We start from the raw sequence: 1,121,785 nt of genomic DNA on the forward strand, positions 1-1,121,785 counted from the left end.
CACCCTCCAATGACCACCGCAAGGCAGGAGCCAGGAGCCAGGTGCTTCTCCGGGTCTCCCATGGGGTGCAGGGCCCAAGGACTTGGGCCATCCTCCACTGCACTCCCGGGCCACAGCAGAGAGCTGGCCTGGAAGAGGGGCAACCAGGACAGAATCCGGTGCCCCGACCGGGACTAGAACCTGGTGTGCCGGTGCCGCAAGGTGGAGGATTAGCCTATTGAGCCACGGCGCCGGCTGCTGTATTGAATTTAATTAAATTTTCTCGGGGCCGGCTCTGTGACGCAGTAGGTTAATCCTCTGCCTGCAGTCCCAGCATCCCATATGGGTGCCGCTTCTCGTCCTGGCTGCCCCTCTTCCAATCCAGCTCTCTGCTATGGCCTGGGAAAGCAGTAGAAGATGGCTCAAGTGCTTGGGCCCTGCACCCAAATGGGAGACTGGGAAGAAGCACCTGGCTCCTGGCTTTGGATTGGCGCAGCTCCGGCTGTTGTGACCATCTGGGGAGTGAACCAACGGAAGGAAGGAAGATCTTTGTCTCTGTCTCTCCCTCTCACTGTCCGTAACTCTGTCAAATAAATAAATAAAATCTTTTAAAAATTTTTCTCTTTTCCCTTCACTCACTTCCTTACTTCTTTTTTTCCATGTTTCTTTCCTTCCATGTTTTTTCCTTCCTCCTCTCCTTTCCTTACCTCTCTCCCTCCTTCCCTTCCTTCCTTCCCTGTTGAAGCAAAGTTTAATGCAAAGGAATAATGAAGAGAGTACACCTGCCAGATCAGGTAGGCATCTCAGCAAAGAACTGAGAGCTCAGTCTGCGTTTAGACTGGAGTTTTTATGTATTTGGGTATGGGTTCTCTCCCAGCTCTGTCTGGGACATCTCTCTGGAAAGGGGGTTTCCTGGGTGTAGAATTGCTAATGTTCCCCCCAGAACTTCATAATAGCCCCCTCTTTGCAAGGCAGATGGGGTTCTCCTAAGCTGCCCCCCAGGGAGAGTATTGGGAACCATCTAACAAGGTTATTGGACAATGGCAAGACTTTTGATATATAAATGTGGGTTTGTTACTACATTTCTTCCTTTATTCAACCACATAAAAGACCCCCAACAAGGTTATCGAACAAGGGCAATACTTCAGATATTTAATTGCTGGCTGGCTTCTATATTTTCCCTTACTCCACTGCATAGGAATTCCCTCCTATACTCAGAGTCTAACATCTATCCAGCTATCTTGACATTCCCCTCTCATTAGAAGTAATCTTACTGTGGAAACATGGATGAAAGTCCACCTTCTGTACTCTCTTCAGAGCCAACATATGGGCATAGAGCTGCTCGTGAGTATTCTTCTCTTACTGTTTGTCCTATGGTGTTGAGAGCTGGTATTACCAGAATAAAGGCACCATCTTCCTTTCCTTTCACTTCTTTTCTTAATTTTACATAACAAAACCAGCTACTGATATTGTGAATTACCTGTGCCTAGTCAAGTGAATAGTCACATTTGTGTAACTTTCATGAGCCTACTTAGAAGAGATTTGGAATGGCTGACTTTGGCCCAGATAACGAAGAAAGCTAGCTCTGTCCAGCTGATGCTGGGCCCCATTGTCAAGAGGCCTCCACCTGGCTGATGCCCTGGATTTCCCCACATGAGGCTGACGGACCCTCATCAGAACAAAGCCTAAACATCTGCTTAATTATCTATTGAGTTGATTCATTATTTCTAACTTTCCCCTGAAACTTCCCTTGTCCTTTAGTAAAAGGCAAAAGATTTATACAATCTGAAGAGAAACCCCTCTTGCTGGCATTTTGGATGGAAATAGCACATTTTAGATCAAGAGATCTCTCTTTCCCCAAGATGCCCACTTCTTGAAATTGGAAAAATTGTGCTGTGCCCTCCAGACGGCTAGTCACATCATCCAACAGGATAGGCTGAAAGCCCTGGCTCACAGCGATCTGGAAATGGAAGGCTTTCATTCTGCTGGACACAAGATGAATGAGGACTTTAGTGACACATGGTATAAAGAGAAGCAGCAAGAGTATTAATGGATAGGGCCAAGGAGAGACAACAACCAGGATGTCCATGACCAAATTCTGGGCCAAATTCCAGCCCTGTTCAACCTGGTCTTAGAATTATCTGGTCTCATTCAGGAAGTGGTGAATATGATTTTGTACCTGTCTAGTTGGATCAGCCCAAAAATCATTCGTTGAGAATGGCACAGATGGCCCTTGGGCAGCAGTTAGCATGTGTAACTGCCTACCTGTTTTTAAGGACAGGGCTTTTCAACCTCAGCACAAGGACTCTAGTTTTTTTCCCAAAGGCGGGGGCCTTGTTCCAGTTTGCAAGAGCATGATACAGGAGCTTTGCTATTTCCTTGTACCTAGAGATCTAAAACCTATTAGTCTGAGAAATGCCAGAGCTGTCTTAAGTTTGGAGGAGTAGGAATCTTCTACATAGCCTATACCCTCTCTAGGGCCAGTCTCTGTTCCCTAGAGGTAAGGACAAGACCCAAATAATTAGCTTCTTGGTGGACTAGCTGTGTTTTCTTCTTGGATACCTAGTAGCTACATCTTGCTAGGAAATTAAGGGTATTAGTTAAGTGCCCAAGTCCATATCATGCATGGGGGAACAGATAAGCAAGTCTTCTAAGTACTGGGCTATTTCCCACCCCTATAAAGAGATAGATTGCTTAAGTTCTCCATGAGGACCTGTCCAAATATGAGCACACTCTCTATAAATCCTTGTGGCTATACTGTCCAGGTTCGCTGTTGCTATATGTGTTTTGCTAGCTCATTTTAAGGTAAATAGAAACTGACAGGAGAGGTTTTTTACTCTTAGTAATAATGGTGCAGGCTTTAAGGCCTGATCAGATATGCGTGAGGCCAAGATCTATCTATATCTTCACGTGGGATTCTAGAAGACCCAATACAAGGGAGGTGTGAACCTCCCTAGGGAAGGCAACACCTTGACTCCCATTACCTGGCTATACTGGGAGGCTGGCCAGAATAGGAAGTTAGTACAGATTAGTGGCATCTCTAAGAGAGAACTTATGGCTCTGCCTCCAGTGTCACTGACTGAGGACCATCCTCCTCAATAGCAATGGTTACTTCAGAAGCCTGGAGGAACAAAGTGCCTTTTAGCTTGGGGCCAGGAGAGTCTCTGACCTGGGAGTACTTTGACCCCAGGGAATTTCGGTTTCCAGTGACCAAGCTTTTGGCAGAGCTAACAGGGCTCTTCAGGCCGTCCTGAATTCTCAACTTTGGTTATTCCCTCTTGCCTGACCTATGTCTGCACTAATGTTTTTCATATCTCAAAATTTCTTTCCTGGAGAGTTTCCTTCTATCTACAGCTCATCTCCATCTCCCTTCCGCACTCCTTCTCCCTCTTCCTCTCCCTGTCTTCTCTCCCTCTCCCCCATCTACAATACTTGCTGTTCCTTCTGATGTCTTGTTTTGGGGAGAAGCATTTGTCTAGCACTGAGGCATTAACACTGAGCCATTCCAGCTCCTTCTCTGCATTCAAGGTCCACTTCCCACCAGCCATATATCTTACAAGTATCTGTCAGCTTTTCCCCACACCTGCCCTGTTATTTTTAATCTTTCTGTCCAGGAGGAAGTGTTCATGATTTCTTATCTGGATATTGTAATTGCCCTCTAATTTCTTTCCTTTTAGAAATCCTCCCCTTTAATCCTTTCTATAGAACTGCAGGATTGATCCTCCTACAGCACAGCTTGGAGTGTGTCATTTCTATGTTAATAACATTAATAAAATCCAACTGCTTCCCACTTTCCTCTGTATTTTTTTTTACCTCATCTTCACACTCCTGCAAATTCAGACTCCAAACCGTTCTTTACTGTTGTGTCTCTAATTTTTCTTCTTCATGCTCCTGTGTGCAAGCTTCCTCATCACTTTTCTGCCACCACAGGTGTTTCCATCTCTATTCTGTGTTCTATTTATCAAGAATCCTGTCCTCTCCAATCTTTGCCAGTAGAATTCTTATCTGCCACTGAAGGCTCATCCTAAGTCCCCGGTTCTCTATAATTCCTTCCCTAATTCTGTGATAAGCTATCTCTTTCCTATAAATGGAGTTTTGAAAAAAGTGTTTTGCTTTGTAGAAAGCAGCTATCTAGGCAAAAATGTGCTTCTGATTCAATTATTTTCTACTGTAAAGTCCATTACCGCCAAAAATTTGTCAGAGAGGCTGACTTCATTTGGCTAGCCTAAGTAAAAGTTTAGTTGTGAATGTAATTTTTGGACACATTATTATCATTGACCTACACAAGGCCTTCCCTTCATCCACATTCCTTTTGCCACTGCCCTCCTTCTCATGTAACAAGTACAACTATAGTGTATCTTTTGTCTATATGTCCTTATAAAATTGTATAATCTCAAAGATTTCTGTCACATTTCTCATTTCTTACTGATTTTATTAATGTTGTTGTGTGAATATGTAGCCCATTTATGCAAACCAATGCCTAATACTCCATATAAGGCTATTTTTCAGTTGGCATGCATGTGTGTGGTCATACAAATTGATCAAATACAGAATTGCCTTCACCTGTATTGCTTTGTGTTTCCTGAGCGCTCCTCTACTGGATTTCTGACTGTCTGTACAATCCAGCATCTGTCTGGTGAACACCAAGCTTCTTCTTCATGATCTTTTGCAAAGTTGTCCTGATTAATTTTAGAGTGTAGTGATGCAGTGTGATTCTTAACTACTTACTCATTCTGAGAATGTAAGTTTCTTGATGGCTGGAGTTACATCTGCTTCATGTTTGTCATGTGCACAATTTCTTGAAGATAACTTTGTATATAATGCATATCTGTAGAGAACTTTTGTAGATTTTCTGGCTGACTAGGATGAGTTTCCCTTTCTAATGGCATTCTGCCTTCTTTAAAATTACTTCTCTTCCATAAAGTGCACTCTTGGTGGAGGACAACTAAGAACAACATCCCATTATGAAAGCTGAAGCATGGAGAAGTTCCCTCTCCTTACCAGGTAATAGACCATGAACCCAAGTCAGACCAAATGAATGACTGAATGACTTTAGTACTTGAGTTAGTGTTGTAGGAATGGGAAGAGTGGTTGGATTAGCAATAGAGTAATTGCCAAACATTTTTATGCTAAACACTGATTCTTCAGTTTTTGCCCCCTGTTCCTTTGCAGCTCCTGTATACTTGCCCACTATTTGTTGTGATCCTCCAGTTTCATAGTGCTCTTCTATGATTTTTTAAATCAAAATCTTTCTGTTATATACAACCAAGAACCTTACTAGCAGAGTATTTGTAGTGTCACACATTGGCTCATTTGCATGCATCATGAATAAATATAAATAAATAGATCAGTTTCCATGAAAAATGAAAAAATATTGATTACCCAATAGACTCACCCAATACAAAATTTCTCTTTAAGTCAATTCTTACATAAATACATAAATACATAAATAGGCTACTTCTCAGATAGTTTTTGAAGAATATATTTTTCTTCAGTATTTTTGCATGAGCCTCACTTTGGTTGTTTATTTCTATCAACTGAAAATGGACAAGGGAAATATTATGTATAATTCAAAAAATAAGATCAGTTAATGTTATTTCTACTTCCAGAATTCAATCAATCAGTCATATGTTAGGTATTTATTGAATACTTACAATGTACCAAGCATTATACTTTGTCCTCTTAGATAAAAAGTTAAAAGATAAATAACAATGTTGATTAAAAATAAATAACAATGGAAGTTTTTGCAAGTGGGAAGGCAAAGGTATAGGGATAATGTTGATATATCATAATGGGTATATCTTATAATCAAATTAGCAATACAAATCAATGATTACCGGAGTATTTTTTTTAAAGATTTATTTGTTTGAAAGTCAGAGTTACACAGAGGAGAGGAGAGGCAGAGAGAGAGAGAGGTTCTCCATCTGCTGGTTCACTCCCCAATTGGCTGCAATGGCTGGAGCTACACCAATCCTAAGCCAAGAGCCAGGAGCTTCTTCTCCTCTACCCCATAAAAAAAAAGTCTCCCATGTGGGTGCAGGGGCCCAAGGAATTGGGCCATCTTCTGCTGCTTTCACAGGTCATAGCAGAGCGCTGGACTGGAAGTGGAGCAGCCGGGTCTCAAACCAGTGCTCATATGGGATGCCGGCAATTCAGGTCAGGGTGTTAACCCACAGAGCCACAGCACCTGCCCCTACTGGAGTATTTTTAAATAGATGAGAAGACTGATGAATTATGGTGTGAAGGGTACATTCAATGCTGAAATAATAATTTTTTTTCTTTTTTTTAACTTTTATTTAATAAATATAAATTACCAAAGTACAGCTTTTGGGTTACAATGGCTTTTTCCCCCCCATAACTTCCCTCCCACCCGCAACCCTCTCATCTCCTGTTTCCTCTCCCATTCCATTCACATCAAGATTCATTTTCAATTATCTTTATATACAGAAGATCAATTTAGCATAAATTAAGTAAAGATTTCAACAGTTTGCACCCACAGAGAAACACAAAGTGTAAAGTACTGTTAGAGTACTAGTTATAGCATTAATTCACAATGTACAACACATTAAAGACAGAGATCGTACATGAGGAGTAAGTGCACAGTGACACCTGTTGTTGACTTAACAAATTGGCACTCTTGTTTATGGCATCAGTAATCACCCTAGGCTCTTGTCATGAGTTGCCAAGGCTATGGAGGCCTTTTGAGTTCGCCAACTCCAATCTATTTAGACAAGGTCATAGTCAAAGTGGAAGTTCTCTCCTCCCTTCAGAGAAAGGTACCTCCTTCTTTGATGGCCCATTCTTTCCAGTGGGATCTCACTCACAGAGATCTTTCATTTAGGTCCTTTTTTTTTTTTTTTTTTTGGCCTGAGTGTCTTGGCTTTCCATGCCTAAAATACTCTCAAGGGCTCTTCAGCCAGATCCAAATGCCTTAAGGGGTGATTCTGAGGCCAGAGTGCTGTTTAGGACATCTGCCATTCTATGAGTCTTCTGTGTATCCTGCTTCCCATATTGGATCTTTCTCTTTTCACTTCTATCAGTTAGTATTAACAGACACTAGTCTTTTTTATGTGATCCCTTTGACACTTAATCCTATCATTATGATCAATTGTGAACTGAAACGGATCACTTTGACTAGTGAGATGACATTGGCACATGCCACCTTGATGGGATTGAATTGGAATCCCCTGGTATATTTCTAACACTACCGTTTGGGGCAAGACCAATTGAGCATGTTCCATACTGTACGTATCCTCCCTCTCTTATTCCCACTCTTATATTTAACAGGGATCACTTTTCAGTTAAATTTAAACACCTAAGAATAATTGTGTGTTAATTAAAGAGTTCAACCAATAGTATTTAGTAGAACAAAAAAAATACTAAAAGGGATAAAGTTAAGTTGTATTATAATTACGTTGTATTATAATTCTTGCCCAGGAGATGGTCATGGAGACTTAGTACAAATATCAAGCCATGAGGCCAGTGGGATGATTTATGCCAATAATTGAAGTTAAGGAAATCGAAAATACATCAATGAATGGTCACCCTGTGATTTTTTGATTGTCCAAGTAACTATAGCTTCAACAGTTTTATTTTGTTTAACATCTTTGATTAGATTGTCTCTCAACCTAAATAATAAAAAATTTTCTACTCTTTCTAGAAAAAATATTGTTATTAGTTTCTCATTAGGGATAAGAGTAACAGAAGAGCTTCTATGAGAAAGAATTTGTCACAGTGGGGTCTTGAAGGTGTATCTTTGAGTTTTCACATTCACCTGCAGATAGGAGATTCATGTGTGCAGTGGGTAGATAGAGGTTTGGTGAGCATGTCCTAATCAAGGAAAGCTGGAGTTTCAGTTGCCCAGAGACCCAAATCTTGATCAAGATAGCCTGCATCTCTCTTCAGATAACTGCTGCTACTCCATCCAATAACAAAGAAAAAGGAGATATATAGAGGGAAAGATGTGGCCCAGATTTGACCTTGTATTTGGAGAATAAGGAAGATTATTAGAATTTCATCATTTTTAAGTATAGACATTTGTTCCATTTCATATTCTTCTGGAGTCATGGAATATGTTTTCAAAGAACATCTTTCATGATTAGTTATAGAAAAGTAACTCTAAAAAATTTTAACTGTGGGGGCAGGCATTTAACCTAGTGATTAAAATTCTAGTTGAGATGTCTGTCCCATATTGGAAAGTATTAGTTAAATGCCTGACTTTGGCCTCTGATTCCGGCTTCCTTCTGGTGTGGACCCTTAGAGGTAACAATGGTTGTTCCAGTGATTGGATTACCACCATGTGGGAAACCTGAATGGAGTTCCAGGCTCCTGGCTTTGATGTGGCCCAGTCCTGGCCATTATGGCATTTTGGGAGTGAAACAAGAATTCTCTCATTCTTTTTTTTTTTTTTTTTTTTTGACAGGCAGAGTGGATAGTGAGAGAGAGAGACAGAGAGAAAGGTCTTCCTTTTGCCATTGGTTCACCCTCCAATGGCCGCCACGGCTGGTGTGCTGCGGGCGGCGTACCGCGCTGATCTGATCGCAGGAGCCAGGTGCTTCTTCTGGTCTCCCATGGGGTGCAGGACCCAAGCACTTGGGCCATCCTCCACTGCACTCCCTGGCCACAGAAGAGAGCTGAACAGGAAGAGGGGCAACCAGGACAGAATCCGGTGCCCCGACCAGGACTAGAACCTGGTGTGCTGGCACCACAGGTGGAGGATTAGCCTATTGAGCTGTGGCGTCAGCCTCTAAAATACTTTTTATGACAGCTTTAAGTTTATTCTTAAACTAGACAACCTGTTTCAATTTGTTCTTAAATTCTGACAACAATCTTTATAGAACATTTTTGCTTTTAGAACTCAAAATCAGGAATAAAAGAATGTGCTTATTTCTTTTCTTTTCTTTCTTTCTTTTTTTTTTTTTTGACAGGCAGAGTGGACAGTGAGAGAGAGAGACAGAGAGAAAGGTCTTCCTTTGCCGTTGGTTCACCCTCCAATGGCCGCCGTGGCCGGCGCACCGCGCTGATCCCATGGCAGGAGCCAGGAGCCAGGTGCTTTTCCTGGTCTCCCATGGGGTGCAGGGCCCAAGCACCTGGGCCATCTTCCACTGCACTCCCTGGCCACAGCAGAGAGCTGGCCTGGAAGAGGGGCAACCGGGACAGAATCCGGTGCCCGGACCGGGACTAGAACCTGGTGTGCCAGCGCCGCTAGGCGGAGGATTAGCCTAGTGAGCCGCGGAGCCGGCCTGCTTATTTCTTTTACTTCTGATAAAAGTAGTCTTTAAATATTTACTTAAAATTCACTTATTTACCAAAAACAGGTCATTTCTCATGCTTTATTTTTTTTACCATGTTGTAACAAAGAGGATGATAGAAGGAAATAGAGCAATTTTGGGAAAATGTTCTCTATGCCTTGACTTAAAAAATAAATGATCTTTTGTTTTTTTCTCATTTTTTTATGAAAAAAAATGTGCTGCATTAATTTCCTTGGGTTGCCATAACAAAATACCATAGACTGATGGGTTAAAGAACAGAACTCTATTTCCTCAGAGTTGTGGAGACTCAGAAGGCCCAGATCAAGGTGAAGTAGGGTCTGTTTTTGAGGATTCTCTTCATGGTTTCTCACTCTGTTCTTACTTGTTGGCCAGTGGAGGGAAGAGACTAATCTTAATGTCTCCTTTTCATTTTTTTAGAAAACTTTTATTTAAAATATAATTTTCAAAAGTACAACTTTTGGTTTATAGTGGTTTTACCCCCATAACTTCCCTCCCACCCACAAACCATCCCATCTCCTACTCCCTCTCCCATCCCATTCTTCATTTTTAATTATCTTTATATACAGACGATCAGTCTAGTATATACTAAGTAAAGATTTCAACAGATTGCACCCACACAGACACACAAATTATCAAGTACTGTTTGAATACTAATTTTACTGCTAATTTGCATAGTACAACACATTAAGGACAGAGATCCTACATGAGGAGCAGGTGCACAGTGACTCCCATTGTTGATTTAGCAATTGATACTCTTATTTATGGCATCAGTAATCACCTGAGGCTCTTGTCTGAGCTGCCAAGGCTATGGAAGCCTCTTGAGTTCACCAACTCAGACCTTATTTAAACAAAGCCACAGTCAAAGTGGAAGTTCTCTCCTCCCTTCAGAGAAAGGTATCTCCTTCTTTGATGGCCTGTTCTTTCCGCTGGGCTCTCACTCACAGAGATTTTTCATGTAAGGTGGTTTTTTTTTTTTTTTTTTTTTTTTGCCACAGTGTCTTGGCTTTCCATGCCTGTGAAACTCTCATGGACTTTTTAGCCAGATCCAAATGCCTTAAGTGCTGATTCTGAGGCCAGAGTGCTGTTTAAGGCATTTGCCACTCTATGAGTCTGCTGTGTATCCTACTTCCCATGTAGGTCCATTCTCTCTTTTTAATTCTATGAATTATTATTTTCAAGCATAAATCTCTAACATAACCCTGTCTGATTTGTTCCTTGGCCTCTTGTCATTTTCTAGTTGAACGTGAACTGAACAATTTAGGGTTGGTAATACATACACTCATTTTACTTTCTGCCCACTTTTAATAGGCCAGGATTTTTTGTGCTATGTATTGTGTTTGGTACTGGGTTGAAATTATGGCTTGTGTTTAGAAGAATTTGTATTATTTATTGTTCTTAATATCCAGTTCAGAATTGTTGTGAAGTTTAAATAGGCTAATGTTGGTAGATGTGCATCACAAACTGTAAAATGTTATATACACATGAGTCAATTTTGCTGTATAGTTTAACCCATTAATTCCCAAGTTGTCAATTCTGTGAATATTTTAACAAAATTGACACAGATGCATTAAAATAGGTTGGAAATTGAAACATAGGGATTATATATCCTATATTACCATTAAGAATGAAAATACAGGTTGTCCTGTAGCTATGAAACTAGGACAACATAGTATCTTTTACAAATGTATACATCATAATATAAACAGGACAATAAGCAAATATGATATCCTTTCATACATTACCTAATGTAAAAAGAAGTGGCTTTCATGACCTGTTCAACAATCTTTTTGGTGTAAATGAGCAAAACATTTCAAGGATTTACATTACATTTTGACAGAATGCTATGGGCTTTGGATAATTTGGCTTGTTTTGACATTGTGATTCTTGTTATTTGAGAATAATATGGCTTTTCATGTCAAATCTGATGTTATCTTGAACAGTAATAGGTCTGGGAATATTATGTATTTTTCTTCTTGATGGTTTCTCATTGAATCACTTTAGGTATGCTAAACAGACGTCTCTTTTGAAATCCAATAAATTTATGGGATATTTCTTATTTTTATTAATAAATAAATATGTGAATAATACATGCATTTCTGATACACATATCAATTATTTGCATAATATTTGCTTTTTTTGCCTCTAATAGAAGTGGAATATTTGGAAACCAACCAATCATATCTATCTATAGCACCACTGAATTTTTTTAAAAGATTTTTTTTAATGTATTTATTTTAAAGACAGAGTTACAGAGAGGCAGAGGCAGAGGCAGAGAGAGAGAGAGAGAGAGAGCAGAGAGAGAGAGAGAGAGCAGAGAGAGAGGAGAGAGAGAGGTAGAGAAAGAGGGAGTCTTCCATACGTTGGTTCACTCCCCAGATGGCTGCAACAGCCAGAGGTGGGCTGATCTGAAGCCAGGAGACAAGAGCTTCCTCCAGGTCTCCCACGTGGGTGCAAGGCCCCAAGGTCTTGGACCATCTTCTACTGCTTTCCTAGGCCATAGCAGAGACCTGGATTGGAAGTGGAACAGCTGGGACTCAAACCGGCACCCACATGTGATGCCAGCACTGCAGGTGGCAGCTTTACCTGCTATGCCATAGTGCTGGCCCCTGAATTTGTTATAGGTACCCAATACTTAATGTAGTTCATTCCAACAATGATGTATTAGTATCCATTTTTTCAATGTGAACTTAATTATTTTTACTGAATCTGTAGTTATTTTATCCTTTTATTTGTTTTTATATCAGTGTTGTTGGTTTCCAATGACACTTGTTTAGTCTATATTTCCTCATGGTGCTGTTATCTTAGATTCCAAGATTTTGAAGGTGTGCCAATAAGTCATAACAAGTAGTATATTGTGAAAAACAGAAGGATGTGATTTTGGATTCTCTACCCCTTCAAGTGTTTGTAGACCACCTTATTCTCAAACACACAGGTCATAACTGCTCAACAAATAATAACAAACAGCAGCATATTAGAATTTGTCAGGCAGGACTGCAGTGCACTGCATGTTATCATGTAGCTTACAATGTCTCAGTGTCTTATTGATAGGCCAGCTATTTTGGAACATTGATAATTTGAAATACGGTGCATTCCTTGAAATAATATGACAAGCTAATTCAAGAAAATACTTTTTTGGGAAAATATTTATTTATTTGAAAGGCAGAGAGAGAGAGAGAGACAGACAGAGAGACAGAGAGTTATCTTCCATTTGCTGCTTCATTCTCAGATGACTGCAGCAGCTATGGCTGGGTCAGGCTGCAGCCAGGAACCAGGCACTCTGTCTGGGTTTCTCACATGGTCAGTGGGGACACAAGTACCTGAGCAATCACCTGCTGCTTTCCAGGTACATTAACACGGAGCTGGGTTGGAAGCAGAGTTGCCAAGATTCAAATAGCACTTTGCTAAGGGATGCTGTTGTACCAAGTGGCAGCTTAACCTGCTGCACTATGGCACCCGTCCCGTCAAAAACCTCATATCAGTTATGTATATAATCTTTTGTTCAGTTGAACACTTAGTAAAAGTAACTTTTGCAGTAAAGTTTATGATATTTTCACAATAAATTTAAAACTATTTTCAAGTGCTCTAACCATTCACCTATTGCTTTTTTCAAAAGAACTCTAAAAAACATGATACTTACTTCAAAGTTATGATCAGTGAAATATTTATTGTTCAACTTAAGTTTTTATAGGTGACTATATATATAAAGATAGTTAATAAAGCCTTATTGATACCTGAGCATTTGAAGATATGTAAGTTTCTATAACCTATTGGTGAGAGCCAAGTGAGCTAAGTAAAATATTGTTTACATTTCTCCTACGTGTTACACACTGTTTTACAGAGTGGCACAATGACAAGGATATGATATTCTCTTAAAGAGTTTTGGCAACATGATCTGCCCCTAATTCCCATTAGGCATTGGGGTCCTCAGAGAAATTGTGGATGATTATAGTTAGGTCTTGGATCTGAGGATAAAATGTGAAAGTCATCAGTTCAAAACAGCTGTTTCCCCTGAGAACAAGCTAACATTCCACAATTTCCTGAGGCCCCTTTTGGTACCTGACTTGGTCCTTTGGGAAGCACCGAACATTTTTCACTTTTTTGGCTTGACTTCATTCCTAGACCTTCCCCTAAGCGTTATCTGCTTTTTGGTCTCTCTGATGTTAGTTGCACATTTTTGTCTATTAATTGCTTGACTTTCATTACAACCAAGTCAGTTATTTGGTCTGACTTTCACAACCATGCACCATGCCAGTCATCCCAGTAGCTAGCCTTGGAAAAGCAAAGAAAGGACTGCAAAATCACTATTACTTTTTCCCTAGGTTTTCTTTATTTCACCAGCTCAATTCTTAAAGTGTCAGATGACCCAAAGAACAATTATAGCTGTGGGATGGCACACACATATATTTAGGAGCAGATGATTTTTCAATTTTAATTCACAATTTGATTTTTCTCCATTTTGTGGTGCAAATATAATAAAATTATAATTTAAAATGTTACAGATGTTAACTAGAAGCAGGATTGTTTATTAGAAAGAATAATATTATATAAGGATTCTTCAAAAAGTTTATGGAAAATGTATATTAGGAAAAGCCAAGGCATGGATTTCAAAAATATTTGCCCCAAAATAAATCTATGTTTTAGTGCCACTTTCTAGGAAACTTTTGAATTACTGTGTTATATATATATATATGTATATATATATATTATATATATAATTGTTTTATTCTGAAAAGTTAGAAGGTTACTTGTGGTCCCCGTTGTTTTTATTCACCTATGAAAATAATCATATAATGGCTAACTGTCACTCCCCCTCTTCGTGGAGGAACGACACAGGACCCTGCGTTGTTCTTTCGTCTGCTCGGCCCTCCCCGGGTTTGCTGCTGGTTCTTCCCGGGTTGGCTGCTGGTCCTTCCTGGGTTGGCTGCTGGTCCTTCCCGGGTTGGCTACCGTCCCTTCCACCTCCGTGGAAGGGCGGTTCCCCCTGCCACATTCCCCACTTCCGCAGGGGAGCGGCACACCGCCGGCCGGCTCTCTTGGGGGCTGCACAGGTGTTCCTTCAGATAGATGTTCCCCTTAGATGTTCCTAGTGCATGCCGTCTCTCTCCTCCTTTATAGTCCTCTTCCGCCAATCCCAACTCGGCTGCCCACACGCCGAGTACGCTGCTCTCCTCCAATCAGGAGCAGGTCCTACAGTTTATTGGTTGAACTGGAGGCAGCTGTGTAGAAGCTGTTTTCCTCCTCTCCCAGCGCCATATTGTGGGAGAGCAGATGCATAGAATAAGTCTTAATTCCAGTAACTTAGTCTAGTCCGAGTTGCTCCCCACAGCTAACATTAGAATATGTATTAGATTCTATAAAGACATTCCTAAATGTCTATGAAGAATAGTTTTTACACCTTAACAACAAATGCATTCCAAAATAACAGTAAAATATTTGAAGAATATTGTATAGAATTGGAAGAAATCTCAATTTTCCAAGATCAGAACTATGCATTGTAAACACTGAGATCCAAAATACAAAAGAAGAACCATGTTAATTTTTTAATTAAAAATATTTATTTAAGAGACAGAGAGGGTACAGTGGGGGAGGGAAAGGAGGAGTGAGGCGGGGGAGAGAGAGAGACACCCCTATCCCTTGCTTCACTCCCCAAATGCCTGTGATGGCTGAGGCTGAACCTGGGAATGGGGAAGTCAATCTAGGTCTGCCAAGTGTGTGGTAAAAACCCAGTTACTTGAGCTATTGCCACTGCTCCACAGGGTCTGCACATTGGCAGGCATCTAGAGTCCAGAGCTAAAGGGCTAAAGGTGGGGATCCAACCTGAGCATTCTGCTAGGGGATGCAAGTATCCTAACTGCTGGGCCAAGTGTCCACCTTAGTCCTCATATTAAAAGTGATGGGTATGAATGATATTCAGAGGTAATTAGGGCAACAACTCTCAGGGATTTTTAAATTTGTTACCATAGGAGTAAAATACGGTATTATAAAATCAAATATTTTTCAGTATTAAGTTACATGAGGCATCAGGACTCATGCCACCATGTGAACCTGCCAGTTGGGATGGCATGTAAATATAGAGCTGAGTGAAGATTTGGTTATAGTAAGCTTCATTCTTGTTGCTGGTGCCTTTTGTTGCTTCATAATTCTCTTTGGTTTACTTTGAATTCTTATTGTATCAGCTATTTTCTGAACCCTATTTCCTTGTAGTCTGCCTATCTTCCAAGTTCCTGGTTTTTTTTCTACCTCATTCAATGGGAAGGAGTTCCAATAATTTTTCCTTTTTCTAAAGTATGTATTTATTGATTTGTATGTGTTTGAGAAGCAGAGAGGTGTTCTATTTGCTAGTTCATTCTGCAGACACCCACAATAGCTATGGCTGGGACAGGCCAAAGCCAGAATCTAGAAACTTATGTGGCTGGTTGAATAGATGATAGGAATCCAACTGCTTGAGCCATCAACGCTGCCTCCTGTGGTACACGTAGGCAGGTTGCTGGAATGAAGACAGAAACTGGAACTCAAATACAGGTACTCCCATATGGGATGCAGACATCCCAGGCGGCATCTTACCCACTGACCCACTGTAGTAAACACCAACCAGACACTGACTGTTCTTGTCCTCATTTCAGGACTCTCATGCGATGGTGCTCCCTGAACTATACTGAAGACAAGAAGAATGACTTGTTAGTTTTAGTAATTTTCCCCTCCAGCCAGTATCTATTTGCTCTTAGGCTCTTGTTAGGTGCTTCTTTATTCTGAAAATACTCTATTTCTGAAGAATGTTGCAATTCCTTTTAAATGAGTTGGTCCATAAGTAGTAATTCTAAAACCATTAAGTTTTATGAAATAATATCTTTTAACTTAAAATTGCATATTGCTTGGAATCTTCGTTGCTTCAGATATCTATTCTGACATTTTCAACACATTCTGAAATTTGCCTGTTATTGTATTGAGTGTACTTCAGGCATTTTACTAAAAGAGAAATGTTCTTAGGAAAGAAAAAAATATGCAATGAGCTCCCTTTGATGAAAACTCAATTTCAAAGGCCTAAGTTTGTTGGTAGTTTTTTGTTTTTCAAGTTTCACAAATAGACAGATTTTTGATGGAAACTTAACAGCAACTCCAGGAGGGGTTGACAATTTACCAGGAGACCACAAAAGGACTTTGATGCCTTTGAAAACATAGCTAAGAACGGATATCCCACCTAGGGTCATCATCAGTCAACTGTTCAGTTTGACAGTCACTTCCAGTGTTTAGTCAAGGCAGTACTGGAGTATTTTTTTGTTCTTTGAAGAATTTTATATTTTCACCAGGGTACTTGCTTTTAAAACTTAAAAATGTATGTAGCATTCTACATTTGGGTCTCAAAAATATATCTTAGACTTGATTTCAGTTCAATAAGAATAATGTAATATGAAGTTAATGTAACATTGGGAATCTGTTTAAGGTTTTTCAATCATTCATATACTCTTAATATTTGATAGAGCACAATGCCACTTATTTGCTACCCTTTTACGGTGCTCCCTCAAAGAACTTGCTGCCATAATCATCATATCATCATCAATCCCAGGAAAATTGAAGACTTAAATATACACAGCCATATGTAGAATTTTTAAAAGCTAGTAATTTTTTTCCTGAGCAGTTGACAATGTAATAAAATATCGCTGTAGATGCTTTTAACATAGCTGTGTTGTGATAGGATAATAGCGACAGATGTCATGTCTCACCTTCCATTCACTGTGAAGCCACAGCATGGCTAAGTGGAAGGCAGCAAGTTTTCAGCACACAATTAATTTTAATTATTTAAAAAAATAGTACATTCAAGTTTAAAGATAAATCTCATAATCCTAGCTACCAGTTAAAAAGATATAATAGGAAAATTATTTAATTCAATTTAGTTTTCTAAGAAGCACCTAATGCATAAATCAAATTGTAAAGAAAATATTTTTAATTAAATTGCCAATAAAGTCAAAAGTAAATTTCATTCATATTTAATAAAAAGCCATTTATATAAGTTTATAAATTACAATGAAAATTGTTAATAAGTAAAAGCTTAAAAATCATATCAGGGAGGTATTGCTTGAATAATTCTAGAAAAACGATGTGGAGTATTTAGAATATACAGTAGTAACCCTTTGAAAAGCTAGATTCCACCAAATATAATGAAATGCAGTAGGGATTCTGGTAAGATTTTGAGATAGTTAGGCAAAGTTATTGTTCAAGCAATCAGCCAACCTCTGGGTAAATGATTTTTATATATGACATGCACACATACATGATGTACATCCACACGTACTTCCTTACCTGCATATATACATACTCGTGTGTGTATCAGTCATTAGCACATACGCTCCCCTGGGAAAGGTGAGCTCTTGGCAGAGGCAGCTTTCTCAAGCTGAGGTTAAGCCTGTTGCCGGGGCAACAGGTCTTCCCTAGCAGGATTCTGGCAGTGCATTTGCAGCTTCACACATACAATGTCAATAAGTCCGTTTAGCTGAAAACTTGGTCAACACTGATGAGAAGAAGCAGATTACAAGAGGACGAGTTGCCACATTAAGAGATGCCAGAAATCACTGACTGAAAGCTGAAAAAAAAAAGATTACTAAAATAAGAAAGAGTGCTCTTAGAGAATGAGTCCATTTAACGTATTGTAACAACATTGCACACCTTAGTAACTTCCTGATGCACCATTGTAGCACTGTAGTATAACTGATATTATTATTATTATTATTATTTAAAGATTTATTTATTTATTTGAGGGCCTGCACCGTGGCTCACTTGGTTAATCCTCCGCCTGCGGCGCTGGCATCCCATATGGGAACCAGGTTCTAGTCCCAGATGCTCTTCTTCCAATCCAGCTCTCTGCTGTGGCTGGGAAGGCAGTGGAGGATGGCCCAAGTGCTTGGGCCCTGCACCCACAAGGGAGACCAGGAAGAAGCACCTGGCTTTTGGCTTCGAATTGGCGCAGTGCACTGGCTGTGGTGGCCATTTTGGGGGTGAACCAACAGAAAAAGGAAGGCCTTTCTCTCTATCTCTCTCACTGTCTAACTCTTAATCTGTCAAATAAAAAATGTACTACAATCCTTTAAAAAATAGAAAAAATGAATATAAAAAATATTTATTTGAAAGTCAGAGTTACAGAGAGAGAGAAGGAGAGGCAGAGATAGAGAGAGTTACACAGAGAGAGAGAGAGAGAGAGGTTTTCCATCCACTGTTTCACTCTCCAATTGGCCTCAATGGTTTGAGCTGCAATGATCTGAAGCCGGGAGCCAGAAGTTTCTTTTGGGTCTCTCACGTGGGTGCAGGGGCCTAAGCACTTGGGCCATCTTTCACTGCTGTCCCAGGCCATAGCAGAGAGCTGGATAGGAAGTGATGCAGCTGGGACATGAATTGGCGTCTACACGGGATGCCAGCACTGTAGGTGGTGACTTTACACACTATGCCGCAGCACTGGCCCCATAACTGATACTATTTTGTTTAAGAGAAAGAGTTTATTGGGGGAAACCCGACAGACTGGAGGGAAGGGGTTAAGAAGGAAAAGAGAGAAGGAGAGTGTAAGAGGGAGACAGAGACAGAGACAGAGGTCAGGAGATGGAGAGAAAGAGAAAGAGAAAGAGTGAGAGAGTGCCACATGTTCAGGAACAGGTCCTTTTAAAACTTTGCAGGGGGGTGGACAGGGAATTATGAGCAGCAAATCCCATTAGGATGCACATTAGAATGGGCATTAGGATGGGGTGGGGCTGACACTTGTGCTGGGCCCTGTGGCCACCTGACTTCCAGCAATGGTGGCGGGGGCTGGAGCCTAGGATGGTGTCAGGGTGTAGATTGCGCCATAGATAAGACTGCACCATTTTACTAACATTCCCCCCTTTTGGTTTTTATAAAGCAGGAATTGTATGGGATTACTTTAGTCCCACAAGTCCAGGAGGGGTAGAGGGACGATGATCTGTCTTTAGAGCTACTTCCTGCTGACATGTGGTGATGAGGTATGCTTCACTGGCATGGGGTGATGTCTCAAGCAACTGTCTCCTGGGTGGGGAGCTGAGTATATCCCTGTAGCAGCATTTGGTTGACTGCCTGAAGGCCTTAGTTCATTCCATTATCACCTCCTGTAAACACTTAAACAGACACTGTAGTATAAAAGACAGGGTGAGAATAGCAACCAATGATCCTAAGAGTGGCATTAACCAGGTAATAAGAAGATTTCATAGAGGCAAGGAAATGGGGGGGGGTCTCTGAACCCTTCTGAGGACTGTTTGATGTTCGTGGTTTAAAGCCGATCCCAACCAAGACCGGGAGAAAGACCACTCATCTTTTGCAGGTAGAGGGCTTTGTCTTTAGAGAAATTCTGAACAATCATACAACATTAAGTGAGGGAGAGGACCATCAATACACACAGGTCAGGAGTAAAGCCATTGATGTTAGGGTAGAGGCTATGATTACAAAGGAATGAGGCCCAAGTGGGACAGATACAAAGGACAGAGTCATTATTAGAGGACCTAAGAAAGGTGCTGTCTAAGCCATGAATAAATTTTCCAATTGAGAGGTAAATAGAAACTGACAGAAGGGGCTTGATAATAATTTGGTGGGCTTTAAGGCTTTGCCAGTTATGAGACCCAGACCTGTCTGTTTCTTCATGTGGGGTACATGATAAGGGAGGTGTGAACCTCCTTGGGAAGGCACCCTGTTGATTTCCATTACCTAGCTGGCCTGGGAGTAAAGCTGGCTAGGTAAATGCAGGTGGCATCTCTAACAGGAAATCTACAGTTCTGCCTGAAATGTTACTGACTCTACATGGCTGTCCCCTCAGCTGCAGTGGTCACATTGGAAGCTGGACTAAGTGAAGGGCTTTTCAGCTTGGAGCCAACAAGATCTGTGGCTCTGTCCTGGTCGTCCTTCGACTCCAGGGCAGTTCCATTTCCAGTGATCCAACTCTTGGCTGGCAGAGCTGCCAGGGCTCTTCATAAGCAGACTTCTGCTGAAGCCCAGGCTTACCACATTGAAAGCCAATGCAGTGGACTGGCCTGTTGGGTCTCCTAGAAGGCAGATCACTATACAGAGCAGCCTTTAATAGGCTGCCATCTATCTTTGCATTGCTTCTGATGCCTAGCTTTCTTTTCCTCCTGGCTTTTGTTAAAGCAGACCAGAGGATGCAAGTCAAGGGGGTGCTCAAGTCATATCTCTAATCTTTGTGGCCTAAACTAAAAGTCTGTATAACTGATACTATTAAGAATACTGAATCAGCATATTCCCCCCTTGCAAAACAAAAACAAAACAAAAACAAAAAACCTGCTTCTGATACAATTTCCTGCTAATGCCTCCATGGGAGGCACTGTGTGATGGCTCAAGGAGTTGGGTTCTTGCCACCCATGTGGGAGACTTGCACTAAGTTTCCAGTCTCTGGCTTTGGCCTGATCCAGCCCCAGCTGCTGCAGGCATTTGAGGAGTGAATAGGTTGCATGAAAGATCTCTCTCTCTCTCTCTCTCTCTCGCTGTCTTCTAATTTTCAAATAAATAAAAATAAATAAAAAGTAAAAATGAACTGGTGAGAAATTGAAACTGATAAATTTGGGGAGTTTTTTACACGTATAAGGCAAACCTGAGGAATGTGCAAGACAATGATCAAGTAACCATGGAGATTTCCACTGTAATATGAGCATTAACCAGGCATAGGCTGTAGAATATATTAAACACAGCCTGAGTAAGACCATGGTATGAATTGTGCTGTAAAATGAAGCATGAGTATGTAGCTTCCTGGGGCTGCTGTAACAAAGTAAACAAAACCAGGTTGCTGAAAGTAAGACATTGATTGTTCCACAATTCTGGAGGCTAGAAGTTGGAATCACTGTCAGCCAGGCTGGAATCTGTCTGATGACTCCACAGGACGTCTTCCCTGTCTTCTAGTTTCCAGTGTTTGCTGTCAATCCTTGGTGTATTTTGGCTCGAGGAACATCACTTCATTTTTCTCCATTTTTTCCTCTATGAATGTCTATCTTTGTGTCCAAATTTATCTGTTATAAGGATGCCACTCAAATCAGATTAAAGTTTACTTTAATAACTTCATTTTGTTTTTATTATTTCTGTAAAGATGCTGCTTACAAACTCTGAGGTATGGGGGTGAGGACTCAATATATCTTTTTTGGAGAACACCTTTCAATTTGTAACAGGTAGGTTCTTATCAATATTTCATATATGTTAAGATTTACACAAAGTTCTATCACATTTTATCATTATGTTGTCTACCCTCTTAGTTTTTGATATTTTCATATTTGTCTTTTAAACTATTTTTAAGACCATTTTACAGAGAACTTGAAGAACACTGGAACTGGTATCCAGATGATATTGCAAACTCTATCATTGCTATGTTGTCTTGAATGTATATTGGACTGTGATTTTGTAATTTCTTTTAACATGTTCAGAGAGCCTGCTTAGAGGAAAGATAGAAATTGGATAAGTTAAAAGATAAGCAATGAGTTGGTAAAGTAGATTTGTATTGTGTCACTTTGGTTAGCACAAATCCCTATAATGAATCCCTTACTCCATATATCTCTTGTTCTCTGATCAAACCCTGGCTGATGTAGTTGATAGAGGAAGTGGCAGTTGAAGTCTAAAAAACAGGTAGGATTTTTTTTTAGAAATATGCACAATTTTGAAGGACAATTTGACATATAACAGAAAATAGATAAAGCATCAGAATTGATGTGATCTAAAATTGTATTTCAGCCAGATTTTTTTCTGGATAGCTGCTTCTTCCTTTTATTTGACCTACGAAAGTCAAAGTTTGCTTCTACTAGGCCATTTGTCATTGTCTGCAAATCTGTTTTGTTACAGATATAACATAAATTAATAAAAATATTCAAATAGGTACAGAGCTCTCTTATTACTAGTATGCAATCGATAGTGTGCAAATGCAAAAGCACATTAAAGACATTGTGTTTAACATATGCTAAAATATAGTTTGACACAATAGCAGCAAAAAAATACCAACATGAAAAATATGACTGTTTCTGAACAATAAATGTGACTGATCTTTTCTAAAGAAAAAAATGCACATCAAGGGATATTTACTTAAGTATTTTATACCAAAATAGCACAATGATTTATAATCTTACAGACCATTTCTGAAGTTGCTACGTGCAGATAGTGTATAGTGTGGTGCAAATTATAGTGATTTGTGCAAGTGTTGTGTGAAGACTAAAACAATAAAGAAAGAAGAAGAATGTTCTTCCTTGAATCATGTGGGAAAAACAGAACTCAGCTCAAAGTTGCCTGTACAGTGCATTGAAGTTCAAGTCCCTGAAATGTTAAATCTAAATAACAATGGCTTTGTCTTGGGAAAAAAAATCCAGAAGACAAGTGACTCATTTGGTGTCCTGAAGAGTATCTTCATGAAAGTCACTTAGATTGTAAACTGAGAAGAATAGCAAGTGATTGGGTGAAGGGGGAAATATTTATTCATGAAATAAAGGAGGGAAAAGACATCCATCTGGAGACAGACTTTGGCCAGGAAAATGAACTGTGATCTGGGTTGTAAACATGATTACTGACATATTCATTGCCTGACCTTCAGACAATGAGTCCAGTTCTAAATCTGCTCCCCAGGTGAAAAGGTGAGTCATTGTGTTAAGAAAGCAAGGTTCTCAATAGGTTCACCTCAACAAGGAGCAAAGGCCTCACTCTGTTCTCAGACTCTGCAAATGTTGCCACGTTTGTATATTATTTCCCTGGGGACACGTTTCTACAAGGTATGTTGTAAAGGTGTCTAAGGAATGGGTGGGGCTGGGGAAGACGTCATGTCCTGTGCACATAGGTGAGACCCTTCCACAATGCTTCTCCAGGAAGTTGTAACTGTAATCCAGTGCAGCTTTGAGAACATCTAAGTGATAGTAAAGAACATGCAAGAGAGGAAGACATATTAATATCTTTTTTTCTCTTAGGTCAGGAAGACATGGTTCATGTCCTCTGTGTATGAAGTGGATATTGTACTTTTAAATTTAAATGAAATTTGAGCACCTGCAGAGCAAAATGTTATGAATTCAAAGTAATGTATCTGGAGAAATGTCAAGAGAGAAAATAGATTGTGCATCTAAGGCAGGCATGCCAGCCAGTATTCACAGCATGTAAGAACAATCAGGTTAGCCTTTTTAGAAGAACACTAACATGCTTAAATAGGAACTTCTTTTTTTGCACGAGGCATTAATATTTAAAGTCGGTCTGGTGAAGTGATTGTTGAGCATGTTTTCCTTTGTGTGAAGTGATCTTGAACGAGCAGAATGCAGAGTCAGTCCAAGTTTGAATTCTAGAGTTGCATTTCGGTGGCTGAGGACTATGGGAACTTTTTTCACATGGCATAGAGTTTGTTTCCACATTTATAAAATGGGAATCGTGTCAGTTTTGGCCTCACAGACTTTTGCGAAGATGAAATTAGGTGAGAGATGTTTCATGGCAATCACTTAGCTGGGCAATTAGAATACAGTCCACAGATGTTATTGGTCATTTGTTTATTACTCTTGTGAGAATAGAAATTCAAACAGAAGTGCTATCAATTAGGCTTCTCTCACTATGTTATCAAGGTCAGTTTTGATCAAATAGACTCCAGAGCTTGGTTATAAGTAGATCACAAGTGGGTTTTGACCTTCAGAGTGAATTTTGAACAGAAATGAAAATACCAGGACACTTCAGAATCTAGCAAAATGAGTGGCTTAATGTGCTATCTTGTTTAAACTTCTTCATAATGTAAACATTTTTTACCCTTTATTTCATTTAGGAAAGCATCAGTTTCAATAAGGTGACACCATCTGTTTGTAAATGCCTATAAAGGGAAATATTTTAAAAGTCAGCAAGAGAAGATATTTTAAAACTTTGTAAGATGTAAATGTACTTCAAATAATTTTATCTGAAAGCCAGCATGGGAATTGCTAATACCATCAATTCTGACAAGGGCTTCTGATCTCAGTAGTTTTCCAGACTACATAGTTGTTATAATGCTTAATTATTCCCTAGAACAGTTGATTTCATTTGAGATGTTTTTCATTTACAATCATCCACAGTTGATCACCTCATGATCATTTTAAACAGCCACCCTGTGGTATTAATACACTCTGCCTTTCCTGTTGAATATTTATATTTGTTATAAAAAGGCTAGTATGAAGGATTATTTTGATCTTGTTGGTTAAGAGCCATTTAAGAAAGATAGTTGGTATGTTTTAAGAAATATTTATCCAGTATTTTATCTCCTGAGAAATATCCTTAGTTTTAAGTTAAATCACATTCAATCTGGTTTCATTTTTATGGTGATTTTTATATTAAAATGCCATTCTTATTTATAAATGAGAACCCATAAATATATGAACACTTTCTGAAGAACATACAGAAAATAACTGTTGAGAATCATGGATACAATACAGTTAATTCGAGGAAAGGGAGATGAGTAGATCTGATGTGTCTTATCATTCCCTAATGCACACATTCTTTCATGAGTTCCCAGGAATCTTGTTTTATGTATGGCATCTTCTCTCTCTGCCATGTTAAAAGTAAGACCTCTTCTGCCCTTTAGGATCTTCTCAAGTTAATTACCCCTATAAACCTCAATTTTCTATCAAAACTTCTACAAAACAAGGCTAACAAGTTATACCAGCCTCATAGGACTGTAAGGGATAAATATGTGTGTGTATATTTTAATCAACATATTGCAAAAATGTCCTCAATGTATAGTGGTATGTCATTATTACTATGATGATCATTATATCTTTGAGTCTCTATCCTGATTATTGTGGATGTATCTACCCCAACATGGAAAGCAGAATCCTGTATCTCACTCTTCTCCCCAGCCTCCATCACTCATCAACCATTCCCTCTTTTTCTTCCCTATTTCCCTGCCCTGGATCAGACCTTCACCATAACTACATGGTTCATGTCCTGGCTGCTCCTCTTCTGATCCAGCTCTCTACTTATGTGAAAGAAGCAGAAGATGGCCCAAGTGCTCGGGTCCCTGCATCCACGTGGGAGATCCAGAAGAATCTCCTGGCTCCTGGCTTCAGATCAGCCCAGCTCCAGGCACCGGGGAGTGAACCAGAAGATCAAAGACCTTTCTCCCTGTCTCTCCCTCTCTCTGTCTGTAACTCTGCCTCTCAAATAAATAAATAAATCTTAAAAAAAAGAAAGACTTACAGAAAGAGAGGGAGAGAAAGAAAAGATAGAGGAGAGAGGGAGAGAGAGAGAGAGAGAGGGAGGGAGAGATTTTCCATTGTCCAGCTCATTCCCCAAATGGCTGCAATGGCCAGGGATGAACCAGGCCAAAGCCAGGAGCCAAAAGACTTTTCTGGGTCTCCCATGTGTGTGCAGGGGCCCAAGCACCTGGACCATCCTTTGCTGCTTCCTCTGGTGCATTAGCATGGAGCTGCATTGGAAATGGAGCAGCTGGGACACAAACTGGCACACACATGGAATGCTAGCTCTGCGGATGGCAGATTTTTCCTGCTGTACCACAGCTCTGGCCCTTTGTCTTCTTCAATCTATGATTCACTCAATCTCAGAGTTCCAGCTCTGAAACAGACTGGATAATCTCCCCTGTAAGATCCAAGGCAGTCACCATCTGCTTGTGTATATTTAAATCTCTGTACTGGCCAGTGCTGTGGCTCACTTGGTTAATCTTCTGCCTGTGGCACCAGCATCCTGTATGGGCATGGGGTTCTAGTCCCGGTTGCCCCTCTTCCAGTCCAGCTCTCTGAAGTGGCCCGGGAAGGCAGTGGAGGATGGCCCAAGTCCTTGGGCCTCTGCTCCCACATTGGAGACCAGGAGGAAGCACCGTGCCGGCAGTAGCGGCCATTTAGCGAGTGAACTAATGGAAGGAAGACCTTGCTCTGTCTCTCTCTTTCACTGTCTAACTTTATCTGTCCAAAAATCAATCAATCAATCAATCAATCAATCTCTGTACTTAGAACGGACCATTGTTTCTTATCTGTTTTAATTAAAATATTGCAAATGCAGTTATGTGGATTGTATCTGCATTCATCCATTTTTGGTAGTATAACGAAATACCTGAGGCAGGCAAACTTTAAAAAGCAAAGAAGTTTATTGAGGTCCTGGTTCTGAAAGTTCGCTGGCATCAGCATCAGCTCAGCTCTGGTGAGGACCTCATGACAGATGGGGTCATGATGGTGAAACCTGTGTGGGACAGAGAGAAATCATTGCAAAACCGGAAGCCATAGAGAAGGGGGTCCTGAGGGTATCTCCACAATTGGTCTAATGACTGCCCATTAGGCTTTTACCTTAAAAGTTCCTACCACCTGAACACTGCCAGGCTGAGGACTAAGTCTCCAGGACATGAAACCACTTCCAAACCATGGCAGTACTTCTGATCCTCCCCATAAATCCCATTCTTGGATGGCCAGATTTACCTTCTGAATGCTATTTCCATTCAGTGGAGAATTCCTATATTTTAGAACAGGGTACACCATTTCTTTTCAAGACAATTTCACATTTGAAACCAGGAATTCCATAAGAACAAGGCAAAGGGGTTTGAATTCTAAATTTACTATATTCTTAATTCTATAATCTTAATTTTAAGAGCTTCATTTTCCTCACCTATGAAATCAGATCATAAATACCTTCAAGATTATCATGAAGAATATCTGAAAATTTGAAACTGCACAAGGCATTAGCAAATGAAAAAAATAGATTCCTAATCAAAGAGAGCCAATCTCTCACCAAATGTTACTTAAAGGAATGAGTGGGATGCACATTTCCTCAAAGGGTTGCTAACATCTGAACTTGGGTCCACCAGGTCTTTTATATAATACAATACATGTGAAAGTACAATGGAGTCTGCTATAATTGCTAATTCCTTTACATCAGTTGTTGATGAAACCACTAGCCTGAAGTGACTAGTTTGTTTTTTCTTTTGGGGTTATTGTTTGCTGTTGTTTGGTAGTTTTTTAGATAAATGTTAATTTGCTCCAGTGTTCCAAGCTAGTCCTGATCTCATTCTTATGACTTTTTACTAAAGTATAAGTATAACTTTTATTACTAAAGTTCCTAAGTAATTTCTTGTTGCACTAGCTACTTTCTCCTATCTTAGATTGCTATTCTAATTGCGAAGAAAGAAAATTAATAGAAATTTTTATGGAATGCTTCTTTTTTTTTTTTTTTTTTTTTTGACAGGCAGAGTGGACAGTGAGAGAGAGAGACAGAGAGAAAGGTCTTCCTTTGCTGTTGGTTCACCCTCCAATGGCCACCGCGGCCGGCGCGCTGTGGCCGGCGCACCATGCTAATCCGATGGCAGGAGCCAGGTACTTCTCCTGGTCTCCCATGGGGTGCAGGGCCCAAGCACTTGGGCCATCCTTCACTGCACTCCCTGGCCACAACAGAGAGCTGGCCTGGAAGAGGGGCAACCGGGACAGAATCCGGCGCCCCGACCGGGACTAGAACCTGGTGTGCTGGCGCCGCTAGGCGGAGGATTAGCCTAGGGAGCCGCGGCGCTGGCCTATGGAAGGCTTTTATATGTCAAATATGTCTTAAATAGTTTTTTGTACATTTTATGTAATTTAATCTTCATATAAATAGTCATAGCTATGTAGTCACTTTATTAATATTCTTTACAACTCCATCAATTATACTATAAATTTTCTCTTCCCTCTATTTTTTTCAATTTTTGAAAATTTATATAAGGAGAATAAATTTTGTGCATTTCATATGTAGTTATACTTTCCACTAACTTTACCAAGGGGCTACATAAAGGAGATATCCCAGTTGTTTTTTCCTCAACTACACATGACTCCAAAGCTTGTTAGTTCCTCTCCCACCCCAATTATTATATATTGCAAATGCCCTAAATTCAATTCTTAAAATACGAATACTTGTATGTGGAGACAGGTATATTTACTCTGGACATTGAAGGACATAAAGATCAAAACATCACATGGTACTTCTTAAATACGTAAAATTTTATGCATCTACAAATTTTTTCAAAAAATCAAATATAGTAATTTCTGATGATTCTTTTTATTTCTGTGGTGTCTGTTGTTACGTTTCCTTTTTCATCTCTGATTTTATTGATTTGGGTCTTTTCTCTTCTTTTTTTAGTTAGTTGGGCCAACGGGGTGTCAATTTTGTTTATTTTTTCAAAAAACCAGCTCCTCGTTTGGATGATTTTTTGTAATGTTTTTTTTGGATTCAATGTTGTTGATTTCTTCTCTGATTTTAATTATTTCTCTTCTCCTAAAAGATTTGGGTCTGGTTTGCTATAGGTTTTCTAGATCCTTGAGGTGAATTGAAAGCTCATGTATTTGGTGTCTTTCCAATTTCTTGATGTAGGCACCTATTAATATAAACTTTCCTCTTAACACTGCTTTTGCTGCGTCCCATAAGTTTTGGTATGTTGTGCTGTTATCCTCATTTACTTCCAGAAAATTTTTGATTTCTCTTTTAATTTCTTCTATGACCCATTGTTCATTCAGGAGCATGTTGTTCAATCTCCATGTGTTTGTGTATGCTCTAGGGATTCCTGAGTTTCTAATTTCCAACTTCATTCCGCTGTGGTCTGAGAAGCTGCATGGTATGATTCTAATTCTTTTGAATTTGCTGAGAGTTGCTTTATGGCCTAGTATGTGGTCAATCCTAGAGAAGGTTCCATGTACTGCTGAGAAGAATGTAAAATCTTTAGCTGTAGGATTGAAAGTTCTGTATATATCTGTTAGATCCATTTGGGCTATAGTGTCGTTTAAATCTACTGTATCCTTGTTGATCTTCTGTCCTGTTGATCTGTCTATTTCTGAGAGTGGAGTATTAAAGTCCCCCAGTACTATTGTATTGGGGTCTAAGTCTCCCTTTAAGTCCCTTAACAAATCTTGTAGATAAACCGGTGCCCTGTAGTTAGGTGCATATACATTGATAATTGTGCCAGCAAACAGGGAAACCTATCAGAAATGGATAGATTCCTGGACACATGCAACCTACCTAAATTGAACCAGGAAGACATCGAAAACCTAAACAGACCCATAACTGAGACAGAAATTGAAACAGTAATAAAGGCCCTCCCAACAAAGAAAAGCCCAGGACCAGATGGATTGACTGCTGAATTCTACCAGACATTTAAAGAAGAACTGACTCCAATTCTTCTCAAACTATTCAGAACAATCGAAAAAGAGGGAATCCTCCCAAATTCTTTCTATGAAGCCAGCATCACCTTAATTCCTAAGCCGGAAAAAGATGCAGCATTGAAACAGAATTACAGACCAATATCCCTGATGAACATAGATGCAAAAATCCTCAATAAAATTCTCGCCAATAGAATGCAACAACACATCAGAAAGATCATCCAACCAGACCAAGTGGGATTTATCCCTGGTATGCAGGGATGGTTTAATGTGCACAAACAATCAATGTGATACACCACATTAACAGACTGCAGAAGAAAAACCATATGATTATCTCAATAGACGCCGAGAAAGCATCTGATAAAATACAACACCCGTTCATGATGAAAACTCTAAGCAAACTGGGTTTGGAAGGAACATTCCTCAATACAATCAAAGCAATCTATGAAAAACCCACAGCCAACATCCTATTGAATGAGGAAAAGTTGGAAGCATTTCCACTGAGATCTGGTACCAGACAGGGATGCCCACTCTCACCACTGCTATTCAATATAGTTCTGGAAGTTCTAGACAGAGCTATTAGGCAAGAAAAAGAAATTAAAGGGATACAAATTGGGAAGGAAGAACTCAAACTATCCCTCTTTGCAGATGATATGATTCTTTATTTAGGGGACCCAAAGAACTCTAGTAAGAGACTATTGGAACTCATAGAAGATTTTGCAAAAGTAGCAGGGTATAAAATCAATGCACAAAAATCAACAGCCTTTGTATACACAAGCAACGCCATGGCTGAGGAAGAACTTCTAAGATCAATCCCATTCACAATAGCTACAAAAACAATCAAATACCTAGGAATAAACTTAACCAAGGATGTTCAAGATCTCTATGATGAAAATTACAAAACCTTAAAGAAAGAAATAGAAGAGGATACCAAGAAATGGAAAAATCTTCCATGCTCATGGATTGGAAGAATCAATATCATCAAAATGTCCATTCTCCCAAAAGCAATTTATAGATTCAATGCAATACAATTCAAGATACCGAAGACCTTCTTCTCAGATCTGGAAAAAATGGTGCTGAAATTTATATGGAGGCACGAGAGACCTCGAATAGCTAAAGCAATCTTGTACAACAAAAACAAAGCCGGAGGCATCACAATACCAGATTTCAGGACATACTACAGGGCAGTTGTAATCAAAACAGCATGGTACTGGTACAGAAACAGATGGATAGACCAATGGAACATAATTGAAACACCAGAAATCAACCCAAACATCTACAGCCAACTTATATTTGATCAAGGATCTAAAACCAATTCCTGGAGCAAGGACAGTCTATTCAATAAATGGTGCTGGGAAAACTGGATTTCCATGTGCAGAAGCATGAAGCAAGACCCCTACCTTACACCTTACACAAAATCCACTCAACATGGATTAAAGACCTAAATCTATGACCTGACACCATCAAGTTATTGGAGAACATTGGAGAAACCCTTCAAGATATTGGCACAGGCAAAGAATTTCTGGAAAAGACCCGGGAGGCACAGGCAGTCAAAGCCAAAATCAACTATTGGGATTGCATGAAATTGAGAAGTTTATGTACTGCAAAAGAAACAGTCAGGAGAGTTAAGAGACAACCCACTGAATGGGAAAAAATATTTGCAAACTATGCAACAGATAAAGAGTTAATGACCAGAAAAATAAAAAGAGATCAAGAAACTCCACAAAAACAAAATAAACAACCCACTTAAGTGATATGCCAAGGACCTCAATAGACATTTTTCAAAAGAGGAAATCCAAATGGCCAACAGGCACATGAAAAAATGTTCAAGGTCATTAGCAATCAGGGAAATGCAAATCAAAACCACAATGAAGTTTCACCTCACCCCAGTGAGAATGGCTCACATACAGAAACCTACCAACAACAGATGCTGGCGAGGATGTGGGGAAAAAGGGACACTAACCCACTGTTGGTGGGAATGCAAACTGGTCAAGCCACTATGGAAGTCAGTCTGGAGATTCCTCAGAAACCTGAAGATAACCCTACCGTTTGACCCAGCCATCCCACTCCTTGGAATTTACCCAAAGGAATTTAAATTGGGAAACAAAAAAGCGGTCTGCACCCTAATGTTTATTGCAGCACAATTCACAATAGCCAAGACCTGGAACCAACCTAAATGTCCATCAACGGTAGACTGGATAAAGAAATTATGGGATATGTACTCTTTAGAATACTATACCACAGTAAGAAACAACGAAATCCAGTCATTTGCAACAAAATGGAGGAATCTGGAACACATCATGCTGAGTGAAATAAGCCAGTCCCAAAGGGACAAATACCATATGTTCTCCCTGATCGGTGACAACTGACTGAACACCAAAAAGGAAACTTGTTGAAGTGAAATCGACACTATGAGAAACAGTGACTTGATCAGCATAGCCCTGACTGTTAATGAACAACTTAATACATTATCCCTCTTAGTAGTTTTTTTTTTGTGTGTGTGTGTTCTACTTAACACTACTGGTTTAATTCTGTAATTAATACACAGTTATTCTTAAGTGTTGAAAATTAACTGAAATGTGATCCCTGTTAAACATAAGAGTGGGAATAAGAGAGGGAAGAGATGTACAATTTGGGACATGCTCAAGCTGACTTGCCCCAAACGGTAGAGTTAGAAACATACCAGGGGACTCCAATTTAATCCCATCAAGGTGGCATGTACCAATGCCATCTCACTAGTCCAAGTGATCAATTTCAGTTCACAATTGATCATAATGAAAGGACGAAGAGTCAAAGGGAGCACATAAACAAGTCTAGTACCTGCTAATACTAACCGATAGAATAAATAATGGGGAGAGTGATCCAACATGGGAAGCAAGATACTCAGCAGACTCATAGAATGGTGGATGTCCTAAACAGCACTCTGGTCTCAGAATCAGCCCTTAAGGCATTCCGATCTGGCTGAAAAGCCCATGAGAGTATTTCAGGCATGGAAAGCCAAGACACTCTGGCAAAAAAACAAAAAACAAAAAACAAACAAACAAACAAAAAAAAACAAAACAAAAAACAACAACAACAACAACAAAAAACCTAAATGAAAGATCTCTGTGAGTGAGATCCCACTGGAAAGAACAGGTCTTCAAAGAAGGAGGTACCTTTCTCTGAAGGGAGGAGAGAACCTCCACTTTGACTATGACCTTGTCTAAACAAGATAAGAGTCGGAGAATTCAAGGGGCTTCCATAGCCTTGGAAACTCATGACTGGTGCATAGGGAGATTACTGATGCCATAAACAGGAGTGTCAATTGGTAAAGTCAACAACAGGAGTCACTGTGCACTTACTCCTCATGTAGGATCTCTGTCCTTAATGTGCTGTGCACTGAGATTTAATGCTATAATGAGTACTCAAACAGTATATTTCATTTTGTGTTTCTATGGGGGTGCAAACTGTTTTTTTTTTTTTTTTTTTTTTGACAGGCAGAGTGGACAGTGAGAGAGAGAGACAGAGAGAAAGGTCTTCCTTTGCCGTTGGTTCACCCTCCAATGGCCGCCGCGGCCGGCGCGCTGCGGCCGGCGCACCGCGCTGATCCGATGGCAGGAGGCAGGAGCCAGGTGCTTTTTCCTGGTCTCCCATGGAGTGCAGGGCCCAAGCACCCGGGCCATCCTTCAATGCACTCCCTGGCCACAACAGAGAGCTGGCCTGGAAGAGGGGCAACTGGGACAGAAACCGGCGCCCCGACCGGGACTAGAACCCGGTGTGCCGGCGCCGCTAGGCGGAGGATTAGCCTAGTGAGCCGCGGCGCCGGCTAGGGGGTGCAAATTGTTGAAATCTTTACTTAATGTATACTAAACTGATCTTCTGTAAAAAAAAAAAAAAAAGAAATTGTCAATTCCCAACTTGACTCTCACTGGGATTAAACATGACAATAGGTCTGATCTAATTTCAGCATCATTTAAAAAATCATGTATTATTTTTCACTTTATGTTTCTGTGTGGGAGCAAACTGTTGAAATCTTTACTTAATGTATGCTAAACTGATCTTCTGTATATAAAGAGAATCGAAAATGAATCTTGATGTGAATGGAAGGAGAGAGGGAGTGGGAAAGGGGAGGTTTGCGGGAGGGAGGGACGTTATGGGGGGGAAGGCATTGTAATCCATAAGCCGTACTTTGGAAATTTATATTCATTAAATAAAAGTTAAAAAAAAATCAAATATAAAAACTTTCTGTTTCAATATCTCAGACTTTTACCAAATGTATATTTATATTTTGTATGGCTAATTCTATTTGAAATGTCATGAGTTGAGATTATCAAAAATCAGTTCTTAGATGTGTATATACTAAGAAAATATCCTTTGAAGTGCCTTTTGTGTGTGAATAGCTCTCTATGTCACCTGAAAGCAACCAAGTCACTCTGGTTTCTGCTAGGACTTCATGATGTAAACCTCAACATGCTCGTGCGCTACTGCTGAAACGTAAATCTAACTAAAATGTATTTTTTTAAAACTGAGGAATCCATCCTTATGGAGTAATGGAGAAGAGTAATTTAGTTTATAATGTAAAAATTGCTAAAGTTCCTAAGTAATTTCTATTCTTTTTTCCAGATTCCTATCCTTGTTATAACTATCCACTTTACAAAATATCACTCTTCCCTTGGTTGTCTTTACGTTCCAGTATGAGTTGTCTCCTAGACTATTTTTCAAAAATAAATCAGTTTGTCTACCCCACTATTAAAACCCAAACTGCAGTGTTTTCTACTTCAGCAAACTAAAAACCCTATATTTTCCATATGTATTTTTTGCTCCTACATTCTCCCTGATGGCTTCAGTTTTACTTCCTCCATATTTATCAATTTTACAGTGAGATAGTTCTATAGACTTCTATGGTTTTTGGATTCTAGAATATCTAATGCAGTATATTTCCTGACAGCCTATTTGCTAGTGCTACCTAATAGGGTATTCTCTAAATGCTTATTGGGACTTTCACTTGCTCTGTCTCTATACTTTGCTATCTAACAGTTGTATGCCTTACTTAAGGAAAACATCAGAAATTTGGTTTGAATTTGCTGAATAACACTACTAGTGTATAATATAGGTGGTGCTTATGATTCTCTAAACCACCAGGGAAACTGATCTGGTAAAGATTTTGATATTCCCAATGAAATTATGCAAATATACCTTAATTTGGCATATATCTCCTAATAAGTAGGGTTAAAATATGTTATAACAGAATGGAACACTCAAAATAGTGCTTAATTCACAGGTGCAGTAATTAGTGCATCTGTGGAAAAACTATCTTAGCTCTAGAACCATGATATACAAATGTGAGTGGATATGTTTGCTGAGAAACTTGGTACTTCCCTTCAGCTAAATAACTAATTCATTCAAATATAAGATCATTTTGGGGAGACTGAAATTCAGTGTGAATTTTTCAAATGTGTGTATCAATTACAAGTGTTCTGGCTATTTGTATATGAATATAATGTTGCTTATGTACACCTATGATAAAAGACTGACATGAATCAAAAATAGGATTTTTAAACCATAAGTAGTTTATTATTTGTACATTAAAGATATTCTGTAATTAATACACAGTTATTCTTAAGTGTTGAAAATTAACTGAAATGTGATCCCTGTTAAACATAAGAGTGGGAATAAGAGAAGGAAGAGATGTATAATTTGGGACATGCTCAAGCTGACTTGCCCCAAATGGTAGAGTTAAAAACATACCAGGGGATTCCAATTCAATCCCATCAAGGTGGCATGTACCAATGCCATCTCACTATTACAAGTGATCAATTTCAGTTCACAATTGATCATAATGAAAGGACGAAGAGTCAAAGGGAGCACATAAACAAGTCTAGTACCTGCTAACACTAATCGATAGAATAAATAAAGGGGAGAGTGATCCAACATGGGAAGTGAGATATTCAGCAGACTCATAGAATGGTGGATGTCCTAAATAGCACTCTGGTCTCAGAATCAGCCCTAAAGGCATTCGGATCTGGCTGAAAAGCCCATGAGAGTATTTCAGGCATGGAAAGCCAAGACACTCTGGCAAAAGATCTCTGTGAATGAGATCCCAGTGGAAAGAACAGGTCTTCAAAGAAGGAGGTACCTTTCTCTGAAGGGAGGAGAGAACCTGCACTTTGACTATGACCTTGTCTAAACAAGATAAGAATCGGAGAACTCAGAGGGCTTCCATAGCCTTGGAAACTCATGACTGGTGCATAGGGAGATTACTGATGCCATAAACAGGAGTGTCAATTGGTAAAGTCAACAACAGGAGTCACTGTGCACTTACTCCTCATGTAGGATCTCTGTCCTTAATGTGCTGTGCATTGAGATTTAATGCTATAACGAGTACTCAAAGAATATATTTCACTTTGTGTTTCTATGGGGGTGCAAACTGTTGAATTCTTTACTTAATGCATACTAAACTGATCCTCTGTAAAAAAAAAAAAAATTATCAACTCCCAACTTGACTCTCACTGGGATTAAACATGACAATAGGTCTGATCTGATTTCATCATCATTTTAAAAAAATCATCTATTATTTTTCACTTTATGTTTCTGTGTGGGAGCAAACTGTTGAAATCCTTACTTAATGTATACTAAGCTGATCTTCTGTATATTAAGATAATCAAAAATGAATCTTGATGTGAATGGAAGGGGAGAGGGAGTGGGAAAGGGGAGGGCTGTGGGTGGGAGGGACGGTATGGGGGGGAAGCCATTGTAATCCATAAATCGTACTTTGGAAATTTATATTCATTAAATAAAAGTTAAAAAATATGTGGAAAAATATAACTGCCAATTTGGTATGGAAAATAGGATTTTTTTTATTATATTGTTGAATTGAAGTATATATTGCTAATAAATTAATCTCACAATAAAACTTTCCTCTTTTTTAAAGATTTATTTATTTATTTGAAAGGCAGAGTTACAGAGAGAGACAAAGAGACAGAGAGAGAGTTACAGAGAGACAAAGCGACAGAGAGAGAAAGAGAGAGAGAGAGCGAGGTTTTCCACCCATAGGTTCATTCTTTAGATGGCCACAATAGCTGGAGCTGGGCTGATCTGAAGGCAGGATCCAGGAGTTTCTTCTGGATCTACCATGTGGATGCAGGGGCCCAATAGCTTGGGCCATCTTCCACTGCTTTCCCAGGACATAGCCGAGAGCTGGGTCGGAAGTGGAGCAGCTGGGACTTGAACAGGCACCCATATGGTATGCTGGCAGTGAAGGCAGTGGCTTTATGTGCTATGCCACAGTGCCAGCCTCAAAACTTCCCTCTTTTAGGGACATAAAACATATACTTCACAGTAATTTATAATAAGTGAAACAAAAGCAATTGTTAAAGGCAGAAGGTAATGACAATATTTTTGACAATATTAATGACAATGTTTGTTTTATATTAACAAATTTGACATAACTTGAAACAAATTAATACCTTAGTTTCATTTCATAAATAAGTAAATACTGTACTTAACCATATAAAAATATATGGAGGGGCCAGCTCTGTGGCATAGCCGATTAAGCCACCACCTGTGATGCCAACATTCAAGTCCTGGCTGCTCCACTTCTGATCTAATGTATTGCTAATGTGCCTGGAAAAGCAGTGGAAGATAGCCCAAGTGCTTGGGCCCCTGCACCCATGTGGGAGACCTGGAAGATGCTCCTGGCTTCTGGCTTCAGATCAGCCCAGTTCTGCCCATTGCAGCCATTTGGGGAGTGAACCAGCAGATGGAAGGCCTCACTCTCTCTCTGATTCTGCCTCTCACTTTTTGTAACTTCATCTTTCAAATAAATAAATAAATCTTTAAAAAAGAGTGTATACAGATTATATGATTTTTTATTAATTTCAGTGTTATTTTAAACTATACCTGTTTACATGTATTTAAAATTTTCTCTTATTTTCTGTTATTATAGACATGTGCACATGTAATTTATGAATTGTCCTTTCAGAGGGCTGATTGGCCAGTGACAAACATAACAATTTGTATAAATGAGCTTTATGTCTAATAACTTTTCATTTATATTAATGTCTTGATAATTAAAAAAAAAAAACTTTGAAATGCAGAGAGGAGAGAGAATGAGTTAGAACAAGAGTGAGAGAAAGAGACAGACACAGAGACAAGACGCTCCATCTGCTGACTGACCCTTAAGGTGCTGACAGTGTCCAGAACTGGAGACTGGAACTCAGTCCAGGTCCCCCGAAAGTTGGAGTCAGGAGATGGTGCTGGGAATTGAACCTGGAAACCCTGAAATGGGAAGCAGATGTCTTAGTGCCTAGGGCATACAACTGTCTTAATAATTTTTAAAGTTGTCTATATGATTGTTAATTTTAATTAAAGCACTGTTTAATTAGAAATACTAATAGTATATAGATGATTGTCATGATTAAATTGGTTATTATTATTGTTTCTTGTGACACAAATTAAATGCTTAAATTGTATCGAGAACCATGAACAAGGCTGGCACTGCGGCTCACTAGGCTAATCCTCCGCCTGCGGTGCCGGCACACCGGGTTCTAGTCCCAGTCCGGGTGCCGGATTCTGTCCCCGTTGCCCCTCTTCCAGGCCAGCTCTCTGCTGTGGCCAGGGAGTGCAGTGGAGGATGGCCCAATGCACCCGCATGGGAGACCAGGAGAACCACCTGGCTCCTGGCTTCAGATAAGCGCGGTGGCCATTGGAGGGTGAACCAATGGCCAAGGAAGACCTTTCTCTCTGTCTCTCTCTCTCACTGTCCACTCTGCCTGTAAAAAAAAAAAAAAACCATGAGCACATAATATATGAGCACTGCTACTGACTGTGTGGCAGGAATGGATAGAACCCACATGAAATGTATATTTGAAAAAAATATTTAAAAAGCAATCCATTTGAATTTGTCCAGTGTTACCTCAGCAGTAAAAATAATATTATTATTAATCAAAATACAAACTGAGTGATTACTATATCTAGACGCTATGCTAGGATATTTATTTACGTTATTTTATTTAATTGTCATAAGATTTATATGAGGTATTGTCATCATACCTATTTGTGTACAGTACATTATCAACACCAAGGCAGATATTAGATGACTTGTTCAAGATAATTTTACAAATAAGTGGTTGAGATATGATTAGAATTATGAGGATGTCTAGGTTTTGGAAATTAATTTAATATCCCTTTGTAAAAATGACAAACCATGTGATTGTGTTATTGTTCTTAGATTAATTTCAATGAGATTCTGAATACATTGGAAAGAATTTGGAGGGAGCTGAATTTGTGATTCAATGAATTTTCTCAGGAAACACAAGTAGATATTGGCAGATGCTCACACAAAATCATGATTAAAGAAGTATATATATATATATATATAATTATTTTGTTAATTTTACTGCTTCTTCCTAAAGTCTCTCACTTTGTTGTATTGTACTTTCTCATATTTTCCTTTTCAAAAATTATTTTCAAGCAAGTAGTAGTTTGATATGAAATTAGTTCAGTGCTATATAGCTCTCAGTCTATTGGGTTAATCATATGTTAAATACTAGAAAAAAGTGACAGTATGGAAATGAAGTAAAAATAAGCAGCAAATAAGAATTGATGAGATAAGAAAGAAAATTGATGAGCATGAACTGCCAGGCAGAGTGGACAGTAAGAGAGAGAGAGAGAGAGAAAGGTCTTCCTTTTCCGTTGGTTCACCCCCCCCAATGGCCGATGCAGCCGGCGTACCATGCTGATCCAAAGCCAGGAGCCAGGTGCTTCTCCTGGTCTCCCATGTGGGTGCAGGCTACAAGAACTTGGGCCATCCTCCACTGCACTCCCGGGCCACAGCAGAGAGCTGGACTGGAAGAGGAGCAACCGGGACAGAATCCGGTGCCCCGACTGGGACTAGAACCCGGGGTGCTGGTGCCGCAGGCGGAGGATTAGCCTATTGAGCAGTGGCACCGGCCTGAACTAAAAATCTTAAAAATCTTTTCTTTCATTTGATCAGAATGCTTGGGAAAAGCTGAAAAAAATTCTATATGGCCCCATATGCTTAATATCTATAAAACTTAAAGAATAATATGTAATTAACTTTATTTTTAAACATTTATTTATTTACTTGAATCAAGAGTTACAGAGATGCAGAGGCAGAGAGAAAGAAAGAGGTCTTCCATCCACTGATTCTCTCCCCATGCTGGGCCGATCCAAAGCCAGGATCCAGGAGTTTCTTCTGAGTCTCCTACATGGGTGCAGGGGCCCAAGCACTTGGGACAACTTCTATTCCTTTCCCAGGCCATAGCAGAGAGCTCGGTTGGAAGTGGAGCAGCTGGTGCTGGAACCAGCACCCATATGAGATGCCAGCACTACAGGCGACAGCTTTACCTGCTATGCCTCAGGGCTGGCCCCTATAACTAGCTTTCATGGAGGTCATCAGTTCTTTGAAAATGTTAAGAGAATGGATCAAGGCTGACTTCTGAAAAAGGCATAAGGGATGACTAAGGGATGGTGTTGGAATGGCACAGTTTCATTCTAGGGTGGGAGCCAGGCAACTGAAGGTAGCTAGCTAGTGAGGAATAAGTATAAGATAAAGAACCATGATGAAATTCAAGAAAACTCAGTCTACAGTGAGTCCAGAGTTAGTAAAACTGGGGATGGAAAATATATTCCAGTGAAAAGTTATATTGGAGTAAGCTATTTTGTACAGATGCAAACCAATAGTTGCTTGCAAGATAAATTTATAATACAACTAATATTTTCAGTTGTAGTTGTTAGTGCTATCTACATGAAATTGATCAATAAGTGGTTTAGACTTTACTAGAATGGCTCAAATGTCAAAAAAGCCTTTATTATATAACCCATTACAGTTATGACATGAGGCAAATGTTTTAAATATCTTGAAGATGACACACAAACTCAAAAGATGTTCTAATTAGGATTCTAAATGATAGTTGTTGTAGCTAGCTTTGATTATTGTGACACAGTACAAAATTATCGAAGATCATATCCCACACTCCAGAAGAATGTGGTTAAGTATACAGAGGAGTAAGATAATAAAAAAGGATGATTTTCCCTGGGTGTGTAGCCATGGAGCATAGTATTTATATTCTATATCTGTTATCTGCTATCTGTAGATAGATAGATAGATAGATAGATAGATAGATAGATAGATATCGATCTATATCTGTTGCTGCTGCTACAAAAATATTCTGTGATGTCCATTGTAAACATTTGGTAGGCAAGAAAAGGGCTCTGGACTATGGAAGACCAGTGGAATGAATGAATTCTTTCTTCTAAACTACACTTACGAGTGCTGTTGATTCTGTATCTACCTTGTGGGTTACAATTGCCTTCTTCATTCCTACTACTCCCTGTAGCTCACACATTCCCCCTCATAAATGGCATTGGATTAGAATATAGTTCTTTTCCATCTATATTTCACTCTTGGAAACGCTGTACCAACACTGTATCAGAACTCTGAACAAGATCATTCCATAGGACTCAGCCTATCAGAGAATACCTTGAAGATTCCACTTTATGATGCTTCCAGAGAAGAGTGATTATTTCCCTCCCTAGCAGCCTCTGATCACCTGCCTTTAAAACGTCAAGATGCCTATGTCCACTCTTCCAGCAGCTATTTTGTCTCACATGATTGCTATTAACAATGTACCTCCTCCCCCACTTCGCAGTATACCAAGTAAGTGGGGAATACTTTGGGAGTCTCATTCTTTGGTCATTGTTTTCAGCAGGTGGGACTGGAGGCACTGGAGCTTTGGTTGGGTCATTGGGAACCTTTACTGATTGTAGTGGAGTGGGAAGACCAAACGTGTAAATCCTAGGTTGTCCATTTGAAGCTCTTTCAAATCTATAGACCTCAAATATTTCTTCTTTGTAACACATGAGTCTTTATGGACTCTTAGGGATTCATACATTTTGAAAAAATGTTTTACTATTGTTTATTTAATTCATTTGAATGTCAGAGAGACAAAGGAGAAGAGAAAGTGAGACAGAGATAATATATATGCTAGTTCACTCCCCAAATGCCTACATCATATGAGCTGGACCAGGCCAAAGTCAGGAGCCAAGAACTAAATATGGGTCATCCATGTAAGTGGCAAGGACTTAGCTACTTGAGTTATCACCTACTGCCTCTTAGGGTGTACATTATTAGCAAGAAGCTGGAATCTGAAATAGAGCTGGGACTCAAACCTAGGCACTTGGATATGGGATGTGGATATTCCAAGTGACATCTTTATCAAAGTGCAAAACTCCAACTCCAAAATCTTTCAAGGTTTATACAATTGTCAGTATTTTCTTATTTTATATAGTCTAAATCCAGAATATTTTCTTGAATGTAACAGCCATAAATACATAAATCTATTCTTTGTGGCTAGTAATATGTAATAGTCCCAGTGTTAGATGAGATTAAATTTTTTAGATATTATAGATAATACTTATGAACCTTTCAAACTTCAATAAAGCAAGTTTTTTTATTTTATTATTCATTGAGTAGATCCATGGTATTTATTTGAAGGAGCTAACCTGTATGTCCTTTTACCTCCAGTGGGCATTAACTTAGCTTTCTAGATACCTTTTTTAACATCATTGCTCATAGTTTCAAGGGAGGAAAAGGTATCTTGGTAGAAGTAATAGCCTTTGAAGGGGAATAACTGTGTCTTGAATTGCATTAGACAAAGTTTTCATGTTAAACTAAATTAATTCCTACATGTTACTTTATATGCTCTTATTATTATGAAAAAACTCTTCTATGTGGTCAAAGTTTCATATTTCTATTTAAGTAGAGGTAAGTATTAAATGCACTTTTTCCAAAAATCACAGCTTCTACTGTCAGATTTTATTTATGAAAAAGAAAAAAGAAAAAAAGTGATGACTTTTTTTTAGCTGCTCAGGAAGCTCAGTAACTGGAAGTTAAAAGATCAAATTAATTTAGAATCAATGGCATGAGATATGTGCTACCCTCTGTAGTGTCTCCCAAGGACACTTAACTTCTGTGAAGTGATTAAAAGATGAAAAATCAGCAGCAATTCAGATCTCAGAACAGAATAGAACATAATGGAAAGCAGTAGAGCTCCCAATTTTCTCTTTAGAGGTTCCCACTTGATGTTCTATGTCTGACTTCTCTATAGAGACGTGTGCTGCTTACTGAATAATTGTGTCTTTGTGCTAACTCCAGCAAGTCAACAATTTCCCTGAGCAGACTCAATTGCCACTGCTGAAACAATGGCCCCCTGAAAGCCACTGAGGGTAGATGCTTTCAATCTTTAAAATGATTGAACCTGAATTATAAAAGAGTTATAAATGGGAATGAATCAAATGCAAAAGATTTTTAAAAACATCTGACCATTATATACATTCTTACTAACTTTGGTTTTTGTTAGTTCGGTTAGATTTAGTGACTTATATCTATCTTTATATGGAATTTTTTATGTGAATAATGTTTGTTGGTTGCTTTCTATAGCAAGTGTATAAGTATATTTCATGTTATTTTATTTCATTTATTTTATTTTTACTTGACACAAAACAATCATATATTTTATGGGGTAGAGTGTGATAATTAAATACATGTATACAATGTGTAATGATCAAGTCATAGTGATTGCATTTTCTTCTCCTTAAACATTTATAATTTCTTTGTGTTGTGAATATTTGAATTCCTCTCTTCTAGTTGTTTCATTGGTTCCTAACAGGAAGTTTATGAGGTCTGAGGTAGGCAGAATAATGTTTCCTGATCATGTCCATGTCTTAATCCCAACACCAGAGAATATCCTAAGCTACAAGGCAAGAATTGAGACAGCTTAATCAGCTGATCTTGATCCTGGGTTATCCCAGGCACACTGTAATGATGAATGTCCTTATTAGTGAAAGCAGGAAGCAGGAACATGACAATCAGAAGGATGAACTGTGAGGAAGACTCAGTTGGCCACTTTGAAGATGGAAAGGCTATGGAAAGGCCAAGGCCTTGAGCAACCTCTAGCTCAAAAAAGCAAATAAATGAATTTCCCTCTAGAGCCTCCAGAAGAAATGAAGTCCTGCTGAAACCTATTTTAGCCCAGTGAGCCTCTTTTCAGACTTCTGATATTCAGAACTGTGGAACAATACAAGGAGACTTCAAAAAGTTCATGGAAAAAAAGGATAAGTTTATTTTGGTGAAAAAAGGTTTTTAAATCCATGCATAGTTTTTTTCTGAGTTTTCTGTGAATACTTTCAAGATCTCCTCATACATTTGAGTTGTTTTAAGCCAGTAGGATTATAGTAATTTGTTACAGAAGCACTTGAAAACAAATACAAAGTCCATTTTATGTTCAAAATGATGAAATATAGATGTGACCCAGTTGTCAAGTGGTAGAGGTTCCTCACAGTATCATCCATGCACATAAACTCTCTATACTCATACAAGCAACACCAATAAACACTGCTCTCTTGTTTCCTTCTTGCATGCCATTCTGGAACTCATTGCCCATTCTTTCAGTTAAGTGATGTATATACATTACTTGCATTTTTCCATTTAGGCTACTTACATGTTCTTGATGTAAGGGAGGTGACGTAGCACACATCTTCAAAGTCCCTTGACTCTGAAATTTATCTTCACAAATGTTTCAAGTTGTTAAGCTTGACAGTTTAGTGCATATAAGTTTCTTTCTTACTTTTAAATTTCTAAATTTCCTCCTAAAATCTCTGTGGATTGTGCCTCAGGACTCTCTACAGCTTACTACCTCAGGGAAGGGAATGCGTGTTCTCAAAAGCAGGAGCCGTGTCACTTTTATCCTGGATAAGAATTTATCTATCTAAAAAAAAATAAAACCTTATAGGTATAAAATTGTGCATTTTACCACCTCAGTAAAAAAAAACATGTGGTCTAAGTACATACTTGGCTCATAATTTGATTGATTAGATTTCCTGAAGAGACATAAGGAAGAAAAAAAAAAAACATCAAAAATTGTTAATGCAAAGTTGAATCTGTGTGGAGCATAGTGTACTTTGCGTGGCCCTAAGTGCTGTACCTCTATTTTCTTCAACCTTATCAGGCTTATCCTTCTGAGAAAGATGGCATGTAAAAATGTGGTTTACATCTTCACTACCGGCTGATCTGGGAGAAAGAATTTTTGCTCTTTCTCAGTAATCAAAGTGTTTTAAGTTCACTGGATATTTGTAGGTGCATTTTAGTTGTTCCACCATATGAAGATCTAGAAGGAAATAAAAGCACTCAGCAGCAGACCAGAGATACTTCAAGGAGTTTTGAAATAAGATAGTACTGTTAAGTGAATATTTTTCTTAGCTTCCTTCCCACCCCCATTTTATAGTGTACATTTGCTGAAAGCCTGAAAAGACAGTATCATCATTCCCAAGATTCAAGGGCATTTTCTGTAAGTTGAGAGCTTTTCAGTTCTTTAGTAGCTAGAGATTAAAGGAGTTTCAAAGTATGTATTTATTTGGAAAACTGAATATTGTACCACTTTAAGGTTTTAAGCATCCAAACTCTAAGGGTACAAGTAAGAAAAAAGGAGGCTAGTCAGCAGAAAAACAAGGAGGCAGAATGTGTAATGCATGAAGAAACAAGTTTATAGAAACTAAAGGAATGTGAGTGGAAATTGCAAGAAAGAAGTGAAGGTGGGGAAAGATGGTTGAATATTTGTGTGTGTCTCTGTGTTTACGTAAACAATAATGGTTCCTATGGAAATGCAATAAGATAATTTAGGCAAAGAAGTATGGGAAATTATGTTCTTAGCTTTTATTTTTCATTGTAAAAGACACTTTTATTTAAATCCAAAGGATAAAGTTTGGCTGTGTTGGCAGTAAAGACAAATAGCACACATTTTTTTTCTTATTATTGTTATAATTATCCCAGTGTACGTTGAGTCAGACAATTTTGAGAGGCCTTGAGAAATTAGGTTAAGGGAACTTTTTTTTTTCCTTTTTTAACTTTTTTATTTATATAAATAGAACAAATGTCATATATTTCATATATACAGGTTTTTTTATTTATTTTTTTAACTTTTATTTAATGAATATAAATTTCCAAAGTACGGCTTATGGATTACAATGGCTTCCCCCCCATAACGTCCCTCCCACACGCAACCCTCCCCTTTCCCACTCCCTCTCTCCTTCCATTCACATCAAGATTCATTTTCGATTCTCTTTATATACAGAAGATCAGTTTAGCATACATTAAGTAAAGATTTCAACAGTTTGCTCCCACACAAACATAAAGTGAGAAATAATAGATGATTTTTTAAATGATGATGAAATCAGATCAGACCTATTGTCATATTTAATCCCAGTGAGAGTCAAGTTGGGAATTGATAATTTCTTCTTTTTTTTTTTTTCACAGAAGATCAGTTTAGTATACATTAAGTAAAGATTTCAACAGTTTGCACCCCCATAGAAACACAAAGCGAAATATACTGTTTGAGTACTCGTTATAGCCCTCCAGGTAGTAGCTCTGGTTCACACTGGGCAGATGCTGATTGTCCTAGATTAAAAGCATCATAAGCCGACATATTCTATAAAAATTTCATAAGCACTGTTCATAGGTTTCCTGCAAGCAACCGCTCAATGACAAGGGCTAAAATATTTTGGTTTCCATCAGGTATTTGGACGTCACATATAGTATCTACTAGTCCAGTTGCAATTTATTAATCAGAGATGATTGTTATCATAAGCAAGGTTGCCTGGTAATGCAGTTGACTATGCACCTTAACTGGTTACATAAAAACAGAGCTGGAGAGTCATCATGCTAGAGAAAGCTATTCCTTGAATTACAGCATCATAATCTTCACCACACTTGTCCCGTGGCTAATGTTTCCTGCCTTTGGGATCCCCCTTTATTTTCCTCTATTTGTCCCTATCATTCCAGTTCTTCAAAGTGCTTCTCAACTACTTTGATCTTCCAAACACACTTCTGACCTCTCCTGTATGAAACAATCTCTTCCCCATCTCTGAGCTCCTTCAGCTCTTTTTAAATATTCCCCCTATTAATACTTTTAACATCACACTACATACCTTATATGCACATGTACCTTTGAATTATGATTCTTATTTGATGAATAACTTTTTCCCCTTTTACACTATTTTATTTATATAAAAGGAACAAATTTCATGTGTTTCATATAAACAATTTTAAGATCATAATGATACTTCCCACTGTAGTCTTCCTCCCTCTCTTATTCCCACCCTCTCTCCTCCTCCTTTTCTAATTTTTCTTTTAATTTTTACAATGACATACTTCCAATTTTCGTAAGAATCACAAGTTTAACCATCCACAAAATAAAGAATTCAACATAAGTAAGTTGAAAAACCACCGTTCCTGAAGACTATAAACAAGGACTATGAACAATAATCAAATCACAAGACATCAGTTTCACTCACATATATTCCTTTTTGTGTGTGTGTGTGATCTCTATGTCAGTTTCCACTAATGAGGAAATACATGATATTTGTCTTTTTGGAACTGGGTTGTTTCACTAAGCATAATGGTCTCTGGTTGCATCTATTTTGTTGTGAAAGAATTTCATTCCTTTTTATGCTGAATAGTAGTCATTCCTGTATATATACCACAGTTTTTCTATCCTGTCATCAGTTGATGGATATCTGTGTTTCCATATCTTAGCTATTGAAACTTAAGCTGCAATAAACATGGAGGTACAGATAACTTTTTCATATGCTGATTTCATTTTGTTTGTGTAAATCCCTGGGAGTGGAATGGCTGGGTCATATGGCATATCTTTTTTCAGATTTCTAAGGGATCCTCATACTGTCTTCCATAATGTTTGTAGTAATTTACATTCCCACCAACAGTGTATTATGGTAATTTTCCTCCATATTCTCACCAGCATTATTTGCTTTTCTATTTTTGGGTGATAGTCCTTCGTTCTGGGGTGTGGTGAAACCTCATTAAGGTTTTTGTTTGCATTTCCCTTATGGCTAGTGATCCTGAGCATCTTTTCATTTGTTTGTTGGCCATTTGTATTTCATCCTTTGAAAAATGCCCATTTACATCTTTAGCTCATTCCTTAACTGGATTGTTTGTTCTGTTGTCATTTTCTTGAGCTCCAAATTTATATCCTGTATATTAATCCTTTATCAGATGTATAATTTGAAAATGTTTTCCCTTATTCTTTGGGACATGTCTTTAATTTGTTGAGTGTTTCCTTTGTTGCCCAGAAGTTTCTTAGCCTGATATAATCCCATTTGTCTATTCTTGCCGTTTTTGCCTGTGCTTCTGAGGTCTTATACAAGAAGTCTTTGCTTTTGCTGATGTCTTGTAGTGTTTCCCTTAAGATTTCCTTCTAGTAACTTGACAGTTTTGGTTCTTAGATTTAGATTTCCTGTGTGAATTTGATGACTTCAGGTCTTAGATTTATGTTCCTGTGTGATTCATTGTGAGTCGATTTTTGTATAGGGTGCAAGGTAGGGGTCTTGTTTCATACTTCTGCATGCAGAGATCCAATTTTCCCAATGCTGCTTGTTGAAGAGATTGTCCTTTGATGAATATCTTGAGGTAAGTGGTTATCCTTCACATATCTTTATATTTCTGAATGTATCATACTGGTGATTAGTAAATGGAATGAAGAATGAACAACTTTGCACAACCTAGAGGAATTTTGGTGAGCGGGACTCTTAAAAAGTTGTTGGGTAATAATATATGCATCAGCAAAAGAAAATATTAAAAAGGGTCCCTTTTTATATATAATAAATACATAATATAGGTATAACCTGTGTTTCATAACATTTAAACATTTTTATTTTACAATAATGTGTTGACACATGTGGTACAAGGTGCTGTTTTGATATATGTACACATTGTAGAATGGTTAAATAAAGCTTACCTCGCCTACTCATTATTTTTTGTGTTCAGAATATTTAAAATTTATTCTTTTAACAATTTTTAAATATATAATACATTATAAAGTGTGGTCACCATGAACTGCAACATATTTCTAAATCTTCTTCCTCCCGTCTAGCTGGGATTTTCTATTCTTTGATTAACATCTCTCTTCCTTCGACTCCTCCAACTCTTCCTTTGGCCTTTGGTGCCATCATTCTACTCTCTGCTTCTAGGCGTTAGATTTAGGCTTTTGTGGATTCCATATCTAAATGAGATCATGTAGTATCTGTCTCTGTTACTGGCTTATTATATTTAACACAATGTCCTATAGGTTCATCATGTTGCTGAAAATAATACAATGTCCATCTCTGTGTGTTTGTGTAATTTTCTTTATCCATTAATCCATTGGTAGGCACTTAGATTGATGAAATGGACATGGGAGTATGAGTGTCTCTTCAGCATAACAATTTCAATTCCTTGGGAAATATGCCCAGAAGTAGAATCCTTAGATTATATGGTAATTATATTTTTAATTTTTAAAGAACTTCCATAATGTTTCCCATATTGGCCATAGTAATTTATATTACCACTAACAGTATAGTAAGGTTGCATTTCCTCCAAATCCTTTCCAGTGCTGATCTTCTATCTTTTTCATAACAAATATTATAATGTGTATAAGATGATATCTCATTGTGGTTTTGATTTGTATTTCCCTGACAGAGATGTCAAGATTTTTTTTTTGTTTTTTGTTGTCTATTTGTAAGTCTCTTATTAAGAAATGTCTTTTCATTTCCTTTGTCAACTTTTAAATTATTTTATTTTTTGCTACAGAGTTGTTTGAATTCATTTTATATAAATATTATGAAAATTAACCATCAGATGTATGATTTGCAAATATTTTATTCCATTCCATGGGTTGTCACTTCACACTGTTAATTATTCCTTTTGCTGAGCAGAAATATTTGTCTGGGTTTACTTCTTTTTTTTTTTTTTTTTTTTTTTTTGACAGGCAGAGTGGATAGTGAGAGAGAGAGAGACAGAGAGAAAGGTCTTCCTTTTGCCGTTGGTTTACCCTCCAATGGCCGCCGTGCGCTCTGCGACCAGCGCACCACGCTGATCTGATGGCAGGAGCCAGGTGCTTCTCCTGGTCTCCCATGGGGTGCAGGGCCCAAGTACTTGGGCCATCCTCCACTGCCTTCCTGGGCCACAGCAGAGAGCTGGCCTGGAAGAGGGGCAACCGGGAAAGAATCCGGAACCCTGACCGGGACTAGAACCCGGTGTGCCGGTTGCTGCTAGGTGGAGGATTAGCCTATTCAGCCGCGGCGCCTGCCAGGTTTACTTCTTCTTCTTCTTTTTTTTTTTTTAACTTTTATTTAATGAATATAAATTTCCAAAGTACAGCTTATGGGTTACAATGGCTTCCCCCCCCATAACATCCCTCCCACCCGCAACCCTCCCCTTTCCCACTCCCTCTCCCTTTCCATTCACATCAAGATTCATTTTCGATTCTCTTTATATACAGAAGATCAGTTTAGCATACATTAAGTAAAGATTTCAACAGTTTGCTTACTACTTTTTTTTTTATCATTTATTTAATGAATATAAATTTCCAAAATACGACTTATGGATTACAATTGCTTCCCCTCCATACCGTCCCTCCCACCCACAACCCTCCCCTTTCCAACTCCCTCTCCCCTTCCATTCACATCAAGATTCATTTTCGATTATCTTAATATACAGAAGATCAGCTTAGTATACATCAAGTATGGATTTCAACAGTTTGCTCCCACACAGAAACATAAAGTGAAAAATAATAGATGAATTTTTTTAAATGATGATGAAATCAGAGCAGACCTATTGTTATGTTTAATCCCAGTGAGAGTCAAGTTGGGAATTGATAATTTTTTTTTTTTTTACAGAAGATCAGTTTAGTATACATTAAGTAAAGATTTCAACCGTTTGCACCCCCATAGAAACACAAAGTGAAAAGTGAAATATACTGTTTGAGTACTCGTTATAGCATTAAGCCTCAATGTACAGCACATTAAGGACAGAGATCCTACATGAGGAGTAAGTGCACAGTGACTCCTGTTGTTGACTTTACCAATTGACACTCCTGTTTATGGCATCAGTAATCTCCCTATGCACCAGTTACGAGTTTCCAAGGCTATGGAAGCCCCTTGAGTTCTCCGACTCTTATCTTGTTTAGACACGGTCATAGTCAAAGTGGAGGTTCTCTCCTCCCTTCAGAGAAAGGCACCTCCCTCTTTGAAGACCTGTTCTTTCCACTGGGATCTCACTCACAGAGATCTTTTTGCCAGAGTGTCTTGGCTTTCCATTCCTGAAATACTCTCATGGGCTTTTCAGCCAGATCCGAATGCCTTTAGGGCTGATTCTGAGGCCAGAGTGCTATTTAGGACATCGGGCATTCTATGAGTCTGCTGAGTATCTCACTTCCCATGTTGGATCACTCTCCCCTTTATTTATTCTATCGGTTAGTATTAGCAGGTACTAGACTTGTTTATGTGCTCCCTTTGACTCTTCGTCCTTTCATTATGATCAATTGTGAACTGAAACGGATCTCTTTGACTAGTGAGATGGCATTGGCACATGCCACCTTGATGGGATTGAATTGGATTCCCCTGGTATGTTTCTAACTCTACCAATTGGGGCAAGTCAGCTTGAGCATGTCCCAAATTGTACATCTCTTCCCTCTCTTATTCCCACTCTTATGTTTAACAGGGATCACATTTCAGTTAATTTTCAACACTTAAGAATAACTGTGTGATAATTACAGATCTAAACCAGTCATATTAAGTAGAACAGACAAAAAAAAAACTACTAAGAGGGATAATGTATTAAGTTGTTCATTAACAGTCAGGGCTATGCTGATCAAGTCACCATTTCTCATAGTGTCCATTTCACTTCAGGAGGTTTCCTTTTTGGTGTTCAGTCAGTTGTCACCGATCAGGGAGAACATATGGTATTTGTCCCTTTGGGACTGGCTTATTTCACTCAGCATGATGTGTTCCAGATTCCTCCATTTTGTTGCAAATGACTGGATTTCGTTGTTTCTTACTGCAGTATAGTATTCTAAAGAATACATATCCCATAATTTCTTTATCCAGTCTACCGTTGATGGGCATTTAGGTTGGTTCCAGGTCTTGGCTATTGTGAATTGTGCTGCAATAAACATTAGGGTGCAGACCGCTTTTTTGTTTGCCAATTTAAATTCCTTTGGGTAAATTCCAAGGAGTGGGATGGCTGGGTCAAACGGTAGGGTTATCTTCAGGTTTCTGAGGAATCTCCAGACTGACTTCCATAGTGGCTTGACCAGTTTGCATTCCCACCAACAGTGGGTTAGTGTCCCTTTTTCCCCACATCCTCGCCAGCATCTGTTGTTGGTAGATTTCTGCATGTGAGCCATTCTCACTGGGGTGAGGTGAAACCTCATTGTGGTTTTGATTTGCATTTCCCTGATTGCTAGCGACCTTGAACATTTTTTCATGTGCCTGTTGGCCATTTGGATTTCCTCTTTTGAAAAATGTCTATTGAGGTCCTTGGCCCATCTCTTAAGTGGGTTGTTTGTTTTGATGTTGTGGAGTTTCTTGATCTCTTTGTAGATTCTGGTTATTAACCCTTTATCTGTTGCATAGTTTGCAAATATTTTTTCCCATTCTGTCGGTTGTCTCTTCACTCTCCTGACTGTTTCTTTTGCAGTACAGAAACTTCTCAATTTAATGTAATCCCAATAGTTGATTTTGGCTTTGACTGCCTGTGCCTCCCGGGTCTTTTCCAGAAATTCTTTGCCTGTGCCAATGTCTTGAAGGGTTTCTCCAATGTTCTCTAGTAACTTGATGGTGTCAGGTCATAGATTTAGGTCTTTAATCCACGTTGAGTGGATTTTTGTGTAAGGTGTAAGGTAGGGGTCTTGCTTCATGCTTCTGCACGTGGAAATCCAGTTTTCCCAGCACCATTTATTGAATAGACTGTCCTTGCTCCAGGAATTGGTTTTAGATCCTTGATCAAATATAAGTTGGCTATAGATGTTTGGGTTGATTTCTGGTGTTTCAGTTCTGTTCCATTGGTCTATCCATCTGTTTCTGTACCAGTAACATGCTGTTTTGATTACAACTGCCCTGTAGTATGTCCTGAAATCTGGTATTGTGATGCCTCCGGCTTTGTTTTTGTTGTACAAGATTGCTTTAGCTATTCGAGGTCTCTTATCCCTCCATATGAATTTCAGCATCATTTTTTCCAGATCTGAGAAGAAGGTCTTTGGTATCTTGATTGGGATTGCATTGAATCTATAAATTGCTTTTGGGAGAATGGACATTTTAATGATGTTGATTCTTCCAATCCATGAGCATGGAAGATTTTTCCATTTTTGGTATCCTCTTCTATTTCTTTCTTTAAGATTTTGTAATTCTTATCGTAGAGATCTTTAACCTCCTTGGTTAAGTTTATTCCAAGGTATTTGATTGTTTTTGTAGCTATTGTGAATGGGATTGATCTTAGCAGTTCTTTCTCAGTCATGGCGTTGCTTGTGTATACAAAGGCTGTTGATTTTTGTGCATTGATTTTATATCCTGCCACTTTGCCAAACTCCTCTATGAGTTCCAATAGTCTCTTAGTAGAGTTCTTTGGATCCTCTAAGTACAGAATCATATCGTCTGCAAAGAGGGATAGTTTGACTTCTTCCTTCTCGATTTGTATTCCTTTGATTTCTTTTTCTTGTCTGATGGCTCTGGCTAAAACTTCCAGAACTATGTTAAATAGTAGTGGTGAGAGTGGGCATCCCTGTCTGGTACCAGATCTCAGTGGAAATGCTTCCAACTTTTCCCCATTCAATAGGATGCTGGCTGTGGGTTTTTCATAGATTGCTTTGATTATATTGAGGAATGTTCCTTCTATACCCAATTTGCTTAGAGTTTTCATCATGAAAGGTTGTTGAATTTTATCAAATGCTTTCTCTGCATTAATTGAGATAATCATATGGTTTTTCTTTTGCAGTCTGTTAATGTGGTGAATCACATTGATTGATTTGCGAATGTTGAACCATCCCTGCATACCAGGGATGAATCCCACTTGGTCTGGGTGGATGATTTTCCTGATGTGTTGTTGTACTCTATTGGCCAGAATTTTATTGAGGATTTTTGCGTCTATGTTCATCAGGGATATTGGTCTGTAATTTTCTTTCAGTGCTGCATCTTTCTCTGGCTTAGGGATTAAGGTGATGCTGGCTTCATAGAAAGAATTTGGGAGGATTCCCTCTTTTTCGATTGTTCTGAATAGTTTGAGAAGAAATGGGATTAGTTCTTCTTTAAATGTCTGGTAGAAATCAGCAGTGAATCCATCTGGTCCTGGGCTTTCCTTGTTGGGAGGGCCTTTATTACTGTTTCAATTTCTGTTTCATTTATGTGTCTATTTAGGTTTTCTATGTCTTCATGGTTCAATTTTGGTAGATTGCATGTGTCCAGGAATCTATCCATTTCTGATAGGTTTCCCTGTTTGCTGGCATACAGGTCCTTGTAGTAATTTCTGATGATTCTTTTTATTTCTGTGGTGTCTGTTGTTACATTTCCTTTTTCATCTCTGATTTTATTGATTTGGGTCTTTTCTCTTCTTTTTTAGTTAGTTGGGCCAATGGGGTGTCAATTTTGTTTATTTTTTCCAAAAACCAGCTTCTCGCTTGGCTGATTTTTTGTAGTGTTTTTTTGGATTCAATCCTGTTAATTTCTTCTCTGGTTTTAATTATTTCTCTTCTCCTATTAGATTTGGGTTTGGTTTGCTGCAGTTTTTCTAGGTCCTTGAGGTGCGCTGAAAGCTCATTTATTTGGTACCTTTCCAATTTCTTGATATAGGCACCTATTGCTATAAATTTGCCTCTCAATACTGCTTTTGCTGTATCCCATAAGTTTTGATATGTTGTGTTGTTGTCTTCATTTACTTCCAGAAAGTTTTTGATTTCTCTTTTGATTTCTTGAATGACCCAGTGTTCATTCAGGAGCATGTTGTTCAGTCTCCATGTGTTTGCATACTTTCTGGGGTTTCCTGAGTTGCTAATTTCCAGCTTCATTCCGCTGTGGTGTGAGAAGCTGCATGGTATGATTCTAATTCTTTTAAATTTGCTGAGACTTGCTTTATGGTCTAGTATGTGATCAATCCTAGAGAAGGTTCCATGCACTGCTGAGAAGAATGTGAAGTCTTTAGCTGTAGGATTGAAAGTTCTGTAGATATCTGTTAGATCCATTTGGGCAATAGTGTCGATTAAATCTGCTGTTTCGTTGTTGATCTTCTGTCCAGATGATCTATTTCTGAGAGTGGAGTATTGAAGTCCCCCAGTACTATTGTATTGGGGTCTAAGTCTCCCTTTAAGTCCCTTAACATATCTTTTTTTTAATTTTTTTTATTTTTATTTTTTGACAGGCAGAGTGGACAGTGAGAGAGAGAGACAGAGAGAAAGGTCTTCCTTTGCCGTTGGTTCACCCTCCAATGGCCGCCGCGGCCGGCGCGCTGCGGCCGGCGCACCGCGCTGATCCGATGGCAGGAGCCAGGAGCCAGGTGCTTTTCCTGGTCTCCCATGGGGTGCAGGGCCCAAGCACCCGGGCCATCCTCCACTGCACTCCTGGGCCACAGCAGAGAGCTGGCCTGGAAGAGGGGCAACCGGGACAGAATCCGGCGCCCCAACCGGGACTAGAACCCGGTGTGCCGGCACCGCTAGGCGGAGGATTAGCCTAGTGAGCCGCGGCGCCGGCCAAGTCCCTTAACATATCTTTTAAATAGACCGGTGCCCTGTAATTAGGTGCATATACATTTATAATAGTTACATCTTCCTGTTGAATTGAACCCTTAATCATTATATAGTGTCCCTCTTTGTCTCTCTTAACAGTTTTTGTATTAAAGTTTATTTTGTCTGATATTAATATGGCTACACCTGCTTTTTTTGGTTTCTGTTGGCATGGAATATCTTTTTCCAACCTTTCACTTTCAGTCTGCATGCCTCTTTGTTAGAGAGATGTGTTTCTTGTAGGCAACAAATAGTTGGGTTGTGTTCTGTGAGCCAGTCAGCCAAACAGTGTCTTTTAACTGAAGAATTCAGACCATTAATGTTCAATGTGACTATTGATACGTAGTGACTTCGCCCTGCCATTTTCCCGGAAATATTTTCTAGTATATGCTTTGAGCTTCCCATGCTCTTTTACTGGTAGGTGTTCTTCCTTTCCCTTCTTTCATATTGATGGCCGTGTTTCTGTGTTTCTGAGTGTAGCACATCTTTAAGTATCTTTTGCAGGGCCGGACAAGTGGCCACAAAGTCTTTCAATTTCTGTTTGCTATGAAAGGTCTTTATTTCACCTTCATTCACAAATGAGAGCTTGGCAGGATATAATATTCTGGGCTGGCAATTTTTCTCTCTTAGCATCTATGCTATGTCTCGCCATTCCCTCCTAGCCTGTAGTGTTTCTGATGAGAATTCTGCTGTGAGTCTGATTGGAGATCCTCTGAGAGTAATCTGACGTTTCTCTCTTGCACATTTTAGGATCTTTTCTTTATGTTTCACTGTGGTAAGTTTAATTACCACGTGTCGTGGTGAGGATCTCTTTTGGTCATGTTTATTGGGGGTTCTATGAGCTTCCTGTACTAGGATGTCTCTGTCCTTCTCCAAACCTGGAAAGTTCTCTGCTAGTATCTCACTAAAAGGGCCTTCTAATCCTTTCTCTCTCTCCATGCCTTCAGGAACTCCTAGAACTCGAATGTTGGTTTTTTTAATAGTATCCTGTAGATTCCCAACAATATTTTTTAGATTTCTAATTACCTCTTCTTTCTTTGGTTTGACTGTATGTTTTCCTGTGCTCTATCTTCTAAGTCCAATATTCTCTCTTCTGCTTTACCCATTCTGTTTTTAAGGCTCTCTAATGTGTTTGTCATTTGATCTATTGAGCTCTTCATTTCATTTTGATTTCTCTTCACTATCACACTTTCCTGTTCTACTAGTTTCTGAGTTTCATTTTGATTCTTCCTTAAAATTTCATTTTCACGAGAGAGATTTTCAATCTTGTCCAATAAGGATTTCTGTAGTTCAAGGATTTGCTTTTGAAAACTTCTAAATGTTCTTATCATAAATTTTTTGAAATCCGTATCTTGCATTTCTTCTATCTCATCATCTTCATAATCTTGGTTTGGGGTGTTTTGTTTATTTGGAGGCATCATAGTGTCATCGTTGATCTTGTTCCCTCGATTTCTGTGTTTGTTACTTGGCATAGTTAATTCTTATTGCGTCACTGTGCGTTTTTTTTTTTTTATTATTTTATACTATGTCCGTGTTAAGTGGACTGCCTGCTGTTGGAGGAGCCTTGGAGGCCTGAGATGGGTGCGGGCTGAGAGCTCTGCTTGGTTCTTCCTGGTTAAGGGTGTGCAAAGGTGACACCCTCAGGTTATGCGTGGTAAATCTCTCTCTTTTTATTTATTTATTTATTTTATTTATTCAGGGGGTAAGTAACACCACACTGCACGGCTGTGCAGAATTGATGGTATTTAGCTTCCAGTCTCTGGCTTCTACCCCCAGAGTCCGTTTAGGCTCCTCTGGACTCCCACTGGGTTGCCTAGGCTACTGAATTGTAGTGACTCAGTTCCTTAGCTCTCCCCCGTTGATATGTAAATCCAGAGAGGGGGCTTGCTCTTTGTCTCTTGGGAATTCTAGCCTTCCAGCCTTGTAACCTTTGCAAGGTTAGGGGGAAGAGAAACCCGGAAGCTTTTTTTTTTTCCTTCTTTCCGGTAGTGAGTTTGCTGCACTTTCCGGCCCCCCTCTAGATTCTGACCCCCGTTTCCCCACCAATGTCTCGGGTTATTGAGCTCACCTCCCCTTCCAGCGCCGATGTGTGGACTCGGAGCCCTGGACGTCCCAAGTCTCCCCACTGTTGTCTGTGTGGCATGCACTCCCCTTCGAGCACTGGCGCGCAGACCCTGCGGCTTCCGTGGCTCGGTCCCGCGGCTCGGCTTCCGCGTGGTGGGCGACCTTGTTCTCCCAGTAGGTCCTCCGATTCACAGCCACTCGATCCAGAAGAGTTTCCTCTGCAATATTTTCCTGGTTCTTTTTTCTGAGGCTACCATAACTCCCCTTTTATTAAACTAAATTTTCCCGGACTATCGGTGCATGCCCTCACTATTCTGCCATCTTGGCTCCACCGCTTACTACTTTTTTTTTAAACATTTATTTATTTGAAAGGAAGAGTTATATATAGAGAGGTCTTCCATCTGCTGGCTCACTCCCCAGATGGCTGCAACTGGGCCAATCCGAAGCCAGGGGCCAGGAGATCCTCTGGGTGTCCCACGGGGTTGCAGGGGCCCAAGCACTTGGACCATCTTCTACTGCTTTCCCAGAACTGGATTGGAAGTGGAGCAGCGGGGAATTGAACTGGCACCCATATGGGATGCCAGCACTGCAGGTGGCAGCTTACCAACTGGCACAGTTCCAACCCCTGGGTTTATTTTTGTCACCTGTGCTTTTGCAGTCACATCCAAGAAATTGCCACCAAGAAGAACGCTGTGGATACTTTCCCTATGCTTTCTTCTAGTAGTTTCATAATTTCAAGTCTTACATGTAAGTCTTTAAGGTATTTTGAGTTGTGTTTTATGAATGTTATGAGAGTAGGATTCAATTTCATTCTTCTGCATATGGATATATGTTTTCCCTATAATCAGGTACTGAAGAGACTGTCCTTTCCCTAATGTGTGTTCTTGACATCTTTGTTAAAAGTTAATTGACTATACAATGACTTTGTCTTGGTCTTGTCCAGCACCGGTTTTCACTTGACAGATTTGATGCTGAGTTTCAAGTTTAAAGCCTGGACTTAACTCCCTTTCCCACTCTCTAGCAGGAGACCTTGTGGTACTGCTGGTAACCTTGACATGGGCAACTCACCCCTTCTTTGTTTCTTCATTGGCTCTTACTGTTGTGTTAAAACCGGCAACAGTGGTCTCTCATGTGTCTCAGTTAGCACTTGTGAAGGCAGTTTGATGCATAAACAGCTGTCCACATGGCATCTCCGTGGGCAGATGATCCCTGGCACATCTCAGTCACTGTTTTGCTCTGCCTCTGAATTCTTCAGTTGTCTGTTTCCATTCTGTTTTCCCTTCCTGTGACTGTGTCTCCAAAATATGTCTTTTTCATCCATGCGGTGGGACTTTGTTCTACTCGTAGCTGTGGATTCCATTTGTTCTCTCAACATTGCAGCAGCAGCTTCACGGCGCTGTAGCACAGACTCAGTGACAGCAGCTGGTGCTCTGCCTCGCAGATTGGGTCCCAGCTTTGCAGTGCGTATTCCTTCAAACTGCTTTTAAATGTCATTCAACCTCTGCCCTTTGCTTCTTCAGCAAAAATACTGGAGGTAGCTGCTTTCCAGGTGCTATTTTGTGTTCGCCTTTCTTCTCGTCAGTTCTTGATTACTTGGCTAATAGTGCTTTGTATCAATTTCCTCCAGTAAAACAAACAGTCTTTCGATGACTCCATCCTGTTGAGAAAATCAGAGTTTTCTTCTATCTGATTTGTCCATCAAAATTGAATAAATATCCTGTCCATACTATTTTTTTTTTTTTTTGACAGGCAGAGTGGACAGTGAGAGAGAGAGACAGAGAGAAAGGTCTTCCTTTGCCGTTGGTTCACCCTCCAATGGCCGCCGCTGCAGCCGGCGCACCGCGCTGATCCGATGGCAGGAGCCAGGATCCAGGTGCTTTTCCTGGTCTCCCATGGGGTGCAGGGCCCAAGCACCTGGGCCATCCTCCACTGCACTCCCTGGCCATAGCAGAGAGCTGGCCTGGAAGAGGGGCAACCGGGACAGAATCCGGCGCCCCGACCGGGACTAGAACCCGGTGTGCCGGCGCCGCAAGGTGGAGGATTAGCCTATTGAGCCACGGCGCCGGCCCCCATACTATTTTTTTATTGGTAGACAATTGGATTAATAAAACTTCAAGGCCAAAGGATGCATGAATTTTAACTATGGTAAATATTGGCAGATTATACTCCAAAGAAGTTGTACTAATTTCTAGTTAAACTAACAGTATAAGCAGCAATCTATTTCACAAGATTTTTTTAGTAATATCATGCATTATAAAGTAAAATTTTAGCAAATGAATGAATTGAAATTACTTTTTATTGATACTTGCGTTTGCATTTCCTTAAAAATTTATTTTTAAAAATTTACCTTATTTACTTGAAGGGGAGAGAGAGAGAAAGAGAGAGAGAGATTTGCTGGTTCATTCTCAAATGCCCATGACAGTGGGAAGTGGGTCAGAATGAACCAAAGAGCCAGGAATTCAATCCAGATCTCCCACATGGGTGGCAAAAACCCAGCTACTTAATCCATACATGCTGCCTCCTAGGGTAGGAATTAATAGGAAGGTAGAATTGGGAGAAGAGCTGGGACTTCAGTTGTCACCACCATGTCGGGTATGGCCAGGCCAAGCAGTATCTTCACTGCTATGCTAAATGCCCATCCCTAAATTTATTTCTTTCATTATATTTTTAATTTACTTTTATTTATCTGAAAGAGAAGACAGATACAGGTAAAAATAGAGATCTTTCATCTGCCAGTTTACTCCGCAAATATCCTCGGCAACCACGGCTGGGCGAGCCTGAAACCAGGAGCCAAGAAACTCCATCCTACTTTCCCACATGGGTTGCAAACATTAACCCACGTGTTTGAGCCATTCCCTGCTACTTCCTAGGTTACGCCTTAGCAGGAAGATGGATCAGAAGTGAAATGGCCAGGTCTCAAATGCAAGCACTCCTATATGGGTTGCCTGGGTCCCAAGTGGTGTCTTAACCACTAAGCCAAACACCTGCCCCTACATTTACGTTTCTTTAAGAGTGAAGTAAAGAATCTTTTCATATATTTGTGACCATTTGAATTTATGTGAACAATCTATGTGGAGTTTATTTCTCTGTTTGAAAAAAAATCTTTCTGTACTAAAGAAATTAGTTCTTTTTATGTATTTAAAAATATTTTCATTAATTTGCATTTTCCTTTTTCATTATGATTTTTTCTGTCATATAATTATTTTAGAATGCATATTTTTGTACACTGTTTACATTGATCTTGCTTAGAAATTTATCCTCCATACCAACTTTTAAAAGTGATTCCCAGATGATTTTCTTATTTGTACAGTTTTCTTTCTTTAAAATATTAAGTATATGTGCTGCCGAAGCGAGCACTTTTCTTTAAAATATTAAGCTTGTTAAATATGTGATGCATCTATAGAATAGTGATATAAAGCTACAGTTAAGTTTTCTTATGACAAACCATTTTAATACCATTTGTTGAGTAATCTTATTCCTACTAATATGAAATGCCAGTTGTTATTTCATGCAAAAGTTTCAAATGTACTATCGATCTGTTTTGGGATCTATTATTTACTTTCTCTGCTTATCTCTTGCCTATTCATGTACCAGTGTTAAATTATTATAGTTATTGAAGCACTCTATATCAATATCTGGTAAGATGAACCTCTATTGATTACTTCTAATGCAAGGACTTTTGCTGGCTTTTCTCCCATGTTTGTTTTTCTATGTGAAGATGAGACATATTTAGACTTTCTCAATAAACATCTTGATATTTTAATTTAAGTATGTGAGATTGAAGAATAAATTTATGGATTATTTACAATTTTTATATTAAACCTTCCTACTCAAGAACCAATATCTATACTATCCAACGTTCCTACTTAGAATTTATGTGAGAGTCCTTTTATGCCACTAAACGGGATTTATCCCTGGATAATTTTTTTCTTTCTAATATGAGTGATATGTTTGTCATATTTTCTAACTAACGCAGTGAAAAAGAAAATGAACTTTTTAAAGTATTTAAAACTTTGAAACAATTATAATCTTACAGATGTTGGAAACTCAGTATAAGGAAGCTTAGTTTTCTAGAGTCATTTGATGATCTGTCATTTCAAAATACTTTGGTGTGTATTTATTAAAAACATTCTCATCCATAATCACAATATAACCATCAAAATCAAGAAATTAACACTGATACTTTACTGGAACTCTGTAGACTTCTTTCAAATTTGGCCAGTTGTTATAAAACCTTTCTAGTAAAAGAATCCAGTTCCAAATCTTGTGTTGCATTTTGCTGTCTTGTCTCTTAAGTGCTCTTCAGTTTGGAATAGTTTCTCAGTTTTCCTTGACTTTTATGACCTTGAAACTGGGAGATTACAAACCAGTTATTTTGGAGACTATCCTTCAATTTGGTTTGTCTGATATTTCTTCACGATTAGATTTAAGGTGTGTATCTCTGGCAGAAATAGGTGGCACCTGATTCCACTTTGTCCCACTATTGAAACTATTCACTCTGATCTCTTGGTTAGTGTGATAAATGGAGTTTCTTTGCTATAAATTTACCCTTCCCTTCTCTAATGAATGTTTTTATGAAGATACCTTCTGAAAGTATATAAGTATCCCATTTCTCATGAAATGGTAAGTAAATAAATATAAAAACTCAGTGTTTTCTATTTCATTCAAAGTTTTATTTGAGAGACAGAGAATGGAGAATCAGAGAGAGAAGGGGGGAGGGGAAAAAGGGGAGAGTGGAAAGGTGGGGAGAGGAGTAACTCATCACCCACTGGTTCAATTCCCAAATTCTAGCACTAGGCAGGGATGGAGCTGGGAGCTGGGAACAAAATCCAAGTCTCCCACATGGGTGGCAGGGACTTGAATACTTGAACCATCATCTGTTAACTACTAGAGCACACATTATCAGGAAGCTGGAATTGGGAACAAAGCTAGGACTTTAATTCACATACTCTAGCATGAGAGGTGGTATGCTTAACCACTAGACCAAATGCATACGCCTATGCAAAGTTCTCACTGCGTTATCATTATGTATCTTGACATTAAAGTTACTCACAATTTTGTTACTGGGAGCCTCTTTTATGCTGTTTAGAGAACTTCCTTGTGTTCAGGCACACCATTTTACAGTTTATTTTGTACTTCCTCTGTTTCCTCTAAGGACTCAGCCAGTGTTCCAATAAGTCCTGAATTACTTTCATGCAGAACTGCATTTAGAAATCAACATCTGAGTGCTAATGTGCTTATTGACCTTAGGGAGGCACTACTCCCTGGTCCTCTTGGTGGATACATCTGGGAGAATGCAAATTTATTTATCTTTTTGTGTATCAATTTATATTTAAGTGTGAGTTTACACCAATTTTTCCAATTCCAGTGCAACCTGATAGGGCTCACTCATGTCTTCTCTCTGTGACTCCCTTCTCTGTAATGATAAACTTTTCTCCTATTGACATTAGATAATACTTTTGGTTAGTTTCCTTGTATTTAATCTATTTTCTGTGTTTAAGGCCACCCAGTTCTTGCCCTGGTACTTAGCAGTGGGTCTCCCCTTCCTGCTCCTTCCTCATGGGATTATTCTGCACATACCACTTGGCCTCTGAGACTCCCCACAAGTTCAGCCCTCATGAAAATGCCCCCTACATGTGCCCTTGGCTGCTTTGATACCCTTCCTTTCACCCCTATCCACAGCTGGTATAGATGGCTAGATGCCTACCCTCTTCTACTACCCAATGTCATTAGGACTCAATTGTTCGGGAAAGGGACAAACATTCAAACATGTAGTTACTTATTTAAAATATTTATTTATTTGAAAGGCAGTTATAGAGAATAACACATTCCATTTACTGGTTCATTCTCCAAATGGCCACAATGACTGGAGTTAGGTCAAACCAAAGCCAGGAGATAGGCACTGAATCCAGGTCTCCCACATGGGTGGTAGGGGCCCAAGTAGTTAGGCCCTCTGCTGCTTTCCTGGGTGCATTAGCAGGGAGTTGGATAGGAAATGAGTGGCTGGAATTCGAACAAGTACTTATATGGGATGCTGGCTTCACAGGTAGTGGCTTAATCTGCTGTGCTACCATGCCTGCACCTGTAGTTACTTTTGTAATCAACCATTCCATTGAGTAGTCTATTGGGTTTCCAACCTGTGCAGATTTTGTTCTCTAATTAAATAACTATATTAGAAATAGTGATTTTTTAAGTATTTTATTTATTTGAGAGGCAGAGTTACAGAGGGAAAGACAGACATGTCTTCCATCCACTGGTTCACTCCCCAAATGGCTGTGATGGCCAGAGCTGAACTGATCCACAGCCAGGATCCAGGAGCTTCTTCCAGGTCTCTCACATGTGTGCCGGGGCCCAAGACTTATACCATCTTCCACTGCTTTCCCAGGCCATAAGCAGAGAGCTGGATCAGAAGAGGAGCAGCGGGGACATGAACCAGCATCCATATGGGATGCCAGCACCACAAGGGGAGGCTTAGCCTACCATGCCACAGCACCAGTCCCAAAAAAAATTATTTATTTAGTTATTTGAAAGACAGGTATCTATCTATCTATCTATCTATCTATCTATCTATCTATGTATCCATCTATCTTTAGAGAGAGAGAGAGAGAAATCTCCCATTTAATGATTCACCCCCGAGTAGCTCCAACAGGAGGATGGAGCCAAGCCAATGAGAGGAATTGGGAACTTAGTCTGGAGTGTCAGACACACATAGGGTACTTGAGCCATCATCTGGTTTGGCCACCCAGGGTGCACATTAGCACCAAGCTGGAATCAGAAGTGGATCCAGGACCTGAACCCAAGCAATGCAATATGGGATGTGAGACACTTCAAATAGTGTCTCAATAGTTGTGTCAAATGCTCAACCCTGAATATTCTCATGTGTTAATTTTGGGTACTTTCTCATCAACTCTTCTCTGTATTCTTTCTTAACTAACAAGCCCCTGATAAGTGCTGTCCTCATTTATATTCCAAAGGTTTTGCAATAGTTATTTGGTCTCTATTTCTCTTTAGTGACTGAGATCAGCTGTTCCTATGTTGATCGCTACAAACACTATTCTCCATCTTATACCAAGAATGATTTGATTCCTAAAAATATGAACAAAATGTAGAATTCTTGCTCAACCCTGCATCCCTGAATATTGTCAGTTCCAGGGATCCCTTCATGTATGTGCTGCATGTCTCAAGAACTTCCCATTCTAAGGAAGATTTCATTGGTTGTAGCCTTCAGGGCTATACCACACTCTTTTGGGGGAGCTCTGCCTGTTAACAGAATGATGCATATTCTCTTGTATCTCTTTTATAGTTAATTGATTTTTTCCTTGATTGGCCAATAGTCTTTAGAATTTATAGCTAAAAATGTGGTTAATTTCAGTTTTTACTAAAGATACAGGCTTTTCTCTGCCCTCTCTTAGTTACTCCTTATGTTATTTAATGAGCTCTTTTTCATTATGAATAGGTTTTAATGGCAAAAAAATGTTATTGACATGACTTTTATCTACAAAGAAGATTAAATAATTAAAGTATGCTGATCTTCAAGGAGCAGGATCTTTTTAGAGTATAATACGTATTCCTTTAAACAATTTTATTTTCATTTTCAAGCCATCATTATTTATCTTTGAGTTTTACTGAATTTAACTGACTCTGATAAATTAAAGTCACTTTTTTATTATTTATTCATTAAAATTTTAAAATAGTATTTATTTAGATCCAAGCATTGTGTTAAGTTCCAGGTTTTCATAGATAGGTAGGAAATGACTTTGTCCTCAGAGGGTTATAATAGATTGGAGAAACATAGGTGTAAGTGAAAAAATCATGAGGAAAGATGACTCTCGCTCTAGTGCAATTATTTTTTATAACACTATAAAAGCACAATGGAAAATCCAAGGTCTCTTTTCTAGGAAAGTGGGGTTTCATAACGTGTCACAGATAGCTTAATTTCTGGGTGAATCTAAAATGATGGTGGCATTTTCTAAGTTGAGAAATTAACCCAAGAGAATATTATATTTAAAGGTTGAAGTATGTTTGTAGAGCAGTCAGAACATGTGCTGTTGAAAAATGGAGATAATAAAGAAGGAACAGAGGTGGTGGTAATCAATGAGGCCATAGAAGTTAATTTGGGTAATGATTATAAAAGATGCGATATTCCATGCAAAGGCTCTAAACTTTGACTTGTAGAGGATTAGAAAAGTTTTAAAGAAGAGTATGCAATCACATTAGATTTTAGAAAATACTGGGATAGTTATAAGAAGAGAAAGGATTAAAGAGGAAGGAGCTTGGAGCCAGGGAGAATAGTTAGGAAGTTACTGGAGTAGTAGAGTTGAGATTCAAAGATGTTCTTGAACAGACCCTGACATGTCACATGAATATGTGTGGTATTCCTCCACAGGGTGCACAGCACATGGTCCTGTTTGGTGACCTTGATTATCCTTAGGATTGTAAAGGAGATATCTGCAAGATGTTTAGGATGTATTTCAAAAGAAATAACATTGGTAGTCTTCATAACACATTGATCCCAAACATGAAAGGGTAGACTAAGATCCCAAGACAGATGATAGAATTACGAAAAATGGTATTGTTCTTAGCTGAAATAGAGAAATCAGGAGAGGATCAGGAATTTGGGGGAAAAAAAAAGAATGGGGGAGTTTTTAAAGATTTACTTATTTCCATTTATTTGAAAGAGTGGCAGACAAAAATGAAAGAGAGAGAGAGGGAAAGAGAGAATGTCTTCCATCTGAAGGTTCATTCCCCAAACATCCCAACAGATCAGCAGGGCATGGCTAAAGCCAGGAACCCAAACCTGTCTGAGTGTCTTATATGGTGGCAGGGATCCAAATACAAGGGCCATAACTGGCTGTCTCCTTGGGTATGCATTAGCAGGAAGCTGGAATTAGGAGAAGAGCTGAGATGAAAATTCAGGAACTCCAATAATGGACGCAAGCCTCCCAGGTAGCATCTTAATCGCTATGTCAAATGCCCACCTTAGGAGAAATTTCAAATGAAATTTTGGTTACCTTGAATTTGATTTTCCCAGGTGGCATTGAAAGTGAAGTGCAGATTAGCCGTTTGGCTGGAGAATTAGATTTGAAAATTTTAAGTGGCTATTGATAGCTGAAGACGTGGGTGCAGATAAGATCATGAAACAAGAGGATCTGAATCGAGGATATAGAGGTATTGAGAATAAATTCTAGGACACCAATGCTTAAGAGAAGAAAATGGGAGTTAGCAGAGCAGTCTAATATGGAGAAGGCAAGAGAAAAGATGGTGTCATGGAAGTCCAGTGGGAACAAGCTTCACCTATGTCAAATGTCACTGGTGATAACATGGTAAGGTAGTAAGATGAAGATTGAAAAAAGAGATTATTGAACTAGAATCTTGAAGGTCTCTGGTAATGAAAGTAGTTTTATAAATGAAGGCAGAATATATATTTTAGTGGGTAGAGAAGCAACTTTGAGTTGAGGAAAAAAAATGTCAATTACTTTTCCAAAAAATGTCGACTATAAAGAGAAGTTATTTGGAAGACAGCAAAGAGATACCTCAGAAATCTCAGTATAAACCTGTCATATGATCCAGACATCCCATCCTAATAATTTCCCCAAATGAAATAAAATCAGCATATGAAAGTAATCTGTATTCCCATGTTTATTGCAGTTCAATTCACAAAGCCAAGATATGGAATTAGCCCAGATGTTCATCAACTGATGCCTGAATAAATAAAATGTATATATACACTATGGAATACTATACAGCTGTAAAAAGGATTAAGTCCTGTCTTTTGCAACAAAAGGATGCAATTGGAAACCATATATAGTGAAGGAAGCCAGCCCTCAAAAACAAATACCATATGTTTTCTCTAACTTGTGGTAACTCATAGAGCACAAAAAATAAAATGTATGTGAGCAAAATTGACATTTTGAGATTTGATTTTTTTTTAAACTTTTATTTAATGAATATAAATTTCCAAAGTACGACTTATGGATTACAATGGCTTCCCCCACATACCGTCCTTCCCACCCACAACCCTCCCCTTTCCCACTCCCTCTCCCCTTCCATTCACATCAAGATTCATTTTCGATTATCTTAATATACAGAAGATCAGCTTAGTATACATCAAGTATGGATTTCAACAGTTTGCTCCCACACAGAAACATAAAGTGAAAAATAATAGATGATTTTTTTTTAAATGATGATGAAATCAGAGCAGACCTATTGTCATGTTTAATCCCAGTGAGAGTCAAGTTGGGAATTGATAATTTCTTTTTTTTTTTTTTTTACAGAGGATCAGTTTAGAATGCATTAAGTAAGGATTTCAACAGTTTGCACCCACATAGAAACACAAAGTGAAATATATTGTTTGAGTACTCGTTATAGCATTAAATCTCAATACACAGCACATTAAGGATAGAGATCCTACATGAGGAGTAAGTGCACAGTGACTCCTGTTGTTGACTTTACCAATTGACACTCCTGTCTATGGCATCAGTAATCTCCCTATGCTCCAGTCATGAGTTTCCAAGGCTATGGAAGCCCTCTGAGTTCTCCGACTCTTATCTTGTTTAGACAAGGTCATAGTCAAAGTGGAAGTTCTCCCCTCCCTTCAGAGAAAGGTACCTCCTTCTTTGATGACCTGTTCTTTCCACTGGGATCTCACTCGCAGAGATCTTTTGCCAGAGTGTCTTGGCTTTCCATGCCTGAAATACTCTCATGAGCTTTTCAGCCAGCTCCGAATGCCTTTAGGGCTGATTCTGAGGCCAGAGTGCTATTTAGGACATCTGCCATTCTATGAGTCTGCTGAGTATCTCACTTCCCATGTTGGATCACTCTCCCCTTTATTTACTCCATTGGTTAGCGTTAGCAGGTACTAGACTTGTCTATGTGCTCCCTTTGACTCCCAGTCCCTCCACCATGACCAACTGTGAACTGAAACTGATCACCTGGAACAGTGAGATGGCATTGGTACATGCCACCTCGATGGGATTGTCTAATCCTCTTTTTCCCTCTCTTCTCAGCTAATGAAAACCATTTATTTTAGCACCTCAAGCCACTGAAACAAGAAACAAGAACAATATGAATACTTCCTGGACAACCGTCCCTAGCATTTTGTCAACATTTATTTGTAGCAGGTTTTCACCTTTTCGTGGTTTACTTAGTTGCGGTTTTTCAGGTGCCTTATGTTTATTCAATATTATTTAAAGGAGAATTAACTTTGAGATTTTAGACAACAATGAAATATCCGCTGAAGAGAAATGAGAGAGCATGTTATTGGTCTCTCATTGCATAATTTAGACTTATTTAAAAACATTGCTTCTGCTAACAATTACATTACTTATTTAATTAAAGATACAGGAATAACCAGTCATCCTTATGATCCCTGTTGGATCCTTTTCTTTTCTTCTGTCCAGCTTCATGTCAGTGCTTCAGACCTATGTTGGCATTTACCTTTCTATTATAGTATAAGGACAGCTGTTCTCACAACAAAAATTTGTTGCTAATGCTGCTAAACCGTGCTCTGAAAACTGTGTTAAGGTAGATACCATTAATCGTTGGTTAATCATTAGAGTTTACACTGAAAGTTCTTTGGAGAGGCCTTGCAGCTCCCCATGCTCTGACACGTCCACCGGGTCACTGTGGCATTTTCTCTATGGCGGTGCCATCTATTCACCTTGCCTCCTAGGCCCGCAGGTAAGCCCGGCCTCTTAGGAAATAGTGGCTGTGCATTTACAATATTTCTAAGGTTTCATTTTTTTTCATTGCTTATTCTTGCTTTTTCAAGAGAGATTTATCCACTTCTTAATGGAAGGCTTTTGGTAAAAATGATTTAGGTATATTTAATACTCATGGAAGCTATACCATCACAGGTGTACTTAATTCACCATTCTGCACAAAAATGAAAGTATATCTATATTGAACAAGTAGTAACACATAAAAAGTATCATCAATGTACCACTCAGGTAAAACGTTGGAATTTTATTTTCTCCATTTCAATAATATACAGTGGAAGGGAAACAACTGAATGCAGAGAGAAAAGTACTGCATGTTCTCCTTATATGTAGGAGAGCTGAAATTAAAAAAAAAAGAAATGTTTGTGAGTATCAGTTTTCCTGCAAATGTGGTATTTTGTCAAACTTCATCTTAAATCTTTATCAATTTAAGAATTATAAGCTACTATAATTTTAATGAGCTGTGACTCAAAATTTACTGTTTATGAGTGAAACAGATATATATATATATATCATTTGATTATTTTTATTAGTCCTTGCTTATATTCCCACTGAACTGTGGTCATTTTACTTTTTATAGGTTGAACTCTTTATTTGCTGGGACATTAAGCCTTAAACTATAATGTCAATTAACATATATTTCAAAAATTAAAATAAAAATAGCAAGAAAATCATACAGTAGGCCTTATATTGGTGAACATAACTGGCTTTTTAATTGCAAAGTGTTTTGTAGTTGAGGATTAACTGTGTAACTATTCTTTCAAAGCAGTTTCTAATCTTCTTTCACACTTACTTGGGTCAAAACCCTTGATTTTAATCGCATTTTAGGGTTAAGCCCCCTATGCTTTTATGGAAGCTGGCTAAGACATATTCATGAGGGGAAAACAAGACTGGAAAACAAATGTAAACTCGGTACTCTTTGAAACTCTTTCTGCTTTCTGCCTGCATTAAATTTAATCACTAGAACAACTCAAGCTCTGGTCTTTACAAAGTTATAATTTCATGTTAAAACCTTTTGCTATTTTCTTTTTAATGAATCTGCCTTCAAAGACAAGGTCCCTGGTGTTGCTGAACACCTTTCACATAAAATCCTCGTGACAAATACCTCTCAGAACTGAGGATCAGTGAAGAAGGAAATTTTTGATGAATTAAAGTATGCTACTAGCCTGCAAGTGCTATCTGGTCTATTCTGTTTTTGAGTTATTTAGCTGTTCCAAGCCCAGCAGGAAGCTTTGGCCTCAATTGCTGGAGTTTTTCTCGGGCAACTTGAGTTTAGATAAAAAGCAAAGTAGTATTTTAATTTTTCTATTCTTTAGTAGCAGTTCCTAGTCTTTTGATCTGGTTTGTGATTCTTTTGTAAGATACTTTAACTGAAAGATGAAAGACATATTTTTTAAAGCTTTTTTATTTTTGATCAATATGTTATAATTGTTCATATCTAAAGAGTTCAGGATAATATTTCAACACAAGTATACAATATACACTGGTCAAATCAGGGTAATTAGTTTTCCCATCTCATCATTTATTTATGTTTGGAAACTTCAAGCTCCTCTCTTATTGTTCTTCATAAAATATGCAAAATGTTATTGTGAACTAAAGTCACCCTATTATGCCATGGAGCACCAGGTCACATTTCTTCTGTCTGAGTGTGTTTGGGTGCAAATCTACAAACCTCCCTTTATCAATCCTCAGCTTCCTACTCTGCAATAACCATTGTTCCACACTCACATAAAGGTTTTTCTACTTCCCCATTGGAGAGAGAACATGCTGTATCTCTTTCTATGTCGGACTTAGTTTAATGTCCTGACTTATTTGTTAATGTCCTGCAGTTTCACCCATTTTATTGCAAATGATAGGATTCTGTTCTTACAGGCTGAGTATTATTCCATTGTTTATAAACACCGCATTTTCTCTATCTATTTCCACATGGATGGGTTCCTAGGTTTCTTAAGGTCAGAATTCCTCCAATCATCACCTTTTTCCAAATCTCGATGACCACATCTCCCTTTCTTGTCCATATCACCCACCAAAGCTACTATTAACCCTATTCCTGAACTACATTGGCAAAATGAGTGAAATGAGTATTTTATGGAAGGCCCTTCCCACCCCATCTATTTAGAAAAGTACAGAATTAAGCTTACGATTTTATATGAGTTTTTGAATGTTAGTCTACTAAAATATTTTAATATATCCAAGCTATAAGTTGGTTAATTTAAGATATGTTATTCCATATGATGCTACCACACATAGAAAATGCTTTGTTTTTCAATGTTCAACTGAATAATATGGATAAAAATATCTAAGTCATGTGATCAGTAGTTTCAAGTTTATTAAATGGTACAGTTTATGTGGATAGCAATCAATTTTCTGCTTAAATTTCTATTTCAACTTCATGTTTAGAAAGTAGTTTTCATTATTGCTGATTTTTAGGACACGCAAGCTTTTTAAAAAGGCCAATTTTATTACTGAGGAATCAGAAACTAAAATAGATACATTTGAATCTGTCAAATTCCAGTGCTTCATAACTAGAATAAGGACAACACAGAGATTTTTAAAAATTTGAGAAGTATATTAAGCTACTGATTTTCTCAATAACTTTTCACTAAGCAATGGAATAATATGAATAAGTTAGTATTTATTATTGCTTTCTGCCTCACGACATTTCTAATAGCACTAGTTTTTTCGGGAGTAACCTGAGGGCCTGTAATGTGAGTGTTCATCGCTGCAAAGATGCTTGTATGCAACTCTGTCTTTTCTACCACATTGAAAGGATATTCATTCATTCTGGTACTGAAGGAGGATCACAATTAGTTTGCCTCTGCCTATGAGTACAGTCTTTTTGGCTTTTTAGGGATATTTTGTGATTTGTTTACTTTTGGGAAAGAGAAGGAATTGCAAACTGGATCCAGACCTTGGAAGGTGCTCTGTAGAGGGGTTAGACAAAGAAGGGGCCCTACATAGATTTAAATTAGAGAAAGATTAAATGAGGGGGTAGAGGAGAAAGAAAGAGAAAGGAGAGAGAGAATCAAATATCAGCCAAACTCTTCTTTCAGTTGGCATGTCTGGTGTTCCGGAGCCAAGTTAACATTCTAAAGGGATTGGATGGGAATTCCGAGTCTTACTTTCAGAGTGACATCACATGACACATGGAACTTACGCAGTTACTGGAGTTAAAAAATTGCCTGACCAAATTTGGCATCAGTAAAAACCACTGAATTTTTTCCTCATTTGAACTCCCTATTTGATTCTGTGTGTGTATCAAACAAAGACTGTTAATACCTTGCTTCTGTCGTCACTGAATTCTTTCACTATGATGAATGTTTGCAATTAAATTCTATTTACACACTTGGTTAACAAGATTACAGAAAATCACCCACATTTTTAATTAAATTTTTTTGCAGGCTTGAAAATGTCTAAGCACATTAATTATGGTCAGTTGAATGCATTATGCCACATTAGAGGACTACAACACAGGTAGGATATTTATGTGTTGTTTTTTGTTGTTCAAATGAATGTGAATCCATTTGTTTTATGGATAAAGTATAGTAATAAACCACCACTGAATCTCATAGCTACCTGATTTACCATGCAGATAAAAACATTTGAAAACCTGGAGGTAATTTCTCCAGACAGAAGGGACAGAATACATATATGTCATATTTTAAGGAAATAATTTCGTATGGAACAATCATAACTCATCCCTAGCTAGGCCTTTTCTAGTACTTAAAAAGCAATCCTAAAGGGAAAGAGCCTTAACTGGTTGAAAACACAAATATTGAGTGAAATAAACACCTGAGCATTACATAGCAAATGCCTATTTGAAATATGCTGAAGCAGAGAACTAGGATATGTGCTCAAAGCTCAGGATTCCTAAGATGGATATTATACTATCAGATGCAATATTTTATCAGAATTTTCTCTCTATTTTTATTTTATTTAATGAATGCATTTTTACACAGATACAACTTTAGGAATATAGTGGTTCTTTCCACCACGCCCCCCACCCTGTTCCCATCCCACCTCCCATTCCCTCTCCCACCTCCTATTCCCTCTCCCACCTCCTATTCATTATGGATCATTTTTAGTATGACTTTATGTCGCAAGCGCCTACTGTCACGTAGCTCGACAGCAGCAAGTGGGACACACGTTGTCAGTCATGGGGAAGAAAGGAACAGAACACATGGACGCAAAATTGCCTTTCCTATAAAAGATTTTTATTACTTACACACCAGGGACACACCAGGAGTTTATTACATCACTCCACTGCTTAGTTATTAGGGTCAATATACTCATCTATATCAATATGCTTATCAGTTTTTCCATTCAACACTCTTAATATAACTACTTAACATCACTACTTGGCCTGATCACCTGACTTAGCATAACTACTTAACACAGTTATCCAAATCAGTAATATCACTATCAACAATATCAATAATATCACTTAACATAGCTTGTAGCTGACTTAACACAATTGCTGAATTACTTAGCTTAACATAACTACTTATCTTAATATATACCTAATCTTAAAAATATCACTTATTGGCCAGAAAATCAATATTCTTATATCACAAGTCACAACAAACACTATTAATCTCTATCACAATGAACAATATAAACACAGCATAATATTTAATACACAACATTGGTTTGCTACGTATCTAGGCTCGTATCACTGTCACGAATGTGTTATTCCTGTGGGGAGTGTCCAGTGTCCAGGGTTCAACGTCCCAGCAGGGACGGAACTTGCAACACTTACAGGCAGGAAGTTGTGGGAAGGCTATCACTCTGGGCAGTAGGCTCAAAGTTCCCAAGCAGATGGCAAGGCGAGAAGTTGGAGAGGTCCCCTGCTGAGAGGCCTGGTCCGGCTCTGTGGTCAACTCTGGCAGCAGGCTGATAAGGACTCCAGGCAAGGCAGTGAGGCGGCATCTTGGCTGGTCAGGCACGGCGGCAGGGCGGCAATGCAGCAGCTCCGCTGGCCTCTTGATGCCATCGTCGCCTTGTGCCATGTAGCAAATGCTAGTGAGCTGGCTCTTCAGCTCCAAGTGCGAGGAGATCCAGAGGTTCACATGCACTGGGCTCTTTGTCCATTGTCGGCTTGTGCTGCTATCTGCTCCATGCAGAGTAACGGGCTGCCTCTTCAGCTCCAGATGTGTGGCGATCCAGAGGTTCACACACACCGGGCCATGATCCCCGAGAGGATAGAGAGCGGTGCAAGGGTCCCTCATTTTATCCTCATTTTCGGCAGTCTTCCAGCTTGCCGTCCTTCTACTTGTCCAACCAATATTGTTTCCTCCTTGCTTGCAGTTGAACAGTCCAGTCAATACTGTTCCCACCTTACTTATGTTTGAACAGACCAGTCAGCGTGGGTAGGAGGGTATTGCCCATAGCGCACTGTTACCTGACTGACCAGAGATGTCTGCGTGGTATGATTAGGCGCGTCTCCCTAACAGCCATTAGGTATTGCATCAGCTCTTGACTTATACTCCACTTTACTTTTGTTTTGTGGCTAGTGGTAACTTTTTAACTCAATGTTTCACTGTGGCGTTTCCATAGCTCATCTCCTTTCCAGGTAAGTGGTGATCCATGACTGTTTTTGAGACTCCTGTGGGATTCCCCACACTTTATATACAGAGGACCAACTCTATGCTAATCATAGATTTCAACAATTTGCCCCCACGCCCATACACAACATATAGAGTACAGTTCGGGGAGAGAACTTGCAATCGATTTTCATATTACAATTCAATAGGGACAGAGGTCCTACCTGGGGAGCAAGTGCACAGTGACTACTGTTGTTCCTTTAACAATTAACACTTTTTTTTATGATGTCAGTGATCATCTGAGACTCTTGTCATGGGCTGCCAAGGCTATGGAGGCTTTTGTGACTGTAGACTCTGTTGGTATTTGGACACAGCCTTAAGCAAAGTGGATTTTCTCCCTTCAGAGAAGAGTGTCTCCTTCTTTGATGACACTTCCTTTCCTCTGAGGTCTCACAGAGATCCTCCGCTTACGATATTTTTTCCCCTCAGAGTCTTGTCTTTCCATGCCTGAAATGCTCTCGCAGGCCTATCAACCCGACCAGGAATCCTTATGGGTTGATTCTGAGGTCAGAGTGTTATTTACTGTGAAAGTCATTCTAGGAGTCTGGTGTGTGGACTGCTTCCCATGTTGGTCCTTCCTGCCTTTTTTAATTTTATTATTTTTACTGGGTACTTGATGTTATTTATGTCATCCCTTTTAAACTTAGACTGGTCTGTCTGTTGCCTTTAACATTTAATAGGATCATTGTAACAATGAAGATGATGTTTATACCACTGATTCTTAAAGATGCAATTTTAAAATATATTCTTGCCAACTTTTTCCCACCAGTTGGATTTTTGCAATGTTAAAATTGATTGTTTTCTTTCACATCCATCAGTGTCTTCCTACTCCCCCATCTTTCTTCACTCAACAAGAGGATCTTGTCTCATCTTTATGGGACTATTGAGAAAGTGCCTTATATTGACTGATTTTTTCCCCCTGTACTTTAAGGCCTTGCTAAGCCACATCTTCTCAACCACTTCAAATTATTCCTATATTTTTGATCTCAGAGAAAGGGAAGAGAGCCTGCTTCCTTGATATTCCTTGCATTTCTACCAAGATGGATTTTCTTTTCTGTGCATTGCTCTTGCCTTCCCACTCCGAGTGCCTTGCAGTGTAGGGTGAAGAATTGAATTTTTCATGCAGGAGTCGGTTGCCTAATTAAATCCTGGTTCAATCAGTTGTCTGTTGCGTGACCTTAGACTGGTTACTTAATTTCTCCTTGCCTCAGTTTTATCATTTCTAAAATGGAGTTAATAGTATTACCCATTCCAAAGGACTATTAGGATGATGAAATTAGCTAATATATCTAAACAGTATCGGCACATGGGTTTCTAGAAGTGTTACTTATCTTTGCTGTTATTATCCAGAAGAGCTCATTCAAAGGTCTTTAAACACCTGCGTTTTAAACCTATCTTATTACATGATGGCCTGTTTTTTAACACGTAGAGAACTGATCAAGGCTTCTGGAATGAATACCTATTTTCCTTTCATTTTCTTTTTACTTTCTGGTCCAGACACACTTATTTTTCAGCATTTTTGGATTTTTTCCCCTTATGAAATTTTAATAAGAGAACTCACACCATCTAGAACCGGGTCAGTGGAAGTATCTCTTCTAAATAAATTCTGTCAGCCCTCCTGAATTGAGTAATCTCTCCGTGGCAGTATTGTCTAATCTGTTAATCATCTGGCCCAGGCCCAGCGTGGTTGTCCTTTCTGACTCTCTCTACTATGTCTCCTTGTGCACTCTCTTACTGCATTGGCACTCGATTACTTGCATTTGTTCTCTTGAGGCACCAGTACACACTTGGGAAGACAGGTCTTAGATATTTGTATATGGGTTGCGTGTCAATCTTTCAGAAAAAGAATGTAAGCTTACAAATACAAAATCTGATCTGAAAATGAATACTTATGTAGAATGAAAGAATCAATTACAACAAATTAATGAAGGCTTGGTAATTCAGGTTGTTCCCCTACCACCCTCTGAGATTTCTTTAGGTAATTTATCAGAAATATATTCACTGACCTTATTCTTCAGAATTATAGTTTTCAAGTGATTTCAACAAGTTGGGAAGACAATTCAAAAATGTATTTCTCCATATTTATTGTTCTTTGTCTATAATATGTTCAAAATGACCAATAAAATATACTTTCCCCTATAATAAAAAAAAAAAAAAAACAGAAAGGCTGAAAAACAATTTAAGGTTTGAAATTACTCACGAAGATGATTGGTTCTGATTCTAAAAAAAAAAAAGTTTCTCCTATCAGAAGATTACTTGAGGCATTACTATTACCTCCCAGTGTCTGAATAGGCAAGAACTAGAGTGAGGTTTTAAAAAAAGTTTCTTCTGTCAGAAAAATTGTCATAATATGCCTTCCATGTATGCAATGGCAGGAAGCTGAAATCAGGAATTGGAGCTGGTATTAAACCAGGCACTCCAATATGGGACTCAAGCATCTTTACCAGTGCTTTTTTTAAAAAAATATTTATTTATTTATTTGAAAGAGTTACACAGAGAGTAGGAGGCAGAGAAAGAGAGAGAGGTCTTCCATCCACTCTGCAGATGTCTGCAGTGGCCTGAACTGTGCTGATCTGAAGCCAGGAACCAGGAGCTTCTTCTAGGTCTCCCATGCTGGGGCAAGGGCCCAAGGACTTGGGCCATCTTCCAGTTCATAGCAGAGAGCTGGAACAGAAGTGGAGCAACCAGGACTCCAACCAGCGCTCATATGGGATGTCAACACTGCCAGCTTTACCCAATATGCCACAGTGCTGGCCCCTACCAGTGCTGTTTTTTAAAAAAATTTATATAAAATAACCAGATTTCATGTATTTTATAGGTATAATTCTAAGGAGATAACCATATTTCCCTCTCTCCCTCCTTCTTTCCTTCCTTTAATTTTTCAAAAACATAATTTCAGTCCACTCTACAATCATAGTCTTAATGCATCACTAATTGTAATATTTAACAAGTAAAAAGTATAAAAACCACAGTTCCATAGGAATACAAACAAGGTTAAAAACAGGAATTAAATCACAAGAAGTCTATTTTATTCCTATACATTTTTGTATTATATATTAAACACTACATGTTAGAGAAAAACACATGAAGGAGTTTGGGAGGATTCTTTCCCTTGAGGTTGTTCTGAATAGTTTGAGAATTTGCATTAAATCTGGTAGAATTCAGCAGTGATCCATCTGATCCTGGGAGAGTCTTTATTACTGATTCAATTTCCATCTTGGTTATCGGTCTGTTTAGGTTTTCTATGTCTTCATGACTCAATTTTGGTGTATATATATATATATATATATATATACATACACACACACACACATATATATATATATATTGCATGATCTCACGTGTGGAATCTAAAAAGCTTATTATTAAAATATACTGCAATAGATAACAAAACTGCAGTTACCAGAGGTGGGTGGGGAAGGGAAGAGTGGATGCAGGTCAGAGCACATACAATGGCAGATCTGCAGGACATACAAACTAAAGATATAATACACAAGACTATAGGCAATATTTTTGGAATTTATGCTAAATGAGTAGATTTTTTTGCTGTTCCTCCCCCAAAAAGCAAACAGAGGTTGCTTCACTCTAGTAACCTTCTAACTATATTATCTATAGTATCATGTGATACTTCCTAAAGATGCTCAATATATAATAAAATATTTTAAAATAATAAGCATATTACAATCATCATTTTAGGAGTTCTACTTAAATTCTATTTTTTTAAGATTTTCTTCACATCATTCTTGATAGTCTTTGTTTTCTCTCATCATTGTTATCCCATCCTTCATTTCTCTAAATATATTTATGAGTATTCTACAGTCTATCAGTCTATTTCTAATGCATTGGGATTTATAGACTTTGGGAATGTAAATCTGATGTGTGTGGTTTCTGCTGGATGCGCGATTTACAATCTATGCCTTTGCAGGTGATCTTTCCATGCAAGACTTGCTTATTCTAACATGTTGTAACACACGGCCTAAATGGTGGATAATTTCCTTGAGAGAGAATTTCTGTCTGTTTCTTCCTAGAGCCAAGATGCACTGGGGTTACTATCTTTCCTTCCAGTCTTTCTCGAAGCATCTGGACTCCCCACCTTTTTTGGGGTCAAGACTCAACATTCCTTCCAGAATTGCTCCTTTGTATCAGTGGCCACTTGCAGAATGGCCTCCCTCTCCTCTTTGCCCATCACTCACTTCTCAAGTATCCACTGACTGATCCCTCTTTTATGAAATGTAGTGGTCCTTGGAGACCTTGATAGCCTCTTGTGAGATCAACAATGAACTTAAAAATTGTTCAATGGGATATGTGCACAACAGAGTTTTTCAAAGAACAAAGACAGCTATTCCATAGGGTCTTTGAGGATTTTTCTTTTTCTTTCTTTCTCCTGTGTTTGGCATGTGTGTGCTTCTAAGGCATGACATTTGACACTACAGGATAATATGTGACAGATATTTCTTCCTTCATAGTACTGTTCCTATGATGAAAAGTTTCCCTCAGACTCAGTCTCTAGGTCTTTTATACAGAAATCTCATCATGGCTAGACTATTCTAGTGTTAGTAATATTTAACACGATAGAACATCATTCATATGCATTGTTATAGAAAGATTTGATTTTGACTCAACTTGTCCTTATCTTTTTTCCATTGAAAGTGAAGTTTATATTCCCACAAATTAAAAATTTATTTGATTATGAAGTGTTATATATTCTTTAGTTTGATTTATATTAAAAGCATTTTTACTTGCCTAAAATAAACAGTGAGCCAAGAAGTTTACATTTATTATTTCAAGCTACTAGAATGATCCTAAATGTAGGCCATGGTTTTCTAGAGATAAATAAATAAGAGATTTAAATACTTTGTATAGGGTTAAATCACAACCTCAATTTTGTATGTCGGTATTGGTTCTCAAAGTAGAGAAAGGTTCAGCTATTTCAGGAGAAGTAATATTTCAACAGAAAGTTTAGTTTCAGTCTTAAAATCACAAGTTTGCAGTTCACTTTATCAAAGCAGATCTCCTAATTTTTCACTAGAAATTTTATAAATACTAGTTTGGGATATATTTTTATAGTGTATTGCAATAGAGTATGGAATTCCTTTGTAAAAATGTAATTTGACAGCATGAAGTTTTGGCTGAGTTTTTTTCACATATTAGAAATATGACCAAGGGGCTGGCGCCATGGCTCACTTGGTTAATCCTCTGCCTATGGTGCTGGCATCCCATATGGGCGCTGGGTTCTAGTCTGGGTTGCTCCTCTTCCAGTCCAGCTTTCTGCTGTGGCCCAGGAGGGCAGTGGAGGATGGCCCAATTATTTGGGCCCCTGCACCCACGTGGGAGACCAGGAAGAAGCACCTGGCTCCTGGCTTCAGATCAGCATAGCTCCGGCTGTTGCGGCCATTTGGGGGATGAATCAACGGAAGGAAGACCTTTCTCTCTCTCTCTCTCTCTCACTGTCTAACTCTACCTGTCAAATAGAATAAAAAAAAAGAGTATTACCAAATGAATTCATAACTATAGACTTATATTTCTAAAAAATTTAGAAGTAGATATGGAGGATACTATAGAGAGCTACTTTGCTGGTGGTATTATGTGAGAAAATTGCAGATTGAATTATCTTTTCATTTAGATGTAAAGGTCTAATTTTAAAACATTGACATTGTTATAAAGCATTTTTCAACTCACTGTGAAAGGATGAAAACCATTTTTAATGTACAGTATGCACACCCCACAAGGGTCTTCAAAAAGTTCATGTAGACTGACTATTATGAGAAGATTATGCATGAATTATAAATATTGTTTTTGTACCAAAAGAAACTTACCTTTCAATTCTGTGTTTCCATGAACTGGATATATTCACCTTAATTCATATCAAATTATACCTGCCTCCTTTATTGTACAACAATAACATTCATATTTATTTCAATTTTTGTCCAATTAATGTATAGATGCTACAATATTTGTAAGACAGGAAGAAGCAATCCATAAGAGATTAAATAAATTTAATTTTTATGGCTCACTTACTTTAAAATAATTTACTTAAATCATTTAAAATCATTTACTTAAAATAAAAATGTAAATTGCCTCAGGGCAAGCATATAAATATAATTAATCAATAAGCATTTTATTAAAAGCTTATTATGTTCTAAAATCTGTGAGTTTAAATTACAAAGAAGCAGAAGAAATATTGTGTTAATTAAAAAAATTTCCAGTTATTACCGATAAACCCTAAATCTCAGTGGCTTTATTTAATAGAAGTTTATGTTTTTCTTATCTCATGCCATAAGAGGGATACTTTTGATTGGCAGGCTGTTCTTCTTAGTGTCTCAGGCCTTCACCAAACTTTTTTTTTTAAGATTTATTTTTTATTTGAAATACAGAGTTACAGACAGTGGAAGAGCCAGAGAGAAAGGTCTTCCATCTGCTGGTTCATTCCCCAAGATGGCCGCAACGGCCGGAGCTGCACCTATCTGAAGCCAGGAACCAGGAGCTTCTTCCAGGTCTTCCCATATGGGGGCAGGGGCTAATGTAGTCCCTGAAAGGCAATGGTTCAAATAACTGGGGTCCTGCCACCCATGTGAGAGACTTAGATTGTGTCCCTGGGATCCAGCTTTGGTCTTAACTCAGCCTTGGCCATGTCAGGCATTTGGGAGGTAAACCAGCAGATGAGGTAAACCACCATTCTTGCCCTGCCTCCTCTCACTTTTTTGCTCTCACTTATTAACTGTCTTGTTCTGTCTTTCTGTCTCTCTCCTAAAATTAATAAATTAAATTTTTTTCTTGTTAAACATTCAGTGATTCTTCGTGTCTATCTCAGAGATTTCTCTATGCTCTGCCAAATCTATCTTCTTCCAGGGCACAAAGCTAGACTATATTTCCCCAAATCTGTAACACTTAAGTATCTCCAAATATAGTCATATTGAGAGTTATGGCTTCATTATATGAGTTTTTGGGAGCACAATTCAGTTCATAACAGTTATTAATATTTTTAAAGCTTTATTTATTTGAAAGCCAGAGATACAGAGCAAGAGAAGCAGAGGTACAGAGAGAGAGATATTTTCCATCCATTGGTTCACTTCTCAAGTGGCCACCACAGCCAGACCAGCAGCCAGAAGCTTCATCCAGGTTTTCCATGTGGGTTCAGGGACCCAAGGACTTGGGTCCTCTTCCACTGCTTTCCCAGATGCATTAGCAGGGAGCTGGATTGGAAGCAGAGTAGCTGGGACTTGAACCAGCACCCTTGTGGGATGCTGGAACTGCAGGCTGGAGCTTTACCTGCTATATCACAGAGCCAGCCCCAGTTGTTAATATTTAAAAACCTAAAACAAAGTCTGTAGGATCTGACTATTTTAGACTTCCCATGAATAAGGAAGAAAAGTGGGCTTTAGAGTAGGATTGTGGCTCCCTGTTTGGAGGCATGCTCTCTTGAGTTCACCAAAGTTTTTATACCTGCTTGACCACTATAAACATTTAATTTTGTGATTCCTGAATGCAAAGCATATTGCAAGGGCTCTAGAATTCTACTATATAAAGCCATAGAGTTTGGATAACTCTCCCCTTGGTCTGCTTAACAAAATTGGAGTTTTTTTTTTTTTTTGAATGAATTTTTTTGCAAGTGAACCTTAATAAAGCAAAGAATTCAATGTCTATATGTGGTGCTTACTCATAGCCTGGGAAATCATGTAAAGTAACTTCTGAACAATATTCAAGTATCAATTTATCATTGGGTTCATCATCTGTTCTCTAATCCTACTATAATTCTAAATATTTATTTGTCTAATTCTAGTTTACATTTTCCCCTATACCACTTCTCTTATGTTTAGATGCTTTCATTTACAGATTTCAAATGGCTTTAGACAATGTTGCATTCCCACAGAATAAGAGACTCAGAATATGAGTAGATTGTCAACTTTTCATGACATGGGATATACATCATTAACATCATAAGACACTCATGCTTTCATTCTGAAAATCATGGCATCTCTAGCTGTGGCATTTGACCCTTCCAATTCCGTTTTCACATATTTTATTTCTTGGACACACTACTGTTGGAGATTTAAATCTTGAACACTGGGTCCATGTACAATAGCCACTGCATCTTGGAAATTCTCAATGATTAAGAGAAGGAGGCAAATCAATCAAGGATAAAATTCTGTTTTTGGTATAAGCTTTTTTTTGCCACTCTGAAGATAATCTATTCAAATTGCAGTTTGTAACAAAGTCCCAAGTCTTATAGCATGGACTGTGAGTAGACAAAAATACTGTATTTTTGTCCTTTTTTTGGTTTTATTTTCTTCTTGTATAAAATGAGGATGATAGGAATATCTCATTAGCATCATTGTATAAGGATTGATTGACCCTAAATATGTAAGTTGACTAGAATAGTGCCTAGCACATGGCAAGAACTAACATGTTTTGTTAATGGTGGTGAGTGGGGGAAGGTTTATTCCAGAAGTTAGGAATATTTGTCTTTTAGGTCAATTTAGTTTCCATTTGTACCCTGTAGTAGAGTTAGAAAACTGTGGCAGTGAAAGAACAAAATGGAGAGAAGTGACTCAATGGGTGGGGCAGGTATGTTGGAGAATAAACCAGAGAGGGGTCCTCAGTCACAGAGTCCAAAGACACCTCTCTTACAGGTAGAGAGGGTTTTATAGGGTTGGGTCTGAAGTATGCTAGTTTTGCATCTGCTGCAAATTTTGCAATTACAATTGGTGGGCACAGGGCTGAATATCATGCATGGGGCAGGAAGGGTTGGGTGTTAGACAGGAAGTGGAGCAAACATAGCAGTTGGGTTAGGTGGGGCTGAGTTTTTGTCAAGCAGGAAGTGGGGCAAATGTATGGGGACATCTCACTCCCCTCTTGCTTGGTCCTGGGGTGCGGCTGTGAATACACCTATGGCTTAATATATTCTTGGCTTAATATATTCTGTGCTTTTGCCCTCACCCATTCTCCTGGACCCTGTTTAGTATGTAAAAAGAGTCAACCTGCTGAAGTGGGGGGGGGTAATGATTTTTAAGGGGCTCTGTAGGGATTTTAGCAAAAGCATAGTGTTAACATACTCCCTTGTCACAGCCTGGGCTATGGTGGTGATGTGATTAGTCAAGATTCATTGAAAACAGATTGATAAGATTGGTTAAGACAAGATAGGAATAGGTGTATCATACAAATGGTGACTAGAGTGCCACATAGGGCAAGGAGCCATTTGAGACATGGGGTTAGTGAGGGTATTCTTGAGTGAAAAAAGCCATTTGATCTGCCATCTCTGTTAGTCAGTTGGCACTCTGGTGTTCCAGACCTGACTTTTTAGTGACGAAACAGCATTATTCCTTTAGAAAAACACGAAGTCCCCTGTTTTCTGCAGTTAGAATATCAAGGTCTCTTCTATTTTGGAGAACAATTGCAGCTAGGGAGTTAATTGGATCTTGAGTAGCATTGTGAGGCTATCTCTTTGAGTGGAAAGCAGAATGGTTAGAGCTAAACTGATACATGTTAGTCCAGAGGCTGATATAACCCCCAGGGCAGCAAGGCAGGGTATTGCTTGGATTGCCCTCTTCAGTTTGAGTTTGGTGGCTAAAGGCGTGGGGAAGATTTGGTCTTTGTGTTTGACCAATAAGCAGGGGATAATTATTGCCAAAGTTTGAGTTCCCATCCATCTGTTTGGGAAAGAGGATTAATATCAGTTCCTGAAAAGTAATAGCGGGAAATCATCTGAAATACATGCTGCCATGTCTTCCCTAAAGAAGCAGTACTAGGAAGAGGCATCTCAATTAGCGTCTCCCTCTTGTTCAAAGGTTGAGAATGACAATGCTAGGTGCATGGCCAGGAGACATGAGAGTATGGGGTAAGCAGATACTGAAGGATTCTCTGAAAATTGCCTATTCTCAGAAGTGTCAAGAAACAGACAGGTGTTTGAGATAGGTAATAACCTGCACTTAGCCTTAATATGTCTTCTTCCATATATGTTGAATAAGGGGAGGTGTTGTAGTTCCCCTCCTCTGACAACAGTCTGAGGTGATGTAGGTACTGCAGGCAGATTCATGTAGCCTAGCCTGGAGGGAGTACATAGATGACAGAGTTTTGGAAGGGATTTGATTCACCCGTTGTTGTGGAGTCAGAATTGTCAATGGTGTGCCTGAGGCGGGTGTTGAGATTGCATTGTATCTGGAGGACCCTCTTCCTACATGAGTAATGCAGAGAGTGGGTGGAGAGGTAAGTGACTGGACCTTTCCTACCTTCCCTAATATGTGTTTAATCATGAGAGATAACTTGGTGAACTGGTTTTATAATCCTTAAAGGCCCTTTGTGAAAGTGTTTTGACAGGTCACAGATCCATTCAGAGAACTGTATTATATGTGGATGATTTTGATGTTGGCAGAGATCATGGTGCGCACAGGAAAGTCATGGAAAATAGAGGAAATAGGAATCATGCAGATCCAGCAAGATTCTGTTTGGGTGTAGCTTAATTGCTGTAAAAGAGAGTATGCTAGGGAAGACTCTTATTGATGTAAAGAGGAAGGGATGTGGCTAGGGTTAGGGAGGAGAAAAAATAGAAGGAAAAGAAGATAAATTGGGTGGAGATAAAGTTGAAAAAAGTGTCTTTCAGCCATCATCCTAAACACAGACATCAGGAGTAGCAAAGGCAAAGCTGAACAGGCATAGAGGGAGCTCTTCCAGGAGTGCATTGAGGAAGAGCGTGAAGTGGCGAAGGGAGAGATGGAACATCAACAGGATTGTGATGGGTGAGGGTTTTGGCAGTAGCTGGAGGGTGGGTAATCTTCAGAATGGTAGGGCTTGTGAGGAACAGGAGAATGTTTGGAGGAGATGAAATGGATCTGTGGACTCACAGGTTGTGGGGGCAGAGGAGCCTGGGCACTTTCAGTTGTCCACTGTCAGTGTCAGAGTTCCTCAGCTGGCAGCTTACGGGCAGTCTATTGGGCTATATTCTAGCCGCAGGACATGCCTGCTGAGGACAGTCCATTTTCCAGTGGCTCTTCTGACCACAGGTAGGACTGGGCTTAGAAGGGGGCCTGGGGTTAGGGCAGGCCTTGGCCCAGTGATCAATATACAGTATACAGATTCTAGGAGGGTACATAGCTTTTTGTGCTGATTATAGATGGCTGTGGCAAGCATCTTATATTTTAATCCAGTAATTTTGTCCTTTTGTAATTTATATCCTCTCTATTGTTAGACAGGAAAAGCTGTGTTTAAAAGTTCTTTCTGGATAATTTGGGGACCCTTCTCTAGCCTCTGTAACTTCTTTCTGTTATCCGGAGCTGATTGGGAAATAACGTGTAAATGGAGGCAGTAAATAAAGTGTAAATGTTGGGGTAGAGACTGAAAACAGCAAAGGATCTTCCATCAGCCAGGAGGAAGATCTGTCCATCTCGAGTTTCAGGATTCATGATGGTTGCAATTCAGCATAGCCTCTGAAAAGTGAGAAAGAAATAGGGCTGGGTTTTTGGAAGGTTCCTGAGTAGTTTCTCTCAGCTTCTCATAATTGATGGCCTTAGGGATATCTTTGTCCATTCCTGCCATGAATCAGTAATCATATGGTTTCTAGCCTTTAAGTCAGCATCTCTATGTTGGTAAGTCCAAGGCCAGGGTCTCTTCTTGGGGGACTGCAAAAGCTGCAACCAGACTATTGGCTGCATGATGTCATTGAAGTTTATTAGCATGAGCCTTGGCAGAATATCAAATGAGTTCTTTTTCATCCAGGGTTAAGGTAGAAGTTGGGATGATATAAATACTACTCCAGGGAAGCTTAAAGGATTGGGTAAGTTGGAGGAATTCTTTTGGGTAAAAGGCAAGATTTTCCAAGAAGGAGACCACATGATGTCAATTTGAGATAGTTCAGACACAGAAGAGGGAACATGGGCTCTACCTGTGCTCTCCATCCCTCTCCATTTCAGTCCACAAAGAAGGAGAAGGGAAGCATGAGCCCCGTGAACAGAGGAGAAGGTAAGGTAGGAGAAGGTGTTTCTGCTGGAGCAGAGGAAGCACTGAAGGGAGTGCCAAGATTTTCATGTAAGCTGGCAGGGCAGGGAGGAGACTCATCAGGTAGATTGAAGGGGTTGACTTAGCTGGGATGCTGGGAAAAGAAGAGAGTTGTTCAGACTGTAGCTTTGAGTTGAGAAGAGAAATCTGATAAGCAGAGGAGTCTTGGCAAAGGGAAAGGCGAGAGCAGAGAGAGAAACGTTGAGCATAAGAGACCTCTGACAACTTGTTTTGGTGAATGAAGTTGCGCATTTCCCATGGGAGAATTTGGAAGTCATAGGTACCATTTTCAGGCCATCAGTGGTCATTATCCCACTTGTATTGGAGCCAAATTGAATTATAATAGGAAATAAAGTTTTGAGTTCAATATCATGTTTCATTCCCAGGCAAGAGAGATTGCTTAGAAGGCAATTTAGTGGAGAGGTGGAAGGAATTGGGGAAGCCTGAGAGTCCATCCTTGGCAAGCCTTAGTCCTTAGGGATCCAGGTTCTGCATCAGGACATCCCAGAGTCAAGGACAGGGAACAGAAAAGTCTTCTGGAAAGACAAGACAAACAGGTGAGGGTAGGGCATCCCCTAGTCCCAGCCCATAAGCCAGTCCCACATGGACTCTCTGAAAGCAGAATGGAGACCTTCCAGGCACCACAGAAGGATCCCAAAGACGGGAAAGGCTTATCAGAGGGCACTGGTGACTAGAAAATCAAATGTCTACTGTTGGATGTAGAGACTGAAAACAGAAAAGGATCTTCCATCAGCCAGATTTGCCAAAGGATAGGAGAGAGGGTGAAGGAGGTAGAGCAGGGACTGGGAGTCAGAGTTCTCAGGGCCCAGACATTAGCCTGGGAAGAGCCGCCACTGTCCTTAGCTTCCTGGGTTGCAAGAGACTCATCAGGTTAGAGAAAATTGTTAGAATTAGAAAAATGGGTATGGGCAGTGCTGAATGTTGCAGTTGGGTTAGGAGGCATTGGGGTCTGTCAGGTGGAAGTGGGGCAAACATATGGTTGGACTAGGTGGGGCTGGGTGTTCGTCAAGCTGGAGGTGGGGCAAATTTATTGGCACTTCTCACTCCCCTCTTGCTAGGCCCCTGGGGTGAGGCTGTGAATACACTTGTGGCTTAATGCATTTTGTGTTTTGCCCTCTCCCATTCCCGGGCATCTCCACTTACTAGTTATGTGAATGAGTATGTTTTTCAGCTTCAGTTTCAGTGTAGAATAAGCAATACAGTATACCAACGTTGTTAACTTGTACAAGTATGCAATGAGAGAAAAAAACAATGTAAAGATCTTAGAGCAATGTTTACAATATATCAAGTACCTAATAAAAACCAGGTAGATATGTACAACATCATTTGAGAGACTATGTCCCAAACAGGAAAAAAAATCTTTGGAAAGTTTCCAAAGAAATCAGTGATTAGATTTCAATAAGAGTGGATGCTTGGTCAAAGTAATGTATATGGTGTGATAAAAGGCATGAGAATGCCTAATGTCATATTGAATAATATCCACATTAAATATAATTCTTAAAATATGAAATATTTGTCTTGTATGAAGCATCAATATAGTGTCTTAGGAAGTTTAGGCAAGAGGAAGAAAAGCTGTTATAAATATTTCAGAATGTGTTACTATTTACATAGAAAATGAAATAAGAAAAACCTTCTCTTGAGGATTTTTATATTTATTGCCATAAGGCAGATATTGACTGAGATGTTTGTCGGTGTTCACAATGAAGTATGACCATTTTTGATAATTATTGAAAAGAGCTGTCAAAGCGAATGGCCTAGCATTTTAAAAAATTGATCAACTTTGCATGGCAGTTAATCAAAGATTGAATGAGGCAGATTTTCCAGAAAAAAAGGAGCCGCCTGATAGTTAATGACAATTTGCTACATTTCCATAGACCTTGTTTATTGGTATAGTGAGTCAAAACCTGACTGCATGGAGGAATCATCATGGGTAGGATATTTCAAGAAAGAAACAAATCCAGACCCTTCTCAACAAGTTCATTATTCATCAAGAAAAAAAGATAGAAATGAATTTAAATCATCTAATGATTGAGTTTGGTTAATGCTGATACCTTCATCTAATACATCTTTATTCCAAACCTAAAATAATAGTGCATGAGATTTTCATAAATTATTGTAAAATTCCAATATATGCTTTCTAGAAATGTATATGTATGCTATATGAGAATCATTTCAAAAAGATTTTAACTATAAGGTATATTATGTAACAGCCCTTAATCAATTACAGAAATGAATTTTAAAAGATTTTATTCATTTATTTGAAAGTCAGAGTTATGCAGAGATAGCAGAGAGAAAGAGATCTTCAATTGGCTGATTCATTCCCCATAGGGCTGCAATGGCCATGGGCAGGCCAGGCAGAAGCCAGGAGCCAGAAGCCTCCTCCACGTCTCCCATGTGGGTGGCATGGGCCCAAACACTTGGGATATCTTCTGCTACTTTTTCCAGGCCATTAGCATGGAGGTTGATCAGAAGTGGAGCAGCTGGAACACAAACTAGGGCCCATATGGGATGCCAGTTTCCTGGGCATTGGCTTTACCCCTTATGTCACAGTGCTGGCCCGGAAATGAAATGTTTTAAGAAGCTTCAGCATAAAAATTTTGGTGTAGAATCAATTTTTATATATTGAGATAAAATCTTCCCTTTGGAAGCTTAATTATCCTATGATACTTACCATTTCATTTCTCTCTCTCTCTCTTTTTTTTAAGTCAGAGCTTTCTCAATATTGGATCAGCTCACAACACATTTATGAAGCAATATCCTAAAATATTCCTGCACAAGAAACCCACACTGCCTAAGACTTTCAAGCAGGAAAAACAAAGGTAATGATATCTTCTGAGAACAAGGTTGATGTGTGTGTGTGTGTGTGTGCGCGCACACACACAAACATGCTTGGCACAAGTGGAATCCAAAACCTGGAAATAAATGTTGCATTACTGGTACTGCATGCTAGAGAATCACCAAACAAATATATATTATTGGTAGGTAAGAATGAATTCCTTTTCTTATTGAGCAAAGATATCTGCACGTTGTTGGGATCCTATTCATTTAAACCTTTTATCAAGGAATTACCCTTCACTAATGAATAGAAAGGAATTAGAGTATTATATAGGGTATCATGAAAAACTTCTCCGTGGAAATGGTTGGAGTATTTGTGGTTAGAGACTACTTGGAGGTAAGGAATGCATTAAAGAATAATGACACTCACAGAGCAACTGAGGGACATTTGATAAGTCCATTGGGTGTTGCTTCTAGGTGGATATGTATTTAAATGTGTTTCATGTATTTCTGAGGATAAGAATGTGCTGTTTTAGTGTGTTGCAGAATGTGTGGCTGTCTTCCCTGTGAAGGGTGAGGATGGCCCCTTTGGAGCAGTAATATTCTTATATCAGCACAGCAACACCTAGAAAAGATACTCATCCTCCTTGGACAGAATTTTCCCAATTGTTCCCTTTATCAGACAGTGGATATTCAAATCTTCCACTGCATTCTACTCCAGTAGAATTGATCTAACCCACCCTTGGCCACCCCACTGCCCTATATAACTTCTACTGACATATCCATAAAATTGTGTTTCTGCATTTACTTACTCATACTTGTTTTTCTGACATTTAGCAGCAGGCCTGATGCATAGTTGGGGTTAATAATTGTGAGTTGCCTATGGGCAAACTATTTGCTGGCTCTATCAGGGAGTTGATCATTAATGCATTTCAATTTATTTATATCAACAATACAAAGATAAAAATTACAAGCAAAATTACTGTAACAAATATGTTCCTGGGAGTTGGAGGGTATTAGCATGGGAAACATCAATCTATTTTATGATCCTAAGCTTTTCTTTTCTTTGTAGCCATAGGGCAGTATTATGTAGAACATATCATACTAGTTACCTGGGAAAAATCTCTGGAAGATAGAATCACTCTGCCCTTTGAAGACTAATTCTGTTAAATTAATAAAAATTCTCATGAAAAAAAGATATTCAAGTATAATATTTTGTAAGACCTTATATACCATCTAGATCAAAATATGTCTCTAGACAGTAGGGCTGCCTGGGATGATCACACAAGGCTTATACTGTGATTTATAAAACCAACATCAATATGTAGGAATATCTAACAAAATGTTTTATACTATTTGATTCCAAGCATACACAGTTTTCTAATGTCTTAAATTCGTATGAGACATGTAAACTTCACCCTGTCTCTAATAAGGGAACAGAAGTATTTTGTTTTTGTTTTTAACTTTTGTTTAGTAAATATAAATTACCAAAGTACAGCTTATGGATTACAATGGCTTTTCCCCCCTCATAACTTCCCTCCCGCCCGTAACCCTCCAAACTCCCGCTGCCTCTCCCATTCCATTCACATCAAGATTCATTTTCAATTATCTTTATATACAGAAGATCAATTTAATATATATTAAGTAAAGATTTCATCAGTTAGCACCCACACAGAACATAAAGTGTAAAATACTGTTTGAGTACTAATTATAGCATTAATTCACATTGAACAACACATTAAGGACAGAGATCCTACATGAGGAGTAAGTGCACAGTGACTCCTGTTGTTGACTTAGCAAATTGACACTCTTGTTTATGGCGTCAGTAATCTCCCTAGGCTCTTGTCATGAGTTTCCAAGGCTATGGAAGCCTTTTGAGTTCGCTGACTTTGATCTTAGTTAGACAAGGTCACAGTCGAAGTGGTGGTTCACTCCTCCCTTCAGAGAAGGGTACCTCCTTCTTTGATGGCCCGTTCTTTCTACTGGGATCTCACTCACAGAGATCTTTCATTTAATTCCTTTGTTGTTGTTGTTGTTGTTGCCCGAGTGTCTTGGCTTTCCATGAATGAAATACTCTCATGGGCTCTTCAGCCAGATCTGAATGCCTTAACGGCTGATTCTGAGGTCAGAGTGCTGTTTAGGACATCTGCCATTCTATGAGTCTGCTGTGTATCCCACTTCCTGTGTTGGATAGTTTTCTTCTTTTCACTTCTATCAGTTAGTATTAGCAGATTAGCAGACACTATTCTTGTTTATGTGATCCCTTTGACTCCTAGACCTATCAGTATGATCAACTGTGAAATGAAATTGATTAATTTGACTAGTGAGATGGCATTGGTACATGCCACCTTGATGGGATTGAATTGGAATCCCCTGGCACATTTCTAACTCTACCATTTGGGGCAAGTCAGCTAGAGCATGTCCCATATTGTGCACCTCCTCCCTCGGCAACAGAAGTTTTATGAATAGCTGAAAAGTCCTTCTTGCCTTCATATTTCCTCTTTATGCTACCACATTGATGTATTTTTTCAGTTGAAACATTATTTTTTTGAAGATTTATTTATTTATTTATTTGAAAGTCTGAGTTACACAGAGAGAGGAGAGGCAGAGAGAGAGAGGTCTTCCATCTGATGGTTCACTCTCCAATTGGCCACAACAGCCAGAGCTGAGCTGATCTGAAGCCAGGAGCCAGGAGATTCTTCCGGGTCTCCTACATGGGTGCAGGAGCCCAAGGACTGCTTTCCCAGGCCATAGCAGAGAGCTGGATCAGAAGTGGAGCAGCCAGAACATGAACTGTCATCCACTAGGGATGCCTGCACTACAGTGCTGGCCCCTGTTGAAACATTATTTTGAGAGGAATACAGAAAGTACACCAATGTCTTTTAATACTGTTGGTAATGGAATACCATTTTCATAGTTTTAAGAAATTAAGATGAGACCCAAAGCTTTATTAATCGCAAAATTGTAGTTTAAATGATTTCCAAATATACAAGATTAGGAAATACACGATATCAATTAAGAATTTTTTTTTAAATGTCAGAGAAGCCAGTTAGCTTAAGCAGGGGAAATTTTAAGGATTGCATTTCCGAAATGGTTGGGAGCAGAGCTAGCTTCGCTCTTAAATGATTACTGCAGGACTCAATCACCTTCCATTTGTGTGTTTTATATTGCTGGGTTGATTTCATCTTTATGGTTTGTATGGTAAGTCTATAGCCATTTACCTTAAAGTTCAGCAAGTAGAGAGGTGGTCTCTTGAAACAACCTTGACAGAAGACTCATTGAACTCTCATTAAATTATATCACATCCCTGGATTGTTTCTGTGTCTGGTATAAAGGTTTCAATTGCATGACCACATACTGTTAGGAAATATTGTTGGCACTACATGAAAGCATTTGGGATAAGAATAAGAGAGGAAATGGAATATCAGAAAAAATTTAGGCTACTGTTAGCAGAAAAATGGTGAATATGTCTATCAATTTTGATTAAAAATTTCTTGAAGACACACTAGTCAGTAGAGGTTGAAAATATTAAAAGGAATGACAAATTAATACTCTGAGAAGAGGCAATGAGCTTTGAAGTCAAATATACAATGAGAAAGATTGCTCACATTTTTGTAGAGCAATGGAACATATTAATATCAGAATTAGAAGGGAAAAAGAAATTTTTTAAAAACTTAAACAGTATCAATAACCACCCCCACAAATAATTCCCTAAATAATTATTTGGTAATAGGACATCAGTATTGCTTTACTTTTTTGTATATAAGTGGCCAGGAAATAAAGGCAAAAATAGTCAAATGAGATTACATCAAACTAAGAACATTTGCATAACCAGCGAAGTAAGCAAGAGAGTGAAGATATAACCCATAGATTAGGAAAAAATATTTGCAAGTCATACATCTGATATTAGGAATTAGTATATGTATATGGAACCAAACAATTCAGTAGCAAGAAAACATCATGATTAAAAAATGGGCAAAGATTTGAATAAGTATTTCTCAAAAGAAAATATAAAATGGTCAATAGGTACATGAAAAATGCTTAAAATCACTAGCAATCAGAGAAATGCAAATGGGATCACAGTGATATATCACCTTGGGGCTGTTAGAATAGCATTTATCAAAAACAATGAAAGATATAGATGTTGGCTAATATGTGCAGAAGGGCAAACCCTTCATATTAGTGGGAATGTAAGTTGGCAAAGCATTATGGATACTCAATAAATTAAAAATAAAATTACTACCAATGGCAAAGGAAGACCTTTCTCTCTGTCTCTCTCTCTCACTGTCCACTCTGCCTGTCAAAAAAAAAATAAAAAAAAAATAAAATTACTATGTTATCCAGCTATCCCACAACTGGGTATAATCCAAAGGAAATGAGATCTGAATGGCGAAGAAATATCTACAGTCATGTTCTTGACGTTAGTATTCACAATAGGCAAGATCTAGACTAAAAATAACTATCCATGATAGGAAAATGTGGTCTTTACAATAATATTCATGGGGCTGATATTAGTGCACAGCAAGTTAAGCAACAGCTTGTGACACTAGCATCCCATATCAGAGTGCCAGTTTGAATTATGGATGCTCCATTTCTGATCCAGCTTCCTACTAATGCAACTGAAAAAGCAGCTCATGACAGCCTAAGTACTTGGGTCCCTGTTACCCATGTGGGAGACTGGGTTGGAGTTCTGGTTCTTGGCAGCAGCCTGGCCAAGACCTTGTTGATGTGGCCATTTGTGTAGAGAACCTGCGAATGGTAGATTTGCTGTGTTACTTTAAAAAGAACACTAAATTGTGACCAAGAAGACTTGATTTGAGTGTTTGTTTTTGTTTTGTCCAATAGTGGCAACATGACTTTAGGGAACTCTCTTAACATTGCTTGTACTCAGTTTTTATTCAGAAAAAAATTACAATATTAATGACTTTTAAAATAATTTTTATTTATGTAAGGTGAACAAATTCCATGTAGTTCATATACAGATACTGGAGCATGGCGATACTTCCCTCCATCCTGTCCACACTCAACACCCTCCCTCCTCATTCCTTTCTTAGTCTCTCTTTTAATTTTTATAAAGACATACTTTCAGTTTATTTTATAGTCATAAGCTTAACCTTTCACTGAGTAAAGAATTCAACAATTAGTAAAAAAAAGAATAAAAAACACTCAGAGGTATGCATTAAAACAGTTTTCAATTGTACTAGCTTTTATTATTGCCACAGATGATAAATGACAACATCATGGCTTTTTTCGGTTCTTTTTGCATTAAATTTTTATTTGACATGTAAATATTGTACATATCTTTGGGGTACCATGTGATATTTCAATACGAATATAAACTGTGTAATGCTCAAATCAGGGTTAACATGTCTATCTCCTCAAACATATATCATTTCCTGTGGAAAACAACTAATATTCTTCTTGTAGTTTTTCTTTTTATAAAAATATCTGCTTGTACAGTATATTTTCACTCTTCATAGTTGCCATATAATGCAATGAAACAAGAGAACTTACTTCTCCTATCTAATGTAGTACCTATTGACTAATTTTTCCCTATCCCTCTCTTCTTATTACTTAGCCCAATTTCAGGTAATCACTGGTCTGTAAATTTATACCAATATGAGAATGAACTATTTTAGACTTCACATGTGCCAGATATGCAGATTTATTTTTCTGTGGCTGGCTTAATTCATTTAACATAATGTCTCCTAAATCTCAATATTTTCACAAATGGTAGGATTTCATCTTTTTCATGACTGAATACTATTCCAGTGTATACACTTAAATATACCATATTTTATTTATCCATTTATCAGTTGAGTGGTACAAGTTGATTCAATTTCTTGGCTAGTGTGAGTAGTGGCAATGATATTTTATGTATATTATACTATCAAGAAATTCTGCTTCTTTCAAATATATTAAATATTAATAGCAACAAAATATGCAAATCACATTATATAAAATATTATTATGTTTAAAGGGGATACAAAATGAATTGATTTCTGAATTCCAATGGCAGATGAAGTTAGTGATATTAGGGTTATCATTCTAAAATTCTTTATGATGATTATGTGCAGTAATTAATTCATCTATTACCAATAAATATCATGATATTTTTGACATGAAAATCTTATTGCCAAAGCCATAGTATTTTGAACAACTTTAATTCAATAAAGAAAATGAGCATCCTCTCAGAGTTATATCTACATTTAGAAGATGTGATTATTCTAAATGGAATGACTTGAACCAAATGCTTCTTAATTCTATACTAATTAATTTTAATTAACTTAATTTTGTTTTTAAGTATTCTATACTAATTTTAGACACTTTTGCTAAAAATAGCATTTTACTAGCTTTATCAATAATTTGATTTTATTTTTAATGACATTGAAGAGCCTTGCAAATATTGTGAAACCAGATGATTTGTTGCAGACTATATCTGTGAATTTGATAGATGATATTTTAGAAATTTGATTGTAATTTTCTACATTTTTAAAATTCTAAGATCAACCCTTTAGGTGATTTCTACCTAGAATAAACAAACTGCAGCTCAATCTCTGTATTTAAACAATTACTTAAAGTAAAACTCTCTAAATTTTGATCATGTCCAGTAGTCTGATGAGAAATAATTTTAAGATCGGTGAACCTGGCTTAGGATAGGAAGTTTTAGTGCCTGTGATTTAAGTGTGTAGGGGAAAATTCTATCAAGAAATTTTATAATTTTGTATAAAATTGGACATTATAACCACATGCCTACATTCAGCTTTCTATTATTAATTAATCCAATGAATATTCACAAAGTATTATGTAGCGGGCACTATGTTAGTTTAGGGTGAGTAGAACACAACTATAGATCCTCTAGAATTTATTTTTTAAAAAATTTTAATATTTTTAATAGATTCAATGTGATTTGTAGATAGAATACTGAGAACATGATATTCCTTTCTTTCCTTCCTCCCTGCCTCCCCCTCTCATTCCACCCTCTTTCCTTCTCTCTTTCTCTCTTGTTTTTTAAGTTTTGAGATAGTATATTTTAAAATTACATTACAGTAAAAAGGCTTAATACTTCACTTAATAAGAAGTTTAACAAGTAATAAGCAAGAAGACCCTAGTTTACTGGGGATGTGGAAAACAGCTATAAACAGTAACTGAATGGAAAAATGACTGTTTTATCCATACACAGTAAATTTTAAAGTAATCACAGATCATTAAAACTATAGTGGTATAACATTCTTAATTATTGGTTTGACAAAGTTACAAGATGGTGTTTTACAAAACTATGTTGGCAACAATTCTGATACACAGAGACATTTCTTTTTTCTTTCTTTTTTGCATCTATGTTCATTAAGGGTATAAGTCTGTAGTTTTCTTATTGTGTCATGTCTTTGGTTTGGGTATCAAAGTAGTGATGGCCTCATAAAAAGAATTTGGCAGAGTGCCATCCTGTTCAATATTTTGGAATAGTTTGAAGAGTATTGGAGTTACTTCCTCTTTGTTGTCTAGCATTCAGTCTTAAAGCCACGAGGTCCCAGGCTTTTTCTTCTTGAAAGACTTGATTATTACTCCACTCTCATTGCTTGTTATGCGTCTGTTCAGGTTGTCTATGTCTTCTTGATTTAATCTTGGTAGGTTATATGAATCCAGGAATTTATCCATTTCTTTGAGGTTTTCCAGTTTATCGTCATGTAATTCTTCATAGCAGTTTCTTATGATCCTTTGTATTTTAGTGGTATTGGTTGTCATGTCTCCTTTTTCATCTCTAATTTTATTTGTTTGAGTTTTCTCTCTTTTTTCTTTGTTATTCTGGCTAGAGGTTTATCTATTTTGTTTATCTTCTTAAAAATCAACTTTTTGTTTTGGTGATCATTTGCATTTTTTTAACTTCAATTTCATTTATTTCTGCTCTGATCCTTATTATTTCCAGCCTCCTGCTAATTTTGAGTTTGGTTTTTTGTTCTTGTTTCTCAATTCTTCAAATGCATCATTGTATTTTTAATTAGAGACATTTATCCTTTTTTAATCTTTGCACTTAATGCTATAAACTTTACTCTTAATACTGCTTTTTTTGTACACCACGGGTTTCAATATGTTGTGTTCTCATTTTCATTTATTTAAAGAAAAGTTTTGATTTCCTTTTTAATTTCTTTAGTGACTTGTTGATCATTTAGTAGCATGTTGTTTAATTTCTAACTATTTATGGGTGTTTTATTGTTATTCTTGCTGTTGGTTTCTAGCTTTATTCCTTTATGGTCTGAGAAGATACATGGTTTGATTTCAATCGTTTTAAATTTGCTAAAACTTGAATTGTGACCTAATATGTGGTCTATCATAGAAAATGTTCCACGTGCTGTTGAGAAGAACATGTATTCTGTAGCTGTTGGGTGAAATGTCTGTAGGTCCTTTTTCTAGATAGTATGTTTCAACTCTGATGTTTCTTTATTGATTTTCTGTCTGGGTGATCTGTGCATCAATGAGAGTGGGGTGTTGAAGTCTCCCACCATTATTGTATTGGAGTCTATCTCTCTCTTTAGGTCCGAAAATATTTTCTGTATATTTCTGTGTGGCCTTGAGTTGGATGCATATATATTTATGATTGCTATGTCTTCTTGCTGAATTGAACCTTTTATCAAAATATAATGTCCTCCTTTATCTCATTTTACATTTTTTGATTTAAAGTCTGTTTTACTTGGTATCAGGATAGCTATGCTTGCTTGCTTTTGTTTTGCATTTGCCTGATATAACCTTTTCCAACCCTTCACTTTCAGTCTGTTTGTATCGTTGTGAAGGGAGTTTCTTGTATGCAGTATATAGTGGAGTTATGGTTTTTTATCCATTCAGCCAACCTAAGTCTTTTGATTGGTGAATTTAATCTAATTGCATTCAAAGTTAGTATTGATAGATAGAACTATTACCTGTCATTTTGTTGATTGGATAAGGGTTCCATCTGCTGTTATTGAATCTGGTGGTGTCATTTGCTTTCATGATGTTTATTTCTAACACAGGACTCCCTTCAGAATTTCTTGTAAGGCTGATCTAGTGGTGGTGAATCCTTTCAGTTTTTGCTTATTTGGAAAATTCTTTATTTCTCCTTCACTTTTAAAAGAAAGCTTCACTCGATATAATATTCTTGGTTGGAAGTGTTTTTTAAGACCTTGAATATATCATCCCATTCTCTTTTGGCCTGTGGGGATCCCATTAATAAGTTTGATGTTAATCTAATGATTTTCCTGTATATGTATCTTGATGCTTTTCTTTTACTGTCTTTAGGATTCTCTCATTGTCTTTAACTTTTGACAATTTGACAATATATCTTGGACCAGACTTTTTTGATTCAGTCTACTTGGGATTTTAAATTTCTTGTGTCTGGACGTCCATGTCTTTTTCAAGACCTGGAAAATTTTCAATTGGTATTTCATTTAACAGGTTCTCAATGCCTATAATATGAATGTTTGGTCACTTAATGTTATCCCATTTTTCATGTAGACTTTTTTGTCTGATTGGGTTATTTCAAAATTCTTGTCCTTGAAGTCAGAAATTCTTTCTTTCGCTTGGTCTATTCTGTTGACAGGCAGAGTGGACAGTGAGAGAGAGAGACAGAGAGAAAGGTCTTCCTTTTGCTGTTGGTTCACCCTCCAATGGCCGCCGCAGCCAGTGCGCTGCAGCCAGCACACCGCGCTGATCCGATGGCAGGAGCCAGGTACTTCTCCTGGTCTCCCATGGGGTGCAGGGCCCAAGCACTTGGGCCATCCTCCACTGCACTCCTGGGCCAGAGCAGAGAGCTGGCCTGGAAGAGGGGCACCAGGACAGAACCGGTGCCCCAACCGGGACTAGAACCCGGTGTGCCGGCGCTGCAAGGCGGACGGAGGATTAGCCTAGTGAGCCGCAGCACCGGCCATGGTTTTTCTTAATGAGTTCAATCTCTTTAGTAATATTTTCATGCATGTCATTCATTGATTTCCTCATTGGTTTAATCTGGCTACCTGCATTTTCTTGCACCTCACTGGGTTTCCTTACAATAATTATTTTGAATTCTGTATCTGTCATGTCATAGATTTCCTGGAGGATTATTGTGTTTTTTTTTGGAGGTGTCATGCTACCTTGCTTCTTTCATATAATCTATGTCCATACGTTGATATCTGCCCATCTGGTGTATTTGTTTCTTCTTCTTTATGAAGTAGATTTTATTGGAAAAAAGTTTATGATTTAACTGGAATTCAGGATATCACTTGGCTTGTTGCTTTGGCTTTGGTTCTAGGGGAGCCCAGGAGTGCAGTCTCTGAGTGATTTCTTTTGTCTTAATCAATGCCAGCTGTGTCTATAAGTGACACAGTGGCCTAGTCTGTGTAGTTTGTAGGAATAGAAGTGTGTCTTTGAGATGAATAAGGGTTTCCTTGGGTGTGCATCTTTGGTCCACAGAGAGTTTGGTCTCAGTCTCCCTGGTGAATGTGATAGCCAGGACCTTGTTCTTGGTGCTGAGAGGGGCAAGGGTGGCTGCCCTTTGTCTTTCTGGCAAACATGAGTGATGCCAGGGCTGGTGACATCAATTGCTGTGGCTCTAGGACTATATTATATGGATGGACTCTTCCTCAGGTCCTTCTAGGAGAGTCCAAGTAGTGCTGTAGCTTATAATACCAACAGCCCTATTCCTAGGACTAGGTGATGTGAAGTGGACCATGTTCCAGTCCTACATGATGACTGCAAGGTATATAGCCTTTACCTGAAAGGCTTGAGTCCATAACTGTGGAATGCATGCTGTTCTCTATGTCCACCAGATATGTTCCAGTGGTACTGAGAAATTTAGAATGAATTTGTTATAGTCCTGGTGTTGTAGGATATAGTGGGGTCATTACCCAGGTCTCCCAGGATAAGAGCAAATTTTTCTATGGGCTGCTTCTGATGTTAGCTCCCAGATAATAAGGTGAATCCCTCTTGCCCACTTAGAACATGTGAGGATAGCTCTGTGGCTAATGTCCAAAACCTTCTGCAGTTGTAGTATGCAGGGGATCTGTCCTTTGCCACACATAATGCCCTGACTCTGACTATGATGCTGCTAGGAGAACAGAGGCACGCTGGACTACTTTTGCTGCCAAGTATGGTGCTCTGTGGGGGTTGGGGAGGGAAGGGAAGCAAGACAATTTTCCTGTTCCAAGTCCAGCTGTTGCTCAGACCAGGTCAGCTCTCTAGGCTGAAGTAAAAGTCAGTGGGTGACTGTATGATTCTCTTTCAGCTAAAAATGTGAGCCGTGGGGTGCACAGCAATTTTTCCCTACCTTGACATGATAAGATGGTGGCTTACAGCCTGCAATGGTGTCTCTGTCTTCTCTCCTCCTTTAGAATTTATATCTGACAAAGGAGACTTGTCTTAAGCAATACTCATGCTGATAATTATTTAAGTACAATTTATGTATGTGATAATTCATCTGTTAGTTCGCACACTGGATCATTTGTTAGTCTGGAATTTGGCTATAGTAGAAACCCAATTAAAAGGAGCATAAAGGATCCCAAAGGTTTGTCTATTTTCTAACCCAACCAACAAGAGAAAGGATAAAGCTCTGTTTAGGGAAGATGGGATACAAAATCTGGAATATGTATAGAACTCTTTACTTCTCATTCCTGCTTATATTTGTAGATCATCCCTCTTCACTCTCAGTGCTTGTAGACTTTTTCTATATTACAGGTGATGTATACACTAGGAGCCTTGGACTTAAGTTGGAGAGAAAAAATAATTTTATCTTTTCAATAGGAATAGCTCTGGAAAAGGATTTATATTGGCCTAGTGTGGGCCATTTGTTAATGGATCTAAACAGTGGCAGAGAACCTGACTAAAGAAAAGGAGTAGGAGAGAATCTTACACAAAGAAAATAGTCTCCATAAATAATGTCTGCCTTCTTGGGGGTAAAAAAAATTAACATACAAAGTAACAACAATAATTTTAGAAATAACTGTATTATTTTCTTCAACAAATTTAATATCCAATCTTTTAAATAAGGAAAGGCATAGCTTTTTTAACTAATGTATGATTAATCACTGTATTTTAAGAGTGGAAAAGAAGTTTTCTTAATGATAATAAATATGGAAACAAAGAATCCACATAATTGTGGAAATCCGTGTTAAATATTGAGTTGGAAATTCAGATATTTACAAGGAATCCTGCATAGCTGTTAAGTCTCAATTGTCTTTTATAAAAATGTTACTAGATTTTGACCATTTCACTTCCAGAAAAGATTAGTCAGCATAAAATGCAAATGGTTTTTAAAAATTCAGATTGATGTTAAGAGCATTTTTGTCTCAGATTTAGAGGCAAATGTTTTTCTGTAATTGGTAGACATTAAGTAAGATGCTTGCAAATGAGGGGAATGTTTTTCAAGTGTATGGACCAAAAACAATGTGACAGAAGCTAAGAGAGAACCATCAGTATATCTGAAGGATTAGCTATGATATTTCTTTTAACATATTCATGTTTACTGAATTAATAAAATGCAAACTGGCTAATGTTAAAGAAAATGTTAGAATTAAAATAATACATATTAAATAGATTTCTTTTTGTGAAGAGTTGAAATAAGCCAAAGTGAAAAAATTTGGATTGTATGCATACTTGTAAGTCACATTCATCATAAACTCAACATTATTTTTCTTAAGGTGTATGTGCATATAATAAGGGAAAAAAGTGAAGAATAATTGGCTAATGTGAATTCAATGCTTAATAGAGTAGGAAAAAATAAAATGCCACAATAGGACATGTCTAATACAGAAATAAATTTAATGATAATACCATATACTGTTAACTACCCAGAGACGGTATACCAGACTTCTTTTTGGAAATTCTGCTCAGTATTAGAATCCAGCCAATGATTGAAGTGAATTAGATTGGGCATTTGTGCTGAGACTTATAGTGTTTGCTTTGTCATTCACTATGATTTTAGATAATTCAATCTATCTAACTAAAATGAAATGTTTGAGTATATGGCATTCAAGAATTTTTGGCTCTGTTAGCCTAAATTTGTATTTTCCAGCTGATATTATACATACTCTAGGATATTTAAATAAGATAATATTTACACTATCTTTTCTTTTTTTTTTCTTTTCTTTTTTTTTTTTTTTTGACAGGCAGAATTAGACAGTGAGAGAGACAGACAGAGAGAAAGGTCTTCCTTTTCCGTTGGTTCACACCCCAAATAGCTGCCACGGCCGGCGCTGCTGCCTGTGCGCTGTGCCAATCTGAAGCCAGGAGCCAGGTGTTTCCTCCTGGTCTCCCATGTGGGTGCAGGGCCCAAGCACTTGGGCCATCCTCCACTGCCTTCCCAGGCCACAGCAGAGAGCTGGACTGGAAGAGGAGCAACCAGGACAGAATCTGGTGCCCCAACCAGGACTAGAACCCGGGGTGCCAGTGCCGCAGGCGGAGGATTAGTCTAGTGAGTCGCGGTGCCAGCCTATACTATCTTTTTATATGTCTTCCCCTAACAGTATGACTCTTTCTCTCCCTGTACTCATCAGCCATCTTGGTTTCAGAGGAAAGGGCAGGGCATGTATTACTTTGAGAAAGAGAAAGATCAAAATCAGGGGCATATGGGAAAAAGAGATCTAGAGATAAGACAAAGTAACATAAGCTCAGAGAGTGGTGATCGTCATCCACTTTCATTCCTAGTATCAAGCTCTCACTGAGGGGATAAGTATGTGCAGACATTCAGATAGGTGCAGAGGAAGCTGAAGCTTCTAGGACTATTCACTCAGACTACCTATTAAAATCACCCTGAGAGTTCTCTTTTAAAATACTCACGATAGATCTCTATCCATTCTTCACTATGTAAATTGATGTCCCTAAGGTGAAGCCAGGATCTCAGTGATTTAAAAAATGTTCCTGGTTGATCCTTGAGAATTAATGCCATAGTATAAGGCTTACCTTGGGCACAATGAAACATTCGACATATAGTGTAGATAATAGTACAGAATTGGTAGAGAGAAATGTCTAGAAATATACCTGGAGCGAATGCTTTTGGTTTCCCTCAGCCTGTGTTCAGCATGCAGAAGATGCAGAAGTTTCCATGAACACAGATGAGGAGAGAATAAAACGCTGCTAGGACTGTTGGGCTATAGAACCCCAGGGAGGGAAGAACAGGCTGCTGAGGCAGGCTTCTGAAGACCCAAAGGGAAGACAGTAACAGTGACTGTAGTAGCAGGCAGATGGATACCAATCTAGGGGCTCGCGTAGAGCTGCCAGCCACGGTGCAACAGGAGTGTGATGATCATCTGTCAACTCACAGATGAAGGCAGCTCTATCCTCTGGCCATAGTCAGACAAACAGCCCATCCTCCCCCAACACACACACAAACCAAGGCCTAAAAGGCATGGCATAGGCAGAAAATCATCAGAACTCACTTTCATTTACTTGACAAAACAAAGTTACTCTAATTAAATGGCTTCAAACTGATGAGACTAAGATATCAAAAATGGTATTGGGGGAAGGAGATCTGTGAACATTTGAAGAAGTTTTAGATTATTGTTAGAGGAAAATATTTTTATGATAAATATTCAATCTCATTTATTTATGTATGTATTACAATATTAAAAGTATACCCATATGAAATCAGAGTAAAATGCCTTTTGACAGTGAGAAGTTGCACCAGTTTTTTTCTCTATAAACATGCTGTCAAAAATTCTCTCTGGATAGATGGTGCTTGTGGCACAGCTGGCATGGACATGGTCATGACATTGCTTTTTAAAGAGAAAAACAATTGGAGATTTAATCAGGACCTTTTAAAAGGGAAATTTCATAGATCAATGATAGTGAAAAATAAGCAAACCTCTTCAGACCCGCACTGGCTATAAGAGACAGAACAAAATAAATAAATACTCATACAAATACATAGAGTTTTGATATGTATTGTAATCCAAAAAGATATACTGTGGGAGATGATAGAACAGAATTTCCTTCATGATGTTAAAAAAAATCTTCAGACAATTAAAGTTTATTTGTACAAAGAAGGATTCATCTATCAGGTAGCACTAAAGAGAAGAGGTTCAGACGTCACCACCCAGTGCTATGAACCTGTGAGCTTTGGTAGCCTGCACTACGCAGCAAAGTAGGAAAACTGCCTAATTGGATTCAGCAAGGCAGCTGCCTCACTGGGGCATGATCCAATCAGTTGACTGCCTGTCATTAGCTGAAACCCACCCATTTTTTTACAAAAAGACATGTTCTTAAATTAGGTTTCTATTTCTTTACATGTTAGGCTATGGTTTCTTAGGAACTCAAAGTACTGAGAGAGTCTCAAGCCAATGGCCTCTTGCTTATTTAACAATGGGATTTATTTTTCAAAATGTAATGATCAAGTATTTATACAGGTACCATTACATGGCAGTCAATGGCAGAAAGTTGGCTGATCTGCCCAAGTGACTTCCAATGCGCTCCTAATTAGTGTTTTTCAAACTTTAATATCTAGACAAATTCCCTTGGGGGGGTATTACAATCCAGAGGGTTTTGGGTGGGGCTTGAGATTCTGTATTTTTCACATGTTCTCAGCTGAGGTTCTTGCTGAAGCTCCATGTATCACAATCTGAGAAACGAGCAGAGAGATTACTACTTCATGCCTTTCTTTTTCTCCCCAAGCCTGGAAAAAATATCACTAAACCAACTTTTTTTTTTTGGTGGGAACACTTTCTACTGGAAAAATTTAGCCTATGTTTGTAAGTATTAACTCATTAATTTTTGGTCTTCAAATAATCAAACTACAAAATTATGTATGGTCTTTGGTCATAATATCATTTTGTTACATTTAGTAGCATTGGTATATTATGCTTAATATGCACAACATGACGGTTTGGGATTACTTGGCATATTTTTACTTAAGGCTTTTTTTTAAAGATTTATTTATTTATTTGAAAAGCAGAGTTACAGAGAGGCAGAGGCAGAGAGAGAGAGACAGAGAGGTCTTCCATTTGCTGGTTCACTTTCCAAATGGCTGCAATGGCTGGAGTTAAACCAATCTGAAACCAGCAGCCAGGAGCCAGGAGCTTCCTCCAGGTCTCCATGTAGGTACAGGGGCTCAAGGATTTGGGCCATCTTCCACTGCTTTCCCAGGCCATAGCAGAAAGTTGGATTGGAAGTAGAACAGCTGGGGCTCAAACCAGCACTCATATGGGATGCCAGCATTGCAGGCGGCGGCTTTACCTGCTATGCCACAGTGCCAGCACTTTATCAAGACATTTTAATAAAGTTCAAGCAGTATCTCTTAAATAGTTCCATTTTAGTTAAGTATAGGAACCGATAGGGAAATGAGAGGTAGAGGTAGGCTATTCTATCTAGGAGTTCCTATGTTTATAAATTACCCGGGTGATGGTAAATTTTCATAAAATAGTATTCTCTTGGTTTGTATTATGTCATGCACAACTGAATAATTTGGACAAGAGCAAAAGGAATTCAGAAGTGTGTATCTGGTGTGTTTCCCCTTCTACCACTCCAGGACTCCTCACGGAGTATTCTCTAACATGCCAGAGGCAGGCTGACCAGAAGTCTGCTGGGGATATTTCACAGTGGCTCAGAAATCTGTATGCTCAGTCGACCAAATTACCAGTCACTCCAAAAGCTGTCAAAATATGTTTTGTTCAGAAGATTGATGCATAAGTTTAGACTTTAGATTCTAAAGAGGCCGGGACTTTCCCGATTGCTAAAATTGAAGTTCTGCATTTTACTTCTATATATAAACACAAATAACATATCACTTTGGGTTAAAGTATTGACAGACATCTCTAATATATATTATTTTTCCAAATATATTTAAATTTTTAAATACATTGAGAGGCAAAGAGAGAGAGGAAGGGAAAGAGAGAGAAAGAGAGAGAGAGAGAGAGAAACTCTAATCCATAGATTCATTTCTTGAGTGCCTGCTGGGTAGAGGCTAGGAATCAGAAACTCAGCTCACAACTCCCACTTAGGTGGTGGGAACCAAACTAGTTGAGCCATCACCACTGCCTCCTTGGGTCTGCATTTTCAGGAAGACTGGAGTCAGGAGCCAGAGCTGGGTGTCAAATCCAGACACTCTGATGTGGGACATGAGCATCTTAACTGTTGTTTTAATTGCTAGGCCAAATGCCTACTCTAGAATACATTTTAAGACAATCATTCCGTATGGTGCATGTACAGACTTGATGGATGGTAAATTCTTCCTTAAAGTATGAGTGCAGAGAATATTTAAAAACAAAGATGAATATTTGGAAATGAAACAATTGAAAACCTAGAGTAACTCATTCTGATAGATTGACTTTTTTTTTTTTTTTGACAGGCTGAGTGGACAGTGAGAGAGGGAGACAGAAAGAAAGGTCTTCCTTTGCCGTTGGTTCACCCTCCAATGGCCGCCACGGCTGGCATGCTGTGGCTGGCGCACCGCGCTGATCTGATGGCAGGAGCCAAGTACTTCTCCTGGTCTCCCATGGGGTGCAGGGCCCAAGCACTTGGGCCATCCTCCACTGCACTCCCTGGCCACAGCAGAGAGCTGGCCTGGAAGAAGGGCAACCGGGACAGAATCCCGTGCCCCGACCGGGACTAGAACCCGGTGTGCTGGCACCGCAAGGCGGAGGATTAGCCTAGTGAGCTGCGGCGCCGGCCCCGATAGATTGACTTTTTAGAAAAATCTCACTACAAAATTGCTTGTGTGGTTTCCTTGTAAGGTCATAGATTCAATTTCCTTCACTAACATCATAGAAATTACCCATGTGATAATGTTAAATCTAATCAGTGCTTACTTTGTGGTAACTTAGACCTGGCCTTAGAATAATTAATAAATGTTGGAGCCATAGTCTACTTAAACCATTTAACATTAAAATGAATCATGAACAATTATAGAGGCAGGCATTTGGTCTAACAGTTAAGATGGCTGTAACATCATTGTGCCCCAGCTCTGGATGCCCACTCCAACTTCCTACCAATGCAGACTGGGAGGCAATGTGTGAGGGCTTAAGTAGTTTGATCCCTACCACCCAAGTGGGAAACCTGGGTTGAGATCCAGGTCCCTGCCTTGGGCAGAATCCAGCAGCAGGAACTTTGAGAGTGAACCTGTAGCTAGGAGCATTCTCTCTCTCTGATTCTCAAAGAAGTATAAAATCAAGTTTTACCTGAAGTCTAAGTGTAGAATGAGATGCTCCTTCTATTTTTTTTTTAATTTAAAATTTAGAACTATAGTAAGTCTGCTTCACTGATGGTTTCTAAAATGATGTAAATATCACATTATCTGGAAAAGAACCATGCAATAACGCCTTCTCATATATTTAATGATCAAAGCAATATATACTGAATTCAAACTGAGTACTAAGTGCAAGTCAGAAAGGACCCCTTACACCTGGAGCTTACTGGTGCTGTTGAGGAAACGGTGGAAACACAGTGTTATGGGTGTCAAACGGGACTGCAGTGTTGGGGAAGGTTGCACTGAGAGTGCTTAGGTCAGGGCAGGTGGTGAACTGGAAGATCAGGAAAAGCTTACACAAGGAAAAGTTGTTTAAGTTGAAGCAAAAGAGTCATCCAAGAGAAGGGGAAAATTATGGGGGAGAAAAAAGGAAGGTTCTTAACATTGTTAATTACCCAAATGCAGGGAAAACTATCACTGCTAATACGCAAATTACTCAGTTTGGTAGTTATCAGCAGAAACTTGTTGGAAAGAAGTTGTTGAAAACCTCTAGAAGAGGCCGGCGCCGCGGCTCAATAGGCTAATCCTCCGCCTAGCGGCGCCGGCACACCGGGTTCTAGTCCCGGTCGGGGCACCGGATTCTGTCCCGGTTGCCCCTCTTCCAGGCCAGCTCTCTGCTGTGGCCAGGGAGTGCAGTAGAGGATGGCCCAGATGCTTGGGCCCTGCACCCCATGGGAGACCAGGAAAAGCACCTGGCTCCTGGCTCCTGCCATCGGATCAGCGCGGTGCGCTGGCCGCGGCGGCCATTGGAGGGTGAACCAACGGCAAAGGAAGACCTTTCTCTCTGTCTCTCTCTCACTGTCCACTCTGCCTGTCAAAAAAAAAAAAAAAAAAAAAAAAAACCTCTAGAAGAATCTTCCATGGGTAGCAAGATGGTGGGAATGGTGTCTGGGTGTGGAAAGGAGGCAAAAAAAAAAAAAAAAAAAAATGAAGTAAGAAAGTAAGGGAAGTAAGGAGGGAGGAAAAAGGATGAAAGTGGAAACCAAGAAGGAAGGAAAGAGAGAGAGAGAAACAAAGGAAGGGAGGTAGGGAAACATAGAAAGATAAGGCAAGGGGTAAATGAAGGACTGTTATGTCAGCTCACGTATGTAATACTGGACCTTTTGGAGAATCGTATGAGTGGATGAAGAAGGAGGTTCATAGAAATTTAGTGAAATGCTTCAGCTATGTTCTGATCTTCTCCTATGAAGCCCAAGTGAAATTATTTACTGTGACATAAAAATGAAACCTAGATAGCCTTAGCCATTATTGTTGTGCTATGATGGACAACTTATAGGAATTGTCTATATGAATTGGATTTCCTTGCATTAATGTGGACTGTCACAAGAAAGTTTTAATTCTGAGTCAAAAACAAGTCCTTTGCAATTTCAACCACCATTGATGAATGATAGATTATGTTGAAAGGGAAGCCCTCCCATGTTTCATTCCTGACAGTTTTGATGAGAAGGGTCTGAAGAGTAATGCTGAGGTTTTAATTGCTCTAATCCAGGAGCCACGAAAGTCAGAGAAAAGCAACAGAAGTCAGCAAGTAATTGGAGGAGGCTGTGCACTGAATGAGGAGAAACTATGATGCTGGGGATGGAGGTGGGGATGTTTCAGAAAGGAAAGATTTATTAATGGATTTCAAACATGCTGTGTCACGTATGATACAGCATCTCTTTAGCATAGAATTAGTATTTGGTATATCTACTGCTTTTGCATGTGTGCTAAATGGTTTAGTATTTTTGAGGAAATTTAAGAAAAGATTTTTTTTTCCATTCTGAATAAAGAATATCATAAAGAGTGGACAGAAAACAGAAGCACAGCAACAGCAGTGGCATCAGAATGTATTCTCTTGTGCAACTGCTGAGGGAGAGCTTTGTACATTCATAGATCTTCCCAGGACTTTATCCAGATCTTAAGGGATGGGAGATTCCTGCTGTTGTTACTGCAAGGAATTCCTGACCAATATCCTAATAATGAAAAATTATGACATCATCAGCTAAGAGGTAGTGGACCTGCTGAAACTGAGTTCAGCTGAAGAAGTAGATGCCTACATCTTGTCATATAAATCTCATTCATAGAAGGCCATATACAACTAAGGGGGGGTAGTCCATCTTGATTCAAAGGGAGTCGGTTTTATTGCTCAAATGGATATAATTCAAAGATTGAAATTTTCCCCAGATTACTGTTGATGTCAAGAAATTTGCCTTTCTATGCCCCCAAGTTGGCACCATATTAGGTACCTGCTTCATTCATTAGACTAACCCCCTAGAGCTAAGATCTACTTGAAGAAGCAAAGAGAAATTCTGAAAATTTAGACCACATTTTATTTGCGTTTAATTTTCTTCAATAAATTAATTGTAAGGCCAGCTTTGGTAACACTAGAGCAGAGTGCTGTATCCTCATTATCCTCAATAATTATTAATAATCATAGGTCAAGAGCATTAGTACTGGCAGAAGTTGTATATACAATATATAAAAGGGTTTGAAAAAGTCATTGAGGTGAAAGTCATTGAGGTGAGTGTGTAAGAGCTTGAGAAATAGCTGTAGGAAGGTTGAACAAAATCAAGGATCAGTTAAAATTAGATAATGTAGATTTGTAATCACCCAGGTGTGTGATTAATTTAGCAATGTTCTGTGGGTGGGAAAATAGAGGAGTAAAAGTGGAAAATGGAAACAGTTTGCACCTGGGAGCTGAGATCCTGAAGAAAATGAACATTATTGTTCCTGGGTTAAGAGTTGAGCAAATATTTCTAGAACTGAATTGTGAATAGAAGGAATTTAGGTTATGCATGGAGAAGGAACACCACATCTTGTTATTTTATAAGCATATAGAAATATATTGCTATTTTAAAGGTGATCTTAAGATATCTAAAATATTTTATCCAGTTTGAGCTTCTCTAATTTTAATTTCTATTTAGGAGATAAATCTGTGTATATTCTCTAAACCATTTGTAGTCATTTTGGAAAAGAATTTGATGTTTCTAGTAATTGAGGCTATTCATAAATTATAACCCAACAATTCCACACCTGGGCCTGTCCTCTGGAGAAGTCTTACATTCATGAGACTAGCTGAAGTTGCCAAGTCTGTACACAGGAAACAAGCAAACAAAATAAACAAGCCTGGAAACCAACATTGAATTGTGTACAGACTAGGAAAATGGCAAAAACACACCAAAAGCCACATCCACCCCCAAAAAAATTCATTTGTGGTATATAATAATTGAGCACTGTTAAAAAAGTTCATGGAAATTTTTTTTGCACCAAAATAAACTTTTATATCCATCTTTCCATGAACTTTTATAAATTTCTCCATATGTATTTGCAGCAGTAAAATAAATGAACTACAGTTTTTTTTTTTTTGTTTTGTTTTGTTTTTGACAGGCAGAGTGGACAGTGAGAGAGAGACAGAGAGAAAGGTCTCCCTTTTACCGTTGGTTCACCCTCCAGTGGCTGCTGCGGCCGGCGCGCTGCGGCTGGCGCACCGCGCTGATCTGAAGCTAGGAGGCAGGTGCTTCTCCTGGTCTCCCGTGCAGGTGCAGGGCCCAAGGACTTGGGCCATCCTCTACTGCACTCCGGAGCCACAGCAGAGAGCTGGCCTGGAAGAGGGGCAACTGGGACAGAATCCTGCGCCCCGACCAGGACTAGAACCCAGTGTGACAGCGCTGCAGGTGTAGGATTAGCCTATTGTGCCACGGCGCCGACCATGAACTAGTTATTAAATCTTGAAAACACAATGTTAAAGAATAATAAAAAATTACAGAATCTCCAAGAATCAACTAATTTCTTTAAAACTTAAAAATACATAAAGCTAAAATGATTTCTTTAAAGAAATGCATATACATTTGAAAAATTTGTAATGAAAACCAAATGCAGGATAGTGGCCATGTCTAGAGCATGTCTCCATAGAGTAGTTGGGTTGTATTCTATGCTGGTATGGCTCCATTTTCAAAATTTAGGTTGTTATGTATATTAGTATTTGTTTTTTTCTTCCTTTATTTACCTGAAATATGTATAGTCTTTTTTGTTGTTTAATAGACATGACATATACAAACAACATAATACAAATACTATATATTTTGAAACAAACTTATCATGGAATATATAGGACTTGTATGAAAAAAAATTTTAGAGGTCTGAGAGTCATATAAAGTATTATATTATCAAATAAAAGTGAGAGATTTTATCTAGTATCAAACTTTACTAAAAATTCAAAGGGGCAAGTAATTGTATGATACGGAAGTCTGTAGAAGTCTGAGATCACCAACACAGCTTGCCAGAAAAGACCTGAATCACGACCATGGCTCTCCTGAAACTCCTTACTCACTGTGCGTGCATGTGTAAAACATTTTTACACACTCTGAAAATATAATTTTGAATCCGTATGACCAGATTCTTAAGATTCTACATATTGTATTATTGCATTTTACCACATAAATATGAATGCACACTATTTTCTACCAATTCCTGAAGAGCACAAGACATGATTTAATGAATGAATGAATACATGAATCAATAGACATGTCCCATCTAAGTATTTGTTCTTGTTGCTTTTGGTGCTTTGGCATGTCCTGGCAGCAGTGGGCCTCAGTGGCTTACATATCACTGTGGATGGTTCTAAATCCTTTGGCTGCCTTGAGATTGCCAAGACTGAAACAGGAATCCCAGGAATCTCCTGTTCTGAGCAAATCTGAGGAACTTAACCCAAAATACTGAATCTGCGGGGACTAACTTTCCACATTTCTGCTACAGTCGGCCATGTTGACCTCTACCTCACCCTCCAGTCCATGAAACTCCTCTTCGTCAGAAAATAATAACTAATTCCATTTGAATATCTGGGCTGGGTAGAGGAAAACAGTCAATTGCTCTATTCCTAAATTCTCATCGTGGCTGAATTGTACTGTATTTACCATTCCATTCTATTTAGAGGAGAAACTAGGAGGTTTAGGTCTCTGTGGATGGAATGGTTGAGATTATGTGAAAGTGATCAAAGGGGAACTGGCTTCTGGTTTTAAATTTGATTTTTGTATTTAAGTTCTGCTAGGAATTTATTGTTTTTCTCATATGTATACTTCAGAAAATTCTACTATTAAACTTTAATAATCTGTGAACTGTAGATAAAAACATTTTCAGCTGTACTAGCCATTTTTCAGGCTGAAATTTCCTTATCTTATAAACTGCAGATAATATCTTTTACTTCACTTGGTTAGTGTTAATGAGAAAATGTGCATGTAATGTTCAGCAGGGTAGCCAGCACATTTAAAATCTCAACAAATTTTAGATATTAATGTGATAATTTTCATTCTTATTAATGTTCCACACAATCTCTTATATTTAACTATATTTTCATCTTTTTTCATATCAATTAAAGGCTGTGACCTAAGCATGATCTGTGATCATTTGGGTTTTTATTATCTTATCCACTGTTTCTTCCTCAAAGATGGCAACAATTGTTGGATTCCTGGCCCCTTATTTTCAGTGACCTCTTAATAGGAATTATTGATATTGGAAAAATTAATGGGAAATGGAAAATTTTTATTCATATCTTGGGGACTTTGGTGTATTATGTATAGCCCAAGAGTAGAGCAATCTGATAGATGTTCACACTTTAAAGGGGGACTACATTCAAGAAGTTTGAAATTTACCAGTGGGAAACAAATACCAATAGACCAAACAATTTATAATTACTGGTATAAAATACTGAAAAAAAAGTTGTATAACAAGAAGTATGTTAGCTATTGATTTGAAATATCTTCCTAAATTATGTAAATCTATTATATTATTAAAAGTATTTCAGTTGCTTAAGACAATTATAATACATGTAATCAAATTTTATACATTAAAATGTTTTGTAAATGTTAATTTTCGGACTTATAGTGTTGTGCATCTCTACTAGGGGTTATTGAAAAAGACTCCCAAGAGATTAAAAAGTAATGTTATTAAAATGCTAAACTATCTCAGAACAGTGTTTCTACCATTGATAACAAAAGTCTTTGCCAATTTCTGAGCAGTATGCAGTATAATAAAATATGCTTTTCTTGTTCAGAAAACCTAAAGGAAATGTAGAAGACAGTCAATACCAGGATCCTGATGATTCTCATGATATAGCTGTCCATATTAGAAAAGCACGTGGTGGCCAAGATTTACATGGACCAAAAGTATCCCCAGAGAAAATAGCAGAATTCTTAACTATCTTAAAGAAACTGTAAGTATTGCTAACATATTTCTTTTAGTTGAATTCTTTTTACTAGTTTTCTTTAAAGGTTAGTTGTTTGCAGGTATGTGTACTTTTGTTGTGATATAGCATTGCCAATTGATTCAGCAGTTTGACATACTAGAAACTTTTCTGACTGAATGTAATCTTTGTGAATTCACTCCTTATGGCATTTTATGGCTACATGAATATTACTAAACTTGTAGTCCATCATTTTGATTTTAAATTGTAAGCAAAATGTGTGTTATTTGCTGATTTTTAAATCAAAATTACATTTGAAATTTCATTATATTATGGTTACTTGAATGCTAATTGCAAAATGTAAACTCTTTTCTCCATCACAAAACGCTTTTACACACTTGTCTTGTATTTAATTTCCTGGAGTACTTTGTTCTGTAATGGGATACTATGGAGGAGGACAAGGAAGGGAAGAAGGAGAGAAATAAGGGCATTAAATCTGAGCGGAGGTAAATTACCACAGATTGTATTGGATTTATGAATAAAATTAAATTTGAAGAGGAACCATGATGAAATGTGGTATTGAAACTGAGATTGATAGCAAAAACAAAATCAACAAAAAAGCATCAAGAATTGTGCCTGATAGGAAGACCAGTAATACAGAAGTAGTAATTAACAATGTGACATTTCAGTTTTAAGGAATATTCTAAGAGTTTTGTGCCATAAGCAATTTTCTTCAAAAATATACCTGCAAATTTGAAAAAAATATAATCAGAGCTTTTTTTACATTGACAATATTTCTGATTTTTTATTATAAAGCAAAAATAAATGTGATGGATTCTTGTCACCTAGGAAAGTTTGAGGAATAGAGAATATACAGAAGGAATAGAAGAGGAAATTATAATCATTTGCTATACAGAAGTATAATTAAACTGTAAATCTGTGAAGAGAAAAATTCAATCAGAATGTGCCCAGTCAATTTATTAAAAATACCTTCTAGTGCTAGGAAATCACTAAATCAGTGGAAGTTACTGGTGCAATAGATTTTTCAGCCATTTTCTTTCTATTAAACTATCCTGTTGGTTAACATTGCATTGGATTTAAAATTTTTAGTTCTCAGAAAACCATGGATCAATCAGAGCTGATTTCACGTTGTGCTGAACTGAAGAATTCTTAACGCAGTTAGGAATCCCTCTCTTCCTATGAGTAGCAGTTTCCAGATAATGAAGGTTCTGATCTGAGATGCGGGAGGAACTTAGCCATAGAAATCCTCAAGAAGCTATGATTTGGGGCTGGTGCTGTGATGTAGCTGGGATGCAGTGCCTGCAGTGCTGGCATCCCATATGGGCACTGCTTTGAGTCTGGATGCTCCACTTCTGAAACAGCTCTCTGCTATGACCTGGGAAGGCAGTGGAAGATGGCTCAAATGCTTGGGCCCCTGCACCCATGTGGGAGACCAGGAGGCAGCTCCTGGTTCCTGGCTTCGGTTTGGTGTAGCTCTGGCTGTTGCAGCCATCTGGGGAGTGAACCAGCAGATGGAAGACCTCTCTCTCTCTCTCTCTCTCCCTCTCTTTCTCTCTCTACCTCTGCCTCTGCCTCTTTGTAATTCTGACTTTCAAATAAAATAAATAAATCTTAAAAAAAAAAAAAAAAGAAGCAGCAGCTCTGGTTCTCCAGAAAGATGTCAAAATACATGGAAGCAAATCTAGGCTGATGTTGGACTGGAATTTGCAAATGAGCAAATGACCGAGTGCCAGCAATGGATTGAAGTGGTCATTCCTCAGGAGGTGTGGTAGAAGGCTGTCTCAGCACAGGCGAGACTAGCCACGAAAGCTGCTTTGCCCTCCGTGAATTCCACTTGCTGGCCTGTTTCCAAATACCCAGAGTGCTAGATATTGGGCAGGCATGAAGTTCCAGAACATATTTCCTCACTCATGCATAAAAGAACAGGTCAGTGGGTAGAGGTGATCCCAAAGTACAAGTACATTACATTAGGCCACTATTTTTAGTGATTAGGATTTGGGCAGGTAGGAGGGTTCAGGTTGCAAATCTCAATGCTGCCAACAGGTGGTGCCATGACTGCAACTGAACTACAATATCAGAGGAAACCAGTAGGGAGCTCACTTCTCTGGCATTTAATATTCATGGCAAGCCTAAACACTATACTTAAACTTTCTTACTTAGTCCTCATCTCAGTCTTTGCAGTAGCTGTGATAAGCTAGTAAGTAAAAGAACAACGGTTTGTGCTAAATTCGCAATCTATGTTTGTTTCCATACAGGGCATGCTTTTGATTTTCTCTTCTCCTTGGGGCAATACTTTATTTGTTTTTTGGCTGTCGTATAGTAAGCACTCATAAACTTAGTGTGTGAAGATAACATATAATTCTTATGTTTCTGGGAAAAATTTAGCTGGTTCCTGCCCGGTGTCTCAAGGGGTTGCTCAGGATGTCTACTGGGCTGCAATAACTTCTGGAGAATGTGATCCTCTTCCAGGCTCATACAGTGGTTGATGGAATTTCATCCTTTACGGTTGGAGTGCTGGAATCCCTAGTTTCTTGCTGGCTCTTAGTTGGAACCACTCTCAGCTTTAGAGATCCAGGGTTCCTTACCATTTGGCCCTCTTCCGATGCTTCGTATAGCAAGGAAACTTAAATTTCCCAAGCCAACAAAGAAGAGTCTTTGTTTCTCTCTCATGTTTGTAGGATACAGCGTCATAGAACCTAGTAAAGGCCTATCTTTCCCATCATCTTTGCCACATACTGTTGCTTAGAAGCAAATCAGCGATTTTGCCCCTGCCTCTAGCACTCAAGGAGAGGCGAGTGACAGTTCCCTTACCGTGTGTTAGTCATATTTGTAACACTAGCAATATCTTTGTGACTCTGTTAGCCACAGTTTCTATGGAGTTGAATGCTTTATGTCCACAACACAAAAGTACTTTGACTAAAATCTTTTTATTGATGGTTAAGTTGTCAGGTCTGTAGCCCTCTGTTTATCCCTAACTGACCCACAAATTGATGGGCTGCCTCATGATGTGATCCAACAAAATTGGTAAAGTAGCTACCAGGGACAGGTAATGTAGCACACCAGATTAAACCATGGCTTGGGATGTCTGCTTCCTGTAGCAGAGGGCCAGTTTGCATCCTGGCTACCCTGCTCCTGGTCCAGCTTGTGGCTAATGCATCCTGAGAGGCAGCAGATGATGGTGCAGGTGCTTAGGCCCGTCACCCATGTGAGAGGCCCAGATGGAGTTCCTGGCTCCTGGCTTCAGCCCAGCCATTTGGTAAGTGAGTCAGCAAATACAAGAGCTCTCTCTCTCTGCTGCTGTTGCTCTGCCTTTCAAGAAATAAGCATTTAAAAAAATAAAATTAGCTACCTTGTACGTTCTATAATTCTTCACTTTGCCGTCCTGCTTGGTACCTTAACAAAAAAGAAATTGGTTTTGAATAACAGTGTCCTGTTTTCAAAGAAATGCAAATGTTCCTGACAAGATTAAGAAACACTTATTGATGATTTAGTGTGATTTAGTGCAATCACACAGACTATTTCTTGACTTCTACTTGAAGTCAGCAGCTCCGAGAAAATGGTGCTACATGGGAAGGAGGATAGGAATTTTGAAATGTTAAAGTTAAAATCATTGGAACGGTCATTAAAATCATTGAGGGATACTGTGTAATAGGAAGATGTGAGCAGAACAGGCAGTATGAGGGAGAGAGGAAACAGAAACAGAGAATTAGGAACTTTCTTGTTAAACTTTATATTTCAAGGTATATCAGATTGATGGTAAGAGAAAAAATTGAGAGCGATTAAATTAAATAGTTTGTTTGAGCCTGAGAAAGTGTCTAGATCCAGACGGTAACTGCTTTTATAATCAGAAAGACAGAATGTGACGTACGGAGTTTCTCTGACTGGTGAAGTTTGGCAGTTGGACATAATTTGGCAGACTTTGGTCTGGAATGGCTGAAGGATTGCCTGTGACCTCAGCAGAGACTCAGAGACTTAGCTGTAAGAGTATCCTCTTAGGTTAGGTTACAACCTACTTGCATATCAAACTAGGTAGTTCACCAAACACAGAAGCCCCTTGTAGAAAACTTGTTGTTAAAGTGTGAAGGTTGGGGTCAGCAACGTGGCTCACTTGGTTAATCCTCCACCTTCAGTGCCGGCATACCATATGAATGTCAGGTTCTAGTCCCAGTTGCTCCTCTTCCAGTCCTGCTTTCTGCTGTGGCCCGGGAGTGCAGTGGAGGATGGCCCAAGTGCTTGGGCCCTGCACCCCATGGGAGACCAGGAGGAAGCACCTGTCTCCTGGCTTTGGATCGGCACAGCGCCAGCTGTAGCAGCCATTTGGGGGGTGAACCAACAGAAGGAAGACCTTTCTCTCTGCCTCTCTCTTTCACTGTCTATAACTCTACCTCTCAAATAAAAAAAAATAAAGTGTGAAGGTTGGGTTAGGCAAATTTATTCTAGTTGATGTTGAATATAAGCTTATGGTGTGCGTTATTTAGAATTTTGGATTGTAAGCCACATAAACTGACTCAGGTTTATCGAAACAGCAATAATAACAGAAAACAGAGAGGGGCCATTAGTGGGAGATATAGGTAGCTCTCAAAATGGAAAAACAACTGTGTCCTGGAGATGCTAGGAATTCTACAGTAATTATGGGAGTCCCTTAAAGGCACAACATTGGACTCAATCAGCTGAAGGTAATTTAGATTGGAAGTAATTAGGCTCACAATTAAATTTTAGAGATGGGAATCATGCTACCATAGTTTCTTTTGTACCTACTCATTAGATAAATCCTGATGGGGAAGTATATGCAATAGACAGTCTTACTGTATTTACATGCAGTTGGCAAAGCGTTCGCATTTCAAGAAAGAAAGTATTTCAGAATTAGGAGAATATGACTATGACTAAATAATATTAACATCTTTGAACTAAAATATGAATTAGAATGTTGATATCTAAATAGCTTAGACTGATTTTATTTTTCACCCATTAATTAATGAATCCAACATATAGTTTTGGACTTTGTTTCTAGTAATATTCTTGGCTTTGGAACACATAATAGTTTTGTCTTCATGCAGCCTACATTTAAGAGGAGGAAAAACTAATGCAGAATAAGGGGATAGAGTACAATGAAATCATCAGGGCAGGCCACTGTGAAAGGTGACACCATTCAGACAATTTTATGAAATGAGAGAGCTGGACAATCTAACATCTTGGCTAAGTGCATTACAATTAGAGGAAACACAAGTGCTAGGGCCCAGAAATGGCAAAATGGTTTGCAAATGGAAAACAAAAACAAAAGTACAGTGCAATTTGTAAGGAGGCCATTTGTGTGAAAATGCATGAACTGGGAAAGTTAGCAGAGGGAAGGCCAGGGGCCAGATCATTACTCAGGGTCTCGTAGACCATTGTAGGATTTTAATCTTGGTGTGATTGACACATTTTTGTCTTTATGGCAACGAGTCATGTATGGGTGGTTGGCTGTGGGTGTCAGGAGATTTGCCGTGAACTGTCAAGGGGCTGTGAAATTTGTCTAGGTAAGAGATGATTGTGACACCTGTTTTCCGTTGGGAAGTTTAATAAGCAGAATTTTATTTTATTTTATTTTTTAATGACAAAAGAGGTTGAGTTGATAACCTGGAAGCAAATCTTATTCTTTGCTCAAGTTGACAAATTAACATCACAGAGAAAACTGGGCAAATCATCTAGCACTCTTACATGTTTGATTTGATTGCTTTGCCTGCAACAACACTGGCTTTTAGAAATGCAATTATGACATACTTTGGTAAAAATAATTGGTTTCTGTATAAACAGCTAATTTCTGGGGGGAAAAGCAATGTGTGTATGCATTTTGGAGCTGTGGAAAGGGCAAAAACGAAGAATGTATAAATGAGCTGTGAAAAGTAGTTTAAGATCCTCTGAGGAAACTTGGCCCAATTGTTTTCTCTTCTACTTTCTCCAATTAAAGCTGTTTCCTTTGAGGGAAGGAGGCATCTGAAGATCATTATGTTTCAGTGGAGCAGTGATGCAAAGCCACTTCTCAGCAATGACTCAGAGGAATTGCTCACTGGAAGAACATCAGGATGTTTGCCTATTAGAATCAGGCTGTTTAAAATCCAAGTGCAATATGGTTCTTACACTGTTGTCCTCTGGTGAAATGACACAGAAATTGAGGAGTTGTGGTCTCAAACTATATGTAAGGACTATGTGATAGTCCGAGACAAATGTTTGGTGTAGGGCTAGTATATCTATTAAATTAGGCAGTATAGAGAGTGGGTGTTTGGTGCAGCCATTAAGACACCAGTTGGGATGCCCCTATCCCATATCAGAGTGCATAGATGAGAGATCAGGCTCTGCTCCTAATTCCAACTTCTTGCTGATGCACATCCTGGAGACAGCAGGTAATGGCTTAAGTAACTCAGTCCCTCCCAGCCAGGTGGGAGACCCAGATAGTTTCCAGGTTCTGGCTTCAGTTAGACCCAGTTCTAGCTATTGTGGGCACTGGGGAGTGAACTAGCAGATGGGAGATCAGTCTTACTTGTCTCTCTGCCTTTCAAACAAATAAATTGAATAAAATAAAAATTATAAAAAATTAGTGTTTTGGAGGAAAACTATACAGAAAGGGTTGAGGGACTGTCTTCTGCAAAAGAAAGACTTGATGCTCAAAGAGAACACAGGTTAACAAAGACATGTGCATACTGCAAATAATTTAGATTTTTGACAATGATCTTTTGTGATGTAACAATAGGGCCGAAGAAAGAGAATTATTTATGTTAAGGAGATGTGTTAGTAAAGGATTGAAATGAAGACTCCTGAATATTAGATTGATATTACAGAAGTGTGTAGCCCTCCATCTTGTTCTGTCTGGGGCAGGCACAGTCACAGCCACATAGGTTTGGGATGCACATAATGCAGAATGCCTGGCCTGAGGCGTCAGAAGAATTGCCTTGTGCACCAGCCTTTCCAGTTACTAGTTGTATGACCTTGGACAAATTTCTTCCTTGTGAAACTTGAATCACTAATTATAAAATATCTCTTTATTATTATGAAGACTATGAACATCAGAAATGTAAAGCCCCACACATTTTACTCAGTCATTTTTGTCTCTGTAGCAATCTCAGTCTCCTCTTTCCCAAAAAATCTTGCATATCTTGATTGGCTTTTTATGAAAGACTTCACTCTGCTCTACTCGCCTTAGTGGAATTATGCAGGGAATCTTAGTGTCTCAGAATATCACTGTGTTCCATTGCTTCAATAAATAATATTTGTCCTATAAATTGTGAGTAAACAACAGGTATTACTATGTAACAGGGATCACTTTTCAGTTAAATTTAAACACCTAAGAATAATTCTGTGTTAATCACAGAGTTTAAAAACCTGCATCATAAATCTTTATTTGCCTCTACTCTTCCATCCATTTTACAGTTATGATTTATGAAACAGCTGATTAGTTCTTCCCTCAACACTATCGGGTAATGTTAAAATAGGCTTTTTTTAAAAGCTTCGGCTTGGTGAAAGAGATGAGAATGTGGTCAGTTGTCCATAAAGTGTTTGCGATTTCTGTTTGCGGTTCTCAGCAGTTTAAGACTCTACCTTCTATCTCATGGCGTCCTGGGAATTTGGTTTCCATTGGACTTGTGAGGCAAGTTAGTTTGTCAGCATATGGTTGACTGTCTTGTCTTCTTCATCAGAGCTTTGTCAACTAACCTCCCAAAACTGTATTGGACCGTCATTTTTCTCTGGAGCATTCATTCTCCAGTTTTGTAAATTGATAATTTACATTGTAAACATTACTTTTTTATATATCAAATTTAATAATTTATTGTCAATTTCTATTTGTTTTTAAGTTTTTAACATTTAGGAATATGAAAGCGATAGAAACTGATTCTTTTTTTTTAAGATTTTAATTTACTTGAAAGGTAGAGTTAGAAAGAGAGAAGAGAGAGAGAGAGAGAGAGAGAGAGAGAGAGAGAATCTTCCATCTATTGCTTCTCTCTCCAAGTGGCTATAATGGCTAAGGCTGGGCCAGGCTGAAGCCAGGAGCCAAAAGCTTTTCCAGGTCTTCCACTAGGGTGTAAGGGCCCAAGCACTTGGGCATCTCTGCTGCTTTCCCAGGCACCTTAGCAGGGAGCTGGATCAGCAGTGGAGCAGCTGGGGCTCCAACTGTGCACATGGATGCTGGTGCTGCAAGGGCAGTTTAATGAGCTGTACCACAGTGCTGGCCCAGAAGCTGATTATTAAGCTCAAAGGGAAATTACTAAATTTCTGGTTACTTAGGATGATTTCAGTGAAATGAAATTATTAGTAAGAGAAAGAGTACAGATAGTGTAAATAGTGTTGTTAGTTTTAACCACATTAAATTCTGGAAGCAATTGAGCTAATTGATAATGCCTGCCCCAGTGTGACATTATGTTCTAGTTTCTTGCTTTTATAATTTTCATAGACCAACAATAAAAGAGATTTATTTAATAGTAATTTACCTTTTCCATGTTTTATATTCTGCTTTAATTATATACTGTTGATATAAAGATATATATAAACATATATAATGTTGATATTGTACCATTTATGAAATGGAAAATAAAATCTTTCAGAAAAATAGTTTACCCAAAGCTTTTATCCAAAATATATTTCAGGTCATTTGAGAATTCCACAAGCATCAGATGAAAATAATATATATATATAATTGTAATTAAAATATTATTTTATTATTTTGAATAAAGCGTTATCTGTTGGATCAATGAAAAATAAGAAGAGTGGAAGTTTGACTTTGCCTTCACTTATTCACTCTTTCTGATGCTCTTCCTTTCTTACGTAGATGAGAGTTTCTGATATGACAAGAGTTTTCTGTCTAGGAAGATTTTGTGTTTATCTGCCCAAGGAAATCTGTATTTCCCCTTCACTTCTGAAGGGTAATTTTGCAAGCAATAGAATTCTAGGTTGGAGGGTTTTCTCCTTCAACACCTTTCAATATTTCATTCCACTCTCTTCTTGCTTGTGTGGTTTCCGAGAAGTCATATATCGTTCCTATTTTGCTACTTTATAGGTTTGGGTAAGATTTTTTTATTGTGTGTGTGTGTGTGTGTGTGTGTTTTCCCTCTCTCTTGTCTACTTTGATTTCCTGAAGTTTCAGTATGATATGCTCAGGTGAGTTTTTCTTTTAGCATTTATCCTTCAGGATGTATTCTGTGAATTTCTTGAATCTATACTCTCATAGTGAACATTAATTTCAGGAAATTCAGTCATTATTGTTTCCAGTATGGCTACTGTTTCTTTTCATTTTGCCCGATTTTTTTTTTTTTTTATTTGACAAGTAGAGTTAGACAGTGAGAGAGAGAGACAGAGAAAAGTCTTCCTTCCTTTTGTTCACCCCTCAAATGGCTGCTATGGCTGGTGCTGCGCCAATTGGGAGCCAGGAGCCAGGTGCTTCCTCCTGGTCTCCCATGCGGGTGCAGGGCCCAAGCACTTGGGCCATCCCCCACTTCTCTCCCGGGCCACAGCAGAGAGCAGGACTGGAAGAGGAGCAACTGGGACTAGAACCCAATGCCCATATGGGATGCTGCTGCCGCAGGCGGAATATTAACCTAGTGAGCCACAGCACCGGCCCACCCTGTTTTGTATTGTACCACAATTCTTGAATATTCCATTCTGGTTTTCAGTTCTGGGAGTTTCTGTTGTCATACCCTTAAGCTCAGAGATTATTCCCTCAGCCGTGCAGGCTACTAGTGAGTGCCTCAGAAGCACTCCTCGCGGCTGCAGAGTTCTTGATCTCTAGTGCTTATTTTTGATTCTTTCTTGGAATCCCCATATTTTGTTTTCAACATCCATCTACTTTTGTATTTTGTCTACTTTTTCCATTAAAGTCCTTTGGATATTAGTCATAGGTGTTTTTATTTTAATTTCTGGTCTGACAATTCAGCCTCTCAAACTGTGTTTTTTGCCTCTTAGTATTCTTGGTAAGTTAATTTGAAAGGCTAATAAAAGAAACTGCAGTATTAGGCCTTTAGCAAGGTAGTGATGAGGGCTGGGAGAAGGCAAGCGGTTCATAGTCCCGGATGAGGACTTGGTATTTTCGTGAGTGGGTCCCGTGGACCAAGAGCTTCACAGTTTATTCTCATAGCTTTTCCTCCCCTCCTAAGGTAGGGCAGGTGGCTGGAGTGGGTGTCTCCCCTGCCCCCAAGTTGGTGTCACACCAGTAAAATAGCTCCACTTGAGGGCGGACCTTGTTAAGAAAAAGACTGTTCTGGCTTATTTTAAAACAGTCTGCCTTCCTCTCCCTCACTGGAAGCGTGAGGGGACTTCTCTCCCAGGTTCGCTGTGAGGACAGATACGCTCCTGGAGGTAAAACTCAACAGTTTGAGACTCGCTAAAACTGGTTTCCTTTGAAGTTCTTTCCTCCGAGTTTCGTCCCGGTTGAGATGCCAGCAATTTCCACTCCGGGTTCTGGTTTCTCTGCCCTGGCGGCGGTTCCTGTACGGGTTTCTGGTCCGGTGAGTGTGTGCTGTGGTTTTGGTATCCAGTGGTGGGTGCAGCAGTTCTTCCCTGTGACCCTGCATCCCCGATGGCTCCAAGAAGAACTGTTGATTTTTTTTTTTTTTTGGTTTGCTCAACTTTTGACTTGCTATGATGGAGTGGCAACTTTTAAGCTCTTTGCATGCTGGACTTTGAACAGTTTTTGTTTTAGTTTTTAAAGGACAGAGGACACTCAATTTATTTTCTCTTTCAGAGACAAGCCCCAAGAATATCTGAATTTTACATATTTGCTGTATTTTTCCTGCATTTTCTCATTGACTTTCTAATTTTGTTTGTGTACCAGAATTTATTGTCTTGCGTTAAAAAAAAAGTCTTGCTATAGAGCTCATTTCGGAACAAACTTTCTATCAGATAGCTATGTTGAAGGCTTCACTATTTTGATTGATGAGGGGGGAATCTGGAGAGCCTTCTCTCCTTCCCCACCCTTTCACAATCCTCTGAAAACCACTACCACAAGCAAATTCGCCCATCTTTTCCTTTGTGATTTCTCTTTGTGTTTAATATTTAGAAACGTTTCTCTAGCTGGTGAGCAGATACCTGCGCTTTTATTTTTGCATATAGTTTGATCATTTCTATTTTTTACTTATTTAACAAAATTAATTTTTCAAGTTTCCTTGATAGTTCCTCCATATAGCTCGTTTTTCAATAGCGGAGTTCTTTGGGTTCAATCCTCAGATCTCTGCTTTGTTTCTTTATATGTTCTTACTTGACAAGTTTATTTAGTTAATGGCTTAAATTTTTGAAATGTTTTAGGATTTTCTTGTTACTTTATATCATCTTCTATCATATTCTATAGCATTGCTGTCCATTGAAATCGGTGAGATTTGATATCTATCCTTCATAGCACATAGCCATGTTTTGAATTGGTTTTCTTTGATCATTGTCTTTTGCAATTGTTAGGTATAATAATATATCTGTTGCTAACTAGAGCAAATTTTAAAATAAAGTTGTTCCCTGTACTTATATCTTCGTTTAGATATTTTCAATTTATTTATTTGAGAGACAGAGTCAGACAGAAAACAGGACCAAGAGAGCAGTCCCATCTGCTGGTTGTCTCCCCAAATGCCAGCCATGCCCTGGGGGGATTGAAGCTCCCAGCTGAGAACTCAAGCTAAGCTTCCTACACAGGTGTCAGGAGCCCAACTGCTTGAGCCGTCAACACTGGATCAGTGTTAGCAGGGAACTGAAATGAGGAGTCAGAACTGGGATAAAACTCAGGTATTCTGATATGGAAGGTTGTCATTATAACTGGTGTCTTAAATGCAGGCCCAATGCCCACTTTAGAGTTTGTTTTTAGTCTAGTCTCCAAGTATGTATCTTTTAATTAGAGTATCTGATATAATCATTGAAAACTAAGTTTAATTCTATTATCATTTTTTATTTTCTATTTGTTGCACTTCTTCTGTGTTTTGTTTATCCTTCACTCTGGTTGTTATTGGATTTTTAAGTTTTCATTTTATCCATATTATGGGTCCAAATTTTTGTTTTACCTTCTCTTATTATTCTTTTAGATATGTGTTTTTGAATACTGTCTAAATTAAGAATGTAGAATAAAGCAATCTAATTCCATTTATTGTTCTCTTCTCTTGAGGAGTAATATTATATTGACTATGTATTTGTATGTATACATAAATCCTACAAAGTATATTACAGATACTTTAAACAATCATTCTTTTATTGAGATTTACCCTCATTTTTAACCTCATTTTTTTTCTGCCTGAAATGTACTCTTTAATATTTCCTTTAGTGTCATCTTCAGATGACTATTTTATTTCAGGTTTTATTTGTTTGAAAGATGCCTTTTATTTTCTCTTCATTTTTGAGGAATTTATTGCTGAATATGGAATTCAAGGTGGGAAGTCGTTTATATGACTTTTTCCAGACACAAATTCAGTTTTAAGTCTTGTTATTTCTTTCAAAGTAGTGAGTTCTTTTACATAGGTACTTTGAAGATTTTGTTCTGTCTTTAGCTTTTTAAGTTTTACTCTGATATGCTTAGCATTTTTTTAACCTTTAAATTTCTTGAAGTTCAGGAATAACGTACTTAAGTCAGTTTTGGAAAATTCTAAACCATTAATTCACCAAGAATTCCTTCTGATGAACTCTACTATAATGCTAGAATTCCATTTAATGAAATATTATTACTGCTCATCATGTCCTATTTGTCTTATTTTTTCTTGTATTTGTCATTTTGTCTCATCATGCTTCAGTTTGTGTATTTTCTTTCCCTTTATTTTCCTATTCAACAATTTCCTTTATGGCTGGGACTTTTTTGTCATAATAATCTCATTCATAGAGTTCTTAATATCAGTTACACATTTTTTCTTTCTAAAAACTTCCACAAAGGACTCTTATTTATGGATTACATGTCTTTTCTAAAAATTTTCCTGTTATCACTTATATCCTTGGATATTTCAGTCATAATTATTGATTTGCGATACAGTTAGATCACATTTTAAACTTAGGTTATATATTCTGCTTCTGTGAAAATTTTCCAGTGTTAGTGAATTTCATATTGATTTTAAAATTTTAGATGTGTGGAATATTTAGATATCTGAATTTTTAATTTATAAATTAGACATATAATGTAACAACTTATTTGCAAACATGTTGTATATTTAATATTTAGTCTCGGCCAGTGCCATGGCTCATTAGACTAATCCTCCGCCTTGCGATGCCGGCACACCGGGTTCTAGTCCCGGTCGGGGCGCCGGATTCTGTCCCAGTTGCCCCTCTTCCAGGCCAGCTCTCTGCTGTGGCCAGGAAGTGCAGTGGAGGATGGCCCAAGTGCTTGGGCCCTGCACCCCATAGGAGACCAGGATAAGTACCTGGCTCCTGCCATCGGATCAGCGTGGCGCACCGGCTGCAGCGAGCCTGTCACGGCGGCCATTGGAGGGTGAACCAACGGCAAAAGGAAGACCTTTCTCTCTGTCTCTCTCTCTCACTGTCCACTCTGCCTGTCAAAAAAAAATATTTTATATTTAGTCTCCTTTAGTGATCATTAATAGTTTCATATTGGTTTTTTTATCTTTTGAGGTAATTCCTTAGGTTTTATCTTTTTATGGATATTGTGAAATACATTTTCTCATATTTTCTAGCTAAGCATTGCCAGTATATATTAAAATTATCAAATTAAATGTCTATTTCTTATAGCTGATGATTTTATATTCTAAATTTTCAATACATTTAAATTATTTTAAGTAACAATAATATAAATAGGAATAATGATATTTCTGTCTTTCAAATAGCCCTATTTTGTTTTCATGCATCACCTTCGTGTGTTAAACCCAACATTGAGAATAATACTAAATATTTGTGAAAGTGAACAGCTTTTTCATGCATTTTGTTTTATTAGTATGCTTCTAGTGATTTACCATAATCTGTGATGTTGACTCATGGTTTAAGGGAGGAAAATATTTTAGAGTATAGATATTCTTAGTCTTTAATTAAAAACCAGTGTGCAACTGTTTTTTCTTATAATATGTGATCATGAATAATTTCTTTTTTAAAGTCATATAAATATCTATTTCCTAGGATTTTTGTTGTGAAACTTAAAGATAGTTCATATGAAGTACATAAATTCATAGTTATGTGCACACATGCACACCCATCCTACCCTTTTCAAACATGCTTTATATCCTAAAAGGATAAACCTCAATAACCATACTTCGTGGCCATCTAGTTTCTGGCTGGGTTTAGTACAATGAGAAATAGAACACATCATAGGGTGCAAGAGTGATTTATTATTCCCCTGGTTCTTTTTGTTCTAGGTAGACACAGTTGGCTGTATGATTTTACAGAGTGCCATAGTAGCTCCCGACTCGCCCCTCCCTCACCCACCCAAACCTTTCTGTAATTACAGGCCACTTAGGATACCAAGACCCTGACCCGGCTTTTCCCTTGTACCTCAGAACTTCACCTTCCTGTTGGCCCCAGCACCCAGTTTCAGCTAAAGATCCTTCACTCTTGTTGGCTTTTCTTAACCCTATTTACTTTTTTTTTTTTTAAGATTTATTTATTTGGGAGGCAGAGTTAAAGATGGACAGAGGGAGACAGAGGGAGACAGAGGGAGACAGAGGGAGACAGAGAGAAAGGGGTCTTCCACCTGCTGGTTCATTTCCCAAATGGCCACAATGGCTGCAGCTGGGCCCATCCGGAGCCAGGAGCTTCCTCTGGGTCCCAAGCACTTGAGTCATCCTCCACTGCTTTCCCAGGCACATTAGCAGGTAACTGGATTGGAAGTGAAGCAGCCAGAACTCAAACTCCTGTATGGGATGCCGACACTGCATGCAGAGCCTGAATCTACTGTACCACAGCTCTGACTCCATCCCTATTTACTTTTTAAAATAATTCCTTCACTAATGTCCTCTTCATTATTCCTTCTGAGGGTATTATCTTCTTGTTTGAAATATGTGTATGATTATATACAGATATGTATACACATACACATGCAAACATGTATACACACAGATACATAATCATATGTAAAACATTTCTTTTTTTTTTTTTAAGCCTCACAAAGTAGCTTTTGTTCTATCAATTTTATTTATGCCAAAACTGAGATGCAGCTCACTTCAAAAAAAACTTGGCCAAGGTCACAGACCTAGTAAATAGCAGGTCAGGTTTCACCCTTTTTTTTTTAACTCCAAAGACAATGCTTTTTCTTTTTCTTTTTTTTTTCTTTTTTTTTGTATGTCTTTTTTTATTTTATTTTATTTTTTTTATTTTTTTTAACTTTTATTTAATGAATATAAATTTCCAAAGTACGACTTATGGATTACAATGGCTTCCCCCCATACCATCCCTCCCACCCACAACCCTCCCCTTTCCCACTCCCTCTCCCCTTCCATTCACATCAAGATTCATTTTCGATTATCTTAATATACAGAAGATCAGCTTAGTATACATTAAGTAAGGATTTCAACAGTTTGCTCACACACAGAAACATAAAGTGAAAAATAATAGATGGTTTTTTTTAAATGATGATGAAATCAGATCAGACCTATTGTCATGTTTAATCCCAGTGAGAGTCAAGTTGGGAGTTGATAATTTCTTTCTTTTTTTTTTTTTTTTTTTTTTTTACAGAGGATCAGTTTAGTATGCATTAAGTAAAGATTTCAACAGTTTGCCATATGTAAAACATTTCTAAACATACAAGAGTGGCACACTAGGTCCTTCCTATTTGAGCCCTGCCAAGCTCTTTCTGACAGACTAGATCAAAATTGACAACTATCTTTTTGAGCATCCACATATAGACTTCTGTAAACTGTCTTGTTTTAGTACCAGAAGAGTTTATTTTATTTGCATGGCTAAATGTAATACTTTTGTACTAAACTGGGATTTTTCTAAAAGTTGTGGCCTTGTCTTCCCATCAGTGCTTATTCCATGTCTTGCACATAATCCTGGTGTATAATAGATACTACAGAAATATTTATATCAAAATGAATCCAGCTATTATCATTAGGAGTTAATCCACATAATCTATGCTAGGATACAAATACTGCCAAAATGGTTGTAAGTTACAGTGATTCAGAAGTTATATTTAGGGTGAAAATAGGTCTTATGTGTTTTCAGTACTCTGACCAATATTTCTTATTGAGCTGACATTGTGTTTTTGTCAGTAAAATTCATGGAGGTTAAAATATACAGGGATTAACAGTTTTAGCAACACAAGAGAGCTGTTGACTCCTCATGGTAGAACTGAAGCAGGTTGGGCAGTGGATTGGAGAAAGGTTTAATGGTTGCACTTACTTGAAAAGCAGTAATCTCCTGATTTCTGGTACTAACCTGATACCATGAAATTTTGATTTTTTTTTCTCCCTGATGTCTATTGAGAATAGAGGAAGGCATTAATAAATATTTAATGTCTGTTAGACAAACAATCTTCCAGGAGGTATTTTTTTTTGTTTTACAGTGGAAATTTACTTCAGATAACTATTAAGGAAGGGAAATATTTTGTCTTATAATGATGATATTTCAAAAAATCTTCTTTATTTAATGGAAGATGAATTAGTAATGAGAAATACATTAAAAACACTCAACCTCATTTGTCGTTAAGGAAATATAAAATAAAACTATATTGGACTATCAGTATAGTTCACCAATTTCAAAATAAATATTAAAGTGGAAAACAGAAAAATTATAAGTCTATGGTGCTATGAAATTTGTTATACTGTGATTTGGGGAATACAAATCAGTAAAAGTACATTGAACAAACCTGCAACACTTAGAATAACTGGACAGTCATATGGTTCACTGAAGCCTCCTGTATCTACACAGCAAGTACTGGCCAGAAATGTACCTAGAGCACACATAAGCTTGTTCGTGATGCTATTATTTATAAATGTCACAAACCTTCTCAGTGTTCATTCACAGTAGAATGGATGTCAATTATAGCATATCCATGACATGGAATGTTGTGGTAAATGAGTGGGCTAAGAAAGTAATCTATGCATATCACTATGAGTGGATGTCAGAAATATAATGCTAAAGGTGAAATGTAAATTGTGATTAACAACTTATAGCATTATTTTGTATAAAGTTTCAAGAAAGTAATACATTATTTAGGAGTAATATCATTTATGAATATAGATGGGTATGTTGAAATATAATGAAAAATAAATGTCTTGAAAATGTTCTACTCCTAAACTAGATAGCAAATTGATGCTTTGTTTATTTTTATTGCAATTATTTAAAGTATACATTTGTACTATTATTTCCACATTTTTATGTCTCCTATAAGACAATTTCTAAATTATGCAAATCACCTGAAAATAAGTCTGTTCCCATCTTTAAATTCAAAAACAAACAAAGCCTTGAAGGGTAAGACTAAATGAGAATGAAAACTATTGGGAAAATTTTAAGCCAAAATGAAATTAAAATATTCTGTGTTCAGACAAATTACACTAGTGCATATGACCTATTTTAAAAATTCTATTTTCAGTTGGCTAATAATGATATAAGGGATAACCAAATCAAGTTAATTAACATATCGATCACCTCATACTTTAACATATCTATCACCTCATACTTATTTATATATGGGGAAGACATTTAAGACATTCTATCAATCTTGAAATATATTATTCATTATTATGAACTCTAATCACCATGTTGTGTAATATATCACCAGAATTCATTCTTTCCATTTAACTAAATTTTGTTCCTTTTGACCACTATCTTCCTTCACTGATCTACCATTAGCCATCAACCCCAAGAGCCTCTGATAACTACAATTCAACTTTCTAATGATTTGACTTCAACTTTTATAAATTCCACATACAAGTGAGCATGAAGTTTTTGTATTTCTGTGCCTCGATTAGATTACATGTTATAATATCCTATAATTTCATCCATGTTATCAAAAATTTCTTTCTCTTTATGACTTATATTCCATTTTGTATGTGTGTGACACCATGTTTTAAAAATTTATTCATGGCTGGCGCCGTGGCTCACTAGGCTTATCCTCCGCCTTGTGGCGCCGGAACACCAGGTTCTAGTCCCGGTCGGGGCGCTGGATTCTGTCCCGGTTGCCCCTCTTCCAGGCCAGCTCTCTGCTGTGGTCAGGGAGTGCAGTGGAGGATGGCCCAAGTGCTTGGGCCCTGCACCCCATGGGAGACCAGGAGAAGCACCTGGCTCCTGCCATTGGATCAGTGCGGTGTGCCGGCCGCAGTGCGCCAGCCGCAGCAGCCATTGGAGGGTGAACCAACGGCAAAGGAAGACCTTTCTCTCTCTCTCTCTCTCTCTCTCTCTCACTGTCCACTCTGCCTGTCAAAAAAAAATTAAAAAAAAAATTATTCATCTGTTGACAGGCACTTAATATGCTTATATGTCTTAGTTGTAGTGAATAATGCTTCAATGAATATGGCAATGTAGCGGTTTCTTTAAGATACTATGTTCAATTCCTTTAGATATATACCCAGAAGTGAGATTTCTGGAAGATATAGTAATTTTATTTTTTTGCTTTTCTGAGGAGACTCTATGCTGTTTAACATAACGGCTGTGCTAATTTACTTTCATACCCAATAGTGTACACGAGTTCTTTACATCCATTCTGTACATCTTTGATATGATGATTAATGATGTTGCACTTTATGTCATAGAAAATGTCTTTGTCTCAGACTTTTCTGTTGCTGTAACAAAATATCTGACATCTGCATAATTTATGTAGAGAACAGGTTTCTTTAGCTCAAAGTTTTGGATGCTGGAAACTCACGATCAGCAGCTACATCTGGTGAGACAAATGACAGAGGGCATCACATACAGGGAACACATGTGAGAGCAGTGGGCATTATGTGTAGAAGAGATCGATCTTCTATCTGCTGGTTTACTTCCCAGGTGGCTATGATGGTGGGGGCTGGGCCCTGCCAAAGCCAGGAGTTTGGAATTCCATCCAGGTCTCCCACATGAGTGGCAAGGGCCTGAGTGCTTGGGCTACTTCCGATGCATTTCTAGGCATGCTAGCAGAGACCTGGATTGGAAGTGGAACAGCCAGGACTTGAATTGGTGCTCATATTGGATGCTGGTATCACAGATGGTGGCTTAACTTCATGTGCCACAGAACTGGCCCTAAGAAACAAATTTTGATTCAGAGATAATCAGTCTTCATGTAGAATTTCTTATAAGGCATATGCTTTATTGAACGTTGTAGCAAAGACTGTGATCTTGAAGTCTCTACTTGGATAACCTTCAATCTATTTCCTAGGTTAAGTGCTGTTTTGTTGAGTAAACACATAAGAGCAATTGGTGACATGTGAGATCTTTCTAATGCTGAAAAAAAAAACAATTTATGGTATCTGAGAGAAACAAAATTTTTAGTTAAATTATATATAATGAATAATTATGCTTCCACAAATATTAATTAAATTCAGTGGAAGATAACCCAAGTTCTTGGACTCTTGCCACCCACATGGGAGACCCAGATGGAGTTCCAGGCTCTTGGCTTTGGCCTGGCCCAGCCCTGCCTGTAGTAGTCCTTTGGAGAGTAGGCAGCAGATAAAGGACTTTGTCTTCCCATCTCCCCACCTCTCTCTCTGTAACTCTGTCTTTCAAATAAATAATCTTAAAAATATATTTTGCTAATATTAGTGATCTTGTTTTTATGAATTCTAAAAGGCAGATTTAGCAATAGCTCTCAAATAATTGTCTTTATTTTCTAACTACCTTTTTTAAAAAAAAAAAAAAGATTATTTGAAAGGCAGAGTTAGAGACAGGGAGAGAGAGATCTTCTGTCCATTGGTTTATTCCCCCAAAGGCCACAATGGCCACGGCTAGGCTAGGTGAAAGCCAGGAGCCAGGAACAACTTCTGGGTCTCCCATGTGGGTAGCAGGGGCCAAAACACATGGGCCATCTTCCATTGCTTTTCTCAGGACATTAGCAGAGAGCTGGATCATAAGTGGAGCAGCCAATATACAAACTAGCTTCATTTGGGACACCAGCATTGCAGTTGCTGGCTTAACTGCCTATGCCACAACATTGGCCCTGTAACTACATTTTTTTGGTGATTGTCCTCAGGCCTAAGGTTTTAGGATTGATAGCATCTAGAAATTTATTTCTTTAAAGAAAAGGGAAATCATTTGGTGTACAAAAGGAATTACTTTGAAGCTTTAGTGGACAACAATGTGAATGATTCTCTGGACTCCAAGGTTCTCATACTTTAACTAGGAAAAGTTTTGTCTGCTGCTTTTAGCTGCTAGTCCAGAGGAAGAGAGAGATCTGTACCAAGCTCATGTCCCCTTTGTGTCATTGGTCAATGACAGGGCCATGGGGTATTTAATGCCATAATAATTCCATATATTTCTCTTTCCTTAGTCAATATGTAGTTTACTACTCAACATTTGCATCTCAATGTGACTTTGTGACTTTATTTTCAGATTTTACACATAAAAGGGCCTTCAAGAAGTCTATGAAAAATGAGTATCAAACTATGTATACATTAAAATATTTTTTATTCCTAAAAACACATTTTAACCCATTTTCCATGAGCTTGTTGAAAGTATTCAGATTTTGAGAAAGTATGAAGTTTTCACCAATTCTGGTGAATATGCAGTTAACATGCAATAATAAACTAAAATTAATATATGGTAGAGTTTTAGAGATAAAATTTATTATAATAGCTTTGCAAATGACTTCATTTACAGATTATAGAGTCATTAAGAGTCTAAAGGGATTGCTTACTTTTTTGGTTACAGTTTACTGTGCTTTATGGGGTAAATTATTTGCTGTAGAGAATATTAAGGGATTTGCAAAAACCTCAGGATGTAGACTAATAATAAAAGCTGACATTTATTGAGCTTTACATTTACTGTTTTTAATATTCATAATAATCTAATTAGGTGAGTTATTATTTCCTTCATTTTAACAGATGAGGAAATTGGCATTTGCTAGTACTCTGCTGGGAGTTAGACCTAGGGCTCAAATTCAGAATGGTCTAAGAGCAAAGCCTCTGCTCTCAACAACCACAGTGTATGTGCTCTCAAATATCCGTGATCTGCTGAACTTTTATACCCATATGCTAAAACCCTCCCTCACACTCACACAAGGGACTTTCAGTATGTCTATGCAAAGAGGGCTTGGTTACAGCAGTTTAGTTGGAAAATGGAGCAAACTCTTGAAAGTTTACATAAAATTAAGAAATGTCAACATTCTATATAAAAGAATGGAACACAGATGAATGTAATGCAGACTGGAGATTGTGGCATAACTCTGTGTGTTGTGTGCTCACACACATCTAAGACATTCTGAAAGGTAAGGCAGTGGTGGTAGGTGTTTGGCCCAGCAGTTGACACTCAGGTCTGATGTTGGAGTACTGGGTTTGGTGTTTTCCTCCAGCTCCTTACTCCAACTTCCTGCTAAAACAGACCCTGGGAAGCAGTGGTGATTGCCCAAGTTGGGTTCCTGACACCAATGTAGGAGACATAGATTGAATTCTGGACTCTTGGTTTTAAGCTCAGCCTGCCCACTGCCCAGTCCTGATCATTGCAGCATTTGGGGGTTGGGCCCATGGGTGGGAGCTCTCTGTCTCTGTGTCTCTGCCACTTGAATAAACACTTTTAAAAAGAATGACAGAAGTCCTGGCTACACACACATTAGATGCCGCTGAACCTGCTCTGACAGCACTTGAGTTTTTTTTTGTGAATTTCCTTTAGGCTTTATTTGCTGTGTTTTCCACAAATGTCCTACTTCTTTCTAATTTCTAGAGTTCACAGTTCTTTTATTAACCAGGTTCTGTTTTTAACCTAAGCATTGTCAAGCTAAGCATTATAAATTATTATATAAAATAAAGTTCTCCCTTTAAATTCTTCAATTTGATGGATTTTGGTCCCATTTATGCCTCTTTGTTGCCCAACATTCTCATGATTGGCCTGAGGAAGCCATTGATCTACCTTTCTTCATTAGACTTTGACATTCAGTAGAAATTTTAGACAAACATAATCATACAGAATGATGGTTTTTGTGCTCTATTTCTTTTTAAGCATTCATAATGTTGAAATTTTTCATGTATGTATGCATCAATATTGCATTCTTGATTGCTATGTAGCATTCCATAGTATGTATATATTGCAATTTGTTCCTCTTTTAACCAGATCATAATCATTGTATTGTTTCTAGTTTCTTTTTTTTTAATATTTATTTGAAATGCACAGGGAGAGAGAGTGATTGATTTTTTTTCTTTCATCTGCTGGTTCATTCTCCAAATGGCCCAAAATCTGGAACTTGGAAAGGCTGAAGCCAGGAGCCAGGAACTCCATCCAGGACTCCCACATGGGTGGTGGTTGGACCATCTTCCACTGCTTTCTCAGGTGTATTAGCATGGAACTAGATGGGAAATGGAGGAGCTGGGGCCTGAAATGGTGCTCTGATATGGGATGCTGCCATTGCAAGTGTCAGTTGAACCTGTCATGCAACAATGCTGGCTGGCCCATTTCTTATTTCTGATTATTGTGAATGTGTTCATGTACAATTTAATGTGAGAATATTTATCCTTTGGGTAAACACACAGAAATGAGATTTCTGGGTCCTACTGTCTCATATATTAACTTCATAAATGGACTTACTCTTTTCTAAAGGAGTTACACCAAATTTCATTTCTACTAGCAATGGATGAATATTCCAGTTGTTCTGCATATTCATTGCCATTCAGGATTTCCAGTATTTTTAATTTTAGCCATTCTAGTGGGTGAGCCAGTGAGTGGGTATTGATATCTCATTATGAGTTTAATTGTCATTTCTTAAATAATTAATGTTGCCCATGTTTTCATAGGCTTATTTTCCACTTATTTGTCTTCTTTTGTGCCCATTTAGATTTGTCTTCATCCTATTTACTTTTATATGTACTTCATATATTCTGGAAACAAGCAGTGGATCAGCATTGTCTACAAATATTTTCTCTCAATTGTTGCTTGCAATTTTATTTTGTTGTCTTTCAACTAGCAAAATGTTTTAATACATGGCAAAGATTTACTTATGTTTCATACTAGAAGTTTAAGAATTTTGCCTCTTCATGTAGGTCTGTGATCCATTTCATGTTACTATTTAATTTTTAGTTATAGTATAAGCTAAGGGTTATGTTTCTTTTATTCCTGTACATTTATGTGACACCATATATTGTGAAGACTGTTTTCCCCCACTCAATTATTTTTGTAAGTTTCTCAAAAAGCAATTCATAAAATAACTATGCATCTATTTCTATATTTTCCATTTTGTGTTAGTATATTGTCTTGATTGTAGAAGCTTTTATTAATTTTGAAGTCAAGGAGTATGGATTTTCCTACCTTTTCCCATTTCCATAATTGCTTTGACTTTTCTGGGTCTCTTGCTTTTTCCATATTAGTCTTTTTTTTGACAGGTAGAGTTATAGACAGTGAGAAAGAGAGACAGAGAGAAAGGTCTTCCTTCCATTGGTTCACTCCCCAAATGGCCGCTATGGCTGGCACTGTGCCGATCCGAAGCCAGGAACTAGGTGCTTCCTCCTGGTCTCCCATGCGGGTGCAGGTGCCCAAGCACCTAGGCCATCCTCCACTGCCCTCCCGGGCAGAGAGCTGGACTGGAAGAGCAGCAACTGGGACTAGAACCTGGCACCCATATGGGATGCCAGCACCACAGGGAGGATTAACCAAGTGAGCCACAGAGCCAGCCCCTCCACATTAATTTTAAAATCGGTTTAATAATTGGTTCATAGAAATCTTGCTGAGATTTTTATTGAGATTTTGTAGAATTCATCAATTGGTGAGAATTTTCATTTACACAAAACTGAAAGTTCTAATCTAATATTACCTTTCTCCATTTATTTAGTCTGAGTTAATTCCCTTTTACAAAATAATGTTCACTTACTTTATATGAAAAGCAGAATAAAAGAGACCAAGAAAACACTCGTCCACTGGTTTACCCCTCAAATATCCATAGGTGATTGGACTGGGCTTAGCTGAAGCCGGGAGTGGGGATCTCAGTCCAGATCTCCCACAAGGGTAGCAGGGATCTAGTACATGAGACATCAGCCGCTCAGCTGCTGCCTCTCTGGTTGCATATTAGCAGGAAGCTGGACTTGAACCCAGGCACTCCACTATGGGATGCAGTCTTTCCACGTTTTATTTTAACTGCTCTGTGAAATGTCCATAGATCTGAATGAATTCAAATTTTATTGTTTTATACATTTCAGTGTATAAATTTTATGTATCATTTGTAAAGATTATTTTGAAACAATATTTGTTTTCTAAAAGAAAATTTAAGACTTTTTTGCTTACTGTTAAAATTGCTTATTATGCTTAAAGATATTAATTTTTAAAATTGACTTGTGTGCTGTGACTTTGCTTACTTTTTTGTAATGGTTGCCATTTTATAGGTTCCTTAGGATTTTTTTTACATACATGATCATGTCATGAAATTGTGATTTTAGTTTATTCCTTTCTAATATAAATGTTAAGTACAATTTTAAGAGTGGAGACATAATTAAAACATTGAATTTATTCACATTCAAGTATATTAATTGCACATTTTTTGTATTTGTTAATCAAGGTGAGGGTGTTTTATTCTTTTCCTACTTTGTAGGATTTAAAAATTACCATATGGAATGTTTAGTTTTGTCAAATGTATCTACTGAAATCTATGAAGATTTTAATTCCTTTATTCTGTTATGATTACAACATTTATTGATTTTCAGATATTAAAACCATCTTGCAGTTGAGGTGAATTCCATTGAGTTATGATATATTAATTTTCACATGTTATAGGGTTTAATTTGTTGATATTTTGTTAATTTGTCCTGAATTTTCCTAAAATATTAGTCTATAGTTTTATTTTGTGAGAGTATCTCTATTTGATGTAGTTTCAATATTAAATTAATACTAGTCTCATAAAATAGGAATTTTCTCCCTATTTTATATAACATTGGTCTTATTTTTTAAATACTTAATGTAATTAACCCTTGGATATACACAAACATGCAGTGTTCTTTAGGCATAATTTTAGTTACAATTTCAGTTTCTTTAGTCAATAAAAGATAATTCAGAATTTCTGTTTCTTCATCAGGCTTACTAATTTGTAACTTGGAAGAGATTTGTCTATGAAATCTAAATTCCCAAATTTCTAATCATGATTTTGTAACATTCACTTCTTTTAATGTTCATGGCTTCTGAAGCAATTGCTGGAAACTCTTATTTTTGAAACAGTAATTTGCATGTCTTTTTACACTGATCAGATAGGCTAGAGATTTTGCAGTTTCAGAATCAGAAGCTTCCAATATTTGAAATATGATGATTAGATCATTTGAGGATATGGTAGTGAAAAAATTGCCCATTTCCATGGAAAATTACAGTGTCATGCTACAGTTAAATGATACATAAGAAAAAAATATCAATATGTAATATCTGAGTGTTGTCAGAGCATATAACATCCTCTGAACTGAAAAGGAATTTTGAAACCGAAGAATGAAGAAGGTAGCTGCACAACAGAGTTCCATATGAAATCTAGGTTGGGGTGGATGGGCAATCTGGTCAGAAGCTAGAGAAAGCTTTTTCCACATGGACTGGCAGAGGGGAAAATTTATTTTGTACATTCAGATTTACTAGGGAGACGTGGTAGGAGCTGGTGTAAGAATATTCTATTAACCTGGAGGCACTTAAGGAGCTAGCCCCTCAGGTGTTCTGGTGCTATTCCTGGCTTTAATAGGAAGACTTATGATATCACTTAAGTTTTAGGGTCAGAGAGAACATCAATTAGACTATTAATTAGGTGATTAGTGTCCTTCTGAAGTAAAAGGAAAGGTCAAAATAGAAAGGCAAGACTCAAGGTGGCATTCCTGTGGTTTGCTATCATGCGACACAGTTGCCACTTTGGCTAACTGCTGTTAACAGAGTAAATATTGTGATTTGAAAGATAGTAACTATACAAGTAGAGTTGCTGGCACTGGCATCCCCTATGGGTGCCAGTTCATGTCCTGGCTGCTCCACTTCAAACCCAGCTCCCAGTTCATGGCCTGAGAAAAGCAGAGGAAGATGGGCCAATTCTTTGGGTCCCTGTCCCCAACTTGGGAGATCTAGATGAAGCTCCTGGCTTTGGCCTGGCCCAGTGCTGGCTGATACAGCTGTCTGGGGAGTGAACCAGCCAATGGACCATCTCCCTCTACCTGTTTCTCCTTTTGTCTCTCTCTGTCTTTGAAAGTAGAGGAGAAGGTTGTAGGCAACACAAGGAGGTCCAAAAACAATAGACCATAATAATTTAAAATCTGAAAGGTGATGAGAATCTCAAGGGGAAGATGCTTTCAGAAGCTTGGGTTATGAAGAGGAGAGTGGTAGAACTTGGGAGAGATGTAGAAGGCAGAAAGCAATTTTGAAGACTAGGCATGATTCAAATCACCAAGGGATTTGTGAACAAAAAATGTAGGAAACACAATTGCTGAATAAGTGGATAGTGAGATAAGCATACACAAATGAACGTTTATGAGACATTGTGGTGAGTTGTACAATAGGCATAAACCATAATCAAGGGGACAGTGTGCTTTTACTTTAAATGTTGAGATAGTAAATATGTGCTGTGACTCCTCAAATCTGCATCATAAAATAGAAATCGAGCAAATACAAAAATGAATGAGGCTGTGCCTCCCCCACCCCCCTGCCAAGGGCAGAAAAAAAAAAAAACATAGTTATGAAAACAGGATGGGCTTGGCACGTTGGCCATGCTTTTCAGGCCACTGACTTAACTAAGAGCTTTTCCTTGGCAGTCTGACCCAGTACAAAAATCACAGTATTGGGAATTGGGGTAGAGTTTTGAAAGGTGAGAACTGATTGTCTTGGTAACAGGATCTCCACCTATATTCCCTGTCTAATCATTTTCCCCAAGGAGAAAGTCCATATCTCAGACTGATTTCCACCTGATAATTTGACATCTGTTACTTAAAGAATCAATTTCTTTCTTCTTTTTTAAGTCAGAAAGAATTTCTAGATGTTCCCTAAGGCTATTTTGTCACTCTTGTCTCTTTCCTGGATGTAATGCAGAGTTTGGGCACCGAGATACCCAAGGTCTTATTGTATTTATTTTGTTTGTTAGCTTCTCATGTCTCACCAGGATCATAAATCTCTGGAGTAGAGAAATCATGGCTTCTTACAAAGTGCTTCTCTTAATGCTGAAACTAAAGCACAATAAACACATTGATTAATTGATACAAATATCAATAACATTGAAAAAGTTACCTGAGCACAAGCTAATGCAAAAATGAGTTCATAAACCTGATAAATGTTTTCATTAGGATTTCCAAAACATTCTTCACCTACTGTTTACTATTTATGCATGCATTACTTGTCCCTTTAAATATTATACTAGTCGACTGAATATTCATAAAGTTTTATACTTCTTGTTTTCATTTTTTAAAGCTGACATATTTTCTACCTTCAAGCAGGGAAAGAAACACTCTGTCTTAAGTATTTATATATATATATATATATATTCAGATAGGTTATTATATAGAATAGTGGGTGACACAAGGTTGACACAGTAGAAGCACTGATTTAAAGTGCAAACAATTAAATATTCTCTGAGTCTATTGGGGCAACTGTAAGAAATATCATAGATTGAGTGGCCAAGAAGCAACATAAGTATGTATCAGTTCTGGGGACTGTTCTAGACTTTTCTAGCAGTTCTAGAAAAGCCTGTCTGCTCCCTGGGCCACAGAGGACACCTTCCTCCTATGTTCTTACATGGTGGAGGGGCACCTTAGAGCACCTTTTATAAGGGCACCAACCCAGTTAATGAGGACAAGTATTCCTGAAGGCTCCACCAAAATGGTCCGTTCGCAAAGACCCCATCTTCTCATGATGTCATGTTGGAGATTAGATTGCTATATGAGTTTTGCAGGGGCACAAAATAGCCAACTTTACAGCTTGAAATTGTTTTCCTAAATATGTAAGTTACTTGATTCCTCTAATATGGAACATATATGTAATTAAGAGATGTAATTCATTTTTTTTTTCCTTTTTGGAGATTAAAATGCCATATTTAGGGAAGACTGCTTTAGGCAGAACATTATGCAAACCTTTTTCAGAAAGCATACTTGAAAATAAATTCACAAGTTGAGGTCCTTAGGCATTATTGCTCTTTTTATTTTATTTTTCAGTCCTCTGGGCTATATACTAGGAGAAAGTTATCTTCCATAATTTCCTTGGAATGTAAGTGTGACATAAGTCTATAAATCTCCATTTTTTTTTGGTTTGGATATTTGAAACTTTTATTCTTCCTTTTTTTTTTTTTTTTTTTTTTTTGACAGGCAGAATTAGACAGTGAGAGAGACAGACGGAGAGAAAGGTCTTCCTTCTGTTGGTTCACCCCCCAAATGGCTGTGGTGGCTGGTGCGCTGTGCCGATCCAAAGCCAGCAGCCATGTGCTTCCTCCTGGTCTCCCGTGTGGGTGCAGGGCCCAAGGACCTGGGCCATCCTCCACTGCCCTCCTGGGCCACAGCAGAGAGCTGGACTGGAAGAGGAGCAACTGGGACAGAATCCGGCGCCCCGACCAGGACTAGAACCCAGGCTGCTGGCTCCACAGGTGGAGGATTAGCCGAGTGAGCAGTGGCGCCAGCCAATTTTTATTCCTCTTTGAAAGGAGTTGTGCCATTAGTCACTGAAGGGCCTTATTTTTCTGGGAAACAGTGGAGAAATATCACTTTCAAGGCTCTTTTTTTAGATTTTGACAGGAAATGCTGCCTGTAAGGGTGGGTGTTCGTTACTCCTGCTGCCTCTGCTGAGGCCCTACTTGATGGGCCTCGTATAAGCAAATGGAGAAAGCAGATGTCTTCTGATATGGCCTTTACTGCACTAGCCCTGAGGTCCCGAAGGAGTCATTGCAAGGAGGGTTAACAGTATTGTCCTCGTGTATTTGACTTCCTAGATACAAGTTTCCTCTCAGACCAAGGAATGGTTACTGTCTTGGAAGTTCTGATCTTTCTTGGTGGAAAGGTTGTATCTACCTTAAAATATAGCTTCTCTAATACAAGTGGCTTCTACCATTAGATACAGTTCAGGGGAAGACCAGAATAATTTAATGTTCCTTGTTAAACATATCCCTTTTTTAAAGTGTTGAAAGAGAACCCAGAGTGTAATCAGGAATTTTTTCCTGCATACCCACATTATAACAAAAAGGCAAATATAGGCTATAAATACATTGAGTAGATACTATTGATTCTCATTATTTGGGGTCATTATGGTCTATAATTTTGCTACTTATAATGACCACTGTCCTAGGGAAAATACAGGGTTATGTCTCTCATGAATCTCCAATCACATTTTCATTACTTTATCAATACATAATCTTATTTTATGTGTGTTTCTGTTTAGATGCCTTTTTTTAAAACACATTGTTTATTCATTGATGTTGAGCTCAGCCCACAGCCCCCATGCCTGAATGAAGCTTTTGCTGTATACCGCATGCGTCTTCTCCATCATGCACATCAAAAGCCTGTTGTGCTCAGACACTGTGTAGCACTTTAGCTCTCTGCTTGGGGTTCATTTTACACAGGAGAGTCACAACAGAAAACATAAACTGCAAGAGGATATGACACTAAATAGGCCATGAGAAGAACACTTGTTTGTAGCATGAAAGATGAAAAGGAAGGTGGAATGTTGCTTTGTGCAACTTTAGCTAGGATTTTGTGCCTTGAGTGGCTCAAGTGTTCTGCCATTCTGCGTATTTGCACAATGTGAATCACCCTGCGAATTGACTTTGAGGTTACAAGTAAATTTCAGTGAGTACTCTGCAAATAATGAGGATCAACTATATATCAGCATTGTGCTTGATTTTATATTTGCAGCTCGCTAAGGCCGTTCAGTGAATTCAAAGTCCATGTTTTTAAAGCTGCTTAGTATTGAAACAGCTCAACCAGTGTGAGCCTGTCTCAGCCAGTTTTTATGCCCTTTTGCCTATGTATTACTTCCAGGCAGATTTAATTCTTGAAATGAACCTTGTCTTTTCCAGGAACTTCAATGCCTTTTTCATCTCTGTGTATCTGGTTTTAATTGGAATGTGATTTGACAAATCTGTAATAAATGGATCACAAATTTCCTACCTCATTCATAATCTTTATGCAAAGTAACAGTGTGGACCACAGCCCTTTTAAATCACAATTTCTGTTTCTTTTCAATAAAATATCCATACCACTGAAATAAGTCAGCCCTCCAAATTTCATTCTGGATTACTGTCAGCCTTTGGAAGGGTGACTGAGAAACATGCAAGGGTGGTATTCTAGGTTCCTGTTTGTTTCTCTTGATCAGCTCTTTTGCGTGCTCTCTCTCACCCAGTGTCAAAGATTCTTCCCCCTGAGTGTAAAGAGAGAGAGACTATTAAAAGCAAAGACTGCCTTGGGTATCTAGGATCTGGGTGCCCCCTCTGGTTGTGGCATTTTCTCCATGCTGACTTCTTCATGCTGAATATTTTGTGAGCTTCTCAGTTAGCTTCCATACTGGGAACCTTTATGTTCAGTCGAGGGAATGTGAGGAATGATTTTGCTTACTGCTGACTGCTGCTTCCAAACTCCAGTCCAATTGCTGCTTTGCTCCCGTGCCCCAGACAGATCTACTGCCACTGGGCTAATCGCTTCCTTAGGATCCTCTCATTTTTATGGAGACAAGAATTGGATTTCCTTGACTTCAAAGGGCAGTTTATTTTCCAGACTAGTTTGATCTCTTTCCTTCCTCCCTGCCCCTCAGGTTGACAGCCTAGCCTCATGCTTTTCGTTTTCATCAAGCAGATCTCAGACACCAATTTCAAATTTCCTCAAACCTCAGAGGGCTCATATAAAACTCTACAGTTGATCTTTTGAAGTCTTTTATACTTTGTTGAAGAGGAAAGTACATATTTCCTTCCCTTCTCTGTGGTGTGGAGAAGGCTAAAAACATGGCTGTGATGCTCATCAAAGCACCAGTGTCATTCCTTTATTACTAATTCAGAGCCTGAAGACCCTTTGCCTGCCTTTTCTGTAACCTTGCCATGCCTTGTAACCACTGTTATTTATATATTTTATAAATTTTCATTTTCTGTATTCTAATAAAAGGTTATGGGTGTTATATCCATCAAATATTTTTAAATTTCTAATTTTTGGCTTTTCACAAGGGAAGCAGTTTAACATATGGTCATTGGAGTCATTGGAGTCTAGATTCTAGTGAGTCTTGGGGAATTTATATGGTCTCATTACATTTGGACTTCTCGTCTGTTAAATGGGGTGAACAAGATGATCTTCCTCAAATAATTTTTGGGAAGCTAAACTAACACTTGCAAAGTAGTTAAGACAGATGTGGCATATGGTAGAAGTTAAATATTACATATGTTTATTCTGACTTTTATATATATATATATTTTTTGGACAGGCAGAGTGGACAGTGAGAGAGAGACAGAGAGAAAGGTCTTCCTTTTCCATTGGTTCACTCTCCAATGGCCGCTGTGGCCAGTGCACCACGCTGATCCGAAGCCAGGAGCCAGGTGCTTCTCCTGGTCTCCAAGCACTTAGGCCATCCTCCACTGCCTTCCCAGGCCACAGCAGAGAGCTGGACTGGAAGAGGAGCAACCGGGACAGAATCCGGCGCCCCGACTGGGACTAGAACCCTGGGTGCCGGAGCTGCAAATGGAGGATTAGCCTAGTGAGCCGCAGCGCCAGCCCTGACTTTTATATTTTAATAACATCTTGGCATGTTTCAAGTGGATTATTATATTCCTTTTGCATTGTTTATAATTTTTGAATATTCCATAATCTGATGGAATTTATTGTTTCTTTGTAGAAATTTGATGACACCTTGTTTATTTCTCTTATTTGTGATTTATTTTCATTTCCTGTATGTATTTTTTGAATAATTTCTTTTTGTTTTCTTTGAAATAGGATAGGTCTCAATATTGGTGATTTTAGAATAAGATTTTCCCATTATCTGCTCTTTTTTTTTGAACTTTATAATTACTCCTTTGTTTTAGGAAAATTTTTGAGCATTTTATCTTTGAATAGGTTTCCTTTTCTGCATATAGAATTCTGTGTTTTAACCAAACAATTATCTTCATGTTAGACAGTCCTTGCATTTATGATTTATTATCTTCTGTCTTGTTTCTGTTTTTCTGAAGACTGACTTGTCATTTATTCAATTCTAGGATGATGTTTTCTTTTAAGTATTTATTTATATATTTGAGAAGTAGAGAGAGGGAGAAAAGGATTGAGGGAAGGGAGGAAGGAAGGAATTTTTCATCCACCAATTTACTCCCCAAACGCCAGTAATAGTTGAGACAGGGCAAGGCCAAAATCAGGAGCCAGGAAATCAATCTGGGTCTCCCATATGGGTGCTAAGGACCCAGGTACTTTAGCCATTGTCTGCTGCCTCTCTCATTGTGCACATTAGCAGGGAGTTGGAATCAGAAGTGGAGCAGAACTTGAACCCAGGAACTCTGATTGGAGATGTAGGCATCCAAAATACCATCATAACCACTATGCCAAACATCTATATTGATTAATGTTTCTATTTTATTTATATATGTGGGGAGCAACTCGGACTAGACTAAGTTACTGGAATTAAGACTTATTCTATGCATCTGCTCTCCCACAATATGGCACTGGGAGAGGAAGAAACAGCTTCTACACAGCTGCCTCCAGTTCAACCAATAAGCAGCAGGAGCTGCTCCTGATTGGAGGAGAGCAGCGTACTCGGCATGTGGGTAGCAGAGTTGGGATTGGTGGAAAAGGACTATAAAGGAGGAGAGAGCTAACATGCACCAGGAACATCTAAGGGGAACATCCACCTGAGGAACACCTGTGCAGCCCCCGAGAGAGCCAGCCGGCGGTGTGCCGCTCCCCCGCGGAAGTGGGGAAAGTGGCAGGGGGAACCGCCCTTCCACGGAGGTGGAAGGGTCGGTAGCCAACCCGGGAAGAACCAGCAGCAAACCCGGGGAGGGCCGAGCAGACAAAAGAACAGCGCAGGGTCCTGTGTCGTTCCTCCATGAAGAGGGGGAGCGACATAATGGTGCCGTGACTCGGATATGAATCCTAGGCAGGGTTCAGTGTCGTTCCTCCACGAAGAGGAGGAGCGACATAATGGTGCCGTGACTCGGATATGAAGCCTAGGCAGGGTTTAGTGTCATTCCTCCATGAAGAGGGGGAGCGACAATATAAAATTCTATTTGATAATAATTTGTTTTTTTTTTTTATATCTGATATCTCTTCATCTCATGCCCCCTTTTGTAGACTCCTATGTCTTAGGAAGTCTAAATTGATCATTGGTACTCTTGTCATGTTCTTTATGCTCTATTCCCTTCCTGATTAAGTTCTTCATTTTTTTTAGGTTTCACTTTTTTTCATGCTTTTGGAAGAAAGCATGTGGCTCTACATTATATAGATTCCCTATTACTTGTTTTCATCTTGACAATGTGTGGGGAGATCAGAAGAGGTAGTATGTTTTTACTCTAATAGAGCCTGTGTGATTTTTGTTTTTGACCGTAAACTATATCTGAGGTCAGTTATTTCCAGTGAGTTATTAATCTGGTTTCCAGTGGTTATTAAATTGTTTTTTTCCCATTTCTGCTGTCACTTGGATAATGCAGAAGTAGTGATGAGCTCATGTGTGCGAATAGTCAGACTTTGTTTTTGTTAGAATGTGTTATTCTATCGTACCTCCTGACATTCTTTGCAGTTCAATTCACTTTAGATGGGAGGGGATAATTTCCCCCTCCCACGTGGGCATATCAAGCCTTTTTCCTCTCTCCTTGTGTTTCAGTTTAGTGAATATCAATAAAGCCTTGCAGGTCATTAAAAATCTAATTCTACTTTTCATTTTCTCAGTTTTAACTATTATTCCCAGGAATCATTTCTAAGTGTCTTTTATTAGAAGGAAATGATGATGCCTAGGAAGTTTATTTATCTTAGTTTTTGGGGCCAATAGTGAGAATTCTCTAGCTCTTATTTGTTTATATGGCTGATGGAGGACAGAGGGAGGAACAGAATCCCCCAATTTGTACCATTGTGTTTCACTCTGCTGTAGACACTTCATTCACTTTGATGGAAATTCACATAAAAATAATGTAGAACCTAAGTTCTGTACTCTTTCTTCATACCTTATATAAAATCCAACAGAAATTCTGACTAATATGTCATTCAAAATACAGCGTATCCATCATCTAATCCAATCACTTCTTACATCTTCACTGATACAAATCTCAGAGCCACCGATATTTCACTTATGTGGTCTTTATGTTTCTGAAAATTCTGGAGCTCTCTCCTTTGCTCTGTTTCCTACATGTCTTGAAATCCTTTTTCTTGAATATCCTCATGCTAATTCCACATTCAAACTCTTGATCAAATGCCACCTTTTCAATCAGGCCTCTCTGCTAATCACCCAGCTGAACATTGCAAACACTTCTCCAATTCTGCTTTCCTCATTCCCTTTTGTGCTGGTGGGGTTTTTCCCCCCTTTTCCAAATCACTTAGTACAAGCCAATGTACTATGGTTTTTCTATATATTATATATATATAATTTCTAATATAGTATAGAATTTAATTATGCTTAATGTATAATATTTTACTGTTTAGAATTATATTTATGTTTAGAAGCTTAAAACTAAAAATTTTAAAAATAAATTAACAAAAATTCCTGTTTATCCTCTTTCTGAAATCTAAATTTCAGTGGCCTAGTAAGCTAAGCCTCTGCCTTGGTACCAGCATCCCATATGGGTACAGGTTTGTGTCCTGGCTGCTTCTCTTCTGATCCAGTCCCCTGCTGGTGTGCTTAGGAAAGAAATGGACAATGGTCCAAGTGTGTGGGCCTCTGCACCCACATGGGAGACCTGGAAGAAGCTCCTGGCTCCTGGCTTTGGATCGGCCCAGCTAAGGCCGTTGCGGCCATTTAGGGAGTAAACCATCGGATGGAAGACCTTTTGTGCTTGTCTCTCTCGCTCTCTGTCTGTAACTCTGTTTCTTGCAAAGATATTTTTCAAGATTTTTTATTTACTTAAGTTCCATGAAAAGGATTTATGCCTGCCTTGTTGACTGTTGTATTCCCAGTCACTAGAGAAGTGCGTGGCATGTATTTTTGTGTACAAGAAAAGTGCACAAGGTTAATCCTCCGCCTGTGGTACCAGCATCTTCATTCTAGTCCAGGCTGCTCCTTTTCCAGTCCAGCTCTCTTTTATGGCCTGGGAAAGCAGTAGATGATGGCCCAAGTGCTTGGGCCCCTGCACCCCTTGGGAGACTGGGAAAAAGCTCCTGGCTCCTGGCTTCGGATGGGTGCAGCCCTGGCCGTTGCAGCCATTTGGGGAGTGAACCAACGGAAGGAAGACCTTTCTCTCTGTCTCTCTCTCTCACTGTCTGTAACTCTACCTGTCAAATAAATGAAATAAACATATTTAAAAAAAAGATTCATTAAGTGGTTAATCATCTTCCTCAGTACAGATAAGAGTTTCATATGCCTTTTTCCCTTGAATCAATTATTATGTCCCCATGGAAATTGGCTGAGGGTACAACTGTCTCTTTTTTGATCTTTATTTTGGGAGGAGTCCAGATATGGTTGAAAATAAAAGGACACTTTTGTGGCAGGAATCTGAAAAAAATCTCATTACTTGATATCATTTTACGTAGAAATGAAATGTTAGGTTGGAAAAGTTTTGTGATTGCTCCTTGACCTATTAGTGTTTGAAACTATTTCATAGCTTTTAAAAGGAAATTTTCATTAATTGATTAACAAGGATAATGTGATTCTTGAATTTAACACCCTGAAACACCTAGATTATCAGAATATAGGATTACTTGTTGTATCATGATAATGATAAAATGGAGACAGGATGGCAAGGAAGGAGCTGTTTGGAAGCTGAGTTGAGCTCAGCACATCTTGTCTTTCCACCGCTGAATCACACTAGGAGCATGATCTTGTCAAGTCCCTGTGGGAGATGGTACCCAAGGATGAGTTTTGGCAGAAAATTTCTCCCCCTTCCCTTCAGTCTCCTGCTGTGACTGAAAGAATAAAGGAAGATGTAGTAACATAAAGGCCAATAAAAATACCTGAGAACTAAGTGTGAAAAATGTACTAAATTTATGAATTTTTTTGGTGGTTCATATATAGTAGATTATCAATAAACTGTACCTATTTGTGTAATGATGTATGGATTAATGTATTTTCTTTTTTGAGTCAATTTAAGCATAGATTTGAAAAGTCTTAATTATAAAATTTCACATAAATTTAATTATAAATATTTTTGCATTATTCATTATTAACACTACCAGTTTATCTTGCCTCAATTCTATTTTTGAAAAATAAAATTTATCCAAAAGCTCATATAATTTAATTCCATAATCACAGTGCACCAACATCTAAGTGTTTACTTTACCAGATGTATTGGAAGACTCAATATGGAGGCTCCATCTGTAGTCTAACACATGCACAGGAAAGATTTACTATCTACTAGATATTTCTGACAGAAACAAACCATATGCTCCAAGAAGAGGTGAGAAGGAACCTGAAGCTAAGTCCATACCAGTTTTAATTCAAACAATATGCTGGATTGTCTTCCATATTATACAAACAAGGCTGCTCTTAGTGATTTATACCTCTCTCAAGATTAAATCTTTTGGAATTCAAGTTACCTGCTGCTGTTCTTGAACTTTGATACTTGAAAATAAAAACTAAATTTCTTTCTCTTAATAGATAGTCAAAAAATAAAATTATCTATTGAGATGGGTATCATGTCTCAGACTATCCAAGATCTGAAATATAATAGTTTGCTGGATGATTTAATTTATATAATGTTAAGACAGTTGTTGAAAAATTTGAGATAATTTGGTTTACTGTTTCTCCTATTTAAAACACAGTAGGAACCTTGAATGATGGTGTATTGTCTACTATAACTTAGGTTGGAAATGAAGTATTAGTTCTACAACCTTTTTTTTTCTTGTGATTCTGCTTGCTCAGTTTTTGAAGAATAATTATGCATTTTTTTCCATTGGGGATTGAGTAGGACCACAGAGTTAAGGAAAAATTGTACCCGATGTGTTAAAGAAGATTCTATGCAAGGCATTGGCATTAGGGAAGAGTGTACCCTCTACTCCAATGAAAATAAGGTCAGAGGTTTTAGTCACTGGGATGAGCTAATAGGAAAGCAATGGTGGATGTTAGGGAGGAGGGCCTATATGATTAGGTGTCTGTGTTTGCTAATTGGTGCTTATGGTTGGTGCTTTTTCTTTCTTGGTGATTGCCATTCAGAGATGATGAGCAGGTTCTTGAGAAAGACATTATTGGCTTGTGAACAGGAAAGAAGCTGGGAAAAGTTTTACATCTTAAGAATTGGAGAGGGGATCTGTGATTCCAAGTTTTCTAGAATAGGTGCTCTAAGCAGAGGACAGGGGTCCAGGGTGTGGGTCCATCTAGAGTTTAGTGGAACTAAGAGGAATGTTAAGGGCATTTCGATGAACAGGCACTGGTTTGGAGTTGAGATGTAGGTTAAAGGTAACACTGATCCAGGCATTTTCCTTAAATTCCACTGGATTCTGAGTGACCATTTTCACTTTTCTATTCTAAGTGGGCACAGAAGAGTGTCCTTCTCTGTTATGACCCCCCTCTTCTCTTTCCTTAGTTTTAGGTGAGCTTTCTGGAATGTGGTAGTGTTTCTAAAACAAGATGCACCCATCTCATTATCTCATAAATTGAACAAGGAGCAAATGCACTTTATTACTATCTATATAGATAATATATATTAATGCTATTTATATAGATAATATTTCTATGAGATTATTAATGTTATCTATATAGAATTACTTCTATGAAATGAGGAAACTTCTTTTGTTACTGGTCTGAATTGCATATCATTAATTTCTTTTTAAGATGTCAACCCAGGGCTAATGTAATAGATTGCTCCTAAGGGTCCTATTTGTGCTCTCAGATTCTCCCAGTACTATTTAATGTCATTTTTATTTGTGTTAGCTTCTAAGCGTATTGCTTGAATTCTTGAAGTTATATGAGTTCTTTGTTGCATGCTAAATTTAGTTTTAGAAGCACTGAATATAGCAATCTGGAGGTGAAACGTCACTGTTCCAGTGTTTCTCAAATGCACACAGTTTCCTTAACTATAACCTTTGCATGTTTTTAAACTTAAATTCTGCAAGCAGGAGTTCTATCTACAGTTTTTAGATAGGCTGGACTTTATGTATATCTGAATGCTCAGTGTTGACAAGCTAAATGTACCCCCACATTTAGCCAAGTTCCTGCTGAATGAAATGTTCTGCTATAGCTAAAAGTCTGGGAAGAAAGGCAGAAATCATCAGGGAGTTAGCTTGATGAAAGACCCACAGGAAGCAAAACTGAATTGGTGGTAGCCAATAGTGGCAATTAAGAAAGCATGGGCTTGTGGCAAAATGTTCCTGTAAGCTTATTTGGAGAACCTGTATTTCTTTGGTTCACCAAAAAACATTTATATTCCTTATAAACAAAATATCTCATTTATATTGCCAAAAAGTTGCTTGGGTGCAAAAAAAAAGAAGGGCTGGGGAGGGAGCGCAGGGAAGTGGCAGGACAGAGATTAATTTTGTTCATATTTTGAAGAAACATTTTCTAATTCATTCTTATTATTGCTAATTGTGTCATTTAATCTGTTTAATATAATTATGGCTTGTGTTGAAATGTGCTATATAACTAACGGCTTTCTATTTGAACCAACAGTTGTTTCTTTGCTTTTTTGTTTGTGTTATTTTTGCTTTCTATCTTGATTGTTGTCTGGTTAGCTCTATTTTTTAATTTCCCAGAATTATTACATGTATCTTTAAGGTACTATTATAGAGTATGATGAACTAATGCTGTTATACTTTCAGAAAATTGAAATGATCTTGGAGCAGGTTAATGCCATTTAACTCCTTTTGACATTCTACATACATTTTAACTCCCACAAAATATTACTATGATTATTGTGGACAGTCAAGATTCATTTAAATTCATCCACACACATGTGCGCTTGCCCTTTCTGGTCCTCTTCCTTCCTTCCTGAATTCCTGTGCTTTTCTATGTGGGATCTGTAGGAAGAATGCCTTTTAGTCCTTCTTACTAGCTCTGCATGTCTTGAGACAAACTCTTGGCTTTTGTCATCTGAAGTATTTTTCTTTTAATTTTATCTTTATTTCTAGAGGATGTTTTTACTGGTAAGAGTTGTAAGTAGCACTTATTTTACTTAAGGTTATCAAAGATGTCAGTGAACCATCTCAGTTGGCGGCAGCCTCTGCTACTGCTTCTCCCCCAGTCTCTATCCCCCCACCCCTTGCCTCCCTTCTCTATTCCTCCCTGTCTTTTGCTGCCGCCTCCTCTTCCTCATCCTTTTTTTTTTTTCTGTAAATAAGGTCACATAATAGTTTTATTTGCCTATTTTTCAGTGCCCTATCACTCTGAGTGCTTTTAGTGTTTCTCCTTTAATTTTGGAATTTTATTTTTGTGTGAGTGTAGTACAGGCTCTCATTCCTAGTTTCAGGTTAATATAATTCAATGACACTGTGACTTACTGTCCATTAATTTTGAGAAGGAAATCACACATAGTCTCTTCAAATACTACTTCAGGATGCTGCAATGTGTTGTAGCGGGTGCAACCACCGCCTGCAGCACCAGCACCCCTATGGGCATTAGTTTGAGTCTTGCCTATTCAACTTCTGATCCAGGTCCTTGCAATACTAATGCACCTGGGAAAGCAGTGGATGATATCCAAAGTGCTTGGGCCCCTGAACCCACATGGGAAATCTATATGGAGCTCCTGGCTTTGGCATGGCTTAGCACCGCTCTTGTGGCCTTACGGAGGTGTGAACCAGTGGATGGAAGATATTTCTCCCTCTCTCTAATTCTGCCTTTCAAAAAAAAAAATACTGTTTCAATTTTTTTCTCCTATATCTGTGTGGTACTCCAAATACCCATTGGTTTCTGATACTATTTTCTCTCCCTTTTTTTTTTCTTTTAGATTTTTAACTCTAAATTTAGTATGATATCGATCTATCTTCACATTTACTAATGCTCTTTTTTGTGACTACTTTGTTCTACCTATTGTCTTTTTTTTTTTTTTAAGATTTATTTACTTATTTGAAAGGCAGAGTTACACACAGAGAGAGAGAGGTCTTCCATCTGCTGGTTCACTCCTCAGATGGCTGTAACGGCCATAGCCAGGTCGATCTGAAGCCAAGAGCCAGGAGCTTCTTCCAGGTCTCCCACGTGGGTGCAGGGGCACAAGGACTTGGGCCATATATTCTACTGCTTTCCCAGGCCATAAAAGAGAGCTGGATCGGAAATGGAGCAGCTAGGACTTGAAATGGTGACCATATGGGATGCTGGCACTGCAGGCGGCAGCTTTACTCGATAAACCACAACACTGGCCCCTTTACTGGGGTTTTTAGTGTTAATATATATTCATTCTAGAGTTTGCATGTTTTCTTTATTTATAAAACCTGTTTTGTGTTGAAATTCTCTTAAGTTTCATGTATTTTGTTGAACACATTGAAAATAATTTTTGATATCCATGTCTGAAACTCTCAGTATCTGTGTTTCCTCTAAGTATGTTTCTAATGACTGTTTTTTTCCCTTGATATTTAATCATTGGGATTGTTTTCATGGTATGCCTAGTAATCTATGTTTGTAAGGGGTACATTGATTCTGAGACTCTGGATGATGTTTTCTTCCTATGGAGAGGATATAATTCTTTTATTTCAGGGAGAATGGGAACAGATCACCTTGTTGTAATTACAGTTGGAAAATTTATGCCTGGATTCAGTCTTCCAAGGGCTAGTTTTGTTTATTTGATCCTTTTACCTAAAGTGCAGCTTTTTAAGTTTTTCAATGGAAAATATGGATGTATACTAGGAATTTCTACTTTTTGACAGTCCTCAGATTCCAATATTTAATTTCCCAATATTGTAAGATTGCAGAAATTTTTGCTTAGGTTTTATCCTCCTAGGTGTAATTTTTTACTTAACTTCTTGGCTGCCTGCCTTGTGCTGATGATGCATTATCAAAAGTTTTGAGGGGAAAGCAGCAAAGACTCTCAGGCTTGCCTTTATTTGTTTCCATTCACAGCATTTTTACCCACTGGCTACTTTGCCGCTCTAGGATACATGAAAAATTTTGTCTTTTGTTTGCTTGTTGTTGTTAAAGTTATCAACTTTTGATTTTTTTTTTTGTTTTCCTTGTTAATTGGCATTGGTGGGAAGGGAAGTTTTATCTGAGGCAAATTACTTTATCATAGCTAAAAACAGGAGTCCTTGTTTAAACCTTCATTTAGCAACTCCCATAAAATTAAAAAAAATATTAAATAGAATATTTTGTTTCACTTGAATGATAACATTTTAATTTATAAAAACATTTTACAGAAAAGACAAATTTTCTTATTTTGCTTTGGGAATTACAATACTGCATATTATATTGTCCGTTTGTTCCAGAACACTAACTGAAAGAATAAACACAAGGCTCATATTGTTTTTATAGAAGATTAATTGAAACTCTGGAGAAGATAAACAATATTAGAAAAGTAGCTCAGAGGACTGACACTAGGAATAATTGTACATGAAATAATTTGCACTTGAAGGGGGAGAAACAGATTAATTGGAAGAAAAGAGGAACATCTGGGAACTTTATTTTGTACTTAGGATTTATTTCACTTCATAGAAAATGTTTCTATCATAAATAAAACCACAAAGGTGAAATAGTCTAGTGGATGTCCAGATTGCTTACTGGACAATTTCATTATGTTTTAAATTTATAAGCTATAAGGACTAAAAAAAAAAGTCACCAAACACTGTCTTCCCTCCCAGCATGCACGTGAGTAGGAAATTGTCCCTTGTGACAATGGAGGTTGTTGATGTAGAAATGTTGATAATTTTTTTAATGGTTTTGTTCTAATGAGGGTCAAGGTTGTTGTACCCAAATTTATAGATGTCAATTATTTTGTTCTTTCGAAATACTTTAATAAATGCTCAGTAACTTTTCTTATCATTTGAAAATGCTGTACTATATCATTATTCCTTTTATATTTTAATTCATAGTTTTTATATCTACATAGTATAAACAATGTATGGATAAGTAAATGTGATTTGGAAGCTACATTTCACATGTGTCTCAGCTAATTTGTCTTACAGACATTCAGCCTTCAGAATTAGGGCTGCATTTGATATATAGTAGGTTAGAATTTAGTTTTTTGATTTACACCGGTGGTTCTCTGCTGGTGACTATTTTGCCCTGTAGTGGGTATTTGGCAATACCTGGAGACTCCATTTTTATGCTTGCTGCTGCTGTTTAGTTTGTTTCATTTTGGCCACACTGGAGTAGAGATCTCATTGGCATATGTAGGGTAGAAGCCAAATGCTGATTAGCACCCTAAAATATGCAGGGCAGCTGTCTAAAATAAAGCATTTTGTGCCCCAAAATATTGGTACTGTCAGGGTTGAGAAACTGAACTGGAAATAAAAATTGCATGGATAAAAATGCAGATAAAATACATATATTCAGTGTTTTTTAAATTTGTAAACATTGGGTCTAATAGTTACCTGATATATACTTACTCAAAGGTAGATCTATGTGAGAGAAAAGTTAACATATAAAATTTTAATAAAGTAATAGAACTTTTTTATGAAAAAGGCTTTTTATCAGAAATGATAACCCCAGAAAAGCAAGACTTTGTGCATGTCAATAGCATGCCCATGTTCAAGTTTTGACTTACAGATTGATTGTAGAATGCATCTCATGAAATATGCAGCAGTCATTTGAAATATAATTTATTGTGCAGAGTTGTGAAATGGGAAACTTAATTTTTTTTTCTGTAGGTGACAAGAGAAATAGGAAATTGCTTCAAATGGGATCCAATGAGACTAATACATTATAAAACAGGTTACTCTTGAATGATTTCAAGTATGATACCTTACTATAAGGAAATGGAAACATTAGAAGCTTTGTATTTTTAATTTTATGCTTAAAGCTTCAGATAACCTTGGTTATATTTTGTTTACATTAGCCCTTCAAATTTATTGACAAATTTCCATTTGAGTACCTATGTATATTCTAGTTTTTTCTGTAGCCACTGTTATGAAAATCATAATTCTGAAATAATATTGCCTATTTGAATTATTTGGACTGCCAAATAAGTCCCCCAAAAAGTTAATGTTAGACTAAGCTGATTCTCAGTAAGTATCAACTGATGAGTTGCTGAAAACACTTTAATATTATATTAGCTGTAGACCATTTGACATTTAAAAACAACTTGAACTTCCTTACTTGAAGTCACAAAATTTGTATTCCAAATTTGGAAGAATCAAGAGAAGGGAGGCAGTTTAGGAAGGGAATATCATAAGCCAAATGTGCTTTCAAACATTATAGTATGTAAACCTAACTTGATCATCAAAACATTATTATAAGTATAGTTTAGCTTTCAGTGGTAGACTGTATGGTATAGAATACTTCTAACATTTCATGTAAAAAAAAGTTATCCAGGAATTACTGCAATATACGTAATACAAGAATATATCATTTTAGAATCTAATAAAAGTGTTTATGACCTGTCCAATGATGATAAAGCAAAAACATATTGATACTTTTAACTTTATTTTGTCTATTTTTTGAAACATTTCTTTACCTTGATAACAATGAGATTATTCTGTAACTTAAATGGCTCTGCAGCAATTTCTCTAGTTTATGAATGGCATTTTACCACACAAACAGAAAAACTATTCAAAAGGTTAAGCGTGAGAAACAGTTTTATGAGGATATAAGAAAATTTTATGAAATTAATAGATAAATTACTTAAAATATGACAACTTTAATGAAAGCATGGCATGGAAAATAACTGAAGAAACAAAGAGGTTGACATCCTTTGTGTGTAGTGGTGGGGAACTGTTGTGTGAAATAAATGAAGTGCAGAGTAGGGAGGTTGGAGTAGCAACATAGGAGGAAAGGAAAGTAGGAAACTATGGTATGTTTTCTACAGGATACATTTTCTAAATTCTAAAAGGGAACAACGGCATGTTTTTAACTAGCTTTGAGGAGTTTATTTTAATTTAAAATTTTTATTAGAAGGGGGTGGGAGAGACAGTCTCTGTTGTCCTTTTCTTGATTGCTAAGAATATAAAGTAATTTTACTTGTTAAAACAGTACTTTAATCTAAGCAAATATTGTTATTTATATAAATGTATATACTTACACACACACACACACACAGAAAATCTATCTACAATTCTGACTAAACTCCAGATTATGGATTTCTCTTTCAAAATTCATTAGGGAAATTATGGAGCTTTTTTATGATTTGGGGGTTCTTGTGTCCAATAATCACTTTTAGTTTAGAAACAATATTGGGCAACAGAAGACTAAAGAATATTATGATCTGTGAAATCAAAGTGACTGCTCCATATATGAATGAAAAGACATTTTTAAAGAGAGGGCTTACTGAATTTTTTCCAGCCATATTAAAGTATGATTGAGGAAAAAAATTGTGTATATTTAACATTTACAATATAGTGTTTTGGTTCGCATGTAAATTGTGAAACATTTATCACATTGAAGTATGTGGATAACTTATCCATCACCTCATCTAATTATTCTCATTTTTTGTAGAAGAACATTTGAGCTATAGTCTTAGTAAATTTTATGTATACAATACAGTGTTATTAATTAGTATCACTATGCTGTACTTTAGGTCTCTAGAGCCTTCTTATCTTATAATTGAAAGTTTGTACACCTTGGCCAATATCTCTTTTCCTCCACCCACCAAGCCATGGTAACTTCCATTCAACTTTGTGTTACTATGAGTTTAATTTTCATTTTAGATTCTACATCTAAGTGAGACCAAGCAGTATATGTCTAAGTCTCAGATAGTTCACTTAACATAGTATCTTCTGGGCTCATTCACATTGTCACAGATGTCAGTGTTTCCTTTTACAAGGCTGAAGAATATTCCATTGTCTATTTATAGCATTTTAATTCATCTACTGGTGGATATTGTAGATTATTTCCATGTGTTGACGATTGTCAATGCTGTAATGAACATGGGTATGCAGATAGCTCTTACAGTTAGTGATTTTAGGTCATTGAATAATTGGAACTACTGAATCATATAGTAGTTACATTTTAAAATTTTTGAGGAACTTCTCCATATTGTTTTCTATAATGGTTGCACCAATGTACTCTTCCACTAAGAGTGTACAAGGTTTTCCTTTTCTCCATAGTCTCTTCAATTCTGGTTACCTTGTGACAATAACTATTCCAACAGGTAGGAGTTGATAATCCTACTGTGGTTTTGACTGAAACTTAAAAAAAAGGAATGCTTTGAAACTGTTTAAGGCTAACATTTTACATTAGAATAAATAGCATTTAGCCTTAAATAGAAGGTAATGTGGGTGAGACAGAAAACAAACACAAATGTTTGTGTACTGAAAACCTTTTCTTGATATTGTGCCATATTCTCCCTTCTTTATCTACCCAATTTTAAAACCTGGGTATGTGAAATTAAAAATAGTTTAGGGGGCAGATGTTCAGCCTAATGGTTAAAATGCCTACATCTTAAAGTTACCTGGGTTTATCCCAGTCCTGTCTCCTGACCCTAGCTTCCTGCCAATAAAGACTATGGAAGACAGTGGTGCTGGCTCAAACAACTGGTTTCCTGCCACCTATTTGGAAGAACTAGATTGTGTTCCCATCTCCTCATTCCAGCTTTGGTTGGTGCAGGTGTTTGGAGAGTGAAGCAGCAGATAAGAGTTTGCTCTGTGTTTTTCTGCTTTTCTGTCTCAAATGAAAGAAAATACACACGCTTTCTGATTGGTCTGCATGAAAGGTGGAACAAACTATAGTATCATGTGTAGAATCCAAACACACAGGAAGTAACTAACAAAGGAATCAGTTGCATAATATTCTTCAACACTCAATTATGTATAATATTTTCAACGGCATGTTTGAACACAAATATTGTATATGGTCATAATTTTGTATAGTTACATTATACAAATATGTTGGGAAATGGGGAAGTAAAACTATGTAAAGATAAGAATTCTGCTGTGCCCCAATAGGAAGGTAATGCACAATGCATAAAACCTGAAATTGATGAATCAGAAATAACAGTATTGATATTATTTAGAAATCTGGTGATGAGAGTTCCAAAAGAAAAAAAAAAACAGTTAAAATAGTTAAAAGTGGTTATCCTGTGTGAAAGAGATTAGAAGAAGGGTGAGACAAAGTTTTACAGTATTTTATCAAAAGCCTTAATTTATTGGGGGAAAAATAGATGAGTGGGTCAAAAAGCTAATGGGAAATAATTTTATCTAGTTATTTAATGGCTTAATTTGTTAATTGAGCTTTTTAAGTATATATTTTCATATTGAGGAAAATAATTTCTTGGAATATGAAGTCTAGGTCGATTAATAATGAAATAATCTACCAATAAAGTAAAGAGTGGCTATTCCATGTTCATCTGGTTTCTATTATACTATCACAGGTATATATAACTAACTGTTCAGTATTTTATACTGAAATAAGAGTTACAAATATAATTGAGTGTAACACTGAATTTAGATATGTGTTATTTTAGTAAATGCTGAACTATTCATTAAGTTTAAAACATCTGCTGAGTGTTCATAATCAATATCATCATGCAACAGAGATGACTAGTAGTCAAGATAAACATTCCTAAAACTTTTAAAAGAAAAGCTTGGTGGCGTTAATTCTTTTGGAAGATATTTGCTAAATGTTTTATGGCTGCTGGATTTAATAGACGTAACCATGGAAACTGTCTCATAATGCTTTGTGGTTGAATAGGATTTAAAATATCCATTTAAAACATAAACACTTTGACAGCTGTAAGATTATTTACATTCTGATTTGATGTTACTGGTTGGAGAATGGAAGAAATAGTATTCATACAGAAGCAATTTTAAATATCCTTGGAATTCTTATGAAATATGTCAGTACTTTGATTTATTTTTATATGTTGCTCTTTTGGGGCTATAGGAAAGGATTGGAAAAACTATAAAATTCCAAACATCCTGTCAATGGATAAATGGAAATCGCTTGCTCCTTTTCATTTATTTCCATATTCTATTTTTTCTCTTTCTTCCTAATCCTGCCTTCTTAGTCTGTAATATTCTAATATTTTCAATATTTTTTAAAAGATTTGTTTTTTCATTTGAAAGTCAGAGTCACACACAGAGAGAAGGAGAGTCAGAGAGAGAGAAGTCTTCCATCCAATGGTTCAATCCCCAGTTGGCTGCAACGGCTGGAGCTGCGCCAATCCAAAGCCAGGAGCCAGGAGCTTGCTCCGGGTCTCCAACGCAAGTGCAGGGGCCCAAGGCCTTAGGCCATCTTCTACTGCTTTCCCAGGCCACAGCAGAGAGCTGGATCAGAAGTATAGCAGCCAGGTCTCGAACCGGCATGCATATAGGATGCTGGCACTTCAGGCCAGGGCTTTAACCCTGCTGCACCACAGCGCCGGCCCCTCAATATTTTTGAATTGGGAATTGTCAGAGTATTTCGATGTTATTTAGAATTCATTCAGGGATATGATATATCAGCCATGCTGTTTGTAAAAATATACAAACGTTTTCCACATTACCTGAAATGATAGTAATGTACCATTATTTTTACATATTGTTGGATTTTATTTAGTATTTTTTATTTAAAATTTATAACTCTTTGTACTATTCATATTTTTGTGTGAATGTGATTTCAGTTAAAAATTAAGAGTATGTATTGTTAGCTTCATAAAATGTGTTAGATATCTGTTATTTTTAATGTTTCCTAATAGTTTAATAAACATTAAAATGAATAAATTGTTATTTAAAGTATGCACGTGTGGGGAGCAACTCGGACTAGACTGTTACTGGAATTAAGACTTAGTCTATGCATCTGCTCTCCCACAATATGGCGCTGGGAGAGGAGGAAACAGCTTCTACACAGCTGCCTCCAGTTCAACCAACAAGCTGCAGGACCTGCTCCTGATTGGAGGAGAGCAGCGTACTCGGCGTGTGGGTAGCAGAGTTGGGATTGGTGGAAGAGGACTATAAAGGAGGAGAGAGACAACATGCACCAGGAACACCTGAGGAACATCTGTGCAGCCCCCGAGAGAGCCGGCCAGCGGTGTGCCGCTCCCCCGCGGAAGTGGGGAAAGTGGCAGGGGGAACCGCCCTTCCACGGAGGTGGAAGGGTCGGTAGCCAACCCGGGAAGAACCAGCAGCAAACCCGGGGAGGGCCGAGCAGACAAAAGAACAGCGCAGGGTCCTGTGTCGTTCCTCCATGAAGAGGGGGAGCGACAAAATGGTGCCGTGACTCGGATATGAAGCCTAGGCAGGGTTCAGTGTCATTCCTCCATGAAGAGGGGGAGCGACATGCATGTGCATGGCTTAAAATTTAAAATTGTAATGCAACGTTTAAAACAGTAACAAAATTCCTTTTACCTTCTTCTCATTCTTAAGAAAACTCCATGGATGCCAACTCTTCCAACTATTTTATTCCTATTTTGGTCTATATTTTCAAATAAAATAGGTGAATGTACTTGTGACAGTTATGCCGATGACCCCAACTAGCGGTGATTATATAAAAGTGAACTTTACTTCCCTATCAGGTGCATGTCTGGAGGTGGACAGTCCGCTCCAAGTATTATTTTACAAGTAGTAAGAAAAGGAATGAGCTGAAAAACCTTGCCTATGTTTAAAGGACATCACAGAAAAACGAACACATGACCTACGTACTGGGTAGAACTCGGTCACCTGACCATATCTAGAAGGAAGGGAAGTAGGGAAATGTAACCATTTGCCTCCTTAGCCATGAAGAAATGGGATGGAGGTAGCAATTAGGAGACACTGGTAGTCTCACAAATACATTTTTTATAATATTTATTTATTTATTCATTCATTTAAGAGGCAGAGAGAGAGCTCTTCCATCCACTGGTTCACTCCCAGATGGCTGCAATGGCTGGAGCTGAGCCTATCCAAAGCCAGGAGACAGGAGCTGCTTCTAAGTTTTCCACGTGGGTTCAGGAACCCAAGGACTTGCCATTTGCCATTTTCTACTGCTTTCTTAGGCCATAGCAGAAAGCTCAATTGGAAGTTGAGCAGCAGAACTTGAACTGGCGCCCATATGGGATGCCAACACTGCAGGCAGTGGCTATAATTGATAATCTCCATTATTTTATGGTATAAATATAAATCACAAATGTTGTATATAATTTTTAAAATTCATTTAATTTATTCTTTTTTTGTTTTTCCTGGAGATAATAATACCCTTGAATTCAGTCGTTTTTTCCTACATCTATTATTAATTTATCTTCAAACTGTTTAAGAATACAACTCAGTAAAGTCAAATATGTCAAGTAATTCATAGTATAAATAATTAATACATCTATTAATATGTGAAATACATTGCATATGATTTAAACAACACACATTTCATAAAATAAGCCACCTAGAAGCCTCTGTACTCCTGCTTCGTTCTATGCTGCGTGCTTTCCAGTCTACTACTGCACAGCTCTCAACCTGGGTTGATTTTCTTCCTCTACTCTCTGAAGTCTCTTTCTGCTTTTATTTATGAAGATCAAATCATTTATAAAATGCTGTGTTTTCTTTCTTGTTTTACTCCCTCTGAGTGTGATAGTTCCGTTATGAAATTCTAAGAACTTGTAAATTTTCAAGATTCTGAGTATAAGAATGTCTTTCTTTTACTTTCATGTTTAATTACTTGCCACTGCTAGAAATCTAGAGTTCAAAATAAGTTTACCTTGGAATTTTGCTGCTTTTTTTTGGTTTCTACATTACTTTTGTGAGGAGTTTGACGCTGTGCTCATTGGTGAATTTTTTTTTTTTTTTTTTTTTTTTTTTTTGACAGAGTGGACAGTGAGAGAGAGAGACAAAGGTCTTCCTATTCCATTGGTTCACCCCCCTAGTGGCCGCTACGGGTGCCTCTCCTGGTCTCCCATGTTTGAGTGCAGGACCCAAGCACTTGGGCCATCCTCCACTGCCTTCCCAGGCCACAGCAGAGAGCTGGACTGGAAGAGAAGCAACCAGGACAGAATCTGGCTCCCCGACCGGGACTAGAACCTGGGGTGCGGGTGCCGCAGGCAGAGGATTAGCCTAGTGAGCCTCGGCACCGGCCCGGTGATTTTTCAAATGATAACTTGCCTCATGTTTTTCTCCTGTTGACTGGAACCTTCAAAATTGTAAAATCTAATGTCCTCTATGATCTGGAAGAGGCAGCATCCAGCTGTGGTGGGTCAGACAGGGACTGTAGAGATGTACTTTCTCATTTCTTCATGCTTTAGCTTAATCAACATCCCCTTTTTAAAAGGTAGACTATCTCCACTTATCATCAATGCGTTTAATGATACCTGTTGTTGCTGATTCCTGGTTCTTCCTGGATCTTTTCATACCAAATTTTTCACTCCGGTGGGCTCCTTCCCAACTACACGTCTTTGGAAGAACTGAGGAGGCTGCGTCTTAGCTCAGTTACATTTCCACAACTTTTTTTCCACAACTGCTGTGATTTATCTGTTACAACTACTCTTCTATTATTTGTATCTGGGTTATATATCTTTTAAAATTCTTTTCCTTTTAATCTATTAGGGTAAAGAAAACACATTTCTTCAGCCTCAGCCTGATGTGTTCAGTTGGAAGTTTATTATCAGTTAAAATGTAACTTAATAATCTGTCATTATTATGGGTGTGAAACACTTTGTAATTTAAAAGTGAATTTTCTGTTCAAGTATTTCTTTTCCTGAATTTGTCTTCCTAATTTACTCTGTGGATTATATATTACTTATATATGTTTGTATTAGTTTTCAACCTTTTCCCTTGCTATAGTTTTAGACTTTTTCTCATTACTATTTCTGAATATTCATTAGTTGCAATACATTTTTTCTTTTTTTTCTTTACCTTTCATCAGACATTCAAAGAGATTTATCTGTTACTGTTTTTATTATTTTCTTAGGAACTACTTTTTGTTTTGTTTCTCACTTCTGTTTCCTTTTTATAAAAAAGTATTTACAAATGCATTAACTTGTTTCTTTCTCTTGTTAACTTATAATTTTTAACTTCTATTTTGTGGTTCTTATTTACAGTTTTTGAGTTGAATGGCTAATTTTTTTCAATTAATAAAATAACAAAGGTTTCTGTTAAGCTAGGATAAGATATTATGTTTTGTTAGGAAGTATTTTTCCAACTACATTTTTATGTTGTACATTATCATAGAACAATTTATTCTTTCAGGTTGTAAAAGTAATGCAAACTAATTTTAAAAACACTCAAATAGTGGAAACAAATTACGTTCTTTTGGAATTTGCTGGCAATAAGATATACTAATAAAACAATGTAGTTTGAATTTCTAATACTATGATGACAAAAAAGATAAGAGATTAGGAAATCACAACACAAAGACAAGTTTGGAAATGGTATTCTGGAAAGCCCTGAGAAATTACATTGAAAAATCATCACACTCAAAAATGATGAGTACAGGTGGGAAATGTGATCATGTAGGGGGTGCAGATGTAGGAGCACAGCCAGAGGAACAACCAATGTGATGTCTGAGGCAGAAAGTAGGTTATTTAACGAGCAAGTGCATCCTTATAAATGAAGTCCAGTAACAAAGGAGGAGGACTCGGGTGAGAGCTGAGGCGTGTGTAGGGGTGAGATGCTATTAGAGTTCATGGAGGGCTGGAATGGGAAACTGTTGATGGATATTAAGCAGGGGAAGGAATGTTTTGACTTAAGTTTTACAAACAACAGTGAGAGGAAGAGACCCCACTAGAGGAACTAGGCAAGCAGCATATCAGGTAGTATATCAGGAGAGACTTGGGCCATAGATAAAGCAAACATTTGTCTTGATGTGATGATTTTGATATGCATATGAAATATATCACAGTAGTGAAAGGTTTTATGGTGGAATAGAAACACTTGAAGACCAGGTGAGGGGAAAAGGGAAGGAATGAGTGCTGTAGTTATTCAGGGGTTCTTTTGTTTCCATATGAATGTTAGCATTAGTTTAGTTTTCTTGTTTTTTATCTGAGAAGAATGTCCTTGATATTTTGATTGGGATCTTGTTAAATCTGTAAATCACTCTGGGTAGTATCAATATTTTGATCATTTTACTTTTTCCAATATATGAATATGGAAGTTTTTTTCCATTTTTGTTTGGCTTCTGTTTCTTTCCTTAATGTTTTGTAACTTTCACTGTAGGTATCTTTCACATACTTGACTAAATTTATTCCAAGGTATTGAAACTTTTTTTGTAACTGTTGTGTATGGGACTTATATTGCAAATTGTTTCTCAGCCATGGCATTATTTGTGTATACAAAAGCTATTGAATTTTTATGTTAATTTTTATAACCTGCAAGTTTGCCAAACTCTGATTTCCAGTAGTCTTAGTGGAGTTACTTGGTTAACCTATGTATAGGATCATGTCATCTGCAAATAGGGATAATTTGACTTCCTCCTTTCCAATTTGTATATTATTGATTCCTTTTTTTGCCTAATGAGTCTGGCTAAAACTTCCAAAACTATAGTTCCAAATCTTAATGGAAATGCTTCCAGCTTTTCTTCATTCAGTATAATGCTGTCTGTGGGTTTGCCATATATTGCCTTGATTGTGTTGAGTTATATTCCTTCTATACCCATATTTCTTAAGTTTTTTTTTTCATGAAAAGATGTGTTTTATCAGATGATTTATCCACACATATTGAGATAGTCATGTGATTTTTATTCTTAAATTTGTTGGTGTGATGTATCACATTTATTTGCATATGTTGAGCCATCCTTGCATACCAGGGATAAATTCCACTTGGTTGGGGAGGACATTCTTTCTGATGCGTTGTTGGATTCTGTTAGCTAGTATCTTGTTGAAGATCTTTGGATTGGTTTTCATCAGGAATATCTACCAACAGACATATGAAAAAATGCTCAGGATCACTAGCCATCAGGGAAATGCAAATCAAAACAACAATGAGGTTTCACCTCACTCCAGTTAGAATCTCTATCATACAAAAATCAAAAAAACTAAAAAATGCTGGTGAGGATGTGAGAAAAATGTTACCCTAATTCACTGTTGGTGAATGTAAACTAGTTAAACCATTATGGAAGACAGTGTGGAGATTCCTCAGAAATCTGAAAATAGATCTACCTTATGACCCAGCCATCCCACTCCTGGGAATTTACCCTGAGGAAGTAAGATCAGCATATAGAAGAATTGTTTGTACACCTATGTTAATTATAGCTCAGTTAACAATAGCTAAGATATGGAATTAACCCAGATGTCCATCAACTGATGACTGGATAAATATATATATATATATATATTTTTCTTTATATAATTGAATATACACTATGGAATACTACAGAGCCATAAAAAAGAATGAAATACATTCTTTTGCAACAAAATTGTTGCAACTGGAGACTATTATCCTTAGTGAAATAAGTCAGTCTCCAAAATGCAAGTATCATGTTTCTCTGATATGTGGTAGCTAATATAGAATATATATGTACGTATATATATGAGATAATGCACATATATATGAATGAAACTGACATCACATGATTTGGTTTTTGTTTATAGCCCTTGTCTATTCTTCTGTGGAGTAGTCTTTCCAACTTTACTTGGTAGAACATTATGGTTAGTGGGACACTAAGTCTGAGATTATAAATTAAATTGAAATCTGTTGTAAAAAGTAAAGTAAAAGGAAGTAAGGAAGGTCGATTGAAGAAATAAGGGGAGTGGAAAGTACGGTTATCTTCTCAGAAGTGTATGTATTAAATGCATGAAATCTGTTTTGCTTTGTATTAATAAAATTAACAAAAATGAGAAAATTAAGCAATAAGTAACTAGTCCTTAGCTGAAGCTTAGGATTTAAAAACAGTGACTAGAAACCCCTGGAGTGATTCTGCAGAGTGTCTGTAGAGGAGAGAGCAGTTAACCAACATGTGGTAACCAATGATGCTGTGACTGTGAATGGATTGCAGTCTGGAGAGTGATAATAATATTTGGGAAGATAGGGTATTTGGTAACTTCAACAAAGGTTTAATGATTGAGAATAATTTTCACTGGAATGGATTAAAGATAATTAGATAAAGATCTGCCAGCTTGACTTCTTTTGGGGGAGTTTGTCTGAAATGCTGTTTATAAATTTTGCACAGTCAACAGATAATGTTGCATTAGTGTGTTTTCAGAGTAAAATTTGGAAAAATACAGATATAAAATATCACTAACATTTATGTGTGATAATTAATGATTGTACAACACATATAATGTACAAATTTAATAATATACAATAGTATCAGATACTTGTTATATTTTATAGCTTCCCATGTCCTTAGAAATCATACCTATATGCATGCATGCATGATATATGCACAAGTGTGCTGTGCACATATAATCTATATAATGTGATATAATTTGGTGATTAATTAAAATTATAATTTTTATTATGTCATTTTTTTATTATGCTTTGCTACATGTAGAATACTTAATTCAACATGCTTTACCTATAAATTTTATAAATGTTGCTGTACTGTTTCCTATCATTTACCATCTTAGTTTTGATGTCTAATGGAAATCTCCTTGTACACTGTGGCCTTTGCACCCTGATGTTGGGCTGCAGGTCAGTTTCCTGGAGCCTCAAGCTTTGATTCTTGCAGCATTGGTGGGGAAGACCTGACTCTTCATGGATCACATGGGGCTGTCTGAAGACTCAGCACCAGTTTTGTCCAACCATTCCCAAGTCACCAGGATATTCTAGCATCTTCAGCTAGGAACCGTATAGTCCCCCACTAATGTTCTTTTATTTCCTTTTACCTCTGTGGTGTTTCTAAAAGCTGCCCATCTCTTTCTAAGGGCAACAGTGAGAAACCTGCTAGTTGATGTCATTAGGAATCCACTGACCACCACATTTGACACCGCTTTCAAAAAGAAGTTGGTTTCGGGATTTTGCTTCCTCTCTGCTGTACCTCCCATGTTGGACAGCAAATCTGTTTTGATGTCTTTGATAAAAAGAATTAAAAGAATCTCTATGATCATCAGTCCTGTCCTTTGTGTGTTAATACAAAGTAGATGATTTTTAAAATCAATTTTGCTTTTATTTTCAAGACTATTACCTTTCTTGAAAATTCTATGTAATTGTCCACAACAGCATGTTTAACTTGAAACTAATGAAAATACAGTGTCAGGGTCATTCAGTTGAATGGGCCTTTTCAGGGCTTGGGGAGTCCCGTTAGCAGTGTGTTCACATGGTCATACATTTTTGCAGTTTTTCAAAAGCACTGTGTTTTGTATTATTTTCATTGAAGAGAACCTAGTTATTGGAAAAGCTTGAGATTCCATAAAATCTGGCTATCCTCTTAGATATTATAAGTTATGTGTTTTTCTGCTTCCTTCCCTGTCTTCTTCCTTGCACTTCCCTTCCTTTTGTTTTCCCTCCTTTTCTCTTTCACTCCATGATTTTTCTGTCTCCTCTTCTTTCTCTTTCTTTTCTTAAATATTGATTTCTAAGAGAATAAAACAATAATAACAGTGACAAGAATTACACATAATATTTCCTGAGCACTTATTGGGAGCTGGAGGCTCTTAGTGTACACACATTAATGATATGTGGAGTAGGTACTGTTTTTATCCTTGCTTTACAGATGAAAAAGTCTTGGCCCTGAGAGTTCAACAGTTTGCTTGATATTGCACAGGCTAGGTAGAGCTAAGAGAAAAGTTGTTGGTCTAGCCAGGGCCCTTGGACAGTTTATGAAAAGCACCTGATCTCTATGTGCAGGTAGTTATCAGAGCAGAGCCTCCCACCCCTTTCTCTGGTCGTATACCTTCCTGCATGAGGGACTATGTGAGTCTGGCAGCAGGAATGGATGTGATACTCTTCCTGTGCCATTTCCCTGGTTCTGATGGGCAGCACACAAACAGCACAACCATAAACAGTGATCTGAGAGAAAGGATTAGAAGGCCTTTTTAGTGAGATATTAGCAGAAAATTTCCCAGATTTGGAGAAGGACAGAGAAATCCTAGTACAGGAAGCTCACAGAACCCCTAATAAACACGACCAAAAGAGATCCTCACCACGACACGTTGTAATTAAACTCTCCACAGTGAAACATAAAGAAAAGATCCTAAAATGTGCAAGAGAGAAACGTCAGATTACTCTCAGAGGATCTCCAATCAGACTCACAGCAGAATTCTCATCAGAAACCCTACAAGCTAGGAGGGAATGGCGAGATATAGCCTCACAGCAAAAGATCTCAGGGAATTCAAAGCATATATTAGAACTCATCTTTGGCAAATGGCAGGGCAAAGTTACCACTTATCATTAGTCACATTGAACGTGAATGGCCTGAACTGTCCAGTTAAAAGACACCGATTGGCTGATTGAGTTAAGGAACAAAACCCATCTATTTGCTGCTTACAAGAAACACATCTTTCCAACAAAGATCCATACAGACTGAAAGTGAAAGGCTGGAAAAAGATATACCATGCCAACAGAAATGAAAAAAGAGCAGGCGTAGCCATCTTAATATCGGACAACATAAACTTTACCACAAAAACTGTTAAGAGAGACATAGAGGGACACTATATAATGATTAAGGGATCAATACAACAAGAAGATATAACAATTATCAATGTATATGCATCTAACTACAGGGCACCGGTTTATCTAAAAGATTTGTTAATGGACTTAAAGGGAGACTTAGACCCCAATACAATAGTACTGGGGGACTTCAATACTCCACTCTCAGAAATAGACAGATCAACAAGGATACAGTAGATTTAAACAATACTATAGCCCAAATGGATCTAACAGATATCTACAGAACTTTCAATCCTACAGCTAAAGATTTTACATTCTTCTCAGCAGTACATGGAACCTTCTCTAGGACTGACCACATACTAGGCCATAAAGCAAGTCTCAGCAAATTCAAAAGAATTAGAATCATACCATGCAGCTTCTCAGACCATAAAGGAATGAAGTTGGAAATTAGCAACTCAGGAATCCCTAGAGCATACGCAAACACATGGAGATTGAACAACATGCTCCTGAATGAACAATGGGTCATTGAAGAAATTAAAAGAGAAATCAAAAATTTTCTGGAAGTAAATGAGGATAACAGCACAACATACCAAAACTTATGGGACGCAGCAAAAGCAGTGTTAAGAGGAAAGTTTATATCAATAGGTGCCTACATCAAGAAATTGGAAAGGCACCAAATAGATGAGCTTTCAATTCACCTCAAGGATCTAGAAAACCTACAGCAAACCAGACCCAAATCTAGTAGGAGAAGAGAAATAATTAAAATCAGAGAAGAAATCAACAAGATTGAATCCAAAAAAACATTACAAAAAATCAGCCAAACAAGGAGCTGGTTTTTTGAAAAAATAAACAAAATTGACACCCCATTGGCCCAACTAACTAAAAAAAGAAGAGAAAAGACCCAAATCAATAAAATCAGAGATGAAAAAGGAAACATAACAACAGACACCACAGAAATAAAAAGAATCATCAGAAATTACTACAAGGACTTGTATGCCAGCAAACAGGGAAACCTATCAGAAATGGATAGATTCCTGGACACATGCAACCTACCTAAATTGAACCAGGAAGACATCGAAAACCTAAACAGACCCATAACTGAGACAGAAATTGAAACAGTAATAAAGGCCCTCCCAACAAAGAAAAGCCCAGGACCAGATGGATTCACTGCTGAATTCTACCAGACATCTAAAGAAGAACTGACTCCAATACTTCTCAAACTATTCAGAACAATCAAAGAAGAGGGAATCCTCCCAAATTCTTTGTATGAAGCCAGCATCACCTTAATTCCTAAGCCAGAAAAAGATGCAGCACTGAAAGAGAATTACAGACCAATATCCCTGATGAACATAGATGCAAAAATCCTCAATAAAATTCTGGCCAATAGAATGCAACAACACATCAGCAAGATCATCCACCCAGACCAAGTGGGATTTATCCCTGGTATTCAGGGATGGTTTAATGTGCGCAAAACAATCAATGTGATACACCACATTAACAGACTGCAGAAGAAAAACCATATGATTATCTCAATAGACGCCGAGAAAGCATTTGATAAAATACAACACCCGTTCATGATGAAAACTCTAAGCAAACTGGGTTTGGAAGGAACATTCCTCAATACAATCAAAGCAATTTGAAAATGCTATGGCCAGAATCCTATTGAATGGGGAAAAGTTGGAAGCATTTCCACTGAGATCTGGTACCAGACAGGGATGCCCACTCTCACCACTGCTATTCAATATAGTTCTGGAAGTTCTAGCCAGAGCTATTAGGCAAGAAAAAGAAATAAAATGGATACAAATTGGGAAGGAAGAACTCAAACTATCCCTCCTTGCAGATGATATGATTCTTTATTTAGGGGACCCAAAGAACTCTACTAAGAGACTATTGGAACTCATAGAAGATTTTGGCAAAGTAGCAGGGTATAAAATCAATGCACAAAAATCAACAGCCCTTGTATACACAGACAATGCCATGGCTGAGGAAGAACTTCTAAGATCAATCCCATTCACAATAGCTACAAAAACAATCAAATACCTTGGAATAAACTTAACCAAGGACGTTAAGGATCTCTCTACGATGAAAATTACAAAACCTTAAAGAAAGAAATAGAAGAGGATACCAAGAAATGGAAAAATCTTCCATGCTCATGCATTGGAAGAATCAATATCATCAAAATGTCCATTCTCCCAAAAGCAATTTATAGATTCAATGCAATCCCAATCAAGATACCGAAGACCTTCTTCTCAGATCTGGGAAAAATGCTGCTGAAATTCATATGGAGGCACAAGAGACCTCAAATAGCTAAAGCAATCTTGTACAACAAAAACAAAGCTGGAGGCATCACAATACCAGATTTCAGGACATACTACAGGGCAGTTGTAATGAAAACAGCATGGTACAGGTACAGAAACAGATGGATAGACCAATGGAACAGAATTTAAACACCAGAAATCAACCCAAACATCTACAGCCAACTCATATTTGATCAAGGATCCAAAACCAATCCTTGGAGTAAGGACAGTCTATTCAATAAATTGTGCTGGGATAATTGGATTTCCACGTGCAGAATCATGAAGCAAGACCCCTACCTTTCACCTTACACAAAAATCCACTCAACATTGATTAAAGACTTAAATCTATGACCTGACACCATCAAATTGTTAGAGAGCATTGAAAAAAACCCTGCAAGATAAAGGTACCGGCAATGACTTCTTGGAAAACACCCCAGAAGCACAGGCAGTCAAAGCCAAAATTAACTATTGGGATTGCTTCAAATTGAGAAGTTTCTGTACTGCAAAAGAAACAGTCAGGAAAGTGAAGAGACAACCGACAGAATGGGAAAAAATATTTGCAAACTATGCAACAGATAAAGGGTTGATAACCAAAATCTACAAAGAAATCAAGAAACTCCACAAGATCAAAACAAACAACCTACTTAAGAGATGGGCCAAGGACCTCAACAGACATTGTTCAAAAGAGGAAATCCAAATGGCCAACAGGCACATGAAAAAATGTTCAAGATAACTAGCAATCAGGGAAATGCAAATCAAAACCACAATGAGGTTCCACCTGACCCCAGTTAGAATGGCTCACATTCAGAAATCTACCAACAATAGATGCTGGCGAGGATGTGGGGAATAAGGGACACTAACCCACTGTTGGTGGGAATGCAAACTGGTTAAGCCACTATGGAAGTCAGTCTGGAGATTCCTCAGAAACCTGAATATAACCCTACCATTCAACCCAGCCATCGCACTCCTTGGAATTTACCCAAAGGAAATTAAATTGGCAAACAAAAAAGCAGTCTGCACATTAATGTTTATTGCAGCTCAATTCACAATAGCTAAGACCTGGAACCAACCCAAATGTCCATCAACATTAGAGTGGATTAAGAAATTATGGGACATGTACTCTATAGAATACTATACAGCAGTCAAAAACAATGAAACCCAGTCATTTGCAATGAGATGGAGGAATCTGGAACACATCATGCTGAGTGAATTAAGCCAGTCCCAAAGGGACATATATCGTATGTTCTCCCTGATTGGCGACAACTAACTGAGCACCAAAGGGGAAACTTGTTGAAGTGAAATGGACACTGTGAGAAACAGTGACTTGATCAGCTCTTGTCCTGACGGTTGATGTACAATGTAATACTTTATCCATTTTAATATTTTTTTTCTTCTAGTACCATTGGTTGAACTCTGTAATTAACACACAATTATTCTTAGGTGTTTAAACTTTAACTGAAAAGTGATCCCTGTTAGGAATTTGGAAAACATTATGCTGAGTGAAATAAGCCAATCCCAAAGGGACAAATACCACTTGTTCTCCCTGGTAGGTGACAACTAACTGAGCACCAAAAAGGAAACCTGTTAAAGTGAAATGAACACTATGAGAAACGGTGACTTGATCAGCCCTCACCCTGACTGTTGATGAGCAGCTTAATATGTTATCCCTCTTAGTATTTTTTTTGTTTGCTCTACTTAATACTTTTGGTTGAATACTGTAATCAATACCCAATTCTTCTTAAGTGCTGAAACTTAACTGAAAAGTGATCACTGTTAAATATAAGAGTGGGAATAAGAGAGGGAAGAGATGTGCAATTCGGGACATGCTCAAGCTGACTTACTTCAAACGGTAGAGTTAGAAACATACCAGGGGATTCCAATTCAATCCTATCAAGGTGGCATGTACCAATGCCATCTCACTAGTCCCAGTGATCAATTTCTGTTCACAATTGATCGTAATGATAGGACTAAGAACCAAAGGGATCACATAAACAAGAATAGTGTCTGAAAATACTAGCTGATAGAATCAAAAAGGGAGAGAATGATCCAACATGGGAAGTGAGATACACAGCAGAACCATAGAATGGCGAATGTTCTAACAGCACTCTGGCCTCATAATCAGCCCTTAAGGCATGCAAATCTGGCTGAAAAGCCCATGAGAGTATTTCAGGCATGGAAAGCCAAGACACTCTGGCAAAAAAAAAAAAAAAAAAACCTAAATGAAAGATCTCCGCGAGTGAGATCCCAGTGGAAAGAATGGGTCATCAAAGAAGGAGCTACCTTTCTCTGAAGGGAGGAGATAACTTCCACTTTGACCATGGCCTTGTCTAAATATGATCAGAGTCAGTGAACTCAGGGGGCTTCCATAGCCTTGGCAGCTCATGACAAGAGCCTAGGGTGATTACTGAGGCCATAAACAAGAGTGTCAATTTGTTAAGTCAACAACAGGAGTCACTGTGCACTTACTCCTCATGTAGGATCTTTGTCCTTAGTGTGCTGTACATTGAGATTTAATGCTATAACTAGTACTCAAACAGTATTTTTCACTTTATGTTTCTATGTGGGTGCAAACTGTTGAAATCTTTACTTAATGTATGCTAAACTGATCTTCTGTATATAAAGAGAATCGAAAATGAATCTTGATATGAATGGAAGGGGAGAGGGAGTGGATAAGGGGAGGGTTTCGGGTTGGAGGGACGTTATGGGGGGGAAGCCATTGTAATCCATATTCTGTACTTTGGAAATTTATATTCATTAAATAAAAGTTTAAAAAAAATTAAAAAAAATTTGAGAAACTTGAGAAAGGATAATGTACATGTATTATATGGGATGCTAACAATCTTATGACAGTAGTAGAGAATATAACTCACAAATGATAAACCACAAGTTGTTAAACATAAGTCAACAGAGTTTTACTTAATGGAGCTTAGGGGTCATCAACAAATGTTCCTTCCTTTGGTCAAAGACTGAAGGATATGAATGAATAGTGAGAAAGTATAATGCTGGTCCCAAGGAAATTTTGACCTTTGTATCTCCTGCCCTAGTCTTATCAGAAAATCCCAAAGTTCAGTGGTAGCAACACTCAAAATTTTTTAATACAAAATTCCGTTATAAAAATCCAACTGTGTGGTTTGCAAGCTGGCAATAAGGCTTTCTATGGCTGCTTAAATGAGAAGCATCCACCTTTCTCTTATACCAGTGAAAAAAATTTCCCACACTACCAGTCAGTGCTGGCTTGCCCAAACGTTGTGCCATGCTTGTGACAGCAGGACTTGGGGAGATAAGAAATTACTAAACAGGATTAGTGTCCTTAATCAGGGCTAATCAATCATTTCAAGTGGAAAATTCATTTGGATGTGGCTGACAGGGACTGCATTGACAGCAGATTGCAGAATCATACTGCAAACAGTTCTATTTTTAAGATGTTCTATGATCCCATAATGGCTAATTTATTTTTTCCTTTTGGACTTTTCTAATCATAAAGATTTAATCCTCCTAATATCCATCCCCACTGACCTTCCAGAATAGCATTTACCTTCATTTACATTCATGTTAAACTTACTTATTTTTATAGTGGAGCTTCTTTCATAACTTGAAATAATTATTCAGCACTAGTTCACCAGATCTGAATATGTTATGTTGGCCCTGCACTGAGATTAGTGTGAGGTAAGCTGTGACATTTCAAATAGCTTAATTTGCCTTTGTTTCATGTGTTTCAAACAAGTATATTTCAGAGAGTATGAAATTTACATTAGAAAATGTGTTTTAATGTAAAATATACATGTACATTTCCCCCAAATACTTGCATGTATGTAACAGATACTCTGACAGAGGCCTACACAGATCTCATTATAACATCTCTGCAGTCATTGCCATAATTGTTTTGCCTTGTACTATGTCCTGTCAACACAGCTAAGCTTTACAGAATAAATGAAATGATCAATGCTGCTCAGGGTCTATTTGCAGTTGAGCACAGATATTAAATTGTCCATTGGTGAGTACTCTCATTAGTGACATTAGGGCCACGGCACTATGAAAAGGAAAAGGGAACAGAGATTGTTGCTAGCCAGCAAGTCAACTCCCAGCAAATGATAATATTCATTCAAATGTATTAGTCAACTCGAAAGGTCTGCAATGGTGTCTAGGGTTGCTTTCTATATTTATGTAGGTTCATATTTTGTTATTCAATGTAAAGCTAATTTGAATATATAGTTCTCAATAGTGGCAGCTTCTAACGGTATTATCATTTCAAGTTTGCAGAAAAAAGGAAATATACATCACTGCGCTCTGTGAGTGTGTGTATGTATCTATTTGTATGTGTTTGGCACATAAGAGAGCTTTCTAGAAGGAATATAAATTAAGAAAACATTTTAAGAGCTAATATTTTTATTGCTTACTATCAACTGCATACCACATTCAATGCTTCCTTATTATAACTCATTCCCCCCTTAAACTTAATATGGTTAAAAGTAAACTTTTAGACTAGGTCAAAAGTATTTTGCAATTGTAGAATTTAAAATGGAGACAATAGGTCGTAATAGGAATACAGGTGGGAAAAAAAGGGCTTAGCTGATTGCAATAATAGTACAAGGTATCTATTGATGTAGTTGCCAAGGAAATTAGCAGATAGCTGTATTAATAGCATAACTGAAATTTGAAAGTTATGGTGTAGACTAGATTCATATAAAGCATGTGTTTAGTCTTGGTTGTGAATCTTGAAAGGGAGATTGGCAGATAGCCCATTCAGGGAAAGTTAACCATTAGAGTGAGTACTCCAGAAGCCAGTCTATATGTTGAAGAGTTCCAGGAACTTTGGACCCTAGCCATAAAAAAAGAATGCATAGGAATTGCATGATGGTTGATAGCAATCTTCAAGTGAACTTGAAGATTCACACTTCTTTAACACAGAAAATGTGTCCCTGGATAGAAGGATGCTGATTGAATTGGCATTATAAGGATTGTAATAGCATGTTTCAGAGACCTCCATAGATGTTCAGTTCCTCCAACACCATTTAGTGAAAAGATCATGCATTTTCCAGTGCTCTGTAGTATCATCTTTGCAGTAGATGAAATCTCCCTATAATGACGTATACAGTTCTGGGTTCTGTTTTCTGCCTATTTGTGTAGTTCTTTGTGATTAATTGCTATTATGTAGAAATGTAATAGATTTTAGCACTTATACCTCTTTCCTAGCACTTTGCTAAGCTCATTTGTTATTTGAAATGATTCATCTATATAATTCCCTGCATTTTTGTTTCCTATCTCCTGGAACTATGGTAAGCATGTTTTATTTTACTGTATATATCTGATAACTCTGATATCTGGAGTTGTTTTGGATTTGTTGCCATTGTCTGTTTTTCCATTTTATTTAAGGTATCTTTCATCTTTTGGGCCTGATTAATATTATTATTTTATGTGGTGGCCATTGTATTTGAAGAACTGTCTTGAAGCCAGTGATGTTGTGTGTCTACAGATACTATTTACATTGCTTCTGATGAGATTCAAGGAGCATCAACAATCTGGATTTCTTAATCCAATTTAAGGAAGTGAACTAATTCAATTTTGGATTCCAATTCCTCTGTGGTCTATTTCTAGTTCATACTGTCCTTTGGGGTACCGGGCCAATTTGGAAATATTTACTAGGCTCACCCTTAAAAAGCATAGACTCCTGTTTTTGTTTTCCTCTTTGCATTCAGAAACTTTAGAAATTGACAGATTACTAATAGATAGGATACTCCAAATGTTGGTTTCATGTTTCTTCATGGCATTATTGGCTTCTGATGCTTTCATAAAAATAATTTTATTTTGTTCAAGTCTTAAGTTGTCTTCCAAGTTTTCCTTCAACCTTGAGAGAGTATTTGGAATTGCCCAAAGATAAACTGCTCTTAAATGGGAGAGTTAGAATTCACAGTTCTCTTTAGCTCTGAAGTCCATCTTACCAGATGTGTGATTATTTCCTACTAACTAATCCTATATTCAAGTTTCAAAGAACAATGCACATGGTTGCTAGATGTCATCAGAGCAATACAGACCACCAGTGTAGTCTAACAGCAAACTTTGAGAACTCCCAATAGCCAGGGTTAGTAGTTCATTCTTTTAGGTTTAGTAATGTGGTGTGGTCAGCATGAGAGTAATTTAAATTCTCAGACACAGAGTCACAATACCATGCTCATGAAAGAAAATGTATACATCAGAATGCTAGTGTATCTGTGTATAATTTAAAAAAATGTAAAATGATCATGAATACTGCAAGTTTCACATCAGCCAGTTAGTGGTCTCTGTTACTGTTAGTCAGTGACTAGAAGAAAAAGATGAACCATAATCAGAAGATTCAATATAATCAAAATTATGAAATCAGAATAATAATTATTTGGATAGACCTAGTTAGACTACCCAGGTCTTCAGAAGAGTGCTTTGTTCTCTGGCCAGTGCATCCTTTCCCCGAATTGTGAATGCTGCCATTTTATAAATTTGGCATTTTGCTTTTTCTATGCACTAGGGAACACTTTTTGCATTCCTGTTCCACCTCCCTGAAGAAATATCTGTAATATATGGAGATTTGGTTATTCTAAAATTTCGAATCAAGGGATACTCTTTTATATCTAGAGTGGTCAATTTCATTGACCATTTGGGTTGATATTTGTTTTTAGTTCAATTTAGTGTGCAGCCTTATATCATAATTCTAGATAGATGCAATGTACCTTATTCTTTTCTGATACGCTTATGAAACTAAGAATTTTGAATTTTATGAATTCTGGAAACTGCTTTTATTTGATTTTAATTATTTGAAAACTAAGAAGTATTTCAAAAATAGTGGTTTAAAGCATACATGGTATATTGTTAGTTTATGTTAAAATGACCATTACTTTTACATCTTATAATTGTATTGTGCTACACTACCTAATGCAATTACTTCTTGTGTCTTTAGAGTTTTGACCTCTGAACCTTTGATTAGATGATACTGAAAATTCCTCTTAGATCTGTGTCTCCATCACTTAATGTAGATTAGGAGAAAGTCATTCCACTGGCTATATTAACATGGGTAGAGTGAACTTGTGTGCTGCTGTCATTGTTCAGGGCTGCCTACAGAAGCATTGCCTCTTCCAAGATATGAATCATTTGAGAGTGAGCTCAATTGTTTTTAAATGGGATATTAAATATGTCTGTGTCTGGTTCTCATGGGTGAATGAACTATTGAAACAATGATAATTGTACTTTACTGATCTCAGTGAATAAACTTAGAAAAAATGGGCAGATGGTAGAGGATGTACAAGCTTTTCTATGTATGGTATGCCTTAAAAATACTCTATCATAATTGTGCAGTTATTATGAGATTACATATTATCATTTATTCTTGAAATTTTAAGCTCTCTGATGGTATGTGAAAGAATTCATTGTAACCAAATATGACGTTTTTCCTTTAGATTTTAAAGATACTATCTATGGAAGTTTTATGTCATATAGTGCTTTTTTTTTACACATTTACACATTTGAAAAAAACTCAAGGCAAATAGGAAAGTGTAAAGTGAAAGCAAGTTGTGTTCACATATGTATCTATATATCTATATCTATTAGTCTTTTTTCTAGCATTCTCTAGTGTAGGTACAAGTCACATGTCTTGTAGAAATTTCAGAGTGCTTTTTCACTGTTCAATCTCTCCAAATTAAAATTACTTAATAAAGGCCTTGTGCTTGTACAATTTTTTTGGTTTTCCTCTTTAAAATGTGATTGACCTTCAAAAATATATTGTTTCTCTGTGTAATTTTTTTCACGCCTCATAATTTACAAAGTGTTTTCACCCATGGAGACCTGAGAATATCCTTTCATTTTCAAGTTCCTCTCTAACAAGGAATTTAAATAAGTCCTTATAAGTAGGTGAAACTAGTGTAACCAAAGAATAGTTAGCAACTAAGTTTTTATTGGAAATAATTATCCCAAAAAAATTGAGTAACTGTTATATTTTAGAAAGAGACACTTAATATCCTCTGTAGCTCTAGCAAATTGGCCATTGAAAAAGTGTTAGGCATTCTGAGGTGTGGACAAGTAATCATCTGTTCTTTCAGCATTTAATTGCTTTTTTAATTGCATCTGTGATTTTGACCTCCAACATAAAGCAAGCATGACTTATTGGGTTACTCAGACAGAAGCAAAAGCACTTGTAAGATGTATATTATCTTATCAAATTCTGACAAAGTTTTTAGTTAATTCACAAATGACTTGTACACAGGAAAATAGTTACAAATGTACTTTAAGTAAATTATACAATGATTTTTTATTATTTAAAATTTATTTAAGAAAGGGAGAGAAAGAGGGAGTGTGTATATGTGTGTGGAGATAGAGAGAGAGAGAGCGAGCGAGCGAGCGAGAGAGAGAGCTCTTCCTTTTGCTGTTTCGGTCCCCAGATGGCCACAATGGACAGGCCTGGGCCAGGCCAAAGCCAGGAGCTTCTTTCAGATCTCCCGTATGGCAAGCAGGAGCCCATTGATCACCATCCTTCACCGCTTTTCCCAGGCCATTAGCAGGGATCTGAAATAGAAGTGGAATAGCTAGAACTCAAGCTAGCACCCATATGAAATGCCAGCATTACAAGCAGAGGCTTAATTCACTGTACCATGACGCCAGCCCTGATGCAATAATTTTAAAAATAATAAATTTTATAATAATGAAGAAAAATCCATTTTTTATTTTGTAGGGGTTTGTGATATGAGAAGGAAATACTATTTGCTTCCCTATTTTAATATAATTAATCTTCAAAATAAATCTTTGAAATGGGTTTTATATGAAAAGACAAGACAATGTAGGCTCCAGGTGATTAATTTAGAAGTATTTCAGTGTCACTGAGTTTGTATATACTTAGGCCAAAGCCTGGCCTTGTCTTATTAATCTTGTTTGTTTTTCACTAAGCTAATTTTAAATCATTCCTAGAAGCAAGGCATATTAGCATTCAACGAATACATCTATAAAATTAACAAATCATAGGAAAATGATAATTTGTTAGAATCTGTTTAGGAATTGATGTACTTAGAAAACATGAAAATCATATCATTGTTTTGTTTTTCTTTCTCTTCCATCCCCTTGCTTCTCCTCATGATCCTTCCTCCTGCTCAGAATCTCTCTTTGCCAGGAAAGAAGTTCTCTGAAGGACTCAAACCCTACACACATGAAATAGGTGACTCCCCAGAGCTTCTACTCGGACTCGAGACTGTCTCTCAAAAACTAATAGTAGTAGGCATATTTGAAGCTTCATTGCTCATGAAAGTGACAGCTCTGGAAATGATCTTGAACAGAACTCCATGGTATATGTGACATGAAATAAGAGAAAATCTGGTTGAGGTGAGAAAAAGGAAAAAATTCTTTGTTCCCAAAACTATACTTGTTAACTTGGTGATAAGATGAAGCTATTTTTAACATCAATAACTGTATCTCTGCTTTCTATGCTTATGTTTATATTTTTGTACTATCTAGATGTTTTTGGTGTCATTTTATCATTTTTTCATTATGACCAGGGATGCTTTTGCAGCTCTTATTGTTTTTTAAAAATATTCTTCAATAATTATGACAAGTGAGAGAACTTTCGTGGTGTCAATACCAAGCAGTAACAAAGGAAGTGAACTAGAATAACAAGGAATGAAAGATGTTGGAGATCTGCTGGGGGTTTCCTTCTTGTTCTGCCTTGTCTTTGTCTTACGCATTTCAGTGTTTTCATAATTTAACATTGTAGTTGTGGCTACATATAACAGATTTAAATTTTTACACTTTGAGTTTGTACATTATTCTCATATGTTCCAAATTCCTTTCCTCATTAACCCACATATTTATAATCGTATGCTATATACATAACTGCTCAACTTCTATGATAATTCTCAGGTGGTTCTGGTCAGTTTTATTATTGTTGGAAGGAAGGCTTTCATATGATATGTCAATCCCAAAACAAATGAGGAATCTTCCATTCTGCTTGAGGAGTGTCAGGTAGTTGGATGTTCATAAACAGTAAAAGAGTGGGTGTCTTACTTCTGAACATTTGGTCTTAGTGCCTCCTTCCCATGCTTAGACCTTGTGAAAGGTTATCTTTCTTGAGTTGCCATTCTGGGGATCCAGTTTTGTTCATTCTGTCCTGTCTAGATGAGTAACCGTTTCTTCCATTCACAACTCTGGTCCTTCTTAGTACATAATGAATTCTCTTTTGAAGGACGTTAGGGTTTTTGAGTCTCACATCCGCATGAGATAGAGAAGAGGAAAAACATCTTTGAAATTGTCGAAAGAAGAAGTGAATCAGTAATAAAAAACCCTCCAAGCAAAGAAAAACCCAGGACTGGATGGCTTTCCTACTGAATTCTATAAAACATTTAAAGAACTAACTCCAATTCTTCTCAATCAATTCAAAAAAGTTGAACGGGAGAGATTCTTCCAAGACTCTTTCTATGAAGTTAGCATCACCTTAATTCCTAAACCTGAAAAAGATGCAAAGAAGAGAACTATAGACCAATTTCCCTGATGAACATAGATGCCAAAATCCTCAACAAAATACTAGCTAGTTGAATGCAACAACACATCAGAAAGATCATTCACCCAGAATATATCCCTGGTATGCAGGGATGGTTCAACATTCACGAATCAATCAATATAATATATCACATTAGCAAACTGAAGAACAAAAACCATATGATTATCTCAGTAGATACAGAGAAAGCATTTGATAAAATGTAATATCCTTTTATGATCAAAACCTTAAGCAAATTGGATATAGGAGGAAAATTCCTCAGCACAATCAAGGCAATTTTTGACAGACCCATAGCCAGCATCCTGTTGAATGGGGAAAAGTTGGAAGCATTCCCCCTAATATCCAGAACCAGAGAATGATGCCCATTGTCACCATTACTATTCAGTATAGTCTTGGAAGTTTTAGCCAGAGCCATTTGGCAAGAAAAATAAATGAAAGGGATACAGATTAGGAAGGAGGAATTCAAACTATCCCTATTTGCAGATGACATGTCTCTATACATAGGGCATACAAAAGAATCCACTTAGAGACTATTGGAATTCATAGAAGAGTTTGATAAAGTGGCAGGATATAAAATGAACTCACAAAAATGAGTAGCCTTTGTATACACAGACAATGCCACTTCTGAGAAAGGACTTCTAAGATCAATGCCATTCACAATAGCTACAAAAAAAATCAAATACTTTGGAATAAATTTAATGTAGGACATCAAAGATTTCTAGATACAAATTATAAGGCATTAAAGAAATAAATGGAAGACAGAAAAAATTGAAAGTCCTCCATGTTCATGGATTGGAAGAATATATATCATCAAAATGCCTATATTGCTGAAAACAATTTACATATTCAATGTGACACCAATCAAAATATCAAGGATATTATTCTCAGATATAGAAAAAATGATGCTGAAATTCATATGAAAACACAGTAGACCCTGAATAGCTAAAGCAATCTTATACAACAAAACAAAGCAGAGGAATCACAATACCTTATTTCAAGATATACTACTTGACAGTTATTATCAAAACTTCCTGGTACTGACACAAAAACAGATTATAAACCAATAGGACAGAATAAAACCTCCAGAAATCAACCCACACATCTACAACCAACTTATATTTGACAAGGAGCTAAAATTCATCCCTGTAGCAAGGCCAGGCTTTTCAACAAATGATGCTGGAAGCACTGGATCTCTACATACGGAACTATGAAACAAGACCCCCTACATTAAACCTTACACAAAAATCCACTGAAAATGGATCAGAGATCTAAATCTACAACTTGATACCTTCAAATTATTAGAGAACATTCAATAAACCCTGAAAGACATTGTCACAGGCAAAGACTTCTCGGAAAAGGCCGCAGAGGCACAGGCAATCAAAGCCAAAATTGACAAATAGGATTACATCAAGCTGATAAACTTCTACATTGTGAAAGAAACACTCATAAAATTGAAGAAGCAACCAACAGAATGGGTAAAATTATTTTCTAACTGTTCAACTGATAAAGTTACTATCCAGAATCTATAAAGAGCTCAAGAAATGCAACAACAACAAAACAATCCAGTTAAGAAATAGGCAAAAGACTTAAATAGGTGTTTTTCAAAAGAAGAAATAAAAATGGCCAAGAGACACATGAAAAAATGCTTACTAGCCATCAGGGAAATGCAAATAAAAATCACCATGAGGTTTCATTTCTCCCCAGTTAGAATGGCTTTCAAACAGAATCAACAAACAACAAACACTGATGAGGATGTGGCAAAAAATGTACCCTAACATCCAGTTGGTGGGAAGGTAAACTGGTGTGGTCACTGTTGAAGATAGTATGGAGATACCTCAGAAATTTGAAAATACACTGACAATATGACCCAGCCATTCAACTCCTGGGAATTTACCCAAAATTAAAGGAATTTACCCAAAGGAAAAGGAATCCACATATATGAGTGATCTGTACTCATGTTTGTTGCAGCTCAGATCACAATAGCGAAGATATGGAATCAGCACAGATATCCATCAAGTGATGACTGGATTAAGGAATTATGGTGTATATACACTGTGGAATACAGCACAGAAGTAAAAAATGAAATCCTGTCATTTGCAACAAAATAGATGAAACTAGAAAGATTTATGTTTAGTGAAATTAGCCAGTACCACAAAGACAGTGTTATTCCTGATCTGTGGTAACTAATAGAGCACCTAAAATGTTATCTAGAGAAGTAAAATTGACACTTTGAGATGTGATATTTTGAATAGCCCTTTTTTGAATGTTGAGGAAGCTTTTTTCATACTATTTTTGAACTCTATTTAGTATAGGGTAAATCTTATTTGTATAAAGTTAAGTGAAAATAGATCCTTGTAAAATATAAGAATGGGAATAGGAGAGAGGAGGAAGAAGGGTAGGAGTGCATGGGAGTACAGGTGGGAGGGTGGGTAGAGTGGGAAGAATCACTATGGTAACTAAAAATGTATTTATGAAATGCATGAAGTTTGAATACCTTACATAAAAGGTTTCTGGAGAAAGAAAAAAGTGAAAAGTTGGGAAATGAACATAAAACAGACTAATGAATAAGTGCAGATAAATGCCAACCTCGTATTTGTTAAAGCATACATGTCAAATATGCGTTACTTATCAAGTATCCATTTAAATCCTGAAAATAGCACACTTCAAAAATAGAAAAGAACTCTGCTTCCTTGAAGATATTGTGTAGGACTTTGAAAGAATTTGTGAATAATAGGTTTCTGTTTCTTCTTAAGTACTTTACTTTCTTTTTAAGCAGTGGAAATATGTGGTTCCTTTTAAATAAATGTTTTATTTATATATTCGTAGGGCAGCATAATGGGGTGAGGGAGAGAATATGCTCCCAGCTGTTGGTTTAATTGCCAAATGCTTGCCACATCCAGGACTAGGTCACATGAAATTCAGGAGCCCAGAACTCAATCTAAATTTTCAGCAGGGATAGTTGGAGCCTATGCAATTGCATGTGAGCCATCACATACTGTCTTTCAGGGTGCAAATTAACAAGTCGCGAGAGCAGAAGCAGAGCAAGGATTCCAAACCAATCACCTTGAAATGGCGTCCCAGACATCACTGTAACTTCTATACCAGATATCTACCCCAAATTAAATGGTTTACAATAAACATTTTATCAGTTTAAAATGTTAAATTTCCTTTTTCTTAATGAAAAGATAAATCTATTATTATATATGTTGCAATTATGTTTTTGCAACTCTGTGACTTGACTTTTCTGTACCTTGATATTATTATTTAATGAGCACTAACTTTAAGGTTTTAAGATTTATTTATTTTGAAAGAGAGAGAGGGAAAGACAGAGAAAGAGAGAAAAAGAGAGAGAGAGAGAGAGAGATTGATCTTCCAACTTTCCATCTGCTGGTTCACTTTCCAGATGACTACAATGGCCAGAGCTGGACCAGGCCAAAGCTGGGAGCCAGGACTTTCTTCCCAATCTCCCTGTAGGTCCAGGGGTCCAAGCACTTGGACCATTTTCTGCTGCTTTCCCAGGCCATTAGCAGGGAGCTGGATCAGAAGCAGAGTTGCCAGGACACAAACCATTTGGTGCCCATTTGGGATGCCAGCATTGGTCAGTGGCTTTACCTGCTATTCCATGACACTGGCTTCTTAAGTTGTTTTTTTTGAAATGTATTTATTTGAAGGCAGAGTTAGAGATAGACAGACAGACATATCTTATACCAGCTGGTTTACTCCCAAAATGGCTGCAGTGGCAGAGGTTGGGTCAAGCTGAAGCTAGGAGTCAGAAGTTCCATCTGAGTCTCCCACATGACTGGGAACCCAAACACTTGGGTTTTCTGCTGCTTTCCCAGGCACACTAGCAGGGAGATGGGTCAGAAAAGGAGCAACAAGTACTCAAATCCACTGCACCACAGCATTAGCCTCATTTTTACGTTGTAATGTAGTCTAATGTATTAATCTTTTCTTTTTTTTCTGTTTGCTGTTCATAGAACTTTACTTCTCTCCCTCCCTCCCTTCTTTGTTTTTAATCTGAAAGGCAGAGCAGCAGTGAGACAGAGACCTTTTTTTTTTTTTACTTTCTTTTTTTTTTAACTTTTATTTAATGAATATAAATTTCCAAAGTACAGCTTATGGATTACAATGGCTTCCCCCCCATAAAGTCCCTCCCACCTGCAACCCTCACCTTTCCCACTCCCTCTCCCCTTCCATTCACCGGATTCTGTCCAGGTTGCCCCTCTTCCTGTCCGGCTCTCTGCTGTGGACCGGGAGTGCAGTGGAGGATGGCCCAAGTGCTTGGGCCCTGCACCCCATGGGAGACCAGGAGAAGCACCTGGCTCCTGTCTTCGGATCAGCGCGGTGTGCCGGCCACAGTGCATCGGCCACAGTGTGCCGGCCGTGGCGGCCATTGGAGGGTGAACCAACGGCAAAGGAAGATTTTTCTCTGTCTCTCTCTCTCACTGTCCACTCTGCCTGTCAAAAAAAAAAAAAAAAAAAAAAAAAGACAGAGACCTTTTGACTGCTAATTCACTTCCCAGCTGCTGGCAGCAACCATGGCTGGGCCAGTCAGGGGTTCAGAACATTATCTAGAGTTGGGTGACAAGGACCCAAATGCCTGAGCCATCTTCTGCTGCTTACAATGGTGCACAATAGCAAGAGACTGAATTAGAAGAGAAATAGTTGATATTCAAATCAAGCATTCTTATATGGAATAGGGGCATCCTTGCAGTAGCTTAACCACTGTTAACCCAACAGCACACCCCTTTTTGAAGAATTTTCTTTTTAAAGTTTTTTTGAGAGGGGTGGAGGGAGGATGGGAGAGGCAGAGGAAGACAGAGAGGGAGAGAAAGAATGCTTCCATTCTCTAATTTACTCCCCAAATGTCCACAATGGCTGGAGCCAGGCCAGGTTGAATCTGGGAGCAGGAAATACAATCCAGATCTGCCACGTGGGTGGTAGGAACCCATTTGCTTGAACTGTTACTGCTGCCTCCAGGGTCTGCACTGGTGGGAAACTGGAGTCAGGAGCCATAGTTGGTAATTGAACCCAGGCACTCTGCTGTAGGATACAGGCAACTTAACTGCCATGCTAATGCCTGCTTCAACATTTATTTTCTTGCCTTATTAATATTGGATTGCATCCAATGTCATTAAAAGAGATATTAACTCCATCCTTCAAATGTCTCAAATCAGATGGGATATTTTCAGCTTTATGTGTGATAGTTTATTTTAAAATAGATACACTTTTTTATAAAGATTTATTTACTTGAAAGTCAGAGTTACACAGAGAGTGAAGAGGCAAAGAGAGAGGTTGTCCATCCAATAGTTCACTCCCCAATTGGCCACAACGGCCGGAGCTGCACTGATCGGAAGCCAGGAGCCAGGAGCTTCTTCCGGGTCTCCCATGTGGTTGCAGGGACTCAAGGACTTGGGTCATCTTCTACTGCTTTCCCAGGCCATAGCAGAGAGCTGGATCAGAAGTGGAGCAGCCAGGTCTTGAACCAGTGCCCATATGGGATACAGGCACTGCAGGCTGCAGCTTTACCCACTACACCACAGTGCTGCCCCCAGATACACTTTTCTTATCATAACAAAGGACTGTCCCCTTACATTGCTGATTTACTGATGCTTTTCTATCAAAATTATTGAATTCTATTGATTTTTGTTAAGCTTCTGTTGAGATGATTTTATACTCTTTCATTCTATTAATTGCAAGTTACATAGTAGCTTTTTGAAGGTCAAAGCATCACCAATTCTTGCTATAAATCAAGCTGGTCATTTCATGTATCAGCTTTCTGTTTATTTCTGGATTATATTGAATAATATCCAATACTTTTGGTCCGTTTTCATGAGTGAATTTTGTCTCTAATTTTCCATTCCTTGTAATTTCCTTTCCTTTATTTTCCTTTTTTGTGTGTGTGAAAGAAATTAGGTATTTATTGCAAAGCACAGAGCAGCTATGGCTTAATTGCTGGGATCCCTGAGCAATTAGGAGTTAAGGGTTTTAAAATTGTTTTTACTGATAGGAGAACATATTTCATGGATTTCATAGATAGAGTTCTAAGAAGATAACCACATTTACCTCCAGCTCCCTCAACCCCCCTCCTCCTTTTTCTTTTTCTTTAATTTTTGCAAAGATGTAATTGTAATCCACTCTATAATCACAAACTTAATAACCACTAGCCATAATATTCATTGTTTTTTAACTGTTAGCTGGCTTCATAAAATGACCTATGACCCCTCTTCTCCATTTTCTGGAAGTCTTTATTGGAAGTTTGGTTTCTGTTCTTTCAGTACTAGGGATTAAGTGACAGTATAATTTAGGGGATCCTGACTCTTCCAGTGCTGTGCTTACTTAACTTCTAAGTGTGTGCATCTATGTGTGGATATAATAGTATGGCTCATCTCTTAGGGATATTATGATGATTTAGTAAGTTAGTGTTTCTCAACACAACATCCTGATAAAGAGTGGGCATAGATGAAGTTAGTTACTCCTTTGCATTTCATAGATCACTATTGAGGTAAAACACTGGATGTCCATATGCCCTTACTATTTCCTTTTTTTCTTTAATTTTTAGTTAATTTTTATTTATTTGAAAGGCAGAATGAAAGAGAGAGAAAGATATCCATATTTCATCTATTTGTTCACTCCCCAAATGCCTCTAGCAGCGAGGGTGGGGATAGGCCAAATTCAGAAGGCAGAAACTCCATCCCTGTCTCCCACATGGATGGCAAAAGCTCAACTACTTGAGCCATCATTTGTGGCTTCTCAAGGTACACATTAGCAGGAAACTGGATCAGAAGCAGAGATGCGGTTCTGTCCTAGGAACGCCAATATGAGATCTTGATGTACCAGGCTGCAGCTAAATCTGCTGCATCACAACAATTACCCTGTATTTATTTTCTTTTGAACTGCATGCCCATGGGTTTGGGGGGAATGTTTCTCCTTTTGTTTTTGACATTAAAAAAATAGTTCTCTGAGAGAAGCTTCTTTAGCCCATGCATTTAACTTCTGTCTTTCAAATTTCTGTTGACACACTGTAGAAAAATACATGTTTTAATGATGTAAATTAGCACATACCATAAGACATTTCTGAAAGACATTGCCAATGGGACAAGACTGAAGCAGGCAGAACTTTGAAACCATTGGAGGAAATGCTACAACAATACTAGCATGAGTGGGAACTACAGAAGAGCATCAATGACAGGGCAGGGAATTTTTAAGATTTTTTATTGAGAGGTAGAGTTACAGATAGAGAGCAAGAAACATGGAGATAGGTCTTCCATCCGCTGGTTCATTCCCCAAATGGCTGCAATAGCTGGAGCTTGGCCAATCCGAAGCCAGGATCCAGAAGCTTCTTCTGGGTCTCCTATGCAGGTGCAAGGGCCCCAGCATTTGGGCTATTTTCAGCTACTTTCCCAGGCCATAGCAGAAAGTTAGATCTGAAGAGGAGCAGCCAGGATGTGAACTGGCACCCACGTGGGACACCAGCACTGCAGGCATAGGCTTAGTCCACTATGCCATAGTGATGCCCACCTCCCATTCAGGGAGTAGTTTTATTAAACTTCTAAGAAATACTCTGATTTCTAGAATCCATACAAAGTGGTTATACCATGATAATAATCACAGCCTATATTTGAATGGTCTTTTAATAGGGCCTATAATATGACTGCTCTACAAATTGAATTCTTAACACATATTGTTTTATATTTTTGAGACTTAACACATTAAGATATCCTATTAGTAAGATATGCTCTTACTACAATATTAGTGTAATGAAAATTATATGAATTAATCACAGTAAAGATCTTTGTGTCTTACTTTGGGAAACTGTAAACAAAAGATTTGAGAAATTTGAAGGAGAAACCTTCATAGCAACAATCCAACATGGGAAGCAAGATACACAGCAGACTCATAGAATGGCAGATGTCCTAAACAGCACTCTGGCCTCAGAATCAGCCCTTAAGACACACGGATCTGGCTGAAAAGCCCATGAGAGTATTTCAGGCATGGAAAGCCAAGACACTCTGGCAAAAAAAAAAAAAAAAAAATAACCTAAATGAAAGATCTCCGAGAATGAGATCCCAGTGGAAAGAACAGGTCATCAAAGAAGGAGGTACCTTTCTCTGAAGGAAGGAGAGAACTTCCACTCTGACTATGAACTTGTCTAAATATGATCAGAGTTGGTGAACTCAAAAGGCTTCCATAGCCTTGGCAGCTCATGACAAGAGCCTAGGGTGATTACTGAGGCCATAAACAAGAGTGTCAATTTGTTAAGTCAACAACAGGAGTCACTGTGCACTTACTCCTCATGTAGAATCTCTGTCCTTAATGTGTGGTACATTGTGATTTAATGCTATAACTAGTATTCAAACAGTATTTTTCACTTTGTGTTTCTATGTGGGTGCAAACTGCTGAAATCTTTACTTAATGTATGCTAAACTGATCTTCTGTATATAAAGAGAATCGAAAATGAATCTTGATATGAATGGAAGGGGAGAGGGAGTGGGAAAGGGGAGGGTTGCGGGTGGGAGGGAAGTTATGGGGGGGGGGGAAGCCATTGTAATCCATAAGCTGTACTTTGGAAATTTATATTCATTAAATAAAAGTTAAAAAAAATTAAAAAAATCATAGACCCAGAGAGACAAGGGTTTTGAGGCAAGAGCTCTTGAGTGAGTCTTGGAATATCCACAAGACTAGTTGGGTTACTTACTGATTTTAGATAATTGCTTTCAGAATGTTCCTGAAACAGCAATTGAATATATTACAGTTTTACTTTCTTGGGAAGAATTTGCTGGAATAATGTAGCAATGTTAATGTCTGAGGCAAGCTGTATGAATGTAGATAGTTTCATTTCTAATACCAGTGTATTTCTAGATAAAATAACCATTCCAAGCAATGTAACCAGGGACAAGTGCCGTGAGAACCATTTAGTAGACATTAGAAGCAATGCAGAGAGCAGACTCTGGTTTTGATGTTTCCTTCGGGTAAAGGAGCATGATTAATTTCAGGTTTATTATTGCAGTAGATCTGTTACTTCATCAAAGCTACACATATGCTTGGGTTTCTGCATTTGTGGAAAGTCTGCTAGAGTTAGGCATAGGAAGGTAAAAGGGACTGATAGTACTAATGATTTTAACGTTTTATTTGTGTTTAAGAGCATCCTAAAATGTCAAAGATTGTGGTTTTTCAAAAGCTATTCAGACAATAAACCAGAGCTATTCCAGAATATGAGGGTATTTGTAAAATAATTGTAGAAAATGGAATTAAATTGCGCCGTGGCTCACTAGGCTAATCCTCTGCCTTGCGGCACTGGCACACCAGGTTCTAGTCCCGGTCGGGGCGCCGGATTCTGTCCCGGTTGCCCCTCTTCCAGGCCAGCTCTCTGCTGTGGCCCGGGAGTGCAGTGGAGGATGGCCCAGGTGCTTGGGCCCTGCACCCCATGGGAGACCAGGAGAAGCACCTGGCTCCTGCCACCAGATCAGCGCGGTGCGCTGGACGCAGCGCGCCGGCCGCGGCAGCCATTGGAGGGTGAACCAATGGCAAAGGAAGACCTTTCTCTCTGTCTCTCTCTCTCTCACTGTCCACTCTGCCTGTCAAAAAAATTAAAAAAAAATTTAAAAAAATTAAAATGGAATTAAATGATATCTATTTTGATGCAAAAATTAAAATACATAATAGTGTCCAATGATAATGTTCAAATAATGTGATTTATGGGGACCTGTAGAGCCTGCTTTCAGAAATTTATTGAGAATTATATATATATGTATATGAAATCAAAAAGTATGAAGAATTTTGTCATTCCCCATAATTTAAATATATCTATAGGTACCTGTTCAAACTCCTTTCTGGGACCTAAAAACACTATTGTTTAAATTTTGGGGTTAACTTTATTTCCATTGAGATTTTTAAAGAAATGGAATCATGTATAATGGACTAAAATGTCTAGTTTTTGTCTCAGCACACTAATTTTGAAATATTCCATATTGCATCATCTACCCTTTTGTTTTTTTTTTTTTTATATTGAGCAGTTTTCCATTGTTAGCCTTTATTTTGTTTAATTAATTCATTATATATTTGGGTTGATTTCAGTTTTTGAAATATAAGTAAAGATGCAATTAAGACTGGTGTAAAGGTCTTCATGAATTCTTAGGATTAAATTTAGATTAAGGCTAAATTTTTATGAAGGGAGTATTTATATTGTAACCAATGACCAAATAATTTTCTCTGGTTGTACAGTGGCTGTACCTTTTTACATTTCTTTTGTCAGTGTGTTTAAATCTCAGTTAACATCACATCCTCACCAAAACATATCTTGTCAGACTGTAATTTCAGCAATGGATGTGGTGTGGCATCTTATTAAGGATTTAATTTACATTTCCCTTAAGACATTTTTGGTTAAGCATCTTCTCATGGGCTTACTCACATTAGTTTTTCTTCTCTAGTATGTTTATCTTTTGTATGTCTGTTCAAATCTCCAGCCTGCTTTTTAGACTTGTTGTGTTTTGTTTTTAATTGGCTATGAAGGACTTCTTATATGGATACAAATGTTTTGTCTTATAAAATTGTAAATAGTTTTTCCCACAATGTGGCTTACATTTTCAGGGAAAGATCTTTCAAAGAGCAGAATATTATTATTTCATTAAAGTTCAGTGTTATACTTTGTGACATTTGTGTCCTAAAATATGGATTATAAGGATGAAAACTTATTCTTTCCATTCTTCCTGTTCTAACTTTTACATTGCAATTTATTGATCAATTTTGAGTTAACTTTTATGTATTATGTGAAGACTGTGCCAATGTTCATTTTTCCCATGTGGGATATCTAGTCATTCCAAAATGTTTATTGAGAAGAAAAATTTCCCTATTGACTTTTCTCGTCATCTCTGTTGAAAATCAAATTAATATACCTTTCTGGGTTATTTTATTGATATGTGTACATTTCATTTTATGAATACCATATTGTTTTCATTTAATATAGCTTTGTAATAAGTCTTGTAATCAGGCAAGGAAAATCTTTCAATCTGTTATTTTTCAAAATTCCTTGGGATATTCTAGTTAAAAGAATTTTTACATAATTCTTAAAGACAGATTTTCAATTTCTCTTCTGTTTTCTGTAAATCATTGTATAGGATTTGTATATTTTTGACTTAAATATAGTGTAGACATTGTGCTTCTGGTGAACTTGTTATGGAGTCTTCTTTTTGGGTAGGTTTGGAATTCAAGTTATTTTTCTTAATAGTTATAGGACTATGTACATTAGCTGTGACAGTTTGATTGTGGTAGCAAAATTATCTGTTTCACTGTCTTCAACTTTTTTTTTTTGCCCTAGTGTTTATAATACTCAATGTTCATATTTTCCTGTAATGGCTGTTTCATTCCTCACTATTGATATACTAATTTTCATCTTCTTTGTTTGTTTTTATTGTATGTAAAAATTTGTCAAATTATCTTCTTAAAGCAATAATCTTTTGCTTCATTTTCCGTTTTTTATAGTTTCAATTGTATTTATTTTTATTTGTATCTTTTCCCTTATTCTATGCTTAATTTATACCTAACCTTGTTTCTTAAGGTAGGAGTTTAGTTTATTGTTAAAATAAGTAGTTACCACCCTCAATTTTTTTCTAAATACTGCTTTAGTTACATCCTGCTTTTTGTGATGTATTAACATTTTAATTTAATTCAAAATGTTTCTAATTTTTTAAATTGATTCTTTTTGGCCCATGAGTTATTCATACATGTTCATTTCTTTTTTAAAAGTTTTTATTTAATGAATGCATTTTTTTCATAGATACAACTTTTGGAATACACTGGTTCTTTCCCCCATACCCACCCTCCCACCCCAATTCCCATCCCACTTTCTTCTCCCTCTCCCATCTCATTTTTAGTTTGATTTTATATACAAAGGACCAACTCCATGTTAATCATAGATTTCAATATTTTGCAGCTACCCATACACAACATATAGAATACAGTTTGAGAACAATATTTGAAATTGATTCTCATAGTTCAACTCGTTAAGGATGGAGGTCCTACATGGGGAGTAAGTGCATAATGACTTCTGTTGTTCCTTTAACAATTAACACTCTTATTTATGACGTCAGTGATCACCTGAGGCTCTTGCCAAGGATTGCTAAGGCTATGGAAGCCTTTTGTGACCATAGACTCCATAGGTATTTGGACATGACCATAAGCAAAGTGGATGTTCTCTCCTCCTTTCAGAAAAGAGTATATCCTTCTTTGTTGCCCCCTTTCTTTCCACAGAGATCCTCCATGTAGGATATTTTTTGCCATAGAATCTTGGCTTTGCATGCCTGAGGTGCTCTCACAGACCTTTCAGCCAGACCAAGAAGCCTTAAGGGCTGATTCTGATATCAGAGTGTTATTTACAGTGAATGTCATTCTAGGAGTCTGCTGTGTGGACCTCTTCCCATATTGGACTTTCCTTCCTTTTTAATTCTGTTATTATTACCAGGCACTTGATGTTATTTATATGATCAATTTACACTTAAACCCATCAATATGTTGACTTTAACATTTAATATGATCATTTTAACAGTTAATATGGCATTTATACCACTGATTTTAGGCTGTACCCTTAGAGGTAAGTCTATAGGAGTGTATGCAGAACTATACTGCTTTATAGTTACAGACTACCTCCTCCCTCTCTTATTTCAACACATTTGGCAGTTTTCTGGATATCTTTCTGTTATTCTTTTATAGATGGATTTCTTGTGATCAGAGAATGTACTTCTCATGATTTCAGTTTTTTACAAAATTTTTGTTTATTTTATTACCCAGAATATGGTTTATCTTTGTGAATGTGCATGCCAAAAAAACATGGGTGTTCTGATATTATTAGGTGGACTATTCTGTAATTGTAACTTAGTTCATGCAGTTTGAAATGTTTCAGGTGGTGAACCTCTTCACTTCTGTAAGTGTAGTACGTAGATTGTTGATGGAAGAACTGATGTTCGTAATGATAGTTGTGGATTTATTTCTCCTTTTTGTTCTATCATCAGTTTTTGTTTCATGCATTTTAAAGCTCTGTTATTAGAAGAACTGATATTCATCATGGTAATATCTTCTTAGTGAATTGATCACCTTATAATCATATAATATTCCTCTTTATCCTGATTATGTTCTTTGTTTTGTTTTTGTCTGAATTGACATAGCCACTCTAACTTGTTTTTGATTAATAATTGAGTGGATATATTTCCCTTCATTTTATTTTTAATTATTTGTGCCTTCATATTTAAAGGAATTTATTGTATATTATAAATAACTGAATCTTGTGTTTGTGTTTTCTTTATCCAATGTAAAAATCTCTGCATTTATTTCTTGTATTTTAAATCTCTGTATTTTAATTCAAGTTTTTAGGCCATTTACATTTCAAGAAATGAAACTGTGTTTGGATTTAAATTTATCATCTTTCCACTTTTTTTTTGGGGGGGGGCAAGATTTATTTGTTTTAAAGGCAGAGTTAGAGAGGGAGGTAAAGGAAGGATGAGAGAGAAAGAGGTCTTTGATCTACTGTTGCACTCTCCAAATGGGTGCAACAGCTAGAACTGGGCCAGACCAGAGCCAGGAGCCAGGAGCTTCATCCAGTTCTCCCACGTGGGTGTCAAGGGCCCATGTACTTGGCCCATCTTTCTGAGGCACATTAGCAGGGAGAGGAATGGGAAGTGGACCAAATAGGATTTGAACCAGCACTCGAATGGGTTGCCAGTGTCCCAGGCAGTGACTTAACTTGCTGTACCACAACACTTGTTACTTTTTTTTGTTTGTTTTTTAAGTTTGTCTTTCTGAGGCGTAATTTTTAATGATTCCTTTTTATATCCCCTATTGATTTATTAATTATAACTCGTTTACAATAGTGTCTTTATTTAGATCCAAATCTGTCCTTCTACTGGAATGTATTAAGTACGTATGTCTTTCTCTGAAGGGAGGAGAGAACTTCCACTTTGACTACGACCTTGTCTACATATCATCAGAGTTGGTGGACTCAAAAGGCATCCATAGCCTTGGCGATTCATGACAAGAGCCTAGGGTGATTACTGATGCCATAAACAAGAGTGTCAATTTGTTAAGTCAACAACAGAAGTCACTGTGCACTTACTCCTCATGTAGGATCTCTGTCCTTAATGTGTGGTACATTGTGATTTAATACTATAACTAGTACTCAAACAGTATTTTTCACTTTGTGTTTCTATGTGGGTGCAAACTGTTGAAATCTTTACTTAATATATGCTAAACTGATCTTCTGTATATAAAGAGAATTGAAAATGAATCTTGATGTGAAGGGAAAGGGGAGGGTTGCAGGTGGGAGGGAAGTTATGGGGGGGGGAGCCATTGTAATCCATAAGCTGTACTTTGGAAATTTATATTCATTAAATAAAAGTTAAAAAAAAGTATGTATGTCTTGTAGCACAGGCCTGCTGACAATGGTTTCTCTTAGTTTTCTTTGTTTCTTCATTGTTTATCGCTAGAGAATGCAGGGTTAACATATATATATATATATATATATATATTACACTTAAGATTTGCATAGTTTCTGATGAAAATATTCTTGTATGTAATATGTTTTTTTTTCTGGATACTTTTAAGATTTAAAAATATTTCATTTAGTTCGAGTAAAATGTACCTAGGGGTCTGTTGTTCTTTACTTTAGTACTTATACTGTTTGATATTCTCGAAGCCTCTAAAATCTGTATTTTATAACTTTCATTATTTTTGAAGACTTCCCAGTCATTATCTCTTCAAGTATGTCTTATATCTTACTCTCTCTCCGCCCTCTTAAAATCTAATACAGTACTTATCTAATACAGTCCAAAAAAGTAATGCATATAAGTGAATTTCCCATTTTGAGAATTGATCATTGTTTACAGCCCTTATCTCTATTGTTGTGGAAGTTTTATTTCCCCCTTATTTTTATTGAATTCTTTTCATAGTGGAGAATTATAATCTAATGATTATACAATAAACTGAAAATATGTCATTGTAAAAATTAAAGAATAAATAAATAAAAGGAAGGCGAGTGAGAGTGGGAGCATGGATGGAAGGGAGGATAGGGTGGAGGAATCACTCTGCTGCTAAATGTGTACACATGAAATACATGAAATTTGTTTGCCTTATATAAATAAAAAGTTAAAAAATGGAGAAAGATGCACACACACACCAAAAAAAGACACAGAGAGATCTTCCATTTACTTCTTTGCTACCCCCAAAGTCCACAGCAGTCATGACTGGGCCAGGCTTAAGTCAGGAACCTAAAATTCAATCTAGATCCACAGAGAGGCAGGGACATACATACTTGAGCCATCACCGCCCACCTCCCATGGTGTATATCACGAGGAAGCTGGCATCAGAAGCAGATATGGGACTTGATATGGGATGCGGACACTCTGATAGGAAATGTGGGTGCCCCAAGTGGGTCTCTCTCTTTTTTAAATTAGTTATTTACTGAAAGGCAGAGTTACAGACGCACACACATACATACACACACACAAACGCACACACACACACACAGAGTGAGAGAGAGAGACATAGACAGAGAGAAAGAATCTCCAGTTTTCTGGTTCACCACCAAAATGGCCACAATGGACATGGATAAGCCAGGCTGAAGCCAGGAGCCAGGAAATTTATCCACATCTCCCATGTGGGCATCAAAGCAATTTGGCCCTCTTCTATGGCTTTCCCAGGTGCATTAGCAGTGAGCTGGCTTGGAATTGCAAACAGACAGGACATAAACTTGTGACATTCATGTGGAATGCCACTATCACAGGCGGAGGCTTAACCCGCTATGCCACGATACTGGTCCCCTGGTGGGTCTGGACTGCTACACCAAACCTCTGCCCCTCTCTTCCCCTTAGGATTTCCAGTGACACATTTGTTTGATGATGTGACCATCTTCCACAGCTCCTGGACATACTGTTCACTCACCAAAGGTGTTTGTGTTTTTTACTATGCTTTTTATTTCCACCTTCACCATGCTGATCCTGTGTCACATATGCGTATGCATCTGGTTCTTCTGATTGCTGTGTCTCTACTTTGTTATTTTTTCCTCACTTCTTTGTGCTTCTGAAAATTCGTGCTTGATCAAGTCAGGTATATTTATGTTTAGAAGTTAGGCTCATTTCTTTTTCTGCTTAGCTTATAGGAGGATTAGCTAAGCTTGTAGGAGGATTGAGCCAATATTGTCAGGAATTCAGCTGGTTCATTTTTTTTCTCCAATTGCTGTGTTCACTCTCAGTTCCTTGGTGCACCACAGACTTCAAATTCCTCTGCTGTTATCTCTCCCTTAGAGTGGCAGCTGGGTTGCACATTTTCTTCAATATTCCTGTTACACACAGTTAGCTTCCATTTTTCCCCGTGAATCCGTGCCTGAGGAAGGTTCTTTGCCCATGTCCTCATAGTTCCCTTAGCAGATTCCCTTTCCATATTTCCCATTGCTCGCTTGCTTGTGTTGGAGAGTGTAGGGTCGGTTCTGTATTGTCCTGATTCAACCTCAGTCTTAGGCAGGCGCCATGCCCCTGGGCTTCAGAAATGGGACTTCCCCAGGAATTCTAGTGTTCCCAAGGGTAAGGTTACTAGGTCTGGATCCAGGTCATTGTGTTCCTCCAGTCCAGGGGGAGAGGTTTTTATTGCCTCACCTCAGTGCCCAACTGCACTGGTCCCTACCTGTGACTAAGGAATATGAGCCTTGCTGGCCTTCCCACTGTGCCTTGAGCCTTGGTTGCCTAGTAGAGAAAGGGCAGAGATGTCCAAGGCAGGATTTAATTCTTTCCCCCGTGGCTGTTCCTCTGCATGTCCAGGTCTCCCCGTGAAGGCGGCTCTCATTGCCTTTTTGTCCTGCTTCGTTTCTTTTCGGAGGCACTGAGAGGTTGGTGGAGGAGCACCTCAGTGTGTGGGAGCACTCCTTGACGCTCAGTCTCCAAAGGGATTTTCAATATCATCCTAGCCCTCACTCAGCCCTTTAAGAAATTCTTTAATGATTTTTTAATCTGGATTCTTACCAGCTTGTCAAGCAGGTTTCTCTTCTCACGTTCTGCTTCAGATTATGCTCCTTTTTCCAGCTCCCTGATTTTTCTTAGTTTTTTAGGTGGCATTTTTGTTCTGTAACCTAAAAGTGATACTCATTGAGGATTATTTAGCAGTTTTCTGGTTGTTTGAGGATAGGAGAGACATTCCTTCTAGCTTTTTATGTGATCACATTGGTTTTGTCTAACTGCTAACCTCCTCTCTCCTCAAACAGTATGTAGTTTTTGAGTAAGCCCTGAGGAAGTGCTAATTGTATCTTTCACAAATTCATTATTACCTGCATTAGAATGCTTCAGCTGAACCTAACAGAAAACCCAATTTAAATTACCTTAAATATGACAATGGATATACTTTAGTGTATGTATACACACAGACAATTCATGCATAGATTGAAACACAGGTCCACAATGTTTGAGAGTACTCTGGTGACTTTTCTATGGCTACTCACCGTGCACAAGGGGATGCAAAATGCTTCCTGGATTGACCTAAATCATAGCATTCTTTCTGGGAAGCATCAGTGAATTCAACTTTCTTAAAATAACTCTGCAAATGACTATCAAAGATACTTTGCAAACAGAAAAGTAGGTGTTAGATAAACACTGTGCAATATCCTTTGTACATATATTTTTGAGTGCCCAGTGACTATAAAGTACCAAACTAGACACTTAAGGAGTTTGGAGTATCAACACTGACATTTAGAGCAAAATATGGCAATGTATGGACATAACAGTGAGAATTTTGTTGAGGGATATTATGAAAGAAAAACATTGAAGATTATTGAACTAAAATATATTCCTGAGAGTCTCAAAAATTTTGAGATTGAAACGACTCGAGCTAGTTGAGTTGACCTTCCTCAATTTCCAGATGAGATCACAGAGACCAAAGATGCTAAATGACTTGACAAAAGTCATGTAGTCAGCAGGAGGGGAAACCTTGGCAAGAGCATAGTTTCTTTGGCTTTCAGTCTGTTTTTCTATTACTCCACATTTATTCTGAAAAAAAAAGTGATCACATTATGTGCATATTATAGTTCTTTGTCCCTGTGTGATAGCCTTTTTTGGTAGTGATAAGTAGAGTAACCATAGATAATGAAAACGTACTGTATATTTTTATAAAAAAAAAGCTAAAAGAAAGGGTGTTAACTATTTTCTCCATGAAAAAAATGTTATATATATTTGCCTTTATTGGAAATTAACAAGATATTCATCTAATGAAGCATCAAATATTATCCCATAAATATGTGGAAAATTTTATGTTTCATTTTAAAAATTCTGCTCTCCTTTCCAAAGACCTGATTGCTATGTAAATCTTCTTAAGCATGTGAATTTCAGATTAAAGGGCATATTCATTCTTTGAACCTCTGTCTCAAAGACATATTTCAAATGCTTCACCTTTAACACTTTAACTACCCACACTTATGAATATTAAATAATGTTAGAGGTTAATGCACTAGTAATTATAGGTTGTCCTGACTCAGTTGGCCCTATTTGCATGAAATGCCCAATAAAATTCTATTTTTCTAATAGAGCCAAATCATCTGAGTGGTGGTGTGTCTGAAGACAGTAGACATTTTTGTATATCCGTGGGACATTTGTGTCCTTCAGGATAACATGAAAAGAATCATCGGTCACTTATAAATTGTTTTACAAATCACTCATAAATTCATGACTCTCCTATCACAGTTATTGCTCATTTTTTAAAATATTTACTTATTTATTTGAAAGTCAGAGTTACACAGAGAGAGAAGGAGAGGCAGAGAGAGAGAGAGAGAGAGAGAGAGAGAGAGAGAGAAAGGGAGGAAGAGAGGGAGGGAGGGAGGGAGGGAGAGGTCTTGCATTCACTGGTTCACTCCCTAATTCGCTGCAATGGCCAGGGCTGTGCTGATCCGAAGCCAGGAGCTTCTTCTGGGTCTATCACATGGGTGCAGGGGCCCAAAGATGTGGGCCATCTTCTACTCTCCCAGGCTATAGCAGAGAGCTGGATTGGAAGTGGAGCAACCAGGACTCGAACCAGCACCCATATGGGATGCTGGCGCTGCAGGCGGCAGCTTTACCTGCTATGCCAAAGCACCGGCCCCAGTTATTGCTCATTTTATAGTGCTTACTTTTAAAGCTCCATGCTAAGTGATTTAATAACATTAGAGAAATTTGGAAATTACACTTGAAATATTTTATATGTCGCTAATAGTAGTGTTATTTTCATTGTGATTATTGGGAGAATCTAAACTTTACCTTTGAGTTTTAGTGTTCTGTTCCAAAATGCCTTCATCAACATTACTTCTCTTTCTGTTAAGGTTTTAAAAAAGGTATTTTTTTAAAAAGTGAGCGCAAAAGTCAAGTCTTCCTGAAAGTATTTGAAATGCTCATACAAGAAAAACATAATTGAAAATACTTCCGTTGTGTTGATACTTAAAAAAAAACATTTATTTACTTATTTGAAAGTAGACTGATGGGAGGTGTAAGAGAAGAAGAGGGAGGGAGAAGAAGGGAGGGAGAGAGGGAGAGGGAGACGGAGAGGCAGAGGGAGGGAGGAAGAGTTGCCAATCTTACATTTGCTGATTCACTCCCCAAATGTCTTTGACAACTGTGACTGGGCCAGGCTGACCCTGGAGCCTGGAACTCCATCTGGGTCTTCCACATGGGTGGCAGGGGCCCAAGTACTCATCATCTTTTGCTGCTTTCCTAGGCATATTAGTAGGGAGCTGGGTCAGAACTGGAGCAGCTGAGGCTTGAAACCTGCTCTTATATGGGATGCTGTCCTTGCAGGCTGCAGCTTTTCTCACTGTGTCAGAACTCCATCACCTGTCTTGATATCTTGATGGATAGAAGTTTAACTGAATTGAACTCCATCCTTATTTATAATCTAGTAGAAGAAATATGACATGTTCATAAATAAGTATACTTGTTTCTATGTGTCTGTAGGGAATTGATTTAGAACACCCACACAGATACCAGTAACCTTGGCTATTCAAGACCCTTGAATAAAATGTCATAGTAGTTATGTAATGTACACATATTTTCCTGTATGCTTTAATTCATCACTATATTATTATATACCTAATACAATGTAAATGCTTTGTAAATAGTTGTTAAACTGCATTGTTTGGGAAATAATAAGAAAAAAATCTGTACATATTTAATACAGATGCAATTTTTTTTCCTCAGTGTAGTCGGTTACATGTATGAATGTGCAACTCATGGATAATGGTGCCAACTATATAGAGCCGTACGTGATATGGGCTTTGTTTTTAATGCTTAGTAGTTTCAGTTTACAATGGATAAAAAATGATTTTAACTGACGAGATTTGACTGGTTTAGATAAGACTTCATAGAGAAAGAAACAATTGAATGGGTTTTCAAAAACTCTTAGTAGAAAAAAGAAGCAATATAAATAGAAAGTCAAGAAAGATCATAGCAATGCAGGGAATGACAGAACCTATTGTTTGGTGGGGCAGATCTATGAAGTGAAGTAGATGGAATTATAACTTAAAAAAACAACTGGATATAATAGAATCAAGTCTAATATTACACTGAACCGGAAGTTGTGGAATACAGACTTGATTCTGTAGCCAATGGTAGTTATTAAAGGTATGATCTTGAGAGTTTCATGACCAAAGTATCTAAACATACAGAAAGGAGATTATTTTGCAACTTAAATAATATAATTAAATATATGTGTGAGTATAGGAGGGGCATAGAAAAATCAAATGAGAATGTTATTGCACATTCTAAGTAAGAAACAATGAATTCAGTCCTGTTTGTGGGAAATAGACACAGGGAGTGAAATGTTGAATATGGGAAGCTGTAAGACATCTAATTTAGCACTTGACTGGGGAAGACATAGTGAGTGATTTGTATCTGGACGTGTTGGAGATTTTGTTGGAGATTTAGAGATATATTTGAGATGAAAGTCAGGAGGAATGAAGACTAAAATAAATTATTGAATATTTAATTAGAAGATAATTCTTATGTAATTTTTACAAAGTCAGGGATGACACTATATCATAAACTCTTGATAGAGCTGGCAGGAGATAGGAGGGGTTAGAAAAAATTACATTTTTTGCTTTAAAAATTTAATTTTTATTACCTATTTAATTTTTTAAAAGATTTATTTATTTATTTATTTGAAAGTCAGAGTTACCACAGAGAGAAGAGGCAGAAAGAAAGAGAGAGAGAGAAGTCTTCCATCTGCTGGTTCACTCTCCAATTTGCCGCAATGGCCAGAGCTGCGCCAATCCAAAGTCAGGAGCCAGGAGGTTGCTCCGGGTCTCCCACGCGGGTGCAGGGGCCCAAGGCCTTGGGCCCTCTTCTACTGCTTTCCCAGGCCATAGCAGAGAGCTGGATTGGAAGTGGAGCAGCCAGGTCTTGAACCAACACCCTTATGGGATGCTGGTGCTTCAGGCCAGGGCGTTAACCTGCTGCCTACAGCACCACCCCCCCCCCATTTAAATTTTTAATAGTATTAAACTTTGTTATTGTTGAAATGCTATTTGTTCATACAAAATGTATTTCATAATTTAATATTAAATAGATATTTTATAATATATCTAATTCGTCAAGGGATGGGCACTACACAGACTTAATTTATAGATATGAATAGAGAATTCAGGTTGAACATTGCTTTTTATTTTCTGTTTGATTTTTTTCCCTCTACATTGAAAGTAAAAAGCAACACATTTTCTCATGTTTTCATTCTTCATCACATGTTTTCTCTGGCAAACACTTTCAAGGAATGCAACTTTTTATTTTCATTTAATTGGTGTTTAATGTGCAGTTTGTGAGTGAGCAGATAAGTCATTCCCAATAGATAACAAAATTCAACTTACTGTTTCTTCATGCCTCCCATTGAGAATGTGCAGGATGATGCATGTTTTATAAAGATAGTTTCAAATGAGATTATTTTCCTTTGTCACTTTATAATATGTTCTCCCTGGAGAAAGTAATTTATCTTGAATGTCTGTCTAGTGTGGAAAAAATAATCTCCTAAATTATGAGTACACAAGAGTTGATGGATGACTTAATGTAGTGTTTGCTAATATCCTATGAAAATGAGTAAGTGATTGGAAAGATATTAATCCATCTGGATACATCAGTTTCCAATATCCTACTGAATTAATAACTGACATATTTTTAATGGAAAACATTTATTTTGGATGCAGTGGGTATAAATTATCTACAACAGGATTTCTAGTTTATTGATCTTTGAAGTTAATTTTGATAGAAGACTTTTGGTTTCTCCCAAAGCCATTTTCATTTTTCTGTAAATCTGTATGAAATGAACTTATGAAACAAGCTGACTGGTTGGTGGGCTTCTATTTCTTTAATTTTTCTCTCAAATTTTTTTCCAAATCAGATATTTTAAATGGATTGACTTGTTATATATTAAAATATTTAAATGGAATCATCATGATATTGCCATAATTAGTTTATTTTTTAAATGAGAACTTACTACTCGTTCAACATTTACTAGTCTGGAACTGTTTTTAATTAGTCCCCTGGAGTTTTGGGGCACCTGGGTGGATCTGAGTGGACACACAGATAGTATGTGTCCTTCATAAAGATATACCCTTTATGCCTGACTCTTATATTGGTCACAAGAAGTTCCTTTTAACACAGTCCTGCAAAGCTGCCTTCCAGTTTCAGCCACTTCTTTTTTTAAGATTTATTTTATTTATTTGAAAGAGTTACAGAGAGAGGTAGAGACAGAGAGAGGTTTTCCATCCGCTGGTTCACTCCCCAGATGGACACAACGGCTGGAGCTGCACTGATCCAAAGCCAGGAGCCGGGAGCTTCCTCTGGGTCTCCCAAGCAGGTTCAGGGGCCCAAGGACTTGGACCATCTTCTGCTTTCCCAGGCCATAGCAGAGAGCTGGATCAGAAGAGGAGCAGCTGGGACTAGAACCGGCGCCCCAATGGGCGTTAACCTGCTGTGCCACAGCGCCGACCCCAGCCCCTTCTTAATACAGCACAATAACCTCCCACATCATATGCCATAACTGTGGTGGAGTATATTCAGTAAAGAGATCAGTCTGCACCATCAGTTCTGGAATGTATGCTTATCACTTCTTGTGAACATTTGATATCCAAAGACGTTCTGCTCATTGTATCTCAGGGACTTGGCTTTTGTAGTTACCTTGACTTCAATTTTTCTCCATAATCAATGTTCATTAGCTCAGAAAAATAATTCTTAGAATTCCATGAATCTTAAATGTCAACTAACATGCAAAATAAATTCCCTTTCTTCCATAGATTTGGAAACTAAGTGTAAATCTTGAGAAAATAGTCAGAAATGCTGTGACTCAGATGCTGTATCCTTCACACATAAATGAGGTAGACAAATTTTACATCCAATCTTTTTTTTTGTACTTGATGTGGTGGTGTTTGTTACAGCACACACATGTACACACGTATTCAGCAAGGCCTGAGCTATATGGGACATATATGTGTGTATAAATACTTGTAGGAAAATATGCTCCAAAAATGATAATGAAGATTTGTACTTGTAGAGGACTTAGAGGTTAGGAAATGGTTTTCTATATTCTGTTTTGTTATTATGTATTATATTAGTTATAGTCACACAGTTATATTCATCTAATTTTACTGGGGACATAAATAAGATACAGAGTAATTAAAATAGCTAGGAATTTTTACTAGCTGATTCTACCACTAACACCTTGGGTTTGGCTATTCTTCCCTGCAGTGGGGGGAATCTTGATTGTTGCACAGCTTCAGTCAAGAGGAACTCCACCAACTTTATGGTTTGGGATTAATTTCCATCTGTAAATTCTATTTGATAAATCCAGAAAGCTCCAAGACACAGTCTCTGTACACTTATATGTATAATTTTTCCTCTGCTATTTATTTTATTCCATGTTTTTGTATTTTGTTTTGGCTCTCCCTCCTGTATCTGGCTCCTAAATGTAGGTACTTTTCAGGGCTTAGTATTTGGCTTTGTTCTTTTCTTTCACTATTCATTTTTTGCTAGGCCAGAATGACTTAGACCAGGATCCATGTATGTAATCATCTCATAGATTTTTATGCCCAGCTGCTGCCTCTCTTCTGAGCTCTAGAACCATCTGTCAATTCTGAAATTGGATGTCTTACAGCTTCCCATATTCAACATCTCTAAAAATTAACTCAAAACTTTCCAAAATCCTTGTGAATTCAAAACTGCTCCTGCTTCAGTTCTATTAGCCAGAACCTGGGAGTCACCCCTGTTCCTTCTCCTTTTCTTCCACATCTGTTCCATCCATTAATCATTGAATCTGGCATTTACCTCCTGTGTATCTGAAACAGGGGCTAAGAATTATTAACATCTGAATAAACCATCTTTTCTTTCTGATTTCTATGATGGGGCATTATTTTTTTTTTCTGTGAAACCATGAAAATACATTTTAAAGAGCTGTCCAGGTATAGTACACAAAAGCAAGATAAATATATTCTTTGTGAATTCCTGATAATTTCATTGTTGTACAAAACTTAGAAAAGAGGGACAATTCTTGAAAGAAATGTATTAAAGGGTCTGATTACTCCTTATTTGTGGGGACCTTGGGTTGTTCATGGGAGCGGGTGGCCTGCTAATTGTCTGGCCACCTTTGAACAGCAAGTGGTGGATGGGAATGGAAATCTTGGTGGTCACTTCTGGCTGGAAGGAGCTTATTAAGCAGCATAGCATTCTGGACTAGTTAGGGAAAAGGCAGAAGGGAGGGAATGGAAGAGCTGTCTGTTTGTGGGAGCACAGTGTGTTGAGTTGAAATGTTGACTGCCAGGAGTGTGTAATTTATTTCTTTTTTTAACTTTTATTTAATAAATATAAATTTCCAAAGTGCAGCTTTTGGATTATAGCAGATTACTCGCCATCACCACCCTCCCACCTGCAACTATCCCATCTCCCACTCCCTCTCCCATCCCATTCTTCATCAAGATTCATTTTCAATTATTTTATATACAGAAGATCAATTTAGTATATACTAAGTAAAGAGGTCAACAGTTTGCACCCACACAGAAACACAAAGTATAAAGTACTGTTTGAGTACTTGTTATACAGTTAATTCACATAGTACAACACATGAAGGACAGAGATCCTACATGGGGAGTAAGTGCATAGTGACTCCCGTTGTTGATTTAACAATTGACACTCTTATTTATGACGTTAGTAATCACCCAACACTCTTGTCATGAGCTGCCAAGGCTATGGAAGCCTCTTGAATTCACCAAATGAGTGTGTAATTTAAAGAAATTATATTAGTTGAGGTTCTCAAGAATTGACAACCTACCTCCCTATGTATCTAGCATCTATCTTTGTTTCTGCCTGTCTGTTGAAAGAGACAAAAAGAGAGATTGAGATTTACTTTAAGGAATTTTCTCAAGCCCAGATTCTTCAGGGCTGGATAGTAGGCTAGACACCCAAGGAAAACTTAGTGTTCACACTTGAGTCTTAAGGTAGATTATTTTTTTAAATATTTTGTTTATTTATTTGAGAGGCAGAGTTACAGACATTGAGAGGAAGAGACAGAGAGAAAGGTCTGCCTTCCGTTGGTTCACTCCCCAAGTGGCCATAAAGGCTGGATCTGCACCAATCTGAAGCCAGGAGCCAGGAGATTGTTCTAGTCTCCCACGTGGGTGCAGGGGCCCAAGCACTTGGGCCATCTTCTATGCTTTCCCAGGCCATAGCAAAGAGCTGGATTGGAAGAGGAGCAGCTGGGACTAGAACCAGGGCAGATGTGGTATGCTGGTGCTGCAGGCAGAGGATTGACATACTGCACCATGGCATTAGCCCCTTAAGGTAGTTTAGAGGTAGAATCCCCCCCTAGCAGGGGGACCTCAGTATTCTCTCTTAAATCTTCCAACTGAACAAATGAGGTATATCCATATCATGGAGGGTAATTACTGTACTGAAAAAAAAAATCTACTGATTGAAATGTTAATACTATGTGAAAACACCTTTGCAGCAATGTCTAGACTGCTGTTGATCAAACAACTGCATACTATGGACATCACAAAGAGGGTCTATTCCAGGGGCCATTTGGATTTTTTAGCATCATTCATGGGCCATACACAATTATCAACTCACAAATTAGCATCCTATAGATCTGTTGAATTTTGAGCCCCACCTGATGTTGCCTCAGCAGGGTCAGATCAAATGAGTTAAATGGCCTGCATACTAGATGTTTCCCACCTTCATCTATTGCATTCTGGCCTTGTTCAGTTCCAGTATTTCACTTGTTCTATATTGTGTCCATACACCTCTGAATATCTCTCCCTCAGCTCCAAATGTTCTTTTCCTGTACTTAATAGAAAACCTCCTCCATTTCTTTAGTTCTCAATTTGGATATTGTTTTATCAGTGGAGCCTATACTAATTCCAAGGACTAGATCAATTCCCCTATCAGATGCTTCATAGAAGCCTATTCTAATCATATGAATAAAATCTCTATTTCTTTCTATGCAGAGTAGTATGCAACAAGCATGCAGTAGCTTAGTGGTTAAGATATTGGTTAGAATACCTATAACCTCTATTGGAGTGCTTGGGGTAGAACTCTCTCCGCTTCTAGTCGAGCTTTCTGCTAGTGTACATCCTGTGAGGCAGCAGGTGATGGCCCAGATATTTGGGTCTCAGTAGTCTGCATGGGATTTCCAAATTGAGTTCCTGTCTCCTGGCTTTGTCCTGGCTCAGCCCTGACAGTTGTGAGTTTTGGAGGGTTAAACTCAAAGATAGAAGCTCTAGCGCTCTGTTTGTCTCTTTTTCTTTCAAATAAACAAAATGAACAAATAAAAGTAAATGTGTGACTGGTGTGATAAGTCCCCTGCTCCTCACTTCTCAGCTACAAAAGGAGGGATATATGAGTGGATGGGCGAGGCCCTTTGGATGACTATGCTGAATATTGGTATACACAGGGGCCAGAGGCTGGTCCGAATAGGAAGAGCCCAAGGTTGTTATAAACAGCAGCATAAGCTGTTAACTGAAGGTTTTCTCAGGATTTTGAGTAGATATTTCCTTTTACCTGATTTTTTCTTGCCCAGATTCACTTTGGTGAACAAACATGGTTAAAAGAGTTCAAGAAAAAATTTAAAGAATATCATGTTACATGTTGATTCACTTCATGTTAGAAAAGCTGGTTAGTTAAAATTTTCGAATCATGTATTGCATTCACGTTGGATGATATGGTCCTATTTCTGTGACTGTTAAGCATTGGATCTCTGTATGTGTAGTGCCTGAACAACCCCAAGAGTTCAATCCAGTAGTCGAAATATCTAGGATCCTTATTCATGGAGGTTTCTGTGTTACGAGCAGATGTCTACAATCTGTGAAAACATCACATTCACATTACCTTTTCATCTAAACTGTGAAAGCTTCAGATTAAAGTAAGGGAAATTATATTCCCTACTGTGTTATGTTTTCGCTAAGTGCAAAATTCAGAGCATAATAACCTGGAAGCTACAACAGAGAATTATTTTTTTACTGCCTTGTAGGGACTGAGAAATTGTTTAGTTTGGATTTGGATTTCTGGAAAATTCTAGGGCTTTCTTAAGATAATACACTTTGTAGCTTAGATTGAACATAATAAATTGATTAAGAGATAAGCCTGCACTTTTGGATAGCTGCCTATTTGAGTATTATCATTTTTTCTTGTTTTCCTTCACTTTGAATAGATATCTCTCCTCTCTTCTATTTTAATAATCACAAATGACTCATTTTTTGCTTATGAATTTGCATCATAATTACTAGTCTATGTATCTATGTCTTCCCTTAAACTCCCTGTTGGTAATTGCTTTTTTGCCTCTTAGTCATTTTTATAAGCAGACTTATGATATTCACTCAATTATTTCCATCTGAGTGAATGGATGCGTATCTGTTCTTATCTTTGAGATACGTTTTTCCTCCTTTTTTAAATTGAATGTCGCCTTGGAGGATGTTAGGCAACAGTTGTTAGGCAATTGGGCTTTCTCTGCTCCTAGAGTCACTCTTACTTTCCAAGGTAGTCAGGCTTTCCCAGGTATTTTCAGATACCACATTTCGGGAATGTTTTGTGAGAAATGAAATAGGGACTGTTAGCTTGGGTGCCATAACAAACAAATACCATAGACTGGATGATTTATACAACAGAACTTTATGAGACTGGGAAATGCAAATGAGGCTCCAAGCTAGTTACAATAGGGCCTTCTTCCTGGTTTGCAGATGGCTGTCTTCTCATTGTGTCCACATAGAGTGAGAGTAACTCTGGTGACTCTTCTGAAAAGGACATTAACCTTATCAGATTATGGTCCTGCACTTTTGTCCAAATTCAACCTTAATTACTTCCTTTTACCAAGCCCAGTCATGTTGAGGCTTATGGTTTCAACATGCAAATTTTGGGGGATATAATTCATTTTATAGCAGTAATACAAAATAATTTTTTATCTGAGTTACAGTTTTTTAAACTAGAAATCATGATTATGTAAGAGACAGACTTTTAAAAATTGTAAATAAGTGCCAGGACTCCCTTCCACAAGTTTTCTGCCCTTCAACTACAAGAAGATAATGAAAAATACAGTGTACCTTTCCTCCAGTTCCCCAAGTTAAAGGTTGTTAAAGTAACATTACTCCCTTATCACATTGCTTTCTCCTTATTTGACAGCTTCATTTATTTCCTAAGCACATATTCAGTGTCAATCATTATGTTTTTTAACAAAAGATTTAATTATTTATTTTAAAAGTTTTAATTACAAGGAGACAGAGAGGCAGAGAGAAAGAGAGAGAGAGACCACATTTAGGGAATAATTTGTGGGAAATAAAAAGGGTATATTTTATTACTGGTTCACTTCCCATGGCTGCAATTGCCAATAACTGGGCCAGGGCAAAGCAAGGAGCCAGGAACTTCAGTTAGGTCTCCTAATTGGAGGCCAGGGCTCAACCACTTGGGCTGTCTTTGTGTGTGTGTGTGTATGTGTGTGTTTATTTTAAGATTTATTTATTTGAAAGGCCAAATTACTGAGAGAGGAAAGGGAGGGAGGAAGAGAGAGAGAAAGAGAGAGAGAGAGAGAGGAGAAGAGAGAAAAGAGAGAGAAAATGATTGGTCTTCCATCTACTGCTTGATTCCCTGAATGGCTGTAAGAGCCAGAGCTGGACCAAGCCAAGGCCAGGAGCCAGGAGCTTCATACAGGTCTCCCACATGGGTCGCAGAGATCCAAGTACTTGGGTCATCTTCAGTTGTGTTCTCATACCATAAAAGGGGGTTGAATTGAAAGTGGAGCAGGTATGACACAAACAGGTGCCTGTGTGGGATGCTGATGTCACAGGTAGCAGCTTTACCTGCTACACCACATCGCTTACCCCAACCATTTGCTCTTAATATGGGATAAAAGCTTAAACTTGTTATTCACATTTTTGGAGTAAAGGAAAGAAAATTGGGTTTTCTGAATATATCCTTATGCAATGAGCCTTCTGTATCTAAACTTCATTTTGCTTTTCCTCTTCAACTCTGGTGTCACTATTATAGAATTCTATTTTGTAAATTCCATGTTTACGCTGTTTTAGACTAATGTTTTAATTATCAACTGGTATGAAAAATTAGGCTGTAGGGTACAAATGAAGAAACTGCGGCTTATAGTTCCTGTACCCTGTATGAGCTCACAGACCTCCCAAGTGGTGAAACTATGATTTATAGTGAATGACTCCAAAAACTGTTGCCTTTTCACATCAAACCCTTCAATGTGTACCAAGAAAAACATTTATGTTTCTTTGCTTGACAAGTCCTAGTCATGTCTTTATAAACCATTAGAGATAATTACAGTCTTCACAGTGGGATAGAAAGTAGTTTTGTGCTTTGATGCATGTCTTGCAGGGAAGAATAATACTTCAACAATGATTTTGTCTTTGTTCTTCATTAATTTACATCATGTTGAGCTTTGTGTCTTAGTGATTCCCTCTGAAAAATCTGAGTGCAACACATGCCACCACAGATCTGATTAGATCAACTGCCATGTGCTTGTGCCTTGGCTCAATCTTCCCTCCTTACTGCCCCGGGTGCTGGCTTTGTAGCATTTCCTGCAGTGATCAGTAACTAAGGAGATTTTCACTCTTGACACACTAACAGGTAAATTAAGTTTGTGATCTGTCAACGTCCACTGGAGTCATCATAATTCTGACTGTGTTGTGACATACAACCCTTCTAAGGTGTTTTAAGTGGTTTGAAGATGAATGACACATAAATATGTATGTCTAAAGATGAATATAATATTGTTGTGCTTCTCTTTGCATATTGCTATAGAAAAAAAACCCCTTATTTTGTCAAAAAAGTTCTCAGGAATGATCAATAACTCCTACTGAGAATAAGGCAATACTATGCTATGATAAATTGTTACTTACTTAAGCATTCCTAAAAGAAAATTATGCAACTCATGAATATTCCATGTGAAAGGAATATAGTATTAAAGAGACTTTAGTTCAAATAATCGCTTTTCCACATTTTAGCCATGAGCAACTCTTCATCAGTTCTAGAAAATGTAGGATAATGATAAAAATACATTTCAAGTTTTATTTTTTAAAATATTTATTTTATTTGAAAAGCAGAGTGACAGAAAGAGGGAGAAAGAGAAATAGATTTTCCATCCACTCATTCACTCTGCAGCAGACAGCACTAGGTTAGGCCGAAGCCAGGAGCCTGGAACTCCCTGAGTCTCTTTTGTGCACGGCAAGGCCCAAGAACTAGACCATTTCTGCTGTTTTCCAAAGGCTCATTAGTAGGGAGCTGGATCAGGAGCTGGAGCAGCAGTGATTTGAACATTGGGATGCCAATCTCTCAAGCAGTGGCTTTATATGCTATGCCAATCAGGTCTTATCTTAGCATATATTAATATAATATAATTGTAGCAGGTACTCTAACCAATATAATTTTCCACTGAATGTTGAACAGAAGAGAAGTGGTTCTGCTCTAAAATGGCTTACAATTGTATGTTTAAGTTGAGTAAACAGATAAATGCCAAACACTGTGACCAGTGCTGTGATTAGTAGCATGACACGTCTTATTTACAAGGCAAAATTAATCCAGACTGATGGTGACATTTAACACATAAATATATCTTAGCCACGTGGGGAGAAAGATGATCACTATAAAGACATGAAACTCTTTAGAGGTAGGTGCAGGTATGATTATGCAGAGAGTCGGAAACACATTAGGAGTTTGGATTTTATCAAAGGATTAAGAAGAAATCATGCAGGAATTTGTTTGTATATATATTTGTTTATAAATTCAACAACTATTTGCCACCAAATTTGTGCCAGGCACAGTTCTATGTTCTAGGAGCATAGTAATAACAAAAGGAAAAAAAAATTACCTTTATGCTTACATTCTAGTGAGAAAAGTCAGCCTAGATAACATAAATGGATTACATGTGAAGCAAAAATAGTGGTGCTATTTAACAGAAAACAGAATTTAGGATTTTAAAAGTGAGGTGAGCATTATGATACAACATTTAATTCATCACTTCGGACACCAGCATCCCATATTGGAGTGCTGGTTTCAAGTCTGGCCTCCACTTCCTATCCCTCTTCCTGCTGTGCACCTTGGGAGGCAGCAAGTGATAGTCCAAAAACTTGGGTCGATGATACTCACATGTAATACCCAGATGGGGTTCCCAGCTTCTGACTTTGACGTGGTCCAGCTCCAGCTATTGCAGGTTGCAGGTATTTGGGAATGAACCAATATATGGAAAATGTTCGCCTATCTGTCTTTCTCTCTGTCATTCTGCCATTCAAAGAAAAATAAATATTTTTTCAGTGAGGAAAAACTATAGGTTGTTATTTTTGGGGAAAAAAGAATACAGAATGGCTGCAACAGAATGAGCAGGCAAGAGAGTGGTTGGGGAAGAAGTCAAAAAGTTCATCAGGGACAGACCTTAATAGTACTCTTTAGATAACTGAAGATTTATAATTTTACTACAAGTGAAATATAAAGGTTTTGCAGAGAAATATTTTCTGACTTACATCTTAAAGTAATAACTTAGCTATAGTTTTGAAATATAGTGATAGTAGGGTAGCAATGGTAGAAATTGAAATATTAAATATTTGCAAATATCATGTTAAGCTACAGTTACTCATTGGATTTGACCATCTTCAAAGGAAAACAGTAGGCATACCCTTGGAAATTTTTTCTGGTAAAAAATTTACTATTTCCTAGCATCATCTATGTTAGTAATACAGAATAGAACATTCAAAAAAGAAAAAGTGTTTTTGAGCAATTGGAATTTTTAAATTATAAATAATAAGATATAGAAGAATCCAGGGCTGGTGTAGCTGGTGAAGCTGCCACCTGCAGTGCCAGCATCCTATATGGGTGCCATTTCAAGTCTCGGCTGCTCCACTTCTGATCCAGCTCTCTGCTATGGATTAGGAGAGTAGCAGAAGATGGCCCAAGTCCTTGGGCCCCTGCACCCTTGTGGGAGACCCAGAGGATGCTCCTGACTTGGATCCATACAGCTCCAGCTGTTATGGCCATCTGGGGGGTGAATCGGCAGATGGAAGACCTCTCTCTGCCTCTGCCTCTCTGTAACTCTGCCTTTCAAAACAGTAAACAAATATTTTTAAATAAAGATATAGAAGAATTCATCATGGACATAGTAGGGTTCTTAAAGTTTAAGAATTGAACTTAATTTAGATAATTATATTTGAGATGTCTGATAGACTTTGAAGTGCAGATAGCAAGCAAGCAGTTAGGTCTATGTGTTTGGAACTCAATGAAACTAGGTATAAATTGAAAAATTTGTGAATACACTAGATTTGATGACATCATCAAGGACTATTTCATGTCTGTGCTTACAGACCAAGAATAGAAGAAATTGCAAAACTGATTGATGACATACTCTTAATAGGTCTGCAAGAAGAGGAAGAGCCTAGGAAATGACTTAAAAAGAAGAGGCCAATAAGTAGGAGAAAACTAGGTGAATAGATTTTTCTAGAAGGCATATGAGGAAGGTGACTGGAGGAAAAGGGAGTGTCAAAGTCTTCTGAAAGTTAAACGAAGTTGAAATTTCAGAAATGACCATTGGATGGAGCAGTGTGGAACCTGGATGCTAGCAGAAGTTTGTGTGGATTTGAGCTACAGCTTCTGGTCTCGAGCACTTTGGTCAGAATAACCAATCCTGAATAACAATGATAACACGTGGATAAAATACTGAGATATTTTAAAGGAAAACAAATATTTGAAGAAACTAGGGGCTACCAAAACTAGGAAGGAACCAAAAACAAAGTTAAAAAATTGACCCTTGAGAAATGGAACTATACAGATGAGAGGTGTGTGTGTGTGCGTGCACGTGTGCACAATTTTCTTTTCCTGTTAGCACTTTTTTTTTTTTAACAGGTAAAGTTACAGATAGTGAAAGAGAGAGACATCTTCCTTCCGTTGGTTCACTCCCCAAATGGCTGCCATGGCTGATGTGCTGTGCCGATCTGAAGCCAGGAGCCAGTTGATTCTTCCAGGTCTCCCATGTGGGTGCAGGGCCCATGCACTTGGGCCATCCTCCACTGCCCTCCCAGACCACAGCAGAGAGCTGGACTGGAAGAGGAGCAACTGGGACTAGAACCCGATGCCCATATGGGATGCTGGCACTGCAGGTGGAGGATTAACGAAGTGAGCCATGGCATCAGCCCCCCTGTTAGCACATTTCAATCCAGGGAAGGAATAACTGAAAGCCAAGTCATAAAAGTTTATTTTATCAGAGAACAAAGGTCAGAACTGGCACAGTTGCTAGAAAATTTAGTGAAAAATCTATAGAGATGGTCAGCTTCAAAATGTGTATATCAAATCTACCAAAGTGCTTGTCTTCCGATTGAATTCCCCATCTTGGGAAGATACTACTAGCAAAACCAGCAGTTAGATACAAGGAAATGAGCAGAGACTTCAGGCCTTACAACTGCAGGAGATAGATTTTGCGATTTTTTTTAAAGATTCATTTATTTATTGGAAAGAGTTGCACAGAGGGAGAATGAGAGGCAGAGATAGGGACAGAGAGAGAGAGGGAGGGAGGGAGGGAGGGTAGGAGGGAGGTGGGTGTTTTCCATCTGCTGGCTCACTCCCCAGTTGGCTTCAGTGGGCAGAGCTGTGATGATCTGAAGCCAGGAGTTTCTTCCAGGTCTCCCGCATACATGCAGGGGCCCAAGGACTTGGGCCATCTTCCACTGATTTCCCAGGTCATAGCAGAGAGCTGGATCAGAAGTGGAGCAGCCAGGACCTGAACCAGTGCCCATATGGGATACTGGCACCGCAGGCAGCAATTTAACCTGCTACGCCACATTGCTGGCCCCAGATTTTGCAACTTTAATCTGGTTATGTGGGAGTGCAAAACTTCAACATCTCATAGATATGTCCACTTATTCTATTTTACAAATGAGGTAACTAAGAGGAAGGCGATGTATATAAAGTTAGAGTAACTGAAAGTAAAAGGAGCAGCATGAGAATAGAGTGATGCTTAACTCAGTGGAGATTTGAAGGAGGAGATGAGGTCATCTTCAGAGAGTTTAAGGAATTGCTTTGATAGGCAAATCAGTAGGAAATGAGAAGGTTTTAAATATGTACTCTAATTGCCCTGAGTCCTGGAAGTTAAGAAATATTGATGGCATAACACGGATCTTCTTTATGGAAGTCAAGATGGTGTTTTTGACCCATGGTTGACATTTTCTTATGCATGTAGCCACATGAAAAAAGACACAGGGGATATGGATTTTGGCAAATAATTGGATAAGATAATAAACAATATTATGCACAAACAATCATAATTAAAATATAAATGCTTAATCAAGGATTAGTATTTCTAGCAAGATCAAAATCAAGTTTAATGGCAGTTGCTGAACTAGAGAGTCAAGATTGTAAGAAGTAGGTGTCCAAAGCCATGGTGCTAGAATTTAATATTTCAAACTGGAAAACCCCTGGTAAGTTTCTGGAATGTTTATGGAAATCAGTTGGGGTTAAGTGAACTGAAAGTGTAGAAAGGAATGAACAGAAAGACCTTTGGATGACATGTTTCCATGCTTAAAAATGGTCTGATGCTGGAAGAAATTGGGATAGAGAAGAGAACTGGGTGGAGGAGGCAAATGTTCAAAGATTTAGGTATATGTGTAACAAACTGATTGGTGAAACAAATGAGATAGGATAAAGATCTATGTCCAGTTTCCAAAGAAATATGAATCTTTGACAGAGAGTAGAGGAGTGATAGCTTAGAAGTGTTCTTGTGTACCGAACCTAGCTCCTAATCTGGGTGACTAGTATGAATAAGTAAGAACTCAAGAAAGCTATCTTCTTAGATATTGTATCTTAGAATTGTATCTATGAAATACATGAAATCTATTCTCTTTACATTAAGAAAAATTGGCAACTAACTGAGCACCAAAGGGGAAACTTGTTGAAGTGAAATGGACACTATGAGAAACAGTGACTTGATCAGCTCTTGTCCTGACGGTTGATGTACAATGTAATACTTTATCCATTTTAGTATTTTTTTTGTTCTAGTACCATTGGTTAAACTCTGTAATTAACACACAATTATTCTTAGGTGTTTAAATTTTAACTGAAAAGTGATTCCTATTAGGAATTTGGAAAACATTATGCTGAGTGAAATAAGCCAATCCCAAAGGGACAAATACCACTTGTTCTCCCTGGTAGGTGACAACTAACTGAGCACCAAAAAGGAAACCTGTTGAAGTGAAATGAACACTATGAGAAACGGTGACTTGATCAGCCCTCACCCTGACTGTTGATGAGCAACCTAATATGTTATCCCTCTTAGTATTTTTTTTTTGTTTGTTCTACTTAATACTTTTGGTTGAATACTGTAATCAATACACAATTCTTCTTAAGTGCTGAAACTTAACTGAAAAGTGATCACTGTTAAATATAAGAGTGGGAGTAAGAGAGGGAAGAGATGTGCAATTTGGGACATGCTCGAGCTGACTTACCTCAAACGGTAGAGTTAGAAACATGCCAGGGGATTCCAATTCAATCCCATCAAGGTGGCATGTACCAATGCCATCTCACTAGTCCCAGTGATCAATTTCTGTTCACAAATGATCGTAATGATAGGACTAAGAACCAAAGGGATCACATAAACATGACTAGTGTCTGCAAATACTAGCTGATAGAATCAAAAAGGGAGAGAATGATCCAACATGGGAAGTGAGATACACAGCAGACCCATAGAATGGCAGATGTCCTAAACAGCACTCTGGCCTCAGAATCAGCCCTTAAGGCATGCAAATCTGGCTGAAAAGCCCATGAGAGTATTTCAGGCATGGAAAGCCAAGACACTCTGGGGGAAAAAAAAAAAAAAAACCTAAATGAAAGATCTCTCTGATCTCTCTGTGAGTGAGATCCCAGTGGAAAGAATGGGTCATCAAAGAAGGAGGTACCTTTCTCTGAAGGGAGGAGAGAACTTCCACTTTGACCATGGCCTTGTCTAAATATGATCAGAGTCGGTGAACTCAGGGGGCTTCCATAGCCTTGGCAGCTCATGACAAGAGCCTAGGGTGATTACTGAGGCCATAAACAAGAGTGTCAATTTGTTAAGTCAACAACAGGAGTCACTGTGCACTTACTCCTCATGTAGGATCTTTGTCCTTAGTGTGCTATACATTGAGATTTAATGCTATAACTAGCACTCAAACAGTATTTTTCACTTTATGTTTCTGTGTGGGAGCAAACTGTTGAAATCTTTACTTAATATATGCTAAACTGATCTTCTGTATATAAAGAGAATTGAAAATGAATCTTGATGTGAATGGAAGGAGATAGGGAGTGGGAAAGGGGAGAGTTGCAGGTGGGAGGGACGTTATTGGGGGGAGGACATTGTAATCCATAAGCTGTACTTTGGAAATTTATATTCATTTAATAAAAGTTAAAAAAAAAAAAGAAAAATTGGCTGAAAAAAATTACAAGAGAGAATTAGGGTGGGAATTTGGCTGAAGAGTTAAGATAACACTTGGGACACTTGCATCCCATATGAGAGTGTGGATTCAAGTCCTGTAATTTTTCCCAATTCCAGCTTCCTTATTAAGTGTACCCGTAAGACAGTAGGTAGTAGCTGATGTAGTCAGATCACTACCATGCCCGTGGAGGTTCCCAGCTCTAGGCTTTGTTCCCACCCCTTGTGGGCTTCTGAGAAATGAACCAGCAGAGGGTATATAACTGTCTCTTTCTATCTTTTTAATAAATAAATATATATATAAACATTATAAAAAGAATTACTGTTCAAATGTAGTCTTTGTATATGGATCTGTATTTGTGTGGCTTTTCATTTACATGGTTATAAAAGTCAATGCTCTTATTGTCCATGGAGAATTCCACAATTTTCTTCCAATGGAAATACTATATGCTTGATTTAAGAACTATAAATTGTATGGAATGTTGTTATAGAAGGTATGCCTTTGGGGCCGGCGCCGTGGCTCATTTGGCTAGTTCTCCGCCTGCAGCACCGGCATCCCATATGGGTGCTGGGTTCTAGTCCTAGTTGCTCCTCTTCCAGTTCAGCTCTCTGCTGTGGCCCGGGGGGGGGGGGGGGCAGTGGAGGATGCCCCAAGTGCTTGGGCCCCTGCATCTGCATGGGAGATCAGGAGGAAGCACCAGGCTGCTGGCTTCGGATTGGCACAGCGCCGGCTGTAGCGACCATTTGGGGAGTGAACCAACAGAAGGAAGACCTTCTCTGTCTCTCTCTCTCATTGTCTATAACTCTACCTGTCAAAGAAAAATGGTATGCCTTATGAAATAAATAGTCTCATAAATATATATAACTAAAGAATTTTTGAAATCTTATGCAGGAGAAAGAATTATTCTGTGAATTTAATGATTTTATTTTATTATACAGATTTTTCATAGTTTTTATTTTAGAAATATAGCTGTGAATATAGATTTTATTTGCTCTGAAATGTTAGAATGTCAAAAACATGGTCATTTTTAAATCCTTTTAACAGAATTTTACATAGGTTTCATTTTTTGTATTCCCCACACAAATTGACTTGATAACCCTTAGTGTGATTGAGTATTAAAGGATAACACTTTATTTAATGATGAAGACATGGCTTAGAATAAAATGCAGATGTTTTTGGATAAATAAAAATTATAATATGTCTGTTTAGTAGTTTGGGATAACATTATCATCTTCAAAAATCAACATTTTTAAAGAAATCATATTTGTTAACAATAGATGAATATCCCAAATACGCATGTGAAACTCAAAATTAATACAGACATCAGATAGAATCATGTATCAGTATTAAATTGCATTGAGTACAAAATATAGATGAGATGAAAATTAGTTGAGATATATTGTATATTAGGATAGATAAGGATGCTATAAATATGTAGTTATCTCATATTTTTGTCCCAGATTTATTCTACTTCTTTACATATCTGAATGCTATACTCTCACTAGGGCCTTCAGAGCTTGTTCAGCACCTGGTATCTCTTTCTCTTTGGGGGCTGATGACTGTCCTTCTGTAACCTGGAAAAGGACATGGCCTGTTTTAGTCTGATGGTTCTCTCCCCAGTTACAATCATGATAACCTCCCTGGCAATGAGTTTGATACTGTGCCTTCATTCAGCAGGTTATGCGTTAGGTTGACCAAGTTAAACCCATAGCATCGCAGATTAAATATCTAGCTATATATCTTGGGTATCAGCTCTAATCCAAGTGACTCTCTGGCTGAGTTTGCCTGCCTATTTTTCCTGACCCCCAAATGAGATCTCAGTGTCTTTACAACTGAGCAGTTGTCAGTGGACATTTTGTGATTTTTGTCATTTTGGGAATTTCTTTACTTTGTCAAATTGTTGTAGAATTTGATCTGCCCAATGGGACAAGAGACAAAGCATATTTTTGACAGCACTAACACTTGGAAACTCTTCATTTTATAAAATCACTTAGAGGGGCAATGGTTCTTCTCTGATGTTCCCCCAGGAAGCTGGCTATCACAGTTAAGTGTGAGTGATTTCTACTTCTGGCAGTTGAGACAACTATCCAGTGTTTCTGTAGAAAATGTGTTCAAGTTGTAATCAAATAATGACTGCTAATCTTTTTCTGATATTCAAGAGCCATCTTGAACTTTTCAGCATTTTAATTAAGAGTTTGTGCCTGTGTGCTTCTCTACCCTCTATCTTCTGATGCCCACAATAAGAATAAAAACCGCCTTTAACTCATTTTTGTCCAGTTTCGAGGATTGAATGTTCTGCCTGATTATCATTGTTCTTATTCCATACCCATATTTTGAATATAGTTGTCTTTTAATGCTCCATCATTGGTTGCTCCTGTTTCTGTCTTCATTTTCTCACTGATGTCTGAAAAGTAACGTGAGCAAGCACAATTCTTAGTGTTTTTCTCAAATATAGATTCTGATTTTATTTGTGTTTAGAGTGGATCTCCTAACTATGGCCTACAAGCTGGTGCACAACATCGCTGCTGCCAATGCTTCCATGATTTCCTGCTAATCTTGTCCCTGATCATAGGTTCTAGCAGCATATTCCTTCATTTATTCAACAGAGGAAGCACATAAGTGCTGCAGGATGAAGTTCATCTTAGGTCTTTCCAAGTCATACCTTTTCTTTATGTATTTAATTGAAGCATGGCATTTTCAGAGAGCCCATTTCTAGCTGCTCATCTAGAGTTATCACCTACCATGCCCATGGCTCTCTGTTCATTCAGTATCCTGTTTGTATTCATAACTACTATTGCATATAGTTTGAAATTTTTTGTATTATCTGTGAGAATATAAATTTCAGAAAGATAGAATCCCACTTTTTAAAATATATATTCTGTATCCTTATTACCTAACTTAGTATCTGGTGAATATACAATAAATATGTGATGTATAAGAATATCTTAAGAATCTGTTTTAGTGAGATTGCTTCTTTTTAGTTATTTCTGAACTTCTTGCATTGTCCTCAATGGAATGGTAAACCAATGGAAAAAGTCTAGGCTTGACCCTGATCTCCTGAGAAGGTCCATTTGCCAAGGGATGGGGCGGTCGAATCTGAATCTGCAACATGCCCACAGGAACTGGTCAGTTTTATTCTGCTTAATAGCACACTTATCAATTCAATTCATGGCTACATGTCTCTTCAAGTGCATACTTCCTTATCTATATGTATTTGTTTCATTTACAAATGAAATAATGGGCATAGTATTTATATAATTATATATAAATATATGTATTTATAAATATATAAATATATATAGAAATTTATAAATATATATTTATATATAAATATATATATAGAAATGATATAAATCATTTCCTGATTGACAAAGGAAATTTCTTCTCTCCATGAAGACATATTAATCTTGAGTGCAGATAGTTTCTGACAGTTGTATACCAAGATTTTTGTGTATAGTATGACATTTTAATCGTTGTCATAAAAACTATGATTATTTGTGATTTTTAGGCTCCCTGATAGTCCTGAAGTTAGTATTTTAAGCCTATTACATATTCTTGAAGTAACACCCTATTGCTATAATTTCAAACAAGACATTGGTTATTGTGTTCTGTATTCCATGAAGAATAGGGCTCTGTGATCAAAATTGGATGCACAAATCTTTACATTTGTTCAAGCCGTCAGTAGTTCTTAGATTAATGCATATAGCAGAATTACTCTTAAAATATTTCAAGTATACAAATGAGGGATGAGATGTTTGGCCTAGAAGTTAAAACACTTAGGTCCTTTATGGGAGTACCTAGGTCTGAGTTCCAGTTCAAGCAACCAGTTCTAGTTTCCTGACATTGCGAATCAGTGCTGACAGTTCAGGTAGTTGGGTTCCTGCCACCCATGTGGGAGACCTGGGTTGAGTTTCTGGCTCCAGCTTTGGCTGAGCCCAGCCCTGTCAGCTGTGGGCATTTGGGGGGTGAACCCCCAGATGTAAGCTTCTTCTGTGTACTCTATGTCTCTCTCTGTCTTCCTGCTTCTCAAATGGGAAGGAAAGCAAAAGTATACAAATGACAAGGTCCCATCTAGAAATTATGAATTACTCAATACTGATTGTGGCTATCAATGTTTATGCATTGCTAAAGGCTTCACAGTTGATTCTGGTACACTGCTCTTAAGGAACAGTGCTATCAGGGTGGTGTTGTTGTACAGCGGGGTAAGCTGCCTCTTGCAACACTGGCATCTCATCTGAGCACCAGCCTGAGTGCTAGCTGCTGCACTTCTGTTCCAGCTCTCTGAAAATGCACCAGAGAGAGCAACAGAAAATAGCTCAAGAGCTTGGACCCTTGGCACCCATATGGGAGACCTGAGAGACTGGATATAGTTCTGGGTTCCTAGACTCAGTCTGACCTGGCGTCATGAGACCATTTGGGGAGTGAACCTGTGAATGTGGGGAGTGAACCAGTGAATGACAGATAATTAATTCTCGACCCCCCCCCCCAACATTCTGCCTTTCAGATGAGTTACAATGAATCTTAAAAAAAAAGAACCAATATTCTTGGTGATTTACTCTAATATTAGAGGGTACGCGAGAAGAAGGGGTTAAGAGTTTTCATTGTGTGAATATTGAGAAGTCCAAATTTGGGAGATGAGGTCATTTCTTTCTTTTGTAAACTTACTTCATATATGTGCAGTTTTATGTACTCTTTCTCTGTACTTGTACGTCAGGTTGCTTAATTTTTTTTGCCTACAATCTATGCCCATACTCATGATAATAACACATTTTCTTGTTTGTGGAGGATGTTTTGCAACTTACTTTTGTTTATAATGAAAGGTTCTTCTTGTATTTCAGATTCTTTAATCTCTTCAGTCGTATGATAGGCCAACAACTCTTATGCCCTATACTAAAATAAAAATATAGTCCTTTATAAATAACAAAAGAAGATTTGATAAAACTTATTCATCTGATAAAATATTATCCTAATTTTCCATAAAGTATTCTATTTACATATTGTTTTTAAATGATGACGAAAGGCTGTATTTTCAGTTTATCTAAGTATATAACCAGAACTAGATTCAATTATAGGAAGATTTGGAATATATGAAGATGTCAGGTTGAGATGAAATTTATGTCATCTCATCTCTTAAATCAGTTAATATTGTTTCTTGTTGAGGGTACAAAATAAAAGCTGAAGTTTAAGTATGTTGAGAAGTAGGAGTTAGTTCTTCCAGTTCCTGAGCCAGTCTTCAAATTAAGCATCCAATAACAGAGGATCCTTTTTGTTTGATCTTTGACATCAGTATTTATGCACAAGAGATTGATGGATAATATTTTGATGGGAGGTATCTTTGAAATATTATGTCTAATAAATAGGAGCAATGTATATTTTTGTATTAATACATGAAAGAATACAATGTTTATTGTAACTCATCTAACTATCATTTGTAATATAGCCCTGTGTTAATGACCTGAACCTGCTAGAAAATATGTTAGATTTTCTTCTGTACAGAATCCTCAGCTAGATAGACTTGAAGATGACTGGCAGTGCACATAAACAGAAATATTAATGTCCTGCAATTTGTTTAGAATATGCTTATTTCCCATACCTTCTTGTCCTTGATATTACAACTTTGCTTCATTCAGGAATCTACTAGCCAAGCCATTTGTCATTTCTAGTGAATCTGTGCATATTGCTGCCCACTTGGTCTTTGATGGTCTTCCCCTTAGGGCGATTTTCCCTCACTGCTGTCTTTGGGTTACCCGTAAGTGAGGCTAGGGTGCAGTCACAGAGATTTCACAAGGTGTATAGTTCTTAGTTTCAAATGGACATGCAGTTGTTCTGAATGTTACGGTGCCACAATATGAGTATTCTAATGAGCATCTTCTGCTGGACATTGTACACAATTACTTTCTTTTATGACTGACGACTGTATGTTGAATCTCCTGAAATATGTCTTTAGCATATGGGCAGCCTGGCTTTGCTGCTGTACACTTTCATGGTCTGTACTCCACTGAAGATTGACTTTCTATGTCACCTAAAAAATGGGTCATAGTAATAGTTATGCCATCTCCAAATCTGTATAGACCCACCAAATGTTGTGCTTCTTTCTTTTTGGTAAGTGGCACAAAGTGTAATAACTTGTACTTTAAACTGCAGGCATTGCCTCCTATACTCCAGACCATTAAATGTCTATCAACTTATTAATATGTCACATCTCTCCTGTCCCCTGAAGCATGAATGATGAGGTATCCTGAATATATGCCACTTTGTATTCATCAATTACAACTCATATATCATAAATAAAAAGGATGCATCTGTTCTTTGGAGTATCCAGATAAGACTCATCCTTTTGTACTCTATTGAAACGAAATGCTAAATTTAGCCCTAGAGCACAACCAAAGAGCATATTATTCATCACATGTGAGCAGAAACTATTTATGAAATTCCTTCTCAATGGATATGGGAGAGGAAGCACTTGCCACATCAGTAGGTCCAACCATACACTGAAACGAAAGTGAATTCAAGCCAAGATACCACATCTAGTGTTTTCACACAGTTGAATTTTTGAAGGTCCATTCTTACTGGCTATGATTGAATTGAATCCTCCCTCCCTCTCTCCCTCCCTCCCTCCCTCCCTCCCTCCCTCCCTCCCTCTCTCCCTCCCTCCCTCCCTTCCTTCATTCTGCAAGGGACAGATTGGTGAAATAGAGGCATAATGGACACCACCATCTCTGTATCTCAAAAGATAAAATTAACTCCTGTAACTAATCTCACGATTTAGTATTTAATATGGAATTTGGTCTGCTTCAGGGACAATCCTTACACCACTGGCCAAGGAATACATGTGAGAATTCTGAAAACTGTTTAGTATGTCTACCCCAACTGTACATTTTAGGATTGTGGAAATGACTACTAAGAAGCTCCACTTAAAAATAAAGAAACCTTGAAATTATGAAAAAACCTAATGTAAACATTAGCCAGGATTCTATTTATTATCCACTTTGATAATATCAGTATCAGCTTGAATCTCATATTCCACAGGCTGTATTCCATAGGCATTTCCATTTCCTTGTCTGGGGGCATGGCCTTTGTAGTGATGGCCAAAGGGAATAACTATATGTTTGTTGAGATATCAAAGATTCATTCCCCTACCACATATGGCCTCCTTTAGGGCATGCAGGCTGTCTGAGAGCTAGTTCAGGCATCATCACTGGGAAGGGATTTGATTTCCATTGGAGAAGCTGATAAGGCTCTTACCATGCATTTGTTAAATATTTATTTGAGAGGGAGAAGAAGAGAGAAAGGGAGATAACACTCTCATCCACTGTTTGACTTCCCAAATGCCCATGATAGCCAGGACTGGGGGCCAGATGGAATTCGGGATCTGCAAACTCAATCCAAGTATCCCATGTGGGTGTCAGGAATCCAATTACTTGAGATGTCACTGGTGTCTCACTGGGTTTACATTACAGGAAGCTGGAATCAGGAGCCAGAGGTAGATATAGAACACAAGTACTCTTACATGGAACATTTATGTATTAACTGCTAGGTCACATGCCCGCCTCTGCTCACCTACTCGATATCTTTTGATTATGTGATAAGCAATATTCCAGTTTACACCCATGTATCCTTCCTCTAGGAGTACCATAGTTTATGATCTATATCCATAGATCCCTGTTGATTAGGACTTTCTCCTCTCAACGCGGTGTGGCCATTAAGACTTTAACAGTACTAACGAATCTTGTCCTGGTTCTTACAGGTATGTGCGGTCACATGTCCTCTGTTATTCTGGGAAGTCATTATCTTCATTACTATCAGGGAGCTCAGTTCTGCAACTTATCTCCTACTACAGAGTTTTCAAAGACATCAGTGCCTCCCTCACCAGAACATGCCTTTTTACTCCAGTAAGCAGTGTCTCCTGTATGCTCCCTTAGAACCATGTCAGGTGGAGGGTCTCTCAGTCATAGGTAGTGGATCCACTCTGGCACACCATGATGGGAAGATGGAGTGAGGGTGGGTAAGCAGTACCAAAACATTGTTATGTAGAAGAATAGGTTCCAGAGTTCCACAGTACACTGGGAGCCGCAATAGGTCATAATCGTGTATTATATGCACTGTAAGAAACTACAGAAGACTAGGTAGCCTCCAAACCTGGAGGAAACATGGGGAGGTGGAGATGCCTATTGCCTGATTTACACAATGTACATTTCTTGAAATATTGTCCTGTGCCCCATAAAGGTGGATGCGTTTTACTTCCTATACAAGAGTTTCATAAAAATAAAAATCAATAAAGAAAAATGGGTTCCTATGAGGTAGAATTCTCAGAAAAGGCCTGTGAATGGCAGGTGAAGGAGTTCAGGATAGGGAAGAACCTAGGCAATGATACGGTCTCAAAAGAAGCACAGTTCAACTGATGCTACAGGAATTCTGAAACATAAGGTATACCATAGAGATTTCCCTGTCCAAAGGGAAAAGAGGCTGAATATCAGTTAGTGATCAGGCAAGTGTCCATGTAGGAAGTAGACCATATAGACATTGAGGGAAAAGTGGTTAATGTCAATCAGGGCTGTTGTTCAGAGAAGTGTTCCATTGTGAATTCACAATGAACATGACCAGCTAGTGGGGGAAAGGTACAATAGCCTGATGGGGGATTATGTAGTAGAGGCACTTACAGCATCTGCTATATTCCATACTAGAATACTGAGAAATTACATAGTTCTAATAACTTAGCATTTGAAGTTATATAGACTGTGTTCTTTTGGGCAAGATAACTGAGCTTTCTGATTCTGTTTTTCTACTTTAAAATAGGGCTAGTAACTCACCTAAACTCAAAGAGATAAAGTAAAAGTGAATTTGTAAAGAGCCAGTAGAGTACTTGGCTTATAATAAGTACTAAATTATTGCTTTTATGTTGACAATGAGTGTAGAATGTATATTTTATCAGAGGAAAAATAGTATATTATATAAGTCTGTTTAACAAAGAAAGTTAGTGCACTTATCCCCAAAAGAAAATGTGACATTATGCCCTTCATTGAAAGATGAATTAATACAACACAGTAATTCAACACTGATACTACATGTAGGGATAGATGCTGCAACATTTAATTAAGGAAAAGAGACAGTTGTTAAAATGCATTAATCAATATTATTAATAGAGAAAACAGACTATTGTTTGAATTCCCTTTCAACATACTCTAGTAGTTTTTTTTAAAAAGATTTATTTATTATTTGAAAGTCAGAGTTACACAGAGAGACAGAGAGAAGGGGAGGCAGAGAGAGAGAGAGATCTTCCATCCGCTGATTCACTCCCTAGTTGGCCGCAACGGCAGGAGCTGTGCTGATCTGAAGCCAGGAGCCAGGAGCTTCTTCTGGGTCTCTCACATGGGTGCAGGGGCCCCAGGACTTAGTCCATCTTCTACTGCTTCCCCAGGCCATAGCAGAGAGCTGGAAGTAGAGCAGCCGGGACTTGAGCCAGTGCTCATATGGGATGCTGGCACTGCAGGCAGTGGCCTTACCCGCTATGCCACAGTGCCGGCCCTGTAGTGGTTTTTGAAAAGGATATTGGTGGAAAGATATGCAAGAAGTGAAATTATTCATGAACAAGTAAATACCTTTATAGAATTTAGGAAGGATATTAGTCTAGAATTTGCTGTATGCAAGTGATCCATTAAGTTGCAAGGCAGTGTTTGTATGATGTTTGCTACTTGCCCATTTTTTCTGTACCTCCTTTTGTTGTTTCATTTTCATTTCATCATTCCTATATTGTTTGTCTATTGATTCTTTCTCTTCCTTAAAAAATCTGTTATTTTTATTTTTCTGGTTCCTTTGGGGAGAAAGATCTTACCAGTGTTCCCTGTAGATGAACATTTTCATATGTATCGGAGGTGTTTACATACAGTGGATCACACCAGTTTACCAAGCTCCTGTATGCTCTTTGTAACTACCACTTTGGAAACTTCATCATAAAAATACACATTTTCATGTTTGCCATAGACATAGCATCTAGTGTTAACCACTTCCTTTTAGGAAGATGACCTTCAGATAAGAATATTTCTTTTATATTTGTCAAATATGGAATAAATATAACCAACTCCTAATATAAGGTTTTAAGATAATCTTATATCTAAGAACAGAGAAATTATAAAGTTAAACTGCAATGGTAAATTATTTTTGGATAATAATGGTGATAAATTAAATAATTTTTATAATCATAATGTCTTTTTTTCCCTGATCTACTAGAGATGATATGTAACAGTTAATATTTTAATTCCATCAACAAACACAGGAACTATATACACAAATATTGCTTTGCAAAAGTGTTCTTTACAGGAATGTAACTATTTTAACTTAAAAGCACTTTAAACAATAGTATCAGTAAAAATCTATTTATTGTATCACAACAAAATTAATGTACTATTTTTATATCACTTTGTGAAATCATTTGGAATTGCAATGTATACTATGTTGCATAGATGTGTAAGCTTGTCTGTTGGCTGTGCAGACTATGATATCCACTATGTTTAATGTTTTTTTATTTCAAAATAACTTTAATTTTCAAATATTTTTAATTTTACTTGTTTCATTTTTAATATTTTATTTAAAATACACAGATTTCATGTATTTTCTATATACACATTCAGGAACACAGTGATACTTCCTTCCCTACCCTTCCTCCTGCCCATGCTCCCACACTAATTCCTCCTCCCTCTCCTGTTCCCACTCTTAATTTTTACAAAGATCTATTTTCAGTTAACCTTATACTCACAAGATTAACCCTACACTAAGTGAAGATTTCAACAAATAATATGAAGGAAAAAAAATGTTCCTCAGTAGTTTATACAAGGGCTGTAAACAACCACTGAATCTCAAAATGTCAATCCCACTCTTATACATTACCTTTTAGGTATCTGTTATTACCACAGATCAGGAAAGACATGGTATTTCTCTTTTTGGGACTGCCCCTTTTAACAATATATAAAGGTTTCCAATTGCATCCATTTTGTTGCAGTAGATGGGATTTCCTTTTCCTTTTTTTTTTAACATCTGAGTAGTATTCTAGTATATATATACCATAATTTCTTTATCCAGTCGTCAGTTGATAGATATCTGCATTGATTCCATATCTTAGTTATTGGGAATGGAGCTGTAATAAACATGAGGGTACAGATCATTCCTTCATTTCTTATAGGGAAAATTCCCAGGAGTGGTTGGCTGGGTCCTTTGGTAGGTCTCTATTCAGATTTCTGAGGTATGTCCATACTGTCTTCCACAGTGGTACACACTGTGGTACACATTTCCACCAACAGTGGATTTAGGGTGTCTTTTCCCTGATATCCTTGCCAGCATTTTTTTATTTTTATATGAAAGCCATTCCAACTAGGGTGAGGTGAAACCTCATTGTGGTTTTGATTTGCATTTCTCTGAAAAAATGCTCTGGCTGAGCATTTTTTTCATGTGTCTTTTGGCCATTTGAATTTCCTCTTTTGAAATGCCTGTTCAAGTCTTTTGCCCATTTCTTAACTGGGTTTTTTGTTTTGTAGTTGTTGATTTTCTTGAGCTCTTTATAGATTCTGGACATTAATCTTTTATCAGTTGCATTGCAAATGTTTTCTCACATTCTGTCAGTGGTTTCCTCTTCACTTTGCTGAGTGTTTGTTTTGCAGGGCAGAAGCTTCTCAGTTTGAAGTAATCCCATTTTTCAATTTGGGCTTTGATTGCCTGTGCTTCTGGGATGTTTTCTAAGACGTCTTTCCCTATGCCAAATGTCTTTCAGAGTTTCCCAGTGTTCTCTAGTAATTTGATGGTATTAGGTGATCAATGCCCAAGTGTTAGCCCACTGTTGGGGCAGTACTCATCTGTGCTGCCATATGATCCACACAAAGGATCTGTGCATTCCTCAATGTGAGCACAAATCCTTTGCAATGACCCACCAGAGGCAATCAGTTGTGGAGCCACATACAGTGATTGCCCAGAGACCCAGCTATACCCTGTGCCTTCTTGTACAATCACAGGGTCCCCACCGTCTCAGCACACAATTCTTCCACAGTTCTTGTGCAGAGGTTATGCTCTGCCCCTCTAGCCTGCCCCTTCCACAGAGAAGCAGAGATAGTCCCAGAGCAGCTGCCTGTGAGTGCTCTTCTTGGTCAGTCTGAGCACTGTAACCTGTGATATTTTGATAGGTCTGGGGCTCCTCAGTCATATATGGGTACCCAGACCCCTGTCAACCTTCCCAGTCAGACTCAAAGTCAATGGGGAATGAAGATTTTTCCCTTTGGTGGAATCTCTGGATTGCAGATGTTCATAAGAGCCATTGGCCACATCTCCCACTTATTTTATAATGTTTTCTTCTCCCAAGTGCTGCCTCTGCTACTGCAGACAAGATGGAGTCTTGTCCTTGACAGTTACTGGGCACATCCACAAGAGCTTCTGCAGCTGTTGCTTATGCCCAAAATGGCACCTGCTTGCTCTCAGCCAGTTGGTGGGCACCATTGTGAGTTGGAAGGGGAGTGGGAAATGTGCCCCTTCTTTTGCACTGGGTCAACACTTATGTATCCCTCTTTGAGCTCCAGGCCAGACTCACACCAAACTCTCCCTCTGGCTGTATCACCAGTGGCATGAGCTGCTGCAGTCAGATCTCACCTAACCCTGCAGAGCAGGCGCTATCTCATGCTCTCAGCTGCTGGGTCATGTGTTTTGTCTTGCTTGTGCTGCATGTCCACACCTTCCACACCGATCCATGGTATTTGCCTTCCTTCTGGAGAATTCCCACTGTGGTTTTCTTTCTAATGCTCCCCTGAGTGTGTCTGTTTAATGTTAATATAAATCGCATTACAATTAACTTCCATGTTTCATGGAAATTCTGTTTGATGAAAATTATATAAATATGAATGGAATTGGATGTATTGCAAAATTGCTCATAACTTCCTGAATTTTTCCTTCCAAAGTTGAATGAGGAGTCTGTGGAGTGGTGTTAAATATAAGAGGAGAAGCAGTTGACGTCTGGGCATGGGAAGTAATTCTTAATGTAGAAGTTAACACTGTAGAGTTTATAATGTAGCAACCAAGAATTTAGGTGCAATAAAGAAGGAAGAGTCTGATTTACCTACTGCATAGCATATTTTGTTTATCTTGCTTATCTCCAGGGACCAGGCCCCTCAGAAAACTGTCCCCACAAGTCTCTATGAGCTGCCCTGCCTTCAGCTACCTGATCCGTCTGCTTTCTCACTAACCTTCAGAATCTCCTTTCTTTGTTTCCCGTCATATCCAGCTCTTCATTACAAATTCCTTCAATGCCTAGCCCCATAATTCTTATATCATCCTGTCTTTCTAACTCTGGCTGAATCTTCTCCCTCACAGAATGCTCTCCTCACTTGCTTCTATGCAATTTTCCTAATTCGCTGGCCACTTTTTTTTCTAAGCCACTCTTTTTATTTTTTTCTATACTGAACATATATATTTTGTCCTAAATCTCCTTCTCTACTCTCTAATCATGTATCTTTCCATTCGTATGTCCTCTTTTATGTTCCAGGTTTATGTATTTGCTTTTTTTGTTACATTGTTGGATGTCTCATGGATCTCAGATTACTGGATTAATTTCATCCCCTACCATGTATATCTGTGTTCTTGCTTTTTTTTTTCCATCCACATCATCTCTCCCCAGCATCTAGGCCTACAATTTCAGTGAAGGACATTAATTTGGGGCCTTGAAATAGAAAACAAAGAATAATTTTCGACATTTATTTTTTTCAACATGTGTGAGCTGTTAGTTCTGAGTTCAGCTCTGCATCCTACATCTCCATTAACACTACTGAATATAAAGCCTTATAAATAGCTCTTCCCCATACACACACACTTTGCAACTCTTTAAGTCCTCTATTTCCATAAATTTCTATCACAGCTTATTTAATTATTTCTGTTTTTCTCTGCAGAGTTCTTGAGGGAAGGGAATTGATTTTTGTATTTTTGCATGCCCTTTATGGAAAACATTTGAAGAACTGAAACCACAACAAATATCTGTAATATACCTAGAATAGTTGACCTGATGAGAAACTAATTTACCAGAGTCCTTGACCACAAAAGAGTAGCTAGTGGAAACAGAATAGCATTAACCTAAACACATTTTTTTCTCCAATAACCCAGCATGACTAATCAGTGTTCTTTTTTAGTTTCTAAGAATTTTACATGTGGAGGGAGTAGATATTGCCCACTCATTACCTGCCTCACTTACTCAGATAGGAACAATATCTTACTGACAGGTTTAGAAAAAAAAAGGAGTGGGGATTAAAATAAATTGCAAAGGGCCAACTGTTTGTCCTTGGATTGATTGCTAGTAAAGAGGATATAGCCTGGGGAATTGTGTAGACAGAATATATTACAAATTTTGACCAATTTTTAAAATACATTTGTATTACTAGGAATTAATTCAATTTGTAAACCACATTTTATTTAAATATATTTACTGAGCACTTAAAGTATAGTAAGAATTTAGGAGACATCAATGGTACTTATATTGTGTCGGAAAAGATAAACAGCAAATGATGAATATAATGTAGAAATAAAATTTATGAAATATGTTAGAATATAAGTATCATAGAAAAATAAAAAGAAATAGACTAGTGCAAGGGAATTTGAGAATGCCACTGGTGTTGAGGATGGGGTATGCGGTGCATGGTAGATAGGTTGATCATGGTTATCCAAAGTGAGACAAAATTCTTTGACGAAAGGTTCTGAAACATGGAAAGGAATGAAATCTGCTGGTATCAGATTAGTCTAAAAAAGAAGGGTCAATCAGTAAAAGTGGAATTCTCATTAAATACACAAAAAGCCAAAAGTTTAGCATTTCTAGAAAGAGCAGAGGGCAATTGCAGCTGGAGTGGAGTGAGCAGGCCATGATGTCACAGCTGTAGGGTGTAAGCACCTGTTTAATGTTAATCCATTGTTCTAGTGTTTCCACTGTACAACTGCCATTATTTTTGATACTTTATAATTGGACACATCTGGTGAGACAGGATTGCATTTCTAATTAATTTCCTGAACAAACTTTCTGTTTGAGATGTCCCTAAATTTTCTCTTCAAGCTTACTTTTTTTTTTTTTCACAGTAATATCTTTAAAACTTATTTTGAGATACAGGTAAAACTTTCTATGCTTCATTCTATACTCACACAGCTTTCTATAATCTCCATCATTTATGTATTTTCCATTTAACAAATGTGCATTCAGCATCTCCTGTGTGCCAACTCTTATTAAGGGATTGCACGGAGATATGGAAAAACTTCAAAGCAGAAATCTTCATGTTTCATGGTTGAAGTTAGTCCAATGACTGGCAGGGGTGTTTACTAGGAGAAATCCTAAAATATACATCCTGTGGTTTAAGTGATTCTAACAGAACCAAACCACATTATTTATATAATTTATAGAATTTTTGTCATAGCAATCTAAGATAATAGAGTGTCAAAGCAATTTTAAGGAGTAACAAAAGTGGTAAACCCCTTTTGAAATAAATGAATCAATCTCTCCTTCTTTCTCTTTCTCCAAAGCTTGTCAAAAAAAAAATTAAAAAAAAAAACCTCTATTCTTTGATGTCCTTATTTAAGCAACACATGGCTCTGATTTGTTCTGCTGCTCCCAGGTTATGAGATTTTCTAATGTTGTCAAAATATTTTCCACATCACGCAGACACAATAATGGAGAAAGTCCAATGGCTTCTGATGGCTGTATAATGGTTACTAATGTTGATAGGGATTATGTTAGAGGCTTAAACCATTATTCAAATCCACAAAAATAATCTGATTTCTCTAATTCAGTTCTGCTTTTCATTAAAAGACAGAGTATGGATGTCTGTTTTTATTGCAAGATTTTTTTGTAATGGGCATAGGCATGAAACTTATGCATGTTTAAAGAGAACCTGATTGATGTTAACACAATTTTAATCTTACCTCAGGTATCACTACTCTGAGTAGGTAGGACTTGTATATTTGTAACTTAATGGAAATTAAAAACAGGCAGCCATGAGGAAGAAATAAAACATTAACATTACAAAAAATGTAACTTAGTTTTCATATAAAAATGATAATAGCTATTTTTATATAAATACATAGAAAGAATGGCCTTTTTTAACATACAGAAATAAATGCATACAATAGACCCTTTTGTATCTGGAGAATATAGCTCTGTGGTTTAGAGCATACAGCTAGAGCCAGACTGTTTAGCTCAAATTCTGGCCTGTCTCCAAGCTTCATGATTTTGGGCAAGTCTCTCACTCGGGTGTCCCTTGGTTCCATCCTCTGTAAACAGGGGTTGCAATAGTAACAACTCATAGGTTTGTTGTGAAGATGAATGGGTCTATTATGAAAATCCCTGCAATAATATGACACTGAAAGTAACACTATCAGCTCTTGTGTATATTTCCATTCACCCAGCACAAACTGAGTACAAAAATGATACTGGGCACTGGAATTGGGAAGCTGGCTGCCTGAAAACTGATGCTATTTCACTTAATTTCTTACCTCAAGCTGTTAGTTAATTTGATTTCTGTTCATAAGTTTATGGATATCTTAAATGTCTTGTTTTCTTGTTTTAAATCTTATTTTGAGTTGAATGAAATTTGAAGGTTATTTTGTTAAGGGTTTTTATGTATACATTCATGAGCTATATTACTCTATCTTTTTGGTTTTATTTCTGATAAATATTATGACATTTTTGCATGTGAATTATGCTGGTTTTGTAAATGAATTGAGGAATGTTTATTTGTTTTCAGAGATCTTGAGTGAGATGTTAAGTTTTTTCTTAAATGTTTAATAATACTGCCTGGGCATGTAATTTCACAGTTGGAAGGTTAACAATAGTAAATTCAATGTACTTAATAGACAAAATGTTATTCAGTTATTCTTTTTCACCTTGTTTGTTTTAAAAACTGCACTTTTGAAATTATCCTATTTCATTATCAAATTCATTGACCAAACATTTATACCAACACACACGCATACCCACACACAAACTGAAGTTCTTCTCTCATTCCTGATAGCAATTTGTGGTGCTGCTCATTTTTTTTTCTTTTTCAAATAGGTCATTGAGGTATAAATGGAATATACTAAACTGCCCATCTTGAAATAGGCATTTGGAACAGTAATGTCGAAGCCAGAGTGCCTGGCTGTGACTGTACTTCAGATTGAAACTCTTACTATTGTGCACGCTAGGAGGCAGCACTGATGACTCAGCTACTTGTAACCCTGTCACTCATGTGGGGGCCCCGACTGAGTTGCTGGTTCCTGACTTTGGCCTGTCCTAGTTCTGTTTTTTGTGAGCATTTGGGGACTGAACCAGCAGATGGCAGATCTGTCTCTGTCATTCTCTCTTTCTGCTTTTCAAATAAAAAATTTTTAAAACATTAGAAGTGTATAATGTATTCAGTTATAAATAAACTCATGAAACTAACACAATTAAAATAACGAATGTTCGCAATACTCCTTAGTTTCCTTACACCCCCTTTTCATGCTTCTCTCTAAGCAACACATTTTTTTTTTGACAGGCAGAGTGGACAGTGAGAGAGACAGAGAGAAAGGTCTTCCTTTGCCTTTGGTTCACCCTCCAATGGCTGCCGCGGCCGGTGCACCGCGCTGATCCGATGGCAGGAGCCAGGTGCTTCTCCTGGTCTCCCATGGGGTGCAGGGCCCAAGCACTTGGGCCATCCTCCACTGCATTCCCTGGCCACCGCAGAGAGCTGGCCTGGAAGAGGGGCAACCGGGACAGAATCCGGTGCCCTGACCAGGACTAGAACCCAGTGTGCCGGCACCACAAGGCGGAGGATTAGCCTAGTGAGTTGCGGCGCCAGCTCTAAGCAACACATTTTAATTTCATATCTGTCCCTACTCTTATTTGTAATTTTGAAATTAATATATAAGTAATCATATACAATGTGATCTTTTTTTTGACTTCTTTTACTTAGCAAAATGATTATAAGATTTATGTATATTGTACAATGTGTCAATTGTTACTTTATCACTAATATTCTATGTGAATATATGACAATTTGTCTATCCACCATACTGTGGATGGACATTTGGATTGTTTACAGTTTTGACTTTTATTCATAAAGCAATTCTGAACATTCATGGACAGGTCTATTCATCCATATACACTTTAATTTCTCTGAGGTAAACATCTAGGACTGAATTTCTCTCTCATGGACAATGCATGAGTAATTATTTAATAATTTGCCAACCGCTTTCCAGAGGTTGTACTTCTTTGCATTCCAGAGGAAAATGAAGTTTGAGTTTCTTCATGTACTCAGACTTTTGTAAATGGAACTGTTCTGGTGATATCACATTTATGTTGTATTTTCTTTGTGATAACTGCTATGGAGTATATTTCAATATATTTATTTTGCATATGTATTATTTATTAAATGTCCACTTTTAAAATTATTTTTAAATTCCTGAATTATGAGAATTTTAGTTACATATATTTTAGATAACTCCTTTATCAATTATGTAATTTTTTAACCTAGAAACATTTTATTTAAGGTATACAATCTTCATGCATTTCATATATTCAAATTTGGGAACATAGTGATTCATCCCACCCTATGCTCCCTCCCTTCTTCCTCCTCCCTCTCCAATTCCCATTTTATTTTTTACAAAGATCCATTTTCAGTTAACTTTTATACTTCTACACTAAGTAGAGAGTTCAATAAAGAGTATGAAGAAAACGACATTATTCCTCAACAGTCAAGACAAAGGCTACTAAAAATCACAATATCTAATAGTGTAAATTTCACTTCTATAGAATACCTCTTAGGTACTCTAATAGCTACCACAGACCAGGGAGAATAAATGGTATTTGTCTTTTAGGGACTGGCTTATTTCACTAAGTATAATGGTTTCCAGTTGCATCCTTTTTGTTGCAAATGACAGGATTTCATTTTTATACCACTGTGTAGTATTCCTTGGTGTACATATACCATAATTTCTTTACCTGTTCTTCTATTGATGGGCATCTGGGTTGATATCCTAGCTGTTGTGAATTGAGCTGCAGTAAACATGGGGGTATTGATCACTTTTTCATTTGCAGATTTCTTTTTCTTTGTGTGAATTCCTAGAAGTTGAATGACTGGGTAATATGGTAGGTCTATTTTCAGATTTCTGAGGTAGAAATCTCCACACCGTCTTACACAGTGGCTGTACCAGGTTACATTTCTACCAACAGAAGATTAGCATACGTTTTCTCCTATATTCTCTCCAACATTTGTTGTTTGTTGATTGCTGTATGAAATCCATTCTAACTGAGGTGAGGTGAAACCTATTTTGGTTTTGATTTGCGTTTCCCTGATGCCTAGTGATCCTGAGCATTTTTTACATGTCTGTTGGCCAATTCAATTTCCTTTGTTAGAAAATGCCTGTTCAAGTCCTTTGCCCTTTTCTTAACTAGATTGTTGCATTGTTGTTGAGTTCCTTGAGCTCTTTATAGGTTGTGTATATTAATCCTTTATCAGTGGTATAGTTTACAAATATTTTCTCCCATTCTTTTGGTTGCCTTTTCACTTGGCTTAGTGTTTCTTTTGCAGTGCAGGAGCTTCAGCTTGAGGTAATCCTGTTCATCAATTTTGACTTTGATTGCCTGTGCTTCTGTGATATTTTCCAAGAAGTCATTGCCTATTTCAATGTCTTTCAAGGTTTCCAAAATGTTCTTTAGTAATTTGATGGTATCGTGTCATAGATTTAGGTCTTTTTTTTAACTTTTATTTAATGAATATAAATTTCCAAAGTACAGCTTATGGATTACAATGGCTTCCCCCCCATAACGTCCCTCCCACACGCAACCCTCCCCTTATCCACTCCCTATCCCCTTCCATTCACATCAAGATTCATTTTCGATTCTCTTTATATACAGAAGATCAGTTTAGCATACATTAAGTAAAGATTTCAACAGTTTGCTCCCACACAGAAACATAAAGTGAAAAATACTGTTTGAGTACTAGTTATAGCATTAAATCTCAATGTACAGCACACTAAGGACAAAGATCCTACATGAGGAGTAAGTGCACAGTGACTCCTGTTGTTGACTTAACAAATTGACACTCTTGTTTATGGCCTCAGTAATCACCCTAGGCTCTTGTCATGAGCTGCCAAGGCTATGGAAGCCCCCTGAGTTCACCAACTCTGATCATATTTAGACAAGGCCATGGTCAAAGTGGAAGTTCTCTCCTCCCTTCAGAGAAAGGTACTTCCTTCTTTGATGACCCGTTCTTTCCACTGGGATCTCACTTGCGGAGATCTTTCATTTAGGTTTGTTGTGGTGGTGGTGGTGGTTTTTTTTTTTTTTTTTTTTTTTTTTTTTTTGCCAGAATGTCTTGGCTTTCCATGCCTGAAATACTCTCATGGGCTTTTCAGCCGGATCCTCATACCTTAAGGGCTGATTCTGAGGCCAGAGTGCTATTTAGGACATCTGCCATTCTATGAGTCTGCTGTGTATGTTGGATCATTCTCTCCCTTTTTTATTCTATCAGCTAGTATTTTCAGACATTAGTCTTGTTTATATGATCCCTTTGGCTCTTAGTCCTATCATTATGATCATTTGTGAACAGAAATTGATCACTGGGACTAGTGAGATGGCATTGGTACATGTCACCTTGATGGAATTGAATTGGAATCCCCTGGTATGTTTCTAACTCTACCGTTTGGGGCAAGTCAGCTTGAGCATGTCCCAAATTGCACATCTCCTCCCTCTCTTATTCTCACTCTTATATTTAACAGTGATCACTTTTCAGATTTAGGTCTTTGATCCATTTTGAGTGGATATGAATTTTGGCTTCATTTTTGCTAGATCAGAGCAGAATGTCTTTGGTATTTGGATTGGAATCATTGATTCTGTATATTGCTGTTGATGTTATGGAATTTTTGATATGACTCTTCTAATCCATGAACATGGAAGATTTTTCAAGTATTTTGTGTCTTATACTTCTTTAATGTTTTGCAGTTTTCATTTTCAAAGGCCTTTGACATCTTTGGTTAAATTTACTCTAATGTATTTCAATCATTTTGTAGCCATTGTGAATAAGACTGATCCTATTAGTTCTTTCTCAGTCATGGCATTGTCTGTGTATACAAAGGCTATTGATTTTTGTGTGTTAATTTTATATCCTGCCACTTTACCAAACTCTTTTATGAGTTCTAATAGTCTTTTAGTGGAGTTTTTTGGATCTCTTATATATAGAATCCTGTCATCTGCAAATAGGGATAGTTTGACTTCCTCTTTCTAAATTAATTCCCTTTCATTTCTTTTTCTTGCCTAATAGCTCTGGGTAAAACTTGCAGGACTGTATTAAATAGCAATGTTGAGAGTAGTCATCCTTGTCTAGTTCCAGATCTTAGGGCAAATGCTTCCAACTTCTCCCCATTCAATAAGACGCTGGCTGTGAGTTTGTCATAATTTGCCTTGGTTATGCTGAGAAATGTTCTTTCTATACCCAGTTTGCTTAAGATCTTCATCCTGAAAGGATGTTGTATTTTATCAAGTGCTTTCTCTGCAACTATTGAGATAATTATATATTTTTATTCTTCAGTTTGTTAATGTGATGTGTCACATTTATTGATTTGTGAATTTTGAACCATCCCTGCATACTAGGGATAAATAACTCTTGGTCAGTCTGTATGTGTTTGCTTATGTTCTAGAGATTCCTGAGTTGTTGATTTCCAGCTTTATTCCATTGTGGTCAGAGAAGATGCAGAGTATAATTTTGATTTTTTCTTTAATTTGCCAAGATTTACTTTATGGCCTAGCATGTGGTCTATTCTGGAGAAGATTCCATGCACTGGTGATAAGAATGTGTATTATGCAGCTGGTGTATGAAAAGTTCTATAGATATCCATTATATCCATTTGGTATATCATCTTGATTAACTCTGCTGCTTCCTTGCTGATTTTCTTTCTGGTTGATCTGTCCATTACTGAAAGTGTGATATTTAAGTCCCCCATTTGTATTTTATTGGAGTCTATATCTACCTTTAGATCCACTAATTTTTTTTTTATATAGCCAGGTGTCCTGTAGTTGGGTGTGTATACATTTATTATAGTCACATCTTCCTGATACTTGATCCCTTAATCATTACATAGTGCCCTTCTTTGTTTCTTTTAACAGTTTTTGTGTTAAAGTCTATTTTGTCTGATATTAGTTGGCTACATTGGCTCTTTTTGGCTGTTAGCATGGAATGTATTTTTCCATCCTTTCACTGTCAGTCTGTTTTTATCTTTGGTGAGATATGTTTCTTGTAGGCAATAAATACATGAGTATATTTTTTTTTGACTGTTAGAGTTATAGACAGTGAGATAGACAGAAAGAAAGGTCTTCGTTCCATTGGTTCACTCCCCAAATGGCCGCCATGGCCAACATGCTGTGCCAATCTGAAGCCAGGAGCCAGATGCTTCCTCCTGGTCTCCCACGTGGGTGCAGGCACCTAAGCACTGGAGACATCCTCCACTGCCTTCCTGGGCTACAGCAGAGAGCTGGAGTGGAAGAGGAGCAACCGGAATTAGAACCTGGTGCCCCTATGGGATGCCTGTGCCTCAGGCAGAGGATTAACCAAGTGAGCCATGGCACTGGCCCCTGTGAGTGTAATTTTTTAATGCAGCCAGCCAGTCTGTACCTTTTAATTGGAGTGTTGAGGCCAGATGGCCACAACTCAAATGGCCACATTCAAGGTGACTATTGATAAGTAACAACTTGGCCCTGCCATTTTCCTGTGTATATTGCTAATGTTGACTTTGGGTTTCTTTTATACTTTTGCTAGGAGATTTTCTATTTGTAGACGTTTCTTTCACATGCAGCTTGTGTGTTCATTCTCCAAGTAGAAGTACAATCACTTTTGAAGAGTAAACATTTTATATTTCGATAAAGTGCAATTGATCCGTTTTGTCTTTTCTGAATTATACTTTTACTTTTTATCAAAGGAAATCTTTATCTGACCCAAGTTCTCAAAGTCTTTCTCTTATGTATTTTGCTAAAATTTTATATGCATAGGATTTACAATTAGATTTATAATCTCTTTTCTGTTAATATTTTGTATGACATTAGCTGTGGGTTAAAATTCCTTTTCTTGCTGTCTTTAGCAAATTTCAGGGTAGATAACCAAGTGAGTATTTAAAATATATTGCTGTTTTGCATTTTTTATGGTGCTCATCTTTGCCTAGTAGATCTATCCATTTAAAGGGTAAAAAAATTTATCATAGATCGAAGTATGGATAAACAACCTAAAGCTGTTTATGGCCTAGGTCTGATTCAATTAATTCAGTTAAAAGTTAAGAATTTTATATCTTCTGTTTAGTCCTGGTGCATGCTATAGCTCCATGTCAGTGGAGTAGGATAGAGAATACAAAAAACAAATCAACATGATGGGTATTGTGGCTTATCAGGTTAAACCTTGGCTTGGGATATCTGCATCCCATATTGGCATGCTGGTTATAGTGCCAACTGCTACATTTCTGCTATAGCTTTCTGCTAATACTCCTGGGAATACTGTGGATGATGGCCCAGTAGTTGAGTGCTTGCCATCCATGTGGGAAATCTAATGCAGTTCTAGGCTCCTGGATTCCATATGGTCCAGCCCTAGCTATTGCAGGTATTTTGCTGAATGAACCAACAAAGGGAAGACCACTCACTCTCTGTTCCTCTTCTTCCCCCGTCCTACTTCCTCCCTCTCTACCCTCCTTCCTCCCTTCTTCCCTTCCTCTCTTCCTACCACTTTATCTCTTTCCCTCTTCACCCTTTCAGATAAATAAATAGTCATAAAATAAAAATGACCTTCTATTCAAAGTAGACCTTGACTTTAAAGCTACACAAGATAGGGAGGTCATAGCAGAAATACAGAGTAGATCTGAAAAAAGTAAATATGGATGATAAAACCTCTCACAGAAATAGTTAAAGACAACAAAATAGCATGAGGTATGGAAGGAACCAGTACCTGTGCCATTAGATTAAGTTCTAACCACACTAATGAATCCTCAGAGTTATTTATGGATCTGAAAGCAGGTGGAAAAACCCAAGAAGCCAATGTGCGTGATGTTCAGCATTAGATAAAATATGCTGTTCAATTTGCATGAGTTGCATAGAGTTCATGAACAATCACCCAGATTCTTGCAGCCAAGTCTGAGGGAGGGCAGCTGGTACGTGCTGTGCTCTGAAAAGTTAGCTGAGTTGGCAATCTTGAAGGCTGAGATGGAATAGGCAGCCACAGACAAGGGCATAATCAAACCTGAGGACCAGAAGAGAAGGATAGAAAGGCTGAAGTCAACAAACACTAAAAATAAAGGACCTCCTCCACATTTTGATAATGTCATAAGAATCTCAGCCTCTCCTCTGTTGACAGAATCAATGCTTCTCAGCCAGCACCGCGGCTCACTAGGCTAATCCTCCACCTTGCGGCGCCAGCACACCGGGTTCTAGTCCCGGTCGGGGTGCCAGATTCTGTCCGGTTGCTCCTCTTCCAGGCCAGCTCTCTGCTGTGGCCAGGGAGTGCAGTGGAGGATGGCCCAAGTGCTTGGGCCCTGCACCCCATGGGAGACCAGAAGAAGCACCTGGCTCCTGCCATCGGATCAGCGCGGTGCACCTGCCGCAGCGCGCCGGCCGCAGCGGCCATTGGAGGGTGAACCAACGGCAAAGGAAGACCAAGACCTTTCTCTCTCTCTCTCTCACTATCCACCCTGCCTGTCAAAAAAAAAGAAAAAAAAAATCAATGCCTCTCTGGAATAAAAAATCTTGAAGGAACTGCCCGAGTTCAGCTTGTACCACACCTGTAATTAATCATAATGGATGTTATATTATCTGTATTTTGTTAGGATAGGGGCTTGTGTTGGAGAATTATTTTCAGCGATTTAGAGTTACTTTTGCACTTCTGAGTTTTGGGTGTGAATGTGTCTTACTCTCTATGCTGTGTGGCCTAAAAAGGAGAGAAAAGTAAATTTGTAATTACTCCAAATTGAGGATCCATTACACACTGATAGTACACTAATGCTGACAAAGGCATTTTCCTCATTTATTGCCAGGAACAAGGTCACATTTCTCAGCATTTCATCTATATTGTCTGTATCAAGTTTCTCTTTACGTATGTCTTTTTTTCTCTTTCTTTCCCTCCCTCCCTCCTTCTCTCATTCTCTCTCTCCCCCCCATACACACACACACACACAAATCCTACATAATATAGTTCTCCTATTTAGTGAAGAAACAGGAGATATTATGTAACTAGATCAGTGTCATACAGTAAATAGTAAAAATAGGGTGTAAATTCAGGTCTATCTTTTTTTAAATGTTTTAGCTTGTAGATGAAACATTAAATGTGAAAGAACCCTGATGATTTAGGTAATCTGTTAACATTAAGCAAGATGACTTACTGTAATATTGATATTTATTGAAATCATGATATGCCATGTGAGATTACAACAGGGGTATTGAATTTTTTCCAGAGAATGCATTTCATTATAAATTTTTATATTCAATTTTTAAAATTATGGGAATGTTGAGTCATGTTAGAAGTATTAAAATTTCAAAGACTGAGCCATTTTAGTTGTCAAGTAAAATCAAGAACTGTAATAAGAATTAAAAAAAAAAAAACACAGGATGAAGTGACAAGAAATCCCACAATAGGAGTAGCTTGTGTGACAGTATGTGTGTTGGTCATGATCATATTCATTTACAAGATGCATTTCATTCTTAGCCTCTGTCTTTCTGTCATCAAATAATGCATTACTTTTTAACCACTAAATATTTTGCTATCTTTATCAAATATTAACTTTTTCAAAAGACAATAAAAGGAATATGAATTCTAACTCTGTTAATTCTGAATGTGAATATAATGTTCTGGGAACATTGTTAATTACTATTTTCCAACAACTGTAGGGTTTAAAGTTTATGCATACTGCCCCTGTTTTTCAAAATCAATTTACTGAGTGGAAACAGCCTTAGTTTTTAAACAGGCCATCCAATTTCTAACTACCACATAAAAATTGATTGTCCATTTGCAAAGTTGTACTGTGGCTTACATCTACATTCCTTTATATCTTCAGTGTTATAAATGATACAGAAATCAATGCTATAGTAACTAACTTAATGGGAGTACATGAATTGCATTTTGTGTTTATTTCTATGTTCTTTTAATGGGGAGGGGTTGTATAAATATATATGTTCCTAGACGTTTTATCCAGTACTCATATTATAAAAGGTTAATTAACTATGTGTACTTATATTCTAAATTATCAGGAAATCAGAGCGCATAGATAATTCTTTTAAATTATGGTCAGACAAATGTCTATTGAATGTGAGACAGGTGGTTTGCCAATCATGTTTAGTATTCTCTGTCTTTAAAAATTTCCCAAGTCCCTGTAAATTCTGCTTATTTCAGTGGCTTTATCCTATATTGGTCTCTGTGTATATTAATTTTAATAATAACTCCAAATGGCAGAAATATAAAAGATTAATAAAAATGTTAAGTAAATGAAAAGCAGCAGATGTACTATTAACATAATATATAAAATAAAGGACAAGATCAATTAGTAAAGGGCCTATGGGAAGAGTCATAAAACTTTTAATCTCCTTATGTGCAATTATATTTTATATTTCAAAAGAATGGAAACAATCCCTTTTGGAATTTTATAGTATGCAGTGCCAATATATTTTAATATCAGTCATATGCATACATTGCATTTATAATGTAACAATTTCTGTAAATTTGACTGAAGTCAACCAGTACTAAAGGTTTTGTGAAGATTTCTTAATGATGAAAATTATTTCATTGGATAAAATTAATCAGAATCTTCACATTCTGGCATCACAGTGCTAGTTTTCACTAGAATGCACCTGATTATGAACCAGTTTGTCAAAAAATTATTGAAGTCCAGTTATTTGAGAGAGAGCAAACAGGGAACAAGTAAGGGTAGTAAATGAGTAAAGTCAGGCCATCAAGTGGGGTGGTGTGGTTGGTTGTATTTGGGGGAGGTGTCAGCATTTGCAAAGGTTATCACAAAAAGCAGAAAAGAATATTGGTAAGAGATGAAGAGTTTCGTGATCAGAGGTGAAACTGGAAATGTTCATCAGCAGGGTCCTTCCGAACAGTCGTATGATGCTTTCCCAGGAGCTCCAGCCAAAAGCTGATAAAATAACTGCAGGCTCTGAAGGGTTTGAGACTGTCAAGGACTAAGATAACTTGGGAAGGGTAGAATCTGTGGCAGTTTGAAATATTTGGCTATGAGATTCAGAATGGATATGGCATCACATGAAGACAGAATTATTTTAACATTCACATAATAAAAAATTAAGTGGAATTAGGCTAAATATACTTAACTCTTTTAATAAGTTCATACAATTTCTTAGAAATAAAATATTAATGTGAGCCATTCTGACCGGGGTGAGGTGGAACCTCAATGTGGTTTTGATTTGCATTTCCCTGATTGCTAATGACCTTGAACATTTTTTCATGTGCCTGTTGGCCATTTGGATTTCCTCTTTTGAAAAATGTCTATTGAGGTCCTTGGCCCATCTCCTAATTGGGTTGTTGGTTTTGTTTTTGTGGAGTTTCTTGATCTCCTTGTAGATTCTGGTTATTAACCCTTTATCTGTTGCATAGTTTGCAAATATTTTTTCCCATTCTGTCGGTTGTCTCTTCACTCTCCTGACTGTTTCTTTTGCAGTACAGAAACTTCTCAATCTGATGCAATCCCAATAGTTAATTTTGGCTTTGACTGCCTGTGCCTCCCGGGTCTTTTCCAGAAACTCTTTGCTGTGCCAATATCTTGAAGGGTTTCTCCAATGTTCTCTAGTAACTTGATGGTGTCAGGTCGTAGATTTAGGTCTTTAATCCATGTTGAGTGGATTTTTGTGTAAGGTGTAAGGTAGGGGTCTTGCTTCATGCTTCTGCACGTGGAAATCCAGTTTTCCCAGCACCATTTATTGAATAGACTGTCCTTGCTCCAGGAATTAGTTTTAGATCCTTGATCGAATATAAGTTGGCTGTAGATGTTTGGGTTGATTTCTGGTATTTCAATTCTGTTCCATTGGTCTATCCATCTGTTTCTGTACCAGTACCATGCTGTTTTGATTACAACTGCCCTGTAGTATGTCCTGAAATCTGGTATTGTGATGCCTCCGGCTTTGTTTTTGTTGTACAAGATTGCTTCAGAAATCTACCAACAACAGATGCTGGCGAGGATGTGGGGAAAAAGGGACACTAACCCACTGTTGGTGGGAATGCAAACTGGTCAAGCCACTATGGAAGTCAGTCTGGAGATTCCTCAGAAACCTGAAGATAACCCTACCGTTCGACCCAGCCATCCCACTCCTTGGAATTTACCCAAAGGAATTTAAATTGGCAAACAAAAAAGAGGTGTGCACCCTAATGTTTATTGCAGCTCAATTCACAATAGCTAAGACCTGGAACCAACCTAAATGCCCATCAACGGTAGACTGGATAAAGAAATTATGGGATATGTACTCTTTAGAATACTATACCGCAGTAAGAAACAACGAAATCCAGTCATTTGCAACAAAATGGAGGAATCTGGAACACATCATGCTGAGTGAAATAAGCCAGTCCCAAAGGGACAAATACCATATGTTCTCCCTGATTGGTGACAACTGACTGAACACCAAAAAGGAAACCTGTTGAAGTGGAATGGACACTATGGGAAACGGTGACTTGATCAGCATAGCCCTGACTGTTAATGAACAACTTAATACATTATCCCTCTTAGTAGTTTTTCTGTCTGTTCTACTTAATATGACTGGTTTAATTCTGTAATTAATACACAGTTATTCTTAAGTGTTGAAATTTAACTGAAATGTGATCCCTGTTAAACATAAGAGTAGGAATAAGAAAGGGAAGAGATGTATAATTTGGGACATGCTCAAGCTGACTTGCCCCAAATGGTAGAGTTAGAAACATACCAGGGGACTCCAATTTAATCCCATCAAGGTGGCATGTACCAATGCCATCTCACTATTCCAAGTGATCAATTTCAGTTCACAATTGATCATAATGAAAGGACTAAGAGTCAAAGGGAGCACATAAGCAAGTCTAGTACCTGCTAACACTAACCGATAGAATAAATAAAGGGGAGAGTGATCCAACATGGGAAGTGAGATACTCAGCAGACTCATAGAATGGCAGATGTCCTAAATAGCACTCTGGCCTCAGAATAAGCCCTAAAGGCATTCGGATCTGGCTGAAAAGCCCATGAGAGTATTTCAGGCATGGAAAGCCAAGACACTCTGGCAAAAGATCTCTGTGAGTGAGATCTCAGTGGAAAGAACAGGTCTTCAAAGAAGGAGGTACCTTTCTCTGAAGGGAGGAGAGAACCTCCACTTTGACTATGACCTTGTCTAAACAAGATAAGAATCGGAGAACTCAGAGGGCTTCCATAGCCTTGGAAACTCATGACTGGAGCATAGGGAGATTACTGATGCCATAGACAGGAGTGTCAATTGGTAAAGTCAACAACAGGAGTCACTGTGCACTTACTCCTCATGTAGGATCTCTGTCCTTAATGTGCTGTGCATTGAGATTTAATGCTATAACGAGTACTCAAACAATATATTTCACTTTGTGTTTCTATGGGGGTGCAAACTGTTGAAATCTTTACTTAATGCATACTAAACTGATCTTCTGTAAAAAAAAAAAAAAAAAAAAAAAAGAAAAGAAAAGAAAAGAAACTATCAACTCCCAACTTGACTCTCACTGGGATTAAACATGACAATAGGTCTGATCTGATTTCATCATCATTAAAAAAAAATCATCTATTATTTTTCACTTTATGTTTCTGTGTGGGAGCAAACTGTTGAAATCCTTACTTAATGTATACTAAGCTGATCTTCTGTATATTAAGATAATCGAAAATGAATCTTGATGTGAATGGAAGGGGAGAGGGAGCGGGAAAGGGGAGGGTTGTGGGTGGGAGGGAAGGTATGGGGGGGAAGCCATTGTAATCTATTATTCGTACTTTGGAAACTTATATTCATTAAATAAATTAAAAAAAAGAAATAAAATATTAAACAAATTCACATTAAATTGACACTAAATCATATATGTGCATATAAAATATATGCAAATATCCATTTGTCTCTCTTTTACACAAATGATCAGTTTGTCATATGTTATTTTGCTTCTAATCTTTCAATAGCTTTGAAGTGATTTACATTGAAAATAAATAGGGTTCCATAGAAACTGAAATATGGGAATATGTTAGGCATCTTTTCTATCCTGTTAAGCTAGTCATTCCTTAACAAACCAGTCTTTGTTGTGTTTTTAAGTTATGGGATTTTAGTGTATCCATTCATTCAACAAATATTTCTTAAGTTTCTGTTAGTTCACAGGTGTAGTTCTAGGCACCGAGAGTATAATAGTGAACGAATCAGATCTATTGTCTGTTCTCAGTTTTAGAATAAGATTCTATATTCAGTGCTCTATAATTAATTATCTACTCACAAGCTATTTATATTACAAAGGGCCTTAACGATAAAATAAAACCACAGACTGAGCAAATTAGGACAAATACCGATTTTACTGCACTTCATGAATTGCTAAAACAAGTTAAATAGTAAAAGACCCTCAAATAAGTTTAACCTGAAGGAAAGTAAATCTGTCAGTGGTGTGATAGAAAGGTAAATCCATAGGAGCATAGCAGTGTAGGGAAGTAGACTGTGAGATTCCTACATTAAGCTAAGAAACTTGAGGGGACCAGAGTGTTCCTAGTTTGATGAAATTCTCAGGAACCCAGAAAATGTAAATGCACCTTGAGGGAAAATTATTCTTAGTTTAGGTCCAAACCAATCTCATAGATCAAATTTAAGATTAGTTTGCATAAGGAAGTTCTTAGGCATGAAAGAGAATTCAGCATGACCAAGACATAGGGAAGCAACACGTGACTTTTATGACCTCAGATATTGCAATGATCAAGTTCAAGACTTAAAAGGATAAAAATGGCATAGAAGTGATGTAACAGAGGAAACAACAACATCTTGATGTATATCAAAAACATCCCAATAGACATTTTAGATATTAAAAAATATAATTATAGGGGCCGGCACTGTGGTGTAGTAGGCTAAGCTTCTGTCTGCAGCACCAGCATCCCATATGGGTGCCATTTGTATCTCAGCTGCTCCACTTTTGGTCCAGAGCTCTGCTATGACCTGGGAAAGCAATGGAAGATGGCCCAAATGCTTGGGCCCCTGCACCCACTTGGGAGGCCCATGAAGAAATTCCTGGCTCCTGGCTTCAGATTGGTCCAGCTCTCCCAGTTGTGGCTATTTGGAGGGAGTGAACCAGTAGATGAAAGACCTTTCTCTCTCTCTCTCTCTCCCTCCCTCCCTCTCAAATAAATAAAAAAGAATGTAATTGTAGAAATTAAGTAACACCTTGATAGGTGAGTTAGGAGGAAGGCAGACAAAGTTTAACAAAGAGTTAGTAGATTGGGTGATAGTTTCAAGGCTAACTTGAATGCAATACCAAACTAGAGAGGGCATAAAATGTGAAAGAATGGTTAATAAATATAGACACAAAAATGAATGCTAACAGATATCTAACTAGAGTCCTAGCAAAAACAATGAGGAAAATAGAAGATTTTTCATTTAAAAACATTCTGTTTGATTTTCCTGAAATGTTTAATGAAATGAATTTGCAAAATATGCTCTGAAGGTATCAAGAGAAGTTCTTCCTGAGGTGCTTGTCGTGAATTTTCAACACGTAAAGACAGTATGAAAGGTTTTAAAGCCAGCAGAAAGAAGATGCACAACAAGTACTAAAGAATGACAGAGATTGAGGATAGATTTCTGAAGAGAATACATGGGACACTTACAACCTGCAGGCCCTCCAGTACCTGCTGGACTCTGAGCCCTGTGCTGGTCCCACTATGGCCACAGGCACAGAAGAGGCCAATCCTTTAGGCCTTGTGAGTAAGGGAGAGTTGACCGTTTTAATCCTAGCCACCTTTTTGTGTGTTTGATTGTTTTCAAGGGTCTCACTTATACCAAAGGGAATTAATCTTCACTAATGTCCATATTTCTTCTAAAAAAATCTTTAAAGTTGTGAGACACATTAATCCCAATTTTGACATTTGTATCCATTAAAAACATCTCTTGTAGGTGAGGGGAAAGTAAAGACATTTTCAGATTCAAGATAATTCTTGCTCTCCTAAAGAGATTTTAAGAGTTTTTGTTTGTTTGTTTGTTTGGTTTTTGTTTTTTTTTGTTTGTTTGTTTTTTGTTTTTTTTAGAAAAGTGAAATGACCTTGGGCCTCAGGTTTGAGATTCAAGATGATGAAATCATAGGCAAATAGTATGAATAAAATAATGTAAATAAACTAAAGTTTGCACTAAGCTAATAATGATGATATTTCTTTTTTCTTTTTTTTTTTTTTTTTTTGACAGGCAGAGTTAGACAGTGAGAGACAGAGAGACAGAGAGACAGAGAGAAAGGTCTTACTTTTCCGTTGGTTCACCCCCTAAATGGCTACTACGGCTGGCACACTGCGCCGATCTGAAGACAGGAGCCAGGTGGTTCCTCTTGGTCTCCCATACGGGTGCAGGGCCCAAGCACTTGGGCCATCCTACACTGCCTTCCGGGCCACAGAAGAGAGCTGGACTGGAAGAGGTGCAACCTGGACTAGAACCCGGGGTGCTAGCGCCACAGGCGGAGGATTAGCCTAGTGAGCTGTGGCGCCGGCCATGATGATAATATTTCATTAACTATAAAGAGAAAGAAAATGGAAAACAGGACATAAAATAGAGTGGATTAGTTGTGTAGTGTTTGGAAATCCTTGTGTGGTTTGTGGAAGGTTTTACTATAGTCTTCTCCATGCCTCCATGGGAAACTGACTCCAGGACTCACTGTGATACAAATCAACAAATGCTCTAGTACCTTACATCTAATCGTGTGGTACTTTCTAATATTTCACTCACATCCGCTGACATACTTTAAATCCTTTCTTGATTACTTATAGTAGCCAAAACAATGTAATGCTCTGTAAACAGTTATCATGCTACATGGTTTATGGAATAACAGCAAGACAAAAAAGTCTTTACGTGTTCAGTACAGATACAGCTTTTTAGAATATTTTCATTTGAAGTTGTAAGATAGACTCAGTGGCTACTGAGAGCCAGCTCTATCGGTTAACTTTAAACTTGATCAACTGAAAGATTAATATATCTGCAATAAGAAAAAACAACATTATAGAAGGGTTGAGGGTGGCCGCTTATAAAAGTTTGTGAATCTTTGATACCTTTTCAGTTCAGAGCATAAATGTCTCAACTTGCCCTTTAAAAAAACTGGTAGGCCCATGTATTCAACATTAAGTGAGTCTGTACAATCATACTTCATTCTCTCTTGTTGGCTGTCACAGCTACCTTATCACTGTTACAGAAAATTCTTTACTTGTGTCTTGTCTGGAGCTAAAATTTAGAAATTTGGAATTATTTTTTACTTTTTGCCTCTGTATTGAAGGGTAGAATCCCCAAATGTTTCAGAATTCTTGAAATATAAGTGATATTTATATTCTGTGTTGCTAAAGTCTAATAGCATGCAGTGTCCATGTCCATTTTATAAATATGATAGTTTTACTGTTTCCAACTGAGATAAAATGTTGCTGGGGCAGGCCCTGTGGTGCAGTGGGTTAAGCTGTGGCTTCAGATTCCTGCATCTCTATTGAAGTGCCTATCCCAGTATTGGCTGCCTGTTTCCTATCTAGTGTGCCGCAAATGCACTTGGAAAGGCAGCAGATCACGCCTCAGGTACTTGATTCCTTGTCACTTTTGTGGCAGACTCAAATGAAACTCTGGGCTCCTACCTTCAGTCTGCTCTAGTCCTGGCTTTTGTAGGCATTTGGGGAATGAACCAGGGGAGAGAGGATTGATCTTTTTCTCTGCTTCTTAAGTAAATAAATCTCTTTTTTAAAAAAGATTTATTTATTTGAGAGGCAGATTTACAGACAGAAAGAGGTAGAGACAGAGAGAGAGGTCTTCCACTCATTGGTTCACTTCCCCCAAATGGCCACAATGGCCAGAGCTGGGCTGATGTGAAGCCAGGAGCTGCTTCTGGGTCTTCTGTATTGGTGCAGGGGACCAAGCACATGAGCCATCTTCTACTGCTTTCTCAGGCCATAGCAGAGAACTGGATTGGAAGTAGAGCAGTCAGGACTCAAAATGATACCCATATTGGATGCTGTTGGTACAGGCGATGCTTAACCTGCTACACCACAGCACCGGTCCCAATACATAAATCTTCAAAAAACCACAATGCAAGTTAAATCTGTTGCTGCTGCCTGCACTGCTAAAAGTCTAACATGTTTATATAAATAAAATTTATACACTCTCCCTTTATTAAAAATAATTACCCAGTTATATAATTTTCTATAAATTTAATCTTTCCACTTCATAATATGTGATATATGACCTGATTTAAGGACATCAGTGAAATGTGTATTTCTATGTCATTTCTCAAGTGTCTTTCGACACAAGCTTTCAAGTTATGTTTTCAGTTCCACTTACACTGGTTCTTGAGTCCTGCAGCTTTAAATATTATCTATATGCTGATAAACATAAAAGGACCAAAACCTCATTTCCCTCCCTGCCAGTTCTGTTGTCTTGTTTTCTCCTCTTTGTTGAGAAACACTGCACTATCATCCTACTTATCTAACCAAAGCATGAATTATTCATGATTTTCCTTTTCTCTTCCCTCCTGTCCATCCTGGCAAGTTCTATTAAAGTATACTCACAAAATGTCCAAAACCTTTCCATTTCTTACCATCTACATTACAACTTACAGCAGTGCCACATACTGTCATCTCTCATCTGTATCACTACAAGAGTCTCCTGTGGATCTAGCAGCTTCTACTCATGCTTTTCCTCAGTTTGCTGAGGGACAAGTACCCCAAAGAATCTATGGAGATCAAAAAATACACTCAAAAACAAAAGTAAGACTAAGTTTACCCTCTGCTTTAGATCTTCCAGTGTCTTTCTGTGATAGTTACAATGAAATTCTTTGCTTGTCTACAAAGTCCTGTCTTCTGTACCATTCCCTCCATCACCACTATGTCTCCCCTCATTTTTGTATGACTGAATGGCTTCTTGTCATTCAGATCTCATAATAATGTCACTGCTTAGAGGCCTTTCTATCAAATGCATCCAGTCACTTTATTAAATTACTTTTTTCTCAACATTACATGTTGAATTATTGGATGTTTTTAACATAATTATCATTGTTCATCTAATAATCTTTACATCCCTCTTCCCAGAATGTAAAATCTTTGACTCCAGACATCTCATCACTATTTTCCTGAAGTATATCAGCGACTAACAAATAATACCTGGCCCTTTGATATGCTTATTAATGATCTGTTTCATGTATGAACAAGAGTTTTGTACTGAATGATTAGTGGTCTTCTTATCTAAGAATTTAAAATATAAATTACTTTCTGCTTTTTTTGGTGGATTATTGATTTTTATTTTAGTATAAATTTTCTTTCTCATTCAGAATGTTTTTGGAAAAAGGGTTTATTTGAAATTTCTAAACTTTATTTTTCCCTGGTAGCATGTTCATTTGCTTTTCAGGGGGAAAGTTTATTATGCATTGAAGGAAATCCAGCTGCAAATAGGAAACTATTATAAGTATACTGCAATAATGATCAATAATGTTTAGTTTATTAATTACTCAATAACATTAAGTAAGTAGTGTAGAAAAGTACTTTCTTAATCTGAATAGTGCTTTTATAAATTAAATTCAAATAAGTAATTCAGACTTTTCACTGTTAACCCTATGGATATTTAATTATTTTCCAATTCTCATGCTAGGTAGTAGGCTTTATAAAGATATTTACATTTAAAAAAATTTTTCTTGTCGTAGAAGTGATTTGATTTGTCATAAAATTAATTTGAAATTACTGCATGTTGGGTTTTGTGATAAATATGTGCACAAAATTATACATTGAAACTTGATCATTTTCCATGACAAGTCCTATAAAATAGATTTCTTAATATTGTTATCATTATTTATTTTACAGAATGGAGATTCACATTGGTTACACATTTCTACGAAAATGTAACTTAGAAGAGGCAGGATTAGATTTGAATGAAAAATGTTCTGTGGCAGCCAAGGGGAATACTAACCTGGAAGCAAGAATGGACTAACATGCTGTGATCTTTATTTTAACTGTGGGCCTTGGAGCTCCTGTGGAGCGTGTTGACAGGCAGCCCCTGAAGCTTTTGTGAGTCATGCACTGCCAAAATTGTGAAGAATGGTCTGGATTTGACTCGAATAATGTGGTAGGGAGTCTTAATCACACAGACAATTTCCAGACCTGAGTATATAAGATAAAAACAAATAAATGTGGGCCTATATGTTTGGAAGTCTGTGCAAGGTCGGTGATACCACCCTGAAGTAGACTGCTATGATATTACAGCTGCTACTTATAGAGGAGTAGTTTCCATGGGAAAAAGTGCAGGCAATCTAATTGTCTGACAGAATAATTCATTTCACTGCAAAAGGAATGAGGTCTTGCTCTCTTAACATTCTCAGCCACCGCAGGCATGAGAATACACATTGTCAGACTGGGGTGCTGCTCCACAGAATATTTTACTTCTGACCACCAAGACGTTACTGCATCCTCTTTCCACAACCCAAGCGCCTATGCTCATGTATCTGGGGGTTAAATTTAAATTTCTTTTTTAAAATTTTCTTTCCATACTAGATGGGGCATATTATTTACTTGTCATTGCTACTAAATATAGTGTGTCTCAGTGATTACATTTCACATTGAGTCACTGACTCAGATTGAGTTCAGAAAGGAGAAAAGTATCACCTGTGTGGTATTATCGCTGTGCTAAAGGAGAGAAGTCTCCAAGGGACTGAGGATCACAGGACTATTAGCAAAAGTCATTTGAAGTAGCCATGTGACATTCTCTCCAGATGAAGGCTTGAGTGATTTTGTGTTACTTTGGATTGAGAATAATGGAGATATATTCCATCTTAATAGGAGGATGATATTATGCAAGAAGTATCTTTGGCACAGTGTGCATAGGAAGAAAGGTATATGTGTCTGAAAATCCAAGGATGAAATATACTGCACATGTCCATCAGTCTCTGTTATCCTTAGGTACCATTCCATGTCCTGAATGAGTGAGTGGCCATAGATAAACAGGTTTTATTTTCATATGTGTTCACTCTCCTGAGCATATATAATTAGGACCCTGATCTAAGTGTAGCCGATCCATACACTTGCCAGCTGATTATTAGGTGCACCTTTATGAAGCAATATAATGTGTCCTTTTGTGAAAATTCAAATTAGGGGGAAAAAAGTGTCAATCAGACAGTATAGAGAATAGGAGGTGAGATGAAGGAACAAATTTATGGAGTTAGAGTGAGCCAAAATTCTGAGAGAACAGAAACAGAAAAATCAAGAAGTATAAAATAGCTATGCAGAATGGAAATAGACCATAGCTGTAAGGAAAAAGGGTCAGGGCAAAGAGGAGACAGGATATGAACTCACCTCAGAGCTAGAACGAATTTATTCAAGGGAATAAGTTCATAAAGGTGGCCAACTGCCAGTGTGCAGACAGGGTGAACATGTGGCAGAGGAAAGGAATTTTGTTACAGGGCGGGTCGGTGTAGCATAAGCCAGGTAAGGGCCGTGAGTGGGAGTGGAGTGGAGATAGCTTGCACTCTTTTCCAACTCTGCATCCATTCTTCATTCCTGTAGACTGGGGAAAGTGTGGGTCATGGCTGAGCTGGCCTTAAGAGGTAACGGAATGCAGGGGATGTCGTTGAACTGATTGAGGAGGATGAGGGGTCTGGGAAGAGGCACAGAAATAAATCTGAAGCTTTCGTCCTTGCTCCATCAATAGAAGTAGAGAAATGTTTAAAAAGGATGATAGTGCAATAGACTGAAGATCTCTATCACTTCCCACAATCCTAAATGGTGTTTGGGTTCTATTTTCTGTGAGGCTAAATCATATTTGATTAAGACTCTTTGTCTCTTTTGTATGAGTTAATGCTCCTTTTCTCTCACCACCAGAACCAAATCCGAATGGCTTAATCAAAGTGCACCATTTATTTGAAAAATATGTCAAATTAAAAGTGGATAGAATTAAATTGCAAAGGAAGACTTTATCCAATTTTAATAGAGGTCAGGACTATTGTACTAGGGGAGAGAGAATGACCTCAACTTTTCTGAAGTAAAACCCTGTGAGTTGTTATGTGCTGGGGTGAGCTTGTGAGAAAACACTGGAGGGCCTTAGAAAGAAGATTGCCAAAGGAAATAGGACAATTCTGTTTGTAAATTGGTGCTTTCTGAAGTTAGGCTCCCACTGACCCACAGGCTAGGCTCTTTCTTAGGGATTATATTTCAAAGGGATGGCTCCCAGGTCCCCGAGAAAGACATTTTGGGTTGTAAAACAGGAAAGAAAACCTGGGGAAAATTTACATCTCAAGAGGCAGAAAAAATTTATAGTTGCTAGTGATCTAAAGTAAACACTCTTAGAAAAGGGAAGTCCAGGGCCTATAGCCCGGAAGACTTTCTGAAGTGTAATTAAATTGAGGGGCATGTTAATTTTAAGGCCATCATGGTCAGTTACGGAAGGAATCCATAGAGCTGAAGGCATTGACGACCAAGCTTCCAGAAGGTCAAGAGCAAAAGACTGCAGGAATCTTGGCAGCATGAAGTCTGACTCCTCTGCAAAACCCCCTCAGTGAGTTTCCTAGGTTCCAGTCTGGTGGAAATGATCAAGAGCATTCTTTGAATCAATTTAGATTGAATGCCCATATATTCATTTATTCATTCATTTGACAAATATTTATTTATTGAGTATCTTCATTGTACCAGATGCCGTTCTAAGCACTAGAGACTCATACATTCATGAAACTCATACTCTAATGGGAATGCAAAAGACAATGTCTAAAAATGAGTAAATAAAATGTGTAGTATATAGATATTATTAAGTTCCATTTAAAAATTAAGTAAATGGAAAATATTTTTTCTAATTATGATAGTTACACATGACTGATGTACGGGCCTCCAGTTCCCCTGGGTCTATCCTCTGCATATTCTCTGGATAATAACCAGGCATGAGGGAGCCATGATCAGTTGGGGAAATAACCAAACTGGCATTTATCACAGTCTTTTGACACATATTTCTATATCATACACTCATTATAAACTGTTTGCTTTTTTCCTTTCCAAATTAAATATGTTAATAAATTTAGTAATCTAGGATACTTAAGTAATATTAAAGATGTTTTGAGGGGCTGGTGCTGTGGCTTAGTAGGCCAAGTCTCCTCCTGCAGTGCTGGCATTCCATTTGGGCGCCAGTTCATGTCCCAACTGTTCTGCTCCAACTCTCTGCTATGGCCTGGGAATGCAATAGAAGACGCCCAAGCGCTTGGGCCTGTGCACTCATGTAAGAGACCTGGAAGAAGCTCCTGGGTCCTGGCTTCGGATCAGCCCAGCTCTGGCCATTGTGGCCATTGGAGAGTGAACCAGCGAATGCAAGACCTTTCTCTCTCTCTCTCCCTCTCTCTCTCTCTTTCTCTCTCTCTTCCTCCTTCCCTCCCTCCTTCCCTCTCTCGCCCTCTCTGTGTAATTCTACCTCTCAAATAAATAAATCTTAAAAAACACATTTTGAGGGGCTGGTGCCGTGGCTCACTTGGTTAATCCTCCGCCTGTGCCGCTGGCATCCCATATGGGTGCCAGGTTCTAGTCCTGGTTGCTCCTCTTCCAGTCCAGCTCTCTGCTGTGGCCCGGGAGGGCAGTGGAGGATGGCCCAAGTGCCTGGGCCCCTGCACCCACCTGGGAGACCAGGAGGAAGTGCCTGGCTCCTGGCTTCACATCGGTGCAGCACCGACCATTGTGTTGATTTGGGGAGTGAACCAACAGATGGAACACCTTTATCTCTGTCTCTCTCACTGTCTATAACTCTACTTGTCAAATAAATTAAAAAAAACATATTTTGAAAGACTTTACTGTAACCATAGTATTAGTTAATTTTAGTTGGGAGAATATGGGCTATACTTTGGTCATTATACTCTTCTGTATTTTCTAACTTTTTATCATAATTTTCATCATTGAACATATTATTCCATCTTAATTTAAAAAATTAAACTTAAAAATTTTAAATCTCTATATAACTTCATCATGATAATTTTTAATACGAAGTGCTTTCTTAGTCATTGTCTTACCTAATCCCTCAGAAATTAGGCTGAAAAAATCAAGGTTGGAAGACAAGAAACACTTGGTATGCACATTAATGTTTTGACACTGTATTTAATGTGAAGAAATCATTATTTTTTAAAGGAAACGTTTAGTTTACACATAGGGCAAATGAAAATGAAATGAATATGGAGCTGCTCATGGCACTGGCAGGTGAAGATATGACTGTAATTTCAGTTACAATGAAATACAAGAGCTAGCAAAAGAGGGAAATTAATGAGACAATTTGAAAAGAGTAATCAAAATCTCATTTAACTTAAAATTTTGTGTAGGACCAAGTTTGCATTCCCTAGAGAGAATATGGATAATTCCAACCACCCCTTAATACTGAGCTGGCAATCATCTACAAATTCCCACTGCCTGTATCAATCCCCATCCTCTAACACTTCTCACATTTTCATGGTGAGATTTCAGATTAGTTTTATTTTTATTCATTTATTTTTGCAAGGTTTCCATAGTAAAAATATATCTATTTTGAAAGGAGAAGAAAATAATTTAAAAACTCAAGCTCTCCAAATTGATGGAAACAGTATACCCTTGATTTAGGGGACCACTGTAGTTTCAGAAAGTTGTGTCCTATTAGTATACATATATATTTGAAAGGCAGAGTTACACAGAGAGAAGGAGAGGCAGAGAGAGTTTTCAATCCGCTAGTTCACTGTTAGTTTCAACTCCCTGAAAGCTGTTAACTTAACGATGTCCCTCTTAAAATAACTGCAAAACAATTTCTAGCAAGTAAATGTAAAATGCAAGGAAAACAATTATATTAATATGATTTTCTTCACATTTGTTGAGCAATGATATACCTTAGCATTTGTGTGGATGTTCAGTTTTGCAAACTGGTGGTATTCAGTGGTAGGCTGACATGTTTTTTATTTGACTGGTTAGCTATTTATTCTTCAGCTTGTTGATGGCCTTTCTAATTGGATACAAAAGATGTAGTTATTCACCACAGTATAAAATATTGAAAGGTGACAGAAGGAAAGCACTTCACTAATCTCTTGGGAATGAAAATTGCTTATCTGTAATTGTTTTGCTCTCTGAAAGAATATATTACACTGCCATTTCCACACGAGTTTTCTGGATATAGTGTGACCTACTATTTTAATGTCAACAGAAACAGGCCCTTGTAGAATGTCTCTGCCTTCTGTCTGTGGTAGTTAACCTGAGGGACCTTTAAGTTATAATTTGCAGAGAAAGATGGTGGCATGACATGGAAGAGTTGGGGACTGATTTGTGGGTTCTGCCCCAGCATGCAGAGTGATAAAATTTTGATAAAAGCCCTGGGATATAAAAAGTAAAAATAAAAATATGCACCCATCACCCTACCTAAGAGTGGACAAATTGTCAGGCATTGGTTAGAGTGTTAAAACAATTCCAAACAGATCAGTAGCAGGAGCCTAGATAAGAAGTATAACCAAGTGTTCATTTATTACATGACTACTTATTGCTCACGAATATTGTGTAAGTTTCTATGATAGGTAATAGAGATATAGAGATATATCAGTGAACTAGATAGACACGGTCCTACATTGACCTAGAAGGTATTATCAAATAAGCACTTTTGATAGTGTTCGTAGACTAGGCAGGTTGTATGTTAGTCTCTCCTCCTGTTTTTGGAGCTCCTGAAAGAACTGAAATGAGTGAAAAATGAGGGGTTAAGTTAGAAGTATTTTTTAATTATGTATTGATAAACACACACATACTCTTATTTACAGATTCACTCCACCAATGTCTACAATAATCGAGACTGGGGCTGAAGCTGGGAGCCAGGAATTCAAGTCAAGTCTCCCACAGGGATGCCAGGGACCCTATCCTTGAGCCATCACTACCACCTCCCAGGGGGTGTACTATCAGGAAGCTTGAGTCAGGAGCAGAGCTGAGTAGCCAACCAAGGAAGCAGCACGGGCTATGGGCAACCTAACTGGTGTCTTAACCACTGGGCCAAACACCTGCCTTAAGCAGAAGCTTTAGAAAGTAAAAACAGCATAGAGGAAGGCGAAAAATACAAGAAGCAGGGATGAGCTGAATGAGGTTCTGGGTGGGTAGAGTATGACTAAGAGCTGAAGGACACCGTGGAGAAGCTGACAGTGGCAGGCACTGGAAGATAAGCCAAATTAGCACAGACACCCAAGTAAGTCCACGTGTGTTCTCATTTCCCGCAATGATTTATCAAACATGTACAGCTTTTCAAGTTGTTCACAGTGAAATCCTCAAAGTCTGTTTTTTAAGCTCTGGTTTCTCCAGTTTGGTAAGATGGAAAGTCTAGTACTGAACAAAAGTAATAGACTAAAAGGTGGTAATGACCCTAAGAGCCAGAAGGTGCTAAGGGAACACAGAAATAGGAAAGTGAGGAGTAAAGTCTGAGAAAGGCGCAGAGGTGATTCTCGGAGAGATTCTTCAAGGCTCCGTGGGAGCTGGAGAAGCAGAGGAAGAAAGGACATTTAAAGCCACAGAGACAGATGTCTAGTGGTCTAGAAGCAGGAGCCGCAAGATCTATTCAGAACTGAGAGGAATGCTTTTCTGCAGCAGAGTTTTCCAAAGTGTGCCCCCAGGAAATAGCCTAAAATTGTCTGGAAACACTGTATTCCCTGTTAGGAGAGTAACAATGCTGGTTAGTATAATAAAGTATCTGAAAGTACCTATAGTGGGGAAAGTTTTAATATTTTATGCAGCACTTTCAGTTAGTTGACCACAGAATTTTCTCTAATCTCTCTCGCTTTTTGGTTTAAAACTTAACAATCCACAAAAACCACTTTTAAAATGGTAGCAGAACCTACCTACGGTGGTGCGTGTCGGAGGCTAAGGCTACAGAAGGTCAGAGAAGAACTAATCACAAAGACTGTGGTCTACAGGCTGGTCACTAGGATAATAGTTCCTTCATTCATAAGTAGTCTCATGGTATTATAAGTATATTTGATAAAATATACCTGAATTCAGAAATATCTATAGCTATGTTTTATTATTTTCTATTTCAATCGATTTTGCAGGATTACATATTAAAATACATTTTCCATATAATGAATGCTCTTTGAAAAAGTTAATTTTAATCAGGACTGGAGGTTAATCCTGCTATGAGAATAAGGAGACAAAAACCACAAAGTTCTCATTCTCTTGTTTTTCCTTCTAGTGAAAGTCAAATTTAGAATTGTGTTACAGCAATTATGAGTCAAAAACTAAGTTCCTTGCTATAATTTTACTCAAAGTACATAGGGAAGAAAAAAGGGGGATGCTTATTTTCTATAAACATTTAGGGAAGGAGAAGCTGTCCATGATGTAGAATTTGTGAAAGTCACCTGCCTTGAAATCAGTTGATTGTGAAAGAAGTTGACACTCACCAAGCCTTCTAAGATATAGAACTTGCAGTCCTGTGGACCCTAGTATGGAGAGCATTACTAGAATATTAAATCTTATGGAAAACCTCTGCACACATGAACTTTAATGAAACAGATGTATGAGCAGATGAACATTATGTTTAGAAAATCTTCTGTAAAACACCAGTTAATATTGCAGATTAAGTAGCAATTGTTTATGCATAATTTGATTTATGCGATTTAAAGTTGATTAACAATACCATTTCTCTTATAATCAAGTTTTAATCATGGTTTGGGTGGCTTTGAATAATTTATGCTATGAGGTCGTGTGTTCCTTTAGTCTGAAAATATTATAAAATGATGTGATAAGAGTTCTACACAATGGGAAATAATAAGGGAAACAAATCTTTACATCAGTGGCAGAGTGGATATCAGAGTTGCAAGATGTGGAGCAAAAGTAACACGAATAAGATGACCATCTTGGTTGAAGTTAAGAAATACATTCGTACCCCTCATTATGACTGTCCTGTTCCTTGGAGGTGTGGACAGCTGACTGCACATAGAGACATACTTGGTATTCTTTTGCACTCAACGGAATGCAGCAGAATGAGCTTTGGATGACATGAAAGAATTATTTATGCTCTTACCTCTGCCCTTCCTCATCCTCTTATTGAAGGGCCTATACACGGGGGGCTTTGCCTGGGTGTTTGAATTGGCTCCCAGTGCTCCTCTTTCTGCCAAACAAGCTCATGGAGGGCAGAAAGGTTTCAAAATCCTGAGGGCTTGCTTGTGAGTTTGGAGCCTGAATAATTTATCTATTTTCATTCCTAGCACAATTGCCTGTTTTTGCTTTTATTGTTCAAAACAGTCTATTTGATGTTTGAAATGTGAAGGACTGTTTGGCATGGGTAAACACCACTATTTGATGTATCTGACAATGTTGGCATATACTGAAAGAAGATCATATATTCTCCTTGTCATTGGCATGGACTTTGGGGTCAGGCTGACTTATTCTGGCTTCACTACTTGCTGCTTATACGACAATGAATAAGTCTCAACCTTCTGATTCTTTTTTTTTATCTTTCAAATGGTGTTAATGATGGTTATTTAATAGGACTTCATAAAAAGTATAGTGAATTACTGCATACAAAGTGCTTAGGAGACCATCTGACCCTACAAAGTCTCAATAAACACGGACTCTCTAGAATATTACTAACTGAGTCAGAGATGTGCTGTTTTGTTGAGTCAAACTCCCTGGGATAAGATCTGGGCTCTATTTGTTAGTAGTTATGACCTTCCGTAAGTTATACAACATCTCTGCACTTCCAGTTCCTTGTTTGTGAATAGGTAGGTATTCATAAATGGGTCTGCTCTGTAAGCTCGTGAGACATTAAATGAGTGAATGCATATAGCATTCATACTAGTGCTAGATGCACAGTGAGCCCTCAATAAATATTTTGGTGAAATGGGTTATATCAACAGTGCTGTCAGTGCATGGTGCTTTCAAAGATATAATGCAAAAGTAAAATAAAAGCTTGATTTTCCTCCAAAGAACTTTATGCTAAGCCATAAGTTTTGTTCATTATTAAGAATTCACTTTCTTGTTCCCTCATTACCTTTGAGCTGTTTCTACCTTCGTATAGTGCTTTGAGAATTGAAGAGCAACATAAATTTAATGATCCCATCAACTTTAGGCAATAGATACCCCTGTGGGGCTGTGGGTGGTAGGGGTTTGGAATCCAGAAACAGACCTGTGTGTGGTCTTACAGCAAAGTAATGCATGCTCTGGAACTGTATTTAGGAACTTTTCCCTTAAGCCTAGTGTTTAGTCTAATGAGTTCATAGTGCTGCATAAAGAATGTGAGCATGCTATCAATCCAAGGTTTCTGTAAAGCAGGGAGCCATGAGCAAAACTACAATGGCCATTCCTTAGCAAGCACTTTCATTGTTATACAAGTTACGTTATGCAGAAAATAACATATCTCATTTTCCACGCAATTTATGGCCTGCCAGTTATCATTTGGCAGGATCAAGCTATAAATCTGTTTTTACACAATTTGGGGAACACTTATGACATCCATTACTTATTTCAGTATATTTTTTTAGTTTCCAGTAATCTTTTCTTTTGTTGTTAATGAGCTGCCAAACCTTGAGCTTTTAGAGTACAATGTGAGTCTATCATTTTACTTGTTGTTTTTAGATGGATGCTTGTTTGCATTAGATTACAAAAGGTTAGTATTGAATGTCAAATCAGTATAGAATCAGGTTCAATTAGTACATGCCATAATCCTTCAGTCTATATTGTAGGTACACCACTGTTTTTTTCTTAATTTAAATGAGGCATAGAAACGTTGTTCTAGTTCAATCCTAAAACTCTGTATATATACACATGTTTTAAAAAAAAAAAAACCCTATGATTGCTAGAGATTTCCATGCCTTTAAAAATGGAACTGTTTCTGACATTTTTCTGGATTTGTGGGGAGCAGAAATAAGAAGTGTCATAGTGGAATGCTACTTAGTGCAGTGGAGGGCAGGAGTCTTGGCTCTGGCCCCTTTGTCTCAGGGGATTTTGAGGGCTGGGGTGTGGTGAGGGGTGAGGGTGCTTTTACTTCCTTGTCTCCTTTACCTTCAGGGCTTGATATATCTGTGTCTTATATATGGCTGCTGGAGCTGGAACTCTGGTTCTGAACTCAGTTTATATATATAATCTGAATACTCCTTCTGTAGCCAACCCCAGACAGTTGGTTTATCTTTTGGAAACATTAGGCCGGCACGGCAGCTCATTGGGCTAATCCTCCGCCTTGCGGCGCCAGCACACCAGGTTCTAGTCCCTGTCAGGTGCTGGATTCTGTCCCGGTTGCCCCTCTTCCAAGCCAGCTCTCTGCTGTGGCCCAGGAGTGCAGTGGAGGATGGCCCAAGTGCTTGGGCCCTGCACCCCATGGGAGACCAGGATAAGTACCTGGCTCCTACCTTCAGATCAGCGCGGTGCGCCAGCCGCAGCATGCCACCCGCGGCTGCCATTGGAGGGTGAACCAACAGCAAAGGAAGACCTTTCTCTCTGTCTCTCTCTCTCACTGTCCACTCTTCCTGTCAGAAAAATAAATAAATAAAAATAAAATAAAAAAAAAAAAAGAAAACATTAGAACTGTGCCAGGGCCACCAACTCTTAGACTTGCATGTCTATTTCTCAAATTACTTACGCACTACTCCTAGTTGTTGGGCCTTCTTTTGATCAAACAATAATACTAGGCATTCTTATTCCCACTCAATATATCATAGCACTTATTAGTTAGATGGATACTTGCATTTTCACTATTTTAGGAAATACTCAGCTCCTTTTCACAAAACAACCATACACAAAGACACAAACACACAAAACAGCAAAAACCAACAGCAGAGTTATTTTGTCTCTGCTTTTGAAAGGAGAGAGTGGTGTGTCTCATTGTTAAATGAGGCCACAGAGCTAAGTTATGAAAATATGTCAATCGTAGATACATACAAATGTTGTTTCAATATGTTTAAATTGTCAAGCAAACTTACAATTTTAATTATTAAGATGATTAACATGACTTTGAACAATTTTTTACACAAGTTACATTTACAGAAAGAATATTGTAAACTATTAACTTCTTTTTTTTTTTTTTTGACAGGCAGAGTGGACAGTGAGAGAGAGAGACAGAGAGAAAGGTCTTCCTTTGCCGTTGGTTCACCCTCCAATGGCTGCTGCGGCTGGCGCACTGCGACTGGTGCACCGCGCTGATCTGAAGGCAGGAGCCAGGTACTTCTCCTGGTCTCCCATGGGGTGCAGGGCCCAAGCACTTGGGCCATCCTCCACTGCACTCCCGGGCCACAGCAGAGAGCTGGCCTGGAAGAGGGGCAACCAGGACAGAATCCGGCGCCCTGACTGGGACTAGAACTCCGCAAGGCGGAGGATTAGCCTGTTGAGCCGCGTCGCCGGCCAACTATTAACTTCTAAATGTAGTTTTTAACAACAAATCCTGATGTAGTCTAATTTTAAAAATATTGGTTCAATTATTTGAAAGGTAGAGCATAAGAGAAAGAGAGAAGGAGAAACAGAATAGGAGCTCTTCCATCCAGGGGTTCACTTCCCAGAATAGCTTCAACAGCCAGATCTGGGCCACGCCATAGCTCAGAAGCTCTGTCCAGTTATCCCATATGGGAAGCAAGTGCCCAAGAAATTGCGACATCTGCTGCTGCTGTTCAGGCACAATAGCAGGGAGCTGGATAGAGAGCAAAGTAGCTGGGGTTCAAAACAACACTCCAGTATGGGATGCCAGTATTATAAGCAGTAGCTTAACACACTTACAGCAAAACCCTGGCCTTGTGTTTTAGCTTTATAGAAAACTAAATATATTTTTCTAAAGTATATTATACAAGTATATATAAATATTATGTCTGTTCATAGGTATAAATCGCAGATGTTTGGGAAGAGTATAAAGAGCTTTTATCTACATTTTATCAGATATTTTTCCTTTTTTTTCTTCTTTTAAAGTTTATTCTTATTTGAAAGGCAGAGCAACAGAGAAAGAGGGAGAGGAAGAGAAGGGGGGGATGGTCTTTCATCTGCTGGCTTACTCCCAAAATGCCTGCAATGGCCAGCCCTGGCTCAGTGTGTTTTCAAATGAAAATGTATTAAATTCCATCAAAACATAGAGGTTGATTGAATGAATTAAAAAAAAAAAAACACCTAACTATATGCTGCATACAAGAAATTTACTTCACAAGTAAAGATACAGGAAGACTGAAAATAAAATGCTAGAAAATGATATATCAGGCAAATGGAAACCAAAATCAGCAGGGGGAGCTATACTCGTATCAGATAAAACAGATTTTAAAACAGAAATTGTATAGAGTCAAAGAAGTACATTATGTATTGATAAGAAGATCAGTTCAGTAAGAAGATATAATAATCATATATATATGCAATAAACACTAGAAAAATTTTAAAGTAGTTTCAATTAATAAATATGAAATATTTTAAAATTAATACCTTTTATTTGAGATAATCTAATTTTATCATTTCAAAAAATTACTTTTCTATCCAGACTAATTACCTATTTTTAATCACATTATTTGTGCTTTTGCTATTGAGATGTGTGATTTTATATATGTATATATATATATTTAATATGTGCCTCTTTTCAGTATACTATTTGTAAGTATTTTGTAAATATAGGTATGATTTTAAGCTCTTTGAATTTTTTAAGACTTGTTTTTGTAAGAATGATCCATTCTAGGGAATGTTCTACGTGAACTTTAGAATAATCTGTGTTGTGTTGCTATTGTATAGAATGTTCAATACAGTTCTGTAGGGCCCATTTGTTCTGTAGTGTTCAGATCCAGTATTTATTAATGCACTCTCTGGGTCACTTGTCCAGCATTGAAACTGAGGCACTGAATTTCCCTACTCTTATTATCTTGTTTCTCCTTTCAGTTCTTTACAAATTAATTAACTTTAATTAATGTTTATTTTATTTGAAAGGCAGAAGGATAGAAAGAGACAAACAGACAATCTGCATCTGCTGATTCACGCCCTAAATGCTTGAAAAAGCCAGGGGTAGACTAGGCCAAAGCCAGGATCCTGGAACTCTCTCTGGGTTTCTCGTGTGAGAGCAGAGACACAGGACGCCAGTTATCATCCGCTGCCTCCCGGGATGTGCATTAGCAGAAAGCTGCTTTGGATGGAATGCTACTTGATTTATTTGAATATTTGAATGTTTGATTCAAATATTTGAATCTTTGATTTTTTGAAATATTTGATTTATATATTTTGGTGTACATTTGAATATTGAATTTATATTTGAATATTTTGAATATTTGATTTATACATTTTGGTGTTTTCCTATTGGGTGCAGGTATGTTTATAATTGTTATATCTTCATAATAATTGATCCTGTTATCATTATATAATGGCCTTCCTTGTCGCTGGTGACAATTTTTTGACCTAAAATATGTTTGGTCTATTGTAAGTGTAGCTATAATCATACACGTTTATAGGGTTATTTTTAATGTCAAAAGCAAAACTAATGAATAATACCACCGTGAAAAATTTCAAGTACTTTTCGAATGTTAATTATTTTCTACATAGTCAATCTTCTTGGAAAGAGTAGAAAGTGAAATGAAAATAGAAAAGGAGCTATCCAGGAGGTGATTATCATGATCTAACCCGTAATTGTGTGACTGGTTCTGCTAAACCTCAAGGACACACTCTTTCCATGACCGTGATTGTATTCATAGGAAACCTCTCAGTGTTGAACAGGTTCCAGTGGGGAATCACATCAGACAATGGAGAATTTTGTCTTCCAAATAATGAAAGCATTTTCCTACACAAATTTTATTACTGACAAAACATTTCAGTAGCACAATTGCATAATTCTAAAGTCAACATTTCACTTTACAAATCGAGCATTGATAATGTTTATTAACATCTGATCGAGAACAATGACTTTTCTTTCCTTGAAACCATTGCTGCAGGGGCCAGCATTGTGGCATAGTGGGTTAAAGCACACCAGCAATGTTAGCATTCCATATGGGCAGCGGTTTGAGTCCTGGTTGCTTCATTTCTGATCCAGCTCCCTGCTAATGGCTTGGGAAAGCAGTGGAAGATGTCCCAAGTTCTCGGGCCCCTGTACTCACACAGAAGACCAGAAAAAGCTCCTTGCTCCTACCTTCAGCCTGGCAAAGCCCTGGCCCCTGTGGAAATTTGGGTAATGAACTAGCAGATGGAAAAATCTCTTTCTCTGTAACTCTTTAAAATAAATAAAAAATAAACCTTTTAAAAAAGCATTGGTGCAGAGATTAATGCAGGGTATCTTAAAATTCTTATCAGTTAATCATATTTTCATGATAAATGAAGCACAAAAAACTCTAACAAAGATCTATTCCTATCCATAGGAGTTAACTTTATATTGTAGTTGTGCGGTAACCTATCATTATGAGATGAATATAATTCACATCCTTAAATTAATTGATCATGTTTTAAAATCTTTTTCTGCAGGACTATTACATATATTATAAAAATAATAATACATTTTCTAGCACATTGGAAAGAAGAAAACTCTGAGGTGGATTTGAACAGGTGTATTTACGCACCCTAAGTCTGTCTAATAGGTTTGAAAGGCACATAGAGAAGATGCATAATGTAATGTAGCAATGACAGGCATTAATGTATGATTCACTTGTTTTAGTAATTTTAAAATTATGAAGCTGGAAAGTGATTTGCAGAAATTAATTATCAAATGCAAGTTGCTTAAGGAAAAGGTAAAGCAATTTAGCCAAAAAGTATTGAGGACATTCTAAATGCCAGCCATTGTTCATAGTAGAAAACCTAATACAGATCCTTTTTTCATTTTGCTTGTAATCTAGAAGATAATTCACAACATCAAGGAGGAAAATATACTATAAATTCCAGGTGATTAGTGCTATGGAGAAAAATTGGTTGACTTAATTTTTATTTATTTTTTTAAAGATTTATTTTTTTTATTTGAAAGAGTTACAGAGAGGCAGAGAGAGAGAGATCTTTCATCTGCTGTTTTGCTACTGTATTGGCCGCAACAGATGGAGCTGGTCGATCCAAAGCCAGGGGCCAGGAGCTTCTTCCAGGTCTCCCACGGGGGTGCAAGGGCTCTAGGACTTGGGCCATCTTCTGCTTTCCTGGGCCGTATCAGAGAGCTGGACCGGAAGTGGAGCAGCCGGGTTTCAAACCCATGCACATATGGGATGCCATGGCTTTACCTGCTACGTCGTGGTGCCGGCCCCAAATTGGTCGACTTATGAGTCATGGTAGAAGTAGATGTGGATAATTCACTATTATTTCGATAATGAGAAACTGACATTTCAGGGGAAAAAAAAAAGCAAAAAACAAACCATGAAATGAGTGGGTATTCAATTCAATGCAAATGTCTGGAGAACTTTTTTTTTTTTTTTTTTAACAGATAGATTTAGACAGTGAGAGAGACAGAGAGAAAGGTCTTCCTTCTGTTGGTTCACCCCGCCAAATGGCCATTACAGCCAGCACTGCACTGATCTGAAGCCAGGAGCCAGGTGCTTCCTCCTGGTCTCCCATGTGGGTGCAGGGGCCCAAGCACTTGGGCCATCCCCCACTGCCCTCCCGGGCCACAGCAGAGAGCTAGACTGGAAGAGGATCAACCAGGACTAGAACCCAGTGCCCATATGGGATGCTGGCACCACAGGCAGAGGATTAACCAAGTGAGCCAAGGTGCCAGCCCGAGAAAGAACTTTTTAAAAAGTGGTAGGGGGTGGGTGTCACCTTCTCCTTTTTTGTTCATTTATTTTAAAGGTCATGGGGCGGTGGAGGGTGAAAAAGAGGGGAGAGGAAGGGAGGGGAGAGTATAGGAGAGAAAGAGAGGAGGGAAGAAGAGAAAGGAATCTCTCATGTATAGGTTTACCCTCCAAATGTCCCCAGTGGTTGGCCATGGACCAGGCCAAAGCCATGAGCCCAGAACTTAGTCCATATCTTTCATATGTATGTGAGGGGAGCTATGTGCTATACCATTGCACCAATATCTCCTGTCTCCTGGGTATGCTTTAGCCAGGAAGTGGACTTAGGCGCAGATGCTTTAGGACTCAAATCTGAGTCCGCTGATACAGGTGTGTGATCTGTAACTGCCAGGTCAAAGTTTTACCCCTGGAGAAGGCACTTTTGAAACAGGAAATATGAATTGCAAGAACTCTAGGGTAAGAGGTTGTTATGTTTGACAGCCATGGAGACTGATAGGATTAAATGAGAATGAATAAGTAGCAGAGCTTTAGATGAAGTGAGAGTGAGGCTGTTAGGTTCATGACAAAATCTTGCAGTCTGAGAGACTCCAGAGGCAATCCTGACATAGCCCCTTGGTTGCAATACAGAACAAGGTTGTGAAAGTGGGCATTTAAGGTTGTAACAGGCCCCCATTATGGCACAGCAGGTAGAGCCACTGCATGTAACACTGGCATCCCACAGTGGCATGCCAGTTGGAGCTCCAGCTACTCTACTTCCAATCATGCTTCCTGCTAATGCCCCTAAGTAGCTGATGATGGCCCAAGTACTTGGGCCCCTGACACCCATGTGGGAGACCTGGATGGTGTTTCTGGTTCCTGGTTTTGGCCTGGTCCAAACCTGGCTGTTATGGCCATTTGGAGAGTAATGGAAGTGGATGGAATATCTCTCTATATATCTCCCTTCTTCTCTGTCCCTCTGCCTTTTGAATAAATAAATGAATCTTTTTTGAAAAAAAAAAAAAAAAAAGAGATCACTATATCAATATGGGCATTGGGCCAGGCTTGTTAGTAGTAGAAATGTGAAATATAAACCTGCTCTTCACATTAGATTCAACATATATCCAGAACACTGTTTTCCACAGTGCTGGGCTAATTTACCTTCCCCACCAACAGAGTATAAGTGTTCCCTGTTCCGTACATCTTTGCCTACATTTATCATTTCCTGTCATCTGGACAATAGGCAATCTGACAGGGGTGAGGTGATACCTCATTACAGGGTTTTGATTGGCCTTTCCCTGATGGCTAGTGATACTGAACATTTTCCATGTACGTTTTCTTTTGGGAACTATCTATTGAGGTTCCTCATCCATTTCTTAACTGGATTGGTGGTTGTTTTGTTGTTGACTTTTTAAAGTTGCTGAAATATTCTTGATATTAATTCTTTGTCAGATAGGTAGCTTGCAAATATTTTTTCCCATTCTGTTGGATGTCTCCACCCTATTGATCATTTCCTCTGCTGTGCAGAAGTCTCTGGGTTTGATATAATCGTATTTGTTTATTTTTGCTTTTGTTGCCTGTGCTTTGGGAGTCTTGCCCAAGAAGTGGTCCCCTACACCAATTTCTTAGTGTTTATCCACAGTTTCTTCCAGCAGAATTATAGTCTCAGGTCTTAATTTAGTCATTATTTAAAAAGTGGTTATTATTAGCTGTTTTAAAGTAGAGTTTACATGTTTTACTTAATATATAGAAAAGGAAAATGTAGTTCACAATCCCAAAATGAAGCAATTCAGAGTTAATGTAAAGGATTTCTTTCTTTATTTATTTTGGTGCTGAAAATTCTGAAGAGTTCAAAGAAAGCAGAAAGAACTGAAAGGCTATATCTGAATAATGCTTGCCTGCAAATTGAAATAAAGGTAAAGATGAGTCTGCCCAGGAAAAGCATACGTAAAAAATTCCCAGACAGACCAGTGCTTACCCTATTTCTCCTGCTGCAGCTACCACTCCCAAAACTACAATGGTGTTTGGTATCCTCCACTCAGCTTTATCAGTCTATGCTCATACCCATTTTCTTCCTGTAGAAGGATAAATCACCCTTTTACCAACTGATCAGTCCTCCCCTGTCTCCTTGATCTTTACTATTACTTTTATATTCATGTTATTTTAATGTGTCATTCTGTGACAGGATGATTATCATAGCCTTGTCTGTATGTTGAATAAAAAGTGTTGATTCCTCCTTTTAAAGCTTGAATGTAATTAAAACACAATAAGCTAAACATATATAAAGTGTACATCTTGATTTATTGTGACACATATACATTTGTGAAGCCAACATTACAATCGTAATACATGGAGAATATATGCATCACCTCTTGATATGGTATGGATATAGTCTAATTGTATCTATCCTATGGTTCATGTATTAAAGACTTTGTTCTCAAGTTGACAGTATTTGGGCTTGTTGGGGCCGGTGCTGTGGCACAGCAGGTTAATGCCCTGGCCTGCAGTGCCAGCATCCCATATGGGCACCAGTTTGAGACCCAACTACTCCACTTCTGATCCAGCTCTCTGCTATGGCCTGGAAAAGCAGTAGAAGATGGCCCAAGTCCTTGGGCCCCTGCACCCGCATGGGAGGCCCAGAAGAAGCTCCTGACTCCTGGCTTTGGATTGGCACAGCTCCAGCCATTGCTGCCAATTGGGGACTGAACCAGAGATGGAAGATCTCTCTGCCTCTTCTCTCTCTCTGTAATTCTTACTTTCAAATAAATAAATCTTTAAAAAAAATATTGGGGGCTTGTATGGACCTCAAAGAGATGAAGCCTCAAAAGGGATTATCAGTCTCTCCCTCTCCCCCTACCTCTTCCCCTTTCCCTCTTTCCCTTTCTCTCTGTCCCTCCCCAGCCTCCTTCCCTCTCCCCCTCCCCCACCTCCTCCCCCTCTCCTGTCTCCCTTTGCCCCCTCCCCCCTCCCTCTCTCCCTTTGTCCCTCTACCCTCCTCTCCCTCTCCCTCCTTCCTTTTTGAGGTGTGATCCCAACCTCAAACTGATGCTCCCACAATTGTCATTCGCCATCTGCCATTTGCCATGCTATCCTTACTAGAACTGAGCCAACACAGGTACCAAGCTCTTGAAGTGTGGGCTAAATAAACCTCTTTTATCTTCTTAAGTAGTTTGTCTCATGCATTTTATTGTATAAATGTGAAGTTTATTAATATACCTCTCAGAGTTTCCTCATGCAACTTTCAATTTCATATTTAATTTCTTTATTAGACATGAATATGGCCAATACAAGTTTTCTAAATATTTTTCAAAATATTTATTTATTTATTTTGAAAGTCAAAGTTAGAGTGAGGGAGAGCAAGTGAGAGAGAGATCTACCATCTGCTAGTTCACTCCCCAGATGGCCTCAATGGCCAGGGCTGGGCCAAGCAAAAGCCAACAGCCTGAACTTCTTTTGGTTCTCCCAAATGGGTGGCAAGGACCAAAACACTTGGGTCATACTCTGCTGCTTTTCTTGGGCCAATAGCTGGGAGATGGATCAGAATTAGCACATCTGGGACACATAGCAGCACTCATAGCAGATGCTGATATTGCAGGCAGTGGCTTAACTTCCTATGTCACAATGGTGGCCTCAAGGGTATTAGTAGTTTTTATCTTTCAAGAAAATCTGTCCATTTTGTTTAAGTTAACAAGTTTATTGAAGGAAGCTGTTCATAATATTTACTTGTTTGTTTAATCCTCAAATTATCTGTAAATAATGCATCACCTCTGCCATTCCTGCTGGTGTTAGTTTGTACTGTCACTGTTCTATTCTTGTTCAGTATGGCTGAGGATTATGAAATGTATTCATCCTCAAAGAACCAGATTTTGATTTCATCATTGTATCTTTTGTCTTCCTTCCTTCCTCCCTTCCTTCCTTCCTTCCTTCCTTCCTTCCTCCCTTCCTCCCTTCCTCCCTTCCTCCCTTCCTCCTTTCCTCCTTTCCTCCTTTCCTCCTTTTCTCCTTTCTTCCCTTCCTCCCTTCCTCCCTTCCTTTTGTTTTTCTATTAATATTTTCTTCTGCTTATTTTGGATTTAATTTTTATTCTTATTGTATAATTTTATGGTAGACATTGAGATCTTTGCGTCCAGTCCTTTCTTCTTTATAATTCAGTCATTTTGTTGTGTATTTCCTTCTAACTGCTACTTAAGGTACACCCCACAAACTAATATATTGTATTTTTAATTTATAGTTGAAAATAATTTCTAATTATTCAATGAATTAATTCATTGACCTATGGGTTATGTAGAAATATTTAAATATATTTGCAAATGTTAGTTTCTAAGTATATTTGGAATTTTTCAAAGATCTTTATGTTGTTGATTTCTAATGTAATTATAGGGTGGTCTAAGTATATAGCTTTTATGATATGGATTTTGACAAATATGCTGAAACTGGATTTAATGTATGGAATATGGTCTATATTGATACAGTTTCTTCAATTGTACATGGAAAATTTGTCTTCTGTCCTCTCAGTGGGGGTGAATACTCTACAACGTGAATTAGTTCATGTGGATTGTATAGCATTACTATTTATTTTTCTATAAATTGTTGGAAAAGAGTTATTGAACACTCTATATATAACTTCTGTCTATCTCTGGAGTCCTAAAAAACTATTTGTTTCTTTCAATGCCTAACTATTTTTGATTGGATGCCAGTCACTGGGATTTTTATCCTCTTGAATGCTGAATATTTGTGTCATTATAAATAGTTTTGAGCTTTGTTCTAAGACTAGTTAAGTCTATTAGAAATAAATGGATCCTTTCATATCTTAACTGTAGGTTTTGTTAGAAAGGCAAGAGTAGCATTTGTTTAGGTGTCATATTTCTTTCTTTTTTTTTTAAGACTTATTTATTTATTTGAGAGGCAGAGAGAGAGAAAGAGAGACACAGAAAGAGACAGAGAGGGAGGTCTTCCATCTGTTGGTTCACTCCCCAGATGGCCACAATGGCTGGAGCTGCGCCAATCCGAAGCCAGTAGCCAGGAGCTTCTTCCGAGTCTCCATGCGGTTGCAGGGGCCCAATGACTTGGACCATTTTCCACTACTTTCCCAGGTAATAGCAGAGGGCTGGATTGGAAGTAGAACAGCTGAAACTCAAACTGGTGCCCATATGGGATGCCAGCTCTGCAGGCAATGGCTTTACTTGCTACACTACAATGTTAGCCCCTCGTATTTCTTTAATGCTGATGTAAATTTCTCTCTCTCTCTGAAGATTATTTATTTGAAAGTTACTGTGCCTCGGGGCCAGCACAGTGGCACAGCATGTTAACACCCTGACCTGAAGTGCCAGCATCCCATATGGGTGCTGGTTTGAGACTGGGCTGCTCCACTTCTGATCCATGGACTGGGAAAGCAGTAGAGGATGTCCCAAGTCCTTGGGCCCCTGCACTCTCGTGAGAGACCCAGAAGAAGCTCCTGGCTCCTGGCTTTGGATCAGCACAGCTGCAGCCATCGCAGCCAACTGGGGAGTAAACCATCGGATGGCAGACCTCTCTTTCTCTCTCTCTGCCTCTCCTCTCTCTGTGTAACTCTGACTTTCAAATAAATAAATATATCCTAAAAAAAAAAGTTAGTGTGCCTCATGCTTTCTCTTTCTCCTCACCTTCCCTTCTCCTTCTCCCTCTACCTCCCTCCTCATGGCTCTACCTCTCAAAAAAAGAAACAAAGAAATAAAGAGAGAAAGAGAAAAGAAAGAAAAATTAGAGTTACAAAGTGAGGGAGAGAAACATAGAGAGAGATCTTCAATTTGCTGCCTCACTCCCCAGTTGGCTGCAAAAGCCAGGGCTGAGATGGGCCAAAGCCAGGAGCCAGGAGCTTCCTTTGGGTGTCCCACGTGGGTGTCTGTGGCCCAGACACTTGGGTCATCTTCCTCCGACTTTCCCAGGCCATTAGCACGGAGCTGGTGAAGTGAAGCAGCCAGGACTCACACCGGCACCCACATGGGATGCTAGTCTTGCATACTGTGGGTTTACTCACTGAGCCACAACAATGACCCCAGCAAAACTCTGACTATCCTATGAATTAGGAAGTTTTCACTCTGCCTTTAAAGCCCATGAGAGTATTTCAGGCATGGAAAGCCAAGACACTCTGGCAAAAAGATCTCTGTGAGTGAGATCCCAGTGGAAAGAACAGGTCTTCAAAGAGGGAGGTGCCTTTCTCTGAAGGGAGGAGAGAACCTCCACTTTGACTATGACTGTGTCTAAACAAGATAAGAGTCGGAGAACTCAAGGGGCTTCCATAGCCTTGGAAACTCATAACTGGTGCATAGGGAGATTACTGATGCCATAAACAGGAATGTCAATTGGTAAAGTCAACAACAGGAGTCACTGTGCACTTACTCCTCATGTGGGATCTCTGTCCTTAACGTGCTGTACACTGAGGCTTAATGCTATAACGAGTACTCAAACAGTATATTTCACTTTGTGTTTCTATGGGGGTGCAAACGACTGAAATCTTTACTTAATGTACACTAAACTGATCTTCTGTAAAAAAAAAAAAAAAAGAAAGAAAGAAATTATCAATTCCCAACTTGACTCTCACTGGGATTAAACATGACAATAGGTCTGATCTGATTTCATCATCATTTTAAAAAAATCATCTATTATTTTTCACTTTATGTTTCTGTGTGGGAGCAAACTGTTGAAATACTTACTTAAGGTATACTAAGCTGATCTTCTGTATATTAAGATAATCGAAAATGAATCTTGATGTGAATGGAAGGGGAGAGGGAGTGGGAAAGGGGAGGGTTGTGGGTGGGAGGGACGGTATGGGGGGGGAAGCCATTGTAACACATGAGTCGTACTTTGGAAATTTATATTCATTAAATAAAAGATAAAAAAAAAAGCTACTCACAGACCTGTTTGAATGCCAGGTATTATTATTCTCTGTAATCTTTTTATTTGGTTATTTCTTGAACCATGTTAGTTTCTTCACATGCAATCAACGATAAATACTCACTGCAAAATCAAGTGCTCAGATCAAATCTCTGGAGCTCCTTTTGTCCGTTTGCATTTTTCTCTACAGTAATTTCCCCTGAGAGTTGTGGTCACTGTAACTTGCCTCATCTCCCAGCTATGTCTCCTTAATTCAATAGGCTGTTGAGGTACTCCCTCCAAATGCTACAGCAACGACATTTTCTCTCCTCATTATACTAGGGACATCATAGATCTTATCTTCACTTGGTCCTTTTTTGTAAAGATCACTGTTTTTCTTTGCTAATGTTATATGTCTGTAAAACCATTACTTTATATTTGCTATGTAAGTGTCCAGCTGTTTTGGGCAGGAGGTTACATCAAATCCCTCTTAATCCATCTTTCTCAGAAGCAGGTGCTAAGATGTGTGTTTTTTCCTAATAAAAAAAATTCCTGTGATGATTTGGGTTGATTTCTAATTAAATACCTACTTGATGCACTTGCTTTTTATATCACACATCTTTTCAATCTCCATATCTAAAACTAAAGTCGTCATTCCACTAAACTCATTTTCTTCTACAGCCTTCCCTGTGTCAATAAAGTATATCATTATATTTATAATTTATATTAGGAACATGGTGGTCTTCTATAGATTTATTCTCTAGCTAGTTCCTGATCACCTGCTAACCTTTTTTTTTTTAAGATTTATTCATTTACTGAAAGAGTCACAAAGAGATGTTAAGGGTAGAGAGACAGAGGAAGAAGATCTTCCATCTGGTGGTTCACTCTCCAGAGCTGGACTAGACCAAAGCCAGGAGCTAGGAATTATATCTGGGTCTCCCACATGGGCACAGGGCTGAAGCACTTAGGCCATTTCCACTGTTTTCCAAGCACTTTAGCAAGGATCTGGGTCTGCAGTGGAGTAGCCGAGACATGAACCAGCATTCGTATAGTTTGCTGGCTTGCAGTCTGCGGCTTAACCCACTGTGCCACAGTGCCAGCCCCCATCATTCCACATCAATTCTCAGACCTAGTCTCAGCTATTAGTTTCCCTCCATATTTACTGTAACTTTCTCTAATGCTAAAAAAGAAAACAAGGAAATATTTTTCCAAAATTCTTTAAAAAATCTCTAGGGAAAACTTGGATGTGAGGGCGATCTGGCTGCGACATCTGTCACCCCATTGATCGCCAGGGTTGATTCGGCTGATCTGGCTGGCTAGGTGGGTGTCCCCTTCCTCCCTCACCGCTCCATGTGCATCCCTCCCGAAGCTGCGCACTCGGTCGAAGAGGACGACCTTCCCCGCTAGAGGAGGGCCGGTCTTCGGTCAAGGGTATACGAGTAGCTGCGCTCCCCTGCTAGAAACTCCAAACAAGCTCTCAAGGTAGAAACAATTCTTTGAATTTTATTTTAAATACCAAAAAACAATAAAACCTTCACTTTTAAATTTATTACAAATTTAGTCACTATGTTAAAGTTATTTTGAATTCCTAATTCTATTATTAAATTACATATTTAAATCAAAACTTTACATTATACTTTTATTATTGAAATATGTAAAGCAATCAGGGAGAACATATGATATTTGTCCCCTTGGGACTGGCTTAATTCACTCAGCATGATGTTTTCCAAATTCCTCCATCTTGTTGCAAATGACCAGGTTTCATTGTTTTTGACTGCTGTATAGTATTCTATAGAGTACATGTGTTCTCCCTGATCTGCGACAACTAACTGAGCACCAAAGGGGAAACTTGTTGAAGTGAAATGGACACTATGAGAAACAGTGACTTGATCAGCTCTTGTCCTGACGGTAGATGTACAATGTAATGCTTTATCCATTTTAGTATTTTTTTATTCTAGTACCATTGGTTGAACTCTGTAATTAACACACAATTATTCTTCGGTGTTTAAATTTTCACTGAAAAGTGATCCCTGTTAGGAATTTGGAAAACATTATGCTGAGTGAAATAAGCCAGTCCCAAAGGGACAAATGCCATATGTTCGCCCTGATAGGTGACACCTAACTGAGCACCAAAAAGGAAACCTGTTAAAGTGAAATGAACACTATGAGAAACGGTGACTTGATCAGCCCTCACCCTGACTGTTGATGAGCAACTTGATATGTTATGCCTCTTAGTATTTTTTTTTTGTTTGTTCTACTTAATACTTTTGGTTGAATACTGTAATCAATACACAGTTATTCTCAAGTGTTGAAACTTAACTGAAAAGTGATCGCTGTTAAATGTAAGAGTGGGAATAAGAGAGGGAAGAGATGTGCAATTCGGGACATGCTCAAGCTGACTTGCCTCAAACGGTAGAGTTAGAAACATGCCAGGGGATTCCAATTCAATCCCATCAAGGTGGCATGTACCAATGCCATCTCACTAGTCCCAGTGATCAATTTCTGTTCACAACTGATCATAATGATAGGACTAAGAACCAAAGGGAGCACATAAACAAGAATAGTGTCTGCTAATACTAGCTGATAGAATCAAAAAGGGAGAGAATGATCCAACATGGGAAGTGAGATACACAGCAGACCCATAGAATGGCAGATGTCCTAAACAGCACTCTGGCCTCAGAATGAGCCCTTAAGGCATGCAGATCCAGCTGAAAAGCCCATGAGAGTTTTTCGGCATAGAAAGCCAAGACACTCTGGCAAAAAACAAACAAATAAACAAAAAAACGAAAAAAAAAAACAAAAAAAAAACAAAAACCAAAACAAAACCTAATTGAAACATCTCTGCGAGTGAGATCCCAGTGGAAAGAATGGGTCATCAAAGAAGGAGGTACCTTTCTCTGAAGGGAGGAGAGAACTTCCACTTTGACCATGGCCTTGTCTAAATATGATCAGAGTCGGTGAACTCAGGGGGCTTCGATAGCCTTGGCAGCTCATGACAAGAGCCTAGGGTGATTACTGATTCTGTAAACAAGAGTGTCAATTTGTTAAGTCAACAACAGGAGTCACTGTGCACTTACTCCTCATGTAGGGTCTCTGTCCTTAGTGTGCTGTACATTGTGATTTAATGCTATAACTAGTACTCAAACAGTATTTTTCACTTTATGTTTCTGTGTGGGAGCAAACTGTTGAAATCTTTACTTAATGTGTGCTAAACTGATCTGTATATAAAGAGAAATGAAAATGAATCTTGATGTGAATGGAAGGGGAGAGGTTGTGGGAAAGGGGAGGGTTGCAGGTGGGAGGGATGTTATGAGGGGGGGGGCGGGGGGAGCCATTGTAATCCATAAGCTGTACTTTGGAAATTTATATTCATTAAATAAAAGTTAAAAAAAAAGAAAGAAAGATGTAAAGCAAGTGATTTCCCAAAACAGTTTTGAATGGCTTCTACCAAGTTCAATACAAGTAGTTAATGTGGAAATAACCAAAATTATGTTGAAATGAAAGAAATATATTAACCACATTATTTAACCTTTTTGAACTTTTTCCTGCCATGAAATAAATACTGATGCATAATTGAAAATATTATATAGCATTTCAGTTTATTTTTAAATCAATAACTAGGGCGCCGGCATTCCATATGGGCACCGGGTTCTAGTCCCGGTTGCTGCTCTTCCATTCCAGCTCTTTCCTATGGCCCGGGAGGGCAGTGGAAGATGGCCCAAGTCCTTGGGCCCCTACACCCGTATGGGAGACCAGGAAGAAGCTCCTTGCTCCTGGCTTTGGATTGGCACAGCACCGGCTGTAGTGGCCATTTGGGGGGCGGGGGGAGGGTGAACCAATGGAAGGAAGACATTTCTCTCTCTCGCTCTCGCTCTCTCACTGAATATAACTCTACCCGACAAATTTTAAAAAAATCAATAACTAAATGATTTTTGTATTGTCATTTTTTCTAGTATATATTTAAAAAGCAGCATTTATATTACATAGCTAAAGTGTTTATGAACTATATTTCTTTTAGAATACATTTATCTAAAATATATTCCCTTCAAAGGAAATATGATTACATAAACAAATTATGCATATAATTCTCTATAGATTCATCTACCAAGCTTTCTGACACACATGGCTTTTGTGTCTTTGCTATCTATATATTTCCTCACAAATAGTAGAAAATTGAAATTCATATATTTCCAAGGTTTTAATTTAATGTATATATAATTTAATATAATTATAAAATATTTCTTAAAATATATTTTAGGAGGAAATAATAGATTATTATATATCATTGTATTTCTGGATAAACCTTTGGCAGTAATTGAAATACAGTCAGCAATTCAAAAAATGAAACATAACAGATTATGTTTTACTGAAAATAGTTTAAGCCAGTCTTACCAGTCAGCCGTACTTACAGAGAAAACCCCTCCAATTCACAATGCTGGTCATGCCAGCAAGGCCAAGGTCATGCCTGTGGAAGGATAATTGCCTGCTCACAATGAATTGCCATGCTTTTCTCTTGACCCATTACGTTCACCAAATCTATTTCAAGCTAATTGTCAAGACTTGACCTACTAGATAGAGCTGCTTATTATATAATCCTCTGTAATATTTTTCTAACTAATCTCAGGACATTGGCTTTACAGTTCCCCATCCATCCACTATGTCACCAGGGTGAGCTTTCAAAACTGTAAACCTGTTCATTTACTCCTCGTAATGAAGCCCTGAATGGCTTTACTTTCCTAATGAGAAAGCCTTACATTCCTAATGGGGGTTTGCAGTGCCTTCTAGGATTCCTCCTTGGCTGCAGCTTTAGTTTAGATTCATGCCCACTTTCCCCATTGGCCTCTTCTGACCACACTGGGCATTCTTTTCAGGTGTTTAACATTTGACTCTGGATCTTTTGACATGCAATTCCTTATTGCTAGAATGAGGATAGCCTCTTTCCCCAATGCCAATTCATTCTTCAAAGGTCAGTCTACACACCATCATCTCTGGGATAAATTTTTGGCCCTCCCCATTCTGTGTTTCATCTCTCCATTACCTTCTATAATATATAGTACTCTGCATTTTCACAGATATCTATTGTGTTTAATGTCTGACTTTCTTCCTGAATTTTGAAGTGTATGAGTCAAGGATCATGTGTCTTTTCTTTCTCATATGGCAAGATTTAGAATATTATATGAAAATTAACCATTACACAAAACTATTTGCTGAGTGAATGAAGGTTAGGCAAAGATCAAAAAGAACCAGACAGCAACTGAAACACAAAAAAATCCAAGCTGTAGGTAGAAGCTATTGCTCATCATCTGATTTTGATATGAAGTTATTGCATTCTTCTGAGCACAGAAATGAGAAATGGGGTGATTAGGTGAAGAATAATTAAGATTCTCAACAAAATTGCCTGACAGTTTCTCTTACAGAGAAATCCATCTCATCAATTTTATGCCTTAGAAGCAGTTTGTCCAAATGTTTAAACACAATATATGGAAAATCTTCAGTAAACCTTAGCTCTAATGTGTTTATTTTGGTAATCCATGATTATTTTGTTTACTGCTGCCAAGTAGATTCAGAAAGTGGTATTACAGGTGACTTTTTCAAGTGTTTTGAAAATTTATTCATGTCCTTTTTTTTCTGTAGCTGTTGTTAACCATTCTGATCTTATGGACTGAGATTGTGAAAGATGCCAAAGAAACACTCTTTCATGAGCTGCCTTAGCCCAGGAGTCTCAGAATTCTCGTATGGCACATAAGCTATTTGAAGCTTGTTTCATGACTTCTCCCTTTTAAAAAGTCCAATTAGTAAGCTGGTTTATTATTTTCTTCCGTCCTCTCCTTGAGAAATGAAACAAATAAATATGCTATTATAGTGTTCTGGTGGTATGCCATGTTTTTTCATTCCTCTCCCTCTACAAGGAAGGGCCCAGCCAGCATACCCAAAGAACAAAGGGAGACTTGTGAAAAACAGTAATCTATGTTGTTGTGAAATTTCTTCAGAATATTTTTTATGAAATAATCTTTTTCTAAGCTTGAAAGGAAGAGTTAAAGTTACTGTCATGGATCTTTCCATTTTCAGCTCTGTATAGGAAGAGCAAAGAGAACCCAAATCATGCTGTGCTTCTGATGTCTACACTCCATAAATGACCAAACCCAATTTATGAAAAAATTGATAACGTTCAGCATTTGTCGTATGAAGTTGGATGATCAAATAAAATCAATTGTTATTCTGTTCATTCATCCTTGACTGATTAGGAAATTCAAATGAAAAGTCAGACAGAAGGTGCTGTGCATATTAATGATTAAAGATTCAAGAAATAGTTCAAGTACATACTAGTTTCCAGGAAAAGAATTTTACAGTCAGTTGTTTGAAAATGCAGGAAAAATAGATACATAAAAATTATATTTGTAGAGAAATCATATTTAACAGTTTTAAATATTTTCATAGCTGTCATAAATGCTGCTTATAAAATGGTTAAGAAGATCCTTTAATTAAAGCACATTTTATCCTGTGGCTTATAACATTTGTTCAAAAGCTATATACCTGATAAGGCTCAGGAGTTTTAGCTATGCAATTTCTGAAAATATTTGTGTATATCCAACAATAAGATCAACAAATTAAAGCAGGTAACTTGGAGTTTTGAGAAAGTCATGTGGCTGAGTGTGCAGGGTACATGCAGGGTACATGTTCTGGGAGTAGATATTATCAAATATGATAGACCCTCCCAGGTATTCTGCTGCTTCCATGCCATCTGATACGGCCTTATAACTTTACTTTGTGTTCCTTACTTTATGTTCATTTTGTTCAACCCATGGGCTTTTTTTACTCCATATTCAATGCTTTATATTTTTTTTAACATTTATTTAATGAATATAAATTTCCAAGTACAGCTTATGGATTACAATGACTACCACCACTCATAACTTCCCTCCCACCTGCAACCCACCCTTTCCCTCTCCCTCCCCCCTTCCATTCACATCAAGGTTCATTTTCAATTCTCTTTATATACAGAAGATCAGTTTAGCATATATTAAGTAAAGATTTCAACAGTTTGCACCCACATAGAAACACAAAGTGAAAAATACTGTTTGAGTACTAGTTATAGCATTAAATCTCAATGTACAGCACATTAAGGACAGAGATCCTACATGAGGAGTAAGTGCACAGTAACTCCTGTTGTTGACTTAACAAATTGACACTCTTGTTTATGGCCTCAGTAATCACCCTAGGCTCTTGTCATGAGCTGCCAAGGCTATCGAAGCCTTTTGAGTTCACCGACTCTGATCATATCTAGACAAGGTCATAGTCGGAGTAGAAGTTCTCTCCTCCCTTCAGAGAAAGGTACCTCCTTCATTGATGACCTGTTCTTTTCACTGGAATCTCACTCGCGGAGATCTTTCATTTAGGTGTTTTGGTTTGTTGTTGTTGTTGTTGTTGTTGTTGTTGTTTTGCCAGAGTGTCTTGGCTTTCCATGCCTGTAATACTCTCATGGGCTTCTCAGCCAGATCCGTGTGTCTTAAGGGCTGATTATAAGGCCAGAGTGTTGTTTAGGACATCTGCCATTCTATGGGTCTGCTGTGTATCTCGCTTTCCATGTTGGATCATTCTCTCCCTTTTTATTCTATCAGCTAGTATTTGCAGACACTATTCTTGTTTATGTGCTCCCTTTGGTTCTTAGTCCTATCATTATGATCAGTTGTGAACAGAAATTGATCACTGGGACTAGTGAGATGGCATTGGTACATGCCACCTTGATGGGATTGAATTGGAATCCCCTGGCATGTTTCTAACTCTACCGTTTGAGGCAAGTCAGCTTGAGCATGTCCCGAATTGCACATCTCTTCCCTCTCTTATTCCCACTCTTATATTTAACAGCGATCACTTTTCAGTTAAGTTTCAACACTTGAGAATAACTGTGTATTGATTACAGTATTCAACCAAAAGTATTAAGTAGAACAAACAAAAAAAAGATACTAAGATGGATAACATATTAAGTTGTTCATCAACAGTCAGGGTAAGGGCTGATCAAGTCACCGTTTCTCATAGTGTTCATTTCACTTTAACAGGTTTCCTTTTTGGTGCTCAGTTAGTTGCCACCTATCAGGGCGAACATATGGTATTTGTCCCTTTGGGACTGGCTTATTTCACTCAGCATAATGTTTTCCAAATTCCTAACAGGGATCTATGACCCAACACCATCAAATTATTAGAGAGCATTGGGAAAACCCTGCAAGATATAGGTACCGGCAAAGACTTCTTGGAAAACACCTCAGAAGCATAGGCAGTCAAAACCAAAATTAACTACTGGGATTGCATCAAATTGAGAAGTTTCTGTACTGCAAAAGAAACAGTCAGGAGAGTGAAGAGACAACCGACAGAATGGGAAAAAATATTTGCAAACTATGCAACAGATAAAGGGTTAATAACCAGAATCTACAAAGAGATCAAGAAACTCCACAAAAACAAAACCAACAACCCACTTAAGAGATGGGCCAAGGACCTCAATAGACATTTTTCAAAAGAGGAAATCCAAATGGCCAACAGACACATGAAAAAATGTTCAAGGTCATTAGCAATCAGGGAAATGCAAATCAAAACCACAATGAGGTTCCACCTCACCCCGGTTCGAATGGCTCACATTCAGAAATCGACCAACAACAGATGCTGGCGAGGATGTGGGGAAAAAGGGACACTAACCCACTGTTGGTGGGAATGCAAACTGCACCCTAATGTTTATTGCAGCTCAATTCATAATAGCTAAGACCTGGAACCAACTCAAATGTCCATCTACAGTAGACTGGATAAAGAAATTATGGGACATGTACTCTATAGAATACTATACAGCAATTTAAAACAGTGAAACCCGGTCATTTGCAACAAGATGGAGGAATCTGGAAAACACTATGTTGAGTGAATTAAGTCAGTCCCAAAGGGACAAATATCATATGTTCTCCCTGATCAGCGACAACTGAGCACCAAAATGGAAACTTGTTGAAGTGAAATGGACACTATGAGAAACTGTGACTTGATCAGCTCTTGTCCTGATGGTTGATGTACAATGTAATACTTTATCCATTTTAGTATTTTTTTTTTGTTCTAGTGCTATTGGTTGAACTCTGTAATTAGCACACAATTATTCTTAGGTATTTAAATTTTAAATGCTTTATATTTTTAATCCAACCTGATGACTGGGCCTGTTTTCTTCTTATTCCCTTAGCTTAATAATTGCACCTTGAATCAGAGGCAGATTTACCCTAAAAGTACAATGAAGTACAAATATTTAACCTGTCATTTAATTTGCATGGGTCCCTTCCAATGCCTGAGGAGAAGACTTAGAAATGCAGTCATAAATTCCTATAAAATTTGTAAAAGTAAGATATTTTGACTTCAGTCATATGTCTTCCCTTTGCTTGATAACTTCCTTGGCTCACATTTCATTTTCATAGTATCTGTCATTGAAATGGCCTCAGGCATTTTGGGGGATCCTTTTTAGGAAAATTTGAGTTAAAGATACATTTCATTTAGATTAGTGGGGCATAATTTTTGGTTCTTAATAATTGATATATATGAAATTATTGTTAACTATGTTATTATAGAAATGTCTATCAGGCCATGGATTTGTCGTAAATTGCCTTGATTTTGTTGAGGAATGTTCCTTCTATACCCAATTTATTTAAGGTTTTCATCATGAAAGGATGTGTATATTATCAAATGTTTTCTCTGCATCTATTGAGATAACCATATGTTTTTGTGCTTTAGTTTGTTAATGTGATTTCACATTGATTTGTGAATATTGAATCATCCCTGCATACCAGGGATAAAACTAAAAAATACAAAAGATCAATGAAGAACTGAAGACTTGAACCAGTACCCATATGGGATGCTGGCACTGCTGGTGGCAGCTTTACCCACTTTGCCACAGCTCTGGCCCCATCCCATAAGTTTTGATATAATGTGTTGTCATCTGCATTCATTTCCAGAAATTTTTTGATTTCTCTTTTGATTTCTCCTGTGACTCACTGTTTATTCAGATACATATTATTCAATCTCCATATGTTTGCATATGATCTAGAGGTTCTTGGTTGTTAATTTTCAGTTTCATTCCATTGTGGTCAGAGAATATGCACGATATGATTTAGGTTTTTTTTTTTTTTTAATTTGCTGAGACTTGCTTTATGGCCTAGTATATGTTCTATGCTAGAGAAAGTTCCATGCAGTGAGAGAAGAATATATGTTCTGCAATTGTGGAGTGAAAAGTTCTGTAGATATCAGTTAGGCCTATTTAGTCCATAGTATAGATTAGCTCTATTGTTTCTTTGTTGATTTTCATTCTAGTTGATCTGTCTATTGGTGAAAGTGGAATGTTGAAGTCCATTGTTATATTCTGTTGGAGTCTATGCTTCCTTTTATATACATTAACATTTCTTTTAAATATCCTGAGACCCTGTAATTGATGTGTATGCATTTATTATTGTCACATCTTCCTGTTGAAGTCATCCCTTAATCATTATACAATGCTGTTCTGCTTCTGTTTTAGCAGGTTTCTGTTTGGTAAAGTCTATTTCATCTGCAAAAGGGAGGCAACACCTGCCTTTTTTCTGCTTTCTATTAATATCGAATATATTTTCCCATCCTTTCACTTTCAGTCTGTGTGTAGCTTTGTTGGTGAGGTGTGTTTCTTGTAGGTAGCAAGTACATGGGTCTTGTTTTTTAATCCATCCAGCCAGTCTGTATCTTTTAACTGGAGAGTTGGATGCCATTTGCATCCTATTAAATGGGGAAAAGTTGTAAGCATCCCCCCAAAGATCCAGAACCAGACAGAATAGCCACTTGCACCATTCATATTTAATTTAGTACTGGAAGTTTTAGCCAGAGCTATAAGGCAAGAAACAGTAATTAAAGGAATACAAATTGGAAAGGAGGATGTCAAAATAACCCTGTTTGCAGATGACAAGATTGTATATATAGGGGATCCTAAAGACTACTGAGAGAATATTGGAACTCATAAAAGAGCTTGGTAAAGTGGAAGAATGTAAAATCAACACACAGAAATCAATAACCATTGCAAACAGAGATAATGCCATGTTTGAAAGAAGAACTTTTAAGATTAGGCCCATTCATAATGGCTCCAAAAATAGTTAAATACCTGGGAAAAAATTTAACCAAGAATGTCAAAAATCTCTACGATGAAAATTATATGACAGTAAAGAAAGCAAAGGAAGAAGACATTCAAAATTGAAAAAAATCTTCCATGTTCATGGATTGGAAGAATCAATATCATCAAAATGTCCATACTACCAAAATCAATTTACAGATTCAATGCAATTGCAATCAAAATACCAACTACATTCTTCGTAGATCTAGAAAAAATGATCCTAAAAGAGTCCCCAAATAGCTAAAGCTGTTCTATACAACAAAAACAAAGCTGGAGGCATCACATTACCTGATTTCAAGACGTACTACAGGGAAGTTTTAATCAAAACAGCCTGGTACTGGCACAAAAACAGATGTATAGACCAATGGAACAGAATAGAAACTCTGTGGTGGAATGAGAAGGCCATGCCAAGATGGCCACTGGCAACAGAATCTGCCTGGAAATGGGCTGTGATTGGATTGTTTTCAGAAACCACATGACAACAGAGCCTGACTGATAACAGGTCGTGATTGGATGGCTTTGGAAACCACATGAAAATGGAGCCTGCCTGGCAACAGGCTATGATTGGATGGCTTTGGAAACTGCCTGGCAACAGGCTGTGATTGGTTAGAGCATAGACTGCCCCTTGGCTGGATTGGCTGCCTTGGCTATATAAGCTGCTGTAGCAACTGAAATAAATGAGTCTGCAGACTGCTCACCTCTGGTCTGCTTTCACCCAACTCCTGGGGTCTGTGTGGTGACTCCATGCCTCTTGCCCCCACCATGCTCCTCCTCTCAGAACGAATCCACCTTAACAAAAATCCAGAAATCAATCCACATATCTACCACCAGCTTATCTTTGACAAGCAGCTTAAATCAATCTCTAGAGCAAGGGCAGTCTCTTCAACAAATGGTGCTGGGAAAACTGGATCTCCACATGCAGAAGTATGAAATCAGTCCCTTATCTAACACCTTTCACAAAAATTCACTCAAAATGTATCAAAGACCTAAATCTACAAACAGATATCATCAAATAATTAGAGAACATTGGGCAAACTCTGCAAGATGTTGGCTTCTGCAAAGACTTCTTGGAAAAGACCCCAAGAGCATAGGCAATCAAGCCAAAAATGAAAAATTGGATTACAGCAAGCTAAGGAATTTGTGCACTGCAAAAGAAACAGTGAAGTGAAGAGGCAATAGTCAGATTAGGAGAAAATATTTGCAAATTATGTAACAGATAAAGGGTTAACATTGAGAATCTATAAAAAGTTCACGAAACTCAACAACAACAAAACAAACAATCCAGTTGAGTAACGGGCAAAAGACTTGAACAGGCATTTTTCAAGAGAGGAAATTCAAATGGCCAACAGACACTTGGAAAATGCTCAGGCTCACTAGCCATCAGAGAAATGCAAATCAAAATCGCAATGTGGTTTTACCTCACTCTAGTTAGTACAGCTTTAATAGATAATTCAGCAAAAAGACAAAAGCTGGTGAGGAAAATGATACCTTAATCCACTGTTTGTGGGACTATAAATCGGTATAGCCACTATGGAAGACAGTATAAGAGATACCTCAGAAATCTGAATATAGACCTACCATATGATATAGCCATCACAATGCTTGGAACCTAAACCATAAGAAAACAGCATCTGAAAGAGTTATCTGTACCCCCACATTCATTGCAGCATAATTCATAATAGCTAAGATATAGAGTTAACCTAGATGTCCTTCAGCTTTTGACTGGATAAAGAAATTATGGTATATATACAATATGCCATATGACTCAGCTGTAAAAAAAAAAAAAAAAAGTGAAATCCTGTCTTTGGCAACAAGATGGACACAACTGGAAACCATTATATTTAGTGAGATAAGCCAGTTCCAAAAAGACAGATATCATGTGTTTTCCCTGATCCTTGTAACTTATAGAGTACCTAAAATGTAACATATTGGAGTGAAAAGGAGAATTGATGATTGTTTACAGCCCTTGTCTCTTCCGTTGAGGAACAGTATTTTCTTTTTCACACTATTTGTTGAACTTTTTTAGTTAGTGTAGGGTTAACTTTATGATCATTAAGTGAACTGAAAATAGATCTCTGTAAAAATTAAGAGTTGGAATGGGAGAGGGAGGAGGAGGAAGGTTTGGAGTGTAGTGAGAGGTAAGGTAGGGTGGGAAGTTTCACTGTGTTCCCAAGTCTACATATGTGAAGTACATGAAACTTGTGTAACTTAAATAAAATGTTTCAAAAAAAGAAAAAAATGAAAATAATTAAGTCTTCTACCTGGAAATATATATATGTATATATATATACACACTCACATACATACATACATATATATATATAAAATCAGGAATAAAAATTATACACATTGTTCATATCTTTCACATACACCTGAAAGAGTAGTGAAGAATCCATAAAGCTGATCATAGCATGAAGAGATAGAGCCTAAAGCATACTGGCACATACTACTGTATGTGAGCAGAAGAATGGAGTGCATTTTTTAATATATGGATACAGAATGAAATTTGTGCAGAAACTTTGCAAATCTTAATGTCTGTACATGAAAGAAATATGGATAGGGGTTTTCCTAAATTTGATGACTATCTTAGAGATTTATGATATTGCCAATTACATGTCAATTTAAAATAAATAGTTCTGAATTATTAAGAATAATTTTAAAATATTATCAGTTAAGCTGGGGGAAGAGTCTATTCATTTAATCAAAATGATAAATTTTCATGCAAAGAGAAGAAATTGGAAATGTAAGAAAAAATATATTAGAGATACATTGGCAAATAATAAGAGTACTATATTTTTCTGCATTTAGTAAATTTAAAATTATTTAGCTTGCAAACTTTATTTATTGTAGTTTCTTTTTTCTAAAATATTATTTGAGAGGCAGAGATACAGAGAGGCAGAGGCAGGAAGAGAGAGAGGGAGAGAGATCTTCCATCTGCTGGTTCACTCCTCAGATTGTCCTTGTGGCTGCAGCTGGGCTGATCCAAAGCCAGGAGCCAGGACCTTCTTTCTGGTCTCTCATGTGGATGCAGGCAGGGGGTCCAAGAACTTGGGCCATTTTTCACTGTTTTCTCAGGTGCATTAGCAGGGAGCTGGATCGAAAGTGGTGCAGCGATGACTTGAACTGGCACCCTTTTGGGATGCTGGCATTTCAGGCAGTGGCTTTACTGGCTGTGCCACAGAGTACACCCCTATCTGTTGTACTTTCTTTCCAAATATTTACGTTTGTATCATTTAAAAAAATTATTTATTTTAAAGTAAGTCAGAGTTACACAGAGAAGGAGAGGCAGAGAGAGAGAGAGAGAGAGAGAGTGTCTTCCATCCGCTGGTTCACTCCACAGTTGGCCACAATGGCCGGATTTCTGCTTGTGTGAAGCCAGGAGGCAGGAGCTTCCTCCAGGTCTTCCCATGTAGGAGCAATTGGAACTTGAACTGGAGCCCATATGGAATGTCGCACTGCAGGCAGCGGCTTTGCCTACTACACCACAGCACTGGCCTCTACATTTGTATCATTTTAACATATTTTGCTTTTTTAATTTCTTGTGTTGTCACAAGAATATCTAATATTTCAGAATAAGTACAAATCATTATAATGAATATTTGATTTGGTTTAATGTGAATGGATGCGGATCTAGGCTCTAGAATGAGATACCATGGGATAAAATCCTGCCCTACGATTTATAATTCATATGATTGCGATCCAATTATCTTATGTATTTCAACCTAAATGTTCACAATTTTATAGGGGGAAATTGAATTAGAAATTATAATTGTGGCTTCTTTTTTTTATTTGACAGAGTTATAGACAGTGAGAGAGAGAGACAGAGAGAAAGGCCTTTCTTCGGTTGGTTCACCCCCCAAATGGTTGCTATGGCTAGCGCTGCACCGATCCGAAGCCAGGAGCCAGGTGCTTCCTCCTGGTCTCCAATGCGGGTGCAGGGGCCCAAGCACTTGGGCCATCCTCCACTGCCTTCCTGGGCCACATCAGAGAGCTGGCCTGGTAGAAGAGCAGCCAGGACTAGAACCCGGTGCCCATATGGGATGCCAGCGCCGCAAGGCAGAGGATTAACCAAGTGAGCCATGGCGCTGGTCCCAATTGTGGTTTCTTATAATTGCATGATAATATATAATGAGGAATCAACTTTTTAGAATAATGAAATATGCATGTTGAAGTAACCTTGGATTTCTATAATTTTATATCATCTCTATAGATTCCCATGGTGGGGTGGAAGAACACTAATATAGAAACTGATCTATTCTATACTTTTTTTTTTTAGTTTTTGTTTTTTTTTTAAACTTTTATTTAATGAATATAAATTTCCAAAGTACGACTTATGGATTACAATGGCTTCCCCCCCAATACCGTCCTTCCCACCCACAACCCTCCCCTTTCCTACTCCCTCTCCCCTTCCATTCACATCAAGATTCATTTTCGATTATCTTAATATACAGAAGATCAGCTTAGTATACATTAAGTATGGATTTCAACAGTTTGCTCCCACACAGAAACATAAAGTGAAAAATAATAGATGATTTTTTTTAAATGATGATGAAATCAGAGCAGACCTATTGTCATGTTTAATCCCAGTGAGAGTCAAGTTGGGAATTGATAATTTCTTTTTTTTTTTTTTTTTTTTTTTACAGAGGATCAGTTTAGCATGCATTAAGTAAGGATTTCAACAGTTTGCACCCCCATAGAAACACAAAGTGAAATATATTGTTTGAGTACTCATTATAGCATTAAATCTCAATGTACAGCACATTAAGGATAGAGATCCTACATGAGGAGTAAGTGCACAGTGACTCCTGTTGTTGACTTTACCAATTGACACTCCTGTCTATGGCATCAGTAATCTCCCTATGCTCCAGTCATGAGTTTCCAAGGCTATGGAAGCCCTCTGAGCTCTCCGACTCTTATCTTGTTTAGACAAGGTCATAGTCAAAGTGGAGGTTCTCTCCTCCCTTCAGAGAAAGGTACCTCCTTCTTTGAAGACCTGTTCTTTCCACTGGGATCTCACTCGCAGAGATCTTTTGCCAGAGTGTCTTGGCTTTCCATGCCTGAAATACTCTCATGAGCTTTTCAGCCAGCTCCAAATGCCTTTAGGGCTGATTCTGAGGCCAGAGTGCTATTTAGGACATCTGACATTCTATGAGTCTGCTGAGTATCTCACTTCCCATGTTGGATCACTCTCCCCTTTATTTACTCCATCGGTTAGCGTTAGCAGGTACTAGACTTGTCTATGTGCTCCCTTTGACTCCCAGTCCCTCCACCATGACCAACTGTGAACTGAAACTGATCACCTGGAACAGTGAGATGGCATTGGTACATGCCACCTCGATGGGATTGAATTGGAATCCCCTGGTATGCTTCCAACTCCACCACTTGGGGCAAGTCAGCCTGAGCATGTCCCAAATTATACATCTCTTCCCTCTCCCATTCCCACTCCCATGTTCAACAGGGATCACATTTCAGTTAATTTTCAACACTTAAGAATAACTGTGCATCAATTACAGAACTAAACCAGTCATATTAAGTAGAACAGATAAAAAAACTACTAAGAGGGATAATGTATTAAGTTGTTCATTAACAGTCAGGGCTATGCTGATCAAGCCACTGTTTCCCATAGTGTCCACCTCACTCCAACAGGTTTCCCTCTTGGTGTTCAGTCAGTCGTCACCGATCAGGGAGAACATATGGTATTTGTCCCTTTGGGACTGGCTTACTTCACTCAGCATGATGTGTTCCAGATTCCTCCATTTTGTTGCAAATGACTGGATTTCGTTGTTTCTTACTGCGGTGTAGTATTCTAAAGAGTACATATCCCATAATTTCTTTATCCAGTCTATCGCTGATGGGCATTTAGGTTGGTTCCAGGTCTTAGCTATTGTGAATTGAGCTGCAATAAACATTAGGCTGCAGACCGCTTTTTTGTTTGCCAATTTAAATTCCTTTGGGTAAATTCCAAGGAGTGGGATGGCTGGGTCGAACGGTAGGGTTATCTTCAGGTTTCTGAGGAATCTCCAGACTGACTTCCATAGTGGCTTGACCAGTTTGCATTCCCACCAACAGTGGGTTAGTGTCCCTTTTTCCCCACATCCTCGCCAGCATCTGTTGTTGGTCGATTTCTGAATGTGAGCCATTCTAACCGGGGTGAGGTGGAACCTCATTGTGGTTTTGATTTGCATTTCCCTGATTGCTAATGACCTTGAACATTTTTTCATGTGTCTGTTGGCCATTTGGATTTCCTCTTTTGAAAAATGTCTATTGAGGTCCTTGGCCCATCTCTTAAGTGGGTTGTTGGTTTTGTTTTTGTGGAGTTTCTTGATCTCTTTGTAGATTCTGGTTATTAACCCTTTATCTGTTGCATAGTTTGCAAATATTTTTTCCCATTCTGTCGGTTGTCTCTTCACTCTCCTGACTGTTTCTTTTGCAGTACAGAAACTTCTCAATTTGATGCAATGCCAATAGTTGATTTTGGCTTTGACTGCCTGTGCCTCCCGGGTCTTTTCCAGAAATTCTTTGCCTGTGCCAATATCTTGAAGGGTTTCTCCAATGTTCTCTAGTAACTTGATGGTGTCAGGTCGTAGATTTAGGTCTTTAATCCATGTTGAGTGGATTTTTGTGTAAGGTGTAAGGTAGGGGTCTTGCTTCATGATTCTGCACGTGGAAATCCAATTTTCCCAGCACCATTTATTGAATAGACTGTCCATGCTCCAGGAATTAGTTTTAGATCCTTGATCAAATATAAGTTGGCTGTAGATGCTTGGGTTGATTTCTGGTGTTTCAATTCTGTTCCATTGGTCTATCCATCTGTTTCTGTACCAGTACCATGCTGTTTTGATTACAACTGCCCTGTAGTATGTCCTGAAATCTGGTATTGTGATGCCTCCGGCTTTGTTTTTGTTGTACAAGATTGCTTTAGCTATTCGAGGTCTCTTGTGCCTCCATATAAATTTCAGCACCATTTTTTCCAGATCTGAGAAGAAGGTCTTTGGTATCTTGATTGGTATTGCATTGAATCTGTAAATTGCTTTTGGGAGAATGGACATTTTGATGATATTGATTCTTCCAATCCATGAGCATGGAAGATTTTTCCATTTCTTGGTATCCTCTTCTATTTCTTTCTTTAAGGTTTTGTAATTTTCATCGTAGAGATCTTTAACGTCTTTGGTTAAGTTTATTCCAAGGTATTTGATTGTTTTTGTAGCTATTGTGAATGGGATTTATCTTAGAAGTTCTTCCTCAGCCATGGCATTGTCTGTGTATACAAAGGCTGTTGATTTTTGTGCATTGATTTTATACCCTGCTACTTTGCCAAAATCTTCTATGAGTTCCAATAGTCTCTTAGTAGAGTTCTTTGGGTCCCCTAAATACAGAATCATATCATCTGCAAAGAGGGATAGTTTGAGTTCTTCCTTCCCAATTTGTATCCCTTTAATTTCTTTTTCTTGCCTAATAGCTCTGGCTAGAACCTCCAGAACTATATTGAATAGCAGTGGTGAGAGTGGGCATCCCTGTCTGGTACCAGATCTCAGTGGAAATGCTTCCAACTTTTCCCCATTCAATAGGATGTTGGCTGTGGGTTTTTCATAGATTGCTTTGATTGTATTGAGGAATGTTCCTTCCAAACCCAGTTTGCTTAGAGTTTTCATCATGAACGGGTGTTGTATTTTATCGAATGCTTTCTCGGCATCTATTGAGATAATCATATGGTTTTTCTTCTGCAGTCTGAGCGACCTCAGGTCTGCACCGGCCCTGAGCCTAGCAGAAAAACCTGACTCTGGGCGGGGCGAATTAACAGGAGATTAGGACCTAATAAATTTGTGGTGCTACTGAACTGAGACTGTGAAAAAAGAGACGGTGGGGGAGAGAACTCACGGAATTCACGTGAGCACTCTCCAGAGACGCTACAATTCCGTAACTTTGGCAACCCAGTGGAGGCTGAAGGAGAATTTGAGCCCACTCTGAGGGCCGAACAGATTCCCTGTGGGGTTCTTGGGAAAGAGCTTCCGATCTCTGGCTCCTGTGGGTATATCGTTTGCCTGCTAACTACCTCCAACTTCGTTCAGCTGTGCGGAATTACTTCCCTTTTGAATCAAAAAAAAAAAAAAAAAAAAGAAAGAGAGAGAGAGAGATTTACCACGCCTAACCTGGGAGTGTCACCTTTGGCACACCAAACAGAGCTCTCAGGCCGCACCCATTTCAAGCCCTAAGGCTCCATCAAAAACAGATAGTCCACTTAATCTAGAGTCATAGTACAACAAGAAAAAGCACCACAGTGAAGAAACCAAATATCTCCAATATGCCAAATAACAAACACAAAAACCGAGGTAATAAAAACAAGGAAGTCACCATGAAGCCCTCAAATGAAAAAGACACCCCAATTCAAGATTATGAAGATGATGACATAGAAGAAATGCAAGAAGCAGATCTCAAAAAATTGATAAGAACATTAAGAAGTTCTCAAAAACAAATTCTTGAACTACAGAAATCCTTAATGGACAAGATAGAAAATCTCTCTCGTGAAAATGAAATATTAAGGAGGAATCAAAATGAAACAAAACAACTAGTACAACAGGAAACTGTGATAGTGACTGAAGTGATGAATTCAATAGATCAAATGAAAAACACAATAGAGAGCCTTACAAACAGAATGGGTGAAGCAGAAGAGAGAATATCGGACTTAGAAGACAGAGAACAGGAAAGGATACAGTCAGACCAAAGAAAAGAAGAGGAAATTAGGAATCTAAAACATATTGTCGGGAATCTTCAGGATACTATTAAAAAACCCAACATTCGGGTTCTAGGAGTTCCTGAAGGCATGGAGAGGGAGAAAGGATTAGAAGGCCTTTTTAGTGAGATATTAGCAGAAAATTTCCCAGGTTTGGAGAAGGACAGAGAAATCCTAGTACAGGAAGCTCACAGAACCCCTAATAAACACGACCAAAAGAGATCCTCACCACGACATGTTGTAATTAAACTCTCCACAGTGAAACATAAAGAAAAGATCCTCAAATGTGCAAGAGAGAAACGTCAGATTACTCTCAGAGGATCTCCAATCAGACTCACAGCTGACTTCTCATCAGAAACTGTAAAAGCTAGGAGGGAATAATGGCGAGATATAGCCCAGGTACTAAGAGAAAAACTGCCAGCCCAGAATATTATATCCTGCAAAGCTATCATTTGTGAATGAAGGTGAAATAAAGACTTTTCATTGCAAACAGAAATTGAAAGAATTTGTTGCCACTCGTCCAGCCCTGCAAAAGATGCTTAAAGATGTGTTACACACAGAAACACAGAAACACGGTCATCAATATGAAAGAAGGTAAAGGAAGGAAACCTCACAGCAAAAGATCACAGGGAATTCAAAGCATATATTAGAACTTATCTTTGGCAAATGGCAGGGCAAAGTTACCACTTATCATTAGTCACATTGAACGTGAATGGCCTGAACTGTCCAGTTAAAAGACACCGATTGGCTGATTGGGTTAAGGAACAAAACCCATCTATTTGCTGCTTACAAGAAACTCATCTTTCCAACAAAGATCCATACAGACTGAAAGTGAAAGGCTGGAAAAAGATATACCATGCCAACAGAAATGAAAAAAGAGCAGGCGTAGCCATCTTAATATCAGACAACATAAACTTTACCACAAAAACTGTTAAGAGAGACAAAGAGGGACACTATATCATGATTAAGGGATCAATTCAACAGGAAGATATAACAATTATCAATGTATATGCACCTAACTACAGGGCACCAGTTTATCTAAAAGATTTATTAACGGACTTAAAGGGAGACTTAGACCCCAATACAGTAGTACTGGGGGACTTCAATACTCCACTCTCAGAAATAGACAGATCAACAGGACAGAAGATCAACAAGGATACAGTAGATTTAAACGACACTATAGCCCAAATGGATCTAACAGATATATACAGAACTTTCAATCCTACAGCTAAAGATTTTACATTCTTCTCAGCAGTACATGGAACCTTCTCTAGGATTGACCACATACTAGGCCATAAAGCAAGTCTCAGCAAATTCAAAAGAATTAGAATCATACCATGCAGCTTCTCAGACCATAAAGGAATGAAGTTGGAAATTAGCAACTCAGGAATCCCTAGAGCATACGCAAACACATGGAGATTGAACAATATGCTCCTGAATGAACAATGGGTCATAGAAGAAATCAAAAGAGAAATCAAAAACTTTCTGGAAGTAAATGAGGATAACAGCACAACACATCAAAACTTATGGGACGCAGCAAAAGCAGTGTTAAGAGGAAAGTTTATATCAATAGGTGCCTACATCAAGAAATTGGAAAGACACCAAATAGATGAGCTTTCAATTTACCTCAAGGATCTAGAAAACCTACAGCAAACCAGACCCAAATCTAGTAGGAGAAGAGAAATAATTAAAATCAGAGAAGAAATCAACAGGATTGAATCAAGAAAAACATTACAAAAAATCAGCCAAACGAAGAGCTGGTTTTTTGAAAAAATAAACAAAATTGACACCCCATTGGCCCAACTAACTAAAAAAAGAAGAGAAAAGACCCAAATCAATAAAATCAGAGATGAAAAAGGAAATGTAACAACAGACACCACAGAAATAAAAAGAATCATCAGAAATTACTACAAGGACTTGTATGCCAGCAAACAGGGAAACCTATCAGAAATGGATAGATTCCTGGACACATGCAACCTGCCTAAATTGAACCAGGAAGACATCAAAAACCTAAACAGACCCATAACTGAGACAGAAATTGAAACAGTAATAAAGGCCCTCCCAACAAAGAAAAGCCCAGGACCAGATGGATTCACTGCTGAATTCTACCAGATGTTTAAAGAAGAACTAACTCCAATTCTTCTCAAACTATTCAGAACAATCGAAAAAGAGGGAGTCCTCCCAAATTCTTTCTATGAAGCCAGCATCACCTTAATTCCTAAGCCAGAGAAAGATGCAGCACTGAAAGAGAATTACAGACCAATATCCCTGATGAACATAGATGCAAAAATCCTCAATAAAATTCTCGCCAATAGAATGCAACAACACATCAGAAAGATCATCCACCCAGACCAAGTGGGATTTATCCCTGGTATGCAGGGATGGTTTAATGTGCGCAAGACAATCAATGTGATACACCATATTCTATACTTTTAACCAAGTATAATCCTGTTTAATCACCTCTGTGTAAGTTTTAGTTTGAACAAAATGCTCTCTGACTGTGCATCTGCATTTTTATGTTTCAATACCATAACTCTTGTCCAATCCTCATATCACATTAATCAAAAAGATAGCATTAGTGAAAATATTAAAAACTGAAAATAAGTGGTAAGCCTTTCTGTATTTTACTTTATTCTTACTTGTAGGAAGAGCTGTAGCACAGCCAATTTTGTCTTCTAGATCAGAGATTAAATATTCAACTGATCTTCTGTATATAAAGAGAATCCAAAATGAATCTTGATGTGAATGGAAGGGGAGAGGGAGTAGGAAAGGGGAGGGTTGCGGGTGGGAGGGACGTTATGGGGGGGAGGACATTGTAATCCATAAGCTGTACTTTGGAAATTTATATTCATTAAATAAAAGTTTTAAAAAATGCTTTACAGATGCACCTTTAAAAATTGTATTCATAATCAAATGTTGCAAAATGTAGACCTAGTTATTTGTCCACAGGTGTTCCTTATTTTCTGTTCTATTAGAACCGTTTTATATTCATTTTTGCTAATTCATCACTCTATCAAAATAATGCTACCAAAAGTGATTTCAGAATATAAAGGCTATTTTTCAATAAGTTGGGATAGGAGAAAGAGAGAGAGTGGGGGGGGGGGGAAGAGAGAGGATATGAAAGGAGATGTTTGGGTAATTGGTCTGATTCTAGTTGTCATGTTATAAAATATATGAATCCAAGACATGTGAGCTTTGAAATCAGACTGCCTTGATTCAAGTGCTGGCTCTGGTATCTGTGGCTATATGACTTTGGACAAGTCACTTAACCCTCTCTTTGCATCAGCATTGTCATCTGTAAAACAAAGATCATAATCACAGCACCTACCATGTAAAGGTTGTTATGATTTAATGAGTTAATACATGAAAAACCACAAGAGATAATGTTTGGTGAATAACATATTACTATGTTCTAGAAAAAAAGAACTAGTTCATTAAAATTTTATCTTAAATCACCTTAAAAGAATATCAAATAGTTGATTTCTTAATTTCTCTACTTTTGTGAACCAATAAGTGAATCCTCACTTATTAGAATTTTTAGTTATTAGGTTTTATTAATTACTATATGTAATCATATTTCATGCATGTTACACAAAAAATTACCTATGGTCGAAACTATCTGGTGATCTAGAAAGGGCAGCACTGTCTATCAAAACTTAAGTAAACATCAACTGTTTTGCATAGTGTCACATGTGTTGTCTAATTGTCTAATAGGTTCTCAGCTTTCATATGAGTCAAATCTGCAACTGCATTGTTGACACTAATTTGTCAATAAATGATTTTTTCCACTTGAAAAAAATATTCAGTGAAACTAGGAAATTAACAGGATCTGACTAGCAAAAAAAAAAAAAAAGCTTCCTGCATATTTTTAGGAATAGATAGAGGATTGTTTAGTTTACCAATGCATTTGATATTTTGTTGTAACCTGGTTGTTTGGTTTTTACCAATATAAGATGTAAGTATAAACACAAACACCTGTAGGACTTACATAGAGAGCCAACACTTGAATTTCATAAATATTACCCAAATACATTGTTTCATTGTTTTAAGTATTTTTGATTGTACTTTTTAATTAGAAAAATTGACCTTATTATAACTTCTACTCATAATTGGCATACAGAATAAACTTAATCCCTCTTTAATTTGACAGCTCTTAGATATATGAATTGCTTTATTTTCCGATATCTCCACTTTTAATTAAAATTTGATTATTTTGAGACAAGACCTAAAGATATTTTCTCTGGTGTTTAAAGTCATAGAGAAGCAAAATTAATCAGCATCTCTGAAGTTTAATTTGATTTTTAAAGACATCCCCAGGCCTTCTGGCAATTCTTCCTGAATGAAGTCATTCTAGCAAGTCAGTTACTCCTGTTTTATTTATTTTTTTTCTATTTGTCAATAAAACAACAAAGTATCTTAATAAAATTCTTAACATGTAGTCAGATACCGCTTCAAATTAAACAGCCTATATGTATTTTTTAAATTTTGTTTGATTTTTTATTATCTTTTTATTTATTAGATAGGTAGAGTTTCAGAGAGACAAGTTGAGAGACAGAGAGGAATCTTATATCTGATGGTTCACTCCCCAAACGTCCTCCACAACCAAGGCTAGGCCAGGATGAAGCCAGGAGCCAGGAGTTTCTTCTAGGTATCCCACATGTGTGCAGGGACCAAAGCACTTGGCTCAGACTATGCTGATTCCCAGTAACATTATCAGGGAGCTGGATTGGAAATGGAACTGCCAGGACTGGAACCTGTGCTCATATGGGATACCAGCACTGCAGTGGTGGCTTAACATGCTACACCAAAACTCTGGGCTCAGGTCTTTATGCTCTTAATTAAACATAAATAAAGAATTAATTCTCAGTTTTTTGTTAAACTATGCCCAGATAATTTAGAATGAGAGTTTAATAGATAAGAAAATGATAATTATTTTTTCATGTATAGCCTAGTGTACAGCTCTCTTGTTATGAAGGATGAGGAAACCAGGTAATAGAATAACTCAAGGGATAAATTCATACTTCAAAAGCAGCGAAAGCTAATAATCTTTAAGAAGACAATGATTTCTGAATCATTAAGTCAAGGTTCATAAAACTGAATGAAGTGGATATTTTAACTATAGCATTTCTCAATTATAAAAAACAGATAATTAAAAATCACTTTTAATCTGGACCCTAGGATAAGTATTCCCAATATATTTTGCTATTGCATAACTATATTCATAACATAAGTTTGTTTGTATATGGATCCTGCATTATATGCCTGGTTTTATAATAAATAAATAATATGACCTTGAACTAACATAACCCTTTAACCATTCTTTTATTGTCAAATATTTCTTTGCAATTTTTAACATGTTATTTGTGCTATATTCCTACATATAATATCTTTCTACATTTAATATTTCTACACATAATATTTTCATTCTATTTTAAGTGTGAATATCAGATGTATTGTTTTCTTCCTGTTGTAGCTCATTAATTTGTCTGGAATTCCAAAATTATCCAGTTTACATTGTTTCTGTGTGTGATGTGTGTGTGTTTATGAGCGTGTGTATATGTGTGAGTTTTTGCAATGTGGTTTTCTCTCCATTCAGTCATTTTTAGTAGTTAGATTTCTTTTTACCATTATTACCTTTGTGTCTTGGGGGAAACTGACCTCTTTGATCTCAGTTTGAATATTGCTTCTTGTAGCACACTCCATCACTGCTTTCTTCTGTTACTTGTACCTGAATGTTTTTATTCATTATTGTTTTATTGGAAAACATCCAACCAAAGTTTAATGACTTTGTTTATGTGCTCTTTACTATAAGTTGGTTATGTTTCTTCAATAAAATATTCAGTGCATGCATGTAAACTGTTCCACCTACTGCCATAAGGACACAACCACTCTCCTTTTATGCTTATACCCTCTTCAAGGAGAAGAATTTTTAGTGGAGTAACTTTGGTAGTCAACATCTTTACTTAAAGGACTACGTCTTCTTAGAACAGCCACACACATAAACTAGGATAGGGAGATAATTTTTTGTATATTCTGCAGATTTTAATTTAATGGAGACTCTTCACATCAGAAGATATGTGATATTGTTAAGGACACATTCAAGCATATTTTTGCTTTTTGCTTTTGTTTTTACTCTTCAACATAATAGATTTGGGTCAGTAAATTTGATCAGCTGCAGAAAAAAAAATAGAAGCTCCATTTCCTTTGAATATCTGAATTAATGTGAGTAAATTAGAGGTGGGAGCATAAAGGCCTTGAGAGCATGAATTGATTTTCCATGGCTTCAGAGATGTCTGTTGCAATAATCATATGATATTCTTATTAGCAAAAATTGTGAAGAATTAGCTGAGAGGGAAAAGTTAAAAGATTTTCAGAAGCTTTAAAAAAATTTGGAGGCATTTCCATTGAAAACTGGCACCAGCCAGGGATGCCCAGTCTCACCATTGCTATTCAATATAGTTCTAGAAGTTTTAGCCAGAGCCATCAGGCAAGTTATAGAAATTAAAGGAATGCAAATGGGAAAGGAGGAAGTCAAACTATCCCTATTTTCAGATGACATGATTCTATATATAGGGGATCCAAAAGATTGTTCTGAGAGACTATTGGAACTCATAGAAGAGTTTGGCAAAGTTGCAGGATACAAAGTCAATGCACAGAAATCACCAGCCTTTGTATACACAGATAATGCCGTGGCCTAGAAAGAACTTCTAAGATCAATCCCATTCACAGTAGCCACAATAACAATCAAGTACAAATGAATAAATAAAACTAAGGATGTCAAAGATCTCTATGATGAATTACAAAATATTAAAGAAAGAAATAGAAGAAAACACAAAAGGAAAAATCTGCCATGTTCATGGATTGGAAGAATTAATATCATCAAAATGTCCATTCTTCTGAAAGCAATTTACAGGTTCGATTCTATACCAATCAAAATACCAAAGACATTCTTCACAGACCTAGAAAAAATGATGCTGAAATTCATATGGAGGAACAGAAGACCGCAAATAGCCAAAGGAATCCTATATAATAAATACAAAGCCAGAGGCATCACAATTCCAGACTTCAAAACATACTGCAGGGCTAGGAAAACTGAATGTCCACATGTCAAAGTATAAAACAAGACCCCTATCTTACATAATATACAAAAATCCACTCAAAATGGGTTAAAGATCTAAATCTACACCACGACACTATCAAATTAATTGAGAGCATAAGGGAAACCCTTCAAGATATTAGAACAGCAAAGAATTTCTGGAAAAGACTCCAGAGGCACAGGTAGTCAAAGCCAAAATGAAGAATTGGGATTACCTCAAATTGAGAAGTTTCTTTACAGAAGTCAGGAAAGTGAACAGGCAACTGACAGAATGGGAGAAATTATTTGCAAACTACACAACTATTAAAGGATTAACAACCAGAATCTATAAAATGATCAAGAAACTCCACAGCAACAAAACAAATAACCAATTAAAAGAGGGCCAAGGACCTTAACAGACATTTTTCAAAAGAGGAAATCCAAATGGTCAACAGACACATGAAAAAATGCTCAGGATCACTAGCCATCAGGGAAATGCAAATCAAAACCACAATGAGGTTTCACCTCACCCCAGTTAGAATGGCCCTCAAACAGAAATCAACAAATAGCAAATGCTGGAGAGGATGTGGGGAAAAGGGCACCCTAATCCAACCCAACTTTGTGTATATGTGTGGGTGCAAACTGTTGAAATCTTTGCTTAGTATATACTAAGTTGATCTTCTGTATACAAAGATAATTGAAAATAAATCCTTTTTTTTTATTTGACAGAATTAATGAGAGAGCGGTACAGAGAGAAAGGTCTTCCTCTGTTGGTTCACCGCCCCCCCAATGGGCGCCACACTTGGTGCTGTGCTGATCAGGAGCCAAGTGCTCCCTCCTGGTATCCCATACAGGCTCAGGGGCCCAAGCACCTAGGCCATCCTCCGCTGCCCTCCTGGGCCACAGCAGAGAGCTGGACTGGAATAGGAGCAGGGGGGGACTAGAACCCGGCACCCACATGGGATGCTGGGGCCACAAGTGGAGGATTAACCCAATGATCCACGTCACTAGCCCCGAAAATGAATCTTGATGAAGAATGGGATGGAAGAGGGAGTGGGAAATGGGATGGTTGTGGGTCGGAGGGAGGTTATGGGGGGAAATGCTGATATAGTCCAATAGTTATACTTTTGAAATTTATATTTATTAAATAAAAGTTGGGAAAAAAAGAAATTGTGGGATATGTACACTATGGAATACTACACAGCAGTAAAAATGGATGAAATCTGTTCCTTTGCAACAAAAAGGAGCGAGCTGGAAAGCCTCATAGTTAGTGAAATGACCAAGTCCCAAAGAGACAAACATCATATGTTCTCCCTGATTTGGGAGAATTAACAGCGCAACTAAAATGAAAGGTATAGAAGCGAAATAGTCACTTTTAGAACTAATTTCCTGAAGAATCCTTGACCTGATTTTCAAGAGACAGTTAACTATTGTTACTTTCTACTGTGTATATCCTTTTAATTTGCATTTGTTGATTGTTTCTTTCTTTCTTTTTTTCTCTGTTGTCTTTCTCTCTCTCATCTCTCTACCTCACACTATATGCTGGACTCTATATGTAACACAGAGTTAATTATGTGTATTTTAAAGCAATTGGAAAAAGATCCCAGTTAAAATCAAGGTAGGGAATAAGAGATGGAGGAGGTCATCTAAAACTGTAAAACAGTCTAGTTCTGTACACAGAACTCACCTCTCAGGGTGCAGCCCAAGAACTAATCATGGGGTTCCGAACCCATAAGAATCAGTGGTATAAACACCATCTTCACTGTTACAATGATCATATTAAATGTTGAAGGCAACAAATAGACTGGTCTAAGTTTAAAGGGACAATATAAATAACATCAAGTACCCGGTAAAAATAATAGAATTAAAAAACGAAGGAAGGACCAACATGGGAAGCAGTCCACACAGCAGACTTCTAGAATGACTTTCACAGTAAATAACACTCTGACCTCAGAATCAACCCATAAGGATTCCTGGTCAGGCTGAAAGGCCTGCAAGAGCATCTCGGGTATGGAAAGACAGGACTCTGTGGGAAAAAATCCTACACGGAGAATCTCTGTGAGACCTCAGAATAAAGGAAGGGTCATCAAAAAAGGAGACAGTCTTCTCTGAAGGGAGAGGAGAACATCCTCTTTGCTTATGGCTGTGACCAAATACCTACAGAGTCTATGGTCACAAAAGGCCTCCATAACACTGGCAGCCCATGACAAGAGCCTCGGATGATCACTGACGTCATAAAAAAAAAGAGTGTTAATTGTTAAAGGAACAACAGTTGTCACTGTGCACATTTTTACCAGGTAGGACCTCTGTCTCTATTGAATTGTAATATGAGAATCGACTGCAAATTATCTCCCTAAACTGTACTCTATATGTTGTGTGTGGGCGTGGGGACAAACTGTTGAAATCTATGATTAGCATAGAGTTGGTCCTCTGTATATAAAGTCATCCTAAAAATGATCCATAATGAAAAAGGCGATGGTAGAGGGAATGGGAGGTGGGATGGGAGCAGGGTGGGGAGACATGGGGGAAAAAAAACCCACTGTATCACTTTTAGTTAAGTTTCAGCACTTAAGAAGAATTGTGTATTGATTACAGTATTCAACCAAAAATATTAAGTAGAACAAACAAACAAACAAAATACTAAGAGGGATAACATATTAAGCTGCTCATCAACAGTCAGGGTGAGGGCTGATCAAGTCACCGTTTCTCCTAGTGTTCACTTCACTTTAACAGGTTTCCTTTTTGGTGCTCAGTTAGTTGTCACCTATCAAGGAGAACAAGTGGTATTTGTCCCTTTGGGACTGGCTTATTTCACTCAGCATGATGTTTTCCAAATTCCTAACAGGGATCACTTTTCAGTGAAAATTTAAACACCTAAGAACAATTGTGTGTTAATTACAGAGTTCAACCAATGGTACTAGAACAAAAACAAAATACTAAAATGGATAAAGTATTACATTGTACATCAACCGTCAGGACAAGAGCTGATCAAGTCACTGTTTCTCACAGTGTCAATTTCACTTCAACAAGTTTCCCCTTTGGTGCTCAGTTAGTTGTCGCCAATCAGGGAGAACATATGATATTTGTCCCTTTGGGACTGGCTTAATTCACTCAGCATGATGTTTTCCAAATTCCTCCATCTTGTTGCAAATGACTGGGTTACTTAACTAAAAGTGATCACTGTTAAATATAAGAGTGGGAATAAGAGAGGGAAGAGATGTGCAATTCGCGACATGCTCAAGCTGACTTGCCTCAAACGGTGGAGTTAGAAACATACCAGGGGATTCCAATTCAATCCCATCAAGGTGGCATGTACCAATGCCATCTCACTAGTCCCAGTGATCAATTTCTGTTCACAACTGATCATAATGATAGGACTAAGAACCAAAGGGATCACATAAACAAGACTAGTGTCTGCTAATACTAGCTGATAGAATCAAAAAGGGAGAGAATGATCCAACATGGGAAGTGAGATACACAGCAGACCCATAGAGTGGCAAATGTCCGAATGGCACTCTGGCCTCAGAATCAGCCCTCAAGGCATGCAGATCTGGCTGAAATGCCCATGAGAGTATTTCAGGCATGGAAAGCCAAGACACTCTAGGGGGGAAAAAAAAAACCTAAATGAAAGATCTCCACGAGTGTGATCCCAGTGGAAAGAACGGGTCATCAAAGAAGGAGGTACCTTTCTCTGAAGGGAGGAGAGAACTTCCACTTTGACCATGGCCTTGTCTAAATATGATCAGAGTCGGTGAACTCAGGGGGCTTCCATAGCCTTGGCAGCTCATGACAAGAGCCTAGGGTGATTACTGAGGCCATAAACAAGAGTGTCAATTTGTTAAGTCAACAACAGGAGTCACTGTGCACTTACTCCTCATGTAGGATCTCTGTCCTTAGTGTGCTGTACATTGAGATTTAATGCTATAACTAGTACTCAGACAGTATTTTTCACTTTATGTTTCTGTGTGGGAGCAAACTGTTGAAATCTTTACTTAATGTATGCTAAACTGATCTTCTGTATATAAAGAGAATCAAAAATGAATCATGATGTGAATGGAAGGGGAGAGTGGATAAGGGGATGGTTGCGGGTGGGAGGGACGTTATGGGGGGTAAGCCATTGTAATCAATATTCTGTACTTTGGAAATTTATATTCATTAAATAAAAGTCAAAAAAAAAACACTGTATCCCTAAAGTTGTATCAATGTAAAAATGCATTCATTAAATGAAAAAATGTAACTTGAGTGTCATGTAAATTATTTAGCAGTTTAGTTTCTAGTATGTGCTTTTTTTTAGAAAGCTTTTATTTAATGAACACAAATTTCATAGGTACAGCTTTAGGAATATAGTGGTGGGGCCGGTGCTTAGTTGCAGCGGGTTAACATCCTAGCCTGAAGTGCTGGCATCCCATACGGGCACCAGTTCAAGACCTGGCTGCTTCACTTCCAATTCAGCTCTCTGCTATGGCCTGGTAAACAGTGGAAGATGGCCCAAGACCTTGGGCCCCTGCACCCATGTGGGTGACCCGGAGGAAGCTCTTGGCTCCTGGCTTTGGATAGGCGCAGCTCCAGCAATTGCAGCCATTTGGGGAGTGAACCATCAGGTTGAAGACTCTCTGTCTGTCTGTCTCTCTGTCTCTCCTCTCTCTGTGTAACTCTGACTTTCAAATAAATAAATGTTTTTTTAAAAAAAGAATATAGTGGGTCTTCCCCCAACACCCACCCTCTCACCCCCACTCCCATCACACCTCCTACTTCCTCTCCCATTCCATTCTTATGATTCATTTTTAATTAACTTTATATACAAGAAGACCAACTGTATACTATGTAAAGATTTCAAAAATTTGTACCTACACACGCATGCACACACACAAACACACACAGTATAAAGTACTGTTTGAGAACAAGTTTTATAGTTAATTCATACAGTGCAGTACATTAAGGACAGAGGTCCAACATACGGATTAAGTGCACAGTGACTCCTGCTATTGATTTAACAATTAACACTCATATTTATGATGTCAGTGTAATCTTTCTCCTTTTTTAAAAATATTAAGTTCACTCCTTGTAAATCAGACCATCCTGTAACTATTCTGCCATCTTGAAACCTTCCTCCCACCCCTTCCTCTATGGTATTCATTGTAGAGAATCTTTCAAATGACCCAGAATAACCAAAGTGATATTTGCCAAACATATCAAAGTGAAAGTGTTACAATACTCAACTTCCAAGCATACACAACCACTGATGTTAAAACTGCATGATATTGGCATGAAAGTCAATACATCATCAATGGAACAGAATAGAGAACCCAGAAATTACACACATACAGCACACTGATTTTTGACAAAAATGTTCAAACCATACATTGGAGAAAGGATAATCTTTTTAGTAAATGGTACTGGAAGAACTGGATATATATGAATATATATATGTGTATATATATATATGAATGTGAATATGTAAATGAATTCATATATATACTATGAATGAAATTATATCCCTACTTCTAATCAGAGGTAATCTAATCTCAAGATGGATCAGAGACCTAAATTTAGGATATAAAACTATGAAGTTGCTCAAAGAGAATCTAAGGAAAATGCTTTACGAAATTGGTGTAGGTAATGACTTCTTGGATAAGACCCCCAAAGCACAGGCAACAAAAGCAAAACTATGTAAATGGGATTATATCAATCTCAGAAGCTTCTGCACAGCAAAGGGAACACTCAATAGTGAAGAGACGTTGAACAGAATGGGAAAATATTTGAAAGCTACTTATTTGATAAAATATTAATATCTAGAATATATCAGCAACTCAAAATGTTAAAGAAAAAACTATGAAGAAATGGGCAATAGCCCTCAGTACGCAAAAGAGGAAATACAAATGGCCAAAAAATAGCGGACAAAATGTTCAACATCACTAGCCATCAGAGAAATGCAAATCAAGTTCGCAATAAGATATCTTCTCACTCTTGTTAGATTGGCTATTATCCAGAAGACAGAAAGTAACAAATGCTCACAAAAATGTGCAGAAAAGGAAACACTTATATACTGTTGGTGGGAATGAAATATAACACAGCTACTGTGGAAAACAGTGGAGATTTCTTAAAAAAACTAGAAATAGACTTGCAGTAATATTCAGCAAACCCTCTCCTTGGTATATACCTTGAAGAAAGGAATTCATTGTATCAAAGAGACTCCAGCACCACCATATTGATGACAGCTCTGCTCACAATAGCTAACCATGGAACCAACCAAGGTGTCCAGCATCAGAAGAACAGATAAAGAAAATGTGGATATGTATAATGGAATATAATTCAACTATAACAAGAATGAAATTGTACCATTTGCATAAAAACAAGGAGGACATCATGTTGAGTAAAATAAGCCATACATAGATTGACAAATGCCCCGTGTTCTCCCTTATATGTGGGAGCTAAAATTATTTTTAAAATTATAAATAAATGAATGCATTTGGGTATCAGTAGTGCTGCAACTATAACTTGTCAAAGTTTTATCATCTTCAAACAGATATTTTCAATTATATACTACTATAGTTTTAATGATGTGGTTATTTAAAATTTACTGCATGTGCATGAAAATGACAGCTTTTCATTTGATTATTGTTTATAATCCATGCTTATATTCTTGATGAACTGTGGTATTTTTGCTTTTTAATTTTTGAACTCTTTATAAGAGAATTATGACTATTATGTAAATTTAAAATACATTATCTCAAAAACAAGCTAGGAAGCAGAAGGAAGGAAGTAAAGGAAGTATAATAGTCTTAGAATTTTATCTATGAACTACATTGAATATGTTCTCTTTGTATTAACAGCACGTTAGCATGAGCATGATAACTGTGTTTTAGTAATTATTATTCATTTGCTATAACACTGAGAATCATAGGTATTAATAAATTCTTTCCATTTTTAAATGAATAGAGAAAAATTCCTTCTTTAGAAAGATCAAAGTTTATCATCTTGACTAAGAAACAGAATATTCAGATTACTAAAATAGGCAGTGAAGTGCTGTGATGTGGTGGTTAAGACAATTCCTGGGACACCTGTGTCCCATATCAGAGCGTCTGGCTGATGTTTGCTCCGTTTCTAATGCAACCTCCTGCAAATGTGTATTCTGTGAAGTAGCATGTGGTGGCAGAAGAATTTGGTCCCTCCTATCCACATAGAAGACCACTGTTGAGTTCCTGGCTTCTGCGTTTATTCTGGAACAGTCTTGTCTGTTGTGGGCATTTGAGGAATGAAGAACAGGTGGCAGATAGAATTCTTTTTCATTCTCTCTCTCTTTAACAATAAGTGAATAAAACTTAAATATGGAATGGAAGAGAGTACATCTCCTCTGATATTGCTAAAATAATAAAAATTATAAGAAAATTCTGAGAAAAATCATATGCCAGCAATGATGTAAATTCAAATTAAAGGACAGTTTCATAGAAAAAGATGAATCACTAAAGCTAATTCAAGAAGAAATCATATTTGAATAGACATATACTAAGTGATGATTGAAGTACTGATTTAAGAATAAAGTTGGAGCTGGCATTGTGGCACAAGGGGTAAACCACTGCCTGTGGTGCAGGCATAGCATGTGGGCACCAGTTTGAGTTCTGGCAGCTCTACTTCCAATCCAGCTTCCTGCAGATGTGCTTGGGAAAGCAGTGGAGGATGAAGCTCCTGGATTCCTGGCCAAGGCCTGGCCATTGCAGACATTTGGGGAGTGAATCAGTGGGTGGAAATTCTCTCTGTCTCTCCCATTCTCTCTATAACTCTGCCTTAAATAAATAATATAAAATCTTAAGATCAATCTGCTGATATCAAATCAGCGCACTAACAAGGACAATACAAAATAAAATTTAATGAATAAAATCATATAGGAATCTTCATATCCTCAAAATCATACATTTAGAAAAAAATTGAATATTGGTAACATCCAACCCTTGTCTGACAGAAGTTCAGCATATTTAATATAGAAAACTTACCCCATTTTGAAATTGAAATTGGAAAAAAATGAGAACAAAAATATGACACAAGAAAAGGTGGAATAAGCAGAACTAATTGCTGAAAAATGCAATTCAAGCAAAAGTATTTCAGGAGGAGCTAGATCAGACCTTATGTACCAGAAAGGTGACTCTTATTTCATAGAGTAAAGCAGATTTGAAACATACAACACATTCCACTAAATTCTGGAGAGTAATAGACATTCTCCAGAATAGATTAAAACATAATCGTATTAATCCAGGCCACTCAGGTTTATAGATAGATCAAATAGAGGAAGGGAGATATAGAAAATTAGAACAATCAAGAGTAGGAAGTTATGGACTAGCATAATGAGTAAGAATATTATCAAGAGCACAGGAGAAACGGGGAGAGAATGCTGAATAGCAGATATCAGTATCCATCTAAAGCAAGACTGAGTGGTAGCAATAGGGAATCCTTTAATCATTGGCTTTGATAGTCTAAGCAAGATTCCAAACCAGAGAAACCACCAATTCCCTCCCCATGGTTGGGCTCAGCAGTCTGTGTTCTGCTGAGTCAATGCAGATAGGGATCTCACTGTTGAGGGAGCCCTGAACAAAAGGCTCCTACAGTGTCATGCACCTGGGAATTGGAAAGAGGGCAAGGAGAACAACTAGGAGGGGAAAAGGTCTTCAAGATTCTCCAACAAAGAGACTACCAGATGAAGTGAGAATGCAGATATTCATGAGGGCATGGATGGCCAGGGAAACCTTGAATTCATGAATGCAACTCCCTTCAGAAACTCATGCTCAGGCTGTGTACCTCACTAGGTATGGGGAGGGACACCTTTTCCCAAGAGGCCTGCCAGGTAACATCTTTGTGATTGCCTTTCCTCATACCTGAAAAATCACAGTTTTGGGCTGTGATCTGAAGTTCTCAAACATGGTATCCAGGTCAAACTGCCTGGGTGCCTCCCACTGCCATTTAGTACTATCACTGAGTATCAATGCATTCTTCAGCAATTTATTTAACAATTCTGTACACTAGCTTTCCTACTTGTTAAATGTGGAATACTTTGCTAAAAGAAAGCATAGTAATATATTTCATCTATAGATGGGATATCTGGCAAATAGTAAATACACTTATATTTAATGTGTATGCAGACAAATACATATATGCATATGTATCTATGATATATATATAAATATTTACATACAGTTGGTATCTATGAGTTTACATACAAAAATGTTCATATAAAATAGAGTTAAGGATAAATTTGCTTTGTGACAGAATTTTAAAATCCATGCATTCAAGGATTCTTCAAAAAATTCATGGACATGCATTATATGACAAAATTGTGCATGGATTTCAAAATTTTTGTGTCAAAACAAACATCTTTTAAATCCATTTTAATAAACTTTTTCAAATTCTCCTTCTTGTGTACACACAGGTATGCTTTTGTATCTGACAGGAGATCATACACATTCTTTTCTGATTCAAATGGAACATTTATACAGTTTGACCATGTAACAGGCCACATCTCATTTCTGAGTCTGTTCGCTTCTCATTAGCTAGAACTCAGTTGTATGGCCACAACAATGAACTGGGGTCAAGTTGGTTGCCTAGAGATAAGAGGAAACAATATTTGAACAGCTGGTATGCTTCCTATAGCTTTCCTTTTCCTGGTTACCAACTTCCTGTGCCAACACATGTATTCACTTGCTCACCAAAGATGAAAGTTTCACACTTCATTGTTTCTCAAAGTCAAATATATTGAGGATATAGCCTCCTCTCCATCAAGATGAATAAGACTATTTCTAACAAAAACAACAAAAACACAGAGAAATAATTACCTGTTTCTATTCTTGTATACAACATATGATGCTGGAGACGTAGGTAGCCTATTCACCATAAAAAACTCACATTCAGGAAAGGAAGGAAATAGAAACATATTGTCTTTTTTGTTTGTTTGTTTGTTTGTTCTACTTAATACTTTTGGTTGAATACTGTAATCAATACACAATTATTCTTAAGTGCTGAAACTTAACTGAAAAGTGATCACTGTTAAATATAAGAGTGGGAATAAGAGAGGGAAGAGATGTGCAATTCGCGACATGCTCAAGCTGACTTACCCCAAACGGTAGAGTTAGAAACATACCAGGGGATTCCAATTCAATCCCATTGAGGTGGCATGTACCAATGCCATCTCACTAGTCCCAGTGATCAATTTCTGTTCACAACTGATCATAATGATAGGACTAAGAACCAAAGGGATCACATAAACAAGACTAGTGTCTGCAAATACTAACTGATAGAATCAAAAAGGGAGAGAATGATCCAACATGGGAAGTGAGATACACAGCAGACCCATAGAATGGCAGATGTCCTAAACAGCACTCTGGCCTCAGAATCAGCCCTTAAGGCTTGCGGATCCGGCTAAAAAGCCCATGAGAGTATTTCAGGCATGGAAAGCCAAGACACTCTGGCAAAAAACAAACAAACAAACAAAAAAAAACAAAAAAACAAAAAAACAAAAAACAAAAAACACCTAAATGAAAGATCTCCACGAGTGAGATCCCAGTGGAAAGAACGGGTCTTCAATGAAGGAGGTACCTTTCTCTGAAGGGAGGAGAGAACTTCCACTTTGACCATGGCCTTGTCTAAATATGAGCAGAGTTGGTGAACTCAGGGGACTTCCATAGCCTTGGCAGCTCATGACAAGAGCCTAGGGTGATTACTGAGGCCATAAACAAGAGTGTCAATTTGTTTAGTCAACAACAGGAGTCACTGTGCACTTACTCCTCATGTAGAATCTTTGTCTTTAGTGTGCTGTACATTGAGATTTAAAGCTATAACTAGCACTCAGACAGTATTTTTCACTTTATGTTTCTGTGTGGGAGCAAACTGTTGAAATCTTTACTTAATGTATGCTAAACTGATCTTCTGTATATAAAGAGAATCGAAAATGAATCATGATGTGAATGGAGGGGGAGAGGGAGTGGAAAAGGGGAGTGTTGCGGGTGGGAGGGATGTTATGGGGGGGAAGCCATTGTTATCCATAAGCTGTACTTGGAAATTTATATTCATTAAATAAAAGTTAAAAAAAAAAAGAAACATATTGTCATCATTGATTCACAGCAATAATGTTTTCCTGGGCTGACATCATAAATACATCTATCATGGCCATGTTCTAAGTGTCTATGATTAGATTTTGAGTCTGTTTTCTGGGAGGGATACCGCTTGACTTTACTGTATGGGAAGTTTTCTCTCGTCTTACGCTAATGGGTGAATCTCACAAGAGTATGGGGAATTTATTAACTGTGAACAATGAGGAGTATTGTACAGGTTCCATTGGTTCTTCAGTTCAGTGAGTCAAAGCTTTACTAGATCACAGTAGTGAATTCCTGAATGATATACATCCTTAGAAAACAGCACAGGATTCTGACTCATTTGTCCTCTGTATCTCCTACATGTCAGTAGCTGAAGCCAAGCTAATGTTCTAGACATTATTTTTTAGTTTTGCTTATATCTGTGCTTATTCTCTCTCTGCCTGCTTCTCTATATTGTTTAGCTCTTTTTTATTTTTAATTGACACATAATAATTGTTTATATTTATGGGGTCCATGTATACAATCTGTAATGATCAAACCATAGTAATTAGCCTGTCTAGATTCTTATACATTTACCATTTTTTTTGTGTGTTTAGAAACTTAAAATCCTTTTCTTCTAGTTCTTCATACATTATATAGTAGGGTCTTGCAAACTGTAGTCACTGTCCTGATGTATGTAAAACATTAGAATTTATTCCTCCAATCTGAGGAATTTTGGTACCTGTGGTCTACCCTTCCTTTATTCTCTCTTCCAAGCCTCTCCTCATCAGTAGTCTACCCTCTTATTTGAGACAATTTTTTTTCCCTTAAATCCCACATATTAAGTGAGAACATGTAGTATTTCTTTTTTCTACACCTGCTTTATTTCATTTAGAATAATGTCTTCCAGTTCTATTCATGTTTCTAAAAATAACAGGAATTCTTTCTTTTTTAATATCTGAGTAATTTTCCATTTTGTGTATACATACCACATCCAATTTCTTTATTCAAATAAGTTGTTCACCCTCCAATGGCCGCCATGGCCGCCGTGCTGCAGCCGGCGCACCGCACTGTTCCGATGGCAGGAGCCAGGTACTTATCCTGGTCTCCCATGGGGTGTAGGGCCCAAGTACTTGGGCCATCCTCCACTGCACTCCCTGGCCACAGCAGAGAGCTGGCCTGGAAGAGGGACAAGCTGGACAGAATCCAGCGCCCCGACCGGGACTAGAACCCGGTGTGCCGGCACCGCAAGGTGGAGGATTAGCCTAGTGAGCCGCGGCGCTGGCCAGTGTATTTCTAATATAACTCTTTATTATTACATCTGACAACCAAATTTTTCAATGATATTAAGTAGGGAGCCTGTTTTCCCAGGAATAAATCTCAAGATCGTCTACTGCACTAATGTTTTTTTGAACTCTTTTTTCCTTTGCTACAACCCACAACAGAAAACAACATTTACATCATCATCCAGCAAACACACACACATATGCATAACAAGTCTACAGCATATCCTCTCTAAACTGGGATTGTTACATGCACACTGGATGTATGGTGTAGTCACTTTAAATGCCCTTTCTACTGGTAAACAACTTTTTCACACTAGATTTAAAAACATTTTTGAAAAAATAGTATTAAGCAGTCATATATGTGACAGCTAGATTAGTCCTTTGAGAACTTGGATTAAAATGAATTTTATATCCTCTACAAATTTGTTAGTGAATTTGATGATTAGAAGTAAATATTAAGAATTACTCATTCAATGATAATCATGTTTTATTTGAAATTGCATATGCACCTCTTCACTTAAAATTTATATTCTTAAATATTAAATGACCAACTCATCTGATCTAACTTGAATATTATTCAGAAGAGTCAAGAATAAACAGTGAAGACAGTCTTTCTAATGGTATCTGAAAGAGGCTTTGTATTTATAATTGTTACTTAAGGAAGGATACATTCTTACAAAGTATTGAGTTTTCTGTTCAAAACAATGACTAAGGCATTATGTGATTTTCCAAAGTATGAAGTATCATGGAGGTGCATCTTAATGTTAGAAGGGGAAATTTTCCTAAGATTAGTAAGACAAAGTAGAATATCAGTACAATTCTCCTTAAACAACTTTTAAATAAAAAATTCTAAAATGAAGGAGGTTTTGTTTGTCTGCATAAATTTCATGGTCTCTGAATTTGTAATTTGTTTTGATTTTTTAAAGGCCTGTTCACAGAACAACACATGAACACAATATCGTGTGGAAGATGCTGAAGACAATTCCAGATTTAAATTCCAGGCTAAACCGGGAGCATCTGAAGACAATTAGCAAGAATCTCATTTCTGAAACATGGATAAAAGGCAGTACAGGTAATAGACTAATGTGGAGAGAAATTTGGCATGATAAAATCCATGCCACTATTTTGACTTCATCATTATAACGTTCATAATTTAACTTGACATGTTAAAATGTACAATTTGCATGCATTTCATTTCCATGGTTATAAGTAATGAAGTTAATTACATCTCATGTTTTAGTATTTATGTTTCAAGGTATATAGTAGTGTTTTCACTTTGAGTATGCATCTGAATTGCTCAGTGGACACATTGTGACACATATAGTTAGGTTCAATCCCTAGACCACTAGGTCTTTGAATAGGGGTAAATTGTGTTTCCACATAATGTATCAGTGAAGTGACTATTCTTGGGTTCACACTGTAAGTATTTATACACTACAATACATATTTCATTACATTCTAAGGTTGGTCTTCATAGATTAAGACAGCAACTGTTAAGTGATTATTTGACTGATTTAGATACTGATCCAGATACTGAAAAGGAAAAACTATACAAATAGATTTTAATTTCTGGATTTTTGTTTCTAGTTCTTTTTATAAAGGAGAGAGTAGATAAATGAACAGGAATTTTTATATTTTAATTTTTTGAAGGGAAGCATATAATTTAACACATTCTTTTTGTCAAGGCATCTCTTCATTATTCCCCACAGGAAAAAATAAAAGTAGATATTATTTTCTGTAAATGAGGACCCTCAAGGCACAAAATATCACATAGAGTTTTCCTAGTTAGAATAGAATTTCAAATATTTTATACTAATGCTAAATTCATTATCTATCACATCACTGTTTGTATAAAGTGCTTCATTAGGATTTTGCCATTTAAAACCTAACTGCAATTTTCGAAAACATGTGTCAATTGAAGAGATTTACATATTTTGAGTATTTTTCCCCAATGGTCTTCTTATAATTAGTTCCAGTTAATCAGAGTCATGCAGTGAAAAATAAAAGAGTTTTGTAGAGGTTAAAAGCGTTTTAAAATGGAAAAAAGAACAAATATTCAACATTGTTTTGCCATTAGCTTGAGGATAGTAATTAAAAATTAATTCGGTTTATAAATCCCTGAAATTATATTTATAAGGACAAAAAATAAGAAAAACTAAATGTTCTTCAATAGATGGTTGACTGCATGCATTGTGGTACATAGACTCTACAAAGATTTAGGCGGGGTTTAAAAGAATGAATGGATGTACATGGGTGCAAACATTAAAGATAGTCAAAAAACAGTTATAGAATTGTATAAATATATTTATGTAAATAGTCTCAATTTATACACATATGTTGGTTGTAAACACACAGGAATGAATCAAAAATACACTTCATATATATATATGTGTGTGTGTGTGTGTATTTTAAATTGTTGATTTAGTGTAGAGGGGAGTGTAATTGAGAAGTGATAAAGGGAAACAATTAACTCTTGCCTATTCATACATATACATACATGTATATTTCTTGTGGTTAAACTTTTCCACAATGAATACCTATTTGTTAGAATTTATGATTATACCTTTTTGGAAAAAGTTTCTAAAATTCCAGTTAGAAACAAGCATTTTATTCTGATGACATCTTCAAAACTAAGGTGATAGATTATTGAAATATGAAACTTCAGTATTTGACAAATATATAATTTATATTAAGTAAGGCAATTCAACTTACATTACAGTAGATCATACCTTTTAATTTATTTTATTTTATTTTTGATTTGAAGTCTCTGTGTTTATATCAACTTATGTCAAAATTCTTCTCTTGAGTTTTCAGGATGTACAATTCTGACAGCTCAGATCTATTTCATTATCTCATTATCAAAGCATTCAGCTCATTAAATATCTGACCTTTGTATATCTCTTTGTTCATCTAACTTAAGCCACAACTGTGACTAGGTACCTGCATCTCTCTGTCTCTCTCTATTCATGTATGCATTTCTCTCCCTCTGCTGTTATTTAAAGTATTCCCTCCAGTCACCCTGCATCACCAGGCTGCTGACTTCCAATCTGTTGTTGAGAGTTTGGTTACTCCAGTGCATTCCACCCAGCTGTTTTCCCCTTCTGGTCTCTTTTCTGGCCATTAATTCTTTAGAGTTACATTAGTTAAGGAAGCTTCCTAAACTTATTATTTAGATAAGCACTTACCCGTTTACTTTTTGTAAGCAATAAAATATTAACAGGGAAACATTATGATGGTTATAATAGTACATAAAGCATTATGTTAGTTGGTATTATAAAACATTATAATTTATTTGCTTTGTTAATAATACTCTATATTATATTATTACATTAATACTATAAATAATATATTATGGCAAACTATATGTATATAGATATGATTATAGATATTATTTACTTGAGTCAAATGATCTCAAGCATTTTCCACTGAATATCTTATTTTATAGCCTGAGCAAAGGGTACTTTTAAGATTGAGAACTTGAAGCTCATGGAAGGTAAAGTAATTAATTTATTGAGAACTCAATTTAATTACAAATCTATCCCTGTGTTCATATTGAGACACATTCCTACAAAAGGATTGTTTTCTCCTTTATATCCATATCCTGTTTTTTTTTTTAAGTTGAAGTCCACTAAATCTTACCATATTATTTAGCTTCTATTTCTTTCATTTTATTTTGTTTCTTTCAAGTTTGTGATGTTATGTCTCAAAAACTCTATAGCTTCTCATTGTAATCAAGCTTTTAATTTTAATGCTTAGCATTTTTATGTTACTAAATTAGTAACATTTCATTTGCCTGTATAGTATTTTCTATTCCAGTTTAAATTTCAGTTAGCATATAGAAACATAATAGCTAAATCTCTTGAAAAATATGCTGGGCTTCCTCTCCTTATAAAAATCATTCAAAAATATTCTTATAATGGAAGTAAAAAAATCTTTATTCTTGCCATAATATCATGGATTCTTTTTTTTAACTTTTATTTAATAAATACCAGATATTTAAAGAAGGACTAATTCCAATGCTTCTCAACCTATTCAGAACAATTGAAAAAGAGGGAATCCTCCCAAATTCTTTCTATGAAGCCAGCATCACCTTAATTCCTAAACCTGAAAAAGATGCAGCATTGAAAGAGAATTACAGACCAATTTCCCTGATGAACATAGACACAAAAATCCTCAATAAAATTCTGGCCAATAGAATGCAACAATACATCATGGATTCTTAAAGACAATCATGACCTTTAAAAATATGTGTTGATCTTAAATTTGCTATACACTTTCAGTGAATCTCAGGTACTATTATATGAATGTTTATGTCCTCTTAAAATTCAGATGTTGAAATACAGTAGTGACAGTATTAAAACAGTATAATACAGTAGTGACAGTATTAAAAAGAGACAGTCTGGGAAGTGAATAGGTCTTGGGGGTAGAGCCATCACCACTTCCACCATATAAAGTAAGAGTCTTCTTCGGACCCTGAATCTGCAGGTGCCTTTATCTGGGACTTCCTAGTTTCCAGAAAGGTGACAAGTATGTTATTTATAAAATACCTACACTTGTTTGTATTAGTAGCCTGAATGGACTAACACGTATTTCTTGGAATTTATGAAGATTAATTGCTAGAAAATTTAGAAGTTTCATTAGAACATATCAGTATCACAGAAAATATGGCAATAATGGAGGAAACAAATAAGGTCTAAGACATTACAGGAAACTGACAAAATGGCAGATTACTGCTAACAATAATCACATTTTAAGGTAAATGGATCAGCTATACTAATAAAAATTCAAAATTGGACAAATGAATTTTTTAAAACAATTCAATTATAATTATATAAAAGAGACATTTTAGATTCAAATATATAAATAGGTTGAAAAAGATGTATCATATCATAGGAAAAGTATATCATAGAAAAATGTATCATATCATAGAGCTTAAATGACTATTCTAAAATCACGTAAACTGTAATTTAAGACAAAACTATAACTAGAGGAAGACAGGATTTTTTTTAAGGATTTAGTAATTCAATTCATTAAGGAGAAAAAACAAATATAAATATATATGTGCCTAACAATAGAATACAAAAATATATGAAGCAAAATCTTACATAGTTGTTAAGAGAAATAGATAACAATAAAAACTGAAAGCATAAATATCTAATTTTTTGTTTTTCAACATTTTTTATTTAACTTTTATTTAATAAATATAAATTTCCAAAGTACAGCTTTTGGATTACAGTGGCTTCCCCCCCACCGCATAACTTCCCTCCCACCCTCAACCCTCCCATCTCCCGCTCCCTTTCCCATTCCATTCACATGAAAATTCATTTTCAATTATCTTTATATACAGAAGATCAATTTAGTATATATTAAGTAAAGATTTCAACAGTTTGCACCCACACAGAAACACAAAGTGTAAAGTACTGTTTGAGTACTAGTTATACCATTAATTCACATAGTACAGCACACAGAAACACAAAGTGTAAAGTACTGTTTGAGTACTAGTTATACCATTAATTCACATAGTACAACACATGAAGGACAGAGATCCTACATGGGGAGTAGGTGCACAGTGACTCCCGTTGTTGATTTAACAATTGACACTTTTATTTTGTCACTAATCATCTGAGGCTCTTGTCATGAGCTGCCAAGGCTATGGAAGACTTTTGAGTTTGCCAACTCCAATCTTATTTAGATAAGGTCATAGTCAAAGTGGAAGTTCTCTCCTCCCTTCAGAGAAAGGTACCTCCTTCTTTGATGGCCCATTCTTTCCACTGGGATCTCACTTGCAGAGATCTTTCATTTAGGTCTTATTTTATAGGCATACAACTGTCATCATCAGCAACAAGGAGAAACAGAGGACATGAGCAATAGTTCAGAAGACTAGATCTTACGTCTACAAAATAGCACCAAACAATGTCAAAATACAAATTTTTCTCAAGTACATGTGAAACATAACTCAGGAAAACCATGTAAAATCTTAGCATATCAAAAAATTATATGGTGTACTTTTTCTCCAATCAAAATGGAATAACAGAGGCAATAAATATGAGAAGAATGAGGAAATCAACAAATATATGGAATCTAAAGAGGGTACTCCTTAATTACCAAAATGTCAAAGGATCAAATAAGAAACACATTTTAAGTAGTGTTTATAGAGAAGATTTTAGATAAATAACTTAGAAAAAAAAAAAAAAAACCTCCAACCAGTAACCTAATCCAACACCCTAAATTAACTAAAACAATCAACTAAACACAAATAAAATGAATGAAATAATAAACAGTGTAGTGGACAAAAATGAATAGAGATCATAAAATAATCATGAAAGTAAAATAACATTGAAAAAGTATTCTTCAGAAAGAATAGCAAAGTAGAAAAACCTTTAACTAGACTTAGCAAGAAAAAAAGATAGCAAAGAAAAGCCCAAAACCATATGGTTTCATGACAATTCTACAAGACATTTAAAGAACTAATACCAATCCTTCTAAAGTTCCATCAAAAGAATTGATGGAAGGGACTATTTCTGTACTCATTCTGTGAAGTCAGCAGTACGCTGATACTAAAGCCAGATAAAAACACTGCAAAAAAGAGATAATTATAGGCAGATATCGCTGATGAATATACATGCATAACATTCTCAATGAAATACTGCAAACAGATTCAACAACACATTTAAAAAATTCGTTCACCATGATCAAGTGTTTGCAGTGATGGTTCAACATGCACAGTTCAGGAAATATGAGACCCCACATTAACAGAAAGAAGGAAAAAATGTCGTTATTTCAATAGATGCAGAAAAAACTGTTGAAAAATTTAATACTCCTTCATGATAAACATGTTAGGTAATGTACCTCAACACAATAAAGGCCCTTTTATATATGGATTTGTATAACAAACCCATAACTAACATCATAGTGAACTATAAAATGTTGAGCATTTTTCATGTAATATCAGGGGCAAGACAAAGATATTCACTGTTATCATGTCTATTCAACGTAGTACTTGGAGTATAGAGTAAGCAAATAAGATGCATCCTGGTAAGAAAGGAAGAAGCGAATTTGCCTCTTTTTGCAGACAGCTAATCTTAATAGAGGAAATCCTAAAGATTGTAAGAGCTAAACTGACAAGTGTGGAAAATTTGCAGGATTCAGCATACAAAAATCTTTAGTATTTATGTATACAAATAATGAATTTTCTGAAAAGGAAATTAAGATAGCAATCCAATTTGTAATATCAGCAACAACAAAATATTTAGGAATAGATCTAACAAAGGAGGTAAATGAACTGTATATTGAAACTGTAGTGATCAATGGGATAAATTAAATTCAGAAAAAAGAAGGATATCCTGTTTTCATGGATTATTAGCATTAGTGTTGCTAAAAAGCCATACAATCCAGTTGATCTACAGATCTAATGCATGCCCTACCAAAACTCTAATGACAGCTTTCAAAATAATAGGGAAAAATCCTTAATTCACGTGGAAGGATAAAAAACCTTGAATAGGCAAGGTTGATGGTATTATACTGATTCCAAAATATAAAATGATTGTGATTAAAATGTGTATGCTTGCAAAATGTGGACACATTGACTAATGGAACAGGATAGATAGCCTAGAAGTAGACCAATGCATTTACCACCAATTATTTTTAGACAAAGGTGCTAATAATACACAAGACAGAAAGCAGAGTTGCTTCAATGTATAATGTTGGGAAATTGGTTATTCATAAGCAGAATGAAACAGAATCCTTATTTCACACCACATTGAAAAAAAAAAAAAAAACCTCGAAGTGGACTGAAGACTTACATAAAGACTGGAAACTGTAAAATTAGAGGAAGAAAATATTGGAAAAACCTCCATGACATTGGCATAGGCAATAATTTATTGAATATGACCCTGAAATCACAAGCAACAAAAGCAAGAGTAGGCAAACATAAAAACTTCTGTACAGCAGAAGAATCAACAAAACACCGAGACAATCCACAGAATGGAAGAAAATATTTGAAAATATACTCCTGATAAGGAATGATATCCAAAATACTTAAGGAACCCACACAACTCAGCATAGTGTCATGACTATAGCTTGCACTATGTATTTTAAGAACAAACAGAAAAAAAAAAGAAGTTCTAGGCCTTCCATTATGAAGTAATTTCAAAGACAAGGAAATATTGATTACTTTTATTTGATCAGTACACATGGTATGCACGCATTGAAATGTCATACTCTGTCTCATAAATATGTGCAATTATTATTCATAATTTTCAATGAAAAGAGTACCTGAACAGTATTTAAAGAATACGAATAAATGGCCTAACAAATTCATGAAAAAATACTTAATGTCATTAAATATTAGGGAAATACAAATTAAAATTGCAATGAGGTATTAATACATCTGTCAGAATGGCATGAAGATATACTTTAGAGATCATGCAGAGATCTCTAAAGGGAATTCTTATACATTTTTGGTGAGAATGTAAGCACAGCAATTGTGGAAAATAGTATAGCAGTTCCTAAAAAAAATAGAACTATCATGAAATTCAGGAATCTCACTGTTATGTATATATTCAAAGTAATTGAAATCAATATGTTAAAGGGATATTTGCACTCCTTGTTCATTGCAATATTGTTCACAATAGCCAAGAAACAAAATCAAACTATGTATTTATCAGTGGGTTAATGGATAAAGAAATTGTGGAACATTTACACAGTGGAATACTATTTAATCTTAACAATGCAAGAAATTCTGTCATTCGCAAAAACATGGATGAATCTCAAAGACATTATGTTTAGTTAAATAACACAGGCATAAAGGACAAATACTGGATGATTTCACTTATCTGTGGAATCTAAGGTTGAGCTCAGAGAAATAGAGAGTAAAATGATGGTTACCATAGGGATCAGCATAGGTGTATGTGTGTGTGTGTGTTTGTGTGTGTCTGTGGTAGGAACTGGGCATGAAGAATTGTTGATCAAAGAATGTAAATTTTTACCCAATGAGTAAAATTTGAGATATATTGCACAGCAGGCTACCTGTACTCAATAACAATGTATTATATATTTCAGAATAACAGAATTTCAAATTTTTGCAGGGGTTAATAAATATATGATGTGACAGGCAGATTAGTTTATTTAACTTAATCATTTAATCATTCTGCATTGTTTACATATGTCAAAGCATCAGACTATACTCTGAAAATGTATACAGTTAAATTATCAGTTAAAACATTAAAATAAATTTTATTATTAAGATCAATTAAATAATAGACAAATAATTATACTAAATTATTAAAAATATTCTACATATAAAAGCCCACATCCAGATGGATGGGTGGTGAAGCCTATCAGATATTTCGCTGGTACTATTATATAAGCAGTGGAATCTGAAACCAACATTCAGTTCCACTTAACAATCAAATAAAGCATAATGTAATTATATATAGCCTTAACAAAGAAGTATAAGCTTATAAATTGAAATCTAAAAAATATTATTGAAAGGTATTAAATACCAAATAGAATGTCATCCAATATTCATAGATCAAAAGAGTTAATATTAAGGTGACTACCACCTAAATTGATCTATAGATTCATCACAATCCCTAACAAAATTACTAGCTGCATTTTATGCAGAAATAGGTCAACTGATCCTAAAATCCATTTGGAGATTTAGAGGAACAAGAATAGTCAAAACTTTCTTGAAAACAAATAAAACCTACTATAGAATCCAGAGGGTAATAATGGATATTAAGAATACAATTGAGTCTAAACATCCTTTTGAGGCAGTGGATTTTAGATAAGGTGCTAAATCAAAGGTGAAAAGAATATTCTTTAAACAAATGGCGCTTGGACAACTGGATTTCTACATACTAATAATAAAGAATCCTGTCACACCATATACAAATACAGTTATGTACGATTTAACTACTGGGGTATGTTCTAAGTAATTTGTTCTTTGGTGATTTTGTTATTGTGTGCATAACCTAGGGCATGTCACACACTGAAATGACAGTGATATTACTAGGTAATACAATCCTATGTGGGGCAACCATCGTACGTATGCAATCTGTCCATCATTGACTGAAATGTCATTATACAGTGTGTGACTTTATTAACTACAAATGAGTTAAAGTCCTAAATTTAGAACTTTAAAATTTAAGAATTTGACTACAGAGTGAGCCACTGTCTTAGACATGTATCTGCTAGGATGAGTGACAAAAGAAATACTGAATAAGTTGGACGTTATAAAAATTAAAGTGTTTTGAGTTTTATATTTTTTGAAGATTTATTTATTTGAAGGCAGAGTTATAGAGAGGCAGAAGCAGAGAAAGAGAAGTCCTCCATCTGCTGGTTCACTCCTCAAATGGCCGCAGCAGCCGAAGCTGGGCCTATCTGTAGCCAGGAGCTTCTTCTGGGTCTTCCACGCACATGAAGGGGCACAAGGGCTTGGGCCATCTTCTGCTTTCCCAGGCCATAGCAGAGAGCTGGATCAGAAGTTGAGCAGCCAGGACTCGAACCCATGCCCATATGGGATGCCAGCACTGAAGGCCATGACTTTACCTGCTATTCTATAGCGCCAGCCCTGAGTTATTTATTTTTTAAAAAGATTTATTTATTTATTTAAACGTCAGAGTTACAGAGAGAGAGGGAGGGAGAGACAGTATTTTCAGTTTAAAATAGGTAAAAACAGGAGGCAGACACTGTAAAATAGTGGATTAACCACCACTCGGGAACATATTTGATTGAATGCCTGGGGTTTAGTCTCACCTCCAGTTCCAATCCACTTGTCTGCTATTGGTCCTGGGTGGCAACAGTGATTACCCAGATACTTGGTTTCCTGCCACACATGTGGGAAACCTGGATTGACTTCCTAGCTGCTGGCTTTGTTCTGACCCTGTCCTGATTATTCAGGCACTTGGGAAAGTGAACAAGCAAATGGAAGATACCTATTTCTTTTTTTTTTTTTTTTTTTTTTTTTATTTTTTTGACAGGCAGAGTGGACAGTGAGAGAGAGAGACAGAGAGAAAGGTCTTCCTTTGCCGTTGGTTCACCCTCCAATGGCCGCCGCGGCTGGCGCGCTGCGGCCGGCGCACCGCGCTGATCCGATGGCAGGAGCCAGGAGTCAGGTGCTTTTCCTGGTCTCCCATGGGGTGCAGGGCCCAAGCACCTGGGCCATCCTCCACTGCACTCCCTGGCCACAGCAGAGGACTGGCCTGGAAGAGGGGCAACCGGGACAGAATCCGGCGCCCCGACCGGGACTAGAACCCGGTGTGCCGGCGCCGCTAGGCAGAGGATTAGCCTAGTGAGCCGCGGCGCCGGCCATGGAAGATACCTATTTCTCTCTGTGTGACTCTTCCCCTGTCTGTGTCACTCTGCCTTTCAAGTAAATAAATAACTTTAAAAAAATGAAAACACAGCCTTTGAAATGAGATACAAAGATTGTGAATCCCATATATGATAAGGGAAGCATAACCGGTATATGAACTCTTAAAACTCCAAATTAATAATAAAAAACCCAGTTGACAATGAGCAAACTATCTGAACAGACACATTATTCAAAGAAGATATACACAAATGGCCAGTATTAAAATGCCCAGCACCATTACCCAGTGAAGAATTTCAAGTCAAATCTGTAGTGATGTGTCTCTCTATATCCACTAGGGTGGTTAAAATAGAAAAGACTGAAAATTACAAATATTGTTGAGAATTTAGAGAAACTGGAACTCTCATATATTTCTGTTGGTATTGTAAGATGATGAAAACACATTGGCAGATTGGCAGCTCCTCAGTGTGTTAAATGTAAAGTTACCATTTGACCTAAAAATTCTGCTAGATGCACAACTTGTATATAAATGTTCATAGCAACATTGTTGATAGTAGCCAGAAAGTGGAAAGAACACAAATTTCCATCATTGAGTAAATGCATTTTGAAAATGAGATATATCATAATAGGATTTTGTTTGGCCATAGAAAGGAATGAATACTGAACATGCCACATTGATAAATGAAAAAAAAAAAAATCCAGTCAGAAAAGACCACATGTTTTTTATTCTTTTCATACAAAACCTCCATAAGAGGCAAATTCCACAGAGACAAAGTAAATTAATTATGGCCACTAGTTTGGGGGAATAGGGTATAGGACATGAAAGCTGATGGATTTCAATTTGTTTTGGGGTAATGGAAATATTCTAACATGGATTTTAAAATGGATTTCATGTACTTAAATTGTATCTAACATTAGATTGTGGAGATGATGACACATCTCTGAATACAACAAAAATCCACTGAATTACATGTTTTAAAAGATGAATTTCATGTATTTAAATTGTATCTTAACAAAATTGTTTTTACAGTTAGGTAAAACGCATATAACATTAGCCATTGATTATTCTGAATTGTACAATGCTAGTGACATTTAGTATATTCCAATGTTGTGGATCCATCAGAGCTTATCTAGTTCCCAACATTTTCATCGTTCCAAATGAGAAACAAACCCATTAAGCTGTCACTCTCCATCTTCCTCTTCCTCCTGGTAGCCACTAGCCTGCTCTATTGTCTCTGTGGATTTACCAACTCTGAGTGTTGCATAAAAGTGGAATAATTAATATGTGACCTGTTGTGTTCACTTAGTAAACTCTTTTTGTAATTTATCCATATTATATTATGTACTTCATTCCTTTTTTATAATTAATACTATTCCATTGTATGAAGTTGTTTTTAAAGTAATTGTTTAAAAGAATGGAAAACACTGGAGATCTGTAATGCCTGCAGACTCCTAGAGTTCACTGTGATTAAAGTCAGTTTGTCTTAATGTCTTTAACAAAGGTAGATATCCAGTCTAGTGATGAAGATGATGTGTCCCAAATCTGAGTTCCTGGGTTCAATTCTCAGCTGGTTCCAGACTCCCCCTTTCTACCAAAGCAAACCCTGGGAGCCAGAAGTGATGGCTCAAGGGATGTTGTGGTGCCTCCCACTTGGGGGACCTGGACTGTGGTTCTGGCTCCCTGCTCCAACCATTTCCAGATCCAGCTGTGTGGGCATTTGTGAAGTGAGCCAGTGGGTCAGAGTGTGTCTCTGTCTCTCCCTCTCCCTCTCCCTCTCCCCTTTTTCAAATGAATAAAAATTTAACAAATGGAAAGTGAATGTTTAACATACAGCATTTTTTAAAAAGTAGAAATGGATTTGCTGAGGAGATAGATTTATGAATTAATGATTTAAATAAAGTTAAGAAATTTTAGAAATATCAGATGTCAAAGGTATCAGTATGCCAGTATGTATTGAATATGCCAAAGATGTGAGGAAATCAGTTGGAAAACCATAATTTACCTGACTTTTTTTCCCTCAAGAACCAGTTTGGTGCAACATACTTTGGGGAATGCTGTAAGCAGAGAAAAAAAAATTTCTTAGTTTCTCTCTAATACTTATATTAAAGTAATAATGTTTCATGATGTGTAAATTCCTTTTGACACCATTCCTCATTTTCTAGACAATCTTCTTAGCTCTGCAGAATGGATATGGCCATCACTTTCTCATCTCTGAGGACTCAAGTGCAGGTCTTACTAGTTCAACACCAGTGAATTAAGCCTGGGTTCTGAAGCAAACCTGTTGCTTTCTCTTATCTTTTACTTTCATTAAGCAAACAGACATTTTCCATGAATAAAATTAGTGCAATGCTGTTCTATCGAAGAGTGGTATTTATTAATGCACTTCATTGAAGAGCTTTTGCTAGGTTGATACATAACATTAATTAGTACACTGTTTTGATGGATAGTCTAGAAAGTTTTTGCTCAAATGATGGATCATAGAAAGCAATGACACTGCTTTTATGATCTCTTCTGATGTGAGAACTAGCTTGATGCTAAGTCTCCCCTTGCTATCCATCATCTAAAGAATGATTCTTCTTCATATGAAGCATCCTGTACCTGGGTTAAATATAAAAGTCAATTTTTCAAATGTCTACAGAAAATACTCTGATATTTTTTAGATGTGATACTGGTAAGAGAGTTAAGATGATGTCTTTTAATGGCAAAGGGAAATTATAAATAGCTGTTTCCTTTAAAATGTAAATTATACCATTAGAATGTATAACCATAGGGTATGTAGTGGTGTTTAGTTTTAATGAAATAAAAATTAAAAGTACATCAAAAATTATAGAAAAAAAGGATTGGAAGATATATTGGCTCCAAGTCTTCTCTTTTAGACAGGAATGTAAATAAATTATTACTTAGTTTTATATCTAAGTTTATCGCCTTGAAATTAGAGACTCACTGAGGTTAATGCATTTATTATTCAAAAGTGGTATGAGGGCTGGCGCCGCGGCTCACTAGGCTAATCCTCCGCCTTGCGGCGCCAGCACACCGGGTTCTAGTACCGGTCGGGGCGCCGGATTCTGTCCCAGTTGCCCCTCTTCCAGGCCAGCTCTCTGCTGTGGCCAGGGAGTGCAGTGGAGGATGGCCCAGGTGCTTGGGCCCTGCACCCCATGGGAGACCAGGATAAGTACCTGGCTCCTGCCATCGGATCAGCGCGGTGCACCGGCCACAGCGCGCCGGCTGTGGCGGCCATTGGAGGGTGAACCAACGGCAAAGGAAGACCTTTCTCTCTGTCTCTCTCTCTCACTGTCCACTCTGCCTGTCAAAAAAAAAAAAAAAAAAAAAGTGGTGTGAAAATATTAGGAATTGGTGACAATTTTCTGAAAAATACTTTGAACCATAATAAACTTTAAGATATAAAAACAGGTTTAACATAAACTATTAGCTTGGAATAAATAATTTTGCATAAAACATGCTGGTTTATTTTAAAAGTAATTTTTAAATTAATTTTATTTGCAGAATAGTCACAGAGACTATTAAGGGTTAATCTATAAAGCAACTTAAATGTTTTTCCATGGAAGAAAAGAAAATATTGACTTTAACATACAACTATCCATTATATTAAATTATTACCAAAATGAATGACTTTGAGAAAACCAGCCTTAAGCTTCCAGTTAGTATTTCTGTGGATTTCTCTCAAGATTACCTGGCTTATATTAAACCTGGAAAAAGCGAAATCTGGTTATTCAGTGTTGTATTATAAAGCCAGTAATTTTACAGAATCTACCTGTACTTTATATTTAAAAATGGATATGTTAATTATGCTGATTTGATCACTATGCAATGTAATAGTGGTATTCAAAAAAGTTAATGGAATATTCACATTAAGAAAAGAAACCTGCATAGGATTAAAAAAGTTTTTTTTTTCCCATGAAAATGAAACTTATCTTTTCCATGAATATTTTGATGCCTACTTCTTTTTTTTTAAGGATTAATTTATTTATTTGAAAGTCAGAATTACAAAGAGAGAGAAGGAGAGGCACAGAGAAAGAGAGAGAGTTCCTCCATCCGCTGATTCACTGCCCAGTTGGCTGCAATGGCCTGAGCTGAGCCAATCTGAAACCAGGAGCCAGGAGCTTCTTCTGAGTTCCCCACATGGGTGCAGGGGCCCAAGGACTTGGGTCATCTTCTACTGCTTTCCCAGGCCATAACGCTGGATCAAAAGTGGAGCAGCTGGGTCTTGAACCAGCACCCATATGGGATGCTGGCACTGCTGGTGGTGGCTTTAGCTGCTATGACACAGCGCTGGCCCTGATGCCTGCTTCTGTGAATGAATCAAAGTACCACATTGTACTACATAACTTGGTACAATTATTATGTGTCTATCAAAAGAATAAAAAAAAATACCAAAAAGAAACACTTTTTTCTAAGACTTTTTTGAGACTTGTTTGTTTTAATAGACCAGATAGGCTTTTGATAACTGATTGCAAATCCTCAATGTTAAGTGATTTGGGATCAAGAAAAACTCATTTTTGTGTGCTATAAGTGCTTCTATTTAATTTCAAAGATTAAAAAATTCTGAGCTCTACTAACTGCTTTTATCTAGACATAGGTACTCTAATGCTTTCTTCAGGCAAGTGTTGGCTTCTTTGACATGACAAAGGCTGTTCGTCTCCCTGCTGGAGGAACTGACTCTAATGCAAACAGGCTCCTAATCAGAAATATAGCCTACTATGTGGTGCTAGGACATAGTAGCCACTCAATAAATGTGATAAATATATATATATATATATTTATATATAAATCACCACTGCAGGTTATTTTGCTAAAATATAACATTTAATACGCAATACTGATCAAAGGTTCATTTAAAAATAAATATTTATTGTTAGATGATAGCCTTAACTAGATGTAGCTTATTCATTCTTCCTGATAATCTAAAATTTATCTTTGGAAAATTCTAGTGAATTCCACTCTCATATACCCAGATTCTATCCTTTGGATAATCTCATATAAGTGTCTTAAAAGAACATTTATTTTATTTGATTATTTGAAAGGGGGAGAGATACATACAGTGATGGGTGAGGGGAGACCTCATCTGCCGATTCACTCCCCAGTTACCTGCAATGGCCATGCTGAGCCAGGATGAAGCCAGGGGTCAGCAATTAAATTTGGATCTCCCATGTGGGTAGCAGAGATCCAAGTACCTGAGCTATCACCTTTTGACTGCTAGGGTCTAAGTTTGGCTTCTTGTTTTTATTTTTTGTGGTTTTTTTTTTTTTTTTTGGTCAAATGGCTATTTCAAATTTACTTGATCAATATCTTTTTAAAGGATTTTAGTTATTTTCTCTATCGTGAATACTGTGGTCCTGAATATCTTCTTGCCCTATTTTCCCCTGTATTTTGGATAACTTATGACATATTTATGAAGTTAAAATTAATTAATCAAAGACTATGGATATTTTTATGTCTCTTGGAACATGCTGAAAAGTTATCAGAAAAGTTTCATTCAGAAATTCACAACAATGCAACTATTGCTTCATTCTACATATTAAAACTTTGATCATTGAAGTGTTGAAATCTCATTTAATAAATAGGCAATTTATTGTTTTAAAGGTTTATTTGTTTGAAAGGCAGAGATACAGTGAGGCAAAGGCTGAGAGAGAGAGAGAGAGAGGTCTTCCATCCGCTGATTCACTCCCCAAATGGTGGAGCTGGGCTAATAGAAAGCCAGGAGCCTTCCTTTTTGCCATTGGTTCACCCTCCAATGGCCGCCACGGCTGGTGCGCTGCGGCCAGCACACCATGCTGATCCAAAGGCAGGAGCCAGGTGCTTCTCCTGGTCTCCCATGGGGTGCAGGGCCCAAGTACTTGGGCCATCCTCCACTGCACTCCCAGCACTCCCGGGCCATAGCAGAGAGCTGGCCTGGAAGGGGGGCAACCGGGACAGAATCCGGCGCCCTGACCAGGACTAGAACCCAGTGTGCCAGCGCCACTAGGTGGAGGATTAGCCTAGTGAGCCGTGGCGCCAGCCAGGAGCAAGGGGCTTCTAACAGGTCTCCCATGTGGGTGTAGGGGCCCAAGACTTGGGCCATCTTCCACTACTTTCCTAGGATCAGAAGCGGAGCAGCTGGGACTTGAACCGGCAACCTTGTGTGATGGCAGCCCTGTAGGCGGTGACTTTACCTGCTATGCCACAGCACCAGGCCCAGTATTTCCTTTATCATTACTAAAATTGATCATGTCTTAACCTGCTTTCCATAATTTTTCCTGAACCATTCATATAACAAATTGAATTCTTCATTATTTCTCATCAACTTCCATGATTGACTGAGGGTCATTGAGTAAACTGTATGTTATCTGTTATGCATTTGTTTATACTATTTCCTGTATTATAAGTGTAGTATATCATGTTTCTCCACATAAACCTATCAGATTTTATCTACAATTCAATATCCATTATAAATTCCATCTTTCATGAAATAATCTCATATTTTCCCCATCAAGATGTAAATTCATTTTGCTTGTGACTCTTCATATCTATTTTTGTAGTTATTTAAGGATGTTTACCTTGTGATGATTTTTATCATTATTATATACATTGTGACTTCGACTAGAGCTGTGTTTATTTTTATTTTGGGAACGACTGTCTCAATATTGACAGACTATTCCAATGAAAAGTCTACCCCCAAAATAAAATTAAATAAATTAGTTTTATGATAATATTTATATATTTGGAATTATAAATCTCAACAAATATTTTTGTAGATTATCTTACATAAGTTAAAGTAACATGGAACTTGTGTCTTTCTTTTTAAGATTTTATTTATTTATTTGAGAGGTAGAGTTAGTGATAGGAAAAGACAGAGAGAAAGGTCTTCCTTTCGTTGGTTCACTCCTCAAATGGCTGCAACAGCCGGAGCTGTGCTGATCCAAAGCCAGGAGCCAGAAGCTTCTTCCAGGTCTCCCATGTGGGTGCAGGGGCCCAAGCACTTGGGCCATCTTCTACTGTTTTCGCAGGCCACAGCAGAGAGCTGGATTGGAAAAGGAGCAGCCAGGGCTATAACCAGTGCCCATATGGGATACCAGCGCTGCAGGCAAAGGATTAATCTATGGTGCCACAGTGTCTGCCCTTGCCCCCCACCCCCCGCCCGCCTTGTGTCTTAAAGTAATTGCTCTTAGCATCTCAAGAAAGAAAAGTTGGCCCTAAGAACTGTAGCCCCATATCCAGTGATTTCATAAAATAACAAAAGCTATGAACAGATCATTTATTGTTTGTATTCCATCATCTCTGGGATCTTTTAGACTTTATATAAGGAGATACCATGAATTAACCTGTTGGGCTATAAAAATTATAAAACTTTCCAGAATTTCTGAGTTGAACTGAGAGAAAACAAGATGTCACATAGTTTCATCTTATTTCTCAATGGACAGGATTCTATGAGAAAGAAAAACATCAGTCTGCAGATATTTTTTGCTTCTTTAGATCATCAAGTAAGTTTTCATTTTTCAGCAAGTGTTTGCTAAATGCCTAAAATGATCCAGGTAATGTGTCATGGACTGAAAATACTGACACTAAAGCCACAGTTCCTTCTCCCAGGAATACATATTTACATCAGTTAAGTCGGATGGAAGAAGTCCTGGAAAAGAATTAGGAAAGACTTTTTCTAGTAGATAGTTAACATTTAAAGTCCTTGTCGCAGGCCAGGGAGGGATTAGCCAGGAGACCTTATGAATTTATTCAACCAATTACAGCTCTTTGAAAACAATTAAGTCCTTTTTGAGTGGTTGATTTTAGTTGAATTTCTGAGTATCAGAAAGTAAAGAAATTCAAAAATATTTTTGCTTTGATCAAAGTCTGTTTTGGTCTTTAGCTTTTTGAAAAGTATCATTCAAAGTAATAACATTTTCCCTTTCTAAATTTTTAAAAATTTTTTGAATGTCTTTTGTTTACCTAATACAAGTGCAGTTAACAGTATTTTAAACTAGGGAACTTTGCACTACAAGATTGTTCTGAGTCCTTGTGAAAATATTTCTGTTGATTTTTCATATAATGGAGTTTAGCTATTTAAATACTTTCATGAATTTATCCCCTAGCAACTGAATTTTGATGTTTCTTTATTTTTGGAAATTATGATAATTGATATTTAATGAGTTATATTAGTGTTTTTTCATGTCTAATTTCCCTAGATGTTTTTCCTCTTAAAATTTACATGCAACAGTTTCATGTATTTTGAGAATTTGAATAAAGAATCTTCATTTGTCCCTTTTCATTGGCAAAATCATGTTTATATTATTATTAATAAATGGGTTTTTGTTGCAGTTCAAAAGCTTAATAAAACCTTGTGATTGTCAATAATATTTTAATAAATCTTTGATAGTTGAACTGTACTGCAATAGCTTCTCCCAACCCAAGAATCTTTCATGATTTTCAAATAATTTGAGTATCTATTTTAGGGCTGATTTCAAATATTACTTGAATTTTAGTTTGGAAGCTTCTGATAACTCAATTTCTGCTAAAATTCATACTTTCTTTTTTTTTTTTTTTTCGACAGGCAGAGTGGACAGTGAGAGAGAGAGAGACAGAGAGAAAGGTCTTCCTTTGCCGTTGGTTCACCCTCCAATGGCTGCTGCGGCCAGCGCACCGCGCTGATCCGAAGACAGGAGCCAGGGGCTTCTTCCTGGTCTCCCATGCGGGTGCAGGGCCCAAGCACTTGGGCCATCCTCCACTGCACTCCCGGGCCACAGCAGAGAGCTAGACTGGAAGAGGGGCAACCGGGACAGAATCCGGCGCCCCGACCGGGACTAGAACCCGGTGTGCCGGCGCCGCAGGTGGAGGATTACACCATTGAGCCGTGGTGCCGGCCATACTTTCTTTTGAATTCTTAATTTTAAACTCCATTTATAATGTTAACTTTTGGGGACTGGCGCTGTGGCATAGCGGGTAGAGCCATTGCCTGCAGTGCCAGCATCCCAAACGGCTGCTGGTTCAAAACCCACCTGTTCCACTTCTGATCCAGCTCTCTGCTGTGGCCTGGGAAAGCCTGCCAAGTCCTTGGGCCCTGGTACACATATGGGAAGACCCAGAGGGAGCTTCTGGTGGCCAACTAGAGAGTGAACTAGCAGATGCAAGATATCTCTCTCTCTCTCTCTCTCCCCCCTTCTCTCTCTGTGTAATTCTCTCAAATAAATAAATCTATAAAAAATAAAATAAAAAACCTTTGTGTTTGGATTTCCCCTTTTTCTCCCCAAGTGGTTGTGTGCAGAATTCATGCAAATTTCATCTTGCTCTGAATAAGAGGAAACATCAAAAAATTAATGGGAGATGGTGATTTGGTCTAGCAGTGAAGACGTCCATATCCTGTATGGGAATGCCAGCATGCAAGTCCCAGCTCTGGCTCCCAATTCCGGTTTCCTGATAATTCAGACACTGAGAGGCATCAGGTGAAGCCACAAGATTTGGAACCCTGGCATGTATGAGAGACATGGACTGAGTTCCTGGGTCCTGGTTTCAGCTTTACTTAGCTCCAGCTGTCATGGATGTTTGAGAAGTGAACGTGCAGATGGGAACTCTCTTTGTCTATGCCTGTCCGAAAAGCAAGTAAACAAAAAAAATCACTTCATGGAAAAGGTTTATTATTAAAAAAAAAAAAAAAGAAACTTTGCAATTTTGAATTTTTTGCATCAAGATAAAATTATCTTTTTTTTTTTTTTTTGACAGGCAGAGTTAGACATTGAGAGAGAGAGAGAGAGAGAAAGGACTTCCTTACTTCCTTTTTCCATTGGTTCACGCCCCCAAGTGGCCGCTATGGCTGGCGCCTTGCAGCCAGCGTGCTGCACTGATCTGAAGCCAGGAGCCAGGTGCTTTTTCCTGGTCTCCCATGCGGGTGTAGGGGCCCAAGGATCTGGGCCATCTTCTACTGCCTTCCCAGGCCACAGCAGAGAGCTGGACTGGAAGAGGAGCAACCAGGACAGAATCTGGCACCCCAGCTGGAACTAGAACCTGGGGTGCTGGCGCCGCAGGCGGAGGATTAGCCTAGTGAGCCGCGGGGCTAGCCAAACTTATCTTTATTTCTATTTTACCAAGAACTTTTGAAGTCCCCTCACATATATTTTAAAGTAATTTTACATTCTTTTGCTTTAAAATTTTTACAAAAATAATTTTAATAGATTCATGAATAATTCAAGTACATTGATTTCAGGACAATAAGGGCTAATATATGTATTATGTTTAAACCAGTGTTGGGCATAAATATGTCCAAAACAAAACAAAAAAAGCTCACAGTATTTTTTGTCATCTTGTGGATATTCCGTTTTTTTTTCCTGTAACTTTTTCCCTTACTACATTTGCATCATATTCCATTGTATTGATTAAACCGTAGCTCCAGGGTATTTCACCCCTAAATACTTCTTAGTTTATCTAGAATTCATTTCTTGTTTTTAGTACTTTATTTTTCAAAATAAATGTTACAGAGAGTGACATGCACATGTACCCTAAGTGCATTATCTGATAAATTTTGACAAATATGGTCCATATCCTTAATGAGATATAGCCCATTATCAAAGCATTCTCTCCTTCTTAACACGTCAACTTCTGGGTCACTTCCCCAGAAATAATTCTGCTGTCTTTTATTCCTAACTACCTTTCTACTTTCCTTTTATCTTTCCTACACTGTTTTTTTAAAGTATAAATTAGTTTTATGCAAAACATTTATCCAGCAGCATGTATGAAGATGCTCTGAACAGTTTGTGGAAAGATGAAATTAAAACTTTATTGTGACAAAAAGTTTTGAAATCCATGCATAGTTTTTTTAATATGCATTTTCCATAAGCCTTTTGAGGACCCTTACATTCACGCATTTAAAAAACTTTTTTCACCAATATAATCTTATTTATTAGGCAGAGTGGCATAAGAGAAAGAAGAGACAGAAGGAGAATGAGAATTTTCATTGGCGGGTTCTCTCCCTAAATATCGACATGGGCTGGGCTGGCCAGGTGAATGCTGGGACCCAGGAACTTTGTCCGAGTCTCCCACTTGGGTGGCAGAGGCCCAAGCACTCAGGCCATCTTCTGCTGCTTTTCCCGGGCACATTTGCAGGAAGCTGAGTAGGAAGCCATGCAGCTGGACTCTCCAGCACTCAGACATGGAACGTCAATGTGGGTGGTGTCTTACCCTAGTAGGTTACAACAGCCGCTCCATGAACCTTTTGAAGTCTTGCCATATACTTTTTGAAAAGTTTCTTTCAATCAACATAACACTTTGAAATTTATCCATATAGTGTGAATCAATAATCCATTCCTTTCCGTGACATAGTATTCCATTATATGGACATGACAGGAGCTTGCTTACACATTTTGTTCCGGATGCCCATCTGAGCTTTGGGCTGTAATGATAAAGCTGTGAGTCACATTTTTTTTTTCTACAAGTCCTTTTTGGACATCTATTTCTGTTCCTCCTGAGTAAATACCCAGGATAGGCAAATGTATATTTCATTTTATGAGAAACTGCCAGATATTTTTCAGAGTAATTGTACAATTTTTCCCTCCTATCAATGAAGTATGAGAATTTAAGTGTCTTCAGATACAAACTAACATTTGATTCTTGCAATTTTTAAAAATTTAATCATTCCACAGCCCACTACTCTCTGCTTCCAAAAAATGTGATTATTAAAATTTCTGATTTGTGTAAGTATGTGTGGTTATTTTTCTTGTACAGTTCAATAATTTTAATTTCGAAACAAATATATTTGCTAATACATTGAGCAATATTTTATGAAGTTTAAAAATGAGAAGCTAAAATGATTTACGATTACTTGCCAATGTTGTACAAATTGTTACAGTACTTGTAGCTTGGAAAATATGTCAGTAACTATATTGTATGAAGATACAAAATATACTGACCTAAATCAATTGGAGTAATGACTATTTTGAGGACAGTGTTAGATGATAGAAGAAATAACCAAAGTCTTTTTGAAGAAACTAAGAACAAAAAGATTTCTGTGAGATGTTTGAGTAAAATATTTTATACATTTTGATATGGAAAGCAATTTCTCAAAAGTGATATTACTTAATAAAATATTAGATTTTAGACATTATTGTTAAGCAATATAAATATTAAGATTAGGTAAGACTTTTTATCATTTATTCATTTAAAATTACCTTTCCATGTTATTCATTTTGTAAGTTATACTTATTTAATCCCTTTAATAGTAACATCAACAATATAAAATTATTATATTAAGGAATAATTAAAAAATAAAAACATAGTATACATAGGTAATATCCTAGCATGACAATTTTTGAACTGAAAGTTGGGCTTAGAATTACATGACTTTACTGAGGTTATACAATGTATGCAAGCTATGTCTACATCCAGGACCACCTTGTTCCTTCTGAATAGCATTTAATCCATCTGTAGTACTTTATTTTATTAAGTAAGAATAATATATATATGCCATTTTAAATGATATTGACCTAACATTGATAAAACATTTTCTTTTAAAGTACAAATCCCCTATTATGCATCTCATTTGTGCATAATGGAGTTAGCAACTTCTGGAATAGCATCATTTCAAATTTTTTATAAATACAGTTTGAGGATTGATGAGATATTTTCTGCCCTAAATAATTTTCTGTGCAAATGAGGCTATCCAAATTAGTTTAACTTCTCAAAGCCCAACTTTGGTATTATATTTTCCATCATGCAAATATGAACATTAATGCATTCTAAACAGATATGATTTTGTAAAAATTCACTGTCATTAGCAAAGGACTGAAATAAAAGCATCAGAGGAGTTCTACTTATCACTAAGGTGGAAATATTATGATATTTATAGGTTGATACAAGCCATTTACCAGTTATGACCTAATCATTTCATATACAGTTGATGCCACTATTCAAATGAACAGCGACAGAGATAACTGTTGAACATTTGTTACAGTTAATATTCCTTGTCAATCATAAAGTACATGACTGCACTCAATACTACTATATTTCTTCTATCTATCTCCCTTAACTAAAGACTTTCAAACCAAATAGCATTGCATTTGAATGGTATACTTCTCAATGTTATTTTAGCTGTATGCACTGTCCATACAAATTACCATTTAAAAATATCATTATTGAATATGGGCAATGGAATTTTTAACATGACACTTGCAAAATCTAATAAAATTGTGATTACTGTAGAGAAAGAAAATGAGAGAGATTGGATTGTATTGACAAGTAGCAGGCATTGTGGTCAAATTGTTTCACACAGTACATCTTTTTCCAGAACTTTTATTATAAGCTAAGAAGTGCCGGAGAAATCTATACAAAAACAAGCATAACTGTATATATTAGAATATATCTTTCCCCTAGCTGCTATTTTCCTCTATTAGTTGGTTAAATTATTACTAGTCTCACAAAATTATTGTAAGATTAACTTTTACAGCTGGCTTACTACCCATAGTGCCCGTTTTGTTCATATGATAATTATCTTTTAAATGTGTCTGCAGTGCCCTTACCACACTAATTAGATATTTAATGAACAATATTGGGCTACCCAAAATGGGATCTATTTTAAGCAGAGGCATTCAAGCAAAAGCAAACCTTTTCATTAAATAAGAGCAAAAATTGGGGCTGGTAATTTGGCACAGCAAGTGAAGATGCTGCCATATAGGAGCACTGGTTCAGGTCCCAGTTGTAACACTTCCAATCCTGCTCCCTGCAAATGTGCCTGGGAAAGCAGCAGAAGATGGCTCCAGTACTTGGTCCCCTGCCACTTATACAGGAGTCATGGATAGTGTTCCAGCTCCTGCCTTCAGCCTGGCCCAGTCCCAGTTGTTGCATATGGGAGTAATCTCAGTCTGCCTTTCTAATAAAATCTTTATTTTAAAAATGATTTAATTTGAAATATATAGAGAGAATCTTCCATCAACTTTTTAACTCACAAAATGGCTGCAAAGGCTGGTGGGGGCAGGGCTAGGCCAAACCCGGGAGCTGGGAGATTCTTCTGGATCTCCTACATGGGTGGCAGGGGCTCAGATATTTATTCCATCTTCCACTGCTTTCCCAGGCACATTAGCAGGGAGCAGGATTGGAAGTGGAGCAGCTGGGACTGAAACCTGTACCTATATGGGGTGCCAGTGCAGCAGGCGGAGGCTTAACCTGTTATATCACACTGCCAGCCCAACACAATAAATCTTTTATAAAGGAAAACCTGCCTATGGTCACTGTGCGTGGATGGGGCTCAAGGTAAGCACTAATAAGCCTCAGGTCAGAACAAAAGCATGCATTTGCCAAGTTTTGTTGTCTGAAAAGACAAATGATTGTCTTTGAATATCAGCTTGTAGAGTTCGTATAACTTATTGCTGTGAAGTTAATAAGCAAAGTGTAAGAGGCTATCTCACATAACAATAATTGGCTTCAAATTTATAAGATAATATAAAAAATTTAACAATGAGAAAATGTATGATCCAGTTCCCCTGCCCTGCTAATTCCAAGTGGCAGACTTCAGAAGAGCGGAACAGACAGGTGTGCCTTCAGATGGTCACATGAGCATCCACCTGCCAGATCTGCAGACTCCAAGTGGAACTTTAGGAACTGGGATTCGATGGTGGCAGATTGTGGAGACTTATATGTGGAGTTGGAAAATTATTGGAAACTCAATCTGCCTTTTAAGATTTGTAAGTCTTCATCATCGTGTCCAGAGAAAAGACAAATAAGTATTAATAGTAGGTATATGACTTGCTTATATAAAATAAGCAAAATAGTATTTTGGTATTCTTTAGGGAGAGTAAATATGTTATATTTTTAAAAATTTAAAGGCTTTTCTGTTCTCATTTTCCCCATAACATCTTAAATCTATTAAGATGATTTGTTGGCATGTTGATTTCTGCTAGAACCTATCAGTTCTGAGGCAATGGGTTACTAGATATAACTGTCTGAAAAGAACATTCTAAATGTGTACACCTATCTTTGTTCTTGTTATTTGAGTTTCCTAAGTGCCACATTGAAATTATCGTCATAGCATGTACTAGAAGGAAAGTATGGCAAGTGTACTATATATGCTGTTTATGTCTATATCAAAGAGATTAAGTAGTAAAGCATATATTTTTTTCGGATTTATTTCAGTGACTGGAAATGATGGTTTTTATATAATACTGAAAGGTGTAGCACGACTTCAGCCACAGTTTTGTAATAATTTGGTTGGAGGAAGGGACTCAGCAGTTGGTTACAAGCCTCAGACTTTCAGTAGCTTTGTGATCTTTGAAGACTTGAGAAGCTCTGAAATTGCTAAGCTGTGTTCATCTTTACGTGACTCTAAGGTAAGAAATGAATAATTACTTTTCCATAAGCGACAAGGTAGCATGGTTATAATTTTTTTCTCTTTCAAATAGTGAGATCCAACTATCCAAATATCTGTAGGGTCCTGTTAAATTTTCTTTAAAAAATTAAATTGTGCTATTAATATTGAAGTTGAAATTTGATTATATTTCAACAGCATAATGCTTGATGATAGAAGTGTGTGGTGTATTTGATAACTGAGACAATAGTAATGTGACAAGATCATTGAACGAGGAAGATATGACAGATTGAGATGAGGGAGAAGCAGCAAGTAATTTAAGTGGGAGAGACAGGGGATTGATCATGAAGGACCTTTGAAAGTAAGTGAAGCATATGTTTGTCTCAAGAGCAATGCTAGGATAATGAATGTGTTGACTGTATCACAATCAAATTCTTACTTGAAGAACTTTTTGTGTTTATATGTAACATTTCAAGACTATCAGTCAAAAACACAAGTCTCTTCTTTTTTAAGATTGATTTATTTATGTGAAAGGCAAAGTTACAGAGAGGCAGAGAGAGAGAGAGAGAGAGAGAGACTGAGAGAGAGTGCTCTTCCATCTGCTGGTTCACTCCCCAAATGGCCGCACTGGCCAGAGCTGGCCCAATTCAGAGCCAGGAGCTTCTTCCAGGTCTCACACGTGGGTGCAGGGGCCCAAGCACTTGGACCATCTTACACTGCTTTCCCAGTCCATAGCAGAGAGCTCGATCAGAAGTGGAGCAGTCGAGACTTGAACTGGCACCCATATGGTATGCCAGCACTGCAGGCCAGGACTTTAACCTGCTGTGCCACAGCACCAGCCCCCACAAGTATCTTTCTTGATCTCTGAAGACTCCAAGTGGGCTTAAGTTCTGATTTGATAAAAATTGTTACTAAAAAACCAGTTCTAGATTTAGGTGTCTCAAATTTTAACAGAAGAGGAATCGAACAAAACCCATTAAAGACATGTTTTGTTGTTTTGTTAGCATTTTGAGTTGAAGTCAAGGAAAACCTATAACAGAACGAACATGGATACAATGAAAAAAAGTAAGCACATGGATAAAAATGAGACAAGTCCATACACATCCACTGATGTTTATGTCACATGAATGAGTACTATTCCTGGTTGGCTGTCTTTATCCTTGTGAATGGGAAAGAAGATATTTAACCTTATTTACCATATCAGTGGCCTTGTATCATGTGCCTAATTCCATTTTAATCTGCTCTGCAGAAATACAACTTTTGATACAGTAGCTATAATTAGGAATATGTCCTAGCTGGGTTTGTAGTAATAAAACTATCTTTTAGGTTCTGTTTTTTGTCCCTAAGGACTATCTTCATGAGGAAAATAGAGACTGGGTGGGAACTGAGAGCTCTGCATCTTGCATTAGGTCTTTGACAGCAGCACATTCTCTGTCCTTCCACTTGAGATGTGGTAATGTTTTTTATTTTCTACCCTGACCCAGGTCAGGGGTGAGGGATAGAAATAAGGAGACAGAGAGAAAGTTCACAGGCTTACTTTCTCTTCTTGACCATAATGGTTCTTATTACACAAGCCAGGCACTCAAGGTAAAACTTCTGCCAACCTCCAAGTAGCCATTCAAACAATAAATTTAGGGACAATGGGAAAGGCCATGGTTGTGGCTAATGGACCTAATGAAACTACTGTGAACCAAACCAGGACCAAAACTCTGTTTTTCATGTGTTCTATATGTCCCTTCAAAAGAACAGATACTATGAGAGTTATTTTATGTACCAATGTCATAATGCCACTGTCTCAGATTTCAGGGCTGCATTTTTTTTCCCAATCAGGTATGTTGATAGTATTCTACGTAGGAAAAATAGATTTTTATTAAGCAATATAACTTAATAAAGTTCACATCTTTGACCTGAGAATGTTTTTATGGTTTCTATAGAAATTTACCTCATTAACTTTGAATATAAAACAGTAGACTTCACCAATTGCATATTATCTTTTGCAGATAGGCTGCTAATTGCCTTGATAATCCTTATAAAGTTAGTGTCTCAATGATAATGATAGTAACCCAGTCCCTACCCTCCAATTCTTATGAATATTGAGGTGATCATATATTATTCACATCTATTATTTTGAAAGATTTATTTATTTTACTTGAAAGGCAGTGTTATGGAGAGGCAGAAGCAGAGAGAGAGAGGGAGAGAGGAGAGGAGAGAGGAGAGAAGAGAGAGGAGAGAGAGAGAGAGAGAGAGAGAGAGAAGGACCTTCCATCCATTGCTTCACTCCACAAATGGCAGCAATGGCTGGGGCTGCACTGATCTGAAGCCAAGAGGCAGGAGTTTCTTCCAGGTCTCCCACACAGATTCAGGGACCCAAGTACTTGGGCCATCTTTCACTGCTTTCCCAGTCCATAGCAGAAAGCTGGATCAGAAGTTCAGCAGCCGGGACTCAAACCAGTGCCCATATGGGATGCTGGCAGTGCAGGCGGCGGATTTACCCACTAAGCCACAGAGCCGGCCCCTATTTACATCTCTTAAAGATCTGGCCTCTGGTTTGGAATTTGTATAAATTGGTTTCCAAGTAGGCATCCAAATCAGTGCCCATCCTTGTGTGCACATGCACAGGCACACAGTCACGAGCTCTGTTGTCTGACAACATTATGATGAAACCAGAGGACCCCTCATATGAGGCATTATGTATCAAAAGTCACAATGATTCTATTAAAAACTAATTAAAAATTAAAATTAAAAATTCTTAAAAAACCTTCCTTGTCCCTCACACAGGAGACACAAGCAATAAGCAACTCTTGTTATACAAACAAGGGAGACAGGACATGAATAGGCAGGAGCTGGTTCTGACAATGAGGATGGTAGCACCAAGATAAAGGACAAGTTCACTGTGGCTTACAGTGGCCAGGAAAATGTCAGAATGAAGGAGCTTGTCTGTCTTTCAAAGACAGTTTGTAGATCAGTGTAAAAGAGAGACAATTTTGTTCTGAACCAAGGTGATTCCCTTTGCTCGTGTAAATTGGAAAGCCAGATGACAAAGCCACGGTATTTTGCTGAGAGAAGGTTTATTACAAGGCAGGCAAGCACAGAGTCTGGAACAATGCTCAAACCCGACTCCTTGAACAACTTTTACAAAGGATATTGATTGTAGGATGGAGATGGGGCATAGTAATGAATGCTCAACAAAGAAAGCAAAGTCCTGGCTTCCTCTGCTCTGGTGCAGGTCAGACATATGCCTCTTCTTGAATGGCATTATTGCATGTAGCAGTAAAAGAGCGAGAGAGTGGGAAGATTTGGCCCTAAACAAATGTCTAGCCAGTGGTGTGTGGTCTGTCCATTGTAGTCCTGTGGTTTTGACTTGTTTCAGTTGGCTTCATTCAGTGCTTGCGGAAAAAAAAATAGTTTATTACTTTGGGTACTGCCTTTTTTGTTTAACCCTGTAGCATACTATCCTGTTATTGTATGGGATTCCGCTAACTATTGTAGAGAATGAAGGAGTTGCTAGTTACTCCTGCACCCTCCCCACATTGTGGGGCCTTACATAGTGGCCCTGATAGCACCCCTTTTAACAGCACAGATTAGAGATTCAGACTCCGTTTTATAGCTCTGGAAACATGGGAAATTCAGATTTTACTCTTTAGGTTACACATCTGTAAACCCAGGCCAATAACACCCACCTGGTGAAGCACTGTTTGCTTTAAATAAGATTTATATAAGCCCTGAGAATAATGCCTAGAACATTGTGAAAGCTCTGTTTTTACCTGTAGTGGATGTTGATGATGTTTTTGTTTTTCATTCTATCTTTCTGTCAAATTTGCACCTTCAGGTTTTCACTATTTCTTGCCAGTGTAGTGTATCAACCTCCTAACCTGCATATAGCCTAATAAACCCTTAATTCATCTTTCTCATTATCACTAGAATGTCTTTTGTAGAAGTAACAAATGTATTCTGTGGCTCTCTTGCATAAAATATTTCAGTCATTTCTAGCCACAAGATAGAACTCTAATGCCTTTGCTTTGGATTTTGGGGCCCTTCATAAACGCGCTTAGCTCCCATTGTATGACTTTTGCTAGGTATGAAAATTTGCTTGTAGTTCACTGTAAGCTTATATTGCCTTCATGTCTTCTTTTCTTTTATTTGACAGAGTTATAGACAGTGTGTGTGTGTGTGTGTGTGTGTGTGTGTGAGAGAGAGAGAGAGAGAGAGAGAGAGGGATAGAGAGAAAGGTCTTCCTTCCATTGGTTCACTCCCCAAATGGCTGCTACGACCAGCACTGCACCGATCCAAAGCCAGGAGCCAGCTGCTTCTTCCTGGTCTCCCATGCGGGTGCAGGGGTCCAAGCACTTGTTGCCTTCATGTCTTTACATATTTTGTTCTCTGTACCTGGATTGAGATGCTTCCTTGGGGTGTCTTAGCAGTCTGTTGTGCATTCTTCACTAACCAAGCCCCATTTCCTCTGTGAAGACTTTCACTTTTCCCTGATACACCTTGCACTTGCTCCTAGATGGTGTTGTTAGTTTTAGTTTTCATTCAACAGTAAACTCACTGAAGTCAGTCCATGTATTACTCCTCCTTTCAATCTGTCTTTGTGTAGTGACTGGTGTAGTTACACAGGTCAGTTAAAATAAAGGTTTGCATGAGGTGATACAGAATGAAGAAGTACATAAATGAAAATAGACCAGAGAGGGAAACAATAGAATGAGGAGAAAAGTGTTAGGACAGCAAGGGAAATGTTTGACCCATTGTCCTGAGAAGGCGCTTACAGGTCACTTTGGAAGTCTCAAGCACATTTGAAGTTTGGCTTTAAATTTAGCTGCAAGAATTCATCTATATCGAGAACACAGTAACTATATTAGCTATTTGAAAAAAAATCACTGGCTTCATGAATTTCAGCAAGAGGAATCTGGCAACTATGTCAGACTCCAGTTTCTTTTAATTACTGTTATTCTCAGGGAATTCATTGCCCTGTCCACAGAAACGTTCCTTCACAATATTTTGAGCAAATTCATTATCTTCATATCAGATCTGCCGGGCTTCCCTGCATAGATATTTTGCTATGTGTCAGTGGATGTGATCTTTCTATTCATTTTTTTCTGTCTTCAAAGAGTGCTTTAATAACATTTACATTTAAACTAACATAACAAACACATACTTGATATCCAAAAATCATAGAAAATCAGGATTTCTAGGTTAAAAATTATGCTTTTGCTGCTATTCTACTAAGAATCTAGCTGAAAATTGTATTCCAAGGGATAATTGATCAAATTTTTAGTTCCATTAATTGTTTGCTGAATATAAAAAGGAAAAGGCCGGCCGGCACCACAGCTCAATAGGCTAATCCTCCGCCTTGCAGCGCCAGCACACTGGGTTCTAGTCCCGGTCGGGGCTCCGGATTCTGTCCCGGTTGCCCCTCTTCCAGGCCAGCTCTCTGCGGTGGCCAGGGAGTGCAGTGGAGGATGGCCTAAGTGCTTGGGCCCTGCACCCCATAGGAGACCAGGATAAGCACCTGGCTCCTGCCATCCGATCAGTGTGGTGTGCCGGCCGCAGCGCGCCGGCCACGGTAGCCATTGGAAGGTGAACCAACGGCAAAGGAAGACCTTTCTGTCTGTCTCTCTCTCTCACTCTCCACTCTGCCTGTCAAAAAAAAAAAAAAAATGAAAAGGCCACATTTAAAATATTTACCATCTTTTTAAAAACAGTGGAGCAAAAAGTACAAAGGTCATTTTGGCTTCTATGGGTAGAGTGGAGAGGATTTGGATAAAGTAGCACAGGAGGGAAAGTGGTGAAATTTTGGTAATCATGCACAAGAAATACATTGGCTTCTTGAACATGTTTTTTCAGCAAAGATGTATTGCCTGTGGATTTAGGACATATATTGGATGTAAAATTGATAGAAATTGCTTGTTGCAGATTGGATATAAGGAAGAAAGAGAGAATCTGATGATTTCTAGAATTTTGGACAGAGCACATTGGTAGATGCCATTATGACTTACAGGGATTCAGATAGCTGAAGATTTGGAAGGCAAAATTTGGAATTCTAATTTGGCCATGTTAGGTTTGAGGTTTTCAGATGCCAATTCTGTGACTAGGTGAACAAGTTGGCAGTTTTGAATCTGAGTCTAGAATGTAGAAGTATGGTGTTGACTAAGAGTCATAGGCACATCATTGCCTGTTTTTGAGAATGGTTCTGTTATTAAGCAATAACTATGTTGTTTGGAAAACGAACCAATGAAAAAGTGCCCCATATTTATCACATCCGGATTTCTTTATTTGGATTACTACAGTAACTCCTTACTTGCTTCTAATTTGTAGTATATGGCCATATTTCTTTCCAAAAATTATTGTAAGATTTTTACATCATTCCCTTTGGTTTTAAACATACATTGCAATTTTCTTAGTTTAGCAGACAAAATGCATCCTTGTTTATGATCTGCATGCTATGCCTTTCCAATCCTCTCCTCTTACTGGTTTGTGAGTGTATCTTATTCTAGGCACAGTAACCTGCATTCCAACTATAGTAAACTGTAAGCATATCCTTCTTCTTTGTGTGATTATGATTATTTCTACTTGTCCCAACAAAAACAAACTCAACAAAAATGACCCTCAAGAGAACTTTGCTGAAATCTCATTCTGAGATAGGTGCAAATGTTTGATGCAGCAGTTAAGATGTCTCTTGGGATGCCCATATCCCATATCAGGGTGCCTGGGTTTGAGTCCCCACTCTACTTCCCATACAGATTCTTCCTAATGAGCTCCCTGGGAGGCAGCAAGTATGATTCAAGTCCCTGCAACCCATGTGGAAAACCCATACTAATTCTTGATTCCAAATTCAGCCTGACTCAGCTATGGTTGTTTTGGGCATTTGGAGAGTCAACCAGTGGATTGAGGATCTCTCATTCTCTCTCACATTTAGAAATATTACTTAAAAAAATCAGTCTCAGATAAATGTAACTCCATAACCCTATATTTATGTGTATCACAACATTTTGTAAATGATTTAATTCAAGTTAACTATATATAAAAATATGTATATATGTAAATATATATATATATATATATTAGGCACCATTCAAGACACTTTTTATAAATTGTGTCATTTAGTCTTTACTGAGATCTTCGAGATTAAGGGAAAATATCTGAAACTTTGGCCTTATTTTCAAAGCACTGGCACTCTAGGGAAGCTTTTGTGAAACTTCAGTTAATTCTTCTTACACTAAAACTTAAATGTATGCAAGGTGAAATGAGAATTCCTATATGAGAAGGAAAGAAATGAGCCTTGAAATTAGTATTTCAGTGGCCAGTAAAGAACATTCTAGACTAAAGAGGGATATAGCTAGCTATAGATCTATCTATCTATCTATCTATCTATCTATCTATAGAGAGCTAAGGAGGTAGTAATGCAAGTAACAGCTTGGGAGGCAAGGATATTCCAAATTTTAAAAGACCACATTTATAAGATTTAATAGTTAAGAATGTAATGTACAGACCCTGGAATATAATTGAAGGTTTTTATGATGAAGAGTGACACAAAAAAATGTGTGCTTTAAAAAGCTAACTCTTCTTGGGTGTGAATTATGGATCTCACATGAAAGAGGCTTAAGATAGGAACAATAAAAGAAATTATAGGAATGATCTATGATGAAGGTAATAATTCCCTTATTTAGGGAAACGGTCAGGCAAAAGTCAAAGGAAGTCAAAGATTCAAAAAAATACTCCATGCTATGAGATATTCAAATAGCATTGAGATATGAATATGTGTCTGAAATGTTTTATAGATTTTTAATAACATTTTCTAGGAATTTCAACCAAGCAAATTCTTTGTAATGTACCCAGAATCTAAGTAGTAATATTAGAAAAACTTTAAAAATCTTGTGATTTTTTACTTATTACCTACTTATTAGATAAGTAGATGCTAATGTTTCCATATAAATTAATGTCATGTACCATTGAATTTGAAAATTAGATTTAAACCCATTTTGTACATATTTAAATGAAAATAGTAATATGGGAGGTATAAAATAGATCTAAATATGTCTTTAATAGTCATAACTATAAAATAGTTTTTATTTTAAAATTTCTGGTGTTTTATGTCTGTATGTGGGTGTGTAGTCAGTTGTTGATATAAAATTTTTTATATATATATATATATATTTTGGACAGGCAGAGTTAGACAGTGAGAGAGAGAGAGAGAGAAAGGTCTTCCTTTTTCCATTGGTTCACCTGCCAAATGGCTGTCATGGCCTGCACGCTGCGGCTGGCCCGCTGCGCCAATATGAAGCAAACTATGCAACAGATAAAGGGTTAATAACCAGAATCTACAAAGAGATCAAGAAACTCCACAACAACAAAGCAAACAACCCACTCAAGAGATGGGCCAAGGACCTAAATAGGCATTTTTCAAAAGAGGAAATTCAAATGGCCAACAAACACATGAAAAAATGTTCAGGATCACTAGCAATCAGGGAAATGCAAATCAAAACCACAATGAAGTTTCACCTCACCCGGTTAGAATGGCTCATATACCAACAACAGATGCTGGCGAGGATGTGGGGAAAAAGGGACACTAACCCACTGTTGGTGGGAATGCAGGCTGGGAAAGCCACTATAGAAGTCAGTCAGGATCCTATATTTTAATAGTTTTTCTTATTTTCCCTACTTCTAAAGAAAGCAAACATGGCTAGAGTTCAAGAAAGTCCTTATTGATTTATGCCCTAGTATATTTCTGTAAGAAATGTGAAATTCACTTTTACAATATCATTTGAATTTTACTTCTGAAAACATTGCAAATATTAGGCACTTAAAAATGGAAGTATAATGAGCATATTATGAAATTCTCAGATCTTAAGTATATATATTAATCATTTTTTACAAATGAACCCAACACGCAATGTCCCATATCAATATAAAATCCCTTATATGACCAAGTATATCCCATTGACTCTGTTTGGGCTACTATAACAAAATTACCATAAACTGACATGCTTTATTAATAATACAAATTTATTTCTCACAGTTGTGGATCTGGAAATTTGAGACCAATGTGTTGACACATTTAGTATCTGGTAAAGGGCCTACCTCCTGGTTCATAGATAATGCCTTTCTACTATATCCCTATGGCATACAAGAGGAAACCAACACCTTTGAGCCAATTGAAAAATACATAAGTTCTAATCAGGGGAGAGTTACCCACTTGATTTAATCACACCTGGAGACCCTACTTCCTAATATTATCACGTTGGGGGTTAGGATCACAGCTTATGAATTCTGTTTAGATGAAATATTCACTTAGTTGCATTCTCCGGAAGCTTCATCCCATCTGATTTTTATTAGTATTTTTCTATTGCTATAATTTCATCCAGATGGAAATCCACATAAGTATTTTTCCTTTGACTTCTTTTACTAGGTATTATATTTGTGAAGGACAAGCATATTCATTGTGTTGAATATATTGGTAGTTGTTGCACTTATTTACTGAGAAATATCTAATTATATGAATATACTACAACTTACTCATCTATTAAACTGTTTGTAGACATCCGGGTAGTCTCTAAAAGAGAACTTCCATTTATAAGGCTTTCTGTGGCAGATGACTTTATTTCACTTGAAAAGATATTAGGAATAGTTGAGTCATAGATGAGATGTCTATTTAACACTCTGTAGAGTTGTCAAACAATTGTTCATATATGTTGTAACATAAACTATAAGTTGGGGACTGGCACCGTGGCTCACTTGGTTAATCCTCCACCTGTAGAGCTGGCATCCCATATGGGCGCCGGATCTAGTCCAGGTTGCTCCTCTTCCAGTCCAGCTCTCTGCTGTGGCCCTGGAGGGCAGTGGAGGAGGGCCCAAGTTCTTGGACCCCTACATCCACATGGGAGACCAGGAGGAAGCTCCTGACTCCTGGCTTCGGATTGACGTAGGTCCAGCCATAGCGGCCATTTGGGGGGTGAACCAACAGAAGGAAGACCTTTCTCTCTCTCTCTCTCTCACTGTCTAACTCTATCTGTCAAAAAAAAAAAAACACATAAACTATCAGTTGTAAAAAATTATTAAATATAGAATGAACATTTTTGTTTATATCGCCAAATGATTAATAATAGTATATGAAATATTGATTACATAAGTGTCTTTAGTTCTTAGAAAATGTGTATTATGAAAAAAGTATACATAGATTTCAAAAATTTTTGGAACCCAAATAAGCATCTTTTAAAATCATTGTCTCATAAATTTTGAATTTCCTTTGTGCTGGATGAGACCATGAAGTAACAAAAGTTCATACTCCAGTCACAAGCCTGATGATAATAACAATAATAAAGAAGATGATGAGTAATAGCAATGACTAATATTTAATGAATATCTACTATGTTCTTGCAAAACTTGAGTAAAGTAAGACTTTTTTTAATAGAGTATCCAGGTCATCCTGAAACTAAGACTGGAACCACTTGTCCAAGGTAACATAGCTAGTACAGGTTGAATTAGAATGAAGTAGAATAGAGTTTTGTTGATTTTAAAGGCCATACTATTAATCACAGAAGGCCAGACAGGAATTATAAATTGCAATTTGTAGAAATGATGCTTTTGTGCCTGTGTTGCCAAGGCTGTAAATGCTGCTTTTAAAGATCGTGTTAAAGGTAAAGTAAAATGATTCTCATTCATGTAAGTATACTCACTGATCTCAGATGCTGGTGTCATTTAGCTTGTAGGAAAACAGAAAGAAATGTCTTTGTGAAGAATACTCACCCTCAGTAGACACTTTAGTATTGGGTATTTAATGGTATCTTTGTAAGGCAATGATATAAACCAGTGAGGTGGCTAGGGTAGACATGCTAAGTTGAATAGAGATACTTAACTACAGTTTTTTTTTTTTCCCTTTGCTTTTACCACTGTCCATGCATGTGGCAGTCACACTTTCATCTGTAAAGCAGAAATGTAACTTAATTTTTGAGGCCAACTTTTTAAAAGCAAGATTTACTTTTTTTGATTACTTACTGATTGTGCTTCCTTGGATAGGTAACTAAATCTCTTTAAGGCTTAGTTACTTCATCAGAATGGCAATGACAATAGCACTTAGCTAGAGACATGTTTAGAAGATAAAGTCAGAAAGGGCAGCCCTGTTTCTGGCATAGGGCATAGGTTTATTAAACATTATTGCATTAATATTGTTATTGAATAAAATCAACAAAACATTATTAACAACATTTCTACATGGCTACGGATGGTACCTAGACTAGCAGACTGATGCCGGGGCTTCTAATCTGGTGTGCATCACCATGGTATCCTAAGGCTCTGAAACATTTCCACCTAAGCAAGTTGTACTTGAAAGATATTATCCTAGGCATCACACATGCATTTGATTTTCTTCAGCAAGGAGTTCAATCAATGCTTAAGGCATTAATTATTTTAATTTTCTTGCCAATTGATAGCCTAAACTCTTGTGTGAGTACATTGTCAAGTGTTTGAGAGGAGAAGCTTATCTATAATATGAATTTTAAATCTTTTCTCTCCTTCTCCATATTGTCACATGACTCATGCATCCTGTGCTCCCCAATCTATTGAGTCAGGGTCAGAGGATGCTGCAATTCACTTTACTAATCAATAGGTTATATCTTGTTTTTCATTCACATTGATTAGGTCATGAGGCAGTTTAGCTTTCCTATTAGAGTATCTGGATAATTGATGATCCATGAACCTCTTTTTCAGACCTTGTTTTACATGGTTATTGTGTATAGTCATCAGTGCTAATGTGTTCTTTCTAGTCACAGTTTAGTTTTGCTGAAGCCATCTAGCTTTGTCACAATTCCTAAAATCTTATTGAACTACTTGACACTGAAAACTGTCATATCACTATCTTGTAGCTACTTACATGCTTAGCAAAATTTATAGAATATCCATATAGATCCACATCAAGAAAGAATTATAATCCAATTACTGAGAGAAGGTAAAGAGTGAGTCAATTATCAAATGCAAGGTGAAACAATAATAAAACTGATGATATAAGGACATGGGACTTAGGCTAAGAAAAATTTTAAGCTTAACTCCTTGTTCTACTTCTTACTAGTCATTTGACCTTGAATATGTTTCTTAATTTTTTTACTACTTCTTTTGAAGATTTTATTTTATTTATTTGAAAGTTGGAAAGACAGGAGGGGGAGAGAAAGAGGGAGAGACAGAAGGAGAGGGAGAAAGAGGGAGAGAGGAAGGTATGGAGGAGGGAGGAGAGAGAAAAATCTTCTATTTGCTAGGGTCCCAACTGTCAGGGCTGGTCTAGACTAAAGCCAGGAGCCTTGAACTCCATCCAGGTCTCCCAGTGGCCCAATTATTGGGATGTATTCAACTGCATTTCCAGGCACTTTAGCAGGGAGCTGGATCTGAAGGGGAACAGTTGGGACTCTAACCAGCACTCTTATAAAGGATTCTGGCCTTGCAGGTGGCAGCCTAGGCTGCTGTACCATGTCTACTCTAGCCTTAAATTTCTAAAGTTTCATTTCCTTATCTGTAAGATAGATGTAGTAGTAGTAATATTGCAAATAATATTCCATTGATAGAGCTGTTTTGAAAATTGAATAAAATGGTACATGAAGGTGATTTCCAAAAATAAGGACTCTAGTTTGTTCATCGTGATGCAGGGTGTTAAACCACTGTGTGGGATGGCTGTGTCCGATGTTGGAGTACGGGTTGGAGTCCTCTTGACTTCACTTCCAATCCAGATCTCTGCTAATGTGCAATAGATGATGACTCAAGTGCTTGAGTCCTTACTAGGTATGTGGGAGACCCAGTAGTTCTTGGCTCTGAATACACTAATGAAAGATCTCTCCCTCCCTCTCTCACTTTCTCCCTCCTTTTTCCTTGGTCACTTCGATTTTCAAATGAACAAACAAATCTTTGTGAAAAAAATCAGCACTCTACAGAAGTGAGCCCTTAGCCAGGAGGATGAGATGTTTGTGTCCCACAAAAGAGTTCATGGATTTGATTCCTAGCTGTGGCTACTGACTCCGACTTCCTGCTACTGCAGAGCCCGAGAGGCAGCGGTGGTGAATCAAATAATTGGATACCAGCCCTACACATGTAAGACGTAGATTATGTTCTTGGCTCCAGCTTTGACCCTGACCTATCCCTGGCCATGGTGAGCATCTGGGGAATGAACCAGAAGATTATAGATGATTCTCTGTTTATTTCTCTCTGCCCATGCACCCATTACATTAAATAAATTTTAAAAAGTAAAAATAAACTCTATGTTTTATTTTGATCCCTACACATTAGAAATGAATATAAATTATCAAGTAAACTTGATAATAGCAATGGATAATTGACTTCAAAGGCAATGAAGTCAGTATATCCAAAAAAGTCATTTCACAATATTCAGCATCCTTTTATGATAAAAACTCAGAAAATGAGGTATCAAAAGAATATGCTTTAATACAATAAAGGCCATAGCTAACATTATACTTAATGATGAAAAGTAGAAAATTTTCCTCTAAAATTTGGAACAAGGATGCCCCCTTTTGCAACTACCAAAGTAGTTGTACAAAAGTAAGAAATGAAAATAATTCAAATAAAGAAAGAAGTTCAGTTGCTCCTATTTATAGATAGACATCATAATTTTATATGGATGAAACCAAGAGTATATCAAAAATATTAGAATTAATAAACAAGTTTAGTATTTCATATAGAAAATCAACTTAACAAAAATGAATAGCAATTCTCTATCCTAAAAATAAATTATCTAAAAAATTCCATAAATAATAGCTACAAAAATGCATTTTAGCAACAAAGATGAGAAGACTCACACACTGAAAACTACAAAACAATGATGAATTTTTTAAATTTTTTGACAGGCAGAGTTAGACAGTGAGAGAGACAGAGAGTTATAGACAGTGAAAGAGAGACAGAGAGAAAGGTCTTCCTTCTGTTGGTTCACTCCCCTAATGGCTGCTACGGCTGGCGCTGTGCTGATCCGATGCCAGGAGCCAGGTGCTTCCTCCTGGTCTCCCATGCAGGTGCAGGGCCCAGGCACTTGGGCCATCCTCCACTGCACTCCCGGGCCACAGCAGAGAGCTGTGGAAGAGGAGCAACCGGGACTAGAACCCCGGGTGCCAGTGCCGCAGGCAGAGGATTAACCAAGTGAACCACAGCGCCGGCCAAAAAATATTATTTTTTTCATGAACTCACAGAATTAGCATTTTCAAAAGTCCATACTACCTGAAGTGCCTTGCAGCTTAATATAATTCCTATCAAAGATTTAATGACATTTACTTAATAAAAAAAATCTTAAATTCATGTTGGACCATAAAGACCCTGAAGAGCCAAAGAAACCTTAAGAATAAAGAGCAAAGCTGGAAGTATCACACTGCCTGATTTCAGAATATAATATGAAGTTGTAGTAATCAAAAGAGCACATTAGTGATATAAAAACGTCTCATAGATCAATGGAACAAAATAGCCAAGAAATGAATCCATTCACTTACCATCAATTGATTCTCAATAAAGGTGTCAAGAACACACAGTGGGGAAAGGATAGTCTCTGTAACATTACTAGGAAAAGTGGATATCCACATATTAGAATGAATCAGATTATTATCTGATACCATATATAGAAATATATCCAAAATGTATTAAAAACTGACATGTAAGTCATGAAATAATAAAATTGTAAGAAGTTGTGGTGGACATGTGGTACAGTGGGTTAAGCTGCTGCTTAAGATTCCCACACTGGGGCCGGCGCCGTGGCTCGCTTGGCTAATCCTCCGCCTGTGGCGCCGGCACTCCGGGTTCTAGTTCCGGTTGGGGCACCGGTTCTGTCCCCGTTGCTCCTCTTCCAGTCCAGCTCTCTGCTGTGGCCCAGGAATGCAGAGGAGGATGGCCCAAGTCCTTGGGGCCTGTACCCGCATGGGAGACCAGGAGGAAGTGCCTGGCTCCTGGCTCTGGATCAGTGCAGTGCGTCGGCCATAGCAGCCACTTGGGGGGTTAACCAACGGAAAAAGGAAGACCTTTCTCTCTGTCTCTCTCTCACTGTCTAACTCTGCCTGTCAGAGTTCTGGCTTCTCAGCTTCTAATCTAGCTTCCTGCTAAAGTGCATACTGAAAGGCAGCAGATAATAGCTCAAGTGCTTGAGCCCCTGCAACCCACGTGGGGATCACATTGGAGTTCTAGGCTCCTAGCTTTAGCCTGGCCCAGCCCTGGCTATTGTAGGCTTTTGGGGAGTAAAAAAGTATATGAAAGATACGACACGTATGGTTATAGTAGAAAATTCATAGGATATTTTGGATGTGGGCCTGAAAATAAAGGTAAGAGAATAGTGGATCTTGCATTTGATGTTTAAGATGTTTATAGGTTTTGAGGACACTAGAAATTTTGGACTTTGACATATACCCAAAGTAGCATGTAATACTATCTGTATGTGGAAAAAATGTGAAAAATAACAAAATTGCCTGATATTGTATGTCATGTCATGCATGAAGAGAGAATAATAATTATGTAATCACTTCTATGGTTCAGGAGTGAGATTATAATGGAATAAAATAGTGACTAAATTCTCCCATCATTCCTGTATAAATAAAATAGTTTAAATATATGATACTAGCACCAGCACATAAAGTAAACAAAAATATATTTATTTCCAGCCATTTTGGGAGCTATAATTATATCATTTAACCCTTGTTAATATAGGAAAAGGAAATGGTTCTACTTTCTTTTGTAATTGTATAAATAAGTAAAGCACAGATAATAAGAACATGTACATGCCACATGAATTTAATTGTTGATATTTTTATTCTTATGTCTTCAATTCCATCTCAAATATCTTTATTGTTTTGTGTTAATTACTTATCAATTACTAGGTAGTCAATAGTATATCATGTGGGAGAGGACTGTGTGTGGGTGGAGGGAAATTGCCTAAAACCGTTTGAACCAGGGTTTTTGTTCCCTTAATTTTGAATGAAAATACTTTGAGTACATTAATTATTAAACCATTTAATCCCAACTTTTAATCTTCCAAACACAAGATGTTCCTACTGTTTGTTATCAGAACAATCAGTATCTTTCAGTTGGAGATAATTGGGCTAGGAGCATCTTACATTGCTTACAACTTAGGTTTCGTTAGAGATAGAGTTTATCAATGTAAGTAGGCATTGATCGACAGTAATTCCTATTGGATAAACAGTGCAGATTTTTATAAATCAATTGAAGAGCAACTTTGTCTTTTAGATTCAGCATAAAACTTAATCAATTGTTTAAACAAATATGAAAATATTTAAATAATTTAAGTTCTAGGTCAAGTGCAATATTGGGATATCTGAAAGAGTAAAGGCAAAGTTATGTTTGACAAAGACAAGCAATATACCTTTAAGGTGTCAAATTCCTCTGCCTCCAGATTCTGCTAATAGGCACATCTTGACATTCTGTGTGTACCATTCCCTAAGCTCAATTCCCTCATTTTTTTTTTTTTTCTTGTCTCTCCATATACAGTAGTCCTCAAGGATTCATTCTGAATCTGGGCTTTTATTTTTCCTCTCTGTCCCTTATCGTATTTATTCACACAGTGCTTTGAATGGTTCTCTGCTGCTCTTACATGTTGGTCTCTACTGACTCCTATCCTTGAAGTCTGGGAGCTTAGCTTTTTCTGATGCCTAATATAATATGCTAAGAACTTTTAAGGTTTAAATAAGAATAAATTAAATTCAGTTTAGTTTAATTAGACAAAGTCTTAGAACTATCAAAAATGAACTTTGAGGTGAATTTAACTCAACTAAATTGCAAATGACAGAGAAGTTAATCTATTTTAAGTTAAAGTTACTGTTTTTGTATACATTTGTTTTGTCAAAATTAACACGTTTAAAATGCATGCAATTATGTTGTTCTTAAAGTGAAATGTCAGTACTGGAATGTGTAAAAGTTCAAAACTTCAAAGTCAGTCAGTAAATATTTTTGCTCTAATAGTGAAATTGGAACTTAATAACTAATTGTTTCCTCAGTCATTTCAATATTTAATACAGATTGTACATGATAGCTTTAAAACATGAAATTTCTTATCATCACTACATATATTGGCCTCTTGTTTTCACTGAGAGTTAAATGTATGATGTAACTAAAAGTAAACATTGGACAATAGCAAATTTAGTATTTATTTGCAAATAAGTTATTCAAAAATAAATTAGAGAAATAGACTGTATATGAGATGTATTTACAACTCTTATTATAAATACAATAAAGGAGAAATGTTTATAGGCACGTGTTAAGTATTTTTGCCAGTGCTTTTATGAGATCACAAGATAAGAGGACTTAACATATAAGCAATAATTGATTTACATTTCATCTCAGTAACTCACTTAATAGAATTAAGCCTTTCAATCAATTTTTAGAAATCTTTCCCCAATCTTTTTGTAAAAAACTACTTTTCATTTAACTCTATTATGTACATCTGAACACCAAAATAATTTCTGTTTATTTCACCAGTTTTTATAGTAGGCTTCCAGGGCTTAATTTCAACTTTTATATAAGATTAAAAATGTGTTACATTGGGAGGTAGGGAAACATTTTTTGAATTTCTGTATAGCTTCCATGAAATGCTTCTTCCATATTAGGCTCATTTTACTCTCAGGTTTTTCATTGTCATTTTGTTTATTGATTTATAATATATTTGGACATAGTAGTGATTTAATGTTTCTCTGTTACATACATTGCAGTTATGATCTCCCAATATATTACATGCTCATTCTTTTATTTCATGTTTCTTTCACAATTGCACATGCATCAATGTTTACGTAATCAGGTATGTTGGCTTCCCCCTCTAAGGCTTTACTTTCTATCTGCCAACATGGTTGTAAAATGTGGAACATATTAGTTCATATGTTATATGATTCTTTTTAAAGAATGATTGATTTGCAAATCAGAGTTACACACAGAGAGAATGAGAGACAGAGATCTTCCATCTGCTAGTTCACACCCCAGATGGACGCAACAACCAGGGATGGGCCAGGCAAAAGCCAGGAGCCTGAAACTCCATCTATGTCTGCCGTGTGGATGGCCACAGGTCAAGAACTTGGGAAGTCTTCTGCTGCTTGCCTAGGCACATTAGCAGGGTGTTGGATAGGAAATGGAATAACCAGAATTCAAAGCTGCACTCAAATGGAATACCAGTGGCTGCTTAACCTGCAGCACAAGCCCTGACCCATATGTTTATGATGTGATTGAAGATCTGAAATATATTCTTCTTCTAAAACTATTCTTTAGTTTCTAAATTGTGCCTTATTGATTCATTGCTGCCACTAAATTTTTACATAATGTTAATTTCAATTTTAACTTTCTGAATTGGAAATAATTGAAAAAATAAACATTTAAATGTTAGTTGCATATTACACTTCTCTGTCACTGCTTTTTTTGTTATCTGCTTGATATGTCCAATTTGGAGAAATTTCCATTAAAATAATCCAAATGAGACTTACTTAACATAATTACACTCATTATTTTAAAAGTTTTTACCTGAAGTTATACACTTTATTTATTTATTTATTTTTTATTTATTTATTTTTATGGTTTTTTTTTAACTTTTATTTAATGAATATAAATTTCCAAAGTACAGATTATGGATTACAATGGCTTCCCCCCCACACATAATTTCTCTCCCACTCACACCCCTCCCATCTCCCGCTCCCTCTCCCGTTCCATTCACATCAAGATTCATTTTCAATTCTCTTTATATACAGAAGATCGATTTAGTATGCATTAAGTAAAGATTTCATCAGTTTGCACCCACACAGAAACACAAAGTGTAAAATACTGTTTCAGTACTACTTATAGCATTACTTCACATTGGACAACACACTAAGGACAGATTCCACAGGAGAAGTAAGTACACAGTGACTCCTGTTGTTGACTTAACAATTTGACACTCTTGTTTATGGCATCAGTAATCACCTTAGACTCTAGTCATGAGTTGCCAAGGCTATGGAAGCCTTTTGAGTTTGCCGACTTCGATGCAGGGACCCAAGCACCTGGGACATCTTCTGGTGCTTTTCCAGGCACGTTAGTAAGGAGCTGGGACTCAAACCTGTGCCCGTATGGAATGCCGACGTCACAGGCAATAGGTTTCCTTGCTATGCCACAATGCTGGCCCTACATGAAAATTCTTATGAAATATGTTTACAGTATTCCTTCTTAACCTCTGTATCAGTTAAAAAACGTTTGGGTTTATATAATCTTAATTCCTACCAATTATGGCTTAAGTGATAAAGATATTTATCACCTCATAGACGGTCTAGAGATAGATAATTTAGTGTCATCTGGGACAACTTCACATTCTGTCAAAATTTGCCCACTGGCTTCTTCTTCCAATCTGCTCCTCCATTGGTGTCACCTTTCCAGGCACAGGATCGGGAGTGACTCTTCATCATGTGTCCTTTAGTCAATGAAGAAAACATTTCCACCAAACCATGGAAGGCATTGGTTTCTACTTCTCCCCCTTTGGCCAGGCTGGATAACATGTTCACCTTTCAAACCCAGGTTTACAACAGTGAACGTGATCACCATTGTTGGTTTACACCAATCAAGATTGAGTTCATTTTCTTATTGTTGAGTATCTTAGATTCTTTATAGATGCTAGATATTACTACTTTAACAGATGCATAGCTTGCACATATTTTCTCCAATCCTGTTGGTTGCCTCTCACTGTGTTGAGTGTTCCCTTTGATGTGCAGAAGAAGCTTCTTAGCTTGAAGTAATCCTATTTGTCTATTTTTGCTTTTATTACATATGCTGCTGGAGTCTTTTCCAGGTTGTTGCCTATGCCAATATCTTTTTTTTAACTTTTATTTAATGAATATAAATTTCCAAAGTACAGAATATTGATTACAATGGCTTCCCCCACATAACGTCCCTCCAACCCGCAACCCTCCCCTTATCCACTCCCTCTCCCCTTCCATTCACATCAAGGTTCATTTTCGATTCTCTTTATATACAGAAGATCAGTTTAGCATACATTAAGTAAAGATTTCAACAGTTTGCTCCCACACAGAAACATAAAGTGAAAAATACTGTTTGAGTGCTAGTTATAGCATTAGATCTCAATGTACAGCACACTAAGGACAAAGATCCTACATGAGGAGTAAGTGCACAGTGACTCCTGTTGTTGACTTAACAAATTGACACTCTTGTTTATGGCCTCAGTAATCACCCTAGGCTCTTGTCATGAGTTGCCAAGGCTACGGAAGCCCCCTGAGTTCACTGACTCTGATAATTTTTAGACAAGGCCGTGGTCAAAGTGGAAGTTCTCTCCTCCCTTCAGAGAAAGGTACCTCCTTCTTTGATGACCCATTCTTTCCACTGGGATCTCACTCATGGAGATCTTTCATTTAGGTTTTTTTTTTTTTCCCCCAGAGTGTCCAACATGGGAAGTGAGATACACAGCAGACCCATAGAATGACAAATGTCCTAATAGCACTCTGGCCTCATAATCAGCCCTTAAGGCATGCGGATCCGGCTGAAATGCCCATGAGAGTATTTCAGGCATGGAAAGCCTATGCCAATATCTTACAGAGTTTCTCCCAGTGTTCTCTCAAAATTAGATGGTATCAGGTTGCTGATTTAGTTGTTTGATTCATTTTGAGTTGATGTTTGTATAAGGTGTAAAGTAGGGTGTTTGTTTCTAATTTTCCCAGCATTATTTATTGAAAAGACTGTCCTTTCTTCAAGGATTGATTTTAGTGCCTTTGCCAACGATTAGTTTGATTTCTTGGGATTCTGCTCTGTTCATTGGTCTATGTGTCTCTTTTTGTACCAGGGTGTTTCAATAATAACTGCCCTTAATATGTTTTGAAGTCTGGTATTGTGATGCCCGTGGCTTTGTTTTTATTGTTTAAGATTGTTTTAGCCATTCAGAGTCCCATGAGTTTCCTTATAAATTTTAGCACCATTTTTTTCTAGATCTGAGAAGAATGTCCTTGGTATTTTGATTGTGATCACTTGGAACTATAAATTGCTTTCAATAGTGTGGACATTTTGATGATATTAATTCTTCAAATTCACAAACATGGAACATTTTTCCATTGTTTTTGTCTTCTTCTACTTCTTTAATAATGCTTTCTAATTTCCATTGTATAGATCTATCACATTCTTGGTTAAATTTATTCCAAGGAATTTAAAAACTTTTGCAGCTATTGTGAATGGTACTGATCTTATAAGTTGTTTCTTAGCCATGGCGTTTGTGGATACAAATACTATTGATTTTTCATGTATTGATTTTGTATCTTGTACCACTACTAAACTCTTTGATGAGTTCAAACAGTCTCTCAGTGAAGTCTTTTGTCTGCCCTATATATAGGATCATGTCTTCTGCAAACTAGGATAATTTGGCTTCCTCCTATACAAATTGTATGACTTTAATTTCTTTTTCTTTCCTAATGGCTCTGCCTAAAACTTCTAGAACAACACTGAATAGCAATGGTGAAAGTAGGATTCTTTGTTGGGTTCTGGATCTTTTTGGAAATTTTTCCAATTCAATGATTCTTGGTGTGGGTTTGTCATCAATTACCTTGTGTTGACAAATGTTCCATCTATACCCAGTTTGCTTAAGGTTTTCATCATGAAAGGATGTTGTATTTTATCAGATGCTGTCTCTGCATCTATTGAGATAAACACATGGTTTTTATTGTTTAATATATTAATTAATATGATGTTTCAAATTTATCCATTTGCATATGTTGAACCATTCCTACATACCAGGGATAAATCCAACTTGGTCCAGGTGAATGATCTTTCTAATGTGCTGTTGGATTCAATAAACTAATATTTTATTCAGAATTTCTGCATCAATGTTCATCAGAGATACTGGTCTCTTTATTATATCAATCTTTGGTTTTGGAATTAAAGTGAAGCTTGCTGCATAGAAGGAGTTTGGAAGCATTCCTTTCCTTTCAATTGTTTTGAATAGCTTGAGAAAATTTAGAATTAGTTCTTTTCAATGGATTGGTAGAATTCAACAGTGAAACCATCCAGTAATGGCTTTTTTTTGTTGGGAGTGTCTTCATTACTAATTCAATCTCTTTTGTGGAAATTAGTCTGTTTAGGTTTTCTATGTCTTCATGACTCAGTTTTGGTAGATTGTATATGTCCAGAAATCTATCCATTTTTTTCTTGATTTTTCTGATTTGTTGGCATATAGCTCTTTTTAGTAATTCCCAGTTATTTTCTTTATTTTTGTGGTATCTGTTGTTATATTTCCTTTTTCATCTCTGATTTGATTGATTTGGGTCTTCTCCATCTTTTTTTTTGGTTAGTTGGGCTAATGGTGCATCAATTTTGTTTATGCTGTCAAAAAACTATTCATTTCACTGATCTTTTGTATTTTGGGGGTCTCAATTTTGTTTATTCTCTAATTTTAATATTTTCCCCATAATTCAGAAGCACATTGTTGTTCAGTCTCCATGTGTTTGCACATTTTTAAGTGTTTTTTAGGCTATTAATTTCCAGCTTCATTCCATTGTGGTCAGAAAAGATATATGGTATCATTTAAATTAAGATGGTACTTCCTCCTTGATATCCTTGGGAGCCCTTGTGGTAGGATGGGGAGAAAGACATGTGCTCTCTGTTCCCAGGGATAGTTGGACACCCTGCCCTTGCTAGCACTCCAGGCTGAACTCAAAAAGTCAGTGTGGACCGCAAGGTTCTCCCTCAGGCAATATCACCCGTGACACAGGGTGCTTAGTCTCCTTTCACCTTGCTACAAGCAGAGATGTCTTATCCAGCCCAGGCTGTGTGAGTCCTGCATGGTGTTATGTCTTGCTGCTGTGTGTTTCTGTAGCCCATGCTGCTCCATGGTGTCTCACTTCTTTCCATAGAATTTACACTGCAAACTTCACTCCATCTCTCCCCAGGGAGTGCAGTTACTCTGCTTCTCTTCTGTTATCTTCCCAGGGTCAAAATCAGCAAGTCTTATCCCTATTCAGACATCTTGGAATTTAGCAGTCTTTGTTTGAAGAAAGTCTTTATCTGAGTTGTTTGGGGTAGGTAAATTTGAAAGCCATCACTTTGGAGTCTATCTTGAATACCTATTCTGATGGACAGATCTTTGTATTCTCAAATATATTGATGATATGTTGAGATTTATTTTTTTATGTAATGACAAATATTGAAGACATTTAAGTCAGATTAAGTTCCTGGTGGCCCTTCTGATATTCAGTTTGCCACTATACCCAGAATTATATTCCTTATGATGGCAAATATGCTTTAGTTGTTGTTCAAGATAAACTAGACCTTGTACTGAAAAAAAGGAACAAACTTCTCCCATTTATATACTTGTTACAAGAAACAAAATATAATTTGTCTTCAAATCTAATTCCATAAAATACATTGACCATTTAATATAAAACTGATTTCGAATTTCAATATTTTGGTAGCAGAGAGTTTTAACATTACATAATATCAATTGTGCTTTTATTTCAATGATTAGTTTTACATGGAAAAAGATAAAATTCTAGATAATAATCTAGACTAAAAATTAGTTTTTACTCAGATGATAAATGATCTATTTTACTTGGAGAATAAGTTCATAGAAACAATATATTTTTCCACTGGTATCTTAATATAGTTAATTCTACAAACTTTATATAAACACTTTGTGCTATATGCTGACTTCTGAGTACCTGAAGAAAAATTGAATGCAACATTGTACTTCTTCTTTTTTTTTTTTTTTTTTTTTTGGACAGGCAGAGTGGACAGTGAGAGAGAGAGAGAGACAGAGAGAAAGGTCTTCCTTTGCCGTTGGTTCACCCTCCAATGGCCGCCGCAGCCGGCGCGCTGCGGCCGGTGCACCGCGCTGATCCGATGGCAGGAGCCAGGAGCCAGGTGCTTTTCCTGGTCTCCCATGGGGTGCAGGGCCCAAGCACCTGGGCCATCCTCCACTGCACTCCCTGGCCACAGCAGAGAGCTGGCCTGGAAGAGGGGCAACCGGGACAGAATCCGGCGCCCCAGCCGGGACTAGAACCCGGTGTGCCAGCGCCGCTAGGTGGAGGATTAGCCTAGTGAGCCGCGGCGCCGGCCTGTACTTCTTCTTAAACTAAAAATCAGTATGTAGTATTTATAAAGCTCTCTTAGCTTTTGTACAGAATCCAAAAAAGGAGACTTTTTTCTTCTAAAGAATTTACAATGTAGTCGGGAGCTCAGTACATGTATATACTAATTAAATGCATGCACACATACTCAATACTCATGAATATGTACTCAACACATGTACCTCTACTAACTAAATAGTAGCACTTCTTTATTGAAGTGCTGAATGATTGAGACACAAAGTGCTATAAGACTTTTCAGAAGTGGTCAAATAATGCCTACTGAGAAGTGGGAGCTTGTGTTGAACTTAAAGGAAAAGTGGAGTGGCCCATACAGAAAGGAAGGAAGGCACACAATTTTACTGTGAAGAGCCATGTCTTAAGCAGTGATTAGAAATGAAAATGAGCAAGTATCTGGTGAGCATGAAGTTTGGGGATTGAAAAGAGGAAAGAAAGTGGAAGAGTTGGGCTATGCCAGATTTCCAAGGTCAATTTTAAGCAACAAGTTAAAAAGCTAAGACAATTGAAGACTTTCATATTGTCTCTTTTGTTCCTTCCCTCACTCACCTTGACCTCTCTCTGCCCTCCTCTTAGTCTCCTCAACCTCCTCCAGACTGGATTCTAGGCTTACATGCAAGAGCTCATTTGCTCACTCACTTGTGGTTGAATTTAGCCCATTAGGAAACCAGAAAGAAGAATGGAGGTTGAATTTTTATTTCCTAGCTCCCTTACTGGCTGGTTCAAGGTCATAGCTATTGCCAGATGGCCTTTACCACACAGTCATCTCAACATCCAAATCCCAGAATAAACTCCTGTCTTTGCTTTCTAGGTCTTTAGAAGATGACTGTGCCCTGCCATTTTTAGCCCCAGGATATTTCACCTGATTTTCTATATCTTTAAGAAGTAATACTTTCCTGGGGCCAGCACTGTGGCACAGCAGGTTAAAGCCCTGGCCTGAAGTGCCTGCATCCCATATGGGCACCAATTCTGGTCCCTGCTGCTCCTCTTCCGATCCAGCTATCTGCTATGGCCTGGGATGGCAGTAGAAGATGGCCCAAGTCCTTGGGCCCCTGTACCCACATGGGAGACCTGGAGGAAGCTCCTGGGTCCTGGCTTTGGATCGGCACAGCTCCAGCTGTTGTAGCCATCTGGGGAGTGAACCAACGGATGGAAAACTTCTCTCTCTGTCTCTACCTCTCTCTCTGTCTTTCAAATAAGTAAAAATAATTATTTAAAAAAAAGAAAAGAAGTAATACTTTACTTATATTCTTCTTGTATTACCCAAGTGCCATGTAATTCTTCTCTGTAAGACCCTGACTAATAACACGGGAACATGATGAATTGATTCTTTAAGATTAATATTGTAGCAGAAATGCAAACATAGATCCACAAGCTGAAACTAGGGAGAAAATGAATGAGCAGAAATGAGCATATAAGAGCCAAAATGAGGTAAAGAAGATATAACTTCCATGGGAAAATATGGATAGAAAGGGTTAGGTAACAAAAATAGTAACACAGCATTAAACAGAGTAGTCATGATGATTTCAAGTATATGGACCAAGTATTTTGATCCCTGCTACTCCTGTGAGAGACCCAGATTGAGATCTGAGTTCCTGGCTACAGACTGACACATCAAGTGGTCTGGGCATTTGGGAAATGAACCAGAGACAGAAGATCTCTGTCTGCTTCTCTGCCATTCAAAAAGATGAAAATAAATAAATGCCTTTGCACAAAATGATTGAAAAGAAGGTAATGTTGACTGAGTATTCACTGCTCACAAAAAAGCCTACAATGGAAGGACAAAGAAACAAGGAAGCAAACACTAGCATATTTCTGTAAAGAACAACACTTCTTTAAGGAGTGTCTCAGGTCAGTCCCTGAGGAAGTTTTCCCGAAGAAGGCATGACAGCTCCATGAACGTTATCACCCCTAGGATCTTCCAGTGGGGCAAGAAGGAGAGGTTAGAAACTGCGATATTGATGATTCTACTCCGGAGAGGCCTAGGCCAGTGCGTGTGTTTGTGTCTCAGATTTTCATCAGAGGTTTAAAATGTAAACATACCTAAAAATAGAAAATAATCTATGTAAATAGGCTTATACAATTAATTGTTTTTATTTGACAGGTAGAGTTATAGACAGTGAGAGAGAGACAGAGAGAAAGGTCTTCCTTCTGTTGGTTCACCCCCTAATGGCTGCTTTGGCTGGTGCTGCGCCGATCCAAAGCCAGGACCTGGGTGCTTCCTCCCAGTCTCTGATGCAGGTGCAGAAATCCAAGCACTTGGGCCATCCTCTACTGCCTCCCGGGCCACAGCAGAGAGCTGGACTGGAAGAGGAGCAACCGGGACTAGAACCCGGGGTGCTGGTATTGCAGGCAGAGGATTAGCTAAGTGAGGCACGGCACTGGCCTATACAATAGTATTTTGAACAGCTATAGTATGCATTTTTGTTTTAACCTAAGCATTATTACATTAGAGGAAAAAAGCCAAAAATTTTTAAAGTTTATGAAGCAAAAAAAAAAAGATACAGTGAGGTAAACTAAGGATGTTATTATCAAAGAAAAAAATTTAAATAAATTTGGCCCAAGTACAGGTTTTATAAAGTATGTAGCAGTATACAAGATTCCTAGATTTTCATATTTTTCACACTCATCCACTGACTTGCCCAGAGCAACTTCTACATCTGCAACTCCTCATAGGTCTACTGCTTTTTTATGCGTGTACCATATTTTTAATGTACCTTTTCTATGATAAGATACATAAACTTACCATTCTATTACAATCACCCACAGTACAGCATTCAGTACAATAACATGCTGTACAAGGCTGTGTTCTGAGAGCAGCCGGTTCTCCCCGAGAACCTAGTTTTTGTAGCAGGGATTATCATCAGGTTTACCCAAGTACAGTCCATGATGTTTGCACAAGGGTGAAGTCACCTAATGAGGCACTTGTCAGAAAATATCTCCATCATTAAGAAACACATGATTGTACGGGAGACATCATGTCATCAGAGATGCTGGTCTCAGACAGTGGAGCACCTTCAGATGAAGAACAGAGGCCTGATGACTAATCCTTGGAAAAGCCTCCTACTGAGCAAGCTTGAGTAGGAACAGAGGGCCCTTAGAGAAATGAAAAGCTTTCAGAGAGGGAGAGAGAGATTGTTCACTAACATTGAACAATCTATTTCCGTGCTCTCTGGCTTAGCAATGGTCTAATAGAACTAATTGCTCTTGTAATTAATAGTGTGATAACTTTTGTGATAGTATTTGTTGGAATGTGTAATGATTAAATGAGGAACCTTACTTACGTGGATCCCTTCCCACGTCTCCCAAAACTATCAGTCTCCCCTTACTCAGTTTTGGCTCCAATGTGGAGGATTCACAACAACAGGATATTGTTCTCAGTATAGATACACATGTATAAGGGTGCTTTAGAAAGTTCATGTAAATGCAGTTGTAAGATATGCTAAGTTTGGTGTAAACAGATTTTGAAGCAAATGCAGTTTTTCCACACAATGCCTTTCCCATGAACTTTTTGAAATGTTTCTGTGGCGGGACAGGGTTGATGACTTCACTTCCACAAAGATATTGGTAAACTTGAAACCCTCATATATTTTGTCATGCTGAAGATTCATGTGGGAAAACTAAATCAGATATGTTTCAGCCATCATCTGTTCAAGTAATAAGTGAATTCCAGAAGCCCCCACATGCTTAGCTGACTTTTGACCTTTGAAACCTATTTTCCAGCACTGCCTTTATTTTGAGTTAGATCAGTTTCTGGCTACCTCCTCCTCTGCTTTGAGACTACTGTAATAGCAAATGGGTTTTGGAGTGGGAAGAATTTCATTTGACCTCTTAACGTTTGCTACAACTTGGGAAAAGTAACACTAAAATGATTTTTATTTCTAGTCCTATTTCTGAGATCATTTTTTAAAAAAAATTTCAGTTGTGTTGACTAAGATTTTTACTACCTGATCCTGAATGTGTTCAGTAGAACTTGTGCATCTACAGTTCCAAGTAGGAAGGTGGACTGTAGCTCACCATAGTATAATGATATTCAGCACAGCACAAGTCTCTCTACAGAAGTTAATACTGACTTTACCTTTCTTTGTCAAAGAAAGGATTGATAGCCACAGAGAACATATATTTGAAAATTTTTTATAGAAGAAAGGAAATATGTCAAAGTGGAAAGAATTAGTGCTAAGAGACCTGAGATTAAATCTTAGTCTTGTTATTTGTAAGCTACAGGACTCTGGGGAGAAGTCACTTACAAACCTTTTGAACTACAGTTAGGCTATGTCATCCACTCCAAGGACTTGCAAAAAAGTTAATGCACACAATTTGTAGAGACTAAAGCAGCAAGGGGCAGTCTGTGGTTAAGGAAGGGAATGCCATGGAAAATTGAGAATGACCCATGGGGAAAGAGATCTACAAGATCCAGAAAATAACCCTCCCCTCCCCACATGTTAAAAATGTACTGGATAGCTACAATTTTTATGTACTCTTAATGGCCTGATCAAATGACACCTGTATCTAAAAGCAGAGGTAGGCTGTAGGAGGAGACATGATTATAATTATTTGTGGGAAGGGTGAGGGAAATAAAGATAATGTCATTTAAAAGAATTTGTTTCTGTCACATAATGCATAGATCTGAGAACTTAAATTTTTATTTTTTAATTTAATTTTATTTTTTTAACTTTTATTTAATGAATATAAATTTCCAAAGTACGATTTATGGATTACAATGGCTTCCCCCCCATATCGTCCCTCCCACCCACAACCCTCCCCTTTCCCACTCCCTCTCCCCTTCCATTCACATCGAGATTCATTTTCGATTATCTTAATATACAGAAGATCAGCTTAGTATACATTAAGTAAGGATTTCAACAGTTTGCTCCCACACAGAAACATAAAGTGAAAAATAATAGATGATTTTTTTAAATGATGATGAAATCATATCAGACCTATTGTCATGTTTAATCCCAGTGAGAGTCAAGTTGGGAGTTGATAATTTCTTTTTTTTTTTTTTTTTTACAGAGGATCAGTTTAGTATGAATTATTTTTTATAAACATTTTTTATTTGGATAACAAGGAAAAATAAAACATCCATGGTTCTGCTTAGGCATTTAATAATGAATCTGGATGCACAGAAATTCAATTAACTCTCCTCAAAGGCGCACACATCTGCTCCTAGCAGTGGTCTCAGGCTCACACTTTGTGAGGCTGAGCAGATCAGCTGCAAGGCTCAGCCTTTTTGGAAGCCCCAAGGTATCTATTACTGAGGCCAGCTTGGCTGTCCCAGCGAAACAATGACCCAGGTTTGTGGCTATAGAAGACTAAGGCTTAGCAATCTACACTGTGGACCTTTGGGGAATCTTGGACAGGTAGCGTGGAAACAGAACATGGGGACCCCTGAATAGAACTCTGAGATCCTGGGGCAGGGGTGCCGGGTTCCATCCGTCAGAGAGACCCTCGGCCTTCTTGCTGTACCCCAGCCCATCAGCTACTCAGGCCACCACCATGTCTTGCCTGCATTTCAGTCTGCCCCTTCTGTTGTCAACCTGCAGCTGCACGCCCCGACTGTGGCCCTCCGCTCTCAGGGTAATTTCTTTATTTTTTTAATTTGTATGTGTCTGATAAATACAACATTAGGAACATCATAATTCTTCCCCCGCTACTGCCCTACCACCCACTCTACCCCCTTCCTCCTCCCTCTCCTTTTTAGTCTGAGAAAGAAAAAGAAAACGAAAGAAAGAATGAAAAAAAAAAAAAAAAAAAAACTAAGAGAACTGTTCCTCAACAGGCTAGACAAGGGCGGTTGTATGTTATGGCTTCTAGAAGGGGATTTCAATTTTTTTTCCTCCTTCCTTCCCCCTTCTTTACTTTTAGAAACTTAATTGTTTTTAAAGAAGAACCCAAGGATGATACATCTTTTGTACATAACTATAACATAGGAGACATAATGTTATCCTCCATTAATACACTAAAAGGAAGTGATTCTTGAGAACAAGTTTTGCTATTAAGTCTTATGGTGCAGCTCTTTGGGGACAGAGGTCCTGTATGGGAAGTTAGTGCACAGTGACTCTTGTTTATTTAGCAAATACCATTCTTATGTATGACATCAGTAATCGCCCAAGGATCTTAATATGAGCTACTTCAGCTGTAGAAGCCTTTTGAATCCACTAGCGCGACAAGGCCATAAGCAAAGGGGAAGCTCTCCCCTCTCTTCAGAGAAAAGCACAGCTTTCTTCGGTGGCCCCTTCATTCCACTGGAGTCCCCCACTAAAGGGTCCTTCATGTAGGACTTTTTTTTTCCTACAGTGTCTTGGCTTTCCATGCCTGAAAGGCTCCCCCTGGGCTTTCCAGCCAGACCGGAGAGCTTTAAGGGCTAATTTGTAGGTTGGAGTGCTACTTAAAGCAGTTGCCAGTCTATGAGTCTGCTGTATGGACTGCTTCCCATATTGGAGCCTTCAGTCCTTTTTAATTCTGTCTACATTGTTTCCAAACACTTAGTCCTGTTTATCTTTACCACTTGATCCTATATGTATGGTTGGTTTACCTATGTATAGTTCCTTTACAGCTTAATCCTATCCATTGGATCTTTATAACATTTAAGCTGCTATTTTTATCAACCAGTTTAAGGGATTTGGGGCTCCTATAGCAAGTTGTTAAGCTGTACCCTTAGAAGTAAGTCTGTAGGAAAGTATGTAGTGCTTTGCAGTTATGAACTTCATACATTTCACAATTACAACTTGGGGATCTTGGTAATTCTTCCCACCATGCCTGCCCTCCCACCCAAACTCCCATCCCCCTTCCTCTTCCCTTCTTATTCCCATTCTTATTCTTTACTAAGATCTATTTTCAGTTAACTTTATATACATATGATTAATTCTGTGTTAAGCAGTGAGGAAAATATTATAAAGGAAAAGATAAATAAAAATATAGAAAAAATGCTGTTCCTCAGCAGTCAAGAGAAAGGCTGTTCAGGGGCTGGCGCCATGGCACAGTGGGTTAAAGCCCTGTCCTGAAGCGCCGGCATTCCATATGGGTGCCAGTTCTAGTCCCAGCTGCTCCTCTTCCAATTCAGCTCTCTGCTGTGGCTTGAGAAAGCAGTAGAAGTTTGCCCAAGTCATTGGGCCTCTGCACCCATGTGGGAGATCTAGAAGAAGCTCCTGGGTCCTGGCTTCGGATCAGCGCAGCTCCGGTCATTGCATCCATCTGGGGAGTGAACCAGCGGATGGAAGACCTCTTTCTTTCTGTCTCTACCTCCCTCTGTAACTCTGTCTTTCAAATAAAATAAATCTTAAAAAAATAGAAGGGCTGTTCAAAATCATTTCCTCTCAAAGTGTCAATTTCATTTCTACACGTTGCCTTTTAGGTGCTCTTACATTAGTTATCACAGGCCAGGGAGAACATATAGAATTTGCCCCTTTGAGACTGGCTTATTTCACTAAGTATGATGTTGTTTTCCAGTTTTGTCCATTTTGTTACAAATGCCTAGACTTTTTTTTTTTTACTGCTGTGTAGTATTCTGTAGTGTACATATCCTATATTTTTTTTTATCTAGTCTTCAGTTGATGGTTATTTGGGTTGATTCCATGTCTTCGCTATAGTGAATTGAGCTGCCATAAGCATGGAGGCACAGTTAGCTCTTTCGTATGCTGATTCCAGTTCCCTTGGGTAGATTCCCAGGAATGGGGTGGCTGGGTCATGTGGAAGGTCTGTATTCAGACCTCTGAGGTATCTCCACACTGTCTTCCATAGTGGCTTTACCAGTTTACATTTGAGAATTTAAATTTTTAAAAATGTTAAAATCTCTGTAAATGCAATCAGCTTTTTAAAATAATGAATATTCAGATGAGTATATCCCTGCGTTCAGTAGCTACCTTGGTAATGCAGTGGGTATTCTGTGCTTGACTTTGAGCAGAAACAGCTACAAGGAGGAGTGATGAGCCCATTGAGGCTCTGGAGCTAGACTGCCTAACTTACAGCTTTGTCTCTACCACTTCTTAGCTGTGTGAGCTTGGGAACATTACTTAGCTTTCTGTGGCTTTATTTTTGTCATTTTAAGGTTGTTACAGTATGAAATCTGCTTCATAGGGGTTTTTTAGTGACACAATGAGTTAAAAATATTTAAGCCCTGATTGTGGCACCTAATACATAGGAAGCATTTTATGTCTTTGCCTAGTAAAATAAAACAGATGCTGTCAAATACATAAAATACCTGTGGTATTATCATATGATCAGTCAATACAAAGACATAATTTAAAATTAAGGAACTGTACTCATGTCTAAATGAAGAAGGAAGCAATTTTTTAAACAATCATATGCTTTGGGAGAATGTATAGCAGTGTTCTTAACATGAAATTAAAATGTTTATCTGGTGACAATATTTTTTTAAGCAGTACAGTTTTTTCGTTATATGAACTTTTCAGGAACTTGTCTGAAGGCCTCTCTCATGAATGCAAGTGTCCTGGGTAGCTCTCCCATTGACTGTTTATGGGAACTTGAGCAGTTAATGAACCTCACCCTGCCCCACATTGCTGTGTACATTGAACTAGGTAAAGTGTTACAACCTGCCATTAGTCTGTTTCTTCTTCAGTAAAGCTATCTCTTCATCTCCTCTTTGATCTACAAATTTTGAGTGCCAGTCTTTTCCCTTGTCATGTCTAAAGATCAGTAAATTTTGAAAAAAAAAAAAAGGCAAATATTTTTGTTTGGTTCTACACAGCAAATTTTTTATTCACTAGCACTCTAAATCTTCAAAGTTTTCTTTTGCTATTCTTGACAGGTTCTGAAAACACATAGTGATAAATGCTTTGAAGTGGGCTTTATGTTTTGTTCACTCTTCCAGCAGATTGCTTTGCCTAGGGTTCTGTTTTCCTCTTGAGTTATTTGATTCTTCCCAGTTTTCAGACCACAAACAATACCAATGCTTTATTCAAATGCACTGTGACATTTCAGTTCACCTCTCAATTTTTTGTAACACTGTTTTCTATCACTACCTACTTTGCTAGCATACAAAATTAAATCACCAATTATTTTAGATATGTACAAATATGTGTTTTTGACTATACATAATACATATAGTGTATCTATAGAAATATTAAAAAAAAATGTCTATTCTTGTGTTCCTTGATGGTGTGACAGCTTCATAGATTGAAATGCATTTAGCCTAAGTAGAAAATAATTTAATACCATAATGAACCATTTGCAAAGTGGAAAAAAGTAAGTCAAACTACTGTTAAGTGGGGAACTATTTGTTTGGTGTTTAAATACTCTATGTAGGATAAGCACAGCTTTTTTCCCTTCAGGTCTTGATTTGACCATGAGAAGTATTCCCTAAGTGACTAGAGTATTTCTCTGAGTAGGCATTGCCACAGGTGTGGGGAAGCCATTTAGATTAACTTAGGTCTGAAGTTTGTGCTGCTTTCCGACTTGTTGATTACAAAAATATCAGGGAATTATGCTTTGTTTTTAAGTTTCTTATTAAGCATAGTAGCATTTAGTGGCTGATCACTATGTTTTAATTAGAGCATTAAAGTATAAAGCTGGGAGTGAACTTTGGTTAAGCCACTGCTAGGGATGCTCATGTCCCTTGTAAGATTGCCTGAGTTTAAGACATGCTCCAATCCTGTTGGGAGAATGTCCTTTCCTGGTTGCTTGGAATTTTACAAAAATCAGTTTCAAATAGTCTGGCTGTGTGTGTGTTGGGTGTATCAGTTAAGATGCTACTTAGTTTGCCCATCTTCCATATTACATACCAGGGTTTGAGCCCTGGTTCCGTGCCGAATTCAAGTTTCTTGCTAATGCACATCCTTAGAGGCAGCAAATGATGGTGCAAGAAGTGGGTCCCTGCCACCCTTACAGGAGTTCCAGACTCCTAGTTTCAGTCAAGCACAGCCTTGTCTGCCGTAGGCCTTTGTAGATGAAACTGGTAAATGAGATTTCTCTATTTAAAAATATAATATAATATAATATAAAGCCAGAAGCGGAATGTCAAAAACATAAGATTGAGTTTCAAGGCAGGCTCCTCCCCTTTAGTGGAATTACCTTTTAATTTCAGATTTAAGTCTTTCTGTTTCCTTTCTGATATCATGATTAATTTTATGTGTCAACTTGACTGGATGAAAGGCTATAGAGATAGCTGCTAGAATATTTCTTGGTGTGTCTGTGAAGTTATTTTTGGAATAGATTGTCGCTCCCCCTCTTCATGGAGGAACGACACAGGACCCTGCGCTGTTCTTTTGTCTGCTCGGCCGTTCCCGGGTTTGCTGCTGGTTCTTCCCGGGTTGGCTGCCAATCCTTCCACCTCCGTGGAAGGGCGGTTCCCCCTGCCAATTTCCCCACTTCCACGGGGGAGCGGCACACCGCCGGCCGGCTCTCTCGGGGGCTGCTCAGATGTTCCTTCAGATAGATGCTCCTGGTGCATGTTGTCTCTCTCCTCCTTTATAGTCCTCTTCCACCAATCCCAACTCTGCTACCCACACGCCGAGCACGCTGCTCTCCTCCAATCAGGAGCAGCTCCTGCAGCTTGTCAAGTTGGTGAGAGGCAGCTGTGTAGAAGTTGTTTACTCCTCTCCCAGCGCCATATTGTGGGAGAGCAGATGCATAGAATAAGTCTTAATTCCAGTAACTTAGTCTAGTCCGAGTTGCTCCCCACAATAGATTATCCTTTGACTCAGTAAACTGTGTAAAGAAGACTCACTTTTACCGAGCATGTAAGCCACTGAAGGCTTGCATAGAGCTTTGAAAAGTGGAGAAGAGGTGAATTTGCTCTGTTTGAGTTGGATATTCATCCTCTCCTGCCCTGGGCATGAGTATTCTAGTTCTGTTTTTTGGAGTATTTTGACAAACCTGCTTATAAGATTCCCTGGCCAGAAACAGGCATATAAACTTTTGGCTTGGCTCTGATTCAGATGGGTGATAAAATTTATCACTTCAGCATCAAAAACCTTTAACTAGGAGTATGGGTGTTTGGTCTTGATGATGATGTTACTTGCATTGGCTGTATCCTGTATGGTAATGCCTGATTTGAGTCCCAGCTCAGCTCCCAATTCCAGCTCCTGACAAATGTGTACCATGTCAGGCAATGGTAGTAGCTCAAGTAGTTGAGTCCTTGCTACCCACAGTGTTGAACTAGGTTAGATTCACATTGTCTAATGTCAGCCGGCCAAGCCCCAGCTACTGTGGGAGTTTCGCGAGTAAGCTAGTAGATGGAAATTCTCTTGGTCTCTATATTTCTCTTTCTGATCCAAAATAAAACAAATAAATATTTAAAAAAAAAAACAGAAACCTTTAAAGACATTTAAGATTCTTTATTCTAGTAAATAACTATATTCTGGTATTTTTCTTATGGTCATTCCACCTACACAGACAATTTTTAGGATCTGCCATGATTTGGTTCTGAGATAAGTAAGATGTAATCTCTGAGATGATGGTGATGATGTTGAAAGGATGACTGGAAGTGTAGCTGATAGCTTCCAGTGAACGTTATCAGTGGAGTGAGTAAAGCACAGTTCAAAATGTTGATGCACCAGTGCCCACCTTGAGGCCAGGGAAGAGACTGCATAGTTTTAGTGGAAATTCTCTTTCCTTTTATTTATACATCATTACCTGGAAAAAATGATCAAAATCATGGTGACATATAGTGGTACTCAAGCCTGATGATCTTCCGTTTAAACTCAGGGTTTATTATTTATTTTACTGTCTGCATCAACTATAATGATCATAATATACTACCATTCATAATACTTTCATGAAAATGTTATGTATATGAGATAATGCTGGCAGAATATTTTCTTACATTTAACCCTTTTCACTACAAATAATTGTTTTTTTTTTTGTTGTTTTTTTTTTGTTTTTTTTTTTTTTGAGACAACATACCACTACTTTATTGTGACTTACAGTTACTTTCATCTGTATTAATTATTAGCAAAATGTAACATGGGAACACTTAAAAATAACATGGTGTTCATTCTACTAATTATCCACATATAATCTATGTTAAAAAATTTGTTCTGTCCATGATCACCTAATAAAGATACCTCTAATCTTTTTATAACTAGCTAATACACTTTCATATAATATCAATTAATTTTTTTATTTATTTTTTTAACTTTTATTTAATGAATAGAAATTTCCAAAGTACAGCTTATGGATTACAATGGCTTCCCCCCCATAATGTCCCTCCCACCGCAACCCTCCCCTTTCCCACTCTCTCTCCCCTTCCATTCACATCAAGATTCATTTTTGATTCTCTTTATATACAGAAGATCAGTTTAGCATACATTAAATAAGATTTCAACAGTTTGCTCCCACACAGAAATATAAAGTGAAAAATAATAGATGATTTTTTTTTTTTAATTTTTGACAGGCAGAGTGGACAGTGAGAGAGAGAGACAGAGAGAGAAAGGTCTTCCTTTGCCGTTGGTTCACCCTCCAATGGCCGCTGCTGCAGCCGGCGCACCGCGCTGATCCGATGGCAGGAGCCAGGAGCCAGGTGCTTTTCCTGGTCTCCCATGGGGTGCAGGGCCCAAGCACCTGGGCCATCCTCCACTGCACTCCCTGGCCATAGCAGAGAGCTGGCCTGGAAGAGGGGCAACCGGGACAGAATCCGGCACCCCGACCGGGACTAGAACCCGGTGTGCCGGCGCCGCAAGGTGGAGGATTAGCCTATTGAGCCACGGCGCCGGCCAATAGATGATTTTTTAAATGATGATGAAATCAGATCATGTTTAATCCCAGTGAGAGTCAAGTTGGGAATTGATAATTTCTTTTTTTTTCTTTTTTTTTTTTTACAGAAGATCAGTTTAGTATACATTAAGTAAAGATTTCAACAGTTTGCACCCCCATAGAAACACAAAGTGAAATATACTGTTTGAGTACTCATTATAGCATTAAATCTCAATGTACAGCACATTAAGGACAGAGATCCTACATGAGGAGTAAGTGCACTGTGACTCCTGTTGTTGACTTTACAAATTGACACTCCTCATCATGTGGACTTTTACATGGAGCTGCTCAAGTGTCCTCATGACCTACAAGCTGGATACTCCTGTCTATGGCATCAGTAATCTTCCTATGCCCCAGTCATAAGTTTCCAAGGCTATGGAAACCTGTTGAGTTCTCTGACTCTTATCTTGTTTAGACAAGGTCATAGTCAAAGTGGAGGTTCTCTCCTCCCTTCAGAGAAAGGTACCTCCTTCTTTGAAGACCTGTTCTTTCCACTGGGATCTCACTCACAGAGATCTTTCATTTAGGTTTGTTTTTTTTTTTTTTTTTTTTTTTTTTTTTTTTTTTTTTCCCCAGAGTGTCTTGGCTTTCCATGCCTGAAATACTCTCATGGGCTTTTCAGCCAGATCCGAATGCCTTTAGGGCTGATTCTGAGGCCAGAGTGCTGTTTAGGACATCTGCCATTCTATGAGTCTGCTGAGTATCTCACTTCCCATGTTGGATCAATCTCCCCTTTATTTATTATATGGGTTAGTATTAGCATGTACTAGACTTGTTTGTGTGATCCTTTTGACTCTTAGTCCTTTCATTATGATCAATTGTGAACTGAAATTGATCACTTGGACTAGCGAGATGGCATTGGTACATGCCACCTTGATGGGATTGAATTGGAGTCCCCTGGTATGTTTCTAACTCTACCATTTGGGGCAAGTCAGCTTGAGCATGTCCCAAATTATACATCTCTTCCCTCTCTTATTCCCACTCTTATGTTTAATAGGGATCACATTCCAGTTAAATTTCAACACTTAAGAATAACTGTGTATTAATTACAGAATTAAACCAGTCATATTAAGTAGAACAGACAAAAAAATACTGAGGGATAATGTATTAAGTTGTTCATTAACAGTCAGGGCTATGCTGATCAAGTCACTGTTTATCATAGTGTCCATTTCACTTCAACAGGTTTTCTTTTTGGTGTTCAGTCAGTTGTCACCGATCAGGGAGAACATATGGTATTTGTCCCTTTGGGACTGGCTTATTTCACTCAGCAGGATGTGTTCCAGATTCCTCCATTTTGTTGCAAATGATTGGATTTTATTGTTTTTTACTACGGTATAGTATTCTAAAGAGTACATATCCCATAATTTCTTTATCCAGTCTATCGTTGATGGGCATTTAGGTTGGTTCCAGGTATTGGCTATTGTGAATTGTGCTGCAATAAACATTAGGGTGCAGACCGCTTTTTTGTTTGCCAATTTAAATTCCTTTGGGTAAATTCCAAGGAGTGGGATGGCTGGGTTGTACGGTAGGGTTATCTTCAGGTTTCTGAGGAATCTCCAGACTGACTTCCATAGTGGCTTGACCAGTTTGCATTCCCACCAACAGTGGATTAATGTCCCTTTTTCCCCACATTCCTCTCCAGCATCTATTGTTGGTAGATTTCTGTATGTGAGCCATTCTAACCTGGGTGAGGTGAAACCTCATTGTGGTTTTGATTTGCATTTCCCTGATTGCTAGTGATCTTGAACATTTTTTCATGTGTCTGTTGGCCATTTGGATTTCCTCTTTTAAAAACTGTCTATTGAGGTCCTTGGCCCATATCTTAAGTGGGTTGTTGGTTTTGCTGTTGTGGAGTTTCTTGATCTCTTTGTAGATTCTGGTTATTAACCCTTTATCTGTTGCATAGTTTGCAAATATTTTTTCCCATTCTGTCGGTTGTCTCTTCACTCTCCTGACTGTTTCTTTTGCAGTACAGAAACTTCTCAATTTGATGCAATCCCAATAGTTGATTTTGGCTTTGACTGCCTGTGCCTCCCGGGTCTTTTCCAGAAACTCTTTGCCGGTGCCAAATTCTTGAAGGGTTTCTCCAATGTTCTCTAATAACTTGATGGTGTCAGGTCGTAGATTTAGGTCTTTAATCCATGTTGAGTGGATTTTTATATAAGGTGTAAGGTAGGGGTCTTGCTTCATGGTTCTGCACGTGGAAATCCAGTTTTCCCAGCACCATTTATTGAATAGACTGTCCTTGCTCCAGGAATTGGTTTTAGATCCTTGATCAAATGTAAGTTGGCTGTAGATGTTTGGGTTGATTTCTGGTGTTTCAATTCTGTTCCATTGGTCTATCCATCTGTTTCTGTACCAGTACCATGCTGTTTTGATTACAACTGCCCTGTAGTATGTCCTGAAATCTGGTATTGAGTTGCCTCTGGTTTTGTTTTTGTTGTACAAGATTGCTTTAGCTATCCGAGATCTCTTTTGCCTCCATATGAATTTCAGCATCATTTTTTCTAGTTCTGAGAAGAATGTCTTTGGTATCCTGATTGGAATTGCATTGAATATATAAATTGCTTTTGGGCGAATGGATATTTTGATGATGTTGATTCTTCCAATCCATGAGCATGGAAGATTTTTCCATTTTTTGGTATCCTCTTCTATTTCTTTCTTTAAGATTTTGTAATTCTCATTGTAGATATCTTTAATGTCCTTGGTTAAGTTTATTCCAAGGTATTTGATTGTTTTTGTAGCTATTGTGAATGGGATAGATCTTAGCAGTTCTTTCTCAGCCGTGACATTGCTTGTGTATACAAAGGCTGTTGATTTTTGTGCATTGATTTTATATCCTGCTACTTTGCCAAACTCTCTATGAGTTCCAATAGTCTCTTGAAAACTGTCTATTGAGGTCCTTGGCCCATCTCTTAAGTGGTTTGTTTGTTTTGTTTTTGTGGAATTTCTTGATCTCTTTGTAGATTCTGGTTATTAACCCTTTATCTGTTCTTTGGATCCCCTAAGTAAAGAATCATATCGTCTGCAAAGAGGGATAGTTTGACTTCTTCCTTCTCAATTTGTATTCCTTTAATTTCTTTTTCTTGTCTGATGGCTCTTGCCACTGCTATATAAAAAGGAAGAGGTGAGTGTGGGCATCCCTGTCTGGTACCAGATCTCTGTGGAAATGCTTCCCCATTCAACAGGATGCTGGCCGTGGGTTTTTCATAAATTGCTTTGATTGTATTGAGGAATGTTCCTTCTATATCCAATTTGCTTAGAGTTTTCATCATGAAAGGGTGTTGAATCTTATCGAATGCTTTCTCTGCATCTATTGAGATAATCATATGGTTTTTCTTTTGAAGTCTGTTAATGTGGTGAATCAGATTGATTGATTTGCAAATGTTGAACCATCCCTGCATACCAGGGATATATCCCACTTGGTCTGGGTGGATGATTTTTCTGATGTGTTGTTGTATTCTATTGGCGAGAATTTTATTGAGGATTTTTGTGTCTATGTTCATCAGGGATATTGGTCTATAATTTTCTTTCAATGCTGCATCTTTCTCTGGCTTAGGAATTAAGGTGATGCTGGCTTCATAGAAAGAATTTGGGAGGATTCCCTCTTTTTCGATTGTTCTGAATAGTTTGAGAAGAAATGGGATTAGTTCTTCTTTAAATGTGTGGTAGAATTCAGCAGTGAATCCATCTGGTCCTGGGCTTTTCTTTATTGGGAGGGCCTTTATTACTATTTCAATTTCTGTTTCAGTTATGGGTCTATTTAGGTTTTCGATGTCTTCATGGTTCAATTTTGGTAGATTGCATGTGTCCAGGAATCTATCCATTTCTGATGGATTTTCCTGTTTGCTGGCATACAAGTCCTTGTCGTAATTTCTGATGATTCTTTTTATTTCTGTGGTGTCTGTTGTTACGTTTCCTTTTTCATCTCTGATTTTATTGATTTGTGTCTTTTCTCTTCTTTCTTTAGTTAGTTGGGCCAGTGGGGTGTCAATTTTGTTTATTTTTTCAAAAAACCATCTCCTTGCTTGGCTGATTTTTTGTAATTTTTTTGGATTCATTTCATTTTGATTTCTCTTCACTATCACACTTTCCTATTCTACTAGTTTCTGCATTTCATTTTGATTCTTCCTTAAAATTTTATTTTCACGAGAGAGATTTTCAATCCTGTCCAATAAGGATTTCTGTAGTTCAAGGATTTGCTTTTGAAAACTTCTAAATGATCTTATCATAAATTTTTTGAAATCTGTATCTTGCATTTCTTCTATCTCATCATCTTCATAATCTTGGCTTTGGGGTGTTTTGTTTGTTTGGAGGCATCATAGTGTCATCATTGATCTTGTTCCCTCGATTTTTGTGTTTGTTGCTTGGCATAGTTAATTCTTCTTTTGTCACTGTGCGTTTTTTTATTTTTTTTTAAATTTTTTATTTTATACTATGTCCGTGTTAAGTGGACTGCCTGCTGTTGGAGGAGCCTTGGAGGCTTGAGATGGGTGTGGCCTGAGAGCTCTGCTTGGTTCTTCTGGGTTAAGGGTGTGCACAGGTGACACCCTCAAGTTATGCATGGTAAATGTCTCTCTATTTATTTATTTATTTATTTATTTTATTTATTCAGGAGGTAAGTAATACCGCACTGCACGGCTGTGCAGAGTGGATGGTATTTAGCTTCCGATCTCTGGCTTCTACCCAAAGAGTCTGTGCAGGCTCTGTTTCTCCTGTGGACTCCCATTGGGTTGCCTAGGCTACTGAATTGTAGTGACTCAGTTCCTTAGCTCTCCCCTGTTGTTATGTAAATCCAGAGTGGGGGCCTGCTCTTTGTCTCTTGCTTGCCTTTGCAAGGTTGGCGGAGAGAGAAACTCGTCTGTACCAGTACCCCCCCCCCCACCTTTTTTCCTTCTCTCCTGTAGTCAGTCTGGTGAACTTTCCCGTTCCCCTCTAGATTCTGATCGCCATTTCCCCGCCAGTGTCTCGGGTTACTGAGCTCACCTCCCCTTCCAGTGCCGATGTGTGGACTCGGAGCCCTGGGTGTCTCTGCTCTCCCCGCTGGTGTCTGTGTGACATCCACTCCCCTTCCTGCACTGGCGAGCAGACCCTGTGGCTCCCGCGGCTTGGCTTCCGCGCGGTGGGCGACCTTGTTCTCCCAGTAGGTCCTCCGAGTCACAGCCACTAGATCCGGAAGAGTTTCCTCTGCAATTTTTTCCTGATCCTTTTTCTGAGGCTACCATAACTCCACTTTTATTAAACTAAATTTTCCCGGACTATTGGTGTGCGCCCTCACTATTCCGCCATCTTGGCTCTGCCCCACAAATAATTGTTTTAAGAGACTTCTTTTGCTTATTTTTGAAATCTGTATGAATATGTTGAACTTGACAAAACATACAGCTAATTGATGAGATTAGCCAAAGTCAATAAAATGTTAGTGCTTTTCTTTGTGAAAGACACTGTTATAAATCCTGAATAATGATGTTTCTTCAAAGAGGGGACTAAAACTTAGCTCAACATATAGGTACATACACAATAGATTCAGGTAAACTCAGGTTTGTAAGCCTTTTTCCAAAGAGTTTGCTTTATATTCACAAACAGTAATATCTCACCTAAAAACAAGAGTCTGTCAGTTTCTTTAATTATTAGAAGAAGTGATATATCAAAATCCCTTCTTAATAGTACTATTAAATTTTACTAAGGCAAGTTGAATTTCCAAACACTAACTATTTATTCCTTAGTTTACTGAATGTTTATGTAGCATCATATTTGTATTTAACATACAATATTATAAATTCAGTAGTAGGATTTCCAAGGTCAAAGAAAATTATATGTGAAACATTAACAGGAAACAGACGAGTTCCCCGCTGCCTACAGAAGGAAATACAGCTGGTAAAAAAATCAATACTATGATTTTTTTAAAAGATTTATCTATTTTGAAAGAGCTACAGAGAGCGAGATGGCCATAACAGCCAGTTCTGGACCAGGCCAGATAGGGTCCCAGAGTCTTGAGCCTCATCTGGGTCTCCTACATGTGTGGCAGAGTCAAAAACACTTGGACTGTCTTCCCCTGCACTTCCTAGGCCACTAGCATGGAGCCTGATTGAAAGTGAAGCAGCCAGAACAGAAACTGGCACCCATACTGTATGCTGAAGCATTGTAGGCAGTGGCTTTACCTGTTACACCAAAATGCCTACCCTCAATACTATAATTTTTAAAGTACTTTAAGTTTCACAAAGATTAAATCTTAGTAGTACTCTTTTATAACACTCTATCATGAAATGTCGCCAATGTTCAATGTATAAAATATCGTATTCTCTAGAAAAACGTAAAATGTATTAATACCTTCTTTAATGCCTCAACCAACTCTGTAATCCCTGCTCCCTTATCTTCCTTGGCAAGGAGAGTCTGTTAATTATCACTTGCTGGGTAAAAAAAAATATTCCAAAACCATGTTATTTTACAACAACTATTCATTATCTCAAAATTCATGTGTATCTGAAATTGTGGAGTAGCTTCATTGAATGGTGCTGGCTCAGGGTCTCACAGGGAGTTCATGGTCAAGATGTCGGCCAGCACTACAGTCATCTAAATGCTTGGCTGGGGCTGGAAGATCAGCTTTCAAGGTGGCACACTCACATGGTTGTTGGTAGGAGGTCCCATGGCTCATCGTGTGGACTTTTACATGGAGCTGCTCAAGTGTCCTCATGACCTACAAGCTGGCCTCCCTCCAAGAGAGGGATCCAAGAGAACAAGATGGAAGCTACAGGTAGTTTATGAGCTGGCCTCAGAAGTCAAGTTCTATCATTTTCTTAATAGACTACTGATTTTATAAGTCAGTGCTTCTCTCCGTGTGTGAAAAGAATCAATGGTGTGAATAATGGAAGGCAAGGATTACCAGGAATCATCTTAGAGGCAAGCTGCCACCAAGCAAAAGCCCCGAAGCCTAAGAGGGGTTTCTGTACCCAGCTACCATCCTCCTGTCACTTTAGCTATTCCCATTTACCTAAGACACTAAGAACATTTCATTCCAGAGACCTGCAGACAATAACTCACAAGTGATGGTGGAAGGAAGGAGCGGTTATGCATAGATACCATCAAAGCAAAGGTCTCCAGATCAAGGACTACATCTGGATGGCTAGAAATGAGGAGCAGATGACCTTCAGATAAAAGAGACACAGGCCGCCCCAAGGTCTGAGGACAATATGAAACATAAAACGAAGGTGCTTACACTTGGCAATTGGGTAAGCTTCTCCCTTTACATCCCCAAATAGGGTATGGCATCCAGTTTGGCCCTGCTTGTGTGCATCAGCCTTTACTGTACTCAGTCTAAACTGGGCCTCAAAATTGGGATCCATTAGCCCAGATTGCTATCAAGTTGTTATGAACTGACCCATGTCCCTACCAAATTCAGACTGGGACTGTGGAAAGAGGGCCTTTAAAAAGGTGATTGAGATACAACGAGGCTGCTGGATGCTCCCTAGTCTACTCTGACTTGTGTCCTTGTAAAGGGAGATTGGGAAACAAAGTGAGCACACAGGAATGTGCGTGCATGGAGGAAAGACACGAACCATTCACGGCAAGACGGCAGCTGTCCAGAAGCCGCCCAAAATAGTTCTAGGGATTAGAAGTCACCCAGTGTGACACCTCGATCAGTGCCTTGCAGTGTTCAGACTGTGAGAAAATAAATCTCTACTGTTTACACCACATAGTTCATTGGTATTTTGTAATGGCAGCCCGAGCTCCCTGGACTCCTTTAAGATGTGTACTTTTATGTGAATCAACTAATCGACTCCAGTTTGTGCTGTACTGTCAAAACCCAGGCATGACGATTTCCTTTCTAGGTGCAAGGAGATGAGATGAGCTGAGCTTCCCTGCAAAATGCCATAATGCCTGGGGGCAGTCAGAGATTCTTTCTATTCTTGGATCATTACACAAGCTGCCTCCAAGGAGCTCTCCTGTGAGGCAGTTTTCAAGCATATGAGATCCCTGTGCCACCTCCACTCTCACACACAGCTTCTCCTAACTGGAAGGCATGTTATAGATTCCTTCCCCTTTTTGGTCCTAAGGCCATCATCACCTCGCCTACAGGAGGGCTTTGCAGTTGTCCACTGAGGGTCACTTGGAGGAGTGTCATCGTGTTACTGTGCTTCATGCCTTCCACTCCTTCTGACAGCTTCTTTAGTTCTCCACTTAGCACATCCTGAGTTAAGCCAATGCCAGAAAGTTCCAAAAGCCCCAGTGCACACTTAGCAACCTTGTCCACCTGTTCCATTGTGGCACCCAGCTGCACTCTGTCAACACCAGGAAGAGTCTACAGCTAGGAGTATGCTTGGGAGACAAAATCCTGCAGGGAGCAAACGTGACCCTCTCAGCAGGATGATCCTCTCTGCGTACACTGCATCAAATGTACAGCTGTCTTGCAGCTGGCACCTGAGCACCATGAGGGCCTGTGGAGTCCCCACTGGTTGGTGCCTCTGGATCTCACTGCTCGTCAGGTTCTGGAGATGCAGCCTGTTGAATTCCAGGAGCTTCTCCAGGTCCAGCAGAGCCAAGCAGCAGGTAAGCTGAGTCAGGTTTAACTGTGTTATCCACTGGCTGGGTCCTGCCCATCTAGTTCTTCTCAAACCCTGAGCCACAGTTGATGATGCTGTAAAGCAAGGTCTTAGCAAGCCAAGAGAACATTGTTTATTTTCAGAGAAAGACATTGGCTTAAACATAGACAAAAACATTCATGGGCAGAAATATTCACTGTCAAAGATGAAAAGTCCTTCCTTTAAAAAGATTTATTCATTTATTTGAAAGGCAGAGTTACACACACAGAGAGGGAGAAACAGAGAGATAGTAAGGTCTTCAATCCACTGGTTCACTCCCACAAAGTCTGCAACACCTGGAGCTAGACCAATCAGGAGCCAGGAGCTCCTTCCATCTCTCCCACGTGAGAACAGGGCCCCAAGCACTTGGGCCATCTGCAGATTTCCCAGGTGCCTTAGCAGGGAGCTGGATTGGAAATACAGCAGCCAGAACTCAAACCAGAGCCCATATCTGATGCCTTTACAGCAGGCCATGGGTTTATTCACTATGCCAAAGCACTGGCCCCAAAAAGACTTTCAAAATGATCTTAGGTGTTGTGTAATTCAAATGTAGAAAACCCAAACAGGTTTCTTGTGGAATCTGAAAATATGATTCTGAAAAGCATGCCAAAAGAACAAAAGTCTAAGAAAACCTGTATATTTCTGGAGAAGATTCTTGGGAAGGGACTTCTATCAGATATCAAGACATAAAATAAAGCTTTAATAATTAATGTGGCATACTCATAGTTTATAGGTAAACAGACTTACAACCAAGGGAGTACATAAATTAGATCTAGACATTTAAGCATTTCTGTTGTGAAGCAGTGACAGGAAGAACAGAGGGGAAAGTGGTGGAATGATTTCTTAATTTGAGCTTGAACAGTGTGTACCTATGTAGATAGAAAAGATAAAACTACTTGCCCTTTCACACTGAGCATAAAAATCAGTTTGGAATTAGAAATTTAATTATTAAAACTTTTAAATGTTTCAGAAGATTAAGTGGCAGATTTTCCTCCTGATACCATGATAGCAAAGCTTCTTAAACAAGATATTTTCAGAAACAAACTATCAAAAAAAGTTTTTTAAATCATGATTGATTTGTTCATCCAAAGAATCTTTAATGAAATTAAAAGACAAAATACAGATAAATGCAATATACTACATGGCAAAGTATTGATATCTGGAATATGTAATGATGTAAAAATCAGGAAGAAAAATAATGAAAAATGCAAAACAAATAAATTGATCTTTTACAGAACAGAAACTATGAATAAGGAATTGGCATGCACAAAGATACTCATACCATGTTAGCAACTGAGTATATGCACAATGAATAATTTTTACTTTTGCAAATAAGTGTGAATACATAACAAAAATGTACAATAACCATTTCTTATCACAGAATTTGCAACTATGGAAGATTATACAATACAGAAATCTGAGAAGTGTACAGAAACAAGTCTTTCACATGTTTGTAGTGCTGGTAGGAGCCTAAGAAGTTCATTTTGGAAAACAGATTGATTATCAAGTGTTAACATACCATATAACTTGTATCCTCAGGTCCATATCTTACAGAAATCATTATACTCATATAAAATGAAAAAACATGGATGCTGCCATTGTTTTATAGCCAACTAGAGAAAAATACAAAAGTTCATGAAAAAAGAATGAGTAGATTATTTGAGCATGGAGCAATGAAAAAAGAATGGACTCTATCATCATGTTTACTTTCAAAAACCTTAGTCCTTAGCAAAACAGAGATTAATGTTTACATTAATAACACTATATAATGTGAATAAGTTGATAGAACTATGCTATATTGTATAGAGTTATATGAAATTGTGCTTTTTAGAAAAGATTTATTTATTTATTTATTTGAAAGAGTTACACAGAGAGAGGGAAGGCAGAGAGAGAGAGAGAGAGGTCTCCCATCTGATAGTTCACTCCCCAATTGGCCACAATGGCCGGAGCTGTGCCAATCCGCAGCCAGGAGCCAGGAGCTTCTTCTGGGTCTCCAATGTGGGTTCAGGGGCCCAAGGACTTGGACCATCTTCTACTGCTTTCCCAGTCCATAGCAGATAGCTGGATCAGAAGTGGAGCAGTCGGGACTAGAACCAGTATCCATATGGCACTTCAGGCCAGGGCATTAACCTGCTGCACCACAGCACCAGCCCCACTAAGTTAAAAAAAAAAAAATCCAGATAATTAGAATAGTGACTAACATTAACTGAATGGGAATAAAATATTGTTCCTTCAGTCAGAGAGTGGCACACAAGAGGAATGTAAACTAGTATAACCATTATGGAAGACAGTATGGAGATTAATCAGAAATTTGAAAGTAGATCTATCATATGACCCAGACTTCACACTGCTGGGATTTACCCAAACAAAATGAAATCAGCACATAAAAGAGTTACCTGTACCCCCATGTTTACTGCAGCTCAATTCACAATAGCTGAGATATGGAATCAACCAGATGTCCATCAACTGATGATTGGAAAAAGACAATGTGGTGGGGCCAGCGTTGTGGCATAGCAGGTAAAGCCAATATCTGCAGTGCCAGCATCCCACATGGGCACCAAATCGAGTCCTGGCTGCTCCACTTCCGACCCAGCTCTCTGCTATGGCCTAGGAAAGCAGTAGAAGATGGCCCAAATCCTTGGGCCCCTGCACCCACATGGGAGACCCAGTAGAAGCTCCTGGCTCTTGGCTTCAGATCGGCGCAGCTCCACCTGTTGCGGTCATTGGGGATTGAACTAGCAGATGGAAGACCCCTCCACCCCTCTGCCTCTCCTTCCCTCTCTGTGTAACTCTTTCAAATAAATAAACAAATCTTAAAAAAAAAGACAATGTGGTGTAAATAAACTATAGGCTACTACTCAGCTGTAAAAATGAATGAAATCCTGTCTTTTGCAAGAAAATGAATGCAACTGGAGAGCATTATGCTTAGTGAAATAGGCCATTACCCAAAATATAATTAATGTATGTTTTCTCTGACATGTGCCAGTTAATGTAGAATACAAAAAATGTATAGGACTGAAACAGAAATCTTGGGATATAATTGTTCTTTTTAACCCTTTTTTATGATCTTATGGAACTGTGAACGTCCTACTTTTTACTTGTTGAATGATGCTTAGTGGTGAATTAAGCCTGTGATTATAGAGTGGAAAAATTATGTCTTTGTAAAAAGTAATGAAAAGAATAAAAAAGGGAAAGAGAAGGGTTGGGTGAGGGAGGGAAGGAAATATGGTTACCTTCTTTCAACTGTACCTATGAAATACGTGAAATCCGTTCTCTTTATATTAATAAAAATAAAAGTCCATTTGTCATTAGTTTTATATACTTCTTACATATTGAAAAGTTAAAGAATGGCTGGACAATTACAGAAGTAGAGAATGTAGTTAAGAAGCTTATAGCTCTGTAATGGTGAATATTGAAAAGGTCAAATGCAAATCAAGGTAATTATTTTAACTAAGTAAAATATAAATATTAAATCATTTCACATTGAAATTAGGCTGACACAGTTATTTCACTTTATATCTGGGCTTACTCAACTGAAATTTCTTTATAAGTCCACATTAAACTCAGAATAAATGGATATATGAGCCATCAAATTCAGTTATGTGGGGGAGCTGTTCTATTTTGAATGAGAAGTCAGGAGTGATAGTTCTGGTTTATTAGAAAAATTCTATGTCAAGCTACCAAAATGTGTTCATCTTTTATATATGTACAATTAAAATCACATCAGGGCCATCAGCATATAAGTAAATAAAACATATAGCAAATGATGTTAATTCATAAGCAATTTTGGTTTCATAACTGCAATAGCTAATGAACATGTATTGAGCACTTGTGAATGAAAGCATATAAAGTATGCATTCAACACATGCTCCATTGGTTTTTTATGACATTTATACACCAATTTTAGTAAGTTATGATTACATAAAAGAGACACATACATACTTCTCTAATTGACACTAAATTTCAGATTATGTAGGAATATTTTTAGGTTTCAGTTTTTTCTTTCCATTTAATTATTATATATATGCTCCTTATATTTATGTATTTTGTGCTATAACTTCTGGGTATGAAAGAGAAATTTCACTAAATAGCAGGCTGGAATGATAATTTCCATTGAATTGCTCTATTCTACATATCAGGCAGATTAATTTCCTCTCTCAGAAAGTTTTATAACAAAGTGATACAACAATTTTTGTAAAATTAGCAAATGTATTTTGTTTGCCTCAAATTGCTTTTGTTTAATGGAATTGGTTCAATTTTTGAAAATATACACCTGGTTGAAGTAAGCACTCAATCTTTCCAAATGAAACACATGAATGTGCTGAATCATTCAAATATCTTTCTTTGGAATTCGATTTAGTCAAATAAGACTCCTAGAGATATAACACACACACACACACACACACACAAACATATCTTCTTCTTTTTTTTTAACTTTTATTTAATGAATATAGATTTCCAAAGTACAGCTTATGGATTACAATGGCTTCCCACCCCCATGATTTCCCTCCCACCCACAACTCTCCCCTTTCCTGCTCTCTCTCCCCTTCCATTCATATCAAGATTCATTTTCAATTTTCTATATATACAGAAGATCAGTTTAGTATACATTAAGTAAAGATTTCAACAGTTTGCACCCACATAGAAACACAAAGTGAAAAATACTGTTTGAGTACTCGTTATAGCATTAAATCTCAATGTACAGCACATAAAGGACAGAGATCCTACATGAGGAGTAAGTGCACAGTGACTCCTGTTGTTGACTAAACAAATTGACACTCTTGTTTATGGCTTGAGCATGTCCCAAATTGTGCATTTCTTCCCTCTCTTATTCCCACTCTTATGTTTAACAGGGATCACATTTCAGTTAAATTTCAACACTTAAGAATAACTGTGTGTTAATTACAGAATTAAACCAGTCATATTAAGTAGAACAGACAAAAAAAATACTGAGAGGGATAATGTATTAAGTTGTTCATTAACAGTCAGGGCTATGTTGATCAAGTCACCGTTTCTCATAGTGTTGATTTCACTTCAACAGGTTTTCTTTTTGGTGTTCAGTCAGTTGTCACCAATCAGGGAGAACATATGACATTTGTCCCTTTGGGACTGGCTTATTTCACTCAGCATGATGTGTTCCAGATTCCTCCATTTTGTTGCAAATGACTGGATTTCATTGTTTATTACTGCGGTATAGTATTCTAAAGAGTACATATCCCATAATTTCTTTATCCAGTCTACTGTTGATGGGCATTTAGGTTGGTTCCAGGTATTGGCTATTGTGAATTGTGCTGCAATAAACATTAGGGTGCAGACCGCTTTTTTGTTTGCCAATTTAAATTCCTTTGGGTAAATTCCAAGGAGTGGGATGGCTGGGTTGAACAGCAGGGTTATCTTCAGGTTTCTGAGGAATCTCCAGACTGACTTCCATAGTGGCTTGACCAGTTTGCATTCTCACCAACAGTGGGTTAGTGTCCCTTTTTCCCCACATCCTCTCCAGCATCTGTTGTTGGTAGATTTCTGAATGTGAGCCATTCTAACCGGGGTGAGGTGAAACCTCATTGAGGTTTTGATTTGCATTTCCCTGATTGCTAGTGATCTTGAACATTTTTTCATGTGTCTGTTGGCCATCTGGATTTCCTCTTTTGAAAAATGTCTATTGAGGTCCTTGCCCATCTCTTAAGTGGGTTGTTGGTTTTGTTGTTGTGGAGTTTCTTGATCTCTTTGTAGATTCTGGTTATTAACCCTTTATCTGTTGCATAGTTTGCAAATATTTTTTCCCATTCTGTCGGTTGTCTCTTCACTTTCCTGACTGTTTCTTTTGCAGTACAGAAACTTCTCAATTTGATGCAATGCCAATAGTTTATTTTGGCTTTGACTGCCTGTGCCTCCCGGGTCTTTTCCAGAAACTCTTTGCCGGTGCCAATATCTTGAAGGGTTTCTCCAATGTTCTCTAATAACTTGATGGTGTCAGGTTGTAGATTTAGGTCTTTAATCCATGTTGAGTGGATTTTTGTGTAAGGTGTAAGGTAGGGGTCTTGCTTCATGCTTCTGCACGTGGAAATCCAGTTTTCCCAGCACCATTTATTGAATAGACTGTCCTTGCCCCAGGAATTGGTTTTAGATCATGAAAGGGTGTTGAATTTTATCGAATGCTTTCTCTGCATCTATTGAGATAATCATATGGTTTTTCTTTTGCAGTCTGTTAATGTGGTGAATCACATTGATTGATTTGCAAATGTTGAACCATCCCTGCATACCAGGGATAAATCCCACTTGGTCTGGGTGGATGATTTTCCTGATGTGTTGTTGTATTCTATTGGCGAGAATTTTATTGAGGATTTTTGCGTCTATGTTCATCAGGGATATTGGTCTATAATTTTCTTTCAGTACTGCATCTTTCTCTGGCTTAGGGATTAAGGTGATGCTGGCTTCATAGAAAGAATTTGGGAGGATTCCATCTTTTTCGATTGTTCTGAATAGTTTGAGAAGAAATGGAGTTAGTTCTTCTTTAAACGTCTGGTAGAATTCAGCAGTGAATCCATCTGGTCCTGGGCTTTTCTTTGTTGGGAGGGCCTTTATTACTGTTTCAATTTCTGTCTCAGTTATGGGTCTATTTAGGTTTTCTATGTCTTCATTGTTCAATTTAGGTAGATTGCATGTGTCCAGGAATCTATCCATTTCTGATAGGTTTCCCTGTTTGCTGGCATACAAGTCCTTGTAGTAATTTCTGATGATTGGGTGTCTGTTGTTACGTTTCCTTTTTCATCTCTGATTTTATTGATTTGGGTCTTTTCTCTTCTTTTTTTAGTTAGTTGGGCCAATGGGGTGTCAATTTTGTTTATTTTTTCAAAAAACCAGTTCTTCGCTTGGCTTATTTTTTGTAATTTTTTTTTTTTTTGGATTCAATCCTGTTAATTTCTTCTGTGATTTTAATTATTTCTCTTCTCCTTCTAGATTTGGGTTTGGTTTGCTGCAGTTTTTCTAGGTCTTGAAATGGGCTGAAAGCTAATTTTTTGGTACCTTTCCAATTTCTTGATATAGGCACCTCTTGCTATAAACTTGCCTCTCAATACTGCTTTTGCCGTATCCCATAAGTTTTGATGTGTTGTGTTGTTATCCTCATTTACTTCCAGAAAGTTTCTGATTTCTCTTTTGATTTCTTGAATGACCCAGTGTTCATTCAGGAGCATGTTGTTCAGTCTCCATGTGTTTGCATACTTTCTTGGGTTTCCTGAGTTGCTAATTTCCAGCTTCATTCCGCTGTGGTCTGAGAAGCTGCATGGTATGATTCTAGTTCTTTTAAATTTGCTGAGACTTGCTTTATGGCCTAGTATGTGATCAATCCTAGAGAAGGTTCCATGCACTGCTGAGAAGAATGTAAAGTCTTTAGATGTAGGATTGAAAGTTCTGTAGATATCTGTTAGATCCATTTGGGCAATAGTGTTGATTAAATCTGCTGTTTCCTTGTTGATCTTCTGTCCAGATGATCTGTCTATTTCTGAGAGTGGAGTATTGAAGTCCCCCAGTACTATTGCATTGGAATCTAAGTCTCCCTTTAAGTCCCTTAACATATCTTTTAAATAGACCGGTGAGGTTGAAAATTATTCTTTTTTAAGATATTTATTTATTATTTATTTGAAAGCGCTACACAGATAGAGGAGAGGCAGGGAGAGAGAGAGAGAGAGAGAGAGAGAGAAGTCTTCAATCCGATGGTTCACTCCCCAGTTGGCTGCAATGGCCAAAGCTGCGCTCATCTGAAGCCATGAGCCAGGAGCCACCTCTGGGTTTCACACGTGGGTGCAGGGGCCCAAGGACTTGGGCCATCTTCCACTGCTTTCCCAGGCCACGGCAGAGAGCTGGATTGGAAATGGAGCAGCCAGGACTAGAACCAGTGCCCATATAGAATGCCGGCACTTCAGGCCAGGGTGTTAACCCGCTGCACCACAGCATTGCCTCCTATTCTTTGTGTGTAGTTATTATGCTTTTCTCTTCTGTAAACTGTTGATTGGTTTAAATATATTTGTCCCTTTTCTAGAATAATTGTGCTTTTTTTCTCTTCATATAAGCTATATAGGTGTTTATTTGACATTTTACATATTTACCCTACTATAGCAAATGTTTCTCACGACATCTCTTTTTAAATTTCTACAGTATTAATTTGTAACCTGAATTAAGAAATACTGTACAAAAATTTATATTTTCATAATGGCTTATAAGGAATTCAGACTCACATGTTAAAACAATTAGAAAAGTTGGAAGAAAACATGTAAAAAACACTTCATTGAAGTTATCGATAGCAAATAATACAGTGCTGGGTGAATCTGAAAAGAAAGAATAAAGGAGTATACCATATCTTGAGCTGGAATATAAAATGCAAACATTATTCTTCGGGCCTCCTCAATTGGAAAACTCACCTCTTCCCTCAATTTTGGAAAACATGCTTCCATTTTATTTCATACCATCTTTCTTCCATTTTTCTGGTGTTTTCTGGAAATCATTTGTCTGTCTTTCCACATTTACTAAAATTCCTTTTTGTTTTCATTCCTTCTTTATTATATATTGTATATATTGTGTACTGGATAATTTTCATGTTTTATCTATGTCATGAAATCTTTACAGAGTTTCTAATGTACAAATCAGTGTCCAATAAATTTTTATTTCAGTAGCTTTTACTTTATTATAGAAGTTTAATTTTGTTCTTTTTCAAAAATGCTTCTTTTGTTTCCATCATGTTATACTCTGATTTTATACTCTAAATATTTTAAATGTATATAGCTTGTTTTATACTGTTCATTTTCTCCTACTTTTTATTTGAACATGAATTTTGTATCTTCTAATTTTTTAATTGTGATTTTTGTCATCATCAGGTATTGTTTTGTAATAGGAATTCTTTTCCCCCTGAATATATATATATATGTGTGTGTGTGTGTGTGTGTGTGTGTGTGTATAGCCAAAGTTTATACCTTTTTGGATGCAGTGGCTTTTCAAGTTGTTTACTTGTCTTTACCATAATTTTCTAGATTTGATTCTTATTGTATGGGTCAAGGTATCCATACAAATTGTAAATATGCACTCCCAATTTTGTGATATTCTGCCTACTTCTACAGCTGGAAGGAAGGCCTACATGTGGCTTTTTAGTTGGCAGGTAGTTTTTCTTGCTTCTCTTCCACATGTGGGACAATACCCCGTGTTCCTACACCTGACGCAAGAGGACTGAATACCAGTTCCATGCTGTAAGCGATCCCGAGTGTTGTCTGTCCTACATGTATGACAAGCGCAGCTGGCTAGACCTGGACCACTCTGACTTCAGTACTGACTGATATTTTAAGTTTCTTTTTTCCATCTTCACTTGCATATTCAAATCTAGTTGTACATTTTGTTAAGAAAAAAATGATCAGATTTGTATGGATTTAAAGTAGAAGAGTGGAAGTCCTCACATATTACCTTGGATAGTCACACTGACGTGGAACTTTCCTTAGATAGCTCGGGTGGCTTCGTATGCCTCTCATACAACACAGTCTTCACATGCTCTCCAGTTTGTCCAAGGCAAACACGAATGCAAATCCTCTACGCAGCTAGTGTCTCCTTAAATCCTTATAACTTACCATATGTATTCTAGGGGAATATTTTCCGTGGTTAAGATTTATCTTTCACATATTAAATTAGAGTCTCTCTTAGAATATGTATATTGGTAAAAGATATATATGCACTAACACTGCCCTCACTTTTGTTATCACTCATTGCTACCAGTGGCCTTCCTTCATACAGTTGGGGTTTGAATTTCAATTCCTATTGTAGACTCACTTAGTTACTGCCACTCTCACAGGTATTTTTACAGTAATGAGTGGTAATGAAGCTTTAGTTGCCTTTGCTTTTTACAGCTTGGACAATGGAGTACCTTTGGGTCCCTGGAGACTGAATTAGAACCACAATCTTTCTCAGTGGTGACAGAAGAGGAGTGTGAAATTCTGAAAATCCCTGCAAAGGAGTATGCCAAGTTAAAATTGGTATGACTACACCTAACCTATATATTCACACTCCATGTGCATAAATTCATGCTTGGTTTTTCCTGTCTATAAAACAATGCCCATATTTTTCTTGTGTCTTAAATTTGAATTTACCTGTAAACCACAGTTATGTGGCTTTGATTTCACCTGTGTCTACTGGGAGTGGGAAACTGAAGTGGAAACAAACATCTCTATAAATAGGCCGGCACCGCAGCTTACTAGGCTAATCCTCCACCTGCAACACCAGCACCCCAGGTTCTAGTCTCAGTCAGGGCACTGGGTACTAGTCCTGGTTGCTCCTCTTCCAGTCCAGCTCTCTGCTGTGGCCCGGGAAGGCAGTGGAGGATGGCCCAAGTGCTTGGGCCCTGCACCCGCATGGGAGACCAGGAGGAAGCACCTGGCTCCTGGCTTTGGATCGGCGCAGCGCACCTGCTGTAGCGGCCATTTGGGGCGTGAACCAATGGAAGGAAGGCCTTTCTCTCTGTCTCTCTCTCTCACTGTCTAACTCTGCCTGTCAAAAAAAAAAAAAAACTCTATAAATATGTTTTAGGTGTATTTTTGAGTATCTTTTGTTTTATAAATTTCAAACACATTAATTAATTCATTTATTAAGAATATATGTGTTGGATATCAGCTATTTTATTTACTAGTACTTGATAATCACATAGAGAGAAGTACTAATGCTGTCCAAATCTGTAGCTTACCTCAGAGGAGACCATTTGCTTTGAAATGATTGGCATGCTCTTTCATCAAAATAGCCGCAAGAATAGGTGATTATACCTAATTTACTTAAATTTGAATAGTTTATTCTCTTTTACTCAAATCCAAAGGTTTCCTTCTCTGCTAGTTCTCCTTCCTTAGTTGACAGAGGAAATTTGTATGAATGATAGGACTGAGAGATTCTACGGCTCTGTTGTTTCAGCTTTTCTATTTTTTTAAATATTTATTTACTTATTGGGAAGGTAGGATGACTGAGAAAGAAGGATGGGGAGATGGAGGAATGGAAGGAAGAGGGAGGGATAGAGGACAGGAGGGAGAAAGAGAAAAAGTGAGAAACAGACAGATCAATCTTCTGTTTTTTTGTTCAGTCCCCAAACAACCAAAACAGCCAGGGCTGGGTCAGGCTGAGGCTAGGATGCAGGAACTATATCCAGGTCTCCCATGAGGGTCTCCCTTGTAAAGGTCTTGCAATTCTGTGTAAGCCACATATGCGTGCACATGTTGGATGGAGATGGGAAGGCACCCACTTCTTACTATTAGTTCTAATTGTGGAGATTTCTTTTGATACGTTGGTCTCAATATCAGTGGTAGAGATGACTTTCTTGGAATTCAGTTTCATTGCAAATCCCTCATGTCAGTTTGTTCTATTTTTCAGAGTGGCTGGCTTTAAAAAATGTTTAATATGTTTTGTGTCTGTTTTCCAAATCTTGGTACCACTTACTTAAAATAAAAATATTTGATATTAAACTTGATTATTACAAGATTTTTTTAGTTACTTACATTAGGGCAAGATATTATGAAAGATAGGAAAATATAATTTTAGTAAGCAGGTCTGAAGATTAAAATTTCTGTGTCTATAAAGCTCTAAAATTCAATATATATTATTCTCAATTACAATTTTCTTTTTTAGCCATTTGTCTATTTGATATACTTGAATATCTTTTTAAATTAATTAGAGTTAGAAATGTGATAACAGTTTTATTTTTCAGGAAATGATAAAACATGAAAATGTACAAAAGTTTAAATTAATCCATAAGTGTCCATATTATGAAGAGTGGCCTACTTTATCCATAAATGAACTCGTTGCACTCATCAAATGGAAAAAATTTCCTCCAGGTCATGGTGAGTTTAATGCAATTTTAGATCATCTTATTTACATAATATGATGTTAATACAATTTGTAATTCCTTATAGTTTTTAACATTTTCATATAGCATTTATTCATTGGGAATTCTATAACTTATTTAAAGATAATCTACAGATTGTATATTTGGATTATTTTCTGTTTTTTTTTAATTAAAAATAATACTGTACTGCTGGAAGAGTGGTCTCAGAACCATCCTTGCTTTCACGTCTCTCCATGGACCCCATATCTCACCTTTCTTCCCCACTCTGACATTCACAATAAGAGACAAACTGGAAAGGGAGACATACACCCGGACTTAATAGCCATCCTCCTCCTGTTCTGTTGTACAACTATGTAAGCAACAAACTTGCTAATATGCACTTGTACTACACATTATCAGTAGATAAAATAAGAATTATAGATTTCCCCTTATTCAAAATGCTTGGGACTAGATTTTAGATTCAATGAGCAAAGGATCCAAGTCTAAACATGAGCTCATTTTTGTTTCATATGAGCATAGCACATTTAGCCTGAAGGTAATTTTATACCGTATCTTAGTGTACATGTATTTAGACTGTGACTGCTGAGATAAAGTTTGATGTGGAGTTTTCCACTTATGGCCACTGTATTTTACATTTTAGCATTTCAGGTTTTGGATTTTCAGATTTAGGGATGCTCAGTTTGTACAGAGAAGAGAAGCCTCGATGCAGCAGCAGTTATGCACCTACATTTTCAATACACAGCATGACAAAGATGTAAGGATTTCTTGGGTTTTGTGTACACAGAAATGTTAGTGGCATTGAATCATTTTGTACAATTTGTTCATCCTTGAGAGCCAGCTTAGCAAGTTGTGCCAATTCAGGAGAAACTAAATTAGAGTGGGTTAACGCTTGGGGTCTTTTTTAGAAGGAACCCACTATAGCCCCACAAAAGTCTCAAACAAGAGGGGATTGAAGCCTTGCCTCTATTTCTCCTCCTGTGAAACAGTAGACAGATGAGAACCTAGAGTATAAAGGAAGAGGCAATGTGTGAACGAAATTCTTCTACTCTAAGCATATAGAGAGGCAATTTTGACATACATGTCTAAATTAAGTGTGAGAATAAAGTTCTGAAAGAATGGATTGATCTCAGTTGAAACGATTTTAATAATAAAGACATGACTGAGAAGTTATGGGATCTCGTTAAGATATTCTTTGAGAGAATCACTATACACCAGGAAAATGAGGTTCTGCTTTGCACAGTGCATAGGATTCTTTAATTAGAAAGAAGAAAATATCATTAGAGGAAAGTTTGTATGCTCCCAGAAACAAGGATACTCAAAGATACAAGGATTGTAAATGTTTTCCTAAATTTATTCTAATTTTGCTGTCAGTTCTTATATTTCATTTATTATTTTTGAATATAGAGCATTTAAATCATGTTTGGTCAAGTGTATGTATATATTTTTTTCTGTTGCTTATAAAATTGAACATTAGTAATATGTTTATTCATGAAATACTTTTCCTAGTGAAGTATAAAGGCCATTTTAGGTAAAAACTATATATGGAGAGAAAGTAGGATTTTGACCTTTTAAGAGTTGGGAATTTATCATTTCAAAATTTAGCACAATTGTTTCCTAGAAGCATTTTTAAAATTAGATATTTTGGATATGTTATGAATTCCCTTTGTATCATAAATATCAAATATTGGTGCTTGCCTCATTTCCAGGGCTATTTTGTATAAGAAATGATAGCTAAGGTTTGTAAATCTATAATTACATTAATATTTTGGAGCTGATCAAAAAGGAGGAAACAAACCTTAAGAAATATATTTTAAATTATGAGAGGTAAAAGGATGTGAAACTTGAAAATGGGGGGTTGTGCTTTTGCCATATTTGATTACTAATGATAACCAACTGCCTCTCAATCTAAAATATCAATCAAAACACTTAAATTTAATTTCAAAGAGCTAAAAGGTACTGGAAGAACATGCATTGTTTCTCAGAGTAATGTTGAATTCAAGTTCTTTTTGTAAATGTCTTAAAAATGACGGTGATGTTTGCTGAACTATCTATTGGCTTGAAAATCTGTGATTGTATTGAATAATGCAAAAACTTACATTTTCCCACTCCATCTCAAACATACAATTATGGGTACTTACACCTACACAGTTTTAGAAATAACATTTATCCTTTTTATGGAAGAATGGAAATTTGATCTCATGAACATTAAAATATGTTTTGGCATTGAAATACTGTGATTCTTATCAATAAACATATGTAGGTGAAGAATAAGTCCTGACAAATTAACCTGATTTTCTTTTATTGCAATGACAAGCTTGATATATCAAAGAGAAGCATTGGGTATAATACTTTCTATCTTAAGATCATTTTTGAGTATTGAGCAGAAAATATAGAGAATGTATTCAAGTTATACTTAGAGTATCTAGATTTAAAATGAGCAATAGTGTGATTTCCCAAGCATAATTATGAGTGCTTTGATCTTATGTTAGGAATATATATTGGATGAAGTTTCAGAGGGATTTAGTTAATTATTTGAAAGCTTAATAGCGTTTAGGATTAATCCTTGGCAACATATGAAGTAAGTAAAGCTTGTTTCTGGATCTATTTTCTTTGTTAACTTCTCAAGTCTTTTTACTTTTGCTTTAGAAGCTATGGGATTCTAACTCTAATGGTTGTGTGCGGTGTTGCTTGCATTGGGGGCTGTCAGGTTTGCAGCACAGCATCTAAAATCTTCCCAGGTGTTAGCCTTTCAAAATGCAACTGAATGGAAAATAGCAACCAGCTTATCTCAGTCCTCATCATTTTCCCGTGTGCATTATGTATAAAAGGAAAAAATGATAAATTGAAAAACATTTACCTTTCTATGTATATTTTGTTATCTTGCTTTTATTGGTAAACTTCATTATTCTTCATCTGGCAATTGATAGAGCAAGTGTGATAATTATGGAGATTGAAAAAAGTTACAGCATCGATTCATACCTGGAAGGTAAACTCTATAAAATATGAGTAATGACACAAATGATAATAGTAGAAAATATATCTAATCATCTCCCATCAAAAGTGTAGCACTTTAGATATCGATTATGTTTTGGAAACCTCCCTAGAGGAAGTCTGAAGTTCTGGACTCTAAATCCCAACATCTTTGCACAGCAGTGTCTGTCATGTCTTTGTACTTCATAGGTAATCAAAACTTTTTGTCCCAAGAGACATCCTTGGTCATACCAGAACCTCAACTGTCATTTTAATGTCTTTTTCCCTCCATTTCTCTCTTACTGATATCTTGTCAATATTTTCTATATAACATGTTCCTTTCTTTATTTTTACTATATTTGTTGTTTCTTTAATGGTTGCTCTACAGCTTTTTGTATACATCTCTACTTAGTAGAACTGACTTCAAATTTCTACCATTTTAATTTCATTTGCATATAGAAATATTAAACTTGTATAGTTCTATTTCCTTTGCCTCTCTTATGTACTCTTATTGTTATACATATTACAACTATATTTGTTATAAGTGCAATAACACCTTATTAATATTTTATATAATTTTATATTAAAAAATACAAAAAAGAGCAAATGTAAGTATATTACAAAAGTTACTGAAAATGCATTATTTGAAAAACTATATATAAATTACAAAATTTTGCATAAAAATAAACATTCGTACGAATTTTTTGTATTTATTTTTGTTTATCTGCAACACACACACACACACACACAGAAAGAAGCACAGAGAGATCTTCCATTCTCTGACTCATTTCTACATGCCTGCAACAGCCAGGCTTTAACCAGGTTAAGGGCAGGAGTCTGAAACTCAGTATGGGTCTCCCATGTGGGTTGCAGGGACCCAAGTACTTGAGCATCACCTGCTGCCTCTAGAGTGTGCATTATCAGAAGGTAGAATCAGGCTCTGGACCTGAGACTCAAACCCAGACACCCAGATACAGGATGTTAGTGTTCCAAGCACTATCCTTACCACTGTACCAAAAACTCACCCCAAACTTATTTTTCAATTCAAAATTTTCATAGACTATTTGATGTACCCCTGAATGGTTTGCAAGTCTCAATTCAGGACAGCCGATCAAACAGCCCAACTCAAGTCAGGTGCCTACCTGTGTGCACCGGGAGCTCAATCAAAACTGTAAAGAGAGTATGGAGCATTTTAAATGCTATATCCATATGCTTCGGCATGATGCTGTAAGTAACGTGACCTCATTAAAATTTTTGAATAACAGAATAGCTCTGAAAAGGTAAAATTCTAGAATGAATCAGGCAATGCAATATGAATGATGGCTGAAAGAAGAATGTTAGTAGAAAACCACAACAGTTACAAGTCTCTTTTGGTAGTGTAGAGGCAGAGATAAAAGGTGAGAGTGACACTAACAATGGAAATAAGTTAATGTGAGAAGCATTTTAATTCTTCAGGGCTATTATGCACAGTAAATATTTCCAAATACATTTCCAGTATTCCATAACACCATGGGCTGGCGGTCTACATATATAGGAGATGTTTTGATGTTTTAGAACTGCACAGATGTGTGTGTGGATATCAGCCTCCACACTTCTGCCAAGCAATTATAGGTTTAAATGAAGCAGTGCTATCACTCACCACCACCTGCAGAGATAGAACAGACTTTTACTAGTATTTCCCAGAGATATTTACCTACAGACCACCTACAACCCCAAAGAATATTGTGAGTGTAGATTGATTCTTGTTTTTAGTGCTCGTCTATACTCCTGTTGGAAAGTGCTCTTTAACTTGTTGAACATTTTAGTAAGTAGTGCGTTAAGCCTGTGATTATAAAGTAAATTGAAATTCTGCTTTTGGAAAAATTAAAAATAAAGGAAGGTGGAGGGAGGACTAAGGGACAAAGGAAGGGAAGTACGTTCGTCTCCTTAGAACTGTGTCTATGAAATACATGAAATCTATTCTCTTTTATTAATAAAAAATTTTAAAAGTTAACCGGAGAATTGCTTTTCAATATTATTTTTCCCCCAGATCCTGAAGATAGCTTTCTCCATAGAACTTCGCCTAAAGATAGAAATTCACAATTTACATTTTCATTGAGATTTCTGGAATATGAAATGCATTTTTTCTTGTTCCCTAATTTAGAAAAGCACAATATTTTCCTTGTACTCTTTCTTTAGTCATTAAAATTCAAGCACTAGTTGTCGTCTGTAAATGCTCCATGGTTGCTCAAAGGCCTGCTTATATTTCTTTTTGGCTTCATCCTTAAATTATACCTCTAATTCATGGAAATGTTGATAATTAAGGATATGTATATTTTTACTACTATACCAAGTAAATGATATTTTGCAGGACATTTAGCCATAATCTAATAATTCCACATTGATATTCCTGTTATAATATTTTTACAATTCAAGAAGCTTTCATTTTTTTTTCTATGAAGTTCATTTTCTAATGTGTCCTACTGGCTTGATCATATACCTTTTTCATACAGTGATAACTAATAACAGAAATGTATGACTGTATAAAAATTAATAATTTCATTAACTCTATGAGAGTAACATCTCATTGTAGAAGCTTTAATAATTTATTCAGAAATATTATATCTAGAATTATCATTAGAATATAATGTTTTGTTAAAATTTGCATTTGAAATTTTGTTTGCTTCATAATTATTTTACCCTAATCTATAATATATAGATCTGGATAACTGTTAATGAAATTTTTTAAAACTAAGTCTCACACTTATTAAAGTATGGTTGCAAAAATCTGAAAATCATTAGTAAGTGAAATACATTGCTAATAAAACCTACACAGGTTTGTTGATTTAGAAAATCCATCTGGGAACATTCTTATTCAGTCCACGTAAAACTCACACTTGAAAACTTGTACCCATTTGAACAGCATGATGGATAAAATATGGTGGTGTGGTTTTACTACTGCTTTTACTATTGTGAAAGGCTGAAAAAGGACTTCCAAAGATAGATTATGTAATCCTATATTCTATGAATATTCATATGAATGTCAAAAGGGAGAATATTGTTTTATAAGGCAAAGGTGTGTTAACAGGATATGTTTTCTATTTTATTTATTTTTTAAAAGTTGTTTTTATAAAGTTTATTTATTTGAGAGGCAGAGTTAGAGAGGAGGAGAAAGATAGAGAGTTCACTCTCCAAACAGCTGCAATGAAGGGAGCTGGGAAGATCTGAAGCCAGGAGCCAGGAACTTTTTGAGGTCTCCCATGTGGGTGCAGGGGCCCAAGCACTTGGGCTGCCTTCCACTGCTTTCCCAGGCCATAGCAGGGAGCTAGATCGGAGTGGAGCAGCCAGGATTTGAACTGGAACCCAAATGGGATGCTGGCACTGCAGAAGGAGGCTTAATCTACTACACCACAGCTCCAACTTCTATTTTATTTTATTTTTTTATTATTTTATTATTTCATTATTTTATTTTACTTATTTTATTTTTAGTCAGAGAGAAAGGAGAAGATAGACCTTCTATTTGCTGGTATACTTTCCAAATATCTGCAAGAACCTTTGTTGGGCTAGGTTGAAGCCAAGATCTTGGGTCACAACTGGGTTTCTCATGTGGGTGGCAGCAAACCAAGTACTTGAGCCATCACCTGATGCCTGCAAGGTGCACATTAGCAGGTAGCTGAAGTGGCAAGTGAAACCAGGACTTGAATCTAGATACCTCAATAGGGGATATGGATATTCGAAATGGCATCTTAACTTCTGTCCCAAATAGTCACCCAATATGTAAGGATTCTGAGGGGAGGAGCTTGTCCACAATTGTCCAGATGGGCCCTTTATGCCATCACATGTATCCTTGTAAGAAAGACATAAGGAGATTTGAGGGGGATATATACACAGAAGAGAAGGTTGTAATAGTAGAGAAGGGAAGCAGTACCAGGGCATGCCAGCAGCCGCCAGAAGCTAGAAAAGGAGAGGAATGGGTCCTCACCATTAGGTAGTGAGCCACTCTGCGGAATATGGCCTTGTTGGAAAGTTGATTTCAGATATCTGGCCTCCAGAACTGTGCAAGAATAAATTTCTTATTTTTTAAGTGACTTAGTTGTGGCAATGTTTCATTGCAGCTGTAGGGGAACAAATACATATTTGCACTATGAAACCTTTGATTTTATTTCCAATTGATCTTGCAATTGGACAAAGCTATGTTCTAATGCTTAGAATACATGCAGATATGCTTTGTGGAATGTATGTAGTCTAATTTCTTATTAAGAATTTAGCCCTCTAATTTTGTTAATAGTAAGATAAAGTAAAACAGTAAATAATGAAATATATGTGTGTGTATGTGTGTGTGTGTATACATATATGTAACAGCTGACTTAACTAATTTCCAGCTACTAGAAAGTAATTAAATTAAAATAAATAAAGCATTCATTTTATTCAAATCCCTTGGAAGCAGATAGGGTACAATTAAATACCTTTTTATAGAACACTCATCTGTTCAAATTCTACATGATCAAATAAAACTCTTCAATAGCAACTCAAGAAACTTAAGACGCTCTTCATAGAACACTTTCCCCTACTTTTGTCTAGTTCCGCAAATGACCATTGTCCCTTTGTCATCACAATAATAAATTCCTATTCATGTAATTTACCTTTGTCATTCTCACTCTTGATATTTGCAAGTGAAGTCTCATTTCTTTCTGCTTCTAAGCTAACATGACATAATTTTGTGTTCTTGCATTTTAAACAAACCAAATGCATGAAAAAACATTATCCCCTCAACTGACCATATCTAAAAGTGATCCCTAATTTTCCAAAGGCAGTCACTCGCCACTTTCTGCTACGTCAGTGCACCACGTCAGTGTTTTGAGATAAAAATAACAAAGTGGTGCCTTACTCTAAGGTGGCAGTGCTTTCGTTTAAACTGTTTTTCACTAGTGTGTGTGGGTTACATGTACAGTCTTCTCTGTTTCCTGGGGACAGTAGCCTCGTGTTATCCACATGATTAGGTTTATCTTTTTGGATCTCGCCACTCCTGAGTTTATGTCAGTAGCACTACTTTATGTCCTCAATTCCAAACTAATGTTTATTCAATGTATTTAAAGTTATGAGTTAATGACAAAAATGAGCATACTTCCAATCCTGTGAAATATGGTTGATATTTCAATTGCATATGAAGTGAGAAAAATGACATTCTGCTAGGGTGATCATCTTTCCCTGACTATAAGAATCTTATTTTCTGTTTTCCATTTTTAAATGTAAATGAAGGCCATATGGGTAATTAATTTTCCATGATTTCATAAACTTTAAAATTTTAATAAAAGTGTTATTAACTCTAATATTTTAGAAAATTCAAAAGTTACAGATAATAATACTCCCTAAAAGTCTTTTGTTGAAACAAAACAAATCTTGGGTCAGTAGAGAGTAGCCATGTCTAGATATGTTTAAATCTTTTTGTCCATAGATTTTGAAATCTCAGCAAGAATTTTTTTTTTTTTTTTTTTTTTTTTTTTTTTTTTTTTTGACAGGCAGAGTGGACAGTGAGAGAGAGAGAGACAGAGAGAAAGGTCTTCCTTTGCCGTTGGTTCACCCTCCAGTGGCCGCCGCGGCTGGCGCGCTGCGGCCAGCACACCGCGCTGATCCGATGGCAGGAGCCAGGAGCCAGGTGCTTTTCCTGGTCTCCCATGGGGTGCAGGGCCCAAGCACTTGGGCCATCCTCCACTGCACTCCCGGGCCACAGCAGAGGGCTGGCCTGGAAGAGGGGCAACCGGGACAGAATCCGGCGCCCCGACCGGGACTAGAACCCGGTGTGCCGGCGCCGCTAGGCGGAGGATTAGCCTAGTGAGCCGCGGCGCCGGCCTTCAGCAAGAATTTTTAGATAGCAGCAGCTATGAGTTCAGTATTTCTTCATAGATAGATTAGGTTTTTGCATAATTTAAGAATTAGCTGCTGTAGTTGTTCTACCTAAACATCTCAAATAGCATACATTTTATGCTTTGAATTATGTTTATTATTGAATTTTTGACCATGTTTGTGAGAGTATTTCTATTTTCTGGTTTTTATTTTAACAGCACACTATTCTTCACCCACAAAGCTGGGCAAGACATTGCATTAAAATGCCATGTACCTGTTATTTTAGAAAGGGCAAAGTAATATAGAACTTGAGAGGGTTTGCAGCTTTCTGCCCATACCATATGAATATTAATCCACTTATATTTGTTTGACAAATGTTATTTTAGAAAATATTGGTGGAACTTATCTGGAGACAATATTTGTCATAGAATATAAAATATAAATCAAATTTTGGTTGCTACCCAAGAACAAATGGCGTTTGTCTGAATAATGTAATGATGGTTATTCAGGCATTTTACACAGAACAATTTCGTTTATGTGCTTAAGCAGTTGTTCTCCAGAAGTAGCTTTGTCCCTTATTTGTTCGTGCTATTTCTCAAATATTTAAGAATAGCTGTAAAGAGGAGAAGTATAATGTACATTGCTTAGCAAGTTTTTTTTAATTAGAGACAGTGAATGATTTTTAATGCATATGAACTACAGAATATCACAGAGCAAATACTTCAACCATATCTCCAGTGTCCTGCAAAAAAGACAGTGCATCTCAGGGAGATCTGATGCATTATGGCTGTTCTTAGTATCTATTTTATTTAAAATGTAGTATGCAGGGTGTAAAATTACTAGTTGTCAGGGCAGACATTTGACATAGCACTTGAGACACTACTTGGAACACCAACATTGCATACTGCAGTGCCTGGGTTTGAGTCCTTCCTCCACCCCTTTTCCAGCTTTCTGCTGAGTGCACCCTGGGAAGCAGCAGGTGGTGGTGAAGCACTTGCGCTCCTGCCATGCACATGGAAGATCTGATTGAATTCTGAGTTCCTGGCTTTGGCCTGACCCAGCCCTGACTGTTGTGGGTATTTGTGGATTGAACCAGCAGATGGAATATCTTTCTCTCTGTGTGTGTTTTTCAAACAGACAATTAATTCATTAAATCTAAAAAATAAAGTTACCACTTCTTAAATAAATTGAATATATACTAAAAATTTGTCATGTTTTTTTAAGATTTATTAATTTATTTGAAAGGCAGAGTTACACAGAGGCAGAGGCTTGGTAGGGGAGAGAGAGAGAGAGGGAGAGAGAAGTCTTCCATCTGCTGGTTCACTCCCCAGATGGCCACAACATCTGGAGCTGTGCCAGTCTGAAGCCAGAAGCCAAAAGCCAGGAGCTTCTTCTGGGTCTCCCACATGGGTGCAGTGTTTAGGCCATCTTCTACTGCTTTCCCAGAGCATAGCAGGGGGCTGGGTTAGAAGTGGAAAAGCTGGGACTCCAACTGACACCCATATGGGATGCTGACACTTCAGATGGCAGCCTTACCTGCTACTCCACAGCGCCGGCTCAGATTTTTTTAATATACCTGCTTCTCTGCTCTTCTTACATGACTGTAAAGAAAATACATCAGCAATACAAATTATGTGCATAACAATATGGGAAGGAAAAATGCGTTTACCCCCATGTTGTACACTGCATTTATTAGTCTAAACTTGATTTTACTGTGTCTGTCACAGAAGATAATCAACACAGTCTCTTCTAGGATACTGAAGAGATCTTGCATAGTACCAGAAGCACACTGTAGTAATAAAATGAATATTTTAATAGAACTAAGATCAGTTAACTTGATTAATTTTTCCAGCATTGATGTTTTAAGATAAACCAGTGTGTTTTTACAGGCTGAGCATAACATGGATGCTATGGCTGACAGTGATGCCAGAAAAAGCATTACTGACCATCTGAAATTCAAATATCAACACAGAAATGTTAAAAATAATACTGAGCAGCATATCAGCACTTTAAAGAATAGCAGAACCAAAGGAACTCAATGAGCTAGTTGAATTTTATAAAAAGATCTATTATTATGTTTAATTAAAATATAGCACAAAGAAGAAATCAACCATATTCTCATCTTAAAGGCAGATAAAAAAGTTGAGGACACCCTTCATTTATGTCCAACACAGATGAAGCCTTTCATGACATAACAGTATGATTCATGTCTCAAAAAGAATTCAGCTACATTCTTATTTTTAATTTGTAAATTATTTATTTTCATTTTCTGTGAAAGGGAGACATAAAGAGAGGGGGAGAGAGAGAAAGATCTATAAATATTCACAGCAGCCAGAGCTGGGCCAGGCTGAAGTTAGAAACCTGGAAGTCCATCTGGCTCTGTCATGTGAGCAGCAGCAAGTACTTGAGTCATCATCTGTTGCCAACAGAACCTGCATTAGCATGAAGTTGAATCAGAAATACAGCAGGGACTCAAAGCCAGACACTCAAATGATGTAGGTGTACCAAGCAATGTCTTAACCACTGTGTTCAATGCCCACCCCAGCTGCGTTTTTAGCAGTAAATACTAGCAACATTACCATGAAAGTGATGAAGTTGGTAAAAATTGTAAGCAAAGAATCAACATGGAGTTGTTAAAGAAGGAGGCAAAATAACTTTCATTAACAAATTGTATTGTGTTTGAATTTGGAAAATAAAATCTGTTAGATTATGAGTAGTTGTCACAGTTAGGGCAACATCTTCAATTAATTTGACAATATCTATATGAACTAAACATTTTTGTTAAGTGTAAAATCTAGTTCTTAAAATTTATACTGCTATTATATTCACAGTTGCTTGATTATAATTATTTCTACATGATGTTTATTATACAGTTTTTATATGGGAAATAACATGTCAACCAAGAATGAGTTGCTTAAATAAATTATGGAACATTCATGTATTAGGACACCATTGCCAATAAAAAAATAGTAAGGTATCATGTATGAAGATGTATGGAGATGCTCAATATTCACTGAAAGCAGAAAAAGTGTCAGAATATGTGCAGAGACTGATTTTACTTGTGGGTGTTTAGTTCTGTGGATGGATGATACCTTTTTTATATTTGAATATTTGACGTGTTTCCAGGGGATGCTTGAGAGTGAGAACCCTCAGGTCTGAAGTCTAACTGTACCATATCCTATTTGTGAGATCTTGGGCAAATCAAGTAGCTCCTCTGTGCCTAATTCTTCTCCTTTGTAAAATGGCTATAATTGTAGTAATCTCAGAGATTTAAATGAGATTTTTGTTGTGTGTGCAACCTGCCTGGCTAGAGATATATCAATTTTATAAATTTTCTCAAGAAATCAGCTATGGTTTTCCCTGTTTTTATTTATACATTTTTTTTCTTTAATGGATTTATTTTTTCACTTCTTCCTTTGGGTTTAGTTTATTCTCATAGTACTTTTTAAATGGTTATTTATTTTCGTCTATTTGAAAGAGCAAAGGGGAGAAAGGGAGAGAGGGGAGAAACAGAGGTGGGGGCAGGGGAGGTCTTGCATCTGCTGGTTCACTCCCCAAATTATGGCAACAGCCAGGTCTAGACCAGGCCAAAACCAGGAGCCAGGAAGTTAATCTGGGTCTCACTTGGTTGGCAAGGACCTAAGCACTTGAAGCATCATCTGCTGCCTCCCAAAGTCAAATTTTTAGGAAGCTAGGTTGCAAGCAAAGTAGCCAGGTCTCAAACTGACATTCCTATAGAAGATGTGGGTTTCCTAAGCAGTTTCTTGACTCATTGTACCACAACACTTACCCTTCTTATAGCAACTTAAGGCAGTAGCCGAATTTATTGATTTGAGACCTTTCTTCTTTTCTAATCAATTAATCTTCCTGTAATTCCTACATTCAATGAATGCACAGATTTTAATATATAGACTTTTTTGTTTTAATCCTATGATCAACACTTCCTAATTTTCCCATTGATTTCTCCTTTGCTTGTTTTATTTGGAAATATGATTTTAAATATTTCAGTAGTTTGGATTTTGCTCTAGGTATTTTTTCAATTAGTTTTAATTTAATTCCATTTTGGTTAAAGAATGTATTTTGTATTAGTAGAGTTGTTTTAAGTTTGTTGAGCCTTTTTTATGACACAAAATATGCTGTATGTTGCTAAGTGTTCTCTGTGTGTTAGTAAACAATGAGTATTCTGCTCTTCTTGGATACAGCATTAGTTTTAATCAAATGTGGAATATTTTTGTACATAACTTCTTCAGATATTTTCTCCTCTATTTGAGAGTACATCAATTACATGGACGTTATGCCTGTTGAACTTATCACATTTCTCATTATTGCTTTGTCCTTTGTATGTGTATGTGTGTGTACATGTATATGATTTTCCTTTTCTCTGCATCATACTTTAGATAACTTCTATTGACATGTCTTCAAGTTCACTAATTGTTTCTTATTAGTGTCTAATCTAATTATTCATCATATCCATTATGCTTTTCATACCAGATATTTTGGTTTCATTTCTAGAATTTAATTTGAGTCTTTTAAAATATTACATATTTCTACAAAAAAAAAAACACTACTCTTTTACCAGCTTCTTCTTTTTTTTTTTTTTTTCAGTTCTCTCCTTCCTTCAGAAAAAGGTACCTCCTTCTTTGATGACCTGGATCTGTTCTTTCCACTGGGATCTCACTTGCAGAGATCTTTCATATAGTTATTTTTTTTTTTTTTAGAGTGTCTTGGCATTCCATGCCTATAATACTCTCATGGGCTCTAAAGCCAGATCCGAATGCCTTAAGGGCTGATTCTGAGGCCAGAGTGCTGTTTAGGACATCTGCCATTCTGTGAGTCTGCTGTGTATCCCACTTCCCATGTTGAATCGTTCACCAGCTTCTTAAACATATGGGATCTGTAAGAATGTTGTTTCTTGGGGCCGGCATCCCATATGGGCGCCGGTTCTAGTCCTGGCTGCTCCTCTTCTGATCCATCTCTCTGCTGTAGCCTGGGAAAGCAGCAGAAGATGGCCCAAGTCCTTGGGCCCCTGAACCCACACGGGAGACCTAGAAGAATCTCCTGGCTCCTGGCTCCTGGCTTCAGATCGGCACAGTTCCAGCCTTTGTGGCCATCTGGGGAGTGAACCAGTGCATGGAAGACCGTTCTCTGTTTCTGCCACTCTCTGTAACTCTGTCTTTCAAATAAATAAAATAAATCTTTTTTAGAAAGGAATGTTGTTTCTTATCATTGCCTTCTTTTTAAAGATTTATTTATTTGAAAAAAGTTATATGAACTGGGGAGAGAAGGAGAGAGCGAGAGAGCGAGAAAGAAGCCCTCCATCCTCAATGCACTCATCTGCTTTTTTCACTCCCAAAATGGCCACAATGACCAAGTCTGGGCTAAGCCAAAGCCAAGAGCCAGGAGCTTCATGTAGGTCTCCCATGTGGGTAGAAGGGGCCTAAGGATTTAGGCCATCTTCTGCTGTTTTACCAGGCACATTAACAGGGAGCTGGATTGGAAGTGGAGCAGCTAGGACTTGAACTGGTGCCCTTATGGGATGCCTTCATTGCAGGGGGCAGCTTAATATGCTGTGCCACTGTTCCCATTATCATTGGATTCTAGTCCTATCATCTATGCCATTCCTGAGTTTTTTTCAATAAATTACTTTTCATTATGGATCTTTTGTTGATATTTCTTTGCATATGTTATAGGTTTGTATTAGATTTCAGGAATTCTAAATTTCACTTGGCAAGTGCTGGATTATTAAATTTCTATACATTTTTGACCATTGTTCTGGGTTAAGTATTTATCAATAATTTGATATTTTTGTGTCTTGTTTTTAAGTTTTCTTAGGCAGAATCAAAATAGTGTTTATTTTCAAACTGATTGTTCCCTGTTATTGAGCTGCAACATTTAAATCTATACATAAAACATTGTGTGGGTTTATATTGTAGCTGATAAGAAGACAAATTTTTTTTCTAGCTTTATGTGTACATCATAAATGACTTCAGATGATTGGTAATGACTTCAGATGATTGTTTCCAGTTTTGCGTGGTGTACTTATGTGTAAGGATGATCACTACACTTTCCATAGAACGACAGAGAATGAGATGGCAATAAAGAGAATGAGATTGAAATACATGGAAAACACATTTAAAATGAGAGAGTTGGGTAGAAATGGGGGATTAGGGAGATTAGGGAACTTGAAATCAATATAGACATTGATACAATCACAGCTGTATCTATTATACCAAGTTGATAGCAGCACCTCTGTCAAATTTCAGGGCAAGAAGAGCCGTTCGTTAGTGTAATGTCTTCAATCATACTTTACAATCCTGCTAGTCATAATCCTTCATTTCATGGAAAACTGAAAACCAAGCTGATGAGAGTTTATAAAGGGCAATGGCTCAGAATATGAGAGGAGAATAAGGATAATTAAAGAAATTTGAAACAAGGAATTTTGAACAATTGAGGAAGGGAAATAAAATCATGACGTTGTGAAATTAAGACCAGTGAGTTTATGAGAGCCTATGTATTGTATAGAGCTACAAGCATAAATCAAGGGGTGGGAGGGTGTCAGGACAGAGGTGGTCCCTCTGTGCAGAGAGAACATGAAGGATATTCACTGTGAAAAGTAACATTTTATTGCACATCGGGAATTATACTAGTTACTGTCAAGACAGTAATTTCAGGAGTTCAGCGGCAGAGGAGGCATCAAAGTAGTAGTGATAAATGAATGCTTGGTATTGAAGTAAAGATGGCCAACATGGACAACAGAGCTGTGACCCAATAAAAAGCAATGAGCCTGTTGTCCCCATGAGGTATTTTCATGTTGTGCTAAATGCCTTGCCTATAGCAGTAATAAAACCAACAGGTAATGAATACAATTCTCTTATCCAGTGACAATACTTGTAGAATTTTTACCTCTCATAAATGGAGCTCAAAAGGGAACTCATAAAATAAACTATATGAGTTCCTTTTGATGAATGACAAATGAGCAAATATAAAATTATTTTACCACGTTGAAAATTGCTAAATTGCTATTAGACAATAAGAATATACTTGTATAGGCTATAAAACTATTACCAGAATTTTGTAACCACAAGGGAAATATACTTTTGTTCAGTAGCAAAGTGACAAATGCATTGAGTTATACAAAGTTAATGTATTCTACTGCAATTTAATTCTTTCTACTTCATTAATAATTGATTGATTTGCACAATAGTAATGACCTGGAAGAATGAAACAAACAGTGAAAGTAGAAGGGTTGGGATTAAGAAATCAGGAAAAATAAGTTCTATATAGCTCACAAATGTTCCCATAATACCAGATAGCTGATAAAAAATTATGTGTATGGGATTTCAGAATTTATTTGATGTTCTTACATCAAGTTATAGCTGAAGTTTTTGATTTTAACAATAAAATTTCATCTTTTACCAATCTCTTTTTGAGTAATTGCACCATTTTAAAATTATCTGAGCAAAATAAATAAAATTTACATCCTCTAGCTTGAAAGCATCTTAGAATAATGACACATTTCAAATCAAGTTCAGATTTTAAGCCATATGAACAAAAAACATTAGTGTCTGCAGTTTACGATGCTTGACTCTCTCAGGAAATCTTTTAACTACAAATGCTAAAAATATTAAAAATTGTACTCTATAAAATACTATACAGCAGTGAAAAACAAAACAATGAAATCTGGTCATTTGCAACAAAATGGAGGAATCTGGAAAACATCATTCTGAGTGAAATAAGCCTGTCCCAAAGGGACAATTTCATATGTTCTCCCTGATCTATGACAATTAACTGAGCACCAAAAAGGAAACCTGTTGAAGTAAAATGGACACTATGAGAAACAGTGACTTGATCAGCCCTTGTCCTGACTGTTGATGTACAACTTAATACTTTATCCCTTTTAGTATTTTTTTTGTTCTTCTTAATACTATTGGTTGAACTCTTTGATTAACACACACTTATTTTTAGGTGTTTAAATTTAGCTGAAAAGTGATCCCTGTTAAATATAAGAGTGGGAATAAGAAAGGAAGGAGATGTACAATTTAGGAAATGCTCAATCGGACTTGCCCCAAATGGTAAAGATAGAAATGTGCCAGGTGTGGGGAGCAACTCGGACTAGACTGTTACTCGAATTAAGACTTATTCTATGCATCTGCTCTCCCACAATATGGTGCTGGGAGAGGAGGAAACAGCTTCTACACAGCTGCCTCCAGTTCAACCAATAAACTGTAGAACCTGCTCCTGATTGGAGGAGAGCAGCGTACTCGGCATGTGGGTAGCAGAGTTGGGATTGGTGGAAGAGGACTATAAAGGAGGAGAGAGACAACATGCACCAGGAACATCTATGAGGAACACCTGTGCAGCCCCCGAGAGAGCCGGCCGGCGGTGTGCCGCTCCCCCGCAGAAGTGGGGAAAGTGGCAGGGGGAACTGCCCTTCCACGGAGGTGGAAGGGTCGGTAGCCAACCCGGGAAGAACCAGCAGCAAACCCCGGGAGGGCCGAGCAGACGAAAGAACAGCGCAGGGTCCTGTGTTGCTCCTCTGCGAAGAGGGGGAGCGACATAATGGTGCCGTGACTTGGATATGAAGCCTAGGCAGGGTTTAGTGTCGTTCCTCCACAAAGAGGGGGAGCAACACTAGGGGATTCCAAATCTATCCCATCAAAGTGGCATGTACCAATGCCATCTCACTAGTCAAAGTGTTCAGTTTCAGTTCACAATTTATCATAATGATAGGTGTAAGAGTCAAAGGGATCACATAAAGAAGACTAGTGTCTGCTAATAGTAACTGATAGAATTAAAAAGGAGAGAAAAATCCCACATGAGAAGCGGGATACACAGCAGACTCATAGAATGGCAGATGTCCTAAATAGCACTCTGGCCTCAGAATCAGCCTTTAAGGCATTTGGATCTGGCTGAAGAGCTCATGAGAGTATTTTAGGAATGGAAAGCCAAGACACTCTGGCAAACAAACAAACAAAACAAAAACAACTAAATGAAAGATCTCTGTGAATGAGATACCAGTGGAAAGAACAGACCATCAAAGAAGGAGGTACCTTTCTCTGAAGGGAGGAGAGAACTTCCACTTTGACTATGACTTTGTTGAAATAAGATCGAAGTTGGGAATGTCAAAAGGCTTCCATAGCCTTGGAAACTCATGACAAGAGCCTAGGGAGATTACTGACGCCATAAACAAGAGTGTCAAATTGTTAAGTCAACAACAGGAGTCACTGTGCACTTACTCCTCATGCAGGATCTCTGTCCTTAATGTGTTGTTCAATGTGAATTAATGTTATAACTAGTACTCAAACAGTATTTTACACGTTATATTCTGTGTGGGTGCTAACTGATGAAATCTTTACTTAATATATACTAAATTGATCTGATATAAAGAGAATTGAAAATGAATCTTGATGTGAATGGAATGGGAGAGGGAGAGGGTGATGGGAGGGTTGCTTGTGGGAGGGAAGTTATGGGGGGGAGAAAGCAATTGTAATCCAAAATCTGTACTTTGGGAATTTATATTTGTTAAATAAAAGTTAAAAAAATTGATTTGGAATTAATTCCATTTAATTATCTTATTCTTACTGTACTTTTATTATTTGCCAAATTTTTCAAGCTTTCTAACAAACAGGATAGTATTTTTACATGATAGAAAGTGTATGCTAATTTCCTAAATTTAATTGAGGATTTGTTAATAAAGCTTTAAAATACTATTCTTTTTATTTGAAATGAATGGAGACAGAGGGGAGACTTCCACCCTCTGGTTCACTTTTCAAATGCCCACAACTTCCAGTGCTGGACCAGGTTGAAGTCTGGAGCCTGAAACTCCATCAAAGTCTCATGTTGGTGGCAAAGATTCAGATATTTGAGCCATCACCTGCTGCCATCCAAAGTGCACATTAACAGGAAGCTGGGTTGTAAGTAGAGCTGGGAATTGAACTTAGGCATTCAGGTAAAGAATTTAGGCATCCCAAGCACTATTTTAACCACTGTACCAAATACCTCCCTCTGTTTAATCAGCTTTAATAGAAAAAGCAATAAAATTCATTCTTCATACTTGGAAAATAACATTTATAATACCTCTCTAAGAAATTACACTGAAAATACTTCTAATGATATTTTCAGTGTTTTCTGTTGAAACAACTCTGTGTTCCTTATCTTTTTTTTAAGTTAAACTTAATATTTCACCATTATGAATATTAGCTGTGTGATTTTCCTCTATGATCTTTATTATATTGAAGCACTTCTATTCCTGATTTATTGCGTGTCTTTTTTTTCCAATAAAGATTGACTATTGAATGTTGTTGAGTACTATTTCTGCATCTATTTTGATATCTATGTAAATTTAAACCTTTGTTATGTTAATGTGGTTTATCACATTTACTTTTGTATTTTGGAAAAATCCTTGTCTGCTTCTTGGCCAGGGTGTATGTTCTTTCTAATATTCTATTGAATTCAATGTGCTAGTAATTTGTTAAAGGTTTTTGAACATATATTCATTCGAGATACAGGCCTATAGCTTGCTTTTTTGTTGTTCTCGTTTGTTTTCGTTTTTTTTTTTTTTTATTATTTGGAATCTTTCCTTGGTCTTGTTATCTGAGTCTTGCTGGCTTTATTAAAATGAATTTGGAAGTGTTTTTCCCTCCTCAATTTTCCAGAAAACTTAAAGATTGTTATTAAGTCATCTTTAAATCTTGGTAAAATTCAGCAATGAAGACATCTGGTCCTAGAAAATATTTGATCACTGAATCAAAACCTTTTCTTGATTTAGTTCTGGACAGTTCTCTTTTTTTCTTCATAATTTAATCCTGGTATATGAAATGTTTCTAGAAATTTATCTACCTCTAGGTTATCAAATTTGTTAGCATATAATTGTTAGTGTTATCCTCTTAGAATCTTTTTTATTTCTGTGACACCAAAATTAATTATATCTTTTACTTGTGATTTTATTAGGGTCTTATCTCTTTTTTCCTAATCTTGTCAATTTCCTTTTTCAAAAGAAAAACAACACTTAGCTGGACTAGTTTTTTCCCATTTTTGTTAAATTCTCTATTTCACTCAAAATGCTGTAGCATTTTTTTTTCTACTTTTTTTTTAAACTTTTATTTAATGCATATAAATTTCCAAAGTACGACTTATGGATTACAATGGCTTCCCCCCCATACCGTCCCTCCCACCCACAACCCTCCCCTTTCCCACTCCCTCTCCCCTTCCATTCACATCAAGATTCATTTTCGATTATCTTAATATACAGAAGATCAGCTTAGTATACATTAAGTATGGATTTCAACAGTTTGCTCCCACACAGAAACATAAAGTGAAAAATAATAGATGATTTTTTTAAATGATGATGAAATCAGATCAGACCTATTGTCATGTTTAATCCTAGTGAGAGTCAAGTTGGGAATTGATAATTTCTTTTTTTTTTTTTTTTTTTTTTTTTACAGAGGATCAGTTTAGTATGCATTAAGTAAGGATTTCAACAGTTTGCACCCCCATAGAAACACAAAGTGAAATATATTGTTTGAGTACTCGTTATAGCATTAAATCTCAATGCACAGCACATTAAGGACAGAGATCCTACATGAGGAGTAAGTGCACAGTGACTCCTGTTGTTGACTTTACCAATTGACACTCCTGTCTATGGCATCAGTAATCTCCCTATGCTCCAGTCATGAGTTTCCAAGGCTATGGAAGCCCTCTGAGTTCTCCGACTCTTATCTTGTTTAGACAAGGTCATAGTCAAAGTGGAGGTTCTCTCCTCCCTTCAGAGAAAGGTACTTCCTTCTTTGATGACCTGTTCTTTCCACTGGGATCTCACTCACAGAGATCTTTTGCCAGAGTGTCTTGGCTTTCCATGCCTGAAATACTCTCATGGGCTCTTCAGCCAGCTCCGAATGCCTTTAGGGCTGATTCTGAGGCCAGAGTGCTATTTAGGACATCTGCCATTCTATGAGTCTGCTGAGTATCTCACTTCCCATGTTGGATCACTCTCCCCTTTATTTACTCCATCAGTTAGCGTTAGCAGGTACTAGACTTGTCTATGTGCTCCCTTTGACTCCCAGTCCCTTCACCATGACCAACTGTGAACTGAAACTGTTCGACCCAGCCATCCCACTCCTTGGAATTTACCCAAAGGAATTTAAATTGGCAAACAAAAAAGAGGTCTGCACCCTAATGTTTATTGCAGCTCAATTCAAAATAGCTAAGACCTGGAACCAACCTAAATGCCCATCAACGATAGACTGGATAAAGAAATTATGGGATATGTACTCTTTAGAATACTATACCTCAGTAAGAAACAACGAAATCCAGTCATTTGCAACAAAATGGAGGAATCTGGAACACATCATGCTGAGTGAAATAAGCCAGTCCCAAAGGGACAAATACCATATGTTCTCCCTGATCGGTGACGACTGACTGAACACCAAGAGGGAAACCTGTTGGAGTGAGGTGGACACTATGGGGAATGGTGGCTTGATCAGCATAGCCCTGACTGTTAATGAACAACTTAATACATTATCCCTCTTAGTAGTTTTTTTTTTATCTGTTCTACTTAATATGACTGGTTTAGATCTGTAATTGATGCACAGTTATTCTTAAGTGTTGAAAATTAACTGAAATGTGATCCCTGTTGAACATGGTGGTGGGAATGGGAGAGGGAAGAGATGTATAATTTGGGACATGCTCAGGCTGACTTGCCCCAAGTGGTGGAGTTGGAAGCATACCAGGGGATTCCAATTCAATCCCATCGAGGTGGCATGTACCAATGCCATCTCACTGTTCCAGGTGATCAGTTTCAGTTCACAGTTGGTCATGGTGAAGGGACTGGGAGTCAAAGGGAGCACATAGACAAGTCTAGTACCTGCTAACGCTAACTGATGGAGTAAATAAAGGGGAGAGTGATCCAACATGGGAAGTGAGATACTCAGCAGACTCATAGAATGGCAGATGTCCTAAATAGCACTCTGGCCTCAGAATCAGCCCTAAAGGCATTCGGAGCTGGCTGAAAAGCCCATGAGAGTATTTCAGGCATGGAAAACCAAGACACTCTGGCAAAAGATCTCTGTGAGTGAAAATGCTGTAGCATTTATGATATTCTTCCTTCTGCTAAATTTGGGCTTAATTTTTTGATTTTTCTAGGTCTTTGAGATTGGGAGTTAATTTGTGTACTTGGAATATCTGTCTATCTATCCATCCATCCATCCATCCATCCATCTCAATCTTTTTTTTTTCTTTCTTTTTTTTTTTTTTTTTTGACAGGCAGATTGGACAGTGAGAGAGAGAGACAGAGAGAAAGGTCTTCCTTTGCCGTTGGTTCACCCTCCAATGGACGCCACGGCGGGCGCAACGCGCTGATCCAATGGCAGGAGCCAGGTACTTATCCTGGTCTCCCATGGGGTGCAGGGCCCAAATACTTGGGCCATCTTCCACTGCACTCCCTGGCCATAGCAGAGAGCTGGCCTGGAAGAGGGGCAACCGGGACAGCATCCGGTGCCCCGACCGGGACTAGAACCCGGTGTGCTGGCGCCACAATGCAGAGGATTAGCCTAATGAGCCGCGCCGCCGGCCTATCTCTTTCTTTTTAAACATAGGTTTCAGTCTGGCCTAGGAGCCACATCTGGGTCTCTCAAGTGGGTGGCAGGAGACCAAACAATTAGGCAATCTTCTGCTGCTTTTCCCAGGCCATTAGCAGGGAGCTAGATTGGAAGTGGAGCAGCTGGGATACAAGCCGGTGCCCATATGGGACACCAATGTCCAGGTGACAGCTTTACCCATTATGCCACAATGCTGGCCTCAAATCTTTCCATTTGTGGTGTCATGTTCATATTCAAAAGTTTTAGATTTTAGAGCATTTCAGAATTTGAATTTTCAAATATGGAATGCCTGATACTCTGGTGTGTGAAAAATATGCTTAATCCTGAATTTATTATTTATTATTCAGGATTAAGCATATTTTTCACACACCAAAGTATCAGGCATTCCATATTTGAAAATTCAAATTCTGAAATGCTCTAAAATCTAAAACTTTCAGCCCTCACCCTGACTGTTGATGAGCAACTTGATATGTTACCCCTCTTAGTATTTTTTTTGTTTGTTCTACTTAATACTTTTGGTTGAATACTGTAATCAATACACAATTCTTCTTAAGTGCTGAAACTTAACTAAAAAGTGATCACTGTTAAATATAAGAGTGGGAATAAGAGAGGGAAGAGACGTGCAATTTGGGACATGCTCAAGCTGACTTACCTCAAACGGTAGAGTTAGAAACATACCAGGGGATTCCAATTCAATCCCATCAATGTGGCATGTACCAATGCCATCTCACTAGTCCCAGTGATCAATTTCTGTTCACAATTGATCATAATGATAGGACTAAGATCCAAAGGGATCACAGAAACAAGAACAGTGTCTGCAAATACTAGCTGATAGAATCAAAAAGGGAGAGAATGATCCAACATGGGAAGTGAGATACACAGCAGACCCATAGAATGGCAGATGTCCTAAACAGCACTCTGGCCTCAGAATCAGCCCTTAAGGCATGCGGATCTGGCTGAAATGCCCATGAGAGTATTTCAGGCATGGAAAGCTAAGACACTCTGGGGGAAAAAAAAAAAAAAAACCTAAATGGAAGATCTCTGTGAGTGAGATCCCAGTGGAAAATACGGGTCATCAAAGAAGGAGGTACCTTTCTCTGAAGGGAGGAGAGAACTTCCACTTTGACCATGGCCTTGTCTAAATAGGATCAGAGTCGGTGAACTCAGGGGGCTTCCATAGCCTTGGCAGCTCATGACAAGAGCCTAGGGTGATTACTGATGCCGTAAACAAGAGTGTCAATTTGTTAAGTCAACAACAGGAGTCACTGTACACTTACTCCTCATGTAGGATCTTTGTCCTTAGTGTGCTGTACATTGAGATTTAATGCTGTAACTAGTACTCAAACAGTATTTTTCACTTTATGTTTCTTTGTGGGAGCAAACTGTTGAAATCTTTACTTAATGTATGCTAAACTGATCTTCTGTGTATAAAGAGAAACGAAAATGAATCTTGATGTGAATGGAAGGGGAGAGGGAGTGGGAAAGGGGAGGGTTGCGGGTGGGAGGGACATTATGGGGGGGAAGCCATTGTAATCCATAAGCTGTACTTTGGAAATTTATATTCATTAAATAAAAGTTAAAAAAAGAAAAATATGCAAAATATGCTTAATCCTGAATTTATGAAGAGAGCATCCACATCGCATATTGGAACGCAGTTCAAGTTCCAGCTCGGATCCAGCTCCCTGCTAATGTTCCTGGAAAGGCAGAGGAGGGAGGCCTGCATCCTTAGGTTCTTGCTATGCACTGAGAGAACCGATGGAATTCCAACCTACTGGTTCTGGCTCAACCAACCTCAGCTATTGCAGAAATTTGGAGAGTCAACCAGCAGATGGCAAATCTTCCTGTATGCCTCTCCCTCTGTCTCTTTCTGCGTTTCTGTTAAATATTAAACAACAGCAACAAAAACACAGGATCAACTGATTTAATCAATGAATAATCTCAAATTGTCAGGACATTTCTATCTCATACAAGGCCATTTAGAAAATAACTTTGCATCATTTAACATTTTACATACAAGTATTTAACATTCTGTGTCTAGTAATGCCAGTGTTCATGATATTTGAATGTCTTTATTTATGGCTTTGAGTTTATATGGATTTATAGTGTTTTTGTTCTTTCGTTGACATTTTCTTATTAAGAGCTCAGATTGACTTTGTGGCAGACCCTGCTAAATGCATTTCATATACTTCCTAAAGTCAGCATCAAGCATAAGGGAAAGTCCAGTTTTATAAAGCAGTGGTAAATTTAAAATGAAATAGGGAGTCAAATGTACAGTTCTGAAAAGATCAAGCTTTCTAAAGCTGAAATAACTATGGCAATAATATAAGCCGATACTATAAGAAATCTTTGAAAGTCCTCTAAAAATCATAAATATATAAAATTTAAAAAAAGCAAGGTATGCAAGGAGTTTTAAAAAGTTCATTGAAAATTTGTAGAACAAAATATGCTTACAGTGTTGAAGCCCTGCTAAGAATAGGAAACTCACTTAACTCTTAAGTTAGTTTAGAATAGCTTTCAAACAGAAATCAACAAACAACAAATGCTGGCGAGGATGTGGGGAAAAGGTACCCTAATCAACTGTTGGTGGTAATGTAAACTGGTAAAGCCACTATGAAAGACAATGTGAAAATACCTCAGAAGTCTGGACATAGACCTACCTTATTTCCCAGCCATCCTGCTCCTGGGAATCTACCCAAGGGAAATCAAATCAGCATATGAAAGAGATAGCTGTGCCACTGTATTTATCGCAGCTCAATTTATAAGAGCAAAGACATGGATTCAACCCAAATGTCCATCAACTGAAGACTGCATAAAGACATTATAGGATATGTACACCACGGAGCTAAACAGCAATTAAAAAAAAATAATGTCCAGGCATTTGCAACAAAATGGAAAAAACAGAAAAACATTGTACTTAGTGAAAAAGCCAATCTCAAAGAAACAAATTCCATATGTTCTCTCTGACATATGATAACTAACAGAGCAAGCAGAAGGCAACATGTAGAAATGAAATTGACACTATTAGCAGCAATGATTCTGAACAGCCCTTTTCTTGTCTATTGAAGAACAGCTTTTAATTCTGTATTTTTGGTTATCTTTTCCTTTCTTTTCATCTAGAGTATTTTCCATCTCCTTTTCTCTTTCATACAATTCATTGAACTGGAGTTACTCTTATATGTATAAAGTTAATTGAAAATAGATCTTAGTAAAGAATAAGAGTAATAAGAAAGGGAAGAAGATGGGGAGTGGGAGTGTGATGGGAGGGTGGGCTTGGTGGAAAGAATTACCAAGATCCTAACACTGTAATTGTGAAATGTATGAAGTTCATAACTGCAAAACAGTATTGTCCTACATACTTTCCTATGGACTTACTTCTAGGGGTATTCTTAACAACTTAACAACTTGCTATAGGACCCCAAAATCCCTTGAGCTGGTTAATAAAAATAGCAGCTTAAGTGTTATAAACACCAAATAGATAGGATTAAGAACTAAATTAACCATATAGATAGGATCAAGAGAACAAGTGATCATGTAAGTAGGGCGAAGTGTATGGAAACAATAATAATCAGAAATAAAAAGGAGAGAAAGATCCAACATGGGAAGCAGTCCACACAGCAGACTCATAGAAGGACAATTGCTTTAGGTAGCGCTCTGACCTCAGAATCAGACCGTAAGGCACTCTGATCAGTCTGGAAAGCACAGTAGGAGCATATCAGGCGTGGAAAGCCAAGATACTCCAGCAAAAGACATGCTACACTCCAGCAAAATACCCTTATGGGCAAGACCTCAGAGGAAAGGAGGGGCCACCAAAGAAGGATGTGCTATTCAGACCATATATATCTTTCACTTTTTACAAAGAAGGATGTGGTTTTCTCTGAAGGGAGGAGAGAACTTATATTTTGCTTATGGCTTTGTTGAGCTAGTGGATCCAAAAGGCTTCCATAGTCAAGGCAGTTCATGTCAAGAGCCTTGGGTGATCACTGATGTCATACGTAAGAATGTTATTTGTTAAATAAATGAGTCATTGTCCACTAACTTCTCATGCAGTATCTGTGTCCCCAAAGAGTTGTACCATGAGACTTAATAGCAAAACTTTTTCAACAAATCACTTCCTTTTAGTATATTAACAGAAGTATATTACTAGGTCTCATAAGTTATAGTTATGTCCAAGAGCTCATAAGAGATGTATCATCCTTGAGTTCTTCTCTAAACACAATTACATTTCTAAAAGGAAAGAAGAGGGAGGAAGGAAGGGAAAGAGGAAGAGGGAAAAAAACTGAAATCACGTTTGAGAAGCAATAACATATATCAGCCATGTCTAGACTGTTGAGGAACACCGCTCAGTTTTTTTTTTTTCCTCCATTTGTTATTTTTTTCTTTCTTTTTATTGCTCTTCCTTTGATAAAATAAGAGAGCACAAAATGGGGAGGGAAAATGGGTAGGAGGGCACATTCACTGGGAAGAATCACTATGTACATAATGTATTAATGAAACACATGCAAATTAAAAATAAACATTAAAACTTAAAAAAGTAAGCAATATAATGGGAGATAGAGATAGAGCCTAGATAATTGCTGTGGCACTTTTTATAGTCAAAAATACTAACATTAACGTTTAAATTCTTATTTTTTGTAAGTATCAAGGCACATATTTTTGTTATGTCATTAAATTCAGACTATCTAGTTGAGAAATGTTTTACAATTTTGTCTTCACTGAGAATATTTGTTGTGATTATGATATATTTGGAGATAATTATTCAGTTAGCAGATTACACCCTGCCTCCCCAGAAGAAAGGAATGTCTTAATAAATTTTGCTACAGTGGTCTAGCTTTTCATTTTTTGCTTCACTTCAACGCCAGAAAAAATATCCATGTCTTTAATCTTCTTTGATGTGATTTATACCATTTATGGTCTATATAGAGTTTTATTTTCATGAAAATATTTACTGTAGCATAGATCTGAAAGTTAGGGATAATTAATTCCTTTGTATCTACTTGTTTGCATTGCTTCCTTATATGTAATAACTACCTGGAGTCACCATGTTTCTACTGATTTCGTAAAGAAGTTAGTCTTTTCTCTCCTGTAACATAATGGTAGAGGAGTTCCACTTACTTTTTTCCAATTTCTATTCATTTACTTTATTTGAAATACGAAGAGACAAAGTTAGAGACAGAGTCAGGAAGAGAATTCTCATCTGCTTGTTGACATCATGAAAGTCCAGAACAGCCATATCTGGGTCAGGTCAAAGCCAGGAGCCAGAACTCAATCTGAGTTTTCCACATGGTTATGAGGAACCCAACTACTTGAGTCATAATCTGCTTCCTCTCAAGTAGCTCACTAGCAGAAAGTTATACTGGAGGGCAGAACTGGACTTTAGAAACTTAATTGTCTAAGTTTAATACTCCGTCACACCAATTCTCAATTGGGAACTTAACTGTGCTAACTACCCACCTTCCCTCTTACTTTGAATTTACTGTTGTCTCTACACTATACACATTATTCTACACACTTTATTGAACATTTGAGATGACTCATAATATTGTTTTGCTGCAAAAACATGATTTAGGACAATAGAAATATTGAATAACATGGACACAAAATAGCTGATTGGAGATAGGAGACTAACATTTTAATTTTTTATTATAAACTTTGAGTTCAAATATTATATGAGAAAAGGGAGATAACATGCTTGTTTTTATAAACATGTCAGCAAAATTATAGAATTGCCACATCATTTGTCTTCATTTTTTAAATTCTGGTGCTTTTTTTATACTGGTGGTAAATTATATTTAATAGTTATTAATTTTTAAACATGCTATTCTCTATCTTCTTTATTATTTCTTAACATTAACAATTTTTATAATATTGCTGTATGCTCATTTGCATGAAAATATTTTTAAAGAATATTTAATTTTCTACTTTATAAAATTAGGGGAAGATACATGTTTATATTGAAGTTATCATTCTTGTGTTTTATTTTTTTCAGAAAAATATTGATACATTTTTAAAAGGAACAAAGTGGAAAATTAATTTTAAATAGAAATTTTAACATGAATTTTCAATGTTTAAATTATTCTGATACTCTAAGTGTAAATTTTTTAATATTGATAGCTGTGAACTAATAGTAGAGTTTATTTTTCAGTATATCTTGGCCTTAAGGTGTATTTGTAGGTTTGAAATAATAATACTAACAACATGATGTATTGTGAAATAGCATATTCCAGGTGTCATGCTTAGTGCTTTGTATGTACTTCCTTGCCACATGTTGAGCGTAGTCTAGGAACTCCTAATTTTGCCATTTTAATCCTAAACTATCTGAAGCCATTGGAGGTTATGTAATTCACTTAAAGACATAGGAAGTGGCAGCACAAGATTTCAAACCAGTCCAAAGTGGCCTCAAAACCCTAGCTTAAACCACTATAATATGAGTGTTCACAAGAGTACTGGGGCTACCTAATAGTACAGAGGCTGGAGTATCAATTGTTAAATATTTGGGGATTTTACAAGCTGGTTCTTTGAAATTAGCTATGAAAAGAATTGCTACAGATGGGACCATTTCTCATTCACCTCTTCCCCTCCTTAACCAATTGATCAGCACAGCCTTTACTGCTAACGGTTTGTCAATGTTTTCTTCTGTATGAGTTAAAGAAATGAATACCAGGCAGAATATTTTTATTTTATACCAAGTAAAGTATTGGCTAGAAACCAATAACACTTAAGAAATTATCTATGAATAGTTAGAGAATAAAATAAGACAACTATTATAGTTGTAATATCTAAAGTGACCTCTTAGAGAAGAAAATTATGAAATAATGTACTCTCTCTTGTTTTCAGTGATTGTGGAAAGTGGAAATATAATGTCTTTTGTGGCTTATATTAATTCTGGATATTGTAACATCTATAGAAGTATCATAGGACTTGTGAGACTGCAAACGAATAAAGTGGTAAGCTTAAATTTCTGTATTCTCTTTAATGAATAAAGTGTGTTGGAATGCTTTTGGATACTATGGCCATCTTTTACTATTAATTTGTAAAATTTCAATTTTTAACTGTTTCATTTTTTTCCTTTATGTTGTGATGAGATATAAAAAAGGTAAGTTATAAGATATATTGAGTTGTAAGATATATAAACAATTAACATTCTAGAGTACTTAACATGCTTATTCCCCACAGAAATGCAAATTAAAACCATAATAAGGTATTACTTAAGGTATATCAGATTGACTAAGGTGCAATTCACCGTATAACCTAGCAATTCCACTCAAGATACTTATTCAAGAGAAGTGAAAACCTATGTTTACACAATGTCGTACATAAATGCTTATCACCCAAAAAGTAGGAGTAATCCAAATGTCAATGGACATGTTGAATGGACAGAAACCTAGTGGTGTGTTCATACATTGGAATACCCCACAGCAGGAAAAATAACAAGCAACACATTGGATGCAATTGTAAGACATCACTTTGAATGAAATAAGCCAGACACAGAAAGACAAACACCACATCTTCTTCCTCATATGTGGGAGCTAAAGTTAAAAATAGGAAAACAAAAACAAAAACAAAAACAAAAATGAAATCCCTGTGTGTATCAGTATTGCTGCAAATATTTTTTGTCAAATTTTGTTTTATATCTCTGTCAACCCAATGGTTAAGAATGTTATGCAACTATGGGTTTAATGATGTGTGATTACTTTAAAATTTACTATAGAGGTGAAATGCTCATTGTCCATTTGATCCTTGTGTACATCCCTGGCCTATATCCTGCAGAACTAAGGTCTTTTTACTTGTTGTTCTCTTTATTTACTAGAGCATTAAGCCCTTGACTATAATTTTAGTGGAAAATATGCTATTTCAGAAACTAAAAAATAAAGGAAAGAAAGGGAGAAAAAAAGGGGGAGGGTAGGAGAGGGAGAAGGGGAATGATTTCGCTTTGTATTAATATTTCATTGCCATGAAAAAGTAAAGTATCAGAAAAAACATTTCAAAATTTACAAATGAACTGTTTAACACGTGCAAGAAAATGGATGAATTTCAAAGTTGGGTAAAATTGTTAAGCTCATAAGACTACATTCTATATAATATCATATTTATGAAATTCTAGAACAGGTAAAAAACTGATATATATATATATAAGATAGAACAGGTAAAAGAAATGTTTGCACTAATTTTTTGTTGGTCATGTGGTCTTCCATGGAATTCAATGAAATATGTAAACTGACTTGAATTCTGCTATACTAGACATATTCAGTGTAAAGATTTTCCATTTGTAGAAATGAAAAATTGAATTATTTTATCTTTTAAAAAGATTGATTTATATATTATTTCAAAGGCAGAGTGACACAGACACACGCGCACACACACACACACACACACAAAGAGAGATTTTCCATCCACTGATTCACTTCCCAAATGGCTACAAAAGCCAGGACTGGGCTAGGCCAAAACCAGGAGCCAGGAGCCAGGATCTTCATCTGGATCTCCCACATGCGTGGCAGGAACTCAAGTACTTGAGCTATCATTTGCTGCTTCTCAGGTACATTAGCAGGGTGCTGGATCAGAAGCAAAGTAGCTGAGACTTCAACTAGCATACTGATAACTGATGTGAGTGTCCCAAGCAAAGGCTTAACCCATTGTGCCAGCACACACACCCTGCAAATTATATTGTCTCTGACCTCAGAATATTTACCAGAGACATCCACTTATTCCAAATTTATGTTCACCCTCCTTCCCTGAGGGCTATATATATATTTTTTTCCTGTTTTACTGCTCTCTACGTTCTGCTGAGTAAATTTCCCAGAAAAGGTCATTTGGAGTGTATACTTTTGGTCCATTAAGGTTTTAAGGCCCCTAATTTGAAATTAAATTGCTAGTTTCTTGAGTAAAATTTCACTTTCCATATATTTTTTCTGTATTGAACAGAAATCAAAGGAGGGGATTCTTTCTCTTTTAATTATACCAGTTTTAGCACTATCACCTCTTGCTTGTTATCTTTCTTTTCTATCAGTCCAGTAATTGTGCTTTGCAACCTGAGCTGAGTCAACAAATGGTACCTCACAAAACAGTAAGCTAAGTTATACAAGATGATGTCCTGGGATCCTGAAAAGTGTTTTCTAAACATTTCATGGATTGAAAAATTTAATTGGCAGATCATTAAATATAAATATTTTAACTTACTTGAAATATGATGAAGTTGTCCATTAATGTACTATTGTCCTGGTATAATTTTAACATCTGTATACATGTAAATGTTTTCTCTAATTTGAACAGAATTGCTAGTTTATTTTAAAATAATATATAACAAAATTATTCCTGAACAAGTGAGTTCTTCAAAAAAAAAAAAAAACTTCTTCATTGAATCATTGAATGAAAGTGGTTGATTAATCATCTGTATCTTCTACAGAAAAAAATTCCGAAACTTGTCTACATGGGTAGACTTAAGGAGAAGGAGTCCTTTGGTGAGATTAGTGTTCTTCTTCAAGACCCTTTCCCATGCACAATCATCACGGGAAAAGAAGTTGAGATGGCGATCATTGAAGACAAGGACATATTTGGTAAGTGTATAAATGATTTTAACATATCATGTTACTGGATAATAATATGAAATAAACTCTTAAAAAGTTTAGAGCTATTTCACAGTAAAATCGGGACTCTCAATTAAGTATGTGTTTTATGTTACCCCCAGGAAGGCATTCCCCTTTGCAGCATCATATTCTGACCTAACTAGGCTACTTTAAAAATATACTAACAATATTTCAAAAGACCTTGATTTGAAAGTACTAAACTATTTCTTCTGATTCCCAAGTTACCATTAATAGCAACATTCCCTACTTATCTGGGACATCTTTTGGCTTTTAACTCTTAGGTTATTTTTGCTTTTCTGTTTTTGGTTCAGGTCAAGTATACTATCCTCAATGTACAGTCTTGAGCAAGCGTATATGAAAATCTATGGCTTGCGGTGTTTAAGCCTTTATCTGAAATTTTTGAGCTGTAGTGATTGTAAAAAAATATCTATGTAGCCAGTATTGTCACTCGATATAGGCCATGTTTTTTTAGAAATTAGGCTAACTGGTACAAGGCAAATGTACCGTGGGCTCTTCTGTGTAAATCAACATTTCACACATTTGTTATTCAAAGTTCTCCAGAGAAACAGAACCAATAGGATATGTATAAATAGATTAATAGATTTATAATGGGAATTGCCATACCTGAGTATAGCAGCTGTTTACAAACAAGAGAACCAGGAAAGCTGGTGCTCTGATTTGGTCCAAGTTGAAGGCGTGAAGAAAAGGGAAGCTGATGGTGTGGCTTCTCAATTTGAGGCTGAAGACTTACAAACTGGGGTTGAGGTTGGGAAGAGTATGTAAGTTCCAGAGTCTGAAGCCCCAAGAACCAGGAGTATAGATATAGAAAGCTAGGAAAATATGGCTGTCCCAACTCAATAACCATGTAATAGCCTTTCATTGCTATTTTTCACATGCCTGAGTTTTGTTACTATATGAGTAAAAATAGTCTGTTTAGCTTACAATTGTCAAGCCTATGATTGAGTGGCTCTTGGATTTGACGTCTGGGGAGGCCTGGATTGGCAGGTCACATCATGACAGATGGCCTCATTGTAGGACTACAAGTGAGAGGAGATGATTATATGGCCAGACAAGAAGCCATAGTAAGACAGGGGAGGGTGCAGGTGTTGTTGCACAGCAACATATATTAGACCTCCTTTGCCTTCTGCAGTTTAAAATTCAAATACAGAGTGTAATTTTAGCTGTGATTGTGTGTGTGCTATTCATGTTTTACATTTGATTCCAGCATTTGTCCATTTGAGACTGATATTATACAACTATTCACACAATCTGTTAAAAAATTCTCTAAACATAAATGTACTTGAGGACTATATTTTGCTTGTTTTCCCACAACTTATAAGGAAATAAAATGCTGTGTGAATTTTAGAAAGTATTTTTGTTTATGCATTTAATTATTTTATATTTTTTCCAAGAGATTAAGAATTGCATATTAAAAGTAGTCCTGATGAACTAATTAGTGATTAATTTTATTCAAGGATAATCTTCACACATGAAGAGCAATGATGTTAATTTGCATTATCATATTACTTTATTCTGTCTCCACACATTCCATTCCTTTTATCATCTGTAACATGAATCTATCTTTATAAAATAGCATAAGGAAGTGCCTAAGAGAAAATTAAATTTACCTTAAAAATATCAAGTTGAAGAGAAAAATGAAGATATTAAACTAGAAAAATAAACATGAACAAAGCCCAAGATATATTACCTTGTTATCAACAGCTAGTATCAGCTGCATATTATGTTCTTTTTTTTTCAAACTTTTATTTAATGAGTATAAATTTCCAAAGTACAGCTTATGGATTACAATGGCTTCCCCCCCATAACGTCCCGTGGCTCACTAGGCTAATCCTCCTCCTTGCGGCGCTGGCACACTGGGTTCTAGTCCTGGTCGGGGCGCCAGATTCTGTCCCAGTTGCCCCTCTTCCAGGCCAGCTCTCTGCTATGGTCAGGGAGTGCAGTGGAGGATGGCCCAAGTGCTTGGGCCCTGCACCCCATGGGAGACCAGGATAAGTACCTGGCTCCTGCCTTCGGATCAGCGCGGTGCGCCAGCTGCAGCGCGCCAGCCGTGGCGGCCACTGGAGGGGGAACCAACGGCAAAGGAAGACCTTTCTCTCTGTCTCTCTCTCTCACTGTCCACTCTGCCTGTCAAAAAAAAAAAAAAAAAAAAAAAAAAAAAAAAAAAAAAAAAAAGAAGCCATATTATATTCTTGTTAGTAAGAATTGTTCAAATTAGGGTTGGTCCATTTAAAAATAAACAAAAATTAAGTTTAAGCAAATGCAAATTATTCTTTTGTAAATAATGCCACTGAGAATATAGCTTATTTGAATCTTATTTTTAGGGAGGTAATATAATTTTCAAAAATTTTTTGGTGTCTTTGAAAGCCAGAGTAACAGAGACGGAGTCAGAGACAGAGACAGAGAGAGGGATTTCTTCCATTCATTGGTTGGTTCACTGCTCAAATGACCAAAAGAGCCTGGGCTGGGCCAGGCTGAAACCGAGAACTCCGCCCAAGGCTCTCATGTACTTGAGCCATCATCTGCTGCCTCCCTGGTGCATTATCAGAAAGTTGGATTGAAAATGGAGTGTTCAGAACTCAAACTAGGCACACAGATATGGGATTTGGTATTCACAAGCAGTACCTTAACCTGCTACAGCACAACACCTGCCCCAAATAGCTGTTTTAGTTTTATTAGTATCTGAAATTGTTATGCCACCACTTAAACAAGTATACTACCTTTGAAATGAGAAAGAATTGCCTTTTATATAAACAATGAATTACTGCTCTCTTTTTTTTTTTTTTTTTTTTTTTTTGACAGTCAGAGTGGACTGTGAGAGAGAGAGAGAGCGAGAGAAAGGTTTTCCTTTACCGTTGGTTCACCCTCCAATGGCCGCTGCAGCCAGCGCACTGCGGCTGGTGCATCACCTTGATCTGAAGCCAGGAGCCAGGTGCTTCTTCTGGTCTCCCATGCGGGTGCAGGGCCCAAGGACTTGGGCCATCCTCCACTGCACTTCCGGGCCACAGCAGAGAGCTGGACTGGAACAGGGGCAACCAGGACAGAATCCGGTGCCCCAACAGGGACTAGAACCCGGTATGCCGGTGCCGCAGGCGGAGGATTAGCCAATTGAGCCGCAGAGCCGGCCAGCTCTCTTTTTTTTTAAAGGTTTATTTATGTATTTGAAAGGCAAAGTCACAGAGTGAGGGGGTAGGGAGAGAGAGAGAGAGAGAGAGAGAGAAAGAGAGAGACTGAGAGAGGGAGAAAGAGAGAGAGCCTCCATCTGCTGGTTTACTCCCCAAATGGCCTCCCAAAATCCAGGAGTGAGGATCTTCTTCCAAGTCTCCCATGTAGGTGGCAGGGGCCCAAGCCCTGAGGCCCTCTTCCTCTGCTTTTCCAGGTGAATTATCAGAGAGCTGGAAGATAAGTGAGCAGCTGGGTCAAAAACCACCACCACATGGGATACCAACATTGCAGATGGTGGCATAACCCCCTGTGCCACAATGATGGCCCCTAATTAGCACTTTCATTCATTATGTCATTCAATCACACATGACAAAAAAAAAACAAAAACAAAAAAAAAAAAAAAAAGGAAATGCTTATGGGTGTAACATCTGTTTCCAAAAAAAAGATTCCAGTTTGGCAGAGACATTGATACAAACTATCTGAAATTTTTTTTCTTGTTTTTAAAGCAGGAAGACTGTCCAAAGATTTAGTCTCCCACAATGATTTACTAAATCAAAATCATAAGATATCAGCTTTTTATGACAAGTATAGTAGATATTTTAGACATATATAGTCTTTTTTTACTTGTTAAGATTTATATAAAGGGAACAAATTTCATATATTTTATATATACAGTTTTAAGAACATAATGATACTTCCTAGCTTACTCCTCCTTTGCTCCCACTCTCCCTTCTTCTCTTATTTTTCCTGTAAATATTACAATGATATGCTTCAGTTTACTGTATAATCACAAGCTTAACCTTCCACTGATTAAAGAATTAATCAAGTAGTAAGTAGAAAAAATACTGTTCCTCAAGAGTATGGAGAAGGGCTTTAAACAATAACCAAATATCAAAATATCAATTTTTCTTATATGCATTACATTTTTTGTACATTGTATGTTACCACGAATCAAAGAAATTATATTTGTCTTTTGGGGAATAGTTTCTTTCACTAAGCAAAATGGTCTCCAGTTGCTCCATTTTATTCATTCTTTTTATGGCTACTGGTATTCTATCATGTGTATAAACCACAATTTCTTTATCCAGTCATCAGTTGATGGACATCTGTGTTGATTCTATATTGTGTGTTGAACTGCTGTAAACATGGGAGTACAATGTATTATCAAAAAGAACTTCTCAACACAATACATCTCCTTGAACCACGAAGACATCGAAAACCTAAACAGACCCATAACTGAGACAGAAATTGAAACAGTAATAAAGGCCCTCCCAACAAAGAAAAGCCCAGGACCAGATGGATTCACTGCTGAATTCTACCAGACATTTTAAGAAGAACTAACTCCAATTCTTCTCAAACTATTCAGAACAATCAAAGAAGAGGGAATCCTCCCAAACTCTTTCTATGAAGCCAACATCACCTTAATTCCTAAGCCGGAAAAAGATGCAGCACTGAAAGAGAATTACAGTTCAATATCCCTGATGAACATAGATGCAAAAATCCTCAATAAAATTCTCGCCAATAGAATGCAACAACACATCAGAAAGATCATCCACCCACACCAAGTGGGATTTATCCCTGGTATGCAGGGATGGTTTAATGTGCGCAAAACAATCAATGTGATACACCACATTAACAGACTGCAGAAGAAAAGCCATATGATTATCTCAATAGATGCAGAGAAAGCATTCGATAAGATTCAACACCCTTTCATGATGAAAACTCTAAGACAACTGGGTTTGGAAGGTACATTCCTCAATACAATCAAAGCAATCTATGAAAAACCCACAGCCAACATCCTATTGAATGGGGAAAAGTTGGAAGCATTTCCACTGAGATCTGGTACCAGACAGGGATGCCCACTCTCACCACTGCTATTCAATATAGTTCTGGAGGTTCTAGCCAGAGCTATTAGGCAAGAAAAAGAAATTAAAGGGATACAAATTGGGAAGGAAGAACTCAAACTATCCCTCTTTGCAGATGATATGATTCTTTATTAGGGGACCCAAAGAACTCTACTAAGAGACTATTGGAACTCATAGAAGAGTTTGGCAAAGTAGCAGGGTATAAAATCAATGCAAAAAAATCAACAGCCTTTGTATACACAGACAATGCCATGGCTGAGGAAGAACTTCTAAGATCAATCCCATTCACAATAGCTACAAAAACAATCAAATACCTTGGAATAAACTTAACCAAGGATGTTAAAGATCTCTCTACGATGAAAATTACCAAACCTTAAAGAAAGAAATAGAAGAGGATACCAAGAAATGGAAAAATCTTCCATGCTCATGGATTGGAAGAATCAATATCATCAAAATGTCCATTCTCCCAAAAGCAATTTATAGATTCAATGCAATACCAATCAAGATACTGAAGACCTTCTTCTCAGATCTAGAAAAAATGATGCTGAAATTTATATGGAGACACAGGAGACCTGGAATAGCTAAAGCAATCTTGTACAACAAAAACGAAGCTGGAGGCCTCACAATACCAGATTTCAGGACATACTACAGGGCAGTTGTAATCAAAACAACATGGTACTGGTACAGAAACAGATGGATAGACCAATGGAACAGAATTGAAACACCAGAAATCAACCCAAACATCTACAGCCAACTTATATTTGATCAAGGATCGAAAACCAATTCCTGGAGCAAGGACAGTCTATTCAATAAATGGTGCTGGGAAAACTGGATTTCCATGTGCAGAATCATGAAGCAAGACCCCTACCTTTCACCTTACACAAAAATCCACTCAACATGGATTAAAGACTTAAATCTACGACCTGACATGGTCAAATTATTAGAGAGCATTGGAAAAACCCTGCAAGATATAGGCAGTAGCAAAGACTTATTGGAAAAGACCCGGGAGGCACAGGCAGTCAAAGACAAAATCAACTATTGGGATTGCTTCAAATTGAGAAGTTTCTGTACTGCAAAAGAAACAGTCAGGAAAGGGAAGAGACAACCGACAGAATGGGAAAATATATTTGCACACTATGCAACTGATAAAGGGTTGATAACCAGAATCTACAAAGAGATCAAGAAACTCCAAAGATCAAAACAAACAACCCACTTAAGAGATGGGCCAAGGACCTCAATAGACAGTTTTCAAAAGAGGAAATCCAAATGGCTGACAGGCACATGAAAAAATGTTCAAGATCACTAGCAATCAGGGAAATGCAAATCAAAACCACAATGAGGTTCCACCTCACCCCGGTTAGAATGGCTCACATGCAGAAATCTACCAACAACAGATGCTGGCGAGGATGTGGGGAAAAAGGGACACTAACCCACTGTTGGTGGGAATGCAAACTGGTCAAGCCACTATGGAAGTCAGTCTGGAGATTCCTCAGAAACCTGAAGATAACCCTACCGTTCGACCCAGCCATCCCACTCCTTGGAATTTACCCAAAGGAATTTAAATTGGCAAACAAAAAAGCGGTCTACACCCTAATGTTTATTGCAGCTCAATTCACAATAGCTAAGACCTGGAACCAACTCAAATGTCCATCTAAAGTAGACTGGATAAAGAAATTATGGGACATGTACTCTATAGAATACTATACAGCAGTCAAAAACAACGAAACCCAGTCATTTGCAACAAGATGGAGGAATTTGGAAAACATCATGCTGAGTGAATTAAGCCAGTCCCAAAGGGACAAATATCATATGTTCTCCCTGATCAGCGACAGCTAACTGAACGCCAAAGGGGAAACTTGTTGAAGTGAAATGGACACTATGAGAAACAGTGACCTGATTGGCTCTTTTCCTGATTGTTGATGTACAATGTAATACTTTATCCATTTTAGTATTTTTTTTGTTCTAGTACCATTGGTTGAACTCTGTAATTAACACACAATTATTCTTAGGTGTTTAAATTTTAAGTGAAAAGTGATCCCTGTTAGGAATTTGGAAAACATTATGTTGAGTGAAATAAGCCAATCCCAAAGGGACAAATACCACTTGTTCTCCTTGATAGGTGACAACTAACTGAGCACCAAAAAGGAAACCTGTTAAAGTGAAATGAACACTAGGAGAAACAGTGACTTAATCAGCCCTCACCCTGACTGTTGATGAGCAACTTGATATGTTATCCCTCTTAGTATTTTTTTTTGTTTGTTCTACTTAATACTTTTGGTTGAATACTGTAATCAATACACAATTCTTCTTAAGTGCTGAAACTTAACTGAAAAGTGATCACTGTTAAATATAAGAGTGGGAATAAGAGAGGGAAGAGATGTGCAATTCGGGACATGCTCAAGCTGACTTACCTCAAACGGTAGAGTTAGAAACATACCAGGGGATTGCAATTCAATCCCATCAAGGTGGCATGTACCAATGCCATCTCACTAGTCCAAGTGATCAATTTCAGTTCCCAGTGGATCACACTGATAGGTCTAAGAGTCAAAGGGATCACATAAACAAGACTAGTGTCTGCAAATACTAGCTGATAGAATCAAAAAGGGAGAGAACGATCCAACATGGGAAGTGAGATACACAGCAGACCCATAGAATGGCAAATGTCCTAACAGCACTCTGGCCTCAGAATCAGCCCTTAAGGCATGCGGATCCGGCTGAAATGCCCATGAGAGTATTTCAGGCATGGAAAGCCAAGACACTCTGAGGGGAAAAAAAACCTAAATGATAGATCTCCAGGAGTGAGATCCCAGTGGAAAGAACGGGCCATGAAAAAAGGAGGTACCTTTCTCTGAAGGGAGGAGAGAACTTCCACTTTGACCATGGCCTTGTCTAAAAATGATCAGAGTCAGGGAACTCAGGGGGCTTCCATAGCCTTGGCAACTCATGACAAGAGCCTAGGGTGATTACTGATGCCATAAACAAGAGTGTCAATTTGTTAAGTCAACAACAGGAGTCACTGTGCACTTACTCCTCATGTAGGATCTTTGTCCTTAGTGTGCTGTACATTGAGATTTAATGCTATAACTAGTACTCAAACAGTATTTTTCACTTTATGTTTCTGTGTGGGAGCAAACTGTTGAAATCTTTACTTAATGTATAACTTCTGTATATAAAGAGAATCAAAAATGAATCTTGATATGAATGGAAGGGGAGAGGGAGTGGATAAGGGGAGGGTTGCGGGTTGGAGGGACGTTATGTGGGGGAAGCCATTGTAATCAATATTCTGTACTTTGGAAATTTATATTCTAAATAAAAGTTTAAAAAAAGAAAAAAAAGAGTGATATAAATAATTTTATAGCCAGGTTTAATCTGAGCAGTTCTAATCAAAAGAGCTTATACTTTTGAACAATTTGCCAGAGAAAATAGACTTTCTTTACTCCTTTTTTTAAGCTTTCTGTGTTTGCTTTGCAATAGAAATGTTGATGAAAAATGAATTTACTAGACAAAAATAAGATATGACACCTATTTTTAAAAAGATAAAGCTATTTTATTTACCTTTTGACTTTTTATTCATTAATACATGTTAAAAGTCCAAATTGATTTGAATATAATTTTTGTCTTTTTTTCTTTTTGAGAAAGCTTTGAATAAGTGGGAAAATGTGCAGCATATAACTGTCTCACAGAATACTGTTTGATCCCAATTCATATTTTATAAACATACAAAAAGACTCTTTCCTGAAAAAAGAAAACCAGTTAAACATGTTCAACATGTTACTGATACCTTAAAGTGATTTTTATTTGAGAAAATTAAGTTTGTCTTATGAAATATTATATGTTACATATTTTAAGTATGTTTGCATATTTATGAAGAAACTCTAACATAAATCAGAAAATGATGTTGACCTTGGTATTGTAGCCTGAGAATATATATTTAACCACATGTACATTTTGCATTTTTTATTTTGTTTTATATAAAGAAGTCAATGTTTTGCCTGAGTGTGGCTTTTAGATAAGTTGTTTTCCCCAAAAAGTATTAATATTTTACTTTGTGGATTTTGGAGTCTTAGAGAGCTGGTTTTACTATTTTCTTAGGTAGCAGAGTTTATTTCTTTTTTTAATGTTTATTTTTATTTAAAAGACAAACGGGGGAAGGAGGGAGGGATAGGAAGAGAGAGAAAGAGAGAGGGAATGAGGGAAAGAGGGGGAGAGAGGGAGGGGAAGAGAGAGAGAGAGAATATGAATGAATGAATCTTCCCTCCACTGATCCATTTCCCAAAAGCTTGCAAGTAACCAGGCTGGGGCAGACAGAAACCAAGAGCCAGGAACTTGATCTGGGCTCCCACATGGGTGACAGGGACCCAATCACTTGAGCCATTACCTGCTACTTCCCAGAGGTCACATTAGGAGGAAGCTGCATGAGAAGCAGATCTAAGACTTAATTCCAGGCACTCAGATATGAAATACAGTTGTTCTATGGGGTGAGCTTGACCTACTGCATCATAGCATCCACCCCAATTTCAGCCCATTCTAAGAACTGAAGCAGGAAGCAATTCAATACTATGTATGTCTTTGTTTTCAGATTTGCTTGATGATTTGCTGTACATTACACTTGAAATCACTAGTTTTTCTACTATAAAATGTAATTCTTGATGAATGTATATTCAATGATTTAAGATTCTATGTTTGCATTGCCCTGCCATGTCACACACTAAAGTCTACTTTTAACTAGGATTATTTACTATAGGTGACAATATTTGCGTATGTATTTGACATACTAGGTTAAGAAGCTTGAATATAACTTAGTTTCAGTATAGAAAGATTAAAACTAATATTATTCTGGATTTGTTGATACTTCTGTTAAAATATAATCCCGTGAGAGAACTGGATATCCAGTAAATAATTGATTTATTGAACAAGTACAACTCTTAGGAAGCATTCACAAAGGATTCACAAAGGAATTTTATAATGTCACCTGCATTGTTTGGTGTTGGTTCAGTTACAACTTTCTTTCCTTACCCTTTGAAAACTGTAATTATTTTATGATCCCTCCTAAGTCACAAATTTCCCTATAAGAAATTTTTATTTGCCAAGTATTTTCAATTGAAATACTAATAAATCGAACTGGATAAGAAGCAAATATCTAAATCTGAATTTAAGTTTGATAGGCCTGCTACATGCCTATATTAGTTATATTAGTTTTCTGTTGCTACAAAACAAATTTTCATATATTTAATCTCTTAAAACAACACCCATTTATCACATAATATATGTGAGTCAGTCTGGATAGGTTTCATTTGAGTTCTATGGGTTCTATTCTTGGAGCTCACAGAGCTGAAATTAAAATATTGGTCAGATTTGGATAACAGTTCACTTCCAATTTCATTCAAGTTGGAAACTTTCAGTTTCTTGCAGTTTTAGAACTGATGTCCTGTTTTCTTGCTGCTTGTCATGTAGGGGTCACTCTTGGACAACAAATGCTACTCCATCAGCACAACCCTCTCCATCTTCACAATGAAGAACCCATCCATTGTATCTGCCTCACATTTTTAATTTTAGATGTCTTCTATGCTAGCTAAAGAAAACTCTACTTTTAAAGAATCTATGTGATTAGCATAGGCCTATGTAGATGATCTTCCTATTTTTATGTTAACCGTATAGTTACACAGGTTAGTACACTTAATTTCCTCTACAAAATCACTATGCTGTGTAATGTAACATAATCACTAGAGTAATACTATGATACAAAGGACCTGGAGGCCACCTTGCCACTCTGCTTCCTTATAGTTTCAATGCTGGGGGACAGCAGTTGCTAAGAACAAGAAGGAAGGCACCTTTATGATTTTTTCCTCCATCCTCCAGCTGTCCACATGTGGTTTCCTTTCTCTCTGCTTAGGGATCTACAGGGGCATTAAGGAGAAGAGGATGGAAAAGTCACAAATGAATGGAATGTCCTTACTTGATTATTACTTTAAAAATTGACTTCTTATTTTCTATATTTAGCAATGGTTTATAGCTAATCTCCTCCTAGTAGGCACCTTCAAAGAATTTTCAAAATCTTTTAATATTATGGAGAGTGATTTAGCTTATAACTCTTAAGTAAGGCAGTACGTTTCCCTCCATAAGCATCTAGGGATAAGTTCATATTTGCTCCACCAGGTATCTTATTGTCACCTTGCTCCATGCCTAGTGTTACCCTTTGGGGAAGCCATTCTGGTTTCCATAAGTCTATTTTTGGTCATGATATAAAGTCTTGGCCCTGTCAAACTTTGAGAAAATAGGCCAGTTCAAAATCAGTCCCTTATATAGCTTGTTTTCCAACTGTCAACTAGCTGTCTTTCTTCTTTATACTTCTCAAAAGATGGAGAAATAAAAACTGCTGTGGATTTTAACTTCTGAGAATGTATATGAAGCCAGCATATGGTCTTATTGAAGGTCCTTTTTTCAGTTCAGGTTTTATATATATAGTATATATGATATATATATATATATATATATATATACAATGATATGATATATATATAGTGTATATATATATATATATATAGTGTATATATATAATCATACTTCCCTAGAAATGGGATAGTGAAACTTAGGAAAGAGCTCTTTAGGAAAATCCTCCTCATAAATCCTTTACAAATCTCAATCTTCAACTTCTTTGTATATTCCGTGTGAGATGGACTTGATGATTTCAGTTCTCCATATTTATTTGAAAAATTCATACCATGTTGTTAAACATACTTCCTAGGTTCTAAGAAGCAGTTCATCTTGGAACATTCACTATGTGCCAAGCATTATCCTATATATTTACTTGTTTTGCCTCAAAAATGCTCACAACAAGTCCATGAGACATGTAAGATCTTTATTCCAGATATCAGGAGAATAGAGTATAGAAAAGGTAAGTGAGATCAACGCCCTCCATCCATGAAAGTCACACCTATAGTTGATTGGGTAGTGCTTATTACTCAGTGCAGTAAGAATGCGCATCATGGAGAACCATCCGTCGTCTCAGTAGGAGGGTAATAGACTCTGCCAGAAGGTTTAGTTTTGTTTAGGTGATTTGTGGGGTATCGTAAGGAAATGGGAATTTGATAGATCGAATACTATCAAAGTTGTATACTTCAATAAATCATGTTTGAGACTACGGACTAAACATAAATATATAATTGACAAATATCTGCCGATTTTGTTTGTCAAGAAATGGGATATTTGGTATTTTGTAGGTGACAAGATGACCCTACTTTGTGTGTTTTTAGACAAAATTCTGAAATGACTTTATTTGTCTCATTATAACATGATCATAGAGACAGCTTTTCTGAGGTTTAAATTCTTTGCAAATTCTCCAGTGGAAGAATTACATGGCTTAGCTGTGCTTACCAGTCCAACTTAAAAATGTCAGATATTGCCTGTCTTCCCTTTTGTTTTCTTTCTTAGTGACTTGGTTAATATGATAGAGTTATTAAGGGTGGAACTGGGAATCAAACCCAGACAGTCCGGCTCCAGGGTCTCTATTATAATGACCGCGCTTTACTAACAATTTAACTGATAACTCTTAATAATCTCTTTAATCCGTTGCCCTTATGCAGTTATTTCCTCATATTTTATCTGTAATTGTATAAATTTGGTTAGATTTTGGTTAAATAATGTCTAAAGATGGTCTTCAATGTTCATGTGTATTTAATACGGAGCCACTTTTTTTTTTCCATTTGAGGTATCATTACACTCATACAGTTAACAAACACTTGGATAAAAAAGTAAAGAATTCACTTTCTAGGTCAATTCTGCCATCCCCCACATGTTGAGAGGCTTATTTTATTTTCTATGTTTGAAAACAGTTAAAATGTATATTTATACTGTCTTTTATAGTTACCTATATAATTACCTCTGTTGGTATTCTTTTTATTTTTTCTTATGGAACCAAATTACTACATACTGTCCTTTCTTTTCAGTCTGAAGGTCTTCCTGTTTTTCTGTAGAGCAACTTGGCAGGTGAAAAGTTCCCTCAGTGTTTGTTTATCTGGCGATGTCTTTGTTTCTCCTTCACTTTTCAAAAACAGTTTTTTAAAATGTAGAATTATTGTCTGACAGTCATTTTACTTTGATACTCTGAACGTGTCATCCTATTGCCATCCCATAGTTTTCAGTGAGAAGATGTTGATAAATATTATTGAGTATCCATGTGGATGAGGAATTAATTTTCTTTTAGTGATTTTGATTTTGTTTTTTTTTTTTTCTTTTGGCAATTTAGTTATGATAAGTCTAGTCATGGATGTCTTTCATTTTAAATTCCTCGGAATTCACTGAAACTCTTAAATGTGTAGATTGATGGATTCCAAATAATTTCATGTTTCTAGCTAGCCATCATTTCTATCACTTGATAATCAGTAAATATTTCTTTATAATATTTGTACACAAATCTATTAATTACCAAATACCCTCCAGAACTTTGAATTGCTTTTCTATTGTAGGTCACCATTTACAGTATCTCTAATATGGAGTTCTTAGACAAGTATAATAAGTAGAAAAGACCCTATGATTTTATGAAATTTACTGCCATTTAAACTTAGTCAAAATGGTAATAGCTCTTTATTAAATAATAATGTGCTCACAAATATGTAGTTCAATTCATTTCCTGATGTTGTCAAATGCCAATGATTATTAATATTTCAAAACTTTTATGCAATAAAATCAATGGTTTAAATTCAATCAATTCACATATTTCTTAATATGAAATGCTATGTTCAAAAACCAGTATATTTTCCAGTTTTTCTAGGCTTCCGATACAATGTCAACTTTAATTTTTGATTGTGTTAGCTGTATTAGCTTTTTATACCTATGTAAAATTTCATGGCTATTTCTTCCTTTGTCTCCCTCTCTAACATTTCTGCTACTTTAATCAATTATTAATTGTGAATGCATATTAATCTTCTATCAGATTCTTTATTATAGCCAGTAAGTGACAACTTTAAAAAATAAACTGTATTGACTATATAGATGGACCTGTTCTTTCCATAATAAATACTGACAGAGTTTGCAAATTTTAACCTGAATGTGTGTACTTAAATATTGATCCATATTTCTTTCAAAAACTAAACAAATGTCATTATAAATTAGACTTTCCTGAAGATGGTGATTAATGACCAGTAATATTTCTACTGCTCTTGAATCACAAATGTACTACTGCCACCAGGCCACTTGGATTATATTGAAATAGGCAGTTTACCTTACCATAAATAATTTAATTTGAAATGCCACCAAGCAGAATTTTGGTTTTGAGGCATTAACTCAAGCAGAATTCATGATGCATCTCTTGTTTACATGAACATAAAAGATTCTGAGAACAATAATTAGTGAAGTTTTTTTTTTTTAAATTAATTTATTTAAAAGGCAGAGTGATAGAAAGGGAGAAACAGAGAAATTGTCTATCCACCAATTTACTCCCCAACTCTGCAGCAACCAGAGTTGGGCCAACTTGTAGCCAGAAGCCAGTAATTCCATCTGGGTCTTCCACAAGGGAGACAAGGAAACAAATACTTGGGCCATAATCTACTACCTCCCAAATACATTAGCAGGAAGCTGGATCGGAAGTGTGGAGTAGCCAGTAAATGAACAGATGCTATGAAATGGGATGTAGGTGTCCCAAGGAGTGGCTTAGTCTTCTTCACCATAATACCTATCCCAGTTGTTTCAGTTTTCCTCCTTAACATTTGTGGTTTTGATTCCTTAATCTTATAATTATGCTTCCTAAATCATGAATTTGTTTTCAGCAAGGCATTTCGTGTACAAGTCTTATGATAGCTAATGCATTTTCACTTAGAAAATTCTTTGTATGCTCAAAAATTGAAATTGTGTGTAAAAATTAAGATTATAATAAATATTGGTGAACAGATATCTAACAAGCCATGTCAGAATGGCTGGCTGTTTTAGCAGACAATAAAATGTTAATCAAATTTCAAGTTTAAAGAAAACTAAAGTTTTATTTAAAAAAAAATTGCTACTTTTATTTTTTTTTTATTTGAAAGGCAGAGCAACAGAGACAGAGAGGCAGAGATAGACACAGACAGAGATCTTCCATCGTCCTGTTTATTCCCCAAATGTGCATAATAATCAGGGCTGGATGATGTCTAAGCCAGGAGCTAAGAACTCCATGTGTTTTCCCTCATAAATAACAAGGACCCAAGTACTGGAGCCATCACCTGTTCCTTCCCCAGTTGCCCATTAGGAACTGGATTGGGAGGCAGAGCCAGGACTGCAGGCACCTCCATAGGGAGTACTGGTGTCCTAAGCAGCAACGTTACCCCACCATACCACAATGCCCATTCCAAATTTATTTTTAAAATGTGTTCAAATAAGATTTCATATTATGGCAGTCCTCTTGCAAATGTGCACCTTAAATTGCAGAGTGATTGTCGCTCCCCGTCTTCGTGGAGGAACGACACAGGACCCTGCGCTGTTCATTCGTCTGCTCGGCCCTCCCTGGGTATGCTGCTGGTTCTTCCCGGGTTGGCTACCGTCCCTCCACCTCCGTGGAAGGGCGGTTCCCCCTGCCACCTTCCCCACTTCCGCGGGGGAGCGGCACACCGCCGGCCGGCTCTCTCGGGGGCTGCACAGGTGTTCCCCTTAGATGTTCCCCTTAGATGTTCCCCTTAGATGTTCCTGGTGCATGCCGTCTCTCTCCTCCTTTATAGTCCTCTTCCACCAATCCCAACTCTGCTACCCACACGCCGAGTATGCTGCTCTCCTCCAATCAGGAGCAGGTCCCACAGTTTATTGGTTGAACTGGAGGCAGCTGTGTAGAAGCTGTTTCCCTTCTCAGCGCCATATTGTGGGAAAGCAGATGCATAGAATAAGTCTTAATTCCAGTAACTCAGTCCAGTCCGGGTTGCTCCCCACAGATCCCCCTTTCTTTTTATTTTTTTGGCGTTGATGCGCGCCTGTCTTCGGTGTCCCGCGGCACACACTCTGCTCTGCTTGCTAGAGTTGCCCACAGGTTCTTACAAGTCCTATCAATCAGGCAAACCGAATCCGGGTCCTCTCTTCGCCATGTTGTGAGGAGGTTTTTAGGCGCTGATGCGTGCCTGTGTTCAGTGCCCTGCAGCGCATGCTCTGCTCTGCCTGCAGGTGCTTACAAGCCCTATCAGGCAAACCGAATCCAAGCCTTCTCATTGCCATATTGTGGGGAGGCTTATTGGTGTTGATTCGTGCCTATCTTCGGTGACCTGCAGCTCATACTCTGGTCGAGCTGCCTGCTGGTGCTTATCGCCCTAATCAGGCAGACCGAATCCAAGCTCTCTCATTGCTGTGTTGTGGGGAGGCCTTTCTCTATTTCTCTATCTCCGGGCATTCCTATTTCTCTCATTTTACTTCTAAACTTCTGTTTCTCTTATCCCTGCGGCTTCCCGGCGCCCGCCCCGAGGCTGCTTCTCGGCAGCTTCCCGGCTCTGAGCCGCTTCAGCCCGCGCCGGCGCCCGCCCTGCGGTGGGCTCCCGGCTCTGCGCAGCTTGGCTTCGCGCACTCCGTGGTCTCCACGCCCTACGCGTCCACACCACGGCCTCGCGCCAGCCCCGCGTTCCCTATCTATTCACGCCCCGTACTCTCTCTGCACACGGCGGCTTCCGCGAGTCACACAGCCCCAGCTCACGTTTCCGCCACCACCGGCATTCAGTCCAAGTTGCCCGGACTAACCTGGTGAATTCCAACCTGGGGGCCCACGTCTCTGCCTCTGGTTCCAGATCTTCGCCTCTTGCTCCCCGGGCTGACTTGAAGAATTCCAAGATGGCTTCCGTTTCCGCCTTGGCCTGCACTCGCGGCTTCATCCTCCCTAACATTTTTCTCTACCCGGTATGTTTCCCTAAGTTTTCTTCCAACAATATTCCTCCCTCATTTCTCCTGGCCTCTCCCCACAGTCCGTATCCAAGTCTAAGTTTCTTATAGGTTTCACTTTCACTTTCAACCTGCAGTCCGTATCTGAGTTTAAGTTTCTTCTTGCTTTCACTTTAAATCCTAACTTCTTTCCCACAGTCCATATCCGAGTCCGAGCCTAGGCTTTCAATAGCTTCTTCCGGCACCTTTCTCATTCGGCTTTCCCCTAGGCTCTTCACCAGTCTCTCTCTCTGGTATTTTCCTGCTTCTTCCCGTTTCTTCCCTCCTAAGTTTCCTATCCGAGTCACGGCACCATTATGTCGCTCCCCGTCTTCGTGGAGGAACGACACAGGACCCTGCGCTGTTCATTCGTCTGCTCGGCCCTCCCTGGGTTTGCTGCTGGTTCTTCCCGGGTTGGCTACCGTCCCTCCACCTCCGTGGAAGGGCGGTTCCCCCTGCCACCTTCCCCACTTCCGCGGGGGAGCGGCACACCGCCGGCCGGCTCTCTCGGGGGCTGCACAGGTGTTCCCCTTAGATGTTCCCCTTAGATGTTCCCCTTAGATGTTCCCCTTAGATGTTCCTGGTGCATGCCGTCTCTCTCCTCCTTTATAGTCCTCTTCCACCAATCCCAACTCTGCTACCCACACGCCGAGTATGCTGCTCTCCTCCAATCAGGAGCAGGTCCCACAGTTTATTGGTTAAACTGGAGGCAGCTGTGTAGAAGCTGTTTCCCTTCTCAGCGCCATATTGTGGGAAAGCAGATGCATAGAATAAGTCTTAATTCCAGTAACTCAGTCCAGTCCGGGTTGCTCCCCACAGAGATGGCTCAAGTTCTTGGGTCCCTACAAACTGTGTGGGAGACCCCAGTTGACTGCAAGCCTCAGAGCCTTGTCCTGGCTCTGCATTGGCCTGTCATAGGCCATTTCACTCATGTGGGGAGTGAACCAGTGGTCAGAAGTTCTTTCTCCTTCTCACAGTCTCTCCACCTTTTAAATAGAATAAAAACAAGTAAGTACATATTTAGGTGAAGTTTCTCTGTGAACTTTATTTAGAAGTCCAAATCTATACATATGTGAATATAATTTTATGAATTGTGATTGTTATATTTACTGATGTGCTTTAATATTTGTACTATAAGAATTTGCTTAATTATTAGCCAGCAACCACTTTCAGCTGACTAACTCACTGTTATAATTTCTAATAATTCTAACCAAGATTTTATAATGTTTTCTCTTTTGGTTGTTTGCATCATTTGATAAATTTAATTCCCTAAAAAACTTGCAAAATAATTTATGAAAAAGAAAATCCGAATGTTGACAGTAATGTGTCCTATCAATATGTATATAGTAAGTATGTCCAATGTATGATATAATCACTGAAATAATTATTATAGTGAATATTTACGGTGTACTTTATCTGTCTTGTACTGTGCCTTAATGTATTTCTGGAATATTTCTAAAATCACATCTTGATTGATTACTAAACATTGACTCTCATTCATTTTTTTTGAAAATGATTTACTTGAGTAACATTTGCCAAGAATTGTGATAAAATCATTTCTATTATCAGAGTTATACATAAATAATAATAATACCTATATTTAACATATTGTTGCTCAAACCAAGATTCTAACAAGGACAACTGTATTAAGCAACTGTCACCGAAGATTTCTTTTTCTTGCCAATTTTTGCTTCCTCAAAAGAATACTGGACTGAAGGATGTTGTGTGGCACAGAGTGGATAAAGTGGAACAATCTTTCTTTTTTATTTTCCAAGCACAAAGTCAGGTTAACTTCTCCAGACTCTGCAATTAGATTGAAGCCAAGTAACTGGCTCTGTTTAATGGAATAGAGGGAATTTATTATTGCCTGACCATGAAAGATAGGATCTTCCATGATCTCACTCAGTCTGGAAGTCAACTTCTCCAAATAGCAGAATCTCATGATGGTGGGATCCTGGGCCATGGGATTCTTTTCTTGGATGGAACTTCCTAGAAGTATAGCTCAGCCAGGAACATCTGTATTGGTCTTTGTGTAAATGACAAGTAAACATTTGTTGAATTAGACAACGAAGATTTTGGTTTGTTTGTTATAGCAACTAGCAAGCGCTACCCTGAGTCATGCAACTGGCAAAGCTGCAAGACTTTCCAAGGAGTTTTTGTTTTTAAGTAATAATTTCTAAATTAGGATATAAAGAGAATATGCTTTTCATGATTATTCTTTAATTCTTAACATTTATAAATCTTTCCTTCAGGAAGAATTTCAACACACATTTATAAATGAAAATATATATGCATATAAAGAAGGTGCATTCTATTACACCTATGTTGTAGATAAAATTTTAGAACAGTTTTTTAATAGTATTGTTATTAGAATGAACTATGTACACAAAAAATGGAAGACTCAGGAATTCTTCTTAAAAACAATACACATTCACTACTACCTCCTGACAAGGTCTTTTATATAAAATACCTTATAGTTTACTTACATATTTTCAGGAACATAACAAATATCCCATGGTATACTATATGGTATCTGCTAACACAGAAACAAGGACATATGATTTAGTATATTTCAAAAAATAAAACAAAAATTAGACAAACCAACAATCAAAATTAACCTCAATAGATTGTGGCAGATAAATGTCAATCAGGAACTAATACAAAAAGAACCAGAAATATTTATAGAAAGAATTTTAGTGAATTCAGGAGAAAAACTCAAAATGACCATCTTTTTCAAAGGCATAGCATTCATTAAATAAATAAGTACATATATTTAGCCCAGACATCACAAGATTCTGGTGCTCTTTTGTTGTTGTTATTTCATAAGGACTGAATCAGGTTGTTAGATTAGGTTTAGAACCTGTTTCAACACCTCAGAAAAGAAATGCTTTATAACCTACAACAAGAAATTTCGCCCTTCATTGTTAAAATTTTTTATCATGTAAAATCCCACAGTAGTGCTTATTAGTTACCTTGTGTTAGAGGTTAATTTTAATGTAAAAGTATCAAGTTCTATTCTGTATGAAACCTGGATTCCTTTCCCACTACTTTCCTCCTTTGTTTCTAAGAAGTATAATTTGTAATCCTTTGTATATCTTTTCTCAGACCTTGAATCTACTAAAAAAAAATGTTGATAGGAAACACACAGGTATTTTGCAAGGAAATTATAGTTTCTGCTGTAAACATTTATTTGCTGTTTGATTATATGTTGGTTGAAAAGCTAGAAAATTATTAAATACTAAGATCATAACATCAAATGAGGTCAGAGATGACATCACTAAAGCTGAGGGGCTTTAGCATTGTACCTGTGTCATGCTGTTGTATCAGACATTTTTAGTGGCTTATAATTTCTGTGTTTTGTAGAAGCATCCTTCAAAGAAGAAAGAAAATATGTCTTAGTGTGATTCAAAATTATTTTATTAATAATAATTAAGTAAAAAGATGGGTTAGGGGATTGTTTTGATTTTTACATGCTTAAACACTGCTCAGTGGGCCGGCGCCGTGGCTCACTAGGCTAATCCTCCGCCTACCGGCGCCAGCACACCGGGTTCTAGTCCCGGTCGGGGCGCCGGATTCTGTCCCGGTTGCCCCTCTTCCAGGCCAGCTCTCTGCTGTGGCCCGGGAGTGCAGTGGAGGATGGCCCAGGTGCTTGGGCCCTGCACCCCATGGGAGACCAGGAAAATCACCTGGCTCCTGGCTCCTGCCATCGGATCAGCGCGGTGCACCGGCCGCAGCGCGCTGGCTGCGGCGGCCATTGGAGGGTGAACCAACGGCAAAGGAAGACCTTTCTCTCTGTGTCTCTCTCTCACTGTCCACTCTGCCTGTCAAAAACAAACAAACAAACAAAAAAAAAAAAAACCACTGCTCAGTGAATAATTGCTTTAGTAATTCAAATATCAGAAGAAACGTAATGAATTTTGCTTAGGCTTTCTTAATTTTATAGATTTTTGTTTCAAATAATGACAAATGAATTACAGTGATATTATTCCATGGACAGGTATCATCTTGGGCCTGCCAGTTTGCTTGGCTTCAGTTTGATTTTATATAAGGAGCCTTTTGTTTGATTTCATTACAGTGTTTGCCTTCATCATGATTCTAATTAAACCATGAAACTACACATTCACAGACATCTGTAATATGTTTTTTCTTGGAAAGTAAATTTTGGTGATAAAACTGTGAAGCCGCAAATTCCCTAAAGCATTGGAATATTGTTTAAAAAACCCCTCCATCTAGCAAAGAGTTCTGGCTTAACTTGAAGTTGGAACGTCATTCATAGTTAGTGATACTCTTTCATCTAGCCCAAAGGATGAGATTGGGTACAGCCACATTCTACTGGGTGAAGTTCTTAGTGTGACACAGCATACTGGGAAGATTATAGTGCACGATATCCTAATGCAGATTGTATGAACAAATAGCAGAAGGAACCTCTAAACTTCTAATAATAAAGTAAAATTAAAGAATTGTACCAGATTTTTCTGATAGGTTCATCCGACCCTTACAACAATACAAATAGGTTTATACTTTACAGAAGTAAGAAAAATAAGATTTAAAAACAATAGAATATATAAAGATGAACATATATTCATACAAATAATCTCTATAAAGATTGAGGCCTAAGATATTCAGAGAATGCATACTTTGACTTGGAAGTTTAAAATGAATGACGGTGAAATAAATTCATAGAATGCAAGTTTCCTGATGGTGAAACAGAGATCCTGGATGCCCATTAATTGAAACAGGATAAGAGAAAGGTCAGTGGGAGTAAAGAATACATAAGAGATGACTGGGGCAATAGAACATCAGGAAATGCTGTGAAAATTTATGTGGAAAATGGATAAAGATTTTGCCCAGAGGTTTCAAAAATAATATGTGCCAAGAGAAACAAAATGGAAGCTGGTAGTTTGCTAAATCACCAGTCTTTAGCTGTTAATTACATAATTTTACAGGTAGCCAGCATTCAAATCAAATCACCTGGTCTGGGTGGATAATTTGAGGGGGGAATCCATCAATCAATCAATCTATCTATCTATTTTAAGTACTTGCAAATGAGAACTGAATAAATAGTAATAAAGAATAAGAATCCCGGTCACTTGAGTTCACATTCTGATGAGACATGAGACAGACAGTATATAATTAAACAAAAGTGGAAAGCTCAGTGATTATTTCCAATAAATAGAAAACAAAAACCTCAAAACAAGTAATAAAGGGTACTTAGATCAGTTTAGCTGAGAGTTCCTCTTTCTTTCTTAAAAGGAGACGTCTGAAATAGGTTGCATGTTGAGTAACAGCCAGTCTGTGAAGACACCAAAAGGAGTATTGCAAGCTTAAGGAAAAGCAGGCACGAAAGTTATGAGGAAGGAGTAATTATGTCATAATCATCAGAAAGAAGGACCAAGTATTCTCTTTCGTGAGAGCAGAATCGTGAGGGAGAGTTCTGAGATGGCAGAATAAGGAATAGACAGTGCTTTAGGCTAGGGGAAAATAGTAGAAAAGTAGAGGAAATGCATTACCATGGGAGAACTGGAGAGGAATCTACAGTGAAAAGTAGAGAAGGAAGAGGGACAATGTGGATTAGTGTGGAAGGTGTGGATACGCACCAACAAGCATGGACACAATACATGATCACTGTGGCCATGAGCCAGAGAAAGCACCAGCTTTATAGAGTGAGGTGAGAGCGGACTTCTGCAACCCATGCCACTGGTGATGTTGCTGGAGGGAGAGCCTGGAGGAGCGCACTGTCCTTGAGACCAGCCTAGAGCCCTAAGCAGGACAGGGTACCTGCCTAACCAAGAGAAAAAAGGCCACATTTCATTCTCCCCATCCCCCAACATTAACTCCCAGCAACCAGCTGGGAGATGGCTCCATTTTGACACCTGTAGCAGCCATGGAAGCTCCTGTGTGTTCCTGGCAACTGGTGGGGAGAAGGCACCATTTCAACACCAGGAACAACAGCAATCACTGTGTGCAGCATCAGAAGCTTAGAACTCATTGTAACAGACCTGGGCTCACAGGAGGACTGAACAGATCCATAGAAAATTATTTAAACTGTCATAAGATAAATTACCAGAAACCAATTAGAAATATCTATCATGTGGTACAAATTGAAGCCATTGTTGTTAAGGTCAAAATTTGGACAAAAATGTCTGATGTCATCCTTTAGAACTGTTTGGTAAGTTTTAGACAATAAAACATTTTCATGAAATGGTAGAGATTCCTATGGGAAAAGGAGCAAAGTTTTCTTATGTGTTTATTATGATTGTATACATAAACAAGAATATTCATATAATTAGCCACTAAAAGAATAGTATAACAATCAGTGTTCTACATTTTCAATATTGAGATAAGAAACCTCAAGATAGAAATGAAAAAATTAAAAGTTATTCTAAATATGCAGTATTTAGTTAGAAATTATTTCTAAAATAGTGTAAGGATACCTAGTGGATATGTGGAGCTAATGAACTGAGACTGTGGGAAAAAAATAAATAAAACTGAGATTGTGTGAGAGAACTCATGGAGTACCAGAGTTGTGAGTACTCTCGGGAGAGTACAGAAACTTGGTAACCTTGGCAACCTGGTGGGAGATGCCAGTGAATTTGAGCTTACACTGAAGGCAACACAGATCCTTTGTGTGGTCATTGGGACAGAGCAGACAATATTATACCCACAGGGGCCAGAGCTAAGACACTGATTACGTTCAATTCGACTCAGCTGTGCAGAATTACTGAATTACTACCCTTCTTAATTAAAAAAAAAAAAAAAAAGGGGGAGCAAGAGAGAAAGAACATTTACCATGCCTAACCTGGGTGTGTCACCTTTGGCACACCCTTAACCCAGAAGAACCAAACAGAGCTCTCTGGCCACACCCACCACAGCCTCTAAGGATCCACCAAAAGTCCACTTAATCTAGAGCCATAGTATAACGAGAAAAACCACCACATCGAGGAAAAAAAAAAAGAAGAAACCAAAGAATATCTCCACAATGCAAAGGAACAAACACAGAAACCAAGAAAACAAGAATAAAGAAGACATTATGATGCCCCCAAATGAACAAGACACCCCAATTCAAGATTATGAAGATGATGAGATAGAAGAAATGCAGCCGGCGCCTTGGCTCACTAGGCTAATCCTCTGCCTTGTGGTGCCAGCACACCAGGTTCTAGTCCCGGTCAGGGCGCCGGATTCTGTCCGGTTGCCCCTCTTCCAGGCCAGCTCTCTGCTATGGTCAGGGAGTGCAGTGGAGGATGGCCCAAGTGCTTGGGCCCTGCACCCCATGGGAGACCAGAAGCACCTGGCTCCTGCCTTTGGATCAGTGCGGTGCGCCAGCTGCAGCATTGTGGCCGTGGCAGCCATTGGAGGGTGAACCAACGGCAAAGGAAGACCTTTCTCTCTCTCTCTCTCTCACTATCCACTCTGCCAGGAAAAAAAAAAGAGAAGAAATGCAAGATACGGATTTCAAAAAATATATAAGAACATTAAGAAGTTCTCAAAAACAAAATCTTGAACTACAGAAATCCTTACTGGACAGGATAGAAAATCTCTCTCGTGAAAATGAAATATTAAGGAGGAATCGAAATGAAAAAACTAGTAGAACATCAAATTGTGATAGTGAAGAGAAATAAAAATGATTTGAAGAATTCAATAGCTCAAATGACAAACACATTAGAGAGCCTTAAAAACAGCCTTAAAAACAGCCTTAAAAAATCACTGAAGCAGAAGAGAGAATATCAGACTTAGAAGACAGAGCACAGGAAAGTGTACAGTCAAACCAAAGAAAAGAAGAGGAAATTAGAAATTTAAGCAATATTGTTGGGAATCTACAGAAGACTATTAAAAAAACCAACATTCGGTTCTAGGAGTTCCTGAAGGCATGGAGAGGGAGAAAGAATTAGAAGGCCTTTATAGTAAGATACTAGCAGAAAACTTCCCAGGTTTGGAGAACAGAGAAACAGGAAAACTTCAGCAAACCAGACCCAAATATAGTAAGAGAAGAGAAATAATTAAAAATAATTAAAATCAGAGAAGAAATCAACAGGATTGAATCAAAAAAAATTACAATCAGACAAAAAAGAGCTGGTTTTTTAAAAAATAAACAAAATTGACACACCATTGGCACAATTAACTAAAAAAGGAAGAAAAAAGACCCAAATCAATAAAATCAGAGATCTGGTACCAGACAGGGATTCCCACTCTCACCACTGCTATTTAACATAGTTCTGGAAGTTTTAGCCAGAGCCATTAGGCAAGAAAAAGAAATTAAAGGGATACAAATTGGGAAGGAAGAACTCAAACTATCCCTCTTTGCAGATGATATGATTCTTTATTTAGGGGATCCAAAGAACTCTACTAACAGACTATTGGAACTCATAGAAGAGTTTGGCAAAGTAGCAGGATATAAAATCAATGCACAAAAATCAACAGCCTTTGTATACACAGGCAATGCCACAGATGAGAAACAACTGCTAAGATCAATCCCATTCACAGTAGCCACAAAAACAATCAAACACCTTGGAATAAATTTAACCAAGGATGTTAAAGATCTCTATAATGAGAATTACAAAATCTTAAAGAAATAAGGATACCAAAAAATGGAAAAATTTTCCATGCTCATGGAATGGGAGAATCAATATCATCAAAATGTCCATTCTCCCAAAAGCCATTTATAGATTCAATGCAATCCCAATCAAAATACCAAAGACATTCTTCTCAGATCTGGAAAAAATGATGCTGAAATTCATATGGAAACACAAGAGACCTGGAATAGCTAAAGCAATTTTGTACAACAAAAACACAGCCGGAGGCATCACAATACCAGATTTCAGGACATACTACAGGGCAGTTGTAATCAAAACAGAATGGTGCAGGTACAGGAACAAATGGATAGACCAATGGAACAGAATAGAAACACCAGATGTCATTCCAAACATCTACAGCCAACATATATTTGATCAAGGATCTAAAACCAATTCCTGGAGTAAGGACAGTCTGTTCAATAAATGGTGCTGGGAAAACTGGATTTCCATGTGCAGAAGCATGAAGCAAGACCCCTACCTTACACCTTACACAAAAATTCACTCAACATGGATTAAAGACTTAAAGCTACGACGCGACACCATCAAATTATTAGAGAGCATTGGAAAAACCCTGCAAGATATAGGCAGTAGCAAAGACTTATTGGAAAAGACCCGGGAGGCACAGGCAGTCAAAGACAAAATTAACTATTGGGATTGCATCAGATTGAGAAGTTTCTGTACTGCAAAAGGAAGTGAAGAGGCAACAGACAGAATGGGAAAGAATATTTGCAAACTATGCAACAGATAAAGGTTTAATAACCAGAATCTACAAAGAGATCAAGAAACTCCACAAAAACAAAACAAACAACCCACTTAAGAGATGTGCAAGGACCTCAATAGACAGTTTTCAAAAGAGGAAATCCAAATGGCCAACAGACACATGAAAAATGTTCAAGATCACTAGCAATCAGGGAAATGCAAATCAAAATCACAATGAGGTTTCACCTCACCCCGGTGAGAATGGCTCACATACAGAAATCTACCAACAACAGATGCTGGCGAGGATGTGGGGAAAAAGGGACACTAACCCACTGTTGGTGGGAATGCAAACTGGTCAAGCCACTATGGAAGTCAGTCTGGAGATTCCTCAGAAACCTGAAGATAACCCTACCGTTCGACCCAGCCATCCCACTCTGTGGAATTTACCCAAAGTAAATTAAATTGGCAAACAAAAAAGCTGTCTGCACCCTAATGTTTATTGCAGCTCAATTCACAATAGCTAAGACTTGGAATCAACCTAAATGCCCATCAATAGTGGACTGGGTAAAGAAATTGTGGGACATGTACTCTATAGAATACTATACAGCAGTTAAAAAACAATGAAATCCAGTCATTTGCAACAAAATGGAGGAATCTGGAAAACATCACGCTGAGTGAATTAAGCCAGTCCCAAAGGGACAAATACCATATGTTCTCCCTGATCGGTGACAACTAACCAACCACAAAAAAGGAAACCTGTTGAAGTGAAATGGAAACTATGGGAAACAGTGACTTGATTAGCCCTTATCCTGAGTGTTGATGTACAACTTAATACTTTATCCCTTTTAGTATTTTTTTTGTTCTACTTAATACTATTGGTTGAACTGTGTAATTAACACACAATTTTTCTTAGGTGTTTAAATTTAACTGAAAAGTGATCTCTGTTGAATATAAGAGTTTGGACTTGCCCCAAATGGTAGAGTTAGAAATTTGCCAGGGGATTCCAATTCAGTCCCATCAAGGTGACATGTACCAATGCCATCTTACTAGTGCAAGTGATCAATTTCAGTTCGTAATTGATCATAATGATAAGATTAAGAGTCAAAGGGATCACATGAACAAGACTAGTGTCTGCTAATACTAACTGATAGAATTAAGAAGGAGAGAACAATCCCACATGGGAAGTGGTATACACAGCAGACTCATAGAATGGCAGATGTCCTAAACAACACTCTGGCCTCAGAACAGCCTTTAAGGCATTCAGATCTGGCTGAAGAGCCCATGAGAGTATTTCAGGCATGGAAAGCCAAGACACTCTGAAAAAAAAAAATTAAAAAAAAAAAACCCTAAATGAAAGATCTCTGCAAGTGAGATCCCAGTGGAAAGAACAGGCCATCAAAGAAGTAGGTACCTTTCCCTGAAGGGAGGAGTGAACTTCCACTTTGACTATGACCTTGTCTAAATAAGATCAGAATTGGCAAACTCAAAAGACTTCCATAGCCTTGGCAGCTCATAGCAAGAGCCTAGGGTGATTACTGACCCATAAACAAGAGTGTCAATTTTTAAGTCAACAACAGGAGTCACTGTGCACTTACTCCTCATGTAGGATCTCTGTCCTTAATGTGTTGTGCTTTGTGAATTAATGTTATAACTAGTACTCAAACAGCATTTTACACTTTTTGCTTCAGTGTGGGTGCAAACTGTTGAAATCTTTACTTACTATAAGCTAAATCGATCTACTTTATATGAAGATAATTGAAAATGAATCTTGATGTGAAAGGAATGGGACAGGGATTGTGAGAGAGGAGGGTTACGTGTGGGAGGGAAGTTATGGGGGGAAAGAGCCACTGTAATCCATAAGCTGTACTTTGGTAATTTATATTTATTAAATAACAGTTAAAAATTTTTTTGTTGAAGATAATTTTACTATTTACTCTGGTTTGTATATTAATTGGCTTCACTTTTTGGCCTTTTGGTGAAAATCAATTGTGGATATTAATATGAGTGTCATCTGTTAAAGGCTTGGTCACCAAGTGTTATATTAATTATACTAAGATTGCGGACGCTTATTCCAACTATGACATTTAGAGGTGAAGCCTTTTTCAGATGATTAATTGGTCGAGGGTCCGTGATTGAATCATATTATCTTTGTAGAAATAAGACATAGTAAGATGTATGCCATTGTTTTCGTGTGATATGCTAAACCATCTCAGAAATCTTGTGAGATAAAGTACCAAACTCCGAGGCCAAACCAGTGGGTCATGCCTGGTCTCAGACTATGAAATGGAACTGGAAAAGCTGGATATCTACATGCAAAAGAATCAAACTGGACCCTTATCTTACACCAGACACAAAATCCACTCACAATGAATGAAAGATTTGGATTACAGATATGCAACTCTAAAACTTCTAAGAGGAACAATAAGAGAAAAGCTTCTTTACTTTGACTTTGGTCTTGGGAATGCTTCATGGATATGACATCAAAAGCACAGGCAACCAAATAAAAAAAAAAAGAAACAAAAACATGAATTACATCAAACTAAAAATGTCTGCACAGGAATTAAAGTAATTTCCAGTGAAAAGGCAATCAACAAAATCAGAATATATTTGCAAAACATTTTCAACAAAGTTAAACTCTGAGAGATATAAGAAAACACCTGTTACCCCAAGGCAAAGAACTAACAATCCAATTTGCAAATGGGCTAAAGATTTAAATACATTTCTCTAAATGTATGCAAATGGCAAATGAATACATTTTTAAAAACACTCAAAATAACTAATAATCAGGAAAATGCAAAACAACATGCACCCAAGAGGATGGTCATTATTAAAAAAGAAACATGTAAGATAAGTATTCACAACTATGTGGAAAATCCAGACAATTTTACACTATTGGCTGGAATAAAAAACAATACAGCTACTATGTAAAACAGTATGGATGTCCTTCAAAAAATTTAAAATAGAGCTATCATATAATTCATTAATCTTACTTCTGGATATTTTCTAAAAGTAATGAAATTAGAATCTCTAAAAAGTGTGAGGTTTACATGTCTACTGCAGTACAATTCAAAGTTTTCAAGATGTGTAATAAGGGGCCAGCACTGTGTCATTGTGGGCTAAGACTCTGCCTGCTGTGCCGTCATCCCATATGGGCTCCAGTTACAGTTTCGGCTTATTCAGCTCTCTGCTATGGTCTGGCCCAAGTGTTTGGGCCCCAGCCGCCACATGGGAGACCCCGAAGAAGCTCCTGGCTCCTGGCTTCAGATCATCCCACCTCCTGCCATTTAGGCGGGAGGCCATTTACGAAGTAAACCAGCAGATGGAAGACCTTTCTATCTGTCTCTTTTCCTCTCTCTGTATGTTGCTCTGATTCTCAAGGAAATAAAAACTAAGAAAAAACAAGTGAAAAAAAAAGAAAAAGAACACTAATATCTATCAAAAGATGAATGAATAAAAAAATGAGGAATGTAAGGTCGCCACATAACACAGCAAGCACTGGAGTAAGGGAAAGGGTTTATTGGGAAAACCCAACAGATGGATGGAAGGGGCAAAGAAGGAAACGAGGGAGAAGAAGAGCGTAAGAGAGATCAAGAGAGAGAAACTGGGAAAGGGAGAGAGATCAGGAGACAGAGAGAAAGAGAGTGATGTTCAGGAACATCTCCTCTTAAAACTTTGTGAGGGGAGTGGGGCAAAGAAGTAGGAACAGCAAATCCGATTAGGATGGGGGTGGGACTGACACCAGTGGTTGGGCCATGTGGCCACCTGGCTTCTAGCAATGGTGGCGGGGGCTGGAGCCTAGGATGGTGTCTGGAGTGTAGATTGTGCCATAGATAAGACTGTGCCATTTTACTAACAAGGAATGTACCTAAAATGGAATACTATTCATTTTTAAGAAGACTTCAATATGTTTCAACATAGATGTACCTTGAAGACCTGATGCTAAATGAAATAGTCATACATAGAATGATGATAACCTCGTGATTCAACTTATTTGAGGTGTGTAAAATAGTCAAATTCATAAATTCAAAGACTGCAATTGTGATTTCCAGGGTGTGAGGGAATGGGGAATAGGAAATTACTACTCAAATGGCACAAAGTTTCAGTTAAGTAAGATGAGTAAGTTTTAGATATATGATCTATGACATTGTACCTGTACTTATCAATTTTGTATTGTAAACTTAAAAACATGTTAAACATGTAGACTTCATGTTAAGTATTCTTAACAATAAAATAAAATTTTTAAAAATAAACAAGCTAAGGATGATTCAGCATCAGTAAGTTTAGGTCTATATGAAATATTCTATAAACATTTTATTGACAAGTAAAGCAAATAAAACATGCCACTTGTCATTTGACTCACAAAATGCCACTTTTTCCAACCTGTCCAGGTCAATTAACACCATACTGGCATTTCAGTATTTCCATAAGGATATACAACTAGCCTAATAGCTATGAATTATAAGATGATTTTGCATTCATGTATGATGGTAAATGTCATAAATTTAGAAAAATGTTGAATGTATCATCAGCAAAAATATTTTATTTTGAAAAATTAAAATAATTCAGAAGAGAGAATCAAGAAATCAGTTTATGCAACTATGGGATTTTCAATGTGAATAAATATTCCATCTCAAATTTATTAGAAGGAATATTAACTGCTGTGTTCTTTTTCAGTGGGCTCAGCCAAAATTATTTTTTTCTTTTAAAGAGCAAACTTTTTGAATCAGAAATATACTTTTATGATTCTTTCTATAGGTAAATAATTCCCTCAAATGAATGCATCATTTATCTTTGTTTGGTTTTTGTCATGTCCTTAAATTAGCAACAACCTCAAAAGGCGTCAATTAAGACAGCATTGACCAAATTTCAGAATAACTGTGTTATAGAGTACAATCATTACCAACAGTCAGTTTGACCTAGTGTGACATTATATCCTGATTCCCCAGGAAAGTTCCAGTTTAGAACTGCTTTGCAAGCCTAAGTTTTAGTAGCATATTTTTTTGGAGTTTGCGTGATATGTACTCATCCTTAGATCAGATTTATTCCTATTAATATGAAGGAATTTTTTATGAAGGAATTCCCAAAATATCTGTTTGTAAGACATATACAAAAACTTGAAACCTCACATGTGAAGGTATGAGCAGGGCTAAATGAGTGGAAACATACACTCCCAAGGTTGTCATTTTCTGTTATCAGGTTATGAATTGAGGATCATATATGACTTTTGGAATTTAAAACTTTATAAAGAATATTTAAAAGATAAAAAGATAAATATTGTCTTAGCATTGATTTCAAACATTTTAGGGAGCTTCCTTCAAGCACCTCAAGTTTTTTTGTCTTTTTGAATAACAAGTTTGTGAAAAAAAGTATTCATTCTCTTGATGCAATTATTTTATGGAGAAGAATAGCTGTTGAGGTGGATTCATTCTGAGAGGAGGAGCATGGTAGGGGCAAGAGGTGCGGAGTCACCACACAGACCCCTGGAGTCAGATGAAAGTGGGCCAGAGGTGAGCAGCCCGCAGACTCCTTTAGTTCAGTTGGTACAGAAGCTTAAATAGCCAAGGCAGCCAATCCAGTCCAGGGGCGGTTTATGCCCCAACCAATCACAGCCTGTTGCCAGGCAGTCTCTATTGCCATGTGATTTCCAAAGCCATCCAATCACAGCCTGTTGCCAGGCAGGCTCCATTGCCAGTGGGTTTCGAAGCCATTCCTGAGTAACTGATGCTCGCTTGCCAGCGGCCATCTTGGCATGGCCTTCTCACTCCACCACAAATAGCTAATTAGAAATAATAACAGTTGTTATCTTTTTATAAGATCCTTGATCTTATTTCTTTTTTTTATTTTTTATTTATTTTCTATTTATTTATTTTTTGACAGGCAGAGGAGTGGACAGTGAGAGAGACAGAGAGAAAGGTCTTCCTTTGCCGTTGGTTCACCCTTCAATGGCCGCCGCGGCCAGCACGCTATGGCCAAAGCACCGCTCTGATCCGATGGCAGGAGCCAGGTACTTATCCTGGTCTCCCATCGGGTGCAGGGCCCAAGCACTTGGGCCATCCTCCACTGCACTCCCTGGCCACAGCAGAGAGCTGGCCTGGAAGAGGGGCAACAGGGACGGAATCTGGTGCCCCGACCAGGACTAGAACCCCGTGTGCCTGCTCTGCAAGGCAGAGGATTAGCCTAGTGAGCCGCAGCGCCGGCCCCTCCTTGATCTTATTTCTGATGTCATACCAATTTGATTATCTGTAGCAGGGGGAAATATACTGCACATTTACTAAATACCTATACCTAGCATTGTCTGATCCTATGTTAGGTGCTCTGAAATTTTTATTCTTTTAGAGATAAAGAAGTAAAGCTCCAGGAAATTTAATTTTTCAATCATTCGTACATTTGGGAAGTATAGCATCTGACACTCAATCCTTTCTTCTTTTACCATACTGTCCTCTATAAATGTATAGCTTTTATTTTTTATTCACACAACATTAATATGTCCCTCTCTACTCACACTGAAAGCTTTACATTGCATAAATTCTTTTTTATGAGTAGCAATTTCCAAATACAAAACTGAACCATATTTCGAATTATGCCAGCATTCTCAACATTGCCAAAAATATGAGAAACTATAAGTGGCAAATTGAATTAACTTTATTTTAAGGAAACACAACCTAAGGTTAAAAATGATAAATGAATTGTCCTGCATCACATTCTAAATCATGCAGAGTCATAAATAGAATTATGAATAAGTTAAATATTCTTTGGCTTCCTAGAATAGTATTTAAGTTGTCAGTGGTTCTTTGATTTTAGAACATGGTTACATGAATTTTATTGCTTGCCAGGACTAATAATGCTTGTAAGACCTTAGCATTATTCACAAGTTGAAAATCAGATTTTAAACATGCTGCATGCATGTACAATTATGTAGTGAGTCTTCAAAATCATTTGGCATGTCCTTTAAACTTTGCATAGTGCTTGAATAGTATCCACTATTGAAAATAAGAGAGGGGGACTGGCACCATGGCTTACTTGGTTAATCCTCCGCCTGCAGCACTGGCATCACATATGGGTGCCGGGTTCTAGTCCTGGTTGCTCCTCTTCCAGTCCAGCTTTTTGCTGTGGCCCAGGAAGGCAGTGGAGGATGGCTCAAGTCCTTAGGCCCCTGCACCGGCATGGGAGACCAGCAAGAAACTCCTGGCTCCTGGCTTCGTATTGGAGCAGCTCCAGCCGTAGTGGCCATTTTGGGGGTGAACCAGCGGAAGGAAGACCTTTCTGTCTCTCTCTCTCTCTCACTGTCTAACTCTATCTGTCAAATAAATTTAACAAAAAGAGGAAAATAAATTTTAATTTTGTATCATTTATGTGCACAATTATCTTATGGATCCCTACTAAACAAGCTTATTTTATTTGAAGCCAGTAAAAATTTTAAAAATATGTTCTTCACCTTATAATTGATATTTATTGAATGCTTTCTACATGGCAGGTACTCTTTTTAAGCACTAAAAATAAAACAGAAAAGCCTTATTCTCATGAAACATTATTATAGGTCGATACATATATATACACACACCTGCATATACTGTAAACATATACACACGTTTATATATATGTATGCATATATATGTATGTGTATGTTTTATGTGTTTATATAATATTTGAAAGATATGACAGGCAGCAGAAAGTATCTGAATCAAAACAAGACAGATCAGAATTAAAATAGTTGGATAAATTCTATTTTGGATAAAGTGACCAAGAAGGGGCCCCCTAAGAAAGGCCCCTAAGAATATAACATAATACCTGAGACCTAAGAAAGTGAAGGGTCTGGAGATAGGATGCTATAGAGTATATAAGAAGCATAAAATATAAGAAGTGCACCATGTATAGCATGGTTAATGGTGAGTTTAGTGTATCTGACATGAGTGAGGGAGTAAATCATAAATGGTAAAGTCAGTGCAGCAGCAGAAGGAAAATAATATGGGAATATAAAACCTTGATGAAGATTTTAGATTTCCTTTTGGATGAGATACAAAGGAATGATAGCTTTGTCTGTAATTTAAAAGAATCCCTGGGATTCAATATGCAGAGCTTATTTGGGGAACAAAGGCTGAAGTGAGATGGCTTGGGAAGGCATTACCAAGTCCCTGACAAAGGTGATAATGATGTACTCTCTAAATTGATACACAGATTCAGTGTAATATCTATGAAAATCCAAGCCTAGTGCTTTTTTCTGCAGTAAGTGGAAAGCTAGTCCTAAAATTTACAAAAGTCCAGGATTTCCAGATCAGTCTTGAAAGAGACAAAGATTATAGACATACACTTTCTAGTTTCAAAACCTTCATCCAGGCTCTGTGGTGGCAGCATGAACTTATAAAGTATATCAATATAATAGAATAGAGAACCCACAAATAAACCTTTAAATTCATAATCAGTTCATTTTTTTCTGGATGCCATGATAATTGAAATTATGATGGGAAAAATATATCATTAGCAAACAATGCTGGAATGATTACATGTCTACACAATGAATAATGAAGTTGAATTTCCCTACTTCATGTTATAAACTGAAACTAATATGAAATATGTCAAAGAGGATCATGGACCTAAGTATAGGACATAAAACTATAAAACTCTTAGAACTAAATACAAAAAAAGTAATGTATATGAGCAAACTTGAAATTTTGATATTTGATTATTATTTATGGTCCGTGCCTATACTCTTGAGGAACAGTAGTTTTTCTTCTTACTACTTGTCCAATTCTTTATTTAGCAGAGATTAATTTGTGATTATATAGAAAATTGAAATTATGTCATAAAAATTAAAAGAAGAATGGGAAGAGAAGGAGGAGGAACAGTAGAGTGGGAGGTATCATTGTACTCTTAAAGCTTTATATATGAACTACATGAGATTTGGTCTCTTTCTATAAACAAAAGGAAGCAAAAAATTTTAAAAAAAGAAACAACAGTAAAAAAAAGTAAATCTTTGTGATCTTGGATCAAGCAAAACCTTAGAAATCCAAGTTAAAGCAAAAAGAAGAAATATAGATTAATTAGCCTTCAAAAAAATTTTAAAAAAACTTCTATCCTTCACGTGATGCTATCAAAAAAGTGATGCCAATCTATAGACTTAAGGGATGATTGAAAATGATTTCTATGACAAGGAATGCATACCCAGAATGAAAAAAAGAATAACATCTTCATTAAAAAATAATGAATGGCTCAAATAGACATTTCTCCAAAGAAAGTATATGAATGGCTAATAAGCACTTGAGAAAAAATTAACTAGTGATGGCTAGTTAATAGAAAAATAAAAAATAGAACTACAATGAGAAACAGTTCATACCTGCTATAGTAGAAAAATATAACGAATATGCATAACTACAAGTGTTGTCAAAGATGTAAAGAGATTGAATTTCTCATAAGCTGCTGGTGGAAATGTGCTTTTAAATTGACACAATCACTTTGATAAGCAATCTGGCAGTTCTCAGAGAGCTAAAGTTACCATATTATTTATCAAGTATTTATAAACCTTTTATATAATCATATTCAAAAGAATTGAAAACATACATCCACATAAAAACCTATGCATGAATGTTTATAACAGCATTATTTATAATAGTCAAAAGGCAGAAATAAATCCAAATTACCATTACATGATAAGCTTATAAATAAAAATAGTGTATTCAGACAATGGAATAGTTTGCAATGAAAAGGAATGAAGCCTTCACACATGCTGTAACCTGGATGAATTTTAAAAACTATTGCTGAGTGAAAGAAGTCAGTTGCAACAAATCACATATTCTATGAGTTCAGTTATATCTAATATGTAGAACAGGCAAATCTTTAAAACATAAAGTGGATTATTGGAGATTAGGGCTGGGAAGAGGATAGAGAGGAATGAAGAGTGATTCCTCAGGGGTCTACATTTGTGGGTGTTTTTTTGGTTGTTGCAAAAACATTATAAATTAGATTGTGGTTGTGGTTTCACAATTCTGTGAGTGTAACACCAGACACTGCGTTTTTCGCTTCCAAATGGGTAAATTGTATGGTGTATGAATTATATATTAATTAAGCAATTAAAGCTTTTTCCAAAGAGATGATAACAGCTTAGGCTAGCATGGTAACACAGAAGATAATCAGAAGTCGGATTCTGGATGCTTCAGGGTAAATCATATGATATTGCTGGCTTTTGACCAGTTTTTGAATCCACAAGAATGATAATTATAAGTGGTTATACTTACTACTTTGAAGGTTTTCCCAGAGGTATTTTTTGATGCTAGGGCTGTAATATGACTCTAAATTTGAGAGAGCGAAGAGGATGTCATTTACTGGAATCTAGAATGTTAGAAATTGAGCAATTTGGGGACTAGAATCAAGTGCTTATTTTTTGACATGTTAATTCTACAGAGATTGGAATTTTACAAACTGGAATTTTCAATAAGCAGGTAGATAAAAATTTGCTGTTTAGGAGAAAGTGGGAGAAGTTGTTCCCACTGACAGGATTCAAGTTCAGCTTACTCTGGAACTAGAAAACTCTTTTTGCTCTTCTAGTACTATTCTGCCTACAGAACCAGTTCCTCTGTGTTGTCAGAAAACACCTGACCAAGATACCTTAATTCTTCCCAAAAATAATGAAAATGGAAATTTGAAAGTAGTCCTATGCATTCTGTCATTATTTATCATTGTGTTTTTATTCAACATGGGTTAAACTTTTCAGAAAGCATTCTACTCTTTAATCAGGAGTAATCAGGTTTTGAAAATTTCAAAAAGTAGAAACATTATTTCTTTCCATCAAAGAGATTGTGGGAGGCCGGCGCTGCGGCTCACTAGGCTAATCCTCCGCCTTGCGGTGCCGGCACACCGGGTTCTAGTCCCGGTCGGGGTGCCAGATTCTGTCCCAGTTGCCCCTCTTCCAGGCCAGCCCTCTGCTGTGGCCAGGGAGTGCAGTGGAGGATGGCCCAAGTGCTTGGGCCCTGCACCCCATGGGAGACCAGGAGAAGCACCTGGCTCCTGGCTTCGGATCAGCGCAATGTGCTAGCCATAGCATGCCGGCCGCGGCGGCAATTGGAGGGTGAACCAATGGCAAAGGAAGACCTTTCTCTCTGTCTCTCTCTCTCACTGTCCACTCTGCCTGTCAAAAAAAAAAAAAAAAAAAAAAAAAAGAGAGAGATTATGGGATGTACAGAGAAATAAATTGGCTTGCAAGAAAAAGTCGGTGACAACAAAATGACAAAGGGTTCAATAAGTGATATGTAATAAACTAGAAAAAGGAAAGTGCTAAAAGGAGTGGTGGACCTCACTAGAGCTATTGAAGCAGGAGAGAAAAATACGTTATGGACTGGACGTCAGAAAAGTGTTTGCTAAATAAAAGCTAATAGTTCTACGCCGTAAAGGACAACAGATGTGGATATACTGATGAGAAAGCAGTAGGCAACTGAAATAGCAGAAATAAACATAAGTAAATATAAAAAGATGAGATTGCACATTGGCTACTTAGGGAGATAGGAGTAAAAGATGGGACTGTAATGTCAGCATCCCTATACACCTAGGTGATAAATTTAGTTGAGTAATGACCAATCTGAATGGAGAGCAATGCAGAACTATTCCTCAGTAAAGACTAAACTAGAAGGGCCAGCGTTTTACTGTATTTTGTCCTCTAGATGAAGAAATGTCTGTATAATTTTCCCTTCTACTATGATATTAACAAGGCGAGATGCTATTTCTTCATGAGTAAAGGCACCAAACCACCAAATTAATTAACTGAATTAATGAAAATGATAAAAGTTTCATGTTTTGCCCCTACTTTGCCTGCTGAACATAGTTGACAGCACAAAACCGCTTTACTTAATATTTTAACATTTTGTTAAATATAATACCATAAAATTAAAGATATGCTTTGAGCTTGACAAACATGATTACAGAGTCCTTCCAAAATTATTTATTATAGTAAAACATGATCACATATTAATTTTGAATGTTGTACAGATACTCAAAGTTGCTCATGATATCAGTTTCCAGTAATGAGAATAATTTTTTTTCTGTAATTGAGTTTTTAGACACAGTTGTAGAGAAGAGGGAAGGGGGCAATTTTATAGAAGTATGTTATATGTGATTTAATACACTGAAGTATTCATTCTTTTAAGAAACATCTACTGATTTCAAATATATACCAAGTCATGTGAAAAACTGTTTAATAAAAGCTTTTATGAAGTATTTGTGGCAGAGTAAAAGGAATTAACTCTTTTATGTAAAGTAGTGATGTTACTCATTGTGCATGTGTTATTTTAACACCTATGAAATCCTTATGATGTTAGTGAACATGCTGTCTACTGGCAGCACAAAGCATGCCAACAGTATTTCACTATCATTGTAGAAGCTCATGGAAATTAATAAAACACAGATAAAGTCTTTTAAGTCTTAGTGAAGAGAAAATATTTGGAGAACCCTTAATTCAGCCCTTCGATGTATCGCTCCCAGACCTGTCTTATTTCTTCTATAGCAGCTTGGCAGCTTATGGCATACAGCTAGGTTCTTCAGTCTTTTCTGAGGTGGTAACCCTGTCAGGTATCACAGTTAGCTTTTCTCAATTTATCATTAGTTACAGAAGCCTGTAGATTTTCCCTTAAATCATTGGGTGGAATTCTATTTGACCTAAATGCTCCTTCCTTCATTGAATGTGCTTGCCCAACTGAGAATCAGCGACGCTGTCTCATGGTGCTTTACAGGTTCATCATTCACAATACTTCCTTTGTAAGTTTGAATATTATAGCAAAATTTATGCTTGTATTTATTACTGTAAAGTTAAATCATCAAGTACAAAGATATTTTTATGAATTCAAGAATAAACTATGTATTGCTTTAATTTATATTTACTTAATTATTGATACTTTAGAAGAACCTTCTTTCCTTTAGAGGGAGAGAGACTGAGAGATACAGAGGGATACAGAAAACTAGTTAGGCAGGAGACCTTCCATTTGCTCCAAATACCCTTAACGGCTAGGGTCAGGGCTAGGAACAGGGATGCAATCCTTGTTTCCCACATGGGTGGCAGAGACAGAAGCTCTTGAGATGTCACCTGCTGCCTCCCAGACATTGGTAAGCAGCTGAAGTCAGGTGCCAGAGTCAGGAATTCAACTCCGGAGCTCTAAGGTGGGATGCTGGTGTCTTAACGAACATTTAATCACTACACAAATACTCATTCCTGTAGGAGTACTTTTATATATTTATATATTTACTTGATGTTCACATCTCATTATTTTAACTTGGCCTATTTTTTGGCTATTTTTATTAGATTATTTGTCCTTTTTCATCAACTGATAAATTTTTATATTTTAATTAGGCTGGTAGTATTAAAGCTTTTCCTGTTACATACACATATATTGGAAATTTTCACCAGTCCCTATGCTGTCACTTTTGCAATATTTTTAAGCATCATCCATCTTTCACACCTATTTTTAAATTAGTGAGAGCTGGCTTCCCCCTTATACTTTATGACTTCTTAGTTTTGTGTCTAATGTGTTTTGTTCTGCTTTAGTTTAATGTGGTTCTTTAAATAATCTAGAATTATTTTACATGTAATTCACATAACACTGTTACCCCCAATAATCATGTGTTGTTAACTTTCAAAACTTGTGTGTTTCAAAACGCATCATTTCATCATTGGTTTTACACACAAGTTCTTACAAAATGTGTTTTTTGATCTGCTTCTCGATTATTAATTATTTCATTTATTTTATTACACAGCTTTAAATTTGTCAAGGCCACTTTTGCTTGATATATATTATTATTTTCCATGTATCTTGAGTTATTTTTATGCACTGTTTCTTCCAGAGCTGAAGAGCTTATTTACCCTAGATTTAGGCAAATATTATTATTAATATTTACATAAGTCAGATAAGTATCCTGTGACTACAAATGTTTGTATAACTTGTTCAGTATATTCACATTTCTGGTTATATGTATACTTCAGATGTTATCTTGATCTAATCCCAGAATAAAGCACTACTTATGAAGTGAAATTATCATTCGTTTTGTAAAGATGAAGCAGGAACAAAATATGAATTCAATCACATTTTGCCTAAGTCTTGAAAAACAAAGGTGAAATTTAATTTGCTATGAAACAATTTACTTTTACTTTGTTAGCCAGTTCATGACAACAGAGTTAATTTTTTTCTTGACTATTCCTGGAGATACAGTGAAATACATTTTTAAATTTACAGTCTTAAGAATTCAAGTTGATTGCATTCTTTTTATAACAATATATATAATACATATATGCAATTGTAATCATAGCATCAAATGTGTAATTACAGTGGATGATTAAGTATTTAACCATTCTTATGATTTTAGATGTGAATGTCTTTATGTCTGGTACTTTATGTCTATACCTGTGTTATACAAAACACATTTCTTCATGTATTTTCTTGTAATATTCATGGGTTTGGAATGTTTACTTATATCTTATACTCTCACATATGTTTCTTGAAGCCATCTAAATATTTATTTATGTATTCTGATGAAGTTTAAAAATTAAAGTTTTTTTTTCCATTTCTGGAGCAACTTCATTTTCTCTGTGTGTGTGGATATATATTGGTCCTCATTTTTCAGGGAAAATAGACCTCCAAAGAAAATAGAAATTCCTTAATTATGCACGTGCCAAATATTTGTGGGCTAGCTTGCTGATCTATATCAGAAATGTATCTATTCCATTGGTATACAATTTACCTGCATCTTCTCACTTTTTTCCTTCTCACTTTTTTCCAAATGCTCTTCAGCACATTTTTCCTCTCTATTGTGTACATTTTCAGAGAACAAAACAATGGATCATTTTACATAACACATTTTTTTTTCTTAAAAAGAAAACCTATTCCATTCTCCTTTTATTGTGTTCCAGGCATGCCTTTCATCACCCCAAGTCTCAGGGAGTCTTATGTGTTGGATATAATTCCTTTGTCTTAGAAGTTTAAATTCACCATGTCACCTGTGCTCAGTACATTAAGCAGTAAACATATTTTGCCTTACGGCGCCTACATGCAATTCCTAACCTCTCTCCTATGACTTATTGGGCTTTAACTCTATTGTTAATATTGTTTTCCATCCAAGAAAGGCAACAAATCGAAAACAAACTTCCAGATTTTACTGCTGCAACTTTCATACTCACCTATTCTCCCATGAAGAGAAAATTATTCCCTTAGTGAAATAATTATTTCTGCTTGTCAGAAAGAGTTTTCTCCTTCAATGCTTAATTCATTAATTGAATCAAGGATATCAAGTCTCCCACACAGAGTTTAAAGATGAAAAAGTAGAATTATTTTCATTTATTTCTTCCATTGGAATAGAATATTTCTGTTTCCTTTTATCTCTTAATTTTAGTTACTCCACTAGTTTAACCAGAGGTGACTAAAGAATGGTTATTTTTGCTATTATAGTTTTGAGTCTTTTATTTATAAATATGAAGCATTGGATTTAGTAAGCTAGTATTTGAAAACAGCTTACCCATATGTGCTAATGTGTAGCACATGGTTAGTCTTGGAGAGTGCACATGCAAATGATAGGATTTGGGGGCTCACTTGTGGATATTTTAACAGATTCCTTTCTCTGTTCTTAGTACCTGTCCCTTCATTTGTGAATTCTATGCAGGAAATTCACTTAATTGGGGAAACTTACTAGAAGAAAGCTCTATGCTTTTGTTTAGGAACTTTGGCTCTGGAACAAGACTACTAGGTTTCAAACGCTGCACCTGCACTTAACGTTGAGACTATCTCATATAATTTATGAAACTATTCTGAAGCTCTCATCTCAGAAATTCAATTAAATGAGAACAGGAATGGCATTCAGATTATTTAGCAGTTGGAAGATCATACACCCTTGTACATCCAGAAGATTGCTGCTGAAGAGGGTCTTGAAGGACCCCAGACCCCTGACGAGTCCACCATCCTGTGAGTATATAGTGGCAGGAGACAGAGTCTGGAGCAATTGAGGTGTTTGTAGGATACTATGGAAACTCTGACAGTGATTATTGAGCTCAACTGGCCATGGAGTATTTCAATATTTTAACTGGTTCAGCTGAACTGGAATAACTCAGAACTGTCACTGAAATTAAAGTATTTATATCAGATCTTTTCCAGATACATTTTTCTAAGAAGAAGAACAATGATGTCAGAAAAGAGTAAAAGGAAAGAAATAACCAGGTCCAAATCAAAGGGAAGCATGAATTAGAGCCTCCAAAATACATGTTGCATACTTTACAGCTGTACAAGTAGTGGTTGAAATGCCAGCAACATCATTTTACACAGATTGCTTCTGTGGCAAGATCCTGGTGGGGTCTTTTAGCTCCCTTTGTTCCTGCCTAAAAGTGACTCGCCAGGATTCTTCTAGATTTTTTGAGCTACAAGTTATCAAACCACTAAAATCCCTTTCTGGTTACCCAGATTCAATTTTTCTGGTTTATCACTGAGAACATTACTAAGGAATCTAGTAGCAGGATTGTATTTCTAGAATTGATGCACCATAGCATGTAGAATTGAATTGTAGGAAGACTCTATCATTCCTGGGTAAAGTGCAGTATTTGGTTATTGTACAATTGGAGTAAGAGTGATATGTTGAGAGACTAGTTTCAAATATACTGGGATATCACGTGTTAATTTTTATGGGCCACCATTAAGATTTCTGAAAACATAAGGAAATAAAGTTCAGACCTCTCAGGACACAAGGATTAAAACATGAAAGTTATTAGAATAAATGTTTTTTTCTCTCTGTTGTCAGTATCCAAATCGACAAAAAGGCCAATTATTTGATCCTATGCATTATGAAAAAATGTATTGAAATCCAAAGTTAAAGTCTTATATACTGACACAGAAAGAATTCTCAGGATAAGCCTAGTAGTTTCTATTTGGTTTGCACATTTTTTTATGAAATAATGATGTTTGGTTCCCAGCCTGTTAAATTTTCTTTAATTAATTTGTTTTAAAAAGTGGCTTGAGCAATATTTTGTTTAAAAGTTCCCTAGTTGATTCTTGAAGAGTGGTTTTTTTCATTGAAGAAGTTGCTGGAATTGTAGCCGAGAGGGGAGAGTACTGTTTCAGGTTGTGATTTATCTCTGTATAAGTCCATTGATTTGTGAACTGAAGAGTGTTTAGTGCACAACGGCTTGCTGTGAGGCAACAGAAATTCCCACACTCAAAGACTATGTATAAATATGATTTTTGATGTGTTTCTAGTTAACAAATTAAACCCAAAGCAAAAATATTGAAGTCAATAGAGTCATGAGTATAAGTACATCAGAAAAAGTAAATCTAATATCACAGACGACACCCTGAGGTATGTGATTGCTAAGACAATATCGAATTCCCTCAATTCACATAAAAGTGAAAAATATTTCTAAATCTTTGTTCTTTTCCTAACGGGAAAGCCTCAGAGTTCCCAACCCACATATGGCCAAAGAGAAAATCAGAGCAGGACAGTCATTCCAGATGCCAGAAAGTTCGGCTACCCTCGTTGGTAACTAAAGGATCTGCTTCAGTGCTAAGGGAGAGATTTTTCACTGAGCCTTTGAGCCCAGTGTGGAGTGTGCTGCGTGCTATTATGCTTGGTTTCCCATTTTTGCTTTTTTGAATTTTACTTTTTGTTGTCACTGGCCTGTTCTTTTACCAGCGATGCACATTTCAGCCAGAGGTTGCTAAGCCATGTGGAACAACATCCAAAAAGAAATATTACTATAGTGTTCATCTGGTCTTTGAGCTAGATGTAGCAATCCAACTTGCTTCCAATTTGATATGAAGATAATGATTTTCATTGAAGAATGCACATTTTTGAACTTTAAACACTGGAAAGAAGTCAGGCATAAATATTGAGTTGCTAATATCAGTTATGCTTTTCCACCTTAAGGAACACGACATCATTTATTTAAGCTTCGCTTGACAGGTAGGCTTGAATTGCCTAAACACCCTATCTTCCTCGTGAATTTAGGAATTTTGTTTAGGAAAGGGCATGTAACCTATTTCTGCTTACTATTGATTGAAAGGCAGGTTTGCTGCAGTCTTTTCAGAAACATTATTTTTCACCCTTCAAAAGAATGAAAATCAACCAATCTTAAAAACTCCCCTACCTCTGGATTAATATTCACCAATTAAGTTACTATTAACTAAGGAAGTTTGGGTCAGGTTTTCTTTTAACTGCTACTGAAAGCAATCAGTTGAAATATAAGGATATAATGTGAACAAAGTCACATGTGAAAACTGTCATCAATGAGTATGGGAATACAAAATTTATTCATTTTTCCTGATTTATAGTCTGTGATCCAGGTTGCATTATACAGCATGAAACTGGGAAAGTTAGCATGAGTTACTAATTATCCAGTAGGCAATACAGTGTGATGGAAGTGTTTTAGGGAAGTGATGTTGAAAGAGTAGCAGTCAGATTCTTAAAAAGTAGAAGGATGGACAAAAATGTGAGATGGAGTGGATGGTAGCAAGGCCACGCAGTGAAGCCCATTGCAATAATTCAAAGTGGTTCAGAAAACATTGAAGAATGGAGCTATCACTGTACATGCACTGGGCACATGTACATATAATGTTTATGTATTGTGATTATGTTGTCTCCGAAAAGAAAATAAGTATTCAGTTATGTTTTCTATCAGATTCAGGAGAATTTCAAATCAACCAACTGAAGTGAATTTATTACTTTCTTATTAATGACTTTTCTGATTTCCTCATATAGATACTATAAAAGGAATACGAAGCAGTGATATGGAAACTCATAAAGTAATATTGAAATATTAAACTATAAAATTGCAACAAATTGATTTTTAAAAAAAAATTGATGCTTGGTCAACGTGACCTTCAATAGATAGTATAAACACTAAGCCTTTCTTCTCATGGACTTGAGGTGGGCCTATTCTCCTCCGCACTGGCAGTCAGTTTCATCTCTTTCAGGGCACTGCATTCAGTACTAGAGGGGTTGACAGGAACATTATCCTGGAGGACATATCGTTTGCTACAGATGTGCACACCTTGCACCTTGCCTTTTTGTCTATTAATGTAATAGGAGAAAGAAAAAACACTTGAGCTAGATACATTTGGGTTTTCTTAGAGATTTTGTGTTTTACTTTTCTTAGCAGTTATCTCACGTATAAACTGTGGTTGAATAACTTGTATTTTTATTCTTACACAAAGTAGACAGTCACTAGAGGAAACTTCTATTTTTGTTTTTGAAAATCATCAATAGAGGGGCTGGAGCAGTGATGCAATGAGTTAAAGGCCTGGTCTATGGTGCTGATATCCCATTTGAATGCTGCTTTGAGTCCTGACTTTGTATCCAGCTCCTTGCTAATGCTCCTGGGTGAGCAGCAGCTGCACCTGTGTGGACGACCTGGTTGGAAGGTCCTTGCTCATGGCCTCAGATCAGCTCAAGCTCTGGCCATTAAGGCCATTTGAGGGGTGAACCAGCTGATGGAAGATCCCTGTCTCTCTGTCTCTCTCCCTCCCCTTGTAACTCTTTCAAGTAAATAAAATAAATCTTTTAAAAATGTTATCACTGGAATCTTTACTACAATTATTGCTACTTCCACTGAGAGCTAGGGAGCAAGTGTTTTGTAGGTAAATCCAATGAATACCCTGATCACGCTTTTCAGTTTGTTTCTTTTTTTTTTATTTTTTATTTTTTTATTTATTTGACAGGTAGAGTTATAGACAGTGAGAGAGAGAGAAAGAGAAAAACGTCTTCCTTCTGTTGGTTCATTCCCTAAATGGCCGCTACGCCTGGCACTGCACCAATCCAAAGCCAGGAACCAGGTGCTTCTTCCTGGTCTCCCACGCGGGTGCAGGGGCCCAAGCACTTGGGCCATCCTCCACTGCCCTCTGGGGCCACAGCAGGGAGCTGGGCTGGAGGAGGAGCAACTGGGACTAGAACCCGGTGCCCATATGGGATGCAAGTGCTGCAGGCGGAGGATTAACCAAGTGAGCCACTGCGCCGGCCTCAGGTGTGTTTCTTGTATACTACCACAGAAATGGTTTGTGTATTAATAGTTTTTTTGAAAGTCTGGTTGCATTTCAATAAAGAAAAGTTTTTGTCAGTAGTGATTAGGATACCATGCCCAGTCTCTGAAGGCTGCTATCCCCCACAATGTGATTTACTTACAGTGCGCATGCTATGATTTCAGCAGTAAGTGGCTGTGATTTATTGACAAGATGTTTCTTTCAGTTTATACTTCAATATCCAGGTCAGCCCAGGGTCTTATTAGAGAGTGGATTGCTGCCAGCATTCTGGTGAGGAATCCAACAGAGAACTGTCTGACAAATGGCCAACATCAGGGAGGGTTTTAGATCAAGAGAGAAGAACACCACAGCAGGGAGGCACCTCATGGAAGTTTTTAAGTGGGGGAAGTATAGAAGATTTGATCTGGGCAGGGAACAGCGGTAAAAGCAAGGATGAGTTCAAAAGTTTGGAACAGCTTATTTATGGCTGATAAAATAGTATGTTAGTAATTTTGTGTTATCTCAAACTGCAACAGTTCTGATGTGGATTGACCATCACTTTTCATCATTGCTTTCTTGCCTCAACTGTACTTTGGCACATAAACAAGAAATCATTACCTATCTTAAGTGCTGATATGCTGGCTTTTTTTTCTTATTCTTTACAAAACCGAATACTGAGTCTCAACTCCTCCAACTTTCATTCAGTCTTTTATAGGGTGAGATTTATGGTGTTGAAATTATTTGCAATAACTGTTTTTGTTTCTTGTGGAAAATTCATCAAAAGAAATTAATACCATCATCCTAGCCTTAAAATAGCCCCAGCTATAGGCATGGTTCTTATTGTGAATTCATGCTCTATTTGGAAAAGTGGTTCCTTGGTGTCCACAGTATTTATGTCTATGTTTCAGTTTGTATTTACCTGCATATATATTTGATTGAAAGTTGGACATTTTTAAAAATTTGTTTACTTATTTGAAAGGGATAGAGTGAAATAGGAGAGATCTTCCACCTGCTAGTTCATGCCCTAAATGGCCGCAAAGGCTGGAGCTGGGCTGAGCTGAAGGCAAGAGCCAAGAGTTTCATCAGCTCTCCCATATGGATATCAAGGGTCACCTTCTGCTGCTTTCCCAGGATCAAACTGGTGCTTATATGGATGCGTGTGTTGTAGATGGCATCTTAACATACTATGCTATGGCCAGCCCTGAAGAGTAGAAATTATAATGTTCTCTTTCTAGTATTTAAGAATATTAGCAAATGCCTTTCACTTGATTTAGTTGTTAATAATAGTTTATCCCTCTTATTGAAACTTTTCTGTAGGCATCAGTGTTTTTCTAATACTTCTTTATATGTTGTACATACTCATTTCTAAATGCATCTTTGCTTCATTTCTGTATATATGTTTGTCAAGGGGTCTACCTACTCAGGTTTTGCAATTGTTTTCAGCATAACCTGAATGAGAAAAAGCAAGAAAGAATTTTTGAGTCATCAAACTATTATCATCCATACCATACTGAATTGGGGGAAAAAAATCTTCTTTTCTTGTAGAGAGTAAATAGGGTTCTGCTCAAAGTTCTACTTGCAGAACTTAATATACTCAACAGTTGTGCATAGAAGAGAAGGAATAGGTATAAGTATAAACGTAGGCTTTGGGCTAAGAGAAATCTGCGTATAAATCCAATCTCAAATACCTAAAAGCTATTGGATTGCTTATATATTAATTATAGTAATTTATCAATGATATGGCAATAGCATTTACTATAAATGCTATTTTGTGGATTAGAAATAGTATATGGAAATATTTGGCAAATAGTGGTATTATTACAGTTAGTAGTATGTACTCATTGATCATCAAGTAAGAATGTAAATCTCCTTAGATTGTTATTTGAAACAGATATATTGCAATGTTAAGAGAGGCAACTATTTCTTTTGATTCTATTGCAGTTTTATGAATTCACATGGCATAAATTTAGTAATGATTATACTGATTTTTATTTTCTAAGACATACCTACCACTCTTCTTAATCTTTGTGAAACATCTAAATGGATAAATAATCCTGAGGGTAATGGTCTGAAAACTAACCCATGAAAGGAATAAAGCAAGGGAGATGTCATGAGCTTTACTAGTATTATGCATCTCTTGAAAACTTCATTCCTAAAATATGAGCATTTCTTTGGCATGAAGTGTGGCTAACAATGCCAATAACAGAAAAAAAGACGACATTCAATATTCTGTGATGGATATACTCATGTCACTATTTCAAACATTTTTAAACCATCTCAGATTCTTTTGTGATCTACATTAGAAATACTAGAACTATTGGTAGATGTTTTATCAGTGAAAAATGTCTCTGGAAACATCAAATGTCTGTTATCTGATAACTTAAAGAGCTTGTGGGGAGATTGATAATCCAGTGATAAATTGATATCCCCTGAACTTTTGCAACTTCGTTTCAATATATTTCTCTGTGGACTTTGGTATGTGACTCTTCTGTTGGGATTCATCAATCTATAAACATTATCTTAATTACTTGTAACATTGAAGCATATCTTGTCTTAATTATATAATCATCCAATCAAACGGCAATTTGAAACATCTTTCATCTAATGACCTATGCCCAAGTACATAATCTAAGTCATTGATTCCAACATTTGTTCATGAATGAGGAAACTTTAATATCAAAATTATTCATAGACATCTTGAGAATGACATTATTATTGGTAATCAATGGTTGGCAAAATGACAAATAGAAAATATTATAAATTCAATAGCATTTTAAATGAATTTGGATTAATCACAATAAATTCTCAGTGCATTTTAAAAATAACACATGTGAATTAAAGGAACCCAACCACTAAACATATTCACCACGTTAGTTTGTAGGTAGATTCATATGTCACTGGTATAATCTCCATGGCTGACATAGCCCATAGCCCCAGAATACGAACAAAGTTAAAAAACAGACTTTTAAAATATAGGTATTTATATAGTTTGAATAATATCATTTTCTCAAACTATTGTATAATATACTCTTTAGGGAGTGATCCTTTATATTTTTCATTACAAATCCAATGGAAAACATTTTAATAATATGTTTTCTAGACTTGAAAAGTACCATTAACAGAAGCGCAGAAATCATGAATGAATTTTCCCAAAAGAAACTCATCTGTAATCATCATAGCAAGCATACTGAAAACAAAACAGTAAATACACCCCAGAAGCCCTTTCATGAACTATCCCTGATAAATTCTACAATTGTCCGTATCTTCAAAGTTAATTACTATCATCACTTCCAATTTCATGAAGGATGAAAACAAAACCACTATCCATGAGCAATGCAATTGATAAGAAGTATATATTATATGCAGATGAGGGGATACAATAATATAAGTAAAATATTGATCACTGACATAGACATATGGATGATTCTAATACAATATTGAACAAAGAATGACTTATACAAGCTATACACTATGCTTCTTTGTTTAAATTTAAAAACAAGCCAAACTTCTTGGAAAAGACCCCGGAAGCACAGGCAGTCAAAGCCAAAATTAACTATTGGGATTGCATCAAATTGAGAAGTTTCTGTACTTCAAAAGAAACAGTCAGGAAAGTGAAGAGGCAACCGACAGAATGGGAAAAAATATTTGCAAACTATGCAACAGATAAAGGGTTAATAACCAGAATCTACAAAGAGATCAAGAAACTCCACAACATCAAAACAAAGAACCCACTTAAGAGATGGGCCAAGGACCTCAATAGACAGTTTTCAAAAGAGGAAATCCAAATGGCCAACAGACACATGAAAAATGTTCAGGAACACTAGCAATCAGGGAAATGCAAATCAAAACCACAATGAGGTTTCACCTCACCCCGGTGAGAATGGCTAACATTCAGAAATCTACCAACAACAGATGCTGGTGAGGATGTGGGGAAAAGGGACACTAACCCACTGTTGGTGGGAATGCAAACTGATAAAGCCACTATGGAAGTCAGTCTGGAGATTCCTCAGAAACCTGAATATAACCCTACCACACAACGCAGCCATCCACTCCTTGGAATTTACCCAAAGGAAATTAAATTGGCAAATATTATTGTAAATTCTATCATGTTTCTTTTTTCTTTTATCTTTAGCAATAAAGTTCCTTTTATTATCAAAATATATTTGTTATTTGCTAAAAATCTGCATCTTGAAATGCATTTTCATAAATGTATTAATCATAATCATTTCTTTTTTAAATATCTATTTCATTAAAAGGTATACACACCCAGAGAGAGATCTCCCATCCATTTTTTCACTCCCTGAAGTCCCATAAGAGCTAGGGCTGGACCAAACCCAAGCCAGGAGCCAGGAATTCAATCCAGGTCTTCTCCATGGCAGGGACCCAACTACTTGGGCCATCATCTTTTATCTCCCATCATGCACAATTGCAGAAAGCTGGAATCGGACACAGAGTTGAGGCTCAAATCTAAATACTACAATATTGGTTATGGGCATTCCATGCAGCATGCTAACTGCTACACCATATAACCATTCCCCATAGTTATTTTAAAGGTTTTATATAACTTTAACATCTAGATTGCACAGGATTTCCAATTTGCTTTTTCTTTTTTATAAAGTGATGCTATATCTTCATATGTTGCCTTACTATGGTATAAAAATATTGTCAGGATGTGAATATGATACCTTCCTCCAGGGAAGATTTACTTTCGCTTCTTTTGTACTTATTTCCTATAAATAGTGTTGAAACTGAGCTAACCTAAGCCTGGATTTCAGTTTATTTCAGTGATGGCCTATTTCATGCTTTCCCTATACCTACAATATAGCTTTATGGGACCTGGTGGATTATTCATGCCCCCTGCTTGGCCCTGAACTTAATTTTTTCCCTTCCTTTGCCCTGCTGAGAGAGGTTAATCGCTTGTCACTCTCTACTTGATTTTCAGCTGCTAGGCTCTACCCTACTTTGGAATCAGAAAATTCCTGGAAATAAAATTGTAGCAACACACGACAGTTTCATACCAGTGTTTCTCTTTGCTGATTTTGCCCTCAGTGGTCTTTATTGTCTAGATAACTTTCTGATATCTTCAAGGAGATTTAATGCATTTTACCCAGCTGTTCTAGTTGTTTCTGTCATTAGGATTGATGTAGTACAAGCTAGTCCATCATAACCAAAGATAAAATTATCGAATATGATGCATTTTTTATATGTTGCTTATGGACTATTCCTTAAGAATCTGAAGGGGTACCATTCTGTTGACTTGGTGTTCTTCTAAATATAAATTTTATTTAGTTTCCCTCATAATGGAATGTTTCTAGTTGGTATTACTCTTTCCTGGGTACTTCCTAATTACCCTTATTTTGAATTTGAAAGCTCCAAATTGATCATGAAATTTGAGTGCACAGCTAATAATGAAGTTAACAGAATTCCAACTCCTACTACTCATACTTGACAGTCTTTTCAATTGTGATGTCTTTCTGAATGATTTTCAAGGACTTTGGACTGCTTTTACATGCTCTGTTTCTCTCATTGTATTTTTCATATTGTTATTTCATAGTTATCAGCATACTTATCCACTTTTTAAAAAAGTTTATTTATTATTTGAAAAGCAGAGCAAGGTAGATAGAAAGATGAATTTTCTACCTGCTAGTTCACTCCCCAAATAATTGCAATAGCCAGGGACAGACTAGGCTAAATCTAGGAGCCAAGAACCCCATTCTAGTCTCCCACATGAGTGGCAGGGTCCCAAATACTTGGGCCATCTTCCACTAACTTCCCAGGTGCATCAGGAGGAAGCTGGATCACCAACAGAATAGCAGGGACTGGAACTGACATTCCAACATGGAAAGCTAGTGTTGAAAGTGGTGATGTAACCTTAACAACGCTGGCCCTGTCTTTCCTCTCTACCTGAAGAGTATACAAGCATCTGAGATTAGAGGGTATGACTTATTTATCATTAATTTTTGCATGTAGCTGAAGCTAATCAAGTTCTGATTGAAAAAAAAATAACAGAATTCCACATAACTCCTTATTTAAGTTGTAATTCATTAGAAATTTCAACTTATTTCCTTTTTATAGCTTTGCCAGATATTTCATAGTCAGGATTAGCCTAAATGTAGCCTTTAAATATATCTTCAGTTCAGTCACACATCTATTTAAAGACTTTTTCTATATTATCCTCATATGTGTTTTTATATTGCCAAAAGTTGTTGATTCATAGCCAACCAATCAAGCTGTTCCTTAAAAATGTACTAATAAACAGAGTGAATAATAAGTCACATTTCAAGGTTAGATTTATTGAAATAATATAGAAAGGAATTTATTCACAATTTTTTAGTCTTTTCCTAGCATAAGATACATGTTAATTTTTCTTCTAAGAACATATTTAAAACATTATAATAATAATTGTATTATTCTCATATACATTGTGATTATTTGAATTCTCACCAAGTTATACCTACAAACATTTTCGGAATTTTTCCATTAAGATGATATAGCAGTGATGTGATAAATGTTATATTAATAACATTAAAATACTACTCTTGTGTAACTCCTAAGATCAATGGCCACTAATTGAATGGGGCCCCCAACAGTGTTTCTATTTGAAGAGTATAGAATTTTTAAAAGATATTTTAATTGTATTGGAGAAATCTTTAACATGAATTTTCTTTTATTGCTACTGTGGGAAATTTTCTGGCATTTATTAGTGCTAATCAGGGGCAACTTCAATATCATATTTGTAATACTTCAATGTTCAGAAAGCTACCTGAGAAGATCTTCCAATTCAAATTCATATGCTTTTAGTCTGTATTTTGTCTGCTTCATGCAAATTAGAAAATTCTCATTCTTTTTTGTGTAATATATAATATAACAACTCAGTCCTCTGATACAACATTTGATATATCTGTCCTTTCTAAATATTAAAGCTGGGGTAAAGTGAGATCTATGTTTTAAGCAAAATATAAATTAAAAAAACTGTATTGTTTTCATATAGTTATTGAAAAATGCATATTATGAAGAATCTATGCATTGATTTAAAAAGTTTCTGCACCAATGCAAACTTACATTAACTTGTTAGAACGTGTCTGAAGAGGACCCAGGTTGAAATACTAAGGTTAACATTCCCTTCAAAAATCCAATTAAAAGTAAAGCAAGAACAAACATCAAATTTATAGTGAAACTTGGGTGTAAGGTGGGTGAAATTATCAATGCTTTATGAAGAATTTTTGACACAGTGCCCCAAATAAATCAGCAGTTCACAAATGGGTAACTCCTTTCAGAATGGATGAGAAGCTGGCTTTGGACTAGCAGTCAATTGGAATGGCCATATCCTGACTTCACTCCCTATTCTTGCTTCCTGCTAATTCACATCTTGGAAAGCAAAAGGTGATGGTTTTTGTAGTTAAATTGCCTGATACCCACATGGGGACTCACTTAAATTCCAGGATCCTGCCTTTAGGCTAACCCAGTGTTGGCTGTTGTAGGCCTTTGAGAAGTGAAACGGTAGTTGAGAGATTTCTGATCTCTCAAATTTCTGAACACTATCTATCTATCTATCTATCTATCCATCCATCCATCTATCCATCCTTTTCCCCCAGCAGTGTTTGTTGAAAACAGTAAGAGGCAATTGTTTAACTTGACATCTATTGAAATCTCTGGATAATGGGAAAATAAGTCTAATCAAAAAAGAAAAAAAAATAATAAAAGAGAGAACTTTTTCCAGCTCTTTTTTGTGGCCAGCATTACTGAAAACAGATGATAGCAACACAAGATAACAGAACTACACTTCAATGTCTTTATAAATACAGATAGAAAAATCATCTTTATAATAAAAACCTGAATCTCACACCATCTAAAAAGGGCTATACACTTTATCCAAGTAGAATTTATCCCAACTATGGATTGGTATATATGATAAGTCTAGTAAGGTGGCACTTCAATAGATTCATGACAGAAGGGAATTAAAAAATAACTTTATTCTGGTGCAAAATTTTTGAAACTCATGTATTGACATTGATAGTACATACTTTCCATGAACTTTCTGAAGTTGTAATATCAATTACTTTGTCAATGTAATATCAATCATTCTAATAAACCCTGCTGATAATATAACAAACAAAATCCAACTGATTTCTACGATTTAAAAATTATATACTAAAAGAACTAGAAAGAAGTGACCATTTCCTTAACAAAATGAAGATCATCTCCTGGGAAATAAGTCAGGAAAATTAAAGAAAAGATATCCAGATTAAAATGGAAGAAGTAACATTATTTCTCTTTGTGGTCAAATGTGTGTATATATATATGTGTGTGTGTGTGTGTGTGTGTGTGTGTATATATATGGGAGAGAGAGAGAGGGAATCCTAAGAAATTCACAAAAATCATTAAAATAGTGAATGAATTTTTCAATATTACAGGATACATTATTGATATATACTATAAAAAATATTTTTTCTCTATATTAGTAATGAACAATATAAAAATGAGATGAATGAAATTAGTAAAACCAATATAAATGCATCAAAAAGACAAAATAGTAAGAAATCCAACAAAATAAGTATTTGGCCTATACACTGAAAACTCTAAAATGTCTTTTGAATAAATTAAAGAAAACCAAGCTAAATAAAAAGACATTTGTATTGACAAATGACTTGCTAATGTTAAGATGGCAGCATTCCCTAAATTGATACGTAAATTTGCCATAGGTCTTGTCAGTGATCCCCATTCTCACTTTTTGAACAAATGGACAAATCTTAAAATGAATATGGAAATAGAAAAGGCCCAGGACAGTCAATCTCTGGGTTGTTTGTTTTGTTGTTGTGGAGTTTCTTGATTTCTTTGTAGATTCTGTTTATTAATCCTTTATCAGTTGCATCATTTGGAAATATTTTCTCTCATTCTGTCGGTTGCTTCTACATTTTCCTGACTGTTTCTTTGTCAGTACAGAAACTTCTCAATTTGATGTAATCCCAATTGTTAATTTTGGCTTTGACTGTCTGTGCCTCTAGGATCTTTTCCAAGAAGTCTTTGCCTGTTCCTATACTTGCAGGGTTTCTCCGATGTTCTCTAATAATTTGATGGTGTTTGGTCGTAGATTTAGATCTTTAATCCATATTGAGTGGATTTTTGTGTAAGGTGTAAGGTAGGGCTCTTGCTTCATGTTTCTACTTGTGGAAATCCAGTTTTTCCAGCACCATTTGTTGAAAAGCAGTGGAAAATGGTCCAAGTGCTTGGGGCCCTGTTCCCATGTGGAGGACCTAGTAGAAGCCATTGGCCATTGTAGCCATTTGAGGAGAGAACCAGCAGATGCAAGATCTCTTTCATCACTGTAACTCTGCCTTTCAAATAAATAAATTTGAAAAAATAATGATAAATATCACAGAAAAAATAAGTTAAATGTCAAGTGTGTTAGAGTGAACTATAATTCAAAGAGATCTTTCCACTATAAATTCTTATCTTTTCAGTTAGTTGAGATAGAGACAACTTCTCAAATATAATCTTCTTATTGAGTGATGACTCGTTTTAAGCTACTGTTTTTTTAAAAATTTTATTTAATAAATATAAATATTCAAAGTACAACTTTTGGATTATAGTGGCTTTTCCCCCCATAACCTCCTTCCCACTTGCAACCATCCTATCTCCAACGCCCTCTCCCATCCCATTCACATCAAGATTCATTTTCAATCATCTTTATATACAGAAGACCAATTTAGTATATACTAAGTAAAGATTTCAACAGACTGCACCCACACAGAAACACAAAGTATACAGTACTGTTTGAGTACTAGTTATACCGTTAATTCATATAGTACAACATATTAAGGACAGAGATCCTACATGGAGAGTGTGTGCACAGTGATTCCTGTTGTTGACTTAACAATTGACACTCTTGTTTATGGTGTCAGTAATCACCTGAGGCTCTTGTCATGAGCTGCCAAGGCTATGGAAGTCTTTTGAGTTCACCAACTCTAATCTTATTTAGACGACGTCATAGTCAAAGTGGAAGTTCTCTCCTCCCTTCAGGGAAAGGTACCTCCTTCTTTGATGGCCCTCTCTTTCCGCTGGAATCTCACTCGCAGATATCTTTCATTTAGGTCATTTTTTAAAATAATTTATTTATTTTTTCCACAGTGCCTTGGCTTTCCATGCCTGAAATAGTTTCATGGGCTCTTCAGCCAGATCTGAATGCCTTAATGGCTGACTCTGAGGCCAGAGTGCTATTTAGGACATCTGCCATTCTATGAGTTTTCTGTGTATCCCGCTTCCCATGTGGGATTTTTCTCTCCTTTTTAATTCAATCAGTTAGTATTAGCAGACACTAGTTTTGTTTATGTGATCCCTTTGACTCTTAATCTTATCATTATGACCAATTATGAACTGAAACTGATCACTTGGACTAGTGAGATTGCATTGGTACATGCCACCTTGATGGGATTGAATTGGAATCCCCTGACATATTTCTAACTCTACCATTTGGGGCAAGTCTGATTGAGCTTGTGCTGAACTGTACATCTCCTCCCTCTCTTATTCCCACTCTTATATATAACAGAGATCACTTTTCAGTTAAATTTTATCACCTAAGAATAATTGTGTGTTAATTACAGAGTTCAACCAATAGTATTAACTAGAACAAAAAAAATACTAAAAGGGATAAAGGTTTTTTTTATTATTTTTTTATTTTTTTTTGACAGGAAGAGTGGACAGTGAGAGAGAGAGAGACAGAGAGAAAGGTCTTCCTTTGCCATTGGTTCACCCTCCAATGGCCGCCGCGGCCAGCGCTGCAGCCAGCACACCGTGCTGATCTGATGGCAGGAGCCGGGTACTTATCCTGGTTTCCCATGGGGTGCAGGGCCCAAGTACTTGGGCCATCCTCCACTGCACTCCCTGGCCACAGTAGAGAGCTTGCCTGGAAGAGGGGCAACCGGGACAGAATCCGGCGCCCCGACCGGGACTAGAACCTGGTGTGCCGGCGCCGCAAGGCGGAGGATTAGCCTAGTGAGCCGCGGCGCCGGCAGGGATAAAGTATTAAATTATACATCAACAGTCAGGACAAGGGCTAATCAAGTCACTGTTTCTCATAGTGTCCATTTCACTTCTACAGGTTTCCTTTTAGGTGCTTGTTTAGTTGTCACTAATCAGGGAGAACATATGGTATTTGTCCCTATGGTATTGGCTTATTTCACTCAGTATGATGTTTTCAGATTCTTCCATTTTGTTGCCAATAACCAGATTTCATTGTGTGTTTTTTTTTCTGCTATATAGTATTCTATAGAGTACATATCCCACAATTTCTTTATCCAGACTACTGTTGATGGGCATTTAGGTTGATTCCAAGTCTTAGCGATTGTGAATTGAGCTGCAATAAACATTAAGGTGCAGACAGCTCTTTCATTTGCCAATTTAATTTCCTTTGGGTAAATTCCAAGGAGTGGGATGGCTGGGTTGTATGGTAGGGATATATTCAGGTTTCTGAGGAATCTCCAGACTGACTTCCATAGTGGCTTTATCAGTTTGCATTCCCACCAACAGTGGGTTAGTGTCCCTTTTCCCCACATCCTCACCAGCATCTGTTGTTGGTAGATTTCTGAATGTTAGCCATTCTCACCGGGGTGAGGTGAAACCTCATTGTGGTTTTGATTTGCATTTCCCTGATTGCTAGTGACCTTGAACATTTTTTCATGTGTCTGTTGGCCATTTGGATTTCCTCTTTTGAAAACTGTCTATTGAGGTCCTTGGCCCATCTCTTAAGTGGGTTCTTTGTTTTGATGTTGTGGAGTTTCTTGATCTCTTTGTAGATTCTGGTTATTAATCCTTATCTGTTGCATAGTTTGCAAATATTTTTTCCCATTCTGTCGGTTGCCTCTTCACTTTCCTGTTTGTTACTGTTTTATAACTTAAGATAATATTTTAGGGGAAACACAAACTGATTTCTTATTTTTATTTAACTACATATTCTTTTCTCTAAAAAATTGTTTGATTTTTCAAACTATTAAATGCATCATGATTAGGTAATATAAAGTTGGTAAAAATTAATATTAATACTAATATTATGAAAAAATGATGTTTCTATACTTTTAAAACTATAAAATTGAATAATTGATACAGTTCTTGGTTGTGCCTTATGTTAAAATGATAACTGATGCTATTTTTATAACTTGCATTGAGTTAAATTTCAATTTTTTTTTTCCTTTTTAGTATGCTATATAGAATTTGGCTGAATATTGGAAATTCAATTTTTTTTATTTTCTCAAGGCAACAGTTTCTTCTTTGTAATGTTGTGGTGTAAGATTACCTATCTTTCAGAAACTTTTTGAGGATTATATGTGATAACAGGAACTTGTCTCGGGGTGGTGACTACACTTAATATGTGCAAATTTAAATATCCTTGACTTCTTTCCTACAACTTGACAATTTAATTTTTGTTTCCCACTCAGATAACCCAGAAGGAAGAACATCTATTTTACAGAATTATAGATGTGGACAAACCAATAATCTTTTCTCCGTAAATAACACACACTCTCTCTTGTAAATACTAAAGCCAACTGGTAGTTCCTTGAATTAAGGATCGTGTGTACTTGGTTTCAGGGCTTCCACAATAGGTGATATAGGAGATGAAATAGTGGAGGAAGTGAGCAGATAATGTAAAGGCAAGATAAAGCAGCAGAATGACAGAAATCATATAATTCTCAGTGAACACACAGAGCTAGCACCCTGATATATGCAGTCTAATATTCAACTCATTAAGTCATACCATGAGGATCTAATATTACTTTGTGTGTCCTCTTGAAATGTACATCTTTTCCTTCAGCTGGCTTAAATGTATTCTACTAATTATACTGAAATAAGTTTGTACTATAAATTTGTTCCACTGCTTTTTAACTTCTGTTAACTTAGAACAGCAAATAGTTTTTCAAATATTAAGTTGCTTTATGATTTTGGGTGAATATTGATTTGTAAGTAGACTTTAAAATCAATTGGTATATTTACTGACATTTTGCAGTGTAGGTTGACACTGTTTTTTTATTTTAAAATGTCATGTAAGAATAAGCAAACTATTAGTGAAGTAAGCAAAGATTCTTGCCGGCCGGCGCCATGGTTCACTAGGCTAATACTCCACCTCTGGCGCTGGCACCCCAGGTTCTAGTCCTGGTTGGAGCACTGGATTCTGTGCCGGTTGCTCCTCTTCCAGTCCTGCTCTCTGCTGTGGCCCGGGAAGGCAGTGGAGGATGGCCCAGGTCCTTAGGCCCTGCACCTGCACGGGAGACCAGGAGGAAGCACCTGGCTCCTGGCTTCGGACTGGCGCAGCGTGCCAGCTGCAACATGCTGGCCATAGCGGCCACTTGGGGTGTGAACCAATAGAAAAAGGAAGACCTTTGTCTGTCTGTCTGTCTCTCTCTCTCTCTCTCTCTCTCTCTCACTATCTAACTCTGCCTGTCAAAAAAAAAAAAAAAAGATTCTTCTTTTTTTGTTTGCACTTGGTCATCTTTGGTATCTTGGCTGTATTCCTTAATGTTATCTTTTGGTGCATTCAACCCACTGCTGTGGGCTTGTATTCCAAACTTGTCCCAAACCTAAAGGAAATTGACCATTCTGTATCATTTGTTATGTTCTGGAATCTAGACTTTGTGTTAATCTGCTTCTCAATCTTTGACTAAAATTCACCTGAGGAACAATTTAGAAGGGAAAATGGTTTATTTCAGATTAGAGTTGGAGAGTCAAACTCTATAGCTAATGGGCAGCCCCATTAGTCTAGCATTCGGTGGGGACTGGCAACAGCAGAGTGGATGTCGGGGAATGATCACTAGGTGAGTCAGGAAGCAGAATCTCTTCCCCTTTCCCTCTATGTGGTCTTTCCTTATAAAGCCATCATGATTCAGTCATGGGCCCCCACGTCAGCAACTCAATCCAATCTGATCATTTCCCAAAGACTACCTTCAGGTGCTGTAATTGGATCAAGCTTGAGCTCTATCCAACATATCAACTGTTAGCATTAATCTGTGAGTATTACCATAAATTCCCAGGTTTGAACATCTGTACGAGTCTGTTCAATCCATAATACTTCCCCAGAAGTCTCCCCCACAACACACACTTCATATACTTCCTCTTAAATTCCACCAGTCAGGTTTAAGTACGATAACCTGGTGTATTTTTGCTATCCAAGCAGAATTATGAATACTTCCATTTCATTCTCAGACATATCGAAATTTGGATCAGAAATCATATTTTCTTTCAATTTGCATCACATGTATCTATCTTCGGAGCATGAGATCCTTAAACAATCAAGTGTTTGATAATTCTGGCTTGTGTTTTGGAAAATGATTCTGCCAAGGGCTAAAGGGATGGCTTTAGAGTAGCCAATTAATAATGTTTGCCACGTGTTAAATGCTAAGTAATTTCCAATTTTTTATTATGGAGGTCATTGATGTAATATTGGAAGAAACAATTTATGCTAAAATTTTCTGTGATAATTTAACTATCTATGACTGTAGATTTATGAAGTACTAATGAATGAGTGTTTTAAGGGAAAATCCAATTTGTCTGCTAGTTTGACATATATAATATAAATTGATTAAGATTAATTCCTTTAGTTTTTGCTTATTGTAAAATTATTTTTGATGATGTTCCAATTTGCTTTTTTCTTCTAGAATTAGACCAAGTGACAAAACAACTTATGCTCCAAACAGCTAAGCCAACATTTGGCCATTTGACAGATGTAAGTAAAATGTTCAAGTTATAATAAATTTCACAATAGGTAGTAATTAAATCTTAGCATTTATTGTGTTTTAATGTGTAGTAGTCTTCCTGCTCAAAGGAATATAATGTCATCTACTCTCTAGAAAATAATGGAATAAAGCACTTTAGTTTTACTTACAGTAATATTTTTCTAACGTGGATATTTATAACAGATCATGAAACTTCTATACCTGTCTCAACAAAAGATAATAAACTTTATTTAAAAGAGTTCCACATTTTTAAAGACAAAATAGATATTTATTATTTTAAAGATTTATTTACTTGAAAAACAGAGTTCCAGAGAGAGAGAGAACAAGAGTGATAGGGAGATTGTCCATCTGCTGGTTCACTGCCCAAATGGCCACAGCAGCCAGGGCTGGGCCAGTCTGAAGCCAGGAGCCAGGACTTTCTTCCAAGTCTCCCACATGGGTGGCAAGCACTTGGGCCATCATTGCTGCTTTACCAGGCACATCAGCAGGGAGCTGGGTCAGAAGTGGAACATCCAGGACTCAAACTGGTGCCTATATGGGCTGCTGGCCCTGCAGCCCACAACTTTAATCCACTGAGTCACAGTGCTGGCCACAGGAATATAGATATTAAAAAAAAAATACTCCCAAGGCAAAGGATAAGTTTTGTTTTGTTTTTAGTTTTAACACGTCCTTTATTTTCTTAGAGATGCAATGATATACTTTTTACCCACTTCTATAAATGTATTTTTATAATATGCTTGTAGAATGCATAGAGGACCACTATGCATCAGTCTATGTTAGAAATGCAATTGAAATCTTGAATAAGCTATATAAGGAAGAATGTGGAGACCATGTAAGCCCAAAAGCATCTGAGAGGGGTCTGAGGAAGTCTGGATGACCTCAGGGTGCTCCTCTTCAAGAAAATGACCTAAGCATTCCAATAGCCACATGTGTTGAATGGGTGTCTTTCAGGTGGCAGATTGCGATGTGTTATTTGAGGAAATGGTAGAAAGGCCAGAAAGTGAAGGAAATGGATGTGCAGTTTAACCAAATTGGGACTTTTAGGACCTGCCCATTCCCAAGGAGAATTCTTAAAGACTAACTTGTTTATAATGCAATGCTAAATGTCAGTTTCTCTCTTTGTCTCCCAAGAAAATCTTTAGTGAAATCCAGATAGCTCACTCTAAGGCTTTCAGTGTTTCCTTCCAGTCGGATCTGAACACATGCTGAGTTTTCTTTTAAGACTAAAGTGTGCTGAGAACAGAAGATCCCCCTGCAGGAGATAGCATCTGGGTTATATTTTGAAAACTCATCTGGGCTTTATAAATTAAGACGCAGCATTCAGCTATATTTTGGATTAATTCCTCATGATGAATGGGGAAAAAAAAAAAAGAGTTTCCTCACCATGGTTACCACTGATGTAAACCATGATGGTATTTGGTACCAGACCTTAAAGAAGAGGGATCTCATGAGATGAGGGAACCTGAGCGCTATCCCATGCATACCAACAACTGCATGTCTGTTGCATTTAAGTTCTGCTGACTCAAGTGGGACTTTCCTGAACTGTGCAGAGAGGGACAAGTACAGGGCTGAGGGAAGAGACTTTCTTCACAGCTGCACTAGCACACTGTGAAAGAAAGCACTACTCAAGTAGACAATGTAGGGTTTCTTCCATCCCTTAGTAGGGAGAGCTTACACATTATAAGTAGTTTTGGGGGGCTGTCTTTTCCGTGCATAATTTTTGTTTGGTGGTTTGTTTTTGATATTGGGAGGAAAGGACACATGTTTTTCCGTAGGAAATAGATCAGTGATAGAGAGAATGTTATTTATCAGGTTTGGTTGACATGGAAAGTGTAAGGAAAGGCTGAATGGCTGGAATTGGCATCACCTTGAGAGGAAATCCAGTGTAAACGTTCCTGTGTTTCAGCCATAGTGGGGGTGGGCTGTGTCATTCAAGCAGATATTTGAAAGGCATCGGAAAAAGAAATGTAACAAGCAGAAAATCTTAGGTTGAAAAAATGTCCCTGGTGAGATTTGCAAGAAAATTACAATTCTAAATTAAACTCTTTTAAGTAATTTGCAGTGTCAGATTTGAAGTAAATCTGTTTTTCCTTGAAATCTTCAACTGCTTGCTAATGGTTTTGTTGTGAAATTTTTATGCTGAGTGGAAAAATAGTAGCAGCTACATCTTCTAGTTTGGTGGAGGCAAGAACAGATGCCACATACAAAGCTAGCCACCTCTGTGTTGAACAAAGGAGAACACAGCAAAACACACTTTATTCCAGCAATACATTACTGATCATGCAAGTTGTTGATTTTTATTCTGTGTATATCACCATGTTTTTTTTTTTTTTTCTGACAATCTCAACCTGCTTTGAATTTTGCCTTCTTCACGGGCATCTATTCTGGGACTTTGCACAAACTGGCATGATTTTGTTAATTCTGAGAGAGTAAAAATTAAAGAAGCGGATCCCTTATCTAAACAATGCTTACCTATAATTTTCATGCATTTAATTTGTAATAATGAGCATTGTCTTCAGACATGGACTTGTATTGACTAGTATATAAAAATGAAGAGTTTCTGGTTTTCTTCTGTAATTTTTGGATTTTTAGACAAAGACAAATGTTGTGTGGAGCCAAGAAGGGCAGCTTCTGAATAGAGCCTCACTGCCACTCAGCTGCTAAACTGTTGAGTTCTCCCATGCTTCTAAAAATTATGTTTTACCTTTCATAATTAATCTAAAATCAACCTGCAGTTGACTGCTGTCTATGGTGTGAATTTAAGGTTGAGTCTTCTGCTGTTGTTTTTTCTTCCTGTGTGAATATCCAATTTACCAAGCCATGTGTTGGGAACAGAAAATTCTCTATCAACTAAGCGACAGTGCCAGCCTTGTTACACATGTTCTTTACTTTATAAAATTAGTTCATCTGTCTATCCCCACAACCATGCCATAATGGTGGTAATTTAAGGTATCATGTAAATTTTGATTTTTTTTTTGCTAAATAAATCCTCCTACTTTGATCTTCTTCATTATTTTCACATCAATTCTTTCTGCTTTGACTATATTTACATTTTACAGTCAAATTAACTTCATAATATTCAGATAATGCTTCTGCTTTTTTTTCTCTTTTTGGGGTTTCATTTAAACATGTGTGGGAAATTTTCACTATATAATGTCCTATCTTCTACATGTTTTTCTATGTTTATTATCCTTTTCATCTCTCTCATCTCTCTATATGTATTTAATTTCTCTTCCTTCCAGTTTTCTTTCTTTTTTTCTTTTTTCTTTTTTTGGATAGGCAGAGTTAGACAGTGAGAGAGAGAGACAGAGAGAAAGATCTTCCTTCTGTTGGTTCACTCCCAAGTGGCTGCTACGACCAGAGCTACGCAAATCCGAAGCCAGGAGCCAGGTGCCTCCTCCTGGTCTTCCACGAGGGTGCAGGCACCCAAGGACTTGGGCCATCCACCACTGCCTTCCTGGGCCACAACAGAGAGCTGACTGGAAGAAGAGCAGCCGGGACTAGAACCCAGTGCCCATATGGCATGCCGGCGCCACAGGTGGAATATTAGCCAAGTAAGTCACAGCGCTCGCCCCCTCTTTCCAGTTTTCTAATCCTATCTTCTGCTGTTTTTAATTTGCTGTTAACTCTGTCTATTGAGATGTTAATGCCCAGTTCTATTGCTCCCAATTATCAAATACTACTCTAACTTTTTCATCCTTTTAGTCTATCTTTTATGTTATATCCTTAAACATGTTTATCAAAGCTATTTTTTAAAGATTTATTTATTTATTTGGAAGGCAGAGTTACAGATAGGCAGAGGTAGACAGAGAGAGCTTTTTTCCATCTGTTCATTCTCTCCCCAAATAGCTACAAGGGCCAGAGCTTAGCGGATCCAAAGCCAGGAGCCAGAAGTTTCTTCCAGATCTCCTGCATGGGTGCAAAGCCCCAAGCTCTTGGGCCATCTTCCACTGCTTTCCTGGGCCATAGCATAGAGCCGAATCAGAAGTAGAGCAGCTGGGTCTTGAACCGGCACCCATATGGTGGGTGCTGCTCTTCCAGTCCAGCTCTCTGCTGTGACCTGGGGATGCAGTGGAGGATGGCCCAAGTGCTTGGGCCCCTGTACCCTCATGGGATACCAGCAGGAGGCACCTGGCTCCTGGCTATGGATCGGTGCAGTGCTGGCCATGGGGGCCATTTGGGGAATAAGCCGATGGAGGGAGAACCTTTCTCTCAGTCTCTCTCTCTCTCTCTCTCTCTCACTGTCTATAACTCTACCTGTCAAATAAATAAAAAAATTAAAGAAGAAATTTCTTCTTATTTTGATGTTTAGTAGTTCTTAGATTATTTATCAGCAAATATACGTTACTTTCTGAAATGTGCTGGAAAATTCTGTAAAGCAAAATTGTGTCGGACAAAGAAAAAATGATCGAATGTTCCCTGGAAGAGTCCACATGTAACGGTTATTTCAATGTCTCCCATTTTTAACTGATTCGAATTGTTTACTGAATATCTAAAACTGTGTGGAGACAGCAGGTGAAGAGGAGCACACAGCCATGAGAACACATGTCCCCAGTCTGTGCTCTGGGCAGTCCTCACTACCAATGCAGTTGACATCAAAGGACAGAAAAGAAAATTGGATGGCAAAATGAAAGAATCTTCCAGAAGCCACAATTCTCCGACTCAGAACACATGTGGCCTTTATATATATCTTTGGATTTCTTGCTGGCATTTGACTGAGTACCAGCTATAGAGTGGGCAGAATGAATTTTGAATGAAATGAATTATCTTTTTGTTTTCTAATATTTTTTTCTACTTGATCTATTGAAAACAAACAAACAAATCTCCCATAGACCCCTGAAAGAACTGCCTGTGGGGCTTTGTGAAAGTTGTGTTTGCTTTCCTGTTACCCCGGCAGTATCTCACGTAGCACATTCGAGATGGATGTCAGACACCTACGTTTTTAAAAGTTTCATAGGAGATTGTACGAAAACTCCCTTCAAAGTCTCCTCGAACTGCACATGTATTCATGGCACCAGTCCCAAACTATGTTTTAAAAAACTCTGTTGTTTTCTCTAGAAATAAAAGCCAAACTAGTTTTAAGATCTTTAGCCAAAATCAGGTCTTTTTGCTCAAGTGTATGTACTTTCCTTTTGAGAACTTATTTCAAAAGATGATAACAAATCCCATTTTAGTTCCACTAGCTTTTGAAACAGTTGATTTTAAAACAATTTTTTTTTCTTTTCTTTTTGCTGGAAAAGAAAATAAAAAGTTGTATTATGAGTAAAAGCTGTCAGGAAGGATAACTTGAAAATAACTTTCACTTATTTTCACTCAATTTAGAATGAGTGAATGAGAATTTCCCAAAAAAATTTGGTCTAGAACTTTATTTACATTTAAGATTTAAAAATACCCTTAGGAAAACAAAACAAAACAAACAAGTTAAAAACTTAGATATTGGGGCTGCTTCAAATAAATAAATCTTAAAATAACCTTACACATTACATACAATAAGAAGTACAAAAAAATTACTTTTGTTGAAAATGATGCTGGTTCTCCTTTTACCTACATATCCATATTTGTGAGGGTAGTTAAATAAATTCATGGGCATTTATGTTTGACACAGCAGGTAAGAGGCTGCTTGGGATGCCCACATTCCATTTCTTTTTTTTTCCTTTTTTATTTTCATTTTTAAAAAATTTTTAACTTTTATTTAATAAATATAAATTTTCAAAGTACAATTTTTGGATTATAGTGGCATTTTCCCCCCATAACCTCCCTCCCACCCATAACCATCCCATCTCCCACTCCCTCTCCCATCCCATTCACATCAAGATTCATTTTCAATTATCTTTATATACATAATTGAGTGCCTGGACTCAAAGTCCAGTCTCCACTAGAATTTCAACTTCCTGCTAGCACTCACCCTGGGAGGCGCAGGTGATGACGCAAGTAGATGAGACCCTGCCAGGCCCTTGCATGACCTTCCTTGAGTTCTGGACTCCTGGCTTTTTCTTGACCCAGCCCTCGCTGTTGTGATCATTTGATGCCTGAAACAGTAGATGTCTGTCTCTCTGTTTTTCAAATAAAGAAACATTTTTTAAGTTTATGGGAAATGGAATTAAAAGATAAATTTAGTTTGTAGCAAAATTTCAACACTTTTAAATCCATACATAGTTTTACTCTAAATATTTATTTCCATTAGCCTTTAAAGACCCGTCATATGTATGGGTTTAAAAAAATTGTTTTGGGGCCAGCACTGTAGCACAGTGGGTTAATCCTCCACCTGTGGCACTGGCATCCCATATGGGCACCAGTTCTAGTCCTAGCTGCTCCTCTTCGGATCCAGCTCTCCGCTGTGGCCTGGGAAAGCAGTGGAGGATGGCCCAGGTCCTTGGGCCCCTGCATCCACATGGGAGACTGGGAGGAGGCTCTTGGCTCCTGGCTTCGGATTGGCGTAGCTCCAGTTGTTGAGGCCATTTGGGGAGTGAACCAGCAGTCGGAAGACCTTTTTCTCTGTCTCTCTTTCTCTCACTGTTTGTATCTCTACCTCTCAAATACATAAATAAAATTAAAAAAAATTGTTTTGACCAAAATAAATCTTTCATTAAAATTTCCCATGCACTTTCTGAAGTACTCCAAATATAGGCTTTAGGCACACCACAATCTATTGCCCAGTTAAGCCAGAGTACCTGATATTTGTATCTCTCCAAATTCACTTGCTTGATTTTGCTGGATTCTGTTCTGTGTGATAGCATAGTCTAATCAAAGGATATTATTACCAGAAATGTCAGAGCTTTGCTGACTGTGCTGTACTGTAAGAATATAGATTCAGTTATAATCTCTAATATTCCTCTTATTAAGACATACACATTGTGCCTGTAGTGCCAGGGAGAGGTCTTCTGAATGACTACCCTGTTTTCATTTTGAAGATACTATGACCCTTTACATGAATCACTGATCCGTTTTTGTGTTAACTACTAGAAAGTTCCAGGCCTAATGTGCAACCCGTCTCCAGCAGGTGCACAGAACACTCGGCATGTTTTCAGTGTGCTCATCTCACTGCTGACATCATCTCCTATTCTTATCCTCATTTTCCCTCTGCTCTATTTTCAATCAGTCATGATTTATTTTATTTTTTACTATCATATGCATTTTAACGGGAGATGAAAACAAATTGAATCCAGTTTCATTATCACCTAGTGCTGTCCATCTAATTTAAGTAATTTTGACTTTAATCAATATAATCATGCTGAAATAATTTTGAAGGTAATCTTTTGATTGATGGTATATTATTCATAAATCAAATAGGAAATGTTAATATATAAAAATAACAATTATAATAGAGAACTTAAGGGAGAGTCTGTATTTTAATCATTTGCTTAACAAATTAGAAATATATGATAAAAAGCCGGCGCCATGGCTCACTAGGCTAATCCTCCGCCTTGCGGCACCGGCACACCGGGTTCTAGTCCCGGTTGGGGTGCCGGATTCTGTCCCGGTTGCCCCTCTTCCAGGTCAGCTCTCTGCTGTGGCCAGGGAGTTCAGTGAAGGATGGCCCAAGTCCTTGGGCCCTGCACCCCATGGGAGACCAGGAGAAGCACCTGGCTCCTGCTTTCGGATCAGCGCGGTGCGCCGGCCGTGGCAGCCATTGGAGGGTGAACCAATGGCAAAGGAAGACCTTTCTCGCTGTCTCTCTCTCACTGTCCACTCTGCCTGTCAAAAAAAAAAAAAAAAAAAAAAAAAAGAAACAAATATATGATGTGGGGAGCAACTGGGAGCAACTCGGACTAGACTAAGTTACTGGAATTAAGACTTATTCTATGCATCTGCTCTCCCACAATATGGCGCTGGGAGAGGAGAAAACAGCTTCTACGCAGCTGCCTCTTGCCAACTTGAGTGATGACCTCCAGGAGCTGATCCTGCTCCTGATTGGAGGAGAGCAGCATACTCGGCGTGTGGGCAGCCGAGTTGGGATTGGTGGAAGAGGACTATAAAGGAGGAGAGAGACAACATGCACCAGGAACACCTGAGGAACACCTGTGCAGCCCCCGAGAGAGCCGGCCAGCGGTGTGCTGCTCCCCCGCGGAGGTGGGGAAAGTGGCAGGGGGAACCGCCCTTCCACGGAGGTGGAAGGGACGGTAGCCTACCCGGGAAGAACCAGCAGCAAACCCGGGGAGGGCCGAGCAGACAAAAGAACAGCGCAGGGTCCTGTGTCGTTCCTCCACGAAGACGGGGAGCGACAATATGATAAAAGAGAATAGACAAAGGGCATAATTATATTAATATGACTCAGAAAATATTTTAATTAAATGGATATATATATATATATATATAGATCTCTACCACTGGATATTTTTGATAACACTCAATAGACCAGCACATTTAATTATTTAGTAAAGTCAGTATATGCTGTTATAGTTCTAGTTATAAGCATTATGCTTATATGATAGCAATACTTTTGTATACATGATTTTTAATCTTTAATTTAAAGAGTAATGTCTTTCAAGAGAAACATAGAAAAAAGCTAGAAACACAAATTTTCAAAAGATCTAGCACGAATGCCTTACTTTATATTTCTACCAAATCGATTCTGAAAATACAGTTTAAGAAGCAAAAAGTGAATGTTAGAATAAAATATGAAAATTGCTCTGCTTCTAATTTGAACAAAAGTTATGGTCTCTTAAAATTACTCTTGATTTAATATTCTTTCCTTTCATGCATAATTATTGTGAGAAATACTTCTGTTTTTAATCACAGTTTTCCAGAAGAAAAGAGTTTAGTAATGGTTTAGGCTTTTAAAAACAGACATTAAAGTTTCAAAAAGACATTTCACTTCTTGGAACAATGTTTATTTGCAAAAATAATTTTAAAACAATAAGGACTTTAGTATTCTCTACTATTTTAATAATTTTATTTTCAAAGTAAAACGAGCGCCATGCTATTGGATTTTCAGTAAACTTTTCATTAGTTTCAGATGCTTGTAAGAGGAAATATATTGTTGCTCATGAAATACACAAAGTATAATTGGAAATTATTCAGTGTATTCCCACTATTTGATGTTTAATTAATATTGTTGGAATGCCCTATGGTACCCTTAAGTTAATAATCAACAAATGATTCAATCTGTACTTAACAGAGTGATGGGCTTTAGTAAATCAATTCTACTTACAGGTGCTGACAATTCCCAGGGAACTAATGACCCCAAAATTATTCTTGTCATTGTCTTAAGTTGATGTAGTAAGAAATGTAACTCATATTATGAATTATTTATTTTTTGAATCCATAGGCATAAATTGACAAGCTAATGTGAATGACAAATTCTATCGTTAGCCACACGGACTTCATTCAGTGTTCATCATTTCTGTGTGTGTGATGGCTTTCTAAATGGCAGTGCATTGATTTTCAAGATCAAGTCTTTAGCTAAAAGGAAAATTATTATATCAGACTTAAGAATAGAATCACATATTACCATGGATATTTTCTTCAGGCCTTAAGAATCTAGTGTTCTCATTTAGAAAACTTTATAACAACCCAAACATAATTCACTTATTCAAGTTTTGTTTTATATATGTTTACATAATAATAAGTATTAGCTTTTCATAGTCTTGCCTTTAAATTGAAATGCTTCAGAATTAAATTGTATACTGACTCTACAAGCATATTAATATGAGAGAGAACTAAAAAGAGATAATGAGAAAAACAGTAGGAAAGAGGGAGCTTGAGAGATGAAGGGAGAGCATTTCCCAAGTTGATTTTGTGATACATGTTAAGTAATAATTATAATAATCTTGGAATTTTACATGCATAAAATTCAAATAACAAGTAATATGATTATTGTTTGTGTCAATTCATTTAATTTTTTCTTGTCAAGATGCATAGAGGTACTATATATATCATATAATTTATATATATATATATATATAATTGCAAAGTTTTAAGCATTCAGGTCAATGTATTTATTTGCAGTGGTGATAATAGTAACTACTGCAGTGTTCATCATGTAGGTTTTCAGCAGTGTTCCAAAGACTTCCTTCATTTCTACTCCAATAATTGATCTCTCCTTGAAGGTAATGTAATTTTCTTAGCATAGGTTATTATTACCTCTACTTCTGAAAGCTGAACTTACAGTGATACACTGCCCTGAGAAAGGTTATTAGCGCTTGTAACCAGAACCTAACCTGATCTATCATCCACTTAAGCAAAAGTGTCATTATTCCCCATAGGATAAACAAGATCCATATATTATAATTAAATAAAAGATTTATTTATTTATTTATTTGAGAGTCAGAGTTACAGATAGAAGACGGAGAGACAGAGAGAGGTCTTCCATCCTCTGGTTCACTCCCCAAATGGCCGCAATGGCTGGAGCTGGGCCAGTCCAGAGCCAGGAGCCAGGATCTTCCTCCAGGCCTTGCACATGGATACAGTGGCTGAAGGACTTAGACCATCTTCCACTTCTTTCCCAGGCCACTAGCAGTGAGCTGGATTGAAAGTGGAACAGAGAGGAATCAATTAGCACCTATATAAGATGCTGCTAGCACAGGCAGAGGCTTAACCTGAGGCTTTACCTACCTTGCCATACAGCCACGCCTACTTGGCTTCTGATCCAGATTCCTGCAGATATGCACCCTGGAAGGCAGCAGGTGATGATTCAGTAGCTGAGTTCCTGTCACCCGTAAGTTGAGTGCAAGCCTTCTGGTTCTGGCTGGGCCCTGTTGTGGCTGTTATGAGCATTTTGAGGGTGAACAAGTAGAAAGAAAATCTCTTTCTGTCTCTCTGTCCTGGGCACTCTGTTTCTTTGCATGTCAAATACAATACAATTTTAAAAATTAAAAAAAAGTTGACATCATAGTAAATAAATGTTGGTTTTATAACTGGCCTCTACATATTTGCCAGTATTATGTTGAACTCTTAAAATGACATGTTTTCCATTATAAGGAATAGTACTTACTATTTTAAATAAGCCTTAAATAATCTGTTTTTATATATAGTTTTTTACCTGTAGTCAGCCATATTATTAAAATAGAAAATTCTAAAATAGACTTCATATTTTTAAATTGCATGGTTTTCTGAGTCGCCTGATGAAATCTTGTGCAGTCATGTTCTTTCCCACCCAGGATTCATACCTTAGTCCAGCATGCCCACATTGTATGCACTACACACCATTCGTTACTTTGTAGGTCTCTTGGTTACCAGATCAACCATAGGTAGATTGCAGTGTTTGTCTTCAAGCCATCCTTAATTTACCCAATAATGGCTGTAAGTGCAAGAGTGGTGATGATAGCAATTTTACTACAACATGTAGTTAGAATTGTTCTATTTTTATTAGATACTGTTAATGTAAACCCTATCATAGATATATATGCTTAGGAAAAACACACACACAGAGTTCAGTATTATCTGGTTTCAGACAAGGACTGGGGGTCTTGAAATATATCACTCATGGATAAGGGAGACTTCTACATTAAAAAATTAATAAAACACAGTTGTGAAGCCAGAGCCATACAGTAAATAATTAATAAATGTAGAATTGTTCATATTTTAAAAATTCTATCAGTATCAGTTTTGGTCAATTGTGTTTAAGAAATTTGTCAGAACTGGCATTGTGACCTGGCAGGAAAGCTGCCACCTGTTGATGCCAGCATCCCACATGGGTGCTGGTTGGAGTCTTGGCTGCTCGACTTCCAATCCAGCTAGTCACCTGGGAAAAGGAGTGGAAGATGGCCCAAGTTCTTTGGCCCTTGTCACCCATGTGGGAGATCCAGATGAAGTTTCTGGCTCCTGGCTCTTGACTCATAACTTTGGCCTGGGACAGTCCTTGCCATTGTGGCCAACAGGGATTTGAAACAGAGGATGGAAAATCAATATCTCTCTCTATTTCTCTCTCTCTCCCTCTAACTCTGACTTCTAAATACATGAGTAAATCTTTTCTTTTTAAAGGAAAGAAATTTGTCTGCCTGATTCTACTGTTGTTTGGCTCACATATTATTGGTAAAATTTAGTTCTAAGTCTTATTGTTCTCCTTTGAAGATAATATTCTGTAACTAGTTTTAAGAAATGTTTTCTTTGCCTTGGATTTTCAACATATATTATATATGCATATTATTTTCTTTAGATACTTGTAGATCATATATAATTTTTGTATTTGTCAATAGACCTATCTGTCTATAGATAGATCTTTATTGAGTCAATCTATGACTCAGTACTTTGATTACTTTTGGAAAATTCTCTGCCAGTAATTCATCAAATACTGCCTCTATTTCAATATTATTATTCTTTCCTTCTGGGACTTTGGAGATAATATATTAGGTCTATTTATTATGTTCTAATACTTATCCTCTTTTCTGTATTATTTATCCTATTGACATTTATTTTATAACAGCATTTCTCTGGTGTATTCTTCATATTTTTATTGATTAATGATTGCTATTTTACAATCCACTCTAATATAAATATCTGGTTTGTCCAGTTGGTCCTCAATGTAATAATATGTCCTTATGAGAATGGAGCAGATAGATTGAAGACCAAAGAGGAAGATGGTGATATGATGATGAAGCAGGGAGATAAAGGGCAATGAGATGTGGAGACACAAACCGAGGATTAAAGGGAGGTTATAGAATCTGGACAAAGTAAGCAAATAGACGCTTTCCTAGTGACAAGGAAACTGTAGGCCTGCTGACAATTTTATTTCAATCCAGTGAAACCGATTTTGAACTTCTGCCCTCTAGAAATGTAACAGAAGAATTAACCAATAAGTTTGTGGTAATTTTTGGCAATTATCATAGGAAACTACTAGAATACTTTAATTGAATGTTGAACTTTCATCATAAAATATTGTAAAGGCTCTGAATGCTACTTTGCTCTATAAAGAATTCAATCTTTTGTATTCTTCTTATTGTCAGAATAGTTATGAGGATTTACCTTGATTTAGTCAAGACCGATGCATTTTTAGGTTGCCTTCCTCTCCTATACAGACATGCAGTGTCCCATTTCAAGGCCTGTGGCTTTAACAAAGTTGCCTTCTCTTTCTGGGAAGTAGTCATTTATTACATAAAATCTGCAATTATTCCCATTATTAAGGATACAATTATTACCGTTTTAATTCTTTTCTTCAATTGACCCTGAATTACAAACCAATTTGAACATAACAAACATTAATATCTGGGATACAATAGCAAAATTGGTCAGTTCAATGGCAATTGGGTAGATATTATGAAGTCACTTATATCAACATGCTTTGAAATCTTTTTCTCTGGATTCTGAAAGATCAAAATATTTGTCTTCTTGGACTTTATTACAGATACAATTATCATGTGGTTCAGTTGTAGCCAACAGAACATTTAGAGGTTTCCTTAGAGGACTTGAATTCTGAAGAAACAGATGTCATCTCAGTAGCAAAAAGGCTTTTGGTCCTTTCCAGTCATCCAGCCTGAAATAAAGGTTGATCCCATATCGTGACTCTTTCCTTGACTCAATAGTGCATCGCAGAGCTTATCCACAGATTTCATATGTCATAAATCCGATCAACCTCATATTTCTTTAAGTTAGTGAGTAAGAACAGGAATATATTCTTTGGGATAGGCAGAAGAAACAACTCAATTTGCAGGTAGAAATTATATAAATATGTAGATATAATGAATCTATTTGAGAATATAGCTTTAGCTAAGCCTAGAAAACATAGTCGTTTCTGATGGTGATGTTAGGAAGTGATAGAGATGTATGCTTGGAGCCACATGAAGCATGAACATAGTAAGGAATGTGTAGGCTGAAATGGAGGTGATATGATGGACATTTATTTGAGAAAGGCTGGAAGCAGCTTATTGTCATATTTTAGAAGGGGCTTGATTCTTATATAGCTGAATATCTTGTTAATATCAATAGGATTCCCAGGTCACGGTATCAAAAAAAAAAAAAACATCATTAGGATTCCATGGAGAATTTTAAGTAGGTATATTTATAATCTGGGTTTCAGAAAAACAATTCGTGTGAAAAAGGGATTAAGGAAATGACTATGGCAAGGGATTTATGCTATTTACCTATCTCAAGATTACTTTCCTCAGGCATTCAAAAACTGTATATTCAATGATGGAATATATGTGTGTGTGTGCATGCATGTGTGTATAAGTCTTCAGGGATGGAAAAAAACATACTTTACAAATATCCATATGACATGTGCCTTTGATATTTGCAAAATGATTCCTATATCTACATTCAGTCACAAAATATAAAATAACACGAGCCCTCCTGTTAAGAATGCCAATGCCTTTAATTTGTTGCAATATTTTTTTTAATTTATTTTTTTTTCTTGACCTGTAAGACCTTCAGTTCCTGAACTTCTGGGCACAAAGCAAAAGACATCCATTCAGCTGAGCTTTCAGTAATTGATATGTTAAATAAAAATGACCTTCGACTGTTAACATTTTGTTTATTTTTTATAATACATATGCCCTGGGGCATTTCATAATGAGTGTTGTTTTAGAGTATCAGATATGAATAAACAAAGCAAGTAATTTCTTATTGCTTCTGAAAGTAAATTTGTACACGATGTAACTCTAAGTGCTTTCTTTCACCTTTCTCTGGCCAGAATATTCTGGGATTTCCTCCAGGATAAAGATTAGCTCATTGGGATTCATGCATCTGTCACATCTGGACTATCTCAATGGAGCCTCGTCAGTGGGCTGAGGCCATGCAAAGGTTGCAGATTTCATAAAGTATGGCAGCCTGCTCATATTTTGCAGCCAAAAGCACAAGAATAACGCCCAATTCTCTACTTTCTAGTGCTGGATTCTGGTGTTTTTATTACTCCCACCAACATTAATTTCAAAATAATCAGGGCAAATTTCCATCACATTCAAAATCATTCAACAACCCTGTGCAATGCAAGGAAAAGGAGACCTATGGCTTTTCCATTAGAATTGTAGCTTTTGAACAAAGTTGATGTGTTGCTTATGTGACGAGATGGCAAAGCTATAAGAAAAGATAGAATGGAAGTAAAGAACAATCAAAAATACACTGAATCTGCCTGAGCATGACATAACCTTGAGAAATCTTAGATTTTCTTGTCCTACCTTTCCTCTAGAAGAAGGATTGTCTGGTTCTTAAATGCAGAAGTTTGTGGAAGGAGGAAAAAAACGTAAATTATTATATGTTAGACAATAGGATGTTTTAAAATGAAAATGTGTTATATTTTGCTGACACACTACGTATAAATATAGAAGTTGACATAGATTTGCAGAATTTTCCAAGTAGGTGCATTTTACACTTCAAGACTAAATATATACTTAATATATCAACATAGATAAATATTTACTAAGGTCTATTTGATAATATACGTGTGGGTATTAATATGTACCTTGTTGAAAGTTAATTAAATTAACATTATCAGAGAAATAAAATTATCTTTTTGACACTTGTTATAATTCTAGCCACCAAACTAATAGAAATCTGAATTTGCTGATTCATTTAATTATCACTATAATATCAAAATTTGTTATTGATTTGCAAAAGTAACATGTTATAAAAACAAAACAATGATGACATTTGTGAGATGAAATTATTCCAAATTTAATAAAACATGATACAAGGATATTTTCAATGGTTATAGCAACACCAACACCTTACTTTTTCATAAATGTCATATTAAAATTTCAAAAGCAACGTAATGCGTCTAAAGGATATCTAACTTTTAACATACTTCTACAGAATACCTTCATTAACAAAACCTTTATCTGAAGTTCTGAAAAGTAAAAATAAATAAAATTATATTGCTTTAATATAGTTTATAATCTACTTTAGGATAATGGTGAATGACACTTTAATTGAATGAGTAGTAATAAAATTTGGCTATCGTAACATATAATAATTCTTTGGTTTTTGTCCCTGGCAGTAATGTTCTTGGCCATCAGCAAAATCACTGCTAACTATACAAATTCTTTTTTAGTTAAACCTAATGGTAATCCTATTACATATAGAGAATTATTATTTCTGTTTTACAGATGAGGAAACTGATAACTGAGTCCCAGAAGGATTGTAATTTTTTTTCTTTGCTTACAGAATTAATCTGCTCCCATGGCATGTAAACATAAGCTCTGTGGTTGTTTTTGCCCCTTATTTCTCCTTGCTTAGCATTTTGAACTCCTTTGTCCTACCAAACTAAATTCCTTGCACTTGCACATATGGTGTCTTGTGGTATCTGTGCCATTGGTTTTGCTATACACTCTGACTTGAATGTTGCTTTCTGCCTTGTCTACTTATTACACATACTAATCTTAATCCTTCATAGTGAACTCTCATATCACCTGCATCAGCAAGGCTTTGCTGCTCTTTGACCATCTGACCATCTTCCCCGTTTGTTGCTGCACCACTCAAAACCTATGTGTATTCACATGTTTTAACTTATCCATCTGCCCCCACTGTCACCAGAATATAAATTCTTAGAGAATATGCTTGTATATATTTAGTTGCTTTCCTTGGGTACAGCACATAATACACAATGCAATAAATGTTTATAAAATGATGACTTAACAACTGGCTTGATAGAGGAAAGAATTATAACCAAAGGGGCTGAGATACATCTATTTCATTCATTCATATCCTTGGCTTGGGGGTTAAAATCTGAGTGCCTTACCTAGTAAAAGCTCACTCATGATGTGGCATCTGCTGAATTCTCTGTGTCCACTTGAGCTATTTACTCTTTTTTTAATATCTTTTTTTACTTAAAAATTTCTATAAAGGGAACAAATTCCATGTATTTCATATGCAGTTTTAAGAGCATAATGATAGTTCCTACCATATCCCCTTCCCTCTCCCCCTCCCTCCCATCTCCTCCTCTATTTCTTATTTTTCTTTTAATTTTTACAATGACATAATATTAAATTATTTTATAATAACAAGCTTAACCCTCTACTAAATAAATAATTATTCATGTAGTAAGTAGGAAAACCATAGTTCCTCAAGAGTATAAATAAGGGCTATAAAGAAAAAAAAAAGATTTATTTATTTGAAATGCAGAGCATCAGAGAGGGCGAGGATGGGAGGTATGGCCTTGAGGGCATTGAAAGAACCTTCCATCTACTGGTTCACTTCCCAAATGGCCACCACAACCAGGTCTAAGTCGAGCTGAAGACAGGAGCCAGGAACTCCATGCTGGTCTCCCACATCCGTGGCTAATGCCCAGGTCCTTGGGCCTTCATCTTCTCCCTTCCCAGGCACAGTAGTAGGAAGCTGGGTCAGAAGCAAAGGGCCAGGACCCAGACTGGTGTTCCAGTAGAGTATGCCAGCACTGCAAGTAGAAGTTCACCCGCTGTGACTCAATGCCCAACCCCAAGTACTGTTAGTTACATGTTGTTCTACTGATGCCAACTCGATGGGAGTTTCCTAAATACACCATCTTTATACACAACATTGTGCCTTTCTTCTCTTGTTAGCCTGGTAATTTCGTCTACTGCATCCTCCCATGTGAAACTCGTGCTCTAAAACTTTTACCACTGCTCTGAGCAGCTTTCCCCACCTCCATGCCAACACCATCTGTGATAATTCAGCTCTTAATGACCTATTCTATACTGCTTTTGTTACTTGCATCAAAGTTAATTTTACTTACCAATTATTTTTATTATTTTAATTGGCATATGAAATTCTACACATACATGTCTGCATTGTGCACATCAATCTCCTCAAACATTCGTCCATTTTTGCTAGTGGAAAGATTCAAGATCCTTCCTTCTACCTTTTCTGAAATACACAGCACGTTGTCATTGATTATCAATAGATTGTCTTCGGGGCAATAGAACACCATAATTATTTCTCCTGCCAACTGTAGCTTAGTACCCACTGATCAAACTTTCCCCATTCTTCAAGTCCTTTACTCCACTTAGCCTATGGCAACCAATACTCCCAATATTCTGTAAGATCTGTTTTTTTAAATTACACATCTTTGTGTATATGCCTTATTTAATTATTGTAATATTTTCCAGTCCCAGAAATGTTCTTACAAAAACATTATTTTATTCTTTTTATGGTTGAATAATATTCCAGTGTGTATATATTCTACATTTTCTCTGTCCATTTATCATTTAATGGACACTAATGTCAATTCCATAACATGACTATTTTCAACAGTGCTGTGATAAATGTACAATACAAATCTCTTTTCAACAGAGTAGCTTCAATTACTTGGGAAATGTATATATAGTAGTATGCTTTATTTCTACTCTTTTTGAGAAACCTCCATACTATTTTCCATAATGGCCAGGCTAATGTATATTTCTTGCAACAGGGTATGAGAGTTCCCTTTCCTCTTTATCCTCAGGGACATGTGTTGTTTTTGTCATTTAGTTAATAGCCATCCTAACTGCGGTGAAATGATATCTCATACTGGCTTTAGTTGCCTTTCCCTAATGTTTCATGATGTTGAGCGTTTTCTCATCTGTCAGCCGTTTTTAAAAAGATTTGTTTGTTTGAAAGTCAGAATTACAGGGAGACGGTGAGACAGAGAGAGAGAAGAGAGAGAATTTTCTGTCCACTGGTTCATTCCCCAAATGGCTGCAACGGCCAGGGCTGGGCGAGGCTAAAGCCAGGAGCTTCATCCGGGTTTCCTCTTGGGTGAAGGGGTCCAATGATCTGGGTCATCCTCTTCTGCTTTCCCAGGTGCCTTAGCAGGGAGCTAAGTGGGAATCCAGCTGATGCCTACATAGGATTCCATTTCTACAGGCAGTGGATTAACCCACTACACCACAGTGCCCCCAATCATTTTCCCATTTTTTTTTTTTTTGACAGTCAGAGTTAGACAGTGAGAGAGAGAGAGAGAAAGGTCTTCCTTCTGTTGGTTCACCCCCAGATGGCCGCTATGGCTGTCCTCTGTGCCAATTCGAAGCCAGGAGCCAGGTGCTTACTCCTGGTCTCCCATGCAAGTGCAGGGCTCAAGGACTTGGGCCATCCTCCACTGCCTTCCTGGGCCATAACAGAGAGCTGGACTGGAAGAGCAGCAACCGGGACAGAATCTGGTGCCCCAACCGGGTCTAGAACCCTGGGTACTGGCACCACAGGCAGAGGATTAGCCTAGTGAGCTGTGGCACCGGCCTGTTTTCCCATTTTAAAATCAGATATCAGATTTCAGATTTTTTATTTGCTATTGATTTTTCACATTCTGTGAGTTAATGCCTTGAATATGTATAATTATCAAATGTGTTCTTTCATTGTGTATGTCATGTCTTCACTCTGTTGGTTGTTTCCATTGTACAGAAACTTCTAAGTTTGATTTCAGTCCCTTTTGTATATTTTTGTTTTCCCCAAGGGAGTGATTTTATCATGGATTAATATTCCTTTCCATTGGTCAACCTGTCCATTTTTGTTCTAGTTATGGGCTGTGTTGATTATAACATCCCTGTAGTGTGTCTGGGAATCTGGTATTATGATACCTACAGCTTTGCTTTTGTTGTTTAATGATGTTTTAGCTATTTGAGGTATATTGTGTTTCCATATTAATTTTAGGATTGTTTTTTCTAGATATTAAAGTCCTTGGTATTTTGATGGGATCACATGAATCTGCAAGTTATTTTGGATAGTGTGGACATTTTGATGATGTTACTTCTTCAAATCTATGAACGTGGAAATATTTTCTATTTTTTGTGTTTTCTTCTCTTTTTCTCTTTAATGTTTCTGATTTTCATTGTACAGATATTTTACATCCTTGGTTAAATTTATCCCAATGTATTTATTTTTTTGTGGCTGTTGATAGTTCTTTCTCTACCATGGCATTGTTAATGTATATAATTATTGTTAATTTTTGTGCTAATTTTATATCCTGCAACATTGGCAAATTCTCTCATGAGCTCCAAATGTCTCTTAGTGGAGTCTTTTGGTTCTCCTATGTATAGAATCATGTCATCAGCAAACAAAGATAATTTGACTTTCGCTTTTATATTTTGTAGCCCTTTGATTTTTTTCTTGCCTAATGACTATGGCTAACACTTCCAGAACTATATTGCATAGTAATTTTGAGAGCAGGCATCCTTGTCTGGTTCTAGACCTTGACGTAAATGCCTCCAGGTTTTCCTCCATTCAATATGATGCTGTTTGTCAGTTTATTGTATTTTGCCTTGATTGTTTTCAAGTATGTTCCTGCTATACTCAGTTTTTAAGGTTTCTGTCAGGAAAGAATTTGTATTTCATCAAATGCTTTCTTTGCATTATATGGTTTTTATTCTATAATTTGTTGATGTGATCTATCAGGTTTATTGATTTGTATATGTTGAACCATTCCTGCATCCCTTGATCTGGGTGGATAATCATTCTGATGTGTTGTTATTTGATTAGCTACTACTTTTTGAGAATTTTTGCATCTATGTTCATCAGAGATATTGCTCTGTCATTGTCTTTGTTATTCTTTTTGTGATTTTGGAATTAAGGTGATTCTGGCCTCAAATAAGGAATTTAGGAGGATTTCATCCATTTCAACTGTTTTGAATAGTTTAAGAAGAATAAGGATTAATTTGTCTTTAAAAGTTTGCTAGAATTCAGCAGGGAAGCTGTACTGTCCTGGGCATTTCTCTTTTAGGAGGGTTTTCATTCCTGATTCAAACAAGGTCTTGGTAATCAGTCTATTTGGATTTTCTGGGTCTTCATGCTTCAATTTTGGTGAATTGTATGTGTTCAGATATTTGTCTATTTCTTCTAGATTATCCAGTTTGTTGGCATATAGCCGTTCGTAATAATTCCTTATGATTCTTTTTACCTCAATGCTATCAGTTGCAACATCTCCTTTTTCTTCTGTGATTTTATTAATCGCAGTACTCTCTCTGCCTCTTCCTCCCTCTCGGTTGCCGTCTTCCCTTTTGTTTTTCTTATCTGACTAAGGTATCTCAAAAGTTTTGTATTCTAGGTTGGATATTCTTTCTTCAGCCTTGCTGTGTGTTGGTAAGGCTTTCCATATTTTTATTGGACATACTGAATTCGTTATTTCTAATAATTCAGTTTGTTTTTTCTTTAATAACTCTATCCCCCATAAGAAATTCTCATCCATGTCATGTACCAGTTTCTTTATTTCATATAGCTGTCTTTTTTGTTTTTGAGTAATCTTACATTCTTTTGAATTCCTTTTCAGGCATTCTGTCAATCTCCTCTTCTTCACAGTCTGATATTGATATGTTATTGCTTTTCTTTTTAGGAGTCATATTGTTTTCTTTGTTCATGTTTCATATATTTCTATGTTAATTTTCAAACATCTAGAAAATCCCTTGTTGGTGTCTCTGCTGAAGGCTTTGTTTATGAAATGTGCCTCTGTGGCTTGGTAGAATACCTGGGGTTTAGGGTGTATAGCCAGAGAATTTTCCTGAGTGGGGCCAGTGTTTGTGAGTAGGGCAAGAGTCCAGAGTGACACCCAAGTTGAGTGTGGTAGATCTTCACTGATTGTCAGTAGGGGAATAGGGTAATCAAGGTGGCTGACATCTTCAAAGCCCCAAGTCCTTTTCTAGTTTTTGAGGTCTTATCCAAAAAAATCTTGCCAATTCAATGCCCCTAAGCACCTCCTCTATGTTTTCTTCAGTAGTTTAAGTATCAATTCTTACATTTAAATCTATAACCCATTTTTTGTTGATTTTTTAATATATATATAGATATTTCAATTGAAAAAATATTCTCAATATGGGTTTTTTAAAAATGAAAATTGTTATTTTTTTCTCATCACATGATTATTTTCAAAACTGAGCAACATTTCTCGAGGGCCTATTATTCGCTTATTCATTTACCAGATACTTATTACATGCCCACTGTTTTCCAGTTAGTGTAAAACAGAGGACGTGCCTTCAGTCTGGAAAAGGAGACCGATTATAACTGCTATTATCAGTATCATTACAGCAGAAAATAGAGAAAGACAGAGTGCTCAGACTGAGGGTGTTGTTTTACAAAGCATGTACAGGGAGGCAGAAAGCTAAAAGAATTGGAGGAACAAGGTAAATATTTATTTCAAGGAACTTTTTCTAGACAGAGGCATCAGCCATATGCAGAAGTCCACCTTTTAAGGCTGAGAAAATTATAAATAACTTCAATAAATAGAAATAAGGCAGCAATGGCATTGTGGTACACTGGGTTAAGCCACTGTCTCCCATACTGGCATCCCATATCAGAGTGCAAGTTCAAATCCTAGGTGCTCTTCTTCCACTCCACCTTCCCACTAATGTTCATGAGAAGGCAGTGGATGATGATCCAGTTACTTGGGCCCCTGCCACCCCAGGGAGACCTGGATGGTGTTCCTGACTCCTGGCTTTAGCCTGGATGAGCCTGGAGGTTGTGGTCTTTCGAGGACTGAACCAGGGAATGGAAGATCGATCTCTCTCTCTCTCTCTCTATCTGTCTGTCTCTCTCCCCTTCCCTTCCTCCCTCCCTTCCTCCCTCCCTCCCTTCTTATCTCCCTCCCTTCTTATCTCCCTCCCTCTCTCTCCCTCCCTCTCTCTCTCTTCTCTGTCACCTTGCATTTCAAATAAATAAATGTTGTAAAAACAAAAAGAGGAAATAGAAGGATAACTAGTGAAGGTGGGGTAGAATAAGGGAGGATGAAAAGGAAGAAGATGTATTCAAGACGTAGCTGTGGTGTACAAACACGAAACTTTGGTAAGGGCTCTAATCTCTCTGCTACCTCTTTCTGGCAATGAATTCTGAAAAGTCTCACTTTATTCATATTTCTGACTCTTCCTGCCTATTGTTTTGCTTGTTTTCTTTGCATATTTTATTGTATTGGGAGAAAACGTTGCTTTTATCTTATAGTTTACCAGGTTGAATCATCAATTACCATTCTATCAGTTATCAAATGCACTGATTTAAAAAACAATTATGTAGTTATGTTTTTAATTCCCAAGATTATAGATAGATAGATAGATAGATAGATAGATAGATATAGATGGATAATGGCCCAATGTGTGTGTGTGTGCTTGTGTGTATGTGTGTGTGTGTGTGTGTGTAGTGGCCCATGTGTCTTTCTGGTTCTTGAATTTATGTGTAGGTGTGCAGATTGGATTCTCAGTTATAGCTGGAGTGCTTATCTGCAATTCAGGCATACGTTCTATACAAACCATGTAATGCAGATTAGGCATAGGCCTCAGTTCTTCTGTCATGTGGCAAAAGTGAACCATGGATATAGGTTATTGTGTTTACCATGTTGTGTGCCTTGGCTCCTGATTCTTTTGGAACATGTGTACAGAGAGCTGACGGCAGAGTGGTGGTAAATTCTAACATGCCACCCTATTTCTCTAACAGAAAACCTACTCTAAGCTCCTTCTGCGTTAAAAAGCTCACAATTTACCATTCCCATCGTGGAATTTCTTGCCATGTATTATAGTAATTAACTGGCTAATCTCCAAAGCAAATAGTCTTTCTCTAGGAAAAGAATTTTTATGTCTAACATATATTTATATGAGGTTATTGTTATCTTTATCAGATTGATTGCTTTATCTTAAACCACAAATGCTAAATATATAACTCCTTATCCCACACACATTTCTTTGGTTTGGATAGCACAAGCATTCCTAAGAGGAACTAACAATTTAATTAGCAGTGTCAATTGAAAAAAAGAACATTGGTTATATTACATGGTGTGCAGATGTGGCAACAGGGTACACACCAATAATTCTATTATTGACTAATATGCACAAAGCTATTAGGTCTGTATTCTACTCTTTCAAACAGGTTTAGTTTTTAATTGTGAATTCCAGTTATGTCAAATATTGTGACATTAGGCTTTATATATAAGGGGTTTCAAAAATTTTGTGTGAAAAAGGAATGAAAAGTCAAGAAAAGAGTGACAGGGAGAGAGAAGGAGGGAGGGAGGGATGAAGGGAATATCATTATGTTCTTATAATTGTATCTACAAATCACATTGAATCTCTTAAAAAAGGAAACCTGTTGAAGTGAAATGGACACTATGGGAAACGGTGACTTGATCAGCATAGCCCTGACTGTTAATGAACAACTTAATACATTATCCCTCTTAGTAGTTTTTTTGTCTGTTCTACTTAATATGACTGGTTTAATTCTGTAATTAATACACAGTTATTCTTAAGTGTTGAAAATTGACTGAAATGTGATCCCTGTTGAACATAAGAGTGGGAATAAGAGAGGGAAGAGATGTATAATTTGGGACATGCTCAAGCTGACTTGCCCCAAATGGTAGAGTTGGAAACATACCAGGGGATTCCAATTCGATCCCATCAAGGTGGCATGTACCAATGCCATCTCACTATTCCAAGTGATCAATTTCAGTTCACAATTGATCATAATGAAAGGACTAAGAGTCAAAGGGAGCACATAAGCAAGTCTAGTACCTGCTAACACTAACCGATAGAATAAATAAAGGGGAGAGTGATCCAACATGGGAAGTGAGATACTCAGCAGACTCATAGAATGGCAGATATCCTAAATAGCACTCTGGCCTCAGAATCAGCCCTAAAGGCATTCGGATCTGGCTGAAAAGCCCATGAGAGTATTTCAGGCATGGAAAGCCAAGACACTCTGGCAAAAGATCTCTGTGAGTGAGATCCCAGTGGAAAGAACAGGTCTTCAAAGAAGGAGGTACCTTTCTCTGAAGGGAAGAGAGAACCTCCACTTTGACTATGACCTTGTCTAAACAAGATAAGAATCGGAGAACTCAGAGGGCTTCCATAGCCTTAGAAACTCATGACTGGAGCATAGGGAGATCACTGATGCCATAGACAGGAGTGTCAATTGGTAAAGTCAACAACAGGAGTCACTGTGCACTTACTCCTCATGTAGGATCTCTGTCCTTAATGTGCTGTGCATTGAGATTTAATGCTATAACGAGTACTCAAACAATATATTTCACTTTGTGTTTCTATGGGGGTGCAAACTGTTGAAATCTTTACTTAATGTATATTAAACTGATCCTCTGTAAAAAAAAAAAAAAAAAAGAAATTATCAACTCCCAACTTGACTCTCACTGGGATTAAACATGACAATAGGTCTGATCTGATTTCATCATCATTTAAAAAAATCATCTATTATTTTTCACTTTATGTTTCTGTGTGGGAGCAAACTGTTGAAATCCTTACTTAATGTATACTAAGCTGATCTTCTGTATATTAAGATAATTGAAAATGAATCTTGATGTGAATGGAAGGGGAGAGGGAGTAGGAAAGGGGAGGGTTGTGGGTGGGAGGGACGGTATGGGGGGGAAGCCATTGTAATCCATAAATCGTACTTTGGAAATTTATATTCATTAAATAAATGTTAAAAAAAACTTATTAAAAATAAAATAAAATGTCAAGTTTATTTTGATGTAAACAAATTTTGAAATCCATCTATAGCTTTCTCAACATATGCATTTTTCATAAACTTTTTGAAAATCCTTCATGTTTCGTTGATGTACAAATCAGAGAAAGAGTGCAAAATGGGATTACCATAGCAGTGGAAAGAGGAAAGACAAAGATCTAGATAGAGCAAATGCAAGAGGGATTATAAAGGAGTAAAAAGGATGTATACAAATTAACAATTTAAGAGAATTTAGCTTTGAAGATTTTATAGATACATATTTATATGTCTTACAATTATACATGCTATATATTTTATGTACACATATATGTAATGTTTAATTGTAAGTGTGGAAAAATGGAAAGCAATTAGATGTTATCCCTAATATATTCTAAGCAAAACAGATTAACATGCTTAATCAAATAATTCCTTTTAAAGTGAGGAAGAGTGAATTAGATTACAAAGAGACTTTTTTTCGAATTCTGAGAGGTAAAATGTTCTTGCTTTGTCATTGGGTTGGCAAGCAACTAACTTACTTTTCCCACAGATACATGTCAACATTTTTCTAGAGATTCAGGATATATCTTATTTAGATCTTTGTAAATTTTTTAACTCATCAAGCAAAACCCTTTCCTCAGCTGGAAAAGAAACTTGTAAGAAATAACTCAATAAGCGAGTCATTTGAATAATTTAAGGCTGTCACAGATATATATATATATATATATATATATACACACACACAATAGATTCATCCCTATTAATCTCATTTGTTTGCATGTATTCACAAAGGAATTATTAGATTGGTTCCATAATGTAAGCTCTGAAATGCATCCAGCTCAGTTGTACTTTTTCCTTACTAACTTTTTCTCTACTATTGATGTTTTCATTAACTCAACCCAAACACACAATGAGTGCTTTCTCTGTGTCTTCCCCTTTGATTTCCTTTCATTCCTGTACAATTCAGTCTTAAAATCATGGGAGGAGAAGGGTTCCTAGGACAGATGGAGGGAAGAGCTGCTTTGGTGGACTCTGAGTCAGATTAACGCATCCATTTAGGACAAGGTGGCATCTACCTAGGAGGGTTGCCTGACGTAAGTGTCGGAGCCAGGCGCAAGCATCTCAGCAAAGTGACAGCTGGACCCAGATGTCAGAGATGCCCTTATAAAGGGAAATAGAGAAGGGTTTGTGTAGGCTGTTGAAACTGAACCAGAGAGTAGTTAAAAACTTTCAGAGTGAAATGGCTGCCCAGCAAAAGAAGCTATTCCATGAAAGAGTTTGAAGATAAACCTAGTATAATTAATTGGGTCTAATATTATTTTATGACTTCATAAAAGTGGGAAGACATTTCCTAGTTTGGTTCAGAAATAAATGGATTGGGAAAGAAACATCTAGCTCTGAAAACAGAGGTAGAGTGCCTTAGCCAAAGAATGCCAGTGGCAATGGAAAAGGTAACAAAATAGCTTCTCTGTTAGTTTCCTGAGAGGAATACAACCTGGCCCAGAACTTGATTGCAGCCCAGAGAGACCCAGTCTGGACTTCCATAGCAGTGTATGGTGATAAAATCATGTTGTTATGCCAATAAGTTTGGAGTAACATGTTAGCACTGCAATAGAAATTAATAAAATGCTACCAAGCTGGTAGGAGGAGGGCTTTTTATCTAGCAGTTAAGATTCCCTGTGGGATACCTGCATCATATCAGAGTAGCTGGTTTTTTTTCTTTTTTTTTTTTCATTTTATTTGAAAGGGAGAGAGGGAGGGAGAGAAGGAGAGAGAGAGAGAGAGAGAGAGAAAGAGACACAGAGAGAGAAAGGGAGGCAGAGAGCGAGAGAGACCCTCCATCTACTAGTTTATTCCCCAAATGCTCACAAAGGACAGGACTGGACTAAGTCAATGCCAGGAGCCCAGAACCCAATCAATGTGCTCTGCATGGATAGTAGGGACGCAAATACTTGAATCATCATATGCTGCCAACCAGCCTGTGAATTTGCAGGAAGCTGAATCATAAATAGAAAAGCAGGAACTCCTACCAGGGCATCATATATGTGACATACTATGTGGCAACTCAACTGCCTGCCCCAAAGTATGAGTATAGGCACATCTCTTGATCAAGCTTCCTGTTAATACATACCCTGAGAGGTAGTAGGTGATGGCTCAAGTACTTGTCTTCTGCCACCCACATGAGAGACCTAGATTGAATACCATGTCAAAAAAGTTTTTTTTTTTAAAAATGAGAAACAGTGGAAAGGGAGATGTAAGATAGTCTGTGTTTCCAGGAAATGTAACTGTATATATAGAATAGTCAGTGGAATCTACAAAATACTACTTAAATGATCCTATGAGATCAATATACAAAATCTTGATATAATAGCAAAGAACTATTAGGAAAACTTTAATAATACTATTTAGAGTCATGTCATTTAAGAATGAATCAACAATAATATGTGCAAGACCTCAGAATAAATCTAAAAGAAGAGATAAAAATAAATGCTACACTGTCAACTAGAAAATACTACATGAAATTAAAGTCACTGAATTAAATGAGTTGTGTACTATCTTCACAAATGGGCAGACTCAGTATTTTTTAAGATTCTAGTCTCCTGACTTTATTTATAAATCCATGGGAATTCTATTAATGCATTTTGAAGAATTCATCAAGCCATTCAAAATCAAGTGGAAATGCAAAAAAAAAAAAAAAATCAAAGACCACCATAAGAAATTTAGGGAAAAAGTTAAACTAGGGGACTCACCCTTGATTTCAAGTCTTAAGATAAAAGTACAATTATCAAGAAAGTTATATTTATATAGGAAGAGAAAAATCGATGAGAGGAAAATAATATTGTTTGGAAGCAAGCTCATGTAAGTGATCAATTTTTGTTTAGGATATTAGTCAATTCAATAGGAAAAGGATAACATAACTACATATTTTATAAAAATGAACATTAAGCTCTGTATTTATACAAAAAAGATTTTAGACAAATATTGATTGCTTATCTATCAAATTGAGTGAAGATGAACTTGGCCAGTGCTGCGGCTCAATAGGCTAATCCTCCACCTGTGGCGCCGGCACTCCAGGTTCTAGTCCCTGTCGGAGCGCTGGATTCTGTCCTGGTTGCTCCTCTTCCAGGCCAGCTCTCTGCTGTGGCTCGGGAGTGCAGTGGAGGATGGCCCAGGTTCTTGGGCCCTTGGGTCATGGGAGACCAGGAGAAGCACCTGGCTCCTGGCTGCTGATCAGCGCGGTACGCTGGCCGCAATGGCCATTGAGGGGTGAACCAATGGAAAAGGAAGACCTTTCTCTCTGTCTCTCTCTCTCACTGTCCACTCTGCCTGTCAAAAAAACTAAAAAAAAAGAGTGAAGATGAACCCATCACAAAGAAAAGCAAATGAGAAAAAGAGAGTAGAAGAGTGAGAAACAGGGACAGAATATTACTTAGTTTATGTCCTTTTTTATTTAGTTAAAAACTACTTACTAAGCACCTATTATTTTCCCATATTAGTACTGGAAATAGAATGGTAAACAAATCTGGCGACTAATTAACTTCACAATGCTTCTAATTGGGAGCAAACTGTGTAAAGTTAGATACTCCACTTCAACAGCACAGGGAAAGTCCACACTGAGAAGATAACATTTGGGTGGGTCCAAAATTAATGATGGGGGACCGGTGCTGTGGTGTAGTGGGTAAAGCTGCCGCCTGCAGTGCCAGCATCCCATATGGGTGCCAGTTCAAGTCCCAGCTGCTCCACTTCTGATCCAGCTCTCTGCTATGGCCTGGGAAAGCAATAGAAGATGGCTCAACCCCATGAGCCCTTGCACCTTCGTGGGAGACCCAGAAGAAGCTCCTGGCTCCTAGTTTCAGATGGGCGCAGCTCTGGCCATTCTGACCAATTGCAGAGTGACCCAATGGATGGAAGACCTCTCTCTCTCTCTGCCTCTCCTTCTCTCTCTGTGTAACTCTTTCAAATAAAAAAAAATCATAATGAATGATGGTTTTGAAATTTGGAGTCAAGGGCTGGCGCCGCGGCTCACTAGGCTAATCCTCCGCCTTGCCGCGCTGGCACACCGGGTTCTAGTCCCGGTCAGGGCGCCGGATTCTGTCCCGGTTGCCTCTCTTCCAGGCCAGCTCTCTGCTGTGGCCAGGGAGTGCAGTGGAGGATGGCCCAAGTCCTTGGGCCCTGCACCCCATGGGAGACCAGGAGAAGCACCTGGTTCCTGCCATCGGATCAGCGTGGTGCACCAGCCGCAGTGCGCTGGCCGCGGCAGCCATTGGAGGGTGAACCAACGGCAAAGGAAGACCTTTCTCTCTCTCTGTCTCACTGTCCACTCTGCCTGGAAAAAAAAAAAGAAATTTGGAGTCAAAAGAGATAAATTTAAAAATTTATTTTGATAAGAAATTATTGTGAATATTGTATCCCTTTGAGTATTTTGTTCTTTTGTTTATGATTAATATGAAGATAAGAAAGTGAATGATAGTTTTAAAATTCTAATGGTCCATTACTCTTATTTGGGAAAAAAAAAGTAGTTTTGGCATAGCGTAGAGATTGAAATGTGGGAAAATATCATTATCTAATACATGAATGAAATTCTATCCCTACAAAACCAAATGATGCTACTTGGAAATCCTGTGTGTAGTGGTCAGCATTTCTCAAACATGTAAGAGGATCTAGGCTTTCCACTCCCTGCATATGTTTAGTGTGTCACCCTGCACATCTGCTAATGTTGAACATCTGTTTTATGTTTTCATTGGACTGCCAAAAAGAGAATGGGGTCATTAGTTATTGTACAATATGAAACTAGCCAGCAGATTACCCTTGTATGAGGAACAATAATGTCAGGAAAGCCAAATCCACTACCATCAATCCAAAAGTTTGCTTCAAACTGAATGTCATTATAGGCATGATTTCAAAAGTGAAACGATTGCCAAACTACCACAGTCTCCAAATAAAAACAACAGTAAATTTATATAGCACGTATCATCTGGGAAGCATTGTAAACTGGTATTATCTGAACTCTAAAGTGAAAACTTTAGTAACGAACAAGGTAAGACAGTTAAGTATCTAGTAACTCACCTAATGTCCAAATTATGCTTAGTACACTTAGAGTTCATTTATATTTGTAAAAAATGAATAATCTGTTAGTAGTCTTGTATCATTTGATTTTTATTAACTATGACAAGTTATTGTCCAATCATGTTGAACAGCTGAAAACTTATGTAAATGATCATATGCCAGAAGGGAAATAAGCCATTGCACATTATATGCCTTTTATATTCTTATTATATGTAACAATGTATGAAACCAAATCACTATCATTTGGATTGTTTTGATCATTCATGGTCCATAAAATACTATTACAGGCTGGCATGTAAGTTGTTAGAATTTTAACAACTTACTCTCTTTATTCTGCTTAAGAAACTGGATTTTATATAATGTATTTAATAAAGACTTTCTGAAATATGTAAAATGTAAGAAATATGCAATCTTGTGTTCTAGCATGTAAAAATGCCCTGTGCATTTGATAACTAGAATCTCTGAAATACTTTTAGTAAAGCAGTTGTTTCAAATTTTTAGATTGTATAAACATTTTTTCAGCTCATTTGTAAACTTGCATTCAATCATTTTATTTATAATTTGAATTTAAAAGCAATAAAAACAAAATGGGTGGTAGTTTTTTCCACAGCATACATTTGAATGAACTTTTTGAAGACCTTTGTTATGCATCAAAATAAATTTATCCTTTAATTCCATTTTACCTTGCAGTTTATGAAGTACCCTCTTATACACATACAAAAAAAATGGTAATCATCTTAGTGTCACAAAACACTATAGAGAGCCTGTTGGTTAAATGTTGAAATAGAAAATGGGAACAAGTCTAATGTCAGCTCTCTGTTTCTTTTTTTTTTAAGATCTTATTTACTTATTTGAGAAGTAAATTACAGACAGTGGGAGAGACAGAGACAAAGCTCTTCCATCCACTGGTTCACTCTCCAGATGGCTGCAACTGCTGGAGCTGGGCTGATCCGAAGCCAGTACCCAGCTTCTTCTGGGTCTCCCCTGTGATGCAGGGGCCCATCTTCTACTTGGGCCATCTTCTACTACTTTCCCATACCATAAGCTGAGAGCTGGATAGGAAGTGGAGCAACCGGGACACAAACCGGCACTCATATGGGATGCCTGTGCTGTAGGTGGAGTCTTAGCCTACTATGCCACAGCACCAATCCCAGCCCCTGGTTGCTTACTTGCTTTCTCTTTTATATAGTGATAGTGTTATTAAGATACCAGAATGTCTGAAAAGACTGTATGTGTCCTGGAGGAAGGTCGTATGAGTATGTCTTACTTCATAGAAATATGAGTAAATTATTCATATTTGGGATAGTTATTCATTATAAATAATATTAAAATTATGTATTTGTACTCTGTAACTTAATTTTACTCTTCATATCCAGTGCATTCTTAAATGAAGTATCACTTTTTTAATCATGTGCCTATTACTCATCCGTTTTTATTATGCAGCAGCCTATAATTTTACATGTTCAAGGTTCACTTTATCAATTTAGTGATAGAAACTGCAACATTGAATACTAAATTACTGGTACAATACTTGCTCATGTAGAAACTGTAATCTTCTGTCTTTTTTAGGAAGATGTCAAACTTAAATATTTGCAAAGAGAACTACGAAAGGAATGGAAGCATTTCAAGGTATAAGATAAATAGTCACAATAAATGGCATAATTGATCATGTATTCCTTATAGACGACTATACTAAATTAGTTAATAACTTCAGCAAGTATGAATATTAAGAGAAATGAAATAATTATGATGGACAGATGCTAAAGAAAATATATCTACTAATAATTCTTTTATACCTTAAAGCAGTCTTCTGAGAGACAAAACAACTACATCTGGAAACTCTATGTTTCTTCCTATAAATTTATAGGTTCATTACTTACTGTGTGCTAATTGTTTACATAGTCATCCTTAACTCTTTTAACTAAAATTACTGCTTTTCTTGTTTTATGGAAGAATCCACTAAGAATTGGAGAGGTCAAGGAACAGGTAACACAGATAATTTAACTACCAATTACATTGGGAAACTGGGGTGTGCCCAGTTACAGATAACAAAGAGTTCTTTACAATTTTATGGCACTTTAGGAATAGAGAGTTTGTGGTATGTTGCTAGCAAGTATGGATAAAAATTATCTTCATTTTTAAATGCGGCTTGTCAAAAAATAGGGACTCTGGTGATTATATATTGCTGTAGGTTTAATCCAAAATTTTGATGCTCTGAAAAATACCAGAATCATCATTATTCTCCTTACCAGTATCTTTACCATCGCTTTTTCACATGAAACCTTTAAGGATCTCATTTGTGTACAACTTTAAATTTATCGAAAAATACAAAAGGTATTACTTAGAAATTGTGGTATAGCTGAGAAACACATGTAGAGAATACAAAAGGGTTTTACAATGTAATGATGTAAGACAATTTATTTGTGTGTGTGTGTTTAAAGATTTATTAATCTGAAAGGCAGCCAGAGAGGGAGAGAGGGAGGGAGGGAGGGGGAGAGAGAGAGGTAGGCAGGCAGAGAGACAGACAGACAGACTGAGGGTGTGAATTGATTGGTAAATCTTCCTTGGACTGGTCATTCCTCAAATGATCACAACAGCCAGGGCTGGGCCAGGGACAAGCCAGGATCTGGTCTCCCAAATGAATAGCAGGGGCCCAATGACTTGGGCCACCTTTCTCTACCTCCCCAGGTGCATTGGCAGGGAGCTGGATAGGAAGCAGAGCTGCATCATAAACAGTGTCACCTGCTCTGCCACACCTCTGGCCCCAGAGAAAATAACTGTCTTTCTGTATTATTCTAACACTCGGATTAATGTGACATGAGACACTGCAATCTTTTAGTAAAAATGGCAGGCAGATGGGGCCAGCAATGTGGTATAGTGGGTAGTCACTGTTCGCAACACTGGTATCACACATGGGTGCCAGTTTGTGTCTCAGATGCGCCACCTCCAATCCCATTACCTGATAAAAAAAATTGCAAGCAGAGATTTAATAAATAGGACTTAATACATAAATAGGATTTAACAGGGCATTCTATTCTTTATAAAACAAAAATACTCCAATGGACTCTTCATAGAAATAGAAGACTGGCTAATGGTTATTCAAATGACTCAATCTCAGACACAGGCCTGGGACAGACAGCAAGTGTTGCACAAGAACAGTGGGATTTTGAGCCCCCTATGTGTTTCAGGTACGTGGGGTAGACTGAGGACACGGACTCATTAATAAGTGTGTCAGAAAAACTGCAAATATTTACTTTTGTTAAGAGGAAGAAACAGGGAAACAAAGTGTGGGATGAATTCCCGGGTTACAAGACCAGCTCCCATAAACATCTGTGATGATGCAATATCTGGCCCAATGCAGTTGGCTCTTACCTTGAAAACTCCCCGGTACTGCATTCTTGGTAAGCTAATCCTTTTGCATCTATTCATATTCTTGTCAATCAATGAGCCTTGTGTTAACTTCCACCTGGGATCTGCATTTTCCCAAATAATGTCATTCACTGAAATATTCAGACTGAGCTTATTATTTAAATACATAGGTATTTTTTGCATTTAAATTCCAATCCTTTCTAGAATAAAGTTGGATCATTTTTGTTATTCCTGTGCATCAAATGAAGTACATGAAACATTTTACTATTTTACCATTCTCCTTAAAAAAGTCTGAATCTCAGCCGGCGCCGTGGCTCAATAGGCTAATCCTCCACCTTGCGGCGCCGGCACACCGGGTTCTAGTCCCGGTTGGGGCGCCGGATTCTGTCCCGGTTGCCCCTCTTCCAGGCCAGCTCTCTGCTATGGCCAGGGAGTGCAGTGGAGGATGGCCCAGGTGCTGGGGCCCTGCACCCCATGGGAGACCAGGAAAAGCACCTGGCTCCTGGCTCCTGCCAGGATCAGCGCGGTGCGCCGGCTGCAGCGGCGGCCATTGGAGGGTGAACCAACGGCAAAGGAAGACCTTTCTCTCTCTGTCTCTCTCTCTCACTGTCCACTCTGCCTGTCAAAAAAAAAAAAAAAAAAAAAAAGTCTGAATCTCATTTTATTTAATTGCTTGCAGTTCTGTAATAATTTGGCCCTTACTAATCTCTCCTGCCCAAATGAACTTCTAGTTCCTTGAAAGATCATTTCTCTTTCTTGTCTGAAACACCTTCTCCTGAGTGGATTTGCAATGGCTTATTGTCATTCTCACTGGTAGACTACAGTTTCATTAAAGGCGACAGTGACAGGACTACCACCTATCACATAATTATGTTGAGTGAGTTAATGTATGAATGACACACATACTGCTGCTAGATGCTATCATTGTTGAAATGGCCCAGAATAAATGTGTCATAACTTTGTTGATGTCATCATGAATGTAGATGGGAAGAGACTTGCAAACCTTGGAACTGTAGCTACTTCCTTCATCCATCAGTAGAACTGTTAATGACACCCTGCTGTCATACACAGTGCACAGTGTTGGCACATATTTAAAAAAATGACTCTGTGAGCTTCAAACTGGACATACCAGACTTTCTGCTTTGTTAAAGTTACTGTGTGGGCAGTTGCTGAATAGTGATTCGGACTTGTACCTGAATGTTGAAGCTCTTATCACAAGTCCTAACATCTGGGTTATTTGCCAGCTATGCTTGTTCATCTTCCATGGAAATTCTTGTTAAAGATGTCCTCTTACCTACAACTGACTTGGTGATTGGCTCTGGCAGGACATCTATTCTGCCACGAAGAGGTTTCCATCAAGCTTTTCACCTTGATTTCTCTTTTCTTCCAGTAGTATATCCATGATGGAGTATTTAAAAATGTGGGCATAAAAAAATCCTCTGTCAAAGTGAGCACATCTTATTTCATAATGACAGACACACGTGCACTGAGAAGGAGAGAGGATGAGCCTCTGTGCTTGTGCTTTCTAGCCTAGAAGCCTTATGTGGCAACAGTATACAGAGATATCGTTCTGGTTGGATCAGAGCAACTGGAACTCAGAAAAAAATAATTGGAAAGAGTATAGATAAATACACCTTGTGTAGAATTATACATTGTTCAATATTTAACAAACTGTTTCCCTCCACCCTACAGAAAATAAACCATTCTTTTGTAGCATTTGCCAGTTTCATGGCATGTGTACCCCTTCATAAGCAACGGCAGATTTTCAGCGGGATGTCCCAGTACAGGCAGTTGGAAGGGATGCGTGTTGTCACTGCCATAGGACTGAGAAACAGCTTCGGCATGCTGCTGGCTCCTGACGTCTTGTGAGACTGTGTGTTTACACAAATCTAACGTACCTGGAGACTTTGACTTTTAATTGAAAATTTCCCAGGGAATAAAATTTTCCATCAGGAATGGGGGCTGGAATCAGGAGAGGTGGAATAACTGCTTAACATTATTATGGACAGTTAAGTGAAAGGTACAAGTCTGGGGAGGGAGGATATAATTCCTCAGTATGCCAATGACAACTAAGACATTTCCAAAATTGTCCTGTATTCACTTTTCCTAAGGGGCAGGGTTTGGTGCCTATGCTTATTTATTTTATCCATTTAGGCAATGTATTTCAGGCCAGTCTGCCACCTGATGTCTCTCTGCTATCCCTGTCTCTAGTCACCCCAATTGCTGTACTAAACTAGTCTGTACTCCTCAATCAAATACTCAGCTTTTGCTGCTTAACTTTCTTCCCAAGGTTTCTCTTTATGACCATTTTATTCAGTTTTGTTTTCCTCCTTTTTTAGCACCAACTCAATTTTGGCTCTGCTCTTTATATTTTCTTGGACTCCTCTTAACTAATTTCAGATCTTACTGTTATTTTTTTTTCAAATCACAATACACATGCACTCTATCAAAACATTCTCTGTGCCTAACTCCGTGTTATATCCCCTTCATTTATAAATTATAGTATCTATTTGAGAGGCAGGAAGATGGTGAAAGAGGCAGAGACAGACAGAGCGAGCTCTCATCCATGGCTCACTCCCTCAAATGCTTATGATCGCCAGGGCGATCCCAGTCTCCCAATGGGTGTCAGGGACCTCACCACCAAAACCATCACCTGCTGACTCCCAGGTTGCACATTAGCAGGAAGCTGGAGTCAGACACCAGAGCTGGGGTTTGAACTCTGGCACCCTAATGTGTATACGAGCGTCTTAACAATTATGACAGATGCTCACCCCTGATGGTCCTTTCTCAGTGAATGCGTGTATGATCTACAAATTACAGTTAGGCACTTGTTTGTACACTGAACTACCTTTTGTTATTTTTGTATGCATATACTACTTCCCTTTCTCTTCTAAAATATACTTTAAGATACTTGTGACTCAAGAACATGTGAAATAAGTTACCATCGAACAGACAAGGTAAACCTAATACATGCTTAACCTTAACTTGAATTTAGAATTTAAAAAATTATCATCTGAAAAATAAATGCTTTTTCTAATGTTTTTATCAGGTGTTTGCTTTTAAAATCTTAAAATATTTGAGTCAATTTAATAGAAATAGGCGGGATAATAATAGTTTCAATCTGTAAATTCATTCAAGTTCATTCTCATAAAAAATTTTTTGTTAATATAATCATTTTTGAATGCATCATAAAATTGATAAAGTAGAATTGTGAGTCACAGTAGAAATCCTTCTTAGCATAAAAAGAATTGAAATAAAGGCACTAGAAATGAGAATAAAATTATTTTTAAATATCTGAATAATTCAATTTTTTAAAGTTTTATTTATTTGTTTGTTTGTTTGTTTTTTGACAGGCAGAGTGGACAGTGAGAGAGAGAGACAGAGAGAGAAAGGTCTTCCTTTGCCATTGGATCACCCTCCAATGGCCGCCGCTGCAGCTGGCGCACCGCGCTGATCTGATGGCAGGAGCCAGGATCCAGGTGCTTTTCCTGGTCTCCCATGGGGTGCAGGGCCCAAGCACCTGGGCCATCCTCCACTGCACTCCCTGGCCACAACAGAGAGCTGGCCTGGAAGAGGGGCAACCGGGACAGAATCCGGCGCCCCAACCGGGACTAGAACCCGGTGTGCCGGCACCGCAAGGTGGAGGATTAGCCTATTGAGCCACGGCGCCGGCTAGTTTTATTTATTTGAAAGGCAGAGTTATGGGAGAGAAGGAGAGGGAGAGAGGGAAAGAGAGACAGAGACCTTCCCTCAATTGGTTCACTCCCTAAATGGCCACAATAGCCAGGGCTGTGTCAGAATGAAGCCAAGAGCCAGCAGTTCTTCCTGGTCTCCCACATGGTGCATGGACCAAGGACTTGGGCCATCCTCTGCTTTTTTCCCTGTTGTACTAGCAGGGATCTGGACTGGAAGAGGAGTAGCTGGGACTGGAACTGGGGCCCGTATGGGATACTGGTGATGCAGGAGGCAGCCTAACCCACTACACCACAACACCAGCCCCAGAATAATTCAATATTAAATTTTAAATTATCTAGAATTTTTAACAGAAAAAGAAAATAAAATTAAATTAAATATTCTCACTCATATCTGTTATAGACAATGTAAATTTTGTCTTCTCTATAAATCAGAGGCCAAAATGCATAATACAATGGAAAAAGATATTTTTTTAAAAAATATAAAGTATCTAAATAGTCTGGCTGCACATCTGCTTATTAGTAATTGCTTACATTAGCATTCATACCAGTTCATTAGTCCTAATATCATTCCTCTACCATAGCCCTTAAGTGTTAGAAAAATGAAGTTAACTATCTTTTAGCTGTCTCTTCTCTAGGCTATATTTCATTAGTTCTTTCAGTTCCTCTCATAAATCCCATTTTCGTTCTCTTTAATTTTCTTGTTGCTCTCTGCTGGACCCTCCATGATTGATTAAAATGCAACTGTTAAATTAAATTTCACTTGTTATGCTTAAGCCTCTATGTACCAAGGTATTATGTTAATTGACTTGCTGCTTCAAGTTAGTCTTTATAAGTAAACTGGAAATCATTGAGTAGTGAAATCTTATTTTTCTCTTTCTCATTATACCAACTGCCGGTTAATCTTTTTATCATTAAATTCATGCAGTCATACATTGGCTGACAATGTCTCAGTCAACAATGGACCACATAAATTAGGGTGTTCTCATGAGGTTACATTGCCTACACAAGTTGCAGCAGATTTGTGTAAGTACACTCTGATGCTTGCACAATAATATCACATAATGAATCATTTTACAGAGTGTAAAGTGTTAAACTATAGACAACTGTATTTTATTTTCCTTCCTATTTAATTATCATGAAAAGGAGTATTAAAGGTTAAAATTCTAAACTGAATCTATAGCTTTAAAATGGAGAATTTGATTCCCACTCCTGCCACCGTAATTTTGTGTTTTTGTTTTCCATCTCTCTCATGTTTTTGAGAACATTGCTCAGGATTGAAATTGTCCTTCTGTCTGTCTCTTCCATTGAATTTAGGAATTAAGGCTCTTTGAAAGTAAGGTTTCTTTAAAAAAAAAACAAGGGTTTATTTATTTATTTGAAAGGCAGAATTACAAGGAGAGAGAGAGGGGGAGAGGGAGAGGGAGAGGTCTTCTGTCAGCTGGTTCACTTGCCAAATGGCCAGAACAGCTGGAGATGGGCCAGAGCAAAGCCAAGAGCCAGGAGTATCTTCCAGGTCTCCCATGTGGGTGCAGGAGCCCAAGGAATTGTATCATCTTTCACTGCTTTCCCAAGCCATTAGCAGGGAGCTGGATTGGAATTGGAGTAGCCCTGACTTGAATTGGCACCCATATGGGTTGGCAGTATCACAGGAAACAAGTTTACCAACTACACTGCAGTGCTGGCCACCAAAATAAGGTTTCTTGTTTACATAGATAAATTCTGTACCAGGAACAGGAATGATGCATGAACAGGCCTTCATTAAGCACAAGTTACACGATAGAATGTGATGAAATTCTGGAAAATTCAAATTACTCATTAATTCCAGGAATACAAAAAGGGCAAAACCTTTTGTTGAACTTGTTAATATTTTTTGAGCGCTACTCTGTGGCTGGCTCAGCCTTCAGGAATAACATAAAGGACAATTGCTATTTTCTATATACCTTCTGGATCTTTCTAATAGGAAGCACACAAATTGCAAGAATCATATGTATGGGTAAGTATATGCATAATATTGTGAGATGTGCCCAAAAGGATACTGTAAAGGAAAAGAATGAGGCCTATGAGACAGAATAGTAAGTTAATGCATTTCTTTTGTAGTATCTAAATTTGATCTACTCTCATCTAATACTAAAGCCAAAGTCTTTGATGTCACTCCCCCACTCGCGGAGGAACGACACCGGTCCTTCCGGGATTTGCTGCCGCTCCCCCACCTCCGCCTCTCCCTGCTTTCTCGGGGGAGGCGTGGGACCAAGGAGCTCTCCGCCTGACTCTCTCAGGGGCCCCACATGTTCTCTCTCTCCCCCTTTTATAGTCCTCTCCCACCAATCCGTGCTTTGCTGCCCGTGTGCTGAGCAAGCCACTTTCTTCCAATCAGAGGTTGGATCAGGAATCAGCTAATTGACGAAGCAGCTGTGTAAGATTTGTTTACTCCCTCTCAGCACCATATGATGGGAGATCAGAAGCATAGAGTTAGTTTCAGTCCACAGTTTCAGTACTTATTTCTCTCCCGGGCGCCCCGCCATGTTGCGGGAGACAGACCCTGCTCCCCACACCTACTTTCCACATTTGGTTATTTTAGATACTTGGAGATTTTTAATACCAGCTTTTAGCATTTATTTAAAACAAAGTTCAGCAAAACACTGTATTTGAAAAAAAAAAAGTATAGCACAGATATTTGTTTGTTTGTTTAATTTAGCTCCTAATTATAAGGAAGAATATGTACTATTTGTCCTTCTGTATTTGGCTTACTTCATTCAACAGATGTCCTTCAGTTCCAACCGTTTTGAAGCAAATGAGAGAATTTCATTCTTTTTTATAACTGAACAATATTCCATTGTGTGTGTGTGGGTGTGTGCATACCACATTTTCTTTATCCATTAATCTGATGTTGTGTACTTTGGTTGATTATTTTGGTTGAGTATTTGGGCTACTGGGAACAGTGCTGCTATACATATGGTATCTGTTTGATTAAATGAGTTTATGTGTTTTGAGCATATTCCCAGTACTGGATAGTTGGATCATGTGGTAAGTCTATTTCCAGTTTTTTAAGAGATCTTCCCTACTGTTTTCCACAGTGGCTGCACTAATTTATATTGTGTTTTTTGAGTAGCTAACATCTTCTTGCTGTAAAGCCTTTGTCAAATAAGTAGTTCACAAATATTTTCTCCCATTATTTTGATTGCCTCAACTCTACTGATTGCTTCCTTTGCTGTGCAAAAGCTTCTGTGTTCGATATAATCCAGTTTGTCTAGTTTTGATTTTATTGTCCATACTTTAGAGAATTTATCATCTCTATCAATGTCTTGAAGTGTTTCCCCTATATTATCTTTCAGCAATTTTATAGTCTTAAGTCTTAAATTTAAGTTTTTGGATCACTTGAGTTTATTTTTGCATATAGTAAGAGGTATAAATATAATTTAATTCTTCTCTCTATATATACACATCTAGTTTTTGCTAGCACCCTTTATTGAAAAGACTATCCTTTCTCCAAAATATGATCTGGGCCCCTTTGTCAAAATCAATTCATAGTATGTACATGTATTAAATTCTAGGATCTCTATTCTATTCCATTGATCTATATATTGGTTTTATGCCTATACCATGCTGTTTTAATTAGTATACATTTTCAATATGCTTTGAAGACAGATATTGTGATGCTTCCAGCTTAAATTTTATTTTTTTTCTTAGGATTGCTTTGGCTATTCTGAGTCTTTTGTGATTCCATATGAATTTTAGAATTTTTTTATAATTTTATAAATGTCATTGGTATTTTGATGGGGATTCATTGAATCTGTAGATTGATTAAGAAGTACAGACATTTTAATGATACTAATTCTTCCAACTCATTATTAAGGAATACCTTTCTCACATTTGTTTTTTTTTAACATTTGATGCTTGATTTTTATGCTAATGTAATATTATTACAAAAACACTTTATAATTTTCATTGTAGAGATCTTTCTCTTCTTTGGTTAAATTTATTTCTAAATATTTGATTTTGTGGCTATTGTAAATGAGATTTCTTTCTTCTTTTTTGATATGTTCATTATTGGCATACACTAAAACACTTTTTTGCATGTTAATTTTGACCTGCAACTTTAGTGAATTGATTTATTAGTTCTAGCAGCTTTTTGTTCAAGGATAGGTTTATATCAATTATGCTAAATTATTTATAGATACAGTTGGACATATAAGCTCTACACATAGAAAAACAATTCTAGGTTCTCAGATTCAAGGCTTTTTTAAATCAGATTAAAATATCCTTTGAGTCAATACTTTATTTTTTAAATTTTTAAAGATTTATTTATTTACTTATTTATTGAAAGGCAGAGTTAGAGAGAGAGAAAGGGAAAGACAGAAAGCGAGAATTCTTCCATCTGCTGGTTCACTCCCCAAGTGGCCCCAGTGACCAGGGCTGAGCCACATAGAAACCAGGAGCCAGAAGCTTCATCTGAGTCTCCCACATGGGTGACAGGGGTCCCTACACTTGAGCCATCTTCCACTGTTTTTCTCAAGTCATTAGCTTGGAGCTGGATATGAAGTGGAGCTGCCGTGACACAAACTGACTCCCATATGGGATGCCTGCATCACAACCAGTGGCTTTGCCCTCTACACCACAAGGCTGGCCCCTCTATAATATATGCTTACTAAGTGCTAATATATATTTTACTAGCATTATTTGTCCTTTTTAAATACTGTAATATTTATTAAATGTGTTTTTTATTTGCTATGATACAGCATTTGCTTTCAGAGCTTAGAAGTTTTTTTCAAGATTTATTTATCTGTAAGGTAGAGTTACGGGAGGCTGTAGGGGTTGGGAGACAGATCTTCCATCTGCTGGTTCACTCCATAAATGGCCACTATGGCTGGGGCTGAGCCAGGCCGAAGCCAGTACCCTGGAACTCCATCCAGGTCTCCCGCATAGGTGGCAGGTGCCCAAGTATTTGGGACATTGTCCACTGCTTTTCCAGGAGCATTAACAGGGAGTTGGATAGGAAGTGGAGCGGTTAGGACTTGAACTGGTGTTCAAGCATCATCACAGGCTGCAGCTTAACCTGCTGTGCCACAGTCCCATTCTCAGTTCATAAAAATACCTGAGTCCCGAGCTTAGAAGTTGTTGTTGTTTTTCTTTTTTTAAATTTCAGTGTAGGATGTGAAACTTACAGAGTAGTAACATGATATATACTCAAAGTATTATAAAAATAGGCAGTTGTAATTCCTTTATTTTGCTTTTGGGAAAGAAATTTTAATGTTAGTTGCAGTATATTTCATAGTGTCTTATCATATAGTTCTGTGATTCTTCAATGTATAACCTCACACTACTTCCATGATTTCTAATGTAGGGACATGAGTATTTCTTCAGATTTGGTGTAATTTAAGAGTTGTTTAAAACAGTGCTTTGAAACCTTATGTGGCCAGGTATTTGGCCCACAGTTTAAGACACCTGCTTTCCTTATCTGAGTGCCTGGTTCGAGTCCCACCCTCACTACTTATCCAGCTTGCTGCTAATGTGCACCACAGAAGGCAATAGGTGATGGCTTAAATACCTGGGTTCCTGCCACATATTGTGAGATACACCAATTTTCATTTCCGGCTCCTGCCTTTTGCCTGGCTCAGCCTTGGCTGTTGCAGGCATTTAGGACATAAACCAGTGAATGACAGCTCTCTCTTCTTGTCTCTTTTTCTCTGTGTATCTCTTTGCCCTTCCAATATGAAACACATGAAATCTGTTCTTTTTATATTACTAATAAAATAAATAAAAAATAAAAAATTAAGCAAACCCTATATCATCTGTCTAAATTGTACACAGGCCAACTATTTTCATTATATGCAAAGGGATACTGACCATTTATCAGTGTTAGGAATATAAAAAATTGAGGGGTGAGAATCAGGCCAGCAAGACAAAATAGTTAGATCATTCACAGCAAGATTATTCACATTCCATGTGAGATGAACAGTGCATCAATATCAAAAATTTTGCAGTGAAAAACAAAGAAATCTAACGTGGCTGGAAGAAAAGACTTATAGTCCATGTAGGGAGACAACGTTCACAGACTTCTTGTTTGTCTACTTGCTTATTCTGAATTTAGACGTCCAAGCCAGACAAAGTATGAAAGATTGACAAATCATTACACAGATCAGGATTCAATACGAAGAAGCCTAAAGCAAGCCAAAATCTAGAACTCTTGGTGAGCAAAACTAGGAAGTTGGTTTCAAGATGTACACTCCAAGCAAAGGGTATCAGAAGAGTCTGGTCTTTGAGCTTCACAATAATTTGTCAGGCAACAGAACAGGCAAGTGTTTTTTTTTTAAATAGTGCCAACATGGATAGATCAAAAATAAAAGGGATTTCTGGCTCATCTGTGTTGTGTAAAGTGATTCTCATGTAGATAAACAATAGTAGTCTCAAGGTTGGCAAATGTAGGTTTATGGTTGGGGTTATGCAAGGACTACCAATTGCATCAGGGAGCTATGTATACTGGGTAGTCTTTAGTATTAAAATAATAAGCTTACATTCAGCGTAATAGCGGCATTTCCAAATACACTGTAATGAACATATGGATTTTTATGACCATGCTCATATAGGTAGAGGGATATCTATAGCTATAACAATATTATACACATATATGCAGGGTGGCTTTTTTTGTCCTGAGTACTATATAGTTATTAATACATTTGCTTCATTCACTTAAAAAATCATCAGTTAATTTCATAAATTACCTAATTTCCTAAATAATAAAAGTAATTTGCCATCTGCTGGGTTTTCCTCTTTGGCTACATGAACATCATGCTCTTAAGAATACAAACCCGACTCAGTTTCTGGCCCTTTCCCATACTTGTGTGCAGCTGAAACTAGTACCCCTATCTAGACCATTCCGATGCTGAGCTTGCCCATTCTGCAACTGCTGCTTTTGATAAAAGATATAACCATCGGAGAAAAACAAGGCAATTGCTGGAGAGAGCTCAGCCCTTGTGAGAATGAATTGCCCAGTGGGCCACATTCTATCATCAGAAACTCACAGGAAATTCACACTGGAGTAAGTGTTAAGGGTGTGGGAATCCGTGGGCAGATTTCATTCTTTGTGTTTAACTTGGCAGTCATTGTCCTCACTGCTCACTGCATTGTTTTATAACAATGACATCTTCTTACATGATTCGCATGACTAGGTTTTTAATAGAAAAACCTGCTGGTTTTCATAAGTTTTGGGAAACAGAGAATGGATAGGGAAGCTGTTATAAAGTTTTTGTCCATTTTCAAACCAAGCAATAAATCTAAAAATTTCTGTGTCCAATGTGAACCACAAATGAAGAAGTGCTGAAAAGTGTTCAAATTAGTTTTCCAGTGCAGTGGGAAAAAAAGCAAGTGCTATCGTATCAACTTCTGCAGTTTCCCTTGCAGCTCCCTAGCCTGTCTGTCTGTCTCTCTCTCTCTCTCTCTCTCTCCCTCACTCATTCTCTCTCACTCTTTCTCTCTAAAACTCACTTGCCATCCCTCCCTCCGCCCCCCTCCTCTCAGGACAAAAAGCTATGTTTTCACGTGCTGTGCGCTAAGTTCATTTAGTTCATTAATTGCAATACCTTTCTCAGTTTTGTTGCCACATAGTCATATTTTCCAGCTGAAGGAGTACTGATGGAGAGAAGGAGGTTCTGACCCTGCAATATGGATAAACATGAAAAAAATTATGCTAAGTGAAATGTCAGACACCACAGAACAAATATTGTAGGATTCCACTTGTGTTACGTATTCAGAATAGTCAAATTCTGTCTCAAATGGACAGAGACAAAAGGTATAATTGTAGTTACCCTGCATTAGGAGGAGAGCGGAATAGGGAGTTACTATTTAAAAGGTAGAATTTCAATTTGGGATGATGAAAAAGTTCTGGAGATGATGGTGGTGATGGTTTACAATCATGTCAATGTGCTTAATGTCATTGAACAGTATACTTATAAAGGGTGAGGATGGGAAATGTTTGTTATGTGATAGGTATATTTTACCACAGAGAGGGAGGGTGAGGGTGGAAAGGGAAATGGTTTTTTGATCAGTGTAAGATGAGAGGGTGAATGATCTATTAAGGAAATTCTGAAAAACAAAATTTAAAAGGAATTGGAGTTTTCTACATTTTTTGAGACAGAGGCCCTGTGCCATCCCCCTCATGGGACTCCCAAAGGTAGCACATTTCAAAGAATAACTGAGCGATGTGTGCTCAGAAGGTAGATTACAGAAAACAATGTCTCCCATGCAGGGCCAAGAGTTGACTACTCAAGGCTGAGCATGTCTTCAATACCCGTGCAGGGCCCAGATGTTCCTCTTCAAAGGCTTAAATTGCATTAGACCCATGACATTGACACCACTCCTAGGAGAGTAGAAGTGACAGCCAAGAGTGACTAATTCTAGTTTCCTGTAAGTCTAGAAAGCTAATTTTGGTGAAGATTACATTTAATTTAGAAAAATAAATGTAGTATTATTTTTAATACTCTACACTAGAATAAATCTTAGGACCACTGAAAGATTATATTTTCCTGAAAAACTGTGGGTGAATATGCTATATGTTACAAACAATGGTGTCTAATTATAATAAATGATTGTTTTACTAGGAAATGAGAGACATTTTTATGTAACTGCCTATGAAGTCATAATTATGTCTCATGCGAAACTGCAGTAATTCCTGTTAATGGAGTGTTCATATTTTATTACTACTTTCCTTCCATCTCATGAATTATCATTTAACCTGGTTTGTCTTTCTTGCTTTTATTGTCTTTTTCTTCATAGGTTGTCTCTAGTCACTTTTGTAAATATAGCAATATAAATAAAATATAAGAAAATATAAATCATTTTTATCTTAATTCCAAAAAATCCCTATAATTTCAGTGGATATTTGCTTCTGAATCTAGGATTTGTATTCTCCATATTGGTATATTTCTATGGTATTCTACTATCCTGTTCATCTACACTCTTTTTTCTGTTTAGTATTTGATCATTATTATCAGATCATAAGACACATGGATTTTTTATTTTCTTGAAGAAAATTATATTTAGTGCTTTTTTGTCATAATAAAAGAGGAGATTGAGTTGCAATCAAGTCTGGGCTTCCTCACAGTTGAGATGTAGGGCTCCACCAGTTACTTAACATCTCTAAGAGCTAATACAGAATGTCTCATCTTCTAGAACACTGGCTCATACTTTCTCAATGTTCAGATCTCAGTAAGACAACTCATTATCTGTAAGATAGATTATAAATTTATATATTAAAGTTTCTTTTAACTTCCAATGTTTATAGAAAAAATAGTAAAAATTTATCCTGAACTAATTGAATGAACATTTTTAAGTATCTGTTTATATTGCTTCTAAGCCTTTTGGCTAAGATCAAGTGAAGTAACTGTTACTACAGAGATTCATTGTCTCTGTTTTTAATTAGAACTTTTTTAATTATCCAAGTTTTATGGGAAAATTAATACACAATTTTTTGTTTATACCACTTCAATGGAAAATGAACTATAGTGGCATGTTATGTGAGAGAAAAATAGTATGTCAATTCTTCAAATGAAAGATTAGATTGACATAATATAATAAATAGTCTAAGCAGACTGACTTAAAAACACTACAAATTACACTATAACAATAGATGCCATATGCATTTGCGTAACTCTGAACTGTGGTATATTTTCTTAGCTATGCTATAATTTAAATTGTTAATTTGAACTTTATTGATTTCATAATTATTTTGTGGACATTTGTTCTAATAGTTGCAAAATATTTCTGTTCTGAGAATTAAAATCTAATTTGATTATTATGTGTATCTAAATAGCATTCCAATTTAATCATTCATATCAGCCCTGGAAGTCAGAATTTTTTATAGCAAAAATTGACTTAGTGTCCTTTTCTATTTCTTTTTAAAAATATTATTATTTATTTGAGAGGTAGAGTTATAAACAGTTAGAGGGAGAGACAGAGAGAAAGGTCTTCCATCCACTGGCTCACTCCTCAAATGGCTACAACAGGTGCAGCTGGGCTGATCTGAAGCCAGGAGCCAGGAGCTTCTTCAGGGTCTCCCACGTGGATGCAGGGGCCCAAGCACTTGGACCATCTCCACTGCTTTCCCAGGCCATAGCAGATAGCTGTATTGGAAGAGGAGAAGCCAAAGATTCTAGAACCAGCACCCATATGAGACGTTGGCGCCGTAGGCAGAGGATTAACCTACTGTGACACAGCACTGGCCCCTAGTATCCTTATCTAAAATTGATCAAGTACTGTCCATCTTTAAGAGTTGTTTTGAAGGTTAAATTTAGCATAGTAGATAATGAACACAAACTCATTTCTTTGGCTTATTTACAATTTCACTTACTCCCTATCACTGTTATTCCATTCTCTGTTTTATAATTAAAGTCAATATCAATAAAATCAAGTATAGGATGAGGAATATTTTAATTATTAATGCCTTTCTGCAAATTAGCCTAAATGTTGGCCAACAAACCCTCAGTGACTTTGAACAAAGGTTCTCCGTTTACTTATAACTTAGGTTTTTGCATATATGAATCATGTTAGCTTTCAGTGGATTGCTCAACCTGGAAAAAAAACAGGTAGAGCAAGATGCACACAGTGGCTCCTGAGGCCACATTGCAAATACTCCCTCTCCCAAACTTTGCATTGACCAACGCAACTTACACAGCCACTCCTGGAGTGGAACAGATAAGTCCAAACAAGCCTCTTCCAAGTAGAGACACCAGAGGGGGGAACCCTAAAGGTGGTCCTAAAGAGAGGCCTCCATACTTAAAGCTAATACTAGTCTCTCCAATAGTAAGAGTTTCCTATTTTGAGGAGTGGTGAAATAGGACAAACGATCCCTGGCTACCTACTTCATATCAATAACAGGATATTCCTTCTTACATGCTAAAAATCAATATACTACGATATAAAAAGTTTAGGCATCTCAAAAAATGTTTCATATCCAATGTTATAGTTTCTCTTCATGTAACAGTTGTTTTGAAACTTAAAAATTATTTTCCTTGAAAAATAACTTGTAGATATTTATATTGAAATAGTTTTATTTAATAGAAGTTTATAGTTTAGGGGAGATAGGATTAATTATTTTTAACACTCCTTTCTTTCTAGGATAAGACCATGGAAAACACCTTGTATTACAATGGAATTATACCAGGCTTTGGAAAATGGAACCATTACTGGACAAGCATTCCCAGGAACCTAAAGGATACTCTAGTGAATTATTAAACTTATTAAACCTAGCTCAAAAGAAGCTTGAGTTTCAGCAAGAATTGTTGATGTTTTTATTTTAAACCACTATAGAATATATGCTTTGCCTTATGCTTCCTTTATTTTCCACAAATCATCATCCTAAATAAATATATTCATCATAATAAATATAATAATAAATATAAATCATAAATATAATAATCATAAATAAATGTATTCTTATTAATATGTTTCTTTTGGACAACCAAATATTTCTATTAATGTTTTCTGGCTTACTTTTTTGGCATCCTAAAAAGTGGCAAAAATACTTACTATAACAATAATTTTAGAGGGCCAAAGATTGTTAAATAAAATGATTTTGACATGTGAACCCTAATTAGAAATGTTTAAATAAAATACCTTGTTTTAATCCCATTTGTTTGGCTATAAAAGTGAAACACAAATAGATTCCATATTTTGCTTTCAAAAACCTATGAAACAATATAATTTTTATTACTCTCTTAGACCTTCTTACAAAGCACAGGCTATTACTATGCACTATGTATCTGTATAAGCAGGGAGACATTATACCCATTGTACAATGGTATTTCAAAAAGCTTGTGGAGAAATGTTATTAGAATATGTTTATTCTGGTGCAAAGAAAATTTGAATTTCTTTGAATTGGAATTCATGCATAGTTTTCTCATGATATGTATTTTCTATGAATTTTTGAAGACCATTTCTACTTACCCAAAGTGTTTTTCCATAAATTTATGTCTGTATGTGATTCTGAATTATCTATTTTAAGTTTGTATTGCTATTATAACACTTCAGTCATTATCATTGGTGTTCTGACGCATTTTCTGTGGTGCCATGGGCATTTACAACATCTTCCCCTATAGAGAAGCATAGACATCCATTGCTTGACCATTTGACGTTTGGCATTATTACTTCTTCTCAGACTTGATTTACACTTGATAGTAACTGTTGATTTATACAAGATCTAAAAAAATATGTAAAATAAGTAGAAATGATGATAAAAATAGTGGAGTTGAAAATATCAGTAGAAATGTAAAGATCATATTTGGTTCCTCATCTGTCATTCCAGACAGAGAATGTATCAATTCAATCAAAGTGGATTTTGAAAGTGAATTTCATACTTCATGTGACTTGTCTAATAAAATACTTTTGGCCATTCCAAATGTATGCAAATCCAAAAAAGATTTAAATTCTCCCAACATTTGAACACAAATAACTTTTAATTGGATCTGTAATCATGGTAATTATGACACAACTCTCATAAGCGGTGAGCAAATGCTGGGCTCAGAAATTCACAATTTTTAGAACTGTTTTTTGAATCATTGAAAAAATTATTGAGAGCTTAATACATACCTTGCACTAACCCAGCCATGAGAGATTAAAACATAATTAAAATATGGCCACTTCTCTTGGGACTAAACCAGACTGAGAAGAAATTTATTTAAATAAATCTCTAAATGTTGCAGTAAATACAGTAAATACAGTATTTTTGTATAAAGTATAATGATGCCATCCAGGAAGAAATGATCAAAATATTTAATTTTGCTGAGAACATATTGTGTTCTGAGAGATAATAGTTGGGTTTGGTATTCTGATGTAGTGACTGAAGACACCACCTGTGACACCAGCATCTCATGGGCAGAGATCTATGTCCTGGCTGCTCAACTCAATCCAGCTCCCCGCTAGTGGACTGCAAAAAGCAACTGAAGATGGACCAATTGTTCAGGGCCCTGCCATCATGTGGGAGACCCAGATGAAGATCCTGGGTCCTGGCTTCAGTCTGGCCTAGCACCAGCCATCACAGCTAAACAAGAACACAGTAGAAGAATCACACCAATCATGTAAATATGAGATACCAATGGCTTGAATTGGAGCAATGCTAGTGCAGTTATTACATAAGTGACTAAAGGCATTTGGATCTGGCTAAAAAGCCTGTGAGAGTTTCCCAGGCATGGAAAGCCAAAACACTGCGGAAAAAAAAAAAAAAAAATGACCTAAATGAAAGATCTCTGTGAGTGAGATCCCAATGGAAAGAGCGGGCCATCAAAGAAGGAGGTACCTTTCTCTGAAGGAAGGAAAGAAATTCTACTTTGATTATGGCCTTGTATAAATAAGATCAGAGTTGGTGAACTCAGGGGGCTTCCATAGCCTTGGCAGCTCATGACAAGAGCCTCGGGTGATTACTGAAGTCATATAAGAGTGCCAATTGTTAAATCAACAATGGGAGTCACTGTGCACTTACTCCCCATACAGGATCTCTGTCCTTCATGTGTTGTACTATGTGAATTAAAGGTATAACTACTACTAAAACAGTACTTTATACTTTGTGTTTCTTTGTGGGTGCAAACTGTTGAACTCTTTACTTAGTATATACTAAATTGATCTTCTGTATATAAAGATAATTGAAAATGAATCTTGATGAAGAATAGGATGGGAGAGGGAGTGGGAGATGGGATGGCTGTGGGTGGGAGGGTGGTTATGGGGGGAAAAAGCCGCTATATTCCAAAAGTTGTACTTTGGAAATTTATATTTATTATATAAAAATTGAAAAAAAGAAAAAAAGTCCTGGTTGTGATAATACAAGCATAAAGTATTATGAATCTTCAAATAGCTTAACTCATTTAATTTTTTCAACATTCATATGAAGCAGGTTCTATTGTCATCCCCTACATTTCACATAAGGAAATGAGCACACACATAGGTTAGTATCTAGTAAACTTTTTTTTTTTTATTTTTATTTTTATTTTTATTTTTGACAGGCAGAGTGGACAGTGAGAGAGAGAGACAGAGAGAAAGGTCTTCCTTTTGCCGTTGGTTCACCCTCCAATGGCCGCTGCTGCAGCCGGCGCACCGCGCTGATCCGATGGCAGGAGCCAGGAGCCAGGTGCTTTTCCTGGTCTCCCATGGGGTGCAGGGCCCAAGCACCTGGGCCATCCTCCACTGCACTCCCTGGCCATAGCAGAGAGCTGGCCTGGAAGAGGGGCAACCGGGACAGAATCTGGTGCCCCGACCAGGACTAGAACCCGGTGTGCCGGCGCCGCAAGGCGGAGGATTAGCCTATTGAGCCACGGCGCCGGCTCAGTATCTAGTAAACTTTTAAGATACTTTTTCCTTCTCAATTTGTTTTTGACAATAATCATAAGGGAAATTGTAAGCCATATTAAATCAATTAATATATATTTATTTTGCCAAGACTTCAGTATGTCCCTAAATGAAAATAAAGCAAAATGTCTGGTTACATTACACAATCTAATTCATTACAGTAAAAAAGAATTGTCCTTAGCGGTTGCCAGAAGAGGTCCATGATCATTCGCCACCATCCTCAAAGTTTACTCTTGTGTTTGATCTGAACGCACAGTAAACAAGGGGGGCCTGTACAAGTGTTCTACTGCTTTTCTGTTTTAATTTCTTTGATGACATGCTGCCTCATACCTTCCCTTTATAAATAATGCAGGCCTGGGTACAGTTCTTTTAAATCTTTCATGCTTACAAACCATGAAAATATATCAGCATGTACAAATTGCTGTCTGAAGGTGCTTGTCAAGCTCTTGTATTATAAATGAAATAAGATACAGGAGCTGATACCTGTTCACATAAATGGAGAATTCTGACAGTGTGAAGTGATCTGAATTACCATGAAATTACAGAATTATAGGATAATAGATCTATAAGGACCTTGTGAGATCTGCTGTTCAAGCTGCCTGCCCTGAGGCAGGTAAACATCTGAAACACTTTGTGAAAATATTTTCCTAGTCTTTCTGAATATCAGCAAGCTGAAAAACTCCAGAACCACCAGAGTGGCTCATTTGAATGACTTGGGATTTAAAAAGAAAGTAAAACTTTTCTTTCTTTCTTTTTTTTTTTTTATTTGACAGATAGAGTTAAGCAGTAAGAGAGAGAGAGAGAGAGAGAAAGAAAGATCTTCATTCCGTTGGTTCACCCCCCAAATGGCCGCTACGGCCAGAACTACGCCAATCCGAAGCCAGGAGCCAAGTGCTTCTTCCTGGTTGCTCATGCAGGTGCAGGTGCCAAGGACTTGAGCCATCCCCCACTGTCTTCCCAGGCCACAGCAAAGAGCTGGACTGGAAGAGGAGCAACCGGGATTAGAACCCAGCACACATATGGGATGCCAGCGCTGTAGGCGGAGGATTAGCCAAGTGAGCCATGGCGCCGGTCCCAGGAAGTAAAACTTTTACATATATATATATATTTATATTTATATTTATATATGTATGTATGTATATAAACAAAAATGGCCCCTAATTTATATTAAATGCTATCCCTTTTTTCTCTATAGAGAAACAAAAATCAATTTATCCTGTTTCATTTTAGGACCTCATTATCTTTTTACAGTTTCTTAATTGTCTCTATCTCTCTAAGTTTTTAGATCATTTTGAATATTGAATAATGAAAATTGAAAATTTTGACTACTTGTATAATAATATTATACAATATTGTTGATTTTCAATTATTGCATATTATGGTGATTTTGAATAAAACAACTTAATTTGTAGATTTCCTCCCACTTTCCCTTGACAATAGTACTTCCACTGAATTACCTACAATATTATGATCTCTTATTCAGAGACTACTGTAATACTTTTATCTGTGACTTTGCTTTATCATTTTTCCTTTTACAATGGAGAAAAAATAATAAAAGTGATTTTGCCATTTTCCTCAAGAATTCCATTGCAAATCTTATTCATGCTAACACTGATTATTAAATAATGAAGCTTCCCATACCCTTCCTCTAAATATAATCCTTTGTTTAAAAAATCTTAGAATTTGAGTCTCTGTACTCAAAAGGATGTGCGAAAAAATTGAAAAGGTTAAATCCTGGCTTTTCTTCTTTCTCTGTGTCTTGGGTTATTCACTTTGGGAAACTGGGTACCATATTTGAACAGCTCTGTGCTAAGGCCTACATGCAAGGAACTGAGGCATCTTGGAAATAGCCAGCAAGGAACTGAAGCCTACCACCAATCACATAAGTGGAGTGAGGAGTGTGTCTGCCAGCCCTACTGAGTCATTTGATGACAACAGCTCTTGCTAAGGCTTGTGGTGCTGAGTTAGAACCACCCAACTCATCCCCAATTCCTGGTCCTAGGAAACTTTGATACATTATATGTTTTATTCAAGCCATCAACTTTCAGAGTAGTTTTTTATAGGGCCATGGTACCAAATACAGTGATGAGTCATGTTATTTATTGTATGTCTTTTTATTTTTGTTTACTGATTTAAAAATATAAAACATGTTTGAAAATACCCATAATTGTTGAAATAAGTACTTCATGATACACTTCTGTTATCTGAGAATGAACCACTATTTTTCTCTAGTGCATTTGTTTTTTAAATAGTATTTAGCTATTCACTTTTCACTCTTGATTTGTGGAACAAACCATGTGACTGCTTGAAAATATTTATGGAAAATAGTACTAAAAGGATGAATTTATTGTGGTTTAAAAATTTTAAGTTCATGAGTAGTTGTTTCATAATAAACTTTTTCTAGGAAATTTTGAACATTCATTATGTATTAATGTAAGAAATCTGTAGCATAGCTGAATTAGATCAATGCCAAAGAGTTGCATAGAGTTGATTGTAGTATACAATTCTTCTAGCATTGTTGGATTTGACTTATTCATAAATTTTAAGGATTTCTACTTCTAATATTGTTTTTTCAATATTTTTTGGATAAAATGTAAAAAATAATGATTAAAGCAAGGTATTCAGTATGGAAGAAATGACCGTAGTCAAGGTGAGATGATACTGCCTCAAACTAGGATGATTACATGGCAGTTACTGAGAATTCATTTGATGAAAGATGTATTTTTGAATATAGATCTGGTAGAATTTGATGACTGTGGAGTTTAAGGAAAAGAAAGGGAGACTAGAATGACTCACACTCATACTTACTCAGGATTTGGGAAGGTTTGAAGCCTAAATAGTTCCAGTGGTCCTCTTAGCTAAGTAATACTTTACAAATATAGAACTGGAATGCTGTTCCTGGAATGGTGTGAGCACACGTAAAGTCTTAACTCTTCAACTTCCTTGGCTTCATAGATATTGCTTTCTTTCAGATTTTTGACATGAATAAGAGCAGTATGCTTTTCTGATAGGTGGGAAGCAAAGAGAATGAGGAGGTATGCGTAAGGAATCAAAAGTTGAGGTTTGAATGCAGTATGTTAAAGATGCCTTCTAATCATCCAAAAGGAGATGCCAGTGCAGCTGCTAGAAATAGATCAAAGCTGGAAAGATACATTGGAGGACCATGACTTTGCAGATGGTCCTAAAATCATAATTCTTGAGGCACTCTCCTGAGAAAGATGTAGATAGAGAGAAGAGTAGGACTGTGGATTGAGCTCTGGGAAAACTGATTAGAAATAGAACAGCTGAAAATGGGCTATCGTAGTGTACGAACTCACTCCCCATGTAGGGTTTGTCCTTAATGTGTTGTACTATGTGAATTAATGGTATAACTAGTACTCAAACAGTACTTTATACTTTGTGTATCTGTGTGGGTGCAGACTGTTGAAATCTTTACTTAGTATATACTAAATTGATCTTCTGTATATAAAGGTAATTGAAAATGAATCTTAATGAAAAATGAGATGGGAGAGGGAGTAGGAGATGGGATGGTTGCAAGTGGGAGGGTGGTTATGGGGGGAAAAAGCCACTATATTCCAAAAGTTGTACGTTGGAAATTTATATTTATTAAATAAAAGTTTGTTTTTTTTTAAAAAAAGGACTAAAGAACAGTGTTCTAGCTACTTAGTAGTCAAATGAACTGGGCGGCAAATGCAGGGTGACATTTTTCACCTGTGCCAAATGGTAACCCCAATAAGCCAATACAAAAGCATAAAAATAAAATTCACTTTTTTATTCTTTTATTCAATTCTCTTCCTAATTGGAAGAATGTGGAAAGCACAACACATTGTACATTTGTTTATGTTTTTCTAAGGATCTTATGTCTGATCCTGAAACTCCTAATTTTGTTGCCCTATTTCTTTAAATTATTTTCATTTTAATAGTTTTAATGTTTCTTTTTTTTTCAATTTTTTTAACTTTTATTTAATGAATATAAATTTCCAAAGTACAGCTTATGGATTACAATGGCTTCCCCCCCATAACGTCCCTCCCACCCGCAACCCTCCCCTTATCCACTCCCTCTCCCCTTCCATTCACATCAAGATTCATTTTCGTTTCTCCTTAAATACAGAAGATCAGTTTAGCATACATTAAGTAAAGATTTCAACAGTTTGCTCCCACACAGAAACATAAAGTGAAAAATACTGTTTGAGTACTAGTTATAGCATTAAATCTCAATGTACAGCACACTAAGGACAAAGATCCTACATGAGGAGTAAGTGCACAGTGACTCCTGTTGTTGACTTAACAAATTGACACTCTTGTTTATGGCCTCAGTAATCACCCTAGGCTCTTGTCATGAGCTGCCAAGGCTATGGAAGCCCCCTGAGTTCACTGACTCTGATAATTTTTAGACAAGGCCATGGTCAAAGTGGAAGTTCTCTCCTCCCTTCAGAGAAAGGTACCTCCTTCTTTGATGACCCATTCTTTCCACTGGGATCTCACTTGCAGATATCTTTCATTTAGGTTCCCCCCCCCTCCAGAGTGTCTTGGCTTTCCATGCCTAAAATACTCTTATGGGCATTTCAGCCGGATCCGCATGCCTTAAGGGCTGATTCTGAGGCCAGAGTGCCGTTAGGACATTTGCCATTCTATGGGTCTGCTGTGTATCTCACTTCCCATGTTGGATCATTCTCTCCCTTTTTGATTCTATCAGCTAGTTTTTGCAGACACTATTCTTGTTTCTGTGATCCCTTTGGTTCTTAGTCCTATCATTATGATCAATTGTGAACAGAAATTGATCACTGGGACTAGTGAGATGGCATTGGTACATGCCACCTCGATGGGATTGAATTCGAATCCCCTGGTATGTTTCTAACTGCACCGTTTTCTTTTTTATTATTATTATTTGACAGAATTATAGACAGTGAAAGAGACACAGAGAGAAAGGTCTTCCTTCCATTGGTTCACCCCCCAAATGGCCACCACAGCCGGCGCTGTGCCGATCCGAAGCCAGGAGCCTGGTGCTTCCTCCCAGTCTCCCATGTGAGTGCAGGGGCCCAAGCACTTGGGCCATTCTCCATTGCCCTCCTGGGCCACAGCAGAGAGCTGGACTGGAAGAGGAGCAACTGGGACTAGAACCCGGCGCCCTTATGGGATGCCGGTGCCGCAGGCGGAGGATTAACCAAGTGAGCCACTGCCAACCTCTTAATGATTCTATGTTATAAGATCAAGCGTCAGATTTGGAAGAGCCTTTGTCGGTATCCTTCTCCCTCCTGGTATCCTTTTAACATTCTTATTTTTCCAACTTCTCATGATTCAGTGCTTGCTCTCTCATCTCTCAGTCCCTTACACTTCTTTCGTGTCACTTTTCCTATCTGTATGGAAAATATCAATTAGTAATCTTCCTGAAAATATTCACAAACAGAATATCTCTGTATACACTAAGTGACAGAACAGCCCATTCATTGAGATAAGAAATCTACCTAGACCTAGTGATGAGGTAAGGAAAATTTTAGCGTGTTTTCAAACATGACTGTGGGGAAAAATGAGGACCTTAAATTCTGCCTACTTGGAATTTTTAGCTATTTGGTAGTTTTGTGCTTGTTTGCTAACTATTTGTGGCAAGTGGGCTTTCTGATTATGAAATGTTTATACAGATGAAGGACACTAGTATTCTTTTGAACTTAAAAGAGTGAAATGACTTTAAAGAAAACCTTTGAAGTACATTATCAAATCTTTAACCTAGGAAGGAAGTAAATTGATACTCAATTTTCAGCAACATATTGAAGTAGGCAATCACAATTTGGAGGCCTTAAAGTTGTCCTTTGAAGTTTAAGTAGTTTACAGGAAGCAAATAAAGATCAGACGATCTCTGTCCATCTTACAGCAACATGCAAATAGGCTGGACTTGAGAAGTCTGAATATCTGCCTCTTAGGTTCCATTTCACTTTCTTAAATACTGCGTCTGTTGGTAGCTTCATTTCACATTTTGCTATTTTCTAAATGTGTATTTACTCCCAGCATGATCTTCTCCTTTCAACATTCCTTGCCTATTGGTGTGAAAGAATTTCTATCTCGTTGCTTTTAGACAGCCCTATGAGGCTGGTGTTCTCAAGAAGCACGTGACATTTGGACTAAGAGCTGAAGGCAGGGGATGACACTGTGGCATAGTCCTTGGGCCCCTGCGCCCTCAAGGGAGACTCGGCAGAGAGTCCTGGCTCCTGGTTTTGGATCAGCCCAACTCCAGCCATCCTGACCACTTGGGGAGTGAACCAGCAGATGGAGAACCTCCTTCTTTCACTCTCTCTCTCTCTGCCTCTGCCTCTATGTAACACTGCCTTTCAAATAAATAAATAAATCTTTAAAACAAACAAACAAGCAAAAAAAAAAAGTAAGTTACGTAATTGGTGGCCTCTAAAACATCTCTCTAGCAAAGGGCTATAGTTAAGAATTCTGCTTTAAGATGTGTCACATGTAAAACAGCATATGCGGGCAATGTTATCAAAGAGTAAACAGAAGTAGCACCATACTCAACAAATAAAAGACTGCCCGTTTGACAGAAATGGCATGTGCTTTCAGAAAAACTAGACCTAAATCTAACCCTAACCCTTTCTAGGGCTGCTGGATTTCCCAAGAAAAGAACTTTCAGTATTAAAACTAAGATCTTCCTGGAAAATCGGGGATGAGTTGTTGCTATATTAACAGTTGAAACAGAGTTCATCCCAGATTTACAGAATCCAAGGACCCATAATAAAACCACTGCTTTGCTGTACTTCTTAGGGAATGAAAGGATGTCTACTCATCTTCCTTTATTTTGACTAAATCATTTCCATAATTTTCAGCTCTTTACTAGAAATTTCCTAATTGCAGAAATTAGTTTTTCCATCATAATTTATTAATGCCAGTACCCAAAACTCATCATGAAGGGGCAGGCTTTTGGTGTAGCAGTTAAGACACTGCTTTGGGCACAATGCATTCCATATTAGAATGTCTTAGTTAGAGTCCCAGCTCTATTCCACATTGCAGTCTCCTGCTAATGCAAACCCTGGGAGGCACTGGGTGATGGCTTAAGTGGTTGCCATCCACAGGAGAGATTCAGATTGAGTTCTGGGTTCCTGGCTTTGGTCTGGCCCAGCACCTGGTGTTTTGGGGAGTGAAGCAGTAGAAAGGATCTCTCTCTCTCTCTGTTGCTCGTATTTAAAATAAATAATAAAATTTCAAAGACAAAAACAACATTAAGTAGTTTGACTCAAGGACAAAGTTTTAAGAACTCAACAGTCTTAAATGCTACAAGGAAATTGAGATAATATCTAAAATTAAGAAAAATTTTTTTCAATTATATAGTTAAACAGTAATTTTGTAAACTGTAGGTCTATACTTTTCCTTAGCAGTCATGAAAATGAATTTGAACCTTTACATTAATAATGCCTGAACCTGCAATCCCCTTACTAAATAGTTTTAAATGTCCCCAATCAATACTGTAAACCTCCCATTGTTTTTTATCCTAGTTTGGAATCTTACTGGGATTTTCAACTCTCCCTTGAAAGCCACAGCCTCCTACATGCTGGTACAGAGTGCATATAGCTCGGAGAAGAGAACTCTCCTCACTCCACTGAAATAATTACAGGGTTAGTGACGATAGGGAATGGGAATTTTACAGCAAGACCTTTACATCTGAGACATTACTGCTCCCAAAAGCTATGGGACAAGCTGGTACATCAAGGCTCCCTACTGTCTCTCAAATGTTGCCCTTAGCCCTCTCATACATCTGAGCTGCGCTCCCTCTCAGCTCAGAATCTCTCACACATTCCCTCTTCTCTAAGGCTCAGATTACCAAGCACCAGATGCAAGGACAAATCAGTGACCACCTTAACAATGATGTACCCTTGATGTTCCTTGATGCCTCACATCTCCCTGTCAGACTGGGATTATTCACTTGGCCTTTACATATGAGAAAAGTTCAATAATGCATTTCCCAAATTAGGATCAATCATCACCCACAGTCAAATTCTGCTTTCCACCATCACAAAACACAACCACAAGAAGCATTCTAAACAAACAAACAATCAAACAAAAAAAAAACACTACAAGAGCAAGATGCAATGGTACAGTTTCTAAGTGAAATCATCTGGAGGAACTAAAGAAAACAAACTAAATTGCACTTTCAGAAACTTTGACTTAGAAAATGTGCAGATTGGACTTTCGCTCGAAGGGGAAAGATTTTTGTTCAATCCCAATTTTAAATTGGTTGTTTTTTTTTTCCCCTGTGCTTTGAAGAATATGTGCTACTTCGGCATGTTTCTCAGATTAAAGGAATACAGTATTATTTGACAGCTAAGGGAAGAATGAAGGGCTTTATGAAGGGTAGTGACTCACCATGTATGTTTAGGAATCATTTGTTTAAAATACAGCAGTTCTAGGATAAGAGCAGAGAAAGGCAATTTGATTGATTCAAGCTAAAGAACTTACGCAGCATATTCACTGCACTTACGAGGAAATTAAAGGGATTTGGAAAAAAAAAAGAGGAAAAAATTAAGGGTTCATCTAAGGGGTATGACAGGAGAAAAACCAAAGCAAGGCCAAGTAAAAGACTGATGAGCTGAAAGAAAATGAAGAACAGTGATACCTGAAACCTCAGTGCGATCAAAATTATATATAGTGATGATAAGAAAATCCAAAAGTGCATAGAAGAGGAGATAATGAACTTCTGAACCTAAACCTTGGATATTTTATTAAGATGCCCAAGGATCAGTGATTGAATATTCTGTACATATTTTATTTGTGCATATCTGGCTCCTATAAAACATGAGCATTATGGTTGTAGAGTAATATTTTGGAACACTACTCTTGGACTGTTTTAAATCAGTAAACTCCAAAATTATATTCCTTCAACTTGAATTAAATATTTTCTAGAAGGGTGATGTTTTATCAGTTGCAGAATCAAATAAATGATAACTACGTAAGATAGAGTTCTTTGACATAGAATATAATGACCCTTGGTTTGATGTGATCTCTCTGCAGTAAGAAGCCCATCTCAATTCACATATGCAGCTGGGGTTAAAACTCTGTAGGCAATAAATCTCAACAGTTTATAAAGTTTATTTCCATAAATTAATTCTACTTTAAACCAAATGTATTTATTTAAATTAATTTTATTTATTAGTATCCTTTGAGCTGCAAGTAACAAAAACAAAACCTACTAAAGTGTTTGACAATAATAATTACTTTTCATACAATTATAAATTCGTAGGTAGAAAGACTCCAGGGTTTCCAAATTCAGTGGCCCTGGAACATTCTACTTGTTCTTTCTGCCATTCTTATCATGTCAACTCAGTCCTCAAGGGCCAAGTTCCTATTGGTTTTATCTTCCCATCAGTCCTATCAGCTTTTACTCTCTAGAATTGTGATGGATCTCTCAGGAAATGCAAGTCCATATGGATAAGATTGTATATCTAATGAAATCTGGGGATATGTTAGAAAAAAAGGAATTGGAATTGATTTTTGGGTGGTGAGGCATTATCTTCTGTTAGCCTCCAATGTGTAGCATTTGAGTAGTAGCTGATTCCAGAAATAAGGCACCTAAAAAAGAAGAAGCAAAGACTAGGAATATGGTGTATCACACTGGAAGCAAGAAACATCCTGGGATTCCTCAGAAGTGTCCAGTCAATGGAACATGTTTGTACAAATTAAAATGGAAAAATAGTTGAAAAAGGCAGTTTGCAGTATACAAACCATCAGCAATAGGGAGCTGACAGACTATGTAATCTGGGATAAATCTGTTGGCATGTTGATTGATCAAGCATATGAATATGAATAGTGAGGACAGAAGAGCAAATAGCAATTATGTATTGTCGCTCCCCCTCTTTGTGGAGGAGCGACACTGGACCCTGCCTAGGCTTCGTATCCGAGTCACGGCACCATTATGTCGCTCCCCGTCTTCGTGGAGGAACGACACAGGACCCTGCGCTGTTCTTTTGTCTGCTAGGCCCTCCCTGGGTTTGCTGCTGGTTCTTCCCCGGTTGGCTACCGTCCCTTCCACCTCCATGGAAGGGCGGTTCGCCCTGCCACTTTCCCCACTTCCGCAGGGGAGCGACACACCACCGGCCGGCTCTCTCGGGGGCTGCACAGGTGTTCCTCTTAGATATTCCTGGTGCATGTGTCTCTCTCCTCCTTTATAGTCCTCTCCACCAATCCGTGCTCTGCTACCCACACGCTGAGCACGCTGCTCTCCTCCAATCAGGAGCAGCTCCTGCAGCTTGTCAAGTTGGTGAGAGGCAGCTGGGTAGAAGCTGTTTGCTCCTCTCCCAGCGCCATATTGTGGGAGAGCAGATGTATAGAATAAGTCTTAATTCCAGTAACAGTATAGTCCGAGTTGCTCCCCACAATGTATCAGAAGCTGGAAAGCAGATGGAGGATTTTAAGTGAGAAGACCTGAGAAATAAAATCCAAATTAAAAATGAGGAAAGCTGATGATGAATCTATTCAAAGGGAGACTCCAACAGCCTAAAGTATCATCAGTTCTAGTTTATTTCTGAATTGGGATTGAAGGGGTTCAGGAAGAACCTGAAAAAGGCATGATTGTTTGTAAGCTATCTAAGGATGCAAATCCTAAGATTACCTTCCACACTTCATTAGTTCATTTTCCTTGCACCATACTAGAAGAAGACTAGGAATTGTTCCTAGGGGAAGATTAAAAAAAAGGGGGGGGGGGGCACTGTCAATATGTGACACGAAACAATGACGGACTTTATATGAAATTATTCATAAACATATCTCAAAGCTAAAGGGCATATATCCCAGGAATTCTAAGAAAGCATAGGTTAAATACACACAAAAAAGATGAATCTGGATAGTTTAACACAATAACTTTGAAGCTAGCATGAAGTAAACTTGTTCATCTTAATAAACTTGTGACATGACAGACATGCAAAGTGAGGTCTGCTTTCACTTACTTTTATCATTTATGTCGTATTTGTAACAAAAGAAGCTACTGGACTTTGTGTTCACCAAAAAAGACAGTAATTAAAAACATAGTCCTTGGGGCCAATGCTGTGGCACAGAGGGTTAAAGCCCTAGTCTGCATCATGGGCATCCTATATGAGCATTGGTTTGAGTCTGGGCTGCTCCATTTCCAATCCAGCTCTCTGCTATGGCCTGGGAAAGCAGCAGAAGATGGCCCAGGTCCTTGGGCCCCTGAACCCTAGTGGGAAACCCAGAAGAGGCCCCTGGCTCCTGGCTTTGGATTGGCGAAGCTCTGGCCATTGCAGTCATCAAGGGAGTGAACCAGTGGGTGGAAGTCTGACCTCTCTCCCTACCTCTCTACCTCTCTGTAACTCTGTATTTCAAATAAATAAAATAAACCTTCAAGAAAAAAAAAGACAAAGGCCAGCATAAGATCCAGAAGAACAGAGACTCCAGCTTAGGGGAAAAAAAATTGTTCTTGAATGACAGAAAAATCTCTTAACAATAAATTTGCAGCAGTCATGGAGGTTAACAAGAATGGATAGAAGTAAATCGAGTTTTCCTGGAGGGTGACACCATGCAACAAAGAAAGCAAAGAAGAAGGTGAAGGAAGGAAAGGGGAGGAGGAGGGGGAAGAAGGAGAGAAAAGTAAAGGAGAGGTTGGGAGGGGGAAGAGAAGTGTTACATTGCTTGGTGTTATTTTCCTTGGAGAAAAAGTTACTAAAAAACAATTTGAAATTAGAAGAAGTTAAAAAGACAAATAGCAATGGAAAAAAAGAAATTATTAACTACAGAAAAATAGTAATAACCACTATCATGAGTATAATTATCAAAAGTATTGGCAAGGATATGGAGAAACTGGAGCCATGTGCATGTCTGTTGGAATGTAAATGACAAAGTTGCTGAGAAAAGTCTGGCAGCCCTTCAGAAAGGTAAACACTCAATTACCATGTGATCCAGAAATACTTCCCCTACATACATACTTAAAAGGATTCAAAGTAGTACTGAAATACTTGAACATGAATGTTCATAGTAACAGCTAATGCCAACCAGAAGGTGAATGAATAAGTAAAATAGAGTACCTATGTACAATGGAGTACTCCTGACCCACAAAAGGAAAAGAAGTACTGATATATGGCACACCATGGATGAATCTGTGCAAAAATTGTGATCACTGAAAGAATACAGACATAAAATATCACAAATTGTGCACTTATATGAAATATTTGGAGTAGGTAAGTTCATAGAGACAGTAAAAAAAGGTAATAGTCAAGGAATTCAGGGAGGATATAATGGGATTTACATGCTAAAACCTGTAAGAGGTTTTTTTTTGTTTTTTTTGTTTTTTGTTTTTTTGGTTTTTTTTGACAGGCAGAGTGGACAGTGAGAGAGACAGAGAGAAAGGTCTTCCTTTGCTGTTGGTTCACCCTCCAATGGCTGCCACGGCCGGCGCGCTGTGGCCAGCGCACCACGCTGATCCGATGGCAGGAGCCAGGTACTTCTCCTGGTCTCCCATGGGGTGCAGGGCCCAAGCACTTGGGCCATCCTCCACTGTACTTCCCAGGCCACAGCAGAGAACTGGACTGGAAGAGGAGCAACCGGGACAGAATCCGGCACCCCAACAGGGACTAGAATGGAGGTGGTGGGTACCGGCACTGCAGACAGAGGATTAGTCAAGTGAGCCATGGCACCAGCCAACTACAAAATTTTTAAAATAAAATGAAAGAAAAACATTGTAAACTTTTTTGAAAAAGTAAAAATCCTTAATATTGTAAATAATGAAGAAATAGTTGAATACTATTACAAAGCATCCAAAATGTTGAATATTCAAACAGATTTTAAAAATGATTAAGCAGTGATATGCTGCTTAATTTCTCTCATAATTAAAACAATGAAAATATTTCATATTGATAAACATTAAAGTAATTCAATTGCGAATACTTTTTTAAGATTGTGATCCTATTGTCCTATGAGAGCACAAGTACACTATAAAATTATTAAATCAAGTACACATAGGCAAAGCTCTTTTGAGAGAAGGTAGATAATGTCAACTGAAGCTTTTAATGCCTTAAAAATACAAATAATTTCAAAGCTGAATATGTTATACATTTTGTCTCACAACCTTCTTCATACTCAAGATGTCTGCTAATGAAATCTCAAAAGTAGATAAACTTTTTTTCACAGAGATGTTCTTTTCAATTTTGTTTATAACAGGTTATTCATTCAATTACAACCAATCATTATATCAATTCCTATATAAAAATGTAAATAAATCTATTGGAAAACAAATTGCTAGATAATATCTATTGTTTAACTTAGTTTATATATATATAGGGAAATTTAGATGTTTATAAGTAGATAGTGTATAGAAAAATACAATTATGAACCCAGATGAGTTTTAAACAATGAGCTATAAGGAGATAAGCAATTTGATTTTTTAGAATACAGATTTCAATGTTTCAGTGATCATGTGCTCTCTCTTAGTGAAAATAAGATAACATAAGCAAAGGAATTACTCATATACATGTTGCTTGATCAAAATTCTTGGAGCACTGAAAATACTCAAAATATAAATAGAGGAATCAACAGACTTTAGTGGTGATTCATCTTGAATCAAGGAACTAATAAATTTAGCCTGGAGTAGTAAGTACAGAAGAGATATTATTGACTAACTTATTCCAATCTCTAATAAAACAGAAAACCAGTCATTAAGTGACTTTCCAAGTTACTTGGAGGAACAAGTAAAATGTTTATTTCTTTCCTTCATATAGTTTGTTCTGAAGATGTACATACCTCATTTTACTCTGATTCCAAAGATATAATTCATTCATTAATTTATTTGAGCCAAATTCCCTTAAATATCTCCCTGAAAAAATAAAGCCAGTTTCCTTCTCAAATAATTTGGGAAGTGATGATTGTTGTAAAGCAGAGGACTAAGCGGCCTTTTACCACATTGTCATCCCATATACGAGTGCTGCTTTGAGCCCCTACTGCTTCCCTTCAGTTTCCTAGTAATGTGTCTTATGTTCCAAGAACTTGGTCTCTTGCCACCCATGTGAGAGACCAGAGTGGATTTGCTGGGCCCTGGTCTCAGGCTGTTGAGGCCATTTGGAAAGAGCCAGCAGATGGAACATTGTCTCTCTCTCGCTCTGGCTCCTCTCTCACTCTCACTCTGTCTTTGGAATAAACAAATAAATCCCGTAAAAATAAATAAATAAAAAATCTGAAGAAAAGATTGCATTTGGCAACTTATTTTCATGTATCTCATAACAGTTGGAACTGTGCCAGGTGGAAGCCAGGAGCCTCAAACTGAGTCAATGTCTCCCTTGAGGGTGACAGCGACTCAAGTCTGAGGCATTGCCTATTGCAGGAAGTGTGATTGGAAGTGGAGTGGGATGAAGCCCAGGCACTCCTAATGGGATATGGATGTCTTAATTGCAGAAACAAACTTCTGCCCCGTTTGTTCACTTCTAATTTCTTGTCACTCCAAACTGAGAAAGAATTGATAAGAAAAATTGGTCAAATGATCTGAATTTTGCACCCAAATGTTTTGTTTTTGTTTACTTATCTTCTATTACCTCAGAGATATTTTAGGCCAACTAAACTAATTTGTTGAAAAATTATAGGTTTTTAAACTTACATAACTAGTTTATAATAGTTACCAGACAAAGAAATAACAATTTGGAACAATCGTTTTTAGTAAACTTAAAACATATGCTCAAAACAGCCATGGTTTGCTTTCTAGTGCTCTCTCAAAACAAATCTGCTTTCTGTTGGATCTATAAGCCAAGAATGAGATGCTTTTCTTGGTCAAAAGCCTTGTGTAATATTTCAGACTTATCCTGTGTTGTGTACCCAGCCATGTTACAACGTAACTGCCCTCTTTGTTCAAAGTCAAGATCCCAGAATCCTTACTCCAGAAACTCACCTTGAAAAAATGTCTGACAGCTCCGAGGGCTTTGAGTGCAGGTGGATCCAAGCTGTTGTGATTTTTTAAGGCTGAAGTTGATGTTGCTTTGCATAAAAGTTTTGAATTCCAGCTTTTTCCCTCTAAGCCTCCTGTCTCCAATAATTATGTACGAGATGAAACAACTAAGCAAACTCTTATGATTACTATTCCTGGAATGACCCAGGATTATTTGTGTGTGTGTGTGTGTGTGTGTGTGTGTCTGTATGCTCACACACCACCTCACTTCTAGGCTTCATCTTTCAGTCTTCCATTATAATTAGAAAAGACAGGCATCTCTATTCTTTATGCAACAGACAGTATTCAGTAAGATTGTGTCTACTAATTCCCAATCTTTATAAAACAGTATGGGTTATAGAAGTTCTTTGCTTCAAATGTTTTATGTTCAACATAATATAAGATTGAATTTTTTAGTAATTGAACATCATTCTTTTTGTTGATTTTAAAGAAGCTACAGCTCTTAGATTAGATACAGTGTTTGTATAACATAAACATTATTTTTAGAGAACTACTAGTATACTCTTGAGTACAATGTAACATTTTGAATTTAATTTCTTATCCCTTAGAAAATGTGTTTGAATTATGAAGTCCGGAATTTTCTTTTGGGAAAAAAGCCATTAAAGATTAACATATTTGTGGAATCATTTGGAAAGAGACTACAGAAAGTTAAAGAAATTGTTGAGAAAAAATTAGCATTTTCCATAAACAATTTTGTTAACTCAAAGACCTCAAACTGTGTGAAGATTTTAAATATTTTAGAGTGACTAAACTTTTACATACATTATATATACACACAAACATACACACAACATGCATATATGGTGGTTTAATATAATTTAAATAAGGGTTTATTACCACAATTTATTAACTATTTCTAAAGCTACATGAAATTAAGTTTTTAGTTTCCCAGGAATTTACTGGTTTGCTGCCACACAAAATGGATCCTCGAATAATCTGCCAAGCTCTTTCGTTCCAAAATAATTTATTTTGTTTCAAAACATTTCAGTGCCTCTTCTTCCCTAACCCCATAATTTTTATTGATATTACATTTTGCATGTGTCTCCAAGGGTCATTTTAATGATCACCTATCAGTGTTTTGTTTTACCTAATTTCATCTGCTATGGGAGAAAGGTTTTATGTTGGATCCTAGATATTCAACAGCCTTTCTCACATTTCATCTACTCTTTTTTACTAGAAAGAAAATGAGTAAGAAAGGCATGCATTTCTGCTGGCCAGATGTTGGAGGGTGCTGAAGATAAGCTTATTGGTGGTCAGCATTTCCATGAATTTTTCTTCAACTATTTCCTGGGCTAACTTAAGCCAAAATTTGATTTCAGGTTTTTGCTGTTTACTTAGATAAGAATTCTAAGCACCAGCTCAAACAAGGCATGCAACATGGTGAAGTTTAGAGTTTATTTAGAAAGTAAGAGAAATGCACAGGAACATGAGGGCTTTATCAAGGGAGAGTGGGTCAGAAAGAGTGAACGGGGAGTTCCATACCAGTTGTTTGCAGGCTGCAGGCCAATGGCTGCAAGTGACAGGGCGCAGGGGTGGGGCGGGAGAACAGGGAGAGAGCACAGGTGGGAGGGCAGGCAAGAGACTGGGTGGCCCCAGCACTCTCCAGGCTGCTTATTCACTTCCAAAATAGAGGTGGTTACCTAGTCTGATTGATAAGCAGATGGATACAGATTAGAACACTTAGGGGTGTGGCCTCAAGCTCAGGAACCTAATCCTATCTCCATGACTAGTCCCTGTCGCTCCCCCTCTTCATGGAGGAAAGACACTAAACCCTGCCTAGGCTTCATATCCGAGTCACGACACCATTATGTCGCTCCCCGTCTTCGTGGAGGAACGACACAGGACCCTGCGCTGTTCTTTTGTCTGCTCGGCCCTCCCCGGGTTTGCTGCTGGTTCTTCCCGGGTTGGCTACCGTCCCTTCCACCTCCGTGGAAGGGCGGTTCCCCCTGCCACATTCCCCACTTCCACGGGGGAGCAGCATACCGCCGGCCGGCTCTCTCGGGGGCTGCTCAGGTGTTCCTCAGGTGTTCCTGGTGCATGTTGTCTCTCTCCTCCTTTATAGTCCTCTTCCACCAATCCCAACTCTGCTACCCACACGCCGAGTACGCTGCTCTCCTCCAATCAGGAGCAGGTCCTGCTGTTTATTGGTTGAACTGGAGGCAGCTGTGTAGAAGCTGTTTCCTCCTCTCCCAGCGCCATATTGTGGGAGAGCAGATGCATAGAATAAGTCTTAATTCCAGTAACTTAGTCTAGTCCGAGTTGCTCCCAGTTGCTCCCCACAAGTCCCATATCACAGCTATCCTATTTACAGTACTTGAACTTATTCACGGAAATACAAGTTGGCTTCAAAGCCATTGTATTACAAGTGAGACAACTGTGGTGGTGAATGATTAAGTTGTACTTTTAGATATTTTAAAATACAGATTGCATTTTTTCATGTATATACTTCACCAACCTTCCTCAAAGCTATATAGGTTAAAAATGCGTTGTCAGTTTCAGGCATCCTGATAAATTTTTACATTGGAATTTATTAACTCAAAAATATTTTATTCTCTGAATATATGTTGTATCAAAATGAACATTGTACCTAAATTCTCTGCTGCTCATTTTTTAAAAGCTTATTCCTCATCTTCTTTATCAGCATCTGTACAATGTAATGTAAGATATGTATATCTTAGATCATTTGTATCCTTTTTTGGGGAAATAAGCTACTGAAAAGGAAGCAGTTTTCAATATATTCAGGTAATTCCATGTATATCTCTGATCTTATTAGGATATGAACTGGCATGTTGCACTGAAATTATATGTAGTCATTGCATTTAATACTTTGGAAAAAGATAGAGGAAATCATTTATGTAAATCTGCATGACTAAAAATTCACATCAGAGGGTTGTACTATTTTAAAATATTTTGAAACTGCTAGTTTTTAGTGTATCAGGGATTAGCATGATTAATTGAATACTCATTTCTTCCATCAAACAGTAACTCATTGTTCAAATCATTTTTCATGATTCATGAAGTAAAAATAGATGCAAATATTGACTCTGAAGTAGACATAATGTATACTGTCAAGATTATTATGAAGATTGAGAGCAAGGCATTCAATGATTGTGACTTACATAACTCTGTTAAAGAGTAGCTTGACCAAGTTACATAATTTTGACAACCTAGGTATATGCAAATATATAAAAAGATAATATTGGATACAAATCAAAATATATCTGTTAAGAAATATACAATTTGTTTGGAAAGGATGAAGGAAACATAAAAACTTTCAGGATGTAGAAATACAGAAAGAAGACAATGAAATGTGGAGGGGAAAACAGAAATAAACATGAGTAATTAAAATGAAAATGACGAATGAGTTTAAGTGTGGAAAACTGGTAGATGATTAATCAACAATATTTATATTAGCAGACAATTTTAAAACATTTGATAAGAGTGTGCCTAACAAGATGTGAGATTCTATTGATATTATGTCTCAATGAAAAAGTAAAACATTAGAAAGGAAACTTGAATGTTTATTATTGGAGGATGAAAGGTTTTCCCAGCTCTCATCCATTTGTGAGGTCTCTATTTTTAAGACTTTCTGTCTTCTGTTCTTAGAATCATTGGGGTGGTGTATTTCCTCTTGGTTTCTTTCTTTCAAAAAAATGTATTGACAATAACTGAGTTTCTTAAAATAAATCAAGTAAAAACCAATCTTCAAAGCAAGAAACATTTGATCAGAGAGGATATCATTAAGTAAATCATGCAGTGTATTAGAGTAACCAAAGTGTTTGTTTTTCTTGAATATATATTATTTTGATATTGTTGAATAATTACCAAGGTCAATATGTGTCTCATTCTACTTGTGGTGGGCAATCAATTGAGAATGAGAAATGGTGTCTTGGCTGAAGAGCAGCTGGTTGATTGAGAAAATGTCTTAGGAAATTCTATTTTGACATCGTTAGTTTGGGCAGCACTGGGCATACTGTTCAGACACAAGGTTATCTGTGCATGTCATGGATGCTCTTCTGTTAACAAGCAAAGTGCTGTAGAAAATTATGTGTCAGCTTGACTGGGTCAGTGTTTGAGTGTACCTGTGAAGGGCTTTCTAGAAGGGATTTGCATTTGAATTGGTGGACTGAGTAAAGCTGACTGCCCTTCCCAAAGTGGGTAGGCATCATCTGATCCATTCAAGGCCTAACTAGAACAGAAAGGTGAAGACAGAGAACATCAATGTTCTCCTGCCCTTGGTAATTCTTCTTCTCAGTTCTCAGGATACAGATCACCATCTACATCAATTTTCTTGTTCTCAGGCTTTTGAGGATACACCCCCAGCTTTCTTGAATTTCCAGATTTCAGATGGTAGATTATGGGATTTAGCTTCCAAAATTGCATGAGTCCATACTATTTCTCTTAAGTAAACCTTACTAATTCACCAGGAGAAAAAAGTGAAGTCATCTTTTGGATAGATAGCAGGCATTAGAAATCACCTAAAATTGTTTGCTGCCTGGTCGTAATCTGGTAATATCCAGTGAGTAGAGAAATTGTATGAAAATGATTGATTGTCTTGAATCTTGGGTCTCTTCCTTTGTCTTTAATCAATAGCTTAAAGGACAAACTTTGCTCTAATGCATCAAAGCATTTCCTTATTAAAAGGGTCCACAAATTAAGTAATGGGAAAGACATTTGAATAATAATATCTCAAGGTGAAGAAGATAAAATGAACAGAGACAGTCTTCGAAATAATCTTTTCTGACCATTAAAGTTTTGGATTAATTCATACTTAATTTCTGTGTAATTTTCTCTATTTTAATTTTATGAAGAATGGAAACAACTGATAAAAAGGAGGCTTCAAATTGATGAGAGAATATTGAACTTAGAAAACAAATACCTTTTGTAATTTTGGTACAATGCTGAGCAAGTTACTTAATTTCTATAATGGACCATTGCTTCTAACTTAAACTAGAACAAAAATACAATTGGCTTTATAGTATTTTTGTGGGATCAAAAGATTGTAAAGAACTTCAACTGAGTTTCTAATAAATGTTATCCATGAATATTTTTAATTTACTTATATTTTTATTATTCAGAAACATTTAATGATATGTTCTACCATTGCACCAAATATTATTTGTCCTAGGAAAGTTTTCCTGGAAAATAAGTTTGCATGAAATTTTGCATGTAGGAAGTTTATAGGGGAGTGTATTTTTAAGCATTACATGGTGTGGGAGTGAAGGAAACAGAATTTGGTAGAAGGAAACAAAAATACCTGTGCTATAGCTTGACTCGTGAGTCTAACAGGATCATGTAAGTGTTCTTGATGAGCATGGTTAATTACCTTTGTCAGTATGGGGACTCATTTCTTTTCTGCTGGACTATTCACACAAGAAGGTTAACGTAGCATAGTAATAATCTCACTGTTTCCTGGTAGTACTGTTCTTCCTCTGGGGATCAGGAATTATAAATTCAGATAGGTTGGAGTTTCAGGAATGGGAAGTGCCTTGTGATTAAATGGAACCATTTCTAATTCCACACGTTGGCTACTGAACCCAAGTATTCTACCCATGGAATGCCAAAGATTAATATTTGTCAACTTAGAGTTCTATTGTCAAAATATTGTTTCTGTGAGAGTAGTATTCTACCCACACAAAAATTCATCTCCAAGCTGTCCTGTGTAACTATTATTAGTTGAACGATTATGAATCAAAATCTAAATAGTCCTAAGAACCCGTACACCCATCCATGTAACCACAAGTATGAACCATCATGGTAGATATGAAAATTCAGGACAATTATTTTATTAGTTTATTCATGCCCCCAATTCTACATACCAAGTGTATTTGAACCAATTTCGTCTTAAAATTCTGGGCCTCCTCCTCCTTATAACTTGGTAGTTCTAATAGAACATAAGACTTGTTTGGCACTTGATGTTCTGTGGTTAGATATTCTCCATTTCTATGAGATTCCAACATGCTAGAATCAATTTCTTATGACATTCCTGATATAAACTAAAATGGGTTGTCATCTTTAAATATTGTTGAATTTTCCATATAGATTTGTGAAAATTAACCTACAAATTTCTTTCCTTGCAATACTGTCTTAAAATTAAAGCTTGATATCTCTATATAAATGGATAAAGTAACATTTAATATTTTCCTATTTTTCAGTTCTAAAACTAGTTTTCAAAGTGTTTGATGAATGTTTATTTCTGAAGAGATTAAAAATGAATCAGAAATATAAAATGTTTTCAACTTGTGTTGTTATGATACACATATATCTCATTTAATTATCATATGATCCAGAAATCCCACTGATGATTATATACTCAAAAAGACATGAAATAATTATATCAAGGACACATTGTACTACCATGTTTGTTAAAACATTATTCACAATAGCCAAGAAAAAAAAGTTAAACAATTAAAATGTCTGTCAATTAAATTACTGGAAAAAGAAATTGTGGTATGTATACACTTGAAGAAAATGAATAAAATACACTAGACCCAGAAAGACAAATATTGTATATTCTCCTTCATACGTGGAAGCTATAAAAGAGTCAATCTGAACATATAATAGTAATTACTAGCTACTGGGAATGCTTGTGGGAGGGAGATTAAAGAGAGGTTGAACAACAGGTACCAAATCATAGTTAGATTGATGGAGTAACTTCCTAGTATTACAAAGCACAGTGGGGTGACAATACTTCACAAAAAATCTATTGTATGCTTCTGAAGTGAATAGTCATGGAGCTAAAAGGACTCCAATCATACAATAATAACTGAAAGAAACATTAATTATCCTAATGTGATCAGTACACACTGTGTATGTACATTTATTGAAATGTCATACTGTCTCGCATACATAAGTGCAATTACTGCTTGTCAAAAATTATAATTAACACCAGCAGCTCATTTTTTAAAGATTTACTGTTTTTTTTTTTTTTGAAAGGCAGAATTAAAGAGAGAGAAGGGGGAGAGAGAGAGAGAGAGAGATTGATTGATTGATTTTCTCTTTGCTGATGCACTCCCCAAATTGCCTCAATGGCTGGGGCTGACCAGGCCAAAGCCAGGAACCAAGGGCTTCATCAGGATTTCCCACAAGGCTGACAGGGTCTCAGACACTTTGGCCGTCTTCTGCTGCTTTCCTGGGCAGATTAGCAGGGATCTGGATTAGAAATGGTACATCTGGGACTCAAACAGGAGCCCAAACTGCACCACAGTTCTGGCCCACAAGTAGCCCTTTATAATTTCCCCACTACACATATATTTTATAGTACTATCAAGAGTGACAAATTCATTGGGATGCTCTGTGCTTGTTTCACTTACATACGTTTAATAATACTTTTTATTTCAGCTTGAATTCTCTTTTCTCAACTTTGACATGTTATTTACTATAAAATTGTCTCAAATATTATCTTCTTGCTTAATATTTCTCTAATACATATAAAAATGAATCCTTTCCCTCAATTTCTTCCCATTATATCTTGCTTATGACTATTATATTCCATAAGTATTTTGGTTGTTTCTAATTTTTTCGCCATTTCAGCATATGAGCTTTGAAGGACTAACTGGAACTAGCAATACTTCTTATCTACATGTGTAGTGAATGACACATGATAAACCATAAAACAATGAATCATAACTTTTGCATATTTTATAAGTTTCAAATAATTAGTTAAGTGATATTTGATTCAGAATTTCATTTCTTTTTATATTTTTTGTATGTGTTTTGGTTTTTGTCTTATTTAATTGCAGGATAGAATTTGCTCTACCTAGAAGTTACAATACATAAACCTCTGTTAGTAGCCTTATTGCCACAAGATAAAAGGCAATATATTGTCTAACATGGCTCCCAGACCAAGATATGATTTATGAGTAAGTTCATTCATACTCGTAAATCCTATGAAGTCAATAACTCTAGCAATTAATTGGTTGACTTTTTTATACTGATAAGATAATGTTCCTCATTAACCCTAGATATTTGCATAATGTGAATAGCAATTTTTGTGTATATTATACAAAGCAATGAAATGTATTCTTGCCACAATAAATATCCACTTGTAAACTCTCCCTAATTTTATCACTGAGAAACAACACTTTAAATGGTTGCCTACCTTGTATTTTGACTAAGAAAATGTTTCATTAACATAATGATTTTCAACTCTTTATTCATATCTCAATTTGCCTCAGTAGCTTACATTAACACCTACTAAGGAACACAGCTGATTCTGTGAAACTGAACTCACCAAATGACTTTGAGTGGAGGACAGCTCTAGTTGAGCCTTCCCTCAGATGCATACATTTCTTTCTTGCCATTCTTCAACATGAAAAGTATGTTCCCAACTCAGGCCTGGCATCTGAACTAGCCATGTACATTCATGACATAAACTGATTTATTATTATTATTATTATTTTAAATATTTATTTACTTGAACATAAGAGTCAGAGAGAGAGAGAGAGAGCGATCATTCTTCCGTTCCCTCGCCCATACTCCAGGTGGCTGAAATGCCAGGGCTGAGCCAGGCCAAACCAAGGAGCCAGAAGTTCCATCTGGGTCTCCTACATGAATGGCAGGATCCCAACCACTTGGGCCACCTTCTGCTGCTTTTCCCAGGCCTCCAACAACAACCTGGATCAGAAGTAGAGCAGCCAGGTCACAAACAGGCGCCCATGGGGGATGCAGACCTGACAGACAGTGGCCTTATCTGCTATGCCACAATGCTGCCCCTGACATAAATTAGTTTAATCTCAACTACTAGTTATTATTATGGCACCTATATGTAATTCAAAAACAATTTATTTTATTTTTTAGTGACAGAAGATTTAGAAAGTTCCCTGTGCTTTGAGGCTTTTGAGGATTCCAGAAGACTTTCTAGGCTGAACCTGTGTTTAGTTAGCCCCCTTTTTCCATTGATTCACACTACAAAAATGTGCTGAACAGCAACTAAGTGTTAGGAACTCAGTTTGTGGGGTTGAAGAAAACCTAGAAGGTACTTGACCTAATCTACAAGTGCTGTGGACATTACATGAGAAAATAATTATACATTTTAATTTGACAATAATAGCCAAAAAAGAAAGAGCTTACTAGAAATGCTAGCCATTTTCAAATTAATCTAATGATTTATTTACAATGGTAAATTTTAATTAAATTCTACCATGTGAGGGTTTTGTTTTAGAATTTGATCAGATCATAAGCATAGGTAATATTTTCAATTTTCTTTTTTAATATCATAGTGATTATTATATAAAATAAAGTCAACTCATTTTCGTAACACAAGAAAGCATATGAATGTTAGTCTGTGCTTTTTCTAAAGTGTTAAAGGCTTCATTATTTTATTTTTGAGTGCACAGCAAAATTATCAAAGTACTGAGACTTGCTCTTTACCCCCTTCACACGTGCATGACCTCCCTCACTGTCAACATCCCCTGCTTAGAGTCACATATTTATTACAACTGATAAACCCAAATCGGCATCATTATCACCTGAAATCCACAGTTGACATTATGGTTCACTGTTGGTGCTATACATTCTCTGGGTTTTGACAAAGGAATAGTGGCATGTATTCACCACCATAGTTTCATACAGAGTATTTCAGTGCCTGAAAAGTCTCTGACTCATGTGTATATCCATTTCTCTCACCAGCCCCTGGAAAACACTGAGCTTTTACTATTGCTATAGATTTATCTTTGCCAGAATGTCATGCAGTTGAATAACACAGTATGTACACTTCTCAGATTGACTTTGTTGACTCATTAATATGCATTTAGGTCTCTTCCACTTCTTCTTGTGATTTGATCATTTCTTTATTTTTAGCCCTAAATGATATTCCATTGTTGGGATATATCAGTTTATTTATCTACTCATCTTCTGAAAACATCTTGGATGCCTCCAAGTTTTGGCAATTATGAATAAATCTGCTACAAATATTCATGTGGACATGTTTTGTGTGAACATAATTTTTCAACTCCTTTGGGTATATACTATGGAGCACAAAATGCAGGATATATGGCAAAAATATGTTTAGTTCTATAAGAAGTTCCTGACTGTCTTTTAAGGTGGCTATAGCATTTTACATTCCCACATTAATGAGTGATAGTTACTGTTATTCCACAGAGTTGCCATCATTTGTCATCTTCAGTGTTCTGGATTTTGCCCATTCAAGTAGATGGTTGGTGGTGTCTTATTGTGTTTGCACTTAATTCACATTTCCTGTTGCAAATAATGTGGGGCATCTTTCCATATGCTTAATTACCAGAGTATCAGTTGTTTCTTTCATGGATCATGTGTTTTGCGTCATATTTTAAAAGTCATCACCAAACCCAAGTCACCTAGACATTCTCCCATGTTATCTTGTGAAAGTTTTGCAATTTTGCATTTTGCTTTTTCAGTGTGTGTCCAACTTGCATTAGTTTATATGAAGAGAAGTGTAAGGCCATTCTTTTTACTTTCTTTTTAAAACCCTTGGATGTGACACTACAGCATCATTTGTTGAGAAGACCATCTTCATTGTATTGCCTTGCTCCTTTGTCAAATATATTGGCTATATTAGTATGGATCTGTATCTAGGCTCTCTGTCTTTTTTTTTTTTTTTTTTTTTTTTGACAGGCAGAGTGGACAGTGAGAGAGAGAGACAGAGAGAAAGGTCTTCCTTTACCGTTGGTTCACCCTCCAATGGCCGCCGCGGCCAGTGTGCTGCAGCCAGCGCACCGCGCTGATCTGATGGCAGGAGCCAGGTACTTATCCTGGTCTCCCATGGGGTGCAGGGCCCAAGGACTTGGGACATCCTCCACTGTACTTCCCTGGCCACAGCAGAGAGCTGGCCTGGAAGAGGGGCAACCAGGACAGAATCTGGCGCTCTGACCGGGACTAGAACCCCGTGTGCCGGCGCCGCAAGGTGGAGGATTAGCCTAGTGAGCTGTGGTGTCGGCCTTCTCTGTCTTCTTACATTGATGATTTTATCTATTGATTGGCTAATAGTACACTATCTTGATTACTGTAGCTTTATAAAAAAAATTAAGTGAAATATATTCTATGTTTATTAATAGTAAAACTCAATGTCATAAAACTATTAATTCTTCCCATTGGTTCTTCCATCTCAATCAAAACCTGAGGATTTCATGTTATGGATATCAACAAACCAAGTCTTAAGCTTACAGGTGCAGTCAAAATACCCATATTAACTAAGTCAATTCTGAATGAGAAGGGAAAAGTTGCAGGACTGATATTATTTATAATTATTTATATAATATATTTATATAATTTATATAGTTATAAATTAATAAATATATAATATAAATAATTATATAAATGTTATATAATATGTAATACTTTATAAATTATTTAATTAACTATAGGTTTTTCTCAATATTTCCTCTAGTCTTTTTTTTTTTAATCTACTTTGCTATTGTGGAACTATACTTCAGGGGTATGGCTTTAAAACCTTTCTTTCCAAAGGGAAACTGATAAAGGTCATTCAATTAATGTGCATTTATTGAATGGTTAGTATTCTTAGCCATTTTGCTAAGCAGTGACATTCATCCCAGATATTGTTTTTTCTTTTCCTGTAGTTTTACTGTATAGGTCTAAGAACATGTTAAGTGGTATTTGTGAGTACATTAGGAAATCTCCTAAGGTTTCTCAGAATTAAATGGAGGATATTACAAGGGGGATTGTATCATCTGCAACGTGAGGTGGATGCCAGAATAAAAGATTCATTACAACAAATATTATTCTATTAGGATGCTAGTCTAAAATCAATATTTATGGAAGTAAAAAGCAAGGAGCGAATAAGAAGGACATTTTGATGCAAGAGATTATTAGTGAAGAGCCAATGTGACTCTATTTTGAAACAATAAAAAGCAGCCTCCGTTTCCCATAGCAGCCCCGAGTCCTGGTAAAAGCAGGCATTCAGTCAAGCATTCCGGAGATATCAAAGCAGACCAAGGGCAGCTCAGTAGAGATTACCAAATGAGGTAACTCCCTGAACCCAAGCCAAACGGAGACACCCCCCCCAACCTGCCCTGCCCAATCACAAAAGGCCCCGCACCCTAAGCCATTGCTAACGTATCTTCCCTTTAAAAGTGTCCCGAACAAAGACCTGGGCCTTTCCTCCTTCCTCAGCTGTGCTGGTTGGTTGGATGAGATCCCTGTCGCGGCTTGTACCTTTTTAATAAAAACCTTGCTTTTGCATTTCGGTGTGATCGGGTTGCTGATAGCTTCTTGGGGATCTACTTATCTGGGCATAACAATTAGAAATCATTAAGCCAAATTGTGGGAAGAGAAGAGGAAATAAAACTATGTTGTGAATTCTAGGAGAAGCACAAAGAGGCAGCACAATGAAAACCATGGGAAAACCAATGGTTCCACGTTTCTATCCCATTTTTTTTCCTTAACCAATCCTCTCCAATACAGAGTTTCAATTTTCTTTGTTCTGTGTCATTTTTGAGTTGAAGTTGTAATAGATTTAGAAAAAGAAGGGAATCATTCCTTTGCATATATTTGAGTATGTAGGAATGATTTCTCAGAAACAATGCATTTCCAGGGAAGGCTCAGAGCCAAGAAGAGAAAAGACTTAATGGTTTGAGGGCAGCTGGTTATATTTATCAAGCCTGGGGTTCCTCTTGTGTGGTGGATTTGCCTGCCTTTTCAGTTTTGTGTTCAGCTAATAATACGAAAGCAGATTATAATGAGGGAGCCAAAAACATGCTCAATTCTATAGCCAGCAAATGTTATGATTATGCCAAAAGATATGGCTATTTTACATCATACGTTATAAAAATATGATATCATTCAAAATAAATAATGTGGAAAAAAGAAAATGACTTAACATATCTTGCTGACACATACAAGAAATAATTTTTATTAAAGGCAGCCTGTGCTTAAAAAATAAGCCCTCTATTATTTTAATCACCAATAATCAATCATACACACATAAACACACACACATTGCGTCTTTTTTTTACATGTGCATTTCTCATTATAATAATGGAACATGCTTTTTTTTCCCACCAGTAGTTTGATCTCATTCAATGCTTGAAGAATGCCTTAGAGTATTTTTTGCAACTTATTTCCCAAACAAATTTAAATGTGTTTGAGAGTAGATGTTTATGATGAATAGGCATCCTGGATTGTATAAATATGAGAGGTAAGAAGCAGATTAGGCAACAATGTCCTCTATTATTTTAAACAATAATCTTAATTCCATAAAAGTTACCCTCTTGGGGCCAGCACTGTAGCATAGCATATTAGGTTAAATCTCTGCCTGCAGCACCCGCATCCCATGTGGATGCCAGTTCAAGTCCCAGCTGCTCCATTTATAATCCAGATCTCTACTAATGGCCTGGGAAAGCAGTGGAGGATGGCACAAGTGGTTGGCCCCTCTATCCACATGGGGGACCCAGAAAAAGCTCTTGGCTCTGGTCCTTGCCACCATTTGGGGAGTGAACCAGTGGATGGACGCTTGCTTACTCTCTCTCTCTCTCTCCCTCCCTCTCTCTCTAACTCAGTCTCTCAAATAAAAAAAAAAAAAGATCTTTTTAAAAAATAAAGAGATTAAACAAAAAACCCTGTGGTTTTAAAGTAAATTGAATGTAAAAAAAATTTACCCTCTTGTAAGCCACATCTTAGCAGAATTCATTACTCAAGCCCACTTTTTTTATCTTCTAGCATTTGGAATTTTGTGTAGGAGTGCCCTGGGCATTCTTCGCTGTGGTACTTAAAAACTGAGAACCTGCCTATGATTTCCTCAGTCATACAGTCTGAATATCTATAATCTTTCCAAGAATTTTTGTCTCCAGAATTGCACATACAATTTAGATTGCACAAAATAGTTGTGTTTATAGGAGATGTGAGAGGCTGAAGATACAATGTTCATTCTGTGAATATCTAATTCCTTGCATCATAGCCCCTTCCTGTGTAAAAACAAGATACTTTCTGTATTAAAAATTGAACCCTTAATGATGGTACAATATGGTAGGGAGCTATGATAGTATATGAAATGTCAATGCAGTAGAAAATGTACAAGTCCGTAGACCTGTGGTATTGTATCCATTTGTGAATTAAAATCCAATTGAGTATTAGAAATCAAAGTTTCTAAAATATTAAAAACATTTTAATAACCATACAAAGTATATTATCAGCTTTTCATATCACTTCTTGATTTTGTGCCATATGGAAAAAGGACAATTAGTATAACACTATCAAATATATTAGTATTATTAATCTAATCTGGAGCAAAGATTAAATTATCATAACTTAGTTTTTAACTTTTCAAATAAAGTAAAACTAAAATTGATTTTGTTATTAAAACCTCTGATACTTTGTTGGTATTATCTGAGTTTTGCTTTTAAATAGGTGACTGAAGGCAATTATATAGCAATGAAAAGAAACATTGATTCTAGCATCTTCCCATTTTTGATGTTTAACCAATTAAAAACTGACTACATTTATACAGAATTAATTACTTCTATCATTAATAGAAATAGAATAGCTCTGCATGGAATGGATGTGGAACATATGAAAAGAATGATGGATATTATTAAATTACTAGAATGAATATACAAGGAACACAAATACACTTGCTCTATTGCAAGAAAACAACAATTTAGGGAACATTAATGCTATTACTAAATATTTAATCCATGTCAGAACAGAAATTGCATATTAAAATGTGTAATTATAAAAACATTGAAAATTCTAGTTATATATATATATTAAAATATTTAACTAAAACCTCCCCCCGAAAGAGAGTTTATAGGTCATAATTGTGGGGAGCAACTGGGAGCAACTCGGACTAGAATAAGTTACTGGAATTAAGACTTATTCTATGCATCTGCTCTCCCACAATATGGCGCTGGGAGAGGAGGAAACAGCTTCTACACAGCTGCCTCCAGTTCAACCAATAAACAGCAGGACCTGCTCCTGATTGGAGGAGAGCAGCGTACTCGGCGTGTGGGTAGCAGAGTTGGGATTGGTGGAAGAGGACTATAAAGGAGGAGAGAGACAACATGCACAAGGAACATCTATCTGAAGGAACACCAGTGCAGCCCCCGAGAGAGCCGGCCGGCGGTGTGCCGCTCCCCCGTGGAAGTGGGGAAAGTGGCAGGGGGAACCGCCCTTCCACGGAGGTGGAAGGGTCGGTAGCCAACCCGGGAAGGACCAGCAGCAAACCCAGGGAGGGCCGAGCAGACAAAAGAACAGCGCAGGGTCCAGTGTCGCTCCTCTGCAAAGAGGGGGAGCGACATAATGGTGCCGTGACTCGGATATGAAGCCTAGGCAGGGTTTAGTGTTGTTCTTCCACGAAGACGGGGAGCGACAATAATCAGAGGGAAGGAAGGTTTTTCAGGGACAACATATCTGAATTTTCCAGAAATATTTCTGTGGCTAAATTCTATGGAAGATATTGTTCTGCACCACTGCCGACTTCCTGTAACAGCTCACAGTATAGTCTCTCAGCAGGAACGTTCTCCAGCTTCTTCCTGGTCAAAGTTGTAAGCCCCTTCCCAGGAGGAGCCTGCACACAATGACTGGTGGATGCACACAAATGTACAATTGCTTGTGTTTTTCTAAGGTTTATGGATTGAACAATGCTCCCGACTTCAAAATATAACTTACACTACCCCGTCTTCATTTAGTTGGAAATGAAATCATTGCAGATTCTATTGAGAAGAAATACTACTAGTATAGGGTGGGCCACTAATACCATATGACTGAAGTCCTTATAAAATGGAGAAGTTTGGGAAAGAACATACACGTGCACACACACACATACACTTGCACACACATATGCACACATGCACGTGGAGAAAAATGTCATGTGAAGGTGAAGGAAGGTATCTGGGTGATGTGTCAATATGCAAAGGAACACCAAACATTGCCAATAAAATGCCAGCAGCTAGAGAGAAGCATGGGGCAAATTATTCTCAGCCTCAGAAGGGAACAACCCAGCTAATCACTTCATTCTGGAATTCTAGCTTCTAGAACTGTGAGACAGTGGATTTATGTTATTTAAACTATTTAGAACTTTTTGGTTCTTTGTTATGGCAGCCCTAGGAAACTATTGCACTGAGTTTATTGGTATTCATAATTTGTAGTGTTCATCTCTATTCTCAGTAAGGCTTTTAGTCATAAGGGCTATTTTTCTATAAGAATGCAGCTACACAGGTTTTTCTTTTTCATTGACAAATGATTGATAAGTTTCATTAACATTTGACATTATACAAGATGAATAAAGGAATGTCAGGGACCTGCACTGTGGCATAATAGGCAGAGTCTCGGCCTGTGGTGTCTGCATCCCATGTGGGCACCAGTTCCTGTCCTGACTGCTCTTTTTGCAATCTAGTTTTCTGCTAATGGCCTGGGAAAGCAATCGAAGGTGGCCCAAGTGCTTGGGACCCTGCACCCGAGTGGGAGACCTGGAAGAAGCTCCTGGCTTCGAATGGGCTCACCTCTGGCTATTGTGGCCATTTGGGGAATGAACCAGCTGATGCAAGACCATTCTCTCTGGGACTCTACCTCTCAAAATCAGTCAATCAATAAATCACTATATAATTACCAAAAAATAAGAAGAAATGTTAAAGAATGACTCCTTTCATTTCCATCCTGGTATAAATGTTATTGTTCTGTATTATTCTAACCCTTCCATTTCTCCCCACATCTTTATATTTTTACAGTGTTATTTTAGTATTTTTTTTATTTTATTTTCACTTTATTTGAAAGGCAGACAGAACGAGGCAGACAGACAGACATTGAGAGATGGTCCATCCACAGATTCAACTCCCCAAATGTCTACAAGAGTTGTGGCTGGGCCAAGTGGATGCCAGGACCCAGGAACTCCATCCAGGTCTCCAAAATGGTTGTCAGAGACCCAAGAAATTGAGACATCACCTGCTGCTTCCTGGAATATGCCTTGTGAGGAAGATGGAAACAGAAGTAGGGTCGGACTTGACACTAGGCACTCCAATATCAGACTACATTGAGCAGTTTGTGAATAACTGTGCCAAAAGCTTGCCCCTGAGTTTCATTTAATAAGGCTCTCTTTGTGATGAAATTTCTAGTTTTGTTTTGTAAAACTTTGCTACTTTCCTCCTTTATTGAAAGATAATTTTATTATGAACATGTAGTTTGAGGATTTATATTATTTTGTATATTATATTATTCTGTTGAACTCTGCTTCTTTCTCATCCTCTACCTCCCTGTTTACATAGGGAAATCAGCTTATTACTCTAATTGATGCTCATTGGAAAATAAAATATTTTTCCCCTTCCGAGATTTTCATTTTGCATTTCCCTTACAAAGTTATTCCTTAGGATTTTCTTGTTTGGATTTCAGGTTTGAATATGTGGAATAAAGTCTTTCATTGATTCTGGAAAATTCTTGCCTATTGTTACACCAAATAATCGTTCTGAATGATTAATGTCCTTTCTTCTTCTGGAATGTGAATTAAGTGAACGTTGAATCATTTTGCTTCATCTGTTTTTTTTTTTTTTTCTGGAATGTTTTCTGCATTATCTAATGTGTTTCTAGTTTGGATTCTAGATTATTTCAATGTATTTTCTAATTCAGTGATTTAGCTTTTTATCTGTTTTTAAACCTAGTCACTGAGTTTATCTTGTGGTCTTATATTATTGTTTGTATTTTAGAAATTACATCTTATTTTTTGAAGTTTTCTATGCCATTCTTTTAGTTCCTATTTTATATTAATATTTTAAAATTTATTCACTATTTATTTAAGAAACAGAGAAACACACACAAACACATGCACACTCAGAGAGAGAGAGAGAGAGAGAGAGGAGGCTCTCATCTGCTGGTTCACTCCCAAATGTTTACAACAGCAAGGACTGTGATAGGTCAAAGTTTAGAACCAAACTCTGATTCTCCAGCTGATGATAAGAACCCACCTACTTGAGTCATCACCCACTGCCTCCCAGGGTTTGCATTGGTAGCAAGGTGGAATCATGAGTGGAACCATGTCTTCAACCCAGACTCTTTGATATATGGTACATGTGCCCTAACCCAGAGTCCCAGCCACTAGATTAAATGTCCATCCATCAATATTTAAGCATATTAAATTAAATCATGCTATAATCTCTGATAATTAATACATAAGATCGTTGCTTATCTGTTCTCTGTGGTTCTGGTAATCCTCTAATGAGAAATGTGCCTTTCATCACAGATGTCAAACTAAACTTTCATGTTAGGGGATGGTGAGGATTGCCAGAACCACAGAGAACTGAAAACAAGTTGCAAATAGAAGAAACCACCACCAACCTGAACAGATCAGCAAAGACCTTATGAGAAATGTGCAACTTCTTTTCAATCTGATTGATTCTCATCCTCAGGTATAGGATTTTGGAGGTAACTTTTGTGGAAGGAGCCCCTATACTACTACTTACCTTTTGTGGATATTTGGTTTCGATTTCTTGACACCATCCTTCCTTGCTTCATTAGGTTATAAAAACAAATACTCAAGTTTTACATATCATCAAATATGTTATAGGAAGAAAAATGACTTTTCACCTCATTTATGTTTCTAAGTTTTATTACTACTTCAAGATTGGTCTGGTGCTTCCTTAGAAATTTCTCGTCAGCATGCAGAGAATTGTAAAGAAAAGAATCATCCACAGCCTTGTTTCTAGCATGATTGTTGAGTAATTTCATCTCTCATTACAAGAAATCAAAGGCCTCATTTTTTTAATGTTCAATTTGTGTCTGAGGCAGAAGCTGTGGAAACTTATAGTCGGTATTGTTTGCATAGGTTTTATGGATAAATGTATGTGCTTTGTAATGCATGCAAAATTAATCAACTTCCCATTTGATGAGTGATTTGACAGTGGAGAAAATCCCCATTTCTTGTGTATTTTATACTTACTTCTTTTATGATACTTCTCATTTGGTAACATGCGTTCCTGCTTGAAGGACTTACAGGGTACTGTAACCTTCAGGCAGGCACTGTGCCTTATTCTTGTACACAGAATGGCTGTGTGTCTAACTCTAACCATGGAACACTTGAATCCCAATTCTTCCATTAGTTACTCTATGTTGACTCTAACTCTCTGGGCATTAGTTTTCTTATTTACAAAATGAGAACACTGTTTACCCTATAAATAGTTTGAAGATCGCATAACTGAAGCAGTGAAGAGCTACCTATCAAATATTAAATGTAAATCATTATTTAAAATATCTGCCCCAGTAACAAGCACTATTCTGTAGGCAGAGCTTTCAATGGGTGCTTTGTTATTGATATATCAGCCAGTTATCCTAAGAGTGCTGAACAATCACACAATGAAACCCTATTGCACCTTCTGAGTAAAGCAAATTAATCCTTACAGATTGTAAGTTTACAAAGGCTAATTTTTTAAAGCTAGCCAATAAACAAGTTAAAATTTAAGTTATAGCTGGAGAACACAGTAAAAGATGGTGATATTGCCATAATTTATTTTAAATTTCTTATGCATATGTGACATGTTTTTTGTATTGGATTGAAACAACTCATTAAAATGTATCTCATCCCTTGTGTTTTATAATAAGAATCACACAATGCCAAGGAGTCTGTTATATTTAGTATGATCCAGAAAGTCTGCCTTTATGTGTAGCCAAAGTCTATCTGATAAGTAGAATTAATTTCAAGCAATATTATCCAAAAATGTTTGAGTTTTCATTTTGTAATTCCCATAACCTAGCTCAGATATGTCTCAGGGAAGACAAAGGAAAGGCCTTTCTCAGCACAGTTCGTCAATGTTCACCCTTTGTCGTTTGCCCCATGATAAGCACAAGCTGTTCTTTTATTGTCATATTTTTGTCAGATCTGAAAGTTTTAAAAATAAATACAGAAAGAAAAAGATTCATCATTCATGAGCAAGTACACAGAGAGAAATCTCATCAGTGGTTACATTTTAGCAGAGAGAGGCAAAGGAAAAAGGAAAAAAGAGATACTTTGGCCCATTTCTTTTATGTTATATAGAAATGTTGCAAACCAATAAGGTATTTTAACTGTGCTCAGATATGATTTGGCATGTGGTATTTTTCCTTCTTCACACTATATCTCTAGGAAGAGAATATATAAATTACATCTGTCAATCATACTTTATAGTATGGAACCCATTGTCCCAATAGAATCTTGCTTAAATACATGTATTAGGAAGCCCAAATATAGAGGCATAGGATTTGTTTAAAAATATAACTTTGGTGGTGGAGTTATATTTTCATTCTCATTTTTGTAAAAATTTCTAAATGTTTTGCCATATGAAATCATTACTGCGTGGCCTGCTTTTTCTCATCTGCTGCGGTTATGCATTTTGTTAATTGATTGCCTAATTTAAATCTTCGCTAGGTTACTTTGGAAGTAAATTCTGTTTTGTCAAGATTGATTATCATAATATTCAGATAAATATAATTTGATATATATTCATAAGACATACTGGTTTATATTTCTATTTGGATTTTTTTCCATGTTTTGGTTTCAAGAGACTGTTAATATTAAAATGCATATGAATTTTTATAAATTTTATCTGCATTCTGCATTTCTTCCTGGATATTTTTAGTTTCTTAGAAAAGTTATCTTCATGCTTTTGGTCAGAAATGTAGGAAAGGAGACAGTAATTTTTATTTTTTTCTAACAACTGAGAAAGAAAGTATTGGGTAAGAGTTGAGGAAATTATGATTAATCATCGTTTCTATGTGCTGTTATATTTGTATTAGTATTTTAAGTGTAATAGATGTTTTAACAACTAGGAAGGGTCTGAGATGTTACCGTGTTGTAAAGCTAACAAGTGAGTGTGATATAATCTGATGGTCACTGAAAGAAAACATAGGACTCTTGGGTCAGAAACAGGACTTTATTATTCCTGGTATAGTGGCAGCATGGGCTTCAGACTTCCACTGGCTCTATACTCCCCTAAAGTCCTGTGGAAACAATGCAGAGTAGCCCAGGTGGTATATACACCCAGCAGTCTTATGTCACAGGTGAGGGACCCTGAGCTTATGAAATCCCAATGTCTGAAAGCCTGCTAGCAAACCTGCCACATCTTTGTATCTCCGCCAGACGTTATATTTATTATTCTGGACAAAAAACAACTCTGCCTTCTGGCTCAGAGGGAGACAAGGTCTTTCTCTTCTATAATATTCAAAGTTAAAAAAAGGCCCTGGCCACCATGTTTTCTCAGGTGAGCATCACTGGACTGTTGGCTTCAGCCTTTGTAACCACAGTGGGTCCAAATTTGAAATATGCGACTTTGAAGAACACTTAACAGGCAGCTAAAATCAAAAACATCTAGAGCATGACCAAGTGCATGCAAATGGTTGCAGTAGCAAAATATTCCAGAGCTGAGGGGACACTGAAACAAGCTTGAGTGTATGGAGTAGGATCTTTAGCTCTGTAGGACAAGCTGATATTAAGGCACCTGAAGACAAGAAGAAATACTTCCTTATTGCTGTGTCCTCGGTTCAAGGGCTTGGTGGGGCTATTCATTCCTCCATTGCTAAACAGATGAAATGTGAGATGGCTAGGCTCACAGCAGCTGGACAAATATGATGGTGGAACTGGGGACAAAGGGACATATTTTATAGGACTCATTCTGACCAGTTTCTCATGGTAGGCAAAGAGGTTGGGGAAAAACCCCCTACTTTTGGAGATATATCAGTCATTGCTCTTGAATTATTTAACTCTGCATGTGAATTTGATGAAGGGTCTATCATCTTTAACCAATTCAAGTCTGTCATCTCCTATAAGATAGAAGAAAAGCCCATGTTTTCCCATAATACCATTGCAGGTGCTGAAAGCATGAGTAATCTTTGATGATGTTGCTGCTGATGTGCTGTGAAATTACCAAGAATACAATCAAGCCCATATCATCTACTACTCCCTGACGGAGTCCACCACCAGTGAGCAGAGCGCGAGAATAACATCCTTGGCAATGCAGCACAAATGCTTCTGAGATGACTGACAGACTAACTTTGACATTCAACTGTGCCACCCAAGCTGTCATCACAAAAGAGTTGATTGAAATTACCTCTGGTGCTACAGCTCTAGATTAATGAAAATCAAGTTCCATCCTCATGCAAGAGATAAAGAAGGAAAAAGTCAGCCAGCTGATTTTATTTTTAGCTTACTGCTGTCAGAAGAAATGGTCCATTGTCTCATGTACTAAAAAGGCAGGATATGTGTAAATTATCTGACAGTAAGCAACCAACAATGAGAAAAAATAGTCCTTGTCAAACTGTCAATTCTGTGACTTAAAAGCCGCTTGGAAGATGCTCCTAGAAGATGGACAGAAATACCATTGCTTTTTGTCCCAAATATATCTTAAATTTTGTCTGCAGGATATGAAGGGTCTTTCTAGTTCATGAAAAATGCACATTATGTAAAAAACTATTGATGGATTTCCAAATTGTTTTCATAGGAACAAACATCTGTTTTAATTATTTTTTTATTGACTTGAGAGGCAGGGTGACACAGACAGGTCCACTTCTTGCTTTACTCTCCAAATGCCCACAACAGCTCGAATTGGGCCACATCTGAAGACAAGATCCGGGAACTTAATCCACATCTCACACATGGATGGCAGAAACCCAACTACTTAATACATCACTGCTGCCTCCCAGGGTATGGATTAGAGGGAAGCTGGAGTCAGGAAATGAGGCTGTGAAATGGAGTCAGGCACTCCCCGTGGGGTGTGAGTGACTTCAACACTAGGCTAAACAATTGCTACATAAACTTACCATTCAATTCCATTTCCCCACAACCTTTCTTTTTTTTTTTTCTTAAAAAATTATTTATTTGAAAGTCAGAGCTAAACAGAGAAAGAAGGAGTGAGGGAGGAAGGGAGGAAAGAAGGGAGGAGAGAGAAAGAGAGAGAGAGAAAAAGAGAGAGAGAGAGAGAGAGAGGACTTCCATCTGCTGGTTCACTTCCCAACTGGCCACAACGGCTGAAGCTGCGCGGATCTGAAGCCAGGAGCCAGAAGCTTCCTCCGGGTCTCCCATGCGGATGCAGCGGCCCAAGGACTTGGGTCATCTTCTAGTGCTTTCCCATACCACAGCAGAGAGCTGGATCGGAAGTGGAGCAGCCAGAATCTGAACCAGTGCCCATATGGGACAAAAGCACCGTAGATGGCAACTTTACCTGCTATGTCACAGCCCTGGCACCCCACAACACTTGCCTCATTCCTTTCTATTTTCATCATTGCATTCAATTTAATTTTGCCACAAACAACACAATCCAAGATAAAAATGCTCATCATGCTTTTGGGTGTCCTGTTTGTGTATCAGCTGCACATGAAATTTTTTCCCTATTTAAAAAAACATATTTTACTTCTGAAATATTTTGTTCTTCTTTTATAGCATTTTATACTACATGGCTGAATGAATTTCATGATATTATTGACTAAAAGAAATCATGAAACCAGTTTTGTGGCTCATTGACAGAAAGATAATGCCTTTGAATAATGCCTTTTTTGGGATATGTGTAGAATTTCACTGTAGCCATAACCTCTGATGTCCTTTCCCTATCTTTCCGACATAGTTGAACATTAATAAATTAACAGCATTGATATCAAATTTAAGTGTGCTGTGCTGAGATAGAATAGTCTGCAAAACCATAGGAACAGAACAATAAACCAGAAAAACAGGGCAGCTGGGTTATGACCTGCAAAATAGTGCCTGACCTTCATAGTAATTTTTACAAATTCAATTTCTTAATATTTTATAAATTTAACCTTTTATTTATTTTTCAATTTCTTTTTCATACCCTATCCACACTTGGCGATACTGTCATGCTCCTACCCTACAGCTCATCATAGAATCACTCTTCTCACTTTCAGGGGCTGGCACCATGGGAAAGAGAGTTAAGCTGCTGCCTGTGATGCCAGCATCCCATATAGGCATTGATTCCTGTCCCCAGCTACTATATTTTTCATCTGGGTCCCTGCAGATATGCCTGGGAAAGCACCAAAGAATGGCCCGAGTGCTTGGGTCCCTGCACCCACATGGGAGACCCAGAGAAAGCTCCTGGCTCCTGGGTTAGTCCTGGCTCCACCTGGCTGTTGAAGACATTTGGGAAGTGAACCAATGGATGGAAGATCTCCCTCTCTGTCACCCCCTCTTTCTTTGTAATTCTGCCTTTCAAATATAAAATAAAATAAATTAATTTAAAATATTCTCACTTTTGAAAGTATTTAAATTTTAGTTCTTCATATAAGATGTCCTTATTGCCTCAGTTTCTTGCAGTATATTTAATGTTATATCTCATTTATTTGGCAAAAATTTTCCCATTTTCCTGGAATAGAATCTTACGTGACTTCTATCAAATCACTCTATGCTGAAGAACATGGACAATCCAATTACTACATAGGCCTTCAACAATCACTTTTCAAAGATTAAGCTGAATATACTTTTTTCCCCATGTGATTCATGTGACTTCTCAACTCTTTTGAAATATTTCTAAGAGAAATATATTTAGTATTGATCACATAGCAACCAGATTTAGGTTTTTAAAAACTCATAATGTCAGTTGCCCATTTTAAAAACGATGACACCCTTTTCTCTATACTCTACAGGAATTCAAGCATGGAGTTAAATATCTCATATTAAATTTCATACAATTTTCTGGACTAAGACAAATCTCCCACAACTCTTCTATATGTACTATATATTTTAGCCACTAAAAGTCACCTTTTACTATTTAAACTTTATTTCTATTTTATGCTTCTGTATATTTGCTCTGCCTTCTGTATTTACTGGTCTAAAAATTAATAATTAAAATAGATGACATGTGGGGGCCAGTGCTGAGGAGTAGCGGGTAAAGCCACAGCCTACAGTGACGGCATCACTTATAGGAGCAGGTTTGAATTCTGGCCACTCCAATTCCAATCCAGTTCTCTGCTATGGCCTGGGAAAGCAAGAGATGGTCCAGTCCTTGGGCCCCTAAACCAACATGGGAGACCTGAGAGGAACTATAGGCTATTGGTTTCAAATGGCCCAGCTTTAGCTATTGTAGTCAGTTGGGGATTGAACCAGAGGATCAAACACCTCTCTCCCTCTCTCCCTTTCTCTCTCTCTCTGCCTCTACCTCTATGTAACTCTGCCTTTCAAATCAATAAATAAATCTTATTTAAAAAAGATAAATGACATGTAAAGAAAATGAATTTGGAAAACATTATGCTGAGTGAAATAAGGCAATCCCAAAGGGACAAATACCACTTGTTCTCCTTGATAGGTGACAACTAACTGAGCACCAAAAAGGAAACCTGTTAAAGTGAAATGAACACTATGAGAAACAGTGACTTGATCAGCCCTCACCCTGACTGTTGATGAGCAACTTGATATGTTATCCCACTTAGTATTTTTTTTGTTTGTTCTACTTAATACTTTTGGTTGAATACTGTAATCAATACACAATTCATGTTAAGTGCTGAAACTTAACTGAAAAGTGATCACTGTTAAATATAAGAGTGGGAATAAGAGAGAGAAGAGATGTGCAATTCGGGACATGCTCAAGCTGACTTACCTCAAACGGTAGAGTTAGAAACATACCAGGGGATTCCAATTCAATCCCATCAAGGTGGCATGTACCAATGCCATCTCACTAGTCCCAGTGATCAATTTCTGTTCACAATTGATCATAATGATAGGACTAAGAACCAAAGGGATCACAGAAACAAGAATAGTGTCTGCAAATACTAGCTGATAGAATCAAAAAGGGAGAGAATGATCCAACATGGGAAGTGAGATACACAGCAGACCCATAGAATGGCAGATGTCCTAAACAGCACTCTGGCCTCAGAATCAGCCCTTAAGGCATGCGGATCCGGCTGAAATGCCCATGAGAGTATTTCAGGCATGGAAAGCCAAGACACTCTGAGGGGGAAAAAAAAAAACTAAATGAAAGATCTCCGCAAGTGAGATCCCAGTGGAAAGAACAGGTCATCAAAGAAGGAGGTACCTTTCTCTGAAGGGAGGAGAGAACTTCCACTTTGACCATGGCCTTGTCTAAAAATTATCAGTCAGTGAACTCAGGGGGCTTCCATAGCCTTGGCAGCTCATGACAAGAGCCTAGGGTGATTACTGATGCCATAAACAAGAGTATCAATTTGTTAAGTCAACAACAGGAGTCACTGTGCACTTACTCCTCATGTAGGATCTTTGTCCTTAGTGTGCTGTACATTGAGATTTAATGCTATAACTAGTACTCAAACAGTATTTTTCACTTTATGTTTCTGTGTGGGAGCAAACTGTTGAAATCTTTACTTAATGTATGCTAAACTGATCTTCTGTATATAAAGAGAATTGAAAATGAATCTTGATGTGAATGGAAGGGGAGAGGGAGTGCGAAAGGGGAGGGTAGTGGGTGGGAGGGATGTTATGGGGGGAAGCCATTGTAATCCATGAGCTGTACTTTGGAAATTTATATTCATTAAATAAAAGTTTGAAAAAAAAGGGAAATGAAAGAAAATAATACAACTACAAACTATAGATCACAGGTAGTTTGAGTGACATAAAGAATAATTTTTTTTAACTTTTATTTAGTAAACATAAATTTCCAAAGTACAGTTTATGTATTACAATAGCTTTTCACCCCCATAACTTCCCTCCCACTTGCACCCCTCCCATCTCCTACTCCCTCTCTCATTCCATTCACATCAAGATTCGTTTTCAATTATCTTTATATACAGAAGATCATATATATTACATATATATACTTAATAGTATATATTAAGTAAAGATTTCATCAGTTTGTACCCACACAGAACATAAGTGTAAAATACTGTTTCAGTACTAGTTATAGTATTAATTCAATTGGACGACACATTAAGGTGAGAGATCCCACATGAGGAGTAAGTACACAGTGACTACTGTTGTTGACTTAACAATTTGACACTCTTGTTTATGGCGTCAGTAATATCCCTATGCTCCAGTCATGAGATGCCAAGGCTATGGAAGCCTTTTGAGTTCACTGACTTTGATCTTGTTCCGAAAGGGCCATAGTCAAAGTGGAAGTTCTCTCCTCCCTTCAGAGAAAGGTACCTCCTTCTTTGATGGCCCGTTCTTTCCACTGGGATCTCTCTTGCAGAGATCTTTCATTTAGGTCATTTTTTTTCCAGAGTGTCTTGGCTTTCCATGCCTAAAATACTCTCATGGGCACTTCAGTCAGATCTGATTGCCTTAAAAGCTGATTCTGAGGCCAGAGTGCTGTTTAGGTTATCTGCCATTCTATGAGTCTGCTGTGTATCCCGCTTCCCATGTTGGATCGTTCTCTCCCTTTTTGATTCTATCAGTTAGTATTCGCAGACACTAGTCTTGTTTGTGTGATCCCTTTGACTCTTAGACCTATCAGTGTCATCCACTGGGAACTGAAATTGATCACTTGGACTAGTGAGATGGTATTGGTACATGCTACCTTAATGGGATTGTATTGGAATCCCCTGGCACATTTCTAAGTCCAACTTTTGGGACAAGTCCGATTGAGCATGTCCCAAATTGTACATCTCCTCCCTCTCTTATTCCCACTCTTATATTTAACAGGGATCACTTTTCAGTTAAATATAAACACCTAAGAATAGTTGCGTGTTAATTAAAGAGTTCAACCAATAGTTTTAAGTAGAACATAAAAATACTAAAAGGGATAAAGTATTAAGTTGTACATCAGCAGTCAGGACAAGGGCTGATCAAGTCACTGTTTCTCATAGTGTCCATTTCACTTCAACAGATTTCCTTTTTTGTGCTTGGTTAGTTGTCACCAATCAGGGATAACATATGATATTTGTCCCTTTGGAACTGACTTAATTCACTCAGCATGATGTTTTCCAGATTCCTCCATTTTGTTGCAAATGACTGGGTTTCGTTGTTTTTTGACTGCTGTATAGTATTCTATAGAGTACATGTCCCATAATATCTTTATCCCGTCTACTGTTGATGGGCATTTGGGTTGATTCCAGGTCTTAGCAATTGTGAACTGAGCTGCAATAAACATTAAGGTGCAGACAGCTTTTTGGTTTGCCAATTTAATTTCCTTTGAGTAAATTCCAAGAAGTGGGATGGCTGGATTGAATGGTAGGATTATCTTCAGGTTTCTGAGGAATCTCCAGACTGACTTCTATAGTGGCTTGACCAGTTTGCATTCCCACCAACAGTGGGTTAGTGTCCCTTTTCCCCCACATGCTTGCCAGCATCTGTTGTTGGTAGATTTCTGTATGTGAGCCATTCTAACCTGGGTGAGGGGAAACCTCATTGTGGTTTTGATTTGCATTTCCCTGATTGCTTGTGATCTTGAACATTTTTTCATGTGTCTGTTGGCCATTTGGATTTCCTCTATTGAAAACTGTCTATTGAGGTCCTTGGCCCATCTCTTAAGTGGGTTCTTTGTTTTGTTGTTGTGGAGTTTTTTGATCTCTTTGTAGATTCTGGTTATTATCCCTTTTTCTGTTGCATAGTTTGCAAATATTTTTTCCCATTCTGTCGGTTGCCTCTTCACTTTCCTGACTGTTTCTTTTGAAGTACAGAAACTTCTCAATTTGATGCAATCCCAATAGTTAATTTTGGCTTTGACTGCCTGTGCTTCTGGGGTCTTTTCCAAGAAGTCTTTACTGGTACCTATATCTTGCAGGGTTTCTCCAATGTTCTCTAATAATTTGATGGTGTCGGGTCATGTATTTAAGTCTTTTTTTTTATATTTTGACAGGCAGATTGGACAGTGAGAGAGACAAACAGAGAGAAAGGTCTTCCTTTTGCCGTTGGTTCACCCTCCAATGGCCGCCATGGCCAGCGCACCGCACTGATCCGAAGGCAGGAGCCAGGTACTTATCCTGGTCTCCCATGGGTTGCAGGGCCCAAGCACTTGGGCCATCCTCCACTGCACTCCCTGGCCACAACAGAGAGCTGGCCTGGAATAGGGGCAACCGGGAAAGAATCCGGCACCCTGACCGGGATTAGAACCCGGTGTGCCAGTGCCGCAGGTGGAGGATTAGCCTAGTGAGCTGCGGCGCCAGCCTTATTTAAGTCTTTAATCCATGTTGAGTGGATTTTTGTGTAAGGTGAAAGGTAGGGGTCTTGCTTCATGATTCTGCATGTGGAAATCCAGTTTTCCCAGCACCATTTATTGAATAGACTGTCCTTACTCCAGGGATTGGTTTTGGATCCTTGATCAAATGTAAGTTGGCTATAGATATTTAGATTGATTTCTGGTGTTTCTATTCTGTTCCATTGGTCTATCCATCTGTTTCTGTACCAGTACCATGCTGTTTTGATAACAACTGCCCTGTAGTATGAACTGAAATCTGGTATTGTGATGCCTCTGGCTTTGTTTTTGTTGTACAAGATTGCTTTAGTTATTCAAGGTCTCCTGTGTCTCCATATGAATTTTAGCAGAATTTTTTTCCAGATCTGAGAAGGATGTCTTTGGTATTTCGATTGGTATGGCATTGAATCTATAAATTATTTTGGAAGAATGGACATTTCTATGATATTTATTCTTCCAACAGATGAGCATGGAAGATTTTTCCATTTTTTGGTATCTTCTTCTATTTCTTTCTTTAACATCCGTGGTTAAGTTTTTTCCAAGGTATTTGATTGTTTTTGTAGGTATTGTGAATGGGATTGATCTTATAAGTTCTTTCTTAGCTGTGACATTGCCTGTGTATACAAAGGCTGTTGATTTTTGTGCATTGATTTTTATATCCTGTTTCTTTGCCAAACTCTTCTATGAGTTCCAATAGTCTCTTAGTAGAGTTCTTTGGATCCCCTAAATAAAGAATCATATCATCTGCAAAGAGGGATAGTTTGAGTTCTTCCTTCCCATTTTGTATCCCTCTAATTTCTTTTTCTTGCCTAATAGCTCTGGCTAAAACTTCGAGAATTATATTGAATAGCAGTGTTGAGAGTGGGCATAAAGAAGGATTAAGGAATAATCCCATTTGTCTATTTTTGCTTTTATTGCATCTGCTTCTGGTGTCTTTTCCAAGAATCCTTTGCTTATGCCAGTGTCAGGCATAGTTTCCCAATGTTCTTCTCAAGTAATTTGAGGGTATCATGTGCAGATTTACATCTCTGACCCATTATGACTTGATTCTTGTGTAAGGTGTAGGTTGGGTTCTTATTTCATGCTTCTGCATGCCTAGATCTAATTTTCCTGACACTGTTTGTTGAACAGACTATGCTTTCTCCAGAGATTTATTTTAGCTAACTTATTGAAGGTGTATTGGTTGTATGCATTGATTAAATTCTGGGATTTCTATTCTACTCCATTGGTCTATATGTCTTTATGTGGCAGTACCAGGCTGTTTTCATTATAACTGCCTTGTAGTATGTCATGAAATCAGGTGTTGTGATGCCTCCAGCTTTGCTTTTATTGTATAAGATTGCTTTAACTCTTCTGAGTATCTTTGTGTTGTCATAGGAATTTTAGAATTTTTTCTAGATCTGAGAAGAATATCATTGGTGTTACAATTAAGATTGCAATGAATCTATAAATTGCTTTGAGTAACATTAATAAAAACTTTTAAACATTAAAAATTAAGGAATAAAGACAATCTTTTAAAAGTAAATGTGAGGGAATTAAATTAAATAGACACTTAAATTCACAGAACCGGGAGGATCCTAAAGACACTGAGTTCACAGAGTAGTTCATGGACCTGTTTGGACCCAAAGAACTAAAGCAATAACAAGAAAGAAAATGCACAAAAGTCCAAGTAGAAATTATTAGAGGTTTTTTTTTTTTTTTTTTTTTTTTTTTTTTTTTTTTTTTTCAGGCAGAGTGGACAGTGAGAGAGACAGACAGAGAGAAAGGTCTTCCTTTTGCCGTTGGTTCACCCTCCAATGGCCGCCGCGGCCGGCGCACTGCGCTGATCCGATGGCAGGAGCCAGGTGCTTTTCCTGGTCTCCCATGGGGTGCAGGGCCCAAGGACTTGGGCCATCCTCCACTGCACTCCCTGGCCACAGCAGAGGGCTGGCCTGGAAGAGGGGCAACCGGGACAGAATCCGGCCCCCCGACCGGGACTAGAACCCGGTGTGCCGGCGCCGCTAGGCGGAGGATTAGCCTAGTGAGCCGCGGCGCCGGCCGAAATTATTAGAGTTTTAAAAGAAGTTATTTCCAAGAGAAAGCACAAAGCACTAATTTGAAATTGGGTGCAAAACCATAAGTTTGGAAGCAAGAGTCCCTAGGTCATCACAGGAATTCACTACCATAGGATTGCTACTGTGTAAGTTACATGCAGAGGAAAATGTAGAAGTAGTATTTTTGTCTTAAGAGGAGAAAGAAGTGAGTGGTACTATCTCAAAGCAATTTGGTTCAGTAAATGCTAATGCAAATCAAAAGAATATGATTTTATTGTGATCATATTATACTGATTTGGAATATTTTCTACCATAATATATATCTTGAGTAAGTGCAAAATTAAAGAATTAAGGTTGGGAGAGTAAAGCATAATATTTTCAGTCAACTTGTCTTGGAAAATATTTTAAATATGTTAAGTCCAAATCAATAATATGGAAATTATAGTGAAAATTAAAGCTATCTCTTCTGAAACACAAGTGGACTGCATGACAAAGATGTAAAAAAGAAAGAAAAGGAAAAAAAATAAGAGCATGAATTAATGGGTTCCCCAAGGATTGGCTAAAGTGTTAATATTAACAGTGATCTTCATTAGGATCTGGATAAAAAAAAATAATTGAAACATATACATGAGGCAAAATTAGAGCAGATTTCAAAAAGTAGCCAGAATATAATACGATCCTGTCTTAGCAACATTTGTGTAGCTATATTCTGGGGCCTTAGCATAATACTGTCAATTAATGTGACCAATAATAATTGGATTAATGTAAAAATCAAATCATCACTCTTAAAATATGCAAATTATTTGGAGTTTGTACATTAAGTGTATTATCTTTATGGAATAAAGTAATCCCATGGAATAAATGCTATTATTTATATAAATTATTATTATTTTAATTATGAGATTTATTAGAAAAAGTATTTACAAAAATTTGCAAAGAACAAAAGTAGGAGATTTGCATAACTGTATAATCACAAAGATTTCTCTTTAATATGAAATCCAACCTCCCCTTTGATTTTATTTATATATTATTATATATATTAAAACAAGACTATACATCATTAGTAAATCATGAGTAAGTTGACATCAGAATACCAGCTGACTTGCCTCATTTTATCCATCATGTATACATATCTAAAAATAATCCATTTGCTATCAAGTTTGTCAAACATGTGTAGATTTTGATTAAAAGAGCATTAAAAGAGCATTGTTATATCTTTAAAATAAATTCCTGTTCACTGAAACACTTGAAGTAGGATTTTTAATAAATTGGGATATAGATTCTTTTGATGACAAATCAAACATCATACAAAAGAATTTACATTTTACTGAAGTCTTATTTCTTGCAGACCTTCAATAGTTCTGTTTAAACAGATGTACCACAGATGTGGAAACATCTGGCAGGTCAACATAACTCTGCCATGACCAGACTCAGGTTAGGATTATGCATTTTTTGACATCTAATTGTTAGGCAAAGGGCCTTTCCCTGGAAGAAGTTAATACATTGCTTCAAATGATGTATTTCTACTTGGTGCTTCTTTCTTTCTAATAAGTATTTTCACATGTGTTCACTGGAAATATTTTGGTGCCCATGGTTACCTTTTATTTGTTTTAGAAATGTTATATAACCCTCATTGGCCTTTCAGTAATCACCTACTCAAGTGTAAAGAACAGGTTGAATTTAAATCAATAGATTGATTTCAGTCACTTTTGGTTTTTTCTTCTCCAAAGAGTTTTGCAGGTTCATTCAAATTACAAGAAAATTGTTTCAAGTATACACATTAAATGCACCAATCTATCAAGTTCTTGAGTTTTCTTTCTTCACTTAGATTTCATATGTCTCAGATATGAATGAAATTTCTTTCAACATTATCATAGAAGTGCTTGCATTTGGCTTCTCTCTCATTAACATAAGTATGTAGGATAAATTATATATGACTATATAATATACTCTGGATGAGTGTGTCTGTAATTTTATCTATATATTTTTAGAGGAGGTGATGGAAAATTAAGATTTAGAAATTTTGTAGTACACAATTAATAATAAAAATCTGTAACTTTTATTTTAAAATATCTTTCCATTTTTATGAGCCTTGAAACATCTATGAGACCCAAGAAAATATTTTATAAAACTTAGACTCTGAATATCTGTAGCATTTATCCAAATCAGAGCAAAGTAGTAAGACTTATAGCTCTTTGCAGAGAGTGTTTGGGAATCCTGGGGGAGAAAGCAGATTGTATCATATCATTGAGTGCTTGGATTTTTGGGTGATATGTGGCAACAATAAGAGACTTCTCACTCCTAAAGAGACTGAGGTTGTATGACCCCAGGGATCAGCATGCACAGGAGGAAGCTATAAACTCATCTAATATTTATCAAGATGTGCACTGTAATGAAAACAACCTGAAATAATTGCACCAAACCAACAACTTCAGCCTGGGAGGATGGCAAAGCAAAATGAAATGGTAAGTAGAATGCTTATGCTTTGCTGTTAAGTCCCATTTCTTTAGGTTCATTAGCTATTTGATTATTTTTTTCTAGTTACTCCAATATTTCTCATTGAAGTAGATTTGTCTTCAAATGTACGCAAAAAGCAATTTTTTTCTGATTTGTTAACTTGTTTGCTGTTACTCTCCTTTAAATCATCCACTTGCCCAGAACAGCCTATTGTTTTGTGTGTTTATAGTCATCCACATATCCTCATTATAATCAGGTCATAGTAATGTTAATATTAACTGGCTCAGAAATTCATGTCCACTCCCTTCAATCCATGAACTGTGTTTCCTTTGTGTCACCACAGGGGAAAAACACCATGAGGGAAGGCTGAAAGTTCTGAATATTCTAGTCTACTAAATTTTCCATTGCAGATATTCCATGAAAACAGATTTTCTTTTCACAATGTTGAACTAAAAAGTTCCAGAAACTCACATTTTTAAAACTATTTGTGTGGCAATCAGCCCAAAGAGCTTCTAATTCCTTCGTAGAGGCCAAGTGTACTTCCAAGTTTCCAACCAGGATGTTTGCAATGTGCCTACTCCTTTGACAGCTGTTAAATGCCATAATGGCTACAATAGCATATGCTGGGAGTACTCCAGATATCTTAACACAGTGGTAGGTCTATTCCTAATAACAGACAATGAGAGAGAAAGGTTTACATAATATCTATAGTAACTTCTTAGTCTCCAGTGCCTTGTAGATGTTTATGGTTCTAGGTGGGGAATCTGGCTGCTTACCAATTTTTTTTTTTTTTCTCCTTTAGGATGAAGCATCAGACTTAGTATTTCAATTCTCTTTGATTATCAGACTTTATGCTTTTGTCTTTGATCAATTCTATCTCTACCTCTGTCTCTGTCCCATCTCTTTCTGCAAATATTTATGGAGCATGTTGCTCCAGGTGCATTCAACTCAACCCTGCCTATCTCTGGCAAACAAGAGAGTTTCCACCTTTAGGCTGTCTGTGTACCAAAAATTCTCAGAACTGATTCAATCCAACAAGGGCATTTTTTTTTAGAAATTGTTAAACCATATGGAAAGAAGTCTTAGTGAAATGCTGAAGCAATTTACTTTCTAAAGGGTAGTTTTCCATTGGACCTCTTTAATTTTCACTGCAAACTGTGTGTGCAGAAATGTCCCTCTGGTTCTTCTCATCAGTTACAGGAGATGAATGAAGAGACCATTTCTTTAGCCCAATTATTGAATTCAGAGAGGACCAAAGAAAAGATAGAAAATTAGTAAAAAAAAATGCTGAAGAAAGTGCGGAATATCATGAATGGTGATATTGGGCTAGTTATAACCCTTTTTGTGAGTGCTGGGGCGGAGATCTTCTTTAGTAAAAGACAGGAGAGAATCAAGTTATCCTGTTTTGGTTTCTTGTGATCCAAATATTTATGAATCTGTGTTCCAACTTTTTTTAGTCCTCTGGAGTTCTACAGTTCCCATAAACATACCCAAAATTATATCTGACATCACGTATCTTGTTTTTTGAAGGTATTCTGGTTACCTTCACATTCTCCCTTCCCATCAGCTACACTGGAAAAAGAAAGAAAAGAGAAAAGAAAATACAGTAATCTTTTGTACCCCCATTCTATTTTCTAGGCCAAAAATAATAAAGAGCAAGGAATGTACCCTTTAATAATGTTTAAAATTTTTTTGAGCTGCAACATTATCTTAGTTATTGAAGGAAGAAAAGTCAGCAAAAATAAGCAAAATTGTGCTTTGACTTTGGCAACCCAGTCTGATTAAAACAGCTGTAGCAAACAAAAGCCATTCAGCAAACTAAAAGATCTGTAACAATAGATCCTACTAATTTATGCTTATTTTATTTAATGTTAACGTGAAATAGTGAACGGGTAGCATCATTTGGTTAATGAAACATGTTTCATTTGAACTTCAGAGATAGAATAGGAAGTGCACTTCCCTCCCCTGGTGTGTTAATTTGTGTCCTGCTAATCCAAGGATTTTCAGTTCAGAGCAGCTCTGTAAAGACCTCCTAGCTACCATTTAATCATTAAGAATGCTTTGTTCATTTATATTCTAAGGAAATCACCAACAAAATGTGTTGCTTTCTGGAAGTGCTTTTTCCACGAGATATTTTGATACTTGTCTTGGTCTTATGAATAGTATTTCTGCCGATAGGTAACCTAAGTAATACAATTAAACTTTCAAGTTGTGACAATTAAGATACATGTGCAATTAAAAGAAAACCTAACGTAATTTCTTGAAAACATTTAAATCAGGAGTTTACCATACATTAGAGGAGTATTTTTATACGACAGTATCAGGACTATCTTTTTGGTCTGATGTACCTGAGCTCTGGGCCAATCTAAGAATCCTATACAGAGGGGCCAGCACTGTGGCTCCTTGGTTAATCCTCTGCCTGCAGCGCCGGCATCCTATATGGGCACTGGGTTCTAGTCCCGGCTGCTTCTCTTCCAGTCCAGCTCTTTGCTGTGGCTCGATAGACAGTGGAGGATGGCCCAAGTGCTTGGGCTCCTGCACCAGCATGGGAGACCAGGAAGAAGCACCTGGCTCCCGCCTTTGGATCGGTGTAGCTCCGGCCGTGGTGGCCATTTGGAGAATGAACCAATGGAAGGAAGACCTTTCTCTCTGTCTCTCTCTCTCACTGTCTATAACTCTACCTGTCAAATAAAAAAATTTAAAAAAAAGAGAGAAAGAATCCTACATAGAATATAAGAAGAACATCTCTATGATCTACCTTCTCTCTGGTGTAGTGATAACCTGTAATACTTGAAGTTTTAGCAACAACTACAACACATGATCAATGATTTTTGACAGTTTCAATGCTGCTAACAAGTATGGAGATGCATAACAGAAAATTCCAACCCTTTGTCAATGAAAAGAAACATGATTCCCAGATCAAGCATAAAATAATAAACCTTCTTTTCTACCCTCATAAATATATTTTAAGTTTATGGAGTTTAGCTAATCTAATGGACACATTCTAATAATATGGGTGTTAGGAAAGAAGGGAAGGACAAAGAGGAAGCAAGAGTCAAGATACAAACTCACAGCCAGAACATATTTATTCGAAGAGTAAATTCGATGGCTCGCTGCTGGGAGGCACACATGGGAACGCATGGCAGAGAGCAAGAGCTCCCTTCCAGGCTGGGTTTATATAGCGTAAGGCAGCTGAGTGGGAGGCTGAGCTGGTTTGTGTGGGCTTTTCACAGGGACAGACCTTTCAGACTTGGCAGGCTTTCCTCCCTGGGGCTGCTTAGTTGATCAAGTTTGCTGGAGGGAGGAGAAGGGGAAGATGCAAAGGGTGGCCTTGAGCTGGTTGAGAAACAATACAAGAGATTGCTTTTTGTCCTTGCTCTATCAATGGGTTCTTAATAATTAAGAGTTAACAACTGACATAGATTGAGGTTTAGAATTATTCAAATGCAAGTTCTGAAATCCTGATTTTTAAATAAAACTGACTTATACCTTGTATCTCATATATTTTCTTAGGAAATTTCTATTAATGTAATGTATTCTAATTATGTCTAAAGAGAACAAATACCAAAGTCATAAATAGTTGGCATTAATTTTAAAATTGTGTTTATTTTGTGGTAACTGAGTAAATATTCATATTTCTTGATGACTATCTTTGTTAACAGTAGTACTGGATTTAAACACTAGGCCCTTCAGTTCTGTAGTTTAAAATTTTAAGCAAAATTTATATTTTGGATATATTTATATTATCCTTTATTATCCTCTCTTGTGATATATGACAAATTGAATTTAATGTTTTAGATACTTTAATCAGAAGTTAAAAGTGAATTATACAAATCCTCTTTCCCTGTCTTTAAAATATAAAGTTTTGTATTTTTGCTTGGCATGTGGTTTATTTTTAAGTTAATAAGGAACTCAAACTTATATCAGATTTTTGCTCAATTCCCCTCTCCACTTTGTATGAACAGCAATTCTAACAAGGGTTAAGGATAGTTTGAAACACTGAGACTAATATTCAAATCATGGCGCAGCTTAACATGCAGAATTAGGTGGAAGAACTTAAAGTTATCCCCCTGTTCTTCTTAAGACGATCTTCTTTTTTCTGTTGAGTTCTGTGCTGATCTGGAGAAAAATGATAGATGTGTATTTATATATGCACACGTAAATACACACACATGCACACACACATTCCACAATCATGTCTCACTCAAGATGTGGTTTTATGTTTTTCTATCACATCTGAATGAGTTGTTTAACCCTATTTATAGTGGAGTTAATCCCCTGTACCAATTAATCCCTAAATTTGTGAGAAGAATCAGATGCGTCAATAGGCATTTAGGTTGGTCCTGGTGGAATTGAGGGTGCAAAATGCTTGCTTTTCCCAAAAGATATCTTTAGCAAGATCAAGGTGCCGAATCCCAGTGCATGCTTCTCCCCAAAAGCTACTTTTAGCAAAATGAATGTGCCTGCCCCATTCCTTGGGAGCTTCCAGTCTTAGGAGACGAGAATGGAGTGGTGATTCCACCCTTCAGATGGCTCTTTTGTTTTATCATGAGCCTGCCAGACAGGGCAAATAACATTACCAATCAGATCTTTTGTCCTGCCTTATAACGGATTGTTAGTTGATTGTCAGGTGTTTTTTTTTTTTTTTTTTTTTTTTTTTTTTTTTTTTTTTTTTTCCAGAATTGTGCGTAAAAACCCCACTACTAACAGCCACTTCAGGTTTTGCCCCTCTCTCTAGGCCACTCTGACTGAAGGTTCCTGACTTAAATAAATCTTGCTTTTCTCTCTGCCTTGTCTGCTTGGACATTCTTCATGTAATATGAGATGACTTGTGTTATTGCTACTGTTGTTTTTTGCACATTTTGTTTATATGGTCTACTACAAAACAGTATGATACTTCATTCTAAGCTGGAATTTTGTGTCTGTGGCCCAAGTACAAATTAACAGAGATTTCTCTTGGATCAGACATTTAACATTGAATATAAGAGCTGAAAAAGACTTTGCAGAATATCTGGTTCAATATCTTTATAGATTAAGTAAGATTTATCTGAGAATGATAGGTATCTTTTCCTACCTAGAGTGGGTAATTGCCTTTTTTTTTTTTTTTGACAGACACAGTTAGACAGTGAGAGAGACAGAGAGAAAGGTCTTCCTTCCATTGGTTCACTCCCCAAATGGCTGCCACGGCCGGCGTGCTGAGCTGATCCAAAGCCAGGAGCCAGATACTTCCTCCTGGTCTCCCATGTGGGTGCAGGGCCCAAGCACTTGGGCCATCCTCCACTGCCCTCCTGGGCCACAGCAAAGAGCTGGAATGGAAGAAGAGCAACCGGAACAGAATCCAGCACCCCAACCAGGACTAGAACCCCAGGTTCTGGCGCTGCAGGCGGAGGATTAGCCAAGTGAGCCATGGCACTGGCCGGGTAATTGCCTTTTGAAGGCAATTCTATCTAGGATACTGAAGTTCAGTTAGTAGAATGGATGCCTTTGTATAGCATTGCCATTTTTCTAGGACCTTAATAAATTCCTTACCCTATAACAACTCTCTTTTGTCATCTCTAAAATAAGGATAATAATAATAATAATAATAATAATAATTCTTTGTAGATTAGACGTTAAGATTATTTAAGGTAAGATAGGTAAAACATTAAAAAGTGTAGTATGGGTCAAACTCAATACAAGTTGATTATAATTAATTATTTTATCAGGATATATATTCTAATGATTGAACTTTAAAATAATTATTTCAATTTAAATTAAGTTTACACATTAATGCAAACAATAATATAATGTTTACAAATACCAATGTTCTTGACATTTAGGTAACAAAATCTTAAAGAACTTACACTAGCAGAAAAACTGAAGTAGACCCTACAGGGATGGAGAATTATTTCCATTCTGTTTAAGAAAAAAAGAAATCTCTTTACTTATTTAAATGCCATCTTTTAAAAACACATATTTATTTTAAATGGGAAGTTTTCTTCCTATATTTGATCTTAATAAATTTTGAGTCATTGTCAGACTGTCCTTAGGAGCTGTTATCTTTGCAGTGAATTATTTTTACTTTTATTTATCTTAATGAAGATTCTGTAGCTCTTCAATACACTTCCAAATTTCAAAGTGCTTTTGAAAAAATTTTGTAATATGTTCATAAGTATAGAAAATTTAATATTCAAAGTTAAAACAATAAAATCATTATTTTCCAAATCTATATTTAATACTGATTAAAATAATATTTTAAAAATAGCTGAATACATACTCTTCCATAGCAGTTTTTTTTATTATGGTCTGAACTTTGTATTTTGAAAATGCATTTATAGAGGGCCGGCGCTGCGGCTCACTAGGCTAATCCTCCGCCTTGCGGCGCTGGCACACCGGGTTCTAGTCCCGGTCAGGGTGCCGGATTCTGTCCCGGTTGCCCCTCTTCCAGGCCAGCTCTCTGCTGTGGCCAGGGAGTGCAGTGGAGGATGGCCCAAGTACTTGGGCCCTGCATGCCATGGGAGACCAGGATAAGTACCTGGCTCCTGCCATCAGATCAACACGGTGCACTGGCCGCAGCGTGGTGGCCGTGGCGGCCGTTGGAGGGTGAACCAACGGCAAAGGAAGACCTTTCTCTCTGTCTCTCTCTCTCACTGTCCACTCTGCCTGTCAAAAAAAAAAAAAAAAAAAAAAAAAAAAAAAAGCATTTATAGAGCTGGCATTGTGGTAAAGCAGGTTAAGTCTTTGCCTATGATGCTGGTATCCCAGATGGGTGCCAGTTCCTGATCTGGCTGCTCCACTTCTGATCCAGCTCTCTGCTGTTACACCTCCGAAAGCAGCAGAAGATGGCCCAAGTCTTTCTCTGACATGGGCTACCTTGATGGAGTTTCAGGCTCTTGTCTTCATACTGGTACATCCATAGCCGTTTGCAATCATTTGGGGAGTAAGCCAGCCAAAGGATAATGTCTCTCTCTCTGTTACTCTGACATTCAAATAAATATATATTTTTTAAAAGTACATTTATCTGTTTTTCTTAATCTTTCTCTGTATAAAAACAGTGGAGTTAAATTTCTCCTAGTACCATCTTAAAATTTTCCATGTAATAATAAATTTCTTAAAATACCTAATCCATTTAGATAAACTCAGTATAAAATTTGAAGGTAGTTTTCACATAATATTAGTGAATTTTCAAGAGATAGGATGTTTTCATGTTTGTTGTAATTAAAGTTAACAAATATCTGCAATTAAGTTTTCTCATTAAGAGTTATTTATTTGAAAGTCAGAGTTATAGAGTGGGAGAGACGGGGAGAGAGGAAGAGGGAGCTCTTCCATCTTCTATCTCATTCCTCAGTGGCCACAATGGCTAAGGCTGAACCGGGCTGAAGCCAGGAGGGAGGTCTCCCATGTGGGTGTCAAGGTTCTAAATACTTGGATCATCTTCTACTGTTTTCCCAGGCAGTTAACAAGAAGAATATTCTCAGTGTTCATTTTGATTCAAGATACTGTTTCTTTTTCTTTTTTTTTTTTTTAAGATTTATTCATTCATTTGAAAATCAGAGTTACACAGAGGAGAGGCAGGGAGAGAAAGGGGTCTTTCATCTGCTAGTTCACTGCCCAATTGGCCACAACATCCGGAGCTGCATTGATCCAAATGCCAGGAGCCAGGAGCCAGAAGCTTCTTTCAGGTCTCCCACGCGGATGCAGGGGCCCAGGCACTTAGGCCATCTTCCACTACTTTCCCAGGCCATAACAGAGAGCTGGATAAGAAGTGAAGAAGCCAGGACTCAAACCGGTGCCCATATGGGATGCCGACACTGCAGGCGGCATCTTTACCTGCTATGTCACAGCGCCAGCCTCTCTAGTTGCTGTTTCAAAGCTAACCAAAGACTCTAAGAATCTTGTGTACCCTGAGATGAGATCTGCTGGAGGGGTGATTGTATTTTGAAAAACAGTGTTTGAGAAAACCGAAATAAATTGAGATCTATTACATTTTATTGTTGGACTGGGCAGCACATGGATACACACATGCACACTCACATGCATTTTTTCCAAACTTGTTCTCCAAATAGTGTTTCCCAAGATGATGTAACGCACATCATTTCCCCAAATGGAGACAACCCAAACTAAGCCCAAGCTCGAATTTTCATAGGCTAGTGATCTGATAGACAAGACATTCTGAAATTCACTTTGCTTTATTTTGTTTTGTTTTTAGCAGTTAAATCTTGAGCTGTTCCAGATCTAATTTCACATAAATACTGCAACTGAAAAGTTAAAACAAGCATAAACAATGTGAATACACTCAACATGTAAAAGAAAACCTAAATATGTGCATTAAAATTTATTTATGAGAGAGAATGACACTGACCACTAACCTTTAGCCTTCATACATCCTGCTAATTATGTAAAGATTATAATAGGATAACAGTGTCAGGAAAAAAAGCTTGTTGACTAAATTCATCAACAGTAAGGTAAACTTGTGCCTCAGCCTGTATAAACTACACCAGAATGTTTTCATTTGGGAAATGCCCTTCAATGCAACTTCTGAAAGGGACATTGGTGAGAATTCTTCTGTGGTTTGTGCTACCTATATAGTTAAGTGCTTTCCATGGTGTAATTGTTTAGGGCCTGCCCTGCAGGCATGGAATTATTTTGATAATACAACTATTTCAAAGCCTAAGTGTGACACCTCTTATTTCACTTAGTAATATTGCTAATGATTAAGAACCTAATTGTTTAAGTTAGGTATTACAGTTTTACATAGTCCCGGGTTTTTGCTAATTTCCTATTTCTCAAAGCAAGAATGAAACATAATGGAATGTCAACTTTTTTTTTTTTTTTTTTTTTTTTTGACAGGCAGAGTGGACAGTGAGAGAGAGAGACAGAGATAAAGGTCTTCCTTTGCTGTTGGTTCACCCTCCAACGGCCGCCGCGGCCGGCGCGCTGCAGCCAGGGCACCGCGCTGATCCGATGGCAGGAGCCAGGTACTTCTCCCAAGCACTTGGGCCTTCCTCCACTGCACTCCCTGGCCACTGCAGAGAGCTGGCCTGGAAGAGGGGCAACCGGGACAGAATTCAGCACCCTGACCGGGACTAGAACCTGGTGTGCCGGGGCCTCTAGGTGGAGGATTAGCCTAGTGAGCCGCAACGCTGGCCGGAATGTCAACTTTTATGGCTAAGTAATATTACATAATGTATACATACACCACATTTTCTTTATCCGGTCAACAGTTGATGGACATCTGGGTTGATTCCATGTCTTAGCTATTGTGAATTGAGCTGCAATAAACATGGGGGTACAGATAACTCTTTCTTCTGCTGATTTCATTTCATTTGGGAAAATTCCAAGGAGTGGAAAGGCTGGGTCATATGGTAGGTCTATTTTTGAGATTTCAGAGGAATCTCTATACTATCTTCCACAATAGTTGTACTAGTTTGCATTCCCACCAACATTGGGTTAGGGTATATTTTTTTTCTCACATCCTTGCCAGCATTTATTGTTTTATGGTTTCTGTATCAGAGACATTTTAACTGGGGTAAGGTGACCTCACTGAGATTTTGATTTGCCTTTCTCTGATGGCCAGTGATCCTGAGACATTTTTTCAAGTGCCTATTTGTAATTTGAATTCACTCTTTTGAAAAATGCCTGTTCAAGTCTTTTGCACATTTCCTAACTGGATTGTTTGTTCTGTTGTTGTTGAGTTTCTTGAGCTTTTTATAGATTCTGGATATTAATCTTTTCTCAGTTACATAGTTTGCAAATATTTCCTCCCATTCTGTTGGTTGCCTCTTCCTGTTGTTTAGTGTTTTTGCAGTGTAGAAACTAAGTAGCTGAGGTAATCTAATTTTACTATTTGTCCTTTATTTTTATTGGCTGTCATTCTTGTGTCTTTTTCAAGATATCTTTGCTTATGCCAATGTCTTGCAGAGTTTCCCCAGTTTTCTAGATACTTGATCCATTTTGATAGTATTAATTTTTCCAATCTGTGAACATGGAAGATTTTCCCCCTTTTTGGTGTCTTCTTTTATTTCATTTTAAATGTGTATTTTGCAGTGCAGAAGCTTCTCAGCTTAATGTAATCCCACTTGTCAATTTTGGCTTTGCATGTCTGTGTGTCTGGGGTCTTTTCCAAGAAATCTTTGCCTATGCCAGTGTCTTTCAGAGTTTCCCCAATGTTCTCTAGTAATTTGATGGTATTGAGTTATAGATTTAGGTGATTGATCTGTTTTGAGTGGATTTTTGTGTGAGGTGTATGGTAGGGGTCTTGTTTCATGCTTCTGTACATGGAGATCCAGTTTTCCTAGCACCATTTGTTGCAGAGACATGTTGTTTACCTTGTACATGCTTGTTGCATTTCTTTGTTTATTTTTAGGCACTTGTGGAAACACTTGTTGGTTTTCTCTGCTGATGGGCTTTATCTTTGGATTATGCCTCTGTGGCTTAGTGGAGTATATGATCCTTTTGTATAGGCTCAGAGACATGTGCAAGGTGGGACCAAGGAGCTCCGGTCAGGGCTCAAGGGTGAGATGAGAATCCAGGGAAACACCCACGTTGAGCCTGGTAGATCTCTTCTATTGTCTGCAGGGGAGAGGGTATGACCACACCTGTTGGCTTAATCACAACCTCACTTCCTTTCTTCCAAGGTGATCAGTGCCCTATGTTTGCCCACAGTAGTACAACCCTCACCTACGTTGTCCCATGAACTGCAGAAAGGATCAATTAAGACCTCAGTGTGAGCTTGAAATCCTCTGTAATGACCCACCCCAGGCAATCAGGGAGCTCTAAGCATCTGATGGCAGACACAGTGATTGTCCAGAGACTCAGTTATACCCACACCCTATCATAAAGTCACTGAATCCCCACAGTCAAAGCATGCAGGTTCACACAGTCATAGGGTACAGAAGATCCCCTCTAAGCCCTGAGAGCCTATGCTTTCCAGAGAGAGTGCAGATAGGTCCCTGAGCCAGCTTCTTGTGAGTGCTCTGCCTTGTTATTTTGAGTCCTCCAGCCAGTGCTAGGTTCACAGGATGAGAGCACCTCACAATTTTAACTGGATTCCCAGCTCCCTGTCAATCCTTCCAGCCAGACTCCAAATCAGTGGGAAATGACAATTTTTCCCTCTGGTTAAATTTCCTGGTCACACATGCAATAATCTCTACAACCTCTACTGGTGTCAAGTTGGTGCTTTCTCTGTCAGTTGCTGGATGGCTTTGCTCTCAGAAGTTGGCATCTCCTGCAGCCCCCAGCTGTGGGGGTCATGTGTGGTATCCCCACTCACTGCTGTACACACACTCTTACCACACTGCTCCATGGAGTCCCTCTTCTTTCTGTAGAATTTCCACTGCAAACTTCTCTCCAACTCTCCTCTTTTCTTCTGCTTCCTCCACTTTTCTTCTGCTATCTTCCCCTGATCAAAATCAGCTTGTCTTTTCCTTATTTAGATATGTTGGAATTCCCTATCTTCTGTTTTTATTCTATCTGGATGCCCTGTCAATTGAATGGTGTGCCCCATATTAATCTTGGATCATACCCACCTGTTCCACTCAAATTCACACAAAATGTATACACATCACATGTACTACTGAAAGTAGGTTACAATATTTCCTTTAGTTTAAAAGAACCTCACATACTTCATTTTGGAGTAGAAAGTCAAGAAAAGGTTTTTTTTTTTTTTTTTTTTTTTTTTTTTTTTTTTTTTTTTGCACAATCTAGAGTAAATTCCGATTCATTCTTAATGGTTGTAAAGATTGGGTCTTCTATTTCTACCTAGTTCTTTTATCTGATTAATTGGGTGGTGGAAGAATAGAAAGAAATTACCAGAAGGTGGAAGAATGGAAAACCCAGAGCAGGCATTTGGCATAGTGTTTAAGATTCCATTAGTAACACTCTCATGCTATATCTACTCCTAATTTCAGCTTCTTGCTAAGGAGTGTGCTGGGAGGTAGCAGGTAATGATTCAAGTAGTTGGATTGCTATTGCCCATGTAGGAGACCCAGATAAAGCTCCTGGCTCCTGGCGTTGACTGGCCAAGCCCCAGCTGTTACAGGCATTTGGGAAGTGAACCAACAAATGGAACACCTCTCTCTCTCTCTCTTTCTCTCTCTCTCTCTCTCTCTCTCTCTCTCTCCCCCCCTGTGTATGTGTGTGTGTGTGTGTGTCTTTCAAATAAATACATTTTTAAAAGATATGGGAAAGAATAACCCTGTATCCATATGATATTTATGCTGTTTTGTTTTTACAAGTAATTGTTTCACTTTGTTTTTCTGCTCTTTGAGTTCTATTTTGATGTGTAAGATTATTTTATACATGAGAATAGTTATTTATTTCCCTTTCACTGAAATTAATATAGCATTTGATGAACTCATCAATTCTGTCTACATCATAGCTTCAAGAAAATTAAAGAACAGAGACAGTTATTCAAATAATCTAGATTAACATTTTATACTTGTTTTCCAAATAACTGTTGACATAAGGCATTTTTCGCTTCAGTTACCTGAAAAACTACTTCATCATTTGGAAATGTCTCTCTGACCTTTGCATTTAAGACACTTAGTGTTTGTTATTCTTTTTTCTGAATGTCATTGCATGTGACTGGGTTCTCCAGGAGACAGAATCAATAAGATACATGCAGATTAGATAGATGAGAAGTGACTTATTAGGTGAATTGGCTCATTTGATTATGGAGGCTGACAAGACCTACTGCATGCTGTCTGCAAACTGGAGACTCTGCGATGGCTAAGTCCAGGTTGGAAGACTCCAGAGCCCAGTAAACTAGTGATGTAACCCTCATTTCAAGATCAAGGTCTGAGTGGACTTCAGGTGCAAGTACTGAAGTTGAAATGCTAAAGAGCCTGTAGCTCTGGTGTTCAAGGTAGGAGAACAGTGTATCCCAGCTCCAGCAGAGAGAGACCAATTTATGTTTCTTTTGTTTTTGTTTTTTTCCCCTAGATGCGCAGTTTATTGAATGATGCCTGCCCATGTTGTGTGTAGATTTCCTCTCTTTGGGATCACTCATACTCACAGACCAATCTGATCTGGAAACAGCCTGTGCACATTCTTTACCAGTTCTGAAGGTATTAAGTAACCTAGTCAAGTTGACACCTAAAATTAAGCATCAGTCATATTTTATAATTTTTTAATTTTATGCTTTAAAATTCAAAGTGCATTTCTTTTTATTTTATAATACTTTTTGCAATTACTTTGATTCACTATTCTCACACTTTTCACAAATTTCGTTCTTTTCAGGTATACTTTATCTTACCATGCAGCGGCCTGAGAGTTAAGAGGCAGGAAAAAAAAAGAAAAGAAAGGAAAAATGGAAAAAAAAATCACCCAGAGAAAAACTTTTGCAAAGAGAAAAGGAAAAAAAGCTCAAAGAGATAACAGAATCAAGATTGAGTCTCAGTGAATCAGTCAGCAAAGGTAAGAAATCTGAAAGAAAATTTGTTTAATTGCCATATTTAAAATCTCATTTTTATCACTCATTATTACCAATTGAATGAAGAGGAAGTGGCACTGAAATATGTGCCTTGCAATAAAAGAAGAGTTGTGAAGATGTCTTTGAAGGCAGGAGGACACAGTATTGCAGAGAAGTAGTTATTTTGACTTCCGTTTCCAAGTCTGACAACAGCTTCCATCCACTGACCATAAATAGGGATAGTGAGGGCAGGAGGCAACTCTGAAGAAAGCTTGGTCCAAGATTCTCTTTTGGTTGAATGCATGGCACAAAGGCACACCAGGGAATCTGGATTGTAGAGTTACCTCTACATCTTACACGTCATTGCCAGTGCTGGAACTATGACTAATGCTACCGACACACTTGGCATCTGTGTGCATACTGGTTGAATGTGCAGAATTCTGTGGTAGATAGTGAGACAGTTTCATAAGGTATAAAGCATGTCTTTCCCCTCTAGCTCTTTAAACTCTCCATAGTAACGGTAGGTTTTAAAATAGAAATAAAGAGTTTTAATGGTACTGTGTTTTTTTTTTTCTTCTGTTTTCTTTTTAGTTTGACTATACTCAAAAAATGTTGGTTCATGATTTAGATTTATAAAAACTGCTTTTCTTTTATTTATGACTTTACATTTCAGGAATGACAATATAACTGTGTATAGAATTGCAAATAACGTTACCTTAGTCACTGGATAATGCCCTAAGAAAATATTTCATTTTGCTATGACAGAAATTCCAAAATCTAAACTAAATCAGAAAATATAACTGCTGCTATGAATGTTTCCAAACATGTTACATTTTTCTATTTCATTTTTTCTTTTTTAAAATTTGTTTATTCATTGTGTTTCAAGGTCATTTTAGGGTACAGAATTCCTTCAGCAATACACTGGTTATATCTGGTTTAATTGCACTATTCTCTGGTTGACCCGGTTATCTATTTACCACTGTTTTCTATTTACAAATGTTGACTTTTAATATATAAGTATTCTATGAAATTATAAAAATAAAAACATTAGTTATGCAAAATGTAAGCCATCTAACTAAATATAAGCTATTGTTTCTGAGACTGTTGAATGAGTTTATGTTATGAGACATTTTTTACTAGAAAAATTCTTAAAATTCAAAACTTTCCACTCGTTTTCCTGAAATTTTAGAAGATATACTTATGTTTGACTTTAATAGTCTTTGTATAGTTCATATAGTATCAGTCTTGGGATTGATGTGGTGGTGTATCAGGTAAAGCTGTCCTGCCAGCATCCCACATCAGCACTGGTTTGAATCCTGGCTGCTCCGTTTCTAATGCAGCTCCCTGCTAATGGCTGTAAAAAGCAGCAGAAGATATTTCAAGTGCTTGGGCCCCTGCTACCCACATGGGAGACCCAAATGAAGCTCCTGGTTCCTGGGTATGGCCTGGCCAAGCCATGGATGTATGGCCTGGATGCGTGAACTAACAAATAGAAGACTTGTCTCTCTGCAGCTCTGACTTTCAAATAAATAAATATTATTTATTTGACTATTGACTGTATCAGTATATGTGGTTTTATATAGTATTAAGAAAAGTAATAAATGATCAAGAAAGTATGAAATTTTAGGTTTTATGTTGGATGAAGTGAATTTTTAAAAAAAATATTTTATTTCTTTATTTGAGTTAGAGCTACAGATAGAGGGAGGGACAGAGAAAAAGGTCTTCCATATACTGGTTCACTCCTGAAATGGCTGCAACAGCTGGAGCATGGCTGATGTGAAGCCAGGAGCCAGGAGCTTTTTCCAGATTTCCATGGGGGTGAAGGATCCTAAGGACTTGGACCATCTTCTACTGGTTTGCTAGACCACAGCAGAGAGCTGGATCAGAAGAGTAGAAGTCAGAAATCAAACCAGTGCCCATATGGAATGCTAGTTCTACAGACGCAGGCTTAGCCCACTATGCCACAGCACAAGCCCTGGGTAAAGTGAATTTTTAAGACAAATGAAAATAAAAATTTGAAAGCATTTACAAGATCTGGAACTACAATTCTTTCAGGTATAGTTCACGGTTATTCACAATTAAATTTCACAAAGTCTATTTCCTGTAGGATGTAGAGGTGGGAGTCATGGCAACATATGAGTGAACTGGAAAAAAACCTTTCATTAAATAAATTTCACAATTACCCATAAGCTTTAACATCATTACATGTTGCCAAATAATCATTCCTTATTTATGCTCCCTCACACAACCCACTCATCATACGTACATGGTTTTGTGGAGACCAGTACCTCCCAAATCCAGAGAAGACATCCTAAAATCATGGCTGTCCACCTACGTTACCTGTGACTAGTTCAGGACTGGACATGGAATCTAGTTGTGGCCAATGAGATGAGTTGAGAATTCTCCTCAGGTTATTGAGAATGCATTTCTTTATTATTCAGAAAAAGAAGTCATACTTTCCTATTCCTTTGGAAGTTACTTTCCTGTAAAATGATATGTAGAACTATCATAGTTATTTTATAAGAAGGATGAATATAAAGGGCAAATATTTGATACTAAGGATAGCACAAAGAAGACAAGGAGAAACCAATCTGGATTTCTAATATGATATTGACAAACTTCATTATATAGCAGGGCAAACACCTACCTTCTGACCTTTTTCATTGATATCAATTATGATGACAGTCATCAGTATCATCATGATGATGGTCTTGTAGTTCAGGACAGTTTTAAATTGGGTTTTATTCCTTGTTACCATAGTAATCCTAAGAGACAATTTCCTATATACACTAACAAACTCTGGTGATTAGCATGAAACCAAATTAAAATAGTTAATAGCTCACAGAGTAAAAGGACAACAAAATGCATTCATGCATCCACTCATGATCACTTGGTTATTCTACAAATAACCCATCATTCATACACACATCTATTCATACACACAACCTTGTTAGAAAATAGCCACAATTTTGCCAGCTAATGAGTCATTTTGATGGCATTGACATAGCACTTGTACCCATGATTTGGTATTATGTAGACAAGACAATCAGTTGATTGACTTCATTTCAAACCAAAGGTTTTGGCACAATGAAGGATAATCTAAGAAAATTGTGGAAATTGGTTTGGTACAAGTATTTCATTTATAGTTATACAGTGGAAGATACTGATTGAGCTTATATTCCATATTCTGTGTAATCTGCTGAGTGCTAAAATTAGAGGAGTGTTTACTATGTAGCCTTAACTCTAACATATCAATGCATAATTAAATGCTTCAGCAACCGCAGAGTCTCAGATGTTTTTTTCAAATTTTGGAAAAAAGTAAATGGAGGAAATCTCACACATCTACCTCACCTATAACCTGTAGTGCTAGAGCAGCAATCATTGGCAGAAGCTTCTTAGGCTAAGCACATTTAGAATGAATTCTCTGGGATTGCAGTTTGGAAAGAAGTTAGTCAATGGTGTGCTACTGTCAATGATCTGGTTTATAAAAATTGTTTAATTTTGTTTCATGGGGCTTTTTTGTTACATCTAACTTAATGCATACATACAAATCCAATTCAATCATTTGTTTTCATTAAAAGCTCACTGTAAAAAAGCTTGTATTTTAATGTTATCCTGTAACATTGGAGGATAAATTTTGGCTCACATGATATGAGCAAAAGAGCATGAAATGCGTTTTCAAACCCAGAGTTCATACTGCTTGTCTAGTTGAGCTAGAAAATGTTAGGCGAGTTATTGTGTCATGCTGAAATATGAAAGGGACAACTGAAAGAGATGTAATTAAATCTTGCCTGTTAAGAAATCTTATGAATTATTAAAATTCAGATCCTATTATTCCTTCTTAAATTGTTCTAACATCTTGTGACCACAAGTGCCACCCCTTCCTTCAAAAGCAATTATCCTTTATAGGGTCAGAGAAGCACCTAAAGGGCCCATCTGGAAAGCTGAGATAAGAGCCTGGCCTATGGTTCAGCTTAAACAGCTGTTGAACTGAGACATTAAGATCAGGTTGGGGAGGAAGCCATTACCTTGGGGCTCTCTGAACAGCTAAAAGAGATTTATTCTAGTACACTTTACAGCAATTCCTGGATGCCTTTCTCTGTTTTTATAAACCTTCATTAGCATCTAACTTCAAAGTATTGACTGTCTTGATATGTATGAAATTCTGTATTGAAAACAGGATGTAATTTTGCAGACTGAAATACACACAGACACACACACTTTATGAAAGGTGGCTTTGCTGCCTGTTAATTTTATTAATATATATTAAGTTAAAATGATTTATTCATTTTGTTCCATTCTTGAAAGTTATTTTGAAGCAGTTTCATATGAATTATTCTCCTGACCTAGGGAATCTCTGATTTGATGAGGTGATGAGGAAAGAAAGATTTGTTTACTCAATGCTTGAGTTTAAAAGTACTTATAAACATCCCATGAAATGAATTATCTAGGTATATGTTATGATCTGAACTTCACAGAACTGTTGGTCAAAACTCTATCATAGTTTTGGCTTATCATTATCTCTGACATGAGCACCTCCAGGGATAAGCTAAATTTGGGTTTATGACATGTTCACAGAGAAACCGTTATGTGGGTGCCTTCGGTGACACTGGGTTCTTAGATTCTGATCCAAGATCTTTATCTATGTGTGAGGTGAAGGTGAGAAACCACTATGCAAGGCATGCTTGGAACAGAAGTTTATGAAAATAAATGATTTGTTCTAAAATCAATTCTCCATCAAAATAATAATAAGCACTTCAGTGAAAAGCCGTTTTGATTCTCTTTGTGTGTGCACAGTTGCATAAACATTCCTAGATGCTCTACAATTGAATCAAGAAGGAACTAATATATAACCCTTTGCTTACAGCTGTATCGAATAACTAATGAATGTGGTATATAAGACCTTCAATTCAAACGTGAAATAATTTTACATTCATTCAATCATCTGAGCATAGATCATAAAGATAAATTTACATATGAAAGTGTTAATTATTTAAGCTAAGGCCTAAATTTGTATGGCCATTAAGCCATCATCATACTAGAACTCTTCAGGAGTATGAGACTAATTTATTTGTTATGATAATATCTGTCACTGGTAACAGCCCTTCAGTGAGTTATAAAATGCAACAGAGGCAAAATTACAATTTTCCTTAATACTTGGAAGTTTGATTAAATATGTGGAAAATGTATACATATAATACTCATTTTATTTATATGAATTAATGTGTATTATTATCAAATTTAAAACTAACAAGAATATCTAGGATATAAATATTAATATTTAATAGGACCACTATTTTTCAAAAGTGGAAACTGGGTCATACTTTCCATAGCCTGTGAATAGTGGGATAATGGTTCTAACCTTTGCATCGAGAAACTTGTCTATTTGCATGAATGAATGAAAGCATAATCTCCTGAATACATGTGAAGCTAATGATAAAGGGCAGCTATGTGATCATTATTAATAGATGTGTATACAGTTTTCAGCCATCTATGACTATATCATAATAATATTTTTCTTACTTTTTAGTATATTCTTTTTTATTTTTTAATTATGTTATTATTTATTTGAGAGGTAGAGTTACAGACAGTGAGAGGGAAAAACAGAGAGAAAGGTGCTCTGTCCATTGGTTCACTCCCCAAATGGCCGCAATGGCTGGAGCTGCGCCAATCCAAAGCCAGGAGCCAGGTGCTTCTTCTGGGTGTCCCAAGCAGGTGCAGGGGCCCAAGCACTTGGTCCATCTTCTACTGCTTTCCCAGGCCACAGCAGAAAGCTGGATTGGAAGAGGAGCAGCCAGGACTAGAACCAGTGCCCATATGGGATCCCAGCACAGCAGGTGGAGGATTAACCTACTATGCCACAGCGCCGGCCCAGTATATTAATTCTAAGTGTCTTGCTGCAACATCATAATCTAAGGCTATTTCCTCTAGTTCTACTACCTCAACTCTGGCTTTACAATATTCTAATTGCTTATTTTAAATTGTTCTTACTAATGCAGGTTCTAGCCCACCTCTTCATCATTTTAGGATCTCTCCAACTCTTCTAATTTAGATAAATGGTTCCCTGTATTCAGAAACACATATTTTCTATATTTCCTTGCTCATATCTACTGCTTTTATATGCACAACGAAATTCTTATGTGATGCTGAGTATAGATATGTGACAAAAGGAGATCCTTTCTAATGAGAGAGGAAAGGGAATGATGTTGGAAGTTCTTGGAACATCTAGGTCCTCAAACGATGGCTATCAATTCAGACCAATCTATTTACCACTGCGTTCTTCTCAGTTTTCATTCATGTAGAAAGTCATGGAAGCTTAGTCAAGGAAAAAGCAATCTTACTATGCCACTTCAACAGTCTGTACGCGATTGAAATTGTGCTAGAGTGAGTCAAATTTGAATTTGAAATTTCTGTGTTTTATTGACCACCAAAATTCTTCCAGCTTTGTTTGTTTGTTTTAAAATCTCATCCTGTTTAGGACATCTGCCATTCTATGAGTCTGCTGTGTATCCTGCTTCCCATGTTGGATCATTCTCTCCCTTTTTTATTCTATCAGTATTAGCAGACACTAGTCTTGTTTATGTGATCCCTTTGACACTTAATCCTATCATTATGATAAATTATGAATTGAAACTGATCACTTTGACTAGTGAGATGGCATTGGTACATGCCACCTTGATGGGATTGAACTGGAATCCCCTAGAACATTTCTAACTTTACTAGTAGTCAGAGTACTTTATACTTTGTGTTTCTGTGTGGGCGCAAACTGTTGAAATCTTTACTTAGTATACACTAAATTGTTCTTCTGTATATAAAGATAAGTGAAAATGAATCTTGATGAAGAGTGGGATGGGAGAGGGAGTTGGAGATGGGGTGGTTGTGGGTGGGAGATGGGATGGTAGTGGGTGGGAGGGAGGTAAATGGGGGAAAAAAAGCCACTATAACCCAAATGTTGTACTTTGGAAATTTATATTTATTAAATAAAAGTTTTAAAAAAATCACATCCCGATTCTTTGAGAAGAAAGTGGAAAGTTAGAATTTTCTGGTCTCTTAATGGAAGGTAGCTGTAGTGGCTTTAAAATTAGATGTTTAAGATATGCACAGGAAAGAAGAAAAGGATGGCATAAATTAGAGAAATGAAGAAAAAAAGAATAAAGTTTCAAGGAAGGAGAGGGAGGGAAGGAATGATGGAGAGAAGGAAGAAAAGAAGGGAGGGAAGAGGAAGGATGAAAAAAGAAAGGGGCAAAAATTTATATATATTGAATGAATTTTCTAATAGCCAATAACAGTAATATTTTGAATGATTGTCTTATGTATGGGCAGATACAGTTTTGGGGGGGGACCTGAACGAAATAAACTTATAAAGTGGGGGTTCATTTTAAAGAAATCATACATAAATTTAAACATAATATGAGAAATTAATAATGCAAAAAGGCTCTCTCCCTGGGGTCTGGGCACATCTGAGCAAGAACTTCAAAGTCTGAAATCCAACAGCTTCAGGTGAGTCTGACTGTGAGTGTTGGATCTTACACTGAGTTGATTTAATCCCTTCATCAGTGAATGAATGAGGGAGAAAACAGGTTCAGAAATGTTAAATAGCTGCCCAAATCCATGTATCTAGGCAAGATTGCTACCTCTTGTGCTTAAGATTCTAGAGAGCAGGTGTCAACTGCTTGAGGTTATGTCTGCCAATCTTACAAGTGAATATTACAATGCACCATGGAAAGAGAGCATCTGATTAATGTTAGACTTTGCGTTGAAGCTTCAAATGTGTGGCTTTTCCTTTATTTCTGTTGTTTTCTACAACATTGACCTACATTTTTCTTAAATAATACAGTTAGGGTACATTGGCTTTTGAATTATGGTTGAAATCTGTGAATAGCAGATCTTAAAAACAAACAAATATTATGGTCCAGAAATGGTCTATGATTATCTTAATTATTTGAGATAATGTTGAGGAGTAACTGAAGTCTTAATAGGTATCATTCTATTTACTAATCAATATGAAAATAAAAGAGGAACTTACAAATAGCATGAACTTTCAAATATATAAGTTATTCATTAAACTGTAGATAAGTAGAACAAAAAGGATTCTATTAATGTTTTTTTAAGAGATAGGTCAAGAATAAGGAAAATAACATAAACCTTTACTCTTTGAAGTAGTGGGAGGTAAAATAATGCAATATGTTGTGCTTACAAAGGGGTTTTCAAAATGTTTTCATAGGAGATTTAGGAATTTCAAGACATTCCTGGACACTGTCTCCCTACCTCAGACATCTCCACCTATGTTATATATTCTAGACAAAGTTTTTGAAAGAAAATAAAGAAATAAAGGAAATAAAGGCAGATTGTGTTTACAAAGGAGCCCCAGGAATTATGTCCTACAGGTACAAGTAAGGAAAAATAATAACATGTTGGTGTTAGGACTTTATTGATACATGTGGAACTAACTAAAATCAAATCAACAAAAGTTTCCCTTGTACAAATAAATTCCCTGCCTGGGTATGTGTATAATAGATTCGTGGTGCTCTTAGGAAATCTATCTTCAGATCCCTCATAAAGAATGATAGCCATGAGTCAGAAAAGCTATGATAATACACATGTTTTTAGTTTAGAATGTGAACAATTGGACAACTCTCAGAAATGATATTCATTCTCTAATATCCTATCAAGTTCGAAAGGCATGTTCCAAAACGCAGTGTTTTCCATCAACTTAAGTAATTCAGATGAATGTTATTATTTAATTCTCTAAAGAGAAAAAAAATTGAAAGTTATGCTGCATGAGTAAAGAATAAGAATATGTATGCTTGCTGTTAGGTTTCTTCATAGGATACTAAGTTGCCACTAGTTATATTGATTAGGTTTTCATTACCACAATGAAATACTATTAAATACCTGGAGTAATTAACGTGAAGAGAAAAGATTTATGAATTCCCAATTTTGGGGAATCAAGTACAAATCAGGGACCCCATTAGTGGAGTGTGTGAAGAGGAGGGGTCACATGGTGAATCAGGAAAGATAGTGGGTGGGTCCAAACTTGTGTTTTCACAATAATCCTTTCCCAAGAACTCAACTGGTCACATGAGAACTAGCGACACTTTCTGAGGGCATACTCAGTAACCTAAGGACCTCCTGAAGTAGGCAGGCATACAGGTTAAAATTGATTAGGTTTGTGAGCTGGAAGACCATGCCTTCACCATGCCCCTGTGTGACCTCATGCCCTATCTGACACCTTCACCAGCCTCTGTGTGACCTCATCCCCCTACCTGGCCACACCTGGGTGCCCACCAGCTAATCAGGTTAATTAACCACTCCCCTTTGGAAGTGGGTTAAAAGCCTGGGACACTGTGTGTCCTGCCCTTCTCTTCTTCCCTGGCCTCTTGCCAGGAGCCGGCTTGCTGTAGCCCTGTGCCTCCAGGGCATGTGGCCTTGGTGCCCTAGGCATCCTGGCCTAGATGCTCCTCCACATGGCTGGTTCCTGGTGCTCTGTATGAACCCAGATTTATCTCTCTCTCTTAATAAAGCTCTCACTCTCCTATGCATCTTTCACACTAAATAAAAGCTTAAAATGTACCATGCTGCCTCGTTTATCTGTGCCGGTATTTAGAATTCTTCTCTAAATATTAGGTAAGAACTATCTTGGGCTTACTAATATTGGGGATTTATTAATAAGCATATGGTGAAATCGTATGGCACCTCAAATTCCGGTAGCATATGTGGCACCCCAGATAGCACTTCTGGGGAACTTTAAGGGGCTACATTTTTGTATAAATTTTAGGGGGTCTTCTCCGATTTCACTCCTACTAGGTGCCATCTGCTTAAGGGGTTCCACCACTTCCGAGTAGTTTCACCCAGGGAAGCAAGTCTTCAATGCGTGGAACTTTGAGGGATACCCAAAGTATATCCAAAAGAAAGCACTGGCCATAATACAAATGGAAACACTGATGAAACCATGAGGGTGCAAGACAAACTCAATACATATTTACTAAATGAATGAATTGAGTAAACCTTGCTTTGAAATTCACTTTGAATTCTTAGTAATTAAGGGCCATGTGTAAACTTCACAAACACTAATTCTAGAACTTTGAACTTTCTACTATGGTACTGGGTTTAGATTGCTCTGCAGAAGCCTTGGGCACCTGGGAGATTTCATAAGTGGTTTCACATATGGTCGTAGAGAATGAAGATTTAAACTCTCCAAGGAATTTATGAGTGCCTTTTAATGGCTTATTAATTTGATATTCTAAGTAAAATTTCAACATGTTTTACTTCTAATGTTTTAAAAAATGACAGTCATCACATGTCATCACATGAGCACATGTGAGACAAATCTGAAATATTTCCTCAATGAGACAGACATTTTCAAAGGGCCTTGAAGGTATACTGCCACCAAGTAAGGTTTTAGCCACTTTAGCCAGGACAAATGCTAAGATGACCTCATTTGTCTGAAAGACTGGTAAGACCCTGAGGACTTCAGTTTGCAAAAATTATTAATTTCATTTTATCTTCCAAACTTAGGGATTTTTAAATATAGTATATGGATGGATGCTTTAAAGCCTGTGGTAGTAATTAAGCATTATTGACCTGGGTCTGGGTATGATGTCTCCAATCAAACTAGAAGAACTATTTCTAAAAACAAGTTTCAATCAATATGTGCCACTAAGTATTAAAGTATTAGCCATATTTCCTTAAGCTAAATGTGATTTAGTGCACTCAGATAACCAAGTGTGTGTGTGTGTGTGTGTGCGTGTGTGTGTAACCATTGCAGACTATAACTCTAGGAGAATAATCAGTGTATATTATCTTTTAAATTCTATTGAGTCTACAAAAATTAGGTTGTAGGTAAGCAGCACTTTGTCCCCTTCCCCCACATCTTCTTTCTGATAGCATTCAGCATTTAGTAAAACAAGACAAATTAATTCACAGCATAAATAAGAGCTTTGTAGGATTTTTGTTTCAAAAAAGGTAGTCATATTTTCATTTGTATAGAAAACAAAGGTATGTAATGCATTATATTTCCCACAAGATTATAAGTAGAATACTATTGAGAACTTTATAGTAACTTGTAATTTAAGGTTTACTGAGCACAGTAAGCATGCCTGGGTATGTGTGGCAGAATTCAATGAACTTTTGCTGAAAAGGTTATGAAATAAGAGTAATACACAGTTTAAGAAGTGAAAGGATCTCAATGCATGTGTTTGAGAACACCAATTGTAAAAGTGGGAAATAGCTCACATTTTTCCTATTGAGTCCTATGCTTTAAATAATAAGAAATCATATTTGATTTCAAATTTCATATTAATATTAAGTGCATATGTCGGATTATTTTGAAGTTGACTTAGGTTAGTAAAGTGTTAACAAGGTGTGCTGGATGAATACTAAGTAAACAACATTAGTTAAATATGTGTTTGAATTACTAATATTTGTGGTAGCTTCTTTTTATTTAGCATTATCCTCAGATTTGATCTAGTTTAAATAAATTCCAAAGTTAAAAATATATCCTAACACATAATTGCTTTAAATGTAATTAATCTGATTGACTTCCCTTTTGTGGTTGAAAAGCTAAAGTTAATTGTTTTATTGAGACGCTACCTTTTAACTAAACCAATCATAAAGCACATTATGCTGAAATGTGTAGAGGGTTTTTTTTTTTTTTTTTGATTTATTTATTTTGAAACGCACAGTTGCAAACAGCGGGGGGAGGGAGTTAGGACATAACCTGGCACTCATATGTGATGTAGGTGGCTTAATCCATTACTCCATAACACCAGCCCTGTAAAAGTTTTCTAATCAGCATTCCAAACAGAGAACATACTGCATATACAATGAGGGTGCACAGAAGGTGAAGTTAGGGATTGTGTGGACAACTAGTGAAAATGAATGACTGTTTTAATTCAGGTTGAACATAAAATTTAAGGCAATACTATACACAGAGCATCATATTAAACACTGAGTATCCAAGATGTGATGAAATACAAATCTATGGCATTTAAACAATGACCAAACTTAATTACTCTAGACAAGGAGACTAAGGATCTCACAATTATAGACTAGAAATTAAAGGATGTGAGAAAGATGTAGGTTCACTTGACTTCCTCAGCATCGGTATAACATTTAATAATTTTAAAAACAATTTTCTGTAATTCTATATGTACTTTCACTGATCTATATGAAGGTTTATAATGTTGTTATTTGTTCATTGTGGTAGAAATACTTTGCAGCATTTAAAACAAAAAGTAAATTTGAAACAACTTTATAAATACATATATCTATTACCTTGATTATGTTCTACTGATTTTATCTCATATTATTAAACTACTTTTTATACATCTATCAATATACTTTGTAAATTCATTTTAATGTGATATGCAAAAAACCAGCACAACTCCCCTAAATACTTAATCACTCATGTTAAATATCTGCTCCTGGGGCCGGCGATGTGGCATAGCCAGTAAAGCCACTGCCTGCAGTGCTGGCATCGCATATGGGCACTGGTTCAAGACCCAGCTGCTCCACTTCCGATCCAGCTCTATGCTGTGACCTGGGAAAGCAGTACTCATGTGAGAGACCTGAAGAAGCTCCTGGCTCCTGTCTTTGGATCGGGTCGTGGCCATTGGGGAATGAACCAACAAATGGAAGATCTTCCTCTTTGCCTTTGCCTCTTAATCTCTCTAACTCTGCCTTTCAAATAAATAAATCTTTTTTTAAAAATCTGCTCCTTTCATAGTGTTTTTACCCAAAATTAAAATGTAGTGAAAGGTGGGGCCAGCGCTGTGGTGTAGTGGGTAAAGCCACTGCCTACAACACTGGCATCCCATATGGATGCCAGTTCGAGTCCTGGCTGTTCCACTTTCCATCCAGCTCTCTACTATGGCCTGAGAAAGCAATAGAAGATGTACCAAGTGCTTGGACATCTGTAATCGCATGGGATTGCAGCCTTCTGGGGAATGAACCAGTGGATGGAAGACCTCCCTCTCTCTCTCTCTGCCTTTCTGTAACTCTGCCTTTCAGATAAATAAATAAATCTCTAAAAAATATAGTGAAATGTGCAATTTTCTATTGAACATGAATTTAAAAAGTATATTGGTAGATGTATAAAAAGTGGTTTAATCATATGAGATAAAATCAGTAGAACATAATCAAGGTAATAGATATATGTATTTATAAAGTTGTTTCAAATTTACTTTTTGTTTTAAATGCTGCAAAGTATTTCTACCACAATTAACAAATAACAACATTATAAACCTTCATATAGAAAATGTGATTTTTCTATTTAGACCAACATTTTGAAGATGAAGAACATTATAACGGCACATCAGAAAATTCCCTCTTCCTCCTCTCAAAAAAATTGCTGCACTCACACTTAGAGAAAGTTACTGTACTGATTTCTTTTCAAGCAGGGATTATTTTTTCCCATTCAAGGATATCATAAAAGTTGAATTATGAGGTGCAGGTTTTTTGGGAATAAGGTATGATTCATTCAGAGTAATGTCTCTCAGATTGATTGATTTCATTCTTCATATTAGGATGCCCTACCTTTGTTGTTTCCTAAGAAATATTCCATTTCATGAATATTGCAAAATATTACAAAATACCAAAGCTTTTTGTTTTTAACATTGCATTTTCTGCCAGATATCTGGGCTGATACCTATTGTGGCTTTAGACATTAAGCTTCCATGAGTATTCTTATTCAAATCTTTTTGTCAGCATATGTTTTCATTCTCATGGGCCAGTATGTAGGAATTGATAGGGCCCAGGTGGTTTCTGTCTAGTTTTATGAGAAACTGCCATACCTGTTTTCACAGTGGTGTTGAGAGACAATTCTCCATAGCTGTCTTGCATTTCTGCACAAATCTTGCAAGTGAAGCATAAACTGTTCTTGGATTCAGGCTATCTTTACAAAATATATAGAAAGCAGCCTTGGGATACAGTGGGCCCTTCTGGAGTAGGGGCATACATACTGTGTCCTCTGTAGGATCCAAGTTCCTGTCCCATGGTACATCCCACTGTCTGTGTAAGTGTCATCTGATATTGTTCATATTGTCTTCTGAGAACCCATAGGAAAATGTCAAAACTACTACTGCAACTGCTGTAAATAATAATTCTTAAAAGTTTGTTTTCTATGTCTGAGAGTATCCAGTCTTCTACCAGCATCCGTGAGGCAGATAGATAGTTTACTTCAAGTTGTGTAAAATTGTGGACCACTCATAGATTTTTTTTTTAAGTGCTGGGTCTTTACCTTCCCATCAACAACATATGAAAGTTTCAGCTGTTCTTTAACCCGGGGAAAGGTTAGTGTTGTCATTTGGATTTTGTTCATTCTAATAGGTTTCTGGTGTCATTTGATTGTTACATTCACTTAGTTAATTAAATGAAGTTGACTTTTTCTGTCTTCTCTGCAATTCACAAATCTTTCTTTTATAAAGTTCCTATCAAAGTATTTGTTGCATTTTTATTACTAAATTTCTGTTTTTCAGTATTTAGTACTATAAATACAGTATAAACATATACATAAGTATTGAATACAGATCCTTTTTCGATATATTTCCTGTTGTTTGTGGCATATGCCATTGAATATGTAATTACCAAACAGATTATTTAAAATAATAGTTATTGCAATAATGGTCTAAAATTGTGTCAGTGAACATTATGTTATACTTTAAACTTTGAGTAGTATATGTCTTTAACTGAGTTAAATGATTTTTATCACATTTATAGAAATTAAAATGAAAGTCCTGAGTTAACTCCCAGTATTTTTAAGTATCAGAAAAATTCTATTCTTACTCAAAGGAGGGATTTTATTCCTTTAAGATATTTGTAGTGATACAGGTTTTTTTTAAAAAAGGTTTATTTATTGGAGAGGCAGAGGTATAGAGAGGCAGAGGAAGAGAGAGTGAAAGAGAGAGGTCTTCCATATGGTGGTTCACTACCCAGATGGCTGCAACAGCCCAAGCTGAGCCAATCCAAAGCCAGGAGCCAGGAGCTTCTTCCAACTCTCCCTCGCAGGTGCAAGGGACCAAGGACTTGGGCCATCTTCTACTGCTTTCCCAGGCCACAGCAGAAAGCTGGATGGGAAATGGAGCAGCTGGGACTTGAAGCAGCATTCTCATGGGATGCTTGCACTGAAGGCCGTGGCTTTACCTGCCATGCCACAGCACCAGCAACGTGATAGAGTTTTAACGCTTAAAATAATTGATCTCTAAAAAAATAATGATCTCCCCTATTAATATTTATGTTTAATTGCTCTGATAGAAAACTACAGGACTTTTTCAACATTCTTTGCTTCAGAAAAATTACAAATAAAGTTCCCCAAGAGAGAACTTAAACACATTCTTAAAACTTTCCAATAAGATGGAACCATCTATGTGTTATCCTTGTCTTAATGTGTGATCCACTCTGCATATGTGCAGTGCAGTGATCATTCTTCCTTGCCTGACTGCAATGCAAACTGTTCCTAGCAAAAGTGTTTCCTGCTAGTAGCATCTTTAATATCCACAATGCTGGCTGGGAAGTGCCAGAGAATGAATGCCTCTGTCTTAAGATCTCTAGCTAAGACTAACAGCAACTGATTCAGGAATGTCCCAGTTCCCTTGGGTCTTGACCTATTTAACTGAATGGCGTGTCCTACTCTGTTTTCCAGAGTTATCCCAGTAGGATTGAGGTCGAGGAACCAACTGGTAAGTGGCTTGAGAATGAATGCTTTATTGGCAGACTGCATTTCTCTTACTTTCCCAATCCCTCTCTGGTGTTTTTGGGAATCACCTCCTAAATAAATTAGTTGTATCTAATCCTTGCCTCAGGGTCCTCTTGGAGGGAAGTGAAATCGAGAATGCAAATTCCTGTTGCAGGAAATGAAAGTAAATTGCAGGTATTCCTTTCTTTCCAAATATTTCTAATTTTCACGGAACACAATGAGTTTAATGAAAAAACTGAACTCTGCCAGGTATAAATAGAAAGCACTTGTTTTTCCTCCCTCAGTGTTATCCTATCAAACCCACACTCTCAATTCTCCCCGTGTCAGGGTGAAGGATTATGAGGTTCTCATGTATTTTGTGCTCACGTTCAAGTTTAACACAGTCTTATATCCCACATGAAAGCCTGCAATCCTTGCAACCCAAATAGAGACTGACCAGCCTCACAATTCTGCAGTAAAGAAAAAGGCAAGTGGTAGCTTTGGGATCCACATAGATACTTCCGGGAATGGAGAAGTCCCTACCTGTACTTCCGGGGAAGAACAGTTGTTATCAAGGTCCCCACGGGTGCCTAAGGGTCAACCAGTGAGGATCAGACCCGCCTCAACTTTTAACCCCCATGCCCTGAATCTATAAAATGAGCTCTCCCAACCTCTGATGTGGACTTCCCTGGCCCCTGCTCTGTTGGGACTGGGGAACCTGACCCGGGAGCAGAGTCCCAATAAAAGCTTGTGAATTAATTGATTCGTCTGCCTGAGAAGATGTGTTACGCCCTGGACACCTTGCCGGCAAGTTTCTTTTCTTTGATTTTTTTTTTTTTAGTTTTGTCATCTTTTTTTTTTAACTTTTATTTAATGAATATAAATTTCCAAAGTACGATTTATGGATTACAATGGCTTCCCCCCCATACCATCCCTCCCACCCACAACCCTCCCCTTTCCCACTCCCTCTCCCCTTCCATTCACATCAAGATTCATTTTCGATTATCTTAATATACAGAAGATCAGCTTAGTATACATTAAGTAAGGATTTCAACAGTTTCCTCCCACACAGAAACATAAAGTGAAGAATAATAGATGATTTTTTTTAAAATGATGATGAAATCAGAGCTTTACTCATCTCCACCTGCTCCCTCTCTCCTCTCACAGGGGGTGCTGCCTCAAGGTTATAGCAGAGAACGAGAAGAGAGGGCAATGTGGATTGACTGGAGTGTTGTAATCTGGAATGACATGGCTTATGCCCACTGTTGATTCTTTCTGTCCTTGGACATACAGTGGGCCCCTAAGAAATATGACTTCCTCCCTCCATAGTCAATAGACCTTGCTCAGCAATACTGCCTGTGGTAATAATGCAGTTCCTGGCTAGCCACCTGCTACCCTTTTCCTTTCCATCCTTGGCTTTCCCTTCTGCATATGCCCGTGCATTCAGGCTCTTTCAGCCAGAATCATTTATCCTCCAGCAAGACGACCTTTTGGGTGGGATCATTTAAAAATGTTTTAAGGCCAGATAACTTCTACAGCTTCCTGAAGCCTCTGGAAATATGCACTCTTGGCCTGTGATGGGCAAAAATAGAATTTCCTCCTATCAAAGTCCTGTCTGAAATTCCATCTGTTAGGCTAGCTGCAGGCATCCAAGCTTCATAGCATCAGGCCTCTCCAAGTACAAGTCCACTGTGTGTCTCAGACTTCAAGGACATTCATCTTCTTTGGGTTTCTCTCTCCACCCCCATGCTCTGGTAGTCTTCCTCCTGACGGTAAGCACAGCATGCTTCATGGTGAGATTTCTTACGCCTCTCCACTTGGCATGAGCTATGCAGAAGAAAGGAGAAATGCACAACACTTTGCCCAGGAAACACATCCTCGTGACCTTTTTCTTACCGATCTTCTCCTAATATTGGGTTAAAGCAGGTCATGGATAAGTATTTATGTACCTTTTGGGTTACCACTTTACAAGTTCTGTGTAGAAGGTCTGGTGTCTCACTTTCAAGTTTATGGTTATTCAATGTCCTTTTTTCCCATCTCGATAGCCCCAGCTGAAATTCTGAGATAACTGGGGCACTTTATTTAACATCCTGCTTCAACTTTAATTCAAAATCTAAATAAAATAATTGATTTATTATGTTTTATTGTATTCTGAGCTTTGTTCTGCATCCTGACGGCTAGGATTTCAATATGGTCTGAGGATATCCTGCAAAAGCTTCATGGGCTAGAAGCTTGTTCCCGGTGTGATTGTGCTGAGGTTGGTAGAACCTTTAAGAGAGCCTAACGGAAGATAATTAGGTCATGTGTGGGCAATGTCTTTAGAGGGAATGATGCTGGCCTTGCAGACTGAATTAGTTTTTGGCAGAGCAGGCTAAGCAGGCATGGCCACACCACATACTTGGGCCCCTTTTCACACAGCCAGTTCCCTTCGCACTCCTTGACCAGGTTCTCAGCCAGGGATCCCTCACTAGGATTTTGGAATCATACTCTTGGAGCTCTAGAACTGTGAGTTAAATAAACCACTTTTCTTATAAAGTACACAACCTTGGATATTTTGGAATAGCAACACAGAATGGATTAATACATTGACCATATATTTTCTCATTAGAATTCTCTTCTTTAATACTCATCTGACATGGTTTCATTAGGAATTTAGTTTACTTTGGTTTTCTCTGAAATGCTTTCCTAGGCATTGGGATCAACATGTACAGACATATTGATTAGCCTGCTTAAGACCATGCCTGTCCATTTGCAGATTTTTTTAAGTAGTCAAAAATATCTAACTATAAAATAAGTTATAATCCTAAAATAATAAAAAAATGCTTATTGTATTCAGTATTCTCACATTACCCTAGTTTGATTTACAAATTATTAATTTGTGATTATGGTTTCTATTTTTTGTTTTCTATTTCTCAATAATAAAAATATTAAATGAATGCAAAATTTATTTTTAGATATACAGTTAACTAGATCATCATGTAGCAGCTGTGTTTTAAGAAATCCTCAAATAGCTGATATTCCTAAAGACAGCCTGGCGTTGGGCCGAATGGTGATACCTGCTAATTGCTTTGGCAGCTATTTGATGATTATTCTAATAACCAGGAAAAAGCAGTAGGCTCTCTCACTATTAGTTCACACGATAGTTTCTCAAGCCAATAAAACATCTGTAAATGTGGTCACACTCTATTTAAATAGAAATATTGATCTGAGAAGTGACTGTGAAAACACTGAATCTAGAAGCATTGTATTTATGTGCTGATATTAAGAATAATGATTTTTGTAGAAACTCATAAACCAGGGATACACAGACTGTCTCTTTTCTCTCATCTCAAATTGTAAAGCACAACATTTCTTAAATCATAAGCCAATTTAGGACATTCATCTCACAGAACGTCAAAATGATTATTTGCCCACATGGGATATCACTTTCTGATGAATAAGCATAGGCTTCAGAGATTCATGGAATTAGAGATGGTAATAGGTGGTGTAATTTTTTTCTCCATTGTCTTTAAGTTAAGAATGCTTTAAGATGTTAAAAAAAAATCAATTAATTTTAGCTGGTCAATAGCAGTAAGATGAAAATTCATGGCATTTGTCTATAGTAGAGACTAAAATCGTCCTCTCAATTATAGAAATCAAATTCTTCTAAAAAATAACTTTAGATGCTATGATCTTAGTCAATAAAAATGATTAAAATGAATTTACTGGAACATAAAATTATGTGTATTCTTTGTCAATGACTGTTATCTGTTTACAAATTACACAGTTGCCTTTTCTCCAAGTCAGGCAGTGAGCTAATTGTGCATTCTATAGTCATATTGTGTCCTGCACTCACATTCTCAGGAGTTGTAAGGTTCTGTGATTAGAACACACGTGACCATTCGGGTGGGAAATGAGCCACAGAAACACTTGTGATTGCTCTTGAACAACCACATCATTGAATTCGCATAGTATCAGCAGCATTGTTTTTGGCTTTTTCCCCACCAAATAACATACCAATAGAGGTAACAGCTTAGATCACTATTGTCTCCCATTTAAGTTGTGTGCTAACACTCTCCCAGTGAGCGAGAAGGGAAATGAAAAAAGGATCAGAGTTGGTGGTAAGAGTCCCCTTGAGAGGACCGGGCGGCTCAGTAGGTAGTGCACTGGAGACGCTGGCAAGAAGGAAGACAGAGAGTAGCTTTGAGGTGCTAAGCAAGTCCTTCCAGTTCTCTTCAAAAGGAAAGAATGAAAAAAAAGAAAAGAAAAGGAATGAAGTTGGTAAAAACCTGCAAGCAGGTTTAATGTAAACTTTTAGGATTTCTGTAATTGACTTTAGGTTTTATTTGGATGTTAAGGTGTTAATATCAGGCTTCAAGTTGTTCAAGCAATGTGCATATTAAGTGCCAACAAAATAAAGTTTCTGCTTTTGTTTTATCAGACAGCTTCAAGAAATATCAGGAACAGAAAGATTTTGGTGTCATATGTAATTAACATTTTATTGACATTTTTAAATCTGATATCTGAAATATTTTACTGTCTCCTTGGTATCTTCATACCCAAGATATATGTTGAGAGAGTCAATTCTCACTGGGTTACCATTCCAGTTTGTGTAACACTTTATTCATTTTCCATTTGGTGCCATAAAAATTACCATAAATTTACTAGCTTAAAAAGCACACACTACACAAATTTATTAGCTTATGATAACGGAAGTCAAAAGGCCAGCAGGTTATTCTAAGAGGGAAAGATGAAATTGTTGGTAAGGGCCAGGCACCCTTCTGGAGGCTCTGGGAGAGTGCAGCTTCCTTGCTCATTCCAGCTTCCAGGGATTGCTCTCAATTCTTGACTTGCCACTCTTCCTGCACCTTCAAAAAGCCATGAGCAGTGGGTCCTCAAGTGAAATCTCTCTGAACTTTTCACTCTATTCTGCCTTTTTTAAGGGATCAAATTGAGCCCACCTGTATAATTCAGCGTACTATACCCATCTCAGGTTTGGTTGATTAGGAACATTTATTACAGCTGCAAAATTAATCTCCTTTTGCCAGGTAAGGTAACATATTTATAGGTTCTAGGAGTTAAGAGTGTGGACATCTTTGGGGAGTTATTATTTTGTCTAACAATTCCTGTATCTTTCCATCAATTAAGTTTGCTGTGAGTAATAGAAATTTAACTAACATCAATTTAACATTATTTTTATCACATAAATGTCCTATTAGAATGACTAGTATCTTTATTTTATGATATTAGAACTAATGTTAATAACTTGAATAACTCATTAAGACTGCAGATATTATTAAAAGATGAGTGTGTTTCCATTTTAACACCATCACAATTTTGTAAATTGGGTTAATTCTATGTACATATTAAGTTTTTTTTTTTTTTTTTTTTTTTTTTTTTTTTTTTTTTTTTATTTTTTGACAGGCAGAGTGGACAGTGAGAGAGAGAGACAGAGAGAAAGGTCTTCCTTTGCCGTTGGTTCACCCTCCAATGGCCGCCACGCCCGGCGCGCTGCGGCCGGCGCACCGCGCTGATCCGATGGCAGGAGCCAGGAGCCAGGTGCTTTTCCTGGTCTCCCATGGGGTGCAGGGCCCAAGCACCTGGGCCATCCTCCACTGCACTCCCTGGCCACAGCAGAGGGCTGGCCTGTTAAGTTTTAAAGACCAGTCATTTCTATTAAGTAAAAAACATCTACCATAACAAAACTGAATTCAAAAGGGGGGTGGTGGGAGGGAAAGGAACAAAGGCAAGGATCCTTTCTCAATCATTTCATTATCACCACACAGTAACTTGCAATTAAATAAATGACAAAAATATGATTATTTTGAAGTTTTGAACATGTAATGGGATTTCTTGGCTATTTATGAGGCTGATGAGAAATTCCAAAACCATCTCATATGAGAAATAATAAGCTAATTATTGGAAGATGAAATTCAAAAGCAATACTGTGATTTTAAAAATATATACCGTGTCGGTATAAGGATATTATATCGTAGGTGACACATCTATTTAATTTTCTTAAACTGGCAATAGACACAGGATGTGTAACAGCCATATGCCAATTATATCCTGATTTAAATTAACAACAATGCATGGAGAATATATATTAAAATAATGTGAGGATGTGATACTGTGGGATATTCATACTGCCACCTGAATATCAAGTATATTCTGGACTCTGTAGCAAGAAAGGCATGTTTATGCTGGAACACTTCCAGGAGAGATGAAACCAGAGGGTGAGAAGTTTGACACTGCCAGTTCTGAAACTTACACCATGTGTCTTGTAGAAACAAATATATCGGGAAATGTGAGTGCTGTCTTGAAATATTAAAGAGTATCAAGTTAAAGGACATTTAGATTGGTCTTTGTAGTCTCAAGGGACAGTTTCAGAACAGAGATGAAATTTTTATTTCAATGTAAAGTCAATACATTTCTAATAAATAGAGCTTTATGGAAGTAGAATAGAAAACTTCATGAGAGTGAATCACCCATCAAAGAATTGTACCTGTATGAACTCAGAATTTATTATCCAGGAAAAATTTTCGGAGACTTATTTCTAATCTTTATATGTAGTGAAGTTCCTTGACCAATCCTTCATATACTGCTATTGAGTAAAACATAAATGATACTGTCATGAATGGCATACTTTTATTTATAATAATCTACTTAGATTGTTGTAATTCCATTTTTAGAAGCTTTATTAAAATGTTTTAACAAAAATATAAAAATTATGCATATTTTGGGTGTACTATGTGATGCTTTGTTATATGTATACATTGTGTTATATATAATCGGGTAAATATATTCATTATTGCAAGCATTTAACATATTTCTATAGTGAGACTGTAAAATATTTCTATCTGTTAGGTTTTTAACTAGAGAAATATACAGTACATTAAAATTATTTACAGTCATTCCACTGTGCAATAGGACCCCAGGGCTTATGACTATCTGGGCATATCCAGTTAGTATACAGGACTAAAATTTTCCACATTGTATTTCAGCCAATAAAACCTGTAGTGCACTTTTAATATAATTGGTGGTAGGGTATATAATAAAGATATGTAATACACAAGGAGGCTTCCGAAGATTTGTGGAAAAATGGAATTAAAAGATAATGCACATTTTTCTTGAACATTTTGAAGCCCTCTCATGATTTGCTTCAGGACAAAAAAAGTGAAATTTTGTGAGCATGATAGCAACAAGAGTCATCTGGCACAAGTCTCAGTAGGATTTCCTTTTTCTTTGAAATAAGAGTAATTATGACTGACAATCTGGATAACTCATAAGCGCTCCAAAAATTCCATGATGGAGAATCTCTGTAAATGAGGAAAAATTCATTTTGTGACAGGATGGGGTGGGGGCAGGGCTGGGAGAGAGGGGACTTGGATGTATTTTGGTTGAATATTTCCAATAATAAAAGATTAGCTTATAGTATCCCGACAAGAATAACAAACTGGCTGGAAGTTTTCTTTGTTTCCTACATAAACAACCATTACCACTTAGAGTAACAAACAATAAATAAGCTATTTGAACACAGTGAAAGGAAACATGATAGATGTTTGGATGCAAGGAGCCAAGACCGCAGGAAAAAGGAAAATACTCATAGAAATTATTTTAAAATGTTTACACCAAAATAGAGTTTTTAATTCAGTTCTTTCAATAGCTTTTTTTTTTCTTTTTTGAAAAAAAAATTTATTTATTTGAAACGTAGAGTTACAGAAAAAGAAGAGAGGCAGAGATTTTTCATTGTGTTCACTCCCAAAATTGCCGCAATGGCTGTGGCTGTGTCAATCTGAAGCCCAGATACAGGAACTCCATCCAGGTTTCTCAAGTGACTGACAGAGGCCCAGTAACCTGGGCCGATTTCTGCTGCCTTCCAAACACATAGTAGGGAGCTCTATCAGAAGCAGAACTGCCAGGATTTCAATCAGCACTCCAATATGGGCTGGTAGCACTGCTGGCACTGGGATGCCACTGCTAATGGCAGTTTAACTTGCTGTAACAAAACACTGGCTCCTCTTCCACTAACTTTTTGAAAGACTCCCATATGCTAGAGCAGTCTCAAATTTTCAGATTTTTATCCATATAGTCACCTTCAGCTTATGACATAACTACAGTTCAGTGCTTTTCTGCAGTCTCATAAGGCTGCTCTTAGAGAGCAGAGTTCAGCGTTACCAAGGAAGTCATCACATTAATAGGCGAGATCCAGGGCACATCCCTTGGGCCACTGCCATCCATGTGAGAAACCAGGATGGAGGTCCTGAATCCTGGTTGAGGCTTGGCCCAGCCCTGGCTGTTGCAGATATCTGTGGAGTGAATCAGCAGATAGAAGATCTCTCATTCTCTTATCTCTTTAGCTGTCACTCTGCCTTTCAAATAAACAAATAATAATAAAAAAAAACTGTCAAATTTTCAACACAGACCAAATTAAATCCAAGGATACTAAAATTCAGCAAATAGGAATAAAGTGGAAAATTAATGTTGTTTAGGATTTTTACCAGAAGTCTTTATACCACTTTGGTTGCATATAAAAAATAGAAATAGGACAGCATAGAGTCCTGTTTTGTATGCTCCTGATTCATCCTCAGATGATGCTATATTCCTTATATTAAGAATAAGATATATATATAAATATAATATATATTAAGGGTAAGATTTATATATATATATATATATAAAACCTTAATATGTATATCAAGAATAATTCAGCGGACACTATGAGAAACAATGACTTGATCAGCCCTTGTCCTGACTGTCGAGGAACAACTTACTATTTTATTTCTTTTAGTATTTTATTTGTTCTACTTAATACCATTGGTTGAACTCTTTAACACACAATTATTGTTAGGTGTTTAAATTTAACTGAAAAGTGATCCCTGTTAAATATAAGAGTGGGAATAAGAGAAGTAGGAGATGTACAGTTTGGCACACGCTCACTCAGACTTACCCCTAATGGTAGAGTTAGAAACATGCCAGGGGATTCCAAATCAATCCCATCAAGGTGGCAGATACCAATGCCATTTCACTAGTCAAAGTGATCAGTTTCAATTCATAATTGATCATAATGATAGGATTAATTGTCAAAGGGATCACATAAACCAGATTAGTATCTGCTAATAATAACTGATAGAATTCCCATATGGGAAGCGGGATACACAGCAGACTCATAGAATGGCGGATGTCCTAAATAGCACTCTGGCCTCAGAATCAGCCCTTAAGGCATTTGGATCTGGCTAAAAATCCCATGAGAGTTTCTCAGGCATGGAAAGTCAAGACACTGTGCCCCCCCCCCCCCAAAAAAAAAAACCAAAAAAAAAAAAAACCTAAATGAAAGATCTTTGTGAATGAGATCCCAGTAGAAAGAAGGGGCCATCAAAGTAGGAGGTACCTTTCTCTGAAGGGAGGAGAGAACTTCCTCTTTGATTATGGCCTGTCTAAATAAGGTCAGAGTTGGTGAACTCAAGAGGCTTTGATAGCCTTGGCAGCTCATGACAAGAGCCTTGGTTGATTACTGATGTCAGAAATAAGAGTTTCAATTGTTAAATCAACAATGGGAGTCACTGTACACTTATTCCCCATGTAGGATCTCTGTCCTTAATGTGTTGTACTATGGGAATTAACTGTAAAACTACTACTCAAACAGTACTTTATACTTTGTGTATCTGTGTGGGTGCAAACTGTTGAAATCTTTACTTAGTATATACCAAGTTGATCTTCTGTATATAAAGATAATTGAATATGAATCTTGATGAAGAATGGGATGGGAGAGGGAGTGGGAGATCGGATGGTTGTGGGTGAGTGTGAGGTTATGGGGGGAAAAGCTGCTATAATCCAAAAGTTGTACTTTTTGAAATTTATATTTATTAAATAAAAGTTTAAAAAAAGAAAAAAAAAGAATGGTTCAGTCAATATAAAAATCATTTTTAATTGTGTATATTTACAGCAATGAGAAAATATAATTTAGGAAAAAGAAAATCTAATGATAACATAAAATCTCAATATCTGTTCAGAGTGGATGCTGTTGGGGACACCCACATCCCACATCTGACTGCTGTTTCAACTCCTGGTACCTCTGTTTCTGATTCACCTCCCATTAATGCACCCTGGGAGGTAGTAAATGATGACTCAAGTGCTTGGACCCCTGCCTCTCAAGAGGGAGACCTAGATGGAGTTCAGGGCCCCTGGCTTTGACCAGGAGAAAAGAAATTAAAGAATATATCTATTCAGAAATTTGCAGACCATTTTTGAAACTTTCCAAAGAAATTCAAAGTGTTAAATTCTATTATAAACATGATGGGAAATGATATTTCAATGACATTTGTTTTTCCCTAAATTTTTCTTATTTTTAAAGATTTTACATATTTATGCATTTATTTATTTATATTAAGGACAGAGGGACACATAGAAAGGAGACAGAAAGGGATCTTGTATCCATTGTTTCATCCCCAAATGGCTGCAACATCCAGGGTTGTGTCATTCTGAAGCCAGAAGCCTAGAACTCTATCCAGGTCTCCCATATGGAAGGCAGGAATGCAAGTAATTGGGTCATCATATGCTGCCTTACTAGCTGCTTTAGCTGGAAGCTGAATGGGAAGCACAGTTCTGATATAGGGATGTGTTCATTTCAAATGGTGATTTAACCCGGTTGCACCATGACACCTACACCCTCAGCTTGTTCTTTTGATACAAGAAAATTATGGGGGAAATTTGATAAGTAGTCATTTTCTAAAATGTGTGAGTGTACTTGAAAAAGTTCACAGAAAAACAGAATCGGAGGATAAGTTTATTTGGGTGCACAAGCTTTTGAAATTCATGCAATTATTTGTATAATATGCATTTCATGAACTTTCCTAAGTACTGTCTTAGATGGAAATGAGTACTCAAAGAGTAACCAAGAAAATTCTAAGAGAAAGAACAAAATTGGAGCTATTAAATGTCAAGAATTAAATAAAAAGTTCTAGTGAGTGAAGATATTATATAAGGATAGACAAATAAATCAATGATATTGACTAAAGCATTAGTTGACAAATAGTGTCGTGTTTTTATACAGAGACAAATAGTCTCTGTTTTTATAGTTTTACTAGAATGCAGCTACAACCATTCATTTACAGTTTGTCTAAGATTGCTTTTTTCAGGATAATGCTTTAATTGAATGTTTGTGACAGGCATCCACAATGCCTAAAATATTTAACATTAGGTCTTCAACAAAAGGTTTTCCTACCATAAGCTGATGTTTAAAAATATATTGCCAATATAACACAGTGAAGAAAGCATGATCATTTCTTTCTTTTTTTTTTTTTTTTAGAGGAAAGGTTTATTGTTGTTGGGTGGGGGAAGCCCAAAGGATGTTGGGGGTGGGGGCGTGATAAGAGTAGGAGAGCTTAAGAGAAAGAGAGCACATGTTTGGGAACTCAATAAATTGTGCCAAGTTTTACAGAAATGCTAAAATAATTCAACCCATTCCTTGCTGTAAAAGCACACATGAGTTCCATTCAAGAAAAATACTAGATTTTTCTTTTAATAATTTCAAGACTGATATGTGTGAAAAATTGATAAAAATTAGAACAAGCTTTAAATGTAGATGGAGAAGAGGAATTTGCCTCTCACATCATTCCTCCAACCCCACATGCCTTACTGCTCAAAAGATCGGAAATTCAGGAAGGATTAGAAGAGTTCATATCACTGTTCCAATTATAAATAATATATTTCTCATTGTATTATCTTGGATATTCTTGATTACAGATCATATATTCTGAGCAAAGAAAAGAATGGAAATCATTTTTGGAAATCTTTTTAAAGCATACATACAACAGAGTCCTTTTTGCCATTTAATGGAACTTTTTACAGCCTAACTGAAAACGCTAAATTTGATTTTCAGCATCTTTAATTTTATATCATTATTTCCAATAACCTATTAATTCTGAGCTACATGAAAGATTTTGCAAATAATCTGTCACTCACCATTGCTGACACATTCATTCAACTATCTGTAGGTCAGGTTGAGTAGCAATGCTATTATTTTTTACATCATTCAGGAACAATCTTTAGTGAAAGCATGTGGGAATGCCTTTTTTAAAATATTTTTATTTATTTATTTGACCTGTAGAATTATAGACAATGAGAGAGAGACAGAGAAAGGTCTTCCTTCCATTGGTTCACTGCCCAGATGGCTGCAACAGATGGAGCTGCACCAATCCAAAGCCAGGAGCCAGGTGCTTCTTCCTGGTCTCCCACGTGGGTGCAGGGGACCAAGCACCTAGGCCATCCTCCACTGCTTTCCCAGGCCACAGCAGAGAGTTGGACTGGAAGAGGAACAACCAGGACTAGAACTGGTGCCCGTATGGGATCCCAGCACCGCAGATGGAGGATTAACCTAATGTGCAGTGGCGCTGGCCCCAGGAATGCCTTTAAATAATATGAACACAAGGATCATGGGAAAGCTAGCAAAAGCAAACTTTTAACTTCTCTAGATGTCAGCAAATCATATTCTGTACACAGCCAATATTTTAGACTTTGTAGGCCATATGATCTTTGTCATGACTATTTGATTATATTGTAGTAGGATGAAAGCAGCTGTTGAAGTTCTAAGCAAACAAATAGACACGGCCATGTTCCCATAACACTTCATTGGCAAAGACAGAAATCTGGCTATATTTGATTTGGTCAGTGGTCCACGTGGCTGAACTCCTTTTCTAGGTAATTTCTTAGAATTCATCATTTCTTTATTTTAGGAGTGACCCTTTATATAAATAAGGACAACTCTATAGTCTATTGGTTTCCTCCAAAATGGACAATAGAAAAAAATACAGTCTACATTTGGCACAATTATTAGGAAGATTGATGAAAAAGTATTAACTGAGAACAGAAGACAACACTTCATGAAGTCAGAATTTTTTGCCAATGTCCACATTAACTCACTCATTTATGCATTTACTCATCTATTCAGAGAACATTATTGAGCATTTACCATGTCAAAGGGCACTGTAGTTGGTGCTAAGAATAGCACAATACACAATACACAGTGTGACAGCCAATATCAAAGTGCCTTGATAGAGTTCTCAATTTTTTAGGAAATGCAAACTTCAAGCAAGTAATTAGAAGTATAATCAATGCTGTACAAGATTAGTAGAAATAACATGAAAACAGATGATGGGAGATCTTGCACAGAAGGCAGTGGTTCAGTTGGATGGAAGTGTTGAGAACACATCCCAGAGAAAGTGAAAATATGTCAGCCACAATATTAAGTCAGATCCTGCCAGGCAGGTAAGAATGAGGGGAAGAAGACGTTAAGAGTGCGAAAAGTTCTGTTATTCAACTTGCTGTCCACTTTCTAAAGTCATATGTTTTCAAGTTTGAATTTAATTGTGACACTGAGGATAACCTTGCTGCATTCAGTACAGTCAGATAAATGTTTTCCAAGGATGACTACATGGCTTGTGTTTCAGAGTCTTTGAAAACAAAACAAGGATGTAAATGAGACCCCCTTGAATAAGCTTTCCTGAACCCTTGACCCTCATTTTATCTAGCTCTGTGTTTGATCTTCATCAGGTTATCAAGGGTAGTTAGTTCACTGAGATGAAATCACAGACATGATGAATAAGCTCTAAAGGTTTATATTTAGGAATGGACCTCGACATGAAAACCGAAGAATTAAGAAAGAGATGGAGAGAAAGAAAAAGAGGAGAGGGAGAGAGGAAGACAGCGAGGGAGGGAGGGAGGGCAGAGAGAGAACACGAAAAGAAAGGCAACAGGGAGGTGTGAGAGAGAAATGAGAGGGAAAAAAATTAGTCTTGTAACTAATAGCAGAAAAATATCTTCGAATTTATTTCTGAAGAGGTTTAAACTTAAAATGCCATCCAAAAGGCATTTGGGGGATTGTTTTGTGAGTAAATGTCACATCTGTAAGAAGAAAGACTAATAGACTCTCTGAACTGTAACAGCTTGGCCTCAGTAAAATATACACTCAACTTTTATAAGACTTATTCATAGTATAATGGGCGAAGCTTTTGTCTCAAAAATAGAGTGTCCCTCCTAAACACTGTGATCGCTTCTTTATGCTGCAATGTTTAATGCTCTATCTGTTGTGGATGATATGCTCGAGATTTACAAGACTTGAGTCAAGAGAAATGGTACACCCCTAGGGCTAGTTTTATTATTCCATCTGACATATCCATTCAGGAGCAAGGCCTGCAAATTCAGCAAATATTCTAACGTAAAAGGGCAAACACAGTCATGCAACCGTCATCTCTTTAATCACACAACTTTATTACTGCGAGGGTCCTGAGATTCCATGCTCCGTATTCATCTTCCTTGAAAACAGTTGTGTGGGGATTTCAAATCTTCAGCTTCAGTACAGCCCAACCCTAATCCACCAGGGCATTATTTCCCCTAAATGGAATATTATTGTATCACTCTTAAGGGAAAAAAACATTCTCTGGATAACCAAAGTAAATATTTTTATCATAATCAAGAACTAAACATCAAGCAGCTATACATCTGTCCATGCCATTGCGCCAAGATAAATATCTCAAATTAAGGTCTTTATCTTTGTGAGCCTTACTGAGGCAGTGAGCACTCAGAAAAAGGGCTGAATCTTACTAGTCAGGTATCGGTTCAGTGGATACTGCTGTAGAATGCCTTTTCTCACCTTCAACAATAGGTGAATCCTCCATGTACAATCTCTCATAGCTTTAGGACCATCTCCATTTCTGTAGCACTTATCACATTTTGATATTAGCCTTGAATGGTTATTTGATAAATATGAATTTCTTACAAAATACCATAAGTAATGTGAATATGGGTATAATGTCTATTTTTCCCTCCCTTATGTCCCTAGGCAGAATTTCTAATAATAACACAGATATAGAAAGCTATTTACTGAATGGGTTATTCAGTGAATGGGAAATTAATTATATCATAACAAGTTTAAAGAGAAATATACACGGGTAAAGAAGACAGTTACCTAAATCTTTCAATTTTGGGAGCGTAATCAAAAGAATCCACTTACCAATTTACATACGCAATCATCTTGCTAAATGCAGTTAATTTAAACTATTAGAAATTCAGTCTTAAGAAATTTCTGGTAAAAATGTAATAATTGATAAAATACTGCATCAGATAAGTAATTTTACAGCTTTTTAAAAAATCTTTCCCTTTCTGGAACTGTCAATGAGTAGAGCGATTTTCAGAGATCTTTTTCATATTAGTCCTTGGGGCCTAGTAAGTATAAAATGAGAGGGAGGCTCATTCAACTTGGTGGTTAAGATAGCCACATTCCACGTCCTTGTACTAGGGCTTGATTCTTGGCTTTGGTTCCTGACTCCAACTCCCCACCAGTATAGTCCGTGAGAGGCAACAGTGAGAGCTCTAGAATTTGGGTTCCTTCCATTCGTTCACATGGGGGTCCTGGATTGAGTTCCTGCCTTCTACCTCTCACCCCAGCCCAGTCCCAGCTTTTAATGGGCATTTGCAGGCATAAATTAAATCAATGAATGAGGTCTCTTCATCACTATCTCCGTAGTGCCAGCTCTCTCTGCCTCTCAAATAAAAATAAATAAATAAAAACAAGTGAGTGAATGAGTCGGACACTAAGAGAAAGGAGAATTTGGAGGAACCACAGATTAGTTTAGATCTTAGATTCTAGCCATAGACTGTTTTGGTTCATAAACCTCTCTGTAATGTGCTTTACCTTTTGTGTTTCATTGAGGTTTATGTTTCATCATGTATAAAATGGGCATATTAATGTGCCTATAGAATTAGGCAATTGAGAGGATCCATTACATAAATAAACATATTGTGCTTAGAATTGTGGTAGTCACATCATAAATGCAATGCAATGTTAATTCTCTGCACTTTTTGTAAACTTGGCATACTTGGCATACTTGGGCCCAGAGTAATGTTGGTCCTCTTTCTAGAACCACAATCTTTTAGAAATTGACAATCTTGTGAAATAACAAAAAATTGTAACTAGCATATAGATTTTTTTCTGAATTAAATGCATTTACATTTTCTGAAGTAAATATTAAAAGTTTTAATATGGATAGCAAAACCAAGAAAATTATAGAATTAAAATATTTTACCATAATTTCTCTTTCTATGTTCTGAGTATTCTACATTTATTTTTAATATATCAGTGATGAGATAATAATCAGGAATAAAGATATTATATTTTTTAAAGTTATATACATAACTAAAGATTAGGATCTCTTAGGACCAACCATAGTCTGCCTGATGACCTTTATGGGGCAAGAATGACCACCAGGTGGCACTCAGATTTCAAATTGCAATGCAAATTAGGTGAGAAATCTAATTTCCCCAAAGGTTTTGGTCTCCTGAATTTATTATGCTATAGAATAACTCTTTCTTTCTCCATTCTCTCTAAATACTTGGAGGTCCCACAGGTTAAAGTTGAATTTTCATTGTATAATACTCATCATTTTAATTATAAGTTTAATAATAAGTACATATTTGTTCTATATAATACCTATACTTAAATGTTTTATTTTAATTCAGTAGTCCAAAGTCTTTAAGGATAAAAAATACTTTCAGGGCAGTTGAAAGATACAAGTCTTATTATCAGTCCTTCTATAATGAAACTGTAGGAAAATATCATTTAGATGATAAGGATATGAAAAGTTATTTTTAAAAATGTTCTGTGCCTGAGTCCTGTTTTCTGTATACATGAGTTTGAACATATATGAAAGTATATTAAATACCCACTAATGCTATATATTATTTTCAAAAACACGCACTACCTCTTTAAAACTGGTTTATTCAGAAGGCAAGACTAGTATGAAAGAAACAGGGTTCTCTTTCTGCTTCAGGATTAAATGATTTTGAAGAAATTGAAAAGGTATTTTCAAATGTCGGAAAATGCTAAAATACTAACTTTTTTTATCATAGGCATTAAAATATACCAATGTCATTAAATGCTGCATACTAAAACAAAAATGTACATAAAATTATTGAAGACAAGATCATTTAAAACTGGATGCCTCTATTTGTAGTTTATTCATCAAGTCTTTAAAATTTTAGTAAGAACCTACCATATGCCAATCACTATAATGAATGCTGAAGATAACAAAGATTAAAATAAGGTCCTGGTCCATAGGTATAACTTATCTTGTATTGGGTTCTGTGGACATTGTTTAAGAAAGAAGTGAAATAATTTCTGGGAATCACAAATAATACAGAAAAAACAAAGTGATAAGGGATGACAGTTTTGAAGAGTTTATATTAGGCTGAAATCTAGGTGACCAAGAGGAGGAGACTACACAAAGGTATTTTTGAAAGTTCATAGGAAATGGAAATAAATTTGTTTGGTAGCAGAACAATTCTAAATCCAGGCATAACCTTTCATAATACTTGTTCCAGTGAACTTTTTGAAGACATCTCTTATAATGTTTTATAAAGAAAAATTATCTAGTAGAAAAAATTTCTAGTACAGAGGCCTTGGTGAAGTAGTCAACAGGGCCTAGCATGTGAGCGCAGTAGCCAGAACAGACTGTGTGGCTAGAATTCAGCAAGTACTTAATTGAAGTGGGCAAGGTTCAATACGTAAAATCTAGATGGCATTGGACAATGGTTTGGATTGTCTTAATTGTCTTCAATGTCTGGGTTGTAGAAGAGGTGTGCCAGGATCCAAATTGTAAGATCATTCTGCCCATCACCACAGCCATCTAGATGAGTCATGATGCTAGACTATACTGGGAGCAGTTAAGATGGGGAAAATTGAGAGGTCATGAGGGGAAACTACTCAGGAATAATGGCAAGGATTGGTTTCTTCAATTGAGCACACCAGGGTAAAATTTGTTAAGGAAATTCTATAAAAAATATATTGGGGGGGGGGGGACTCAAGAATCCTATTTTGGCCATCGTTGTGTTTCTAAATTCTGTTAAACTACCAAACGGAGTTGTCAGTTGGGTACATAAATGCTAGGGAAAATTCATGAAAGAAGATTTGTTAAAGAATCATGATAAGTGAACCACACATTGAGAGAAGTGGATATCATTTCATGGGCAATCTTGTGATCATGCCAACATTTGTTGTTTTGGCTGATGATAAGAATCTTGTAAAATTGAAATGTGAAGATACAATGTTAGAAATATCACAGGGGAACAGAGACTTAGCCTAGCAGTTGAAATGCTCAGATCCCCTATCAGAGTATCTGGATTTGACTCTTGGCTCCAACTGTTGACTCCAGTTTCCTGCTAATGGAGAAACTGGAAGGCAGTGCTTGTGGTTCAAGTAAATAGATTCCTACCATTCATGTGGGAGACCTGGTTTGCATTCCAAGTTCCCAATCCAGCTCTTGTCTTTACAGGCATTTGGAAAATGAATCAGTTGATGAGTGATTGGAATCTCTCTCTCCCTCCCTTACCTCTCTCTCCTTCATATATACATGTGAGTTTTAAAATCTAACAGGGATTTGCTTTAGTCATATGTAGTGAGACACACAGATAGGGAAATAACTGTCTTAATGGTAGTCATTTTTGTCCTCACAGGTTCCCGGAAACAGGAGGCACAGGATTCTACCTAATAAGGTGACCAAGTATAAGACTGTGGAGTTTGAATAATTTTTGTGGCCTCTGGAGCACAATGGTTGATGTTAGTTGTTTGGCACTTGACACACGAGTGATGGGACAGGTGAATATAAATCTGAGTGTTACATCTCTATGTGAGGCCCTGAGGGAGGATTTTGTGAGTTTGGATTGACTGGTTTACATGTAAAAGGTGCCATTGCAGGAATCTTACTTTCTTTAGGAATTAGCTAACCCTGACAGAGGTGATCTCTCCAGGACCAGGAAAGTCTTAAGGAGTCAAAATATAATAAAATGCACATGGTAAAAACATGATTATTATATATTCCTGGTAAAGTCAGAAGAACGTAAATAAAGTATGGTATAATAACAAACAAGAAAAGGGGGGTGAAAGAAGGAATTGTAAGTTATGTCAAAACTGAGAGAAGGCTGTGAGGAAGAGAGAGGTTGTTGACATTAATAATATAAATGTCCCAGTGACCTTGAGAGGAAAATTTCCAAAGGAGTTATGAGAGAAATTGAAGCCTAAAAGAATGGGCTGAGGACACAGTAGGATGTGATCATGAAAAATTTGAGACAGATCTTGATAAGAGAACAAAGAAATGATGGGGAAGATTACTTAATTTTGTTTTACTATCCAGGCTTCAGATATTTTCCTGAAGACTTTCATTTCAAAGACTCTTGGTTTTCCCAAAAGAATGTTGAATGCTGAACTCAACCCTAACTCTTCTTGTTCTTTCACTTCCCAGGACACTGACAGCTAGAGCTTACAGCTAAGGGAGGATAAGTCCAAGGGAAACACCTGAAGATACTACCATATGGTTCTCCAAAATATGGCTCCCTAGGGTGACACTACAGTGAAACTCCAATTGACAAATCAAGCTACATACTCAGAGCTTCCAAAAATAATTTGTTACTCCTTTTTATGGGTTCACAACCAAGTATTATCATTCATCTGAGAAATGATATATTAGCATGATTAACAATTAAGATTTCAGATCTAGACTGCTGTAACTGAAATCAAATTTTACAATTTATTATACCTTGGTCAAATTGTTTGACTTATCTTCACTTAATTTTCCTCATCTATAAAGGTAAAGCACAAAAATTTCCTACCTTGTAGAACTGTGTGAACTTGATGAGCAAATACGAAAGAAGTTATTAGCAAGCATTATATGGACATCATCAATTAATTTTGTTATTGTTTGATGAATAAAAATGGGAATAAAACAAAAAGAAAATAAATTTAAAGTAAAAATAGCACTGAGGCAGAATAAACTTATTGGAGAGGGAGATTTTTAAAAATCGTGGTTGGAATGAAATCATCAATGAAAATAGATACTTCCAAGATACAGAGGACTGGAATTTCCAGAATTAAAAAAAAAATTTCACTGATTGCCCAGCACAATGAATGAAATAGACTGACACTTCATACTAATATAGGCAAATGGAATTTTCATACCAACATGAACATGCATTTTAGAGGGTACATTTTAAAATCGATATGTCAAAAATAAGAAAACCTTACATTTAAGCAAACTTAGCCAAAACTTCATAACTATGGAGTATGAGTAGGGAGCAGGCTAGAGACATGTGGAGGCAGACATCAGAATTCTAGTTACTGTTCCTTCCAGAAAAAGGAGGTTCCCTTGAATGAGTGCTTCTGTAAGTAGGGCAAATGGGCAGAGTGCAGGTGGAAAATGACTAAAGGAGCACATTGTTTAAATTAATCAAGTAAAAAGTATTCAAATAGGCAGGGCTTCATATGTGTTCTTAAAGTAAATGGATGTTTTTCTTACCTCCCATCACCCCCTACCAATACACTCACATATAGGTTAGCAGGCTGGAAACTCAAGAATGGGCCACTATTGCCCTTTAAACCTGAAGAGCATCTGCTAGCAGAATTTCATCTCCCCTGTGGGAAGGGAGAGGCCTTGTTCTACTAGGTTCTTCAGCTTTTTGGTGTGGCCCCTCCTACACTATGTAGGGCAATTTGCTTTACTCAGATTCTATTTAAATATTAATCTCACCCCAAACAACCAATCTCATCCCAACCCTTTTATTATATCCCCTTTGCTTGAATCTTATTGGGCTGTCCTGTCCTTCATTATAGCTTGTATCCTAGGCCTTCTTACGTGGTACTCAAGGCATAGCAGTTGAATTCCAATGGATCTAAATCACCTGCTTCAGTCTTCACTCCTTTCTGTAAGCTGCTCTAGAGACTGCGTTCCTACCCCTTCTCAAAGCAAACCATGGCAAGTTGAACCTTGCTTACTTTGCATTATTGTGATACTGAATCTTTTGCCTCATATTTTTCATGTTGAACAGCACTTATAATTGCATTGGGCCTATTTAATATATGGGAACACTTTCATATTTTAAGATTTCCTAATTACTAAACTTATTTTCATCTACAACTTTTATTCTCCTTTGCCATTCAATAGAACATATGCAATGGTTCTGGCAGTTAGGATTTGGGCAGCTTGGGGGGTATCATTCTATGTATCAGAGCCACATCTTATGGGGACAAGTAGCAGCTACTCTCTGGATACATCACATGTGTTCCACAGCTGTCAACTAGAAACTTTCTATGATCTTACAGTGGACTAACTTGGTCATCATGGTCATCTGATGTCATGACTCCTATCACACACATATATATGTCATAAAACACATATCTCTTACCCAAGTTTCATGAATCCAGGAAAATAAGAAACTCTGGAATGACTCTTGGTTTTCATTCTGAAACTCAGTGATTCTTTTTCTTCTTTCCTGTTCTAGTTGACCAAATAGAAAAATCTTTAGATAAGAAACCCATTTTTTACCATCTCTTAGGAACCAGAAACTTTTCTAAACTTAGATGGGAAGTCACACATTTTTTGTTGACTTGACTGGGAGTAAATTTGCCTTTGCAGTAAACGTAGGAAAGACTATTGAAAGTTGAGCGGTATCTTAGATCCAATGACTAACAAGATACCAAAATCAAAGCAATCAGTTACATTGTCAAATATTATTCCACCCGAACACACAACTGAGAACACACACAAATTCTTTGTGGATAATAACTGGACAGAACTTCTCAGACTAGTATGGTAATTGAAAGTTTATATTCAAAATATGTTTGTATAATGGCTAATATTTTGAACCATTTCTTGAAATAATTTGTGGGTTGTTTTTATTTTGTTTCCTTAAGTTAATTATCTGTATGATAAAGACAAAAAACCCTACCCCTTATTTTCTGGTATATTAAATACAAGGAGAATTAATTACCTGTATTCACAGACAAAAGAGAGGAAAGGGAAGAATTAATACTAACTTGCCCTAAAAACCCCCTTTAGGAAAAATATTAAAACTCTAAAATTAATACTTATTTTCCTGCAGATCAGGCAACTACATAACTCTCCTAAACTAGAAAATTTCTAAAGCAGTCCATGCAATGTACTTAGTCTTCTCCAATACTATTGTGTCCAGCAGCCACAGAGTACAGCCATTAAACTTAAAATTAAAACTAAGAGTGAAATCCTGCACTATGCATTATACTACTTTTGGGTGGCTTAGCTTGCTTTCTTCATTGCACTAAACATCCACTTGGTTTCATCTGGAAATATTTTTAGAGAAAAAAAACATTATGAGAAATTACCATTTCATTTTTGCTTTGAGATATAGTTCATGAAGATATTCCCCTGGGATCTGGACTCCTCCATTATTTAGGATCTGAGAGGCAAGGGAAGGATTTATAACCTTTCCTTCAGTTCCTCCTTTAGAAGGAAAAATTATAGTGCCATGTACTTGAAAAAGTCTTTTCTCTAGTGATGCCTAGTTACAAATTCTAATGGAAGTATGTGGGCTATTTAAAATTTCCAGGAATGTTCTTCTGATTTTTTTCATGTGATTCAAAATATAGGTGTGTATGTATTATTATTTTTTTTGACAGGCAGAGTTAGACAGTGAAAGAGAGAGAGAGACGGAGAAAGGTGTTCCTTCCATTGGTTCACCCCGCAAATTGCCGCTATGACCAGCACGCTGCACCTATCTGAATCCAGGATCCAGGTGCTTCCTCCTGGTCTCCTATGTGGGTGCAGGGCCCAAGGACCTGGGCCATCCTCCACTGCCTTCCCAGGCCACAGCAAAGAACTGGACTGGAAGAGGAGCGACTGGGACAGAATCTGGCGCCCCAACCGGGACTAGAACCCGGGGTGCTGGTGCTGCAGGCAGAGGATTAGCCTAGTGAGCCGCAGCGCCGGCACTGTGTATGTGTTTTACCAAGAGTTATAAAATTGTGTGTGCACTTGTGTGTATCCCAGCTATGTCTACATAGCACCTATATAAATATGAATGATAAATATTCCATATATTTTGGAGGTTATAACTCTGGTCTATGGTTATTTAGTATTTCTCCTTATATGGTTCTTATTTGCATATGTATATAGGGTGAATAATTTCATCAACACATATAAATTAATCTGAGTTTATTCCAAAGAGAGCGAATAGTTCATTCGCAGATAGCTTTCTTATTTGCAAACGCCATCTCATTCTGGACTAAAATGATCTAAAATAATTTTAAAATTGAATTGAGTGTTCCCATTAAAAGTTTAAAATCTGTTTACCCCTGTTCCTCATCTTGTAAAGTCATCACTCAAAAATGAGGTTTTACTAAAAGAGGTGAAATTATCATTGTCTTCTATCTGAGTATTTTTTAATATTTTCCTCTTATCAGTTGCTATAAAGTGAGTTCTGTATGGGGAACTGAATATGAAAATAATAATATTTAAAATTGATATTCTTCTCATTGAATAAACTCTCCCAAACCACAATGCTATATGTAAACAGTATACATTGTATATAAAATATTATGCAAAATAAATTTTAAAAACAAGCATGGCTTTCTCCTACTATAATTGATCTTTGATGCTGCCTGTAGAATTAATTTCCTAAAGATAAATGTAATACGTCACTCCTATTCCTGATAACATTAATGAATCCTCAGACTCTTCAGCAATGCAGTACAAATATGTGACAAACTTCAGTGCTTACAAAAAAAATTCTGGGCCTCATTTTTTATGAATGGATATGCATGAAGTTATGGATGATACATTATCGAATGAGGACTTTTTTTTTTTAACTTTTATTTAATGAATATAAATTTCCAAAGTACAGCTTATGGATTCCAATGACTTCCCCCCCATAACGTCCCTCCAACCCGCCCACTCCCTCTCCCCTTCCATTCATGTCAAGATTCATTTTCGATTCTCTTTATATACAGAAGATCGATTTAGTATATATTAAGTAAAGATTTCAACAGTTTGCTCCCACACAGAAACATAAAGTGAAAAATACTGTTTGAGTACTAGTTATAGCATTAAATCTCAATGTACAGCACACTAAGGACAAAGATCCTACATGAGGAGTAAGTGCACAGTGACTCCTGTTGTTGACTTAACAAATTGACACTCTTGTTTATGGCCTCAGTAATCACCCTAGGCTCTTGTCATGAACTGCCAAGGCTATGGAAACCCCCTGGGTTCACTGACTCTGATCATTTTTAGACAAGGCCATGGTCAAAGTGGAAGTTCTCTCCTCCCTTCAGAGAAAGGTACCTCCTTCTTTGATGACCCGTTCTTTCCACTGGGATCTCACTCGCGGAGATCTTTCATTTAGGTTTTTTTTTTTTTTTTTTTTTTTTTTTTTCCCCAGAGTGTCTTGGCTTTCCATACCTGAAATACTCTCATGGGCATTTCAGCCGGATCCACATGCCTTAAGGGCTGATTCTGAGGCCAGAGTGCTGTTTAGGACATTTGCCATTCTATGGGTTTGCTGTGTATCTCACTTCCCATGTTGGACCATTCTCTCCCTTTTTTATTCTATCAGCTAGTATTTGCAGACACTAGTCTTGTTTATGTGATCCCTTTGGTTCTTAGTCCTATCATTACGATCAATTGTGAACAGAAATTGATCACTGGGACTAGTGAGATGGCATTGGTACATGCCACCTCGATGGGATTGAATTGGAATCCCCTGGTATGTTTCTAACTCTACTGTTTGAGGTAAGTCAGCTTGAGCATGTCCCGAATGAGGACGTTTTTTGAGAGTGAAAGAGGGAACAATTAATAATCAGACTGGGATGACAGGCATAAGATGGCAATTGTTGAATTTCCAGAGTCCATTAAATCCAAAAATCTGGAAAGCAAAGCGTGTATTACTTGTTTAGCTTTCAGTTATCTTCATATACATATACTCATCGTGTACCTGCAAGTGCTCATGCTCTTCCAACCACTGTTCAGGAGCTTGGAGTGCAAAATGAGCAGATTTCATCTCTACCTCAGAGAGGAGATTGCATGCACATCTGAAATTGCTGTGTTGACACCAAAGTCCACTTTTTCTTAGCTCTCTAAGGAAGCATCGTCACCATTAGCTGCTTTCCTCCTTCTCAGGCCTTCCTGTTATTATCCCACATCCCCAAGTTTATCTTACAAATACATAAAATGTAATCACAAATGAGCTCATTCCTTAAAAGGTTAGGAAATATTATAAGATGTATTTCCATGGTTTTATACTTGATGTAATAAGTGGATATTTTGTTGGAAATTATGCTATGTGAAATATGCTTACCATTCATTTTTCATTTGTTTAAACAAATTTGTGTAGTGAGGTAGGTCATACACTAAGTTAAGCTGATGTTTGAGTTACCTGCAGCACATTGGTAGTGCGGAGTTTGAGTCCTGGCTACTTTGTTTCTAAATCCAGCTTTTTGCTATTGTGCATCCTGGGAAGTTGCAAATGATGGCCCAAGTACCTGGGCTCCTGAGTCTGATGTGAGACCTGGATGGAGTTCCTGGCTCAAGGTTTAGGGCTGAGCTAACCTAGGCTGTTGGGGATTTGAGGTGCGAATCAGAAGATGAAGGTTATTTCCCTGTCTCTGTGTGTCATTCTGCTTTTCTACAAAGCTAAAAATAAATACGCTTGCGGCACCGGCATCCCATATGGGTGCTGGGTTCTAGTCTTGGTTGCTCCTCTTCCAGTCTAGCTCTCTGCTGTGGCCTGGGAGTGCAGTGGAGGATGGCCCCGTTGCTTGGGCCCTGCACCCACATGGGAGACCAGGAGGAAGCACCTGGCTCCTGGCTTTGGATCAGCACAGCGCTGGCCGTGGTGGCCATTTGGGGAGTGAACCAACGGAAGGAAAACCTTTCTCTCTGTCTCTCTCTCTCACTTTCTATAACTCTGTCAGAAATAAATACATAAATAAATAAATAAATATTTTAAAAAGATTTTTAATAGGTAAGTAACATCAAAACAAGAAAAAATTTAGACTAAAACAAACACTTCGAATATTGGCCTTATTTTGCATATTTATTTTATGTATTATAATTTCAAGAGGATTTTCTAACTTTTAATATTTTGAAGTTATATGTGTTGATTTGAAATTCAGAGTATGAGAGAGAGAGAAGGGAAGAGACAGAGAGAAAGATCTTCCATCTACTGATTCACTCCCCAAATGGCTGCAACAATTAGGCTAGGCCAAAGACAGGAGTCAGGAACTCCCTTCCGAATTCTCACATGGGTAGAAAGTCATTATTTACTGCCTCACTAGGTGAATTAGCAGGGAGCTGGACTGGAAGCAGAGCAGTTTGGTCTAAAACTCCAGTATGGGATGCTGACATCAAAAGTTGCTCCTATCCTTCTGTATCACATTACAAGCCCTATAAGTTTTTAAAATTTTACTTTTCATGCAATTTTTCTTACCATAGTGTTTTAATTGTATTCCACACAGAGTATATGCTTTATTTTATATTTTATGTATTATATACTTGGGCCGACGCCGTGGCTTACTTGGCTAATCCTCTGCCTGGGGTGCTGGCACCCCGGGGTTCTAGTCCAAATTGGGGTGCCAGATTCTGTCCTGGTTGCTCCTCTTCCAGTCCAGCTCTCTGCTGTGGCCCGGGAGTGCAGTGGAGGATGGCCCAAGTGCTTGGGCCCTGAACCCGCATGGGAGACCAGGAGGAAGCTCCTGGCTTCTGGCTTCGGATCTGCGCAGCGAGGCTGTGGCAGCCATTAGGGGGGTGAACCAATGGAAGGAAGACCTTTATTTGTCTCTCTCTCTCACTGTCTATAACTCTCTCATCTCTCTCTTTCACTGTTTAACTCTGCCTGTCAAAAAAATTTTATATACTTATTTCTTCTTTGTAGGACATCTACATCATTTCTATGTTTTCCTAGAAACATCAATTTGATGAACTTCTCAGTGATGTTATTGTAGCTACATTTTGTTATCTTAGGATAGCATAAGTTATTGTAAACAGCTTGAATTCTAAGCTTAGTCTCCAAAGTGATGAGACCAAGTTTCATAGCCCCAAATAAATCCAAAAAACACTATTTTCAATAGTCCCAATCATGGATATATGATTTTATAATGTTTATAAAAAGGATACCATATGATTTCAATTCTATTCATTTAATGTTAATAAAAATAAAATATTTTGCATTTATATAGACAATTGATTAGTCTCTTGATATTACTTATTAAATATTTTGATTAAGCATAAGCCAACTACCATTTCCCTGTATCTTTCCTATTAATGGACAATGAGATAACATTAAAATTGATTAGGGAATATAAAACATTTGGCACATTATTTCAATGTATTATAATACAGAATAATATGTTTCACTAATATTATGAAAACTTTCAATAGTTATCTGAAGATTTCTAATAAAAGCATGTCATTTTTTAAATAATTAATTTTGAAGTTAATTGTTTTTTGTTCTTTTAAAGGATTTTGCATGACATATTTTTTTATCTGTGATGGTTTTACTGAAAACTTCAATGACAGGGCAGACACTTGGAGAGATACTCGGGAAAACCCAGGGAAATGCTCATTTACTAGGAATATTTATAATTGTCTGCAAGACACACTGTGAAATACTGCCCTAAGGTAGGAAACCCAGTACTTTTATGTGTTTTCTGTATAACAGCTTGCCTTAGGGTTTTGATTTCCACATTACAAAACCATGACTTTACATTATTAAGCTATTGGTGAAATTTTCATGCATTCTGGTCTGTCTCACCTACAGTTATCTAAATTAAGATCACGAACAAGAATTTTCATCTGTGTGCTGAGAAGCTGTATATTATTATTTTTAAGACTTAATTTCTTGAAGGATTTTAAGTTTGTACTAAAATTGAAAGGTAGATAAAGAAATTTCTGATTTATTCATTACCACACACAGGAATACCCTCTGCCATCAAAAAGTTTTATACTAAAATCAACTTGTCTTTTAGTTTAATCTCACAGTGAACCTTTTTAGGTAACTTCTTATGTGTGTGTGTTGATTAGTATATTTGTATATCTTCTCCATTTCTCCTAACAATATATCTTAATCTTTAATGGTAAATGTGAATATATTATATATAAGTATATTAATAAATATTTTCGAGTCTGCTCTATTTTTTAGAAAAGAGGATTTTCCATTTTATTGGTCTTTTCAACATACAATCTTTTTTCTTGATGCCATTTCTTAAATATCTGCTTGCATTTCATTTTCTGCCTTTATCTCATTCACATCTGTTTTCCTTTTCTTCTCTTTCTATTTTTATGCAATCAAGTCAGTCATTATTAGTCTCTCTTCTTAACATTTAAATCTTGCTGATATGTGGCAATCTAAACAATTAGATTCTCTACATTTCCTTTAAAGCACCATACAAGCATTTTTTTCATTATCATTAAGTTAGAAATGGAAAGTAAAAACCATTTTTCCTGCCGGCGCCGCGAATCACTAGGCTAATCCTCCGCCTTGCAGCGCCGGCATACTGGGTTCTAGTCCCGGTCGGGGCGCCGGATTCTATCCCAGTTGCCCCTCTTCCAGGCCAGCTCTCTGCTGTAGCCAGGGAGTGCAGTGGAGGATGGCCCAAGTACTTGGGTCCTGCATGCCATGGGAGACCAGGATAAGTACCTGGCTCCTGCCATGGGATCAGCGCGGTGCGCTGGCCACGGTGCGCTGGCCGCAGTGCGCCGGACACGGCGGCCATTGGAGGGTGAACCAACGGCAAAGGAAAACCTTTCTCTCTGTTTCTCTCTCTCAGTGTCCACTCTGCCTGTCAAAAGAAAAAAAATTTTTTTCTCTCTCTCTGCCTCACTTTCTCTCTTTTACTCTACCTTTCAAATAAGTAAATATTTAAATTTATTTTTTACATTTATGCTATTTTATATCTGCTGTTAATTGCTGTTATATTTATTTCTTTACTCATTTTTAGCATTTAGAGATATTAAATTTTTTTAAAGTTTGTATCATGATAAATTGCTAATGAATTTCACAAGTATGATTACAAACTTATTGAAATAATTTATATGTACAGTCAGATTGTCTTCAAACAAAAACTATGCTTATCCATTTCATTTATTTTGCCTTTCTCTTGATCTTAGGGATGATTTGTTACTTTAATTAGCAATTACAATAGTAGCGATAGGAAAATATGACTTTTTTTTTTTTTTGACAGGTGCTGTCCACCCAGGTCACAGCAGAGATCTGGCTGGAAGAGGAGCAACCAGGACAGAATCTGGCCCCCAACCAGGACTAGAACCCAGGGTGCCAGCGCCACAGGCGGAGGATTAGCCAACTAAGCCAGGGGGCCGGAGGAGAATATGACTTTTATCTAATTGAGGACGTTTCTTTTATTCATGGTTAGCTGACTTTTTTTATAACTTTTATTTAATGAATATAAATTTCCAAAGTACAGCTTATGGATTACAATGCACTCACACAGAACATAAAGTATAAAATACTGTTTGAGTACTAGTTATAGCATTAATTCACATTCAACAACACATTAAGGACAGAGATCCTACATGAGGAGTAAGTGCACAGTGACTCCTGTTGTTGACTTAACAATTGACACTCTTGTTTAAGGTATCAGTAATCACCCTAGGCTCTAGTCATGAGTTGCCAAGGCTATGGAAACCTTTTGAGTTCACCGACTTCAATCTCATTTAGACAAGGTCATAATCAAAGTGGAAGTTCTCTCCTCCCTTCAGAGAAAGGTACCTCCTTTGATGGCCTGTTCTTTCTACTGGGATCTCACCCTCAGAGATCTTTCTTTTAGGGTTTTTTTTTTTTTTTTTTTTTTTTCCCAGAGTGTCTTGGCTTTCCATGACTAAAATACTTTCATGGGCTCTTCAGCCAGAACCAAATGCCTTAAGGGCTGATTCTGAGGCCAGAGTGCTGTTTAGGACATTTGCCATTCTGAGTCTGCTGTGTATCCCACTTCCCATGTTGGATCATTCTCTCCCTTTTTTATTCTATCAGTTAGTATTAGCAGACAGTAGTCTTGTTTACGTGATCCCTGTAACTCTTAGACCTACCAGTATGATCAATTGTGAACAGAAAATTATCACTTTGACTAGTGAGATGGCATTGGTACATGCCATCTTGATGAGATTGAACTGGAATACCCTGGCACATTTCTAACTCTACCCTCTCTTATTCCACTCTTATATTTAACAGATATCACTTTTCAGTTAAATTTAAACACCTAAGAATAATTGTGTGTTAATTACAGAGTTCAACCAATAGTATTAAGTAGAACAAAAAAAAATACTAAAAGGGATAAAGAATTAAGTTGTACATCAACAGTCAGGACAAGGGCTGATCAAGTCACTGTTTCTCATAGTGTCCATTTCATTTCAACAGGTTTCCTTTTTGGTACTTGGTTAGTTGTCACCAATCAGGGAGAACATATGCTATTTGTCCCTCTGGGACTGGCTTATTTCACTTAGCATGATGTTTTCCAGATTCCTCCATTTTTTTTGCAAATGACCGGATTTCATTGTTTTTTTTTTTTCTGACTGCTGTATAATATTCTATAGGGTACATGTCCCATAATTTCTTTATCCAGTCTACTGTTGATGGGCATTTGGGTTGATTCCAGGTCTTAGCTATTGTGAATTGAGCTGCAATAAACATTAAGGTGCAGACAGCTTGTATTTTTGCCAATTTAATTTCCTTTGGGTAAATTCTAAGGAGTGGGATGGCTGGCTTGTATGGTAGGGATATATTCAGGCTTCTGAGGAATCTCCAAGCTGGCTTCCATAGTGGCTTTACCAGCTTGCATGCCCACCAACAGTGGGTTAGTGTCCCTTTTCTCCCACATCCTCACCAGCATCTGTTGTTGGTAGATATCTGAATGTGAGCCATTCTCACGGGGGTGAGGTGAAACCTCATTGTGGTTTTGATTTGCATTTCCCTGATGGCTAGTGATCCTGAACATTTTTTCATGTGCCTGTTGGCCATTTGGATTTCAACTCTTTTGAAAACTGTCTATTGATGTCCTTGGGCCATCTCTTAAGTGGGTTGTTTGTTTTGATGTTGTGGAGTTTCTTGATCTCTTTTTAGATTCTGGTTATTAATCCTTTATCTGTTGCAATTTTTGCAAATATTTTTCCCATTCTGTCGGTAGCCTCTTCACTTTCCTGTTTCTTTTGCAGTAAGAAACTTCTCAATTTGATGCAATCCCAATAGTTGATTTTGGCTTTGACTGCCTGTGCTTCTGGGGTCTTTCCCAATAAGTCCTTGCCGGTATCTCTATCTTCCAGGGTTTCTCCAAAGTTCTCTATTAATTTGATGGTGTCGGGTCTTAGATTTGAGTCTTTAATCCATGTTGAGTGGGTTTTTGTGTAAGGTTTAATGTAGGGGACTTGCTTCATGAATTGTTTGTTTGTTGTTGAATTTCTTGAGCTCTTTATAGATTCTGGATGTTAACCATTTATCAGTTGCATATTTGCAAATATTTTCTCCCATTCTGATGGATGTCTCTTCAGTTTGCTGAGGATTTCTTTTGCAGCAGATGCTTGTCAATTTGATGTAATCCCATTGTCTATTTTGGCTTTGATTACCTGTGCTTCTGGGGTCATTTCCAAGAAGTCTTTGCCTGTGCCAATGTCTTACAGAGTCTCCTCAATTTTCTCTAGTAATTTGATGGTATCAGGTTGTAGATTTAGGTCTTTGATCCAATTTGAGTGGGTTTTGGTGTAAGGTGTAAGGTATCTGTCTAGTTTCCTACTTCTGAAAACAGCAATCCAGTTTTCCCATTACCATTTATTGAAAAAAATCTGCCCTTGCTCCAGGGATTGACTTTAGCTCCTTTGTCAAAGATAAGTTGCTTGTAGGAGTTTCAATTTTTATTCCATTGGTCTACACATCTGTTTTTGTGTTAGTACCAGGCTGTTTTGATTATAACTGGCATGTAGTATATCTTGAAATCAGGTTTTCTTGTTAAGATTGCTTTAGCTTTTCAGGTGTCCTTATGTCTCTATAGGAATTTTAGCATCATTTGTTCTAGCCATTAGGGAAGACAGTATGAAGATACCTCAGAAATCTGAATATAGCCCTAACATATGATCCAGTCATCTCTCTCCTGAGAATTTATTCAAACCAAAAGAAATCAGCTTCTTTTTTTTATTTTTTTAACTTTTATTTAATGAATATAAATTTCCAAAGTACGATTTATGGATTACAATGGCTTCCCCCACATACCGTCCCTCCCACCCACAACCCTCCCCTTTCCCACTCCCTCTCCCCTTCCATTCACATCAAGATTCATTTTCAATTATCTTAATATACAGAAGATCAGCTTAGTATACATTAAGTAAGGATTTCAACAGTTTGCTCCCACACAGAAACATAAAGTGAAAAATAATAGATGATTTTTTTTAAATGATGATGAAATCAGATCAGACCTATTGTCATGTTTAATCCCAGTGAGAGTCAAGTTGGGAGTTGATAATTTCTTTTTTTTTTTTTTTTTTTTTTTACAGAGGATCAGTTTAGTATACATTAAGTAAAGATTTCAACAGTTTGCACCCCCATAGAAACACAGAGTGAAATATATTGTTTGAGTACTCGTTATAGCATTAAATCTCAATGCACAGCACATTAAGGACAGAGATCCTACATGAGGAGTAAGTGCACAGTGACTCCTGTTGTTGACTTTACCAATTGACACCCCTGTCTATGGCATCAGTAATCTCCCTATGCTCCAGTCATGAGTTTCCAAGGCTATGGAAGCCCTCTGAGTTCTCCGATTCTTATCTTGTTTAGACAAGGTCATAGTCAAAGTGGAGGTTCTCTCCTCCCTTCAGAGAAAGGCACCTCCCTCTTTGAAGACCTGTTCTTTCCACTGGGATCTCACTCACAGAGATCTTTTGCCAGAGTGTCTTGGCTTTCCATGCCAGAAATACTCTCATGGGCTTTTCAGCCAGATCCGAATGCCTTTAGGGCTGCTTCTGAGGCCAGAGTGCTGTTTAGGACATCTGCCATTCTATGAGTCTGCTGAGTATCTCACTTCCCAAGTTGGATCACTCTCCCCTTTATTTATTCTACCGGTTAGTGTTAGCAGGTACTAGACTTGTTAATGTGCTCCCTTTGACTCTGAGTCCTTTCATTATGATCAATTGTGAACTGAAATTGATCACTTGGAATAGTGAGATGGCATTGGTACATGCCACCTTGATGGGATTGAATTGGAATCCCCTGGTATGTTTCTAACTCTACCATTTGGGGCAAGTCAGCTTGAGCATTTCCCACATTATACATCTCTTCCCTCTCTTATTCCCACTCTTATGTTTAACAGGGATCACATTTCAGTTAATTTTCAACACTTAAGAATAACTGTGTATTAATTACAGAATTAAACCAGTCATATTAAGTAGAACAGACAAAAAAACTACTAAGAGGGATAATGTATTAAGTTGTTCATTAACAGTCAGGGCTATGCTGATCAAGTCACCATTTCCCATAGTGTCCATTCCACTTCAACAGGTTTCCTTTTTGGTGTTCAGAGAGTTGTCACCGATCAGGGAGAACATATGATATTTGTCCCTTTGGGGCTGGCTTATTTCACTCAGCATGATGTGTTCCAGATTCCTCCATTTTGTTGCAAATGACTGGATTTCGTTGTTTCTTACTGCGGTATAGTATTCTAAAGAGTACATATCCCATAATTTCTTTATCCAGTCTACCGTTGATGGGCATTTAGGTTGGTTCCAGGTCTTGGCTATTGTGAATTGTGCTGCAATAAACATTAGGGTGCAGACAGCTTTTTTGTTTGCCAATTTAAATTCCTTTGGGTAAATTCCAAGGAGTGGGATGGCTGGGTCGAACGGTAGGGTTATCTTCAGGTTTCTGAGGAATCCTCAGACTGACTTCCATAGTGGCTTGACCAGTTTGCATGCCCACCAACAGTGGGTTAGTGTCCCTTTTTCCCCACATCCTTGCCAGCATCTGTTGGTAGATTTCTGCATGTGAGCCATTCTAACCGGGGTGAGGTGAAACCTCATTGTGGTTTTGATTTGCATTTCCCTGATTGCTAATGACCTTGAACATTTTTTCATGTGCCTGTTGGCCATTTGGATTTCCTCTTTTGAAAAATGTCTATTGAGGTCCTTGGCCCATCTCTTAAGTGGGTTGTTGGTTTTGTTTTTGTGGAGTTTCTTGATCTCTTTTTAGATTCTGGTTATTAACCCTTTATCTATTGCATAGTTTGCAAATATTTTTTCCCATTCTGTCGGTTGTCTCTTCACTCTCCTGACTGTTTCTTTTGCAGTACAGAAACTTCTCAATTTGATGCAATCCCAATAGTTGATTTTGGCTTTGACTGCCTGTGCCTCCCGGGTCTTTTCCAGAAACGCTTTGCCTGTGCCAATATCTTGAAGGGTTTCTCCAATGTTCTCTAGTAACTTGATGGTGTCAGGTCGTAGATTTAGGTCTTTAATCCATGTTGAGTGGATTTTTGTGTAAGGTGTAAGGTAGGGGTCTTGCTTCATGATTCTGCACGTGGAAATCCAATTTTCCCAGCACCATTTTGAATAGACTGTCCTTGCTCCAGGAATTAGTTTTAGATCCTTGATCAAATATAAGTTGGCTGTAGATGTTTGGGTTGATTTCTGGTGTTTCAATTCTGTTCCATTGGTCTATCCATCTGTTTCTGTACCAGTACCATGCTGTTTTGATTACAACTGCCCTGTAGTATGTCCTGAAATCTGGTATTGTGATGCCTCCGGCTTTGTTTTTGTTGTACAAGATTGCTTTAGCTATTCGAGGTCTCTTGTGCCTCCATATAAATTTCAGCACCAATTTTTCCAGATCTGAGAAGAAGGTCTTTGGTATCTTGATTGGTATTGCATTGAATTTATAAATTGCTTTTGGGAGAATGGACATTCTGATGATATATATTCTTCCAATCCATGTGCATTGAAGATTTTTCCATTTCTTGGTATCCTCTTCTATTTCTTTCTTTAAGGTTTTGTAATTTTCATCGTAGAGATCTTTAACGTCCTTGGTTAAGTTTATTCCAAGGTATTTGATTGTTTTTGTAGCTATTGTGAATGGGATTGATCTTAGAAGTTCTTCCTCAGCCATGGCATTGTCTGTGTATACAAAGGCTGTTGATTTTTGTGCATTGATTTTATACCCTGCTACTTTGCCAAACTCTTCTATGAGTTCCAGTAGTCTCTTAGTAGAGTTCTTTGGGTCCCCTAAATAAAGAATCATGTCATCTGCAAAGAGGGATAGTTTGAGTTCTTCCTTCCCAATTTGTATCCCTTTAATTTCTTTTTCTTGCCTAATAGCTCTGGCTAGAACCTCCAGAACTATATTGAATAGCAGTGGTGAGAGTGGGCATCCCTGTCTGGTACCAGATCTCAGTGGAAATGCTTCCAACTTTTCCCCATTCAATAGGATGTTGGCTGTGGGTTTTTCATAGATTGCTTTGATTGTATTGAGGAATGTTCCTTCCAAACCCAGTTTGCTTAGAGTTTTCATCATGAACGGGTGTTGTATTTTATCAAATGCTTTCTCGGCATCTATTGAGAGAATCATATGGTTTTTCTTCTGCAGTCTGTTAATGTGGTGTATCACATTGATTGTTTTGCGCACATTAAACCATCCCTGCATACCAGGGATAAATCCCACTTGGTCTGGGTGGATGATCTTTCTGATGTGTTGTTGCATTCTATTGGCGAGAATTTTATTGAGGATTTTTGCATCTATGTTCATCAGGGATATTGGTCTGTAATTCTCTTTCAGTGCTGCATCTTTTTCCGGCTTAGGAATTAAGGTGATGCTGGCTTCATACAAAGAATTTGGGAGGATTCCCTCTTCTTCGATTGTTCTGAATAGTTTGAGAAGAATTGGAGTTAGTTCTTCTTTAAAGGTCTGGTAGAATTCAGCAGTGAATCCATCTGGTCCTGGGCTTTTCTTTGTTGGGAGGGCCTTTATTACTGTTTCAATTTCTGTCTCAGTTATGGGTCTGTTTAGGTTTTTGATGTCTTCCTGGTTCAATTTAGGTAGGTTGCATGTGTCCAGGAATCTATCCATTTCTGATAGGTTTCCCTGTTTGCTGGCATACAAGTCCTTGTAGTAATTTCTGATGATTCTTTTTATTTCTGTGGTGTCTGTTGTTACATTTCCTTTTTCATCTCTGATTTTATTGATTTGGGTCTTTTCTCTTCTTTTTTTAGTTAATTGGGCCAATGGGGTGTCAATTTTGTTTATTTTTTCAAAAAACCAGCTTCTCGTTTGGCTGATTTTTTGGAATGTTTTTCTTGATTCAATCCTGTTGATTTCTTCTCTGATTTTAATTATTTCTCTTCTCCTACTAGATTTGGGTCTGGTTTGCTGTAGGTTTTCTAGATCCTTGAGGTGAATAGAAAGCTCATCTATTTGGTGCCTTTCCAATTTCTTGTTGTAGGCACCTATTGATATAAACTTTCCTCTTAACACTGCTTTTGCTGCGTCCCATAAGTTTTGGTATGTTGTGCTGTTATCCTCATTTACTTCCAGAAAGTTTTTGATTTCTCTTTTGATTTCTTCTATGACCCATTGTTCATTCAGGAGCATGTTGTTCAATCTCCATGTGTTTGCATATGCTCTAGGGATTCCTGAGTTGCTAATTTTCAACTTCATTCCTTTATGGTCTGAGAAGCTGCATCGTATGATTCTAATTCTTTTGAATTTGCTGAGACTTGCTTTATGGCCTAGTATGTGGTCAATCCTAGAGAAGGTTCCATGTACTGCTGAGAAAAATGTAAAATCTTTAGCTGTAGGATTCAAAGTTCTGTAGATATCTGTTAGATCCATTTGGGCTATAGTGTCGTTTAAATCTACTGTATCCTTGTTGATCTTCTGTCCTATTGATCTGTCTATTTCTGAGGGTGGAGTATTGAAGTCCCCCAGTACTATTGTATTGGGGTCTAAGTCTCCCTTTAAGTCCGTTAACAAATCTTTCAGATAAACCGGTGCCCTGTAGTTAGGTGCATATACATTGATAATTGTTATATCTTCCTGTTGAATTGATCCCTTAATCATTATGTAGTGTCCCTCTTTGTCTCTCTTAACAGTTTTTGTGGTAAAGTTTATGTTGTCTGATATTAAGATGGCTACGCCCGCTCTTTTTTCATTTCTGTTGGCATGGTATATCTTTTTCCAGCCTTTCACTTTCAGTCTGTATGGATCTATGTTGGAAAGATGTGTTTCTTGTAAGCAGCAAATAGATGGGTTTTGTTCCTTAAACCAATCAGCCAATCGGTGTCTTTTAACTGGGCAGTTCAGGCCATTCACGTTCAATGTGACTAATGATAAATGGTAACTTTGCCCTGCCATTTGCCAAAGATAAGTTCTAATATATGCTTTGAATTCCCTGTGATCTTTTGCTGTAAGGTTTCCTTCCTTGGTTTCCTTCCTTTACCTTCTTTCATATTGATGACTGTGATTCTTTGTTTCTGTGTGTAACACATCTTTAAGCATCTTTTGCAGGGCTGGACGAGTGGCAACAAATTCTTTCAATTTCTGTTTGCTATGAAAAGTCTTTATTTCACCTTCATTCACAAATGATAGCTTTGCAGGATATAATATTCTGGGCTGGCAGTTGTTCTCTCTTAGTACCTGGGCTATATCTCGCCATTCCCTCCTAGCTTGTAGAGTTTCTGATGAGAAGTCAGCTGTGAGTCTGATTGGAGATCCTCTGAGAGTAATCTGACGTTTCTCTCTTGCACATTTTAGGATCTTTTCTTTATGTTTCACTGTGGAGAGTTTAATTACAACGTGTCATGGTGAGGATCTCTTTTGGTCGTGTTTATTAGGGGTTCTGTGGGCTTCCTGTACTAGGATTTCTCTGTCCTTCTCCAAACCTGGGAAATTTTCTGCTAATATCTCACTAAAAAGGCCTTCTAATCCTTTCTCCCTCTCCATGACTTCAGGAACTCCTAGAACCCGAATGTTGGGTTTTTTAATAGTATCCTGAAGATTCCCGACAATATGTTTTAGATTTCTAATTTCCTCTTCTTTTCTTTGGTCTGACTGTATCCTTTCCTGTTCTCTGTCTTCTAAGTCCGATATTCTCTCTTCTGCTTCACCCATTCTGTTTGTAAGGCTCTCTATTGTGTTTTTCATTTGATCTATTGAATTCTTCACTTCAGTCACTATCCCAGTTTCCTGTTGTACTAGTTGTTTCGTTTCATTTTGATTCCTCCTTAATATTTCATTTTCACGAGAGAGATTTTCTATCTTGTCCATTAAGGATTTCTGTAGTTCAAGAATTTGTTTTTGAGAACTTCTTAATGTTCTTATCAATTTTTTGAGATCTGCTTCTTGCATTTCTTCTATGTCATCATCTTCATAATCTTGAATTGGGGTGTCTTTTTCATTTGAGGGCGTCATGGTGACTTCCTTGTTTTTATTACCTTGGTTTTTGCGTTTGTTATTTGGCATATTGGAGATATTTGGTGTCTTCACTGTGGTGCTTTTTCTTGTTATACTATGACTCTAGATTAAGTGGACTATCTGTTTTCGATGGAGCCTTAGGGCTTGAGATGGGTGTGGCCTGAGAGCTCTGTTTGGTGTGCCAAAGGTGACACTCCTAGGTTAGGCATGGTAAACCTCTCTCTCTCTCTCTTTCTCTCTCTCTTTTTAATTCAAAAGGGAAGTTATTCTGCACAGCTGAGCAAAGTTGGAGGTAGTTAGCAGGCAAATGATATACCCACAGGAGCCAGAGATCGGAAGCTCTTTCCCAAGGACCACACAGGGAATCTGTTCGGCCCTCAGAGTGGGCTCAAATTCTCCTTCAGTCTCCCACTGGGTTGCCAAAGTTACGGAATTGTAGCGTCTCTGGAGAGTGCTCACCTGAATTCTGTGAGTTCTCTCCCCCACCGTCTCTTTTTTCATAGTCTCAGTTCAGTAGCACCACAAATTTACTAGGTCCTAATCTCCTGTTAATTCACCCCACCCAGAGTCAGGTTTTTCTGCTAGGCTCAGGGCCGGTGCAGACCTGAGGTCGCTCTGCTTATGACGTATGTCCAAGATGGCGCCTGCTCTTTGTCTTGCTCGCCCTTGAGAGGTGAGCGGAGAGAGAGAAACCCGTGTCCGTACCAGTCACCTTTTTTTTTTTTTCTCTCTCTCTCTCTTCCAGTTAGCCTGGTGAAGCTCCCCCCCCCAGGGGTCGTTCCCTCTAGTCTCTCTCTCCGCTTGCCTGCCGGTGTCTCGGGCTATTGAGGTTCGGCTCACCTCGCGTTCCAGCGCTGGTGTGTTGAGTCTGCCGCTGGTGTCCCGAACTGTGGTCTCCCACGCTCTCCACGCAGGTCCGCTCCCCTTCCAGCGCTGATGTGTGGACTTGGAGCCCTGGACTTCCCAAGTCTCCCCGCTGTTGTCTGTGTGGCACACACTCCCCTTCGAGCACTGGCGCGCAGACCCTGCGGCTTCCACGGCTCAGTCCCGCGGCTCGGCTTCCGCGCGGTGGGCGACTTTGTTCTCCCGGTAGGTCCTCTGATTCACGGCCACTCGATCCAGAAGAGTTTCCTCTGCAGTATTTTCCTGGTTCTTTTTTCTGAGGCTACTGTAACTCCCCTTTTATTAAACTAAATTTTCCCAGACTATCGGTGCGCGCCCTCACTATTCCGCCATCCTAAAGTCACTCTTAGAAATCAGCTTCTGAAAGAGTTATCTGTACCTCCATGTTCATTGTCACTCAATTTACAATAGATAAAATATAGATTCAACTTAGATGTCCATCAACTGTTGACTGGATACAGAAATTATGTTATATATGCACATGGAGTACTACTCAGCTGTAAAAAGAAAATAAAATTCTGGAAACCATTACACTTAGTGAAATAATCCAGTCCCCCAAAAAACACAAATATCATGATTCCCCTAATCAAAAGTAACTAATAGAGTACCTAAGATTTAATGTGTAGGAGTGAAATGGACATTTTGAGAATCATGATTGTTTACAGCGTTTGTCTGTTCCATTGAGGGACAGCATTTTTTTTTTCTTCATACCATTTGGTGAACTCTTTTACTTAGTGTAAGGTTAACTAAAAGATTGTTAAGTGACCTGAAAATAGATCTTTGTAAAAATTAAGAGTGGGAATGTGAGAGGGAGGATGAAGAAGGGTTGGAGCTTGGATGGGAAGGAGAGCAGGGGTGTAGTATCAGTATGTTCCTAAATCTGTGTATATGAAATACATGAAGTTTTTATAATTAATATAAAATTACCCCCCTTTTAAAGTGTTGTTAGAGGTTTTTGTATTCATGATACTAAAAGATCTTTGTCTTCAGTATTTTTACCCATGAATACTTACTGTGGCTTTAACATAAACCTTATTAGATGTGACAATGAATTTTTTCCTCTTCCACTACTTCTGAGAATATGTTATGTATTACTACAGTAATTTTTTTCTTAATCATTATATGCAAATTAACATGGACCTTATAGCAAGGATTTTGACTTCAAATTCAATTGCTTGTTAAATATAGCACTATTCAAGTAAACTTCTTATGTAATATTTGGTATTAAGAAATTTTATTTTATTTATTTTTAAAATTGACAAATTATTTGTACTTATTTATAGGGTATACTGTGATAATTTAATACATGTCTGTATCTGTAATGATAGAACAGGAGTTAGCATTCCCATCTCCACAAGTATTATCATTTCCTGTTGTTGGAAACTATTAAACTCTTTGCTAGTTGTTTTAAAATGCATAATAAATGGGGTAAACTAGTTATCTGACTGTGTTATAGAACATTATGACTAATTCCTCCTATCTAACTGTTATGGAACTTTTTCTGCAACCTCTTTATTTCTCCCTGCTGCTGTTCATAGGCCTTAGTGAAGACTATTCTATTCTCTGCCTGTTTATGATCAACTTTTGACTCCTACAATTAAGTGATAACGTGTATTACATATATTTCTATGCCTAGATTATTTCACTTAAAACAATGTCCTTCACTTCTATCCACATTGCTTCAAATATGGTATCATCCTATGTATGTCTGAATAATATCACACTGTGTAAATATGCTACATTTTTAAAAACACATTTATCTGTTGACAGACATTGATCCCATACCTTGTATACTTTGAATAGCATTGTGATAAACATGGACTAACAGGTATTTCTTTGATGTAATAATTTCATTTCTTTTAACTATATACCCACTAGTTGTATTTTTTTAACTTTTATTCAGTAAATATAAATTTCCAAAGTACAGTTTATGGATTAAAATGGCTCCCCCCCATAATTTCCCTCCCATTTGCACCCCTCCCATCTCCCATCTCCCACTCCCTCTCCCATTCCATTCACATCAAGATTCATTTTCAATTATCTTTATATACAGAAGATCGATTTAGTATATATTAAGTAAAGATTTCATCAGTTTGCACTCACACAGAAACACAAAGTGTAAAATACTGTTTCAGTACTAGTTATAGCATTACTTCACATTGGACAACACATTAAGGACAGAGATCCTACATGAGGAGTAAATGCACAGTGACTCCTGTTGTTGACTTAACAATTTGACACTCTTGTTTATGGCATCAGTAATCTCCCTAGGCTCTAGTCATGAGTTGCCAAGGCTATGGAAGCCTTTTGTGTTTGCCGACTTCGATCTTATTCAGACAGGGTCATAATCAAAGTGGAAATTCTCTCCTCCCTTCAGAGAAAGGTATCTCCTTCTTTGATGGCCCCATTCTTTCCACTGGGATCTCACTCACAGAGATCTTTCTTTTTTTTTTTTTTTTTTTTTTTTGCCTCATTTCTCTTTACTCCCTTGATCAATCCAGCTCAAGTTCATAGAATTTTTGATCTGAAAAACGAAGTAGCTATGGATTTGGTAGATTTATTTTTGCATTTTTCCTTTATATTTCTTTGCTTTTGCTATTTCCTTTATTATTTCTGTTCATTTACTTTGAATTTAATCTCTAAGGTGTAAAAGTGGATAATTGATTTGGGATCTTCTTTCCTTTCAATTTTAAGCTTTGCAACTTATATCTCCTCTAAGCACTATATAAGCTCTTACAAATTTTAAAAGGTTATGTATTCATTGACATTCATATCACATTATTTGTAGCATATATAAATAGATCCTTTTGTTGTTATAAACCATGTCTTCTTATTATAGTAAGCTTCCTGTTTTTAAGTCTATGCTATCTGTAGAGCTATTTGAGCTCTTATTTTATCAAATTCTTTATAGTACATTTTTTTTTGACAGGCAGAGTGGACAGTGAGAGAGAGAGAGAGAGAGACAGAGAGAAAGGTCTTCCTTTGCCATTGGTTCACCCTCCAATGGCCGCCACTGTCGAAGTCCTGCGGCTGGCTCACCGCGCTGATCCGAAGGCAGGAGCCAGGTGCCTCTTCTGGTCTCCCATGGGGTGCAGGGCCCAAGTGCTAGGGCCATCCTCCACTGCACACCCGGGCCATAGCAGAGAGCTGGCCTGGAAGAGGGGCAACTGGGACAGAATCCGGTGCCCCGACCGGGACTAGAACCCGGTGTGCCGGCGCTGCAGGTGGAGGATTAGCCTATTGAGCTGCGGCGCTGGCCAGTACATTTTCAATCGCTTTACATTCACTATCCTTGTGCTTTTATAATGACGAAATTTCTTGTGGAGCAACCACAGTTGATTTTTGCTGTTTTATCCAGTCTGACACTTTCGACCCTTTTGTTGGAATATATAGAAAATTTACATTTAGTGTTTGGGTTTACATCTATCATCCTGCTGCTTTCTAACTGACTTGGTTTTCATTTGTTAATTTTTTCCTATTTTTGTTTGATTTTTTTTTAAATTTTCAATGTTTAAATTCATTTAAAAATCTTTTAAAATATGTTTGCTGTCTAGCTCTTTAATTTTGTTTGTTTTCAAATTCTCCACTGATCTTTTTTGATTTTTTAAAAATGTTATTTGAGGTAGACAAATTTTATGTATTTCTTATATACAGATTTAGGAACTTAGTGAAACTTTCCACTCTACCCTCCCTCCCACCTACGTTCTCACCATACTTACTCTTACCTCTCCTGTTCCTACGCTTAATTTTTACAAAGATCTATTTTCAGTTTACTGTATACTCATAAGATTAACCCTACCTAAAGTAAAGAGTTCAACAAAGAGTGATAAGAAAATAACACTGTTCCTTAACAGTAGAGACAAGGGTTGTAAGCAATCATTGAAAATCAGCATGTCCATTTCACTCAAATACACAACATTTTAGGTACTCTGTTAGTTATCCCAGATTAGTGTTCCTGAACATTATTTGAGAAAGAGTGCTTTCTTTTTTTAAAAAATGATTTATTTATTTGAAAGTCAGAGCTACACTGAGAGAGGAGAGGCAGGGGGAGAGAGAGACAGAGAGAGAGAGAGGTCTTCCATCCAATGGTTCACTCCCCAATTGGCTGCAATGGCCGCTGCTGCGCCGATCCAAATCCAGGAGCCAGGAGCTTCCTCCTGGTCTCCCACGTGGGTGCGGGGGCCCAAGGTCTTGGGCCACCTTTCACTGCTTTCCCAGGCCACAGTAGAGAGCTGGATCGGAAGTGGAGCAGCCGGCTCTTGGACCAGCGCCCATATGAGATGCCTATGAGATTTGTGTGCTTCAGGCAAGGGTGTTAACCTGCTGCACCACAGCGCTGGCCCCCAAGAGCGTTTTCATATCCACTGATCTACACTTAAAGTGACTGAAATGGATAGGGCTGGATCAGAGCTAAAGCCAGAAGTTGGGAATGCAATCCACTTCTCCCACATGGATGCAGGCACCTAAATACTATCACAACTGCTTCCTATGGTCTGCACTGATTGGAAACTGGTGTCAAAAACCAGTGTCAGAAGTTGTAGCCAGGTACTCCAATATGGGACATAGTCATCTCAACCACCCGGCTAAGCGTATGATTCCTTACTTGCAAAATATATTTTGATGAATAGATGACTCTAAATTGACAGCTTTCTTTTTCCTTTTTTTATTTCATCACTTTATAGATGCTCTTCCATTCTTTGTTTCACATTTTTTTCTGAAAATAAGTCCAATACAATTGTTAGTTTCATGTCCCTATTTATGACTTCCCCCTCTGGCTATTTTTAAGATTGCCTTTAAATCTCCAGTTGTAGCAATTTAATGAGATGGTGTCTCTTGTGGTTTTATCTGTGTTTGTCCCACTGGAATAAACAGGATATTCTTGGGTTTAACAATGTTGTCGAATTTAATTTTTTAAAAGTTTATTTAAGGGCAGTGCTCTGGCGTAGCAGGTAGAGCTGCCGCCTGCAGTGCCAGCATCCCATATGGGTGCCGGTTCGAGTCCTGGCTGCTCCACTTCCAATTCGGCTCTCTGCTGGGAAAGCAGAAGATGACCCAAGTCCTTGGGCCCCTACACCCACATGAGAGACCTCGAGGAAGCTCCTGGCTCCTGGCTTCAGATCAGCACAGCTCCGGCCACTGCAGCCAACTGGGGAGTTAACCAGCAAATGGAAGACCTCTCTTTCTGCATCTGTAACTTTGTCTTTCAGTTAAAATAAATAAATCTTAAAAAAAATTATTTGAGAGGAAAGAGAGAGCTCTCATATTTAGTTCATTCCCCAAATGTCCACAATGGCTGGGGCTGGGCCATGGCTGAATGTAGAACTGGGAACTCAATCCAGGTCTCCCATATGGGTAGCAGGAACTGAATTACCAGAGTCTTCCCCACTGCTTCCAATGGTCTACATTAGCAGGAAGCTTGTGTCAGAAGCCAGAGCCAGGTATTGAACCCAGTTACTCTGACATGGGGTGTTGACATCTTAACCAGGATATTAACTGCTGTGCTAAATTACTCCCCTCAAGTTTGATTTTTTTCTCTTGTTTTTCTTCACTTCTCCCAGTACTCCTCTTCATTATTGTATGAATATTTATGTATGAATTTCTGTATTATATGAATACTAGAAAGTTGGTAATTTATGAGGTTTTTCATTTTTTTGCTTCAATTTTGGTATCAATCTTCTATTGTTATATCTTCAGGAACACTGGTTTTTGTTATAGTATTTATACTGATGTTAAGGTATTATTTTCATACATATAGAACTCTAGTATTATGTCAAAATGTTTATAAATATAAAACATCTGATCAGTCATATTTTCAGTGACAATATTCAGTATTCCTATTCTGATAACAGACATACATAGATAAATATTTAATACAATTTTCTAAATATAATCTACCTATATCCTTCACTATTTATTCTTCTACATAAATCTTATTTCTTTCCAATGTTATAAATAAACTATCTTAACCACCATTTAGTACTATCAAATAGATTCTTTTTCAGAGAGATATTAACACCAGGGTGAGGTACTATTTTTACCAGTGACTTCTGCACAGAGAAGTCAAAGTATTTTTGAAGACTCAACTGTATGCTTTCAAAAAAGGCATTTTTCATTGTTAGTTGAATGACCATTATTTTATATGAAGACTTTTCTAGATATAACCATCTTCCAAATTGATTAGGAATGTCCCATTAAAGCACAATTACATCTGGAGTTATCATTCATGGTTCCAAAGGGAATAAAGTTGTCTAGAGAGACATTATTAATTCATCGAACTGTGGAGTACTGAAAGTCTTCTCTATTAGTATAAAAAATAGACCAGACTCTATCGTAATGATAACCTTATACTCGGCTGCTGCATTTTATTATTTTCTTTTGGCTGGGGTTGCTTCCAAGAAATGAACCTGTCATCACACATACACAGTTTACTGTCAGGAATCTTCCAAATAGAAGTTATGCTAATCCACCCAGCTAGGAAAATATTCATGGATTCTTCAGCATAAAGTACAGGGTGGAATTCCTCCTTAGCCAAGTGTAGAGGAATGAAATCAAAAGAACTATTATATCCAAAATTTCAGGTAATGCAGTCTGACAAGTGTCAGTTATGATCATTCACATTTTGATAATAAAACCTATCTTTGACTGTATTGAAATAATATTGAAGCCTTCTGTGCTATAGAATGTTTGTAATTGTTAAAAACCCATCCTGGATCATACTGTTTATATGACCCTGTAGCGTTATTTGTAACATCCTGGATTAAAGTCTAGTATATACTAGTCTATGACATTCATATCCCTAGTGGAGTTGTAATCACTCTGGATTGGAGGCAGCCATATTTCCCCAAAGAAAGCAGTGTGTATTCTTAAATTTATTAATTCATCTTAGCCATATTTCCCCAAAGAAAGCAGTGTATATTCTTAAATTTGCTAATTCATCCTTGCCAGGACTAAGTACAGATGGCCCAGTTGTGACTTCAGCAGCAACATTAGACTCAACTACCCATCAGCAAAGGATGTCAGCACTGTAGGGATGCTCTTCACTTTGATCTTGTCCTTTTTCAATGACAGCATCAAGATTAGTGACATCCCCAAGAGACTTGAACACCTAGACTCCTTTTGATCCAATGGTAACTGACAAACAAGTACAACTTTACAAGGTGACTTATTTTTGTTTACTACCATAGTTTTTTTTTTAAGATTTATTTATTTATTTATTTGAAAGAGTTACACAGAGAACGGAGAGGCAGAGAGAGAGAGAGAGGGGTCTTCCATCCACTGGTTCACTCCCCAATTGGCCGCAACGTCCAGAGCTCTGCCGATCTGAAGCCAGGAGCCAGGAGCTTCTTCCAGGTCTCCCATGTGGGTGCGGGGGCCCAAGGACTTGGGCCATCTTTTTTTTTATAAAAAGATTTATTTATTTTTACTCGAAGTTACAGTTACACAGAGAGAGAAGGAGAGGCAGAGAGAGACAAAGAGAGGTCTTCCATCCACTGGTTCACTCCCCAACTGGCCACAATGGCCGGAGCTGTGCCGATCTGAAGCCAGGAACCAGGAGCTTCTTCTGGGTCTCCCATGTAGGTGCACGGTCCCAAGAACTTGGGCCATCTTCCACTGCTTTCTGAGGCCATAGCAGAGAGCTGGATCAGAAGTGGATCAGCCAGGACTTGAATTGGTGCCCATATGGGATGCTGGCACTCAGGTGGTGGCTTTAACTGCTCTGCCACAGTGCCATCCCTGCTACCATAGTTTTTAATCAAGAAAAACTGTAGCCAGTATCCCACTCTAGTCTTTTTTTTTCACATTGTAAATCTCCTCTTTCAAAATACCTGGAAGAATACGAAGCCATGAAAATATTAAACCAGATGTCCAAAATATAGTGATCTGGTACACAATGCAAAACTTCAGAGCCTAAGGAAAAACATCTTCAGGAAGAAGTTTCTTGGTGGTGGTTAGGGAGAGATGGGGGCATCTCCCAGGTGTCCCTGCCTTGCTGTTCCATTGGGTTAACAATACGCTCAATGGTCAGGCTGTTGTTCAGGAATTTATCTTTGGGGGCTGGTGTTATGACACAGTGGGATAAGGTGCAGCTCACGCCACAGTCTTCCCATATTGGAGAGCCAGGTCAAGTCTTGACTGTTCTGATTCAGCTTCCTGCTAGTGAGCCTGTGAAGGCAATGGATGATAGCCCAGAATACTTGGGTCCTTGCCATGCACAGGGAAGACCAGAATGAAATTCCTGGATCCTAGTTTCAGCCTGATTCAGCCCTGGCTGTTAAGACCATCTATGGAATGAAACAGTGGGTGAAAGACCTATCTCTATTTCTATCTGTTACTTTGCTTTTCAAATAAAGAAAGAAATTTTCAGATCTATTTGTTTTTTTGAGAGGCAGAGCCATAGACAGAGTGATTGAGAGATAGGATGTCCACTATCCACTGGTTTGCTCCCCGGATGACTGCAATGGCCAGAGCTGAGCCCATCCGAAGCCAGGAGCCAGCAGCCTCCTCCAGTTCTCTTATGCGAGTATATGGGCCCAAGTATTTGGACCATCCTTCACTTCTTTCCCAGGTCACAAGCAGAGAGCTGGATTGGAAGAGGAACAGTTGGGACATGAATTGGTGCCCATTTAGGATGCCAGCACCTCAGGTCGAGGCTCAACCCATGCCACAGTGCCAACCCCAGGATTTTTTTAAATCCATTTTTTGTGTATGTGTTATAAAATAAAAGTTTCGAAAATCCCAAATTCCTTGTCTTAGATTCACCTGACTATAATTTGGAGCTTGACATTTCATATTCATCTAGGAGCAAACTTTACCTTTTAAACATTTGTTTTGTTTTGGTCTTGATACTTCTTGCTGGCGCAAACAACCACCAGTTTCTTAGTCCCCCTGTCATAGCAGTAGCTGAATACAGGTTTTACTTTGTCAAAAAATCTTTTGCAAATGAAAGCATGCTTATAGTCACATAAGTTCTTTGTAATTCATAACTAAAAACTTTATGAAAATTCCTATTTCATCTATTGAATAGCACGTAGACAGATTTTGTTGAGAAGTTTTGCCATATGGTATCTTCTATACCACGAGCTAGAATTATGTGAGCCAATTATTCTTCGTTTTGTCATAGTCATATAATTTTCAAGTGAAAGAGGTGGGACTTAATCAGGATTATAGGATTATAAGAAGAGTACAAATGGCATTTTCAAAATCTACAATTGAAAAATCTAGAAATAACCAGAAGTGTCGGTTCCAACATAAAAGTACCATATCCTTACCTGCAATCAGTATAAAATGACCTCCAGAATTGGAGCACTTTATAACATGCTTTGATTCAGGCATAGTGGAAACAACCAGATAAACTTAGAGGTATACTAGACTGTGTGATCCAATTTAAAAAACTTAATGGGTAATGAGTCATCTCTAAGAGTTATGAACTTTAAAGAAGGTTACGAGAGAGAACCTTACCTGAGAGAATTACAGACATGCTCAGGGTTATATTCAAGTTCTGCTTCAAATAATACATTCTTTAAAGAGAGAACAAATCAAGCCATAGCATACAGTTGACAGAAAATTCTCAGTTGCTTGACATCATATTGATGTCAATTGCATGGTAGCAATTATTCCCTTCTTCCATTTTTCTCCAAGGAATGAATGCTGATTTACTTTTTCCAATAACTGCTTTAGCAAATGAACTAATGTTCTCTCTATTGCCTACAGATGAAACATCCTGAACTTTTTCAACAAATTTTTATAATACTTTCATTTTCAGCCATCCTATCTCAGCACAAAATGTATTTTGGATTCTCGTCTCATTTGGAATTGGATAATTAGGTTTCAAAATCATATTTAAATCATGCTCAACATGAAGGTTATCATGTGCTGAAGAAAGTACAATATGAAAACAAAATTATGCCTTAACTTTCTTTTCTCTTTGTCATGATTAAATTTCTTAAAACACATTTTTAGAAGTTTCTTCAGTATGCTTCCAGTAATAAAAGTCTGTTGGGTCTCCATCTCCATATGCGGTTGCTTGTGGCCCTGGAATATCTTGGGGAAGCTGGGATGTATTAACAGTTCTGTGTCTCCATGTTTGTCTCTATTCAGATTTTGCAGCTAGTCATGGAGACTAACTTTACCAGCAACATCATTGTAGTTCCTCCTCATTCCAGGAGATGTGGAAGAAGAATGGACATCGTAAATTGGAGTCCTCAGGGCTGCAGCCCCAAAAACATAGCAGGGCACTCAACAACTTGGTAACTGGCTCTCCCCTGGGACCCGAGGAGCTGATACACATGAAATTCTCCATGAACCCAATCACAGTGTACACCCATGGGCAGACAGAAGGAGATTTTTCATTTCAAATATTTAGTATTTCATACTAAATTTCTTATAGACTCTAGCCTTTCTTTCATTAATTATTTTATGTTTCTTTTGAAGTTAAGCATATGTTAATGGCTTATTTAAATGTTGTCCTCTAATTCCATCATCACATTTCTTTATGATGTCTCCATCAATTGCTAGTTGCTTTATTACGTTATGTATATGTGTATGATTTTTAATTTTTTAAGAAAATATTTGTCTTTAATAGTTTCAATATTATTCATAGGTACAATTCTAAGAATATAATGTTATTCCTTCCCTCTATCTGTCCCTTTCTCTTGCTCCCTCCCTTTCTTTCTTTTCCTATTTCATCTACTGAATAGCACATAGACAGATTTTGTTGAGAAGTTTTGCCATATGGTATCTTCTATACCACGAGCTAGAATTATGTGAGCCAATTATTCTTCCTTTTGTCATAGTCAAGTGGCAAGTATAAGAGTACAAGTTTGAGGTAACATATTTAAATTTACAGTACAGTAAAAAAGGCTTAATGCTTCACCAAATAAGTTTAACCGGTAAAAAGAAAAAAGACCTTAGTTTAATCAGAATATGGGAAATGGCTCTAAACAATAATTGAAGGGAAGAATTTCCATTTCACACATAAAGAGTAAATTTTAAAGTGATCATAAAGTGATTAAAGCTATAATAGTATAGCATTCTTAACCATTAGTTTGAGAAAGTTACAACACAAAGCTTAATAAAACTATATTTACAGCAGTACTGTGATATGCAATGATCAATAGAGTTACTTTATTATTGAAAGAAGTGGAAGTTCATGTCTTGAACATTGTATTTGTTGAACAATAACACTTTCCATAGCATTAAATTCTATTTATTTAAAAAATGTATCAACATTATTTCTCATATTTAAAATTCCTCTTATTTATTTTAAACATGAACCTTCTATAAAGTGTAGATTATGATTATTTGTTTTGCTTTTTACTTCTACTCTGTTTTGCTCAAATTTATTTATTTCTCCTATACTTTGTAGGTTTTGATTATGCACATGATACTAAAAAGGGAAGATTGAGCTTAGTCAAAGACGTGCATTACTCTAAATCATTATATTATTGCAAAAATGAGTTTTAATGACATTGATTCAAACATGTTTAAATATCAAATAATCTTTTTGCTTTTTAATATTAATATGAGTATGCTATTTCTTTCTTTCTTTCTTTTTTTAAACTTTTATTTAGTAAATATAATTTTCCAAAGTACAGTTTATGGATTACAATGGTTTCCCCCCCCATGACTTCCCTCCCACCCACACCCCTCCCATCTCCTGCTTCCTCTCCCATTCCATTCACATCAAGATTCATTTTCAATTACCTTTATATACAGAAGATCGATTTAGTATATATTAAGTAAAGATTTCATCAGTTTGCACCCACACAGAACATAAAGTGTAAAATACTGTTTCAGTACTAGTTATAGCATTAATTCACATTGGACAACACATTAAGGACAGAGCAATACTATTTCTTAGGTGTGGGACAAACCATTAAGGATTCTTGTTTCTTTATTTTTTTAAAGATTTGTTTTTTTTTAAATTCTAAGTTATAGAGGGAGAGGGAAAGACCGAAAGACAGTTCTGCCAACTGCTGGTTCACTCCCAAATGACCGCAATGGTCAGGTCTGGGCCAGATGGAAGCCAGGAGCCAGGTCTCCCACATGAGTTACAGGGACCCAAACATTCAGGCCATCTTCTGCTACCTTCCCAGATGCAATAGCAAAGATCTGGATCAGAAGTGGAGCTGCCAGAACTTGAACCGGCACTCATATTAGATGCTAGCATCACATGTGGTCACTTTACCCGCTATGCCACAACGCCGGCACCAAGGACGTAGTTTTAAGGCTGAATTTTTTCCAATGCACATATTGCTCAATTGAGAATTAGACAAAATTTATCTTTGGTATCTTTTTAGCTCTTCCTATATCTAACTTTCATTCTGATCAATTATATAATAATGCCATATCTACAATGTGATTTTTTTTATGAAGTATCACCTAAAATAATGAATTAATATGAATTTTAGCAGTAACAAATGTTTGATTATAATGATTTGCAACTTAAATATACATGCATATAATTTTTAAATGCTTAATCTCATCACAGCTATTGAAGCAAATAATTAACTCCATTTTAAAAATTAAGGGGACAGTTATTTCTTTGGGCAGTACAGATGCCAATTGAGACACATCTGTCCCACATTTGATTGCCTGGGTTTGATGCCCATTTTCAGCTTCTGGCTCTAGCTTCCCATTAATGTACATCTGCAAGACAGTGGTGATGGCCCAAGTAATTGGTGCCTGACACCTTCATGGGATAACTTGATTGAATTCCTGATTTAATCTGACCCAGCCCTGGCTGTTGCAAGCATTTGAGAAGTGAACCAGTGGATAAGAGCTCTCTCTGTATAACTCTTTCTTTCTTTCCTTCAAATAAAAATAATTGAAGCCAGTACAGTAATATAAATTAACATATAAATTAAAACTTTATGTAAATTAAAGAGAAGTGAAATTATTTACCTACAATCACAATATAAGGAACACTTAGGATTTAATTCTATATCCTCTTACTCTGAGTTCAAAGTTAGGATAACTTGATATTTGGTGTTAGAAAACTCATGTGTGTCATCTACCTATATTGTCTCAGGTATCATTTAGCTTCAGTCGTCAGACTAATCATAAATATTTAATCCTTGATAATGTTAAGAAATTTAAGTAAATATATCATATAAATAATAATTATAAATTATCTTTCTTTTAACAAATATATCCTACTGTGTGCAATATATATATGCATATATATTCAGTATATATATAAAATCAAGAATGATTCCTTTAATTCTAGCTAAGATATATACTGGGGCCTGTGCTGCGGCTCACTAGGCTAATCCTCTGCCTTGCAGTGCCAGCACACTGGGTTCTGGTCCCTGTTGGGGTGCCGGATTCTGTCCTGGTTGCCCCTCTTCCAGGCCAGCTCTCTGCTGTGGCCAGGGAGGGCAGTGGAGGATGGCCCAAGTGCTTGGGCCCTGCACCCCATGGGAGACCAGGATAATCACCTGGCTCCTGGCTTCAGATCAGCACAGTGCGCCGGCTGCAGCGCGCCAGCCGCGGTGGCCATTGGAGGGTGAACCAACGGCAAGGGAGGACCTTTCTCTCTGTCTCTCTCTCTCACCGTCCACTCTGCCTGTCAAAAAAAAAAAAAAAAAGATATATACTGGATAATTCTTTCTCTTTTGAGCAAGATCTAATGGAATCTTATACTATAAGCAAACTCATAAAAAAGAAACCTTTGATTAGAGTGACAGTCAGTTGACTGTGAAGTATTGATCTAGTGAAACTTATAATAAAGCTTTCTGCAGAAATCCTATTTACCGGGATAACTGTCTATACTGAAAACTAAATCAATACTAGAAAGTATATTCTTTGAATACATAGTAGCAGACAATATTTGGAAGTTGTATTTAACAACTTATTATCTTCACTAAATAACCACTGGCCAAATTATATTTTAGTCATAGCCCAGACCAGAGCTTTCTGGTACTAGATCCTATATAATAAACAATGAAGCATTACTTCTAATTCTTTAATTTTTCCTTTTTTAAGATTTTTTAAGATGATCCAATTTCATGTATTTCTTGAATACAGATTTATTTATTTATTTTTTTGTGATCATGTTGAATTATTTTTTTTAAACTTTTATTTAATGAATATAAATTTCCAAATACAGCTTATGGATTACAATGGCTTCCCCCCCATAATGTCCCTCCCACCTGAAACCCTCCCCTTTCCCACTCCCTCTCCCCTTCCATTCACATCAAGATTCATTTTCATTTCTCTTTATATACAGAAGATCAGTTTAGCATACATTAAGTAAAGATTTCAACAGTTTGCTCCCACACAGAAACATAAAGTGAAAAATACTGTTTGAGTACTAGTTATAGCATTAAATCTCAATGTACAGCACACTGAGGACATAGATCCTACATGAGGAGTAAGTGCACAGTGACTGCTGTTGTTGACTTAACAAATTGACACTCTTGTTTATGGCCTCAGTAATCACCCTAGGCTCTTGTCATGAGCTGCCAAGGCTATGGAAGCCCCCTGAGTTCACTAACTCTGATAATTTTTAGACAAGGCCATGGTCAAAGTGGAAGTTCTTTCCTCCCTTCAGAGAAAGGTACCTCCTTCTTTGATGACCTGTTCTTTCCACTGGGATCTCCTTTCATTTAGTTTTTTTTTTTTTTTTTGGAACATAGTTATACTTCCTGTCTTACCCTCCTTACCACCCATGCTCTCACCTTTCCTCCTCTTCCCTCTCGTATTCCCACTCTTAATTTTTACAAAGATATATTTTCAGTTTACTTTATACTCATAAGATAAATCCCACACTAAATAAAGAATTCAACAAATAGTATGAAGAAAAAATACCACTGTTCCTCAACAGTAGAGATAAGGACTGTAACAATCATCAAATCTCAAAATGTCAATTTCACTGCAATACATTTCATTTTAGGTATTCTATTAGTTACCACAGATCAAGGAAAACATTTAGTATCTGCCTTTTTTGGGACTGGCTTATTTCACTAAGTATAATGATTTTCAGTTGCATGCATTTTGTTGCAAAAGACAGGATTTCATTTTTATTTACTGCTGGGTAATACTCCAGTATACATATTTGCTGAGTAATATTCCAGTACATATAATTTCTCTATCCACTCATTAGTTGATGGACATCATCTGGGTTGATTCCTTATCTTAGCTATTGTGAATTGTGCTGCAATGAAATTGGGAGTACAGATAACTCTTTAATCTGCTGGTTTAATTCCCTTGGGTTAATTCCCAGGGGTTGGATGGCTAGGTCATATGGTAGATCTATTTTCAGATTTCTGAGGTATCTCCATTCTGTCTTCCAGACTGTACCAGTTTACATTCCCACTAACAGTTATTAGGGTACCTTTCCCCCCCACCTCTTAGCTAGTATTTATTGTTTATTGATTTATGTATGAGAACAATTATAACTGGGAGTGAGGGAGTTGGAAACGTCATTGTGGCTTTAATTGCTGGCTAGTGATCCTGAGCATTTTTTCATGTGTTTGTTGGCCATTTGAATTTCCTATTTTGAAAAATGCCTGTCTAAAGCAATCAGCATAGCTTTGTGTATTTCCTACAGATAAGGTGTTTTAATTTATTATTATTCACAACCACAAGTCTGTATTCTCACTAGATTTTTCACATTAGATTATAACTTTGTATATTTTCCTGCTTTCCCTATTATACACATTATCATTTCAATCTTTGTGTATGTGGGGAGCAACTGGAAGCAACTTGGACTAGACTAAGTTACTGGAATTAAGACTTATTCTATGCATCTGCTCTCCCACAATATAGCGCTGGGAGAGGAGCAAACAGCTTCTACCCAGCTGCCTTTCACCAACTTGACAAGCTTCAGGAGCTTCTCCTGATTGGAGGAGAGCAGCGTACTCGGCGTGTGGGTAGCAGAGTTGGGATTGGTGGAAGAGGACTATAAAGGAGGAGAGAGACAACATGCACCAGGAACATCTATCTGAAGGAACACCTGTGCAGCCCCCGAGAGAGCCGGCCGGCGGTGTGCCGCTCCCCCGCGGAAGTGGGGAAAGTGGCTAGGGGGAACCGCCCTTCCACAGAGGTGGAAGGGACGGTAGCCAACCCGGGAAGAACCAGCAGCAAACCCAGGGAGGTCCGAGCAGACAAAAGAACAGCGCAGGGTCCTGTGTCGTTCCTCCACGAAGACGGGAGCGACAGTGTACATGTCTCAGACATGTATGTAGTTCATTACAAACTGACTAGACTATCTTGGAAAAACCCAGTATATGAGAACCAATTGCCAAGAGTAGGAGGTGCCATGGTACCAAAGAAAGAGACAAATAAATCCAAGATTACATAGATTGTAATTTATTAGTTATTCCTAGAAAGATACTCGGGTGATTACAAGAAAGATGGATCTTAGCATCATAAGGAAGAACAAAATTTATAGATAAATAAAGGTTGTCTATGTCAAATCAGAATGAACATGGGTTTTCTTGAGAAATGTTGACATTACAGATGTCATATAAGAGGCATCCCAAGTGTCAGATAACAGATATTCCAGAAATCACTCTCCAGCAGAAAATGCTTGTCATGTTGTCTTAGTTGTCTTAAGGACTCTGTTTATTACCTAAGTTTGAGTTGACTGAATCATCTAAAGTGAGAGATGGTTGCTACAACCCCAAACGCAGCAGTCTGATCAAGTTAAATCCCAACATAGGCCCAAGCACATAGTTTCTATTCAATAATTGTTGGATAAATGATGAATCAATGAGTAAAGGAAAGAGTAATAAGTGTTTCTAAAATATTATATCATGCAAAATTAAAATAAAACTGTGTTTTGCATAATTGTGTTTAGTTCTCTACTTCTTTTATTCCTAAATTCTTCATATGTTCCGCACACATGCATTCACTCTCACAAAGACGTATGTGCACACATATATACAATAAAAGTGAGAGGCAGTGGTTTTAAGACTGTCTCTAAAAAACCTTAAAAATAAAAATGTGTTGGGTGTTATGGGGCATCATGTTAATTTTTTGCCCTTTATCTCATATCAGAGAGCCCATTTGAGTCCCAGCTACTCTGTTGATGATCTAGCTACTTGCACCATGGAAGGCAGCTGATGATTATTCAAGTGACTGAACCCTTCCACACAAATAGAAGCCCTGGATGGAGTTCTGGGCTTTGGCTTCTGGTTGCTGTGGGTATTTGGGAAATGAACTAGTATGGGGATAGAAGAATAACTCATTCTCTCTCTCTCCCTCTCTTTCTTTCTCCCTCTCTCCATCCTTCCCTCCCTCCCTCCCTCCCTCCCTCTCCCCACTCTCTCCTTCCCCCACTAAACACCATCTCTCTGCTTTTCAAATAGAAGACAGTAAAATAAGAATTTTTGAAAAGGAAAGTGTTGTGAATATAAGATTTATGGATCATTTTCCAATTATAAATTGAAATGCAGTACCTATCTGTTGTAAGAATCTGTTACATGTCTCACAGAAGTAATAACTGTAAGGATGTTATTATATTTTCTCCTTTTTATTTATAGAGAGTTCAAAGTGAGATTGTGAAAAGAGGCTAACAATGGGCTCATCATATGATTGAATATATCCTTAAATCTCTTTGAAATGGGTACTGCTAAGCTAATGTTGTTGATCCAGGAAATTTCATTTCACAGTAAGTTAAAATTAGTACAAATGTGCTCTTCATAAAACTATGATGAATTAATACCAGTTTTCACCTCTGTTCTGCAAATAAATTATTTATTTTATTTATTTATTTTTTATTTTTTTGACAGGCAGAGTGGAAAGTGAGAGAGAGAGACAGAGAGAAAGGTCTTCCTTTACCGTTGGTTCACCTTCCAATGGCCGCCACGGCTAGTGCGTTGCGGCCAATGCACCGCACTGATCCGATGGCAGGAGCCAGGTACTTGACCTGGTCTCCTATGGGTTGCAGGGCCCAAGCACTTGGGCCATCTTCCACTGCACTCCCTGGCCACAGCAGAGAGCTGGCCTGGAAGAGGGGCAACCGGGACAGAATCCGGTGCCCTGACCGGACCAGAACCCAGTGTGCCAGCGCCGTAAGGCGGAGGATTAGCCTAGTGAGCCACGGCGCCGGCCGCAAATAAATTATTAATAATAATATCAACAGTGACCTTTGTGTGCAGTTCATTACAAACTGGCGATACTAGCAAAAACAGACTATTCTAAGTCCTTTCTGGACATTGGTGCCTTGTCAATGATGTAGAAGTGTCTGTTGTTAAAATCTCATTATATATTGATGAGAATACCTCATTATAAACATATGAATATCTCAAAACTTTTCAGTGGCTGTTTTTGGCACACATTAGTCTATCAATAAATTAAACTGAACCAAATCTTTAGCATTTACCGTGACTTAGTACTGAAACAATTTTGGCATGACCCTACATACCATGAGTTAAACAGGAATTTGTACCGTCCCAGGAAAGATGACCAGATAAGCAAACTTTTATGAAGACCCTTTTCACTCTACACAACAATGGAATATAGGATAAAACTTTAAATTCAGAGAATAACAGCAAAATATGTAGAATTTTTGTAACATCAAATAGGATTATATATACTAATAAGTAGATGCATATCCTATAAGCAAAATCCAGTCTAGTGTGTAATAAGTGTATAATATCGGGATTCCATTGACATTCCCATGGCTGGTGGGGTGAGACCCGAGAAGACATAAGACATCTCCAGTAGTAGTAGGATGGAAATCCTCAGTGAACATGTATAATAAGATAGCAAGAAATGGCTAATCCTCTGCCTGTGGCACCAGCACCCCAGGTTCTAGTCCCTGTTGGGGTGCTGGATTCTGTCCCGGTTGCTCCTCTTCCAGGCCAGCTCTCTGCTGTGGAACGGGAAGACAGTGGAGGATGGCCCCAGTCCTTGGGCCCATACCCGCATGGGAGACCAGGAGGAAGCACCTGACACCTGGCTTCAGATCGGCACGGTGTGCTGGCCATGGTGGCCATTTGGGGGGGTGAACCAACGGAAGGAAGACCTTTCTCTCTTACTCTCTCTCTCTCTCTAACTCTGTCCAAAAAAAAAAAAAAAAAAAAAAAAAAAAAAAAAAAGTGAGCAAGAAAGCCCAATATTGCTATTTAGTAAAAATAAGAGCAATACTATTTGAAAATATAAGAGCAATACTATAAAATTTGGTGGGAAATTGGTACCTAAAAGCATAATTGTATTATTACATTCTCACATTTTTTCCCTTGTTACAAATTTGCTTTTTGAGTTTCTGAATATAGATATTAGGGATATAGACTGCAATATTGGATCTTAGTTGCCTTTTATTTTTACTATATCATATCATTTTCCATCCTAAGCAATGAAAATTGTATTCTCTAGTTTATTTCTGGTGTAGACAGAAGATAGGATGGGAATATTTTGTTCTTCTTTTCAGCTTTGAAATAATGTGGTCATTTAAAACCACACCATAGATTTTAACCTCATGTTAGCTTCACTTAAAATGCTACTGATTTTAAAGAAATACCCTATAAATATTTAAGCTAATTAACTAGAACAATGTTCTTTGATAACAAAGTGGTGACTTAATAATGCCTTTGTAAATGATGAGCTGTTCTTCCCTTTCATAGCTGCAAACTCCACAGCTGCCACTGATAACATCCAGCATTTCTCATTTTTTTCTGCGAAAAATAGTTCCTAGAATGTTAATAAATATTTTACTGTGTTTGTCTTGCCCTTAATTTCTACAGTTAATAAATTTGAGAAACATTGACTGAACAAAGTTTAGGATGCTTCTTTCCTATAAAACAAGTTTAGAGGATATAGATGTTTGGAAATCCTCCAGGAAGATGTATGAGAATGTACCATTGCCCAAAGAATATAATCAGGGTCTGACTTTTGTTTAGGCTAGATTGTGGGTAGTCAGGTAGTGGAGTAAGTCTCAGGGGACACAGTAATATCATGGAATTGTATGTTGGACAAACATTCACATGGGAATCAAATTATATTGTGAATACGTAGGTGGTTGTGTTTTCACTTAAATTTAGCAAAGAAAGATTCAAATTATCTCATGAGCAAAAGAAAATTCATTTCTAATGATGAGCATAATTATTAAATGTTTCCATTAGTCCTTGTTGTGTTTTGATATTTTTAAGTAGGTCTCATATTCCTTAACATTAAAAAATGAGTTACAGTATTAAATAGTCAGCAATTCATGTAGTTTTTTTTTTTTTGAAAATTTTCCCTGCAGCTAAAGTTAATAGACAAGTCAATTAAATAATTAACACAGATGTACCAACATATACACAATGATGCTTCAAAAGTCTATGGAGGCCAGCACTGTGGCTCAATAGGCTAATCCTCCACCTTGCGGCGCCAGCACACCGGTTCTAGTCCCGGTCAGGGAGCTGGATTCTGTCCCGGTTGCCCCTCTTCCAGGCCAGCTCTCTGCTGTGGCCCGGGAAGGCAGTGGAGGATGGCCCAAGTGCTTGGGCCCTGCACCCCATGGGAGACCAGGATAAGCACCTGGCTCCTGCCTTCGGATCAGTGTGGTGCACCGGCCACAGTGTGCCAGCTGCGGCAGCCATTGGAGGGTGAACCAACGGCAAAGGAAGACCTTTCTCTCTGTATCTCTCTCTCACTGTCCACTCTGCCTGTAAAAAAAAAGTCTATGGAAAATGGAATACTGACTATACTTTGATGCAAAATTTTTTCAAAACCATGCATAGTTTGTTCATAATACATATTTTTATATATTCTGAAAAACAAGTTTTTTGCCTTAAGATTGGTACCACATACAGTTTATGATTTCAAAAAAAATTGCACAAAAATAAACTGAAACTCAATACAATTTTTCATGAACTTTTAAAGTATCCTTGTATATATCAATGCTATTTAAATGGTTTATTTTAGTTATTTGATGGGTTACAGTACATGCCTCCATGTAGAGTTTAAAGATCTACTTAGTGGTGTATACCTAGTAAATAAGAATATATGATTAAAATTAAAAGTATTCTTATTTAAGGATAATATTCTATGTTTTGGTAGAGGAGCATAAAAGTAAATATACCAGAATTATATCAACAATTAAAATCTCATGTTAAATGTAGTAATTTTATTTAAGTAATATACCTTTCAAACTAGTCAGGTCAATGGCATTGCAAATGTCTATCAACGTAAGTTTTTTTTTTTTTTAATTTCCTCCTATTTTGTTAGATTAATATTGCCAATGTAAGTTAGTTTAAGACTACATATAACAGGAAAATATATGTACTGGGATAATCATTTTATTGAACAATTAAGTCAACAAATTAGTAAAAACAGTAAGACTATGATTTGTAGTAACTATCCTATTTTTTCATATATCACATCTAACTTATACTTTTGTATTCAACTATTGTATTATAGGGGAATCAATGTCTTCATTTGAATCGGTCTAAATAAAATGACAATTACACTACTGTTGTACTACTGTTACCTCAAAACAATAATTTCTTTTTTACAATTTTTAGTAGTTTTATAAGGTGAAAAAATCTGCAAGTATTTCATATACACAGATTTAGGAACATAGTGATACTTCCCACCCTCACTGCTCTTTCCCTTGTTAATCTTAATTTTTTTGAAGATTTATATATTTATTTGAAAGAGTTGCAGAGAGGCAGAGGCAGAAGCAGAGAGAGAGAGAAAGAGAGAGAGAGAGAGGTCTCCCCTCTGCTAGTTCACTCCCCAGATGGTCACAATGGCCAGAGCTGTGCTGATCTGAAGCCAGGGGCTCAGATCGTCTTCCATGTGGTGTGCAGGGGTGCAGGGACTTGGGCCATCTTCATCTGATTTTTGAAGCCACAGCAGAGAGCTCAATGGTAAGTGTAGCAGTGGGGACTCGAACCAGCTCCCATATGGGATATCAGCACAGCAGCAGCCGCACACCGGCTACACCACAGCACTAATCCCCTTTCTTTTAATTTTTACAGTGACATAATTTTAACTTATTTTATAAATGTAAGATTACATCTCTACTAAGTAAGGAATATAACAAATAGTAAGAAGAATGAAGAGTGTTCCTCAATAGTAGAGACAAGAGCTGTAAACAGTAATCAAAGTGTCAATTTTGCTTTTATATATTACTTTTTTTTTTTTTTTTTTTTGCTCTACTAGTTACCACAGATCAGGGAACACATAGGATATTTGTAATGTGAGTACAGATGTCCAAGTTTGTTTTCAGTTGCATCCATTCTGTTGCAAAAGATAGGATTTCATTCTTTGTTTATGACTAAGTAGTATTCTATACTGTATGCACACCACATTTTCTTTATCCAGTGATCATTGATGGGTATCTGGATTGATTCCATCTCTTAACTATTGTGAATTGAGCTGCAATAACATGGCAATACATATGGCAATACATATAATTATTTCATATGCTGATTTCATATAATTTTGGTAAATTCCAAGGAGTGGGATGGCTGGGTCATATAATAGATCTATTTTCAGATTTCTGATGAATCTCATTTTGTCTTCCACAGTGGCTGTATCCTAATGATTTGCATTTCCCTAATGGATAGTGATCCTGAGTGTTTTATCATGTGTCCATTTGAATTTCATCTGTCAAAAAATGGCTATTCAAATCCTTTGCCCATTTCTTAACTGAATTGTTTGATTTGCTATTGTTGAGTTTCAGGAGCTGCTTATTGGTTGTGAAGTTTGCAAATATTTTCTCTCATTCTGTCAGTTGCCTCTACACTTTGTTGAACATTTCCATTGCAGTGCAGTAGCTTCTTAGCTTGATGTAATCCTATTTGTCTATTTTTGCCATGATAGCCTGTCCTTCTCTGCTGTTTTCCAAGACGTTTTTTCCTATGCTAATGTCTTGAAGAGTTCCCCCCTAATTCTCCTCTAGTTATTTAGTGGTATCAGGTTGTAGATTCAGATCCTTGATCCATTTTCAATTGATTTTTGTATAAGGTGGAAGATAGGGGTCTTGTTTCATACCTCTGCATGCTGAGATCCAATTTTCTCAACACCACTTGTTGAAGACACTTTTCTTTCTCTGGGGATTGATTTCAGTTCCTTGTCTAAGTTTAGTTGATTGTAGATGTGTAGGTTAATATCTGGGGTTTCTATTCTGTTCCATTGATCTATATGTCTATTTTTGTGCCAGAACCAGGCTATTTTGATTATAAGTGCCCTAAAGTATGTCTTGAAATGATATTGTGATGCCTCCAGCATTGCTTTTGTTATTTAAGATTGGTTTAATTCTCCAGGTCTCTTGTGTTCCCAAATGAATTTTAGCAATGATTTTCTAGATCTGAAAACATTGTTTTAAATAATCTACCAGTCTATATTTTATCTCTTCTGTTGATGCAATCTCAAAGGCTTTCCCTGACTGGATTTTACTTCAAAGCTTGTAGCCTAAATAGCAAATAAAGTGAACTTACCCTCCTTTGCTTACTGCGCTAGCTGGTTTTAAAATGTCCTGATCTATATTAAATTTTATCACATTTTTAGTCTAATACATCCAGCATCATAGTCAATATATCAAGAATCATAAAAGAATACTAAAATTTAATACAAAATATTGTAGACAAAGTAGAATAGTTATTAATTATACTTCTTACCTATCAAATAAATGTCAATAGAATATCAAAGTTTACATTGTTTGAATACAATTGGAATTTGGGTTTCTTTGTGGCAAAGGAATTAGGTGTTGGTCAGAGAACATATTAGTAAGGAAAAAAAAACACAAAATCAAGAGCTGCTGAATGAATCATTTAAGAGATAGCAAAAATCTTTATCTCCTCTGATCCTGAGTGAGGATGCTTTATCTTTCACTGCTCTTGATTTTTGTTCAATGAGATTGTTTGCTCTCAACACTACATGTTAAATGTTGTACTTCAGCAGGCAAAATTTACATTTTCTTTATTTTCTGAAACAAGGACATTTGAATTTTATAAGATATCCTGATTCAACTGCATCTGCCAGTTCTAAGTCACCTATGCTAAAACTACAATCTCTGGCAAATAATATCAGTGGCACAGACTAGATTTATTTTGGATGTAGATTAAAAATATAAAATAATTCCTTTTAAATAAACCACTTGAACTATGGGCAATTTGACTAACTAGTGGTTGTCTTTGGGAGTAACATATTAACTTACCTTAAGGAACTTACGTGTCTACCCTATAGAGTTTCAATACAATATGTAATTCAAAGTTTTCAGGCATTCTCATTGAGTTGCTCAGATGAAAAGAGCTGACATGTATTTCCATAAAAGTATTTTTTGTGTCTATATGTTAGTCATACTACTAGCTTCCAAAATCTGTAAAGAAAAAATGCTATCATTTGTATGAGTGTTAAGACATATTCTCAACATGTGAGCAATAAAGTGAGTATGAAAACACCAGCTGGTTCTATACTCAACACTACTTTAATATTCCAGTTCATCTTGTATTTGCTAGGTAATAAGGAATTTATGATGTTTTACAAAATACAAATAACTTTCTGTTGCTAGTAGATTTAATCCTAAACCCAGAATCTCTGAAAAAATTTAATATTCAAGCTGTCTCAGCATTTAAATATTATTTCTTAATTACTTTTCAAATGTTTCATATGAAATAAATATGAAGTTTTTAGGCCTCAATAATCTACATTTACATAAAATTTTAAAACTCATGAGGTTATTATTCTTAAAGATAACTTTCTTCAACCATTTAAAATAAACTAATATTTGTAGACTTATTTTAGGTTTGTGGATGGTAGATGGACATAAATGTAAAAGTTATTGGGAAAAAGAAACAATTACTATTATGAGAACAATACATATTATACATTTTGTAGTCTGTTACCTTGATTTTCCTTTAGGAGACATGCTATACTGCAGGGTTAGAAATGTAACCTGGGGGCCAGCGCCATGGCTCACTTGGTTAATCCTCTGCCTGCAGCACTGGCATCCCATATGGGTGCCGGTTCTAGTCCTGGTTGCTCCTCTTCCAGGCGAGCTCTCTGCTGTGGCCTGAGAGGGCAGTGGAGGATGGCCCAAGTGCTTGGACACCTGCACCCACGTGGGGGACCAGGAGGAAGCACTTGGCTCCTGGCTTTGGATCAGCGTAGCTCCAGCCGTAGCAGACATTTGAGGGGTGAACCAATGGAAGGAAGACCTTTCTCTCTCTCTCTCTCTCTCTCTCTCTCTCTCTCTCACTGTCTAACTCTGTCAAATAAACAACAAAAAAGAAATGTAACCCAATGCTACTCAATTAACTGATCATCCTTGTGACAACATGAGTTGTTAACAATTAGATACAAGATCTATATTACTCAAATACACACTATGCCTAAGCTGTTTTTGCAATTGTTGGGGAAAAAGATCATTTCCTTTTTGGTTACTAAGGAAAGTAGTTGTGATAATAATATTCTGCTGAATACAAAATAATGTAATAGATAGTAAATTTTTTTAACTTTTATATAATGAATATAAATTTCCAAAGTACAGCTTATGGATTACAATGGCTTCCTCCCAATAACTTCCCTCTCCCCTTCCATTCACATCAAGATTAAAATTAATTATGATGACATTCTTTGATATGGCCTTGAGGAATGATACTATACATGTCAACCAGCAAATCATTTTTGAAGTTCAATCAATATTAAATTGTGATTCTGTAGGTAATAAATACATAACAAATCCGAAATTCAGAGTTTATTTTTCCTATTTATTTCTTGGAATATTAAGCTATTTCAAGATTATGGTGAACTGAGAAGAATTTATGACCCTTGCCCTCAAGGCAAAGCAGTATCTTTTGGCGAGTTATCTATTACTAGTGCCAGGAAAAATAATAATTAATTAAAATAAAAATAGTTTTCTAACTGATAACAATTGAAAGAATTCAGAGGTTTGTAGCATTATTCTGTCTGTAGGAAAATTAACCAGAATCTATAATTTTCAACAACACTCATAAAAAATGATTTCCTTCTCTACTTTGTGTAATCTTCTTTTAAGGTTTCAGTAAAGTATATTATTTCAAAAACTGGAAAAAAAAAAAAAGAAAAATCAGAAGGAAAGAAGGTAAGGGGAAGGGAGGGAGGAAAGGAATGTCATTATGTTAGATTTGTATCTACTAATCATATTGAATCCACTAAATATTAATTAAAATTAAAATGAAAAGATTTCAGTCTGGTTCAGAAGTCCGATACTATTTATTATTTTGTGGAATGTGAATGTTTGTAGGTAGACATAACTCACTTTTCCCAACTGAAAGTCAAAACCTGAATGACAGTTTTTCAACTAAGATTCCTCTTAATACAAACAACAACAAACGAGATAGGGATGGGACTGTTGGAGGAAAGGGAGGGGGGATTGATTTCATATTTACTCCTAATAATTAAAGAATTCTTCTTGGGGCCAGTGTTGTGGCATTGTGGGTGAAGGTGCCACCTGTAGCACTGGCATCCATATGGGTGCTGGTTTTAGTCCCAGCTGCCCCACTTCCAATCCAGCTCCCTGTTGATGTAGCCAGTAAAGCTGCAGAGGAAAGACCAAGTGCTTGGGCCCCTGCACCCATGTGGGAGACCTGGAAGAAATTCCTGGTTCCTGACTTTGAACCAGTAGTGCTCTGACCATTGCAGCCATTTAGGGAGTGAACCAGTGGATGGGAGATCTGTCTCTCCCTACCTCTGCCTTTCAAATATATATTAAATAAATATTCAAAATTATACTTAAGGAAATCAGTGAATGTTCAACAAAATCTGATGATTTTCTTTCCCAGGACAATCCAACGTTTTCAATAATAAGCTAATATTTCACATAAATGCGTACGGAAAAATCAATGAGACATAATGGCTTGCGGAAATGACTATTTTACCAAATATACTGGTGAGCATCTCAAATGCTTTATCTGTACATGTAGTAAAAATTGGTAGATTTTTCTTATAACTAAAATTTTGTTTGGCAAAAAAAATTTGCAACATTTCAGTGATTCAGAATCCTTTGAAATTTTACACTTACGAATTATAACTTGATGACATTGGCATGCTCATAATGGATGAAACTGAAGACCTTCTATACTGAAAGATGTTCTTAATTTCATCCAGCTGCATTTGGAAAGTAAATGGACTAACTGCCAATCTTCATGGGCTTTTTCAAAATTTTAGAAAAATTCCAAGATAATTTTACCTGACTAAAAAGATGTTCAGTAGTATCACGTTCTCCTCAGTAATTTTTGAAAATGCCATAACATCTAATATATTTTCCATAAAAATAATATTTTTCATAAATAAAATTTTGGAGTAGCAGAAATATAAATTAGGTAGTTCTGTACAAAAATCGTGTAATTTTTTAATGTTATAAACATTGTGTTCCATTTCTTTTCAAATTCATAACCTGTAGAGAAGGTGAGTGTGTGTGTATGTGTGTTTATGTATGTGTGTATCCCTTTACATTACCTGAACAAATAGCACTCTGTAAGAGATGATCATGGAGTTCCTATCAAGTAACTGGTACCATCATAAGCAGCAGAGACATGGCAGAACACAAAATAGACAAAAATATCTGACCTCAAGAAACTCCCATTGGAGTTGGGGAATGGAAGAGTGAAATAATAGATAACAGGCATTACATGAATGTCAGGAATATGGAAGCACTAATGTGATAACAATTGTAATATGTAAAATTCATAGATTGATTTTGTAGGCAGGAAGTCACGGTTCAAATGCTACAGTGATAGCAAATTTATTTCTGATTTTTAAGCTATGTGTTATTTATTTAAAGGCGAATGAGAGAGAGAAAAAGAGAGAGAGACAGAGAGAGATCTTCCATCTGCTAGTTCACTCCCAAAATGACCACAACAGCCAGAGCTGGGCTGATCCAAAGCCAGGAACCAGGAGCTTCTTCCAGGACTCCCATGTGGGTACAGGGACCCAAGTACTTGGGCTGCCTTCCACTGCTTTCCTAGGCACATTAGCAGGGAGTTGGATCAGAACGGAGCAGCTGGGATTTGCATTGGCACCATAAGGGGTGCCAGCAGCACAGGCACTGACTTTACATAACACTGGCCCCATATTTCAGATTTTTTTAACCACATCACTTGAAAGGGGAAAAAATAAGTGGTTGAAATAATTTCTTTGAAACTTTTCTTTCTAAAGACTTTTTACTAACAGTGAAAATGCTAGTATGTTTCATTTAGAGATTATATCTTATTCAATTGAAAAGGAATAACTTCTCAGCTATGCAGAAAAGAAAATTCAGTCTTGACGTTTATAATCCTCCATATCAGCTTTCAGAAGAGGAGTGAAAATAACAGTTGCATTGTCCTGGGGAGAGAATTATCACATTTGTTGCATATTCAAATAGATTTGCTATATTTGATTCAAAGTCTCACACCTCACCCTGAAATGAAATTCAGAGTTCCTGCTGATTTTTCAAGATGTATTTTCCAAAAATCCACTTCATAGTACACAAAAGTTTAATATCACTTTCAAATATAGTTTCCCCTAGGGGAGAGCAGAACTATGACCCCTAAAGAATAAATACAGTCAACTTAACTGGTCATTAGATGTCACTTCTCTTTCAAATGGGTGTAGCTGAAAGGAGGTTTCTGTTTTCCTTGGCAGTAACGCCAAAATGCATCCAACAAGGAATAAAAAAAAAATGCATTTAAATGGGAACTACAGATGTGTGAAGCATTTGGAAAAATAACTTGCACTGAGTTAAGTGAAATTTATGAAGGTCTTTTGAACTAGTCTGGAAACATTTTAAAAGTTTACATCATATTTGAAGTACCTTATATTTTCCTTTTACCACATAGTTGTCTATTGCCCTTACTGGTCATCTTTTGTTTTTCATGAGTAAATTTAGTCCCTGTGAAAGTGTCAGGAAGTCATTCCTGGAGATGAAAGTCTACTAAAGCACAAGCAATTACACAAAAAGCTTCCTTATTCTGTCCTGCACTTATTTTCATTTTCTTAACTGTATCTGTACAGAGAGAAGCATCAAAAAAAAAAAAATTCAGAATAGCAGAGCCCTTTTTCACCTGGAATGGAAAAGAAAACCTGCTGGTCTTGAACTAAAGCAAATATCCCTCTGGTACCTCAGCATTACGAATTATTCTGAATGTCTAGTGCTCTAAGTCCCATTGTGACTAAATATGGCCACTGAACAAAACTGAAGTTACCATACCAACAGTCAGTTGATCTACATTCATATGGCCTAAAAAATGATAATCTAAGAAATTAGGGGAACCCCATGAGATTATCATTTTTCTCCATTTTTATTTTATGATAGTGATATCGTGTTGAGAAGTTGATAGAAAAGGTACAGGTCAGCACTAGCATAGGAATGACTGATGACATCAGTTAGGAAAGAAAACTATATTCCTTAAAATTGTGCCTTGACACATTAGCCCATAAGTAAATAATGCTGTCATACTGTTTTTCCTTGGTGCTTCCAATCTATTTAGAATTTATGGGGTTATAGTTTATGTTTCACTCTGACTTTTCTCTTTATTGACTAGACCAGATGTATTTCAATTCACATGGGATTATTTCATTACTTGAAAAATAATACAATTCATATTATTAATGGAAAAATATTAGATTCTCTTCAAATGAAAATATATATTGGCATTTGGATATTCTAAATATTGTATGATACAGTTAAGAATGAGAAAGTACCAGTGGAAAGTTCCTGCCTCAAATATACCTATTTTTATTTAATTAATTAGCTTATTTTTTAGTTTTCATATTTGAAATTTATTAAAATATGTTTAAATATAGATAACTGCAAGGAAATTTCTTCAGTTGAATATGTGACTTTTGACTTTTGTCTTTTTATCTTTTTGATTTTGATTATTAGTATTTAACAGATTCAATATAGGTCAGAGATATAATTCTAAGAATATAATGATGTCCCCACCCTTCCCTCTCTTCCTCACACTCTTCCTGTCTCTCTCTTTCTTTTTTTAGTTTTTGATTTAACATATTTTAAATTTACATTACAGTAAAGATGTTTAATGCTTCACCAAGTAAGAAATAAATGGCCATAAACAATAATTGAATGGAAAAATGACCATTTCATACATATACAGTACATTTTAAAGTAATCACAGATCATTAAACTATAGTAGTATAACATTCTTAATAATTGATTTGACAAAGTTATAAAACGGTGTTTTACAAAACTGTATTTGCAGCAATACTGACTTACACAGGCACTTCTTTCTTTTGTTTTTTCTTTGTTTTTATTCTCTCTCTCTCTCCCTCTCTCTCTTTAATTTTAGTTCCCACATATGAGGGAGAACATGTATTTTTTTCTGTGACTGGTTTATTTCATTCAACATGATGTCCTCCAGTTGCATTTATTTAATTCAAATGGTAGAATTTCACTCTTTTTTATAACTGAATAATATGCTATTACTTATATATACTGTAATTTCTTTATCCATTCATCTGATGATGGACACCTTGAATGATTGCAAGTTTTGCCTATTGTAGACAGTGGTGCTAAAAACAAACATGATGGAGCAAGCATCTCTTTGATGCACTGTGTTCATCCTTTTGGGTATATACCACGTGCTGGGATTGGTGGATCTTATGGAAGATCTGTTTCCATGCAGATTCAAAGGTCAGCAGGTAACAGAAAAATTATTTTCTAATAGCCAACTAACATTTACAAGCAGCTTATGTGCACTTCATTTTTAATCCAACAACATTGTTTTGTATTTCTAATTTATATCACTTAGCAATAGGAAAACAAAAACACCAAAGGTCAGTAGGCAAAGAATTAAAAGTACTCACACATAAAAAAAGGTTATTCCAAACATAAAACAAAAATACCACAGATCAGTAGGCAAAGAATGATAAGTACTCAAATTTAAAATGAGTATTACTCAGTTACTGTAGGTTTGGGTGTATTTTTAAAATTCATACTTTTTTTTCCAGCCTAGTATTTATGGTATTCAATTTGTGGCTTCACATATTTTAAAATACTTACGTTAACATTAATGTCACAACTAGTAATTTTGAGGAAAAGATTACCAGTTAAAAACTCCTGGCCTGGAAAATATAATCTGTCATCTGACTTTTGCTTCTAATGAAGATTAAATATGAAGCAAAGTGGAAGGGATTTTGTGTACCAGCGTTTTCAGCCACTTACTTACCTCGTGTTTCTCAGGGCACCAGAGGTACTTACTTCTTTTTTTGGTTGTGTAAAGGAGCATTTTTTACTTTCCTTGGGGGAGTGGAAAGAGGTTTTGGAGATTTATAGTGACTTTCTTAAAGGCCATTGGGGTTTAGGTGCACTTTGCTGTACTCTGCATGATTTGTTAAGTTTTGTTTCACCTACTGCTTTGCTTCTGCATTTCTCAGGCAAAAGGAGGAACGAGTTGCTACCTTACTTCTCAGAGTTCAATTTTTATTTCTTTCAGAATTTATCATGTTGTTTTCATTTTAACATTTAAGCAAAACCAAAAGATCCATAATTAGTTATGTGAAAGTGAGACTGTAAGAACTCAAGGTAGAGTTTCTTTGTAGTCTCCCAATAAGAAAAAATGATAATATAATGAAAATAGCCAACAAGCAGAATTTGTTACACAGCAGGCACTTCCTGAATGTTCTAGATTAATTTTCCCAGTGAAATTATGACAATTTATCTCAGAAAATTAAGGCAGTGAATGGCTAGTTTTCCCACAATTGCTATTTAAGACTTTTTATATGGTTGAAAGATGGATTCTCTTTTCATCTTACTATTATTGCTCTGATGCCTTTATTTCCCTTGTTGCCATCAGTTAAGCAATATGATAATTCTTATCCATCCTTAACTTGTAGATACTCTCCATTTTGCCCATCACACGTAGAAATCAAATCACAGTTTTAAAAGGAGAGATCTTGCATTTCATCTGACAAATAAAATTCTCTTTTTTAAAAATTATTTGTCCTTTTACAGTTCATATTCTAATAAAATTACATACAAATTCATCCATCTATCTATATCCCAGATCTCTCCTTTTAAAACTGTGAAAAGAGAATCCATCTTCATATCTATTAATTTGTTGAAGTGAGAAAATAGAAAAGAGATGAGAAATAATGTAAAAGGAAGACAGTGAGAGTTGTGTCTATGTGAGATAGAAGCCCAAATGACTAGAGAAAATGCCATTCATAAAGGGAAGAATTGATTAACATTTCTGGAGTAAAGTCTTCCACATTATGCTACAGATTAGCTGGGTACCACTAAAGGGGCATCGTCGGGTGAATTCAGGATATTGGCCAGGTTTTATTTATTCTGGTGACTCTGTATGGAGAAAACCATCAGCTCCTAGTGGCTGATATCAGGTATTTTTTCTGAGATCTCATCTTCTCAGAGAGCAATAGAGAATTTCCCTTTCTAGCTTCAACTATGTCTGACTTCAGAAAGAGAATGGTCCTCTTTGAGAGCCTGTCTGGTTAGGTCAACTCATCCAAGATAACCCTTCTTCTTAAGGAAAACTATTTTTTTACATCAACAGTCAGGACAAGGGCTGATCAAGTCACTGTTTCTCATAGTGTCCCTTTCACTTCAACAGGTTTCCTTTTTGGTACTTGGTTAGTTGTCACCGATCAGGGAGAACATATGATATTTGTCCCTTTGGGACTGGCTTATTTCACTCAGCATGATGTTTTCCAGATTCCTCCATTTTGTTGCAAATGACTGGATTTCATTTTTGTTGATGCTGTATAGTATTCTAAAGAGTACATATACCATAATTCCTTTATCCAGTCTTCTGTTGATGGACATTTAGGTTGATTCCAGGTCTTAGCTATTGTGAATTGAGCTGCAATAAACATTAAGGTGCAGACAGCTGTTATATTTGCCAATTTAATTTCCTCTGGGTAAATTCCAAGGAGTGGGATGGCTGGGTTGTATGGTAGGGATATATTCAGGCTTCTGAGGAATCTCCAAGCTGATTTCCATAGTGGCTTAACCAGCTTGCATGCCCACCAACAGTGGGATAGTGTCTCTTTTCTCCCGCATCCTCGCCAGCATCTGTTGTTGGTAGATTTCTGAATGTGAGCCATTCTCACGGGGGTGAGGTGAAACCTCTTTGTGGTTTTGATTTGCATTTCCCTGATGGCTAGTGATCTTGAATATTTTTTCATGTGTCTGTTGGCCATTTGGATTTCCTCTTTTGAAAACTGTCTATTGAGGTCCTTGGCCCATCTCTTAAGTGGGTTGTTTGTTTTGATGTTGTGGAGATCCAGTAGAAAGAACGGGCCCTCAAAGAAGGAGTTACCTTTTTCTGAAGGGAGGAGAGAACTTCCACTTTGACTATGACCTTGTCTAAATAAGATTGAAGTCGGTGAACTCAAAAGGCTTCCATAGCCTTGGCAACTCATGACTAGAGCCTAGGGAGATTACTGATGCCCTAAATAAGAGTGTCAATTTGTTAAGTCAACAACAGGAGTCACTGTGCACTTACTCCTCATGTAGGATCTCTGTCCTTAATGTGTTGTTCAATGTGAATTAATGCTATGACTATTACTGAAACAGTATTTTACACTTTATGTTCTGTGTGGGTGCAAAGTGTTGAAATATTTACTTAATATATACTAAATTGATCTTCTGTGTATAAAAAGAATTGAAAATGAATGTTGATGTGAACGGAATGGGAGAGGGAGTGGGAGATGGGAGAGTTGCGGGTGGGAGGAAAGTTATGAGGGGGAAAAGCCATTGTAATCCATAAACTACCTTGGAAATTTATATTTACTAAATAACAGTTAAAAATTAAAAAAAAGAAAAACTATTTTTTAACAATATAAAGTGATCACAGGAACAGAGTCCATTATAGTCTCAGTTGATGGGTCAGACCATGTATATCAGGGACTATAGATCTGTGTGCATTGTCATATACTACAGGTTTGGATCCTCCCAAAATTCATATTTTGAAACTCTAATCCACAATTGGATGGTATTAAGAAGTAGGGTTTGGGGAAGTAGTTAGAGCATATGGGTAGATCATCCTAGTAGGGTTAAAAACCTAATAGAAGTAGGAAAGAGAGTAGTTTATTCCTCTGTCTTTGCTCCGCTATGTAAGAATGCAGAAAGAAGAAAATTGACAAACCGGAAAGAGGGTTCTCATCAGAACCTGGCATGCTGGCACCATGATTTCAGACACCTTAGCCTTCAGAATTGTGAGAAATAAATGTCTATTGTTTAAATCACACAGTCTATGATAATTTGTTATTACAGAAAGAACTAAGACAAGGGCCACCTCACAATTCTGTCTATCACAAAGATTGTTGCAAATAATAACTATATATCCTTATTCATCTGTATTCTCTGTGAACTTCCAGGAAATAGACACGTCTCATTGACTATTTTTAGGATCTCATTTTACTCTAAAAATTAACAATCTAGTGGTTAGTTTAGTTTAGTGTCAATTCTAATGGGCTCTATTAAAGTTTAAGGTATGTTTTTCATAAAAGTCCCTAAGATCTATGGCATGGTGATTCCATGAAGATATACCTACAAAATATATAAAATAGATACATGTATTTCTGGTAAAAAAGACTAGATTGAATGGAAAACTAAATATATACCATTATTACCCTACTCTTAAAGAAGGTCTAATGGACACTTGGCACTGTTACCCACTTAATAACATAGCCAGCTCTAGTGTAATAAAAAAGATATTAGGAAGCTCTCATCTTCCAAATGCACCTCACCACTTGTGCTAATTTTGTCCTTCATTGGTGTCTACTATCAATTTCAACTGTGTTATCCTTGAAATAGGGATTCACAAAGGAAATTTCTAATCAAATAATAACCAGATTTAAAAGTGACACCTAGTATTTTTTGCATGGTAAATATGTATAGTTTGTCCATTTCCTGACAAATGACATTAAAATAAGGTATCCTTTTCATAAACGATGTACGAGTAAATGGAAAACATTCCAAACTCATGTGGGTAAATAAAAAATTTGCTATATGTGTTAGATGAACATAAAAAATAAATAGATCAGGTGATAATGGATCATGGAGTCACTGGTGAGTTTAATGTAGAGCTTTCTTCTTGCTCATACAAAATGAGAAACTGATCATGGGATGCTTCTTTTCCATCTCTGTCAGAAATAGGTTAACCTGAGGTTATTTTGTTTCAAATCACATATGGAGAATAGCTGCAGGGTCTGTTCCTGACCAAGCCAAAAGCCCCAGACCAAGCATGTATATTCCCCTGAGAGCCAGATGATGACAGCTCATCCCAGAGGGATCCTTGCCATTGAAATCTATATTCCTGGTGCTTAAGGAAACTACTACTCCCACTACCTACATTGAAAACAATCACCAAACTTAAAAAAAGAAAAAACAAATATTTTACATTTCTATGTATAGTACAGGGTTGGACAAATATATAGGTGTCCTATTGGTTCTTCTTTTTATTTTGCCCTATGTAAGTTGATTCACATTTTTTCCAGAAAAATTAGTTTCAGTATGATATATGATATGCTATATGAATTAACATTGGAAAGTTTAAGAATCTTTGGTATAAATTGATTTGACTTGACAGTTAAGACACCAGTTGAGATGCCCATCTCCCATATCAAAGTATCTGGGTTCAAAACCAGCTCTTTCTGACTCCTGCTTCCTGCTAATGTAGAACCTGGAAAACAGCCATAATGTCTCCATTAATTGGGTTCCTGCCCCTAACATGGATGATCTAAGTAGAACTACTCTCTCCTGGCTTTGGCTCAACCTACCTCTGGTCATTGTGGCCATTCAGGGAGTGAACTAGTAGATGACAGTGCTCCGTTTTTCCTACTCCACAAGTAAATAAATGAATCATTTGAATTTAAAATTTTACTTTAATGAGGATTTAGAACCCACTCATAAGTTCATATAACTCATGTCCTTCAAGCCACATACATTTTTTTTCACTGTAGTATCATAACAATATAACTATAACACACTTAAATGTTACAAAACATACATTTCACATTGTCCTTTTTTCAACTTAAATTTAATAAATATAAGTTTCCAAAGTACAATTTTTGGATTATAGTGGCTTTTCTCCCCATAACCTTCCTCCTACCCACAACAATCCCATCTCCCACTCCCCCTCTCATCCCATTCTTCATCAAGATTCATTCCCAATTATCTTTATATACATAAATCAACTTAGTATATACTAAGTAAAGATTCCAACAGTTTTCACCCACACAGAAACACAGAATAAAAAGTAATGTTTGACTACTAGTTTTACCGTTAATTCACATAGTACAACACATTAAGGATAGAGACCCTACATAAGGATAGGTGCACAGTGACTCCCGTTGTTGATTTAACAGTTGACACACTTTATCTATGACTTCAGTAACAACCTGAGGCTCTTGTCATGAGCTGCCAAGGCTATGGAAGCCTTTTGAGTTCGCCAACTCCGATCATATTCAGACAAGGGCATAGTCAAAGTGGAAGTTCTCTCCTCCCTTCTGAGAAAGGTACTGCCTTCTTTGATGGCCTGCTCTTTCTGCTGGGATCTCACTCACAAGAGATATTTCTTTTTTTTTTTTTTTTTTTTTTTTTTTTTTGCCACAGTGTCTTGGCTTTCCATGCCTGAAATACTCTCATGGGCTTTTTAGCCAGATTCAAAAGCCTTAAGTGCTGATTCTGAGGCCAGAGTGCTGTTTAGGATATCTGCTATTCTATGAGTCCGCTGTGTATCCCACTTCCTATGTTGGATTTTTCTCTCCTCTTTAATTCTGTCAGTTAGTATTAGAAGACACTAGTCTTGTTTATTGGATCCCTTTGAAACTTAATCCTATCATGAATTTAACTGATCACTTTGATTAGTAAGATGGCATCGGTACATGCCACCTTGATGGGATTGAATTGGAATCCCCTGGCAGGTTTCTAACTCTACCATTAGGGGGAATTCCGATTAAGCATGTGCCAGACTGTACATCTCCCTCCTCTCTTATTCCCTCTCTTAAATTTAACAGAGATCACTTTTCAGTTAATTTTAAATGCCTTAGAATAATTGTGTGTTAATAGAAGTTTTCAACCAATGGTATTAAGTAGAATAAAAAATACTAAATGGAATAAAATAGTAAGTTGTTCCTTGACAGTCAGGACAAGGGCTAATCAAGTCATTGTTTCTCATAGTGTCCCTTTCACTTCAACAGGTTTCCTTTTTGGTACTTGGTTAGTTGTCACCGATCAGGGAGAACATATGATATTTGTCCCTTTGGGACTGGCTTATTTCACTCAGCATGATGTTTTCCAGATTCCTCCATTTTGTTGCAAATGACTGGATTTCATTTTTGTTGATGCTGTATAGTATTCTAAAGAGTACATATACCATAATTCCTTTATCCAGTCTTCTGTTGATGGACATTTAGGTTGATTCCAGGTCTTAGCTATTGTGAATTGAGCTGCAATAAACATTAAGGTGCAGACAGCTGTTATATTTGCCAATTTAATTTCCTCTGGGTAAATTCCAAGGAGTGGGATGGCTGGGTTGTATGGTAGGGATATATTCAGGCTTCTGAGGAATCTCCAAGCTGACTTCCATAGTGGCTTAACCAGCTTGTATGCCCACCAACAGTGGGATAGTGTCCCTTTTCTCCCGCATCCTCGCCAGCATCTGTTGTTGGTAGATTTCTGAATGTGAGCCATTCTCACGGGGGTGAGGTGAAACCTCATTGTGGTTTTGATTTGCATTTCCCTGATGGCTAGTGATCTTGAATATTTTTTCATGTGTCTGTTGGCCATTTGGATTTCCTCTTTTGAAAACTGTCTATTGAGGTCCTTGGCCCATCTCTTAAGTGGGTTGTTTGGTTTGTTCTTGTACATTTTCTTGATCTTTTTGTGGATTCTGGTTATTAAACCTTTATTGGTTGTATAATTTCCAAGTATTTTTTTCAATTCTGTCTGTTACATCTTCACTTTCTTTTTTTTATGTATTTCTTTTTTATTTATTCATTTTTTTATTTTTTTACTTAGTAAATATAAATTTCCTAAGTACAGTTTATGGATTACAATGGCTTTCCCCCACCATAATTGCCCTCCCACTCGCACCCCTCCCATCTCCCGCTCCCTCTCCCATTCCATTCACATCAAGATTCATTTTCAATTCTCTTTATATACAGAAGATCGATTTAGTATATATTAAGTAAAGATTTCATCAGTTTGCACCCACACAGAAACAAAAAGTGAAAAATACTCTTTGAGTACTAGTTATAGCATTACTTCACATTGGACAACACATTAAGGACAGATCCCACATGAGAAGTAAGTGCACAGTGACTCCTGTTGTTGACTTAACAATTTGACACTCTTGTTTAGGGCATCAGTAATCTCCCTAGGCTCTAATCATGAGTTGCCAAGGCTATGGAAGCCTTTTGTGTTTGCCGACTTCAATCTTATTCAGACAGGGTCATAGTCAAAGTGGAAATTCTCTCCTCCCTTCAGAGAAAGGTATCTCCTTCTTTGATGATCCCATTCTTTCCACTGGGATCTCACTCATAGAGATCTTTCATTTAGGTCTTCTTTTTTTTTTTTCCAGAGTGTCTTGGCTTTCCATGCCTAAAATACTCTCATGGGCTCTTCAGCCATATCTGAATGCCTTCGCCTCTTCACTTTCCTGACTGTTTCTTTCGCAGTACAGAAACTTCTCAATTTGATGTAATCCCAATTGTTAATTTTGGCTTTGACTGCTTGTGCCTCTGGTGTCTTTTCCACATTATACTTTGAATATATTGCTGAGGCAGAACTATATTATTAATTTCTGTATATTAATTTGCCATCTAGCAACATTGCTACATGTGTAAAGGCAAATGGAAATGTGTATTATCTGACAGTGCTATTTTATGAGTATTTTGAAATAGCTTCATGCTGATATTCTATTAATTTGAAGATTTCTTTTGCTCTTCTATATATAATCTCTAAATATCTGTTTGTCCTTTCCAATTTGCATTAATTCATTTTATCTACTAATTATTATTGGCTAATGTTGTGACTTGGAGATTCAGCTTGACTGCAATAACAGTAGGAATATTGGCAACCTTGCCTCATTTCCTAGCACAGAAAGATGCATGGCAAATTATTTACAAAAAAGGTTGTATTTATACAAATGTATAAAAACTCTTTACTAAGAATATGTCCTTCCTTTTCTAGACTGATAAGAAATTGCTTTACGGGTGATTGTTACATGTATGAAGAATGGGGAATGTTACCTTTTAGTGTGTTTCTGTGATACAGCACAGTTACATGTTCTCTATTATTCATTTCTTAAAATAAATCTAAGTTAGACAGAGGATCTCTTTTTCTTTTGTAACCTTAACAGGTGTTACTTGACTATTTTTTCCTTCCTATATATACCTTAGAATTAACTTTGATACAGCTATACTACCCTTCTATATGAACAGAGGAGAGCGTATTATTTTTCCATTCCTTGAAAGAAGAGTTTGTGAGAAGTTGGAATATGATTTTCTGTGAAACTTTGGTAAACCTCATAAAGCAAGCTGGACCTATAACTTTTTATCAGGAGATATTTTTACCCATTCAGGGTCACAAGATGGTCTAATTTCTGTTCTTTCTGAGCTATTTTCTTAGGTATATTTATCTGGCATTGAATAGTTCTATTAATTTTTAGAATATATTACCAAGCGATTTAATAGAATACCATGTCATTTTTCAGTATAATTTCTACATGAAAATAACCTAATTTACTTCAAAAATATGTTTTAGCTTTCTGTACTTTTTCTTGATCAGTCCACATAAGGTTTTTCTATTTTATTGATCTTTTCAGAAGATAAACATTTAGTTTTATTCATTGGTCCAAGTGTGTCTTTGTAATATACACCATTAATTTTTGAACTTAGTTTATACTTTCTATTTCATCCATTTTAAACATTAAAATTTTAATAATACAAATTCCTAGTGCATTAATTTTTCCCTAACATTTTTCTCAATATAATGTATTACAGCCACACTTTCTTTCTAGAATGCTGTTATATTACCCTTCTGTACCCTTTTCCTGAACCCCCTTACATAATACATAGATCCTCAGTGCTACCAAAGTACATAAACTGTGTTCCTTGTCAGTTTATATTCACTTATATTTTTCTTGACGTGTCTGTCTTCCTACTAAACTTGGATTTCTTAAGAAAGAGATACATAATTGGGCTGGTGCCGTGGCTCCCTTGGTTAACCCTCCACTTGCGGCGCCAACATCCCATATGGGCATCGAGTTCTAGTCCCGGTTGCTCCTCTTCCAGTCCAGTTCTCTGCTCTGGCCCAGGAAGGCAGTGGAGGATGGCCCAAGTGCTTGGGCCCCTGCACCCACATGGGAGACCAGGAGGAAGCACCTGGCTTGTGGCTTCAGATCAGCATAGCTCTGGCCATAGTGGCCATTTGGGAGGTGAACCAATGGAAGAAAGACCTTTCTCTCTGTCTCTCTCTCTCTCTCTCACTGTCTAACTCTATCTGTCAAATAAATAAAAAAAAATAGAGAGATACACATATCTAGCTCAATTATATATCACTGTGCTGTCTAGTTCTAAGGAAATGGAAATTTTCATTCAAATGAATAAAATAATTAATAAACTGAAAACTTAAAACAGATTTTAGAAATCCAGGAAGAGAAGCTTTTTGGACATTAAGGAAGGGATATTAGCTTAATTTTAAATCAATAATGAAAGTAATAGAGGACTAAAAATATAGAAAAAATAACCTTGGAATTAAACCTTTGTTATAATAACTTGATGGAAGGGGAAAAAGGTAGCACAAAGCAATGGAGAAAGAAGAACTTGAGTACAATGGGGTTGGGAATCTGGATAATAAATACAGAAGGACTCTTACTTCACACCCAGCAAACAGAGCACCCAGCATTGTGGTGCAGCAGGTTAACTTTGTCTATGACATAGGCATCTCCTATGGATGCCAGTTAGAGTTCAACCTGTCCCAGGTCCAATCCAACTCCTTGCCAGTGTGCCTGGGAAAGCAGCAAATGTGGCCAATGTGCCTGGGAAAGCAGCAAATGTGGGAGTTCCAGATGGATTTGTAGGATCCTGACTTCAGCCTGGCCTATCTGGAAAGTGAACAAGTGGATAGAAGACCTCTCTCTCTCTCTCTCTCTCTCTCTCTCTCTCTCTCTTTCTCTCTCCCTCTCCCTCCCCATCCCATTCTCGCCTCTGCCTTTTAAGTAAATAAATAAATCTTAAAAGACTTATATGCGAAGTTCAAAGTATAAGCTAAATGAAATAACTACAGTAAAATTATCCTCATGAAAAAATTGGGAGAATAGTTTCACGGTAGAGAAATACTTCATAATGAAAATTTCTGAAGCAGAAGTATTGAGGCAAAATTTGATAGACTAAAATATGCCAGATTTAAGGATTGCCAACAGATAGACATTTAGATCTTGAAAATGCCCATGCCAAATGGTTTTCTTGAGATGATCCAGTAATATAACACACTTTGTATATTTAGTATATTCTTTTCTTTTTTAGAAAAAAAAATTGCTTATTTATTTGAAAGGCAGAAATGATGGATAGGGGAGGGAGAAACAAAGAGAAAGATTTTTCATTAGCTGACTCACTTCCCCAAAGCCTGCAATAGCCATGTTTGGGCCAGGCTGTTACCAGGTTCCAGGAGCTCCTGAATCTCCCACCTGGGTTGTAGGAATTCAAGTACTTCACTGTCGTATGCTGCCTTCCAGAGTACAGATTAACAACAGGGTGCTGGACTAGAAGCAGAAAGAGGACTAGATCCCAGACACTCCAATTCAGGATGCAGGCATCCCAAGTGGCAGTGTAACCCACTGTGCTACAACACATGCTCCTGATTTTTTTTGTGTTAAACTCATATTTTGGAGTCATTTGTAATTTTAGCATAACCTGTTTTATGCCAATATTATCTTTTAAACATAGGGTATCCACTGTATCTAAAGGCTAAAACCAAAGTGAGACCATAAAATTAACTCCTACAAGTCAATGAGAAAAGAAAGCAAAGAAAAACATAAAAATCAGTGAGCAAAACACAAGAATATGCAACTCAAAACAGAGAATCACCAAATGGCTACTAAGTATATGGTGCTATAATTCACTAGAGAGTAACACATCAGTGTAAATTTTTTAAAGGACAATGTGGAGAAATGGAAAAAAAATAGTTAATACCAAATATTGATGAGAATGAGGGAGTATTGAGTCTAATATATTTTTATTGGGTGTAAAGTTTTATAGCTATTCCAGAAAGTACTCTCAAAGAACTCAGTAAAAATGATGCTGTGTCATTTTTGGACATTGAACTATGTCTTTAGAATCTGAAATTTCACTCCTGTGTCTATACTGACTCTCAGTCCCATAACTATTTTTCATTGGTTGTAGCAGTAAATGTCCATTCTTAGTGAAATAGACAATTAAAATGCACTGGACTATATTATAGAATGTTATATAACAGAAACAAGAGCTAGATGTACATAAAGTAACACATAGAAAATATTGTGTGGCAAAAATTGAAAGAAAATGATTTGAATATCAGTAACACACATGGAAATTTTAAAAATATATACAAAAAGTAAATTTTCATAAAATATTTATTTATTTGAAAGGTGGAGTTGCAGAGAAAAAAAGAGAGGAAGAGAGAGAGAGAGAAAGAAAGAAAGATCTTCCATCCACTGGTTCACTCCCCAAGATGCAAAGGCCAGGGTAGGGCCAGGACAAACTCAGGAACCAAAACTTTCATCTGGGTCTCCCATGTGGGTTGCAGAAGCTCAAGGATTTGGGCCTCCGCTGCTTTCCTGGGTGCAAGAGTAGGGAGCTGGATCAGAAGTCGAGCAGCTGGGACTCAGACTGGTGACCATATGGGATGCTGGTGACAGGCAGCAGCTTAGCCCACCACACCACAACACTAGCCTCCATAAAAGGCAAGTTATACTTTATGTGAAGATATATCAATATTTAAAACCACATAGCAAACACAGTAGAGAGTTTTATGTGAGAGGAAGCGATGAAAGGATGTCATGAGAATGTAGCAGAGAAACTGAAAAAAGAAATTTTTGACATGAATACCTATGATAGGATATGAATTAAAATATTGGAAAAATAAGTGTTAAGAGAAGTTAAGAAATTCCCAACAGTGGCCTTCATTCAAACTTCTGATTTTCAGGTTCATGGAAATTATACAAGAAAAAGCTCATTAAAACAAAACCAGAAAAGACAATTAAGAAAACCCACCTACTTGACCCAAATTTTAAATCTAATATCTGAAGTAAAAAAAAAGAACATCACTATTATGCTCTATAATTTTATGTTCAGTATCTTTATTAAATTATACTCCCACATTATTAAAAGTCATGAAGAAATATTTCTGTACCTGGAAATTTTCATCTTCTTGTACCATCACAAAGCAGCAAAACAGAGAGAGGTATTTTTACTGCCATAAAAGTTAGACTGATATTAAATATAGCTTTCTCTGGCAGGGCCTAATTTTAGTAGATTTTCCTTTCCTAAATATCTTTATTAAAAGGGAAGTAAAATAATAAGCAAATCCTAGTGAGTCACCCACACAAAATAACTAGCTTGCTAGGCAATATAAGGAAATACAGTATGCGAGAGTGTGGGCATAATTTTGTACAGCTAGTTAGGGTAATGATCACCACAGGAAGCACAGCTGGGGGTGGAGCCCAAGTTCATAAACCCTCAGGTTCCTCTAATGCCATCTAATCATACAGATTCCTAAATAGATTGCATAGTAAGTAAGCATGATGGGACAGGGACACATTAGGTAACCTTTTGTCGATATAAGATTGCCCATCTGTTGTGGCAAATTTATGACAACTTTTTGACAGTGAACTGTGAGATTTGTGACAATGACTAATAACAAAAGCTTCCTTTTTTCTAAAACTTGACAAGTTTCCAAAAGTCCTTTTCAGCACACAATTACATACCACTCTTTCTTTTCAGTTTTGGGTCAAAAAGAGGTCACTTTATGGGAATTATTGTTGATTATATGTTAACATTCACAGGAGACAGACTATAGTTATTTTAGGATAAAGATGACAGCTATATGAAATGATAATGTAGCTATACTGAGAAATGTAATTAAACTGCCTTTGTGTGTTGAATGATAATTGCAATGACATTGCTCAGTGAACATTTGAAGATGAAATATGACAGAATTTGAAATCTTACTGACTCCAAAATAGAAAATTCAACACAGACTGGTATAAAGCATTTAGTTCTAAGTAAAGCCTTAAGTAAACAACCGGTGAAAAATTGTTCTTCATTCTTAAACCAGCACACTGTAGTATAACTGGCCTTCCCCAGACTTTGAAAATGGTTCTCTTTGTACAATTCTAAATAGGCAACATGTCAAATTTTGCCCAGTATGCCTCTCCATGGTACAGCACCATACAGGGAAGCAGTGCTCTTACTCTTGTGATACTACAAAGTACTTCAATCAGTGTCCTAACAGGCTACCTGTGAGTTCCTGGAAGTAATGAATTTGTAAACAATGCTTTATCCAATCACATGACTTTAAAATAATGTGTTACTTTTAATTGAGTGCATTATACATGACTATTGTTTAGTTAAAAGCCTTTATTATTGGAGAATATTTATTTTTGTAACTCAAAAACTAATGCACACACATCCACACATATACATGCACACACACATAACACTTTACCATACACATACCATTATACATATTTATCAGCTTTCTCCATTATCATTGCATAAAAGTAGATGGGTTTGCTCTAAAATTCTAGGTGTTACTCAGTTTATACCATATACTTGTTTATTTCTTTGTCATTTTGATAATCTGTAAATTGAATCATTTCTCTTTATTCCACATTTACTATCTTATTATTAAATAATTGTATTCAATCTGTTCTTTTTCTTTTACTCTTAAAAAGATTATTCTTCAACACCCACAACATAATTTTGTGCAAAATATTATGTACTTTCTCCTCTTTGTACCTAGAGGTACATTTTACTTGGCTAGTACTTTTAATCACAGAATATCTTTATCTCTTTTAACAGCTTTAAACTGTACTCTGTATCTCAAACAAGCCAGATCTATTCTCACCTGATTTTTCTTACATAACTATTTTGTTTTAATAAATATATAAGCATATGATTTTAATTTTTGAGAAAGCATGTATATGTTCACCATTTCTTCTACATCTTAGTGTCAATAATTTACTATTTTTGGGCTGTAGCCTAAACGATCTTTTCTCAAAAGATGAACTGAACCTGTACATGACCAGTGTTTATCTCTTATCAGGTGAGAATTATCCCTTTGAGCTATGTCACAGTCCAGCTGGATGCTGCCATGAGATACCCTTGGACATATTTTTGTTCTAGAATATATCTGTCAGAATAGCTCCCCTGGTTTGGACAGACATTTCCTTCTGCTGCCATTTTCTATTTCTCAAAGTCTGCAGAAATTAATTTCTACATTTTTACATGGGTGACTTGGGATAAGTTGTAATTCTACTCCAGATATGCTTATTAAATAATTTCCAGAATTTATAGGAATTATGACTCTTTTTTAGTAAATTCCTGCTTCATCTTATAATGGAAAAGCACTAACTATTTCTTGTTTAAGTTTACCTACGGAGGCCGGCGCCGCGGCTCACTAGGCTAATCCTCCGCCTAGCGGCGCCGGCACACCGGGTTCTAGTCCCGGTCGGGGCGCCGGATTCTGTCCCGGTTGTCCCTCTTCCAAGCCAGCCCTCTGCTGTGGCCAGGGAGTGCAGTGGAGGATGGCCCAGGTGCTTGGCCCTGCACCCCATGGGAGACCAGGAAAAGCACCTGGCTCCTGGCTCCTGCCATCGGATCAGCGCGGTGCGCCGGCCGCAGCGCGCCAGCCGCGGCGGCCATTGGAGGGTGAACCAACGGCAAAGGAAGACCTTTCTCTCTCTCTCTCTCTCTCACTGTCCACTCTGCCTGTCAAAAAAAAAAAAAAAAAAGTTTACCTACGGACATTTCTATGAATTTTTGGGAAAGGAATCTTAAGAATTTTTCTTTTAATTCAATATTTTATTAGTAAGTATTTTTAGTAGGAAGGGATATTTAATTTTCTAAATAATATTTTTTCATCTTCTCAAAAAGCTATGAAAGGGACTGTTTTAATGATGAAGGCTGGTTATCATAAAATGCGATGGATATATTTCTACAAATTTAAATAAGAATTCACTCACCCTTGAAGCTTCTTAAAGCCATTCTTTAATTCTAAACAAGTAATAGTTCTTTGTCTAAGGAAGACAGCATTTTAAAATTATCTTCAGTAATTGAAAAGGAAGAAGATCTGAGTTGCAGGAAGTCCAAAGTAAAATAAAATCATATGAAGTAAACCAAACTTACCTTATAAATACCATATGTGTGGACTCTTGACAATGGCTTTTGTTGGTTTAGTATGAAATTAATAGAACAGCAGCTTGTCTCAAACAAAAATCATTGTCTCAAACAAAAATTCAGTAATGATTTGTAGAATTAGATATTCCTATTTTTAATACTATAGTTTACCAAGTAAAGTATTTTTCATTGCAGTTTCTAAACAATATAATAATTTGAAGAAAAGGAAACCCGACCAAGATTTTTTTGTTTTGTTTTGTTGTGTCCTTGTCTAGAAACACATTGAAAAATTCCTTTATCTGTCTGCCAGAATGCGAGTTGAGGCCGTGGCATTATTTCTGTACAAACCAACAGCAGAATGAATGTGAGAGCAGACAAGAGTTCTCTCTTTCATCTGTATGTAAGTTAATGAATTGCATTGTCACCAAAACATAGAAATTCAACTGTCAGACTCTGTTGGTAAATTGATCTCACATTTTGAGTTTTGAACTCTTTCAATGTCAGTATTGATCCTTTTGTCATAAGGCACAGCTCCCCAGGACAGTAGTGAAATTTTTAAAATGGTCTCTAAAGTGCTTCATGGACTCTTTCTGAGCTCCCCTTGAAGTAGTTGTGCACCAGAGATACAGCACTTCAATATGCTCACGTCTCCAGTTCTTTCTACTAAAAGTGAATGTATAACAATTAAGTTAATATGAACATCATGGTGTGAATCACTTCAATGAAAATTTTCCAGATTTCCCACAACAATTTTCCGGGGATCATGATGACAGATAAATGTGTCACACAGAAAGAAGCACAAAGTTAAGATCTGGATTAAGATTTTACATTTTCTTTTTACTGAACAAAATTTTTAAAATATGTAAACTTACCCAGCCTCAGTCTCTTAATTTAGGAGTTATATATTTACTGTCCTGAAAATTAAATGATGAAGAAAACATAGGGAAAATATCTGCCTTTTGAGAGTCACTCAAAGATATTTATTTGTTTTGAAATGACTAATAGGCTTATAATTGGAAATCCAGTGCATAGCGCATTGAGGCAAGTTGATAATTATATAATCTGTTTACACTGGAGCCATCCTCACTTTTAAAGGCTGGCATCTAGGCAACTCTTATAGGGAAAAGCATCTCTCTCTACTCTCTTGCTAGTAACAAAATAAAAAAAAAAAAAATATTCCATCCTCTTGGAAGCCTTTGGAAAGGAGTTTCTTCTTTCACTTTACTTCATTCACTTCTCTCCATGGAAAATAACTGACATATATTCAGGAGAATTGAAAGAATAATTCTTTCAACATGTTCACTTCTTCTGCTTTTCTTTGTGGACTAGCCTGATTATAATCCAGTCCTTAGGAGTTGTTTCCATGTGGAAGTATTCCTGGACCAGGGCCTAGGGCCTCAAAAAAAAAAAAAAAACAGACCTAATTATCTCTCTTTATTCCCCTTCTTGAAAATTAATTTATGTGTAGCAGCCACTCTTCTTGGAGATGGCTGAGAATGTATGTGTCCTACAAACCCAATCTCTGCAATTACATATCTTACTGCCTTCTCTCAGGGAAAAGTACACTAAGACTCTATTTCAACCTTACTATTGCACCTCACCTAGATTGCTGTCTATGTTCTAAATTGTTTTTGAAAACAAAGAGAGGAAGGAAATATTATTGTCAAATGCAAACCCACTATCTATAGGTAAATGCTTTTTATTTTTTCCCCAAAGGTAAGATCCAGTTGTACCACGGTAGTCCTCCTTATCTGTATGGTTTTTTTTTTTTTTTCAAACTTTTATTTAGTAAATATAATTTCCAAAGTACAGTTTACGGATTACAATGGCTTTTTCCCCCCCATAACTTCCCTCCCACCTGCACTCCTCCCATCTCCCACTCCCTCTCCCATTCCATTCACATCAAGATTCATTTTCAATTATCTTTATATACAGATCAATTCAGCATATATTAAGTAAAGATTTCATCAGTTTGCACCCACACAACATAAAGTGTAAAATACTGTTTGAGTACTAGTTATCGCATTACTTCACATTGGACAACACATTAAGGACAGAGATCCCACATGAGGAGTAAGTACACAGTGACTCCTGTTGTTGACTTAATGTATGTTTTTCTTTCTGCAATTTAAGTTACCAACAACCAACCACAGTCTGAAAATATTCAAGACTACTTCAGAAGTAATATCAGTAGTTTTAAATCGCTCATTTTTGAGTAATAGGAAGAAATCCCATGCTGTCCTGCTCAGTTTCACCTAGGATGTGAATCATCTCTTTTTCCAGTGTGTGTACCTGTTAAATGTACCAGCCATCCAGTAGCCATGCTGATTATCAAATTTAACTGCCACCGTATCACAGTGCCTGTGTTCAACTCTTGCTTTACTTACTAATGCTCCCAAAGTACAGAAGTAGTGATTCTGATGATGTGGTTACAGAGTATTATTAGAGTAGTTCCATAAGTTTTGGTATGTTGTGCTGTTATCCTCATTTACTTCCAGAAAATTTTTGATTTCTCTTTTAATTTCTTCTATGACCCATTGTTCATTCAGGAGCATGTTGTTCAATCTCCATGTGTTTGCGTGTGCTCTAGGGATTCCTGAGTTGCTAATTTCCAACTTCATTCCTTTATGGTCTGAGAAGCTGCATCCTATGATTCTAATTCTTTTGAATTTGCTGAGACTTGCTTTATGGCCTAGTATGTGGTCAATCCTAGTGAACGTTCCATGTACTGCTGAGAAGAATGTAAAATCTTTAGCTGTAGGATTCAAAGTTCTGTATATATCTGTTAGATCCATTTGGGCTATAGTGTCGTTTAAATCTACTGTATCCTTGTTGATCTTCTGTCCTATTGATCTGTCTATTTCTGAGGGTGGAGTATTGAAGTCCCCCAGTACTATTGTATTGGGGTCTAAGTAAGTCTCTTAACAAATCTTTTAAATAAACCGGTGCCCTGTAGTTAGGTGCATATACATTGATAATTGTTATATCTTCCTGTTGAATTGATCCCTTAATCATTATATAGTGTCCCTCTTTGTCTCTCTTAACAGTTTTTGTGGTAAAGTTTATGTTGTCCGATATTAAGATGGCTACGCCCGCTCTTTTTTTCATTTCTGTTGGCATGGTATATCTTTTTCCAGCCTTTCACTTTCAGTCTGTGTGGATCTTTGTTGGAAAGATGTGTTTCTTGTAAGCAGCAAATAGATGGGTTTTGTTCCTTAACCCAATCAGCCAATCGGTGTCTTTTAACTGGACAGTTCAGGCCATTAATGTTCAATGTGACTAATGATAAGTGGTAACTTTGCCCTGCCATTTGCCAAAGATAAGTTCTAATATATGCTTTGAATTCCCTGTGATCTTTTGCTGTGAGGTTTCCTTCCTTTACCTTCTTTCATATTGATGACCTTGTTTCTGTGTTTCTGTGTGCAACACATCTTTAAGCATCTTTTGCAGGGCTGGACGAGTGGCAACAAATTCTTTCAATTTCTGTTTGCTATGAAAAGTCTTTATTTCACCTTCATTCACAAATGATAGCTTTGCAGGATATAATATTCTGGGCTGGCAGTTGTTCTCTCTTAGTACCTGGGCTATATCTTGCCATTCCCTCCTAGCTTGTAGGGTTTCTGATGAGAAGTCAGCTGTGAGTCTGATTGGAGATCCTCTGAGAGTAATCTGACGTTTCTCTCTTGCACATTTTAGGATCTTTTCTTTATGTTTCACTGTGGTGAGTTTGATTACAACGTGTCGTGGTGAGGATCTCTTTTGGTCATGTTTATTAGGGGTTCTATGAGCTTCCTGTACTAGGATTTCTCTGTTCTTCTCCAAACCTGGGACATTTTCTGCTAGTATCTCACTAAAAAGGCATTCTAATCCTTTCTCCCTCTCCATGCCTTCAGGAACTCCTAGAACCCGAATGTTGTTTTTTTTAATAGTATCCTGAAGATTCCCGACAATATGTTTTAGATTTCTAATTTCCTCTTCTTTTCTTTGGTCTGACTGTATCCTTTCCTGTTCTCTGTCTTCTAAGTCTGATATTCTCTCTTCTGCTTCACCCATTCTGTTTTTAAGGCTCTCTAATGTGTTCCATTTTATTGCTAGTCATTGCTATTACCCTCTTACAGTGCCTAATTTCAAAAATAAAGTTTATCATAGGTATGGCTGTATAGAAAAAGAATATAAGTAAAGGATGACATGCTGACCTATAGTTTCAGACATTTACCAGGGAGTCTTGGAATGTGACCCCTGTTGATAAGAAGTTTTTACTTAAGGAATTTGGTATCCAGATAAGGTGGACGCTAAAGCCATAAGCATGCTCTTCAGCTGTATGCCACCAAATCATGATTACAGAGAAGATAACATATTCATTCCCAAATACCACAAAGCTTTGAGGAACCTTCACTTCCTATAACGTTTGCACTGATTTCAAAGTGGAAGGTGATTGTGGAAGAAACTTCTGGAGTTCTCAGGCACGTGGCTGCATGATTAACTTCTAAAGAGTTTGTGTATGTATTTTCATTAAATGAGTTACAACTGCCATCATTACATTTGGAAGATGAAAAATTATTAAGGGCACTTTCAATTTAAAAAGTGAACCAACAAGTATAAAAATATAATACATAAAAATAATCCATCAGTTCAGGAGTTACAAAGCCATTTTTCTCAATCAACTAGATATTTATAATAAAACAATGGTGTCATAGGTCCTTTCTGAGTAGATGCGGCACTGTACTACATCAATAACCTAAAATCATTTAGCTACAAAGTCTTTTTTGAAAAACCATGACATACCATGGACAACTTCCTGTTAAACGCTTAAGAAAATGGCTGCAAAAGGCTTGGTACTTTGGGCTATTATGCTATTAAATCACCTCATAACCCACAGATTCCTTCCACTGAAAACACTTATAATATTCCAGATGGCAAAAGATAAAATGACAGAAATAGCTATCTGAGAGGAATAATTCACATAGCTACACATTCCAAATACTTTGGATCTTAAATTCTCAGGTCTCCATTTTCTGCTATCATCATAATAATCCTAAACAACTGAAAAAAACAAAGACCTCACAATGTGCCAAGCACTAGAGCTTTTATATTTTACTCTGTTAGTTAAATAAGTAATATGACAAACTTTATTATGATTACTGAATGAGAAAATGAAATCGCTGCAAATTTTATCCAAGTCACAATTTAAAAAATTATAACCACAGCTAAAAGTATAAACATGCATTTTGCTATCTGAATTTTTTTTTATGTAGTAGATTAATTTTACCAAAGTGATAAATACCTTTAAAAGTCTGATAATTCCTTGGCATATCCTCTAAAAGTATCTCTTTAAAAATTCTTAATAGTAATTTTAATTCTTTATTTCTAAACATTATATACTCCAGTTTCCCTCAGATATTTTCATTGTATGACCCTTTAACATTCTTTTTTTTTTTTTTTAAAGATTTACTTATTTGAAAGGCACAGTTACAGAGAAAAAAGGAGGGGCTGTGAGAAAGAGATCCTCTATCTGCTGTTTCACTCCCCTGAAACCAGGAGTCTGGAACTCCATCTGGTCCTCCCACATGGGTGACAGAGGCTGAAGCACTTGGGCCATTTTGCACTGAATTCCTAGGCATGTAGCAGGGAACTGGATTGGAAGTGGAGCATCCAGGACTTGAACCAGCATGATTACTGGATGATGGGCATCACAGATACCGGCCCAACTTGCTGCTCCAAAAGCCAGTCTCCTTTTACATTCTTAAAAACTATAGATAATCCCAACAAAATTTTCTTTTTTACATTTTAAGGATTTTATTTTTTATTTGAGAGGTAGAGTTACAGTGAGAGGGAGAGACAGACAGAAAAGTCTTCCTTCCATTGTTCACTCCTCAAATGGCAACAACAGCCTGAGTTGGGCCTATACGAAGCCAGGAGCCTGGAGCTTCTTCTGGGTCTCCCACATGAGTACAAGGGTCCAAGCACTTGGGCCATCCTCCACTGCTTTCCCAGGCCATAGCAGAGAGCTGTGTTGGAAGATGAGCAGCTAGAGGACCAGCACCCATATGGGATACCAACTAGGGCCACAGGTGAAAGATTAACCTGTCATGCCACAGTGCCAGCTCTGAATATATAATTTATATCTATTCATATTTACTACAAATCAGAACTTAGAAATTTTAAAATTTCAATTATAATATAACAATTACATATTTTAATACCATGAATGGTATATTTCCATAAAAATATTTTTTTTCCAAAACAAAACACTTTAGGGAAAAAGGTGTGTGTTAGTTAACATTGTTGTTGTTATTATTTTGACTAAGATACCCAAGAGGAGTTTTTGGGAAAGGAAAGATTTTTTTCAGATCACAGTGTGAAGTTATGGTTCAGGATTGGGAGCCCATAGTTTGATGTCTGGTGAAAGCTGGTCTTGGCAGTTGCTTAAGAATGATCTCATGGTGATTCAGAAAACAGGACAAGAAGTAGGCCAAACTTGAATTCAAACAGCAATACATCCATTCAGAAGAACCAGGGCATTCCCCCAGTGGCCAAAACACCTCCCACTAGACCCACCTCTCAGAGTCCACAATTAGATCAAGTCTCCATCAACCACTAGCAATAAGACATCAGAGTTTAAACATATGCATGAGTTTTGGGAGATACGTCCTACTCAACCCATACAGTGAAATTTCTTTATATTTTTGCAAATCACTTTAATGTATATTTAGTAGAAGATAACTGGATTTGCATAGTTACTTCTGTATCCAGTCTGTTGCAAAACATTTTTAGATGACATATATAAAGAAATTCATGTTCACACAGTATATACTTGGAAAGATCATTGTTTCAAATGATTGTGGAGACAATAAATCTAAAATACACCATGGAAATTGAATGTTAAATCTGAAGCCATGTCAATAAATTCTCACATTAAAATCCATTGTTCTATTTTGCACCTTGAAGATTTTATACCCAAATATAAGTGATTATGAAACATGGAAAATACTACTTTACTATTTTAGGTGGGTCATTGACATATTTTCTTACAAATCATCAAAAATCCATGATCATTTTTACAAAAATTATCAGAAAAATACTTTTACATTTTAGAAAACTTTCAAATCATGTGAAATTGATCCAAAATTCTCATCATTTAAAGTTTCCAGTTTTATCACTGGCAATAAATACTACTCTTTGTTTTCCTTGAAGTGACAGGCTTATTTTGTTTATTTTCAAGAAAAAAAAATCTGTCAAACACTCAAATATAAGTAACCATATTAGCCTGGCAGTTTTTCTTCATATTAAAAACTGTATCCTACACACACACACACACACACACACACACACACAGAAATCTATGAATCCCAGATCATTTTGGCCTCACTGCCTTGATTTGTTTTGTATATCAACAGATTTAACACCATTGTACAATTATATGGAATAATTGAAAAGGAAAATAACTGTATTACTATAAGAACAATTTTGAATAAACAAATCCTCTGAGTGTCTCTAGGATCTATTGAGTTCTTGGCTCAAGCTCAGAATATTGTTGATGTATTTTATTAAAAAGGAGAAGCACCTATATACTCCCACAAACACACACTTTACTGGCACCTGTACTTTTATTTTCCCTACCTTCCTAAACAAATACATGGACATTAAGAATTTTTATCTCCAAGGAAGTAAAACTTATCTAGGATTTCATTTGTTTTGTGTAGGTTTTCAATGACTATTACCTTTGCTTAACACTTTCTCAAGTATGTACCTCTGTTCTTGCTATGTTCGAACATAATAGGAACTCTGTACAGTTCATACTCTTGAAGAAATTCCCTATAGAAACTGTTGACTTTGCTCTGCACTTCATTTATTTCAATCTAGACTTCATATAAAATTTGTCATCCCCAACAACCATTCCCCATTATCTGGGACTAGCCTTCCATACTCTTTCTCTCTTGCTCTCTTTGAGAAACAAAGAGATCAGCAGACAGACAGAGAGCTCCCATGCGCTATTTCAATCCCCAAATACTGACAATGAGTGGGTAGGCTGAGCCAGACAGAAGCTGAGTGTTAGGAAGTCACTCAGGTCTGCCATGGAGCCAACTATTTGAGCTGTCATCTGCTGCTTCCTAGGCTGTAAGTTAGAGAAAGCTGGAGTTATAAGCTTGGCCAGGACTTGAAACAGGGCACTCTGATATAGGATGGAGGTGTCCCACGTGGTGACTCAATTGCTTCACCAAACACCTGCTCTTCTTGCCCTCTGTTTCCTGTACCCTACATCATTTTTATTCTCTCATTTTAATGAAGAAGTCCAATCAATTCCCAAGAATAAAAGTATGTAATAGAAAAGCTTTAATGCATGTGTACAAATTCTGAAATATATGTCACCATCAAATGTTAGATTTTTTCTAAGTATGGAATTCTAAATTGAAAGTATGTTCCCTCAGGAATGAGAAAATATTCACTGTGGCTGCCATTTTCTCAAATATCTGTCGACAAATTCTTATACCATTTTGATTTTTGGTCCTATAGGCTCTGAAAGTGTTTTGGTTCTTTTTGTTCCTAACAATGTTAAATTTTGCTTTGTTTATTTTTTTAATTTATAGAAGGCAAGAAATGTCATGTATTTCATATATATTTGTAAATATGCACATATTTGTGGGGAGCAACTCGGACTAGACTAAGTTACTGGAATTAAGACTTATTCTATGCATCTGCTCTCCCACAATATGGCGCTGGGAGAGGAGAAAACAGCTTCTACACAGCTGCCTCCAGTTCAGCCAACAAACTGTAGGACTTGCTCCTGATTGGAGGAGAGCAGCATACTCAGCGTGTGGGCAGCCGAGTTGGGATTGGCAGAGGAGGACTATAAAGGAGGAGAGAGACGGCATGCACCAGGAACATCTAAGGGGAACATCTGAAGGAACACCTGTGCAGCCCCCGAGAGAGCCGGCCGGCGGTGTGCCGCTCCCCTGCGGAAGTGGGGAAAGTGGCTAGGGGGAACCGCCCTTCCACGGAGGTGGAAGGGACAGTAGCCAACCCGGGAAGAACCAGCAGCAAACGCGGGGAGGGCCGAGCAGACGAAAGAACAGCGCAGGGTCCTGTGTCGTTCCTCCACGAAGAGGGGGAGCGACATAATGGTGCCGTGACTCGGATATGAAGCCTAGGCAGGGCTTAGTGTCGTTCCTTCACGAAGACGGGGAGCGACACATATTTAGGAACATTAATATTAGGATAGTGTGTCTTGAAGAGAGTCTTCAATTTCCTATTGTACTAAGAATCTACTGGATGTTTCAACCCTGGGAAATATTCTGGGATCATTTTGCAGATGATATCTTCCCCTTAATTTAGCTCCTTTTGATGGTTCTTAAACTTCTGCTATTCTAGCTTTGGACCACCTGGACTACTCCTGTAACTGTACTATTACTTATCTCCAAATCATTCCTATTTCCTATTTTCTTTTATTTTTTATTCTTTTATTATTCTTCTTAAAAAATTTTTATTTATTTGACAAAGGCCATAGTCAAAGTGGAAGTTCTTTCCTCCCTTCAGAGAAAGGTACCTCCTTTTTGATGGCACTTGGGCCATCTTCTACTGCTTTCCTAGGCCATAGCAGAGAGCTGGATTGGAAGAGGAATAGCTGAGACCAGAACCATGCCCATATGGGATGCCGGTGCTTTAGGCCAGGGCTTTAACCCGGTGCGCCACAGCACAAGCCCCTTATTATTCTTTTACTATTACATTTTATTGTTATTATCAATTCTTATTTTACTTCTTAAATTTACCCATTCTCAAATCAGTCTTCCTATTGATACTTTTTTATATCTATCGTGGTTTTCACATTCAAGTACTCCTATAAATTTCCCAAATGATCTATTATTATAAAGCATCCTCTTCTTTTCTTAAGAAATTAAATATCTGCTTTCCTGCTCATATTATTCTTTAATCTTAATGTTATTATTTTTTATTATTTCCAAGTAGGTGCTTTTTTATTTGTTATAACTATTGGCCTCTGTATATTTAATTTTTTAAAATATTTAATTATTTTTTTATTTGAAAGGCAGAGTTACAGAGAGACAGGGAGAGATAGAGAGAGAGATAGAGAGAGAGAGAGAGAGAGAGATCTTCCATCCATTGGTTCCCTCCTCCGATGGCTACAACAACCAGAGTTGTGTCAATCCAAAGCCAGGAGCCAGGAGCTTCTTCCAGATCTCCCATGCATGTGTAGGAGCGCAAGGACTTGGGTCATCTTCTGCTGCTTTTCCAGGCCATATCAGAGAGCTGAATCAGAAGTGGAGCAGCTGGGACTTGAACAGATGCCTGTATGGGATGCCTGCACTGCAGGCAGCGGTTTTACCTGCTATACCCAATGCCAGCCCCTGTATTTTTATTAGATAGTAACTGTTAATAGTAATCCTCCACTTATAACAGGGACTGAAGACATGATTAGTAACTCTATGAGTGTGAGGAAGTGTGTTGACTACCACCTTTAAACTAAGGTAACAGAGTCGAGGTTTGTTTTTTTCAAATTGCTGCTGCCAGGATCTTTAGTTCTTTTCTTTTAGGTTTGTCAAATACTCCACAGAAGTCTCCCCAAGATTCCTACCTTAAGGATATAATTTTGGTTGCTAGTAATCTTTGAACCAGATGCTGTGTTGCTTACAAGCAGCCTGGTATGTACCTGGTATCCTTCAATACATAGATTCTCCCTTTGACAGTCTCCTGAGACAGTCTCCTACATGCCTGTTCCTGGATAGGTTGAAATAGGCCTCTCATCTAGATGCACAAAGCCAAAGAAAATGTGTGAATATTAACTGCTGTCACGTTCCTGGGTCTTTAGTGTGAATTGGTTTCTGGTTTATTGCACTGTTTTTGATTTATAGCTTTGAACATCTGATGAGTTACATATCGTTCGCTGATCTGCTGTCTGTCTTCTAAAAGAGGACTGCTACTATCTGATGAATTCGCCTTTTTTTTTTTTTTTTTTTTTTTGGTTCTTTCATGTCTTTGTAAGACACATTTTATAAGGGATTCTAGAGGGGGTGGAGTTCAATGTCTACATTAAACCTGCCAATTTTCCCCAGTGGTCACCATATGTTGTTCTATGTATATTTGTTCAGGTGATGTTTAAGTAAATGAATTTTTATTATAATGTACTGTGGAAGACTAGAGATCGTAAGTGGACTTCAATATAACCAGAAAAATCTGAACATTATTCACCCATCAACAGCCACCTTCATATTCTAAATCTGTTAACCTCTTCTAATATTTATCACCATGAGCTATTTAGTTATATTGCCTATTTTGAACTTCATGTAAGTAGATTCATACCTTGAATATTCTCTTTCATGTAACTCTTTTTACTAAATTTATTCTTGTGCCAATATTTCACACTGTTGTGTGACTAAGTGTATACATTTTATTTGTTTATAATACTTCTGTTGATTGGAATTCCCAATTGTAGTCAAATTGATGGGCATTGAGTTGTGTCCAGTTGGGGGATATTATAAGCAATGTTGCTATACCTTGTCCACAACTTTCGGCTCACATGAAATGACATTTCTTTGGCTGTATATCTAGAAGCAAAATGTATTCACTTTAAATGGTGTATTTCATAGTTTTTAAAAAAATAAAATCTCAGGGGATCTAGAATAAAAATAATTATTGAAATACTAGAGACTTCCAAAAATTCTTGTATATGTCCTCATCATTTCTTATGAAGAAAATAGAGTATTTTTGTTTGATTTTATAGAGAGATTTTTTCACACAATGATTTCCAATTAAAATTATAGCAAATGAATATGAGTTAAGAAATAAAAAGTGGCTTTAGATCCTTGATCAAATATAAGTTGGCTGTAGATGTTTGGGTTGATTTCTGGTGTTTCAATTCTGTTCCATTGGTCTATCCATCTGTTTCTGTACCAGTACCATGCTGTTTTAATTACAACTGCCCTGTAGTATGTCCTGAAATCTGGTATTGTGATGCCTCCGGCTTTGTTTTTGTTGTACAAGATTGCTTTAGCTATTCGAGGTCTCTTGTGCCTCCATATAAATTTCAGCACCATTTTTTCCAGATCTGAGAAGAAGGTCTTCGGTATCTTGATTGGTATTGCATTGAATCTGTAAATTGCTTTTGGGAGAATGGACATTTTGATGATATTGATTCTTCCAATCCATGAGCATGGAAGATTTTTCCATTTCTTGGTATCCTCTTCTATTTCTTTCTTTAAGGTTTTGTAATTTTCATCGTAGAGATCTTTAACGTCCTTGGTTAAGTTTATTCCAAGGTATTTGATTGTTTTTGTAGCTATTGTGAATGGGATTGATCTTAGAAGTTCTTCCTCAGCCATGGCATTGTCTGTGTATACAAAGGCTGTTGATTTTTGTGCATTGATTTTATACCCTGCTACTTTGCCAAACTCTTCTATGAGTTCCAATAGTCTCTTAGTAGAGTTCTTTGGGTCCTCTAAATAAAGAATCATGTCATCTGCAAAGAGGGATAGTTTGAGCTCTTCCTTCCCAATTTGTATCCCTTTAATTTCTTTTTCTTGCCTAATAGCTCTGGCTAGAACCTCCAGAACTATATTGAATAGCAGTGGTGAGAGTGGGCATCCCTGTCTGGTTCCAGATCTCAGTGGAAATGCTTCCAACTTTTCCCCATTCAATAGGATGTTGGCTGTGGGTTTTTCATAGATTGCTTCGATTGTATTGAGGAATGTTCCTTCCAAACCCAGTTTGCTTAGAGTTTTCATCATGAACGGGTGTTGTATTTTATCAAATGCTTTCTCGGCATCTATTGAGATAATCATATGGTTTTTCTTCTGCAGTCTATTAATGTGGTGTATCACATTGATTGTCTTGCGCACATTAAACCATCCCTGCATTTGATCAAGGATCTAAAACTAATTCCTGGAGCAAGGACAGTCTATTCAATAAATGGTGCTGGGAAAATTGGATTTCCACGTGCAGAATCATGAAGCAAGACCCCTACCTTACACCTTACACAAAAATCCACTCCACATGGATTAAAGACCTAAATCTACGACCTGACACCATCAAGTTACTAGAGAACATTGGAGAAACCCTTCAAGATATTGGCACAGGCAAAGAATTTCTGGAAAAGACCCGGGAGGCACAGGCAGTCAAAGCCAAAATCAACTATTGGGATTGCATCAAATTGAGAAGTTTCTGTACTGCAAAAGAAACAGTGAGGAGATTGAAAAGACAACCGACAGAATGGGAAAAAATATTTGCAAACTATGCAACAGACAAAGGGTTAATAACCAGAATCTACAAAGAGATCAAGAAACTCCACAAAAACAAAACCAACAACCCACTTAAGAGATGGGCCAAGGACCTCAATAGACATTTTTCAAAAGAGGAAATCCAAATGGCCAACAGGCACATGAAAAAATGTTCAAGGTCATTAGCAATCAGGGAAATGCAAATCAAAACCACAATGAGGTTTCACCTCACCCCGGTTAGAATGGCTCACATGCAGAAATCTACCAACAACAGATGCTGGCGAGGATGTGGGGAAAAAGGGACACTAACCCACTGTTGGTGGGAATGCAAACTGGTCAAGCCACTATGGAAGTCAGTCTGGAGATTCCTCAGAAACCTGAAGATAACCCTACCGTTCGACCCAGCCATCCCACTCCTTGGAATTTACCCAAAGGAATTTAAATTGGCAAACAAAAAAGAGGTCTGCACCCTAATGTTTATTGCAGCTCAATTTACAATAGCTAAGACCTGGAACCAACCTAAATGCCCATCAACGATAGACTGGATAAAGAAATTATGGGATATGTACTCTTTAGAATACTATACCGCAGTAAGAAACAACGAAATCCAGTCATTTGCAACAAAATGGAGGAATCTGGAACACATCATGCTGAGTGAAATAAGCCAGTCCCAAAGGGACAAATACCATATGTTCTCCCTGATCGGTGACGACTGACTGAACACCAAGAGGGAAACCTGTTGGAGTGAGGTGGACACTATGGGAAATGGTGGCTTGATCAGCATAGCCCTGACTGTTAATGAACAACTAAATACATTATCCCTCTTAGTAGTTTTTTTTATCTGTTCTACTTAATATGACTGGTTTAATTCTGTAATTGATGCACAGTTATTCTTAAGTGTTGAAAATTAACTGAAATGTGATCCCTGTTGAACATGGTGGTGGGAATGGGAGAGGGAAGAGATGTATAATTTGGGACATGCTCAGGTTGACTTGCCCCAAGTGGTGGAGTTGGAAGCATACCAGGGGATTCCAATTAAATCCCATCGAGGTGGCATGTACCAATGCCATCTCACTGTTCCAGGTGATCAGTTTCAGTTCACAGTTGGTCATGGTGAAGGGACTGGGAGTCAAAGGGAGCACATAGACAAGTCTAGTACCTGCTAACGCTAACTGATGGAGTAAATAAAGGGGAGAGTGATCCAACATGGGAAGTGAGAATCTCAGCAGACTCATAGAATGGCAGATGTCCTAAATAGCACTCTGGCCTCAGAATCAGCCCTAAAGGCATTCGGAGCTGGCTGAAAAGCTCATGAGAGTATTTCAGGCATGGAAAGCCAAGACACTCTGGCAAAAGATCTCTGCGAGTGAGATCCCAGTGGAAAGAACGGGCCATCAAAGAAGGAGGTACCTTTCTCTGAAGGGAGGAGAGAACCTCCACTTTGACTATGACCTTGTCTAAACAAGATAAGAGTCGGAGAACTCAGAGGGCTTCCATAGCCTTGGAAACTCATGACTGGAGCGTAGGGAGATTACTGATGCCATAGACAGGAGTGTCAATTGGTAAAGTCAACAACAGGAGTCACTGTGCACTTACTCCTCATGTAGGATCTCTATCCTTAATGTGCTGTACATTGAGATTTAATGCTATAACGAGTACTCAAACAATATATTTCACTTTGTGTTTCTATGGGGGTGCAAACTGTTGAAATCCTTACTTAATGCATACTAAACTGATCCTCTGTTAAAAAAAAAAAAAAAAAGAAATTATCAATTCCCAACTTGACTCTCACTGGGATTAAACATGACAATAGGTCTGCTCCGATTTCATCATCATTTTAAAAAATCATCTATTATTTTTCACTTTATGTTTCTGTGTGGGAGCAAACTGTTGAAATCCATACTTAATGTATACTAAGCTGATCTTCTGTATATTAAGATAATCGAAAATGAATCTTGATGTGAATGGAAGGGGAGAGGGAGTGGGAAAGGGGAGGGTTGTGGGTGGGAGGGACGGTATGGGGGGAAAGCCATTGTAATCCATAAGTCGTACTTTGGAAATTTATATGCATTAAATAAAAGTTTAAAAAAAAAAAAAAAGAAAAAAAAAAAAAAAAGAAATAAAAAGTGGCAATCATCAACATAAAATGTTAATAAATTACTATAGGAAACCTTTGGAAGATGGACAAAACTAATAAAATATCTTCCTATTGCAAGAGATTTATTGCAGTGAATTTAGTTTCAGGAAATATAAATATTTCAGATGCCTGGTAGACTAGGAGCCTGTTTTCTACAAACAGAGTTAAAAATTGCAAGTAACATTCTCCTTTATTATTGCTTATATACATATTAATGAACCATAAATTTTGGAATTTAGGGCCACAGCCCACTTGTTAATTTATCTTTCCTTTGCCATTGCTCACCTTCTTCTTATATCCTTACCCTTCCCCCCAAAAATATATCATCTCAGTATTGTTAAAAAGTTCACCCCCATTTTTAACTTTTATTACTCAGTGTCTACAATGTCTATGAGTAGAAAATTATATCCCAGAATACTAAATATAAACTGATAATAAAACAAAAACATAAACTTACATTATCTATAAATTTTTATGACTTTTCTATGTGTTAGAAACATATCTTCCTCTAATCCATCACATTCTATCAGTAGCCAAAACCTACTTTTTTCACTCCTCCTGTTTTCATCTTTAAAAAAGGCCACTCATTTCCTCATTTTTTCTATGGTCATAAAGAAATATTAGGTTTTAACATTTCTTTGATTTCACAACACATGCCAACTACCCCTCCTCTTATAAAACTACAAATGCACCCCCATTCGTATTCTTTTCACAGTTATCAATTAATTTAGAGTTACAACTTGATATTGTTTTTATTTTTTATTTATATATAAGGCACTATGATAAGCAGAGAGAAATTGAGAGAGAGAGAGAGAGAGAGTGAGTGAGCGAGAGAGCGCGCCCCTATCTGCTGGTTCGCTCCTCTAATTCCTTCAGTGGCCACATATGCATTGGGGCTGAAACTGGGAGCCTGAATTTCAATCCAGGTCTCCCTTGTAGTTGGCAAAGAACCAATTACTTGAGCCATCACCACTGCACTCAGGAAGTTGGAATCAGGAGCAAATTCTGGGATTTGTACTCAGCATTCCAATGTAGGACACAGACTTCTTAACTTGTAGGCCACATACTCCATAACTTGATATTTAAAAAACATTATCGTGCCTGATTCACTTTCTCCTCACTCTCATAATCAGAATATCAATGTGTATGGTTCCCAATAACATATATATAATATATAGATATAGATATAGATATAGATATACTCGCAGTACAGAACATATACTTGAATATGTTTTTATCATCTTTCTATTTTGATAAAATTTTCATATGGCCATCAAGTAGATGAATTTTCCCATATATTGTCTCCTACATATTGAATTTAAAAATTCCTCTGTTCACTTTTATTGCTATTTCAACCCCCCACTCCGTTCAATGTTTGAATCCAGGAAATGAATTCTTTTATTACATCTTTTTGAGTGTCATGGTCTTCCAGTTTATTCACGCTTTCAAATCTTTTTTTTTTTCTCCTCAGCTAATTGAACTCTTCATGCACAAGAACTTCACATCCCCATAACCTTCCACTTTACTTGATCTTGCCAATTCCCCACTATATTTCAAAAGCAACAGTCTATTTGTGTTATCTGGATAAAATTACATAATATGGAAAAACTGATAGTTTCCAACCTCAAATAGACCCTCAACTCTTACTTGATGGTCTCTGCACTAATTTCTAGTTGTTTAACTTTTCTGTTTTCTTATGTGGCTAGCCTCAGCCACTTCCTTTCAGTCAGCCACACCAGACCAGACCAAAGCAAACAAACAACATAAACTGCCCGATTAAAAAAAAATGAGCAGTTGAGACATGCTCAAGCAGAACGACAGGGTCGCAGTTCCAGCTTCGCTCCCTATGGTCTCAGGGGACGATGTGCTCCATGGCAAACCAAGTGCTTTTGCCCAGAAATCTCTGTTTCCCTCTGAAAGCTGCAGCCTTGTTATCCTTTCCTTGTCTCACTATCGATGCTTATAGTTATATATAATTTTAAAAGATATTAAAATATAAAATTCTCCCCCTAAAGAATGGTAGTAAAATAATGAAGAACCAATCAAAGCCCACTCCAATCAGGTGACCAAAACCGGCATTGTAACAGTCAACATCCTTATGACAGCGTCTAACCTTGATAGGATGTAATGAAAGCAGTCCTTTACCTCTTCGATCTCACTTCCTCAAGCTCATACCCCTTTCTAGTCATGAGAAATTCTACTCTTCAAAGCTGTCAGGGTCATGTAAAACAAGGACAGCTGGGAAATTGTCACAATCGAGAGAAAACTAAAGAGATATGAAGGCTAAATACAGCATGGTGTTCTGGGTGGGACTGTGGAACACAAAGGAAATATTAGGCAACATTAAGAAAATACGAACAAATTACAGAATTTAGTTAACAATAACATCTTAATATTGATTAATTACACCAATATACCATAAAAATATAAGATTTTAATAATAAGTAAGCTGTGTATAGGGGAAGCAGAGAGTTGAGGACTCTTCATGATGTCTGTTCAATTTTTTCTGTGAATCTAAAACTGTTCTTAAAATAAAGTCTTTTAATCAAAAAAAAAAAAAAAGAACAAAGACCGCATCAAGAGGGAGGCAAACAGACATGAAACAACCACATGTATTATTAATAAATACCATATTCATGTTAGCAGTAGTAGCTAAAGTGGATACCATAGTATGTCTCCTAATTCTAAATTGTCAGAATTAGAAGAGTATAGGTTACAATGGGAAAATTCAGGCTTCATCTTGGTGAGCTGCTTCTGTAGATCTTACAATGTGAGGGGACAGTGCTGAGCAGATCAGATATGCTTGTCCCATCTGGACAGCTTGTTCTTAAGACTTAGGGAAGAACTCTGATCTGTATGTGCCAGTGTCTATTTCCCAAGACACCACTGGGATTCAGCAAGAGAGAATGGATTGAGGGAACACAGGCAGGCCAGAGTCACAGCTAATCAAGGTCTCCAAACAGAAGCAAGAGGTAGAGTGGAATTTAATTCTATGAAAGAGAAGATCAATTCCCAGTAAAAAAGAAAAATGGAATGTCATGCCATAGTAGCAATGTAACAAAATTCTGAGGGTAGAGTTGGCAGAATCTTAAGCGAAGCAGAACATCCTCCTAGAGGGTTGAAGCAGCATGGGGTGACAGGGTGGCAAACAGTGGAGAGTATCCACAGAATGAAGTGGCATGGGGTGGCAGGGTGTCATATGGTGGGGGAGTATCCACAGGTGGGAAGGGGCAGCAAAGGGAAACCAGTATGATTCTTGGGGCATTTGGCAAAATATGAGCTTATTATTAATGTAATTATTTACTACATTAGGATGGGCACTTAGTGGTTGAAATGTTGGTTAAGATACTTACTTCCTGCCGGCGCCCGTGGCTCAATTGGCTAATCCTCCACCTGTGGCGCCGGCACCCCAGGTTCTACTCCAGGTTGGGGCGCCAAGTACTAGTCCCGGTTGCCCCTCTTCCAGTCCAGCTCTCTGCTGTGGCCTGGGGAAAGCAGTAGAGGATGGCCCAGGTGCTTGGGCCCTGCACCCGCATGGGAGAGCAGGAGGAAGCTCCTGGCTTCGAATCGGCACAGCGCCAGCCGTAGCGGCCATTCGGGGGTAAAATAACGGAAGGAAGACCTTTCTGTCTGTCTCTCTCACTGTCTAACTCTGCCTGTCAAAAATAAATAAATAAATAAATAAATAAATAAATATACTTACTTCCCACATTGAAGTACCACGGTTTGATTTCTAGCTCCAGGGTCTCTGCCGGAAACACCCTAAGGAATTCAGTTTCTGCCACCCATGTGAGAGAACTGGATTGAGTTCACAGCTCCTGGCTTCTGCCCAACTCAGTCTTGGCTTGTGAGCATTTACGTAGCAGTGCGAGTACTTTCTCTATCTCCCTCTCCCTTACTCTGTCTCTTGGCCTTTTAAATACATTTTAAATATTTTAAATATGTAATTAGAAGACAATAAAATCTGCGTTTCTTACTGAAAGGGAAAAGTAACACAAATATTAGAGGGTTCAAATTGTTGTGAGGGATATATCTGTGTAAACTTGTAGTTTTTCATTTATGTAGTTAAACTATAAATTCATAGGTTGAGCACAACTGGGTGCCAAATTTTAGTTTTTGCATATTGTTTTTCACTAAAAGTGAGTAGAGGCAGTAAAAAATAAGCCTGACCTATTTTGTGCCAGTGTGTGAGGAAGTCATCAATGAATGATAGGGATATAACAAAAGGTATAGAGAGCCAGCATGGAGGGTACACAGTAGCAACATCTAGGACAAGTTCTGCATTGAGAAAATAATGAGCGAGGTGAATTATAACTATTTGAACAAATAGCAATACCTTAAAAACCTATAAATAAATTAATGTGAAATTTTGGCAAATTCATTTATGCATTTTTCTAGTTTCACAATATTCAAATATATTAATTAGAAGAGGAAATATTAATTATTAAGGAAAAATTCTCCACATCATTTTCCTAGATAACTTCACTTTAGTGATCAAGGTGAACATCTTAAGAAATGGGAAAATTTAAAAATGTACTCCAAATAATAGAATGAGAAGACAATACCACTTGTGTTTTGCCAAAGATATACAATATGATTTTTACCATGGGAAAGCATGCAACAAAACAAAATTGACAGTTTAAAAATGTAATAATTGCAATCTTCAGAATCAGCAAGATGACAAGATTGAAGATCTATTTCACAGTGAATAAAAGTAAATATTTATGAAATGGGGCCAGCCCTGTGACTTAATAGGCTAAGCCTTCACCTATGGCACAGGCATCCCATATGGGGGCCGATTCATGTCATGGCTGCTCCTCTTCTGATCCAGCTATCTGCTGATGGCCTGGGAGGGCAGTAGAAGATGGCCCAAGTGCTTGGGCCCCTGTACCCAGATGGGAGACCCCAAGGGGGCTCCTGGCTCCTGGCTTTGGATCAGCTCAACTCCAGCCTTTGCAGCCATTTGGGGAGTAAACCAGCAGATGGAAGATTTTTCTCTCCATATATCCATCTCTCTGTGTCTCTAACTCTACCTCTAAAATAAATACATAAATCTTAAAAAAGATTTATGAGAACTGAAAGTGATACATGATTCTGAACTAGATCTTTTGGTCGTAATAAAAAAATTTGGAGCACTTGGTAAACCTTAAGTGGGATGTGAGAATTAGATCACAATAATATGTCAACATTAATTTTTGATTTTGATTATGAAATATGAATATGAAGAGAATGTCCTTGTTTGTAGGAGAAATACAGTGAGGACTTTAGAGACAAGAGCATGTAAGGTTGACATTTTACTTTGAACACTCCAGGAAAATAAGTTATTTGCACTGTAGTTGTCTATTCAGAACTCATATGTACAAAATTTAGGATTTTGTCTTCTTCAGAAATTAAAGGTCTATGATCTATTTTTTTTCTGTAAATATTAAATAAGATTATTGTGGGGAGCAACTCGGACTAGACTAAGTTACTGGAATTAAGACTTATTCTATGCATCTGCTCTCCCACAATATGGCGCTGGGAGAGGAGAAAACAGCTTCTACGCAGCTGCCTCTTGCCAACTTGAGTGATGACCTCCAGGAGCTGATCCTGCTCCTGATTGGAGGAGAGCAGCGTACTCGGCGTGTGGGCAGCCGAGTTGGGATTGGCGGAACAGGACTATAAAGGAGGAGAGAGACGGCATGCACCAGGAACACCTGAGGAACATCTGAGCAGCCCCCGAGAGAGCCGGCCAGCGGTGTGCCGCTCCCCCGCAGAAGTGGGGAAAGTGGCTAGGGGGAACTGCCCCTCCACGGAGGTGGAAGGGATGGTAGCCAACCCGGGAAGAACCAGCAGCAAACCCGGGGAGGGCCGAGCAGACGAAAGAACAGCGCAGGGTCCTGTGTCGTTCCTCCACGAAGAGGGGGAGCGACATAATGGTGCCGTGACTCGGATAGGAAACTTAGGAGGGAAGAAGCGGGAAGAAGTGGGAAAATACTGGAGAGAGAGACTAGCAAAGAGCCTAGGGAAAAGCCGGACGAAAAAGGTGCCGGAAGAAGCTATTGAAAGCCTAGGCATAGACTCGGATACGGACTACGGGGGGAAGCTGGGAGAAATCTCTAAGGTCGAAAGTGAAAGTGAAAGCTAGAACAAACAGACTCGGATACAGACTGTGGGGAGAAGCCAGGAGAAATGAGGGAGGAATATTGTTGGAAGAAAACTTAGGGAAACATACCGGGTAGAGAAAAATGTTAGGGAAATTGAAGCTGTGGGGGCAGGCCGAGGCGGAAACGTAAGCCAGGTTGGAATTCTTTAAGTCAGCCCGGGGAGCAAAAGGCGAAAAGTTAAACCAGAGGCGGAAACGTGGGCCAGGTTGGAATCCGTCAGATTAGCCCGGGGAGCAAAAGACGGGAAGCCAAACCATAAGACGGAAACGTAAGCTATAGGTTGCATTTCGTCAGGTTAGCCCGGGGAACTTAGACTGAAAACTAAACCAACCGGTGGCGGAAGCGTGAGCTAGGCTGTGTGACTTGCGGAAGCCGCCGTGTGCAGAGAGAGCACGGGGCGTGAATAGATAGGGAACGTGGGGCTAGTGCGAGGCCGTGGTGTGGGCGCGAAGGGGCGCGGAGACCGCGGAGTGTGCGCGCGAAGCCGGGAAGCTGCGCAGATGAGAGAAGCGCCGGCTGAAGCGGCTCAGAACCGGGAAGCCGCCGAGAAGCAGCCTCGGGGCGGGCGCCGGGAAGCCGCAGGGATAAGAGAAACAGAAATTTAGAAGTAAAATGAGAGAAATAGGAATGCTGGCAGATAGAAGTAAAATGGGAGAGATAGGAATGCCCGGAGATAGAGAAATAGAGAAAAATAAGGCCTCCCCTCAACATGGCAATGAGAGAGCTTGGATTCGGTCTGCCTGATTAGGGAGGTGGTGAGCACCTGCCGGCGGCTAGCAGCTTATGCGCCGCAGGTCACCGAAGACAGGCACGAATTAACATCAATAAGTCTCCCCACAATACCGCAATGAGAAGGCTTGGATTCGGTCTGCCTGATTAGTAAGGCGATAAGCACCAGTAGGCAGCTCGACCAGAGTATGAGCTGCAGGTCACCGAAGATAGGCATGAATCAACACCAAAAAGTCTCCCCACAATACAGCAATGAGAAGGCTTGGATTCGGTTTGCCTGATTGATAGGGGTTGTAAGCACCTGTGGGCAACTCTAGCAAGCAGAGCAGAGTGTGTGCCGCGGGGCACCGAAGACAGGCGCGTATCAGCGCCAAAAAATAAAAAGAAAGCGGGATCTGTGGGGAGCAACTCAGACTAGACTAAGTTACTGGAATTAAGACTTATTCTATGCATCTGCTCTCCCACAATATGGCGCTGGGAGAGGAGAAAACAGCTTCTACGCAGCTGCCTCTTGCCAACTTGAGTGATGACCTCCAGGAGCTGATCCTGCTCCTGATTGGAGGAGAGCAGCGTACTCGGCGTGTGGGCAGCCGAGTTGGGATTGGCGGAACAGGACTATAAAGGAGGAGAGAGACGGCATGCACCAGGAACACCTGAGGAACATCTGAGCAGCCCCCGAGAGAGCTGGCCGGCGGTATGCCGCTCCCCCGCAGAAGTGGGGAAAGTGGCTAGGGGGAACCGCCCTTCCACGGAGGTGGAAGGGATGGTAGCCAACCCGGGAAGAACCAGCAGCAAACCCAGGGAGGGCCGAGCAGACGAAAGAACAGCGCAGGGTCCTGTGTCGTTCCTCCACGAAGAGGGGGAGCGACAATTATAATAAACTAGATGTTTAGAAGCAAAGTAAAAATAACAATTACTAAACCAATACAATAAATATCAAGAAGACTAATCCAAATAAATGAGATTAACATCATATTGCGGTACAGCATTGATGTTGTCTTATTGATCAGTAAGTAGAAAGTTGAGACAAGGATAAGGAGAGTCTAATACTGGTCACACTTAGTTCTGACCTGTTCTGATATGCAGACCTCCTGGGAAGCTAATGAAGTTAAATGGCCCTATGTTTGAGTGGAAAGAGTTGGGAGAACTCTCTAGTACTATCTAGTACATCCACCACAGTATTCACTCATTTAGCAAATAAAAATCCAGTGTCTGATATGCAACAGACAGTTTTTAGACACTAGGGAGCAGTGCTACCCTCATGTAGTTCATATACTCATGAAAGAAAATGCAAAAATATCAGTAAATTAAAGATATAGTGAATTTTTTATGCTATACGCTAAGGAGAAAAATAAAACTGGTTGTCAGACTGAGAGTAGCTGGTAAGAGTTAGATTGTAGTTCTAAGTAGGGTAGCTGAGAAGAGGCCAGCGAGGTTATGTTTGAGTGAAGATATGAGAGATAAAGGCACTGTGTTTAATTCCTTTAGAACACCCGATGTATAGAAGATAGTGCAACACTGAAAAAGGATGCTTCTCCATGCCTTCTGATGAACGACAGCAAGCATGAGAAATGGAGTGGGGGCAGAAAGGCACTGTGTAGACCTTGAGGCTCCTGGAATGACTTCTCACTGTTAGTACTGAAAATAGATGGAAATATCTCAGGATGGATTCAGACGGATGAATTTTGAATACTATGATAATGCAAATAAGAGATTATGAGGATAAATATTTTCTACTGCTTATCATGCAAGAACAACAAAGTGTGACCCATGTGCAGTTTAAATAATGCTTGCGGAACTGAGAACAACTTACTGTGGCTAATATTGTTTGTTTGTTTTCTTCTCCTATTCACAAGCTCAAGGGAAAGATAGTGTAAGCTGAGTTTTTTACAGGGATAATTCACTTGAGATTTGAAAGCCACTTTGGTCTGCATAAGGCAAATCATAGACTAATGGATTAGACCACACAGATTCTTAGAATACATTTTGACCTAGGTATCTTTCTTTTTTTTTAAGATTTATTTATTTACTTGAAAGTCAGAGTTACACAGAGAGAGGAGGAAAGGCAGAGAGAGCGAGAGAAAGAAAGAAAGAGAGAGGGAGTGAGGGAGAGAGAGAGAGAGAAAGAAAGAGGGAGGGAGGGAGAGAGAGAGAGAGAGAGAAAGAAAGAGAGAGAGAGAAAGAGAAAGTCTTCCATCCACTGGTTCACTCCCCAGATGGCTGCAATGGCTGGAGCTGAGCCGATTCAAAGCCAGGAACCAGGAATTTCTTACGGGTTCTCCCAAGTTGTTGTATGGGCCCAAGGACTTGGGCCATCTTCCACTGCTTTCCCATGGCCACAGCAGAGAGCTGGATAGGAAGCGAAGCAGCCGGGTCTCCCACTGGCGCCCATATGGGATGACACTACTGTAGGCGGAGGCTTTACCCACTATGCCACAGCGCTGGCCCCTTGACCTAGGTTTTATTCATAGATAGTTCTCTACTCCAGGAGTTTGGAATGACTTCTTCCCTCTTTATGCTATATTGTTCCATCTTGTGTTCACATTTGGTTTTACAAAAGCTATTTATAAAGTACAAATATAAATGGATTGTATCAAAGAATTGTGATCAATGAAATCAAATTATATATGACTGCTTATATTGTTTATTTGGCCATAGCAATTTTTCATAAAACCTTTAATACTTAAGATTTTATTCTGAAAATTAGTGTCAAAAATAAATAATAAAGTGAATCATATGTACTAACAATATCTCTAAACTCCAATTTTCACTTATTTTTCCTTTTCCATTTGACTGACACTTTTTCTTTTTAATATCAGAAATATATAAATGTACTAAGATCTTTTGAATTTATTACCTGAAAATCCATTTCTTTACTATACTGCTTTTATGAGTACATGTAAAATTCTGAATCCCATTTTTTTCCTAATGAGAACTGTCTCGGTATTAATTAGTAACCCTAAATTTAAGTAACAGCACAAGTCTGTAGTATTTTCTCCCTTTCCATTACAATTCACTAGCCACCTCAATAATATTTATATATATGTATAAATATGTATTTATAAAATTTATATTTAAAAATATATTTTAAATTTATATATAAAATTTATGTATATATATATATAGCCTCATAAAGTTCTTAAACAGATTCTTGTTTCGCACAAAAGAAATAATATAAAAGTAAAGAGCCTAGGAAGATATTAAATGCTACTACTAATAGGGCTTTTAATGGCAGCACTCCATATATTGCTGAAACAGCATTCTTCAACATTGGAGATGACCATGAATATGGACTGGCTTACTGTAAATGTCTTTCTTTAGTCAGCATATTCTATTTTTGGTTCTGCTACAATGTGTGAATTGATGTATAACTTTTGTCATGATATATTGCATTGCTTATTTGGAAATAGTATTGCTTGGTGCCAGTACAATCCATCACATGTCTGCTAGATTCATTGCTACACGAAAATTTACATGAGGATGGATAAAAAATACCAGCAGTTTTTGAGGGCTAAATATGTACAAGCACAAATTTGATTTTGCCAATCATCTGCTTCCGGTGCTACATCATTTTGAGATTGATCAAAATGCTACAATATCCTACCCAATTGTATTCTGCTTTCTAGAATTTACTCATCATAATTCATTTGTTCTTTTTGTTACAAAGCATTCTTTCAGTTACTTAACCATGCAATTCCTTCTCTTCCTACAAAGATTTTACACAGTATCCCCAGATCTTGAAACCTTCCTTTGACACAAACTGGTAAACCTTTATTCAGTTGTTATCAATTCAATGACTATTTCTTCAAGAAAGACAGATGACTTTATAATATCAAGTATCTTCACTATATTTTCTTTTTACTTTCATGTGTTGCTTGCTCCAGCATTAAAACAGTGTAACATTTGTGTGACTGTGTGACTAATGTCTCTCTCCACATCTACGAGCCATTAAACTCCGTAATAACATGAGTGGTGTCAATTTCTGTCCTCCATTTAATTCCTACAATTTATAATTATTATTCAGTATCTAATAATGATTAAGTGATTTAGTCAAATCATGAAGAAATAAATCCATGAAATATGAGAAAATTCATCTTATAGATAAGAAAACTAAGTTTTCAGGAGTGCCTTATTTTCTCCAATATCATGCATTTATGAGGACACATTTGACCCCAGGTGATTCTGATTCCAAACACGTGCCTTTCAGATAAAAAGAATGACAGCCACATATCAGAATGCAGGACAAATCATGCATGTATGCATTCTAGACTTTTTAGTAAATGATTTCTGAGCTCTTCTTTAATGTATCGATGTCATTAGAGTGATGATACAAGTGATGCACAAGTCAACAAAGTGAAATTATTATCAAGACGTTCTATGGAGGATGTTGAGAACTAGAATGAATTCGGTAATAAATTTTGTCAAATGGACTTTTAAACAACAAATTCTATTTCTCTTCATTACTCCTAATTAACTTTTAGGAGATATTAATTGACTGATGGATAGAAACCAATTGTTTTCACATGCAGATAAAAATTCCTTGACAGATCATTTAATTTAATTATTTGGCAGAGTAGTTTTAGTTCCTGCCTGTCAGTATTGGCAAGTCATCCCGTCTCCAGGCATTCTTGTTACAATCTATCTGAAGCTGCATTTCATGTAATTCAGTACTTTCTGAACTTTAGACTCATTCTCATTGGTTCATCTCACTGTTTTTTTATTACTTTTGTTGATTTCTGGAGTCTATATAAGACTTGAAAAACCAATCAAATTCATTCTTCCTCCACCCCCCATTCATGTAGAACAGAGTAGTACCATTGCATACTTTTTGCTTTCTTTCTTTCTTTATTCTTTTGAAAAATAGTGTGTCAGGGGCTAGGAGGGACAAAGCTTTTCTATTTGTTGGTTCACATCACAAATAGCTGCAATAGCCAGGGATAGGGGCAAAGCGAGAAGCCAAGAACTCTATCCACATCATCCATATGGGTGGCAGCGACTCATGTACTTAGGCCATCATCTGTTGCCTTCCCAGGTGCATTAACAGAGAAATGGATTGAAAGCAGAGTGGCTGCATCTCAAATGCGCCCACCGAGAAGGGATGTGAATGGTGCCAAGTGACGGCTTAATGCACTAAGTCACTATGGCTGTCCGGAATGTAATTTTTTTTCTAGTGAATTTAGTGAGTTTGTGGTAGCACAACCTCAGGTTCATCCTCTTCATTCATAGGTCGCCTAATTTATGTCAAATTCTTTATGCAGCCCACTTTCTTTTGATGTCTAAATACAGTGTTTCACGTGTTGTCTGAATGTTGGAAGTGCATATAGTGCTCCTTGAACTGAGAAGAAATCCTGAGAGTGAAGAGTGAAGGCGGATGCTCCGTATAGGAATAGAGTTTATTTGGTTGGTTAACATCTAGGATTCCAGACTGGGAGGGGTAGGTCCTCTGGGTACAAGCTCCAACAAGGTTTTTCTGCACAGGTGAAAGAAGAGGAAAGATTTTATGCATTCAAGTCAGTAGGGATACAAGGTAGAAACATGTGCTATACTGTTTCTTTAGGAGACAGCCCTTCAAATGTTCTGTTGTTCTTCCTGAACTTATCAGGTGACTTGTTACAGCATTTGAGCTTTTTGACCGGGAATTGGAGCCAGCAAATCTTTCAGGTTATGCTAGTGTCCATCTGAGAGAGAAAGGTCAAAATGCAGGGGTGAGACTCACTAAGATGTTACTGTAGTTTGCTGCCATAGACCTAACAGATTCTATTTCCCATGAAAAATATGGCATAATTCACAGCCTGCTACTAAAATACCAGCAGCATTACCAGATCTCTCATCATTTACTGGGTTTTCCACTTCAAATATACCATAAGATAAAGTGAGAAAATATTGTAGTACTTCTTCAAAATGTATCAAGCTACCTTGATTATTTCTGGGAGAGTATATTCTCCATAAAAAATAAAAAAAAAAACCTGGATTCATACTACGTGTATTTTCTAAGGCTGTAAATACTTGGAAATATTGTACTAAGAAGAATATAATTAGAAATGCAGTCATCATCCCCCAAAATATTCCAGCTTCAAATATTAATTAGTTTTTTATTTGTGTACTGATGCCACTCTTCACGTTCCATGAGAGAGAGAGAAAGAGAGAGAGAGAGAAATATTCTCATCTGCTGATTCATTCCCTCAAATGCTTGCCCCAACTGTGGGAACCAAGAACTCAAGATGGGTCTCCCATGGATGTGGGAACCAAGAACTCAGGTTGGGTCTCCCATGTGTGTGGCAGGAACCCAGCTACTTCAGCCAATACCTGCTTCCTCCTGATACACATTAGCAGAAAGTTGCAGTCAGGAAATGGAGCTGGGGCTCATACTCAGGTATTCTCATGTGGCATGCAGGCATCCTACCCCGTTTTATTTTCACTAATCAAGCAAATATTGACTTCTGTAATCCCTCCAATGTTTCCACATTCAAAATTTTTGAATAATTTGTAATTGCTCTTAATTGAAACAAACTCATTTTGCTTTATATATCACACAATGCTCCTCTAGGTATTCACTGAATTCTGTCACACAGGCCCTCTTCACATGCGGAATATCAAGTACTCCCTGCTACACAGCAGATCATATTGATCTGTAACAAAATAAGAAACATATTAACTATGGAAGAAATGATAGCACTTCTATTCATGCATGATATTTGCTACTATTTCTGTTGTAGCATATAAATGTTGATTATGACTTGTGATGATGATTATGATGATATTAGAACTGGATGAAACTAGATCATTTTATCTATAGAATAAGAACATCCCCAATATTTGTTATTCAAAATAAACAATGTAAGATATCCCCTACTTTTGTGAACAAAGTATTCTTTTAAAATACATTTCCCATTTGAATTTATTTATAAACATAGTTCATTGTTATAATAGATAAATAATTCCATTCCTTTTTTTTCACCAAAAGCTTATTCTCTGGATTATGCAAGTGTTGTAATCTTATCAGTTTTCTAAATATCCAGGCAAAGCAAGTGATCAATACTGAGTAGCCTGAAGAAAACCAATGGAGGTCATTCAAATCAATATGTTTAACTTGCAATCATTTTGCAATAATACAAAGCTTAGTTCAGTAAAGCTTAGAATCAGCAGAAATTATGGTAGGGATGCTATAGTTGTATTTCATTTTAAATGTGTAAAATGGAAGTTGACTTGGCTTTTACATCAATGAGTAATTTGTTTCAATTTCCATTATGAAAGCATTAAAATCCTTGAAATATGACAAAATATTCATATATTAAATGAATTTTGAAGTAGATAATATTAGGGCAGATAATAATGGTCTTGAAAGTAATAAACAAATTGGGTAATATTTATTCTTTATTAAATAATTTGAAATTAGGTAAACATATGTGATCACCCATATAAACATTAAATGATTTTTTCTGAAGAACATGGAAAATCCTATTGATAGAAAGACTAGTATTTTCAGTATTAAAAAAAAATGTAATAATAGAGAAACATCAAGTAAAAATAATATTTATAAGAACAATTCCCAAAAAGTATCCATAAGTCAAGGGAATATAATGAGACTGTCCCTTAAATAAATTCTGAGTTCAAAAAGAGGCAATGTTATCCTTTTCAGTAATCATAATCCTCTCATACATAAAAATCATATGCTTTTACATATATAGTATAATTTGATCTTTACAATAATCCTGTACATTTATTAAAAGAAGCTATTAGTACTTCAAATAAATTAAGCAGCATTTTGTACCTGAGCACCTGATAAATGGCAGAAAGTCATCTCTTTTTCATTGCTGATCCAGTCATCTTTGCAATCTACTAAATCTATTAATATACCTAACTATTTAATCTACTTGTGTCTATCTATCCATGTATCTAATGAATTGTATTACAATTCTAACATTTTATATGGAAAAGTATATGAAGAGTGGCATCAATTTTATCTTTAAGCAAATATAGTACAAGTTATTGGAAAATGCAAATATAAATTAAGCATTTGGCTCCAAAACAAACTTAAACATATTTTTAATGTTTTTAGCCTGATAATACTAGGAAAATGTTATAATACTGTAATTTTAGGGAAGCAGCATGCTAGTCATAAGTATCATAGCTGATGGGCACTTCAAGTAGTAAAACAGCACAACAGGTATACAGAGACAGTTGTTGATGTTCAGAATGAACTTCCTCTTCCTATGCCTATGTAGGTCTTAGTCAAAATGCCACTTCCTCAGGGTAGCCTCTCCTGACCAGGAAAACCATAGCATAGTACCCTTGATATTGGTTAAAGTGATAATCATTTTTCACACTCTGCATATTTGAGTTGGCTGAAATTAGCATTCATTTGAGTTGATCCATAAGCTGGCAATGAGTCAATGTGAGGTACTATTTGCTTACCTAAATTTTGGTCATGAAATATCTATGCATGACCATAACCTAATGGAGTCCTTAATTTTATTCTTTATGAAGATAACAAATCAATGTACTGAAAATAACTGAATCTATCTTCTTGTATAAAAACTACATAAATTTTACAGTACATTAACTTAAGCTAAATGACATATAAAACTCGATATATTTTTCGATTATTCTTAATTCTAGTTCCTTTTCTCTGGTTATCATATATAGCCATTAATAAGTATGATAATGAAATTATTTCAATCAAAACATGAGTTAAGACTTGACTTTACCTAGGTTGTTCCTGAAAACCAATCTTTATTGTATCACACAACCTCTTATTTCATGATACTCTGCGATGGGATGCTGCTTCTTTGTTTCAGGGCCCTTATTTTTATCTGCAGATAATTATCATCAAATTGTAAAAGTTTGTTTTAAAATGACCATATTAGAAGTTTACTTCCTTGAAATCCACTTATCAAAATTCTAACAACCATCTTTACTGGTTAGTATGATAATAACTTTTAGCATATACAGTATTAAACATATCCTTTCCTTACTGTTATAGTAGCATGTAAAATTTTTTTTCCTTTTCCAGAAAGATTAATTTTCTGATTAACTTTCTGATGGAACTCCCATGCCTGACTATCAAATCATTTACCCCTCTAGCAATTGTGTGAAGGGGGGATTACTATTTCCCATTCAATACCCATTTTTCTCATGGATGACTAATGATCGGATAATAAGTCCTTTAAAATTCCTCATGTGGCTATCTATAATATAGTATATCTCAGGAACTTCGAATTTTTTTAAATTTTCAACTATGACAAAACTAATAAATTATCCTACTACCAGTTTATTGGTGCTTATAGAAGACATATTACTCTTGTGCCAGACACAAAGGACTTCATTTCACAAAATAATGGAAGTAGAAAAATAACATCATCTTATGTCAGGTCCTCAATCCACACGTCCTCCTGGGTCACCCAAAAAAGGCAAGGTAACACAAGTTAAAGGAGCAGTACACTATGCTTAGAGAATCCAAACATTTTATTAGGGGAAGTAAGTGAGTCATCATTTAGTGCAGAAGGAGACTAGTAATATCTTTCAAGATTATAAACAAACCAGCCCTTTGACCTAGAGGGTAGCACTATCTTTATTTTCCAAGGCTGTTCACTGTACAAAGACACTTGGGAAGATAATCAATAATAACATTGCTGTCACTACTCACAACCTAACCAGAAAGATAAAAGACCAGTAAAATATCCATGTCTCACAATAATATATAACTTCGATTTTTTACATCATCTTTTCTATATTATGTCTTGGTTTCTGGTGAATTTTTACTCCATCATTCACTCTAATGTGACTGATAGGATATGTAACCAAATTTGTGTAATTTTCTCATATAGTATTTAATTAAGAATAGTATCAATAGGACTGTAAGCAACAGGATGAAGAGAATATGAAGCATTGAGCTCAAACATTTCTCTAAGTTCTGGTACTCAAGTAGCAGAAAAAAAATTCCATAAGCTGTCAGGGTCTATATTGACCTTTTGATTTTCCCTGGGGCATTAATCCAAGTACATTAGTTTGAATTAGTTATTAAATTGACTTTGCCTTGGCTTGCAAGAATGCCTAGGACAATTTCATCATCCATAAAGTGTCCTAGGACAGTAAGTTGACACTGACTTGAATAACTTTTAGGGACAAGGTGGTTTCATTTCAACTAAATTCAGAGACAAATTTCGTGCTCTCATTTCTAACTGGTCCACTCCTAAGATAGAATTGACTGATACCTCTGTATACATAATATGTTAGTTATCCCTCTGGAAATCTCTCAGAGTAATTATTTTGGAAAAACTGCTGTAGTCATCTGAAGGCTGGATAATCTACTGCTATTTAACATATCAAAGCTTTTCATAATCTACATGAAGGTGTAAATCACCATGATTTCAAAGGAAGGCAAATCAAGACCTAGCTTCCACAAAAGAAGTTCTGTATCAGAAGCATGTGCAATGTTCTTGGGGAAAAAAAAAAAGGTGCTTTTGCAATTATTGGAATCTCAAGTGGGAGTTATATTAACCGAGGGCCTATATTGGCAATGACTTCATCGTGGCCTCCTCTGTAGCTTGTAGATCTTGGAGTTCCTATTTCAGTTTAAGTAATGATTTTATTTTTACTGGAACATCCTGAAGAGAATCAGTCCACCTTTCTGTTTGAGGAGGCATTTGTGTGACAGTTGCTTTCACTTGGAGGTTGCACGAGGCTATGCTCTGCTCTTTCTTATAGAAAGACTAAGGACGGTGATAGACAAAAGGATGATGAAGCTGTCTGGCAGGAGATGAGAGAAATTAACTAAATTAAGGTACTGATGCAGCAGTTTGGGGGAGCTACAGCAGGGTGTTTTCCTTAATGGAAAGGTCTTCAGGAGTGCCTCTAACACAAAGATCATTAAAGCCCCTGCTGTCTTCATATGTCTTGGAATCTGAAATTGTTTGTCCCTAGGTTCCCCCATGATACTTCTCTCCTTTTACTCCCCCAAATTGTCATGTCCCATCCCAGCAACTGTAAGTCAAATTTTTCTCAGGTGTCTATAACTTGAACCCATAATTTTGCTCAGAAGAGTCAGATACTTAAAGAAAATGGTCTACCTAAAACTTACAAAGACAATATGTCACCACTTGGCCATGTGGGCCACTTTTAGATGTCTTGGTGTGCAAATATACTCAATCCAATGATTATTATTACAATCCAGAACAATGTCAGTTTAAAAAGAGAATCCAAGTAACTGAACCAGAATTAATTTGAATTCTTTAAATCATGTTTTGCCTATATCCAGTGAAACAAACAGTCCAATCTTGAATCCCTACGAAGGAGAAAAACAGATTGTGAACAGGAATGTTTATGATGGAATCTCAAATTTTAAAAATAGATATTAACTGTTGCTATCATTTGAGGGTGAGCCAGTGGATGGAAGATTTTTCTATCCCTTTCTGTCATTATCCCTTTCAAATAAATAATATGCTAAATTCTTAAAAATAAAATATCGGGGCATGACTTTGTGGCTCAATGAATTAAGTAACCAGCTGTGATACCAGCATCACAAATAGGAATGTTGGTGTGAATCCTGGCTGCTTTGCTTCTGATCCAGCTTCCAGATAATCCTCTGAAAAACTAGCAGAAGACAGACTAATTCCTTTGGGCCCTGCCACCCACATAGGAGACCTGCATGATATTCCAGGCTCCTGGCTTTGGCCTGGCTCAGTCCTGACCATTGCAGCTATCTAGGGAGTGAATTAGCAAATGGAATCATGTAGTTCGCATGTACTCTGCATGCAGTTAATGCCATCTGTGTGTACTTGTTGGCACACAGGTATTGTCATCTGTGTGTACTTCACAATTATCTGGCTTGTAGTTAACATGTAGTTTGCATGTTCACATGTGATTTGTGTATTCTTGCTTTGGTTAATATGCAGTTGCTTGCACTTAGTGTGTAGCTTGTATCTAGCTTGTATGAACTATGTATGTTGCTATGTAGTCATGTGTTTTTGGAATTTAGTTGGCATGTGGTTTACATGCAAGGAGCACCAACTACACGTGGGGTATATGTGAGGTGCATGCAAACAACATGTGAAGTGCATGTGGACACCAGCTGCACGCTGATTACAGCTGCATGCAGACAACACCAATGGCACATGAAGCATATGCCATCATTGGGAACTACATACAAACAGTATGTGGTCCATGCCAATTACATGTGAACTACATGTCAATTATATGTGAAGTGCATGTGAAGTGTTTTGTCTATTACACATGAACTGCCTGTGAGGTGCATGTAAATGGCAGCATGCAAACTATGAATTGTGTATAAACGGCACCAACTTCGTGTCAACTACATGTGAGCTACTTAAAAACTTCACATGAACTATAAGCATCAACTACATTCCAACTGCAATTGAACTAGATATGAGTGACACCCAAAAGAATGTGAACTATATTTGAATGATTTCAGTCTCATATGAACATGTGAACTGTCATTACATATGAGTTACATGCACAAGGTGTGTCAAGTACATCTAAACTGCATGAAATCTTCATACAAATGACACCACCAAATGCAAAGTACATGTGAGTACATGTGAACAACATAGACTACATTTGAAGTACATGCCAACTACAATATACTAAAGAAATAAACAACACCTCCTCCCAAGATAAGAACCTGATTGAAAATGTAACATTCCCAAATACCTCAAAATGTACATGCCTCTTCGAGAAATTTCCAACAATATTCAAGCAGAGATTCTCCTTGGCCAGTAAGATGTAAACGGAAAAAAATATTTAAAGGAGTTTATGCTTTTAAGAACTGAATTTAATGGCTAAGTCAACATGTATAAATAAAAGTAGGATTTTATACCTGTGTAAGATATAAATTTGTGTACATTTGTTCAGATAATTTTTTTTGCAGAATACTTGCTGGATTTGACCAAGTCTTAGGGTTGTGATCTTGCTAAAATAGCCAGGTGAATTGATTCAATTTAGCTCAACAACTGGCTTAAGGCTACTTTAATTTTCCTTGAATTGGGTCATTTATTTGCCTTCATGTAAATCTCAGCCCAAAAATATTTCTACTGAATCAGCATCACCACTTCCTGAAGCTAACAGAGGTTTCAACAGAGGTTTGAAATTAGGCAAGATAATGAAATGGACTGACAATTTTGCCCAGACCCTAATTTATAGTCTTGTTTAAAATTAAGGTTGTCTTTATCTTTGGCTCTGAGACCAGAGAAACATGACATGTTTAGACATATCATTAGGCCAACCAAAATAACGTAAATTGCAGCTATATTTGTCTTTGGAGTCATTCTTTTTCTTTCCTTTACTGTTCTTCCCTTGACACATCTGTAGTTTATGGTCTCCCTGCCCATGTGTCGCATACACATGAAAGTACTCTTCTCCAGGCTGTTCTATTCGAATGGGGCTTCTACCCTGGGCCTTCCCTTCCCTTCCCTTCCCACCTCTCACTAAAACCTACTTCCAAATTGCCAAACAAAATGAACTCAAACATGTTAAAAATTTGTTTCTCCTTGCACACCATCACAGGTGGCAAGAAGCAGACACTGATATGGGGTTTGGGGTACAAGTTGTGGATTAGCACCTAAGAGAAAAATGTCAAATTGCAACGAAGGCCTGAAAAAAACCTTTGCTGATCCAGGAAGAAACTAAGGAGTAAATACTACCCCCACAGAACTATGCTAGACCAGGAGTACATGGCTAGATCCTTAGGCCCCCTACCCTGCTAATCACCACATGTTATCTCCCCAAGGTGGGAGAATCCTCACACAGCTGCTCCTAAAATGGTCAGCTAGAAGCAGTGTGCCAATTGCATTCCCCATAGTTGCGCAGAATTTTTTTTTTTTTTAATGGGGAATCATTCTGTGTCATTCAGTAAAGTGATTCATACCAGGGTCCTGTGAGTTAATGGCTTAACTCAATGTTTTCTCAAGTATATTCCTCTGAATGTATGTTAAGAAGTGTTCTAGGGAAAAGAAAATATTTTGTGCCCAAGTAATTCTTGAAATTCTATATTGCACAAATTTAAAGAGGTTCCTTTGCTGCAAGATTTATCATTTCTATTAACATATTAACTGATATGCAAGGAGATATCAAGTTGAAAGACATAGACTGAATACTTCCTAATATATGCATAATATTAACCTTAATTTGTATTCGATTCATGTCCGTAAACTAATGATCCACACAGCACAGTAGGGGAAATCATCTCACAGAGTTCACAATGATAATGTAAAATTTGCATTTCTCAGGAAACCGCTGAAAACAGACAGTGTTAACACAAGAGACTGATGCCAATGCTGTCAATGTAAGTGTGATAAAGACAGGGTTATAAGTGATCTTTAAGGACCTACTATCTTTGAAGCCATTAAAGGAAGGATACTGTCTGCTTTGTTTACAGAAATAAGAACAAGGATACAATGTGATTCCAGATCAAGGGAGATGGAGAAATGTTAGTGTACTTTAGCCTTTTCCTTTAAGGGCATTAGTCCTACAAATGGAAAGCTTAGAATACCAGAAACTGATAAGTGGAATGCCAGAACAGCTAGGACCATAAACTGATAAATGGAATGCCAGGACAGCTAGGACATGCAAAAAAATACTAATTTTATGTAGTGTACTTTTTTTTTTTCCTTTGAGATGCAGAGAGACAGAAAAAGAGATATGGAGATCTTCCTGTTGCCCCCAAATGCTCATAATTTCCAGGGCTGGGGCAGGCAGAAGCCAGTACTCCCAGATACCCTCTAGGTCTTCTACTTGGATAACAGGCACCTTGCTGCCTTCAAGGGTGCACATTAGCAGGGAACTGGGTTCCATAGCAGAATTGGGAGTTGAACCTAGCGACTCTGAGATATGGGCACCTCAAGCAGCATTACTAACTGCTGTGCCAAAAGTGTGCCCCATAATAATTTTTTTTAAAAATTAAAAGAGCTGCTAAATCAAGAACTTTAAGGCAGGGAAAATTTTAAAGAAAAGACAAAAGATTCACTTCAGAAAACCATAGCCTTAAAAAATAATCTGAATTCCTTAGGGAAAAAAATCAGCCTATGATATCTAAAATCTCATTTATAAAGCTTTAAAAAATAAAATTTGTTCACAAATTAATGATGCCAAAATGATGGATTTTGTTTTCATTGTGATTTTAGTGACAGATTGGTACAATATTATAACATTGCTAAACTTCTGCTACACAGGAGCCACAATAGAAAGTTTATTATCTTTTTGTGTCATAAAATATTGGCTGATATTAGTATTATTCTATGGAGTCATCTCTGTTCATAGGATCTCCTATAGGTTATAATTGACTGATGTTTACTTACAGGAAATACTATACTGTCATGCCACTGAACACTATCTTTGAATATACTTTTTTAAAAGATTTATCCATTTATTTGAAAGGCAGAATTACAGAGAGGCAAAGCAAGAGAGAAAGAGAAAAAGAGAGAGACAATGAGAGAGAATCTTCCGTCCACTGCTTCACTCCCCAGATGGCCACACAGGCTAGAGCTGCACTGATCTGAAGCCAGGAGCCTGGGGCTTCTTCTGGGTTTCCCATACTTCTGTAGAAGCCCAAGGACTTGGGCCATCTTCTACTGCTTTCCAGGGCCATAGCAGAGAGCTGGCTGAGAAGTGGAGCAGCCGGCCTTGAACTGGTGCCCATATTGGATGTCAGCAGTGCAGGCAGAAGCTTTACCCACTAAGCCACAGCGCCAGCCCCTGATTTTACTTTTATTACTTTATCCTAACCTGCTAGGCATTTCTTCCAGAAACTTAGATGAAAATTCTTACAAATGTCATGCTAATCAAATTCTCAAGCAGGACAGAATTAGAGGAGAGATCTTGTACATTGGCATTCAAAATCCAAATTAGAAAACAATCACTACAGTTCAAAGTATAGCTTCAAACTGAAATCAATTTAACAGGAAGACATTTTAGTCTGTACATTTGTGCAACAAATCCCTTGTGCAAGCACATGCTGGATATGACCAGAATTGGTAAAATTCAGAGGAAAAAGATTTTAAAAATGTAGATTACAAGTTTCATGTTTAAACACTATAATGGCACTATTTAAAAGCTTCACACAATGTTAAATGGAAATAATAGAATTGTTCCATTGAGAGATTAAATTCAAATATTTTTACTTTGGAAATTTCACTTATGGAGTATGTTTGATCTTGTCTGATGTTTTCATAAGGAGTTGACAAACTATAAATCTTTGAGGTACAGAAACCAGGATGTAATTGTGCTACATCAAATTTTTTGAAGGAACTGTTAATTTTAGCTTGGAGAAGGACAGACAGAAAGATTAATGTCAATGTTGAACTGCTGTCATAAGTAATAGGTAATAAACTTATAATGTAACATTTCAGAGTAAAAGATGAAGAAGGTGTTTGTATGTTTACATATATTTCCTAGACTGCCATAATAAATCACCACTAACTATGTGGCTTAAAGCAACAAAAACGGGATGGGAATTTGGCCAAGCATTTACAGTGCTGCCTGCCACCTGCCTCTTCTATCAGGGAGAGTCTAGTCTCTAAAGTATACTCTTGGAGGCAGCAGGTGATAGTTCAAGTGCGTGGATTCTTGTCACCTATGTAGGAAAACCAGATTGAATTCCAAGTTCCTGGCATTGGCCTGGTCCAGCCCTGAATGTTGTATGCATTTGGGGAGTAAATCAAAGGATGGGAGATTCTCTCTCTCTCTCTCTCTCTCTCTCTCTCTCTCTCTCCCTCCTCCCTCTCCCCCTCGCTCTCCCTCCCTCCCTCTCTCCCTTTCAAATAATTTAAAATAATACATGGAAACAGGCAACAACACAAATACATTCTTTTTCTGTTCCACATTCTGGGAGTCTAAGATCAGGGTGTCAGCAGGGCCATGTTCCCTCTAAAGGCTCTAGGGAAGACAGATTCCTTGCCTCTTCCTAGCTTTTGATAGTTGCCTGCCATCCTTGGCATTCATTGGCTGGAAGCTTCATCTCTGTAATCTCTGCCTCTGTGATTATGACATTCACCTCTCTGTGTGTCTTCACATGACCTTCTTATGAAAGCACCACACATTGGGTTTAGGGCCCATCCTGATCTGGGATGATCTTAGTTTAACTAGTTAGATTTGCAAATATTCTATTTCTAAATAATACCACATTCTTGGGTTCCAGGTAGACATGAATTTGAGGGAAATTGTATTCAGCCAATTAAAATTGGTTAACTTTCTGGTTTTTTCAGTTCACTTAGGGAAAGCTTTTAAAACCACTTTTGCTGTCTACAAAGAAAATAGAGCATCTCATTCAATAGTGAGCTTCCAGTTATTGGATATAGTCAAGTGAAAAGCAAAAACCTTAAAAGATTATCTAGTAGGTAGCCATGAATTGCTGAACTTGACATTAGGTGAGAATTAGAACTATATTAAGTAATTGTTGGTTCCTCCTCATGTTCCCATTAGCCTACTAAAGTATGTTCCACCATCCAGATTATCACCTGAGAACCTATGAAATGTAAAGAAAAAAGTAGGCAAGTATATAACAAAAGCAGCATAAGTTGCCTCTTGAAAAGAAAATTGTATAAAACGTGGAGATTTGTAGGGGGTGGACAACAGATAGACCCTAGGTGACCACTAGGTTTCCCACATCCATGGTGTTCAGTGTTATATAATCTCCTCCCCTGGAATGTGGGTAGAGACTGTGACTTGTTTCTAATCAACAGAATATGGAAAAAATAAAAGGATTTTCCAGATGTAATTAATATCCCATTTCAGTCAATTTCGAGTTCACCTTAAATATCTTGAAAGAGGAATGGGGCCTTTAGTGATATAGTAGATTCACCTGGCTTGTTTGCTACATTAAGCAAATGTATTGAGAAAGTCCACACAGAATGTAGCCATGGGTGACCTCTAGGACTTGAGGGCAGCTTCCAGCAGAAACTGAGAAAAAAAAGATGTGATGCCCTAAGAAGACGAGAAAGCTGGTGATGAGCAGCAGAGATTGGAGTCTTGTGACCATGGGTCAAGAAAGCAAAGGGAAGCTGACAAGAAAGCCAATAGAATCAGAGAAAGTCAGACAGCATCTTCCCTTAGAGACTTGGGAGAGAGAGTAACCTTCTGGACACTTTCACTTCAGATTTCCAGTCTCCTGAATAATGAGATAATACACTTCTTTTTGTTTTTGAAATAGCAGCCACAGGAATTTAATAGAGAAATGAATTTTGCCAACAACCTGGATAAACTTGGTAAAAGTTTCCACTCTAGTTGAGTCTCTGGGAGACAATGCCCTCTCTCTGATAGTTTGATAATAGCGTGTGAGACACTGAGCAGAGGACCCAGAGGGACTGTTCCCAGACTTCTGATCTCTGTAAACTAGAACAAAATATAGGTGGGCGTTGACTTAGGCTACTAAATGTGTGTTAATTTTCTTACAGCAACTGGAAATCAATACAAATGTGATAGGGAACTTCTTCAAATATGTATGTTGAGTTTCTCTGAAACCAACAATCAATGAGTAACTTGAGCCTCTCACTCTTCATATTTTTTCTTACTACAAAAAGCACATCTGTAAGCAATTAATTTAAAGTTAAATGCTGAATCACATATGTAGAACAGAGTCCTATGTATGATCTCAGATGTAATTAGTGCTAAACTCTAAAAAGCTGAAAAAAAAAACTAAATTATTACGGTTTACTAAATATTAAGTGAAGCAATTGTGGTTTTTATATTTTGCTGTCATGATGGAAAGTGAACTGACAAAGTTCCTATAGGTGTCATTTTTAAAATAAACCAAAATCGAATATGTTTGCCTGATAACATCTCAGAACAACTGGAACAGTTGTCAGAGTTTCATGAGAATGCCTAAAGAGTCACTAAGAAATGACTTATTTTTTAGTGAAGAATAGTATGTAAAGATTCTTTTTCACATCACCAAAGAAAACTAGTCATGGTGGAAGTAATAGGAATCAATACATTTAAACCCATTTCTATCCTGTTTTTTTTTTTTAACAATATTTACAGTTTCCAGATTTGTATATGTTACTATTATGTTGCTTTGCAGCATTGATTCTTTCTGATGGTGGTCAGTTTTCCAGGTTGAAATGGCATACTGCTAGAATCTGGCTAAGCATCATTGGTCTGCATTTTCTTAGCACTGTGTATTCCTATGATGATTCTGGAAAGAAAGTTGACAGCACTATTAATGAAGTTCACCTTACATCAGTCTTTGAAGCTCTAGCTAGAACAGAGGACTCTATTTACACAGTTTAGCCTCAAAACCTTTGTGGGGAATCAATAATTCCAAAAACAAAGAGATGAAGTTAAATCTTTGTAATCCCCTTTTATCCATATTTTTGGAGTGTTGTGATCGCCTCCTTCTTTTAAAGCTTTAGTCAAACATGTTCTTGTATTTTCTGGCCAGAAGCACAAACTGTAGTTCTAATCCTAAGATGAATTTCATTATGTGTGGGTGTGATGCACGCACATATCTGACATTTGAGTCCATGCCCTTTTGAAGGTCTGAGGTTAATCTTGAAATGAGTAATGACTTAACTGAAGAATGAGGTCATGGACAGAAATGTTCCTGACACAATGGATGTTAAAGACATATTCCTCAAAATGCTGGCTCACTTTCACCAAGTATGGAGGCTATTCCATGTGAGCCAATGACAGCAATCTTGGCTTAGTATATAGATCTTAATTGTTCATTATCCTCCCTTCAGTTGCATATACACATTCAAATATAGGAAAATTGGAAAGAATCACATGAAACTTGGATAAGACTTCTACATAGATTATCTGAATAACCCTGGGGGAAAGCCACTGGACAGATGGTAGGGGAATACGATGATTTATGAATAACCACCCAGTAAAGAGTATATTAAACAAATAAAGAAACATATCAAATAAATAGATAAAAACATGTTCCAGTTAGGGGATTTATGTGATCCATTAAATCACCAAAATCATGAGTCCTTAAAAACAAGAGTTTATTTGTATAAGAATGCATCTGAAAGCCAAGCAGTTCATTTTGTTAACAGATTTTCTGGATTAAGCAGAGCAATGTTCCATTTAACTTTGACATTTTAAAATTTTATTTATTTTCATTTATTTTAAAGGCAGAGAAATACACATTGAGAGAGAAAGACAGGACAGGAGAGGAGGAAAGAAGGGAGGGGAGGAGAGAAAGCAGAGAGAAGATGAGAGGAAAGTAGAGGGGAAAAGAGAGGATGGAAGAGGAGGAGAGAGAATAGGAGGTGAGAGGAGAAGAGAGGGAGGAGAGGTGGGAGGGGAGAGGAGAGGAGAGGAAAGGAGAGAGGAGAGGAGAGAAGTGGTGAAGTGAGGGAGGAAAGGGATAGTGGAAAGGGGAGAGGAGGGAGAGGAAAGGAGAGCGAGGAGAGGCGAGCAGGGGGAAAGGAGAGGAGAGGAGGGGAGAGGAGAGGAAAGCAGGGGGTATGGGAGAGCAGAGGAGAGGAAGGGAGAAGGGAGGGTAGGGAAGAGGAGAGGAGAGAGAGAGATATTCTAATATCTGATTCCCTCTCCAAATGCCCACACGGTGCATGCTGGGCCAGGATGAAACCAGGAGCTACAAATTCAATCCATTTCTTCCACATTGAGGGCAGAGGCACAAGCACTTGAGCCATGATTTTCTGCCTTTCCAGTTTGTTCATCACCAGGAAGCTGGATTAGAAGCAGAGCTGTGCTTCACATGCAATGCTCCTGGCATCTTAACAACACAGCCCAACACCCACCCCCATTTTGCATATAAATACATACCTTTCATGTTATTCTGAGTAAAAGTCATCTTCAGAGGAGGATAAATAGTAAGATTTTAATGTTCCAACATGTATTCCTTTAACAGAAACATTTAACATAAGGAAAAGATTAAAAGTACACATAAATCTAATCTTTTAAAATCTGAAGATACACATGATCAAAAGAGTGTATGTATATTCATCATAGACTAATCGAGTAAAAAGTAGAGTATCCCACACATTCTGGGATCTTCGGTTTATTCACTGATACATCCCTAGTTGCTAAGAACAGTGAGAGGCATATGATAAATACAGTTTTAAATAAATGAATAAATCCATAGCTGACATTTTACTTTAACTTGAAGGTTTTTTATTAGACATGTTTCAAATTAGAAGAGAACTTCCTGATTCTAAAAGATTTAAGTATGCGAGTGGTTGAGAATTGGCCACCACATATTTAGGAACTAAATGGGGGCTGAATCTGTGGTGCAGTGGGTTAAGCCCCCCACCTGTGATGACATATTGCATCCCATATTGCAGTTACGGCCAAGACGTGGCTGCTTCACTTATGATCCAATTCCCTGACAATGGCCTGGTGAAGCAATAGAAAATGGCCTAAGTGTCTGGGAACGTGTCACTGACATGGGAGACCCACATGGAGTCTCTGGGCTTCAGCATGGTCCACTTTGGGGAATTAATCAGTGGATAGAAGATCTCCTTCTCTCTTTGTCTCTTCCTGTTCTTTTCTCTCTCTCCCTGATGTTATGACTTTAAAATAAATATAATATATATATATTTAGAAAAACAATTAAATGGGAGTATACCAAATATGTTTTAAGATAATTTCAAGCGATGATGAAAGTCTGCAATTTTTCAAGACTCTCCTCCCAGATTAACATATAATATGACATATATTATAATACAGTATAGGTAAAAGATCATCTCTGTGTAGGGAACATAGAAAAAAGCAGATGGCCAACAGCCTCTGCATGTGATGACATTGAGTCTAAAACTTCAGGAGATATAGATGATAGATGGATATGAAGATGGAGATAGATAGGTGATGATGATGATGATGATGATGATGATGATTGTATAGAAGACAGCTAGCAAGAGGGAATGAGAGAGAGAATATAAAATTTTTGGTCCATACAGGTCTGAGTAGATTCTGATATTTCCAATCCTTTTTTTGTAGTCTAACACAAACTACTTTTCTCTCAATTTCCTTACATATATGATGGGAATAATAATAACTATTTCAGAAGGTGGTGACATTCATCCAATGAATAATCTACATAAAACACGTAGCAGACTCCAGAGTTCAGTAAATATTAGCTCTCAGCATCAGCGCTAGGATGTGCTTCAGCTCTCAAACCAAAATAGAGGAGGCTAAGTGGTTTCTCTGATCATCTTCGAAAACTTTGTACCCTGCTTGTTTGTGTAAAGCCTTGTCTTCATGGACTGATGGAACAAATATGTCTTAAATCGTCTATGTTATTGACTATAATATATTGTTTATAATCACTGCTCAATGTTTCAATAGATGGTTATTTTTATTTGAAGTAAACAAACTACATGTAATTCATATATACAGATTTAGGAAAATAGTGATTGAGTTGAAGTAATAATGGCATCATAGAAGGCATGTGAAGATTAGTCCTTCTTTAATATTTTTTCACTTTAAATATTTAAAATCAGCATTTTATTTTAGTAATAGTTGTAATATAATGTTCTAGGATGATATAACATGAAGGTTTGTGTTTTCCAATGATATTCACATACATCTGAGATTTTACCTTGCAGAAATATTTACTAAGAATTTCAAGGATACAAGCAGCTGCAAGTCAGTGTCACATTGGAAATAATCCAGGGACTGCAATGTTGCTCCCCAGTCCCTTCTTGCTGCAACAGGATGCACTCTGGGGTCAAATGTGCTGTCTCTAAGTAATGAGTGAGAGCAGGTTAGTTACACAGAAGTTGCCATTTTGGTCAAAAACCTCTCCATTCATGCTTACATAATTACATATCTTCTTTGACATTTCTCAGTGAGTCATACCTCATAAATCCAGTTTCCAGTTTGTTTACCATAAGTAATTCTAGATAGATGAGGCACATCCTGCTAAAAGCATTCCAAAGATAAAGACTCTCCAGCAAAAACCATTATTTTTTTTTTCAGTCGGACTACGTTACCATCTTTACAAGGAGATTTGATGGGGTCAACACATTCTCTCATAGCCATATCTTCTCATACTTAAGAGAAAATATAGATTTGGGACCTGAATGTTAACCATTTACTTCCAAGTTCTCCTTGGAGAGCTTCTATTTTGTATATCCACATTCTGTCATGGGGTTGTCTAATGGCATGAACGATGCATTGCATGCACGGTAAGAGACCTCAATTTAAAGAAAAAGTTAAATAGGAAAGCATACAAGTGGTAACTGGGTTCTCCTTTCTTGTTTTATCCCCTTAGTTTAGCATAACAAATTCTTCCTATTCAAAAATGTCTGATATAATGCTCTTTAACCTAAAAAAGCAGGGAAAGCTAAACCTTCCAGCCTTCAATAGAGTGTTCAAAGTTTCTACACCTTCTAGGTATTTGGTACACCAGCCAGTTGTACTGTGGCTCATGTCAACTCCAGATGAGCAAAACTGCTGTACTCTAGTGTGGGTAGACAATGAAAGATGGGTCATCATTTTGAATTATGAAGGTTGAGAAATCCTATCTTCAACTGTATCTGAGTCACAGACTTCAAATGTTTTGTCATGTTTTACATGATTGAAATCTAAAATGTATCCTATTTCCATTAACCTATGTTTTGTAAAAAAGAAAAAGAAACAAAAGAAAAAAGAATTAAAAAAACCTACACTAAGTTCTGGGGAGCGGAATAGTAAGCATGTGGGCAGGCATGATTTTATCAAAGACACACAAAGTTTCCTGAAGCATTGAATGGAAAAGTTAGTAAATATTTTGAGACAATCTCTTTAAGCGAGAATTAAGTACAGTGGAAGAGTTCATATTTAATAATACTCTATGAAGGAGAACTTTCATTTAGATCAAATGATAGTTTTTAAATTAATCTTGCCCATTTGCTTATGCATGTGCAAAATTATGAAGCAGTTGCTATTAACGTGATGCCTTCATTAGCAGAAAAAGAATATAAGCATTTAGATGATATAAATTTTGCATTAGTGTCATTAGATACTCCAAATAAGAAATCCTTTTAATTCTTCAGATCATTAGTTTTATCATCCAATCAGTTAAATCACGTAAATATTTTGGAATTGGATGATTCCAGTCAAGGTAAATGTCCAACATTGCTGTAAATACGTTTCTATCATAATTTAAAAGTTCATCACTGATAAAATTGCTTTGTAGTGATAATATAAAGAGCAAACATGATAATTCCAGATCATGGTATGAAAATATTTTAATAAATTAAATGTACATGAAAATCCTAAATATATGTCAAAGTATTCTGCTAATTGGAATAGAAACTCTGCCAAAAATTATAAAGCTGATGGTGAAGAAAAACCTCAGAAAGAATATTCTGCTGTGATGTTACTTTTGCTGCCATTTTAAATTAGAATGTAAGAGTAGACATATTGGAGCCTTTCAGAAGTTGCTGTGTGAGTAAAAAAAAAAAAGTCTCCTATGACTAAGATACTCAATATCCTTCAAAGGATGTGTTAGAGACTTAGACCCTGAGATAGCACTACTGGGAGATGGTAGACATGTCAGGAGGCGTGGCTACTGGAAGGTCCTTAGGTCATTGGGGGTATACCTTCAGTAAGGAGTTCTCATGAGATTCTCTGGTAATTCTCACAAAAAGATTGTTATCAAACTTGATTTTGGCCTTACCCACTGTCTCTTTGTCTGAGATGTGACTGCTAATTCCTATATGTGTTCCCAGCAATGTAAAAACCAAACCAGTGGAGCAACTCAATCTCTGAAATGAACCTCCAAAACAGTGAGCTAGAAAAATCTTCACTCTTTATGAGTTAGTTGCTTCGGTTATTTCATTGTAGTAACGCAAAACTGACTCATAGATTATGAGGCATTGAAACTTTTTATATAGCTCTAAATTTTCATTCAAAATGCTTAAATTAAACCTTTAGTTTTGAAATTCTCTCAAATTTGAAAATAGGTTTAAAAATTGATGTTTTGAAGACCTATCAGAAAATGGCTAAATATACAGATTTATGAAGAAAAAAGCAAGGAAATGAACAAATAAAAGGATGAGTTATAAAATGGTATACATATTTTTAAACTTTTCTTTAATAAATATAAATTTTCAAAGAACAACTTTGGTATGATAGTGGCTTTTCCCCTCGATAACCTCCTTCCCACCTGTAACCATTCCATTTCCCACTCCTCTCCCATCCCATTCACATCAAGATTCATTTTCAATTATCTTTATATACAGAAGGTCAATTCTTTAGTAAGTAAAGATTTCAATAGTTTGCACCCACACAGAAACACAAAGTATAAAGTAATGTTTGAGTATTGTTATACCATTAATTCATATAGTACAACTATTAAGGACAGAGATTCTACATGGGGAGTAAGTGCACAGTGACTCCTGTTGTTGACTTTACAAATTGACATTCTTATTTATGACTTCAGTAACCACCCGAGGCTCTTGTCATGAGCTGCCAAGGCTATGGAAGCCTCTTGAGTTCACCAACTCAGATCTCATTTAGAAAAGGCCATAGTCAAAGTGGAAGTTATCTTCTCCCTTCAGAGAAAGGTACATCCTTCTTTGATAGCCCATTCTTTACACTGGGATCTCACTCACAGAGATCTTTCATTTAGGTCATTGTTTTTGCCAAAGTGTTTTGGTTTTTATGCCTGAAATACTCTCATGGGCTTTTTAGCCAGATCTGAATGCCTTAAGGGCTGATTCTGAGGCCAGAGTGCTGTTTAGGACATATGCCATTCTATGAATCTGCTGTGTATCCCACTTCCCATGTTGGATTTTTCTCTCCTTTTTAATTCTATCAGTTAGTATTAGCAGACACTAGTCTTGTTTATGTGATCATGTTGACTCTTAATCTTATCATTATGATCAATTGTGAACTGAAACTGATCACTTTGACTAGTGAGATGGCACTGTTACATGCCACCTTGATGGGATTGAATTGGAATCCCCTGGCACATTTCTAACTCCACCATTAGGGGGAAGTCCAATTAAGCATGTGCCAAACTGTGCATCTCCTCCCTCTCTTATTTCCACTCTTATACTTAACAGGGATCACTTTTCAGTTAAATTTAAATACCAAAGAATAAGTGTGTGTTAATTAAAGAGTTCAACCAATGATATTAATTAGAAAAAATAAAATACTAAAAGGAATAAAATAGTAAGTTGTTCCTTGACAGTCAGGACAAGGGTTGATCAAGTCATTATTTCTTAGTGTCCATTTCACTTCAACAGGTTTCCTTTTAGGTGTTCAGTAAGTTGTCACTAATCAGGGAGAACATATGATATTTCTCCCTTTGGGACTGGCTTATTTCACTCAGCACGATGTTTTCCAGATTCCTCCATTTTGTGGAAAATGACTGGATTTCATTATTTTTTACTGCTGTATAATATTCTATAGAGTACATATTGCATAATTCCTTTATGCAGTCTACTGTTGATGGGCATTTCGGTTGACTCCATGTCTTAGCTAATGTGAATTGAGCTACAATAAATGCTTTCCATGCTATTTTGATTATAAATGCCCGGTAGTATGTCCTGAAATCTGGTATTGTGATGCCTCCAGCTTTGTTTTTGCTGTACAAGATTGCTTTAGCTATTCGAAGTCTCCTATGCCTCCATATGAATTTCAGCATATTTTTTCCAGATCTGAGAAGAATGTCTTCGGTATTTTGATTGGTACTGAATTGAATCTATAAATTGCTTTTGGGAGAATGGACATTTTGATGCTATCAATTCTTCCAATCCATAAAAATGAAAGATTATTTTGAATTTTTTTGGTATCCTCTTCTATTTCTTTCTTTAAGGTTTTGTAATTCTCATCATAGAGATTTTTGGCGTCCTTGGTTAAGTTTATTCCAAGGTATTTGATTTTTTTGGCGCTATTGTGAATGGGATTGATCTTAGCAGTTCGTTCTCAGACATGGCATTGCCTGTATATACAAAGGCTGTTGATTTTTGTGCATTGATTTTATATCCTGCTACTTTGCCAAACTCTTCTATGAGTTCCAATAGTCTCTTAGTAGAGTTCTTTGGATCCCCTAAATAAACAATCATATCATCTGCAAAGAGGGATAGTTTGAGTTCTTCCTTCCCAATTTGTATCCCTTTAATTTCTTTTTCTTGCCTAATTACAGTGGCTAAAACTTCCAGAACTATATTGAATAGCAATGGTGAGAGTAGGCGTCCCTGTCTGGTACCAGATCTCAGTGGAAATGCTTCCAACTTTTCCCCATTCAATAGGATGCTGGCCATAGCATTTTCAAATTGCTTTGATTGTATTGAGGAATGTTCCTTTTATACCCAGTTTGCTTAGAGTTTTCATCGTGAAAAGGTGTTGTATTTTATGAAACGATTTCTCTGAATCTATTGAGATAATCATATGGTTTTTCTTCTGCAGTCTGTTAATGTGGTGTATCACATTGATTGATTTGTGCACATTGAGCCATCCCTGCACACTAGGGATAAATCCCACTTGGTCTGGGTGGATGATCTTTCTAATGTGTTGTTACACTCTATTGGCCAGAATTTATTGTGGGTTTTTGCATCACTTTTCACCAGGGAAATTGGTCTGTAATTCTCTTTCTCTGCTGCATCTTTTTCAGGTTTAGGAATTAAGGTGATGCTAGCTTCATATAAAGAATTTGGGAGGATTCCCTCTTCTTTGATTGTTCTGAATAGTTTGAGAAGAATTGGAGTCAGTTCTTCTTTAAATGTATGGTAGAATTCAGCAGTGAATCCATCCAGTCCTGGGCTTTTATTTTTTGGGAAGGCCTTTATTAATGCTTCAATTATTTCTCAGTTATGGGTCTGTTTACGTTTCCTATGTCTTAATAGCTCAATTTAGGTAGGTTGTATGTGTCCAGGAATCTCTACCTTTCTGATAAATTTCCCAATTTGCTGCCATACAACTCTTTGTAGTAATTTCTGATGACTCTTTTTATTTCTGTGGTGTCTGTTGTTACATTCCCTTTTCCATCTCTGATTTTATTGATTTGGGATTTTTCTTTTTTTAGTTAGTTGGACCTGTGGTGTAATAATTTTGTTTATTTTTTTCAAAAAAACAGCTCTTCATTTGGCTGATCTTTTGTAACTTTTTTGATTCAATTCTGTTGACTTATTCTCTAATTTTAATTATTTCTCTTCTCCTACTAGTTTGGGTCTTGTTTGCTGCAGTTTTTCTAGATCCTTGAGATGCATTGATAGCTCATTTATTTGGTCCCTTTCCAATTTCTTGATGTAGGCAGCTATTGCTATAAACTTTCCTCTTAACACTGCTTTTACTGTAGTTCATTAGTTTTGATATGTTGTGTTGTTATCCTCATTTACTTCCAGAAAGTTTTTGATTTCTCTTTTGATTTCTTCTATGACCCAGTGTTCATCATTCAGGAGCATTTTGTTCAGTCTCTATGTGTTTGCATATGCTCTATGGATGCCTGAGTTGCTAATTTCCAGCTTCATTCCACTGTGGTCTGAAATGATGCATGGTATGTTTTCAATTTTTTTGAATTTGCTGAGACATGCTTTATGGCCTAGTATGTGGTCAATCCTAGAGTAGGTTCCATGTACTACTGAGAAGAATGTGTATAATTCAAGTGCAGGATGAAAAGTTCTGTAGATATCTGTTGGATCCATTTGGTCTACAGTGTCGATTAAATTTGCTGTTTCCTTGTTGATCTGTCTGGTTGCAGAAAATGGTGTATTGAAGTCCCTCAATACTATTGTATTGGATTCTAAGTCTCCCTTTAAGTCCCTTAACATATCTTTTAAATAAACTGATGCCCTGTACTTAGGTGCATATATGTTTATAATAGTTACTTCTTCCTGTTGAATTGATCCCTTAATCATTATATAGTGCCCCTCTTTGTCTCTCTTAACAGTTTTTGTGTTAAAGTTTATTTTGGCTGATATTAAGATGGCTATGCCCACTTTTTTCATTTCTCTTTGCATGGAATATCTTAATATCTTTTTTGAAACTTTCACTTTCAGTCTGCATGCATCTTTGTTGGAAAGATGTGTTTCTTGTAAGCAACAAATAGATGGGTTTTGTTTTTTAACCCATTTAGCCACTTTGTGTCTTTTAAGTGGAGAGTTGAGGCCATTTACATTCAATGTGACTATTGATAAGTAATGACTTTGGCTGCCATTTTTCCAAAGATATTTCTAATATATGCTTTAAATTCCTGTGATCTTTTAATGGGAGATTTTATTCCTTTACCTTCTTTCATATTAATGGCCATGTTTCTGTGTTTCTTTGTATAACACATCTTTTGCAGGGCTGGGCAAGTGGCAACAAATTCTTTCAATTTCTGTTTGCTATGAAAGGTCTTTGTTTCACCTTCATTCACAAATGAGAGCTTTGCAGGCTGTAGTATTCTTAGATGATAGTTTTTTTTCTCTTAGTACCTGGGCTATATCTCACCATTCCCTCCTAGCCTGTAGGGTTTCTGATGAGAAGTCTGCTTGTGAGTCTGATAGGAGATCCTCTGAGAGTAATCTGACATTTCTCTCTTGCAAATTTTGGAATCTTTTCTTTATGTTTCACTGTGGTGAGTTGGATTACAACATGTCGTGGTGAGGATCTCTTTTGGTCATGTTTACTGGGGGTTCTATGTGCTTCCTGTACTTGGATGTCTCTTTTCTTCTCCAAACCCAGAAAGTTTTCTGCTAGTATCTCACTAAAAAGGCCGTCTAATCCTTTCTCTCTCTCTCCATGCCTTCAGGAACTCCTAGAACCCAAATGTTGTTTTTTTTTAGTAGCATCCTGTAGATTCCCAACAATATTTTATAGATTTCTCATTTCCTCTTCATTTCTTTGGTTTGACTGTATACTTTCCTGTGCTCTGTCTTCTAAGTCCTATATTCTCATCTGCCTCACTGATTCTGTTTTTAAGGCTCTCAAATGTGTTTTTCATTTTTCTATTGAATTCTTCATTTCACTTTGGTTTCTCTTCAATATCTCAATTTCATATTCTACTAAATTCCTCCTTTCATTTTTATTCCTCCTTAAGATTTCATTTTCATGAGAGAGATTTTCTGTCCTGTCCTGTATGGATTTCGGTAGTTCATGCATTTATTTTTGATAACTTCTAAATGTTCTTATCATAATTTTTTTGAAATCCATATCTTGCATTTCTTCTGTCTCATCATCTCATAATCTTGTACTGGAGTGTCATGTTCATTTAGGAGCATCATGATATCTTCGTTGTACTTGTTTCCTCAGTTTTTTAATTTGTTGTTTGGCATTGTGGAGATATTCTTTGTTTTCTTCTTCTTTTTTTTTTTTCCACTGTGGTGGCTTTTCTCGTTATACTATGACTCTAGATTAAGTGGGCTGTCTGCATTTGGTGAATCTCTAAAGGCTTGTGGTGGGTGTGGCCAGAGAGCTCTGTTCAGTTCTTCAGGGTTAAGGGTGTGCCAAAGGTGACACACCCAGATTATTCGTGATAAATCTTCTCTCCCTCTTTTTTTTTTTTTTTTTTTTTTTTTTCAGAAGGGAAGTAATTCCGCTTAGCTGAGCTCTTCTCCTCAATGGCAATCAGTATCTGAGTGCTAGCCCCAGTGGGTATAACATTTGTCTGCTCTGTTCCAAGGACCACACAAAGGATCTCTGCAGTCCTCATTGTAAGCTTAGATTCCCCTGCAATGTCTCTCATGGGTAGCCAAGGCTACCGAATTTGTGGCATCTCACACCGAGACTACTCATGTCTCAGCCACACTGTGAGTTCTCCCACACACCCTCAATATTTTTTTTTCATAGTACCAGTTCATAAGCTCCACACATTCACTAGGTCTTCGTCTCCTGTTGTTACTCCCCATCAGAGTCAGGTTTTTCTGCTTGGCCGATTGCCAGGGTCAGTCCCAAGCTGGCACAGCTATTACATATGTCCAAAATGGCACCTGCTCTGTTGTCTCACACACCTTTGTAATAGGTACCGTCCCTATGTCCCTATTGTTTTCTCTCCTCTAGTTAGTCTGGTGTAATTTTCCCCACAGGACTTCAAGCCTCGTTCCCGCTAGGCTCTTCCTTCCACTTTTCCACCAGTGTCTCGGACTACTGCGGTTTCATCTCAACTCGGTTTCCAGTGCTGGTGTGGAGGAGAAGATTCTCGGCAGTTGGGCTCCCAAGCCATGGGAGCCTGTGTCCTCCATGTAGATCCACCATGTCCCTCTAATTCCAGAAGAGTTCCCTCTGCAGTTTTTTCCCTATCTCTTCCCAGACACTTCACTATCTCCACTTTTATTAAACTTTCTTTTCCTGGACTGTCAGTGAGCTCAAAATGGTATACCTATTTAGTATTTATATTCTGTCATTATGTTTTAGAATATTTTTAGGAAGAAAATTTGTAGAGCATATTTTATGTTTATCAAATTGATCATTTGTATTGTAGTGAAGATGGATAAAACTGAGAAAACTATGTTACCACAAATACAGAAGACTTATTTAATGAGACATTTTTAATCTCTTGAATAAGTACTCAAAATGGTGACAATAATACAGAGAAACATTCAATATAATATGCTTGCACAATCCCTATAAATTAAGAATTGTGATATACTACATTTGCTGAGTTGACAATGCATCCATAAAGATGTGATTTCCTTAATTGGAAATATAGTTTTCAGCAACATATCAATTACAGATTCAATGATATCAAATATACTGTTCTGTAGTTTTGGCATTCGATTCAGTAGTTAAACCAACATTTGGGATGCCCACTTCCTACCTTGGAGTCCCTGGATTTGAGTCTCAGATCCTCTTTCCATTCTGGCTTCCTGCTTATGTGATCCCCTGAAAGCAGCAAATGATGGCCTGAATCCTTGTCCCTGCCACCCATGTGGGACACCCCTATTGAGTTCCCATCATGTTCAGCCATGGTGGATAAAGGCATTTGGAGAGTGAACCAGCAAATGGAATATCCAGATCTCTCCTGCTCTCCCTCTCTCCCTCTCCCCCTTCCTCTCTCCTTCTCTCCCCCTTTCCCCCTCTCCCCCTCCATCTCTCCCTCTCTCCCTCTCTCTCTCACTCTCTCTACCTTCCTCCTTCCCTCTGTGTGTGTGTGTGTGTCACTCTGCCTTTCAAATAAAAAAAGTTTAAAAAAGAATCTGAGGACACTGTTACTAATAGAAAGCAATTGGTAGGATAAAACTATTTCAAAATAATATCACTTAGTTATTTTAATACCTTCATCCACTCTTAAAATGCCCAAGTAGGAGCACATGCAGAAAGTTGTTGAAGAGTATTCCAGAAGGATTTTCTGTGAAAATTTTATTTTGTAGTCATAAAATTGGAAAAACTACATTCTGTATAGTTTCCTTTTAAAAATTCACCATGCATAGGAGTACAGCCATTGTTCTGAGTTGTTCTACAGCAGTATATTACATCTGATTTAATCAATACAGCAAATCCATTAAATCACAATATAACTTTCTATCTAACATCTATCTAAACTTTCTGAAAATCATGTTCTACAGAACAAATTTTGAAAATGTTAGAAATGTATAATCTGTTCTACCTGTTTTTTGCACTATTGTATTTCTTTTATATATTTGAGCAGTGGCTGAGAAGTTTGCCTAAGAATTATATTCATGTACTAAAAACTAGTCTCAATCAGAAGGAACTTCCCAGGTGATGAATTGTGTGTAAATTGGGGCTGTGTATATCCATTTTATTAAGAGCAACACAGAAACAAAGAGGTATTATAAAATGCAAAACTCTAAAAAAAATTTATTTTAAAACAGTTAAAAATGGATCATCCAAATTTTCAGGAAGGCCTATCATTTCTGGCTATTTTGTTGCATTTTAAATATTATTTGGTTTAAAAAATTGAACAAAACATTGACATTTCTATCCTAAGATTCCCAGAACAAAGAATTTCTGTGGTATTATTATTCAAAATTTCTTTAATACATATTCCTATGCTCTTACTCCTTTGACCTATTTTAGCTTTAATTTCTCATGGTAATAAATTATTGAGTCATTCTGAACAAAGAACAAAAATCTAAGAAATGACCAAATTATTTACCAACTGATAAAAGGTAGCTACATATGCAACCTGGTAATACCGTATATTTCCCTGAAAGCATTATTAGGAATAATGTGACCTCTTCCATATTATTTTATAGAGCTTTTAATTTAATACTACTAACTTGTCAGTTTTCTCCAAAGAACCAAAAAAGTATAAAGTGGAAAAACTCAACTTTTACATTAGGTCAACTTGAAAAAAATCACATAGTGTTTCCTATCTAGTCCCCTACAGTCAGTTCAACTTTATAAAATTTAATTTCTCTATTAATAATAATTTCATTGCTTTCTATGTTGAATGGGTGATCCTCATCTTTGTTCCTCTTTTAAAATGTAAATGTTGAAAAGCCATAAAATATTAATTCATATTTATTATTCATTTATTCATTCATTTTACAGATAAAGCAAAGCAGAAACAAAGGAAACAATGAAGTCCCAGAGTACTATTTGGTGAGGGAGATAGGCTCATTCATACTTAAATTCAATATTATCTGTTGTATTTGAGATAGGTAACAAGTATCCTGGGACCACAGTAGGAGAAGTTTATTCTTCCTTTATGAATGAGGCCTAATTAAATATGTGCTTTTTAGTGAAAGATCACAATCCAAAGGAAAAAAATGAAAATAGAAAACTGTTGGCTGATATGTCTGTGAAAACTTGCCTCTACCAATTCTACAAGTGAATCATCTGGGTGAAATAATAGATCCTGGACATTCAGACTTTCTCATTGAACACCTTCATAATTTTAGAGATTTTTTTTTATCTCAAAAGGTGTTTGCTTATTTATATTCAATCCATTGATGCAGAAGTCCAGTTCGCATGGATTCAAAGCAATTGAGTGGGGGAGATTGTTGGGACAGGACTATGTAACAGGATAAAGAATATCAGTGAAAATTTTATTTTTAAATTTTTATTGTTTTTCATCTTTTTTTAGTTTGAAAGGCAGAAAGACAGAGAAGTAGAAAGAGTAGATGTCTTCCGCCCACTAATTCATCCCCCCAAATGCCAGCAACAGTCAGGAGAGGGCAAGGCTGAAGCCAGGAGCCCACAGCTCATTTGGGATCTCTCATGTGTGGCAGGGACTCAAATCCTGAGACATCATCTGCTGTCTCCCAGAGTGTACATTAGCAGGAAGATGGATCAGAAGTAGAGCCAGGAGCTCCCATATGGGTGCAGGTGTCTCAAGTGACATCTAACAGCTGTACCAAATGGCCAACAAAGAGGAAAATTTTTTGAAGGGGATATAATTGGAGGATTTTCCTTTCCAGATTGGCAATGTTCTCTTTGTTATTCATGAAGCTTTCTTTGCAATCTGTTTTCTCCCTTTCATTTTGTCTAGTGTGGAAGATAAAGTAATATAACTAGCACTAGTTGTGTTGTACTGGGGAAAGGATAGTTGGAGTGAAAGATTTTAGCTATTTTTTAAACTTTTATTTATTTGTATAAAGTGAACAAATTTTGTGTATTTCATTTACACAGATTAAAGAGTATAGTGATCCATCCCACCCTAAGCTCCCTCCCATGCACACTCCCATTGGTCCCTTCTTCCTTTCTTATTATTTCTTTTAATATTTACAATGATATACTTTCAGTTTATTTTATAATCATAAGATTAACCCTACACTATAAAAAATTCACCAAATAGTAAGAGGAAAAAACATTTTTGCACAGCAGTAGAGACAAGAGCTGTAACAATAGTTAATTCTTAAAATGTCAAATTTGCTTGTATACATTACATTTTTTTTGTATTCTATTAGTTTCCATAGATGAAAACTTAGTGTATTTGTCTTTTGGGGACTAGATTATCTCACTCAATATTGGTTTCCAGTTGCATTTATTTTATTGCAAAAAACCATATTTCATTTTTTATGGCTGAGTTTATTCCATTATATATAAATATATAGGTTTATATTTTATATATAAAATAATTTCTTTATCCATTCATCAATTGATGGACATATGGGTTGATTACATATGCTAGCTAAGGCGAATTGAGTTGTGATAAATACGGGGGGGAAGGTAACTCTTTCATATACTGATTTCATTTCCTTGCAGTAAATTCCCAGGAGTAGGTTGGTTATATCTCATGGTAAATCTATTTTTATATTTCTGAGACATCTCCATACTGTCTTCCACAATGGCTGTACCAGTTTACATTTCTATCAACGGTGGATTAGGGTACCATTTTTCCTCATATCCTCCTCAGCATTTGTTGTTTTTTGATTTCTGCATTAGAGCCATTCTAACTGGGGTGAGGTAAAATCTCATTGTGGTTTTGATTTACATTTCCCTGAAGGCAAGTGATCCTGAGCATTTCTTCATGTATCTTTTAATCATTTGAATTTCTCCTTTTGATGATGCCTGTTCAAGTCCTTTGCCCATTTCATAACTGGATTGTTTGTTTTGTTGTTGTTGCAAATATTGAGTTCTTTATAGATTTCCTTTGCAGTGCAGAAGCTTCTTAGCTTGATAGAATCCCATTTGTCTATTTCTGTTTTCATTGCCTGTGTTTCTGGCATCTTTTGCAAGAAGTCTTTGCCTATGCCAATGTCTTGCAGAGTTTCCCCAATGTTCTCTTCTAGTTATTTGATAGCATCAGGTCATAGATTTAGATCCTTTGTCCATTTTGAGTTTATTTTTCTATAAAGTGTAAGGTAGGGGTCTTGTTTCATATACTTCTACAATTTTTCCAGCACCATTTGTTGAAGACACTGTCCTTTGTTCAATAATTTATAATGGCTACTTTGTTAAAGGATAGTTGATTGTAGATGTGTGGATTGATTTCTGGAGCTTCTGTTCTGTTCCATTGGTCTGCATGTCTGTTTATGTATCAGTACTAGGATGTTTTGATTATTACTGCCCTGCAGTATGTCTTTTTTTTCTTTTTTTGAAGGGCAGAGTGGACAGTGGGAGAGGGAGACAGAGAGAAAGGTCTTCCTTTACCATTGGTTCACCCTCCAATGGCCGCCGCAGCCGCCACACTGCAGCCGGCGCACCGCGCTGATCTGAAGCCAGGAGCCAGGTACTTATCCTTGTCTCCCATGGGGTGCAGGGCCCAAGTACTTGGGCCATCCTCCACTGCACTCCCTGGCCACAGCAGAGAGCTGGCCTGGAAGAGGGGCAACCGGGACAGAATCCGGTGCCCCAACCAGGACTAGAACCCTGTGTGCCAGCGCCGCAAGGCAGAGGATTAGCCTAGTGAGCCGCAGCACCGTCCCTGTAGTATGTCTTAAATTTTGGTATTGTAATGCCTCTGGCTTTGTTTTTGTTCTTTAAGATTACTTTAGCTTTGGTGTCTCTTGTCTTTCCATATTATTTTTAGCATCATTTTTCCTAGATCTGAGAAGAATGTCATTGGTATTTTGATTAGGATCCCATTGAATCTGTAAATTCCCTTTGGTAGTGTCAATATTTTGTATTCATCCTATGAACATGGAAGATTTTCCATTTTTTTTGTCGTCTTCTATTTTTTCTTTTATGTTTTGTGATTTTTTTGTAGAGATGTTTTACCTTTTTGGTGAAATTTGTTCCAAGCAATTTAAAAATTTTTGTTGCTACTGTGAATGGGACTGATCTTTTTTATGATTTATTTATTTATTTATTTGAAAGTCATAGTTACACAGAGAGGGGAGAGGCAGAGAGAGAGAGGTCTTCCATCCACTGGTTCACTCCCCAGATGGCCACAACGGCTGGAGCTGTGCCGATCTGAAGCCAGGAGCCAAGAGCTTCTTGCAGGTCTCCCACACAGGTGCAGGGGCCCAAGGACTTGGGCCATCTTCTACTGCTTTCCTGGGTCATAGCAGAGAGCAGGATCAGAAGTGGAGCAGCCAGGACTTGAACCGGTGCCCATAGGGGTTGTGGGCACTGCAGGCAGTGACTTTACCTGCTACACTAAAGTGCCGGCACCGGGACTGATCTTATAAGTCTTTTCTTAGCCATAGCATTGCCTGTGTATACAAAGGTTGTTGGTTTTTGTTTGTTGATTTTATATTCTGCAACTTTACCACACACTCTTATGAGTTACAACTGTCTGTTAGTGGAATCTTTTGGTTCTTCTATATGTAAAATCATGTAATCTGCAAACAGGGATATTTTGAATTTCTTTTTAAAATTTGTATCCCTTTGATTTCTTTTTCTTGCCTAACTTCTCTGGCTGAAACTTCCACAAATATGCTAAATAGTAATGGTGACAATGGGCATCCTTTTCTGGTTCTGTATCTTAGCAAAATGCTTCTAGCTTTTCCCCATTCAATATGATGCTGGTTGTGGGTTTATCATATATTGCCTTGATTGTGTTGAAGAATGTTACTTTCACACTCAATTTGTTTAAGGTTTTTATCATGAAAGGATGTTGTATTTTATCAAATACTTTCTCTGCACCTATTTAGATAAACATATATTTCATATTCCTCAATTTGTTAATGTGATGTATCACATGTATTGATTTGCACATGTTGAACCATATACCTGAATACCAGGGTTAAGTCTCAGACAGAATAATCAGCTTTCCAACACCCAGGGTCATAGACACACAAAATCAAATTTGAGTTTTGGTCTTCTAAAATACTTACAATTCCTCAATGACCAAGTTTATAAACTGAGCTTCACCAACTATACTTGCTTTGGCCTCTCGTAATTACATGATTAAAATCTGAAAGGTAATACTAAATTAGGAGACAAGAAGCATTAGGTTTAGTTCTCCCTTTGAACTGAGACTTACACATTATAGACAAAATAGGTTCTTACTGCAGAGACCAGACCCATTCTATTTCAATAGGTAGAAGTCCTTGCAGGGGCTTACTGTCAAAACTCTGTTGTAAATTAGCAGTGTGCTAAATTACCTGGAGAGTTGTTAGTGTTGGGTTGTCAGAAGCCAACTAAGAGTAGAGAATAGTGGAAGATTAGTAATTCCTGACCCTGTGTTTCAATCATCACCTGGGAGAAGGCTAACTTTATAAAAGCAAGTATAACACAATCTCCTAGGTCCATCAGCCAATTTGTATCTTATTACAATGTGAAGTGAGACACCACTCTAGCTGTTACTTTATGTGTTCATTGTTAATATCGAAACACCTGCCAAAAAGAGTGAAAGTTAAATTCAGATTTTTGAGATTTATTGTCTACATTGGCATCAACTTCTTAGTAGATAAGTGTGTGTATGTGTGTGTGTGTGCGTGTGTGTGTATGAGAAAAAGAGAGAAATAATATGTCAATATGTCTGGATATATATGTGTGCTCAATGTAGAAGGATACAATGCATAATGAAAATGTCAAGAATGTAGAATTAGCATGCAATAAATGACTGATAATTTAAAATCATATTTCAAAAGGTGAAACACTTCAAGTTGAAATCTATTAATTATAATTTAATTCACTGAGAATGTAGCACCTCAGAGATTATTTCTAATTGTGATAATTTTTAAGGGAAGTGCTAACATCAAGACTATTTTTACTCTTCATTTGCCAACGACAAATCACCTTCATCATACGGTTTTCCTCTTGACATGTCAAATGCCTTTAATCACATTCACCTGACAATTTGTAATTGTGATATTGGTTTGAGTTTTTTTCTTGCATGTTTGTTCCCTTGAAATACGTTCAGAAAGAAGGGCATTAAAAAGAGAAATAGAAAGCTCAGAAAACATCACAAGATACATGGCAAAGAGTATGTCAGTGAAACTTGGTAGGAGTTCTGCCTAACTAGGAGGAATTAAATTTAGCTCAACTAAAACTTGACTAATACCTTCATGGAACTGGGATAAGTGGAGGTAAAAAGAATAGATATTATCTCTGCAGTAACTGTGAGATAGTAGTCATGACAAATACATACACTCCCACATGGTATAATGAGTCAGTATTGAGATATACTTAACATGTATAATGGCACTTTCAGAGAATGTGTCTACTCCGAACACTCAGAGAATTCTTTGAGTAGGTAATATGAATGTAACATGTGGGCAAATAACCAAGAGGGATAGTGGTTGCAAAAAGAGTTTGAGGGAAGATGAAGTACAATGTGAGTGTTAAAGAATACATTTAAAACGTCTAGGCAGGTGTGCCTGCAGGTATCTTCTCAAGTGGATTCCATTCAATTCCACTGCCCTCCTCCTCTGCCCCTAGCATGATGAGAAAGTACAACTTCCTATCCGAATCTCATGAACTCGCTGGTTGTCTGTGATAGACTGAATGTTAGTGTCCTCCCCAGATTTATGTATTGAAGCCTTAACTCCCAGAGCGATGGTATTGGGAGATGGGGCCTTTGGGAGGTAGTTAGGATTAGATGAGGTCATAAGGGTGGGGACCCCATGGAATGAATGTCTTCATTAGAGCCACCAGTATTTTCTCTCCTCTTTCATCATTTTATGCCCCTCCCTCTGTAGCGACCTGTTTTGATAAATAAAAGGTCACGTTAGGACAGAGAGCATGTGGCTCTTTGCTACTCAAGTGAAGATTCCTCAGCAGAAACCAATCATGCTGGCATTATAATCTCGGGCTTCTGGCTTCTAGAACTGTGAGAAAACACATTTTTTTCATTTTTATGTTATGGAAGAATGAGTTAAGAAATCTGAGCATGCTTGGCCACCTCACCTCAATCTTTCCCCCTCAGATTTCCAGGTATTCTTTAAATTTGCTAATTCTTCTTCTTACATTTGACCCTTTTGTTCAACCTTCAACTTAGACTTATATGTGCATCTCATTATCCATATATTCTATTTGTGGATTGAAAGCCAGTTAGCCTATGCCAAGCTAGTACTTAATGTTAACTGTAGTATAGAGTCAGTACTGGTCCCACAATTATGCTCTAGTGATACAGAACTAATTTGTCTAAAAGAAAGCCCTAGTTTTAGATCAACTGTCTGGGAAGATGGAAAGATCTTGAGCAGCCCAAACTATCTTCCATGAAAAGTGTGAAGTCAGCCAAGTCCAAGAGTTGTCCATTAAGTAATATAGGTATTTTTGAGACAATTAAATCAATGGCAAAGGGAGTTAAATTTCAAGTCATTTTTTGAGAAATCCTATTTTAGCTAATTTCTCATGGATTTATACAGACTGTGATACTGGCCATCTGCTGTTGGAGGATACTACTATCATCAACACCATATGGAACAGGTAATCTCTATTGATTAAACAGATTTTTTTTCTGTTTGTTTTGTTAGAAATTTATTGACACTCTTGAAATGGTACTAAATGCTGAAGAGAAATACTTTACTCCAGAGTGATGGTGTTACTATGAGAAATCCTGACTCCTAGCTTGCCCTAGATTTACAAATTAAGAGTATTCTGGACTAGCACTCATAATATATGGAGGTGAACAAGCAGTGTATTAATGAATAGTTAGTGTTTATACTGCTTAATTCCTCAATTACAATGTGTGGTTCATACTATCATTCATCATTACCAGCACCAGTACACTTGGACCCTACTCTCTTCTTTTTTTGTTTCAAAGGTGTTATTTTAAGATTTATTTATTGGGGCTAGTATGGCACAGCCGATTAAGCTTCTGCCTACGATCCTGACATCCCATATGACCAGTTCAAGTCTCTCCTCTCTCTCTCTTTTCTTTCTTTCTGACCAAATATTTGAAATGCAGATGGACAGAAAGAGGGAGAGAGAAATAATATGAATAAGAGAGAGAGAGAATTTTACATCTGTTAATTCACTCCCCAGTTGGTCACAAGAGCCATGGCTGAGCCAGGCAGACTCCAAGAACTAGGAATTTCATCCTGGTCTCCACATGGATGACAGGGGCCCAAACACATAAGCCATCATCCACTGCCTTCCCAGGTGAGTTAGCAGAGAGTAGATGGTAAATGGAGCAACTGGGGCTCAAACTGGCATTATGATATGGGATGCCAGCATCATAAGTGATGTCATAACCCATTGCAACACAATTCTGGTTGCAGTCCCTCCACTCTCTTTGTGCAAGAAGGCATTGTATATATGGAGTAAGAAAGTCATGAACAGAGGACTGTTTCAGGCTAGTCAAGGGGCAAGGCAATAATTTATGAATAATTTATGACCAGATGAAACAACGGCTTCGGCCAAACACTTCTTTTTCAAGCCCCTCTAAACTCTTTGTTTCTCTCATCACCTTTCCCTCCAAGTCTCCTCCCAATTCTGTTCTGGAAAATCTTTTCTACCCTAGCTGCCCTTTCATATTTTTTCCTTCATCAATTAATACAGAATAGCATAGTTTCTTGAATAAGAGTATGTTTGGAGGAAAAGCAGATAAGAGTAATGAAAAATTACATTATGTACACAAAAACGCACTCATGATTATCTGTATGATACTATCCTGAGCTTAAGAAAAGGAAGAATGTATATTCCAGAGAGACAAAAGGTATGATAACAGACTCCATGAAATGGAATACTTGTTCTATTCAGAGTTCTACAGATAGCAGATAATTTTGAGTATTTCATGCCAGCGTGGTAACAGATACAAAGGGTCTGTTCACTTGGGATATTTCCAAATAATCAAACTCAAACAGGAGTTGCTTAGAAGAAATCCTGATTTACTTGTGACAAGTAAAGGAGACAGTGGAGAATGTATGTATAGTTTCCTACAGAAACGACATGAAATGCAGTCTATTAGGGCTTTTGTAACAAGTGTGCAGCATGTAGAAAAGTGGAAACCAAGGAACGTGGTGCAACTTTTCATGTTTGTGGTGGTCTGGCCCACTCTCAGTACAATGGCTTTCCTGGAACATTATGTTAAAAACAACCTGATGAGTAAACAGTTTCAGAATCTGCCCTAGTTCCTACAGCCCCTCATGCTTGACTCTCTTTGGTGACAATAGTAAGCCATTCAGGTTCTGTTCAATGAATGTTGGAATACACACAGAAGAATGTTTTTATTCTAGAAAGAGCCCTCTGCTGAGTTGAGGATGGACTGTAGGAGTAAGGATAAGTGGTGGAATCTCAAGAGGCTATTGCAGTATCATAAATGGCAGACAATGACACTTGTCTTAGCACTGACTGATGGATATAAAGAAATGTAATCAGATATAGGCAATATATTGACTTACCCAGCGAATTGGATACAAAAAAGAGAGAGAAATAAAGATTGATTGCTACGTACTTTTATCTGAGGAACTGAATATAAGATGGATCTAACACACACAAAAAAAGATGCACATGAAAGACAATAGTTTAGGAAGCTGTACAGTAAGTGTTCCATTTCAAATATGTAATGTTTCAGATGTAATTAAATAACCAGGGGAAGATGTTGAGAAAAAGAGGTTGATGCATGCAGAAGAATCAAATATGATGGTCATGACTATATAGATACCATATGAAACCATAAAACTGACTGAGTTCAACTAAGAAGACAATGTAAACACAGAAGATAAAAGGCCCAATGACAAACCCAGAGATATTTCAAATTTAAAATTCTTACAGAAGTAGCTAGTGAAGAATCAGGCAAATTGAAAGAAAACCTAGTATTCCTATAAATGAAATAGATGCCAAGTAAAACAGATAATTGTCAACTCAGGGTGAAAAGATGCAGGTCATTGGTAAGAATTTTTGGTAGAGGAGAAGGAAAGGATAGCCTGACTTAAACAGGAGGAAGACAAAATTGGATATGAAGAAATATGTAAAGGCTTCAAAGAGCTGCCTGGAAGGTGAGTCGAGAAACAGCAGTCACTGCAATGAAATGTCACAGAAGAAATAGAAAGTCAAGAGAAGGTTCAATGTTCTTAATTTTTTTAAAGATTTATTTATTTATTTGAAAGGCAGAGGTACAAGGAGAGAGGGAGGGAGGGAGAGAGGGATGAAGGGAGAGATAGAGATAGGGAAGGAGAGAAAAAGAGAGATCTTCCATCCACTGGTTCAGTCCCTAAATGTCTGCATTGGCCAGAGCTGGGCTAATCTGAAGCCAGGAGCCAGGAGCTTCTGGATCCATGTGGGTATCAGGGCCCAAGTATGTGGGCCGTTGTCTGCTCCCTTCCCAGGCACATTAGCGGGGAGCTAAGGGATCAGAAGTGGAGCAGCTGGCACTCAAATGGTATGCCAGTGCTGCAGGTGGCAGCTGAACTGTCACGCCACAGCACTGACTCCAATGTTCTTAAATTTTAAAGATGCATAATGTTAAGAATTTTAAGCCAATGGAAATGAGCTGAAAAAATTGTTGAGGCAAGTAAGAAAGTGAGTTATTCTTTATTGCTTCCATATAGATTTCTGAAACTAAATTAATTCAGACACTTTTTTAAAAAGACCTTTGAAAATAAAAATTTTTAGACTTCCAGTTGTGAACTTCTGTCATGTTCAACAATAGTCTTCATTACATCCTGGATAAATCCTAATCATGTGATATTTTGTAACATTTTACATGTAAAAAGCTGTGATAGAAAGACAAGATCTAACAGAACATTTGTCACTTCAAATATTGCATGAATTGTTCTTGGAAAATCAAATCTTATAATGAGATTCTGACTTCATGAAAGATTACAACCATTTCAGAAAGGTGAGTGAATTTAATGTCTGTTGCCTTGAAAACAGGTGATGAAAATATTTCAAAATGCCTGAAAATGATTTTGACATATTGGGTAGTGAAATGTGAAATTGTCACTGTTAACTAAAGAATGGCCATGGTGCTGCCGTTATGGTGCCTTGGTGACATCCCATATTGGGGTTTCACTCTGGGTTCTGACTACTCTGCTTCTTATCCAACTTCCAGCTGATGTGCCTGTGAAAATAGTAAAAGCTGACCCAGGAATTTGGGTCTCTACCACCAGTGTTTGAGGCCAGGATGTACTTCTTGGCTCCTGGCTTTGGTCTGGCTCAATCTGGCTGTTGCAGGAGTGAATCATCAGATGCAAGATCTCTCTCTCCTCTCTCTCTTTCACTCCTTTCTCCCTCCCCCCACCACTCCTCACCTTCAACTCACCCCCCCCCATTCTCACTCTCCTGCTTTCAAATAAATAAATCTTTAAAAAAGGAAGGACCAAGCCTTGAGAAGTTAGAATATCTATCCTTAAATCATAGATTTTTAGAGTGTGGGCTATACTCCTGAAGAAAGCAATGAAATATTTAACTATGAACAAAATGAAAATGATTTAGGTATTTTGACTATACAGTTCACAGCCTTTAAACATTAGCCATGGGGGCTGGTGCTGCGGCGCAGCGGGTTAATGCTCTGGGCTGAAGTGCTGTCATCCCATCTGAATGCCGTTTGAGATCCAGCTGCTCCATTTCCAATCCAGCTCTCTGCTGTGGCCTGGGAAGGCAGTAGAAGATGACCCAAGTCCTTGGTCCCCTGTACCCATGTGAAAGGCCGAGAAGAAGCTCCTGGCTCCTGGCTCCGGATCAGCACAGCTCCGGCTGTTGCTGCCATCTGGAGAGTGAACCATCGGATGGAAGACCTCTCTCTCTCTCTGCCTCTCTTCTCTCTGTGTAACTCTTTCGAATAAATAAATAAATCTTAAAAAAAAAAAATTAGCCGTGGAAGTAGAGAGATCATTAAGTGCTATATGGACTCTTTCTTTGACAAAGCATTATTGTAGCTGAGTGGATGACGAAAGAGAATGAGGATTTTTATTGTAAATCCAAAATTGTTTTCTTTCCTTGGACATATAATTAAAATATATACCAGGTAAAGTCTTTTGTTATAATAATCAAGATAATGGCAGAAAAAAAAACCTGAAAGACTTCTTAGTATTCTTAATTTGCAAAATAATAGTTGTGTATTATTATCCAAAACCAGAGAAGAAAAAAATGATCAGAATTGTTCCTGACACATTATGGAGCTACAGCAATTTATGGTAATAACATATTACCTCCACTTAACTTCATTCAGCAATGTGATCAGATGCAGTTCTTTTTTAATTGACATTTTGAAGCATATAACACAGCATGCTGACAATACCTTCTCATATACTTGCAAATTGGAGAACACAATAAGGAAAACATTTCAGTGCTTCAGATCACCAGACACTCCTTTATCTCCTGAAATATCCAGGTGATTGAACTACAGGGTGCATTATAAACCTCTTGCAATCATTTCTTGACAATTGCTTTGTTACTTAAGGTTATCTTTCAAATTATTATTATTATTTATTTGAAAGTCAAAGAGACAGAGGCAGAGGGAGACCAACAGACAAGTGTACTGAAAGACATCTTCCAGGTCAGGAGTTCATAAGTGTCAATGGGTCCACCACATGACTAACAGGGATTCCGAAAATTGAGCAATCAACTGCTGCTTCCCAGGGTGTACATTAGCAAGAAGCAGGAATCAGGGGCAGAGCTGGAATTTGAGTCCAGACACTCTGTTATGGAATGTAGGCATCCAAAACAGGACCTTAACCACCGCACCAAATGTCTTGTCCTTTTAAATAATCCTAAAAATCACTCATGTGTAACACAGCACCAAACCCTTGTCCCTTTGCCTATAAAAGTCTTTGCCCATGAAGTCTGACATAGGGCAGTTGGCATGGTGAAACAAAAGAATACTGTAGTCAGTCTCAAGCAAATGCCCAAATCAGGGAGCTTTCCTGAAAAATTGAAAACTGGAAAGAAAGAGATTGCATAATTATTGCATAATGTTGAGTCTCTGAAGCTTTGTTAATATTCTGGCAATTTGTGCTGTGAAAAACTAAAAAAAAAAAAAAAGCTGATTTTTTTTTTACAGGGATAAAAAGAGAAGGAAATCTTCCTCTTGCTTTTCTTTAAGTGAAGTAGATTTCTCAGCATTAAGAAAGGGCTTACAGCCTTGTTTCTAAAGAAGTCATCTGGATTAAACACAGATCACAATCTCATGAAAGTCAAACTGCACAAAAAGGACATGGGCAAGAACCAGCAGGAAAAGATTACTAGGAAATGCTCAAAGCCTATCAAGACCTATAGAACAGCAGAGCGGAAGGGTCAACTTAAGTCCCCAAGAAAGAGAATCTGTGCTGAAGTAGGCTTCCTGATACAATCATTTTGATAAACAAGCCAGCTCATTTACCATGATTAATCTGGGGGTAATGTCACAGAAAGATGAAGCTGTTTTGATTCCAACACATTTGTTTTCCAGTTAATATTTTGCCCCATTAAACAGTAGCAGCTGGATATAAAGTATTAAAAGTGAGCTGAACACATAAGGCCTTGAGTGTAGATGCATCCAAAGATGCTCACCCACCTCCAGTCTTCTTAGAGTTCAAGTCAGTCATGTATTTTCTCCAGTAAACATTTATTGTATGGTGCTCTCTAACTTGGGTGCATTTTTCCTGTTTTCTGCTACTCTACTGTTATCCTTTCTATTTTACATAAAAACCTATATTTTTCATTGACATTAGTTATTAGAAATTTAATATGTGTTCTTAAATGTACTAATAGTTCCATTTGTGTTGGTTAGTATAACATAAGCTGGGTTTCTAGTTACAAAAGTATGTAGGTTTTAAAAGGCCTATTCTTCCTTTTATTTTCCTATAAGCAGCAGTATTTTAGTATGTGATTTTGTGAGATACAAAGTTTTTAGGAGAGTTTGTGTTGCAATATAGAAAAAATAAAAGCTTATGATATGATTCAGGCTCAAAACCTGGAAAATGGTAGACCCCATGAAATTAAAGCATTCAGAAAGGAGGAAAAAGCACCTATTCTTTGAGTCCCTACCTCCCACACAAGAGACCCAGATGGAAATCTGTGCTCCTGGCTTGGCCTGGCCTACCTCTAGGTGTTGCAGACACTGGGGAAGAGAACCAGCACATGGAAGACCTTCCTCTGTTTGTCTCTCTGTCTTTCAAATAAAATAAAAATTAATAAAGTTTTTAAAAATATTGTAATAATTTTATTATGATAATTTATAACATGAAAGAAAACTATCAAGTTTCGGACACTATTTTACACTCCATAAACTCAAGAGATTATTATTATTAAACCATTCTTTTCAAATTAAAAAATATACTGTAAGTACGGAGCTGAGAAGAGATTTCCACATAGACAAATAAAGTCCATTGTGCATGCCGTGAGAGGCTATGATTCAACATGATGCAAAGTTTGTGATGGTTTTCCATTTGTGTTTTTGTCAGCTACTCTCTTCATTCTTGTAATTACATGCCTCAGTGATTTATGTTGGTAATATCAAATCATAGATTCTGGAACATTAGAAAGATCTATTCATCTGCAACATGCAACATCTCAGGACGGAGAAGTGACACTGCTATAAAAAAAAAAAAAAAGCAAAGATTTTCAAAAACACTTTAAAAGCAAGCAACTAAGGAATTGACATATTCCGTACCCTGGAATCCAATAGACATAGCATTAAAATGACATTTTGTACCATACTGACAAGTTTGAAGCAAGTCCCTGTGTTTTTTGAGAGATTAATCTGCTGAAATACTTCTGTGTTGAAGCAAACTTAAGATAGGACTTTCCAGTAAGAAATATGTGGTGCTCCTGGTCATCTACAGGCTGAAAACAATGCCATCAACTTCCTTACCATTTAAGCTTCATTTGTATTTTAGATGTCTGCTGATGGCTTTGTCAATACAGAGACTGTTCAATTTTGAGCTTCACATGTAAGAATCACTACTCAGGTGACACATTAGTCTTTTGTTGAAGAGATAATATAGCATGAAAAATTAATAAACATAGGTTGTGATAACTGTTGGGATTTACAGTTGGGAAAACTATTTTGGAAAAAACAGATCTGCAACCCACATACCTGTAATTCTAGATCAGTTGGTCGAACCTGACACATAGGCATAAAAACACTCTAAAAGCAATTCCAGTGATTTTAAAGCACAGGCAAGATTAAGAACCAATTCCACATTGCAGCTGAAAGCAGCATGGGCAGATAACTGAGTCAGAAGACCTGCAGTCAACAGCCACTACAGACACTTATTCTTTGATTAATCAAACTAATACTTTTAAATAAATTGGCTTTACTAATGACATCTAAGATATTAACAGCTGTAATGCCTCTATTACCCTCTGATAGCATTAAACAAACTCTCTCAACACTGCAAAGATATATATGAGTCAACAAAAGGGGCTATTATTAATAGCCTATCAATATATTTATAACTTAAAATGCAAATGTTTTCCATAATTTTGCCAGTGACAATTGCTATTAAAATATTTAAGAAAACACCAAGAAGACTGGTGCCACAATATCTATATGTCAACTCAGGAAAGTTTTGTGGGAATCCTTGCTTGTGACATTTTTAGTAATCACATAGTATTACTTAAACTTATATTTTGATAAGCAGTGTGATACTTTTTTGCAAAAATTAAGTAGTAATAAATTAGTTGTTAACATGACATGAAAATAAGGATTTATGGGGAAAAATAAATATCTGGACCCAATTGCTACATTAATTGTTTAAAATGAAAATGTAACTTGTGCTCAAAATAAAAATAATAGTACAGAGCAGTTTGATAATTAAAGGAAATATTGCTCCTTGAATGTGTTACAAACGCAACTTCAGCTACAAGAATTACAATCTGCCATGAAAATGGAATTCTGGTAAACAAGGAATTATGGAAAACATAGGAAAAGTCCCTTTAGTGGTAGCCATTATCCAGAGACAAAGTTAGTTCAAACTTCATAGGGCAAAGCCATTTTAAAACATGATTTTGGCCAAGTACGCAAATATACACATCACAATCAATGATGCTCCATCATCATTCATTGAACTATCAGGGAGCATTCAGAATTTAACATGATTGGTCCATACTATTTTTATAATGGGAATATTCCATTGAATTGAAAGTCTACTGAACATGCTAATAGAAGATGGAAACAAATGCTCCAAAAACATTCAGGAAAACTCTATCCATTTTATATATAAAGAACATAGGTTTTTAAGAAGAAATTTAGAACATGAAACTTTTATTTTACTTTGGGGTATTATTACATAAATTCTATAGGGATTCAATTTTACAGCTCTGTTAAGCTATACATGAACTCTAAGAAAGAAGTTGAGCTTCAAACTGACTTAGTATTAGAGAACATTTCTAAAACTGGTTGGAGAAATTTCAATAGAATTATCAACATTGGGTCTATTCAGCAAGCAAGCCAAACACCACGGTGGTAGAAAAAGTAATTTATTTGCAATGGGTGGAGAAGGGACCAGGCAGCTAACACTTAATTCCTGGAGTTTCTGGGTGTTTAAAGGTGGTGAATCTAATGGTTCAAAGTTCAGGAGGAACAATGTGTGATCAGCTTACATGAGAGCTTTGGTTGGTCAACAGTGTATGTCACCTTCCTTTGATTGGTCAGTGCTAGGGGCCAGAGTATTTCCTTCAGAATGGCAAAGGTGGGCTCCAGTCTGTCTGGGTCTAAGGGTGGGATGGATATCATTTTGTTTGATCAGGGTCTGTGAGTTCCTGCAAAGCTCTCAGAATACAGGCAGCATTGAGGCATTACCTCTGCTAACTCTAAGGGTAATTTGAGTCTTTATGATTAATGGTCTCTCCTCTGAATTTATTCTGGTGTCACCCCTTAACTTAATGAGTTAATCTTTACAGAGGAACTGCAAGCTTAGGAGGAGATGCTGGGGCTTGATAATGTCTACATCAAAGGCATTAGGAGGAAGGAGGCTGGGTTTCAGTCCTTCCTCTTCCATCGAACTCCTGTCTTGATGCATACAGGGTTAACAATCATTCTAACTACTTCCTGCTAAAATAAGACATAGTGGGAACATTCAAGACCACAGGAGAGGAAGCTGTAGGTATATTTTCTTCAAGAAGTCCTTTCATTCCAGGTTTAGCCAGGGAAATTATCTGAATCATGATGGAGTTGGGCCCAGGTGGTTTATCTTGCAGACAAATTATCATTTCACAGCAACACTATATTAATATACCTATGCCTAACATACCAACCAGAAGGATTAGCGATTTTGTCACCAGGAATATTCAATGCCATATTAGAAGTAGAGCCATTAAGGCTCAGCATGGAGTAAGACATAATATTTATCTGGTTGTACATATATTAGACAGCTAGGAAAATGTTCCCAGAGCCACTGGGAGATGTACATACAACATGTTAGTATAATGAGGGCACAGATTCTCCTGGGGTAATTATAAGAACATTCAAAACCACTTGGTTTTGGAGAACTGCCTTTCTCTGTAAAACAGCTTTTGTATTTAAGAAGGACAATCATCTTTCCTTCTAAATAGCCCCCATAAAAATGCAATACAGAAAAAAAATTCTCAGAGTCAATGTAAATGTTCACTATCTTACCTGTTTTAAGTCATAAAACATGGAGAAGGGCTATGACTTTAGCCTTTTGGACCAAGGTACCTGATGGCAATGTCTCTGCTTCCAGAGTTTCCTGGAAGGTTACTACTGCATAAAGAGGCTTTTCATTTCCTGGTCCCATGAAGTGCCTTTCATCTTTTAAGGTTTCCAGATCTGGAGTCTCTACAGGGACATTTGTTGGGTCTGACCTGCTGGACTACACTTGGTCAATAATAAGTAAGCAGAATTTTGTGAGTTCTGCAGAGGCATCTAAAAGCATGGATGGTGACTGGATTTAAAGATGATATTTTTGAGTAACATTTTATTATCTGATCATATGACTTGGTATCTTCCCAAGTTGTCTAAAGTGAGCCACTATCCTCCCTGCTGTTCCAGAACGGCAGCGTACAGTGAGGTGAAGTGCCTCAGAGGGAAGTGCCGCCGCCTGCACTCTACCACAGGTGGTTGCTATTGTTCTCAGACAAGTGAGTCAGTCCTGGCCGATGTCTGATTCTTTGATAAATAAGCCATCGGGTATTCCACTTTTCCCAGATTTTTGAGTCAGTACTCTAATTCTTAACCCTTGCCTCCTGTGTACAAAGAAATAAAAAGGCTTTCTTGGGTCTGGTAATCCCAGTGTGAGTGCTGCATAAAGATTCTAACATAAGGAGTGAAGATGCCAACCATCATACCTAGTTAGCCTCTCTCTTCTGTGATTGTGGCCCTCTGTAGAGGTTGTAGTTGTGTCAGTCTTTTCTGACAGTTACAATGCATAAGAACCCTTTCTTTATAAGCTCTTAGTTTCATATATTTAATTTAGATTTGACATGAGTGACTCCAACTTAATTTTTTAAAAGATTTATTTACTGCTGGCGCACGGCTCAATAGGCTAATCCTCCGCCTGCAGCGCCAGCACCCCGGGTTCTAGTCCCAGTCAGGGTGCCGGATTCTGTCCTGGTTGCCCCTCTTCCAGTCCAGCTCTCTGCTGTGGCCCAGGAGTGTGATGGAGGATGGCCCAAGTCCTTGGGCCCTGCACCTGCATGGGAGACCAGGAGAAGCACCTGGCTCCTGGCTTCGGATCAGTGTGGTGTATCAGCCGCAGCGCACCAGCTGCGGCGGCCATTGGAGGGTGAACCAACAGAAAAAGGAAGACCTTTCTCTCTGTCTCTCTCTCTCACTGTCCACTCTGCCTGTCAAAAAAAGAGAGATTTATTTATTTATTTGACTGTCAGATTTACACAGAGAGAGGAGAGGCAGAGAGAGGGAGAGGTCTTCCATCTGATGATTCACTTCCCAATGTCTGCAATGGCCGGAGCTGTGCCGATCCAAAGCCAGGAGCCAGGAGCTTCTTCCAGGTCTTCCATGCAGGTGCAGGGGCCCAAGGATTTGGGCCATCTTTTATTGTTTTCTCAGGCCATAGCAGAGAGCTGAATCAGGAGTGGAGCAGCTGAGTCTCGAACTGGCGCCCAGATGGGATGCCAGCGCTTCAGGTCAGGGCGTTAACCCTTCTGTGCCACAGCACCGCCCCCCCAACTTAATTTTTATATTCATGTTGTCACCTTTTTCTGAAAATATTACTGATCCTTTAGTTAGGTTGTTTGTCCCTCGATTCTAAAATAGATTTCTCCTAATTTTTGGTCTTATCTGGTCCTACACTGGGGTAAAGGGAGATGACTGACAACCAAGAGTCTGGCTCAGAAATCCTTTTAGCTATATTTGAGCCACAAAGAGGTTTTAGAAGGAAGGGTTATTAGGCTAAGCTTTCCTGGAGTAAATTGTTAAATTCAGCTTTAACAGTTCTGTGTATACAAGTCATCATTCTAAGTGCAAGGCCAGAATCATCTTGCTGGGAGTTGTACTTCTGTAGAATTCTGACAGGTAGCAGGAACAAAGTTCAACATGGAAAGTACAAAACAGTACCAACACGAGCAAAACATCAACCCAATTTTTATCCTAAAAAATAAGGAACAGAATAATGATATAATAGCAGGCATATTACAGTTGACTATTTCCTTAAGAACAGCAAGAAAAATAAAATTACCGTAGAGTAAACTGAAATTCAGTAAATACTGAAAGTTAGGAAGCCTAACTAAGGAAGGCTTAGATTGTTAAAGAATGGTATCTACTCTTTTAATGATCTACCAAGGAGGGACAATTTTATTTAATCAGTGCAAGGTTGGGAGCCCCTGAATTCTGGCATTTCACATATATTTTTAAATAGCTCAATATTTTAGATTGCATTTGATAATGAAGAGCACATATACTTAATAATTTTTGTAAATAATCACACTGATACAAAAAGATAAAAATACTTATAAATATATTTTTATTATAGAGGAATTCATTTGGGAAAGTGTATGTTTTTCATCTTTGACCAAAGTGTTACAAATACTATAAATCTCAAGAAAAATATTTAAGCCTAAAAGATAAAACATTTAAGTATAGAATCAATAATATTTAAAGTGAAAGACATACAAATCCACAAATTTAATCAATTAAGTGTCATGTAATTACTTCTTATCTGGTTTGACTCTATTTCTAGCTTTATGAATCCATCAGTTTCTTTATCAGAATTTTAGTTAATCTACTGGTCTTTTGAGGGAGAGAAGGAGAGAAGGATGTATGGTTATCACCTTAGAGTTATATCTATGAAATCTGTTCTCTTTATATTAATGAAAATTTTTAAAAAGAATTATGTAGTTTTTAAGATTTATTGTATATATTTGAAAGGCAGAATGACACAGAGGAAGAGGGATAGACAGAGAAAGACAAATTTTGCAACTACAGTTTCACTCCCCAAATAACTGCAACAGCAGGGGCTGGCAGAAGCCAGGAGCCTGTAACCCCATCCAGGTCTCCCACATGGGTTGTAGGGGCCCAAGTACTTGGGCCATCTCCCATTGGTTTCCCAGGAGCATTAGTAGAGAGCTGGATCAGAAGAACAGCCAGGTCTCACACCAGCACTCCAGTATGGGATGCTGGTATTGTAGCAGGCAGCTTAATATGCTACATCACAATGCTACCCCTAGAAACAAGTATTTACAGATAGATATTTGTTACAATCTTGTCTGAATAAAGAATTTCAACTGTGGAGGAAAAAAGACTTAAAGCCACTAAGATTAAAATATGGATGGCAGTACAGCAACCAATCAATAAAATGATTTATTTTATATTAAATGAATTATTGAAAATGATTTATTGGGGGCCAGTGCCATGGCTCAGTAGGTTAATCCTCCACCTGCGGCACCTGCATTCATTATGGGTGCCAGTTCTCGTCCGGGCTGCTCCTCTTCCAATGCAACTCTCTCCTGTGGCCCCAGGAGGGCAGTGGAGGACGGCCAAGTCCTCAGGCCCCTGTACCCACATGGGAGACCAGGAGGAAAGCTCCTGGCTCCTGGCTTTGGATCAGCACAGTGCCAGCCATAGCGGCCATTTGGGGAGTGAACCAACAGAAGAAAGACCTCTCTGTCTCTCCCTCACACTGTCTGTAACTCTACCTCACGAATAAATAAAATTTTAAAAAATGATTTATTTTCATTGTGTACCATTGTATGCATTTTAGAAAAGAGTCCTTTTTCACAAAATTATTTAATCCCTTCAGCCTTTTGGTCTGTGATGAGAGGAACAAGTCATAAAGAATTCTAAAAGGATACCATTTTTCCCTTTTTCATTACGATTATATTTTTTTTTAAACTTTTATTTAATGCATATAAATTTCCAAAGTACGACTTATGGATTACAATGGCTTCCCCCCCATACCGTCCCTCCCCTTTCCCACTCATTACGATTATATTAATGACTGGTGAAGTCACACCAGGAATGCAAGACCTTTATAAATTTCATATAATCTCTAGAATAATTACATCAACAAATACTATATAAATACAACTTATAGTTTCACATAATTTCAAAATCCAACAATGTGTTTCATGCAATCAAAATTTGCTTTGTGTCTACAAGAGGAGAGATATATCCTTTGAGGGTCACCAGGGGCCCAACTGGAAATTTCAAAGTCAAAAGACTTAATTTAGAACTTCAGATCTGAAAATGTCCATGAAATATGGTCAGAGGTTGTAAAATATTTTATTAAAAAGGATTCAAGATTACTGTGAAAAAATAGTCATCCAATCAGGGTGTTTTGACCAGAGCTATATACCAGAGTTAATCAGTTGTAAGTGATCGCTTAAAAATTATAAAATAGTGTCCATTTCACTTCAACAGGTTTCCTTTTTTTGTGGTTGGTTAGTTGTCAACGATCAGGGAGAATATATGATATTTGTCCCTTTGGGACTTGCTTAATTCACTCAGCATGATGTTTTCCAGATTCCTCCATTTTGTTACAAATGACTGGATTTCATTGTTTTTGACTGTTTTATAGTATTCTATAGAGTGCATGAAATGGACACTATGAGAAACAGTGACTTGATCAGCCCTTGTCCTGACTGTTGATATACAATTTAATACTTTATTCCTTTTAGTAATTTAGTATTTTTTTGTTCTAGTTAATACTACTGGTTGAACTCTGTAATTAACACACAATTATTCTTAGGTGTTTAAATTTAACTGAAAAGTGATCCCTGTTAAATATAACAGTGAGAATAACAGAGGGAGGAGATGTACAATTTGGGACATGCTCAATTGGACTTGCCCCAAATCATGGAGTTAGAATCGTGCCAGGGGATTCCAATACAATCCCATCAAGGTTGCATGTATCAATGCCATCTCACTAGTCCAAGTGATCAATTTCATGTCACAATAGATCATAAAGAAAGGTCTAAGAGTCAAAGGGATCACACAAATAAGACTAGTGTCTGCTAATACTAACTGATAGAATAAAAAAGGGAGAGAAACTATCCATCATGGGAAGCGGGATACACAAGACTCATAGAATGGCAAATGTCCTAAATAGCACTCTGGCCTCAGAATCACCCCTTAAGGCATTTGGATATGGCTGAAAAGCCCATGAGGGTCTTTTAGGCATGGAAAGCCAAGAAACTCTGGCAAAAAAAAAAAAAAAAAAAAAAAAAAACAAACAACAACACCTAAATGAAAGATCTCTGCCAGTGACATCCCAGTAGAATGAACGGGGCCATCAAAGAAGGAGGTACCTTACAGCCTTATTTTTATAATTGAAGCTTATAGTATGTGGATACCTCTCTTTTAGTGGTATTCAATGTCTAAATTAATTTCTTGACAAGCATATTAAAATGACCATATCTATGTACTACTTCATCATTGTTAACAACTACACTCTTTTTTTTTTCCTTTTAATTTTTTTTTAAAATAATTTTTAAGGTAAACAAATTTCATGTATTTTATTTGTATAGATTTAGGAATATTGATGTTTCCCCCCCAGCCCATGCATCCATGCTTTCACTCCCTTCCTTTCTTATTCTTTCAGTTTCTACAATGATATAATTTCTGTTTATAAAATACTCATAAGATTAACCCTGTACTAAGTAAAGAATTCAACAAATTAAAAAAAAAGCATTGTTCCTCATCAGTAGAGACAAGGACTATAATCATCAAAACTCAAAATGTCAATTTTTTTTTTTTATTTGACAGGTAGAGTTATGGACAATGAGAGAGAGACAGACAGACAGAAAGAACTTCCTTCCATTGGTTCACTCCCCAAATAGCTGCCACGGCTGGCATGCGCCAATCCAAAGCCAGGAGCCAGGTGCTTCCTCATGGTCTCCCATGCAGGTGCAGGGCCCAAGCACTTGGGCCATCCTCCACTGCCCTTCTGGGCCACAGCAGAGAGCTGGACTGGAAGAGGAGCAACTGGGAATAGAACCTGGTGCCCATATGGGATGCCGGTGCCACAAGGTGGAGAATTAACCAAGTGAGCCATGGCGCCAGCCCCAAAGTGTCAATTTGCTCATAGACATTAAATATTTTATATACCACATATCAAGGAAACCATATATTTGTCTTTTGGGGGAATAGCTTATTTCACTAAATATAATGGTTTCAAGTTGCATCCATTTTATTGCAAAAGTTAGGATTTCATTCTTTTTTACAACTGAGTAGTATTCCATATTGTGTATATATTACATTTTTTTTATCCAGTCATTGGTTGATGGGCATCTGGGTTGATTCCATATCTTAACTCATATGAATTGAGCTGCAATAAACAGAGGGGTACAGATAACTCTTTCATATGCTAGTTTAATTTCACTTGGGTAAATTCCCAGGAGTGGGATGGCTGGATCATATGGTAGATCTGTTTTCAGATTTCTGAGGTATCCCCATGCTGTCTTCCACAATGGCTGTACTAGGTTACATTCCCACCATCAGTGGATTAGGGTATCTTTCCTCCCACATCCTTGCCAGCATTTATTATTTTTTGATTTTTATATGAAGTCCTAAGCTTTCCCTTTTATTATTCAGTAGTGTATGGAATTAGAAGGGTAAACAGGCAGTTAGGGCACCTAACAGGTTCCATATGAGAATCTAAGTTCTGGCATCATGCCAGTGCAGATCACAGTGTAGTATCTTTCAAGTGCAGAGAATCTGATCAGGTTAGCATAACCTACCTTAATCAATTAGGTCAACAAAATTTCTCAACAGCCACATCCCAAGTGATTGACATGGTAACATTTGTTAACAGATCAGTTACTATGGCTACCTCCCAAGAGACATAGAAGGAAAAAGTAAAAGGACCCCTGATGTATCTAAACTATGTAGAAGAATTGATCAAATTATATGTACCCCTTATATATGCCCCAATATTCAGTCCTCTTCAGATGAGTACCCCTCCGTGGCAATAGGAGTACTGCTTCTCAATTCTTTATAATTTTCTATAAAGTCAATATATCAATAAAAGTCTTTGCTTGCCTATTCTAATTGTCCATGTCATCATACTTCATTGACTGTGAGACAAGAACTGACTCAAAATTCCTGTAACAGTAGTAGAGTTCAGATTGGAAGGCAGGCTATCTGCTCTATTCTTTCCCCTTAATTCACAACTTTGTGGAACAAATGCAAGTTTATTAGTATCCAAAGGTAATATTATAGATCCCTGGACTGTATTTTTGGTGAAAGTATATTTCTTCTTATTTTTCTGCATTCTTCACATCAAATTTATACAGTGACTAAGCAAAATACAGTTATATTTAGAAAAGCTGAACTTTGGAAATTTTTACATATGTATGTTTGGAAAACTGGAACCATAAATAATGGTTCTGGAACTGTTTTCAGTGAGTTTGGTAGAATGGAAAATTTCAAACTTCATGAAACCATGTCTACTCACATTTTAAAGTATTTAAGAATAATGCAGAGATACTTAACATGAAAATTTATCAGAAAAATGGCTATTAACTAAAATCCTAGATTAAAATAAATTAAAAAATAACACTGCATTTGTATCACAAACCAATTTTAACTTCTCTTCCATGAAATGACATCGAAATGTCTAAAAAATAGATTTTATGTGTTCATGGGTTAAAGACTGGAAGAAGTCTTAACTCAGAATTTTAAGTACTTGTATACCCTTGAAGAAAATGTGATCTCTTGTGGGGAGCAACTGGGACTAGACTGGTACTCGAATTAAGACTTATTTTATGCATCTGCTTTCCCACAATATGGCTCTGGGAGAGGAGGAAACAGCTTCTACACAGCTGCCTCCAGTTCAACCAATAAACAGCAGGACCTGCTCCTGATTGGAGGAGAGCAGCGTACTCAGCGTGTGGGTAGCAGAGTTGGGATTGGTGGAAGAGGACTATAAAGGAGGAGAGAGACAACATGCACCGGGAACATCTAAGGGGAACACCTGAGCAGCCCCCGAGAAAGCCGGCCAGCGGTGTGCCACTCCCCTGCAGAAGTGGGGAAAGTGGCAGGGGGAACCGCCCCTCCATGCCCTCCATGGAGGTGGAAGGGTCGGTAGCCAACCCGGGAAGAACCAGCAGCAAACCCGGGGAGGGCCGAGCAGACAAAAGAACAACGCAGGGTCCTGTGTCGTTCCTCCGCGAGGAGGGGGAGCGACATAATGGTGCCGTGACTCGGATATGAAGCCTAGGCAGGGTTTAGTGTCATTCCTCCACGAAGAGGGGGAGCGACAATCTCTGTTAATCACAGCATTTCAATAGATAACTATTGTCAAATACTATGCTGAAATTGTGATTGATCTTTCAACTACATAGATGTGGGGTGGTTGATAACAAGAATGGGTAATGTTAATTACATAGTAAAATTGATCTAGGTGTTTTCTATTCTGGTAAAAATACAGAACTCTGATGGCAGGAGCAGAAAAAAAAAGGGGGAGGCATTAAGTTGGAGTTAAGGTGATTGAAAGGCCGGTTCCATGGCTCAATAGGCTAATCCTCCACCTGCGACGCCAGCACACGGGGTTCTAGTCCCGGTCAGGGCACTGGATTCTGTCCCAGTTTCCCCTCTTCCAGTCCAGCTCTCTGCTGTGGCCCGGGAGTGCAGTGGAGGATGGCACCTGCACCCCATGGGAGACCAGGGGAAGCACTTGGCTCCTGCCATCGGATCAGCACGGTGCGCCGGCCGCAGCGTGCTGGCTGCGGCGGCCATTGGAGGGTGAACCAACGGCAAAGGAAGACCTTTCTCTCTGTCTCTCTCTCTCTCACTGTCCACTCTGCCTGTCAAAAAAAAAAAAAAGATGAAAAGATGATTGAAAAAAGAAAATTTGGCAAATGATTAACAAGAGTGCTTTACATACCTTATGTACCACTAAAGTAACCTTCCTCATTTGGGATTTGGGATTTCATTTTGACTAAATTTGCAGTGTAAGAAAGTGAACTGCGTGTGACATCTTTGTTTTGTTTTTAACTCAAAACAAACAAGAACTAAATCCTTCAGTTTTGTAATTGCTAGACCATATATTATATACATCCTTTAACATGAAATGCCCAGAAAATGAAACCTATAGACACACGTACTAGTGGCTGCCTAGCTGGGAGGACAGGGGAGTGGCCAAAAATGGCAGGAGGGTTTTTTTTGTTTAATGGATGGATATCCTGGAAATATATAATAATACATTGAATTGTGGACATTAAATGGGTGCATTGTATGCTCTGTGATTTTTATCTCAATAAAGCTGCCCTAAAAATAAAAAAAAAATAGTTTTTGAGTAATTGTGTGGTCTGTTCGCTCATCTTTCCTTTGTTCTTTTCCTATTGTGTTCTTTCTTCAACACGGAATCATGTGCCTACAAGAAAGATAACAATAGCAAAACGAAATAGAGTCCAAAACACCCCATTGTCTTTAAAACAATAGCACTTCCGCTGAAACTCATTGTTACCTCATGAGACTTCCTTTCATAGTTAGCAGGGAGCAGTGTAATGAAAATCTGTTACGTTGTCATAAAGTTTTGCATACCTTTTAATCCTTTCCTACTAGTTAAGACGGTAAGATTTGAGATCCTCAGACATTCTTTTTTTTCCCCTAATGGACAGCTCTAATCATCCGGAAGGCGGAGATGTCCCCTAATCACAATTAAATCTGTCCCTTCCCTACTACATGTGTGCCACATGGCACTCCCTTGGTTAGGTGAGGATTTGTAAAATAGCAGATGCCCAGGCATTAAATCTGGAACTTATCTGACTTTTTGGTTAACTCTAGTATTTAATGAGTCCAGAAAATATGAATCAAGGATGTTTTCTTTCAAGCCACGTTATAGCATTTGGGGGCCTATTTAATAATTTTGTTGCATATAATGTGGTTATCGAATTAATGTTGCCTTTTCAGATTTGTAAAAAATACTGCCAATGATAACTAGGAGACAATGATATTTAACCTAACTACACAGAACAATCTCCTGGGCCACTTTTAAAATATCCCAGTGCTCACCCTAGACCAATTAAATCTGAATTTCTGAGGGAAAAGCTTGGAAATTCCTACTTAAAAAAAATCCCAGGTGATTCTAACGTGAATTAATTCAAAAATTTGCTTTAAGGCAACAAAGACCAGAAATAAGCAGCAGTCATAAACTGGACAACCCTACTGGAGCCCAGTCCTTATGTATAATGCCTTTCATGTAGACTTTATCAAGTCCCAGTATCTCTTCCTTAGCTTGCATCTCCTCTGTAAAAATTAACCCATTAAATTATGTAGTGACACCAGGATAAAATCAGAGTAGAGACCCTTAATCATAAAGACTCAAATTGCCCCTACAGTTAACATAGGTAACATCGCATTGGTAACCTCTATTCTTACAGCTTTGCAAAAATTCACAGTCCCTGAGCAAAGTGGTATCCAGCATACCTTCAGAACTAGACAAACTGGAGTCAACCTTTACTACCCTAAAGGAAACACACTGGCTCCTATCAGACCAATCAAAGAAAGGCCACAGGTACTAGGAACTAACCAGAGACCCACACTCAAGCTGATCATCCACTACTCATTCTCAACTTGGAATTGTAAGATATATCGCTGTGATCCCTCTGGGAATCTAGGAATGGAGCTTCAGCGGGCTGACTCCTTGCTCCATGTGTTGTGAATAAATTACTCTTTTCCATCCTCCAGGAGTGTGTGTCAGTAATTGGTTTGCCTGCTGTACATCAGGTAAACAGTCCTAGTTTTGGGGATTCTATATCAATTTCTCCAACCAGTTTTTGGACTGTTTTATAACAAAATAGCAAACACAGAGAGACAAAAGTCAGAAGTGGAAGTCTTGCTCATGGCATACCAGCCCCTAGACAGAAGGCACCCTAGGGAGCTATTCTGCCCCCTTCTGAGTGCTTTCATACTCAAGGACAGTCTCCTAGCTGACAGATGATCAAGAATTAAGGCACTCTGGATAGAAGAAGCTAGGCTTGGATTTTGTGTAGGATTTGGAGACAGATTCGGCCTTTGGTAGCAACCCATGTATAACTATGCAATTTTTCATGTTAATTTGTACTTTCCAGGGACATCCTTAGGTGATGACAGGTGGTGTTAAAGGTAGGAAAATGAGAAAGAAAAGATCTAATCTGAAGATATGTTAAGGAAGTTGGTAGTATACAACAGAAGTTGAGACTTTGGAGTTAATAACTTAGGGTATTTGAGGTAACATTTTAATGGAGTGAGTAAATGAATATGACTAATAATGGAAAATGAATGCAGAAGAAGAATGAACTGGAGACACGTTTTTACTAGAACATAGATCTGAATTCAGCTGACCTTAGCATGAACATTGTGTTCTGTATCTACAGTGGAACTTAGTGAATGTACCACCCTGGCAAACCTTTGCATCACAGGCATCAAAGGAATTAGTAAGCTGAGCCAAGGTGTCCAAAGATATATAGTCACCACCTTAGACAAACTCTTGTCTTCTCATGCATTAGACATGGTTCTGGGTGGTCTGGCTTAATTTAGTTCATTTGAGTCTGGCATAATTGACAACTTGCTTAGCATATAATACTAAATACAATAAAAACGTTATATAACATAACACTGAATTCGGATGTAATTGGAAAGATGATTTTCAATTTGGTAGTCAGCTACCAAACAACAAAACAAAGACCAAGTATTCTCAGTGAATTTTATGAAGAATTACCAAGAAAAAATATTAATTATTTTGACAGATGTTTGTGCATGTGCATGTTCAGGTCTCTAAAACTGTCAAATTGCATTTTATATTTGAGTATCAGTGGCTTATTTCACAATAGTTCTTATATGGTTTTTTTTAAATATGTTTGATACCTAGCCATATATACCAATGTAACCTAAAAATCATTTTAACATGAAGAAAATAAGGAATTGAAGGCATCTATCATATTCCTTGATCCAGATCATCAATTTCAAACTCACACAACCAGGTTATCTTCATATATCAACTAATGATATTACCAGGAACAAGAACTTCCACTCAGAGCATTTGTGTTTTAGTATTTCTTCTCTAACATTAGTTGTTTTTTTTTTTTTTGGAATAAATGATTTCTCTCAAACTATATTCATATAAAAACATGCTAACTTTTTGTTGTATCAGTGACATTTTTTCTAGGATATTGATTTGTTTCTACCATTTCATCTGAAAATGCCATCACTTTTATTTCTGACTTAAGAAGTTTGTTTCGGTTTTAAAATAATTTTAAATCATATCATTGATATTGCTTCTATTTAAAATTCAAGTTAAATACTTAAGAAATTTGCTATTTTTAGGTTGATCATATTTTATGTGTACTGTTTATCTCTCATAGGTTATCTATCCATTTCAATATCAGCTTCAAAGTTTCAGTGAAGGTAAGTGGGTCTGTTCACTGTTGCTTTCCATGTTGAACTTTATTGCTGTTACCTGTCAGAATTCTACAAAAGTACAACTCTCAGCCACTGATGCTGTCGGTGACTGAACCACACAATCCAACTTCCTCTACTCTCTGATCTACACTGTGACTATGGCCACGTGTGGATTAAATAAATAAGTGAAAGTTTTTATAAGGACAAAAAGTATCTATCATTACATTTTCTTAAATATGAAGGTGTTAATAAAAACAATCCAGAAATCTCTACTAAAAACACTTGTAAATATGTTCTGTTATTTACTTAATATTGCATTTTGCATTTTACTTTTTTTAACTTTTAATTTTTTATTGAGTAAATATAAATTTCCAAAGTACAGTTTATGGAATACAATGGCTTCCCCCACATAATTTCCCTCCCACTCACACCCCTCCCATCTTCCACTCCCTCTCCCATTCCATTCAAATCAAGATTCATTTTCAATTATCTTTATATACAGAAGATTGATTTAGTATACATTAAATAAAGATTTCATCAGTTTGTACCCACACAGAAAAAAAAGTGTAAAATACTGTTTCAGTACTAGTTATGGCATTACTTCACATTGCACAACACATTAAGGACAGATCCCACATGAGAAGTAAGTACACAGTGACTCCAGTTGTTGACTTAACAATTTGACACTCTTGTTTATGGCATCAGTAATCTCCCTAGGCTCTAGTCATGAGTTGCTAAGGCTATGGAAGCCTTTTGAGTTCGCTGACTATGATCTTATTCCAACATGGTCATAGTCAAAGTGGAAGTTCTCTCCTGCCTTCAGAGAAAGGTACCTCTTTCTTTGATGGCCCCGTTCTTTCCACTGGGATCTCACTCACAGAGATCTTTCATTTAGGTCTTCTTTTTTTTTTTTTTTTTCCAAGAGTGTCTTGGCTTTCCATGCCTAAAATACTCTCATGGGCTCTTCATCCAGATCCAAATGCCTTAAGGGCTGATTCTGAGGCCAGAGTGCGATTTAGGAAATCTGCCATTCTATGAGTCTGCTATGTATCCCGCTTCCCATGATGGATCATTCTCTCCTTTTTTTATTCTATCAGTTAGTGTTAGCAGACACTAGTCTTATTTGTGTGATCCTTTTGACTCTTAGACCTATCAGTGTGATCAACTGTGACCTGAAATTGATCACTTGGACTAGTGAGATGGCATTGGTACATGCAACCTTGATGGGATTGTATTGGAATCCCCTGGCACGATTCTAACTCCATGATTTGGGGCAAGTCCAATTGAGCATGTCCCAAATTGTACATCTCCTCCCTCTGTTATTCTCACTGTTATATTTAACAGGGATCACTTTTCAGTTAAAATGTAAACACCTAAGAATAATTGTGTGTTAATTACAGAGTTCAACCAATAGTATTAAACAAAACAAAGAAAAAATACTAAAATGGATAAAGTATTACATTGTACATCAACAGTCAGGACAAGGGCTGATCAAGTCACTGTTTCTTATAGTGTCCATTTCACATCAACAGGTTTCCCCTTTGGTGCTCAGTTAGTTGTCGCCGATCAGGGAGAACATATATTTGTCCCTTTGGGACTGGCTTATTTCACTCAGCATAATATTTTCCAGATTCCTCCATCTTGCTGCATAATATTTTACTAACAGCTCACTTCTCACACCATGCATAGGAAGCTTCCCTAAAATCAGATTTTTTTTTTTTTGTCTGTGTTGTTCACTGTTGTTTTCCCAGTAACTAGAAGGAACAGTGACTGACACACTGTAGATCTTGATAAATATTTGTTGAATGTTTAAATAACCTGTTAGCATTCAAATATGGTGACAATCAAATATTATAATAAATGTATTGGTCGGCGCTGCGGCCCAGGAGTGCAGCGGAGGCCCAAGTCCTTGGGCTATGCACCTGCATGGGAGACCAGGAAAAGCACCTGGCTCCTGGCTTCAGATCAGCGCGGTGCGCCAGCCACAGCGCGCCGGACCCAACGACCACTGGGGGGGTGAAACAACGGAAAAGGAAGACCTTTCTCCCTGTTTCTCTCTGTCACTGTCCACTCTGCCTATCAAAATAAACAAACAAACAAACAAACAAGTTGTTATAAACCACCCTGGGAGTGCTGGCTCACTAGGCACCCAATCTTGCAAGATCATTAATAAAGTCTTGCTTTAAAAAAAATAAATGTATTGTTATTTTTCTTGTTCTTATAAGTAAGAGTATGGTAGAACATGGAGGGACTGACACAGGTAGATGAGTTTTCAGTGAGGCTCAGTGTATCACGTATATAGGTATTCAGATTTTGAACAGAGATTCTTCTGAATGCAAGGAATGGCCCTTATATTTATTGTATCTAAATAATAATGTAGTTTTTCCTGGAATTTTCTATGGAATTCTCTTGATTTTACCCTACTTCGCCAATTGGAATTCACCACATCAGAAAGTGGCTTTATCACCTACTGAAGAATTTGCTTCATTACAACCCAGGAGCTCCTACTTCTTTCTCAGTTGTTTTCTGGCAGTTACACTCTCTTAATTATGAGATCTGGAGTGAAGAAACTCTGAATTCCTTAAGAAAATGGAAAAAAAGGGACCGGCGCTGTGGCGCAGCGGGTTGGAGCCCTGGCCTGGGGCGCCGGCATCCTGTGTGGGCGCTGGTTCTGGTCCGGGCTGCTTCACTTGTGGTTTGGCTCTCTGTTGTGGCCTGGGATGGCAGTGGGGGGTGGCCCGGGCCCTTGGGTCCCTGCACATGCGTGGGAACTCCTGGCTTCAAGTAGGCGCAGCTCCGGCTGTTGTGGCCGTCTGGGGAGTGGGGCAGCAGATGGAGGACCTCTCTCTCAGTCTCTAGCTCTCTCTGTAACTCTGTCTTCAAATAAATAGAATGGATCTTAAAAAAAATGGAAAAGAAATGAACTGCCTGTTATTTTGTTTTCGTTTATATTTTTAAATTTTGTTATCTGAAACCACATTGCATGAACGCAAAATGAGGGTTGCATCTCAGTTCATCTTGATGAATTACATTTTGAAATTGGTCTTGGGAATTTTTTTGATTATCACAAATGAATGAATGTCAATTGTTTTAATGGTGTTCTGGATCTCTTTCTTCAATACACTCTTGTCTGTTGTTTTGGAAGTTGGGATTGGTAGTGTTACTTTTTGGTAGTGTTAGACAAACTCTATGATGAATTTAAATTCAATTCTTTTGACTAACAAAAATCAGGTTTATATGTTTTTGTGAAAACTCATAAAGTAAATAATAGCAAAAATTTACTGAGCACTTTCTATGTTCCTGTCACAGTGACAAGTGATTAATCTCCTTTAACGTTTTCCGTACAATCCCAACATTTCTCATTTTACAGATGAGAAAACAGGTTCAGGAAACTTTAATAGTGTGTGAAAAGTTCCCCATCTCATAAATGGCAAGTGTCTTACTCCATAGCTGACATGTATCTGAGGACCCACATGGCTTTTAGGCTCTCACAAATCAAATTTATCTCTTTCATTTTATTAAACAAAGAATACATAAACTATAATCTCATGTTTATGCCACTTAAGTTCTTAAACTTTAAAAGTAAGAATTGGATATTTTCTGTCTATCTATTCTTGTTGATTTTATAAGCACTTATTCATGAATAAAGCCATTTGATCATCCACTTATCTACAAATTCTCTGTCTTAAAATCTAATCCTGAAATTTTTCAGTCATTGATACTTGTTAATGTTTCATAGCTGATAAAGATGGAAATTCAGGAATGAATATTGGCTTAAAACCCTTCACTGTCAATAGATCCTCTTATGAATTGTCATTGAATTTGAGAAAGTGACTGGATTGAAGGTAAGATGATAATGCTGTGAGAAGGTGGGGAAACTATTTATGACTCATGTTGTATGTTAGCACTTTACATAAAAATAAAATAAATCCATCTCAGATGGAGACCTCTTACACTTGGAAAAACATATATTTGAATAAGCAACTAAAACTCAGTGGATGCGTATTTCAGATTGGGTTTCCCAGGAAGCGATTATAGATGGAAATTATCATCTAAAAAGTGTCTAATCCTGATAGGACCAATATCTGTCATAAGAAAGAAAGTCATAATGACTGGCTAGAGGGAGAAATTGAAATTGTGCCAACTTCCTGGGCATCTGCGAAGCTGATACAATTCCGTCCCATTGACTTCTTGTGTTGTGAGTAGGCTGGACTTTTGTGCCCCCAGGGCAACCATTCAATGGATGGGACTGGTTCAGCAGGGACTGTGCCTTTGGATAAGGCAGCTTTCTTTCTCTGAGATGACTCTCAGAGAGGGCTAAGCTCTGAGAACTGCAGACATAAATCCTTCAGTCCTAAAAGAGGGCACTAAGCAGTATGGCACGGCAGTTGCTCCAGTCCACCTGGTGTTCTGCTTGGTTCCATCTGCTTCATATGAGTTCTGAGAGCAGCACTACATAATGGGCACAGATTTAGGGTGATGGAGATAGTGAATCAAGATGGTAAATCAAGTCTAAGATACAGATTTTGTTGTTCTATCAATAAATGATCTTAGTGTTCTATCAGGCTGTCAGCTTCTATGAAGTGAAGTGTGGGAGTGTGTCCCATGGTATTGTGCCCACTATTGTATTTCTTTACTATGAAGAAGATCTTTTAGTTCAAAATTATTTTATGTAAGATGTCATGTCAATGAGTCAAAAAATCTTAATTATCTTGCATAGTGGTGTTTTGAGACCCTGTGACCAAGGAGGGCAAATTAAGAAGTATCAATTTCCATCTAAATGAATTACTGTAACTCCAGAATGAAGAAGGTCTGAGGTAGTCAACTTGTCACCAAATAATTTATTGGTATTCTTGAGAGGTAATAGCATGTTGAGGAGTCCTCACTAGTCTCTGATACTGACAAATAGCATACTAAACAGCATTAGATAGCTCAGACATGGTAAGTGAAGAGTCTCTGTTGGTGGTCGCACATGTAGTGTCCATCCCTGCCACTCTGGCTACTCCACTTACAAATTATGCTAATATTGGGGTGCCTTGACAGAAAGACTGCTAAAGCAAATTGACATTTCATTCCAATATTTATATTCACTGTAAATATTTAAGACTGCTAGATTTATAATGTTTGACCTGGCTTCTTGCTTTGGGATACTTTCATCTGCATTGCTAATAACAATTCCAGTTCTGTAACTGCATCATCTAAACAAATGGTAAAGAAAAAAACAAACAAAAATAACAAATAAATAAATAGTGAGGATCTCAGTAATAATGATGTCCCTTTCGCTTTTTTCCACTTTTAAAAAATATTTATTAATATAAAGACAACAGATTTTGTGTATTTCATAGGTACGCTTTTAAGAAGTAACCATACTTCTTTCCCTCATTCAGATCCCTTCTTCCTTCCTTCTTTAATTTTAATATTTTCAAAAGCATAATTCAATAAGTATATATTCACAGATTTAATGCATCACTAACCATAATATTCAACAAGTGAAATGTAGAAACACCACAGTTCCAAAGTAGTATAAACAAGGGCTAAAAACAACAATCAAATCATAAGATATTCATTTCATTCTTGTACATATTTTTGTGTTCAATATTAGCTACCACTTATCAAAGAAGACATTATATTTATCTTTTGAAACTGCTTATTTCATTAAACATAATAGTTTCCAGTTGTGTCCAAATTGTTGCAAAAGACAGAATTTCATTCTTTTATTCTTTTTTATGGCTGAGTAGTGTTCCATAGTGTATATGTACCACATTGTCTTTATCCAGTCATCAGTTGATAGACCTCTGTGTTGATTCCATATCTTAGCTGTTGGGAACTGAGCTGCTAATAAGCATGGGAGTACAGATAACTCTTTCATAAGCTGATTTCACTCATTTGGGGTAAATTCCCAGGGGTGGGATGGCTGGGTCATATGGTAATTTACTTTCAAATTTCCATACTATCTCCAGTAATGCTTATAGTAGTTTACATTCCCACCAACAGTGTGTTCCTCTCACTTCATTGTTTTCTTAAATGTCAAATCCTCTTCTCTGTCCCCTGAAATGTAGTCATCTGGCTTCCCTCCCCTCCCCTCCCCCCCCCCAGCCTGGTTTTGCCTAACAGACTTTCCAGCATGTGCACTTCTCTAAGCTTTTTCATCCTTTTTTTCCCTCTTCAACAGCATTTCTGGAATTTGTACCACACATAGTGCCAGCCGTTGCTTTCTCCAGGTAAAAAATAGTATTGCTAGGAGAATAGAAAAAATAAAAATAAAAAAAGCAAAGCATGTAAAGGAATCATGATCTTTTCATCATAGACTATGTGTAAGTGGACAGAAGAAAATGGTTTCAAACCATGACACCAAACATCAAAAAATGAAGCAAAAAACTCATTGAAATATTCTGACCGTTATTCTTTCAAACTGTTATGTTATCATATACAAAATAGCACACAACAAATAAACCAAGGAAAACATTATAAATTTCATGACAGATAAATCATCAATATTTTCACATTTAAATCAATAACATTGAGTCAAATTCTCCAGTGAAAATATAGAAGAAAGAAATGAGTAGTTAATGCATAAAAAAGAAAAAAGAAAAGTCAAAATACATGATATAAAATATTTAATAGTGACAAATGAATGGTTCTTTTCATGGCATCAGTTCATATTAGCTGTGTTACTATGGACATGTATGAACTCTATAAGCTTCAATTTATCAATATATAAAGTTAGAATTCAAAGTGTTAACTAACATACAAAGTTTTTGTGAAGAATATTGAAGAGCAATATGTAAAATCTAAACAAAAGAGAGTTCAGTAATTATTGATGATAACTTATAATTTTATAATTTTTGCCCTTTAATAATTGTGAAGATAAATGGAAAGATATGGCTTACAGATATTTAAATCAAAATTAATTTCCTAGAGTAAATTAGAAATTATATATCAAAACGTTTTAGGTTATATGTTTTATAACCCTGTAAGAGTAGAAATAAGTGAGTTCAAGGGGGAATTGGCTTAATCTTTTTTAGATTCATTTCTATAATTGGACACTTTTGTCATTAAAATGATATTGCATAATATTATATAATAAAATCTAAGATACTGATGTTCCAGTTTTATAATGCAGGGTACAAAGTGATGTGTACTGATAAATTTTAGCACATATAGAAAAAAAGAATGATATATAAATTGGTAGTATTGTTCTCAGGATGATGGTAAAGGTAAATTTTATTTCTTATTTTAGTTGGAGTTTACATCTTAGGATATTGTTATGTAGTAAATTTTAACATCCTATTTTCCCCATTGTCATCTCTTCTGTTCCTTTTATCTTCCTGATTTTATGTCTTATTTGTAACTAACAAAGTTGTAGAAAGGGTACTAGAGAAATTAGAAGGGGATGCCTTGTTAAATGAGAAGTCTTCTGGATATTCATATAAAATAAATAATTTCACAAGTATCTATTGGATGGTGGATGTGGGAAAGTCAGAGATATAGCACAGCAGCTGTGGTGACTTTGAGATTTATGCCATCGATCTACAAAGGACTACTCTTTAGCAAGTTATGGCTCCAATACAAGATTAAGCAGTTTTCTTCTGTCAGCTCTTATTAGCACAAAAATTCTAGGAGGTAGCATGTTTGTATAGTGGACAGAACAGAAGTTGTAGAATTTGACAATTCTAGGTTTGGATGTCTGATTCATTTGCATCTATATGGTAAAAAGTAAATTATTTAATTATATATGTTTAATTTCCTTACCTGTAAAGTTGTACAAATAAAAGCCTATCTTACAGAATAATATTTCAGATTTTTAAAAAGTAGGTTTGGGCAAGTGTTTGGCCTGCATTTAAGACACCACTGGAGATACCTGCATCCCACATGGCTGTTTCTGGACTTGATCCCCACTTGGCCCCTGACTCCAGCTCCCTGCTAATGTGCATTCTGCATGGCAGAGGTGATGACTCAAGGAGTTAGGTCCCTGCCATCCATGTGGGAGACTGTGTTCCTTGCTTGCAAATTCTGCCTATCCCAATCCTATTTGCTGTGGGCATTTGGGGAGTGAACCACTAGATAGGAGGTTTCTCTGTCTCTTCAAAAGTAAATGCATTTTAAATTTAAAGCAATTTTAAAGCCTTATAGAAATGCTTTACACAAATTATGAATTTTTAAAAATATGCTAATTATGAGGGACTTGATGGCATTTTTTGAGTGCTCAGGAGTATTCTGATCAAGCAGGATGAAAATGTAATGGAACAAATGCATAGCTGCAGTTCTTCATTCTGGGATTTTAGGGCCACAAGAAGGGATGAAGTCTTACAGAGCTTAAGGAGTAGAAGAGGCCCATGGTGTAGTGGGTAAAACCACCACTTGTGATACCAGCATCCCAAATTGGCGCTGGTTCAAGTCCCAGCTCCTCCACTTCTGATCTAACTCCCTGCCAATGTACCTGGGAAAATAGCAGAAGATGGCCCAAGAACTTGGGCCCCTGCAACCCACAAAAGAGATCCAGAAGTTGCTCCTGGCTCCTGGCTTCAGCCTAGTCCAGCCCCTAGTGTTGTGGCTATTTGGAGAGTGAACCAGCAGATGGAAGCTCTCACTCCATCTCTCCCTCTCTCTGTAACTCTGCCTTTCAAATAAATAAATCTTTAAAAAATGTAAAAGAAAACTTAACGATGAGAGAAGCTCTAAGTGAAACTGAGGGGCAGACATGAAATGAGTATGGGAACAACAAAGCTGGAGAATGGGGAGTTATAATCAGAATTAATATTATGGAATTCAAGTTTTACAGGCATTTCTCTCTTGAGAGATACTAAGTTCTAGGGTACGGTGTTTGGAGAAGCTGTAACACTGGAATGATGCTAATTTTGAATTACAACAGAGAGGTAAAGGTGGAGCAATTCAGCAAGCATCTACAGACACTGAACTTCCCCGTTCCAGTGGGTATGTTTAGGACGTCAAACAGAACATATCTAAAAGGGAATACGTGTGGTTCCAATGAGCCTTCTGTACCCTTTTACTTCTTTTGTTGTTCTGACCTACATTATACTTGGAGTCCTTTCTAGTGTTTTCAAAAGAATCTAACTGTATTGTCCTTAAAATAACCATGGAACTTCTTCATCAAATCAGATCATCTGCCCTAGTTCCAGAGATACTATTCAGCAGGTTCAGAATGGGGTAGAGAAATGTGTCTTTTTATATGAATGGTAATACTCCAGTGATTCTGACGAGGCGCTGCCTGTGCAGACATTGAGAAACACTTTGGATGTGACCCTGATCATGATTTAGTGATGATTCACATCTCTATAATATAGGAAAAACACTTCATGCACCTCGGGATAGTTCTGGCAATGAATAATCTCTGAGACTCAACTAACACATGGCCGAATTGAATTTCAAACTTGCAGATATAAAAGTTCCATCAGCATTTGTGAATGTGGATTTTATCTGCCGAGTAACTAGGTCTGCAGCAATACAGACTGACAATACCAACTATGCTCTGTTCAAAATGCCCCAGTGTTCATTGTAAATTCAATAATTATATAAGCTATGGAAAAAATTTAAATATTTTAAAGCATGTCAAGAATAAATAATTTTGAATTCAGATAGAAAACTGCTTATGTCACATTTTACACAGCAGGTCATTGGTGCTTCATAATCAGCTTGTGCTTTGTCTTAGATGAGGAGCAGTGTTTCCAAGGAGTACATAACTTGTCCTTGATTATTCAGGCAGTCTGTAACAGACCCCTGGAAATGAATTCTGAACTATCCTAAAATACAAACTCTGACTTTACACCAGCTTGTTTCATTTAAACATATACTTTCCCAAAGTGTTTGCCTCTAGAAGCCAAACTTTTTTCATTTTGTTTTGGGTTAAGATTCAGAAGCAGCCTAACTATTCTAGTTTTATTTCTTCACTTTAACATCGACATAGATTTGCAGAGTTCATGCATAATGTTATCTAGATTATGAAAGGACATTGGACTAGACTTTCTTGTTTGTTTTGTGGCATGTATTTTGAAGTATTAATACAAGTTCCATGTTAAAGACTGTCTCCAATAGCTTGAATTGCATTGATATGAACCTGATATGCTATTTGAACTTTTTTTGCACATGTGGTTAGTGTTATTGAGTAGCTTAGGAATCCTCAGAATTATACAGTGTACTAATGAATTGGTTTTGCTACACACACAGAAACCTGTATGGTTTATCTAAAGTTCAGAAGTGAACTATTGGTTTAGCATAAGTCTGTACTAGTAATCAAAGACCTGTTTTCAGGTAAATTGCTAGTAATTTATTACCATGACATGTGCTGAGAAGAAAAATAGCCAGGGGTGACTCAGACGAATAAGTAATAGTAATTCTCTAAGTACTTGGGAACACAATAAAAATGTTCCTGATGGGCTTCTGTATAAGGTGGCACATCTTTAATTCAGAAACAAAATAATCAATTTTTGAGACTATTCTGTAAACATAAACAGTGGTAAGTATTATTTTTCTTTGGAGAGGAAAAAGTGAAATTTGAGAACTGAACTGGGATTTGTGAGTTTCCTATGGTGGAGAAGAGATATTTTTGTGATAAAAAAAAATAAAGAGAAAAAGCGATTAACTTCTGAACACTTCTATTGAGGGTTTTTTAAGTATTGTCATTTTCTCATTCATTATCTGTCTACACTTTGTATTCATTTCTGAATCCTGCCAATATAATAAAATAAGAACAAACATCTAGCTGAGAAATGGAAAGTTCTGACATATTTTTGTATATTTAAGTTTTTGTAGATGATATATCTGAGTACTTAACAAAATTTATTTTGCTTATTTTGCAAGCTCAGCTGGAGAATACATACTTTCCAAATACTATAACATATTCATGTATTTGGAGAAAGATACGAGAATAAAATTTATTTTTAAAAAATTTATTTATTTATTTGAGAGGCAGAGTTATAGACACAGAGATGGAGAAACGGAGAAAAAAATCTTCTATCTGCTGGTTCACTTACCTAATGGCTACAATGGCCAGGAGCCAGGAGCTTATTCCACGTCTCCCACATGGGTGCAGGGGCCCAAGGACTTGGGCTATCTTCCACTGCCTTTCCAGGCCATTAGCAGGGAGATGGATCAGAAGTAGAGCAGCCAGGACTTGAACCCACACCCATATGGGATGCCAGTGCCACAGGTGGAGACTTAACTTACTGCACTACAGCACTGGCCCCTTAATTTTATTTAAGTTATACAATTTTCATGTACTTTATGTATACAGAGTGACAGTTATCCCTGTACCCTCCCTCCCACCCATGAACCAACTCTTCAATATGGGAGATAATATAATACAGGTAGCCCTCCATATTTCATATTTCACATTCTCAAGTTCAGCAAACTACAAATCAAAATACATATATTTTAACTGTATCTGTACTGAATATTACAGAATTTTTGTCACTATTCCTTAATGAAAGCAAGACAACTAACTACTATTTACATAACATGTATTTACATTGCCATGTATATATAATACATTGCCATGTATTATGTATTTGAAATAATCTAGATATCATTGATAGCATACAGAAGGATGTACGTAGATTATATGCAAATAAAATAGGTTTGTGCATTAGCAGATATTGGTATCCAGAACCATATTGGAGCTAATACTTCCCAAATACCAGGAGTGAAGGTGGGACAATGAAAATGATTCTGTAGAGAGGAGATGTGATCATACAAGGGAGGTTGAAGTACTTGAATTTCTGAGAGAGGGATAAAATTCAGTGTAAAGTTGGGATTTATTTTTCATAAAAACAGAGTATAAAATCCATTCATTCTTTAAGAAGGGATCCAGAGTGCATGTGACAAATAATTGGCTTGATTTAGCAATGGGATGAAATTTCTTCAAGTTTCTTTCATTTTTTCCCAGTAAAATAAGATAAAATTGTTATCCAAAATGGAGACAAGGGAAGAGAACATTGAAGCTTTATATGAGATGAAAAGACATAAGATACAAAGCCTGGAGTCTAAGAAAATGAATGGGGTAAAGAAGTATACTTTAATTGCCAGCAAGCTGGAAGGCTCATTTGAAACCAGTAAGGATGTTTGTTTTTGTGTTCCCACCCACATTCCAGTGTTCAAGCACAGGCTTGTATTAAGTTTTAAAAAATAATTTCACCAAGATTGTGGTTTTGTTTAGTAGGTCAGTGGAGAGAACAAGGGGAAAGGATTTAAAGTTGTATTCATGAGTGTAATGTTAATGATGCACCACTGAATTTAAGCCCAGAAAGTAGACTTAAAAAAATAACTATGAAACTATGAAGGGACAATGGACTAAAAAATTGTGGTAGTCAGTGTGATCCAGTGGGGTAGAGGTCATAGTATTCTATAATTGCTAAAGTAGGGAATGTCTGGAAATATAGACCACAGTGATGAGAAAGTAAGACTTTGGAATAGAACTGGGAATAGGTTTGGGGGGCAGGTGTTTGGCATAGTCAGTAAGCCACTGTCTGGTTAATGTAAGCACATCCCACATTGAAGTGGTTGGGTCTGACTCCTGGCTTTGGTTCCTCATTCCAGCTTCCTGCTAATGTGGACCATGGGAGGCAGTAATGATGGGTTAAAATGTTTTCCTGCCACTTACATGGGAGACCTGCAATGGGTTCCAGGCCTTTATGGATATTTGTGAATGAGTCAGTGAAAGGGAGCATTCTCTGTGTATCTGCATCTCTCTGTCTCTGTCTCCCTATTTCTTAAATAAGCATTTTTTCTCTAAAAAGTGAATATTTCCTGATAGCATCAACTAGTAAATGTGCAGGTTGTTGATGGTAATGAGTCAAGAAACTGAAGAAGTTAAGTAGTTAAATGGAACAACTAAAATTATCAGGAATCAGCATTTAAGATAAACACAGCAGACCATATACTAAAGTTCTACTACATAACAAAGTACATTAGGTCTATATGAGTGATGTTTACAGATGACTACAACAAAATGAGGCAATCCATATATTACTTATTTAATCTATTCATTTAAAAAGTATTTCTTATTTGTCTCTTATGTATTAAAGTCTTCTGTTAGATACAAAATAAATAAAATCATCTTTAACTCCTATCTTAAAGCAGCTCCAGAAAATTCGCCAACACGGCCTGGGTTAGAAGCTCTCTTTATAGTAGTCATATTTGTTCAAACCTCTACAGTAGACTTTATGTTATCATAATATCTACTTACTTATCTTTACATATCTTCTCCACTAGACTGTAAGCTGCTTGAGTGCAAGAGGCAGTCATGTTGCTTGAAAAATACCATTAAAAGGTACTTAATCAGTTCTTATTGAAGGAAAAAAAAAAAAAACAAAGAAATATCAGGTGATAGTAAAGACCAATAATTGACTTCAGAATTTATCCTATTGACTCTCCAATCAATTTTATAAAGTAAGTCAACCTCTCACTGAGAAATAGGAGAGATGAAAATCTGACCAAAAAAGAGAGCAAATTAACAGCTACTTGTTGTGTGTTTCCACCAAGACTTAACATTTTTATCACAAAAGTAAGATCATCCTAAAAATGAGATCAGAAAATGACATTCTTTTAGTTGGTTACTACAATCTATGATATATTAGATTTGTGCAGTCATTTGGAACTTAAATCTAGACAATATGGAAGGGTTTCAAATATTTTAATGAAGGTAAATGATTCATGACAAGCTTAATATTTCTTTTTTGTGTCTTTTTAAATATTACCCTCCAAGAATCATTAATATCATAGGACTCATTTCATAAAGAAAATTTATATCCCTTGGGACTATCTTGGAAAGAATTAGAATCCAAAACTATGTCCTGCAAGTCTCCCTAACCCTTACTTCAGTCCTACCTTTTACTAAGTACAAACTTAACTTGAGCAACAAATCATACTATATTAGAATACTGCACAGCTCAAAACACACAAAGTTCTCATACAAAAGAAATAAACCTCCTGTATGAGAAGAAACCATTTTTCTCTCTACAACATGCTACCAGTATCTCTTTGCTCCTGCCCTATTGAGAATAGAACCCAAAATGATAGTAACATTTTAGTCTCAAATATGCATCTTAAAAATAAAGCAACCATGTGGATCACTGATTAAGAAAAAAAAAATCCCAATAGATGCACACTGCAATTGGATGAGTAAGTGAAATACACAGATATTGACAGCAAGATTTGTCACTTCTTAGAGGGGGGAATTTACAGATAAATAAAGAGAATAGGTTGGAATTTTCCCAGTGACAATGCTATAGATTTGGAGACATGGATAGATATAGAAGCCTGTGTAAAGAAGTATTATCTATAGATAGATGATTGATAGATGATAGACAGACAGATAGATACATAGATACATAGATAGATATAGAGACAGGCAAAGGTATACATATTATTCTTCCATAACCTTTCTTCTGAAAAGTAGCACCCCAGTTGCCAAAAGTATACAAACTCCAAGCTTGGTCCCTGATAGTTCTCTCTAAAAACAGAACTAAGAATTTTGTAGAATTGCTGATTTTAGCATTAGCACTTGGGAAAGAAATACCCAAGATGAGCCTAGATTCTCCTCTAGTTCTAAATAGTAAGGCATTGCAAAGACATGTAAACACACATACACATCCCACACACAACCATAATGAGCATAATATGTGTAAAGGACACAAAAGTCAACTGAAAAAGTCCCCAGTGGCCAATGTGAGAATTATTTTAGAAAAACATGTGTGTTTATGTTTACATATGTGTTTATGTGTGTTTGTGATAATACTAGTGTCAATAATGGTGTTATAAACATTTTCATAAACAAATACGTTTGATAGAAAACTCTTCTCTTCAGAAGAATTAGATACTCTAATCTCAAGGCGGGAGAACATAACCAATGAGTATAATGACTTCCTCCCAAAGAGTAGATATCAAAAAGGAGGGAAAAATACATTATAATAGAGAAACATAATGAACACTACCTCAGCCAAGTTATTTAGGTTGACATCAAAAGGAATAAATCATGTAAATACTATGTACTTTCAATATGATGTAATGGGAATGGCCCTTTACTCCTGAGGTCTCATTGCGGAAAACCAGTAACACCAATTTAATCAAGACAAACCCAAGTGGACAGACATCTACAAAATAATGATCACTAATCTGAGAAACTATTGAGAACATTAATAACAAGAAAAATATAGAAAACTATCAGTCAAGAAGAATTTAAGAAAACACAAAACACAATATAGCACAGAATGTAATGTAATATAGAATACAAAAAAGAGAATAGTAAGTAAAAACTAGGTAAATATGAATAAAATCTGGATTTGTTTATCAAAAACACATCAGTAGTTTTCATTAATGATTATGAATGTTCCATACTAATTAAAATGTTACTAATAAATAAAACTGCGTGAGAGACCTGCAAGAAGCTCTTGGTTCCTGGCTTCGGATCGGTGCAGCTCCAGCCATTGCAGCCATCTGGAGAATGAACCAGTGGATGGAAGACTTCTCTCTTTGTCTCTACCTCTCTCTGTAGCTCTTTCTTTCAAATACATAAAATAAATCTTTAAAAAAAATGAAGAAAACTGAGTGTTAAATATAGAGAAATCAATCTGTATATCTACACCAACTAATCTTTGATTTGCCAAAATCAATCCCTGGAGAAAGTACAATCTTTTCTACAAATGGTACTGGAAAAAATGGGTATACACATGCAGAAGTACAGAACAAGACCCCTACCTTACACCTTGTAAAAAATGATCTCAAAATGAATCAAGGATCTAAATCTATGAGTTGATACCATCAAATCACTAGTGGAGAACATTGCGGAAAACTCTGCAACACACTGGCATAGGGAAAGACTTACTGGAAAAGAACCAAGAAGCAAAGGAAATCAAAGCAAAACTAGACAAATGGGATCATGTCAACCCAAGAAGCATTTACACTGCAAAGGAAACACTGAAGAAAGTGAATAGGCAACCGACAGAAGGGAAGAAAATATGTAGTCTGTGCAACTGAAAACAGATTCATATCCTGAAATATAAAAGCTCAAGATAATCAACAACAATGAAGCAGACAATCCAATTAAGAATGGGCAAAGGACTTGAACAGGCATTTGTCAAAAGATGAAATTCAAATGGCCAACAGATATAAGAAAAAAATGCTCAGGATTGTTATAATCACTCTCATACAGAAATCAAAAAACAATAAATGATGGTAAGGATGTAGGGAAAAAGGTACCCTAATTCACCTCTGGTGGGAATGCAAACTAGTGCAGCCATTTTGGAAGACAATATAGAGAGTCTTCAAAAAGCTAAAAATAGATCTAACAAGTGAGTAAGCCATCCCTTTCCTGGGAATTTACCCAAAGGAAACAAAATCAGTACATGAATGAGTAATCTGTACCCCCATGTTTATTGAAGTTCAATTCACAATAGCTAAGATATGGAATCAGCCCACATGCCCATTAACCAATGACTAGATAAAGAAATATGGTATACATACACTATGGAATACTACTCAACTATAAAAAATTAAATGTTGTCATTTGCAACAAAATGGATACAACTGAAAAGAGTATTTAGTGAAATGTTGTCATTTGCAACACAATGGATGCAACTGAAAAGAGTACTTAGTGAAATAAGCCAGTCTCCAAAAGATAAATATCATATGTTTTCCCATATCTGTGGTAACAAATAAAGTACAAAAAAGTAATGTGTATGAACAAAATTGACATTTTGAGAATTGATTATTGTTTATAGGCCTTGTTTTTACTGTTAAGGAATAGTGTTTATTTCCTCTTGCTATTTGTTGAATACTTATTGGAGGGTTAATCTTATAAGTATAAAATTAACTGAAAGTATTTCATTGTAAAAACTAAAAGAATAAGAAAGGAAGGAAGAGGGAACGTAGTAATATGAGAAGGGAGTCGGGTGGGAAGTATCACTATGCTCCTTTATCTATATAAATGAAATACATGAAATCTGTTCACCTTATATGAATTTAAAAAAGGAAAAATAGACATAGATTATAAAAAGTGATCTTAAGTACTCTTGTCTTGCTCTTTATCCCAAATAAATATTTTTAAAGCAGTACAGCATTTAATACTATGATATATATTCACATTATATTATCTAAATCAGAAAGATAGTTTTCTCTTTGAGTTAGAGATTTTATTTAATAATATGAGTAGATAATGAATTTTTATTAAATATCTGAACATTCCATATTGAGATGATCACCCTTGATTTTTCTAATTAAATACTTCTGACTTTTAAAACATCAAAAATGTCTTCCCATGAAAAACAACATTAAAATTCTCTGATAACTTGTTAAAATGTGAATAATATGTCTCACCCCAGACTTGTGAATGAGAATCACTGGGTTGGATACAAGCAATCTGTTTTAGCAAGCCCTTATGGTTATTCAGGTATATAGTCAATGCATCATCACACCAGTGATACTCTTCATGTAATATGTTCTATTAATGGATTTTTATAATGGAAGTCAATCCTGGGATACATCAAAATTGGTCTCTGTACTTTATCCATATTATATAATATGGAATTGGGCTCCAAATTCTTATTTATAATATTACCATCTATGTCCATGAAAAATAAATTTCTTTGTACCGTCCCTGGTCTTTCCAGGTTTGGTAATCAAGCTTTTTCAACCATCTCTAATAAGGTGGAGAATATTGACCCTTTTGCTTCTAGATTTTGCATAAGATTGAAATTATTTTTTTGAGTAGATGTTAAATTTTGCTGATTAAGCCATCAAAACATGGAATTTTCATTGTGGGAAAAATTTTTAATTTTGATTTTAATTCTTTTAATATTTAAGGAAAATTTATTTACTCTGTTTCTTGTGACAATTTTCATAAAGTTGAGCTTTCAAATTAAACCATTTTAATAATATGGATGCTGAATATATAGACTAAGATCCAATCAGTCAAGCTTGTACAGAGTTGATATTCTGAGAAAATCTCCAAGCATGTTTTTAGACAATGAGCAAATTGTATAAAATTTATTTCCTCAGGCATTATATAAAACAAATTTCTCTTGAGAACGCCAAGATACTTGGTGAATATGTATCAGAGAAATAATTTTAGATAAGTGTTTCAGTATACCCATACACAGGGTACAACATTAATGAAAACTAGAATATTTTCAGGCATTACTCAAACAAACCACAACATTCCCAATTGGCCTGTGGTTTCTCATATTAGTTTAAGGAAAAATGCATAAACCATTTCTAACTTACAAGGTATTTTACAGTCAAAGAATTAATCTGCTGGTCATACAAATTATAAAGTCATACCTATTATCCTTATGTGTACTGCACTACACAACATTAATGCCTGTCATGATAATATATTTACATATTCATATCACTTCAGGAAAACACATGATTGTCCTAGAAGAATATTTTGTGTAAGAGAGGTTTTGAATATGTCCTCATAATATAAATAAATTTTGCCTTTCAGTCTCTTTTACATTGCATCTAAGTAAGTAGAATTCAAAACAATAGAATGTGTAAATTGCATATTGGCAAATTTAGTAACCTAAAAGAAATCAATTCTGAGTTCAATACTAAGTTCCACAGCATAAGTTTTATGTGACTCCATGACACAAATTATTTTGTAATAAAACATTCTTTTTCTTTGTAGAATAAAATAGCAAAAATCTTGAATTAAGAATAATAAATATGTGTTATATGTAAATGCAAAGAAGGTCAAGTTTTTCATTAAAGCAATGAGAAAAGGAGAAAAGAGTATATTTTTAAATGACCATAGGAATGCATAGACCAAATGTGAGTCAATGGAGAAGTGTGTCATGTATCTATTACACATAGATAAAAATTATAAACAGAAAGTTTTACTGTAGGCCTTTTAAACTTTGGAAGATATTTTACAAATATAGTAAATGAGAATAAAAAGTTGTTAATTCTCCAACTATAATCCTATGGTTTCTATACTGGTTTTTCCTAGGTGAAGTCAGTATTTCTTGAGAAACCATCTAGAGTTAGCTAATAAAAAATCAAGTATATAATACCAATCTCTTCATGGATAAATGCTAAGTTGTAAACTTTGTTATTCATATGAACATCAAAAATATACACACCATATATCTTGGGGTAAAACTATTGTTTCTATTTTATCACCCAACACATTCTCCAAAAATTGAGTTAATGAGTGAAGAAAAAAATTATTGGATTTTGAAATATTCTTTGAACAAAAATAATAAAAAATCTTTATCCTTATAGCATCCAATCAGTCTAAATATAATTTGATTTGTTTCTAATGGAGCATTCAATAAATTTATGTCTGCACGAACCATTGTTTTTGAAGATGTATGATGTAGATGAGCATGCTAATGCAACCTGTGTAACAGGAGGCATAATGCAATAACTCCCAAGGATAATTACACCTGTAAGTAACCTGGCATATAGAACAAGATTAATATGCTAACATTTTTATTTTCTTTTTAACTTTGCTTTTGATTGTTTTTATTGAAAGTGCAGATATTACATCAAAGTTAGATGTATCCTTAAAATTATGATCATTTCAAATTACAAAGTTTGGGAATTGAACGTTAGAGACATTTTCTTCCCCCAAATCAAGGTAACCATTAAATGATGCTCACAATGCCTTGTGATTTAAGTGGAAAGAACACTGAATTGAAGAATCAAGCTGTGGACCATCTTGCGAACACATAAATAACATGTCATATGGCATGACCCAGGCAAGATCAATATCCAGGATGTAGACCAGGGCACTACCAATTTTAGTATCTTTTTTTATGACATTGAAGAACTGGAAATTAAAAGCATAAATCACACATTGTAGCTTAGAGCTAAAACATGATTTGATCGCTAAATGCTTTCTTGGAAGCAGAGCCAGCAATACCATAATGAAGTTGCACTGAAGTGCTGAGAGCAGTTTGTCTAAACAATAAAGACCTGCTCCTTAACTCACACAAGCTTAAACCTTTCTTCAACAAGGACATCAATGACTCCCATAGTAAAGAAGAGTAAAACAAACTCTCCAGCGGCAGGAATAAACCTGCTTCTGAAAGACACATGAGCGATGGGTAACATCAATTTGGCTCAATTTATGATCTTAAATGATATTTAAACATATCATTATGGGTAATCTATTTATACAGATTTTGAATACATATGCTAACTTTACCCACTTGAAGGCCCATTATTGAGCAAAACATACTATAAATATTTTTAATTTTTTTCATATTTATTGTGATGCCAACAAGTGAAAATTTATATCCATTAAAAACATTATGGAAGATAAATAGGGAAACATATCTAAATGTAAAACAAGTCTCTTTTTTTAAATAATGTTTTCTTCCAATCTGGACAAGTCTTCAGTTTATTCTGATTTAGATTCATGTGTAAATAATCCTTAAAGTCATCTTTATGTATCTTCTCAAACATCTCCTTCCAGTATGGATTATCTGTTCTTTTATTTTCTTTCCAGTACCTCTGTTTTCATCTAACACAGAATTTTGAATTATTCTTTGTAATTCACTTCTATTTTTAAAACTGGATAGATTTCCCCCCATAGTTCCTATTTTGCATGCTCTGGAGTTGTAATCAATTATTTATCTATCATTATATGCCTAAAGACCTTCTTTCCCATTATATTTGAACTCTACACTAACAGATCAATAGTCAGTTTAATCAGTTCATGATGATCAATGCCTAGCTAGCAACTGAAATTTCTGCTTTCCTATTGAATTATTAAAGATGAACATAGTGAGTTTGTGTCTCCATACCTCAAACACAGTAACATTTGGTGGATTTTTTGAATGTTCACCAACTACTACTTTTCCTAAAATATCAAATTATGACATTGTATCACAGATTAATTTATAAAAATTAACTTGCACTTCTGGCTTTACAAGATGTCCCCTCCTTTGCATCACCATTATGGAACTGCAGCTGCAACAGAAGTTAAGTATTAAAATCAAGCAATTTAAATATAAAGTTATTACAAAATAATTGTCAGGTAACCTTTTATTTAAAAAATTAAAAATGAGACCAGTGCTGTGGCATAGAAGGTTAAACCTACCCCCTGCAGTGCCGGCATCTCATATGTGCACTGGTTCAAGTCCCAGCTACTCCACTTCTGATCCAGCTCCCTGCTAACGTGCCTGGGAATGCAGTTTAACATGACTAAAGTACTTGGGCCCCTGCACCCACATTAGAGACCTTGAAGAAGCTCCTGGCTCCTGGCTTTGGCTTAGCCAAGCCCAGGCCATTGTGGCCATTTGGGCATGAACCAGCAAATGGAAGACTTCTCTCTCTTTATCCTCTCTCTGTCTGTAACTCTGCCTTTCAAATAAATAAGTCCAAAAAAACCAAAATGAAACAAATTAAAATGTTATTATAATTTTTTTTTAAAAAAAACAGGATATAATTGTTTATTGAACACTTAGTAAACTGGTGCTGGAACCATTTATTCTGATAGTTAGTGTTCTTCTACCAAGAAAATAATTATGCTTCGTTCTTATATATTTCACTGATCTATACATGCTGAGGCTTTAAACTACTACTTACATGCTGATGGTCCAGAATTATATGTTACTTGTGAAGATACTTCTCTGAACTTCAAACATTTACTCAGAGTTGCTACTTTGATATCTCTAGTTTTCTTCCTCAAGCTCATTCTATTCAGATCTTGACACAATGATGATTAGCTTTATTTGTAATGCTACACAAAATAGTCTTTTTCAATACTAGTTAATAGATCAACTATCCATCTCATATCTCAAGACCAGTCCTCCATATCAACCTCTTTTTCAGCCCGGCTCACAATTCATCTCAAAAGCCTGTAATAGTCACCTTTTCCCTGCATACTTCTCAAATTTACTTCTATCTCCAGACTACACTCAGAATTTGTATTTTCAAAACATCACTCTTTTTTTCATATACAGACACAGCACACACTTGAGTGTTGACATTTTATAGCAAAAGAGATTAGCTCTTAGCTGTTGGACCATAAACACGGAGTTCACTTGTATTGTGTCCTATAATCCAGAAGCAGCTTGAATAAGAGACTTCTTGAATAAGAGACTTCTATTGAAGTCTCACCTAAGAAGTCATTTCAGGAACAAAACTGGTGAGCTAAAGCACTATAGCTGCTGAGTCATCAGTGTCTCCGCTATCTGAAATACATAGAACCCATCACCAAGGCAGGAAGTAGGATTCGCCCTTCTCACCCTCACTTCAAGGAACTCAGCTGCAGAATTTATGCCTCCAGTCCATTTATCCTAGAATCTTTTTTTATATATAGGTAAAGAAACAGACACTGAGAGAAAGAGACAGAGAGAGAAAGGTCTTCCTTCCGTTGTTTCACTCCCCAAATGGCCACTACACACGGTGCCGCACTGATCCGAAGCCAGGAGCCAGGTGCTTCCTCCTGGTCTCCCATGCGGTTGCAGGGCCCAAGCACTTAGGCCATCCTCCACTGCCCTCCCGGGCCACAGCAGAGGGCTGGACTGGAAGAAGAGCAACCAGGACTAGAACCTGGCGCCCATATGGGATGCCGGCGCCCCAGGTGGAGGATTAACCAAGTGAGCCACGGTGCCGGCCCTATCCTAGAGTCTTCTGCATTGAAGCTCCTTATGTTTAGGAGACATAATAATGTTTTCACTGGACCAGAACCTTGACTACTGCCTAATCATGTTGGATTCACATACCCGTGCATCCTGAGGGAAACAATAAGTGATTAGACTAGATAATTAGAAGGAGTACAATAAATGGTATGTTTAGCATGAGGGACTGGCACACAATGAGGAAAGGGAGATGTACGTCTTAATTAAAAAGTGTTCATTTGACATTGCTTGTCAGGGATGACTGAAGTAATCATAACCTGATAAGGGTTTGTGATACTTACATGTATGCTTGTTATTATTTGTTATTATTATATATTATGTATTATTGTATTATAGTATATATTATACATATGTAATAAAGGGGTATAAGCTTGTCTGAATTGTTCAGACTGTAGACAATAGCAGGTACAGTTTTTTGCAGATCACCAATCCATTTGGGATAAACTGCTCTGTGGATCTTTACTTCTACTCCAGAGTTGCCAACCAAAGGAAGACGTAGTGTCAAACTCTGCTATCACTACTTTCATCTCATCAGAGCCTTTCCCAAGGTCTCAGACTCCTTTAACTGATGCTCCCATAACAACCACCTCAGTGGAAACCCCAGTAGCCAGGATCAACAGAATGGACTTGTGATTGCTCTGTCTTCCCCAGTAGCTGACATGGAGGGTCAGTGTGACATAACTTAGAACTGGTGAGAAAGAAGAAACAGAAAATAATCTACAAACTAGTCAATCATGATTCTCTACCTAAAGAGCAAAGGTTAAATTCATTTACTCTGGATCTGAGCCATGTGACTGATCATCCACCTAGGGTTCTTATGGGAAGGTGCTCAGTTTGGTAACACATAGTCTAACATTGGTTTTCTCGCCTATTCTTCCCAAATTGTAACCCACAACAAAGCCTCAACAGGTAAGCATTGCCTTACTAGGTTTTCTAGGCAACCTAGACTAAAAAACCTATTCAACAAGTAAGTCTTCTAATGCTATCCCATATTCCCAGCTAACAGTAGAGACAGCTGATAAAGTCCAATACAAGTCTTTATAAAAGTATTTTATCCTGTATTTAATTCTCAGACAACATTGAGACCTATGAATTGAAATCATGGAGATTCCAAATCTTTTATTAAAGAGTCTAAGGGAACTTGTTTATTCAACAAGGAAAAAATAATTCCAAATATTCCAAAATAATATGCAGACATATGAGTGTTTCACACACGTGTTTGTTGAGGATTAAAACATTAGCAGGTGAAAAAAAGGAGAAAATAGGTTGAATTAACATAATGCCATGGTAAACACTACCATATTAAACCTCATGGTTAGGAAAATAACAGAAAGGCTTTCACTAGAATATTTAAATAGCATATGAGAAAAATGAAGCTGAAGGAAGGGGAACAAATGACATTTTCTAAAAAAGTTTTGACAGAATATTGTCAGGTACAGAAAGTGAGAAAGATAAAGAGATGGAAAAATACAGTCTAATGATACACATCAAAAAATTTAGAACAGCTCCTCATAAATAATATATAAAACTTGTTTAACAATTCATTAGCTAGTTTTTTTCCTGACACCTAGTTTTCTAGATCCTTGCTATTTTACCCATAGAGTTGATAAGTTTGGATATTATGAATATTGAACCTGTCCTTCGAAGCAATGGACTTGTGTTATAGTCACCACAGCAAACATTACATATTTTTCGGATTTATTTTTAAAACATGAAAACAGTCTTCCAATCATTTTTAATATACATTAAGCTATCAACAGTTTGACAAATGTGCTATTTTACAAACCTTCATATTGACAAAGGAGAAACATGAAGCCAAAACAGCTTGCCTTACCTGTTTTAAAACACACAATCATGAAGCAGATTGTGACTCTGATCATAGGTGGTTTTTGACAGGAAAAAAACATTCTGCATGCTTTATTTTTCCCGGCTGGCCGCCAATACCAAAGGTTATTACTTATTCTCATTTCTAACAAAAAAAAAAAAAAAAGAAGACATTGACTTCTTCCCAAAATCAACATCCTGTATCACAGTAGGAACCTCAAACTCCAATTTTGGTAACAGCTTCCCTCTGCCTTACCGGCTGTTAATTGAAGAGAATTGAATTAGAAAGAACAATGTCACAGAGCCCAAGGACTAAAGCAGCATTAAGACAGAACATGTTCAGAGCAACAGTTTTGAATAGGAATAGGGAAAGCTAGATTGTGGGATAGCATGCTAAGCCTCTGCCTGTAACCCCAACATATATATTAGCACCAGTTCCTGTCCAGTTTCTCCACTTCTTTTTTTTTTTTTTTTTCATTTGACAGATAGATTTATACAGTTAGAGAGAGAGAGAGAGAGAGAGAGAGAGAAATGTCTTTCTTCTGTTGGTTCAGCCCCCAAATGGCCGCCACGGCTGGCGCTGCGGATCCAAAGCCAGGAGCCAGATACTTCTTCCTGGTCTCCAATGCGAGTGCAGGAGCCCAAGCACTTGGGCCATCCTCCACTGCCCTCCTGGGCTACCGCAGAGAGCTGGACTGGAAGAGGAGCAACCAGGACTAGAACCTGTCGCCTATATGGGATGCCGGCAACGCAGGCAGAGGATTAACCAAGTGAGCCATGGTGCCGGTCCCCAGTTTCTCCGCATTGGGAAGATGGCTCAAGTACTTGGGCCCCCTGCCACCCACTTGGGAGACCTGGATGAAGCGCCTGGCTCCTGGCTTCTACCTGGCCAAGCCATAGCCATTACACCCTTTGGAGAGTGAACCAGCAGATAGAAGATCTCCATTTCTCTGTGTCTCCTTGTCTCTCTGTAACTCTTTCAAATAAATAAATGAATCATAAAAAAATAAAAGAACATGCAATTGCACTTTTAAAAATTATAATATATAATATAATAAGCCAGTGTCAAAAAATTATGACTTCTCTGATATGTGGTAATTAATATAAAATACAAAAAATTGCACAGAAACAAAATGGACATCTTGAGATTTGATTGTTGTGTTTAGCCCTTGTTTATACTCCTATGGAACTGTGGTTTTCTATTTTTTATTGTTGATAATATGAATAGTGGCACATTTATCCTGTGATTGTGCAGTGGACTGAAATTATGTTTTTGCAAAAATTAAGAAAAGAAAGAGAGGAATTGAGGGAAGGAGTATGGTTGTCTTCTTGGAATGAGGTGCATGAAGTCAGTTTTCTCTATATTCATAAAAATTATATATATGATATATATCATGCATGTATATATATGATATATATCATATATATAATAATATACAGCATTATGGCCTCCGGACTTCTCTGGAGTCAGGAGCCACCTGACTAGGGGCCCAGAGCTGCAGGCTCAGCCAGAGACAATGAAGTCAGTGTCCAGCAGCAGTTTGCAGGTAGCTGCACCAAGACCACAGAGGAGGTGCCGGAGGAAACTCCAGAGGATGTGACCCAGGGGTCAGACAAGCCACAGGCTGCCACACGGGGCCAGTCTCTGTAAGATATTCAACGTGCACAGGAATTTCACTTCCTACCCATGATCACCCATGCTGGGGCCACATTCAACCCCCAGTGGATGTCTTTATGCTCCAGAGTAATCTGTACATGGAGAGTTTCTGGAGCCTGAAGGGGAGTGAAGCTGTGGCGTTCACCTTCAAGCAGTCCCAAGGGCTTAGAATCCATCTGTGTCACCAGGCCTGGTGGGGAGTTCTGTACTGGGAATGTGAGGTGGCCAAAGAAGAAGAACCTGCAGAAGTCCAGATCTAAACGAGACAGGAGCTAGAACTGTGGAGTCTAGATCACCATGCCAAGGAGTGCAAACTGCCAGCGCAGTGCAAGTAGCATCATTTCAGCCAGTGCATCATCCAGCCTACTTCTGGGATGATAAAGAAAAGATCCACAGCCCTGCCCTGCTTCTGGAGGCCCACAGTTGAGCCTCAGTGGGTGGCTCTGTTCTTTTGCTATCAGGAAGTTTCAAGCAGTACACATCAACCACAGAGTGGAGAGAGTAGATCCAGAGTGGGCTGGGGGTAGCTGGCACTGCCATGTATCTAGGGCTGGGGTCACAGCATCACCCTTATCCCTCTGGCTCCAAGAAAGGAGTGAGACAAAGGAATTCCAACCATGCTGCATCCAAATGCAAGCAGGAGCTTGATCCGAGGTCCCAATTCAAAATCTCCAGCTTTAGAAAGTAACGGATGAGAAAGCTGATTTCCTTTCAAGGTCGGATATGAAATAATATCTCCCTCCCCAGAGTGAAAAGATTAGTTGTGGGACCAGATTAATGGACCTATCCTAGAAGCCATTACATTCTGTGGGAGTAAGACAGGCTTTTCCACATCTTGTTTCCTCCTAATCCGATCCTGAGACAGGGTGCTGAGAGTTAATCCAAGCAATGGATTCTGATAACTGGCAAACAGCGTCATTAGAGGAACAGACACAGGCCTGTTGCTCCTGAAGTTATGCTCACTCCATTGTGGGTCATTGTGATTTGATCTATTTGCTGTGTTGGATAACTGCACCTTGGGTCCTGCTTTCTCCAGGATGTCAACTGCACTGTGTGCAAATTCTGTCTTTTGTACATTTTAACATTTTTTCTAATGGAAATATCTGATTTTGTATTTTTGTTTATTTTAATCTAAGACCCTATTCCTGCATTGTGCTCTCAAGTACATGAGCCATCTCAGGGCTAAGTCAGCAGCAGCTCCATGTCTGTACAGCAGGAAGGCTTTTTGTTGTTTATCACCATGCCAACCAACTATTTGGGGTACACAGCCTATTGAATTACCTATTTTGCCCATTGGAGCTGGCGTTTTTGTCATAGTGTCCTCTTGAAACCCCCTCCAACCTTGAAAATGTTGTATGGGATTTGAGGTTTTAGTTGGGTCGCCCCATGACCTGATCTCCTCCTACTGGAAGACTGCAAATTAGTCTGAACAGGAAAATATGGTGCAGAGAAGTTAAGAGAGGCTGTTGAGTGAAAGGCTCAGCGAGGAAGCCATGGGTAGGGTTGTCTCATCCAAGGACATGCATCTATTGCCTCATATAACAGATGCATCTTTCACCAGATTGGGTCAGGCCCATTATGCAACAATTGTGTGTGTGAGAATATGTTTGTGTATGTGTCTTTGCACCCATGTCCATGGATGCAAAACAAATGTGAGTTAATAAGGATGAGTTTGAAGGCCAACACCTTTGTTCCCATCCTGTGCTGTCTAGGAATAGAAACATGAAGCAAAGACTAAAAATCTTTAACCTTTCAAAATTCTTGGCTTCCAGGGAGACCCATAAGAACAAGCCTTGATGGTGTCCTGAGCCAGTGTTTTGTCCTGCTAAAGAAGTGATTGCTAAACTAAAGGAGAAAAAGAGAGTTTTATTTTACATGCTGCGAGGTCACCACAAACCTACCTCATGGTGTTGAAATGGAACAAATACAAAAGAACACATTGGGTGTCGTGTGTCTGATCCTGGGTTCCTGTCTCCCCTAAATGCCATCCCCCTTTAGTAACACGTTTGGGCTTTGTAGGACTTCACTGAGTCTCTGAGTTGGTCATTACTAGGTGGCCTGGTGTGTGTAAATATAACATGTTGGTCTTTCACTATGTGTTTTTGAATTTTTTCTTTCACTTTTTAAAAAATTTTATTCAAGTTATACAAATTTCACGTATTTAATATATACATATTTGGAACATAGTGACACTCCTCCTCTCCTGCTCACAATCCAACACTTCCCCCATCTACCTCTCACATTCCCACTCTCAATTTTTACAAAGATCTGTTTTCTTTTTATGTAATGAGCATATGATTAACCCTACACTAAGTAAAAGGGTTCAACAAATAGTATGGGGGGAAAAAAAAACTACTGTTCCTCAATGGAAGAGACAAGGGCTGAAAACAACCATCAAATCTCAAAATGTCTATTTCACTCCAATATATTGTATTTCAAGTACCCTATCAGTTACCTGAGATCAGGAAAAACCTATGATATTTGTCTTTTTGGTACTGGCTTACTTCACTAAGTATAATGGTTTCTAGCTGCATCCAGCTTGTTGCAAAAGACAGGATTTCATTTTTTTTACAGGTGAGTAGTACTTCATAGTGTGTCTAACCATAATTTCTTTATCTATTCAACAGTTGATGGACATCTGGGTTGATTCCATATTGTAGCTATTGTGAATTGTGCTGCAATGAACATAGGTGTACAAATAACTCTCTCATTTGCTGACTTCTTTTGGATTGGGTAAATTCCCAGGAGTTCACCATGTTTTTTGAAGGTTTTTATTGTTTACAAACTTCTTTTTGTATTGAGAGAAAAATAGGCAGAGTATCTTTGACAGAGGATCTGCACCAGGCAAAAAGATCTGATACATAAGTTTGTGAAGGTTCTCTTCTTGAAGTAGGGTTCTTAAACCATCTTTTCTTTTGTGTTCCCCTTTCCCTATCCTATTTTGTATCTTGTGCTCTAAAAACTTAGCTCCTGCCATACAGTCTTTTCCATATCTCCATCCACAAAAGGAAACCTGCACATCTACACTTAGATGTTTAAAAGATTCATGCAGAAATTTTGAAGAAAATAGAAAGCCTCCATCCATTGTTCCCAACCTCCTGAGTCAAGACCATTTTGTGATGCAACTCATGCCAAAAACTTAAGTCACTGATACATTTTGATGGATCAAACCCATTTAATTTGTATCCTAATCAAGAGAAGCAAAAGCAGACTGTTTGTCTCGAAAGTAGGAGTTGAAGACCAGGGGGACTGTAAATGTACAATCAAGTCACTCAGGAACTTTTATGCCAGTGCAATAATCTTATGTCAAGGTGGCTACAGGATTGTTTCATAGATAACCTGTGGGTGTAACCCATGTCTACTGCTAGAAATCAAAGCTTTGTGCAATCGGTAGGAAAGCTTGTGTACATTCTTTGACAGATCCCTTCCCCTCAACTCCTGAGCTGCAGAAGTCCATCACTGGTGTTTATTTGGAGATTGACTTTGTTGTACTGGGCACTTCCTTTCCCTTCTTTTAATTGCTTTTAACATGTATGCTGACTCTACCCATCCCTTCTCCTGTCTGTGGTAAAATACAATAAATAAATCAAGACATTTTGATACTCAAAAAATATATAACATTAAAACCATAAACAATTAACAATATATTGGTTTTCAATAAGTGCAGACAATAAGAATATAAAGTATGTCTTGCTTCTAACTGCTTATTCATTAATTCTTTGAATAATTGAGTACCTACTATAGTCTAGGAATTATCTTTGCTGTTATGAACTAAGATGTTTTTGCTTATAGTCATGACATTTTCAGTAAAGGGATTATATCTATTACACAAGAACAGACATTGACAGTAGAATTTCATAATTGTTATCAACTTTGAAGTGTTAACTTTGGATTCAACACTATGTGAGTAATAGAAATATTTAGAGTGTTTGGACAACTTCATTCAGCAGTCACCACAAGCCAGTCAACTAGCTGAAACTGTAGGAGCTAGGTAGTCCCAAATGCACAACAGAAACCTGATGTCATAGAGCGGTGTGAAATATGAGTGGGCACAGAGTCTCAATGTCCAAAACGAGGGCTCTGTTTGGGACTGCTGAGCTTTTGCCTATGGCTCATTTTCAATATTTAACAGCTTTCAAAACTATCAGGCAATGTGAAAATAATATTGAGAAGCACTAGGGAGATTAATTTACTACCACCTATGGAATTGGAGATCGTTAGGAAAAAAAAATGTTATTAGCTATCAGACCAAACAACATTGCTGTCCCTAGATATCCTAAACATTTATGTCTGGTAATAATTTAATTGAAAGAAAGTGATAATAATAGATCTGACTCTGACATTATTTATACCTATTAAAATGTATCTATTTATTTTGCCTCAGACTGGCAAGGGGTGATTTGATGGGCTTGATGGTTTATTCTGACCTAATTTGTTTTCTATCACTCTGTGAACATCTGAAGACCTCTTTCTCATGCTCTCTGATGAAGAATTTTGCCCTGTTACCAGCCCAGCTTCTTGAAGCACCTGGTAACTGCAAAGTTACAAAACTCTTGTGAGTATTGAATCAACATTTTCAAGTTGTTTTATCTCCTACATATCCAAGTCCCTCCTATTTTTTAATTTTAGGGGCCAGTTGACTCTGTTTTTAAATTAAATTTACTTTTATTCTTATTGAACACATATCCTCATACACACAACATGCACATATATATATATATATATATATAATTATATATATAAAATATCCATCAAAGCATTAGGATGTGAGCAAGTTCCCTGACCTCAAAACTTTACACTGCAGATGAGAGGACTTGGATCATGTAGTATCATAAGCAGTTGATGGCCCAGAACAGAGATGTGTATACAGAAACAATCAATTTTGAAAAAGAAGGAATCAGAAAAAAAGAAGAAAAAATAAGGTCCTTAGCACAAAGGGAAATCAGTCATACCCAGGGAGAGCATTCTACAGCTGAGGTAGGCATAGGCCATATTGCTTTGCTCAGTGACATAACACAAACTGGATGATACCAGGAGAGAACACAGAACCCAGCTCCAACTCTGGGAGAGACAGTGAGATAGAAAGTCTTTAATGTATTTTAGAATTAACCAAGCCATATCTGAAATGAAAGGAAAGAAGGCAATAACAAGGATCTGAGGAGTTACGTAGGAAGAAAGAGTGAATTTATATTTCATTAAATCAGTAGATTAAAAGGGTCACTTGAACTGCTAGACTTAATATATTTTGACAATTTCTCTTAGCTTTTCTCTTTAATACATTCCTAGCCCAGTGCTCCATTTCCAGCCTGTTCTCTACTGCCCTATGGAGTTTGCCCTAATCCCTGCCTATACCAACCAGGTTGGTGGTCTGAATTTTAATGGAATATCAAACTATATTTAGTTCTATCTGATGGTGAAGTATTGTTTCTTCCTGTGACAATAATTCCTATTAAATGGCCTCAGATCATTGTGAACAACAGGTGCCCCATTATGCTGTGAAATACCAGCTACTGGGTTTCTGATCCAGCTTCCTACCAAACCTGGAATGGCAGTCGATGATGGTTCAAGTGTTCTGACTTCTGCCACTTAGGGGAGAGTCTAAGTCAGGTTTTCTCCTTACATTTAGAGTTCCATTTATGCATTTAGCTAATGCTATAGTTTATTTCAGGGAGTTTTTTCTGCAACTGTATTCAATAGAACTTTCATTACATTTATTTTGCTTAGCTTTCAATAATCTTTAATTCTTGGACCTGAACTTTTGAAGGAGGCTTCCTGTTTGGAAGGAAAGTTACCAGGGATGGGGACCGGGGAGTGGAGAGAGAGAGAAATCTTGCATCAGCTGGTTCACTCCTCAAATGGCCTAAACAAGCACAGCTGGGCCAGGCCGAAACCTGGAGCCAGAAACTTCACTTGGGTCTCCTATGTGAGTAGCAGGGGCCTAAGCATTCAGGACATCTTGGCTGCTTTCCCAGGAAAGTTAGTGGGAGCTGGGTCAGAAGAAGAGCAGCCAGGACTCAAATCGGTACTTCAATGGGATGCCACATGTGCCACAATGCTGGTCTCTCACTTTTATTTTCTTCCTTTATTTTTGGAGTTTTCAATCAATAATTTGGTAGATTTCCTTTTAGCTGTTATCTTCACCAGATTTTTTTTGACACTTGCAATATCTAGTTTCGTTTTGTTCAATTGCCTTATTTCCTCTTTTTTATTCCTTGCTGAGGTTTCTGTAGTGTCTGTTCTTTCAAATGTTTCTTCCAGTTTCTTCAATTCTTTAATTTTTCCTTTTTTAAAAGTTTTTTGCCAGTTCATGTACCATTTCTTATTAGTATCTCTTATCTATTTCTTGCATTTCTATTTCATGGATTTTATTTCAAGATGTGGTTTTAGGCCAGCACCGCGGCTCACTAGGTTAATCCTCCACCTTGAGGCGCCGGCACACCGGGTTCTAGTCCCAGTCAGGGCGCCGGATTCTGTCCCGGTTGCCCCTCTTCCAGGCCAGCTCTCTGCTGTGGCCAGGGAAGGCAGTGGAGGATGGCCCAAGTGCTTGGGCCCTGCACCCCATGGGAGACCAGTATAAGCACCTGGCTCCTGCCATCTGATCAGCGCGGTGCACTGGCTACCGTGCGCCGGCCGCGGCGGCCATTGGAGGGTGAACCAATGGCAAAGGAAGACCTTTCTCTCTGTCTTTCTCTCTCACTGTCCACACTGCCTGTAAAAAAAAAAAAAAAAAAAAAAAAAAAAAATGTGGTTTTATTAAGGTTTCCTCTTTCCTCGTCATGGTGGTATACCTGCTGTGGTTTGGATGTTGATGTCTGAAACTCCCTTGTGTTAAAGACTTGGGAAGTGGTAGAACCTTTTCTGGTAGGCCTAGTGGAAGGTCCTACGCCACTGGGGGCATACACTCATAATGTTGCTCTTGAGAGAGCATTGCTATAAAAGCTCGACTTTGGTTTCAGCCAATCTCACTCTGCTTCCCGGCGCACCAGCTGAATCTTTCTCCACATGTGCTCCACCATCTGTCATGGGCTCCTTGCCACATCCAAAGCCTATCCTATGCCATTTAGATTTTGAAGCTTCAAAACTGAGCTAAATAAAGCTCTCTTCCCTTCACAAACAGCTGGTCTCAGGTATTTCATTGTAGTAGCAAAAAGTTAATTAACACAGTACCTGATGATTTTTATTTGCTCAAAGGCAACATTTTTCTAATGAGTTCCTGAATTAATAACTAATCATTCTCTCCTTTATTTCTTATAACTGATTTGTATCTAAGCTGTATAATATCTGTTTATTCATGAAGGATGAGGGCTTTCCTGAGTTACTTCTTTAAAAGAGTTTTAGAGAAAGGGCACAAGGGATAGAACACAGAAGTGTTCTTTTTCTTTTTCCTAAGGATATCTAAAAAAAATGAAAAAGAATAGGGTTTGTAAGGGTGATTTCATTATAGTTCTCACATCCTCAGGTTCTCAGAATCATGTTGTGTCCTGGGAAGCATCCCCTGTCAGCTCAACTCACCCCAGCTTTCATCTTGGCATTAGAAAACACAGAGCATGGATTTTGTACCTCATGGTGAGCCCCTCATTTTCTACATGCTTTTTTGGGCTGGTATTTTGTGAGACACTCTGCTGCTGGTCCCTTTCAGTGCTGTGATTTCTCTCCATGACTGCTCAGCTCCATTTCCTTCTTCGCAGCGTCTGCCTAATTTTAACTCTGTTGGCAGCCTTTACCTCTAATACAAAAGCTGGGGTTTATATTGTCTACATTTTTGCTGAATATGGAGTTGTGGTGGGTTTTGTGTTTGAATAAGTTTCAGAGCAGTTAGAGGGAATGTTCTCTATTTAGTCGTGTTCCTTCTGCAAGTCTGTTCATGTAGTCTAAACCTAATTTTGACAGATTTTTATTGGGCTTTGTTTTTAAAAATTACATTTTAATTACCTACAATGGAAGAAAATGTTTACACATTCTGTATTACAAAGCTCGTGTCCCTTTCTCTCATCCTCCCAATAGAGCTAAATTACGAGGTGAATCAATAGTCAGCATCCACATAGTATTATTAGCTGATAATAAAAAGTGCAGCCAGGTAAATATATTTCATTTCTTTTAATATTTCCCCTTGGAGTTGTTTCTCTAGTTTACTATATACATATCACCAATTTTCTCTCAAACTCTGATCTTTATTCCCAATACTGGGTTTCCTCTGAATTTTAATTCCTGTTTATATGGTGTAAGTCAGGGTTCTCCAGAGAAACAGAACAAATATTATTGAATTAAAGATAGGTGATATATTAGGTAAATATATAAGGGGTGTTTATTATGGGTTTACATTATGAAGGCTGAGAAGTCCCATAGTAGACCATCTGCTAGTTGGAAACCCAGGGAAGCCAGTGGCATGACTCAGTCCAATTCTGATAACTTCAGAATCAGAGAAGGCAGTGTCTGAAGCTGAGGGCCTGAGAAACTATGAGTCACGGGTGCAAGCCCCAGAATCCAAAGGCAGAAAAAAGATATCCCAGATCCAGAACAAGGAAAAAGAGAAAATCTGCCTTTCGTCTGCCAATTTGTTCTCTCTCGGTCCCCAGCCAAGTGGAGGGGGCCTGCCCAATATGATGGTGGGGCTTCTCCAGTCGGTTTACCAAGTCCTCTGGAAATACCTCCACAGACCAATCCAGAAATACTGCTTTACTAGCAATCTAGGTGCCCCTTAATCTAGTCAAATTGACACTTCACATTAATCATCACAGACATTAAGGTTGGTGATATTTCTGGGTTTTTGTGAATAATATGCAATGAACATTGGAGTGCAGATATCTCTTCAGCATAACAAATACATTTCCTTTGGATATATACCCTATAGTGGGATTTCTACATTAGCTTTTTGGCCTACAGAATTTGCATACACCTATCCACAACTATTACTTCTAGGATTATCTTTATGTCTTCATTATTTTATTGCAATTTAATATCTATACTATCCTTTTGCAGATTTGAGTTCTTTGTGCTTGTTTATCTGGAGTGTTACATTTCTACCACTCTTACTTATACTAAAATAGAAAATGTTATAAATTTTCTAACAAATATTTCAAATAAACTGTAGTGAAAGAAGATAAATTTCAATCGAAATAATGTCAAGGGCTCTTTACATTAATCTCTGGCAAAATTAAAGAAATTGAAATGAAATTTCATGAATAATAAGTATTTAGGCCAATATTAACATGAATGTTTAATTAAATTAGAATTAACCATTCTGTCCATGATTTTGTTTTGTCGTACAATAAGGAGGTTTGTAGCTCCCCTGTTAATAATTAATCAGGGAGATCAAGTGTTTAAAATGTTAAAATTTCAATTGTAAAAGTATATTTCTTCTTTGCCAAAGATTGAAATTCTGCCTTGACAACTGTACTTTTTAAAAAACAAATTTATGTTTATTTGCACTTTATTTGAAAGGCAGACAGAGAGACAGAGATCTTCCATCTAGGTTCACTCCCCAAATGCTTGTAATAGCTAGTGCTGGAAAAAGCCAAAGCCAGGAGCCTGGAACTCAGTCCTAGTCTGCTTGGTAGATAGAAAGGACTGGAACCAGGTACTGCAGTGTGAGATGTGGGCTTCCCAGTTGGTATGCTTTTTTTAAAAGATATATTTATTTATTTATTTATTTGATAGGCATAGTTACAGAGAGGGAGAGGCAGAGAGAGAAAGACAGTTCTTTAATCCGCTGGTTCACTCCCCAGATGTCCACTATGGCTGGAGCTAGGCCTATCCGAAGCCAGGAGCCAGGACATTCTTCTGGGTCTCCCTCATGGGTGCAGGGGCCCAAGGATTTGGGCCATCTTCCACTGCTTTCTCAGGCCATAACAGAGAGCTGGATTTAAAGTGGAGCAGCCAGGACTCAAATTGGCAGCCACATGGGATGCCGGCACTGTAGGTGGTATTTTAACCAGTGAGTCAATTACCTACCCTGGCTCCTTAAAGCAATAAAATTGTAGATGCTGATTCTTGTCATCTTTTTAGCCAAGTGCTGATGTGTTTGGAGTACCTGCATTTTGAAAAGCATTCTCTGTCCTGAAAATTATTCATGTTGAATATGATACAGCTGTGTGGCTTTGATATCATATAAGATGGTTGTAAAAGTTTTTCTTTTTGTTGAATAAATTACTAATTGGATAAAGAGATGTGGACTGAAGATATAGAATCATATCACTAAAGTTTATAAATGACTAATATTGCAGTGGCAATTCTTTGGGGATCATTTTTATATGCATTACTTCATTTTCATTTTATTGTTTGTGAGTATTAAACATTTTTCATGTAATTAATGTATGTTGTACAAATGATTTAATATCATCAACATGTTGGAGGGAGTGAGATGAGAAGGATTTCTAAAAGTTAAGCGAGGTTAATAATAATAAATTTACTATTTTTCAAGGTACTAATACATTTCAAGTAGGAAATTTCATTACATATTTTATGTATTATTAAAGCCTGGAAAGTGATCAATAATCACTTGTTGCCAACAGAACTAAATAGAAAAGGTTTAAGAATGTTCGAAAAATCAAAGTGAAAAATAAGATTAGGAGAGATGAATGCTGGAAACTTCAAATGCAGTATGATGTGAACATGAGATCTGTGTTTTTTCTTTCTCTAATTTTTCAAAATTCCCATGTGACATCTGTCATAGTCTGAGAAATGCAACTTTTTTGTAAAACTACATGAAAATGCTTCCATTTCTATTTTTATCTGTACATATACACAATTAATTTGTAGGAAAATCTGTACAAGGAGCATGGATTTTTTATCAAATTCATAGGTGTAGGGATTGATCTTTGGAAGAATTGATCATCTCATTTTTCTGTTATTTTACAAATGACTTAATATTGCAGTGAGCATGGTCAGCCGTAACTATGATGATTAATTCCACCATTCATGAGGAACTGTGTTCTTAAAAATTAATCTTTGATTTTGAAAATATTAAAAATGACACATTATAAATGTCATTTTAAAATAATTACCCCAACAAAGACTTTGAACTTTCAATGTGTTTATTGTCTATGATGCAGTAAAGTGAATGAATCATAGGCAATTACTTCTAGGATATTTTGAATAAAAGTACCTAATTTTACCAAAGTATAATAAAATTTAATATAGGTTAAAAATACAACAATATAAAACAAAGTGCTACAAACATACACATTATGTCAGAGTAAGCTGATCTTAATTTTATGTTACCTCAAAATTTTTTGAAGTCCCTTCATATATCTTTTCAATAATGTTAGGAATAAGTTTCTGCGTGCCATTGGTAACGTTATTCTACTTATCTGTTTTATTGAAAAGATCTGCAGTTTTGAACTTTTTCATTTTGAAAACTTATTTGTATTAAGGCTATTTTCACTCAGTTCTCTGAAAACAGAACATACTTCTATTTTGTTACTTAAGTCTTTATACCTAACCAGTTTAAAAATGAATCTGAATACAGAATTGTGAGGATTACTATAACCAAATAAAATAATGAAGCTAACTTATTTTGTCATGTAATCTCACAGTAATTATACCTTTTTTATAGATGTGTGGCAATAGGTTTAATACCGCTATCACTAAGAAGAGATAATTGGTAATATTGTAATCTAAGACATCTGAGAGATTCTGTTCTTGAGATGTACTAGATTTCTCTAACAGAGTTTTATATTCCAATGCTAACAGGGTCTAGTTATTTCTTAATGTTACTAGACTTTTGAAGTTTAAAAAAGAAGGAAAAAATCAAGAAGCTTTAATTCTCTTCTACCCATCTTGACACATTCACCAGTAATCTGAAACATTGATAATTTATTCCTTCCTGTATGACTGTTACGCAATTTTTCCCAGGCTGAAGTTGCTTAAAAATTTGGCCTGATTTACACCCTACTTTGAAAGGGGTGGACAGCGCAAAGTATATGAGTGGGAAGTCTAAGAAAGAGATGCTTTGCAATTCTGTCCTCCTTGAAAACCTCACCCTCACCAACTTCTCTTGCAGATTTGGCTAGTACCTCTCTACTGTGTCTTTCATGACTTATATCACTTCCTGCCCTGTTATCTTTGGTGTTCCTTAATGTTCTTTGATAGTAGTCTTTTGTCATTCTATAAATACTCTTCTAGTGATTTTATTTTCACTGAGTTCCGCATTTGCTGTCCATATACTGGTGATGCTTAAATAGATGATCCATGCCATCAGTCTAAACCTCTAAGGGCTAATTCTTTCTTTCTTTTTTCTTTTTATTTAATAAATGTGAATTTACAAAGTGCAACTTTTGTATTGTTATGGCCCCCCCAACCTCCCTCCCTCCCGCGGCCCTCCCCTCTCCCACTCTCTCTCCCATCCCGCCCTTCATCGAGTTTCATTTTCAATTACCTTCATATACAGAAGATCAACTTAGTATACACTAAGCAAGGATTTCAACAGGCTGTACTCACACAACCGCACAAGGTATAGGGCATTGTTCGACTAGTAGTGTTGTTTTTAAGTTTCATAGTAAAACACATTAAGGACAGAGATCCTACGTGGGGAGCCTATACTCCGTGACTCCCGTGGTTGATTTAACAATTAGCACTCTTATTTATGACATCAGCAATCACCAGAGACTCTTGCTATGAGCTGTCTAGGCTATGGAAGCCCCTTGAGTTCACCAACTCTGAACTTGTTTAGTCAAGGCCGTATCACAGTGGAGGTTCCTTCCTCCCTTCAGAGAAAGGCGCCTTCCTCTTTGATGGCCTGTTCCTTGTGCTGGGGTCTTGTTCACCAGGATCTTTCATTTAGATTGTTTTTTGCCACTGAGGGTTAATTCTTTCTAAATGCTTCTAGCTACATAATCTGTAGATAGCTCAAGCAGTACAGTCTACATCCAGACCAAAGATTTATGACCTGGGCCTTACTCTGCAGATTGTACCGTCACTGTTTCTCTCACTGTCACTCATTCACACACACACACACACACACACACACGGTACTGAAGAGGACCAGAGTGCCTGTCAGGATTAGATGTACAGTGTTGCTGCAGCACAGCTTGCGACTGTAAACATCTCTACCGCTGACTACCTCTGTTCAGGCCCCAGGGCATTGCATCTCCACAGTTTGTCCTGCATCTTGGACAAAAAAGAAAACGGTATCGGAATGTACTATAGGGAAGGCAGACACTTTTTCAGACAAGAAGAATTTGAGCTGCAGAAACAGTTAAAAAGATAGGTTAATTATTTTGTAAAATCCTACCTTGGAGAATCTAGAAAAGTAGCAATTCCTGAGTATTTCCATTATCTTTTTATTTTTTCATGTTTCTGAAGATTCTGAGCAATTAATATAGTATTTACTATAATTGTCTATAGAAATTGTGAAATGACCAATAAGCAAATATAGAAAATTGCATGAAATATGGCCCCAGTTTGTATGGATGACTAGAGGAGTAGCATGGTATAAATGCAAAAGTTTTATTTTGCTAAAAATATTCAATTACATCTCATTGATTTCTGAAATGTTTCATTTAATAGTTTACAATTTGCCATCAATTTACTACACTTTTTATTTCTCATTTTATTTTTTAAAGTTTATTTGAAAGGCAGAGTGACAGAAATCTTCTAGTGTTTCACTCCCTCAATGCCTACAGCATCTGGGGCTGGGCATGGCCAACACCAGGAAGGAGTCTGGAAATCCATCTGGATAATCCATATGGGTGCCAGGGGCCCAAGGATTTGAGCTGTCATCTGCTGCCTCCCAGAGTATGCACTAGCAGGAAGTTGGATTGGAAGTGGAGCTGTGACTTGATCTCAAGCACTCCAGTAACAGATGAGTATATCCCAAAAGGTGGCTTAATGTTCTATGGTACAACTCCCAACCCTGTATTTTGATGTTAATTTTTAAAATTTCATTTTAGAAAACTAAATTTTAAAACCTGCATTTTTTGGGGGCGGCGCCATGGCTTCCTTGGCAAATCCTCCACCTGCAGCACCAGCATCCATATGGGCACCAGGTTCTAGTCCCAGTTGCTCCTCTTCCAGTCCAGCTCTCTGCTGTGGCCCAGGAAGGCAGTGGAGAATGGCCCAAGTGCTTGGGCCCTGCAGCCACATGGGAGACCAGGAGGAAGCACCTGGTTCCTGGCTTCGGATCACCGCAGCGCTGGCTGTAGTGGCCATTTGGGGGCTGAACCAACGGAAGGAAGACCTTTCTCCCTTTCTCTCTCTCTCTCTCTCTCGCTAACTCTGCCTGTCAAACAAATAAAAAAAAACTGCATTTTTTAGCACCTATGCTCATTTAGATTATTGATGAAGATATATTCAAGATGTAGATACTTTGAAAGGAACTGCATTTTATTTTCATTTATATCATTGAGTGTATCAGCATCATGATAGTAACCAGAAAGCACAGAGGTGGTGTTGCTCCCGCACTAGTGGAGGAATGACTCCGGACCCTGCATTGTTCTCTTTCCCCGGCCCTTCCCGAGTTAGCTGCTGCACCTCCCCCACCTCCATGGAGGGGCGGCACCCCCGCCGCTCCCCCCCCCCCCCCCCCCCCCCCGCTTCCACGGAGGAGCGGCACACCGCTGGCCGGCTCTCTCAGGGGTTCCTCAGATGTTCCTCCTGCATGTTGTCTCTCTCCTCCTTTATAGTCCTCTTCCACCAATCCCAACTCTGCCTACGTTCTCTCCCCACGTGCTGAGCACGCTGCTCTCCTCCAATCAGGGGCAGGATCAGCTCCTGCAGCTTGTTTGCCGAATTGGTGAGGCAGCTGTGTGGAAGTTGTTTACTCCCTCTCAGCGCCATATGGTGGGAGATCAGATGCATAGAGTTAGTCTCAATCATCTCAGTGGTCTAGTCCAGTCTCGGTAGTTTCAGTACTTATTTGTCCATAGTCTCAGTACTTATTTGTCTCCCGGGCGACGGGCCCTGCTCCCCACAAGGTGGAACCCAGCAAAGGAAAAGGATAAATAGAGGAGAGACAAAAGTTTTCCCTGAGTGAAAAACATATTGTCTAATATAGTATCACAGGTTTTTTTAAACAGCTGCCTTGGCTTGCATCTTGCAAATATTTACAGTTGTGTCAAGTGGGCTGTATTTGTACTCTTCATGGGCTCTGGGCTGAGATTTCTCAGATTCTTTGTGTCAACCCTCAACTTTATATCTTCTAAATCTGCTTTGCTCCATAAATTTTCTAGTGTAGTACGCAGCTCAGTTACCAAATATTTAATCCAGAAACCTAAGTGTCATTCTAATCTTCCTCACACTTAACATTTAATCATCACGTTTTTAAGTCTATTTCTTGACTATCTAGAACTTGTCATCTCAGAGATGCTTCTGCTCCAGCTTCTACAAAGCCTCACTTACCATCACATCCTGTACTATCCAGTCTCCATACGTATCAATCTGGAATTCATTTCTGTACTTATTTACCCGTGATTAATCTGTATCATTACACAGAAGTATAGGCTTCAAGTGGTTTATCTCGCTCAGCACTCTAACTTGAGATGCACACATGTAGTGCACAAGAACCACTGAGGTAATGGCTTGTTCACTTAACAATCAATTTGTGTCCATTGAAAAGAGAATGCTTTCTAACCACTTGTAAGAACAAAAAATATAGTGCATTTGTGCAACCAATTTGTTGTGCACAATTTTTTTTATTGATTTTCTAGTTGCTTTTGGAATCTTTCACTGAATGTACAGAGTAGCATTCTCTTAAATATCAGCCTTTCTTAGCTACAGCACTGATGAATGGCATGGTGTACAAACAGGGTGATCAAATGTATTTGAATTTTCTGAGAAATCTCTGTTCCTTTGGATTTCATTCTTGAAAACTCGTGCATTCTTTTAATAGTCATCATAGTTTTCTTAGCAGAGTTTTTCTGATTTCATTCTAAAAGTTTCACAAATAAAGTTGTCCAGTTACCTTGTACATGGTTTTCCAAATTTTTTGACCCACATGATGAAAGTTTTTTCATCTGTGTATTTTAAACCTGAGTAAACAGTTGTAAAATAAGTATATTAGGTCAAAGAGAGTGCAAGTTACTCATATTAAACACAGACTGGAAATTATACATTGATTAATGGATGTAGTTGTAGACATGTGTTATAAATGTTTCTCCAATTAGATTCTTTGTCAGAAGTAAGGGTTCTCAACATTTCCAGTGGAATTCCATTACACTTTTTCATTTTTCTGTTTCCCATAGGGAGAATACTGTTTTTTCCCTTCAATTTCTTGCTCTGACTGTATTATTTTAGTCTATGGAACAGATGGCTTTCAAATTATTGAACTTGCTCTTGAGAAATGTCTTGGGAAATGCAAACTGAGTCAAGAAAACCTTTAGGCATTTTTTCACATGGTATTCATAGAATTGGTCCATGAGACCTAGTTTTAAAAATGGATGACATGATTTATAATTAAGATAGTATAAATTCAGCTTCACCTATATTTTCTTTAATGAATAAAGACAGCTGAAAAGATTAACTGTGCCAATGGTATATATATCAGTGAATGTAATTGAAAATTTAAATGAGTTTATATTATTTGAGGGAAGCACAAGAAAGAAACTTATTTTAATCCTATAAAACCATGGATTTTTCTCTTGTTTTCTTTACAAATAAATTGCTCTACGTTTTCAGAAATGAGTTTGCCACCCCCACAGATTCTTTGCCCTTAATCCTCCCCTTACCATTCTCTATAACACACACCAGTGTTCTACCTAAATTGTATATTTTTACATCACTTTCTATATTAAAAAAATACAGACCTCAAATTATTTTTTAAGATTTATCCGAAAGAGTCATAGAGAGAGATCTTCTGTCTGCTGACTCACTCTCCAGATGGCTGCAACAGCTGGGATTGAACCAAGCCAAAGCCAAAGCTTCATCCTGGTCTCCCACATGGGTGGCAGGGGCCCAAACAGTTGTCCATCTTCCACTATTTTCTGAGGCCCTTGGCAGGGTGCTGGATCAGAAGTGGAACATCCAAGAATAAAAGTGGTGCCTAAATGGGATGCTGGAAATGTAGGCAGTGGCTTCACCTGCTGGGCCACCACATCAGCCACAGAGGCCCCAAATTCTAATGATTCCATTCGTGGCCTTCGGGTTTGAAACCAACCTGAGGGTTTCAGGAGTTCAGCTCTTGGTAAGTACATGATTTTTCAGGATTTACAAGTGCATCTCCTGGAAGGCCTAAGGAAAGTCATTCTCCTGGCACTAGATTTAGTATTCAACAGGAATATTGAAGCCTCTAATGAGAATTGTTATCAGGGACTCAGGCTCCTCTGACCTTTAGCTTTGCATATTTGCATTCCTGGCCCAGGAGTTTTTATTAAGCGTGAGGTCTTACACAGAAGTCTTCATGTTCTCTGGCAGCACTTCTTAAGAGTGGTAGAGAAGCAGAAACGTCAAAGGTTATCATTCAGTGTCACATGACCGCACCTGAACCATTTGTTCACGGCTGCAGGAGCAGTGAGAGCACCTCCCCAGCTGCAGGATCTACCGGGCCCACTGCTGCCCGTGCACCATTCCATGGGAGAAAATGAAACAGTCGCTGCCCATGCACCATTCCATGGGAGAAAATGAAACAGTCAGTCACTGCTTTTTTCTAGTTGCCACTGCTGATCCTGTCAGCTCAGGACGTAACTAACAGTTCTAAGATCACTTTCTTTATTGTCCGTGGCTTTAATAGGCCACTCCAAGTGTCACTGGTTTCCCATCGGTTGCCTGGCACAGCTGAGCCCCCTGAAATGGCCCGTCCCTCCATCTTTTGCCCCACATGAGATGTTGTCATGTACACCAGCTTCTCACCTCTGTGGTTTCTTCATGCTCGTTCTTTTTCTTTCATTTTATTTCTCTCCATGTTTGAACGACTATCTCCAAGGTTTCTTTTAAATCAGATATTTTCAGGTAGAAAGAATTGCCTCCACCTCTGTTGTCTCCTCACTTGAGTGGATGATTGAGAAGATACTCTTTAAATTAAAGTATTTTAAATTATAAAATTATGGAAGCAATATGGACAAGTTATAACATACTTAGAAAAGAGAAAAGAAATAGCTTTAAAATATCCTACTTCCATTTATCACTTGGATATATACCTTGAAGTAATTTTTCATGCATATGCTATTTGTAACGAGTACACTATTAGCTATAATATAACCACAATCTATTCTTACCCTTAACCAACAGCATATAATAAACACATCTTAGTAATAATATTTGACTTTCACAACTATCATTCCAGGACATCATAATAATTTGTAGTGACCTAATATAGTATGCCTAGGCATATTTCTAAACATTTGTTGTTTGGAATGCTGCTGTTTTGGTTATTTTGTTACGGGAAAAATAATCAAGCCCTAGCCACTGGCCTCTTGAGTAGCAGTTCATGGGCAACGAGTGACAGAAGAGGAAAGGGTTTATTTCAAGACACTAGCAGTCTTTTTGATAACATTTGATGTCTGGATTCAAAATGTGCTGTTTCCACCAAGCAAGCCAGCAGAAAGATTTTTAAAGGGAAAGAGATAATTGTAGGGGAAGGTAGAGGACAAAAGAGTCCAGTCTACTGATAATTAGATTTCAAGGCTTTGTTCCGATAATGGGTTAGGCAGCATCTGGAGGAGGCATCCTCCTTAGCTGGGTCTAAGTTCTGCCAATGCAAGTCATAAACCTTTCAGCAGACTCCTAAAATTCTTATGCAAATGTTATTATTCTCTAAACTACTCACTTTAATTCATAGTATCAGTAGTTGGCTTTGGTTAGTTAATATATGGAAAGAAGGAAACAGAATGTGCCTTTATTATGATTACAATATGAAGGTACTAACATGGGTGACAAGTCACAATAATTAGAATGTTTATACTGTATGAGATAGGACAAGAGCTCAGGGTGTTTGTAAAACCAGGAGCTCTGCCTATACCATTGTATATGGTATATTACCACATACAGTGTATTGTATATTATTATTGTATATACATTATATTGTATATTACTATTGTATATACAATATATTATATTGTATATTATTATTGTATATACAATTGTATTGTATATTACCACAATGAATATAGAAAAAATGGAAATGTCAAGGCATACCTACCTAAGTGGAGGCATATTTTGCCATAGAAATCATATTCTTGAATCTGCATCTGAATTATGAATGTTTTCAAATTTTTCTTTCTTTCTAGGGATTTTTATCCAAACTTTAAATCTTGCTCCTCTATAAAAATGTATCTGGTTCTGTTAAGAAAGCCCTTGAGAATTGCTTCTTAGTCTTTTAAAACTGCATATTCCTCTCCTTATTTATTCTTATTCTGCGATGCCAGTTTCCTGGGTAGGTACTCAGGGATGGCTCAGAAATATGCAATAAATAGTTATTCTGTTGCTGAATTTCCCGTTAAAATTTTTCATTTTTGCTATGACCAGAATTACCTTAAGGAGGGGTTGCTAAGGGACAAGAAGGCTGTCTCACACATACTAAGCCATAAAACAAGGAAAATGTATCATTTTAAACAATATGACATAGTACCTTCAGAATATATCTTCATCCTAGAAGCATAAAATAAAATGGGTACTACTGTAACTGTAATAAAGGCATATTCCCTGTCTTTTCACATGGTTACTTTATTTTTTTCATTTTCAATTTTTAATGAATTTTCATAGGTACACATTTAGGAATATAGTGTTTCCTCCCCCCATACTCCCCCTCCCACCCCTACTCCCACCCCACCACCTACTCACTCTCCCATCCCATTCTTCATTAAGATTCATTTTTAATTAACTTTATATACAGAAGACCAACTCTATACTAAGTAAAGATTTCAACAGTTTGCACAAAGATATATATACACACACACACAACATAAAAAGTACAGCTTGAGAATAATTTTTGCAGTTAATTCTTATAGTACAACTCATTAAGGACAGAGGTCCTACTTGGGGAGTAAGTGCACAGTGACTTCGGTTGTTAATTTAACAATTAACACTCTTATTTATGACCTCAGTGATCACCCATGGCTCTTTCCATGAGCTGCTAAGGCTATGAAAGCCTTTTGAACCCATAAAGTTTGTCAGTATTTATACAAGGACATAAGCAAAGTGAAGTTCTCTCCTCCCTTCAGAGAAAAGTATATCCTTCTTTGATGGCATTTTCTTTCCACTGGGGTCTCACTCACAGAGATCCTTCATGTCGGATTTTTTTGCCACAGTGTATTGGCTTTCTATGCCTGAATTTCTCTCATTAGATTTACAGCCAAATCCTAATGCCTTAAGGGCTGATTCTGAGGTCAGAGTATTACTTAAAGTGATTGTCATTCTATGAGTCTGCTGTATGTGCTGCTTCCCATGTTGGACATTCCCTCCTTTTTAAATCTCTCTGTTTTTATCACCAGATACTTTATGCTATTTATATGGTCTCTTTAACACCTAATCCTATCTATATGTTCACTTTAACACTTAATATGATCACTTTAACAAATAAGATGGTATTTTACAGCTTTACAGTTACAAACTTCCTCCTCCCTCTCTTATTCATCTATTTTCAATTGAATTTATATATATATATATAGACATACATATATATATATATGATTAACTCTGTTAAGAGTTCATCATATAGTATGAGGAAAATAAAAAATAAAATTAAAAAATAAAAATAAAAAACTGTTTCTTGACAGTCAAGACCAGGGCTGTTCAAGTCATTGTTTTCCAAGTGTCAATTGAATTTCTACAGCTTTCATTTTAGGTGCACTATTAGTTCTCACAGATTAGGGAGAATACATAGTATTTGTCCCTTTGGGACTGGCTTATTTCACTTAGTATAAAGTTTTCCAGATTGGTCCATTTTGTTGTAAATGACCAGATTTCATTTTTTTTTTACTGCTGTGTAGTATTCTATAGAGTACATATCCCATAATTTCTTTATCCAGTCTTTGGTTAATGGGTATTTAGGTTGATTCTATGTCTTAGCTATTGTGAATTTAGCTGCAATAAACATTAAGGTGCAGATAACTCTTTTGTTTACTGATTTCATTTCCCTTGGGTAAATTCCCAGCAGTAGGGTGGTTGATTCCTATGGTAGGTCTACACTCAGATTTTTGAGGTATCTCCAGACTGTATTCCATAGTGGCTTTACCAGTTCACATTCCAAAACCAATGGATTAGGGTGCATTTTCCCCACATCCTCTCCAGCATTTGTTGTTTTTAGATTTCTGTTTGAGAGCCATTCTAAATGGGGTGAGATGAAACCTCATTGTGGTTTTGATTTGCATTTCCCTGATGGCTACTAATTCTGAATATTTCCTCATGTGCCTATTGGCCATTTGGATTTCCTCTTTTGAAAAACATCTAAGTCCTTGGCCCTTCTCTTAACTGGGTTGTTTGTTCTGTTGTTGTGGAAATTTCTAATCTCTTGTAGATTCTGGTTCTTAATCCTTTACCAGTTCCATACTTTGCAAATAATTTCTCCCATTCTGTTGGTTGTGTCTTCACTTTCCTGACTGTTTCTTTTGCCATACAGAAGCTTCTCAATTTGAAGTAATCACATTTGTTAAATTTAGATTTGACTGCCTGTGTCTCTGTGGTCTTTTCAAGGAATTTTTTGCCTGTATCAATGTCTTGCAGGGTTTCCCCAATGTTCTCAATTAATTTGATGGTGTCAGGTCATAGATTTAGATCTTTAATCAATGTTGAGTGGATTTTTGTGGAAGGTGGAAGGTAGAGGTCTTTCTTCATACTTCTGCATGTGGAAATCCAGTTTCCCCAGCACCATTTGTTGAAGAGACTGTCTTTGCTCCAGGGATTGGTCTTAGCTCCTTGGTCAAATATAAGTTGGTCATAGATGTTTGGATTGATTTCCGGTGTTCCTATTCTGTTCCATTGGTCTATCCATCTATTTTTGTACCAGTACCATGCTGTTTTGATTATTAACTGCCTTTTAGTATGTCTCAAAACTGCTATTGTGATGTCTCTGGCTTTGTTTTTTTGTATAAATTTGCTTTAGGTATTCGAGGTCTCCTGTGGCTCCATATGAATTTCAGCATCATTTTTTATGATCTGAGAATAATGCCTTTGGTATTTTGATTGGTATAGCATTGAATCTGTAAATCGCTTTTGGAAGAATGGATATTTTTCTTTCAATCCTTAAACATGGAAGTTTTTTCCATTTTTTGTATCTTTTTCTATTTCTTTCTTTAATATTTTGTGATTCTCATCTTATAGATCTTTGACATCTTTGGTTAAATTAATTCTAAGGTATTTGATTGTTTTGTAGCTATTGTGAATTTGATTTATCTTAGAAGTTCTTTCTTGGCCATGGTATTGTCTGTGTATACAAAAGCTGTTGATTTTTGTATATTGACTTTATATCTTTCTACTTTACCAAATTCTTCTATGAGTTCCAGTAGTCTCTTAATGGAGTCTTCTGGATCCCCAATATATAGAATCATGTCTTCTGCAAATAGGGATAATTAGACTTCCTCCTTCCCAACTTGTATTCCATTGATTTCTTTTTTCTTGCCTAGTGGCTCTGCCTCAAACTTCCAGTACTATATTGAATAGCAATGGTGAGAATGGGCATCCCTGTCTGGTACTGGATCTCAGTGGGAATGCTTCCAACTTTTCCTTATTCAATATGATGCTGGCCGTGGGTTTGTAATAAATTGCCTTGATTGTGTTGAAGAATGTTCCTTCTAAACCCAATATGCTTAGAGTTTTCATCATGAAAAGGTGTTGTATTTTGTCAAGTGCTTTCTCTGCATCTATTGAGATAATCATACAGTTTTTGTTCTTCAATTGTTAATTTGATATACTCCATTGATTGATTTGTGAATATTGAACCATACCTGCACACCAGGGATAAATCCCACTTGATTTGAATGCATGATCTTCCTGATGTGTTGTTGGAGTCAATTGGCCAGAATTTTGTTCAGGATTTTTGTGTCTATGTTTATCAGGGAAACTGGTCTGCAGTTTTTTTTCCTGTTGCATCTTTTCCAGGTTTAGGAATTAAGGTGATGCTAGCTTCATAGAAAGAATTTGGGAGGATTCCCTCCCTTTCAATTGTTTTGAATAATTTGAGATGAAATAGTTAGTTCTTTAAATTTCTGGTAGAATTCATCTGTGAAGCCATCTGGTCCTGGGCTTTTCTTTGTTGGGAGGGTCTTTATTACTGATTCAATTTATGTCTTGGTTATGGGTCTGTTTAGGTATTGTTTGTCTTCATGACTCAATTTAGGTAAGTTGCCTGTGTCCAGGAATCTATACATTTCTTCCAGGTTTCCCAGTTTGTTGATATACAGCTCTTTGTAATGATTTATAATTAATTTTATTTCTGTGGTGTCTGTTGTTGCATTTCCATTTTCATCACTAATTTTATCGATTTGGGTCTTCTCTCTCTTTTTTTTCTTTAGTTAGTCCAATGGTGTGTCAATTTTTATTATTTCAAAAAACCTGCTCTTCATTCTGATATTTTGTATTTTTTCAGTTTCAATTTTGTTTATTTCTTCTCTAATTTTAATTATTTATTTTTTCCCACTAGCTTTCGTTTGGTTTGCTATTGCTTTTGTAGATCCTTGAGGTGTACAGATAATTCATTAATTTGGTGCCTATCCAGTTTCTTGATGTAGGTACCAGTTGCTTTAAACTTTCCTCTTAACACTGCTTTTGCTGTATCCCGCAAATTTTGGTATGTTGTATTGCCATCTTCATTTGATTCTGTAAAGTTCTTGATTTCTCTTTTGATTTCTTCAATGACCCATTGTTTATTCAAAACATGTTGTTTATTCTCCATGTGTTTGCATATGATGTAGAGATTCTTGAGTTGTTGATTTCCAGCTTCATTGTATTGTGGTCTGAGAAGATACATGGTATGATTTTGATTTTTTTTTAATTTGCTGAGACACACTTTATAGCCCAGCATATATGGTCAATCCTAGAGAACATTCACTGCACTGGAGAAAAAAAAAATGTACTCTCTGGATGTAGAGTGGAATGCTCTGTAGATATCTGTTAGGTCTATTTTGTCTATGGTGTCAATTAGCTCTGTTTTTTTGTTTTTTTTTTTTGTTTGTTTTTTTTGTTTGTTTGTTTGTTTGTTTGTTTTGCTTGTTGATTTTCTGTCTACTTGATCTTCCATTTGCTGAGAGTGGGGTATTGAAGTCCCCCATTACTATTGCATTTGAGTCTATATCTCCCTTTAAATTCCTTAACAATTCATTTAAATAGCCAGGTACCCTATAATGAGGTGTGTGTGTGTGTGTGTGTGTGTGTGTGTATATATATATATATACATTTATAATAGTCATATCTACCTGTTGAACTGATCCTTCATTATATAGTGTCCATCTTTGCCTCTTTTAATAGTTTTTGTGTTAGTCTATTTTGTCTTATATTAGGATGGCCACACCAGCTCCTTTTTGGTTTCTGATAGCATGGATTATCTTTTTCCATCCTTTCACTTTCAGAATGCATTGGTCTTTGTTTGTAAGGTGTATTTCTTATAGGCAACAAATAGATGGGTTTACTTTTTTAATCCATTCAGTCAGTCTGGTGAATTGAGACTATTTGCATTCAGTGTGACTATTGTTAAATACCTTCTTTCCCCTACCATGTTACCATAAATAATCCTGTTAATTTATTTTTTATTTCATTTGTACTTCTGCTGGTTCATTTTCTGGTTTTATCTTCTTTTGTTGTGATGTTCCTGTTTCTGTGTTTCTGTGTAAAGCACATCCTTGAGCATCTTTTGTAGCACTAGGCAAGTAGTTACACATTCTTTGAATTTCTGCTTGTTGTGGAAGATGCTTATTTCTCCTTCATTCATAAATGAGAGTGTTTCAGGTACAGTATTCTGGGTTGACAGTTTTTTTTTCTCTTAGGACTTGGAATACATCTCGCCATTTGTCTCTCCCCCTCTTCGTGGAGGAACGACACAGGACCCTGCGCTGTTCTTTTGTCTGCTCGGCCCTTCCCGGGTTTGCTGCTGGTCCTTCCCAGGTTGGCTGCCGATCCTTCCATCTCCGTGGAAGGGCGGCTCCCCCTGCCACTTTTCCCACTTCCACGGGGGAGTGGCACACCGCCAGCCGGCTCTCTCGGGGGCTGCTCAGATGTTATCCGATGTTCCCCTTAGATGTTCCTGGTGCATGTTGTCTCTCTCCTCCTTTATAGTCCTCTTCCACCAATCCCAACTCTGCTACCCACACGCCGAGTATGCTGCTCTCCTCCAGTCAGGAGCAGGATCAGCCCCTGCAGGTTATTGGTCGAACTGGAGGCAGCTGTGTAGAAGTTGTTTACTCCTCTCCCAGCGCCATATTGTGGGAGAGCAGATGCATAGAATAAGTCTTAATTCCAGTAACTTAGTCTAGTCTGAGTTGCTCCCCACAGCCATTGTCTCCTTTCCTGTAGGGTTTGCCATGAGAAGTCCAGGGTGAGTCTAACTGGGTTTTAACTGAATGTGATTTGTCCTTTCTCTGGTTCACATTTTAAGACCTGTTCTTTGTGTTTCACTGATGTAAGTTTTGCTACTATGTGTTGTGAAGTTCTTTTCTGGCATGTCTAATGGGAGTTCTGTGTATTTCTTCTACTTGGATGTCTCTTTCTCCAAATTGTGGCAATTACCCTTTATTATTTCGTTAAGAAGGCCTTCTAATCCCTTTTCTCTTTTCATACCTTTTGGAATTCCTAGGATCCATAAGTTTGGTCGTTTGGTAGAATCTTGTAAATCTCCAACTGTGATTTTTAATTTTCTAATTTATTCTTCTTATATTTGCTCTGACTGTATTATTTCTATACAGTCTTTATATTCTAGTTCTGATATTCATTCTTATGTTTCATATTTTCTATTAAGACTTTCCACTGCATTTTTTATTTGGTCTATTGAAATCTTCATTTCCAGTATTTCATTCTAGCTTTTCTTTAAAATCTCAATTTCTTGGGGGTGCTTTTCATTAAGATCATGAACTTGTTTCTGATTCCTTCTAAGTAATCTATTAATTTTCTGAATTCCTTTTCTGACATATCCTCTATCCCTTCTTCAACCTCCATTATTGAGGATTTGTGTTGGTCCTCTGGCAAATTCATGTCTTCCTTATTCTTATTCAGGCTTTTTCCTTTGTTCTTCAGCATTTCTGGTTGAGTTCTGGGTAGTTGTATTTTAAAATTGATTTCCCTCTGCTATGAGCTGTTATGTGTCTGTGTATTGCAAGTGTAAGCAGGCAGCCCTGCCTCCTGGAGCTTTGTTTATTTCTGGATCCTGATGGAGGTGGGTACCAGGGCTTTTGTGCATTAAACCCCACCTACTGGGGGGCAGGCATGCTTCTCACTGGTGCCTGAAATGAGCTTGCGTTTTCACTGTTTAGGACTACTCCTTGTTTTACAGCTTGGGTGGTAGGGAGGAAGTTACTCTGAAATATTGTGAACCTTGTTCCTGGGTGGGGCATGTTGTGAAGTGGCCCCCACAGTTGATGGGTGTATGTGCAGGAGGCAGATGCCTCAGTCTCCTGTTTACACTCAAAAATGTAAACAATCAATATGGCTTCTCTCCACCAGCTTTAGGTCTGGTTGCAGGAGGGCAATGAGACACAGAAGGACCATGGCATGCCCAACCTCTCCATCCATTCCCCTATAATTTTTCCTTCTTCTTGCTTGGAGTTTCAAATGCAGTGCAGTTCAGCAAGCTTCCCCACCGGCCACTGTCTGCAGCTCCATGGACTCACTACCTCTCACCTGGTTCACTGAGGGGGGCGGTGCCTGTGTCCTCTCTCGGTCCCTGCATCACTCCTTTGCTGCAAGTGTGCCAGCTCTCCTTCCTCTTGGCTCCCCCAGCATGGACTGTTTTTTTTTTTTTTTTTTTTTTTTTTTTTTTAAGATTTTATTTGAAAGTCAGAGTTACACAAAGAGAGAAGGAGAGACAGAGAGAGGTCTTCCATCCACTGGTTCACTCACCAATTGGCCACAACAGCCGGAGATGAGCTGATCTGAAGCCAGGAGCTGAAGGACTTGGGCCATCTTCTACTGCTTTCCCAGGCCACAGCAGAGAGTTAGATCGGACATGGAGCTGCCGGGTCTTCAACTGGTGTCCATATGGGATGCTGGCACTACAGGTGGTGGCTTCACCCACTATGCCACAGCACCGGCCCTACTATTTTTTTTTTTTAATATTTATTTATTTGAAAGTCAGAGTTAGACAAAGAGAGGAAAGGCAGAGAGAAGTCTTCCATCCACTGGTTCACTACCCGATTTCACATGGTTACTTTACCAAAGCATTTTTCTCTTCTCTTTTATATTTTAACTAACAAAAACCATCTACTTGTATTGCCATTTACCTGTGAATGTTTGCATAGGAATGTCATGAACCTACTTAATGGAGAGGACTTGGAATGGCAGACCTTGGAACTAGCTACCAAAGACAACTTCTGCCACCAGACCTGTAGACTGATTATATCCTCTATTTGATAAACTAAAGTAAATCTTTGAGAATGAGGCTAATCATCAGCTCCCATAATAAGTTTTTGAAGATAGGGTTCCTGCATTGCAAGTTAGTACACAGTGACTCCTACTTCAAGCTAAGTAATTAACATTCTTATCTGTGATGTCAGTAATCATCTGGACTCTTGACATGAGATATTGTGTGGAGATAGATGGGATAATGGACAGCTAGGTCAGGTCTCTGTAATCCTGAGAATAGAAAGACAAGTAACCTATCCCACCCTTCTGATGCCTTTTTTGTTTTATCATGAACAGGCTAGACAGGATTACAATTCTGGCTCTCCATTGGATTTTCTTCCCACCCTCTGGTTGATGGTTAGTTGCTATTCTGTGAAATCCCCCCCACCCCAAATTGAGCTTTAAAGATCCAACTTTGACAAGTTCTTTGGGTCTTGCTTTCTTGGAGTTCTCCTGATTCTGAGATAGGAGGTTGCTGACTTAAATTAATCTTGCTTTGCTCACTGTCCTGTCCACATGGAAATTCTTCTATGTGAGACAAGAACTGAGGTCACCTTCATCTTTGTCATTTCCCTGGAACAATATGTAGCCAGTGGAAGACTCCTGTATCATCAGGCTTAATATATTAGCATTCAGACAAAGCCTTAAACAAAGTGGGAGTTAACTCCTCCCCTCATCGGAGAGGACTGAAAGACCACCACAAAACACACCAAACACAGAGTAAGGGAAAAGGTTCATTGTCAGGGGCAAAGTGGTGGGGGACCCAGCAGGCAGGAGAGAGAGAGTCTGTGCAGAAAAGCAGGTCTTATTATAGCCTCACAGAGATAAGGAATTGGGAGCAGGGAATCCCTTTAGGGTGGAGGTGGAGTTGATGCTTGTGGTTGGGCCATTTGATCACCTGACTTCTAGTAAGCCAGAATGGACTTAGGAACTAAAACTGAAACTTATTGTACAAGATGATGACTGGGACAGGGCCTAAAGAGGTGCCTGAGGTTTAAGATGGTGCCTCAGATAAGATGGCACCATTTTTAATAACATCCCCCCCTTTTGTTTTTTATAAAGCTAGTGTCATAGAATTACAAGAGCCCAGCATGGGTGGAGGGGTGATGATCTATTTTCTAGTGCTATATCCTGCTGGCATGGAGTGACCAGTTACTGTCCACTGGCATGGGAAAATGTCTCAAGCTGAAATCTCCTGGGCAGGGGGTTGAGTATATCCCTGTAGCAGCATTTGGTTAGACTGCCTGGTTGATGAAGACTTTGGTTCATTCCATTAACACTTCCTTTAATCACTTAAACACACAAGGTACTAAAAAGGCCAGGTTGAGTATAGCGGCAATTGGCCCTAGGAGGGGTATCAATCAAGTAATGAGAGGATTCCATAAAGGAAAGGCAATGAGGCAGTCCCTGGACCCTAGTGAAGACTGTATGATGGCTGTGGCTGTTTGTTGAAGAGTTTTAACATGTTTTACCTGGCCTGATTAGTTAACATAATAATAACACTGTTTTCCCAGAAAGATACAAGTCTTCCCTTTTTGTTAGATGTTATAAGGTTTAAGGCCCTTCTGTTCTGTAGTACCATGCCTGCTAGTGAGATGATTTGGCTTTGGAGACCATGGGTGGCATCAGCTGTCTTCAGTGGACCTAGTAACCTCCTCTTGTAACCGTTGGAGTTGTTTTGGAGTGAGATGGTCAAGATAATGTTGTGGCCCAAAGCTGTTCCTGAGATCACTACTGAGGAGAGGGAGGCTGTGAGGCTGACCCCATCCAAAACTGGGAGGAACACCTCTCATCTCTTGTGGGTAGAGGGGTTTGTCTGTAGAAAAAAAATCTGAATAATCATACAACGTTAGGTGGAGGGAGAAGATCATCAATACATATAGGCCAGGAGTAGAGCCATTGATGTAAGAAGAGAGGGTATGATTATAAAGGAATGAGGCCCCAAGTGGGCTAGACAGGGTCTAAAACAAAATTGTTATTAGAAATCCTAAGAGAGGTGATTTCAAAACCACAAGCAAGTTTTCCCATTGAAAGGCAAATAGAAACTGACATACGGAGCTTGATAAAAATCAGGTGGGTTTCAAGGCCTTACCAGTTATGAGGCCCAGGCTTATCTCTCTCTTCACATGGGGTACATCATAAGGGAGGTGGGTACCTCCTTAAGGAAGGCACCCTGTTGACTTCCATTAACTACCTGGCTTCAGACAAGAGCTGGCCAGGTGAAGGCAGGTGGCATCTCTAACAGGAAATTTACAGTTAGGTCTGTAATGTTGCTGACCCTGCTTGGCCATCCCGTCAGCAATGGTGGTTACTTTGGAAGCTGGGCAGAGTGAAGGATTTTCAGCTTAGAGTCAAGTTCTGTGGCTCTGACCCAGGAGTCCTTTGACTCCAGGACCGTTCCCATTTCCAGTGACCAGCTTTGGCTGGCAGAGTTGCCAGCTTTTCATTAGCTGACTTCTACTGAAGCCCTGACTTTCCACCTTGAAAACCTATACAGTGGAGGCCAGTGCTGTGGTGCAGAGGGTTAACACCCTGGCCTGAAGCACCTGTATCCCATATGGGCACCGATTCTAGTGCCAGCTGCTCCACTCCAATCCAGCTCTCTGCTATGGTCTGGGAAAGCAGTAGAAGATAGCCCATGTCCTTGGGCCGCTACACCCACGTGGGAGACCCAGAAGCTCCTGGCTTTGGATTGGTGCAGCTCCGACTGTTGTGGCCAATTGGGGAGTGTACCATCGGATGGAAGACCCCCCCCCCCGTCTCTGTCTCTCTCTCTCTCTCTCTGCCTCCCACCTCTCTCTGTGTAACTCTTTGACTTTCAAATAAATAAATAAATCTTTAAAAAAAAAATGCAGTGAACTGGCCTGTTGTGTCTCCTTGGTGGTAGATCACTGTGTAGAGAAGCCATTAATTGGCCTGCCACTTATCTTTACATTGCCTCTGCTACCTAGCTTTGTCTTCCTCCTGTTTTTTTTTTTTTTTTTTTTAAAGCAGACCAGAGGAAACATTTTAAGAGGATGTTAAGGGGATTCTCTGTTCCTAATATTTGGTGGCCTCAACTAGAAATCTAAAGTCATAGGCATGTTCTGATACTGTTTTTTCATGAGGTAAACAATGCCCATGCGGAAAACTATGACCTCGCTTTAACAAATATGATGACCACTAATCTATAAAATTTGAAGTCATTAGTAAAACTCTCTCTTCTATTTGGTTAGACAAGGGAGGTTTTGCTTGTTTATTGTGCCCTTGGCAAAGTAAACCTAGCTGTGACATCATAACTTAAGCTCTCATTCTGGCTATGCTATTATTACAGAAAAGTGTTAGCCATCCCTTTTATAAGGTCTAAAGATCAAATTGTACATCAGTTTCCCATCTTGAATAGAGCAATGAGGGAATGAATCAGGCTTCCCAAGTCACTTACAAAAAAAAAAAAAAAAAAAAAAAAAAAAAAAAAAAAAAAAAAAAAAACTTAGTAAGCGATTTAACTGTTAAATAATGACTTATGAAAACATTTATGAAAAGGTCCAGTGCCTTCTGTAAATTTCAACAATACATGCATTTGGAAACATCACTTAAATATCTAACAAGTGTAACTTGTTTGACCAGCAAACCCAAGCACAACATGTCAACAAATTTAAAACATCTGGTACAGAGATTTAGTTCACATGAATCAAAAAAAGATTTTTGAGTAACTTAGCAGTTTTAATTTTATGAACAATATTTATCTATAAGCCAATTAAAACAGAGATATAAATAAATTTCCCATGTAGACATACAATACATACACACATATAACATACAAGATAGAGCAATAAAACAGTTTCAGTAATAGCTCCTTATAATCTCTAGATGTTTCTTCTTAAAAATTTACCATCAATTACTTATTGCTATCACTAATTTGAATTAACTGTACTTTTTTCTAAGTTGGAATTTGTGGTCCATTATTGGTTTTATCTGCTTTCAGAGCCATCCCAAAGTACTGAATACCATAGAATTCACTGGAAAATGTCCTTTGGAACCTATAGGAGGACACATTTAAACACAAAACCAACAATGTTTTAGTTTTCATGAACAGCAAGTCTGATATTTAGTGTTTGGAGAAGAATGCAAACTGTGGATGACAAAAGACTTTAAATAGTCATGGTTAAAATTGTAAACTCATTAACCAAAAGGAAGAGGCAATTGCTTACTCTACACAGTATTTTTGGAAGCACTTACAGGATTTTATAGGACATTTATCCCTTATAGGCCTCTGGGCCTTTCTCATTAAGATAACCATCATGTCTGGTAACAAAAAGATCCAAAAATTTCTTTCTTTCATAACCTGTGACTTCCAAATACCTTCTGCAACTTACTTAATGCTTTCTATCTTTTTTCTTTCCAGTCTAGAATAGCTATCAGGATAAAGTAATTCTTACAAACCATGTCCTTTCTTTATTCAAAAAAAATTTTTTTTCCTCCTTAACCTTCCTTACCAAGAACACATTTATGTACTTGTGACCTTTTCCATCTTCTAATTTCCTTGATTTAACATTTGGAAATAACCTTTTAAAAATCTCCAAATTAAGACAACATTTTATAAATAAGTGAAAAGGGGAAGTGAAAAGACAAGAGATTTCAGTAATCTGTAGTCAACAGGAAGAGAGAGTACCCCTCATTGTTGGTGGGCTTCCTAAAAGCTTGGAAAGGGGAGTGGTTACATGGTACCACCAACAGGTCAGGGGAGGTACATCCTGGATAAGGGGTCATTTGGTTGACAGGTAGGCATATAGGATTACATGGGAGGGAGGAGGTGTCCCTTGTAGCTTGTGACTGAAATACATCTGTCTGCCTTATCCCATATCACTTTTACCACCACACCTGGGTTAGGTCTCTGGCCTCTAGGAGCCACCATCACACTAAGATCCGGTAAACTAGAGGAGGCATTTGTGCCTGATATACATATATCAGGGCCTTTCCCAGTACCCAAAATTATCTAGGAGCCACCACCACTATGCCTAGAATCTGCTCCAGGTAAAAACAATGTAGAACAGAGACCAGTGTTCAGGGTTCAGTTTGAGTCTTTAAACTCCTGTTCCCTGAATATTTTGGTGGGCTTGTGCCACTGAAACTATGGCCCTTGACTCCAGGGGCATTTAACCCTACACCTGGAATCTGTATACCATTATAGTACCAGCATTGAGCTGAAAAGCCACACTGCTGACAACATGGCATGTGATAGGCAATCGAGAATTGTGGGTGCCATGTTGGGGCAGGGACTGCCCATCCATCTTTTGGCAACTACAAAAGTCCCACCCTTTGTGGCTGAGTGTGGAACCTCACCATAGTTGGAGGTCCCACCTCCTGAATAGGGCAGGGTAACAAGGCAATAGAACTGTTTCATTTTTCTCATCCCTCCTACTGGGCAAGGGGTGGAATTAACAGGCCACATCAATTTCAAAATGAGACCTGGTTGTGCACTTAAAATCTCATTTGCAGCTCAGTGCTAGCAGTTGACCTTTTCAGAGTGGAGTCTAACTCCAGAAACACTCTGTGGTCAAACTGTGGGGACTCATGTGCCATAGGCAGGGAGCCAATAGCTGGCATTTTTTCTCTCTGCATTAGCTCAGCCCTAAGCCCAACAGCCTGTTATTGCTATCCTGTGATACAAATAGGGCACACAAAGTATTGAAATGTATCCAAAAGGTAAAAAAGTGAACACATATTCATATGAGTATGGTTTGCCCTGCACAGTGAAATACCCATCGTGAATGAGCCATGGACCAGAAGATTGCCATAAAGAGAAGGGTAGTAGAAAGGGTGACAGATAAAATGACAGTCCCATAGCACCTCCAGCCTCGGTCTGGGATGAAACACCCTTCACGGTTGTTGACCTCCTTTATGACCTTGGGCATAGTGTATCTACAGGCATGAAGCTACCCAGGAATTTGATTGTACTTCCACAAGTTCCATGTGAAGCTCAACATCCATATTTTCATAGTGTCTTCTGCCTTAGATCCCAGATGAACCAGGTGCATCCTGGTAAAAGGGGTGTTTTGACTGACAAGAGGCTAGAATTATATATGGGGGGTTGTGATGTCCCGCTTAGCAGATCTAATTTACCTATTTACCTATTCCACTTTGTTATCAGCACTCATCCCTGGTGAATTGGCTATCCAACTGGTGAGCAACAGGTGCCTGATTATTTGCTTGGTAACGCTATTTTAATAATAGTTCCAGAAATATCTGTGTTCACTTTCTTGTTTAAGCCCATGCTCACTGCCATTTTCCATGCCTGTGAGCTTTTTCTGTATTATAAGAAAACCTATAACGTACTATAGGTTACTTGTCTTTAAGTATATGAAAAATATTACATAAAAATAGTGACCAGGAGAACAAGAAAGAAAGGGATGGCACTGGATGTATTATACTAAAGACTATAACAGCTAAATATACGACTTCCTGTTGGCCCAGTTGTTAGATAGCAACAAGGAAGGCATTAGCCTATATGTGTGAGTCAGGTAAAAGAACAAAAATGGGAATTTTTGTGTGGTTGAATGAGGGGAAGAAATATAAAAGCACCCTTTGGAGCAGACCAGTATCCAGTATTAGCACATCAGAAGTCTTGCCTTTGACAACCTTGTTAGGTGGGTCCCAGCTGTCTCCCGGAGGCAGCTTAGGGGAAACTTGCCACCCTGTACCAAAGGAGACACTAGGTCCAATGACAGTGTACTGATGTAGTTCAGGGAGGAATTTCCAAACCCAGGAATATCTCCAACCAGCAATATCTCAGAATCAGAGGAGGGAGGAGAAATGGAGGGCCCATATCCATATCTATAAATACTCCACACTGATAACAGAGTGGGTTCTCAGTTCTTCCCTGAGATGCCTGCTTGATCTGGCACATGTACACTTTCACTGAACTTGGCTAGCATGTGTACTGTTATTCTGTCTTATGTCTAAGACAAGAACCTCTGATCATCCATCTTTGGTAACATAATCAGTCTGATGTCATTTTGTGAACTGCTAATTTAGTAAGTTGTTTATTTAGGCTATCCTTTAAAACAGTTTCATCAGAGTTTTCTTTAGGTATCTAACATGAAGCATCAAATGGAAGTAATAGCAGTGCTTTATTCTCTTCTTGGCCTGGTAAAACATCCAATGTCTCTAAGTAATTTTTTTCAAAACAGCAGTTGAGAGAATTATATAAATGTCAAGCAAACAGAAGTGATATTGTGCTGGTGATTAATATTCTATAGATAAGTCAATTTTACTGTTCCATTAAATGTTAGGTATTTTATATGTAACCTTTGCTATTTTCTCATTATAGTTTACAGGTTCTCTTATTTGTTATTTATAATTCTTTCTTCATATACCCTGCACCAAACAGCTCCATTTCACTAAAACTTTCAGAGGACAGGGTGAGTTAGAAAGTGATTGAAGTAGGAAATTGAGATGTTTGGCCTTTGTTTTGTAGTCAAAGATGAATGTAGTTCAGCCGGTTTTGATTTGGATGACTTAAAGTTTCAAGATACTAACATTTTAAATATTTTTTAAAAAGGTGCATTTATTTTTTGAAGGCAGAGTTACACAAAAAGAGGGAGAGACAGAGAATCTTGCATCTGCTAGTTCAGTCCCTAAATGTCTGCAACAGTAGGGGCTAGGCAAGGTTGAAGCCAGGAGCCCAGGGCTCCATCCATATCTCCCACATGGGTGGCAGGAACCTAACTACTTCTGCTTTCTCAAGCACATTAGCAGGGAGCTGAATTGGAAGTGCTAGCAGCCAAGACAGGAACTGGTACACATAGAGGATGCTGGAGTCACAATGCATAGTTTAACCTGCTATACCACAAAGAATTTCACAAAAAAATTGCATTTTCATACCAAAGCACAGCTTAAAATCTATGGAATAAAACAAAAAAATCAATAAATAATGAAATGCACCGAACATTCAATTGTACAAAAACACAAAAAAATCTTCAAGGATTTTGATGCTAATTAGTGCCTGAGACCAAGTCATCAATATATATAAACATCATATAACTTAAAAATGAATGAGAATTGAGAGGAATCTTAATTAATTTGCATTTCTAAGGAATGTGTTTATGAAGCCCCTTCCATATATTTATCAAATAGCTTAGGGTGAAGTGAGAAAGTAGGCCAGGGCACCTGATATGTATGGTAAAGGACAGTGAGGGTGAGTAGGGAATGGGGAACCTGCTGCTAGCTGAGCTGTGTGGTTTTCTCTTTTAGGTAGTGGAGTAGAGTGGTGCAGAGCATGTGAACTATTGTGTTTTGCATCCTCAGTACCTTCTCTGATGCTGTATTTCTATTATCACCTTTGCTCACCATTGCCTCCCAACACGAAGTCCAGATTGCTCCTTAAGGCAAGTTGGTGTAATAATGGGTGGGTCATAATTTTTAGCAGCAGAAGTCTACAATTTAAGTCGTCACCAGCTAAGGTCCTGAGCAACTCAAAAGTCTTAAGTGTGAGTCACTTCAAATACAAGACCCTAAAAGCTCCTGATGTTCTTCGAAGTTGTGGTTCAGGCTTTCAGTTACATTCCAGGGAGAGTTGCTGTCACCAGGCACCTTGGACTGGTCTAGGCCCTGCTGCAAGAGCAACACCTGAGCAGATGGGTCAGAAAGTATCCAAGGGTCACCATTTGTTTAATTGTAAAATCTCCATCCCAGAAGGAGCTTAAGCATTATTGCCTTAAATGCATTCTGTGTTGGAGCATATTCCTGTATGAATTGTGCTCACCTCTATATGTGCTGACAATAACTTTTCTCTGATTCATTTGTCCCTAAAATAAAAGATACACATTTCTCCTGTTCGTGGAGAAACATCTTTGGACATTATTCCCCATAGTCTCTTTCTTTGCTGCAGGTAAATTACTTTGTATGAAAACTCCTTTGGGAATGGAATAAAATTTTTTGGGACTTGTCATGAATTAGGCCCACAGGTGAGTCATGAATTTGTTCAAGTAAATCAATTTAAAATTTTTATTTGTGTATTTATTTTCATTTGATTTGAAAAAGAGGAAGTCAGATCTTCATATTCTGCTCACTCCCCAGAAGCCCACAACTACTGCAGCAAGGAGCCAGGAACCCAATCCTGGTCTCTCAGTTGGGTGTCAGGGACTACTTGAGCCTTCACCTGCTGTCACCCAGGGTGTGCATCGTCAGGAAGCCAGAATGGCACCCAGACACTCTCATATGTGATGCAACTGTGCCAAACCACTCTACCAAATGCCAGTCCCCTTGGTCAAGCGTTTTCTGTCTGTACATTCTGGGTCAAGTTAATTAAACCTTCAATGGTTCTTTCTCTGAAAAATGAAACAATGGTTAAGTATTTGGTGCAGGAGTTAAGATGCTGTTTGGAAAACCCACTTCTCATATTGGACTGTCTGGGTTTGAGTCCTGGCTTTACTCTCAGTGCTTACTGAAAACATGCACCCTGGGAAGCAGCCATGGCTGATTCAAGTGCTTGCCTTTAAATAAATAAAAATGTTAGGAAATAGTGCATGCCTCATGGAATTGTTGAACCATTTAACTTACTTAAAATGTCTAAGTTAATAGGAGCAAATGTGAGGGGTAAAACAATACTAGTTCCTCTGTCCCTGAAGGGTACCTGTGCCCATTCTTCTGAAGTAGTGGTGCCATTTATCTCCTTTGCAGAATCTTTTCCATTTTGTCAGTCTAATCACTTGGGATGTCTTCAATCCTCTATTTTCAGTCCTTTTAATTTCATGCCTGAACTATTTCAATAGTCTCTTAACTTGTCTCTGATCGTCAGGTTCTTCCCCCTCCCATCTCTCTTGTTCACTGTTGCCAGACTAATCTTTCCAAGTGTCATTCTGACCCTGTTACTCTGCAGCTTAAATACATTTAAGAGATTTCTAACAAATACAAGGAAAACTCAAAACTGCTCACTGACACAGCAGACTAGACCTCAGAGTAATCTGAAGCATCTAGCATCTGTTTCTTAGTATCTGTTAAATTCCAGGTGCTTTCTTGCATTTTCTCTAATCATTAAAACGATATGGCTAGACAGACATTATTTTCATTTTAAAAACAGGAAATGAAATGGAGGATCAGAGACATTTGGGGATGAGATCAAATTCATCATGGGGGAGGGGAGTCTGAACTCATATCTGTCACTGTTTGCCTTTAAAATTTGTGTCCTTAATCATCACACACTAACATACAAGCAATTGTATTCTCCCCATATGTGTCTGTGTGTGTATTTCATGCAGTTCTAATTGTTTTGTGACATGATGGTATCTATGAGGTATCTGTGAGCTCCCAGCATGGAGGAACTCTCTTTTCTTCACTGCATCTCTTAACCCCACAAAAAGGGAGTGAAGGGCACATTCCGTCAAGATTGGATATTGAAAGAACGGGTGAGTTACTCAAAGATGGAAAGGAAACATTAGAAATTATCTCAGTGGGCTTTAAGGGCACTGAGCAACATGAGTGCAGTGTGGTTAACCTTATTTTGAAGATGGAGAAGCCTGTTGAAAGTATGAGACTATATATGAAGATCAAATGATAGATTGAGGGTGAAAATAATGATACCTTGCTTCTTTCTCTTTGCACTACAGTGGTCCAACATTTTTCTAAATAAAACCATGCATTCAGTTTTGCATATCATTGTGGAACAGTCTATATGAAATGGTAATTGTGAAATGAATTAGACTTCAATTCCCTGTGGATTTTATATGAACTAGTAACTTCATTACTTAAGGGTGGGTTCCAATTTCAGCTTTGTTTTAGGACGATAGAATATCATCTGCCAGTAAAAACACTAATAAATTTTATTGCCCAGTTATGTCACCAAAGTCCAATCCTGACCCTTTAGAAAACATTCTCATTCAAGATTTAAAAACTGTGGAGCCAGCATTGTGGAGCGGTGAGTCAAGCCAGCACCAGCATACCATGTTGGTATGCCGGCTGCTGTACTTCAAATTCAGTTCCCTAGTGCTGTGCCTAGGAAAGCAGAGGAAGATGGTCCAAGTAGTTGGGCCCCAGCTGCCCAAGTGGGAGACAGGGATGGAGTTCCTGGCTCCAGCCTGGCACATTCCTGCCTGTTGTAGCCATTTGGGAATTGAACCAGCAGATGGAAGATCCATCTCTCTGTCGCTCTTTAGAATATATAAAGCTTTAATTAACTTTCAGTATGTCTGTGTGTGAGAGAATGAGAGAGAAAGAGGAAAAAATCAAATTCTATTTGGGTGGCTAAGGAATGATGAGGTCATTTCTGTGTTTAGCATTTATAATGTGTTATAAAGAATAATTTCATATCGCAAGTCAATAAAGTCCAATCAAAAGAATTTAGTCAGTCCACTGACAGTAATATTTGAAGAGATAAGATAGGAATAAAGGGATATTCAGCATAACCTCTAATAAAAGATAAGTTGAGTTAAGGCTTAAAAATATGCAATTAAAGCACACCCCCACGTACACACAGCAGTGGATTGCTGCAGCTTTGTGTATGTCAATTTTTCTTGTGCTAGAGAATTGGCAATGAACCTCTCACCATTCTTCACCTTTCAGCAGCACAATCATTAGTTAGTAAGTAAGGCAAAACTGCCCTGGAAAACCAATTAATGCTAGTTAAGCAGAGAAATGTTGGCATTAACCTTAACTCAAATGCAGTTCCCTGTTTGGTTTGGTGTATTTGAGGATAGATAAAGGACAGAAAAAGACAAAGGTTAAAAAGAAAGATAAGTAAAAAGGTAATGATAGAAATAGAAGCAAGAGATAGATTTGGTTTTTATTGAGACTCGTTAATTTAATTTCAGGCACTGTAGTTTAGATTATTGATTATTTTAAACCATAAAGAGTAAATAGGGTAAAAATACTATATAGCAATAATAGTTATTTATCATAGTTATAAAAATGATTTCACTTACTTTATTAAGTAAGCTTCCATTCTCTTTATGAGAGATAGTACATGTCTGCATTGCTATATAATTGGTTTCGGCTTCTAGCCATCTGACAAAATTAATTACTACTCGTCTGTGTTGTGGCCCTAGGAGAAGTTCCAGTTTCTACAGAATTTAGTTTGGAGCAGGTCTATCATGTAGTAAGTGGGAGAATAAAATTTTATGCTTCCCTTTTGCAGAAATATGATCAATTTCTACTATGGAGGCAGTAAAATTTATCTTTTCACCTAAAATATCTGCATTAATTTCCATATAAATGCAAAATAATTAAAAATATTTACAAATTGCAGGCCTCTTATATACATTCTTGAAATTAGGTCTGTGTGTTTCAACAAGCAAAATGTTTCTTTCTAACTGGAAACAAGAATGTGATGTTTTTAGAAATAAGAAAATCTTCACATGAAACCCTTGGGAAAAAGGATAACACAACTGTTAGCTTAGAGTGACCATGTATGTAATTTATCATCAAACTCAGAAACTCTAGAGAGGAAAGAATAGACTACTAACACTGGGAACTACATGAGCTTGCCATATTTAGGACAAAATGGTCAAATATTGACAATTTTATATAGTCCAACCTGTACTTACTAAGGGACAAAAGGAAAAAGGTAGATTGTCCCAAGCAAAGTGGAATGTATACATAGCTTTTCCTTCTAGACTCATTTTAAATCATACTCTACAAATAGCTTCTTTAAGGAACACAATCATATGAGACTTGCTTTGAGCTAATTCCTCATATGTGCTTAAGGAATCCATCACCATTTGACATTTTTTTTTTTTTTATTATTTACTTATTTGAAAGGCAGAGTGACAAAGATCTTCCATGTACTGGCTCACTCCCCAGATGACTCCAACAGCTAGATCTGGAACAGGCAGGACCCTAGCCCTCTATGTCAGTCTTCTACATGGGTGATAGGGGCACAAGCACTCAGGTCATCACCTGCTACCTTTTAGTCCCACTAGCAGGAAGCTGGATCAGCAAGAAATCAGAGCAGCTGGAATTTGAACCAGCACTGTTATCTGGAATGCCAGTGTGACAAGTGGTGGCTTTAACCAGCTGCACACAGGTTGGGCCCACATTGCTCACTTCTGTGCATTTATTTTCAATGTATAAATGGCAAATATAATAGCGTATATCTGATATTTTCATGTAGTACCATTTCCAGTCTAAAGCAAACCTGCTTCCATTGCTTGTAGCCCATATATCTGTTTGCATACCTATGAAAGTACTTCAAAAAGTTCAAGGAAATGGGAATTAAAAGATGTTTATGTTGTTGCAAAAAAAATTTTTTTTTGACAGGCAGAGTAGTCAGTGAGAGAGAGAGACAGAGACAAAGGTCTTCCTTTGCCGTTGGTTCACCCTCCAATGGCCGCCATGACCAGCGCATCACACTGATCCAAAGCCAGGAGCCAGGTGCTTCTCCTGGTCTCCCATGGGGTGCAGGGCCCAAGGACTTGGGCCATCCTCCACTGCACTCCGGGCCACAGCAGAGAGCTGGCCTAGAAGGGGGGCAACCAGGACAGAATCCGGCACCCCAACCGGGACTAGAACCTGGTGTGCTGGTGCCGCAAGGTGGAGGATTAGCCTAGTGAGCCGCGGCGCCGGCAGCAAAAATTTCTGAAATCATGATAATATTCTTTTACCAGGAAATTTTTGAAGATTTCAAATGTTTTGCACCAACATAAACTTTTGTTTTCCTTTGCAAAATATTTACAGAGATAAGAGAGTGAGTGTCACGTGCATATACCCACAAAAGCCATGGGTGGGCCAGGCCAAACCTGAATGTCAGGAATTCAGTCCATGTCTCTTAGATGGATGGTAGAGATCTTTAAACCATCATCTGCTGCCTCCCAGGGTGTGCATTAGCAAAAAGCTAGAATCAGGAACTTAGCAGGCACTCTGATATGAGGTACAGGTGTCTGTTGTTTGTTTTTTATTTAATAATTATTTATTTATTGGAGAGAGAGAGATTTTCCCATCCACTGGTTCACTCCCCAAATGGCTACAACAGCCAGGGCTGGGCCAGGCTGAAGTCAGGAGCTTCTTCCAGGTCTCCCACAAGCATGCATGGGCCCAAGCACTTGAGCCATCTTTGACTGCTTTCCCAGACCAATAGCAGGGAGCTGGATTGGAAGTGGAGTAGCCAGGACTCAATCAGTACCCATATGGGATGCTGCCAGCACAGGCAGAGGCTTAACCTGCTAACCTGCTTTTCCCACATCATAGTATGGCTGGGTTATATAGTTAATACGGGATTCCCAAGTGGGACTACTTCGAGATGTGAGTCAGAAAAACTCACATCCCAGAGTGTCAAATAAGACAGTATATTGGTTAAGTGGGGTTCCCAAAACCAAGACAACCAAGTAATAGACCAAGTGGATTAATTTTTTTTCAAAATTCTAGAAGGTAGATGTCAAAGATTAAGGTGTCAGCGGACCTGGTTTCTTCTGAGAGCACTGTGCTTGGTTTGCAGGTGAGATGGCTGGCTGCTTCTGTGTGTTCACATGGTCTGCCTTTTGTGCTTGCCTGTGTCCTCTGAGAAAAAATATGTATGTGCATATGCATTTCATCTTATAAAGACACCAGTATGTTGGATTAGGATCCACTCCGATAACTTAATTTTTAACTTAAAAATCTTTCGAAAGACTCAGTCCAAGTGCAATCTTGTTTTGAGGTATTGGAGGGTAGGGTTTCCACATAGGAATTTGGGGGAACAGAGAAAGGTAAATAATTCGGTGTACAATAGATTGTATACGCATTCCAGTGAACTTTGTGATTCAATTTGAAAATCTCTCAGCTTTCATCCCTAAGTCTAATTTTCAGAAACAGTTATCTGAACTCCTAGAAGTAGATTGGCAATTACCATTCAACTGGCAGAATGGCTAGTATCAATAAGAGGAAAGATAAAAATAAGAATCTGTTGAAAATGGAACCATTGTATTCAATTTGTGGAATAAACAGATAACCACCAGCCAATTTTTGATTGCAAATAGGTCATTTAAAATCTGCTTTGACATGTAGCTGCAGATATGTCTCACAAGAAAAATTATTTTAATAAACCAGTGGGAATTTTATGTAGCCACTGCTTCTTGCAGTTAGTATTTAACACTAGCAAGAAAGCTAGAATGATAGGGTTCTGGATTTGAATGCTATTTCCATGACAGTGTACTTGTAAATAACTAATTTTTACTTGTCTTTACAAGAAGATAATTGTGTCTGCTTCCAAGAACTGTTTTGAGAACTGAATTAACTGAAATCTTAAAACAATGATAGTCTCCTTTCTTGCATTTAATTTGAGCAATATTTAGTGTTCTAAAACTTAAAACCGAAACTAGTTTCCAAAGATACCTCTTTAACACAGGCCTTGGGAAAATCCAGCTCGGCATTTAGAACAATAATATCATCCAATATTGTGGCTGAGAAGCAAACATTGCCTGGGTGGTAGAAATCCAGTGATCAGGACACATGTTCATAGAGATGGCCAACAGGGAAATGGAATTACATTTGACAGGGACATCTGGGAAATACATTCATGCAGCTATACAAATTTCAGTAGTTAAGGAAATGATCATTTTGGCTTATTATCAAATAAAGAAATGGACTGCCATGAACCTGTCCCCATCACAACCGTAATGTGTTCCATTTCTTAGGAAAAGTTCCCTGAGAGATTGATATGAAATTCTGTGCTGAAGAAATATAACAGAAAGTCTCCAACTTCAGTCTTTGAGTATTGACCCTGAAAGTGTTACATAGTAATAAAAGAATGTCAGTAAGGAAAATGCAATTTGACTTGCAAACTAAAACCTAACATATAACATTGTCTAGAAAAAGCATCTCCAAAGGAAAGATTATCTTCTATTCCTGATTGTCAGTTTTCATCCCATAGTAATTTTTATTTATAAACATTTGAAAGTTGACTATTACAATGGTTTAATATAACCTATGTTGTGTCTGAATGACTCACTATAATACATTCTCTATTTGCATGGTACTTTCAATGCAGTTTTATGGGTGGCTCCTTTTCTGTTTTGTTAGTTTCAGTAAAGTACTGCTTTAAATGCACATTGGGATTTAAAACAAAGGAACCTTTTGAGATAAACTAAAAAGATATGTTACTTATTTCAGCAGAGTAAACAGAATATCCATAAGTTGATAAAAATTCACTTATCCCTTTTAAATATGTTTTCAAAACAAGGCATTTGTTTCAGTTCCTCCGGAACCAAATAGTTTTATCTCTTTAAAGATTTTTTTTTTTAAATCATGGAAAATGCTTTCACTTACTCGTGCGCAGGTTTCTATAGAACAGAAGACAGTCTTTTTTTCTCTCTAAATTCCATTTAATAGAGGGGGAGTATTTAGCCTTGTTAGTTTTCTTCGCTGTGTTAAGAAAAAAAAAATGAAATCATTCCATGCAGTGAATGCACAAAATAATTACTAATTGTTGAAACTATAACCCTAAGGTGGAAACATGAAATAAGTAGTTCATTGAAATTAACATTGTATTAGAACGCTTTAGTTATAAATCAGATAATACATGATCTAACTTTTCAAGGTAAAAATTTAAGAAAAAAAGATGCACATATCACTATTCAAATGTATTTGTATAAAGACTATTAAAGGCCGGCGCCGTGGCTCACTAGGCTAATCCTCCGCCTTGCAGCGCCGGCACACCGGGTTCTAGTCCCAGTCGGGGCACCAGATTCTGTCCCAGTTGCCCCTCTTCCAGGCCAGCTCTCTGCTGTGGCCCGGGAGTGCAGTGGAGGATGGCCCAAGTGCTTGGGTCCTCACCCCATGGGAGACCAGGATAAGTACCTGGCTCCTGCCACTGGATCAGCGTGGTGCGCTGGCCGCAGCGGCCATTGGAGGGTGAACCAATGGCAAAGGAAGACCTTTCTTTCTGTCTTTCTCACTGTCCACTCTGCCTGTCAAAAAAAAAAAAAAAAAAAGAGACTATTAAAAAGGTATCTTGCTGCTTATGTATAATACTTTATTGAAAACATCCTTGTCATTCACTCTTTGGTTAATCCTATATATGGAGAGAAGCAACTGTAAATGTGCCTTTCATAGTAGCTATAATGGGAAATACAACATAAAGGAACCAACACCCTTTGATTTCTATAGCGCCTCAGTCACTAACACAGTAAGATTATAAAACATACATACTTACAGAATGAATAAAAACCTAGAAAAACGAGAGAGAACATTATAAGTTAGTTAAAACACTCTACTTTTGCAAACTTCTTTGTTGTTGTTTATTGATTTTGGGGACAATAACTTTTTTTTTTGATAGATTTTCCACCCGCAGGCTCACTCTTCAATTGGCTGCAATGACCAGGGCTTCTTCCAGGTCTCCCACATGAGTTGAGGGGCCCAAACACTTGGGCCATATTTTACTGCTTTCCCAGGCATTTTAGCAGACAGCTCTCATCACAGGCAGAGCCGGTCCTTTTAATTATATTTTTGATATTCTAAGACAATACTTGACAACACATGGCTTACAAATTCAGTAAGCACATGTGTAAGAAGAGAGTGGAGTGAAATAATTGCAATCTTTAGAACATAAAAACCACTAACCTAGAATTCTGTACCATGAAATTATTCTAAACATATGAAAGATAAATCAAAACTTCCTTAAACAAAAACTGAAGGAATTTGTTACTAGCAGACCTGTCTTTCAAGAAATGTTAAATGATTTAGAGAGAAGATAGAAAAAAAAATAATATAGTTCAGAAAACAGGTGAAAATAAAGAAGGGAGGAAAACCAAAGAAGAAATAAAAGTTCTTTCAAAATACTAGCAACAATGAATTTCTTTATGTACATCTTAGCTATATATTTGTTAGGTATGTTTAGACAGAAGTAACATTGTTAACAGTAATAACAGAAGAGATGGGAGGGAGAACTAAGGATTAAATACTACACATGAAATGATACAGTATTCTTTTAAATTAGGCATGAATAGTACTGTATTATGTAAGAACCATTAAAGTTTTATAAGAAGTATGACCAATATATAAATAAAGAAGAGAAAATAGACTCATATAAAATGTGGTAACTATTAATCCAGGTATATCAAGAATCCCTTTGCGCATCAATGGTCTAATTACACTAAAGGCAGAGATTATTAGGGTAGAACAAAAGGAAGCAGCAGTATAAATTTCAGACAAAGCAAACTCTAGTATAGATAGAGATTTCAAATTCCTCTACCAAAAAGGACATATCCATTGGGCATAAAATGAATAGGGATATACATTAGTTTCAAGCTCACAGGGAACATTCAAATTACATAAAACAAGAGGAGAACATTTTGAACTAAGTGAAAATGCAAACACACTATGTGATGCGCAAAATCAGTAAAGAGAAATTTATAGGTTAAGAAAGAAGAATTAACAAATAATAATTTTCACCGTGGGAACCAAGAACAACAAATTAAATCTAAAATAAGAAAATACATAAATAGGGGAGAGTTAAAAAATGAATTAAAAGCAGAAAATGAAGAGGAGTCACCAAAAGCTGGTTCTTCGGGTCATCAAAGAAGGAGGTACCTTTCTCTGAAGGGAGGAGAGAACTTCCACTTTGACCATGGCCTTGTCTAAATATGATCAGAGTCAGTGAACTCAGGGGGCTTCCATAGCCTTGGCAGCTCATGACAAGAGCCTAGGGTGATTACTGAGGCCATAAACAAGAGTGTCAATTTGTTAAGTCAACAACAGGAGTCACTGTGCACTTACTCCTCATGTAGGATCTCTGTCCTTAGTGTGCTGTACATTGAGATTTAATGCTATAACTAGTACTCAAACAGTATTTTTCACTTTATGTTTCTGTGTGGGAGCAAACTGTTAAAATCTTTACTTAATGTATGCTAAACTGATCTTCTGTATATAAAGAGAATTGAAAATGAATCTTGATGTGAATGGAAGGGGAGAGGGAGTGGGAAAGGGGAGGGTTGCGGGTGGGAGGGACGTTAAGGGGGGGAAGCCATTGTAATCCATAAGCTGTACTTTGGAAATTTATATTCATTAAATAAAAGTTAAAAAAAAGCTGGTTCTTTGAAAAGATCAATAAAATCCATAATCCTTTAGCTATGCTAAATAAGACAAGAGGTGACACACATTTTTAATATCTAGAAATTAAAGAACAGACATCACTTATATATCAGAAGGATAATGAAAAGAAACACTGATCAATCCTATGCCCACAAATTTCACACTTGGAACAGATAATCTGAATAACTTATGTACTACATACAGACCTAAACAATTAATAGCCCTCCATCACTAGACCCGATGGTTTCATTGATTATTTCTCCCCAAAATTAAGAAATTATATAACATGTTTCGGTAATTCCTTTTAAAAAGAACAGAAATAAAAGTATGTTCTGACTCATTCTTCGAGGTCTGTGTTACCTTAATACTCAAACTAGAAAATCACAAATGTCTCTTATGAACTATTTGTAGATCCAAAGTCTTCAACAGAATGTTAGGGAATAAATCCATAAATTTCTAAGTAGTATTACATACCACGACTAACATTCATCTCTGGTATGCAAACCTGGTTCAACACTTGGATATAAATGAAGATAACCAATTACATGAAGAAGCTAAGGAATATTGTAATACTTAAGTGTTAATTAATAAATTACATGGGAGAACTATATGAGGGAAATATTGAACTACAATAAATGTAAAATGTAGAACTAAAGAAATGAGGTACTCTTTTATTTCTAGGACAATTCGATGTTGTCAAGGTATCAGTTATTACCAGTTTTGCCTATGGATTCAATGCAATTGTAATCAAAATTTAAGGTATTTTTCGTATATCAAATGACAGCAAAGTTTATATTGAGAGCCAAAATATCTAGAACAGCCATAAAATATTAACTGACACTATTTTACTTTAATACAAAGTCACAATATTCAAGAGAGTGGTATTTGTAAAATAATAAAAAAGTGTAGAAATAATCTTTTCAACAATGGTATGTAGAACAAGTGGTAATCAATGTGCAAAAAACCAAAGCTGGACACAGACTTTAAATTTCAATAAAATTAACTCAAATGGAAATTATCTAGGAGATAACACCTTAGAAGTCCTACCTGACTTTGATATAGAAATTTATTGTTTGATAAAACACAAAAGATGTAATCTACAAAGGAAATACATGATGACCCAATCATCACTAAAATTTAAATGGATTGGCCCTGTGAAAGACCATTTCAAGAGAATGAAAAGATAAGCCATAGACCAGGAGATTTTATTTGTAGAAGACCTGTCTGAAGACTGTTACCCAAAAGACATTAAGAAAACGATATGCTTTAAACATGTGCGAAAGACAATATCCAAGTGGCAAACAAGCAGATGAAAAGATGTTCTAAGTCTTACATCATCAGGGAAATGCAAAATTAAACAATGAGATAGCAGCACAGTGTGAGCTTCATATCAAAAAAGGAGCTGAAAATTTGAATCCATACAAAAACATGTATATGGGTGTTTATAGCAACTTTATTCATAATTGCCAAAGCTTGGAAACAACCAATAGGCCCTTCAGTAGGTGAATGGACAGACTGTGCTACATTTAGACAATGAAAGATTATTCAGTGTAAAAAGAAATGAGCCAGGAAAAGTCAAACGGAAACTTAAGTACATTTTAGTAGTGTATATGTATTATATATATGATTACAGCTATATGAAATGCGGCAAAAGGCAAAACAGTACAGACATTTACAAAATGAGTGGTTGCTAGAGGTTTAGGGAAGTATAAGACAGGGATTAAAACAAGAACAAATGATTCTAGAGCAGTGAAACAGTTCTGTAGGAAACTACAAAGATGGATATAGCCATGGTCCAAACCCAAAGAATATACAACACCAGTGGTAAACCTTAATGGAAACTATGGACTCTAGGTGAAGATGCATAATGTGGGTACCTCAGTAGTAACAAATGCACCACTATGATCGAGAATGATCATAATGGGCAATTATGCATATGTGAGGGCAGGTAATTTACAAGATATCTATGTGCTTCTCAGTTTTGCTAAAAGCCTAAAAACTGCACATAAAAGACTAAGTTTAAAGAACAATCTTGGCCGGCACCATGGCTCACTTGGTTAATCCTCCGCCTACATCGCATATGGGCGCCAGGTTCTAGTCCCAGTTGCTCCTCTTCCAGTCTAGCTCTCTGCTGTGGCCCGGGAAGGTAGTGGAGGACGGCCCAAGTGCTTGGGCACCCGCACCCGTGTGGGAGATCTGGAGGAAGCACCTGTCTCCTGGCTTCGGATCGGCATAGTTCCGGCCAGAGCGGCCATTTGGAGGGGTGAACCAATGGAAGGAAGATCTTTCTGTCTCTCTCTCTCTCTCACTGTCTAACTGTCAAATAAAACAACAACAATTTTTCTCTTCTCTCCAAGATCATGGGCCATAGTTCCTCACTGTATGACTTTTTTTTAATTGACTTACCTATGAATCTTTAAAATCCATTGCATCCTTTTTATTTACTTTCCCTATTTTTTATAGAAATGTCAATGGAAACCACTTAATCTACTGACACAAGGATAATTCTTCATATTTGCATATATTGTCACTTTTTAAATATTTATTTATTTGAAAGAGTTATGCAGAGAGAATCTTCCATCCACTGGTTCACTCCCTAACTGGCCACTTTGGCTGGTGCTGCGCCAATCTGGAGCGAGGAGCTTCTTCCAGGTCTCCCAGGTGGGCGCAGGGGTCCAAGGAGTTGGGCCATTTTTCATTGCTTTCCCAGGTCATAGCAGAGAGCTAGATTGCAAACAGAGCAGCTGGGACTTGAACCAGCACCCACATGGGATTCTGGCACTACAGGAAGCGGCCCTACCAGCCACACCACAGCACCAGCCTCATAACTTTCTATATATAATGCTAATGGCTTGCTTGACCTATAAATATTTACCCTAAAATTATTTCTTTTTGTCTCCATTGCTATAAAAATATTCCAAGTATCTATCATTTTTTTCACATCCTACATTAATCCAATAACAAGGCCAGTTGTCTCTGTATAAATATGGATTCCCAAAGATACATTTTATTACTTCCATTATCCCATTATGTGATGCCTTCATAATCTATTGCCTTTGCTACTGAAATACATTACCATCTCACTGTACTCAAAATCTCTTCCACACACAACTGCCAGAGTGACACTTTCTGTGTAAAAGGTAGATAAGTACACTTCCCTGCTCAAAATCCTGCATTGGCCTGCTGTTTACATAGAATGAATGCAAACTTACTGGCCACCAAGATTCTTTATGATTTGACCCCTGTTTCTTCACATTGCATATTCTGGTTTTGACAATGTTTCTTGAATTTCACATGCATTGCTCCCATCTTAGAGACAGACTTGCTTGTTTCTGTATCTTGAGTTGCTTTACTAATCTCCTCATGTCCTACTTCCTCACTTTATCCACATTTCTATACTAATGTTATTTTCTCAATGTGTATTTCCATGACTGCATTGCAAAATCATCTTCCTACATACGCTTTTCTTTCTGTAACCATACCTTGTATCAGATTTCTTTATGATACTTCACTGCTTTTATTAACTCATCTAAACCAACTTCTGTCATATAATCTCAATATTCCTCATGAAAATTAATGATATTCACTGAAGTAGTTACACAGACATGAGAATTGCCTACTCCATAATAACATGGAATGTTGCATTATAATGAAATTGATTTTCAGACTAAATTCTACCAAAGATCCTTTTTTTAAAAATTCACTCACAGACAAGCAGAAGTAGCATGTATGATCATTTTAAACTATGTTTTAACAAAGGCAACTAGAAATACAGCCAGATAGGGAAAGGCCCATTAAAAACCAGATCTATCCTATTAGGAAATAGGACACAAAGTTTGCTAGAGTTTTAGTATATACAAACGTTGCTATATCTCTAAAATATTTTACCTAACCCATATGTCTTGAACGTGTTTAATGTAATCCATAATAGTTCATCAATTAGAGCCCATCAGGGAGGCTAGCATTGTGGCATAGTGGGTAAAGCTGCCACCTGCAGTGCTGGCAGCAGAATATGGCCCCTGAATCCACATGGGAGATCAGGAGGAAGCTCCTGGCTTCAGATTGGCCCAGCCCCAGCCATTGTAGCCATTTGGGGAATGAACAAGCAAATGGAAGATCTCTCTGCCTTTTGTAATTCTGCCTTTCAAATAAATATACATCTTTAAAAAAATGACCATCAGGGTTATTAAAAATGACAGTCATTATTACTGTACCAATAACAAGAAGACAAGAACCATGTGAGTATTTGCCCATAGAATAGGACTTTCTTCCTTTGTGACAGTTTCTGGATTATGAATTTTTCATTTCAACATTTAACAAGCTAGCATATATACATGTAATTTAACATTATTCATTTCAACTTTCAGAAGCTAGACATAAAAACTGCATGGAGTTACCTTATATGCTTTTTTCCCCCTTAATTAACCTCTGAAAGCCTGACTTTGTTCAGCACCTTGAGTAGCATCTAGTACATAATATGTAATTTATTGAAAGACAAATAATAAATGTACATAATGCAGGTTAGATTTAAATAAATTTTAATTCTCCCATAAATAACTTACAAGTAAATCTTAAAATTTAGTGATCATCACTTACATAATCCTCAGATTTGTATTTTTTCTCAGTTTATTCGGGGCTAAAATTAAACTAAGCTTCTAGAAAGCCTCTTGTATTTTTATTTGTTTAAAACCAATTATCTTTCATGTCACCTTCCTGATTTAAACACTTACTCTCAAATCCACTTATTTTTAGGAATACATTATTTATGCATAACTTCAGGAAATAATTCATATTCTCAGTATCATGACTTTGTTTCATAAGTCTATATAATCCAAACTGTGGCCATTGAGGAAGGATGATTAGAAGTAATATTACACAAATAATATCTCTTGTGACATTCTAACAATCAGAAAAATGTCATCTTTGTAAACATTGACCCACCACAACTCTGTCATTGAAATTTCTTCCAAATTTGTTTTTTTAAAGATGTTTTATTTAATTATTTGACAGGTAGAGTTACAGAGAGTGAGAGAGAAAGAGAGAAAGGTCTTCCTTCCATTGGTTCACCCCCAAAACAGTCGCTACGACCGGCGCTGCATCGATCCAAAGCCAAGAGCCAGGCGCTTCCTCCTGGTCTCCCATGCAGGTGCAGGGGCCCAAGCACTTGGGCCATCCTCCACTGCCCTCCCAGGCCACAGCAGAGACTGGACTGGAAGAGGAGCAACTAGGACTAGAACCGGTGCCCATATGGGATGCCAGAGCCGCAGGCCGAGGATTAGCCAAGTGAGCCACAGCGCCAGGCCCAAAATTTCTTCCAAATTTGTAAAAACTCATTTAAAATTAAAGGAATTCTAAGAACCAGATCCTATTTCAAAATGTGATTATTCTCAAAACTTGTATAAATGACCTAAAGAATAGTTTTTCCCCTACCCTCTAATTTGAAATACTACCAATGAAAATTGCACATAGCAAAGAAGTACATGAACTTGTTTCTTCACTTAGGATTTACTAATTATTATATTTGTATAATTTTACACTTTTTTGAAAGGAAAAGAATCTGTTAAGCAATCTGAATACTTTTCATAATAAAGTTAATAACTATTTTGGTATATAGAGCAAAAGAAAAAAAACAGAATTTAGAATGCTTTGTCATGCAAATCATTTGCAATTAATCATTTTAAATTCCTTAACCTACCTCCAATATTATTGGCAATCCCATCCATACACTATGTATTAGACCTGAGACTCTGTCACCAGGAAGTATTCTCATGTTTCTTTTGAACACAGAAATTCTGACCATTTTCTGTTCTATGACTCAGTGGAGCCCACACCGTTGAAGAATATTGTCTACCAGTTTCCTTTATATGAGCTATCAAATTCAAGTGGGTTTGGAGATTATGAGAACTGCATTTTTGAGCATTTAAGTGCTTAATGACCTTTAAAACTATTAGCACTGGGAAATTTTATTACCTTCTTGGGAGCTTGGTGATCTTTTTCATAAATTTGGTACAGTTTTTACCATTTTCCTCAGTTATAATAAAAGTTATTCTTTTCCTGGGCTAGAGACTCATTCATGTATATAAGAGGTTATTGTCAAATCTTTACTATAGATTAAAACTCCCCAATGTTTCCCTTTTTGGAACATGACAGCTAATGTTAATTAAAGCCAAAATCAAATAATTGGTAGAGCTTTAGGTTAAATGATGACTCTTCTATGTGATGGCTCAGATATAAGAATTCCTATAAACTTGGAGAAAACTGATGTGTATATAAAAATGGCTTAATTGCGGGGTGGGGGGAGGACTGGGTAGCAAGTAAAGCCTCTTCCTGCAGTGCCAGCATCCCATATGGGTGCCGGTTCAAGACCCAACTGCTCCACTTCCAACCCAGCTCTCTGCTATGGCCTGGGAAAGCAATGGAAGACGGCCCAAGTCCTTGAGCCCCTGCACCCACACGGGAGACCTGGAGGAAGCTCCTGGCTTTGAATCAGCACAGCTCTAGCCATTTTGCCCATTTATTGAATGAGCCAGCAGATGGAAGCTCTCTCTCTGCCTCCGCCTTTCAAATAAATAAATAAATCTTAAAAAATAAAAGGAAAGAAAAATAGCTTAATTTATGCAAAGTGGTGAAATAATAAGGAAACTGAGTCCTTTATGAGTAATAACCAATTATTAAGGTATTACCATTATCTTCAGAAAATCTGCCATCCTAAATATTTCTTTCTTTTTACTTTTAAATTGAGGACTTCGCACTAGCATTATGGAATAGTATGTTGAGCCACTGCTTACAGCACCTGCAGCCCATATCCGAGTGCCAGTTCAATTCTGGCTGCTCTGCTTTTGAGGCAGCATTCCTGCTAATACCCAGGAAGGCACATGATGGCCCAAGTGTTTGGGCCTCTCTCACCCACAAGCGAGACATGGATAAAATTCTTGGTTCCAGGCTTCAGCTTGGCCCAACCCTGACTATTGCAGCTATTAGTAAATGCAATCTTTCTCTCTCTCTCTCCTGTTACAGTTTTCAAGTAACTAAATAATTTGATGGCATTACACAGTAAAAAGAAATACTCCTGTTTGTATTGAAATTGAGATCGCAAAGGGATAGGACATAATTGCTAGTATATTAATTATGTTGAAAAGACAATGAGAATTCATACATAGGAAAACATGAATGAATTTCATAAACACGTTTGAACAAAAGTCAGATGCCAAACAGGGCATGATTCCACCTAGAAATCATAACAGCTAACCTTCGCAAAGATGGTAATAACATGAAAGATAGATAAGAGGTTTCCAAGATGTTTTTGATCTAGATGAAGTTTGAAAAACATTAATTTTCTGAAAATGTATGGAAATCTACCCTCAGAATTTTTGTACCTTTTGTTTTTGTTACATTTAAATAAAAATCTTTAGATATTTTTGGTAAAAATTTGGCCCAGAATTTAGAAAAAAAATAGTTATACATTTATGTTTATATCCTTATTAATCATTGGAAAGTACACAAAAGAACTTAGGAAGTTACTACAGACTCAATAGAACACAATAGTTTTAACAGTGTACAATGTTAGGACAAGTATAAATTCATAAAGGACAAAGTGTAGTTCTTAGCTTTCTGTTTCAGTCTTCCTTTGTTACAAATTTTGTTTACAAAATATGTCTCTAAGAATCGTTAACCACAGTCAGCTTTGTTTTTCTCCATTGCATGGTCCAAAGAAGTGGCTTTCATTGTCAAAATTATCTTCCTCTTTAATTTTTTGTGTTTTAAGTCTCAAGGAATTCCAGCTCTCCTAGGAAATCATCATTTTCTCTATACTGTCACAACAGATTTGAATCCTAATATTAAGAAAAAAATTCTTCTGTGGAATTTGAACTAAATATTTCCATTATATTTTCAGAATAGCACTAATGTTTTCCCTATTACTATCATATTCCCATATTGTGTACCAAATTAATGGCACACGGGACAAATAATTGTTAAAACACTCAATACCTGGGGCTGGCACTGTGGCACAGCAGGTAAAGCTGCTGCCTGCAGTGCTGCTATCCCTTATGGGCTCCAGTTTGAGTCCTGGCTGCTCCACTCTGATCCAGCTCTCTGCTATGGCCTGGGAAAGCAGTGGAAGATGGCCAAGTCCTTGGGCCCCTGCACCCTTGTCAGGGGGGCCCAAAAGATGCTCCTGTGTTCTGGCTTCAGATCAGGCCAGCTCCTGCTATTGTGGCCATTTGCAGAGTGAATCAGCAGATGGAAGACCTCTCTCTCTCTGTCTCTCTGTCTCTCTGTCTCTGCCTCTCTGTAACTTTGTCTTTAAAATAAATAAATATGCCTTTAAATATATATATATATAATTTTTTCAGACTGTTAGCACATCAGTTGCAAGAAATTTTGTTGATATTTACTAAGTACACCTCACAGTAGAAATAGGAGGAGTATGATAGAAACAGTGCAAAGTCACTAACTTGTCCATGGTTATACGTTTAAAGTAGAGGTGATTAAATATTTCATCTGTGTTCTAACACAGAGACATCAGAGACTGCTATTAAAGCATTGAAAAGAATCTGTTCAAGTGGAATTCTCCAGTGCACAACCATAGAGCTCCTCTTCCTTTACCTTGTATAAGAGAGCTTACCTAAGTTCATTGCTCAGGAAGCCACTTGTGCTATCTCTATAAGTAAATGGCATAAGAAATCCAAAGAACACTTTTGCATTGAAAAGTAAATCTATAGGATCTAAAAGTCACCTCCACACCAAAGTACAACTGAAAAACTCGTGTTATTCCAGGCTTAGATCCTGTAGCCAATCCCCCTATGAATCTCTCTTTAATTTTCTGAGGGCATGTGAAGTAACTGCTTCCTGAGTTCAATTAGTACCATCCATGTTATATATACACACCCTGGACCCTTTCATGTTTTTTCATAATTACACATTTTTATGTTTATTGTTCTTGTATGAGTTCAGATAAAACAGTGACAATGGATGGTTGACTTGCATATAATCAATGCGAACCAAGTGATTATGAAAAAAAGATTAAAAATGATTATGACTAAATGTTAGTTTTCAGTAAAACAACCACAAAAATTAAGATATTCTTAGAACTGTATATATGAAACAGGAAATTCATATTCTTTATGAAAATTTTTAAAAATTATTAAAAAATATAGTGGTTACCAAGATACAAAGAGTTATCAATTATATCATTTAAAGAAATAACATGATAGGAGCCCGGCACCGTGGCTCACTTGGCTAATCCTCCACCTGTGGCGCCAGCATCCCATATGGGCACTGGGTTCTAGTCCTGGTTGCTCCTCTTCCAGTCCAGCTCTCTGCTGTGGCCCAGGAAGGCAGTGGAGGATGGCCCAAGTGCTTGGGCCCTGCACCAGCATGGGAGACCAAGAAAAAGCACCTGGCTCCTGGCTTTGGATCGGCACAGCGCCAGTCATGGCAGCCATTTGGGGGGTGAACCAATGGAAGGAATGCCTTTCTGTCCCTCTCTCTCACTGTCTAACTCTGCCTGTCAAATAAATAAATAAATAATCTTTAAAAAAAGAAATAATATGATAAAAGTATGATTTTGTCATCTCCCTTTTAGAGTTAATAAAGAAACATTTTTCCATATTCTCTCAAATGAAAATTTATTGTTGAGTTGTTTGGAATTTGAGAATCATGTACACTTGCAGAAAAAGGTTATCAACAAGTATTGTTGGCCGGCGCCGCACCTCACTAGGCTAATGCTCCGCCTGTGGCGCTGGCATGCGGGGTTCTAGTCCAGGTCAGGGTGCCAGATTCTGTCCCGGTTGCCCCTCTTCCAGTCCAGCTCTCTGCTATGGCCCGGGAGTGTAGTGGAGGATGGCCCAAGTCCTTGGGTCCTGCACCCACATGGGAGACCAGGAGAAGCACCTAGCTCCTAGCTTCAGATCAGCACGGTGTGCCCGCTGCAGTGCGCCGGCTGCAGCGGCCATTGGAGGGTGAACCAACAGTAAAGGAAGACCTTTCTCTCTGTCTCTCTCTCTCACTGTCCACTCTGCCTGTCAAAAAAAAAAAAAAAAAAAAGTATTGTCCATGCTTTATGTGCTAATTATTGGGGAGTGATCTTTCAACATATAGTGACACATGATACATAGTTTTGTAAAGTTAGAGAAAAATAATTAGATTGTAGACAAATATATATTTTGTTTTTGTTTTTAAATGAGTGTAAATAGGGATAGACGTTTGTCTCAGCAATTAACATACGGCTCCAGATGCCTACACCCCATATGGGAGTGTGTGGTTTGAGTGCTGGCTCCATTTCTGATTCATTTTCCTGACATATTGCAACCTGGGAGGCAGAAGGTGATAGCTAAGGTACTTAAGTTCCGGATACTTATGTGGGAGTCTCAGATTGAGTTAGAGGCTCCTGGCTTCAACCTGACCAGGCCCAAGATGGAATATCTCTGTGTCATTTTTTCACTCAAGTGAGAATGAAAAAATGAGTAAATATATTTTTAAATGAGCCCAGAATTGTTAAAATTTCTTTTTTTTCTAAGTTTATTTCCTACGGAAAATAACTATTTCTAATTCTAGTGTAGAATGAAGGAGAGTTGAAGGTTATATCAGTCAATCAAATATAACACGATTGTCCAATTCCTTGCATCATTTTTTCCTTTCTTTGTCCCTTTCATTGCCTCTCATGTTTGCTGTTGGCCAACTATTTTGTGCTTTCCTAGCTGTATTATATACTACACACTCCTTTCTCATTTCCTCATGATAAATTATATACTCCATAATTGATTTAGTATACAATATTATGTGGTCCTAAGAAATTATATGTGTGCATTAGATATTAGATATTTTATACCATTGAGATTATCCTAAAAGAGAAGAAAATATAGAAATATTTTCCCAAATTAAGATTATGCTGAATATAATATAGTGAGAGTTTTGTACATCAAGGCTAAAGTGAATATATAAATATACATATAAAACACATTAAATGTATCTACTAAAAAGATACTTTATTCAATAAAATTATTTCTCAAGGGAAAATTTTAAGTATTGTGTGAAATTAAATGAAGTATTAAAGAGTATCCCTTCGCTTCCTTCATGGTTTAGGTGCAAAATCACTATATGGATTGTTTCCAAGATACTATGACAACATATATGATAAGATTTTCAACAAAGTAGAGGTTTATTCATAGCATTTAATCTATAGATACTTTATTATTATTATCAAAGCAATACCTAATAGGAAGCTCAGAAGGTTGAGTGGAAATTTTAAACTTACAAACAGATAAAAGATCACATAAGGAGATCCAAAGTAATTTACAAACCCAGAAATAAAGCTTCGAAGTTAATTCAATTATGCCATAAAGAAGAAACAAAAGAGAATTAGATTGTGTAAATGTTTGATAAACTTTCCCATTATATATACTATGCCCCATGTAAGGTAAACTGAGAGTTCAATTAAAGCAGGAAATATTTATAATATATTTATAAATATATAAAATATATAAAAATAAAAATTATTTAGACATTATAATAACTTGGAGACATTGGGAATCATAATATTAAAAATTGGTCTGCTAGTCATGCAAGAGTTTATGTATGTGAATAACTTGTCATTAAAAGTAAGCAGAATAATTTAAAAATGATAGAATTACCAGAAACTATGAATATATTGATTTGCATAGAATGCATGCACCTTGAGTTCTTATTCTTGGGAGTTTGAGTAAGTTAAAGTGATCACCTGTGTTTTTAATCTATCATATTAAACTTTGACTTGAGAAAGCATGGATGAAATAAACAATAAAGAGTTAAAATGACACAGAAACCATTTTTTTCCTATTTTTAAAAACTGAAGCTACTAATGATTTCAAGGACTGTTATACTGATCACACAGCAAATGTTATATTTCCATAGTAGAGCATGGCTCCCACAGAATGTCACCAACCCATTTTGGTTCACATCATCTTTCTCTAGGAGTATTATTTATTTATTATTGTTTGCTTGTGTTTTGAAGTAGAAAGATTTGTAAGGAAAGAAGGAAGATGTAAATCAGGTTAGTATTAGAAACAGCAAACTTAATTTTACTTACTTAATTTACTCACAGTCTCTTACCCATTTCCTCCCCAAAAAAACTGATTTTAAAATCCTTCTCTCTCTCTCTCTCTCTCTCTCTCTCTCTCTCTCTCTGCCTCTCCTTCTCTTTGTGTGTAACTCTGACTTTCAAATAAATACATAAATCTAAAAAAAAATCCTATTTCTCTGCCGGTGTCTCAACCTCATTGCTGTTGCCCTATTTGTTCATACACACACCCACACTCTCACAGACTTACATATATTCATATTTCTTCCTCAACAGTGTTGTGTTGGAAAAAGGAACATTTTTCTGTATAAAAAGAATTTTATCTCTTTTAAGAATTAATACAGTTCCATTCCTTAAAATCCATTTTCTCGTATAAGCTTTCATTTTTTTTGGTTGTATGTCTTTAATATTCCATGTGATCCTCTTGTTTAAATGTATCTACATAGTACTTCCCCTATTGATGATGCATCAACATAGTGTAAGCCATTTCTAAATGTCTTTCAACTACCAAGCACTTTATTATTTGCCAGTAATACTGAAATGAGTCAATGATTCTGTTAGTCTGAAGGGGTATAACATACTTAAGATGAGAGAAGGGCATACAGATACAAAAGTTATGATCCAAGGAGATAACTGCTAGGTTAGAGTTGTACTCTATCATAAAAGCCCATACAAAGTTAAAACCAGCACTTCTTGGGAATATTTGGTCCAGGCCTAACAAACATGGGGCCACTGGAGTGGATCATCACATTACAATAGATATTTAACAAGTATAGAAAACAAGCAATGCAGAAAAAAAAATAATTTATACAAAAGCAAAATTAAGAAGTCTGATAACATGTAGGGTCAAATGATAAGAGATCTAGAGTAAATGACCAGGTTTCGTTGTTTTTGACTGCTGTATAGTATTCTATAGAGTACATGTCCCATAATTTCTTTATCCAGTCTACTGTTGATGGGCATTTGGGTTGGTTCCAGGTCGTAGCTATTGTGAATTGAGCTGCAATAAACATTAAGGTGCAGACAGCTTGTTTGTTTGCCAATTTCATTTCCTTTGGGTAAATTCCAAGGAGTGGGATGGCTGGGTTGAATGGTAGGGTTATATTCAGGTTTCTGAGGAATCTCCAAACTGACTTCCATAGTGGCTTAACCAATTTGCATTCCCACCAACAGTGGGTTAGTGTCCCTTTTTCCCCACATCCTCTCCAGCATCTATTGTTGGTAGATTTCTGAATGTGAGCCATTCTAACCGGGGTGAGGTGAAACCTCATTGTGGTTTTGATTTGCATTTCCATGATTGCTAGTGATCTTGAACATTTTTTCATGTGCCTGTTGGCCATTTGGATTTCCTCTTTTGAAAAATGTCTATTGAGGTCCTTGGCCCATCTCTTAATTGGGTTGTTTGTTTTGATGTTGTGGAGTTTCTTGATTTCTTTGTAGATACTGGTTATCAACCCTTTATCAGTTGCATAGTTTGCAAATATATTTTCCCATTCTGTCGATTGTCTCTTCACTCTCCTGACTGTTTCTTTTGCAGTACAGAAACTTCTCAATTTGATGCAATCCCAAATGTTAATTGTGGCTTTGACTGCCTGTGCTTCTGGGGTGTTTTCCAAGAAGTCATTGCCGGTACCTATATCTTGCAGGGTTTTTCCAATGATCTCTAATAATTTGATGGTGTCAGGTCATAGATTTAAGTCTTTAATCCATGTTGAGTGAATTTTTGTGTAAGGTGAAAGGTAGGGGTATTGCTTCATGATTCTGCACGTGGAAATCCAATTTTCCCAGCACCATTTATTGAATAGACTGTCCTTACTCCAGGGATTGGTTTTGGATCCCTGATCAAATATGAGTTGGCTTAGATGTTTGGATTGAATTTGGTGTTTCAATTCTGTTCCATTGGTCTATCCATCTGTTTCTGTACCAGTACCATGCTGTTTTGATAACAACTGCCCTGTAGTATGTCCTGAAATCTGGTATTGTGATGCCTCCAGCTTTGTTTTTGTTGTACAAGATTGCTTTAGCTATTCGAGGTCTCCTGTGTCTCCATATAAATTTCAGCATCATTTTTTCCAGATCTGAGAAGAAGGTCTTCGGTATCTTGATTGGTATCGCATTGAATCTATAAATTGCTTTTGGGAGAATGGACATTTTGATGATATTGATTCTTCCAATCCATGAGCATGGAAGATTTTTCCATTTCTTGGTATCCTCTTCTATTTCTTTCTTTAAGGTTTTGTAATTTGCAACAAGATGGAGGAATTTGGAAAACATCATGCTGAGTGAATTAAGCCAGTCCCAAAGGGACAAATATCATATGTTCTCCCTGATCAGTGACAACTAACTGAGCACCAAAGGGGAAACTTGTTGAAATGAAATGGACACTATGAGAAACAGTGACTTGATAAGCTCTTGTCCTGATGGTTGATGTACAATGTAATACTTTATCCATTTTAGTATTTTTTTGTTCTAGTACCATTGGTTGAACTCTGGAATTAACATACAATTATTCTTAGTTGTTTAAATTTTAACTGAAAAGTGATCCCTGTTAGGAATTTGGAAAACATTATGCTGAGTGAAATAAGCCAATCCCAAAGGGACAAATACCACTTGTTCTCCCTGATAGGTGACAACTAACTGAGCAACAAAAAGGAAACCTGTTAAAGTGAAATGAACACTATGAGAAATGGTGACTTGATCAGCCCTCACCCTGACTGTTGATGAGCAACTTGATATGTTATCCCTCTTAGTATTTTTTTTTGTTTGTTCTACTTAATACTTTTGGTTGAATACTGTAATCAATACACAATTCTTCTTAAGTGCTGAAACTTAACTGAAAAGTGATCACTGTTAAATATGAGTGGGAATAAGAGAGGGAAGAGATGTGCAATTTGGGACACGCTCAAGCTGACTTACCTCAAACGGTAGAGTTAGAAACATACCAGGGGATTCGAATTCAATCCCATCAAGGTGGCATGTACCAATGCCATCTCACTAGTCCCAGTGATCAATTTCTGTTCACAATTAATCATAATGATAGGACTAAGAACCAAAGGGATCACAGAAACAAGACTAGTGTCTGCAAATACTAGCTGATAGAATAAAAAAGGGAGAGAACGATCCAACATGGGAAGTGAGATACATAGCAGACCCATAGAATGGCAGATGTCCTAAACAGCACTCTGGCCTCAGAATCAGCCCTTAAGACATGCGGATCCGGCTGAAAAGCCCATGAGAGTATTTCAGGCATGGAAAGCCAAGACACTCTGGGGAAAACAGAAACCAAAACAGATCTGGTTTGGCCACCCAAATATCAGACAAAATAGCCTTAAACACAAAAAAGAGGCACTATATAATGATTAATGGATCAATTCAACAGGAAGATGTAACTGTTATAAAGGTGTATACATCTAATTACAGGGCACCTGACAAGAAAAAGAAATGAAAGGGATTCAAATCAGTAAAGATGAAGTCAAATTATCCCTATTTGCAGATGATATGATTCTATATATAGGAGACTCAAAAGACTCCACTAGGAGACTACTGGAACTCATATAATTGTTTTTATACAGAGACAACATCATGGCTGAGCAATCCCATTCACAATAGCTACAAAAAAAGTCAAGTGCCTTGGAATAATTTAACCAAGGATGTCAAAGATCTCTACGATAAGAATTACAAAACATTAAAGAAAGAAATAAAGATTACACAAAAAATGGAAAAATCTTCCATGTTCAATGATTGAAGAATCAATATCGTCAAAATGTCCATTCCTACAACAGTAATTTACAGATTCAATGCAATACCAATCAAAATATCAAAAACATTCTCAGATCTGGAAAAAAAAAAATGTTGAAATTCATTTGGAAACACAGGACACATAGTATAGTTAAGCAGTCTTACAAAATAAAAACAAAGCCTGAGGCATCACAATACCAGATATCAAGACATACTACAAGGTAGTTATAATCAAAATAGCCTGGTCCTGGTACAAAAACAGATGGATAGACCAGTGGAACAAATAGAAATGCCAGAAATCAATCTAAGCATCTACAACCAACTTATATTCAACCAAGGAGCAAAATCCATTCCCTAGAGCAAGGGCCATCTCTTCAACAAATGGTGCTGAGAAAACTGGATTTCCACATGCAGAAATATGAAGCAGGACCCCTATCTTCCACCTTTCACAAATATCCATTCAAAAAGGATTAAAGACCTAAATCTTGACCTTATACCTTCAAATTACTAGAGATATTGGGGAAACTCTGCAAGACATTGGCTCAGGCAAACAGTTCCTAGAAAAGACCCCAGAGGCACAGGCAATCAAAACCAGAATAAACAAATGGGATTACATCAAGTTGATAAGCTTCTGTACTGCAAAAGAAGCAGTCAGGAAATTAAAGAGCCAACCAACAGATTTGGAGAATTATTTGCAAACCAAACCATACAATGATAAATATTAATAATCAGAATATATAAAGTGATCAAGAAACTCAACAACAACAAAACAAACAACCCAGTCATGAAATGAGCAAATGACTTAAACAGACATTTCTTAAAAGAAGAAATCCAAAGGCCAACAGACACATGAAAAAAAGCTCAGGATCACTAGCTATCAGGGAGATGCAAATTAAAACTACAATGAGGTATCATATCAGGCCAGTTCAAATGGCTTTCATACAGAAAACAAACAACAAATGCTGGTGAGGATGTAGGGGAAAAGGTACCCAACTCCACTGTTGTTGGGAATGCGAATTGGTAAAACCACTATGGAAGACAGTATGGAGATACCTCAGAAATCTGAATATAGTCCTACCACTGATCCAGCCTCCCACTACTGAGAATTTACCCAAGGGAAATGAAATAAGCAAATATAAGAGTTCTCTGAACCCCCATGTTTAGTGCAACTCAGTTTACAATAGATAAGACGTGGAATCAACATAAATGCCCATCAACAGATGACTGGATATTGAAATTATGAGACTTGTACTCTATGGAATACTACACAGCAGTTAAAAATGAAATCTGGTCATTTTCAGCAAAATGGATGAGTCTGGAAAACATCATACTTAGTGAAATAAGCCAGTCCCAAAGGGACAAATACCATATGTTCTCCCTGATCTGTTATAGTTAACAGATCACCTAAAAGGAAACCTCTAGAAGTGCAACTGACACTAGAAGACAGTAGGAGAAGCAATGACTTGCACAGCCCTTTGTCTTAACTGTCAATGAAGAGTTAATTATTTTATTTTATTTTTTTATTTAAAACCATCAGTTGAACTCTTTACCTAACATAGAACTATTCATAGGTGTTAATGTCAATTGAAAATAGATCTCAGTAAAAAACAAATGTAGGAATATAAGAGGGAGGAGCTGTATAGTTCAGCACACATTCCCACATACTTAGCCCTAAGAGTAAAGCTAAAAACTTGCCATGGGACTGCAAACCCCATCAAGCTGGGTGGTACTAATGCCATCTTACAAGTTAAGGTGATTAAATTAGGTGTGCGATTGATCACATAGATAGGATTAAGTGTCAAAAGGATTACATGAATAAAACCAAGTGTCTGGTAATAACAATAGATTGAATTAAAAAGGAGAAAATGTTCAAACATGGGAAGCAGTCCACACAGCAGACTCATCGAATGACATACGCCCCAAATAGCACTCTAACCTCAGCATCAGCCCTTAAGGCATTTGGATCTCACTGAAAAGCTCATGAGAGCATTTCAGGCATGGAATGCCAAGACACTGTGGCAAAAATTGTTCTACATGAAGGATCACTGTGAGTGAGACACCAGTAGAAAGAATGGCCCATCAAAAAGAAGGATATACTTTTCTCTGAAGGGAGGAGAGAATTTCCACTTTGCTTATGCCCCTGTCTAAATACTGATCAGGTTTGTGGTCTCAAAAGTCTTCCATAGCCTTGGCAGCTCATGCTAAGAGCTTGGGTGATCACTGACATCATAAATAAGAGTGTTAATTGTTAAATTAACAACTGAAGTCATCGTGCACTTAATCCCCATGTAGGACCACTGTCCTTAATGAGTTGTACTATGAGAATTATCTGCAAAACTTATTCTCAAATAGTAGTTTATACATGGGGGGTTGCAAACTGTTGAAATCTTTACTTAGTATAATCTTACGTTTATAAAGTTAATTAAAATGAATTTTAATGAAGAATGAGATGGGAGAGGGAGTAGGAGGAGGGGTGGAGGGAAAGGTGGAGGGTGGGAGGGCAGTTATGGAGGGGAAGGGCCACTATATTCCTAAAGTTGTACATATGAAATTTGCATTCATTAAATAAAAGATTTTTTTAAGAAAAATACATGAACATTATAATGTACACTTATGTGGGGCATGTGTAGTGTTAGTATGTACTGTATTTCTCCTCCTACTTGGATAAGTATGAATAGTCCTTCATTGTCTATCCTTGTGATAGTAGATACTTGTTGAATAAATGAGTGAAGTAAGGAAGTTAGAAATGAAGCAAGACAGAAATGTAAATGGTCACATAAATTATGGTACTTTGAGAATAACTAACTCACTCTGCCACATGAAATTTCTCTCTCCTCTCCATTTTTGAAATTCTTTCCCAAAAAATTATGTTAAAAAGATAGGATAACTGGGGCATGTGAGACGTGTATTCTGGAAATATGGTGACTTACGGATCCCCAGGAGTCTGTCTTCTGGGCTGCCATTGTGGAATAGTAGATTAACCTGATTGCCAGCAGCACCAGATTTCCATATGGGCACTGGTTTGAGACCTGGCTGCTACACTTCCAATACAGTTTCCTGATGATGCACTTGAGAAGACAGCAGAAGATGGCCCAAGTCCTTGGGCCTCTGAACCCATGTAAGAGACTCAGAAGAGTCTCCTGCCTTCATCCTGGCCATTGCAGCCATTTGGAAAGTAAACAAGAGAATAGAAGACCTTTCTCTCTCTCACCCTCTCTGTAGCTCTTTCAATTAAATAAATCAAATCCTTTAAAAAGTCTTCCAATCTGAACATTAATTACACTGCAGCAGTTTTTGCAATTATAGAATCTATTGAAGGCTGGAAACTTCCAAAAGAATACTTGGAAAGTAAGTGATCAGTTTTAGAAAATATCATCTCTGAAAATAGTAGCAGCTACCATTTATTTCCACATAGTCCCATGGCAGCTGGCTGCAAATAACTTCCTGGAGCTGATTGCATATAGCTGTGGAGCCAGTGTGTCAACAAAGGACTTTGTCCTTCAAATATCAGGGACTGTGTTCAAATCAGACTGCTCATTGTTATCACAGGAGTGAAGACAAGAAGGCTATGGCTATTGTCCTGCCTCCCTTATTGTTATAGGTCCCTTTTATGACTGACATAATCGCAATAGCATTAGTGAGTTAGTGCTTTAATTTTTTCCTTTATTTTTTCTCTTTTTCTGTTTTTTGATAGCTACACATTGTAGAATAAGACATTCAGAAGTAGGTACATAAATGGAAGAAAATAAAAGTCATTGCATAAATCAAGGAAAGGGGCAGGTTTAGAAAAGACCTGAAGACTTTAAGTTTACATTTTAGACTGATCCTCAGGACAGAAACAAACTCTAACTACTAACGGAACAAAAAGCTAAACCTCTACAACAAGGAAATGACCAAGAAACCCTGAAGAATGAATAGAATGTAATCTCCCTTTACCAAATTATATTTAAATGCTCAGTTTTTAAATAAAAAAATCACAAGTTATATGAAGAAATAGGAAATCAGAGCCCACATATCAGAAAAGATACATAACCAACAGATACTCTGAAAAAAGATCAGATATAGATATGCTGGACAACAATGTTAAAACAACTGTCTAAAATATGTACAAGAATTAAAAGATGTGAATTAAAAAATAACAAAAACTATGTATGAACAAAATACAAAATATCAACAGATAGGAGCCTTATAAAGAAAGTAAAAAGAAATTATAGGACTGAGAAGTACAATAAAATATAAACATTTCACTAGAGGAATTAAAAATCATATTTGAGCAAGAAGAAAGAATCAGCTATCTTGAAGATATGACAATAGAAATGTTCTAGTCCAAGGAACACAAAGAAAAAAGATTAAATAAAAGTGTGTGTAGACCAACATGTACATTAGTGGTGTACCAGAAGAAGAGAAAGTAATCAAAATCTTTCCAAATTTTATGAAAGCCATAAATATAAACATTCAAGAGGCTCAACAAAATCCATGTAGGATAACCTCAAAGAGACCCATTGCAACACATTATAATGAGATTGTGGAAAGGCAAAGATCAAGACAGAATTTTGAAAGCAGCAATAGAGAACCGACTCATTAGATACAGGTAACCTTAATGAAATTATCAACATATTTTTCAACAAAACCTTTGGAGATCATGCTGTAGAATCAATGTTTGTGTCATCCCTAAGATAAACATGTTAAAGCCCTAATGTCCAAATTGATGGTATTTGAAGATGAGTACACCAGAAGGTAATTAGGTCAATGAAAGTAGAGTCCCCATTAACAGGATATAATGCTCTTACGTAAAGGGACATAAGAGATGATTTCTCTATCAAGTGAAGGTATATCAATGTAAGAAATGTTAGCACCCTGCGCTTGGACTTAGCCTCCAGAGCTGCGTGGCCTAGAAATCTTTTAAGCCACTTACTTTATGGCCTTTTGTTATAGAAGGCCAAACTGCCTAAGACAGAGGGATGATTTACTCAAAGTGCTATAAGAAAAATAAAATCTGTCAACTAAAAACCCTCATTTTGTAGAACTGCCCTACAAAGTGAAAGAGAAATTAAGATACCCCTGAATAAATGAAAGCTCAGGACTTTTATTATAATTAGCTCCTGCCCCTCAGAAAGTGCTAAGGAATTCTGTAGGTTGAAATGAAAGAACATCAGATAATAATTTAAAATTGTATGAGGAAATATTTCAGTAAATGCATAGGCAATTTAAAATATCGGTAGTTACTGTAAAAATGTTCTGTATTGTGTGTTCTATATGATTTAACTAAACTTTTTAAAAGTCCAAAAGATTAAGTTACTATGATTTTGGTTTATAAATCCAGACATTTTTAATTACATTAAATGATTTATTTACTTAGTTTAATGGCAGAGTGACAGAAGGAGAAAGAGAGCTTCCATCCACTGGTTTACTACTCAAGTCACCATGAAAGCTAGGATTTGGCCAGGCTGAAGCCAGGAGCACAGAACTCCATCTGAGTATTGCACTTGGGTGGTAGGAGTCCAACCATTTGAGTCATCTCCCATGAAAATTAACATGAAGCTTGAACAGAAACAGAGTAGTCAGGGCTGGAATGTGTGCTCCAATATGTGATGTGGGTATCCCAAGCAGTGGCTTAAACACCGGTGCTACAATGCCAGCCCCGCGATCTTCAGATTTTTTTCTGATGTAAGAGACTAATGCATTACAAGAATCTTAGTTTATGTATAGGGGCACACAATGCACAATATTGTAAATTTGTGACACCAGCATGTGAACGGAGTTTGAGTATAGTTGTTAAAGCAGCTAAATTTTTTAATGTTATGGACGTTAAGCTGGTACAAATTCAAACTAGTTATATATTAGGCTGTTAAATGTATTTCCTAATAAAATTAAAAAGAAATTGGCTAAAGAATATATGCGAAAGGAAACAAATAAATTTAAACATTTTTTCTATTAACAATCATGTAGACATGACAGTGATATAGAAGATATGGGTAGAGAATATTTGACATTACAAAACATAAATAATACCCTTGTAATTACTTTAGATTGTAATGGATTAAACTTCCCAATCAAAAGATTATTGTCAGAATATATTTTTTTAATTTTTTTGAGAGGCAGAGTTAAACAGTGAGAGAGAGAGACAGAGAGAAAGCTCTTCCTTTTTCTGTTGGTTCACCCCCAAAAATGGCCACTATGGCCTGTGTGTTGAGGCTGGCGCTGCACCTATCTGAAGCCAGGAAACAGGTGCTTCCTCCTGGACTCCCATGTTGCTGCAGGGCCCAAGCACTTGGGCCATCCTCCACTGCACTCCCAGGCCACAGCAGAGAGCTGGACAGGAAGAGGAGCAACCAGGACAGAATCTGGCGCCCCGACCGGGAGTAGAACCTGGGGTGCCGGCGCCGCAGGCAGAGCATTAGCCTAGTGAGCCATGGCGCCAGCCAAGAATATATATATATATATATATATATATATACACACACACACATATATGACAGGCAGAGTGGACAGTGAGAGAGAGAGAGAAAGGTCTTCCTTTTGCTGTTGGTTCACCCTCCAATGGCCACCGCGGTCTGCGCGCTGCAGCCGGCGCATCGCACTGATCCGAAGCCAGGAGCCAGGAACTTATCCTGGTCTCCCATGGGGTGCAGGGCCCAAGCACTTAGGCCATCGTCCACTGCACTCCCGGGCCATAGCAGAGAGCTGGACTGGAAAAGGAGCAACTAGGACAGAATCTGGCGCCCCGGCCGAGACTAGAACCGGGTGTGCCGGTGCCGCAGGCGGAGGATTAGCCTCGTGAGCTACGGCGCCGGCCAAGAGTATATTTTTAAAAAGAAATTTGACTAGATTTTCTAGAAAAGATTCATTCTATGTCCAGATACTAAAATGGATAGAAAGTGAAAGGATATTCCATACTTAAAGAGAACAAGAGTGGCTACACTCATACACAAAATGGAGAACTAAAATAAAAAGTTTAAAAGAGATAAAGAGAAATTGTATATTAATAAAAGATTAAGGGGCTGGCACTGTGGCATAGCAGATAAAGCTGCTGCCTACAGTGCCAGCATCCCTATGGGCATCAAGTCCTGGCTGCTCCACTTCTAGTCCAGCTCTCTGCTATGGCCTGGGAAAGCAGCGGAAGATGGCCCAAGTCCTTGGGCCTCTGCACCTGCATGGGAGACCCACTAAAAACTCCTGGATCCTGGCTTTGGACCAGCACAGTTCCAGCCATCGCAGCCAATTCAGGAGTGAACCAGCGGATGGAAGACTCCTCTCTCTCTCTCCTCTCTCTCTCTCTCTCTCTCTCTCTCTTTCTCTGCCTCTCCTCTCTCTGTGTAACTCTTTTAAATAAATAAATCTTTAAAAAATAAAAGATAAAAAATTTAGTGCAGCATGAAGATATAATAATTGTAAACATTTTTGTACTTAGAAAACAATTATAAAAATATATGAAGCAAAATTTGAGGTTTTTACAATCATATTTGGAGACTTCAGTACCCCATTCTCAAAAAAAGGGCACAACAATCAATCAGTGAAGTGAAGGGTTTAAACAACACAAACTAAATAGATCTAAAAGACATACCACTCTATCCAGCAAGAACAAAATAGACAATTTCTCAAGAACACATGGGACATTTTCTAGGATTTACGAGCCCACAAATAAAATGTCAGTAAGTAAAAATGTAGATATTGTGCAATGTAACTTCACCATAATGGTATCAAAAAATCAGTACCAGAGGAAAAATTGAACAATTCACAAATTTGTGGAAATTAAACAGCAGACTGTTCAACAATCAAAGAAATCACATGGGAAATTAGAAGACGTTGACAAATGAAAAAGAAAACACAACTTACCAGTACTTAAAAAGCAGAGCCAATTCAAAAACCTTACTTTACACCTTAAGGAACTAGCAAACAACAGATGTACGTACTGAACTCAAAATCAAAAGAAGAAAGGATATAGTAAAAATTAGAGCAGAGATAAAATAGAGAATATAATACATAAATCAAGGAGAAGAAAAGTTGGTTCTTTTAAAACATGAATAAATTGGACAAACCTTAACTAGACAAAAATAATATTCAAATAACTAAAATCAGAATTAAAAGTATTATAACTGATTCTATAGTTATATTGTAAGAAAGCACTATGAACTGTATGTCAAGAAGTTGAATAACCTGGAAGTAGTCAGAAAAATACACAAATAAATGATGAAGAAAAAGAACATCTGAAGAGAAATAAAATTAGAGAGGAGATTCACCCAGTAATCAGAAATCTAACAAAAACTCTGAACCTCATAGCATCACCACTTGCATCAATGAAACATTTAAAGGACCAACATTACAAAAGATTGAAGAAAAACTCCCTAACTCATTCTATGAGATTAGCATTACCCTGATATCATAGATAAAGACAGAAAATGAGAAAATTATAGACCCAATATCCCTTAAGAAAAATAACAGAAACTTTTTCAGCAAAATTATAGTAAACTACATTTGTCAATATATTAAAAGATTTACACATCCCATGAACAAACAAAACATATTCTTAGATTGCAAGGTGCTTCATTTGTCAACATGAAAATTTACCAATGTGACATACCATGTGAATAGAACAAAGGGTAAAATAACACCATCTTCTCAATTGATGCAGAAAAAGCATTTGACGGTTTCAGCAGCATTACATGATAAAAACACTCAACAAATTTAGAAGGAAACTATCTAAGCATAAAAAAGCCATATAGCAAAAACAACAGACATCATACTTCATGATGAAAGACTGAAAGCTTTTCTTCTATGATCAAGAAAAGGGCAAGGATGCCTGCTTTCACTACTTTTGTTCTCCAGAGAATTGAAAGTCCTTGAAAGTGCAGTCAAGAAAAATAAAAGGCACTGAAGTGAGAAAGGGAGAGGAAAACTTATTTGTGTATACAAATGATAGCATTTTATACATATTGAGAAACCCAGAAATCTACACACATACACACACACACAGATTAGCAAATTTAAAAAAGCAGCATACAAAAAAGCAAATAAAATCAACACACAAAAATTAATAGCCTTTTATACATGGACAATTCCATGATTGTGAAAGAACTTCTAAGATCAGTCCCATTCACAATACCTGTAAAAAAAATGAAATACCTTGGAATACATTTAACCAAGGATATAAAAAATCTCTGATAAAAATTACAAAACATTAAAGAAATAAAACACAAAAAATGGAAAAATCTTCCATTTTCATGGATTAGCAGGATCAGTATCATTAAAGTGTCCATACCACTAAAAGCAATCTACAGATTCAATGCAATATCAATCAAAATACCAATGACATTCTTATCAGATATAGAAAAAATGATGCTGAAATTCATTTGGAAACACAGGAGACCCCAAATAGCTAAGGCAATGCTACACAATAAAAAATCCAGAAGCATAACAATACCAGATTTCAAGACATACTGCAGGGCAGTTATAATCAAAACAACCTGGTACTGGCACAAAAACAGCTGGATAGACCAATGGAACAGATTAGAAATTCCAGAAATCAACCCTTGCATCTACAACCAACTTATCTTTGACAAGGGACTAAAATCATTCCTTAGAACAGGGCAACTCTCTTCAACAAATGGTGCTGGGAAAACTGAATCTCTGTATGAAGAAGTATGAAGCAAGACCCCATCTTAAACTCAAAATCAGGTCAAAAACCCGCTCAAAACAGGTCAAAGTCCTAAATAGATAACCTGATACTATAAAATCATTAGAAAACATTGGGGAAACCCTGCAAGACATTAGCATATCTAAAGAGTTCTTGCAAAGGAACCCTGAGGTTCAGGCAGGCAAAGCCAACATTGACAAATGGGATTACATCAAATTGAGAAGCTTCTGCACTGCAAAAGAAATACTAGGCAAAGTGAAGAGGTAACAGAATGGGAGAAATTATTTGCAAACTATGCAACTGATAAAGGATTAATATTCAGACTCTATAAAGAGCTAACCAAACTCAAAAACAACAAACAACCCAGGTAAGGAATGGGCAAAGGACTTAAACAGGCATTTTTCAAAAGAGGAAATCCAAATGGCCAACAGACACTTGAAAAAATGCTCATGATCACTAACCATCAGGGAAATGCAATCAAAACTATAATGAGGTTTCACCTTGCCCCCATTAGAATGGCTTTCATATATGAATCAACAAAGAACAAATGCTGGTGAGGGTGTGGGGGAAAAGGTATCCTATCCACTGTTGATGGGAATGTAAACTGGCATAGTCCTTCACTATGGAGGACAGTATGGGGCTACCTCAGAAATCTGAATATGGACTTACCATATGACCCAGCCAACCCTCCTGGGAATTTACCCCAAGGAAATGAAATCAGTATATGAAAGAGTTATCTGTGCCCCCATGTTTATTACAGCTGAATTCACAATTGCTGAGGCACAGAATTGACCCAAATGCCCATTGACTGATGACTAGATAAAGAAATTATCAATATGTTCACCATAGAATATACACAGTAATAAAACAAAATGAAATTCTGTCGTTTACAACAAAATGGATGTAACTGGAAAACATTATACTAAGTGAAATAAGCCAATCCCAAAAGAACTAATACCTTATGTTCTCACTCATCTGTGGTAACTAATAGAGCACCTAAAATGTAATCCACAGAAATGAAATTAACACTTTGAGATATGATGACTTTGAACAGCTCTTGTCTCTTCTGTTGAGGAACATTTTTTTCATACTATTTGTTGAACTCTTAGTATAGAATTAATCCTTTATGTATAAAGATAATTGAAAATAGATCTTAGTAGAGAAGTAAGAATGGAAGTACAAGAGGGAGGAGGAAGAAGGGGGGAGGGCGGGTAGGGTAGGAAGATTCACTGTGTACCTGAATGTACCTGAATTTGTATTTATGAAGTGCATGAAGTTTTTATGCCTTAAATAAAATATGTCTTAGTAATTAAGGAAAAAAAAACTACCAAAAACCAATTGCATTTTCATGTACTTCACAATGAACCATTTGAAAAGGAAATCAAGAACAAAATTAAACTTATAATAGTACATAAAACCACTTAAGATTAAACCAAAAAAGTTAATTTTTGATAAATTGAAACTGCAAAACATTGATAAAAGAAATTAAGGTGGACATAAACAAATTGGGAGATGTTCATGTTCATGAATTTGGAGACTTAATATATTAAAATATCAATGCTACGAAAAGCAACATAGCATTTCACTGCAATCCTTGTCCAAATCCTAATAAACACTTCTTCAGATATTAAAGACTATTCCAAATTAACATGGAATTTCAAATAAGCCCAAACAATAAATACAATACTTAAAAAGAATTAATAATAAAGAATAGACTTGGAGGACTCATGCTTCCTAACTTCAAAACTTCATACAAAGGCATAACAATCAAAATAGTGTCTGGTCCTGGGGGTGGTGTTGTAGTACAGCGGAGTAAGTGATGTCTGCAATGTTGGCTTCCCATTTGGGTACCTGTTTGTGTCTTGGTCCCATTTGGACACTGGGACAGCTTTCTGGTCTCCTAGCATTGAGGAAATCCACGGAGTAAAGCAGCAAATGGAACAATCTGTCTTTCTCTCTGTCCCTCTCTCTTTGTAATTCTTCCTTTCAGGTAAATAAATCTTAAAAACATTGTGTGTATACTGACATAATACAGATAGATCAAAGCAAAGACAGTCTGAAAGTAAACATTCTATGTATGTACAAACAATTTTCCACAAGGGTAACCAAGACTGTTTAATGAGGATTGAAACAATCTTTTCATCAAATGATGCTAGAAAAATTGGATATCTGTGTACAAAAGAAGTGGAGTGCTGTTCTAATACCAAATACAGTAATAAGTTCAAAGTAAATATAACGACCTATGTAAGTATAAAAACTGTTAGAATAAAAAGGGGAAAATCTTCATGACATTGTATTTGAGAAGAATTTCTTGGATATGGCACCAAAGTCATAGGAAATTGAAGAAAAAATACCCAAATTGGGATTCATGGAAAGTTTTAAAGTTTTTTACCAAAATACATCATAACAGCATAGTGCAATGGTTGATGCCACTGCTTACAAGACTAGCATTTCATATGAGATTACTGGTTTGAGCCCTTGCTGTTCTTCTTATCCAGCTTCCTGGTAATGTACCTGGGAAGGCAGCCACAGATGGCTTAAGTTCTTGAACCCTGCCACCCATATGGGAGACCCAGATGGAGTTTCTGGATCCTGACTTCACCCTGGTTCAAGCCTGGCTGTTTCAGCCATTTAGTGAGTAAAACAGTAGACAGAAAATCCCCCCCTCCTTTCTCTCACTCTCTTTCTGTCTCTCTGCTTCTTGCTCTCTTTCTTGTGACACTGCTTTTCAAATAAATAAATGTTTTTAAAGTCATATTACATAGTAAAATGGAAACCCACAGAATGGAATATTTGCATTATATATATATATATATATATATAAATATAAAATCAATATCCAGAATATTTAGAGAACTCTTGAAACTCAGCAACAAGCAAATAAAGAAAATAAAGGCTTCAATAAATTTTCCAAAGAAACTATAAAAGACCAGTAATAACATGAAGAAAAGTTCTGAATTACTTGTCATTAGGAAAATACAAATAAAAACTACACTCAGAGGTACCATCCCACACTGATTAGGTCAGGTACCACATAATAAAAAATGTAGTAAATATTGGTGAAAAAAATTGGAAACTTTGTATAGTGATAGCGGAAATGTAAATTGATGCAGCCTCTATGGAAACCAGCATATTCATTTTTCAAAAAGCTACAAAGACAATTCCTTATAATCTAGCAGTTCAGGTGCTGAGTATGTACCTGAATGAATTGAAAGCAAAATCATAAGGAGCTATCTGTATAGCCATTTTTATAACATTATTATCCATAATAGCTCAAACTGGATAGCAATCCCTGTGTCCAAAATAGAATAGTGGACAAGGAAAATATAAGTTTACAAGATAATACCATGCAGACTTGAAGAGTAGAGAAATTCTGATGTGTGCTACAACAAGGAAGAACCTTGAGCATATTATACTAAATGAAATAGGCCAGCCATTGTAAAACAGATCCAAAAGATTCCAGTCATAGGAGGCACTTAGCATAGTTAAAATCATAGAGACAGGGAGACAGGGACATAGAATGGTCATTACCCAGGGCTAGGGAACGAGTGAGTTAGTTTTAATTTTCTAATATGTGTACAATATCAGTTTTAAAACATTCAAGAGAGGGATAGTAATGATTGGTTCCCCCACAATATGAATGCACTTATATATTCCACTTACTAGTACTACTTATAATGGTATACTTAAAATGGCTAGGATTGAAAAATTATGTTATATTTTTACTCTAAATTTTAAATTTAGCATAACGTAATTAATACATAAAAACAAATGTCAAAAAATTTGCCTGTGATTTCCCTTTAGTCAAAGTTAGAATTACTTCCAGGATAAGCAAAAAAAGTAAATGGTGAGATGACAGAGTTTTACAATATTTAAAACAAAAACCCTCTGACTGAAAACAAAAAAGTGCTTACAGTGAAAAACTGGGGAACAAAAGTCAATAGGTCAATAGAGGCCTATAATCCCTTGCTTTGAAGGAAAATTAAGGCAAAGAGAAACCTAACACTCACTGTATGACACAGGGGAGTGGGTGTCTTTCTTCTTCAACAAGTTAGAAATCTAAATTTTTACATGTGGACAGGTATTGGCATAGTTCTTTGACTGCATTACAGTTTAAATAATTTTTTTTTGCCATCTGATCTAGGTACTTCATCATCAGACATAACGTTATATGAATTAAATAATCATCTTATTCATGAAATGTAAGATTACTTTGGTCTCTAGAGAGACTGTCCAGGTAGAGACAGTCTTACTTTGCCTCTATATATAAGTAATATTTTGTGAGAGTGTGATGGTACTGCCCTCTAATGGGTGGAATGTAAAAGAATTTACTCAAATTACAATGTATAAAAAAAGATCCAATATTGATGATGATGAAAGCTATACTTTACTACAGGTCCATACATATTTTCATTATATAAATCCTGTGCTTTATATCCCTGAAATGTAAGCAGAATAGGTATTATTTGTCCTATTTTAATATCAATTCTAAAATCTAAGTAAAAGAATATCTGTATTCACAAAGTTAATCAAAGGAGGAACTTAAGATTTCCACCATATATACATATTAAAGATTTATTCATTTATTTGAAAGGCAGAGTTACAGAGAAGCATAGGCAGAGAGAGAGAGAGAGAGAGAGAGAGAGAGGTCTTCCATCTGCTGGTTCACTCCCTAGATGGCTGCAATGGCCAGAGTTGGGCCGATCCGAAGCTGGGAGACAGAAGCTTCTTCCAGGTCTCCCACATGAGTACAGGGGCCCAAGGATTCGGGCCATCTTCTACTACCTTCCCCAGGCCATAACAAAGATCTGAATTGGAAATGGATCAGCCGGGACTCGAACCAGCAGGCATATGGGATGCCTGCTCTGCAGGCTATAGCTTTACCTACTACACCACATTGCTGGCCCCTCTACCATATATTTTTAGATTTTTTTATCTTATTGTTGAATGAGAGTTCAAATCTAAATATTCTCTTAACAGGTGATAAAATTTGGTCAGGAAGAAGTTACATGAACTGAAAAAGTGTTCTTACTTCATAAGAATGGCAAGACTGGGGCCTGCATTATGGTGCAGTAGGTTAAGTATCCTAAATGAATGCCCGTTGGAGTCCTGGCTGCTTCATTCTGATCCAGCTCCATTTTAAGGCTTCTGGGAAATCAGAAGAAAATGTCCTAAGAGTTTTGGCCCCTGCTACCCATGTAGGAGGGACCAGTATGGAGTTTCAGGCTCCTGGCCAGGAACCAGATGTTCCTGGCCTTGAAAGTCTCTGAAATATACAGAGGAAAGTTTCTCTTTAAAATTCAAAAAAAGGCAGAGGTATTGATATCAATAATTATGAGATTTGCTTAATCTAAACAAGTTCTGAAATAATTAATTCCATACATTTTATAAATAGGCCCTTTCTCCATGAGTAATAATGATTACAAGATACATTTAAAACAAAAATTCATGCTGTATATTTCTACTTACACTACAACTGAGAAAAAATAATTTTTAAAAACAAAATTATTAATGATATTTTAATTTTATTGGTCTTATAATTTTATTTATTTTTAATTTATATAACATCTGGTTTTTGTAGTTTCATAATAGTTATTTAAAAAGGTATCTGGGAACTGGTGCTGTGGCATAGCAGGTAAAGCCGCCACCTGCAGTGCTAGCATCCCATATGGATGCTGAATCGAGTCCTGGCTGCTCCACTTCCAATCAGCTCTACTATGGCCTGGGAAAGCAGAAGATGGTCCAAGTGTTTGGGCCTCTGCACCCACGGGGGAGACCCAGAAGAGGCTCCTGGCTTCAGATTGGCGCAGCTCCAGCCATTGCAGCCATCTGGGGAGTAAACCTGCAGATGGAAGATCTCCTCCTGTGCCTCTGCCTCTCTGTAACTCTGCCTTTCAAATAATAAATACATCTTTAAAAAAGGGATCTAAGTCTACTTTTATAGTTGTATGCACTTTAAAATTTCCTAAGAAAATAATTGATTCATCTCTGGGTATCTATGGGTTTTTTTTTCCTTTAAAAGAATTATGATGGCATGCCATTAATGGTAGATAAAACATATTGGATACAATATTAATAAGAATCCCAAGAATTCATTTAATTAATATCAATAAACTCATCGTAATGTATATGAAGAGAAACAAAACACCCAAAAAGCCAACTCAATACTGAAGGAAGGGGATAAAGTCAGATGACTAGCACTACCCTGCTGAAAGACCTACTATGAAGCAACAATAATCAGCATAGAGTGGTATTGATGGGAGAATACACAAATAGAATAGAGCAGAATATATAACTCAAATCCATGGGAATATAGCCACTTAATCTTTTACAACCACTCAAAGGAAATAGAATGATACAAAAGAGAGTCTTTACAAACAAAAGTGTTCAAAAAACTAGAAGTCTACAAGCAAAAATGAAAAATAAATCTAGACACAGATTTAACACTTTTTTTAAAAAAGATTTATTTATTTATTTGAAGTCAGAGTTACAGAGAGAGAGAGATGGAGATGCAGAGAGAGAGAGAGAAAGAGAGAGAAAGTTCTTTCATCATTGGTTCACTCCCCGATTGTCTGTAATGGTCGCAACACCCGGAAATGCACCAATCCGGAGCCAGGAGCTTCTTCCAGGTCTCCCATTCAGGTACAGAGGCCCAAGGACTTGGGCCATCTTTCGCTGCTTTACCAGGCCATAGCAGAGAGCTGGATTGGAAGTGGAGCAGCCGGGACTGGAACTGGCGCCCATATGGGATGCCGGCACCTCAGGCGGCAGCTCTACCCGCTACACCACAGCATCAGCCCCTACACTTAACACGTTTCACAAGAATTAACTAAAGATGCATCATAACTTAAATAGAAAACACAGAAGTGTAAAAAAAATCCTAAACATAAAATACAATACTGTCATGGGTATGATGATGAGGTTACAGGTGTATCATCAAAGGAATAATCCACAACGGAGATAATTGTTGATCTGAACCTCATTAAAATTAAAACTATCCTATGTAGAAGAGAACTACAGGAGAATAAAACAAGCCACAAAATAAAGAAAGAAAATATTTGGAAAAAAAAAAACACATTTGAAAATGGATTTTTTAAAAATACACAACAGAAAACTTTTTAGATGCAAAAAGAAAGCTAATCCTACCATGTACCCGCCACGTGTGGTCCTTGGTCTTTACCCTAAAGAATTGAAAAGTCGAAAGCATCTACATGGTTATGTATATCACCTTCATTTATAATTTCTAACATGTAGAAATAACAAATATTGTTCAATAGAAGAGTGGATCAATAATAGTTAATGGAATATTACTCAGTAATAGAAATGAGTTATCAAGGTAAGGTAAGATATGGAGTAACCTCAATTCATGTTACTAAAGGAAATAAATCCAAAAAGGCAACTATATAACATTCTGGAAAAGAACTACAGGCAATAAAAGATAAGGAGTTAGCAGGAGGAAAAGTTTAATAGCTGAAACACAGAGGACTTTATAGCAGTAAAACTACTCTGTATAATGCTGTAATGGTAGACACACATCATTATACATCTGTCTAAACTCATAGAATATATGACACCAAGAGGGAACTAATTTGTACTATAGACTTTGGGTGGCAATAATGTATCAATGTAGATTTGTAAACTGAAAGAAAACCACTGTGATGTAAGATGTTATCAAAAATATTGTGCATGGGAAAACTCTGAACCTTCTAAATTTGCTTTGAATATAAAAATCTCTAAAATACAAAGTTTATTTTTAAATACATGTTGGGAAAGGTAACTGGAAAGTGAAATATAGGCAGAAATACAAGAATTTAAAATGACAGTTTAAAAACTGTGGCAAGGGCTGGCACTGTGGCGTAGCAGGTAAAGCCTCCTCCTGCAGTGCCAGCATCCCATATGGGCACTTGTTCCAGTCCCCACTGCTCCACTTCTGATCCAGCTCTCTGCTGTGGCCTGGGAAAGCAGTAGAAAATGGCCCAAGTCCTTGGGCGAATGTACCCACGTGGGAGACCAGAAGAAGTTCCCGGCCTGGAAGAAGTTCATGTGGGTGCAGGGGCCCATGGACTTGGGCAATCTTCTACTGCTTTCCCAGACCACAGCAGAGAGCCGGATCAGAAGTGGAGCAGCCAGGACTTGAACGGTGCCCATATAGGATGCCGGCGCTTCAGGCCAGGGCTTTACCTGCTATTCCATGGTGCCAGTCCCAGTGATTAATATTTTTAAAAGGCAATACTAATCCAGGCAATTTAGAGATTCAGTGCAGTCCCCACCAAAATACCAATGGCATTCTTTACTGGAAAAAAATAATCCAAAAAGTCAGATAGACACATAAAGACACTTGAAAGGCACAGCAATCTTACATAATAGAAAAAGGTAGAAGCATTACAATATTTGAGTTTCATTAACAATATAGAGTTCTTATAACCAAAACTGTGGTACTGGCATAAAGAGACAATGAAATAGAGACCCCAGTGATTACACATCTATAGCCAACTGAATCTTGACAAAGGCACCAAAGATGTGCAGTGGAGAAAGGATAGTATATTTAAAAAATGTGTTGATGAACTGGATCTCTATATGCAGAAAATTGAACTTGATCCATCCCCTACCTCTCCATGGGACATAAGTACAAGACATGAAACTACTAACAGGAAATATAAAGAAAACAATATTTAAAAACATTGGCATAGGGAACTTACTTTGGACTCTAGACACACAAACAACACAGCAGAATAAACACATGGGATTGTATCAAACTAAAAACCTTCTATACTGCAATATAAACAATCAAGAGTCAAGAGGTAACCAATGGACTGAGAGGAAATACTTTCAAGCTATGTATCTAACAAAGGATTCATATCTGAAAACAAAATAAAGTAAAAGAACTCAAAAAACAACATAAAAATCTAGTCAAGAAGTAGGTGAATCTTCTTAATGGACATTTCTAATTGTATTTCTACTTTCATCTAGAAATTTCATCTAGATGATTCTACTTTCATCTAGAAAGTAGAAATACAACTGATTAACAAGAAATGAGGAAATGTCCAACATCATTCACCATCAGAGAAATGGAAATCAAACCACAATGATGGGGCCAGTGCTGTGGTGCAGTAGGTAAAGCTGCTGCCTGCAGTGCTGGCATCCATAAAGGTGCCAGTTCGGGTCCTGGCTGTTCCACTTCCAATCCAGCTCTCTGCTGTAGCTTGGGAAAACCGCAGAAGATGGCCCAAATCTCTGGGCCCCTGCACCCACAAAGGAGACCTAGAAGAAGCTCCAGGCTCCTGGCTTCGGATTGGCCCAGCTCTGGCCATTGTGACCATTTGGGGAGTGAACCAGCAGATGGAAGACCGATCCCCGCCCCCCTCTTTCTCTCTCTACTTCTGTCTCTATAAGACTGCCTTTCATATAAATAAATAAAAAACAAAGACTACAATGTGGTGTCATTTCACTCCATTTAGAATTATTATTAAAAACACAAAATATCAAGTGTTGGAAAGAATGTAGAGGAAAGGGAACTCTTACACTATTGTCAGAAGTGCAAAATAGCATGGCCATTATGAAGAACTTTAGAGAGTTTATTCAGAAAAATAAAAAAACAAATACAGTGAACACAGCTAGCTCACTTCTGAGTATATCCATAGGAAAGGAAACCAGTGTATGAATCGTCTGCCTAGAGCTCTGTTCACAGTAGCCAAGATATGAAATCCATCTATGTGTCCATCAGTAGATGAATTGATAAAATATATGCATCCAAAATGTTGTATCAGTCTTCCATACAAAAGATTTAAATCCTGACATTTGCAATAAAATGAATATACCTAGAGATCATTATGTTAAATGAAATAAGCCAGATTCAAAAAGAAAAAATATTACATGTTCTTACATGTGGAAGATAGAAGTTTATGTGAGGTGACTTGCAAGGTATGGGGGATAGAGGGAGGCTGGATAAGGGGTATTAAAACACAGACAGATGTAATAGTTGCTACTGTTCTGCAGCCTAGTAGGACACCTAGTTCACAATGATGTATTATATATTGTGTATAGAATTGGAAGAGAGAAGCTTATAGGCTCCAAAAGTAAGGGCAAAATTAAGTAAATGGAAATGCAAATACCCTGACTATATATTATTATATAGCAGTTTATGCTATCTACATGTGTTGAAATATTGTGCTGTACCCCCATAAAACTACAAAAAAATCCATGTGAAATGAACGCTTCGGGGGTCGAGATGGCCTAACCGGTTAAGCTGCGACCTGCAATGCTGGCCTCCCCTATGGACATCGGTTTGTGTCCTGGCTCCTTGACTCCTGATCCATCTCTCTGTGAATGGCCTGGGGAAGGCAGTGAAATGTGGCCCAAGTGTTTGGGCCTCTGCCACGCACACAGGAGACCTGGAAGAAGCACCTGTCTCTGGCCTGGCCCACCAGGCTGTTTTGGCCTTTTAGGGCAGTGGACCAGCAAATGGAAGATCTCTCTCTGTTTCTCCCTCTCTAACTCTTTCAAATGTAAATATTTACATAAATTTGCCTAAAAAATTGAAGGTACATTCTGTGAAAAACTGAAAACTCAAGTGCTTTTCTTGATTATGTCTTTTTGGGAAGGCCTCATTTAATTTATAGTACTCTCATTTATACTATCCATATGAGGTGTTAACTATGGATGTCAACCTGAAATTAAATAAAATTAACTTCGGTAAACACAGTATCTACCTTCTAGGATGCTCCCATGTACACAAAACACAGATGGGAGGGCATAGCAACACACAAATATTATAATCGCATCAAATATCTGTCAACAAGAAAAAGTTATTACTTTAAACAGAAGGCTTACTCATATCATAGGTCACATAGAATTCACAGAGATTATATGATTGTATAATAAGGAGAACATTTATTTTCCTTTATTTTACTTACTTATGAAGCAACATACTGGGAAAGTTTTTTTTTTTTAATTTCATATTACTATTCCTTGGCATTTTTTTTTTTTACTTTTTAAAGTTGCTATCTTCATATTTACACAAATGTAATTCATTGTCTGAGCTTTCTTACACTATGAAATGTGAAATGACAAAAAAGGACCTTAGTCTACAAAGAGTTAAAACAAAAATATTTCTTCCAAATTCTTTTTCCTGCTTGTTTCTAATAAAAAATAGAACGGAGATTTTTGTTTGTCAACATATGGAAAACCACTTGTTCATTCACTGAAAGGTATGTCTTTAAAGCATTAATCAAATCAGGATACAGATTTGGGAAAACACATTAATTGTTTTCTAAAAATCAGCAAAAATTATCATGAGTCAATTTTTATGGTTTTGAATGTAAGAACAAAATTTTTATATTTAAATATGTGAAGTTTGATACCTTTTCTGCATTTTGTATTCATTAACCTATATTTTAAAGTGCATAAATTTTTAAGTACTTTTTGACCATTATGTTAAAATAATAAAATCTTCCTACAGCTAGTTCCTAAATATGTCTTACTGCTGAATATTTTCTAAATAGTTTTTAAAGGACACTAAGAAAAGCGTAACCAATATCTAAAATTCTACTGAATAAAATTGATTGGTAACTCAACATACAGAAAGCAGACTTATTGACTGTAGCTTCAAGTGTTTTGTTGTTGTTGTTGTTGTTGTTTTACTATTGACTTAGACACATTTGATTATGGCACCCAAATTTGGCAAACTTGCAGAATACAGATAGGTAAATTTATAGGTTCTCTCTTTGTTATTATCTATCATAATCTGAATTTAATTTTTCCCTGGTCATGCATTATTATATTTTCTAGAATCTAAGACAGCATCAACTTGAGATATACCATATTTTATGTGCCACTGAAAACAAACAGTGAATTAATCAACTGGAAGATAACAACGTAATTTCACAGATGTTGCCATTTGATTTGGGAAAGCATTTCAAACCTCAGAAAAGTTCTCTTTGATAAACCTTTTATTTCCCTGACAGAAAATCCTAAAAACAGCAGAAATTCAGGTTTCAAATCCTATATTTGTTTTAATATCCCAGTACTGATAAAAGTTCTTTTGTAGTAGTACTGTCTATTCTCACACAAAAATTTTCTCTATGTAACACCACTGTTTATTTTTATTTAAACTCTGAGTATGCATTGTTAAAGTTGTTAAGGATGTCCTAGTAGATTTTATGCCTATACTTACTAGGAGAAAATGCATTTAAGTAAAGCAGTGAATTTTTGCTTCAACTTTTCTTTTGGTCACCAAATCTTCACCCAGCAAGGTAGAACTTTGTTATTCAAGAAATGTGAATATTTGAAATCACTCAGAACTTAAATAATATTATTATAATGTAATATGTAAAAACAGATTTATTTTATACCAACAAATATATGCTCATATGCATATATACATAGATAGATAGCTGGTTACACTTTAAAACAGTGAATATATCTGAGGTAATTTGACATGGCTAATATTTATGAAACTGTAATATAACTAAAAATGGATATAAGAAAATAGACATACTATGTACATCAGATTAAACTGTTTTAATATTTTAAATGTTAAAGTTCTACATGTTTCAAAAATATCATAGACCAAAATTTAAGCAGATGATGATCTGATCACTGGAAAGGCATTCAGCTATGTTGTTGTCTAATGAATTTGACAGCCTTGAAATTAGAGAAACTATCAATGACTGCTGGATTTGGCAGCAGGGGACAATCATGATTGAAACGATTTAAGAATTTCTTCAATAGTATTTGTCTAGGGCCATAAATATTGTAACTGAACATCAGTCAATACCTTGCAGGAAATTTTCCTTAATCTATTTCATTTTAGAGTGGCAATTGATCTTTCACTAACAAATGATGAACACAACCAGCTTTACAAAATTCCATAATTTAGGGATTGTCTTTATTTTGTTTTTACAGTTTAGGCTTCCCAAGTAAAGAGTAATATATATACCTATGCAAAATGACTAGTCAGCCATTTGTTAGTCTTTGAAGACAATCCAGAAAGATGTGAATTCAATTATTTTAGAGCTCAGCTTATTCATTCTATATCAAGAATCAGTTTCTGTCCTAATTGCGTGGCATTTTACATTAACCATATATTTTACTTGAATAAGAATGGTAAGTAGACATACTTAAAGTCTATGTTCCATTTTCTTTATTATACTTTAACTTTAGTTAAAATATTCTAAATGGAATTAGATAAATGTGTCACTATACCACATCAAAATCAAATGAGGCCATGGGGAGCATGTTAATGTGCATCAGAGTTCACCTAACTTTAATGTCTTTATGATCATCTTGTATTTGAATACCCCTTAGCACCTTATGAAATTAACAGACTGACATTTACATGCAGGTCTAGAATAACATAGCAATGGTGTATTTGTCTAATTACTGAAGTTTCCAGCTCCCTCATGAACAAAGCAGGAGTAATGAACCATTTTAAATAATGTCACAGTAATGTTGTAATACCCCAGTGCTTCAAAGAACCACTTTCTCCAAGTAGGAAATATAGTCTAAGCATGTATGTAAGACATGAGGAATAACAGATGTTTGTCACACTTTGTAGATGTGTTGGATGACATTTCATAATTCTGAAAAATGTTCCCAACTATTTTAAGAAAGTTAAAACCATGAATGCAGGCATGGCATTAAAATAGTGCAGCCATGAATGTTTCACGTTTTGCTAGAACCCCTACTCTATCCCAAAGCATGGTAAAACACTGGGACAAATAGCTGTTATGTGTTCCACTGCTTAATTCATCAATTTAACTCAATAGAACCACAAAATTCTGTTAATACTTTCATTCACATTTTCATATATATCAATACTGCATCCCATATGTATATTATTTTGAACCTTACAGGGGCTTTTAATATGTCATGATGAATAACAACTTAGCTATATTGCTAAAGGATCACACAAAATACTTGGGATTTTGTTGGTTGCCTTCAACAAGTTGTTTAATGATGTATTCAGCTTTTTTTAGAGTTTCATCTTTTATTTTTTAACTTTTTTAAGGTAAACAAAATTCAAATATTTCATACATACCAATATCAAAGCAAAGTTATACTTCCCAGCCTACCCTTACTCTGCGGACATCTCCACCCTCCTTCCTCTTTCCTTTCCCATTTGTTCATTTAATTTTTACAATGATTTACAAATAGTAAGAAAAAAAAAAAAAAAAACACTGTTCCTCAACAGTAGATACAATGGCTGTAAGTAATCATCCAATCTCAGAATGTCAATTTCACTCATCGACATTACATTTTTGATGTACTTAAGATTTACTCTTGTTAATAGAAACCCAGAAGGCAAGAAACACATTGAAATGTGCAAAAACACACTGAAATGAGGAGAATCTTTAAAAAAATCAAGTTGTAAAGAATTTGTAATTGTTATTTATATATTATTTAAAAGCATGAATGGAAGGAAACAGCAGACTACAAAATGACCATGACTTGAACAATAACTATATTGAAACATATAAAATAAAGCCAATACATGGATAATTATTAGTCTGAGAGAATCTTGCACACTCTTAGGAACTTTAGTTGTATTAGTTCTTAAATTTCAGTCATTTCTTATCATTTATCAGCTCTACTGATGTCTACACAATGTCATTGTTTTTGAAGAAACATGAAGAAAAAACATTTTTTTGACAGTTATAGACAGTGAGAGAGAGAGAGACAGAGAGAAAGGTCTTCCTTCCATTGGTTCACCCCCTAAATGGCTGCTATGACCAGAACTGCGCCGATCCGAAGCCAGGAGCCAGGTGCTTCCTCCTGGTCTCCCATGTAGGTGCAGGGCCCAAGCACTTGGCCATCCTCCACTGCCTTCTTGGGCAACAGCAGAGAGCTGGACTTGAAGAGGAGCAGCTGGGACTAGAACCAGTGCCCATATGGAATGCCAGCGCTGCAGGCAAAGGATTAACCAAGTGAGCCACAGCGCTGGCCACCCATGAAGAAAATTTTATGAGACTTTTAAAAAGTCCTAAATTATATTCTTCTGAAATGCATTATTTTACATTGTTCTTTTTCCTTTTGCTTTCCAAAATGTAGAATGCCTTACTTTCTTCTGAAATTCTTTTAAAGTTTATCATATATAATCTCAGCTGTTTTAAATTGTTATAATATTATGATTGCTATAATTAGATACATTTCAATGTACACAAAGCAATGTTTTGTTCATTTTCATACACAATAGAGTTATGTTTCTGGATCATGTTCAGCTAATTAGAAAGTGGCTCACGCTATATTAGAATATGTACATTAATTTCCTGATGCAATAAGTCAAAGGGGAAATGTGGCAATGAAAAGTAAGTTTGAAAAAAATAGTCTCAAAAGAAATGAAGTCAGAAAAAAATAACTACAGCCTAAGAGTCTTTGCAGACTTTATTTATACATAAATGCTGAATCAGGAAATTGGCGCATAGCTGAGCTATCATTAGTAGTCATTGCCAAAGGGAAAAGAAATTTATTGTATTATTGCACTTTTTAGTGAGAATCATTTTATGATGTTTTCCCAGTGGATCCATAAATAAATTTATCTTATTGCATGTAGCACACACAGTGACTGTTGTCATAGATTTTTTTTTTTTTGGTCTAATACTGAAATTCAGGACACTCATGGACTTCTGTTATTCTTTCTTTTCTTGTAAATCCAATTAACTAATTTCAGGAACCTCTACCTTATCTGATAACTCATTATGTGATATTTAGATTCATATTAGAATTAATGTGACAAAAACACTCACAGCACACCTTTAAGTCTAATGAGAAAAAATATCAAAATAAGAGGTACAATTTTAAAACTTATTTCTCTTATAATCTCTAAAGCAAATTAGGGTTGTTTTTTGTTTTGTTCTGTTTTGTTTTGTTTTGACAGGCAGAGTTAGACAGTGAGAGAGAGAGAGACAGAGAGAAAGGTCTTCCTTCCGTTGGTTCACCCCCCAAATGGCCGCTATGGCCGCTACGGCCTGCGCTGTGCCCATCAGAAGCCAGGAGCCAGGTGCTTCTCTTTGTCTCCCATGCTGGTGCAGGGCCCAAGGACCTGGGCCATCCTCCACTGCACTCCTGGGCCACAGCAGAGAGCTGGACTGGAAGAGGAGCAACCGGGACAGAATCCGGCATCCCAACTGGGACTAGATCCCAGGGTGCTGGTGCCTCAGGCAGAGGATTAGCTTAGTGAGCCACAGCACCAGCCAGCAAATTAGTTTTTAAAATTAATATGATGCAAAACTTTACTGAATTATGATAATTAAAAAATCATTGGGAGATCCCACATATTATTTCTGAGAAGCAATTTTTCCACCAATAAAGGTTGAATAACATTTCACATGTTTGTTTTCCGTGACCCCTTCCTGAAAACCAGCTATCTGATTTAGCAGTGCAGGTCTGGAGCCTAAATGTCATGATTTATATAACATATATCAACCCCAAACCCCCAACAAAGAACTACAAGTATTTGTAAATTATAGAGTCGTGTTAGGAAATAAAGAAAAAGTTTAAAACATACGATGTACTATTAGATATGTCTTAAAAAACCAAGAGGCATTCGCATGGGTGAAGTTTCATCAGGACACCTTCTGTGAAATGTATCTCTTAATACCGTTAGATCCCATATATTGGTTTAGCTTTTACACATTTATGCAAAAAATTATTTCAAACTAGTTACTTCTGTCTTCAAACTCATCACCTTAGCCTTTTAGTAGCCATAAAATGAAACATAGTGAGATTCTAAATCTTTATACTCTTCTACTTACAGTGATTAATAAAGGAGAGCAAAGAAGAATAAAATTTTTATTTCCAAGGACTATTGTCACAGGTACCAGAAATTTAATTCTTTTATCCTACATAAGGTACAGTTTCTGGAATAGATGAAAAATCATTTGGTTGATCTCCTCAATGAATCTGTGATGTGAAAAACAAGACACCAGGGAGAACATAGGAATGATAGCACCAAATAGTCTTTATACACAATTTTATTAGGACTATAGAAAAATGATACCTTAACTATCCATCTAAAATGTAGCTAATTCTGGTTATTCATTTATTTTTAATCTTCAGTTTATAACCTTACTGATAGAATGAAGTTAAGGCGACTTTGTTTATTGCTATAAACAAAGAGAAACGGTCATTTAGTTTGGCATGACAATATCCATTGATTTGTGTTTTGGGGAATTATTATATATATTGTACGGTTATTTTAAGCATGTAACAGATTGGAAAGAAAATGCTTTTATATTGATAGTATTACAATCCATATAGCAGTTATTGGAGCCATTGACACTCTTAAATAATCTAATTTTCAATTAATTATCAATATCATTGGAAAAAACTAGTTTTTCTTCTTTTTAAAAAAGGTCAATCAGTGACTCATATATATTTAAAAGTAAAAATATGCTAGAGAATTTATTTTACTCATGATATGACATAATCAGGCAGACAATATAACTAGTTCAAAGGAAAAGCCGAAATCACTAATCTATGAGGAGTAAGAATAATGAGATATTGAGGTGAAATGCTGCCAAGAACCAAAATTATTTACACACTGGAAGGAAATTAATTGAAACAATAACTGACAGGAAAAGAATATATTTTACCAGATATTTAGAACATAAAAAGAGTTGCAAAAAAAAACAAAAAGAGTAAGAAGGACTATAATATAATAAATCTGGAAGGCAGTGCTATAAAAGATGGATAGTTTTTGTTGAAAGAATTTTCTGTAATATCACACCATTTGATTAAAAATAATGTCAAAAATATATTATTTTTATCACAAAAATAACAATTAGTCTCATTAGAGTAGGCCTGATTTTTTATGTAGGAGCCGAAAGAGTGTTGATTTGCCATAGGGGTATTCTTAAGTTTGCTTTGCTGATTGTTTTCATAAGGAATCTCAAATTGGACTTTTAAAAGCCTCTTGAGGCTAAGAAGCCAAGCCAAAAATTCACAACCAGATTTTACCTGCAGTATTTATTTATTTGGGTGAATTTCTCTCCTCTGGAGTTCCCCCAAATCATCAGACATTTCTGGGACTCTCAGGAAGTGACTTTTATTATTCCCTGTAAGGCTGGGACCCTGTTAGCGAGGAGCCACCCAAGTCTTTTCTAGAGGGCTCTATAATCATTGACTCCATGAAGTCAACCTTTGTTCCTTTAAAATGTTGGGTCATACCTGATTGAAGGAGCATCAATCTCACTTGCCATTCCAAGCAAGGCCTTTGTTGTATAATCAGCATTTCTAATTATGTCTTATCATCAGAAAGGATAGTTTTTTCACTGAACCTATCCAGATAGCTTTATTAACATTAAAACAATGATATTCAATAAAAGTTTCTAGATTTTTGATGGGCCTAGAAGGAAGAATAAAATAATTTATAAATGTTTAATTTCAATTTACTAAAATAGAGTTTACTGAGTGATTGTTAGGCAGAGTTTAAGAGAAAAAAAGAAAAGTCTTCCTTATATACACAGAAAACTGAACGTTAAAACAATATTGTGGCAGGTGTTTAGTTCTATAGTTAAGACATTAGTAGGGACTCCCATATGTCAGATGGAGTGCCAAAATTTGAGTCCTGGCTCTGCTCTTGATTCCAGCTTCTTGTTAATGTGTACCCTGGGAGGCACCATGTGAACACTCAAGTATTCAGATCCCTGACACCAGATGGAAGACCTGGAACAAGTTCGAGGCAACCAGCTTTGGTCTGGCTCAGTCATAGCTGTTGTAGGCTTTTGGGGGCAAGAATCGGTGATCTGTCTCTGTCTCTCTGCTTCTAATATAATAAATTTTGAAATTAATTTTTTGTATAGTCCTTGCTTATTTTCCTATTGTCTTTTTACTTTTTATTTGTTGGAGTTATTTATTTGGTGGAACCAATAATCCTTTGTGTATAATGTAAATTTACAATGTTACCACAAAAAATAAATATATTTTTAAAATAAACACTATCATATTCCAAACAACATTATAATCCTCATTCAGTTCATTGAGTTCTATATGATTGTTATTCCACTGGATCTTATGTTAGGAGTCTCATCAACCCATCAGTTTCATGCAATTCCACTAGTGTGTCATCAAAGCTTGTTTAAGCAATGATACTAGAAGTTCATACCTAAAAGTACTTGGCAGTCCCTTTGCCACGGGGTTTCTGGAAGTCTTCTCTACTGGAGAAAGTGCATGTTCCTTGAAGCTTATTTCAGAGCTTTCAATGAAGGATCAGAGTATAACAACAAATTCTGCCCAGAGAGGGGAAGATATAAATGGCTATGGTTAACTTACTAGTAATCATTTTCTGAAGTGAAGAAGTCATAATGAAGTAGGCAGGCATACAGGTTAAAATTAATTAGATTTGTGAGCTGACAGACCACGCCTTTGCCACACCCCTGTGTGACCTCATGCCCTACCTGATATTTTCACCACACCCCTGTGTGACCTCATCCCCCTACCTGGCCACACCTGGGTACCCGCCAGCCAATCAGGTTAATTAACCACTCCCCTTTGGAAGTGGGTTAAAAGCCTGGGACACTGTGTGTCTGGCCCTTCTCTTCTTCCCTGGCTTCTTGCCAGGAGAGGGCTGGCTGTAGCCCTGCACCTCCAGGGCACGTGGCCTTCGGGTCACCCGCCCTAGGCTTCCAGGCCTAGATGCTCCTCCATGTGGCTGGTTCCTGGTGCTCGGTATGAACACAGATTTACCTCTCTCTCTTAGATAAAGCTCTCATTCTCCTATGCATCTTTCACACTAAATAAAAGACTAAAATGTACCATGCTGCCTCGTTTATTTATGCCGGTATTTAGAATTCTTCTCTAAATATTAGGCAAAAACTCTCTCGGGCTTACTAATATTGGGTATTTATTAATAAGCATATGGTGATATCATATGGCACCCCAAATTTTGGTAACATATGTGGCATCCCAGATGGCGCTTCTGGGGAACTCTAAGGGGCCACATTTCCATATATTTTAGGGGGTCATTTCCGATATCAGTAACTAATCAAATTGATATGGGAATCTGGATAATTATATGGCACACAAAATAAAGCAATTCAATAGCTACATATTCTTGAGTTATGCTCAAAATAGACAAACAAAAAGACTAATGATCTTTTTTCATCTTTTAACAAATACAGACCTGATCTATGCAGTGTATTAATCTGTTTATGGAGACCAATATGATTCGATTATAAAACCAAATGTCCAATTAAAATATTAAATATTAACAAACCAAATTCTGCTATAGAAAATAAATCTCTACAAACAATAATCCATTTACAGGCCTCATGAAATGACCAAACCAAATAATCAAAACCCAAATAGGGAATAACTTGTCAGCCAAAATCTAAGCAAAACAAAATTGGTAGAAAGAAAAGTAAAATTAGTAAAACAGAGCGAGATAAACTCACCTACCCCTTCGGACTCATCTCAGGGAGGTTTAAATATCCAAAAGGCACACTTAACTGCAAAAAAGTTCGCTTGACTCGTGATTTTCACTGGGCATCTCTGTGGAAAACATCCAAATTTTATATATATATATATATATATATATATATATATATAGACAGGCAGAGTTAGACAGTTAGGCACCCCAACGAGGACTAGAACCACACAGCCGGCGCTGCAGGCGGAGGATTAGCCTAGTGAGCCTCAGCGCCGGCCCCAAATTGTATTTAAATAAAAATGAAATATTTAACATCTGTTGTACAGCAAGATGACTAATATATATATATATTTCAAAATATCTGCTGGAGCCGCGGCTCGCTAAGTTAATCCTCTGCCTGCAGCGCCAGCACACCGGGTTCTAGTCCCGGCTGGGGCAACGGTTCTGTCCTGGTTGCTCGTCTTTCAGTCCAGCTCTCTGCTGTGGCCTGAGAAGGCAGTGGAGGATGGCCCAAGTGCTTGGGCCCCTGCACTCACATGGGAGACCAGGAGGAAGCACCTGGCTCTTGACTCCGGATTGGCACAGTGCGCAGGCCGTAGCGGCCATTTGTGGGGTGAACCAACAGAAGGAAGACCTTTCTCTCTGTCTCTCTCTCTCACTCTCTATCTCTGCCTGTCAAAAAAAAAAAAATCTAACAAAAATATCAAATGTCTCCCCACAAAAAAAGGATGGTTATGCTAATTAGCTTGATTTAAAGATTCTATAGTGTATGTAAGCACAAAATAAATAAAGTAGCACATGGGGCCCCCATAAGTGTATATATAATGGTTTTTAAATCAAACACCATAGTATTTGAAATGGTAAGGTCATGTCTTGCATACAAATATGAAGAGGAACATGTGCTGAATTTACTCATGTGATATAAGAGATAGGAAGATATAATGAACATCTAAAAGAATAAATCAAACACCACATGTGTATACAAAGCATAGGGATGCTGAGGTTGGTTACAAATGAGGAAAAATGTTTTTTCCTAGAAGAGAAAAAAAATCAACTAAATTACTACCAAAATGGCTGAGTGTACCACTGTTTTTTGCCATAAAAACAGTGTTATTAAACTTTTAAGTCTTTGTGAAATGTTAAAAATTATTTACTACTGTAGTTTTAATGATCTTATAACTATTTTAAAATTTATTTATATAAGTGAACATCTCTTCCTTTGATTACTAAATTTTACCCATGCTTATTTCCCTGCTGGACTAAAGACTTTACTCTTTATTCGTTAAGCTCTTTATTTAGCGGAGCCAATAAGCCTTGAATATAAGTAAATTAAAAATACGCTGTCTGAAAAAATAATAAAATTTTAAATCACCAAATAGGACAAAATTTTGCCTAAGATTTACAAATAACTCAAAATGGCTCAAACACAATGACCAGTGCTAACATCTGGCAATTCTGGGTTGATAATGCTATCAGTGAGACATATTTTTCCATTGAAAATTTTTTCTACAAATGTATCCTATACTTGTATCACCAAAGTGATCCAATAAACCCTGAACTGTATAGTAGCATGACAGATGACTATGTGAAAGTTGGATTACATTTTTTTCTATATTGCATTTGACTCTAAATATTGAGACAAGAGTCTTTAAATAAAGACTGGGATACACTTTTACTTTAAATGTCACGTTGTAAGGGTAGGCATTTGTCATAAATGAATAAAGGGCAAATTCTGATGTTTTTGCAATGCTTTTCAAATATCTAGTGGCAAGATTAGAAGTGATTCTTGTATATAAAATGCTTACCATATTGTCCCCTTTTCCAAGATAAGTAAAAACTAGACAAACTATTAACTTAGGAAGCCCCATCAGTCCCTCAGGGTGTGAGTATGAATATTTAAACTCTTTCCCTGTTATAAGAAAGAGATTCCAAAGTACATTTGTGGGAAAGATTTTATTTAACACATCAAAAATGAAACTAGTGAGATGTTAAAACCATTGTAAAAGACACTAAAAACAGATTTGGAGAGCAATAATGACAATGTAAATGTGCACATAGTGACACAACTAGTCTTTCAAAAAGTGGTAGGGAGGTCCCTTGAACCTCCAGTGAACAAAATTTACATTTCTGTAGGCAAGAGTTATTTTGCATCATTATGAATATCTATAATTTACAGAGTCAAAAAGACCCTTTCTGGAATAAGGTAATGCTGAAATGTGTGCTGTAGACAATACACCATTTTCCATTGAGGAACACATTTTCTCTACAGATAAATTAATTATTCCCAATTTTTTCTTATAGATAAAGCTTCAGTAAATAGTGTATGTCTGTATGTGTGTGTGTGTGTGTGTGTGTGTGTATATATATATACATATAAAATATACCTATTAATTCCTTGGAATAAACTCCTATAAATAACTATCTGACTGATAGATAGATATTTCAAATAAGCTTCCAAAAAGATGGTTTTGAATGCCTATTTTTGCACAGATAATGCACATGACATGCTCTTCTAAATCCCCAAATTCTCATGACATTTCACTAGTGGCTAAAATATTTTATGCATCACACTAAAATTAAAATTGAAGCATTTTTAAAACTGGAAACTTGAAAAATATTGCTTTGGATAAAATAAGCTGTGTGTTCTAAGTCCTTAAATAAATGAATCTTAGAGCAATGCTTTCAGAAATGCTAATATAAAGGAATTTAGTCCATTGCCCCATTTTTTTGATAAGAAAAGTTACATAGACGTATTCGTACACATGGAAGATTCATGAAGTACTGAAGAGGAAAGAAAAGTTTCATTATATTTGTATGAATGAATGTAGATGAATACTGACTCTATACCTAACAATATTTTGTGGGACTTAAAATATACATATAGAATCACAATAACCCAAAAAATATAGCAATTAGAAGTGAAAAATTTTTAAATAACTTCAACTCTCCCAGAATCTTCAAAATCATGTTGTAAACTTAAATCATTTGCTATAATGAGTGAATCCTGTTCTACAAAACAATATGTACTGCAGTGGAAACACTCAGCAAAGTGAAGAGGCAATTGACAGAATTGGGAGAAAATTTCTGCAAACTATGCAACTGATAAAGGGTTAATATCCAGAATCTCAAAGGAGCTCGAGAAACTCAACAACAAAGAAACTAATAATTCAGTTAAGATGTGGGTAAAGGACTTGAACAGGCATTTTCCAAAAGAGGAAATTCAAATGGCCGACAGACGAAATACTCAGGATCATTAGCCATCAGGGAAGTGAAAATCAAAATTAGTCAGGTTTCCCCCTACCCCAGTTAGAATGGCTGTCATACAGAAATCAAAAAACAACAAATGCTGGTGAGGATATGGGGGACAAAGTTCCCTAATTCAATTTCAGAGGAAATGTAAAGTAGTACAGTCATTGTGGGAAACAGTGTGGTGATTCCTCATAAAGCTGTAAATAGATCTGCCATATGAGCCAGCCATCCCATTCCTAAGAATTTATCTGTCGAAATGAAATAAGCATATTAAAAGTTATCTGTACCCCCATGTTTATTGCAGCTCAATTCTCAAAAGCTAAGTCATGGAATCAACCCAGGTATCCATCATCTAATGACTGGAAAAATAAGTTGTGGTATAGGATGGTATACTACTTAGCCACTAAAAGAATGAAATCTTATCTTTTGCATCCATTATGCTTACTGAAATGAGCCAGATCCATAATGACAAGTGCCATATGTTTTCCCTGATCTCTGATAACTAATAGAGTATAAAAAAATGTAATGTGTATGAGCAAAATTGGCATTTTGATATTTGTTGATTGTCTACAGCCCTTCTCTCTACTGTTGAGGAACAGTGTTATTTTCTGCCCACTATTTGTTGAATTCTTCCCTTACTGTAGTGTTAATCTTAGGAGCATAAAATAAACTGAAAATAGATCCTTGTAAAAACTAAAAGAAAGAATAAGGAAGGGAGGGGGAGGATGGCAGCATGAGCAGGAGGAACAGTAAGGTGGGAAACATCACTCTGCTCCTAAGCCTGTATATATATGACACGAATGAAATTTGTTCACCTTAAAAACAAAATTAATCAATTTTTAAAACCCAGTATGTTCAAGCCCTAAAAACTGGCACCTGTGAATATAATCTAATTTAGAAATAGAATCTATGCAAATGTAATTGAATTAAAATGAAGTTATAACCCCATTATTGTGTGTTTTTTTAAATGGGGAGATCTGAACAGAGAGACACCTAATTATGCTATATAATAATGGAGACATATTGGATCAATACATATCTGAGCAAAGAAATGCCTAGGCTTTCTGGCAATCACTCTTAAGTGGTTTTTTATTTTAAATTTATTTATTTATTTGAAAGGCAGAGTTAGAGAGAGAGAGAGAGTGAGTGAGTCTTCCATCTGCTAGTTCACTCCCCAAATGGCCACAATGGCTAGAACTGGGCCTATCCAAAGCCAGGAGCCAGGAGCTTATTCCAGGTCTCTCATGTGGGTGCAGGAGCCCAAGGACCTGGGCTATTTTCTATTGCTTTCCCAGGCCATAGCAGAGAGCTGGAATGGAAGTGGAGCAGCCAGATCTTGAACCAGCGCCCATATGGAATGCTGGCAGGTGGCAGCTTTACCCACTACATCACAGTGCCTGCCCCAGAAATGTTGAAACAGGTATGGAACTTATTCTTCCTCAGTATGTTGTCCTGGCAAAAAACATCAATATTCAACCTCAACATTTCACTTACAATTCTTTGTAAAATTATGCTAACAAATTTTATGCAACTTAAAACTGAACAAATTTACTCTTTTCTCTAAGAAAATGTCCATTCTGACTTTAAATAAATACTGTAAAAAATTTCTTGTAATTCATGCCCTTTCTTGTAATTCAGCTCCAAATTCCAACTCAAACCTCTGTGTGTATGTGTGTCTGTGTGTGCATGTGCATTAGATGTAACTTAAGGCTGTTCTTATTGGTGTTGGTAACATTAATCACAGCATAAATTTTTCTAATATTTCTCTGATTTTGTTATCCTGTCACTTGTCTTCAAATCTGTCAATATGCTTTCTAAATATATGGACTCCAATAGTCTACAAAGAAAAATAATTTTCATAAGTCATGTCATAAATCAAAAAGAATCCATAGGGATGAGGTTTCACTTATCTCAACATTACCTCCACTCTGGATTCCAATTCATTCCTCATCAGTAATATACCTCTCAAATTTAAGACATCAGAATGAATTTCACAGCACACGTGACAAAAGGTCTTCCACAATCAATCACACATTTTGAAATAATTTCCTAGCACAGTCTTACTAAATATACTGCTGACCTTCAGATCCTTAATGGAAGAACCATTTGTTTAACCAAAACTCTATCATATAAGATGGGAGAATTAAAAGTCAAGAACTCAACACCTTGAGTTAAATAAATTATCCGTACAAATACATAGGAGCTGAGAAGCTCAGCCAAAATACCTATCACAAGACTTTGATAATATCTATAGAAATTTAAAAATAATATACATTATAAAATGACATAATTTGAACTGCATTGTTTAAGGATTTCTGTACAAACATTTTAATCTCTTTGAAGCAGAAATAAAAGAAATTTATGACAGTTTTGTAAACATAAATTGAGGCTTAGGTTTGTCATATTTATTCAGTTTTTACTTAAATGTTTAGAATGTTGTTAATCTCCCTTTTCTTGTCACTACACTCTATATCAGGAACAGCCAAATTGTTTGTGTAAAGTTTTGTTCAGAACATGCTTTTTCAGACTTGTTGGGTGGCATTTTCTAAATGAGCCCTCTAAATAGTATTGAAGAAATATTCTTCAAAAGGTCATTTTCTACCACTTCAAAGATCATTTCTTCTTGAGATTTTGTGGGCATTATTTTCTGCTGCATGACTTCTCAATGTTCACCTCAAAGATATGGGCAAGTTAAATTTTTTGGTTATAACTTAGAGTGATTACTAATGTAGGATCATTCTGTACAGAAAATTATTATGAAGGAAACTTTTTAAAAATAAGGCTGTTAAGTTGCTATAAGAGCATCTTTGATGTTGTAGATGAGGTCTATGTACTAGCCAATAGTTTTCCCATATAAACCAAAATGACAAAGCAATGATTAAGAGATTGTGAAGAGCCACATGAAATCACACTGACAGTGAGTACAAACAGCAGTGGTTCTCAACCCTGACTACTTCAGGATCACTTGCCAGACTTTATTTTTTTAATTAATTTATGTATTTGAAAGAGTTACAGAAAGAGAGGGAGAGGCAGCCCTTCCATACGCTGCAATGGTCATGGCTGAGCCAGGCTGAATTCAGGAGCAAGGAGCTTCATCTGGGTCTCCCACATGGGTGGCAGGTGACCCAAGCACTTAGGCCATCTGCTGCTGCTTTCCCAGGCCATTAGCAGGACACTGGATCAGAAGCAGAGTGGCCAGAACATGAACTGCCAACCATATGGGGTGCTGGTGTAGTATGCAGTAGCCTCTCCTGCTATGCCACAATGCCAGCCCCCTGAACAGTTTCAAAAGTTACCAGTGCTGAAAAGCAAGTGTTCAGCCTTGATATTAAGATGCTTGTGTCCCCTATCAGAGTACTGTGACTGTTTGATATCTACCTAGGCTGGGAAAAGCATGGAATGTGGCTGGTTTTTGTGCAATCACCTGGTCTGACACTAGAAAGTCAGAACTCCCTGGAAGCTGAGGAAAGACCTCAAGAAGGGGTGGGCATTCATACTATGGAGTGTAGTTCCTGTGCCTGAGTGGGCAAGGTGTGTAGGCACTGTGAGCTCATCCTAGACCATTTTTTCACCTTGGCTCAAAGAAGGGCTTTACATACAATGACATACTCGTCATTGTAAACCTGCCCTTGACCTACTGTGGATAGAGATCTACGTTGTGCAACTTGAGTGTCACACTGGATTCTTGTCACACCCACGAATATTGGCCAGAGCTCCCTGGCTCCACCTAGCCCATAGCTTTGGTTATCTACTGTAAACCACAGGCATTACACTAAGCCATGGAAGTATATTCCTTAGAACAAAACCTTAAAAAGAGATACCAACAACTGTTTCCCCAGATGCTTAAACGTAGAAATACAGAAATATGAACAAGGAAGATAATGTGACTCCCCCAAAGGAACACAGTATACTATTAGACTGTGAAACTGAGATCAACAAAATGCCAGAAAGGAAATTCAAAAGAATGATTATAAGAAATTTTTTTGACAGGCAGAGTTAGACAGTGAGAGAGAGGGACAGAGAGAAAGGTCTTCCTTCTGTTGGTTCACCCCACAAATGGCTGCCACAGCTGGCACTGCGCCTATCCAAAGCCAGGAGCCAGGTGCTTCCTCCTGGTCTCTCATGTGGATGCAGGACCCAATCACTTGGGCCATCCTCCACTGCCTTCTCGGGCCACAGCAGAGAGCTAGACTGGAAGAGGAGCAACTGGGACAGAACCGGCGCCCCAACCGGGACTAGAACGTGGAGTACTGGCACCGTAGTTGGAGGATTAGCCTAGTGAGCTGCAGCGTCAGCCTGGTTATAAGATTATTCAAAAGCATAAATAAGCAATTATGAGTTAATGAAAAAAATACTAACAAACTATGCATCTGATATAATAGCCAGGATATATCAATAGCTCAAGAATCTCAACAACAATAAAGCAAACAATCAACTTAAGAAATGGGCAAAGAAAATGAACAGGCAATTTTCAAACCATGAAATACAGATGTCCAACAGACATGTGAAACAATGCTCAAGAATGCTGCCATCAGGGAGATTCAAATAAAAATCACAGTGAGGTTTCAATTCACTACAGTTAGAATAACCATAAGAAATAAAAACCCTTGCCAGCAATGTTGTGCAGTGGGTTAAACCTCTGCAGTGACATCATAAATGGGCGCTGGTTCTATTCTCAGCTGTTCTACTTCCAATCCAGCCCTCTGCTAATGGCCTGGGAAAGCAGCAGAAGGTGGCTGAAGTGTATGAGCCTCTGCACCCATATGGGAAATCCAGAAGAAACTCCTGGCTTCTGGCTTTGTATCAACCCTGCTCCTACAGCCACTTGGGGAGTTACCCAGCAGATGAAAGCTTTCTTTCTTTCTCTCTCTCAAAGACAAAAAGAGGGAGGGGCATGGAGAGAGAGGTCTCTATCCACTGATTCATTCCCCAAATGGCCACAATGGCCAGAGCTGAGCTGATCCAAAGCCAGGAGCTCTTCCAGGTCTTTCACATAGGTGCAGAGCCCCAAATACTTGGGGTATCCTCCAATACTTTCCTAGGTACAATAGCAGGGAGCTGGATCAGAAGTGGAGCAGCTGGTACTCAAACCAGCATCCATGTGCAATGCCAGTTCTGTAGGCCAGGGCTTTAACCTACTATACTACAGTTCCAGCTCCAATAAATGTTTTAGAAAAAAATCAAAAAATATCCACTGCTGGTGAGGATGTGAATAAAAAAGTATCCTGATCGACTGTTGGTGGAAATGCAAACTAACAAAATCATTGTGGAATATAGTCTGAAAATTTTTCAAATCTAAATTTAGATCTACCATCCACAGTAGCCATCCACAACACTCCTGGGAATTTACCCAAAGGAAATAAAATCATCGTGTTAAAGGGGCATCTGCACTGCTATACTCAGTTAATGCTAGCTAAAATGGGGAATCAACCTGATGTCCAGATAAAGCAAATGTGATACATATCCGTGATGGAATACTACTCATATCTTTTGCAACAAAATGGATGCACATAGAGACTATTAGGTTTAGTGAAATAAGCCAGATCCAAAACTACAAATATCATATATTTTCTATGATTGATTGAAGCTAATATATAGAGTACAAAAAGTAACAAGATATTTCAGGCTAAATAACATCTTGTGATTTTATTGTTTTATAACCTCTGTGAACAGGGGTCTATCTGAATTTTACTTGTAAAGTTCTTTATTTCGAGGAAAAGTGAACCTGTGATTATAAAGTAAGTTGAAACTGTGTTACCTCAAAATATTAAAATATAAAAAAGAACATAATGAGCAGAGGGAGAATAGTATCTTTGTATTTTTGAAATCATATCTATGAAACTCATGAAATCTGTTCCCTATGTATTGTAAGGTAACAAAAATAGAAATTATTTTAAAAATCAAGTTTAAAAATTAGAACATATATTACCAAGTATTGGAGGAAGGGAAAACTTGTGTTTATTGTTTAGTTGATACATGGTATGATGAAATGTTCTGGAAACTGATAATGATGATTTTTGCACAATATTGTGAATGTATATTATGATAATGAATTGTGCACTTAAAATATTTAAATGGTCAATTTCATGTTGTGTATTTTTACAATAGAAAGAATATATCTTTTTATCAATTTTTGAAGATTTATTTGAAAGCCAGTTACACAGAGAGAGGAGAGGCAGTGAGAGAAAGGTCTTCCATCTGCTGGTTCACTCCCCAATTGGCCACAACAGCCGGAGCTGAGCTGATCTGAAGCCAGGAGCCAAGAGCTTCTTCTGGGTCTCTCATGTGGTTACAGGGGCCCAAGGATTTGGGCCATCTTCTTCTACTTTCCCAGGCCATAGCAGAGTGCTAGATTGGAAATGGAGAAGCCAGGTCTCAAACTGGTGCCCATTTGGTGCCTCATGTAGGATCTTTGTCCTTAGTGTGCTGTACATTGAGATTTAATGCTATAACTAGTACTCAAACAGTATTGTTCACTTTATGTTTCTGTGCGGGAGCAAACTGTTGAAATCTTTACTTAATGTATGCTAAACTGATCTTCTGTATATAAAGAGAATTGAAAATGAATCTTGATGTGAATGGAAGGGGAGAGGCAGTGGATAAGGGGAGGGTTGCAGGTTGGAGGGACGTTATGGGGGGGAAGCCATTGTAATCCATATTCTGTACTTTGGAAATTTATATCAATTATATAAAAGTTAAAAAAAATGTAAATTTGAGTCTCAGAACCAAGAACTTGATAACTGACAGAAACACTAAATTTCCTTGTCTTTATTTGAAATGCAATTGATTTCTTATAACTGGCCACTTTATCATTGATCAAAATGTGCTGAACCATAGTGGTTGAAGAAATATTTCTGAAGAGACCTTGATCACTTGAAAGGATAAAGGAAGCATCAAGTTTGGCATCAATGTAATTAATACTAAGCAAAATTATGAATGATAAAAGGTTTCGCCTTGGGCTGGCGCTATGGCATAGCAGATAAAGACACCACCTGCAGTGCCGGCATCCCATATGGGCTATGGTTGGAATCGCAGCTGCTCCACTTCTGATCCAGCTCTCTGCTGTGGCTTAAAAAGTAAAAGATGGCCCAAGTGCTTTGGCCCCTGCACCCACGTGGGAGACCTGAAAGAAGCTCCTGGCTCCTGGCTTTGGATCAGCACAGCTCAAGCTTTGCAGCCATTTAGGGAGTGAACCAGCAGATGGAAGACCTTGCTCTCTCTCTGCCTCTCTTTCTCTCTGTATCTCTGACTTTCAAGCAAATAAATAATTTTTTTAAAAGTTTTGCTTTTTCAATTTTTTGCATTTTGACACTTCTCCTATTACCTGAATGCTCGTGAACCCCAAAACTTACATGCTGAAATTCTGAACATGAAGATGATAGTATTAGAAGGTGATATTAGCTGAATAATGAAAACAATAACCAATTTCTATCTCTTATGTAACTATAAATTTGCTTCTTCCTAAATCCTACTTCTGAATTCCCAGGAATTGTTAAAATAATCATTTGGGTCCTCACATTATCTACATCATATACCTGTCAGTGTAAAGAGCTCCTTACACTGAAGCAATGCATGAATATTTTCAACTTAGGGATGAGTAAGTGTGAGGCATCCAGGTTGTACATGGCATGTGTCCTGAATGGAGCCGCTTTGAAATTTCGGCAGCAGACCCTTCAAATGTGAAATAGAGACCACTAAGTTGCTGTATAATATCATAGCAGAATTCAGACCAGAATAAATTAAGAATAATCCAGTAATGGTCTCAGTTTCATCCCCCAACAAACTGCTACCCAAAATTATGCCAGGTGAGGAGGCATGTGCTTCTCCATTCATTCTTTGAATAATTATTAGTAGTTAGGAATTAGTTAGGAATTAGTTTAGGAATTAGTATCGATATTTTTAAAGAAAAAATTACTATAAAGTACAAAATAAATTAATAGGGAAGATCAACAGTACAACAACTAAATCGGCAATAGTAAAAGGAAAGAGACATAGTAAAATAAATAAGCCCTATGCAAGAAAGATGCTTTACCTACCAATATTTGGGAAAACACTGTAGTTACAAACCATAATGAAATGCTATGGCTCACACTGAGATGGGCCAATAAAATGATATTTCTGACAATATAAGTATTGATGTGAATGTACAATAAGATATTACTCTCATTTGTTGTGTGGTTGTAAACTAAAACAATCACTTTGGAAAGACATTCGGCAGAATAAAAAGTATGAACATTTAAAGTATTTTCATCAGTTTGAGACAAATTTATTCAATGAAAAAAGTTAACTTGGTCTTATAAAAGACTATAAGTAACTATCTTGCCCAGTGTGGTTACTGATAGTTTCACTGTGTGTGCAGGTGTGTGTGTTTGTATCTATTGTGGACTTCCTCATTCTTATATGGTGCATATGGCATATGCACCAAAATATTCTTCTAAAATCAAATCTAGAAATTAAATTCTCAAATCACCAGACCCTGAGTTTCAGTTAAGAATGATATTTAGTTAAATGTGTTTACATTTTATAACCTAGACTTTCCATATTTACACATACATATGTACACACATTAATGTATAAATATAGATGCTAGAAAAACTATTGCATTGTATGCATGGAGTTGTAGAAGAGAGCTTGCAAAGCATGTTTAAATAAAAAAAAGTGTTGAAACCAATGGTATCATGGATAACTACATTTTGATATATTTGAAACAATTATAACCTATAGAGCAATATAAATGAAAGATGAAACCAGATGACACTTCTCCTTGGTTTCCAAGAGCTTATAATACTTGTATTGGGGACTGCTAGCCTTCCATAAAATTCCATTGTCCTTACTTTCCATAGTGTAGATTTTTGGCCAGAATATCTTAGTCAAACCTCACAGAAAAATATCAATAGAATAATGTGTACCAGACACAGATTTGAGGTTTAAAAGCATGGGTTTGTCTCCTTCATATTTCGTACCTTTCTTTTTTCAGGAGGCATCACCCAACATTTGGCAGTGACTTGCTTCTAACATAAATGATAATAAAGTAAGAGATGGTAAAGACACACAATAAACAAATATGCAGAACTTCTGACTGACTGCAAAGAAGAAAGCTGTGTGTCATTCAGGAACAGTTGCTTTGCTATTGGGTCACTCTCCAGATGCCCTCCATGGCTGATGCTGTGGCTCCAGCCTGAAGTGGGAGTAAGGAATTCAATCCAGACCTCCTCCGTGGCTGGCAAGGACCACCAGCTTACTGCCTCCAAGGGCCTCATTAACAGAAAGCTGCAACTGGGAGCAGGACCAGGATCTGAAAAATGGCATTCCAGTATGAGAAATGGACATTTAGCTGGCATCTTAATGAAGCCAAATGCCTGCCCCTCGTTCATTTTTGTATCTCTTTATTGCAAATCTGTACCTTTTACTTTAATACTAAGATAGGTCTTGACACAATAGTTCAGTTTACAAATTTACAATTTTTCTGCTTTATGATGGTACAAAACCATACATTTCGGTAGAAATTGTACATCACATTTTGAATATGGACTGTTCCAAAGCTAGTGGTTTGCAGTACAATAGTCTCCCGTGATGCAGGGCAGTAGCAATGAGAAACAGCTCCCTGTCAGCTTCAGGGTCCTGAGGGAAAAGCTCAGATGCTCTGAAGTGTGCTGTGATGCTAAGCGTGGTCAGTTAGGTATGCATTTTCAACTTACAATGTGTGCGTTAGGACATAACCCCCATGTAGGATGAAGAGCTTCTCTTTAATAATAAGTTCTGCATCTCAAATATTCTATAATAAAGAAGAGTTATAGCACTGTTATCTGCTATCCTATTACTTTTGAACTTTGTAAGCAATTTAATATATTAAGTTGTAAAATACAAAATGTATAAATGGAACATTAAAAAAATTATACTATGTTTGTAATGTGTGCATAATTTCCATTAAAAACATAAATGATTGAATTGCTTAGTAATTAGTTCTGAAGATGAAAACAAATTTTAAAACCTGCTAGAAATATGAGAGACTACACTCCTTATTTGTATCACATTTGCCATTTCTTTCCCTTCATTAATCTCTCAGTGAATTGATAGATATAATTTATGGAATTAAACTGAACATAATTGCTATCTGTTAAAGATAAATGCTACCAGAATTTAGAAAATTTCTGCTTCTAGTCAGTAGCATATACCTTCATTGGACAATACAATTTATTCCAATTTTTATAAATTATAAAATAAAAAATACTGAATAGCATAATTATTCAGTGTTGACCTAAAGAATGGTATTATAGGTTTCTGTTTTTTCTTACATCAATTTAGCTCCTCCCTTTTGGAAAGTTTACTTTTTCATTCTTTGTGATTTTTTTTTTGAAAAATAATAGATGATTTTTTTAAAATGATGATGAAATCAGATCAGACCTATTGTCATGTTTAATCCCAGTGAGAGTCAAGTTGGGAGTTGACAATTTTTTTTTTTTTTTTTTTTACAGAGGATCAGTTTAGTATACATTAGGTAAAGATTTCAACAGTTTGCACCCCCATAAAAACACAAAGTGAAATATATTGTTTGAGTACTCGTTATAGCATTAAATCTCAATACACAGCACATTAAGGACAGAGATCCTACATGAGGAGTAAGTGCACAGTGACTCCTGTTGTTGACTTTACCAATTGACACTCCTGTCTATGGCATCAGTAGTCTCCCTATGCTCCGGTCATGAGTTTCCAAGGCTATGGAAGCCCTCTGAGTTCTCCGATTCTTATCTTGTTTAGACAAGCTCATAGTCAAAGTGGAGGTTCTCTCCTCCCTTCAGAGAAAGGTACCTCCTTCTTTGAAGACCTGTTCTTTCCACTGGGATCTCACTCGCAGAGATCTTTTGCAAGAGTGTCTTGGCTTTCCATGCCTGAAATACTCTCATGGGCTTTTCAGCCAGATCCGACTTGATCAGCATAGCCCTGACTGTTAATGAACAACTTAATACATTATCCCTCTTAGTAGTTTTTTTGTCTGTTCTACTTAATATGACTGGTTTCATTCTGTAATTAATACACAGTTATTCTTAAGTGTTGAAAATTAACCGAAATGTGATCCCTGTTAAACATAAGAGTGGGAATAAGAGAGGGAAGAGATGTATAATTTGGGACATGCTCAAGCTGACTTGCCCCAAATGGTAGAGTTAAAAAAATACCAGGGGATTCCAATTCAATCCCATCAAGGTGGCATGTACCAATGCCATCTCACTATTCCAAGTGATCAATTTCAGTTCACAATTGATCATAATGAAAGGACTAAGAGTCAAAGGGAGCACATAAACAAGTCTAGTACCTGCTAACACTAACCGATGGAATAAATAAAGGGGAGAGTGATCCAACATGGGAAGTGAGATACTCAGCAGACTCATAGAATGGCAGATGTCCTAAATAGCACTCTGGCCTCAGAATCAGCCCTAAAGGCATTCGGATCTGGCTGAAAAGCCCATGAGAGTGATTTTGCATCATATTGAATGGGGAAATGATGGAAGATTTCCACTAATATCTGGACCCAGGAGAGGGAGAGAAGGAGAGAGGGAGAGAGAGAGAGAATCCAAAAGGTTACACTAAAAGACAGTTGGAACTCATTAAAGAGTTTGACAAAGTTGGTAGGATATAAAATCAACACAAAAAATAATATAATCGGTCTATATAAACAATGTCATGGCTAAGAAAGAACTTGTAAAAGAAAGGTACAATTAACAACAGCAACACTTTCTCTAGAAATAGCTTCAGCTACATATTCAATTTCTTTTCTTTTCTTTCTTTTTTTTTTTTTTTTTTTGACAGGAAGAGTGGACAGTGAGAGAGAGAAACAAAGAGAAAAGTCTTCCTTCTCCATTGGTTAACCCTCCAATGGCTGCTGCAGCTGGCACACCACACTGATCCGAAGCCAGGAGCCAGGTGCTTCTGGTCTCCCATGCAGGTGCAGGGCCCGAGGACTTGGGACATCCTCCACTGCACTCCCGGGCCATAGCAGAGAGCTGGACAGGAAGGGGGCAACCGGGACAGAATCCGGCTCCCCTACCGGAACTAGAACCTGGTGTGCTGGCGCCGCAAGGCGGAGGATTAGCCTAGTGAGCCATGGCACTGGCCACATATTCAATTTTATCACTTGCAATTTTTACCTTCTACAAAATGGCATGTAGAATTCAACTATTCTTTGCCTGTTTGTTTGCTTGTTTCCAATAACATGTTCTTAATTTCCATCTGAAATGCCACCAGAATGGCCACTTAGAGCCATATTTTTATAAATATTCTTTATAATTATTTATGTATTATCTAAGAAATGGAAGTTTTCTCTCAATCTCTTTTATTCTTGTTCTTCACTAGAATGGCCTTCAATGTCCTTGTTTTGAGTATGAATTACAAAATTATCGTCATCATTCTGTTTGTAAACTGCTTATACATCTATTTTCACTAGCAAAATCTGTCTTGTCATCTTGGGATGCCATTAAAAAAATTCCATAAGGTGGTACTTAAACAAAAGAAATTCGCCGGTGCCGTGGCTCACTAGGCTAATCCTCCGCCTTGTGGCACCAGCACACCAGGTTCTAGTTCCGGTAGGGGAGCCGGATTCTGTCCCAGTTGCCCCTCTTCCAGGCTAGCTCTCTGCTGTGGCCCGGGAAGGCTGTGGAGGATGGCCCAAGTGCTTGGGCACTGCACCCCATGGGAGACCAGGAGAAGCACCTGGCTCCTGCCATCGGATCAGCGTGGTGCACCAGCCACAGCGCGCCAGCCGCGGCGGCCATTGGCCATTGGAGGGTGAACCAACGGCAAAGGAAGACCTTTCTCTCTGTCTCTCTCTCTCACTGTCCACTCTGCCTGTCAAAAAAATTTAAAAAAAAATAAACAAAAGAAATTCATTTTCATGTAGTTCTACAGAATAGAATTTGAGGTCAGGATGCCAATATGGTTGGGTGCTGGGTGCTGATAAGGGCTCTCTTCCAAGGGCACACTGTGTGTGTGTGTGTGTGTGTGTGTGTAGGTGTGTGTGTGGGGGGGGGAGATAGCAAGATCTGAGGTCCTTAGTGGAACTAGTTTTGTCATGATAGTCTCATTCTTATGACTTCATCTCTATCTAAATGTCTCTCAAATGCATGATCTCTCAACACCATCAGATAAGAAATTAGGAGTCAGTATATGTATTTTGGGGTACACAATTGAAACCATAGCTTCATGGATATATGTGGTGGAATGAGAAGGTCATGCCAAGATGGCCACTGAGGTGAGGTCATGCCAAGATGGCCGCTGACAACAGAAACTGCCTAGCAATAGGCCATGATTGGATGGCTTCAGAAACTACATGACAACAGAGCCTATCTGACAGCAGGCCGTGATTGGATGGTTTCAGAAACTGCCTGGCAACAAGAGCCTGACTGGCAACAGACTATGATTGGTTGGGGCATAGACCACCCCTTGACTGGATTGGCTACCTTGGTTATATAAGCAGCAGTAGCAACTGAAATAAACGAATCTGCAGGCTGCTTGCCTCTGGCCCACTTTCACCTGAATCCAGGGGTCTGTGTGGTGACTCCGCGCCTCTTGCCCCTACCACGCTCCTCCTCTCAGAATGAATCCTCTCAGAAAGAAATCAACCTCAACAGATATAGCTTTAATGTAGATGATTATTCATACATATTTTCTCCCAGAAATATTTTATTTGTAGATGACATGATCATCTGTGGGGGGCTCCAATTGAAAAGGAAACATGGCCACTAAGCCTTCACTCTACAAGGCCATTAAGCCTTTGCTCGAGTTTGCTGCACTTCCGCATCCCAGTGACTCAGTGTTTCCTACAACCCAAGATAGCCCCCGGGGGAGGTACCTAGCCTGACAGGAGACTTCCATATTCATGAACAGTATGTGTCCTCGGCTGCAATAAGCCCTTGAGGACGTGCCCAGCTCAAGTCCTGCCTTATCTTTCAGCTGGTTGGCTCGGTTCCCTTGTGCCCTGGACAGCCCCCTTTCTGTGTCTATAAAAGCTTTTCCCCCTCCCAATAAAGTCGAGAGCCCGGCTGCGCCCTGGGCGTTGACTGATCTCCCGGCTCTGGTGTGATTCCTTTGCCGCCGACACTCATCATCCCGCTCAGCCCCCGAGCTCCCCTGGCTGGACCTGAGGAACTCCATCGGACCTGCTGCCCCGTAGCGAGCAGCAATCATCTATGTAGAAAATCAGACTTAGACTTAAGAAGTAATTTTAAAGGGTTATAGGATATAAAATCAGTACATAAAATACTTGTATTTATATATAATAGCAATAGAACAGAAAATGAAAATTAATGTGATTTGGAATAGCATTGATATTTAAAACACTTTGAAAAATCTGACTACAATGTTTGGGATCTCTAAACTGATAATTAGAAAATATTAATGAAGAATAAGACAGATATAAGTAGATAATCATTGTCCCTACATTGGAAGATACGTTATCACTAATATGTCAGTCTTTCCCAAATAAATCTATAAATTCTGGCAAACTATCAATATTTTAGCAGAAAAAAATCAAAGGGAGATATCACTTCCTAAAAACCATACCATGACAATAAGGACAATAATAAATGTTGCCAATAATAGAGTTCATGATAACGGTGGGAATGTAAGTGGCATGGCTAGTTTGGTCAACAATTTAACATTTCTGAAGAAGTTTTATATTTTTTAATATAAATGGAAAATATTTCATACATTTCATAGATACAATTCTAAGTAAATGACCATACTTCCCTCCCTCACCCTCTTCGTCCCACAATCCCCTCCCACATTCCTTTATTTTTCCTTTAAGTTTTGAATCCAGCTCTCTGCTTTCAGTCCACTCTACAATCACAGACTTAAGTCACCACTAATCATAATATTCAGCAAGTAAAAAGCACCGAGACCAGATTTCCATTGGAGTATAAAAAAGGGCTAAAACAACAATCGTATCACAAGATGTCTGCATCATTCCTATGCTTTTTTTGTGTTCGATATTAACTGCCATACATCAGAGAGAACAAATGATATTTATCTTTTAGGGGACTGGCTTATTTCACTACCATAATGGTTTCCAGTTACACCCATTTTGTTGCAAGAGACAGGCTTCATTCTTTTTTATGGAAAAAGTTAATCAAAAGGATCAATAACATTCTGGGCCATAAAACACATTTGAAGAAATTTAGGGGAATAAAAATCATACAACACATATCTCAAAACACAATGAAATTCAACTGGGAATAAGTAACATTAAAAGTATCTTTAAAATACCCCAATACATGAAGATGAAATACAAAAAGCAATATAAATCTAAATAAGCTAAATCAAAGAAATCTTGAAAGAAATTAAATATGTTTTATCTAAATAATGAGCAAAAGACTTAAAAAATTGTTGGATAGAGCAAAAACAATTGTTGAAGGGAAATTAACAGTATTGAAGGCTCATAAATAGAAAGTGGAAGTTCTAAAATTTAAAAAAGTAAGCTTCCACGTTTAGATACTTAAAAAAAGCAATGTTATTAAAAAGTAAGCAAAAATGGAAACAGAGGAATAAAACTAGAGCAGAGGGCAGGACATTTGACATAGATGGCAAGAAACTGCTTAAGATTCCTGTGTTCTACACTTAAATGCTTCAGTTTGACTCCTGATTCCAGCTTCCAACTATTGCAGCCCCGGGTAGGGTGAAGTGATAACTAATGTAATTGGGTTCCTGCAAACTACATTTGTACACGGATTGACTTCCAGTTCCTATCTTCAACCTCCTTCCTGATGACTGTGGGCATCTGTGAAATGAACCAATAGATGGTAGCTTTTTCTCTTTCTGGGACTCTGTGTTTCTCTATGCCTATCTACCTTTCAAATAAACAAACAAAAATAAAAACAGTAGAAATCAATGAAGTTAATAACAGAAAATCAAGAGAACCAAAGCTGGTTCTTTGAAAAGTTAAAAAAATTCTGTAAGCCTCTACCAAGTGTAAGAAACAAAAAAATAAATAAATAAATTGCTAGTATTAGAAAAGAAAAAAAGGTACATCACCCCTGATTCAATGGTCAAAAGATATTAAAGAATAACAAAACTATGCCTACAAAAATTTTGATAACCTATATGAAATAGATCAATTCCTTTAATAATAAATCAGTCAGGGGCTCGCACTGTGACACAGTGGGTCAACACCCTGGCCTGAAGCGCTGACATCCCCTATTGATGCTGGTTCGAGACGCGGCTGCTCCACTTCTGATCCAGCTCTCTGCTGTGGCCTGGGAAAGCCGTAGAAGATGGCCCAAGTGCTTGGGCCCCCGCACCCGCATGGGAGACCCGGAAGAAGCTCCTGGCTCCTGGCTTTGGATAGGTGCAGTTCGGCCATTGCAGCTAACTGGGGAGTGAACCAGTGGATGGAAGACCTCTCTCTCTCTCTGCCTTTCCTCTCTCTGTGTAACTCTAACTTTCAAGTAAAAATAAATAAATTTTTTTAAAAAGATTAAAAAATAAATAAATCAGTCAAAACTTTCTCAGGAAGAATGGACATCCTGAATACATCTGTCTCCATTAAAGAAATCAAATCAATAATTATTAATATTCCAAAATATAAAATATAATTTCAGGTAAGTTCAGCAGCGGATTTATAAGAAATATTCCAGGAGGAGCCAGTATCAAGGCTTAGCAAGTAAAGCTGCCACCCGGGGCACCAACATTCCATATGGCTGCTGGTTCAAGTCAAAACTGTTCTACTTCCAATCCAGCTCCCTGCTAATGGCATGGTAAAGCAGTGGAAGATGGCACAAGTGCTTGTGAGTGCACCCTTGTGGGAGACCCAGAAGAAGCTCCTGGCTCCTGGCTTTGGATCAAGTCAGCTCTAGCTGTAGCAGCCATTTTGGGAGTGAACCAGTGAATGGAAGATCTCTCTCTGTCTCTCCCTTTCTCTAACTCTGCTTTTAAAATAAATGAATAAATAATTTTAAAAATGAATATTCAAGGAAAAATTTATACCAATTCTGTACAATTTCTTCAAGAATATAAAAGCAAGAGAGATACTTCCTAATGAGACTACTGTTGCCCTAGTATCAAAAGTATACATGGACACAAATCAAAAGAAATGAAAGCTATAGGATAATATCTCACTTGAGCATAGGTGCAAAAATATTTAGCAAAATATTAGCAAATTGATTTCAACAATGTGTAAAAATGAGTTAAACACTGCAGCCAAGATTTACTCCACCACAAATTTTGATTTTTCAGCATCTGAAAATCAATGTATGTACTACATCACATCAAAATGCTAAAATAGAAGAATCTAATAATTATTATCAGTGAAGGTTGAAAATGGTTTAACAGACCCTAAAGCCATGATGGAAAATACCTCAATCACATCAAAAATACAATTAAATTTCATAATGATTAAGAATATCTACAAAAATGTATAGCTAAATTTGTATTTAACAGTAGAGAGCTCAAAGCTTTCACATTAACGTCAGGAACAAGGCTAGGCTATTCTTTTCACCATTACTTTCAACATTATACTGGAAATCTTAACTGGTGCAATAACACAAGCAAATAAAAATTATCCAAATTTGGAAGAAATAAAATTGTCTTTCTACACAGATGATATGAATGCCTATGTAGAAAATCATTATTAATCAACTACAACAAAATACATCTCTAACTAATAACTGACACTTGTAATGTTTAAGATGACAAGTATAATTCTTTCCTATTATACCAGCAAGCAACAAGTGAAAATTGAAGTTCCGGTAATTAAAGGTTCCAGTTACGTTAGCTGGCAAAAACTTGAAATAGGTATAAACCTAATAAAATATGCACAAAATCTATATGAGTAAAACTACAAACTTTGATCAAGAAAATCAATGAGCTAAGCAAAGGAGAAATATTACATAATCACAGGTAGGAGTATGAAATAGATATAGCTGTCAATTATTTCAGGCTTGAATTATAGAATCTATGCTATCCCAATAAAACAAACTGATACCAAAATTTATATATAGATACAAAAGACTCATGCTATCTCAGTGAATATTGAAGGAAAAGAACAAAGTTGCTAGACTGACAATACCTGACTTCAACACTTACTATGAAGTTACAGGAAACAAAACAGTATTGGCAAATAATAGAAAAACAGAGCAGCAAAACACTACAAAGAGCCCCAAGAAAGCCTTACATGAATACAGCCAATTGATCTCTGACAAATTAGCCAAGGCAATACCATAGAAAAAAAGTCATTTCAATAAATAGTGCTGAAGCAACTAGGCAACCACATTCTAAAAAGGGCATCCAGACACGTACTTTATGCCATTCACAAAACTCAACTTTAAATAGAACCAAGTGGGGCCAGTGCCTTAGCTCTCTTGGTTAATCCTCCACCTGCAGCGCCAGCATCCCATATGGGCACCGGGTTCTAGTCCCGGTTGCTCCTCTTCCAGTCCAGCTCTCTGCTGCAGCCCGGGAGTGCAGTGGAGGATGGCCCAAGTGCTTGGGTCCCTGCACTCACATGGGAGACCAGGAAGGAGCACCTGGCTCCTGCTTCAGATTGGCACAGCACTGGCTGTAGCAGCCATTTGGGGAGTGAAACAACGGAAGGAAGACCTTTATCTCTGTCTCTCTCTTTCTCTCTGTCTATAACTCTGTCAAATAAAAATAAATAAATAAATAAATACAGCGAAGTATACACAGAAAACTAAAAATCTCAGAAGATAACATTTAAGAAGACCTAGATAACCATGAGTATGGTAACAACTTTACAGATAAAACACCAAAGAAACTAACCATGAAACAAAGAATTATGCACACTTTCTTAAAAGAAAAAAAAAACATATTGTGAAAGACAATCTCAAGAGAATGAGAAGAAAAGGCACAGACTGGGAAAAACATTTGCAAAATACATATGATAAGGGGTTACTATACAAAATATATAGAGGACTTAAGGAATTATAAATTCAAAAGAAAAAGAAATGCTTTGCATTAATCTATTGAAATGGCCACAGTTCAAAACACTGATAATATCGAATAGTAGCTAGGATGTGGAGTAATAAAATATCTCATTAATTGTTGGTGGGAAAACAAAATGGTACAGCTGCTTTGAAAGACAATTTTTCAAGTTCTTAGAGAAATAAACATAGTCATACTATGCAACTATAATCCAGCAATTGGGTATTTTACCTATAGAAGTTGAAGACTTATGTCCATATGAAACTTGCACCCTTGTTTATAGAAGTTTTACTCACAATTGTCAAAATTTATGATCCTTCAACAGGTGGATAAATAAACTCTCATGCAACCACATAATGGGATATTATGGAATGTTAACATGGAAATGAAGTGTCAAGCCATGACAGTGGAAAGAAGAAATATTAAATATGTTACCGAGTAAAACAAATGAATCTGAAAAGGACACAAACATCTAACATTCTGTAAAAGGCAACATTATGAAGATGGTGAAGATCAGAAGTTGACATGGGTTAGGAGATAGAGGAGAGTAAATTCATAGAGGACAGCAGATTTCTAGGGCAATGAAACTATTTCATATAATACTATAATGGTGGGTCCTTGTCATTATACATTTGCCAAATTCATAAACACAGAAAGTGAGCTCTAATGTAAAAAGCTTTGGGTGAAAATGATGGGAAATTATAGATTCATGGATTATACATAGAATATCATGACAATGCAGGAAGTTAGTAATCAAGCATATCGTGTATGTATGGAGATGGAATTATATAGGAATACTGTGTACTTTCTACTTAGTTTTGCGAAAACCTAAAACTGATCTAAAAATACAGATAATTTTTAAAAGTTACATGCATACTAGCATATGAGTCAATATTTCCAAAACTACACACGAGAGGTGAAAACATATCTACACAAAGAATTTCACATGTTAATAGCAGAGTCATTCAAAAATGCAAAATAAAGTTGGAAATAAGCTGGTTTTTGGCTCAGTGGATTAAGATCCTGTTTGCAGAACAGGTATTTCACATTGGAGCATAAGCTTTGAGTCCTGCCTGTTCCACATTGATACAGCTCATTGGTGATAGCCAGAGAAAGCAGCAGAAGGCCTACGTGTTTGGACCATTGCCACACAAGTGCAAGATCTGGGTGGCATTCTGGGCTCCTGGCTTCTGGCCAGGCACAGACCAGGCAGTTGCAACCATTTTGGAAAATGAACCAGCAGAAAGAAGATTTCTATCTCTTTCTCCCCCCTCCCCAAATAAATTCTTACAAATTTATTCTTACAAATAAATAAAAGGATCTTAGAAAAGCAGAACGTGTGAAAATTTTAAATGAACAGTAAACCGAAGGAAAAAGATAATGCAATGTTATGCTTATTAAAAACTAAAGTAGAATTATGATTATGATCTAAAGTAGAATTTTTTAACTTGATGGTAACTTAAATTGAGTACCAAAGTTTCTGGAATTATTTTGATATATTAACATAAATCAAATACATATCACTGTTTTCTCTCTTTCCAATTTATTCTGAAGAATAACCTGTTTTTTCCAAGAGCAGAAGGTAAAAAGGACATGTCTCCTAATGAGCACCATTTGTAGCAAGAAATAATCTTTACTTAAGAACAAAGTAAAAAGTTCAATAAAGTAATTAGGGGGCTAAAAATGTTCTTTAAACTACACCTTTTGAAGCCTTTGCTTGAAGTTCTTTGCATCCAAAGTTGGTCATTTATATCCTGGACATGTGGAATTGATTTTTATCCTCAGGATATACAAGATTGTACCTTTTAATCAAATGCAGGAATTTGTAGGATTTGACTGACAAAATAACACTAAAATCTTAATCCTATTGCTGACCCCTTGTACAACTGCAAATTTTGACTTTTCCAGCAATAAAGCTTGAAATGTTTTTAAGCAATGATTTGTTCAGGAAAGAGATTCATTTAATTAGCAAAGAGAATCCTCATACATGCTCACTAAATCTTGAAGTTCGATTTAAAACATAAAAAATTCATCAGATTTTTTAATGATATCTAAGAGCTGCATTTGGGGTAGGGGAATTATTGCATTGAGTGAAAATATCTTACTGGTTTATTTTTAATTACTGTTTTAAACATTCTTGAAATTATGTTAGAATTAACTTTTATGCAATGTTAGTTCTGCAAAATATTAGCAGAACGCTTTGCTGCTGAGACAAAGTTGAGTTTATTGCTTATGACTATTAGTAAGAACAGTACCCTCATAGAGTCTGATAGCATCTATTGGGTAAAAATTGAAATGAGAATACTTATTGAAGATGTGAATTTTTGTTTAAGGCAGATCATTGTAGTGATAGTTGGGCTGGTCTACAACTGTCTTTTCACACATTTTTTTTAAGTACTGTGAAAATGTCAACTATTTAACATGCATTTTTGTCTTTCAATTTCCCTTTTGGGGGATGAAGATTTATTGTGCCATGAATTTTTAATACCCTTTCACATTTTTATCACAATTGCCTTACTTATATTTTAAAGTAAATAGATGTTTTAAGTTATAAATGGATTAAGATAGAAATTTTGATTTTTCCTGTTTTCTTAACTTAGGGACCCACAGTCAAAAGTTATTATTTTTAGTAATGTTTAAAGTATCTTTGATGGCTTTGAATTTCTAAGACATCATCAGTTGGAGTGAAAATTTATCCTGATTTCAACGCCCTCCCCCCTGCCCTGGTATGAATGGGCTTTATTGATTACCATGTGAAATGGAACAGATGAGAGGATATGACAACCCCTGCTCTTGGGGAAGCACCCGCAGCCTAGCCCACCAGCGTTTGAAAGCCTTTTCTTAAAATCACCATTAACTTCTAGGCAGGAGAATTAAACAATGGCCTAAATTATAAGCAATAAAACACTTTTACCCAAATCATTTGGAATTGTATGAGATTGTTTCTGAACCAATATAGTGAGATGTTGCTTGATGGAATTGTCCAAATGTTAATTTTAAATTATTTGTAGGTTGCGAAGCAATTCCAAATGATAAGTAAAAGCAATGAAATATTAAGATCAAATGGGAATCTACTTTTATGGAATTTTCCATTTGAGTGTAATTTTTTTCTTTTTAATATTTATTTATTTTAGAAGAGGTGCTTTTGAGTAGTACTTTTTGATTAATATTCTTTTCAGAAAGAATAGATAGTTGATAAAACTTTCCATTCAATACACACCTAAAAATGACTTCCTTTTCTCCTTGTTTGTGAATTTTAGGCCAGAAGCAGACTATTTTTTAACCTAGAAACCTTTTATTTGTGGTATACAAATTTCATGCATTTCATATATACAAATTTAGGAACATAGTGATTTTCCCCACCCTATCTTCTCTCCCACCTTTCTTCCTCCTCCCTCTCCTATAAAGTCTGAACTCAGTTTTTAATATTTGCTACCCTAGACTTAGGTTTCAGGGATCAGATTGTGTACTTAATGAATATATAGAGGGGGCAAAATTCACTGTTCAGTAGCCAGTTGAGAATGTCTAGCACTATCCATTCTGCATAACTCTTAATATACCAGCTCTTCCTTTAAGACTACAAATAGCTAGCAATTGCTGTTTAAAAAAGTTTTCCATGCAGGATTATTTTCCATTCTTCCCTTTTTATAACTAAAGGAAGCTTCACAGGGTAAGTGGACAATCAGATATATTCCATGTTTGTCTCTGCCCTTCTACCGTCAAGAGAAGAATTTGTCGAGGCTATCATGAGTAACAGGGCATCAACAGACATAAGTTCTAACATTTCATTGCTAAAAATTCTTTAAGTTTCTTAACTAAGCCTCTCTACTTTGCCAGAAGGTAGGAAATCAACATGACCAGAGTGTCCTAAACTGCATCCATTATGACATATTTAACAGATAATTTTTCTTCCTCGGTATTAACGTTATACAAGTTAAATTTTGGATATACTACCTGTCATTGAATTTCTTTCTTTCATACTCAAGGATAGCACACCTGTGAAAGTGCATTACAAAAATAAGTTCTGATCCACTTTAATATATAAGAAAGTTATTACAGAAATGTATCATGACATATATTATAACTGCTCTGGCATACTAGTGTATCATATTGTGGTTAAAAACCAAGTAAATATGGGGCTAGCACTGTACTAGCCAGTAAAGCCACTGTCTGCCCTGTAGGGCTGGCATCCCATATGGGCACCAGTTCACATCCCAGCTGCCTTACTTCTAATCCAGATCTCTGCGATGGTCTTGGAAAGCACTGAGAGATGGGCCATGTCCTCAGGTTCTGGGCTCCAGGCTACTGGCTCCTGCCTGTGGATCAGCCCAGCTCTAGCTATTGCTCCCATTTGGGGAGTGAACGAGCAAATGGAAGACCTATGTCGGGGCCTGTGCTGTAGTGTAGCAAGTAAAGTCACTGCCTGCAGTGTCAGCATCCCTTATGGACAGTGGTTTGAGTCCCAACTGCTCCACTTCCCATGCAGATCTCTGCTATGGCCTGGGAGCGGTAGAAGATGACCCAAGTCCTTAGGCTCCTGCACTCATGTGGGAGACCGGGAAGAAGCTCCTGGCTCCTGGCTTCAGATCAGCGCAGCTGCTGCTGTTGAGGCCAATTGGGGGGTGAACCAGCAGATGGAAGACCTCTCTCTTTATCTCTCTGTGTAACTCTGACTTTCAGATAAATAAATAAATCTTTAAAAAAAAAAAAAAAAAGACCTCTCTCCCCACCCCACATCTCTGTGACTCTGCCTTTCAAATAAATACATAAATCTTTAAAAATAAACCAAATAAATGGTTTTTAATTATTACCAAGGCCTATGAAATCTAACACTCACATAGCATTTGTCGAATAAAATAAATTATCACTGTGCCACAATACAAGTATCATGTAAAGATATGAGTACCATAGTTAGCAAGGCACTTAGCAAGTTTTTGAGAGACAAGGTATGGGAGAGTTGTAACAGCAAGCCAGTTTTGCTATGGTAGTCTGCATAGCCAAAATTTCCTTGTATACAGTGAATATAAAAATTGTATTGGCTGCAAATGATTATAGTCTTCTATCTCAGGAGGCTTTACTGTTTTTGCAACTAATTTGATTCTCAACATTACCTTCTTAGTCTTCTAGAATTACTTTTAAGGCTTAATTACTTATTTGAAAAGCAGTTGGAGAGAGAGAAAGAGTGAAAGAGACCTTCTATCTTCTGGCTGCAATGGCCGGGGCTGGGCCAGGTGGAAGCCAGGAGCTTGGAACTATATCCATGTTACCCACATGTGTGCAGGGGCCCAAACAGTTGTGCTTTCTACTGTTGATTTCCCTGTCTCAGTAGTAGAGAGCATCCAAAAGAGGAGCAACTTGGACTCAAACCAGTGCCCAAAAAACGACCTGAATGAAAGATCTCGGTGAATGAGATCCCAGCAGAAAGAACGGGCCATCAAAGAAGGAGGCACCTTTCTCTGAAGGGAGGAAGGAACCTCCCTGTGATATGGCCTTGACCAAATATGTTCAGAGTTGGTGAACTCAAGAGGCTTCCATAACCTTGACAGCTCATGGCAAGAGCCTCAGGTGATTACTGATGTCATAAATAAAAGTGTCAATTGTTAAATCAACAACAGGAGTCACTGTGCACCTGCTCCCCACATAGGATCTCTGTCCTTAATGTGTTGTACTATGAGAATTAACGGTAAAACTACTAGTTGAACAGTACTCTATATCTTGTGTGGTTGTGTGGGTGCAGTCTGTTGAAATCTTTGCTTAGTATATGCTAAGTTGATCTTCTGTATATAAATATAATTGAAAATGAATCTTAATGAAGAGTGGGATGGGAGAGGGAGTGGGAGATGGGAGAGAGGTTATGGGGGGAAAAGCCACAACAATGCAAAAGTAGTATTTTGTAAATTTACATTTATTAAATAAAAAAATAAAAAAACAGTGCCCAAATGGGATGCAGGCAGCAGCTTAACTCACTTCACCACCACATCTGTCCTCCTAGCAGTTGAGAATTGCACAGAGCTACTGTGATCTCAGGCAAAATTTCCCACAGTCACATTACACATATTCAAGGAGCTTACATTTTGAACAAATCCACTCCATCGCAGACAAATCAGGAAAGAATACATATGATTAAATAAAGCCTAAAAGGACATTGGCATCAAAAATAAGTTAATTCAAAGTTTGACTGCAAACATGTAAAAATAGTTACACATTTGAATATACTAGGTAGAACAAATACATTTTGCCTGAAAAAATGTAACATCAACAAGGTGAAGATGTTGGGGTCAGCTAACTCGTTTAAAAAACTTAAAGGAAAATTTATTCATTGCTATCTTCAGTGGCTCCTATCTCCTTTACACAGGTAAAATTCAGTGCTTTCAATTTTATTTCTACTTGATCTATCCCAGAGAACCGATTGCCTAAGGAGATTAGAAAAAAAGAATAGAAAAATGAAGACGCAATATGGAAGGACTTCTGGAGAATTCTCTTTCACAATGAATTTTTCCACTGAATATAAAGAACATCAAGCTATTAGGACTGAGTAATGACCAAGAGTATGAAGACCACATTCTCAACAATAATCTGAGACAATCAACCCAAAGAAATTAAAATAGAATGGGAAAAGAGCATACTAATTTATTAGCTGGTAAAATAGCAAAAAGAGTACTCTAATACAACTAACACCTTCTACCTGCTCTTAGGATGATGCTAAAGCTTGTGACAAAGTGGGTTGTATATAAAGTGCATAAAGGCTGTCACTCTTCACAGAGAAGGGACCCTTACAGGTTCCTCTTAATATAAGCAATATTTTTGTGACTCTGGGAATGGCAATAATATGATCTTATTGAATTTCAAAGTTCCCTTCCATGAAGCACTTGTACACACCCTACATGGACTAAATTTTTCCAAAGTAAAACAAATAGGAAATGAGTTGGTGGTAACAAGAGCTCCCCAGGCTTTAATCTGTTTCTGATTTTTTTAACAACTCATTTTGTGGAAAACCAGAACAATCTTTTAGAAGGCATAAAAAATAGAAAAGATCATAAAACAGTCTAATTATAATCTACACCATTTGGAATCATTAGCCAAATTATACTGCTTATAGTAAGTGGAGGCATTACAGCTTTTATACCTCCATTAACAAAGACAGAAAAACTCTTCAGAAGGTTGAACAGTAACACAAAGAACATCACACCATGCTTGACTTACTACTGAAAATCATGGGAAGAAGACGGTTGCTGGTCTTCCTGAAGATAGTGTTTCAACTTGGGATGTTACTTAGTACTTAGTTTTTTTTTTTTTTTTTTTTTTTTTTGCTTATATTAATATTTAACTTATTTGATAGCTTTATTTTCCTTTAATATACTATGCTGCCTATATCCATGTTTTAATAAAAAATGTTTATGGACTTTTTTAAACTACAAATATTTAGCTGTATAGTTTGGAAAACCAAGTCAATAAAGAAAAATATAGGAATGGCTATGGTGCTAGATTGTTTTGTCTCCATCAGTTAGATGTTGCTGTGAAGATATTTTGTATTTATAACGTTAATTTTAATGAAGGTTATTCTCCATAATATGGATAGGATTTATCCTATCAGCTGAAGGCCTTATAGCCAATAACTAGTTTCTCCGACAAAAAATTCTTCCTGAAGTTTCTAACATGGAACTCTGAGATTCCAACCTTCTGGTCTTGTCATAAATTTTAGATTCTATAATTTTTCCTGAATATTCAAATATTCATCTGATCTCTTGTCCTGTAGATCCCACATTTGCTGCTATTAAAATTTCATAACCCATTTTTAGAATAATATCATACATACATGATATGTAAATATACATGAATAGATACAGAGTATTTCAAACAGTTCATAGAGACAGAATAAATAAAAATGAAGACAAATTTCTTTTGGTTCAAAAATATGTTGGTATCCATGTAATGCTTTTTTCATAATAGTCATTTTTCCATGATCTTTGTGAAGACCATTCATATATGAATAAATATCACATTTATGCTATATATGTACAGTTGATATAAGCATATGTGATCTATAAGAATATAATTTGATGTATCTCTGACATATATGCATACGTGATAATGATGTGCAAGGGATTTTTGAAAGATTTGATAGGAAATGGAATTAGAACTTGTTTATTTTGGTGTACAAAAATTTTTGATATTTGTGTAGATTTTGTTTCATATGCATTTTTCTATTAACTTTCTGATGCCTTTTTGCACATGGATAAAGGATGTCTACCTAGATATGGATATAGATAGATGATTACATGTATATAAAGACTCATGTGCACACACACACACATGCTGGTGGTTGCTGATGCATCAACTAAGTTCCCCTCTGGAAGTATAATTAACCAAAATGTATAAATATGTATCGTGTGAGTTTGCTCCAAGTATCTTGTTCCCATTCAGGAGTTAATATAGGGGCACTCTCATGAATTAAATAATGCTAGTAACTACCAGAAGATCAAAGAGTTGTGAAAGGAGTCTCTTCTACAGGCCTCAGATGAAGCATGGTCCTGTTGACATATGATTTTGGACATCTAGCCTCCAGAATTGTGACAAACAATATCGGTAGTTTTAAGTGACTCATTTATGATAACTTGTTATAGCAGTCTTAGAAAGCTAATAGCATTATGTCAATAAAAATCTTTCATATAGCTCTCCTTTGAGTCTCATGCTGATAAAAATGACCCAAACACTGGGTGCCAGAATGGTCCTAGGAACTTGGAACTTTGCAGCTGGGTCACCAGCTAACTGGCTCTGAATGAGGTTTCCATTACATGAAATAGAAGGAATTACAACATCCTCCAACATAACAGAACTAAAATTGTTAAACCTTTTGCCCATGGTGAGTGGGGATGGGATACAGGTGGAAATTAATAAATTGGCAGATGCATAAGTCAGGTGCATGAGAAGCTACAGGGAACTGTAAGTAATTTTATGGTACTATTGAATCAGATAGTTATTCCAGTGCTGTGTTGAAAAACAAAGGTTGAAGGTAGTTAATCACAAATTAAAGACATCTGTCAGCATATAGAAGCCAGAGTGCCTCCTTGATTCTGCATAAAGTGCTCTCTACTCCTATATTGTGCAGCCAGAAGGCAGGAAAAGCGAACACATTAAGGAAACTTAGGTTGGATGCATTCTACCCTGCAAGAAAGGGATCCACCCTGACTGTAAACAATATATATTCCATGCATTCTTTGCCTTTCATGACTCAAGTGTTCAGCTTACATCAGTATACAAAAGTTTATAGTGTCAGATTGACTTACACAATATTTCATAAAACATCACCTCAATAGAGACTCAGTCTCAGAGCACAGCAGGTTAATCCACCACCTGTGATGCCCACATCCCATATGAGTGCCTGTTTGGGTCCCAGGAGCTCCACTTCCAATCCAACTCCCTGATAACATGCCTGAGAAGGGAGCGGAAGATGGCACAGGTGCTGGAGTCCTTGCCACCAATGTAGGAGACCAGGATGGAGTTCCTGGTTCCTGGCTACAGACTGTCCCAGTCCTGGCCATTGCAGCTTTTTGGGGAACAAGCCAGCAGACAGACAATTCTGTCTCCCTTTCTTCCCCACCATCTCCCTATAACTCTTTTAAATAAATAAATCTTTTCTTTAAAAAAGCATGTGAAATTTTAATTTCTGGCATAAGTACATGATAAATGCTGCAGTGAAGATTGATCATTGGAACACATCAAACACACTGAGTTATTTCTGAGTTTGCAAATGTTTCTCTATGATCAGTCCATTTACATTTGTTACTTGGTGCTCACTGTATTTATACTCCTACACTCAAATCTAGACGTGAGAGAATAGAATGCTATTTACTTGATGATTTCATTTGAAAGGATAACTTTCAGGTCACCAAGAAGACATCATATGATATAAAACTTGCAAGAGACATTTAAAAACATTCATATCTCAAAGAGGAAGAAGGCAGGTTATAATTAACAAGTTTCCTAAAATAAATGTTCAAAGAAGAGGGGGAGGTCAGAACCTAGAACATTTCTAAAGTTTGATCCAATTTAGGGAAGCATTCTAGCGAATATTCAGACAGTATGATGGATAACGGAATGACTTTTGAGGACATTCTTATAAAATACTTGCTTGGAGGTACAACATCACAAGAACAGAAATCATCCTCTAGGATGTAGTATATATGCTAAATCAATAGATGTTGTATGGTGTCTTATTCCCACTAGGTGTATTATGTAAACCCAGGAAGCAAGGGATGGGAATAGGATTCATCCAGGTAACAGCTGCTCCTGGTGACTCACGTCTGGAATCTGCGATCTTCACCTGTGAAAGTTTAGTAGTGTGGATCTACATACCCCAGTTCTCTGAATGGAAATGCATGTAAGATGGGACGCAGCAATAGTCCCATTCAATGTTAAGCTCTAGCTGCTACTATGTCACTTCTGGCTTCTCGTGCCAAGTGACAGATTCCTACTGGCTGCCATAGCTAATTGTGTGCATCCCTTCTCAAGATGTAACTTCATGTGGATAGTGTGAAACTTTTCAAAGTGAAAATATTACCACTGTGGAGACATAAAATTCAACAAATCATGGATTCTTAGCCCTGGAAGTTAGCTGTTAACATTTATCAGCACACAACTGACAAGAAGCAAGAAAAGGAGGCTCCATCCTAGCAAGAGTAATTGACCTTAATATTCAGGAAGAAGAGATATTTCACCAGCAATAGCAGTAATTCTCTGAACTCAAAGGACCTTGACCTAGAGTGAGGGCCCTGCAATCTCCTGATGACTTCCATGTGTCAGAGAACTAGTTATTCCTCCCACACTTTGCTACAGAAAATCTCTATATACACTTACTACAAAGACTCCAAACCTTTTGGCCCAGAAATTGGTGTTTTTTTCCTCACTTTATTTTCCCCAAACTCCCATTCACTCCACAGCAGGAAGAACAGTGGGAAGGGCCATTTCCTTCAGGGGAAACCCCCACCTAAACTCACAGGATGTGGTCAGATATGTGAGTGTATGTGCAGGAGCTTATGAGTGTTTGCCACAGATAAGGCAATTTCAGCAGTTTTCAGTGTATTTCCTGAAATCTGTGTAGTTCTTTCTAGATTTAAACCAAGTAGGGAAAGTATCACAATAGTCGAAAGATAGATAGATAGATAGATAGATAGATAGATAGATATAGATAGACAGACAGACAGACTTAATGGCCACTAATATTTAGGAAAATATTTTTTCTCATTCTTCAGGGGAAAGTTGGATTGTAGATAAAGCCAATTTACATTACATTTGGTATCTCACACCACGGTATATACATTTGATTATTTCTCCTAAAGTAGGTGGGAAATTATCTTACTTCCTTCTGACTATCTTGATCACTTTTTTTCTGAAATAAAGATTTCTGTTTTAAAAGTGACTGTTTTCCTGATCTGCAGATGCAATTTGGCTAGAAAAACAGAAGTTTCTCTTGATGGACTTTTCACTACACATGCATACATTTTTCCTTTCAAAATTGCATGTTTTAAAATATGAAGTGTTCTTAGGACACATCACAATACTTCTATTTTATGTACTATTCCTCTTTTCCTCTACAATATTTTATTATATTGACAAAGTGCAATTGATTGTGTGACAAAATGGGATATATAAAGTATATATCAATTTGCCTGTTGAACTGCATTACTATAAAGACTTTTGTACCAGTTTACATGTTTTAATAGGAAAACAGAAAACGAATGTCTCTGGGCATGTTCATTACTATTTAGAAACAAGTTCCTAGAAAGGGAATTATTATTTTGACTTGAAAATTATTATTTTGCCAAGTCAACATTGACGAGAGTATTTATATTCTTCATATTGTATACAGGGGGAGTTTTTCTCATTTCCAACCAAATTCCAACTTAATAAAATAAACCATGTGATGTCATTTTGGCTACTTTTATGTTCCTATAAATGAGGAAGAAGCACTTTGGAATAACAATATTTTAATCTTCTAGATCTCATGAAACTATCCAACCACAGCAATTTACAGAGTTCCTGTACTCACTATGTCCAGAACTGTGCCCTCCTCTCCTGACAAATTAATACATTAAAGTCATAACCCCCAGTATGTCTTATATTTTTACATGAGGCCTTTAAAGTGGCCATTAAGTATGAATGAAGCCTTAAGGGTAGAGTCCTAATACAATATGACAAATGTTCTAAGAAAGAGAAACAGACACTAGATTTGGGCACACATGAGAGGAGAACCGTGTGAAAGCACAGCATGGAGGTAGCTGTGTGCAAGGCAATGAGAAAACCCTTATGGGAGATCAAATCTACTTAGAATCTGATCTCGGATTTAAAGCCTTCATAACAGCAAGTAAGTATATTTCTGTAGCTTAAGCCACCCAGTCTCTGATATTTTGTCATGGCTGCCATATTAGAACTAAGACAGTGACTGATTAAGAGCAAATAATTCTTGCCACACAAGGAGTCTAACCTGGTTGTTGGCAGAGTGACACCTTAGAAGACACTTCATGAGTATAGTACTTTTGCACATGGGGTGTCATGTTAAGGTTCTCAAAATAGACATGTCTTCCAGAAGGCTCACTCCCATGCAATGTGTGGCTCTGTCTTAAAAGTTACCTATGTGACCATGCAGAAGACATACAAGACTGGGTGTATGGGAGAAAAATATCTTCACTGACACCAGAAGCTACACAATGGGGAAAGACTTAGAAGGAGAAAAAAACAAAGGAACTCAGTTAAAAATACAAACAGGGTCCAGCTGTCATAAAAGACCTTCATATGTGGAGAGGATAAGAATTTTCCAGCAAGTTCTTTCCCCCTCCCTTCTAAGACTCTAATAACATGTGTTTTAGATACTTTGGCTGTTTCTTATATTTCCTAGGACCTAGTCTATTTTTCCACTTATTTCTCTGTACTATTAAATGAAAACTTACAACCAATTTATGTTTTAGTTTACAACTCATCTTCTGTTATATAGAGATTATTAAACATGTAATAAATTTAATGCAGACACTGTATTTTTCACACAAAAATATTGACACCTTTATTATAGGTTTTTCTTCTCTTTTGAAATTCTCCATATTCTAAAAAGCATGTTACTTATATTTTCTTATATTTTAACATTAATTACAGTTATTTTGAAATCTTCATTTGATAACTCCAAAGTACAGGTTGTTCCTTCTAATTTTTTTTGTTTTCCCCTGACTACTGGCTAAATATATCTTGTTTATTCGCAAGATTACTTATTTCTTATATATGCCAGACATTGTTTATAAAAAAGTCATATATAGATGCCAGATGATATCTTCCACTAATGGCATCCTTCGTTTCCTGTTTTGTAGATGGAGTGGCTAATTGTCTCAATCCAATTAGACATCGAATTTGATTGGGGCCGGATTATTAAGATTCAGTCCATCTGAGTCATCCCTGTTCCACACATTATGCCATCAAAGCTATGGATTAGAATCCAGCAGGTCCCTGTCCTTTCATCTGGGAAAATATATTTCTTCCTTTCAGGAGTTTTAAATTTAGCTAAACTCTTATCCCTCATCTTCAAAATCTCACAAGCATAGGAAAAATTTGAATGAATTAGTTTTATAGAGCACCTTTTATTTTCTTATTGAATTAATCATTTATTTTATTCTAAATATAATTATGATAAAATAACATTTATTTAATATACAGTTTTGTTGAGTTCTTATGTAAAAAGATGTTTTATAGTAGTATAAAATTTTTGTAATAAATTCTTGAACTATGTTCACAAATAATCTATTTAAAACTTTTCTCCTATAATCTAACTTTGATTATTTGCCAGAATTCTTATTAGGATTATGCTAAATTAGCAATGTGAACCCAATAGCTTTATAAGTTCTATACAAAGTAATAAATTATATAAAACAGTAAAAATAGCCAACATTTAATTAGTGCTTACTATGTAAGGTTATTCTAAATACTTATCTATAACAACTAAGTCTACATTAATTGCAACTCTTTAAAGTCAATATTACTATATTTATCTTGCAGATCACAAAACTGAGGAGCAGAAGGTTTGCTTTTCGAAGATCACATGACTATACATAATGGATGTATAATTCAAACTTAGGCTCTGTTTTTAACATGCTATGCTTTGAACCATTTTGTTTTTCTAGAGAAGAGTTATCTGTAGCCTAGAAACTTGAAACTTACTTTCCAATATAATCTAGCTTTCAACTCATGGTATTTATCCAAAAGAGCTGGAAACTTGCGTATTCACATAAACCCATTGATATTTATAGTAGCTTTATTCATATTGACAAAATTTGGAAGCAACTAGGATGTCCTTCATTAAGTGAATGGAAATAAACTTTGGCACATCCAGAGAGTGGAGTGTTCGTTATTCAGTATTAACAATGACTATTCTATGGAGCCATAAAAGACATGGAGATAAGTTAAATGCATAAGGCCAATTGAAAGAAACCAATCTGAAAAAGGCTACATATTCTATTATTTCAACTATATGACATTTTGAAAAAGGGGAAGTTTTAGAAATAAAAAAAAGATCAAATAATCAGTGATTTCCAGTATCTAAAGCATAGCAACCACTGACAGAGAACAAATGACTTCTAGAACACTGAAGCTATTCTCTATGATACTATAATGATGAGTACATATTATTAGACATTTGTAAGATCGTGGATTATATAATACCTAGAGAACCCTAATAGAAACTTTAGACATTTGGTGATAACTATGTCAGTGTAGGGCCAGGAACTGGAAAAGAAAGTGCAACTGTGTTGTAGGATGTTGATAGTCACAGAGGTTGTTCATGTGTTGAAACAGAGGGTAGAAGTAAAAGGGAATCTTTTGTACTTATCCTTCAATTTTGCTGTAAGCCTAAAAGTGATCTAAAAAAATAACGTCTTTTAATAAAAATTGGCTGAAGAGAATATTTTCTCTGAAATAAACCACAAATATAAAATTTTAATAGTGTAATAGGAAACTAACAATATTTTTTGAAGAATTATGTATGGACAGTAAAAGCATTAATATTGGAAAATATCATCGATGAGTATCAGAATCCTTGGATAACTTCTATATATTATCAAAAAAGAAAAGCAAATTTTAAAAACCTATATATTTATCAATGATATTTATTTTTAATTAAATTTTCTCATTATTAGAGGTGATTTTAATTATGATATAAATAAGGATGTCAAAAGAAAATACATGGAACCACACTTAATTTCTGCCAAAAAAAAAAGCCCTGTTTTTAATTTTGTAAGCTAGTAATTTAGAAGGAGGGAGGCTAATCCTTATATGAAAAACAGTTGGTTGAGCAGTAATTCATTCATTTGTCCTTGGGAAGGGAAGGCAGGCTTCATAATGTTAAAAAGTCATTTGAATGTACTCAATGAGCACCAAATTGCTTTAAATTGGCTGTCCTATTATTATATAGATATATTAGCTTTCAGCTGTGTCCTTTATACAAATTTAAACTATCTTTGAAGAAATGTTCTTTCCTAATATAAGTGATATTTTATTGCTTTCTCAGTGTGATTTCTTTTGTTATAAATCTACAGTATGGATAGTATTATCTACTACTTCAATCTGTGTTTCTGCAAATTAATATATAAAAGCTACTTAGCACACACCTATAGCCCAAAAGAGGGAGAATAATAAAACAAGTTTAGAATCCTAAACATCAATGTGAATGATTGCTTCAGAAAATATAACCCAATTAGATGAATAGAAGTTAAGGTTGAGATTATATTTAAGCAGCATTAAATAAATATACCTGTGTATAAACACTCTGGATATTGTTTAAATAACCCTCAAGTATGTTACTCTATAATTCCATTTCTCATTTCATGTGTATTAAAGTTCTTCCTATGCTCTATATTTGACTTTTAGGTAAAACCTGAATCATTGTGATACAGAAGATATTAAATTTGGAACCAGGCAGACTTGATTTTGAATTCAATCTCTATCATTTGCTTTCATTGTGACCCCTTTAGCACATGTAAGTTTCTTTTTTTTTTTTTTTTTTTTTTTTTTTTGACAGGCAGAGTGGATAGTGAGAGAGAGAGACAGAAAGAAAGGTCTTCCTTTGCCGTTGGTTCACCCTCCAATGGCCGCCGCAGCCAGCGTGCTGCGGCCAGCGCACCGCGCTGATCCGATGGCAGGAGCCAGGTGCTTCTCCTGGTCTCCCATGGGGTGCAGGGCCCAAGCACTTGGGCCATCCTCCACTGCCTTCCCGGTCCACAGCTGAGAGCTGGACTGAAAGAGGGGCAACCGGGACAGAATCCGGCGCCCCGACCGGGACTAGAACCCAGTGTGCCAGCGCCGCAAGGTGGAGGATTACCCTATTGAGCTGTGGCGCCGACCAGCACATGTAAATTCCTAAGCGCTTTCATTTTTTCATCTTGAAAATGGGGATTATAATGTCTCACTAAATTTTTTGCCAAAACGTCTATCATACATGGATGCAATGTACCTAGTATCCATCCCAGTACATTGCAAGTGCAGTGATTAATACTAACTTTCTTATGGCTAATATCAACATGGTTCCTAAAACACTGATCAAGACATGATTATGCTTTTATATGAAGCTGTTATAACTTCTACCCTAAAACATACAAATTTTGAGACAAATAAAAATGAGTCTTTTTTCCCTAATAATGAATCTAAGGTATAAAATAATTTACTGGAATTGTATACTGTATTAGTAAAATTGTGCCCATGTAGTTTCATGTGTTTTTGATATAATTCTTCATCCTCTGACTTCTCATGTTAGCCAAATAGCTGACTCCACTTGAAAAGGTCATCTCTCTTGAGAATTTATTATATTCCAAGTGGGAACTTGGAAGTGCCCCAACTCTGATTTGCCAAGATAATCTCTTTGGTAAAATATTACATCCTACTTGCTAAAGGTATGTGTAAAATAACATGCTTTCTTTGGTAAAGAGAGGGGACATGTAAAGGCTTTATTTTGATAACTATAAAAACATATTAAGTTAAAATATGCATTATTAAATCCTAGGCCTAGTTGTCTCTTGCATAAGCACCCATCCCTTACACACTCACACACAACTTCTCTAAGCATGCCAAATTGAAGAACAAATTTACCCATAATTTATAATAATTTTATAAATTTATATGTAACTATTTATTTCAGTGTAATTCTCCCTCTCATGTCAGTGAAAGCACCAGACTTTCAAAAGTTTATATCATTTAATCTGTGGTTAAACTCATGTTTCTGAGGACTAACATAATGACAGTGATTTCTACTTCCTTCTGTTTCCTGTGTAACCAAAGTTCCCAATTATTGTTTTGTAGAAAAGATTACTTTCCCTTGAAAATATATTTCTTAGGTTCTTTTTCTTTATGTTTTTAATAGTAAATTTCAAATGTAAGTCTTATTTAACAAAAGGCTTTGGTAAATTCGAATTTTTAAGAGGAAAAAGCTGTACTCTTTTTAACAGTCAAAACTTGGGATTCTGTAGTTGGGAAGCTGCCACATTAATCATCAGGCAGAGTTGGCTACTTCTGTTTCTCCACAAACTTAAACTGTGGCTTCAAACTCTCAACTTCAGAGGACTACCACAGCCACTGCCAAAGAGGAAGGGTAGAGTTAACGCTTCCCCTTAGTGCAAACCAGAATTTGGGAACCATGATAGCATCTAATAGTTGGGATATCTGAAAAGAAATGTACTGATGAATGAAAAGAACCTACATCAGTATTTTGGTACATGTAAGTGTTACACAAATATTGACTATCACGATTACTTTCTTGAATGTTCTGAATTGTGATCTATGTAGCTTTTCTGTTTCTTACTCAAGTATGAAAATCATGTGTTTACCCAGAAGAGTATTTGCTTCATCGTGGTTTACAAATGCACTAAGGATATAGTTGTTCACAATATTATTTTAGTTGTTATTTTATAATTGTTTTCTCTAATATAAATTCTATCCCTTCATTCTGATTTTTCTTTTAATTTTTTTGCTGAATAGCTTTACTAAAAATTTATGAATCTTACTGAATTCCAAAAAATCATATGGTTTCATTATCACTTGATCTTAGCCAAAAGGCCGAGAAGCGATTATGGTTTCATTATCTATTCTGTTCTTGGATTTCTAATTTTCAACACTATTCTTTTATATAATGCGTATATATGTGTATTCCCAATCAGGAAGAATTTTTTTAGTTTGCCTTTTATTAAATTGAACATTCTACCACATTGTCATTAAAGAATATAGTCTATATAATGTTTACTGTTTGGATATTATTGTGGATTCCTCTGTGACTTACAGCATGTCTTGTTTCTGGGAATGTTCCATGTTTACTTTAAAGGAGTCAACTTATGTCTGGTCTACCTTATCAATTGCAGTTAAATCTTTTATCATTCTAACAAATGTCAAAGGTGGATTCAGAATGATGGAATTATTACAAACTTGGATATGTCAAATAGGATTTATTAAAGATTTTAAAATGAGTTGAAGACTGTCAAGAGTTATAACAGAGTAATCTGCAACATTATCCTGCATATGTGGAGTTGAAAGCTTTTAAAATACCCTTGAGGAGCTACAGTATTACTACGACAATACTTGAGACAAAGAGGATCACACTAGGCCTTCCAGAACTTTAAATATCCCCTTATGTCTTTTCTTAAATACATATGTCTGGGCAATTTTACAGTAGACTGGCATAGTTATATGCTTGGGACCAATTTTTCTGGGATTGATTAACTTCATCAGTCACAAAGTTATCCAAGATAATGTTTTTGTTTATATTCTTTTACTTCATTTAGTTATGTTTCATTTGAATATATCCTATAAAATCCGCTTGAATGTTCCTGTGTACATTTCCCACTTTAAATACTTGACAGGAGGACAGAATACTTGGATGTCAGTAGTTGTTCCTCTTTCTGAGTTTGCAGTCAATAGAAATCTCCTCAGGCAGAGAGAATATTCTCCTACCATCTGGTTATCTACCTACATTTGTTCAGTAAGCTTTCCTCCATTCCCAGACTATTCTTGAGGCAGTGGTTGGAGAAGGTAGGGAAGACTAAGCCAGGATTCAGTTATGCCTAAGTATGGTAGAGAGAGGAAAGAATCATAAAAAAAAAAAAAAAAAAAAAAAAAAAAAAGTGAAGATGTGACATCAGCAAGTTGAAAGACCAAAACACATCATGTCTTATCCCACACATAAAAACAGTAAATAAAGAAATACATACTAACAAGAACAGATTTTTGGAAATCTCTGAAGTACAATAAAGAGACTTCAGAAAACTTGGGGAGCATAGGCACGTTAAAATGCTTACTAAGCATTCTTGCTATATCACCCCATTCCCCAGTCAGGCATAGCTTGGCAGTGACAAGAATCCCTGAAGGTCTCCATACAGAGACCTCCTCTGTATGGAGGAAAAGGAAAGCGGATAGGGGCTGGTGTTGTGTCATAGTGGGAGAAGCTACTACTTGTGATGCCAGCATCCCATATGGACACCAGTTCAAGTCCCAGCTGCTCCACCTCTGATCCAACTCCCAGTTTATGGCCTGGGAAAAGCATCAGAAGATGGTCCAAGTCTTTGGGCCGCTGCCATCCATGTGGGAGGCCTGGAAAAAGCTTGTGGCTCCTGGCTCCTAGCTCCTGGCTTTGGCCTGGCCTAGCCCCGGCCATTGTGGGTCATCTGGGGAGTGAACCAGCTGATGGAAGATGTGTGTGTATCCCTCGCTGTCTCTAATTCTGGATTTCAAATAAATACATCTTTTTTAAAAAAGAGAATAGGATAAACATAGAAACCATAGAATCATCCCACAAGTTTCTTTACCAAGATGTACTCTAGTCTGTCCACATAGAACCAAGTTGACAGAGCTGCCCAGAGATCATGGTGTCATATTCTTCATCAAGAGTAGTGTCAGTGCCCTCCTCAGAAAAGTCAACATTGAGTTCTTACCAAGGAAAGACTATGGGGCAATTTCCCTATTCTACGTCAGCTGAATGCAGACCCTCTACCTGAGTCACCATTTTACCCTGGATTCTATTCCTAGCCTGTATGCCCCTCCTCTGAATAGCCTGTCGCACAAACACATGGACACCCCAGATCCCAAATTCCGAGCCACTCATTTTGCTTCCACAACTCAAATATCAGAACCATCACTGTAGAAAGTACACCTGTACACAGAACCTGGCACTCTGGTCAATCTGTATGCCTCAAATACCAGCATCACCACCACAGTTTGTGCCACAGACCCAGGCTGTGCCACCACATGTACAACTAAATGTAGGATTCAGTATGATGGAGGATTCCCTTGGCCATGACTTGCACCCACAGGAAAAAGGAAAACAAGAAGATCCCAGAGGCCTTTGCCATCTATGACTCCAATAGTCTTCACTAACACCATAGACACCTGAAGCCTTGGACACCAAGGACTTCTACAGTATTCACTGGTGACGCCCCATGAGACTATAGCACTAGTTTCAACTATGACAACCTCCTTGAAGTTGGAATTGCTCGTATGCTAACCTAGAACTGGAGCCTCTGTACTCCACCTGTTCAGCATCCTCACAGCCATTTTACGCAGTTGCAGTCAGGCCATAAAATAAACAAAAGGTAATATAGAAAAGGTAACTGCTCCCTCAAGTATGCAGACATTAACTCAAGTTTACAAGTAGCATGAAAAATAAAAGAAACATGATACAACCAAAAGAACACTCTAATTACTAGTAATTGATCTAAAAACAAAGCAACAACAACAAAACCTACAGACTTCCTGAAAAGAACCAAAATTGTATGTTTAAAGTAAATCACCAAACTAAGGGGCCGGCACTGTGGCGCAGCAGAATAACGCCCTGGCCTGAAGTGCCAGCATCCCATATGGGTGCCATGTGAGACCTTGCTGCTCCATTTCCAATCCAGCTCTCTGCTTGGCCTGGGAAAGCAGTGGAGGATGGACCCAAGTCTTTGGGCCCCTGCACCCACGTGGGAGACCTAGAAGCTGCTCCTGGCTCCTGGCTTAGGATCAGCACAGCTCCAGCCATCACGGTCAATTGGGTAGTGAACCATTGGATGGAAGACCTCCCTTTCTCTCTCTGCCTCTCCTCTCTCTGTGTAACTCTGACTTTCAAATAAATAAATAAATCTTTAAAAAAAATGACCAAGCTAAAAGACAATCTATATAGGCAACTCAATGACAGAAGGGATAAATACATAAGTGAAACAATTAGGAAAGAAATCAAAGGGAAGTTATGGGGGGGGAAGCCATTGTAATCCATAAACTGTATTTTGGAAATTTATATTTATTAAATAAAAGTTAAAAAGAAAAAAAAGAAAAGAAATCAAAACAATATAAAAAGTACCAAGCAGGGAGCCTAGAGTTGAAGACTTCTTAAGTCTGGTGAGTAGAACCTTGTTGTGCTAGCTATTTCACTCCCTCAATTCAGTAAATTCCTTTTTTTTTTTTTTTTTTTTTTTGACAGGCAGAGTGGACAGTGAGAGAGACAGAGAGAAAGGTCTTCCTTTGCCATTGGTTCATCCCCCAATGGCCGCTGCGGCCGGCGTACCGCGCTGATCCGAGGCCAGGAACCAGGTACTTCTCCTGGTCTCCCATGTGGGTGCAGGGCCCAGGCACTTGGGCCATCCTCCACTGCACTCCTGGGCCACAGCAGAGAGCTGGACTGAAAGAGGAGCAATCGGGACAGAATTCGGCGCCCCGACCAGGACTAGAACCCGGTGTGCCGGCACCGCAGGCAGAGGATTAGCCTATTGAGCTGTGGCACCTGCCAGTAAATTCCTCTTGATAAACGATAGGCAAGGACATCTTGAGCTAAAGGAGACAGATGAGAGGCTGGATCCTGCCTTCACATTAGAGGGATTTGAACTCAACATTACAGGGTAACAAAAGAAAGCAGAGGTGACTATAGCAACCAAAATAAATTTTAATTCTAAAACTTGCACTATATCATGATAAAAATGGGCTATTATATAATTATGAAACCTCAAATTGACAGAAACATAAATTCACACACAAAGAATCAGAGAACATAAATATATAAAGCAAATATTGACTTACCTGAAAGTAAAAATTGACAGTAATAATAGAGAATTTCAGAACTTTGCTTACAATAATAGGTAATTGTGGCAACTTGATTCACAATAGTTAAGATATGGAATCAACACAGATGTTCATCAAAGAATCTGGAGTATGTAAACACAATGGATTACTACTCAGCCATAAAGCAATGAAATACTGTCTTTTGCAACACAATGGATCTAACTGGAGACAATTATGCTTCATGAAATAAGCCAGTCCCAAAAAGACAAATATGTTTTCCCTGATTTATAGTAACTATTACTATATTATTTATAATAACTATTACTATATTATATAACTAATATACAGAGTAAAATATAAGTAATGTATATGAGTGAAATTGACATTTTGAGATTTGATTTTTATAGCCCATATCTATACTCCTGAGGAATGTGATTTTTCTATTTACTACTTGTTGATTCTTCTTTTTATCAGAGATTTAAGCTTGTGATTATAAAATAAAGTATGTCATTGCAAAAATTAAAAGAAAGATAATAAAAGAAGGAAGAAGGAGGGTGTACATTAGGGACAGAAGGAAGATTGAGAGGGAAGTATCAATATGTACTTAAAACTCTGTATATGAAATATATGACATTTTCTCTCTTTGTGTAAGTACAAATGTTGTTCAAAACATGACAGAAAATCAATAAAGAAACACCTGATCTGAACAACATTGGAGACCAAATGTACTTAACTGACATATCGAGAACTTTCCACCAAACAGCAGGGAATACTATTCTCTTCAAGCACACATGGAACATTCTCCAAGAGAGGTCACATGTTAGTTCACAAAATAAGTGTTAACAAATTCAAGAAAAAAAAAAATTGCAAAGTATCTTTTTTCAAAATAGAATTAAACAAGAAGTCAATCATGGGAAGAAAACCTAAAAACTCAATGTAAGTGAAAACTAAATAATATGTTTTTGAATTAAAACAAGGTCAAACAGACATCAAGAGAGATTTTAAAAAGTATTTTGAGACAAATGAAAGTGTAAACAAACCATGCAAAAATCTATGGGATGTAGCAAAGAACAATAATAAGAGAGAATTTTATAGAGTTAAATGCATACATTAACAAAGAAGAAAAACCAAAATGTGATATCTAACTTAGAATATCAAGTAACAGAAACAAGAATGCACTAAACCCAAAGTCAGCTGAAGAAAAAATAAATATTAGAGCAGAGAGAATTCAAATGAAATAGAAATAGAAAAACTCAACAAAACTAAAAGTGAGGAAAATAAAATTATCAACCCCCCAGCTAGATTAAGGAAAAGGGAGAAAAGTCTCAAAATCTGTAATGAAAGAGGAAATGTTTCAATAAATGCATCAGAAATAAAAAAGTTCAAAGGGCCTATGACCAACTAAATACAAACTGGATAACAGAAGAATTAGACAAGTTCCTGGAAATATACAAACCACCAAAATTAAGTCAAAAAGAAACATGAATAGATCAGTAACAAATAGGATTAAATCAGTAATCAAAAACTTCCTATAGGAGCAAGTATTTAGCCTTGTGTTTAAGATGGCCACATCTCACACAGGAGGGCCTGGATTTGATTCTGCATGATAGGTTCTGACTGTAGCTTCCTGCCAGTGCAGATCCTGGGAGGCAGTGGTGATGGCTCAGTGATTGGGTTCATGCCATACTTGGGGGAGACATGGCTGGTATTCCCGGCTCCTGACTCTGGTCCCAGCTCATGGGCAGCCATTGTGGATATTTGGGAAGTCAATCAGTGGATGGAAACTCCGTTTCTCTGCATGTCTCTCTCCCTTCTTCTCAAACAAATAAATAATAATTATGAATAATCTCCTATAAATAAAACCCTGGTATCTAATAGCTTCAAAGGTGAATTCTATGAAACATCTAAAGAAGAATTAATACCAGCTCTTCTTAAATTCTTCCAAAAATTAGAAGAAGGAACATTATCACTAATTTTATGAGCATCATCTTCCTACCAAAATAATGCACATATATTAAAGGGGAAAAAAACCTAAAGGCTAATTTCTCTGATGAATATGGATACAAAAAATCCTTAATAAAACACTAGCAAACAAAATTAAACAGCAAATTACAAGAATCATGCACTATTATCAATAGAATTTATCATAGAGATGGAAAGATGGTTCAACATATGAAAGTCAATCAACAGTATACAGGATGTCAGCAAAATGTAAAGAAAAACACACAATTGTCTCACTAGAAAGAAAAAGCACCTGACAAAGTTGTCATATATGAGAAACCTACAGCTCCTAACACATTCAATGGGAAAGAAAACAAAAGCTCTCAAAGACTTGGTATATACCAATGATATCTACTCTACTTAATTTCAACATAGTATTGGAATTCTACATAGGGAAATTAGGCTTACATCCAGATTGGAAAAGGAAGTAGTTAAATAATCTATTTTCAGATGACATGATGATTTACAAAGAGAATCTAAGAACTCGCTAGAAAAATGTTGGGGCTAATATCTCCAAGCCAGTTCTGTGGTATAATGAGTAAACCACTGCCTACAACACCACCATCCTATATGGGCAATGATTCAAATCCAAGTTGCTGCACTTCTGATTCAGCTCATGGCTAATTCACCTGGGAAGGCAGCAGAAGATGGCCCAAGTACTTAAGGCTCTGCACCCATGTGGGAGACCCAGATGAGTGTCTTGGCCCATTCCTGGCCATTGTGGGCATTTGAGGAGTGAACCAGCAGATGGAAGATCTGTTTCTCCTTTTCTCTCTATAACTCCTCCTTTCAAATAAAATAAATTTTAAAAATAAAATAATAAAGAATAAACAACCTGGAACCAGCATTGTGGTACAGCAGGCTAAGCTGTTGCTTGTAATGCCAGCATCTCATATCAGAATGTTGGTTTGAGCCCCGCCAATTCTGCTTCCCATCCAGGTCCCTGCTAATGCATCTGGGAAAGCATATGAGGATGGCCCAAGTACTTAGACAACTCCCACCCATGGGGGGAAACCCTGGTGGAGTTCCTGGCTCCTTGTTTGGGGAGCAGCCTTGGCAACTGCTGCCATTTGGAGAGTGAAGCAGTGAATGGAAGATCTCTTTCTCTGTCTCTCATACTCTCTGTAACTCTGCCTTTCAAATATTTTTTCAAAGCAAGCATAAAATTAACAAAGAAGTTCAGGTCATGTATACCAAAAATTCCAAGCATTGATGAAGAAAATAAAAAAGGCACAGTTCAATGGAAAGATATTTCATGTTCATAGTTGGTAGAATTAATCAAAATAGTCTATAGATTCAATATAAACCCTTTTAAAATCTCAGTGGTACCATTTACAGATATAGAAGAAGCAATCTCAAAACTCACATGGCATCACAAAAGAGACACACTAAAGTAATCGTTAACAGGAAGCATATTTTATGATTTCATATTATATATAAAACTGCATAATTAAAACAGTGTGGTACTGCCATAAAAACAGACGTAAGGGCCAATGGGACCTAATAGAAAGCACAGAAATAAGTGCACAGAAATAAGTGCAGAACCCAAAATGGGGAAATGATAGTCTTTAACAAATGGTATTAAGAAAATTGTATATGCGTATGAAAAACGAATTTTAGGCCTTATCTCACACCATATATAAAAATCAACTCAAAATTAATTAAAGTTATGATTAAACCATGAAACTATTTAATCCATTAAACCTATGTTTTCTAACATAGGGGGAATGTTTCTTGACATTAGTCTAGTCATGTTTGGCATTGCCATGGGCAAAGATATTTTATGATATGATACCAAATGTAAACAAGTATAAAGATAGACAAAATTACATAAGTAAAAACAGCAGTGCAAATAACCAATGTACAGAATGGGTGAAAATATTTGTAAACTGTGTATCTACTAAGAATGTAATTTCCAAACTATGTGAGGAACTCATACAACTCTATAGTAAAACATCCCAAATAATCACTTTAAAAAATGAATAGAGTCGTCGAGCACTGGGCACAGTGATTAAAATACTTCTTGGGATGCCCATATCTCATGTTGGAATTCCTGGGTTCCAGCTCTGGCTCCACTTACAACCAGTTTCCTGTTGAGGCATACGCTGAGAGACAGCAGGTAATGGTTCACATACCTGGACCCCTGCCACTTATGAGGGTGATGTGGGTTGCATTCCAGGCTTCTAGCTTTGGTCTGGCCTAGATCTAGTAGTTGGGGGGGGTGGTATTTAGGGGAAACAATGCATGAGAGATCTCTTTCAACTGTCTTAGTATCTTTCAAATAAATACAAAGTAAAAATATAAATTTTAAAAATGAAAAGAGCCTATGTGCATATTTTTTCATGAGAAGTCACAAATAGGCAAAAAGATAAATAATAAAACTAATCATTAGGGAAATAGAAATTAAAACAATGGTGAGCTATTGCTTCATTCCTATTATAATGTCTATTATCAGAAGGGCTTAAAGATAACAAATATTTTTAAGGATGCACATATGGTCATATGTGACAACGTGAATGAATATGGACATTACACTAAGTGTAATAATCCAAAGACAGACAAATTCTTAATGATCTCATTTATATGATGAATCTAAAATACTTAACTCACAGAGACAGAGTGGAATGGTGGTTGACATATCTGGGCTAAGGGGAGAGTTGGGAAATGTTGGACAAGAAAACAAGATTTCAATCGTGCAAGATGAGTAAGCTCTGGTGATCTAACGTACAATAATGTGACTATAATTAACAATCTGATGGTACTTCAAGAAGTTCATTGGAAAATCCAAATAATGTGTATTTTGCTACAAAACATGAAATCCATGCACAGTTTTTCAAAATATTCACTTTTCATATATGTTTTGAATAACTTCTGTACTTTATTATATACTTTAAAAATGTAGGAAGGTATATATTTTGCACTCTTACACACACACACACATACACACACACACAAAGGTAAATAATCTAAGGTTATGGACGATTTACTTAGATAAAAGTAATTATTTCACAGTGTATATGTTTATCATATCATCAAATTATGCACCTTAAACAGATAGTCTTTGTCAAATAAACCTGAATTAAAAAATTAAAAAGATCTCTTTGGTACCTACTTGTCTTTCTTATTTTACATTTTATTTTAGAATAAGCTGAGATCTATAAAATAGTTGGAAAAATAGCACAGAGAGTTTCCTTTATCTTTTGCATCCTTCATCCTTAACATTATCTTACAAAATTATAGTATATTTATCAAAACTAAGAGATTAACATTGATACATCACTATGACTGAATATAAGGCTTTTTCAGGTTTCACATGTTTTCTGATCATTTTTTTTCTTTCAGTCAAGATCTAATTTGGGTTGCCAAACTCATTTAAAGCAGGACCCTCTCTTTTAGTAAAAACTGCCCATGTATATGCAAGCTATAGTCTGAAAGTTCTTACCATGCAATTTTCTCCATTTTCTATTTCCAACATTTTACTCTGTGTCTTCCTACTATAAATCCCCAACTGGCTTTGTGTGCCTGATTGTGCTGATTGCTCTGCTGAAATACATTTTTCTATTTGTAACACTATTGTTTCTTTCAGGATTCATTCAGCTTTTTGGCATCTCCCTACGCCCAACTGATAGAACCAATTGCTCATTTCACGGAGCTACTTCTTTTTCGTCCTGTCATAGAATTCACAGCCTGAAAATCAAGGAGGGTATCTTTCAGTGTAATTTCTTAAGGCACAGCAATCTGAAGACATGGGTTTAAAACCTAGATCTGTGTTTTAATTTTTTTTCTCTTTTCTTTTTAGTGTTTTTAACAGCTGGATACATTACTTAAATGCCTCAATTTACTCATCTACAAAATGTAATAATAGCACTGCCTATCTTGTGTTGTTTTAAGGAGTAAATAATTTAATGAACTTAGGTCTGTTGGCACATGATGAGTGCTCTACAGATGCTGTGGTGATGGCAATGAGCAGGAACAGGAGGCGGATATACTGTGAAGAGAGGTATAAAGATGAACCTGATTCAAGAAAGCTAACCTATCATGTCATAGCGTAAGTTCTGGAGCCCTCACGTACAATAAAATGACTACAACTAGCCAAGTGAGGGTACTTCCAAAAGTTCATGGGAAACAAAATTAAAAGTTGAGTTTATTTTGCTGCAATTTTCTTTGAGATTCATAATTTCAGGCTACTCCCAAGAGTGGATGTATTGATACAATAGTGCACGAGGTGAAACCTGGGAAGACTAAAAGCTGTTTCTTGATGGAAGTGCACGTTATATAGGTTTATTCAATTTTAAAAAATTCATCAGACTGTAAATTTATGATTTGGGCACTTTCCCATATGTATGCTGCACTCCAATAAAAACACTATTTTGGAAAAAGTTGCTGATACTTCCACCATCAATTGCTATGTGACATATACATAGTATTTACTGTACTCAGTTTTCACTTTTGCATGACACCACTCACCATTCTTTAGGTCTTTAAAATCATCTTATATTTAAAAACAGATTGGTTCCATGATTCTTTTTCTCAGACTCTGCCTCTTGAATTTTTATCTTCCAATTTCCTCAAATACTAACTTAACAGCATCTTTCATCATCAGATATGCACTGAAGAGTTACATAAAACAATGTCCGTCAAGGTTTTTGTTTTAAATCGTGCATTTGATGAGTTGTGAGAGAATAAATAACCTAAGTGAGATAATGATAGCCTCATGTTTTTACATGAAATCATACTGTTCAATGCTTTGAGTCCAAAAGATTTTTAAAATAAAAACAAATCAAATTCATATTCAGTTGTTGAATTCATCCTGGAATAAACTTCAAATTTCTATTTTATACATATTTAGTTCAGAGAAATTCAACTGTATGCTAAATTATGCAAAAACGTATGCCTCCCACACCTAGCCCATCTATTTGTATTGTATAAGCATGTGCACAAATAACCATTATTTGCTCCTCATTAAACTTACTTCAGTAAGGGAAAGATCAATAGACACAAAAATCTGATTCTTTTGGAGTCAACAAATAGATGATTAGACTGAACCAACTTCCTGCCTTCCCCTTACTGCCTTGTTCACCCACATCACTCCTTAACACACACAGGCACTCCCAAAAGAACAAGCACAAAAGGACAATTATCACATTTCAACTCCACATTCCTCCTCATTTTGCAGATAGATCTACACATATAAACGAGTCTGCCTGCCCACAGACCATATGTTAAGCAATCCTGGCTTGCAAAAACTAGAGTGCTCCATGGAATTCATAGATGTGCATTTATTTAAACTTTGCAGGTTTGCATGGCACTGCAAAGTTCCTTGGGATTTCCCTTGTGTTACCATCACAGTAGGAATGCGAACACAATGCTTGGCTATATCTTACAATTCAAGTGCATACTCTAAATTTTCTATTATTTTGGGCCCATTATTTGGATATAAAGCAGTTATCTCTGAGTCCACCCTGAACTGCTGGCTTTTTATCTATTTCTCTGAGCAGTTTCTTGTTCAGGCTCAAGCTCAAATTTATTCTGGTTCAGTGGTATTATCTTCCCATCATGAAGCCATCTCACATCCTCTGCACCATCTGTTTGTGGAGTATCTTCACTACAGCTTTGCTACCAGGAGGAAAGTATTCAACTAGAGTTCTTTCTTTCTTTGATCAACCTATTATTATAACTTCAAGAATTTTAGATTTCTGCTTATGTATTATCTGTTCAAATATATTAATGTTTTTGAAAAGCTTCAGTGTTAATGAAATAAAATGGGCCACATTTACCCTTTGTGCTTGCCGTATAGATGTTTCCAAAAGCAAGCATTGAGAGTTGATTAATTTTTCCTGTACTTTCCAATATCTTAATACATATACACTCCTTTAAGAAGCTGATACTATAATAGTGTTCATTTTAATGATTAAATTCCCAAGGGGAAAAGTAGATTTGTTTCAGTATTGGTTGATGAAGACATGAATACGGTGTTTTAATTTCTCTTTTAAAGACTAAGTACAGTCTATTTTCTATAGTAATCTGTCAGATTTCTCTATAGTTCACTCAAGTAAATACAACTTATCAAGTAACAGTAAGTTAGCTCTTTGTTGGGGAATTCTCCATTTCATTGTATCTTATCCTAAACTTTACTCCAACTTTGTTTTTTTCAATTGGCCGAAGAAGAGTCATAATGATCCTTACTACCAGGCATCTCTGACTACCCGGTAATTTTATAGACACTGCAGGCACACTTACCTAGTTAAAACACTCTCAGTGTAAATTATTTGGTAAATTATATAATTAAAAAGTATTTGTCATATGCAAGAGTTAGTGTCTCATGCTGGTAAATATTTAGCCACTAACTCTCAATGATGGAAGAAAGAAAAAAAAAAACAAACCTCTGATTTGTAGTCTTTTAGGATTTGGGGGGGGGGGCTCGAATATTTTAATTAGGCCTCATTTAACGTCACTGAGAAGAGCCTCTTAGAACAAAAAAGCTGGGGAAGAACGGAGTATAAGACCAGAGAGCAAACAAAGGACAACTGGCACTTGTTTTTGTTATAAAATGACACATGCACAATTATTAGAATACTCAAAAACAGAAAAGGACAAAGTGAAAAAAATATTAACACATACTACATAATCACCACTGACAAATACATTTGTATGCAAGTCTATATTCATATACCAATTCACATTAAGATAAGTACTTCCTAAAAATATTGGATTGTAATAAAACTGATTTGTAGCCTCCTCTCCTATATTATGAAAATTTTATGGTAGTAAAAATAATTCTTCCATATATTATTCTTACTTTATATATTATAGTCCTTCATATGTGTGAACCAGAATTTTCTTAAATCATCTCCTTTTTTTATTCCTGATTTAGCAGTTTCTATTTTTTTTTATTTTCATAAAAGTACAACTAGTAAATATTTCTGACTTTGTCCACATCTGTTTTGTTTTCTTTGGAAAAATTTCTACGTATATGTCACAAACATTTTAAGACTTATAACATCACAACAAATTCACCTGTTAAAAAATCTGCCAAATTGTTTTAATAGCAGTAGAATGTGAAAGTGTTTATTTTTCTATGATCTCATCAGCATGGTACATTATTATTAGCTTATCTATCTCATTGCTCCCAATTTTATCATGGAAACTTGAAGTAAATCATATTTAAGTGTATAAATTGTCTTCATTTAACTTGAAATAAGCATGCAGTCATTTATCAGATGAATCACATTCATGTGTCTACATACACTGTCAGTGACTCTTTGTCCTTAGTAAGGATCACGTTTACTATGAATTGTTGAGAGATTAATTCTCCAAAAGTTTCTCTCATTGCTACATGTCTTTTAAGCTATTTGGTCTGGACTATGTTTTCAAGGATACTTGTAAGAAAAACAACCATTAATCAAAGATAAGGTCTCCCTCTGGGGCACAGCGGTCATTGATAACTATCTAGGATAATGAAGACATATTTCTTTCTGTGACAAAAGTTGAGGAAGCAGGCCAGTAGCTGCTTTAAAAACATGGGGTTTCCAAGCACTTCCTCTATGGTGACACAAACCCACTGTGTGCACTGGATCCTCTTGGTTCTTCATATCACTCCCACAGGATATGCGTAGCAAGGGGAACAAATACAAACACAAAATTCATGTCTGCTTTTCTAAGAACAACGAAGTCCATTTCTCAAGTGACTGGTTATCTTGTAAGCCAACAATTGGGGTAAAATTTCAGGCCTGTCAGAGACCTCGATACAGCTAAAACTTCCTAAATCTTAGAGACAGTAACGTATTGAGGAAATGTATACAGATATACTTTTAAAAGCAATTTATCATAGAGCACCATGCTAATCAAATAATTAATTCAATGTCTGAGTGAAGCAGATAGCTGGGTACTAACAGAGCAAAATGGAAGGAATCAAAAAGTTCAAAAGGTAGAGAGAAGAAAAAGTGAGTCACATGAATATTTTAGGGCCATAAGAAATTATTATCCCCAGTCAGAAAATCTCAAATTTTCTGCTCAGGACCAAAAACTACGACTTCTTAGACAAACAACTCAGGCACTGAGTCACCTTATTTCACATCTTAGCTGTGATACAGATGAAAGTAAATCAATTAAACCAATGAGAGCTATGTGCTGAAAAGGTAACCTTTGAATATAAACCTTTGACTTTAAAATATATTATTTTTTATATCATTACACAAATAAATTTGTATGGGACAAAATTACTAGAAGGGTGATAGGCCTTTAGTGAAACACATGCTTAACATATTATTCTAGGATATTGGATTGCTAATCTAAAGCTGCTTTTGTTTACCATGATAGAGTTAGGGCAAAGAAGTAGGTGTGTGTTTAGCATTGTAATTGAGAAAATATATAGTATAATTCATATATTACTATATATGAAGAATTGCTACAAACCTTTTCTGCCTTTCATCCAGAAAAATAAGTGTGATTTTTTTTAGAAAATATGTAAGTTTCTTAATTTTGGCCAATATCACTTGTGGCTTACTTATGTTGCATTTTGGTTGTATTGCTTGTTTGAAAAAAATGCTTCGTTCAAAAATATATAAATCAGTAAATGCTGAATTCTGCTAAATTTAAAATTTAAATCATTTCTCTTCTCCCTAAACAGATAAGTAATTTGAGAGCTTGCTTACATTTTCAGGATGTTTGGGGCAGACTTGCATTTCCTCTGTACTTCAGAGACTCCTCAGAAAGTGCAGAGCTTCGCCTTGCTTCAGAGAAACCTCAACATAAAAGAAAGAAACAGAAATAAAGAACTTTAAGAAGAGGTCATGTTGGGATTACATGTTTCATGTTACACTCTGTTCCCAGAATTAATTTAGAAATTGAAGGACAAATATACATGAGTGGTAAGCCTCATTTTTACTGTTAGTATCATTTTCTTGTGTTTACCTACAATATCCGTAAAGAACAGGCAGAAGTTCAGTCAGCATCATGACCAGAAACATCACTGTGCATGGATTTCCAAAACCTGGGTTCTGGTTTCAGGGAGGCAATGGCATGTATGTATTTCTTCATTTCTCTATAACTTGTCTGTTATTTTACAGAGTTACAGGGACAGGGTAGGAGCAGATCCTCCATCCATCTGCTAGTTCCCTCCCCAGATTTGCTATAATGGCTGCGTTGGGCCAGGCTCATGCCAGGAGCTTCTTCTTGGTCACTCACATAGGTGCATGGGTCCAAAGACTTGGGCCATCTTCCTCTGCCTTCCCAGGTGTATTAGCATGGAGCTGGGTCTGAAGTGGAACAACCGGGACTGAAACTGGCACTCATATGGGATGCTGGCATTTTAGGCCATGGCATAACCCACTGCACCACAAAGCAAGGCCTTTGTTTATGCATGTAAGGGATAATTTCCATGGTTATAAACATTTTACGTCATAGCACTATGTGAAAAATGTGCAGAAAGCTATAGAGTTGGATGAAGGAACAACAAATACTAATGTAGTATATATAAACTGAGATAAATTGTTCACATCCCTAAATCCGTAACCTAGTACTAAGCAGCCCTGAACTAGATGGTCCTTAAGACTCTACAGGAGATGGCATCAGGGCACAGCAGTTAGCAGCTTGTGATGCCAGCATCCATATTGCAATGTTGGTTCAAGATCTGGCTGTTCTGCTTCCAGCCCTGTTCCTGGCTAATGTGCCTGGGAAGGCAGAAGAAGATGGCAAAGTACAAGTGTCCCTGAAACACATGTGGGAGTCCAGGGTGGAATTCCTTGCCCTTGACTTCAGCCTGGCCCAGGTTTGGCTGTAGTGGCCATTTGCAGAGTGAAACGACAGATTGAAGATTTCTCTCTTCTTTTTGTCCCCCCCCATCTCTCTGTTGGTCTGCCTTTCAGTAAATAAATATTTTTTATCAAAGCTCCTATGATCTAAAACTCACATCTAATACATTCTTAAAATATTACACCATCACAACTGGTGATAACAAAATTTATTTCTGTAACTGCAAATTGTCACTATGACTAAATTACTGAAGATTAAACAAAAAAAAAATGGTCAGCTGCATACCTGGCTGATAAAATGTTTATCTTCTTTACAATAACAGTGTAAAAACTAAAGATATATCATGTGTCCTTAGTAAAATTATAAGGCCTTATTTCATTATTTTTCTTTTTTAATATTGGTAAACAATATTAAGTAAGAAGCTGGCTTTCTAGAAATCAAAGATTAAATTCTAATAATCAAATGTAAAATAATCAAATCTTTTCATGTTGATTATGACCCCTTTAGAATACGAGAATACCTACAATATAATTCACTATTGTATTCTTAAATTGATCCGTCCTTTGTCATTTCCAACATTTCTTAGTACATGAAGAACTAATATATAAAATGTTCTGTCAGAGTGCCAACTCAAAAATATTTTTGAAGGCCCACTCTATGCAAGAACTATAATGAATGAAGCAAAGAATATAAAAACCTAAAGGACAACCTTTCATTCAAAAACTTTATAACTTATCAGAAGCAAGTAAACAGACACAATTAATCTACAGAGCAAAGGATTTGGGGATAATAAATAAATATAATTTTGTGATCTTAGAAAGAAAGAAAAATCATTCTTCTCCAAGGGATTAGATAATTTATAGGGAGGTGGCAGTTGATTTGGGCTATGAAGGAAGGGTTGGACATTCGTCGGTGGAGATGATAAAAAGCAGCATTCATACTGGAGGGCAAAACAGAATGCAGGCCCAAGACAAGAGAGCTCAGGACATTGTCAGAGAACACTGTGTTATCCAGTCGGTAACCAATGCTCACAGGTTAGGAGATGGCAAGTGAAGAAAAAAATAGATTGAAAGTTATACATGCTAGAGATTTTAATTTTTTTCTGCAAATGAGGAACCATTAAATATTCTAAGGACTACAATACCATGCAGCTTTAAGTATGAATCCTGTATCAGCCATCATATTCTCTATCCTTGTGCATGTCAGCTAATGCCTCACATTTTTTTCCACTGTGAAACTATTAATCATAACCATTCTGACAGAGATAAGATTAAACTTTAGCATATGTCAAATCATGGCATTCAAACAGGCTAACTAAATATTTTTCCTACCTGCAAAATTGTGTGAAACATTACTGAGATAAAACATTAAATAGATCTTCAACAATGATGAATCTTTGAATCAAAAAAAAATTATCCCACTGTTGTTTGTGTCCAGTACATGCTTGAAAAATTAGTAATGTACCTGTGCGAAGTCTGTGGTTTTTCTTTCATGATATAGTCACTTTTTTCTTAACAAAACTGTTTCATAAAAGAGAACATTCTATACTCTGGCCATGCAGCATGGCATTTATGCACAGTGTGTTCAACTAGCCTGACCATCTGTTCAGATAAATGACTCCAACTTTAGGCTAAGAACATATATATTTGCTATCAAATCTGTAGTCCAAAATTAAGCTCTACATAAAGTTCATTGAGGTAGGGAAGTGATGAAATGTGACTAGAAGATAGGTTTCCGAGTTTCTAGGAAAGAACAAAATCATTGATGGTGAATGTCGGGTTTCTGCTTTAACAATGTTTTTTTTTTTAATTTTTTAAAGAGATTTATTTTATGTATTTGAGAATTACAGAGAGAGGTAGAGACAGAGAGAGAAATCTGCCATCCACTGGTTCACTTCCCAAATGCCCACAATGGCCAAAGCTGAGCCAATCAGAGGCCAGGAGCTTCTTCCCAGTCCCCTACGTGGGTGCTGGAACCCAAGGGCCAAAGACCTCTGCTGCTTTCCCAGGCTCATTAACAGGGAGCTGGATCTGAAGAGGAGTAGTTGGGACTTGAACTGGCACCCATAAGGGATGCTGTGCTGAAGGCCAGGGTTTTAATACGCTGCGCCACAGCATCAGCCCCTTTAATAAAGTTTAAGTACATTTTTTTTACTCATCAGAAATCAATACACTTCTTTTATATTGTAGAATTTATAAGAGTATGTTTTTTTATTATAACAAAAACCCAGCCCAAGCTAACTAAATACTTTATTAGCTATCTGCTTCTTTTATAGCACTTAATCTTTAAAAATGCTATCAACTCCAAGAAGCACAGTGCTTATTCACCCTGCACAGGTTCACATAAAAAGGATATCTGATAACACTTGATTAGAGATTTCAAGTGTTGCTTAGCTGTTCATAGTGAACTCAAAAATAAAGTACAAACATATAAGCACGATAAAGAATATACTGCATGGGCCAGCACTGTAGAGTAGTAGGTTGTTACTACCTGCAATGCCAACATCCCATATCAAAGTGCTTGTCTGAGTCCCAGCTCCTTACCAACATACCTGGGAAAGCAACAGAAGACAGCATAAATACCTCGGTCCCTGTCACCCACGTGGGAGACCTGCTTGGAGTTCCTGGTTCCTGGCTTCAACCTGGCCCAGCCCTAGCTCTTCCTGGCATTTGGGGAATGAAGCAGTATCTTTCCTCCTCTCCCTGTCTGCCCCTTCTCTGCCCATCTCTGCTCCTTCACCCTGCCTTTGAAATAAACTAAAAAATAAATTTTTAAAAATACCATTCAGGTGTGTACATTTTTATTATCAAAAATTAAGTTCCATCAAAAATTACCTTTCAGCAGGTCAGCAAGAAAATTCTGCTTCCTCACTGTAAACAGGACTAGCCTAAGCATTTCACAAAAAAATGTCTTCTGTTCTTGCTCTTCCTATCTGCCATCCTTTTGGCTTACTCTCAAATGTAAAAAGAAACCATTATATCTGTCCAAGAGAAGATTACACTTGCCTGCTCACCTGACTCACTGCCTGCTGCATAAAATCCAACTGTGCTTGGTGACCTGAGTTGTCAGCTCAGACTTGTGTATCTCATGAAATAAAACATTATTACCAAATACCACTTCATCTCTTGGTATACAGACACACTTTTAAGATGGAAATAAACAATGTTTTAAAGCTATGTAAGAATAGATGAAATTTAAAGTACCTACTCCAAACAAGGAGCTAATATTGCTAGTTTCATATTTGCTTCTAAAGTTTCAGAGTTTTAATTGAGTTCAGTTTAGAGGGGAAACCTCAATATTACCTCAATTATCTACATCTTTAGAGTCTAGAAATTTGACAAAAAATATAAGAATATATTTGCTGATGAGATTTCTGAGTTTTTTGTCTTCCTTGAGTTATCGATGCACAGGAGAATAATGAATCTTTCATAAGTTGACACAATAGAGCCAAATACAAGCCTGCTAAAAAAGTGCTAATGAAATAAATCTATCCTGGAGGTGAAAGTTCCCAAAAGACAATCATAGGTTGACACTGATAAACAAGGGAGGAATTATCTATTCCTCGCATGGGATCAGCAGATAGACACTGTAAGGTGAGTTTGATATAATCACTGTACCATCTTTGTCATGAATGGCAAGTGTTTCTGATGTTATATTTACAAAGCAATCCAGTACAAGAATCACAGATGTTGCTGACAAGTCTGCTACTGGAATGACTTGAAATAACTAATTGCACTACAATTATTTCCTTTGGTTTGTTCTAAATTTAAAACTTCTTTCATCGCAGGCTCCTCTCACTCTTTGTCTTATGAATTGTAATAGGGAAATGGAACCAATTGTGAGTGCCTGCATGCAAGTAGGAACATGGAATCATGTTCAGATTTTAGTCGGGGTACTAGTGTGGTTTTAAGCCTTTTGATGCTTCTTCCTTCCTCACATAGAAAACATTGTATAGATTCCTTTCCACAGATAAAATTCTTTCGGCAAGAGAATTTATGGATTGACAAAAGAATAAAGAACAATGCAGCCTTAATTATATTCTCACAGTCATTTTAAAAGGGATTCAAACATGAGTTAATATTTTTATGGGAATTAGGAGACAAGGAACTTCCTCCTAAAATTACACTCTAAGTGGGGAGTCCCAAACCACATCAGAGAAGCCTGACTGCTCAGACAGAAACAATCTAAAGTGGTCTGTGTGTTGCTGGCACTAAATTGTAAATTTCTATTCCACATGTTTATGGGAATCATTTCCATTTCTAAGAAGATATGAATATCCAAGTAAATGTCCACATGCCTTTAATCTATATATTTTACACTATGTGAATTCCCATCAAGATACAAATATAGTTTAATTTAAAAAATATAGTTAAAAAGAAAATAGCTGAGATGCATCAATAAATCAGAAAGATAAATTTTAGCAGATATGTGATTAGAATCAAACCTTGAAATTCACATCTGCAGGAAATCAATATGATATTTTTGAAGGAATGAGAGGGAATTTTACATGTATATAAGTAAAACTGGCATTTGTCATAACATTAAAAGCAAAAAGTGACATAAATTATGTACACTTGGGCTTTGTGAAATAAATTTAATATATGCCAGATGGGGACATCCTTCTTCATTTTATAAAAAACATTGCTTAGCTTATGGAATAAAATCCAGAGGATATATTGTTATGTATGCATGTATGTTTGTAGGGATGTATTGTAATTTCTCTAAAATAATTGGTGGGTATTTTCCAAAAAGCAACACTTTTATATTCAAGATTAAAATGTAACTTTGTATCTCTTTTGTTGTGTATATTATCTTATCATTGGAAACTGTTACCAAGCCATGAAGCAAAGCATTTATCAACCACCCCTCACATAAAGCTTAATAGCAGAGGCAGGTAATTGGTAAATGGGGGGTAAATGAAGGCTGTAATTGGAAAAGTTATTTCCTAACAGAGATGTAGGTATGAGATGTGGGCGGTGGCACTGCCAGCTGTGGAGCATTTATGCCTGCTGATTTTCATATTGTGCTTGTTCTTAATCAGAATGTAAATTAATCGTAGTTTTACTAAACTAGGATAATAATACTATCCCCGATTCTCTCCTGTGCCTCAGTCATGTGTGGCTACACAGTTACACATTATTAGACACCATCACTATCAGCATGCTGCTTTAATTATCTATTATGGTATTACCCCAGTGGCTGAAATTTATGTCCTCCAGAGGCACCCTAATGCTAAATTAACTGCTTTACAAGTAGTTGTCTGGCTAGTGCTGCCCTATTATGTTCTTCCTGTAAAATCTTCTTAGTATATAGGTGTGTTTGTGTGTGTGCAAACTAATTAGCATGCACTGTTGTGGTACATAGTTGCTAGGCTACATTATCATTCACTTGTGCACGTACTACTATGAAAACTTCATGGTGTATTATTTACATCCATGCATTTCTCCTTTAAGCAAGCTGATTCCTTCTCATACCCTCCATTTAGCACTCAAAAACATTAGCAGAGATGAGAGATGGTTGCAGTAAAATATTCTGCTTGTGGGAAGATTCTGAATTACCGTGACATTAATATCACACTTTTACTTCATTTTTCCTAATGACATTTTAAGAAGAAAATTAGTTGAAGCTATTGTGAATATCTGTGTTTTATAGAAGAAAATTATGTTTTTGAGGAAAAGTGTTCTGTAATAGTCTAAGTTCAAAGTATGGGTATGTGGGGTTGGTGTTGTGGCAAAGCAGGTTAGCTATTGCTTAAGTTGCCTGTATCAGGCTTCCAGATTGATTTCTGGCTACTCAGCTTCCAAACCAGCTTCTTGCTAAGGTCCTGACATTCACATGGGAGCACAGTGGTGGAGTTCCCAGCTCCAGCTGTTGTGGGCATTGTCCAAGCAATTTCCATTTATATCTTGATCAGAAATGACAGCAGCTTGGCGAGTGGAGAACCGCAGTCTCCATCTTGAGCTTCTCTGTATCCAGTAAAAAATAAAGTCTATCTTCATGAATAAAAAGAACCAGTACTGAGGAGAAAAGAGAAGTTTCTACCACAAACCAATGCGAAAATCTGTGACTGCTTAGTACCAAGAATGAAAATAATTATTTTTAGCATATAATTTTAATAAGAGAGTTATTGCACATAATAAGACAGTTTAATAGTATTTCTGCAGAGCACTGCTTGAAATCATGTCATTTTTAAAAATTATTTATTAAAAAAAAAACACAGAGAAAAAGGGAAATCTTCTATCTGTTGGCTCAATCCCCAGATGCCCATAATGATCCGGGCTGGGCCAAGCAGAAGCCAGGAGACTCCTTCTGAGTCTCCCATGTGGGCGCCAGGGACCCAAGCACTCGAGACATGTTCTGCTGCATTAGTAGGGAGCTAGATTGGAAGTGGGCCAGGTGGGACTCAGACTGGTGCTTTGACACGTGATGCCATTTTATAGGCAACAGCTTATCTTACAGCACACAATGAACTTCATTCGCTTGAACTCATCTCTTTTCAGGAGACATTAATTCATACATTTTGGAATATTAAGCTGCCTTTATGTACTAAAAGAAAGTTTCCTATTGTTTCCATTATTTTGATGTTTGGCAAATAATGCCCGAATTCCATGACTTAAAATAACAATTATTCCATTTTCTCTTATTCTAAGTAGTCTGAGCTGACCTGGGTCATTTTGCCTCCTGTCCCATTAACTGTAGATGCAATCACTTGGGGCCTCAGTTGTGCTGGCTGGTCAAGATAGTTTACTTAACATTGTTTGTAGTTAGCATTATCTGCCATCTGATAGCTCAATACAGACTTTGATTAGAGACCGTCAATACATGATTTTCCATGTACCTTGGGCTTCTCCCAGAATGAAGGTGTGGTTCTAGTATTCAGAAAAGTAAAGTGTCTTCTTAAAGTCCTGGTTCCAAATTCCCAAGATATCACTTCTTCCACATCTTCTTGGTTAAAACCAATCGTGTGACTATCCTAGATTTAAAGTCTGGTGGGGACATGGGGAAATAGGAAGGATATGTTCTACCTTTTGAAGTAACCAAAGATATTTGCATAAAGAAGGAAGAAAATTTATGCCAGTTACACTTTGGAAACTATATGCAAATTATATATAATAGTTAAAATAATATAAATGGCACACAATGCCAACCATTTAGTGATAAATCTAAAATTTAAATTTTTACTAAGAAATATTGCTTAAAAGATCAGTATATTGGAAATAATTTTGGATATTGCTTTTAGGGTGGTCCATACTGAAAGATGATCCATAGCTTACCTTTTATGAAGCAGATCAAGTTCTATAGTGACAAGAAAACTTTAGCTAGCTCACAAATTTTTTCTCTTTTTCATCTTCATTCAATAAGCCTTACCTGGTGCCTTCCATGATACAGATATAATGTTACATATGAGGTTTATACAATTAAATCATTCTGACCTCAGGAAGTTATAATCTAGTTACAGTAGACCTTGATTACATATCCACATGGAAAATTCACAGAGTTCTGAGCAAGGAGGGACATTGATTTGTGAAGATTTAAAATACAGGAGGATGCTAGTCAGTTTACAGTGTCTTCTCAGAAGAGATTAGGCAAATAAAACAAATGACGGGTTTTTTTATTTAACTTTTTAAATATTGAACTAAAGCTGAGAGATTTAAGAAAGATGATCCCCTCAAAATATGAATTTATAGTTAAGTAAAGTTATATTGATCCTGGAAAGTTCACAGCTAATTCTAAGATTTGTATAGCGCAGTCTATCAACTCAAGGGAATGGGACAACTTTTAGCAAAATGAGTTTGCTATTGATCTTTTCCAGGTTACATCTCCATCTTCTATACCTTCCAAATTACTTACTTAGCCATATCTAACACCTTCAAAGATGTGGTGCACTAGAGGTGACAATTCATTTTATAACTTTATGAAGATTGATTTTTAAAATCCAAGTTTATAAAAATTATTTAAAGGGAAAGTTCCATATCATTTGAAGCCACGTGCAAAATTTTTAAAATTTTTAAATTTTTAAAATTTTTCCCTAGGAGCACTTTTTTTTTTTTGGAAAGAAATAGGCCTATCTCTGTCTTTCCAATTTCCTTGAACTTGCACATTCAGTATTAGTTACACATTTTCTTAAAATGTCTGGCTGGTTCTCCTCCAAGTGGAAATAATCCATCAGCCAAAATATTCAGCCACCTACAATGAATACTATCACATAAACTTATTATTTAATGTAAGAAAAATCAAATCTTATAAACATGGTCGACATAATATTTGGAGTGCATCTGGATCAACATAAAATTACTCTTGCATGATACTTAGCATATGTGGGGATCTCAAAGGAGGAGGAATGGCTTCTTAGTGGAGAGTCTAGTAAAAGTGAAAGAAAGATGCTGAAATAGAAAAGTAATTTACTTAGCTCCATAGCTAAGAAGGTGCCAATTTCCAGTGTTAGAAAATTTTATCTATGCTTCATGTAGCCTATAAAGTGCAATGGGATGGAAATAATTTTGATTTTGTTGTTTAAAGGATTTTTTTTAATTCATTAGTTACAGCTTTGTTTTCAAGTATAATCACAGCAAATTATAGGGTCAATATTAAGTATTCATGACAAGATCAACTCCTTTGACCTAAAGTTCCTTGCAGACTGAAATATTGGTGTAAAACAAGTTTTGTACTGTGAACTTAGAATATATGGTGCAATTATACATTGATTTATCACATATTATAATGTAGATATATTTATGCTACCAACAGTTCTTCATAGTTTTTCCCCTTTTCTGGAAATTAGTAACTTTTCTCAGGTGTACTGTACTGTTTCATAGCCAGCATCAAACACTGATTCATCTCGTATCTTTTTCCTACTGTCCTCTTATTCTTCAAGGGAGTCAAGCATTTTCACTACTTACTGTCTCCACTTTTACTTGTTTTCTTCACCCAGAATACAGTTGATTCCTTTTTTTCCAGTGAATTTCTGCCTTTTCTCAACAGTTTCTTTATTGCTTCTCAACCAAGTCAATCTTTGCCATATAACAACCAGATAAACTACTGACAATTCAGTGCTTTAAAATTTATTTCTTCATTGTTATTGATATAAATCATTGTAACTTTCACCTCTCAGATTCAGGTTTCTTCCTTTGAAATCATACAGAATAAATGAATTCCCTCTTTCAGAATATAGTACTAGGAAGACTAGAAATTTTGGAATAAGATTATGTATGTTTTAATCCCATTGACTCCTTTGTAGATCAAAGACCCTGAGGTAAAAATTATTTAATATGTGCTTCACTTTATTTTCTATGGAAAATAATGAGTATATTAGCTCAAAGGATTACTGTGCAGGTTAAATGAAGATTAAGATCCTAGAACAGAGACTCAAGTAGTATTAACACATCAACAACTACATTTTTCCATGTTTATGAAGTATGTTGAATATAACTACTGAAAACACAAATTTCCAAACAAATGTACTCAATTTGAAAGTCAGAGTTATAGAGAAGGAGAGATAGAGGCAGAGAAAGAGAGAAATCATCTGTCTTCTGGTTCACTCCTCAAATGCTAGCAATGGTCAAGAATAAGCTGGGCAAAAGCTGGAGCCAGGAGCTTCTTCCAGGTCTCCCATGAGGATCATGGTCCCAAGGACTTGGGCCATTTTCTGCTGCTTTCCCAGGTGCATTAGCAGGGAGCCGGCTTGGAAGTGGAGCAGCCAGGATATGAAACAGCACCCATATGGGATGCTGGCATCACAGGCAGAGGCTTTACCTAATACATGAGAGCGCTAGACCATGAATCCTGATTCTTAAATCATGTTTGTATTATTTTCCTTCCTCTGATATAGCAAATGAACATAAACTTAGCAGCTTAAAACCACATTAAAATACATTATCTTTTGATTTTTAGAGGTTACACTATGACATAGGTCTGACATACCTAAAATCAAGTTATAGACATGGCTACATTGCTTTCTGGAAGCCCTAGGGGAGAATCCATTATCTTGTGTTTTTTAGCTTCTCTAACATTTTTGAATTCCTAGCCTCATGATTCCTGTCCATCTTCCAAGCCAACAATGGCTGTTCAAGTCTTTCTGGCAGCATCATTTTTTTATTGTTGTTCTTCTGCCTCCTCCTTCAATCATTTAAGGGCCATATATTACATTGGACCCAATTGGATGAACCATGATCATCTACTTATCTGAAATTTAATTTCCGTTTGATGTGTAATCTAACATATTCTTTGTTGTTTCATGTTGTCTTTGAATGCATTAGTGTCTCTCTGTCATAATGATGAGTTTATTGAATGCTGGATTGACATAAGAAAACAGAGCTCAGTGTAAAAATTAAAGGATTTAAACAGATGGATCAGAGAAGGAAGGTCATTGGAGACAATGACCTCTGAAGGGAGGAAAGAACTTCCACTTTGACCATGGCCTTATCTAAATATGATCAGAGTCGGTGAACTCAGGGGGCTTCCATAGCCTTGGCAGCTCATGACAAGAGCCTAGGTTGATTACTGATGCCATAAACAAGAGTGTCAATTTGTTAAGTCAACAACAGGAGTCACTGTGCACTTACTCCTCATGTAGGATCTCTGTCCTTAGAGTGCTGTACATTGTGATTTAATGCTATAACTAGTACTCAAACAGTATTTTTCACTTTATGTTTCTGTGTGGGAGCAAACTGTTGAAATCTTTACTTAATGTATGCTAAACTGATCTTCTGTATATAAAGAGAATTGAAAATGAATCTTGATGTGAATGGAAGGGGAGAGGGAGCGGGAAAGGGGAGGGTTGCGGGTGGGAGAGACGTTATGGGGGGAAGCCATTGTAATCCATAAGCTGAACTATGGAAATTTATATTCATTAAATAAAAGTTAAAAAAAAAGTAATGATAGGTAAGAACAGTTACTTAAAAGTTCGCCACGAACTATTTACTCCTTTGGATTTAACATTATCATTTTTATTGCAAATGCTTCTGAGGAAGGAGACATGGAGAGTAAACCATTAAGACAAAAACACAAATTGACAATTCCTCTTTGCAAATTACTTTTCTTGATTATATTGCAAAAACACTGATTATATTGCAAAAACATTCGTGGAACTGAAGGGAATGAGGCTCTAGAAGAAACTCCTTAACAATCCTTGGATTGTCATTCAGGAAGGGACTAAAAATGAGATGTGGACTACCAAAGTCAAACCTCACCTACCATACAGTTTGCCAATGCCTTCTCCCTATTCTTCATCAATAATGGGCACTCACTTTTTAAATTGAGTACTGACATGTTAAGAACAATATTTTTGAATATTGCTCTAGTAGGTCAGATTTGAACATGCTGAATCTGAAATAACACAAACAAGGTCCTAACAGTTCATGTCTCATCATTATTTCCTATGTCATCATCAAACTCTCACTCTAAAATCCTATGGAGGAGCCGGCGCCGTGGCTCAATAGGCTAATCCTCCACCTTGCGGCGCCGGCACACCGGGTTCTAGTCCCGGTTGGGGCGCCGGATTCTGTCCCGGTTGCCCCTCTTCCAGGCCAGCTCTCTGCTATGTCCAGGGAGTGCAGTGGAGGATGGCCCAGGTGCTTGGGCCCTGCACCCCATGGGAGACCAGGAAAAGCACCTGGATCCTGGCTCCTGCCATCGGATCAGCGCGGTGCGCCGGCTGCAGCGGCGGCCATTGGAGGGTGAACCAACGGCAAAGGAAGACCTTTCTTTCTCTGTCTCTCTCTCTCACTGTCCACTCTGCCTGTCAAAAAAAAAAAAAAAAAATTAAAATCCTATGGAGGACATTACTACCATCTGGTGCCTGTAGGAGGAAAATTCCAAGAAAAAAATACACTTTGTTTTATAATATCTTCAACTTATTCAAATAAGATTGGTAATTTGAAACCCCTCAAAATAATTTATGAAACTTACTTACAAGTAAACTAAGAAAAACTGAAAATAAATATTTTAAGTTATTTCATGGATGAAAAATAAGTATCAGCAGAGAGGGTCACTCTTCCCTTTTGTGACTGTGACCTAAAAATGGCTGCTGTGGAATTTATCCTGATTTCCTTACTTCCCTCAAAACAGTGCTCTGAGAAGCCACTTTTCATTAATAGAGATTCTCATAAGAGATAAAGTATAATGTTTTTGTGTTAGGGTCTAGGAGAGGAATCTTTACGTACTTTGTAATGGTATATTGTTGTTTTAATTCACACAATAGTCCTATGAATTAGAAAATTCACTTTACAAATAAAAGAATAGGAAGTTTCTTATTTAAATCAGTAACCTTTTCTTGAAAGGTTTATTTATTTACTTATTAGGCAGAGTGATAGAGAGATAGGAAGACAGAGAAATGGAGAGAGAGAGAGAGAGAGAGAGAGAGAAAGAAAAGATCTTCCATTCTCTGGTTCACTCCCCCAGATGGCTGTCACAGCCAAGACAGGGTCAGGCCAGAGCTGGTACCCATGAGCTCCACCTGGCAGCAGGGACTCAGTAGTTGGGCCATCCTCCATGGTCTTCCCAGGTGTATTTGCAGGAGGCAGAGTAACTACAGCTTGAGCCAGCACTTAAGTATGGGGTTCAGAGTCACAAGCTACAGACTAACCTACTACACCACAATGAAAGCCCCCAAACTGATAATAACCTTTACTTTAATTAATTATCTGAAAAGTGTCAACATCAGTGCATAATGATTTGGTTATTCAAATACTCTCAGAAATATGATTACTTAGTCCAGATACTTTCTTAGTTGCCAGCTATCACTTCATCCCCAAGGAACACAAGGACTCAGTCCTGAAGACAGAACAATCTAGTGGCTTTTCCTTTTTTTTTCAATTATATCTTGCTCTTTATAAGGTTTGCAATTCCAGTTATCCATTGCTTAATTTAAACTTCTGCAACAGTTGTGAGGCAGGTCTTGTTGACTTAGTCTGCTCAGGTTGTTATAGCAAAAATACCACAGAGTAGGGTGGACTTCTGACATACTGGTTTAGCTGTAGGTTGCGATGCCTGTGCCCTATATCAGAGTACCTGGGTTCAAGTCCTGGTACCAATTCCAATTCCAAATTCCTGTTAGTGTGAAGCCTAGGCAGTAGCAGATGATTGCTCAAGAAGTTTGGATACCTGCCATGAATATGGAATACCCGGGTTACATTCCCAGCTCCCACCATCAGCTTGTCCCAGCATGGCCATTGTGAGAGGTTTGTTCTCTCTCTGCCTCTCAATTAAAATAAAATGTCATAGACTGGCTGGCTCATCAACAAGCTAAATTTTTTTTTGAGTTCTAGAGACTGAGAAGTCCAAGATCAAGGCCCCAGCAGATGCAGTTTCTGGTGAGGGCTCCCTTACTGGTTCACAGAGGACTGTCTTCTTGCTGTGAACTCACATGGTTGAAGGGGCTAGTTAACTCTCTGATCTCTTTTATGAGGGCATTCACCCCACTCATTAGGACCCCCCACTCATAATCTAATCACCTCCTAAGGTTTCATCTCACAACACCATCCCTTTTGGGGGTTAGTATTTCTTTTTTTTTTTTTTTAAGATTTATTTATTTATTTGAAAGTCAGAGTTACACAGGGAGAGGAGAAGCAGAGAGAGAGGTCTTCCATCCGATGGTTCACTCCCCAGATGGCCACAACGGCCAGAGCTGCGCTGATCTGAAGCTAGGAGCCAGGAGCTTCCTCGGGGTCTCACACATGGGTGCAGGGCCGAAGGAATTGGGCCACTTTCTATTGCTTTCCCAGGCCATAGCAGAGAGCTATAGATCGGAAGTGGAGTAGCTAGGTCTTGAACTGGCGCCCATATGGGATGCCAGCACTTCAGGCCAGGACATTAACCCACTGAGCCACAGCGCCAGCCCTGGGGGTTAGGATTTCAACATATGAATTTGTAGAAGAGAAGTTTGTAGAAATATTAGGAACACAGAATTTCATCCATGAATGACCCACATTTACATATCTATTTGCAAATTACATTTATCCCATCTCAATAACCCCCAAAGCTGTAATTCATTCCTACTGAATTTTAAAGTCTATGTCAAACATTTTATGTGAATATCTAAGTCAGATATTTATAGATGTCATCCATTCCAAGGGTACCTACCACCTAGATTCAAATTGTTCTTTATCTATGAACCTATGAAATCAATCATTTTATGTGCTTCTAAAGTACAATGATTGGGAGAGGAATTATGGTACAGCAGGTTAAACCTCTGCTTGGGGTGCCCCCGTCCCATATCAGAGTGCTAGTTTGAGTTCCAGCGACTCCACCTACAATTTAGCTCCCTGCTATTATACCTGGAAGCAGAAGGTTCAAATATTTAAGTTCCTGCCATCCATGTGGAAGACCAGGAGGGAGTTCCTGATTCTTAGCCTCAGCCTTCCCCAGCCCTGGCTAGTGCCATCATTTGGGAAGTCAACCAGAACACTGAAAATATCTCTTCCCCTACACCCTCTCCCATTAAAATAAGAAAATAAAACTTTTTAAAAAAATTACATGGAAAAAAAGTACAATGGTGGGACTGGCTTAAAATAGACGTTCCAAATCAAAAAGGAATAAATAGGAAAAAAAAGAAATGAATATAAATCCTAAGTCTAAAACTCAAAATTCAAGAAAAACAACATAAAACTTTAAGTTTCAAGAATAGCCATATTTAGCTCAATTCTCTGCTCTCCAGACCTACTAAGGTGAAATCTTTGTCCTTCAGTACCACTGAGCCACATGTCATATACTCTGAGCATTGCCATGTAGACATTGGATCCCCGAGGATCTAGATGGCCCTGCCCTAACTCCTTTGTGGGACACAGCTCATGCAGCAATTCGCAAAGGCTGGAATTGCATGCTTGTGACTCTCCGCGGTTGAAATGACATGTCAGTGGCTCCCCTGACCTTATGTCTTCAGGATGGACCATCTACATGGTGGTTCTGTGCCTGCCTGGCATGCCCAAAGCTCTAGCAATATTTATTCTTCAAATTTGGACTGTAGGTTATTTAGGCACAAATCTTCTACCCTATGCACAGCTTGATGTGTGATTATTTGATTCTGCCAAAACGTTCTGTCTGTGTCCTCCAGAGGGGTAGCCATCATAGCTCAAACCACACCTGTGCCTGCCATAACTTTATCTGGGGTAAACAAGGAGCATGGCTACAACACAGGCAGAGATGTGAGACAGAGCTAGGCAAGGGGTGCCAAGGTCCCTCAAGAGCAGCAGTCTGTGCATTTGAAATCACTCTGCCCTCCCAGGCTTTTGCACTCTGAGTCTATGATGTTAGTGGCCATTCTGATGATATCTTAATTGCCACTGGAATCATTCTTCGCTTTTCTTCCCTATAGATCATGGTTCTCATTCAGAGGATTGACAAGATCATTTGGACAAAACTTTCCTCCTGTTCTCTACCAAACAAGCTTTCTCAATCCTTTCAATATAAAAGGGCCAGGAATTTTTCAAATCTGAAGTTCTGCTTCCTTTTCTTTTTTTGGTTGTTTTCATTAGAGACCTCCAGGGGAACAGGACCTATGTGAGTGTGTACACACACACATACACACACGTGAGTTTTAAAAAGTTCATGGGAAATTTGTATTGTGAAAAAAATGTGTCAAAATAAACTCATTTTTAATTCCAGTTTTTACAAATTTTTAAAAGTACCTTCACCTGTGTATAGAATATAAAAATTAGCTAATTAACAACTATGGAAACAAACAAATCCCTTCATATGCCATCTGCAAGCTATATACCTGGGAAAGCCTATGCTGTCCAAAAGTTTAAGAATCAAGGCACTGGTGCTGTAGATACTAGACTGAGTTCAAAGGCCTGAGGACAGACTAATGTCTGCGGGCAGGAGAAGATGAAAGTTCCAGCACAAACAAAAGAGTTAATTCTCTGTCACATTTTTGTTCAACTAAGACCCTCAGTGTATCAGATGATGCCTACCTACATTGATGAATCCAATCTTGCTTACTCATTCTACTTTCTCAATGCTAATTTCCACTGGGAAGATCCTCACAGACAAGCCCAGAAATAACTGTTACCAGCCACTTGGGCATCCTGTAGCTCTGTCAAATTAGCTCATAAAATTAATCATCAGAAACCTTTCCAGTGTTACTGTCATAAGTTGCTCATATAATTTGTCACCCGAAATGATCTGCCATTTTAGACTTAAAATACACAAGTACACTGAGAAGAACTTAGGCTTCCTGAGACAAATTTGAACATAGAGTTATTCTGTGCATAACCAACTGGTTAGGTGGGCAGGGGCTACTAAGTTTAATGTTCATTGGATCCTTACATTGGCAAGCATTATAAATGCAGTTTTATGTGCAGAGAAGGTTAAAGAGTAGAATAAACATATTTTTAAAATTCCGTTTCATACTATATTGACCTTGATTTAAATGACTAGTTTCAGATACTGAATAACAAATGCAATATGAATTTTAAAAGCATATCCATACTAACCCTATGTAGCTGATGTCAGACAACAGGAAGGTAGCATATAAACTGGCTAGATAAGCCTCAAGTTCAAGAATGTTTGCTATAGAAATGTCTTATGAAGCATAATTTTGGAATAACGCCAGTGTGGGAAAGCTTTTTTGGAAAAGCTTTCCAGAAATAAGTCCAAATAAATCCATGGCACAGAAAATGAGAAGGGCAAGACAGCTTTTGGTAGTGCTAGGGGGATCCACAACCTCCTGATATAAGTCTGGAAGAAGAAATGGGAAGAGAAAGCAGTATAATTGAATCGGGCACTTACAGTGGCTGAATTTCATGGCTTTTAACCTATACCCTAATAAAGCTGTTAAGAGAAAAACAATTTTAAAATTTATGACATAATAGTATGTTTTATAACTGCATACTTCATTTCTATAACTGTATTATTTTGTGAACAGTAAATCATTTACATGCCTTTTACATGACTCTGATTGAGTAACAGTGCCAGTGAACAGTGATTAATGGCTTTTTGTCATATTGTGGATCTCTAGGGACATGGCAGAGCGCTCAGTCACTAACCCAATCATAATCAGTGTGTGTGCATTATTTAGTTTAAGACATCCAGCATTACTTACAAAATGTACAAGGGACTTCAATTTCCTGTAATAACAGTCTTCAAACTTAATAATTTTAAACAAAGGTTACTTCTTACACACACATTCTTCATGTATGGGCAACTTGGCTGTGTATATCAATCATCAAGGTTTAAAAAGCAATATAGCCACCATCTCAGGCTTTGTTGGTTGTTACGCTATAAGGAAAGTAAGAATGACTAAACCCCACCTCAGTTCTTATGACTTCCATCCAGATATGGCACATATCACTTCCTCTTAAAATCGCTTATCCTAGGAAGTCATCAAGAAGCCATGCCTAGTACAAGGGGACAGTAGAAAACCAATGTGCCCTGTGCCAAATAAGTAGATTATAAAACATATATTGCCAAGATACTAATACTTATTATAAATTGCATGAAAAAAAATCAATGGCTATGATAGAGTTCTCCTATGGTCCCCCCAAGTCCTGAGTTCCATCTGTTCCCTTAGGGATAAATCTATTGGGTATACCTGGACTTGTGGATATGATGAATTTCTCCTCTTTGACTAGGTGATTTTATATGACCAGGACCAAGGAACTTTGCAAATGCAATTAAGATCCCAAGCTCATTGATTCTGAGATCAAAAGGGAGGTGAACTTGACTGCTCCTATCCTAGTCAATTGAGCCTTTATATAGGAGAAGCTGCCTCCTGAATTAAAAGCCTTTTTCAGCTAGTTTTATAGAAGAACATCGCCACAAGAGGCAGCAAAATGGAGAGGACCTGTGGCCATTCTCTGGAGATGAGACTGATACTTCAGGTGATAGTAGACAAGAAAACAGGAATCTCAGTACTATGACTGCAGGAAAGTCAATTGTCTAATAACCTGAGTGAATGTCAAAGAGGCAGGACCTCCAGACTGATGAGAACACAGCTCAGCTAACACACTGACTTCCGTACCAGCCCCTACGAAGAGAACCTAGTTACATCTACCCCAGCATCCTTACCCCTGGAAATTGAGAGACTACAAAAATGTATGTTGTCAAAATCCACCACCTTGTGAGAAATTGTTGTAATCATAGAAAATAAATGCAGTTACAAAAAGTTCATTATATAGAATATTTTAAAAGCCAACCACAGAAACTTATAGACAATGCTCCAATTTTGATTTAAAAACAAAAAGTATGTTTCCTTAGGAAAATATTTGTGGTGTTTATATGAGTCAAATATTAACAAATGTACATAACTCTGGAAACCAGCTTGTCTATATACCTTGTTTATATATGTATATATATATATATATATATATATATATATATAAAAGATTCATAATATCATCAAGGAGCTATCATTTATATAATGAAAAATCAGGGTTTTTTTTCTTTTTAGGCTTTGCTTATATCTACATCCGAATTTACTAGAGTAAATTTGTTTTACTTTGTAGTTAGATTTAAATGAATAAAGGATGGTTTATTAAAAAATCATTGCCTAAATTTACAGAAGAATGGACATCAAGTTACCCTTCAAGGACCACACAAACAATGATCATGTCCACAAAACTATTATGATCTAACAATGAAGTGAGACCACAAAATAACATCAGCCATCTTCATCTAATTTAATAATCTTCATATTACTGAACTGAACAGTCTGGTATATCAAATATTTTTCTCCTTATATTTTAGTTTATTAGCTAAGCCATTTTTTCCCACTCTTTCTTGGACTTTGATATGATCCTATGAGTCTTAGCCAGAGCAATGGGATTCAGATTGGCATGTATATCCACTTCACATCTAGAACCTTTTTTGTTGCTCTATTTGATTCTGTTTCCCTTCTGCCATCAGGGAGGTAACCTTGGACACCATGATAAGGGTAGAGAAATTCGCTGAATCTGGTCCATGAAACCCAATCCCGTCCATTTTAAACTGCTCTTGACAGTTATGTGAATGACACATATATTTCCTTTGATTGTGTTATTACATTAAATATTAGGTCTGTTATAACAGTTAATTGAGCACTTCCTCCATTCTAGACCATCTGCTAAGATTCTACCTACATTATTTGTGATTGTGCTTATCATGCAGCCTTTACATGTTATAAAACCAAATATCAGGCAATTTTAATCATCTTAGATTGCCATTCCAAGTAATCACCAAGCAAAGACTATAACCCAGTTCTTTGTAAATCCAAATCTGTTTATACACTTGTCTCTACAGAATTGCCATAGTTTACGAAGAATTAACACAAACTTGACTGAGCTGAGGACAATTCAGCAGAGAATTGGAAAGTATTCAAACAGTTTCCTGCTAGGACTATTTTATGGAACTGATGTTATGAGGCCTGAAGACCGAGAGCAGGAACAGAGCTACTGGCAGCAGAAATGGGAGATCTGTGAGAAAATTTCAGTTCAGCATAAAAAAACTTTCCTAACAGCAAAGGCTGTCAAACAGGGGGATACGCTGTTTTCATTTAATAAACCACACATTCATTCAGTTAACATTATATATTTTTAGGCCTTCTAGTAAATGAAGAGGATACTAAAATGAATACGACTTAATTTGTGACATGAGTAACCTACATTTTAAAAGGTGAAACAGCAAGCAAAAATATAATGGCAATATGGAAAAAATATTTCTAACAACTGCCTACAGTAGAAAGAGACTGGCCCTATTTGACTTTTTGAGGGACAATGTTCTGGAATAATGCTCATAGAATAATGACTGGCTAATGAATTTTTTCTAGTCCATAATAAATGAGAAAATCAAGAAAAATAGGCTGAAATTATTGAAAGGTTAACTTATCACTATCTTGAGTTTATTTAAATTCAACCTTTTGATTTTAATATGCTGTTTTTCATAAAATATTGTGGTCATAGCTGGTGGCTTGTTTTTACTTGTGTGGTGTTTGATATTAACATATTTACCTTGCAAGATAAATGTTCAACAACCCTTTGATGGCCTTCAAACATTTAAATATTACTAGCCAATTACAAACCATAGTCTAGTTTGAACTCAACATTGAAAAATAGAATTTTAACAGATAAATACTTCATTTCCATGCAGAAGTATATAATCAAAAACAACAGGGGTTCAATACTTCCTGCCTTATTTTGCAACTCTTAACAATTCTTGCCTTGCTGGACTATTGAATATCCCAAGGAGAGTGGGAAAAATAGACTGCAAAAACTGAATGGGACCACACACAACCATTTGTACCATATGAAGGGATTTCGATGTCCTCCTATAGGTACAGGGACCTATCAAAAATGTTCATGCTGGGGCTGGCACCATGGCTCACTTGGTTAATCCTCCACCTGCATCGCCAGCATCCCATATGGGTGCCGGGTTCTAGTCCCAGTTGCTTTTCTTCAGTCCAGCTCTCTGCTGTGGCTTGGGAAGGCAGTGGAGGATGGCCCAAATGCTTGGGCTCCTGCACCCGCATGGGAGACCAGGAGGAAGCACCTGGCTCCTGGCTTCGGATCGGTACAGCGTACTGGCCGCAGCAGCCATTTGGGGAGTGAACCAATGGAAGGAAGACCTTTCTCTCTGTTTCTCTCACTGTAACTCTACCTGCAAAAAAAATAAATAAATAAAGTTTAAAAAAAATGTTCATGCTGTCAGTCAGAATGACAGTGTTTTTAATATGGAACCTCAAACTGTTACTCAGTTCTCACTTCATTTTATCTTGCACTTGATATCTTGTACTTGAGTTTTTACAGATTGTGATTATTATAATTTTAGATCTTGGCATGGTTATGCAATGAAAAATAGCATTCATGTTAGATATCTCTTCCACCCATACTCCAAAAACAATACTTACTTAGGGTGTTCCTTTCTGACTTATTTTTAGCAGAAGGCATGAAAATAACATGATCTTGTTTATGTTTTAGAAAGAGCATGATCTTATATGGGTACTGAATTGGAAGAGAACAGTGCATTGAGAACCTCATAATGAATTAGAAGCCTGATTCAATCAAGAATGCCCTGGGGTTGGAAAGGTTGAAGCATTACACGTATCACCAAAGCTCATAGTCCTTTTACTAAGATATTCTTAAGAGAATACATTGATTTCCTTTTGAAAGGAACATCGACATGACATGAAAAACCAGTATATGAAGGGACCTCAAAAGTTCATGTAAAATAGAATTAAACTTGTATTTGCTGAAAAATTTGAAATGCAAACATATAAGGGGTCATCAAAATATTCACAAAAAAAATTCATGCTTTGCACCAAAACAAGTTATCTTTTAATTCTAGTTTTCTATGAATTCTTTGAATTATGAATGACCATGGTAAAAACCTCAAGAAGACTGCCTTTCAGTCTGTGCCATTGCTTTCCTAGTTTCTCCAGTCTAACAGACTACATATTTTCCTCCTACTCTGAATTTTAAAAAGAGAAACATAGGGCACTTGCCTGACATCATCTCTAAAATGTATAGTAATAGCATTCTTCTAAGACAAAAATCATATTATGTGCCTAGTTCTGTGCAAAACTCTCTGATGATAATGTAGAGATGTTGTTGTCCCAGCTTTATGCTCCAGGCAACATCTTCACTACAAATTTACTAAAATTTCATCAGCAAAATACATTTAAAAAATAAAATAAAACCCAGGAATGCAACAAATTGTCATTTCAGAAGACCTTGTTAAATCAATAATTGAACACAATACTTGAATTTAAATCTTTGAAAGAATGTGAATTGAATGGAATCAAGCATAAGATAGCTATTCCAGCTGCGACTCACATTTAAACAAAACTTTGAGTTACATTGAAAGTCCAAGTAAAATTATATTCTGGGAAAAATTTCCTACATAAAGGACCCCTACGGGTGAGACCCCAGTTGAAAGAAGTGGCCACCAAAGAAGGAGGTACTTTTCTCTAAAGGGAGGAGAGAACTTATGCTTTGCATATGGCCTTGTCCAGCTCCTGGATCCAAAAGGCTTCCATAGCTGAGGCAGGTCATGTCAAGAGCCTTGGGTAATCACTGATGTCATCCATAGGCATTAATTTTTACATAAACAAGAGTCACTGTGTACTAACTTCCCATACAGAACCTCTGTCCACAGAGAGTTCTATCATGAGACTTACCAGAAAAACCTGTTCTCACGAATCACTTCCTTCTAGTGAATTAAATGGAGGATTTTATGATACTTCATAAGTTACAGTTAAGTCTAAGAGCTCACAAAAGATGTATCATTCTGGGGTTCCTCTTTGAAGACAATTAAGTTTCAAAAAGGAAAGGGGGTAGGGAAAAGAGCAAGGAAAGGGAAAAATAAGTGAGAACCAATAACAAAGAACAGCTCTTGTTTATACTGTTGAGGAAAAGTTCTCTTAGTTTTTCTATTCCATTCTTTATTTTTTTCTGTTTCTTTTTCTCTCACTAAACAGAAGACAGAAGAGGAAGAGGAGGAGCAATAGGTGAGTTGGTGGGTAGAATTATTATGTTCCTAATGTTGTATTTATGAGATACGTACAAATAAAAAAAAAAAACTACATGTAACACCAAAGAAAACTAAACCTTCCCTTTACAAATCACTTCTTGATTTCCAATTAGAATAATCAAGAGGATATTATAATTGGTTCTACAAGATTTATTTATATTTTTATTTATCTATCTTGTTATTTATTTGAAAGGCACAGCAACAGAGAAAGAAGCAAAAACACAGAAGGATATATTTTCCATCTATGGATTCACTCCTCAAATGATCACAATAGCGAGGGCTGGATCAAGCCAAAGCCAGCAAACAGGCACTCCTTCCTAGTCTCCCACATGAGTGTCAGTGGCTCAGTTACTTGGGCCTTCAACCTCTGCCTTTCCTGGCACAGTAGCAAAAAGCTTGATTGTAAGTAGAGCAGCCTGAACTCAAATATACACTCCGATATTGGATGACTGTCACAAGCAGTGGATTAACATACTGCGCCACAACACTGTTGTCTAAAGCTGTTTTTAAGCAACTAAAATCTAATTTTTTAGCTATGCTGCTAATTTTTATATTCTACAATAACTGTTGATATATTTTCATCTGTTGATGCTGAGAATATATAGAAACCATACCTCCTGTTACGTTTTGTAAATTTTTTTCAATATAATGAATCAAGCTTAAAACTATATTATATCAAAACTATATTATATCAAATAAGTTTCTCAGTCAATGCAATAGTACTTTACATGTGGATGTTCGTACTGCTATCCCGTGCTCATTTCATATTTTTTTAGATTTATTTATTCAAAAAGCAGAGTTATAGAGAAGCACAGAGACAGAGACAGAGACACACAGAGAGAGAGAGAGAGAGGTCTTCCATCCACTGGTCTGCTCCCCAGATGGCTGAAACAGCCAGAGCCACGATGATCTGAAGCCAGGAGCTTCTTCCTTGTCTCCCATGGGATACAGAGGCCCAAGCACTAGGGCCAGCTTCTGCTGCTTTCCCAAGCCATAGCAGAGAGCTGGATCGGAAGAGGAGCAGCCTGGACTGGAACCAGCACCCATTTGGGATGCCAGCACTGCAGGTGGGGGCTTTACCCGCTAAGCCACCGCGCCGGCCCCTCTTTTCATTCTTAACTTGGTTTTTACTGTCAGTGATTGTTACCTTTTTAGATCTGACAGACCTATATAATGAAAAGAGTGTTCATGTTCATTTTAAACATACCTTCCATGTACGCTTTTAAAAACAATCATTTATTAGGATGTTTCTCACTCATATCTGCATAGGAACTATGAAAATCCGTAGATATATTTTGGACATTTTTTCCTAAAAAGCAGGATGAATCTGCAGAAGGGACTACAATTTAGGTCAATAGGGTGCTCATATCCTCTTATGTTCCAGTACACAAAACTAAAATCTTAATGTGGCAAGTTCCCCTGGAATTTCATATTCAGATTTTGCTCTGTCAGTAAATGTTATTTTGCTTGGTGCTTAATCTAGTTAAATAAGGAAGAAATTTCCACAAGGTTTGGTATCATATCCAAAACCAACTTTCTCATGTGAGCATAAACATTGATTCAACAGCTCTGAAGGTCCTGAACTTTAGGGTGTGGGATGAAATCAGTTCTGTGTGTGCCTGGAGTTTGCTGTTTGCAGTGTCTGAAGTATCAGAATCCCATCAGCAGCTACAATGTAGTTAGATAAGCAAGGTGTTAAGTTGAAGTGCAAGATTTATAATGATTTGAAAAAAGTATCATTTAAATTTAAAATAAGCAAAGCAAATACACAGAGGGGCTCTAGTATCCAATAGAAGTCTGCAACAGAGCAAGGCTGCTCTGTTTTATACAAACAGCTTTCATTTCTAAATTCACTGAGGTAATGATTTGAGGTAACATATGTAGCTGACAAGGTCACGTCTCACCCATAATCCCCCCTCTCTGCTGGCTCTGTGGGAGCAAGCTGTACATTCTTTGTTTTTAACTTAATGGCCACACGGTATGCCATTCTGTGAGACGCAGGTTCATTAGACCTTCTGTTCGAGTGCCTTAAGGCCACAATTCATTCTAGCTCTGCAATTACCGGTGACAATTTTTATATGCAGCCAAATTTTTCAATCACAGTGGGAAGGTTTGCATAATTTGTCGTTTTGTGCTCTTCTCTCTGATAATCTTGAACTGCAAAAAACTTTAATGATGCATTCTGGAAAAGCATCAATGCTGCATGTACAGTTTACCATTTTTCAAGAGTGAATTCTAGGAAAGGGAATATGGGTAAATAAAAGATACTAGCGCATCTGTGTTTTTTATGAACAGTTTGTATTGGCTTGTGATCGAGTCTAAATTCCAGGAGTAGAGGAGTGCTAGTTATCTTCTAGTTGATCATTTTAACCAGAATGTAAAAGCATCATTTTTCACAGACACTTAATTGTTTGAAATTTGTTGAGTATTTTATGTATAGTCGGTTTCTCCTAAGTATTCAGTCTTCTGAACTTAAACTTGAAGGAACCCACCAAAATTTTACATCATCAGTTTTGTCAATGAGCCTTTTCTACTAAGTTAAGAGATGCTGAATGGAAGTCAGGCAAGAATTTCCATCACCTCTGCTCAAAAATTTGGAGTGAATCTATTACAAAGCTGACTCTATGCAGAAACACCAATTGGAAGACAAATAAAAACAGAGCTATCCTGGGCAGGATTCCTGTAGTTTGATTTGTAGATTATCAGTGCACACTGACCTAGCACAGATTTTACAAGACACAGAGAATCTGTGTATTTAAATAAACAAACATGAATTCAGGGCAACTGATCATTACTTTCAAAGACTTCAGTCTGAAACCAATTCATTTCAACACACAAGTTCAAGAGAGATAGTTTCTGCCCAGGAATCCTGGGGCTATTTGAGAAGACTAGAAGAGCTTGAAGATTACAAGAGACTGAAAAATTATGCTTAGAGGTCACTATATTAAATCAATCTTGAGAAGAAAGGGGAAAAAAGGGGGAAACAGAAGAGAGAGAGACTCCAACAATAAGACAATAATACTAAAAGCTTTCCCTAAGAACTAAGTTAAATTAAGTTTGAGCAAACATATAGTTCATTTAGCCTGGAGGAGGAATGGTATATTAACAGTCCAGAAAATCTCTGGGGCTCTTCTTAACCTGCAAACTTAAAGATGAATGGGGTTGATTTATATATGCATCTGTATTTTTTAGCAACTGCAAGCCAGTGGGCAACTGCATTACTCTAATACATACCAGCGACCTGGGTACCAATCCTAGATAAACCAGTGACTAGAGATGCCATTTAGGGTAAATCATTTAGCTTTTATAATCATCAGCGTTCTCAGCTATAAAATGTGGATAATAAGACCAATGCTCAGACTCCAGAAAGGATCAAACACATTACTTATTTGGCCAGTCAGCTGATGTAGTAAACATGTACTGTATATTGGTCAAGGATTTGTGAATTTTGAGTCAAAACAGATTTTTCATTAGAGAAATGGCACTAACTAAAATTCTAGTAATCTGATGTTCACTAGAGGGAATAAAATGGAGGAAGTTAGCCCACTGATAACAAACATCACTTGGCATGAAATAATGATCAAGACTCTGCCCTGGCCTGACAACTGCTACAAATTCCTGGAATAGATTCAATACACAAGTCTTTGTTTCCCAGACCCTAGGTAAGTTGCTAGGATACCACTGGGACCTTTTAACACTTTATTTTCCTTTTCTCAGTATGCTACTGGAAAGTCAGGTCTTTTCTATAAATTGGAACATAATATATTTCTCAAGTTGACACATAGCCATCTACAAGTCTGAGTTATACATAACCTTTCATATTAAATTTAACAATACTAAGTCTTAGGCGATAATTGCTGGATACTTTAGAACCATACTCTTTAAAAGTTTACCCTCTTATATGAGCTTGAAACACTTCAGTATATATGCTGCAAACAGTTACCTAACCACTGACAATTTGTGAATTTAAGAAGGTAGGTAGTAAAGGAAGAAAATATCCAAGTAAAACTGGGCGTGTGTGTTCCAAAATACTGTAATTTACTTGAAAAAAGCTATGTCATATAGGTAGACTTCTAATTAAGACATTTTCTAGTTTCATCTCAAATTAAATGAATAATCATCCATGGAATATTCAGACCCCACCCTAAACCACTTTCTGTGTAGAGAGAAAAAGGAGAGTGAACAAGTTACGTGGCCTCTGATCAAATGAGTTGCCTAGCAACAAGAACCAAGGTTCAAAAGATTAGGTCAATAATGTCCAACTGAATCTAATAACAGCCAAAGAACATACCCTTGGTATGTCAAACCCCAGCCTGCTTCTCAGAAAAAAAAAAATGCAATTTTCTTTTAGAATTCAAATGTGATCTTTACCATATATTTTAAATAAATTTATTTAAAACTGAGTTTACAACAAACTCATGTCAAAACTATAAAACTACTGTAATTCATCATAAAGTATTATTTTCATAGAACCTCAGTGTTATGGAATCTTCCCAATATTTGGGTCCAAATTGACCTATATGTGTGTCTGTGTAAAGAAGTATGCAAGCAGTGGTTTGCATCACATATCTCACAGATATTGTACTTAATAATCTGAATATATTTTCTCTTATCTTAATTAATATGACCATTAGTTTTCCCTCACCTTGTCTGATTGTCCCTTAACCTCTGAGTTGCTGTGTAATGACTGTTTAAACCCTTGACTGACTCCTCTGTATCTCTCACCAGTAGCTCAGCAAGACCAAAGGCAGTGTAGCCTCACGCTGTGACTCTGTACGATCCTGGAGGGAAGAGGGATCAGACCCCTCACTCAAAAAGATTTAGAACCATTCTCCAGTTTGTCACCTGAGGCATTTACTGAATAAAAGGTCTAATATCTTAATAGTGATTATTTGCTAAAATATCAATACTGAGCATAATGGTTTCCTACAAGGAAAGGAGTTGAGTCTTAGTACATAGGATGCCTCTGCAGGGCTCATTCACACTTGGATGTGAATAGACTCAAAGCAGACATTTTAATTAGTTCGCAAAGGGTGCATCTAAGAACAACAGTGCAACTTGTGTGAATTACATGAGGAAAACATTCTACTACTTTTGGAAATTGTGCAATATTCTTTTTAATTAGCATGTATAATAATTGCATCTTTTATGGGGTAAACTATGATACTTCAATACACATATGCAATGTGTATTGACCAAAGTGGGGTAATTAGCATTTTGGTCTCTGTATTTTCAATATTTCTTTATGGTTATAGATTATGAACTTCTCTCTTCTAGTTCTTCATAAAATAGGTTATTGTGTGCTGTAGTCACCCTATTCTGCTGCAGAACACTAGAATTTACTCCTACTTGTTACCCAACCTCCCTTTATTCCTCCTTCACCTTACCCTTTCTAGCTTCTAGTAATTACTATTCTACTTTTCGATCAACATGTTTAGCTTCCAGCTATGAGAGAGAATGCAGGCTGTATGCCTTTCCACCTTTGGCTTTCCCCATAACTTTTTCCTCAATCCCAAACACACATGTTAGAAAGGCAGCAGAATCAAGGAAGGAAGAACCAGATCACCTCAATAGTTGATTAAATGTGTGAGATTCTTACCCTATGGAATGTCCTAGAAAAAAGGCAAATTGGAAAATATAGTTAAACACTATAATCCAATATAAGATTTCTCCTTTCAAATACAAAATATAGTTGACTGGTTCTAATAATGAATGTGTTTGGAAATACCAGGTTAATGTTGCTGATGCTTTGTTGGCTACTCTGAAGTACTTCTATGTTGAGTCCAGGGATTTAAAAAAAAAAAAAAAAAAGCTGTTCTTTTTTTTCCTAATTTGGTATAAAAGAAGCAAATAATTTGAAATGAACTTTCTAGATTAATCATGCTCATAAACTGCAACAGATTTAAATGCCCAAATCTGTTAGCTACTATGCTGGCCACATTTACCCAGTAGCCTATCCCTGAGAATATCTTATTCCATAAACCTAAGCAAGGAAAGTAGGTCCTCTGGGCTCTTTCACAAGACTAAAATCTAATATTTTGTTCAGACTCTTCAAACAACCTATTTTATTGTCTCTCCATTTTATTGCAAGTTTAGTTCCTTTCACAAATGACCTGAGCTAGAGTTAACAGGCCTAGTTCCCCAAAACAATTTAGTCAAAGCTACTTACTGAAAAACACATTAGCTTCAGTTCCCTATAACTTCACAACCGCCTATACAGATGGGAAAGCTGCACTATTTGGTTTTGAAAGAAAGATGTCAGAACCTCTCTAACAAAACAAGCGTTGTCCTTCAAGATAGTCATTTCCAGATGTTGATTGCTTTTTTCTAAATACTTACTGCTATTCACAATGAGAATAAAATTTTAGATATTTTGTTTTGGAATTACCTTCACTGCTGATTTATAATCAACATAGGGAACATCTCATTACATTATGACCATAAGTCATAAAGCCCATAATTTTCTTGAAGAAAGCAAAATGGTGTGTTTTAAACACAAAGTTGCACATTTCTGCGACAAAAGATCCAGTATAACTGTATTCAAGACAAAGGCTGTGGAAATCTTAGACTGGAGCTTTGAGTCAAAACAAAAATAAAGCAAGCTGTGCCTTCTATATAAGCCCAAGGCTATGTCTGCAAAAGCTTCCAGTTAAGAGTAAGCTATCCAGCCAATTAGTTTCTTATGCACTGCCAAAAGTCTGATTTGATCTGGTTATTTATTTTATTTATTTTTCTTTTAAGACCAGTTGCTTAAAAGAACTGGGCCAATCAACTAGTTATAAAATCATCTGTAAAAAATCAGTTTCAGAGAGATACATGCTTCAGGCTCAGGCTCTAGCCACTAAACTATTAACATAATCAAAATCCTTTCAAGAATTTTTATAAAGTTAAGTATTTTTTAAATCCTTCATAATCATGATGGTTTATCTCAACTCTACAAAACTTGCAAAAAAAGAAAATGACTTTAAACTTCAGGTGCTTCAGCACCTAATATAAGTTGAATTTTCTACAATAAAGATTTATATGAAAAGCATGGCTCTCTTTTCAAATGTTTAAATGTTCAAGTGTTTGGGATACAACAATATAAGTCATCGTGTTCAACTAAGGAGACTGAAGATAAAATACCCTCTGTAGGAAAGCAAGGAGGGTATAGAACTGAATGTCAAGGTCTAAGTTTTATGTGAATGAAACAACAGTGCTGTGCATTGGAATGCCTTGAGGAGCCCAGGCAGCAGTAAAAAAGTCTCAACAGAGAAAGTGGTCCATTTGTTATCTGAATTTCAAGGTCATTGTGCTGTTCTGTATGGAGAGTATAAAATTAATTACTTTGATTTCAGGTTTAACAATCAGAAGACAATAAAGTAGAAGTGGAGATAAAGACACATAATTCCATACCATGAAGCTGTAATAAATTGTAACATGATTATGGTAGACTACAGCACTCACAATCTAACAACCCAAATCCACACATACACAAAGCATACATGCCCCTTGATAGGGTATTGACTGTGTAATCAGGAACCCATAAACTATTCTTGCAAAACAGAAAGGCGACATTCTATTTGAAAGACAATTCAGCATTGAAATCTCTTAAATCATGCCAAACATTTTTGATGGTGATATTTATAAAAAATTCATGATGAACACTGAATTTGTTAAATTATATAATTTGTTAAATTCTCCTATTTTTATTGTCTTTTTTTATTCCGAACTGTTTGTGATACACACATGTGTTTTCCTCTCACAGGTCCATGTTAATAATTTAGTAATTATGTATTGATGATATATAAACATTGGGTATATGAGATTTATTCTTTAGCAATAGCTATGTGACTTTAGAGACTTTAGAACTCAAGGCACTGAACAATAGCAGTACAGCAGAAGAACCATGCCTTCATGAACCCAAGAAGATGAAGACAGGTGTTTATGTGCATAAAACTTCTTCTAAAATGATTAATTCAGTCACCTCATTGATTTGTCTACTTGATGACCCCTATAAAACACACATAAAAACTAATGTGACTCACTGAAACATATTTTAACAAAAATTCACCAGATGTTGGCAATCACTCATTGCTAACCCACATCTACTGTCACTGCTGAAAGAAGAGAATCCCACAGCCCCTGGACTATATATTAACTAGTCAAACAGTTCCCCACTGAGGCAGGACCTTCCTACTCTCCCCTCATAGTAAATCTATTACAATGTTTGTGCAGTTTTCTTCAGTGACTAGAGGGGAACTGGTCCCTACCTTTCAGAACATTTCAGGTGTCATAACCTATTCAAATGGAAATACTTACTCTCTGTTCCTCAGGTTCTCATGGCAAAGTCACAGTAAGATTTAATAGCTTTCATTTCCTTAGTTCCCACAGTCAGTCGTGCAAAGTTCTCAATTCATCCACTCTGTACAGATACTGAGATGTGTTCCTCTTCTTAACTCCTGTACCTTTTCCCTGAGCTATTGAGAAAGTCTTCTATAAATAAATATTCTCTATGGAATAGTCTTTTTTGTTTCATTTGATTTCAACTATTTCATAAGTTATATGATACATTTGAAATTAAATTTTTAGAGATGATGATATAAAGTAAAATTGAAGTTTACCATTTTATATAAGGCTATCAGTAGGTGCAACATAATTTATATTGAAAACAAAATTCCTTTTTCCTAATTGTTATACTATCATTGTAACAAAATTGAATAAATATATATGCTTAAGTATATTTCTAAGTTTATTATTCTATCCATGATTAATTTGTATAATGTGTTAATGATAATTTGACTCCCAAATCTTCACGTTCAGTATTATAGACAGAAAGTTTACCAATTATTATTTTTAAATGAATTTGGGTATTTAGCCCCTTTCCATGTGCTTACAAATTTCGAGATTGATTTGTCAATTTAGTGAATACACATGTAAATAAGAATTTATCAAACTCTACACTTTAAAAGCAAATTGTGGGGCCAGCGCCATGGCTCACTTAGTTAATCCTTTGCCTGCGGTGCGGCATCCCATATGGGCACCAGGTTCTGCTCCCGGTTGCTCCTCTTCCAGTCCAGCTCTCTGCTGTGGCCCCGGGGAAAGCAGTGGAGGATGGCCCAGGTGCTTGGGCCTGCACCCACATGGGAGACCAGGAGGAACCACCTGGCTCCTGGCTTCACATCAGCACAATGCCAGCAATGGCAGCCATTTGCGGTGTGAACCAACGGAAGACCTTTCTCTCTCACTCGCTCTCTCTCTCTCCTTTCTCTCTCTCTCTCTCTCTCTCTAACTCTGTCAAATAAAAAAAAGTTTAAAAAAAAGCAGATCATTTTCTATATATATATAATAATTTTAACAAAGTATTATAGGCTTTCACTACTAGGAATATAGAACAGATCTACTTTTCTGATTCTCTTCTACCGAGTAAAATTATAAAATTCTAGGAATTAAAATATGAACATAAGATGACTCTGAAAGGTAGAAAGAAAGTCTCTTCATGTAGGATCTTTGTCCTTAGTGTGCTGTACATTGAGATTTAATGCTATAACTAGTACTCAAACAGTATTTTTCACTTTATGTTTCTGTGTGGGAGCAAACTGTTGAAATCTTTACTTAATGTATGCTAAACTGATCTTCTGTATATAAAGAGAATAGAAAATGAATCTTGATGTGAATGGAAGGGGAGAGGGAGTGGGAAAGGGGAGGGTTGCGGGTGGGAGGGACGTTATGGGGGGGAAGCCATTGTAATCCATAAGCTGTACTTTGGAAACTTATATTCATTAAATAAAAGTTAAAAAAAAAAAAAAAAGAAAGTATCCTAGTTTGAAAACTTGGGACCTGAAGAAAAAGTGGTGGTTAGGTCCCTGAGCTTTCTTTCCCCTTGATTGAGCTCATATTTGGAGCAGAAGGAGCTAGTAACATGGAAAATACCAACATGCACAAACAAAAGCAACAAAATCCAGCTCTCTATCCAAATGCCTAAAAAGGGCTACAATTCAGCAACACAGAAAACTTTGAGACAATAACCACTCTACTCAAGTCAATTAGTACAGGAAAAAAAAAAAAAAAAAAAAACTGCCAATGTTAGCAGAATCTAACTGAGGAGATTGGACTTTACCCTCTAAGGCTATTACAAGGTACTGCAAAGCCCCCCACCAAGGCAGTTGACAAGATGACTCAGAGAACCAGGCTGTTCATCTCCAGCAGACGATACTGAGCTGTCCTTACAATAGCCATTGAAGTGGCACCAGAGAAAGCCTACTGGAAGACCCTGGAGGGCACCATCACTGTGGTGTCATAGGAGCTATTGTATAGAGTGGGAATTGCTTTAGCAAGCAATTATATATATATGCTTGGAACATGTAAAGCTATAGAAAATCTCAGCGAAGAATTATAATCTATAAAGAATAACCAAACATACATTTTAGAACTAAAAATATAGTTGAAATAAAAGGATTTCAACAAATGGGGTACATAGCTAGATGGAAGTAACAGGAAATGAATCAGTAAACTGAAGATAAAAGAAAGTGCTCAACCTGGAAAAGAGAAAAAAAATATGTGTAGAGCTTTAGTACCTGAGTAATTCTACAAAATATCTTAACATTTGCATCATCAAAGTCCCAAAGGAAAAAAAAAGATAGAGATTAATAATACTTGAAGAAATAATGGCTAAAATTCTATCTATTCTATTTCAAAACATTGTATAGTTATAGTCTTGGAGACAGGGTGATGGGACAGGTGCAGTGGCACAGCAAGCTTGTCACCACTTGTGACACCAACAACATCCCATATCAGAGTGCTGGTTGGAGTCCCAGCTCCTCTGCTTCTGATCCAACTTGTTAATGTGACCTGGAAGGCAAAAGATGGCCCAAGTGCTTGGACCTCAGCCACCCATGTAGGAAACAAGGGTGGAGTTCATGGCTCCTAGATTCTCCTGCCCTAGACTTGGCTGTTGTAGCCATTTGTGGAGTTAACCAGCAAATGCAAGATGTCTGTCTCTGTCTCTCAATCTCACTGCCACACCCTAACCTGCCATTCTGCCTTTCAAACAAATAAGTCATAGAGAGAAAAATTTGGTATTGGTATTGGAGTGTTGTTGGCAGAGGTTTAGACACATAGATCAATAGAACAGAATAGAAAAGCCAGAAATAGATTCCCAAATATTTTCAATTGAATTTTGACAGACACACAAGCTATTCAGTGGAAAAAAAGGCTGTCTTTTCTACAACAACATCAAGAAGAACAAAAAACCTTTTTCCAAATATTAATCCAAAATGGATCATGGATTTAAACACGAAATGTGAAATTATAAAAACTTTTAGGGAGAGAACATGAAAAATCCTCAGTATAGGGTTAAGCAAGGAGTACGTAGATTTTATACCAAAAGCAAAGTCCATAAAATAAAAGACTGTTAAATTCAACATTATTTTCATGAAATTATTTTTGTTCTCAGTCTGTTAAGAGTACTAACAAATACCACAGGCTAGGAGAAAATACCTGTAAATCAAACTTCTAAAAAAAAAAGAACTGGTACCAAGAATATATAGTTTTTAAAACCTTTCAATTCTTAACACTTTTTTTAAAATCCAGTGAACAAATACACAGATCCAAGATGACTGAACAGAGGTTCCCTGCAGGTACCTCTACCACAGGGAAGAAACAGGACAACAAAGGAAGGATCACATTTCAAGAAAATTGACTAAGGGAAAACTTCAGTAAAGAAGTGATGGAACCCATAAACAGCAGAAAAACGGGGAAAGCCAGAATAGAGGAATAAAACACCTTGCCATTCCTACTCCACCCCGTCTCCTGGTGCAGGAACAGATAACTTCACGTGCCAAGAAAGGGTAAGCAGGAAAGCACAGCAATACCCATTATTGCTGCAGACTGGCAGCCCTAACTGCAGAGGGATTCCAGCCCTCCCAGGCTTCAGCTCCAGTCTGGAAAGCTGACCGAGTCTGACTGCTTTGCTCTGAAACATAGAACCTGCAGTGTCTTCCACTCCAAGTCCCAGAACCCAAGCTGCTAAAGCACAGCCTCTGCTAGACTCCATGTTGCCTTAGGAACAAGTAGACAGCCCCAGTTACCACCAGAAGCCTCTGGAAAAGCATGCCTGGCAGAGCAGAAGTCAGACCTCTCTTTATCCTGCCACAATGAGATTGTGCACAAGCCCAAGAATCCTGCTTGCTTGCTATATTTGATATTGGAAGTCCTTCTCATGTCTAGGGGATCAGTGCTGGCCACAGCGGCTATATAAGCCCTGATGAGCCTGGGAAGTTCTCTTCCATCTCTGACACTACAGTCCTACATCTGTTGGTTCCCAAACCCCGGTAGGACCTGGGGAGGTTCTAATCTGTGTCTTGTGGCTCAGGTATCTCAGCAGCCAGTGTGCAATCAAAATGGTCATCCTTGTTCACCCCATGGGAGCTGAAGAGTTCCTTTCTGTGTTTCATGGCCTAAGGCACCAAGGCTGATATGCATAACTCCCAGAATCAGCCGCGGTAGCCATAGTACCTAACTGCAATTCACATCTGCAGGATAACTTCTGCCACTGCACAAACCATAGCATCGCCTCTGCTCGCCTTAGGGAAACTGGAGACAGTTGCATCTGAAAACCATGATTCCAGAACTCTGGCTGTTGGCATTATAATTCTCAACACCATCCATGCTCATCCACCATGAAACTGGACATGGTCCATTCTGTATCCTCCAACAGCTCTAAGACTATAGCTGTTGGTGTTACAGACTTCAGCATATTATCTACAGTCACCCTTGGGCATGACATGGGAAAGGTCCCCATCCTATCCTGTAGCTCTGGGGCAGTTGCTGCGGGTGCTATAATCCCCGGAATCATCTGCACTCACCCCTGGGACCTACAAAAAGTGTCCCATAGTCCCAATCCTGCCGCTACCAGTACAAAATTTTCACAATGACCCTTGAGGGAAATGAGTAAGGGACCCTCCCTGTCCTACAGTTCTGGATTTGTGACTGTTGGATCTGTAAGCCCTGAGGACACACCTGCTCACCCTGTAGGACATAGAGTTGGGGAGATTTGTCTGCCTTGTACTGCTCCAGGCCCATAGTTACCTACACAGAATCCCCAGTGTAGCCTTCACTACCCCCTGGGAAATATCCCAACCACATCATGCAATGCTGAGACTATGACCGTTGTTGCCTTATTCCCTATGCTAACACTATGGTACTTGGATATAGGCCTATCTTCATGCTAGAGCTCCAGAGCTGCAGGCGAATGATCCCCTGTAAAATATGCATTCTCCCCCTAGGATGTAGGTAAAGCCTCCTCCATATTCCCCAGGTGTAGGACTTCTGCTATTGATACTACAAGCCCTGAAATCACCCACATACACACAGGAAATTGTGGGGAAGGTCCCATCTATCTCTGTTCCAGGGCCATGGCTGTGAGAACCATGAGCTCAGGCATCACCCACACTAACTCAGCAGGACATACAGATTTGTGTGTGTGTATGTGCGCTCCACAGAAACAGTTTGTTCCACAAACTCCAGTGTGATTGGCACTCAGCTCTGGGGGAGCCAAGGGCTCAGTTTTAGAAGTCAACATCCCTGTAAAGTCACTCTACTATATCCACAAAACGTTACAGTCTGAATAGTAGCAGCACTCACATACACCACTAATATCGATTACAAATGCATAAATCATGGCTGGTGCCGCAGGTCAATAGGCTAATCCTCCGCCTAGCAGCGCCGGCACACCGGGTTCTAGTCCCAGTCGGGGCGTCGGATTCTGTCCCGGTTGCCCCTCTTCCAGGCCAGCTCTCTACTATGACCCGGGAGTGCAGTGGAGGATGGCCCAAGAGCTTGGGCCCTGCACCCCATGGGAGACCAGGATAAGCACCTGGCTCCTGCCTTCAGATCAGCACAGTGAGCGGGCCGCAGTGCGCCGGCCGCGGTGGCCACTGCAGGTTTAACCAACAGCAAAAGGAAGACCTTTCTCTCTTTCTCTCTCTCTCTCACTGTCCACTCTGCCTGTCAAAAAATTAAAAAAAAAATGCATAAATCACATAGTGGCTATGATCTGTGTTCATGTAGAACCAAGTCAAAGAAACTACCCAACTGAGATGTCTCATCTAACAAACAGAATAAAATCTACACCATAAAGGAGACACAAAAGCTACATAAGATACACAGACATCAGTGTAGGGGAACAAGCAACATGAAGAAGCAAGGAGTCATGAGACTTCCCAATGAACACAATAGTTCCTTAGAAAAAGATTTGAAGGAAAGTTATGAAAAAATCTTAAAAATAATTCAAAATAGTAATCCTAAGGAAACTCAATGATGCATGGCAAAAGAATACAGATAGACATTTCAAAGAAATAAGAAAAACAAAGCATGATAAGAATAAGAAATTCAACAAAGGCTAGAAATTATAAGACTGAATCACAAATCTTGGAACCAAAAATGTGATTCAGCAAAATAAAAATATAATTGGAAGCTGAAACAACAGAATAGACCAAGCACAAGAGTTAGTTTTCTTGAGGACAAATTTTGTTAAATAACCCTCAATCAGATAAAAATAAAGAAAAATCATTTAAAATAATTTAAAAGGCCTATGAATCATATGGGATGACATTATGTGAACAAATACTTGCTTTGTTGGCTGGAGTTGTGGCATACTGAAGTAAGTTGCCCCCTGCGATGCTGTCATCTCATGAGCACCAGTCCTTGTCCCCCTGCCCCACTTCTGATCCAGCTCCCTGCTAAGCAGTGGAAGAGGGTGCACATGTTCGGCCCCTGTGCCCATGTGGGAGACTCTGATAAAACTTCTGGCTTCATCCTGGCCCAGCTCTGGTCATTGCGGCCATTTGGGGAGTGAACGAGGGGATGGAAAAATTATGTCTCTCCCTCTAACTCTGACTTTCAGATAAATAAATAAATCTCAAAAGAAAAAAAAAATACTTGCTTTGTGGGAATGCCCAAAGAAGAAGAGGAAATAAAGGATATTGAAAAATATGTAATAGAATAGTAGCTGAAAATGCCACATCTTAAAAGAGACATGGACATCCAGATCCAGAAATCAAAAGACTCCAACCAGACTCAACCAAAAGAGACCTTCTCTAAGGTTTACTGTAGTCAGACTGTCAAAAGTCAAAGACAAAGGGAGACTCCTAAAGCCTGTTAGAGAATGACACAAAGTTTCATATAGGGAAAATCCATTAGTAATAGCAGACCACTCAGCAGAACCTTACAGGCCAGAAGAGAATGAGAGAGTATGTTTAAGAATTTGAAGGAGAAAATGTGCTAATGAAGAATCTTTCCACATATGCAAAATAAATTAAGTCTTTCCAGGACAAGCAAAACTGAAAGAATTCATCACCACCAAAGCAGTCTTGTAAGAAGTGCTTACAAGTGCCCTTCACTGAAGTAAAAGGATGGTATCACATGCAAGTATAAAATCCACGATCAGAGCAGATACCTAAGATAGAAAGAGAAGAGAATCCAACCTCGGTATGACAGGAAACTACTGACACAAAGACAAATAATGAGAGAGGCAGAATGAAACAAAGAATATATGAAATAATCAATAATCAATTAACAAAGTGACAGGAATAAGTTCTTACCTAGCAATAATTTTGAATACCAGACTAAATTACTAAAACAAAATATATAAGCAGGATGAATGTATAAAAAACCAAGACCCATATATATGAAATACATGAAACATATAACTTAAATAAAATTAAGTAAAAAACTAAGGCCCAACCATATGCTTCCTAGAGAACATTCACTTTACAGATAAAAATGAAAAGTTGAAAAAAGATACTTCACACAAATGAAAATCAAAAGCCAGTAGGGATGGCTATATTCATGTCAGGTAAAATAGATGTTAGTTTAATAATGTAGAGACAGAGAAGGGTCATTATATATTGATAAAAGGATTGGTTCAGCAAAGAGACATAACAATTATATATATATATATATATATATATATATATATATATATATATATATAATACCAGACCACCCAAACATATCAATCAAATATTAATATATCTGAAGGGAAAAATAAACCTCCATACAATATTATGTGGGGACTTCAATATCCCACAGTCATCAATGGACAGATCATCCAAACAGAAAATCAATAAGACACATTTGAGTTGAAATATATTATAGATCAAATGGACCTAGTAACATTCACCAAATATCCACAGCTACACATATATGTGTCTTCAGCACATGGAGTATTTTTCAGAATATGCATATATCAAGCCATAAATCAAGTCAATATTTTTTATAAATTGAAATTATGTATCATGTATCAGGCCACAATGTAATAAAACTAGAAACAACAAAAATAAGAACAAGGACAATTTACAAATAAATGGCAACTGAACAACATGGTTCTGAATGACTGATGGAGCTTTGAAGAAATTAAAAATAAAAATCTTGAAGCAAAAGAAAATGAAAGCATCACAATCTGAGATAAAGCAAAAGCAATGTTAGAAAGTTTATAACAATAAGTGCATATATCAAAAGTGGGTTTCAAATAAACAGTCTAGTGATTCACTGCAATGACTAAGAAAAGCAACCTAAATGAAACTAAAAAATATATAGGGTTATTGAAAGAAAGGAAAGCTGATTTTTTGAAAAGATAAGTGAAACAATCTTTAGCCAGACTAACAAAGAAAAAAAATGAAAAGATTATTTCAACTGGTACTACATAAACATGAAGGCAAATAAGAACCTACTCTGAATCACTATATGTAAATTAGGTGAATTGCTCAACACATACAAGCTACCAAGTTTTAACCCTGAAGTTTTATATAGAAAATCTAAATAGTGTAGGCTGTCATGACTTTTTGGTTAAATTCTACAAAACATTTGCAGAAAAGTTAAATCCAATATTTCTCAAACTATTCTAAAAAATTGCAAAGGATGGGATTCTGCCAAACTCTTTTGCAAATCCATCAATACTATTATATCAAAACCAAAGGCAAAACAAAACCAAAAAAACTACAGAATATTATACTTGATGAGCACAGATACAAAAGTTCAACAACATTCTAATCAAATCCAACAGAAAAATCAAAAAGATCACACACCATGACCAAGTGGAATATATCTCAGGTATTCAAGGATCACTCTAGATTTGCAAATCAAGAATATAATAAATCACATGAACAGAATAAAGAACCAAATCTAATGATCATCTCAAAAGATGGAAGAAAAACACCTGATTCAATATCCCTTTGTGATAAAACTCAATAAATTATGTACAGAAGGAACGTACCTCAAATAGTAAATATACGGCCAACAAACAGCCAAAACCCTACTACATGGGGAAAGCTAAAAGTATTTCCTCTGTGATTTGAAATAAGACAAGGATGGCCAAAATTCAAGAAATGGTTATCATGAATTAACGAGAGGATGGAGTTTGCAGAGAAGTCAGAGTGGTTCTGAAAGGATAACATGAAGGATAATTGTCATTGCTTTGCCTATGACACTGTTCTATGATTCTGTTAGATGCTACCATTGGAGACACTGAGTGAGGTGTGTGTGAGATTTCTCTATAGTATTCTGCACAAGTTCATGTGAATCTACAAATATTTAATGTTTTAAAAATTTAGGAATATCAGATAAAATAGTATCACACTTCATGTTAAATTTATAAACTTTGGCAACAAAGAGGTCCATTTACCCTCTGCAGCTGCCATATGAATCACATCTTCCTTATCTTATAGCCCTCAAGATACAATGTTATAATTTTTTGCAAACATTTTTTTTTAAAGAGAGAAAGGAACAGAATGGTCTTTCATTCACTGATTTACTACTCAACTGCACACAACAGCCACAGCTGATACAGGCCAAAGCCAGGGGCCCAGAACCCAATCTCGGTCTCCCAAGTGTATATCAGGGGCCCAACAACTTGAGTCATCACCTGTTACCTCCCTTAGTGCGCATAAGCCGGAAGCTAGGCCTTCCAACGTGGAATGTGGGCATCCCAAGCAGCATTGCAAACACGAGGCCAAACACTCACCTCTGTCTTTGGCATTTTAAGAACAGAACAGGGGATGTCTGTGTTGTGACACAGCTGGTTAAGTCACTGCCTGCAATGTGGGCCAGTTCCAGTCCCAGCTGCTCCATTTTTGATCCAGCTCCCGCTAATGTGCCTGGGAAAATCGCAAAAGATGGCCCAAGTGATTAGGCCCCTGCCAGTTACAAGGGGAGCATGAAGGGAGTTGTAGGATCCTGGCTTCTGCCTGGCTCAGCACTGGCCATTGTGGGCTGTTGGGTAGTGAACCCACAGATGATAGACCTCTCTGTCTCTCCTTTTAACCCTGCTTTTCAAGTAAAAATAACCAAATCTTTTAAAAAAAAACCAGAAATTATTTTATTCTATATTCATCATTTTCTGTTCTCTTTTTATCTTCCCAAGATCTGAATTTTAATTTGTCCTAATTTCTCTTCTTCTGGAAGTATTTCTTTTAGCATGTCTTATAGGGCAGGTCCATTATGAATCAATTCTCCAGTTTTGCTTTTGTTTTTGTTCTTTCAATATGAATATATCCTTATTGCTTCTACATATTTATATTTACATGGGATGTAGCACTTTGATTTCCAAGGATTGATTTGTTTTGATTTGCTTGATTCTTTCAAACACCATGAAGGTATTTGGTCTTCAGCTTTTCCAGCTTCTGGTGAGTAGTTCTCTTTTATGTAATACGTAAGCTTTGGCTGCTTTCAGGATTTTCTTTATATATTTGGTTTTGATAAGTTTGACCATCTGCTTGAAGTCTTCTGAGTTTCTTCAAAATGTCAATTTATGTCTTTCAACTTAGGGATATTTGCAGTTTTGATATTTCCCAATATTTTCTGTTCTATTCTCTCATTTCCTTCTTGGACTCACATAGGTACATTGTTTCACACAGCCCTTCAAATTCACTTATTTTTTCAAAAAATATTTTTATTTTTCTTCCAATTTGATATTTTTCATTGACTTTTTTTTTTTTTTTTTGACAGTCAGAGTTAGACAGTGAGACAGAAAGAAAGGTCTTCCTTCCTTCCGTTGGTTCACCCCCCAAAATGGCCACCACTGCCAGCACGCTGTGCCAATCTGAAGCCAGGAGCCAGGTGCTTCCTCCTGGTCTCACATGAGGGTGCAGGACCCAAGCACATAGGCCATCCTCCACTGCCCTCCCAGGCCACAGCAGAGAGCTGGACTGGAAGAGGAGGAACCGGGACAGAATCCGGCGTCCCGACCGGGACTAGAACCTGGAGTGCTGGTGCCACAAGCAGAGGATTAGACTAGTGAGCCATGGTGCTGGCCCATTGACTTATCTTTAATTAAATAACTCCTTCCTCTTTGTCTTCCCTGCTGTTCTTAAGGTCAACCAATGATTTTTTTTTTTTTTAATTTCTAGAAGATTCATTCAGATCTTTACCTACAGTTCTATTTCTCTCAGTCATGTTCTATTGCCTGCCCTTACTCCCGAGGAAGTATTTTTCTGTTTTGTTTTTGTTCTAATATGTCAAGTAATTTTGGATTACATTGTGAATAGCATGAGTTTAGCTCACACAAATAAAAATTAACACTAATGTCCTTGAAGAAAGGGCTTCCATTATTTATGATTATATCTCCTGGGGGAGATTATAGGATCCCAAACACAATAGACACCTTACAACTGAAGAAATTAACAGAATAATGACTGGCTCTTCTCATATTACTCTTTTCCAAATTAGATTAATTTCTTTCCATTGGCATCAATATAATCACTTCTGTGAATTGTCTCAGACTCTCTCACTTTTCTATCAAGATCAGAAACATCTGGAGTCCACAATGAGAGTTAATACATCACTAAAGTCCTGATGTGCACTGAACATACCAGTAGTAAGATGATTAATCTGGTTTGCATCATTATTCCTACTCCATACTTCTACTTTCTTTTTTATTTGACAGATAGAGTTAATAGACAGTGAGAGAGAGACAGAGAGAAAGGTCTTCCTTCCATTAGTTCACTCCTCAAATAGCTGCTATAGCTGGTGCTGCGCCGATCAGAAGCCAGGAGCCAGGCGCTTCCTCCCAGTCTCCCATGCGGGTGCAGGAACCCAAGCCCTTGGGCCATCCTCCACTGCCTTCCCAGGCCACAGCAGAGAGCTGGACTGGAAGAGGAGCAACTGGGACTAGAATCCAGTGCCCATATAGCATGCCAGCGCCATAGGTGGAGGATTAACCAAGTGAGCCATGTCACTGGCCCCTCCATACTTCTACTTTCAAGTGCTCACAGATCAATACAATGTCACTTCAACTTCTGGTTTAGATTGATCCTCAGTTTTATCACTTTTAGTTTGTATGGTTCTTAGGTTACTTTGTATATATGTAGTTAAAATGTTAGAGGTATTTAAATGTGTTTTTATTCTTTGGATATCTAAGGCCAGGTTTTAAGCAGATTTTATTATAACTATTTCCAACTTATAATTTGCTGCTACTAAAAAATTATTTGATTTATGATTCATAGTTAACATTGGATTGAAATAACATATTATAGAACTGAACTACCAGATGGAGTAGATGGAAGAATGAATCTTTTGGTGAGTATTTATATTTGTCCAGTAAAATAAATGAAAGTGTTTATTTTCTGAAAAGAAAAGCATAAATCCATAGCCATTATAATAAAATCATGGTCTTTTTATGATTCAAATAAATTAAAATCTGTGGTTGTAAAACTAGATAGCATTTTCCAGTAGTGGGTGCACATGACATGTAACCCATTTCAATAGTGCATAGAGAATTTATTTTCATGTGATAAAAAAAAATATATTAGAATAAACATGACCATTCTTTCTATCTTGTTAGACATCCTGAAGTAGTTAGCAAGGACTTCTATTTCTTCTGAAGTTAAAATCATGGATGAAAAAATAAATTATTTATTCTCTGACCATTTAAAACTCATTTAATGGGGTCATCAATATGAATTCTTCTCATTCTAACAAATGCCTATCAAATAGTATTAATATGAAGCAAATAAAAGATTTAATCATGTGATTATTACTTGAAACAAGATACTTGAGTAAAAGAATCCGTGTGCATCTCTTTGTCCCACACCAACCTCATTACTAAACACTTTGGCTGCAGAAAGAAATAGCTAAGAAAGAAATCTCAAATTATTACAATTAATAGGAACCATCTATATTAGTACATGCTAGAGCAGAGGAAAACTCAAAACATTTTCTGCCAGTAAAAGAGAAACCAGGTAACTGGCACACATAAGGAATGTGTTGTGTGTGTGTGTGTGTGTGTGTGTGTGTTTTGTCATAATATTTCACTTAGCCACAGATTGCCAGTGAACGATGTCCAAGTGTCTTTCCTCCAATATTCAATGAAGCCAAGGAAGTCGGGGAAACTGCTTCTCCAGTTGGATGATAGAGAAGCAATTAAATATTTGGAAGATTGCTACGAAATTTTGCTGGCAATGATATGTTCCTGAAATGTCTGCAAATCACATTTTAGAAAAGACCTTCCAGCTTTAAATAATGGAGAAAATTTCCCATTTTAAAAATTAGTCTGAAGAAATGCAATTTAAAGTTTAAAAAAAATGTGTTAGAAGGTAAGTTCCCATTCATCTGTTTTTAAATCCCTTTTTTAATTTCAGATATGGTTTAAAACAGGACACACCTATGGAAGAAATTCTAAAACTAAGAATTAGAAATCTTAACTTCTATTTTTTATTTTTCTCTTTGACTTCAAAATTGAGTAATTATGATATGACTAAAACTGTATTCAATATAATATGCTGGAAAAATTGCCCGAATTTTGCATTTATATAATACTTTATATAAACCCAAACCTACTTTAAGTAAAATTTACATAACACAAAACTAACCTCTTTAAAGAGTAGAATTCAGTGACATTTAGTATTTTTACAATATTGTATAGTCATGACACTATTTGGTCCCAAAACATTGCCGCCACTCCAAAAGAAAATGCTGTACCCAGTCATCAGAAAAATTGCAATTGCGGGCCGGCGCCGCAGCTCACTAGGCTAATCTTCCGCCTGCGGCACTAGCACCCCAGGTTCTAGTCTCGGTCGGGGCGCCAGATTCTGTCCCGGTTGCTCCTCTTCCAGTTCAGCTCTCTACTGTGGCCCGAGAAGGCAGTGGAGAATGGCCCAAGTGCTTGGCCCCTGCACCTGCCTGGGAGACCAGGAGAAGCACCTGGCTCCTGGCTTTGGATTGGCGCTGGCCACAGCGGCCATTGTAGGGTGAACCAATGGAAAAGGAAGACCTTTCTGTCTCTCTCTCTCACTGTCCACTCTGCCTGTCAAAAAAATTTTTTTTAAATAAATAAAGAAAAATTACAATTGCAATTCTTTTTTAATAGAAAGCTTTTATTTAATAAATATAAATTTCATAGATACAACTATTGGTTAAAAAATGGTTCTTTCCCTAATACTCACCCTCCCACTCCCAAACTATCCCACCTCCTACTCCCTCTCCCATCCCATTTTTCATTAAGATTTATTTTTAATTATATACAGAAGATAAACTCTATACTAAGTAAAGATTTCAACAGTGTGCACCCACACACACACACAAATTTAAAGTACTTTTTGAAGTACAACTTGTTAAGGATAGAGGTCCTACATGGGGAAAAAGTGCACAGTGACTCCTATTGTTGATTTAACAATTGACACTCTTATTTATGATGTCAATGATCACCCAAGGCTCTTGTCATGAGCTGCCACGGCTATGGAAGCTTCTTGAGTCCACAAACTCTGACATTATTTAGACAGGGATTTAATCAAAGTGAAAGTTCTCTACTCCCTTCAGAGAAGGGTACCTCCTTCTTTGACGGCCCCTTCTTTCCACTGGGATCTCACCTACAGACATCTTTCATTTTTTGCCACAGTGTCTTGGCTTTCCATGCCTGAGATGGATGCTCTCGTGCACTTTTTAGCCAGATCCAAATGCCCTGAGGGCTGATTCTGAGGCCAGAATGCTGTTTAGGACATTTGTCATTTTGTGAGTCCCTTGTGTGGCCTACTTCCAGTGCTGGATCGTTTTCTCCTTTTTAATTCTATATATTATTATTAGCGGATGCTTGGTCTTATTTATGTGATCTCTTTGACACTTATTCCTATCTTCATGATCAGTTTTGAACTTAAACTGATCACTTTAGCTACTAAGATGGCATTGGTTCCTGCCAACTTAATGTGATTTGGAGTCACATGGCAACTTTTTAGCTTTATCCTTAGAGGTAAGCCTGAGAGAATGTGTACCAAACTGCGTATCTCCTCCCTCTCTTATTCCCAGTCTTATTTTTAACAGGGATCAATTTTCAATTGGATTTAAACACCTAAGAATAATTCTGTGTTAAGTAAAGAATTCAATCAATGGTATTAAGTAGGAAAAAAAATACTAAAAAGAATAAAATAGTAAGCTGTTTCTTAACACTATTCTGCTTTTTCCTCACTACATTTTTCTCTGATTTCATATAAGTGGAATCAATAAGTTGTGACAATTTGTGTCTGTTTTCTATCATCTGACATGTTTTCAATTCATGAATCAGTATTTCATTCCTTTTTATGGTTTAATGATACACTTCACAATTTGTTTATCCATTCATCTATGGGTGGACATTTGAGCTGTTTCTAATTTGGGACTATTAACAATTGTGCTGTTATGAACATTTTTGTATAAAATTTTGAGTAGATGCTTTCAGTTCCTTTTTATGTATACCTAGGTGTGGAACTGCAGAGTCAAATTGTAATTTTATATTCAACTATAAGAAACGGTCAAACTGTTTCACAGGAACTAATTTTACTTTCCCATCAGCAAGATACAAAAGTTCCAATATATCCCCATTGTCATCAACATTACCTGTTATTTTCCACTTGTAAAAATTATAAACAAACTTTTTATATTGAAATTCAACTATGTATATTGAAGGAAAATACTACAGTTGGTTATCATCGATCAGGCCACAAAGTAGGATAAATATTTCAATGCATCTCAATATTTGCTCTTCCTTAAAAATGCTCATGCAATAGCACTGAAGTACATGATAATTACTACAACACAGTTCTCATCAATTCTCATGTTACTGTGATAACAACAAAAACAGAACAGAGCAATGCAGTTCATAGATGCAATTCTTCCTGCCTTCCTGCTGTGGTTCTTTCTTAGTTTTTGAGATAGCATTTTTACTTTACATCATGGTCAATGGGTTAATGCTCCACCAAATGGAGCTCAGCAAGTGAACATACACCGGTTTAGTGGGAATATAGGCAAGCAGTATAATTAATAAGCAAATGAAAGGATAATCATTTCACTCATATACAGCAAATTTTAAAATAGTTACCAATCATTAAAACTACAGTAGTATATTATTCTTTACCAGTAGTTTGAAAAAGATATAAAACAAAGTTTGATGAAACTACATTTGCAGCAATATTGATTTATACAAGCTTTATTTTGTTTTTAAACATTTTAGTAAATTCTTTAAAAAATTTTTGGGTAACCACTTCAAGCACATATGAATAACAGCTAATTTCCTTAATATCTAAAAATATAGCATATCTGGCCAGCGCTGTGACTCAGTAGGCTAATCCCCCACCTGCGGCGCCGGCACCCAAGGTTCTAGTCCCGGTCGGGGCGTCAGATTCTGTCCGCCTGCATGGGAGACCAGGAGAAGCAGCCGGCTCCTGGCTTCGGATGAGCGTGGTGCACCGGCCGTAGCAGCCACTGGGGAGTGAACCAACAGAAAAGGAAGACCTTTCTCTCTGTCTCTCTCCCTCTCTCACTGTCTACTCTGCCTGTCAAATATATATATATATATATATATAGCATATCAACAAGAAGCTTATCAATAACATTAAAATTAGGCAAGTGACAAATAGGAATTTCTAGAATAAGAATTAAAAGTGATCAATAAAAGTTTGAATAAATGCATAGCTTCACTGATACTAACATATAAATGAAAACAATAGCATTACTTTTTTAAAAAAAAATAAAGTGTCAGTTTCAAGTGAACATGGAAAAAAGGCACAGAGTGTGTTCTAGTTACTTTATAAGTAACTAGAAAGAAGGCTTTATGGCATTTTCTCACACTCAAGCATAATGGGGACATATAAAAATGGTGTAAATTAAGGAAAATGCATCTATTCTCCTAGAGAATAAAAGTAGACCAGGGGGCCGGCGCCGTGGTGCACTAGGTTAATCCTCTGTTTGTGGCACTGACATCATATATGGGCGCCGCTTCGTGTCCCCGCTGCTCCTCTTCCAATCCAGTTCTCTGCTGTGGCTTGGGAAAGCAGTACAAGATGGCCCAAGTGCTTGGGCCCCTGCACCCACGTGGGAGACCAGGAAGAAGCACCTGGCTGCTGATTTCGGATCGGCGCAGCTTCGGCCGTTGTGGCCATTTGGGGAGTGAACCAAAAGAAGAAGACCTTTCTCTCTTTCTTCCTCTCACTCTCTGTAACTCTACCTCTCAAATAAATAAATAAAATCTTAAAAAGTAGACCAAGTTTGTGTTGCTTTTCAGGCTCATTCCTTCACAGAATTTTTTAAATTACTCAGTGTTATTGATCCTCATTGCCTACCTATATCTTGTTGTCCAGTTCTGATTTTGAGGTCCTTAAAATGTTCAATGTCATCATCTTCCAAGCTTTTGCCATCATAAGAAAATTGGAAAAAGTGAAATTATTTCATCAGAGATAACCACAGAGGTACAGATTCAGAAATACAAAGAATAAGAAACATGGGAATAGAAAGGTAACTTGACAAACTGGATTTTACCTTGTTGGTTTTTTTTAATAATTCTTGGACATAGATTGTGTTCTCATGTCTATATAGTCTGTAATGCTGTGAGGAATTATCTTGGAAGCTGGACTCAAGGTATGTGAAGAATGTTATGAATCATTTAAAATTGTTTCTGATAATAATAATAGCTTTATGTGTACCCCAATCTTCAAACATATACAGTAAGCTCATTTAAGAATTGGGTGATTATTGCCTTTGGAAAGATATTTAGCTATCTGAAAAGATACATTGCCTTGATAAAGCTACATTATACTACACTGGAGGTTGGAGAAACTAAATAGAACACAGGGGGCACATTAACCTCAAATTAGACACAGAGGAAATACTATAATTTTATATATAGTATTATGATAGTTCTAGCTCTGAAATAAAATGTATTGAATACTATTTCCTCTCCAGCATGTCTGTCTTCTGCATTTTAGCATGTTCTTCAAGGCATATTTGACATGACTTGGGGTACATATAATCTCTGTATCCCCTTCAGGCCTTTTATAGACTATCAACTATATGGGCCGTGATTTCCTGAGAAGAGGAGCATCCCTGTTAGACTTTCTCTTGTTGGGAAATGTAGCAGTAAGACGGAGAGAAGTTACAGGTAAAAGGTTGTGACAGAAGCAATTCTAGGAGAAGCGATGGTACTGTGTCAGGGTTTTCACCTTCTGCATATTTTATTTAGGACTTCCCACAGTAGATTATGTTTAGAAATAACCTTTTCCCATATCTGTTTTCACAAAAGTATGTACCCCAACATATTAAAAGAAGAGCAATATTTTTATCAGGTAGTCCTCTCCAACACAACTCTGGTGATGTCACTGGTCTATAACTATTTCTGCTCTCTCCAGTGAATTGAAGTAGAGTTGTGAGTTCTGAAAATGTCAGGAAGTCCCCCAAGTCAACTAAAATTTCATCTTGCAAACAAGTGTGAAATTTAGTCCTTTAGCATGGAAATAACACTTCCTTCCATTTATTTTGCTCTTCTCTTGATAGATGCCAATGCGACTATGAACAAACAATAAACACAGTGTACCCAAAGCCCAAGTCTATTTGAGAACTCAATTATACAACCTGAATTCAATTCACCTCTACTATTTGTACAACTAAATCTCTTGTATTTCCCAAAGATTGAAACAAAGGAAACCTCATGAACAGAATTGTGAAACATCTCATAAGCTACATGTGATCAAGGATTGTGTAAGTGCTATTTATTCCTTATTTTGAATACATTGGGGAAAAGGCTATGCGATGTTAGTTGGTAATGTTTCTATCAGTTCTCCTACATCATCTGTTTTTCTTGTTTTTCTATTTGTAGTCAAAAGCTGTACATAACTTCTATGAATGCAGGAAGAAAGTAACTGCAAGGCCCATGAACCTCAGCATTTTGAAAATCTATTTTGAAAATATCACAGAAAAAGCCTATGCCAGGAGGCTGTTTTTAAAACGTCAGTATCTGACCATGGAGTATATAGATACCCACAGTACACACATAGGTAAAAAAAGAGAACGATATATCTACTCAAATTACTGTCATCGAGTTAGTAGGAAAGACCTTTTAGCAAATGAATAAATTATGTCTTGAGATAGTGAATTCTCCAAAATTCCCCAGAAGTTAAAGTGCAGACATTTTATTATCAACTTCTCAGGCTTTTTACCCTGATATTGAACTATGAGATCTCTAAGGTCTCCATCAACTCCAAGAGTTAGTAAGAGAACATTAAGATTAATGTTTCAGGATTCTAGAAATACAGTTTTTACTGCTTAATTTTTCACCACCTTTCTTAATCATTTTCATGCACTTAGCAATACTGAAACTCTCTGCTGCCTAACGCCAGTGATTTTTGCTTTAAAGTCAGCAGTTATTTCTCTACTTCATCTGCCTTGACCTTTCTGCGGCATTTGCTACTACCAATCCCCCATTCTTCTTGAAATCCACTTCCCTAGACATCCCCATTAAGACGCTCGCCTGGTTCACCTCTACAACACCTCCTTTCAGTCTTCTTTCATTGGCTCATCACCAGTGTGCTCACATTGTATTTCATCTTTTCTCATTTATTCACACTTCCTACTGCTGACATGCTGCTGATGGCCCCAACTCTAAACCCTACTTTGATCCCTCATAGTAACACCAGTTATGGACTTTCAGTTTCCTAACAAAAATTTAAATCAAGTCATTCTGCTACGACTTCAAACTCTACCTACCCTAGTAAATCATTCATCGAATTGCTTTCCCTTTTCTCAACTTCCTTTTCTATCATCAGTACCACACTTACAAATGTCAGAAAAAGAAGCTGAATATTGGCAAAAGGTTTCTAAAACTGCCACAGTCTGTCCTCTGTCAACAAATTACTTTCATGCCTTCACCACACACACACACAAAAAAAAATAGTGACCCCCTTCCTAGGGCACTTCCGAATGCTTCATTGAATTAACAGCAACCAGCTCAGACACAAGAGTCAGGACCTCAGCATCAGGCCCAGGTGTGGAAAAGACCCCTTGGTTGCGATTCCACAGGTTCCTTGTGGACTAAAGTACAGTAACGTAAGAAGCAAGTTACTTGCTCGTTACACACACACAGTGGTGGCAGAGGCCTGCTTCTGCAGGACCCCTTATTCAGATACTAAGCATTTCAAGATGGTGATAGCAGAGGACGATGCTTCTTAGTCTGTGCTCCTCTAAGCAGTGAGCCTGGAGCTATCCCCAAGAAAGCACCCTCCCCCATGTAGATTTGGGAAAGGCAGTTCTGATTTCCAGCTGAATCCAAGCTGCTTTTTGCTTCTAGTTTTGGGCTCAGACTGACTACCTGGAAGTTGTTTTCTGCCACTCTTAGCTCTGCCTTCTTGGCTTCTATTTTCTAAAGCCTGATTCCTTTTCCTTAGATGTAACACTTGTTTGAATAGTATACTCACTGTGATGTTTCTCACTCAATAGTTTCCTCAGTTTAACTACCATATGCAGAAATTTGAGATTCTGAAGTTTGCTTCTCATTTCAATGTATGATAGAGGAATTACTTTCATTTTTGGTTATAAAATTTTATTGTATTTCATTAGACAAAAGTACACTTACTAATGTTTTTTAAATTAACTTTTTTCTACTTTAGGTCCAAATGAGGTTAAGGTGGGACATCGACCTTAAGAATCTTAGAAACCTTATTTAAAGACCTTATTATGTAAAGAAAAGGGTCTGCAAGGCACATTGAAAAACCTTTGAAAGGTCTTTTGTCTTTTATCTATCTCGAGGGATCTATGAGGCATCAACTGAAATCTTTCTAATATCCTAAAAAAAGGACTTTACAGTCTCACCCTTGACCTCATCTATGACATGCCCCAAGGCTACATTTTCTTGACAGCACACTGGATTTCATCTTTGCCTTGAGAACTTTTTATTTTTTTTCCAGTTGAGGATACTTTGCTTGAAAGAGGAGGAGTTTTATAGTAAGCTTTAGATCCTCATGTATCACTTAATCTATGCTTGGAAACTGATTATTTCCTTCCTTAGTTCAACTTTCTCTGAAATTTATGATGTCCAGCAGAAGGAAACAAGTTGTCACATTTAGCGTTCTGCCTAGAAATTTTATTAATCAGCTCTATCAGTTTTTTAGATATGCTTTCTATTTTTCACAGGATTAACAGGTAACAGATTCACTAATTTGCTCAACAACAAAGTTCTCCTTCCTTCCAATTGCCAACACCATTTTCTGCTGTCCTCACGCCTTCTGGGTCCTCCCCTTGCCATATTAGATAGGGTCTGTTTCGTTTTTGTCTTTGTTTCAATCGTGTGTTTATTTGCAGTGACACTGTTTCTGGTGCCAATTTCTCTCTCAATGAAAGTTTCATCAGAATGGTAGAATCCTATTAATGACATCAACTGAGAGCTTTGGTATCAGAATTAAACGTTACAAAATTCTCATTGCTCATGGAAAATTTATGAAAGACTGTAGTCTGACCACAGGTCAGTTAGGCCAAGACGCAGAAAAGAAGTAAGATGGAGGAAACAACGACAAACTGCAACCAACAAAAGTAAAACAAAATCTAAGAGAACAAACAGGACCCCAAAGGGACAAACAGACCATTGCTAACCTCCGTGATGCAGGAGGTGGGCAGAGCTGCTGGCGTCTTACGCCGCAAAGAGACGCTGGCAACTGGTCGAGGACTCAAAGAAGCTGGAGGTGGAAAGAAGGTTCAAGTGGTAGAAACACAAGCCCAGGTGCTTCCTACCTCAACAGGTGAGCCAGCAAATCACTGGCAGGTGGGGAGCTGCCACAGTGCCTACCTCTCACACTGACCTTCAGAGCCTAACAGTGGCTGCTGCTTCATTCTCACCTTCCAAATCTCAAACAAATTTCCCTTGTGCTCAACACTATCTTGAAACAATACAGGGAAGGCCGGCGCCAGGGCTCACTTGGCTAATCCTCCCGCTGCAGCACCGGCACCCAGGTTCTAGTCCCGTTTGGGGCGCCGGATTCTGTCCCGGTTGCCCCTCTTCCAGGCCAGCTCTCTGCTGTGGCCAGGGAAGGCAGTGGAGGATGGCCCAAGTGCTTGGGCCCTGCACCCGCATGGGAGACCAGGAGAAGCACCTGGCTCCTGGCTTCGGATCGGCACAGCATGCTGGCCGTAGCGGCCATTTCGGGGGTGAACCAACAGAAGGAAGACATTTCTCTCCGTCTCTCTCTCTCTAACTCTGCCTGTAAAAAAAAAAAAAGAAAGAAAGAAAAGAAAAGAAAAGAAAAGAAAGAAAGAAAGAAAGAAAGAAAGAAAGAAAGAAAGAAAGAAAGAAAGAAAGAAAGAAAAGAAGAAAAGAAAAGAGAAAGAAGGAAACAGGGAAAGAAATTCCAGAAATCATATTCAGCTCAGCTAAGTTGATAATGGAAAAAAATTACCATTAAAGACTTCCTAAAAGATTTGTTATTCTGGTTGGCTTTAAAAATTACTACAAGGACTTAGCCAATTGAAGGGGAAAGGCACGTTGCTACACTTACCAGGTGCTCCAATTTGCATTATAAATGGTTTCTTAAATGTTAGGCAAGGAAGTAACTTGCTCAAATTTGCATGTACATGGAAAGTTCAATCACAGGTCTAAAAGTTGGTGAAAGCAATAAGATTTCTCTCATTTGGCTTAAGCAAAAAAAAAAAAAAAAAAAAAAAAAAAAAAAAAAAGTCCTAAATTGCAGCAACAGAGGGAAAGTTTGCTTTTGGCTGGGAAAAGGATGAGCATTGAATGGCGGAAGCTAAATTTTAACAGAATATCCTGAAGTATTCTTAAAGAAACATTCCTAGCAACTGCTTGAACAATTCTTGTCATAATTAATAGAAAAAACAAATTGAGAAAATTTGTTACATTTAATGGTAACCACCACCTTAATGTTAAACATTTTATTCTACTTTTTGTGTGGCATTTCTTTCTCCAAGTTCTCTTACTTGTGAAACAAAACAGATCCTTTTGTCAGTGAAGCATAGCATGCTACACAGGTAGAGATTTCTTTCTTACACTTGAAATTCGTAACACCTAATGGGTAACCCGGCTGAATTATATTTCCATATGGTTAAAGTAAAAAAGAAAAATAATTGGTCATGGAGAAAGATAAAGACATTTTTCCAGTTAGCCATTAACATCAGAGCACGTAAACTGTAGTTTGTTTTATTTGGCAGCTGGCCTTTGCTTTTTCAACTCCAAAGCAAGGCTAATTTAATAATGCAAAAGACAGTTCAATGACAGGAAAACTGTTCTGCCCCACCAGAGTCTCTGCACGATTTAAAATCTTTTCAATTCTCAGTCATGAAAGGCAGAAATCCCTTTGGTCACAGGAGGAAATGGTTTCTAGATCCTCCCTGGCAAAATATAGGAATTCAACCCACCCATCACGTATTCATTAAAGCCCTGCTAAACCCATTTAGCAGAGGACGTCAAAGTTTAGCTTCTGCAGCAGTTTTCTCTGGGAACATCTGCAGAGAAAGATGCTTTGTATGTAGTCTCACAATTTTTGGCAGGAAAAGGAGTTTTGATAAGCATTAGAGGGTGGGATTCTTTTTAGTTTTCCTACATGTACTTTCTCCTATTTGACAAAACCAAGATTCACATTGTAGGGCTGCCAACAAGCAACATCAGCAGATTTGTGCAAATGCTGAGGCCACCCATAACCTTTAAGCCATCATTTTGCTGTAACACTGGATCATGCACATTTAATGAATCAACCTACCTTTATCAACGGTTATTCTCTGGCTTGTAAATAAGTCACGTGTAACTCATTTAATTGTCTTTAGACTTCATTCCCCCATAAAAATTGGATTCATCATTCACATCCAGTTATCCAATAAAATCAGCTCCTTCCTAACTCTCATTCTTTCCCAGTAGCATTCTTAGTTCCAAGAATACCCTTACCTTCATTTAAAATGGTCGTACATTTGTGTTGCTCATGCTTCTATTTGAAAACGTACATGGTCGCTACTCAGCGATATTGGCATACGTTTACAGACAGCTAATAAAGCACAAATAATGCTCATTTGTACATAGACATATATGCTTACCATCAATGGAATTTGACCAAGAACAATAGAGAGGTTTGAAAACTTAACAGAAAGCGTCAGTTACTTCAATAACCTAAGATAAAGTAGAGCACCCAGCAGAGAGGAAGAACTGAAAATACAGCTTTTGGGAAAATCTGGCCTTTTTCATTTTTATTTTTTGCAATTCCCTTGCATCTTCACATCTTCAGCTTTGGGCAGTGATTCATCCCCCAGCTGCTGTCTGGATTTGGGCCTGGTGTCAGTTAAGGAGGATGCTGGAGAGAGGCTAATTTTTATTCACTTAAAACAGCACAGAGATAGGGTATATGGGATATATAGCATAGGTGTGTATGTCTGTAATATGTGTGAGTGTGTGCCCTGCTTGGGGACTATGCTAGGAGAAAGAGAATCCAGTACCCTCAAGAAGTATAGTGAGCAAAGATAAGAATTCCTTTAATCTTCCCTTTCATTTTTATTCCATTCCAGTTTGACAAAGTCAGAAATTCAGGAACTTTTTTTTTCTATTTTTCATAGCACCACTCACCAACGCTCTCAGCATTTAGAATGTTCCAGATTGCCATGTGTTTGTTTCTTGTCCTTACTGAGCCCAGAGAAAGTCATGAGGAATGTCAAATGAAGAGGGCGCCCATAAAGGTGTGCATCACACTGAGGGAGGGAGAGGAAGGAGATCTGGATTCTAGCTGAGTTCTTAAGTGGAAGAAGAGAGCAACTATTATGTAGGATGTGGCATTTGAACGAAGACTGACACATGGATTCATGGAGAACGGCAAACAAGGCATGAACACAGGGTCTGGGCAAAGTTAATGGTAAATCACCCTTTGTCTCTTCCCTTAGATGCTACCATCTTCAAAGTGAAATCTCAAGTCCTTGGATTGTTTTCAAGTTTGTAAAATTTCCCATATGGATACCCTCAGCATCTCAGATAATAACACAGGTAAATAGAAACTCGGCACCACAACACTGCAGTATATCTCTATAGTAAGACTCTGTGAAGCCCTTGATCTCACACATGTGAAGTTTCCTCATACAAATACCACAAGATACACTTGAAACCATCACACCTACAAAAAAAAAATGGTTATTTTAAGGCTATAAAATTTGCACTTGTAGATTCCCTATAATGTCTGGTGAACATTGCTCAGTAAAGTCAAATCTTGCTGAAATATCAAGAGGACTTGGTGAACTTCCCTATAGTGTCCCAGTATTTAAGAATCTGAGCCTGAAACATAGCATCTTGCAAACACTGAAACCAAGAAATGAGCATTTTCCCTCAAGCAACTCTGCACTGGAGCTTGTTGACATTCACCACCTTCCCACGTCCCGACCACTTGGAGATGTGCCTGTTTTTTACCTTCATTTTTCAGGTCAGTTTTTATCACTGTGGTTTCTGTCTCATTAAACACACTGGCTGCATTTGCATTCAGCTTAGGAAAGTGGATTAAATCTACAAAAGAAAATAGGGACCAATATTGTGGAGCAGCAAGTTAAGCCATATGTAAGCACTGGTTTGGGTTCTGGATGCTCCACTTCTGATCCAGCTTCCTGCTAATGCACCAGGGAAAAACAGCAGTGGATGGCCCAAACGCTTGGGCCCCTGATACCTCCACAGAGACCTGGATGGAGTTCCAGGTTCCTGGCTTTGGCCTGGCCTAGCTCCAGCCTTTGCAACCACATACGGAGCGAACCAGCAGATAGAAGATCTCTCTCTCTCTCTCTGTCTTTCTCTCTCTCTCTAATTCTGCATTTCAAAAAAAAATAATAATAAATCTTAAAAAAATAAGAGTAGGGTAAGATTCATTTATGTATGTCTGAATATTTATTTAAAGTAATATATTACATGTATGGGTTTCATTCTTGGAAGGACATTTTTATCTTTTATTCTTTTAAAAAATCTAAACATAATGGTGCAGAGAAAATAAAGTTTGGGTTTCCAAGTATAAAAATGTCCATATAATTGGAAATTTTGAAAACATTATGAAAAGAAGAAGATGAAGTATATTTTCAGAATTTTTTTCTTTGCTGATTGATACTTTTGGCAGATTTTGCCTTTGCTTGAAAACACTAATGACCATTTCTATTTTTTGAATTGGATATTAAGTCATACAAACCTGTTCTTTATTAAAACAGGGAACTGACCTAAGGAGGATGTTGAACAATTATTTCAATGTTCCATTAAACTGTCCCTTAGCTTTGCTGGACAATTAATGCTCTTTCCAATGAGGAATCTGAACTGCCCTGGAAACAAAGAAGACACTTGGAGCTTTTGTTTTCATACTTTAAAAAAATACTGTTCTAGTTTGGTTTGGAGCTTACAACAGGCCTTGGAATATTGTTCATGTAGACAAATATCTTAAAATAATCCTCTAAGAAATGGAACACCTTTCTGAGAATAATTTGAGCTCTTTCATTTGTTTTAAATGCTAACACCAAAGAGCAAAACTGTGACTAAAGATACTTATTACCACAATATTCATTTGAAAATACCTTTATGCATAACAGTTATTTAAACAATCATCTATTGTCACATTTCTCTTTATTCCTATAACATAGGAAAATGGTAATATAGGGCAAACTCTTCAACTCAATGAGAGCAAAACAAATCCTCCCGAGAATGTGTTGTTTCGCCCACTCAGACATGAGCAACAACATGCTCTACACTTATATTTAAAATGTTCGCATTCATATTGTACTTTTCCCATCATAAGTAATTTCTTTGGTGCAGACATTGGACCTACTGGTTAAGACACAGGTTAAAATGCCAGTATTTCACATTGGAATACCTGGCGTTGAGTGCTGGCTCCAGCTCCCAATTCTAGTTCTGCTAATGAAACCCTGGGTGTCAGTAAGCAATGGTTCAAGTTACTGGGTCCCTTCCACCAGTGTAGGAGACCTGGATTTAGTTCCAAGCTCCTGTCTTTGGCCAGTCTCAGCCCTAGTCATTGCAGACATTTGGGAATTAAACCAACACATTGGGAAAATGGGAGTCTCTTGCTCTCCTTCTTATCCCTTCTTTCCTATGTCTCTCTGCCTGTCAAATTTAAAAAAAAGAATTAAAATAGTTTTCCATTGCAACAGATGAACTATAATAATTCCCTGGGCCTCTCCCACCATGCCAACAAAATTGCAAACAAAACAAAATGTCTGACCTTTAAAGAGAATTGGGAAAGGGATGGTGGGAAAGCTAAATATAATCAAAATTTACACTGCAGACAGATTTATTCCATTTTATGTATCCAAGGCATATTAACCTATTGGTGGATTAACAGAGCTCAAGACTCAACAGCAATCATGAATAAAAACATGTTGCTTGGTAATTAGCCGAATTTTCTGTGAGCTGGAGGACAGGACAGAATGTGGGCAGCAGCTGGGTGGGGAAAGTTTGCACTGGAAAGAACCAGGAAGCCAGACTCTCCCTCCCCTCCCAGCGTGCCTTTTGTTTTTCAAGCCACTAAGTACTAGGATGGTTTATCTGATCACCTGAGATTTGCTCTGAAAAGAAGAGCTAGCTCAACCAGTAATTCTCAAACTGTGTGTGTGTGTGTGTGTGTGTGTGTGTTGACAGGGGAATTAAAATGACAACTAATTCTTAATTCTGGGCTCAGATACAGCTAAGTAATTTTCCCCATGCATCATTAAATCCTTTGGTCAATCCCAACAGGGAGATCCTCTTATCATACCCATTCTACAATTGAGACTTAGAGGCTTAAGGAACTTACTCATTATCATTCAGCCAAGAAGAGCGAATAGTTGAACCTAATTTTTAATTGTATATTTAGCCATTATGCCATAAACTTCCTCTATGCTTCAGTTTTCTTCAGCAAAAGCAAGGATTTTTTAAAAAAGATTTATTTATTTATCTCTTTTAAAGTCAGAGAGTCAGAGAGAAAGGGAAAGACAAAGTGTGTGTGTGTGTGTGTGTGTGTGAGAGAGAGAGAGAGAGAGAGAGAGAGAGAGAGAGAATCTTTCATCTCTTCACTCACTCCACAAATGGCCATAACAGCCATAGCTGAGCCAGGCCAAAGCCAGGAGCTGGGAACTCCATCCAGGTCTCCCATATGGGTTGCAGGGACCCAAACGCGGGCCATCACTTGCTGACTTGTCAGGCATATTAGCAAGAACCTGAATCAGAAGCTCAGAGTAGCTGGGACTGGAGCTGGCATTGTGTTAGGGACACTCTGATCTGGGATATCTGGCTTAACCAGTTGTGTCACACAGCATCCCTGTAGGGTTTTTTATTTTTGTTGTTTATTTGAAAGGAAGGGTTACAGAAAGAGAAATCTTCCACCTGCTGGTTCACTCTCCAAATGGCTGCAAAGGCCAGGGCTGGGCCAGGCTGAAGCTAAGAGTCAGGAGCCAGGAGCTCCTTCCAGAATTTCCAAGTGGGTACAGAGGCCCACACCCTCGGGCCATCCTCTGATGCTTTCCCAGGTGAATTAGCAGGGAGCTGGACGGGATGTGGAGCAGCTGGGACTCAAACTGGAATATGGAATGCTGGCATCGCAGGCAGGGGCTTAACCCTCTGAGTCACAACGCTGACCCCTGGGGCTGTTTTTAATAGTCTAGGAGTTTGTTACAGTGGCAACAGTGAGAATTTTAAAAAAGACTGTTCAAAGTCCATTTCAATCTGAATTGAAACACAAAATAAAATCGATTTTAAAGTTAGATGTTCTAATTTTTTGAAAATACTTTAATGATGCACAACTTTTCAAATACATAAAAAGCATTTTAAATGAAGATATATTTTCAATTAATAATGATATAGTAAGATTACCTGACCACTTCCCAAATCTTATCTGTTGTTAAGCCTAAGTAAAACTTTCTGTTTGCATAGAGGCACTGGGCTAGAAAAGATCTTAGTGTCTTCAGCAGATCCAAAAGCACAGGAGGCGTATGGGTCCAGGAATGAAATGTTCATCCTTTGTTAGGACAACATTGTAAAAAAAAAAAAAAAAAAACAGAACTCTTGAAAACGTATAAAGATTCCAGTAATTCACTCAGTGGGGGCTCAGGGCCCTCTAGGGACTTAAACCTTGGGCAGCAGAACGTGATCACGCCTGTGTGGATCATGAACCTTCAGATGGCATTGACTATGTACGTCCTATGGTGGTCAGTCTCTTATTCCTAGTGCTTAACAAAAAATGTTGTGAAATTCAGAAAGACAATTTCATTGACAGCCCAAAGGAAAGTAGAAAGGAAAAAAAAAAAAAAAAAGATAGAGTGCATGGATGATGTGGAGGGCCTGAGATTAAATTGGTGCAGTGGAGTGAAGAGAAAGGAACTGGCAAAGACATCTTCATTGTTCAGGTTAGTTCTGTTGATTCAGGTTTTCAGGCAGTTCCCATTTCATTTTTGGGTTTGATTGATCTCTTTCTCTACCACTGCCTCTCTCTTGTAATAAAAAGAACTCTGAGTTTAAACCTGAAATGACCCTCTCCTCACTGTTCCATATGAGGGAATACGGGTCTGAGATTTTATGGGACCTTAATTTCCACATTTACAGAGAGATAAAAATTTTTAAATCAAAGGGTATTTAGGGGGATTGTAAGAACACAAGAAGGCAGAACATAGACATTCAATGTTGTACTTGTTCTGAATCTAGTTTACTGTGAAGACAGGGTAGTTTAACCTGCAGTCAATAGAGGCCCTTGAGAAAATATACATATTTTAATAAAGACACTGTTACAGGAGTGTCCATAAAGTGTGCTTAATAAAATGTTGCAAACATTCAGGTATCATCAATCAAGTGAGCATAGCATTTCTATAAGTTACAAACTGTGGGAATATGAAAAGTTAAAAAGTTGTATCACTCATAAAAATGTAGCTGAATTTATTTAGAGCCTTGAAAAAGATAACAAGGTGATTAGAGGCACAGACTTTAGACAGTGATGGGCCAAATTTTTTCCTTAGTAAAATAGTTAAAAACAATCTCAAGGTTGTATGATTACTGTGAAGCTATATCATGCTTTGCCATGTGATTTATTAAAGGCTCAATCTATATTATTTTAATGATTTATTTATTTTTTTATTTCAAAGACAGAGTTACAGAGAAAGAGACGGAGAGAGATCATCCATCTACTAGTTTATTCCTCAAAGGCTGCAACAACCAAGGCTGGGCCAGGTGCAAGGCATGAGCCAGGAACTCTATCTTGTCTCCACGTAAGTGGCAGGGACACAAGCACTTGGGCCATAATCTGTTGCTTTTTCCAATCAGCTGGAAGCTGGATTGAAAACAAGAGTGTGCTGAGACTCAAACTAGCACTCCAATGTGGGATGGCATTGATGCAGGAGGCAACTTAACCAATGTACCACAGCACTGGTCCCTCTATGTTACTTTTTAAAGACCTGCAGTTCATATATATGAAATTATTTTTAAACAAAACAAATCAAGCAAATTTGGGGATGTTCATTGATAAACTTTTAAGTATTTTTTCAAAGTAAAGTGATTTGCAGATGAGCCTGCATAATGCTGCTGACCTAACAATGACCCATTGCACACATGTTTGTTGAACCCTTCTTCTAAGCCTGGGTTGTTATGGATGGAGTTCCTACTACTAGTGTGTCAGCTTTGATGTACTCTCAAGGGCTCATACTGAAGCACTGCACAAATAAGTTGATTATCCTGTTTTTTGTTGGTTGTAAATTTAGTTCCTGTGTTCCTTGTATACTACTTCAGAAACGTTGACAGTTTTCACAAGACTAGCACCATATTTCAAAACTATAAATTCTGTCTTCATAAAGAAAGGTTAGACTATACATTACTGATGATTTTTCAGACATAAGCATGCTCTTTCCTTTCTCGTGTGCAGATAATCAAATAACTCATTTGAATATTTACCAAAAATATATAAATACAGAGCTAAATTTAGTAATCTCTGTTATCAATCAAGAAAAATTATTGCTATGCTTATATTTAAATCTATTCTTAGAATACAGCCATATAACCATACCATACTTTGAGGAATTCTTTCCAAATTTCAGTTGTGGCCTACAAACGAGTTCAGTGGAAGACATCATTATGTTTTATATCAGTTGTTCTCTATCTAGGCCGTATAGTAGTATTTCCTGGAAACTTTGATGATCCATTCCTGCCAGAAGAACTGTCTAACACCAATTTAAATCTGAATTCCAAGGTTGGGGCCCAAGTATCATTTTGATTTTTTTTATACTAGTTTTCCAGGTAGTTTCAATATACCCTGATAGTATAGAGTCAGTGATTATATAAGAGAATATTCATGAACATGACTAATATTTTTCAATTCTGACTCAAAGCAATCCTACTCCTGTATATATATATTTATTTAGGTTTTCTCACTTTCAGTTCTTTGTCCTCCTTTGACTCCAATACAGCCTGTTCGCCAAGGTATCATGACATATGGTCTGCACTCATTGCTCATTGGCCATTTGGATCTGGCTGACCACGCAATGAAGGAGCTGAAAATCCAGCCTCATTAATGCTCACCAAGCTTGCTCAACACAGAGGCCATCTCCCTGCAGGAATGGATGTCATTTCCTAATTCACTGCATGGGTTAGCTGTAGTTCTGTGGGCATGAATGCTAATTCATGATTTTCTTTTGCGTTAGGTTTCTAACAACTCTTTTTTTTTTTTTTTTTTTTTTTTTTTGTCAGGCAGAGTGGACAGCGAGAGAGAGAGACAGAGAGAAAGGTCTTCCTTTTGCCGTTGGTTCACCCTCCAATGGTCGCCGTGGCCGGCACGCTGCGGCCGGCGCACCGCGCTGATCCGATGACAGGAGCCAGGTGCTTCTCCTGGTCTCCCATGGGGTGCAGGGCCCAAACACTTGGGCCATCCTCCACTGCACTCCCTGGCCACAGCAGAGAGCTGGCCTGGAAGAGGGGCAACCGGGACAGAATCTGGCGCCCCAACCGGGACTAGAACTCGGTGTGCCGGTGCCGCAAGGCAGAGGATTAGCCTAGTGAGCCACAGCGCCGGCCTCTAACAACTCTTAAAAATGTCAAAATTATAGCCGATGGATAGATGGATGGGTGGATGGGTGGATGGATGGATGGATAGATACATACATACATACAAACAAACAGAAATAATCAATTAGGTCAACAAGGATTTGATGCTTGGTTTTACAGATTTTTTGTACCAATTGAATTTTTTTATTCATAATGAATTTCCAAAGTGAGGTTAGAAAACATAGCATAGTAGAAAATGCATTGGACCAGGAAATAGAAATCTAAACACTGCAGTTACTGGCCTTGTGATCTTGTACAAATCACTTTTCTTCTACTGTAAAATGGCACACTATATGTTTTCTGGACATTCTCAGGATTGGTATTAGGAAAAAGCATTTCTGGATATCTTCTGTAAAACATAGCTGTCTTCCTCATAGTCCCCTGCTCAAAAAATCTTTAGTGACCCCCAGTTGTAAACTGAGTTTGGCCGAAAAGGATAATTATCAAAGAATGGTAACTTTCTCTACCTCACTCCCAGATTTAATTTCTGAATTAATAGTGCAGTGATTAAGTCCAAAAAATTCATATTTTTTCAAAGCACATTCAAAGACTTCTAGGATTAACCAGATATAGACACTATTATACGATAAAACAGAAAAGTGAGATGGAGAATAAGGCCGAACAAGCTGGGAGGGTTATAGAAACTGAAAACCTGCAAAAGTTACCCTCTCAGTCCCCACCCCCCAGATCTCTTGCTTCATGGACTGTTTGGGGTCCACAAATCTCAGTTAAAACTCATAGATGGTAATTTGCAAATTATTGGCGATGATTTGGATTACCTCTTCATTCAGCATCCTGGTTAGGCACCATGGCTATCATATACAATTGCTTAATAAAGTTTTGCTCCAAAAGATGTCATTCAAGGTCATCCTCCATGATCTGGCAGTGATCTTCCCTGCTCCGTGTTTATCTTTCATTAGTAATCCTCACATATCATACCCAGCTAAACCCAAATATTTACACTTTCCTGAGCAGATCCTAAGCATTCCTACCTCTGTGTTTTTGTACAAGTACACTGCTTCCCATAGATGGCCCTTCCACTTTTACATAGCCAGATCTAGGTTTTGTAGGTTTGAAGTTTATACAATTGTTGGAGGAGGAGTTAAAGTGGGTCCTCTTCAAGAAAACATTGTGAAATTAGGTACCATATGAGAGTATTTTAAAATATTCTCAGAAAAATGTGATTAACAATGTTTACATGGGTGCATAATTATCCAAATACATGCATATGAGGTAATCTTTTAAAAGTTCATAATATGAAAGAACTCCACAGATTTCAAAATTTTCATATTCAAGTCAATTTATTTTTTCATTCAATTTTTCCCTGAATTTTTTGGAGATTCTACATATACTTAGAAGGGAAGTCTAACAAGCAAGAGACTCTAACATTTACATTTTCATTAGCTTTCCAGTAAAGATATTTTGTACTACATTGAAATTGTATTGACCATTCAATACTCGATTTTAAAACTACTTTTCAGCTGCAGTTTACTTGATTTTCCCAAACGAACCCAGATATATTTTTATTCCTATGGATCTTACTATTTTCATTCTTATAGGTGGTTACAGTCATGCTGGGCAGCATCATGAATGATTAAGAAATAATACATTCTCTACAAGTATTTCTACCCTTCCCCCCGCCCCGGCCAGTGTTCTGGGATAAAACACATTTAATGCAATGGATGGTGTGCCACAGCATATCTCAGGCAACCCAGAAAGAATTCTTAGAAATAACTGGACAGTGACATGACTACAAGCCAAATCTATATCTCACACTCAATACAAACTAAACGCATCCCTACCCCATATCCTATAACAGATGCAGTCTCACACAGCTGAAAAGACAGGCAAGAGTCACCAATGATTCAGATCACACAGTAGAAAAAAAAAAAAAAAAGCACAACTCAGCATCTTACTCCATGCCTGTCTCCCAGCTGATCCTCTTACCACTAGTCCTTTTCCTCGGAGTTATTGATTCAGTGTCCCCCAGAACACAGCCACCAGCCACCCCAGACCCCCTCAAGGACCTCCAGTCTGGCTTTACTCGGTTGTTTAGCTCTAATGGTTTCTGTTGTAAGAAATCTGAAGGTCTGGGTATGCAGAGGGGCCCAAAAGTGATCCTGTCACTAACTTATTTCTTCATCCTGTAAGACCAGGTTAGACATTACTGTACTGCTTCTTTAAAGATTTTCTGGAGAAAAATCATTTTTTAGTTGATTTTGTTCACAGCATTTTTACTCCTATTGAGTTTCAAACTCTCTGGACCATTTTTGCTTTCCTTAGGGAGGATTGGGTTACGAGGACTTAAGCGGTAGTTGACAGACGATGCTTGCTCTCTTTCATGGATTTTAATGGCATCCAATGTGGATGAGAAGCTCAGATCTGTATATCTGAACAGGGAATAAGTAAAGGAGTATCAGTGTAGGGCAAGCAGCTTGCTAAAGAGATGATTCAAAAGAATGGTTATAATATGGGAATGCCCATAGTTTCAGATTAAAAAAAAAAGATACAAAATAGGCATTTCTGTGAAAGATCCCCCGAATTTTGAATAAAAATTAAAATACAGTACATGGCACTAAAAAGCAAGCTTATATGTAATTGTAGCCCCAAATTCACCAGTCTAAAACATTTTCCTTAAGTGCCTAGTAGAAAATCATTCTGCAAACGGTTGGCCACTACTGATGGCAATCATGGGAGACAGAAATTGCCCCAACTGAGAAAGCAGTGTGATTGGTCTTCCAACAGCTGAGATCTCCCCCATTCTCGGGAGCAAGGTATACAGGGCCCCAAACCTTGGCAAAACACCCTGGGACCCAAACTTTGCTGAAATATACATTAGGTTCCTGTGGCTGAGTATAGTCTTGTGGACTTAATGTTACAGATATTGATTCTCTTACACTCAGGCTTGCTGGAAGTCTGAAGTCAATTTCAATGGGTTAAAGTTAAGGTGTTAGCTGAGCTACTTCTTTCTGGAGTCTCTAGGAAAAACTATTTCCTTGCCTTTTTTGGCATCTGGAGACAGCCTGAATGCCTTGACTGCTGACCTTCCTGGAATCTAAATTGTTTCTTCCATCATGTCAACTCCGACATCTACCTTTTACCTCTTTGTCCCTCTCCCATAAGCAAATTTGTGATCACATTTAGAGCCCACTTAGATGATACAAGGTCTTCTACCTATCTCAACATCTGTGAATTAACCACATCTGCAAGTCTCCTTTGCCATTTGGGTAACATTTACAGGATTCGGAGATTAAAATGTGACCACTCATGGAGGACCATATTCAGCCTAACACAAAGCATCAAACTGCCAATTAAAGTATCATGTGAGTTTGGACAATGATGGATAATACCTGTCTCTTCTTTTACAGGTAGCAAAGGAGCCTATTGAAGTCTTCTGTAACCATAATGGAAAAGACTGGCCACCTAATAATAGCTAACAAAGATTTTCCTTCAGTTCAGGGTGAGAAAGGCTCAAAAAGCATTTAACTTACTCTGTGATATTTCTTTACATTTGTGGAGTAAGTTTCATATCGACCACAGCCAGATTACTTTAGTTGGAGTTTTTCTGTGTTTTGCAGCCATCTCACTATTCTACATACTCTACCTTGAAATGTATTATATTTATTTAAATTTGTGTTTGTCTGCCTGTGTTCTAGCCTCAAAGAGCTATTTATTTTTGTACTGACAACCCCTCCCTAGGGTCAGGCTCATCACATAAATATTGAACTGAATCAAAAGTAAATAAATAAACTGCAAGATAAGAGAATCTAAAATTCTTTTTTTTTTAAGTTCACTAACAAAAATAGTGACAGAAAAAGACTGTAGGGCAGAAAGCAAGCACTGGTTGGCACTTTTCTGTTTCCACTTCAAAATCACCTTCCATGAGGATTACTTGAATTTTTTCCAAATATGAAAATAAAGGCTCAGAAATCAGGGGATTAATCAAAGATTATTAAGAGACTAGGTTGAAATGTTGGATTTAGAGTAATTATTATCTGATTCTTGAGCCCGTATTTCTTTGGCATTATACTTTTCCCAATTTATATAGAATACTGTATATAGAATGTGTTCATGAGTTGTTTTTTTTCTAAATTCCTATTGTTTGGACAACACATTGCTGTTTGTTGAAAATAGTGCCTGCTCCTTCTTTCCCCTCTCAGGCTTTTTTTTTTTTTTTCTTTCCCCATTTTCCCCAACTCCCACTGCTCCTGCAGGGATAAAGCAGAGTTATTTCCTGGGGCCATGTGGAGTCCCCTGGTGCTTGAACACAGGGAAGAAGCTGTGTCTCTTTCTCTCCTCACTCACTCCCCTGCACAAATCTTGGCTGCTGGAGGAGTGTTTATTCAGGCGATCTTTTCCACGCCACAGGGAAGAAAACCAGGCTCATTAAATCCTGAATGGTACTTAGAATTGCTTGCATAAATTTTTTTGAAAGAGGACTGAATCTTGAGTATTAGGAAAAAAATGTATGTACTGGCAAATGAAATGATCTCCTCAGGGAAGTGTTGAAATCCCTAATGTTTGAGTTACTCAGGAAGTGTGCCAAACAAGCAGATACTGGCTAACGGATGCAGAATATTATAAATAAGATCCTCCCCATTCCCAGTGATTTTATAATCCTTCCTTTACCTCCAACCCTAAAGTCTAACTCCTGTTTCAGGGCTTTTGTCACCCAGGCTCCTTTTACAACAGCAAGTTGGCCCTGGGAGTCCCAGGGTATCTTCCCAAAGACAGCAAGCTTCCCTGTCATTGAGAAATGAGACTGAGCTCTCTGAAATGTTCTATACACCTTGTTATAACTACAGCGCTTAAAAATAACATGCTTTTTATTATCTTTTAAGCAATCAAAATATAAAGTATAGTCCGCCTGCTGTCATAGAGCTACACAACTGGGATAAATGGACAAAATCACCTTAGCAAATCTCAATAATCTTCCAATTTAACCACTGAAAAGAGTTGTCAATAGCAATTATGTCAACAAGATTTTGTTTGGATTCCTCACATTTATAGGGTCAAATATCTAAGAAATTTTCCTCTTAAAGCTCCCTTTAAAACCCTTTTTTTAATTTGTACAAGTGAAATTGATATTTTGAGAAGCGATGACTTGAACAGACCTTGTGTCTTGACTGTTGAGGAACTTTTTTTTTTCTCTTCTTTATAGTATCTGTTGAACTCTTTACTTAACATAGAGTTAATCATACGTGTATAAAGTCAATTGAAAATAGATCTCAGTAAAGAATAAGAGCAGGAATAAGAGAGGGAGGAGCAAGTTTGTAAAGCTATATAGTTCTGCATGCATTCCTATGGACTTACTTCAAAGGGTACAGTTTAAAAATTTGCCATGGGACCCCAAATCCCATTAAGCTGGGTGGTAAAAATGCCATCTTAATTGTTAAAGTGGTTATATTAAGGGTTAAAGCGATCATATAAATAAGATCAAATGTCTGGTAATAACAATAAATAGAATTAAAAAGGAGAGAATGTTCCAACATGGGAAGCAATCCACACAGCAGACTCATAGATAAATGACAATCACTTTAAACAGCACTCTGACTTCAGAATCAGCCCGTAAGGCATTCTGACCTGGCTGAAAAGCCCATAAGAGCATTTCAGGAATGGAAAGCCAAGACACTGTAGAAAAAAAAAAAAAAATCCTACATGAAGGATCTCTGTGAGACCCCAGGGGAAAGTACAGACCATCAAAGAAGGATGTACTTTTCTCTGAAGGGAGGAGAAACTTCCACTTAGCTTATGGCCTTGTCTAAATACTGATAGAGATTGTGGATTCAAAAGGCTTCCATAGCCTTGGCAACTCATTTCCAGAGCCTCGGGTAATCACTGACATCACGGAGTGTTAACTGTTAACAATAGGAGTCACTGTGCACTTACTTCCCATGCAGGACCTCTGTCCCCAATGAATTGTATTATGAGAATTAACTGTAAAATTTGTTCTGTTTTTTGTGTGTGTGCAAATTGTTGAAATCTTTACTTAGTATGTAGTTGGTCTTCTGTGTATAAAGTTAATTGAAACTGAATCTTAATGGAGAATAGTACTGGGAATGAGAGAGGGAGGAGGAGGTGTGGTGGGAGTGTGGAAGAGAGGATATGGTGGGAAGAATAACTATATTCCTAAAGTTGTACTTATGAAATTTGCACTTATTAAAGATTTCTAAAAAAAACTTTATGAAAAACACACACAAATATACACACAGATATATGGATGCAGAGACCCAACCACTTGAGCCCTCCTTTACTCTCTCCCAGGGTCTGGCAGGCTGCTGGAACTAAAAGCCAGAGTCAGGAATTGAATCCAGGCACTCCATTATAGGATGCAAGTGCCTGTCTTATCAGCTATCATAGCCACTAGGCTGAACTCTCAACCCTAAAGTCTACTTTCAAATGTTTCTTTCATAAGAACAAATGCGTCTTAGGGGTTCCTCTTTTCTTTAAATACTTTCTCATTTTCTTTGTACCTTTATGCATATTATTCTGTTTGAATTAAGATGATTCATTATAAGAGTTTGGGGAGTTTTCTTATTCAGGTACATTTTTGGTGTCTTTTAATTCATCTTTACAGCATGTGAAGAATTATCAAATATTTTTGTAAAAAGACTCATGACTTAAATTGAATTAAATAATTAAAATTAAAAAATGTGCAAAATTTTATGGGTTTAATATTATAAATGCTAGCTATTGCTTAATGTTTAAATGGAATTTGGATTATAATTATATAAATAATTCCATTAACATTAAAATTATATTTGAACATATTCTCTATTTTCTGACTTAATTATTTAATATTTATAAACAAATGTTGATTCAGAAACATTCATCCATGGGATAAGTATTTGGCCTAGTGTTTAAAATGACTGCATCCCAAATCAGAGTACATTGGCTCAATACCCTACTCTAGTTCCTGAGTCCAGTTTTCTGTTAATACTAATCGTGGGAGGTAGAGGTGAGGGCTCATGTAATTGGGTGACTGTCACTCATGTGGAGATCTGGATTGTGTTCCCAGCCCCCAGTTTTAGCTCAGCCCAATCCTAGCTATTTGGGCATTTGCGGAGTGATAGGGCAAATGAAAGTTCGTTCTCTTTCTCTCCCCACCCCCCTTCTGCCTTTCAAATAAATGAATGGATACATTTTAAAAGTTTTTCTTATAAAATCATTGAGCTAATACACTCTTCCATGATAATTATATTAACTGTCAATATTTCTTCCTTTTTAATTGTTTTGATGTTTCTTCACTACTGTTTCTATATATGGTTAAATTTTTTATAAACTTGCAATAAGTACTATAATTTTGATTTCATATAATTGACAGAATTTTAACATAGAGAAAAAGAACATTTCACTTCATATTAATATTGAACAAATATTTCAAAGTGAATATTCTTATATGTAATATGAACATAAAAAGCATGTTTTTTAATGCCAGTGTTGTGTTTTTAGATATATTATTAACCTTTGTTATCACATTATTATTGACTATGCAGAAGTTCAGATTTAGCAAGAAAATATTATCGGAGTAGACTTTGATTATTTTTATTTTCAAAAACTAAAATTTCTCCAGAGGAGTGTATTTTGGCCACAGAGTATATAGCAAAATAGAGACCATATCCTAAATTATCCCCAGTAATTCTAGTACAGAATAAGATGAAACAGCCAAAAAAAAAAAAGAGAGAAAATTCTAATGTGTAATGTGAAAAACTATTAATAAAAAACTTTAAATATGAATGGTTTAAATTGTTAATAATTAGATATTTTATTGACATTATCATGGATACCTCATGGGGCTAGTGATGTCACATTTCACTATTAGTTCAAAATAAAAATTATATAAGACAAGTGTTCTCTCTAGTTTGAAGCTTTTTTTTAAAGTTTCTTCAAATTCAGTCTTACTCCAAGCATTCCTTATACCTCATCATCCATGTACCATAAAAATAAAGATTTATTAGAAAAAATAAGTTTTTATGTAAAGTAGGAACAACTGACAATCTATACTACCCAAATGCATATGCTCCCTAATACAGATTTCCCAGCAATCAAAAATGGTGTCTCCAGATGTAAAGCAAACTTAGGCACCTATGCATATAAAGTAGAACAAATTAGTATCAAGGCACCTATACGTATCTTTTTTAAAAAGATTTATTTATTTGAAAGTCAGAATTACACAGAGAGAGGAGAGGCAGAGAGAGAGAGAGAGAGAGAGAGAGAGGTCTTCCATCCGATGGTTCACTCCCCAGATGGCCGCAACGGCTGGAGCTGATCCAAAGCTGGGAGCTGGGTGCTGGGAGCCGGGAGCCAGGAGCCAGGAGCCAGGAGCTTCTTCCCGGTCTCCCACGTGGGTGCAGGGGCCCAAAGACTTGGGCCATCCTCCACTGTTTTCCCGGGCCATAGCAGAGACAGGAAGTGGAGCAGCCAGGTCTCGAACCGGAAGGCACCTATATGTATCAAGTACAACAATAATATACATAAAATTTCTATGAGAAGTAAAATAATCATGTCCTGGAGTTGCCTGATACTTGCTTATAGAAATTTACAGTTCAGAATCAGATACTGTGCAAGAAGTTGATGAGTCACTGGCAACTTCATATCCACCATGCTAGAAATATTTATGCCACAGTCATTCGCAAATACAACAAAGCAGATCTCTTTTCTTGTTATATTGGTGGTGGTGGTGGTGAATTTTTCATTCTTTTTCAGTATACCACTGAATACATGAAATCCAGATATTTAAAAATTTAGAAAGGGCAGTGCCGTGGTATAGTAGGTAAAGCCACCACCTGTAGTGCCAGCATACCATGTGGATGCCAGTTCAAGTCCTGGCACCTCCACTTCCGATCCAGCTCTCTGCTATGGCCTGGGAAAGCAGTAGAAGATGGCCCAAGTCTTTGGGCCTCTGCACCTGTGTGGGAGACCTGGAAAAAGCTCCTGGCTCCTAGCTTTGGGTAAGCTCAGCTCTGGCCATTGCGGCCATTTGGAAAGTGAACCATTGGATGGAAGACCTCTCTCTCTCTCTCTCTCTCTCTCTCTCTCTCTCTCTGCTTCGACCTCTGTAACTCTGCCTTTCAAATAAATAAATAAATGTTAAAAAAAAAATTAGACAAAAGTCAGCCTAGTATTGCAGCAAGTTAAGCTGCTCTTTGCATGCCATTACTCCATATTGGAACACCAGTTTGATTCCCAGCTTCTCTGCTTGTGATCCAGCTTCCTGCTAATGCACCTGAGAAAACTCATGGCTCAAGTTGTTGGGCCCTTGCCACCCATATGGGAAACCCAGATGGAGTTTCAGGCTCCTGGCTTCAGCCTGGCCTATCTTGGGCCATAGAAGCCATGTGGGACGTTAACCAGTAGATAGAAGATATCTCTCTGTCTCTGTCTCTGTCACTCTGTATTTTAAAAAATAAATAATTATATATTTTTTAAAAAATCTAGGGGCTGGTGCCATGGCTCACCTGGTTAATCCTCCGCCTGCAGCGCTGGCATCCCATATGGGTGCTGGGTTCTAGTCCCACTTGCTCCTCTTCCAGTCCAGCTCTCTGCTGTGGCCCAGGAAGGCAGTGGAGGATGGCCCAAGGGCTTGGGCCATGCACCCGCATGGGAGACTGGGAGGAAGCTCCTGGCTCCTGGCTTTGGATCAGTGCAGTGCCAGCCGTAGCAGCCATTTGGGGAGTGAACCAACAGAAGGAAGACCTTTCTCTCTGTCTCTCTCTCTCACTGTCTAACTCTGTCAAATAAAAAAAAATCTAGACAGAAACTTGATTTTGGGTTCATATTTTCACAATTCTACAAAATTCATATATATCGTTAGAGTCCATTTTAAAATTTTCTTACATTCAAAATTATTCTTTTCACCCCTCATCAGAAAAGCCAAGTAGCTTTACTGCTGTAAGTATGGATTTCATAAAATTCTCAGGCTACGACAGAGGCAAAAAATAATTTTTGATCAAAGAAAAACATCTTTAATGCTCAATACAACAGATGTTCAAAGACAGCTTTAGAGTAAACATCGGTACCATCTGGATGACCTGTCACCATATGCAGATGGAAAATTGCTTCTTAATAGTTTCTCTGAGAAGGATGGTATAAAATATTATAGTATTTTAAAATTAAATGATGTTTGCATACCCAAAATAGATATAATTTTCAGATGGTCTTCAACTCACTGATTATTATTTATACCAAGAATTACTTGAAAAGAAATAAAACTTTTTAATTAAAGTCTAAAAATTATTAGTTACTAAATTTGGCATATAGCCATTTATAATTTTATCCTTTAGAAGTGATGTAAAATATGATTATGTATGCCTAGAACAAAGAAAACAAAGACCTCATCAATATCTCTAATAAGAATCACTGTTTACTTAAACTCTTTTTGTAATTTAACAAAATGTTAAGTGATAGTTTTCACAGAAATCACTGCTTTATATGGGTTCTAAAAGTAGTGAAGAAAAAGATCATCATTGTTCACAGTGAGAAAATTCTCTATTTCTACACTCAGCATTCCATTTCCCAATTTTCTATTCCTTCTTTATTTTTCTTAATACCAAGAAAAAAAAACTCCTTAATGACAGAAAAGATATTGTAAATTATAAGCTCTTACCATGATGCTATAAAACATAGCATAACAGGGCATACCAGAAACGGAGTTGCTACCTAAAGGCTAGATATTCAAACACTTGTATTCTAACGTGTGGGTTGTACCTGTCCATCAGTACGTAGGCAATACCTCTTTGTAAGATAAAGAATAATGAAAAATGAGACTCCATTATGTGTACATGTGATTTATCATCAAAAATGTATCTCTTTACAGAAAGTAGTCTATTACTTATATTTTAGTAGTTTCCAGTGATTCTATTTGTAAACATCTGATCTCTAACCATTTCTTTCTCCCTTACGTTGGCACAAGAAATGACATGTCTGGCAATTTCAAAGCAAATTTGATATTCTTTGTAATATATAATTAATACATAGTAGGCAAATGTATATTATGTAGGATATGCAGTGATTACATATGCACATTTATATGGGAAACCAACAAAATCACCGTAGTCTACCTCATTTCAAGTTACAAGCATTTGAGAGAAGATTCCATATATGGTGTCCTCCAGTTCTGTCTCACCAGTGCCTTGTACATAGGAGTCTTTCAAAATTCATTTTATGAAAGAAGGAAGCAATAAATAAACAGTGAATGAAAACCTAGTCAGCATTTGATTTTTACCAGTAAAAACACACCCACACATACAAACTATGACTTACAAATTTTCCATACTATTTCATGTTTTAAAATGCTTCTATAACTCAAGGATAGCATCAATGGCTACATTCATAAAGCTGAATAGCCAAAAAAAATAGTCTGCAGAAAAAATGATTCATTATGTTGTACTTTAGTTACCCTACTCTGAAAAGTATCTTACTATCCATTAGTTCCACTTACATACAGGCATCCAAAATGCTGTCTGTCCGTGGCCTGGCCTCTATTGTGAGAGGAGATTGGTAAACTTCTCTTCTGCAGTACAGTGTTATCCTCTGTGGGCTGAAAGAAATCTTAGTGTTGCTACTGGAACAGTGCTTTCTTGTGAAGCTTGTGAAAACACTTTGTGTCCTGTAGGAACAGAATCATAATCTCCTTTTGAGACCACAGGATGCCTTTCTGGTGAACTACAGTGTCTCTTTCAGTGGATTATACACTATTTAACTATAGTCTTGGGATACACAAAGGAAGCTATATGAGTAAGAAAGACCTTATTTTCCCCCAAACAGATCCAAATGACTCTCTCCTCAAGTGAGGCCGGAAATATTCAGGTTTATCAGTCAGTAGGTCACTCTGTCAAAATGCTTTTACTTTACATTTATGATTGATGACTATATTCAAATAAAAATAATCAAAATATTCTGACAGATATGAGATTAGATTGTTAGACGTATGCATTTTTAAAAATGAAGGTAATTTTAGCAACATTTATCTGCTTATGCTATTTCTCTTCTAAACTCAAAACATTTTTTTAGTACTCCACACATTTACACAGGCTATTCCCTCTTAAGTTATTTTTTAAACTTCTGTTTCCTTAGCACTCTGTTCAAACTCTGGTTCCGATGGTGCTTTTTCTAATATATTCTAACTGATCAATTCTTCCTCTCTTAAAAGTTTGTTATTTATTTATTTATTTTAGTGAGTTTTTTTTTTTTAGAGAAATTTTAGGTTCACAACAAAATTGAACACAAACACCGAGTTCCTATACACAGGTGTTCCGTGGTATCCATGAAGGATTGATCCCAGAAACCTCTCTCCCTGCCTCCCTAACCTAGGCAAGGGATACCAAAATGTATGCATGTGCAACTTCCTTATGAGGATAAAAACCTCAAAGTGTTCATGAAAAATGGATTAAAAGAAAGATTCAAAAAATGTGAAATATAATTTTTCTGTAATACATATTTCCCCTGAACTTTTTTGAATTACTTTAAAATAAAATGGCACATTATTTGCATATAACCTGTGCATATTCTCTAGTACACTTAGATCATCTCTGCATTACTTATAAATCCTAATACCATGAAACTGTTGTATACATAACTATTATTCTATATTGATTGTGGAATAACGAAAAGATTGAAAGTCTGTATATGTCCAATACAGATACATTTGTTTCCAGATATTTTTAATCTTTGATTATATCCAAGAGTTCAGAATTCAGGAATATGAAAGGATGGTGATGTGCAGCACTGTACCCCACAACTGATGTCCAGGACAAGTGAAAGACATGCACTGGCACATTAATGCACCCAAAGCCCATGGTTGGCATTAGGGTTCACTCTCACTGTTATATGGTCCACGGATTTCAACAAGCCAAAATAATCATAATAATGCAACCATCATTACAGCATCATACAGACTGGGTTTAATGCCCTCAAATTCCTCTTACCTTTTGTCCCTTTGCCCCCCGACCCTCTAGAAACCTCTGATATGTTATTCCCACTGTAGTTTCTCCTTTTCAAGAATGTCATATAGTTGGAGTCATACAAGATATATCATTTTACAATTGGTTTCTTGCATTTAGTAGGTTGCATTACGTTTCTGCCATTTGTTTTCATGGCCTGAGGGTTCATTCCACTTAGTACTGAATGATACTTCATTGTATGGGTGTACCACAAATTATTCAACTCTTGAAGGACCTCTTCATTGTTTCCAATTTTAGTTTCAAGAATACATTTCTCTCAAAAATCTGGGGGCTGGTTTTTGTTGTTTCTTGAACCATAGATGTCTAATGAGTGCCTAGCGTTAAACAAATTATTTTGACCTAAACTGGCCTCCATACTAGAGTGCAAAAAGTATGGCCCAAAGTCACCTCTGTAATTATGCATAGTGAACTGCAGCCTAGCTCAATGGGAAAACAAGTTGTAACATAACCTAAGAGTACACCCTTATAACCAAAAAAGTGACTTTCAGCTAAGGTCTACAGAAGTTTCATCCAATTGTAAGCTGTTAACTGATCGAATCAGATCCATATAAGGCAAATGCCTATTCACACCAGGAGCATATAAAGAAAATATCAACAGTTATTCAACCTGTTTCTGTCTGTAACAGCCTTTTCTCTGGCTGTAAGTATAATCTGTGCAAGTGGTAAGGTGGGACATTCTGAACTACCTATGGCCTGGAAGACTGCCTGATTCTAGAACCTTTTTCTTTCTTCAACTAAACTTAGTTAAATTTAATGCAGCTCAGTTTTCATTTTGGCATCACTATCTGGCAAGCACTATGGTAAGCACTGCAATGTATGTGACATCAATATGACCTTTAAACAGAAAATAAGAACAATGAAATCTTCCCTTATTATTGGCATAATAGGGGATGGAATTTGACACATTTGTTAAGATGCCATTTGGGAACCCTACATCCTATATCAGAGTGCCTGGTTTGAAGTCCTGGCTCTACTCCCTCGATTCCAGCTTCTTACTAATGTGCACCCTGGAAGGCTGTGGCTGATGGCTCAAGTACTTGAGTTCCCACAACCTACATGGGAGACTGACATTGAGTTCCTGACTTCCAACTTCAGCATGGTCCAACCACAGCAATTGGGAGCATTTGAGGAGTGAATCAGTGGATGGAAGATTGCTCTCTTTCTCACTCTCTGTTTCCATGTCTCTCTCTGTGTTTTTCTGCCTTTCAAATAAGTAAAAAAAATTAAAAATTTAAAATGGGTTTCATAATAATACCCATAAGAATAATACAACAATGAGTGAGTCCACTGGTATATATTATGTTTTGTACCAGAGACATGGCAAAGGACTTAGCATGCCTATGATTCATTCAGTTATATAACATTCCCTTTTTCTTTAATATTTCTTTATTTACTTGAGAGGCAGCAAGACAAGAGGGAGAATTTCCACCTGTTGGTTTACTTCCCAAATGCCTGCAATGGTTGGGTCTGAACTGGTTCAAAGCTGGGTATCAGGAACCCAATCCAGATCTCCCACATGAGTGTCAGGAACCCACCTACAACAACAGGAAAAGTGGATCAGAAACCAGGGCTGGAGATCAAACCCAGGTAGTCCCACGGGAGGCACTAGCATTCTAACCGGCATCACAGCCACTAGGCCATATATGCGCCCCTCTATAGCTTTCTTAAAATGTATCTCATCTATTATTAGGTTTTCAAAATAAAAGAAAGTACCAAAGAAAACAACATGACAAATGTAACTGAGAAGTCAAAAATGTACCAAAAAAGTTTTACTGAATTTTTTAACTGGAAGTTTGTTACTAAACCTATGAACAATGTTTAAAATGGGAGTCAATTATAAAAAGCTGGCTATATCAGGTTTAGGAGCAAAATGATAGTAAGAAAAAGTATGGGAAGTTAGCTGTCATAAGAATTTTAAAGTAACAGTAATAGAAGTGATAAGAGAGGCAGGTATTTGATGCAATAGTTACGATGCTGGGTTCAAGCCCCAGCTTGTCTCCTGATTCCAGCTTCCTGCTAATGTGTACTCCAGGAGGCAGCAGGTTGATGGCTCAAGTTGTTGGGTCTCTAACACCCATGGTTTACACCAGGACCAGGTTGCCAGCTCCAAGCTTTGTCCAGCACACATTTGAAAGGTGACCCAATGGATAACAGATATCTCTGTTTATGTGTGTGTCTATCTCTGCCTTTCAAACAAATTAAATAAATAAATAAACATTTAAAATAATAGTAGAAAGGCATACTTGGGGCTAGGGCTGTGTCATGGAGCATAAAGCTGCCGCCTGCAATGCCGGCATCCCATATGGGTCCTGGTTCGAGACCTGGCTGCTCCAGTTCCAATCCAGCTCTCTGCCATAGCCTTGAAAAGCAGAAGATGGCCCAAGTCCTTGGGCCCCTGCACTTGCGTCAGAGACCTTGAAGAAACTCCAAGATCCTAACTCTAGATCAGCACAGCTCTGGCTGTTGCGGCCTTTTGAGGAATGGAAGTGGATGAAAGAAATCTCTCTCTCTGCATCTACCTCTGTAACTCTGCCCTTCAAATAAATAAATAAATCAAAAAAAAGAAGAAAAAGAAAATACAAAAGAAAAAGAAAGGCATATTGCATGCTTACTATTTTCTATGAACTATTTGTGTATGCCAGATATTATTCTGACCGTTTGACATCTAATATATGACCTAGTCCTCAAATTAAAGTTATCAAGAAATATTATCATTCTCCCTAACTTATAGATGAGAATATAACACTGAAGGACAATAAGGCTCAGTAATTTTTCTACATAACATACTAAGTAGCAGTGAATTCACATACAAACTCAGATAGTGTGGCTCAAGAATCTCATGTCCACTTGCTATGACTTTTACAGGGATGGGGAACATTTTCTACCAAGGCCCATTTGCATATTTGCAACATTACTCACAGGCCATGCAAAATTATCAGGTTCAAAATTACCCTGCTATAGATTTATTGAATTTTGAGTTCTTCCTCCAACTCTGGCCATGACTGCCTTGACAGGGTCACACAAAATGACTTCACAGGCCTTACACAGCAATTGGATGTTACCAATCCCTGGTAGAGTAATGAGCACCCCAGGAGAAAACTGCTCATATTGCTCTATGACTATCCTAACCAAGTCAATGTGAGCATTATCTTTTACTATAACATTTTTTTTTTGTAATTTTTATCATCTTGTCAACAGTTAATATAACTTTTTCTGCTACCCTTCCCAATCCCTCAATTTTTTTCTGAAGCAATTCCATCCTAATTATTTTAGGTCACTTTTGTGTACCATATATAGACTATATTGTCTGATGACATTTTTACTGCTAGCAACATTATAATTAGAGCCATTACTCCAAAAATTATCCTAGAGCAAAGCCCCTTTGATGTTTTAAAAGCAAATATTCTATTGAGAATTCAAGTTGGCCTACACTTTAGTAAATATTTCTATGAAAGAAATTATTTTTATTAGAATTACACTTCACAGGCCAGCGCTGCGGCTCAACAGGCTAATCCTCCACCTGCGGCGCTGGGACATCGAGTTCTAGTCCCTGTCGGGGCGCCAGATTCTGTCCCAGTTGCCCCTCTTCCAGTCCAGCTCTCTGCTATGGCCCGGGAGTGCAGTGGAGGATGGCCCAAGTGCTTGGGCCCTGCACCCCATGGGAGACCAGGAGGAAGCACCTGGCTCCTGGTTTCGGAGCAGCGTGGTGCACCGGCAGAGGGTGAACCAATGGCAAAGGGAAGACCTTTCTCTCTGTCTCTCACTGTCCACTCTGCCTGTCAAAAAAAAAAAAAAAAAAAAAAAAAAAAAAAAAAAAAAAAAAAAAAGAATTACACTTCACAAACATGAAATTGTACAATGTAGCAGTCAGCACAGGCTTTGAGGTCAAACCCACCAAATGCTACCACTTCCTAAGAGATATTAGATAGAAGAATCAGCAAACTGGTCAGAGCTATCTTTTTTAATATCCCACATGGCGTCAGGTATTTGGCATAGTGATTCAGACATGGATTGGGATGCCTGCATGCTCTGTAAGAGGTCTGGGTTTGAGTTATAGCTGTTTTCCCGACTCCTGATTCCTGTTAGTGTGTACCCTGAGAGGTAGTAGAGAGTGATTCAGGTAGTTGAGTCCCATTCAAGTCAGAGACCAGGATGGAGTCCCTGGTAACTAACTTCAGGCTGGCCCAGAAGCACCTCTCGTGAGTATTTGGGAGTGGGATTTTCTGTCTTTCTGTCTCTCTCTTGCTCTGACTTGCCACAGTTTGGAAGCTAGTGAGTCTAGGGAGCTAGAATCTATGCCTGAATAATTTATAATGAATGATGCTAGGGTGAGATTCAAATGACTGGAGATCTCTGAAAAACAAAGGCAAAATAAAATAAAATATAAACTCTGTGTGTGTTTTCATATTCAAAACATTCAGTCATATTAACCTGAAATTCATTATATTTACAGATATAAAATTTTCTCTATAACAACATTTCTGTGCCAACTCTGAACATTTACTTTAAAAGTTCTGAATAATTCAAACATGATTCTGTAAGTTACACTTCTCTAAACTGTATTTAAAAAATGTTTTCAGAAGAAATAGCCCGATTATATTTTTTCTTTTATTGAATACTTATTTCATATAATGTTTCCTACAATGTGTTTATCCTTCCATATATTTTAAAATGCATATTAATAAGGAAGTCTCAAATGTACTTTGCAATACTACATACTTAATGGCCAATTTGTCTTGACTTGAGTAGTCACAAGGGGCTTTTGCTCATTAGATTTAATGTACTTCACTGACCACTGAAACCATTGGATTTCACTTCATTTAAATAAAGTAGAATTCTATATTTATGAAGTTTTATATGTTGATTTTATGATGCTCAAATTGTTTTTCTTACTGTATAATATGTTCTAGTTTTCACTTAAGGAGAAGATTTTCATTACTAATAGAGACAAAATCTTTACAGGTATAATAGAAGGGATACCTTAAAACAGTAAATTTCCCTCAAGTGGTTAAAACACTTCACTAATGTTACAGTTTTGTGTGGTTTTTATGTCACAGAAACAATAAACATAAATATCCAGTTGTGGCCCCACAGTTTATATCACCACTTGCAACACTGGCATCCCATATCCATTTGAGTCCTGAATGCTCTGTTTGCAATCCACCTTCCTGCTAATGTACTTGGAAAAGCAGAAGATGGCTCAAGTAGTTGGAACCCTGCCACCCATGTGGGACTGGATAGAATTATTGGCTCTTGGTTTCAGCCTGCCGAGCCCTGGATGTTGTGGCCATCTGGGGAGTAAATCAGAAGCTGGAAGATCTCTGTCTGTCCCTCACTCTGTGCCACTCTGCCTCTGAAGAAATAACCCTTTTAAAAAATGTCATCTTCGGGGCTGGTGTTGTGGCATAGCAGGTCAAGCTGCTGCCTGCAACGCAGCAACCCATATGGGTGTCAGTTCAAGTCCCAGCTGCTCCACTTCTGATCCAGCTCCCTGCTAATGCACCTGGGAAAGCAGGAAAGATGGTCCAAGTCCTTGGGCACCAGTACCCACATGGCAAGACCCAGAAGAGGCTCCTTGCTCCCGGCTTTGGATAGGCCCAGCTCTGGGTGTTGTGGTCATTTAAGGAGTGAACCAGTGAATGGAAGATCTCTCTCTCTCTCATACTCTCTGTCTCTGTAACTCTGCCTTTCAAACAAACAAAAAAAAATAAATCTTTAAATATATATATACATATATATATATACACACACATACATACATACAGTCTTTTTATGAATTCACAGCCAAACAAATTTATTCAAGGGAAAATAAGTCCACAGAGTTGGCTAAATGCTGGTGTGCACGCAGAGTAAGCATGTGGCAGAGAGCAAGACATTAGTCATGGGCTGGGTTTATATAGCATAAGCCAGGTAAGGACCATGGTGGGGAGTGGGGGATGGTTAACTGATCTTCCTTTTTCTGGGCTTTTCAAATCCAGTGGGCTCTCTGCAGGCTGGTTAGTTGGAAAAGAATGCAGAGGGTGGGGATAAGAAGAATATATGGGATGGGACAGAGCCTAAAAAGCAAGGACTAGGGAGTCCCGCTCTACTCTCAGGCAAGGAGCTACAATGGCTCTGAGACCTATGTCCTTGTTAGTCTTCCTGTCTAGCAACACCTTAAAGCAGTACAATTAACCACCTTAAAGCAGTATAAAGGGAATCAAATCGTTGACACATTTCTGATATAAAAGATTTAGAAGATGCACAATGCTTGAAGAAAAATAATAAACACTAAAGAATTATTCCTTAAATATTTTTTCTGACTTCACACAAAGCTTATTTTAAAGGCCTTTCTTTTTTAAATATCTAAATATCTTGAACGATCCAAATCACACAGTTTCTTCATTTCCGTTTTTCTCTACACTATTTATTTCAAAGAGTCATTTCAAGCCACTGCTATAAAAAATGCTAACTCAATCACTCTTTCTAGCAGTGTTTTTCTCCAGTTATTTTCTCCAGGACAATTTGCTAGGGAAGATGCTTTCTGTCACATAGATGTGTTTAGATGATTCCCAGCAGGACTTTTGGAGAGTACAGACTAGTTTCTATTTCAAGAAAGGAGCTGATTTAATAGGCGATACTATGTTTAAATTTTAACAATTCTGTTTAATTATTAAGATCTGGTTGACACACTTTGGCTGACTTTCACTTTGTGCCCTGTGTTATCACACTGACATGTAGTTTTGCTTTCAAGAGAACTCTGCTTCATGCAAAGAGTCACTACCAGCCTTTGTTAAAAAAAAAAAAAAAAAGAAAAGAAAAGAAAAATGATACTCCATCTGGGTAGGGGGACAAAAAAACAAGAAAATGTTTAAGGATGCAACAGAAGTACTAATCATTAAACTCTTGGGGCCAACATGGTGGCACTGTGGATTAAGCCACCGCCTGCAATGCTGGCATCTCATCTGAGAGCAAGTTCGCATCCGGGCTGCTGCATTTCCAGTCCAGCTCCCTACTGCCTAGGAAAGCAGCAGAAGATGGCCCAAGTACTTAGGCCCCTGATGCACCTGCTCCCTTCCCACAGGGAGATCTAGATGGATTTCAAGGCTCAGACTCTTTAGTTTCAGCCTGGCCCAGTCCCTGCCGTTGAGGCCATTTAGCAGATTGACTCAGAAGATGGAAGATTCTCTCTTTCTCTTTCTCTCTCTCCCCCTCTCTCCCTCCCACACTTTCTCTCCCTCTCCCTCATCTCTAAGTAACTCTTTTAAAAAGAAAAACGAAAGCAATAATCTCTGAGGGAGAGGAACAATTAGAAAATCATACCCTTTGAACTCATGGACAAGCGGATGCAGACAAATTGAACATTGGCTCTCCTCATTCGTATAGCCATTTGTTTTTGTTTTGTGTAGTGACCAAGCTATATAGTGGCACAAGGACTTCTCTTTTTAAGACTTATTTGTTTGAAAGGCAGAGTTACAAAGAGAGTGGGAGAGGGAGAGAGAGAGAAAGAGAGAGAGAGAGAGAATCTTCAATCTGTTGGTTCACTCTCCAAATGCCTGCAACAGCCAGGAGGAAGCCAGGAGCCTGGAATTCAGTCCATGCCACATAGGTGAAGGAGCCCAACTACTTGGGCCATCTCTTGCTGATTTCCAAGGTGTATTCACAGGGAGCTGCATCAGAAGTTGAGCAGCTGGGATTCAAAACAAGTGCTCTTATGGGATACCGGCATTGCAGGTGGCATCTTAACCTGTTGCGCCACAACACTGTCCCCTGCACACGGACTTCCAAAGCCAAGTTCCTTTCCTGCAAATGCTTTTGTAAAAACCAGAAAAGCAACAGATCTTCTTGTAAAACATATCATGTTGATTCAAACTACCCTCTTGAAGTAAAAAACAGTTCTACTGCAGGCCATCCATAATATTTGAAGGTATTTCACAAGCTTTGTAGGAAAATTGAACTCAAAGATGAGTTTATTCTGCTATAAAAATAAAATTGAATCCCAGTTTTCTGATCGTCTTCTTGTATGACCTTCAAAGGGTATTTGTAAAATCACATTTGTCCACGCTACACAAAGTGGTTGCATCATCATCAGAATTATGTTCAATTCCAGGTCCAATGTCACTCATGCTGCCACCCTTGGCAAATTGCTTTGCATCTGTGATCCTGTCTCTTGCAAGGGTGGAATAATATTAACTACACAGGGTTAGGTTGAAGTTAACGGGACAGAGTTGGTAAGTTACCTTGCACAGCATGTTTACAACAGAAATATGACTAGGTTCTAATATCTGCAGGCTGACCTGCAAGATGTATTATTATAGTACAGCAGGTTAAGCTGCCACCTGCAAGGCTGGCATCCCAGATGGGCACCAGTTTGGATCCCAGCTGCTCTGCATCCAGTGCAGCTCCTTGCAAATATACATGGGAAGGCAGCAGAAGAGGGACACTGTGCTTGGGCCCCTGTACCAACGGGGGAACTGGGTGGGGTTTCTCTCTGTCTCTTACTCTGTCACTCTGCCTCTCAAATAAATAATATAAATATTTTTAAAAAATAATTATCTTTTCTTTCATACTTTAAAGATAATATCCGTTGTTGTTGTAGTTCCTGGAACCCTCACAGTGATGGAGCATGATTCCCCTTCATAGTATTTGACTACATTTTATGTTCTGAAACTAGATCGTCAACAAATGGCTTTAATATTAATAATGAAGACCTAAGTACATGCAAAATCTTTATTAAACACTTTTTCTTCTTTTTACATTCCTTTCCTACTTACATGCCATTTGCATGCCCTTTTTGTTTGTAAGGTAAGGGCTTATAGAGCAAGAAATAATAATAGATATGAAAGTTATGTTCAATAATAATAATTGAGCATTTTAAAGCTATGAATGGGTTATGCTACACAAAGCAAAGGCATCCTCTAATACCTCTGGGTACACAAAGGGGATGCGCCATTCTTAAGCTGCTCACTTACAGATTTCTGGCTTCTGGATAACTTACTGATGCTCTTACCATAACACCAAGGCCCATCTAAGTTGTTCATCCTGGGGTTTTTCTAGTTAAAAGAAACTAAGCATGTTGGGTCTAATAATCAAACTATAGAGATGAATTGCAAATTTGGTAAAGACACACAGGAAAAAAAATGCTTGATGTTATAAATATGGTCAGTGGATGTATGACTAACCTGTACTCAATTGGATTACTAAATTGATATTTAATAGGCATCTCAACTAAAAAAGGGGACGCCATGACTGAACCTGACTGCAGCTTAATTGTTGCTTTTTAAATTATTTTTTTCCCTAAAGAGCAACTGTGCCCAGCGAATTGTTAAAGCCCCGTTAATTTGCTCCACCAAATGTGAATCCTCAACCATCCAATGAAAAAATAGTCAATTGGAAAAAACAAAATTGACTTTAACAGACCAACGTTTGGAGCTATTGTATAAAGGTGGATGGATTACAGCAATTCATTTAAATTTCCTGGTTCCATGTGCATGTTAATGATGACTCAGAAGAACCCTCTGATACTCTCAACATGTCAATCACATTGGGATTCATTCACTCAGTTCCCAAAGCAGGGCAGCTTTTCAAGGCTGGGCCACTGAACAGGGAAAGCTTTGTGAGTGCCTAGACGCCTCTGCCGGCCACCTGCTCTTCCTCTTCCTGGCCTCCACATAAGTAGCTTTGTTCCAAGCACGCTGGCACGTGCTCAATACCATTTAGGACAAGATTAATACCGAGAGCTGACATGGCTTTGCTGGCAGCTTTTGTCTTGTCTTTTCTCTAACACACTCCACTCATTTCCTATAATGTCTGACATCACCACTCACACCATGGGGGGAAAAAGTCTCTCTCTGTTTTCATGCAACACTTCAGCTGAAAATCACAGTTATTGGAAGTTTCATCACTTCGGAGATATGTGCATACTATAATAAACAAATGATGACAAGCTGAAGCTGAGAGGGAATTTAACTATAACATGAGGAATAAATATCTTCGAGCTCAAAAAGCTACTTTTCCTAATCCGAAATACTCATATTGTATTTTATCACTCTATAAAATGTTAGGACCTTAATTTGGCAGAATGATCTTTAAGGGAAGTAAATATTTAATGAACAAGATGTTTTTAAGTTATGGAAACCCAAGGTGAAATGTTATGGTAAACAAATGACTTGCACAGTTTGACTAGGCATTCTTTGTTGCTATCTATGGTAAGAGCCCATAGTGGAGCCGGCGCCGCGGCTCAGTAGGCTAATCTTCCACCTTGCAGCGCCGGCACACCGGGTTCTAGTCCCGGTCGGGGCACCAGATTCTGTCCCGGTTGCCCCTCTTCCAGGCCAGCTCTCTGCTGTGGCCAGAAAGGGCAGTGGAGGATGGCCCAAGTGCTTGGGCCCTGCACCCCATGGGAGACCAGGAGAAGCACCTGGCTCCTGCCTTCGGATAGGCACGGTGCGCTGGCCACGGCGGCCATTGGAGGGTGAACCAACGGCAAAGGAAGACCTTTCTCTCTGTCTCTCTCTCTCACACTGTCCACTCTGCCTGTCAAAAAAAAAAAAAAAAAAAAAAAAAAAAAAAAAAAAAAAGAGCCCATAGTGACTAGTGACGCTGTCCAGTTCTCCAATGGTTACAAGCTTTCACTATCAGAGGAAATTGTTTCAAATAGAGACTGGACAAACATCTTGCTATGGATTATGGACTCAAAAGTATATCACATCTTAAAGCAAAGGGAAAAAAAGTAAGAAAGGCAAAATCTCTTAGGGATCCTGACCTTGAGTGAAGAAAGCCACACACACTGAACTTGGCTTGGTTTTGGTTCAGAAAACATTAGCTCAGCTCAGAAGATCATAAAGGAAGAAACACTGCCTGATTAACAAATGACAGGAACTCACCCAGCAATCGACTTTCCACAGTGAGCTTAAAAACATTCCTTCCCCAGAAATTCAAATGTAACTAGAAGGGGGCCCTCTTTGACAGTACCTAGGTATGGATAATTTTAAAATGGTCCCAGATGATGTAAGTTGTAGTTAAGGCTAAGAACTGAAGTATTGCCCATTTGTTGGGCCGCTCTAGCAGATTCTAGTGAGAGTTTCAATTTGTAGATATTCATTTGTACAAAATTTTCAAATACTGGTGATAGCCGGTCCCGCAGCTCACTAGGCTAATCCTCCGCCTTGCGGCGCCTGCACACCGGTTCTAGTCCCGGTCGGGGTGCCGGATTCTGTCCCGGTTGCCCCTCTTCCAGGCCAGCTCTCTACTGTGGCCAGGGAGTGCAGTGGGGGATGGCCCACGTGCTTGGGCCCTGCACCCCATGGGAGACCAGGAGAAGCACCTGGCTCCTGCCATCGGATCAGCGTGGTGCGCCGGCCGCAGCGGCCATTGGAGGGTGAACCAACGGCAAAGGAAGACCTTTCTCTCTGTCTCTCTCTCTCTCTCACTGTCCACTCTGCCTGTCAAAAAAAAAAAAAATACTGGTGATACATATTTATTGAATTAATGAACCAGTGGATGGAAGAGCCTTTTCTCTTTATCTCCCTCTCTCTGTCTCTGTAACCCTGCTTTTCAAATAAACAAATAAATCTTTAGGGGAACAATAATTACTCGTTAGGATATTAATGATCAGTTCTATATTTTCCCCATTGTTGATATCCACTAGCTTCACTTTTAATGCAAATTTTGCTGCATCATTTTAATGGATTCGTCGTTGGACATAAGTTTATACAGGAGCAAACAACTAACCGCAAGCAGAAATGTGTTCTAATTTATATTTTGGGTTCCTAAATATTATTAGTATTTCTCTGTACATGGATTATCCACTGCAATGGCAATTTTGAAATGCACTTATTCCTCACACGTCTTTAAACAAAACAGTTTTGCATAACAGAAAAAATAACAGAAAAATGTCTTGCCTTCAGGAAGAGACAGAGAGTAAGCTAACTATTGGCAAATAAAAAAATCAACCAGATTATTAGAGAAATACCTCTTTCTTGGAATGGCAAAGTATTCTTTCAATATACACATTTTTTCCTTCTTCAAGAATTTTAACAAGACTTACTTTACAATAATAATATCTTACTTATTAGTTTTTTTTTATTTCAAGGAGCATAAATTATTTGTTTTCAAAGAGGTGATGTGTTTATTAACTTTGTTTCCTTCCGAATGCACACAAGCTGAAATAACTGTAATATGCACATCACTGCAACTCCAAGAACCAACTGCTTTCGAAAGTGTGTATCAATCACTCTGGTTTTTATGGCAATTTTCACAGATAGGATTGTTCTCTCATGTCACCAGGTGAGCCTAAGGGATGCTGTAACTTGTGACACCAATGGCCGTGGCTCCTGAACTGTGGGATGTTGAAAGGAACTTCACTAGGTCCTGATGGGTGGACATTGCTAATTGTAGGCCTCCGTCACAGTAGAAGAGGGCGTGGTGGGGGACCTTGCCCAGGACCAATAGGGTGAATACCATTCAAGCTGTGTATTGATCACTGGTTGTCTTGGGCCTGGAGCAGCACAGTACAGGTAGGGTCTTGCTCAGGTCCCAGTGGATGCATTCAGGTGACTCAAGAGAATATAGTGTTAGCAATCACAGTCCCAGAGTTTCAGGGCAGGAAAGGTGACTTGCTTAGGTCCCACAGGAGAAATCACAGGATATCCTGGGGACTGTGCACTGGCAACTGTGGGCCTACAGCAGTGCAATGCAGATCAGGACGCCTCGAGTCCCACAGGGCAAGCGGAGGCATTCCTGGGAATGATCAATACTGGAGACACAGTTCCCAATGAGCAGGGTACAGTGGAGACCTTGCCCAGGGCTCATGGGTTGAGGGCAGTCTATGCTGAGGACGTGCACAGGCAGACATGACTCTGCAGCCGTGGACTACGGATATGGCGCTTCCCAGGTCCCTGGGGGTGAACTCGGGTTACTCTGTGAACTATAGCTCCAACAGTCCCAGACCCAGAGCTGCAGGATTTGGAGAGAAGCTTATCCAATCCCCACAAGGTGAACAGTTTATGGTGAAGGCTGCACTCTAGCTGGCGCAGGCTTGGAGCAGGCAAGCCCTCTCCCCAGGACAAGGGCAGGCATCCCTGCAACTCAGCCCCAGCAGTCTGCTTCCAAAGCTGAATGATGTGGTGTGGCCCGTCCTTAGGTCCCACAGGGCTGGTATAGGTTCTGCTGGTGATTCTACACTGACAGCCAGCACAGCTAGGGCCTTCCCAGGATCCAAAGGGTGAGTGCAGGTGTAACTGGGACTTACAGAAAAAAACAGGCACAGTTTCAGACATAAGACAAAGGTCCTTACTTAGTTCTCATGGGCTGAGTGCAGACTATGCTAAGGATCGTGGACTGACAACTGACAACCTAAAGCAGAGGAATACTGACAGGGCTCTCCAGCTCCTGCTGGTGAGTATGAGTTAACCGAAGGATTACAGCACCAACAGCCACAGTCCCAAAGCTGCAGGAAACCACAGTGACTGTCCCCAGTTCCCAAGGACATGCAATGAGGACACTAGGATTATGCACTGGCCACCCAGAATCCTGTGCTAAAACACAGAGAAATAGACTTCCTCAGACTGGGTCCTGGGGCTTGGGTATTGGCTGCTCCTGGCACTGAGCCCCAAGAGGCAGAGGGTAATTCTACTAGATCACATAGAATGAGTAAGTGTGTGGCTCTGGGGCTTGTGTCCAGTAATCCCACAGCTGGAGGGTGCCGCGAGGCCTTGTTCTCTGCCCTGGAAAGTGCACAGGCTCCAGAGACTTCTGGCAGCCGTGGGCCTGACCTGCTAGCCCTGAAGGCAGAATGGAAGTTAGCACTGACTGTGCCTATTAGCTAAGGTCTGAGGGTCGCAATGTGGGTTCCTTTTTTGGAGCAAAACAGTCGCTCAGGCCACAGTGAGCTTTGTAGATTGGATTTGAAGCCAGTGAGGACTGTGGAATTCTCCTATAGTTAGGGCTGCCAATCTGCAGCCGTGGGGGTTGCTGAGCTGTCTTAATTCCTCCAGCCACATGGAAGGCCCTGGTCAGGAAGAGCAGGGACGGTGCACTTCACCCGCTGCCCTGTGCTGGCACTCGCTGTGCTGTTTGGGGTTCTGTCCCTTCTTCACCACAGCTTCCTCTCAGTCAGTCTCCAGGAAACGCTTCCTTCCTTCGTTGTTCCAGTTCTTCTCTGTGGGGGAGGGGACCGCAGGACTTCAGGATGCAGCCATCATGGACCCAGGGAGACCTGCATGGAGGTTCTGATTTGCATTTCTTTGAGGGTTATTGATATTGCATATTTTTGAAGTACCTGTTGGCCATTTGTCTGTTTTCCTTTGAGAAATGCCTGTTGATTTCTACACTCCATTTTTTAATTGGATTTTTTTTGCCCTTGAATTTTTTACAATCCTTATCCATTCTGGTTATTAACTTCTTGTCAGATGGATAATGAGAAATATAGCCAGTAGGTTGTCTCTTCACCCCATTGATTGTTTTCTTTGTTGTGCAAAAGTTTCAATGTTCTATTGTGCAGCAGGGCAATTATAAAAACTGATAACATATTATGAATTTTTCACCATGAAGAAAAGTTAAGTATTTGATGAAATAGATATGTTTATCCTTTTTGGAGAAGACACAATGTTTACATGTATTGAAATATTATGTGTACTCACTAAATATGTATAAATTTATGTGCTTGTTAAGATTATTAAAATATAAATGCATAAGCATAAATGAACAGAATTGAGCAATGCAACTTGCTATAATAAAATATAACAGGGAAAGCTAACATAGATTGGGCAGTAAACGAAGGACTTTTATAGAAATACTCTTTGAAAACTAAAGGATGACTGGATGGGAGGGTGCTGCAGGAAAGATTTGAAGTAAGAGAGCACTTGGTTCATTTGAAAAGTAGGCAGTAAAAGTAAAGTAAAGTAAGTGAGTAGACATTGGCAAGAGGGGAGCTTCAGGTTTAAGGAGGCAGGAGATTATGCGTGCTTTATAGACTATGTCAAAGTTTGGATTTTATTCTAAGCATGATAGAAAGCCCATGAACTATTTTAGGTAAGTATGTGACTTGGGATATATTAGATATATTACCTTTTAGAGAGATCATTCAGTTAACTTTGCAGAAAAATGGATGGAAAGTAGGTTAAAGTAAAAACCTGAAGGCACTTAAGCTGTTGGAAGCTTTTCTTATCTATGGAGAGTAGACGGGAATTTGGGTAAGGTGTCAGCTATAGAGACTGGGGGGAGAAAGCGTTGAGATTTGAACTATATTTTAGAAGTAAGATTAATGGGACTTGCTGATAATATGGACATGGCAGTGGAGAGGAGGATTCATGAATGAAACCCAAGTTTCTCATTTGAACAATCTTACATATTTACATATATTATAGAGGAGAAAACAGGCTTTAAACATGTCCTTATGATAGGTTGAATGTGAAGCCCATTACACTACAGGCAAGAACTTTTAATTCAGTATAATAAAAGGAATAAATAAAAGGAAGGAAGGAATCCCAAAAAAGATAATTTTAAACTGACACCTGCACAAAAGTTTGTAAACAAAGAAGTGGACTTTTTCTTTTTGTAATTCTTAGTTTAGTGTTATTCATTTGAAAGACAGGGAGAGGTAGGGGGTAGGGAGGAAGAGACAAGGAGGTATCTTTCAGCTTTTTGTACACTCCCTAAATGCCCACAACAGCTAGGGCTAGGCCAAGACAGGGCCAGGAGCCTAGAATGCAAACCAGATCTCCCATGTGGATCACAGGGACCCAATACTTGAACCATCACCTACTGTCTTCCAAAGTTCACATTAGCAGAAAGCTGGAAATGGAAGTGGATCTATAACATGAATGCAGGTATTTCAATATGGGATGCAGATGTCTCACACACCATTCCACTTACATCCTAACCAATTTCACACAGCAAATAAAACCCAGCCCTTGCCTTGTTCTTTATGCCATGGCTTTATTCAATTATTATTTTAAAAACTGTGTATTTTTGAAAGGCTCAATTAGAGAGAGAGAGAGAGAGAGAGAGAGAGAGAGAGAGAGGTCATCCATCCTCTGGTTCACTCCCCAAATAGCTGCAATGGCCAGAGCTGAGAAAATCCAAAGCCAGGAGCCAGGAGCCTATTCTGGGTCTCCCACAGGAGTGCAGAGGCCCAAGCACTTGGCGCACCTTCTGCTGCTTTCCCAGGTGCATAATCACGGACCAGGATCAAAAGTGGAGCAGCTAGGACTTGAATGGACACCCCTGTGGGATGCAGCCACTGCAGACTGCAGCTTAAGCAGCTGTGCTAGAGTACAGACTCCAATTCCTATTTCTAAGTACTTTATTTCATATTACTTCCTTCAGATTCTCAAGAAGGCAGTTCTAATTAAACCCCTTATCCTTCCAATCCTGGTCACTGACCAGAGGGCAGTACCCAGCCTAAGTTTGGTTTTTCATGGATCAAATGCCTACAACAAGAGTCAGAGTCAAGCCTTAGTTTAGTCCAAGATGGTGGATTAGGAATCAATATGCAACACTGGGCTATGGATAAACAGTGGAAAAAAGGGTGGGAAGCACACTCTCAGGGGAGAATTGGAGAGAAAACTGCACCAGAAACCCTAAAGGAGGAGAGACCTGTGTGGAGAGTGTGGATGTGCAGTATGAACACAATTACAGCTGCAGCAGCCAAAAGCCAGAGCAGGTGGCAATTTGGAGATGGAGGTGAGGCTGGACTGCAGCAACCCACGGTGATATAGCCAGATGGAGAGTGTGGCGTGACTCTGGACTGGTGCCCTGGGGGTTAACTGTTGCCCATGGACCCAGTGGAAATAGAGAGGGCATGCTGATCTCACTCTAGCTTCGCTACTTCACTTCTCAGCCACTGCTTGGCTGAGAGAGGGCAGGGGCCACTTTGGGCTTGGGTGGCAGCTCTGGAAGACTTTGTGCGTACGCACAGCAGCTGGCTGAGACAGGACACCATTTTGGCAGCGCTAGCAGCAGTGGTGGGCAGGCAGCAATGTTCGGCCCATGGCTCTTGTGTGCATGTGTGATCCAAAGATTCTAGTGGAAGGAATGGTCCACAGTCCACACTGACTTTGAGCCTTGCTGAGAGGTCACTGGGCAGCCACATGGGATGGTGGGGCGCCTGAAGCCTCCCAGGGTCAAGACATGTGGACAGAGCTGAATTGGGGAACATGTGCCTCTCTGTACACTGGACAGACTGGCAAGATGGAGAGAAACCTCTGAACCCAATGACTGTTGGAGCCTTGTGTGCTGAGACTGTGGGTAGTTTCATGAGGTCCAGAGTGTAGCTGGGTGTTGAGATCACCATGTCCAACTTGGGTGTTACCCTGGATATTTTCTCCACCCTGGAGCACCAATTGGGTGTTACCTTGGATATTTGCTCCACCCTGGAGCACTAACCAGAGCTCCATGGCCACACTTACCAAATACCTCTTGGTAGTCACTGAAAGTGAAGACATTCCGTTAAGCCACAGAAGAAAACTCAAAGATAAAGCCACTGGGGCGGGTGGGGGGGATCAACACCACACTGCCTAAAAACAAAAGTAGAAACTCAAGAAACAAGAATAAGGAAGACAACCTGACCCCCACAAAGTAATACAACAACATTTCAATATTAGAATATGAAGATGAAGAGATTGAAGAAATACTGGAAATAGAATTCAAAAAATTAATAATAGGATTACTCAGAAGCAAATTCATGAACTAAAGAAAACCATGCATGACATGAATGAAAATTTTTCCCATGAAATTTAGATTTTTAAAGAGAAATCAAGATGAAATATTATAAATGAAGAATTCAATAGATCAAATGAAAATGCAGTAGAAATTCTTAACAGCAGACTGGTTAGGCAGAAAAAAGAATATGCAAACTAGAAAATAAATCTTTGGAAATCTTTCAGTCAGACCAAAAAAAAAAAAAAAAGAAAGAAAAAGAACATAAAAACTTAAAGCAGCGTTAAGAAGGAAGTCTATCACAATTGGTGCCCACATGAAGAAATTGGAAAGCTATCAATGAATCTTAAGGACCTAGAAAAACAACAACAAACCAAACCCAAAATTAGTAGGAGGAAAGAAATAATTAAAATTAGATAAGAAATAAACAAAATTAAATCAAAAAGCCCACAGTTCGGGACACCAGCGGCAGACTCAACACACCAGCGCTGGAACACGAGGTGAGCCGAACCTCAATAGCCCGAGACACCAGCAGGCAAGCAGAGAGAGGAGACTAGAGGGAACGACCCCAGGGGGGAAAAGTTCACCAGGCTAACTGGAAGAGAGAGAGGAAAAAAAAAGGTGACTGGTACGGACACGGGTTTCTCTCTCTCCGCTCACCTCTCAAGGGCGAGCAAGACAAAGAGCAGGCACCATCTTGGACATACGTCATAAGCAGAGTGACCTCAGGTCTGCACCGGCCCTGAGCCTAGCAGAAAAACCTGACTCTGGGCGGGGTGAATTAACAGGAGATTAGGACCTAGTAAATTTGTGGTGCTACTGAACTGAGACTGTGAAAAAAGAGACGGTGGGGGAGAGAACTCACGGAATTCACGTGAGTACTCTCCAGAGACGCTACAATTCCGTAACTTTGGCAACCCAGTGGGAGACTGAAGGAGAATCTGAGCCCACCTGAGGGCAGAACAGATTCCCTGTGTGGTCCTTGGGAAAGAGCTTCCGATCTCTGGCTCCTGTGGGTATATCATTTGCCTGCTAACTACCTCCAACTTCGTTCAGCTGTGCGGAATTACTTGCCTTTTGAATCAAAAAAAGAAAGAGAGAGAGAGAGAGGGAGGTTTACCACGCCGAACCTGGGAGTGTCACCTTTGGCACACCAAACAGAGCTCTCAGGCCACACCCATCTCAAGCCTCTAAGGCTCCACCAAAAACAGACAGTCCACTTAATCTAGAGTCATAGTATAACAAGAAAAAGCACCACAGTGAAGAAACCAAATATCTCCAATATGCCAAATAACAAACGCAAAAACCAAGGTAATAAAAACAAGGAAGTCACCATGACGCCCTCAAATGAAAAAGACACCCCAATTCAAGATTATGAAGATGATGACATAGAAGAAATGCAAGAAGCAGATCTCAAAAAATTGATAAGAACATTAAGAAGTTCTCAAAAACAAATTCTTGAACTACACAAATCCTTAATGGACAAGATAGAAAATCTCTCTCGTGAAAATGAAATATTAAGGAGGAATCAAAATGAAACGAAACAACTAGTACAACAGGAAACTGTGATAGTGACGAAATCATAATGAAGTGAAGAATTCAATAGATCAAATGAAAAACACAATAGAGAGCCTTACGAACAGAATGGGTGAAGCAGAAGAGAGAATATCGGACTTAGAAGACAGAGAACAGGAAAGGATACAGTCAGACCAAAGAAAAGAAGAGGAAATTAGAAATCTAAAACATATTGTCAGGAATCTGCAGGATACTATTAAAAAAACCAACATTCGGGTTCTAGGAGTTCCTGAAGGCATGGAGAGGGAGAAAGGATTAGAAGGCCTTTTTAGTGAGATATTAGCAGAAAATTTCCCAGGTTTGGAGAAGGACAGAGACATCCTAGTACAGGAAGCTCACAGAACCCCTAATAAACATGACCAAAAGAGATCCTCACCACGATACGTTGTAATTAAACTCTGCACAGTGAAACATAAAGAAAAGATCCTAAAATGTGCAAGAGAGAAACGTCAGATTACTCTCAGAGGATCTCCAATCAGACTCACAGCTGACTTCTCATCAGAAACCCTACAAGCTAGGAGGGAATGGTGAGATATAGCCCAGGTACTAAGAGAGAAAAACTGCCAGCCCAGAATATTATATCCTGCAAAGCTATCATTTGTGAATGAAGGTGAAATAAAGACTTTTCATAGCAAACAGAAATTGAAAGAATTTGTCGCCACTCGTCCAGCCCTGCAAAAGATGCTTAAAGATGTGTTACACACAGAAGCACAGAAACACGGTCATCAATATGAAAGAAGGTAAAGGAAGGAAACCTCACAGCAAAAGATCACAGGGAATTCAAAGCATATATTAGAACTTATCTTTGGCAAATGGCAGGGCAAAGTTACCACTTATCATTAGTCACATTGAACGTGAATGGCCTGAACTGTCCAGTTAAAAGACACCGATTGGCTGACTGGGTTAAGGAACAAAACCCATCTATTTGCTGCTTACAAGAAACACATCTTTCCAACAAAGATCCATACAGACTGAAAGTGAAAGGCTGGAAAAAGATATACCATGCCAACAGAAATGAAAAAAGAGCGGGCGTAGCCATCTTAATATCGGACAACATAAACTTTACCACAAAAACTGTTAAGAGAGACAAAGAGGGACACTATATGATGATTAAGGGATCAATTCAACAGGAAGATATAACAATTATCAATGTATATGCACCTAACTACAGGGCACCGGTTTAACTAAAAGATTTGTTAATGGACTTAAAGGGAGACTTAGACCCCAATACAATAGTACTGGGGGACTTCAATACTCCACTCTCAGAAATAGACAGATGAACAGGACAGAAGATCAACAAGGATACAGTAGATTTAAACGACACTATAGCCCAAATGGATCTAACAGATATCTACAGAACTTTCAATCCTACAGCTAAAGATTTTACATTCTTCTCAGCAGTACATGGAACCTTCTCTAGGATTGACCACATACTAGGCCATAAAGCAAGTCTCAGCAAATTCAAAAGAATTAGAATCATACCATGCAGCTTCTCAGACCATAAAGGAATGAAGTTGGAAATTAGCAACTCAGGAATCCCTAGAGCATACGCAAACACATGGAGATTGAACAACATGCTCCTCAATGAACAATGGGTCATAGAAGAAATCAAAAGAGAAATCAAAAATTTTTTGGAAGTAAACGAGGATAACAGCACAACATACCAAAACTTATGGGACGCAGCAAAAGCAGTGTTAAGAGGAAAGTTTATATCAATAGGTGCCTACATTAAGAAATTGGAAAGGCACCAAATAGATGAGCTTTCAACGCATCTCAAGGATCTAGAAAAACTGCAGCAAACCAGACCCAAATCTAGTAGGAGAAGAGAAATAATTAAAATCAGAGAAGAAATCAACAGGATTGAATCCAAAAAAACATTACAAAAAATCAGCCAAACGAGGAGCTGGCTTTTTGAAAAAATAAACAAAATTGATACCCCATTGGCCCAACTCACTAAAAAAAGAAGAGAATAGACCCAAATCAATAAAATCAGAGATGAATAAGGAAATGTAACAACAGACACCACAGAAATAAAAAGAATCATCAGAAATTACTACAAGGACTTGTATGCCAGCAAACAGGGAAACCTATCAGAAATGGATAGATTCCTGGACACATGCAACCTACCTAAATTGAACCAGGAAGACATTGAAAACCTAAACAGACCCATAACTGAGACAGAATTTGAAACAGTAATAAAGGCCCTCCCAACAAAGAAAAGCCCAGGACCAGATGGATTCACTGCTGAATTCTACCAGACATTTCAAGAAGAACTAACTCCAATTCTTCTCAAACTATTCAGAACAATCGAAGAAGAGGGAATCCTCCCAAATTCTTTCTATGAAGCCAGCATCACCTTAATTCCTAAGCCGGAAAAAGATGCAGCATTGAAAGAGAATTACAGACCAATATCCCTGATGAACATAGATGCAAAAATCCTCAATAAAATTCTCGCCAATAGAATGCAACAACACATCAGAAAGATCATCCACCCAGACCAAGTGGGATTTATCCCTGGTATGCAGGGATGGTTTAATGTGCGCAAGACAATCAATGTGATACACCACATTAACAGACTGCAGAAGAAAAACCATATGATTATCTCAATAAATGCCGAGAAAGCATTTGATAAAATACAACACCCATTCATGATGAAAACTCTAAGCAAACTGGGTTTGGAAGGACATTCCTCAATACAATCAAAGCAATCTATGAAAAACCCACAGCCAACATCCTATTGAATGGGGAAAAGTTGGAAGCATTTCCACTGAGATCTGGTACCAGACAGGGATGTCCACTCTCACCACTGCTATTCAATATAGTTCTGGAGGTTCTAGCCAGAGCTACTAGGCAAGAAAAAGAAATTAAAGGGATACAAATTGGGAAGGAAGAACTCAAACTATCCCTCTTTGCAGATGACATGATTCTTTATTTAGGGGACCCAAAGAACTCTACTAAGACACTATTGGAACTCATAGAAGAGTTTGGCAAAGTAGCAGGGTATAAAATCAATGCACAAAAATCAACAGCCTTTGTATACACAAACAATGCCATGGCTGAGGAAGAACTTCTAAGATCAATCCCATTCACAATAGCTACAAAAACAATCAAATACTTTGGAATAAACTTAACCAAGGACGTTAAAGATCTCTACGATGAAAATTACAAAACCTTAAAGAAAGAAATAGAAGAGGATACCAAGAAATGGAAAAATCTTCCATGCTCATGGATTGGAAGAATCAATATCATCAAAATGTCCATTCTCCCAAAAGCAATTTATAGATTCAATGCAATACCAATCAAGATACCGAAGACCTTCTTCTCAGATCTAGAAAAAATGATGCTAAAATTCATATGGAGACACAGGAGAACTCGAATAGCTAAAGCAATCTTGTACAACAAAAACGAAGCTGCAGGCATCACAATACCAGCTTTCAGGACATACTACAGGGCAGTTGTAACCAAAACAGCATGGTACTGGTACAGAAACAGATGGATAGACCAATGGAACAGAATTGAAACACCAGAAATCAATCCAAACATCTACAGCCAACTCATATTTGATCAAGGGTCCAAAACCAATCCCTGGAGTAAGGACAGTCTATTCAATAAATGGTGCTGGGAAAACTGGATTTCCATGTGCAGAATCATGAAGCAAGACCCCTAACTTTCACCTTACACAAAAATCCACTCAACATGGATTAAAGACTTAAATCTACGACCTGACACCATCAAATTATTAGAGAGCATTGGAAAAACCCTGCAAGATATAGGTACCGGCAATGACTTCTTGGAAAATCCCCAGAAGCACAGGGAGTCAAAGCCAAAATTAACATTTGGGATTGCATCAAATTGAGAAGTTTCTGTACTGCAAAAGAAACAGTCAGGAAAGTGAAGAGACAACCGACAGAATGGGAAAATATATTTGCAAACTATGCAACAGATAAAGGGTTGATAACCAGAATCTACAAAGAAATCAAGAAACTCCACAACATCAAAACAAACAACCCACTTAAGAGATGGGCCAAGGACCTCAATAGCCATTTTTCAAAAGAGGAAATCCAAATGGCCAACAGACACATGAAAAAATGTTCGAGATCACTAGCAATCAGGGAAATGCAAATCAAAACCACAATGAGGTTCCACCTCACCCCAGTTAGAATGGCTCACATTCAGAAATCTACCAACAACAGATGCTGGTGAGGATGTGGGGAAAAAGGGACACTAGCCCACTGTTGGTGGGAATGCAAACTGGTTAAACTACTATGGAAGTAAGTCTGGAGATTCCTCAGAAACCTGAATATAACCCTACCATTCAACCCAGCCATCCCACTCCTTGGAATTTACCCAAAGGAAATGAAATTGGCAAACAAAAAAGCAGTCTGCACCTTAATGTTTATTGCAGCTCAATTCACAATAGCTAAGACCTGGAACCAACCCAAATGCCCATCAACAGTAGACTGGATAAGAAATTATGGGACATGTACTCTATAGAATACTATACAGCAGTCAAAAACAATGAAACCCAGTCATTTGCAACAAGATGGAGGAATCTGGAAAACATCATGCTGAGTGAATTAAGCCAGTCCCAAAGGGATAAATATCATATGTTCTCCCTGATTGGCGACAACTAACTGAGTACCAAAGGGGAAACATTTTGAATTGAAATGGACACTATGAGAAACAGTGACTTGATCAGCTCTTGTCCTGACGGTTGATGTACAATGTAATACTTTATCCATTTTAGTATTTTTTTTTGTTCCAGTACCATTGGTTGAACTCTGTAATTAACACACAATTATTCCTAGGTGTTTAAAATTTAACTGAAAAGTGATCCCTGTTAGGAATTTGGAAAACATTATGTTGAGTGAAATAAGCCAATCCCAAAGGGACAAATACCACATGTTCTCCTTGATAGGTGACAACTAACTGAGCACCAAAAAGGAAACCTGTTAAAGTGAAATGAACACTATGAGAAACGGTGACTTGATCAGCCCTCACCCTGACTGTTGATGAGCAGCTTAATATGTTATCCCTCTTAGTATTTTTTTGTTTGTTCTACTTAATACTTTTGGTTGAATACTGTAATCAATACACAATTCTTCTTAAGTGCTGAAACTTAACTGAAAAGTGTTTGCTGTAAATATGAGTGGGAATAAGAGAGGGAAGAGATGTGCAATTCGGGACATGCTCAAGCTGACTTACCTCAAACGGTAGAGTTAGAAACATACCAGGGGATTCCAATTCAATCCCATCGAGGTGGCATGTACCAATGCCATCTCACTAGCCCCAGTGATCAATTTCTGTTCACAATTGATCGTAATGACAGGACTAAGAACCAAAGGGATCACATAAAAAAGAATAGTGTCTGCAAATACTAGCTGATAGAATCAAAAAGGGAGAGAATGATCCAACATGGGAAGCGAGATACACAGCAGACCCATAGAATGGTAAATGTCCTAAACAGCACTCTGGCCTCATAATCAGCCCATAAGGCATGTGGATCCGGCTGAAATGCCCATGAGAGTATTTCAGGCATGGAAAGCCATGACACTCTGGGGGAAAAAAAAAAAAAAAAACCTAAATGAAAGATCTCCACGAGTGAGATCCCAGTGGAAAGAATGGGTCATCAAAGATTGAGGTACCTTTCTCTGAAGGGAGGAGAGAACTTCCACTTTGACCATGGCCTTGTCTAAAAATGATCAGAGTCAGTGAACTCAGGGGGCTTCCATAGCCTTGGCAGCTCATGACAAGAGCCTAGGGTGATTACTGAGGCCATAAACAAGAGTGTCAATTTGTTAAGTCAACAACAGGAGTCACTGTGCACTTACTCCTCATGTAGGATCTTTGTCCTTAGTGTGCTATACATTGAGATTTAATGCTATAACTAGCACTCAAACAGTATTTTTCACTTTATGTTTCTATGTGGGAGCAAACTGTTGAAATCTTTACTTAATGTATGCTAAACTGATCTTCTGTATATAAAGAGAATCGAAAATGAATCTTGATGTGAATGGAAGGGGAGAGGGAGTGGATAAGGGGAGGGTTGTGGGTTGGAGGGACGTTATGGGGGGGAAGCCATTGTAATGAATATTCTGTACTTTGGAAATTTATATTCATTAAATAAAAGTTAAAAAAATTAAATCAAAAGATCAGTGAAATGAAGAGCTATATTTTTGAAAAAAATAAACAAAATTGATATATTATTAACCCAACTAGCCAAAAGATGGAGGGAGAAGACCCAAATCAATACAATTAGAGATGGAAAAGAAAATATAACAGATACCACAGAAATAAAAAGAACCATCATGAATTATTTCAAAGAGTTGTTTGCCAACAAATTGGGAAATCTAGGAGAAATGGATAGATTCCTAGACACATACAATCTACCAAAACTGAGTCATGAAGACACAGAAAACCTAAACTGACCAATAACCAAGATGGATGTTCAATCAGTAAGAAAGACCCTCACAAAAAAGAAGCCCAGGACTGGACAGTTTCACTGTTAAGTTCTACCAGACATCTAAAAAGAACTAATGTCAATTCTTCTCAAGCAACTCAAAACAATTGAAAGGGAGAAAATCCTGCCAAACTCCTTCTATGAAGCCTGTATCACCTTAATTCCTAAGCCAGGAAAAGACCAACAGAGAAAGAGAATGATAGACCAATATGCCTGGTGAACATAGCTGCAAAAATCTTCAACAAAACATTTGCTAATTGAATCCAACAACACATCAGAAAGCTCATTCACCCAGACCAAGTGGGATTTATCCTTGGTATGCAGGGATGGTTCAACATTTGCAAATCAATAAATGTGACACATCACATTAACAAACTGAAGAAAAAATATATTGTTATCTCAATTGATGCAGAGAAAGCATTTGATAAAATACAGCATTCTTTCATGATGAAAACCCTAAGCAAATTGGGTATTGAAGGAACATTCCTCAACAAAATCAAGGCAATTTTTGACGAACCCACATCTTATTATTGAATGGGGAAATGTTGGAAGCACTCCCACCACTTAGATTCAGAACCAAAAAGGATGCCCACTGTTAGCATTGCTTTTTAATGCAGTCCTGGAAGTTTTAGCCAGAGCCATTAGCAAAGAAAAAGAAATCAAAGGGATACAAATTAGAAAAGAGGTAATCAAACTATCCCTATTTGCAGATGACAAGATCCTATATATATAAGGGATCCATAAGACTCTACTTGAGAGACTATTCAAACTCATAGAAGAGTTTGATAAAGTGGCAGAATATAAAATCAATACAGAAAAATCAAAGGCTTTTGTATACACAGAAAAAGTCATCATTGAGAAAGAACTTCCAAGAGCAGTCCCATTCACAATAGTTCCAAAAGAATCAAATACCTTGGGAAAACTTAATCAAGGATGTCAAGGACCTCAATGATGAAAATTACAAAACAATAAAGAAAGAAATAGAAGAAAGCATTTAAAAATGGACAAAATCTTTTATGTTCATGGATTGAAAGAATCATCATCATCAAAATGTCCATACTATCAAAAGCAATTTACAGATTCAATGTGTTTCCAAACAAAATACCAATATTATTCTCAGATCTATAAAAAATGATGCTAAAATTCATACAGAAACACAATAGACTCTGAATAGCCAAAGCAATCTTATACAACAAAAACTAAGCTGGAAGCATCACAACATCTGATTTCAAGACATACTACTGGGAAGTTATAATCAAAATAGCCTGGTACTGGCACAAAAACAGATTTGTAGACCAATGAATGGAACAGAATAGAAACTCCAGAAGTCAATCCAATCTACAACCAACTTATCTTTGACAAAGGAGCTAAAATAAATCCCTGGAGCAAGGACAGTCTCCAACAAATGATACTGGGAAACTAGATCTCCATGTACCAAATTACAAAAATAGACGTCTATCTTACAAGTTACATAAAACTTACTCAGTATGTTTCAAAGACCTAAATCTGTGATCTGATACCCTTAAATCACTAGAGAACACTGGGGAAACTATGCAAGGTATTGGCATGGGCAAAGACTTCTTGGAAAAGACCTCAGAAGTACAGGCAATCAAAACCAAAATAGACAAATGGGATTACATCAAGCTGAGAAGCTTCTGCACTGCAAAAGAAATGCTCAACAAAGTGAATTGGCAAACTGACAGAATGGGAGAAAATATTTGCAAACTACACAACTGATAAAGGGTTAACATCCAGAATCTATAAAGAGTTAAAGAAATACAACAACAACAAAACAAATAATCCAGTTAAGAAATGGGAAAAAGACTTGAACAGGCATTTTTTTCAAGACAGGAAATTCTTTTTTAAGACTTATTTATTTGAAAGACAGAATTACAGAAAGAGGTAGAGACAGAGAGAGTTCTTCCATCTGCTGGTTCCTCAAATGTCCAACTGCCAGAGCTGAGTGGATTCAAAGCCTAGAGTCAGGAGCCAGGAGCTTCTTCTGGGTCTCCCATGTAGGTGCAGGGAGCAATCCTCCACTGCTTTCCCAGACATATTACCATGGAGCTGAATTGGAACTGTAGCAGCCAGGACTCGAACTGGTGCCTATATGGGATGCTGGTGTGGCAAGCCAAAGCCTTAATCTGCTGCACTAGAGCACCAGCAAGAGTAAAAATTGAAATGAGTAGAAATTCTCAAGAGTAGAAATTCAAATGGCCAGCAAACACTTGAGAAAATGCTCAGGATCACTAGCCATCAGGAAATGCAAATCAAAACCACGATGAGGTTTCAATTCACTCCAGTTAGAATGGCTCTCATATGGAAATTAACAAATGACAAATCCTGGCAAGGATGTGGGAGAAAAGGTGCCCTGGTCTAGTATTAGTGGGAATGTAAACTGATGGAACCATTGTGGATGACAATGTGGGGATACATCAGAAATCTGAATATAGATCTACTGTATGTTTCAGTCATCTCACTCCTGGAAATTTACCCAAACCAAAAGAAATTAGTATATAAATGAGTTACTTCTATCCCCATTTTCATTGCAGCATAATTCACAATAGCCAAGGTATGTAATCAAACAAATATCTAACAACTGTTGGCTGGATAAAGAAATTATGGTATATATACACTATGGAGTACTACTCAGCTGTTAAAAATATGAAATCAGTCTTTTCCAACAAGATTGTAGCAACAGGGAACCATTATACTTAGTGAAATGAGCCAGTCCCCGAAAGACAGATAGTTCCCTGATCCAAGGTAAATAATAGAGTACCTGAAATATAATGTATTAGAGTGAAATAGACATTTTGAGTTTGATGATTGTTTATAGCCCTTGTCTATTCCATTGAGGAACAGGTTTTTATTTTTTTCTCTTTTTTTCTCTTCATACTATTTGTTGAACTCTTTTACTTAGAGTAGGGTTAAATATATTATAATTAAGTCAACAAATAGATCTTTGTAAAAATTAAGAGTGGGAATCTGAGCGGGAGGTGGTGGTGGGGATTTAAGTGTGGGCAGGAAGGAGGGTAAGGAGAGAAGTGCTACTATGTTCCTAAATCTGTATATATGAAATATATGAGGCTTGTATAACTTAAATAAAACTTTAAAAAATAAAGACTTGGTAGCATCAGATGAACAGTTTCAGAATATGAGCCTTCTGGCTTCTTGTCCTATAAGATAATGTGTTACAGGACAGCTTACTTTTATAATCTACAGCCCAGTTGGCCTAGTTGGAAGGAATGATCACTTTTTCCTGGTGGTTAACAAGGGCTTGGAGGGAATGTTTCATCCTCTTCAAATGATTTTACATTTAGACTCCAAACAGAAAAAAAGTCATTAGTCATAGATACACAGAGACCTCTGGGATGTAGGCAATCCAGGGTGGTCGGGAAAAATAATGTTTTGAGTTCTCATTCCCTCGAGGAAATGAGGAGATGACTGGATGGGTGGAGGCTCTAAGACCACATCACCCCACTTGCCAGGCCATTTTTAGTATATTTCTTAACATCTGTGGCTAGTTTAGTGTTCCCAGCAAGGCGTCATTAAATCAGTTTTGTTTATGACTGACTTTAGGAATCTATGATCTTATATAAATTTGACAGGAACTAGAAATTTTCATATATTATAAATTCAAGTTATATTAAACAGTTTTTCAATGGGCTACTTATGCACAATTCTTGTTAATGACATGATCTACTTTGCTCTTGGGACTTTTTCAATAAATCCAGTATTGAGTTGTCTTAAAGTATAATAGAGATGTTAGGCCAGACCACCAAGGACTGCTGTCCATGGTTAAGGATAGATGGAAATGACACCTTGGAATTGTTAGGATTGCTTTCCCATGGGGATCTATTACCTCAGCTGGGAAGCTGGGAAGCTGCCTGACAACACAGGCAATGAATCACACAGAATGATTCCTGTGTATGCTGATTCCTGGTGCCTTCTTGTTTCTCACCTAAGGCTAACCTTACTGGGTCCTAGAGGAAGACATCAGGTGAATGGGGGCACAGCTGCAAGCTGCCTTTTCATATTTGCTTGCTAAGGGATTAGGGAGGTAAGGGAAAATCAAATTACTATAAAAGGAAATTCTGCTTGTCACTATTTGCATAGGTTAGTCACTTTGTTGTGTTTTCTGCTGCGATAAAAGGGTACTTCCAAAATTTCATGAAAATTGTAATTAAAGTATAAGTTTATGATGGCATAAAAAATTCTTGAGGGGTAGGCAATGTGATGAAGCACTTCAGACACCCACCTTCAATAGCAGAGTTCCAGTCAATGTCCCAGCTTCTCTGTTTCTAATCCAGTTTCCAGCTAGTACACCTGGGAAGGCAATAGATGATGGCCCAGGTATTTTGGTCCCTGTCAACTGCGTGGGAGATCCGAAAGGAATTCCTGGCTCCTGGCTGAGAAACAGCTGTTGTGGACATTTGAAGGGTGAAATATTGGATGGAAGATCTGTCTCTCTCTCTCTGCCTTTCAAATGAATAAATAAATAAATATTTTAAAATATTTTTGGTAAATCATACATAGTTTTTCATAATCTACATTTTCGATAAAGTTTTGTTTAAATGTGCAGGGTTTGGAAGTTTTTTCTCAACAAAATAAATTATCTTTTAAACTGATTTTTTACCAACTTTATAAGTACCCTCTTATTAGGCAGGCATTCTAGAGCTTTCAGGGAAGCCTACTGTGCATGACTAAAGTAATAGGACTCTATTACAGAGTAGTGTTTCCCAGTGTTTCCAGTGCTATGACCTACATAGAAGAGAGGTAAACAAAAAAGAATCTCCCACAAGACGAGGACTGGCCTACAGCTTCAGCAGCTTTGGACCCAACTTGGTTATCCCAATGACTAAGGAAGTCAACATCTTGGCACACTAGACACCTATTTGTGGTTCTCTAATATTTTGCGGTGTTCCAACAAATTTAAATGAATTAAGCAGAATAGTAGTGTATTTCCCTTAAGAACCTGTGGTGGTGAGCTTGTATGGTTGGCAGTAGCTCAGGCTCAATCTAGCCTTTATCATCAGCTTCCTGAAAATCATTTCTGGTCCACATGGACTAAGATGGCTCATCATCAACTTAAGCCCATGAGAGCATTTCAGGCATGTAAAGCCAAGAAAATGTGGCAAAAAGGATCTATATTAAGGATCTTTGTGAGTGAGATCCCAGTGGAAAGAAGGGGCCATCAAAGAAGGAGGTACTTTTCTCTGAAGGGAGAAGAGAACTTCCACTTTGATTTTGGCCTTAGGAGTCTGTGGACTCAAAAGGCTTCCATAGCCTTGACAGCTCATGACCAGAGCCTCAGGAGATCACTGACATCATAAATAACAGTGTCAGTTGTTAAACCAACAACAGGAGTCACTGTGCACCTCCTCCACATGTAGCACCTCTGTACTTAAGGAGTTGTACTATGAGAATTAACAGTAAAACTTGTCTTCAAACAGAAAAAAAAAAAGCAGGATGGTAGGACAGGAATAGGAAGGCATACCTTTTCCTTTAAAGAACATATCTAAAAAGTGGCATGAGTCACCTGTATATATACCATTGTTAAGCTTATTGAAATGGCCAGGCCTAATTGCCAAAGAGTCCGAAAAGGTAGTTGTTGACTGGAAAAAATTGAGTTTTATAGAAAATGTCATTCTAGAAGTGTAACTGGGTATTGGGAGACCAGTATTCTTCCTGCTGTCTATCCTTTTGAAATACCTTTATGTGCATTTCTTTATAACACGGAGCATTTTCATCTCCTATATAAAAGGGATTGTATTCAGTTCAGATTAGCAGATTGTCCTGCAATACGCCAAATGCAGGAGGTCCAAACAGCTTCTTTAGAGTCTGAACACCTCTAAATCGAAAGACAAGTTATCTGAACACTACACCCACCGCCAAATGACATTCACTTGTATACGGCTGTGAAATCAGAACAAGAGAATTTCACTAAAGGATTACGTTCACAGAGTCGGACAATGGAAACAAACAGCCAACCCATGCCCATTACAATAATGAAACCCCACTAGATGGAAATCACAAACATGTTTCTATGTTGGCAGTCAAGTAAGCTCCTCATTTGTTCCATGTCCAAACCTCTGATTTCTGTCCTCTTGGAGAAACAGCCTTACACACTGTCCCTGCGTGTCCCCTAGAAGTTTTTTCCTGTGATCCTTAATCACCACATCTGATGTGAATTTGGGAGATTTTGACCTTCTTGGCTGCTGAATTGCTTTATAGCCCCACTCCTACATTTGGAATAAGAGGCATTGCTTATTTCACATATCATTTGGCATGCAGGCTCGAAATCTCTGTCAATATGGATCACAAGAAACTCACTAGGTGTCTGTGATATTACTTTCAAAAAATTCCCTGTGCTTGTAGCCAGCTCTATGGCCTCCTTTACTTATATAAAATTTTAAGCCTGGATATCTTTTTTTTTTTATTTTCTAGTCTCTGCTCATCTTTCTTAACTTAATGAAAGCCACCTTAAAGCAATCCACATAATTGGTTTATGTGACAAAGATAATCCTTTTAATGTGATTTCTGCCATCACAATGCCATACACTAAAAATCATAAGTTCAAGTACTGAGAAATACTTGCGAACATATCTCTTGTAAGACTTAGAGCTGCATCAAATAAATGTCATAGTTCAAGGCACAAAAGTAGTCTATTTTTGTAACTTTTGAGACATACTAACATCTTGTATTACTGGTGCAATAGAGATAGGTGATAGCCTTATCCTAGCCATGTGTATTTGAGTTTTCCCTTGCAAACTGGTCAGGAATATCCTGAGTTCATATTTCTTTTGTACAGTTTGTTGGAAGCATCACTACATCATGTATACAAGCATTCAGCCCTTCTGTTCAAACCATTTTCCCTAGAGATGCAGTCAGCATGTGATCAGATTCCAAGATATCATTAGCAACAATTTTTTAAAAAGAGTTAGAAATATACCAGGGGACTCCAATTTAATCCCATCAAGGTGGCATGTACCAATGCCATCTCACTAGTCCAAGTGATCAATTTCAGTTCACAATTGATCATAATGAAAGGACTAAGAGTCAAAAGAAGCACATAAACAAGTCTAGTACCTGCTAATACTAACCGATAGAATAAATAAAGGGGAGAGTGATCCAACATGGGAAGCGAGATACTCAGCAGACTCATAGAATGGTGGATGTCCTAAACAGCACTCTGGCCTCAGAATCAGCCCTAAAGGCATTCGGATCTGGCTGAAAAGCCCATGAGAGTATTTCAGGCATGGAAAGCCAAGACACTCTGGGGGGAAAAAAAAAACCCTAAATGAAAGATCTCTGTGAGTGAGATCCCAGTGGAAAGAACAGGTCTTCAAAGAAGGAGGTACCTTTCTCTGAAGGGAGGAGAGAACCTCCACTTTGAATATGACCTTGTCTAAACAAGATAAGAGTCGGTGAACTCAAAAGGCTTCCATAGCCTTGGAAACTCATGACTGGTGCATAGGGAGATTACTGATGCCATAAACAGGAGTGTCAATTTGTAAAGTCAACAACAGGAGTCACTGTGCACTTACTCCTCATGTAGGATCTCTGTCCTTAATGTGCTGTACATTGAGACTTAATGCTATAATGAGTACTCAAACAGTATATTTCGCTTTGTGTTTCTATGGGGGTGCAAACTGTTGAAATCTTTACTTAATGTATACTAAACTGATCCTCTGTAAAAAAAAAAAAAAAAAAAAAAGAAGAAATTATCAATTCCCAACTTGACTCTCACTGGGATTAAACATGACAATAGGTCTGATCTGATTTCATCATCATTTAAAAAACCATCTATTATTTTTCACTTTATGTTTGTGTGGGAGCAAACTGTTGAAATCTTTACTTAATGTATGCTAAACTGATCTTCTGTATATAAAGAGAATCAAAAATGAATCTTGATGTGAATGGAAGGGGAGAAGGAGTGGGAAAGGGGAGGGATGTGGGTGGGAGAGACGATATGGGGGGGAAGCCATTGTAATCCATAAGCCGTACTTTGGAAATTTATATTCATTAAATAAAAGCTAAAAAAAAAGATTTATTTATTTATTTGAAAGTCAGAGTTACACAGAGAGAGGAGAGGCAGAGAGAGAAGTCTTCCATCCGATGATGGTTCACTCCCTAATTGGCCGCAACAGCTGGAGCTGGGCCAACCCGAAGCCAGGAGCCAGGAGCTTTTTCCAGGTCTCCCACACAGGTTCAGAGGTCCAAGCACTTGGGTCCTCTTCTACTGCTTTCCCAGGCCACAGCAGAGAGCTGGATCAGAAGTGGAGCAGCCAGGACAAGAAATGGCACCCATGTGGGATGCCGGTGTTTCAGGCCAGGACATTAACCCGCTGCGCCCCAGCGCCGGCCCCCAAAAATTTTACCAAATGTTTATGACAGCATCACGGTTTCCAGTCTGGAATACTTGTATTTTTGCTGTTTACCTCCTGATAGCTTAATTAATGAATGTCATGTATTTCGAGATGTGGTAGGTAAAAGCATTGCTTTAAGGTACTAAGTTTATAGAAATTAGAATATGGTTTAGCTGTTTCTAACAGTAACCCAACATAAAATACATGACAGAATTTTATTTTTTATATAAAACAATTATGAAATAGGCTACCCAGAGCTACTTTACCAGTGCACCTAGAGACAGAGACCCTTTCCAGATTATCACTCTGAGGGTGACCCCAGTGGGTCAATCCTTCTGCACATAAAATAGACAGGATGTACACTGTATTCCCATTTGAGAAAACAGAATAGAGAAAGGAGAAGAAGGTGCTCCTTTACGATCAACCGATGATAGGTAAATAAAATGTGCTGCACACTCTCACACACACACAATGGAATCCTTCTGTCATAAACAGAATAAAATCCTGTCTTTGGCAACAAAATGGATGCAATTGGAGACAATTATGCATAGTGAAATAAGCCAGTCCTCAAAAGACAAATGTGTTTTCTCTGATATTTCTCTGATACAATACACAAAAAAAGTATAAGAATGAAACTGAAAAAAAAGAATGTCCCCAATTCTTTCCTCCTGTCCTGTATATAATTTCTGTCATTCTTTTTAGCAGGTAGTTATATCAATCCCATTCATCGATGATATTAATATTTCACATTAACATTTATCTATTAGATTTTACAAAGGATCATGACTGAGAAGCAATGCATATTACTTCCTCGCCCAGACATCAATGGCTAAGATGAAATAACACAGCAAGAATTAGCTACAAAGAATGCTGGGAAATATAGGAGTTTTTGGTGTTTTTTTTATTTTTTAGTTATAACTATGGAAAATAATGTGTCTCTCGAAAGTTCCCTGTTTATCAAGAATCCCTTACAATAGAACAGTTAATTTAACCTCTTCTGGCTAAAAAGCATATATAGAGAATTCATGACCTTTAGAAATTAACTACTAAAATGGAATCGTAAGATTGACATATGTTTCAGATTACCGTCCACTTTGTTTGCCAATCATTTCTTTTTTTTTTTTTTTTTTTTTTGGACAGGCAACTGGGACAGAATCTGGTGCCCTGACTGGGACTAGAACCCAGTGTGCCGGCACCGCAGGCGGAGGATTAGTCTAGTGAGCCATGGTGCCGCCCCGCCAATCATTTCTTAATAGGTGCTTGTTAGAAGCTTAAATTATATGAATCATCCTTTGAAACGTTCTCTTTTGATTGATTTTAAATATTTTAATAATTGATACCAAATACTTATTTGATCTTTTAGAGAATGAGAATTGAAGATACTTTACATTCCCAAGTCACAAAAATGTCTCCTTTATATCTTTATATGTAAAATTTTTCTAAAACTTGCTCAGACTATAAGTTAGAGCAGAGGAAGAAAGGGACCCAGAATGAATGAATTCTACATAAATATCTGACATATTTGAGTAACTTTTGATTTCAAAATATGAAAACATTTATTATTACTGTGAAAATAGTGACTAACAGTTTGTTTCAGGTTTCTGTTTACAGAAAACAGAGGAGCTTCTTATATTGAATTATAAAATATGTCACACTATTACATGTTTCTAGAAACACAAATTTGTATATTGCCAACAATATTTATCAGAAAGCTAAGATCTTTAAAGTTGGCTTCCCAGAATCAGGTAACTCTCATATACGTCAATTGTTGGTGAGATCACAACATTTCTTATGGAGAAGGGTAGAACAATGTCACAGGGGTCAGGCTCTGACGCTAGCTATGTGAGTTTAAACTCCCAGTTCCATCCCAGTGGCTAGCTGCTCCCAAAGCATTAGAAATATCAGTACTACTGGACTACTATGGATTTCAGTCACCAGAATTCAAAATTGACTGATTTTGAAAACGCAGAATTATAAAGCATTTTCAAGCTTTATGAGTAGAGGCTTTTTGGTGTCTCCAAGTTTTCCCTGATGGTATTCAGTGGAAAATTAGAGGGAGTTCTACATGCAACGGTTCTTTTTAATAGAACAGTTAAATGAGGGCAACACCGAATGGGTATGACTTGATTCAAACATTAAGAACACAGGAAAACTGAAGAATTCTACCCTACCTATAAATCAGTGTATCTCTTCTCATTTGTCCTCAGTATTTCAAATTCTGTGAGATGTAGAAACAAGTCAGAAGTGTATGCTTTAAAAACTGATGAACTTGAGATAAGGACATGCCTCTCAAAAGAAACCATTCTTGTCTAGTTCTAAAAATATGTCTCCTGAGGTTTAAGTTAACCTGCCCAATAATTTAATTAATCAACAAACAACCACAGTTATTGAACCTACAATGTAGTTGCCCTTATGGAGTTGCTCCAGAGGTTTTCTAATTCTCTCCCCCAGGAGCAAAACTGTAATTAAGACAATTTTTCAAATTTGAATCATTTGCATAATGCCAAAATAATATTACTCACCTTCTTTTTTCTATAATCACTTAGACAAAACACAGAGTGACAGATAATGATTTATTTTTTAATCTTTCACTTGGTTGTTGCAGCTTTTCCTAGACAGCACCTATTACTAATTACATTACTAGTTGACATCTTCTGGGTGTCTTGAACTAGTTCCTAAAGCCACAATCTTTTCTCTGATAGACTCATTTGGCTATTAGAGATAAAGAAATGCGCTCATTTTCAGTTTAAATCTTTCCTCTGCCACTGGTAATCACTATTCTCGCTTCTCAAGACTCCCAGCTGCTCCCACCATAGTGAAAAAACAAATCAACTTTATAAGATACTTAGAATTCGCAAGATAGCTTCAGAATGCAGTTGCAGCAAACTGAGCAAAGACATCCTTCTGCCTACTGTAAAAATCTGATTCAAAAATTTAGAGACAAAACACGAGGAAAACAGGCACTATTCATTGAGATATGTGAGCTAAAGAATTAGCTGTATTAATTTTAAATCTAAAGAGAAAAATGGATTTTACTTCTGAATTCTACTTATCCTTTATGTTAATGAAAATGCTACTTACAAATGAGAACGATCATAAGTTATTTTCCATCATGATGCAAAACAAATAGGATACTGAGAAAGCATCAGTGTTGTTTCATATCTTACATCAACAACATCAGTATTGTTTCATATCTTACAGTATTTGTGCACAGTGCTTAGCATTCTAAGGTACCAGACATAAATAACAAATACTAGCAAGAAGAGTGCGTTTAAACTTAATCAAGTGATCGTAAGAGGCTTCCACACTTCATGATGTTCTTGATCGTATTGAAATAATAGGGACATTAGGAAATGTATGTTTATCTGTGCAGTTTAAGTAGATTTTGTGTGCTTAAAATGATAATCTATTTTTTTCTGTATGCCTAATTGTTAAAAAAAAACTTTATTTAGTACCAGGAGGCATAGAAAAACTATATTTGGTTGTAGTTTAAAGAAACCTCTCAAAATAAAACTCAAAAAATCAATAAGCACGTCCTTAAAAATATGTCAGGGCTTTTTACACACTTGCTCTCCTGCACTTTGCAGAATAAAACCGAGCTCCAGGTGTTAGCCTTGCTTTTTTTTACTGAGGAGAAAAAAAATGGAAACTTAAGGAGCAAGTCATACAAGGTCCAGAGGTCTAAAATAAGAGCTCCACAGTTGGAATCCAGGGGTTTCTATCTCCTCTCTGGCCTTTTTCTAGAGCACATGACAGACATTACTAATCAATTTCAATACTTTTTAACTCTAGGCTTCCAGATGGTCCTAGAATCATTTTGTACCCAGCACTTCAAAAAGCCATTACCAATCAATTGGCATCAGTGTACAACTTAAAACTTGTTTTCCTTTCTTGATCCTTGCATTTCACACTAGAGCAGGCTGCCTCTTGAGAAATGATTAAAGAGTGACTACTTTCCAGATATTCTGAAGTTTGAAATATAAAAATCCCAGATCCGCATGTAGCTGATTAATGTTTTCAAGTCTTCTGTGACTGAATTTTAAATAGATTCTCTTCAGTGAAGCAGCTACTCTCTGCAAGCAGATTTTGCTTTTTGGAAAGCTGGGTTGGGGCAGTTCATTAATGGCACACAATAAATCAGTAATTTTGCAAACTAAAGAATGTGTTAGTATGTTAAATGCTCAAAAATACAGCAGACCCCCAAAGTGCTTTAGGGAAGTCAGCTACACCACAGCAAGGGGAGCCATGGTATACAGAGTACAAAAAACACATAATGTATATGAGTAAAATTGATATTCTGAGATGTGGTTATCGTTTGTAGCCCTTGTCTACACTCCTGAGTAACAGCGGTTTTTCTACCCAATATTTGTTGAATTCTCTATTTGGTGGAGGATTAAACTCATGATTATAAAGTACACTGGAAGACTGTCATTGTAAAAATTAAAAGTAAGAAAGGAGGGTGGAAGGGGGAGCGAAGGAGGATAGAGTGTGTAGTATTGTTATGTTCTTAAAACCATATATATGAAATACATGAAAGTCGTTGTCTTTATATAAAATGGGGAATTAAAAGAAAAAATATATTAGAGCAGGATTGTTCAACTTAATGTTTTGTCTTTAAGCAGAATGAGATTAGGAAGACAAACAGTGACCAAGACTAATACCTTAACTGGGGCTGGTTTATAGGGCACTAGAAGCCCTGATCATGGTCTAGCTGCAGAGACTGAGCTTCCTCTGGTCCTTAATGTTACCAGAAATGGAAGAATGGAAAGACAGGAGGAGACAGGGAGAAGCAGATACTAGCATTACCTAGTGGAGCCCTCTCTGTATAATGTGGGCTATGATTTAATCACTTGATAGTTTTTACTGAAACAGTTCCAAAAGGCTGCCTTCACGGGGGCCCAATTATGCCTGAGTGAGAGCTGATGCATGAACTGTTTTCACCTTTGTTTCCTAGGCTTCTGATGTGTGCCATTACTAGTTAGGTCCCATCAATAGGGGAGGGATATCAAAAGAGGGAGGTTAGACCACTTCTTCAAACACGTGGCTACATATCTCAGTGAAACTTGGGTACTGCTTATTTAAGTTTTGAATGATTTCTTTTGTATTTGATATAGGGAGGGAGGGAGGAAGACCTGGATAGAGGGAGAGAGGGACAGGGAAAGTGAGAGAGAGATGGAGAGGGTGAGAGAGAGAGATCTTCCATTCACTGGTCACACCCCAAATGCCCACAACAGGCAAGGTTGGGCCAGGCAGAGGCCCAAATGCAGGAACTCAGTCCTGCTCTCCAACACACATGGTAGGGACCTAAGAGATTGAGACATTACCTGCTACCTCCCAGGGTGTGCATTAACAGGATGTTGGAATCAAATCCAACCAGGACTCTCATCAAGACTAGGTACCCTTTAAACATATTTATAAGAAACATTGACTTAGAAACTGGTACTTGGGGCTGGCGCTGTGGCATAGCAGGTAAAGACGCTGCTTGCAGTGCTGGCATCCCATACGGGCGCTGAGTCGACTTTTGGCTGCTCCAATTCCGATCCAGCTCTCTGCTATAGCCTGGGATAGCAGCCCAAGTCCTTGGACCCCTGCACCCACGTGGGAGACTCTGAAGGAGGTCCTGGCTCCTGGCTTTGGATCAGCACAGCTCCTGGCACTCCAGCCATTGCAGAAAATTGGAGCATGAACCAGCAGATGGAAGACCTCTCTCTCTCTGCCTCTCCTTCTCTCTCTGTGTAACGGTGACTTTCAAATAAATAAATAAATCTTAAAAAAAAGAAACTGGTACTTAAACCCAAAGTTGCATTTAGGTTGAGGTAGAAATAAACATCCTTTTCTAACCCTTGTTTAATTGGGACAGAAAGTAAGGGAATTTCAACTTTAAAAATAATTAAAGAGGGGTTACTGCTATGGTGCGGTAGGTTAATCCTCTGCCTGCAGCAGTGGTATTACATATGAGCACTGGTTCTAGTCCCAGATGCTCCTCTACTGATCCAGTTCTCCGCTATGTCCCCCTGCATCCTCCTGGGAAACCCAGAAGCTGCTCCTGGCCCCTCGTTTTGAATTGGCTCAGCTCCAGTGGTTGCAGCCATTTGGAGAGCAAACCAGCACATGGAAGACCTTTCTCTCTCTGGCTGTAGCTCTCTTTGTCTGTAGCTCTTCTTCTCAAATAAATAAAGAAAATCTTTAAAAAATAATTAAATAAATGTATAGGTATTAGTAAAAATAAAAACTTGGCTAGTATATTAAACAGCTTTCATCACTATAACAAAATATCTGAGGTGGCCCAAGTTATCTCAAAAACTACAAAAGGGAGGCTGGTGTTGTGACATAGGAGGTTAGGGTGCTGTCTGAGACACCAGCATCCCAGAGGGATGGTGATTTGTGTCCCAGCTAATACACTTTCAATCCAGCTCCCTGTTGATGTACCTGGGGAAGCAGTAGAGAATGACTCAATTGCTTGGGTCCCTGCACCCACATGGGGGACCAGGAAGAAGCTCCCTGTTTCTGGCCTCAGTAGGGCCCAGCCCTGGCCATTGTGGCCATTTGAGGAGTGAACCAGCGAATGGAAGATTGATCTCTTTCTCTCTCTTTGTCTCTCTCAGTGTATGTGTAACTCTGCCTTTCAAATAAATAAAAATAAATCTTTAAAAAAACATTAAAAAGAGAATGAGAGAGAGAGAGATGAAAAGGAAGGAAAGAAGGAAAGGAGGGAGGGATTATTGTTATATTTTTAGAATTGCATCAATGAACTACATTGAATCTGTTCTTTATTAATATCACATTAACATGAAAAAGTATCAGAAAAAATAAATCATTAAAAAGAAAATCATTTTCAAGAAAAGCTGGTGTCCTCAATTGTCCATGATATTGTGAAGCTTAGACTTTCTTCAAACCTTCAGTAAACGATCTTGTGAGGTGATGCAGATGAAGAGAGATTCTGAAGAGAGATTCGTTCCTGATGACACTATCTTTCAAACTATCTTGAGAGTAGGGAACAATTATTTACTGATACATGTACAAATAGTTGTGTTGGTTTATGTCTTGCATCTTTTGCCCTTACTATTTTTGTTCTTTACTGACCTATTTTTTTGACTCCAGATCCCAGAGAAATGAATGTTCTCTCTTCATTGTCACATCACGGAAGTTCTTCTAAAAATGGGACTTACTTGGGTGACAAGTCTGTATTTTCTCCACATTCAGATAACCTAATGATGGCTTCTCGATTATCACTCTCCACTCTAAGTGCAGAAGACTATGCAAACTGGAAAATATTTCTGGCTTCTTTTGTCAAACATGGCATTATGGCACTACAAATATTTGGAGTTCTCCTTTTAATTCGGCCCATAAGAAAATTTTGTCCATTTGCCCAGAAATTGAACACAGCCTTATAGAGACTTTCACACACATAAGTATACAAACGTATAAAGGTCAGATTAAAAATTAAAAATATGATCAAACACAAGCCCATACCCTTTAGTTCATCACTATATACATTGCCTCATCTCTTCTACAAAAATAAATCAGGAATTGATAATACACCTTTAGATAGCCTCAGAAATGTCTTATTTCCCATTTGTACCAACTTGTTAACTATGGGGCCATGAACACTTTATAATCACAGGAAACATAGTTATACTGGAGTTAAGATTCACCTGGATACACTTTCATGACTTCTAGAAAGAGCCCTGAGGACTTTGTTTTAGTAACCTCTTGTTCTACCTCTGAAACAGCTCTCAGTTATTTTGCCCTCACTTTGCTTCAACCAAACTGCAGCCACAGAGGATGCATATTGTTATCCTCTCTTTTCCCAATGAGGAAAATAACCACACAGTTACACAAATCTAGGTTGGGCCAAGGTGTGTCTAATTACAAAGCAAGCATATCTTCATTATAGCATTGCTTTGGGGGGTTGCTGTAATTTATCTGATGCACTCAGTCTTGTAAAGTACCAGCCCATTCAATGGAGTTTACATTCAGTTTATACTCATAAATACTAGGACCTGCAGCTAATTTCTGTTTAAAAATATTGACATATTTTGGTCTAAAATAGTGCAGACAATCTATATAATTGAACTTTACCTGAACACTTCTAACTAGATTTTATGTATTTCATAAGTTTAGAACATATTACATAATAGTGTAAATAAAGCAACGAAAGTACCACTGATATTACTTAGCTGATAATGAGTAAATGGAATTAAAGACAGTATCACTATTTTTTAAAAGATTTATTTATATATTGGAGAAAGGATTTCCATCTTCTGGTTCACTTCCTAATTGTCCACAATGCAATGGTCAGAGCTGCACCAATCCAAAGCCAGGAACCAGGAGCTTCTTCCGGGTTTCCTACATGGGTGCAGGGGCTCAAAGTCTTGGGCCATTTTCTACTGCTTTCCCAGGCCATAGCAGAGAGCTGGATCAGAAGTGGAGCAGCCGGGAGTCAAACTGGTACCCACACGGGATGCAGGCACTGCAGTACTATGCCATAGCGCTGGCCCCAACAGTTATCACTCTTAATCTGAATTTTCCCTTTTATAGTTTATATGTTCTATAGATATAGAAAATGCACATTGTTTCATCTCCTGGATCATGGAACGTAGAATGAACATGCGGCTGGTGCTGTGGCACAACGGGATAACCTGCCTCTTGCAACACTGGCATACCATATCAGAAAGCCAGGTTGGAGTACCAGTTGATTTCCTTTTGATCTGGCTCCATGCTAATGTTTCTGGGAAAGCAACAGATGATGACCCAAATACCTGACCCCCCCTGCTATCCATGTGGGGGACCCAAAGGAGTTTTGATATCCTGGCTTTAGTCTGCCCTAGCCAAAGCATTTGATACCATTTGGGGAGTGAACCAGCAGGGGGAAGATTTCTTTATCTCTCTACCTCTCTATTCCTCTGCCTTATAAATAAAATTAATCTTTAAAAAAGCAGATCATGGGCTGGCAGAGTGGCATAGCTGGTAAAGCCAACAACCACCTGTGATGCTGACATCACAGTTTGTGTCAGTTTGTGGTGCCAGTTGGTATCTCACCTGCTCCATTTTTGATGCAGATCCTTGCTAATAACCTGGGAAAATCAACAGAAGATGGCCCAAGTGTTTGGGCTCCTACAACCACACAAGAGACCTGGATGAAGCTCCTGGCTCAGCTCAGTCTGTGATGGCCAAGTTAGCAGTGAACCTGTGGGTCAAGATCTGTCTTGTCTCTTCTCTCTTTATCTCTGACTTTAAATAAATCTTTAACAACTAGAGCAGTCATGTCTATAAGGATTACTGTGACTTTATACAAAGACCATCTAGCTAAGTCTTAATTGATGCTAACTTGCAGGGTAGAAGTGACAGGAGAATGAGAGAGGAATTGATCAATCAAAAAAGGAAGGTGGCTATGAAAGAAGAAGCTTCAGAATCACAGTGAAAGCAAAGCTGGAGGAGAATATCTTTGCAAATTAAATGTTTTGCTGTCTGTCTTCAATCTTTTATATCTGCTGGATATGACATTCTAGTATAAAATACAACCTTGTAGAAAGCTGAGGTTGTACATGACAGTTGGGACGGGATAACAGTGTGTTTCCAGAATAAAGTTCTGTGTCCTCCTGCTGCCTCTGTTGCCCTTTAGGATCAATGCACAGACACTATATTAAATACCTGCAGATATCCTACAATGGTATTCTTTTTTTGTGATTTTACATTGTTTTATTGCTAACAGTTATGTGCTATAAAAATCTTTTATGAATTTAACATTGGATTAACAATCATATATGGATGCTCCTACAGTTTGAGAAATAACAGTTCAAAAATAAAGATATAAAAACAGCACATGATTTTTATGACAACACAAGAAATATAGTCTATGGAGACACCTGCAGTTCTGTGTAAGTTCACATTGTGTATGAGAAGAGCATAGTCAGGAACCACAGGAGGCTAAGAGAAGCACAAAATTAGTGCCTCTATTTCCATTAGCATTCTATGAAGAGTCACCGCTCTCTGGGGGATTGTTGGTGTGTGCCAGCTGCAGTACCACACTGACCTCCCTTTACATGCTTCTCTCGAAGAATTACGTGTTCAGTAGAAGACAGAATCTCTGATCACCTTAGCATAGCACTTAGTTAGCATGACCCAGAATGAGAGCTGTTGATCTCCACTTCTTTGAAGACTAAGATGTCACTGGTCTCAAGATGAAGGATTTCTGATCTTTCTACATCCTAGAATAGTTTTTACGATTGGGTTCCTATACAGTAGAGGTGGCAAAGTACAAAAATTTATTGTGTTGAGTTTTGAGGTATTCTAATTTGTGTTATTTTGAGAAAGATATTTTATGACAAATTGTTTTTCTTACTTGACTAAATTCTCCCTTTTCACTAATATTCAATATAACACTCTGCTGGTTTCTACTCACAAAGAACTACTGTGTTATAAATAAGACTCAGAACAGCCATACACTCTTCCATATCTTTGTAAAAGAGTCATCAAAGCAAACAGTTACTTTTCACCCATTTTCTAAAGGATGGAGTATCGCTAAATGACAACCTGAAAGGGGTCTCACAGCTGATATAAAGTCTACATGTTTAAGAGGGAAAGCAGTCCTGAGAGATTATTCCATTTCCAAACAGCGTTGTTCATAGGTGAAACAAGAGCAAGTTTTCTAAGATACTTCATAGTCAAGATCATTCTATTGGATAATTATATGTTTCTTTTTCACAGCATTTTTTTTCAATTTAAATATTTAGTTTGCCGTAGCATTCCAATTTTCTCTTCTTTGAATGTTTATCAATATAAACAGATTTCACGTATTTTTAGCTACAGTTTTTTAAAAAAAAAAAATTTGTTTGAAAGGTGGAGATACAGAGGGAGAGAGAGAAAGAGATCTTCCAGCCACTGGTTCACTCCCCAGATGGTCACAACAGCTGGGGCTGGTCCAGACAGAAGACAGTACCCAGGAGCTTCTTCCAGGTCTCTCACATAAGGATAGGTCCCAGGCGCTTGGGTCATTTTCTGCTGCTTTCCCAAGTGAATTAGTAAGGAACTGGATTGGAAGTGGAGTGGCCAAGACTCAAATTGGTGATCATATTGGATGCTTGTGTCACAGGCAGTGACTTTACCTACTATGCCACAATGCCTGCCCCTTATGGATAAATCTCTTAAGAAGATAACCATACTTCACTCCCTCCCACAATCCTCCCTCCTTCCATCATTTTTTCCTTTAAATTTTGCCTTAATTTCAATTTACTTCATAATCACAGGTTTAATGCAGCTTGAACCACAATGTTCAGCAACTAAAATGTAAAGAGCCCACTGTTCCACAGGAGTATAGACAAGGGCTAAAAACAATAATCAAATTATAATATATCAGTTTCATTCTTATACACTGTTTCTGTATTCTATACCACATATCAGAGAAAACATAGGCTATTTGTCTTTTTAGAACTGACTTATTTAAGCATAATTTACATCCATTTTGTCACAAAAGATAGGATTTCATTCCTTTTTATGGTTTAGTAGTATTACCTACTCTATAAATACTACATTTTCTTTATCCACCATCAGTTGATGGACATCTGGATTGATTGCATATTTTAGCTATTGTGAACTGAAATGCACTAAACTTGGGGGGGCTACAAATTACTTTTTCATATATTTCCTTTTGGTAAATTCCCAGGAGTAGGATGGCTAGGTCATATGGTACATATATTTTCAAATTAAGAATATCCATACTGTCTTCCACAACGGTTTGACTAGTTTACATTCCTATGAGCAGTGGATTAGGGTACCTTTTCCTCTACATCTCTTCCAGCATTTAATATTTTTTTGATTTTTGACTGATAGCCATTCTAATTGGGATGAAGCAAAACCTCACTGTAGGATTTTTTTTTTATGCATTTACCCAACGACTAGTGATCCTGAACATTTGTTTGTGTGTGTCTGTTGGCCATTTGTAGTTCACGCTTTGAAAAATGCCTGTTCATGTCCTTTGTCGATTTCTTAACTGAACTTTGTTTGGATGTTGAGTTTCTTGAGCTCCTTATAGATTCTGGATATTAATCCTTTATCAGATACATAGTTTGCAAATATTTTCTCCCATTCTGTCAGTTGCCTCTTCACTTTGTTGAGTTTCCTTTGCTGTGCAGAAGCTTCTTAGCTTTAATCACATTTGTCTATTTTTGCTTTGATTGCTTATGCTTCTGGGGTCTTTTCCAAGAAGTCTTTTTCTATGCCAATGCCTTTCAGAGTTGCCCCAGTGTTCCTCTCTAATAATTTGATGGTATCAGGTCATAGATTTAGATCTTTTATCCACTGTGAGTTGATTTTTGTGGAAGGTGTAAGATAGGGATCCTGTTTCATAATTCTACATGTAAAGAAACAATTTCCCCAGCACTATTTGTTGAACATACTGCCCTTTCTCAAGGGATTCATTTTGGCTTATTTGTCAAGGATTAGTTGGTTGTAGAAGAGTGAATTCAAGATACCATAGACACAATATGAAACTGAATTGTGCGTCTTATTTTGTGCTGTGAAAACTGTCATTTGGAATTTTCTAACTAATAAAAGCTGGGAAATTAGAGCATTCTAAACTTTTGTTATAGTGAACGCATACTACTTGATGGTATCATGTAAACAGGTACACTTGACTTTCCCATTGATGGGCGTTCCTCTAGATAGTTAGGACTGTTAAAAGGGCAAAATTACAGAGAACTCAAAGCATCCAGACATTTCAAGGAATGAGCTCTGCTCCAGCATGATTTGGAGTCGTGTTGTACAAGGCTTTTAACATCTTACAATGAAATAACATATCAGTTGTAAAGTGCTGTTCAGCTGAGAGTTATTATGGTTTATGCTAATCCAATTCTACTTCTTCTGTTCTAAAATGAAGAGTAGGATTGGGAAGCACTCTGTAAACATACATTGACTTATAAAAGTATAATTATGAAGTAATGAATTCTGCATTTTCATTTCTACTTCATAAATGTATTCAACAAACATTTATTGAGTGCCTAAATGTTTTATAGCATGAATACATTTCATTTGCATGTCAAATTAAGCATTTCAGAGAGAACAGGAATTACTGAAAATTAATCCAATGCTTCCTCCACCTCTAGAATTATTGTCTTAATCTCCACCTTGGCCTCGTGCCTGGATTCTCTTAGAATTCTCAGAAAGCAAGGAATTATTGTTCTGCAACTCAACTAGTCTCATGCTACACTCTGCATTCTACTACCAATTGCTTCCAAGAAGTCTATTTTTGGTTCCTATCCAGGAATGGGAGACTAACTGGAGTTGTGGAACAGTTTTTTTTTTTTTTAATTATGATCTGTGAGAAGAAAACACAGTAAACTACAAAAAATGGTTTTGAAGAAATAGTCTGCATATTTCTTATTTGGTGAAGTATTAAGCCTTTTTACTCTAATGTAATTTTAAAATAGGTTATCTCAAAAAATACAAAAAAGGAAGAAAAAGTGTGGGAGAAGGGGGTAGGGAATGAGGGAAGGAGGAAGACAATTACTATGTTCTTAGAATTATATCTAAAATTCACATTGAATCTGTTAAAAGTAATTAAAATGAAATAAAAACTTTAAAAAAAGAAATAGTCTGTATTTGTTAAGAGTACTCATTAACAAGGATTTAAGAAAGGAAAACAAATGGAAGGTGAATCTCCTATTATACTTTGAACTTCATTTTTTTGTCTTATGAGGAGTCTCTAATTGTTCATAGAAAATTCATATTATGAAAAAACTGTGCATGGATTTCAAAAACTTTTGCACCAAATACACTTATGGTTTAACTCCATTATTCCATGAACTTTGTGAGGTGGTACCCTTGTATATAAAAACAGTAATTTCACTTGAGTTTTTTGACGTATCTTTAAGTGGGCTATAAATGTTCTCAAAACTTTTTTTAAGTGTAACACCAATCTCAGATACTTACAGTCTTTCCTTTTAGAACTTTTTTCATTGCCCGCCTTGTAAAGAATCAGAGTTTTGTTTAAACTGCTTTGAATAGTTATTATTAGCACAGTCCATTAAAGCCCAATGTTTACCTTCACAAAGAGAGTGAAGCACGAGGGTTGAAGTGTTCTCTTGATTTGAATTGAAAGATTGCAAAGCAATTAGGATACAGAGTATTTAGCTGGAGTTTGAAGCATCTGTCTGAGCATTCTTTCCATGCAATGATGTTCGTAATTGAAATTAGACTCATTTAGCTGTAAGGCTTTTTTTAGGATCTATTACCAAAATTGTAACACTAAAGTCAGTTTGTGAATAAGGCTTTGAAATACAGGATAGGAGAATCTGCTTCCTAATTGGCAACGTCTCGGGAGAGGAAGAACCCTGACACATTCACATCCACAGATGAAAAGTGCAACTGATTTGTCATTGAGTGTCCTGCAATCCAAGAAAGTCCTGTTTGCTGACAATGGGTTCATTAGAACCTCGCTCCTGCTGCCAAGAGGCACAGGAAAAAATGAAATTTTTCTGGCAGTTCCCAGTGTTGATGGAAGAATCAAAGTAGCCTTCAATGGACCCTTGTAAAGGAAAGCTTTGTTTTGTGTTCCAATAGGCCTGAGAATGGTCATTTTGAAACTCAATAAAGGTGTGTGTTCTAGGAGGTCAGAGGAGTTGTTTGTTAATACACTGGGCTCCAGCAGAGGAAGCTGGGTTAAATATGTCACTAGGAAATTTATGATGTGCACAGAGAAAACTTCCTGCTTTAAGTCTCCGAGGGATTCTGTACTAGATGAGAAAATCAGCAGGAGAAGCCTTTATTGTGAGATACAAACATCAGACGACTCCATCAACTTTAGAATTAATTTGGAATAAACTAATTTAGGTAAATTTTAGGTACTATTTCATTCTTAGAGTTTTAATGAATCAGTATTGAAAGGAAATCCTGTGTGTGTGTGTGTGTGTGTGTGTGTGTGTAATCAATGTCATAATCAATGCCTTTTGTTTATTGAGCTTAGCCAGCATCCTCAGCATTGGGGAAGCTACATATCTTCTCTAGGCCAGCACATATTTCTTCCATATTTCCATAAAATATAACCGTAGTGATTTCTAAATCCTTCACTGTGTATTTTGGTTTTGCTCCTTTTATTTTTTTAAAGATTTATTCTATTCATTTGAAAGGCAGAGTTACAGAGAGAGGTAGAGACAGAGAACGGTCCTCCACCTGCTGTTTGACTCCCCAAATGGCTGCAATGGCAGGGGATGAGCTGCTCGGAAGCCAGGAGCCAGGAGATAGGAGCTTCCTCTGCTCTGGGTCTTCCACATGGGTGCATCCCACTTGGGCCATCCTCCGCTGTTTTCCAGGCCACAGCAGAGTCAGACTAGAAGTGGAGCAGCTGGGATTCAAACTGACGCACATATGGAATCGGGTGCCTCAGGCTAGGGATTTAACCCACTATGGCATACAAGCTAGGGCCCCTGGTTTTACTCCTTTTTCTTAGCTGTTGATTGTTCAAAAAAGCTGGTTAAAAATCTAAGACATCATCACACACAAGCCTGAGACAAAGGTGAGACATGCTGGAGACAAAGGAATTTCAGCCTCTGGGTAGACAGTCCTGCATCTGCTTCATTACATGAAAGCATATTTGGTTATTTTGAATAGCTTATACAATACTCAGGAAATTATTTGTTAGGATTAAATTTATGAGTAAAATGTAAAGTGAAATTATCACAAAGTCTAAACATTCAGACCATCAACTAGACTTGATTACATTGATTTATAACAAGAATTAAATTTATTTATGTGGCGGCCAGCACTGCGGCATAGTGGATCAGGCTGCCACCTGGAAAGCTAGCATTCCCTATGGGCATCTGTTCGTGTCCTCGCTGCTCCACTTCCAATCCAGCTCCCTGCTAATGGACTGGGAAAAGCACACGATGGTCCAACTGCTTGGACCCCTGCATCCATGTAGGAGACCCGGAAGAATCTCCGGGCTTCAGTTGGCTTAGCCCTGGCCTTTGCAGCCATCTGGGGAGTGAACCAGTGGACTGAGGATCTCTTCCTGTCTATCTCTGTCTCTCTCTCAAACAAATAAATAAATCTTGTAAAAATTATTCATGTTTAACGTTTCAGCCCTAAACAACTGTACAGCTGGCATTTTCAAGTACTTCCCAGTCGATGGATAAAAGACAAATCAATATCAGTAGTAATGAGTCAGACAGTGTCTTACCTGTTCTCAGAGAGATCATTCTTGGTATGTGTTAAATATCCTCTAGGTGCTGACTGTGTATCCAGCTTCCTTGCTGCTATGGTCTGACTGTTTGCATCCCTCATAAATGGAGTCGGTGCCCTCATAAAAGAAATCTCAGATTCCTTGACATTTGTCACTATGTGAGGACACAGTGAGGCAACGCCTCCTATATTGCGAGCAAGTGGATCCTCAGCAGACAGCAGATCTGCCTTAAACCTGCCTTGATCTTTTACTTCCCAGCAACCAGAACAGCAAAAAGTAAATTTGTTTATAAATCGCCCAGTTCATGGTATTTTTGTTGTAAACTGGGGCAGGTGATGACACTTGACATACGTTTAACTCTAGGATCTTCTAGATTCTGAAACCAATTCATATTCTACTGCAAAGTAAAAACTGTCTCCCTTTTATATGATACTAAATAGACCATGTTTTTTTTTCTTCAAACTTCTAGTGAAACAGGGTATTTTTTATGATATGGAGTATGCTGCAAAATTCAAAATAATTTTTTGCTTTTCACTCTTCATCTACCTTATTTCCTAAAGTTGGAGGATTTTAGGTGGGCTATTTACAACATTTTAAAGAACACGAAATACTGTTTTATTTTTTAATACAAAGTTATGAAAGCTAAATTAAACATGCAGTCTCCTAATCCTGTTTATGTTTTTTAAATTTTCATAATTCATAATTTTTCTCAGTTAAAGTTCTGGAGTGAGCATTTGGCACAGTGGTTAAGACGTTGCTTGAGAGGCCCACGCGCCATATTGGAGTGCCTGGATTCAAATCTCAGCTCTGTTACCAATTCCAGTTTCTGGCTGATGTTCACCTTGGGAGGCAGCAGGTGAGGGCTGAATTTCTTGGGTCCCTGCCACCCACCTGGATTGAGTTGCAGGCTCCTTGCTTTCTTTGTCAAGCCCAGCCCCGCTATTGGTAGACATATGAGAAAGTCAACTAGTGAATAGAAGATATATGTCTGTCTGTCTGTCTCTCTCTCTCCATATGTATGTCATTATCTCTGTGTGTCTGTATTTTAAATAAAAGACAATTCTTTCAAGTAATATAAAAATCAAAAATAACAAAATAACTACTTCCTTGCAATTGTCCAGGCCAGAATCTTTGGAACCCCCCTTGACTCTAGTTTTTCTTACATTACTTTCTATGGACCAACCATTTCTGTTGGCTCTAACTCTAACCTTAAACTATATACAGCATTTAAGTACTTTTTGCCATCTCCCTTGCAAATGCTCTAAGACATCATCATCTCTGTATAGATTACTGCAACAGACTTGCTTAAGTAGTTTCCTTGCTTTGGCCTTCTACCTCCAGAATCTGGAAGGAATAATATGTAAATAGCCAAGTTGTATCATGTTGATCCTTTGGTAAACATATCGAATGGATCTGTAATTCACTTGGACCAAAAACCAGAGGTTGCATGGCCAAATCTCCTGCTTCCCCTGCACAGTGCATCTCTACTCCTGTCTTTCTCATTGGCCCATAATTAGCCACATCACCTCCTTACCAGATGGCTATTAAACCATGGTGTCTGCATAGAAGCTCCCTCTTCAACCACCCTGTATAAGTGGCACACACACCACCATGACCCAGCATTCTATGTCTCCTAAATCTACTTTACTTCTTGATTATGTCTTTCACTTAACACTCACTATGGGACCTACCATATTCCAGTCTCTATTCTAGATACTGGGGACAAAGAAGGCGACAAAATTTGTCAAAACTGCTTTTGTGAGTTTACGTGCTGGTGCACCTTATGTTTCAGTAACAGTTATCACAGTGTGACAAATTAGTCACCTGTTGGGATTTTCTCTATTTTTTTCTTGCTTTATTAAGTTTTATTTTTTATTTGAAGAGGAGAGAGAAAGAGAGATAAACTGACTGACAGATCACCCATCCACAAGTTCACATTCCAAATGCCCTCAAATGCTGTTTGGGCCTGGCCGAAGCCAGGAACTAAGAATTCAATCTGGGTCTCTCCCTTGAGTGTCAGGGACCCAAGCACTTGAATCATCACCTGTTACCTCCTGGAGTGCATATTAACAAGAAGCTGGAATAGAGAGAATTGGACCTCAAACCTAGGCACTCTGAGATGCCCGTGTCCTGAGTGGCTTATTACCTGCTGTGCAATTGCCTACTCCCCCTTTTTTTTAAAAAAAAAGATTCCTGGGGCCAGCGCTGTTGCTCACTTGGTTAATCCTCCGCCTGCAGCGCCGGCATCCCATATGGGTGCCGGATTCTGTCCCGGTTGCTCCTCTTCCAGTCCAGCTCTCTGCTGTGGCCCGGGAAGGCAGTGGAGGATGGCCCAGGTGCTTGGGCCCCTGCACCTGCATGGGAGACCAGGAGAAGCAGCTGGCTCCTGGCTTCGGATCTGCCAGCTCCGGCCAAAGCAGCCATTTGGGGAGTGAACCAATGGAGGGAAGATCTTTCTGTCTCTCTCACTGTAACTCTGTCAAATAAATAATAATTTAAAAAATGATTCCTTTTCCCCTCTGGATAAATTCCAGGATAGCAAGGAGTTTGCTTTGTTCAGTGGTAATCCTTGGAGCTTGGAATACTGCTTGTTGCATGGTAGGCACTAAATGTTTTGTGACTGCATCAATATATGAATGAATACATGGATATATTTTTAAATCTAAAAAGAGAGAAACCCTCAATTTTTCTAGATTATGATTTTAAAACTCATTGTACAACCTGCTTTCCAGGTAACATTCTAGAATTCGATACTAAATTAGAAAATAATTTTTCAATGCAAGATAAGTCTCTTAATATAAACTATAACAATTTTTCTCATATAACAATTAACTGATATGTTAAATTACAATAGAAACTAAAGGCAGTACCATAAATTAGCACTTTCATGAGGTTAGTGGAAGAATGAGTTCACAAGCTTTCTGGAAATCAAATTTGCATTTACACATGTTTTCTCTGAAAGTTAGCACCTACACATTTATTTCAAGCAAATAGAGAAGACCACAAGTTATAACCAAGTTAACTTTTAAAAATTTATTTCTGTTCATTCTTTCATTTTTGCTTGTAATGTAGAAAGAGGAAGACAGGCAGAGAGAATCCTTTTCCATCCACTGGTATACTCCCCAAATAACCTCAACAGCCAGGAATGGGGCACGCTGAAACCAAGAGCCTGGAACCCCATTCAGGTCTCCCATGTGGTCACATGGATTCCAGCATTTGAACCATCATCTTATGCCTCTCGGGGTGCAAAGCACCAGGAAGCTGGATCAGAAACAGAGTTGCTGGGACTGGAACCAGGCACTCTGCTGTGAAACATAGCCGTCCCAAGTGATAAATGCTACATCAAACACTTGCTCTCAAGTAATATTTATAGTGATGAGAACTTCAAAGTAATATATTTACCCTTTCTGTTGCCTGTGTATAACTCTATTAAAGAGTACACTCTACCACCAACCACGTTGTCTATCACTTTCCTCTCTATCATGGTACAACTCTATTGTCTTCTGCTATATCATACACTTGCTAATTTATATTTTGTCTACCATCCAAGTCCTACTAAAATCTAAGTTTCATGATAGCAAAATGCCTTAATGTTTTGTTCTTTGCCCTATTTCCCCAGTACATGGAACAGAGTCTAACATACAACACACTAAATAATTGTTGATTGAATAAATAAATGACTGGAGAAATCATTTAACATATAAAGCACTTTTCAGCACTGTAATATTGGGCAAAGTTCTTAAGCTATTGTGACAAGGTGAGGTGTTCCAAAAATGTAAAACCAAGACAGTAAAAGTAAAGTAAAGGTGTGTGGGTTGTGTTGATTGAACATTAAGGGAACCTTTCGTACCAGAGGACATCAGATGCTGGACACCTGGAGCCAGCCACTGATGTCAGGCCGGAATAGGTGCTGATTGCTGATTGGCTAACTGCTTCCCGCTTGCTCACCATGCCCCCGCAATTAACTGCTGATAACAGAATGTGGTTTTTCCTTTAAACACCTACCCCCCAACTGGAACTGCCCCCCACCCCCACCCGGAGACTACTGCAACTTCTCCGGGACTCTCTGTGAGAAAGGCAGTCGCCAGCTGGCTAATAAAGGCTCCTAACTTAATCTCACATTCTCGCTGTGTTTTAATCAGTGCGCCCCACAACACTATCAGGGTTGTAATTTTCTCATACATACAATAAGGAAAATAGTAGCATCTATCTCATAAGAGCATGAGCAAGAAAGAAAAATAAATTGGAGCCACAGTATTAGGTTAAAAGAAACGGCCATTACAGCACAAACACACACAGTCACACAAACCATGAACACTTTACTCTTCATGCTAAATTGGCACTTACTACTGTAGAAAAATAGTGAAAGACTGCTTTCAAAGGTCAGCTAAGAGCTCCCAAACATGAGGCAGTGTTTAGTTACTTCCCTGTTCCAGGATGTCTGTATTAGGATCAGAGATTTGGGGAACTTTCATCATGCTATAGGCAGTGACGGAAGAGCAGGTGAGTTTTGAAATCAAACATACCAGGAAAAAATAATGAAACCAGTATTGCCTGATAAATGATAGTTTATGAAGCAGCTGATGGTATTCTTGGGACTGAGCGATATCTACCTAAAGCTTAACTCCTGCATAGTCAATGGCCTTGCCTAGCTGAGCTAACAATAATCCCAGCCGCTATACTTCACGATTCTAGCTTGCCCCTTTCCTTAATGCCACTATACTTAATCGCGTTTTTGTTGGAGACAGTTAAAGCTGGTGATAGAATAAGAAACTTAAGATATCTGCTTGCAGATGGCATTGAAATCATGGTCTAGTTCACCAACGAGGACTCCTAGGATGAGATGCAGGTATTACTCTAAGTAACATAGATGACGCCATGGAAACCTGGTTATAATTCAACACTCCAAACAAAACCTTTTAGCTTATGGCCCTTAAAGTCAGGAATGATGACTAGAATTGAGTGTTTTGCTTCGTTTTCATTTTGAAAGGTATCTATGTTGAAGCAAACAGAGAGAAAGTATGAATACTGCATTTTCACTTTATTGTGATTTTTCTTTCCTTACTGTTTTACTTTGCATACTGCATATTTCTGCTGACAGAATAAATTTTTATTATTTTCTTTCACACTTTTGGCAATGCTCATGAAAACATGCAGCTATATTGTTCAGATTTCAGCCAAGCAAGTTTTCTTAGCTGTTCTTTATTTCTTCTTTTGCTTTTCAACTTTGTTGACAAAGGCTGTTGCATCAGAACTTAAAATATGCCATTCAGCACCTAGGTCTCTTAACTGTGCTCAGCATTACAAAAGAAATATTAAACTAAATAACGTGAAACAGCATCTAACTATATGAGGACAGCTGTCAAGCCAAACGTTATACATTACACTGATGAAGAGTGAATTTTGATAGTTTAACTTCCAAAGTAAGAACAGCTGGAACTAATGCTGTTTTCTTTCTAATAAAGATAGGATTCTATTATCAACAACACTAGAGGACACCTGAGTTATTCTGTTCCCATGGGGTTTTACTAAAAGCAATGCAAGTGTATAAATCATATTCTAGTCTGCATTGAAAGGATATGAAAGTGAGCAAGATCCAATCTCTCCAGAGTGATTTCACATATGGGTCATAACTCAGACTCATTAAGAGAGTGTTCAACACACACCCTCTCTACTCTCTTCTGAAAGAATCTTTGCTTCCTTGAGTGGTATTCTGTGTGCTAAGTGAACTACTGAAAGTGTAGATTGATGGAATTTGGTAGAGAGGAACTGGGTAGAGATTACCAAGGAAACTTAGAACAAAGAGTTTGACTACAACAAACCAAATCTCCCTATTCTTTCCACTATGCAGTAAACTACTGAACAAAGCACTTTGAATAGAAGGGGAACTGTAATTTAGAGAGGAAATCAGATAACGCCCAGACTATGCTTTCCAAGGAAACAATGCAATTAGCTTAACAAAATACTGCTGTTTTCATAGGCAATCAGCCAGGACATGGGTCTAATTTGGCTTCATAAAAAAAGATTTTGTGCTGATGTCATTGGACAGAGATTTTACTTGTATTTTTCCTGATCTTGCCTGAAAAGTCAAACTTTTTTTATCTGTCCAAGGTCTTAAAAAGAAAGGATGCAAGTTCCCTATCAATATACTTCTTTTTCTACTGATATCATTTCTGCAGAAGCCCAATTCATACTTGCTGCTTTATCACACAGATGTCAGAGAGGAAAGGAGACACTGTTATGTATTGGATGTCCCCACCAAAATGCATGTGGGAATTTAATCCTCACTGTAAGACATTAAGAAGTAGAAATGCAATCTGTAGTATTTAAAATGAGACCATTGTGAGGTAATTAATGTTAAATGAGGCCATATGGGTGAAGACCCCTCCAATGGGATTGGGGTTTCATAGGAGCAGGAATACAGACCTGAGGTAGGTATGTCTCATCATGGCCTACCCTGTGCTGGGATTCTACTGAGGCCGCCAGTGGCCATCTGGTTTTGAATCTGCAGGTTTCAGAATTCTAAACTGCGTAAAACTTCAGTTTTTATAACCTTTTTATTCTGTGGTATTTAGTTATAGCAACAGCAAACAAACTAGGAAACCTACTTGCTCTATGTTCCTTGTACCAGTTTATATCTATCATAGAGCTTTCAACATTGTGTTCTAATGACCTGTCTTCTCCCAAAATGGTGTGCACCTTGAGAATGTGTCTGGCACAGTGTCTGGCGATTTTCAATATAAAGCTTATGTAGAGAGAAAATTTTTCTTTATCCATATCAGTTCTGTTGCCTTAAACTTCTCACACATGTAACCCAAAATGCATTTGCTGCTTGAAACAGAATTTAAGGAATGTTTCTAGGACAATAGACCCCAGGGGTTTTTTTTCTTTTTTTTTTTTTTTTTTACTCATTATCTAATATGTGCCAAGGTAGTCTTCATGCACAATATCACTTAAAGCTGACAAAACTATGAATCAAAGATTATTATGCCCTTTTAGAAACAGGTAAATTCTGGCTATGGGAGTTATACAGCTTTCCTAATGTCTCCAACGTGACTAGTATTAGGAGCCTCAGCTGGGAGGTGAGCATGAAAAGAGAAAGGTACGGTGTCTTCTGGGTACATTCTCAAACATGGTGACTTTTCGGTATGATTCAGGTAGTATCTCAACATGAAGTTTCTTAGACCTTTAAAAATTATCTTCTGGGGAGTAATTTGAAATAAATTCTTCAAAAGTTAGGTGCAGAGATTTGAAGAATTGATGTAAGGGTGATGTATTTTTGTTCTTTTCACTTGCCTGCTCAATCCTCAGCTACAGATGGGGCACTTTTCCCCAGCTTGCTCACTCATGGGCTATTAGATTAGAATCCATATCTTTTCTAGCACAAAATCCCCACTCCGATCACACTGCTTCCCTTGTCCTCCAATGCAATTAAGAAGGTCCTCAGGGTCTACTTTTGGTGTCAGTTAACACCTAGGGCTTCCAGAATAGTGATCTCAAGACTCAAATGGAAAGCAAGAGTGAACATCAGTGATCATCCTTCCACATAAATGTTGACAAATGCAGTAGGTTGACTAATTGTCATCCAATAATATTCACAGAGTAACCTCTGGATCCCTGACTAGTCTACCTTTCACAGCAAACAGAATTCACAGCTGTAATCCAGTTAAGGTACTAGAGAGAGGGAAAACTACCCTGAACTATCCCTGAGGACCAAGCAGTAAGGTTAGATTTAAGAAAGGGAGGTCATGGCTTCCAGCTTTGACTACGGAGGAACAGGCTGCTAGCCGAACAATCCAGATACACACTAGAAGGCGGCTAAACCCAGGGAAATGGTGTCTCAGTCTACTTTTGTGTCTATCATGGAATACCAGAGACTGGGTAATTTATTAAAAAAAAAAAGAAACATATTTTCTCACAGTTCTGGAGCCTGAGACGTCCGAGACCAAGGCACAGGCAAGCAGCGAGGGCCTTCTAACACCTAGCCCACGCTGTTATCTTCGCGGGGGAAGACGACTAGGATACAACACGGGCCACAGGCTGCGAAGACCTCTTTAAAAAGGCCATCATCCCAGGAATGAGGGAGTTGCTCTCAGGGCCTAATCACCTCTTAAGGGGCCCACCTGTTAGTATTATCACATACGCAGCACTTGGCGTTTGCAGCGGATACAGTCACACCATGGCAAAGGAGTTTTGCCTTAGAGCCTCCAAAAGGAACCAGTCCTGCTGCTATACTGATGGACACTTGATCTCTATATTTGTACCATAGTCCATGTGTATTTGTGATAATTTGCTACAGAGGCAATAGGAAACTAAACGGTAACTACAAAACCACCTCTTCCTTCCTTCTCCTCTGAGCTCTTGAAAAGACAGAAATCTTGCCTGATTTAATGTATGTCTACGTGTCACATAACCTTGTAAATGGTTGGATGATCTGAAGTGGTTTTTGTTTTTGTTCCTATATAGAATAAGATTGAACACGTTAGAAATGGTTCAAGGACTTAGGGAGAGCTTAAAAGATGTGTGTGACCTTCTACTTTTAGCTGTTATTGTAACATTTGAGACCTATTTATCTATCTGTAAATGAGGGAGGAGCAATGGGCTTGTCCACCACAGAGAAGAGCTGTTTAGCTTCATTTGTTAAAGCTTGTAAAATGCTGTGAGGATAATAAATGCTAATCTTTATTTAATCAACTAGGCATGAAGACAATTAAATGAAAGACCAGGAGTGTGCCTTCCAGCACGGTATCTGATGAAGTTCTTGTAGCTCAAACCAACAGAGACCTATATTTAAAATACAATTTCCATAATCTGCCCTATCAAAGTGATAAATTAAGGTTTAGGGCTTCCAATTCCTTGTTTATCTCAACTGCTTAAATTCAATTGCTTTAATTAAAATTGCACTGAGAATGCATTTTCCAATTTAGACTTTCAAAGGCCATTGGGGGTTTATTCTATTACATTCTTCTCAAGTTATAATGTTTGAAGAATCATCACTTAATTTTCTCAACAGTAAAAGGATATTTTCTTTCTTAAATTAATAGTTATTGTTCAACAAATTTGGCAGTTGCTGAGTTAGTAGTTGATAGAGATCATTTTATAATCATTTTATTTCTGAAAACTGCTTTTACCTTCATTTACAACATAGAGAGACAATTCTGCAACAAAAATCACATTTCAATGAATAAAGAAAGCAGCAAATAATAAGGAACCTCCAATTACCTCAGATCAATTTAGCGTTTGTATGCTGACCCAAGAGGTGACCTGATTCATTGCGTTTTGAGGATTAGAAGTCGGGAATGGGAGAATAAAAGAGAACCACCAAACATGGTAACTAGTTCTATGAGAATAAATTTGGATAGTTATGATAAAAGTGTATCACTTACCAACTCCTACCCCTTCATTCTAGGCATTAAAAACCACCAAGTCAAAAGAAATTCATCTACTTCAAGGCCAGGACTATTTACTTCATTTCTCCCTTCTTCTCTTTCTTCTCTTTATGTAATTTCAGAGTTACAAGAACATTTCAAGAATAATATAAGAATTTATTGTATGCCTTTAATCATGATTGCAATATTGTTTATATTTTGGGAATTGACTTGGTTCAATAATTTCATTTTCCAGGTTAGGGAACAATGTCCCAAAAGTTGTCATTTAATATGAACCAATAACCTCTCCAAACCAAATAAAAATATGTTACTTGGACTGAAAGATAGAATGATGTCAGGAAATGCTAGAGTGTTTTAAAAAGTGATGTTTAAAATTTTTGATTATTTGAGAGGTAGGGACTGAGGTATGGGGAGAGGCAGAGGGCTCTCATCTACAGGTTCACTCCCCAGAGGTTCAGAAATCATGCCTAGGAGCTAGGAAGTCAACACAGGCTTCACAGGTGGGTGGCAGGGACCCAAGTACTTTAGCCATACCTGCAGCCTCTCAGAAGATACAGGAGCAGGAAGCTGGAATCAGGAGTGGAGGGGTGACAGGACCTTGGGCCCTCTGATACTGGAATGTGAGTGTCCCAAACTGTGTCGTAATCTCTGTGCCAAATGCCCACCTCTATTTAAACATTTTTATTTCATGAATGGGTTCTTGTGTTGAGACTGGATTTGTATTGATTTTTTATGTTCCTATCAAAATACAGATACCTCTAGGAGACACAGAGTTTTATGCATATTTTTGCCAATCTAATTAATAGCAAAGGACTTCAAAATTGAACACAATCTGAAAGCAAATAGATGATAGGCAGGAGGTAGGAGCAGGATGAGGACATATGTAGCAGATGAGCTGAGAGACAACCTAAAAGCTTAGCCTACAAGATAATTTTGCCCTACATGCAGGAAGATGCTGACTAGAGAAAAAAAGTGGTCCCAATTGTTGAAACTGAAGCACAGAATATGCTTTGTAGCAAACAGGAAGTGACAAAAATAACTACCTTTTCAACACAGGCAGTGGCTTTAAATGGTGCACAATGAATTTTTCATTTATCAATTAGATTGCAAACTAGAAAGTCAGGGATAACAAGGATGCCTCCGTATGTTACTTCAGGGGACTGTTTAAATATAGAAGACTGCCGGAAAACAGGAGAAGCATAATCAATACTGTGATTAATGGCAGTAATTTCACACAAACATCTGGGCAATTAAATATGCTCTTTAGGAGGTGTTTCACCTCGTGACTAGTGAAGGAATGAATGAGTTCAAATCAAACATTACTGTCGGTGTATTGAATAATTCACAGCTACAAACAAATTTAAATTGGAACATTTCCAGCTGTGCAATCCATAAAAAGTCTTCTTTTACTTAAAAGTAAATATACTTGGGATCAGTTCTTCATTCTACAACCCTTCTTCATTCAATTAAAAGCACCCAGATATATACATATATATATATATATATATATATATATATACACACACATACTTTGTATCATGTACCCAAACTTTGACTAAGCACTCTGGAAATAATAATGTCACATGACTCCTGTTCCCAGGAAATATAGGATTTTTGTTGGCTAAGCAAAGAACAATATTAAGAAATAATTAGCCAGCAATGGTGTCTGTTAGCCAATTATCCAAAATATTTGAGTTATTGTTAAATTTAAATCAGCAAGTCTGATGTGAAATACATAATTGCACCTTTAAACAAACTGCAGTACAGTTTTTAAGAAAGTATAATATAACATTTATATCTAAAAAATGGTAATATCCAATCCTAGAGATGAAACTATTTACCCTAGGATAGTCCTAAAATTAACTGGCTTGTCAACATCTTTTTTTTGGGCAAAGGTTCGAGCATCCATATAGTTCTATATAATTTTGTTTTATGCGAAATATTTTATTGCAGTCATCTGCAAAGTTCAGGATTAGAGAAGGACTTAAAAAGCAATCATTGTTAGAGATGAGGTTTGGGGAATAACTTGCCTGATTTCAAAGTTAACTAATGATTCCCTGAACTCCTGTGCACATCTATTCATCACATCCCACTGCCTCTCCCAGAGAGAAATGGTACCATCAGTACCATTTGGTACTGGTAGTAATTTGGTATCTGTACTATAATAATTTGGTATCTATACTACTAGTTTAAATAGTTGGATGTTGACTATCAAATCAGATGAAACTGTCACACCTCTTACAAAAAAAGTCCTTACTTCTAAAGTATCTTATTTTTTATTGCCAGAAAATTAAAATCATGATCAAATGCTTTCAGTTAAGTAGGTATTGATTTTAGTTATGAGAAAACATTGCTGAAGAAAGACTATCCCATTTCTAAAAAGTGAGACAATTAAGAATGTCCATTGGCAAATTGGTTACTGTGGTTACAATCTTGCCTGTTTCACCACCAAGATCTCCAGCCAAATGATTAGCCAGTGCCTCTCTATCACATTAGACACTTATTTCAGACCACCCCCCTCCAGGCAATGAAGATTCATCATTTGAAGAATTTCTTTTCTCTGTTCTTTTTCAAAGCTACCCTTGAATGGGACTTTTACAGGGCAACACCTTCTCAAGCTGTTGACATGTCAAGTAACCCATAGAACAGGCTAAAAATATTTTCTCCTAAGATCACAGCTGTGGCTTGAAGACACAGGAGAAGTAAATTGGGAATGTGAATGGCTTTGTTATGCAATTTATGTGTTCAGGAAACCTGTGGACTTCATCTACAATATTCCACTTCCTCTTGAAAATGGAATCCTTTTGTAATGATAGCTTAAACTTCCAGTCATATGACAGTGGGCAGAATCTTTGTCATTGGTGGTTCAGGATCTCATACAGTAGCAAGTCAAGAATTATTTTTTAAAAACAAGAACTTGTTGAAAAGTATAAAGTTGTTCTAAAAGTCTGAATACTTTGTCTTTTACAGATTGCTACTGGTTAAATCCACCAGATAATTTCCGGATCAGTAGACCTACTAGATCATGACAGCCTGATAGTAAATTGTTACGCTCTGGACAAGCATCTCTGTGCTGAGCCCCTCAAATCCGGCAGTCTTGGGCTATTGAGTACATGCATTGAACAACCACATCCCAAAGTGGTGTATGTGTTTCTTTCTTCATGGAAGTATCTATAAGATACAGTAACTTATTCACAAATTTCTAGGGAATATGATAATCTATCAAATAATAAGATGTATAGATATTTCTTTGGCTAGAACAGACTTCCGTATGACATTTTATCTCAGTATAGTAAAACCTCAATTTAAACAAAATAAGTGAATTTACTTACTAAATGAAAATAAATTTCAAAATAAATTTTTTGACTCATTATCAATGATGTGAACTAATATTGATTCCAAGTTCACAATAGTCCATGCTGATTGACCCAGATCATTTATTGCAGAATTTCTGCTTTGACTCAGTTTTGCTTAGTTTATCTAATTAAAAAATATGTTCTTCCATTCTTGATGTAGCACGTCAGGGTCCATTCCCATCCATAATATCCAGCACCTGATGACATAAGGTAGCTGAATTTTGTAATTTTTTAGTATGTAAGCTGTTTCCTCCAATATTTGACATCACAATTAATTCTTCCTCAGGGCATTTTGGAATATGATTCTAAATTTCTCTCTGGAGACAATTAAATGTGTTAAGAAGAGGCAAGGGTTTTATTAACTTGTCTTTGCAAAGTAACTCCATTGAAATTATTACTTTATCTTTAAACAAGGCAGAACAGTCTCAAATGATGGGAAAAAGTAGATATTTAAGCTCATAGAGGGCTAGAAATCTGGAGGTAGTATATGTCTTTCCTAGTGTTCTTTTCTTCCTCAAACCTTACATCTCATATGAGAGATCTAATAAGGCTTAAATTAATAGATATTGAAATTTATTAATGTATCAGGTCAAATGAGGGTTTTGTTTTTATTGCTTACTTGGAACTGTAGCTGTAAAAATTAAGAAGTTTATAATTTGCAGTAAATTCCTGAGCAAAGAAAATATGAATATACCTTATAATTTTTAAGAGCTTTCATGCATTATTAGAAGTAATACCTTCAGCATAGACTTGGATACCCTAATGCCTTTCAAACATCTATGTAAAAGCAGAGGCTGGATCATCTAATGCATTTCCCTTCAATTGTACCTGATTCAAGGCAACAATAGTAAATGATTTAATGTTTTGCCTTGTGTACCAGCACCTACAAAAGATAAGCTTCTTGAAGATAGGTGAATTGTGGCCCATGCTGTGGCATGGCAGGTAATCCCGCTGTCTATGACATTGACAGCCTATATGGGTACTGGTTCATATTCCGGCTGCACGCTTTTTGATCCAGTTCCCTGCTAATGGCCTGGAAAAACAGTAAAAGATGGCCCAAGTATTTGGGCTCCTGCTACTCACATGGGAGATCTGCATGAGGCTCCTGGCTGCTGGCTTCGGCCTGTCTCAGTCTTGGCTGTTGCAGCCATCTGGGGAATGAACCAGAAGATGGAAGTCTCTGTTTCTCCCTGTCTTTCTGTAACTCTGACTTTGAACTAAATAAATAATTTAAGAAAAAATTTTAAAAATAGTAAAATAGATGATTTTACACCTCTCAATGTCTTCCTAGGAAAGATGTTCTCATACAACTCCTTCCCCTCCTCTTCTCTCATGCTTTAACTGAAAACAACCACATTAGCCAGGGGTGTCAGCTGCATGCCAAGAAACTAGCTTTGGCTTACTTAAGTCAAAAACCACGGTCTTTACAGGGGTGGTGAGTAGTTTGCCGAATCGCCATGGGGCTCGGTAAAAACAGCTTTAGAGACATTATATTATATTATGATCTAACCTGTGCCCATATCTCTGAATTTATCTTTCACATCTCCCCTTTATGTACATTGTGCTTCAGTTCCAGAATAATTTAATTTCTAAAATGTGCTATTCTTTCTCACACATATATGCCTTTCCATAAGCTGTACTTTGTCTGAAAGTATACTCTCCTATTTTCCATTTGCTATCCTCTTGCTTTCTCCCCATCCTTTACCTTCTTATAAAGTCTTCCCTGAAAATCCCAAGGAAAATTGCCATCTGAATCCTTTATGATCTAGTTTTACCTGTTATATTTTACAATATACAGTCACACACCACACAATTACACTTCTGCCAACAATAGACCAACACATATTAGGGCCATCCCATAAGATTGTAATTGTGGTGCTTGTTTATTGAAATGTCACACTGTACCCACAAATATGTGCAGTTGTTGCATGGTAACCAAAAAGTTTTTTAAAAAAGTTTCAGGGGGTAGAAATGGTAACTAACCTGATTTGATCACCACCCATCAAAAGCATATATGAAACTATCACCTTCTGCCCTACAAATACATACAATTAAAATAATTTCAAAAAGAAAGATTAGAATAGAACTGATACATTCATATTGCATAGTGACATCATAGGCCTCCCAAGACTATTGCGATGCATTACTAATGTGTCTGTGATGCTGAGGCACACCCCTCCAGTGCTGTCCGTTATATACCAACACAGCATGGACAATTACGTATAGTACATACTATCTGAAAATGAAAATGACTATTACCAGTATGTGTTTACCATACAATAACATTATCATTATTTAAGAGTTTATTCCTTGTACTTGTGAAATAAAGTTTATTGTAAAACATTTCACCCTGTTATGTAACAACTGGCAGTAACCTCACACATCTCTTGTTTACAGCATATCTTGATTGTATTAAGAGACCCTGGTCAGTGAGTGGCTCATAGGACTCAGGTTTGTGTAAGTACATTATGGAATATTTACACAATGATGGAATTCATTAATTGATGCACTTCTTAAAACATGTTAAGTGATGCATAACTGCATCATGCATGTTATGCTATGTAATATACAATTAAAAGATTATGATAGTTTAAGCAAATTTGACATCCCAATTGTACTTTGCACATCCTATCCCCATCCTAGAAAATCCCTGAAAGTTAACAAATATCCAGTTAATATTGAATAAAAAGTAAACTGAAAGTTTCTTGAGACAATAATTTATAATGTTATTGTAACACCATTACATGGACTGATAACATGCTGTTGTTATAAGCATTTCTTTAAAACACACAAGCATTTTTCTACCTGAGCTTCAACTTTACCTATTTCTTCAGGATTCTCACTTCTAGATAGGGAAGATGACCTCAAATTGGTTGACATTCTGTTCTAATGTAATTTTACTGACTGTCAGTTACCTGACTGATCCTTTCCTTTGAAAAATGTTTCCCACACTCAATAAAACTGAAAAGGTTATCTTTCCTAGCTGTTGTCATCCAAAAACATTTGACCAAAAACTTCCCCAGGGCAAGGGCTAAGTGGCCTTGAAAGGCAGTTGCCAAGACAGTGATGGCTCTGTTTTTACTCTGCCACTCAGTGGGGAACCACAGAGGCTCTACAAGAGGGATGGAGAATGGAAAGAAAAGATAAAAGAAGAATATTATGCAAAGTGGGTGAGAAGAAAAACAGAGATCAAGCGAGTGTGATCAACCTGCAAAGGCAGAAGCCTAGCAGTGGAGTCATGGTCAGAGTAGCTCTATGTCCATGAAAATATGATAACCATAGATTGTTGTTGTGCTTTAATTTAAACTTTCTATTATGGGATTAGCAATATATCATTAAAAACAACAATAAAATAATCATAAACATAGGAATAAGTATAAAGGGTTACATAAATAAGACCAAGTGTCTGCTAATAACAATAGATAGAATTAAAAAGCAGAGAATGATCCAACATGGTAAATAGGCCACACAGCAGACTCATAGAATGACAAATGCCCTAAACAGCTTTCCGGCCTCAGAATCAGTCCTTAAGGCATTCGGATCTGGCTAAAAAGCCCATGAGAGCATTTTAGGCATGGAAAGCCAAGACACTGTGGTAAAAAATGGCCTACATGAAATATCTCTGTGAGTGAGATCCCAGTGGAAAGAAGGGGCCATCAAAGAAGGAGGTACCTTTCTCTGAAGGGAGTAGAGAACTTCCACTTTGCTTATGGCCTTGTCTAAATACTGACTGTGGACTCAAAAGGCTTCCATAGACTTGGCAGCTCATGACAAGAGCCTTGGGTGATTACTGACATCATAAATAAGAGTGTCAATTGTTAAATCAACAACAGGAGTCACTGTGTACTTGCTCCCCATGTAGGATCTCTGTCTTTAATGTGTTGTGCTATGAGAATTAATGGTAAAACAGTACTTAATGGTAACAAACAGTACTTGATACTTTGTGTGTCTGTGTTGGTGCAATCTGTTGAAATATTTACTTAGTATAGAGTTGATCTTCTGTATATAAAGATAATTAAAAATGAATCTTAATTAAGAATGGGATGGAAGAGGGAAAAGGAGGTGAAATAGGAGTGTGGGTGGGAGGACGGGTATGGAGAAAAGACCCACTATATTCCAAAAAGCTATAGCTATGAAATTTATATTTATTAAATAAAAGCTTTTTTTAAAAAAGGAGAAAAATAAAAACATGACACTAAAATAATGCTATAATAAAACATAACCATCCCCACTCCCTTCTCCCATTCCCATATGTTCCTGCTCAAAATGTCTTTTGATATTTTTGGCTCAATAAAAAAAAATCTTAATAACTTCAAAGTAACATATATCTACTTTCATCTTTAAATACTTATCTCTAGATTTCCTATAACATTAGATGAAGATTAAGCTGTTCTCCTGTCATTTCCTCTGCTTTCCCTCCCCTATTCTTCAAATCTTGTTTTATTAAAATTTCAGGTTACATAAAAATACACCTTTACATTATCATGCCTATAGCTAGCTAGCTCTCCTGAACTGACCATGCAATTGGATTTTTATGATACTCTAAAAGCCTGTTTTTTAAATAAGCAATTGCCTTGTTTTTACACTTGCTTCATTTTTATTGTATCTGCTAAATTTCCCTACACTACAAATGTCTGGAATTGCAATTTCTCACAGGGTCATTCATGTCAAGTAATCTATTGTTTTTACTTTGTGGACTATGTTTCATTCTGAGTGTGGGTTTCAATTTGTTTGTGTGTATGTGTGTGTGTGTGTGTGTGTGTGTATGTATATATGGCTGCAGTTATGTTTGTAATCCATATTCTAATATGAACTAGTTTTCCTCTCTAGGTTTACGATCCAAGATTTATCTTTTCTTTTAGGAAATTTATTTATCAAGAAATGGATTCTCTATTCCATAGGTTCTTTAGTTACTTAGTTTGATAGAGAGTTAGCTAGAGAGAGCCTTCCCAGCTGCTGGATCACTCCCCAACAACTAAGGTTAAGCCAGGCTGAAGCCAGGAGCTGAAAATTCTTTCCAGGCCTCCTACATGAGTGGTAGGAACTCAAATACTTGAATCATAACCTACTGCTTCTCAAGTTCTGTATTAGCACAAAACTGGATTCAGGATCTGGAAGTAGGTATTGAACCCAGGCACTCTGATATGGGATGCACACATCTTAATTGGTATCCTAACAACCAGGACAAATGTCTTCCCCTCCAATTCCTTAGATCTCATATATTCCTCTTTTTAATTTATTTTATCTTGATTGAGGTCACGCTGAAGTATTCTGATGGATTAAAAAAAGATACTTACAAAAGTAATGAACATGAACATCCTTACTATGTGTCTTTTTATCATGCTTTTCCAATCTGAACTGGATGTCTTCTATGCTTGGCACAAAGTTATAATCTTGGCAGTGCCCTTTGCCAAACTCTTAGATAATCCCTTTGCTTCTTAAATAACTTTTTAAAAACTGAATTCACTATATATATATTGAATTTGTCATCATAGGGGAACACATTCTCTAGGTGAGCAATGAAATATAGAAAAAAATTTTGAAAAATTGCCTATTTTAACCCTACATTTTGTGAATACTTCCCTGACCTGTGTATAAGCTTCTATATTGAAAATAGTTATTATAGGATTTTGAAGACATCACTCTGTGATCTTAATATTCCACTATTTGGAAAAATCTGAGGTCATTGTAATTCTTTATATTGTTAAAGTAAATTTTATGGACTGTTTCTGAAGGCTTATAGAGTGTTTTCTTTGTCCTTCACAATCTGAGTCTTCGTAGAGATATATCTTGAGTGTATTTTCAACCATTTTACATAAAACTGCAAACTACAGTCTCAGATTCTTGGAAGTTTCACTGAATCATGAATGGATAATTGATCATTCTTCTTCTCCTTCATCATCTCCCTTCTCTTCTTCTAGAACACTATCTCAAAAATGTTTTACATCCTGAACTTGTGGACCTGTCTTATATCTTTATTTTCTGTTCTCTAAGATATACATCTTCTATATTCACTGGTAAGATTTCCATTGTTTTTATGATGCTTTTATTAATTTCCAAGAATAAGATATCAGATTTGTTTTTCGTCTATAAGATATTAGTTTGAGAAGAAGACAGTTCTTTCTGTAACCTCTATTTACTCCATGATATTTTTATTTATTTATTTATTTTGGTCTCCATCTTTCTGTTTAAATCCTTTCTCAAAAGAGGAGACAAAATCCTGACAGGAAACACTGGCTGTGTGGATGGGACATGTCTGTGTGAGATTTAACAAAGGGTTATCTTGCTGGCCATTTGTTGGGAGAAACTTTGGTCATCAAGTTTTATCCTTTTTGCTGTTGGGTTGTTGCACTCACCAGAGAAGAGGGTTCCATTCTCTTTCCTAGAGAAAAACAAACAAGAATACTAAACCATTAACACTTGGCTGTTGACATGCCTATGATGAAGCAGAGGGAGAAGTATTTGGGACCTATTTTTTCCTATTGATGTCTATTCAGTAGAATGTCAAGCCCTTGACTCTAATATTGATTAAAAATATGTTATCTCAAAAACTAAGGAAAAAGAAAAGGAATAAAGAGAAAAGAAATGAAGAGAGAGGGAGGGACAGATGGGAGGGAGAAAGAAAATATCATTCTATGAACTACATTGAACCTGTTCTCTTTGTATTAACATTACATTATTTCTCTTTGGATTAATATTACAATATTACATTATTATGTATCTATGAACTACACTGAACCTGTTCTCTTCATGTTAATCTTAAAATAACATGGAAGAAATAGAGTATATCTAAATAAAAATGTATAAATAATGTTAAAATAAAAATATTAAAAAAAAATACTCAGTATCCAAACTGTAGAATAGAAATTCACTTATTCCCTCGGGGTTTTGGTATGGAACATGGGCATCCCTTACTTCAGAGTTTCTTTGACCCTCTCCATGCAACAAACGTTGTGTGAAGAGACAGAGAAGCTGCCCAAAGGCAGAGAGGCTTGGTCAAGATCTGGAATATTTATCTGTTCCTTATGAACAGTCTACATCTTAATTTAGTCAGCTCCATTCTCCCCAGTTACACAGCACTTGTTACTCCCACTCTTGACCTCTGGAACATGATGTGGCAGGTCCTCTTGCTGCTGACAGTTCATGATTGGGTTTCCTTGGGTCTGCTAACCCAGCTCTCAGATGTCCACTTGCTTTCAGTTCCCAAATGTTTCTATTGTGTATGCTCTGCTATTCCATTTTCCTATGTCTTTCAAAAAAATGAAAAGAAATGAAAGAAAATCTATTTTCTATGTTTATAGTAGGGCTTTGGAGGGAAGAAAATTAAATGCCTATATCCAAGCCATCATTTGGCCTCAAAATGCCTCAAAACATTTTAGGGGCATGTCATACACCAGGTAAAATCCACGAGGAGTGAGTGCTCAGGTGAAAGTTATTTTAAGTATAATGGCCCCAATAACTGTTCAAAGCAACAAATATTTTTGAAAACTATCTTTTCCTGCCCTGGAGCTGTTTAAACGTAACCTCTCTTTTATTCTTGACATGGTTCTTTCCCTTTTTAACACCTGTCATCAAAGTCTTAGTCACTTCTAGATTAAACACTGTGTTTGATATTCGGCCCTGTAGACCCAACAATAGCACTGCAAGAATTCAGACTAGGCTATATTTCCCTCTGAACAGGCAAAATGACTCCAAAGACTTTTAAAGTCTTTTCAGAATGTCTCTTTGTGAGAGATTCAGCCCCACCACCTCACACCAGTTAACTAGTAAATATTTCTTTGATGTCTGTGCACACATTTGAGAAAATAGGATTTGATTGTTTGAACATCATAAATCCTATTCACTGCTGCTTTCAAGACTCATGTGTTCCCACTTCTCGTGCCTACTCTTGCTGAAGAATTCCTTCTGGGTTTAAGAACTCTTAGAAACAAAATATGAATGTAAAAAAAAGATACTAGTATTTTATGATTTTACAAAAATATTTCAATAAGGGAAATTAAGGTCTTAAAAAGAACAGAGGTCAAATGCATAAAATATGTGGTCTTGGAAACAAACGTTTGGGAATGTTTTTATTCAAAAAGCTCCTAGAAGATGGGTTAGAGAATGTATAACAGCAAAATAAGATTTCTGTGACGTCGATAATAGTAAAATTTGATTTAGTGCAGTAAATATTTCTGAAGCTGCTTCTTTATGCAAGTCACTGCATTAGATACTATAGTAGTAGGAAAAAAAATAGAAAATATGATATCCAGAAGCATAGGCTTTTAACAAGGAATAATAAAAAGAAATTCACATAAAATCAACTTTGGCTACCAAGTTGCATAAGGATATTGCCGTATAATTTATTAATAACATTGGGAATCTTTTTTAAGGAAAGGGGGTGATATGAATTATATTGGGATAGTCATAAGCAAAGCACAATATCTTTGAGTTGGCATGAGGTTTCAAATGAGGGAGAGTTTTATCTATTCAGTGAGGTCAAAGAAGATAAATATACAGAAGGTGGGGTTGCAAGTAGAGAGACCCACCCAAGTGAAACCATAGATAAAGGATAGTGGATATTTGGATGGTTTCAAGTGGAACGATATACACTGGTAAAAAAATCTCAAAAGAGAAGTAGAAAATATATTTTGGAGAATTTGAATATAAACTTTTTTTTTTTTTAATATACAGAGGAGTGACATGGTTCAAACTATAGGTTGAGAAGATAGTCTCCTGGGATATGTAGAAAGGCAGGAAAAGAGAGATTGAGTTAGCAAGAAGAATGAGAAGCAAAGAAGTAATGTAATCTAAATAGACAAGAGTGTCAGGGAGAATTCAGAGGCTGATGATGCTGTACAAGTAGAATTCATGGAAAAGAGTAATGTCTAAGTGGTCATGTGCAGGAAAGGGAGAAGGACAATGTGGAGACCGATAAAAGTTTTTATGGGTAGCTCTCCAAGAAAGTTTAATGATATTAACAGAATTCAAAAGGAAACATGTTTGTTTTGAGGCAAGGAAAAGAATTGTGAAGTATTAGTTTATTAGATTTAATTTGGTAAGCTAAAGAAAAATTTAATTTATTGAGCAAGTGGTAGACATTGTGAATCTGGATCCACAGAGCTAAAGCCATGATTGTGAATGAGGGTGTAAGAGAAAGTGAATAAATAAGCTATGAAGATATAGGGCGACCTATGTACACACACAGGAATTAGTATAAAGTTAGGCATAATGGAACGAAAACACATCAGACTCTAATTTCTCGAATTCATCATTTAGTGGGGGCTGACTCTGAACCAGATTTGCTACCAGGCTCTGGAGATGGTAAAAGAATGATAAGCAAATTCTTCTATGATCATGGGGATGCCTAGAAAAAGTGATAATAGATTTTTTTAGCAAGATTAAATACTGTGAAGAAGCCAAGTAAGCTGAGGAGTGAAAATCAACTGACTAATAAATAGATTTGAAGAAATAAGATCAGTGAAGTTGTGAGGAGCAACAAAGTTACAATAAAGAAAGAATGAGTATAGATGTGAAAGGAGTGGGTTAGAAACTATTCTTTCAATGAATGAAGCAATTAATGGAGAGGAAGTGAAGAAATGAAAGGGAAGGGGAGCTGAAGAAGGAAGAGGAGGAGGGAAGAGGAGAAGAGAGGAGAGCTCTTGGTGCACTGGGGTGACTAACTTTACAGGCTGGTAGGGAGTTTGAAATTGGGTTTTAAATCACTTTTAAAATATATATTCCAAAATATGCTAACATTATTATTCACCTCAGCCAACACTATCTGTGTTTCTACAGTGTACTAGTTGTGCTACTAGCTTCTCTGTAACTGGACATTTTTCCCCACGGGTGTTCTAATTAGGTCCTTTGCTATAGTAAAGATCGTGTAATAAATACTGTATAAAGTCTATTTTGCTATTACAAAACTCCATACAGTTCCATGTACATAAAAATACTCTTCTGTGTCAGACTAATGTTTCCGGCGTGTGCTCTCCCTCCCTCCCTCTTTCTCTCTCTCAATAATAAGAACAAGGGAGAAGTATTCTTGGATTCACCCGGATACTAATGGTTACCAATCTTAAAAGCTTCACAAATTATATCTGCTGCTTAAATGTCTTCTACAAATAAAAATAAACTATATTTTTGCTTGGCTAAACTTTGTAGGTTCTTTGATATGTTCTAAAAGTCCAAAAACTCTCATCTGCAAATCTTCCTGGAAACTCATGATGGATTTCCAAATTTCTAGAGATTTACCCCGGATTCAGAACTCAAAAACTTAGTACAAACACTCTAGTCTACTTTTCACAGAGGCAATGTAATCTCCCCGATCACTTAGTTACCCTGCTTCAAAGTCCTTCCTTGGTATATAGATTAAAATTCATAAGATTAATTTATTGGTGCACAGCTATATATAGATTTTTCATGAGAGAACTTTTTTACTTATTCCCAATATGATTTCCTAATTCTTCCCAAAATTCAGATGCCCTTTGGCACTAGTGAAATATGTTAGATCTGATTTTTGGGAAACTCTCAGTTCAGCACTTGTTTACAGACAACTGTTTAATGTTTTCAGAAAGAAATTTCACAGCTGATTCTGTGTTCGAGATAATTTATAAAAATGTTATATATAAAGATGTTTACCATTAATGCTTGCTTTCATTCCCATAGTCAGTTCTCTATTCATACCCACTCTTTATTAGTATCCTACTAAAACAAAAGAGGGAAAACTACTTCAAATGTAATCTCCTAGAGATTTGATATAAAATGAATATTTGATACAGTACTAAATCATGAATAATTAATTATATATTATATAGAAGTTATGACTATCAAATATGACTTTAAATAATAAATTATACTCACCTAGCCAAAAAGTTATCTTTTCTTCTTGCCAAGTCTTCATAGAACTCTTAACCTATACTATGTTCATAGGCACTTCCTAGAAATACATTTGATACAGTGCTGTTTTCAGCTCCTGTCTTTGAGCATAGTTATATATATCTGGTTAGTCATCAAACAATTCTCCAATTGGTGCAGTCAGTTTAATACACTTGCCAATTTAGGCAAATATACAGGCTTTTTCCCCCTATATTACTTGAGAGTTTTCATCAGTTTCTTATTGATTAGGGAGACATAATCAGCAAAGACTACTTCTACAAATCATATCTTACATATTGACCATAAATGCATATAAATCATTCATTGAGTAAAACCACAATGTCTAAGAACCATTTTTCTGTTCTCTTATTTATTGACAGTATTTTTTGTTAATTACAACACAATGAATTGATGGTAAATACAGAAGATGCAATAGTATAAAAAGCCATTTAACCCTTCCCTAGGTTAAGACACTTACAGCAGACAAAAACTGCCCCACCCAAAATCCCCTCCTTGAATGGAAACAAAATAAATATAAATTAATAAATACAAAACAAATCACTGCACAGCCCTTAACTCTTTGATTGCCATGGCAAGAACCATGTTGATGATTCTAGCTTTTGACACTTGTGTGGTTAAAGGTTGCCGCAGCAGTCAAAGGGTTATAGCATTGTAAACATAAGTACTTGATGGAAAAGTTCAGTCATGTTAATGGTCTAAAGCAATGGGATTAATAGCATGACCCCTTGGCCTTTAGTGACGCAACAGTAGAAGGAGTTAAAAGAGATAGTAGCTAGGTGAGCTGTTACATAGACTAGTCAACCATTTTATTTAACAATGTGCTATGAGGCCTTGATTTACTGATAAAAGACAACTTGTGAATAATAAACACTGTTCAATGCACTGATCAATAAAATCAATGAAAAAATTAATTTAAGCACCACAAAATTTTGCCTGATTATATCTGACAGTCATAATACACTTTAGCACCATTTATTTAGCCTTATAGTTGCACACAAACAAGCTTTGTGTTTGTCAATAGAAGCTATGTGAAAAAAATATATATGCCAGATTTATGATGGTGTATAGAATCCTGTGTGGGCAAAACACCAGTAACCACTTGGAAACCTGAAAACTCATTCAACAAATAAATGTGTTATTTATTTCTTTCCTTGCACACAGAAGACTACATATTATCCAAAGATAATGAAATGGTGTTGAGTGTATGTGAGCAATCCAGAAACATGAACTTAGATTTTAATACTCTTTCCACAGCTAAAAATATCATAGGGGATTTAAAAAAAGTATTGTCAGACAGCCACAAGATAATAGCCTAAATACTTAATTTCCTGACATTTCTCTCTGCTTCACAGTTTAATGTCATTTAAATAAAGTCTGCATTACTTTTAATTTTTTTTTCCATTTCCCATAACCACAATATAGAAAGGAAAAATGATTTTCACAAGAAGCTATAAAATGTGTATTGTTAACCCAAAAGACAACTTTCCTTTGCAATTGTTTCCATCTCATTATGACTCTGAAAGATAAATGTCTGTGCAATTTTTTAAATATATGGTATTTATTTGACAAACTAAGTTTATGGGAGTTTATTCCCCTTAATCTATCTAGTAAATATATATATATATATATTTCATATATACTATATATTTCCAAATCTATATTACTAGATAGCTTATATGATGTCATAAATCTGCATTCATTATCATATCGATCCTCTACTGGAATCAAGATAATGTTAATACAGGTACACAAGGTTTAAAACATCTTGAAGATAGGTTAATACACTGATGAAGCAGGCAAATTTCTCAATGTTAATAATTGATTCTTTTAAAAAACCACCAACAGACTATGAACTAATTAGGTTTTATGCTTTTGTTAAAAAATTAAGTTTATTAAAAGTTATATTAGCGCAAAATTGAACTAGTAAATTCCATTTATCCCCCTCCTATAATATAAAAACAAGATATTTAAAATTAGATACTTAAAAAAAAATTCTTTCAAGACTTTTAAGCCTGAAGCAAATTTTTATGGCCAAGTCTCTAAAACCCCTGAAAATAGAGGTCCATGATAGAAATGCTGATGCAATGCAATCAAAACCATGCAGCAAAAAGCTGCCACTATAATACCCCCAATTCTTTTATTCTATCCCTCTTTTTAATATTTATGCAATCTACACATGAAGGGAGATAGAGCAAAGAATCAAGGTTTGAGGCATTTACATATCCATGATGTACCTTAAACAGAACACTGTATTATGGTATTTACTTTCCCGTATACTTACTTAAGATACAGTCTCCAAAAACAAATTTCCTTAGCTGTCTTATCAACAGACAACAGCCATCATACTCAGCATTTCACTTTTCTCAGGGGGATAGCTCTATAAAAATTAGAAGCCAGTGAAAGATATGTGGATATGTGTGAAATTTTCAAGGACTAAGACTTTGCATGAAACAAATAAAGGAAAATACTGAGGAACAAAGACATATTTCCTGGACACCACTTCTGATAGACAATGCTGCTCAACTCTGGTTTTCATAAAGGGAAGGGAGAAATAAAATCTGTAAAAAGGACAAGGTGGAAATTGAAAGGAAAGCAAATATAGGCAGAGACTGCATAAGACAGTACAGTATGACAGATCCCTCCCAACCATCTGTATTTTTGGATGACAAACAGAAAGCAAACAAATAATGATCTCAGAATTGGAGGAGCAGTAAAACCAGGAACACACTCACCCTTGTTTGGAAATCACATTTGCTTGAAAGCAAAGGAACTAAGACTACGAAATTTTGCATTTATGGATATCTAAAGGAATAATGGATTTCATGTCAGATACACAGAAGTAAATGACAAAAAGAACTAAAAACCCAATTTTTCTCAGGCAATGATACATACAAAAAGCTGAGAGATGACATCCATGATGTGGCCTCTGTGATGTTATTTCAGTGATATTAAAATAATGACTTTGATTTAAGGATAAACCCTCATATTACTATCAAAATCATTCATTCAAGCAAAGCATATTTTATATTAACAATTGGGATGTCACTATATAGAGAGGGAACAGGTTCAAATTGGCATCATGTAACAGTAAATGAAACATGCATCCTGGTGCTTTTCAAATAGACAGCTCAAACCAGGCTTTGTTCATTCATATGGCAAGACAGGCCAACGTAGCAACATACATTCATAGAAAAGGTGGACAGTACAAGCAGCACCATACCCTATCCTAGGACAATGCATCCTACCATGCAGTCATATCTCACCAAAGCTTCATCATATATGAGGCATATATAAAAAGGCCTGTGTCAAAACGCATTCTGCCTAGGAACGAATCTAGCTACAGACCAAGTATGACAGAGATAGCTGTATTGTGACTGATAGTTTCTTACAGATAAAAACAAATGGAGAAAATACTCAAGAAACACTTTTGTAAGTCAAAAAGTTTATCATTTTATTCTTTACCATTCTCTCCTTCAGATTTCTCTATTTGAAATAAGGGTTGAAGACATCTTGCTCTGAAACTAAGTGGCCTACAATTATACAATTATCATATGTTCATATTTATATTTAATTGACTTTTCTCCCTTCTTAAGGGCATATAAATCCAGCTCTATAGCAGAGCACTTGGCAAGGCTATGTGAATCAGTTTATGACGCATTTCCCTACACTGTTCAATGTGCTCTTAAATGTAAGGACACATTTAGTGCAAATTTGAACATCATACCCAGTCTGATGTTAGTGTAGGATAACTTCTAAGACATATTTCTCTTTACATTGAAAAGGTGTAGACTCCTCAGAAATCTCCATATAAAAACGTCTTCCTTACATAATATTTCATACTTATGCAATGGCCATGAATTATTTGGTATGCCCTCATTTTCGTTAAGAAGCATTTGTTATGAATGCCTGTGAAATTTTATTACAGCACTATGCTCCCCACAATCTTATATCCTTACTGAGTATAAAGAATTAGCATTGTTCTAAAAAATGATGATGTAACCTTCAACTGGAAACTCACAATTCTGTTTAAAAATCAAAGGTTGTAACTTCTGTATTATACCAGAGAATTAATATGAATTTTAAATATCTCATGTGTTTTTTCTCAATTTCTGTGAAACTGTCCAATCTGTGTTCATTCTTAGGCTTTCTATACTATTGATTTGAATTTCAAAGTAGACATATGTATAAAATATTGAAAGAAATATTTGTAATTGGATATTACTAATCTGACCAGACAGTTCAGAATCATTTCAAATTACACCAATGGAAAAAAAATGGAGAACCATCTGAATGTACATTAAGGACAAGAGTTACAATTTGATGAGACTAGAACACTAAGGCAACTTTTTTGCTACTATGTTGTGTTTAGTGTTACACGATTATTGAGGTAAACTTCTATCCTAGGGAAATGGCTTTTCTCAGGGGATTCTAACATTATATGTTTCAAATTGCAGTTACTGAACACCTACTTCTGACAACTTTAGACTATAAGGCAATGCATGAGCATCCGATATGCTTTAGTAATGTCTAATGACCACTGGTTAAATATATACATTGATATATCACATACTCTTCACTAGTGCAAAGAGCTTAAAACTGCATTTTTCTCTATTATTTTTGTAATTGCTAATGTAAAATTTCCAGCTGTATTATTAGGGAGTGCTAGAGTATGTCTATATTTTACAAAGAAGACTCACTTTCCTCCTCCATTTCCATTATATTTCTTAAATACAA

At 37.3% G+C, this 1,121,785-nt stretch overlaps 1 protein-coding gene and 2 pseudogenes across 6 annotated transcripts; all 3 read left to right on the forward strand.

Annotated features, from left to right (window-relative positions):
- Positions 1 to 40,858: 40,858 nt before the first annotated feature.
- Positions 40,859 to 545,092, forward strand: CNBD1 (cyclic nucleotide binding domain containing 1). Of its 6 annotated transcripts, none has more exons than XM_070075280.1 (13): positions 40,859 to 41,000; positions 72,122 to 72,194; positions 89,038 to 89,151; positions 113,311 to 113,469; positions 318,504 to 318,649; positions 343,992 to 344,185; positions 399,394 to 399,519; positions 401,229 to 401,361; positions 430,589 to 430,698; positions 433,155 to 433,305; positions 494,115 to 494,182; positions 526,062 to 526,121; positions 542,666 to 545,092. In XM_070075280.1, the coding sequence occupies exons 1-13, from the start codon at positions 40,913 to 40,915 to the stop codon at positions 542,780 to 542,782; spliced, it is 1,539 nt and encodes a 512-aa protein (XP_069931381.1). In that variant the 5' UTR covers positions 40,859 to 40,912; the 3' UTR covers positions 542,783 to 545,092. The 6 variants fall into 6 exon arrangements, with proteins under 6 accessions (XP_069931381.1, XP_069931383.1, XP_069931384.1 ...); XM_070075284.1 differs by having other exon boundaries at positions 40,935 to 41,000; positions 89,042 to 89,151; XM_070075282.1 differs by lacking the exon at positions 399,394 to 399,519.
- On the forward strand, positions 540,894 to 541,009 carry LOC127490895 (U2 spliceosomal RNA; annotated as a pseudogene).
- Positions 545,093 to 581,525: 36,433 nt separating the features above from the next.
- LOC100351234 (ATP synthase subunit gamma, mitochondrial pseudogene) lies at positions 581,526 to 583,038 on the forward strand (annotated as a pseudogene).
- The last annotated feature ends 538,747 nt before the right edge of the window (positions 583,039 to 1,121,785 follow it).

This window comes from Oryctolagus cuniculus, chromosome 6, assembly GCF_964237555.1.
Source record: "Oryctolagus cuniculus chromosome 6, mOryCun1.1, whole genome shotgun sequence".
In the NCBI taxonomy this organism is placed as follows: Eukaryota; Metazoa; Chordata; class Mammalia; order Lagomorpha; family Leporidae; genus Oryctolagus; species Oryctolagus cuniculus.

Bases quoted from the DNA above. Each gene is read 5' to 3' on its own strand.
- CNBD1 (XM_070075280.1), top strand. From the start codon at position 40,913: ATGCCTATGTCCACTCTTCCAGCAGCTATTTTGTCTCACATGATTGCT. The intron at 72,195-89,037 runs GTAGGATATTTA...CTTTTTTTTAAG, and splicing joins ATTAGAGGACTACAACACAG to TCAGAGCTTTCTCAATATTG. The intron at 430,699-433,154 runs GTAAGCTTAAAT...TATCTTCTACAG, and splicing joins GACTGCAAACGAATAAAGTG to AAAAAAATTCCGAAACTTGT.